Source organism: Equus przewalskii, chromosome 15 (assembly GCF_037783145.1).
Source record: "Equus przewalskii isolate Varuska chromosome 15, EquPr2, whole genome shotgun sequence".
Lineage (NCBI taxonomy): Eukaryota > Metazoa > Chordata > Mammalia > Perissodactyla > Equidae > Equus > Equus przewalskii.
The window spans coordinates 10097840-11180192 of record NC_091845.1 but is presented as its reverse complement, the minus strand read 5'-3'; the positions used below and the strand labels follow the sequence as shown (position 1 = coordinate 11180192).

At 38.6% G+C, this 1082353-nt stretch overlaps 1 protein-coding gene and 2 long non-coding RNA genes across 15 annotated transcripts; 2 read left to right on the top strand and 1 right to left on the bottom strand.

Moving 5' to 3' along the window:
* Window positions 1–107816: 107816 nt before the first annotated feature.
* On the bottom strand, window positions 107817–111361 carry LOC139076107 (uncharacterized). The gene is made up of 2 exons (XR_011527379.1): window positions 111221–111361; window positions 107817–111075 (listed from the first exon to the last, which is right to left on the bottom strand). It is a non-coding gene; the product is annotated as an uncharacterized lncRNA (long non-coding RNA).
* On the top strand, window positions 110542–932769 carry GRM7 (glutamate metabotropic receptor 7). 13 transcript variants are annotated; one of them, XM_070576688.1, is made up of 15 exons: window positions 110879–111397; window positions 368702–368918; window positions 516482–516623; window positions 523704–523858; window positions 623821–623961; window positions 658642–658842; window positions 667708–667847; window positions 760244–761179; window positions 874295–874541; window positions 880358–880449; window positions 884767–884814; window positions 884913–884998; window positions 885107–885227; window positions 887215–887274; window positions 887938–888037. In XM_070576688.1, the coding sequence occupies exons 1-10, from the start codon at window positions 110879–110881 to the stop codon at window positions 880426–880428; spliced, it is 2769 nt and encodes a 922-aa protein (XP_070432789.1). In that variant the 3' UTR covers window positions 880429–880449; window positions 884767–884814; window positions 884913–884998; window positions 885107–885227; window positions 887215–887274; window positions 887938–888037. The 13 variants fall into 13 exon arrangements, with proteins under 13 accessions (XP_070432793.1, XP_070432790.1, XP_070432789.1 ...); XM_070576693.1 differs by having other exon boundaries at window positions 874271–874541; XM_070576690.1 differs by lacking the exons at window positions 887215–887274; window positions 887938–888037 and adding an exon at window positions 931585–932769.
* LOC139076106 (uncharacterized) lies at window positions 552991–557544 on the top strand. The gene is made up of 3 exons (XR_011527378.1): window positions 552991–553054; window positions 554278–554370; window positions 557410–557544. It is a non-coding gene; the product is annotated as an uncharacterized lncRNA (long non-coding RNA).
* Window positions 932770–1082353: the final 149584 nt, after the last annotated feature.

The window sequence follows — 1082353 nt, the reverse complement described above, 5'->3', positions numbered from 1 at the left end:
TTAAGTCATAGTGGTACAGTGTCATTGCTATTTATGGTATGGTAAACAAAACAAAATAGACTGAACGCACAAAGAATTATTAGGATATGCCCTTAAATGCCACAATTTTCACCTGCATGTATATATTTCCTGATCATTAAAGAACGTTTTCAATTGTCCAGAAAGATTTAGCTGCAATCTTGTAGGGTGTCTAGAAGATGATTTTTCTTTGACCGTAGAAAAGAAATGCTGCTATAGTCATATGCTAAACACCATGCAATAATCAGTGGTTTGAAACATTAATAATGAACGCTAACGAAAGAAATATTGTTTAAACCATGGAAGAATGGGAACTGATTATTCCATTCCTGTATAGTTCCTTGGGCTATGCATAGCAATTTGTTAACAAATTTACTTCTTTATCTTTTTTTTAGCTTTAAATAAACTATAGTCATCAAAGTGAATGTTTGGAATTCATCAGAATACTAAACTCCCCTCTTCCACTTGCCAGAATTCAGCAAGGCACCAAGACAGCCTCATGTTGTGAAGTTAATAAATGAATAAATAGCTCTATATTTTTCAAATATGCGTAGTTAGAAACATGTAGATTCCTTGCATATTTAAATACTATAGCTAAGGCCTAATGCCCCTGAAGCAGATGGAAGAAAATTATATGTTCTATTCACTGTGTCAAATTCTATAGCTCTTGGCCATCACTGACCCTATAGTGATGATTTTTTTTTACCGTTTTAGAATTTAATTTTCAATTATTCTAATGATAGTACTTTATAACATCAATATTTAAGATGAGCTTCCTTAGCGTCAAGGACTGACTTGAGTTGTGTCAGACTCAACACACACCCTTGGAAACCAGCACAGTGAGTAGAATCATTTACCTATTCAGATCACAGCTGATTATAGGTAATACTCAGTTGTTTAGTAGTTTTTGTGCTCCACACAGATATACAAAAATATGAGTTTACTTACACATATTAATTTTGAGAAAAATTAAAATTAACAACAAAGAGGCTTCAAACTAGTCTGTTTTTATATCTTAACAACAAAGCTTTATGTACGTTTCACCTTTCATCATAAATACTACCTTATTTAACATACACTTAGCATTTTGTCTGTTTTATTTGACTTTTTGGAAATGTTATTTTAATTTTTTGTTACCTAAACAAAAAATATATTAAATTATTCTTAGTCTTTATACATCTGCTGGTTGAAATATGAAATATTTAAGGACTTCGAAATGTTTTAAGTAAAGAAAACATCTGGCCTGTGCCATAAGGATCACATGAGATCGCTGTGTGGTTATAGTGCTGGAGCAGCAAGGGCAGGGTTAGTGGGGTTAGCAAAGGCTGGAAGCATGAAGTACAGTCAAGAGGCTTTTTTCAGACATGATGTAGTTGAGGTTCGTTAGGGTTTGAAATAGAGTGAAGACTCATGAATAGGGAAGAAGTGAGGATTCTAAGTGTGTGTACAGAAAATTTAGCATAATTTGCTGATAGTTTGCATAGCATGACTGAAGGGCAGATAAAGATTGCAGACATCTCCAAGATTTCGGTTTAGGGGAATCTCATGCATCTCCCAGTAGGCATTAACCCTTAAACATGCGATGTGTGTGTGTGTGTGTGCGTGTGTGTGTGTGTGTGTGTGTATTTTACAGTACATGACAAATGATGAAAAATATTACCATAGATAAATGCTTAGTTCTGTTAGTTGTTATGTTTAGACTCTGGTGCTTGGGGATCAAAGGAGAAGTGTGTGACTTGAGCTTGACTGAATTCAACAGGATATGCATAGTGTGGCCAATGCTCCATAAGGTGACCATTAATGAGTCACACTCTTGTGTGATCCTTTCTTTTGAGAGTGAGCAGAACCTGTGACATACTTGCTTCCAACTCTTAGGATATAGAGAAGGTGATGAGATGTCATTCCCATAGTAGTCACATATATAGGACCCTGAGCAGTGCAGACTAGAGTGAGATGTGAGATTACTGCCCTCCTTTGCTGGCTCTGAAAAAGGGAGCTGCCATGTTGTGAGAGGACCTGAGAGGGGGGTCACATGGCGAGGATCTGTGAGTGGCCTCTGGGAGCTGAGAACAGCACCCAGCTGACAGCCAGCAAGAAAAGGGAGATGTCAGTTCCACAACTGAAAGGAAATGAATTCTGCCAACAACCACATGAGCTTGGAAAAGGACCCTAAGCTCCAATAAGGAATGCAGTCTAGCTAACACCTTGATTATAACCTTGTGAGACACTGAGCAGAGGATTAGTCTAAGCCATCGTTGGACTTCTGACCCATGGAAACTGTGAGATAACGTGTGTTGCTGTGAGCGACTAAATATGTGGTAATTTGTTAGGTAGCAATAGGAAACCAATATAGATGGATAGGAAAAAAGATGAGCATATTCTAGATGTGTGCAGCCACATGCACTAAGGTGCAGAGGTCAAAATAAAGTTGATTTATTCTCCATCTATTCCTATATTGAATAAGTATTTCCTGAGTGCCTACTGTAGGCTAGAGTCCTACCAGGAAACCAGTAGGGGAACTGAAGTTAAGACAGCTTAAGTAACTTGCCCAAGGTTACAAAGGAGAATTGTGTAAGAATACAAGAATTCTATGCAGCAAATGAAGCCATGCTTGTGTGACACCATGACCAGTAGGGTCTCTGAGTACTTGATCTGCCTCTGTGGGTACGTCTTGTTTTGAGTTGTTTCCTTCGCCTTATAGTTAGAATTTTGTATGAGGTTAGCCTGAAAGCACTTATTTTTCTCTAGTGTTCAGGGATGCACTAGAATAATTCAGGAATAAATAACTGGGATTATCTCTGGAAATATTTAGAGTTTTCTAAAGCAAAGTTATACCATTTCTCTGCTAAGTTTCCCAAAGTTTAGAAAAGAATGCTGAAAGTTGAAAAGAGAAATAGATCCTGAAGAAAAGTAGAAAGGGGAACTGAATCACCGTATTCACCTTACAACTGGAAAGTCTAAGTCCATAAAATATTAAGAACTTTGAACTTTGGTCTCACTAAATTTGAAGCTGTTAAATTATTACATCTTTCTGGGAATTCCTAGAAACATTTCTGAACTAGAACTGCTGCTCCTGCAGCTTTGTTCGTTTATAATTTTTATTTTATTTTATTTTTTTGCATATAGTGCAAGAATAGGAAAGGACATTTGTTCAACTCAATATTTTGAACAAATGAAGAAGTATTTGTAAATAAAATAAAACCCCTTTAAAGAGGATACTGCTGGTGCTCTGCCCAGATCTCCTGAGATCCCTTTTTCTCTTAGGGTGCTTCCCTTGCCTGCCTTGTGTTTGCTTTGCTTCTAGGTTGCACCTGCACTTCTCTTAAGAAGCCTGCCCAGGGGTGGCTGGACTCCCTTTCCCCACGTGCTGCAGAGTTCCTGGGAGTTTTCAGCCTGCCTTCGCTACCCCCTTCCTCCAGCAGTGACTCTTAGTCAATGAACAACTGAAAACCCAACCACCTTGCCTGGAGTTCGACAACTCTGAGTTTAGTTTATGCACCTGAGAGCACCTGCAGGAATAGACAGGGGAGCTCTGAAGAGGCATTCCCTGAAATCCTATCCTTGTTAGGCTTCCTTCCTTTTCCTGCTCTGCTTTCCTCCCATGGTTCCCTACGGGTCTCCATTGGGAGCACTTCTGTAATCAATCACTTTCACCTGAATCCTAATCTCAAGGTCTGCTTCTAGAGTACTTGACCTAAGACAACGTCTTTCCTGCTTCCTTAAACATAAACTTGGTTATCAATTCAGAATTACCAAAGTAATAGGTACAAAGAGAGATATTTAAAAATAGGTAGCTGACTTGTGTTTTTGTCACATTAATAATGTTTTTTCTAGATAACAAAAGTAGTGATATTAATTGTTGTTACAAATAAAATGAAGTAAATTAAATTATCCATAGCTGCTATTCATGTCTTTGTAAATTTGCCCCAAAACTTCCCCCACCCCCATCTCCAGCCAAGACTAAATCTTTGAGTTTTTCTTAAAATTGTGATTCTAATCAACATACAGAATTACATCCTGCTTTGTTGTACAAAGATGGTTTAGTTAGTTAATATATTTTAAAATAAAAGCAACAACTTTCATGTTTTAAATTTTAAAAAAAGAAAGAAAAACCAATCAAAGGAATGAACAAGGTCAAGAGGTTAAAATAGAAGTTTCTCCTTTCCATTTTCACCTCCCAAATGTAATTACTGTTAAAAGCTTGGTAAAGATCATTCTAGATTTTATATGCACATGCACATGTGTGTGTGTGTGTGTACAAATATAATGAGTTTTTACATTCTCATTTTTTAGGAAATTTGTTTATACTACATGTACATTTCCACAACTTGCTTCCTTTAATCTAGGAACACATTACTGAACTATTCACATTAAAGCATGGAGCTCTACTTCAATTTTTGTACAGAATAGGTGAATGCTATTTTTCCCGTTAAATAGTACTTCACTTCATAGCCTGGTGCATCTCTCTATGAGTATGTAGGAATATTTCTTCCTTATGATAAAATCCTAGTAATGAACCTACTGATTAGTGAGAAATATTTAAGTCAGTATGTAACCAATTGCATTTAGAAAAATTTAGCCTCTCTTGAATGCACATTCCTGGTTTCTCGCAAATATCTCTCTTAACATTTCTGCTTCTTTCTCAAAATATTGTCTCTGTGTAATCGGATCGGGGTAGCTTATGCATCCTCAATTAAAATGCTGATTATTATAAACAAATTGCCCTATAACAAGTTGCACTAATATATATTCCAACTAACAGTTTATATCACTGGGTACATCAGCTTTTATATGTGTAAATAATACACCAGTTTGCCTTCAATTTTAAAGTTGTTTATCGTGTTATTTGCCATATAGGAGTTTAACTTGGTTCCTAAAAAATTCTGGATTTTAACTGAATTGAATTTTAATATTATTTAATTTTATTTAATTCCTTTATCACCTGGTTTTCATTTCATTCTTGAAGAAGTACGCTTTCTCCAAATATATTTTGGATGTTTTCTTCCAGTATTTTAATTTTTATTTTTGTTAAGTATCTTTTCTTGTAGTATTTTAAGTTTTATTTTCTACCTTTCGATCCTGAATTCATCTGGAATTTGTATACATCGGGGAGAGGGTTATAAGGTGGGCATCTAACATTTTTTCCCCACAAAATGGTAACCTATTGCAGACATTCATTGTATTGAATGGTCCATTCTCTACCTATTGATTTTGAATTATGTATTTTTCACATAAGAATATATATGTGTGTGGAAAGTACATATATAATTGTGGAAATTCATATGTATGTGTGTGTGCGTGCATGTGTGTGTGCGTGTGTCTATTCTGGGACTCTATTCTGTTTCCCTGATGTCTCATTTCCGCTTCAGTGCTATACTGATGTAATTGGTGCAGCTTCATGACGTGTTTCTCTATGTTGTTGAGCAAGATTTCAGTCATTATTCTGCCATTTCAAACTTTTTATAAGCAATCTCACACATTTATCTTTCCTTCCTGCTTCACTGGCTTTATGAAGTCCCAGTCCTTTTGGCAAAATCCTCATGATTTCTAGCTTGATAATCTGATTCTAAAATAAAAATATATTTGGAGATGTTTTGCAAACTCTAGGAGACATGCAAATGTAAACAGTGCATACCTTACAGGTAGTTGCATTTCTCATATAATTCTTACTCATCTTAGGTACAGGAGGGAAAAATGCGATTTTTGTATATTGTCTGTAACTATTTGTATTTGCCTCCTCCAATCCAATCTGCAAGTTAATAATAAAAAATTATCCAATACATATGTAATCTAAGACATTTTAAAATTGTTTATATTGCTTGAATATAAATCCCTACTCTCTCTCAAAGACTACTCTACCTCAAGCATCCCGGCTTTTTTCCTATAGGTAGTATCTGGCTACAAGAGGAGCAGGTGTTCATGCTTCCTCTTGCCATCCTTCTCTTACCTTGGCCTCTACAACAATGCCCTTTGTTCATCTTGGAGCTGTCAGCCCTGCTGGCATTAGGGACTATCTTTTGATAGTCAGCATCTTTTCTCTCAGTAGACAGGGTCATGTGATGCTTTCTGGCTACCTCAGCATCACTTGAGCTCTTGTGTTATCCACCCCCTTGATGGTCTGACTGTGAATCCCATTTAGCCTGCAGCCCTGAGAGCAGATCCTCTAAAGCCAACTCTTCTGCCCAACATCCCAGCCAAATGCTGAGCCTCTCTGGATATGCCTTTGCCACATCAGACCCAAAGGCAACCCAGGAAATCAGCTGTCTGCAGCCTTCTGCTTTCATATCCCTGCCCTCCACTTGGATGTAGGAGCAACCTACAAGGCAGCCTCCTCTCAGATTAATTAATTGGTGACAAGGCAAGAATCCCCTCCCTCTGTGATTTCCCGAACTATGGAATGTGCTTTCTCAACTGGGACACCAACAACTGTTCAGGCACTCCATGCACTCTTCTTTCCTGGCCTTCTCTCCTTTGCACCACCTTAGTGGCAGTGAAAACTGTTTTCCTTGTACTTCCCTTCCATCTTTTGTTTCTTCTTCTGCAACTGACTTTAATGGGCTAGAAAAATATCTCCTTGACCGTTATTCAGATTGTATTCTGTGTAATGACATCCTTGGAGAAAACTATTGAATGCAGTGAGGATGGTGCTTCCTGGACTTGTGCTGCTTGGAGGCCTTGATCTCTACACAGTCAGGGAATTTGGCTATGAGTCCAGCTAGGTCAGTTGCATGAAGTTAAAAGAAGAGAGAAAATAATTTAGCAATCTCTTATGAGGACAATAGCCTGGTTTTCAAGGCTATTGTCCTATTGAATTTTAAAGTCAGTAGCATTGTTTTCCTTTTGGCATTTCTTCTGGAGTAACTTCCATTGGGCAGACAAATACCTAGAAAATATTGGAAATAAGAGGAAAGCCAGGTGCTGTAAAAAGCGTAAGAGTAAAAATTAAACAATTTTTAAGTGTTACCCTCGTTATTCATATAGAACATGTATGATGCAGTATTAGTATGAGAAGGAGAACATCTTTGTCAAAGTCATTGTCACCAGAGCCTCAGGTTTGGTATATAGAAAAGGGTATAATAATGCCTCTTCTGACTCTTCACAGGATTTCAAAATGAGCCTGAAAATCACTGTTTAAACTCTAAAGGGCCTGTACCATTAATCATATCTATAGTCACTTCCTCTTCCTTTTTGCATTTCATCTCAGAGACTGATTTTTAAACACAAATAAAGACAGCAATGGTGCAATTAAGATCAATTCATATTTCTGCAGCCAGTAGAGGTTAGAGAGTGGCAGGAAAAAAAGGAAATTTAACAGTTTTTGGAAAGTTGAATAACAGACATGGTACTTATAACTTTCCTCATATTACCTTGGTTAATATTCACAACACCCATCTCCATTTCACGGATGGGGAAACTGAGTCACAGAGGAGTCTGGAAATTGTTCCAGCTCACAAACTATCAAGCAGCAAAGATAGAATTGAAATGCAGCCATGACGAGCTGCAAAACTATTCCTATTTCTGAGGCACTTTGTTCTACCAAGAGAACAAGTTTCAAAAAATTTAAAAAGGCACCTCCTTGCTTGTAAAGGGTTATGTGAATAAGTCAGAGATGTGTGGGGATGAATGTCATGCTGCTCTGTGGTTCAGTGTCAGTGGTTTTTTTGCCATTTAAGTTCCTGTGGTTTTTGCCATAATAATTTCAAGGTGTTAGGTGTAAGAGTAACACAGTATGTTAGACTGTGTTTTACAAGAGTAAGATCTGCTGGTCTCTTAACTGTGTCTTACCGCTGCCAAACACCACATCTTCTAATCTTCCTGCCCTCATATATACACCAGACCACAGTTTAAATTTCATGATGCCCATGTTCTCACTTTATTTTTTATTTAACCTTGGCTTAGATCTTAGTTATTTCCAGGAAAAAAAGTGACACGCATTTTAGGAATACCTAGATAGATTTAGGAATGATATATTGCACGCTCAGCCTCATTTAACATTCAATTTTACTTCCGATTTAATTCCGCTGTCACTTCCAAACACTTTGGGGTGACTAAGACTATGCAATTTGTGTGTTCATTTCACATTTTATATTGATCCTTCTGACCTTATGTATCATGCTTCATGTTTTTATTACATCTTATCAGACCCAATCTTATCATAGGATGTTTCATTTTCTTCTATAACTAAGATTTACTGTGCCCAAGGGTTCTCAAATTTTAGAGGCTATTTCATTTTAATTTTGTGTCATTTTTTGAAATGAGCTCCATAATATATACGTAGCTTTGCCTTGCCTCAAATTGAAGTTTGTCATTAATTTCCTTTCAAAACTGGGCCCAGCTTATCTGCCACCAGGTAAATGGTTACTTAAACAGTAAATTGGAATGTCTTATTTGTGTGCTAAAAGCAACACCTTTGTTGTCAAAAAAAAAAAAAAAATTCTAAGTACCAAAGGAAATAATGTTTTGATGTTAGCTGGGGTCATGTTCTTTAAATGAAATAGAGATTTCATTTTTATTTTGAATTAATTATTATCAGGTTTTTTGGAGGACAAGCTTTTTCATTGGCTTCTGAACTCCTCTGAGCCAGAACATGGTTCTTCCAAAGTTTAGGAGTTGCTGAAATGAGGCTATTTATAGATTTAATAGATATATTTGTGGGTCTATTTTTAAGACCGTTGTGGAAATAATTTCCAGTGAAGGTGCTACTTTTGAGCTAGCATAAGGAGCCATAAGAGTCATCTGCTTTAAAAACAATGGAAGATTTTAAAAATAGATAAACCAGAAGGAGAAATAGTCTCGTTAACAACAAGCCTTTCCCCATTTGACCTCGAAATCCCATTCCTAGGAATTTGACCTAAAGAAATAATCAGAGACACAATGATGTATTAAGAAGAATGTTCATTGTGGACTTTTTTTATAATAGCAAAATCTTGAGAAAAAAATCAAAGTATCCAACAACAGGAAACTGAAAAAATATGGATTTTTCCATAATAAGCTCCACAGTCCTGAAAAATTATGAGTTTGATGATAAGAAATGACATAGGAAAACGTGCACAAAGTCAAGTTAAAAAATACAACATAAAACAACAAAAGTAAAATCTGAAAAAACAATTAAAACTATATTTAAGATGCCGATTAAAAAAACCTATTTATTCTTATACAGAGAACAAAAAGAGACAAAAACATCACCTCAAAATGATAGTAGTGGTGTAGAAAGGTTGGTAGAATTAGGGATTGTACTTTTTTGAATTTTTATAAAATTTTGGAAGAAATAATTTCTAATTTTTTAACAATGAGAAGTGTATAGTAGGCACGTCCAAAAATCAAGATGACTCCGTTCTCCAGAATAGGGTTAATTCTTGGTTTAAAGTAAAAAGGACAGAAAACAAAAGGCTAAGAGGACACCAAAAGGTTGTAATATCACACCTCTATTCTTTACTCAAAATAATACTTATTTCATCCGTTTATGAGATTTCCCTCCACCCCACCACACGCACACATTCGAACAGATCTGAATCTCTCTTTCCCTAAAGAGAATCAGATTGTGCCCACCATGGCACAGTAATTTGTGTCAGAGAGGGTAGGAATTTGGGAGTGTTAAACACTCATTCCATGGGTTAATAGATAAATAGTGGTGACATTCAATTGTTAGCTCATTTAAGGCTGCTCCAACAGGCAGGTCCTTCCCTGTACCTTGGCATCATTCATTGAACAGTGAAGTGGCATTGTTTGTGAACCCAGAGTTCTTACAAACCGTGAAAGTATTATTAATTGTATTTGCTGCATAAAGTGAAATTTAAGTATTTAAGAAAAGTATACACAACTCCTGATGCAAGTTCCTTGAGAAACTTTGTGAGTTCTAAGCCATTAACATTATTTTTCGGATCCAATCTTCCACCCCTCTCGGACCTCCCAGTCTCTTCCACTGCGCCTACTGGGACTCACTGTCCATCATCGGCAAACTTGCCTGTTGTGTCAACCACACTCACTCTAACTGCAATCTGCTGGCCCCTGAGCCTCTCTGCTTCCTCTGTAGCCCACTTCAGTGGTGGCTATTTTTCCTCCTACTTCTTTCAACTTCTGAAACTGGGATGAATATGCTCCTTGCCTCTAATTGACGCTAGACCATGTCGCCCTCTCTCAAAACTCCTGCTCCTCTTGTTTTTTTGTTTGTTTGGTGAAGGGAATGCAATCTGTCTACAACACCTGCTCCATTTCCACAATGTTTCATTGAAGACTTCAACAGTTGCTCTTCATGCTTTTTCTCTCTCCTTTTCCAGTGTAGATTTCACGGCCCATCAGAATAAGCATTTCTTTGCACACATCTGCAATTCTCTTGCACCTTTCTTTCTCTGTTGTGCTCTCCCAGCAAGATCCCAACCTTCATTACAGCTAAATTTATACTTACTTCATGTCTACATCTGAGCAGTGAACAACTTGGCTGACTGATGCCATTTAAATTTCTACCCACAGATCTCAAATGGGTCCTTAGCTGTCTTATCACATTTTTCTGATGATTTCCTGCTGTCTCAGAGGACAAATTTATATCTTCTCTCTCCTCCTTCTCTGACTCACTTTGAAAGAGAAGTAGTCATTTTATCCCAGATTCTATGTCACTTCCTCCACTTCTACCTCACTGTCTCTTTACCAAATCTGCCGATGCAGCTGCCTCCTCTTCTGTTATAATGGATGGCTTTCTCCTTGCCCCCAAGCAAAGCCAACATTAATACATTTCTCCTACCCCATTGTGCTTATTCACAGAAAGCCGTGGATTATCACTCTTGACAACTTTTCTACTCCCATCAACGTACAAACATAAAAAACTTGCTCTCATATTTAAAAATAGATACCATTTTAAGCCACACAACCCCTTCCAAATACTATCCCATTTCCCTGTGTTGTTTTATGATAAAGATCCTTAAAAATGTTGTCTTTACCTGCTATCTCTACCCAACTCTCCACTTCTTTGTTTCTCAGTCCCCTCCAGACAAGTTTTGGCCTTTCCCACTCTACTGAAACCACTTTTGATCAGGTTAACAAATGAGGGTTTGGTTGGTTTTTTTAAAAGAGAATAGGAAAAAGTGTGACATGGAAACTTTGTTTTTTAAATGGAGTCTGTCCAAAGGTCTCCTGAAACAATCCTTTCTTTTCCTTTTCCTATCATTGTGAAGAGAGAGTCAACATATTACAAAATTAATATTTTACTTGACCTTCTCAAGGCAAAGTAAATATGGGTGGCTGGTGCTCACTCATTTTACGCCTTCAGTTTGGTGGTAACAATCCAGAGAGGACCATAGTGTACAATGTAAAAATTACTAAAATTTAAAATTTCCTATCACGTTGACAATTTTTAGGCAGGGATTTCTGAATTTCAATTTTATTAGTAATTTATCCAGATTAAGAGATTCTATCTGCTGAGAGATGTTTCTTCCATCAGAAAATGATTAGCATATACAGTCTTCAGACTTAGTATTATGATTTCTTAGTCTTTTCATTTTTCTCTAAATCCTACGACTATGATCTTAACATTTGATGGTTATTAGTGTATAATTTACTGTGTCAGTTGTTTTGACATGGTTTTTTTTGTTAGGCAGCTAGGCTCAGTGAAACAACTAGATTTGGGCAGCTTGATTGTTTTCACTGGTTGATATGGTCGAATATGGCCTTTATCCAAACTTTAAATAACTGTACTATGAAAAGGCTTTAGGAACTAGCAGTACTGAGGCAATATCCTGAAGCGACGTGTATATTTATATTAATAACTTATTTCCCTATTGATTTGACATTTTTTCTTTATTCTTCGTATTGATGGTTGCCCACTAATTTTTAATCTTAGTTTTAAGATGGCTCCATTTGTAAATGTATAACAGACATATATACATTTTTATTTAAAATATCAAAGACTATGATATTTCAACAACACTTTTATATCACCATTCATAGTTTCTTTTTTGTTTTTAGGATTATTTCGTTTTTGGTTTAAACATCTGTAGTTGCCAACTTAAGTTTTGACAAAAAACCTGGGCATAGAACTCATTTAATTTTGTTGCAGTTTAAATGTGTGTGAATATTATTGGAAACTCATTTATGAGTTATATTTAACACCATTTTCTCCTCTTGTGTATTATCATGAAAGTTTTTTTACAGCTTTGAATTATTTCACTTGATTGTAATTATTATTTACTTATTTTTTTCATTGCTCATATTTGGAGAGTGAAAGCCCTTTTGAAATTAATTCCTTCATTCTTTTACCACTATTTCCATATATATTTTAAGTCACCTTTATTTAATTAATGACCACAAATTGTACCAGGTCCATTTTGAATTTTCATGCATCCTCAAAATTTCTCAGAGCTCTAGTTCTCACATTGGTTATTAGTATACAAATTTTGAACTGAATGATAAGTATGTACATTACATTGTTTCCTATGAGCATTGGGAGCAGACCGGGTGACACAGAGGCTTCTAACAAATTTAGTGACAGAACAGGACAGAAAAATCACCTTTTTGTTGTTTTTGACAGCATGAGCCACATACGCTTTTAATTTATCTAAACTTTACCAAGTCCTTTTATCTTTTTTCTCCTTTTTCTGAGCAAATTCTCTCTTTTCTCTTTTCTGTTATGTATGATCTGTATGTCTAGGCTGTACATTGTCACATGTATTATGCCACAAAAAGTCATATTGCAACAAAGTACATGCTACAAGATAAGCAATGAAGTCTTATAATTTTAGAAAAAATAATTTCCACGACACAATTGAATCTTACTTAAGCCAGATAAAATAATGTCATTAATAAATAACTCATATACTAGAACATTTTAAAGTTTAGAAAAAAGAATCATGTGTGTAAAACTCCACAAGCAGGATATACGTGGGAATTACCTAATAACTATGTAGTCTTTTAAACATTTTGTCTACCCTAATGACTAGGAATTATTTTTATGGTATATATATACCCAGATGATTGACTTTAAGCTATTAAAAGAAAAAAGTGAATAATGGCAGGGGTATGGTAAAACAGGACCTTCAAACTGGGTTTGTAGCAGTGTGAATTGGTAAAATACTTTTCATAAACAACTAAGAAAAATATATCAAATCTTTAAAATTTACAAACTCTTTCGTTACTTTTGACAAAAATACATATATTTTTATGTGGAAAAATTAAGCAATAATTTGTCCTCAAGTTTTGTGTTCATGGAGGATTGCAATTATAAAATTGTATCTCCTGGCCTCAAGAATAGCCAGGGGTCCAAGTTGTGTGAATTATACAACTTTACCTTGACTGGCTATGCTAATTTGTCCAGGGGATGGGAACATGACCCAAGACAAAGGCTGAAAGGTTTTTCATGCCGAAATAAGCACAGAACATTTATTTCTGTTCTGTGTAATGAGTTCTTAAAATGGGATCCTATAGTTCTTGCCACATGGAAATCATGAGAACAGGCAGCCTGAGGCAAAATCCAAAAGACAGCAAGAAACAGTGAGAAAAGAGAGCAGTCTGAGGGCAGGGAGACAATGAAATGGAGACAGAAAAGTCTGATGGTGTTTTGTTTCTGAATCCAGTTTCACTCTGTTCTTTCTGCAGTGCAGTACGTTAACCAATAAATTCTCATTTGCATAGAAGCCAGCTCAGGTTGGCTTCGTGTTCTCTTGAAACTGGAGTGTCCTGACTAATGCAGACTTATAAGGACTTACATGGTAATATTAAAACTACCCATAATAGAGAATTAAATATAAAAATCATGATGCAACATCTTAATAGAACATTATTACAGACAGCCTAAGAATACAATAAGAAAAATGTATACATATACTTGAAAAAGAAGGGAACATATTAAAAGATGAAAAATAGCTATCTTTGGGTGGTGAGATTAAAGGGAATTCATTTTTTGAAATTTTTCAGGTTTTCTATTTTGTTTCATATTTTAGAGAGCATATTAAATTTGTTTGAAAAATAAACTTAGTAGAAACAATATAAAACTTTTTAAATTATAATTTTTATTTTAATAAAGAGATTTCCTAAAGTAGTGACACAAAGGAGAATTCTCTGGAGGGAATAAATTCCTGGGCTCCACCCCCAGTCTACTGTGTCAGAAGCCCTGGAAATGGGGTCCACGGATTCGCATTCCTTCCAGGGCTCCAGAATGAGAATTTCTGGAACTAGACACAGAGGTGGTATAATATGATGGCTGAGAGTGTTGGGTTAGGTATTTGACAGGCATGGATTTTGAATTTCGGTTCTGCCTTTGGGAATTGTAACTGGATATTTGAAGAAGTTATTTGTTCCCTCTAAGCCTTGATTTTTTTGCCTCTAAAATGAGGCTAATCATTTCAATTGTGAGGCTGGATGAACCAGTGCTTGTGTGGTGCGTAGCACAGCAATTAGGCATACTGTACATGCTCAAAAATAATAAATTATTTAAAACAAAAAGAAAAAATAGAAGGTAAATAACAAGAACTAAAATAAAAAAATAATAAATGTCATCATTAGTATTATTAACCTTGCATGATGCTAATACAAATCAATAGAAAAAAGATTCAAAGCGCTCTAAGTCAATTTGTACACAATTTTAAGTTTCCTGCCATTGATGGGGAAAAATTCTCTATCATCTTCTACTCTTTAGGGCATACTTCCAAATGGCATGATTTTCTGTCAGAAATCACTTCCACTTTTTGTTTTTAATTTCGGTAGAAAGGGGATTGAATTTCAGAAGTCACCACGGCTGTACTGCTCTAGAAAACAAAAACAAATAAACAAGAATTACCTTGAGTGTTGTTTGAAGGGAAGAAGACAGACAGAGATGATTAAGGTTGAATTATCAGGAACATGTACTGTCAGCCCAGGTGCCTAGGTCAGGCTTGACCTCCATGAGAGGACAACAGCAAAACTTAGCACAGGGAACTACAAGGAAATTTCTAGAGGTAGACAGGTAGCTTAACAGACAATCTAAATTCCAGCCAGCCTTTTAACTGGCAGGAAAATAAAAACAATAACAGGCAAACAAACCCTTGTTAAACCATCATAGGGATTTCTAAACTAGGTTTTGTATTTATATCTGGTATGAAAAATTTAGAAGATACATATTGTAACTATTTAAAAACAGGATGATTGAATATATTTCTTCTTTTTCTAAAAGCATTATTTATTTGCTGCTCATCTCTTATTTTATGATTTTCCTCTCAGGAAGAAATAACACAATTTTCAAAATTCTTTGAAATTTACTTTTAAGTGGAGAATTGAGTCATGAGATTATATATTTATGGTTTTTATTTCAAAGATGGATTTTGAGGAGATGAAATTGGAGTCAGGGATATTAATTTGGAGGCTAGTATGGTGTTTTGGGCAGACTAGTCTTGGTATGGGTGTGTTTGTAAATTTTTCTTTATTGAAATTATATTTTATGCAGGCCAAGTCAAACATGTAGAGTGCAGAGGGCATAATGCATTTAAACTATTTTCTTATCAATGTTAATTAGTCATTCTCAGTTCATGGGGAGAGGGATATTGTTCAGTTTTTTTTTTATTTTTCTTTTTCCTACTGCTCTGCTAGCAGCAGCTAAAGTAGTGCCTGGCTTAGAGTAAGCTCTCAATAAATATGTCGGGCATTGGACCTAGGACTGCAATAAGATAATGTATACAATGGCAGAGCGAAGACACCTCCACCGTTTTCTTTCGGAAATAACTCAGACAACAAAAGATACTGAAAAGCAAACTAACAGACACCTGAACACCTCAAATCAAAATAATCACAAATTATTACTAGAGTGCCATGGGAAGAAAGCATCTGATGGGGTGCAAGAAGGCACTAAAAAGAATCATTGTTGCAGCAGAATGTAGCAAAAGCCAGCAAGGTACCAAGCTTCCAAATGCCAGCGCGTACCCAGAGGCCAAAGCACCAATATAGTGTTTGTAACAGATCAAGCTGACAGCTTGATACACAGCTCACTGCAAAGCTTCCTGGTTTGGCACCTTGATACCATAGAAGTGCAGAGATTGGAGGGTGGCTTGAGTTGAATTATGTTGCACAAGTCACTTTTTGCTATGAGTGGTCCCTGAGGTAAGGTCTAGAAGAAAGATTCAGAATTGTTAGGAGATGTGAAGCTGCAAATCTCTGAAAATTAGGGATAAACAAAGACTAACGTTCCTCTCTATATCTCTCTCTTTGTCTGTCTGTTTCTCTCTCTCACACACAGACACGTGTCATAAGGACATCCACTCTGAACCAGAGAGACATATTGCAGCTTAGGCTTCTCTCCACTATAAAGTCCAGAAAATAGCTGGCCCAGGAAGGACTCATCTAATTCAAAATAAACATTATTCCAAAAGGAACCAGCATATCTATGTAAAGATAAGGGGTGGGGTGGGGAAGAGGAGGAGGAATGGATCTAGAAAAGCAAAGAGCAAACAGAGGACACACATCAGAAAATTGTTGCCATGGACTGGATGAATATTGTGACCCAACTCATTGCCAAGGATCCAAATAATTTAAAGAAATAATGGTAAGTTAAAAAAAAATTGATGCAGAGATATGATTTCAAGTAAGAAATTATATTTATGCTCCAACAGAAACAGATGAAAACTGAGTTGACAGAGCTCAGTAAGGAAGCGGAAGAGAGAAACAAAACCATCATATAAACAAAGACCCTACCCATAAAAGCAAAACAAAACCAAGCAAACAGAAACCTCAGGGACTTTTTAAAACACAATAAAAATATGGAAGGCAAGACAGATTAAAGAAAGCGAGCACATAGACTGGAAATTGATAATGAATTAATTAGAGTCATGTATATGGATACTGAAAACAGATAAAGGAGTGTCAATATATGTTTAGCATCCTTGAATAAAAAAACTTCCCACCAAGATGGAAACTGAAAACATATTCTAAAGTTCCACTAAAGAATACATTCTAGAAATAAAAGATTTGAAACCACATCATGCCTCAAGAAAATTCAGTAAGGTATGGTTAAAAGTGAAACACAGTCTAGTAAAGTTATGAATTTTAAAGATAAGAATATAATTCTTTGGGCCTTCCAGCAAAAAGATCAAATAATTTGTAAGGGAGAAATATCAGGCTGGCCTTACAGTTTCCAACAATACACTCATTAGAAAACAGTGGAAGGATAAATGCACAATCCTCCAGGAAATAAAGTGTGAAAAAAATGTTATAACTAGACAAATTAAAATAGAAAGGCAACAGCAGATACTTTTGATCATGCAAGCAGTAGGAGAATATATTTCCTATAAATCCACCTTGAAGAAACCCTTAAAAGATAAACCGCAGTTGAACACTGGTTGAATAGAGGCACTGTAACGAAAGGACAGAGGTGAGCCTAAAATCCAATTGCCTTTAAGAAAGAAATAACTCTTAGACTTACAGTTTCAGTATGTAATGTGAATAGAATGACAACAAAGACAAGATATAACTAGTAAAAGTTCTGAGAAGAATTAGTTGTGTAAGAATATCAATTCATCTTTTATAATTAGAAGTCTAAATGTCTTGTTAATGGCTGATAATGAAAATGGTTGGGGTTTGAGTATAGTTGAAGGTGTAGCATAAGCATTAGAAGCACTAATAATTATAGCAGTACCTACTAAACTGGTGTTGGAGAAAAGGAATTGGAGATCTATCCATACATCATTGTTCCTAGCATTCACAAAATAGAAGATTAAGTATACGAAATAATGTTTCAAGTATAGAATAAATCATGAAAATGACACAAAACAGGAGAGTTTCCAAAGCATAGTAAGGTACTCAACCCACACACAACAAAGCCAAGAAATATACAGAACATAGAAAAAATAAAGCAATAAAAGAGAGAACATAGCATAAAATATGATGCAGAAATAAATATAAATCATATGTTTTTAATATAAATGAAATACACTTATTGAAAGAAAAGAGCCTCAGACTGTGTTACAAAGCAAAAGCCAAGCAGTGCTGTATATACGTGATAAATCTAGAGCAGAAAGATTAAAAATAAAAGGACTGTAACAACATACTGAGCCCACACATGTAAAAAACAAGGTTTATGCTCCTTATATAGACAAGGATAAATCAGGGCAAAAAACATTGAATATGATAGAGAAGGTGTTGTGGGTTGAATTGTGTCTCCCTAGTAGACATATTCAAGTCCGAACCCCTGGTACCTGTGAATGGGACCTTATCTGTAAATAGGGTCTTGCAGATGTAATCAAGTTAAGATGACATCATACTGAATTAGGGTGGGCTCTAATCCAATGACTGGTGTTGTTATGAGAGAGAAATTTGGGCAAAGACACAACAGAGGGAAAACTGATATGAAGATGGGGGCGGAGATTGGAGTTACGCTGTCACAAGCCGAGGAACACCAGAGATTGCCAGCAACTGCCCGAAGTTAGAAAGAGGCCAGAAGCATCCTCCACAGAGTCTTTAGAGAAAGCAGAGCCTCGTTGACACCTTGATTTTGGACTTCTAGACTCTCAAATCAAAAGACAATAAATTAATTTTGTTCTAAATGACAAAGTTTGAGGTACTTTGTTACAGAAGCTCTAAGCAACTAATACACTATGGAAACAAAATTCCAGTTAATGTACTTCATAAACAAAAAAGTACAGTGAATCAGTGGAAAATTAGACAAAACGCATTGGTCACAGGAGATAGTCATCTGCTTATCTCAGGCCATGAAAGATCAAGTATACCTTTTGTACACAGAAAACTGAATGGCAAATTGGTGAAGTAGATGTAATTTAAATACATCAACACCTATACCTTGAAAGAGAATGTACGTAATTTTCCCGTGCCAATTAAATATTTATTAAAAGAATAAATTTCAAATATAGTAATATTATGGACAACCATATCTAATCCCAATGCAATGAAACTAGAAATTAAGATCAAAATTAGAAATCATGCCTGACCACTTGGTAAAATAAACTAGAGAGAGTAAGGGGGAGAGAGAATAGATAGCATAGATAGATATAGATGGGTGGAGAGAAAGAGAGAGATCAGGTAAGCACATTATCTTAAATTTGGATCAGCAAAGAAATCAAAGTAAAAATTTCAAGTTATATAAAAAATAATGATAAAGAAATGTTACATAATGGAACTTATGACACACAACTAAAAGAGTGCTCAGAGAAAAATATATAGGCTTAAACATTTACATTGAAAACAAGTGGAATGAAAATCAATGGTTTGAATATGCAATTCAAAAGATAGAAAATTAATATATCCATGTGAATATTCCACTAAAGTCTATCTTTGGCCTAATGGACAAATATTATAACTTTCCATCGAAGTTGGGAAGAAAACAAGGATGTTCCCTCTCACAAATATAAATGTGGCATTAATAATTGGAAAGAAGAGGATAATATTATCACTATTTGGAAAATATATGTCATAACAGAAAAATGCAAGAAAATCAGGTGGGAACTTACTGTACCAAATAAGAGAACTCAGTATGATGACTGGGAACAAAATTAATATACAAAAATCAATAGCCTTGCTGCATACAAACGACTATATTTTAAGTGACAGAAGATATTCCATTTTAATGGAAATGGAAAGACACAATGCCTGTGAATAAACTAAAAATATTGGAGACATATTTATTGAAAAAGCTGTAAAAAGTTTTAGAGGACAATTGAGTAGAGAGAAAGGCACATTGATTCTGGATAGATAGTCTCTATACAATGAAGATTTTAATTTGCCCTACATTAGTCTATAAGTTTAATGCAATTCCAATAAAAATGCCAACAGGATATTTTTCTCTCTGGAATTAGAGAATCAGACTCAAAATCACGTGGAAGACTATTCATGTGATAATAGGTATAGAAATTCTAAAAAGAAGAGTAGAAAGATATGGGAATCAGTTCTCCCAATCATACTACAGATATTATCAAATTAACTAAATGTCAAATGCATTATTGGAACATAATAGAGTTCAGTTATAGACCAAAATACATAGGGTACTTTTTTATATTTCAAAAATGGAGTGTCTATCAAGGAGGAAAGGATAGATTATTTGATAAATGCCATGGAGAAAACTGAGTGAAATATAAAAAAGATATGAGTGAAAACATGAATGTACATGATGAAAACATGGAAGCATTACAATTATTTTGGAGTGAGGTAGACTTTTCTTAGCATGCCTCAAGTCATAAAAACAATACCAAAAATTGGTAAAGTCAACTATGTAAACATCTTGCCTGGGGGGGAAAACATCATAAGCAGTATCATAAGACAAGAGAACAAACTAGGAAAAGATTTCCAATAAGTACCGTAATATAGCTAATAATCATTTTTAGTATATGAAGGGCTTTTTATGTATCAGAAAACAAACCAATAGGAAAAACTGGGCATAGGATAAAGAAAGTTTACAGAAAAATATAATAAAATAAAATATGGCTTTTAAATACTTGCAAAGATGCTAAGCTCTACTTATCACGTAGAAATTTATATAAAAACTACATCAAGACACCATTTTTCACTTATCAATGGAGAGCATAGAGAAAGAAACATTCTATTTTATTGTTGTGAGAGTCAAATTGCGAAACTGCGGAGGTCAGCTTGACAATAAATTGGATAATATGTGTCAAAACTTAAGATGTAGCTAGGTTTTGATTTAGAAAATTTACTTCTAGCCATTTTTTTCTTCACGTATCCTAAAATTTAATAGGTATACACAAAGGCATACGTATGAGAATAGTCATTGAAACATTAGCTGCAATAGTCAGAAATACTCCAAATACTCAACGATAGAAAACGGAATTCAGTATTATGATGTAGCTTGATTATGTCACCATGTGTTTGCTGGTGCAGGTTTAGGCTCTATCTGGAAGAATTCACACGAAATGGGTAATAGTGCTTACCTATATGGAAGGAAATAGAAAAACAAACAAGTGGGGAAGAGAGTCTTACTTTCCCTATATGTGCATGTATAACTTTTGATGATATACCGGGTACGTGTACTACCCATTCAAAAAATAAGTAGAAAAAATGGTAATGTAGGTGAAAGGGTTGTAGGAGGCCCTTCATAAATATTGTTTATACTAACTTATCCTTAGTATGAAGTTTTTCTTCAAAACTTTAATGTTGCATTATTTTGCATATTAGAATAGTTCCATTTAATTTTTAGAGGTCAATATATATATTGAATTGTTTGATTACATGTGAGCTTCCAAACTATTTAGACTAAGTCAGAGCATAATCAGTTATTCCACCATTGACTCAGTGACCTCTTTATGCTTACTAAGATACGATGAATTCAAGATGAAATTTTTTCTAAACTGCAGTTATCAATCACATGTCCTGCAGGCTTCCCTATTTATATTTGAAACAGAACCATTGAACTCTCTCCATTTGCATAAGTCAGTTAATAAATCCTCCAGATATTTAATTTGTATGCAAGATATATCTATCTCAGAGGTTCTGATCTATGTTGATTTAATTTGATACTCTATTTCTTTATTTTAGGACAGTCTGAATATTTACTACAAAGTTTGTAGTTTCCATTAAAATTCCATCATAGGCCTTTTTGTTCACTCAACAAATATTTACTTAAGCTTGGGTGTTTGTGATATGGGTGATATTTGCATAGAAGATAGTGGAAGAGAGAATTACATGTAAATGTCATGTTCTGAAGTGCCTTATAAGCTTCTGATATTTTGATGTAATGTAACCGTTATGTTCAACTTACACTTACTGAATGGCACACATTGGAATATAAAAATAAGTGAGCCGTGGTCACCAGTAATATAGTAGAGAGATATATGAATGATTATCTATAAAATAATGTGGCAAATGAATTTATAGAAAGATTTACAGGAGCAAAAATGAAGAACATATACCCCAAAGTGGAGAGTGGAAAAGAGGGAATCTTGCTGGAGATGGTGACTCTGACTCTGAAGAGATGAATCGAACTTAATTAGGGCAAATACAGAGAATATGGCCTAGCAGCGGGGCACAAGTTTTGAATCTCAGAATCTAAAACTTACTAGCTGCATGACCTTGGGCGAGTTATTTAGCCTCTTTGTTTAAAATGGTAGTTATAACAGTCCATGCCTGTCATCGTTGATTGAGGATTAAATGAAATGATTAGAACCGTACCTGGAGTGTACTAAGTGCAGTATAAATATAAGCTATTATTATTTTTATTATTAATTGGGGAAGAGGGCGAGGATAGGGAAAAGCCTCACAGACTAACAAGTAATATGAAGGAGGACACAGAGGCAGGAAAAGAAACATAGCTCTGTTACAAGGTAAAGTTCAAAGGATGAATGACAAGAGATGATGCCGGAGATGTAAGCAGGCACCAAATCACGTGGCCTGGAATGTCATCTTTAGGCACTTGGAAATCACGCGTATGTGGGGACATTCTTTGCAGGGGGAATGTTGTGGAGAGGTGGGGGAGCCACGGGTACATGGATTCCACTTGAAACTAGGTTTTTATGGTTATCAGCAAAGAAGAGAACATCCGTGGTAGGGAGAAGATGATAAGTGAGAGAGCAAGAGCTAAGTGACATTATTCACTACCCCATTCTCCATTTTTTGAAATCCAGAGTCTCTCTTTAAACAGCTAAGTCTTTCAACTTGCTAAAATGTCAGCCCAGTTGTGCATTATGGAGAATAAGGAAGTCTAAGAGTCTCCCCTGACACATTGTGCCTTCTCTCTGTTGATGTAAATGCTCCTTTAAATCACCCTTAAATTTCTCCTCCATTCCTGAGGAACTGGTTGGGAGCTGAAGCAGGCTATAATAATTTAATCTCTGCATAAATTCATAAAATGGAAGTGACAGGACAAAGTTTCACCCTACTATACTCTGAATGTTCACATCTCGTTTCTGGATACCACTGAATCTTTATCCTTTAAAAGAACATCAGATTCCTAAAAATCTAGTAATTTTCTTCTTATTTGATTGGTTGTGGCATTCTGAAGAGATTCAGGACATTTTCCATCTCTACTTTTACACATTTGAATTCTATATAGATGCTTTCAAGGTCTTAGTTGCTGAATCTGCATTGTTGAGATGAAATCATGAGCCTTTTGATTTAATGTGAGAGCTTCATTACTCTCAGCTGTGTCGTTTGGTGCCTGTATCCCTGCTGCCTGAAAATGCCATCAGGATTCATCAAAACAAACAAAATTCTCTTAAAATTTACTTTGTGTCTGAGAACAATAGGAAAAGTAACTGGAAGGGTACAAAGAACTCTTAAGAAGATACACAATGTAAGTGGGGATTAAATGAGAATAAACTATGTACATATGTTTCCTTTCAAAACTTTGTCTCATGCCAACATTTTGAACATTTTTGGTAAATTCAGAGAACAAACCCCCATTTCCTTCCCATAGAAGAAGAATTCAGATTAAAGATGCTTGCGTAGTTTTTTTTTTCTTTTAGTTTGTGTTTACTTTGTATTTCACAAAGTTGAAAGAGATACTTATTCCTATGACATTCATATCTTTATTCTTATGTGCTCTCTACAGACAGATCAAATTTCGTATATCAGAGAAGATGGAACAAGCATCACTGTACTTCCGAAATCAGGCTTTGAAATACAAAAATACTGTCTTACCCATAGCAAGATCTTACTGTTAAAGTACCTCAATGTAAAAAAAAAATACGTATTTTTTGAGAGAGCCTGAGAGATCACTTAAGTCTTATATTTTCCAAAGTGGGGATATATACCACTGGTGCTAGAGTAATACGATTAAATTATGTGGAAGCATAAGATAAGTTTCCTGTTTCAATTCCCTTTTGGTATGGATTACTTCATGGCAGTGGCATGTTGAAGCCGACTTGTAGGTGTCACAAGAGTTGATAGTGTGCATCTCCCTCATTCATGTTCATAACACCATCTTGGGAGCTTGGGGCCTTGTAGGAGTATCTACACCTCAGAAATGATGAAAGGAGTCACTCTTCTCCCTTGGGCCATTGTGAAGCATCAACCCAGCCCTCACCAGTGAAAAGGTAGGACTAAGTCCTCTTTGAGGACTGGGAGCTGAGGTGCTGAGCCTTCTGTACATGGGCAGACTCTCTGAACAGCATTTCCCTTTCATTGTCTTTAATTTTAGAGTTGTCTTTATCTTACGCCAGGTGATACTGGTTTTGTCTTTACAGTAATGATATGAAGTGTCTTTCTGTAAATATGTTTATTTAAATCAATTCAATAAGAAGAATGAGCCCAGCTAAAACAATGGTAATAATATAGATGGTATATAAATAAAGCAAAATCAGGAAAGTGGTACTGGTAACTCTAAACTTGGGGGCACACTGCTGTGGATAATTTTCTAGTATTTATTACTGTGCAGTCAATGGGTCTTAATTCCCAGTCACAATTTCTACCTGACAAACTGGCCTGGAAGAGTCAGGTCAGGGTATTAAAGAAATTTGCCTGCTTTCTCTCTCTCTCTCTCTTTCATTTTCTCTCTTTCTTTGCTCTGGTGCAAGTTTCTCTGAAAACTAAAGTGGAGATTTCTCTTTTGTTGAGGCTGGCCCTCTCTTGAACGGTTCCGTTTCATCATTTGTGTTGATTCTGTAGTTGTCTACTTAGACATAAAACTCTTTCCTTCTGGTTCCTTGGTTAGATTCTGGATGTCTTCCCAGTGCTCGTGCTGTGAGGGCTGCGGGAAGGATTGATGGATGGGGAAGGGAGATATGTAAGAAACTTTGTAGCTTGAGAGGCTTTATCTGTGGCTTGTTTTCCTATTTGTTTGTGTGGAAAGGCAAGCAGATGGCACGGGGGTTGGAGACTAGACTGTGGCAAGTATACTGTCTCTATAATGTTGACTGTGATTGCCTCCTTTTGGCCATTTTATCGATCTCCAAGATATATAAACAAGACTAACTTCTTTCCATAACTCAAATCAACAGCTGATTTATATTGCACTATATAGTCTCTTACTGACATGAGCATCAGCAGCCTGAAGGAAATGTGCTATTTAATCCCTTTTCTGACTGTCGTTCTCTTCAACGACAGTATTTCTGGGACGATATAGAGGTGAAATGTAAGAAGATGTGGAAAATAGCTTTAAAGTTTGTCAATGTTCAATATTTAGAACTCAGGAATTAGTTCTTTCTCCTTTCTGAAGACTTTTCTTCTTTGGTGTTTAGTCTCCTAGACAAGCCCAGAATGGAGACAAAATAATTTTAGAAGGACTGAAATAGAGGATAAGATCAAACCATTGTTGGACAGATTTTTAGAAAGCAGTAAATTGTGCTCAAACATTTCACCTTGATTTCCGTTTTCTCTTTATATAAAAATAAATCTAGGTAGATAGGAGCTGAGTCACCATGCAGACATAAGACATTTTACATTATCTTTCAAAACCAGTCTCTATTGTACTGACAATTATGCATGTAGAAAATGCTCATGTTGCCTTTTGTCCTTGTTTAGCAGACAGCTGTTGTGTGTGTGTATGTGCATGTGTGTGTATATGTGACTGTGTGTGTATTACAGATACCATTTGCTTTTCCATTGTTCCATTCCCTACAATCCTCTGTCTTTAACAAGAAAAACTTCTATTTCAAAATAAATATTTTATGATCAAAGTTTTTTAAAAATATGAATGTGGAGAAATCATAAGTAGTCATAATTTTCAGAGACCCAATATTTTTTCTGAAGCATTATACAAAATTCATATGCTTGGATAAGATTTTTATTTAGGAAAGAAGGAATGGAGACCAAGCAAGAGGGAAAGAAAAAGGAAGGAATTAATACTTTATTGCTAGGATCATTAGATGTTACAACTTATTTCTGATCTTGTCCTGCATAACAACATATTGCTGAAAGGATATTAGGAAGTCATAGATTCCTCCTTTTACCGAAGAGGATACTGGCATCCAGAGCAGGAAGTGACTTGCCCAAGGCCACACAGCTCTGTATGGGCCTTGGACTGGAATCCAGTTTTCTCATGTTCTTTCCCTTTGGGCATTTTGCAACTCCTACATGTAAAACAAAAATTTAATGTGACCATAACAAACATCAGGTTGTGTTTGTTACTTAGTCATCAACAAAATGTATTCACTGTGAATATTTATCTACTAAGGCAGAAATTTATTCTTTTTTACTTTACAAACTTTTGCATAAATGAATGCCAGTCAGAACATATTTGTTAAAAGCTGCTTGCACTGACTCAGACACATATTAGATGTTTAAAGGAATTCATGCACTAGGGTTGCCTGTTGGCCCTTTAATTTATGGAGGAGTCATAGCAAGTGTGGACTTGAAGGGGCATTTCCAAACTGTGCTGGTGTGAGCCCATGTTCTCCATCTGTACATCTTTGAGAAGTGGACAAAAAGGAACTGAAGATGAGGTAGGTCTGAACAACATCTTTTCCCAGCCACTCACCACTTCTTCATGTAGCTACTTCTTTCCCAAGCGCAATTGTAATTCCCTTGGGACACCTTTTCTGACCAAACTAACACTTTCCTGTGCCTAAATATGATGTATTGCAGTGAACTAGACTATAAATTCCTTGAGAATGCCCCATACCCACTACAGTTCCTGACACAAGGTGAAGCTCAGGTAAGTGTTGACAAAATGATTATATCCAGACAACTCTCCCCAATATAAAACATTCCCATTTTCTGCCATCTTTTTGTCATTGCCAAAGAGAGAGTGACATGCACTTCCAAGCTTGATTGCTCAGTATCCATTGTTTAATTAAATGATATAATTTTAAGGTACCTAAGATTCAAATCTTTGTTTGAATTATTATGCTGAATTTTTGCTTGTGCCTGACTGCATCGAGTAGAATTCAAAGCCCCAAGCTAACAGAAACACAGGTTCTAGTGCCACAAAAGCCTGTTTTGTTATTTAGGATCAGCTGCTTGTTCTCCCTGAGCTTCAGTTCCTTTACACGTATAACAGGAAAATTTGTTCTTTGCCTCATAACATTGGAGTGAAATACAACATGAGAATTTTATTAATAGCAACTAGTATGCATCAAGCTGTTACTCTCTACCAGTCACTGTTAGTTTCTTTACACATATCATCTCATTAATCCTCAAAACAAAACATATTCCCAGGTTAAACAGAGCCAGGACTAAAACTGGAGCATTTCGAATCTAGATCTCACACTTCTAAACTACTGTCCAATACTGTTTGCCCTCAAATGGGATAAAATATGTAAGCATTTTGAAATATAGCAAAATGACACAAATATGAGGCCATGATGGTGCAGATACTTCATGTTGCTGAAACAGATGCATAGCCTGAATCTTTAATTAAGCAAGAAAAGAGCTGAAATGGGGAAATCCAAAGAAATTCAGGAAATATATTCTCCCCACGGAAGGAGGAAGAAAAGTGATCCAGAGACATATGTGAAGCAAGTGGCGTTGGGAGGTGCGATCGGCTCACAGAATTACATCCTCTGTTACTTACCTTGCTTTACTTAAGCTGGTTTCCTCAACCTAGAATTCCAGTCTCAAGCCCCCATTCTTCTGCTCTCCCGACATCCACCTTTCACTGCCTTCTCTAATCTGTTAGAAATCTTCTTGTCCTGGAAGGTTCAGTCCAAGAACCACCTCCCCCTGATTTCTCCTTAGGTTTCTGAATTACTGCCTTACAAACTAATAATTTCTTCTTCTCTGTTCCCACAACCCCCTTGCCTGTACCTCTATTTCAAGGTTTACTAGCTTTGGCATTCTTGACAATTTGGACTAGACAATTCTTTGTAGTTGGGGACTGTTCTGCATTATAAGATGTTTAGCAGCATCTCTGGCTTCTAATCCTCGGATGCAATAGCACTCCCTTCCCTGGTAGTGACAATCAAAAATGTCTCCAGACATTGTTAAATATCCACTGGGGAGCGAAATTTCCTCTAGTTCAAAGATACTGGTCTTTTAGCTATCTAACTCAGTTTTTAAGGGGAGCCCCATACCTGAGCAAATTGTGCCAGTTTTTACTTTGGAAAATATTCTTAACTATAACAGTGTTTCTCAAATTTTATGAGCATTAGAGTCACCTCCGGGGTGGTGGGGAGGTTGTTAAAACACAAATCGCTGGCCCCTTCCCCATTCTTCCCCAAATTTCTGATTCAGTAAGTTTGGATTGGGTCCCAAGATATTGCCTTTCTAACACGTTTCAAATGATGTTCATGCTGTTGGTCTGGGGACCACATTTTGAGAATCACTGTCAATACCACTACTCAGCATTTCTGCCTCAGCTTTTGCTGCTTAGATGCCCATTAGGCGGGACCATACTTTCTTTGTTCTTTCTCCTCACCCCTACTCTGTGCTTTGCACGTAGTAAGCCTTCATTGATTTGAACAAATAAATCAATGAATCAGAAAGTGCTTTGCAAAAGTTAAAGGGATTCACAGACATAGAGTGTCATTAGTAAGGTAATGGGATATGTGGGGTTTTGGGGTCAGGTGGAGAGGATTCTGTTTCCAGAAGCATTTTGACAAGAGCACTAAATGGAATGCCTCCAGTGAATTTGAATTCTTTGTAAGTCAGACAAAGGGTTGCTGTAAATTATTCTGTTGTCATGGCATATCAAGGAAGTTGATGGATAAAAGGACATACTAATGAGACTCTAAGTGACAATATGAAATGGAATCAACGGTCTCTAAGAGACGTCTCTTGAATGCTGGGAAGGCATCTATTCTCATCATTGCCGATTATCAGGATCACTAAGCTTTTTAGGAGGTGCATTAACTTGAAAAAATCTTGTCCTTCTAGACCATAGCTGCCTGGATATTGGGAAGAAGAGCGGTGAGAGACCATTTGGGGAGTGTAAAAACTGAGAAGAATTATTATTTTTCATGTTAGATTTTACTGTTATGCATTCTCTAGCCAGGTTTATATTTTCTAAGCACTTTCATACCTCTTACCTTCTACAATCCCCATATAACTCCTTGAGGGTAAGTATGACAATGATTTTCCCCATGTTTTAAGTGAAAAAGAGAAACTGAGGCACAGTCTTTAATTAAGGGTAAAAGCAAACATAAATGAAGCATAGCTATTTAAAAATAGATCTAAGGTGAGAAAATACATGTCTTGATTCTTAAAGAGGCATCTTTCTAAAAAGGCCACAGCATGAACATCGAGTGCATCTTCATTTCTCAGTGAAATCACCCCTTCTTCGTTTGTTCCTCCTGTCTATTCATCAGGAACGTCCCTTCTAAAGAGGCTGGGCTCCTCTCGCCTGACTTCTACAGGACTGCTTCCTTCCTCTTCAGGTCTTTGCTCAGATGTCATCTCTCCCAAAGGGCCATTTCCGAGGCCTCTCTTTTAAGTTACACCCAATCCTCTCAGATATATCACCCTGTTTATTTCATTCATAGAGTTAAACACATTTGATATTGGCTTCTGAATTTTTCTCTTTATTGTTGGTCTTCTTTCACTGGAATGGAAGCTCCTCAAGGGCAGGGGCATCCTTCGGCTTATCTACCCTACTGACGGCATCTTAGTGCAATGCTTCAACGTAACAGGCACTTAGTACACATTTGTTAAATGAATGGATTCATCCTCCTTTAATTAAGTTCCTGCCATAGGTCAGGCACCAATAATAATATTAAACACATTTGTTGTCTCTAAGAAGCTAATCCTTGATGCCTTGAGATCGTTTTCCAAGCGGGCCAATCTCTATTTTCCCCTTTCTGCACATTAGTCTTTTATTGGTCCTGCATTAATAATCTCGCAGCAGCTAAGAGATACCAATGACCAATAAGATCAGTTAATTTAATAAGAAGCAATAGAGCAAAATGATTAAGAGAATGGATGATGGAGCCAGAGTGCCTGGGTCATTTCCTGGTTTTGCCATTTAATAACTGTGTGGCTTTGGATAAGTTACTTAACCTCTCTGATCCTCAGCTTCCTGATCTGAAATGGAGATAATATCATCCATGTTTGTTCTAAGGACTTACTAACTTGATATATGTAAAGTGCTTAAATAGTGTCTCCTCTATACTAAGGATAATATGAATGTAAGTTATAATTTTTATATATGGCCACAGATGAGAGTTCCACTCAAAATCAGATTCCATATAAATCAGATTACTGAAATTCAGGAGATAACCCAAAAAAATTGTGACTGCCATTGAGAAATATAAGGGATACAGGATGAGGATGTCTTAGACATATAAATGTTAAGCTAATATATTTTGCCTTTACTTTACCCTCAGACCCATTTAGATTACCTATTAAGAACATATTTCAATTCAAGGTAAACAGAATGAACTTAGGGAAATTAATAGCTTTTATAAGATGTCGTGTAATAAAGCATAAAGCCACTTTAATAAGTCTGTGCTGAAAAGGGTGATGTATGGTCCCATACATGCCAAGCATACCTTCATTTAAAGATAATGTTTCAGCACAGCTCCAACAGCCGAGGGAGGAATAAACAAAGAGAATATCAAAAGCACTGCCTTAGCCGCAATAGCATTTGGCTCAAAGGATTACACTGGAATCACTCAGTCACAACTGAACAGAGATGAAATCGAGTTAGAAATTCAGCATCTGAGGAGAAAGCAATTGAAAAGTTTAGGGAAAATGCACAGCAAGAAGACTGGTCAGTGTAAACCCTAATAATCCATACAAGCAAGAAATGATTCCATGTGAACAACCCCGTTTAAAAAAATAGCAAAAATTGTTTTGTATTTCCTTATTTTGTTAATGCATCACTTCTGTCATGTCAAAATGTTTGACATCTCTAACTAAAAATTAAGGATCCTGGAAAAAGATGATAATGCAATAATAATTTAGGTTACACAATACAATAAACATTGCATTTGAAATATATATCTTCACATTAACCAGAAAATAAGTTTTCTAACCTTAATTTTACACACAAAGTATCTGTCTTTGGTTAAATGTTCCTCAAAACCTTTTCCAGCTTGTTAAAGAAGCCATCACACAATAACTTGAGCTATTTAATCTCGTTTATTTTCTCTTTATATAGCAGCCACTAACTGTTCCCACTATCTAATTTCCAGACCTTTCACAATTATTGCCACGAAGCATATCCATTCCACTACTCTGTTGTAATTTCGCCGCTTCTTCTTTCATTATACCGCTTGATCTCATTCCAACTCCTGTGCAATCCAGACTGTTAATCTGCATCTTTCAGGTGCTCTATTAACCTACAGATGACATTTTTCTCTCAGCTTCTTCTAGACTTCACCATCTACCCATTCAGGCTCTCAAATGTCATCTTCTCTTGCTCACTAAAAATCCCATACTTGCCACTTCTCCAGTAATTTAATCTAAAAGTATCCTAATTAATGGCTCTTCTGTATTTCCTTGTTTATTTTTTAATGGCAAAAATCTCTAATTATAAGTTCTTTGCATGGAAAGATATCAAAGACCTAGTGTTAAAAAAAAAAAGGCAAGGCCAGCCCAGTGGCACAGCAGTTAAGCTCACATGTTCCACTTCAGTGACCCCGGGGTTTGCAGGTTTGGATCCTGGGTGCAGACTATGCACTGCTTGTCAAGCCATGCTGTGGCAGGCGTCCCATATGTAAAGTAGAGGAAGATGGGCATGGATGTTAGCTCAGGGCCAGGCTTCCTCAGCAAAAATGAGGAGGATTGGCAGCAGATGTTAGCTCAGGGCTAATCGTCCTCAAAAAAACAAAAAAGGCAAAGTGTTAAGACATTATGGAGAGTGTGATCCCATTTTCTTTAAAATAAAAAAGATATACTTTGTGCATAGAAAAACACTAAAGACTATATCAACCTACTCATTGATTATCTCTTAGGACTAAGATTTTAGGGAATTCTCAGTTTCTATATACTTTATTCCTATACTTTTTCTTTAATTATCAATATACACTGGTTTTATTATCAGAAGAAAAAAATACATTTTTCTATTGCCAAAAAAATGTATCTATTTTACTGAAAGAAAGGAGATAACTGTGAGATATGTTATATGGGTTTAATGGTGATAACCATTTACCAATTATGTGTAAGATATAAGAGTAACAGAGTAGAAGGAAATGAGATAAGACTCAAACTTTAAGGTGCTTGACATTAACCTAGACAATGCAATAAAAAGTCATAAAACCCTATTTATTTATTTACTCAAAAAATACTGGCGCTCTTTCTAGTCCATGTCAGGAACACTTCTTTGCATGGAGATGTCCTCTGAACTATCAAATCCTCATAATTTTGCAGTAACATTCTAGAGACAGCCTACCAACAAATGAATATACTATCTGGCAAAAATAAATGTTATGGAGAAATATAATTCAGGGTAAGAGGAGAGAGGGTAATAGAGTAGTGATGTTCAGATAGGGCATTAGAGAGGGCCTTCTCTGAGGAGGAGACATTTTAGCACAGATGTATGTGACATGTCTCTCTCAGAGAACAGCAAGGAAAGCACCAGTGCAAAGGCCCTGAGGCAGAACACATGAAGAGCCTTTGAAGTGCCCCGAGAACTAGTGTGGCTGCAGAGTGAAACTCAAGAGGCAGATGATGGGGAATGAAATCAGAGACATGGGGCAAGGTGGGAGATGAGTCATATAGGATCTTACAGATCAAGGTAAAAATTTTGAATTTTATAACAATTGTTACAGGAAGCTATGGAAAAGTTGAGGGAAATGGAGTGAAATAATCTTATTTACATTATAAAAGAATTACCTGGCTCTCATGAGGAGAACAGAGTTGGAGGTCAAGAAGGATGAAAAATGACCTGTTTGTTGAGAGATGATGGTTTAGGCCAGCAGTGGGCAAACTATGGCCTACAACCAAATCTAGCCCACTGACTGCTTTTGTTGTTTAGCTGAGAGCTAAGAATGGCTTTTACATTTTTAAATGGTTGCATTTTAAATGGCTAAATAGGTGTCTCCATAATATCCTCGATTTTGCCTCTTGACCTACAAAGCTTAAGATATTTACCATCTAACCCTTTGAGGAACAGTTTGCCAACTTCTGGATTAGACAACAATGCTAAGCCTTAGGTTCATGCAATTTAATAATTTATTATTTCTCTATATGAGTTTTATTCTGGAAAGGAGACGGAGAGAAATTATAATTGACAGATGGAATGAAGGGCAGAATGTGGGGAAGAGAGAAGTAGTTGGATTCAGGATGTATTTTAAAAGCCAAGTGACAAGACTCACTTATAGATGGAATGTGATGTGTGAGAGGAGTCAAAGATGGCTCCAGGAGTTTCGATTTGAGTAAACCGGGTGGGTAATGGTGCCAATTTCTGAGCTAGTAATGACGGGGAAGAACGAAGTTGGGCCAGGGTAGGGCGAATTGAGAGTATGTTGTTTTGGACATGTTAATTTTGGGATTCCTACTAGATATCCTTATGGAGATGTCTTCTGAATGCCAAGAATGTGATGCAAACAATATGTGCTATGGAATTTCAGAAGAGGGCTTGGGAAATGAGGGCTGCTGCATAGTGTAGTTGGTATATGAGTAAGACTGGTAATTATAAAGAAGATGGTAATAATAATGAATAATAATAAAACTTTAATCTATTTGAAGCATTATGCAAAGTACATGGCAGCCATGAGCGTGCACCTGACAGACCTCCAATTACAAGGAGCATAACTGATCAAGGGCCCCAGCTGAAATCCATTGCTGTGGTTCCACTGAAGCCACACTCCCATGGATGACCCCCGGTGAAGCACGGAGCATGGCAGGGATTCTAAAGCAGATGGGACTTCTTTAATGGCTGACTGTGGCTCCAGGACACTCCCTCAGTCTTGCTGAAACTTTGTTAGACTGTTAAGGGCACTTGCACCCAACCTTCCTTCCAGAGTCAGACTTGCATCAGGGTCCAATGATTCCACTTTCCCAGGTCCCATCCCTTTATCTCTTACACAAGCATTTCCCCTAATTAAATCCTTGCAAGTTTAATCCCATCTGATTTCTGCTTCTGACACCCAAACTAAATCCAGTAACTGAAATCTATTATCTCATTTTAATCCATTAAAGACATTCAAACAACTCTTTAAAATGATTTCTTTGTTATTCTCATAGTAGCGATCAGGAAGCTAAGGATTGAAGAGGTGAAAAGACTTTTATAGTTTTCAGCCTTTATTTTCACAAGTTATTATTGAATGCCTGCTATTGTCAAAAACGAGATAGAGCTGAATTTCTAACTCTGAAGCATATGGTTGACCATTATGTTACAGTCGTGATTCTCAGTTGGGGGCAATTTTCCCAGGAGATATTTAAAAATGCCTGGAGACATTGAAAATTGTCACAAGCGGGTGGGGGTGCTGCTGGCATCTGGTGGGTAGAGGCCAAGGATGCTACTAACCATCCTACAATGCACAAGACAGTCTCGTCAACAAAGGATTATTCAGCATCAAACAGCAACAGTACTGAGGCTGAAACACCATGCATGACACCAGTAGAATCTTATAGAGATAGAAAAGGAGGTAGATTCCCAATATTTATATGAGTAATAGGAGAAAGAGGACAGTGCCAATAGGAAAGTAAAAATAAATAAGTAAATAAGTTCTGTGTCTAAATAAGGAAGGAGTAGAAAAAATAATTTTAGTAAATTAAACGTTAAATGTCTGAAAAATCACACACTCTGCATGGACAAGGAGAGTAGAAGCCAGAAAAAATAATTGGTTTGGCCTAATTTTTAAATCGGTAGACTTTTGCTGAGCAAATACCATTTGAACACTGCCTGGAAAAACAAAAATAGTTTACATATGTACATATTTGTATGCTTAGTTATGCGCCAGGAATTTATGCTAAGCATTTTACAAGATATATGCTATTATTGACCTCACTTTAAAGATTAGAAAACTGAGACTTTGATCTACAAAGTAGTTGAACCAGAGTGGAACCTAGAGGCTTGTGCTCTAAAACTTTATTCTAAAAAGCCTGTAAGAGATGGAAATAAGTCACTTGTTAGTAAGAACATTCTTCAGATTTTAAGAGAGTTGTTGTTAATAATCCACAAGCAGATATTTAGCTGATAACTATGCATTACTTTGATTTGTCTTTATACCACCATTTTCTTTCACTTATTTTTGTACACAATCACAGATACCTCTTGTCCTTGAATGTAGAGTTATATTAAAAACAAAAAAGCGATAAGAAACAAATCCCAGTAGTTTTCTTTATTTTGGCATTCATGTGTGTTGTATTTATTACATATGAATAATAATATACTACGGGTTAAGATGGTACTATGTGTGGTAAAACCACACTATGCTCATTAAATTTACTTTTTTGTGAAAAGATTTTGTACCACATGGACAATATGGATTGACAATTATTCTCATTTTCATTTGCAGATATCAATTTGTTAATAACAACCTCACATTTAATTTATTACTTTTGTAGAGATATGCGTGTTATTGATTGAATCTGTGCTTAAGAGTTTCATGAAACCATCATTTTCTGCAGGAAACAGTTTTCCTAAAGGGTTCTAAAATTCTACTTTTCAGAAAAATAAACAGTGGTTTTGTCATTTCTTGTTATAGTGTTTATATAGTATTTCCATTGTATAGGGAACTTAATGATCATTAATAGAGATATTTGCCAGGACTTTCCTGGAGAACTCAGGAGCCATTTGATAAAAATCAATATCAAGCAGTGAGGGAAATATTTTGGTCATTTTCTTTCTGGATACATTTACCCCATTATATTGGTGCTTAATTCTCTTTCATGAGTTTTATTGGATGTTGTGCAATTAAATCCTCATGCACATTTCTTGGAAAATACACACTGTTTATGTCTTTATATGTTTAGGCCCATGCAATTTATACATGTAATGTTTTTTTCAGACTATTTTTTTTCATTTTGGAGAAGAAATGGAAAGAAATGAAGACTGGCAAATTATACAAAGGGCAGAAAATGTTTTTTGGAAATTTCTACTATAGGCTATTTATTTATTTAGAAGTAGGCTAGATTGAAAATGAATATACGAATAACAATGGCTAAAATTTATTGAGCACTCTCTATGCTAAGCGTTTTGTCTTTACTGAGTCCTCACATTACATACCATAAGAAGTTGGTTCTAAATTTCCCATTTTACAGATAAGGAAAAAGATACATAATTAGGTTAAGTAACTTGTCCAGCTAGTAAGTGGCAGAGCTATGTTACAAATTCAGGTGATTCAATTCCAGATGAGAAGATCTTGACCAAAAGAACTGCAAACAAGTTCATCCTTTGTGTACTGCATCTCTCATTGAACCTCATACAGTGACCTTCAGTTAGTAAACAAGTGGGCAGAATGACACACACCACATTAACTATGTGTAGCGAAGGATTCAGTTGACTGGGTTCTAGCCTAGAGGATTAGAAATTTTGGAGGACAATTAAGTCTGCCTCTTTGGGTCTAAGGAACTTCAACTGTAAAACTGAATGGGCTACATTATGTAATCTCTGAAGTCCTTCCTCACAAACCTAAAGATACTCCAAAGGAAAATGTCATAGGGTTCAGTCATTCTTCATGTCTCTTTTAGGTACATTCTGAATGCATAGATCTAAAGTTGGCCTTTGAAACAAAAGTGAAAAAAACGTGATGTATGAAGAGCTTCTCTTATAGATGGGGTGCTCTTCTGTGCCATCTTTTTAGAAGCACAGGAATAAAATTAGATATCTGCTCTGTTTGGGTCTCACATGGTTGACCTGATGCCAAAAGGATAAATTAAATGTCAGTTAACAGAGGCAAGGCCAATAAATTTAATTTATTCTCAAATAAACTATTTCTATTTCTTCATGATGTGTGTAAGGAGATTAGTGTCACAGAACATGAATTAGGATGGCTACGGCAAAAAGTCAGATTTGTCACGTGAGAGAATCTTCATGTGCTGGATACATCGATCTGTATTATGGTGCAGCCACATTTTTACATAATCTTACTTTATGTATACATTTGAATAAGCAAAATTCCCCCAAATGAAAAGTAATTAGAATCTTGTCATTCAAAAATTGGTGATTCAAGTACACTGGAAAGTGACCATACCTTCCACATGGTGAAGCTAGTTTAGCTGGTAAAAACAAATACCCTTACTGCCTCACAATTAGCCTTGACTTATTTGCCATCATCTGGACCACATCCCTCTCTCATAAGGTGATAGTCTTGTCTCTCCTTCACTCACAACATGAGCCCCTGATTCTATGTCTAGGGCTCTTTTATGAATATAACATGTTATTTTTTTTCATCTAACAAAGTACTAGTGTCCATCTATAAAGGAAATGCCTTTGGATTCATGTATGTGAGCATGAAGCTTATGTGTGTAGGATTTAAATCAAACACCTGGCATAGTCCAAACTGACAACTTGCAATTTCTTTCGAGGCTGGTACAAGACATTACTTAAACTTGCAAATGATTATCTTAAAAGCCAAAATCTTACAGGTGAAAACTGAACTACAATGTGGATTCCTTTTTAGGCGTAATGGTGGATAAGCATGTTTCAAAATCACATAAAATTGTTTAGTAAGAAAGGAATCCCACAGGAAAATTCTTAGACAGTTCAACCTATCAGAAACTTTTATTTGAGGGATGTGCATTTATCAAAGTATAGATGCTTCTATAGAAACTACATTTGCCTTCAAATGTAACTAATTAAAAAGAAAGTAGAGATTTAACTTGCTATTTTTTTCCATCTTCGATATTATTGGCATCAAAAAAATCATTCAGAATGCTCATGAAAGTCGCTTTCCATGTTTCTTATGACTAAAAATAGTTTTTCAGCAATTGGATTAATCTCCGTTCTCTGAAACATTTGCCAGAACTCTGAGATGAAAAGAGAAACATTCTTATTATGCGCCCATCCTGAGAGAGCAGCAGAGGCAAGATCTGAATCCAAAATTATTCATTTCAGCTTCAAACCTTTCTGGAAACCTTTTCCATGGCTGTGATGTGCAAGAAATAGCTAGAGAATTTTTATCTCCACCCCCTCAAGTAACAGAAATCATCTGTTGTCCCCCTTTTTTTTTTTACAAACATGAAAAAGGGAAACTGTCCATGATGATTTGTGGAGAGTAGGTGTGTGTGAGATCTGCTATTTCCGTGCTTAGTTCAGAAGCTGATGTCACGATTGCTTCCTACACAACAATATGGGAAACCACATTAGCAGGAGGAATCCCAGTTGGCAAAATTGTTCGTTGTACCTGTTAAATAGACAGTGATTTGGAGGAGGAATTCTCAGGACACCTTAGAGAAATCAGTCAATGTTTTATTTAGAAATTAGAAGCTCCTAAAATGGGATTATATATTTCAAAAAGTCTTTAGGAAGTACAGTGTGTCACAACAGTGCGTTGTTATGCTATACTATTTTTTGTTATTACAGTCTTTTAACTGTATATAAGTGTTTGAACAGATACAAATACATTTATCAGGAAGTAAGAGCTTTATTGAATAGGAATGAATCTCAATTTAAAAATTAAATTCAACATTTCAGAAGTTGCCTTGAAAAAAATTTGGGGTAGAAAATGGTGACTTTGAAGCTAGATTAGAAAATGATCACCTGAGATTCTGAGGGGATCCAAGATGACTGTGAGCATTACTTAGGTAGGAGGTTGTTTTATCATTATTGTATCAAGACTGAAATACCCACCTCCAACACCTGGTAATATACAGACTGAACTATTTGTATTAGTATGAAAGCATCAGTGTCACTAGTTTGAACAACTCCAGGAGCACTATTCATCTATTCATTTATTCCATAAAGTACCATGGAATAAAGATGCTAGAAAGAAACAGCAATTTGGAAAGACCATCTTGAGAGATTCTTCATTGATCAAAGATGTTGTCTACAAGGTGTGCATTGAGATCAGTGTCATTTTGTCCTTGCTCTCATAACGCTTCTGTGTAGATGTCTTTTCTCCTTTTTTCTACTGTATTAAGACATCAAAATGGACCTTCCAAGGTGTCACACTCCCCATCACTGTTCTTGATTGTCTCTTCTGAGAAAATTGGCATGTTGTTCTGACCCAGCCAGTTTACCTGTTGTAACAATAAGTTATCACTAAATTCAACTTCCAGGTTATTAGTCAGGTATTTCAAGTGTTGCCCAGTGGTTCCCTTGGAGGCCTTCCCTAGAAATGAACTTGGCCTGAATGTGGGAACTATTCACATTCCAAATATAGTGGTTTTCAAACTTTTTCTTGACTGAACAATCCTTTGTGCAAAGAAATATTTACAAAGATGCCCAGTAAATAAAATAAAGAAGAGCTGTTATTGCTGAGTTTGGGAGCCTGTCTTTTCCTTGCCTACATCCACTTGTTGCCTTTGCTTGTTCCATAGTAGTCACTGAGGGAATTTCATTGATCATCTAGGGGTCTGCCATATCCGGTGGTAAAAACACTACTCAGACAAAATTTATTTCATTGTCTTTAACTGAGTTTCTGGAGGTCTATTTTCAGTGTTGTTTGAAAATATTCCCTTCCCCACTCTAAAAATAATCTTTGATTCTAACTCATAATCTAAAACTAGCCCTATAATATTGATTTATACCTGTAGAACTGTATTATTCAAGAGTCTTTGGGTTGCAAGTGGTAGGAAACCCAACTCAATCTTACCTAATGGGGTTCTATTAGCTGACATAATTGAAAGGCTTAGGGGTAGCACCAAATTCAAGCACAACCGGCCTCCAAAATGCTAAGAAGATAGGCAATTCTATCTCTCTTTTCCTGTCATTATTTCACTTTACTGATACTGGCTTTATTTACAGGCATGCTTTCTTCATGTGATAGCCCCAAAATAGTCTTTAATATGCTTTTCTTTTCCAGTAATTCTAACACAGTTTTTGGAATTGTGATTCATTGAACCAGTTGTTTTTAATTGATCGACTTTATTTTTTTTTAGAGCAGTTTTAGGTTTACAGATAAATTGAGCAGAAAGTACAAAGTGTTCTCATATACTCTCCCTCCACACTGTTTCCCCTATTAACATCTTGCATTAATGTGGTACATGTATTCTAATTGATGAACTAGTATTGATGTATCATTATTAGCTATTGTCCCTAGTTTACATTAGGGTTCACTCTTTCTGTTATACAGTTGTATGGGTTTTCACAAAAGCACAGTGTCATGTATCCATCATTACAGTATCATACAGAATAGTTTAACCACCCCAAAATAGCCCTATGCTCCACTTATTCATCCTCCCCTCCCTCCTGCTGAAAGTGGTAACAGGTGATTGCTTTGCTTTTCTCAGAATGGCGTATAGTTGGAATCATAGAGTATTTAATCTTTTCAGACGGCTTGCTTTCACTTAGCAGTATGTATTTAAGCTTCCTCCATGTCTTTTTCTGGCTTGATAGCTCATTTCTTTTTCTTTTTTAATTTTTTTTGCTGAATAATATTCTGCTGTATGAATATACCACAGTTTGTTTACATTCAACTAGTGAAGGACATCTTGAATGATTCCAAGGTTTTAATAAGGTTACTATAAATGTTTCTGTTCAGGTTCTGTGTAGACACAAGTTTTCAAACTGGATAAATACCAAGGAGCATAATTGCTGGATCATATTATAAAGCTATTTTTAACTTTGTAAGGATCTGCAAGATTGTTTTTCAAAGTGGCCATACCATTTTGCATTCCCACCAGCAATGAATGAGATTTCCTATTGATCCACATCCTGGCCAGCATTTGTTGTTTTAGTGTTTGAGATTTTAGCCATTCTAAATGCATGTAGTGGTGTCTCATTGTTGTTTTAATTTGCAATGCCCTAATGAGATTGGGCTAGTTTTCATTAGAGTGCATCCTTGAACCAATCTCTGTAGTTAAAGGGATGGAATATGTTGGCTAGTCAGGTCTGCGCCTCAGGCCTATCACTCAAGCAAGGACCACAAAGAAACGTAGTGATTTGCCATTACCAAATTCACAGAGGAGAAATGATTTGCAGTTATCGAAGAAAGAGAATTGGATGTATACTGATAAACACATCAGATATCCACAAAAAATTTATAAAACTTCCTGACAAAAATATCATAATTTTAGAAAGAGTGTTCATATTTAAATCATTCTCAGATGAAAAACATGTGGTATATTTCAAAGGTCAGAAAAAGGGTGGTATACATATGAATTAGAGATTGGAATAAGTGGCAGTGGGAATAGTGAGCTCAATTTCTACAATTTAAAGAAAAGTAGAATAAAATAAATTTACTTTCAATATTAATTCTTTGTTGTGCATATTGATTCATGAGTATGTAAAGATCCTTCCTGTGTGAAACATATCACATAGTGGAGATGAAATAAACAATCCACTAGAGGTCTTTTACAATTTAAATTAAGCTATTATTCAATGTAATTACTAGTCTGAATGTTTTAAAGTTTCTCTAAATAAGAACTATGGAGGTTGTTTACTCTACAAGATGGTTTATTGCACAATTATGAATAATCAGCAATGACTGTACGTTGATGATTATAGCATATGTTTTAGTTGAGAACATATTTTTGGCAATGAATATACAATGCCTATTAATTCAATCAAAGAGCTTTTTATATATCTTGATTCAATGAGTGTTGTTTGAAAATGAATGTATTGGTCAAGTAATAGGTCACCACTCTAAATCTAATTGATGAGTTTGAAGCTTGCAGTAGGAAGGAGTGAGCATGCATTAAATGTAAATAAATATTGGCACAAGTTAGTGATGTGACTTCTGGAGAAAATAAGGGAGTTAGTGTAAACATTTCACAGTTTTATAATGATATTTGCCCATGATTGATTCAATCTTGGGATTGATCATTAGCAAAAGTATAAGCCATATGGCAATTGACATTTACAAATGTGCTTTTATCAGTCAGTTTTATCCATTGAGGACAACAATTTAAAAATTCAACATTCTGCAAGTTTTTTAATGCAGTGTTTGGAAGAATTCATTTGGTAATAAACATAGTATTGAAAGATTCTACTGTGTAGAATCTTTGTAGTATGGAATAATAGTGTTGGAAAAGAATTTAAGTTGATGATAGACCATTTATTCCAAAGACCTGTGTTTATTTCATCCAGAGTTCTGATAATATCAGCAGTTGGTGTTTTCTGGAAATGCACTGGGAAAAAATAGAAAATAAGAATATATTTACATGGAAGATACAGATTTTTATACACCATGTCACACTGTTTTTACAACCTAAGTCAAATGGCCAAGGAATGATGGAGTTTGCTAAAAAGAGAAAATCCTATATATTTATACAAATTTAATCGATATCAGTCTTTTTAAAAAATATATTGAGATGATAGTATTTGAGAAGGAAAGTGACCAATTTAGCTACCCATTCCACTAAAACCTGTCACGGTAGCTATAGGCCTAGTCAGCCTGCCTTTGTATTTGACAGGAGACAAGCTATTTTTGCTTCTATAACCCAGATATAAGACAAAGGATCATATTTCTTGACTATGAATTGAAGAACTAAGTTTATTCATTCATTCAAGTGATTTAAGATTTAATCTAACTATGATTTAAGATACTTAACTATCAACTTCCAATAACGTTAGAATTTATCATAACATTCATTTCATTATCATTTTCATTATCATAACTATTGCTGTTGTCATCGTTATCATCATTTCATTTCCATAGCACTTTATAACAGTAAAGTGGCACACTGACCGAGATAATCAAATCAAACATGGTGCCATATTTTGGTCAAAAAATGTTTTTGGTTCTGAACTTACAGGAGGAGAGATTGAAATGAATGGATTGAAATAAATGGATTCAAAGATGGAATCTATCAGAGATATATAAAACTGCCAGAATAGTTCATTTGGATCACTGCGTTTTACTGTAGGTAGAACACTGGACTGAAGGTAGAAAAGTATGGCTTGATTACTAAATTATTTTCCAAAACGCACTTAGTCATTCTGAGTTTTTATTTCCTCAGCTTCAAACTCAGACAGCAAAGTAGAACTTTAAGTCAATACAAATACTTCGCTTATGTAGCCACTGTCTTTCAAAAAATAATTGAACCGTCTCAGTGGAATGTCACTTCACTTCTTCCTAATATCTTTATCACCTCTTCAGTTTCTGAAAGAGTTGCTAAGTCTCTACCCAGCTCTTTTCACTTTACTCTGGGTTATGCTTCTCTGTCCAGAGCAAGATCAAAGTTTCTTCTTGGGTATTTTATTTTATAAGATTCCAGCTATGGAAAAAGAAAAACAAATATAAAAAGACTAATGAGATATTATCAGAATATTTTGTTAAAAATGTCTTCAATCAGAAATGTTTCTAGAAAAGAGTGCTCTTAAAACTTGCTGCTGGTATTTGCCCAAATTCATTTATTCAGCTTGGTCCAGAAAGGAGGGAGGTTGTTATTTTAAGAGCAAATATAGGGCTCAATATTTCATTTATTCAGAAGGGGGCACACTTGTGCTTTTAATAGCAGATGTATTCAGATTTGCTAGTACATGAAATTCATACATAACTTTTAGGAAATGACAGAACTATTCCTTTTTATCAGGGATTCTTAGAATATGTAAATATATACACCAATTTGATACTTCTTAATAGAGAATGACAGAACTCAACATGCAGATTTCTTTTGGCGGAGGGGCTTCTTTTTCTTTAGTTCAGTGTCTTATTAAGTTGAAACCTTTCTAATTTGGTCGCATTATTTTAAATGATCAGCTTTGCTGTTCATGAAGACTTCTATGACCATGAAAATAGCACACTTTTGACAACCTCTGATAAATTTTAGTTCAGTTTCTGAATTTTGGCAACCTTATGGCCTTTAAAAATTGTTTTCCCCACTAATCTTCATTAATAGTCTGTCAACTTTTGTATGCCAAGATGACACTGGCCCACATGGAGGAAGAAGACTTATGCAGTGAGGAATCTTTCCACTAGTTGGCTTAATTGTCCTGATTCATAGTTGTCTTTTTCTGGGAACACAAGGTGGACTTTGGTATGGTGTTTGCCTAAGATTAGGAGTTCACGCCGAAGCTTTTACAAGTCATGCCTAACCCCCACAACTTTGACCTCAGTATTGGTATGTTCTATGTAATTTAAGTATTTGGTCAATAATGATAAAGCCCAAACAGTTTAAATCGTACAGGGATATCTGAAATAAATACAGAAAACATGAGACAATAGAATATAATTAACTTTTGCTTTCAAGTTTTCTTAAAAATTACCTTTGTTGTAAGCTATAAGACAAAGGGGAATGTCTTTTATATATAAAGAGCTTTTAAAAATGATGAAGAATATTTAAAATAATTCAGTGGAAAAATGGAGAAAAGTAAAAGATGGTCATTTGGCAATTTACAGTAAGAAGGATGATGGAAAATTATTATTATATATTTAATGTCTATAGGAGAATACACTTATTTTATATTGTCATCTGAAAAACTGCATGTTATACAACGAGATTGAGTTTTGGATCTGTGTGAATCACTAGGATTATTTTACTACTAATAAGTAATGTTGATTTACATGTGAATAAAAGAGTATATGTGTAAATGTCTATATACATATACATAAACACATATTATAAAGTAAAAACATATATCTTTCATTTTTGTTGCGATCAAGACTTTTTAATTAAATATATCAAAAAAAAGAGAGAGTGAGATTTCTTAGCTTTGGGTTCCTCACTGAATATGAGCCATACTTAAGTAATCTCTCCCTCCTTTTCATTTCCCTGGGCTGGTATTTATCACCTCTCTCCTTCCTTCAACATATTCTCAATCTTCTGCCTTCACAAACTTTTCTGTCTAAGATGGATTATGTTGATGCAGGTACAAATTAGAACTATCTCTCTAGATGATAATCTGGCAGTATATATCACCAATTTCAATGACTATAAACACTTAACTAGTCACTCAACATCTCTCTTAAGGAAGTAATTGGAGATTTTAAAGAGATAACTGTACAAAGATGTTTATTTTCACTAAAAGTAGTGAGCAGTTGGTAACCACATAAGTGCCCATCAAAGCAAATTAGTTAAGCAAATTGTGGTGAAATCCTTCAAACAAATATTTTGTAACCATTAATACTGTAAGAAGGATCTATACATGTTGATTAAAAAATTGTCCAAATCTTTTGGTAAATTGAAAAAGTAGATTAAAACAGAGATTATGGAGTGAATCTAATTATATAAGGGAGAAACATGTGATTATGCACATATAAAATAAATACCTGAACTACATACTTCAAAATTCTATTAGTAGTGATTTTCTTGACATGGCAGGATTACGTATGCTCTTTATAATCTATTTTATAACATCTGATATTTAAAAAAATATGTCCCTAACTTATATTCAGAAAATATAACAAAATTATTGCTAAAAAACAACTAATCTTAAACTGAAATTGCTTAAAGTTTAATGTTGAGAAAAACAGACTAAAAAATTTAACTTTGTGGTGACAGGAGAGATGAAGAGAATAGCAGCAAGAGAGATGAGAGCAAACAAGGAGGTAAGAATTTAAAGACACAGACTCTGGACAGTTTTCCACCATATGGTCCCAAATTTCCTCTAAACTCCTATAAAATGAGAATGTTGGATTACATGATGTCTAGGTTCCTTTCCAGTTTTGACTTTTGATAATTCGATGTATAGACATTAGTTTAGATCATGCATCTTGATCATCTGGATGTTGTCTTTTATCTTTGAGAGAAGGAACTAAAGATTCCCTGTAGATGAGAACTGACATGTTTGATAGCCATAAAATATAAGGCATTCATCTAAATCTTTTAAGTTACCTTATTAATGCATTAGAGGTTTCAAATATTTTCTCTTTTCCTATATGAAGGCATGAGGAGCAACCTCAGCTGAGGTTAAGGGAAAAGAGAAAAATTGTTGATAGGGGACATCATAGACTGAATCTTCCAGGATGCTTTCTGAAGGAGTTTGTCCATTAATGGGAAAAATTTGAAAGTCTTAGGGCACAAGCAAGGTGGTACATATGATCTAGATCAGTAACATTCCAGCTATTGGCTTATTTTGTCTTTTCCAACCAGGCTACAAGGTCCTTAAGGGAATGACAGTGTCATATGCATCATTGTCTCTCTCACCCTCAGCCTCCAGTACTTAGCACACTGTGGACTAAGTAAGTATTCAGTGACTGCTTATTGAAATAATAAATAAGTGAAAGATTGAATGCACAAGTTAGTGAATGATTCATTGGATGGGTGGTTAGATGGATAAGAAGATGTATGAGGTTGTTGTATACTAAATGTATCTAGTCACTAGTTAAGGCATTATCTTCATGTGTGTTGCAAAGTCACTTTCTGCTCCAGAACTTCAGCTTCTTCACATGCAATATAAAAATACATAAATTCTAAGCTGTCTTTCAGTTTTATGATGAGAAGATTCTATAAATATATGTGTATAAGGCACTTTTTCTTATATATTTTCTTTCCTCTCATCACCCACAGCCAGCCCACTAGCCATTTCTTATGTATATATTGGATCAGAATACTTCCCACCACTGCCACCATCCCAGTCTACACCACCATCACCTTTCACCCGAACCCCAGCAGTGCACCTAATTGGTTTCTCTGCAGTGTTACATTTGCTCCTACAGAGTCCATTCTTTACATACATATTCCACAGAGTAGCATGTTTTTGAAAACAGCTTAGAGCATGTTACTCCCATGTTCAAAACCTTCCAAATTACTGATCATGACAATTTGAATAAAATGTGAATTTCTTAACCTGGGCTGTAAAGTCCTATATGATCCGGCTATTGTCTAACTCTCTCTTCTCATATTGTTAACCTCATTGTTTACAGTAGATCTTCCTGATAACTGGATATAGTAAACTAACTCCCACCTTGGGGTTTTGTGGTTGCTCTTTCCTCTGTCTGGAAGTCTCCTGTCTTAGGACTGTGCATCCCTCCTACTTCCAATCATTCAGGATAAAGAGTAAATATTACCTAAGAAAATCTTTTCCTTTTCATCTTAGCTGTAGTATCTACAAGACACCCCCATTCCTTTATATCCCATGACCCTGTTTTATTATCTTTATGGTGCCATTGCCATCTCTGAACCACCTTGTTTATCTGGTTTCCTAGTATGTGGTCTTTGTCCACTGTCACTCACATATAAGCTTGCAAGAGCAGGGGCGTGTTTTATCGTGTTAATTGCTCTATCCTTATTGGGTAGAGAACAGTGATAGACACATGGTACGTACTCAGGAAATATTTGTTGCATGTTAACAAGTAATTTTCCCTTCAGACATAACCAGTCTTAAATGAGAGTTTTTGACTGGGGCAATAATTCATATTTACCTCTGTGGATTTGTGTAATATCATTATGAAATGCTGCCAGATGTGTTATCTGCCTCACAGGGATATAAGAATGTTATAAGGATTAAATGAAATAATGTGTGTGAAATTTACTTTGTTAGAGAAAAAAAACTATAGTAGTATTTATTATCACTATCTTGATTTCACAGATGAGGAACCTGGAGCCCCACTGGGGACATAACCACCCAGGTCACACATGTGAGCTCTTCTGTCTTCTGGAGAACATCACAAAGGTGCTTCTACATAATTGTTTTTTTTTTTCTTTTTCTTTTGGGCTGAACATCCTTTGCTAAGAGGTCATAAGAATCACAAGGATGTCTCCTGAAAATTAGGAAGGAGGAAATAATGCCACTCTTTAATGAGAAAGGGCATAGAGATCAGTAAACACAGCCAAAGGGAATATAAGAATGAAAAATTCAGGGCAGAATTTGGCCTACTGGCCCACATGATAAGGGAATAAACTACTTGTGATGTTTATTGTGAAGCTATAGAAAAGTTAATAGGTTTGTGAACAAATGTCCCAAACTCTCAGCTCAGCGTATGATTTCCCAATTCAAGAAACTTTTCTTCCCTGAGGGTAACAATTTTTACTCAGCTTTTGTGCAAAGAAACTGCCACTGTTTCATATTTTCTTTTCTTTTCCTGTTTCCTTAATAAAAACATTCAGTATTACTTGGCAGAATCAAACCCTATTGTTTGATATCACGACACTTTCTTCCAGGCAGTGCAATATCTTGTCATTGGGAGTCATTGGTGCTAACCAGAGCAGTGTACGATACCAGGGAGTACGCTAGTCTATTGAGTTGTATCTCATATTCTTGTATAATTCACAAACCAGCTATTTAAAAGAATTCACTTTCAGAGCGATGTGATTTCATTTGCAGTAGACTTAAGTCATATTTCATTTTTAATTTGATATGTGCTCATTAAAAGCATAGATTCTCTTACTTGCTTTAAGGTCGTACAACGAGTAAGTGGAGGAACTAATTTCCCAGACTTCATCATTTGAATTTTTAAATCCTTCAGCATTTATAAGAGGACAAACATTATTTTTGCAGCTACATCATCAATTTTTGCCCAAATGAATATACCAATGTATTCTGAAGTTGTGTAGTTTTGATTTGCCATGATGTAGCAATGTAGCAACACCTTGAATTGGATTTAGGATTGGTTATTATGAATCCCCACAACTTGATCAAGTTCTAAGAGAGCTGTCCGGAGGTGAACTTCCACATGGATGGTCACTGAGAGGGGAGGCATGAGAACAGACTCCTAGGCTCTCGATATTTGATTTTATGCATATGCAGTCCAAGCTTCTAATTGAAGAGTCCTAATTGTAGTTTCCTGGGAGAATTTGCTTTCCAGATTCCAAATACAAAGGTTCAAAGGGATCTGGCTCCATTTAAAAAGCCTGCATGAAAAAATAAGTAAAGTGCCTTGAAATTGCCAGTGAAGAGGTCACCCCAAAGTCTATACAGTAAAAAGGATAAGCTTTAGAGGAAGAAAATGTGTTTTCTAATAAGGAAATATCCATTGTAGCTTCTTAAATACCGTTCATTCAGAGAAGGTAAATCAATAGGAATGAAAGACCTTGAACAAGACTCTGTTTCATGTCCAGTTAAATAAGAATTTTATTCAATTTGTGGTAATATTAAATAAATTAAAATTTGTAGTGGTATTTCTTGTACCCAAATATGTGAAAATAAATTTTTATGTAATTTGTTATGGTTCATACTGAGGTGGCTCTGAAATTGTGAATACTCTCTAATACTTTTCTCTAAAATATTAGTATATTTATACTTATTTATTCTTAAACATTCAAATATTGTATTAAAATAATGTCCATATTATCATCTAGAAATTTAGAATATAATTTTCCAAGCTTGATTTTAATTCCAATTATATGAAAACTAAGAATATAAGATTATAATGCTTCTTTTAGATTTTGGGTTATTTTAAAAAAAAGCCATTCACCTGTTGAATCATTCAATAGATAAATATTGACACATTCTAAGTTTTGGTCACTTGGTTCCAGCCTCCATTAAATCTATAGTGTAGTGGAGGTAAAGTTAAGTAAACTGAGACTTAAAGTGCAGTCTAATAAGTGCTATGATCGGGTCAATGCAGCGTATAATAATCACACATTGCAGGATCCTCTTATTTGAACTCAGGGGGGTCAGAGAGTTTCCAGGGAAAGTGACTTGGAAGTTGATACCTGATGTATTAGTAGAAGTCAGTCAAGCAAAAAGATGGAGAAAAATCCCTCAGTCACATCATATGTGATGGCATAGAGGCAAAAGAGGATTTCATGTTCTTGAAGAAGAAAGAGAAGTACGATGTGACTAAAAGTTGGAAATCTTGAAAGATGAAATAGTGATTGGGAATAATAAATAAGACTGAGGTGGTAAGACAGGATTGCATCATAGAAGTCCTTTTCATCATATTAAGCAATTTGACCTTCTTTCTAAGATCATTGGGATTCTTTGTCAGGTTTCAAATAAGGAAGCAGTCTGATCAGGTTCACATTTTAGAAAAGTCGTTTCAGTGTGAAAAAAAGATCATGGACATATGAGTGCAGCAAAACTAGAAGCTGAGGGACTCATCTGGAGTCTCCTATAGTGGTTCCCAGCCAAAGATGCTGGTGGCCTCCACTAGGATAGCACTAAGTGGGGATGGAGAGAAGTAACTGGAATCATCAGATTTTTAGAAGATTAAATGGACAGGGCTTCAGAGATGTTTGGAAGTAGAGGAGAGTGAGGGTGAGGGGTGAAGGAAGCTAACTAGATTTCTGGGATCTCAAACAGTGTTGACTGCTTCCACTCCCAAAGGTAGAAAACACAGAATTTTGCAAGTGAAGGTAATGCGATCATATGGGGACATAGAACATTTTATGTTTCTGTAGGACTCCCGATGAGACGACTAGCAGAAATTTGGACCTATGAATTTTCAAACTCAGGAATGTGATCTGAGCTAGAGATGTAAATTTTGGAGTTTTCAGCAGGTAGATGATAATTGAACATATGGGAGTGGATAATAATGCCCAGAGAAGATATCTAAGAGAGCAATTCTCAAACTTGGGAGTCAGATGAATTGCCCAGGAGACCTATAAAACTCAGAATCTTGGGTCCTAACTCCAGACTGTCTTATTGAGTAGGTGTAGGGTGTAGCTCAAATCTACATTTTTGACAAGTAGAGTCCCATCCTGTGGTTTTGGTATTGATGATCCTCTGATCACACTTTGAAGTAAAAGGAGAAGATCTTGCATAGAAGGCTCAGTAGTGTCAGCACATAAGAGATGGGCCAAGGAAAAGGAACCCAGAAAGAAGGCTGTGAAGAAGTAACCAGAGATATTGAAGGAAAACCAGGAGAATCAAGTATCACAGATTCTATGGGAAGAGAGCGGGTACAAGAGAAGGAATGGTTGACAGGTCAAAAGTGTTGAGAGAGAAAGTAAAGAGGAAGGCTGAAATACACCCACTAGATGTAACAAAAAGGAGGTCATAACAAAGTTGGCAAGAACAGTTTCAGTAGAAAAATGTGGGCTGAAGCCAGATTGCAGTGGGCTGAGGGTTGAATATGAGATGAGGATGAAGAGACATGAAGCAGAGAGGAAAATTTTTTAAAATAAGTGAGGCTTAGAAGGGAAGGAGGTTGCTCCAGCAGAATGTAGGGCGGAGTGTGAATGTTTCAGGAAGGAAACAACTTGAGTAAAAGTCTAATTCCCACACCTGACATGCTCCACTTCTAATATTTTTGAAGTTTTTTTTAAACAGATTCATTGAAGTATAACTTACATATAAAATTCATCCATTTAAAGTATGCATTTCAATGGCTTTTAATGAAATTACAAAGTTGTGCAAACATCCACACCACAACCCAGTATTAAATAATTCCATTGCCCCAAAGATATCCCTCACACCAATTTACGGTTAACCCCCAATCTCCCAGGCAAACACTAATGTACTTTCTGTCTCTATAGGTTTGCCTATTCTATATAACTCACATAATACATGGTTTTTTGTGTCTGGCTTGTTTGACTTATATTGTTGCTGAGGTTCACCCATGTTGTAGCATGCATTAGTATTTCATTCCTTTTTGTTGTTGAATTGTATTCCATTTATGGATATACCACCTATTGTATATCAATTCATAAGTTGACGGATATCTGGATCATTTCTACTTTTTGACTATCATTCATGAATGGTATTGCTACAAACATTCGCATACAAATATTTATGTTAATGTATGTTTTCGGTTCTCTAGCATACTTATCTAGGAGTAGGATTGCTGGATTATGTGTTGTTTATGTTGAAATTTCTAAGAAACTACCAAACACTTTTCCAAAGTGGCTGCACTGTTTTATATTCCCACTCTCCCACCCCAGTCCTAATAAAGCTGATACTTTATTTACATTTATAACCGCATTCATTAGTTATCCTAGAAGGAAAAATAAGCTGTGCTCCCTTCGGGTAGTGGGGAGCAAAGTAAGGTGCTGCCTTGTGTTTTGTGCCTTACGGTTACACCACAAACTATTGAAATATGTCTGAGTATCAGCCTGCCCCCTAGTGGTGGTCTAAATCCATGGGGCCACACTTGGAAATGAGTTTTTTCTAACCTTTCCATCACATGCTCTGCCACTCCACCTCTATCCTTTTTTGTTTTGAAGCATAATTGACATGCAATATCCTATTAGTTCCAGGTGTACATCATAGCGATTTGATATTTATATAGATTATGAAATGATCACCACAAGTCTAGCTACCATCTGTAACCATACAAAGTTATTACAATATTATTGACTATATTCCCTCTGCTGTACGTTTCATCCTCATGACTTATTTGTCTTATAACTGGAAGTTTGTGCCTCTTAATGCCCTTCACCTAATTTCATCCACCCCTCAACTTCCCTCCTTTGCAGCAACCACCAGTTTTTATTCTGTATCTATGAGTCTGTTTGTGTTTCGTTTTCTTTGTTCATTTGTTTTGTTTATTAGATTCCACATATAAGTGAAGATATACAGTAATTGTCTTTCCCTGACTTATTTCACTTAGCATAATACCCTCTAGGTCCATCCATATTGTTGAAAATGGCAAGATTTCATTCTTTTTTATGATGCAAAGCAATGAAGCTTCTCCTTTATCCTTTCATTTTCTTTTTTTAAAGATTGACACCTGAGCTAACAACAGTTGCCAGTCTTTTTTTTTTTTTCTGCTTTATCTCCCCAAATCCCCTGGTACATAGTTATATATCTTAGTTGCCGGTCCTTCTAGTTGTGGGATGTGGGATACCACCTCAACCTGGCCTGACGAGCGGTGCCATGTCCACGTCCAGGATCCAAACGAGCAAAACTCTGGGCCACTACAGCGGAATGCGCGAACTTAACCACTCAGCCACGGGGCCGGCCTCTATCCTTTCTTGCAAATACGTAAGAGTAGACAACTGGTTTAAATGCGCCCGAACACATTTAGATGGTGCACTGTGGGTCCCAGTGGGGCAGGAGGATGGAAGTCTCCACATGCTGCTATTTGAGATTTCAACGTCTGCTTTCTTATCTCAAGAATCACCAGCTGGAGGATTTGGGAAAAATATTGAACTTCATTTAAGCTCAGATTCCTCATCTTTACAATGAAGATTATAAAGACCTACTTTAGAGGGATGGTGTGATGATTAAATGAGATCGTATATGTAAAGCAGCTAACAGTTCAGCTCAGAGTTAGCATTCAAGAAACAGCAGGTGTTCATATTTTATAATGATAAAATGATCAAGAGTGCGGTCAAATACTACGATGCAGTTTTACTCATGAAATTTGTTTCATCTGGTTCTTCCCATTTGCTCATATCCCATGTTAATGTTCTCTATTTCAGATCGAAACCTCTTTAAATTTAGAACTAGATGGTTTTTATTTGATGTGGATAAAAATCACAAATAGTAACAACAATAATGTCCTCCATCATTTTAGAGTAACAATATATCAGGACATTTTCTAAAATCTTCCTTATGAAAAATTTAACAGTGATAAAGTTTTCTGAGGTAGGCAAAGATCTCAGATGGTCTGTGTTGGAGAAAAGATTTTCAGCTGTCTCTTTCCCACTCCGGCCCCACATCTTGACTGTTGTGCTAGCCCTGCTGATGGGAATGACAATGTCAGTTACAGCTGGTTGATATTGAGAAGTACAAAAACTAGAAGAGTTCATGAAATGTGGCTCAGACTCGGTATCTCATGAACTTTTGTCGCTCTGGCAAAGAGAAGAGACAAGACCAGGAATGCCCTATATCTGATGATTATTACAATCAGCTATTCGGCAATTCTGGACAGTTGCAGTCTCCTCCCACCTCACCCCAACACACACATACTACCCTTTTCACTTTAATAGCTAAATTTTGCCCTGAAATAGCCAAAGATTACTTTCAACATTTTGTCCATGTGGATTAAATGCATAGGCTTTCTCCATTTGTCTCTTAAAAATACTACAAACTATATTTGTTTGGGATTTATTCTCTGATGGCAGTTAAGTTGCTCATTTTACTGGGGTATTTTGTAATTTGAAAGAGAAGGTTCTGCCCTAAGCAGAAAGCAAGTCTCTAATATGGAAATTAGGTGCTGAGAGAGAACTGTTCACAAAACACATTGGACAGCGCATCATAGTGTTCAGACACACAATTCCTGCATGGAAAATAAGAAAGCATCTTCTTGACCAAATGTGATTAGCACTATCCAGGCTTACACCTCACATGCCTCACGAGGCCTGAATTCTCTTCAGTATTCAGTTATTTTGTGAGGGAAATGTGTAAATTAAAGTGGCAACAATCATGTTAACATATATGTTAGGCAACGAAATAGATGGCACTGATGCACGCAGTGTTACAAGTTGTATTTTCAACTTGGGTCCACATTTAGAAAATATTTCTACTATTTCCTTCAATGTCATCAATTTTAATGGCTTCCATTCCATCTAACTTTCAAGCTGTAAATATATTCTAGTATTTGAAAAGAAAATCAAAGTGATCCTTAAGGCCGGAGGCTGAAACTAGTTTGGTATGACAGCAAAATTAGTCTTCAGCTTATATGGTTCTAAATGCTCGATTCTAGGTCCCCAAATCCACACATAATTTAGCCGGAATTCTTTAATTAATAGAAACCAATGTGAGAATGTTGATGTGTCTCATACGAGACAATTTTTTTAAAAAGAATCTGTAAGCAAGCATTTAAATATCAGGAGATGTCATATAAAAATCTTCATTTGGGCTTCTGATAAGTCAAGGATTTTGAAATGCTTTCTTAGACCCGAGTGGGACTGTGAACGGGCGATACACACTTATACTCTCCTATTTGTCTGAGTGCCTCTGGACACTTCTGGCTTTTGCTTGATGTCAATGGTTATTTAATCTACTGAAACATTTTAATCCATCCTTCCCTGTAGAAAATTAAACCTAAATTTAGAGGGGCTTTTCTAATGCAATCCAAGGCAAAAGGTATAATTCATTTTAAAGGTAATTTTGGGACTAGCTTAGAAGTGTGTAGACAGTATGACAAACATTTATGTAATTTCCTATGCTACTGTAGAAATGATAATACATAAGAAATATTAATTACTCTATGTCAGATGCTGTGGTTTACATATATTATCTCATTTAATTCTCACAAAACAGCATAAAGTAGGTGCTAAATGCTATTATAGTTTAACAACCTGAACCTTAGCGAACTATGTAGATTGCCCAAGGTCACAAAGCTTTCAAGGGGTTGATCTGAGAAAATTCTTTTTCTAAAACCCACATTATTAACCACTTACTCTCTTACTCTGACACATGTATTTTAAACTACTTTTTAATGTATCTTTAAATGTTTTAACATTGTAAATATAGACACTTAAAATGTATAACTATTGGGGCTGGCCCCGTGGCCGAGTGGTTAAGTTCGCGCGCTCTGCTGCAGGCGGCCCAGTGTTTCGTTGGTTCGAATCCTGGGCGCGGACATGGCACTGCTCATCAGACCACGCTTAGGCAGCGTCCCACATGCCACAACTAGAAGGACCCACAACGAAATATACAACTATGTACCGGGGGGCTTTGGGGAGAAAAAGGAGAAAAATAAAATCTTAAAAAAAATAAATAAATAAATAAATAAAATGTATAACTATATACATATGTATATTTATATAAATAAGTATTTGTCCTCATACTGAATAAAGCGCTCCAGATAATCTCTGTCCCCCATGTCCCCTTTTAGGTCACAGAGGATCCTCTTTTTATGAATTGCCCATCAAAGGGGTCAGGGGTTGGGTAGCATTCTTCCCAGTATTTCTTCTTCCCTATTGTAAATGAATTATGTATACACCCTGAAGTAATTAGCAAAGACGCTGTTGTTCAGCTGAATTTTAAACTAATTAATCTGACCTAATTCCTGTCAAAAATAATTAGGATAAAATATGTCCTCCCTAAGCAACTCTTTCAAGCTAAGATGCTAAAGTGCGGTATCTCCTGTGTGTGCACTGTTCTAAAATTCAGAGGGCTATTTATTTAAGGATTTTAGAGGAAATGCTAAAACGCTGCCTCATGAATTGCCACCTAGACATCACCTCTTCAGTTTTTACATCTGAATAAAAACGAGAAGCTGAACTAACCACAGAGATTCTGACAAGAGCAATATCAGTGACCCCTTAACCTATTGTGGTTTGCAATTAAAACTTAAAAACTAGTCTCGGCCTCTTTCAAAAGCCTTTCAAATGAAGATATGTGTCCCATTTCTCAGCCCATTCAATTTTCTTTTCTTTTTCTTTTTTTTTTCTTTTTAAAGATTGGCACCTGAACTAATAACTGTTGCCAATCTTCCTTTTTCTTTTTCCTTCTTCTCCCTGAAGACCCCAGTACACAGTTGTATATTCTAGTTGTAGAGCGCCGCCTCCACACGGCCTGACGAGCGGTGCCATGTCCATGCTCAGGATCCGAACCAGCGAAACCCTGGGCCACCGAAGCGGAAGGCATGAACTCAACCACTCAACCACAGGGTCGGCCCCTCAATTTTCTTAATATAAAAGCTATTCAACTATCTTCTAACTTTCTCCCTCACTCCCTACCTGTCCCTTTCTAAGTTTTACATTTTAACGTCCTGAGGGACCTAATGAATTGGGGAAATATCTCATGTAATAACCAAATCCTAAGCTGTATGTTTCTAGGAAGATAATTTAGGAAAAGTAAATGAGCAAGCTTTACCCGTTGACAAGTTGAGAAGATCTCTGCTTACAATGACTGTGGGTTGGAACACAATGGTGTTTGCTATCAGTGGTTGCCTGGAGCCTTAACCCTGCCCTGTCATTCTACAACAGCCAATTCTGCATGTCCTCTAACCTTGCTCTCTGGTATATTAAGGAGTTCTGGGGAGAGGAGAGCCCTGTAGCACATATAGATCACAGCGCCAAGCAGTTCAGAGTGAATAATTTCCTTATTAAACCTATGAACCCTTCATGTTTCATAGTCCCCTCCCTCCCCAACCCCTTTCCAAGTTAGTTTCTAGGCAACCAATAAGCACTGAATCACATTAAGCTCTTTATTTCAAGGCTGCAGTTCAGGATTTTGCTGCATATTTGTTGGCTCATTTATGGAGACTGCAGCATAAAATTCATCAATTCTGTTTAATCTTCAGTACTTCAGTGATTTGGTTCTAAACCACATTACCTGTATCTGTTTTTTGTGTTTAAATGTCCCCGGTGCTGTGGTGCTATTTTATATGTTGATTATGCCAAAGGTTCTGTGAGCTCTAATTGGGAATCACAGAAGGAGAATTTCCACAATTAAGTTCTTGGTGATCATTCAGCACTTTGAGGTAGCCTATTAGGAAATTAAAAATTTCAAAATCTCCCCTCTTGAATGGCTAACATGTCTATGGCTGACTTTTAATAAGAAAGAACGTCCAGTTTAGGAATAGTCTGAAAATGTAACAAGCATTTGCCAAAGGTAGGATACTGTTTGCTTTAACAAATTAAGGTTTTGATGTGAAAGAGAGGCTTTTATTCCTTTATTGGTGTGAATTAAGGAATAGAGTTTGTAATTTCAAATTTTACCCAACACTATGTGAGAAGGAAGATTAATCTTTCAGCAGAACTATTCTCCGTTTTGAGTGTTGAATGTTTTGAGACATTCTCTCAAAAACTCTGAGCAACCCCTCGTGCTCTCTCTTTCTTCTCTTTCTCTCTCTCTCCCTCTCTCTCTTCTCTCTGTGTGTGCACATACATTTAGGTCCTCACAACAGAGCAAAACATAAATCAAATAATTTGTTCACTCTCTAGTTTCTTAAAACAACGTAGTCATCGACATCATCTGACATGACGTCCGTGTGGTCTCCCACGTGTCTTTCTTCCCCCTCTGCCAATTGGATGTCAGTAACCACCAAACCTGGGGCCAAATTAGATGTCTCTGCAGAGCCTCCATCACCAGTGACCGCATGAGAGCACTACCTCTTCAGACCTTGCAAGTAAAACTGCTATTAGTCTCTGAGAATTTGGGTGTTTGTGTTCCAACAGCTGATATTACTTTAACTTATAAAAAGTTAAATCCCTTAGAAAGCCGCAATCCCTGTGATAGCATGACTTCAGTCAGTAGAACCACAAACACTCTCGAGTGCTGGCTACGCATCGTACACAGCAGTTTCCAAGGATTCAATGGTAATCAGGACAAGAGTGGGCGCTAACCCGATTCAGTTGTTAGTTGCAGGAAAAGTAGACATAATTCAAACTATTGCAATGAATCCATTAATTATATGAATGTAAAGAAATGCAAAATAGAAATGGAGTGGCTATGGAGCACATAATACAGTAAGATCGAAACTACTCTAGTATTGACAAATATTATTTGTTTATTAATTATTATTTCCAAATGTTAGTTTGGACACAAATGAGCCTGGATTTCATCTTACACTCAGGGAACTGAGTCCAGAGCAGACTGGTAGACTCAGTAGGTTAAACTGTTTCTTGAAATAGTTTGGTGTTTTTTTCCTATGAGCTATAAGGACACTTCGAAAACATTTCACTTAATCCTTCCTTCCACACATGAGGGGAAATGTCTTTTCCAAGCTAATAATACCATCTGCTTTAATAAATGGGATATTTAGTGTGTGCCAGGAACCATGCTATTCTCTATTTTGGACCAATATTTTTATTGTGAAATTTAGCATCCATAGAGATAAGTCTGCCATAGTAGATATATGGGTCAGTGAGTTATCACAAAAAGAACATCCATGTAATGCCTCTCAGGTCAAGAAATTAATAATTGCCTGCTCCCTACAGTTGCTAAACAGCTCACTCTAGTTCCTGCTGTTTTCCTCACTACCTCCTTACCCCTTAGAATCACGACTATTACCTCACTTTTCTTTTTTTTTTTCTGCTTTATCTCCCCAAATCCCCCTATACACAGTTGCATAGCTTAGGTGCAGGTCCTTCTAGTTGTGGGATGCGGGACGCCGCCTCAACGTGGCCTGAAGTGCACGAACCCTGGGCCTCCGCAGCGGAGCGCACAAACTTAACCACCAGCCATGGGGCCGACCCCTCTCACTTTTCTTTATAGTTTTAGTATATTCACATGCATCCAAAGATGATGTTTTTTAAGTCTATTTTTAAGTTCAAATAAACGAAATCATAATAGTATTTATGCTTTTGTGTCTATCTTCTTTCACTCACCTCTGTATTTGTGATATTCATTCATGTTCTTGTTTGTAGCATTACTTGGGTCATTTTTGTTCTATTCTAGAAATATGTTACACTTTACTCTACTGTATAAATATCCTAAATTGTACCCATTTTAGAATGAATGCATTTTGTTGTTTGACTGTTGTGGATAGTGCAGCTCTAAATTGTCTTGTACCTGTTTCTTGGCACAAGAGCATATGTTTCTATCTCCTAATTCTAAACTTTGTTTGGTGTTATGTTATATCAGGTACTCATGCTTCTGTAGAATTAAAGATATTTTCTTTTGAAGAAAAAAGTTGGGGAGGACGGGCCAAGACAATGTAATAGAACCAGATATACTGAATTGGTTACGTGAATGCAGTCTCACAGATTTTTAGCTCAATATTTAATGGATTAAGCTGAGTTCCATCATGCATCATTGAAACAAATGAATAGAGAAAATAGATTATTACTGTCTTCTTTTAGGAATGTCATTATTCATTCTTTGCTTAACCTTTGGTAACATGGGTGAGATGCAGTGCCGCCTTCTTGCTCTAAAGTTTGGTTTTACCATTTTTATTGCATTATTTCTGTCCTTTTGTCGAGACAAGTTTTTCCCACATCATGGCATATGCTTTCCCTTTGACTGCAATGTTCTTATTGCAAAGCTTTGTGTGGCTGGCTCCTTTTCTTGTCATGATAGTTTCAACTCAAATCAGAAGTCTTCTCTGACCATCCTACCTGCCTCCAGTCACTCTCCATTACATTACCCTTTATAATTGCTTTTAGGGAATTCATCACTATCAATGGTTATCCTGTTTATGCTTTATTCTTATTTTTCTTTTCTGGTCCTTTCTTTCCCTGCCTTCCTGAAATATAAACACGAGAAATCTCATCTATTTTGTTGAGCAAGCTATCTTCAGTGTCTGGAACAATACCCGGTTCATAATAGCTGTTCAATAAACATCTAATGAATAAATGAAAGGAAGGATGGAGGGAGGAAGGACAAGGAATAAAGAGGCTATCCACATGATGCAAAAATTCTGTTATTCTGCATGACAGGGGTAAATGAGAGGAGGTTTGTGGACTCCGATCTCATAAGGAGTCTGCAAGCAATCCAAAATGTACCAAACCATTAAAGGTTGGAAAGAATCTGGGAGCCCAACATTTCCACACAGTGAGGCAGACTGAAAGCAACAAGAGAAACCAAAAGCTCAGGACAATGTGTGACCGTCATTCCAATTTTCTATATATATCTGTGCCAAGCTGTACTTGGGTTCCTAACTCTCTGACTAATGTTCATCTCAAAGCAAGAATCTGAATCAAAAGTGACCTCAGGGTTACCGGCCATGGAAACAGAGGAGGGAGAGTGTGGTCATTAGATGCTGTTGTCAAAGAACAAATGAGGGACAAAAAGAAGAAACCCAATAAGCAACAGTTTGGTATTCTCCCACATTCATTTGGAGGAAATTGGCTGACAGCCAAAGTTTAATGTGAGCAAGGCAATTGGGTAACCCTGGGAGAATGAATCGTCTCGGCAGGCTCTGCAAACTTGCTTGTGTCTATCACTATTGTAGTAACAGACACAAAGGGTCAATATTTACAAGGGTCCATAAGGAAGTGTGGTAAGGAGTGGTCCTCAGGAAATTACAGGGCAGTAAGGCTCACAGTAGAGGTATAAATTCCAGGAGTTGACCAAACTGTTAGCAAAAAAATAAATGTATATTTGACACATAAAGAGAAGAGAGGCAAGTACTACTGTAGGTAGAGTCAATAGCAATAGCGTGTAATACTTGTGGTTATAGACAGGGAAAATGTTTAAATATCTGTAATGTCAAACTGCCATATGTTAACACTTAATAAAAAATGGTTTCTACTCATTTAAGCTGTTTCCCTTCCCCTCTAAGATGGCAACTTCAATTTTACCGTGTTAGTGAGCATGGGGAATGACTCATTTTGCAGACAAGTTGGCAAGAATATAAAGTAAGAAAAGGAGGGCATGAACTGTGTCCTATAGATAACAAATTCCTTTCCTAAAGTCATTGCTAAGGAAATAGTAAAATAGAACAACCCAGGAAGCCCAGGAAAATTATATGGGGGACTAGTCAATAGATTGCAGAGGGGAAAAAATGTGAGCATTTCTGAGCCAAAAAAAAAAAAAATGACTTTGATGTGATGACTATGACACCTAAATAGAGCAGAGAATCTGGGACAGCAATGCACGCCTCTCGTTTGTGAGAGCTCAAAGAGGGAGAGTTGCGCTGAGTAATTTTGCTTGGCAATGAACTTAATACTGTCCTCCTCTTCCCCCAAGTAAAACAAAATGCAAAATTAGTCTAGGTAACAGAGCTAGATTGTCTCCCTCCTAAAGCCGACTCAGCATTCCACAGCATTTCTATATCAAATTCCAAGAACTCTGATATAAAAAATGGAGTTCATTTTTCTTTCTTTTTTTTTTTTTTTTAAGAAGAGTAGCCTTGAGCTAACTACTGCCAGTCCTCCTCTTTTTGCTGAGGAACCCTGAGGTAACATCCAAGCCCATCTTCCTCTACTTTCTATGTGGGATGCCTACCACAGCATGGCGTGCCAAGCAGTGCCATGTCCGCACCCGGGATCCGAACCAGCGAACCCCGGGCCAGTGAGAAGCAGAACGTTCGAACTTTGCTGAGCCACTGGGCCAGCCCCCTGGAGTTCATTTTTCTACCTTGCCAGAAGAGCTGCAGCTTCCCATTTCTCTTACCTTGTGGTTCACTTGGTGAGGAGGTCCTGGATAGGTTGTCCCTGAGGCCCTAAACAACCCAAAAGAGTGATAATGGCATCCCAACCTCTGTCTGTCCTAAAAACTGCCAAGCCCAGTGGGCCTTGAGGACTTTTCTATTTCCCCATCAATTGCTAGGAACAAAGGTGTGATTCTTTCACCTGAGTGTCTCTCAAGGATCCCAAGTGTATGGTTTATTTCACTAAAGTAGCACAGGAAATCCTCAACGCTAAGAGAAGGAGAAGCCAGTCTTAGCACAACCCTATGAAACATTTATTATTTTCTAGTCTGGGGATAGGCAACATTGAATGAAAATTCAGAGTTCCGGCTTCACTTAGAGGTAGTTCAGGTCAGAGAATGATAGAATTTCAGAGTCAAAAGGAATATTCCTGACTCTCTACCGTAACCTCCTCATCTTCCCACTGAAGATATTATGGCCCAGGGAGGAGAAGTAACTTATGTAATTTATTCCTTCATGCATTTGTGTAACATCTATTTACTGAGCGCCAACCACACATGTGCCAGGCACTTCATTGGTGGGTATACAGAAAAAGTAGTGACTAAGACTTGATTCTGGCCCTCAGGAACTTGCCGTCAGTTGAGTAGTTAAGATGAGTAAACTGAGAACGGTAAGTATTGCCATAGCACAAAAGAGAACCGTACACAGTGGTTAAAAGTGCAGATTTTAGATTGAGGCTAATTCAAACACAACACCACTACTCACATATTGTATGGCCTTAGGCAATGAGTTCACTTCACTATACTTCAGCTTTGTTTTCTAGGAAATGTTGATAACGTTAGCATTTATCCTATAGAGTTGCTTGATGATTAAATGAGAAAATATGCATACAGTGTTTAGCAAAATATTTAGTAATTAGTAACTGATCAATACATGTATTAGTAGTAGTAGTTGTAGTAGAGTAGTAGTATCATTGTCATTATTGTTTGTATTATTGTATTATTATTGGAATCCAGACCTAGAAGTTTAAAAGAAAGCTTCCCAGCAGTGGGATGGATGAGTAGGTCATGACTGTATTAAAGTTTAGGAAGAGTGTTCTGGCAAAAGGAATTAAATTATTTTCTGGGATTCTGGTTCTGGTTTCCTGGACTTTATCTCTGACTTTTTTGGGGCTTTCTGAATGCCAGCTTTTGGCCTGGGCCATAACTGCACTACACACACAACTCTAGGGGTACCTCTCATGCTCATGATGATCCTAGAGTTCTCTCTCACGTGTTCCAGTAAATGGCAGTGAAGTTCATGAGGAAGGTGCAGCTCTTTCTAATTCACACAAAGGTGTTGTTTCAATTGATAGTGTGGCTTTCTGGGGTATTTGTTCTTACCAACTAACCCAAACATGATGACTGTGTGAAAACATTGTGTATATCACAATATGTAATATAAATGTAAGTGGAAAATTTTATATCTTCCACTATAGGCTGTAAGTGCTATGAAGTCTGGGATGTCTGAGTTATCTATTGCTGAACAACAAATCACTCCAAAACTTAGCGATTAGAACAATGGTAATTATTGAATCTACAGTTTGTGCAGGGCTCAGTGGGGATGACTTGCTCTGCTCCATATAGCACCAGCCGGGGAGTCTTGACTTGATGTTGGGGATCCACTTTCAAGATGGCTCACTCACATGGCTGGCAAGTTGGTGACAGCTGTTGATAGTGAACTCAGCCAAAACTGAGGGCCTCATTTCCTGCTGACTGCTTATTTGGGCTTCCTTACAGCATGGCTGCCTCAGGGCAGTCAGACTCTTTACACAGTAGCTTAGGGCTCCTATGTGAGTGTCACAACAGAACCAGGTAGAAACTGTGTGGCTTTTTTGATCTAGCTTCATAAGTAAAATAACATTAGTTCTGGTATAGTTGCAAGCCCATGTAGATTCATGGAGACAGAAAATAGACCCTTACCTCTCTGTTGGGGAAATGTCAAAGTTACCTGATGAGAAGAGCTTGTGGGTGTGACCATAGTGAAACATACAATTTGCCAAAAATGCCATTCCTGTTTTGCCCACCACAGTGTCCAGCATAGTATCTGAAACAACATTGGCACTTAATAAATATTTGCTCATTGAATGAATAAATTCAGTGAATGAAAATAAATGAATAAATCGATATTATTGCCCTAGCTCCTGCCCCTTTCCAAATTACACTCATTTTTAGTATAAAACTTGGCTCCTAGCTTGAAATTTACTCTTTAATCTGGGCATTTACATTTGTATGTCTACACTTGATATTGGAGCCTTCAACTCCTTTGGGAAATAAGGAAATGATTACAAAGAAAGATCAGTAGGGCCTTTGAAGAGTAGTAATTTGAATAAATGAGGTGGAATTTGATGGTAAAGATTTATCAAGTCATCAAAGAATATTATAAGAGAGGAAAATAGTTCTGAAGGAGGAAAATAATTGATGATGAACCAGTGTGGTTGCGATGAAGGACACCATGTGATGACAAGGGATCCGGCAGCTTCTGGAGGAACAGCAGCCAAAAGAAGCATCAGTGGAACTATGTTTAATTAATGAACAGTAGCAGAAGAGGGTGCTCTAAAAAGATTAGAGATAGCAATTGAGGCTGCGCCTCCTGGGAATTATAGGATGACTGAAGTACTTCTGTGTGTGATGTGATTAAAATAATCAACGAGAATGTTGAACATCGAATCATGAATTTAAAAGATTTACTGTTCCTATCTAAAGCTGTAGCAAGCATCAAACAGTAATTTCTGATTAATCTTGGAGTATGGGGAAGAGCACCAATCTAATGTCTGTTTTCAGAAGTCATAGTGGAAATGTCTTATCCTTTGTCCCTAGCAATCTGATATATTATTGTCCATCAAGATTTTAGCTCTGTGCCCTTCTTGTAAAACTTATTCAGAGCTGAAAATTGCAACTTGAATTGCGTAACTTAGCATAAATTACAGATTGTAAATTTCTCCTCAGTACCGTCTATAGTTATCATTTTTAATGAAAATAAAGAAAAGACTTTGTCCAATCCTGTTAGTAAATGGAAAACCTTCAAAATTCAGAATAGAAAAAAATAGAATGCTGCTGATTATGTCACTCTTGATCATTTCACCAATTTCAAGTGTTTCTTGGATTCTTCCAGAATGGCTGACATTTTCCCAACTTTGAGTGAAGTTAAGGGAAAAGGAATTTGCTTTCTTTATTTCCTTCTGACCATCCTTTTCTAAATTTTTGTTATAGGAGAAGAGTCACACAGAGATTTAGCTATTAGGCTTCTAAGTGTCACGAATTTAAGAGAAAAGTATCATCTCCATATCTTTGGACTGGACCAATCTGCCTACTGTCATGGTGGAAATAACTGATAATTATATTATTGATTTTTTGTCCTTAGTTCACTTACTACAATAAATACATGATGTAGCTGAATGAGTTTGATGGAAAACATGCTTAAGTATGTGATGAAATTTCTATTTAGTTATGTATTAATTGTATAGGATTTGGACGTTGTAATGATATCACTGGCTTTAAATAATACTTACAGGGGCCAGCCTGTGGTATAGCAGTTGAGTCACACGCTCACCTTCAGTGGCCCGGGGTCCACTGGTTAGGCTCCCGGGCTTTCCCTATGCAGTGCTTGTCAAGCCATGCTGTGGTAGGCATCCCACATATAAAATAGAGGAAGATGGGCACAGATGTTAGATCAGGGCCAATCTTCCTCAGCAAAAAGAGGAGGATTGGTGGCAGATGTTACTTCAGAGCTAATCTTCCTCAAAAAAAAAAAAAGATACTTAGAATATTCTTCATTAGCTTCAGATTTGCTATGAGAGATTTAAAATATAATATGTTCTAAATTCAAGGGCTGAGTAGTCAAAGAATTATTTAAAAGTTTTCTCATATACTTTAAATCATGCTTGAATTGATGTTCTTGCTAAGTAGAAAGTTAATTCGTGTTTGTTGTGTATAAAGAAATTGGAATTCAAAAGTAAATGTATGTTTTCATTGGCATAATTCAGACTCTTGCATTAAGGTATTTGAAGCTGGCTAGGTCATGAGTTTAGTGGCGGAGATTCCAGATATGGTAAATATGGTAGACCCTTACAACATATCGAAACACTGCATACAAATACCCCTACTATCTCTTCAGAATGACACCAAACATTACCACATAGTTTGTGAAGGTGATCACATAAGAGGGACACAAAAATTCAGATGCAGCTGTGGCTACACAGTGAGACACTGACCCACCAATGTAAAGTTTCTCTTCTTTAGTCTCACTAGCTCCTCACTTCCCACCACCACCATTGATTATAATCCTAATCATCACCTGTAACTAGATGTTTACTTGTGCATTAATGTGCTTACCATCTTTCTCCCTCACATGTATGGGAGTTCACTGATGGAAGACTGTGGGTAATTTGTGTCTCTCTCTCAATTCCCTGTGCTTAGTCCAGGACATTGCATATAGTAGGCACTTCAGTTAATTTTTATTAAAGGACTAAAGCTGCCATTTTGGGAAAAGGATTTCTCATTTAACCATAATCAGAGAAGCACCAGGATCAGTCCCAAGCATAGATTTCAAGGCCTCAATTTGTACTCAAATGTATGTGAAGTCACCAGCCCTGCCTTCTCTCTGGCGACAGTCATATGAGTTTAATTTAGGATCTGTTCTCTTCATACCTGTCCCACAGAGATGTTGCTTCTTTAGGTAGGCTTCATATCTCAAGGTGACGCCCATGCTGAAAAGTCCTTGATAGAGTCTTGAGGCATCTGGTGGAAAAGTATGACTAAAATCTATCAAGAAAATAAAACCTAGCAAACCATCTCATCTTTCAGGTAGTGGCACATAAAGAGTAAAGAAAGAACATTTGGTTCTACCAGGCTGTCAGTCAAAAAGAAGGAAAATCGCTTTCTCTGTTCACTATTTTTCTTTCTTTAGAGACTTCTGACTAAGGTAAGACTAGCTGCACCATTGCTTGATTGTGAGTTACTTTTCATGCCCCTGTGCATGTCCCACAGCATCTGGTGTGGCACGTTGTCCATTGAAGGCCTTCAGTAATGTCTGTTGACTTGATTCAGCAACTCTTTTTAGTCATTTGATGGCAGGTGGTGGTGGAGATGGAGGAAAACAGGAGTAATGGAGTTAGAGTTTCCGCTGTGCAACCTTGAGGATTTCGTGCTGACAGTAGCACTTTTGAGCTCTGTAATCTTGGTTGAGTTGCTTGAACTCTCAAAATCTTAGTTTCTTCATTTACAATACAAGATTGTTGTGTTCGACAACATGATGGAATCTTTGTAAAACTCTTAGAACAGTGCCAGCATAGTGTATGAGCATGTATACTCACCCTCCCACAAATAATAAATGCATATTTATTAGCAAATGCAAAATAAAATTTAACCCTCCAAAATAATCTCCTAAAACTTCACAAACTGTCAAAACCAATATGATCATAGTACACTAAACTGCCCCATGACTTTAACATAAAAAGGCCAAATATCAGATCTGGTTTGATCCGAGTCACAAGAAGGTTTACCAATGACATTAAGAGAAAGATCCAAATCCTTGTTTCCTGTGATGCAGTCTTACTTATCCTGAATAGCACTGTGGAAAGACACTAGCCTATTTGGCAGCGCTCAGGACTTTGTCTTAAAAGGGTGCTTTAAAAATGTCTTTTTAGCAATACCCATAACACGAGAGAAGGTGAGACTTTCACAAGCTTAGCAGGAGAAATAGATCAGAAAGTTTTTTTTCTAAATAAAGATCTTATTTTCATGGCGCCTGGTCTCTCTGACCTAAATTGCAGTAATTCAGTGTGTGTGAAATTACCTTTTCTAGGACGGGAAGATCATAGCAAAAAAAGAGGGAAAAAAAATGATGAGAGAAAGAGAAAAGAATATACACTACAGGCAAAAGAACAGGCTGCCTGACAAAGAGGTTGGGACTAATAAGAAATGAAATAGTTATAACAAGGAGAACTTAGACAGGTAGCTACTAATAAGAAGGATGAGCAGTTATCTCCACTGGCAGCCACGTTTAGGGGGTCAGGAGGTCTTCTAAGAACCAAAATAAAATGATGTTGAGGCCAAAGAATGGCATCTAATTGAGTCCTCTATTTCTGGGGTTTGTTTTATTAAACATTTTTATCACTCTCAAGTTCATGGTGATGGCAAAGCAGATTTATTTCTGTAATTAAATGGATTGTTATTTACCAGCAGAAATAAAGCTGGCATAAAAAACACGCAATCAGTAACATGTTTCAGACTTTATGAATTATTACTTAGGGTTGATGAATGGGATCATTATTTCTTTCAGTACAGGTTGGCGAATTGTGTCTCAGGTCTGAATGCTGGAGGCAGATCAGTAAAGGCCAGTTACCAGTAATTCATGACCATTCATAGTTCTTGTTTTTCTCCCCCACCCCTTGGCTTTAGAATAAGTCATAAAAATATCACAAAATATAATCTTTTCATAGTGCTGTGGTCAGCACTTGAACAATGTGAGCTACAGTCATAATATTATCACTGGCAGGTGTTATATTGTGGGTTGGATTTTGTAAACCAGGATTTGATGTGTGGGAGCTTCCAGCTTGGTGTTAGAGCTCCACATGTTAAGGGTGGGTGGTATATGAACAGACAGCTTCTAGATGAGTCAGCCTGATACAAGCCTGGCATTTGTGTATGGTTGAGGAAACTTGTCGAAGAAAATAATGACTTGAAAACTCTAGTGCTCAAGGATATCAGGATTACTACATCTAGAAGGATCTCTAATTGAGCTGAAAAGTATTATGAAAGGGACTGCGGTCTTCATGGCAGGAAAGGGTGATCAAACAGAAGTGCTGGGTCCAGCAGCCACAATAAATCCCTGCTGAGGTTTTACAGTTCATGTACATCTTTGGAGGATATGTTTAAATGATACTGCTCATGAAATCTACCCAGATTGACCAAATTCAGCTTAAGGATGAAGGATGAAAAAACATTCAGTTTTCAGTTGGAAAAGTTTACTAAGCCTCTAGCAAATTGTGGGTAGAATAAGATCAAATATCTCTCTTCCTTTTTTGTAAGAGCTGTAAACCAGTGGGAGTAAACCTTTTGAGCTTTATATACAAAGAAGAGTGAAGATAAGAACAGACTTGTTGCTAATACAGTAAATTTGCCAATATAATCTCCATATCAGTCAAGGTGGGTATGTATGATTGTGCTGTGTTAAAAAACATCCTCCAAATCTCAGAGGCACAAAACAACAAATGTCTTTCTCAGGTTATATATCTGTCTTGGGTCAGTGGGAGTGTCTCCTTCTCATTGTCTTCACTAAGGGACAAAAGTTGATGGACCCTCCGCTATTTGCAATATCATTTGTCACCTTCTCAGGTGCAAGGAAAGGTGAAGAATTGTGTGCCACCTCAAAAAAACTCCTGCTCATCTGTTTTAAGTGCAAGCAAGTCACCTGCAGGCCCAACTTCAAGTACAATATGACGGTAAATCCAGAGTGAAGAAAAGTGGAAATACTTGGCAAACAGCCATAGTGACTACCACAGCTTGAGATTCATCTTTCCTTGACTAACAATGTTCCTCTGGAAATATATTTTACTATTGCCCATTCTTCCCCTTTTTCTCCCTTACTATTTGAAGTTATCCCAGAAAGCATCCCTCGATTGGATGAAAGCTATGGTTTCAGAAGCATTGAGTTTTGGTGTTAGAGAGATCTTAGAGAATATGAATATTTGATCCATCCTCTCATTATATAGATAAAATCAATGAAGACAATGTTACCTAGCTATGTTAAATTACTAACCTAACTGCACAAACTGAGTTAATGTCAAAGGCGAGTTCTGATTCTCAGTTGGCCTCTTTTTACCAATAACTGAGTAACTGAAGTTTTTGAAGAATTTCAACAGGGATTTCAATATTTTACATAAAAAGTAATGCATTTTCATTTTTTGTTTTTGCTAATGCGTCCCATATGTCTATATTCTAGCACTTACAAACCCTCTTTGGCATAAGATCACGAGAGCGGGACATTTGTATTTCATTAGCTATTACATTCCCAGTACGTAGAATAGTGTCTGGCACGTAGAAGGTTGAATTAATATTTGTCAATTTTTCATTTGTTTGTTCTTTGCATATCCATTTACCCTGCTATCTAGTGAGGTTAAGAGGTGAAAATTGTTTTATTCGTTCGTGTAGGACTGGTGCTTAGCAAAATGCCTGAGGAACAGCATGTAGTTAAATTTTGTGATGAATGAATAAATGAAAGGAATAGTAAGACATTAGTTTGAGCTAATTATGAAGACTAGAGGACAAATCTCAATTACTGGAAAGGCTGAACTAAAATATATTTTTCAAAGAAATTTGATTTTATTTAAGTTCACATAAATGATAACAAAGCTAACAGTATCACCCAAAGTATTTCGTTTCCTGAAATTTACAGCTTACATGCAGAAATTTACTGCCTATCTGTGAAATGGAGTGACGTTCTTTTAGATTATCTAATAAATCTGCATTTAAAAAGTTCTTATCCTTAGCTCAGTTCTGAATTAGTTACCATAAGCGTCATTTTAGATGTTTTTAAAGAATTTGTAATGTTTAACAAGATTGACCATCAGCTTGCAAATGTGCAGGTGGACGTGATTTGAATTTATTGGAGTTATCATATCAACACTTGTCTTTAAGCTGCTGATTCATACCTGCGTTGTATTCTTAAATATTTACTACAATTCCCTTTTCAGTATTCATTTTAGTTTCCAAGCATATAAACTGCTCATCCCTTCTTCAGCAAAACATTCAGACTCTTAAGTCAAACAGCTCAAGTATTGGGTTGACATGTACACAAAAGATTAAAATATAAGTGCAAATCTCAAAGCAAAAACTCCCTTTGGATGAGTCTTCCCCACCCCTACCTCATTTTATTTACAATTTCTTTGATATCCAGCGGATTTTATGTGAAAACTCTGATTGTGTTCCCTGACCAGCCTGGTCCCTCTAGGAACATGTTGGTTTAGTGTTATGGTGTACTGAGATTTGTGTGTGTGTGGTAGGATGGAGGGGGTGTGAGGAGGCAGGGTGATTTAGTACTTTTTATTTCCCAGTTGAGGAACATTAAAAATCAAAAGAGCTGATATAAAAGGCGCATGAGCTTGGCTTCCACGGGACTGCCTGGAGCAAATAGTGCTGTTAGCATCTATAACTAGAATGTGACAAGCTCCTCTCTCACCACCTTCGGAGAAGCAAACCTCAGCACTTTGGCATATCCTAGGAGCAACCAACTCAACATTATATTATAGAGGCATGGATTTTTTTTTTTTACTGATGGTTTCATGAAGACCACGAAAGACCATCTATATCAGACACTCATAGTCAAACTTCATAAAAGCATCCAAATTTCCTTCCGATTTCCTCACTCTCTTACCTCACCTCTACACAAACAGTCCTTTTTTTCCCTTTCTCTGCAGGCTTTGTAGTCAGCCAAACTTGTTTCAGATTTCTTTACCCTCCCTTCTCTCTCCTCCTCCAACACACACACACACACACACACACACTCTGCCTGTTCTTATCTCAAACAAATTATTTCTGTCTTCTTCAGTAAGGATTCTTATCCTCACTCAACTCAGAAATATGAAAGATAGGTTCTTTCAGGAAGCAAGAGACACAGTCTATAACAAAGAAGGATTTTTTTTTTCCCTCTCACTCATATGGGAATTGGTAATCTGTTCTGTGTCCAACTTTGTCCCGCACTTGAATTAACATATTCATTCATTTAGTCAACAAATATTTATTGAGTGGCTACAAGGGCCAGACATGTTTCAAAAGATGAGCTCAATATTTAACAACGATTTTCAAATTCATGATTTGTTTGACCAAAAATCATTCATGTCTTTCTCGGTAAATATTTACTGTGTGGTGATGGTCTCGGAGCGTTATCATAGGTGGTATCGGGAGGAGGAAAGAATGTTTATGATGCTAAGGAAAGGCAGCCAGTTGTCTTGGACCTATGCAATTGATAGGAGGAACTTTAGCGTAATAAAAAATAAAGCCTAAATGGCCACTTTTGCCATTGGATACTTATTTCTGGCCTGAAAGCAAAATTTTACAGTTTCAAGGGTGTCAAAGAGTAAATGAATGAAAGCATCAGACTAAATAGGAATAACAGGAGGTCAGAGTTGGAATGGACCTAGAAGTTATATACTGTCCAAAGTGTTTATTTGAAGTTTGAGAAAACTAAAGGGCACACAGAAAGAAGGCAATATTCCAAATCTTGATAAGACTTTCCACTTTTGGAACATGCAATCATGGCTTCTCTTTGGTTATTTAAAAATCTATTAGCAATATTATCAATCACTTTTCCAGGTTGAGCACAAATGTCAACTTTTTTTTTCAATAAAGCCTTCGCTCTTCTTTCCCCACTGTCACAAAGCATTTTGAATATGATGGTACTTCAATTGTTATATTATATTATATATTATATATTTTGTCAGCCTAGAACAAAAATATATGTTGCTGTTTGGCTTTATTCTTTTAAGCTGCCAAACGTTGAACACTTTATGTACTAGGTATTGGAACATTGTAATTTTATCCTTATAACTATCTTTTGATGTATGCATTTACATCTCCATTTTGGAGATGAGGAAACTGAGTCTTGAGTAATCTGGTAATTTGAACAAGATCATACGGCAAGTGGAGGCATCAGTAGTTAAACCTAACTTTTTCTAATGCCAAAATTTGTATGCTTTGTCATAATCTATACTTGTTTATACAATGACTGAGAAATGACTTGGAATTAGTATTTCATATATATGTCTATATACATACATACACAGAAATAATCATATACATACATATAAGTAACTATATATAATTGACATTAAATATTTATATGTAGAAAGATAGTTTATTAATATAAATACCTTGTATTAATTTGTTTAATCTTCACATATACTCTTCAGTTTCAAACGCGATGTTTGGTGGTCTTAGCATTCTTTTTGGACATCCAGTAAATCTTCTTCCTAGACTTAGGGACACCACCTACCCTCTGAGGTGGAGCCTGCCTTCCACTCTTGCAGCCAGAACGTCCAAACACAAGCTTTCCCGGCTTACTTTTCAGCCAGGGGTTGGGCAGCTTGACTTTAGGTGTCATTCCTAGTGTTACAGTCACTGGCCTGGATTGTCAACATCCTAGAAGTTATGGAAGGCTCCTAACATTCTCTTAATAAGTCATGTTCTACTTAAATTAACCAGAAAAGTTTTCTGTGGTATGGACTTTGGAACCCCAAGCACATGGTATAGTGGAAGGAGCATAGACTTTGGTGTCAGAAAATCCTCTTACTTTCCTAAATCTCAGCGTTTAAAATTATGGAAATTGAGATAATAATAATTACCTCATAAGGTAAGAGTCAGAATTAAATGGTGTGACAACTGTAAAGTTTGAAGTGCTATCTCCGGCAACAGAAATAGAGCTACATACAACCCCTATAACCCAAGGAATACGTGAAAAAAAATTAAAATAAGAGATTCTTTACAAATTTCCAGAGAAAATAAAAATTAAACACTGACTTTACTTGGAAAGCAATGGATTACAAATCTCTTTCTTTCTGACAAAATCTGCTTTCAGGAGAAGGTCTACCTTAGAACGCTATCCAGCACCTCCCAAGTAATTTTCTGTACTTCTAAAAGGTCATTTCTTAGTCAATAGAATCATAGGGTAGAAATCAAGAATTAGGAGCATTTATTGAACATGAGGGCTGTACCGTAAGTTTTACATATGTTATTTCAATCAATCCCTAAATCTGGTATAAACTCGCTTAAAACCCCCATTTATGAGACTCCAAGAAGTAAAATTGTCTTGCTAAAGTTTGTAAATCTGGAAAACAAGGCTGTTCAAGGCACTATCTTCTGATTTAGGTCCAGAATCCTTTCTACCTTTGCCTATGATAATGAAATAGATATTTTGCTCCCACGTCTTTCCATTGTTTGGTGAAGATATCAGCCTTGTCAAATTCCTGATAAGTCAAAAACAAGAAGCGGGTGCTATTTCACTGTGAAATACTGTACAGGTTCATCAGACTATTTACTAGTGCAGTAAACTCAATATAAGCCAAAGAGGAAAGGATCTTTCCTGTACATTTCAATTAAAAGTGAACCTTAAGTAGAAATGTTTTTGATACATGGAGTTTCCCTCTTTCACTATAGCTTCTTGTATTTTACTGACACTTTATTAGGCCCATATAAACACCATTTTACTCCTAACAGATAAGCAGATTAGCTTAAATCTCAACTCCTCCAATGTCTAGCTGTGTAACCCTGGGCAACTCATTTAAACTTTTTGTGCGTTGGTGTCCTCATCTGTAAAATGGGGATACTGTCAGCAGAGACCTCATACGGCCGTTGTAAGAATTAAATACTACAAACACTTCTATATAGTACAAAATATCCACAAAGCACATAGTACTCAGATCATGTTAACTTGTATTCCTAGAAAGACAGTATTACCTGCTTTCACAAATCATAATATAAATGTTAAATACGTTTAATATATTTAATCATATTTATTTACATAAATTTATATTTTTATATATTTGATATATTTAATCATATTCATTATATATAATACATAGATCTTACAAAAGGAAAAAAAAACCCTGTGGTATAAACCATATAGGGCATCCATGGCATCCTTCTAGGGTCCACAATAAATTTGCTTCTCTGATTCATAAACTACGACTCTGATGGTAGGATCATTTGTCTCTCAGAGTACATGCTGTCTGTAGTCCGTCACCATCCAAAACAATTGGATCTTGTTAAAAAGCAGATTCCTAGGCCCCAACAAGACCTATCAAATTGGAATCCCTGGGATAAGGCTTAGCAATTTGCATTTTTCACCAGAACTCAGTGATTATTACGTACACAAGTCTGAAATCTAAAGATTTTTTCCTTGTTCTTGCTCTACCAATTGCCTTGGGCAAGTCATATAGCCTTTCTGAGTCTTATGATTTGTTGAAAAAAAACTTTGGTCTTGGAGATGGAGACCCATAGTCTCTGCACATGGACAAATTTAGCCTCATTTTTATCATATGTAAAATGGAAATATTAACACCTGGTCAGCCTAACATACTGGTGTTATCAAGATAAAATTAGATAATAGAAGTGAGCAAAATTTGCAAACTCTAAGGCCTACAGAGATGAGAATATTTTTCTTTTCTGTAAAACAGAAGATAAAGATTTCACAAGTGTAACGTGAGGACAAATAAGATTATTTAGAAAGTGTTTTGAATGTTTTTCAAAGTTGGGTGTTTCCAAAAGGAGCATGTAACTTGGGTGAATTACTTCTAATCCTTTTAGGTTGTATTATTTTACGTGGGACGATGGCAATAATTCACTAAGTGGTTCAGAATTCTCAAATGAAGAATATTATAAATATCCTTATGTTTCTCTTATAATTATATCCATAATTACTAAATGCATAATAAACGGTATTTTTTGGTATAATTGCCTGTTAATGGCACTGCAATTTTTATGCAGACTGAATAAAGGACAACCTAAATGTTATTATAATTAATAATAGCTTGAGCTGATGAAATGATAAATTCTATTTGCACATTATTCTACCCTCTTCCTGCCTGAGCTTGGCACAGGGCTGGAAGATTGTGGGTTCATTTATCAAAATGAGATCCAACTCAGCAACTAATTCTAAAGTTCTCTAGAGCTAAAAACTATTTTCTCTTCTATTGTTCTGGAGATTTAACCAGATTACATAAATAATCCTCTAATTCTATTATTTATACCAGGAACTTGACTCTTGATTCACAGAAGTCTTTTCTCTCAAAGTTACTGTTTGTGCGATGGAATCACAAAAAGGCACTGAGATGCTCAGAAAATAGGAGCTGATGTCCTTACTACCTTGATATTATCAGCTTGGCCTCTAATTCCATACCCTTTGCTAATGCAAATGGTGAAGGATCCCAGGGCAACAAGGAAATTCAGGGTAAGAAAATCTCAGTTCACCCACCAGAATTCATCTGAGATACTAACTGTTGTTGGGGAACTAAATAGCACTAGGACATGAGAGTTAATAGCACCACACTTGTCACTAAAATTCATGCTCACAAAAAATTATTTTATTTTTCTTTCCTTGAATTTGCTTTTCCCTCCCCTCCTCACCCTATTCCTTCTTTCTTTCCACTTCCTTTTTACATTCCACTCCTTCTTTTCCTCATTAGCAAGACAAATTCTAAATTGCATTCTCAGTACAAGTATGTATTCCCTTGGCTGAAAAGACATAATGACTTCAATTCACTACATGGTATAAATGATTGCTAGCAAATTCTTTTCAGAGGGAAGAATTTTTCAGGATATTTAGCAGGTGAAGGGGAAGTACAACTTGATTAGAAAGGCAACTTTAGAAGAAACACAAATAAATTCTTCCAAGCACTTTTCTTGCAAGAAGAGAATATTTTTTAAGTTGATGAGTGATTATAAGGTCTGTAACTCAAATACACCTGGATTTATACTTTTTGATCCAAATTGTCATTGCCTTTAGATCACCCTAGGAAGAAGTTCCAATGATATTTTCCAAATTAATTTATCGTATAAAAAAATTTAGGATGGCTGCCCATTTCTGGTGAATAGTGAGTTTTCCAGTTCTTAGTGGAAAACTACGCACAAAGACCTGGCTATGCCTTTCAATAAATGAAGGGAACACACTAATTTCTTCTCATCTCAGGATACTTGTCAGAACCATGAATGAAAGATCAGAGTTTTGCTCCATTCAGACACCAAATGTCACTTTATCCTCAGTGTCATATAGCCATGACACCTCGATATCCATCTGCCTATCTTGACTTCAGCCAACAGATAATTGCTTATATTCAAGCCTAGGCATACAGTACACACTGGCATCCTGTTGGGAACCATACTCAGAGAGAGAGTGTTAACAACTGCAACCTCTGGTTCCAATGTCGCTTTTTGTGTTTGTGTAATTCTTGACACCCATAATTGTAATTTTCGGAGTTAAGAATCCACAGCATAATTTATTAGGAGCCTTCTGTAGAGACACCTATAGATTGTGGGACAGACAAAAATAATGCATGTAAAGGAGAAGCATACTTGCAGGGCTCAACGTGCTGTTTGCTCTGTTTGTATTTAATTTATTGCTACTGGAAATTTCAAGAATATATTCTTCATGGCATATTTGAAATAAAATTATCTTAGCTGAATTCACCTTAACTAAAGCTTTGAAAATAGTTTAAACAAAACACTTGAAGGAAAAGTGGGGATGGGGCGCAGAATGTCTTCAAAAACTAAATGTCTCCATTAGAAGTTATACTACCTCACTCATCTTTTAGTATGCTGTAATCTGACCTAACAAAATGAAAAATAAATAATCTAATGAAATATTACTAAACTTCTGTGGTTGTTAAATATAAATATGATTAATGAATACAAAGGACTTTCAAAGCACATTACATTTCACAATTATTTATAATGGCAATAAAATAAAGATAATGAAAACATTGGATGATTGAATTTTTATTAATTGTAAGATTTTATAGTGTTTGCAGTTACTGTGTTTTGTTTTGTTTTTCTCAGAAACAGGTTCAAACCTCTAATTTATTTCATTAAATGCCAAATTTTGCAAAAGAATCTATGAACTCATCAGGATTTGCCTTCCATTAGAATTTTGTATATTTCTCAGAAATGAATTCCACTTAAAACTTTCTGATTAACACAATTATTTCTGAGTGTTCTTGGAAATAGTCTAATTTAATAATCTCTGCTTTAGAAAAGTGCGATTTGGAAAAATGAAAAAATGTAAAAAATGATTAACAGAGTTTAAAATAGGTTTGTTAGTTTATCTCAAAAGGGGTGGGAGATTGGACCATAGACTCAGAGTATGTAATAGAGGAAGAAGAGAAATATGGGAGTAGGCATTATAACTATAAGAGTAAAACAGTTGTTAAAACCCATGGCCTGTGACTATTGTGGACCACAAGAAGGAGAATGGCAAAGTAGATCCGGGAGATGGGCCAATTATATGTCCCAAATAAATCTGTTAGGCTGTATGTGCCCAGACTCTTACACCTCAGAACATTCTCATTCTTATTGGAGAAAATTATATTATTGGTTGGAAAAAAAATACACTTTACAGTGCTTGTACTATGGGCATCTTTGCATTATTAGGAGTTGATGGTAGGGGTGGCATCAAAGCTAGACAGAGCAGAGAAGTGTTTGTGATAGGAAGGATGCTACCAGTTTAAAAGGCAATTGCCATGATAGAATTCTTAAATCATAACAAAGAACTCATTACTTTTTCCCTGTTGGACATTTGGTATTTCAAAAATGAACAGCTCTTACGTTTTTGCAATTACAGCAAGGTCTTCTCACGACTATCATGTCCTGGCTACTGACCAGTGCTCCAATGTCATCTGTTGTCACTTTCTGCCTTGCTTACTGCACTGCAGCTACAGTGTTCTTATATTAGTTTTTCTATGCTCCAATCTCTTTCCCAACACCTAGTTTCACATTTTACCTCAGATAGAAGCATCATTCTTCCTTCCTTCCTTCCTTCCTTTCTTCCTTCCTTCCTTCCTCCCTCACTGTCTCCTTCCCTTCTTTTCCCTTCCTTCCTTTCTCCTTCCTTCTTTTCTTTTTTTCCTCTTTCCCTTTGGTAATTAGTCCCCTTCTCACTTTCAGGTCCCTCCTGACATGTCACTTACTTAGAGATGCCTTCCTCATCTAAAATAGGTTTCCCACCTCATCTAAAATAGATTTCTCCATCTCACCCTCAGGTATTATCTCCCTAAATATCTCATTTTCATCTGAGATCTATTAAAATGAGAAATTATTTCTATTTATTGTGTACTTCTTTTTTCTCTCTCCTCTATTATAATGCAATTTCTGTGAGAACCAGAAAAGTTTCCATTTAATTCAAAGAGGAATTACCACTACATAGTAGACATTGAATATATAACTACTTGAAAAAAGAAAGTCACTGGATTAACAGCTAACATGGGAACCAAATCAATACAACATGCCATAGTTCTGTACTACTATAGTGACATCATGAGAGATCACAAGAAAATGTAGTATTAGTGAAAGAGTAAACCTTTATTTCCACATTAGTTCAGGGAATAAAATGTCTCTGGAAAGAAAATCAAACTTAACAAGAGAATGCTGTATCTATTGTTGTCTAGAAAGATTGATGAGAATGTAAAAGAGAAAAAACAATTACTTCTAGCAAAATTAACTTTGTTGGAAGAACTTTACTCCTTTTGGATTTTTCTGGAATTTCCACTTATGCCTAATGGGTATAACTGACTCAAGGTTACGTATCTTCTAGAAAATAGCCAAGCACTATTAAAATGAAAGATTTGAGGAGAAAGTGATCATAGCCAACATATTCTTCTTAAAGAAGAGCATATCTCTATAGTTTCTGAATTTGTTTCAAATTCACTGCTACATTTCTCTTACAGTATTATATGGGGACTTTTTCTGGAAAACAATGGGTAATTTAAGAAAAAAAGAAAGCAAAGTTGGGAACTTGAACATGGAAGATTCTACTCTTCTGACACTAAAATAAAATTTGCCACTTTCACTTTCAGATAATAAAGGAAAAAACGGGAGGAATAAAAAATCGGATAGGTTATTTTGTACCATGATGATAAAGTTGTTATTTGCTAAATATTTGGTTCTTTAAAATGTATGTTAGTGCTCTCATGAACAAAGAGTCTGATTCATTAGGAACATGTTATACGTTTCATCAAAAACAGAACTTTTTAATAAAATGCCTCCCTATAACATAGTATTATTCTTTTATTCTTATTAAATGTATTGACCTGATTCATCAGCTATGAGCTTTAAAAAATGATAATATGAGACCAAAATTAATCTCATACATAAAATAATTCTCCACAGCTCTAGTATTGCCATATGTTTTTAGGCTATTGATATTTACATATATCAGAATAATTAACTCAGAGACATGAATTCTTATGACTGTCTAAAAACATTTTGAGGGTGTATACTAAAGAGTTTCTATTTTTTTGAACTGCTCATGAAATCATTTTAGTAAGTAAAACAAAAACGTAAACTACACATTTTCATTTGTTGCAATTTCCATAGAATCAATGGAACAAATACAGCTTTCTCTGTGAAGAGATCAACATGGTTTTCCTCCCAGATACTTCATTTTCTATTCTTAGATTTATATGTTTATATGTTTGAGTGTGTGTATGTGTATATGTAAATAAAAAGCATATACTCCCACTCAAATGTGGAAAGAATAAAATAGAGCTTCCTTATTTCTCCATAAATGAACGTCAGAAAAACTTCAACTTCCTAAGGGAAAGTAAATCATTATGAGGTGAATATTCAGTCAAGTTACTATCAAGATTGTTGATCCCTTCTCAAAGGGTGTTCTATCAATCCCCTTCCCAATGTGTGTCTACTCTAGGTGCACAGAGATACCTGTCTATATTCATAGATCTAGGAAAGGGGCCACTGGTCCGCATACTTTTTTCTTTCTGGCTTCAAATAAATTCTAGATGACCCATAACGCATCTTAACTCTAGACTCTGAGTCTTGGCTTCACACTTTGCTTGACATGCTGTTGAAGCGTCTTGAGGGTGGTACAACTCATGATATGTTCAGAACACAGTGGTTCCCTTTCCCAGTAACTTGACTCCATCTTAGTTCTCAATGTTCTCAGCTTCAGATCTTCTGAGTCTCAGAAATGCCTGCCATCTAGCCTCTAGCTTAGACTACTCATGTCAAGGCATCTATCCCAGAGAGGTGTCAAGATGGCAGTGTAGGCAGACTCTGAACTCATCTCCTCCCACCACCACAATCAAGTTACAGCTATTTTTGCAAAAATTACTCCTAAGAGAGAACTGAAAACTGGATAAAAAGAACCCCTCCTACAAGGGATAGTCGTTACTGAGGTGGAAGAGGCAGAAATTCTTTTCTGGAGAGAAAAAAGCTACCTTCACAAGCCCTGGTGCTTCATGGCTGGCCAGGAGCAATCCTAAGGTGCACAGCCTTTCCTGGAGGAGTGGGTCACCTGAACAGGAGAGTGTTACCACTATAAGTATCCTTTGGACTCATGACAACTTAGATGAGTCTCACAATGTCTGCCTTTGCTGGCTACTAACAACAAAGGGGAACAACACCAGAAAAGCTATTGGACGTAAGGGAAAAACAGCCAGCTTTTAAAGGGCCCATGCACAAATTCACCTGATTCAGAAAGCAACCTAAAATCACCAGAAAGAAAGGTGCAGAGTTCTTTGGTGAAAAGGGACTCACCTGATAGGCTCTGGGTGCATCTCAGTGACAGGTGAGACCTCTCCAGGGACTGAGACATTTGCAGTAGTCATTATCGTGACATAGTACAGGCATGCTCACACAGACACTAGCATACACTATTGGAGTTCTTCCCCTGGCCTGTTAGCTCAAGGTCTACCCCACCTCCTAGAGCACTAATTTAATTCAGCTCAGCCAGGACAGGCAGCCTGCACTAGAGACTGCCCCCACACAACAGCAAACCCTTGGGCAACTCGTAGTCCTGCATAGGCTGAGTGCCTGGATCCTCTGCGTTCCAGCAAGTAAGTCCACCTCTGCAAGGCAGGGAATATGAGAGTAGTAGGTGGAGTGTGGGGGGCCTCTGCAGGGGGACGACTCAGTCCACTTCAGTGGGTCAGGATTGCATGTGGGGAAAGACTGTATTGATGGTGCATGTGGCCCTGTGGGCAGTAGGACTTGTCAGCTGCAAAGACTTGTGCTTCTCAAACAGTGAAATAGGGGATCAGCCCCACCTTCCAAAGCCTGAAACAATTGGATGCTCCCATGCCTGGGGCCAGCCTTTCTCAGCTACAGTCCTGAGAGAGATGACAACAGCCTTGCAGGCCTGAGGCCTACAACAATTGTAAGCCCCTGAGCCTAGCGACCAGTCATGCTGGGGGCCAACTCACTTAACAGAAAAACTGAAATGGGAATGTGCTATTAGACCTTGCAGCTAACTGTGCTGTGGATCGCCATACCTGATAAAGTGGCTGAAGGCTCCATAGCAGTCACACACAGCTCAGAATTACAAGCAGCTGGCCAAGAGGACACCCTAGACTCCCTGGGCACCTGCAGCAAGAGCAACCCTGCCTCAACAGAAGGACACACATAGTCCACACAGGGATCACTCCTGGAACATTTGGAACTGATGATGAGAGAGAAGCACACTGCTGGGCCTCATAAGTCATCTCTTACATAAGGCCACTCTCCAAGATCAGAAAGTGTAGCTGATCCACCTCATACATAGATACAAGCACAGAGAAAGAAGCAAAATGAGGAGGCAAAGGAATATGTTCCAAATAAGGGAACAGGACAAAACCCCAGTAAAAGAGCTACATGAAACAGAAATAAACAATCTACTTGACAAAGACTTCAAACCAAAGGTCATAAGGATGCTCACTGATCTTGGGAGGAGAATGGATGAACTCAGTGAGAACATCAACAAAGAATTGGAAAATATAAAAAAGAATCAATCAGAAATGAAGAACACAGGGACAGCCCCATGGCCAAATGGTTAAGTTCATGCACTCCACTTTAGCGGCCCAGGGTTTCACTGGTTCGGGTCCTGGGTGTGGACATGGCACTGCACATCAAGCCATGCTGAAGTGGCATTCTGCATAGTACAACCAGAAGGATATATAACTAGAATATACAACTATGTACTGGGTGGCTCTGGGGAGAAGAAGAAGAAGAAGAAAAGATTGGCAGATGTTATCTCAGGTGCCAATCTTAATAAAAAAAAAGAAATGAAGGATACAATACTGGAAATGAAAAATTCACTAGAGAGATTCAATAACAGAGTAGATGATGCAGAAGAATGGATCAGTGAGCTGGATGAAAGACTAGAGGAAATCACCCAAGCTGAACGGATAAAAAAAATAAAAAGAATGAGAACAGTCTAAGGTACCTCTGGGACAACATCAAGCACACTAACATTCATATTATAGGTGTCCCAGATGGAGAAGAGAGAGACAAAGGGGCAGAAAATCTATTTGAAGAAATAACAGCTGAAAACTTTCCTAACCTAAGGAAGGAAACAGGTCAAAGTACAGGAAGCACAGAGAGCACCAAATATGATAAACCTAAAGAGGCCCAAACCAAAACACATTATAATTAAAATATCAAAAAGTAAAAATAAAGAGAGAATCCTAAAAGCTGCAAGAGAAAGGTAACAAGTGACAAACAAAGGAAACCCCATCAGTCTCTCAGCTGAGTTCTCCACAGAAACCTTACAAGCTAGAAGGGAGTGGAATGACATTCTTAAAGTGCCAAAAGAAAAAAACCTACAGCCAAGAATATTCTACCCAGCAAGGTAATCATTCAGAATGGAACGAGAGAGAAATAGTTTACCAGATAAGCAAAAATTAAAAGAGTTTATCAGCAAGAAACCAGTTTTATAGGAATTCTAAAGGGATATATTTAAGTGGGAAAGAGAAGACCACAAATAGGAATAGGAAAATTATCAAAAAAAGAAAAAGCAATAACATCACCGGTAAATGAAAAAATACAGTAAAGATAGCAGATCAACTACCTACAAAGATAATATGAAGGTCAAAATACAAAAATACTAAAATTACTTGTTTCAATGATAAGAGGGTAATGGATACTCACACACACAAATAGGTTATATATGATATAAAAAAACCATAAAATATGGGAGGAGTAGAGCTTTTAGAAAGAGGTCAAACAATCAGATAATCAACTTAATACAGATTGCTATATATATAGGTTATTATACATGAACTTCATCGTAGTCACCAACAGAAACCCATAATAAATACAAAAAAATTAAGCAAAAGGAAGCCAAACATAATATTAAAGAAAGACATCAAACTACAAAGGAAGAGAGCAAGAGAAGAAGAAAGAAACAGAGAAAAATTACTAAAACACTCAGAAAAAAGTAACAAAGTGGCAATAAGCACATACTTATCAATAGCAATTTCAAAAGTCAATGAACTAAATGCTCCAATCAAAATGCATAGGGTGGCCAATTGGATAAAAATCCAAGACCCATATATATGCTACATACAACAGATTTCACACCTAAAGAAACAGAAACTGAAAGTGAGGGGATGGAAAAAGATACTCCATGGAAATGGCAATAAAAAGAAAGCTGGGGTAGCAATACTTATATAAGACAAAATGGACTTTAAAACAAAAACTGTAACAAGAGACAAAGAAGGGCACTACTTAATGATAAAAGGAACAATCCAATAAGAGGATGTAACACTTGTAAATATCTATGCACTCAACATAGGAGCACCTAAATATATAAAGCAATTATTAGCAGACATCAAAGGAGAAATAGACAGTAACATAATAATAGGAGGGGACTTTAACACTCCACTTACACCAATGCATAGATTATCCAAACGGAAGATCAATAAGGAAACATTGGCCTTAAATGACACATTAGACTAGATGGACTTAGTAGATATATACCAAACATTCTATCTCAAAACTGCAGAATACACATTCTTTTCAAGTGCACATGGAACATTCTCCAGAACTGATTACATATTAGGCTACAAAATAAACTCAATGAATTTAAGAAGATAGAAATCATACCAAGCATCTTTTCTGACCACAAATGTATGAAACTAGAAATCAACTACAGGAAGAAAATCAGAAAACCAGAAATATGTGGAGATTAAACAAAATACTACTGAACAATGATTGGGTCAATGAAGAAATCAAAGGAGAAATAAAAAAGTACACAGAGACAAATGAAAATGAAAATATGCCATGCCAAAATTTATGGGATACAACAAAAGTGGTTCTAATGGAGAATTTTATAGCAATACAGGCCTACCTCAACAAACAAGGAAAATCCCAAACAATCTAACAGTGTACCTAAAGGAACTGGAAAAAGAAGAACAAACAAAGCCCAAAATCAGTCTGAAGGTAGGAAATAATAAATATCAGAGTAGAAATAAATGAAATAGAGACTTAAAAAACAATAGAAAAAGTCAACGAAACCAAGAGCTGGTTCTTTGACAAAATAAACAAAATTGACAAACCTTTAGCTACACTTACCAAGTAAAAAAGAGAGAAGCCTCAAATAAATAAAATCAGAAATGAAAGAAGAGAAATTATAACAGACATCTCAAAAATACAAAAGATTATGAAAGAATACTATGAAAAAAGCTATATACTAACAAATTGGATAATCTAGAAGAAATGGATAAAGTTTTGGAATCATACAACCTTCCAAAACTGAATCAAGAAGAAATAGAGCATTTGAATAGACCAATCACCAGTAAAGAGATTGAAACAGTAATCAAAAACCTCCCAAAAAATGAAAGTCCAGGACTAGACAGTTTCCCTGGTGAATTCCACCAAACATTCAAAGAAGACAATACCTGTCCTTCTTAAACTCTTCCAAAAAGTGGAAGAGGAAGGGAAGCTCCCTAACTCATTCTATGAAGCCAAAATTACCCTTATAAGAAAAATTAGACAAAGACAACACAAAAAAAGAAAATTACAGGCCAATATCATTGATGAAACTTCATGCAAAAATCCTCAACAATCATACACCATGATCAAGTGGGATTTATTCCAGGAATGCAGGGATGGTTCAACATCTGGAAATCAGTCAACATGATACACCACATTAACAAAATGAAGAATAAAAATCACATGATCATCTCAATAGATGCAGAGAAATCACTTGACAAGATAGAGCATCTATTTATGATAAATGCTCTGAATAAAATGGGTATAGAAGGAAAGTAACTCAACATAATAAATGCCATATTTGACCAACCCACAGCTCATATCATTCTCAAGGGAGAAAAACTGAAAGCTATCCCTCTAATAACAGGAACAAGACAAGGAGGCCCACTTTCACCACTCTTATTTAACATAGGATTAGAGTCTTAGCCAGAGCAATCAGTCAAGGAAAAGAAATAAAAGGGATCCAAATTGGAAAAGAAGAAATGAAACTGTCACTACTTGCAGATGACATGATTTTATATGTAGAAAACTCTAAAGAATCCACCAAAAAACTTTATAAATAATAAATGAATACTAAAGTTGCAGGATACAAAATCAACATACAAAAATCCTTGCATTTCTATACACTAACAATGAAGAAACAGAGAAGTTAAGAATACGATCCTATTTACAATTGCAGTAAAAAGAATAGAATACCTAGGAATAAACTTAACCAAACAAGTGAAAGATCTGTACACTGAAAACTATAAAACATTATATAGAAAGAAACTGAAGAAGACACAAAGAAATACAAAAATATTCTGTGCTCTAGGATCGGAAGAATTAACATAGTTAAAATGTCCATACTTCCTAAAGCAATCTACAGATTCAATACAATTGCTATCAAAGTTCCTACAACATTGTTCACAGAAATAGAAAAACAATCCTAAAATTTACATGGAACAACAAAAGACCTCAAATAGCCAAAGGAATACTGAGAAAAAGAGAGCAAAGCTGGAGGTTACACACCCTGATTTCAAAATATACTACAAAGTTATAGTAAACAAAATAGCATGGTACTAGCACAAAAACAGATACACAGAACAATGGAACAGAATTGAGAGCCCAGAAATAAACCCACTCATCTTTGGACAGCTAATTTTCCACAAGGGAGCCAAAAACGTATAATGGAGAAAGGAAATTCTCTTCAATAAATGGTGTTGGGAAAGCGTACAGCCACATGCAAAAGAATGAAAGTAGACCATTATCTTACACCATACACAAAAATTAACTTAAAAGAGATTAAAGACCTAAATATAAGGCCTGAAACCATGAAACTTCAAGAAGAAAACATAGGCAGTATGCTCTTCGACTTTGGTCTTAGCAGCATATTTTCAAGTACCACATCTGACCAGGCAAGACAAACAACAGAAAAAAATAAACAAATGGGACTACATAAAACTTAAAACCTTCTGCACAGCAAAGGAAACCATCAACAAAACAAAAAGACAACCTAATAATTGGGAGACGATGTTTGAAAATCATACAACTCATAAGGGGTTAATAGCCAAAATACATAAAGAACACATACATTTCAACAATGAAAAAACTAACAACCCAATTAAAAAATGGGCAAAAGATCTGAACAGACATTTCTCCAAAGAAGATAAAAGATGGCGAACAGGCTCATGAAAGGATGTTCAACATCATTTATTATCAGGGAAATGCAAATCAAAAGTACAATGAGATATCCACCTCACTCCCAACAGAAAGGCTATAATTACCAAGACAAAAAATAACAAACGTTGGAGAGGAACTCTCCTACGCTGCTGATAGGTGTGCAAACTGGTACCACCACCATGTAAAGCAGCATGGAAACCAGAACTACCATGCCATCCAGCTATTCCACTGCTGGGTATTTATCCAAAGAACATGAACACATGAATGTGTAAAGAAACATGCACCTCTATATTCATTACAGCATTATTCACAATAGCCAAGACTTGGAATCAACCTAGGTGCCCATCAGAGGACAAATGGATAAAGATGTGGTGTATATACACAATGGAATACTACTTAGCCATAAGAAATGATGAAACCCGGCCATTTATGACATTGATTCACCTTAAGGGTATTATGCTAAGTGAAATAAATCAGAAGGAGAAAGTCAAATACTGTATGATCTCACTCATAAGTAGAAGATAACAATTACAGAGACAGAGATTGGATTGGTGGTTACCAAAGGGAATGAGGGGAGAGAGGGAGGAGGGCAAAAGGGGTGATTAGGCACATGTGTGTAGTGATGAGTTGTAATTAGTCTTTGGGTGGTGAATATGATGTAATCTACACAGGAATCAAAATATAATGATGCACACCTGAAATTTATATAATGTTATAATCCAATGTTACTGCAATAAACAAGAAATATGTAGCATATTTTACCTATGTGATTTTTTATGATTATTTTTCCTGTCAGAAATTAACATTTTTCTTCAATAAATATTTTTTTTCCTTTTTTTTTTTAATGGCATCCATCCAAAGGCTACCTCTTCCCTTACCACAGTGGTCCCAGCCTCATGGCAAGCTTAGCTTTCAGTTCTCAGCTCTTCCACTGGAGGCATACCAGAACTTCCAGATCCTTCTCCCATCCTGTGCAGACCTGACACTATTTTACGGCTACTGCCTTCTTAGACATAGCAAGCCACTCTCTCTCCTTGGCTACAAATGACTGCTAGCAAATCTTTTTTAGAGGGAGGAACTTTCAGTGTGTTTAGCAAGTGAAGGGGCATCATTACATGATTGAAAAATCAGGCCTCCAAAGCAAGAGAATTTTGTGCGCACCTCTCTTCAAGAGAGAATTTTTTAAAGGTTATCTATAAGTGACTACGAGGCTGCTAACTAAAATACACCTAGTTCTTATATTTTTTAGTCTAACGCTGGCTTCTACCTTGTTGGTTACAAGATCCATTGGAATTTTGAAATTCTGATGTTGCTGACATAGTCAGGGCGTAAAGATAATTTTCCCTATGGGAAAAAAGTAAGTCAACATTGAGACTTGAAGCCAAACAGTGACTGTGTTATTCCGGGCAGAACTTGACCTATTTTTACTTGAGATAATAAACTCCATGGCCAAACGTTTATGATAGAATGGATACAAAGAAAGAATTTGGCTTACCAGTAAGAAGAGGCACTGGGGAAGTGTTTTAAAAATAGACATATGGTATCACGTATTGTGCTCGGTTTGGATAGAACAGGGGTCTTCTATTTACCATGGTTGGTCTGATTGGTCAATCAATGATAAAAATAATTTAAAGAGGGGAGTCATTTGAAAATGTTTAATATAGATGCACTATTTTAATTGTCATTCATTTTCCATTATTTTGAAGTAGGGCAATATTTTGTTGTCGTTGTTTATTGTTTTTGTTTTATTTTCAGCATGAGTTTGCTGACGAAAGGGCTATGTTCCTTATCTTGTATAAACTATATCCATAATGAATTGTCTTTTAAACCCAAGTTGTTTGTCTTTTTTAAGTGAGATGAGAATTCAATCACAGTTGCGAAACAATCCAAGAGTAGAAAGAATCCTCATAGATTTTACATTCCCCTGCCCAATCTTTTTTATTTCTGTTTTTCTATCCATAATTCAAAAACTTTTTTGCAACTTGCTTAAGTATTTTGAAACCACTAGGCATAGTTTTCAAAAGGACTGCTCTCTTTCCATGCTCATATTCCATTAGGTTGTATAAATAACGAAAGAAGTAATAAAAAGTACACCTGGAAAAAAAGGCAGATTTGGGAAAAAACACAAATTTTTCTTGGTAAGCATGCAACTTATTTGGTGGTAGCAGAAATGAGAAAATATGAGACCATAATTTAGTAGCCTTTAGTAGTCCTTGGGTGATGAATATAAGTTATAAGTTTTGCAAAGGAAATTGGGATTCTTAATTAATCCAATAGGTTAGTTAAGTGGAGACTAGTTAAAAGGGATTCTACCATATTTACACACTTTTTCTTGGTATAGTAGTATCAATCATGCTTATATTATGTGTTTCTTTCCTCTTTTCTTTCAGCTTAGTCAAATTCAACAGCCTTCTGGAGCACCTGCTCATGGACACATACTCAACTGTGTATTGGGAATACCAAGGTGAATGAAGACTTGACTGCATGCAATGAGGGTCTAAACGGGGGATAACAAACACTCATGCATATTTTATGTGTTAAATCCCACCGAGCACAAAAATTAGAAGTACACGGCTTCACCTGCTAGAAATAGGCTCCCATCTCATTTATTTTTATGTCAGTTGTTCTTCCAATACTTTATGTAATTTATTACTGCATAATTTAGATCAAGACTTGAAGACATAAAAAAAGCTGGATAAAAGTGTGTGTCCTCATCGCTAGTTAGTTACTGGTTTTTAAAATGTTCTTCCTCCAGTGTGAGGAGGGTTAAATTGAAATCCTTCTCAATCTCCTGAGATATGATTCATATATGTATCTCTGAAGTACCGTGAGAAGGATGGTGTCCAGTGCTTTTGCAGGTGGTTTTTGACTCATGAACTGCTATATAACATATGCCCCGTTCATAACTTCTCAACTCTGGTAATGAGTAGATGTCATTATTTGACCTTCCAGAACTTCTGATCAATATTAGGCCAATATTATTTTCTCTCTGGTTTCCCTTTATCTTTTTTTAATTTAATTTTATTTATTTGGGGCTTTTTTGAGGACAATTAGCCCTAAGCTAACATCTGCCGCCAATCCTCCTCTTTTTTTGCTGAGGAGGATTGGCCCTGAGCAAACATCTGTGCCCATCTTCCTGTATTTTATGTGTAGGATGCCTGCCACAGCATGGCTTGATAAGCAGTGCGAAGATCCGTGTCCAGATCCGAACCCGCCAACCCTGGGCTGCCAAACCTGAGCATGCGAGCTTAACCACTATACCACCAGGCTGGCGCTCCCTTAATTTTTAAAAAATGTATAGCAAACACAAAATAAATAATTACTTACTTGTTAACACAGTACAAATTATTTTTAAGGAAGACTACCTTCTAAGTCTTTGCAAGTAGGATCAATTTTATTATAAGTTTCAAAATTATGAAAATATTGCAGCATAAAACATTTCTTTCTACTGGTTCCTTTAATGATGAATTTATGTGGTTTTCAGGTCACTTTCCAAGCTCTTTCTGGTTTCAATTAAGATCTCATGGAATATATACATTTTAAAAACATATATAAATGAATAGAAGACTTTAAATGGAAATTCAAATAACATTTTTTAGAATTATTTTTCTGCTTATACCCAGTATTTTTTATTCATCTTAATAAAATTGCTAGCCTAGTGCCTGCCACATGTTTAGCACTCAGAAAAGTTTATTGAGTGAATGCATTTGAACTGAAATAACATAACTGCTTAGTTATGACTTCTCTTGTTTTGTGTTTTTTTTACAAGATGTTTTCCATTTTTAAAGAGAGATTATAGAGAATTTTAGAAAGAGAAAGGTAACGCTAATAGGAGCCACAGCAATTATCTAGTCCACCTTCTCCAGTTTTCACATGAAACTGACACCCAAAGAAATTAAGTGATTTGACCAATGGCAAGTTAACTGACTTGAAACTTTTAGATGTATTACTGAGTCACGTAGTTTATTTGGTTCAAAGATTTGATTTAACAACACGTATTAAGTATGTGTAATGATGAAGGAATTCTAATAAGTGCTGAGCTTTAAAACAAATGAGAAGTGAAACACAAAATTCCTACCCACCAAAAGTTTGTAAACTGGTATTTTGGAACTATTGAAATTTGATTCTCAGGGTCAGGATTGCAGTCTGAGCTGGAGATTGATTTGAGAGTCATTAGCATCCAATTGTTATAACTGAAGGCATGTAGTGAATGAGATCACACAAGAAAAAGAAATAAAAGAAAAGAAATAATAGAACTAAGGCCAGAGTCCTGGTGGAGACATTTATAAGATGATACAAAGAAAGACAATGGGGAAAAAAAGACATAGGAGGAGAATCAGAAGATAATATTCTTAGAAATCAGGAGACACAGAGAATCTTGTAGTGAGGGATGGGTGTATTCACATACATTGCAGAAAACCCAATTAGGATGAATACTTAAAAGGCTCCATTGAAATCAGAAATTCGGAATCACTGGAGATTCTTGCAAAAGTGCTTTTGCTACTAAGGGAGTAGCACATTAAGGGCCACAATGCAGATGGCAAAGGATTTTGAAAGGAAGAAAAGAGAAGGGAGGGAAGATATAAATCAAAGACCAACATTTTCCAGGATATGTTCTGCTAGCTTCATGGATTTTAATAGCTATTACTTGAAAAATATAAAGGAGAAGGTTGGGGCAGAGGTCAGTTTTGAAATATCTTGGGGAAACAATTCGAAAAGTTAATTTTGCTACAGGACTTCTCAGAAAATTTATTTGGCAAATGAGAATCGAGAATATCCACAAGAGAGTATGTTTGCTCATCTACTTTCTAAGAAAGAAAAAACACTTTTGGGGACTAATATTATACATTAGTCACTTGGGAGATTTTGTATTGGAATAAAAAGAAAAAGCCAAGATATTTAACACTAACAGAAAAAGGGAGAAGGAAAGGAAAGAGCAGGAAATTTAAAAAAATTTTCCCCACCTTTATTGAGATATAATTGACATACAACGTTGATAAGTTTAAGATGCCCAATGTGGTGATTTGATCCATTTATAGGTTGTAAGTGGCTGCCACTATAGTATTAGCTAATGCCTCCATCACTTAACTATCATTTCTTTTTTGTGGTGAGAACATTAATATACTTTCTTAGCAATTTTAAAATATATTAAACAGTTTTATTAACTATAATCACCATGCTGTACATTAGATCCCCTGAACTTATTCATCTTGAAACTACAAGTTTGTATTCTTTGAACAACATCTCCCATTGCCACCACTCCACTGCCCCTGGTTATCACCATTCTAGTCTCTGTTTCTATGAATTTGGCTTATTTAGATTTCACGTATAAGTGATATCATACCGTATTTGTCTTTCTCTGACTTATTTCACTTAACGTAATGCCCTCAATGTCCATCCATGTGATAGACTGAAAGAAACCTTGTTTGAGTTGAGGCCTGAACCCCTTCTACTCCAGGATAAGTTTGATCAAATTTGAAAGCCAAAGTATTGAAACTTCAACACATTTAAAAGTTCAGTGTGAATAAAGCAATTCTGAAGTCAAGCACACACTCAAATACTGACAGAGCCAGGCAATAGAATTTCTATTCACTTTCATTTTCTTCACAAAGACATCAAGAAAAGATGCAACAGAAAATCTTAAACCAAGTATAACTGCTAAGGTTGATTACAAGAAGAGAAAGCATGAAGAAAAGAAACATAGTAAGTAGTTTTTATCCAGCTTCATCGAGATATAACTGACATATAACATTGCATAAATTTAAGGTGTATAACATGTTGATACATGTATATATTGTGAAATGATTACCACCACAGCATTAGCTGACTCCTGAATCATGTCACATAATTTCCATTATTTTGTGTGTGTGGTGAGAACATAAAGATACACTCTCTTAGCAACTTTCAAGGATATAATATAGTATTATTAACTATAATCCCTATGCTGTACGTTAGATCCTCAGAACTCATTCATCTTAGAACTGGAAGTTTGTACTTTTTGACTTACATCTCTCTTCCCCCTACCCCCTAAGCACTGGTAACCACCATTTGACTTTCTGTTTCTACAAGTTTGATTTTTTTATATTCAACATACAAATGAGATCATACAGTATTTGTCTTTCTGTGTCTGACTTATTTCATTTAGCATAATGCTCTCAAGGTCCATCCATGTTGTCACAAATAGCAGGCTGTTCTTCTTTCTCACGGGTAAATAATACATATACACCCCCATCTTCTTTATCCATTCACCTACTGGGGACACTTAGGTTTTTTTCCATATTTTGGCTATTGTGAATAATACTGGAATGAACATGAGAGTGCAGATATTTCTTCAAGATCCTGTTTTCATTTCCTTTGGAAATATACCCAGAAGTAGGGTCGCTGGACCATATGGTAGTTCTGTTTTTAATTTTTCAAGGAACTTCCATACAATTTTCGTTAGTGGCTGCACCAATTTACATTCCCACCAACAGTGCACAAGGGTTCCCTTTTCTCTACATCTTTGCCAACACTTGTTATCTCTTGTCTTTTTGATGATAGCCATTCTGACAGGTGTGAGGTTATATCTTGCTGTGTTCATTTGCATTTCCTTGATGATCAGTGATGTTGAGCACGTTTTCATGTACCTGTTGGTCATGTGTATGTCTTCTTTGGAAAAATTTAAGAAGATTGAAATTACATCAAGCATCTTTTCTGACCACAGTGGTATAAAATTAAATTAATTACAAGGAGAAAATTGGAAAATTCACAAATATGTGGAAATTAAACAACATACTACCGAACAACCAATAAGTCAAAGAAGAAATCAAAAGAGAAATCAAAAAATATTTTAAAACAAATGAAAATGAAAATACGACATACCCAAACTTACAGAATGTAGCAAAAGTAGTTTTAAGAGGGAAGTTTACAGTGATGAACGCCTACACTAAGAAAAATGATATCAAATAAACAACTTAACTTTACACCTCAAGGAATTAGAAAAAGAAGAACAAACTATGCCCAAAGTTAGTAGAAGGAAAGAAATAAAGATTAGAGCAGAAAAAAATGAAGTAGAGACTAAAAAGACAAAAGATGAAACTAAGAGCTAGTTTTTTGAAAAGATAAATAAAACAGACAAACACTTAGCTAGAATTATCAGGAAAAAAGAGAGAAGATTCAAATAAATAAAATTGTAAATGAAAGAGTTGACATTACAACTGATATCATACAAATGTAAAGGAACATAAGAAACTACTATGAAAGAATTATACACTAACAAATTGGACAAATTAGAAGAGATGAATAAATTCTCAGTAAGTACTTTTGCTAGTCTTATATTTCTGCTCATTTTCTGGCATTCTAAAATCTTATTTGCAAATTTTAATGTAAACTTTGTTAGAAAAATCTACTGCTTAACAAAGAAAATTTTGTTTTGTAGGTTTTTTTTTTTTAATTCAGAAGGATTTTTCTGTTCGTGAGGCTATTTTTACCTATATCAATTGAACGCTGAAGGGAGTGATCTTCCATCACTTGTCCCCGTCTCTGGAACATGGTTTGCTCTGTGGCTTGGCATTTTAGAGCTGTCCTTTTTAGGCAAGTCTTGAATAAGCCATCTTCTCACATAATTTGACAGAAGCAAAATGGTACCCTCACCTAAAATGTCACCTGCACTAAATTGACGTTATGCTTGAAATTATAAGTATTACAATAATTCCCAAAGATCGCTCTCTATGTTTATGTCAGAAATGTTACTACATGATGGTATCTAATAGGATAAATTTATTTTATTAGGTTGGAATTTAATCCTTGATAGAGAACAGCAAAGTATTATGAAAATTGGGCATAGGAAAGATAAATTTTGCTACAGTCCTTAAACATTAGAGCTAGAAAGGAAAATAGAGCTCATTGAATTCAGTGGTTAGTACAATGAATTTAGAAGAATCTCCATTCCAGTACCATTGTGAAGGAAGGTAGTGAGCTAAATTAGTAGGATTCCTCGTTCTTCTATTTTCTTTCCCTCTATAATTTTTTCAGATTTCTTTTTACATTGTGGTCTTCCTTATTAGATGAAAAATTTATTTTAAAAGTGATTTAATCTAAATATTTCATATTGAAAAGGTGGAAATTTAGTTTCTAAGGGATTAAATGATTTTTCCAAGGCCTAACTTTAGTAAAAGTTGTAATTGGAACTAGGACCATGGTTTTTTGAGTTTTAGTGCATTGTGATTTTTATTTCACTTTTCTATCCTATTAAAGATCTAAGAACCCAATTGGAATACTATAATAGGACATAATGGCTTGAAAAAAAAATAGAAAGAATGAAAGAAACATGTCATAAAGAGGCTTGAAATCATCAATAATTATCCTTGCCTACTGACTTTTGCCTTCACATAATTCTTTCCCCAAATGTATGAGTATATTATGGATATTGGAAGTGATAAAGAATATAAATAATAAAATAAAATTTTTTCCACAATCCATGGGGTTATTAATTGATCAAAGTTTCTCAACCTTAGCACTATTGACATTTTGGGCTGAAATTCTTTGTTGTTTGCTTTCCTGGCCGTTGTAGTATGTTTAGCAGCATCCCTGGTCTCAACCCACTAGATATCAAGAGAGAGCTCTGAGTCAGGACAATCAAAAATGTCTCCAGATAATCCCAAGTATACACTGCGGTGCAATATCACCCCTGGTTGAGAACCACTGATCTAGATAATGTAGAATCCATACCAAAATTGAGACATCTAACTGAAGATATCTTACCATATGTTAGTTATTGTGTGTGGACATTTGTTCCAAAATTTTAAGCAGTACAATGAGATATTTTAGAAATTCTAGGGAAAATAATTGGTACCGTAGGAAGTGAGGCAGGAGTGGGAGTCAAGGCTTAATGTAAAGTGGGCCACATGTGAGTTGACTATATGCTTGGTGGGTGTGGTGAGTCAACAAAAATATTTAATATTATAATCTAATAGAACTCAGTTCTTGCTAACTCCTTTATGTGGCTCCACAAGTAATGGACAGTAAAGAGTTAAATTTTTGTCTTTAATGTCTGGGCAAGAGGTCAAACTCTAGAGTTAAGCATGGTGATGGTGATGGGGTTCCTTAAACTTGCCACTTTCAGGACCAATGTCTTGACTGCCAATGCAAAGAGCCTGGTAACAACAGGAGAGAAGAAAGCCAACAAGCAAAGAGATAAAGGACAAATGCACTCTAAAAGACAAAAAGCCCCAAGACTTCTTTAAGCACCTAGTTCCAGCTATATCTGAAGCTCTTCTTTCCCCTTGGACATCCAGCAACATAAGTCAACAAAATTATTATATTTTGCTTCATCTAGTTTGCGTTAGGTTTCCATCACTTACAATTGAAAGAGGTCTGCTGAGTACAGTGAATGTTTCCATTGAGAAAACACGGGCTAGGAATTGTAAATGCAAAGAGATAGCAAAGTGACAGCTAAAGATATGAAAGACCAGCAGTGTAACAACAAAAAGCCCCTTGAACTTTAATGCAGCAATAATGAACAAATTATGAGTGAGTGTGTGAATTATCTTGCAAGCCTGTTCCTCAAGGACAAACAAGGCATCAGAGAAAAATGACCTCATAACAGATTGAAATAGAGACGATAATGGAGGAGGAAAATGTCCAGAATCAAACCAGAGTCTTTGTCCTTCTATTCACTTACTGTTTGCAACTTACAATAATGGAAGACCAATAATTCCACTCAGCTGTTTAAGAACTGTATAATACATTTATTCAACCAACATTTACAAATCATCATCCTAGAGGAAGGGGTTCTAACTAGATAAAGACCAAATCTCTGGACTTCAGTCTTTATCAGAAATTTCAGTCTAGGGAAGAAAGAAGCAGTTCAAGAAATCAAGCACAGTATAATAGCTATTGCAGTGTAGGCAAGCACAAAATGAAATGAGAAATTCATTATATTACTTGTGGCTTCTTCAACTGTAACTGACAGAAAAAAACAATTCAACTAGCTTAAGTAGGGAAAAAAAACCTGCATGGGGGACACATTCAGGAACAGCTGGACCCAGGAGTCCAAACCATGCTACCAGAACTCTATCTCCTTCTTTACCTCTTAGTTTTGTTTGCTTGTTAGTTTGCTTATTCTCAGAGAATGTCTTCCCACATTGTGGCAAAGAAGTCTCTTGAGAGCTCTGGGTTAACGTTTTTAGAGGTCATGAGTACAAAGGTAAAAGTTACCTCTTTCCCAAATGACACTGATTGACTCTGCTTTAGTCTTCGGTCCATTTCTGGACCAATCTCTGTATCTAAGAGGATGTGCTTCAGCCTTGTCCATGTTCCACTTCTGCAGCTGGGTTCTGGGGCCATGAGACTGACAGGGGGTTGTATGACCACCACCAGGTTAGGATGAAAAACAAGACGATGCATTAGTGTAGAGGATTCGGTGTAATGACATAGGCGTGTTGAGGCAGAATTCACTAATGTTTATATATGCACAAATACTATCTACCACTTATTGAGTATTGATTATGTACCAGGCATTTACTAAGCAAGCTCTTGAATTTGATCTTCTCGTTTAATTTTCTCAAATTTTATGAGGTAAATATTACTCTCTGAAATTGCAAACAATGCTCAGTGAGGTTAAATAATTTACCCAACTAGCAAGTGGCAGAGATTGGACTGAAACACAGGAAGAGTGCAACAAGAACTTGAATATTTAATATGACTTTGTACTTAGGATGACCATACATCTCATTTTATGCCCCTTGTCCTGATATAATCATTAGTAGCATACCTGTCTACTTTAAAATATGTCCAGATTTAGACAATAAATTATATAATCACCATAACACTGCCTCCCTTGTGGATGTGTATGAACTCCCATATATTTTGTATACATGTCTTTCATTCAAAATGATTTTAATAAACTTTTTATTTTAGGAGAAGACTTTCATATTTAAAGAGAAGTTGCAAATATATTACAGAGAGTTCTGATATACTGCACACCCAGTTTCTCTTATTATTAGCATCATAAATTAATTTGTCACAGGTAATGACCAATATTGATACCTTATTAACTAAAGTCCATACTTTATTCATATTTCTTTAGTTTTTGCCTAATGTCATTTTTGTGTCCCAGGACCCCACCCAGGATGCCACATTCTGTTTAATCATCATGTCTCCTTAGTCTTCTCTTGGCTCTGACAGTTTCTCAGGTTTTCCTTGTTTTTGATGACATTGTGACAGCTTTGAGACATACCGGTCAGATGTTTTGTAGAATGTCTCTCAATTGGGATTTCTCTGATGTTTTTCTCACAATTAGAATGGGGTTATGGTTTTTTTGGGAGGAAGACCACAGAGGTAACGTGCCAAATTTATCACATCATATCAAGGGTATACACTGTCAACATGGTTTATCACTACTGATGTTAAACTTGATCACCTGGTTGCGGTAGTGTTTGACATGTTCCTCCACTGTAAAGTTACTCTTTCAAAACGGTTATTAACCTCTTCAAGGTATGTTAATGTAGAGAAAATGCACACTTTTTAAGTGTATGAGCCCATTACTTTTGATAGATATATTAACCCATCTAATCACTATCCCAATCAAAATGTAGAACATTTCCATTGTTTTTTAACTTCTCTGAATTCAATCTTTTGATTTCATAGAATCCCTAAAGAATCCTTTCAGTTATCATTGGGTTGAAAGTGCCTCAGTTCTAACAGATATATCACATAATTTTTAAATTGCTCTGGAAATAAATAGCCAGGTTGTTCACTATACCTCTCCCCATACATCTTTCCTGAATGGAGTAACTAGGAAATGCAGCCTTACTCTCCCATGGACTTGAAACTTTCTCCCATAAGTAGAAACACGACAATGAACTTTGTCCCATAAGCAGAAACATGAGGGTAAACAAATTTCCTAAGAAAGGAAGATTTACCAAAAAAATCACAAGGAACCAGCAGCTTCCTTTGTACTACTGAGTCTGTAACAAGATGTGAAGAAGCCTGACATGACTTTGACAAATCTGGCATAGAGAAGACTATTTTGGATAAAATCATTTGGATAAAACCATCTTCTAAAGAGCAACGAGGTAAAGGAAGAGAATCAAATGGTACTTTATATTCAAAGATTTCTAAGAAAATAGTGGACCTGAAGTAGGAGTGAGACAGGAGTGATCTTAACATCTTAAGTAAGACTTCATCAACGTTGGAAAGAGACATTTCTAAAGTGCTTTTATCAATATCTTTTTGAAAGTGTTAGTTATAACATTAACCATAGTTAGATTTATGGGAAAATAGTGTTTTACAATAAGCAACACAAATATAAATGTAAAAGTTCATGAAGAGACATTATGCAAGTTTATATTTTATCAAAATTATAAAAATCATGGCATGTAATTAGAGCTGAAAGAAATGTCAAGACTCAGAGAGTCTTGAGCTTATAGATTATAAAAATGGATAAGAGAAGTGTTGAATAATTTGCCCAGATCATGGGATTTTTTTAATCTTTTATATCAACTTTATCAAGGAATAATTTAGATTAACAAAAATGCACACATATTAAATATATAGATTGATGAATTTATAAATATATAAACTAGGCATAAAACTTTACATAATAAAAACCACCACAATCAAGATGTAGAACATTTCCATCGCCCCAAAAAGTTCCCTTACATCCCAGACCCAGGCTGATCCGCTGTCACTATACATTAGTTTTGGCTTTTCCAGAAGTTCATATAAAAGGTGTCACATGGCACACATTCTTTTTTGTCTTTCTTTTACTTAGTATACTTAGTATAACATTTATGAGATTTATCAGTGTTACATTTATCAGTAGTTTGTTCTTTTTTATAGCTGAGTAGTCTTGCATTGTATGGATATACCACCATGTATTTGTCCTTTTGATGAGCATTTGGGTTGTTTTCATTTTACAGTTATTTTGCATAACACCACTATAAACATTTATACAGAAATCTCTGTGGACATACATTTTTATTTTCTTGGGTAGAAGTGGAAATGTTGTATGGCAAGCTTATGTTTAATTTCATAAGAAACTGAGAAAGAGCTTTGTCAAGTGGTTACAACATTTCACGTTCTGCTAGCAGTGTATGAAAGTTCTAGTTCCTTTGCATCCTTGCTAACACTCGAAATGGTCAGTCTTTTTTATTTTAACCATTCTAATAGGTAGCGGGATCTCACTGTGGTTTTAATTTGCTTCTCTCTGATAACTAGTGGTGTTGAGCATCTTTTCATGTGCTTACTGCCTTCTGTATATCTTCTTTGCTAAACATATATATTCTTTATTCTCTGCGTGTGTATATTATATAATCTTATATACAATTTTTTATCAAATATGTTTTGTGCAATTTTTTCCACTTCTGCTCCCTTCTCTTCTATTTTTTGAAAGAATCTGTTAAGATTGATATTTTTCCTTAAATTATTGATCAAATTCACCAGAGAAGCCATCTGGACACAGAATTTTCTTTGTAGGAAGGATTTTTAATATATTATTTTATTTATCTTATTACAACAGCTTAATTCAGATATATTTTACTTATAAATTCCACCACTTTCAAGTGTACAATTAAATCATTTTTAGTAACTTTACCAAGTTGTGCTACCATTAACATAAATCAGTTTTAGAACATTGTCATTCCCCTAATGAGATTTCTCATGCCCATTTCCAGGTAATCCCCACTTCCACCACCAGCCCCAGGAAATCATGGGAAGGTTTTTAATCACAAAGGATATTTAACAGACATAAACCTTTTCAGATTTTCTCTTTCTTTTTGAGTCAGTCTTGATAAGTTGTGTCTTTCAATGAATTTATTTTTATTTAGTTGTCAATTTTTTTGATGTAATGTTTTTCATGACATTTCCTTACTATCCTTTTCATGAGTCTAGGATCTAGAGTGATGTTTTTTTTTTTTTTGTATTCGTCATTTCTCTCTCGTTTCTTTTTCCTTAATCTGTCCAGCTAGACAGTTTCACTTTTACTGATCTTGACAAAGAACAGCTTTTGGTATTATTGATTTTTCTCTCTTTTTGCTCTGTTCTATTTCATTGATTTATGTGCTTTATTCTTTCTTTCTGCTTACTGTGCATTTAATTTATTTTATTTTTCCAGTTTCCAATGCAAAGTTTAGATGATTGAATTAAATTTTTTTTCTAATATAAGAATTGAAGCTATAAATATCTCCCTAAGATCTGCTTTAGCTAGACGCCACAAATTTTGACAGGCTGTTTTTCTTATCAGTCATTCAAAAATATTTTCTAATTTATCTGGATTTTTATTTTTTTATTGCAGTAACAATAGTTTATAACATTATATAAATTTCAGATGTACATCTTTATATTTCAACTTCTGTGCAGACTACATTGTGTTCACTACCCAAATTCTAGTTGCCATCTGTCACCCTACATATGTGCCCCTTTACCCTTTTCACCCTACCCCCATCCTCCTTCCCCTCTGGTAACCACCACTCTATTCTCTGTATCTATTTGTTTGTTTATCTTCCACATATGAGAGAAATCATAAAGTATTTGTCTTGCTCCATCTGATTTATTTTGCTTAGCATAATACCCTCAAGGTCCATCCACGTTGTTGCAAATGGCAAGATGTCCTCTTTTTTATGGCTGAGTAGTATTCCATGATATATATATACACCACATCTTTATCCATTCATCTGCTGGTGGGTATTTAGGTTGTTTCCAAGTCTTGCCTATAGTGAATAATGCTTCAATGAACACAGAGGTGCATATATCTTTTTAGATTAGTGTTTTCATGTTCCTTGGATAAATACCCAGAAATGGAATAGCTGGATCCTATGGTAGTTCTATTTTTAACTTTTTGAGGAATCTCCATACTGTTTTCCATAGTGGCTGCACCAATTTACATTCCCATCAGCAGTGTTTGAGGGTTCTCTTTTCTCTACATCCTCACCAATGCTTGTTACTTCTTGTCCTTTTAACAATAGCCATTCTGAAGGGCATGAGGCAAAACCACAATCTCATTGTGATTGTTTTATTTGAATTGTGAGTTATTTGGAAGTGTGTTGCTTAATTTTCAAATATTAGGGGATTTTCCACATAGAATTTTGTTATTGATCTTTAATGCCATTGTTAACAGAATGAGTTCAATACTTTTGAATAGTATTGAGACTTGTTTATGGAACAATAGATGGTCTGTCTCGATCAATGTTTCATATTTCTTCAAGTTCATTGAACTTTTCTTTTGCAGTGTACAACTGCTGTTACACACATGCCACGAATTTCAGATAATGTATTTTTCAGCTCTAGACACTCCATTTGGTTCTTTTTATATTTGCCACTTCTCTCTTCATTGTGTTCGTGTTTCACTCAAATTCTTGAACATATTTACGCTAGCTGTTTATATTCATTTTCCATTGCTGTGTCACGAACTACCACAGATTTAGTGGCTTAAAACAACATTTTTATCTCACAGTTCTGTAAATACTCAGAAGTGTGGGCGGGCTTGGCTGGATTCTCTCCTGAGGCTCTCACAATGCTGAAGTCAAAGTATCAGCTAGGCTGGGCTGTTATCTGGAGTCTCTGGGCAAGAATCCACCTCCAGATTTATTCAGGTTATTAGTAAAATTCAGTTCCTTGCAACTGTATGGCCGATGTCCCTGTTCTCTTTCTGCCTGTCATCCAGGGGCAAGCCAGCTGCTAGGGGCCACTCGTAGACCATTCCATATGTCTTCCTCCCTCAGCAACAGAGAATGTCCTTCACGTAGAATCTCCCTCACACTTCGAAACTCTCTGACTTACTCTTTTTTTGCAAAGAAAAGTCACTGCATTTCAAGGACTTACGTGATTAGGTTATGCTCCCCAGAACAACCTCTCTCAAAGCCAACTGATTAATAACCCTAATTACATCTGCAAAATCCCTTTCACCACGTAATGTAATATGATCATGGGGTTATTTTAGAATTCTATCACACTGTTTTTTTGTGTTTGTCTGCTGATTCCAAAATCTGTCATTTCTGTATCTGTTTTTGTTGACTAGTTTTTCTCCTGCCTTTTCACATGTCTTATAATTTTTATTGGATTCTGTACAGCATAAATGTGACATGATTAAGTGTCTGCATTTCACTGTCTTCCTCTAAAAAGTGTGGAATTTTGTGATGGCAGACATTAAGTTACTTGAAGGTCAGCTTGATCCTTTCAAGGTTTGTTTTTAAGACTTTTTAGGGTGAATGTTTACCCCTGCTATTAAAGTGTAACCTTTCTGGGTTTCTGCTAAATCCTCTGATGTTTCAACAAGATCTCTCCCCTCTGGAAAGTCAGAACTCCAAAGTCTCCCCACCCTGTGAGCTCTGTTACAGTTCCCCAATAGCTGTTATTTTCCTGCAGTCCCAGCTCCTCATCCTATGTTTTCACAGTTTGGTATTGAGCCAAAACTCAAGGGACCCCCTTAATGATTTCTGGTCCTCTTTCTTTGTGTAGCTTCCTTCTTTCTTGTACTCTTCTTTGAAAATTACAGCCTCCTTAGCCTCCCTAAATTCTCATCTCTGTCTCCTCAAATTAGCCAATTTGCCACACTCAGCTTGGGTCTGAAAAGTGGCACCAGTGGGAGAAAGTCAGGACATTCATTGGGCTCTCCTCATTTGTTCTCTTTCATTGGGGATCACAGTCCAGAGCTGATAGTTGCCCAATGTCTTAAAAGAGTTGTTTAATATATTCTGTCTAATTTTCTAATGGTTGGCAGTGAGAGGGAAAGCCTGGGGCCAATTATTCTATCATGGCTAGAAGCAGAAGTCCTCAATCAAGGTAGATTGGCTGAATGAATGTCTACAAGAGCCTACCTCCTAACTTCTTCCTACAGAAAAGAAACTTGATCCAAGTTCTTATGCTGTTGCTTTTTTATTGGTGGCGGAGAGTTTCTGAGGGACTGAAGAATCAAAATCTTTATAGGATAAACAACTTGTATGGCTAAGATACTAGCATCAACTTGTGTTACATAATTTCAAAGCAGATATGACCATGAGAAATGGACCCACATCACGAAGAATCAAGGCCTGAAAAGAACATGAGCAATTACCCTAAGGAATATTGTTTGAATATTAAATGAAGTGTGGATGTCAAACAACATGGTAGATAGTCTCAGAAGACATACTTAGACATTCCCAAAGGAGAACCATCCAATATTTTGAACTCTTTAAAAATAAATCTATAATCTCTCTGTTGACTGTGTTGAAAGACACAAAAGATCATTTGAATGGCCATGTTCAGGTACTGTGAAAATAGAGGAATTATAAAATAATCAAATCATACCTGAGTAGTTGGGCTAAAGGATATACTAAGTCATGCGCTCTTTAACGATGGGGATGTGGTCTGAGAAATGTGTTGTTAGGTGATTTCATCGTTGTGTGAACATCATAGAGCATAGTTACACAAACCTAGATGGTATAGCCTACTACACACCTAGGCTATATGGTACTTATCTTATGGGACCACTGTCGTATATGTGATCTGTCATTGACCAACATGTCATTATGCAGCATGTGACTGTACCATAGCGAAAGGGATACTTGGGAACCAGGAAGGAAAATATACCCTTGGCTCACTCCAAATGAGGTGTTGAACTTGAACTAGATTTGAGCAGCTGGTATACTTGGAAGTTTTAGGGTTTAAGGGTAGGGATCCATCTGGTTGCGAGTAGCAGCTCAGTAAACTATAACATGACAGGACACAGAGAAAGAGTCCTGACAAAGACAAGACAGCTTGTCCAGGGCTGTTAGGTATAGTAGATTTGTCCATAGCCACATGTAGCCCCAGATGGCTGATTGAGAACAGACACATCCTACCTCTTGTATGGAGTGTACACACGAGTGTGGGAAGGGACAGAAAGCAGGTCTTAGACAAATGAGTCCCTGTGATTCACTGGACCTGCCCTGAACATGCTTCATCCAGGAGGAATAATTCTGGAAACACTCTGATGACAGTGATCAGTGTCTAATAAATGGACAGGCAATAGAGTGTAGTAGTTAAAAGCATGGTCACTGAACTTAGACATGGGTATGAGCTCTGCTTCTGTATCAGCTAGATGGCAGAGTGGTTGAAACATAAACCTTGGAGATAGATTTCCTGGCTTCACATCTGAGCTCTGTTGCTGCCTAGCTTTATGTCCTTGGCAAGTCTTCTAAAAACTCTGTGCCTCAATTTCTTCATGTGAAAAATAGGGGTGATAATAATAACACGTACCTTATATGTGTTGTGGATTAAATGGATCCTCAGTTTATGATGAGGATTAAATAAATCAACATGTGTAAACCATTAGAGCAGTACCTGGGATATAGTGTCAGATAAGCGTAGCTATTATGATTATTTCTTGTGTAAAATTAGGGTAATAACAATAATAGGAACTCTTTTATAGGGTTGACACAGAGAATAAATGAGTCACTGCATATAAACAGCCCATTCTAGTGCCTAATAGACAGTAGGCACTCAATAAAACAGAATAAACCTCACACATTTGTCATGGTTGATTCAAGAAATCCATGAGGCTCAACTGGCAGGTTCAAATGCCTCTATTGCCCAGAGATAAGCAGGTCTGTAGAATACAAGGATATGATTCTTCCAAATAATAAAGCAAACTCTACTGCTTTGGAATTACTACTAGCTTTAAATAGATACACACTCTATATATCTAACACACATATACAAAAACCTATACTATTGCTACATTTCTTATCATGAGATGAACATATAAATTTTTTTTTAAAGATTTTATTTTTTTCCTTTTTCTCCCCAAAGCCCCCCAGTACATAGTTGTATATTCTTTACTGTGGGTCATTCTAGTTGTGGCATGTGGGACACTGTCTCAGTGTGGTTTGATGATCCATGCCATGTCCACACCTAGGATTTGAACCAACGAAACACTGGGCCGCCTGCAGCGGAGCGTGCGAACTTAACCACTTGGCCATGGGGCCAACCCCTGAACATATAAGTTTTTAAAAACAATTTAAAAATCTATCATTCATACTTAAGCCTTCTTAAGTTTTAATTTTAATTCCCACACAACTGGTCATTTGAAGTCACTGTCATTTGGAGTTTGATATCACGCGCTCAAGGTGTGGATTCCTGTCAAGAGCTAACTCTAAGACTACTGCATTCTATGCCGTAGAGTTCTAAACTTTCTATAGTACATTCTCACGGGAATCTAAGAATCTTTAGCTATTTTGCTTTTAATTATCTGCTTATCTTTAAGCAGGAACAATCTAAATTAGCATTCTCAATTTTGAGAGCCCCTACTCAAATGAATTACTTGCTTAAGCAAAGGATGAAATATGTTGGGAGACAAAATGGAATGTTCAGAAACAAATGCTTCAGGCCTTGCTGGATCCAGGGTCTCAGATGACCTCACCAGGGCTCTAATTTTCTCTCTCTGTCTTTGTTCTGCTTCCCTGTGTGGGTTGCTTTTATTCTCAGACAGGCTTTATTCATGTGGTGGAAAGACAGCTACCAGAAGCCCCTGTTTCTATCTTTATAGATAAGAAGTCAAGAAGAATAGATTTGTCTTTTTTAGGTATCAATATATCAAACCTAAGGCCCTTTACCTACCGTTGAACTCTTTAGCCTCAGCAGGGGAAGGGAGAGCTCAGTTCTGCCAACCCTGATGCATGCCCACACCTGAGTTTGGATGTGTGAGACATCAAGATTGACAGCTCTGTCTCAACTCATGGAGATTGAGAGGGGTTCTTTACCAAAGGAAAGGCTTATGATGTTACCGAAGGAACAGCAGGAACATTCCATCCCTTACCAGCTTAGGATGTGTACAAAATCAGAGTTTCTTAACGATGAGATCAGGAAATAGATGCTGAATAAGTGACACAAGATGTCTGCTACAAATAAATATGACAGGAAAGTATAACAGATAGAATAAAATATCTTTTTACTTTCCCTCTCTCTCCAAGAAAAAGTTGACCTCCTCCACTCAGTAGTGCAATACAAATGTAAAATTGCGTAAAAAAGAAAAGCTATGGAGGAGGACCTCCATGAAGGATGGAAGAACAGCCAGAGTATGTTAGCAGCAGTAGCAGGAGTAGCAGCAGGTAGCTGGACAACTTTGTAAGTTACAAATTGGATTTAAACAGAGAGGGAGTTGGAAGAGGAGACATTATTTTCTGCAGAAGATGATGGGCGGAGGAAAACAACAAAGAAAATAAATAAAATTGAGATGATTAACAAAACACAATGCTAAGAATGTAAATTAGGACTGAGCCCTTAACTTAAGTTACGCATTTTTTATTAATCTCTGGGTGAGAAAAGATTAATGACTACACAGAACCAAGCCTGTGAACACATTTTATAATGTATGATCTTTGTGCCTAAAACTAGATTCTTCTTTAATTAAATATGACACTAGAACAATAACTGGCCTAGTTTTAGATTAACCATTCTCAACACAAAGATTTTCCATTCAAATAATCTCAAAAAAGCAAATACTCTGTCATCTATTAAGTTGCAGATCCTATGCACTGTGGCTAAAGATTTAAAGATAAATTAAGTACTATTTGTACTGGGTGTCTGTAGATTTTGCAAGCTCAGCATCACTTTCCTGTTTCTCTAATAACAGATCATGCATTTCATTCGGTTTAGGTGGTGTTAATGCCTAGCTTCTGACTTTCCTCAACCAGACTATGGCAGTAGCCCCAGTTATTGATCCAGGAATGAACACTTGACTCAGGAAGAACCAATTAAAGCCTTCCTTTAGAGTTGATCAAGACCTTTGAGGTTCGAGTATTTCAATCTGATGCAATTTTTGTAAAACAAAATTATTTCAAAATCTACTAATTATCCTTTAAGTTCTAGAAACCGCATACTATTACTAAGAGGACAGCAATTTATCTGCCATTGTTTCTGCTCTGCCCACTTTATGTTTCAGTCACTGTCAAATAAACGCAGTGGGGAATGGCAAAACCACTTCTGATTCATTCAACACATGAGTGCTTCTTGGGTACAAAACACCATTCTAAACATTGTCCAGGAGAAAAAGATAAATAATACCCAGCCCTTACCCTCAAGGATCTTACAACTTGGCAAGGGAATTAAGACACACACACAGATGACTGCAGTAAAAAGAAGATAATGATTGCTGCCAGATGTTTGGGGAGAATGAGCAGAGCAAAGAGAGAACACAGAATAACGCAACAATCAATAGTGAGCCAAGAAATATTTATTGAGCAATCACAAGTTGTGAAATGGAAATGGGAGAGTAGAAAATGGAGTGAGACATGGGCAGGCAAAAATCAAGTGACATTACTTGTTACCCAACTCTCCAAATAGTCTTTTTGTCACCAAGTTGCTAATAAATAGCCTTAAATTAAAAACTAAATAAGGATATAGCCTCTGTCCAATAGAGCCCAAGATCCTGATGCTTAAATGCTAGGATCATAGTACTTATGTGAAGGATGCCTTCCTATTGCTTTGTCTCTTTTTGCCTTTCCAAATGAACTGATGCATCTTTAACAAGATATCTATTTCAGCTGCCCCACCCTTTTTGCACCAGTGTATTAGAAGAGGTGAATTAGAAGACGATCCTTTTGCCTTCAAACAACAGATAGAAAATACTATGTAATTGAAAAACTCCAGAGGCAATCTTTCAGGCATGACTGGATCCAGGAGTTCAAATGTTTTAATCAGGCCCTTATCTAGCTCTTCCCCCACCCTTCTGTCTCTTTTCCTTTTCCCCTCTCTTGTATCTCTTGTTCTGAGATTTAAATAGTTCCCTGTTCATGTGGAAGCTCCTGGTGCAGCTATAGGCTTATATCCTCATAGTTCCAGGATTGGCAGGAAGGATCGGGGTCCACCACAGTATAAGGTTATTCAAGGTGTGCACTTACGTAGCAGGGCATCACATCTAAGAGAGATTGATAATCACACTGTATACAAGGTAGATTAGTATATTAATTACAGCACTGTTTTCTTGAAGATGGCAGCAAAATGTTCTGTTCTTACAAAATCAGAACAGTATAATGTTTTCCAAAAGATATACATAAAGCATTTTGAGGAAGGGGACCCTCTTTTTTGTTTCCAATTCACGCACAGATTGTCTATTGAATAGCGTTGACTCTGTGTTACTACCCTAGTTACCGCTGTGAAAGTCTAGGGTTAGCCCTGGATGCCTCTGCTAAGTTCCATCTTTGAACTTATCACTATAGGCAGAAGGATCCCATGCTCTGACTATCTGGGCCTGAATTATAGAAAGTGTGATCTGTTCTCCCTAAGCCATAGTATTGAAACATGGAGCAGGGATACATCCAAAAAGAAATTGATGGACTAGGCTGTCCCTAGAAGGAAGAGGAACAGACGGTGAGCAAGGAAAAAAAAAAACTCCTCTCTACTAAGAAGTGTTTGTAATGCTCTTTGCATATCAAGAAACTGGTCTCCTACATACAAAGCAACAGAGGATATTGGCCTAAAAAGAGTGCCATGGCCAAAGGGATGTGGCCTATTTTTACAGAGGATTTGAGAGTTAATAGATAACTTGGCGAGCATCCAATTCCATCTCATCATTTTACAGATGGGGAAACTAAAACACAGACAGGGGAACAGAGGTGCCAAGCACACAGAGGAAGTTGGTAGCAGAGACAACCAATTGCCTGTCTTTTGACTTTTTGGGTTTTGTGTGTTTTGTTTGTTTGTTTTTTGTACAAAGACTTGTTTAGTACATTAACAACAACGACAAAAATTACAGTCTTGTTTCAGATTTCTCTCCACCCTCAAATCTGTATAATAGAGTTTGCTGCACTCCAAGAGAAAGCCTCAGCAAGAATTGAGTTCGCCCTCTGAGTCCACTGTGGTGCCAAGGACAGTGACATTACCCTTTCTAATACAGAAATTAGGGCCACTTGTTGCTTTAATGGGCCAAATTTGGGCTGGGCCTGCAACAGGGGACACCTTTGAAAACCACCTTCTTGATTGCACTGAAACCTGCTCTGGCATCCTGATTTTGCCCCCAAATATCCAGCCACAAAAAGAGAGAAAGGCGTCCTGGATCAATGCGGAGACTTCTACCTGCCCCTCTTCCTCCTACTATCACCTCTTTCCTGCTGTTTCCTCCCTGCGAAAACCTGTCACCAGCCCAGAAGCCTCTCTGAAAACGGGTAGGAGGGAGCCTTACACCTGTCAGCACCAGAGAAGAAAGTGCGCTCTGCAGAGTTCTCAGTTGTTCCATCTCTTGAGAGGAAAGGAAGAAAAGGGTGTAGTCTGAGGTTTCCGCCACAGACTTGCTGGAGAACCCAGTTAATTCATCCGGCTCTGGCCCCGGTAACCCCTGAAGACCAAGGAAGCTCCTCCATGCCTAACGTTTCTTTTTGGGCGTGTTTCCCTACAGGCTAGCCCAGCGCCTGGCCCAGGAGAAGTCTCTGGGTAAAGATATTGTAAGTCATAAATCAGGCTCCTGTGTGTATGTGTGTTTTTCTTAGGAAAAACTGGCTCAGATGGATCAGCAGTGGAGACTGAGGTCTCCCTGCTCCCGTTCATCACTGGCTCCTTCACCTTGCTACTCCCTCGCATTCTCCCGAGGTGACAGTCGGGGCTCCGGATCTCAGGGTCGGGAGTAGTCGGCACCAGACATCCCCGCCCCATCCCGGGGCTGATGGCACCCTTGCCTAGACTGTGTGTGTGGATGCAGGCGGGAGAGCAAGAGGCTGCTACGGTGAGGAGCAAGAGCTCAGCCTTCGCCTGCGTCCTGCAATCCCTAGATCCCTGGGGACCGCGAAATTCCCAGTCAGAGGCACTCCCCCCAAGCAGCCCACCCACGCCCCCCCCCCCTTTACCTCAGCACGCAGCCCCTCCCTGCGTGATGATGCAAACCGGTGGGGAGGGCGGGCGCTGGGAAGGGTGGGGAGAGACAAGAGCCAGCGAGGGAGGGAGGGAGTGGGAGGAGGAGGAGAGGGAGCCGAACGACCATTTAAAGCGATAGCAATCCGTGCCCTCTCCCCAGTGCTGGGCTGTTGGAGAGCTCGAGCGGCAAGCCAGGGAGAGCGAGCGTGGCACGCCGGCTAGCGAACCCGAGAGCGCACGGCTCCCCAAGCTGGCAGGCGCCGCGGGACCCCCCACCCTCTCTGGCCGCCCCTCCCCGGGCTCCCCCACGCTCCGTGCCTGCAGGAGCCCCAGGACTTCCCCGGAGGAGCTCACCCCAAGGGGCCCGGACCCCGGCGAGCCCGCCACCGTCCCCTCCAGAGCCTCCGCCACCACCGCAGCAGCCGGAGCAGCATGGTCCAGCTGGGGAAGCTGCTCCGCGTCCTGACTTTGATGAAGTTCCCCTGCTGCGTGCTGGAGGTGCTCCTGTGTGCGCTGGCGGCGGCGGCGCGCGGCCAGGAGATGTACGCCCCGCACTCTATCCGGATCGAGGGGGACGTCACCCTCGGGGGGCTGTTCCCCGTGCACGCCAAGGGTCCCAGCGGAGTGCCCTGCGGCGACATCAAGAGGGAGAACGGGATCCACAGGCTGGAAGCGATGCTCTACGCCCTGGACCAGATCAACAGCGATCCCAACCTGCTGCCCAACGTGACGCTGGGCGCGCGGATCCTAGATACTTGTTCCAGGGACACTTACGCGCTCGAACAGTCGCTCACTTTCGTTCAGGCGCTTATCCAGAAGGACACCTCCGACGTGCGCTGCACCAACGGCGAGCCTCCGGTTTTCGTCAAGCCGGAGAAAGTAGTTGGAGTGATTGGGGCTTCCGGGAGTTCGGTCTCCATCATGGTAGCCAACATCCTGAGGCTTTTCCAGGTAGGGGGTCGCTCCCTCCGGGGCAGAGCGCGCCTTAGCTCCCCGCGCTCTTAATCCTAATGCTGGCTTGGCCTCTAGGGGTGCTGGGTCAGGTCAGCCTTAGCACATTTCCACCCTGGAGATCCTACCGAATCCCCCCTCCACCCGACCCGAGGAGGTATCTTCCCTGCTTGGTTCATTTCCCTTCCATCTCTCCCCTGTCCGCGCTCCACTCCATCCGGCTTGACATCCTGGATTTATGGCCCCATTTACAAGAAGCAATCTGCGAAAAACAAGGCGATGATTTAAATGAGTTTGCATTAGAGTGAAATATGGTCCGAAAACAGGCTTATAAAAGTGCCGGGGCTCCTGTGAAAGCCAGTTAGGCTCATGGAATACGAAAGATGAGAAGACTCCTCGAAACTCGGCATTTCCCAACTCCCCAGCTTCCCAGCCCCAAGGCACCCGGCAAGCCGCAGCTCCCTTGGAAAATTTCGGGAAGAGTTTAGGGAGGCACTTCTTAAACCGAAGGCTAGGTCTTCACCTGCATGTGGATGTTAATTGCCCATCTCTCTTGGGTTGGATTTCCCGACCTGTAGCCTGTCTCCGAGAGGGCATGGGTCGGAAAGGCACGGGGACGCTCCCCAAGTGGGGAGATGCCATCCGCAGACGTGCCCCCCAGGCGATTTGCTCTAGGCAATTGTTTGCACCATTTAAATCGCATTTGCAGTCCGGCCACTGGCAGGAGCTGGGCGATCAGTTTTCTACTCCTGCCACTTCAGAGCCCAGAGATGAGCTCATGCTAACTGCGAAACAAAATCGCTTTCGCTGCCTTCTCCTTTCGCCTGTTCTTTCCCACGACCTCCCTAACGCAGCCCGCCAACCCCGGTCCTCGGCTCCGAGGACGATTCCCGAAGCCAGGCAAGAAGAAGCCTGGAAGGAGGCAGTGGGGTGCGCTGAGCAAGGCCGGGCGATCCTCCTGCTCCAGGCGCCGAAGGGCGATGAGGGAAATGGGAGGAAGGCGGGTCCGGGGCAGTTGAGCGGTGGGTTCTACCGCAGTGCTCTCTTGCCGCCTGCCCCCGCAGCCTCTGCCCGGTGGCTCTTGTGCTGCATTGGGTATAAATGGGTGGCTTTTGGGTCAAGAAATTGAGTTTCAGGGTCTGTGTGACTGTGGGTGGTTCCCTTCTCCTGGATTCTCCGTGTTTCTCTCTGTATGGCTCTTTCTCTCCTTCTGTCTTTCTCCCTACTCTCCTTTTTTTTTTTTTTTCTATTTTTTTCTCCCCTTTTAATTTCTGCCTCTCTTCTCCCTCTCCACGTCCACCCCCAAGTTTTTTGTTCGTCTCTATCTTGAGATGATCCTTTCCTCATGCACAGCTCTCTCCCTGCCTGGTGGTGCCCAAACCCAACCAATCCTTCCTCCAGATGTTAGGGCTGACTCTGGTGCCGTTATGCTCCCCATCTAAAGAATCGGCTCTGCGCAGGGGCTTTCCCTAAAGGTGTTGGGTTTCTGGAGGGGACTCCTTGTGGAATTCAAGCTGTCACCACATCAGCTAGCAGGAGTGTGAAGTTTGTGTTTGCACCAGAAGGAGGGGTGCCTGTTCAAGGCTGCAGTTTGGTATGGCCTCTCTGATCATCTGAGGATCCCTGACACCTCCTGAGAATGCCATCATGGAGATCCCTAGATGTTTGCAAACCCAAAAATGCTTTGGGGGCAGCCTTCACTCTGAGCTGATGCTTTCAGGAAGAGCCTGGGTTATCCTAAGCAAAGCCCAGAAGTGCTTCTTTCATCTCTGAGCTTAAAGGTAGACAACCTGAGGGGGCAGTGCTGCAGGAGAGGGTGAGGTCAGAGATCACCTGAGAACCACTGGAGCGACTCTTAGCATTTTCCGGGAGCCCTGGGGGTTGAAGGCACATTTGGTGTTTCACATTTTTAAATTATTTTGCTGCCTGTTTCTCTCTTCACTCAAAGCATGGGTCGTGCTGCAGTTGGGCCTGTCTATCTGCAAAAGAGCGAAATGTTAAAGTCAAGAGAGGGATTGCAGACTAGGCTGAAGGACTTGTGTTTGCTGAAAAAGATACCAAAGGGAGCTGATTCTTCCTCTGATGTGTGAAACCAAGCACTCGGGGAGGGAAGAAAACGGCTTGCCTTAAGCTTAGTTCCCCCCATTCCCTGGCTGGGAAGGAAGGGAACCGAATGCCAGTGATAGCAGTGTGGGCTGAGACCAAAACCATTCAGAGAAAACACTGTCATTTTCCTCTAATTTGCAAATTGAAGCTGTTCATGTTGGTTTGAACAGCTGAGGGAAGAAGAGCCCCCAGTTTTCACCTGCATTTATTGAGAAGAGGCTGGTAGTAGAAGGAGTGCACCAACTTGTAGCTTGTGCTGCAAGCTGGATATAACCATTGGTATGGGCATCCTGGGTAACCATTGCCCTTGTGGGAATATATGGATATAGAGAGAGAGAGAAAGAAAGAGAGAGAGAGAGAGAGGGATCTGTATATTCCAACAATCTCTTCCAGAAGGCTTTTTTTTTTGCATGTGAATTTAGATGCTCCTGGCAGGCAAGTCCAGTCCCTCATCTCCCAGCCTCTGTAAGCCTGCAGAATGAATAGAGAGAATAGTGGTACACAGACTCATTGTTCAAAAGCACAAGCAATTTAGGGAGAAAGGAAAAGAACGGTAGGTGCATCTTCTCTGGGATTGCAGTATTCAGCTCAATTAAGATTGTCCTATATAAAAAGAAACTCCTCTAGATGATCGAATTCTTAGCTCTCCAGAGATCTGAGTTTTCTTTTCCCTGGTCCCTGTGGGTTGCTGTGGGGACCCTGCCAAACCTATCATTTGAGATAAAAATTTATGGTGAGATAAGCTTCTAAGCTGGGGGAAAGAATACTCCCGGACTTAAGTAGGGGGTGCCAAGCACTGGGGGGCAGGAAAGAGTAATGAGATAGTACTAGATGTAAGAAATGCTGCCGCCGCCAGCAAAGCCTAGAATGAAGTTCCTTCCTGAAAATTAGGACTTAGGCAAGAAGGAGTACTCAGATGTAAATTGTGTCTATGACTTTGAATTTTCATTTGCCTGCTGGTGTACCAGAACAAAGATATGAGCTGAGCAAGTCCCTTCTCTCTCTCCTGTACATGCACGCTGAACTGGTTAGTAAGTAACATGTCAGAGGACAGGAATCGTATCCAGTGGGTCTTTCAAATCCAGGAATTTGAGGCTAATGAAATTAGCATGTGGCCAGGGCTCTGCCAACTGGAATTAAGTCATTGCAACTGCCCTGCATTGCATTTTCAGCCTCAAAGAAGCATCAGGGAGGAATTTCTGGAGATTTGTTTCTGAGCCTATACGAAATAATACTCTCCTAATGCTAAGAAAGATTAAATGTAAATTAATATTGACTATGAGTAACATATTTAAAAAATAATCACCGAGTGGGGATGGCTTAAAGTAGAGAGCTTATATAATATGGTATCCAAGGGATAAATCTCCCCTCATCACTGTTTTATGGGCTATAAGTAAGATATATTATAGTGGGAAGTAATGGGAATGTTTTTATTCAAGGATTCTCTGTTATTGACTTGAGAGCAAACACTCAGAGTATAAATTACTCTTGCTACGTCCTGACATTGAATGAACAATATTTCATGTGCAGTGACATGATCTAAGCTGTAGACTTGGAATGGAATGGCATCTTTTCCAGTTGTTTTGTTCCCTCAAAAGCAGCTAGATGGAAAAAGTGGTCAACCTGACCCATGTTGGAGCATATTGCAAATCTAAACCTGTGGATTTTGTACCATAAGGGAAATACATTGGTAAACTTGTGAGTGTTTTCCTTCTGTTATTGAAGCTTGAATATAATCTCCAACTTTGGGGGCAACATTTTATATACAAGTACTTAGTTTTCCTCCTTCTCTTTCTCCCTCCCCACCCCGCCATCTTACATTATTGCATAGAACTGGGCACCTAGGATGGTATGGTTTTACTATCATGGGAAGTTTTTTAAAAAAAACAACTCTAACCTACTCTTCTTAAAATTTCATAGTATAGGTGTTAGTGCCATTGGAATAGTCTCTATAACAATCTCTGCCTCCACATTTACTGTGTTTCGGGAAATTTACCTAACAGATGGTGAGTGGGCATTATTTAAAGGGGCAGTTTTTAACAGAGCAGAGAGGGAGGAATTGAGCCAGGCACATTCTCTATTTGAAGATGCCTCCACGTGTATTTTTTGTAGACATACCCATACAATTAGGATGTCTTTGGGCATCTTTCTCTTCAAGGATAATTGAAACAATGAGTGCCTTTTCTTCAGTTTCACAAACATTTAACAAATCATAAATGCTCCGTTTCTTATGCATCTAAGTTGTGTCATAGATTTAAAAGACCAAAGCTGGATTACATAAAGTGCACTCTAGTCTCAATCCTACCATTAATTAGCTGTTACCCTAAATAAATAAGTCACTTAATTTTTCTAGGCCTCATTTTCCTCATCTGATTTTTTCATTTTAAAAAATGTAGTTTCCAGAAGTCTCTAATCTCTTTGTGTCAGTTTAGCTCGGAGAAAACCTGCTCTTATCAAAACTCTGTGACATTTTATTTCCAGCTCCCACTTTGAACTTTGAATGAGTTTGGGGAACTTTTTAAGGACATTCTCACAGAGCTATCTTAGTCAATCCAGCTGATTTCCCATATTCAGACTTTTTTCCTCATTCTTTACCAGTGTGCTCCATAGTCATATATATCACGGCTGGTGGTAAGGAAAGTGACCTCCTTGGTCAGCTTACCACGTGGTCATCGGACGCAAGGCAAGGAGTGAGAACTGTGGAGTTCACCGTAGCAGATATAACTTTCATTATCCAGTGTCTTGTTCCCTTTCATCTTGCAAAAACACCAGGCTTTTCTTTTGAAAAACTGCCAGAGAATGACATCCTGTCTCCTCCCAGGCCCCATGGGTGAGTCACCTAACTGAGCTCAGGCAAAGCAGGTGATTGGCTCAGGTAGAGGCATCTGACAAGGGCTGGTCCTATCAGAATCCTCCCCAAGACTTTTCTGGGGGCGAAAATTATCTCTTCCTTCTGAAATTTCTACAATGGAGAGATATCTCTCTCTGGGACTCCCAGTGGCCATCCAACACAAGAAGAGACTTTCCATAGAATTCAGTCATGCAGAAATAAGCAGGGCTGAGTGAAGGAGAGAGAGCCAGAGCCCTGTTGATATTCTGGAGCTTCCAAATGAACTATATCTGAATCTAGCTGCATTCCTGAATTTCCAGCACTTGTTATTTTTGTAAAAAAAAATTCCTTTCACTCTTTTGAGCTTGTTTTCAGCCACGTGCAATTGAAAGCATCATGGCTAAAACAGCTGATTTCCAACATTAATGTAAGGTTTGCAGCATTCAATAAGTGGAAAATAATATATGATATCTTCTTTGCTATACTTATTTTATATGTGTGTATATATGTATATATATATATACTTACTATTATATTTAAATATAATCCTTCCAGCCTAGGTTTAGGATATGCAAAACTTAACATCCTTCCCCACCGTTCCCAACATTTACTGTATTAGCTTTAAGCATTTGTGATCACATCTTTCTCATCTTGATGCAGTTGAGAGAGGGCAAAACAGCCTATAGGCCTCCTGTCTGGAAGCTTTAGAACCATGCTTGGTTCCTTTCATTAAAGCAAATCTTTTGTTGATGTCCCCAGGGCAAAGATGCATTTTCATGGCATAATGGAGTACAAAGTACATTAAACTCCCGGGTCACTCTACAGTGAGCATGAAGCCCAGCTCTACTTCTCACCCCTCTTTACTTTCAGTTGACAAAAAAGAACAGTCACAAACACGTTTCCCCAACAACTGAAAAGCATACATGATTACTATTTAGAGGATGTTTGTGCAACACATAGTCAGACTGATTAATTAATGGACCTTTTGCCAGTTGGTACAGTAAGTATATATGTTTTATGCACTTAATAAGAAACGAACAGTAAAATCTTTTTTACAGATAAATGTTTAGCTGAGAAGAGTATTTTGCCAGCACACTTAATATTATTGTATTTCCACGTTTGTCAAGTAACCTCCTTTCAATTATATTTACTGCTAAATATTTCTGGAATCAAGTTATAATGTCAAAAATAAAATAAAGTTACAATGATATAGGACACATGTCTCATTTTATGAGAACAGAAATTCTAATTTATTTTCAATAACAGTAGTGACCACAATAATAATTTGAGTCCTTACTCTGAGGCACTCTATTATGTACTATAAATATTTCATATCATTTAGTTCTTACAATACAATACAAAGGGCATATTATCACCCCCACTGTACAGCTGAAGGAAGTGATTCTCATAGCCCAAAGTCACATATTTGGTAAGTGACAAAGTCTAGATTAAACTTAGATTTGTCTGGCAATAACCAGGTTGTTAACTACTATGCATATTGCCCAATTCTTGCACAAATGCAGAAATGCTTAAAATAATTATGTTTTCCTACCCTAAAATTGTAGTGGTTTAAAGATGTCAAAGTTGCTGATTGCTTTTACAGAAAAAAAAAAATATTTTATTTTAGTTCTAAAACAAGATTAATTCTGTAGGTCCATAGAAATTTAAGCAGATAAATCCTTATCTCCAAATGAAGATGCTTGTTCCCCAGTATTCAACAGGTAGCCCTGTACACAGGCAATAAATATACAGTAGACTTTTCATTCAAATAAATGAGAAAAGATGTTTCTTCTTGTGCTCATTCAGTGCCCATCATTATGGATTATGGCTCTTCCTAAATTTTATTTGACTCACTCCACTCTTTCTACAAACCTCAAGTGGGGAAATCCATCACTCAGCTATATGTGCAAGGTGAGAGGACTCTATTAATACAATTTCTGAAAGTCAAGTTGACAGAGCACAGGAAATACATCCTAATAAATGCAACTTTAATGTTTGTGTGGACTGTGGAGTGAGGGGTAGGAGAATTTTCAGTTTAATGGATTATTTTGCCTCTTGCTATAAAAGTGCTGCAGCTTAATAGTTTTATAATTGGTCATTTACAGAATTCTCTCTCTGGGTGTTTTGCTTTCTCCATTCTGCGGCTGCTGATTCTATCTCTTGTTCTTGATGGAAGGTAGCAACAAAGTCACTTCAAAGGAGTCAGCCTGCTTTTCTGCATTATTGTTTAGATGAAAATATTTCCATTTGTTAAAGTACCATTTAAACATTTTTGTCATGTTTTAGTTTTTCTGTTTTGCTGAGGAAAATTAGCCCTGAGCTAACATCTGTGCCCATCTTCCTCTACCTTATATGTGGGACGCCTGCCACAGCATGGCTTGATAGGTGGTGTGTAGGGTTGCACCTGGGATCCAAACCGATGAACCCTGAGCTGCCAAAGAAGAGCACACGAACTTAACCACTATGCTACCAGGCCGGCCCCATAATCATGTTTTAGATTTGACTATGTTCTGAACATATTAGCACAGGCAGACATAACGGTCAATGTTTTCTGAGAGAAAACATACTTTTATCAAAAGACCTATCAGAATTTTCATGTAGGGGTTAAGAATCAAATTCTGGAGTTAGACAGACCTGAATTTAATTCATACTCACCACTTACTATGTCTCGCCTTGATCAAACAGGTACCACACTTCACATCAATTTCCTTATCTTTGAAATGGAAATAATAACAGTATACCTGTCTGATAGAGTAATTCTAAGTATTGCATAAAATATGCATGAAAATATTTTAGCATCACGTTTAGCGTGTGATGAGTGTTCAATACACTTAAAAGCTATTTTATTATTATTATGCTATCGTTAAATATGACTATTGCTTAAATGTCACTATTACTAAATTTGCTGTAAAATGACCATGATAATCCATGTTGGATTCCACTCTTCTTTGTTTCTTTTGTTTAAATGGAAAATACATATACAGAGAAAGAGAACAAACACTTTAGTGTTACTCTTCAGTGGGATGAGATTTTCCATGGCACCAATTAAAGTGAATCATGAATTCCGTGCACTTAAGATAACAGAGAGGCTAAGAGCAGAGGGCTTTGAAGCTAACCAGCTCCAAGTTTGAATTCCATTGTACCTTTCTCTAGCTGCAGAAACTTTCAGAAGTTACTTAAACTTTCTGAGCTTTACTACTAGTTTATTCATCCATATGTTTTTCCAGAAATATTTATTATGCATCCACCTTGTGTACTGTTCTATGTGCTTGGACATACCATGAATAAAATAGGCAAGAGCTTTCCCTTTCTCTCTCTGTCTCTCCTGTGTCTTTCTTCCTTTCTCCTCTCTCCACTCTCTCTCTCTCTTTAGCTAACATTCTCTTGTGGAAACAGATGGATGTTTTAAATAAATCCTGCGGCATGTTGAAGTTGATGAGTGCTATGGGATAGAGAAGAATGTGAAGCACGTTGAAGGGTGTTGGATAGGGAGCAGTGGAGGGGTGTACAGGTGGGTTCTATTTTTAAATAGGATAGTCAAGGTGGATTTCATAAGGTGACATTTGAACAAAAACTTGAAGTGGGGGAGTTGTCAGAATGGATTAGGGGGAGACCACTCCTTGGGAGCAGGAATGACCAGTGCCGAAGGCAGAAACATGACTGGCAGGTTGGAGGAATATCGAGGAGGGCACTATGGCTGAGTAAGTCAGTGGGGAAGAAGGTGCAGCAGGAAGGCTTGAGGTCAGAGATATGATGGGATAGATTGGGCAAGCCCTTGGAGGCCGTCACACACATGTTGTCTTTTGCTCTGAATATAGGCAGCCAGTGGTAGGATTTTAGCAGAGATGTGACATGATCGGTCTCTTGTTTTAAAAGAATATCTCTGTGGTACTGAGGATAGAGAGAAAGCGTGGAGTCGGGGAGGATCTCAGGAGGCCAGCACAGGTGTCTACAAGATGGATGTTGTGGCCTGTGCCAGGATGTTAGCTGCAGATGTTCCGAGAAGTGAGTCGTCTGGAAGATTGTGACAGTGTTTCCCGGGGGGACTGAAGGTGAAATGTGGAAGAAAGAAAGGGGACAAGAGTGAATCTGGGATTTGGGGCCTGGGCAAGTGGAAAGGTGAGGTTACTATCACCTGAGATGCAAAAGGCTTGGGGTGGAGCATGTTTGGGGGATTAAAGATCAGTTTTGGAGATACAAGGTTTGAGATGTTTTCTTGACATCCTAGTAGAGATGTTGAATACACAATTGGATATACAGCAGTTCTGAAGAAAGGTCTAGACTAGAGATATATTTTAATAAAATGGGGGTATTAAAAATAATTACATGGTAGTGCTATTTTAAAGATTAAATGATGTAATGTGATTAACATTGTGTGTTATCAAAATGTGTAATAACTATTAGCTAAAAATAATTATCTGAAATAAAAAAGAATCCTATAGTTTGTTTTTGCAGTAGAGGTGAACAAAATGATTTCACCACTTTTTTTTTGCTGAGGAAGGTTTGCCCTGAGCTAACATCCATGCCAATCTTCTACTTTTTAGTATGTGGGCTGCCAGCACAGCATAGCCTCTGAAAAGCAGTTTAGGTCTGCTCTGCACCCGGGGACCGAACCCGGGCCGCTGAAGCAGAGGGCACTGAATTTAACCACCAGGCCATGAGGGCTGGGCCATACAATTATTTTAATAGCACTTGTGACACCGTTATTTTAGTCAAGACACCATAACTACAAATATTTAAAATAAACATTTCAATCTCCTGCCTTTCAGTCTATTGTAGTTGTAACCGTATTTTGTAAGGTTTAAGTTAGTTGTGATAGGGTACTTCTTTAATTAGAAGTAATTCTGAACTATCTAGTTCAGTTCAATTTTATGTATGTATATGTATATATATGCAAGTATTATTTTGTGGCTCATCAAACTCATTTGGGAATTTGCATCATTGATAGACATGAGAGTTTAAGCAGTTACCCCGGTAACAATGCACTTGTCTTATCATATCCTTATAGATACCTACTTTGAATGGTTTCACCAGACATTTCACATCTTCCGTTCGCTTTCCAATTGAAAACATGGCTGGGGAAATTTGATCTTACTGATTTTGAGCTCCCTTTAGGTATTTGCAAATCCTTAAACAGCCTGTGCAGCTTAACTAAAATTCTGTTCCTTATTCATTCAACTACCAGATATTGGTCTAAGCGTGTACTTACACTAAAAATGCATGACGACGTTGTCTCTACACATCTATAATTTTATTTTAACACTATCATCATGTAAGCTATATTTTAATTGTAATTATAACAAATTTTATATCAACACATATCCATTTCTAGTGTTCAGGGGGAAAGCAGCATGTAGTAAATTTTATCAAAATATAGCATCTGAAGAACAGAACAGAGGGTAATTGTGTAATTCTGTATTTACTATAATTAAGTTCAGTGGAGTTGGAATAATAGAATTAAGATAAAAAAAAAAACATTGAGGTACCATGGCTTCTCTCATAACACGCCCTTCTCACATCAGAGAGACCAGACTTAAGAGCTTTCTGTACAGAAATGGAGGAAAGAAGAGGCCAGAAGATGAATGACAGGCATGAGAAGGGTGGAACTCTGAGAAGTGACTTGAAAATGAAATATTGCTTTGGGTTTGATAGGTGGGAAAAATCTACTAGTGTATATTCCTAGTAAGACCACATATTCAGGAGCAGTTAAGCCTAATGTCAAAAATGCTGTCCACCTTCCTTATAAATAGGGACATACTTCTACTCAAGTCTTTGCTTTCTGTTTCTTGATAATTGATTGAGATTATCACAAGAACTGTATCTATGAGCAAAGTACATTATTTTGAAATGATGGCCATTCTTCAACCTTACTCTCTCTTTCTCTCAGACTTATTTAAGTTTGGAGTGCAGGAGTGGGTCATGGGGAACAATTGTTGGAAATTTTTATTTTCAAGAGGCAGTATAGCATAATGGTTAAGAATGTAGGCCCTGGACATAGTTCAAATCCCTGCTTTTCACTTGCTAACCATATGAGCTTGGGCAATTTACCTGATTACCTGGGCCTCAGCATTCCTGTCTAAAAAAATGATGATAATAATATTCCATCCTCATAGAACTGTTTTCAAGGTTAAATGAGGTTTACCAATACCAAGTGCTTAATACAGTATCTAGAGCACAGTAAGGTCTATTTATTATTATTATTATTATTATTACTACCACCATCCAGGTGCTCTCTTTCCTATGCTTTGTTGTATTGTCCCATGCCCCCCATTCCCATATGTTTCTGTACAAGGATAGTGTTGTCAGGGAGCATTTGCTTCTGCTGGTATCTGACCCCTAGTCAGCAAGGTGGCTGGGCCAGGACACAGCATTCATTGCTGCTCATTGAAACAATCTCTGCTTTAAGAAGGAAAATTAGATGTTGAGGACAAGCAGGGTCAAGGAGAGGGAATTTTCTCTCTTCTTCACTCAGTGGAGTAAGTGAAACATTCAAGCCTCAGAAGGAAAATCAGATAGAGCAAAATGCTTAATTTCATACTTTAGTTATTAAGAACAACTCAGAAAGACTAAATTTGAACTCACTTCGATCACATACTGAAAATGGGATCTTAGGTGCTTATTGTAACTGTAAGCTCGAGTCTATACCTGAAAGAAAAGAATAATAATATTAGGACTTACCGCATAATATTGTTGTGAGTAGTAAATGGATAAATCCTTTTAAAACATTCAGCATGTTGTTTGACATATAGTAAGCACTTAATAAATTTCAGTTTCCATGACTACTATCACTACTAATATTATTAAGTAGTTGAGCAAATCTGAGACCCTTCCCTTTCTTAAATTGCACATAATCATTTGGGCAACCAGCTTACATTTATCAAGCATCACTTGTACGTAAAGCCTCATGAACCCAGAGATCCTTCAACTCTACGCCCCATCAGAGCCACTTCTGGGGGGTGGAATCAATACCATCACCACCACTGTCATCATTGCTGTCACTGTCACTCAGCTAACCATACTGAGCACTTTCTCTGTGCCAGACACCAAACTTAGCTCTGGATATGCATCGTATCGTTTTGTTTGCACACTCAGGAAGGAGACATTATTAGCATCCCCAATATACACATAAAGATACTGAGGTGTTACAAAGATAAACAACTTGACCTACAGCAAGAGATGGAACCAGAAGAGTCAAACCCATGTCTCTCTGACCTCAAAAGCCCTTAAATATTATATACTACATCCTAGTGAGAATGTCTGCTTCCAGCCACTCTGGTAAGAGTGGAGAAGATTCTCAGGCCCCATATCCCTTTATTCCCTGTGTGTCCCTAGCATTAATACTAGAGGAAGAGAAGGGCCTTCTTCAAAGACCAGTCAAAGGGAACCTACTCTCTTCAGCGTTTCCTGAATCAATCAACCAATATTTTCTTTCTTTCTTAAGAATGCCCACATGTTCCTTCTGTTACTCACCTTGACCTTTTAGTATGCTTACATTCTGTACATGACTCATCCACTCTGTTTAATGTTAATTTATTTGAGGTCAAGTATAGGGTCTTACTCATCCTGAAGCATAATTATCCCCTGTGGCATCTAACTCTACACTTTTCTTTTTGTAGGACTTGCAGATATTTATTTGTGTTTTATTCAGTTGTGCTCATAAATTGTACATTAAGAGTTACACAGAAAATTCTTTCTTACAAGGAAAACCTTCTAAATAAATTTTTAGCTGGTTATTTTTTATAGAATTATTGTGGAGGTTATGGATCTTCAGGCAATTTTTTAAAATTAAGTACTTCATATTATTGTACTTTAACATATAATGATAAACCTGAATTTTCTCTATCAAAGCTATGAGGCTTCACTGGCTTTTAATTTAGCTCGTTGATTGTGTGTTGTTGAATTTTCCATTTATACTGATATTATTTGATCATGGCGGGGGTGAGGCTGTGTGGGAAGTTGCATCTTAGAGCCATAAATTGGTTTTCTAGAAAGCTAACATAAATAACTAGAGTCCTTTCATATTTCTGCAGAACTCAACAATTGTTTTATTTTTATAATTCCATTCATTTAGGAAGTATAAACTATTTTTCAAAGTATTTATCCTAATTTGTTCATCTTCTTCCCCTTGGCCTTAATGGGAAGAGGGTAAGCTGTAAGAAAGAAAGTCATCCCTGAGTTTTGATTTTGTCTCTTCCCTATTAATATTAGCTAATGTCTTGAGTGCTTACTAGGTGTAAGGCACTTTGCTGATGATTGCAAATGGATTGTGCCATTCAACCCTCTGATAATCATACAGTAAAAATATGTATTATTATGATCCCCCATAATACACACTTGGAACAGAGCCTCAGAAATAGTTATTTGCTTGTTACAATACGGTAGAGGTAGGGCTCGAACTCAGGTCTGTTTGACTCCCAAATCAGTGATTTTTACCACTAAATGAAAGTTGTATAACCCTGTGAGAGTGGACTAGATAGTTTCTATAATTTCCTCTGCCCTAACTTTTATAATTGTTTATCTGATCGCAAGCTTAGAGGGGGTGAGGAAGGGTAGGGAGGAATTCAAGTCTATTGAATGGTAATTTCCTCAGATAAGTATGAGGTCTGTTTTACAATACCAATTCATTCATTCACTCAACATATATCGAATATCTACTATGTGCAAGGCATTTTAGGGCACATACATCATAGTAGAGTGAACACTCCATTCATACTCTCCCACAGCAGTCAGAGAGGCCTTGGACTGGCTTGCCTAGTATAGGGAGGGGTTTGGTGCTGAGAGCCTAGCTTGTCCCACACTGACAAAACCAAGACATACTCGTATTAGTTTACAGGTATCTTCATGCTTGGTATAGTGGCACACGTGGGTCTTATTGTTTTTGTCTGGGGTTAATGATATAAAGGCTTTGGGTTTAGATTTGGAAAGTAGGCGCAATCATGGGCTTGCTGGTCCTACATATATGTGGACATCATGTATCATCAGCCTGTAGCTACTTGCCATCCCCCACTACTCCTGGCTTTTACCAATGAAACAAGTACCTTCTTATCTCTCCTATAAATAAGCTCTTGACAAAGGCACCAGGACCTAGCATCCCCAGTAAGGATGTTATTGGCTAAACCAATGGTTTTACAAATATGCTCACTAAATGACCCTTGAGGTAGATTGACATTCCACTGCTAAGAGTAGAAAATGGTGTTCCTTTGCAATTCAAGGGAAAAAAATAGACTCCCAGATATACTTTCCTCAATTTAAAATTGATCATATATATATGAATAATTGTTATATATTTATTCGTTCATATATATGTAAACAATTTTAAATTGAGGGAATATATATGGATATTTAAAATTTGGCTTCTAATAGCAAGTAACAAATGAGATTATTAGCAGATCCATACACATGGCAGAGAAAGAGCTGATCAGATTTAACTCAATAGCTTGCTTTTTTTGTAGATTTGTAGTTATGATTTTCTATCTGCAGATATATTTGCTGAAGAAAATATTTCTCCCACTTTACCCAAAATTAAATTCGTTTAACACCAATACAACATGTGCCAAATGTCTTAGTACAGTTTCAGTCTTTAATAGCATCAGAAGTATGGAGTTGCAAACATGCAAAAGAAAATCACTTGGAAGTTTAATTATTTAGATTTCCCTTATACCTATTTACTTTTGTGAATTTTTGAGAAATAAATGTTTAATTGTATTTATCTGTTTCTGTCTCTCTGGTTGAAGATAGCAAACACTGAAACACAGTTAAAATTAAAAATGCATTATTCACAATGATCAAAACTAAGTAAACAAACAAGAAATTCAGAGACTTAGGCTTTCGAAGCGTGCTTTTTTGTGAGTGTGCAGTTTCTTCTTCTGAAGGCATTAATCTTGAAGCTCTGCTAAGACTTTTGGGATAGCTGTTTAATGAGCAGCTACTTTGTGCCTAGGACTGCCCTATGCACTAGAGACTCTGGAGATTAGCACAATAATTATAAGAGTAATATTACAAACAACAGATCTTCACAGACCTTCTTTGAAAGGAAGGAAAGTCCACTGGGAAAACAGACAAGCGAACCACACACTAAAAATGTCAATGATTCTCAAACATTAATGTGCTGAAGAATCATACGGCAGGCATGCTACCCAGGCCAATCCCTGGACCCCTTTTCCAGTTGGACAGATGTAAGGTCCTGGAAACTCTATTTTTGGTGAACACCTCCAGGAGAGTCTGAGATGGATGTTCTTGGTCGTCATCAACCTTTAGTGTGCGTCAGATTTGCCTGGGAGTCTTATTACAACACAAATTGCTGGGCTCCACCCCCAGAGTTTCTGGATTGATAGGTTTACAGTCGTAACCAGTCTCCAGGTGTTGCTGACATTGCTGGCCCAGGGACCAGACTTTGAGAACCACTTGTTTACAGAAGACACCTTCTGAAACTCTGCAGTGTGAGACAGTATGTGTCATGAACATGACATGAACAGAGAACTGTAGGAGAGCAAAGGGGCTCTACCCTAAACTGGCCAAAAGTAACAATAGTAGCTAGAATTGATTGACCCAAGCAAGATTATAAGAACTTGTCCTGCCTTCACTGATTTGATCCTTTCAATAAGTTATATAGGTGTTATTTAGTGTCCCCATTTTAGAGGGGAGTCCAGACAAGTTAATTAATTAGCCCAAGCCCTAAACCGGTAAGCAGAGTTAAGAATTCATATCTAGGTAGTCTGGTCCAGAACCCACACTCTATTCTGCTTGTAGAGAGGAGTAAAATGTTTTCAGTGAAGGCTTCCCAGAAGGACTGGCTTCTGAGTATAGACAGAAGGATGAGTGGACATCAATATATTATCCATTTTTTAATTTTTGGGAAGAGTAACAGGGCTTCCAGAGGGACCAGCCCTCCCCACACATCTACCCTAAGCAAGTCTGATTATCAGGGGTCTAGAACAGGAGTGTGGCTATGGGATACTGGGAAGGGCTCTAGAAACCTGAGGTTAGAATTCCGTATCTCTTAATAATGAGTTTGGCTGAACTAATTGAAGGTTAATAAGGGTGCCTCACCTTACTTTTCATATGTAACAAGAAGTTTGGAGATAGTTTCGTCGAGTTAATTCAGCTGCTGAAGATGTCAATGAGGGCCTAGGTTTCTTCTGTCTTCCAGCTCCCACATCTCTAGCATTTTGCTGTGATTCCCATAGTTGCAAGCTGACTGCTAAATCTCTAACAGTGTTCTAACTATTCAGGCAGGAAGGAAGAAAAGAAAAGGAAAAAAAGTAATAAAAAACAAAAACAGTGTCTAAATCAGGGAGCAAATTATTTTCCACAAAATGTCAGCAGACTTCCACTTAGATCTCAACAGCTGGGGCCATCTACCTGCCGCCTTAGCCTCAGGATGTTGGAGTCTCCTAAACCAGGGCTCTCTGGTCATAAGGAGTAAGGAGAGAGTGGTTATGGATTAAGCAACTAGCAGTGCCTGCACAGATTTCCTCCCCTCTGTCCCAAACAAATACTCCCAAACTCCATTTCATTTCATATGTTTTACTTTAAAGAATGGTAGGGAAACATTACTTATCTGTAAATAGTCTCTCAGAAAGGGTACAATTATATAATTATACAACCCTCTAGAGAGCTTCTTTCTTCTAAAAACTCTTTGAAAACTGTTCAAGGTTGAGGACATTTTGATCTTAATTTAGTAACTTGCAGTTGATTATCCTGGAATGACATCCTCTCTCTGCAGGCTTTAGAAAATTCTGGAAGAAGTGGGCAGGGAAGTTGTACGGTACATATCTAAGCAATATGAATCTCTTTGAAATAAAATCCATTTAGGGACCAAAAGGCATTTCAAGTCATTGCTATGTTTTCCTTCTCTCTACATTTTCACAAAATTTCCTTTCCAAAATACCTTTGAACAAATCTGTTAGATATCAGCCATCCACTTCTCCTGTCTGAATTCTTTATTACTAAACATCCTTCAGCATACTGTCTCTTACTCCTCTTTGTCAAAAGCGTTTCTCTGGGTCCTCACCCCCCTATTCTCACCTCATATTTGGAAACATCTCAAACTGAAGGAACAGTCTGCTATGACTTCTCCATAACTTGAAGAACCTACCTTTGTGCAAAAAAAGTAGAGTTACTGATTCACTTAAAAGGCAAGCAATACATGGAATGTTTCTGAGAATTAGAAAATAAGATAAAAAAAAATAGAAGCACTGGAAGAAACTTGAGAGTTGATGCCATTCAAATATGTCATTTAAAATACAAGGCAACTGAGACCTAAAGAAAACATGAGTTAGTTAAAGAAATACTGGGCGATAAAACTTAAGCGTCAATAGTGTGACACATTGGAAGTTCATTTCTCACTCACAGTAGTTCAGTGTGGACTGGTGGTTTAGAGGTCGGTTTTCTGCTCAGTGGTTCAGGAACCCATCACGTTCATCATGTGGCTCTATATTTGTCTCAAAAGGGAAAGGAGGGAGGAAGTTGCAAACTCAATTATCAACTCATTATGCTTCAAAGAGAAACTCTTCATGTCACTTCTGGTCACATTCTTTGGGAAAGAGCCAACCGGTAATGGGGCCACACCCAGATGCAAGTGGAGATGGAGAATGTTGTCCCTGGCTGGGTTCTAGTTATGCCTCTACAACCCGGAGGAGCTAGCTAAAAAGTCTTTAGTCAATACTGGTCCTTTCTGCCAAAATGAGTGATTAGCTTAAGGACATGAAACGTGTGTGTGTGTGTGTGTATGTGTATATATAGAGAGAGAGAGAATATATGTGTATCTTTCAAGACTTTTAAATGTGAGAGAGGTGCACACAAACACGGTGCAAGCATAAAATATCTTTAATTGTTAGATCAAACTGTAAAATGATTTTGTAACATTCTACTCAGCAATATAATAGCAGGATTCCTTATCACCTGATAAAAATCTGTCATAACTTTTAGTGGTTGAACAGCATTCCATTATTTATTTAACCAGTCCCCTACTGGTCAATATTTAGATTATCCTTTTCCTCTGTATTGCTACTCTAAACAATAAGAGAAACATCCTTTTTCCCACGTCTTTGACCATTTATTCATTTATTTCCTTAGGATGGAGTTCTACAACTCAAATAGCTGCTTGTCAATTTGGATACATACTGACGTATTGTCTTCCAGAAAGGTTTTACTGCTCTGCTTTTCTACCCCCAATTTAGCATCCTGTGTTGTTCCTTACACTCTCGCCAATGCCAGTATTATCTTTTGTTTTAGTCTTTATCATTCTGATAAGTAAAATATGAAAAATTCTTTTAATTGTATTTCTTTGATTAGTATTAAGGATGTTGAACATGTTTTCATATATTTATTGGCCATTGACAGTTCTTCTTCTTCTTGTTTTTTTTTTAAAGATTTTTTTATCCCTTTTTCTCCCCAAAGCCCTCCGGTACATAGTTGTATATTCTTCGTTGTGGGTCCTTCTAGTTGTGGCATCTGGGACACTGCCTCAGCGTGGTTTGATGAGCAGTGCCATGTCCGTGCCTAGGATTCGAACCAACGAAACCCTGGGCCGCCTGCAGCGGAGCGCGCGAACTTAATCACTCGGCCGTGGGGCCGGCCCTGACAGTTCTTCTTTTTGACTTTAAGACCCTTACTCATTTTTCCTCATTGATTTATAACAACTTTTTAGGTATTAATGTGTTTATTTTGTCATATTGTTACAAGTGCAGTTTCTTTTAATTTACTAATTTTTATTTTATTTGTGTAGAACTTCTTTAACATTGTCAAGTCTATTCAAAAACCCTTAATGAACCCAGACATGAGGAAAGTCATCAGTCACTGTCTTAGATTTTATAATCAATTTATTCTCTTTTGGGCAGTCTGGAAATGTAAATCCTTATTTCATGTTATGGTTGGAAAGAATCTATCCTCTCTGAAAGGGATCATAGCCTCCATGATGCAGGAAAGGGAGAGTTTATAGGGTAGATGGGGTGTACAGAAGAAAAAGCCATAAGTCACATTCCATTGATGGTTGCCTTATTCATAAAAATGACATTTGAGGTTGTATGCTTGCCATCAGATAAGCAAAAGTAATTTTAGTACAAAATGCTTATATTAGCAAGAACAGCCTAGGATAGCCTAGCAGCAAGAAGTGAGGTGTTATGGGCACGGGAGATAACCTCTGTTCCCTCCAAAACAGCTAGGACTTTAAACTCTGGGACTTCTACTTGGGATGGCTTGATCCAATCAGCCTAGCTAGTATGTGTTGTCAGGTACAGTGAGTAGACTGGGAAGTCCAAGAGTTCATCCTTGGTGCCCTCTGGAAATGAGCAGAGAGTACTGTGTCAAGCAAAGGTGAGCAATCCATGGTCTGGGGACTTAGAGCTCCCCCTATAGTCCTTAAAGTCAGTGTGAGACAAAATGCCAATACAAATTGTATAGATGGCAGTTATCAATGAGCTGACATTTAGTCCTTTAAATTACCCAACATGTTTTTGCAGTGCTCCATCCATTGGTAAATGGGCAAAGTCATTTGACAGATCTGTCTGGTACAATGAATGAACCTGACACTCACTTTTTGAAAAACTGAAATTGTATCCATTTGTCAAGAACAGTGGCTACTTGTTCTGCTTTATTCCCCCAGGTAGAACTAGATGACATTGCAGGCAGTAAGATGTTACCGCATTTCACCCCTGGAGCTGTCTGAAAATTGAAGAGGCTGCCTCATCAGGTAGTGAGCTCCTTGTCACCGAGAATATTAAAGTAGATTTGTGTGATCAGCAAATTAGACTATTTATAATTTCTACAACTATTATCTTCACTAGGGTGTCCAAGTTATTCCGAAGAAATCCTAACAATATATTAGGATATTTTTCAATATTTTTGTTTGATTAGCCATCATCTTCTAGTTATAGCATCCATCACCATTTTGACCATTAAGATGTGTCCTTATTCTCTCTTGTAGCCTAGGTGGGTGGTCTTGGGCAAGTCTCTAACCTGCTTGGATACAATTTTCGTTTATATAAAATGGGAACAATGTTATATGCTTTGAAGGACTGCAGAAAGATAAGTGGTAATGTTTATAAAGTGTCTAGTGTATGGCCTTGCCTGTCATAGCTACTTGGATAATTGTAGATGTTGTTGATTTTATTTCTAATTTTATTTGCAAACATTATTCTTTATATCTGGAACTCTAAAATTTGTTCTGACAGTGGAGCACTTTCGTAACTCAGAAAGCTATTTGGAATCCTCCAATACTGTACATATATACACCATTTCTATTCCTAGGTCATTTATATTAATGGAATAAATGATGCTTGATATGATGATTCCCAATTGATGAGAAACTATGAAGGTTGACTATACACCAGGAAATATGGGTGGATTTCCATGCCCAGTGCACATGTGGGAAAGGCATTATTTGCACATCATAAAGGAGATGATATGAAGCCCTAGTATCTTGAGGAGACTGGGTTGGGAGATGAGAGCACTCATCTCCTGTCATGTTTACCCCAGAACCCCCACAGGGGCTTTTAAGTTATGTAGCAGGAATTCCCACCTTATACCCTTGTAGTTAGGAGTAAATTATGCCATATAACTAATATCTAGTGATAGTTAAAAAAAATACCGTTTATTTAATGTTTCCTTTGTGTTAAGCATTTTACTATCATAGCATATTGAGGGGTACTATATTGGAATGGTTAAGAGTATGTTTTCTTGAGCTAGGTAATCCTGGGTTGGAATCTTCAGGTAATCCTGGGTTGGGATCTTGCCTCCATTACCTCTTTTTAAATATTTTTCAGTTATATTGAGGTATAATTGACAAACAAAACTGTAAGATATTTAAAGTGTACATTGTGATTATTTGATACATATACATTGTGAAAGGATTCCCCACATCGAGTTAATTAACACTTCACATGTTTCCCTTTTTTCTTTTTGGTGAGAACAGTTAAGTTCTACTCTCTTAGTGAATTTCAGTTATACGATACAGTGTCATCAACTACAGTCACCATGGTATACATGAGATTCTCAGACCTTGTTCATCTTACAGCTGAAAGTTTGTACCCTTTTACTAACCTCTCCCTATTTCCCCCACCTCTCACCTCCTAGCAACCACTTTTCTACTCTCTGTTTCTATGAGTTCAACTTGTTTTTTCTTCCAGATTCTACTTATAAATGATACCATGCAGTTTTTATCTTTATCCATCTGACCTGTTTACTTAGCGTAATGCCGCCCAGGTTCAGCTATGTTGCAAATGACAGAATTTCCTTCTTTTTTTCTTTTGTTGAGGAAGATTAGCCCTAAGCTAACATCTGTCCTCAATCTTCCTCTTTGTACAGAGGAAGACTGTCCCTGAGCTAACATCAGTGCCCGTCTTCCTCTACTTTATATGTGGGACACCTGCCACAGCATGTTTTGACAAGCAGTGCGTCAGTCTGCACCCGGGATCCAAACCAGTGAATCCCGGGCCACTGAAGTGGAACCTGTGAACTTAACTGCTGTACCACCCAGCTGGCCCCGAGAATTTCCTTCTTTTTGAAGGCTGAATAATGCTCCATTACCTCTTAACTGAGTGACTTTTGGTATGTTGTTTGCACTTTCTACGCCACAGAAGGCTTTTTCCTTCTCTAAAAAAAATATACTAACAGATTATTTTCTGATATGTGGGGTATTTGTTGAATCAACAAATGCTTAGTTGTGATAATAAATGTGACACTTTGCACTGTATTAACATTTACAGCATACCTCATTTTATTGCACTTTGCTTAAATGTACTTCACAGATACTGTGTTTTTCACAAGACCCTCCACCAGCAAAAAGATTACAACTCACTGAAGACACAGATGATGGTTAGCATTTTTTAGCAATAAAGTATTTTTTACTTAAGGTATGCACATTGTGTTTTTAGACATAATGCTATTGCACACCTAATGGACTTCAGTATAGTGTAAAACAGAACCTTTATATACACTGAGAAACCAAAAAATTTGTGCGACTCACTTTGTTGTGATATTTGCTTTGTTGCAGTGATCCAGAACTGAACCTGCAGTGTCTTCAAGGTGTGCATGTATTTTTACATTCCCTGTTAATTTTTACAATAAATTATGCAACCAGTAATAATAATACTAATAGTAATTTTGTCAAATGCTTAGTATGTGCCAGGCACTTTTCGTGTATTGTGTCGCTTGATCTGTAACACAAATGTTGACAGATGTCATCTTCCACATTTTTTTCCTTTAGAGGAAATTGAAGCTCAGCAAGATTGAGTAGTTTGCTCATGATATGAAGTCAGGTCTCCATAACTCCAAATATATCTTCTTAACCACTCCCTGCTTATAATTCCACATCTGAATTTGGTTGTTGTTGTTTTTACTTCCAAGCATCTGATCTGAAATTCCTTTCTTTATTTGGGGAATTTTCCACTTTGGGAATCTTGGTGAGAAACAGAGACTTCCTCCCACTATACAAGCTGAAAATACCGGATATGTTGTTTACACCCTTTCTCAGTCTCCATTACAGCTGGAAGACAATCAGGCGACCTAGGGTTGGCCAATTACGCCCATGTCCTAGATTTTGAATTAGAAATAAATAACGTAAGAAGCAAGGACAGCACTGCCTGGATCAGCCTCCTGTATCCTGTTCCTGCTGGGTCGGCAAGGCAAGCTGGGACATATAACATCACTTTGGCAAAGTTCTATAATTTCAATAGCATACCCTTGGTTTCTGGTTGTTTAGTATGCTTGTAGTTACTGAGATCTAAGCAATAACCTCTCAAAAATTTTATTTTCTGCTCAAATCAGCCATATCTGGTTTGTGTTGCTTGCAAATAAGAACTTTTGTGATATACAATGGTAACCTACTTATCTAGGCAGAGATAACATATTCTTGTCAGGAGCAGAGGTCAAGAAAGTTCCCCAAACATCTGAACGTGGAGAAAAAGATCTAAGAAGGAAGCATTGAAGCCAATTCCGTTTGTGTTATAATTTTATCTACAGCTGCCTCTGTTTCACAGATCACATGCAAGTCCCTTCACCTATTACAGACAGGCGAGGTAAACCCAGGGCTGCCAACTCAGAGGCCCACTGAGATATACCATGGACAGTCTAGGATATGAAAGACTTCGCTCAGTGTCTTTGTCACTTGACAGTACATTGCTTCTCTCTTTGGGGAGCAGCTTCTTCTGTATGTGACAAGACTATGCTTAAGTAAGACATAAAAGGACACAGGTGAAAAATGCCAAAATTAACTACAGAAAAAAAGCACAAGGATTTATATTTTCTCTTGTTTGACAGTGTAAGGACCCCATCATATAATATGAGTCACGGAAAGGAAAAGTGTGTATGACCCAGGGAATATTGAATTTCCATGTGGCAATATGTCCTTAATCTGTCATAATGGTGGTGAGGATGAAGATGATGATCATAGTATGAGTAATGTTTATTGATAGTTCCTAGGTGAAACACGATCATCCTAATTAACTGCTATCCCCACTACAACCCTGTGAGGTAGGCAATATTATTATTCCAGTATCTTCAAGGTTCAAAAAATTAAGAAACTTACCCTCGATAACAACTGGGTGGTAAAACCAGGACTAGATACCAGCCAGCTCTGCCTGAGTTCCTAGCCTGTGATCTTAGCAATTGTATTGCATGATGCAGAGTCATTTAAGTGTTGCCAAAGCAATGAAATATGTACCTACTTCTGACAGATTCTACCTCAGAAGCACTGGGGTTATGTACAGAGCCATTGAGTGGTGGAACTAAGATGTCTTTATAGACAATAGATAACATAAAGGAAGTTGTTTTAAACTATATTGGCATATGGCACTACATTGTCATATCCATGGTTGGTTACCTACCAGTAACTCACTAGAATCCTAATCTGATCTCTAATCTCACTCATCTCTTATATAATATTTGACATAAGTGAGGCAATTATCTTTGTTCTTTCCCACACACACAAACTGAATATCCAGAACATGCTGACTATCTTGTGAATATGTTCCCTTAGTTATTCAAGTGCTGAGTAAGAGTGAGAGAGAAAAAAGACACAGGAATAAATATGTCAGCATATGAAATACAGTCATCATCTTTGATACTCTTTATATTGTTAATCTCTCTTAGCATTTACTCGCATCACTAATTTGTATTTTTTTTTTGTATAGCAATTTCATTCACAAAGCATTTTTACATATGGCTTATTATTTATATTCTGTTATTATAATAACACTAATAATTATGGACCATTGACAAACATTTCACTTTCATTCACTTTCATTCTTAAATCACAAAAATAAGGTGAAAAGTGGAAAATCTACATATATCTTTTCATTGGTGGAATGAGGAGCTAACCTTAATATCATTCTTTTAGCATTTCCTATTAAATTGTGCACTCTTTTCTTGGTGCATATGAGTGACTTCTGTTAGGGGAAGTAACAGTTTTGAAGGCAAACCTAGAAGAGAAAAAATTGAAAACTTTTTGGTAATGGTAAAAAATTGACTTTACTTGACTGAAAAAAATTTTTCAAAAACTTCAACCACCATTTCCATGGTGAAAATCTTTCCACATATAGATATAACTTCCCACAACATTCTGGGAAATTTTATTAATAGAGAGTGCCGAATACACCTATTTCATTTTTCTCTGCATTTCCCACCCCCTTGCTACATTGACATTAAAGTCTGTAGTGGAATCACATAGTAAGCAGTCTAGGAAATTGATATGACATTTGATCTACATCTCCAAAGTAAATTTTAGATGAGGATGGCGTGAAAGTCACATGAGGGAAAAAAGAAAATCTAGAAATGTTCTTATGCTATCAAGCTACTAAAATAACAAAAGCAAATTTTATTTCTAGCTAATGAAATATCATTCCTTAGGTGATGTTATATTATGGCAGGAAAGAAATTTTTGCATCTACTCTCTCTATCCTAAAAATACTCATGAGTGAGGACAAATGAACTGAATTAATTATTTTGGATACAAGTTGTAGTTTTTAGTAGCCATCCCTCTTAGTGAGTTTTCTGAAGTAAATGTAGGTTGCTTATCACCACTAAATATGCTATTGTATAGATTTACAATGAATACAGTCTAATATATGTATTTAAAATGATTTTTATAAATGTATCTATTCATCTAATTATTCTGCCTGAATAAATCAAAATGTATTATACACTATGTTCATCCTCTATGGCTTAAAAAGGAAATAGATGTTCAAATTCATTCAAATATTTATTAAGTGTATATATAAGTGCCAAGTATTGTACCAGGTAGTAGAGATTTTTGTATCAGAGAAGGAAAATGCCCTTTCCTCCAGAACTGATATTACTGTAAGAGAAATACTGGGTCAAACTAAGTCAAATTATTTCCTTGCTACAGAGCTTCTTAAAGAGTCTTGTGAATTATGAGTCTCTGAGAAGGAGATGTGGTGGACAGCAGGTCCCAAATTTGTCTGAAATGGATTCTTTCCTTCATGGACTTTTTCATAAGATTTCTGATCCATTGAACATGCTTTGAGAGATGCTAGTATTCTGTAATGGCTAGTTAATTATACTCTGTTAAGCAACTATGTACTGAATCAATGATATTATTACGGATTTTTTGGAGGATACAATGATGTATAAAAGCACTGCAATTATAAGGGAGTCCAGTTTAGTTAGGAAGAGAAAACACAGAGTTATAATTTGATGTACAAAGAAATACTCACACATATACCTATGTTTATACATAAAATACAATTTGTATGGTACACAATGTCTTCTAAAGAAAGTAAAGTTGTTTTCAGCTTGGGTGCTTCCAGTATGTCTCACAGAGAAGGTAGGATGTGAGTGGGTGAGATTTCAGTAAGTTTATTTGGCTTTGATTGTAGGATGAGATCAGTCATTTCAACCGGTCAGTTTGACCTTGATGGAACAACATTCTCTCTGGAGGGAATAGTATGATCAAACATACTGTGGTGGAGATTGCCAGATTGTAATATTCCAGTAGCTGGAAGGCTTTGAAACATCTGCTTTCTTCATGGTCTGGAAAGGCCAATCTCAAGAGAAATGCAAGTATAACAAACAGAGCCAATGCTCTTTGCTTTGCACACTGCTTTGATTCTGTAACATGCAAAAACATAGTCATCTGTTTAAGATTGTCTTTATCCAAGAGGGTTCTTAATAACAGGAGTGGAAAAGAAAGGCCTGTCTTTCTGTGTTTCTGCCCTCTGCTCATGAGTCAGACAAGATGCCGACATCACCCACCTTGTCACAGGTACCTAGAGGGGGATGTCAACACTCATTCTAGCGAAAGGTAATTAAAAGTCCAAAGAAGGACCCCAAAGATATGCTACAAGTTCTGTGTACTTTTATACCCGGTACAATAAAGATGTCACTTCAGTGGGCCCTTTCCCTAGAAATGCCAGTCTGGTTTTTCAGTGTGTGGCGGAACTTTAGAAATAAAACTGGGATAAGGGTGGAGAACAGTCTTAAAATTCTAGCTCCTCGAACAGGACCTAAGAAACAACAAATTTTCAATAATATTAACAACCATACTCTTAATAACAACCATCAGAATATCTGCTCTTTTGTGCCAAAATACATTGCCACATTTATTTCTTCAGCTTCACAACTTGGACTCTATTATTATTTCCGTTTACATATTAGGAAAGTGAGGCTCAGAGATGGTAAGTCACTTGGCCAAGGTCACACAGCTAGTAAGAGATAAATCTGCATTCTTTCTGTCAGATCCTACAGACCACAATTCAATTCTTTCAAAATATACTTCAGAACATTTGAATGAGTTTAAATAAATCCTCATAGTCAGACTGACCAGATCATTACATTAGGTTCAGCAAAGTGGAGAAATGGCATAATGATAGTTGGATAGTTAATACATGGATTTACTTCCATTGAATTATCTAAGTGATGTTTAGCTGATGGCTTCATGATTACAACCATTAACTAGAAATGGGCATATTTTGGTATTTGGAATAAAATCTCACATTGAGTAAAATATGTATTTATTCCCAGACCAATATGATATGAGGAACAGATGACATTGAGATGCCATCTAAAAGTGCTCCTGTGTAGTTCATCATGTCAGTCCAGCTAATAATTTTTAAATGTTCAGAGTTGATAATATATGCAGCCATAAAGAATATTTCTAATCAATGCAAATAATATTTTTCCTATGCTAAACCCGGAGTTAAATTATAACACACAGCATAAGATTAATGGGCCATTTTTTCATTGTCACTTTGTTAAATTACTTAGTTTGGAAACCACTCAGAAGGATGTGAATTGGAGCTGTGCTGAGCAGTTGGAATGAGATTTTGCCTTTGATGAAAGTAGTCCCCCCCTGACCCCTACTTCTAGCTTCCTAGGAAAGAAGGATAAATTTCTTCTTTAAAAAGTCAAATATTTTTAAGCTGGCTCATGTAATATGTATGTAGGAATATTATGTCTTCTAAGCAAAGCCTATCTTGGCATATAAAATAACTTTACCTACTATTTAATAAAATGAACACCTATTCAGAGGTGAGGTCTTTTGCTGTTTGACTCCTGGATGACTTTTGTGCATATATTTTGCTTGAGACTAAGTTTGAACCCAATATATTATCCGTAATGCCATGTATCTAGCTGATATGCATATTCTAAAATGCAAGCTCCTTGAGGGTAGCACTGTATCTACATCATTGGTGTAACCTGATGCTGAGCTAAGTGTCTAGTGTTTAGGAGATGTTCAATATGCTCATATGGTGAGCAAAGGTTGGCTTCCCCCTTTAAAGAGGCAGAGTATGCACACTTGTGTTCTGTGAACTGGGATTCTGGAATCTTGCTACCTCTCCTCTTGTTTTCCTGGAGAATAACTCTTCTTCTTTAAATACTTAATACCACTGTTGACTCCTTGAGATGGAATTTATTACCTCCCCACAAAGAGAACTTATGTGTCCCTCTGCTGTGCTCCACTGTTATATATATGTGTGTATAGACTCTATTCCAACTGCTATCATATTGCATCATACTTATTTGTTTACTTAAGGTTTGCTTGATCAGAATGAACTCTTACTCTACACAAATTACTCTAACACCTACTAAGTGCTTACAAAATGCTTGCTGAATTGGATCACATTGTATTGATGATACATAGACAATAATATCCCTTTGTTCTTCTGACTTCCAGCTAAGAATTCAGCAGGAAACCAGCCCTAAAATTTTTGTACTTCACTCTGTTGAACAGCTTCTTAAGTCATTGTGTATAAGAAGCAGTATTGCCTGGCCTAGTGGCTCCCAAAGGGTGGTACCCAGACCAACACATCAGCATCATCTGGGAATTTGTCAGGAATGCAAATCCTTGGGCCCTACTCCAGACATACAGAATCAGACACTCTAGGGGTGGAGCCCAGTATCCGTGTTTTAACAAGCCCGTCGTGCAATACTGATACATGGCTCAAGTTTGAGAACCACTGGCTTAGACCTACAGCTTAAGTTTTAGGCTTTGGAGTCTAAAGCTCAACTAAACCACTAGAGTGACCATGAGCAAGCTACTTCTGGTACCTACTTACCAGCTTTGTGCCTTGCTTAGCTCATTGTGATAATTAAGTTAGATTAATGTATACAATGCATTCAGGAGAGTGACCAAAACATAGTATGTGTTCAATAAATTCTAGCCATTACCATTATCACCATTCAGAGATTATGGACTTATCCTGAAGACACTCTTCTAATAAACGCAATAATGTGGATTGTAACATCAGTGGCTTAGAAGAAGCATATCAAGAAGTTCATCAGACAGTGTCTCAGCAGGAAATCAGGGGTACACCAAAAAGGATAATTTGAGCAGAACATAGGGAAATAAAACACAGTGCAGCACCCTGGGTTTATGAAAAGCTTGGCTACCTTATCACTCTAGGCCTAGGATGGGAAGGAGAAGGGGGACATTGCTGGAGAGAGAAGGCCTCCCCATAGAAACTGTGACCCCCCTCATAGAAGCTGTACATTAGTTGAGCAGTCAAGCCAATCCTCAGCAACTTGGCAGAGAGGGAGCCAGAGGAATAAACATGCTGACTTCACTCTCCTCCTTCATTCCCTAACATCTCCTATTGGTCCTCTCCATTGGTGAAGCCAAAGAGAAGCCAGAGTAAGGAATCCTTAAGGCAGGCCATGCAAGCCATTCATAGCACAGAGTTGCATGGATAAAGGACCTGCAAGGGCAAATAGGATATATTTGCTACATGTAGTGAGCAAGCTGTAAAGTCACTCATCATTCTAACATAATTACCACTGTCGAAGCGTGGAGGAACAAGTGGTTAGTTCTGACTTGGCAGATCCAAGAGGCTTCAGGGCAGAACTGGTATTTGAGTTGGGCTTTAAAAGAAGACTTGAATTTTAATGGAGAGTATGGAGTAAGAACTGGTGAAGAATCAAGAAAAAGGGAGAGATTCATTCCAAAAGAAGAAAAAACAATGGCATAAAGACAAGAAAAGCCAAGACGTGGTAGAAACAGCAAATATTCTGTGTGCGAATAGAGCAGAGAATAAGTAAGTGAAGGCTGGAAGTTAAGAGGTCAATATTTGAATAATATTAGAGTTCCCTCCTTTAACTTCAATTTGCACTTTCTACTCCAATCACCAAGGCTGGGAGAGTAAAAGGGAACTTGACAGGAGTGAGGGCAATGGCAGTATGAAGAAAACAGAGGAGAATAAGATTAGAAAAATTAGTAATACTTTCGGGAAGCTTTGGTGTGATCACAGAAAAGAGTGGGCAAGTGGTTGTGACAGGCATACAGGCTCAGCTCTTGACCATATGGCTTGTATTGACTGCATGACTCAAGGTATTTAAACTCTCCAGTCTTCAGTCTACCAATCTGTGAAATGGGGATAAAATGTAGCTCCTCAAGGGTTGCTGTGAGTATCCAATGAGAAATGGAAGTAAAAGTTGAGTCCAGTAATGAGTTCTTAAAACACAAATAAGTAAAATAAAATAAACAAATGTGATGACAATGATGGTAAGAATAACAGCTAACATCTACTGAACACTTGTAATGTTCCCAATTCTGTGCTAGTTCTTTTGCTTATCTTTTCTCACTTAGCTTTATCTCTGTCTATAGGCAAGAAACAATTGATGACGCAGTCATGAGGAAATTATCAGAGGGAACATGTACCAGAAAGTTAATTCTTAATGAACCTGTCAGCCTCATAACACAGGGCATCTAAAATGTGTGACAAAGACATTGGGCATAAAATACTCAATCAGACAACTTTTGATAAAGTGTTAACTTATGAAGAGGCAAAAACAGGTTGGGGATATGGGCAGGGTACCTGGTAATATTAGTATTGGTGTGGCGTGATGTCTCTTGAAAGTTCTATGGTCTCTGGAGGTCAAAAAAAAAAAAAAAAAAAAACCAGGAAAGGGTGCAAAGCTCTCTCTGAAAGCTCTTGGGGAAGCCAAGTTGCTAAGACCCCAAAAGGCGAAATCAGTGAGAGGCAAAGTTACTCATAGGCCTTTTAGAATGAGTTCATGAGAAATATTTACAATAATTCGATGCCAGAAAAAAGGAAAACACTGGCTTCATAAATGGTCATTTATTTTAGACAAACTGACTGATGATAGAAATAATGACAGTATGATGGACTTTTGAGAGTTTCATTGACTAAACTGAGACTAAGGAGCATAAAGAGCAAGATGCTCATGCTTTCAATCAACTCACTTGGAATTGAGCAAAGAGAGCACCTTAAATGTTACGGGACTTTAATGCAAGATCACACAGTTGTTTAGTGATGTATTCGGGACATAAACCCATTCCTAAGATTCTCAGGCCAGTATTCTCTTAGAAGTCAAAGATTTGCTTGTTGAAAATAGCATGAACTTACTTCCAGGAAAGATGGCTGAGAACAAAACAATATGAGCAATAAGGGATACTGACGTAACAGCTAATTTAAGGATCCAAAAATAGAGGTAAGAAGTAAAGCAATTATTGGTTAAAAGAAGGTGCGAATTCAGCTGGAAGCGGGGGGATATGGTCAAACATGGCAATTTGAAAACAGTGAGTCATCAAAAGTAAAAGTTAAGGTTACCAACAGTTTGAGGGCCTGCAAGGGGGATTGTGTAGATTGAACAACAGCACCAGTTAAGAAGAAAATATGAGGCTGACGTGTGGACAGCAGCCTAGAAAGACAGGATCACAGAGAAGCCACATTAGTCTAAACTTATATTTCTGTACGTTTGAACTTACTGGAGAGCACTAAAGCGGTTGTTTTAAAAGCAAGTGACTTAATTTAACCAGCTGGTGAAAGAATACGAGGTAATTTTGCGTTTACCTTAATTTATGTCCATAAATCCTACTGCAAGGATGAACAAAGTCCGTAATCCTGATACTACTGTAAAGAATAGAGGGGCCGGCTCTGTGGCCGAGTGGTTAAGTCCGCACGCTCTGCTTCGGTGGTCCAGGGTTCGGATCCTGGGCGCGGACATGGAACTGCTCATTAGGCCATGTTGAGGCGGCGTCCCACGTGCCACAACTAGAAGGACCCACAACTAAAATATACAACTATGTACTGGGGGAATTTGGGGAGAAAAAAGCAGGGAAAAAGAAAAAAGAAGATTGGCAACAGTTGTTAGCTCAGGTGCCAATCTTTAAAAAAAAAAGAATAGAAAGATAACCTTTGCCTTGTGAAGGCAAGATAAAGATGAGGACACAGAAATTCACGGAGATAACAGTTTTGGAAATGTTATATTAACATTTATTAGCTGCTACAGTTTTGAAATATGATTATTTAAAGAAGGAGAAGTAGACCATTGATTTTTAAAAGGTAATGTGTTGGCTGAAAGAGAAGAGAATCTTGTAGAGACGTAAAATGTTCTTTTAAGGGTATATTTCAATGTCATTTCAAAAAATAAACACATTTCCCATAACAATGCAGTGAGGTTAATGGAATAATGCAGGTGAAAGCTTTTTGGTCCAAAAGAGTTCCATCAGGGCAAGGTATTCTTGTTTAACACACCATGACCCAGACCTGTGAGTGCCAGAACGGTGGCTATTTTTATACAGTACAGTGCAACGTTCACAGCATTTCTGGCCTTAGCACCAAGCAAAGCTGGTTCTGCTCGCATCCTCATGATCGCCTCCTCTGCTGGAACTGGATAACTTCCTCAGCTCCTAAACGGGGAAGTCATTTTCTCCATTCAATACAACTAACATTTATTCTCCAGACTGAGCCTTTCCAACTCTTAAAGCTCTAAAATAAATTATATGGAACATACTATATTTGTGTTTACTTTTGTTTAGGAGTTAGGTAAGGTGATTGATGTAATTAAACTTGAGTTGCATGAGAGATGCCAAAATAACTAAATAATCAGCAAACAATTTTTCTTTTAAAATCATACATATTATTAAGAAGATCCACCTAAGAGTCAAAAATATAAATAGGTATAAAATTCAATTGTTTGAGGAGAATTTTTCTTCCTACTACTTCAGCAATAAGCAGTTAGTAGGACAATTTGGCGGGGGAGGGTTTCAGCTTTTAACAAAACTTTTGTTTTAATTTGTCATTTTATGACACCTTTTGTGAAGCCTTTGGTAATGCGGCAAAATTAATGGATTTTTAACTTTGCATTGACTTGTACTTTCATTGTTTTTAATTTTTTTCTTCCAGCCTTAATCTTTAAAATATCCATTTACTTTTTCATTTAGAAATAATTTGATTTTTCAGGATTACAATCTCGCTGAAATCCTCTTAAGTTTCTATTTGTTGGGCATTTCCTTAGACTACCTCTACATTTTTGTCTAGTTAGTACATTTCTAATTTTCTATACATTTGATAAGAACTTTTCCGTCTAAAGGACTCTTTATATTTTCCCCTTGGAGACAAGATTTATGGGGATTTCCTTGAGCTTAACTAGAAATAAAAACTAATTCTTTTTTTTAATTTCAGTAACATTGGGTTATAACATTATATAGCTTTTGGATGTACATCATAACGTATTTCGAATTCTGTGTAGATTACATCATGTTCACCACCCAAAAACTAATTATAGCCCATCCCCTCACATGTGAGCCTGATCACCCCTTTTTCCCTCCCCACCACTTCCCCCATGGTAACCACCAATCCATTCTCTGTTGCTATGTGTTTCTTTGTCGTTTTTATCTTCTACTTATCAGTGAAATCATATGGTATTTGACTTTCTCCCTCTGACTTATTTCACTCAGCATAATACCCTCAAGGTCCATCCATGTTATCACAAATGGCCAGATTTCATCATTTCTTATGACTGAGTAGTAGTCCATCGTGTATAAATACCACATCTTCTTTATCCATTCATCCCTTGATGGGCACCTAGGTTGCTTCCACGTCTTGGCTATTGTATATAATGCCACAGTGAACATAGGGGTGCAGGTATCTTTATGTTTTCAAGTTCTTTGGATAAATACCCAGCAGTGAAATAGCTGGATCATATGGTAGATCTATCCTTAATTTTCTGAGGATACTCCAAACTGCTTTCCATAGTGACTGTACCGGTTTGCACTGCCACCAGCAGTGAACAAGGGTTCCCTTCTCTCCACACCCTCTCCAACATTTGTTGTTTCCTGTCTTGTTAATTATAGCCATTCTGACCGGAGTGAGGTGATAGCTCATTGTAGTTTTGATTTGCATTTCCCCGATAGCTAATGATGTTGAGCATCTTTTCATATGCCTCTAGGCCATCCGTATATCTTCTTTGGAGAAATCTCTGTTCAGATCTTTTTATATGAAAAGGTAAAGGCTTGATTACAAAGTGAGTTAACATTATATGTAGGTTTGAAATAACTTATGCACTTCAGCCAGACCACCCAGCTCTTAACCTCCAGAGTAGCATCTACCACAAGGCACATACTTTCAGTATATAGCATTGCCTTGCATTACTGCATACCCAAGGGAAATTGTTTTGTCTTCTAGCAAAAGGAATTAGCTTTTGCACATTTTCTTTTTAATGGCAGCTATCAAAAATGCAAGCTGAACGCTTGTATATAAGGACAGAAAAGGAAAATTTTTAGGCAGGTACAACGTCTGGTTATACGTTTTGGTCACTTAGAGAGAAAGCTTTGACTCCAAAGGCCAAACTCGTAGTTTTTTGGGCTATTGTAGTATGTCCTTCTAGTTTATAGATAAAAAGTTGAGTTTTAGAAATCCCAAGTTAAATTAGCTCAAAATCTAGAACTGAAATTTCACGGCCCCAAAGTCTTGGGCAATCTTGTTTTGTAAACTCTTGGTTACAGCTGTGATATGCATTCTACTAGTTGCAAAATGCTCCAGTTAGTCTTTCAATGCTACTAAGAAAATATAAATTTATTGTGTCTAAAAGCATAACATGATTGACAACAAGATCTGCAAATTACCTAAGAGTTTGGAAAGCCACCGAAGAGGCATCTACCTGTTTCCTTCTGACCTTCTCGTTGACTTCCTCAAGAATTATTACAATATAATAAGGTACACAGAATGTACTCTTGAGTTTATTGAACATAGACACACACACACACACACAAACACAGACACCAGTACACAGCTACTCTAGAGCCTAGAATTTTAAGTTAGAACTTTTTATGTGCTTCTGGACTAAGATGGACATGTATTTACTCGGCATGCTAATTAGAAACTCTATAAACAATTTAAAACCAGTTTCTTAAAATTCTGTTTTAAAGAAATGCTGTTAAATATTATCCTGAAGGGGTTCTACTCTGACTTTTCAAATTGATTTTTCTCCCTTTGCAGGTATAAACAGTTGGGGTCTTCTGTTTGTTTTTTATCTCTCACTGTAAAAATTTCTATCTTAAAAGCTGATTGCTTGCTGTGTCCTTAGCATGGATGACATGGTGACAATGATGATATTTCATCAATCTTGTTTTTGTTTAAGTTGAAAGGTTATACGATTCTACTATGTCTTGCAAGAGTGCTAGATATTTTTATAATGCTTATAAATCTTCTGATTTTTTTTAGGTTTTTTAAGGCACTTAGACAAAATGGACTATATGCCTCAATTCATGTCACTTTATCATCAGTGTGTATAGTCCCTTTACTTTCTAATATTTTATGATTTTTTTAGTCCTGACAGTCCTCTGCCAGATTTCCTTTCTTCCTCTCTATGTAGCACCGCTTGAGTCATTTAATATGCAGTCTCCTAATTCATCTTTCATTCTTATTTTAAACATATATTTTTGAAAGACTGATTGGATTGTTTTGTGTTTACTAATTTTTGCAAAGATAGTATTGACTACAAATCACATCCTATGTCCTAACTTTTCCCCTACAGAATTATAGTTTTAAAATTTATCTATGTTGCTCCATGTAAATTTATTTATTGCTTCTAGCCACTGTCTAATATTTCACCACATGTTAATACCATGTTTTGTTATCCACTGGTGATGAGTTCTTAGGTTGTTGTCAACACTTTACATCCATGATAAAGCATCGATAAATTCATCCAATGTGACCCCTTGAGGAACAGGGCAGAGTTTCTTTAAGGTTTACACTCAGAAATGGAACGGTTTAGGTAGAACTTGTATACATACATTATTTTGCAGATTACTCCACAGAATAGCTGAACCATTTACTTCTCATCAGCAGGACTTGAAATTTTTCTCTCACCATATCCTAAGCCACTGCATGATATTAATTTGCGTTTTAACTTTTGGAAATCTGACATGTGTGGATTCATACGTAATATTTGTTTCAATTCTTCACTTTCCTGATTCTAGTAGGATTGAGTCTTCATATACTTTTTTGCTCTTCATGTTTCCCATTCTGTGACTTGCCTACTCATGACCTTGACCCATTTTTCTATTTTGCCCTATGTCTTTATTTAGATTTTTATGAGTTCTTTTGTATTCAGATATGACTCCATTATTGATTTTTACATATTTTATATGTCTTCTGTCCATCATTTGTTTTTAACTCTGGTGTCCTGTATTGTACATAAATCTCTCATTTTAATGTATTCAAATTCATCAGTTTTGTTTTATACAATACATGCTTCTGGTTTTTCTCCAAAGATCTATTTCATTCCTACCCTGAAATCACAAAGATATTCTCTTGTAGTTTTTTCTCATTCTCTCTAGATTTTACCCTTCAACTTTAGTCCTTAAACTATTGAATTTTAGTTTTGTATATAGAGGATTACATAATATACTGGTTAGCAGAATGAGCTCTGAGGACAGGTTGTATGGGTTTAAGTTCCAGCTCTGCCACGTACTTTCTAGGCTACTCACTTTATTGTTTGTGCCTCGGTTTCTCACCTGTAATGTGAGGATGATAGTTTACGCCTCATAGGATTTTTTGTGAGGATTAAGTGAGCTATATAGAACTGAGCACAACATAAGTGATATCATTAGGTCAGTATCCAATCTTTTATCTCTTTATGTAATGAGGCTGTTTCCCCAAAAGTTATAATTCAACTTTCTCCCCAGGACTATGATGCCAGTTTTTTGATGTGCCAACTTCCCACCTGTATATGGCTCTATTTCTGTGCTGCCTGTTTGGTTGTATTTTCTTATTTGCCATTTCTTCTAACAGCATTACACTGTATTTATCCATCATGACTTCTCAATATATCTTAATGTCTCATAGGGTAACTTCTCTATCTTGGTCTTATTTTCCAAAACTGCCTTGGCTGTGTGGAGAACTTTATTCTTCCAGATAAAGTTTAGAATCACTTTTTAATGCTTTTCCTCAAAAAAAAGGCTTAGATTTTTGTTGGAAGTGTATTTAATTTACAGGTGAATATAAGGGTATTGATACTATTAGAATATTAAGTCATCTAGTCAGTAGCTGTGGTGTGTATTTCTTTTACTCATGGGTCCTCTACTAGAGAGCTGAAGTTTTCACTGTGACGATTTTCTGCATTATTTATTAGGTGAAGCAGTATATTCTCTATATGTTTTGTTGCTATTGCAAGTGTATCTCATATTCTATCTGGTTATCGATGCTATTGGGGAATACAATTGATTTTGGTGTATTAGTTTTTTTATAGACACTTTGTTGAGTTCTTTTCTTAAATTTAATAGCTCATTGGTTTTCCTGGATTTCCAAATAAATAAATAATCAAAACAATCTATAAGTATGACATTTTGTCTATATTCTTCTAAACCTTCTCTCTCTCCATCTCTCTCAATACACATTGTTTTATTTTGGCCAGTTCCAATAGATCGTGTTAAGTGGAAGCAATAATATTGGAAATCTTGAACTTGCTTCTCTCCTTAAAGGAAAATGCTAATGTTTTTTAAAAAATTACTGATACGATCATTTTCATTAGTGTATACGTGTGCCATGTATTTTTGGTATATAGTTTTTCAAGGAAAGATAGTTCTTTTTAATTTTTATTTATTTATTTATTTATTTATTTATTTATTTATTTATTTATTGAGGAAGATTAGCCCTGAGCTAACATCTACTGCCAATCCTCCTCTTTTTTCTGAGGAAAGCTTGCCCTGAGCTAACATCTGTGCCCATCTTCCTCTACTTTGTATGTGGGACGCCTACCACAGCATGGCTTGCCAAGCGGTGCCATGTCCGCCCCCGGGATCTGAGCTGGCATACCCCGGGCCACCGAAGCGAAACGTGCTAACTTAACCACTGCGCCAGCAGGCTGGCCTGCAAAGATAATTCTTATCTGGGCCAATTTCATAAAATTTACTTCACCCATTCGGTTTTGAACTTCATCAGGTCCTTTTTATACCCTACATTTAATAAAATGATCATACAATTTTCTTTATTTAATATAGTGAATCACATTGATTGATTTTCTGATATTTAACTAATCTTGTATTCTCTGGGATAAACCCACTTGACCACATTATATTATTATGTAAGTTAGCTTTTACTGCATTACAAACCACTTTGAAACTGAGTGACTTAAAATAGCAATCACTTGGCAATTTGGGACTAAATTCATCTAGGCAACTTTTTCCTTCTGGTTTCAACTGGGCTCATTCATACAGTTTCAGTCAGCTGGTTTATCAGCTGAGTGAGAGCTGGTCAAAAAAGGCCTCACTCACATGTTTAATGGTTGGCTTGGGCAATGGGAATGGCTCTTCCACTAGTCTTCGGAACCTAGTAGCCTAGTCCATGGCAACTGAGAGATTAAACTCTTTTGCAGTTGTCTCATTATCTAGAGCAAATTGTGTGCCAAAGTTCAGAGTCAGTGATGAAGTGGGTGACCTAGGAACAAGGATGCAAGAAGGGAATTATGCCATCATTTTTATAACATCCTATCACAATATTTTTAATACAGTTTAAAATTCTATAGAATAATATATTCAGTTTTTGGCTTCTATTTTATAAGGGAGACTTGACTGTAATTTTTTTATATTGCTCCTATTTAGTATGATGCTTTTCTTCCACTCCAACCCTATCATTCTAGCTTGGGCTACTTACATGGATTGAGAGGAATAGAAATGAATGCTGAGTCTAAAAGCTCATATTCTTGGACAAGTGGTTCTCACCATGCCCTGAGGATGTTCTGAAGGCTCTGCTCTCACAGTGGACTCCTGAACCCATACATACACCAAGCCTTTTCAAGGGATGTAATACACAGTACATCTGATTTATTTCTTGCTAGCATTTTTCCCTCTGTTTTCAGGTACTGTACAAGAAACTGAAATTCACTGAACAGTATCGTTAGGGTTAAAAAAAAGGTTTCTCCTAATGTGTATTAGGTTTTTACTTTGATTTATTTTTTATAATCAATAGCTACTAAAAGTGGACTAAAGATGTGCATACTTCTTGTATTGTGTACTTTTTTGTTTAATTAAAAAGTAGTATGTGCTTGAAAAAATAAAAATGCAGACAAAATAAGAAGAGAAAACTCCATCACCTCAGTCTCCCACCCCCACAAAGAAAACTACTATAAAGTTAAGAGATCAATTTTAAAATATTTACAAGATGAAAATGATTCTAAAAGTCCTTGGGGACATTTGACCGTTGAAGGGTTATCTTGAAGAAGGTGAGTAAGTTTGATCTCCAATCCAAAAGTTATTGGCAAGAAGTAGAAGTGGTGCTCTAACAATATGGTCTCAAATCAAAAGCTATAGTTAGAACTAAAGAAAAAGTTAGAATCATTGAGTTCAATTTCACATTTTTCGTCTGAGAAACCTGAAAATCATGAATCATTGAAGGATCTCTAATTACTTCTAGGTAATTCCAGAATCTATTTTCCCCTTGTTTGATGATGATGAGGAATGGAGTTAGAGAGAGGAGTGAGAAAGAATAAGGCCATTTTCTAATAAGGAATCGTGGAGAGATGAAGGTTATTCCTTTTATAATTTCCTGGAAGATAGAGTTCTTCTGGAATGGGTGTCTCAGAGGGAAATAGAGGGCATTATCTAGAAAGTAACATCAATCCACTTCCAGTTAATCTCTTCTGGGCAAACCGATCTTTAACTTCATTTGCATTAAAGAGTATTTGAAATTATGAAATGATTTTGTCTTCTCAGGTCAGTTTCTTTTAGCTGTGTGGGTTTGTTCTCTTTCTATCCCTCCCTCCTCCTGCATCTTCCTCTCTCCTTCCTCTCTCCTTTGACCCCTTTCTATTAGTGAATTGGAAAGAGAATTACTTTACATATGCTAAACTGTGCCACATATTCCTTATAGATGCTAAACTATGCAACAGCAAATCCCCAAAATATGAATAATATTTTCTAAAGAAGACAATAACTAAGAACATTACAGCCGCAGAATCTTGGGAAAGTGGAAGGAACTTTTGGGTACTTTCTGTCTTAAAAGTAAATTCTAAGCTCTCTTTTCTAATTCAGGGATGCTAGTGGAGCATTTATTTTGTTTCCAAAAGAACGTCAGCTTACACGGTTCTTTTACAAGGTTATCTTCATCTTTGGAAATTAGTGATGATGAACAGAATATGATATACTTAGGTGGTGTCTTCTTTTTTACTCACAGGTTCAATGCACTTCAGTTTACAGCCTTGACCTGTTTAATTCTCCAACAATCCTGAGAGGGAACAAAGGGGCAGATGTTCTTTCTCTCATTTCACAGATGAGGAAACTGAGGTTCAAAGAGGTTAAATGATTCAGCCAAGGTCATTGTTTAAGGTGATGCTAAAGCCAGGAATAGCACCCCTATCCTCTTGTCCTCTCTCATGTGATTCTCTACCCACTGGTCTGCTCTGACTTCAAAAATGCACTGCACCTGTCCTCACACAGTCCCTGAAATATCCTTTTATTAGGACACTAAGACAATGACAAGACTGACCAGACACAAAGAATGCTGTAAAAAAGGACCAGTTTTGGGGCTGGCCCCGTGGCCGAGCAGTTAAGTTTGCGTGCTCCGCTGCAGGCGGCCCAGTGTTTCGTTGGTTCGAATCCTGGGCGCGGACATGACACTGCTCATCAAACCACGCTGAGGCGGCGTCCCACATGCCACAACTAGAAGGACCCACAACAAAGAATATACAACTGTGTACCAGGGGGCTTTGGGGAGAAAAAGGAAAAAATAAAATCTTTAGAAAAAAGGACCAGTTTTTTTTGTTGACTCTGTCCCATAAAATTCCATAGTCATACTGCATGAGAAACATGAGACATCCATTAAGATCATGTTCCCATTAGTTCTAGCTAGAACTAGATTTTGCAGAAATTAAAGATACATCTTGTGCCCTGACGGCTAAAATGAGTGCCTCGGGAGTCAGAGATGCATTGCTGCTCAGGTAAGTCAAGAATGCCCTTTGCTAATTGTTTCTCCTCCATTTCTTAGAGAATTTAAATGCATGATCGGCACCATATATTATACTTTCATACTATTCATCATCCATCTTGCACATATTTGCAGGAAAGGAAGTTGCCCAAGTCATTAAATCCTCCTATGATTCAAAATCTTATGACCTTAGGTGGCAGCCTAGCAAGTAGCTTACTAGATGCATTAAATCATCCTTGTTACAGACATCCAAGAACATGACCTCTGACTTACCAAGCTGGCTCTTCATGAAATGAAAATGGAACTGAGAGATTAGGGAAAATTTTTGAAAGCATCTGGCTGTTATAGTCATCTAATGAGGGTCCTCATTTCTAGTTGCTAAACCTGCCCTTTGATTGGTGGTTACTCCCAAATCAGTGATAATAAAACTGTCCAACTCTTTGGAGATATTTTTCTCTCTGTTTCCTATCCCTCAAGTACTGGGTAAAGCAAACCACCCATTTGGCCTATTATTTTATGTCAATTACTATTCAGGGATAAGTTAAATCTTCTTCTATGAGCTCCTTCAGGAAAAAACTGAGGTCTTGTTTTCACTGACTTTCAGGCAGATAGCACAGCCCTTGGCACACATTAAGTACTCAAGAATGTGAGTTAGATGGGTGGATGGATTGTGTCTTGCAACACGTGAACAACTAAACTAATATGGTGATTTTTTTCCGTATACAAAGAGGAAATGACCTCGGTCAAGGAAATAAATGCCTAGCACATATGCCACCACTTTTCCCTTCTATGTGCATTTCAGTACTTGCTAATCCATCATGACATTCTTTTCCTTTGGGTCTATTCATGACCTCAGGATCCTTGTGTACAGGATAAACCGTCCTTTGCTTTTTATTTGAGTTGGGACACAGGAAGAATCCTATTTTCCACTCATGAAAACAGCTTATTTTTATCTAAAAGTATAAATTTGTAGAATAGGAAAAATAGTTTTCAAGAAGTGACCTGGTATAGACTTCAGGAAGAAAATATATGTCTAATTTATTATAGAAATTTGGTTTAGTCACTCTGCTTCCTCCCTCAAAAGTCATTATTAATTTTAAATAGCATATGGGGCCAAGATATAGCTAAACAAACTATAAAACTTGCAGAACAGAGTGCTTCTAGTTATGATCTCTTCATGGCCTGATCCTCCAGGATTGTATGTACATAGAGAGATAATATCACCTTCCTTATAGGGAAATTGGGCTGGAGGAAGAGATAGACAGAGAGGTACAATGGATAATTCTAGGCTGGCATACTCATCAAGAAGCAGTACATGAAAAAAAAATAATTTCTGGTAAGTAGGGTAAATGGACAATGAGAAGTGGAGAGGGTTGGTATTGAGTAGACTTATCACTGGTCCATGGTTATTCCAATGTACCAATTTAGCAATAAATTAGTCAGAGTGATCAATGCTAGATGCTATAACAAACACTCCTTAGATCCAAGTGTCTTAACTCATTAAATGTTTATTTCTGATGTCAGAGACTAATGTGGATCAAGTAGTTCTTTCTTAGCAGACTGCCTTGAAGTAGTGAATCGTGAACCCAAGCCCCTTCCATCTTGTGATGTTGTCTTAAATAAATGACCTCCTAAATTACAGAAGAAGGGAACATGGGCAATAATGTATAAGGTCTCCTGGCTAGGCCTGGAAGTGGTGGACCCATATCCTTTTGGTCAGAATGAAAAAATATGACCTCTACCTAGCCACACGGAAGCCTGGAAAAGGTTAACTGGTCTGTGTGTCTAGCAAGAGAAAAATAAAATGCATCTCACTGTCTCAGGCACAGTTGAAGATTGGTGATCTGTGACAGAGGACAACGTTTGCAGGTGGTGATGTGGGGAAGATTGAGGAAGACTGATTTCTTAATCATTGAGGAGCACTGTCCCATCTAACTGAGTTCTGAATGGTGATAAAATACATCATCCACTGAAAACTAACAATCTAGTTTGCATGCTAGATAGCAGGAATTATAGTCTTATCATTTATTTAATAAACCAACAAATATTTACATCTACCAAGCACTGTGCTGGCAACTGTACCCTACCATGCTTCCTTCCTGGGCCCTGGATGATTTCCAGTATTTGGTATCAGGATCTGAGCAATTTCCTTGATGTGACCTTAGCCATCTTGTAGCCCTCTTGCAGGAGCCGCTAATCATCCTTGACCAAAAGCAAAGGAAAGGGGGAAGATTTACTGCCAAGCTTATCAGAAAGCGCCTCCTAAAATCTGGCATTTTTCTGGCTACTTTCTAATAATTCCTTCTTTCTTCACATTTCTTAGCCTACTGAACACTATAATCAAATTCTCCTTCTGCTTTCTTTTTGCCAAAATATACAACTACATTTTCTTCAGCCTTTTCCTTAAACAATAATTCTTTTATCTATAATAAGGCCACATATTCAAAAATCACATAATCTAAAAAGATAAATGATGCATATTCCTTCTGGGATTTTTGTCCCCTCATCCAACTAATTTTAGAATGTTACACTCTTTCTTAACAACTTTTATTAATCTCTTATGTGTCCATCAGAAGTTTTTTTGTGGACATAGGCAAATGCACATATGTATGTTTCAAAGGTTATTGTATCATGAATTCAAAGAAGCAAGAAACTGGAAAAAGTTATTAGGGGGTCCTGAACACCCTAATTCCAATGGGAGTGTGTGGGGGTTTCCTCATACTGTCGCTGACTAGTTACCCAGAGGAACACGAGTATGGGTTTGGATATTTTTAATTGTTTTTCCAAATTGTTCTTTTTCCTTTTGTTCTGTTAAGGAGAGGTAATCACCAACTACCCTAAACCAGACCAAGCCTTACCATGAGAGCTACACCTATGACTTTTGCCTGATTTTTAATGCTAAGATGTCTCCAGGAGGAGCTTAGGCCTTATGACCGTAACCTACAGTGTATGTGAAAGCATGATTTCCAACTGAGCCTGCACAAGCGAATACCCACCTCTCCCTTTTGAATGTTCATTCCCCATCCAAAATAAATGTCTCTGCTTCCCTTTGTTTGGCTGTGCTATGACTCTGGGAATGATTCCTCATGGCCTTCTATTTGCTGCAAGTATACCTTAGTGTGAGACAACTTCCTTTCGGTGGACAGTCTGATTTAACTTGCCAGGAGGGAACCCACTTTGGTTTCAGTAACACCACCACCAAGCAATTCACCAATACCACCTGCATGTTCTACAATTCAACTCAGTTCTGACACTGTCTACCGGGGTCAGATTCTATGTTGAAGGCTTAGTCCCACAAGACTGCACTCCCGCCTACTTTGGAGGTCAGTCACCAAATCCAGATTGTCACTGTGCTTCTGACCCACAGGCTATAAATCAAAAGTTCCAAGATCCCCTATATGGGTTTGATTAATTTGCTAAAGAAGATTGCAGAACTCACAGAGACATTTTACTTGCTAGATTAACTGGTTTATTGTAAAAGGATGTAACTCAGGAGTAAGCAGATGGAAGAGATGTATAGGGCAAGGTATGAAGAAAAGGCATAGAGCATCCATGCCCTCTCCAGGTGCCAGCTCTCCCTGGATCTCCAGATGTTCACCAACCTGAATGCTCTCTGAACCTTGTCCTTTTGAGGTTTTATGGAAGCTTCATTACAAAGACACGATTGATTAAATCATTCACCATCGGTGATGGAATTCAACCTTCAGACCCTCTCGTCTCCCCTGAGGTCAGGGGGTAGAACTGAAAATTCTAACCCTCTAATCACATGGTTCTCTCCACTGGCAACCAGCCCCCATTCTTAGGTTCAGTCCAAAGGTCACCTTGTTACTGTAACAAAAGACACCATTATTGCTGTCCTCACTTAGGAAATCTCAAATTGTTTTTTTACAGTGAGGTAACATGGGTTTATAGGGTTTTAGAAGCTGTGTGCCATAAATGGGGATGAAGGCCAAATATGTATTTCCTATTATAAATTACAATATCTCAGTTATCTTAGCAAATGTTTGTACCACCCTAAACAGGTGGTAGTCACCAGGGAAAATAACCTAATAACCAATCTTTGCTATTTACTTTTTAAGTCAGATTTAAGAAGGGATTTTTTTTTATGGCTAATGAAAACTTCTGCTTTAGCTCTTGCCTATTTCTACTCCTTATTTCTTTTTTAAATTTAAGTTAGTTTTGAAAATTGTTTTTAAGTTTTTTAAGGTTAGAACAAAACCTTCCAAGGTTTAGAAAAAAAAATACCTTTCCTAAAAGCAAGATTATTTCAGACTTAGTGAAATGGGTATGATGCTAGGGAACATGTGACAGTCATGCATACAAATTTTTTGAAATGGTTTACATTATGTCAGCTATGTTTAAGTCCAGCAATGAGCAAAAAACCAAAATCTAATAATGAAGGCAACTTTGTAGATTGATGGCACTAGATTATTAAATAGGATGCCAGTTTAAACCAATTTTTGCCCTAAATAATCCGAAGAATACTGGTTTCTTGGTCATTCTAATTAGTCAGACAGCCATCTGAGTATTTAGTGCCTTCACCCTACCATGTTACAATTTTTGAATATCACTTATGCTTCCATGGGGCATTAGTTGATGCTAAGTGAAAGAAAAACAAAAGGTTTTTGGAATAAAATAAATTTGAGAAATGCTTGATTTGATAAAATTAAGCATGTTTCTTGACCAGAGGACTTCTAGGATGTGGAGTAAGCTATACTGTGCCCTGTGAATCTCCATGTTAAGTAGAGTTTGGTGTGAAGTGTTTTTAAACTTCATTTGGCTATACAAACCTTTGTTGGTGGGACATTTTGAAGGACTTTAGTTTCCTACAACTTTGGAAAATGCTATTCTAGTCTCAGTTATGCTGTTGAAATCTGAGCATTTGGAAGGAGGCCCATAGACAACCTCATCCAATTTCCAACACACAAATCTACACTCTAGCTGTGCTATAAGCTTACTTGGCTGTGGATGAATATTTTGATAACAAAATGCTCACTACCCATAAATCAGCTGATTCTATAGTTGGAATGCCCTTCTGTTAGGAAGTTTTAACTTTTTAAGTGCCTTTTACTATTAGAAAATGTTAACTTGTAAAATTTTGTCTATCAGACCTAGATCTGACCTCTGCATTAAGATAAATCCTACTCAAGTAAAAGAATCTTTACTTTTCAAGGGCAAGTTGTACCTAAAATCAAAACCAAAAACACTTAAACTAACCTATAAATAGTAACCAATTATATGTCAATTAAGTCTCAATAAAACTGGAAAATAGCTAATGACCAAAGATTAGTTGGAAATAATTTAAATACTAGTTTCGATTTGAAAATTACATTGAAATGTTGTCCTTAAATAAATATAACTAGTAAATTTTCTCTTGTGTCTAATAAAATTTAAGCTAAATTTTAATTATGCTTAATTGCTAGAATGAAAAACAGAATTATCTGTGGTTTTGAGTGATTATTCCAACAAAACTGGATTATAGCACAGTACCGTACCATGCCCTTCATTGCACATTCAATATTAGCAGCTCAATCAACAGGATAATTCTGGTAAAACTTCCTCCAAGGAGTTCATCAATTTTCCTGAGACCTTATTTTAATTATTTGATAGCCAAATAAATATCTTTCAAAGCCCTTAGTGTCCCTTTCTCTCCTCAGTTAGCTATAAATTATTGCCAGATCTCTGATATTATTTGTAATGGCTTTATGATATTCTATCTGCAAGATTTAGGATCTTACTTTGCAGTTTATTTGAATTTTATTTCTATTATATATATGGTTTACATGGCATTATGTTTATATCATGCATCCATCAGTGAGTAATTGAAGGAAACAAGACAGGTAGGTTATCAACTTAGAGGGGATGGCGTCTATGGGCAACTTAAAATCATGAGGATGAAGATAATGTATACTTGGATGACAAGAAACCCGTGTTATATGAAAATAGGTATAATAAACTCTCCAAATCTTATCTTCTCTATTCCTACCTTCCTCCAGTCCTTAAGTCTTGAGTCTTTAGTTCTTGAGTCGTTAGTTCTCTAGTCAATACTGAATTCTTAACTATTTGCAGGCCACCTCACCACCTCCCTATTTCTAGGTCCAAGTTTGATGAACCTTTATTTGTGAAGTGGTGATTCTAGTCAAGTAGGAAGGTGGTTCCATTCAAGGGTTAAAGTTTCAGTGGTTTCAGTAGTCAGGGTAGGGATGGGGTGTTCTCAATCAGTACAATCTTCTGCCTAACACTTCTTCTTATCGACTTCTTGCAATAGAAAGATAGATAACCAGACTGAATGAGTGAGTCCACAACTATGACTAACAATTGACTTCTCAATCTGGGCTTCCTGGGCATGCCACCCTGCTTCTCAAAAGTAGTCTGCCAGATGAAATCTCAATTACTTAGCTTGGCATTCAAGATACTGCATATTCTAAACCCCCCAAATCTATGTCTAGTCCTACTCCTCACTTCTTTCTTTCACACACTGAATATCCATTCACCTGAACTACATTCAGTTATCTGGAGCACAACTTCTGTTTCTTCTTTTATGTTCCAATGTATCATTGTTTCCTCTGCCTAGAAAGTGCCTTCAAGTTCTTCATGGTCCTAAATCCCACCTGGCCTTTACTTTACTACCTTTACTACATGGCCTTAAGAAAATGTTATCCCTTCCAGGATTAATAAGTCAATCAATCAAGAAACCATTAATAGGTTCATAGGTTGCTTCAGTGAAGTTCTCCCTCTCAATCCAAACAAAGTCAACTTTATTAATAGGAGCTATAGTGCTCTCTTAGAAATGTATTTTAACTCACTTATTTGACTTAGTGCTATCTAAAATGATAGTATAATATTCTTCATTGTGTTGTTTTTTTTTCATGTTTTAATGTCCCTATGACAGTATCAGCTCCTTAAAGCCTTAAAGTATATGTTATCCACTTTTTCAACCCCCTAGTATCCTGCCTCATTTTACACTTAGTGGGTTTTCGATAAATTTGACTTTGACATTTCAGAGAATGAAGGAAACTTCCCCTACTTCTACCCATCTTTATTCAAGACAAGTGTGGGCACGTTTTCTTTGTACAACATTATTCCTTTGTAGCAGCTCAGCAGATGTATTTGACAGAAATGCAAGAAAAAATTCTACATGTTTCAAGACCTAAGCCAGTATGCACAGTGATATGCAGTACTTATTCAGCATCGTGAATATATTCTTAAACATATAAAAGGGAGAACTGCAATTTTATGATTTTGTGATGAATCACATGCAAAATAGTTATCAATATTTTTAAATAACTTTTCAGAGAGCAATTCTTTTCAAAGTTTTATTTTTTATTCCCCTGAATATAACAATTATTTCACAATTAAGAGGAACCAAATTTTAAAGTTTTTGTTTGTTTGTTTATTTGTTGTATTCCATATTGTATCTTAATCATGTCGGCGCTGCTTTTACTTATATTCTGTAGCAGTCTATATGCACGTTTTAAAAATCTCATATATAAAAACTGAATTTTACTGTCACCTGGATGGAAGATATGAAGAAATGTGATTCATGAAAATGTTTCTAATTTCCTGATTTTAAAATAGGAAGCACTTTCTCAATGTTCATCTCCTCACACAGTCATCAAGTTTCCTACTTTAACAAAAGTCACTTGGTTCTTTGCATGCCAATGAACTTGAATGTTAAATTTACAAGTTCATGCTAATGTATTCTCTGCTAAATTTGGGAAATTTCTTTCTGTGTATCCATTGATATTTCATCATTCATCAAGGTGGTATAAGTGCTTGGGTGAGCTTGACCTAAAGGCATCCAAATTCATGGAAATGAATGTGAAAATGGGACAATAGAATTAAATATCACAACTAATGGGCTTGATGTTCCTATTTCATTCTTCACCCAAACGTATTAAAAGTAGATTTTTTACCTAAGTTTCAGTTCTATAAATAGTTCAGCCAGCAGCAGAATTATTCCTGAAACAGCCTGTCTTTCAACCCAGCCCATCAGCTTCAGCCTATATGTATAAAGGCAAAGTCAGACCTTGATTTAGTTTTTCTCTGTTCCAGTCAGCAGTGTAGACAGCAAACAGGAACCCAGTTTCAGAAGAGTTCTGGGTATAGACCCAGAGTAAATTTTTAGTGTGGCAATGTTGTTTATGTTAGGATCAACAAAATTTATTGATCCAGTCATTCATTTATTCGTTCATACAAAGTCCTGTTTTCATTCGCTCAGCACATTTCCTGAATACTTACCATGTACCAAATACTGAAGCTACAATGTTGAGCAAAACAGACATAGCCAATGCAGTCATGGATCTTGGATTTTAGAACGCACAACAGGACCTGAAGTGCCCATTGGAAGAAGAGATTCATGCATTAATTAAATAATCACACAAATATATGTGAAATGAATAATAAACATATGATGTATGAGAGTGGGTAAAAAAAGACCAATATTTTCAGGAGTTCCAAGAAAGACTTCCCTGTGGCAGTGCCATTTGAACTGAGGTCCGAGGGATGCATTAACCAAACAATGGCAGTGATGAGGGGGTCAGAGAAATGAGCAATGCAGGGAGATGAAACTTTGTTAATTAATTAATTTATTCATTCAGAACTTACTATGTGTCTATACTATTCCGAGCCCTAAGATGTAAGAGGAAAAGAATGATTCCAAAAAGCTGGGGTGGTGGCTGGGTAGAGATAGGGAATTTTGCAACGTGAGGCTGATTCAAGGTAACCGCTGTAAGTAACCCTTAGAATTTTTCCCAATTCAGACATAGTTGTCTCCTTTTGACTGAGCAGGTGGCATTGCGGATACTCTTAATGACTCTATTCAGGAGAATCCCAGCTATGCCAATGATTAGTTATGTCACCTCAGGCAGATTACTTAACAATTTATGCCTCAGTTTTCACATCTGTTAAATGGTAAGGTTAAGTACCTACCATTTGGGGTTTGGTAAGGAATTGATACGCGTTTAGGACTATGTCCAGCCCACGGTCTCTACATAAATATTATCTATTGTAGTTATAGGGTATTTTTGCCCATAGTTTGCAAAATTAGAAGTAAATTGAAGACAGTAAATGTAAGTAAATAATGGTGAATGTTGACATCGGACTTATTCAATGTAAATTGCAAGTGATAAATAAAAATTTCCGTACAAGGTTAAAATTCAGATAGGGATACAAGGAAAATGTTGAAAGATGCAAAACTGACAATACAAATGGATTAAAATAGATACATTATAAAGTGACACCTAGGAAAACTGGAAATCAATGAAGTTTTGTTAATTGCTATATTTTGGAAAGGGGTGATGGATGTTTGCAATAAACTTAAATGAAAAGATTTTTAAAAATGATTCCCTGGCAACACACAGGCACAAACAAATGCTCATGGTTTCGTGGCTTGGGCTGAAGCATTTCTCAAACGTCCTTGAAAGTTCCCAAGGACAGTCTTTCCTCAGGAAAGTATTTCTTCTGTGAGTAAATAATGTTCTTGCCTAGAAATGAAATGCAGTAATATATTACATTGCAACGGAACTGATAGCTAGACTGGCAGCAGAAGTTCAGGGAAAAAATGTCACATTGCAACCTAGAGTTTGAGGCTCTGTATCCAAACTTCCATAACTTCTTAAGGGATGCCCTTCATATTAAGTCAAAATAGTCCAGAAAAGAATTTTGACTATTCTTTGCTTAGCCATTAGAGGGATTTATTCGGAATTATTATTGTATCCTGAAAGTCCTGCCTTAAATGTTTTATGGTTTAGCTGCACAATTGATAAGCTATGGTTTCTCTTCACTATAAAAAGACTACTGTTAAGGAGTCCTATAGCAATGACATTTAAAATATATGCTTGCTTTTGAAGAAAGCTTCACACCTTCCAAGGTGCTTTATATATGGATCCCTATGAGGCAGATAGAACAAGTCCTGTCAACGGTATTTTACAGAGGAGGAAATGGAGGCTGTAATGGAAAGCTGCTGGCTCAAGGTCATTCAGTGAGTTACAGCAGGACTGCATCACAGGTATACTCCAAGTTCAGCAGGGAAGCCAGCAGGGAAAGTGTAAGCCTTCAGTTCATCTTTACACAACTATCTTTTTGTGTAAATTTGTCATTTATGCAAAATGAAGTGCATTAGGTACCTAGTACCGCCCTCATATTACTTGGAGTATAGTGAGGGATTTAGGCTGGACGTATACGACCCCGATGAAAATAACTCAAACTGTTCTCAGGGCTGATCACATTGGCTTTAGAATCTGAATTCCAGCTCCATCCCTTACTTGAAACAAGTTACTTAACTTCTTGGAGCCTGTTTCTTCTTTCATCAAATGGCATTTTTAATAGCTTATATGTTTATTCATTCATTCATTCACTCAACAAAGCACCTACTACATGTCAAGCACTCTGCTAAGAGTGGTTAAACTTCTCTAGAAAGCCAGAAGGCATCTTTCAGTGGATAGCCGAGGTCAGGACAGGTTAGAGTTGAGACTTCAGTTGACCTTAGGAGAAGATGAAAGACTCAGATGACAGGAAAAAGAGAAAGCACTATTCCACAGGTCATTGAGGTAGGCCTGGAGACATTTGAAGTGACGATATGTTGTGACTTTTGACGCACCACACTTCCAGTCTCAGTTTTCACATCTTGAAAATGGGAATAATTATCAAACATGCCTCACAGAGTTCGCTTGGTGAGGATTCAATGAGGATTAAATAAGCGTGGAAAGTGGCATAGAAATTTAACTTATTATATATGAGTGTGTGTATAAATAAAATCAATCTCCATAACCTCTCTCTATACCATGATTACAGCACTTTAATTTTTTAACTGAGTCTGGACATGGTCTCGGAACTTTATTCAGCCAATGTGTCAGGCATCCCTTATCCTTTCAATTTGTTGGAAATTCTTGCTCCTCTGCTATAATATAATCTAATTTTAATTTTGGTTCTTTAGGTATGTGGGCATAAACAGAGAGAAGCTTAAAGAAATCTATTTCCAACTTTTAATTCAAAAATATAGAAAACCATTCTTTTATTGTCATTTTACCTTTGAATACATTGATGAACTACTTTTTCCTCTGCGCTCAGGCAAAAGAGATTCTGAAGAAAACATTTTAAAAATTTAATTTCATATATAATATAATAAGAGTCTCTCCCTCCTGGATTTAAATGTATGCTAACTCTCATCTTTGGGGGAATATTATAGATAAAGGTAATTTTTAGAAGATTCCAAATTATTTAATTCCTGATATTATATTTCGCCATAATAAGAAATAAAGCTTTTACTAAAACGTCCATCTTTTCTCTTCTTGTACCTTAACTTATTCATAGAGGACTTGTGGCTGTTCCACTTTGAGTTTCTCAACCAGTTGAGTTGCTAAAATCAGAAGTGAATCTTAGTTTCTGCAGATCTCGTCTAGCCAAATGAAATTGTGATTATTCATCAAATGTTTACCATGCCTTTTTAAAAAAATATTTTTAAAAATATATGATCTTATTTGCTCACGTTGCTGGGAATTTTTACATAAATATGTGTTTATTTACTTAAAACAGTTTTAGGTCCACAGTAAAATTGAGCAGAAGGTACAGAGATTTCCCATACACCTGCTGCCCCCACACACACATAGCCTCATCCATCATCAACATGCCCCACCAGAGCAGTACATTTGTTACAATCGATAAACTTACACTGTTACATCATTATCACCCAGAATCCCTAGTTTACGTTAGGGTTCACTCTTGCTGTTGTGCATTCTATGGGTTTGGACAAACTTATAATGACATGTATCCAACATTCTAGTATCATACAGACTAGTTTCACTGCCCTAAGAATCCTTTATGTTCTGCCTATTCTTCCCTCCGCCCCCACTAACCCCTGTTACCACTGATCTTTTTACTATCTCCATGATTTTGCCTTTTCCATGATGTTATATAGTAGGAATTATACAGTATGTAGCTTTTTCAGATTGGCTCCTTTCACTTACTAATATGCATTTAAGTTCCCTCCATGCCTTTTCATATCACACACTTTTCTTGTTTGTTTTATTTTAAATGTATTCATACTCTTCATTATTTACAGAAGATATTTGAAATTGCTAAACTATACTTAGTGAAATAGCAATAATAAATTTTTATCAATCCTCAAATCAAGAAAAATAGAGAGGATGACTTTCCTCATTAATTTGTAGGATAACGTCTCTACAGATCAAATCAAAGTAGTTTACTACAGCCTTTCATGAGTTGCCAAGTTTAATGGCCAATTTATTTCATTCACTCTAGTACTCACGATTCCCATCACTTGAGGCTGGGCCTACTTCTCCCTTTGGGTTCCCAGTCTTTCCCACGCTGCTGAAATGCATTGCCCTATTTCTGAGAAGTGGCTTCTGTAAAAGCTTGTTACATTTCATTTTTCATTTCATTTTGCCTGATTGGATCCAGACATGGTCTCAGAATCATACATTCTCAAGAATATCATCAGCATGTTTCTAGCCAATAGGAAGAGCATAATCTAAAGATACTTCTTAGCTGATGGAAGCTTTAGAAAAGTCTGAAGAGGCAGATAATTTTAAAATAGCAGCATATAACTTCAGGAGAGTGGCTGACATTTCCATGTGAACCAGCATGAAAATTACTTCCAAAGGCATCCATCACCTTAGCGTGGAGGAGTCTGTTCCTTCAGCAAGTGTGTTAGCCCATGCTGCACCCTTACTTGGGCTTATCTGTGTGGTTCAGTTCTAGCTCCCAGCAGGAACAAGCTGCTGAGAGGCAACTTGTTGGCTTGGGATCCTGCCCAATGTGAAAAGTTTGCAGGTGGAATCAGAAAGAGCAGCTGCAGGAGGAAAGATGGGGGTAGATGACAGCTAATGATTCAGAAAGCAATTTGCATGAGAGCCTTCTGCTTAACAGGAGGCAGCCTGTGCCTGGGCAATGGTTTACCATCCACTGCCAAGCTGGTTTATACGCCCTGAGTCCTCATTCAGTCAATACCTGTGTCCTGAGGGAATGCCCAACCAACAGCTTCTCCTTACCTGAATTAGCATGACCTGCCCTCTAGAATTTCAAATAGCTTTGCATTTATTAGAACACATGTATTTATTTTATTCTGAGGCTCAGGATGCCCAGTCCCTCACAAACTGGTGTAACAACAAATGTTTAAGTACAAATCCAATGCCATCTAATATTTGTTGACAGCTTACTGTGTACCAGGCTTTGCACTGTGTGCTTTGCATACTGTATCTTATTTAATAACAGACCTCCGAAGTGTGTGTTTAAGTTTCCTGCCAAAGACTCTGTATGCAAGGAACGACAGCCAGAGAAGACCAAAGTCTTATTTATTAATAGTGAGCCAGACCTTGTTACCTCCTTTTAGAATTCTAAATGAGGCCCTTTGCCTTCTCTCCCTCCCTTGCCCCCAAATCGCAGATGCCTAGATCACAGGACAAGCCTAAGCTAACATGCTTTATTCTCTAAATCAAAGGCTGAGATACTGGAACACACTGAGTGACATATTTGTCACTTTCCAATGCAATAACTCTACTCACTGCTCAACAGATGTTTTGATTATTGACCAAGAACATTAGTAATTCTTCTTCCAGGAATAGGAGGGAGGGGTAAGGCATCACATCTCCTGTTCCCTCCCAAACATGAGAAGGTGAAGCATATTGGGAGAGAAGTGTATCTCTTTATACCATGTTTTATTCCCTGTTTTATAGATGTGCAAACAGAAGATTGGAGAGGCTGAGTAACTTGTCCATGTCACCTAGCTTCTGCTTTTAACTTTTCTATTATTTGCTTCTCCTTCCTCACCTGCCAATTTGCCTTTTATACTGATGTCCTGAGAAATGGACCACAGTTCAAGATAGAAACTAACCACCGTAAATAAGATTGAAATGAACTTAGATTTCCATTAGCTAAGATAGTCACTTGTGTCTTTTAAGAGAAGTCTTCCACATTTTTAGCAGCCATGAGTAACCAATGATGTCCTTCAATTGATAAAATAGATAAGAATTCTCCAAGTGTACTACTCCATAGAAGAATCATATATTTCTTTAAGCCCTGTGTATGCTTCTGAAGTCTAGATTCTGAATTAAATAGGTTTCTGTTTTTCATAAAGGAAATGAATATGGGATTTCACTTTGTAAATTTATCAACCTTTTTTTTTTTCCCTAGCTACAAACAGTGACTATTGTTTAGTTGTCGGACATGGTAGAAACATCCGTATCCTGCAGAAAATGATAAATTTTAGGACCTCTAGCATGCATGTAGCTCAGAACTATAACAAGAGACTGAGGAAGACTAACATTCTAGAAAGTAAGTTACAAATCAATACTGAAATAGAGCTTAACTCATAATTCATTTGGAAAGAAGCTCAGAACATGATTGCCACTTATTTAATATTCTGCTCAAAGATGATGGAAACACTGTTGAAGCATGGTATTCTGACTGCCATTGGAATGGTCGAATTTCAAACAGCAGTGCATTAGATGTGCTCAAATGGGTAAAGAATGCTGAATAATTAAGTGAAGAGGAAATAGGAGACATGCATTCTAATCTTCTCTTGGCAACTGACAGGAATAATGTTGATTTTAAGCCCATCACACAATCATTTACTGCCTTGGTTTTCTCACCTACAAAATGAGGGAATGACTGTAGTTCTCTAACAATCCTTGCTGATCTTTAGTTCTATGATTCTAGAAGTATCTTGATTTAATACAATCTGAGGATTTATGCCTAAACTCTAGCAAGAAGAAAAATGTTCTTTTATTTCTAAAATGGACTTGACATTGCATTAATATAGCAAATGAAATCTTTTGAGAATTGTTCAAAGAATCACCAATTTAGAATTCATCTCCACTGTTGGTTTTTATTGTCTTTTTAAGTTTTACTGGATCTATAATAGGTTTTCCCCCCTGCACCTGGACTGGCAGACTGGGTGTTTGGAGAAATACATCAACATTTATTTTAGATACTGTGTTATCAGAGCCAACTCTGTGATCTTTGCTCTGTCTATAAATTATTTATTTAATTTGATGTGTTTTTCCTGGATTCATAGAATTTCCTTTTGTCATGATGTTTCTTCCCATTTATAGGTCTGTAAATACAGCTGATTAAACTGCTCTAATGACTGAACACATTGTCAGCTCTTTTGTGAGAAGGACGCTAGCCGTCTTCCTGTTCGTAGGCCTACTATATTTTCATTCATTTGCTTTTTTTCTGTTCACCCATCACAGTAGTGACTGTGGAGTAAATGATGATACTTAATGCTTATTTAAATTGGAGTCAGAAAACTTGAACTTTTCCTGACTTTTTAAATTTACTCGCTTCAAGGCAATGTACAACTCTCTTCCTTTCTCTGAATCTGGTTTCACCTTCTATATGGGAGTAATTATGCATACCACACAACATGGTAAACATGGAATAAATTCTTCCCATCTGCTACCATGATGGGGAAAATACTTGGACTGATTTTTACCTGATTTGGAGGTGCATGTTTGTAGTGGTCTATTTGCAAATATTGACTACATGCTATACAGTGGGACACTCTGAAGGCATCTCAAAGAAGTAGACAAGTATCTCCCAGAGCATCGACAAATAAAATAAAGTGAGAAGCATTTTGACTTTTCATCAGGAGAGAAATGATCTATGATATTAGTGTTTCTCAACTTCGACTATACATTAAAATCTCCTGGGGAGCTTTTAAAAATCTTGAAGTCTAGGCTGTAATTTATGCCACTTAAACATAAATTTCTGGGAGTTGGACTGAGGCATTGGTATATTTTAAGGTTTGCAGAATCTGATGGTCAATTTTATGTGTCAACTTGACTGCATCATGGGGTTCCCAGATGTTTGGCTAAACATTATTTCTGGGTGGGTCTGTGAGGGTGTTTCTGGGTAAGATTCCCATTTGAATCTGTAGATGGAATAAAGCAGATTGCCCTCCCCAAAATAGGTGGGCCTCATTTAATCTGTTAAGGGCCTGAATAGAAGAAAAAGGCAGAGGAAGGGAGAGTTCGCTCTCTGTGCCTGAGTGCTTGAGCTGGGACATCGGTGTTCTCCCGCTCTTAGACTGTGACTCACACCATCCGTCCTCTCCTTCTCAGAGCTACGCCACCAGCCTTCCTGGGTCGGCAGCTTATATTTTATATATATATTTACTTTATAATATATATTTAATATTAATTGCATATATTAAAGTAATTGCATATATTACCTGTTATACATATATATATATATATATATAAAATTATACATATCTCCTATTGGTTCTGTTTCTCTGGACACTCCTGACTAATATTCAGGATGATTCCAATACTCAGTAAAGATTAAGAACTGCTGTCTATGTTAAAATACTGTGCCTGAAGTATCACAAAAGTGGATGCTCTGACAGGGTAGGTCTGCCGCTTACATGGGCAACTCTATGAGAATGAGTAGCAATGTGGATCTTTTTCTTTTTAAATAGTGGCCAATCATATATATGAAAACACTCTGGGAGGCTACAAGACACTAATTAAAGGACCTTCTAGTATGTTAGCATTAAAACTCACTTCCAACACATTACTCAGTAGAAGGGATTCTGAGCCTGTAACATGGAAACCTCCACACCTGGATCATCTAGGGGTATGTAGGGAAGACCCCAAAACTGTTGAGATTTTCAGAGAACCCTTGTAACCCTTTTGGGGGTCGTGATATCAGGACTCATTGGTCCTTGGGTCTAGTTTTGTAATCTTAGGAGGGACTCACAGTTATACAGGAAGTTTGACATCTGAGACTTCTTTTCAGCTAGAAGTGGAAAAGACAAATGTCTTTCACTGAAGCAAGAAATAGAGGTGTAAATGGGAAAGACTGAGTCAGGAAAGAGAAAAGCAAAAGTAATCCATTTATAGCAGACTTGCTCTTGGGGCAAGCCCTAGACATATAATCATCTATATTTCCTATTTCAGGTTACATTGTATGCTTTGCTATATGGAAATATTTAACAATTTGCCTTCCACACATTTTAAATTCCATTAAAGAGATTCACGTCTGCTCATCTTTTGTTCCGTGAGAGCCCAGTCACTTAACACAGTCCCAACCCCGGTATTTGTTGAATGAATGAATGAGTCAATGAATAAATGAACATGACCTCCAACTCATTACCCTTCTCAAATCAATTACCTGCTTTATACCATAAGTGAGAAGATTATGCTGTCATCTTGTTAGGTCTCAAAGCGAAATATGATCTTGATTTTAGAATTTGATGTCATCTCTTCTTTCAACTCACCCAATGTAAGAATTTGCTCTATAAACCCAGGTTCTGGTCATCTAGGCTCAGTCTGATCACTTCCAATGACATGAATGCTCTACTGGTGAGTGAAGTCATCCTGTATGTGAACAGCTGTTATCTCTATAAGGGGCTTCCTTGTGTCTGCCTCCCTGAAGTATCCCACCCATTAGTCTTAGCTTGACCTGATGGAACTACAGAGAAAAATATTTCAATTTTAAATATGCATCTTAGCACTTTAGGTAGTTGTAGCCATTATCACACCACTGAAGTCTTCTTTCCTTCGGGACAAACATCCAATATTTTTTCCTATTAATCCTTGAAAGTGTATCTAGGCCCTTCACCATCTTAAACTGCCAGTGTTTGCACTTGCTTTTGTTTTAAAACATTGCTCCAAAAATGGTAGTGCTCAGAAGTGGATCTAGTGCTCCTGACCTGGATCACAATAGGACAACACACACACACAAAAGGGAAACTATATTTCTATTAGGTGTAATTCTTATATCATAAAATCTACACATGCTCATTTCAAATACATATGGAATAGTATAAAAATATAAATATTTTATGTTAGAATATAGATGTAGAGTAGTATAAAAAAAGAACACCAAAATCATTTAAAATAACCCTTTACCCAAAGAAAAGCCCTTTCAGATTCTTTCAGATCCGTTCATCTGTTTGCTTTTTTCTCTCCCTATATTGTGTCTGTGTTCATTTGTGTAAACATCACACAAACACATATGCATACGTGGTTTTACCTAAATAAAGATAGAGTATTTTAAACCTGTGTTTTAAAATATAAGTACTGCACATTATTATATGGCTATAAATTTAGTTCTACATTAAAGTTTGCAAACTTTTGGCTAATGGGTAAATTCAGCCCATACACATTTTACTTCCCCCCTGGGCCTGCACAACATTTGGAAAGCCTGCATCTTTTGCAGCTTCTCTGGGACAATCTTGTAACATGGGTGCACAGCCATACATTGATGTGGTGGAAGCTGAATGGCATGGGTTTCCTTTACACTGGGCCTTTGCTCCTCAATGGGCTTAGTCATCAGTGTTGCCTGTTTTTTACGAAAAACCTATAAGAACAGCCCCTCTAGGGTTGAGTTTGCATTTCCTGAACATCATCATTTTAACAGCTATAGAACTATATGGAATGGATGTACTATAATTCATTTCATAAATCCCCTTTTGGTGAACTTAATGTTGGTTCTATGTTTCTCCTGTTGTAAATAGTGTAGCAAAAATCTTTGTGGAGTGTGATCACCCTCTTGCTTGATGATCTTATGACAAACTTCTGTTCTAGATGTGGAATCACTGGGCCAAAATAGACTTAGAGCTTTTATAACCTGGGGTAATCTTTGAAACATCATCAGGCCCACAAAAACAGCCAGTGTTTTTCATTTGCACTGTGTTAAGCAATAACTTGACCAGTTCATTTGTAAAAACAAATTAAAAAGATAGAATTGTTCAAAAAATATAGTAATTAAATCAATATTTTATTGTAGAAAAATGGTAAATACAGAAAAATGTGAAGGAAAAAATAAACATACATGTATTTCCAGAACTTTGAGATATTATCTTTTCAATTTTTGCATTTTTCCCATTTATATATGCATATATATTTATATACACATATATATTTATACGCACTGATATTTTATGCACACGTGTAATAACGTTAAGATAGACTATTCATCTAATTTGTATTACATTATCACCTAACATTATGTCATGATATTTCTTGTATGATTTAATATTTTTCACTTGGATAATTTACATGTTCCTTAATATTCCAACATATGGGATCACTTATTTAAATAAACCCCTATTGTTGGACACACAAATTGTTTCTAAGTTTTTCTTTTTACAAATAATGTTCCACTTAATGCCATTGAACATAGATTTCTGTGATTTCTTCTAGTTACATCCTTAGAACAAATTTCTAATATGTAATCACTAGGTCAAAAATCCAGCTTGTACTCATTCAGACAATTTTTTAAAAAGTCTAAATTCGGACTTTCACATTGACAATTGTATCAATTATGTTTGTTTTACTTGTTTTGCTCTTTTATTTTTACCCTGTTGATAGATAGATATTTATTTTAATTTCATACATCCCTCATTGATCTTGTTGTCTCCCGTCTCTGCCTCTGCTAAACGCTTTTGCACAGTTTTGGCATTAACTGGGAATTTTGCCAAAGAGTCAATTCCAATTTCCTCAGATTGTTGCTCAGCACTGCCCCCTCCTCAGGTACTGAAAGATGCAATTCTAATGATTTGTTAACATTTGTTAGTATAGGTAAGATTAAGCCCCACAATTTTCCTGTGAGAACTTACTATTTGGGGTTGATTTCACTGGAATATCACAACACTACTTGCACAGTGAAGCTGTATCGCTATTCCATATGTGCATCACAGCATATGAAGAAGCAAAATCTGTGAAAGGATTTAAATATGAAAATAATTATGTAAATGATAAATATTATTTATTATTAAGTATAATTAATAGTTGTCAAGCAGATCCTTTTCTGCCAAATTGCCACATACCTTTCAGAGTGAATGCTTGTAATTAGTGATATTTCGATGGGGAAAAATGAGTTTTTCTGAACTTTTCCATCATAGCCCAGATATTGGCAGGCAAACAACTTGATAGAATCAATGAAAGCTTGGTTAAGCAGGTGACAATCTCTTTTTGCCCTCCAATCTTTCACTAAATGGCTTTTCCATGGATTGCAATCATTGAAAGGTTGTAATTGTAGCCTTCTGGTATATTTACCATTAGAAAATTTCCTTTAAAATGGAGCATGCTGCGCTAATAAGTAGGGGGTTTGTTGGCACTTGTTTGTCATTCACAATGATTAGTTTCCCCCATATTAGAACTGGTGCATAAAATGCCAGTTATAGTATTTTAAAGTAATTTTTCTATCTGCCTTTCCTGTTAGAAGCCTTGTTTAGGTGTTTGGTTAATGTCTTGCACCACCTAGCCTCTGCTAGAAACTGAAAGAGCTGCATAGGACACCCACAGCCCACTGAGAAAGCTGGGAAAACATTGGAAAGAGATACTGTTATTGGCAGCACTATCAATCTGTTCTATTCAGTGTGATATTGTTATTATAGCACATGCTGAGTTGTCAATAAAAATCAGAGTCAAAGCATTCAGTGTAGTTTAAGGAGGTGTGGTAAAGGGGTCATTTCAGTTATATGAAGATGGCGCATCTGGTTGGCAAGACAGCCCATCGTCATCTTTAATAAAGCACAGAGCTTCCGTTCTCCTTCCTTGTCCCCATTACTAATCTGTTTAGGTCTCCATGCCTTCCTGACCACCTCCCCCATCTTACCAGCTGCTCGTCTCTGTACTTGTTTTGGAATATCTGCTGGAGATGGCAGTGAGAGCACAGGGCCTGATCTCTGAAAAAGTGAATCAGTCTCTTAGGACCTACACAGAATAAAATGAGAATCAGGAAACTAGTGAAAGGGAATATGAGCTAAAATTGAATAATTATACCATGGTATCCTGTTTATAAAGATGATACATCAGACTTCCTGCCACATTATCACCAGCAGGTGTGCCGTTTTTTTTCCAGGGAAGAGAGAATAGATTTATGTCAATCTATTCATGCTTGGGATTCACAATGCACATTGTCCATAATTGTGAGCTAGAACCAGGGGAGGATACCAGTGGAGTATTTGGCGTCAGCAAGGTGGATTGGAACAGAAAATGCACTCCATACCTGGCTGTGTTTACAAAGAGAGACTTGTTAAAATGAGCATCTACAAGAAGATAAATATTGATTCGAATCGTAAGTGACCATAGGGAAGGTGGAAGGTGCTGTTAGGGTGACTGGGGGGCTGTTGGAGGGTATTTGAGTCCTAGATCATTCTAGCTTCAGCTGGGAACAATTCTCTCCCCTAAAGATAATCCACTCTTACTCAACCTTTTTAAAAGGCAGGCCCCTACAAATATGGTGTCTGGAGTAATCTCATTTTCTCCAACCCCTGTGTGGCTGTGGAATGAAATAAAGCTAATGTGCAGGCAAACAAAGGGTAGTGAAAATGACGAGCTCTGGAGTGAGACAGAACTGCATTAAAATCCCAACCCTACCATTTACTTAGTTATGTAAATTGAACAAGTTCCTTAAATTCTCTGAACTGCAGTTGTCTTGTCTGTAAGGTAGAAATACAGTCACTCCTTGCTGAGTTATTCTATGCATTATAAATAATATATGCCAAAGCCCTAGCATAGCACTGACATAAAACAGATACTCAAAGTGATGACTATTACTATAACTAAGGAAAAATACTCTATCCAATGTAGGCAGTCCTAAAGTAAAACAATATATAATAAAAACTTATTCAAAAGAACTTATAAGTAGGCAAGGGTTCCACTGATTACATGACTATATCCTGTGGCTAGGTCTCAGTACATCAGTTCATGTCCGAGGAGATTCTCAAAGCGTAGTATAGACAACTCATCTCCAATTAATGTCATCATAAGAACTAAACCTTTGTAATTCTTTGGTTTCGAAGTGTTTTATTTTTCAACCTTAATGATGCGTTAGAGTACTTCTTAGTTTAGCTTTTACTGAATTATGAATGCTATCGTTTTATGTCTAAGATACATAGTCACTCAATGCAGGTGGGGAAAAAATAAACACTTTAGACTGGCTGACTCTGGCTTGCTGGGGTTTTGGTCTCAGTACACAGATTAAGTGGTGGAGTCAGTAAAGCTGATGGGTTGGTCATTTCTAAATATACTAGGATTAGATCGAGGTGCTAATGTCCAACTGCATATACCCCTTCAGACGGTCTTTTTGGCTTGAATGTAAGGACATTTCTTCATCTGTATTCTAGAGAATATATTAGCTTGGCTGTCACAAGTGAAAACTGTGAAGTTGTTAAAGGGCACTCAGCGTTTCCCTCTTGGTCACTTCTCTCACCCTCAGGAGTAGCCTCAAATGCTAACTCCCATCAGTTATCGGGATGCTCCCTATTTTCCCACCATCATTATCTTCATCACCATCATCAGTATAATCCCTCCTATCAGTTCAGCACCTATAATGATCCAGGCTTCATATCCACGTACAATGCTCACTGCTTTATATATATATATATAAACTCAATTTTCTAGCTCTTCTCTCCTTCAAACAGCTATCAGATCCTTTCTGCATTAGGTAAAAACGATATTAACCACTTCAATCAGGAAGGGCAAAACAGCATCATCTTGAGTGTCCGTTTTGAATGATTGGTAGTGGCTGCCCAAGTACTGAGTTAAGAAAAATTTCAAGGCTCTGTCTAGCCTTGGTGGGGAAGAATGCCATGATTGATTAGAAATGTCTGCCTTGGGTGAAAGAAGAAAGAAGAGAAATAGGATGAGTGACATGGGACTGAAAGGATGGTGATTCTAAGGCTCACTTAATTTCGTTGCTCTTTATAACTTTCTTGGAGACAAGGATAATGTTTCCACCTTCCATCATGTTGCTGCCCTGTTCATTTCCAAATCATTCATTTATTCCTTCAATCCTCCATTTGTTCCTTCTGAGTGCTCCCTGACTCAGAAACTTCACACCCTCTGTTTCCTCAGCCTGGATGCTCTGCTGAGCTTCTCATACTCCAAAGTGGCCTCTGCAGGGTGGCCTCCTGTTTATTCTAATTCCCCCAGATTATGGCATGTTGCAACATCCTTCTCTTTTATGCTATCGAATCTATATGAATTTGTAATTATTCATTGGAATGTTTACTTGTGTGTTTATCATTTCCCTCACTGAACTCTGAACTCTGTGTACTCAAGAATCATCTCTCTCTTTTGACCAGCCATCCTGTACCCAGCACATACATCTTGGAGAGAGTAGACATTTAATACATATTTGTTGAAACAATGAATGCACTAAACTTTGGAGATTCAAAGTTAATAAAACAAGGATCCTGCCTTCAAAGAACTCATATTCTAGTGAAGTGGAAAGTTGATTAAGTAAATGATTATCACGCAGTTGATAAAAGAAATACAGGTATAAGGGATTATCACTGCTGAGTGAGGGAACAGGTGTTGGGGAAGCATCCCACAGGTGATGTTAAGATTGGGTTTTGAAGAATAAGAGCAAAAGTGGACCTCAATAAAATTACTAATTAAGAAAAATCAAATCATGTAACTGTGCCATCTTTTTTAATGATATATTCCACCGTTAAAGTTTTTTTTAAATCAAATCCCAGATATATTGACATATACCTGTAGTATTGCCCTAAAACATTTTAAAAGAAATATAATGGATATCTTGCCTACAGAGGGCACAATTAGGCTTTTCTCTCAAGGATATTCTTGGCCTTAACCCTTTATCCTGCTTTCTACTTGATATATCTGCTAATTGTTCTGACTCAGTGGCCTTGATGGAAGCTCTCTGTCCATTTGCAAAAGAGTCAGTGGGGATTATGTGAGCAGGAGTTTTCTGGAATTTTAATCATAAAATGGCTCAAGCATCTCCAACAGTTAGGGGACGTGTGGTAATAGTGGAATAATTTTGAGGAGTGAGATTGCATTTGTCTTTTTAGATTTTAATATACGACTTGGGGATAATAAAGGAAAAATCGTTACTAGTACAGCAAGGGATATTTAAAATAAAAGATGGTTTTAGATACACCACTAACTTTCTTACAGCTTCAGTGATAAATTGTTAGGTATTATACAGATGGTAGCAGGAGCTAACATGCCCCTTTGCAATTGAAGAGTTTCTAGAAATAAGCTGGAGTTTTTTGGCTTGGTCTTTTTTTTAATAAGTGAAGAGGAAAGAAGGAAGCAACGGATAAATTCAGTTCATGAGTTGAGGTGAATTAAACTCCGCCTCACCTTATAAGGTGGAGTTTAATAAAATATAGGAAAGAAGGCTGAAAGGCAGCAGTCATTAAAGGAAAAAAGAATGGCTTTTATAATTATATTATAGCACCTTAGAGAGCTGTAGTGCCTTGCGTAGGGCTCAGAAATTTCTCCAAAACATGTTCCTTCACCTTGACTCAACCATGTGCAGAGAAGAGCTTCCTTGCTGTGTTGGTAAAGCAGGATCATATCTGGGCTTTAATTAGATCCAAACACCATTGCAGTTCTGTGTGAACTAGTATGTCATATATAGATAGAAGCAGAAACAGTGTTTAAATCAAATCAGTGCTGCTTAATTTAAGATGAAAGCTATCCAATAAATCTTAAATTAAAGTGGAAGAATTTATGCAAATCAATGCCATCTTCAGCCCCTATTTTCTTTGGAGTACAGGAGGCTGCTGGTGTAAAATGTGGCTTGCAACTTGCTTAAGTTCAAACTAAAATAGGAGCAAGGGGAAACAAAGTAACTGCAAGATCAAACCGGAAGTGTTAGTTCTCTTCTCAAAAGAATGAAGATCAAGTCTGTGTCTGAAACCTGTTTTGTAATCAAACAGGCCTCATTTTACCAACTTTGTCTTTTTAGGAAAAAATGGCAATAAACAAAAGTTTTGTCAGTCATTCTCAAACTCAGGTATCAAATTGTGCCAAAGTCATACTCAAGAAAGATTAAGCCAGAATAGTCACTATTTTATTAGTCAATATAAATGGCAAGAAACATTGACTTACAAACTTTTTTAACTAAGTGATTATATAGAGAAAGAGCTGATAGGATTAGGGTGAAAAGTTAAATAAGCCCAAGATCAGGGCTAAATGGGGCAAGCTAAGGAGTTTTCAGAGCTAAGGCAGGACAAATGAGTGGCTGGCAAACTCACTCTCTGTGTATGGGAAGGAACATTCTTCTTCTTCTTCTTTTTTTTAAAGATTAGCACCTGAGCTAACAACTGTGGCCAGTCTTTTTTTTTATTCTTAAAGATTGGCACCTGAGCTAACAACTGTTGCCAAACTTTTTTTTTGTTTTTTCTGCTTTATCTCCCCAAATCCCTCCTGGTACATAGTTGTATATCTTAGTTGCAGGTCCTTCTAGTTGTGGCATGTGGGATGCTTCCTCAACGTGACCTGATGAGCGGTGCCATGTCCACGCCCAGGATCTGAACCAGCGAAACCGTGGGCCGCCGCAGCAGAGCACACAAACTTAACCACTAGGCCACAGGGCCGGCCCCGGAACATTCTTCTTGTCTGTCATTAGGCACGATGGGCCATTCTATCAAAGCCAGGATGGGCTTGACCACTGATACGTCCTAGCTTGACTTTAATGTATTACTCTTTCATTCACTAGGATGCAAGATCTTAAAGCTTCTAGAATGGTGTCTAGGACATAAGAAACACTCAAATATCTGTTGAATGAATGAATGAATGGACCATAAGAAGGTTTATTTGCTAAGAGACATGCAGTGATATTTGTTCATTCCTTTCTTTTTCATTTATCATTCAACAAGTATTTTTTGACTATCTGTTCCATGTCAGGACTGTGCTGGGCAGGGATACAATAGTAAGCTACAACAGCAACTGCCCCCTGCCCTCTTGGAATTTAATTGAATTGGGAGAAACCAATACTGAAAAAGAAAACTAACCAGTGATTATGTGATTACAGTCTGAGTTTGGTCCATATTAAAGATTGTGGTACTTATCTTAAAATTAATATGAAGATGTGGAAGGATTTTAAGTATATATGAGTACTTGTAGGTCTCTGCAGGGAGGCCTGACTGGATATGTCTTTGGAAGAGATTTGACTGACTGTAGTTGTGAAGAACAGATTTGGAGGAGGAAAGAGTAGACGTAGACATCACTAGGTTGTTGCAATGCAGGTGAGACATAATGTAGTCTAGATGAGGGTGGTGAAAACAAAAGTGAGAGATACACAGATTAGAGATAAATTTAGAAGGGAGAGATCAATAGTACTCAGTGAAGTTTGGATTTAGTGGCAGGTTTTCAAAGGCTCCTGGATTTCTGCCTCACACGATGTTTACATCATGATCTGAGAAAAAGGAATATTGAAAGATGACCAACTTTTTTAGGGTAGAAGGGTTGATATCATTGGTTTTATCTTACATGTGTTGAGTTTGGTGATTGTTTGAGATGCCTCAAACTTTGAAGATATTGAGTAGGTAATTGGATATATTATGGGTATAGATCTGAGATTGCTCTGAAGATAAAAATTGAGTCTTTGATATAGAGATGAAACTAAAGTTGTGGTCATGGATAAGATTACTAAGGAAAAAGCAAAAGGGCCAAGGGCTGTAATTTGATGGGCTCCAACAATTAATAGCTGAACTACAGAAGTTAAGCTTGCAAATGAATCTTAGAGAGAGTAATTGAGAAATAGGAAAAAAAATAGAAAACTGGAAGAATGTGGTGTGAAAGATACCAAGAGGAAAGTGTGTTTCTTGAAAGAGGGAGATGTCAGCAATATCATAAACATATAAGAGGTCAAGAAGATGAAGTAAAATTCCTATTGGATTTGGGGTGTCATTTAAGACCTTAGTGATAGCTATTTGGTTCAGTAATAAGTCTAGAAACCAGATAGAGTGAATGGGAAGTAAGTAAAGGGAGTCAGTAAACAGAGAGGAGGAAGGTTCTTTATATTAGTCAGGATTCTCATTATTTTACCTTGGATCAAAAGAGAAATTAAAATATAAGGATACAGAAGGTATCTCAAAAACCCAAGGGCAAGGCTGCAACCACATCTCAGGAACTTACAGGATCCAGGGAGAGGGGCATACTTAGAGACCAGGAAATCCTGTCTCCATTTCCTTAATACTCTCTCTGCATATCTGCCTCACTCCTACACTGAATTTCGTTGCCTCTTTGTGCACAAGTTAGAAAGTAGAAACTACTGTCACTTACGAGTTTACTCCTCCTTTCAGAATAACAACCAGACTGACACTGGAAACTCTCAGCCCTACTCCCAAGTTCCCCAGGGCTCATTATCATTGGCTCAGCTGGGTCACACCCGATTATCTGCAGCTAGAGGGCATGGCACAAGTACTGCTGTGCACACCGTAACCATGCAGATAGAGGACAGGGAGAGTCAGGTCCAATGAAAGGTTATCAGGAAGACATGTCTATATTTGCCTGCTGTGGTGAAGAACTTTTCAGAATTTGTTCCAAAGGCCCCTTGCATCAGAATTGCTGGGTGTGCTTTCTAAAAACGACAGCTATCAGAATCTTATTCCAGATCTACTCCAACAGAACCTCTCCAAGTGAAGCCCTGGCATCTTCACTTCTAACAGGTCCCTTGGATGGCTGTTAATTCACACTAAAGTTTAGGAATCAGTGCTCTGGAAGAAAAATCTTGGTTTTAGTGATTATCCACCACCTTCAGATATCACACTTTCTTAAAACCTCCACTTGTGTCACATCTGTTTCAAACCTGTGGCACTAATCTGGAATTGGAACTCTGAATTACCTTTTTCCCATGTGTGGAAAAGCTCCAAGCTGAATCTATTAGGAATGTGGAAGACGTATCTATAGTCAAACTTTCTGAAAATAGTTTGAACTGTTCATACCTGAATGTGATATTGAGCATAGAGGCTTTATATCCCTTGTATAATTTTTTCTATGCCATATGTAATATTAATAGACAGACTTCCCTTCACAAAGTTGGCAATACTGTAAGCAAGTTTCTTTTCTATGTTCTTGTCCATCTACTAGGCCTTAAAAGTTTGCCCACTTCCATCTCTTTCATATGTCCTTACTCAGCCTCTTTGAATATGTCGTACCAAAGAATCCATACCCACCCTTTCTGCATACTTTCTATTTGAAATATAGCTAAAAGAATAGTTTCAACTAATTTAGGCCAATTACACTGCTTTGTGGCAGTTTCCTTTATGTTTCCTCCACTGATTTAGAGTGTCATTCCTTAAAAAACACTTAACCTTGACGTTCTTGCCCCTGAGTAGAATTAATTGAATATGTCAATAGACTAATCACCCTTCTTCAAGGTTCTCAGCGCACATTAGCATTTTAAAAATTCTGAGAATCTCAGTAATATGCAAACCTGTCCCCCTTTGGTTCACTGATCATCCCATAAACTTATTTAACCTTGCATCAAATCCCCCCCGTCAAAGCACTAACTAACACTCCTAGAAAATACATTAAACATAGCTGATTTGGAGAAGTAGAACTTGATCCACATCATTCTTCCAGTTAGAGGGAATGTTTTTGGTAGTAGAATGAAAGAGAAATTGGTAGAGACAATTGAATGATCCCTTTTTCTTGATTCCACAAAATGAGTAAGACCGATTATGTCCTTAAACGTGCAGCATCCACATCGCACGGTGCTTACACTTTATGCTGTAATTAAATATAAAGTAAAAGTTATAGAGTGAATATTAAGTTTATTGAGTAGCTGAGTGATAGTTTTATCTGTTTTTTACAAAGAGAATCTATTTATTTACATTTACATTGCAGAAATATGGCAATGATCCAAGAAAAATGTGAAATTAAACTTGTAATCTCCCACCTGAAGAGATCCATTATTAACATTTTAATATATATTCTCTGTGCCAGGTTTTTATTTATTGCCTCTCAGCTCTGGATTCATCCCTTTTACCTGCTTTATGAAAATAGATATGAGTCCTTGGCCCGCTGATGCTAGTGTGATATTGGGCTTTACTAATAGATGGCGCTGGATGGACATTACAGAAGGAAAGGTTTTTCTTCCTGGTTCAGGTGTGCCTGCTTGAAAGGCTCCTGCAGCACCTGTGACATTCCTAGTACCCAGACTGGCAATGCATGCAATTTCTCTAGCAGTTAGGGTTTCTCCAGCACCCAGCTCCTGCAGCCCTGAGGGCTTCCTCAATGTCCTCCTGCTCCCACAGTGCACATGACTTCTCGCCTAGCTGGGTTCCACGGTACAAGGCAGCCAACAGCTTCCCCTACCATCTCCTACCAAGAACTTTTTGTAGTGAAGTGCCTCCAGTAAGAAACCTCCCATGAATAGCTTTCCCTGGAACCCTAAAAAGTGGATTTCCAGCAAGTTGCAGAGGGCATATTTCCAAAAAGTTCTACCATGAGGCACCCCAGCAACTTCTCTACCAACCAGTGAGCCATGGTCCTGCTCTCTCCAACTAGGTTTGGACCTCAGCCCTGTGGGAGGGGACGGGGGCTTCTTTCTCAGCTGGATGGTTGGTGGCTATTCCTTAGTTCTTCTATTTCTATATATTTTAGGGTTCCCTTTACTTGTCACTAACCACTCCCTCACTTTTCCAATGCCCTGTCATAGATAATAGTTTTTTCCTTAAACTTTTCATACTCAAATTACTATGTGGTTTTTTCCTCCTGGTTGGGCACACAATAATAACTAATAAGTTCCCTAATTTAGTATTGGTTCATGCATTATTGCTTTAATTTTAAAAAGAATCATGAACCACTTTGTTTTACAACATTCTATGAGTTTCTACGTCATTATTTTAGTGTTGCATAGTAGTCCATATGGTAGCAGATACTTCATTTCTTTCTACTATCCCCTATTGTTAGATGTATATACTGTTTTCACTTTTCAAAATTGTACACAATGCTCTGATGAACATCTTTCTTCGCATCCTCTACTCACATCCATGATTATTTCCTAGCAATTAACTCTTAGTCACTTAGACATTTTACTCAGCGGCAACTGATGAATACAACACATAAAGTGCTTTATATATTTCCAGGGGGGGTATTGAACAGATCATTTAGTGGTATAATGAAACATCAGAAAAAAAGTGAGTCTCTGCAAAACTTTCATAGCAGGATTCTGAGAAATCCTTCATGTAACATAAGAACTAAAACTAGATATGAGATTGAGCCATTAAATATCAATTATCATAAATCATTTCTAGCTGCTTCTCTGATTAAATGTTTTCCTTGTGTTTTACAATTGGGGAATGCACCTCATCCAATGAGTGGTAAGTGGGAAAGGAATAAATTATTCAGAACATCTTGGTTGTTCTCAGAAGGGAGAGCTTTGAGAAAGCAAGGTGTTAACCTAAATATCTTAAACAGGTTAGGCTTGGCTGATTTCTTGCACTTACAGAAAAGAATCTCTGTAGCTTCAGCTGGAAACCCTGGCTCAGTGGTTGTTTTCCTGACCTGACTGCATCCCTGGTATAAACAGTCTCAGATATTGAGCTAAATGTACTTGAACTGCTGAGGATCTTTCAGGTTTTTTGAACCAACAAGGGAATGATCATTGAAAATTCTCTCCCACCGGGAAGTACACGGGGACAGTCCCTTCGAGAACCAGGCATGCTTCAGAGACCACTCCTGAAAGTGGTCGTCGTAATTCAGTGTTTGCTCTGATTTGCTCAGATATTTTCTGAATGAACTGGTGGAAATACTAGTATTTGGTGAGCCATTTGGTGGTTTGCAAGTGAAGCTGTGCAAATTTCAGAATGAGGAGATAATCACAGTATAATTATAAAAATAGACATACACATGGCATCGTTGTCATGGTCATTATCATCAACAAAGCAATCACTATCACTTATTGAACACCTACTGTGTAGACAACAAGCCTCTTATTCAGGGATTAGTTTAGTTAATCTTCACAAAGCTCTTAAGAAGTAAGTACCAGCAATATCCCCATTTTACAGAAAAGGACACTGAGGAAGAGAAAAGTTAAGAATTTGCCTGTGATTACACAGTTATCCATCTGTTCAGCCAGTGCACAAATTGGGCCATCTGACTCCAAGATCAGGTGAGTACAGTGGCCTGAGTATTATGCTTTACTGTTCCCCCATATTTAGGAGCTAGAAGAAATTGAATAGCGGAACTTAAAGAGACTCTTCCTCCACCTCATTCAACTTGTTTCATCTTTCATTTCAGTGAAGTCTCTGAGAGACTTAATGTATCATGTAGTATTATCAAGTAACTGCATTTTCCCTTAATTGACCATTTTGAACTGAATTGCTTGGATTTATCAGATGTTTTATAGTGCAATGTGGTCTATAGAGGCTAGCTAATATCAACCCCTTTTCCACCATCACCACACCTGACAAGTAAAGTTCATATGTATGACATTCTATCATGTGCTTATCCAGAATTAATATGTGAAGCTGCCTAAGTAAAAATCTGTAGTTTTTGCACAGTTTCTTCCAGGCCAGCTGTAACTCCATTCCTTTGTGTCCCACTTACCCCACGGTCTGCAGTTAAGGACCTACAGTCTAGAGAAATTGAGAAAGATGCATTGGTTTGACAGATCTATCTTGAGCACCAGTTAAGTGCAAAGAGCTGGATCACTGTGGTAGGCTTGTAGGGGATTTAAAAATAATAAGACAGCCTAGGAGAGACAGGCATCAGCACCATTGACAAAAATCACTTCAATCACAAGGGAGTGAAGAAAGGAGGGAGGCGGGCAGAGGAACATGTCAGCAGGGAGGGCTGAGTGTGGCCCATCTCAAGTTTCTTAGTTGGAATTCTGCTGTTTGAATTTAAGCCACTACTGGGAAATTCTGTACTGTGGAAGTTTTGCTTAGTGTTAAAAAATCTGACAAAAAATGAAGGGAGCTCTAAGCGATAGGAGATAGAACAAGTAGCAAATCATAAAGTTGCGTCTAATCAATAGGGGAGGCCAATGCAACCTCCCAATCCCCAAATCTATTGGTATCCCATAATATTATAGAATCCCAATCAGGCCACTTGCTGTTTACTTATTAATAGGCAGCTTGGCATAAAATCACAATAACTCAGTGTGTAAACTAAACTTTCCCACCTCGTGTTTGAATTTATAACTAAAATAATTACTGCTAGGATTCTATACATTTTGTTATTTTTTTGCTGAAATGTTATACAGGATCACAAAATCACATGATGCTCAAGGGAACTCAATAAATATTTAACGCACCACTTGATTCTAGAGATGAGGAAACTCTAGCTCAAATAAGAAGTGACTTGATCCGTACTCAGCCAAAAAATCTATAAAAGAGTTATAATCAAAATAATGCACTTGTCCTACCTCCTAATTTGCGATCCGTCCACCTCACCATCAATAAATAAATCTTATTCTTCAAACACAGAATATTTTGGTTTGACTTCATAGGGTAATATTTAAAAAAAAAAACTGAGTGATGGAACAAATAGTAGTAAAAATTAAGTAAATCTGGGATTTTTTTTTAACCATAGTTATTCAATTGTTATTTTGGGCTTGGAGCAATAAATTGATAGCACATTTAAATGGAAAGGATATCTTTTCCTTTACAAATCTTTAGATTCTGCATGTGTCATGAAAAATGTAAGTAAGTCTTACAATAGTGAGCTGTATGCAATTAATTTCTATTCTGTGTCAAAAAGTTCCATGATAGGCAATTAATGCATAAAACACCAGCAATTGCTCCCCAAAGGGCTGCATTGCCAGATGAAATTACAGATCTCAAATTACATCATTATCCTAGTATTTATTTTTCGTTTATGTGGTCTAGAGAATATATAATCTTAAATTGAATATTTACCTAACAGGCTAAGAATGTCTTCTGGTTTCTGCCCCTTTCAAATCTATAACAAAATATTTAGTTGTGAACATTAATGTGTTACTCATGTCCTGGGGGTACTCCTGCTTACTATTTTGGCAACATGGGACACTTACAAAATGATATTTATATGCCACACGGGGTAAACTGGAGGGGATCTAAATGGAGCTTGGTAAAAATTGTATATCCTTTTTTGTATTGTTAATAAAAATAAAACAACTATGATATAAATAAAAATAAACATAAACAACTATAATAAAAATATAAAGTATTTGGGAAGATATTAAATACTTAACTTACATAAAATTTTCAAACAACTTTTTCATATTTTTTAATGAGAAATTTGTGCTTGCTTCCACAAATGTAAGTTTTTCTATCAGATCTTATACTCTAAGTGGTAACTACAATTCTAATTAAGATGTTTTAATAGTATTATCTTCCAATTTTTGATAATCACATTCGACAAGAAAGTTTTAATCATTTTCCAACCATTCAAAAATTTATGAGTTGATCTTTTTCAAAGAATCCAGTTTCTCTTTTCTTTTCTTCTCATGCAAAAAAGTCATTAAAATACCTTCTGACAATATGAATGAGACTGAATTCAATCCAAGTTTGTTGCTGCTTTTACAAGGATGTCACAATAGTGATGGTAGAAGGCACTAGCTGTTAGAGCCCCCACATCCTCTCACATTCATCTCATCTCTACATGAAGACAGAAACATGGAGCAACTACCTAAAACCATGCTGACCCATTCTTCCTGAACTTCCACTCCTGACCTGCTGTACCTATGCCCTGGAACATGAGTTCTTCCAGTAATCCTAGCAATCTCTGTTCGCTCTGAGAATTGGCATACTCTGTAGCTGGCTGTTGCAGAAATCGATGCCCACTTGGTTAAGTGGTGAGCAAACTGTCATGGACCTATTGGTGCAGCGTTTTTCATTGTGCCAGCCACCCGTGACCACTTTTGACCCTCTATCAAACTCTATCTCTCTTGAGTCACCTTCCTGAAAGACCCCAAAGAGGCTCCTCATGGCTGAATGTGAATGGCTCCAGGGTTATTGTAACCCAGGCTTCACCTGGCAGCCCCAAAGTTTGAGTGGATCATTATCTCATGTCCCACTTATAAACATTAGATTCACAACTCTGTATCTAAGCAGACTGGTTGGAACCCTCTGCTTTAGGTATATGACTTAAAATAGCCTGGAAGAACTTTGAAAGTAATACCAAAAATGATAAACTTCTCTATTTCATCTTTTCTTTATCTAGACTAAACCTGCAGCCTCACAGGAGCTGAAAACATAGACTTTTCATACTGAAAACATGCATTTATTCTTTGTCTTTCATTTAAGACAGTCAGCATGAAGGTAACACACTTTGAACAAAATAGAGCAATACGAGTTAGCTTGGTGCTTGCCTCAGTCAGAATTGTTTATGGAGAGATATTGATGTTGATAAGCAAAATAGACAAACTTTTTTTTAACCTCTAATTTCTTGACTTAATTCTATTATTTGAATGATTTTGAGTTGATTTAGACACACCAACATTTAAATAAGTTCCAAAATGCAATCTAAAGTCAAATAGAGAGTTTTTCAAGTGGTCCTGATGTGGAAATAATGGTTTCATTCCCGGTAGACTGCGGTCTCTCCAGTCATTCATTCATACCTATATTCATGTATTCACTCATTTACACATATATCATTATTCATGAAGTATTTGTTAATGTGGGCTCTATACCTGGTATCAATCTAGGTGCTTGGTGCTCATGAGGGATACTAATCTGTATTTATCTTTTTATGGAGTCCCTTTTTTTCCCCTGATTTTGATATCAGCATAATACTGGTTTCATAGAATGAGTTAGGAGGTATTTCCTCCTCTTCCATTTTCTGGACTTTGTGTAGAATTGGTATTAATTCTGTCTTAAATAGTTAGTAGAATTTACCAATGAAGTCTTCTGGCTTAGAGTTTTTATTGTGAAAAGATTTTCACCACAAACTTGATTTCTTTAATAGATATAGGTCCATTCAGGTTTCCTATTTCTTTAGTGAGCTTGGCAACTTGTGTCTTTCATCTAAGGTGTCAATTTATTGGTGAAAATGTATTCATAATATTCCTTTATTATCCTTTTAATATCTGTAGAATCTGTGGTTGTATACCTCTCTCATTTCTATTATTGTTAATTTGTGTCTTTTTTTCCTGATCAGTGTGACTAGAAGTTTATCAATTTTATTGATGTTTTCAAAAAATCAATATTTAATCTGATGGATTTTATGTATTTTTGTTTTCTTTATTATCGATTTCAGTCTGATCTTTATTATTCTCTTTCTTCAGCTGATTTTGGGTATAATTTTCTCTTTTTGTTTTCTATCCTCTTAATGTGGAAACTGAGGTCATTGATTTGAGATCTTTCTTCTTTTTCCAATATAGGCATTTACTGCTAGAAATTTCTTCTTAAGCACTGCATTAATGGCATTCCACAAATACTGATGGGTTGTGTTTCCTTGACATTTAGTTCAAAATAGATTTTAATTTCCCTTTTGATTTCTTCTTTGAGCCATAGATTATTTAGAAGTATGCTAAAGTTTACAAATATTTGGAGATTTTTTTTTGCAGAGAACTTTCTGTTATTGATATCTAATTTGTGCAACCTGAATGCTTTTAAATATCTTTAGGCTTGTTTTATGGCCCAGAATATGACCTCTATTGATAAATGTTCCAAGTGCACTTCATTATGTGTACATGTGTGTGCATGTGTAATTCCACTACTGTCGGATAGAGAGCTCTATAAATGTCAACTAAGTCAAGTTAGTTAATAGTGTTGTAACAATCTAATATATCCTTACTGATTTTTCTATCTACTTATTCTTTCAGTTATTTTCCTTCATGGTTTTTGTAGCTCTTTGTTGTTGTTGTTTTGCGTAGACATTTAGGCCTTTATGTCCTCTTGATAAATTGATTGCTTTATCACTATACAATGATCTTTTTTATCCCTGGTAATACTGTGTGCTCTGAAGTCCATTTTGGCTGGTCTTAATACAACACCTCAGCTCTCTTTTACCCGTGATTATTGATATCATTAGGTTTACAACTATCATCTCGCTATGTGTTTTCTATTGCTTAACTCTATTCTTTATCTTAGATTTCCAATACTCTTGAATTTTGTTCTGAGATGAAGTTATGTTACATGAAATAGTTTCATTCTTTCTGGTCTCACTTTTAGGTGTTGTTAGGAAGGACCTGAGTCGTATTTAGTGTAGGGCTAATTATTCCACTCAACCACGACAAGACCCTTCTGAGCCCTCTACCCCATGTCCTGTGAATTATGAGGTTTTCTTGTCGGGGTTGTGGGCATTGGCACTATTCGAGGCCCTGTGTGCACCAGGCTCTGGTACCTCTAATCTTTTTGAACTGTTCTCTTCTTGCTTTCTGGTGGTTTCTTCACATGCATGCACTAATCATTACTCTGCTAAATGCTTGAGGAGGCCCCTTGCAGATCTCTGGAGTTCTTTCTGGATGCAGCTCTCTCCTTTCTGATTTTCTGTCCTAACACCTCTAGCAGCCTGGATCTCTCCCCCAGGCTCCGTCTCCTCAACTCAAGGAGGCTGCCAGGCTCTGCCTTCTTTCCCTCCCTGCATTGTGGCCAGCACTCTATCAATGCTGTAAGTGTGGGCAATCGTAGGGCCCACCTCATTTGTTTCCTATCTCTTAGGATCACTGACCTTCATTGCCTCATACCCAGTTTCTTGAAAATTTGCTTCATACGTTTTGTCTTTTTGGTTCTTTTTAGTGTTTCAGGTAGGAGGGTAAATCTAGTTCTCATTATTCTATTTTAGCTCGAATCACGAGTATGTGAGCATACAAAATTGGATTAATGGTACCATATGACTTTCCTTCCTACATTACTCTATTACCAACATCCTCATGGTTAAAATGAAGTTTCACAGTCCCTGTGGATTTCCTCAATGTAGTCATGATGCGAAATTCCAATGGCAATGGATAGTTGACTGCACAATACAACATCTGTTTTAATGAAATAAAGAAGATTCCATTTCTGCATTGTATTAGTGAGAGTAACGTGAGCTGCTATAACAACAAATCTCTATTTGTTAGTGACTTAACATATGTTAGTGACTTACCATAAAAAACAAAGGTTTCTTTCTTGTTCACATAATAATCTAACATGGTGTTTCTGATTTCCTGAGGGCTTTTCTTCATGAAATGAACCAGGGATCCGGCTTCTTCTATGTCCCAACTCTACCATTTCCTAAGGCCTCAAAGCCTTTGGTCTATAGCTGGAAGACAGAGAAGAGGCTATGGAAGGCGCTGTTCTTAATCACCTCAACCCGGAAGTGACATTCATTACCTCCATTGGCAAGATCTGGATGCAGGAGGTGTTGGGACACACAGCCCTGGCAAGCTGACATCTGACAACTTTACTCAAAGGAAGGCAAGCAAACTCCTTGGTGAATTCCTCGCCATCTCTTGACAAACATAAGGATATTTGCGGCCTTTGCCCTCCTTCTAAAATGTATGTTTCATTATTTTCCCCATCCCTCCATCTCTGATCATGGACAGCAGTGTAAACATTTCTTTAGTGTTGCATCCACTCAGGCTGTCAAGGGAGACCTCTTCTTTTGCACAACAAGAGCAGCCCACTAGCTGTCTTTTTATAGCACATTTCTCACATTTGGATCAAAACCGTACGTTGCATCTTGCCAGGTGACTGCTGAATAATCTCAAAACTGTGGTGTTCCTTTGAAAGGAACAGATGATTAGCTTCCGAGGCATTTGTGGGACAGGATTGCTCTGCTGCCTTTAACCAGGTGGGTTATAGTACCTACTGGAGTTTTTCAGGCTTTGTAGACTGCTCCCTCGATTCGCATGAAGAAACCATAGACTGAATAGGTTGGTTGTGAGGATTAAATGAGATATTTTATGTAAAGCACTAAGCATGGTCTCAGGCACATATAAAAAGCAATTCATAATTGAGGCTTTTGTAATTATTAATTAAAGATAGGATATTAAGCAAAAATTTAAGTATCCTTTTTGTGGAGGGAAATAATATATTGAAAAATTAAAACGTATTATTTTCTGCAACTAACTTCCAATAAAGTTTCAATGGGTGCTTGCTGTCTGATTAATTAAGAGAATAGATTTTCCCCTCACTTGACCGCGTAGATAACATCTGAATAAGGTCTGAATACCTGTACGTGAATCCACTCTTAGGATTTTACCACACCATAAGAGACAGGAAAGTATATTAATAAAGAGCTTTCATTCTAAACTCAGAGCTCAAAGCCCAGCTCCATTACTTACCAACTGAGTGAACGTGAGCAGCCTCTTTTTTTGAATCTGTGCAATTGAGCTTGTAATATTCCTTCACAGTGACATTATGGTGGGAATGAGATACTATATATAAAGCACCTAGCAGAAGACAAGGCATATAGTAAGTGCCTAATAAATGTTATCATAATCAATGAAATCATAAAGAAGAGGCAGTATAAATTAGTAGACAGAATATTGGGATTAGAGTTAGATGACATTTACATGCATGTTTTGTTACTTTTAATCTTGCTGAGTTTCAGTCTCCTCATCTATTCAATGGGGCTAATAATAATCTCTTCACAGAGTTGACATAGTGATTATAAGGTCTGTGAAAGTATATCGAACCTTACCTAGAATCTTTAAAATGCTAAATACATGTTAAAATTCTATCCTCTCATTTGCGGTATCTGTGGCCCTAGGCAAGTTGATCTTCCTGCCACATCAATATGCCTTCTACTTGGCTTGTTATAGTTAATATTAAAAAGAATAGCTTCAAGGGGCCAGCCCAGTGGCACAGCGGTTAAGTGCGCACGTTCCACTTCTCAGCGGCCCGGGGTTCGCTGGTTCAGATCCCGGGTGCGGACATGGCACTGCTTGGCACACCATGCTGTGGTGGGCAGCCCACATATAAAGTAGAGGAAGATGGGCACGGATGTTAGCTCAGGGCCAGGCTTTCTCAGCAAAAAAGAGGAGGACTGGCAGTAGTTCGCTCAGGGCTAATCTTCCTCAAAATAAATAAATAAATAACTTCAAGCAACTGTAAAGAATAGTACTATATATAACATTATTATTTAAGAGCAGAATGACATCTTTTTCATGAAAGATTTGACCACTGGAATTATGAAGGAAGACCATCGCTGGATTTGTGTGGCGACATTTCAGAAACACATGGTATGGCATGGATTGCTTTCATCACAAAGTAGGAACATATTAATATCTATGATTTTATAAGCCCTACCCCAGGTTAATTTTAAGATCATTTGTAAAGACTAATTCCATTTGGAAATGTAGTACCCTGCTAGAAGATCTTTTATGACAAAAATTTTAAAAAGCATAAAAATAAATTCAGAAACAGTTAAAACTAGCCTATGCCATTGAGGACCTTATTCCCAGGCAGGCCAGGTCTGAGGTCCACAGTCAAAAGGATTTTAGTTGGTAAATAATGCTGCGGTGAGTATTGGTGGGAGTGCTCCCTGTTTACCCTCTTCTGGGAAAGTGCTGATGGGCACTCTGCCCTGACGTGGTTTCTAATTCACATTAGACAATTATATCATTATAGAGAAGCACTGCTACTCTCAGATGCTTCTCTCTGAGGCCTTGGATAAACTCAGGCACTGTAAGGTTTTATTTTTTTACACAAGGAGGAAAATCTGAGAGCTTTCTATGGCATCTTGTGCTCTTTCTCATGTTCTCCTATGTGGATGCCCTTCCTCTGTCTTATGTCACTTCCTTAATTCTAAGAATTCTTCAAAGGTAACCTCCAAGTCCATCTCTTCTGTGGAAAATGCCCTGCTCAGTACTGCTTACACAGATCTCTCTTCTTTCTGAACCCCTTGAAATATGATTCATATCTTTCAGTTGACCATTAAATTGCAGAATTTCTTTCATGCTATTTAGATATGTTATTATGTCTTATTCAAGCAGCCCAGGAGCCAAGGAACCCTATTTGAAGGGAAAGGCTAATACTGGAAGGCAGGCATTGATTATATCTTAAATTACAATTTACAACCCTGTGGTACTGAACACATTGGCTAAGCGAGTATAAATTCAATTAAAATGACATGCAATGATGGCTTTACAAAGATACTGTTAAGAATAACATCAAACTGAATATCTAAAAATAGCCAGATGACTATTTATACACATAGATATAGTGCAAGGGTTTGCCCGCTAGGATTGCATTTTCCGTGGGAGGTCATTTCAGATTCCTTAAGTGACCCTACGAGCATCTTTTTAAGATTTCCTTTGGACCCTAGTGTTATATCTTGGAACTGCCACCATGTGAAATCCTAAAATTTTCCATAAAGGTTCATTCTTGCTTTTATTTCACAAGCTGTTTCCATTTAGTTAAAATTAATCTCTTGGCTACAGGAATATCTCTCAGGACTCAGAGCTTTCCATTCTCGATTAAGGTGTCTAACCTGCCAGCTTGCTGAGGGCATTGAGCTCAGAACATAGCTGGATGTGAGCGGAAGCCCAATGTGATGCGTGACATTGCTTCATTTCAAAATGGGTGTTCCCTGAGGGCTGCATCTAACATATGCACAAAAGTCTCCCTTTGTACTTGCATTTCCAAATGTAAGCGCTGTTCTTTGGTGTCCCATAGGCAGCTCATCCTCCAGAGGATATTTTTAAATTGCAATGCACCTCCGCGTAGATTATTTTTACTGGTTTCTGTGTGTGTCTCAAGTTAAAGCATTGTTTCTGGCCGATCTCTTGTCCACTCCTGTTTACTTGCGTACCAGAGCACAGTAGGCAGACATATTTCCTTGTACCCTATTGCCCTGTCCTCAGAGGACCCGATTTAACAGAAAAGAAGATTCATTTCCAGATATTTACCACACAAGTGAGGCCATCAGTGTTTCATCCACTCATTCAATGTACCAGGCATTGAGGAAAGACAATGAACTAGAGGGGTGTAATCTCTGTCTGCATGCAGCTTACCATCCAGAGAGGAAGAATTAAGCAAATAGGTATGCCACTAATTATAGAAGACAACTGGATGCGTTTTACAAAGGCCAAGGGTAGGTTGTTATGATAAGACATAGAACGGAGAATGAGAGCTCACTTTGTTTAGAAGCAGGTTGTCAGGGGGCAACGGGCAGACTTTTTCTTATAACTTTATTGATATAGAATTTATATACAATGCATTATACATATTTAAAGTATACAAAATAGTATGAATTTTGCCATACGTATACACCCACAAAGCTGTTATCACAATCAAAACACTGAATATGTTATCACCCCCGATGTTTTCTCTTGCCCCTTTGCAATCCTTCCTTCTCTCTCTGTCTCACTCACTACCTATTAGTTTACATTTTCCAGAATTTTATAAAAATGGCATCACTCTCTTTTTGTTGGTCTGACTTATTTTACTCGGCATGATGATTTTGAAATCCACCCATGTTGTTTCATCTATCAATTGTTTCCTCCATTTATTTACTTATTTATTTATTGCTGAATAGTATTCCACTGTAAGAACATACCATAATTTATTTATTTGTTTACGTACTGATGGGAATTTGGGTTGTTTCCAGTCTTGTCTATTAGAAATAAAGCTGCTATGGGGGCCGGCTCTGTGGCCAAGTGGTTAAGTTCGCACGCTCCGCTGCGGCGGCCCAGGGTTCGGATCCTGGGTGCGGACATGGCACTGCTCATCAGGCTATGTTGAGGCGGCGTCCCGCATCCCACAACTAGAAGGACCTGCAACTAAGATATACAGCTGTGTACAGGGCGGGTTTGGGGAGAAAAAGCAGAAAAAAAAAAAAGATTGGCAACAGTTGTTAGCCCAGGTGCCAATCTAAAAAAAAAAAAAAAAAAGCTGCTATGCTATGAATACTTATCTACAGGTCTGTGTGGACATTATACTTCCATTTTTCCTCAGTAAGTATCTAGGAGTGGAATTGCAAGGACATCATATCAGGACTTTTGATTGATGCGCGAAGTTGAAGCATGCATAGAAATGGATCTTTGAAGAAGGAAAGTTGGGACCTCTGGTGGTCCCTTCCCAACTGGATAGCTATATAGAGCTCAACAAGATACCTCAACTTTAGCAAGCTTTGAGTCTCAGTTCTCGATCTTCTCTTTCAAATGTAGTCCCTAGTCAGTATTCTTTAGTTCAGTGAACAGTACCACCATCTGCATGGTTGGGCAACACCTAAAGCTGGCCTTGACACCTGCCCCTTTTTCACTCCCTTTATTTTATTTGTCTTTGTGTCCTACAGTTTTCCCTCATGCAAATCTCTACCTTTGCACTGCCAGTGCCCTAGTATAGGCTGCTGTGATCTGCCCCTTGGACCACTGGGGCGGATCCTCACTGGGTCCCCTGTCCCTTAATCTGCACTTGTCATCCATTATCTGCCGTTAAGACAAAATGACCTTCAAAACTGTAAATCTGAGTATATCACTCCACAGATTATACCTTTTCATGCCCCCCCCCCATAATATTTGAATAAAGCCCAAAATCTTTACCATGGTGTACACAATCTGCACATCCATGTGCCTGTTTAATGTGCACTCTAGCACTGTGACTCAATTTTATTTTATTCTCCTGTTCCATTTTAAGTTTCACCTGTAATGAGCTTTATTCAGGTCATCAAGTTTTCCAAGTTCTTTCTTAGCTCTGGAACTTTGCACTGTCAATGTCCTTGTCTTTCTTCCCATTTATTTGTCTAACTCTAACTTTCTTGCTTAGTTGTTAGTGCTGTCAAGTCAATTCGAACTCCTGGAGACCCTGGTGTGGCAGAGTGGAACCCTGCCCAGTCTTTTTGGGCCATCCTCTCACCTTCCAGCTACAGACAATGCTCCACTGCTTTTCAGAGGGTTTTCATGGCCAATTTTTTTGAAAGTGGGTAGCCACTTCTTTCTTTGTCTGTCTTAGTCTGGAAGCTCTGTTGAAACCTGTTCACCATGGGTGACCCTGCCGGATTTGACATACTGGTGGCATAGCTTTCAGCATCACAGCAGCACGTTGCTGCCACAGTATGACAACTGAAAGACAGGAGGTGTGGTTCCTTGACAGGGAAACGTACCTGGGCCATGGTAGTGAGAGCACGGAATCTTAACCACTAAACCACCAAGGCTGGCTAACTCTTACTTAACCAACATAAATATCATTTTCCCTGGTAAGCTCACATCTAGGTAAAATAACTTTTTCAGCCCAGTACTCTATACCAGTCTTAAGCTATTACGATGGCCAAGATTCTGGTTGGCCTCCCTAATTAAAGCAGTGCCTAACTCATTACTGTTGCATCCCTAATACTTAGCACAGCAGCACATCTTGAACGTATTAAGTCCTCTAACACATTTGATCACTGAATAAATGGCTATGACAGGGATCTAGACCTTATATGACAGATGCTTTACAAATATTTCGCAAGGGAACCTGAGATAAATTAAATTCAAGAAAGGTTTCCCAATAACCAATATGGATGTCACCAATTTCATACACTAAGATTCATAATTTTGCTTATAAGAGAGGCCCTCCAGCTCTCATTCAAGATCTATTTTATACTTACTTTATACAGCTCTAGTAAATTCAGTTGCCAGGTTTCTTATACAAGAGTCTATTAGAAGCAGAAAATCCAAGGGTAGAAGAAAATTAATGTAGATGAGTGTAGGCACACACAGAGCAACAAAGAGTGCAGATATTGAAAATATGAAATTATAATTCAAAACCTCAGTAGTCTAGGGCAATTTTGTCCAGGGTCATATGTACTAATGGCATCATTTGTTTAAAGTAGAGGCAAATTTTGATGTTACTAATTAAAATGCTGATCTGATCAGGCCACTGATAATGATAGGAGCTTGATTGTGTTCTGTGTGCCAAAATCAAAGCTAAGCTCTTTCTATGCATTATCTCATTAATTCTTCTAATGACTCTACAAAATAGGTGTTGATATATTATAGAGAGGAGAAAGGAAAGCTAGGAGAGGTTAAATATCTTGGCCTTGGTTACATAACTTTTAGTCATGACTCTAGGTGGCTTAGTCTAAGTAATCAAGAAAAGATTAAACTATGTCCTTTTTACTTTGTTTAAAGAAACAGTAAATTTTAAAAGAATTTAATCAAAAATAGAGTTTTTTCTTTAAATTTTGGATTCTCTATCGGGGTGTGTGACTTGTCTAAAATAGTACTTAAGGTAAAAGCATTTATTTTTCAATCATGTCAAATAAATGAAGTTTTTCTGTAAATGCTTTCCAATGTTCACATTACATTTCATGATTATCTGTGAGACTATGAAAAGACTAGCAAACAATGTTTCCTAAAAGTGGCAAGAGCATGATGCTAATACTAGACAATGTATTACCCCATATGGGCTCATTAAGGGGCCCAGTTATCATCTTTTGTGGCAAAGAACATATATCCTTCAAATGAATCCGTAGTCTTTTTTAATAAGAAGTATCAGAAGTGTAAATAGAATCTATCACCAGATCCATTTAGACTCAATTTATCTTTATGACTATATGTGTTATGGATCATCAGCGCATGATTGTACAGACCCCATCAACGCTCATTTTCCTTATGGCAAGTTTAAAATGTGATGTCTCTGCTAGGAGATTAATTATTTTTCACACTTGAGAGTGATTGACTCTTACATTCCTAAACACGTTTTGCTCAAAGTAATTAACTCTAGTACTACATTAGGCAAACATCTACTCCCAAGATCTCTCTTTTAAGGAGTGCTTAGCTCCAGGCAGTGACTCAAGGTCAGCCTACCCCTAATCCATTCCTCTGCTCTCTCCAGCCTCTTCATGCTGGCTAACTCTCAACCTCCCCTCTTTTTGATATCTTTCATTCTCCTGGATTTAAGAAAGGCTCAAAGAATTCTCTATGGTCCAGATATAGGCTTACCCTCTGAAGCCATGACCTCCCCTTGAGCTCTTTGGAAGCCCACTGAGCATGGTGTGTAACCAACACTCCTCACCAGTGCAAAGCAGCATCTCTCAACATTTCCTGTGTTCTCACTGTTGATTCATCTTCCCCCAGAAAACCAGCAGGATTAATATCCTCATGCTTTTATTCCCATTTTAATTTGTAATTACCAAAAGTACTAGCATCCAGGATCTTTAAATATTCAGGTTTTATCCCCCAAACCTCTTACATCTCTTACTCTGACATTCTCTATCATCTCTTTCCAATCCCTCACTCCTCAAATAGTTTCTGTGTATCCTTTGGAGTATATAGTTTGGCATTACCAAAATTCCCAATCTTCAATATTTTCTCTTAATGTTTCCTTCATCTTCTGGCTTGAATAATAAACTGACTTCTCCTGATGACGCAGCTTCCCTTATAGTCCCCTAAGTAAAGGACACCTTTTCCTCCTCCCTGCTACTGATTGCAGAGCTTAGAGACTAGATTGACATTCTCATTCTCCCTCATTGCTGATTCCAAGACATTTATCCTAATTAAAAAAAAAAAAAAAAAACTCGTCTTGTTTGAAGTAAATGTCAACAAACTGTACTATCCTGGTTGTCATAATCATCTATTAAATCTCATTCATGTCTCCTCATTTCCTGAATATTTTGCTTGCAGCCTTCTGTCTTTCTGTCACTATTCTTCTCATTATTTCTGGAGATTTCAAAAGTCATTGGATCATCTGCCCCAAATCCCCTTCTCTCAGTTCCTCAGCCTCTGCACACTTGGTGATCTTCTCTTCCACCCTACTTCAGCCACTCATTCCTTTGGACATATCCTAGAACTTGTCATTATCAATAAGAATGCTATTTTCAAAATCTTAGTTGCTAGCATTTCATATTCTCACAGCTACCTCCCATCTTTCCATATCACACAAATAATCTCACTCTTACAATTTTCTCAATCCCTTTCAGATCTCCAATAAACCCCATTCAAGTCAATTCCCCCTTACCCAGTTTAATTACTACAATCCTTGTCATAATCACTTCTTTCCTCATACTTTCAACTCCTTTGCCCCTTTCCCATCTGTTCCACTCACCTGGCAACCCCATTCTAACTCTCCTCCTATTAAACTCCTGAACCTCAACACTAGAATATGGCTTGAGAAAAATGCACACGTGTTCTGACTGGTCTCACACTAGTGTCTCAATGGACCTCCACATTGAACGGAAGTCCTTCTCCATATTGTACATCAATCCTACCTTCTCCTTTCAACTTAAATGTCCAGCCCACCCATCCTTTTTTTTTTTTTTTTAACTCTCAGTGACTCTACTTCATTCTTCACTGAAAAATAATGTGGACACAACCAGAAAAGAACTGCCTTATCTTCCCACTGCTAAATCTCCTAACCCACTTGCATCTTGCCATAGCTGGTGTCTCCTTGTTTCTAAATAGGGCCAACCATCCACTGTGTTCTGTGTTCTTCCCCTCTGTCCCACTTCAGCACTTTGCTTGTGCAGTTATTTCCCATTTCTCACTGTCAGTCTACTGCTAAATGAGTCATCCCAGCTCAACCTTCATTCTCTACTGGATTGTCCCCATTGGAATACAAACATGCTGTATGATATATCCCATCCATAAAAAAAGAAACAGAAACCTAACTACAAACTTCATATAGGTATGGTCCCATATCTCTTTGTCTCTTTATAGCAAAACTCCTCAAAAAATGTGTCCAAACTCCTTCAACTCCCAGTCTTTCCTCACTTCATTCCAAACGAGCATTCACCTCCACATCTTCAACTTGCCAACATTTCGTAGTCAATTGTCATTCACCATCTGATGCATCTTCTTAAAATTCTCTGAGCTAAATCTCCCTTAGCACTTATTTTGCTGTATTATTATTATTTGTCAACTCCCACAGAACTTTGGGGACATTAAGACTGCATCATATTTGTTTCTGTGTCTGCATAGTCTTGCACAATCTCAGTATGTAGTAAATGCTGAACAAATTTTCACTGCATAAATGCATGACAATATAAAATAAGTTCTCCTGTTGTTAGTGATATCTGTAAAAATGATGTTTATAAACACCTGATCCAAGAATTAAGGAATAAGAGTACATGAGAAAGTGAAGAGAGCAGTATGTTAGAAGTGGTCAAAAAGATGGAAAAATAGGCTCAAATAGATGATGAAAGGGAAAAAATATCTAGAACTATAAAGATAAAACCTGAAGAATGTGAATATATTAAAACATCCCTCACTAGTCACTGAGGACAAAAATAATACTAAAATGACTAGTAATAATAACATATATTTATACCCATCCTGTTGGCACATTTATTGCAGATGAGAAGAGGTTAAACATGATAAGGTTCAATTAGTACAAGTAATTTGAGTAGGGTCACATGACTAGTAATGTCAAGTCTGGGATTCAAACCCAGAACTGACTAGAATTTTTGCTCTTAACTACAGTCCCATACTGCAGCATGAATTATATTCCCAAAGCAGTGCAGGGGGATAGTTCCAGGTTTCATCAAAAAGACTAACAACCCCATAAAAGGACAAACTGGAGAGGATTTCTTCCTTGGGGGGAAAAAAAGAACGAATGCTGTAATCATTTTACTTTTTAAATTTTAGCTGCTTACTTGTCTCCAGCTATTATCAATCATGAAGCAATTGTCTGGAAGTATACTTCAAGGTTAAATGCAGGGGGAAAACAGGCTTCCTCTCTGGAAAACTGCCAAAGGACTCACGTTCATTTCGTTCCCCTGCAGTATGTAATTGCAGCTTTTATAAATAAGATTTAAAAGAGCCTTCATAGTCTATGGGAGCCCTTATTTTCTTTGGGGATGGTTTTCAGGTGGCCAGTGTTCTGCAAAGTGGGTATAGCTGCTGCTTCAGCATAAACATAAAGCCTTGCAATTTTGCCAGGAGAGAAGTAAGTTATTTGCCAAAATAGGGCCATGTAGAAAACTCCGAAGTTGAAAGCTGTTAAGAACTTTTATTGACTTATATTCCCACTTTCTTGAGCTCAGCAATACCTAATACCTACTTTATGATTTAAAACAACATCTGTGTAATAGTACTGATGGAATCCAGATGTTTCTGGAGCTATATTGTGCACAAATGAAATATATCCCTCCTAATGATTTACAACAACATAAAGTGGAGAATAAGAGTGGTACTCCTAATATTAAATTTCATCCACATACACATTGTAGCATTTCTGAAATCAGGGTATAGCTTTACAACTGATGTGGTTCATGTTTAATTGGTAGCATTTTTTCCTTTCCGATATAAAAGAATGGGTGGGGTCCTAATTTCAATAAAATAAACAGTAATATTAGGAATATTCTTGGTATGAATAACAAAACATAAGCTTATTTTTTAAAATCCATTGTGCACATCAGATTTGTCAAATTGAATTTCTACTGAAGTTTTCTCTCCTTTACAAATGTTTGTTTTTGACATGTCAGTGCCTTCAAGCATCCACCTTCATTCTACCACTTAATTTCTGTACAAGCCCATCTACGTTTGCCGCCTCCATGTTCTCACCGCTGACTCCCCAGCCCCACCTGCACTTCCTCATATAGTACTTAAGTGAAGCTGCTCTTTTTAAGGGCAGTAGTAGCTTTTTAGTCACCAAATGTAAAAGCCTCTTGGTAGCTTTTGACACTACTGAGTATCCTCTCCTCTTCAAACTTTCTCTTGCCTCTCATGGTGATTTGCCGAACTTTCCCAACATATCTGGTCCATTCTTCGCTGACTCTACATCCTCCAAGCGCCTCCATAGTATAGACGTGTCGTAAGATTCAGTCTTCAACTCTCTGCTCTTCACCCGAAAATCAACAAACATCCCATGTTCATATGTATTGTCTATGCAAACAATCCTGAAAGATTTGTTTCTATCACTTGTCTCTCTTGAGCCCTGGTCTCTAATGACCATTTTCACATGCTTTTTTTTGCTTTATATGAGCTAAAAATCAAACTCGTTATGCCTTTTTTACACCAGCTGCTCTTCCAGACTTCTTGGTATCAAACAGTAACACTATCATCAATCTTCTTGTCTCGTAGCTATGTTCAATAACTCATTGTCAATTTTGATTGTCTTTTTTCCCTTTCTTTTGATCTTATGTCAGACTATCCATTTGGTGTCATGGATGCTTTCTTCCAAATGTCTATTTTATCTGCCTTTCATTTTCTGTTTTCATTGGTAACACTCTGGCCCAAATCCATGCTTCTGACCAATTCATCATTGAGGGATATTTGAGTAACAGAGAAGCAACATGGAGCTCCCCATGCTTGACCATTACTAGCCAGCCTGTGCACTCCTTGAGGTCAGAGCCGAAGCTCCATGTTTAGCATGAGTCACTTGATACCATTTGTCTAATTGAATTGAATTGTGTCCTGAAAACCCACAAAGAGTGAGGATAACTGGGAGACAGGGAGAATGATGTTGGTATTGCAGTCAGATACCAAGAAGTCTGGAGGGTGAGGTGATGTGAAAGAATCAGAATGAGTTTGACTTTAGGTTCAGATGAAAGCAGGAAAAACGTTGTCATCAGACAATGGTCTTGAGTCAGAGAAGAATTGGACCCTAAACTCTGCAAGAAATTCACCCCTTGCTCTTGTTTTCTCAGCCCTGCTAAAACCATTTCCTTTTTAATTTCTAGGTGCCAAATGTGATTGTTTAAAATATCAGTGTGTTTCTGCTCCAAGCCCTTTCAGGCTTTCAGACAACTTTAAAGATATTTTGAGACAAGTTTATGAAAAAAGCTCTATATTTGTAGTAAAAGACGTGAGGTTTCACTGTCAGTCACAAGCTAAATATTTAATGTTATTTCAGCTGAGCCTCTTTTAATGTTTTTCCAGCTTTATTGAGATATAATTGACAAATAAAAATTGTATATATTTAAGGGGTACAACATGATGTTTTGATATACATAAATATTGTGAAATGATTACTACAATCAAGCTAATTAACACATCCATCACCTCACATACTGATCTTTTTTTAATGGTGAGTATGCTTAAGATCTACTCTCAGCAAATTTCAAGTATACAATAGCATTATTATTAGCTATAGTCACCATGCTGTACATTAAGTACATCCTAACTGAAACTTATTCATCTTATAACTGAAAGTTTGTACCCTTTGACCAATGTCTTCCCAATTCTCCCATCCCTCAGCATCTGGTAACCACCATTCTGTCCTATGTTGTTATGAATTTGACTAATTTAGATTCCAAAAATAAGTGAGATCACACAGTATTTGTCTTTCTGTGCTTTCCTTATTTCACTTAGTATGACGTCCTCCACATTCATCCATGTTGTTGCAAGTGGCAGGATTTTATTCTTTTTTAAGGCTAAATAATATTCCATTGTATGTATATATATATATATATATATATATATATACCACATTTTGTCAACTTCATTTAATTTATCTTTAAAATGGAGATGATAAAGCACACCATATCTACTTTGTAAGGTTGCTGTAAAGATCTCAGTTAATATATGTAAAAATATTAATTTGATTTCTAATTTCACTTTTTCTACTTCAGAACCCTATCCCATGAGAACTGTCAAGCAGAGAAATTATTTATTGTTTATTGAACAATTTGTTCTTCATTTTTTTACCTCTTCTTCAAGACCCACATGAAAACACACAATGCTGACATGTTTTCTTTAAATTAGCATCCAAGCCAATGATTATTAACCTCTCCCCTCCTTTCTTCCACAGATATTTCCGATGTCCCTCTACCCTTGGCTTCATAAATACCCCAATTCAGTTATGAACGAACTCTTATCTAGGTGGCATTGGGTGAAGTGAGCTGATAAATTAGTTCATATTAAACATCAGTGGATGACTGCCAAAATGATCCCCCAAGAGATATATTCGCACGAACATTTCTTTTTGTTTAAAGGCAATATATTAAAGAGAATGACTGATAAATTTACGAATCTAAATGTCAAAAATTGGGCCATTTCAAAAAAATTTTAAAAATGACATTTCTAATTGTAGCATAATATTCCATTATATGGAATTAATTCCATTTTATAAAACCTAATAGTCAGAAAGATGGGGACATTTCTGACTTTTACATAGTATTTCATTGTATGAAGTTATTTCCATTTTATAAAACTTGAGTTCAGAAAGGGGGATTGGTTAAATGAATTCCTTATAATGGAATACTATTTAGTCAGTAGAAATTATGATGCATATCTACGTTGACTTGGAAAGATGTTTGTGAATATTATTAAATCCATAAATTGTTTATATAATATGATCTTTGTGTTGTCTATGTATATGTGCTTGTGTTTATCTAAAAATATATGCATAAACATCTTAATAATTGTTATATAAAGTGATCAAATTAGTTTTAATTATTATTTTTTCTCTGAATTTTCAGATTTTCACGTAATACTCAAAGTCATAATATTTAAATTAAGTTAAACATCATGTAAATGCCATAGGAATGTTTTGCTAATGAGGGAAGAGATTTCATACATGATGACAGGAGGGCATAGGAAATATTTAGAGGGAGTGATTTTACCTATTTTAACATATCCCAATGATTTATTTATTCAGTCATCTGGTATTTTTTGAGCATCTGCTATATACTGGGAACTGTGCTAGGAAATGGAGAAATAAATGAGCAAACAGTTGCTTTTCCTACTTTTGTGCATCCCATTGTTTAATCGAGGAGACCAATATAAATCAAATTATTATACAATGTACAAGCACAGATAGTAAGAGTTATAAGAGAAACGTAAGAGAGCTTCTATCTCCTATTTATAGCTCTCAAAAACAAGGATGGGATGTGTGTTTAAAGAAGGCCTCATTAACAAAGGGGTATTTTGGCTGAGATCAGAGGGATATGAGTAGGCATTGACTGATGGAGAGAAAGAAGAAGACTCTTCCCAATGGTGAGAGCCCCCTGTAAAAGACCCTGGGTTGGGAAGGAGCATGCCACTTGTCACTTGAGAGGAACTGATTGAAAGCCGATGTGGTTGAAGCACAGAGAGGACAGGAGAAAGCTGCTGGAGAACGACCCTGGTTGTCTTTGTCGTGATGCCTTTGGCTTATAGACAGCATCTTCTTGCCTTTAATTTCTTTAGCAGCACCTTTTACTTTCACTTCCTACCTGCACCTGATAGCTCACATACGTGCTCTAAGGAGATTCCTTTTAAACTTAAAATCCTAGGCTCTTCTTAATTTTCCTCAATCCAATTTCTCCGTGTGAACAAGCACTTTTCAGTGCTTTCTGGGGAAGAAGTGAGCACTGTTCTACTTGCATCAGTCAAAGTGTCTACTCATAATGGACAGGTGGGGGAAGGAAGTTAAGCAACTCTTCAGCATATCCACAAATAGGTCACCCTCAAGTTGAGAAACACTGTCCATACTGAATAGAAATAGTGTTTTGATTATCCACGTCACTGCACCCTACCATTTGCACCAAGGTGATCTGAAAGATTTTCAAACCCGAGAGGAGAATTATTTTGTGGGAATGTTTTAGACAGAATGCAAATATCATTGGTGGATATATTAAATATTCTTTAGGTTCTCCTCCAGCCCAGGTTCTTGTGATAGTAAGAAGAATCTACTGCGATTCTACCAGTACATACCAGATTCAGGGAATTGTTTATATTTCTAGAATTTATTTCATATATTTTGATGGCATCATTTTAATCTCCTCCCCTTTCAGACCACATAATTAGAGGAGGTAGGAGGTGAAAGAGTTGTGACAATATAATCCTCTTTCATAATTGGTTGTCCTCTTTAGCAGATCAAAGTAGGATAAGCTTAAATAGGAAGAGAAAGGTGTAAGGATGCAAGGTTGGACCAGTAACATGGAGACCTCCTAAGCTGGGGCTTTTCTGGGGGCTCCAGCTATAAGGCGTCATAGTTTTTGCAGTTTGCCTTTTGTGCAATGAATACATATTCTTAGAGAGCAGAGATGGATTTTACTAACTGGTAAACTTTCCAAAGATCGATCATTAGCTTTGATTCAATCAAGAGTTCATACAACTCTTTCCCTATCTTCTTATCCTCACCCTGCAGAGACACTTCTAATATCGAAACCCCGTTTAAGTTCAATATATGTGAGAAATCAGTGCATCTATTAGAAAGTTCCAAACTTTGGCATAATGAAAAATGGATCAAAGAGAAGGGTGACATTCTTAAAGTCAGATACAGAAACTGTGGCAGTAACAGATCAATGAGGCACGACAGTTTCTGTAATTGCTAATAAACAAAATAGATGGAGCCCAGATATTGTGGTGAGAGTAGGAGTTTTGGAGTAGAGGTGGGGGGTGTAAATTTTGGCCTTGCCATTTATAATTTATGTCACTCTTGGCCATGAGGCTTAATCTCTTTCATCTTCAGGTGTCTCACCCATAAGGAGGAATAATAATAACTTACAAAATTATGAGGAGGATTAGAGATGATTAAATGATATCGAGTATGTGGTTTCTTGTAGCAAAGCGGCTGAGGGAATTTACTTGCTCTCAACCAGTATTAGTAACCACGATAGGCATTGCTTTCACTTGCTAAACTTTAATAAGACCTTGATAAGCTCTCCCTGATTTCCTGTAATTAAGCGACTCTATTGTTACACACAAATGTTATCTCACTTCATTTACAGAAGTCGAAATGAGTTTGTGTAACTATACATTATAAATTATCATTTTTATCAGTCTTCATTGAAAGGAATATAGTTTTTTGGAGTATCTTCATAATCAATTAAGACGGACAGTGTTAGATACTGAAGTAGAACAAACGTAAAAGAAAAACTCTTATGTCCTATGTAAAGTGTGGGATGTCAGTGCGTTACCTCAGTGCCAGGCTTGGGGCCAGGCAGACATGGGTTGGGATCCCCATTCTGCCACTTCACACAGTGGTTCTCCAACCTGGCTGCACATCAGAAGCCCCCACGAGTGTCCCACCCCAGGCCAGTTAAATCAGTACCTGAGCAGGGAAGTGGGGAGGGTAAGGAGATTTGGGCATTGATGCTTGTTAAAAAACAAAAACAAAAACAAACTCATAGCAGCCAAGTTGAGAATTTAATAACTATTTGAGTTAGAGCATTTATTTACCCTCTCTGAGACCTAGTGTAATAAAGCTCTACAGACTGGGTAGATCAAATACCAGAAATTGATTGTCTCCCATTCTGGAAGCTAGAACTCTGAACCCAAGGTGTTGGCAGGCAGGACCAGACTCCTTTGAAGAGGGAAGAATCCATTCCATGCTTTTCTCGTGACTTCTGGTAGCCTTAGGCATTCCTTAGCTTTTAGAAGGCCATTGTCTTTTCCCTGTATCTCTTCAATCTTCCTCCTTCTGCGCGTGTCTGTCTCTGTGTCCAAATTTCCCTGTCTTATAAGCATGCCAGTCGTATTGGATTAGCCCACCTTAATGACCTCATTTTATCTTGGTTACCTCTGTATAAACCCTGTTTCTAAATAAGGTCACATTCTGGTGTATTGGGAGTCAGGACTTCAAATATCTTTTTGAGGGTATACAATTCAAGTCATAACACTTAACACTTAGTATATATGTTTGGAAAATGGAGATAATAACCACATCTCTTTCATTTGCGTTGTTCAGAGAATGAAGTGATATCATTAGAATGCTTGATGCAATATCCAGCTAAAAATAAGCAATTTGTATGTATGATCCTGTATATCAAGATCATTTATTGTGATATTTTGTTCTCATTGCTATTTATTTTGTCCTCCTTTATTTTTCTCTTCTCTATTTAAAGAAATAGGCAAGAATTTGGGATTTCTCTGGCTCAGGGGAGGTTTTTATTGCAAGGACAGAAATAGAAACTGACTGAAGACAATTCTCCTCCCTATCTTTTGAGGCATCGAGAAAAGTGTCCCAGAGCAGAAAGCCCAATCCTGCTACACAGTCTGCACATTCACCAAGAAACAACTGCTGTTAGGTGGGATAAGGGCCCACGTTGCCAAATTTTCTCCAGTACACCAGAAATCCACTTTGCAGTGAAATCTACCAAAAATTAAATATTGGCAACTAATCCTGTCTCTTTTCAACTCAAATGTCAATGACGTCATGTTGGTAGCTTGAAATTGGCCTGGGTGGAGGTATTTATACCAGTGAAATCAGCAAAAACTACAAATCAGAGGTTTTGGTTTTTGTTTTGCTTTTGGTTTCTGGTGAGCCAATAGTTAAAGCTTCAAGCATACTCCTTTTTTGGTGTTATTGTTTTTGTTGTTTAATTTCTGAAATTTGTAGTTTTAAAAGTTGACCCCATCAGCACAGGCTACATAGTATGTCATAAGAATTCTATACCTCCTCCTGACTAAAGTAGATCATTTTATATAAGTGTGGCCCCTTGGCAGTTCAGAGAAATATTTGTACTATACAATCTGTTTTTGTCCTCAAAATAGCCATGGGTGGTAGTCACTTATCTTCATTGTATAGATGAAGACACTAACTACTCAGAGAGGTTTTTAAACTTCCTGAGGTCAAACATTTAGTGAATGGTGAGTGAATTTGTGAATATAGACTTGAATCCAAGACTTCTAAAAACTCTCCGTCCAGTGTTCTGCCCGCTGTGGCTCATTTCACATTTAGGAGATTTTAAAGAGCAATGGGAATGTCATAGATTGTGAGACCTGTATTTCTGACCTGGCACAGTAGGTCATGAAAGAATGAATGAATGGGTTGGGGAAAGGCACGTTCATCCATTCTTGAGAGCTCGTGGAAGTCTCCGCAGCATCATCATGGTTTCATCCTGACCACTCCATCTCAGAAAGCTGACAATTTCAACCCATACCCAGGGCTGAGCCCTACAAAGACAGAGGGTAGCGGTGGTTGGTTGGGGACACAGCAGGTCTCCATCACCAAACAGACTTGACACATTGTGTTTTTCTAGAGCGTAAAGGACTTACCAGGAAATAGCTAAGGATTTGGGGTTCTTTTGACTCAGAGGAGGTTTTTATTGCAGGGACAAGAAGTAGAAGCTGACTGAAGACAGTTCTCCTCTCTGCCTTTTGAGGCATCATGAAACGTGTCCCAGAACAGAAAGCCTAATCCTGCTACACATCCTGCACACTCACTAGGAAACAACTGCTGTTACTTTGAGTACTGGATGTGACTGGAATTGTCAACTCTTGTTTCCTCAGTGCCACCTTCAGAACTCGTGAAGGAGAAATCCTTGTGTCCTTTCCTAAGAAGTGGAAGCAAGTTTCTCCTGCCTGAGGTGTGAAGGAGCACAACAGACACAACAGACGCCCCCCCTGCATCCCCCGAGCCTCAGAAGAGAACTAGGCTAGAAGTACCTTCTTTTGTAAAGTTACAACTCTAGATAGATCTTCCAAAGAGAAATTTCCTCTGTTCCACCTAGTTCCTGGCCAAAATGACTCACGACGTCTCCAAGCTCAGAAAGCCAGCCTCCTCCTCTGAAACCAGCTCCAAGACTTTCCCTTCTGATCTACGGTTGGAACTAATGTCTCAATGACCATAGTAACCCATCAAACCAGAGTTCGCTAGTCCTCCTAGCTACATCACTGTGTTCAAACTCACTATTTTGTCTTCAGAGTTAATTGCTTGGAACTAAAAAAAAACAAACATCAAAAATAGCAATAAAATGCTTTGCTAATTGGTCCTATTAAATTGTATATATAAAACACATTAGCTTAAAAACTATAAGTATCAACAAAAGCAAAGTCAAAAATTTGGTTGACTTTTTAGCTTTTTCATTATTTTGAAACAATTATGAACTTACAGAAGTTTAGAAGAACTTTTCCTGAACCATTTGAGAACGAATTTGCCTACCTAATGCCCATCATCCCTGAATAGTTTAGCGTGCATTTCTTACAGATAAGACATTCCCCCTAAAAACCTCAATACAACCATCAAAACCAACAGATTGACATCGCTGCATTACTGCTGTCTAATCCTCAGACCCAATTCAAATTTTACCATTGTTCCAAAGGGGTCCTTTATAGGAAAAATCTCTATGTCAGGATCACGCATTACAAAATGTTTAACTTTGGTACACTTTAGCCAGCAGCTATTGTACATGTTTACATGAGTGTATGTTTAGCCCCAAATTCTACGTTTTTTCTTGGTACACATTTCAATTTATCCATTCATTCCTTCACTTCATTGATATAAAGTAGGTTAAGAAACCCTGTAAAGCAATGAAAGGAAAATGTTACATTGAATAAAATAAAAGTAGCAGCACATACATCAAATTCTACAGCATTCGTCACAGGTATTTTACTAAAACTAAAAGTAAAACATAGAAGTATGGATAATTTTTAAAGGATAGTTTTTTATTGTATTTATTTTAATGTACAAATAATAATACCAACTAATATTTATTGAGCATTGTTCTAAGCTCTTTGCAATGTATTACCTCATTTAATCCTCACACAACCTAACTGGTAGGCGTTATTGTTATTATCTCTGTTTTACAGCTGAGATATCTGAGTGTCTATCTGTCATCATCTCCAGCTAAATTTGTAAAAGGGAGATCTGTCGCATCAGCACAAACTTCAGAGAGATGTGCGACTTCTAATAAATGGTGTTTTTTCACCTCACTGATGTCAGAACACGCAGTGTCATCTCTTTTGAAGTGTCTGGCATCCCGGGGCAGAAAGACACTCCATTTATAAAAAGCCTTCTTTGACTTTTCTCTGAACTAGACTTTGAATACACAGACCCTTCCTCAAATTTCTGCAGTCCTGGCATTTTCCATATTGAGAGACTTCTGATTTTCCATGTCCTTAAGTCTGATAGAAAGCAGAAGATGCAGGTGAGGAAGGGAAAAAAAGTGTCCTTCTTGCAGGGTCGACCAGAAATATATTATAAAGCATACCTTGTGAGGTCCCTCACCTCCACTTGCTTTCGGTCCAGCGCCATCCCTAGCATGCCCTAGGTATCATCGGTTGGTATGTGCTGGTTTGAATTTTCTGGGAGGTGGATGCTGAGATGACGATAGTAGTGCAAAAGGTTTAGTGTAGAGGAATGTGTAGGAGGAAAAGTGAGGAAGCAAGACTGGGCAGAGGGAGACGTTAAACCATAGTTTAGATCTAAGGAACCCCCTGCTAGCCCAACAGGCAGCTCTGGAGTGCAGGCGGTCCCCTAGAAGCATCTTGTGTCCCGCAGAAATGGTTAGGCCCTTGTACCACAACCTTGCTCAGTGATTGGCCTCAAAATAGCTTGACCTCAACTCAAAAGCTGACGGGGATCCTGAGGAAGCTAACAGCAAGGCTATTAGCAAATCATACTCCTTGCAGCTAGGCAGCAAGTCACTTCTTGAGGGGAAATCTCAGTGTCAGGTTTCTGTATCTGCAACAGGGTGATGTATTTATGGGACATTTCAGGGGGAACTAGAACTGGAAGTATAGCCAAGTAATACGGGAGTTAGTTTGATTTCTCTGTATAGTGGCTATGGCACTTTCAGCCTTATTTTCTGCTGTAAAATGGGAACATAATGTGTATCAACTCTAAAGAGGACTGGTAAGAAAAAAATGAGGTAATTAATCTGCAGGTGCTATTCTGGGATATACAAATGCTTTGAATTTTTATGATCATTGTTTTATTATTATTTCAAAACTGCATTCATTCATTCATTAAACAACTCTTAATTGTGGACCTACTATACAATATGTTCCTTTTTAGTGCAGAAATTATGGAAGTGAAATAATAGGGCAAAGTCCTATTCACAAGGAGTAAGCTTCCCAATGGGAAAAAAATAGTCCATAAAAATTATAAATATATAACATATCAGGTGATGGTAAGTGCCAGGGCAGAAATAAAGCAAGGTAAGGGGGAAAGAATAAGAGTTTCATATTATATATGATAGTCAAGGCAGAGCTTACAGATTCAGTGATATTTGAGCCCCATAGGAAGAAAGTGAACGTGGGTCATGAGACTATTTGGGAAAGGAACTGTTATACAGAGAGAATAACAGATGCAAAGACCCTGAGGTGGGAATGTGCCTAGAATATTCAAGGAACAGCAAGGATTCAAATGTGGTTGGAATGAACGAGCAGAGGGAGTGTGGAGGAGATGAAGTCAGAGAGGTGGTGAAGGTGCAGATAAGATGGAGCCTTAGCAACCAGAGTAAGGACTTGGGTTTTGATTGACAAGAAGGGGAGCCAGTGTAGGAATCTGACCGGAGTTGGGCATGATTCAAAAGGCTGATGTGCTAAGAATAGATTGTATGAGAGGAGGAACTAAAGAGCGAGACCAATTACGTGACCCCTACAATTCAGGAGAGATGATGGTAGCTCAGACCAGAGCACAAACTTTAAATTTTAAAAGAAGTGATTGGATTCTGGCCATGTGTTTAATGTAAAGTCAACAATGTTTACTGATGGAGAAGATGTAAACCATGAATGTAAAAGAGGGGCAAGGACAACTCCATAAAGTTTTAACCCTGCGCAACAGAAAGAATAGCCATTTGCAGAGATAGAAAAGATGATATGAATAGCATATTTGAAGGACCATTGAGGAAGGATCAAGAGCTCAGTTTGGGACAAAATTGGTGATGCTCTATTAGTCATTCTAGTAGAAATGTTGAATAAGCAATTGAGTGAAAGGGCTCTGCAGATCAATTTGGGAGCTGCCAGGCTAAAGATAGCATTTAATGCCTGGAGAATGCAACTGTTGAGGTTATCAAGGGAGTGAGCCTGGGTTGAAAATAGAAGTAATCCAACGACTGAGCCTTGGACCTCAGCATTTAGCAGTCTGTAAGATAAGGAGGAATCTGGCATATTGAAGGATGCTGAAAAAGAGCCTCCTCTGAAGTAGGAATAGAACAAGAGAAAGTGGTGTCCTGGAAATCAACTAAAAGTGGTATTTGAAGGAAGAGGGAGTAATCAACTGTGTTAAGAGCTGCTGCTGCACCAAGTAAGACTGGGACTGAGAATGGCTCATCAGCTGTATCATAGTGAGGTTATTTTGTGACCATCACAGAACTCACAAAAGTGGAAGATAGGGGGAGAAACCTGATTGAAAGGTGTTTTTTTAGAAAAGAAGAATTAGGAATCATGTAGAGAAGTTATTCAAGGAGTTATACTGGAAAGGGGAAAGGGAAAAGAGGAGTTTTACATTCATTGAAATGTGAATGCTTGGAGATGAGTAGGCGCAATGAGAAAATATGTGGTGAATCTCTGATTTCTTCTGTTTTTCTCAAGCAAAAAATCATGAGCAGAGAATGGGGGGTGGATGAGGTACTTGAGATTTGAGAAGAAAAGAGAAATGGTCCAAATAAAATCTCACAGAAGATCTGAAATCCTAGCCTGAAAGATCTCAAGGCAACAGCTTTAATTATAGTTCCTCTTTGAAAGAAGATTCTACCAAGAGAATTTCAAGGAGTAGAACGTCAATTTCAACTTGATTTCCAATTCTCTCACTTTCTAGCTGTGTCAGATTTGGAAAATGACCTCACCTCTTTAGGCCTCTGTTTCCTTGTGTATAACATGTAGGAATTAGACAAAATCAGGGCTTTCACATTTCTTTGACCACAACTCTCCATAAGACATTTTTTATCATGACCCACTAAAGACACACGCTGATGTACACACCTGTATTTGCAAAACCAAAGTTTAAAAAGCAGTGTTTAGCTTTCCTATATATGATGCTTTCTTATATTTTCTATTCTGTGCTAATCTATTTTGTCCTATGTGTTTTAGTTTAGTTTTTTGTTTGTTCGTTTGTTTATTCTTAAGCCTGGCTAATCTGACAGTGAAATAGGTTTCACAACCCACTAATGGGTCATAATCCACAGTTTGAAAAGTACGGTTTTTAAAGATACTCCCTTGGGTGCCTCCTAATCTGTAATTATGACATTGTGTGAGCTTTTAGAGAGAATATGAGGGATAAAGTAATCTGGATCACAGCAAGCATATTAAGACTATGTGGTCAGAAACTGGAACTGGACTATAGGCTGATTTTGTTTAAAAAAAATTAGTTACCAAGATTTTAAAATGGAGTAATTCTACAATTTAGATTTCTAACTCTAAATTAGAAACACCAGAAGAATTGGCATGCCTTTCCTTAGTCCCTCCTTGAGTTCTCTCCCTAAGCTTGACTTACTTACCCTTCATTCAGGGCACTACCCTTAACACACAGGCATGTGAGTTTGCAACCCCTGCCGTAGTTTAAGAACAATATTGGAGCTGGTCCAGTGGCGTAGTTGTTAAGTTCGCCCAATCCACTTCAGAATCCCAGGGTTCGTGGGTTCAGGTATCAGGTGGGGACCTATGCATCGCTCATCAAGCCATGCTGTGGTGGCATCCCACATACAAAATAGAGGAAAATTGGCACAGATATTAGCTCAGTGACAATCCTCCTCAAGCAGAAACAGGACTATTGGCAACAGATGGTATGTCAGGGCCAGTCTTCCTCACCAAAAAAAGAAAGAACAATACCAATTCAGGCATCTCCTTAACTAAATTTCAGTAAGTACACACTAAGCACTAAAATATGCCCAGGAAATTATGCTAGAAGTTGTATAGGAAAGAGGAACTTTTAAGTGAATTCCTTCAGAGAGATTACAGCCATGCTATGACAAGCATCCCACATATAAAGTAGAAGAGGATGGGCACAGATGTTAGCTAAAGGCCAGTCTTCCTCAGCAAAAAGAGGAGGATTGGCAGCAGATGTTAGTTCAGGGCTGATCTTTCTCAAAAAAAAAAAAATTTTCAATAAAAGCATAGACTTCCTATAGATAAACTAGAAATAAGGCACCTACCTGAAAGTTAGATGCCAGAAAAATAAAACTGACTCTAAGTAGGGAGGCCACACATCTCACTTTTCCGAGGACCTTCTCAGTTTGTACCTACTGTTCAAGTGTAATTGCTAGTAATAACACCCTTTTCCCTCTTAAAAGTCCTGGTTTAGGCAACAATTTATATGGTCATTGTAACTACAGATTAATATTTTTATTTATTTTTGTTTTCTTTTGGGGGCACTAACTCTGAAATCAGTAGTTGCGGATTTGGTCTCTCTTTTGAGCAGTTGGCCAAAGGAACTTTCCTTATGATCACCATCAGTTCTCCATTTATGTCCCATCTTCTAAAAATTTGAGGTCCTAAGTTTATTAATTTACCGACATTCTCATCCTCATGTCCCTTGGGTTAACTCTTCCTCTTATAAGTGTGTTGAAACAAAATCTACTATCCCCACCACCATAGACATAGTGAGCTGAGTTATAATACTATTTAAAAGGATACTGGTAACAGCAGGAGTCAGTTCGAGCATGAGATCGCCTTAGCCTTTCAGGGATCAGTCCTTTTACCTTATGCGTCCTCTTTGTCCCTTTCAAAGGTAGATAATCTAGCCCCTAGAATGCTGTGCAGAAGCTGGGGCTATGATGTGGAGGGACTATGACCGAATTTACAGTGCCTGGCTGGGCAATGGCTACTCAGAATGACTCCTGGCCATTTATTCATTGATCTATCCAAGCAGCAGGATACATTTCCTCCTCCCATTGTTGACAAGCCAGGAAGCAGTAGTGAAACCAACTGTTGGCTGAACAGGAGGCTACAGGGAAGGTCGGAAGTTAGTTTCTGTTGTTTGCTGCTTTAGCTAGCATCATAGCAAGCAAGGGAGATTAGAGTTAAGTTTACCAAAAACAAGTGTGCTTTTAGTCTACAATTTACCCTTCTTCCTTACCTTGTGTTGAGATACTTCTCCCATACCTATAGCATCAGAGGCTAAGCAGGTGTGTGTGTGTGTGTGTGTGTGTGTGTGCATGTGTGTGTGCGCATGCGTATGTTTTCTTATGGGATGAATGATTGAAATAGATCTTTAAGATAATTCTATTCTATGATGCATTACTATACCCTCCTAATATGTTCTCCTCTCCAATGTCAGGGGTCGCAGAAAGATGAGGCATCTGAATTTAAATTCAGCAATACCAACCCACCATTAAGTGGAGAGAAGCAACCAACCCACAAACAAAAGCAAAGTCAAGCAAAGGAAGCAACAAACCAATCCATAAATATGATTAAAAGAAAATTCAATGTTTATTTTCTATATTGTGGGTGAGTACCTTGGTAGATTTTACTAGAATGAACCAAGGTAATAGACTGACAGAGGAGATATTAACTTCACTGAAATATGTGGACATTGACAAATTCTGGGCTCAAGTACAATTTCGGTGAGTCAAAGAGTTATTATGAATTCTTGGAAAAGTGTCTTTTAATGTAGTCCTACCTGATAGCATTTTGGCCAATGATTGAGTGATTCCAGGAAGATAAAATACTTTTGTCTAAAAATAAACTGAGAAAATAAAGTTCTTCTCTCATCCTATGTTACTAAACTTATTAGGTTTTAGTTTAAATGCCCCAGGGGAGCAAGAATTGAAGTGGGTTGATGGTGGCTTCCCAAGGTATGTCCATGTCCTAACCCCCAGAACCTGTGAATGTGACGTTATTTGGAGAAAGGATCTTTACAGACATAATTAAGCTCTCAAGATGAAATCATCTTAGGTTACCTAGATGGGCCCTAAATCCAATGACAACTATATTTATAAGAGAAAGGCAGAGGGAGGTTTGACATCACCAGCAGAAGAGACACACAGAGAATAGGAGGCCAGGTAAAGATGGAGGCAGAGATGGAGTGATGTAGCCACAAGCCAAGGAACTCCCGGAACCACGAGAAGTGGGAGGAGTCAAGGAAGCATTCTGCCTCAGAGGCACTTGAAAAAATGTGGCCCTGTCAACACCTTGATTTTGGACTTCTGGTCTTCAGAACTGTGAGAGAATAAATCTCTATTGTCTTAAGGCACCAAGTTTTCGGTATTTTTTTATGGCTGCAAGAGTCGGAAACTACTACAGCAAGGGCAATGAGAATTATTGTTTTGGTCCTTTTCTCCCCTATTTGATCCAACAATTAAATTGCTATTGGGTACTGATCTCCATTGTTTTCCAGAATAATTTTCTGCAAGCAGAGACATTATTTAGTCAGATGAATGCTGAGTTAGGTAAAACTGCAACAAAAGGCTGTTTTATCTACCTCTTTCCCTGATAGGAGTGATTTGGGGAGAGGATGACTTATCTGCTTGGTTTCCATTAGAGAACAACAGAGTAGGATGGCAGGAAATGAAAAGACCTCTTAGAACATTTTTCCTTATTAAAAATAATGGGAAAGACACTGTTAACAAGTGGAAACTTATTAACCTAGAGTTCATGCGTCTGTAATGCATTCATTTAGTGTTGTTCTTGCAAGTTGGGAAGGTAGGCTTCCAAATACTTCCAGAATAATTATTCATCCTTTATAGTGGCTTAAAATAAAGGAGGCCCTAGAGAGAAGACGTACGGATGTTCACACAGCTCTTTTTTCTTCTACCCAGGTTCTCATAGGAAGAGGTTGCTGGGAGAGTGTGTTCATGCTTCAGAGTAGCCTCTCAGCCAAGTAGTAAGTGAGGAGATAAAAACGGATTATTTCAACATACCTACTACATTCTTGAAAAACATTTTCAATTGATTAGTAAGTATCTGCACTAAAATATCTCCCAGTAAAATCAACCAAAAAGATTCGCCGTATGACATAAAATTTCCTAACAGCAAATTTCCTAATGTTTCCTATTAATGATAATAAGGAAAGGAATCTAAACATTAGCAAGGGAGTACTTTCTACAGTGGTACATGTCAGTAGTCATGATCTCAAGTCACACTATGTTCAGTAGACATTCAAGGCAAGAAGAACTGCCTGGACCGTCCAGAGAGCTAAGGTTTTCCTGCCAATGAGTGGAGGAGGACACCTGATGTCTCTGATGTTCACCAGGTGCCTCAGAAACTTAGCAGCAAATGTATCAACAGCCATATTCTTTGCAAACTTTCTGATCCAACAAAAACATTTCCCAGACTAATGGTTATCATGGTGATGAATGCAGATTTGTCTACAAGGATGTTCATATCAGTGATATTTATTAATAGCTAAAAAGTCAAATAATTTAATGTCCCAATATAGAAATTAAATAATTGCCCACCAAGATCACAGAATACTCAACAGCAATTGTAAAGGATTACAAGGATCTATACTTATTGAGATATTGAAAGGGAAAATTGCAAAGCATTATTTACTGCATCATCTCATTAATGTTTAAAAATATGCAAGTGCAGAAAGTAGACTAGAAAGTTAGATTCTAGATTATGTATGATTATGAGTCTGGCCAATTTTGAGTGATTGCCACCTTTTTCTTTTTGTCCAGTATATATTGATGTGCATGTGGCTCTGGGAGTGGTAGCATGTTCCACTTCAAAAAGACATGAGAATGAAACACACAATTATTCATTCTTGTTGAAACAACCCTGAATCTCAGCAAGGCTTCTTTTGTTTGGCATTCAGCTTCTAGCATTTCAGAATTAATGCTTTGTCAGGCCAAATGTTGAAAAGGAATATATTTTGCTAACTTCAACTCATAATAGGTTATTTATTTCTCTGAGTTCTAATGAAGAAGAAGCCTTGGGAAGGAAAAGCAAATACAACTCTTACCTGAATAATCAGATCACAGTATTAATGGTTTATTCAATTATACTTAATACTTTTGCGGTCACAGACCCTTAGAGAATCTGATGAAATCTAACGATCTTTTCTCTAGCAAAATGCACATACACAAAATTTTGTATACAATTTTGAGGAGAAGGTGATGTTCATGAACTGTTTGAAGCCCACCACAAATGATCTCCTGAGTTCAGGTCAGGAACTCCTAAACTAAATAATCTTTAAGATCCTTTCTAGTTTTGTTCTTCCAAACCAAGAAAAGTCTCAGTCTTGTATCTCTACCTGTCTATGGCACTAATCACTTCTTCTTTGTCTTCCCACCAAATCCTTATAGTATAAGAAAAAACTGAATGGAAGTTCTTCTTACTTATTTCACACTCAGGAAACTTGGATCTGTAGCTCCACCTGAGTGGGATCCAGCTAACTAACTTACGAACGAGACCGATTCTCCACATGTGAGAGCTTCTATGTTTGTTTATAAGTATGTATTATATGTGTGGCATATATATATATATATATATATATATATATGTATAGGCATATGTATATATATATAAACATGCATATGTGACTAAATACTTTAAATACCATGCAGGGCAAGCAAACACATACCCAACATTTAATAACATGTTCAAAATTTTCTTAGGCACTCATATACAAGTTTCTATTAGAGAGACAAGTTAGGAAAACTCACCCACCAGGCCCTCAGTGAGCTTCCCTGCTGGAGAAAGAAAAGAGAACTTGTTTATTACTCCAAGGAAATAAGAGAACAGGGAAAGAAAAGTGTGAAGCTGGAGAGATAGGGAAGGTCTGTAGATTGGGGGAGATGACCCCTCTCCAGTGTAAACTGGTGAAATTATTGAAGTTACAAAATGCTAAATTAGGAGGGGATTTTTCCCTGATGCAAAGCCTTGAAGGAGTTAGTCTTTATCTTTAGCCTACCTTGGGGCAGAACTAAGTTAGAGAGAATGGATACAGAGGTGAAAAGAGGGAGTCCTAGCAAGAATTTTCAGAAATGTGTGGAGGCTGTGGAATGGAATTCATTTAAAGCTTCACCAAAACTCTGAAGGATCTTGAGAGCTGACTGACTTCTGTATTGTATATTTTTAATATTTAAATTATAAATGTTTGATTCATTTATAATTCAGATGTGTTCTTTAAGAGAAAAATATCTTGGCTTTAAGAACTCAAATATAGTTATATGCACAGTCTAAATTTAGGCATATTATGTAATTCACCACAACTTCTGGGCTTTCTTTGCTGTGGGTGTTTTTCTCCAGGAGTTGAAGGTGAAGAAGGGACTTGAAAGAAAACAATGGAATCTCCCCACCCCTGCTCAAAATTATTTAAACGAAGCTGCAGAAGTGTCCTTGGTTCTTCTTGTAAATAATTGTCAATATCTAGAGGCTGGTGTTGGCTCAGGCCTGTCCACATTAAGTGTAAAAATTGCCCTGCAGGGTAATTGAGTAGTATCCTACCATATCCCTTCACTGGGGGACGTCATCTCCCTCACAGGGGATTCTCTGGCCGCTCAGTCACTCTCAAATTCATAGCCCCTGATTCTGGTTGTTCTAGCTTGCAGGAGAGGACCGCTCAGTTTCTATTGAAATCACATTTTGGTCTGTCAGCATGGATGGCACAAGAAAGTCAGTGGGGAGAAAATAGGATATAGAATACCAAAAATAACTGTAAGACATGTAGAACTTTTTTCTCTAATTTTACTTTTTTTTTTTGAGGAAGATTATCCCTGAGTTAACATCTGCTGCCAATTCTCCCCTTTTTGCTGAGGAAGATTGGTCCTGAGCTAACATCTGTACCTGTCTTCCTCCATTTTATATGTGGGACATCTCCACAGAATGGCTTGATAAGCAGTGTGCAGGTCTGTGCCCAGGATCCAAACTGGAGAACCCCAGGCCGCTGAAGCGGAGTGCGTGAACCTAACTGCTGTGACACTGGGCTGGCCCCTTTAATTGTACTTTTTAAATTATCACGTAATAAAACTGACTTTGTTGTATGATTCTATGAATTTTAACACAAGTGTAGATTCATGGAAACATCACCACAATCAGGATACAGAACAGTTCTGTTCTATCCCCGCCCAAAAGAACTCCCTTGTGTTATTCCTGTTATAGTCAGATTTTCACCCAGCTGAGAACCTCTGGCAACCATTGATCTATTCTCCATCACTATAGTCTTGTCCTTTGGAGAATGTTATATACATGGAACCATACAGTAAGAAACTGGCATGTTTCCCTCAGCATGCTCTTGACATTGATCCACATTGTTGTGTGTATTTATAGCTCATTCTCTAGTATTGCTGAGTAGTATTCTACTGTAAGGATATACCACAGTTTGTTTCTTCATTCACTGAATAAAGGACATTTGGGTGGCTTCCAATTTTGGAATGTTACAGGTGAAACTATTAGGAACATTCACATACAGGATTCTGTGTGAATGTACATTTTCATTTTTCTAGAGTAAATACCCAGCAATGGAATTGTTCGCCTTGACTTTTTTGGGGAAAAAAATGTAATGGGTAAAGATATTGTCTGAGTATCTCGAAGTATTCAATCCTCTCCACTTTCCCTTTAGAAATCCTATTTTTATTAACTTTTACCTTTGTACTCAATATGCAAAAAATGAAGGATTGCAACAAGATAGACCATAAAATTCAGGCACAATCACAAAACAATAAAAAGTCACACATATCTCTGACTATCCAAGAATGTTTGGGGAGAAAATGTGCCAAGCTAATTATTGCAGGGGGGATCAGTAAAAAAGGAATAATTTTAATGAATAGTAAATAGTTCAGTTTCAACAAAATGGTAAATAGTTTTATTTTCAAGAAAAAATTAGGCCTGATATTTTCAACCTGGAGGAGAGAAGGAACTCTCATAAACCCACTGAGGAGAATTTCTAGGGTTTCTGGATTAGGAATCCTTATGCTGGGCAGCAGGAAGGCTTACTTTACTTAGGAAGTTGATTTTTTTAAGAGTAATAAAGGGAAGCATCAATGACACTTGTGAATTAGATGTTTACTGAGGGTCTCTTTATTATTTATCATAGATTTCATACATAAAATGAACTCAAGCTTTATTAAGAAGACAAATTTCATGTTTTGCTAGAGCATGACAAACTTGTCAATTATTGTGGGATATTTCTGTTTTCTGGCTTGACATTGAACAATGCAGTTCACCTACAAGCTAAACATTGAAGAGCCCTACTTTTACAAAATTCCTACTTATAGACTTAAGGGCATTACACGTTTTTATACAATCCTACCCTCAAGTGACATCTTATTTCCTTTTTTATTTACTTTTTAGTTTTCTGAGTGCCAAAAAGTTGATAGATTTCACTAAAGAGGTCATCCCATTTCGTTCATAAAACAACTAAAATAACCCTTGCTTGGTTTGTTTTCTTCTGTCTTCCTCAGACAAAGAGCTTAGACACTGACAGGTGGCCACTTCCGTGGAATAACCTGAAGGCAAAATCAAAGCTCACCTGCTGAAGAGTATTTCTCCCACTGCTCTACCACATTTGGTAGTTGGGGACTTTTAGGCATTCTTTGAATTAAGACACTGTGTCCTGTTAGCCCCTGTTAAAATATACGTAGATTCCTTGGCACATCATCGTGGAGACAGTAGAGCCTCATGGTTAAGAAGGTGAACTGTAAAGTCAAGAGCTAAATGGATGTAACTATATTATTATTATTATTACCCTTATCATTTCACCAATTAATATCTATCTCATGACAAAAAGCAGAGCACAAAAGAGTTGGGGAGAAAAAATAATTCATCAGTGAAGCTGAAGCGTCTTTCATTGATAATCCTGCTGTCTAATATGTATCCCCCAACACTTTTGAAAGCTGATGCATTATAATGATAGTCCTTACTCAGGATTACATAGATTTCATTCCATCAACATTTGTTAGACTCATTAGCAATCTAGTTTTTCATTAGTTATTGATTGCCAGGTATTTCATAGTAATCCCAGCAAAAGGTGCCATATCTATACTGCAGAAATTAATTTGCTTTTTCTTCATGAATCTTTTATTCCCCTCCCCCGCCCCACCACACACACACCTGCTGTGAACAATGTAGAAGAATTTGTCTTAACATGATTTATATCTGCTTCTGTCTTTTGGTGAAACAAATCTTCTGGATATCACAGTCACCCTGAATGGATTTTTTCAGCCTTTCTGAAGGGAAATTGTCAGGCCACCCTTCAGGCACATTGTCACATCTTAATGATGGTTATGAGGTCAGAGCTAGCCCGAAAAGGAAGTCCAGCAAAAGTGAGGTCTTAGACTGTTGAGAAGCTGTTACTGGAGTAGAATTAAAACTTTTCCCATTGGGACATAGTAAGTAGGCTGCTGACTTAATGTATATCATTACGATGGGTATGCATGTGCCAAAATAGTTTGTGTATATGGTTAGAGTGGAAAAGCAGTCCATTTCAGTTCCTCACCTTTTTTCCTCAGCTACAGACAGCTCACGGAGGTTGAAGCCACTGCTGTAGGAAAGGCTCACACCTCTCTGTATTTCTGTCATTCGTCATATTTTCAATGTATCATTTCCAACCATTTTCACAAGCATTATGTTATTTAATCTCCACAACACACTTGTAGGCATGCTTTATAGATCCCGTGTTATAGATAAAGAAGCTGAGGCTCCAAGGGGTTGAATGACTTTCCCGATGTCACATGGCTAATATGAGGGAGACCCTGGATGTGAATCTGTTTTCTGACTGAACTCCATTTCTCTTTTCACTATTGCATAGCTGCTGGTGCTGAAGTGGTGAGAAAGGGATGCAGGCAGAAGTAATTTGGTCTATAGGTACCAAGGGCATGTTGCTAACTCTGGGAATGGGCTTGACTACAAAGGAGATAAATTATGAAGATATGTATGGTACCTTAATATTTTCCTAGAATAATGTGTAAGAAGACCTTGCCCAACAACGTTAGTGAGACTCCAATTCACCGTTTGAAGGTTGTCAAAGCTCCAAGCAACTCCGCCATATGCATTAACTTAGTTCTGAAATGTATTCGTTTTTTCCCTAACTTATTATGATCACCCTCTTGAGGTTCATACCTGGCTTCTGCCTCGTATCCTGACTTGTTATTTCATGATCTTGGAATTAAACCATGGTGATTTTCTAAACTCTCTCTGCCTCTTCCCCTCTGAGCCCTCTCTCTGGAATAGACTCTTGCTGTTTTTCACTTGGCTAATTTCTGCTTGTTCATTAAAATGCCATTTTTCCTGGAAATCTTCCCTGGCTTCACCTACGTTTGAGAGTACTGGCTCCTCTTCTGAGTTCCACAGCCATTCCTTGCATATTTCCATCTTAGCATTCATCAGCCCTCTGTCATTCACTCTTTCTTCTCTCCCATGAGTGAATGAGTTGCCGGATGGGAAGTACTATGCCCTTCTATCTCCATACCTTCAATTCTCAGCATAGTTCCTGTTACTTAGTAAGCACTTAATGTTAAATGAATGAACGAATAAATTACGTGTTTTTCCAAAATTTGATCCTGGCCTCTGTTATTCAATTCAATCTTCACCCATTCAACAATTGTTCTGAATCCTGCCCTTCTCTCTTAAACTTTTTCTCTTCTAGTTCATTTTCCCATCTGTTTCTTCTCTTCCTTTCCTTTCAATTCTCTTCCCTTTTATCTCTCTCCCCATTTTCCCTCCTCCCTTCTAGACTTTTATTTTGCTTTACAGACAAGTGTTTCCTGGGCACTCACTATGAGGCAGGAACAGATATGACTTCCAAGAGAAAAATGATGAAAACTGCAGACAATTTCCACACATTCAGGATGCTAACATTCTAGTGGTGGGGGAGGCAGACAACAAACAAGCAGTAAATAAATATAGTTTTAGAACTTGTTTGTGCTGCAAAAAAAAAAGTGATACATTCATGGAAAGTAGCTGACACTACTTTAAACAAGGTAGTCAAAGAAGACTCCTCTAAGACAGGGCCATTTGAGTTGAGACATGAATGAGTTGAGTCAGGAGTGAGATTGAGGTGTTCAAGGAGCCGACAGGAAGGGAGCAGAAGTCTATTGAGGTGAAGTTTGAGAGCTCTTCTAGGCTAGATCATTCTAGATACTTGTAGCCACTATGTTCTAAATGCAATGGGAAGCCTGTAGAGAGATTTGACAAAAAAGTAGCACAATCAGATTATCATATTTAAAAGATCACAGTGGCTGCTCTAGGAAGAATGGAGTATTAAGACCCAATGCTGGAAGATTCTGGAGGCAAGGAAACGGAGGGTGGCTATGGACATGGTCCAGGGGAGACCTGACAGTGGTTTGGGCCAGGTTGGTAGCGACGTAGGTGGAGATCATCTCTTTGACACCGTTGCTCCTTTCCAAAAGAACAATGTATCCTTACAGGAGAAACTCAGGCCCACAGACCTAGACTCTTTTCCTGCATGAATTGTCCCTCAGAACCAGTCTGGCACTTAGGGAAGCTGCAACTCCAGCTTTCTCAGGTCATCATGGACCACTCAAGAATTAACAACTGGAGTTGTCGGGTGGCCATCAGGAGTTCCAGCAGGCACCAGATGGACCCAATGTTCTCCAAGAATGCTGTTCAATCACTAAGGGAATTATTTTTCTTAAAGCACTACATTTATTTTCCTACTGACTGAGTCTCATAATGACAGGTCTTAATGTTATCTTTGTAATTATTAACTCTAAAAGCTTAGAAAATCAACACTTCTCAACTCCAGCTTAGGCATACACTGGAAAATGTGCTTACCAGTTTTTCCATACCAGAACTTCATGATATTTCATATCTTTTTTTTTTCCAATTTCACATGACAGCACTAGAGATTAAGGTCTTGAAATTTAATTTTTATTTGTAAATCTTCCAAACAGCATGTACTCATCCTGTGCCAAATTTTCATTTGGACTGTAAGTTCCAAATCATTTATATTTTCTGTCTTTGAATTGCAAACCACCGTGAAAGTTGGAATTTATTCACTCCATATACACCAAAGATAAGATTATTCTTAGGACATGTAAATAAATGTTCCTAAAGCAATGTTTCCCAAAGGCTCAAGTGGATTCTTGAGATATGAATAGGTATTGTCAAATAAAGCTCCTGATTTCCTACCACATTTTAATAGTAGTTTAAACAAAATATTTTCTGTAGGATGGAATTTTTTAAATCTTTCAGAATGCAAATGTGTTCCCTAAGTGGACAGGGGTGGGTAGAATGTACCACATTTCTCAGAGTAAATTGACAAGAGATTTTTCTTTTACACAAAGCTTCTAGAAGTAGTGGTCTGTAGAATACACATCAAGAGATCCCATTTGAGGGCATTTCTATGTTCAAAAAATAGTGTGAAAGGTTATTCTTTGATCCAAAAGAAATAATATTCCTTTATTCTTTCATATACTGCACGTATTTTAACACATTGGCTAATGCTGTTAGCACTACTTAGATCAACATAGGACAGTAAATCTATGAAATCTGGAATTTTTAAAGGCTACTCGCAGCTTGCAAGTGAGAAAACTCAGAGCCAATTAGAGTTAGGTGAATGGCCTACGGTGACATTGCTGGTTAGGGGAGGGACCCAGTATTCTATTTCTGATTCTGTACTTTTAATTGCTATGTTCATGGCTACCATAGATGAATGGAAAATCTACTCCTATCCCAGACTTCTTTCCTCTTCTCAGAACCCCTCTTCCTTTTTCCAAATTCTCATTATGGACCATAGAACTATGAACAGCCATGATGACAAGTACATAAGATATCTGAATCTAGGACCAAGAAGTGTTGACAGAGAAATTGACCAAGCCTAAGAAGCCAAGAATGAATGTGGGTAAAGGAAAGTTCCAACTTTTTGGTTTGAACAGTCGATAGCTCATATGACGTGAAGAGTGTTATTGGTTAGAAGGATGTAGGAGTCTTAATTGATCACTCACTCAACATGAATCATCAGTGTAACAGAGCTGTGAAAAGAGCTAATGTCTTCTTGGAATCCATGAACAGAAATATTGTTTCCAGAGTAAAAGAGGAAGACTCATACATGCTAACAAGTCTTCTCCTGGAACATTGGCTAAACATTCAGAAATGTCAAGAGTAATTGCTTCCATTTGTCTTCAGAACTCCTCTTCCCTAAGTTGCTCTGATTCTGTGAGTTCCAAGAGCACACCATGCCAGCTGACTCTATTTCCTCTCAGAATTGCCTATACCCCTCCATTTGTAAAAGGCTATTTCTAACAGAGCTGTTTGTACCAATTATTTATGCAAATAGGGGCTTCCTGTGGACTTTCCTGGATGCTAGATATAAGAAGTCTTCCCAGCTTCCCCTTTTACCTTGAATTCCATGAAAACTGAAGGTGGGTGGTAGGATTCTAGATATGATAGTTATTTTGCCAAAATCTCTGAATGATGCTGGTCCTCTAGTCAAATATTTTAGTCCATTGCTTCATTAATACTTAAAAGTTCCATGAAAAGAAAATAAAAAATTAAAAGCAAACAAGCAAACAAACAAATCTAATGGTACAACTTCATGGACTCTTTCAGGGGGCCCAGAAGATGAGTATCATTTTACTTTTCAAGGACCATAAATTCTGGATTGGAAAACTGTAATTAAGAATTATATATAAATAAAAAAGAAACCTTTTTGTTCATTTTTTTCCTTAGTGAAACACCAGCATCCAAGGCATTTAAAAGATACTACTATTATCTCTGTTTTCAAAGTTACTAGTGGGGAACATAGACATGTTAATAAACATTTGGTTTCCATTATTTTGCCACTTATGGGGAAACTGGAAGAGGGTTCCAAGATAAGGGAACAGAAAGATAGAAAGGAGGTATCGTTGCAGAACCAGAAGTTGTGGGAGAAGAGGAGTGTAGCCACAGACTGAGAGGTACGATGGTTTTGAAAATGGGCGTTTGTCAAGAAAAATTGCTCTTAGTGTTCCTCCTCTGCCTGTCTGTTGTGCTGTGTACTCTTTGACAGGATTTACTACTATTAGATAACTCAATTCAACAAGTATTTATTGAGTCTCTACATACGCCAGACCATGCATTGATTATCTGGAGTCTGCAAAGATAAATATTTAAACTGGAACCACTTACAGTCAAGTGGAAGAGATGCAATATATATACAAATAACTGAAATGCCTTGTAGAAATGGACATGGTTCACAAAAATAGGAACAAATTGCCTTTGGGGGCTCATAAGTAATGTCACCTTTCATATCAATAAAGCTGCCAACAGGGAACAGAATCCAATTTGGATGATTAAAAAAACTTTAATGAAGGAACTATTTATAGAGGTGTGGATAGGTTCAAAGGAACTAACAAGGGATGCTGAGGTTGCAGAGGCTAGCTCACGGGAAGCTGTTAGCCCTAGATGGGCCAGGAGAGAAAATAGTTTACTGAAGCCCAGTAAGGGACTGAAGCATGGAGGAGAGCTGCCCCACAGGAGCTGTAATCATCAAGAAAAGCAACCACTGCCAGAAAACACGGCATCCAACAAGGAGAAAGTGAGGAAGAAATACCTCCAACTCGCTCTCTTCCCACCCTCTTATTTCTTGCTGCTACATCCCATTGGCCAATCCAAACTCAAGGTCAGCTGATGTGGGAGGCAGGATAATGCAGTCAATGGGGTCAGCCTCCCGGAATACAGATCAGGGCAGGTAAAGATAGAAGAGAGATCTAAGAATGAGGGAGCAAATAAAATCTCCTTGTCAGAGGTATCAAAAAGGAGCAGGGCACATAACGATACAAGCCTTGGAGCATAGATGACATGGTTAATATCAGGGGGTGCATTCTGAGGGGTCTGAACAGACTGAGAAGAAGCAAGGAAGTGGAAAATCAAAGACGAAAACTCAGATTTGACTAATACATGGCTAATGCATGCCATAAAATATATGGCATGTGTTAAGAAAGCGGTCTTGAGGGGGACATGGAAGAAAACCTTAGATGCCTAGCTGGGTGGTTTGTACTGTGGTTGGTAGTCAAATGGTTTTGACTCAAAAAGAATAGCATGTAGGAACAAGTAATCTAATGTCAGAAAGGACTTTGGAGGTGTAGAGACTCTAAGCAAAGTAACCAGTCAGGAGCACATTGCAGTGTTCAAAGTAAGCAATTATTTGTTCCTAAAAGAATGTTGGCAGTGGGGAGGAAGCAGGAAATTATGGTTCTAGACGCTATAGGGTTTAGCAATGGATTAGACATGGAAGGAAATATAAAAATAAAGACTTTGAACCTGGGTAATCTGTGTTATACTGTAGCACAAGAAAGGAAGTCAGCAATAAGGAGAACTGAAAGAGGAAGTGATGAATTCATTTTCAGCTGCTTGTGCTGGGAGGAGAAGATTTGGGAGTGGATTATGGACGAAAGTTGTAGATTTGAGAGTCAACTGCATGGAGATGATGGCTGCCTGCTTGGGAACAGGGCTGCCAAGAATAGAAAATAATAATAGGTTTATTAGCGGAAATTCAATGAATAACACCTTAGATGTGATTATATAAAGAGTTTAGTACAAGATGTAGAAAGGGATATTTTGAGGTAAGGGAAGAAACGGAGAACATACTGCACCATTAGAATCATGGAAAGAAGCATTTTTGAGGTAAAATATTTCAAAAGAGAATTAGGACTGAGAAAAGACTGTTGGATTCTAATTACATAAATTAGTCTTCCGCAGACTTTGATGGCCAAGGAGCAGCATGAATGGAGACCATATGCAGAGAGGCAGCAGGGGAAGAATGTGCGTTTTTTTTTTCTCTGATAGAGGAAATCTGAGCATGTTTGCAGGGAAAGGGGAATTAATTCTCTTATTCTCGTATGTTCTGTCTGGTTTTCTATAAATGAAACAGTATTTGTTGTCCTTAAAAAACTTTAGTAACAATATGCTAAGAGTCCACGGGATGGAGACGCTACTTTCTAAAGTGACCCAATGAGTAATTTAGGCAGAAAGATATAGCACTTTTTTTCTGTTAAAACTTTTCAAAGGAACATTTCAAAGAATATTAGTAGGACATTCATCCTGGACATGTTAATTTTTTCCTTTAATCTAAAATATCACAGTTTTTTGGTTCTTTTTTAAGATAATTTTCTCTTGCTATTACGATTTCTAGTTTTGTGGACCTTAGCCAGTGATAGTAACATAAAATAGTTTTGCTATCTTTTAAATAGTCATATCCCCTAGTCATATGATGGGTGCTTAAAAATAATTTTTAGTGTTTTTTTCTGAAGTCATCTATGGTGAAATTGTATATTCAGATAGCTGGGTTAAGTTGGGTTTTGTATTTCTGTGTTTAAAAGGAGATTTTATTTAAGGATGTGCCACTGCTATTTCTGATTCTCCTCACCCAGAGCACACAGGTTACACGCCCCCTCATCGTGACATTAAAGACGGTCACAGCAGTTGCTTTGGCTAATAAAAAGTAAGTATAAGTAATATACTTAACAGTTAGTAGACAGTTCACCATGCTGTCTTCTCCTCCTTTGGTAAATCCTGGTTGGCATTACAAAAGGACAGAGATTCGCTTATCCTGGAATCCTGCATGGTCCCAAAGAGCACAGTCTCTCTCAGCCAACCTCATGTTCTTCATGAGATATATGTGCAAATAAAATTTGTTGGTATAAGCAGACATCATCAACCTTTTTCTGAAAAGGACAGGATAATAAATATTTTTGGCCTTCCGAGTCATATGGTCTCTGTCACAACTACTCAACTCTGCCATTGTAGTGCAAAAGCAGTCATAGACAATAAGTAAATAAACAAGAATGACCCCTATGTTCATCGCAGCACTATTCACAATAGCCAAGACTTGGAAGCAACCTAGGTGCTCATCAAGGGATGAATGGATAAAGAAGATGTGGTGTATATACACAATGGAATACTACTTAGCCGTAAGAAATGATAAATCCAACTATATGTGACAACATGGATGGACATTGAGGGTATCATGCTAAGTGAAATAAGTCAGAGGGAGAATGTCAAATACTATATGCTCTCACTCATAAGTAGAAGATAAAAACAACAACAAACAAACACAAAGCAACAAAGATTGGATTGGTGGTTACCAGAGGGCCCCTGGGGGAAAAGGGAGATTAGGCATATGTGTGTGGGGATGGATTGTAATTAGTCTTTGGGTGGTGAACATGATATAATCTACACAGAAATTGAAATATAAACGAATGTTATTGCAAGAAAAATAAAATAAAATAAATGAGCATGGTTGTGTTCCAATAGAATTTTACTTATAAAAGCAAGTAGCAGCCAGTTTCAGCCCATGGGCCATGCGTTATTGCTTTAAGCCACTGAGTGGTTGGGGTTGTTATGGGAGCATAACCTAGCCTACACTGTCTGATGTAACCACTACTACACTTTGCAAAGGGAGTTGGTTTGAGAGCTGAAGAGATGTAATGGCAATTTGTGCTCCTCTATGAGAATGTTTGTGAAAATTGGACCATGTAAAATTGATTTGGGTTCAAATCTTTATCTAATCTCATGGAATCATATCAGGAATCAAAGGAATAAGGACATAAAATCTACTTAGGACAGCTATTTAAGAAAAAGTGGGCCAAACATTTAGAGATTTTCCTCAAAATTGAGGATGAAGGGAAAATCACTGAAAGAAAGCCTCTTTGAGAGAGAAATAGTACCCAGAGAGGAGGTTATGTCTAAGCAAAAATCCGTGGGAAGAGGTTTCTGACTTCTTCCATATCACTTAAACCCTAATACAAATGAAAATTGAGTTGAATTATAATTATTGAGGTTTAGAAATTGGCAAAAGTAGGCTTCTGGGACATTAGTAACTTTCTATTTCTTTAGTTCAGTGCCACTGGCATAGATGTGCTCACTTTGTAAAAATGCATCCAGCTGTGTATCTGCAACATGTGTCCTTTCCTGTGTGTGTTTTGTATTTCAACAAATTTTTTTGTAACTAATTATTTAAAGAATTGTCAGAGAGGAGAAAATTTCCCCCTACCCTTCTTGGTTCTTTTGGGTGGCCTAATAATTAAATTGACACAAGACAGATTATCAAGAGAAAAAAACAAATTTAATTTGTGGATACGGAGGTCCCATTAGATATGAGACCCAAAGTAGGCAGCTTTTATACTTTTTAAACAAATAAAACATAAATCTGTAAGGAATTGATAAGACAAAGAAACTTAGACTTAGGTACTAACTGGTGAAGACACTAAGCAGAGTTTGGAGATCAGGATGTCTCTGTACCTCTGGGTTCAGGGAGGGTACCTTTCATATGAAGGATTTATTTCCTACTTTCAGGGAACCAAAGGATGGTTAGAGTGTCCTTTTGTACCAGCTGTTTCTTAGGTAACTTTAATGCAAAATAACCAGTGTGCCAAAGTGGCATATTTTGGGGTGGCCTGCCCTGAGCCCCAACAGAACTAGAGTGAGGGAAACCATTTCTGAAATGTTACATAATCAATGCACAATCTGGTTTTAAGGGTGATTTGTAAAGCGTGATTGTCACGTCAGTTAACTTCAGCTTTCCATAAAACAGTCAACGGCTCTCTGGGCAAGGCTGTATTTGTGAGTAGGCTCCTGAACTCCCTCATTGTCTAAGAAAGTGCTTCTCTTAGTAAACTTCACAACTATGAGAAATCTCTTTGGTGAGAAAAGGCACTAAATTTTCTTCTCCCATTAGCGGTGAGGGCCATCTCAGCCAAATTTATTACATCCCTCACATTTTCTGTCTCAAAGGCAGAGGGTATCTTCCTTCCTCCAGCCTTTATGTCTTATCTCCTGTCTGTCATTCATGTGGCTGATTTCCTGTGCAAATAGAAGCTTGAGCCAAGGATTCCTTGTGGGAGCTGAGAGGGTCTTATTCACCAGAATCAAATCTCTGGCAAACAAATCCAGGGAAGAGGAGAGCACAGAGGCAGTCTGGAAGGAAAACTCTCCACCCAGTTCCCTGACCTAAGATCTAAATCCAGATGAAACGCTTCAGAATGAAAAATCATCATGTGCCTGCAACATAATAAGAACTTGTGGTTAAAAAACAAAAACAAATTTGTTAATAATTTTAGAATCTTGTTTTTAATTATTATTCTTTTTAGCTCATTATGTGACAGTAAAAATTGAATAGGCGTATGCTTAATTCATTATTCTACGGATCTTTTGTTCTCCTGCTTCATTTTTTTTTCACTTTAAGCTGATTTTATTAGCTATATTGGACAATTAATATTTTCTTGGTTAGGTGCTATGACTGAGGTTGCCTTTCTATAGGGATAATTTATTTTATGTTCTTTTAATAGAAACTTAGGCTTAATATTTTCATATTTTAAGTGAATATGATTACTATATTTAAAATAAAAGGTATATTAATTTTGTTTTCAAATTAAACTTCAGAACACAATATGGCTTGTTCTACACTGGTTTCATTACATGCCACATGAACATAGTAGAGTGGCTTACATGATGCTTTTCAAGGTTTGTTCTCTCTTATGTTAAAGTTTTTATAAGAATTTTTTCATCAACATGAATGCAGCTGCAACAATAATGATATAGGGTTTAACATTTTGTAAAGCATATTCTGAGCTTCCCAAGTGTATTAGGAAAAGCATGGACAAGAAATGGAGTCCATTAGAATTACATGTAATTTCCATCTCTACCACTTGTTTGCTCTGTGATTTGGAATAACTTAATTTCTATGAACCTCAGTTTCCTTATCTGTATAATGGGTACAAATTCCTACCTCACATAGTATTGTCTGAATTAAATGGGATAATAGACAATCAATAAATGGTCATGTTTCTTGTGTTTCAAAAATTTTATCTCATTTGGGTTGCACAACAGCTCCATCGGGAGGTGATTGTTTCAGTCCAAATCTTTAACAGCAATCCTCAAATCTTAGTGGATTACAACTACAGACATATGCCAAATATATCAGCAGATGTGGACTGAATGATGCATTTCCATATCTTTTCTCTTTCTGGCACTTAGGCTCAAGAGTTGACCACTGTTTGGGACAGCATTCTCACAGAGTGGGAAAAGCAAGAGACAGACCAAACTTCTACTTGAACATGGCCTATGGCACCCCTAGTCACATTCTGTTGGCCAGAGTGGGACACATGGTAGAGCCTAACAGTGGTGCAGGAAGGTGTACCCTGACTACACAGTCCTTCAACACGGGCTTCAATATGTCAATGGAGAGGAAAAGGGGAAACGATGATTGGAGATAATGTAATATACCTCAATGGTATTGCCGATCAGAGGACACTCAGTGAAGTAACGGCTTTTTTCAGAAAGTTCTAGTCAGGTGATGGGGGTAACTGACACCCTAGCCTTCCAACATCACCCAAAACGAAGTAAAAAGTTAAAGTAATAAAAGTTTTTTTAAAAAACTATTAGGGAATTTATATTCATGCAAAAGCTTTCTAAAGGCTGTTTCTGTATGTTGGTGAATATGGTATAGTTTGGGGGGCATACATATATTAATTTTATGTATGTCTAATTTATAAATGAGCTAGTTAATTATGAACTTATTTGTATATCAAGACCAAATGAAAAACATATCTATTCGTAAACTGGAAAATAGGTTCTTCCTACATATAAAAAACAACGTTTTTCAGAGTTTAAAATATATTAAGGTTAACTTTTAAATTGAGTTGAAAAAAGAGTAAGTTACAGATAAATTGAGTTACTAGAATGGTTTCACTTTTTAAAACTGAATTAAGGGCTTTGAAATTAATTTATTTTTGAACAAAATGCGCTCTGTGTAAGTTTTGTTTATTAATTTGTCTTTGGACTGACTCTTTTGAATGAAAAACAAAGTTATTTTAAAACCTTACTTTCACATGTATAGCCCTGCATCAAACTTTTTTCTCTGTAATAAACATGAATTATACACCACCTGCAGCTGGAAGCTCCACCTGCCCATTGATTCACATTGCATGGAATTAAGATATTTAGTTTATTTTAATCTTTAATTACATACTTTTGATTAATGGTAGACATAATCTTAAGTTATAGCCTCGATATTCCACTTTAATTAATGGGAAACCTTCTGGACAATTTGAGAGACTTCCTTACATGTCTATTGTTTTATGTAAAAAGAAATCAGAACTATGAAGACAAACAATTCTATTTGAAGACTGAATCATTAAGAATTATGAAAGAAGGCTAATACCTTGAGATTGTAGTGGTTAGGAACACAGGCCCTGAATCAGACAGACCTGCCTCATTTCTAACCTCACCCCACAAATTTCTGTATTTTTATTTGAGGAAGTTCGCATAGGATTTATTAGACTCACGTTCCTCATCTGAAAAATAAGATAATGATAGGGTTGCTCTGATAATTAAATTAGGACTAATGTGCCTAGCAGATAGTGTTACTCATTAAAGCATAGCTTATATGTTATGCACCATTTAACAGATTACATGATATTCAAACATACAGATTACTGACAAAGAATCACTAATATACACATGTAAGATAGTTAAATATATTTTGAATGCATAAATGAAAGCATTATTGAATACCTACTTTATCCCAAGCACTCTGCTAGCCACTGGGAATATAGAGATGTGCAAAAACTGGAACAGTCCCTAGCCTAATGGTAGAGTTATCAAGAATTACAGTGCTCTGCAATGAACGTATGCCATAGACCACTGCAGCACAATGATTTAACATTTTTGGGTGGTCCTCAGAGGATCATACTACATAAAACTCTGAGAGATTGCTAGGAAACTACTATGAATTTTACTCACTCTAAGACTCATACGTGGCAATGAGTCACTGAGCTAGTGAGTGAGTCTAGGTCTATGTCAAGCACATGTTTCAGTTTTGCTTTATTTTGCAATTTTAGCTAAGTGCTGAGTGATTGTTACTACAGTAGTAATTAATGCAATGTAGTACTGTAATAGTGATATAATGCAATGATACATCTATCCCTGTTAATAATTTTCCCCTTAAATGTAGCACCTTAAAGCAACAATAAACCTTTATTATTAATATTATTTCATCCAGTTTCTATGAGTCAGGACTAATGAGAGCTGTTTAACTGACTCAAGGTCTCTCATGAGGTTTTGTCAACATGACAACCTGGGCTGAAGGCTCAGCTGGAACTGGAAGATCCACTTCTTAGATGGCGCGTTCACATGTCTAGCAAGTTAGCACCGGTGATAGGAGACAGGCCTGAATTCCTTGTTATGTGGACCACCCCGTGGGGAAGCTTGACTGTCTTTACATCACGGCATTCCCCCAGGATGAATGATCCCAAAGGGTTCAATGCAGAAGCCACATACACTTTTATGACCTAACCTTAAAAGTCACTCTCCATCATTTATGCAATACCTCATGGTTATAAAGGTCAAGCCGTATGCAGTGAAGGAAGTGACTAAATAGGAGAATTGATAACAGAAGGTGAGAATAATTGGGCCCATTTTACAGACTCGCTATGATAGTAAAAATAAAAATAAGAATTACATGTATATAGTGCACTGAGATGAACTGGAAGGATGTGAAACTATACAGATGAGGTTTGGTGAAAATATTTATTTTTTTATATTTTATATAACTTCGGCTAGAATTATAAAAGTAACAAGACAAATATGAAACATTGAATTAGATAAAACTTTTAAATAAAATCTGTTTAAGTCATTATTAATGAGAAACTTGAACTTTCCTTTGAGAACAAAACTATTTGTAGGAACTAGTTCTATACTTTGAAATGGTCATATGAAATTTCTGATCAAGACTTTTTTATTTTGATACCTTTAAATTCTTGATAAGCATCTTTAACAAGAAATTTCCTTTACCTAAGTAGATAATGAAAGAACTAAAATAATTTTATACCCATTTAAAAATTATATCGTTATGTTTAAAGATTTTAACAGCTTTCTTTTCAACTTATTGTGATAATGTGAATGGACTTAAAATCCAATCAAATATTTTCCATGTCAAGTGCTTCCAAATAACGATGAAATTCTAATTCACAAAATGCACTGCGTTGTTGGATTAGGGATCCTACAGCAACCTCAAATGCCCATAAAAAACAATCAGATAAATGCCTCTAAAAAACACATCAGACAGTGGACAGATGAATCAATATGTAAGGGGACTTAGAGTTCAGGCTTCTGGCTGGGGTTGTGGACACCAAGAGCCCCTGATTACAATCCCCATGCACAGTGCCCTCTACAGATTGCACTTTGGCTGTGTGCCAGGCTCTGTGAGACGCTTGATAGTGCACCATGCCCATATGATGAAGCCCACATTCTGCAGCCAGCCTGCTGTTGAGATAGAGGTCTGGATGGTAGCTCATGTCAAGTCAACACATGATGGAACAGCAGATGCTAGATATTTTTCACCATTTTCACTGCCAGTAAGGACTGTGGGCTTTACAGTTTCACTCAGTAGTTTCTCTCAGGACTACCTTCTGCAGAAGCCTGAAGACCTCTACATACAACATAGGGTGACTATCCCAGTGGCTCTGTCCAACTAGACGTTGGTTGACTCCACTTCCACCCTCAAGCACACGGGATCTCTATTTCTTGCCAAACCTACAACTCATTCATAGCACGTGAGTAACATATTTTAAGAATCTGATAAATGAATTTCATCCTGTAATCTAACCCCGGCATCTTCAAAGTTCAGAAAGCATCTCAAAGTTTTCAGCAATACTTATTGCATTTTATGACTGAACTTATGTTTAATAGTAATGTATGCAAATTTGGATATTTGCTGATGTATTAAGATGTGCTTCTTGAGAACATTTTATGCAGTGTTGTTCTAACTTGGCTGATCGTGAAACTCATCTAGGAAGATTTGTTTGTATGATTTAAAAATACTGATGATTAAATAGGCATTGTTAGTTATGACTCTTAATAGCAAGTATCAATAATTCAATTTAAGTTAAAATTCCAGGATTACTTCAGATATAGAAAATCCAGGGGCACCAAAAATGACATCAGCATATTCACTGGCACTCCGCGTTTCTCTCTGCTGGCTCTATTTGTTGGCAGCAGCAGGCTTATTTCCTGTCTTCATACTAGGCTTAGCATATAGAGAGTGCCTCTTTCCTAACAGCTTCATCAAAAGGCTCAGTATCGAATCTCATTGCCCTGTTGCTGAGCCAAGCAAGGTGATCAGTGGAGAGGAATGCTTTGACTGGCCAGAACTGCACCACGTGCCTACTCATGTAGCAAAGGGTATAGAGCCAATTCCATTCAAACAATGTCACTGAGATACTGGAGAGGCATGACTCCTCAAAGGAAAAATGGGATGCTATAATCAGAAGGGGAAATTGGCAACCCTCCTACCCTCCCCACCCCCAAATCCGTTATAATTGTTAACCTGAATTTCAAAGGAGTGGGGCTTTGAAATGTATTTATTTATTTATTTTTGTGTGAGAAAGATTGGCCCTGAGCTAACATCTGTGCCAATGTTCCTCTATTTTTTTATGTGGGATGCTGCCACAGTGTGGCTTGACGAGCAGTAGTAGGTCTGCCCCCAGGATCTGAACCTGTGAACCCTTCACCACCGAAGCAGAGTGTGCAAACTTAATCACTACACCACTGGCTGGCCCCCTTAAATCCTTATTTTGAAAGAGTTCCCCAGGAGTTTAGGAATCCTGGTCTACTGTATGTCATAGTCTTTATCATTGCTACATAGATAGGATAACAGATAGAAAACTAATTGGATTGTTAATCCTTAATGAAACAGTATATATCCTGAGCTTCAAATTCACACCAATTAGATCACCAGAAAGTGTGTGAAGAACATGTCTCCGTTTGCCATGAACTGTAGTCTAAGAAATCCAAAGTGTCATTCAGCGTGAATGTCCACTGGAAAAATTCCTGTTAATATCATTGCTTGATGACTTGATGTGCTTCTTTCCATGAGATCATGGAGATTGTTTATCCGATTATCTTTGCCTTTTTACTCTGGATGCAAGGAGGTGCAAAGGAAAAGCTATTGTTTTGCCATGGTAATAATAGTAGTCTTTGTGGCTATTATATCTTTTCTCTCCTTCATGACTTTGTTATTCAGTGTCTAATTTTACAATAATAATGTGAGCCACACTAGATCGTATTGGGAGGAGAAATTAGAAAATTTTTATTAAATTAATTTTCATAATTAGAAACAATTCATAAAAATGTAACATTACATATACTCATCCATGTGTGTATGAGTAAATAAGTAAATATATATATATACTTGTTGTTAGTGCCTTGGGCTCAATTCCAACTCCTGAAACCCTGTGTACAGAAGAAGGGAAGCCTGACTGGTCTTCTTGGGCCATCCTTTCACTTTCTGGTGCTATATCAGACAACACTCCGCTGCTAATCATAGTGTTTTCATGGCCAATCTTTTCAGCAGTGGGTGCTCACGTCCTTCTTCCTAGTCTGTGTTAGTCTGGAAGCTACACTGAAACCTATCCACCATGAGTGACCCTGCTCATATTTGGAATACTGGTGGCATAGCTTTCAGTACCACAGCAACACACACCTGCCACAGTATGACAATTCACAGAAGGACAGACAGGTGGTGTGGTTCGCTCACCGGAAAATGAAACCGGGCCACGGTAGTAAGAGTGCTGAATCTTAACCACTAGACCACCAGGGCTGGGATATATATATAAATATAAGAGGTGGCTGTCTTTCAAAATAGTTGACGAATAATACTTATAATAAGATAAATGTAAATAACTTGGAACAATACAGAATATTTCAAGGAGTATAAAAGTGTCTGTTTATTAAGAATAATAGCAAAACGTGACAGGCAACTTAGAATTAATTTGGCTATTATTTTTGGATAGATTGAATATACTGATCAGAGGTATTTCTACTTGGGTCTCTAGCTTAAACCATATTTTTTAAATGATTAGCGACAGTGCGGCTAATGAAGAGAAAGCTAAGAACTGGGGTTGGTGACCTTCTCTTGACTTTTGACCCTGCCATTTAATAGTTCCTGTGTGTCCCTCAGCAAGTTCCTTTGGCCCTTTGAGCTTCTGTTTCCCCATCAATCAAATGGAAATGATAGCTACACCTAATCTGTAGGGTGGTTGTAAAGATTAAGTAGAAGAATTTATCTAAAACGATGGAAGTATCAATGCAAATATTAGTTATTGATATTATTGGCCTTGGAGGTCCTCCTTGTACCACTAACTCTTCCACAGTACATATTATATCCCCAAAATAGAGATAATACTTGTTATCTTGCTAACTCCCAGAGATTCAGAGAAGGCTACTGGCAAAAATCTCTCAATATTTGGAACTGTTCAAAGTCTCTAAGCACAAATTATCTCACACTCTCTTTATTTTCCCAATTCCCGGCTGCTGCACCTGGGCCTGGAAGCAGCCTCATGGCCTAAAATGAAAAGTTCTGAATTACAAACTCCTGTTTGAGTTTGCTGTGCCCTGGAAAATATGGCTTGTATTTTCCTTTTATTATTATATGTTATTTACGAAAGAATTTTATGTTATCTGATGCCACAGGAAAAGTTCAAGTTCACCCGTAGATGTTACTTTCTTGAGGCAGAAAACACTAAGTATGCGACTTACAGTAGTTAGCAGCAGCTTCAAATTAAATCCAACCTGAAACTGCACACAGGTTTGACAGACTTCAGTGTTGAAAAATAGGCCATTCACCCATTAACTGACTGTTGTCACCAAGGACATTCGGTCCTTGGCCCAACTGTCCCTGCAGAACTAGGAACACAAGAAATGTTCAAAATACTCCCTCTTTTCCTGTCCTGCATTGAAATTAATGTAAATAATAATCTTTTCAAAGCCAAAAGTCCCAACATCTGACAAAGAAATGAAAGATCGTACAGACGTGCCTTCTGTTGTAGCAAGATGGAACATTGTTCATTTGGATGGTATCTATAAACAACAATGAGAATGCAAGTGTTTTAAAATAAGCTATACTTCTGCCTTTTTATCAGGGTCACTTACAATGGATGGATTCTCTTCTTGTGACAAGGTATCTCTTTGATCCAGGAGTTATAGAGCTAATTGGCTCTGAAGCATCCAGGAAATATCTTGGTGCACCAGTGGAAGCTGTCTTTCCAATAGTCTATTGTTTTTGTCGAGAATGGCCTTCTTAAACTGTTGTTGATTCAAGTTCATCTTTTGTTTAGGGCCTGGTCCTTAAGGAATCACTTGGTATTCAAAGCAAACACTCTTAACTGATGGGGACTCTGACAACAACTTGCATCACCATGGGAGGCCTTTAGACACTTACTACAATGGCTTGCCAAATGTGTTTACATTTAATTAAGCAAATTCTCCTCCACCAGGAGAAAGTTGCTGAATAAGAAACTCAATTGTTTGGAAATCTGCATCCCTTCCAACAGACAAACAAAAAGAAACAAAACTGAAATACCGTTTTGTTAGAGGGAAATGGTTTGCAAAGAAAGAAAAAACCTTCTGGATGATGATTTGTGTTTCCCTCAAATGCAAGTTTATGTCTACAATTTTAAATGAAGTACTCAGTTGTTTTCCCCTCATTTTAGGGCTAGTAGTGGCCTTCAGAGCTTGAGTAGATGTACCCTCTGGTCGCCTCGATGATCCTAGTCTGCTCTTCCTCTCCTCTTCCTCCCACCCTTACTTCCCCCTTTCCTTACCCCCTTTCTTCCTTCCTTCTTTCCTTTCTTGGAATGAGCTTAGAACAAATGAATAGGATTCAAATTCTGTCTGTGCCACTTATTAATAGCTTGAATTTAAACAAAACACCTGACTTCTTTCAAACTCAAGTTTTCTTATCTGAAATGTGCAGGTGACAATAACAACTAACTCAAAAAACTTACGTGCAAATTGGGTGAAATAATGAATATGAAAAGACCTTCTCCAAGACTGTGTCTTTGTTATTAGAGTCTAGTGACTTCTTTAAAGAAATAATTTCAATATTCACTTATTCTTGCTGTCATGAAGACCTTTATTTATCCCAAGGCAAATAGATTCTGCTTTATTCAGTTAAGCCAGTTTCCTACCATTCTATCCTCAGAAATAAAGCAACTGGTGCCTAAACTCCTCCTCATCCTTTTCCCTCAGTTTTATTAGGGTTTGTCATGTCATAGTGATAATAATATCTGTGTCGCCGTATCTTTGCCATTTTGATAACCGATATTGAGCATTTACTGTGTAGTAAGCATTGAACTACATAATATAATTAATTCCTCCAACAACTGTGACACAGGAACAATAGATAAAACCACTTTAGAAATGAGGGAATTGGAGTTTGAGGAAGAACTTGCCCAAGGTCATACAGCTGGTAAGTGGTAGAGCCAGGTTCAAACCCAGTTTTGTTTGCCTGATGCTGTGCACACTGCCTGCCTGCACTTGTTAGAAATGGTTGTCCTCTTTTGGACACTGTACACAGGTTACTCATAAGAGAAAGAGTTCTTAACTGAGGGTCCATGGGTTTCTAGGACATCCTTTGCATGGGCTTTGGGAATCTGAGAAATCTCTGGAATTGAATACAACATGTTGTAGTAGGTGAGAAGCTTACAGATTCTCAAATTGGACTCCAAAATGCTAGGACTCAAGAAGATACTCTAAATGACATCTGGCAACTGTGATTTTTATCAAAGGGAATCCTTTCCCTAGACTCAGCTTTGAAAACAGCTGTCTTTCCAACTACACCTGCAAACCCAGACCTGCAGCGTGGGGTGGAGAGCGGGAAAGCAGCAATAAGGCTCATTCTCCTTTGCAAGGGACTTACTGGGCAAGATTATGGATATTTGAGAACATGGAACTGCCAGAAAAAGAAAAAAAATTTCCCTGTGACATTGAACAGTCAGGAAAATGATTGCAGATTGCAGAAGTAGAGCCAGGGGAGCAGGGTCTTCCAGACCCCTCAAATCACATGGTTGATACCAGATTAAAGAAAAAAAAGTGGAGTGGATACAGGTCAGGACTTTAGAGGCATAATGCTTCAGTTGGTGTCCTGTTTCCCCTTCTAGTTAACTCTACAATTGATGAAAGTGGTAACCTATCGCCTTGGTTCTCCAAGCTGACACAATGTTGAACAAGAGAGGGTAATAACCATAACTAATTTGTAGGATTGTTTTGTGAATTAAATGAGATGATTTATACATATGCCTAGAACGCTACCTGGTACATATATTAATGTTAGCAATAATAATTATTATTATTAATGTGGACATAATTGAAACCCTGTATATAAAAGAACTATCCATAAATACAGAAAAAAAACTTTATTACCATTAGTTATTTGTAAATCTCTACTCTGACATTCTTAGTGCCATGTTTTCTTGTTAAAAGCATTTGTAAGTTGTTCCATTAAATATATTAATTTTTATTTTTATTTGCTTATTTTTTGGTGAAAAAGGTTGGTCCTCAGCTAACACCTGCGCCAATCTTCCTCTACTTTGTATGTGGGATGCCGCCACAGCATGGCTTGAGGAGCAGTGTGTAGGACCACTCGTGGGATCCAAACCCATGAACCCCAGGCCACCAAAGCAGAGCATGCAAACCTAACCACTACACCACTGGGCTGACCCTAAATACCTTGATTTTTAAATGAGTGTTTTATATTTCTTCGGTGGCATATCTCCACCGTGAGGTGGGTTTTTTGGCCATTTTTAGTCTTTGTTTGCATTTTCCCCCAGTTTAATGCAGAGAATAGAGCCAGGGTAATCTCTTGTTTTTCATTTACATAGCTATCACTCAATGCTAGTGGTTTTAGCAGTGCGAAATCTGTTTTATCTAAAATGGAATCCATTTAATAACACCGTGAACTTATTCCCATAATTGACTAACAATTGAAAGCAAACCTAGAAACAGAGAAGACAGAGTTCCCTATACTGAGAGCCAGGTGTATGATAATGGGAGTCTCTTTTCTTAAGTCTTGAAGGATTAAAAAGAGATTTTAATGTAAAGTGAATTTGTAATAGAAACAGTAGGAAAGGTATCATTTTATATTTGAGCTTCTACAAAAGCTTTAGGAAAGAGCAGATCAGCCATTTGGGTGTACCTGGCTCATTTTTATTCTGTCTTTTGTCTGGCAAAGGAGAGTTCCTAGAAGAGAGCTTTCTTCCAAACTAAAGCTTTTGAATTAATCGCACAAAGAGGTTAAATGGCTGAAGCAGATTAACCCTGCCTCTGAGTTTTTTCGTGGACTGCATTTTCTTTCCCTGCCACTAGAGTACTTTAGCACCCTCTTCGTTTCCAAATGGGGCTGCAGAAAACTCTACTTTCCCTAGAGGTCAAATGCATTGAGTGCCCAGGAAAATAAATGTACATGATTGAAGCTGGTCAAGCAACTACAATAGGAAGCAGTGAGAGCCATGGTCAACTTGAGACAGCATGGTCTATCTAAAGGGGAGGTCTCAGCTCTCAGCTCCAATTCTTTGTTGTCTGATGCTTGGATTTTTTTTTTTTTTTTTTAGGAAGGTTGGCCCTGAGCTAACATCTGATGCCAATCCTCCTCTGTTATTTTTTTGCTGAGGAAGATTGGCCCTGAGCTAACATCTGTGCCCATCTTCCTATACTTCATATGTGGGATGCCTGCCACAGCATGGCTTGCTAAGCTGTGTGTAGGTCCGGACTCATGATCCAAACCGGCGGGCTGCTGAAGCAGAACGTGCGAGCTTAACCACTGCGCAACTGGGCTGGCCCCCTGATGCTTGGATTTTAAGAGGATGTGAGAACCAGGAGTTTTATCTGAAATCTCATCATTAGAAAAAACAGTCCTTTATTATTCCAAACACATATAAAAGGAGAAGATAGTATTTAATGAAATTACATATACATATCACTGAGCTTCAGAATTTATCAGTTTGAGGCCTTTCTTCTCTCTCTCCCCCTTGCCTTGACTGTTTGGAAGCAAGCTCTAGATATCGTATTACTTCATCTGTAATAATTTCAGTAGATTTCTCTAAATGCCGGGGACTTTTTTTAAAAAACATAATCAAAACATCATAATCCCTAACATCATCAAGCATGTAGTCAGTGTTCAAATTTTCCCAGTATTTTCATAATTTTCTCTAATGTTTTAAATACGTATCTATTTTTATTTTTTCCCTCTCTTTTAAGAGTTTGTTTTAGCTGAGAGCTAAATAAAAGCAATACGTTGCAATTGGTTGCTATGACTTTTAAGTAAGTCTTTTATTTTTTAACCTATTAATACACGCTTCCTTTTCTTATTTATTATTTTACTTGCAATGAATTTGTAGAAGAAACTGCATTGTTTTTCCTGAGTATTTTCTCACTCTTTGGGTTTTGCTCCTTGTGGTGTTAATGTATTTGTCTCTTCTTTGAATTTTCAGTATATTGATAATTATATATAAAAGTTTAATCAAATTCTGGTAGTTTCCCCCGCTCCCCAAGAATATGTGTTCAACCATCGTGATTTTGTATACTTCTGTTTGGATCCATATGAGGTCTGGATGCCTGTCCTTCAGTGATATTACATCCCTGATAATCACTGCCTAAATCTATTAATTTCCTAGGGGATTAAAACAAGCAAACAAAAAATACCTCGGGGTGCGATCATCCCAAGCTAATGGCTCTGCTGTAGACTTTCTTGCTTGCCTTGAACTTGGAGAGGGAGTAGACACAGTTTGCCTCCGTGTGATTAAACTGGAGAAATTAACATATCTTTGAAACACTTAATATTAGCTAAGATTTTACTTTATTTACTGTGTTCTACCTCAAGTCACTTATCAGATATTTACTGAATACTTATCTTTATCCTCGCCTTTACTGTAAGCTCCTTAAGGAGAGGATCTGTATCACTTTCAACCATTGTATCCCCAACATCTAGAAGTAACATCTGAAACGTTAGAGTAGATTCTCAATAAATATTTGATAGGTAGGTGGATGGATTTGAGAGTGAATGTGTGATTCAATGAATAAATGGATTAATGCATGCTATTCCAATCTATGATAGTCCAATACTAAGCTTTCAGTCTATTAGAGAACGCAGATAAGTAAACAATGTATCAGTTATCTCTTTCTGCACAACAAATTAACAGAAAAATTTAGCAGCTTAAAGCAACAAAAAATTATCTTATAGTTTCTATGGGCAAGGAATTCAGGAGAAGCTTAACTCGGTGGTTCTGGCTTAGGGTCTCTCCGGATGTGGTAATTAAGGTGGTGGCTGGGGCTGTAGTCATCTAAAGGCTTGACTGGAGCTGGAGGATACACTTCCAACATGGCTCCGTCCTGTAGCTGTTGGCAGAAAGCCTCATTTCCCCACCAGCTATGGGGAGAAGCCGTCGATTCCTTGATGTATGGACAGCTCCATACAGCTGCTTGAGTATCCTTCCAACATGGCCACTGACTTCTCCCAGAGCGATCTAAGAGCAAGAAGGAGGCCACAGTACCTTTTCTGATTTAATCTCAGATGTCACACACTGTCACTTCTGCCTTAATCTATTCATTAGCAATGAGTCACTAATTCCAGCCCACACATGATGATTAGGCTATACCTTTTAAAGAAAGTGTGATAGGATTTTTGGACATATTTTAAACTACCACAAGTAGTAATCACCATGAAGTGATTATAATCATTGCAACAGGAATTGAGGATAATGTCATAGCCTTAGAGGCCCAAAAGTAACTATATGGGAGGTAACGACACACCCAAGGTCTGTCTTTAATAGTCATATTTCCCCTAATTGACGTGGATAAGATGTGCTATTTAGACAGGCTTTGCTAGTGATTTTCTACCTGTTGTGCATTACAATCACATGGGAAATTCCTAAAAATACTGATGCCTGGGCCTGTCCTCCAGAGATCCCGACTTATTTGGTTTTCAGTGAGGCTCCATTACGAGAATTTTTTAAAAAGCTGCCCATTTGGTCTAGTTTGCAACCCGAGTTGAGAACCATTGACCTAGAGAAGTAGTATGAGCTATGATTTGTCTTTGTTCTTCCTGACTGCTTAGTTAATGCTGGTTGAACAAGCATGAGTGGAGATAAAATGAAAAGTTACACGGTCACCTCTTATCTATTATCCTAGTAGATTTGCTCATTAGGTCCCTTGGTTCCAAGCACCCAAGCCGCAGGAAAGTTAAACAAAAGGAGGGACGATTTTCTGGAAGGATGAGGGATAGCCCACAAAGTTGACGACGTGCTATCCAACCTACATGCGAACCACCTAATTTTAAATTTCTAGTAGCCATGTTTTAAAAAAAGGGAAAACAAACAGGTAAGATTTTAATAATATATGTTGTTTAACTGATGAAAGTAAATAGTCTTCTTTTTCTGTATTCTCCTCAATATTTCTGATATTTGATGTGTGCGGGTCTTTCCCACACCAAGCAATTCTCCAACACATTAACCGTTTGGAATTAGCATAGACCCCACAGTTTAAGGGGTCAGTCCCACAAGACTGCTGTATCCCCCTCTCCCCGACTTTAGACATCAATTTCAAGTCTACTTGTCACCTGTGCTTCTAACTAAAAGTCTAAATCAGAGATTTCCAGAACCCTCTCCTCAGATTTGATAATTTGCTAAAGTGGCTCACCGAACTCAGGAAAACAGTTTGCTAAATTACCATACCAGTTTTTTATAAAGGCATACAACTCAGCAACAGCCAGATGGAAGAGATGTGTAGGCATGGGTGGGTAAGAGGTATGGAACTTCCATGCACTCACCAGATTTGACACCTTCCCAGCACCATCCTGTGTTCAGCAATCCAGAAGTTCTCCAAACCCTGTGGTTCAGGGATTTCCATGAAGGCTTCATCTCATAGGCATGATTGACTAAACCATTGGGTGTTAGTGATTGAACTCACTCTGTAGTCCCTCTCCCCTGCCAGGGGATGAAGACAGTGGGACACTGAAAGTTCCAACCCTCTAATTACATGGTTGGTTCCTCTGGCAACCAGCCCCCATGGGAAGTTATCCAGGAGTCCCCTCCTTAACTTAAATGAGGTGTGGTTGAAAGGGGCTTATTGTAAATAACAAATGACTGGCTTTTCACCTTTATCACTCTTATCACTTAGGAAATTCCAAGGGTTTTAGGAGTTCTCTCCCAGGAATGGAGATGAAAACCAAATATATATTTCTTTTTATAAATCATAATATCAAAATCAAATATTTCCAAAGTATTATTTCAACATGTAATCAATATAATAAATTGTTAAGAAGATATTTACTTTTTTTTGTATACAAAGTCCTTTAAATCAAGAGTATATTTTATATTTACAGAACAACTAAATTCATACCAGCCACATTTCATGCCAGTTTATTTGGGAAGTGATTCCAGAAAGTCGGAATAAGTGAAAGGGTAGAATTACAGAGAAAGTGGCAAAGACGCATTACCAAGTTGGCCATCCCTACAGGTCTCTGGTGTTTGACCTTCTGAGGAAACATTTAAATATGTCTGAGAACTGTGTACCTGGGGATGAAAGGAGAAAAGTTTTATCATCACTGTTAGGACAAGGGTGGCCTGGTTGCATTCTGGGTTGCTCATGCCTGCCAGCCAAGCAGGTTCCACTGGGGTCCGTTACAGCAATATCTTGAGCCTGCACCACATGCTTTGGGCAGGAAGTGAGTGGGGATGTGGTGCAGGCCCAAGGCTAGGTGAGGGCAGCTAGTCAGAGCCGAGAGGAAGTAGTTGCTGCAGCAGTGGTGGAGTAGGGGTAGGACTGAGATGCTCTGAGTGGCACAGGAGATGTCCCGTAGTAGGTAATGCCAATTCTATGAGAGGTTAATGTGTTGTTTAAAAAATAAATTTTGTGGGGGCCAGCCCAGTGGTACAGGGATTAAGTTTACACATTCCACTTCGGCGGCCCAGTGTTCTCCAGTTCAGATCCCAGATGCAGACCTACGCACTGCTTGTCAAGCCATGCTGTGGCAGGTGTCCCACATATAAAGAAGAGGAAGATGGACACAGATGTTAGCTCAGGGCCAGTCTTCCTCAGCAAAAAAGAGGAGGATTAGTGACAGATGTTAGCTCAGGGCTAATCTTCTTCAATAAATAAGTAAATAAATAAATAAATTTTGTGAATTTAAAATTGTGGCAATGTGTTTCTTGACTTGCCACAACTTCTAATATAGCATACTACAGTGTATTGTGAGATTTTCAACAGTGAACTATAGCATGCAGCATTGAAAATGTTTACTTGTCCAAGAAACACTTTTGGTGAGGTGTATCTTGTAAGACTAGTGTATCATGTATCACATTTTAGGAAGAAATGCTATACATCTTTGCTACTCAAAGTGTGTTCCATGGAGCAGCAGGTGCAGCAGGCATTTATATAGTTTCCTAAATGCCACTGGGAACATACAATGGAGATAGAGAATTCATCAATGTAAGGGTCATACCTGGAGCTTTTTAGAAAGCAGAATCTCAGGCCCACCTGAGACCCACTAAGTGAGAATGTGTATTTTAACAAGATCCCCAGTGATTTATCTGCATGCTAAAGTTGCAAAAGCACTGCACTGCACCATGATTTACTCCATTAAATGGTTTGTTTAAGATGCTGTCGTGATCATTAGTTCACTGTATAAACTAGATATATTTCTAAAAAGTGAATCATAACCAAGATGTTCAATCAAATGCACCATGGGAGATCTCACTACTTGGAACACTATTTCTCAAATTATGTATCAGACATTGGACTTTAATTTTCAAATGCACACTCCTGGGTCCCACCTCATACTTACCAAAATCTTAATTTCTGAGGCTAGATTCCAGAAGCCTAAATTTTAAAAAACTACCTACATAATTATTATACTCATTGAAGTTTGAGAACCACAATTCAAAAGGATGAATTGTGAAATCTATTGTATAAAGCTTCCTTTTATAGGCTGAATACAACACAATAAATATCGTCCTGATGATCTTGTATGTAAATGTGGAATTTTAGTTTTTTTTACAAACAAATGTGTGACCCTTAAGTTGATGAATTTTGTTTCCCTTATATATTCTCAGTGGCATTTACACAATGTATATAAATGCAGGTGTTGTCCAACTGACTCAAGAATATGTTCCTATAATATGCAGTTGAGCACTTCTGTCTTAATGGAGGAGAAGCCATTGATTTGACCTGATTCTTTCTTTTTTTTCCCTGGGGTGGGAATAGGTGTAGCCTGCTCATAATTGTTCACTTAGTGCGTCAAAAAAGAAATTTAAATGAATGAACTTTAAGTTACGCTAGACTTTGAGTGATGGAAGTGCCTTTTTTACCAAGAAAAGGTCAGTGATGTGGTAATTGCTAGAGAATCGAGAAGCTCAACATCCAGAAACACTGTGGGGCATCATTTTCACATCTCGGTTCTGCACGGTGTCAGTCAGGAGGAAGAATATGTCTGATGAATGAATTAACAGGGTAAACCTTGTCTAGGAAGTCTTAGAGCAAACCTTGGCTTAAAAGATGTTAAGACAAAGTATGTTTCAATGTCTTAACTTTTCTTTTCCTTTTTACATGTTAATGTGATCAGTGAACATGTGTGGAATGTCTACCATTCACCATATATTGTATTGGTAGCATTTAGCACTGCTTGGCACTAGGTATGACCTCACGACTGCCAAAGGTATTGCCACACAAGGGACTTTCATATAGAAATAAATTACACACCATACTGATTACATAGTCAATCAAATGTACTAAGATCTAAAAGAAAACTATAAAAAGGATATACGAAATATATGTATTATATGGAGATGTCATTGACCACTGTCCCAGCTCAAATAGCTTCAGTCTTGTTGGGCTCTGCAGCAGCCAGGACGGACTTATTCAACAGATAGGATAGACACTATGCCTCAGGTCCACAGTATTTCTAGGGACCCAAGAGCTTGTTTTAATTTCTTTTAAAAACAGAAGGAAAAACTGAACTTTTAGGTTGAAGAAAGTGTTTGAATATATAATATTAATACATTAATCTTTATTCCAATGCAGTTATAATTTTTAATATTTTGTATGGAAGAAGAGGCCCATGAAAGCAAAAATGCCTTGAGCCCATGAAGGTCATCATGCAGCCTTGGCAGCAGAAACAGGAGGCTTCCCCACCGCTACCCAACTAGGTGTCCAAGGCTCTCTTCTTCTTTTCTTGGCTTAAGACTGCCTCTGAAGGATTGTGTGTTAGGGTCCTAGGGCTGCTGGAACAAAGTACCACAAACTAAGTGGCTCAAAGCAACAGAAACTTGTTCTCTCACAGCTCTGCAGGGTAGAAGTCTGACATCAAGGTGTTGGGAGAGCTGGTTCCTTCTGAGAGCCAATCTGTTCACTGACTCTCTCCTAGCTTCTGGTGATGACCCACAATCCTTGGTGTTCCTCAGCTTGCAGCTGCATCACTTCAATCTCTGTCTCTGTTATCACATGGCATTCTCCTTCTGCGTCTCTGCCCAAATTTCCTCCTTATATAAGGGAACCAGTCATATTGGATTAGAGCCCACCTTAATGACCTCATCCTAACTTGATTAAATCTGCAAAGATCCCATTTCCAAATAAGGTCATGTTCGCAGCTACTGGGAGTTAAGACTTCAGTGTATTTTTTGGAGGGACACACACATCATTTACATGGGGTAATTAGCAGGGGACCAAACAAAATGGGTGGTATCACTCCTGAGGGCAGACAGGCCAGAGGCTGATTATAGAGTCTTCATGGGGTTGTTGATGACAGAGGCCTAGCATGTTCTCTTCTGAAAGGTTCTGTGATCTTCCAGCAATGGAGGCTCCAGACTAGGACTTTTTCCCAGGGCAGCTGGCCCGCTCCCTGCTGAACAATTTGTTCAAATAACCCTGATAACCTCTCTCCTCCAGTCTCTGTTTAGTTCTGGGGAAATTTTACTGCCTCCTCTTATTTTTTTCAGGGGTGATCTCTCCTCGAATCTCTCTTTTGTCCCCCTTACAACAGATCTATTTAACTCAAAGGCTGCAACTTTAGTAATGGAAAAAATGGTTCCCTCTTATCTAGGTCAGGGAAGGCTTACTGTTTAAACCTTCCCCAGGAGGGAGGGTTAATATACACCATCCTACTATGCAGCAAAGGTAAAGAAACTGACCCAAACCAACCAAACCGAATGCAATCACTGTGTTTCCAAAGCAAAGCAAACCAATCACATACCCCCTGACATCAGCATCATGCCACATAGGAGGGAAAAGTTAATTTTTCCTAAGAGGGAAGATGGTGAACATAGATGGCCTCATAGATGAGGTGGTGTTTGAAATGAGCCTTCATGGACAAATAAGAGATTACTGGACACAGAGAGAGAACTGTTGGGGAAAGTGGGTGGGGAGAGCATTCCAGGCAGGGACTACAGCATGAATAAAGACCCAGAATGTGACGTGTTCACAAATAGCAGTTCAATGTGGCTACAGGTCTAGAGTGTGTGTGTGGGGAGAACAAGAGTTGAGCCTGGAAAAGGCTAACTATTTTTTAGGAGTAATTTTATTGTGAATCTAAATGGAGGATTATCGAAAGTCTCTCCTTAGAACTACATCTGCCACAGGAAACTCACAATATGAGATTGACATTATAATGCAGAAGCTCATAAGTAAAAGTAGGAGTGTGTTAGTTTTCCATGACTGCTGTAACTAATTACCACAAACTTATTGGCTTCGAACAGCATAAATTTCATTTTATGGTTCTGGAGGTCAGAAGTCGAATTAATCCCATTTAGCTAAATCAGGATGTTGGCAGAGCTGTGTTCCTTTCTGGAGCCTCAAGAGAAGAATCAGTTTTCTTGCCTTTTCCAACTTCTAGAGACTGCCCCCATTCCTTGGATCATGCTCCCCCTTCTGTCTTCAAAGCAATCAATAGCCACTCCAGACATCCTCACGTTGCATCACTCTTTTTTTTTTTTTTTAAGAGCTCAAGGGGCTTTTATTGACCTATCCAACCAAATATTAGCATAATTAGATATTTCTTGCATTGCCCCCAGCCTTCCCTTTGGAGGAATTGCCTTTTTTCTTTTTTAATTGCGGTAACATTGGTTTATAACATTAAATAATTTTCAGATGTACATCATTATGTTTTTTATTTCTGCGTAGATTACATCATGTTCATCACCCAAAGACTAATTACAGTCCATCACCACACACATGTGCCCAGTCACTCCTTCCACCCTCCTCCCTCTCCCTTTCCTCTCTGGTAACCACCAATTCAATCTTTGCCTCTATGTGTTTATTTGTTGTTGTTTTTATTTTCTATTTATTAATGAGATCCTAGGCATTTGACTTTCTCCCTCTGACTTATGTCACTTAACATAATACCCACAAGGTCCATTCATGCTGTGGCAAAGGGCAAGATTTCATCCTATTTTATGGCTGAGTAGTATTCCATTGTTTATATATACCACATCTTCTTTATCCATTCATCCCTTGATAGGCAGATAGGTTGCTTCCAAGTCTTGGCTATTGTGAATAATGCTGCAATGAACATAGGAGTACATATATATATATACATATGAATAAATTTAACCAAAGAGGTGAAAGACCTGTACACTGAAATGTACAAAACATCATTGAGAGAAACTGAAGAAGACACAAAGAAATGGAAAGATATTCTGTGCTCTTGGATTGGAAGAATTAACATAGTTAAAATGTTCATACTTCATAAAGCAATCTACAGATTCAATGTAATCCCTATCAAAGTTCCAATGATGTTTTTCACAGAAATAGGACAAAGAATCCTAAAATTTATGTGGAACAGCAAAAGACCCTGAATAGCCAAAGGAATCCTGTGGAAAAAGAACAAAGCTGGAGGTATCACACTCCCTGATTTCAAAATATACTACAAAGCTATAGTAACCAAAACAGCATGGTACTGGCACAAAAACAGACACACAGATCGGTGGAACAGAATCGAGAGCCCAGAAACAAACCTATATATCTATGGACAGCTAATTTTTGACAAGGGAGCCAAGAACATGCAATGGAGAAAGGAAAGTCTCTTCAATAAATGGTGTTGGGAAAATTGGATATCCACGTGTGAAAGAATGAAAGTAGGCCATTATCTTACACCATACACAAAAATTAACTCAAAATGTATTAAAGACGTGAATTTAAGACCTGATACCATGAAACTTCAAGAAGAAAAAATAGGCAATAGGCTCTTCAACATCGGTCTTAGCAGCAGATTTTCAAGTACCATGTCTGACCGGGTAATGGAAACAATAGAAAAAATAAACAAATGGGACTACACCAAACTAAAAAGCTTCTGCACAGCAAAGGAAACCATCAACAAAACAAAAAGACAACCTAACCATTGGGAGAAGATAGTTGCTAACCACGTATGTGAGAAGGGGCTAATATCCAAAATATATAAAGAACTCATTCGTCTCAATGACAAAATAACTAACAACCCAACTAAAAATTGGGCAAAAGATCTGAACAGATTTTTCTCCAAAGAAGATATACAGATGGCCAACAGGCACATGAAAAGATGTTCAACGTCACTAATTATTAGGGAAATGCAAATCAAAGCTACAAAGAGATATACCTCATGCTCATCAGAATGACTGTAATTAACAAGACAGAAACAATAAGTGTTGGAGAGTATGTAGAGAGAAGGGAACTCTCATACATTTCTAGTGGGAGTGCAAACTAGTGCAGCCTCTATGGAAAAAAGCATGGCAATTCCTCAAAAACTTAAGAATAGAACTACCATATGATCCAGCTGTTCCACTCCTGGGTATTTATCCAAAGAATGTGAAAACACGAATGTGTAAAGATATATGTATTACTCTCAACACTCTCTCTCTTCTGCCTCCTTTTCCACTTAGGAGGGCCCTTGTGATTACATTGGGCCCACCAGAACCATTTAGGATAATCTCCTCATTTCAAAGTCATCTGATTAGCAACCTTAATCCCATATTAATTCCCCCTTGCCATGTAATAGACATAGCCACAGTTTCCAGATATTAGGGCCTGAACACCTGTGGGAGAGGGGCATTACTGTGCCTACCACAAGGAGGTAGTAAAATAGAGACTTAAGGCCAACACATCTCTTCCATGCGAAGAAGTTAAAGGATAGTTCATTTTAGGATTTAATATATAGCAGGAGTGGGTGACAATAGAAGTTCCCTATTTATACAGAGCTGGAGGTAGATGTTGAGAAGTGTCTTAAAATATGACATCCCCAGGACTCCTCTCAATCATCTCTGTAAAGGCTGGGACACCTACTCCCTGAGTCCTGCATTTGAGCACATGCGTACATTTTAAGAATTGGATTACTGGTACACTCCTCTGCCCTCCCTTTCTCTCTCTTGTATCTTCCCTGGTTTTTCCACTTGTGGCCTTCTTACATGTGTGGTTTGCTCAGCCTACATCTTATTTTAACATCAGCCTCTTGCGCTCCTTTAGAAGCCTCATTACCCAAACATCTAGTTAGAAAAGATTAGCAAGTGACCATGACTGAGAGGATGGCATTTGCAACATCTTCATTTAAAAAGCAAATCCCACTCTGCACCAGGGACCTACCATTTAGTTACAAGTAGTAGGAGTCTCCAGAATCAGAATTAATGCACTGATTTATTTATATCCCTTATATCTCATGACACCTACCTTGCAAAGCCTTACATGGCTAAGAGAATGCAGCTAGGTGACTACCTGTGACTATTTATCATCCCCCAACCCCCTGCTAATGACTAAATGTCAGCTTCTCGGGGCAGATCACCTACTTTATACCATAAGCAAAAGGAGGTGGAAGCAGATGAAATGGATATGGCACTGTCATATCAGTCATATCAGAGAGCATGATGGGACTTGACATAACCCGGTAATTTGGGGAACATGACTCATGCAGCCTCACTGAGACAAGCTGAGTTCTACGATAGGCAGCAGCTGAGGTTGTTACCTATCAGGACCACCTCCAAGTTTTCCAGCACCTTCTGGCCAGTAGTAGGACCAGGAGTGATGACTCAGTACTTGACAGATCTATACTGTTTAGAAGAAATACCATCACATAGATGGCTTTAGTCTTCACAGTCAAAGGAGGATGACTGAATCCTGAATAACATGCCTATATATTAGGTCCCTATCCCTTACTCCTGCTTATAAATTCTACTGAGACAAGAGGATTCATGACATTGAAAGTTCAGGGCTTTTCTAACCCTGGGACTTTTCTTTGCTTTTGAAAAGGAAGTTTTTGAAAAGGAGATTAAATTTGCCTTTAATAAAGCACTTTGGAATATTTATCACCAGGGCACCTATGTAAAAAAGAAACATCCTCTTGGCACTCAGGAGAGGAGAGAAAAAAAATGCTCCTTTGTGAAAATGCATGCCCAGAAATTATGCTTACACAAGAATAATCGCTGATGATACCAACTTGCCCTTCATTCAGCGAAACAACTAATGCAATGGCTGCTAATAAGGCACAATTGTTGAGTCACTACTCCTTGACTGTATCTCACCAGAAAATATGGGATTTGATTGCAACGTTTCTGGATTGAATTCCAAAGCTGCCCAAGTTAATGTATTTGACCCCAATTTACCTTTCCAGCTTGATTTACTTCTGCTCCATTACCAAACTCCTGGTATTTGCAAGTTGACTCATCTTCCCCCAGCACGTCTTGGGCTTTCAAAACTCCCTGCCTTGGCTCATACTGTGCCTTCTCTCTAAATGCCCTCCCCATTTTGTTCTGACCCCTTAGAACACATAGCCTTCCAGGATCAGCACAAATCCCACCTCTTCTGTGAAGCCATTCCTGATCCCCATCATCTATCTCGTGGGAGAGCTTTTAATCTGTGGGAATCACAGCACTTAACATTCACTCTTTTCCCAGGTACGCACATCCCGCCTTTATCAGTTGATGTCAGGGACTACAAACTGTTGGTCCACAGTATTAACCTATCCCTCAGACATTTCGTGACATCCATACAGTATTTTAGAATTAGGATATCTTAAAAATCTAGATGTCTGGACCCTCAAAAAATTATAACACCTGGCAACTTGAGCCTGTCTTTAAAGTGGCAGCAGTTGGCTCAACTGACTGGCAGCCATTGTCTATACATAGGAATATATTCTTCAATTTGCTGAAGATCACACTATTCCCTCTTAATGATATCAAGGCAGCTTTACTTATTTATGTTCTGTTGTTATTATCTCTCTGAAGACTTTACAGTAGCCCACACACTTGCCTTTAACCTTTTTGCATTTCTTTTATTTATTGTTTTGTCTCCCTACCATTCGCTCTCCACATAGAAGCTGAAATGATATTTTAAAAAGGAAAAAACAGAATGACAAAAAGCACATAAGAGGTTATCATCACTCCATTAATTAGCCCCCCGCCCCCGATGACTTTCCACTGAATTTAGAGAAATTGCATATTCCTCTGATAGCCCTCCCCACCTGAGACCCCGTTCTCCGTTGCTCATTACATGTCACCCACGTTGTCCTTCCTCCTTGTCCCTGAACATGCCGAGTTGTTCACTCCATACACGTTTGCTTTTCTTCCAAATCTTTTTCTTTCAATTTTATTGAGATACAATTGACATACAGCACTGTATAAGTTTAAGATGTACAGCATAGTGACTTGACTTACATATATTGTGAAATGATTACCACAAGTTTAGTTGACCTCCATCATCTCATATAAACACAAAAAATAGATATATTTTTCCCTTGTGATGAGAACCTTTAGGATCTACTCTCTTAGTAACTTTCAAATACACCATATGGCAGTGTTAACTATAGTCATCGTGTTGTACATGACATCCCAAGTCCTTATATATCTTATAACTGGAAGTGTGTACCCTTTGATCACCTTCATCCAATTCCCTCAGCCCATTCCCCACCTCTGCTCCGGTAACCACAAATCCGATCTCTTTTTCTATTTTGTTTGTTTGCTTGCTTGTTTGTTTGTTTTTAGATTCCACAAATCAGTGAGATCACACAGTATTTTATTTTCTAGGTCTGACTTATTTCACTTAACATAAGGCCCTCTGGGTCCATCCATATTGTTGCAAATGGCAGGATTTTCTTCTTCTTTATGGCTGAATTCCATTTTCTTTATGCTGCATTTTCTTTATCCACTCATTTGTCTGTTGATGGACACTTAGGTTGTTTCCATGTCTTGGCTATTGTAAACAATGCTGCAATGAAGATGGGGGTGCATATATCTTTTTGAATAGTTATTTCATTTCCTTTAGATATATACCCAAAAGTGGTTGCTGGATCATATGGTAATTCAATTTTTAATCTTTTGAGGAATCTCCACATTGTTTTCCATAGTGGCTGCGTCAATTTACATTCCCAGCAGTGCATGAGGGTTCACTTTTCTCCACAACCTTGACAGCATTTGTTATCACTTGTCATTTTGATGTTGGCCATTCTAACAGGCATGAGATAATATCTCATTATGGTTTTGATTTGCTTTTTCTTAATGATTAGTGATGTTGAAGCTTTTCTTCCAAATCTTTGCATGGCTCATTCCTTCCCATTGTTTAGGTCTTAGGACTTATTTGACTACCTCATTATAAAGTCACTCTCATTCTTGCTCCCAGATCATATTTGCCCCATTATCCTATCTTATTTTCTTCTACTGTTTATCTAACACAATCCTATTTATGTATTTGAATACTTGCTTTCCCTATTCCTTCTACTAAAACGTAAACGCCAGGAGGGCAGAAACTGCATTTGTCTCATTCACTGCTGTTTTCCTGGTGTCTAGCATAGAGCAGAGCAAACATGGGTGGACGACAATTACAAAGTCAGCTTACTAAACGTTTGTGCCTGCCTAACTCCTGGCTTATAATGTCACATAATAGATATTTGTGCTTCTTCTGCCCAATGAGTTTGTGAGTATCTGCTAAGTGGACAACCGTATTTACTAGTTTTTTGAAAACACTAAAAGTACAAAGCAGTTAGCTCTTCATGGACATTTAGTAGATATTTGACATAATGTTTATAGATTGATTCAAGAGTGGATTTAAAAGGCCAGGATGAGGAAATGCGTCAATTATGTTAGATTTAAAACTTTCAGATAATAACCGCTTTAGCTCAAAAATAGTAAATTCAGACTTCCACCTCTGGCCAAGATAAAATAATTGGTCCCAGATTTAACCTCTTGCCTGAAACAACCATTTTTTTAAAAACAGACAAAATATATGAAATAATGCTTTTTAAGACACTGAAAATCAGGTGACTAAGGACAGAGATTCCTGAGGGATGTTAACCAAGCAAGGTGTGATTGTGTCAGCTTACTGCACAAATAAATGAGTGGAAAGATGCTCAAAGAATTAGTCATTAGGGAAATGCAAATTGAAACCACCATGAAATACCACTACACACCAATTACAGTTGTTAAAATGAATAAGACTGACTATACCAAGTGTTTGCTTTGATACAGAGAAACAGGAAGTGCTAGGCAGAGGTATAATAATACAGTCATTTCAGAAAACTGTTTGGTAGTTTCTCAAAAAGTAGTCACTCAGGAAAAAATGAAATTCTTATACACTGCTGGTGGGAATGTAAAATTACAACCTCTATAGAGAACAGTATGGTGGTTCCTCCAAACATTGAAGACAGAATTACTACATGATTCATCAGTTCCACTTCTGGGTATAAATGCCAAAGAATTGAAAGCCATAACTCACGTATTTGTACACCAATGTCGATAGAAGCACTATTCACAATAGCCGAAAGTGGAAACAATTCAAATATCCATTGACAGATGAGTGAATAAACAAAATGTGGTGGGTGAAATTCTGACGTGTGCTGCAGCATGGATGAACTTTGAAGCATTATGTTAAGTGAAATAAACCAGACACAAAAGAACAAATATTGTATGATTCTAGTTATATAAGGTCCCTGGAGTAGTCAAATTTATAGAGAAAGCAAGCAGAATGGTGGTTTCCAGGGCCTGGGGTGAAGGAATGGGAGGTATTTTTAATGGGTGCAGAGTTTCAGTTTGAGAAGATGAAAAAGTTCTCGAGATAGATGGTGGTGGGTTGCAAAACAACAGTGTACTTAATACCCCTGAACGATACACTTAAAAATGGTTAAAATGGTAAATTTTATGTTATGTATATTTCATCACAGTAAAAATAGGTTAGATATTCACTTACAATATGATCCAGCCATTCCATTCCTACATTTTTACTCAAGAGAAAAGACAGCAGACATCTACACAAAGACTTGTACATGAATGTTCATAGCAGTTTTACTTATAATAGGCAAATACTAGGGATAATCCAAATATCCATCAACAGGTAAATGGATCAGCCAATTGTGGTATGTTTATACAACAAAATAATGGTTAGCAATAAAAATGAACAAACTATGAAGGCACACACCAACACTAATGAATATTAAAGTAATTATGGTGAGTGAAAGAAGTCAGGTGTACACTATGATGCCTTTTATATAAAACTTTAGAAAATGCAATCTAATCTAAAGTGACAGAAAGCAGATCAATGATGGTCTACAGAGTTTTGTGTGTGGTGTGTGTGTGTTGCTGGGAGGTGAGAGCGACAGCAAGATAGGGTGGGGTAGAGGGATTCCAAAGAGCCATTAGGAAACTTTTGGAGGTGATGGATATGTTCATTATCTTGATTCTTCTGGTGATTTTTTAATAGATATAGACATGTCAAAGTTCATCAAATTGAATACTTTAAATATGTGAAGTTTATTGTATGTCAATTACACCTAAATAAAGAGTGTTAAAAATAGTAAGTCTGAAGCCGGCCCTGTGGCCAAGTGGTTAAGTTTGCAAGCTCCACTTTGGCGGCCCAAGGTTCTCCAATTTGGATCCTGAGCGCAGACCTACACACCACTCATCAAGCCAGACTGTGGCAGCATCCCACATAGAAGAACTGGTATGACTTACAACTAGGATATACAGCTACATACTGGGGCTTGGGGAGAAAAAAAAAGAGAAAGATTGGCAACAGATGTTAGCTCAGGACCAATCTTCCTCACCAAAAAACGAAACAAAACAAAACAAAAAAACACCACACAAAACAATAAGTCTAACACAATAGTAATTTAACAATATCGGCATGTATAGGCTGGCCTTCTGATCCAGAAGCCATTGTTATTTACCAAGGGCACAAGCCAAGACATGGCTCATATTCACAGTAATTTGATCAAATGGATCCTGGAAATCATTGACTTTAAGAGATGTAATGTATTTGGTGTCCATGCATCTTAATGAAAATTAATGGTAATGATTTGGAATTTAACAGATTCCTTGCAGTCTTATTGAAATTTAATAGAAAATGATATAGTGTAATTTGAAATCAATTTAAATTATCCAAATGAATAATTAATATGTCTGACATAAAATTGTCTAGCATCTATTATTTAAAAGCAAATGATTCAGAATCAGACTTACCAAAATCTCTAGCTCTCTTGAAGAGTAATGTTAAAGCATCCTCTGCCTCTCTTGGCCCTCCTGACAATTCTTGAAATAGTAGAAAGCATAGACTTTGTTATACTTATTGAAAACATATGCGTGTAGTAAGAAAGCCCTTATGTTGTATGACACTTGTATAAGGCATATTCATAAACACTATCACATTATTCCCTAGGTAGAAAATATATATAGTTTATTTATGAAATATATACCAATGTCCTCATTTTAAAGATTCAAAAATTTCAGTATTTGACCATTAAACTCAGGATAAAAAAATCAATCCCTGCATCCATCGCGTCTCTTCTCATTTTTTGCACTCTGGCATGCTTGCCTTCTTTAGCTTCCTTCAAAATGCTACATTTCCTCCCACCTAAGACTCCCTGGATACTTTTCCCTGGACTTAGTTTGCATGTACTTTCATGTCCTTAGAGTGAACTTCCTCAAATTCCCCTGAAATCTGGACCCTCATTTAGAATGTTACTCCAAACCCTTTTTCTTGATAGATCGCTAATACTGTGTTAACCATGCATTAATGTGTTAATATTAACATGTTAATATATGACTTTATTTAATTTCTGTCTTCCCAGTAGACCGTATGCACTGTTTCCATTTTGCTCACTAATTTATCCCTACTGTATAGCAAATGGCCTAGCACACATAGGCATTTAGTAAATTTATAATGAAAATAAACAAATCAATCAACAGAGAAGTCAGTGACATGGCCAAGGAAGCACAGCTGACAACACTAACACAATCTTCTGACCTGTGCCCTCTCCATTAACCCACCTAGCCTCTAGCATTGACCAGGCATTGAGGGAAATGATAATCAATGCTTCTATGTCTCAGGGAAGGATTTGCAAATGAATATTACATTTGAAGCATCTGATCTCCTAAAATATGTAAAAGACATCTCACATAGATGTCAGCCGATATGGGAGTTAATTTGGTAAGCCAGCTTGCGGAACAATATGTTCTTATAATTTAAATGATGATTTTGCTTTCTAAAATGTTATGTAGGCCTTCTGCTAGAGAGGAATGTGGAATGTATACTTCATTCTCAAATGCATGACTGATTAAGTAGCTGTGGAAAAATGTGGCTTTCAGCCCCAACTGTGCTTATGTGCTCTGGAATTTATCCTGTGAGTTTCCAGTTAGATATGAGTAGTACAGGTAGGCAACTGTATAATAATTCCTTTCAATTTCATAAGGTTGTATGAGGAAAGGAGACAACAGACACAAAGCACTTAAGAGAGTAAAACCTAGTAAGTGCTCAATTAATGGTCATTATTATTATTACTCTCATGCGTAGGAGAAAGCTAGAAATAAACTGTGGCCATGCCTAGGCACCATTCAAAGGGCTTGTGGTTTGAACCTTTCATATAATAGTCATGGTCAATTTGACTGTTCACATCTTGTTCTCCCTTAAACTGAAGAACCGTACAACAAGATATAGGAACTGGCCCAGAGTAGGCTAAGGGGAAGATTTTCTCCTGGGTAAGATTCTACCAGGTTCCTTGAATGATCCCATTCTATCATTGCCCATTTGTTCCTAAATTAGGCTCATTATCCAATCACTTGCGGAACATTTTGGAAAAAAAAGATTTTCTGACCCCATCTCCAGAAGTTTGATAGGTCTCTGATGGGGATTAGAAATCTGTGTTTATCAAAAGCTACCCCAGGTGATTCTGATAATCAACCAATTTTGGGGAGAACAATTAAGCCACTGAAATATTTGGCTTATATTTGAATGATCAGAAAAGAACCATCCCCAAAGCATCGACTGGGCAAATAACTCTCACCAGTAGAAGCATCACTATGGATTTACAGGTCTTCTAGAATAAAGCATAATAATAATAACAAAACTTGAATATTATGGCTTCCTTTCAGACTTTAGTAGACATGTAATTTGAGGACTGTGAGTCCATTACAAATTATGCTCTTTCCTTAGCTGCAGCAAGTATAAACTCAGGGACCGGGAACAGATGTTTGCAATGAAGGGCAGTAGGGAGTCAAATGATGTGTGCACAGTGACCAAAGCAGTTACAGGTTGACCGGCTAAACCCATTTCAGCTGGACACAGTTGGGGTCTGTATGGATTCCCTATTCTCTCCTAGCTCAGGAGGGAAAGTGTTGTGATGGTGGCTGGGGGACAGTGTGGCAGTGCGGAGGGAGATCTCAGACTTCCAGAAAAGATAAGCCCCTGGAGAAAAGGAAAGGAGCCAGAGGATACAGGCCTGGACGAGTTCAGCTTGTACAGAGAACATGACTTCGCCGGGGTTGATCTTTGCTGGGTTCTTGGTGAGGCCTGTGGGTATGGGGTTGGCCAGGACTGGAAGAGCAGGCAGAGGTGTGGGTCTTAGCAGGGACTCCCTCTTTGAGACTGAGCAGCTGCACCCTCTGTGGGACCGTGGGTATGCCATGTGGCAGGAGGGCAAGGGCTTCTTGTGGATAGAAGATTCCTTTTTGATAACAGAGATGGGTAGTTCCTGAGACCCCAGAGCTGGGAACTACTGAAATGGCTGCAGAAAAGAAATGGAGGCGGAAAAGCCACATTAGGGTTTCTTACTCAGTTAGGAAAGAGGGCATTTCAGGTACTTTAGCCAGTAACATAGAAATAATCCCAGTTGAAATAAAATGTAGTCACATTAAGGTAGGGAAAGTGTGAAAGGCACAGAGGGAAATAGAGAACAGAAAATGTTATTTCCAGGCCTGTACGAAGAGCTGCGTAAGGAGGCTGCTGCCTGCAGGAAACAACCTGAATGGAGTTTTCCCTTTTAGATATAATTTAAAAGGAGATATCAGACCGTAACAAGGATCCACCTTCCCCTGAGCCCATAGAATGCGAAAGTGAGGAAGTCTCAAGGATGCGGGTACATTCGAGAGACCAGTCCCACAGCCACCTTCTCAGCCCCTTTGTCCTGGAAATATTCACAAATTCTTTCAGCCCACCTAAGACACAGATGTAGCTTAAGTGTGCATTTGTATTTTCTTTTCTTAATTATTTATTTATTTACTTATTTTTTGCTTGAGGACGATTGTCCCTGAGCTAACATCTGTGCCCATCTTCCTCTATTTTGTATGTGGGGATGCCACCACGGTGTGGCTTGATGAGTGGTCTGTAGGTCCATGCTGGGATCCAAACCCACAAACCCTGGGCCACCAAAGCGGGGTGTCTGAACTTAACCACTACGCTACCAGGCCGGCTTCTGCATTAGTCTTTTCTGTTTGCTAACATTTTATTGAGCATATACTATGTGTTGGGCTCTGTTGCTAAAGTTATGACTTTCTAGGGGAGGAAAAATAATTTTTCCCTCTACCCTTCTGAGTTATTAGCTGAGACCTCTGTAATAAAAAGCAGATTAACAAGAAAAAAAAACCAGAAGTTTGTTAACATGCACACTTCATGTAGATGTGTGAAATACCCAAGAAAGGTGAGTAACTCTCAAAGAAGTGGCTTTAGAATTCAGGATTAAACGCCATCATAATAGGGAAAGGGGAGAAGGGATGTATCTCTCTTGGGGACAGTAAATGATCCTTAGGGAAGATGAAAGAGTGCTTAGAAGAAGAGATGGGAGGTGTGACAGTTTGTGACAAAGTTTGTGTGTGATCTTCACTTCTAGTCTCTTCTTCTGTGATAAGAGTCAATCCTCCCTGGTTGATGAAACCCCTGGAGAGAGGATTTATGACGACTGAGCTCCTTTTGGAGGATTTATCTTTAGGTGGTTAAGGGGAATTCAAAGAAAGCTTTCCCTGCTTTTGCTGTTTTTCAAGTGCCTACAGGTCAAAATAATCTATACACCAAGGTGACATATTTTGGGGTGGTGTGTCCTGAACTCCTACAGTCGTATTTTGGGGTAGCATGTTCTTCTACTCTTCAACTTGCATCGTTTTGCCTATTCTTACAACTAATGATAGTGTTTTTATTCTTCCCATTTTACAAATGAGGAGACTGAGACTAAGAGATGAATTAAGGTCAGGGAGCCAGAGAAGAACAGAACCAGGACGTAAGTCTAGATCTATCAAACTCCAAACCAGTTGATTGGATAGCCTATGCAATAGAGGGTATTGTACTATGATTTATGAGACGTGTAATAAATATCCCTGAAAAGGGGAGATAAAGAAGAGGCTGAAAACTGAGTTGTGGCCATTGACTTGGAGTAGGGTTGAGAAGAAAAGGAAAGAGTAAGAAACACACTACAGCACAATTACATTAAACTGTAATTTCCATGGCTAATTTTATATGTGGGTCTGAATTTACTTTACTTGTTTTGTGGGGTGAGAATGTGTCTCATGTTACTTGACCATGGCCTGAATGATAATTTTGAAAATGAGAAGAGCTCTGGAGGTCATAATCTTCAGAATAGCATCCAGACAACCAAGCTCAGAGAGGTTTATGGAATCTCTAACTTGTACATCTAATTCATTAAAAATGTCTTTTGGGAGAGGGGAGAAGATGGAGTATAATCCAATTAGAGTACAATGAAAAGCTAATTGAACTCTAAAATAGACATTTTATTTGGGTGATTTTTTTTTGCTTTAAAATCTTATATACTTTAATTTCACTGAATGACTAAAAAGGGTTTCTTATTTAATACAGAAATTACACTAAACTTCATTTTCTTTGTTAGTGCCCCACAATTTTGCAGTTTAAATCACTGTTCTTCTAAAGACTTGGGAAAATCTTTATGGCTTTATGGCTTTTTAGCACACTAAATAGCAGTTATACACTCAGTCACAAATTGTGAATAAGATTCAGGCAAATCATGAACTATTCTGTGTTTCAAATTGCTCCATCTACAAATGGATCTGGCCACAGTGGTTCCTGGAATTTATGAAATGGATAGGGCATGACAGAAGAGTAGTCTGCCTTGAGTCTCAGATTTCTCCATCTATGACTACTCTAAGCACCATGACCCCTGAATTATCTGAAATAAAAGATGGCAGGGCAGCATGGATAATCAGTAGAAGAATGGCTTAGGGTGTTGGAATGTTTATTAGTGTTTCTAATGATGCTTCACCAAGTACCTAGGAGTACAATTGGCCTTGGGTGAATTCCTAGAAATATTTCAATGGCTGTATGAGTTTGTCCCAAACCAGAAGGAAAGATATCAATGTTTTCCTTGTCGTTTACTAGCTGACTCAGTTGATGGGCTGCTCATGGGCTTTCCATTGCCTTCATTTAGAACATTCTGCTTATCAGGTTGGAAGAAACATATCCTATACATTGTAAAGTTATGAAGGAGTCAGGGTACCAGATTGCATGGGTTTAGAACCTGGTTTCGTCACTCACTGGCAGCGTATCTTTGGCCAAATTACTTAAACTGCTTGTGTCTCAGTTTCCTCATCTTAAAAACAGGAATAATGACACTACATCCTGGGCTTGTTTTAAGAATTAAGAAAATTTAATGTACATAAAAGTTTTAGAATAGTACCTGGCACACAGGAAGTACTAGATAATCATTAGCTGTTTTACTTTTCACAGCTTAATTGGAATTGAGATGCCTTTCTATAGAGATAAAATATTTTTCCACACCTCTTGAAGAACTGAAAAGAACTTTAAACATACCATGTCTGATTGAATGAAGGAACCAACAAGCATGCGATGTATTTGATATTGTGCTAAATGCCTGTAGGAACAGGGAAAATATATTTGGTACAGATATTTTAATTTCCTCAAGAAATAGAACCTGTTACTGCAACAACAGCTGCACATCTGACTATCATGAGTCATAAAATAAAGGGAGAATCGTCATAGAAACCACAAAGGGGAACTTATACAGTAAGCAGATTTCCAAGTTTCTAGTTATTAAATAATAAACTGAGACCTCATAAACATGGAAATATATTCTAAACATAAAGTACTCAAACTCTACTATACTAATTTAACTAGTTTAATTGCTTTCCATATTAAAGGGATAGCCACTTTTTTTCAGCTTGCCACTCCTTTCTTCTATGATGAATTATAGTAAATAGTATCATTTCAGTCAATAAAAAAGGCATTCAAACTAATAAAAGTTTTCTTTTCATGTATGGAAATGCCTCTGTTGATTAAATCTGGGTTAATCCCCTGCAGCTTCACCATAGTTGATGCCTAGTGCCCCTACAACATTGTTGAGAATATATTATTTGTTTTAAATCTTAAACTCTCTGGAATCATATTTAGGAAAGATCTTTGCTTAAACCGCTTCCACTCTATAACCAGCCAAGAAATGAGACTGCAAGGTACTCATTAGCACACAGCCTTACTGGTCAGTCTTTTTAAGAATCTGGACCCTGGGGCCGGCCCCATGGCCTATTAAAGTTCAGTTTGTTCCACTTCAGCTGCCCAGGTTCAGTTCCTAGGCACAGACCTACACCACTCCTCAGTGGCCATGCTGTGGCAGTGACTCACATACAAAACAGAGGATGATTGGCACAGATGTTAGCTCAGAGCAAATCTTCCTCAGTCAAAAAAAGAAAAAAAATGCAATCTGGATCCTCCCTGTACCCCCAAATCCTTGTTATCCTGCAAACTATTGACAGATTTGCCCAATTCTCCTTTCCTTTTCTTTTGGCACTGAACTCAAAACAGATTTTATCAACAGATGAGCGAAAACAGAAGCAAAGCTTGTGGACTGAGCTGCTGCCCAAGAAAATCCTAAGCTTTGAGGGCCAGAGCCCACATATGGAGGGGAGAAGCTTTATAGAGTGAGGAGCTAGGAAAATACTCACCTGGTTACAGGACCTAGGATACCCTTCCCAAAAGGCTACCTAAGTCTATAATTAACTACTATTAATGATAATGACTTGGCTAATGTTTGTTTAAGCCTAGAGCCTACCATGCAATGATAAATTTGTTACAAGCACAATATTCTATACAATTTTCTCATCAGTAAAAAAACATTGATACAATTATTATTTCTTACTGATGAGGAAGCTGAGGCTTAGGGAATTTTAATAACTGGCTCAAGGGGGTTGTTGACAGATCATAAGGTGATTAATAAAGATGCAAACCCTTTTTTTTCTCATACCAACACCCATGTTCTTAACCTTTATGCCAGTGGTTCTCAAAATGGGGTCCCCAGTGGGCTGCAACAGCATTTCCTGGGAATTAGAAATGCAAATTCTCAGGCTCCATTCCCAGCCTGCTGAATTAGAAACTCTGGGGCTGGGCCCCAGCCTTCTGTGTCTCAACAAGTTCTCCAGGTGATTCTGATGCATGCTAAAGTTTGAGAACCACTACTTTATGCCACACTGCCTCGTGCTAAAAGGTTTTCTTTTCCCTTAGTTCAAGTATTAGAAAAATGACCTCATAAAACCAGCTAAGTTTTGCTGGGTTTCTTATAAGCCTGTGATTGTGGAATTTGCATGGTTACTTTGAAGAAAGAACAAGTTGTCAAGAAAAACTTGTGGAAAACCCAGGACTTTTGAATTTTACAAGTTCCTGTCATGCTGTAGCATGATACTTAGATCTTAACCACACAGGAAGGCAGATGATGTGGAGAAAATTGGCTTAGTCTTAAACAAGAAAGTGTTTTTTATGTTTTGTGACAAGTATTATTTGGATTAGGAAATTCCATTTATGTCTTTATTTCTCTAATGAAGTGCACTGAAGTAAAAAGTAACCTTCTTTATCCTGAGCATTTGTGACAGTTTCTTCCCTTTCAAGGGATTAGAGCAATGCATATGGTAATAAATCTATAGCAGCATCATTTCGCCTGCAAAGATGACAATACAGAAAATGCAGGTTGCATGTATAATATTGGATGTGCCATGATAGGAGAAAGCAAGACACACAGTTTCCACCCAGGAACTGTCAATCAATACAAAGTTGAAATTCAGTTCAGGGGAAATGTCATTCTTGAATTATTCTGGCAGAGTAACAGAAAAAACACTTTGAGAATTCCTGGATAAACTAGAGTCTGTTCTACTGACTATGGATTCGATCTGTTGTTGCTAATCTATCTTTCATGGCTAAAAATGGCTGTCGTGAATAAGTAAACTGGTTATTTCTTATGTTATTCAATGTTTTGGAATGTTTATGAGAAGAAAAGCATATTCGTCTTGTCTGGTCCTGTTTGTGACATTTTTAAAACAATGATTTTACCAAGTTCAGGAATGCCAGTCTTGTTTGTTTACTGCATCTCCTGTACCAGGCACATAGCAATTGCTTAAAAAATGTCTGTTGGATGAGGGGATGATGCTTCTCTCACTAGCGCAGCTTTTCTCTAGCTCACTGCCCTTGTGTTCTCATGAGACCAGTATACCCTTTCCATGGCCACATTCCAAGACTGTTAGTTTATAAAGCTTATTTATTTGAACTTCAAGTTTAGAGAATCATCTAATTTTAGCATTGGGAGAAAGCTCAGAAATATTCTAGTTCCAGCCTCTCTACATCATGGCTGAATACTGATGACTCTTTCAACGCTTCTTCTAATAGAAACCTCACTGTTCCTGCGTGAAGTGTGTTTCATGATTTGACTTTCTTTTCTGCCTCCCTAAAATCTTAACCTTATTGCTTAGTGATATCGTCTGGGTCCCAAGCATCACTGTGGTCCCTTGCTACTTAAAGGATTGTCCTGGGACCAGCAGCATGGTTCTCACCTGGCGGTATGTTAGAAATCCAGACAATCAGGAACATTCCAAACCACTAACTCAGAATCATCATATCAAAAATCATCAATTTCATGAAATAATCTCTTCTGCACTCTTTAATATACTCTTAATTCTATCCAGAGTATTTTTCATCTTGGATATTATGGTTTTCCTTTCTAGAATTTCTATTTACATCTTTTTTTTTCAGTCTTCCAAGTCTCTAATTAACATGTACAATCTTTCTTCCAGGTTCTTAAACGTATGAAATACAGTTTATTGTAATTATATAATTATCCACCTCTCTTCATTAGAGAAATAAAGACATAAATGGCATTTCTTAATCCAAATAATACCTGTGACAAAACAAATAATACTTGTCACAAATTAAAATAACTGTTTAATGTTCTGCTGTATTAATTCTGTTATTTATGTCATTCCTTGTTTGATTTCAATTGATTGATTTTCCTCCTCAATCACTATAGGTCATATTTTCCTTATTTTTGCATGCCTGGTAATTTTTGTCCCACTTGTTTATTTGTGATTTTGTTGCCTTTGCTTTGGTGTCAAATCCAAAAGATCACCCCCAAGACTGATGTCAAGGAGCTTACCCCCGTGTTTTCTTCTAGGAGTTTTGTGGTTTCAGGTCTTATGTTCAAGTCTTTAATCCATTTTGAGTGGATTTTTCTGTGTATTGTAAGAGAGTGGTCCAGTTTCACTCTTTTGCACATGGCTGTCGTTTCCCCAACACCATTTATGGAAGAGACTATTCTTTCCCCGTTGTATATTCTTGGCTCCTTTGTCCTAAATTAATTGACCAGATATGTGTGGGTTTGTTTCTGGGCTCTCTACTCTGTTCCATTAATCTGTGCATCTATGTTTATGTCAATATCATACTATTTTAATTACTATAGCTTTGTAATACAGGTTGAAATCAGGAAATCTGATGCCTCCATGCATGTTCTTCTTTCTCAAGATTGCTTTGGCTGTTTGGGGTCTTTTGTGGTTCCATGCAAATTTTAGAAGTGTTTGTTCTATTCTGTGAAAAATGCCATCAGCATTTTGATAGAGACTGCATTGGATCTTTAGATAGCTTTGGTAGTATGGACATTTTAACAATATTAATTTTCCAATCTACGGGCATGGAATATCTTTCAATTTATTTATGTCTTCTTCAATTTCTGTCTTCAATGTCTTGTAGTTTTCAGTGTATAGGTCTTCCACCTCCTGGTTAACTTTATTCCTAGGGTTTTTTTTTGTTTTTTGATGCAATTGTAAATGGGACTGTTTTCTTAATTTCTCTTTCTGATAGTTCATTTTTAGTGTATAAAAACTCAATTGATTTTTGTATACTGACTTTGTATCCAGCAACTTTACTGAAATTATTTATTAGTTCTAACAATTTTTTGGTAGAGTCTAGAGTTTTCTATATATAATATAATGTCATCTACAAATAGAGACAGTTTTACTCCTGCTTTCCAATTTGGATGCCTTTTATTTCTTTCTCTTGCCTAATTGCTCTGCTTAGGGCTTCCAGAACTATGTTAAATAAAAGAGGTGAGAACGGACATCTTTATCTTCTTCCTGGTCTTAGAGGAAAGACTTTCAGCTTTTCAATGTTGAGTTTAATGTTAGCTTTGGGATTGTCATGTATACCCTTTACCTGGTAATTTTTGATTGACTATCAAAAATTGTGAATTCATCTTGTTAGGTGCTGGATATTTTTATATTTTTCAAAATATTCTTGTACTTTGTTCTAGGATGTACTTAAGTTACTCGAAGCCAGTTTGATCCTTTCTCATCTTTCTTTTAAGTTTTGACAGGTGGCACCAGATTGGTGTTAAGGAAAGAGTTAATTTTTGCTCCACTGCTGAGGAAACCCTCTTCTGAATACTCTGTCTGATGCCCACGAATTGTGAGCTTTTCCAATTTGGCTAGTGGGGACAGGAACTAGCTGTGAGAGCTGCTATTATCCTCTCAAATACTTTCAAGTGGTTCTTTTTTTGGCTTCAGGGAGTGATCTCACACTGGGGAACGCTGAGAAGATCTTCAGACTTCTCTTTCTTCAATGGTACTCTGTCCCAGGAACACTAGAAGCCTTTGTCCCCCTGACTATCAGCCCCATCTCCTCACTTCATTTAGTCTTGTGGGCTCTGTTTACATTTGCCCTCTGTGTCACAGCTTAGAAGCTCTTTCCATCCAGTAATCTGGGACAATCACAGGACTCCCCTCATTTACTTCCTATCTCTCCAAGTTCACTGTCTTTCATTGCCTGATGTCCAAAGTCCTAGAAAAAAGTCCTTTTCAGATATTTTTTTCTAGCTTTCAATTGCTTCAGGTGAAAGTGTAACTGGCACAATCCAGTGTCTGTTACTCTATCTTGACCAGAAGCAGAAATTCTGCATTTTAAAATTAGAAGCACTGCTCTTCCAGGTGACATCTCTCCTGCCTTCCCCGGACCTTTTCTTCTTTAGCCTGAACATCCCCAGATGATGCATTGGTGTTCTTCTGGCATGATCCCTAGGCCTTGTGCATCTTTTCTTTCAAATTAAAGAATGCTCAGCCACATCACCTCTTTCAGTGTCCTACAGTTGTTTTTCAGAATCCAAGTGTAAACTTTTGCATTTATGTATTGATTAGTTGTCATCTCATTTGCTTTAGTTCATTATTCAAAGCAGTCAATACCTTTTGAATGAATATGCCATTATCTTATTTTAGAAATTATTTCCAATTCCATTATGTCTGAAAATACAATAGGTAGCTGACTCCTATCATCATCCAAGTCACTGATAAAAATATTGAGCAGAGTCATGCAGGGGACATTCCTCTGAGTTCTTCTTCCATACTGACATTGACCCATTAATCAATATTTTGCATATAGTCATTTAACCAAATCACCAATCCACCATTTCTGTTTGTTTATAGAGATTTCTTGAATCTTTACCAAAAACCTTAACTGTATTCAGAAATACTTTGTGGTACAGTGCATAAATATGTGGATTGAATGAAATTGCTGATGGTAATTGTCTCCTGAAAGTGGGATGAGAGATGATCTGTATTTTTTAATATTTATTGTCATTGAGTATTTTTTCCATGAGAATATATTTTTATAATATGAGAAAAAATATATATATAATACTTCAGTTTCACTAACTGAGACTGGCCAATTTCTATTGTAAGATCTCAAAAATTCCCAGAGTGGATATCACCTGGTAAAGGTCATTCATGCTCATGAAAATCCTGATTTCTTCCCTGAACATGCATTGATATTTATTTTGCTCAGTCCACTTTTTAGGTTGTTAATTATTATTATTATTATTATTACTATTATTTTTTGACAAAAGTTTTTGAGATGAAATCCATTGAAGCATTTTATTTCCATTCTGTTGATATTTATTATTGAGTCGCTGTCACAAAGGCCTATTTTTCTTTCTCTTTCTTGTTTTTAGTGTAGAAGCTCACCTTCATACAAAGAGGGGAAATATCTTAAAAGCTATTCGCAAGTGTGATTGTGATCACTAATGCTATGTGTTAGTGTGGGAAAAGGTGGTGTGCTTTTGATGTGTAGCCTGCCCTTATTCATGACTGTGAAATGTTGTTAGGGTGAGTTTTATAAGTTGTTATGACTGTTAATACCAGCTGTAATAAATTGCATAAAATCTCCATTATATAATATCAAAACATATACAGTCTCATCAGACATTTGACAGACAGCCTTCCATGTGAAGTTCCTTCTACCTTGTGGTCTTGGCATCTTATAGGACTTCTTGCTGAATCCTCTGCATTTGCGTGAGCAATAAGCAAAGACAGAATACAAGGAGTGTCAAATTTCCATCTTACATGGAAGAGAGACTGGAACTCCCTTCTTTAAGGCCATGAGGAAGAAAGAAGACCCAATATAATATCTGGCCAGATTTGATGACAGGAGAGCAGCCTTTTGTGGTTGGCCTTACTGTTTTGAACATGTTCAAGCACACTGCTAAGAGTTTCTAACAATTTTATATTCATTGGTTATACTTGCCTGCCGCCATCCATTACTGTTTCTAGAAGTTGATAAAGAAGGCTTACATTATGAATGTATAAGTGGTCCCTTTTGTTTGGTATTTGACATGAATCCCTTACAGTTGGAGAGCTGTTGCATGGTGGAGTGCTGTGTTCACAGCTCTGGAATTCTACTCAAAGGTGGTTTAATCCTTAGTAATAACAGACCTCACTATATGGCAGACCCATTGTTTAAAGAACATCCTTGCAGGGACTTTTGGGTCAGCATTATCACAAACTTGAGTGATCTTTCAGAGTATCTTTATTGATTCCAGGGATGATTTTGCTCTCAAAAGTCTCTATCTTTATTCTGGAAATTTCTATGAGACCTCAAATTCCCAATTCTACTAATATAATTCAGATCCTTGGTGCTTAATTATATTTCTTTTAACTGCGCTTTCTTGATGATAAGTATTGGCAGTGTGAAGATCTGATGTTAAATAACTTCCTCGGATGTGAACATAATTAATGCTCCTTATTCTGAGTTCAACACCACCATGAAGTGGAACACAGTGAAATTTGTGCATCGAGTTCTTGGAATATTAAAGTTCTCTAAAAAGTTTGATTTCCTATATTTTTAATTATCGCTGACTTACATTGTCAAGCATAAGAGATAAGTAAAGTAACAAAATATAGTGAGAGTTTTCCCCTCCAGGTCCAAGCATAACTGAGTGATTGCCTTTTTATATGTCAGCACACATAACTCAGAGTGAGGGTAGCATCTGACATGAGAGAACTGAATAGATTTTTCACTCTTGTTAGTTGTGATTTTGTCTATACTGAGGTGTACACACAAAATCAATACTTTGTCATTAAAATCAATGTCTGAAATGTTCACATTAAATAATAGTTAATTGAAATTTATGATAAATTGATGTTTATATTTTTATTTTCATGACAAAAGTAGGTACAGGGTATCATGTTTTTTTTAAAAAAAAAGAAGCATTGGGGTATATTAGCTTAATTGTAAGCAAGTGAGTTTTACAGGTTTAGAAAAACAACCTTTACTTCCCCTCCATGCTTTGTGTACAATTTTTTTCCCTTAAGAATTCTATTCCTCAGATAGATAAAGGAATGTGCATTTCTGGAAGTGAAAGAAGTGAAATGTCATAGTGTTATTACTCAGGGATTAAATAAACATTAAAATCTTGAAATGAAGAATCACACTCATCCATCTCGATTCGTTCTTCCCACACTTATTCATTAAACAGGGATTTGTTGGGAGTTCGCTATGTTCCTGGCCTCTTGAATAAGGCCACCACTTGAAATAAATGGTGAGCCAAACCACACAATATCATTGTTCTCTTGTAGCATGTAATAAAAACAATGAGAGAGGCAGCTATTAATAAAATAATACCCCAAAAGAAATGTAGAATTGCATCCTGAAAAATGTATTATGGAGGAAACGATCATGGTTCTATAGTTCTGTGAAAAATCATGCAAAAGAAATCTGACATAGGCTGGGGATTTAAGGTCTCTTCCCGTTTTCAGAGTTTATTTGAGCTGAGAGCCAAGTAATAAGTAAAGAGTTAAATAAGGGTATGTGGAAGACAGGTTGAGGGAGTGCCCCATGAGATGCCTGTACAGAAATTCTGTCAGGGAGGGACCATGGCTTCTTCAACAAATGAACATGAACCTAGTTCAGTATATGAGGAAGTAGACACAGAAAATAGAGATCACACCATACAGAAGAGTTTGGTCTTTACCCTGGAGCACAGCCATTGAAGAGTGTAATTAGCGAAATAGCATAGCTCTATTTGAGATTTGATAATACATCTCCTGTTGCTGGGTGGTAATGAATTGGAGCAGGAGTAAGATTGGAAGGATTCAAGGCTATGAGGAGATCCATGTTAAGTGATATGTACAATGGGAAGTCTCTTCACGCTCCACACTTTCATAACTAGGAAGTTTTCCACGGACTTTACCTCTGTGACCTTTTGTGAAATGTAAGACTCCTCTGTTTTAATGAAGGAGAAAGAAAACTAATACGAAAATCTGCTCTAAACCAAAAGTCTTTTGTGCATCAAACTGTTCAATGTCAACCTTGCAAATGTATCATGAGGGAATCCCATTCTACTCATGAAGAAATCAAGCTGTACAAAGCTTCAGTGACTCTCAAAGTCACACAGCTTCTCAGCATGGGAACAAAATTTAAATCCATGATAGTTTACCTTTCCTCCCTTGTTTTATCCAAATAGTCATCTCAGAATCCTCTGTTCATGTAAATATTTCAATAGAGATCAATGACCTAGTAGATTATTTAATAAAATCTAATGAGGTTCTGGAAAATAAATCCATGTATTTCTTTTCAGAGGTACAGTTAAGAACCTCAGAGGCAAATTAAATGATGAGCTATACAACTGCAGGGGGGAAAAGCAACAAAAGTTCATTCCAGTTTATTATCCAGGTGATTTGTACAGCAATGTTTTGTATTGAATATTGCTTGTGTAATGCGGTCATCTGCCAGAATTGGGAATTGCATATATAGTCACGCACTGCATAATAATGTTTCAGTCAATGATGGACTGCATATACAATGGAGGTCCCATAAGATTAGTACCATCTAGCTAGATGTGTAGTAGGCTATACCATCCAAGTTTGTATAAGTCTATGATGTTCTGACAATGACAAAATTGCCTAATGATGCATTTCTCAGAATGTATCCCTGTCATTAAGTGACGCTGTATTGAGAAGCACCCATAGTGTCTTGTTGTGACAGTAGGATTCAACTTATAAATGCCTCCTCCTTTCCCCATAGTATTTGATTCATCACCAATTAGATGCCAGTTAAAAGAAACTTTCAGTTGCTTTGAAATTAGAATTTTATTTGTCTTATATATGGCTAAATGTGCTCACATGTGAAAGCTCCCTGGGAAAGTGTGGGTAAAAGTATTAGAACTTTATTTTGCCTTATTTTTAAAAGTTCATATAAATGTATAAAATACATACATTCATACATACATACACCCACACACACGATTTCTTAGAGTTTGGAGATCACTGCATTAATTTAAGGTAAAAATCTGATGGGTATTTGGAACTGAGGAAACATGCGGTTTACAATACAAGGTGTGCAGAATCAAAGAATTCATCTTGTAGAGGAAAGTTGGTTATAAAACATCCTTTAAACTTTACAAAAATACTCAAACTCTTTACTCATTCGATCTTCACCCCAGCCCTGTGAGATTGATCAGTTAATAGAAATTAATAGTTGGCTTGAATTTGCAGGTGGTTCATCTCCAATAAGTAGAAGAATATCAATTCCTGCTCAACTGGACAGGATAGTGGACTTCCCAATGAATTGTAAGGGCAAATAATTATGATCCTGAATCCAAATGGAAACCTATGAGAACCTCACTCCCTTTTCTGTCCCTCTGGTAGCATTTCTCCAGTCTGAAGAGAATTTAGCTGCTGAATATATAAGCAATTGAGTTTTGGATGAGTTTTTCCTTTTAACTGAAACTACTGCTGAAGGAAATCCTTTGAAAAATTGGTCCAACCCCACTTGACTGTAAAGTGTCCAAAGGAATTAGGCAACCATGAAGCTTTCTCCTTTTCTCCCACCTCCCACGCCCGTAATTTAAAAGATTGGTTTCAGTCTTTTTAGAGATTCAAATGAAGTCAGCAACTCAAAATGCCTTTTAAGGTGCAAGAGCATTTCTTGTATTCTGCAATAGTTCCTATTGATTTCAACCAGAACAACAGTTTTAGAAGGATTCAGCACAGGAAGGCTGATCCTGAAAACAGGAGGAGAGGCTTATCTGCCAGATCAACCTGTAATCTCTACATCAGTGGGAAACTTTATCTAATAGTTTAGAAACTAAACAAATCTAATCTAATGAACTTGTTTAGCTGTAAAAGATATTTATGCGAATTAATTTTTAATTCTTTGTGCTGGAAGGCGAGATGATGCTTCCCTCTCTTTCACAGAAGCGCAGTCAGAGTCTTAACCTAGTAAATTAATAAATCATGTTAGGGAAAAGCCATCTCATTGCTTTAGAAATTCTCTTCTTTTCTTATACTTTGCTCCAGGGGTCTAATTTTGGAGTTTCCAAGTTACAGAGAAATTACATATTTGGACTAAGAACGTATTTATGAATGAAGGCTTATTTGCCTTTGAGTTTGATTGCCTTGATTTTTAATCTGGGAAATTCATTACCTAAGGGATATCACGTGGTCAAAACTATTTATCCATCCTGTTCAGTCCTCTGCTTAACCCCACCTCCCCACAAAAGTTTCATGTAATAGTTTATTCATTTGAATCTTTGAGAATTGTCCAATCATAGGCATTTAAAAACAATTAATTTTATACATTGATTTTTTCTTCTATTTTTATTAGTTTAATTGATGTGTAATTTGCATAAAAAATCACCAACTTAAGTGTACAATTCTGTAAAGTTTGAAAATCTAAATTACCACTAGAATCAAAATATAGAAATTTGACATCATTCCCCAAAATTTCTTTGTGTTGTTCTCCCTTTAAATTCAGTCCGCTCTCCCACCCACAGATCCTAGCAACCACTGGTCGCTTTCTATTGCTACAGTTTCGCCTTCTCCATAAATGAAATCAAATAGTATACAATCTTTGTGTCTGGTTTCTTTCATTCGTTTTAATGCTTTGGATATCCATCCATGTTACTGCAAGTATCAGAAGATTGTTTCTCTGTATCACTGAGTAATGTTACATTGTTTAGATATACCATGGTTTGTGTATTCCCTAGTTGATGGGCATTTGGATTCTTTCCAGTTTGGGGCTATTAAGAATAAAGCCGTTACAAACACTTTTGGACAAGTCTTTCAGTGGACATATGTCATATTTTCTCTTGGGTAAATACCCACTAGTGTATTGCTGGATTTTATGAGATGTGTATGTTTTAGTTTATAAGAAACTGCTAAACTGTTTTCCAAAGGGGCTGTATCATTTTGTATTCCAACCAGCATTATGTAAGTATACCGATTTGCTCCATATGCTCAACAATGCTTGCTTTTTTTCTTTCTAATTTTAGTCATTCTAGTCGGTGTCTAGTGGTATTTCATTGTGTTTTTAACTCATATTTTCCTAAGGTTTAATTATGTTGAGAATGTTTTCATGTGCTTATTTGCCATTCAGATACAGTAGTCCCCTCTTACTAGTGGGGGACACATTCTGAGACTTCCAGTGAATGTGTGAAACTGTGGATAGTACCAAACCCTGTATACTATGTTTTTTTGTATACATATATATTTGAGGTGCAACAGCAAAACTCAGATGGATTTCTTTTTCCTTCTTCACTATTTCATGGATATAAGATTCGTTCTCACTGTAGATCTTAGCACCTCAGCATATGATTATTTTTTCTTTATTAAGTTGAGAACCTTCACCTTTCACTTAAAAGGAAGCACTTTATGGCTTCTCTTTGGCATATCCAAATTGCAGCGTCACTTCTCTTGTGCTTTGGGGCCATTACTAACTAAAATAAGGGTCATTTGAACACAAGCACTGTGATATTCTGACAGTCAATCTGATAACTGAGATGGCTACTAAGTGCCAAAAAGGTGGGTAGCATATACAGCATGGACACGCTGGACAAAGGGGTGATTCATATCCTGGACGGGATGAAGCAGGATGGCACAAGATTTCATCGTGCTACTTAGAATGACCTGCAACTTAATATTTATGAATTGCTTATTTCTAGAATTTTCCGTAATATTTTCAGACCATGGTTGACTGCACATAACTGAAACCATGGAAAGTGAAACCACTGGTAAGGGGAGACAACGTATCTTTTTACTGTCTCCGTTGTTTAACCTTCTCCAGAATCATTTAGTTGGAATTATACAGTATGTAGCCTTTTCAGATTGGCTTATTTCATCTAGTAATATTCAATTAAGTTTCCCCCATATCTTATCATGACTTGATCGCTCATTTCTTTCTGGCCTTGAATAATATTCTATTGTCTGGGTGTACCATAATTTATTTATCCATTCACCTACTGAAGGACATCTTGGTTGTTTCCGAGTTTTGGCAGTTATGGATAAAGCTGCTATAAACATTCCTGTGCTGGTTTTATGTGTGCATAAATTTTCAACTTTTTTGGGTAAATAGCAAGGAGTGTAACTGCTGGATCATATGGTAAGAGTATGTTTAGTTTTGTAAGAAACTGCCAAACTCCTTCTGAAGTGCCCCTAGCATTTTGTATTCCCATTAGCAATGAATGAGTGTTTCCATTGCTCCACCTCTTGCCAGCATTGGGTGTTGTCAGTTTCCCAGATTTTGGTCACACACCAGTAGATGTGTAGTGATATCTCATTCACATCTTCTTTATCCATTCATCTATTGATGAACATAAATTGTTTCCATATCTTGGTTATTGTGAATAATGCTGCAATGAACATAGGAGTGCAGATATCTCTTCAATATCCTGTTTTAATTTCCTTTGGATATACACCCAGAAGTGGCTGATTGTATGGTAGTTCTAATGGTAGTTCTATTTTTAATTTTTTGAGGAACCTTTGTACTATTATCCATGGTAGCTGCACCAATTTACCTTCCCACCAAAAGTTCACAAGCATTCCCTTTTCTCCACTTCCTCAACACTTATCTCTTGTCTTTTTGATGATAGTGGTTCTAACAATTGTGAGTGATATCACATTGTGGTTTCGATTTGCATTTCCCTGATGATTAGTGATGCTGGAACCTTTACATGTAGCTGATGGCCATTTAGACATCTTTGGAAATATGTCTATTCAGTTCCTCTGTCCATTTTTTATTTGGATTGTTTGGGGTTTTTTGTTATTGAGCTGTATGAGTTCTTTACATATTTTTCATATTAACCCCTAATCAGATATATGATCTACAAATATTTTCTCCCATTCTCTAGGTTATCTTTTTATTTTGTGGATGGTTTCCTTTGCTGTGCTGAAGCTTTTTAGTTTGATGTAGTCCCACTAGTTTATTTTTGGTTTTGTTGCCTTTGCTTTTGCTGTCAAGTCCAAAAATATTTGCAAAGACTGATGTCAGGGAGTTTACCACTCATGCTTTCCTCTAGGAGTTTTAGGTTTTCAAGTCTTACATTTAAGACTTTAATCTGTTTTGAGTTGATTTTTGTGTTTAGGGTAAGATAGTGGTCCAGTTTCATTCTTTTGCATGTGACTATCCAATTTTCCCAACGCCATTTATTGAAGAGACCATCCTTTACCCATAACAATTGACCATAGATGTGTGGGTTTATTTCTGGGCTCTCTATTCTGTTCCATTGATCAATGTCTGTTTTTATGTTAATTTTATACAGTTTTGATTACTCTAGCCTTGTAACACTGTTTGGAATCAGGAAAAGTGATGTCTTCAGGTTTGTTCTTCTTTCTCAAGATTGCTTTGGCTGTTAGCGATTTTTTTGTGGATCATACAAATTTTAGGATTGTTCTATTTCTGTGAAAAGTACATTGGAATTTTGATAGGGATTGCAATGCGTCTTCAGATTGCTTTGGGTAGTATGGCCATTTTAATTATATTATTTCTTCCAATCTATGAGCATGGAATATCTTCCCATTTATTTGTGTCTTCTTCGATCTCTTTCATCAATGTCTTACAGTTTTCAGTGTACAGATCACTCTCATCCTTGACTAAATTTATTCCTAGGTATTTTATTCTTCTTCTTCTTCTTTTTTTTTTTTGAGGAAGATTAGCCCTGAAGTAACATCTGCTGCCAATCCTCCTCTTTTTGCTGAGGAAGACTGGCCCTGAGCTAACATCCTTCCTCTACTTTATATGTGGGATGCCTACCACAGCATGGCTTGCCAAGCCGTGCTGTGTCTGCACCCAGGTTCTGAACCGGCAAACCCCAGGCCACCGAAGCAGAATGTGCGCACTTAACCACTGTGCCACTGGGCTGGCCCCTTTTATTCTTTTTGATCTAATTGTAAATGAGATTATTTTCTTAGTATCTCTTTCTAGTTCATTATTATTGCATAGAAACACAACTGATTTTTTGTACTGATACTGTATACTGCAAATTTTCTGAATTTCCGTATTACTTCTATCAGTTTTTTAGTGGAGTCATTAGGGCTTTCTATATATAGTATCATGTCATCTGCAAAGAGAGAGAGTTTTATTTCTTCCTTTATGATTTGAATGCCTTTTATTTCTTTTTCTTGCCTAATTGCTCTGGCTAGGACATTCAGTACTATGTTGAATAAAAGTGGCAAAAGTGGGCATCCTTGTCTTGTTCCTGATCTGAGAGGAAAAGCTTTCAGCTTTTCACCATTGAGTATGACGTTAGCTGTGGGGTTGTCATATATGACCTTTATTATGTTGAGGTTTGTTTGGAGTTTTTAATCATGAACGGATGTTGAATTTTGTCAAATGCTTTTTCTGTATCTATTGAGAGAGTCATGTGATTTTTATCCTTCTTTTTGGTACTGTGGTATATGGCATTGATTGATTTGTGGATGTTAAACCATTCTTCCATTCCTGGAATAAATCCTACTTGGTCATGGTATGTAATCCTTTTAATATAATGTTGAATTCAATTTGCTAATATTTTGCTGGGGATTTTTGCATCCGTGTTCATCAGGGATATGGGCCTGTAATTTTTTTTTTTCTTGTGGCGTCCTTGTCTGGTTTTGGTATCAGGGTAATGTTGGCCCAGTTTGTTTGTTTTCTTACTTTCGAGTTTTAACAGTTCATTCTATAGTTTGGATAACAGTCCTTTATCAGATGTTTTTTTTTTGTTTTTTTTTTTTTGCGAGTATTTTTTTCCCTGCCTATGGCTTATTGTCTCATTCTCTTGACATAATCTTTCACAAAGCAGAAGTTTTTTAACTTTAATGAAGTCCAGCTGGTCAATTATTTCTTTCATAGATCATGCCTTTGGTACCGAATCTAAAAAATGATCACCATACTCATTCATCTAGTTTTTCTCCTATGTTGCCTTCTAAGAATTTTATAGTTTTGCACTTTACATTTAGGTCTGTGATCAACTTTGATTAAATTTCTGTGACATTGTAAAGACTTTGTCTAGATTCCGTTTTTTTTTTCTTTTTCTTTTTTGCATTTGGATGCCTAGTTGTTCCAGTACCATTTCTTGAAAAGACTATCTTTGCCTCATTGTGTTGCCTGTGCTCCTTTGTTAACGATAGGTTTACTATACTTAAGTGGTCTATTTCTGGGCCTTCTTGGCCCTCTGTTCCATTCCATTTATCTGTTTCTCCTTTCACCATTCCATGCTGTGTTGATTGCTGTCACTTTATAGTGTGTCTTCAACTCAAGTAGCATTAGTCCTCCAACTTTGTTCTTTTCCTTCAATATAGTGTTGGCTCTGCTGGGTCTTTTGCCTCTCCACAGAAACTTCAGAATCAGTTTGTCAATATCCCAAAATAACTTGCTGAGATTTTGATTAGAATTGCATTGAATCTATAGATCAATGTGGAAAGAACTGACATCTTGACAATATTGAGTCTTCCTATCTATGAACATGGATTATCTCTCCATTTATTTAGTTCTTCGATTTCCTTCAACAGAGTTTCATGGTTTTCCTCATATAGATTTTGTACATATTTTATTAGATTAATACCTATTTTATTTTTTGGGGTGCTAGTATAAACGATATTGTGTTTTTAATTTCAAATTCCACTTGTTCATTGCTAGCATATGGGAAAGCGATTGACTTTTGTATATTAACCTTGGATCCTACAAACATTCTATAATTGCTTATTAGTTTCATGAGGGTTTTTTTTTTATCATTTCTCTTGGATTTCTACCCAGATACTATGGCATCTGTGAACAGAGACCATTTTATTTCTTCCTTCCCAATCTGTATAATTTTTACTTCCTTTTCTTCTCTTATCGCATTACCCAGAAATTCCAGCATGATGTTAAAAAGGAGTGGTGATAGGGGACATCCTTGCCTTGTACCTGATCTTAATAAGAATGCTTCAAATTTCTCGTGATTAAGTGTAATATTAGTTATAGGGTTTTTGTGGGTATTCCTCATCAAGTCGAAGAAGTTCTCCTCTATTCCTAGTTTACTGAAAGTTTTTATAATGAATGGGTGTTGGATTTTGTTGAATGCTTTTTCTGCGTCTATTGACATGTTCATGTGATTTTTCTTTTTTAGCGTATTTACTTGGTGGATTATGTTAATTGACTTTTAAATGTTCAACCAGCCTTGCATACCTGAGGTAAATTCCACTTGTCATGATGTATAATTGTTGAATTTGATTTGCTAATGTTTTGTCGAGGATTTTGCATCTGTATTCATGACAGCCCTTAGTGTATTAATTATAGTTGTTTTAAATTCCTTGTCTGATCATTCCAATATCACTGCCATGTCTGGTTCTGATGCTTGCTCTCTCTCTTCAAATTGTGTTTTCTGCGTTTTGGTATGACCTGTAGTTTTTTTCCTGATTGTTGGACATGATGTAGTGGGTAGGAACTACTGTAAATAAGTTGTTAGTAATGTGGCAGTGAGGTGAGGGGGGAGAGGAAGCATTCTATAGTCCTATGACTAGATCTCATTATTTTAGGTTTATTTATTTTATTTTTTTTTTAGTTGTAGGGATCTTCAGGGTGTCTATTCTTGAGTGAGTTTGGTAGTTTGTCCATTTAATCTGTTTTCTGAGCTGTTGGCATAAAGGTGTTCATATTTCCTTCTTATACTTATTTTATTGAGATATAATTCATAAAGCATGAAATTCACTCTTTTAAAGTTTGTAATTCAGTGGATTTTTTGTATGTCTCATTACTCTTGTAATGTCTGTAGAAGCTATACTGACCATTTATTAAGGTAAAATATTGGCTATTTCTGTCTTCTTTATTTTTTCCCTGTTCAGTCTGGCTTGAGGTATATCAATTTTATTGATCTTCTCAAAGAACAAGCTTTACTTTCATTAATTTTCTCTATTTAAATTCATTGATTTCTGATCTTTTTTACTATTTTCTTCCTACTTTTTTTGAGGGGGAAGGGTGACTGTTTCTTTTTTTTTCTTTCTAATTTCCTCAGGTGGAAACTTAGATCTGTATTTAATACTTTTCTTCTTTCAATATAAGTGTTTAATGCTATAACAATTTTCCCTCTAAGCATTCATTTATCTGCATGTATCCCACAAATTTGCAAATACTGTGTTTTTATTTTCATTTAATTTAAGGGATTTTTTAATTCCTCTTGCGAGATCTTGGTTGGCCTTAATATCTTTTTAGAAGTGCGCTGTTTAATTTCCAAATAGTTGAGTGTTTTCTAATTATCTCTTTCTTTTTTGTTCTAATTTAATTCTTATGTTTTCAGAGTACATACTTTGTTTGACTTCAATCTTTTCAAATATACTGAGATCATTTTGTGTTAAACATTCAGTTACCTTTTGAAGAAGTTTAAACAACAAAAAACAAATCTTTTAAATTTCCTCTCACATTTACCATTTCTAACACTCTTTATTCCTTAGTGTATATCCAAATTTCCATATGGTATCTTTTTATTCTGTCTGGAGGACTGACTTTAATGTTTTTTGAAGTTCAGCCCTGGAGAATGAAATCTCTCAAATTTAATATGTCTAAAAAAGTCTTTGTTTTGCCATTAGTTTAGAAAGATATTTTTACTGGGTGTAAAATCTGCCTTGTCTCTCCAATTTATGTGTTTTAAAGATTTCACTCAGTAACCACCTCGTTTGCATTGTTTCTGAAGAGAAATCTACTGTCAGTATTATTTTTGTTTTTCTGCACATAATGTACTTTTTTCTTATTGCTGCTTTAACAATTTTCTTTTTATCAACAGTTTTCAGCAATTTCCTGATGATATACCCTTTTTTCCTCTTTGTTTATTCTGCTTTGCATTCATTCAGTTTCTTGGATCTCTATTTTATAGTTTAGATCAAACAAAAAATATTTGATTTTTTTCAATTTTTTTTCTTGCCCCCACTTCCATCTCCACTTATGAACCTCCAATTACCAACATCTAGGCTGCTTGATATTTTCCCACCGCTCACTAATACTCTGTTTACTTTTTTCAAACCCTTTTTTCTCTTACCATTTAATTTTGGATAGTTTCTATTACTATGTGTTCATTTTCATTAATCTCCTCGTGTGCTTTTAATTCCATCCAGCATATTTTTCATTTTAGATATTGTAATTTTTACGTGTAGAAGTTTCAGCTGGATGTTTTTCATATTACTTCATTTCTTTCACGGCATGGGCGTGCTTTCCTCTACCGTCTTGAATATATGGAGAATACTTATAATAGGTCTTTCCTTGTATTTATAACAGGTCCTTACCTGTCTTCTAGATCCGTCATTTCTGAATTTGTTTCAGTTGATTTTTTCCTCCTAGTTTTGGGTCAAGGCTTTCCTTGTTTTTTTATTTTTATTTTTTAAAATTTTCGTTCGATGTTGGACACTGTGTATTTTATGTTGTTGGTTGCTGAATTTGTTGTCGTTTTCATTTGTGGAGGATTTTGTTCTGCTGCACAATAAAGTTACTTGAAAGCAGTTTGACTCTTCTGAGGTTTGCTTTTAAGCTTTATTAGATCAAGTCCCATGTAGCCTTAGTTTAGAGCTCATCTGGCTTCTCTGCTAAAGCAATACCTTTCTGAGGATGCTACTTGATGCCCTGTGCAGGCGGGAACACAAGTTGTCCTCGGTTCTATTATAGGCTTTGAATATTTTCCCGTCTACTCCTTCCCTGTACTTTCCACAGCCTTGCTAACTTCCCCACATACATAGACAGATCACTATGTGGCGAAAGACTCTAAGAGACTCCTTTGTGGTTTTCAAATCTTTCTCTCTGTGTAGCTCCCTCCTCTTCATGCCAACTTCTCTCTTTTCTTTCCTTAAATTGCTAGCCATCTCGGGTTCCTTAAAGCCCAAATTCTGATTCTTCAACTCAGAAAGCCCACTGGCCTCTGGTTAGGTTTCTCCTCCCTGTGCTATGTCCTAGAATCTCTCTCTAGGCAATGACATGGGGTGATTACAGCACTCATCTAATTTCTTTTTTATCTCTCAGGGATCACTGTTCACTTCCTGCCTGTTATCCAATGTAGCTATATGAATACAGATGTACATATGTGTTATATATATGCATGTGCATATTCAGGTACAGTAATGTGCTGCATAATAACATTTGGGTCAATGATGGACTGCTTATAGGACAGTGGTCCCATAAGATTAGTATCATATATGATAGGTGTGCAGTAGGCTATCCCATCTAGATTTGTGTAAGTACACTCTGTGATGTTTGCACAATGACAAAATCGCCTAATAATGCATTTCTATGAATGTGTATCTGTCGCTAAGCAACGCATGGCCATATATTCACACATATTTATGCAAATTATATAAATATATACTAGTTTTCCTGTTGTTTAAGGTGGGCATATAAAGTATAAATCTGGTCTCTTTTATCTCATCACAATCCAAAAGTAGAAGTTCAGTTATTGGTTTTGTATTAATCATTTGTTTTTGCCTTTTGTGGTTTTTTATTTGTTTGTTTTTTGCTTAGACCAAATACAAATCTTCTATAGTCTTTGAGTGATGTTTTAATTCATTCTCTAGGGTTCTAGTTAATGTACCAAGCAATATATTGGGATTTCCTTCCTTCCTTCCTTCCTTCCATCTTCCCTTTCTGCCTTCCCTCCCTCTCCTCCTTCCTTCCTTCCTTCTAGGGAGGGTCATTGCTTGTCATTAGCTATTTCTCAAAACTGTTTTTAATACCAATAACTACTCTTAGGTTGCCAACCAAGCTGGGTGCATCCTTATTCAAATCATTTCTTTTATAGGTGAAGCGCCATTTTTTTGAATTTGTGCTAATGATCTCTTTTATGCGTTAAAATCAAGAACTTATACGTATTCTGCATTTGCACACACTCCACACCCATGGTCCTCTCATTATTGATCAGGAGAATCATTAGACTTTGTTAAATAAAGCCCCACTGCTACTCATCTTGGAGTAAATATGTCCAGTTGTTCAACTGAGAAGCAGCTCAGGAGTAGATCTGCTTTTGAAGGGAAATAGGAAGATGACTGCTTGTTTCTTTGAGGTCTATTTACCACTTCAACTCAATAATTATGGAGTCTCCAAAGAAAACTTTGTGTGTACAACATTACCTATATTTATTAGGTATACCATCCTCATTTACTTAAAATCTTGCACTTCTTTTCAAATAGTGGGATAACAGAGAAAAGTTTTAATTATTTTCCTATGCAAATTAGTATAATATTTTATCACATCATTAATTTGATATATTACATTCATTGTTATATTACATTAATATTATAATTTAGTCCTTGATTTTACTATAGCCCTCATAGATGTTCTTATTAGTTATAAGATTCTGAAAATGTCATTTCATTTTTCTTATCTGATTTAATTTTCTAAATCATTCTGAAGTACAATTAAACATACCAATTTGGACTTTGTAGGGGAAGTCTGTATAAATGTGGTGTGAATTAATGAAAATATTAAAGGAAATTCAATTAGGTTAATTTTAAGAGCATTTGGTGTGAAAAGCTAGGCTGACTATGTAAGTGTTGTCTGTGATAGATCCCTAGGAACTTGTTTGAATTAGTAGATTGGAATGATTTTCAATTAACATATGGGTTGTTTCTATGCAAATAAAGGTTTCTCAAGTGCTTAAGGGGATGTTTGAAAAGATCATTTAATTATAAGAGTTGTGAGATTACCTCTGAAATGTGCTTACCCCTGTATTTATACATATCTTTGGTTTTATAGATGACCCTTCATTTCAAGTAACCTATTCTAAATTAGTATAGTACGAAGTAATGCAGAAGTTATCTCTAGGTGGTAGGAATATGGATGATCTAAATTTTCTTCTTTAGATGCTACTTTACTCTTATTTTTATATGTTTAATAACCTTTTCCCCAAAGAATTAATCTCATCCACATTGCAGATAAAAATGCCCAAGAGCTTCCTTCCTTCCTTTCTTTCTTATTCTATTTTTTTTTTGGTAAGGAAGATTGGCCCTGAGCTAACATCTGTTGCCAATCTTCTTCTTTTTTTTTTTTCTCCCCAAAGCCCCAGTGCACAGTTGTATATCCTAGTTGTAGATCATTCTAGTTCTTCTATGTGAGATGCTGCCATGGCATGACGTGATGAGTGGTGTGTAGGTCCGCGCCTAGGATCTGAACTGGAGAACCCCAGGCCGCCAAAGCGGAGCATGCAAACTTAATCACTCAACCACAGGGCCAGCCCCAAGAGCTTCCTTTCTAACAAACCAAATATTTTCTTTTTCATAATTGAATTGTGGTAAGTGATAGCATTTGCAAAGAAAAAAAATATTGTGATATTTCTAGAGAATGTATGACCTGCAACATACGTGGTTTAGATTACTAGAATGTTTGAGTTAGATGAAGTGACCTCTAAAATCTTTTCCAATGTGAATTTTCCAGTTGGAGAAATTGAGGTTCAAGATTTTAGGATGAGCAATGTAGTTTAATGCTTCACTGTGCCATGATTTAGCACCTCCTCATATGTTAGGATGACCTCCATCTCTACTGCACACTCTCTCTCTATTGCTTAATTCCTTATTATTTGAATGACCTGCTCATGCAAGTGAATAATACATAGTAAGGCCATGGATTCATCAAGTATCTAGATATGATGTGTTTTGTATAATATGTACCTTTCAGTTCCTAGATATTCTATTAGTATTTGGCCAGTTCCCCCTCTGTGACTTAAATTTCCTGAGGATATTTTCATAGCCTCATTTGAATCAGTGTGAATCACTCAGACTTTAACTTTTATGAGCATAAACATGAAGCATTCTACATTTTGTAAATTCTGATGCCCTTTTATTGAAATCTAAAAGCAGAGTTTTATGGCCTTTGTGAGGTGATTGACCAGATCAAATTTTCTTTCTTTAGGCTACCTATAGTTGTGGGTAGCTGGCTATACAAAAATCTATAAACTAATTCTAGAAAGTGTCAACTAAACAATTTTCTATTTACATATTTATATACTATGCATTTTACAACTGAAAATGTTCAACACAGACATTGTATTAAAGCTTTCTCTTCCATATTAACTAGTTAATTTGGAAGATCACATTGATTAATATTAAATTTTTAGGTTTGGGAACAGTTAGTTTAATTTTCTTCCACTGAGTTTTTTATTTTTTGTGTCTTTATGCTTCTGGGTGGTGAGGGCACTGAAGTTTTGATTGTTGGCAATGTCACCATTTATTGGTTGGAGTTTATCTTAATTTATTAGTATTTCAGTAATAAATATATTTAAGTAGAAAAATGTGAATCCATACAGGACTAAGAGACTGAGATTTTGATTTTGAACATTCCAAAGCACAAGTTTCCGTAGCAATGAGCCAGATCTAAAAAGCACTATAGTCTACCTCTTTTTACACTATCCCTCCTTCTCCTTCATTCCCCACCGTTGTTTAATTCACAGATTAGTATAACTGGGAAGATCTTTAGAAAGCTTTCTGTTCAATCTTTTCACTACAAGATAAGAAAAAGGACATCTCTAAAGATTCAGAGATTTGCCTATATTAGCTCTGTTGATCATTACTACTACTGTATCTTCCACAGAAGATGGTAAGAGTTCTTGAAAGGTAACTTAAAACTTCCTAAAATGGTTATGTTTCCATTCTTACAAAGGGCTAGAGGGGACACGCGCTTGGAGAAATCCAACCACAATTCCTTCCCTGTGTGCTGTAATTGTCTGAGGGGAAAAGAAGGAGGAAAGGCAGCTTCGAAGAAGATGGATCAAAGCTGCTTAGGGGGTCCTTCCCACTTGGACTTTATTTCTGTCCTTTAGAGTTAATACCTTTAAATGATTGGCCGGACCTTTAGGTTCATAGTTACAAGTGTATCTCCTTTAGCGTATTTAGCTGATGTACCTGTGGCAGAAAGAAATCAGTGTCTAGCAAAATTCAGGCTCCCTCTGCTGTAGTTTGCTATAAAGCCATTGGAAAAGGCTGTGCAGCAGGGTCCTGTCTTTACAGGTGCCACCACTGCCATCATCCTTGCATTTGGGTGGAGTTATATGACTAGTTTTCACCAACTGAGTAAGAAGAGAAAGGATATATCATTGTGGGGGAAAAATGGTGAGAAACACATATACCTTCTCTATCTTTCTCTACCTTCACTTTCTCTCTTTATTGACTGGGATGCAGAGGAATCTGTGGCCACAGGAGTCACCAATCTACACAACTGAAGGCATTTTGGAGAATAGAGCTGCCCATGAATCAGGAACATCCTTGATGAATTATTACAAGAATGATAAATAAACCTTTGTTATGTTAAGCTACTCCAGTTTTGGTGTTTATTTAATATAGCCACCAACATTACAGTGACTCAAATGACTTTTCATATTAATCATGTCAAATAAAAATAATATGCTTATTCGTTTTACGGCGTGGATATGTTTCCCTATGTCTATAAATGAAGAAATAGCCTTATTTTGGTTGTGAAGAGTAAGAAAGAAAAAAATGTTACGGGGAAAGATAAAGGTGGTGTCTTTGAAGCATATGTTTATCTTTATAAGGTATATCATTGTTTATCTCTCACGCAATTTTCCCATCCCACATGAAATGTATCATCCCTTTTCACAGTGCCTACTGTCACACTGGGTGACTGATTTATAGAACACATTGCCATTGAATCCATAAGTCTTCTCCCAAGCTATTTCCATGACTGTAATATAATGCCCTTTAAGCTTTATTTGGAATTCACTGTCGTGTTAGTACAGATATTTTGTGATATGCTTTCATCAAAATAATAAGATTTATATGTGAGGCAGACTCCTGAAAATAGTGTCCCTCATGTTAGGACTTGGGGTGTGTAAGATAAATCTCATAAGGCTGTGTATGAAAATTCAACATAATATGGATGCATTCCTTTTATACTGGTTGAATTGTTCTTAGGTTCTTGCAGGGTGGCTGTTGGTTAGAAAAAATGGCAAAAATAATATTCCTAACTAACAATAATAATAGCCAGCATTTTATGAGCCTTTCCTATGTGTCAGATACATTCAAAGTTTGTCACATATATTAACTCCTTTAATCCTTATAGAAAATATATGAGATAGGTTACTAACATTACCCTCATTTGCAGATGAATACAGAAAGGACAGAGATTTTAGGTAGCTTGTCTAAGTTTCCACAGAAAGCAAGCTGGTGTTCAAACTTGGAGTTGATCGTTGTCATCCACTGCACTACTATACCTCCCAATTAAGACCTGGGAATTGTGTAGGAAAGAGTGAAAGTTTTAGATCTCATTCTTTACTGGAATAACTAGGTGTACACATGAACTAGACACTTCAATATGGAAAATGATAAAGCATATATTTAATGGGAAATAGTGACATTTGATCTGGGTGGTAGATGGGCTAAACAAGATTTGACAGAGAAACAGAGGAACAGGAATTAACATATTGAGCCCTTTGCATATGCAATCTCAATACTCTCTCCTCCCCAAAAAGCATTCAGCAAAATAGTTTTTCTCGTTGAGTTTTAAAGCAAGGCAGCTGAAACTCAAGGAAGTTAAGTAACTTTCTCGTCAAACTAAGAGTAAATGTAAGAGCTGGGATTTGAACTTGGCTCTTTGAATACAAAATAGCAGCCTCCCCCCATTATTGTCTATTAAGCATGCTCAAAGGATCTTCCAGGAAGGAGAATGGTAAGGAAACTCTTATGGAAATTAACATGGTGAGAATCAAGTATCTTGGATTGTTCAGAGTACAAGAATCTTAGAAGATGAGGGAGAAACGGCATGGAAATCAGGAGGTGGGTAGTTAATGGACAGGAGAAAGTATTATATTAATAGCAGTTAACATATTGTTTATGTTCAGTGGACATGAAGGAAACATTGTACTGCTCTAGGCCGAGAGTAGAGCTGCAATTGAATTTGAAAGCCCTCATCTACAAATGAAGGAAGAAATGAAGAGCCAAGAAAAAAGAGGAATTTCATTCTAAAAAAAGAGAGTCAGAATAAAATAACCAAGAAATATAGTACCTACAATATGTGCAACATTAAGCTAAGGTTTAGAATAAGTACAAAGAAATATAAATTGTAGTTTCTGCAATTCAGTACCTTTAATTGTGCCAATGAAATCTAGAGTGTTTGCCATTTTGAAGAAATGTGGCCCAGATAATGGGTCAACCCAAGGCATAATTTGATAATGACAAAGATCAATAGAGAATTTCACGTAAAATGTTGACTTTTAACATACTTGCCTAATCCTGTCTTCTCACATCTAAATTCAATTAAATTACTAATCTATGCAAAAATGGAGATAATCTATATCAATATTAGATGGTTGTCATCAACGAACTTAAAAATTTGAGTAATTTCTTTCAGACATAGTGCATAAAAGGTTGAATTTCCCAAGTGTTTATTTCATCTATGCCTCTTCATAGAAGAGTAGCTTTATCAGAGGAATAGCTTATGCTTGGCAATGTCCCTAGAAGAACTATACCAAAACTTCTAATTGAAAGAAGTAATGATTGTCCGAGGGACCATCTGATTCCTACTGGTGTTTTGGGGAGCCAGGATAAACACCAGAAAGCCACACTGAGCAAAGAACACTTAGAAGCATTTGTTTCCTGTCTCCCCTTCACAAAGTAGCACAAACAGCCCAGCTGGCTGCCATTTTGTTCTAAACATACCCACTATTGCCTGTCTTAAACATACTCCCTGACGCATGAGTATGTATGTGGCCCAGCCCTCTCCAGCCAAGACTCATTGGTCTAGAGAGTAACACATCACTAATCCAAGGGCAATGAAGACCTAATTAAAGCTTAGTATACAAGGTTTACTGAATCAAGGATTACTTTAATTTATCAGATCCATTCATATCCATTCATTTTTCTTCTGTCAAGAATTTGATCTCAGAGATTGTTGTTCCATCTTGGTGAACGTTGGGTTGGTGGCCATGCTGGACCATAAGCCTAATGAGCAAGCAGGTGAAGCTGGTGGTTAGAGAAAGGATGGGATCGACATGCAGGAACAGCAAGAATAAAACACCAGCTGCACCTCAGAGGCAGTAGATTCTTCAGTTCCTGACATATCCTAATTCCTTCCCACAAAGTTCATTCTCCAAGAATTCTGTAAGATTCCATATACCTTGAAATAATTCCTTTTCTGTGTGAGATAGTTTGGGTAGCCTTATGATCCTTGCAACCAAAAGTGCGTTGGTTAAAACACGTCAACTGAGCAAAGAAACTGGTTGGCATGTAGGTGAACCTTCCTGCTTCGACAGCCCCCAGATTGTTCTTATTCACTTAAGTGCTGGATTACTTGCAAAATAACACAAGAATTTTAAAAATTACCTTTTATTCCTCATCTGGGTCTGCAGTTTTTGAATAAGAACCTAGATAACATCTATCAGAAGCTCTACCTATTAGGTAAGACAACAAAAGCTGCTATAATAGGTGAATCTGGAAGACTCTGTGACTTGACACAATGGAAGTTTGTTTCTTATTCTTGTAGAGTAAAAAGCGGTGGATGTGTAGAGTGGGAGCCTCCGACCCACCCAGTCATTCAGGGGCCTAAGCTGGCAGAGGACCTGCCATTTTAATGCATGACTCCCGAAAATACTCTGCTCGTTGGCAGGCAGCCAAGAGACAAGGGGACGAGAGAAGTGGGAGACTAGAAAGAAGCCTCCATGGTTCAAGTCTGGAAAGGTCATATATTACTTGTGTCCAGAGTTCATTGACCAGAATGTAATCGTAAGGTCATACCTGATTGGAAATAAGCCTGAGGAATATATTCCAGTTGTGTGCCTGGAAGGAAAGGAAAAAAGTCTGGTGAACAACCAACCAGTATGTGCCATGATATCTCAACTCCTAGTATTAGATTACCTTAAAATACCCCCTCTGTTAAATGGAAATATAATACTGATCATATAAATATATTATGAATATATTATCTTTCAGTTAAAATAAAGGTGCAACTTAACCCACACCCCAGCATATTCAGAACAGCTGCCACCCTATGGTGTAGTTATTACAAGAAATAGGAGAACATTTTAGATATCTTTTAATGCGTGGTGTATAAAGATATTGCATCTATGATGCTGAAGCAAGAAGTCTTTATGACAAACCATCTGAGACTAGGAGATTCCATGGAAATGAAACACAGATTCAGATGTGTTTTTAAAATACTTAGAGGTAATTACTGATAAAATAAATGCAAAACGTGCATCTTTCTAAATCACGGTGGAATAACTGAGCAAAGAAAAAAGATAGCTGTATAGGCCTGCGGTCTATTCTGGTACAACACATGCTTCTATAGTGTGAATTAACCCATATGTTATTTGTAAACAGGATAATGATGTCAGCATAATATGGAAGTCTCATTGACTTATGCACTTTTTTCCCCAACCCATTAAGTTTTTTTGCCACGAAGTAATAGGAGTTAAACACAAAGTACACTAACCCAGCTTACTGCAGTGAATTATGGAGCAGTATTCTAATGTCCAAGATACCCCTACACTCCACCATCTTCTATGAGGACCAGTTTTGACTATTTGCTCTATCAATAGTGTTTTGTGCCGTATTGCTCACTGTGGTTTATTTATATTGGAAATGTGTCTTTTTTAAAAAAAATATGAGGTGGTATTTTTATGAAGATTATCTTTGTGAGTGAGATACAGAGTTGTAGTTGTATAGGTTTTGAATGCTCTGCCCTCAAACCTATTTTTCTCATAAACCCTATTATTTTTATTGATGTTGCAGAATGCAAAATTCTCAGAACTGCATATATTACATTACAGAAGATACACCTCTCTATTCAGTTCTAAGTGTCAAAAACCCAATCGAAACTACCTCAAAGAAAATGAAAATGTATTAAATCATATAACATTTAACGCTCAGGGGTTTTGCTGGCTTCAAGCACACCTGAAGCCATGACGAAGAAATAGTTTTTAGATATTCATCTTTTTCTTCATCTCTTAGTTCGCCTTTTCTCAATGGGTTTTCGTTTGAATGCAGGCTTTCTCTACAGGGCAATTAAGAGGGTATTTTCAGACTAAGGCTCATTCTCACGGTGTCATGATATTTATCAGTCTGGAATACTTTGCAGGAAAGAAATGGTATAGTCAAATGGGTTGATTAAAGAGACTTTGAAAAGGAAGCTATTTGCGAGTTTCAGGCAGGTTAAGAGACAGTTAGAAGGGATAATGTGGCACTCCGTGCTGGCATGGAGAATGGCTGCACTCCTAGGCTGAAGGAATAGGTGGAAGGACAGGTTACTAAGCCAGAGAGTACCGCAGCTATAAGAGATGGACACTGCACTGGAACTGTGGCCTTCAGTAGAAAAACACAGCCACTGGCAAACTGCAGCCCAGAAGGAGAGAACTGGGAGAACAGATGCTCCAACCTCTCTTCCTTCATTCTCTTTCATCTACTAGTGCCCCCACTGGCCAAACCCAACTGAGTGTAAAAGAATCCAGTTAATGCATGCCCTCGCGGTCAGCTCCCAAGGGTACGGAGCAAGCTGGGAGTTAAGTATTAAGGGAAAAATGGAGAATATCCAACATGCCCAATTTAACTACTTGAGTAAAAAGGTAGTTTTTCTTCCTGCTATTACATGTGATTTTTAGGGAAATTTCTCATTGGCCCTACGTGGACCATTCATCCACACACGGTGGCCAGGGACATTTGGTGTTCTGCTTGTATAACTCCGTCAGTGTGGGTGTCTGGATAGAGTGATTAACAACCCAGCCAAGAGTGCATAAATGGGGGAGAAATTTTAAAAGAAAACGCTTTCATGGATTCAAGAAGCTGCAAAAGTATGAGAACAACATGGTGGACCCTGTGTCTGGTTTTGAGACACAAACTTTCCCCTACTGGTGACTTAGCCCAGTTGATTCCAAGTACTTTGCACTCACACCAATCAGATGATTCCCTTTTCCACATAGAAGGAGGAGGAATAAGTACCGACGCTGAAACAGCACAGTATTAAACACAGTATTTTCCTTTGGGAAGATGAGCTAAGTTTCCTTTCGGGAAATGCATGAAACCATGATCAAGGAAGAGAATACCTCCTCACACTTCAGAACATATTTATAACCTCAAAGTTATTATTATATCCACAAAATACATGACCATTTTATAAATGTTTTATAACCATTTCCACTTTGGACTAGAGTATTTCAGTCTTATAAAGAGCCAAAAAAGACTTGATGGAAATGAAATAGGTGGCATTTTTCTGGCACTGTTGGGATAACTTTTAACACCTCTCAAAGGAACATTTAAGACTAAGAGATCCAACTAGTTTCATCCAGACAAAACTTCCAGGTTCTGCCTCTCTCATTAAGGAGGAAAAATACTCTAGCCATTCCAGAGGTGAGGAAACACTTTGTTCTACTTTCTAAACATTCTTACTGAGCTTTCTTTGTGTTTTCTCATCAACTAGTGGGATAGTCTAATGACTTACTATCTTTGCATTAGAGTGAACAATGCCTAAGAGAGAAATTAAAAACTGTTGTTCCTCACACTGAGAGTAGAGAGAAGTGTCACAAAAGGAACCATAAAACAGGAAAGAATCTTCTAGTAACGCTAGGTCCTTTGTAATAAGTATGTAAAATATTTACTGAGTCAGAGTCACATCAAATTTACTTTCTTGACAATTATTGCATTATCTTTTACATCAATCAGTGACTGAAGAAAATGCTACTACAAATAAGATGATTTGTGAAGCTATTGTCGAATTCCTGTGGGAGTAAATTCTATTTGGTTATGTTAAACCTATAGTAGCATTACTAATGATTTATGATAATACTTAATATTTATTCAATATCCTTAATCTCAGAGAACTGTCTACCCAAAAAAAAGATACTTGAGTAAAGTGTTAAATTCAGTCCCATTGTTACCATGACAGCTACAAGGCATGGAAGAAGTCTGTCTTCCCCTTTCATGGATAAATTCACATTTTGTCTCAGTATTTCCTTCTCCTGGTAGTCCTAGATCACTCTAAATGACAGTAAGATGCTCAGTTCCTATATCACGGAGAGATTTTTCCATGGGAATAACCTGCCGCATCTCTTGCATGTGGGTAGGGTGTACACGTATGATCCCTTCCCCTCATACTCCATTAACGATCCCAAGCTCTCACAGTAGAACTGGAAAGGACAGCTGTCATAGACAGGGTTCTGTGAGCCCAAGAACCCTTCACAATTTTTGGTAAGTTATTGTCTGTATGTTCATTTAGCTGCTGATTTATGTCATATCTAAACTCTTCCCCTCAAGTTACTGAAGTTGTAAGATGTCCCCAGCACTCTGTGTCTAGAAGCTCTGTGAAAGGATATTGATGCTCTTAAGATTCTAAAATCTGTTTCTTTATTTGAGGGATTGCTATTTTCCTGAATCATTCCTCCCTGGCTAAAGTCTAAATTTAGATCATGATACTGCACACTCCTCAATGTTCATGCTGTCCTATTGCTTTTGTAGAGGACCTGTAAGAAGGATTTAAGGGTCAGAAGTGGGGATCGATGCCCCTCTATTAAGTAAACTTTCAGGTAGTTTATTTAGTGAGAATGAGATATATTTTCATCTGATACTAGGGACTACAGAAAATCTTTTCATTTTATATTTTTTTTGTTTCCATGTTAACAGATGGTCAAGTGCAACTATTTTTATATTAATGACAAATATTCAAAATACATGACAATGAGATAAGGATCCTGGCAGATTGATACGGTGATAACATGGTTAAATGAATCCAAGGTATGAAGAATACACTTTGAAAACTTTACCTCTTATATCTCAGAATGATTCCTCTTTGTGGCACCCCGTTTCCTTATCAAAATGGGTGGTAATTAGCTAATGGTAATACAGTTTGAAAACAATGGTTCATGTACTCGATTAAATCCTTGGAGCTGGAAGGAATTCATAAAGAGAGTCTGATTAATCCCCTTGTTTCAAGGCAGCACTGTGCTTTAGTATTACAGTCAAGTAGGATGTCTTCTTTTTTATTTGAAGGAAAAAAACAGTTGTAATCTTCCTTTAATAGTTGATTTCAAGAAATCTTTGATTCCCGAATGACGTTTGGGTAGACTAAGCATTTATTGGAGTAAAAGAAACAACGCTATGTTTATCCAACATAAAACACTTATTTCTGTTGATGAGTTCTGTCAACTTATGTTAGTCCATTATAAACAGTTCATGTGGAGATGTCCAGGTTTGACAGGTTATTGGGACTTTCCTTTTGTAAGCATTATTGAGCTTTTACTAGGTTTAGGATGTATTAGGTAATTCTAATTAAGGCGAAGAAGATGCGCTCATGGTTTCCTGGCCCTCAGGTACAAAGGACTGGAGAATTAGATGTGTCCTGCCTTAGACAAGTGCTATGGGAGTGTCTTGAGGGGGGTGGAAAGGAAATGTCATTGAGATTAAACACTTCATAAATGTTCGTTCCCTTTTTTAAAATTGTTTTTTATCACAAAGATGTAAATAAGAATACAAATTGTGGATGTTTAAAGATCACTAGACAGTGTTGACATGTAAAAGCACTGAAAGATTTTCAGGCAGCACATATGGTAAGAGCAGAATGATAAGGATAAAGATATTTTTGGTGTCGTATTTATTATTAAGAGTAGCAACAGGGCTGGCCCCATGGCCAAATGGTTAAGTTCAGTGTGCTCTGCTTCGGTGGCCCAAATTCGTGGGTTCAGATCCCAGGCACAGACTTACACCACTCATCAGCCATGCTGTGGTGGCAACCCACAGTAAAAAATAGAAGAAGATTGGCACAGATGTTAGCTCAGGGCTAATCATCTTCAGCCAAAAAAACTGATTTATTAAAAAAAATGAGTAGCAGCAACACAAATCTGAGAGTTTCCAATGTACTAAAATGAATTCTAAGCATTTTACATGCATTGACTCATTCAGTCCTCAATATAACACCGTGGAGTTGGTTCTGTCATTATCCCAATTTTGTAGCCAAAGGAAAATGAGGCTTAGAAGTTGAAACACTTGCCTAAAGTTGCACTAGTGGTGAGTGGTAGAGCTCACATTCAGATCCAGTAAATCCTGTAAACATTAGCATAGAGTTAAATTAATTTTGCTACAATCATAAGAAAGGGAGAGGTTACCAATAGGAGCTGAGTGGAAATATTCTTCGTGGGCTGTGGTGTGTAAAACACTGCTCTCAGATCTGTGTGATGTAGAGAGCACTAGTCAAAGTGTGATCCATAGACTTCTGCCAATTGTGTTTGTTACTATTATGTGGCAATATAAATACAAAATTTAAGAATCAGCACTTCAAAACTTTCATGACAATGTGACAGTGATTTTATGTCTGTTGAATCTAATAACTGAAAAAATCAGGCTTGTATTTTACTCTTTTTTTCTTTTCATATTTCTAGGACTTTATTTTTAGTGTGTTCTATAATTAATGATCAATAACAGATTGGAAAATTTAAAACGAAGACAAAAGACCCTGATATTTTACTGTAGATAGTTTGAGAACCACCAATGTTGAAGAAAGAACATCCGGTTTCTATTTATTTCAATTATCTCTTCAATGGGTTTAGTATCTATTTCGTAAGATTGTTGCCAAATTTAAAAGCAGGAGCACATTAGCTGGCATCTAGCACTGTGGTTAGCACGTGGTCGATTTTCAAAGCCAGCTAAACGTGTGACCCTAAGAATAAAAACCCAGCGTTGCTTAACAGCGTTTACATTGCCTCTCTCTCCAGTGAGCATTTTGATCTGAGGAAGGGGACTGAAGCAGAACCTCTTTTTCTGGCAGGTCCTCCTTCAGCTAGTCTGCTTTTGTAGTTTGATCCTAGGGGAAAGAGGCAAATGAGATGAAAAAGGCTCACATCAAGGGATTTATGCAAAAAAGAATTTGCAAAGAATTTGGAGTCTGGGTGGACTCAGATCAATCCTCTGCAGTAGTTTACAGTGGAAACTGATGCTTTAGAATGATGACTTGGGCACTCAGAGAGTTACAACTGTTCAAGGTAAGGCCCTGGTGCTCAGTGCCCAGAACCTCCCCACCAAAGGCAGTCAGGGAAGGACGTTGAGCAACAAGGAGGCAGCGTTAGCTGCTCCCTTCAGGGATTTCCACCTGCTGTGCTGTTTTGCCATGTTCATCTTTGAAGCCTTCTTCTCCATAACTTCTGTGCCTCTGAGGCCCCTTCTCTATCCTCCTTCAACTCCACTTGGATAGTTTCCTCTTGTTCGCTTTTCCCTCTACAAAACTTCCTGCTTCTAAGACCTGAATTTCCACATTTTTCATAGAATATTCTAGAAAGGGTCATAGAGTATTCTGGGCCAAATGCCAACGTATTTCAACAATCCTCTGTGCCACATGCAGGGAAGGTAAAATTTTCCCTTCCCTGTTTCAATGACTTTTTATTTTCTGGCCATATCCGTCCATCCCAGATTCTGAAACCTTGATGAAAGTAATCACATCTAGGCTTTTAAAGTAAAAACAAACGAACAAACAAAAAAAAACTTTACTAAATGAATGAGTGCTTTGCAAAGATTTACTGTGTACATGCTATATACAAGCCACTCTGCTGGCTACAGGGAGAGTACAAATATGTGTCACTTAGTTAATATTTATTGGGAATGTCACTGTAATACACATTAGGAATAATCCTAAAGCATATACAAATATACAAATTTACACAGAGTAAGACAAAACACAAATAGAAGTTCTGTTGTTTTCTTCTTGCACTCCAGTGGGCCATCTGGAACCCTCTTTAGGTAATTGTATGCCACTCTAACGACTAATGGTCAAAGGTGAGATCATGCAGGTATTAGGTAAATACATCACAAAGCAGAAAATTATGCATCATAAAACTTTCAGATGAAATGACATGGAGTGATAGACGGGAGCTGTTATTTCAAACTGAATGGATTCTAAGCATTTGTTTCACAGCACTCTCTATACATCCAGCTCTGGGCATTAAAAAAACAAGTTAACATGACAATATAGTGCAACAATTAACAGCACAGGTCAGCAAACTTTTTCTAGAAAGGACCTGATAGTAAATATTTTAGGCTTTGCAGGCCATATTGTCTTGGTCACAACCATCTCAACTCTGCTATCAGAAGCGAGAAAGAATGCAGCCACAGGCAATACTTACACAACTGGGCCTGGCTGTGTACCAGGACTGCCAGTGGGCTGTAGCTTGCTAAGCCCTGATTAAGAGTCTAGGCCTTGGAATCACACTGGGTGATGAATTCTGGTATCTATGCCAGGTGTGTGGTAATGTGCCAGTGATGTAAACTCTGAGCGTTGGTTTCCTCAGTGAAATCCCAGTGGGCATCACCAAGGAACTAGTTAGAAATGCAGAATGCCAGGCCCTCCCCATGATCTGTAGATTTAGAATCTGCATTTTAACAAGCCCCTCAAGGTATTTGTTTCCACATTCTAGCTGGAGAAGCACTGGGGTGGATAATGGTGATGGCGACAGTGCCTATTACATAGGCTTGTTCTGTTGTGTGGTTAATTGAGATGATATTCTTAAAGTACTGACTGTAAGGCTAGGACTAAGATAATCACTCTCTCAATTTTTTCTCACCCATGCCTGTGTTAGGATTTCTCAGAGAGCTCAGAGTCTGGTGAGATTTAGGTAGACTAATTTGATGAAATTGACCTTGAATGATGAGTAGGATTTTGTCATGGAGTGAGAAGGGCTGTAGCGTACTAGGGTCACTGCAGATGGTTTAAGCAGTAAGTCATAGCTGTACTCTCAATCATGAATTAGTCAATGGTTTTGTGAAATCAAGTAGTAGGAGAAATAGAGACTTACCTCCTGTTGGCGTTTTCTTAATCCTTTTGGAATCCTGAGGATTTTCTTCATTGTTCGGCTGTGGTAATTAGAGTTAGTAGACATTATCAGAATGGGATAACGGCCATCTCTGAAGTGAAAAAGTTATAGAGATGTATTATCCTGTTTGAGAAACTTTTGCTTTAAAGACTTAAACCAACAAAAGTATTCTTAGTTAATCAGAATTTAAGTAAAGGTAAATGTTGCATTCTTTTAATATTTGTTATATGATTTCTAATAGTAGTAATAAAGTGAATTACGTTTTCTATATTAATTTAACCTTCTGATTTATGTTAAAGTAATAGTGCAAACCATCACTTAAATAACTCTTTTTCCTAGAGGTACACATTTTATAAAGACTTTTACATTCTTAGTTTACTGCTACGCAAGTGTGTGAGGGAACGTAATGTGAGAGAGTCACTTTACCTTCTGTGCCTGTTTTGTCAGCTGTTAAATGAGAATAATGCCTGTTCTACAGATTTGCGAGGACAGATGATAAAGGTCACCAGGCTCTTTGAGAGAATGGCACTGTATAAATCCAATATAGCATTAAAATTGAAATATCTTATTTCAACCTTCTAAGCAGGCAGCAGTGACTATTAGAAGCAAAAATGGAGAAGTGTCTAAATGACTGGTGAGTTTGAAACAGTTCACATTTTTTCTTTAAAAAGTTAATCCAAGTTGACTCGCGATGTCTGGGTAGATGATTAAACATTACACCTAGTAGGCATTTAGTCAATGTTTGAGTGAAAGTACCAAGGAAATTGCTGTGAGTGGGCAGGAGGAGAATTTAACTGGCCTAGAGAGCTGGATTAGGATAAATCAGCATGTGACTGTGGGGTAGTTTAGCGGGATGCTAGAACAGGAGTTTGGAAATACATGTTGAATAGAGACTCTGGAAAGTTTAACTTACAAAAAAGTCATGACAATTATGTTATTGTTACTTAATGGTTTTGATGACTCTACCCATGTTGGGACGTTGTCAGAATTTCAGGTGGTCATATACATGAGAGAACATTGCATAATTCCTGATACCGAGCAAGTGCTCAAAACATGTTTATTCATTTGTTCTTACGGCTGGCAAGTCTGATGCCAGAGTTCATTTAATGAATGGCGTGTATGTGAAACAGAGTTACAAATCTCCTTAATATGGCCACCCTCATTCCTTCTACCCATTACAGGCAAGCTTGTAAAAACAATAGCTCAGCCACATCTCTAAACAGTCCTGTTATCATCTGTTTTATGGTGTCTCTATTTCTTCCCCTCCCTCTTATTCCACAAATTTCTTCAAACTGCGTTTTTCTCCATAAAACTTCAAAAAATGTGGTCACCAATGACTCTTGTGTTTTTAAGGTCAAAAGACACTTTTTTGGGAGCCTAATTGTATTGTCACTCAGCGTTTTTGACACTGCTAAATATTTTTCTCTTCACAAAATACTTTTGCTTTGGACTCTGTTAAACCTCTGTCACATTTGGTCCTCTGTCTCTTCACTATGTACACTTTGCCTTGGAAATATTCACAGTCATAAAGTTATTGACCAACTATCCTATGACAAGTCCAAAATGTAGACCTTTCAGTCAGGTTTTCATTCTGAGCTTCACACTGATAGGCAATACTACTTACTTGGCATCTTTTCTTAGCTATTTCATAGGCAACTGAAATTAACAAGTACAATCTAAATTCCTGAATATAGCACGATACTCTTTGTTATATTCCACACTCTCCTAGGACTATAATATTCCATTTTAGCTGATAAGGTATCATTTGAGCATGCTGAGGGAATGTATCATGCCAAAATCTGGAGGGTGAGTATTGCAGGCAGAACCATCAGCAAACCAAGCAGTATTGAGTTGGGAATGTGTTTGGATGTTCGTGGAGCATCCTCCAGTACAACTGGAGAAGAATTAGTGATTTTAGAGAGGGAGGAGGTGATGTCAATGCCATAAGTTTTTTCAGATCATCATAGGGAATCCAGATTCTTCTCTGGGTGAGATGGGAGCCGTGGGTGGGTTTTAAGCAGAGGAGTGACATAATTTTGCTGAGATTTAAAGCAGATCCTTTGGCCTACCTGGAGTAAAACCCCAGGGGAACAAGGGCTGAAAAAGGGAAACCAGAAAGGAGTATATGAAACAGTCTAGGCAAGATGTAATGGCAACTTAGTATAGGATGGTCATTCTCAAGGTTGGATCCTGGAGCAACACCGACATGACCTGGGTCCCACCCCAGACTTTCTGAATTAGAGACTCTAGAGGTAGGTGGGGCCCAAAAATCTGTATTGTATCACGCCTTCCAGGTAGGCTGCTGATGCTCACCACGTTTCAGAACCACTACTCTTGGAGGCTAATAGCTTTGCAAGCTGTGAAGAGTGGTCAGATTCCTGTATGTTGAAGCTAAAGCTAATTGGGTTGACTGATGGTTTTACAGGAGGTATGCATGAGAAAAGGGTAATAGTGAGGGTTTTGAATTAAGAGACTGGTGGAATCAAGTCACTACATGCTGAGAGAAGATCCTGGGAGGAGCAGTTGGAACGGGGATCACTTTAGTGCTCGATATATTCGTTTCCATGTGTTTATTAGGCTTGCAAGTGGAGACGTTGAGCAGGCAATTGGATATTCAGGTCCGGAGTGCTGTTCCTCTTCAACAAATCTAAGTTGTTATGTGGAGACTGATAGATTGCTATTCTGAATTTTTTTTATTCAGTAAGTGAAACTAGAGGAGGACCCATAGAGATTAAAGATCTATCTAAGGCAGCGTTTTTAAAATTAGCTCAAAAAGAAAAGTGACTTCTCAAATTTTTCCCAAGACTCATTTCTTCAACTTGTCATATGCTGTGGATCACCTAATAGAATCTCTTAAATGACTAAGTACATTTTAATGAGCCCAGAAATTAAAATTATTCCCTTATTACTTTGAAAGACAAAGGTGTCATGAGCATTTCATATCCTCAGGTAGTACTCTATATATGATTTAACAGCTTGCTGAGGGGCTGGGTTGCTTTAGAAGTTCATAGAGTGGCACTTTTATGGAGGCACTACCAAGGATCCTAATAGCCTGTGAAATCTGTTTTACATAGGACCTTTTCAGAATCTGCTAAGCCTAATTTGCACCAATCAATTTAATTTTGAACTGCCCAGGCTCAAAGTTATATTCGCTGCTGATACATCATTTCTTCTTTTATAAAATTCAGATACCTGGGGCTGGCCCCACGGCCAAGTGGTTAAGTTTGTGCGCTTCACTTTGGCGGTCCAGGGTTTCGCTGGTACAGGTCCTGGTTGCGGACATGGCACTGCTCATCAGGCCATGCTGAGGCAGCGTCCCACATAGCAGAACCAGAGGGATCTACAACTAGAGTATATGACTATGTACTTGGGGGCTTTGGGGAGAAGAAGAAGAAGCAAAAAAAAAAAAAAAGATTGGTAACAGATGTTAGCTTAGGTGCCAATCTTTAAAAAAAAAAATTCAGATGCCTGAATTGTATATTATGTTATCCAATTTCGCTTTGTTTGAAGTATAATACATTTTCCTTCTATTTAAAGAATCAAATGTTTATTATTTTTCAACTAACAACGTGCCTGCATTTATAATGGCATAATTAGGTTTATCTAGACCTGTTATAGAATTAAGAATCTAAAGTAATGGCATTATTCTCCACCTAGTTGCAAGCAAGAGTAGTGGCATAGTTCTGTCCTGAATTATGGTTTTGCAATATTTTGACGCTCCAGAGTTCAGTAGGGGCAAACTTAGGGGAAAGTGTTGGACACTAGAATAAACTATAGGGCTCCTTGTTCTAGGAGTCTTGGAAAGTGAACAAAGATTTGTTCAGTTCAACTAACTTTTTTGCCGAGTACCTAAGTAGGAGTTGAGTGGTTGGCATCGTAGGTGGTAACCATTAAGTTAAAATCCTTGGAGGGCTTCAGCAGCTCCTTACTGAGGACATATGTACTAGCCGAAACATCTACCTCCTCATCTGAATGTGGAACCTACTGAATACCCTGAAACATGGATCTTGTTCAGCTGTTTGAAGTCATTAAAGACTATTCAAACCCAACAGAAATGTAGCATACTTTAAAAATGGAAATGTTTAAATCAGCTATAAAAACAATATGTGATATGCATAATTAATAAAATAAAGCACATGCTAAAAATTGTTAGGACAAACTCTGAGCTATAATGACTTGACTTTGCATGGGTAAGGATAAATTTCCTTCCTGGTTGAAGATTTGTTAAAATTGTTGCTTTGACAAAAGACCTGCTGATCCTAACGTGTTTAATAATTGTCAGTGGCGTGTGCTGATGGATGTTCATGGTACCTGGTTATCCTCATGTGTTCTGAAACTGTGTTTCAATGAGTCCTATAATATTTTCATTCACATTCAGCTTAGCTCAGAGCTGCTTCAACTTGACATTAGCTGCTTGGACATGCAGGTGGCATTCTGGTTCATGTGTTGCAGAGAAGATCGCTTCCATGCTGCTGGGCTGGCTCTGTTCGCTGACTCTGTCCTGTCACTCAGTGTGCTGTGAGACTCAGAAGTGGCGTTTGTGAAAACGCGTCAGGTGATGGATGTGTTTTCCACGCCTCCTCCAGTCTCCTCTGCTTCTCGGGACATGCAAAGGCTCAGTTTCAAGTTTAGGTGGAAATGTGAACAAGGGCTATAGAAGGAGTGTTTTGTTTCAAAGTGAGATATCAAGATGCTAATCTCTGCTGCTTTAGGTGGAAGGTGTGGTTGAGCACCGACAATGGGCTGTGGAAATTTTCTGCTGTTTCATAAACATCAAAATACCCAAATGTCAGATGAGTTTTAAAATAGTGATACACTATTAATAATAAATCTTCAAAAACAGAGAGTGGTATCTTATATTGGATTCCTTACAAACTCTCCCACAATGCAAGACTCTCTCTTGATTTATTTATTTAAAGAAACAAAGCACTGTTTAGAGAATACACTGCAGCCTGAAATTACTTGAGTCAATGTTCATTTTGGATGCTTATGGAGATTATATACCAAAAACAAAAGTTAGAAAGAAAAATTAAAATAGATTTGGTATATACTCATGAAAATATTACCCCCAATTACAGGTATTTGGTATCATTCTAAGCATATCTTCAAATTCACTTTACAAAGTAGTAAATTGTTATCCTGTAGAAATCATGATTATACATTTATGGGGCAAATATAAAAAATGATGCATTCTAACATTATGGAGTTTTGGGTTTCAGTGTGAGATAAAATTTTCAGGAATAGTATTATACTCAAATTGAATAAAGATCATATTTCAATAAAATGGAGGAAAGATAATTTACTTCAGAAAAATGTATTACAGCACATGCTGTAGTGAAGATAAAGTGGCTAATGTTGAAAGCATAAATAAATATTTAATGTAAAGTAAAATTGTTTCATGAATCTTGGGCAGGGAAGTAGTAAATGTATAAATAAATCTATAGATAGGCATACAATAAAAAATATATATTTACGTATATTTTTGTATGATATATATTTCAAAACACAACTTTAGCTAAATAAATATTATAAATAAGAATCTGACTACTTCATATATAGTGTACATGTGCATGCATGTGTGTCCGTAGTGTATATAGTTGACGTGGCTAAACATATTTTGTTTTATTTTATTAAATTTGAGCTCAAAAGGAAAAGAGAATACCAGTTTAAAGTTTGGGTGATTTCTTTTTTGGCACAGATGGTGTTTCCTTATGCTCTCCACATTTCATCTATCAGTATATGTAGTTTACACTGCTGTGTTCCTTTTTGAAAATACACGTGTCCCTTGGGAGGACAAACATAGACCAGGTTATCCTTAAAAGCAGTGTGTTTTCTTCACTGTTCAACATTCAATTGAACAGTGAATATGTTAGTTTTGGCTGGTCTAGTTAGTAAGGGGATACATGATATTTTTGGAGAAAAATAAGGAATTGAAACTAAGTATTAGCTTGGCCACTGTAGAGTTTGGGTCCATCAATATTGCTGTTATACTCTCTTCAAGTGTTAAATGAGAATGAAAATCCAAGCTCTAATTACCACTGTTATTAGGAAAATTCAAATAGATATACAATTATAGAATCTTAGAAATGTAAGAAACCCTACCAGACCATCTAGACCAATCCTGTCCAAACATCTTCAACATTCCTGACATGTAGTTGGCAAGACATCTTCCTTACTATTTTCAGTGTTGAGGAACCTACCTCCTGAGCATCCTGTTTATTAGACAAACCTTTATATTGAGTGAATGCATCCTTCTTTTTAACTTCAAGTAATTGGTTCTAATTATGCTCACTAGAGCCATGCTAAGTCTGCAGAATCAATGTCTCACATTTTGCAGCTGCTTGCATTTTGAATTTACCTCAAATGACCATCCCAAGTGGCTCTATATCAGGATAAATAAATAAATATGTGTGTGTATAAATCTATATGTGTTTATAAATGTATATCTTTAAAACACAAGTTAATATTCTTCTTTTTAACCACAAGTCAGTCACACTAGGTTGGATTTTAGCATTCAGGAGTTTTGTTAAAGTAGAGGAATACAGGAGAACATTGCATTTCAAGAAGGCAAAGCGAGGGCCATATAAAAGGAAGGAAAATATTTCCTGAGGAATATTTCACACACTTTGTCTTGGTTTTCTAATACCCTGGTGACTTCTGTGCAGATAGCTGTTGATATGAAGGTCTAGCGGTTGGGGCCTGGATGTTATTCTGCTCTTCAGCACTTTGTTCATTTTCCAAAAGAAGAAGCTCCCAAGAATTATAGCCAGCCAGAACAGAAAGTGCAAGTCTTTACCACATAAAGTAAAAGTATATGTAATGGGTACATATGTACTTATATGATACATATTTTAAATATACAACTTTAGTTAAATGAATATTATAAACAGAAATCTAACTGTTTCACATATACGTATATATATATACACACAGTGTACATGTGCATGTGTGTGTGCATAGTGTATATAGTTGAGGCGGCTAAACACGTTTTGTTTTATTTTTTGTTTGTTTGTTCATTTCTGTCAGTGAACCGAAGGAAATAGAAGGTTTGTCTTGTTTTCGTCCTTTCTTATCATACTTGTGTAAGAAAAAGATAAAATAATAGGAACAGCAAAGGTCCGGGCTCAAGAACTCAAAAGTGTAGCTTTGCTTCACGCAGAAGCCACTCTCTGGCTGTTGACTGCTGTCAAACGAAGGAGCCCATGCTACTATTTCTGCAGCTAAGCAGGATTTCAGGCAGTGTAGCTGCCGTTTTGGCGCGTCCTTCTGAAAGTAAATAAGGACATGAAACAGACACATTTCCTGGAAAAGGCGATGAGTGCTAAATAAAGGAAGACATTACAGGAGACCAAAATGAAAGTACATAGAAAAAAGTGGAAAACTCTCACTTTTAAGTTTAGGAACCATTAAAAAATATAACTCCAAAATATCTGATTGATAGTCATGCCTTTTCTTATGATTAAGAGATCTGTTTAATGATTAAGTGATTTAGTTTATCAAGAGAGCTATTCTAAGTTTGCTAGATGAAATAACCTTCCTGAGAGATTAACCTCTGTGGAACATATCCTTCCCCTCCTCCAAGTAAACAGTTCTCTTAATTTCATTAAGCTTTTGGATACAACTAATGATTATATCTGATGTATGCCAAGCTCTCTGCTAAGTGATTGTATATTTCTATTCTGGAATAGACTCAATTTTCTCACCCTAACTAAAAAATGATTTATAGCTATCATGACCTTGATAAGTTGATTTACAGAATCAAAATTTTAAACACTATTATAAGGCAATACTCTATTCCAAAGCCCTGAGTATGGAGATGGAAAAGATTAAATGAGTGAATGAATGATCTCAGAGCTAAAAGCTCCCGAGGGAAGATGTTTTATAGAGGCAATACAAGGACTCTGTAGCATTAGGGTTTCTAAATTAATCTCTTTTTCTTTAACATACAAATGATACTTTGCCTACCTATTTCAAAGGTTGTGGAAATTAAATGATTATATAAATGTGAAATGACTATTAGTATTGGTATGAAAACACTCTACTATTTGGCCAACATTGGCTAATACTTATAAGAGAGACAACATGGGTTAGTGGGCAAAACACTGGAATAAACTGTTAGTTTTGCAGTCAGTCAAGTCTGGGTTCTCTACTGCTTAATAGCTATACATCCTTGAGCAAAGTAATTAGCATCTCTGACCCTCACTTTTCATATCTATTAAAAGAATGGCAACCCCTAGTCAACAGTCATACTAGGAAAATTACCGTGGAGCATCTAGCAATAAACCTGCGGGTGATCCATAAAGCTTAACTGTTATTGCCATTGCTCAGTCCCGTCGCCAAGGGTTCAGCACCCTTTCCCTGTTGCTGGGGCATAGACCTGGGCTACCCTACCAAGGGGACTCCTGCTGGAGGAAACAGTCAGTCTTTCCTTTCTTCATGATCGCCAAAATCTATAAAGTGTGTGGCACTGATTGCCAAGAGGGATCTTGACTCAAATATACCTTGAAGGAGAAGCTAAGAAAATTTTCAAAACATCTGTAACTAGGAATCTAACGTGGATTATGAAATCAAGAATTTGAGATTTATATGGAATTAAAAATTGGCAAAAATGGTGCATTGATTGTAAATGGATACTTACCTAGAATAAGTTTCTTGTGCTTTGTGTAAATGACTACAGTTGTGCCAGTGATAATAGAGACAGCGATCCTCTAGAAGTGTCGCCTCAGAAAATTCATGGCTACAGTCTGCATATTTAAAAATTAAATGTAGGTTATTGAATGAATCCCTTTGTTCATTTTTTCCACCTCTGAAAATCACCAAATCCACCGTGGATCCCACAGGTTTACTGATTTCTCATTCCATAGGAACACCACTGGTGCCAGTAGGCATGCTAAAAACAGGTGGTTCATGTGACAAACCCCTCCATTGCCCCATTCTTCTGATCCAAAGATTGAAGGATTGGAAATTACTTCTTAAAGCAACGTGTAGAGCATGGAGCAGTGGTTTTAAAAAGAACTTAAGACTTTTCTAAAAGCTCTAAACTTATTATTTGGTGAAGAGGACATCCTGAGAAGATATATTTCAGTGTGCACATATACCTGCCCTTTCTCTTAAAAGCAACAACCTATACAGTGGCTAATTTCTTATTGCTCTAGCTCAGAAAGAAAAGGCCAGCTTTCCCCTAACCAAAAGCAAATGTCAATTACAAAAATTGTGTGTGCTCTTTTCATTACTTTTGGTTTAACCTCCCAGTTTTCTAATGGTTTTAGTAAAAAGTGTATCTTTTGGGAAATTCTAACTTCCCTTGCTAGAGTTACTTTATTTCAAAGTATTCACCCAGTGCCTCACAGAATTCAATAGAGCTAGGGATAGCATAAAATCTATAGGAGAGAAAATAGGATAAAGAAATATTATAAATAAAACGTCAAATCCTAAAATCAATGAGAAAGGTATATAAAAGTATAGACTTACGATATTATGTAATTTTCTTTCAGTATGTACAAATTAATTGATGCAAATTCTTTAGCTCTGCAGAAGGGTAGAGGAATTTTACAGGTTTATAGGTATCCAAAGGATTTATTTGTGGGTCCAGCAGTGACCTGAACAAAAGACCTATGATGAAGCAACCAATGAATTTGTTAAATGTTGACAACTAAAGGCACTTTCTTGGGACTTAAATATCCTGTAAGTTTTTCCAGTGACATAAAGAGATACCACAGCAGGTAGCGGGAGCACAAGACATCATTTCTACCATTTCATAAAAGAGGTTTATTATTTTCATCAAACACAACAAATAAAATACCTTATGAATGACTACAGAGCACATTATGAAGTGCCTCCTGGTGCGATTACACTCGTCCATTTTGAACATTTCCCTTTGCTACAGGCATCAAGAAATGACCTTTTTGGCAGCATCTGCTCCCTTTTGGATTTGCGCTCTCATCCAGAATCCCATTATCTCATTAAATCATTTATGTGCAAGAGGGAATATGTGGTAGTGAACAGCAAAATCTCACAGTTTGTTTTTTATATGTTCTGCCTTTTTAACAAACACGTTTGGAGTAAAACTTGTATAAAGAACAATTAAAGTCAAGCATTTAATGTCAGGAATGAGTCTTTTTGACAGAATTGTACAGACTGAGTTTAAAAATGCAGAATAGTTTTGGAAACTCTGAATGGTGTAGTAGCTGCTTAGTACTTTATGTGAATCTTTTGCTTTAGCACATTGTTAGCAAACACTTTCCTTGATAAAACTGATAATATTGCAATTATCAAACTCTAAGGAGTCACACCGTGTCACTTTGCTACCTGGAACTGCATTTTTCTCATTTGTAAAATGGAAGAATGTGTTGAATAAAAAAAGTTTCTTTTAAGCTATAAAATAAAGGAATTGATAATATGTTAGATCAGATCAGAATATAGCTCCAAGTTCCTGAATCAACTTTTTCCATGGCTAATTAGCCACCTTTAGGGCCGACCTTCTGAGTAAATATAGTTACTTATTTGATCTTAAATTAGACACATTTGTTGTTCTACTCACAATGTTAAGAGCAAAGGTTTTAGTTATAATACCTTGGTTTAATCTGGGATCCACTACTACCTGGTTTCGTGTTTTTGGACAATTGACAATTACTTTGTACCTCTGTTTGTTTTTCCATAAAATGGTTCATTGGAAGATTTACGTAAGATAATCTATGTTATCTGACCTTTAGTGAGCATTCAAACACTAGGTCCTATTGTTTACTCTTTGTGTTGATGTCTTTGGTTGCAACAATCTTCTTCAAATATGGGCTCATAAATCACTTGGGATCCCAAAGTATCTTCAAGGGATCTGATAACTACTGTGCCTGAGTCAAAGGGCTGTTAACATTTGTAACAAAGGTGGCAGTCATGGTTACAAAAGCCCTACTAGAATATTTGGAGCTGACCAAAAGGTGGGCCCTCTCCTACTGTCTCCCAATATTAAGCTTCAAAGAAATTACTTAAATTTTAAACTCTGGTTTAGGAGGGATGCATAGAATATGGCCAGTCACTCTCCTTCCCTTGGAGACTTCATGCAATTAAAATATTTTAAATTTTCTAGTGAGGCAACTAAAGCCCTGTTTGGTTAATTGACTTTCCAAAGTTACACAGACAGACAATAACAGAGAAGGTAAATATTACTGGGTTGATGGCATGGGCCTATGTGCGCCTAATTGTTTCTGTGTGTGTGTGTGTGTTGGGAAAAAAGAGGAAACTCTTACACTCTTTGTTAAAGTTTTGCTTTTTAAAATTTAAGATATTAGAACTAGGTAGAGAATTTTATGTGAAGTTTCAAGGAACCCCTATGGAGTACCTACTGTTGTTGTAGATGTTATCACCTATGTTATCCCATTTAAAGCAATTAGTGACTAGCAACCAGAGAACAAGCTGTTAGCCAAAATGTAAGAGTTAGAAAACTATATTTGCGGGATAAAATTGTGCTGTATACTAATTAGACAGTTTATTTTACCACCTTTCTGTCTTGTTATTGAATTCTTTAACCATTATTTTTCATTCATTTATTCATTCAACAATTTATTGAATGTGCACTGAGCACTATTCTAGATGCCAGAGATACAGCAGGAAATAGTTTAAATAAGTTTGTTGCCCTCAAAGAACTTTCATTCCAGTGGAAGAGACAGCTTAAATAAATACTAGATGACTAATTTAATGTCAGATAGTAAAAGATAGCTCTGAAGACAAGTAAAACAGGCTAAGAAAAGCACAATTCTTAAAACAAAGAACAAGAGTGGCAGGTTATCCTGTTCAATTCTCTACATCCAACCTAGATAATTGACCATACAAACTATTTCATGCATGCCAGGATTATGTCAGATTGTGGCATAATATATTTTCACATAGGAAATGGCTTTTGCTCAAGAAGGATGACCCCAGAACAAGGAGACACTTAGGAAATCTTCCAGGCCATTCTTTTTTCTTTTTGTTTTTTTTGGTGAGGAAGATTAGCCCTGAGCTAACATCTGCCACCAATCCTCCTCTTTTTGCTGAGAAAGATCGTCCCTGAGGTAACATCTGTGCCCATCTTCCTCTATTTTATATGTGGGACGCCTGCCACACCGTGGCTTGACAAGCAGTGCATAGATCCACACCTGGGATCCAAACCTGCGAACCCTGGGCCACCAAAGAGGAGCACACAAACTTTAACCGCTACGCCACCAGGTCAGCCACTTCCAGGCTATTCTTAATTTAGGGATAGAAAGCTAATAATTAATTTGATCAAGACCAAAGAGGTAGGTAATGGCAGAACTGGGCTTAAAATATGTCACCTATCTCCCAGATATAATATTCTTTTCCCCACACCAGATGGACTCCCATCTGGGCTATACTTTTGCCTAAGCTTAATTATCACATGGAAATACTTTAAATAGATTTTGTAGGCAATATAATTAAAAATTTAGGCTACAGAGTTTACATTTTGGCTCTGCTACTTCTTAGCTGTGTAAATTGGGGCAAAACAATTAACCTTGCTGAGCTTCCATTTCCTAATTTGCAAAATGGGAATAATAAAATATATTAGACATACTATAAATTTTGGAAATTAAATGAGTTCGTACATGTAAATCACTTTGTGCAAAACCTAGTATAGAATAAATGTTAAAAAATTATTAGACCTTTATTTAATCAAGGGCCTCTAATTAATAAATACATTAGAGTATTTAGCATATAGGGGACATTTGTTTATGTTTGATGAATAAAATAGAAAAGTGGTACTTCAGTGGGGACCTGAAAAAAATATATATTTATGTTTTAAATCTGGAGAGTCTGCCCCATCTCTGTTGCTTTGATTTCTTGTCCATCCCCTGTGATATGTTCTTGAGTTGCTGTAGCAGAATCTTTTTCTCTAGCGTTCATTTACAGTAATGCTTAACCTAGTAAATGTAAGGGAGTGATTTGCTGAAAGTACACGGGGTTTTCCCTCTCAATGTACTTCAAGAAATTAATTGATTGTCCCTAAACCTCTCCAAAGAAGGTACATAACTTTAATTATCTGACAGATGGAGAAATGGAAGAAATGAGTCCCCAGATTCTGTTCTTTTGCTCAGATTACTAAGTGGAATCACTTCATCTATAAACTCATTAATTTGATACATCCTACTTTCTCTTTCAATGCACCCATCAGTGAGGAATTTATCATCAAGTTGATGACCTTCCTTTAATAAACTTTCAAGTTTAATGTCTATCCTTTTGCTCTTTCTCTCATTGCTTTGAATATGTTTTTTTGTTTGTTTTTTTTTTGCACAATAAGAACTCATTCACACCGAGTGCACACATCCTGGGGAGCCTGGGACTTTGGGAGATGCAAGACAACACTCTTTTCTGCTGATTGCTGGAAAATTAGTTAATATTTTCTACTTTATCTGTGATAAACATTTTTCACATTTTATATAGAATATATTCTATATTATATACATGAAATACAGAGATGAGATAAAAATGCAAAATGTCGTAAAGAATGGGACCAACATTTTGATTTCAAAAGGACTCTTTTGTATCCAGTTAGCTATATTTCTTTTTGGCTGTTGGTGAAATTTCTTGACCAACTTTTCTTTTGATCCTCTAAGTTGCTCAATTTCTCAAGGAAAAGTAGCAGACATTAAAAATTCAAATTACTAGTAAAAGAAGGCTTACCTAAAAGAATAAATAGTGTATAATTCCTTTTATACAAAGCTCTGGAATAAGCAAAACTGGAAAAAAATCAGAATAATGACATTCTGGGGCTTTAGGTGGAGGATTATTAATGTTGGTGTGATTGTAATGTTATATATCTCTTGGATCACATGAGTGTATGCATTTGTCAAAACTCAATGTCACTTAAGATTTGTGCTTTCCAATGTATATGAATTTTACTTAAATTTTTAAAATATTGAACACTAATTATATACAGTTTGAAATATTTAAAAGAAAATGTACTGATGTTTATAGGTTGCTCTGACATGCATTAAAGTAACTTAGATTGATATATGGATAGACGGATCAGTTTGTGATAAGCAATCTAATAAAATGCTAATAGTAGAATCTAGATAGTGGATATACAGGTGTTTACTGTGAAATTTTTTAAACTTTGCTGTATGTTTGAAAATGTCCATCATAAAATGTTGGGGATGTGTGGAATAAAACTGGAGAATAAGGGACTTACAAGGGGTTGGATTTCAAGAGGACTTTGGATTCATAAGCTATCTATTCCAATTGTTCATTGAACTTAAAAAATTGCTTGATAACGGAAATGGAGATTTTTAGATTTTTGACTGCTTGGCAAAAAACCCACTCATTTATGTTTAGGGACTTCTAAGCCATGTGAGTCTTCCTTGAAGGCAAAGCCAAACTTCTGTTAACGAAGCCCAAAGAGCTTCCCTTGCAGTTTGGTTGAAGACCCTTGCAGTTTGACGACATGAGCTCAAGGCTCAGCCAATCAGACTCATTCAATTCTAGGCTTTGAATTGCGAGTTCACGACTCAAAAACACAGTGCTGAGAACTCATTTTTAGCAGCAACAACCAGTTTCCAAGGATAGTTGTGGCCATAGTGATAGGCAGCTGTGTCCTACCTATGCTGGTGTAAGATGTTGTTTACAGGTATCGTTAGCATTCCTCATGGGATAGATCTATGCAATAATTTTGACATAGTTCTGACTGTTCATTTTCTAAACTCTGCTTACTGGCTTTCCTGGCATTCCTGAAACTGCTTAATATCCTATGCCCTTTGAGAACATATGTGTGTGCTACATGTAGGGGTGTGTGAATGTATGGGTGTATATATGTGTGTGCATATATATAATACACATTTTATACACATGTATATACATATGTAATATATATAGTAAAAATATAGATATACTATATGTACTTTATAGATATAAAGTCTTTGTGTGTATATACATGCAAACACACAAATATATGCTGTATTGCTTCTATTACTTGAAACTAAGAATCTTGAAAATAATATATTAAATGTACAGTTACATAATCAGTTGTCTTTTTGGATCTATTACAAGTATCTTCTCTATAAACTTCTTCTATCATAACTACAAAAATATTCTGGTCTTTCCTGTCCTAAGGGTCCTTCAAGCCAGCTGGCTCCTTAAGGTTCTATTGTGTACCAACCCCACTGGCCAACGTCAATTGGATGTACTATAGTGCAACTCTGATGCTAACCACCTGGAGATAGGACAGATGCCATAAGTTAAAAGCTCAGTTTTCCACAAGACTGCCTTTGCTTCACATGTCAACAGCACCTGAAGGGCCTCAAGATCACTCATGCTTCTGATGTACTTGCTATAAATTTGAGGGTTCCCATACACCCTTTAGGTATGATAATTTTCTAGGATGCTTACAGAAATCCAAACAGTGCTATATTAAAATTACAGTTTTATTATAAAGGATACAGATAGGGTGAGGTCTTAGAAGGGAACCCAGAACTTCTATGCTCTCTTCCATAGAGTCAGGGTGCATCACCCTCCAGGCACATCTACATGTTCACCAACTAGGAAGCTCCGCTGAGGCTTGATGTCCAGAATTTTTATTGGGATTTCATTGCATACGCAGGATTAACTAAATCATTGGCCACGTGACTAACTCAATCTTAGTCTCCACCAGGAGATTGGAATGGTCCAGAGTTCCAATGCTCTCATCACATGCTTGGGACTTTCTGTTGTCCAACCTCCATTAGGAAGCTGTCTAGGGCCTGCCATGAGTGATTTCATTAGCATAACAAATATACTCTTATCATTTAAGGAATGTCAACGATTTTAATGCTTTTGCTAGGGACCAGGGACAAAGATGAGATATATTCTTTACTATACTACAGATACCTTCTAGCATGTAGTTGGGAAATGAAGGTAAAAATAAGTGAATATTAATAGTGGAATTATCGTGTACCCTCCTTTCACCTCTCCTTCCCTCTGAATTGTAACTGGTGAATAAGAAACACAGAAGGCCTAAATGTGGAGCAAGTGAGGATACAATATGAATCTGGGGCTGAATTTAGTATTCTCACACCTTCTCCCTTGTTTTGAAGCTACCCATGCTTGCAGGGCAAAACCAACTCTATCATTTACCCAGTAACAGGTAAAGAAGATGGAAAATGGTAGACAGATATGCCCTAGATGTTCAGAACCCTATCCCCCTCACCACTTAGTTTGGTAATGGTGGTAAACATTATGCCTACACCTACACATGCCTAAGAGGATGTGAAACAACCAGAAGTAGGCTACTGCTGTGTTTTTCAATGTAATAACAAACTACCCTGGCAAAAAGTATGAATCTTTGGATGCTAGTCTCTTTTTGCAATCAGATTCACTGCTCCTATAACCTCGGCCTGAAAGAAGTATTATATGGAGGACTATAAATAGTCCCTAAAACATCTCTTTATTCTATGAAGTGGTGTCCAAGTGTCCTCCACTCAATGAAACCTTGAGAACAGCAATGAACTCATCCACTAATAATTAAGTGTCAGTAGAGTGGTTGGTATGAAATATAAAAGAATTAGGATTGTTAAAAATGGATAATGGACTAAAGAATCTCCCATCCACATTATTAGATATTACGAATAAATAGAATACTCTCCCCTGCTTCCCTTCTTTCAACATGGAGCTTGATCTCTATATTCTTGACACTGCTAAAAATTTCTTTGAGAGGTCATCAGAACTTCCCAACTGGAAAATTCCATAGCCTGATCTCACACGTCAAAATCCTTGACTCCTCTGCCACATTTAACATTCACAACCACCCCTTCCTTATTGGAACTTTTTCTCTTTTAATTATTACTCGGCATTGTTTGAATTTGCCATACCTATGACTTGTAGAAGTTGATAGGGAGCCATTGAATCTCTTTGAGGGATAGATAACTGATGAAAACTCCATATATTCTATATTCTCAGCTATTATACACCAAAGACAAACATTAAAATGGCAAAGGGACAAAAAGCGAAATAAAGACTGAAGCGTATGGATTCTTTGTTTTCAAAGCAGTTGTTAATTTACAAAATTGAAACTGATTACCCAGAATGGTTTTTAAATTCTTTACAGAATTCCCTTATTTCCCCAGTAGCAGCTGTTTCTGTCTTCTAGTGATTCAACTTTGTGTGTCATGAATGTTGAAATGATATGCCAGGGAATGTACTCCATAGCACTTTGAATGACTTGACAAATGAATTAACTATTTCAAATCTAGTATACAGTTATTTGTTGGGTCCTTTTCATGTTATAATAATAACAGGAAAACCTACATCTGTAAATCCAGAAGGATAGGTTAGACTACCTTGAAAATCTATCTCACTGTTCATAACACATAACACAATTTCTTGGATTAGCTAGTAGTTTCCAGGGTCACTTTTAAGCTACCAAACAAATGAAGATGACGTCATTAAGAAATGTCTACCAACCCTAAAATTTAGAATCATATATGAAGTTTTTTCTCATCTATGAATTAATTTCCAACATGATATGTCCCATATATCTATGTAAACAGAAAGGAAGACATTAGCTAAAGGAGAACTTCAAGGTGAAATGATATGTCCTTAAGTTTTGGTTTTACTCTTCAGTAAGACTATAATTATACCTCTGGTGGAGAAAGCTGTTAGGAAATGTTTTTAGGAGTCATTAAAAAAAAATCTAAGATGAGTAACAACCATAAGATGGATTTCATTTGTTTGTACTCCAAGAAGGTGCCACAATCTGTTTGGGCTCCTTAGGGTGATGAGCTATGCATATGACGCATTTTCCATTTAAGGAAGAGATGAGACTTGGTATGCATACATGTTAGATGAACAATGCTTTATTTCTCCCATTGATAAATAGTATACAGGCACAAGCATACTTAAATAGCTGTGAAATATACTTCTTGATGCTCATGGGCCTTTTTTTATTCCAGTTCTTATTACCAAGTCTAGTATTATCTTTTTAATTATCCTTAACTGCTATTAGACTATGAATTTCTTAAGGCCAGCACCTGATCTTATTTGTGCTTGAACTTGTTTTATACCTAATGTTCTTTTATAGTAATAGTTCAGTAACTCTTATGGTTGAATGAATGAATGAATGCATGCACATGGAGTGAAGAAACACATTGGGTGCAGGGAAGTTTACAGATTTCAAGTTTACAATTGCAAAAGAAAAAATATTCTTACTTTCTCTGCAGAAGGTCATAGCCACTGACTCAAATCTTCAGTGTAGAATAAAAATGCAACAGAAAAATGAGACAGAGTTAAAGAACCTAAACTTTTATAACATGCTGACTTCATGAACTTTCATATTTTTGTGTACTTCTTGTTTCTTTTAGATGACTGTTGAAATATCAGCAACATCGTGTATCGGCGACAATGTACTTGGTAATATGGGAATGTCTCTCTGGGATTTAAGTTCAGGCACTTCCTGAAACTGTGTTAATTGGTACTCCTGAAGTTTTAAAGAGCTTGATGCAGCTTCCCAAGGGGATCACTGCTTTTTTCTCCCATGGAAAGAAAACTGTACGAAGGGAAGATGTTGCTATTCAAAATAAACAAAAATAAGATAGTTTTTCATAAGCAGAAACCACCAACCTAAACCATAGTCTAACATCCCTGGCACAGTTTAATGTTAATGAGTGCAGTGTGGAATAGTGAAAAAAGCATGAGACTTGAATTTAGATGAGCTTTAAAATTCCAGCTTTATCATTATTTGGAAATGTGATTTCTCTCATTGAAGAAAAATTTACATACAGAGAAATTCTCAGATCTTAAAAGTACAATTGCATGAGTTTTGATAAATGTCTATAGCCACATAACCATTTTTCCTATCAAAGTAGAGAACCACTACTCCCATCAAGATAGGAACATCTCCATCAACTCAAAAAACTTCTTTGTGTCCTCTTCTGACCAATCCCTACCCCAAATGCAAATCATGTTTGGTTTTCTTTTTTACAATAATTTTGTTTTGCCTGTTCTTGAAATATATATAAAGGTAATAATATACTAGGTACCCTTTTGTATCTGGCTTATTTTGCTTAACATATGTTTTGGAGACTTATCTGTATTGTTATGTGCATTAGTAGTTTGTTCCTTTCCATTACTGAGTCATAACCCATCTCACATATATACCACTACTTGTTTACCCATTCTGCGGTTGATGGACGTTTATGCTATTTCTAGCTTTGGGTTATTGTGAAAAAAGCCATTGTGAACATTCCTGGACAAGTCTTTTTGTGGACAATGTTTTCATTTCTTTTGGGTAGATACAAGTGGAATTACTAGACCATAGGGTTAGCTTTATATTTAACTTTATAAAAAAAATCATCCATCACTCTTGTCCAAAGTAGTTGTACCATTTTTTATTGTGATAAACAATGAATGAGAGTCCCAATTGCTCCATAGCTTCTGCAACATTTGATGTTACCAGTCTTTTTAATTTTAGCTTTGTTAGTGGGTATGTATTTGTATTTCTTTCGGTTTTAATTTGCATTTCTCTGTTTGAAGACTTCTGGATATTAATGTAGCCTACCAGCTTTCTTATGTTTACTATTTGCATGATTTATCTGTTTCTATTTCTTACTGTACCTTTAGATTTAAAGTTCATGTCTTGTAGACAGCATATACTTGCCTTATTATTTTGTACTTAGTTCAGTTGAGCATTAAGTAGAGTTATATGTAATATAATCATGGATATGGCTGACTCTACCATCTTCTTATTAGTCTATTTATTCTATATATTTTTTTAATTTCCACTTTCCTCCACCTTCTTGTGAGTCAATTAAACATTTGTTGGATTGTTTTCATGGCATTTGGCTACAACTTTTTGTGGGTGTTATATGTAATATAATCACGGATATGGCTGACTCTACCATCTTCTTATTAGTCTATTTATTCTATATATTTTTTTAATTTCCACTTTCCTCCACCTTCTTGTGGGTCAATTAAACATTTGTTGGATTGTTTTCATGGCATTTGACTACAACTTTTTGTGGGTGTTTTTTCGTGATTTTTCTATGAACAGCAATCTGCATCCTTAATTTATCACAGTCCATTCAGAGACAGTATTGTATGAACTCACATAAAATGTAAGAGACTTATAAAATTATAAATTCATTTAACTTGTCCCATCCTTTGTGATATTTTTTGTCAACTATTTTACATCTACATATATTACATATCCCATACACCAATGATAACAGTTTTGCATTAAACATTCAGTTATCTTTACAAACAACTAAGTAAAAATAAACTTTATTTACTCACATATTTACCATTCCTGTTTCTGTCCACTCCTTGTTGCTTTCAGTCTGAAAAAACTTGTTTTGGCATTTCTCGTATGCAGTTCTGCTGCCAACCAACTGTCTTAGCTTTCATTTGATAATGTTTTGTTTTGGTTGTTGTTGCTGTTGTTTGTGTGTTTGTTTTGTCTTCCTGTGGAGTTCTTTTTTCTGAATGTGGAATTTCAGATAAAAGCTTTTGTTCAGCACTTTAACAATGTTGTTCCATTGTCCTCTGGCTGCCATTGTTTCAGATGAAAAGTCAATGTGCCTTCAACTCTGTTCATTTGTATATAATGTGCTATTTTTCTCTAGCTGCTTTCAAGATTTTCTTTTTATTTTTTATTTTCAGAATTTTAAATATGATGTGCCCAGGTGCGATTTCCTTTATATTTATCTTGCTTGTCATTTGTTGAGCTTCCTGGATCTGTAAGTTAAAGTGTTTTCCTTAAATTGGAGAATATTTAGCTAGTATTTCTTCCAATATATTTTTCTATGCCATTCTCTCTCTCCTTTCTTTCTGAAACTCTAATTTTGTACGTGCTTGACTGTTTTTCGTCTGGTTGCTATAGGCTTTTGAGTTACAACATTGGGTTCTTGTGTTTGCTAACTTCTCCTTCTCTTCTCTTCTCTTCACTTCCATAGTCTAGTGTCTTTCCCCTTTTCTTATGTTTATAACATTATGCAGACTGGTGGCTTCTTCAACTGTTATTTATTCCCTTCCTTCCAAGAGTCCTCCCTCTCTATTTTCTAGGCATTCTGGTAGCCTTAACTTCCATTTTCCGACATCTCTAGCTGTTCTTCAGTGTAAATTGGGTAGTATCATTAGATGATAAAATGTATCAACAAATGGTCTCAACCAGTGTAGTTCTTTTCTTTCAGTGGTGTAACATTCTCCAGTTTCTATCTGGTTTGGGTCATTCTCTAGTATAGTCAAATAGTTTTTTCCTTAATATTGTGACCAGATGTTATAATTGTTATCTATGGAGGCTTTAGTCCAACACAAGCTACTCTGCCACTGCTGGAATAGTATTTTTGAAAAATCAAAATCTCTGTGCCTCAGATTTGTTGTCTGACAAATCCTTAACAACGCTCAATGGTTAAATTATATAATTCTGTTGCAATTAATGTTATTATGCATGTCTTTCCTGAGATGACTTGTTAACCTAGAGACTGAACTTTTCAATTGCTGTACCTCCTTAACTAACCTCACTTTAATTCAGCCTTTTGAGATCTCCTAGGGCTTTTTCTCTTCATGTCCTTGCCATTATCATGGATACTTTAAACATTGTAGGCATATCCCTTTTAATGAAAGGAAATGGATTCTTGAACATCCCATTGCAGCTGAACCAACCTTATAAGAGTCATTATGACTTAGTCCTTCTGGAGATTAGTTGCTGACTACTCTAATTACTAACATGTGCTGTGCAATTAGCCTATTAGCCCATATCTTTATTCTCTTAACTTTCTGAAAGTGCTTTTGTGGGGGAAATGGTTAAACTCAGAGCATAATTCTCCTATACTTGATGCCTGCCAGCTCAAGCTTCATTCAGCTTTACACTTTCACAAGTAAAATAATCCCATGTTTACTTATCCTTTGAAAGAAAATCAAATCACTTGTTGAGAATGAAAAGACCTTCAGCCAGGAAAAAAAAAAGACATTAATAAATCAAAGAGAAGTCAAGACCAAGTTTAGGAATTTTTTTTTAAAAAAACCAAAAACCAAAAAACAGATTAGAGAGACAAAGTTTTAAATAGCGGCAAGTCCATTATTGCTTGTAAGCATTCAGGGCCTTGGAGCACCAATGGCCTATCTCTCTTGAGTCCGTGATGAGCAGTCCTATAACAAACCATTTCTCTAGGGGGCAAGCATAAACTAGGTAAGCCTTTCTCTTCACATTCAGCTTTCTATTCTGTGCCTCCTTAACCAAATATGTACGAACATTTAATTGTCTAGCTTTTTCACACCATGCCTATGTGATGATCCTTAGTTTTGGATTTTTTTTTTATTTTCTTTTTTTCTGAGAGGTGGCTATCATTATAATTAGGTCTGAGAATCCAGAGCTCACCAAATCCAAATTGTTTGTGGCTGGTGTTTTCAATATGTCCAATCATTGAACCCTTGTGATTTCTGAATTCCAACATTGGTTCTTATCTTTGTCTAACTCACAGATTCTTCTGTCTCCATGCTATGGACTGAATTGTGTCCCCTCAGAATTCATATGTTGAAGCTCCAACCCCAAGGTGATAGCATTTGGAGATGGGGCCTTTGGAAGGTAATTCATGTTAGATGAGGACATGTGTGTAGGGCCTTCATGATGGGATTAGTGTTCTCATAAGAAGAGACACCAGAGAGCTTGTTCTCTCTCTCTCTCTGCCAAGGAAGGACATAGTGAGGTTACTGTCTGCAAGCCAGATAGAGAACTCTCACCAGAACTAAAATATGTTGGCATCTGATCTGGGACTTCTAGCCTCCAGAACTGTGAGAAAATAAATTTCTGTTGCTTAAGCCACCCAGTCTATGGTGTTTTGTTATGGTAGCCTGAGCTGACTAATACACTCCATTTTCATAATCTGGTTGCTTATCAAATTTATTCCTTTTATAAAATGTTATTCTGTCAATCAGGTTCCATTGATCAGTACTATAGAAACAACTTCCAAATCTTGGTGACTTAACATCACGATGCTACAGGATTTATTTCTTGCCCATCCAATGCATGTAAACTGGAATGAAAGGCATTTAGAAGGGATTAATATAGACAGAATATTTTACCATCGTTTAGGTTCTAAGAAGGTTGGTTGCCGATTACCAAGTAATTGGTCATTTTTCTGATGACTGGTTATGCCAGCATTATTTTCTAGATAATGTAAAATATAATAACAGGGAGATACACAGACACAGGGCAAAGACAAACTCAGGCTGTATTTCTGCAAAACCTACTCCCTAAATCATTATATTGACTCATTTAACACTTGCTTGCATGTAGTTGCTTATTGTTAGCAAAATATTTTGTGTTTTATTTTTATAATAAATAATAATTGCTAGACTTTTCTTTTTGCTAAACATTTTTGGATTATGTCTTGTTTCATCCCTGACATTCAGCAACCAACCATATTGTTGTTATCTGCCATGAGCATCAATATATTCATTATGAGTCATCATGCCCAGTGAAAAACATTAATTCATTTAAGCCTTACAACAACCCTATGAAATAGGAACTGTTGTATTCACTACTTTACAGATGGAGCATCTGGACTCACAAAATGAAGCAATTTTTACAAAGTTAAACAGGTAAAAATTGGTATATCTAAGATTCAAAGCTATGTCTGGTCCAGAGTCCAGAACTTTAATCAATGTAATATAATATATGATACGATTGATATAATGTAATATAATATAATATAAATTTATATGACATTATTCATGTTCAATACATTCTTGTAAGTGCGTAACATGTTTTCATTTAATAATGTATGGTTTCACAGTCTGTTCCCTGAACATGAGGACATTACCTTATTCTCCTCGAATAATAGACACAAAAAAGTCCAGTAAATACATATATATTTCATTTTACTCAGGGCCAAATTTCTGAAATATCCAGATGTGAGATCCTAACATATTGTTTGTCACCTTAATATTCTTCATCATAACGTAGCAATGAAAATAAAATGCCTAACATGTATAAAAAGTGAAGACTCTTCTTAGTTTAGGATACTCAAGAAATGAACTGTTGGCCTAGAATAAGTTACCAAATTTGTCCTAGGGCTTTGGTTTTCTAGAATGAATGGAAATCACTGACATCCTACATCTGTAACCATCTATCCAGCTGCAAAGTTTAAAGACTTGGTGGCAGCCTTGCCTACTCTGAAGTCTGACTACTGGCTCTTAACCCTCTTCCACATCTTGCAGCACAATTGGTTGCAACGTGACCAAGTCATATTTTAGCAAGTTTCCTATGTCCCTTTCATAGAAGTTTTGTTGATTTGTTTTAGAAGTGCTAGATCTTTCTCCATGGTTTTCAGTGGTTTTCCTGCCTAGTTTAAGAGACTAAGTTAATCAGACATCTACAGTGGTAGGGACCAATAATCTCTGTCTTAAATTTTTCCAAGATTTCTATTGTGAAAATTAGTTTCTTCCTTATTTATTTAAATTTTTTGTGAGATCTTGGAAATGTTGATAATTCTCATTCATTGATTCTCTCAGCTACCACATCTACTTTACCTTCACTTTCTTTGTTGGCTTTGAATTCCTTCAAGTATTTTGTGCAATGAGTGGAATTGTAAAGTTAGGATAAAAATTTAGAATGGAGTGTGGGGAATAAACTTAAATGATTTTCTTTATACAGTATTTGAAACGTTTTTAAATAGAAGATTTGGTTAATATTAAGTGTGCTTAGTAATATTTAAAAACCATTATTATAAATATTATTCTATTCAATAATAATATTGGAATAACTTGAATTTGCTTTCAATTGTCCCCAATTGCAATTTATATTGGTATTTATTGGTATTTTTTTCTCATAATTCAAATTATATAGTACAATTCTGCCTGGAAAATCATTAACTTCTCAAAAAGTCTATTTGGAAAATGTGCATAGGCTTTCTGTTGCCCACTCAGCTAATTCCTACTTAATTCAGTTCATTTGCTTCTTTGTTTATTCATTCATTCTACTAATGTTCACCAAGTGACATGCCTTTATATGAAAAATGGCAATTTATATCTAAAATAAAAGTATTAGGTGTTTTCTTGAAAATTCCAATTTCCGAGAAAATTAAATTAGAAGAGAAATTGGAGAAGGTCAGTAACAACTTTAATAAAGTAATTAAGACTTTTTTCTTCTTTTTGTTCTTTATTGGAACCATTCTGCTTCCTTATTGACCCCACTCATGGTCCAATTCTTTTTTCATCAAATGCCTGAGTTTTCAAACTTCTTGGACATTGCTATGTTAGGCAGCTACCAAAAAAAATCCGAATGTGGGTGATAATTTTCAAGAAAACAAAGCTCTAAATGAATGGGATGCCTGTGCATTTCCAAGAATGGGGCAGCAATCAACAAATGAATAATGGCAACAGCTGAGTTGGAACAAACACGGGATGCTCCAGCTGAAGCAAAGGCTACAATTGGATTAATTTGGCACTAGGTCCATTTTAGTTCTGGCATTTGGACCACATTTGATTTCTGCTAGTGACCTAGTTCCACCTGCATTTGTCACTGTTGTTTTCAGATGCTTGACAAACTATTTGTGGGGTGAAGTTGGAATGGTGATCTGGACTAAAGCAAACACATATTGTGTTTTCTATTTACCCGTGTACTAAATGGCTTTGAGGAGACAGATTGTGTATGCCTGACAGGTGAGTAAGTTGCCCAGTATTGCCTGCCCAAGACAACATCCAACAAATGACAAGAGAAAATCACTCCATTCACTGAACAAATGATTTGATGTCTGGTGCAATGTCAGGTGGTATGCTAGGGATATAATGCTGACCAAAACAAACCATCAGTAAGGCACCGAGCTAGAAAAGAGGTACCCTTTGAAACTCACGTAGGGCCCGTGGGGCTATGACATACAGAGTAAGGGACAGGATAGCATGAGTTGAGACTGGTGGGATAGGACAGGCTTAGATCATGCAGCATTTGCTTTCTTTTGTTAAACAAATTATTACTGGGCACCCGTTAGAATAGAGATACTCTCCCAGGCACTGAGCAGACAGTGGAGAATATAACATACATACGTGGTTCCTATTCATTCTGGAGTATATAATCTAGTTCTTGTACCAGTTAGATAGATGTCTGGTGCCTAACAGGAGTTTGATAAATATTTGCTGAGTGAATATTTATGTAATGGATTCTATAGAAAAGTCTCTACCAGTTTTCTCAAGTGGTCCTGTCCCATAAATCTATTATATGGTTGAACATTCTTTATTTTTTTATTTCTTATTTTTTTGAGGAAGATTAGCCCTGAGCTAACTACTGCCAATCCTCCTCTTTTTGCTGAGGAAGACTGGCCCTGAGCTTACAACCATGCCCATCTTCCTGTACTTTATATGTGGGATGCCTACCACAGCATGGCTTTTGCCAAGCGGTGCCATGTCTGTACCCAAGATCCGAACCTGTGAACCCCAGACCACCAAGAAGCAGAACATGTGAACTTAACCGCCTCACCACCGGGCCAGCCCTGGATGAACATTCTTTAAAGAAGCTTGAGAAGGGAGCTTCTCAAGGATAACAAGCATGACAATTACCATGTACTTTATCATGAGTGATGTAACAAAGATGTGTACCGGACAGGACATTTGCCACAGCAGAGTCCAACCCTGGAAAAACATCCTGTGAAATAACACTGATCATACATAAATATGATGAAACAGATGCTGAGTTCAAAGTTCCAGTAGAGCCAGTGGCTTTGAGGTTTTACGTTTTAAGAAGAGATTCCTGTGAAATCAGTTGTCAGTGAAGTTTAGTTCGTAATACACTTAATTGCAAATAGATTGGCAAGAATTGTTTGCAAAAAGTTAACAGTTCTTTGGAGGGTTTCAAATGAGAAAGGGTAGTCATTTTTACTATGCTACATAAAGGTCAGCAAAGATGGGAACTAAAGACATAAAAACTAGATTTGGTAAATTAGGAATGACTTGGCCTTTTACTATGCTAGTTGAAGTGGTGAGATATCGCCAAAGACTCAATTTCAGAGAATTGCGATAAAAGACAAAGAAGGAAACAGGACAGGTGTATAAGTCACTGTCACAAGATGTTTGACAGTGAAAGCAAGGTGGGCAGAGAGAACAACAGTTTGAGTACAGGTAGAAAAGGGATACATGTGGGCCTTTAGGGGAAAGCAAATTTTCCAATTGTTATTCATGGTACTAAACAGTAGGGTTGTGCCATTTTCAGTGGAGGTGGTATTTGTGCTATGATTGGAGCTGGTTTAACTTTATAAGTGCTGCTTGAGATGGTGTTCAGCAAACCATGCAACCTAGAGTCTTCTACAATCCGTGTTTCAGAGTAAAAATAGACTGTCAGCAGCCATGTAAGGGAAATGTATTAAGCTCTGTCTGATTGCAGGAAGCGATATGGTCAGGTGGCCTTAGGTAATGGGGGTTACAAAGGAGTCAGGCTCATGTATGGTCAGGCTCTGCAGAGAACTGGAATGTTACTGATTCGTTATGGAGTAGAGACCCACTACTGTGGCTCTGAGGAACCAATGATTTTGTATTCCATTGGAAGCAGGTGTTTGCTTGTACTGTGACTTTCCTGCCCCTTGGACACAGCCATCCTTTTTTCTTTTTGCAAGGAAAGATTGGCCCTGATCTAATGTCTGTTGCCAATCTTCTTGTTTTTTTCCTCCCCAAAACCCCAGTGGGTGGTTGTATATCCTAGTTGTAAGTCCTTCTAGTTCTCCTATGTGAGCTGCTGCCACAGCATGGCAACTGACAGACAGTTGATGTGGTTCTGCAACCGGGAAGTTAATCCTGGCTAATGAAGTGGTGAAAGAGCCCAACTTTAACCATGAGGCCATCAGACGAACACAATCACTCTTATTTTCTGCTTTTTTCTTCGCCTCTTGTCCCTTTGAGATCTCTGCTTATCATTGTACTCTTTTACTCTGTGTCTAGAGTTCAACATAATACGTGAGGAAAGGTTGGTGCTGTCAGTCCCTATCCATTATGAACTAGCCCCATTTAATTTATTATGTCAGGCAGATTAGAGGCGACTGCACTCTTATAGCTACTTTGGACAAGGAGGTGGCTTCCTGGTCCCATCCAGTATGACCAAAAAACTAGAATCACATGCCACCAAAAAAGGCCACTTCTGTGGAGGGAACATCCAGGATTGTTTTTCTCAGAAGAAGGTCTCAAACATGTCCGGTACTTTGTTTCAATGCAGATAGTTTCCCAAGTTTCTACAATGTGATAAGATTCAACATAGCAGCAGAATTCATAAGCAGATTTGTCTCAGAGGTTGCATGCTATTGGAGATTTCATAATGTATTTTTGTCCCAAGAGTAAAGTTAAGTTTTTTTTTTAATTTAGAAAATTCTCTCAGGGACTAAGTGATGAAGGTCTGGGTAGAAGGAGCCCTCAGGCAAATGTCAATGGCCAAGCACTGGACACAAGAGAGGCTAATACGGAATGAGAAGGAAGCTACGCTCTTCTTTTCCTTTCCCATCTTACCTTTTCCTTTTGCCGAGACACAGATGCGTTCACCTTTGCTTGACCATAATGTCTAATTTGAACCAGAACTCAGCAGAAAGGTTGAATTCAAGGAAGTGGTGACTCTGAAATTTCATCAGCAAGAAAAGCTCTGGGGAAAAATAAATGTAAGAAACATCAGAGGCCAAATATTATTCTTTCTTTTAACTTTGTACTATTTATGTGGTGTTAATGTTGTTATAAAGCTATTGATTTCACCAAATCCTCTGCCATCTCTGATGCATGTCTTGTGTTTCTCCCTCCACTCTACCAAACTGTGGTCCACAATGTGAGTTTAAATTAAATCTCAAAAGTTTTTGGTTATTTTGTTAGCTAATTTCTTGATTTTCCATAGGAAAAAGAATCATTGCTAATAAACCTTCTGACCAGGAATGGGCAAACAATGGCCCAAATATGGTGCTGCTTAGCAGGAAGATTCTCTAACATTCTCATCTGCTGTTCCAGTTCAGCATGCAGGAGTTGAACTCTTTTCCATTTCATCTGCTGTATTCAATTTTACATGCTAAAAATAAAGGCTTGATATACAAATGAGTCAATTCACTTGCCAGTAAAAGGAAACTTCCATCTGTATATTTCTTTGATTTTTTTTGAAATAGTAAGCAGGTAATACGAATTTAGAGAAAAGCAATACCATTGAAGGCAATTATTACATTTTCCCCATTCTACCCACCGTTGTGAAGAGCATGTCTGTGATTCCATTATAAACGCAATCTTCTCATCTAGAATTGATTCTTGTTTTTTTATGTTTTTATCTCCCACTTTTAAATTAAATCTGTTTAGCTTTCCTTAAATTAGATGAGCAAAAATCAAAGCCAAATTGTTCTATCTACAAATATACTTCAATGCTTCTCTGACTGTAAATAGCAATATTTTAGAAAAAAATTGCATGGGACATGAGGTTTTTCCACCCTGGAGACTAAATCTGATTATTTATTTTAAACATTAAAGCTATAAAACTTCAATTCATTCACTGTGGAAAATCATTTAGTGGCCAAGTACTTTAACATATTACTTAAATCTCCAACAGGTTTTGATTATGGTGAAAACTTTTTAAAGACTTTAACGCCAGATGTTCAACCAGTTCATATTATATGAGTATTGATTATGTATTATTCCTTAGAGGAAACTATAATGTAAAATATAACACTGATTTGCATAAATGAATAAGAAACATGCCAAAAATCTCACAAATGCGTAAAGTGAAGTTAATTATATTAGCTTACGTGGCTTCAGGTTAACCACTGCAATTAGATTCTTGCTAAAGGCACCCTCCCATTTCACTGAGTCCTTTGGCATTCATTTCAGTTCATAAAATATTAACAGATCACCTACTAAGTGCCAGATGCTAGGTTGAAAGTGCTAGAATGAATAAGATATATAGAAATATTTGTTGAATAGTCTGGAGGAGACAAGGACATGTAAATAAGCAGCAACATGGTATGACAAAATCTACAGGAGAAGTGTTTACACGGTGAAAGTGAACACAGATGAGGTACATTCAACACAGCATGAGTCGGGGGAGTCCTGGAAAGACTCTTCCAGAAGACGACATCTGAGATCCATGTTGCAGTACAAATAGTGAGCCTGGAGAAGAAAGGATGGGAGGATGAGTGGGGGTTGGGATGAGGAGAAGAACTTATTTCAAGTCGGTGCAGTAGCTTGAGTAGAGGCATGGGATGGAGAAACGGCCTGGTATAGAGGGAACCACATGCATCAGAGGTTAAAGTAAAGGCAGGGAGTGACATGGAGATAGACTGCAGTGGTTGATCATAGCCCCCTCATGGAGGGCCTTGTTCCTCCTGCTTACGTGCTGAGCCTACCCAGGGATGGGTCACAAAAATATGGTTTTAAAGTAGAGAAGATACATAGTCTGACATGCATTTCAGTTGGTTACTTCAGGATATGAGGTGATGAAATGGATAGAAAGTAGGCAAGACTGGAAGCTGGAGTTGCTCTAAACGTTATGTTGCAGAAATCCAGGCAGGAAGTTATGAGGGCGTGGTGATACCAGGAATAGATCAAAGGGGACCACATCAAGATGATTTACAAAGTAAGATCAGCAAGACTTAGTATTTGATTCAAGATAGGGAGGGGAGGGAGAACGGAAGAAAGTATCAGGCGCTCATTTCTAACATGAGCGGTTCAGAGATGGCTTTGTCTCTAACTGATAGATTTGGAGGAGCAGAGGTTCAGTTTAAAGAATCAGTTAGTTATGACTGTATCTGTGATTAATGTTGGATAATAAGGTAAACTCAGTATTGAATTATTGCCATATATTTTCACCTGTATTTTTCTTCAGAGTATTTCCAGGCCTTTTTGCTTATTTTTGATTTATTTTTAACTTTTGATTACAATACGCATGCAGAAAAGGGCACATGTCATAGCAACATCATTGTTTTTACTTTGTGAAAAACTTACAGGGCTGTAAACTTAAGATTGGTACACAGCTCCAATTTTTTCTTCTCAAGTGAACACACGTATGTAAACAGCACCTTGGATCAGGAAGCAGAATATATTACCAGCCATCCAGAAAGCCCCATTTGAGGATCTTTTAAAGTTAAGCCTAAGATTGAACTTTGGTAAAAATTATATTTCTCAGCCTACTCAGCATTTTTGGCAAGGGGCGAAACTGATGAAGTTGAAATTTAAGTTGACAGGAGCGCAAAAGGCAGGAGATTTATCAATGCTGTGAGTACTGTGTGTGACAAAGATCAGATCTCAAAGAAAGCAAGAGTTACGCAATTAGTCCACGAAGTGACAATAGTAAGGACCTGGTTAGCCATTTCTGTGAAGAGGATGTGCTACTCCTTAATAGTTTTCCAGTTGAGATTTCATATTTTATCATTTTTAAAATGCACTTTTTTCATATTTTTATGTCTCTGACATTGAGATGTAGCGTAAACTGATGCTGAATTATAGCCACCATCAGCCTGCTGTGTGGCAGCTCTCACTCAGTCGTCTTTGCTCCCAAGATCTTGTACCTGGTCTCAGCTATGGCTCTCATCACCTCGGCTGAGTTATGTGCGTTGCTGGTGCTGCACATGTTGCCTTATACTAAGCAGTGCCACCAAAGGCAGAGGAAATTGTCCCATCCCTCAGAATAAAAGAAAGAGATGTCAAAGTCTCAAGTGACTGTGTGACTGATTCAGCAGGACTGCTGGTCACACATCAAACAATAGGAATACAACTTCCTGCTGACTTTGAACAGACGCTCCTTCACTTCCAGTGGCCTGCGACTCAGTAGAGGAGGAGACAAACCCCAGCTTGGTCAGGAAGACAGTGCTCGCATCAAAACTTACAAATGAGCTTGGATGAAAATTCTGTAGAAAATAATGGAGCACAGACATTGATGGTTCCCAGGGGGAAAAGTGATCGAGAGAAGCTGGATCCTGAAGGTGAAGTTTTAGGAATACTGTAACCACTTCATTTTTTTTAATACTATAGAGCACACATAAAAAATTACATGATTAAAATGTTTGTCTCAATAAATATAAAAGAATTCTTTATATGAATGCAAGAGAATTCTAAATAAGAACACCATGTGGGATAGTTTAAATTGTAGTGTTTTAAGTTGTTTTATTGTTTTTATTTTGGTGGTATGTTCAATAATTGTACATCTTACAATGGACAGTGTCAGTATCTTCACCTCCAACTCATGAGGCATCACCAGAATCCTACGCAAGCCATCAATAGTATGTTGGTCCACGATGATGGCAAAAGGCAAAATAGCAATTGACATTTGAGGACTTACTATTCATCTGGTATTCTAATAAATGATTTGCATGTATCTTTTAATGCTAACATCTCTATAAATTATCTTATTATCCTCATTTTACACGTCAAGTAACTTGCCAAATATTTGACAAATCTTCAGTGTCACACTTGGATTTCGAACCCTCATCTGTCTTGTTCCAAATGCCCTGAATTTAGTTACTATGCATGTTGCCACTTAGACAGTAAATACCAGAATCTTTTCTAATCAGCTGTGTCGTAGCAAATGTGAGAGTCCAACCTAGTGGAAAGAAAAGCTTAAAACTTCGGGGAAAAATTCAGAAATTCAAAGAATTTTATAGCACTTGGGCTGCTCTAGCTCAGATGTGAACGTCTCACTGGAGGGGGAACTCACCTCCGGCTGCCTAACATTCTGATGGTTTAATGAGCAACGAGGTCATCACACAAAAGCTGCTCATTCTGAAGATGCCCAGTTCCTTCACATACTTCACTCCAAAGCCTACTTTGTTGATAATAATAGTTAATAATAATAAAGACAACATTCTACTAAAACCTATTCCCCAGTGTGCGGCTAGGGTTTCTATGCTCTGGTTTATACGTTCACATTTAGTGGTCCCAGGTAAACTTCGGAGCTTTGTTCTAAAACTCAGCATAATAAAGTTTTTATATAAAATATTATATAAATAAAATTTATCAATTTATTTTATATAAATAAAATAAAATCTAATGTGCATACCTAGAAAATGCAGTCTCCTTCTGCAAAGGAGCAGAAAGATTTCTCCTCTTTCCTCTAAGAAGTCCAAAAAGAGGATCAGTTAAGCTAATTAATCTGTTGTTTTGGTATCAGCAAAAAAGGTCAATTGATAAAACTCCCCAACCTCCACCGCAAATTACCTAGTTCTGTGGTTGGAATCATCACAGAACTGGTGTCCTTGGCAATGTTTAAACTCTGCAGTTTTGGGAATCACAGAGTGTATTGCTAATTGAAACCAGTTGTGAGTATAAGACCAAGGGTCTGGGGAAAAAGTCAGAATCAGGCTTGGAGGAAGTCCTATCAGTTTCCAAGGACTGTCTCCGGATGGTGTCTTTTCCTGGCTAATCTCAGGTCCAGTTGGAAACAATGCCTCCCTCAAGCCCGTGTTTCGCCCTCTCCCGGTGGTGGCACGCTGTCTCCTCTTGCTTCTCTGTAAGTGGCTGTTCGTGAGGAGGTTGGATGAGGTGTGAAAGCCAGCATTTTGTGAGCACTTGCTGTGTACCAAGCACTGAAAGAAGGTGATTTGAGCGCATCATCTTTGTTATTCTGTGATTTAGTATCATCATCCCAATCTACAAGTGTGGATTCTAAGTCACAGAGACGCTATGTCATTTATCCCAAGTCATAGAGCAAGGACATGGCCCAAGGGTGCCTTGAACCTAACTCTTTCAGGCTCCCAAGCACTTAATTTTAACCACTATATTGTATTTGATGAAGTGTGGACTTCAGGACAGTCCTGGTTCATAGCCTGCTTCAGCTTCTCACTATGCTTCTTTGTGCAAAGTTCTTAACTGTTCTATGCTACAATTTCCATGTCTGTAAAACTAGCAACAACAGCCTTACAGAAGTTTTATAAGGAATGTTCAAGACCACACACGCCAGGCAACTGAACCAGTGTCTGAAACATCCTAGGTGTGCAGGACATGTTAACTTCTCTCCCAAGGCCCATTTCTCCTGTGTAGTTCCCCAAAGAAACTTATCATCTTCAGAGCTAAGACATTTTGGCACCTCATGCCAACAACGAGTTTATAGATGGTTGATAAGAATATTTCCAAGTCTTTTTCTCATGTTAGGGTCTCTGAAAGGCTAATGGACGATAAGCCTATGTCTGTTTTCCAACCCTAGGGAAGGGCTAATCTGTGACAAATGTCATTCTTTCCTGGAGATTGCTATGGAATATTGTTCAAGACAGGTAGCCAAAACATTGTCATTCAGGTCACCTAATTAAATGATGTCTGCCCTGACTATTCCTGGGGACAGCTCAGAAGGGAATGCAAAATGCCTATCCCATCCCAGATAAATTCCTGATTATTCTGAATGAATGGAAGGTTGGTAAGAGAGAACTTTAATCAATAAATGTACGTGTGTCAGAGGGTTGAAATGAACCTTTCAACTTCCTAGAACCATCTAGCTCTTGCAAATTAATAACCTGGTGTTACTTCATTTAGGTACAAAACAGGGACCAAGAAATTATCTCATTTGTACATTGTCTTTCCATTGTCTCATCATAGCCACTGTGAATACTTAGGTTCTTCCAGAGAACTGTTATGCAATGCTTCTGGCAACAAAACTGCAGACTTTACAAGTAAGGATTAAAAGATGTTATAAGTCGTGAGGTTTGTTCTTCTAGATTTATCAGCATATTCTAAGGGTACATGCTTCTTTGTTTGATAGGGATGCTCAAAGACTGTACTGAGAGAGTGTGGTGATGGTGGCAAAAACCATTCCTCCCTTTCAGAACTGGTAGCTGTTCTCTTGGTGACCACTGGAACAATTGTCTAATTGGTCACTTTACTCTAGGGGCTGCCAGTTTTGCCATAAGCTGAAAATCTAAATCACAACAACATCTGAGGTGCGACTAACATTGATGCAAGACTTTATGATGTGCCTGGCACCATTCTAGATGCTTGACTTTTATATCTGCTCACTGAATACATACAACATGTCATCATGCCCTCATGTAGATGAGGAAACTGAGGCACAGAGAGACTCAGCTGATAAGTGGAAAAGCCATAACTCGGCATCCAGGTGGTCTGGCTCAGCAGCTAAAATCCTTAACGACTGTCTCTTATTATCCTGTTTATACCCTTATTTAAAAAGTGGTCTGCCATTGTATTTGTAAAGCAGTGATATGGTTACTTTGCCACTAAAAGAAGACAACAGCTTTTGAAGCAAATAGTAAAGGGTTGACTTGGAATAATTCAACTACAGTTATTGTCCTTTGCAGACTTTGGTCATTGGGAGCAAAATCTAAACCTTCTCTTTTAAGATGAGCCTCTATTTTATTTCTTCCCTTTAAAAAATGTCAAGGTTTATTTTGCTGTAAAATAACTTCATCAATACAACATAATACTCATAGTTTGAGTAACTTTTGAAAAAGAAATTGGGCAATAAATGAGTGTTCAAAATTCCATTGCTTGTCATTGTGGAAATAGATAATTCGCTTATCCAGCAATATTTGACCACTTGCTATATAACTTTAGGCCTTGAACCCAAGTTGGAGAATAAAGCTTTGGCTCAGGCATTTTATTTTTTGCATGTGAGGGAGTAAGAAGGAATTAGGAGTAGATGGGATAGCAGTGAAGATGACCACTGCCTTTATCACATACCAGGCAACCTGATCAACTCTGGAGATACAGAGAGAAGCAAATCCCTGGCCTGAAAGAGCTTGCAGTCCGGTTGAGGAGGTGGAAGAACACCACAACAGGCCTGTAAGGAAAAGAATCATAGTGTTCAATTTGGTGCTGTGTTGAGCATTTCCACTGGGATCTCCACCATCATCTGGAATCTTCCACACTCAGATGTGGAAGAAACAAGTTTAAGTCAACATGCCTGATCTTTTCCCTTTCCCTTTCGTTTCTAACAGTATCTGAAAAGAGGAAATAACGACACAGTTCTCGTTCCAAGAGGCCCTTGGAATCAGCAAAATTCTAAACCAAGTCTTTTACCTTCTGTTCTTTTCTTTAAAATCATGTAATAACCCACTTGTATCTATGACTCTAGGGACCACTTAAGAAAACGCCATTTCCCTGTGTAACTGGCTCTAGGTGAAGGTGACATTTGATTTCTTCTTCAGTGGCTTAAGCTATACCCTAAAGATATAGTCCTTCCAGTTATTAGAAGACCTTAAATTGAGTCCAATGCCCACCACCAATTGTCCTCATTTTCCCCCAATCAGTTCTTCAATCATTTCAGATCACAAAGAAGAAAAGATACAGTATTTCAAACAAGAAATCCTAGTTTAAAAACCCAAATTACACCCTTCCAACTGTGTGAAGTTGGGCAAATACTTGGTCTCTCTAAGCCTCAGGGATGTCATTGTAAACTAGAACATCAGAAACCACTTACATGTTTGCACTAAAGAGTACATGAGTTTTCTTGAAAAACCAGGCTCATAGAACTTACCCAGGAAATAGTCCTTTCCTTCTGTTCCTCCTAAAGTTAAAACCCTGTTTCCTGCCATCTGCTAACCTGTAGGACCATGCTGATGCATCTTCAGTCAGATCCCAGAAGGACTTGGGCCTCATAAAAAACATTAATATGTATAGGAAAGACACTTAACTATCACCATGGATGACAAAAATAGAAGAAAAATTTCTGTCAAAGTGAAAAATATTTTCTTCCTGCTTAATTATCTATAAAAACTCAGAGAGGACTTCATCACCATTAAACCTTTTTGAAATAAAGAATACACTTTAATCTAGTCCATCTTTTTGCCCTCTCCCACAAAAAATAAATTACAGGAAACAAGAGGGTTTTTTTTGTTTTGTTTTGTTTTTTTAGGCAAAGTATCCCTGAGCTAACATCAGCTGCCAATCCTCCTCTTTTTGCTGAGGAAGACTGGCCCTGAGATAACATCTGTGCCCATCTTCCTCTACTTTATACGTGGGACGCCTACCACAGCATGGCGTGCCAAGCAGTGCCATGTCCGCACCTGGGATCTGGACAAGCAAACCATGGGCCACCGAAGCAGAACGTGGGCACTTAACTGCTGTGCCACCGGGAAGCCCCACAAGAGGGTTTTTGTGAGATAGCATCAAATGATATTGTAGTGGTTAATTTGGGTATTGGACCAAGTCAATCCTTCCAATTTTTGTAAAAAAATAAACAAGAGGATGAAGAAAAACTGATTCCTCCTTTCTAACAGTGAGGTAAAAAAATCCCATCTTTCCAAGTGGTTTCTGTGATGCACTACTTGATGATAACAAGCCAGTGCCTTTGGAAACTTCCGAGAGATAGTTTCCGGCTTTTTAAATCCTAAAACACTGAAAATAAAACAGTAAATGAGTGTTTTTTTTTAAATCACAAGAACGTCAATATACCCGCCTCCCCAAATCTTTGCACATCTACACTGCATCCTACCTAGGAGATTACACTTACGTCTTGGAAGTTTAACATTTATAATCATATTTTGGCTTGCCTTAAAACAATAATTAATCTCTCTTTTCTCCTCTTTTAAATAACTAGGAGCATTCCAATTTCTCTGCTTTAATACCTAGCAACAACTTTCCTACAGAATCTCATTTAAAAAATTTAGTTGAATTTCCCAGCTCTTCTCTGTCATTTATCCCTTATTAGAAATTCTGTGTGTGTGTGTGTGTGTGTGTGTGTGTGTGTAAAATGTTTGGCCAATTGGATCATTCTGGCATTCCAATGCTATATATCCTTTTGTTTAACATCCTCCCAGATTTTCTGTAAAATTCCCTAGTATTGTTTTCCCATATGATACGTTCACATTTTAAGGGATGGGTTTTGTCCATAATTTCTTTTTACTTCCCCAGAACCTTTCAAAACTAGTCTCTTTAGAAGCATCACATGATGACTTTACTGAACACGTTCTACTTGAAATCGTATACCTGCTAGGTATCAATAAGCTATTCTTGCCTGGCAACAGCAGTCTATGGTGCCTTCCTGAGATTTCACACACATGATTAGACTAGTGGTGCATGTGCCTTGGAAACCTCTCAAAGGGTTGGCTAAAAGGAAACAGTTAACTCTCAAATATACACTTTGCAGTTTTTACCATTATTAGATATTTGAGGTACAAAGTGAATGTTTTGGATGGATCATTTGAAATGTGCTTTAACAAAATCTGGGACTGAATATTTCCTTGTAGTCTCTCATGTTACGCCAAATCCTGTATATTAAGGGATTAGCCTAATTGCTTCCCTGAGCTTCTCTTCTGTTCCTGTTAGAATCAGGAATTAGGTGTCTAAACACAAACACAGTTTCATTATTTTATAGATGAATTCAGATTAGATTTATTCCAAGTAGAACAAAATCAGGTCAATATCTTAGAAGATGACTTCAGCTCACATTTCAAAATTATGGATGCTTCTGATTTACATAGCTCATTTCCTCCCATTGTAAAATGTGTTTACATGACATTTGTCTTGCTTTGATTTAATACGTTTTTTCCTTGTAAGGCTTTCTGGAAAGGACAATCTTTCATTAAGGTAGCAAATGGAAAGATTTTTTCCCCCCAGTCCTGCAAATAAATCCCAGGAGATTGAGAGGTAAAATAAGCAAGCACAAAAAGTCTCTGATAATATTGAAGAACACTGAAGACTGAGATATTTGGCTCTGGAGGAAAATCGGAAGAAAAGGGTAACCAAATCACTCGGGCTGCAAAAAGCTGATATACACAGTGACTGAAAGAAATATTCATATACCAGAAAGCCTAAAACAAAAACAAAACCCCTGAGTCAAGAATGGAAAAGTCGAGATTTTGTATAGGTGACTAAATTCTGCATATCTAAGATCTCAAGCTCCCAAATCCACACTTGAATGTAGTTGTCAAACTCCACCTTAATTTACATTACATGATTAGGAAGTAAAAAGCTGGAACGATTTGTGGTGTTCATAAATATAATCATATATTTAAATATATAAATATAAATATATCATAAATATAGTCAATATTAATTTTAATCTTTCCCAGAGTATTGCACAACTTACTTCTCTTGCTATAGAAGTGGCTAATACCCTTAGGTACCAAACATTTTCTATCAGGCATTTAAAGTTTTGTGGGAACCTGGTAAGATCTGTGCAATAATCAACCCCATGAGCAAATTATACAAGTTTATACTAGCATTCTACCGCACGTATTTAGATGTATTGCAAAAAAAGTTATACTTCACATTAAATACACAAACATTTTCAACAACACGCTTGGACTAAAGGTCATTTCTCATGTCTAACACCAACCAAAATCTCAAATCCATAAACTACTTGGATCAAAAGTATTTGGTCCATAACATTAAAAACTCTCATAACATTGAACATGACTGCAGCCAGTTTTACACTTAGGCCACAATATGGTTACATTTATACATTTCTAGAGTAATAGTTTTTATTTGTTAGGACGGTTGGAATTATAAAAGTCAAGTAAAATAGAATCTTAAATTGTCACCAAGCTCTGTCATAGCTTATGTGCCATCTACCACGCCCCCATTAACAGTCTGCAATTACTGAATCGTAACACTCATCACACTTTGTTACTGTGACTTTTTTCCTTCTCTGTCCATATCCAGAGATTAAGCCCCTTAGCCATCCCATGTTCCAAGCCCTAGCAAGGTTCCTGACACATACCGATCTCAATAAATATTTATTGAGTTAAACTATAGGTAAAAAAATTTTATCATAATGCCCTTCTTCTACTAACGGTAACATTCATTTGAACGTTTGAATGTGGCTCAAGAGCTCAATATAACCTATAGCTGTTTTCATTAAAAGGAAGTGACTAAATGACCACGAATCCCAGCCACACTTATAGAAAGCAGGACTATTTGACTTTTGCTATAATTTTAGATTTTCTGCGTGGTTTTTCCATCCATTCATCCATTCATCCATCCTCCCATCCATTTTAAACAATTATTTTTATGGTATTTTGCCTGTCAGAGAGTATATTTCTTCATGAATGTGTGAATACCTTCTTAAAGCCATTATGATTTACTCTTTCTCAAACCTATGCCCCATTCTAGTGTACTTAAGTGCTGTCTTAGTCCATTCAAGCTGCTATAACAAAAATGCCATAGACTAGATTGTTTCTTTATTTATATTTTTTCATCTTTTTTATTTCTCAGTTTTGGGAGCTGAGAATTCTAAGATCGCAGTGCTGGCAGATTTGGTGTGTGGTGAGGGCTGCTTGCTTGTTCATGGACAGCCGTCTTCTCGCTGTGTCCTCACGTGGTGGAAGGGTCAAGCGAGCTCTGTACGGTCTCTTTTATAAGAGCACTAATAACATTCATCATGGCTCTGCCTTCATGGCCTAATCATCTCCCAAAGGCCTGAACTCCTAATACTATCACATTGGGGTTTTGATTTCAACATATGACTTTTGGTAAGGGACACAAACATTCATTCTACAGAAAGTATCGAATTCAGGCATGGATTCAACTTCCCAGAGATTCTTACAACAAAGACTCCAAAGTGATCCACTCTTCTTCCTGCTTCTGATTCTTTTCTATCTCCCACCTGGTCTCAATGAAAGAATAATTCATCCCAAATAGCGACTGAGCATGCACTGAATATCTAAGGGCACCTACAGCTACCATTATGTGAAGACTCATGAGGGAGCAGAGGTGGAATTTATGGCTAATGCTGAAGACAAGACCGATACGTAGTAACCAAACCTAAGCTTGTGTCATGAGTGTCGTGAGTGGCTGTGGGTGTACATGGCTGGGAGGTGAGGTTTGGCATCCCATTTGCAAACATCTTGGCAGATGTTTCTGCAGTATGATCTTATATTTACTAAATTTTGCCCAAACATATAGTTCCTTATTGTGACTAAAGTAGTAAAAATCTATAAAGAACAAATTACAGAAATTTTGAAGACTAACTAATGATTTAAAATGCACTGCATACTTTATGTAATAAATACATAAGTTGTCAAAACAGATTTAAAAAAAGAAACTCTTATTCTGAAAGATAAAAATGACTAGTAAGACATATATAAGAATTAATCAAAATATTAGTATCTGTGTTTTAATATGATTAGCTCTTCAACCTGTAGAAACTTATTTTATAAAACTACATTTTTCACCTCGATGACTTTTACAGAAATTGGTGATAAAATGCTTTGAAAACTGTGGCTAACTGACCTATATAGTAATTATCTAATTTATATTCTAGTTTGAAAATACTTGTGAGCAAAAGCTATTTCAGTGCTAAAACTTTAATTAGTGAAAATAGTGAGAACATTTCCTGCATCTAACACATGACACTCAGCAAACATCTGTCAGGGTAGATACCTGCCATTAGGTATAAATTACTTTTCAATAATACTAGTTAGCTTTTAATTCTAAGATAAATCAAATAGCGAAATCAACTAATAAGCTCTCAGCAAGGATTTTATCGTGGGAAAGGGCATCTGCTTAACCTCGAATATCAGCAGTGGAAACAACTTGGTAGCTATAAACAAAACATTCCTGGGAATTTTGGAAAAGTTTCCATTGTCGCTGTTGACACACAAATGGAAATTACACACCCATGCTCAAAGTGAAATTGGTAAATCAGAATCACTATAATCAGAAACATCTCATCCAGGGCCCGCCCGGTGGCGCAGCGGTTAAGTGCGCATGTTTCCCTTTGGCAGCCTGGGGTTCTCTGGTTCAGATCCTGGGTGCGGACATGGCACCACTTGGCACGCCACGCTGTGGTAGGCATCCAACATATGAAGTGGAGGAAGATGGGTATGGATGTTAGCTCAGGGTCAGCCTTCCTCAGCAAAAAGAGGCAGATTGGCAGCAGTTAGCTCAGGGATAATCTTCCTCAAAGAAAAAAAAAAAAGAAAGAAAGAAAGAGCTCATCCTTGAATATGTCAGTAATGAGAGCACGATTCCCACAAATGATTTGCCCGTCATTGTGTTCATCTCCTTCTTCTTCCTCTTCTATTAAAAATTTACTTCATTTATCATTACAATAATTTTTAAACATGTTCTTCTGTTCTCTTTTCTGACTGTTCAGATGAGGATGACCAACGACTTAGGGAAGCTGGCATATTTGAATGGTGGTGCCAATCAATTACTCTAACTGAATGGCTGTCTTGTGCTCTTCTTAAGGAAGTGGGATGCTTTGTTGTTCTGGAATATACAACATTAGGGATAATCTTTCTGATTAACTCACTACCCACTCCAATGGGGGCTTCTCAATAATTCTATCATCAACTTTGGGGGTCAATGATTCCTTAGTATTGACTGACGTCTCCCTTTGCTTCATCAATAAAACCTTTCTTGGCCACTCAAATCTTGTCTGGTGGTTGGTCCTTTGGTCTAGTCATCAGTTCCTTCAGATCAGTTTGCTATCTTGCCCCACTGCCCCTGAGTTTGAGGTCTCTATTTTACTCAATTCTATTTTGAGTATATTCCTGGTCCATTTGTTATGGAAAGTTTGGTCTCTGAACACAGTGCCAATCTGAATAACAAGAAGAGAGTCTTGGATGATAAGGAAAAAACAGCATTACTTGCTTTGCCAGGAAGAGGGAGTGAGCAAGGGCTAGTGTCTTAAGAATTGCTGGCTCCCCATTAAGAGGTGGGTAAAGGATTTTAAAGGTTTGCTGCTTGTAGTGACAGGGGGAGCCTGTTAGCTTGCTCGTCAGCATTTTCCCCCAGGCTGCATTTGGCCTTGTGAGGCTGTTAGCAGGGAGGAGGGTGACAAGATAAGGAATTCCACAGGTGGATGTCTCTGGTCGTCTGTCTCCATGGTAGATTCTAGCACCAGGAAGGTGAGGAGTTGGGGCCTGGGAAGCTTTACTTTCTTCGTATTCTCTGTACATCAGTTTTCCTGTAATAAACTTCAAGGACCTATGATTAACCAAAACTTGAGTGTAAGCCCAGCGTGAGACCACCTGGGCTTTAACAATTTGTAACTTTTATTTGATTGTAAAGCTCAGGGAGTCAAAGGTTAAAGGAATAGATATTTACATATGAGCCTAACTAAAGAAGCAGGGGAAGGGGATGAGTGCTTTTGCTGTTAACCCCATATATGCTAAGTTTAATGTAGGTGAACCAACATCAGGGCCAGTATTAAGTAAAAGCCTATAACACATTCAAAATGGATTGTATCCTGGACCCAATCCTATTCTCGAATGTCTTGCCCTTATCTTGACCTGTCGCCTATTCTTATCTAGCAATTTTGCGTCTGTTTTTCCCCTTTCTCCACCCCCTCAATCTGGTACTGCTTATCCCCTGGTGGAATACGTAAACACTTCTGATGGAGCTGCCATGGATATGATTGTTTTTATGGTGTTTGAAGGGGGTAATTGAAACAAAAGATATTATTAAATCAGACGTTATAAACTCTGATCAGTAACAGTACTCACTAATTCTGGCAATATTGTGATTGAAGAAGCATCCTAATTTCAGGAAAGTTAAAATGTGAAGTATAGAATGCTTAGATTTGAAGAAATATGCTAGTGCAGGGCCTTTTACTTCTAAGGACACAGTAGATAACCTAGAAATATATGGAAAAATCAAGACTTGGGGTGGGGTTGGAAACAAGATTTGGAACCTGTTTAATCCAGAATAATTTTGATTAAAATTATCTAATAATTGATAATATATTCATTACTTTGCCAAGGTAGATACAAACAAAATTTAGCTCTTTTTCAGTTTCTCGGATCGCCAACTACTCTTTTCCTTAAAAACAGAGAGGTGATTCAGTTATTTATTAATAGACCCACTTCTTTCCAGGGTTCTTCCCCCAAAATGAACAACTTTTGTGAAGAGAAAGAAAATAGGTCCAAAAGAAAGATAACATTTTAAGATAATAATTAAATATACCCAGATTACAGCCCCACAGACTAATCTAATGATGCCTTTTGTATCTGAAACATACTGTGCTAGCCTAAAATTAATATTCTTTCTTACTTCTAACATGTCCTTTACTTTTGGTTTCATCTCACTCCTTGCAAATGTGTTTTGTTCCCTCGGGTTTTCATAGAGCATGTGTAGAATAAAGATTGCCCATTGTGGGAAAAATTAATCTGAGATTTGAAAAAAAAAATCTCTTCGGTTAACAGATTTTTAGAGCTTGCATACAAATGACTAAAGATAAGAAGGTTATAACATCTCCATAATCTATTATGAGCTAAAGTCCCCTACTGAGTCTGGGCTGTATAAATATTCCCACCACCAGCTACACATTTGCTTATTTTCTGCCTTTTGAACACTGGCACTCATTTATCTCTGAGTGCCCTGTTGGGCTGCATTCAACGTGCTGACATGACAGCTTTTAGTTAGCCTTATAAAGAGTGTTCTGCAAAACGGCTGTTTCGCATCTCTCCATACCATATTAGAGACACGTTGGCAGTGAAAATATTTTTTCAGTGAGAGGGCTCTCTTCTTTTTTTTTTTTGTTCACATTTTCTGTTGCTGTTTTAGTTGCCCTCATCTTCGTGATTGCTTCCTTCTCAGGGCAGTGGAGCAGCTAACAACGGAATCCCTTACACATCTGTTTTGAGGGTGAGAGGCTTGCCTTGCTTATGTTGATAGAAATGGGATTTATCCATGAAAATTGACAACTGAATTGTCACCTTACCCTCAGGTGGTTTCCTAACTATAATTTGTTCTGTGCAGTGTCAGGAAATAGAATAATAGAAAAACGGAATCACTTTTACTGCTCCAAAGCAAACAGGATCAGGACAGCCTGGGAGCCAAGGAAAGTCACACTGGAAATAGCTGAAAGGTGCCGGCCGGTTGTGAAGATGCGCTGTTTGGGAAGGTTACTCAGGTGGTTCAAATTGCTTCTAGCCTTAAGTGAACTTGACTAATGATGGATTCAGTGATTTCTATCCCCAAATAGGCTGCTGCTCTGGTACTTTGTTAAGATTTGAAATTACCTTTCTGAAAGTGTCATCTATTATCGTAACTGTACTCAAACTCCCATTTTTAAGTAGTCAATGGAGGTCAAATATTCAACATTCAGACAGAGGGCAATGAATTGAAAATCACCCCGAATGTTTTAATTGCCATGCTCTAACCAGCATAGTTTATTTTAAATGGCTGTGGTTAACCACTGGTCACATATGAAACCCTGATAGTTTGTTGACTTTGACAGGGGTATGGTTTGGTGGTTGAAACAATGATTAGGCTTGGAAATGCCTGGGCATCTTGCTTGTCAGTGTTCTGTTTCAGATGTAATCTTTTACTGTTTCTGGGACCATGTGGAATTTGGAGGGGAACTGAGCTAATTAAAAGAATCTTTAATTCACAAAAAGTTAAGCATCCCAAGATAAAAGGCATTGTCTTTTAAAAGATCATTTGGGCTACCCCCGCCACCATTGTCTCTCTTTCTCCCTCTTCTGTCTTTCTTTCCCTCTGTCCTTCTTTCACTTTATCCTCTGTTCATCTTTTCATTTTCCACTGTCAGCATATCTCTGTCTCTTTCTCACCTCTATGACCTTCCTCCGTGTTTTCATAGGGCCAGGAAACTTGTAGTTTGTTTAAAAAAATGCACTTGGACATCATCTCTATGAGATATTGGGAGCAAGACGCACAAAGATGCCTTTAAACAGGTTGAGTAAAGTTCATCTTAAAAGGAGTTCCTCACTTCACTAAAAAGTGATGTCAGTTGTGAAATTATCCAACAATCTGGCATTCTACTGGGAAGGTGTAAGGAGGTATTTGGAGAGATAGTGTTCTATTTGCATTTCTAGAGAGCAGTCACGTTTACTACGTATTTACAAGGTCACATCCTTCTGTCCCTTAAATGCCTGAAGAGCCATCACATCTCTTTGTGTCCCTGACATCTTCAGCAGGATGGCTCCAGCAAAATGCTCAGTGAACGGAACTGATCAAAAGAGGATCAGACCAGTCAATGTGGGTAGATACACCATCGCTACAAGGAAAATAGATCAGTGCATCTAAGTCCAATGACAGTGCCGTATCTTCTCTTACAAAGTAGACAATGTTTCAGCATCCCTCTTCCCTATCACCAGTAACTGTTACATTCAAGGAAGCTGTCATCTACTCCAATGTTAGCAATCTTGAGAAAAGCTTCCAGTTAGATTATTCCTTAGGATGTATAAAGGTTTTTAGTTTTATTTTTCTTAATACTAACTAGGAAGATATATCCTTTAGTTATATATGCTATATATAGTATTTATGATTAGTAATATATACAGTATAGTAATAGTAAATGTTACTGATACTACACATACATGCACACATACATAAATGGGATATGTATAAATAGTATATTTCAAAACCTAAGAGAAACTAGCTTGGAATTTTCTCACATTTTTGTTACTTCCAATATTGTTTACCTAACCCAAATGACTAGTTTTCAAATTTGGAAAGATTTAGGTGAATTCTCTATTAGCAGTGGAGAAGTCAAAGCTCCTTAATATGCTTATTGATTTTACTGTGGTAATAGATTAAGATCAGAATGAGAAGTGAACTCTTTTCTCTGAGACATCATAGCGCCAGGCTGGGTAAATAGGATTCTTTTAAGTAGGAAGCACACACAATATAATTTTAGAGAGATAAAGGTGAAAAATGGCTAAGAGAAGACTAGAAGAGTTCAAAAGTAAATATATGTGTGGAGTCCTTTGCTTTAAAAACATCTGGTGGATGTAAAATGAAATGACAGCTATTAGATAGAAATTAGAAGAAGTTCTTTACCTGGCATAATAGTTCTTCCACTTTCCAGAAAATAATTAAACTATTGATCTCCTTGAGTCCATTTAAAATCCGATTGTGACTTTTTTTTCAGAGTATATTCTTTCAATGTAAGAAATGAAATGCATCTTTATAGCTTTACTTGACATTTTAGCTGGGAAAGTATCTTTCATTCTTTCTACTTTATTTTCTATGTATGAATATAAACATGACTTATGTCTGACTGATGGAAACCAGACACCTAACACCCATAGCTCGCTGCTCCAGGATGCATGGACTGATCATCGTCACATCTGGAACTCTCATGGGTTCTTCATCTGGGATGACGGTCTGTAACTATAGGTGTTTTCTTGTCCTTGGCAGCAGAGAAATCAAGAATTGTAACTTAATTGATCAAAGTGGAGTAGGTTAAGGGAGCTATCTTTCCAACCCGTGGAGGAACATTATTGCTAAAAAGAACCCAGGAACCTGAATAAACTATCACAAAGTTACCTTTATGCTGAGGTTGTGAGAACAACTTTTTCGAATGAATATTAAACTTGCCCACATTAAAAACATTTAAAAAGAGTCTTAGATGACAGAAAGTTGAATAGTTTTAATGAAATTTCATTGATGATCATAGCAGAAGAATTGGAAAGTTATAAAGGTCGTGCAGTTAGAAGCACATCAATTTAGTGCCAGGAATGTTTTCATGTAAATAGGAGTACTGTTTGGGGGTCATTATAGATAATCCTAATGGAAGCGTACTCCCAACATCATTTATCACCTGTGGTTAATATATTGGCTAATATCCTTTTAGCAAATTCTAGGCCATTGACTTTGTCTTCTTTGGCTTGCACACAATTGTTTTAAAGGTTGATTTAATCAGATCTAACTTATCAGTTGTATCCGCTTACTGGTTCCCTGGCCTAGAGATGTACATGGCCAACTCTCGTCCATCCTTCAAGATTGTGGCAGTGATGGCTGCTCTTTCTCTATTCCTTCTTCTTTAGTAGCAGACTTCAGTTTTATTGGGGCAACAATGTACATGGCTAAAAGACTACATTTTTCAAAAATCTTTTCTTGCAACTAGGTGTGACCATGTGACTATTTTGGATAATTATATTTAGGTGGATATGATGTGTGCAAAGCTTGGAAGGTACTTTGGAAGGACTTCACTCACTTGAAAATGTGTCCCTTTCTTGTTTCTACATCTTCCATCTTGCTGCTTGGAATGAATCCATTATTGCTGGACCTCCAGCAGCATCTGGCACTCTAAGTGACATTGAGGATGGACTTGACATGGTAGGATGGTAAAGCAGAGAAATACAAAGAACCTGAGTCCCTGGGGACCATGAGACTGCTCTGCCAGCTCTGGAATGTTTACCTATTATTTTAAGCAAAGGAGAAGTAAACATATTTAAGCAACTGCTATTTTGAGTTGTCTATTTTTACAACCAAACCAATTCATGATTGGTATTGCTTAAAAATCAAAATGAGTATTTCTTATTTTGAAATGTAATATACAGATGAACTGAACACTTTGAACAGTATAGAATTTTGGAAAGATCACCATAGGACCTAGTCAAAATATGTGACTCTAGTCATTTCTCATAACGCTATGGCAACGAGACTTTTGGTAAATTGTTTTTCCTAAGTATTGTTTTCCTTCTGTAAAAGTAGAATATGACTCCATAGCACCAATATCCCATCCTTGACCATTTGAGATACCTTGTCCTTGCAATCTGGCATCTAAAGCATAAGATCAGGAAGAGGACAAAATTCCCAAATCCAGCCAATACTTGCCGCCAATAGGAATCCATGCATTATGGAGGGGATTAGCAACTCCATCTCAAAATCTTTCCTGAGGCAACCTTGTTAAAATACAGCTAGTGGTGCTGCCACTGATGACATTCTCTCTCCTCCTCAATCTCCACAGGAAGCAGACAACCTAAAATGTAATTACATTTGAAAAAATATGCAATCATGGTAATTGGAAGATGATATGGTGGCAGGTGATGTGATAGCAGAAGTTGCAAGATATAGGGAAGGAATATTAAAAATGGTAAATTCTAAAACAAATCAATATTTCCAACAATGTTCAATAAAGAGAACCCACCAGGCTACTTCAGTCTGAAAAGCATCTTGGAAACTTTGCAGGAGGTAATTTCTCACACGCATATGTAACCAAGGAACGATCTCCTGAGTCCAGGTCCCAAACTCTGCAACTAAAATAGAGATGGATGTGTCCTGGCCGTTGAAAGACATGAGTGCAGAAACCAGTACAACCTCTACTGGCTTACAGTTTACAGTTCTGTTTAACATAAATTCAAATATTTCACAACAATCATATCAAGACCTATTAACCCTGGAACTTACCCAACATTTTGGACATCTGGCTAAGACTTTATTCTTACAAAAGCTTTCCCATTTGTTTTTCCTTTTCTATTCTTCTATGTCCCCCCAGGAACTCGGATGAAAGACTGAGAGAGAAAAATAGACAAATGTTCAGCTTTGCTTCCTCCAGCAATCCCTGTGATCTGCAGGCAGGGAGATCCTCATTAACAAAGTGAGGACATTCCTTATTCCCCCTGCCAATAGGGAATAGCCTCCTTCAGACACCAAATGAAACTATGAAAACCTTTTGCCGCGGAGATCTTATTGAAGAATCAATGACACTTTCTCTAATTGAATCATTGTTGAGTGATGTTGGTATTCCAGTAAAGGAGCCTCTTCACTAGTTATTACATTGGAGATTTTTGAGACTTAGTAACTCTTACGATTTCTGTTTCTGTTTATGTATCACCTAACTATTCCTCCAAGAGTGCAATAATGGGTGTTAGAATGATTTTGTATTTTTTATTAGTCTCTAAGAGTAATCATTATAATAGGAGAAGAAACAAAATAAATTTAGATAGGTATTAATTCTACTTTATCATCTTGCCCTATCCTTTTCTCTAGCTGTAAATCAAGTGGAATTGTAGATTCTACCCACAAGCCATACAAGTTTCTCTATTTTCTTCTAAATAACCCCATGTCTTAGCTACTCTACACATTTGTTTTTACCATTCTCTTCCCTGGGAAAGGCTTTCTTTTGCTCCTTTACTGAGGATATCTGCCTCCTGTCTTCTGATGAGCTTAAACAACAACTCTTGGTCATATCTTCTCCAAACTTCCAGTTTTAAATAGTTGTTTTATCCTCAATGACCTTTCAGTATTTGATTGAGACCAGTTTCCCCCACCAAAGTGGTTTCTGGGGAACAATAATCATATAAAACTAAAATAAATATACTGGGGGCAAAAGGATTGTGAACCAAATACACTTTGTAAAAGCCGCATATTATGTCCCTACTTTTGGTGATAACAATGCATGAATGCACCCATGGAATTATTTATGCATTTTTTAAATAATTATTCGATGCCCACAAGCATGTCAAACTCATATTAATTGGAAATGGTGACTACATAGTTGCCATGGAACGGACATATTTACTTGTCTGCCAAATAATCATTTACTTACCTGTCTTCTTCCCTGCCAAGAGAATCCAGATTTTTTTTCTGGTAATAAGAAACCCATCCTCAAAGGTTGAAGCATAAGCCAATCATGGCAATCTTGTTTATTCTTGCTAGTGTTTAGAGTAGGGTGATAATGTGACGCAGTTCCGGCCAACGAGATGTAAGGAAAATATGGTGAGGAATGGAACATTTCACAAAGAAAAAAAATTTCCTCTTTGATCAAAAGCCATGTGGATAATAAGAGAAAGCCTTTGTCTACCAGACCCCTTCCTTCCTCTTTTTAATGATGTCATGTGAAGCATGATGCATAGAGCACCAGTACCCACTTTATGAAGCCAAGCCAAAGGCTAAGAGCACTTCAGAGAAACAAACTACATCCACACTTATTTTGTGATTTTATTCTCTCAGTCACTATTAACTGAATAACACGTTACTTACAGCCAAAAGTATCCTCAATATGATTTTTCAAGTACTAATAAAACTCCAACATTTGTATAAGCTTACAAGATACATGGTGTGATCTGATAAGATACATAACAGAAAACTTAGACATAGTTTCTTTTCTCAAGGAGTCTGGTAGCATACAAACAATAGAAATATAAGAAGGAGAAGAAAGCTGAATAACAAGCAGCAGAGTGATGAGGAGCAAGAAGCGATGACCCGTTGCTTAGCTGGAGAGAATCAGGGCAAAATTCCCAAAGCAGTTTGCATATAATCAATCTGGATAGTGAAGAAGTCCTAGGATTTAAATAAGCAAAGATATGAAGCAGGTACTTGAGGCCTATAGAAAAACAAGACAAGGCCACAGAGAGGTAAATATGTTTGTCCTATAGAATGAAGGCTGGTGACAGCTTGGTGGCACAGTGGTTAATTTGGCACGTTGTGCTTCGGTGGCCCGGGGTTCGCCAGTTCAGATCCCAGGTGTGGACATGGCACTGCTTGTCAAGCCATGCTGTGGTAGGCGTCCCAAATATAAAGTAGAGGAAGATGGGCACGGATGGTAGATCAGGGCCAGTCTTCCTCAGCAAAACGAGGAGGATTGGCTTCAGATCCTAGCTCAGGGCTAATCTTCAACCAAAAAAATTAAATAAATAAAAGAATGAAGGCTGGTCTTATAAATTTGGTTACAGATATACTTTGGAGTAACGGAAATGGTTTTTGTGTGTGCCTTAGGGATTTTTGAAGACTTTAAAATGCTAATTTATACTTAGTTCAAATTTTACCTTCTGCCTTATCTATAGTACCACCCTAAGTCATTCTCTCATTAAACTATTTTGTTTTCTTCATGGTATCTGTCTATCAGTATTTATGTGTGTGTATGCATGTGCATGTATGTATATATTTATATATTAGATGGTCATGTGCTCTAAAACTGGTCTATCTCATTAATTACTATATCTGCATTTCCTGAATTTTACAGATTAAAAATTGCTAGACGTACATTACTGGTATAGTATTAAATTATCTGAATTAAATAATAAATAATTATTTACTGTGCAGAAATTTTAGGAATCATTCTTTTTGTATTAATAAATAGCCTCTAAATGCTTATTTACTTAGAATATAAAATAAACAGCAGAGCTTTCCTTTTATTTATAAGGGAGAAAAAGTAAATAAGGAGTTTTCGTTAAGTAAGCCTCTTTCAGGGAATCAAAGGATCAGCACAGATTTCACTTCACCTTCTGGAACATCTACATCTGTAGTCTTATACAATGAGAATTAACATGCCTGCAGCCCTGCCAGACCCCAAAAGTGGATTCTGAATCATGAAATGAGGATTGCATCATGTTCAGTAACATTCCTGTTAAGTGCACTTTACTGTGCTCTTTTTGAAAACTGGAATTCACATAGAGCATAATGCGTAGTTTGCTACACTATTCAATTAACTATAACACTCCATTTTCAACCATCCTGAATAATCAAGATTTTTTGACTGTAGCACACTTACAAAGGTGGCAATGGTCCTCAGAGGGAAAATAAGTTTGGATTTAATTTCGTCCTCTCCTGAAAAAGTCTTTCTTCACTGTAAAAATTTCCTGGCTGTGTCCCTGTAAAGCACTGAGCATGTCAGCGGCATTGTCATTGCACAGTCTACTGGGAGACCAGCTGACTGAAGGGCTCTGCGAAACACATCAAGCTTTGATAACTGGGAAAGACAGGCAAGTGGAAAGGAAAATACATAAAGTGTTGCAAATATGTAAAATATGTAAAGTATAAAGAGAGTCTACAAGATATTAAAAAATCTCCTTTCATTTTCACTTTGTGACCATGGTGTTATGACTGCAATTGTCCTTTTGCACAGACAAACCTCTAGCCCAGTGGTTCTCAACAGCGGCAATTTTGCACAGCCTCCCCACTCTCTGGCACACATATACAAGGGGATAAGAGGATACTTTGCATTGTCTGCAGTCATTTTTGACTGTGATAACTGTGGAATTGCTACTGGCATCTAGTGACAGAGGTCAGGAATGCCATTAAACATCCTACACTGCACAGGATGGCCCGTCTCCCCAACACCACAAAGAATTTTCTGACCCCAGATGTCAACAGTACCAAGGTAGAGAAAACCTGCTCTACAGAGATTTGACATTAATATTACTAATGGAACACCTCAGAATGTCAGCCTTTAGTGTTTGGCAAACCAAACCTCTAGGCATGAGACTCTGGCCATTGGGGCCTGAAAGAGACCTAAGATCATTTCTAACAAATATGAGAAATGTTAAAAGAAATACTAGGGCCAGCCCCATGGCCCAGTGATTAAGTTCCCTCACTCCGCTTTGGTGGCCTAGGTTTTCGCTGCTTCAGATCCTGGGTGTAGACCTAGCACCTCTCATCATGCCATGCTGAGGTGGCATCCTGCATAGCATAACTGAAAAAAAGAGCCTACAACTAAAATATACAACTTTGTACTGGGGGGCTTTGGGGAGAAGAAGAGAAAAAAAGAAGTACTTTGGTTACTTTTTATTTCTTAATATGTGATTAGAGAGATACTAGGCAGAGATAATTCACAGACATGTAGGATTAAGCAGGACTGTGAAAGGTCATAAAAGTCATTTGCTCCTTTTTCTTCTCCCTATTCCTCTAGTAAAGTGTATGCCAATGATTTTGGTGGTGCCATGTTGGGAGGGAAATTGTACTTTGTATTTAGTCATTTTCTTCCGTGGAGACATGGTGGAAGCATTTCTCCAATCTACAGAAAGCCTCACAGAGACTATTTACAAGCTACACACACATGACAACCCCTCTCACACTTTTAACTAGGATGTCTGTCTAAGCAAATAGCTCTGGACAGCACAGCACTGCACGTGAGCGTGGCACGTAAGATTTTCATTTTGTAGATGTCCCACCTTTGCCCTGTGATGTAGCTTGGGCTCACATGACTAACCTCATTTTGTGGATAGAGAAGTAATCCTGGAGAGTTTGTCTAGCTTGATGGGAGCTACGTGTATTGTTGCTGTTTTGGCTGCTATTAACCACCTAAAGGTCTCAGCTTTCTCCTGATTTTCTGTTTCATAAGAAATGAGGCGAGACAAGTTCTGTGTGACATTTTATCTCCAGCTCTGCTCCTAACATTTGCCAACTATGAGATGGGTGAGATATTTAGGTTGCCCCACCTTCGCCTGGAAAAATCATTGCCGTCATCTTCATCATCATCAGTAACCACAGACTTATATTGTTTCCTCTCAGACATTTCAGTAAGAAAAATATTTCTTTTGTCTATGAATTTGGACATTACCTTCATCTTGCATCTCCCTTGTTCATGTTGGTCTAGATCAGGTCACGTGATTCCCTTTAAGTCAATCCTGTGGCAAAAGGAATCTTGTGTTTGTTCTGAAAGGAATCTTGTGTTTGTTCTGACTGGCCAACTCACAATACATGTGCCAACATTTAGATCCTTAAGTACAATCATCTCTACCTAGACCATAGGAACTCAGAGATGAGGAAGGCAAAACAGTGAATATTTATGACAATAATTTTTGTACCTATTACAGGTTGTCAGAAAAATTCATGTGATTATATGTAAACTACTGCATATCCCTAAACCCAGTATATAGAGATTGAATAAAACAATAATAAGAAAAATAACAAATAGCATTCTTTGAACTAGGTATTATACGAATTTGAATTGCAATTCATGCACAAAACTACTTGGTTCTGAAGAAAATGGTTATTACCACTCACGGAATATTGAAGGTATTTTGTATTATGCAATTCAAGAAATGAAAGGCAAAGAGAAAAAGAGTTGCAATACTTGATGATAATCTCTGTTATGAGTAATTTAAAGTTGAGTGAAACTCCAGGTTTTAAACTAATTCAAAATTATTAGTCATTCCTCAGTACTTTGAAACAAATAAATACCAGCAAAAATCAGAATTGAAGCCCAACAATCCTAATATGAGCAGAGATGTTATCTGAGCAAGAGATAAGTACAAATCGAAGTGAGTGATGCTTCAAAGAGTGAGCCTGAAAGTGTTATTCAATCATTTTCCCTTTTTTGGGATTCATATCAATAAAACTTAATAAGAACTATGAGTGAAACTACTGCTAACTGTGAACTTAATAATGCCCCACTGGGAGTTCATTAATATCTCAACAGGTACACCGACGCATTATCTTAATTGCATGTGATACTTCCAAAAATTGCCTTTTACAAGTTTTGTGGAAATTGCCCTCTGGAACAAGTGTTAGTACATTTTGTATTGCCTTTCCTAGCTGTGAAAATTCCCCAGGAACATGGGACTTTGCAACTCATTCACCTTTTCAAAAATAAGAAGATCCCAGGTGACTGATTTTGTCATAGGCGCAAAGGGGAAGAAGCTCAAAATGCAGGAAACCAATTTCAGATCTTTCATTTTTTCCTGAATAAGTGTTCCTGAATTTTATAAATTTTTAGGAATTTACTTTGATGAAAACCAAGTGTGTGTTGGAGTAGTGGTGGCAATTTGGATTTTTTAAATATTTACATTAATGTGGCCCACATCTGGACTTTGATCTTCATTGTGTCTGATGTTGACACTAAGATGATGCCTAAAGAAATGTGTTTCCAAGCCCATGGAATCCCTTTGCCTAGTAGCATTCGACTTTGTAGTGATTATGGGATAAAGTTAAATCTAGAATTCAATCTTGTCAACACTTGGAAAGTGAAAATGCATCACACTTTCATAATATTTTATTTTTTTGGTATTAGAAATAGAATTATTTTCTCTAGATTTTAAAAATATATTCCTTCTTTTCCTTTATTTTTTTCCTATTTTTATTTGATAATGGCAATGTTAACATGAAATAAAGGAATTTAATGAGAACTAAAGGCCCAGGACCCTAAGCACTGTATCCTCCTTGCATCTAACTGCCAAGCCTGGTTCCGGAGGGCAGAAAAGCTGAGGAGACAGCAGGGCAGAATCACTCTGTTTAAAATGATAAATCCAAGTGTGTCCTGCAGGGTTAGACTGAACTCTGGGCGCTGTGGTATATGTTGCCTGGAGTTGTTGGGTCTAAGAAAAAACAGAGTGGGCAGTCTCCCTAATGATTCCCTGGGTCCCTTTACCTTTGAACTGCCATCCAGTGTCAGCTTGTCCAACATTCCAATGGTGAGGAAGAAACTCCCAGGGAAAAATGTGCCAAGGAAAAGAAAGGGAGAAGAAAAAGTGTTTGTTCCCCTGCCTAAACCTACCCATCACAGCCCCACGCGGGACAGGGATAACGTGCAAGTTCTGTGGGGCTCTCTGGCATCACCAACCATGCGATGGGGAACTTTGTTCTCTTAGGATTACTCCATTCGTTCATTTACTGGCTTATCATTCCTTCAAAAAATACTTTCCGGTTCTTAACCTATTCCCAGTGCAGGCTATCCAATGGAGATGAAATGATGAGCAAAGTCCTTGCCCTCCATGAGGGTAAGTACTCTCCAGAAAAGGAGAGAACGATAAACAGACAATTATACAGATAATGTTCAATGAGAGTTGTGACATTTGTTACCAAAGAAAACTACCATGTTCCAGAAGAACTCATCAATTGACCTTTGTATAAACTAGTGCTTGTAGGGCAAACGTTGGAGAGGTTAGGAGAGGGCCTTGTGCGCCTCCTACTGATTAGTGTGTGCCACTAATTAGATATAATTTAATTTTTGATTACTTTTTCAGTCCACCGGAAGAATTGTCTCCACAATCACTTGTATTAGTGAGGTATGAATATTGATGACTTGAATGTTTTTACAAGGTGTAGAGAACGTTATTTAAATGTCCATTTTAATTACTCTTGAAATTAATTTCCCCCCAGCTTTGTTTCTCTTAGATTTATGGGAATTCTTAGAACCTTAAATGTGCATAAATATTTTAAAGGTTAAATTAGGGACTAAATGAATTGGGCTTATTTTTATATTTTAAGAATAAGATATGGGTTTGGGAAATATTACATCTGATGACCTGAAGAATGATGGTTTTTATTCTGTTTGCTTTTCAATATTTAAAAAGGGTCAGGAAAGTTGACTTCTACATAAATTTTAATTGATGACTTTGAGATGTGGAAACTGCTCTGTCACAAAGACTTAATTACATATACTTAAAATTCATTTTCCATCTTGTGATCATTGTCACCTGATTCATACCTGGGGAGAAATAATTGGAAAAACTGAGGACATAATTTTTAAAATTTTATTGAGGTCGTAATAGTTTATAACATTGTGAAATTTCAGTTGTACATGATTATTTGCGAGTCACCATGTATATGTGCCCCTTTACCTCTTATGCCCACCCTCTAACCTGCTTCCCCTCTGGTGATCACTGACCTGTTCTCTTTGTCCATATGTTTATCTTCCACGTATGAGTGAAATCATATGGTGTTTATCTTTCTCTGCCTGGCTTGTCTCACTTAACATAATACCCTCAAGTTCCATCCATGTTGTTGCAAATGGGACGATTTTGTCTTTTTTATGGCTGAGTAGAGTTCAAATATATATATACACACCATATCTTCTTTATCCATTCATCAGTTGATGAGCACTGGGGTTGCTTCCACATCTTGGCTCTTGTGGATAATGCTGCAATGAACATAGGGGTGCATAAGTCTCTTAGAATTTTTGATTTCAAGTTCTTTGGAAAATACCCAGTAGTGGAATAGCTGGGTCATATGGTATTTCTATTTTTAATTTTTTGAGAGATCTTCATACTGTTTTCTGTAGTGGCTACAACAGTTTGCATTCCCACCAGCAGTGTATGAGGGTTCCCTTTTCTCCACATCCTCTCCAACATTTTTTGGGTTTTTTTTTTTTTGGTAATTATAGGCAATATAACAGGTGTATGGTGATATCTCATTGTAGCTTTTTTTTTTTTTTGCTTTTTTATCCCCAAATCCCCCCAGTACATAGTTGTATGTTTGTAGTTGTGGGTCCTTCTAGTTGTGGCATGTGGGATGCCGCCTCAACATGGCCTGATGAGTGGTGCCATGTCCATGCCCAGGAGCCAAACTGGTGAAACCCCGGGCCACTGAAACAGAGCTCCCAAATGTAACCGCTCAGCCACGGGGCCGGCCTCTCTTTGTAGTTTTGATTTGCATTTCCCTGATGAGTGGTAATGTTATGCATCTTTTCATGTGCTATTGGCCATCTATATATCTTCTTTGAAAACAGTGTCTTCATATCCTCTGACCATTTTTTGATCAAATTGTTTTGTTGTTGTTGTTGAGTTGTACGAGTTCTTCATATATTTTGGAGATTAATTCCTTCTTGGTTACATGGTTTGTAAATATTTTCTCCCAGTTGGTGGGTTGTCTTTTCATTTTGTTCACGGTTTCCTTTGCCTTGCAGAAGTTCTTCAGTCTAATGAAGTCACATTTGTTTATCTTTTCTTTTGTTTCCCTTGCCTGAGTAGACGTGGTGTTCTACAAGATCCTTCTAAGACTAATGTCAAAGAGTGTACTGTCTATATTTTCTTCTAGGAGATTTATGGTTTCACGCCTTACCTTCAAGTCTTTAATCCATTTTGAGTGTAAGCTACTGGTATATTTTCATTCATTTGCATGTGGCTGTCCAATTTCCCCAACATCATTTATTGAAAAGACTTTCCTTTCTTCATTGTATGTTCTTGGCTCCTTTGTTAAAGATTAGCTGTCCATAGGTGTGTGATTTTATTTCTGAGCTCTCAATTCTGTTCCATTGATCTCTGTGTCTGTTTTTGTTCCAGCACCATGCTGTTTTGATTACTATAGCTTTGTGGAATACTTTTAAGTCACGGATTATGAGGCCTCCAGCTTTGTCCTTTTTTCTCAGGATTGCTTTAGCTATTTGGGGTCTTTCGTTGCCCCACATGAATTTTATGATTCTTTGTTCTGTTTCCGTGAAGAATGTCATTGGGATTCTGATTGGAATTGTATTGAATCTGTAGATTACTTTAGGTAGTATGGACATTTTAACTATGTTTATTCTTCCAATCCATGAGCATAGAATACCTTTTCTTTACTTTATGTCGTCAAAAATTTCTCTCAATAGTGTCTTATAGTTTTCATTGTATAGGTCTTTCACCTCCTTGGTTAAATTTTCTCCTAGATGTTTTGTTCTTTTTGCCCATTGTAAATGGGATTGTATTCTTGAGTTCTCTTTTTGTTACTATGTTATTACAGTATAGAAGTGCAACTTACTTTTGTAAGTTGATTTTGTACCCTGCAACTTTGCTGTAGTTGTTACTTATTTCTAATAGTTTCCCAATGGATTCTTTATGGCTTTCTATATATAAAATCATGCTGTCTGCAAATAATGAGTGTTTCACTTCTTCATTGTCCATTTGGGTATGTTTTATTTCTTTTTCTTGCCTGATTGCTTTGGTCAAAACCTCCAGTATTATGTTGAATAGGAGCAGTGAGAGTGGACACCCTCGTCTTGTTTTTGTCCCCAGAGGTATGGCTGTCCGTTTTTCCCCATGAGTATGACGTTGGCTGTGTGTTTGTCATATATGGCCTTTATTATGTTGAGGTACTTTCCTTCTGTACTCATTTTATTGAGAGTTTTTATCATAAATTGATGTTGGATCTTGTAAAATGCTTTCTCTGCATCTATTGAGATGATAGTTTGGTTTTTATTCCCCATTTTGTTAATGTGGTGTATCACCTTTATTGATTTACAGATGTTGAACCCTCCTTGCATTTCTGGTGTAAATCCCACTTGATCATGGAGTATGAGCCTTTTGACGTATTGCTGTATTTGATTTGATTTGCCAATATTTTGTTGAGGATTTTTGCATCTGTGTTTATCAGTGATGTTGGCCTGTAATTTTCCTACTTTGTGTTGTACTTGTCTGGCTTTGGTATTAGGGTGATGTTGGCCTTGTAAAATGTGTTAGGAAGTGTTCCATCTTCTTCAATTTTTTGGAATAGTTTGAGAAGGATAGGTATTAAATCTTTGAATATTTGTTAGAATTCTCCAGAGAAGCCATCTGGTCCTTGACTTCTATTTCGGGGGAGGATTTTGATTACTGTTTCAGTTTCTTTACTTGTGATTGGTCTATTCAGATTCTCTCTTTCTTCCTGCTTTAGTTTTGGGAGGTTGTATGAGTCTAAGAATTTATCCATTTCTTCTAGATTGTCCAATTTGTTGGCATATAGTTTTTCATAGTATTCTCTTATAATCCTTTGTATTTCTGCGATATCCACTGTAATTTCTGCTCTCTCATTTCTAATTTTATTTATTTGAGACTTCTCTCTTTTTTTCTTAGTGAGTCTGGCTAAGAGTTTGTCAGTTTTGTTTATCTTCTCAAAGAACTGGCTCTTAGTTTCATTGATCCTTTCTGCTGTTTTCTCGGTTTCAGTTTTATTTATTTCTGCTCTTATTTTCATTATCTCCCTCCTCTTGCTGACTTTGGGCTTTGTTTATTCTTCTCTTTCTAGTTATGTTAGGTGTAGCTTAAGGTTGCTTATTTGAGATTTTTCTTGTTTGTTAAAGTAGGCCTGAATTGCTATGAATTTCCCTATTATGACCACTTTTGCTACATCTCATATGGGTTGGTATGATATATTTTCATTTTTATTCATCTCCAGATATTTTTTGATTTCTGCTTTAATTTCTTCAATGATCCATTGGTTGTTCAGTAGCGTGTTGCTTAGGCTCCACATTTGTCCCTTTCCCAGCTTTTTTCTTGTAGTTGATTTCTAGTTTCACAGCATTATGGTCAGAAAAGATGCTTAGTATGATTTTAATCTTCTTAAATTTGTGGAGGCTTGCCTTGTTTCCCAACATATTGTCTATCTTTGAGAATTTTCCATGTGCACTTAGGAAGAATGTGTATTCTCCTGATTTTGGATGGAGTGTTCTATATATATCTATTAAGTCCATCTGGTCTAGTTTTTCATTTAGTTCCGCTATTTCTTTGTTGACTTTCTGTCTGGTTGATCTATCCATTGATGACAGTGTGGTGTTACGATCCCCTGCTATTATTGTATTGCTGTTATTATCTCCTTTATGTCAATTAATATTTGCTTTATGTACTTGGGTGCTCCTGTGTTGGGTACATATATATTTATAAGTGTTACGTCCTCTTGGTGGAGTTTCCCTTTTATCATTACATACTGCCCCTCTTTGTCTCTTATTGTCTTGTTTATCTTGAAGTCTACTTTGTCTGATATAAATATGTCAACATCTGCTTTCTTTTGTTTGTCATTACCTTGGAGTATTGTCTTCCATCCCTTCAGTCTGAGCCTGTGTTTATCTTTAGAGCTGAGATGTGTTTCCTGGAGGCAGCATATCATTGGTTCTTGTTTTTTAATCCATCCAGCCACTCTGTCTCGTTTGAATGGGGAATTCAATACATTTCCGTTTAGAGTGACTATTGATATATAAGGGCTTAATGCTACTATTTTATCATTTATTTTCTGGTTGTTCTGTATTTCCCTTGTTTCTCATCCCATGTATTTTAGACTGCCAGTTCAGGTTGATGGCTCTTTATGCTGGTTTGCTCAGCTTTCTATTTATTTATCATTTGTGTCTCTGTTCTGATTTCTTGTTTAGTGTTTAGTGTCTCATAGATGAGATATCCCATTTTCTTATAGCTTCTTATTCCCTTAGTTTAAGGTTCCATCCTTCTCCTCTTCCCCTTCTAAGTTATTATCATCACAACTTGTTCTGTTTTGTGTTGTGAATTTGTGGTTAAAATGAAGTTATTACATTTATTCTTGGTGTTTTCCTTCCCTTTATCGTTAATATTATAATTGTTTGCTAATCTGTTCTGATAGAGAGTTGCAATTTTCTGATTTTGTCTGCCTATTTATCTCCTTCCTCAAGGCTTTGTAAATCTTTTTTTTTTTTTTCAGGTATGAAGAACTTCTTGGTCATATCTTGTAGGGGCATTCTTCTAGTGATGAACTCCCTCAACTTTTGTTTATTTGGGAATGTTTTTACTTCTCCATTGTATCTGAAAGATATTTTCACTGGATAGAGTATTCCTGGCTGAAAGTTTTTGTCTTTCAGAATTTTGAGCACATCATTTCATTCTCTCCTGGCCTGTAAGGTTTCTGCTGAGAAATCCCCTGAAAGCCTGATAGAGATTCCTTTATAGGTTATTTTCTTCTGCCTCGCTGCCCTTAATATTTTGTCTTTGTCATTGACGTTTGCTAGTTTTACTAATATGTGCCTTGTAGAAGGTCTTACATTGATGTAGTTAGGAGTTCTATTAGCTTCTTTTACTTGTAATTCCAGCTCCTTCCACAGGTTTGTGAAGTTCTCAGCCATTATTTCTTTGAAGAACTGCCCTGTTCCTTTCTCTCTCCCTTCTCCCTCTGAAATACCTATAATCCTTATGTTGCATTTCCTAATTGAGTCAGCTACTTCTCTCAGAATTTCTTCTTCATTTCTTTTTTGTCTTAGTTCTCTCTCCTCCACCTGAAACATTTCTATATTCCTGTCTTCTAAATTGCTAATTCTATCCTCCATAATATCAGCTCTGTTATGTAAGGACTCCAGATTTTTCTTTGTCTTTATCTCATTCGTTGTTTTCCACCTCCAACATTTCTGATTTGTTTTTCTTTATAGTTTCAATCTCTTTCATGAAGAATTCTCTCTGTTCATTAATTTCATTCTTGATTTCATTGAACTGTCTTTCTGAGTTCTCTTGTAACTCTTTGAGTTTTTTATGGTAGCTATTTTGAATTCTGTTATTTAGATTATAGATTTCTGTGCCTTCCAGATTGATTTCTGGGTGTTTGTCTTTTCCCTTCTGGTCTAGAGTATTAATAGACTTCTTCATACTATTTGACGGGATGGATTTGTGCCTTAACATAGTAATAGTTCCAGTTGCAGATTCTACCTCCCACTACTGGGTGGGGGGGGGAGGGACAGGAGCTGTGTATTCTGAACTGGCCACAATCCCTGTCAGCTGTGCCTGTCTGAGCCTTGGCCACTCCTTTGGACTACAGTGGCAGTGTGGGCTCTCCCACTGAATGGGAAAGCAATCACATGGGGGTTCAGGGCTGCCACTGTCTGTTCTCACAGTCCCACCAGGATATATTTCTCCGTTTGGGGCTGCAGCAATTCTCTCAGCATTACTGGCAGCCAGGGACTCATTTGCCCAGGTGTGCAGATTGACCACCATCTTCTCCTAGGTTGCACCAGCTGTTGTGCTTGGTGGGTGGAAACTTGAGGAGACTTTGCGAGAAAGAAACTTGGTGGAAGGAGATGCTCTTCCAACTACTTGAAGACATTCATAATATTATGAATTCTAGCTAAGACTGTATTTTGGCAAAATTAAATTTTAACTGATAATCTTAAATCTTCATTTGATTATATATTTCTCAAGATAAGACATTAGAATAAATAGTAATGCATTTTAAATGCTGACTGTTGAGAAATAGGAAAAAGGAAAACTATTTTCACCACTATCTTTCTTGTTTCCCTGGAAATTCTAGCTGATGTTAATTAGAAAAGAAAACTAAATAAATCCTTATATTATGACTTGCTTACCTGCATATTCCAAGAAAATAAACTGAAAGTTATTAGAACTAATAAGAATTTTTAGAAGGATGTAAGCCCAAAGTAAATATACAAAAATTAATAGATTCCTATATACTAGCAATAAATAGAAAATAAAATGAAAAATTTATATCATTCATAATGCAATAAAAGTAATAATTATCCAGAAATAAGGTTAATAACAGGTATCTAGAAATAAAGTTAATAATGTGCAAGTCCTATATGGAGACAATTGTAAAATTTTACTAAGAGAAAAGAAAGAACAACAAAATGGATGAAAATAGATATTTTCTCCTAGAGAAAAAGAAAATATTGTAAATAGATCAATTATTCGCAAATTAATTTACAAATATAATGTAATCCTCATCAAATCATAATGGAACTTTATTGTGAACTTGAAATTATGCTAAAGTTAAGCTGGAAAATTAAACACATGTGATTACACAAGGTCATTTTTAAAGTAATAGTTATGAAGAGAGAATATGTTCCAACTAATATAACCCTAAAATACTCTAAGTTTATAAGGACTAAAATAGTAAAACAGTGGCCCAAGACTTGGAAGACAGAGAAGTGGAATAGTAGAAAATACACCCCAAAGACCCAAGGGTATTTAAGAATTTAGTATATTACAAAGAATGGTCTTCCTATCAGCAAAGAATGAGTATTTAATATACGGTGCTGGGGCAAGTAGTTAACCATTTGGAAGAAAAAAAAATATTGATTGTTGGTCCACCTTATATAACAACCCCAAGTAATTTCTGCATATGGAAATATTTAGATGTAAACCTCATATATTTCTGTCAATTTGGTGGGAAGAGGTGCTTGAACAGTATTCTAAGAAAATACTCCTGGATGTCTACAAAGGGTTGAATTAGCTCTGAGAAATTTTGTTTAACTTTTAATGATAGTGAAAACTTGAAAAATCTGTAAGCATTTAACAACGAAGATTAGATTTAGGTTAGATATAGCTCAGCAGAGTATTATGCAACCAGAGAAAGAGAGAAAGAGAAATGAAAGGGGAAGAAGGGGAGGGGAGGGAGGGTGAGATTAAGACTCATATTTTCATAATTAATAATAGATATGTGCATATCCACATGCACACACAAATATGATAGAGATATAACAAAATCTTAACAGGGATCAAGGCATTAAAGTTGTTTTCTTGTTTTTGTTTCTCTATTTTTCATAAAAACTATAAAAGTACAAACTCATTATCAACAAATAGAGTAGGGTATAGATATTTTTAATCTTATTTGATTATCATCAACAAAACCATGTTTGTGTGATAGGCAAATTTTTTGTGAGTAAAATTTACTAAAATATAATTTTTACAGTAAAATATAATTTAAAAATTAAGATGAAATGTATTCCTATGATAAAGATTAAAAGTGTTTTAGTTTCTTAAATTGGAGACAGGACGGCTCAAAGAGAGATGGAATATCTATTTTTATATAGCTGAAGTGTTATTACACTAAATCATCTTCATCAAAGGATCAGTTCTGGGGCCAGCCTGGTGGTGCAGCAGTTAAGTTCACATGTTCCACTTCAGCAGCCCAGAGTTTGTCAGTTCAGGTCCTGGGTGCAGACCTATGCACCACTTGTCAAGCCATGCTGTGGTAGGCGTCCCATATATAAAGTAGAGGAAGATGGGCACAGATGTTACCTCAGGGCCAGTCTTCCTCAGCAAAAAGAGGAGGATTAGTGGCAGATGTTAGCTGAGGGCTAAACCTCCTCAAACAAACAAACAAAAAAGATCAGTTCTGTATTTCCATAGAAGACTGGCAAGAGGGGAGGATTTCAAAAGCAGAAAGAGAAAGTATAGCTAGATATCAAGGAGAGTGTGGAAGGTAATCAGCAAAAATGACCAATAATAATTTAGTCAGTTATAGGTACCAGTCATAACACACACTTCAAAATAATTACTATGAAGGCTTACACATCAGTTTAAAAACAAGTAACTAAATATACAGCATAATAGCTAAATAAGTATGTGGCATCATAATTCATAGGTTACATAAATTCTTGCAGTTGTTCATCTCCCATTGCTAGGAAGGATATCCTTATGTAGCCATATCTTTATCTCAGAAATAATATCCGTTTGGTCTTTCATTCCTTATGCTAGAATCATTATATGCATAGTGTAGAAATAAGTACCATTGAACATAGGTTGTGTGCATGATCCTAAAGGGACATATGAGTCTTAAGCCAGAAGATATTTCTTATTTATGATGGAAGGGATAGACCACAGATAGCAACCATTTTTAAAGGGTGCATAGTAGCTAGGAAAGAAATCTGCTTCAACTGGATTTTCATTATTCAAGTTTAGGACACAGTTTAAAACATGCATTTGCATTGGGGGCACTTCACAATTCTCATGTTCTACAGCAACTGTGTAAATGCGAATTCAACTGGAGGGCTGGATGTATCTTTATTAGCACTATTCAAAAGTAGAAAGGGATTTTGGCAGTGAAGATATCTGTGCAACAGCACAAGCTTTTACATTTCCACAAGTTGCAATTGATGGAAATGTATTGACGTGGTTGGCTTCTTTCCTTTATATTTCTTTTAAGAAAATTCTCTCTCTCTCTCTTTCCCCTCCCTATCCCCCCACTTTATTTTTCTGCCCAAAGCTTTTATTCAGTTGCTGTTTTCTTTACCTAAAATTTATAACCTCAGAACTATAAATGAAACATAGGGAGCTCATTGTTTTAAGATATTTGTATGAGCTTTAACAAGGCATTTAAATAAAAATGTTTGAATAACAGTCTGAGAGTGATCAAAAAATAACTGGCTCTACAGTCAGTGCTGTGGACAGAAATTGGCCTGGACTCCAATAATCTGCCCTTCCTTGTTTTATGCTTATTATTAAAATATCTTAGCAACAATTCAGCAAAGTATCACAGTTAGGACTTCAGAAGTTCACACTCGGCAGCTTCAGGTTTGAGTACTGCTATCTTGCAACTTTGTGAATTGAAGCAAGGTCTTATTCTACTTCCAAGCCTCAATTTTCTCTTTTGTAAAATGAATTAATAATGGTATGGTATAGTATAGTGAAGAATGTTTACTAATGGTTAGATAAGGTAATGTATATGAAACTTTTAGAACATGACTGGCACGTAATAAGGAGTTGGATAAATAGTAGGTATTATTTCTAAAGCAATAATGATAAGAATATGCAAAAATATTTTCATGCCTTAGGACAAGAGGAGAATGTCTGTGATAATGTATCACAGAGAACTTGGGAAGTCAAACGTAGAGAATAGGTAAGCTTAGTAAGGAAACATGTGGTGTTCTCTATTTGGATTATCATTACTCCCATGTATTAAGAAACCACTCTGTCACAGGTATCATGCTAAGTAATGCACATTTGTTATTCTTACCCCTCAAAACCACCTTTTAATAATGATGCAACCAACTCATTGAGATGAAATAACTTCACCAAAGTAAACACTAGTGAAAAGAAACATTAGGCTTTGATTCCATATCTTGTCAATACCAAATCCCATTTTATTTCCACTACACCTCACTCCCCCTGTAATGGAGGAGTTGCTCAAGTAAAGACCCATGAGGAGACTGAGGCTTTCTCACAATGGCTTTGGGCTTTGAGTCAGGGACAGAAATCCCACCCCCAGTGTTCACAGAGCAGAACTGTGTCAGGGATGGGCTGCATGGAAGATGGGGGGCCATCGACTGTCAGGGCTACATGACTTGATTCTAATGCTCACCTGGAAAGGTTGGTGGAGAAATGAGCTTTACAGAGGTGGTAACCAGCTTCAAAAGATGGTAAATGGGTATACTTTAGGCAAACTGCACTGGAAGGAGAGAAATAGGTTAATATCAAATAGAATTTTCAGGGCTCAAAGAGTCAACTCGCTGTTAGGCTTGGTCTGAGCAAAGATCAAAACTGGCCTTGAGATACTTGAGAAATCCTTATGATAAAGGAGGAGTAAGTCCTGGGAGAGTGTGCAAGCATAATTTTGTAGGAATTAATCATTCTTGTAGGTAGACTAATTGCACCAATCACAGCCTACTGCATGCTAGTTTTAGGAGAAAGAACTAGGGGGTAGTACGTTGTAAAAGCGACTAGCATAGAGGTCCTGAAGTTACGCCATAAGCCAGATCCTCATTTATGGCTATTTCAGGACTTCCCTAGGGTATTTAGGACCCTAGGCAAACATTGTTTGCAGGGCCTCTTTCTGTATACATAATTTGATTTAGCTAAAATATGTATCTCAGGACTACTCTGGCAGCCTAAACTCATATGATCCTAAGAAATGAATACTGTGCCAGCCAAGGGGTACAACCTTCTTGTTAGGCTGCCCTCCCGGAACCAGGGTCCCGCTATGGGGCCCTAGGATGATTCCTTTAGGCAGAAGTTCTAGGGCTCCTTGGGACATCTGATTGATCCCATGTGAAGTAGAGGGTCGGAGAGTTCTCTAAAGGGGAAAAATGGGAATCAGAGGCGGAGAGCTCCACCCAGACAGGACTGCCAGCCCTCTCCTACCTCCCAAAGGGGAACTGAGAAAAGTTTGAAGAAGGCCCTCCAAAGTGCAAGGACTTTGGGGTGAGGTGAAAACACAAACAAAACATAAACCCCTTTGCCTGGGTCTAAAGGTGTTACTGAGCTACCTCCTAACATTCTCGTGAAGAATAAGTGAAACAATGTATGAAGCTTGCTTAGATATTCCCCAAATCACAGATGATCATCTCTCAATAAATTTTAGATGGCTAATGACATCCACCAACATTCACGAGCTGCATCAACTAAACCAATCTCTATATACACTCCAGTTAGGCTGTTGTGTTTTCGTTTCTATTAGTTTGTGAGAAGTAAAGCCTGTTTCAAAAAGTTAGCCAGAATGGTTATGAATTCTTTTCTCCTAATCATGATGACCCATGTAATTTCCATGCCATCCTCATTCCCTCTCCCAAGAGGAGAACATAAAAAGGCCGAAGCACAAAAGTGGGTGCTTCTGTGCTGTCAAGAAGTGGTTGGTTGCCTTTAGGATCTATAGTTACGTAGTGGTGTTTGGCAAAACATGTATCCTCTTTGGAGCTCAAGCCCTGTATCTTGAGTAAACTGTCGTAAGTGTAAATGAGTCTCTCACATCTTGATGGTGTGCTCTCATGTGGTACTTTCTTGTCTTTTCAGATCCCCCAGATTAGTTATGCATCAACGGCACCTGAGTTAAGTGACGATCGGCGCTATGACTTCTTCTCTCGAGTGGTCCCACCCGATTCCTTCCAAGCCCAGGCTATGGTAGACATTGTAAAGGCCCTAGGCTGGAATTATGTGTCTACTCTCGCATCTGAAGGAAGTTATGGAGAGAAAGGTGTGGAATCCTTCACGCAGATTTCCAAAGAGGCAGGTAGGAAGAGACTGCACTGGTCAAGATGACTCTCTTCAAACGTCGGTGGCTTGTAGGGTTCTTTTCAATCTTTATTAAACCAACGCTATAGATAATCACTGTTACTCTACTCTCACATTCCGCATTGCCTGTGAAGTAAATCTGGAAAGTCTTCATTTATAACACTTTGTTATTTTTGAAGAGAATATTTTCAAAAGTGTGAAACTGAAGTCCCTAAAAGGACTAGTGGAAGAAACGGAGAGAAGAAAATATGTACTCAAATTTATATCTTACTTCTGTGTAATGGATGATAGTGTAGATTACAGCCTGTATGTGAAAATCTGAGAAAATGTGGCTAAATGTGCATGCAGGCTCTTCCTCTCTGCCCCTCTCCAAAATGGAGAGAATTGTTTAAAATTATGAGAACCCAATCACAGTGGCACTTTGCTTTCAAGAGGAATGGCAGTGGTAGTTCTGAATAACTTGGCCAAAACAAATAAATTATCCAGGCAGTAGAATGTGTATAGACAAATATTCTTTGAAATTTTAGATTATTTTTAGAAAGACAGTTCTATTAAGTAGCACGTGGAGAACATTCTTTTATGTTTGTTTGTTTAGCTCAAAATGGAAGTAATGGGTTCAAATATTCAGCCAGCTGGCTTTCGTTGGGCAGATTTCGAAAAATGAGACAAAATCTTCACACTTAGAAATCCTGACAATAATATTCAGTCTTCTCCATGTGGAAATGCTGGATATAGTAAACTTATGTTTAAAAAAATTCATGCTTGGATATTCCTGTAAAGTTCTTATGCTGAAGTCATGTCCTCAGTTTTCGTTGTAAGAATTTCATCTAATCCAAATTGTTATTGACCAGAAAAGCTAACCATCTGTAAAGGCAAATACACAAGCAGAGCAGTAGAAACAGAGGTCCATTTCATAAGGAGAGATGTCATAAATCCTGAAGACATGGCTTTAAGTATTTGGCTGTCAGACTATGGATATACTCAGACATATAATGCTTCATTATATAGATGGTATGTCTGCACCTGGCCACTGAAAGAAGGGAGACAAGACTTGCTTGTCAATCCCACGATTTTAACTCGGTGCCTCATCATTAGCTCTAATTTCAAAAACTCACTGGAGAGCTATGTCCTTTTTATACTCTTCCTTCTGACTGAAATACTCTTACTCTTAACACCTTTGACTAGATAGCTCCTAATCACTGACAGATCTTATCCTATGTTCAACCAAATATAAACACAATACTTTCTTGGCTCTGTTGACTTGGCTTGTGTTTCTAGTATCTTCTCCCACAGCACTTATCACATGTTTGTATGATTTGTTGCTGTTTTCTCTCTTGTCCCTTAGACTCTAAGAGCAGATCATGTGTCTCATTCACTACTGTAGTCCCAGCTGCTATGTTTCTAAGCGAAACTTTTCTAGTATAATTCAGTTAGCAACTTGCCGTTTAGGAAAGAAATCTTAACTTTGGGCTTGTGTCATGCATGCTGTGATTTATAGGACTCATTAACAATTGACTTCATGAATCTCCAAAGAAATACCTAACATTTTTGATAACTGTGTTTTTATTTCTTTCTTTGTTTCTTTGTCGCCTTCTTTGACCAAAATAATGCTAGAGGCTGACTTAGAGAGATATCTAAAATATGACCATGGAAACCAATGCATAAGGCAAGACGAAGAGAAAATATGGGTAAAATAGTAAGCTAAATCTCAGAGATACAGTTCAGATACCAGCTTGCTCTACATAGTGGCTCCAAGCAGGTCTCAAATTTAATGCTGGACTTTGTACTGGACAAAGCAAAGGACACTACCCATTTTGATACAAAATTTGCAGTGCTCATAGGTCAAAATCATAGTGATTGTTTAGTAAAAGACAGGATCAAGGCAAATGTTTTCTTTAGGTCTTTTGTACAAGACTATATTCTATAGACAGATTGGTAGTTTTATATGGTTGTGTATTCCTGGTATCACTTGATGAAAAATTAAAATATATTATCAGAGTTGGGGCCAGCCTGGTGGCACAGCAGTTAAGTTCACACGATCCACTTCTTGGCAGCCTGGGTTCGCCCGTTCGGATCCCGGGTGCAGACATGGCACCACTTGGCAAAAGCCATGCTGTGGTAGGCGTCCCATGTATAAAGTAGAGGAAGATGGGCATGGATGTCAGCTCAGGGCCAGTTTTTCTCAGCACAAAGAGAAAGATTGGCAGTAGTTAGCTCAGGGCTAATCTTACTCAAAAAAAAAAAAAATATATATATATATATTATCAGAGTCTACTATATAATGAATCTGCAAAAAGGAAACATCCTTGTAATATGGTCTGAACTCCCCAGCTCATAATTTTAGCTAATCATACATTGAAATAACTTTGCTCAAAAGTAAAGATTGTATCATTGACAGCCATTTTGGATGAAATCTTTTGATCTAAGACCCTTTGAATTTGGGGATGACAATAATTAAAAAGCCAGCTGCAGAAATGCCAGAAAACATTGAGGGTTCAAGTAATGTCTCATCGATCAGTTCTTCTTCTTCTATAAATATTGTGATGTTTGACATGCATTTATAATAAGTTTCATTGGATCCATAGCATATGTGCAACTAATTTAAGTGAATTCACTTATGTGCTTAGCAAACACCCATATCCCCAACCCTCTAAAAAAAAAGGAAACAAAAGGAAGCAGGTAAAATTACAATTTAAATGGTAGGTAGTATGTCTACTCGCTCAGTGTGTATATTACTTATAGAAAACCTGAGATGGGAAACATGATTCTGTTGTTTCTTCAATCCGTTTCACTTTTGTGAGCCTCTCATAATGTGAGCATCCTGCTCCCCCAAAGGTAAGTCCAGTACATAGAGATACATATTCATATGCTACCACCTCTAAGAAGAAGTCAACTGCTTTCTCTGATGTTCAATCAAAGAAACAGCAATGTGTTCTAATTCAGAAACATAGAAAAGAAAACAAAAATTTGCTTTATTTGAATTTCCCGGAAGTACATATCTTAGGGAATTTTTAAGGGTAATTTTAAATGTTCACTTGTTTCCCTTGCCTGATCACTCTAGAACCTGATCCTCAAGAAAGAGACAAGTCCATGTGTATGTGTAGTAGAGGGGGTGTGACACAGAGATAAGTAAGCACTATGGTGTCAGAAAGATGTGGATTTGATAACTGACTCTATTACTTCCATGCTGTAACACTTTTAACACATGATTTAACTTTTCAAGCCTCAGATTCCTCACGTAGAGAATGAGATTAATGATGCCTGCTTCCTCAGGTTGGTAAAACAAATAAGATCATGTATAGGCAAGTGCTTAAAACCCAACAGTACCCGGCTATTAGTGCATCACACCAGTTCCCTATAAATCAGCAGAGTTATTGTTTGAGTTTGAAAATAACCCGAGTGATAGATGACATTTACTTTTAGTTATAACTACAAGGTTATTTAAATATAAATATAAATATAATTATATAAAGTATATAATATAATCATGTGCCACATAGCAATGTTTTGGTCAATGATGAACCGCATATATGATGGTGCGCCCATAAGATTATAATGGAGCTGAAAATTCCTACCACCTAGTAGCAGTAGCCATCATAATGTCATAGCACAATGCATCAGTCACGTGTTTGCAGTAAGGCTGGTGTAAACAAACCTACTATGCTATCAGACATATAAAACTATAGCACATACAATTACGTACAGTACATAATACTTGATGATAGACAGCTATGTTTTTACTATGAATTTACGATACTATAAGGCTAGACCATCTAGGATTGTGTAACTACACTCTATGATGTTCACACAACAATGAAATCTCCTAACAACAACTTTACCAGAACGTAACCCCACTGTTAAATGACACATGACTGTGTATATAATTATATATTATATACATATATATAACAGCTAAGTTGCTATTCTTGCTAATATGCTTTCACCATATAAAAAGAACAGGAAGTGAGCTATTCATGTTGTCCTATGTATGTGGTGTGTGTGAGTGAGAGAGAGAGGCTGAGAGAGTTTTAGAGAGAGCACAAGCTCAATGATGTTATTTCCATGCACTGCTGGCAGGCTTGAAAGAGTTATTTCCATTCTTGCTGACCAGTTTGACTTGGAAGATTATGATTCCTCTCCTTTTTAAATGTCTATAAGAGTTTCACCCTTTTAGAATACTTTAGTCCCCAAATTTACTTTAGACTCAAGTCCTCAGGCAGAGGCTACTTGTAAAAACAGAGCCTTAAGTATCTCTACCAGGCACATAGTCATAGAACATGCATGAGCTCTCCTTTATCGTACTCTGATAGAACAAATCAAGGCAGCGATGTCAGAGGAAAGAAGCCACCCTTCAACAGGGGGCCATGTCATTTGTCTGCAACATGGAAGCCTAGACACAGTCTCTCTAAGCTCTCAAAGAAAACCTCAGTAATTCTTCTCATGTAAAGTCATGGGACATTGAAATATGCATGGATGCTGCTCCTTGTTGAACTTGCAGAGAGGACTGTAACATGATTTTCTCAGATGATTAGATTTTTGTGAAATAGTTATATTTGCATAAATTTCCCTGTTTATTTGAATGGATGCACACGCAATATCAACAAAAGCAATTTATTGCTTAATATCGCAGAGTATGAGAGAATATTCACTCCCAACATGCTTTAAAATTCAGGTCAACATAATAAGCTAAATAGCCTAAATCAGACATACAGACTCGTCTTTCTAAGTGAGGGTAAAAGTAAATACTTATGATAGCATCTGGCGCTAGTATATTCCAGATCTTTTGAACCAAATTTGATTCAAAAACTGTAAAAGTAAGGACATCATATATGACTCATAGTTTGCAGGACAATTTTCGGGAGAATCCCATGAGTATGGCTTCACAATATGACACAGATAAGGAATGATTTGTTGCTGCCATGGTATCCTGATACATGTCAACTTTTTAAAATCTAAAAGAACATTTCAGTTATCATTTTTGTATTTCATGTGAATCACTTAATACAGTTATTTCAATTGGTCTTATAAAGTAATTATCATTAATATTCAGATAAACTCTAGAATTTCTGTGTATTTAATACTTTATCTTGGCCTAGATATTCTTTCTTAGAGTAATTCGGTGAAGAATTAATTGACTATTATTAACTATCATTCAGCCTTTAGTTTTTTAGACCTTGGGAACTAGTTGGATTTGCTCATTATGGGATTCTATAGCACCGTGCCCCTCTCTCCTTCAAAGATGCAATGTTCCCTTTCATTGTATGCGTTGATCGTCAATCTTCTTCACCTTATTGTAAGCTTTAAGAGGTTAAGGACTTTGTCTTGTGGCTCTATAATCTAGCATAATTTTTGGCATGTAGCAGGCATTCAATGAATATTAAGGGGAGAGAATATTAAGGGAAGGAGAGAAAGAAGGGAGAACTGTATTTTCTTTTCCTTTTAGAAAAAAGAAAATATGTAAAAGAAGCATATGTGATATTTAATTTTGCTTGTGGGCCACAAAAAATTATATCCTAGATCTGTTTGGTGTGGTTTATTACAGTTGTCCTCTCTCTGAATCTACCCCATTCTTCCCTCTTACCATCCCCGCACAAACTTACAGCAGTATGATGCAACAAGGCTGTAATTTCCAACACAGTCGTCTATGTTGAATTTGAGGATTTTCCCATTTTTTTGTCTCTGTCTCTCTCATGGTGAAAATGGAAAACTCTGAGACATTTTAATAATTAGCTAAAGTGTTTCCTTTATGAAATATTCAGTGGTCCCAATTTACATACAGATATTAAACATTCAAGGACGTGACGTCAAAACAGAGTCACAAGAATGCTCATGATATCATTTATCTATAATTGTGCTTAAAACTAAATTGTAAGTTCCTCAAGAAGAGGCTTTATATTTTATTTTGTTTTTTGAAACCTCAGTGGTCAGTGCAAAATTTTAGGTTTTAACCCATACTCGATTTGTTAGCAATTCTTGAGTACATCCCTTATCCTCATCATCATTATAGTTACTTTAGTTCTGTGACCCATTTTATTCACCTTGATTCATAGCTACAGTCATCTATGCCTCCAGATTAGCCTCTTCAATATAGTATCCATTCAGCTATGATGATAGTCTTTCTAAAATACAAATAAAACTATTTTATTTGTTGTCCCTGGCTTCGCTTTCTCCAGAGGATTAAGTAAAAGATGTCTAGCATAGAAGAAAATGTCCCTTCTGATCTGGTGTCTGCTTTAATCATGAGTCTCACTCCCATGCTATCCCTATCCTCTAATTCCCACCTCAGGCCCTCATATACACACTCTTTGCGCCATCACATTCAATCTTCTGTGGGTATCAGAATGTCCTGTGTTTTTGCAAATGCTTTGCTTTCTGCCTGGACTGACAGCTAACTCCAATTTATTTTTTCAAAACTTAACACCTTGGAAAAACCTATCCCTCACTTTGTGTTCCTTCGTGGTCCTATTTTGGATTCCAGTTTGTCTGTGTGTTTGTCCTTTTTACCAGCACAACATTTTTAAGTCCATCTCCACGAATCAATTCGTAGATAATGACCAATTGCACAAGTCTGGATGAGAGAACAAGCCTGCATATCACTGTAGAGCTGAAAAAGTGATGTGTTCACTTCCCAACCTCCATTAAGGCTAGGACACAGTCATATAACCCAATATCTTGGCTAATCAGATGTACCCACCAAAGACAAATCAAGAGCTAGAGACACAAAGAAGCAGGAGCAATTGAAATCCATCTTGTTGACAGAGCAACAGTAATATCCATTTTCCAGGGGGAGGTGTGGTATCCTGCAGGTGTTGGCTCACTGGTACAATCTCCTAGTTCCTGTTTCCAGGAGTAACAGCAGCAGGACCTCAGCTAGCTTGGGTCTGTGGCTTTTTTGGGCATGGGCTTTAATTCTGACAGCCTAGTCACTCGTTGTTTCAGCTCATTTTCTGATTTTGGTTCCCTGGCCTCCCAGTGATTCTGTGAATTATTCAGCATAATTTAAATAAATTATTTTCCTGATTAATCTCGATAGACTTTAGTTAGATTGTTTGGCTTCAGCCTCCATTAGTGTAATTGAGAATGTTCTTCTATGATTCCATAAACCCTTGTGTATAACTCTATCATAGAATTTGTTGCATATCATTGTAATCTGTCTAATTATCTTCTCCACTAGAATGTAAGTTTATTGAGGACAGGCACTGTGTTGTATTTAACCTTCAACATTCTATTCCCAAGATAATCTCCAACTAGATTAGGCTCATTAAATGCATGTTAACTTTTAAAATGGTTTATTAATGATATAAGTGATGATGACCCCAAGGTGTAGTTGATACAGTGAAACTGTTGGAGGTTTTTCCGCTTCTGACTTTCTAAAGTAATCATTGATCTGTTGTAATAAACAGACTTTTTAGAAGAAAAAAATGAGATAAGAAATCTGGTGATATGCCTTACACTCATGTGATGTATGTCTAAGTACTTTTTTTGTGTCAGATACTGTTCCAGATATGATAAATAATAATTATAGTAGTAACAACAACAAGACAAAAATAATCTCTGCTTTCTAAGAGTAGAAATACGTAAGTAGAGCAGTGAGCACAGCCTCATTGGGGCATGCTGCAAGGGAGGACTCTGGAAGAAAGTAGATACCTAACTAAGCCCCAAAGGTAAGTAGGAGTTAGCTAGACAAGGCTGATCTAAATGGGGTGGTGAATAATATTTTAGGGAGAGAAAATCACGTTAAAAACCCAAAATAAGGGGCCAGCCAAGTGGCACAGCAGCTAAGTTCGCATGTTCTGCTTCGGTGGCCTGGGGTTCCCTGGTTCGGATCCCAGGTGTAGACCTACACACCACTTGTCAAGCCATGCCATGGTAGGCATCCCACATACAAAGTTGAGGAAGATGGACATGGATGTTAACTCAGGGCCAGTCTTCCTCAGCAAAAAGAGGAGGATTGGCAGTATTCGTTACCTCTGGGGTAATCTCCCTAAAAAACAAATTAAAAAAACAAACAAATAAAATTGGTTAATGGTAATTTTTTTTTTTTTAGATTGGCCCAAAGTTAACACCTCTTGCCAATCTTCCTCTTTTTTTCCCCCAAAGCTCCAGTAGATATTTGCATATCCTTGTTATAAGTTCTTCTAGTTCTTCTATGTGAGATGCTGCCATAGCATGGCTTGATGAGCTATGCGTAGGTCCACGCCCAGGATCCAAACTGCAGAACCCTGTGCCACCGAAGCAGAGTGTGCGAACTTAACCACGCAGTCATGGGGCTGGCCCCAGTTATCTGAATTTTTAAATGGCATAAAAGAAATAGCATTGCTTTGAGAAATTTTATGACTCTTGAATTACTGTGGTGTAAAGTGCTCTTCCACACAACATGAGAGCTATTGCAGAAAATGCTCTGGTTTTTGAGCCAAGAGCTTCTGGTTCTGGGCTTAACTCCTGCAGTAACTTGGGAGCCAGCATAATGCTTCTTTGGGTTGCAAAGTCATCACATATTTATTGAGAAAATTAGTCTCTCTTGGTTCAGACAATTCTCAGATGCATATCATCCTGATTGCAAAGGATGGGATTCTCCCAGGCAATAGACTGTCGTTGTTGATATGGGACTAGAAATAGATGATGACAGAGTGTTTTTGCTGCATGAAGAAATAGAAGTGGTAAAGGATATCTCAGCAATTCCTTCTCATCTCTTCCACTTGCCTTCATTTCAGCTAAGCAACATGGAAGAATCTGAAAAGATCTAAAGATAAAGTGAATTACTCCCTTACTCTCCTACTTGGGTGTGACTACCAAACGTCTCATGTGCTAAGGAGAGAAAGGACATGTGATTCTAGCATTGAGGTTTAAGATGTAGTAAAAAGGAACATAGATCATTTTTAAATATAGGGATAGAGACTCAAATATAGAGAATTCTATTGAATAATAGAATTTCTTGGTGAGTTTGGAGGGAGGAAGAACATCGTTGTTCTGAGATAGCTTACTTTGGAAAGTAACCATGCTTTTGTAATAATATCACTACAACTACTAAACTTTAGAGGTAGAAGTTTTGATTTACTTTCTCTATTTAATGACACTGCATTCAGGCTTCAAGTGAAGCTATCTTTTCCAAGTCTTTACAAAAATGTTCACTGAAAGATACTCCTAGTTTTGAATCTCATAGGTTTTCATGGATGTCAGCAAGAGAGAGAAAATTTCAGTAGAAAAAAATTGGAAAGAATATTAATTAGCTTATAAAACTGGAGGGAAGTATAGAGAACTAAGTTCAAGTGTTATGGGGCATGCCTATGTTTTGGTTGTGGGACAGTGGGACGCTTTGATTTTGAGTCCTGCTAAGGCTGGCCCAGTGAGGAAGAGGTATTTCCCAATGTAATTTTGGTGCCCTAACCAAAAATTGGGGTAGTCACAGTTTGAAACTTGCCATCTTTTTGATTGCCATTGTCAGATGCTTCCCAGTGTTCCACTCCACTGGAATGGGCAAGTAAAGGGAAGGGGGTCTGAACTATGCCCACACAGGAAAATGCAATATTCATCAAAACAGAGGCAAGGAGGTAGGCATTGGAATCAGTCAAAGGGACAATTCTGAAAAAAAGGCAAATACTCCAATCCAAGAAACATTAATATTTAGTTGCTTGCAAAATATCTATTTACTGAACTTCAAATGCTTTCTAAATTGTTTTGTAGTTTGAACAACTTGATGAGTCTAAGTGTAGCCTCTTTGTGAGACTTGTACAAAGAGATCTGTTTTCCTTTTATCTGGCAAATGGATCCCTGCTGTTAAATCTTTCAAGAGATTATAGGAAATTCTACAAAGCCCCACATCAATTGCATTATCACTTTCAGGCAAACTGAAGGACAGATGATCAAGATCTCTGACAGTAAGGTAGTAATAGTAGCCATCCTAAACACATACAGCATTGACTGACTTTGCAAGACTTTGACCTTGTGTATCGCCAAATTTGCCTAGTTCCAATTTTCACATTTCTTCTTACTCTTTTAGCTGTATGTCTTAAATAGCAAGCCCTTAATACATATTTCCAATAGTCATTAGATATTATTCCATTGCATTAATATTTTAGAGTTGACATTTGGCTTTTTAGGTGGGTATTACTGGAATGTCACTATATTCTATAAGACATAGTATATGGATGTCCCTTCAGAAACTAGTATATAGGTTACAACATAGGCTTTTACATACAAGGAAAAATATTAAATTTGAAGTCGTCATAAGAATGCTAAAGGTCTTAAGAGAAAAATTAGAGGCATATTAGAAGGGTTTAAAAATCAAAGAATACTTACTAAAAATGTCTGTGTACAAAAAAGCTTTATTTTTCCTAGGGTGTTAGTGACACTTTGGATTTAACTAAATTTTAAAAATCAACAATACAGCCACATACCTTGTATATTTCTTATCAAAGATGATAAAGTCTCCTGGGAAAGATGAAGTTGTCAGAACTACAACTACAGAAATTTTGATGAACAATTATTAGTTATATACAAGTATGCTGTTTTCAAAGTCTTAATGCCAGGGGGTACAAAATCTGTAGGGTACGGAAATTATAGACTCTTCTGCTCAAATATTTTTTGGCATAAAGGTGCTTAATACTTGGTTCTATATCAGGATCATGAGTGTTATTTTCTAAAAACCTGCGTATAGTGATGCACTTAGTACCTATTCCACTCTTCATACTTTTGATTAACTAATGTAAATTTTATTTTCAGTTTCTTCTTATCAGTGCTTTGTTCAACAGTAACCAGAGAGTAATTGACATAGGAAGTATAAGTTAGAATAGTTTACATTAGACTCTCAGATTGCATCCTGCCCTAGGGTTTATATCACTTGTCTGTTAGGATCCTACTAAATTTTTTCCCAGCTTTATTGAGATATAACTGGCATATAATATTATGTAAGTTTAAGGTGTACAATGTGATAATTTGATATACATATATTTAAAAATAATTACCATGGTAGGATTAGTTATCATGTACCTGACATAATTACCATTTCTTTCTTGTGATGAGAACATTTAAGATCTACTCTATTAGCAACTTTCAAGTATGCAATACAGTATTGTTAACTAGAATCACCATGCTGTATCTTAGAGCCCCAGAATTTATTCATGTTATAACTGAAAGTTTGTACCTTTGACAAGCATCTCCTCTTTACCCAAAACCCCCAGCCCCTGGCAAATACCATTCTACTCTGTTTATTTGAATTTGGCTTTTTTAGATTCTACATATAAGTGAGATCATACAGTATTTGTCTTTCTCTGTCTGACATTTCACTTAGCATAATTCCCTCAACATTCATTCATGTTGTTGCAAATGGCAGGATTTTCTTCTTTCTCATGGTTGAATAATAGTCCATTGTGTGTGTGTGTATATATATATTTATCACACATGATAACACCTATATATCTCATTTTCTTTATCTGTCCATCCGTAGATGGACAGTTAGGGTGTTTTCTTATTTTAGCTATTGTGAATGAACCTGGAAATCTCTTCAAGATTTTATTTTCTTTGAATATATACCCAGAAGTGTAATTGCTGGATCCTATGGTAGTTCTACTTTTGATTTTTAATAACCTCGATAGTATTTTCCATAGTGGTTGTACCAATTTACTTTCCCACCAACAGTGCACAAGGGTTCCTTTTTCACATCCTTGCCAACATTTGTTATCTCTGTCTTCTTGATAATAGCCATTCTAACAAGTGTGACATATCTCACTATAGTTTTGATGTGCACTTCCCTGATGGTTATTAGTGATATTGAGCACCTTTTCATGTACCCGTTGTCCATTTGTATGTCTTCTTTGGAAAAAATCTCCTGTCAGTTCCTCTGCCTATTTTTCAATCAGACTATTTGTTTTTTTGCTATTGAGTTGTATGAGTTGCTTATATATTTTGGATATTAACCTCTTATTGATATATGATTTACAAATATTTTCTCCCATTCTTTAGGTTGCATTTTCATTTTGTTGATTGTTTCTTTGCTGTGCTGAAATTTTTTACTTGATGTTGCCCCACATTTATTTTTGCTTTTGTTGCTTGTGTTTTTGATGTCATATCCAAAAAAATCATTGCCAAGACCAATGTCAAGGAGTATTTTTCCTATGTTTTCTTCTGGGAATTTTCAGTTCAGGTCTTATGTTTCATCTATTAGTCTTTAATCTATTTTGAGTTAATTTTTGTGAGTAGTGTAAGACAGGGGTCCAATGTCATTAATCTGCACTGATTATTCAATTTCCCCAACAGCATTTATTGAAGAGATTTTCCCTTCTGCATTGAGTATTCTTGGCTCACTTGTCAAATATTAGTTGACTGTTTAGGTAAGGGTTTATTTCTGGGCTCTCAATTCTGTTCCATAGGTCTATTTTATGCCAGTACCGTATTGTTTTAGTAACTACACTTCATAATATAGTTTGAAATCAGAAAGTGTGAAGTCTCCAGCTTTATTCTTTTTTCTCGGGATTGCTTAGGCTACTCAGGGTCTCTGGGATTCCAGAGGAATTTTAGAATTTTTTTTACATTTCTGTGAAAAATGCCATTGGAATTTTATTAGGGATTGCATTGACTCTATACACGTGTTTGGGTAGTATGGACATTTTAACAATATTAATTCTTTTGGTCCATGAACATGGGGTATGTTTCATTTTTGTGTGTTTTCTTCAGTTTCTTTCATCAATGTCTTATAGTTTTCAGTATATAGACTTTCACCTTGATTAAATTTATCCCTAAATATTTTATCATTTTGGATTCTATTATGAACGGGATTGTGTTCTTTCTTTCTTTTTCAGATATTTTGTTTGTGTAGAAAAACACAGCCAATTTCTGTATATTCATTTTGTACCTTACAACCTGACTGAATTTGTTTATTAGTTCTCTCGGTTTTTCTGGTAGAGTCTTGAGGATTTTCTATATATAATATCATAACATCTATACACATAGACATTTTACTTTTCCTGTCCTGACTTGGACATCTTTTGTTTCTTTTTATTACCTGATTGCTCTGGCCAGGATTTCCAATACTATGTTGAATAGGAGTGGTGAGAATGGGCACACTTGTCTTGTTCCTGATCTTAGAGGAAAGGCTTTCAATCTTTCACCATTGAGTATGATGTTAGCTGTGGGTTTGTCATATGTGGCCTTTGTCATGTTGAGGTTATGTTCCTTCTATACCCAATTTTTTTAGAGGTTTTTTTTTTTTTTTCATTGTGAAAGGGTACTATAATTTTTTCAGATGGTTTCTTTACATTTGTTGAGGTGATTACGTGATTTTTTTTATTGCAGTAACATTGGATTATAAAAATATATAGCTTTCAGATGTACATCGTAATATATTTCGAATTCTGTGTAGTTACATCATGTTCACCACCCGGGAACTAATTATAGTCCATCATCACACACGTGAGCCAAATTACCCCTTCCCTACTTCCCCTTCCCCTTGGTAACCACCAATCCAATCTTTGTTGCTATATGTTTGTTTCTCATTGTTATCTTCTACTTATGAGTGAGATCATATGGTATTTGACTTTCTCCCTCTGACATTTCATTTAGCATAATACCCTCTAGGTCCATCCATGTTGTCGCAAATGGCCAGATTTCATAATTGCTTTTGGCTGAGTACTATTCCATTGTGTATATATACCACATCTTCTTTACCATTCATCCCTTGATGGGCACCTAGGTTTCTTCCAAGTCTTGGCTATCATGTATAATGCTGCAATGAACATAGGGATGCATGTATCTTTGAGCATTTGTGTTTTCAAGTTCTTTGGACAAATATCTAGCAGTGGAATAGCTGGATCATATGGTAGATCTATTCTTAATTTTCTGAGGATACACCACACTGCTTTCCATAGAGGCTGCACAAGTTTGCACTCCCACCAGCAGTGTATGAGGGTCCCTTCTCTCTACATCCTCTCCAACACTTGTTGTTTGCTGTCTTGTTAATTATAGCCATTCTGACCGGAGTGAGGTGATATCTCATTGTAGTTTTGATTTGCATTTCCCTGATAGCTAATGATGTTGAGCATCTTTTCATGTGCCTGTTGGCCATTGGTATATCATCTTCGGAGAAATCTCTGTTCAGATCTTTTGCTAGTTTTTAACTGGGTTGTTGGTTTTTTGGGTGTTGAGATATATGAGGTATTTGTATATTTTGGATATTAACCCTTTATCCAATATACGGTTTGAAAATATCTTCTCTCAATTGTTAGGTTGTCTTTTCGTTTTGTTGATGGTTTCCTTTGCTATGCAGAAGCTTTTTAGTTTGATGTAGTCCCATGTGTTCATTTTTTCTTTTGTTTCCCTTGCCCAGTCAGACATGGTACTTGAAAACATGCTGCTCAGACCGATGTCAAAGAGGGTACTGCCTATGTTTTCTTCTAGAGGTTTCAGGGTTTCGGGTCTTACATTTAAGTCTTTAATCCATTTTGAGTTGATTTTTGTGCATGGTGTAAGGGAATGGTCTACTTTCACTCTTTTGCATGTGGCTGTCCAGTTTTCCCAACAGCATTTACTGAAGAGATTCTGCTCTCTCCATTGTATGCTTTTGGCTCCTTCGTCGAATATTAGCTCTCCATAAATGTGTGGGTTTATTTCTGGGCTCTCGACTCTGTTTCATTGATCTATGTGTCTGTTTTTGTGGCAGTACCATGCTGTTTTGGTTACTATGGTTTTGTAGTATACTTTGAAATCAGGGCGTCTGATACCTCCAGCTTTTTTCTTTTTACTCAGGAATCCTTTGGCTATTCGGGGTAATTTGTTGTTCCATGTAAATTTTAGGATTCTTTGTTCTATTTCTGTGAAAAATGTTGTTAGAAATTTGATAAGGATTGTGTTCAGTCTGTAGAAACACAACCGATTTTTGTATGTTGATTTTTTATCCTGCGATTTGACTGTATTCATTTATTATTTCTAAAAGATTTTTTACTGGATTCTTTAGGGTTTTCTGTATATAAAATCATGTCATCTGCAAAGAGTGGCAGTTTCCCTTCTTCTTTTCTAATACGGATCCATTTTATTTTTTTTCTTGCCTGATTGCTCTGGCTAGGACTTCCAATACTATGTTAAATAAGAGTAGTGTCAGTGGGCATCCTTTTCTGGTTCCTGTTCTTAGAGGGATAGCTTTCAGGTTTTCTCCATTGAGAATGATATTTGATGTGGGTTTGTCATATATGGCCTTTATTATGTTGAGGTATTTTCCTTTGATACCCATTTTATTTAGAGTTTTTATCATAAATGGATGCGGTATCTTGTCAAATGCTTTCTCTGCATCTATTGAGATGATCATGTGATTTTTATTCTTCATTTTGTTAATGTGGTGTATCACGTTGATAGATTTGTGGATGTTGAATCATCCCTGAATTCGTGGAATGAAACCCACTTGATCATGATGCATGATCTTTTTAATGTATTGTTGTATTCGATTTGCTAGTATTTTGTTGAGGATTTTTGCATTGATGTTCATCAATGATATTGGCCTGTAATTTTCTTTTTTTGTGTTGTCCTTGTCTGGTTTTGGTATCAGGATAATGTTGGCTTCATAGAATGAGTTAGGAAGCCTCCCCTCCTCTTCAATTTTTTGGAAGAGTTTGAGTAGGATAGGTAGTAAGTCTTCTTTGAATGTTTGGTAGAATTCACCAGGGAAGCCATCTGATCCTGGACTTTTATTTTTTGGGAGGTTTTTGATTGCTGTTTTGATCTCCTTACTGATGATTGATCTATTCAAATTCTCTGCTTCTTCTTGGTCCAGTTTTGGAAGGTTGTATGTTTCTAAGAATTTATCCAGTTCTTCTAGATTATCCAATTTGTTGGCGTATAGCTTTTCATAGTATTCTCTTATTATCTTTTGTATTTCTGACGTTTCTCTTATAATCTCTCCTCTTCCATTTCTGATTTTATTTATTTGAGCCTTCTCTCTTTTTTTCTTGGTGAGTCTAGCTAAGGGTTTGTCAATTTTGTTTATCTCTTCAAAGAACCCGCTCTTGGTTTCATTAATTTTTTGTATTTTTTTTTCAGTCTCTATTTCTGCTCTGATTTTTATTATTTCCTTCCTTCTGCTGATTTTGGGCTTTGTTTGTTGTTCTTTTTACAGTACCTTTAGATGCACTTTTAGATTGTCTATTTAGGATTTTTCTTCTTTGTTGAGGTAGGCCTGAATTGCTATAAACTTCCCTCTTAGAACCACTTTTGCTGTATCCCACAGATTTTGGCATGTCGCATTTTCATTTTCATTTGTCTCTAGGAATTTTTTTATTTCTTCTTTGATTTCTTCACTGACCCAATCGTTGTTCAGTAGCATTTTCTTTAATCTCCACATTTTTGTGGCTTTTCTGGTTTTCTTCCTGTAGTTGATTTCTAGTTTCATACCTTTGTGGTCAGAAAAGATGCATGGTATTATTCATTCTTCTTAAATTTATTAAGACTTGTTTTGTGGCTTAATATGTGACCAATCCTGGAGAATGTTCCATGTGCATTTCAAAAGAATGTGTATTCTGTGGTTTTTGGATGGAATGTTCTATATATATCTACTAAGTCCATCTGATCTAATGTGTCCTTTAAGGCCAGTGTTTCCTTATTGATCTTCTGTTTGGATGATCTATCCATTGGTGTAAGTGGAATGTTAAAGTCTCCTACTATTATTATGTTACTGTCTATTTCTCCTTTTATGTCTGTTAATAATTGCTTCGTATATTTATGTGCTTCTTTGTTAGGTGTATAGATATTTACAAGTCTTATATTTTCTTGTTGGCTTGTTTCCTTTATCATTATGTAGTGCCCGTCTTTGTCTCTTGTTACAGTTTTGGTTTTAAACTCTATTTTGTCTGATATAAGTATTGCTACCTCCACTTTCTTTTCTTTGCCATTTACATGGAATATCTTTTTCCATCCTTTCACTTTCAGTTTGTGAGTGTCTTTAGGTCCGAAGTGTGGCTCTTGTATGCAGCATATACATGGGTCTTGTTTTTTTATCCAATTGGCCACTCTATGGCATTTGATTGGAGCATTCAGTCCATTGACGTTTAAAGTAGCTATTGATAAATATGTATTTATTGCCATTTTGTTACTTTTTTTTTCTGAGTGTTTTAGTAGTTCTTCTCTGTTCCTGTCTTTTTCTCTTGCTCTCTTCCCTTGTGGTTTGATGGCTGTCTTTAGTAATATGTTTGATTTCTTTTGTCTTACATTTTTGCTTACTTATTATAGGTTTCTGATTTGTGATTAACATTAGGATCCTATTTAATATTCTATGTATATTACAGTCTATATCGAGTTGATAGACTCTTTAGCTTGACCTCTTTCTGAAAGCTCTACTTTTTCACTCCCTCCCTCCCACATTTTATGTTTTTCAAATCATAGTCTCTTATTTAGTGTGTGTCTGTCCATTACCCTCTTATCATTGAGAGGTGATTTTAGTACATTTGTCTTTTACCCTTCATATTATCTTCACAGGTGGTTGATCTGCTCCCTTTATTATATTTTTACCTTTACAAGTGATTTTATTGCCTGTTTTTTTTTTTGATAATTTTTTTATCTCTATTTGTGGTCAGCGCTTTCCTAATTAAATAAGTCCCTTCAGCATTTCTTGTAGAATTGGTTTCTTGGTGATAAACTCCTTTAATTTTTGCTTATCTGGGAAGCTGATTATCTCTCCTTATATTCTAAATGACAACCTTGATGGATAGCGTATCCTTAGCTCTAGGTTTTTTCCTTTTAGCACTTTAAATATGTCATGCCATTCTCTGCTTGCCTGTAGGGTCTCAGCTGAGAAGTCTGCTGATAGCCTTATGGGGCTTTCCTTTGTATGTCACTTGTGGCCTTTCTCTTGCTGCTTTTACGATTCTCTGTTTATCTTTAATTTTTGACATTTTAATTAATATGTCTTGGCATTCACTGTATTCTTAAGCTCCATAATTTCTGTTTGATTATTTCTTGATTTATATCTTTTTGTTAAACTTTTCGTTTGGATAATGTATTGTTTTCTTGATTTCCTGCATTGTCTTTTTGAGGTTCCTCAAAACAGCCATTTTGAATTCTTTATTGGGTAAATGTCACATCTCCATGTCTTTGGGATTGCTGGTAGTCTCCCTTGTGCTTTCCCAAGAGTGGAGTTAAGCTCAAGTTTGTGGTTTCTCCCTGGCCCATAGACTCATGTTGACTTTCTGTGCATGTTCACTAGATGCGTGCCAAAGCTCATGCTCGCCACTGTCAGGAGTTTGCATACAAAGCCAGCTTTGGAGCAGTGTATGGGTGAGGTACATGGAGCACTGGGGGAGTCTGTGAGCCATTTAAGGTGATCTGTGGACAAAGTGTCCCCAGGGTCTCTTGAGTGGGCTTCTAGATGGAGTCTGTGACACAATTGGGATCTATATCCCTCTAATGCCCTCTGAGAGTCCTGTCTACCTCTCTCCCAGCCTCTTCCTACCCCCCATCAGGAACCTCATGACTTAGTACTCTGGATGAGATGAGATAGAAATTGGTCTCTTTGGCAATGTCCCACACAGATGGGGAAGATGAGTACACATTCTCATGCTCTCATTTTCCCCCTGTAAGAAATCTCGGGTAGAGAAGGTCTTACTTGGTACTGAATTGTGCCTACCCTCTTCGATGCATCAAAACTAATATTTTTTTTTGCTTCATTGGTGTACTGGAACTTTTGTACTGAAAACCCAAACTTCCACAAGGGCATCTTGTCTATGGGTGATTGTCTAAGACAGTGTTCTCCAGGGTCTTGTGGACCATAGCCAAGAGGGGTGGGAGCCAATTCATGTGCCACTGCAGGGTCCATGTCTGAGTGCTGTATACCTATTACCCAATATATTGGGTGGGTGACACACAACCTGGGTCCCTTGACCTATATTGCTAGATGTCACACCTCCCACAAAGACACTTTTATCTGTGGATGGATGACAAATTATTGTTATTAATGAGGGCTACAATGAGGGAGGTTTTATTCAGCCATGTCGCTGAGGTCACTCTTCCCACTATATATATATTTTTTTAAAGATTTTATTTTTTCCTTTTTCTTCCCAAAGCCCCCTGGTGCATAGTTGTATATTCTTCGTTGTGGGTCCTTCTAGTTGTGGCATGTGGGATGCTGCCTCAGTGTAGTTTGATGAGCAGTGCCATGTCCGCGCCCAGGGTTGGAACCAACAAAACACCGGGCCGCCTGCAGTGGAGTGCGCGAACTTAACCACTCAGCCACTGGGCCAGCCCCTTCCCACTATATTTTTAAAGAATAGAATATGAGTTATACTTGGGAATACTAAATCTAAATTAGAAGGGAAAATATAGAACAACCACATTTGGTAATGAAAATAAATATGTTAACCAAGTAATTGCCTTTTTAAAGAATTGGACTGGTTCAACTTCAACATATTTCACTGATGTTCTATATATTTCGCTAAATCAATATAAGGCACTCACCCAAATGGTAATAGTCTATCCCAAACATTTCTAAACTACTAAATAAAATCTCTTTCTGAGAAGTCAGACAGAAGAGCAGATGGAATATGCTTGTTGGAGACTAAGCATTAATGGTGAAGATTACTGAGTCAAGATCACAGGATGGTAAGAATGAGGAGGAAGGCCCGGGGGCATAGCATAATCAGGAGATGATGGTCCCTTGTTAGAGACTTTTCTCTACAAGTTTTTTTTGGATTACAGTATTTTCCAAGGTGCTCCCTTAATACTATTGAGCAAATATAGTTTCCATTTTCCTATACAAGGTGGACTAAGGTTTGACTGTAGCTTATTTTCTCTGAACAAATTCACTCAAACTTAGATTACTGCATTCATATTAGAGTAATGGCTTTGGCTGGCAATCTGGATCAATAGCATAAGACACTTCTACCCAGCTGTCTGATTCACTGTTGGACTGGCTTTTGGCTGCTAATTATTATTTGCTACTTGGCTTGTGTCCACTCCTTATACAGAGGGATCTCATTTTCATATCTATTATGTGAAAACATAAAAACTTCTTTACAGTTGTGTGTACAGAAAACAATTTGAAAATTGAAGTCAGTCTCTTAAGTATAAAATGCATGACTTAGTTCATAGTGAAATAATGAGTACATACATTTTTTTTATCATGATCTTGTCTTATGCCCTAGAAGGGCAAAACTGGTATCAGGAGTTGGGATAGTGGAATTTATAATTATTTTGGAAGATATTCTTAGTCAATGTCGTTTTATTGTTGTTTTATTCAATTGTTTAATCTTTATTAGACGTTTAAATCATTTGATCAAAAAATTTTGAGAATTACCAGAAAAGAAAAGAAAAAAAAGAGTTTAAGGAATATAAACCAACTCTGGGTACTTAAGGAAAAAAAAAAAGGAATTCTTTAGAAGATTATGAGGCAGCTAAAGGAATTAGAAGACAGACCAAATAATTAAGCTTGGAATAGACAAGAAAAAACGCTACTCTAATAACCCAAGCAGCAGGAAATGAAAAACTGTCTCTTCAGGGACACAAATAAGATGAATCATCTCCAACTCCATTTAGACTTTTAACTCTGTCCTCCAACTCAGAATCCAGAGAGAAAGCATGCCATTGCTCTGCCATTGATCATGTGCCCATCCCTTGACAGTTGATTAACAATTCTACCAAACTGCTTTTTGGAACTATTATAGACATCTAAGATAAACATCAGATCCTAACATCCAAACAGTAAGGGGTAAGTGGCGCTGGTGACAAATGTATACTGCCAAATGTGATACAGTAGATTTTCTTCTCAATCCGTGTCCTGTCTTTCCATGCATATTTGAAGGAAAAGGAAGAATTAATAGCAATGTAAACTGTTCCAGCTGAACATTTAACAGAACAGTTGCAGTTCTGTTAAATTTCTGAAATAAAAGTATTTTTCTTTTTATTCTTTTTTCTCTTTAAACAAGTCCTCAAAAGAAAGCATCATGACTCTCAACACTTGTAGAAGTTTCTCCAAACTACGAGCTTTCTAAAGAGAAAGGGAATGCAATTTTTGAAGATTTATTTCTACGACCGGATTTAGTAAGGGCTAGATTTCACTCATCGAGTGATCCAATTAGGTCTATTTTACCTCATAAATTAAGATATAAAAATGAGAGTAGAGGGGAAATTTATCACCACTTACTGGAAAATTCTATGGTATCTGAGTACTCATTCTAACGACAGAGGGTCAAGAGGAGCAATTTTACATGATGAGAATGGCTTTTGCTCCTTTGTTCTGAGCAGTTTAGAAAAAGAAATGCTATTTCATTTTTTAACAATCCCAGAATTTCTCTAAGCCAACATCTGTGGCTATGAGTTTTTGATTATAGGAGTAAACAGGCCTTCCTTGAAATGTGGAAGTGGCAGTACACAGGCCTTGTTCCTGCAATCTTCCCTGCAGGGGCACGAGTTTAATAAGGTGGCTGAACAGTCTGTGTTGAAGCCCAGGAGAAATGAGACTTCTTGAGAAAGGAAATGACAGGAACCCATTGCCTGCTGAACAGGGATGAGGAGCTTCTGGTTGTGTTTGTCATGGCACCTAATGAAACACTTCACGAACTGTGCAGGAGACAATTGTGACAGAAAAGTTTTTAGTAGAACTAGCTTTATAGAGCCTGCCATTAGTTGTTCAGTTGGGAAAATGTTAACTCTGTGAAAGAGGAGTATTTAACACATCTATCCACTTTTCCAAGATATGAATAATCACAAGGATGTTAAGTATAGAACTGAAAGGCAATTACTTAGGTGTAGGTTGTTATTCTAAACAATGTTATTATTCGAAACAAAGTTCAATGAATAGGCTAAAACAGAGAAAGAGGATTGAAGACACTTCATTCTGCTTTAAATCCATTTTCCCTTCTCTCAGCTTATGTTTGACCATTTGGTTAGTTTCCCTTGTCCTTTATTTTCCTTGAACAAGCCAGTCACCAAACACCACACATTGTCTCCTTCTAGGTTTTTATTCAACTAGTTTCCTCTGCCTGGAAATCCCAAGTTAAGTTGCCTGGTAGACCCCTCCCTTAGCGAAGTTTCTTCAATATGTTCTTTTCTCCTGATCTCCACTGCTGTGTATTGTTCCTAGAACTTAGACATATATATCTGTGGCAATACTTATTTTATTTTGTCACTCTTATGACATGAAAGATTATGAACTCAAGGGCAGCTACGGATATTAAAATGGTAAAGGGGAGCTGACAATTCTTGGACAGTTCCCCCAGTCCAGGTGCTAGCCAGAGCTTATAACACAGTCCTATGGAAATATTAAATATTGAATATTAAATAAACACTTGTTTATGTAGTAAAATTCTGGTATCTAAAATCCATAAATCTACTTGCCCTTTTCATTCAAGTCTTTCTATGAATCTCACCTCTCCAGACAGCCTTCCATGCCACTATGTATACTACTAGTGACAAGCTGCTATGGGAATCTGGTGGAGAAACACATATTCTTTAATTTCGTAAGATTGATTTAGCTGTGAGTTTATGATGGATTAGAAAACTAATACAATGTTAACACTAGATTTAAGATTGTAACATTAGTGATTTTCTTTTTCTCAGTAATGTTGAGTTTTTTAAATAAGACAATCTAATTATGTTTTAAAAATGAAGCTTAAGCTACTTCTACCCATAGATTAAAAGATTTGTTTTATGCATTTAATTCATGAAGGAGATTGTCATAGATTTGTGTGTGTGTGTGAGAGAGAAAGATTAGTTTTAAAATAGAGAGACAACTAATATATGGTTAGAACCAGAAAATAGTTGGTTCTATTGAGTTGGGAGATCAAAAATGAGTATTTTTCCTAAATTAAGAAGAGCTATGTTAACGTGAGAAACAATAAACCACTAAGTTTCAGGTGAAATACATATTCCATAGGGCAGAACTACTACCTGGTTCAAAATAAATTTGCTTTAGCTTTTGCAGGATTTGAGGTCCGTGTAGATTCATCAGAGAAGGGAACGAGAGTGCTAATACTAACTTTCTTTTTCTTATATTCTTTCAAATTGGATGGGATCAATCTCGGAGAAAGACCAAACTTCATTCTAGGTTTTTGGAGGAAGACAAAGATTACCACCAGAAGATGGGCGAATACTCAGTACTGGCATTCATTCTTGCCTCCTTCCCCCTCTTCCTTCTTCTTTCCATTTTTTCATCCTCTTCCCAAACATCGATAGAACACCTGAATATTCCTGTTTCACAATGGTGAAGAGCATAATTGGAAGTCAGACATATCTACGTTTAAAAGTTCCCTCTACCCTTTATAGAACTGTGTGAGTCACTTATCCTCATAAAGCTTCCATTTCCTTGTTTATAAAACAGAAATAAATTTCCTTAATGCCTTTTGTGTGAAACAAATGAGATAATCCAATGCATAAAATTGTTTACCACGGTACCCATTGTAAATACTCTATAAACATTAGCTGCTGTAATGATTATTACTCTAATGATAATCATCATCATCATCCTTCTTTTCTTACTATTTCTATTTTTGATTTATTCAACAAATGTTTATTGAGTGTCACTGGTTGTCAAGCACAATTCTTGATGCCAGAGGTGAACAAGATAGATCTAGACCTTTCCTGTATGTTCTAGAGAGACAAGTGGATAGTAAACAAATAGCCATATAATATTGGGTATATGTCAGTGAAAAGCCAAGACAAAGTCCTTTCATTTTTTTTTCTCATGCATAATTATTTTTATGAATCTCAAATTGAAATTCACGACTTCATTATTGCAAATGTGGAAAATGAACCACAGTAGTAAGAGCAGTTCTGGTGACTTTGTAACCGATAAAAGTCACAGATACTTTCATTTCACAGTACAGCTATTGCAGATACTGCAAAATATCATTTACATGGACATCACTACTTTTAAATGATGAGAGTTATTTGATACAAAAATTAACGTTGTTAAAGTCCTTTCATTTTTTATACTGACATTATGGTAGGGAACTAGATGGTTTGAAACAGGATGGATGGCGATGAAATGGTGACAAATGCTTGGTTGTGTTTTCAAGGGGGAGCCAGGAGAATTTGTGAATTACTTAGCTATGGCATGTGAGTGACATTCAGTATGACTCAGAGGTTTTTGTTGCGAACAACTAATTGGATGGTGATTATTTTTACTGAAGTGTGGGGAGCAGGTTTGGGGAGTGGAGTGGAAATTAAGAACCTTATTTTGTTCACACAAAATTTGAAATACCTACAATATACCCAAGTGGAAAGGCTGAGTGGGCATTTGGATGTAAAAATCTAGAACTAAGAGGAGAGGTCCATGATGGAGATTAATTTTGAGGATTCGCAAGTGTATAAATGGTACATAATGCGATGAGATGGGATGTAATCACTTTAACAGAGAAGATGTCAGAGGATTGAGCCAACAGAATATTTAGAAGTCTAGATTCAGAGACGGATCCAGCAAAATGAACTAAGAAGTGCCTGAATAGGTGGCAAGAAAACCAGGAAGCATTGTGTCCCAGAGATGAAGTTTAAAAAGTGTTTCAAGAATCAGGGATGATGAACTGAAGATCAAGTAAGATGAGGTCTAAGAATAGATCATTAGATTGAGCAACACGGAGGCATCAATGGCTTTGAAAGAGACATTTTGGTGGGATGGTGAGGCCAAAACCTGAGTAGAGTGAGTTCAAGAAAGAATTGGAGGAGAGGAATTGGACCAAATGAGTAGAAAACTGAATGGGGGGATCCTAACAGAGATGAGAGGGGCAGCTGTCAGAGCTGTGAGGGGTCTGGGAAGGCATTCTCAGGAAATTTTTTCTTACATTAACCCACCATTCTCTTACTCCCATTTTTCTTCTTCCCCCTCTTCTAATTCTTCCCTCTCTTTTCACCCCTATTCTTCTTCTTTTTTCTCATCTTCCTCTTCCTCCAATTTGCTGCTGCTCTGCACTATATTGGATTAAGGATACAAATATGAAACTACCCAGGCCTGTCTCTCAAAAAGCTCATTATCTAGGTCCAGATTATGTGAATGGTGTAACAGAGTTTATTGCTCTGGGACAGGCTCACAGAGGTGTCAGCAGAGGTGGCTAGACAGGGTCCCCAAATGTTGCAGCCAGGGCATTTGTTTCAATATTGAGGAATGCTTGCTTCCTGAGTTCTAGTTAAATGGGAATGTAAAAGAATCTTGCTCAGAGAGTGTAACCAGCAGCTCTTCCTTTCTCTTGAAGAAAGCAAGTACAGAACTCAAAAAAGAGAGACAGATTTTCATTTCATTTACTCATTCACCAAATATTTTTGAGTAATCAGTGGTAAATAGTCGTTGTCCTCATGGAGTTTACACTAGTAAGCGAAGACAATAAACAATAATCAAATAAAGCAAAGGAAGGGGAGATAGTGAAGGAAGTGTCTGTTGGATGTTATTTTACATAGGATGATTGAGAAGGAGATATTTTCACAGAGAGATGAATGAACTGAGGGACTGAGCAGGTGAAGATTTGGGAAAAATTGTTCTGGGCAGAAGGAACAGCGATGTCTAAAAAGCTTGAGGTAGGAATGTCTTATTACCTTCAAAGGAAGACTCTCATAGTGTGGAATGATTTCGTTGAAATCATGCCTATGTCATTGTTTAAAAAGTTCTTTTTATCCCTTTTTAAGATGTTTATAGAAACTTTGAAACAAGAGTCTAATTCTTGGGGCTCTCATATAACATTCCTTCCAATGCACAAGTCATCTTGACAGATATCAAATGGCTTCCTTATAGCTGCTGTGGTAAGAATTCAACCGGCCACCTCTCAGATCATCCACTTTCTTGTTTATCAGAAATTAAAATCCCAACCTAGACTCAAAATTAGCCTCCTTATAGCTCTGGATGCTGGTAGTGATGATGAAACAAAAAATGCCAAAGTTTTCCTCAAAGCTGTACTTCTACAGTCAAAGACAGCACCTACATCCCAAGCCATCTCATGCGACATCCCTAATTCTGTCTCCAGTCACCAATGGAGTCACATTTTCATCTCCCCCTTCCAAGTCCCATTAGTTGCTAGACCACATCCTCTTCCGTTGATGTTGCCACAAGAATCAGATAGAATTTTTTCATTGCAAGCAACAAAAAACAACTATCACTAATTTGAATATAAAGAAAAGTATTAGACTCAACAGGAGTGAAGTAGCTGATAAGAACCTGAAAGTGTTAGTAAAAGTCTTCCACTTTTTACTGGCCCTGCTATCAGAATGAACAAATTCAAACCTATCTTCAGTCCTTGTAACACTTGACTCTGAGGCAAAATCTAGGAGAGAGTGTCCAGTTGGGCCCACTGGGTCCCATGCCCGTCACCAGGAGATAGCAATGTAATATGAGACCAAACTGAAAAAAGAAAAGAAAAGCAAAGAAAGAAAAAGGAATTTTTAGGAGTTGTATCATTCCCATAGAGGGAAGATAGACATCTGTATTTATTGCCCCACCAACGCTATACATTGTCCCATAGAGATATCAAGATGCTTTTAGAGATGGGGAGTGAATCAAGCAGACAAACATTACTTACGTCCACTTTAGATTTTCTTTATTCCCCACTGGCGATACTGAGGTAGCATTTCCAGGTTTCTGTTTCCATTCTTCCCACCTTCCTCACCATCCCCAACTCTGTTGTCTGATGAACCACCCACCCCATGGCACGTCCCAGCAACTGCATTTCTTGCTTAGATATCTTCAATGTTTCCAGAATTAAGTGTACTATGCAGGGCAATCGTAAGCTGGATTTGTTTCTAGAGGGTCAATCTCTGGTTCCCTAGTGGTACTATGTATGACCAGGGAAGAAAAATTAGAGAGAAAACAACTGAAACTATCAGAGTAATTTAGAATCAAGTGTTTTATTTCCTACGGTCCATTCACTTTACTGTTTGAGAATACAAATATATTTTAATGTATATTTTTAATTGGACCATGCTTGGTTTACATTTTTGATTCAAAATTCTACAATATTTTCCATAATGGATTTATGATACACCAGAGGGGAAGAAAATCTTCCACTAACATAGGTAACATTGAACTTGCAGTGTATACTGAATAATTTCAATATAGTTTGCTTAGTAAATTCAATGCCCACAAAGCTTTTCAAAATACAAGGACTTAAATACTTGCTATCATGACATCAGGGAAAAAATTATTGGTTACCACAATTCTCCTTAGGAAATTTTACTTAACATATATTAGTGATAAACTCTTTTAAAGTTTTATTTAAATGTTTAAAACTTCAGTTGAGCTACCTGGCTTTCCATATTTACATTCTAATACCAACGCTTGTATTATTTATTTGGCATTGCCAATTAATTTTTCATTCTCGATGAACTTTCTCAGTAATTACAAATTGTATTTTCTTTTAAAGTAGTTTTAAATTCTCAAATATTTGGAAATATATTCTTACTATGTCAAAGAGGAAAACTTGACAATCAATATGAATGTTAACTTTTCTTTATGTTACTATTATTTATAATATGTTATCTGGAAAGTTCATTGATTTGGCTAAGGGTTATCATTATCCATTCCAGAATTAGAGACACCGGGGCAGAGACATTTTGTATAATTTTATACCTAGCATTCTCTCCACACTCAGAGCAAAGTACCAGAGTTGTTATTTAAACTGTGAACTTATTTCCTGTAAGAAAAGGAGCTATCCTTGTGTTTAAATAGGGAAATATTTTTCTTGCATTTCTAATAGTGGCATAGGTGAATTCTTGTCCCTATTTTTATGCCGGTAACATTGTAATATTTTTCAGGACAGGGGAATTATGTACCTAATAGCCTAAACAAGCATTTTGGATAATAACCATTGATGCACGTCAGTTGCTAGAATTGTCCTCCACATTAGCTGATGAATGAATAATCCAGTAGTTAACAGGAGATGTCTTCTCTAGGATGAAAAATTGGTGTGACCCCTCCCTTGCCCCACCCCAGCCTCTGCCTCCACCCAAATTAGGAAATTGTTTTAGTGTCATGTGCCCTGAGTTTCATTCCAAGGCAACCTGAAGCCACAGTAAGAGACCTGGGACTCTAGCCCAGAAACACAGACTCTTAGCCTTCTATTCTAACCACTAAACCATGCACACTGAATCCCTGCATTTTCTAAACCAATTCCAGGGCAGCTGCTTATTAACAAACAGATGTCACTCGATGGCACTGACATCCATCAGAGAAAATGATTCTGCTTGAGTCAGTCCCTGGGCAGTGCAAAAGTCACTACTGTAATCATTGTCCCAGGATTCCTGCTTACTGCTTTATTAATAATAAATGCCCATGTTGCCTTGGCATTTATCTGGCTTTAGGAAGTGAATAAAATTGTACTATTTGTGTTTAAATGAAATGTCTTGTAAATCATGACAACCTTTGTATTTTATTATATTTCAGTTATTATGAAATAAGGTAAGCTTTGCCCAGCTGGATGGGATGGAAGCTCATTATACCTTGAATAAAATGATAAAAGGTAGAATAGTATTTTAATAACACAGACAACATGGCTTTTTGCATTTAAATATTCACTAATCTATTGGTAATGGAGCCTTACGAATGTGATTATGTTTTCAATCAATCAAATATTTCCTTATCAGCACTCTAAGCAAAAATACTGTAGCAGCTGCTCTTTTATTAGTCCCCAAATAAGAAACACCATCCCTAATAAGTGTAATTTGCATTAGCCAAGCACAGTAAGCATTCAGTTTTGAAACTGTTTGGTTTCTTATGCAGCCTGTGACATGCTATTTCTAATCAGTATACCATGACGATAGCTTCCCTTTTCCTAGCCCAATGTAGATTGAAGATCAACATAGTTTTGTGCACATCCCTACATGTGCCTTTGCAGAGTGCCATTTTGTGGTGAGTTGAGTCTTTTGGTTGCATGGAACAGGTTGATTCTTACTAGCTTAAGGGAAATGTTGAATGTATTGAAAGGATATCTGCCTATGTCACAGCATTCAGGGCAGACTAGAATAAGCAGCATCTGAAAAGATAAGATCGAAATATATCAGACCCATTAGTAATGGGTTCTCAAGAATCTTCTTTCTAGACTCCTACCATTTTATTCCATTGACACTAACAGTGTCTCTATCTCATTTTTTTTTTTTTTTTTTAAAGCAAGCTCCTGAGAGAATCTGGCCCAATTAAAGTCTGATACTCACTCTTAGCTCAGGCTCCTGGTGGCAGTTCTGAGGGAAGGGGAGATCATTGTGAGCTAAGCAGTCAAACCAAGGATGCCTCTTGTAATCTGCCCCTTTAGTTTCTCGGCATATATGCACACTTCCTTTTCATATAAAAACACTTAGCACAGTGCCTGGTACTTTGTAAATGTGCCATTGTTTCCATTAATATTTTAGTAATTTTTATATAATTTTCATTGTTGTCATTATTCACTCCATTCAAATATATTCCTGTTAATGTGATCCAAATATCCCAAACAACACTAAACATTTATTTGCCTTTTTTCCAGTGTGAGAAAATATATGGTTATTTGCAGACATTGCATTCAGAAGTGATGACATGGAATAACTACCTGGGGGTAATGGCCAACTTCTTCATGGTAGGATTTCACCTTGTCCTGATATTCAGCATACAGTGAAAAATCTCCAATCTAATCACCTCTACATTACCCATATAAAATAAAAGATGAAAAGAGTGAGAATAGAAAAGGGAAAGTGTCTGCGTTCTTATATGTGCATGGGAATGCACACGTACTTTTTTTTTTTGCCTAGAGATGTACATGTATTCAGAGGCTTTATAAACCACCCATACAGCCATGTCTTGTATTCAGGACTTCACCCTCATCCCACCTCTGCCAGGACACATTCTACTTTCCCTTTGATTGACGTTTCACCTAGTTCTATTTCTTTGCCTAGAGTTTAATTCAATCAAAGCTTTCCTTCTTTAGAGAGTCTTACCTATATAGGGATGGGATTATTTTCTGGAGGCCTTTCTCTCTGGGAATGGAAGTACACAAGCACCATAGAGTTTTCCCTGGTTTCCATCCTATACCACAGGGCATCCATTTTGTAGAAGTACCTTTGTCTCTGTTAATAAAGATTGCTCATTTCAATAAACACTATGACTAGCTCTTTGCCCACCTAATCACCTGGTGTTATGAAGACCCAAGGCAGCCAGTTGGCATTCTCAGCTTCAATTCAGTGGTTCTATCCTGGGGCTGCTTAGTGGAAGCATTATTCACATGAATCCTTAAACTTTCAGACCAATAAAAAAAAAAAGCACAGAAACTTGGATGTGGGATAGTGTCGAGTACTGTGAAAGTTATATCATCACATGAGCTATAGAGCAACGTTATCTGAACTTTGACAGTTGAATAAGGCAGTAGCAGATAGCAATGAAGGTCGGTAGAATCTCAGCTGCAGGTTAGCTTCATCTTACATAACAGTTTTGATTCCTGCACTATTGTTACGTGTGTATTGTCCTTCGGAAGAGAGTCCACTGTTGTTCATCCCCTTATGACACAAATGTGGTAGACAGCGTTCTTGGGGCAGTGATTAGCCCATTTTGACAACTAAATAGGAGAATAGAGATGTTTCTTCTCCAATCATTAAACTATTGTGCCAGTCCAATCTAAATACTAAGGATCTAAATACGAATGGGATGGTGGTTCCCCCAAGGAGCTCAGAGTCTGATAGGAACGAATACACTTTTAACACCTGGTAAAATATTAAAAATAGAGGGATATAACAGACAATGGTTTTCAACCTGTAGTCTGCATCAGAATCACCTAAATGACTTGTTAAAACGCATATTACTAGGCCCCATCCCTAAAGTTTCTGATTCAGTAGGTTTGGGGTAGAGCCTGAGAATCTGTATTTCTACTGAGGACTAAACTTTGGGAACCAGTGACACAAGACCCTGTGAAGGAATGATGGAGATCTGTTCTCTCAAACCCTGGCAGTGATTAGAGAAGCAAATCAGTTGTTAGGTTTCTTAAATATAAAAGGCGGATTTTAGCTATTTAAGTAGAAACAGGATATTAAGTGGATATTGAGTGGTTCATGGGGAATCACCTTGGAGGTCAATTTTCCAGGAACGGGGACCAAACCACACCATGCAAGTAGCCTGGTGACTAACTAGCTAACAAGACCTGAACAAGGGATACTTGTACAGGTTCAGAACTGCCAGGGACATCACTTTGCTGCAGTGGTGACTGTGCCAACATCAATGCTGCTTCTTAAAACTGCTCTCATCCCTGAAGGCCAGATTGTTTTCCCCACTCTCGGATTCCGCATGGAGGCTTCTTCCTCAACTTGTTTAATTTTGAAGCAAATTGTCACAGAATTGAATCTGATGGGTGGATCCTTGTCACATACTTAAACATTAAATGCTAAGGAAGCTGGGGAAGTGACACTGACATTGACATATCTTCATACATAGTAAGGTTATTCAAAAGAGACTGAGAATACAGGAAACATGTCCACTGCAGGGAGTTTTTACAGACATTTGGCTGCTTCCACTCAGAAGAAAAGGATAAGTGTAGTCTGTCTTATGGACTGGGAGAAGATGTGAGAAAAAGATTGAGCTACAAAGAAGAGCCTTAATGAGACCTACACGGCCCTTTATGATTTGGCTTCAACGTGCATTTCTAGCCTCCTCTTGCCTTTCCTTTTCTCCTGGTTGTTAAGCTCCAGACGTGCTAGCTGTCCTTCAGAGTTTCGTATATGCTGAAGCATGTCTTGTATAATGTTGTGCCCTGCTCCTGGAGCATTTGTCCTCTATTTTTGCCTGGTTAATGCTCAGCTCTCAGCTCAATTTTCACCTCCTTTTGGAGACCCTCCCTGACCTGCCTCATGCCATAACAAAGTCCCACAGACTGGGTGCTTAAACAACAGAAATATATTGCCTCACCATTCTGGAGGCTGGAAGTCTGAAATCAAGGTGTTGGCAGGGGTGGTTCCTTCTAAGGGCTGTGAGGGAAGGCTTTGTTCCAGGCCTCTCTCTGTGGGTTTTCCCTGCTTCTCTTCACACTGTCTTCCCTCTGTGGGTGTCTGTCTCTGTGTCCAGATTTCTCTTTGTTGTAAGGTTACCAGTCGTATTGGATTAGCACCCACCCTAATGATGCCATTTTAACTTGATTACCTCTACAAAGATCCTATCTCCAAATAATGTGACATTCTGAGAGACTAGGGGTTAGGACTCCAAGATATCTTTATTTGGGGGACACTATTCAACCTGTAACAATAGGTTTCACAGCACCATAGATTTCTAATTTTAGAATATATTACACTTATAACGTTACTGTTAATCTATGCAGTGATGTGCTTGTCTATCCCCGCAACTCCATCACACTCCCTAAGGAAACAGGGTCAGCACCTCGGAGGTGCCAGTGTCTATGTGTTAAACAAACAAAATGCAAGAGCCCCGCATACCAGTCTAAGTCAGTTGGTCTTGGTTATGTGGGCCACAAGATACAGGGGCATGACGTTGAGAGCTCTGATTTAGAAAATGGGAACACCACCCCCTCCCTAAACACCAACACCAAGTAAATGCCAAGTGCATCACATGTTGATGGGCGAGGGTTATGTGCAGTCAGGAAAGCTTCACAGTTTAAAGCACTTTCTCTACAGCTTCCCTTAGGAAAATAATACATCAGCAAGGAAGTGAAAACAGCATGCAGTGTTCCCAGTGCACTTACACCCTGGCTGCAGAAGCAGGTTTAGAATACATTCTCACTAGATATATGTGTGTATTTCAGCACTTATGTGAGTAAAGGACTTCCTTGCTGGTATTTGAAATTGTCAGTGTGTTCCATTTCTACATACATTCTTTTAGCACAGGATTTTCAAAATAATACAATGTCAGTAAGAGAGAAGTTGTTAAATTTCCCAAAGGGACATATGAGATGCTTTCTGGGCCTTGAAAGTGTAGGTCTCTACTTTCTTCTTTTTATTAACTTATAAAATTGAGAACTAAATCTGGGGGGGGGTTGGGAATTAGCAAAGTGATGTGATAGATACCTAAAATTATCAAATAAAATAGCTGTATTCACATTCCCCTATCATTTAAACATTAGCTACAGTCTTTCTAAAGATAAAGAAATGAACTAGATGATTTTCCAGTCATGTTTCTGTGATTCTGTGGCCCTAACTCAGACAACAGCAATTTCAATAATTTTTGCTGATTTTCAAGAGCTGAGCTAGTCTATTTCTTCTTGCTAGAAGCTTTCAAAACAATGCTCACATCTTCTGCAGCTCACAATCCCCAAGACATCCGTGAAAGTCAATACATAGTCTTCTACCACACATTATGTGATATAATGTTACGTATTTATCCCAAAATTGCATCATTGGCCTATAAACTTAATTTCTGATGTTATATTTTGGGAAAGAGTGAGTTCTGGGTATTTGGTAACATAATAATAAACATTTGGAGTTCTACTTGAAAACTGAAACTTCTTTTGAAGGATTACACCCAATGGTACCATCAGACTGAATTTTAAATAACTGAGGTATGTGGTAAACTATGAATTTTTAATAGACATACATTGATTCTCTAATAGATGCAGATACCATGCTCTATGTCAGTCCCACCCTTAAGAAAATAATTATTTGCTAGGGATAAATATATACATATCTATGCTATAATAGTAATAATAATAATAAATACACACATATACATATGTATGTATGTATATATACAGATGTATATATAATGTTATCATCAGAACAGTCTTATAAGCTAGATACTATTAATTTCCCCATCTTCTGGATGAAGCTACTGAGGTATAGTAACTTGTCCAAGTTCACAGAGCTAGGAAGTGACAGAGCCAATATTTGAACACTATCAGCTGGTTTGGCTTCCTATCTCCTGTCTTAATCACTATGCCTCCCAAAAGTGTGACTAAATACCTCAGGACTAAAGCCAACTACATTTAAATTATCATCAAATTCTTTTTCCCTTATTACTCAGAATCTTCTTGGATTCAACAACTTCTTTCCTTTTCTGCTGCCACTACCCTGGTCCAGATTAATGTAATGTCTCACATTACATTGGACCACAGCTGCTTTCTCCATCTCCTTGCTGACTCCTATCTATCTTCCATATGGCAGCCATAAAGGTATTGTACAGTGCATTGCATACATCATTCTTCCCTAAGTCTCTCCAGTGGTCTACCATTTCTTATTAGATGAGGACCAAAATCCTCAACATGTTTTCAAGGTTCTAAATTATCTGGCTACTGCCTAGCTTAACACAGTGTCTTGTCCCCCTGTCTATGTTGCTTTTTTTGTTGTCCCAGCCATACTGGCCTTTTCTGTTGCTCAAACATGCTAAGATGCTCTAGATTTGTGATTAAACACATCCCATTCCCTTTGTCTAAGTTACTCTCTCCATCTTCCCCCAGTACACTCTCCCTGGCGTTTGCCAAGAAATTCCTACCTATTCCTCATAGCTTGACTTAAATTTCACGACCCTATGGATGTCTGACTTCTTCTCCCAAACTGAGACACATCTCCCTTTAACCAGTTCACATAGAAATCTCTATTCCTCTGTTTGTCTTTATCCCCATTGCTATTAAACCTTTTAGTTTTTGGTCTTTGATTGTCTTTTTCCTCTAAAATATAAACTCATGAGAATAAGAATATTTTTCTGTTTATTTCCTGCTGTTTATTTCCTTTGTGCCCAGCAAAAAAATTTGTGTCATTGAATTTCTGTTGAATGACCAGAGTAAGAGAAATATTTCTGTTGAGGCAGAAAGGGAAGCAGCATTGAGAAGGTGGCATTTAATCTCTACCTTGAAGAGAGACTAGGATCTAAATAAGATTAGGGGTGGGAGTCGAGGAGAAGTCTTTCCAGGTGGCAGAAATCACATGCAAATCTTAATGATGGGAACATAGTGTTTTTTAGGTGGTGAATAGTGTAGATTTATTCAAACACAGGATGAAAAATGTGGAGCATCAGAAGATGATTTTGAAAAGTTAGGCTCGGTTAAAATTGGCGAGCCAAGACTCGTACATTTATTCTCTAAATAATGAGAAATCACTAAATATATGAAGAATGGGAGTGATAATACAGTGGTTTAGGAGGAATTATTGGGCAAGAGTGTACTTACCATTTAGTGTTTTAGAATCAAACGTGTTAGGTTTCAAGCCCAGCTCTCATCATTATGTGCTGTTTGACCTTGGAAATTATACTTAAGCCCTGTATTAGTTAGGGAAATGCTTTTTATATCAAACAAATCTTGAAGTTTCAGTAGCTCAATGCAATGAAAGTCTATTTCTAGCTGTTGTTCAATATGGAAGCCTTGGTCGTAGTCTTTAAGCTTTGTTCCTTGTATCTTGTGGTTCTACAATGCCCCTAAATCTTTGGAATTTTCTCTGTTCGGTTGGTAAATAGGGAATGAAGTAGGGGAGAAGATCTATGTTCTTCTTAAAAGCTCTAGCCTTACCTTCTGTGGGTGAATACTTGCCACATGGCCATGCATGGATGCAAAGGGTTCTGGGAAATATAATTTTTGGCTGGATATCTGCCTCTCAGGACAGCTTTACACTATGGAAAGAGGAGTCTGAAATTTGTATAGACAGTCAGCCAATTTGTTACATATTCTAAGTCACAACTTCCTTTTCAGTAAAATGAGAATGGCAACAGTAGCTTACATATAGATATATAAGGAGGAATAATGATATGAGAAATGTGCCCGCATAGTGTCAAGAACATAAGTGATCCACTTCTTTGGATTAAGAAAAGAGAAAATTAGGGACTAAACACCAATGAAGAAAGTAAAAAAGGAAAGGGATGGAAAGAAACCAAGAAAAGTGTGTGTTAAACTTGGTTCTAAATTGATGTTTTCAGCTTTGCTTTTGGAATATGTGTTTAAACTCTGGAGAACTTGAATGAAAATGACAACTTTCCCACATTCAGCTAGAGACAGCTCTGCCAGGCAGCCAACAGCTGCTCCCAGCAGTCCTATTCTATGCAAATGTTGTAGTCCTTCATCTATCAAGCTAGCACAGTACACTATTCAAAGATTGCCGTGATTTTATAATCTTTAATAATTTTACATTCTGAGTTATTTATTTTTTGAGATTGGCTGACACTGCTGTAGTGTCTCAATGAAACAAACATTATTGGATTTTGCTTGTAGTGTGGAAGAGTTTATTATATCACTTCTTAATTTAGTGCTTAACACAGTGTACTGAACAAATATGAAAACAATTTAATGGTGGTTAACAACTTGAAATTTCATATTTTACCAATAAATGTCAGCAAAAGTAAAACAAAAATCCTGCCAGTGAAGTCAGCACAAAACCGTTGAAAGTAAAAGTGATATCTTCATTGCTGGCTAATCTTTGTTTATCTTTATCTATCTATTTATCCATCCACATTCATACATTTGGAAGAGCTTATACTTGAATTATTAGATAGATTCTTTTCTATATAATTTCTGATTTTGACTTTGGCTTGACTAAAATAATACCATGTACTATGGAAAACTTAAAGAGAGATGGATTTGTATTTGCAGATCAGGTCAAAAAAATCAAATAAATCCACAAAATGTGATACTTCATATACAATTTTCTCATCCTTTCATCTTTATCCTTTCAGAGAAGAAAATAAATGCAAATTGACCTGCTAAATTTACCTGCAAACACTGAATAATACCCTCTTCTTTTAAAGAGTTATTAAATATTAACGTTTTAAGGACTCCTAGAAAAATAAGATAAATAATAAAAATGACCCTCTCAGGAGCCTAAACTGGAAACCTTACAGTTGTTTTCCATTCATGTCTCTTCCTTGTTTCTTTGAGCTATTTTAATGATCAAGGCTTTAAGTTAATTGTATCTTGGTCACACCCCATCCTTCTGTCCTCACACTCCATCTTTATTGGTGTCCTTACCTCAACTATTATAATAGCCAATTTGCCCAAACAGTGTTCCCATTTACACTTGTGACTGAATGAATCATCTTCATTCATGCCACTCAAAGTTCTGTGACTCACTGTTACCTACAGAAGCTAACCTTGTGAACAATCTTTACTCTTGTCCCTAACTTTTCAACCAGGCCATTCAGAGAAATAAAAGTTTTAGCCAGAGTGAGATTGTCACTCCTCTCCACAGGGACCCAAAGTTTTCCTGAACTCCTTTGTTTGCTTATTCTGTTCTCATGCTCCTTGACTTCTAATCCCTACAAGTCAGAATCCAACCACTTCTTCAAGTACTGGGGAATCAGTATTGGAAAAAGAATATAGATTCTTAAACTGGATCCCCAGAATTATGATCTCAAAGTTGCTTTTTTTTAAACAAAACATTGAATAGACTGTTTAAAATTGTGCAGCCTTGGCTTTCTCATTGTTAAAATAGGCCCCTAAATGCATAGCCTTCAGGGCTCTTTGAGGTTGAAATATTAAGGTGGAAGTAACATCTCTTCCCTCTGAACAATCATGGCACTTTCTATGTTTTCCTAAAACGGCAGGTACCACTTTATATTTACTTTACTTTTACACACTGGTCTTATCTCTACTACCTGAACATGACCTGTTTGAAGATATAGTAATTATGTTTAAGTTATCTTGGTATCTCTTTCACTCCCACATTTAATGACAGAAAGACCAGTATCTGATTCATCTAGATTTCCAGTTTATGTGAGTTTATATCCAAGATTGTGCTTATTAGCTAAAATAAATAGAAGGAAGGAGAGAAGGAAGGAAGGAAAGAAGGAAGGAATGAAGGAAGGAAGGAAGTGTAGGGGAGGAAGACATTTCCTCTTCCCAAATGTGGGTTCGTCTGGCTGGAGAACGAATTAAATTCACATGAGACAGAATAGCAAGAGAAAATTAAACAAAGCTTTATGAGGAACCATGGCCCGGGGCCTTTCTTCCCGAAGGAAGAAAGGGCACCGAAGAAGTGGGGTGCACAGAGCGGTTATATACCCCCAAACAGGGTGTTTCACATATGATTGAAATGTCCCTCCCACAATAGTCACAAGATTGCACTGTCGGCACAGAGTTTGATGGACACAGCAGGTAGTGGGTCTGCTATCTCAGAGGGCGTAGCAGGAGGCAAGTCTATTGTCTTACGCTGGGTGGTCACAGGTGAGCTAAGCAATCAGTTCCTAGCCTAAGGAAAGATGCTTAATCCTTAAAGAAATGCCACTGTTGGGAGGGGGAGGGAAGTTAGTTACAGGAGGTTACCAGACAAGCACAATAAAATGCAGATTTAAGTCCTTGCCTTTGGCATTGATTAAGAGTTTCTGGAGAGAAGGTCATCTCCTTTCTTCTTCCTGGTACAGAGAGGGAGGCACCTTTTACAGACAGAGATTTACCTTACAAATGTAAATGTGTCCTAACAAAGGGCAAGTTCCATTCCTCAGAGCCTCCTTCCCTGTCCCAGTTTATCAAAAGCAATCAGCCTCAAATAATCCTGATGCCAAAGAGACACATCTTGGGGTGGCCAATTTCAGGTCCCTACAGAAGAAAAGAAGGAAGGAAGGAAGAAAATAATGCTGTTTTTGTTTTTAAGTCTTGAGAAATGTGGACATTTAATGTTTTTAATACTGCTACTTATTAAACCACTTGTCTTAATGTATGCTCTTAGGACCCCAGAGTGATACTTTTCTTATCATTGCTTATAATTCTCTATTACTTAATTAAGTCCTCAAGTTCAATTAAATCCTATCACAAATGAAAATACCTTTAAAATAGAATTCTTCATTCCAATAGTAATGTCCTTTGCCTCCCAGAAATAACTCCTTTTACATCTTGTTCAAAATATACAGTCCTGTGTTAAATGTTAAAGTAGCTTGCTTTTTTGCTTAATTTCTTTCTTGCTTCTGTTCAGGGTTGCTCATTAATTACCTTCCTTATTAGCAGATGACTCTTTAATGAATTTAACATTTTGATTAAGCATATCTTTCAGCTGATGGGAAAGCAAGGCTTCTTAGAGAATAATTTCTCTGTGTTTTATTGAAACCAAAGTTACATCATGGCATCAGAAAGTCTAGACAGAATGTCTGAGAACACTTACAGTTAATTGAAATTACTCTAAAGACAACACCTCTGATCTGCTGCGCGAAAACCAAGATAAAAATTGATTTAGAAACCTTCTTCTTTTTAGTCTTCTTCAATGCCTTATTTCCACCATTCTCTTCCTGACTTGTTACACATTATTTATTTTACATTGTATCACTACATTTTGCCTTCTTTTCTGCACTTTGAATGGCCCAATGATCTTGCTCTTCTGTTAGGTACATCACATTCATGTGGATCACTGTCTACATGTGAGCTGTATAATGAGAATAGCTCAGTGCTTAGCCCTTATGCTCACCCTAGTGCCAGCTCTGATTCCTCTCTTCTAAGCCTTTAGTTCTGTACAGGCATATAAGCCAAATATAATGGCTAGGTTCAAGAATCAGCCCATGAGGCAGGAATTGCACATTGCTGAAATCATCCCTGAGAATTCCATACAAAAAGACGAAATTTGTAGATGGACATATCTTTCAATTGGTCTAACACAGTTGGGTCTTTCCCTTCACTTTGAAACAGGTTATCCGTTTCTTCAATTGAACACCAAATAACTGTGTTAAGTTTTTTTCAGGGATGTTATGTAAAAAACATAGTGTCTTTATACTCTAGAATCTATCTTAGTATAGTTCAAACTCACTGTGCACAGAAGAAGTTGGTATCTCAAGTCTACAAAGGGCATGTCATATTCATGTCTCCCTCAATACCCAAGCCCCATCAACAGTCACACAAAACATTAACCACAGGGGATGAGCAAGTGGAAGTGTTACCGAGCAAGTGCTCTCCATCTGATGCGCACAGAAGCCAACTCTGTGGTACACCAGTCTTTGAGAGAAGAAGCAGTTTATTACACAATTGATTGGTAAGGAGACAGAAGGAAAGGCTCTCAACTCTGTCTTCCTGATCCAAGGTATAGGGTAAGGTTTTAAGGGATCAGGGAGGGCAGGCAGAATGAGTTTCCATTGGCAGATCAAAATTTTCTCTTCTGTGCATGCTTCTGTCTGGCTCTCCATCCCTGAAAAATAGCCTTAACATTCTGTTGTTAAGATTAGGTCAGCACAGTAAGCAAGGGTAAAGTTGTTATGTAGATTTAAGTCATTGCCTTCTCTACTGATGAAAGTTTCTAGAGATTTAGTCACCCTCTGGCACAGAGAGGAAAGCACTCTTACAAATGGAGATTTTTCTTATAAATGTAAATTTCGCTTACAAATGGATAACTTCCACTAGGTTTTCAGTTCTTTCCCTATATCTGCTGTTTCTTAAAAATCATCAACCTCAAATAATTCTTTTACCAAAGAGGCATATTTTGGGGTGGCAGATTCTTTTCCTGGTCCTGTGGTTAAAGAAGTATCAGCAATATTTAATTTTCACCCTCTCCCAATCATTTTTGTTTTTTTCTAAGAATACACCTTTAATTTATGCAAGCAACTCTCCTGTATCTGAAAAGTAATGACTAGATCCAGGTTTGCTACTTGGACAGTCACAGCTTGCCTATGTATTGTTTTTTTCTGAGATTGCCGCTTTTAGAGTACAGAGATCAACCACTGGTTCACTTTTCTACTCTATAATTTAGACTCAAAATAGCCACTTCAGTTGAAGAAGACTTGTGTTCCTCGAAAAATGTTGTTGGTTTTATGTACTTGTTTAACTGAAGTGGTAACAATACAATAGTTGGTAACAATTGTTGGTGGAACTGTTCTTCCCTACAGACACCATGTCACTTGCCTCTGCCTGGCTTAGCTGGTGACTTTGGGGTTATAATAAATCTAGTACTGAATAAGAACTCTAAGGCTCATCTTAAACTTTATACATGGCTGTGTCATATTTAAGGGGAAACAGGTTTATCTAGGGATTAGGTTCCCTTTGTGCAGAAAGAACCAAGTAATAGAGGAAAATACACCATTTACCTTGCTTTTTTTCTTTACACAAAAAAATGAAAGTTGAAGAAATCTTCTGAACCTTATTCCCTACTCAGAGTTTCCCTACACATTAGCATATTAATGGCTCTGAGAAGTCCTGAATAGAAACTCTTTAAGTTGGTTAACAAGGCAATTTCCAAACTTAATTGACTTTGGAATTCCTTTCCTCCTAGTTTTATTTTTTTTTTGTCTTTTTTTAACCTCCTATAAATTAACATCTTCTGACTCTCATAGAACACAGTTTGAGAAATGATGGTCTAGAAACAACGAAAAAATTAATCAATATTTTAAATTTTTATTGTGGTGAAAAATGCATAACATAAGATTTACCATCTTAATCCTTTCTAAGTGTACAGTTCAGCATTGTTAAGTATATTTACATTGTTGTGCAAACGATCTCCAGAACTTTTTGACCTCACAAAATTGAAAGTCTATACCCATTCAACAATTCCCCATATCCCCTTCCCCCAGCCCCTGGCAATCACCATTCTACTCTTTGTTTATATGCATTTGATTAACCTAGGTATCTCATATAAGTAGAATCACACAATATTTGTCTTTTTGTAATTGACTTATTTCACTTAGCATAATGTACTCAAAGTTCATTCATGTTGTAATCTGTATCAGAAATTCCTTCTTTTTTTAAGGACGGATAATATTCCACTGTATGTGTAGACTACATTTGGTTTATCCATTCATTCCTCGATGGACACTTGGATTGGTTGCTTCCATCTCTTGGCTGTTGTGAATAGTGCTGCTATGAACAATGTTGTGCAAATCTCTCTTCAAGATCCTGCTTTCAGTCTTTTTGGAATTTAAATTCAGAAGTGAGGTTGCTGGATCATATTGTTGTTCTATTTTTAATTTTTTGAGGAATTGCCATACTGTTTTCTATAGTAGCTGCACCATTGTACAATCCCACCAATATTGCACAAGGACTCTAATTTCTCCTCATCCTTATCAACACTTGGTACTTTCTGGTTGTTTTGCTGTTGTTGTTTTTTAATTTTTTCATAGTAACTATACTAGTGGGTGTAAGGGGATATCTTATGATGTTTTTGATTTACACTTCCCTAATGATTAGTGATGTTTAGCATCTTTTCACAAGCTTGTTGGTCATTTGTATTGATATACAAATGTCAATTTGTTGGAGAAATGTCTATTCAAGTCCTTTGCCCATTTTAAAAATTGAGTTCTTTTCTCGGTCTTGTTGTTGAGTTGTGGGACTTCTTTACATATTCTGGATGTTAACCCCTTATCAGATATGTGATTTGCAAATATTTTCTCCCATTCTGTAGGCTATATTTTCACTCTGTTGGTTGTGCTCTGTGACACACAGAGGTTTTAAATTTTGATGAAGTCCAATTTGTCTATTTTCACTTTTTTCCCCAGCTTTGGCATCATATCTAGGAAATCCTTGTCAAATCAAATGTCATGAACCTTTCCACCTAGATTTTCTTCTAAGAGTTTTATAATTTTGGGTCTTGTGTTTAGGACTTGATACATTTTGAGTTAATTATATGTGTGTTATAAGGTAAAGATCAAATTTCCTTCTTTTGCATGTGGATATCCAGTTTTCTCAACACCACTTTTTGGACATAACCAATTGATTTTAAAGCAAATTGTCATAGAAATTAGTTTGCAACAACTTACTGGTAGTAAACCAGACCGGAATCTGGTGACCACCTCTTTTCTTTCAAAATGTTTATAAATTCTCTACTTGTTAATTTGTACTAGAATCTTGGACAGAATTGACATTTAACAGCTTCTGTGTCACTTTCTGCAAAGAAAATAATGCAATCACCATGCATTATGTTCTTACTGTGTGTAAGAGGCTTATATCTCTTATGTCTTTTACTTTTCATAATAACCTAGTGCTTCCCAGACAACGGTCTGTGGCTCTGCACTACACTGGGTACGTAAGAGTACAGGCTAGGTCAGTGTACCACAGGACAAGTTTAAACTGACCCCATTTTATCAACAGAATCTTAAAGTTTCCTTGCAGAGGCAGCAAGCCAGAAACTGCAAGTCATGTCATTGGAGCATGTGCAGAGGAGAAAATTTTAACCTGAAATAATATCCAGAACCAAAGATTCTCCCTCCATGGAACCAAAGGACCAGGACAAGACTGGAACTCGAAAGCCAGACTCTTCAGAAACGAGTGGTCTATTCTCTAGGAAGATCCTTTCCATAAATGTTTAAAGACTTCCAACTGAAACCTGCCCCACCAGCACTTCTGTGTATTAGTCTGTTCCCCCTAACCTCTTAAATTTCACTCAAACTCTGGATCCAGGAGATAACTTTGAGAAACTTCCCCCTGTCTCTTTGCCAAATGACCTTGCAATAAAACTTTTTCTTGTCTCAAAAGCTGGTGCCATAGTTTTGACTTTCTATGCTCATCAGGCAATGGGCCTTCTTACTTGGTAACAGTGGCACTCAGGATGACCTATTTTTTAATGTCCTCCAGCAACTGAAATGTAGTTCAGACACATGACACAGTCACCTCTAGCAGGTGTAATTCTCTCTCATCACAGCTTCTAATTTGAAGAGTTGGAGTTCAAATCCAGAGCCCCAAATTCCGACCTGAAAGTTCATGCTCTTTTTCTAATAGACTCCAAAGCAAGTTAAGGATTTTCCAGATACTTCTTTTAGCAAAAAAACGCTTTAGCGATAGTTGACAAACTTACATCTTGCATTACCCTTAAGTTTGTCTTCTATGCCAGTCATAGAATAAAAAAATGTTCAATATGACTGGGAATCTGCAGCTAACACCTTTTGGCTCTTACCACTTTTACTGAACTTTTCCATCATATTTGTTACCCCTGAGTTTTGAAATTTTAAGCCAGTTCATTTTATCCTTAATGCAACTACTACTTGTCCTCCGTTTCTACAAGTCATTTTTTTTGAATAGGACAAAACATTCCATGATCATTTTTTAAAAATGAGTTCCATTCAGCAAAGTCTTGATGATTGCTGGGATTATTTTCTCCTCTGTTACTGTCTCAGTCTCTACTTATTATCTGTGTTTTGGGTATGGATATACAATCATAGAAGATCTTAAATCTTATTTCAAAATTTATTTTCAATCTTCCATTATAAATTACCATAAAGCTCTTAAACTAATACTCTTTCCTTCTTGCCACTCCTGGTGGCCTCCATAATGATTGGACATGCATCCTGCATTTATCATGCTATGGTCCTTCCATACTTTTTTTCAGGTTTAATTTAGAGGCCGTTCAATTGCATTTGTCTCTCTTCTGTATAGATCCATTCTTCCCAGTCTTTAAGTGCTCTCTTTTCCTATCTGAGAACCCATAGTTTTGGAATCTTAGCCAAGATTTAGAAATCCAGATGCCATTTTTTTTTTATCTTAACTGCCTGGACAATTGTTAATTTCCTCTATTCTCATGTTTCTTAAAAAGTGTTGAAAGTAGCAATGAAAGCAAAACTCTATGTTTAATAAGCTGGGCCCTGCCATTTCTTAAAGAGGAAATATGTTTCACCCCAGCTTTAAAAATAATATTGAATTACACAAAACGAGAAAATATGTAGGAATTTAGTCTAATACGTATATGTGTATATAAATTCAGTTAGCAATGGCCTTGGTACAATGTCAGTCTGTTATTTTCTTTTCCAAGTTCATGGCTAAAGAGTAGCACAGGTCAAAATTAGTGTGGTCTTGTTCCACTTATAACTGTTTTCTCCTTTGACATCATTTTTTTGCACGTACTCCATTGTCCTTGTTCTTACAAACCTTCAGCATTCAAGTTCGGAGAATTATGTAGGTAATAAAAAAAAGCTCCTCTCAGAATTTACTGATAATGCAAAAAATAACTATTTAAGTAAAAGAACATCCTAATATCTTTTAACCTTTAGATAGCCTCAAGCTTTTCACTATTTAATGTGCCATTATCCAAGCATTTTATAAAATTGACTACCCTATAATTAGCTGTTTTGTGTAGTTTGCAGATTCTCCTCTGTTTGGTATTTTTTCTGATACCTCTTAAACGTTATTGCTTCAATAGAAATCTTTTGGAAAGGATTTCTTTGTTTTTGTGTGTTTTATTTATTTATTTATTTATTTCATTTTTTACCTTTTGTTCCCCAATAATAAAGGAAGAGAGACCTCAGGGAAGAAAAAAAAGAAGATGAAGTTATAACACAATAAACCCAGCAGTTTATGTTCTGCTCTTAGCTCTTGTTAAACATCAGGTTGAGAAACAGCACCAACTCCTTCAAAGTGACTTTGTATGTTTCAGTTCATCCCCCTAAATCCTCAAGTAGGAAAGTTTCAATTAATTTTAACAAGCATTTCTTTTGAAGAAAAACCTTCCCTATTCTCACCAATAGTAAAAAGCCATGTCAAGGGTAAAAGTCGATGGGAATTCTTTCATTGAAAATATCTTCCATAATTGAAGTCAACAGGGAAATGGACTATTTTATGCAATAAGATATGATTTTCTGTAGCAGATTTTGTTGTGACTCTACTATGTGCTAGGTATTAAGTATGGGGTGAAGGAGAAAATGTTAAAAAGATGAAATAGATAGAGATATTGAACTTTTAGTGGTTTACAAGCAGAATATAGTAAACTTATCACGTTAGGGTGAGTATAGCAGAATACAATAGTGGGGGTGACTCTCAAACAGGCTGGGTGTCAAAACAAATTATAAAATTAAAAAAATATATGTTCTTGTGGGAAAGAGGAATGAGTAAGTGGAATACTGAGGATTTTTAAGACAGCGAAAATGCTCTGTATACCATAGTGATGGATACACGTCACTATATATTTGGCCAAACCCAGAGAACGTACAACACCAAGAATGAACCCTAAGGTAAATGATGGACTTTGAATGATTATGATGTGTCAGTGTAAATTCATCAGTTGTAAGAAATGTAGCACTCGGATGGGGGATGTTGGTAATAGGGGAGATTACGCATGTGTCGGAACCGGGTGTATAAGGGAAATCTTTGTACCTTCTCCTCAATTTTGCTGCCAGCCTAAACCTACTCTAACAAAGTAGGCTTAATTAAAAAAAAAAGGATCAATAAAAATGATAGGCTTAGCTCAAAGGGGAAAGTATGGGTAATACAATTCATCTGAATCTTGGTAAATTCTAACCAGTCAAATAGAGCTATTAAAATGTTTCAATAACTTCACATATATACGTGTGTGAGTGTGTGTGTGTATTCATATTCTTGCCCTTGCCTTGTTCCAAGAGATTCTGATTCACTAATTCTAGATTGTTCCTGAGTATCCATATATTTGAAAGTTCCACACTTATATCCAATGAGCATTCTAGGATAAGTGTCAATGTCATCGTCAGTAATATCAAGGACTCCACATGAAAGAAGAACCCATAATTAAGTCCTATCTATTATACTACCTAGTTGTGTAGCAGAAAGAAAAATATTTCATGCCTTTAACTCTTGATGCCTTGTCTTTTAATAAGAATAGGGAAAGCAGTGATACATGGAAAACTCTTGTCAGTGGTATGGCACAAAATAAGTGCCCACTAAATATTAATTTCTGTTTTTACCATTGTTTTAGTTGTGGTTGCTGTAGGTGTTGTTAACAAAACAGACTATCATAAATGGTACTCCAGATGTGTGGACACACACACAGTGTCGTAAAAACTCAAAGAAACAAAACAATTCAGGTTGGAGACATTAAAGAAGTCTTTAAAGAAGAAAAATTTAAGTTGAAACTTAAGAGATTGCATTAAGACGAACAGACAGAAAAATAATGCTTTGAAGGCAAAGTATATTTAGTCCTGAATGCCATGTTCAGAAATGTGGCCCTGATGGAAGATACCACTTAAAGAAAGGGACATCTGTCAATGGATGAATGAAGAAAGAAGATGTGCTATATCTATACAATGGAATATTATTCAGCCATGAGAAAGAATGAAATCCTGACATTTTGACAGCATAGATGACCTTGAGGACATTACACTAAGTGAGAAAAGTAAGACAAAGAGAGATGAATACTGCATGCTATCACTTATACTAGGAGTCTAAAGAGATCTTGTAAAACAGAGAGTAAAGTGATGGTTATAAGGGGTGGGGGATGGGGGAGTGGAGACAGGTTGTTTAAGGGTAAAAACATCCAACTAGCTGATAAATTAATCCTGGAGATCTGCTACAAAATATGGTGAATATAGATAACAATTTTTCCTACCGCATAATTATGTGAAGTGATAGAGGTGCTAAGAATGGCAATCATATCATAATATATAAATGTAACAAATCAACATGTTCTAGAACTCAAATTTACACAATGTTATATGTCAAATATATTTCAATAAAAAAATAATTTCACACACATACAAAAGAAATAAAATAAACATATATGGCAAAAAATATGACATCGAATTTGTGTTTTGGAGTGATTGATCTTATGACAGTGGGTTTGATGATTCAAGAGGAGAGAGAGAGCATATGAGAGACCAGAGACAGAAAGAACCATTTTGTTAGGTACATAATGTACAATATAGCGCACTTTTCTAGCAGAAAGTACAGCCTTATATGGAAAATAATCTATTCCCTTCTCTGAAAAAGTAAAAAACTTGTGAGTATAATCTCCATATATCCTGTGCTAGAGAACTACCCCTACTGTGATCTCTGTCTGTTTGTAGAGCTCCTTGTAATAGCTATATTAATCAATTTTACGTACCAGTTTCCAAGATAGAACTGGTTTTATTGTCTTTCTAAATAAAAAGCAGTATATTTCAATTGTAATATATATATTATGACAGATATATATTTATATTTTTATAACAGAAAAATATATACTAGAGAAAGTAAAATATATTAATTATTCTACTGCTCAATGATAAATACTATTAACATTGTGGTATATAGATACATTCTGGTATAGTTTTTTTTCTGTTTTCTCTCTTCCTATGTGCATCTTTTTCTGTATTTTTTAACTATTTTCTGTTATTTTTTCCACTCAATGCTTCATGGTACCTTTCTGTATAAATAAATTAGAACTACATCATTATTTTTAATGACTGTATGGTATTCTATCACATGAACTCTAATATATTTAAGCAAACTGTTATTCATGAATATTTATATATTCAAATACTTTTGCCTTTACAAACCATGTTGTGATGTATACCTCTTACATTATTCATTTGAGAGTCTTATTCTGTCTTGGTGTCTCTGTTGTTTATCCATTTCAATTTTACTCTCATGTTTATGATTTTTGATAACCTATGCTTTCCCAATTGTCAGTAATAGTAATAACAATCTGAAGAATAAGAATATTGAACATTTACTGTGTATTGGTCACTATACTGAGTATTTTACACATTCTGTAATTTTTTTTTAAATTAAGAGAAATTTTTTATAGTCACTTTAGATTCACAGCAAAATTGAGAGGAAGGTATAAAGATTTCCTATATACCCCCTCTCCCACACACGCATAGCCTCCCCACCCAGTTATCAACGTCCTGCACCAGGATGGTACATTTGTTACAACTGATGAAACTACATTGACACATCATAATCACCCAAAGTCCATAGTTTACATTAGGCTTCACTTTTGGTGGTGTACATCCTGTGGGTTTGGACAAATGTGTAATGATATATATCCATCATTAAGGTATTATACAGAGTATTTTTCTGCCTTAAAAATACTGTGTGTTTCACCTCATCATCCCTACCCCCAACCCCAACTCCTCAACCACTGATCTGCTTATTGTCTCTACAGTTTTGCTTTCTCTAGAATGTCGTATGGTTGGAAACGTACTGTATGTAGCCCTTTCATATTGGCTTCTTTCACCTAGTAATATACATTTAAGTTTCCTCCATGTCTTTTCATGGCCTGATAGCTCACTTCTTCTCATCACTGAATAATATCCCATTATCTAGATGTACCATAGTTTATTTATGCATTCATCTATTGAGAGGAATCTTGATTGCTTCCAAGTTTGGCAGTTATGAATAAAGCTTCTGTGAACATCTGTGTACAGGATTTAGTGTGAACATAAGTTTTCAACTCCTTTGGGTAAATACCAAGGAGCACAATAGCAGAATCAGATTGTAAGGATTTTTTTTAGTTTTGTAAGAAACCACCAAAACATCTTCCAAAGTGGTTGTACCATTTTGAATTCCCATCAGCAATGAATGAGCGTTCCTTTTGCTCTGCATTTGGTGTTTTCAGTGTTAGGAATTTGGCCATTCTAGTAGGTGCATAGTGGTATCTCATTGTTGTTTTAATTTGCATTTCCCTGATGACAAGTGATGAGGAGCATCATTTTAGAAGTTTATTTTCCATTACCATATCTTATTTGATGAAATGCCTGTTCAGGTCTTTGGCCCATTTTTTGATCAGATTGTTTGTTTTCTTATTGTTGACTTTTAAGAATTCTTTGTATAATTTGGATAATAGTCCTTTATCAGATGTGTCTTTTGCAAATATTTTACGCCAGTCTGTGGCTTGTCTTCTCATTCTCTTGAACACATTATGTAATTTCATCACCCAAGAGTGATATGAGTTAAGTGGCATTAACAGCATTTTACTGGTGGGGAAACAGAGGCTTTGAAAGTCAAAATAACTTGCCCAAGATGATATATTTAGTAAGTGCTGACATCAATACCTACACCCCACAGTCTCCAGCCTTAATTACTAAGTCATGCTATAAACAAGGCAAAGAAAGCGGCTTCTACTTTTCTCCTCTGATATTTACTTCTTCCAAAATAGACCTCAACACCTTCACAGAGAGTTTGGAAGAACTAGTTTTATGCCACAATGCCACTGCATGTAGGAAGTTGAGAAATGATTTTCGTTTTTTGGCCTTGCTTGTATTATTTATTATTGTGTCCAGAAGTTCATGTGAGCCCACTAGCTGATTAAAAACCTCAGGGAAGAGCATGACATCTATGCCCAAAAGAATATGATCATTTTGGCCAGCTTTCCTCAATTTTCAGATGAATGCTACTATATAACTGTATTTGGACATAAGACATAGATTTCTGTGACTATTTTGCAGCTAACCAATGCGGGTGAGTTGATTAGAAAGCAGTGATGTTCAATATGAGATGCTGTCTAGGTTCCATTATTCAAGGAGCTCTCAAGGTGTGGTCCCCAGAGCAACAACATCGCCTGATGTTCTGTGAGAAATGCAAATTCCTGGGCTTCACATCTTACCTAGTAACTCAGAAACTCTGGGGATGGGGTTTAACAATCTGTTTCAACAAACTCTCTAGGAGATTCTGATACATGCGAACATGTGAGATCCAGTGGATTATGGTTTATGTAGCCAACTGGCAACATCTGCTCTTAAAAATGCCAAATCATGTCAGTGCTTACATTTCTGGGGCCAGATCCAAATACTTTACCAGGAAATTGAGCAAATTGTGTTTGTGTGTTCAATTTTGGCCTGCCCTTTGCCATTCATCTTCAGGTGGAAGTGACATGGACTTCTGTCTAAGCAAAAATATGAGGCAAGATCTTAATTTTCCTAACAAAATGTCAGTTTTGCCACGGGCATGTCTGGTTGTTCTAGCAGATGTGTGTCTTCCATCAAGAGAAGACAAAGCTTGTTCTAGTCATCCTGCAGTGGGCTGGCTCTTGAAACAACTGCTACTCAGAACATGCTAGAAACCTTCCTACATCCATTCGAAAGAAACAGTGTAATGAACTAATAATCATCCGTATTTCAAATTTTGTTTTGCTTTTGGCTTTTTGCTCTAACCCTCTATCAATTTAAATCAACAAAAAGTTGAGTGCTTGGCACACGTGCATAGCTATTTTTTTCCTTAAGAATTTCAAGTACAGACCTGTATGCTTTTCTTCTAGAATTGATTAAAAAGTGTTACATATGAACATTAATTTTCCTTAGGTAAGTATCCAGGCAATAAATCTTGTTTAAAGTTTACTGCCAGGAAAATATTGTATTGATTACCTTGGTGTCAATCCCAGTTGTTCATTAGACAAACTATTCCGTGTGTGCTTTCCATGCTGCTCTCTGATTCCCTTTGGTACACTTATTATCTTGTATTGTCATTACCTGCTTATCTTTCTAGTCCTCCATAAATTTCTCCAGGGAAGGGCTGTGACGTAGGCCTTGTTGTAGTTTCAAGGCCTGGTACAATAACAGGCACAGAGTTGATTATAATATATAATTAAGTGCTATACAGTGTGAGGCAGATTCCTCTTTCAGGAGTTCAGAAGAAAGGCAAACCCAGGAGGATTAGAGTTTTCTGGGGAAGGTTTATAGAGAAGGAAAGACATGGCACCGGCATTGACTGACTGCTTTTGCAGGAGCATAGAGAAGGACTGTACAGGAGATGTCTGCAACGGGCCAAAGGATGCGTGTGGAATAGGGAATGAGGAAAGGGACTTGTTTTGGTAGTAAGATGGAAGGTCAGCATTACCAGCGTGAGAAAGAGCCGAAAATGTAGGAGAAAACTTTATGGCTGATAAAATAGCAAGTGTGGATCCAGAGAGCTCTGTGAGAGAGCATGTGATATAATTTGTAATTAAAATTTCAGTCTGACAATAATACTCTAGGTCAAGTGTTGGCAAACTATGGTCTGCAGGCCAAATCCAGCTTGCAGTGTGCGTTTGTATGGCCCTTAAGGGAAGAAGTTTTTATGTTTTTACATTTTTAAAGAGTTAGGAAAAATATAGTACAACAGTGTGAACTTTTATGCCCTTCAAAGCCTAAAATATTTACTATCTGGCTATTTAAATTTCCTGGTCCCTGAAGGTGAAAAAGATGAAGATTAATGAGTAAAGATAGTGGAATAAAGGGTTTACCTGAGTGTGGAAGGGTAGGAAAGACTGGGGGGTGGGCAGTCGTTTCTGCCTCGCCCATGTAATGGTCTCACGGTTTTCTTTGGTGGGCACATTTCTCTCACGTGATGATTTTGGGACTCAGGCTCCTTTCTTCCTGTGGCCCTGACCTTCTATAGAATCTCATCATCATTGCATCCCAATAGCGAAAAGAGAAATACAGGGACAGAGAGACACATTTGCTTCTTTAAAAACTTTCGTTTTTAAGTCACCAGCATCTCTTTTCATTTGCTTGCTATTGACAATAGATGGCCGTGCAGCCTCATCTAGAAATGGATGTTTTGGAGTGATACTTCCTGGCTGAGCAGCCCCTTCCCAGTCATAGCTCTATGCTATGGCCACTAACTCTGTGCTGGCCATTTCCGCCAGAGGGAGCGGGGAGTGGGGAAATTACCTTGGCTGGGAGATGATTGTTTCTCGTAACAGCAAAACCAGAAGCCACATAGATCAACTCTCTATATATTTGAATATATTTTTTAAAGATATGTATATGTATGAAGAAATATATTTTTGAAAATATATACATAAAAATTTTAAAAATATAGGGCCAGCCCAGTGGCGCAGCAGTTAATTTTGCATGTTCTGCTTCAGCGGCCCTGGGTTTGCTGGTTTGGATCCCAGGTGCGGACCTACACACAGCTTATCAAGCCATGCTGTGGCAGGCATCCCACATATAAAATAGAGGAAAATGGCTATGTTGTTAGCTTAGGGCCAGTCTTCCTCAGCAAAAAGAGGGGGATTGGTGGCAGAAGTTAGCTTAGGGCTAATCTTCCTCAAAAAAAAAATAAAAATACATATATGGATATATATACATATATACATATGTACCTATGTTCACACACACATATGTACACACATATATATGAGAAGACAATGAATCACGGGGTTTGGAGACGAAGAGCCTGGATCTCTCCTGCTTTCTACTTTCTGGGTTTCCCTACTTTCTTCTACAACTGGCTCTCCTACATTCCAGTTGTAATATTGAGCAAAGTGTTATCCTTTATAATGTACTTTTATTTTCTCATCTATCAAATGAGAGTTATCTGGCTGTTGGCTTTGTAGTGAGAATTAATGCTGTGAAGTTCTTAGCTCATCACTTGGCATATAGTAAATGCTCAGTAAAATCTGTCTGCTGTTGCTGCTGCTATCACTGTTAGTGCTGTTATACGCCTAAAATATTCCAAAAAATGTTTATGGGGTTTCACAACAGTCGACGATGGTTAGATGGAAGAAAGACACGAAGCATGAAGACCTCAACCTTTTGTCTTATATGATGAGATAAGGGACCCATGGAAGATGGGAAGAGTTAGTTGCAGGGTAAATTTAAAATATGTGCCCATTAGCAAGGCAAAGACAGTAATAAAAATAATTCTTGTCACCTATATTCTTCTCAGGGATTCTGGAATTTAATGGTCACAAATCAAACATAAAGCATCATAGAAATGTCACATTGCAGAACTAAGGGATAAAAAGTGATTGCTCCAGCACTCTATTGGAATAACTAAACATTGCCTCTTTTGCTAAGACTATTGCATTGCATATCACACACACACGCATACATACACAGACACACATTCCCCAAACATACAAACAACTTTCATAGTAAGAAAATTGTTCTTTTCTGACAGGTTGTCGAACACTGCAGAGTCCTCATGTCTGCATTGGTTCTGTCTCATTGCCTAAGCTGGGAGTCATGGTCATGATGTGATTATATTCTTGTCAAGTAACACCTCCATTGCCGCTATTTGCAAATATCTACTCTGTGTGCTTTCTTCCTTTCTTTCTTTTTCTTTTTATTTTTTTGCTGAGGAAGATTGGCCCTGAGCTAACATCTGTGCCAATCTTCCTCTATTTTGTATGTGGGACGCCGCCACAGACTGGCTTGACGAGCAGTGTGTATGTCCACACCCAGGATCCGAACCGGCAACACCCAGGCTGCTGAAGGGGAGTGTTTGAACTTAACCACTATACCACTGGGCTGGCCCTTCTGTGTGCTTTCTTAATAGTCTTGTGTAGTATGCACAGTTTTAGAAGCATGTTGATTGACCAGAGTAGAGCAGGCATTTTGAGCTTATTTCACATTAGTGAGCCTGGTTATTCCTTGACCAACTTAAGACCATCAGTTATTTATTCTGCACATACAGCGTCTCTTCTGGTAACGTTCCCAAACAGATGTTTAGTTAAAAATAAAGACTCAGAAGCAGATTTAAAAATAAATATGTGCTGGTTTTAGACACATAGGTTTCCTGGGCCTATTTTTAAAGCCAAGGGAGATTCTAAAGTGTCTTGTTTGCTCCGACTTGGAAGCAACATCTGACAGCCCTTGATCCCGTCCCTCTTCCTTCCTGAACAACTTGCTTTACTCTATTAAGTTGTTCATAGAGAGCTCAACGAACATGAACACAGTGCTTAGTTTCTGCTAGTTCTTCCGATTTCTGATGTGGGACAAGGACCATCATTTTGCAAGTTCCTTACTGTTCTGTTGCTGCCTCTCCCGAAAGCAGTTTACTGCTGGGTTTTTTTTCACCATGGGATCCCCTAGGCGGAGCACATGGGCATAGCTGAGTCCTCAGTCAACACATGCCATTGACTTGAGTATTCTGTTAGACTTGGGGAAGGCCAGGAACAGCCACTGGCTCACCCCAGCCAGAGCTAAGGCAGGCATCCTACACAAGCTGCACCAGTGTATGAGAAATCTATTTCCCATCATCCCCAAACCATGATTTCACCACATAAAAAATGATTTAAATGCTTCTGAACTCATCTCCTACAGCTCTAACAACTTGCACTATTACCCACTCACCTCCTCTGAAATAGCCATACCCTCTGGCCCTCAACATACACACATATACATGACCCTTCCTTTATTTCTTTACCAAGCAGTCATTGACTGCATACTATATGTTAATCTTTTGCTGTTGTGGTGAACAAAAATATCCATGCAATATTTTTTTACTTGATTTAGATGAGTTATTGCTTTAGAGGCCATGGGGTTCTATAATATTAGCCACGGCAATGAGAGGAGAAAGCAGTCCTTCCATATAATCATACCAACTTTGAAGTGGAGTATGTTGATATTCAACCCACAGTCAACACTTGCCCTGTGAGCCCCTGCCCCTTGTCCCATCCTTCACTCCTTTGTAGTAAGTGTGTACATGTCCATATCTTTACTTTGTGTTGAAGGGCATTCTGGATCTTATTCAACTTTGTGAGAATCCTTCTACATCTAGTTAAAACTTCATCTTATACATAACTCTGCTCAATAGCTATTTGTTAATGAGTTAAGAAATCATCCTTGTAGAAATTTCACTCCTAGCTGTTTGCACTAAAGAAATGAAGGCTTATGTTAACACAAAAATCTTCACATGTGTTCACTGCAGCATTTTTCATAATCATAAAAACTGGAAATAACTCAAATGTCCATCAATGGGTAAATAAATAAACAAATTGTGGTACAACTATATATTGGAATACTAGCCAGCCATAAAAAGGAACAAAATATTGGTAAAAGGCACAACTTGGATGAATCTGAATGGCATTATGCTGGGTGAAACAAGTCAATCTCAAAAGGTTACCCACTGTTTGATACTGTTTATATGACATTCTTGAAAGGACAAGACTATAGTGATGGAGAACAGGTCAGTTGTTGCCAGAGGTTAGCAATGAGGGTAGAATTTGACCTTAAAGCACAAAGAAGATTTTTTTGGGGGGTGATAAAGCTGTTCTAATGGTGGTCGGGATTATACAAATTTATAAATGGGCTAAAATTCATTTAATGGGACATTAAAAATGTCAATTTCACCATATATTGATTTAAAAAATAAAATTTAAAAAGTCACCTCTTGTGAACTCATACACCACGTTAATCTTCCTTACCGGGTTCCATCACATCTAAACTTTAGATCAGCGTTCTGAAATCTGACTGATTATCCAAAACATCCAGCCTCTCGTTAACAGTACAGACCCTCAGAACCCGCTGTTGAGGAGATGGATTCGATAGATCTGGCTGAAGGCTAAGAATCTGTACCATAACAACAGCCTAGGTGATTCTGGGGATTAAGAAAATTTGAGAAACTGCTCTTGGTCAGTGGTTCCAAACTTCAGTGAACACCAGAATCAATTGAGAAGACCTAGTAAGGTCTGGAATGGGGTCCACAAATTGGAATTATTAGCAAGGACCCCAGGAGAATTTAATTCAAGTGATCCATGGGACAGACTTTGAGAAATGCTACTCTAAACTAGCTAAACACTATCAAATAAGTGTTCAACTCAACTGACTCTTTTGTGTCCACTCAGTAATTCCGGACGTCCTTGATTAGCCTCTTCTCCCAGTCTCTAGCATAAGTATTTTGTACGGTACCAGCCCCCACAAATTCTCTATCCCACTCAGTAGTTAGTTGAACTTTGCCTTAGTCACCTAGAAAAACAGTATTTTTAGATGAGCTCCCCTTCAGCTTTCTGTTCTTATACTTAACAAAAATGGAATTGCATCTAATTCCATCCCTTTTCCAGGGCCTGAGGAAGGGGTGTGTCTTATCTTCTATGTATCTCTGCCTCTGTGCTCTTGATCTGAGTGTCTCTGGACCCTCTGTTTTCTCTCTCCCGCATTTCCAATTTCTCCCCTCTGGACCAGCTCCTTCCGTACAACTCGTGAATATGCACGTCACCTCCATCTTATATTATCAATTCTCTTTGACCCAGAATATCCTTTTATTGCTCATCCTTTCCATTCTTCTTCACAGCCAGACTCCTCAAGTAGATAATCTCTGATTACAGTTTCTACTCAGTGCCTGCCTTTCACCTTCCAACCCATGGTAATCAGGCTTTTATCTCCGACCTAGCACTGAGATGTCACAGGTAAAACTTGCCAATAACCTCGTGGGTACCTAACCCTCTGCACCCATCCAGTCTTCATCTCACTGGATCTTGCTGAGTCCTCCTTTCTTATTAAAAAGTTATATCTTTTCTGTTCTTCTCCTAATTTTCTGACCATTTATTCTAGGTTTCCTTTCCCAGCTCGTAATTATTTATGCTTCAATGTTTGCATTATCCAGGGGTCTGTTCTGGGCGCTCATTTCCTTTTCACTGAATTATTTTTTTTTCTCTGGGAAATCTCTTCCATGCCCGTGACTTCAACTACCACCTATAGGCTCATGAGACCTGTAAACTGTGCCTCTCATTAAGATTCTAGGCCTGGAATTAATAGGTGCTCAGTAAATGTTTGATTAGAGGATAAATGGGTGACTGCATGGATGGAGAAATAATGGAATTAATAGCTAAGAACTAGAGAAATACCACAGCAAAAGAAAGTAGGTCACTGATGTCTGATGTGTGGGTTTGTTTATAGGCAGAGATAGACATTAAGTAGTTTATTCGCTCTTGATAGTCCTTTTGTCAGCACTTAGGGATAATCAGAGTATCAAATTGTGTTTTGCTTAGAAGTTCCTTCATGGAACATGGAGCCACTTTGAGAAGGCCAAGGATTCAGTGGATGTCTCATTGCCTGTTTCTTCTGAGGATCTGATTTCTACTGTGCAAATTAAATAAGCAAAGCTCTGAATTAATGGAGTAATGAAAGGAAATACATGGGCACCATGTCTTTGAAGCATCCATGATGGCTAAGATGTTTTGTGACATACTTATTCCTATCCATTCTACGTATGTCTCGCTCTCTCTCTCACTCTTTCTTATCCTCACTCCCTCTTGATCTCATTCTCTCTTTCTTGCTCTCTCTTTCTCATTCACTCACGTAGATCTAAGGACAGAGGTTAGGGTAATTTACCCAACTGAGTGGCAATATTTTCAGAAGGATCTTAAAATATAACTCAAGCTACTACAAAACCATAGGAATGTTGCACACAAATAAACAACCAGATATCAGACAGCTGAGAACTGGAAGAAATTTCAGCACCAAGGTCACTGAGACATCAACTGTTAGTATGGATCCAAACTCAGGACCTTGGGCTGCCAGCAGGTATCTTGATTACTTCAGGTTTAAAAATTATAACCCACTGGCTCCAGAAAGCACTGAACACAGTGCCTAATACAAAATAGACACTCAAATATGTCAGTTATGTTCTCCTCCATTCATTTTCAACAAGAGATGCTCTCTCTGCTTTAGACGTCCTCCAGGAAGCCAAATATTTCATTTCTATCAATTAACAGAAAAATAAATTTTTTGTATAAAATATATTTTCTGTCCATTTATGTCACTTTTCCCCTTCCAATCCACGGTTTCTAGTTTACTCATCTATACAATCACCAAACTTTTCCAGAGTCTGTACACAGGACCACCCCTTGTCTTTTGCTGACTCCTGACAGGCTACCATTTCTGAGTCTCTGTTTCCTCCACTTTGAAATAGGGATGTGTGACTATCCCATCGAAAGAAGACCCCTAGTGCCTTCCTCTTACACCACCAACATGGCATGGGAGTGAAGAGCATACACTGGAGTCAGAAGGCCTGGAGGCAAATCCTGGCTCTACCTAATTTCAGCCAAATTACTTACCCTCTGGATGACTCAAGGTCGGGCTCTATTAAACCTCTCATAGGGTTGTTGTGAGGGTAAAAAGAGCTCATATGAGTAAAGTGCTTAGTACAGTTTCTGGCAGAAAATATATGTTAAGTGTTTGTTCTTTTTATGGTTATAGTCACAGCACTTATTACTTTCTGAAATTATCTTGCTCAATTATCATATTATAGTCTATCTCACTCTTCTAGAATAAAAGAGGATCCAATGGAAGGGGGAAAGATCCATGTTCCATCTTTCCTTGTTCACTGCCAGATCCCCAGAGGCTTGAACAGGGCTTAGCATTCTTCATGTTTTTTTGTTGAATGAATGAATGAGTGATGTATGCAATTAGTCATTCAATCCTCAATACTTGGCCTAGCACATTGTACACTGTATGTTATCAAAATAGGTTTGATGGTGATAAAACGCAAATATCATTCACGGTTTTTTAAAAACAAAAGTCATGCAGGCATTGCATAGTCAGAAAATTGAGAACTATAATTGCTCTCTGAATTGCGTGAATTGCTCGAGAAGAATTCTGACCTCCCCCCATGCTTTAGTGAGCCAGTGCGGCTGACTCTGTCTTACTTGCTTTACTTTGGTGGCTTCCTTTGGATGGGAGCTATGAAAATAAATTACAAGAAAATCCCCTACCATGTACCCCAATTCAAAGAAAGTTCTTCACAGGTTTATTTCTAGACAGGAAAATAAATTGATGTTTGTCTTAACTTCAGGATCTGGGCTGAATTTTTCTTGTCATTTAACTACGCTGCATGCAAGTTGTAGAAAAAGAGAAAATTGGGATTTTGGAATTATATGCAGTCGGTGTGCTGAGGGCCATGGGGTTAAGTTGGCTCAAAAGCTGCTTTGTTTTAGTGAGTTATCCAGGAAAATCTTTAAAGCAGGGAGATGTGGAACTTTTGAGATTGGATTTTATTAAATAACGGGGGGAAAAGAAAAGGTATAAAATACATGACAGCAAATATTAAAGAGTTAAAGGGGCTATGGGGAGACTGTGAATCTGGTAGTCCATTCTAGAAGTCTGTACTGAGATACTAGGATAAAAAGTATCTATAAAAGCTAAATATGTAGTGACCAAAATTTGCTAAAGTTACTTTTATGCAATGGCTTCCCATTCTAACATTGGGCAAAATAAAATGTCTAAGATTTTCAAGGCTTGTTGCATTAGTCAGTGTTCTCCAGAGAAACAGAACCAGTAGAATGTGCATATATATACAGAAGTCTGGCAAGCCAAAAATTTATGGAGTAAGTCAGCAGACTGGAGACCCAGAGAAGGGCCAATGTTGCAATTCAAGTCCAAAGCCATCTGGCAGAGTTTCCTCTTGCTTTGAAGAAGTAGTCTTTTGCTGTTTTCAGATCTTCGACTGACTGAATGAGGCCCACTCACATTATGGAAGGCAATCTACTTAACGCAAAGATGACCTATTAAATGTTAATTTCACCCAAAAACACCCTCACAGAAGCATCCAGAATAATGTTTCACCACATATCTGGGAACCACGGCCTAGACAAGTTGACACATAAAATTAACCATCACACTTAACCATCACACACATAAATGCTGTTCCCTCTGCTTGTAATGCCCTTCCACTCACACATGGCCTGGAAAATCTCTTCCCATATTTTCAGTCACAGTTTAAGTGGCATTTCCTTAGTGGAGATGTTCCTGACCTCTAGTTTCAATGAGGCCTACTTATTAGCACCCTTGCCTCAAGCTCCCTGATTTCTTTCATTATACTTGTTGCAATTACATAGTTTGGCATATTTGTAATTACAAATTTGTTTTCTGTATTCATTAGTTTAATGTCTCTTTTCCCTTTTAATTTGGATATTGCATGAGTTGAGGGACCTGACTCATTGTGTTTACTCTGTGTCAGTACACATGGTAGCTTCCCAATGAATATTGAATAAATAAACAAACAAATGAATGGAGCTTCTGATAATTGAAAAAAACGTTCATTTTCCATATTAAGCTTAGAAATCCAAAGCATTCTTTGAATCAGGGACAATTTGAAACACTTTAATACACTTTTTGCTATCAAAGGTAGACATTTCTTGAGTTAACAGAGGTCTTAGATCTTGACTAGACACTTGCTCAAAAATGCATATTCTTAGCCACCATGTCCCATGTGATTCAGTAGGTTAAACTGTGAAGCTAGAGGATTTTGTTTTGTAAATGTGCCCCAGTGACTCTGATGCTTCTGGTTGACAAATCAGCAACTGGGAGCTCCATATGTTAGACCAAACTTTGACCTAAGTCAGGACTCCCACCTCTGGTGATGAGAGCTCATCGTCTGCTGATGTTGTTTGCGCCTCATTGACACTCAGTTCTAGACTAACTGCTGACTCAAATAACATTCTTTCAAATAATTAAAGACATCTTTCTTCTCCACTGTTCCTTCAGGTTCAAAATAAAAATGCATAATTCTGTCAATGATAATTACTCCTTTCTAGACACTTGGCCTTCTCCGATGCCTTTAGTCCTTTCAGATGTGGTAACTCCAAGGCTGGGATTATTAAATTCAAACAATACTCTTTTCCCCGGTATATTCCTAGTGCAGAAAGATGATTAATTCTTCAAGATAATGTAGTCACATTCATGCAGACCTCTGTTCAATTGTTTTTCTGAATTTCTTCTATTTTACTCATTCATAATCAATTTGTGTTTTTGAAACCTCAATCAAGTTTTAAATTTTGAGAATTCTTGCTTCTAACTGAGTTACTATCTCAAGGAGCAAATACTTCCCACCTCAAGATCTTTTCCAGTTTAGCCAGAAACAGCTTCAACTTTCTTGTGTTATGATATCTCTTATTGACCAGTTGATGGAATGTATAGTTAATACAGTATGTAAAAAGCCAAACCAACTCAAGTAAGCAAGAAAAAATCAAAAATAAAACAGGACCGTGGGATGAGGTCCATTTCTCCTTTCTGGAACCCCAGTAAGGTTGAATGAAAATACGGTAAAAGTTAAGGATTAAGTGGGACCAGTTGGGTAGTCTAGTCAGTGAGTAACATAAGATTGGAAAAATAGATAGATATCAGGTGGTGGAAGCTGGATATTTAAATTTTATCTTGGAAGTAGTGGAGATCCAAGAGCTGTTGATAAATTTTCATCAGAAGATCTGCAGAATCAGCTTTTAAAGAAGACTAACGTAGCTGAGGAATAAAAGATGAAATGGAAGAAAAAAGATGAAATGGAAGGAAAAAGATGGAAGACAGATACACCAGTTAAAAGGAGGTAGAAAGGGTCAGACTATACACAGAACGACACAGATGAATCTTCCAGATATGATGTTGAGCAAAAGAAGCCAAACACAAAGGGGTAATAATACTCTATGATTCCTTTTATATGAAATCAAAAATTAGGCAAAACTAATTTATAGTGATAGAATTCAGTAGTTACTTTTGGATGGAGGTAATGACTGAGAGGCTTCTGGGTGCTGATGGCCTTCTGTGTCCTGATCCAGGATGTAAAAACTCATATAGATCTACAATTTAGTTATGTATACTTTACAATATGTATGTTGTACCTCAAAAGAAACCCAAAAGTGGGGTAGGGTAGAACGGAGGCAACGGAACTGGGACGCCAGAAAAAATTCTCTCCACAATGCATCTTTCAGAAAAAAATAAGTCTAGTAGAATGCATAACAGGGTATGACCTCTCTGTTGTTTAAGTGCACTGTATATGCAAGACTCATTGTGGTAAACAGTCTCCAAAGACGGCTGCCATCAACCCCTCCCCTCCTGTAAGTTTGTAGGGTCTGTGTGCCTCCCCTTGAATCTGGGCTGCCCTTGTGACTTGCTTTCCTCCATAAAATGTGTAGGAAATGGCACCGTGACAATTCCAGGACTAGCCACAAGATGCCTGGGAGCCTCCGCTTTCTTTTCTGGAAATCCAGCCATCATGCTGTAAAAAAGCTTGAGTTAGACTGCCGAAGGCTGAGACATCGTGTGGACAGAGAGAGCTCTGAATGACCAGATGTGTGAGTGAGGTATTCATGGATCTTCCAGTTCAGCTGCTAATGGAAGGCAACTGAGGGAGTGTCATGGGCTGATGCCACATGGAGCAGAAGAACCACTGAACCAATCTTCCCCTGAATTCTTGACCCATGAGAGAAAGTACGTTTGTTGTTTTAAGCTCCTAAGCTTTCGAGTAGCGTGTTACGCAGCAATAGATAACTGCAACAGTTGCCTTCTCCTGTACACCCTCTGTCTCAACAGAGGATGGAAGGATTTTGCCTCCCAGGGGACGTTTGTCAATGTCTGGAGATATTTTTAATTGTCACAACTGGAGAGGCTGCTACTGACTTCTAGTGGGGAGAGACCAGGGACATTGTCGAACATCCTCACTGCACAGAATAGCCCCCACAACAAAGAATTATCCTGCCCCAAATGTTTATATTGCCAATGTTGAGAAACCCTGATATAGAACAATGACTCCTAACTTAGGTAGTGCCCAGGAATTCTTCTCCAAAGCCGTATTTCCTAAACTTTCCTGATAATATTTATTACAAGATTCATGCTATACATATGAAATCTTAAAATCACCCCAGACTTTCAGAATCAGAATCTCCAGAGAAGAAGCTTGGGAAGTTATATTTTTACTTTCATGGAAGTTTGAAAAACACTGCCTTAGCCCAGAGTTTCTCAAATTTTAATGTGCATAGAAATAATCTGGGCATCTTATTAAGTTGTAAATTCTGATTCACCTCGACTGGAGTGAAGCTCAAACTTCTGATTTCTAACAAGCTCCCAGGTGATGCCCAAGCATTGCTTCTTGGACCACACTTTGCATAGCAAGACTCTAGCGCAATGATTCTCAAACTTTAGCATGCATCAGAATCACCTAGAAGGCACAGATGTGCTGTGGCTCATCCCCAGAGTGTGACTCTCCAGGTATGGAATGGGGCTCGAGAATTTGTATTTCCGGTAAGTTCCTACATTATGTTAATGCTACTAGTCCGGGAATCACACTTTGAGAACCAATGTCCTAGATTATTGTTTTGCACAGCTAAACGTACATAAAAATTTATCTCAGGTGACTGCAAAAGCTGGAGGTTCTCAGACCTTTCCTCACCATATTTCTTCCTTCAGTCTGCGTTGGAAACCAAGTAATTTGCATTTTAATAAATTTCCTCACCTAGGGTGATTCCAACATTAATGGGTTAGGATCACACTTTATCAAACACTGTCCTGGGGGACCGTGTAGACTATCTAGAGTTTGAGGGAAGGGCGTGGGTAGTTTGGAAAAACACATTTAAGTTTATAATTGCTTTAATTTGCTACTAATTGTCATCTTGAATTTATTTTGAAATATCAAATAACATTAAAAGAGTAGAGGAGATTTTATGCTTCTCAAAGTTGGCCATAGGTCATATACTAGAACCAGAGTAACGCTCTCTTCCTGGGTCAGTCACTCAGTTCTTTGCAAGTCCATACGTTTACATCCTTTGTAGCAGCTATAGGTTGGAGGCTGCTGCCAATTTAGAGACAAGACATTAATAGCAGTGACCACAGTTAAACTTTCTAGAACTTTTGCTCTGGAGGCATTATGTAAATACTTCCCAAATGTTATCTAACGTAATACACTATATAAACCCTTCATAAGCAGGACCTATTGTCCCCAGTGCAGAGATGGGGAAATTAAGGCATACCAAGTTTAAAATGCTTGCCTAAGATCGTATAGCTAGTTAATATCAAAGTCAGAATTTTCACCTTGTCTGACGGATAATTGATAGATGGATAAGAGATAAAATAAGGGCATCTGTATTTAAATATGACTTTTTTTAAAAAAACAAGAAGAATTCTTATTTAAGGCAATGGTTCAGACGCAGTAAAGGAAATATTTGGGAATGAGATTTAATATATCGCCTCAACAGGATGTGGCAATCACTGAAGTTTTTACTATTTTCTACTATTAGTTACATTGCCTTTTTTTAACCTTATTATAACTTTAATATATTTTTCTTACCCTTCTGTTGGGATCTGCGGCTTTTGGTACTATACATTCTCTACTAGTGTTTTTTGACTTGTTGACATGGTTAGTTAAGAACTTTTACAGGCATCTTGCCTCAAATCAAATGTAATTTTCAGGGTTATCTTGTTCTCCACTCTATCATCTAGGTGGGAGATTTATGTTTTCCCTGTCATCTGTTATCTTCTTTCAGTCAATACCTGCATTCCCGTAAAGCTTCAAGCAGCCTTTTGCTTTCGCTGTTCCTCAATTTCCTGCTCTCAGGTCAAACATACAGAATATTTTAAAACAACAGCACACATACTAAGTTTCTTTTGCTGCTTTTAAAATGTCACTCCTGATTCTCAACTCACTTGAAGATAGAATCACCTGTCTTAAACACAGCCCAGACCTAGTGAGTGAAAAGTCTCCAGAGAGGAAGTTTAGAAACCTGCTTTTTACCTTATGGAAATTTGAGCTTCTGTATTAACCTCTATTTTCACAATCTGGACTTTGAGCTACAGCTGTTTAGAGGGCCACTGGCATTTTAGAAACTGATTCTTATTGAAGTCTTCTTTCAAAATGTGTTTGTTTTCTGGGGTCCATACTTTTTTTTAAAAAAAGCTTATGAACATTCTGAGTATATTAGACATCATATCATGTACAAAAATATTTTGTACTCATATACACAGGAAATAGATGCTCACGTGTGTCCATGTCCTTACCACTGTACATTTGGATATTCGATGTGAGATTGAGTCCCAGCTGAGCAGGAAAGACCTGCTGGGAAAGATGAAATTAAACTGTGGTAAGAGAACATAGGTAATTGTGAGAGGACAGGCGTTTGGTTTTTTTTGTGTGTGTGAGGAAGATTGTCACTGAGCTAACACCTCTGCCCGTCTTCCTCTATTTTGTATGTGGGATGCTGCCACAGCATGGCTTGACAAGCAGTGCTAGGTCCACACCTGGGATCTCAACCTGCAAACCCTGGGTCATAGAAGTGGTGTGCATGAACTTAACCACTACCCCTTGAGGCCCCTCTGGGGCAGGCTTTTTAACATTTAGAGGAAGCTGGATTATAATATTTGCGAATGGAGAGTATTTCAAACTGTTTGGGTTGTGAATAATAAGAAAGAGGAAAATTCAAACTCATTTATGCAATATAGGAAACGTATTGCTTCAGTGAAAGGAGAAGTTCAGATGTGCGACACAGGTCAGGCCTCGTTTGCTCAGGACTCTTGCCCTGTTTCCCTGGCTCACCATTCCGCCACATGGCAACCTCATCCTCAGACCGGAGAACATGGTTCTGGCATGTCTAGGCCTCATGTCAGTATTTGAAGTTCAGAGGAGGAGAGATGATCTCTTCCAATGGTTCTCTCTTAGGAGCAAGGAAATCCCTTTTTCAATGACCTAAGCCTGAACCCATTAAATTTTATTGCCAATATTGGGTCACCTGATAATTGTTTAACCAATCCTTTCAGTAGGGAAAATTTCATGAAATCTATTGGTTTAACACTGCATCCCTGAGTCCATCCTTAGCCTAATCAGGTCTGGATGTTAGGTCAGCTCTCTCTGGTGGATAGAGACTACCTCGTAAGAAAGGATGGACACACATGAAAACGCTGGAGAAATGTGTGCTGGGCGGGTAAATAACCACTGTAGGGATAGGAAGAACGACCTGGCCGAGTGTTAGAAGTGTTCTTCACTACACCAAATGTCACATTCTGACTTCTCCATTCTGAATACTGGAAAATCTGTTGCTTTTTAACAAAAATGAAAAAATACTGGACCCAATGTTGTGCTAATTGTAGAGTAGTATTTTTTGTTTTTTTCCACTTGGAAATGTGTGCATTAATAATTACTCATATTAAAAATAGCTTTGCAAGAGGAAAAAGATGTGACATTTATATTCTGGGTCAATATTTTGGGGATTTCTGAGCTGTTTTTCATTGGTAAGTAAGTAATTCAGTGAAAACTAAAAAGTTTGGCTCCAGATAAGTAAATAATTAATAATCTTGCTTTCTGGGTGATTTATTTAAGTATTATTTCTAAAAATAAGGAAAGAAAGAGGATAGCAATGTGGAAGGGTCACTAAGTATGTTCTGTACATTTAGATTGAATCATGAGAATATGAAGACTAGGGTTTTAGACTCCCAACAATGTCAGTTTATCTCTGCTTTTTCATGATGTAAGATACGTGTTCCCAAACATCATGTATTATCTTTATAAATTGATGTCAATGTTCATATAAACTGAGTGAATTGGTCTTGGTTTTCATAATATATTAATAATAATTTAGAAGAGGCTGAAGATCTGGAGACTTTTGGGTTATGGATGTGCATTAGATTTAGTGTCATCACTTTCTTGTGCACGTTATAATTTCAAGTTAATAATTTGGGAAAGATCTTTGGGTAGGACCATAAAATTGTTCACTTCAACTCCATAGCTAGGTCAACCAAGTAACATACACTCCTGGTGGCATCAGGGAATGGAAAGTCTGCCTTCAAGGGCTATCCTTAGTTCAGAGGCACATAATTCATCCAGAAACATACACAAAGTGGGATTGTTAAGCTGTGTTATTTTTGTTTAATACTCTTACATCATGTTTCCTTTTGAAATTGCTTTCCAATATCAAGACTCATTGACTTTAATATTCTCTCAGATGCTAAATCTCTATTTGAGGATGGATTCAATATTTGAAAATACAACAAAGCCGTTCCGTGTAGTGTGTGGTCAGTTACGTGAACGTGGTGACCCACTGTGGGGAGGTAGAGAAGGCAAAATCAAGATATGAATACAGAGTAACAATCATAATTTTCACGTACGGCTGATAAACTTGTTGTGAAGATGATTTTAAAAAAAGGATATACATTGATAATCTTCTCATTTTAACCACATCAGAGAAAGACTCATTTGAAGGGCTTAAATTTTTATGTTTATTTAAACACGCTGGTTAAAATAGAAATGAATAGAATTGTGTTATGTGTCCTTAAGTCATTCTTAAATTTCCCCCGGGTACCTCAGTGTATTAGACGTGATTGTCTTTGTTCATGACATTGTATCAGTACTCTAGTTCTAACTCAAATGTACGCTGAAGTCTTATAATAGAGAAAGGAGCCTCTGACATGGTGGTTATTGGCATGACATGGTGAATAGGGATGGAAATGCACTTGATTCTATGTTTCTTAGTCTTTTTGCTTCTACTTTTTCTTTTGCACTGCCTCTTCCTGGCCACTTCTTTGCTCATTAGATCTCTCATTAGAAGGCAAATAGGGAAATGAAAAGGTAATGAAACTTAAATCTGCTAATTTTGCAACTTGTTAGCAGTTCCTATTAAACGTTCAGTGGGAGAAGACGCTATCATTATTAGCTGAAAGGAAGCTTAGGGAAAATCTATGGAATTTATTTATCTGTTACTAATTCATTAATAATTGATCATTAAATTAAGCCAACCAATTTATTGCACAACTAAATTATATCAAATGTGCTTTTCCTTTGCTCATGGTTAAAAAATCTGCTGGAAAAGAAATCAAGTATTGTATATTTAATAAAACAAATTTAATAAAGCAAGGTCCATGACCTCACAAAGTCAACCTCCTTTATTTTCTGGGGTGTGTCACAGTGCTAATAATGGCTACATTGAATCATTCTGGACAAGGAAAAAAATAATCCTGTTGTTTCGAGGTGCAAGACAGGAGAGTCTATCTATATATCTGCTAAACCTTTGCAAGAAAAGCAAAAAGAGAGATAGTATCTGAGAAAATTCAGAGGTGTGGGTAGATTTCAGGACCCAGCTTGTGACAGAGCGACTATAATTGGTTTAAAGAAACAAGGCTATGTAAAGGAAATTGGAAGCCCTTTCAGCCTCCTTTTATCATTTGATGTGCTCTAATGGATGCTTGCTTCCAACAGCTGGCTTTGTAATAGAATCAGAATCCCCTGGTTCTGAGGGATGCTTAAGTGGAGGGGATGCCAGAGAAGGTTTTTGATTGAAAATAAGGACAAGATATCCATGTAAAATGAAGTAAGAGTTTTGGTTAAAGATAATTTGCATATGGACTGTTTGGATGGAGAGAAGGTCATAGCAATGAAGAAAGCTGACCTAAGAAATTAAATGTAACTTGAAAGAGAAATAGAAGAAAATAAAAGGGAACAAAAGCTTCACTAGGGAGCATGCCGAGGAGGAAGGAACACATTTATCACTGCTCAAGTGAACTGCTCTGACCCCGCTTTCTAACAGCTGTCTGCATTAGAGACATGGAACGGTGGTTCTCAACCTTGGCTGAACTTTGGAACTACCTGAGGAGTTTGAATATATACTAATGCCTAGTTCCCACTCCTAGAGATGCTGAGTTCATCGATCTAGGGCAGGGCTTGTGCGTCAGGAGTTTCTAAAGTGGCCCAGGAGATTTTAATATATAGCAAAGCTTGCCAACTACTGCTCTGGAGTATGAAGAAGTCATTTAATGCTTTCCTTTCCATCTACAGGCTCACTTTTTATATCCTGTCCATCACCCTACCCCCTCCATATACATCATTTCAGTTACAACAGAAACATAAATAAAATGATAAAATATCCCAACATCCAAGCCGTGTAAGCAAATTCTTTTTTTTATTGAGGTCATAATAGTTTATAACATTGTGAATTTCACTTGTGCATCATTATTTGTCAGTACCATATACATGTGCCCCTTCACCCCTTGTGCCCATCCGCCAACCTCCTTCTCCTCTGGTAACCACTAATCTGTTCTCTTTGTCCTTGTGTTAATCTTCCATATAGTGAAATCACACGTTAGTTGTCTTTCTCTGTCTGGCTTATTTTGCTTAACATAATACCTTCAAGGTCCACCCATGTTGTTGCAAATGGGACGATTTTGTCTTTCTTTATGACTGAGTAGTATTCTGATGTATATATATATATCACGTCTTCTTTATCCAATCATCTGTTGATGGGCACTTGGGTTGCTTCCACATCTTCGCTGTTGTAAATAATGCTGCAATGAACATAGGCGTGCACACGTGTCTTGGAATTGTTCATTTCAAATTCTTTGGATAAATACCCAGTAGTGGGATAGCTGGGTCATATCGTATTTCCATTTTTAATTTTTTGATAAATCTCCATACTGTTTTCCATAGTGGCTGCGCTGGTTTGCATCCCCACAAGCAGTGTATGAGGGTTCCCTTTGCTCCACATCCTCTCCAAAATTTGTTATTTTTTGTCTTGGTGATTATAGCCATTCTAACAGGTGTGACATTCAACATCACTAATCATCAGGGAAACGCAAATCAAAGCAAAGTCTTTATAACAGCATTTCCATCCTTTCTCCTTGACTTCAGCTTTGGACACTGAATGTGTAGGACGTTAAACTCTGTAATAGGAAACAGGAGAATTACAGTAGATATTTAACATTTTTAAGACACTCACAGCATAAATTTCAGAATATGTTGCCATCTTTCCAAATCATACTGGCTTTGCTATATTGTTCGAAACATGATGAAAATGGCACATATTATCTTTCAGATGCCTCTGCAATTATAATCACAAAAATGGGATTTATTTACTCAAAGCTGTTTCTTTTTAAAAGAAATATCTGAAGCACAAAGGAGAAATGTTATTAAATAAGTCATTTAGGTATACTGAGGCTTCTACATTTAGTACAGCTGCCTTAAAGTCAAATGTGGCAAGCTAAGTTGAGAAGGGCTTAGGAAAAGGCATTGGTACTTTTGACAACAGCACATTCAGCCACAATTACTCCTCAGAATCAGAGAGGATAAACATATCCCGCCCCCCCCCCACCAATTTGATCTCTCTACAAAGATTCATTCATTTGTGTATTCATTCATTCACTCACTTATTTACTCAATGTTTTCTCAAATGTCAGTGATACTAGAAGAAAGAACAAAATAGACACGGCCCTGGCCTTCACTAGACTTAACATCTTCCTAAATGGTGGCTGGTGATAAGGAGACACAAAGAATGTGAATTCAGTGCAGTAGCCTGGAGGCTGGAGTGGTCTAGAGCTACAGTTCTCAAGTTGGCATTGCTAGCTTGCACTTGCTTGTGTGCGACCTTGGGCAAATTATTGAGCTTCTCTCAGCCTCAGTTTTCTCATCTGTCAGGTACATATTTATTTACCAATTCATTTATTCGGGCACCGTACCAAGTGATGAAGTGCAGAAGGGTGCAAGACAGGAGGGAGCCTTGCTCACGGGAAATATTTTTTACACAGCACCTACTGCAATAAATGCTAGCTGTCATTATTTTATCATCACAGCACTATATTGGGTTCTGTGGGGGATTCAGCACATCAAGGATGATTACTGTTACATCTGATGATAGTTCTACAAATCAAGTTGTTTTATTTTACTTTACTTAACCAAATTGTGGCATCACTCCATACAGAAGAGCATGTGTGTCTTTTCTAGCGGCACTCAGGATCTGGATGTAAGAGCAAAGATAAGGAACATTTGGCATGATCCTGGATGGAAATTTTCTAGATAGATATATAAGCGATCAAGTGATTCAAGGATTCAGCACGAGCGTGTAATTTCCGTTAAGTGTACTTTCCACAAGTCCAGGTATCTTGTCTAAACTATTTAGTGTATTCCCAGGGAAAAGTAATACTCAGCAAACACTAAGAAGTCTAGAATTAATTGAGTGAATGAATGAATCAATAAAGGATCTAAGCTGGATAGATAAAGGAATAAGGACATGAGAAAAGGGGACCCACAGAGTGAGTGAAAATAGAGAGGTCAAAAATCCTGAATCAGTGTGCTCTGGGTGAGGGAATGTGAGAGCTGGAAGTAAAGGAGGTCACTGCCAGAGGGCCAGGCATTTGTTTAAAGCTTTAAAGGATGGCACAATTCAGAGAGTGTCAAGAGCCAGGCAGAGATGGCACTACAGCAGGTATAGCTAATGTAGAATGTACAGAAAAAACATATGTAACTAAGGAGCTTCCCGTTGACTAGGTAGCTCAAAGGCATGTGGAAGTTATCCAGGGGTGAGGGCTTAAGGTTGCAGAGGAAGAGTATGAACCAGATGTAAGGTGTTCAAGGAATGTAGAGCTGACCAGGTTAGCCAAGAACCACAATACAGGGCAGAAGATGAGGTGGGTGAAAGCAGAGGAAGGTATAGCTGGTTGGCATGAGCCTCAAAGGATAATTTTTGGTTTTGTTTTTTACCTGAGGGTAGAGGAGCAATAGTTTGCATCTGGCAGGAGAGATGCTCATCTAAACTCTCAGGGACAAGGGGTGAGAGGAGTGAAGATGAGGAATGAAAAGACCCTGACACAAAATCTTTTAAGCAAGATAGACTCACAACACGTACTAACTCATTACCATCCTTGCAGAGAGGATGTTTAAAGCATAATTAAATGTTTCCTTTTAATCTACTTAGGAGCCTAATCTTCATCAGCTGTTCACAGTCAGATCACAATAAATTACCTCTTTGCATTCAACTATTGCCACGTTCTTCAAGGTAATTGGAAGTGGCTTGGGTACTGAGTCAAGGAATCCCAGCTAAGGAACTTCACACAGAGCTGGCAAAAGTATTATCAGCTTAAACAAATGGAGGATTTACTCAGTTCTCATCTATTAGCTGCAGTGGCTTCACAGCCATTAGAAATGTACGTGAAGAAGCCTTCTCATCACTTTCTTATGAAACCATAGTGTGCCATTCAGCATACAAATGAGGCTTGAGGTATCTTTGCAGGATTTATTATCTTGAAAGTAGAGCCTTAATATATATTTTTTAAACTGATAAGCTTTAGGGAGTGCTAGGATGTGGAAGCATAGGACCAAGTATTACAGAAGGAATGTGTTTTTAAGAATCAAGTCAAGAACAGAAATGCTGGAAGCACCACGGATGGGATTTTAATGGCATTTTACTTCTAATTTAAGATCAAACTCTCTCCAGAAATATAGAAAATATTCATGAAATGTCCTATGAAAGAAAATATCTCGAAATCTCAGCATCAAAATGGAAACTAAAGACAATACTCACCATGAAAGCCTTCTGTGATCATTCTGCCCTCTGCTCACGTGCTCCAGGCATATGATGTGACAAAACGAAATGATACAGCCATAGGGACAATTAGGCATATGTTGTGTATTGGGTTTTTTAGGAATTATAATGTTCTGTTTTGTGCCTTTTAAAGTTGAAACTGATGTTGCATTGCTGGAAGCCTGGTGTGATGAATAATTGAATAAATAAGAAATAAAATAGGGGCTACACAATATTAGAAATGAAAACCACTCTATTATTAAATGGAGAAGCATCTACCTCTAAATCATGGAAAGTAATGTTATCCACCAGTTTTATTCCCAAGTGAAAAGACAACTCCTCAAATAAATGAATGAATAAGCCACTAGGTGTTTATTATTGTGTTTATTACTGAGGTGTTCAGACTTTTTCACAGTATAGTATTGAGCCTGAATAAGAAAAAATACTTTTCTTCTTCATGTTTGGTTAAAATACCTCACTTTTGATTAAAATATATGTACGATTTGACCAAGTTTTCTAAAAGGCAAATGCAAAAGGGTGAATTCTGGACAAATTCCAATGTTGTTTTGCAAACCATGGCATGCAACGAGAATATCTGAGGTGCTTTGTCACATCTGAAGAAGCTCCGGTTGGACTTCCAAATTAGATTCCTTACAGGTAAGGCCCCGTCCCTCTCAGATTCTGACGTAGGTGGGAAGAGAACCATTGAGAGAAATTGGATTTGGTGATGGTCATCTTGGGTTCCTAAGTGGGAGTTCTGGAGCCTTGAACCCTTAATTGGTAAAGCTTTGCTTTGGTTCATACCAGGTAGAATGAGATAAACCCATCACCTATTGAGTTTCAGCGAATAGGATCTATTTTGAGGATTGAATTTTACATATACCTATAAAAAGGGCCCAAAAATTCCCAGTATTCCAAATTAGCCTCTGTACTCTCAGAAAAAGAAAAGCCACCCCAAAGAAGAAAAGCCTTCATTGTGCATGTCAACCTAGGAATAGCTATAAAAGGCAAGGATGAGCAAGAATTCATTTCGAATTTCAGACTTCACATTGGATTTAATAGCACAAATTATTAATGAGGAGTGCAAGAGAGCCAGCTCTTTTCCATAACCACTCTGCTGCATTTCACATCACTAATCATGGCTACTTTCATTAAAAATTTCCCAGTCTTGACTTCCTTGATTCAGTGTTCTTCAATCCCTCTGGCTCTATAACCATTTTTTGGCTGGCTGTTTTGTTTTGTTTTGGTTTTGGCTGGCACCTCTTCTTTCCCATTTAACAAATGTCATTCCCTTAGGCTCAACTCTTTCTTTAAATAGGATCCACTATTACAGTCATGCGCATCCCCTCCTAAAGTACTTCCCTAGTCCTAACTTCAGCGAGTCCCAAATTCTACGCAATTTCCAGTTGAAGAATCATGTTTGTATGTCAAACAACGGAATTAATCAACCCTTTCTAAATGAAGCGTAGTTTTCTAAACTCCTCTTTAGCATCTGTCATTCTCTTGGATCTTTGTTGTTTTTTTGCACTGAAATTTAGATTCTCTTCTGCTTTTTCATTTCCACTCAATGCTAGGAAAACTGAAATATCTACCTGGTTTCCCTGATTCTTCTCCCTTCTGTTCTGTTCTGTTCTGTTTTCTCTTCTCTTCTCTTTTCTTTCTCTCTCGTCTTTCTTTCCGTCTCTCCATTCATTCACTCAGTATTTATGCATCCATTCATTCATCCATCCATCCACCTATTCCATAGATACTTATTAAGTGCCAGCTATGTTTCAGACATGCTAATTTTCAGAAAAATAATGAAGAACAAAACAAAACAAAAAGAAGAGAGAAAGAGTCCAGCCTGTACGGAACTTTAAAGACTAAAGATTAGTGAAATAATCACACAAATATATAATGTCAAACTTTGATGAGCACTGGGAAAGAAACCTCCATAATACTGTGTAATCTATAACTGGATAATCAGATCTCCTAAGAGTGCAGGAAGGGATGAAGGAAGATATTTCTGAAAAAGATACCTCCCAGCTGAAAGAAAAGGAGAACTTAGCAAAAGCTGAGGACAAACAAGAAAAGAACACTGTAAAGTTTTATTTACAATTTTATTCATCCATTCATCTACCAACTAATAACCAATTATTTGAGTGAATATTTTGTGTCTGGTGCTGACTAAAAACTAGAGATTTAATGGTAAGCAATACTTTCAACAATTCAACAGATATTTATCACATATCCATTATTGCCTGGCATTGACAAGATACTGCATGTTGAGGTTCCATTCCTCAAGCACACATTTGTACATACCCCTGCAAAGACACTCACCTTTCCTCTGATGAAGATCTTACAGAGTCTTCATTGTATATCCAAACCAAATTTTCCAGAAGAGCCTTCTTGGGCTACCCTAATCATATCATATTTGATTACTCAAATCCAAATTTTTTTTTCAGTTAAGTGAATCAGTTTATGATCCTTCATGATACACATTAACTCAGTCTTTGTGCTTTTTCTCTTGGTGTATTTCCTTGCCCTGGAAACTCTGCCCTCCAAGAGACAGTGTAGCTGAGTGGAAGGAGCAAGAGCAGTGGAAGCAGATGCAACTTAAATCCTAGCTCAAGCAGTAAGTGATATTGAATCTGCAGTGAATTCTCTCACCCTTTGTGCAGCAAGCCAATCTCTGACACCAGGTGTGGTGGAAGAAAGCAGGCATTTTATTATCAACAGCACTGAGCAAGGAGAGAGGGCAGCTAACGCTGAAATCCCAAACTCCCTGAAAAGCTAAAAGTAAAGGTTTTTATTTGAGGTTTTAGGTGGAGGTGGGGAAACATATGACCTTGTTGATCAGAGCTTTCCCACCAACCTGTGTTTGGCCTTGAGACTACTTGCAGAGAGGAGGGAGCCCATGACCTTGCTGGTCAGCAGCTTTCCCACCAGCCTGTAGCTCCTTGGTGGGGAGGAAGAGGAGATAATTAATCCAGGTGGTTATCCTTGGCCATTTCTCTCTAGGGAGGATAGTGGATTCTGGAGCCAGGAAGCCAGGGAGTAAGCGGGGAATGAGTGTTTTTGGTTTTAACCCCATATATGCTGGGTTTAATGTAGGGAAACTGATATCAGGGCTGGTATCATAAGTAGTCGTGAAACATCAACTTAGTGACATAAGCTCTCTGATTCCATTTTTATCATCTCCAAAAATGGAGAAGATAATAAGCTTGCCAAGTTATTGTTCATGTTATCTAGGACTAAGTACAAAGACTGGCACATAGTACATGTCCAGTGAATGGAGTTGGGGGGTGAGGAGGCTGTTAGTAGCATCATTGCAGCTATGACTACTGTGGCATTACAAAACTTCACTCAAACCTTTTAACTATTTGGAGGCCCTTTCAGGTTTTCACCATCCTGATCCTGCTCCATTTTTATAGGCTTACTTCCCAATGCTGTCACTATGCTCCAAGTGAGATATTTACTGGCTAGTTCTGTCAATTCCTGCTCAAGGCAACAAAGACTCCTTTAGATACCAGCTAAACAAGTCAGAAGCAAAATTCTGAGAGCATTCTGTTCTAGAAGACAAAGAAAGAAGATATTTTTCTGTCATCTTGATAGGAAAATTGATTTTGAACAGTTTTATCCAAATATTCCTCTACAAGATTGGTGTTAGTCATGCTTTTCTTTCTTTTAAACATTTATGGAACTTATCATTCATTTATCTCATGATAACAGTATTGAATAGTAGAATCATACAACTTTGGGGGTAGAAAGGCCCTTGGAAATCATCTACTTCAATCTCTTAATGTTACAGGTAGAATAAAAACGAAGGCCATGGATGTTAAGTGACTTGATCATAGTTATGCAACTACTATATGTGCCTTAATATAAAGTTGGATTCTCTGGGACATAGGTTATGAAACAGAGATGTGTGTGCAGGAGGTTTATTGGGGAGAACTCTTGGGAACACCTGTGAGGGGGTGGATGGATCAGGAGGGCAGAGGAAGAGATTGAACACCCATGCAGTCACAACAAAGACCTCAAATGATCCCACAGTGGACTCTGGGCTGGGCTGGTCCTTCAGAGTTGTCCTGCCTTGAGGCACAAGGACAAGTCACCAGATGAGCTGCACCTGGGAAGAGGGCTTGATCTTGGACAAGGGTAATTCTAGGAGAGACATCAGCTGCCAACACTCCTAGCAGCTGGTGGAATGAGGGTCTTGATCCTGAGGGGGATCTAGGCAGCTCACTACAGCATCCACCACACAGGATGAGGCTAATTTCATAAAAATTATCTCCCCATAAAGAGGGGCAAAGAGCCTGGTATTTGATTCCTTACTAATTGTCTCATTTCTGAGTGGTATTTAGAATACTTTATTTTAAACAAAAAGTACTATTTGAAGAAGGTACACTTGCCTGAAAACCTAATTCAACGTTAGTTTTGGATGCTCATAGAGGTCATCTGAACTGATCAGCAAAAAAGGAGGAAAAGAAACTTAATTAAGTGATGATTCTTGGGGACAGGACCCCACAATTAAAGCATCACATACCTTTAAACCGAGTTTTTGAAAAGTCATCTACAAGGCAATACAATGAATGTACATGTTGCAAATATTCACCTACAGGAAAGTGAGAAAATGGTTCATCATTTCTAATAACAGACTGATAATTGGATTAAAAAAACATTGTTTCTCAAATTCTTAATTCAACAAATATTTATTGAGCCCCTGTCTGTCCCAGGTGATATTCCAGGTGATTGAGATTCAGCAGCAAACCAAATCAAGTCCCTGCCCTGAGGATCTCACCTCTTACAAATCATTCTATTGTCTTCTCACGTCTTTCCCCGGGTTGTAGATTTCTGGAGGATGGAGCTACGTTCCATTTTTATTTATATCTCTCATGCCTAGCTTTGTGCCTGGCATATCAATATTTGCTGAATGAAACAAGTAACAAACTCTTCTACACATGTAAACAAGCACTTGAACTTCAAACTTCACACCTCTAAATATTTAACTGCCCAACAAATATTTCATCTCAAGCCAGATTTCAGAGATCTCATAAATCTTCCTGAGGTGGACTAGAAGGAAAGGCAACTCTGACAGGTCTGAAAAATACACACAGAAGAAAAGAGTATGATTTTCTAGTCACTGGAAAAATAATCTTGGCTTTGAGTTTTTTGTTCTCATTTTCTTGGCATAGTTACTCAGACACCTACAGACTTTTCCTGAGAAGGTTGCAGGGTTGTAACATTGGTTCTTTATACACTCTGGGATTTTTCTGACATTGGTGTTCAGAAAGAACTAGAAGCCTCATTTGAAAATAACAATATGACCCCATTTAAACCTCTTTCAAAGTGAGAAAATACATTTTCTATGTTTCATGAAATTATATATTTTTTTATTTTAAAAAGTGACCTTCACAAAAATTGTCAAATAATTTAACAAGGTGGTAACATATTTCGTCACATAAGAACATGACTTAGGCAGTCTCCTAAAAAATACTGTTCCCTCAAGATTTATCCCCTGAAACTCTGGTTTAGAAAATCTGGGGCAAGACCTTATATTCTGGCATATCTGAGCATATAAATGGTTTAATATCTTGGAAAGAATAGAGATTTTGGAGTCAAAAGTGAAGTCTGTGTGTCCTGACTCTGACACTTACTTCATGCCTCTGGGCAAAACCTTCTGCTTCTCTGTGCCTCAGTTTCCTCATATGTTTGAAGTTATATTAAAAATAAATCTTCTTTCTACCCTCAGAGGTTCGTTAATGTGTATTTAAAATGAGTATGCATAACAGTGTCTTATAAACCTTAAAGGCTAGGCAGATGTCCTTGTGAATGAAATTTTTAAGAATTAGACATTTTGTCCCTCTCTTAGTCACTACCTTCAACACAGCCTTTGGAAAATTAGGCAAAGCTCAACTTTCCACCATGTGAATGCTTGGTGTCTCCTGGGGCATTCCAATCCAGTTGGCTCTCTTTGGAAAACCCTCCTGGCAAAGACATCTCATGTCAGAGGACAAGAATAAGAATTATCATATATTCACCATTGGAAAAAAACACTATAGCTTTATCTCTAGGTAAAAGTTTTTAAATCCCCTGATCTTTTAAAACTAATAAAGTCAATGTTTTCCAAGCTCTGTTTTTATTTCCAAGGCATTTTGGAAATGCCTTGGAAATTACCTCTTTTCCCTAATCCTTTCACTTCGCAGGAACATACGTGATTGAACAGGTGGTTTTACGCCTAAACTTTTGTGATTTACAAGCTAGGGAAAGCAAAGGGTGTGAATTTTCATATAAAACATCTTTGCATTGTTATCATATGTTAGCATAATTATGTAAACAATGAGAGTGCTCTACTGTTAATTGGTAGGGAGCGTGTATGTGTTTGTGTGTGTGCATGTGCTAATGTGCATGTGCGCGCACTTGTGTCTATGATAGGCTTTGAGTGGAGAATTTTTAATAGAGTTCGTAATTTTTATTTCCTCAAAAAAATAAAAACACACCTAAACTCATGACAGAATATTTTAATGCTATCTGTCAGCACTCTGAAGAGATGAGATTGTCTTAGTTCTACATAACACATAAAAATTGGAGATTGCTATAGAGGCTTATTTAAAATTGCAAACTAACACATCTTTTGCGGCCACGTCCTTATACATGCAGGTTGCTAATAACACTGCTCTCATTCTCCCTGAGGATACCTCAATTAATGCTTCTCTATTAATGCAGACATTTATCAGCAAATGTTTCTGTTACTCAAGTTGAAAGTGCACATCTGAGGAATGTTTAGGGTTTTTTTTAGTGTGTGTGTATGTTTTGTCCTCCTTGCTGGTGTTGCTTTCATTGGAAACACAAGTAACCCAGCTGACAGCTTTATGGATGATGTTGCATGTGCCAATATTAAATTCTGCTACATCAATGCATTTTAGGGTATTTGTGTAAGTGCGGGCATTCCTGTAACCAGCTAAACGGAAAGTTTCCTTGGAATTTATGTAAGCACATCATTTAGTTTTGCATCTTGAGGAAATGGATTCCTTTCTTCAGGCTGAGCTGGTAAACTTCTAAGGTCATTTGTCTACTTAACTGTTGCTGAAATTGAAAGAAAGGGAAAAAGAAACAAAAAGGCAAAATGCCTTTCTTAAGAGAAGAGAACTAATTTGAAAGAGGAGTAAGGGATTATGATGTTCAGATTGAGAAAGGAAGTGGTGGGTACCATAGGATTGCAAATGGGCCACCAGGGAGCCTGCCAATGCGACTCAGGCAAATTCTAATTTTGCTCCACTAGAGTATTGACTTAAAGGTGTGCTGACTGACCTAATTCCCACTCATCTAGCAGGGTATGGAGTTGTCATTGTTTCCTTGTGGCTTCCCAGCTGTCCTCTTCAGCTTTATTACCTACAACTGATTTTTCCATTCTGGTTCAGGTTCTTACTATAGACTTTTTAAATGGAAATGATTATCCAAACCTAAAATCTGAAGAAAAAATTTACAAATTATTAAGGCTATTATGCTCTTTATTTCATTTAAGAGACATTTCAATAATGGTGAAGAAAATTTTGAGAAGAGCTGTCACCCATAGTCCTTGATTCATGCTTTACTAAGTTTTTCTTGCCTGCACATACATATATATCCTAGTTGCAAAAGCAGTATGTGCACACTGTGAAATCTTTAAAATTCCTAAAAGAAAGTACCTATAAGATATAAATATTTTATAATATAAAAGTCATATTTAATATGTTAGAATTTCTAAACTCAGAAATAACCACTGTTGATATGTACACAGGGATATATATGTATGTGTATACGTATGTATGTATGTATGTTCTCTCTTAAAAATAAAACTCTACATCTTGTAATTTTGTGATTTTCTTTTATCACTTCCGGTACTATGTTCACCCTCCCGTATCTTTATTGATGCGGGCTCAGTGAGCCGAGGAGTCGAAAGAAAGATTTCTTGGACTCTCAATGTCTAGTAGTGCTCTTTTATTCAGATAATGGCATGGGGACGGGAGCCATGGGCAGTGAAGGGCGGCAATGTTTTGAGGGTAGGGTTAAATTTATAAGGCATAGGTATGTGAGTTATTTTTGCAAGACAAAAGAAGGATCATGTAAAAAGGTCATTAAAATGGTATCAGTACAGGTGGCGTCTGGTTATCAGGTGGTTGAATAGCTTTGGAAACTTTGGATAGGAATCAGGCCAGGACATCCTATACTTCCCTGAGGATGATATAGATAGGCATGTAGGCCAGGATGCCTTCGGCGTCTCTCCCTGGGGCAGGCTTGATCCACATCACTTATTATTCAGGATTTTGATTCTTTTAAGATTGGGATTTTAGTACACTATAGTATTATATTTATTATATGGCTTTATCAAGATATATTTAGCCAACCCTTGTTGAATGACAAGGTTCTATCCTACTGTGAGCATGTAGTGACTGGAATATGACTAACACTGTAGCAATCAATCTTATAGCTAAACTTCTAAAAATCCCTGATTATTTCCTTAGTACAAATTCCCAGAAGTTCAATTGTTGGTTAAAAAGCATGTATAATTTAAATATTTGATATATATTTTCAGATTCCTACAGAACGCTCTTACTCACAGTCAAAATAGTACAGGTCATACAGTTTTGTTGATCATTATTATCAATATTTTCCAGGACTAAAAATGTCTTAGGCAATACAAGATATTGCCTTAATTAACATTACTTTGATTTCTAGAGAAATTAAAAATGTTTCATATATTTATTTTCCATTTGCATTTTTTCTTTTGTGAATTGTCCATGCCTATATTTTACTTTTATTTCTAATTTTTAAAATAAAAGTAACTTTGCTTTTCTGATTATGTAAATAATATGTATTCGCTGTGGAAGAGGATCAGATGGTATATGAAATTTTAAGGGAAAAAAGGTAACTGTATCAATTTTCAGTTTCTATCCATTCATTGGTATAAAGTGACGCAGAATTTTTAGTGCATTTCCTGATTACTTGGGAAGGTTGAGCATCTTTTCAGATGTTTTTTAGCTATTTGAATTTGCTCTTCTGTTAATTGCCTATTCATACTCTCTATCTACATTTCTATTGTGGTGTTTGTCTTTTCATGTCAATTTGTGAGCTTCCCTTTAAAATTATAGATATTGATTGTGCCATATGCTTTGCAAATATTTTTCAAAATTACCTTTTGGCTCTTAACATTGTATTTTCTATTTTTACCATTAAAAGAAATTAGTGGTGTTTGTGCTAATGATTATATGATATTTTTCCATTAGTGGTGTGACTCATATTGTATTTTGACCATTAAACGTATGTATATGGTCACATGGGGCTTTTTTTCCCATTTAAACTCTTTAATCCTTCTGAAGTTAATTATTGCATACAGATTGAGAGGAAACATTATATTTTTCCAGCTCTTGGATTTCTCTAAATCTAGTTTGTTCATATAATGTCTCATGGTTTCTTCTTTGATTTATGTTATTCTTTCATTCACTCATCCATTTATTCATTAATTTATTGAACACTGTAACTTGGGGATCTTTTCCAATCAGAATATATAGAAACGATATAATATCTGCATATGGAATAAATTTATTTACTTGGTCACCTATTAATGGTTATTTTCATATTTTGACTTTGTAACAGTGCTACAGTGAATGTATTTGTTCATATGTAATTTTATACATGTACGAATTGGTCTGCATAATTGAAACTGTTGAATGTGCATTTTTTATTTAAAAGATATTTTCTTCACAGCTGGAGGAGGAGGTTACAGATAAGCAATGGGAGGAGGCTGAATTACATATAGAAATGTTTATAGATGTTGGTATGTACATGAGTTAGCGGACATACATATTTTCTTGCTCCGTTAGTGTCAGCTGAGAGGATCTAGAAGCAACTACATCTCAGTAGCAACAAGCACAGTTGGCACCCAGGTCTTGGTTTCGATACTATTCTCCAATAAATGGAACCAGGACTCCTTGGAGAGATGGCCAACTTTATGATTAAGGCAGGAAATATGCAAAATGAGCCTGGGATATCTTATAGTTTCAGAAAGTAAAGAACTGTTCAAAGAGGAAAAAAGCCATAGTGATTGAAGTACATCAAAAGAGCACAGGAACCAACTGAAAGAGTTCTCAATGGCCAAGGCTGGAAACATTTGAGCAAGAAAATAAATACAGTAAAAATAAATATCCAGGAGTTCATACTGATATAAATAAATGACTTAATAAATAAAGAAATGGGAGAGAATAGGTGAATTTCCCATACTAAAGAATTCCAAATAATTTCTGTAGATATTTAGTCTTCAAGGAGTTAGAGTATTATTCTTCATTCCTCAAATGTGAACGCACATAGTGACATCCTTTGAAAGAGTACAGCATGGAAAGTGGCAGGGTAACTTTATAGTGGAGAAATCCAACAAACACTGCCCCTATCAGGTGATCCAAGTGAACATCCATAGTGACAGTCATGTTGATAGTACATACTCCGGATATGCCATCATGAGAATGGCACTTTAGTTCTGTTGTCTTTCTCCCAAAAACACATACTGAGGATAATCATGAGAAATACGCTGGACAAATCCCAATTAAAGAACACTCTACAGAATGCCTGACCAGTACTGTGAAAAACTGCCACAGTCATCAAAAGCAAGGAAGGTTTGAGAAACTGTCATAGCCAAGAGGAGCCCTAGGCAGCAGGACAACTACCTGTAAAAGTGTTACCTGGATGCATCTGGAACAGAAAAAAGACATTAGGCAAAAAAAGGAAATCTTAATAATGTATGGACTTTCATTAATAATAATGTATTAATATTGGTTCATGGTTTGTGACAAATGTGCCATGCTAATGTTACATATTAATAATGGGGGAAACTGGCTGTGAGACCTCTGCAATTGTCTTCACAATTTTTCTGTTAATCTAAAACTCTAAAATAAAGATTCTTTAAAGAAAATAGACATTGTGCAATCACCCTCCATTGAGGTTACATGTGTTTTAACCAGGAGTGTAAGAGATGTTTCCTTTACAAAATACTTAGCAGATATTTTGTATTTTGCTACTCTGATAGGTTAAAGATAGAATCTCAGCATAATTTTGTTTTTTATTTTTCTTCTTATAAGTGAAGTTGAATAGCTGTTCAGATCTTTAAAAAATATTTATATCATTTTCTGTCAACTCTCAATCATATCCTTTGCTTATTTTTCCATTGGTTTGTTTTTTTCTTTGATTTGTAGGGCCATGCAGCAAATAATTTTCCACTCTATTACTTATTTTTTGACTTTGTTGTTTCCTGATATGTAGAAATATTTGATTTCTGTTTAGTTGGTTTAGTCAATCTATTCTTAGTGGTTTCTGCGTTTTATATCGTAAGGGCTTCCTATTCTGAGGTTATTTAAACAATTTTCCACATTTTCGTCTAATAGTTTTATAGTGTCTTGCACTTATTTTTGCTTACTCTTTCTACTGATATTATTCATTTTATTTTTCTTTATTTTTTTCTGTTTAACATGTTTCCTTCCTTCTATTTTCCTTTGCTTTATATATTTTCCTACATAGGTTGAGTTCTCTTTTTTCTCAAGTGATTTGGAGAAGATGCATCCTATTTTCAAATTTCTTATTAATTACCTATAAGATTAAAAACAAAATCTTTCTTTAAAAGCAGTCTTCCCTAGGGCCATCCTGGTGGCGTAGTGCTTAAATTCGCACGCTCTGCCTCAGCCACCTGGGATTCGAAGGTTTGGATCCCGGGTGCAGACCTAGCACTGCTGGTCAAGCCACACTGTGGTGGCATCCCACATAAAATAGAGGAAGATTGGCACAGATGTAAGCTGAGCGACAGTCTTCCTCACAAACAAAACAAAACAATGAAGAAAAAAAGAAGTATTCCTTGAAGTTATATTTATGAATCATTACCAAAACATGACGTTATTTCTGAATGCCTCTTTTTCCAAGGGTGGGAGGCAGAATTTCAAGCTGTTTCTCCCTAAGATTTCTGTCCCCAGACTATTTAATCAAACAATAATCTAGGTAGTGCTGTTGAAGAGATTTTCCAGATGTCATGAGATGATATTAAAATAGGGCGATTATCCTAGATTATCTGAGTAGGTCCTGTGTAATCGCAGGAGCCCTTAAAAGTAGAAGAGGAAAGCAGAAGAGTTAGTTAGAGAGATGTATTTGGAAGGAGAGGGAAGATGAGGCAAAAGGAAAGGTTAGAGAGATTTGAAGAATGAGAAGGACTCAACCTGCCATAGCTGGTTTTGAAGAAAGAGGAACGGGTTCATAAGCTAAGAAATGAATGTAGCTCAAGATGCTGAGAATGATCCACAGCTGACACCAGCAAGGAAACAGGACCTGAGTCCTACAACCATATAGAACTTAATTCTGCCAACAGGCTGAGTGACTTGAAGCAGATTCATCTTCAGAGCCCACAGAAAGGAACCCTGCTGACAACTTAATTTCAGCCTGTGAGACTCGAAATGGAGAAACTAGATGAGCCTACCAGTCTTCTAACCTACAGAACTGAGAGATAATAAACACATACTGTTTTGAGCCATTAAATTTTTGATAGTTTCCTGTGGCAGCAGTGGAAAACTAATACAGCGGGCAATGACATTAGCTCATCCTCAATTTCCCCTTACACACCATCCTATCCTAGATTTGTTGGTGTGATCTTGAGATTTGCGTTACATTTCACGTGTTAATTAGCATTAATTTTATTTTTAAATTATTTCTTTATTCAATTCCAGTGTTTCAGTAATTTTATGCAGTTTTCTCAGTACTTGAATTTGTAAGAATATTTATCTCTTGCCATCAACATAAATGACAGCATATCTGGATAGTGAATTCGTAATCACACATTTTCTTTCTCATATTTTTATTCACATTACTAAACTAATGTTGGAGAGGAGACAACGTATTTTTTTTCTTTTACCTATGCTATTTTTCTATTTAGATATTTGTTCTCAAAATTCACGTTGACTGAATTGTATGTAAGTGACTTTTTTTTGCTGTTGATCTTGCCAATTAATTGATGAGATCTTTGCATTTGTACTCAGAAGATTTTTCTATATTAGACTTTAAACATTGTTTGATTTCTTTCCATTCTTATCTTTGAGGATTGATAGTTATTTCAGTTGTTGTTTTGTTCTATTATCTATATTACAATTTCATAACTCTTATTTTATTTACCTTTTCTTCCCTCCTCCCCCTGAGCACTAGAACAGTTCTTAAGCTTTTATGCCTTAACATTACCACATTGTTTTTTTTTTTTTTTTCACTGTTTCTGGGGCTACTTTTAGTTCTGCAATGGCATCAGTAGATTTTGTCTTCTAGTTCCTCCTTCTTTTCATTTCTGTTTTACATCTAATTTTATTGCAATCATGCAGCATATTTTCTCTAATATTCTTTTTTTTCCCCTCAAGAAATTTTTTTCAAAAATAAGCTGTCTTTCTCCCTTTTGAGTTGTATGTTCTCTTCATTTAATAGAAACTTTTCATGTTTTACTTTGGATATTTTCTGTTTATTCATCTGTACATGAGGAAGTCTACTCTGGCTTGATCTTTTCTACAAACATGGTGAGAAAATTCCCTTAGCCTATCATTGTCCATAAGGAGATTCTTGAAATTTTCTTGTTGAACCTTAATCTGGCTTGCTGGATAATAGAAATATATATGGCCATTCTCAGAATTTTCCAGGTAGAAGGCTGTGAGGAGGAAGCTACAGCTGCAGGCTGCTGTGCAGAGGAATTTGATTTCTTCATGGTTTCTTCTTTGTGTTGTTGAAGTGGCTGTATCATCTAAGCTTTTTACCTTTTCGACCTGGTCCCCATTTCTTTTATGCAATATTTCTACTCATGATCTCTTTCCTATTGCTTTTATCTGTTATCTCAGGGATTATCCCAAATATTTATTGGATGTCTCTTTGCTATCTTTTCTGCCTTTGATCATCCTAGGGAAGCTACATTCAAAAGCTGTTGTTCTAGAATAGGAAACTTATTTCCAAGGCAGTGGTCCTTGTAGATTTCATAGCTAACCTTGGTTTCCTGTATTTTATTTCCTATTTAAGAAATATAAAAGTAGGAGAGAGCATAGTGGAGGGTATTCACTGAGAAAATTATATTTCTTCAAATTAGTTCTCCAAACCACTACTCCTAGCAAAATTTCCAAACTTTGAGGATAAACTTGGCACATACTTTCATTTCCAGCATTTATGGAGGATCTTTTCTCTCTTTACATTTCTTTGATCATGTTTATAAAGTTTTGATAGGATGATAGTTATGTGTTTTGTCGAGTATGTGTATAGCGGTGGTGGGGCAGGTCAGACAAAGAGTTAGACACACATCACTAAGTTACCATCCATTCCCAAATACCAAACATTTCATAAATCCCATATTCAGTAGTTTTGCTCATTGTGTGTGTGGCTTTGTGTTGTGCCTCATATATTTCATATGTATACTAAAAATTATTAATGTTTTTCTTTAGTTTTGATAATTATGTTATAGCTATTTAATATAAAATTCAGTTATCTTGTGTACCATAATATACTAAACTATTTCCTGGCTGACACATTTTGGTGGTTTACTCTTTGCTGTCATAGAAATTATTGGAATGAATGTTTTAATTTTAATGTTTCTTTTGACTTTTTTATTATTATATATTTCTAGGAAGAGTAGGATTAATGTGTTGCAGAGTATGGACTTTATCTTCAAATTCTTCACTCATAGTTTTCAAATTGCTTTTCTAAAGGTTTGTACCAATTTACAACATTTTCAGTAATATGTGACTATATCATTTTCTACTCAAACTTAGCAGCATTGAGTATAATTTCTTCTATATTATAAATGAATTAATTAACTAGAAATAGACACATCCAAGTTGCCAAAGTGGTTATTTTCTTGGTGTATTATGACTCTGCTTGTACATTAAGTGCATATAGAATAATTTTAAAGAATTAATACACATATTTACTTTTCTCATTTACAAGAGAGTTATGTCCCATAAACTATTTTAAGGAAGACTCTGAATTCCTGGAACTCAAACACTAGTCTGCTTATGGTACCTGGAATATCAGTCTCATCTGATAATCTGCTTGTAATGATTGTTTATGTGGGTCTTTATGAGAATAAAAAAATCAGTTGCCAGCAGTTTAGAAGGTTGATATCATGCCCTCAGATTTTCATGGACTTTTGTGAAATAAAGAGCATCAGTGCCTTCCATTGGTAAGGTATTATTCTCAATTCTGGCTTCAAAAAAATGGCTTTCACTTAATTAGTCAGTAAATATTTACTGTATACCTATTATATGATGGGTCCTAAGAGTCATCAAATATATAAAGAACATGAATTTCAGAGCAAAAATTGTATTGGTTTTCTACCACTCTGTCACAAGTCACTGTAAATTTAGCAACGTAAAACAACACACATTTATTATCTCATGGTCATTATAGGTCAGAAGCTGCAACTTGGCAGTCATGGTTTCAGCCTGGCTCGAGTCTCATCTGAGGCTTGACTGTGGAAGAGTCCACTTCTAAGCTCATTTAGGTTGCTGGCAGAATTCATTTCCTTGTGATTGTGTGACTGAGTGCCCTGGCTTTTAACTTGCTGTCGACTGAAGTCCCCCCTAGGTCCTAGAGGCCTCCCACAGTTCCCTGCCATGTTGCCTTCTCTGTGGTTGTAGCTTCTTCAGGGTCAACAGAAGAGTCTCTCTCACTCCCGTCTGCTAAGATGGAGTCTTATGTAATATAACATAATCACAGGAGTGATATCTCATTAACTTTGCCATATTCAATTGGTTAAAAGCAAGTCACAAGGTCTACCTGCACTCAAGGGGAGGGGATTATGTAAGAATATGGATCATTGAATCACCTTAGGGCATATCTACAGCAGAAAGCAATCAGAAAAGTCTGAATTTTCTATTTGAAATTGTATAAAACAAGCATCCTGCCCTGTTCTTCATTATGTTCAATTGATTTCCTCATTTATCTACTTTGCTGTTGTGAAAGTCTTCGTGCTGTGTTACACTCTATAGCCTGCTCCTAGGGAATTTGCATGATAATAAAACTCTGTTTCAAGGGTTTTCATTATTTCACTGCAAACATTTGTTTCAGGATCAAATCATACAAAGCCTAAGAGTGGCATTGCTTTAATTTGTTCCCAAAAATAAATTTCACTTACCATTAAACATATTCAAAAGTCATTCTCAAGGGCATTCTGATTTAGTTAATGCTTGCTGGAGGTTAAGGAGTTACCCAGAGAACAGAAGAAAATAGATTTCAACTGGAATATCTGGTATGATTTTTATTTAAATTATTTTAATATTAATTAAGGTATCTCTTGCAATCTTCAGCCTGTTTAACTATAAAAGTCTTACTTAGTCATGTATTAATCATTTTCTATACTAGATATAATTTATTCTTGGATTAGTTTTTACATTTGTAATTTTACCACTTATATGAATCCATGGGAAATCACAAGGATTCAGTTCATGTTGAATGATTGTTCATAGGTCAGCATTTAGAAAATAAAGGGCAATCATTTATTCTAGAACATTTGGGCAACTGTTACAACATGGTTATTAGAGTTCTAGCAGATAATAGAGTAATTGTTGCCTCTGGAATGCCTACTCTACTGTATTTGACGTCCCTTTTTAAATTAATTCACTGCGTTGTCCCATAGAAGGCGGAAGCATTGAGTTCACTGAGACCTAGAATTGTGTCCTATGCCCTCCTCTTTCACTACAACTTTGGGTAAAATACTTAAAATTTCTCTCCTTTGATTTTCTCATCTGCGAAATAGGAATAATACACTACCTTCCTCGTGTGGCTGGTATTTCTCTTAAAATAAAATCACAAACATAAAATACCTATCATAGTAAAAAAACACACAGTAAGAACTCAACAAATGGGAGATACTTTTTAAATTACAGTTATCCCTAAAAGGCATAGAGGGGCAGCATTACTGCCATGTATTGGTTAGCATCAGAACCAAATTGTGAGAGGAATTTTTCTGGCTTCATATTGGATAAGATACTTTTGGTTGCAAGTGACAGAAATATAGCTCATAAAAAGAGAGAAATAGGCGACATAATGGCTCAGGTGATTCAAAAGTCCAAGATGGTTCCTAGCTTTAGGGATAGGTGGACCTTTGGGTTCAAGCGCTTTGTCAGAATTAAGTCTCTTCCACTGTCTTGTGTCTACTTGAATATAAAAATCATTCAGTCACCGCCTCTCTCAAAGTGAGCAGAAAGGTATCCCTTCCCAATTTGTTTAAACAAAATATCTGTGATTAGCTCTAATGTTACCACCTTATGTCTTGAACACTTAACTGAGCCTATAAATGTGACGAGGTGAATTTAATGCTAGGATTGCCCAACCCCAGCACGTGTGCACGAGGCCAACCCAAAGTGAGGCAAATGGACTGAGAATGGATGAAGGCAAGTGCTGGTATCATGAGGTGGGGAGGATAAATGCTAGATATTATATCAATAAAACAGCAGATGTTCGATAATGCTGTATGTAAGGTAAAGGCCCATGTATGTATAAGTTATAGCTTTTTGGTAGTAAGAAATAGATGCTGATTTTGGCTAACACTAACAAAACACAAATTCATCTGATGGATGGAAGATCAGAAATAAAATCCAAGAAAATAAATGAGGGAACAGGATTCAGGAATTTCAGGACACAGCATCTTCAGGAATTCAATCTTGGGCCCTTGCTTAGGAAACATCTGAGAATTTTCTCCAAATTTGTTTGAAAGAAGAATTAAATTTTAGGGCAAGAGGGAATGATTTGCCTAGTTTAGTTATGTCTCCACCCTTTGCACAGGAGTGGGGAGAATTGTGAGGGTACCTTGTACAGCAGTCCTACTAATAATGTGTCCAGTAGGAGAGCGGTAGCTTCCCAAATCAAAATCTGAGGAGCTGTTACCAATAGAAGTGGAAGTGGATGTTTAACAGGCAAGAATAACAGGGCTCTGAAACCATGTTCTCCATTCTCATGGTACAGTCCCTTCCAAAAGAAGTTTAGCAAATTTGCAATCAAATGTTCCGGGTTTTAACCATGGCTCTACTTTCAAGTATGTGATATTGAACATATAACTCAATATTTCCATTCCTTGCCTTTCTCAATGTGAATAATACTGGTACCTACATTTTAGGTGTCTAGAGTGGGAAAGGATAGTAGCTTTGATAATGATATGATGAAGATGTGGTCACCCACCAGCTGAATGGATGAGGTGTACATAGTTTTATCAATAATTTGACAAATATTGACATAGTAATGAATATGTATTTTTACACAAAAGGGTAAATCCAGCTTTTTTTTAAAGATTTCATGGCATCATGCAGTGGAAACAATCACGGAGTAAGAATAGGTAGATTTGAGTACTTTTCCTCATGTCCACTGTGATTGACTGTATGACCATTTAAAAGAAGTCACTTCATCTTCCTGACCTTAGTTAAGGAGTAGTATGGATCTTGAGTTTACCTTCCAATATCAACATTCATGAGGAGAAAACAGACAAAAGAGAGAGACAAGAAATGTTACTCTACAGAAATATTTTTATCTTTGGATAGCTTTTTGAGCATTTACTATGTAGCAGGCACTGATTTAAGCATTTGCATGTATTAATTCATCTAATCCTCACAATGACTCTATAATGAAGGTAAAAAGGTAATGAAGAGGTATGCTCTTTCATTATTTCCTTGTTATAGCTGGGGAAACCGAGGCATAGAGAGTTAAGAAACTTGTCCAAGATCGTACATCTAGGAGTGGCAGAGTTAGGATTCAAACCCAAGTGCTGCAGGAGTATTTTGTTAAAGTACCTCTCATCTACATATGAAGATACTAGTCGTTTATCCATTATCCTGTTTAGTAGACTCAATAGGAGTTTGAAAAATGCTGAGACAGTTTGAATATTGTGCAAAAAAAATTGAAGAGTAGCTGGATTTTAATGGGAAGTATGATTCTGAAGAAGAAAAATGACAGTCAGAGAGACAGAAAACAAATGAGCTTCCCATCCCAACTCAGCTCACCCTAGACAATTTTTTTCTGGTTGACAGATATTTAATGCTTTTTATGTTTATAGACTTTATGGATCAGCAATTTCTCATCTTCTACTTGAACCCTTATGTAGGGAAAAACTAACTTATGCAAGTAGATTAGATTAATAGTGAGATAAATATATGTTCACAAATGTTTTAGAATAGAAACAAATAGAATGTTATACACAACACTTGGAAGGAATTAAAAACCAAAATAGCAAAGACACCATGGAGATGCTTATCACTTTGAAGGAATATGTATTTTAAGAGTAAGAAAGATCATATAGTGCTGGCTTTCATACCATCTGTCAAGGGTCAAGGGTAAAAGTTACTTGAATTCTAGTCATCTGATTATGTACCAGCAACGGTTCCTTAGTGTTCAGCTCTGAGTGGAAGTTCAATTTTTCTTTTAGTAGGAAAGGCATTTGGTGTAACTTTGATTCTTTTCTTGGAAATGTCCAGGATTCCTCTGAAGTCAATGAGAGCAGAGTGGAAGGTATGGAGAACCTCAGACATGGATTAGAGGTTGGATATGGGCCAGCAACTTGAAGAAGATTTCAAAGAGATTTCATTTGTATAAGAACAAATTTTTTTTCTGAACAGCATTTGTGAGTTGACAACAATCTGGAAAGGCTTAAAATCTGATGTGTTAAGAAATTTTTGCAAATAGCATTAAGCATGCCTCAGGGAAGAAATAATGGAGCGAATCAGGGCTGTGAATGTGAGAGTATTTCTGGGAAGCAGCTATTGCACATGACCCTTTTCGTATATTTATGAATCTCGTAGAGGAGGAATAGTGATATAAGCCATTACCACTTCAATTGGACTGCAAGAAACAGCATTCACACCCACCCATCCATTCACTTATTCACAGAAGCACTGAAAAACTGCTCACCCAAAAGGCTTAAACTCTTAAACTTGGAGCTATTACAAATAGTGTGTGTGTATGTGTGTGTGTGTGTGTGTTATGGGGAGGAAGCTGGGGGGTAGGAAGACAGCAGAGGAATAAAAGAGGGCCCTGTTGGGCAACTCTATTTGGTGCAGATGTCACCCCCCCCCCCCCCCCCTGCCGCCTTGAGAGGCTCTGAGAGCGAGCCCTGGGCACTGAATTAGGCATTTGCCATGTGAGTTGGTGATTCCTAGACTCTAGTCAGTTTTCTTTTTGCACACATAATCCATCCAAAGGACATGTGCCCCACAAAGATTATTTTAGTAAACTCAATACCCAATCAAAAGATGTCTGATAGTACGATGTCAGCACTTAAATGTGTTTCTTTAGGATTTTATCAAATTGGCCATCTCCAACATATGAACAGATGGCATTCTAAAATATTTTTATCTGAAATCTTTTTTTTTTAATTGAAAGTGTGTATATGCATATCTCTTTATTTTTTTCCCCAGAACACTTTCTATATTGGTCAAGTTCCAAGCTAACCAATATAAACATCTTTGCTGGGATGTTCCTGGGCAGGATGTGATGGACCTGTAGAGACAGATTGCTATAACAATGATAACGACAACCATCATAACACCTGACATTGGCCTAATACTTACTATGTGGGAGGCACTGATATAAGGACTTTCCGTGCACTGATTTTTTTAATCCTCGCAACATCTCTATGAGATAGATTTGTTGTTGTTAGTGCCATCAAGGTGATTCTGACTCCTAACGACCCTAAGTACAGCAGAACAGAACCCTGCCCCATCTTTTTGCACCATCCTCTCACCTTCCGGTGCTGTATCAGACAATGCTCCACTGCTATTCATAGGGTTTTCATGGCCACTTTTTTTGGGAAGTGGGTGGTCAAGTTCTTGTTCCTAGTCTGTCTGAGTCTGGAAGCTCCTCTGAAAACCCTACCATGAAAGTTTTCAGAGATCCCCACCATGGGTGACCCTGCTGGTATTTGAAATACTGGTGGCATAGCTTTCATGATCACATCAACACAAAGCCACCACACTATGACAACTGAGGTGGGTGGTGTGGTTCCCTGACATCTGGGCCGCAGCAATGAGAGTGCCGAATCTTAACCGCTAGACCACCAGAGCTGGCCATGAGACAGATATTGTTATCTATTTTCAGATGAGGAAACTAAGGCATTTAGTGTTTGAGTAACTGCCCAAGGACCCCAGTTAGGAAGAGGCAGTTCTCGATGTAACCAGGCAGTCCAACTCTAAATATGCCTCCTTGACTACTGCCTTTCAGGGGCACAGTGCTGCAGTTCAACAATTATTAAGACCCAGTTCATGCTGGGCACTGGACTAGGTGCACATGATACAAAGGAATCCCGGCTCGTGGGAGCTGCTGGACGAGAGGGATGGGAAGAAATAAGTAGACACAGTGTGCTAAACAGATGTATATCAAAGATAATCAAGTAGGACAGAGAAATAAGTGATTAACTCATTGAAAGGAAGCATGAAAGGATAGGTTCTACAGATGCTGTAACATCTGAGATGCCTTCTGATGCATGAGTAGCAGCTTTGACAAACGACGGGAAGGGATGGCACAGAAGGGAGAAATAGCACATGTGCACTGTACAGGGGCAGGAAACAGCTCTCTCCTGTGTATGGGAAGACTCTCTTCCAGCATCTCTTCTCACTTAGATCTTGTAAAAAAATCAAATTCACAGTGTTCGCTCTGGATTGACTCAAAACGTAAATCAATTTTTCCCAAAACATAGGTCAAATTTTCAAAGTCAGACTGAGCTTTTCTTTCTTTTTTTTTTCTTGTTTTATGAATCCTTAATTTTTTAAAGGCTTCTTTTTTTTGGAGCAGTTTAAGGAAGGTACAGAGATTGAGAGAAAACTACGGAGATCTCCCATTTACCCCCTGCCTCCACACATGCATAGCCTTCCCCATTATCAACATCCCCCACCAGAGTGGTACATTTGTTGATAATTATCACCCAGAGTCCATAGTTTACTTTAGGGTTCACTCTTGGTCTTGTATGTTCTATGTGTTTGGACAAATATGTAACGACGTGTATCTTTCATTACAGACTGAGTTGGGACAGAGAGATAATACAAAACAGGAGGATAGACTGAGCATCTGAGACGCTATATGGAAGTAGGAGAAAATGAACTGAAGTATCCGATGATAGGCGGAGAAATGTTAAAAGGGGAAAATTTTTCTTGGGGTCAGATTGTATGGCAGAGATATAAAGTCAATCAACATCCTTTCGAACTTCTTGCAATTCTTGAGAGATAGATGAAGGGCTCTTGCAGTAAACAATGAAAGACTGTTTAATATTTGGGGCATTGTGCTTTGTAAACTTTAGTTAAATTAGCTGCACAACAACCTGATTGCAGTAGCTACTTTTATTAGCAACATTTTGCAGATGAAGTTTACACAATTGCTAAAAAGCAGAGCTAAATCCTAACTCAGGTCTGATAGACTCAATTTTGCGTTGCTTAAGATGAATTTTCAGGTCCCCTGACAGTCTTATTATGCTCCCTTCTCGGTGGCTTCCTTCTGTGGATCTGCAGATGATAGTGAAGAATGGATCTTTTTGGACACTTATGAGTACCCTAACGGGAATGCCCAGTAAATCAAGAGCCTGTCTGAATAAGGATTCTTTTTTATTTCATGACTAGAAAGAGAGAGATTTTAAAATAGTTCTTTGTGTTGAATGAATTTAAAGCTGTTACCAAGTTTTGGTTTGGACTTTTTTTTGCTTCAAAAGCTGATTATATGTTCTTAAAATAAAGAATAGAAAATATATGTCCTAGTTTAGAATTCTGAAAAACTTTATAATTGAAGTTACAGAATCACATTTTGAATCAAGAAAGCCCAATTTACTTAATCTGCTTACTGCAGCTTTCCAAGATAAGATTTATCAGAAGGCCAAAGTCTTCCTGACTACTGGCAAGTTCTTCTAAATGGGCACTTTGATTCATTAGGATCCTTTCACCGATTAAACATCAGTGACTAATCCTCTAATATAGTGGGAAGTAACCCCTGCTCTAATTGTTGGAAAATGCAGGACTAAGAGTGCAGCGAATAATATGAAGTTATGATTATGATATTAGATTGTACCAGCTGTTGTAACTGAGGTTTCTTAAAGCCTTGCAGTTTCTTTAATCTGAGCAGGAAAAATGAAAATCTGTAATAGCTATTTTGCAAGACTATATTTGCACCCACTATGAGCAATATAGCAATAGGCATTTATTGACTGTCCACTATGTCTGAGACTCTGTGCTGGAGGAACCAGTGTCGGATGACTGCGACTTTTCTATTTAGTTTTTGCACAGACCATGACTTTTGAACAGGAAAGAACCCTTCTTTTAAAAATGGCTCTAAACTCCAGTGAGTAAACCCAATTACTGAATCCCCATGGAGTTTCTAGGTTGGAAGGGAGGCCATCCAATCCATCTGCTCCCCAACGATTGTTGAATACCTTCTCATCTGCAGCATTCCTTCTGAGTGGCTGCCTCGTCTTTTCTTGAAACCTTCCCACCATAAATCATTTACTCTATCCTGAAGCAGCTCATAGCATTTTGAAGTAGTTTGGAAAACTAAGTTTTCTTTCCACAACTTCTACCCATTGGTCCTAATTTTAATTACCCCATACTTTAATGCCTTTAACACAGTTTTAGATGTTTAAAATATAAACTTTTATAAAAGTCAAAGAAAAGGAATTCTTAAGCAAATTGTAATAGGGTTTCAGAAGATGAAATTATGTCCCGTATTTACCTAGAAACAACGCTTCAATAAAATACTGAAAAATATGGTAACTTTCAAAAATGAAAACAAATCTAGATCTTTTAACTTAGATTCTGAGGTTCACTAGAAAATCTGTACCCGCCCTTAATTGTTACCTTCACTTGGGGAAAGGATAGTGGTTAATGTGGATTCCAACTTCATGGTTTGAATTTCCATCTCTACCACTTACCAGCAGCAGCACTTTTGGCAAGTTCCTTACCTGTCTGGTCCTCAATTTCCTAACCAGTAATAGTACCCACATAATAGGATTGTTGTGTGGTAGTGATAAGATAATGTTCATAAATACTTAGCAATGGGCCTGGCCCATAAAAACACATAAAATCTTCATTCAACACATGTCCATTGATGGCACATGTATCAGGTATCTAAGGAGTGATTCTACATATAACACTGGGTAATAAACCTTTCTAGAAAAATATAAGATTACACTTTCCATGTATTTTTTTCTGGCAACACCAAAAGAAAATAGTTTCTTTATGTTTTGGGGGAGCAGTCATTAGTTTACAAAATGCTAGTTGCAAAACACTTTCATTGAGGGGTAATTTGTTAACATAACACTAAAGATAAGGGAAAGATTTGTGACATTTTTCCAGCATCTACTCTCCATTAGAGATGATGCTTTGCTTTCTTACTTAGTATTCCTCACTGGTGCCAGATCAAAGATTCCTTCATTAAACTCATTAAAGTTGTTTTCTTTGACCCATTTTAGGACTGGCCTCTGCAATCTGACCTTCATCTATCTTTTTTATTGTCTGTAATGAGACTGAGCCCTTTATAATATTTATTTATGTCACCTCTCGGTAGATCCATTTTGATACCTAATTATTATCTAAGCACCTCCCTCGTTAAAATAAAGTTTCCGATCTTGAAGTTGGAAAACCAGGTTGTAAAGATCTTCTCTTTAAATCTATATTACCTTGCTAGTTAACACTAATCAACAAGACAATAAACAGCAGGAACAGCCAGTGCTTTCCTTCCTTTCTATTTACGTGTGGATGTCCTGAGTATTTCTACATAGTCCTTCATGCATTGTGCCTCTGCAATTTTCTGCTCCTGTAAATAGCATTTTTCAGCTCTTGGTACATAAGCCAAGTTGCTCATTGTATCTGGTACAGCATTTTCCGTGCATGAGTGGGTGCAAAGTCTTTTGCTTCTTAAGCTTCTCTGAAGAGATCTATTTAGCCTAGCAACTTGGCCAACACCTATATAGATGAGGAACTGATGAGCACCTTTGCACTTCCCATCATGCTCAAATATTGACTGGGCTTTGTCTCCAACCCTTAAGGACTGTGATGCAGAGTTACACCAACACCTGCAGCCATTTGACCTAAGCCACCAAGCAGCTCTTTCACGGTGAGTGTTTTGGGGGAGCAGTCATTAGTTTACAAAATGCTTTCTTCATCATGCATTTCTGTCTTGCTTCTCTATTTAACACATCGCAGAAAAGATGCAAATGCATTCAACTCACAACGAAAAACATCCTATTTTTGAGCTGCCTACACAGATAATATTCATCATTTCTAAACTAGATGCAAAGTATATAACATACACATAATTTGTTCTTCACCCATAATTAAGTCTATCTTGAGTTTACTTTTTCTTTGAAAGAAAAAATACAACCTGTGAAGAAAATGTTTGATAGAATTATAATGCATAAATTGGATCGATACAGCAAAGGCATGATTTACTGGGTGCCTAGGATGTACCAAACAGTGTTCTAGATCTTTTAAGTGTTTGTCTCATTTTATCTTTACCACAGATGTGGACAAATATAGTGTTTTCTCTTTTTGCAAAAGAAGGAGGTGTGATAGATTGACTGTGTTCTTAATTTTTCACGCCTTCCTATATCCATGGCCTGTGCAATGTGACTTGAAGCAATTCTTATCAAGAGATAGAGTTTTTTCCCACTGCTCGAATATGGGCTGCCCTTGTGATTTGCTCTGACTATCAGAATGTGGTGGAAATAGACAATATGCCAGTTTCTAATGTGGCTATCAAAAGGCCTTGCCTCCTTTTGCTTTCTGTCTTTGAACTCTGCCCAGATGTCATGACAACAAGCCTTGGTTGGCTTTGTGGATGATAAGATATCCAAGAGCCAGACAACCAACAGGCACATGAGTGATACCTTTCCTAGAACACTCAGCTCCAGCCTCTGACCCAGCTGACTACTGACCTATGATCCAGCCCTAAAAGATCAGCTGAACCTGACCCAGATCAGAAAAACCACCTGTAGATTCCTGAGCAACAATAAATCCATGCTCTTTCCAACTGCTGTCTAATAGCTGTCCCATATGGGGGGACTCTTCCTTTTATTTACTCTTCCTTCTTCGGTCACCCAGTGCACTGATGCTGTTAATAAATAAAGGAAAGAAATTATTAAATGTTTCTTGATATTCAGTTCCATGAGGACCAACATGAATTCATTTAATCCTCAACGAATTTCAGAGGAAAGTATCTGATCTCCATTCACAGATGAGGAAACTGAAGGTCGGAAGAGGCACCTTGCACCGTCACTCAGACATCAAGTGGCAGTGCCATAATTTGAGCATAAGACTAAAACTGATGCTCTTCCCTTTTTGATATGTCTCTTGTCCCCCATCCCTTTCTGTTGTTGATGTTTAGCAGTTGTGTCAAAAAACCCTCAACTTCAAGCATCCTCACTATTAGATGCTCTGGGAATCCTACAAAATGTCTGGTGGATGTTACTCTTTTTTCTTTCCCTTGCATTTGAGCCTACCCCAGGTGGAAGAAAAAACACAAAACCCCATTTCTTCCCTTCAAAATCAAACCCTACAGCATTAAGGGATATATTGCACACACTGTAGGAATGGATCAAAATGTTATCAGTAACAGCACTCCTCAAATTATGTGAACATAATTCTGAATAGCCCTTCTCATTGCAGCACAAGTCTTATCCAACTCCTTTGCCATCCTCCCTTATCTCAACTCCCACTCTTCACCCTCTTGCTCACCATGCCCTGGCCACACTTACTTCCTTGTATTTCCTCAGTTGTGCTGCTTTACGTTCATCAATTTGCCGTTCCCTCTGCCTGGGAATAAAGCCAATCTTTGTGGGGCTGATGCTTCTTGTCACTCAAGTCAAAGTCCAAACCACCTTCTCAAGGAAGCCTTCCCTGTTTAAAATTGACCCTCCAAAACTACTCTCTACCACTTTACATTGTTTTATTTTCTTCAGATAAGTTGTCACCATCTGACATTATCGAATGAACTTAATTTTTATCTTCGGCCTAATAACTCCATTAGGGCAGGGTTCTTTTCTGCTTTATTCACTGCTTCATCTTCATTGCTTACAGTCAGGCTTGGCACAAAGGGGAAACTCACTCAAATTAGTTGAAGGAATTGTCTAAAGCATTTTGAGTTATTCAATGGCAACGTAGGAATTTGCTGAATATTACCCGTGTTTCTAATGAGATACGGTAAAAACACCTTGGGCTTTGAAGAAAGATCTGACCTGTCGGTTACTATCTAGGAGGCTGTGGAAAGTTGCTTCTTATTGAGGCCATAGTTTGCTCATCTATAAAGTATAACTAACTCTACCTACCTTATGGAGTGATTGTCAGTATGAAATGAGGACCTTATATCAGGTATGTAGCACAGTTACCCAGAATATAACAGGCTCTCAATAAAATAAGTTTTCTCCTATCACTTTCTCTTCTCCTTCCTGTCCAAATTCAAGCCAAACAACTACCTGAATAAAGGTTTGTGTGGACAAACTTTTTCTAAAAAGGGCCATAGAACTTCTGTTACAGCTACTCAAGTCTGCTGTTGTAATACAAAAACAGCCATAGTCTATACCTAAATGGATGGACATGGCTGTTTCAATAAAACTTTATTTATAAAAACAGGCAACTGCCCTGTGGGCCATAGTTTGCTGAACCCCTGATCTAGAGTCTGACTACGTTACTGGCTGTCAAATCAATTTTGCCATTATTCTAGCTTCCTACTTCTTTGGCTTGATTTCCAAATTCTGTGGAGCTCAACTGGGCTGAGCCTTCCGGAGATTTAACCTTCTATTTCAACTCAGCTCTCCTCTCCATTCCTACCCCTTACAGTTCCTACAGACGCTCCTAACCGTCCATAACGCACCACTGTCTCTTAAGAACAAAATTTCAGGGGCTGAGCATTATGGTGGAGGGAGACAGTTTTGTTTGGGGAAATTTTCCTGAAGACTATCAAAGGATACTGCTCATTTCACTGGATTTCTGAAAGTGAAGGTCTGGGAACAAGAAACATAGGGCTTAAGGCTTTGTGCTACTTCTTTCAGCATCAGGGTTTTCTCTCAAGGCTTTAATTCACAAGTTAGTTCTGCCCTTCTTCTGAAATCAGGGCACCACGTGCTGTACCAAGTAGTCTGGCTGTAAGTCTTGATCACATTTTCAATTATTTTTGGCTGCAAGCAATCCCCCTATTTTAACAAGCATGCTAAGAGTAAAGGCACTCTATCATTTTATCAATTAATTCTCCATCCCCTGCTAGACATAATATCCAACAATAGCAGATAGCCACTCTCCCTAGTGGATTTCCATCGAATATCCAGGGTTTAGGAGTGCCAGCAATCTTTTAGTCTGTGTGTTTTTTGTTTTTGTTTTTGTTTTTTTCTAGTGGTTTGATTTCATTCTGGTTTGGCAATCTATTAGAGACAGTGGAGTCAGATCTAGGTGGTGTGGGATTGAAATTGATTCAATGTGGTGGTGGGAGGCCTCTTTAAATGTATATATATATATAATTAGGTACAAGACATTGCAAGGACTTGAATCAGTGAGAGTCCCTGAACTAAAGCTTCATTAACTTTGCACTGCATCATACTCATCTAGGGATACATTAGAAATCTGTGGATGTAGGGCAGAGGTCACATCATCCAATACCTGGAGGGGCTGAGCCAGTAATGTGAGGACACCATATACGTTAAGTGCATACACACTCAAGGAGTGAGTGGAGGGACACTGTCACTCAGAGAAGGCAAAGCTTTTCTAAAGAAGGCAGCTGCTCTTCCTCTCCAGCTTACTGTGGTCATGCAGCAATGAGCTCCCCAATGGCACAGCTTGCAATTTTTTAAAGCATCTAGACATATGGTATTTTTTAAACCTGAAAGCTCCCAATTTTAATATGCACCCAATAAACATGTCTATTGGGAGTAAATTCAGCTCACTGAAATAGTTCGTGACCTCTAAAATAGTTTTTATGTTTGCAAGAAGATATTTAAAGTAGTTTGAAATATGAATGAGGGAATTATGTAGCTACTAACATATAGTTACATTATATTGTTGGCATATATTGAAGGTCCAGCTTGTGAGAAGAACCATGTATTTCACTCAGCCCTCAAATATGAAATGTGCATCAGCAACCCAAATCTCCCAGTGTTTACAATGATAGAGGGTTTTAAAATTCTGTTTGGTTTCTTCACTGCTTTTCAGGAAAATTTCCATCTTTCTCCTGACTACTTCGTTCTTTACTCGCTCCCTTGGCTTGTCCCTCACTTGGCTCTTAGCACAGTGCTTAGCACATAAATAAGCAACCAGTATGTGGTCGTTGAAGTAATTGAGTAAGTAAAATGTAATTTAGCCAAAGTTTGCTGTAACATGGACCTTCCTTGCTTGATCTCAAATTTAGGAGAGCCTTAGTCAAAGGTCAATATAGCACATGACTTCATTTGATCAAAAATGCTTGATTTTGATTTCTATGTGGATTGTGAATGCATGGTCTACATGGATTACAAACATCTAAATAGTAATAACAGTGGTACTAGTAGTCATAATAATAATAATAGTTAATGCTTATATATGCTCTATGCACTGTTTTGTGTTTTATATATGTTAATTCATTTAATACTCATAATTGGCATTGTTATCTACAGAAGAACTTAATTTTTAAAGTTTAAATTAGGAATTTTTAAAAATTGTGAAATAATTGAATAAGAGCATCCCACAAACCTGAGGTCAAGCAAGGAAAAGGAAAACTTACAGGAAAGACGACTTACTTTTGTGTTAAATAAATTTAATCAAGATACATCGGTTTCCCACTATGAGCTAGCCGCCCAGCTAAACGCCAGCCTACATACTTGAGTGAGCTAGTGAGTGAAGGCGGGAACAGATGAGAATCTGGTCCTGAATTTCCAAAACCATTCCCATCTTCTATCAGCATGAAAAATGGGAGACTGAGGAAGCTGGTTGTCCTTCAGTTTTGCCAACTAAGTCACATGGTTCATCCAAACAGCTTTCCAGGGCACCTCTCCAGATTTCTATTCATGCACAGATGTGTGTTGGTTGTTAGGACGTTTCAGAGATCTGCCAGCTTTTGAGGGTCCCAGCTCTGTCATCACACCCAAGGAGGAAGTTTCTCAGCAGTACTGGCATACAGTGACAATAGCTACACCTGTTTTTCCTGTATCCCCTGCTGAAATTCTTGGTTTTCACCTGTGGAAGTTTTTTATAGCATCAATAAAATGGGATGGAAACAACATCTTTATCTCTGAGAAAACTGAACAGGCACTGGTACCACCAACCGAGCCGTTAACTTATAACCCCTTTTTGTGCTCGATCTTTTTATCTGATTCCCTGCAGGATATATCTTAGCATCAGGAGAAGATTAAACAAAGATGTCAACTTAAATAATGATTCTCTGACTGGCTAGAGCTAAATGGTCCAGAGAAATAGCGCATGCTGTTTACTCCCCAGGGAGCCCAGGGGCTCACAAGATGGGATCTCTTACAGGGTGTGCACCTCAAATTAGATGACTGTGGTTGAGTACAATGTGGCAAAAGAACCTATTTAGTTCATTAGGAAATGATCAGATTTAGAATGGCCTTTCTCATCTTTAAAATGACAGAGTTGGACTAGAGGATGAGCAAGATCTCTTCCAGCATAATGCAGTGTATCTTTCTTTGTGAAATTTGAAGTGCTCACATTCGAATTATGCCTTGCCTTATGCAACAGACTGTTTGAATGTTGCTGCCATTTTTTTTTTTTTTTTTTTTTGCAATTTCAGCTAATTGTGTTGCACATGTGAATGTGATAGCAAGTTAGTGGGTATTGTTCAAGTGATGGAAATGTTAATGTTAATGTTGCTAGGGCCTTTAGACTCAAAATCTATATTTTGGAATTTTTCGAGTTTGGGATGTAAGATTTTCTTAGAACTGGGTGCTACCACATACCATCTAGGTTTCAGATGCAGGGGACCTGATCCATTTTGGAATTGTTTTTGTGCGAACTCATCTCTCGTACCTCTTTGTATTCCAGGTTTGTGTGTTAAGTGTCTCTCCATTTGTTAATTGTGCCTTTCTATTTATTTCTTTCAGTGTTGACATAACTCATTTTCCCTTATGGCTGTACAATATAGTTTTGGACTTTGCTATTGGAATTTGCAGCCAAAAAAGAAATGTGGAGTCCTAAAATGGTATAGATTAAAAATCCGTTAAAGACACCCTGTTACAGCTTTCTCACTTGTCAAATGATAAAAATTTAGTTCAGAAATATTAATTGGTTTTCTTAAGGCAATGTTTTCCAAATATTTTCATAGCAACACACAAATGGAAGATAATATTATGTGTATGACAAACTGGGGTAAGCTTTTGAGGCTGTTAGTGGCTACAGCTGACCAGCCCATGGGCGCCAGTGACTATCGAACTTTTCTGGCCTTCCTGAAGGCTGAGAGATTAAGATCTAAGCACATTTTTCACTCATTATGGCACATCCCATAATATGCCATTTGCAAAGTTCTGGCCTAAATTCAACTGGCATCAGAACTGCCAGTAGCCTAGTCTCCATTGGCTTAAGGTAAAATGGCATTTATTGCTTCGTGCAACATAGGTAAAGTTGAGGATTGATGCAATAAGTGAAATTTCACTTGAAATATCTCCATTCCTTTGTTTAAATTGTCTCCAGTCTCCCTCTGCTTTGACTCCATTTTCAGGAGGTTGATAATCTCATGATGGCAAAATGGTTTCAGCAATTCCAGATTTTTCAGACTCCTGGGCTAAAATCCTACAAGAATGAGAAACTCCTTCCCAGGATTCCAATAGAAACTCTTCTGACATCTCATTGGTTCTGAAAGGAACATGAACCCATCCTAAACCTGTCAAGGTCCTCAGGAGAATGTAATTCACTGATTGCCTCAAGCTAAAGTCATGCGCTTTACTTTTGAGTCAGTGTGAGGCTAAATAAAACAGGAAAAAGGCAACTCCCCAAAGTAAAACTACAGTTACCAAAAGAAGGGAGAACGGATAGCTGGTAAAAATACCAGATGTTCTCTATATTCTAAAATCTACGTTTTCTGATCTCTGTATCACTATGATTTTTTTATTATGTTGTAATCAGGAAGATATGAAAACACACAAAAAAATGACTAAGTGGAAGTCCAGAACTGAAAAATGCAAAATTTAAAGTCACAAATTTATTAGACGGAATTAACAGCATGTTGCACATAGCAAATCCTTTGATCAGTGAGCTTGAGGAAAGGTAAATAGGAATCATCTAACTGAAGCTCAGATTGATTAAAAAAACTGAACAAAACCTCAATAACCTGTGGGATAGCATCAAGCAGCATAACATATTCTACTTGGAGATCCAAAAGGGGAGGAGAGATAAACAAACACAGAAAATATATTAGAATAAATAATGGCAAAAATGTATTAAAAATGGTGAAAAACAATAACTTTGAGATCAAAGAAGCTTACTGAATAATAATAAAATAATAAAAAGAAAACCATATCTAGGCATATCATAATCACGTTGATGAAAACCAAAGAAAATGAGGCTTTTTGAAAGTAGACAGAGAGAATAGAGATATTAGAAAAACAAAAAGAGGGAAAAATGATAAGCAATGCCTGACTTATTGCGAGAAAAAACGAAACATCCTTAAAATGCTGAATTGGAAAAGAAGAAAAGAAAAAAGATTCTATATTCAGGGAAAATATCTGTGATGGTTAATTTTTTGCGTCAGCTTGACTGGGCTAAGCTGGTAGCTTGTGAAACATTATTTCTAGGTGTGTCTGTGAGGGTGTTTCTGGAAGAGATTAGCATTTGAATCAGTAAGCTGGGTGAAGAATATCCTTCTCACTAATGTGGATGGGCATCATACAATCCATTGAGGACCTAAATAGAACAAAAAAGTCAGAGGAAGGGAGAATTTGCTTTCTCCTTGAGCCGAGACATCCATCCATCTTCTCCTGTCCTTGAGCAGTAGTGCTCCTGGTCCTCAGGCCTCTGTACTTGGACTGAGGCTTGCGGTCCCTTGGTTCCCAGGCCTTCAGGTTTGGACTGGAACTACAACACTAGCTTTCCTGGATCTCCAGTGTGCTGGTAGCACATCATGGCACTTCTCAGTCTCCGTGAGTGTGTGAGCCAATCCCTCAAAATAAATCTCTTTCTATATACCTATATCTATAGATATGTAGACATCCTGTTTGTTCTGTTTCTCTAGAGTACCCAGGCTAATACAATAGCCTTCAAAATTAAGATGAAATAAACACTTTCTCAAATACGAAAGTTGAGAGATTAATCTCAACAAAACTGCACTAGAGGAAATGATAAAGGAAATTCTATAAGCATAAGGAGAATGATAACTAATGGAAATTTGGATGTTTGGAAAGGAATGAAGAACACTAGAAGTGTAAATACATGGGTAAATTTAAATCATTATTTTTTTCTGATATTAAATTCTTTAAATTACAATTACCTATTCAAGGAAAAAAATCCCCAATATATTTGGGGGCTTATAATGTATAAGGAAATAAAAATTGTAGTGTTAGTAAATGGAATTGTTGTATATTTCTTAAGTTGAAAACGCCTTTTGAAATAGCATCAAAATAATTAATAGTAAACTGAACAAAATATGTATGTGATCTTACCCTAAAATTTTTAAGACTTTGCTGAGAGAGATTAAAGAAAATATTAAGCAAATGGAGAAATAGAACTTGTTCATAGTTAGAAAGACTTAATATTACTAATTTGTCTTTGAGTGTATCTTTAACAAAGATACATGAGATTCCTCATGAGAACTGAACTTGATCTCAAAACAGAGTATATGATCCAAGATTAGCATATTGCATCTGCCTGGGAAGTAGCATAAATTCCTGGTGACCCGGATTAGCATATTGCATCTGCCTGGGAAATAGTATAAATTCCTGGTGGGAACCCTTAACTTTGGGCTTCCCTTTGTGAGTTGAATCCTATATGTTGACATAGTTCTTGCAGGAGCCCTAGAAACTATCATCTATGAAGTTGTTACAAGAGATATTGGCCCCTGTGTGCATACGGCTTCTAAGGAAGGTGGACCTCAAATCCATAGTGGGGATCATGTCTCCTCTCACCTCAGCTGTCATCACTTGGTAGATCAAAGACAATAATTCCTGGATGGCTATTTAGACAGGTAAAGTACTACTTCAATTCAGCAGGAATATCTGACTCTACCTAACTGCCTAGTTCTTATTAAATCCTTCTGGGTAGACTGATACCAGGTATGGCCTATTTGGGCTTTACAAGTCTGAGTAAGACATGAATAGAAGGCTCCCTCATAGACATCTCTCTGTCAATTCTCCAATTGATCTATAGATTCAATGCAATCCCAATCAAACTACCCACAGGATTTTCATGTGTAGAGATTTTAAATCTAATTCTAAAATTTATACAACAAGTGATGTAGAACAGCCAATAGCCAAACAATCTTAAAAAAGAATATGATGGAAGGATTTACAACACCAGATTTCAAAACCTACAGTAATAGCTACAGTAATCAAGACAATATCGCACTGGCATAAGAATAGAGAAATAAATCAGTGCAATATAATAGAGAATCCAGAAATAGATCCACACATGTAAACTGATTTTCTACAATGGCACCAAGGTAATTCAATAGAATTAGGAAAGTTTTTTCAACCTACGTTGCTTGAGCAACTGTATATATTTTTAAAGAAATGGACCTCAACCTTTACCTCTTAATATATGTAATCAGAATTGTAAATATAATTGTAAAAGTTAGACTATCAAGCTTTTAGAAAAAGAACACATAAGAGTATATATGTATGATCTTAGGGTAAGCAAGGATTTCCTAGGACATAAAAAGCACTAATTATAAAAGAAAAAATTGGTAAATTGGACTTTGTCAAGACTAAAACTTCTGCTCACCAGAAAGGTAAGTCACAAACTAGGAGGACAAACATAAATATATATATTCATTTGTGTATATATAAAACCTCATATAGGTGGCGTTTTATATACAAAGAATGCCTACAAATTAGTAATAAAAAGACAAATAATCCAATGAGAAAAGGTCATAGACTTAATGAAAACTTCACAAAAGAAAATAGGCAAAAAGGAAATAAGCATTTGAAAAAGGACTCAATGTCATTTATCGTCAAGGAAATTCCAAATAAAACTGTAATGAGATGCCACCTTATAGCCACTAGAACGACTAAAATGAAAACAAAAAGTAAAAAAAACAAAAAAGCTCATCCATAAAACTGACAATATCAATGTTATCCAAAAACTAGAGCTCTCGTATATTACTGATTGAAGTGTAAAATGGTGCAGCCATTTCAGAAATATGTTTAGTAGTTTCTTCTAAAATTAAACACACACTTGAGATGTAACCCAGCATTTCACTCATAGTTTTTATTTAAAAAAAAAATGAAAGCATATGTCCACTTAAAGAGTCACTAGAAGTGACTCACATATTCATTAAGAGCAAAAAGGATAATAAGAATTGTGCTATATTCATACAATGGAATACTATTCAGCAATAGAACGGAATGAATTACCAACACATACCAGTGTGGATGGATCTTGAAAACACGTCGGATAAAGGAAGACACACACAAAAGAGAGCATACTGAAAAATTTCATTTCTATGACGTTCTTGAGTAGTCAAAGCTAATATGTGGTGATGAAAATGAGAACAGTGCTTGCCTTTGGAGGAGATAGGTTAACCGGAAAAGGAATGTTTTGGAGTGATAAAAATCCTCTTTGTCTTTTGTTGGTGGTTACACATTTGTCAAAGCTTGTTGAACCTTACACTTGAAATATGTACAATTTATGACATGTAAATGATTCCTCAATTAAAAAAGAAGTTATTGGGTATGAAATTAACCTGTATGGGTTAATTTTATCCAGCATAATAAGGTGGTTTTGAGTTTTGGCTCCATGTTAAATGTTTAACTTCAAATAATAAATCTATCACTTTCTCTAGGAGACCTCGGAAGAGTGATACAAACTCTTTATGCTTCAGATATGCCATTTGTAAATCACTTATAGAAGAGATTTATTTTGAAGATTAAATGAGACAAAAAGTGCTTAGTACCTGAGGCATAGGAGGTCATCAATACAGGTAGTTGCTTCTCTTATTGTTTTTATTATCACCTTTACCATCATTCATAAGTGGATATCAGATGGAGAACACAGTAGTTTATTAAACACTAAACGTATTAAAAATCCAGGAGAAAAAAATAGATAGTCATAGCTACAGATATTTATATCAATCTCAAGCATAGGTGTTTACTCTGGAATTCACATATAGTCTTGTAGAAGTCTGTGATGTGACTTCACGGAGCTATATGTTAAATGCATATGTATATTTATATGTACATTGTTGGGGATGGAAGTTCCATAGCTTTCTTGAGATTCTCAAAGAAATTTGTGACCTCCCCAAAGAGATTAATTATATGTATTGATGAAATTATCTTTCATGACGTACTTTTGTTCCAAGCAGTTGCCTAGCTCTTGAAAGTGAAAGCAATAGAATTCCAGAGCGCATATGTAAAAGTTAGTCTGCCATCTGTAGATCTCCTTGTATTCTTTTCTTGGGCTTTGTTTAGCTTTCATAATTTCCCCTTATTTCTTGGAGGGAAGGTAAATGAGGACAGAGAAGGGACTATTTCTCAATATTATTTCAGACAGGATAATTTTGTGTGTTATCAGCCAGATACCTAGAGACAATTAGGAAATGTAGATAGGAAGCATTTTGAAAGCTTATCTTCGAAACCATACTGTTGTGTGATTTTAAAAATTAAATATGGGTTAATAACATAGAAACTGACTCTGACAAGGGAAATAAAATTAGATTTAGAGGTAAAAAAGAGCATGACTAAACAAATCAGTTTTTAATCACCAAAATGAAACATGTTGGCATAGACAAGTCACCACATTAGAATAGGGTTGTTTCCTGAATCTGCCGTGTGGAAAATCTGTGGAAATATACAAGGATTGATGTTTCTGTATTTTTAATACTATAGTTATAGCCGTGCGTGAGAGAGATCAAAAATGACATAAACAAAAGAGAGACGTGTATCTCTGTCTCACTAATGTCTGGGTGGCTCTGTCTGCAAGTAACCAGGGGCCCAAACTAATTCTATCTTCTCTATCATGCCAAAGGCATTAATCTCACCTGCAAGAATCAAGATGGCACACTACCATGTCTGCATTCCAACAAGAAAAGAGGAAATGGGGAGGAAAGAGAACACTTCCTATCAGGCATGGCAGGAAGTTGTAGGCATCCTTATGCTCGTATCTCATGGCCAGACGTTAGTTGCATTATTCTTTTTGACTAAGTGCTTAACTAAATATTACATAGAAAGAGGGAACAGTAGATATTGATGGAACAACATATCTAAAAGTAGATATCCTAAAGAATCAAAGCTACAAAGAACAAAAACAAAATGAAACTTGGAAGAGTCCTTTTCCTTCATGTAATTTCTTTCAAAGGATTATATGATTCCTTGTAATTGGTAATGACCCTTATTGGGAGCCAGAGCATATATTTTTTTTCTTTTCTATTTTGGTAGGAAGCACTTAGAAGTAGGTAAAAGAGTAAACTTATTTTATAATATCAGTTAACTGCTAATGAATAAATTAAACAAACAAACAAACAAACAAACATTCCTGTAAAAAACTTAACACTCACCAATCTTTAAATATTTAAAAATAATTGGCAGACTAGAAAAAAACTTTCAAACCCTTGCATGATAGGCATTTGAGAAGTTTTGAGTAATTCTAGTTCATTTATGAATGCATTAGATAATGTACTTGATTACAAAGGAGAGCAAGCAGCTTAAGGGAAGCTTAAGAGAAAGAGGGATGGAGAGAGAACAGAAGTACGGAGTAAAGGTGGAAGATGACAATGGTGGACAGGTTGAATTGGGTTAGATTAAGTCCCTTCTAAAGCTGAGTAAACAGTTTGGATTTTATTCTGTAGGCGTTCGGGAGACATAAGGTGAATGTTATGTAATTAGGTCTTCACTAATGATGTATTGAAAACAATGTAGCCATAGTTGATGTGGTTCAACAAGGGGCTACTAAAAGTGTGAAGAACCAGGAAAAACTCTAATGCTTTCAAAGCAGGAGAAAGGGGAGTGGTTCATTTACTGAGAAAAGTGTACTGGGCTAGGAGTCAAGAGAATGAAGTTATTCTCTCAGACGCCTGACCTTAAATCCATTATTTTATAGGGTTTCAGTGTTACTCTGAGGGTATTGTTATCTTCACAGAGATAGCATGGGAATGTAATGAAAATGCATGAAAAAAATACCAAACGCCATTCAAATCCCATTCTTGAATAATGTGAATCAATGCTATGATATCACTATTATAGAGCAATAGTAGATAATAACACTAAAGTACTGTGCTTGGCTATTAGGATCCTTGTATTTTAATTGTGATACTGGTGAGACACAGAATCTTTATAGGCCACTATTTGGTTCAGATGGTGGCAGTGTAAAAATATCCAAAGCACAATGGCCACTATGCAGTTTGGCTGCAAGACATTCAATCCTTTCAGTGAACTCAACCTGTATGTCCAATCCTGTAAAATGTCCTGCAAATATAGTGACTCCCTCAAAATATCCCCTGGCTACTAGAATTTACGGGCTTTAAGTCTCTTATATGCATTAAAACTCGTATGGATAACCTGTCATTGAGAACAAATTATCAAAGAAAGTTATTACTATTCCATTTCTGCTGCTAGAAGTGAGAGGCCCAAAATGGATGAATAAACTCCATTAGCTAGAGGACAAAGCCTTTTTTCCCATTATCAGAAGTAATATATTTCAGCTGGGGGTGGGGATATAGGGAATCCACTCTCTACCCTCCCCTTCCAAAGAAAATCCATGAGAAATGGAAGATATCTGACTTAATTTCATATTAAATTATAACTCTTTCCTGTGTTGGCCTGTGATAGTGAAAGAGGGAAGAGCAGATTCCAGACAAGAAACCAAAAAGAAATAGAATTCTTCATACAGAGGCAAGTGCATTAACTCCAAGCTCCCCTGTGCTATAAGGCTAGTTTAAGATGGTTCTGATGTTGGCAGTAGAAATGGCTGCCTTGAAGAGGACAAGTTTTATTTCTCTCCTCACCTCTTACCCCCAATGCCCTTGAGTCCTTTTGGATGGTGAACTCTACAACTTCTCAGGAGACGTTCCAAAATAGAATGGTCTGCCCTGGACTGAGAAACATTGATGGTCCATTGATTGTCTAGTGTGGGAATTCTTATCCTTTTGGGGGGCTTACACTCCTTGAGAATCTGATAGATGCTACATAACATAGTTTGCAAAATGTTTGGCTAAAGGATAAGGTTAGATATTGTTTGACCTACCCACGTTATTTAAATGAAATTGAATTCTTTGTCAACATTGAACACTTGGGAGATTTCCTGCAAATATCGAGATTTCTGATTTTCCCTGAAAAAAAGAGAAAGTCATCTCCACTGGAATAGTACAGGCATGGCCACAACTGGCTAAAGCTGATTGGTAGATTGCCATTTGATAAGGCATGCATTCCTCATTTCAGATACTGCCCACCACTCTTTATTTTAAAATACCAACTTAATTCATTTATATAAATCCCTTGTTAACTTACGCTGACCTAGGTAGATATTTTAGTTTATGATCTCTTGCTTATAGCTCCATCCACAGTAAATAACAATAACAATGATGATATTCAAACTTACATAGTATTCAGCATTTGCCAGTTGTTGTTCTAAGCATTTTACACATTTAAGTTCATTAATCTTCATGGCATCCCTACGAGTAAGTGCTATTTCTATTCCCACTTTACAGCTGAGGAAACTCAGGCACAGAGAAGTCAACGGACCCACCCAAGGTTGCAGTGCTAGGTTGTGGTGGAGTAAGGATTCAGGCGTGGGCATTTACACTCCAGAGGTGGCGCTGTAAACTATCCTCAATGAGCTCTCAAGCTTATGTCCGTGGACTTTGCTCACCATTTCAGACTATATCGAGGAAACTTTCCTCTTCAAGGGACCCACAAAGATTTCCTGGTCACTGGGTTAAAGTCCTCTCAGAGAATGCTTTAGAAATGCTCACTTCAAGTTCATCATGAAATAGATATTCATGGCAACTGAAAATTGAGTTGTTTCATCATCCTATTGTGTGATGATTGATTAAATCAGAATGTAAAAGCTGAAATTATTTAACATTTATGTAATTCAACAAATGATGGCTGCATAAGTATTGCTTAGAAAGGATGACGAACAGTGAGTTAGTGCTGCCGGGCGCAAGGAACACAGCTCTGCACACTGTGAACCTCTGTGGGATGCGATCCATGTGGATGGCTGCACAGCCTTCTCTCCTGTCCCAGGAAGCCACCTAGGTCTGGGAGTGCAAGGAGTAGAGTGTCCCTTCCTTATGCATCAGGATTACGGTGTCAGGCTCTTGGGCACCATTGTTTCACAGCCTGTGTCAGCAAGGCTATATAAGGAGCAGGGCCAGCTTCATGGGCATGCCACCCGTGCAGTCCCACAGGGCCCCATGCTTAGAAAAGGCCCTTTGCTTGGTTTAACGCTCTGCTGATGCCATCTGGAAAGTATTTCTTTTTTGATGAAGGGCCCCCATTATGATTTTGCATTGGGCCTCACAAATTACATAGGCCTTCTTGATCACGAGGGAGCATACCTTAGGGTGGAGCTCCTTGAGGGCAGGGAACTTTTTCTGTTCTATTTCCTGGGCCTCCCACACCCAGAACTGTGTGCCCCACATTGTAAGCCCTCAGTAAGCATTTCTTAAAGACTGTTAAGAGTACAGGCTCTAGGGCAGCAAACTTTTTCTGTAAAGGGCCAGATAGTAAATACTTTTGGCTTTTCCAGCCATATGGTCTCTTTTGCAATTACTCAACTCTGCCATTCTAATGCAGAAGCAGCTATGACAATAGAGGAAGGCATGAGCTTGGCTGTGTCCCAATAAAACTTTTTCTAGATACATAGGGAGTGGGCTGGATTTGGCCAACAGGCAGTAGTTTTCTGATCCTTTCTCTAATGTCAGACTGCACAGATTCAAGCTCTGACTATACCATTTACTCTGTGACTTTGGGCAGGTTGCTTAACTTCTCTGAGCTTCAGTTTATTTTTCTGTAAAACTGAGATAATAGAAGTACTTCCTCATGGGGTGGTTTGTGAGGATTAAATGAGATAGTGCATAAAAGACACCTAGTACAGCTTAACATAAGGTAACTCCTTGCAATACTGTAGATATTCTATAATCATTACTGTCAACTGCTTGACTTTCAGAGCTTTACACATTGTGCAGATGATAAACACATACGAGACAATTTCATCAAATCCTTTCCTGGATCAGTCTTGAGGGAGGAGCAGATATTCTGGTAAATATCCCAAGTAAACAACCCTTCTCCACTTTCCTTTGCAAATCTTCAGGATAAGGAAGTAATGGCTTTGGTGTTCATAGAGGATCCATGTTCGCTGGAACTAGTCAACCAGGAGGCAAAAGACCCCACTTATTCTCTTTAAAGGATCTTTGAAGAGATCTGTCTTTGAACTTCAGTTTCTCATCCATAAAATGAAGGAGTTGCACTAGAATAATGTCCAAGGTTCTTTTTAAATTAGAGAAGTCCCAAAATGTAGATATTAAATGCTTAGACTCTGGAACTATGTCTGGTTTTAAATTCTGCATTTGCTTGTCTCTAGCTTGTGATGTTCAGTTGAGTCTCAGAGGGGCCACTTCCTTTCCAGCTCCTAGAGTAAATGGTCTACCCACTTCCTTCTCAGCTGTTGGCTTCCTCATGCATAAAATTAGGAATCAACACAGTACTTTGACAATCCAAACTTTTGACGACTTTGAATTAGAACTGATGTGTTACAAAAGGGCACCCAGAAATATTCCCATTTTAATTATATGCTTTAGCAACACTGTTTATTTGCTTCAATATTTTCAGATAAGAACAAAAATCAATTTTGGCCTAAAAACGATCATTCAACTCATTCAAGGTATTTAAACCATATACCTTTTTTAAAAATAAAGGATGGTGGAGAGAAATTGGTTGGGTGAAATTTCTAGCAGTAATAGCTTCCTTTCTGCCTCGTAGACAATGTTGATGAGAGCTGTGTAACTTTCATATAGTTAACAAAGGCTTTATCTGGATTCCACAAGGCACACCAACCAGCCATAGAAAGTCATCCCCAACTGGATTACTGTGAGAGCCTCCTAAGGGCTTTCTGTGTTTCCTCTCTTGCTTCCCTACAGTCTGCTTCTCCAGGGAGCTGCACAAGTCATCGTATAAAACTGTAAATCAAACCATGCCACTGCCCTGAGTAAATTGCTCCATTAGCGCTTAGATAGAATGCACATCTCTCACCAGGTCCTAGGCCTGATACAGATGTTCTTGCCTGCTCCCCTCTGCCCTCATTCAGTGACTGGCCTGTTCTCTATTCTTCCAATGCATTACCCCCTTCCTGAGCCACTACCTGGCTAGTTTCTCTATTTACAGCATTTGCCCAGAGTTTTGCATGCCTGTCTCCTTGTTACTCTTTAGGGATCAGCTCAAACTTCAGATAACACGTATTACTCTAGGAAATTCTCTATTGTATTCATTAGTGTATGGTTTCCCCTGTTCGAAGGAAATCACTATTAACTAGGAGATTGTCTTATTCAGTCCAGTTCCTAGAACACTGCCTGATGCATGTTAGGTATTCAATAAATACATATTTATTGAGTTAATAGATGAATAAGAATGATTTCTTTTTGTAGTTGGTATGAAGGAACATGTTTAAAAAGAGGAATTGCTTGCCTGCTCACCATTTTTTCCTTCTAGTATCAGAGAAAATGCTGGATGGTGACTGCAGTGCTCTGCGGTTTTCTGTAGTTATGCTCTGGTAAGAAACTCTGGGAGTTTGTATAGTGAGGTGACCCCTTTGAGGTAGTACGGTGGTTATTTTATCTGTGAAACTGTAGACTTCCCATACACACACACTCAAATAAAATAAGGGACATTCAGTCCCTGAAAAAGGATGTTCAGTCACCATTTACTAAACACCCACTATATCTCAAGGAATATTCTAGGCCTTGGAAATGGAAAGATGAATACGCATGGCACTTCTCTTTGAGGAATTTATCATCTAGTAGAAGAGAGAGGCAGTTCAAGAAATAAGTTGCAATTTGATAAACTTTACCGTGGAGACTACAAAAAATTTCTGAGAGGACCTAAGAGCAATTAAGTTTCCCAAGGGTCTTTGAGAAGCCTTGACTAGGTAGCTAGGTCTCCAAAGGTGAGTAGAGTTTGCCAGGCAGAAAAGAGGAGAATGCCATTTCAGACAGAAGGATCTGCTTAAGCAAAGGCTCAGAAGTGTGAATGTGGGTTATACGTGGAATTCTCTCTCCCATTCGGAGTAAAGAAGGGCACCCCTCAATTAATCCTCAGATTCTTTCTTTTTTGGGATCCCAATCAAGGGAGGCTTGTGAGGTAGGGGCAGATTTGCTTGAGAGACCTTATAAGATTTTCGATGGAGGGCCTCTCTGCTATCAAGTATGTGTTTCTAGAAGACCATATCCCTTTTATTACATCTTTGTCTGCACGTTGGCCATTGTATCCCGCAATCTCACTCATAAAGGCATTCTCTGGGGATAATTGGAACGCTCAGGATCAAAAAATTATTTCTGATAAAGAGCAACCTAATGTTTTAAGTAGCAGAGGTAATCTCTCTGAGTGCCCAGTAATATCTGCTTACCCTGTGCCAAAGAACTGTGGAAGCTTGATACCTTACAAAGATGGAGCTACCTAGAGAGCAAAGCTGATTTTGATGTAATTTAACTTCTGCTCCTTTGTCTTTCTCCCACAAGCATATTATAAGGATTGGGTCACGAGTATAGTTTTCTCACATCTATTATATGAATTTATTTATTCACATCCAACTGACCTTGGGTAGAAACCTAGCAATAGCAAGTAAATTTTATTCCTAACTCATAATTACCTAGGGTAATCACTGCTTTTGCAAAACTGTTCCTATTTATGGCTCAGGCCTTCAGCATCTCACGTGTTCCCCTGTAGCCTCTTCCATAAATCCCATCACCATCATGTGGACTTTTATTTAAGTTTTATTCATTGGCCCTCATAAGAAATTCCAATAGTGAATGGTTCATGTCTGTGAAATTTGTATTCTCTGTCTCCACTTCTTTTCCTAATTGAGTGACAGGCCATAAGAAATTTCAGGGGATATTTTCCGGGCAACTTCTTCTCACTCTTTCATACTTATGAGTTTCCAGCGATTGAGTCATCCATAAGCACTTTATTTAATTCTTAAACTCCAACCCTAAAAGTGATGTAGTATTTGCATCATATTTTTTCCAGTTCAGGCAACTCATGCCCAGGGAAATACAATAGTTCACAAATCACGTCCAATGGGTGCCTTAGTTGCCTGAATCCAAATTGCATTATTACTCACTATGCTCCATGTTTCCTTGCCAGCTTCCTTCTCTAAGCTTAAAACTTATTCTCTTTCTCTGTCTTCTCATTGCCCTATTTCTTAGCTAGCTCTCTTTCTTCTCACTCCATTTGTATCATATCTTCTAGGGTTATTGGAGATTGGACAGAAGCATGCTTAAAAGTAGAGTATAGCGACAAGGAAAGGGTGATCAGGTTGAGAAAGTCGACTTTATGCCGAAATTAAAAAACCTGAAGCACTTTGATCTAAGTAGGTAATATTACCAAAAAAAGCAGACAGGGTATGAGAACAGTAAGAGCAAGGGCAGCTGGAGGGTACACATCCTTGTTAAAAAGGAAGCTGCTATTTAGCCCTGGACAAATGCGACTGCTGTGGCTAAATCCTCTGATTGTCCAAGGAAAGCCAGAAATCCAGATTCTTATGAGAAAGTTCCATTTTTTTTATATGGTGGCCACTAATTTAAATATTTTAAAACAAGGTGTAAAGAAAAGGTTTTTGCAGGCTAAGTTTGAACCAGGGGCCACTAGTTTACCGCCTGAGTTTAAACTGTAGGCCTAGGGATGTTTGCCACGATCCATCATATCCTTATATCCTTTTGATTTATTTCAAGGAAATCTGTGTTGTAAACTCTAAGTGCATTCTTACCACCCTAATAGCTTGTAAAGAATCAGAAGGAAAGGAAGATGACAAAGGTAGTTGGAGGAAGGTGGTTGTGGTGATCATGTACACAGGTGCTGGAAGAACAGAAAGGAAAGGATATGTAAATGTGGCAATCCAAGCTGAGTGTGGGAAAACCCAAGGGTTTTATAAAACTACTTTATGAGAGTCATTTAAGGTATGTGTGAAAAGTGTGTGCACCCTGCAGTAAGTTCCAAATGAATGCACTGGCCTTGGTCTACTGCTGGGTTGGAGCCAAATGGAGCAGTCAGAGCTGACAGTGTAAATGATCTGTTTGTGGTCACAGCCTTTCATACACTCGTTTGGAATCTTCTATCTCTTTTCTGCTAGAGCATTTGGCCGGAAAGCCAGCGCTGGTTCATCAGAATTCTAAAGCTCACATTCACTGCTTGATGGTCATTTTTAAGGAATGTTACTTAATTTGTGAAGTATAGGTCTTGAAAATAAGCCATATAGAGGAGCCGTATGCCTCATATGATGGTTGTAAACAAAGTGGATATGATAGAGAAAGGTTGTGGGCCAGAAATCTGCGGGGAAGTTGTTGGGGGGCGGTGTTCGATAGCACTGTTCCTTCATAGCTTTACATGGAAAATGTTCTGGTCAGTGATTTTGATTCCCAGCAGTCACAGAACATTAGCTCCCACAAAGGCCTCTTGAGATCCTCTGGTGTGTTCATCTCATTTTGCTGGTGAAGAGCTGAGACTCAAAGAGATTAAATGAGTTGCGGAGAATCTGGTTCTCTGCATTCCCAAGGCTGTGGTCAAGTGTATGCTCTGGTTATAAATACTGTAAGCACTGGAGACATGGAGACTAAAATTCAGACTCAACCAGTTACTAGTTAAGTGACTTCTTGGAGTTAAAAATGCACTCTTCTATGACCTGAGGATCTCTCTGAAAACTGTGTGAATAAATGAAAAGCACTTAACATCAAGTATGTGTCAAAAACATATTAAGGGGTCGACCCATGGCCAAGAGGTTAAATTTGCATGCTCCACTGCAGCGGCCCAGGGTTTCGCCGGTTCAGATCCTGGGTGCAGACATGGCACTGCTCAGTCAGGCCACGCTGAGGCGGAGTCCCACATGCCACAACTAGAATATACAACTATGTACTGGGTGGATTTGGGGAGAAAAAGCAGAAAAAAAAATAAGAAGATTGGCAACAGTTGTTAGCTCAGGTGCCGATCTTAAAAAAAAAAAATTAAGCCCATCCCTTTGGGTTCAGTGTCCTCACCTGTGAAATGATGGTAGCTCAAATGAGCAAATGTATTTAAAGCAGCTTGCATTAAACCTACGACTGAGTTGATAGGCAATGAATGTTTAGTTGATTATTAGTTAATCTTTAATAAGTTGGTTTATTTTCATTGGATCTGTAAGCATCTTTTGCAATGGGGATATGCGTTTAGTGGTTGGTGGAGAGGCAAATATTTAAACTTAACTTTCAAATCACTAGAACACTTCTTAGCAGGCACCTTTTCTGGGTGAGTGGGCAACTGGATATTTGTGAATTCTTTCCCAAAAACTAGGGCCACATTCAAATTTATCCAATGGTAGAAAAGAAGTCAGAAACAACACAGCCCAACTCCCTCCCTACCAGCCTCTAATGTTCTAACTCTGGACATATTTTGAATGGAAACCTTTTCAGTACAGGTTTTTTGTCTGATTTGACTTTAAATTAAGGGCAAAAATTTGAAGAAAATATCCATTTATGTAATTTACTTATTTAAAAAACAGACACAACACTTACTATGTGCCAGGCCCTTTTTCTAACAGCTTTACAGATCATAGCTCATAACAATCCTATGAGATGGATATTATTAGTATTCATATTTTACCATCAGTGGCAAAGAAAGGTTACTAACTTTGTTTTTCTGTCATGAAGGAAAGCAATTTCATGACCTTAAGAGAGGGCTATGGGAGACGTCATGATTCCCCCATCTAAAGCTATTTGGTCCAAGAGAAAGGGACAAGATTTAAAGTTACACGCACAAGAATGCAAATAAAGGCACTGGAGAGAGAGAACATTTCCAGCACAGGTTCTACCAAGTCTGGCGCTGTGCAAAATGCTTTCTGGACGTGTGGAGGACAGGCAGAGTTTAAGGAGGCTGAGCGGAGAGTGTCCTCTCATTTCCTGTTCTGTTAGAGCTGTGCTTTGCTTTCTGTCTGCCTCGGTACAAAGCGTGCCAGGCTACCTCTCTTTCTTCCTTTCTAAGCTTGCTGAACTCTCTTCTTTTCCATTTTCCAAAGATGGCCCTGCTGAGCGAGTGCAAATCTTTTGACGGCATTATCTCCTAATCCTCCTAAATGCTCTGGGAGGCCAGGTGGGGTTGCAGGAAAGGGTATCTGGCCATCTGATGCTTCTTCGAGACTGTTCATGTTCAGCAAGACAGTGGTCCGTGCTGGGCATGGGGCTATGTCTTCCTCCTGACTCCGGGGGAGCTGTGTGATTCCCTGAGCCCACAGCGCCTCCATCTCCAGAACAGTGAAGTCAAAAAATAGTTTAAAAAAAAGTGAGAAAAAAGCTCTGATATTCCTCACCATGATGAAATGACCAAATGAAGGTATGATAGGCATAATAATACACTAGAAGAAAAAGAAATACTATTTTGTTGTTCACCGAAAAAAAGTCTAAAGTACAGGTTAAAGCTAGTGCTATTAAAACTCACTTTTTCTAGCTAGAAATTGAAGCATTCAGTATAGCAAAGTATTACTTTTCAAAAGAAAGCATTTAGTTTGAACACACCATGCTTCACAATCACCTAAATTACTGCATGAAATTACAAGGACTGGTCCTGAAAAATAAAATCATGTCACGGAATGTGGAATTTCTCAGTGTAGGTAGAGGTGGCTGGAAATTGCTTTTTTCAAGGCAGCCTAAGTGACATCAGAAAGGATTGTTTGTGTGTGACCAGAGCTGTACCCAGAAATTACATGCAACAAACAAATTCCTGTGAATTAGCAATGCTTGAACACAGTTGTTACTCACCCTTGAAACCTTATATAGGGAAAACAACGCACCTCTTTACTTATTTATTTTATAACCAAACAAAATGAGTTCTATTTTATTTTTCAACACAGCAAAAAATATTCAGCTTGGGATTTTTGGTATAAATTCCATGTAACAGAAATATGTGTTTGTTTTATGACAAGCTAAACAGAAACTATGCATTGTATCACATTTCAAGTTGTGGAACGTACTTGAACCTATAATCATAGAAGCATATTTGTGTTTTAAACTTGGATGCCTCATTTTTTCAATATAGGTAACTAAACAAGTATTCTAACATAACTTTTCATTTTATAGTTAAATGTAACTTTAATTTATTTTACATCCACTGGACTGGCCCTTTGACTTTGGGATTAACAGGAGGCCCCTGCAGTATTTTGAAAGGCAATTTATTTAATTTTGTAATAGGTGTTGGTAGTTTTCCATAGAGAGTGGGGGTGTTTGCTGATATTGTTCTCTGGTGTGTATATCTGTTGTTTCAGGAAACTCATCGTAACAGTTACTGTGCATTTGGAATTTGTGGTTAACTGTCTTTTCTTTGAGCCAAAAAATCAAAAAGAACTTGGAAATTACTTCTTTGTGAAAAATTGAAATGCGCTGATTGATACTGATTATGGGAAGTTTTAAAAGCTCCAAGGTGAAGTTGTTATATATTTTGATAACTATTGATTAGGCCCAATTCACTATCTTTGGTTGGCAAGGAGAAAAGAAACCTAAAGCTTTTTTTTCTCTATTAGCCAAAAAATCGGATAAGAGGAAGAGTATTCTATCTCCCTTTGTAAAATCATGCTGTTACCACAACACCTTCTTGAAATATTGTTGATCTACTGGAATGGATTAATGAGAAAATTGTATCAATTGGCATTCTAAAGAGGAGCTGGAGGCAGGGTGTTAGGATTGTTCTTTTGTGATAGTTTAGTTTTGCAGACACAGGGAAAGATGGGAGTAGACACCCACTTAGATACTGTTATACACTCCCTTGCTGCTTGTCATTAGTCCCAACAGAGAGACCCGATAATGACTCCATATCTCTTAAATGTCTCCAGCACTAATTCAGAATCAAGGTAGTGTTAAAATATAATTTTTCAAGAAAGGTAAAATCACGATTCTCATACAGATAAAAAATGAACCCATTAAAATTTTTATTTAACTAATTATTAATAAAGGAACTGGGGAGATGTTATAACAGGTTCAGAAGAGAATCCAAAGAACAGACACATTTATAGACCAGGAATATTGAACTATACTTGCAAATGGATTGAAAATTGGCTCACGGTGGGGGTGGGGGAGTGTAGTCAATTGAACCTCCACCAGTCAGAATATATTTGCATGTCTTTAGACAAGAATTATCTCCCATTGCTATCAGTTATCTACAACTCACAGAGCTATAAAATAGCTCAAAGTCAACGAAAGGACAGAGCCCCCAAAGAATCAGAATCAGATAAGCTAGAAGGAAGGGTGTTCTCTAAACAAGGCGTACTGTTCCATGGAAGCACACGGTTTGCACTACCTTGTTGGTACAGACTCATCATTCATGCTGCTCATGAAAATGAATCCTACAATTTAAAACAAAAGTTTTCCAACGTGAACAGAAGGGACTTGAACAAGAAAACCAAAATGGACACTCCCATGTTCTTTCCTGCCTCAAGCGTCATCAGAGAAATTCCAGAACCATGACTTTGCTGACTTGTTTTTCAAACTTTGGGTGCTCAATCAACCCTTGCTGTGAGTTAGAACCAGCTGGGGAGCTTTAAAAAGTCTGACGCCTAGACCCAACCCCCGAGATCTAGTTTAATTGTTCTGGGTTTACCTCCTGCATCTTATATTGTTAGAGCTCCTTTGGTAATTCGAATATGAGTGCTGAGAACTACTGCACTAAAGAGCTAGGTATGCTTCTCAGCCACTTCTGTGATGACTTAGCCAAGGCTGCAAAACCAAAGGCCTTTGTGGGCCAGGCTGATGGATGTAAATACATGAAGACCCTGCTCCTCCCGCTCATTCAAATTAAAGCTGATTTTTCTACTGGCTAAGGCAGATAGGGGTGTGAGCAAATTCAGTCTCTGAACTGCCATTTCATGATCCAAGATCTCTTCCTGTCTCTTTAACTAGGGACACCTTCTCACCTCTCTCATTCTAACCCTTTCTCCCCCCCAATCTTTTACTTATTAACTCCTATACCTCCTTTACATTAATATTTCTCAAACTTCACCAAGCATCAGAATCACATGGAGGGCTTTCAGAAATGCACCTACTGCTGGGTCCCACCCCCAGACTTCCGAATCCAGGAGGTGCAGGGTAAGACCAGAGAATTTACATTTCTAACGAGTTCCCAAGTGATGCTGATGTTGCTCATCTGGGACCACAACTTTGAGAACTACTGACTTAAACCTTAGCTTGTTGTCATTTCTTCTTTGATGGTTTTGATAACAGATTAGCTCTCCACTAGAGTCTACCTAGATTGGACCTCATTGAAGACAAAGATGGACTTTTATGTGCCATAGTATCTTTAGCATTTATATTGAATGATGGACAGATAAGTATTGAATCTTGTATAAACTTTTTTCTTATTAAGCATTCAGCTTAAAATGTAAATTTTTTTGGCACCTCCCCATTTTCTTCGAATTAATTTTTCTTAATTCACAATGTATTATGTTGCCTCCTAGCCACCCAGAGATCTTCTATGTGACATCTCAGCTTGACTTAAGAATGGATCCCTCTCCAAATTCTTTGTCTTCAAGTGAGGTTCGAGAACCAGCAGCTTCTGCATAACCTGGAGCTTGTTAGAAATGCAGATTCTCGGGCTCCACCCTGGACTCAATGAATCAGAATCATATGTTAACAAGGTCCCTTGCTGATTCCTCTGCACTTTAAAGTTCAAGACTCACTCTTCTTTCCACCAGGCTGAATGCATCTTCAGTCTATCCCATCTTTGTATTAAGAAAAAAAAATCACTTGAGATAGATGCTTCCCGTTTTCTCAGGGCCTTCTTGAGCTGAGTGCCTATAGAGTCTTATCAACACATTTGTGTTGCACTCTTGACAGCTGATAACTGCTTCCTGTACCCTTCCTGGGAGATCAGCGTTTCTGTTTTAACAAGGTCTTTTCAAGTCCCATTGGAAAGAATTAAGGAAACAAAAATGTTAGATTTTGTGACAGATTGATGGAGGAGAAAGACCTATCAGGGAGTTTTAAATCATACACATATTTTATTGAAGAAATCCATTTCTGTGTGGTTAGGATACAATCACTTATTCTTACATTCCGTCTTCATCTTAATTGTCAGTTGTCATCATTTTGGTCTTTCTTCCCCTTCTCTTTCCTCTCTCGCCTCTATGACCCTTCTGCCTCTTGCTCTCATATTCTTAGGCATTTGTACAACGTTATTTTGAAATGTATACCATCTTATTTTGATTCTCAACTTCCATATGATGCAAGTCAAAGAACGTGAACGCTCATTTTCCAAATGAGTAACTGAGACTAGAGTAAAGCAGGCTTCTGAAGCCCAATCCAGTGATCTTTCCTCTATTAATGGTTTGATCTAAGCTCCCTATGAGTCACTGCTGAGCGTGTGTCCTCATGAAATAGGACTGTATAGGAATGCGTCTTTTAAGTGATGACAGAAGACTATATACTGCCACAAATCTTTCTCATTTTAACTAATACTTCTTAAAAGAAGTACATGTATAAAATTGTCCCTTTATTGTAAAAACATTATCTTGATCTAAGAGAAAATGAATAACCTCTAAATTTTAGTATCGCCCTTCCAAAATTGTGACTTCCAACCCCAACCCAGTTAATTGCAAAAGGCTAATTTTTTAAATTCTCCCTTGATACCCCACCTAGATACACAGCGGCTGCTCAAAAAAGCATTGCGTGACAGTCTCCTCTATACAGGAGCCTCTTTAAGATACAGGCAGGACTTAGTCTTTCGTGTACTCTCTATGCCTGACCCAGCCTAGTACTTAGTACTAGTGCATGCTCCAAACTATATTAAATAAATATCGTTGCAGGATCAATGGCTAATATAGAGGACTAGAATACACTCTTAGAATTCTAATTGTGAGGTTCTTTATGGCGTAATTTTTAGACTATCCCAAACCAAGAGTGATGCCAGATGACCACTAACTCATCTTTTCAATCGAGTGAAATACACCCCTAGTTAGGGATCAGTCGCACCTAAGTTTACTTCACCCCTTTTTGTTTGTTTGTTTGTTTATCTGTTGTACTGTGAGAAACATATGCACAGTATCATGTATAGAAAAATGCTTTGTTGGCACAGTGCTATAACAGATTAGTTGTTATTGTTGTTATCATTATGCTCAATGACAGTTGGTTTATTGTGAGAGCCCAACCATTTCCCAATTTAGAGTTAGGTTTTGTTACACAGGTTGGTTATCTTGAACTTGAACCAATTAAAAGCAATGTCATAATTGGTAGTTAATCCAGTCAAAGAAAGGATGCTTAATATACCATATGACCAAACTCATTATTGATGCTTTGTTATCTGCTTTATCCTTGTGTTTGGGTTCTCCAGAGAAACAGAACCAATTTGATTTAATAGATAATTCATAAATGTATAAATTATATAAATGTTATAATATATATAAATCTTTTTGTATATATAAAAAGAAATTTATTATAAGAAATTTCCTCACATGATTACGGAGGCTGAGAAGTCCCATGATCTCCCTTGCAAGCTGGAGGCTCAGAAAAGCTGGCGGTATAGTTTCAGTCCAAGTCCAAAGGCCTGAGAAGGAGGGGAGCAGATGGTGTAAGTCCCAGTCTGAGTCTGAGGGAGGAGAAGAACAGTGTCCCAGCTAAAGGAGTCCGGCTTCTTCTGCTGTTTTTTTCTATTCAGACCCTCAATGGATTGGATGAGGCCCATCTACACAGGGCTTGCTGGGGAGGGCAATCTGCTGTATGGAGTCCACTGATTCAAATGTTAATCTCATCCAGAGGCATTCTCACAGACACACCCAGAAATAATGTTTACTCTGGGCACCCCATAGTCCAGTCAACTTGGCGCATAAAGGTAACCATCACAATGCTAGAGTCCAGTTTTAACCTCAAATTTTCTTTCTCACAAAGAATTTATCCCTCCATAATAAGTGATTTCAAATTTCCTTTCTCACAAAGAATTTATCCCTCCATAATAAGTGATTTCTACAATGTTGGATTTCATGGACCAGATGGTTTTTTAAGAAAACAAAAATGTGTGAGCCAACATAAGATTGCCGATGCTTTATTTTGCCAAGTAAGACCATTAAAAAAAATCCTTTTCTATGTTCTATCCACGTAATTTAATAAAAGAGGGAGTGTCTCTTATTGGCCATATTTGATCAGGATGGCCATTCTAAACCAATCAATGGTGGCCTGCGGTAGAGGCTCATATGGCATGGATCTGGCTGTCTTGACCTACATCTATACATTAAGAAGAAATGATTGTTCCTGTACATTACGAATATTTTCATTGCATTGTCTGTGTTGTTACAGTTTCCTTTTAATAAGATATGTTATAAAGGAAGAGGATGATAGAGAATCAGATGAAAACTAAAGAAAATGGACAGGAAGGTGTACTATTGGCATGTTTTACATTTTCAAAGGCATTAGCTAAGAAAGATGGTTGTGGCACCCATTTGTTATATTTTGAATGTATTCCTTCCTTGGGTCATTATGAGACTAAGTAATAATTGATGAGTTTTCAAGATATTAAGAATTTTAAGTCATATATTATTGCTGAGGACAAATACTTCTTGCTTTAATATCTTGTCTTTTCAATATTTGCCTTTCAATTGCTGTTGAATATCATTTTGATTCTTAAATTACATTTACAGTAGCATTTCTATATTATGGGGAGTTTGATTTAGCTAGCATAAAAAATTCTTAGCAGTGATAAAGTGCATAAAAGCTCTATTTAATATACACTTAAAACTATAAAGCTGTATTTAATAGAAGATGCCTTCAAGCAATTTCTGAACACAAAATCTTAATTTATTAAGCATTAATATTGAGTCCTCAGTTTTATTTTGTCTTTGACTTTACTTTTATCATGAGTAAACTAATATAAACTAAAAATAAAAATTCAATAAAGTCCAAACTCTATGATTTGTCTTATTTGAGCAAATCAGTGCTCAGATAAATGAAAATGTATATTTAATTAACAACTGAATAGTAGGCTCATATTTTAAAAATGATGTCATTGTTTTATTCATCTTGTTAAGCTACTTGAGAGAAAAGACCATCTTGTGTCTTCTACTGTTCTTTCTACCTATTCATTGATTATTTAATGTGTCAATTTTTTGATTCATTTATTCATTGAGCTGATGAACATTCATTGAGCACCTATTTACACTAGGTATTTACTTGGTGTTAAGGACATACTGATGAGTAAGATGTGATTCCTGCTATCAGGCACTCACTATCCAGTTGGTAAGACAAGTACATAAGCAAGTTCAGAAAGTATGGCAAAAGCTATGATAAAGTATAGGATTGAAAAGCCTGAGGTAAACACTGTGCTTGGGATACAGGGAATCTTCAGGTCTTTGCTGATTGGATTAGATAAAAACTGAGTCATTTCAAAGCAAATAAGAAACATCAAACACAATTATCACTTAGTTTTTCAGTAGGCCTGAGATTAGAAATTTCAATATTATCGAAGCCTCATTGTTTTGGTCTCAGGGGAAAATGATGTCAGGTACGATATAGATGATTTCTGTAGTTCCTTTTCAAACTAAGAATTTATGATTCTAATATCCACTTTGGTGTAAATATTAAATATTGTATGATAATGCTTTAGTTTTTAAATATAGGTAAGAAAACATTATAGTATAGATTTCCTTATAACTGAGTTGAAATCAGGGATGTGTTGAGGTTCATCAAATATTGGAGTGATTTGTCAAGGTAAAGGTATAAAATCATATTATCTGCAAGCCTTAAATCCTAAGCAAATCTCCATTTATTCTAAATATTATGGATGTGGGCATACCTGGATCACTTTCAGTGTAATTGGAGTAAGCAAATTTTGGCATGACCACATTACCCACATCTCCTCTTACTTCAGCCATCATCCCTACTGGAGGAAGTCTGGATAAAAATATCTGTTGCAAAGGGTGCTCCTCCTTTCCCTCTCTGCACTACTGATTGCATAAGGAGTGGACATTTGACCAAACGATATGATATAGTACGAGAGACAGAGCCAGTTAGCCTTGGTGTTGGCTCTAAGAATTGGCACCAAGCCACCAGTGTACGTGTACAAACTAAAGTTATGAGGGAGCAGAAACCATGAGGAAGCAGAGAAAACTCTCTGTGAAGAGTAGAGTACAACAGATGAGTGGAGGTAAGAAAGTAAGAGATCAAGCAGCCCTAATGTGAAAGTGTAGGTAAGGAGTAGCTGCCTGAGGCCTTCATGCCTTTTCAGCTCCATTTCCATAAAACCCAGCCAAACGCTGTTTCCAGGGTATGCATGCTTCTGAAGGACACCATACATATCTGGTGTGTGTGTTTGTGTGTGTGTGTGAAAAAGAAAGCTTGAGTTGGTTTATGTTAATTGAAACCAAGAGAACCCTTATTCTGAAATACTGGTTGAGTCTTGGTTACAATTTTTCCTGCTAGGAGCCAGCTTTACCAAGCATGTGGCTATATTTGGACTGTTCCTGCTGGTTCTGAAAACAGTGGCCCAGGCCCTTCTCTATAAACTCTCACCATGGGCTGGGTGTGAGGAAGGGAGATTGGTGACTGCAGGGGAACACTGCCAGCCTGAGGTTCTTCCAAGATCTGGGACATGTTCTCATCAAAAATGGACATGCTTGCTTTGTTAAAATAAAAGCTAAATTATTGTTTAATTGGAAAGGCAGAAATATTTAGCATTTTATATCCTCATTAATCATAAAAGGGCTTACCTATTCTTTATTCTTAGGGGCAAAGTTGAGTCTATCTGTACTAGCAAAAGTCAGTAAAAGGTAGCATGTTGAGTTAGTACATCAGGACCAGTTGGAAAGTCCTTGGTACTGTCTGAGGATGGCATAGCTGCATTCAAATAAGACTTTTTGTCATACTTTCTGTGCAACATTTGGCATATAATGCTCCCTGGGTATCAGTTTCATCATTTGGTAAGTGCAATTTCTACTTGGAATTGTAACAATAATTGCATTGTATAATTGTTAAATGAGTGAACTCTGGAACCAGTCTCCTAGCTTCAAATCCTGGCTCCTCTACTGATTAGCTGAGTGACCATAGGCTACATACATGATGTATGCGACAAATTTATGCTTCAGCTTATGTATCTGCAAAATTGAAATAACAGTGGTACATATTTATAGGCTGTCATGAGAAGTAAATATGATAGAACATATAATCTACTGATACAAAGCCTGTTATATAGTACGAGGCACATAGGCACATAGTAAGAGTCAGAGGAGTGTTTACAGTAAGTGTTTACTATTATGAAGTGCTTTGTAAATTCTACAGCACTGTACATACGTGGTGATGTTCAAACAAAGGTTTCAGGAGGAACAAAATGATGTATTTTGAGTTAATCTTCAAAGCACCTATAATTGACAGCTTGCTAATGGTTTAGTCTGCAATATCTATCTCCTTATATAAAGACCAGTTAAGTAGAAATGGTCTAGAAATGAGCTCTCCTGTGGGACTGAGCAGGTGTATGGAAAAGCTTTTATCGCCATTGTCGACTTACAGGTAAGGAGAATGTGGTCGCTTCTGGGGAGTTTCACTTGGCACCTCTCACGGACACTAAATTTACTCTGAAAAGAAAAAAGAAAAAGCATCTGTTCTTTTTGTGCCAGCAGAGGAGACAATGGTTCTTTTTGGCACCCTCAAATTTGCTTATGCTCTTTTTCCTCCCCCAGGCAGGTAAGGGGTAAGATAATTGATGAGGCTGTCTGCTTCCGAGCACTCGGGTGTTTCCAGAACAAGTGTGAAACACTGGGAAAAACATTTGTTTGAAAATGTAGTTTTTAAAAGAAAACAAGGCAGAAATCTCCAGATTCTTTTTTTAATTTATCATTTTATTCTATGTAAATCTAATTCTTTTTGCATTTCTAAAACAAGTATTTCATATGACTTTGTGATCAAATCAAGAATATTTGATATAACCTCCTTCCACGCTTCCTGCCTTTTCTGTCTCACTAGTGAGGCAGGTTGTTTCTATATTGTTAAGTATGAGAGACCTCAATGCATTGTGATTTTTCTCCTGTATCCCCTTTTCTTAGAAATGTTTCTGTGTCATAAGTCCTGATGGATGGAGCAATACTTGCAAATCTATTTCCATGATCATTTATCTGTAGCCAGACATTTTCTTTTTGGAACTTCATGAGATTCCTTATACTGAAGTTTTCCTAAGAAAGTTGGAGATTTTTTTTTAGGTATTCTTTCAACTTTGCCACTCTAAATGTGAATATCTGACCAGCAGCATCAGAATCAGCATCACCTGGTTTATAGAAATGTAGAATTTTGGGCACCGCCCCAAACCTACTGAATCAGAATCTGCATTTTTAAAACAAACCTATGCAATTCCTATGACCCTTAAAATTTGAGAAGAGCTACATTAAAACATCAGAATTCCATCTTCCCTCTGCTTTCAAGACGTGTCTCTTTAAGCCAGAATGATGGACTAGATCAATATTTCCAAAATTAAATTTCACAATGTGTTACAAGAAAAATGGTGTATTAGTTTCATATTTGCTGCTATAACAAATTACCTTAAAATTAGTGGCTTGAAACAATACAAAACAAAACGTATTGTCCTATAGAACTGGAGGCCCAAAGTCCAAAATAGGTCTCATTGGTCTAAAATCAAGGTGTCTATAAGGCTTTATTCCTTCTAGAGTCTTGAGAAGAATTCATTCCTTTTATTTTCCAGGTTCTAGAGGCTGACCTCATTTCTTGGCTTGTGGCCATCTTACATTTTCAAAGCAAGTAGTGTAGCATCATTGAATCTCTCTCAGACTCTGACTCTTCTGCTTCCCTCTTTCACTTATAATGACCCATGTGATTACTATGGGCGTGCTGGATAATCGAGGATAATCTCCCCATCTCAAGGTCGGCTGATTAGCAAACTTAATTTCATCTGCAGCCTTAATTTTCTCTTGCTGTAAAGCGTAACATAATCAGCATTTCTGAAGATTAAGGATTGGGCATCTTTGGGGTATCATTGTTCTGCCTACACAAATAGGATCTGTGACCTAATAGACTTGGGTAACATTGATTAGAAATAATTAAGAAGGTGACTTTTCTGCAGAACTTCTTAAGTCTTTCATATATTAAAGTCACATTATGAAACACTGAGAATGAGAAATACTGTGCACAAGTCTCCATATGTATTTGGCCACAGTACTCTTTTATTAACATCTCCCAGAAGAGGGGATTTCATTTGGGAAATGTGGACCAGAAGAATTTACATTCTTCCTTTCCATTGTATCCAAGGATTAAGCAACACACAATGGAGCCCTGGGCTTGGAGATTTAGGGCTGGGTTTTCATCATTGCACCTAATCTTAAATTACTTTAAATTGTAGGCAGATTGCTTTACTCTTCTGTTTCTATTCTGATTGGTTTATTGGGAAACCGATATTCTTATCTTGAACCTACCACTTACTGATTATGTGGCCTTGATTTTACTCTCTCTAATTCCAAGTTCTGAGTTGTGGGAAAAGTTGAGAACATGGGTCCTAGACTCAGAGGCCTGGGTTATAAGGCTAACACTGCAGCCGTGTAACCCAGAAAAAGATATTTAACCTCTTTGTGCTTCGGTTTTCACATCTGTTAAATGAAGGCAAGAACTGTCGACCTCATAAAATTGTGAATTTAAATTAGATAATGCACATAAAATACTTGATGCAAAGCCTGGTGCACACTAAGTACTCAGTACAAGTTTGGAGGGGTTTCTTTTTTGGATATTATTATTATTATTTATAGAAAATAAGTATAAACACCAAAGATCTGTGCAAACAAATAAACAGTGTGAGAAGGGTAAACCTCGTTCCTCATGGGGATGTTGATTTAATGGATATGAAAGAGTACTTTTGACTCTAAAAATTTGAACAAATTCTAAGTTAAGATTTACTGTTAAATGCAAACCAGGGAGAAGAGTTTGCAGAGGCATTTGGTTGGATAAATAGAAGTTGAGTTTCAAGACTTGGAGGCATTCTATGGCAGAAGTACTTTGATCAAGAGTATCATTTCAGATGAAGAACTACACAAATGTAGCCCGCTGGAGCCAAATCACTGAGAGAGTCTTCAAAGTTCTACACATGGACTTTTACTGGTAGTTAAAAAGTTCACAAAGAAGACTTATTGACACATAAAAATCTTCAGAAAGTTTCCTTAAAGAAATAAATGGGGTTCCTGACCTGATATTTTATTTTAAAATGCTAATAAAACCAATTTTATATGAAAGCTGATTCCAGCAACATATTAATCAAACCAATTCAGGAGATTAGGACTTGTAATTAAAAGTGCTGTCTATACCTTTGTAAAGTGACAATTCAGATATAAGTGGAACTGCAGTGTCATATCGTTCCTGAGAGAGAAAAACATAATCGAGAATCTTAATTTGTCTCTATTGCAGCCTAATAACTCAATTAAGTTGTGATAGAAAAATGAGCTTTGAAGGAAATTGAGAGAAACACACTAATTTCCTCAGGTTTAATTAGCTAAGTAGAAATCACAATACTCATAATCACTGATACATATAGCTACAAAATGCTGATTGCCAAAGTACTAGAGTGTTTGGCTTCATGAGTGAGAGGTGTGTGGAGTATGGTGTGTGTGTGATGTGTGTGTGTGATACATATGTGTGTGGTATGTGTAGGGGGTGTGTGTGCGTATGGTATGTGTGTGTGGTGCATTTGTGGTGTGTGTGGCCTGTGATGTGTGTGGTGTGGTGTGTGTGTGTGGAGCATGTGTGTGTGTGTGTGGAGCCTGTATGTGTGACGTGTGTGGTATGTGTAATGGTGTGTTTGTGAAATGTGTGTGTTGTATGTGCAGTTTCTCTTGGATCTGCACACTAGTCAGAGGACAGATACTAACAGTCAAAATGGACAGATAAATTAAAAAACATCAGCGCTACGTCACGTAATTAATAGGATGGAATATGTCACCTGTTTTGAAAAGGGACATCTAGTTTGGGAAAGCTTGGACCTGGTGAATTACAATTTGTGACCCCGTCTGCCTCTTTTTTCCAATCTAGGTGTAATCAGCTCTCAGTAGAGCACCGTTAGCTTTTCATGTTCTAACTCAGGTTTACTGCAAGTCATGGCCATTTTTAAATTCTGTTTATCATGACATCATAAGATATTTGCGCTATATAATTAAACGTAGTTTTGAAATCAGGCTTCATTTACCTCCTGGCTCATCTTGGGCAAATCACTTTCACACTTTTTCCTCCATTTATGAAACAAAACTATTATTTACCACGGGGGCACACTTCACCCATTTGACTCTCACAGTAAATCAGTTTCAACAACTGCTTCCTCTACGGGACGAAATTATTTTCAATAATAATCATGAAATGAATTAATAATAACAATGTGAAAAAAGAAATGCAAGTGTAAAAATCTTATTTTATTGCATTTCATATGTACATTCATATTTATAATAAAATTATAAATAAATAGAAATGGAAATTACAGTATTGGATAGGAAAATGGTAAGAGATAAATTTTAGATATGTTATTTTTTTTTAAAAAGAGGAAAAATATATGCCTCCATATTGATTGGCCTGTTGCAGTAACAAATAATAACATCACAGTTTCTATTTGGAGGCTTTTACTTCTGTAAATTTGTCAATTATTTTGTAAAAGTCAATCTTTGTATATGCATGTTTAATAGACAACTTGGCCTTAATTGCCAATCTGTATTTGTTCAAAGTTGATTAAAGAACACATACTAATTTTATTTCAAAAAGTTTTTTTCACAAGATGCAATAGATATGCAAATAGGAAAACTCTTAAAGATAAGCGTAAGTTTGGCCAAAATTTGTGAAAATCTTATTTCATCATAAATTCCACAAATTGCCATAACACCCATGTCTTTATTTCTTTGGGATTGAATTTTGACATGTCTCCGCATTGGGAAATTTCCTAAAATATCTTTGTCAAAATATTGTTCTTAAAAATCTATCATATTTTGTAACACCTTCTGAAGTTTCCTTTTTTCTGCAAAATTAAATAAAACGGTGATTGATACTGATCATTGACATTAATCCATTGTTTTAGAATAATTAACTGAACTGAAGTATTTAGGGTTATGTTTTTCCATCCTTACAATCACTGTGCTATCCTTGATTATTGTAAATGTACTATTTAGATGAAAGAATATGCAGTACTACAGGAGTTGGAGGCGTGAAATATGCCTGACGTGAGCCAGAATGACTCATAACTGTTATGAACTTACTCTTGAAATGAGTGTGTGTAACTAAATCTGCATTTTCAGAGGCCCACTATGTAATTTGGGATTCTCTGAGTTCACTTCCATGTAGAATATAAAGTTTGTTAAAGGATAAGCAATAAAAATGGTGCTGATTTGAAGGTTATGTATTTATTATTAAGACTCAGCAATAACCATAGCAATTGTCTAGAACTTGGACCAGGGGGTCAATGAATTGACCTTCAGGCAGAATTTGTCCAACTGCCTATTTTAATAATTTTTTTTGAAATGACGATTTTTTTACGTATCGTCTAAGGAAGTTGGCTGCTCTCATGCTACAACAAAGTTGAGTAGCTGCAGCAGAGACTGTGTGGCTTGTAAAGTCCAAAATATTTACTATCTGGCCCTTTACAGAAAAACTTTGCTCACTCCTGACTTAGATCAATACAAGATTTTTGAGAGAAGAATATTTTTTACCTGTTGTTCTTTAGAATTGCCACCCTATGGTTCTAATAAAAAGCAGATAACTTTCAGTTTGTTTTTTTTAATTCCCTACAATGCACTTTATTTTGCCTGGCCATTCCCGCTCCCCTCCGCCATATGCCTCTGATTCCATTTATAGTGTTATCGCATGATCTTATAGAATGGAGATCATGCATGAGTACCAAATAGGGTCTAATGCACAGTACATCTTCCATGATTATCAGTGTGCTTTCTCTTCCAAGAACACAGAACCATAGATTATAAGAGGAGGTGGTCCAAAAACATTCAGATGTTAGAACTGGGGGTAAAATCTTGTACGGCGTGGTGTGCAGACCCTCACAACATCCGTGTATTCCCCAGAGGGCCGGCTGGACTGGGTGTATATTCCAGGGCCTACTGAAATTTCAGATGCCTCTACTTTCCAGATAGTACTTTGCCTTTTTTGATTGCAGTGTGCTGTCAATCCCCTACTGATGAGACAGCTCTAACTTTGGTCTGAGAGGAAAAGAGTGTTGTTGATTCTTTATGAACGCTCACCTTTCTAGTTGCCATCTGTCCTTAAGGGATTTTCTTCTTCCAAGGTATCTCCTAGAGTGATCCCTGAAGTCCAAGGGTGATTTTAGTGTGGATAAAGCTTTTAAAGCATAAGTCCATATGGTGTCTTTAGTATGTAACATGGGTTGAGTCCATACCATGTATGAATATAGCAAATCACTTTAGATGTTGGTGAACATGTGTGTTCTTTTGATTCCTTTAACTCACAACATTGCCAAAAAGGTAGTAATCCAGATCTGATCCTAATCTCTAATTAAGGTATTTGAATGAGACAAAATGTGTACCTTACCCTCTAGGGAAGGAAATTTGCCAGAGCTAGCTTGATGCTCAGAGCTCACATAATCACAAAGGTGATTGCTTAGTTCAACCTAAATTAAAACTCATATTCATTGTTACAAGATTATGTGTGTTTTCTTAATATTTTGCATTAAATATTTAACATCTGGTTGATTAGACTGTATTTTGTGTAATCACATTTCAAGATGTAATTTGGCATTTGTCGGGCCAAACGGTAAACCTCAGGTTCATGTCATTGCTGACTTATTATACTCTGGATAGAAATCATGTGATGTCTACACATATTCATTCTATCACATTCTTTCCTTGTGGATGGTGCTCTGAGACTAGCCTGGAACTCAGTTTTTCAGAAGCAATAGATTTGCAGGCCCAGCAGTTTTGAAAGCATTGGTTTTATTTTTAAGCATGGTACATAGCCTTCTAATTAATTTTTATTTCATTTACTCAATTTCAATAACTCTTTGAAAATGCAAAGAAAATGATGCCCTATCCTCTCTTATTCTTTTTGTGTGTGTGGCTCAAAATATAAAGCCTTAAAAACTGGTCTTGTTTTATTTAATCACTCATGTCTCTTTCTAGGATTTGAGGATATTTGCATGCATGTCTCTTCCTCTCTTCTTTCAAGACTTGCAAATGGTTGATCAAATTTACAGTGAGGGCATTAAAGGGGTGATTTTATTTATTTCTCTTTTGAAAATACTCTGAGAACAAAAACTCTTTCATTTCTATTATCAAATCACACTAAAAATGAATATGTCACAAAAGACAAGTATGTTTGCAAAAATGGTGAGAAAAAATGTCATCTTGGTTTAATACTAACAGTTAGCATCTTCTTAGAACAGGACTTCAGCTTTATCAGGTGGAGCTTTGGGTAAATCAATTGGGAGAAGATTGTAGGAGCATCTGTTTCCTGATTCCCAGACAGAGGGCTTGCACCCTCTCCAGAATCAGCATGGCTGATGCTGTGGAAGGAGTTGAATAAGGCTGATTTTCAGACTAATCCTGTCAGTAAGCCCATGTCTAATTTGCAAATGATACACTAACCTGTCTGGAGACATTTACTGCAATAAACTCTTCAAACTCTTAAGTGACCTAAGAAGTCAGAAAGTGTTGAATTCCCAAACTTGATGATCCATATTATGACTTGACTTGTGGGAATTCTCTAACAGAAAGAGGGTGAGCAAGACTTCTCCAAGGGCAGACCAGTAAATCGAAAGATGGGGGGATCTACTCCAAAGGTCGTATTCAATCCAATACTCTTGGAAAACTCAATGAACACTTTGCTTCTTACTGTTAACCATTCATTCAATCTCCTGGGACCTGGGATGCATTTACAAAAAGCCACCTGCTTTAGTCACATAGATGAGGACTTTGATGTTAACCAGCATTTTTGTTTTCCTACTGTGCTTAAAGAAGCATCAGCTGGCAGAAAGCCTTAAACACTACACTTCTCAGTGAGCAAGGGGAAGAATTTCTCTGAGCTTGTTAAAAATGGTGAGGGTATCATATTTGCAAAGCCACTAAATGTGGGATTCAGTCATTTCTACTTTTTTGGTTTGGGACATTGACACTGATAAATAGCAAAGTTTCTTTAACAATAATAAAGGCCCAAATTTTTAAAAAATGGCTTTTATTGATATGTGTACTCTTTTAAGTCTTAAGAGAATAATAGTTTGCGGCAGTACTGACATATCTTGGCAGAGACACTAAAGGGAAGAAGGAAGAGAGCTGCAGAAAAAGACTGAAAAATAGCACAATTCTTAAAGTTAAATTTAATTTATCTTTTAGCATGCAGAGGTCACTATTTCAATGACAACTATTTATATTATATAATTCTAATTTTGATATCCAGTATGGCAACCTGTTATCCAAATTGGTAGTGTTAATTGTATGAAAGTGGTGCTTTCTTTATATTTCTTTACTAAGTTGAATTCTATGTATTTAAACATTCCATTAACCATGCAGAAGAAGCCTAGAGATCAGAGTACGAATTATCCCCTTCCTATTGACAGGATGAAGACAGAATCATTTTTGTCCTCTAAGGCAAGAAATATATGCTTGTTTTTTGGAGAGGTTGAGTTAAAATATCTAGCACTGATTCATTAAATTAAAAAATACTATTACAAAAGAGTTAACAAAAATGTTGACTTCACCATAACCTAGAAGTTCACAGGGTTACAAGCATTCCATTGATTCTGTTTTATTGATTCATTGAGAGAAATGTGATGGAGGAGAGAGTACGGAGTGGGAGGTGGGGGAAATCTCATCAGAATTCCTGAGTGCTGGTAGCGAAATAGCTCTGGTTTGAGGGTCAGGGGTTCTCAAGTTTTGTCTTTAGCTGTGTAGTGTTTGAAAAATCAACTTTAGCTATGTAGTGTTGGGAAAATCAGCTGAATTTCCAAGCTTCTGTCCCCTCATCTATAAAATGGACCAGTACCTCCACCTCTCCCCACCTGTGGTAGTACTTGGTGGTGTTCCAATAAGAAAGAAGGAATTAAAAAAGCTTTGGAATACTGCTTTTATGAAAGAACCAATGAAGCATGACATAAATAACTTATTAATTTATTCAGGGAAAATAATAGTATGGAGGTGATTTTTAAAATTACTCTAGTATAGTACTGCAAGAAGTGCAGACGCAAATTACTAGAGAATTCAGAATGGTAAGAGTATATCTTTAGAACCACTGCCCCAGAAATGCAATAAAACAGTTTTTCTATATATATGTATTCCTACCCTACACTCCCATTGAATTTAAATTCTCTGAATGAATTCCCACACAGACATGATATCCTATTATCCCCTAATTTTCAAGATTTAAAATGAATCATAAAATAGGCCTGCTCCATTTCCCCCACACAAATCCAAGTGCGAATTGACTAAATGCAAACAGTAGTCTGGAAATATCCATTTTAGACTCCGGAGTTGACCTCCTTTTTATTGTCCAGGGATGCATAGTGGAACATCCTCACAGAGTTGCTGCTTGGAGACAAGTGACAACTGATTCAGACTGCCGAGGCTACTCAAGCCACAGGGAAAACCAGTGGCCGTGAAAAATCAGCCAATTTCTTAGTCTCATTCAGGGAAAAAAACATCTTGCCTTCCAAAGGCTTCCTGAATCAGAGCACATTCTTGATTAACCCACTCACGACCTGCCAAGATACCAGCTGTTGAGAATAACTTGATGTTCTGTGTTGGGATTTTGGTTGTAAGCTAAACTTGGAGCATTCACAGAGGCCATCACAGTTTTGAAAGGAAATTAAAAAGGAAAGTTGTCTTATTAGTATGGATCACCATGTGAGTGAGTAGGATGTTTGTCATTTATGTTGATTTCTATATCCCCAGCAACTAAGAGAGTGCTTGAGACATGGCAGATGCTTAGTAAATATTTTTTTGAATGAAATGAATGTAAGGATGTAAAAATAACCAAGAAAGTAACTTGCAGCGCAACATCACCAGCTGAAAGAATATCAAACCAGAAATTTAAAGAAACCCAACAATTTCGGTGCAACAGCTCTGAAGCTGAGTTAGTCAGTCACTTTCCATTCTAGACCATGTGCACGATCTTTAAAATGGGAGGGTTGTAAGAAGTGGTATTTCAGTGCTTAGGTTCTAAGATCAAGTCAGCTAGAATAAACATGGCACTGTTAAGGTTGCTTTAGCCTCAACATCTCCCAAAGTATGATGCAAATTCTTCTCAAGCAGAAGGATGCCCCTGAAATTCCTGAACACTGAAATTCCTGAACACGCTTAACTGAGATTCGTTGTCCAACATTTCTTGACTGAAAGATATGATGGATTAACCTTTTATTAGCATGTGCAGATAGCGCATGAGCTTTGTTCTCAGTGAGAGTCATGGTTCACACTGGCAGGGACACATCAGAAAGTTTTTCACCCAAGTATACAGTTTCTTTTGGTTTGTCTTACAAAGTCTTGTACAATTCAATCCCAACCCCACCTGTCTAACTACTGCTCTTTCTTATACTTTGCTGCAGGCAAGCTCATCTCTCCATGCTCCTCCAAATGCTATTTACATTCTGGCTGCTGAGTATTTTCTTGAGGTGTTTATCTGTCCTTGCTTCCCGCCTTTCTCCTGTCCTTTCTCTTCCCTCTCAATCCAGAAGGGAATATGGATATGTCAAAGATTATGCAGAGAGTTAGTGGCTAAGAAAAATCAAGAACCCTGAACTCCAAACTTCCAACAAATGTGCCTCCATCACCAAAATCTTTGTTCACCCCTCCTCCAACCCTGGGTACTGTTTCTAATTTCCATGTGACTACTTTACTCTCTTCCACTTTGTCTCCCTCTCCCACACAACTGTCTTGCCCAGAAATCCATGCAGGTGCCAATCAGTCCCTTCTCCCAGCATCCCCTACTACAGTCATGATTCCTGGGCTCTCTTCTGCTTTGTACATTTCCTGAAGTGTTTTACATTCTCAGGAATTTTCTCTCCCTTCTATATGGAGCTGTAAATTCTTTAAAGGCAAAGATAAATTAAGATTGTGTTCAACTGCAAATAAGAGAAAACTGACTGCTGTTAGTTAGATAAAAAGGTGGTTTGTTTTCTTGCATATCAGGAAGTCCATAGGTAAGTGGTCGCTGGCACTATTTCTTCTGCTCATTCATGTGTGACATCAGGGACTCTTGATCTTTCTATCTTTCTGGTTTACCATTTTCAGTGTATTGATTTTCATCATTTTGCTTGTGGCCCAATGGTGCCAAGAAGACAGTAGGAGCTCTATACATAGCATCCACAAGGCTGGAGGAAGTGAGGTGCCAGCCTCTTTCTTTCTCTCTCTCTCCTGAAAAGAGCAAGTTTTTCCATAACTGTCTCCAGCAAACCCCTATATGTTTCATGGACAACATGGTCATTCCTACCGTGAAAAAAGGCTGGGAGATTGGAGAGCAGAATTGACCCCTTCGTCTGTGATCAGTGACAGGCTCTTGCTTGGGACTGGACTTCTCATCACCCTGAGCAAAACCAGGAATCTATTAGCAAAGCAGGAAGGGAGAACGGAGGGTTGGACAATCTTATGCAAAATGACTTTTCCAGTCTGACCTCTCTCTTTTCTGCATTAAGTATCTTTCTACTCACTCCCTACACAGATGTGAAATGTCCCATCTGACACTGAATTTCTTCCATAAAGCCTTTGGTGATTCCTCTAACAAGACGTATGTCCATCTTTTTCTGCTTATATAATATTTGTCCTCCTCTCCCCTTGATTTGTGAGGTACATGAGCACAAGAGTGCTATCTTGTTGTTTAGCATGAAGAATGGGAAGGATGAAAACCCTAGTACTCCTCTGACATTAAATTCGTGACTTGGGGTGAGTTTCTGAACTTCAGAATGCCTCCATTTTCTCCTGTCCAAATGGAAATGTTAGCAACCCTGCCTCAGGGTTGTATGACCATTGAATATGTCAATAGATAATAAAGCACTTAGAGGGGTATCTGACACACACATGGAACTTAGTGATTGCCAGTCCTTCTACTATGATTAACATGATCTCTGTTACACTCTCTGGACCGCAGCTTCCTATTCATAACAGAGAATTGGAAAAGGTCATTTCTAAGGCTCTTTCTACTGTTTTCATATATTATTCCTTTAAAAAAATCTTAGCTTTTACATAATAGAATCTTGATAAATATTTGCTAAATTGAATTGGCATGTCTAAATAATAGACCAAATCATCAGTAGAACTGAATTGTGTATAAGCTGTGACAGGATTGAGTTGCAAACTCTAAGTGCTTTCCTACTGCAACTGCTTATTAGATGGAAAAGAATCTATAATCACTTGAGGGAGAAAAGTATTTTTAATGGAAACAATCTGCGGTCTGACTCCTGAAGCTCCTCTTGCTGTTATAGATTGCCAGCTACACAGGCAGATAGAAAACTGACCAGTTTTCAGCTCCAAATAGAGAAGCAGATTGATTTCTGGGACTCTGAAATTCTTTCCATTACCTCAGTGGCTTGTATCTCCTCAAGCTGCTGACAGTGGGCTTTCTCAGTCAAAGCTGAGATGTCATGAAAGGAGTTGTCCTGTCTGTGACATGGCTCTTCATCTGCAACGTTTATGATGGTACTGTCTAATTTTTCCTACCTGTTTGCTCCCCATAGAGCTTTGAATTAATTGATAGTTGCAATGCCGACTGGCACTGTCAAACTCGAATTAGTTTTCACACACAAATGAAATGCCCCTCAAAAGTTAGATTCTTAAGCTCTTGATGTTGAACCAATATTTTCTCAAATATAAGTTGCTCATGTACTGTAGTGACCAAATAATACCAGAGATGTAACAGGTAAGCTGAATCCACTGTGAGGGAGTCAGCTGGAACACAAACCATAGAAAGTTTGCATTCAATAGGGCAGTAGCTTGGCGTAAAAAATGGCTATGTGTCAGAAGAGAATATAGTTTGCTGAGTTATCACCATTATTGAGAAATAAGTTAACTGGTAACTGAACACCAGGGGTGTGTGTGTGTGCATGTATGTGTATGTGTGTGTGTGTGTGTGTGGACCACTCCATTCCTTGCTGGCAGACACATGAGACCCACATTATTTTCTCACAATGACATATTTCTGGCATGACATGCTTAGTCTGAATTGAATGCTCAAGTTGAAGTCATCTGTGTACACTCTATGTAAATGTTTAAACCTGTTGCATTCTTTTATGGATCTAAGGCAAAAGAAGTGACTGTCTTTCCAGCAGTTACCACTCAAGACTTCCAAGAGCAGAAGATGAAAACAACATGTTTATCTCTTATTCTTTGTTTTCCAATCTTCTTTTCTTTTTATATTTTAACTTTATGAACATGTTTATTCCCATTACCACGTTAATAGCCCATTTGTCTCTTCTCTTGAGTTGTTGATTTTGCTCACCTGTGGGCAGTTCTCTACAAGAGGGAGTGAATATCTCAATTCTGCAATCCTGAAACTCCACGCGTTGGTTCCCCTAGTAAGCACTGGGTGAGCCCTAAATCTGTGAGGGCAGAGCGCCCCTCCGCTAATCACATCGCCAAATGAGTTTGCTCTCATTTGCTTAACTACTCAGCTGTAATTGAATCCTGATGGGAAACTGGGTTCCCATCTAGAATTATTCCCTTTCTTCTGCCGAGAAGGTGGTGAAGTAGCCATTTCTTCTCTCGAGCAGCCCCAGGATGGTTTACAGATGGTCTCATCCCTCCAGACTCCGTGATGTTTTCCAGACTCGGAGGAATTATGGCCTTGAGACTGTAGTCGCCTTTACCCAGGGATGTTTTTCCTGTTACTCTCTCTTTGCATCATTGTAAACTTTATAACAAAGCATAATGGCCCATCCCTTCCTTCCTTCTCCCTATCTCACCATCCTAAGAGCCCCCTAAAAAGTTTGGCTAGAATATGTATGCATGAATCCTACTTCCACCTGAGCTGGCTGCACCAATTTGGGGAGCCCAAGTGAGTATTTCTCAAAATATGCTCCCCTGGCCTCACAGCATGGTCCCCCGACCGGATGTCCCTCACTCTGGATTTTTCTGACACCTTCCTGTGATTTAGATGAAGGTTATGGATTTTGAGGAAGAATAAAACACAAATGAGGTTCCCTTATCATCATATTATCAGAGGGCGCATGAAATCAACATGACTTATCAACAGTGATGTTAACTTAGTGATCCAGTTAAAGTCATGTCTGCAAGGTTTCTCTGCTGTTAAGTTACTCGTTTTCCTTTCACAATTCTTCAGAAGCAAGTCACTAAGTCCAGCCTACACTTAAGGGTAAAGGAATTAATCTCCACTTCTTCAAAGAAAGTATCAAAGGAATTGTAGGCATATGTTAAAACTGCCAGAATAACAAGTAAATATTTTGGGGGAGATACTTTTAAGCCATACAAATGTTCAGTGTCTCCTTATAGTTTGCCACACTAAGTTTAGCCTACATCAGTGGATCTCACGTGAAGCAATCATTACTACGATGTTCTGTTGGGGAGATTCCATTTCTCTCATTCCTTGCACGTTTATTATTTGTAATTCTCCTGAGGGAAGATTCCTCCTTTCTCTTTTATTTATTTAGTGGTTTATTTCTATCAGTATGGATTCATAAGTGTGCATTGTATTCTTTGGATAATCATTCCATATCATCACTATTTATTTTATCATTCATGTTGTTCTAGTTTTGTTCATTGGACTCTCTTTCAGGTGGCTCCTGTGTTGTTTAGACATACCTCCATAGTTCTGTTCTTTTCCTGTGTGTACTTCTTACTTTCTGACACTGTGGGCTCATCTTGTATACGCACTGCCCCAGCCTTAGAATAAGCCATTTTTCCAAAGAGATTTGTTTTCTTTTTTCTTCTGAAAAATGGTATTTTAAAACCAACATCTGGGCACTAGGTGTGCTGGTTCTGTGAGGTGTCATTGCTTCTAGGCTCTCTCTGTGGAGAAAGCTAGGATATATATGTATGTGTACTAACCCATGGATGCAAGCATATCTCTCTCTCTCTAAAGCATGAGTTTACACCGAGATTTCTGACTCCATCTAGCACCACACAGTTCATTCTAGCTTTTCTCTTTTGCTTACGTATAAATTCTTTCTCTGACAGTGAGACACCTGGCTCCCATTATCTACAATTTATTTACTGTTTTGTTCAACTCAAGTATGGAAAGCAGTTCCAGAATTGCTAACTCACATCCCCGTGGAACATCTACAAATCAGAGTACCATTTTATGTACAGTTCTTTTTTCTTTAGACTTAGCATTTCCAGTCAAAGCGCTATGTTTTAAGTTACTTAGGTCAACTTCTTTTCTACTCATCTTCTTCAGTGAAATTTCCTTATATGGTTTGTAATACAGTTCGGTTCATTTGTCACAGTATGTATTCCATTTTAGGATCCTCTGATATCCTGGTTTATTTTTTAAAATTTGCATACAGTAAAGTCCAATTGTGTGGTGTGTTGTGAAAGGTTTCAACAAGTGTATGGAGCACTGTGTCTACCACTATGGTACCATGCAGAGCATTTCCGTTACCCCAAATTCCCTCTGTAGTCACCCCTCCTCCATCTCTCAACCGCTGCTATCCACCAATCTATTTTACAGCTCTATGGTTTTGCTTTTTCAAGAATATCATATGAATAGAATTATAGAATATGTAGTCTTTTTGGTTTGGCTCTTTTTACTAAACAAAATGAATTTAAGATTTATTAGTGTTCTTCCGTGAATCAGTAGTTCCTTTTTGCTGCTGAGTAGTATTCTATTGTATGGATGTACCACAGTTGGTTTATCCATTGGCCTGTTGACAGTTGTCTTAGCTGTTTTCAGTTTTAATGATTATGAATAAAGTTGCTATAAACACTTGTGCTCACATTCATGTGAACGTAAGTTTTCAATTCACTGGGATGAATATGTAGGGTTTGAACTCCTGGTTGATATGTTAGCTCTATGTTTAGCATTAGTGCCAAACTGTTTTCCAAAGTGGCTGTACCATTGTGCATTCCCACCGGCAATGAAGGAGAATTCTTATTGCCCTGCATCTTCTCGAGCATTTGGTATTGTTAGTTTTTTTGTTTTTTGAGGGTTTTTTTGGGTAACCTATTTTAATAGGTATGTAGTGATATATTGCTGTGGCTTTAATTAGCATTTCCCTAATGACTGCTGTTGAGCATCTTTTCATGTGCTTATTTGCCATCTCTACATCTTTTTTGTAGGTGTTTATTAGATGTTTTGCCTAGTTCGAGTTGTGTTTTTTTTAATCACTGAGTTTAAGAGTTCTTTATATATTCTGGGTACAAGTCATTTTTTAGATATATGATTTTCTCTAAGTCTCTGACTTAAGTTTTCATTTTCTTAATAGTATCTTTCATAAAACAGAAGTTTTAAATTTTAATAAAATCTAATTAATCAGTTTTTTCTTTATGGATTGTGCTTTTGATGTCATATCCAAAAACTCATTGCCAAACCTAAGGTCACATAGATTACCCCTTTGTTTTCTTATAAAACTTTTCTGGTTTCATATTTTGCGCTTGGGTCTATCATCCATTTGTCATTACTTTTTGTATACCTCATGAGGTATTTGTTAAGATTCATTATTTCTGTGTATGTATATTAGATATCCAATTGTTTCAGCCTCATTTGTTGAAAAGACCATCGTTTTTCCATTCATTGCTTCTGCATCCTTGCCAACCATCAGTTGATTATGCTCGTGTCAGTCTGTTCCTGGACCTCCTTTCTCTTCCATTGATCTAAGAGTCTATCCTTTTACCAGTCCCACACTGTCTTGATTACTGTAGCTTGGACTTGGGTAGTGAGTTCTCCAGTTTTGTTCTCCTTTTTCCAAGGTGTTTTGACTATTCTACTTCCTTTGGCTCTCTGTATAAATATTAGAATTAGCTGCTGAGATATACCAAAAAAAAAAAATCTTGCTGAGATTTTGATTGAGATTGCATTGAATCTATAGATAAAATTGGCAAGAATTTATTTAAAAGTTTTCTGATTTCTTTCAGCCATGTTTTATAGTTTTCAGCTTATGGATTCTATACATATTTTGGTAGATATATAAGCACCACATTTTTGGGTGATACTGTTAATGGCACTGTTTTTAGTTTAAAATTCCAATTGTTCACTGCTGATATATAGGTATATGATTGACTTTTTTATTTTTTGGATAAAAATCCTATATAAAATCCTGCAAGCTTGCATAACTCACTCTTTAGTTCTAGGAGATTTTTGATAGTTTTTTGGGGGCATTTCTATGTAGAGACAATCCTGTCATCTGCAAATAGAGACACTTTTACTTTTTTCCTTTGCAATTTGTATGCCTTTTGTTTCTTTTTCTTTCCTCATTCCTCTGAGAAGGATGTCCAGTACAATGTTGAATAGGAGTGGTAAGAGAGTAGAAGCTTGCCTTGTCATTTCTTAATATTAAGTGTGATGCTTATTGTAGGTTTTTAGTAGATGCCTCTTTTAGGCTAAGGAAATTCTTCTCTAATCCTACTTTATAGTTTCTATCATGAATATATATTGAATTTTGTTAAGTGCCTTTTCTGCGTGTATGGAGATGATCATATTTTTTTTTTCTTATTTAGTCTGCTAATATGTGAATTGTAATGATTGATTTTCAAATAATGAATCAGCCTTGCATTCCTTTCATGAAATCCACTTGGTTAATATGTATTATCCTTTGTTTGTATTGCTGTGTTTATTTAGTTAGTTATTTATTTTTTTTAGGATTTTTGCAAGTATGTTCATGAATGGTATTGGTCTTTCTTTTTCCTTTTCTTAATATCTTTGCCTGATTTGGGTATTAGGGTAATACTGACTTTATGAAATGAGTGATTTTCTCTGCTCTTCTATTTTCTGGAAGAGATTGCACAGATTATATTTTATTTCTTCATTAACTGGTAGAATTTATTGGTGAAGCCATCTGAGCCTAGATCTTTCTTTTTGGAAGTTTTTTTAAAACTGTGATTTGGTATCTTTGTATATATAGGACTATTCAGGTTATAGAGTCTTCATTCAGTTTTGGTAATTTGTGTCTTTCAAGGAATTCTTCCACTTCATTTAAATTTCTGAATTTATTGGCATGAAGTTGTTTATAGTATTCTCTTCTTTCTCTTATTTCTTAAAAGAGAAGCTTAAGCTGCTGATTTTGGATATTTCTAATTTTCGAATATAAGCACTTAATGATATGTAATGCCCTCTAAGCACCACTTTAACTGTAATCTATACATTTTGATACGTTGCATTTCCACTTTCATGTAGCTAGAAATATTTTTAAATTTTCCTTGACACTTCTTCTTTGACCCATATGTTATTTAGAATACTAATTCAGGAGCTACTCTTCAGTAACACGTGGAATAGTGGGGAGTATATTGGTTGCTTAGTAAACTGCTGAATATTTCCCTATCTTGAAATTCATAATGTCAATTAATATCATAACAGCTTTGAGAGGTCTTTAGTAAATGAGTCTATTTATCTCTTTAATCCCCTTCTTTTCTAACATAAAACGGGTAATACTAATTATCTTGCAAGGTTTTTAAGGTGAGATAACACACAAGAAACACAACTGTGGCTTGGGCACATAGTACATGGTCAATAAAAATTTGTTACTCTGATTTATAATAGTTGTTGTTGTTGTTGTTGTTCTTTTATTTTTAGATTTATCCCATTGGCTCTGAGTTTTAAAAGTTGGGAAGGGTATGAAAGGGAAATAAAGTCCTGGGAATACAAACTCTAGAAAACTCTCAGAGTTAAACATGAGCTTTACCTGTTCCAGTTTTGGGTTTTTTATTGTAGTTTATTTATCGTAGTTTTCTTGTAGTATATTACATTCATTTTAAAAACCTTCTCTCACCTACTTGGTCAAACTAAACCTACCTACCCAGAATCAATATCTTTTGTCTCCCTGGGCATAATTAACATAATTAGCAAGTGCATTACAAAGAGAATGAGGCTATGCAATACCATGGAAGGTGCACCACGTATGAACAACTGCTCAAGACTCAGCATAACATCTTAAGCCTTCCTCATTCAGCAACATCACCAAGGAAGTGCTGTGCCCTGAGAATTCAAAATTTCCTCCTCCCCAATTACTTTCCTTGGTTCCTTTGGTATCTTTGCAGGAACTTTATTGACACTCTGCTTTCTTTTCTTAAACAGGTGGGCTCTGCATTGCCCAGTCCGTGAGAATCCCCCAAGAGCGCAAAGACAGGACCATTGACTTTGATAGAATTATCAAACAGCTCCTGGACACCCCCAACTCCAGGGCCGTCGTGATTTTTGCCAACGATGAGGATATAAAGTAAGGATGACTGATGAAATTCATTAATGTGCATGTTGCAGCAGAAAGATCAGGATACTGGCAGAGAAAGGGGAAAAGATAGAGAAGAATCAAATCTATAATTATATAGTGACAAAGCATGTACAAGCTTTCTACCCCACATACGTGGGTAGAGAGAACCACGGAAGCCACAGCATTTTGCTGGCATGTATTTCCCCTCTATTAGCAAAATAAATGTATTCAACTACTTATAAAAAGAGAAAACCACTAGACCTTTTAAAGATTCTTTTATTAAAAATGTATCCAAATGTAATAGACTTTTATCCAGAGAATTGTTCCTCTTAATGTAAAAGAAAAATGTCTTATAATTCTGTCTGTATTGCTGGTGCTTTAGACTCAATATGTTCAAAACCAAGCTCGTCATACCTTTACATTCTCCAATTCACTTTCTCCTCTCTCTTTGCTTACCTTGATCCTCCTTGGAGTCAAAAATCTGATTGTAAGCTTGAATTCCCTTTTTGCCTCATTCTTTACATTCTTGGCTAAGCCATGTAGAGCTAACCTTCGAAATGTTTCTAGAACACAAATAGGCTCTGCTTTCTTTTCTGACCACTACTACCCCTGTCCAGAATCTTTATTTATTATTATATTTTAGAATAAATCGTTATTGCACCTAATTAAAAACTCAAAAACTATAAAAAGATCTAGGTGAAAAAATAGTTCCATCCATCCCGTCCCCTAGCTGAGAGTTCTCCTTTCCAGATGCAGTGGCTAATTACGAGTTTCTTGTATGTGCTTCTAGAGACAATTTGTAAATTTTGGCACAAATGGTAGCATACTATGTGCCCATCTTGTTCTGCTCCGTTTGCCTCTACTTACCATTTTGTCATGGAGGTCTCTGAGTTCAATACCTACAGATTTACTCAGTCTTTTTAATAGCCGAGCAGAATTTCATTTTATATCTGTACTGTAAATTACCCAACTGCTTCTTTATTGATTGACATTTGTTTGATTTTAGCCTTTCACAATTATAAATAATGTTGCAGTAAACTTTCTTTTCCACAAATCTGTGCCTAAATATAAATATGCAAATATATAATATTAATACATAATTTGTGGATATATAACATTAATATAATCCAAATATAGAATATTATACAAGTATATAATTTTAGATATTTATTTTGTGAGTATTTATAGCAAATTCCTAGAAAAGAAGTTTCCAAGACAAAGAAGTGTCCTTTCTTAAAAAAAGACGGAAACTGTCTTTCAAAGAGATTGTGTTAGTTTATGCCTTCGCTGATGTGAAAAAGCTGTGTGGGTTTTTAAAATCGTTGTCTTATACTTCAAAATAATATGTCATTTAACTTGAAGGTGACTATCTTTTATTAGGGTAACGTTGAAGGGTCCAGGCCATTATTATATCCTGCTTGGATATTGCACTGTCACCATCACCAGCTTCCCTGTGCTGTCTCTCCCCTCTGCACATATCCTATATGCTGACTCTGAATCCCCCATCTTCCCAGTATTAAGATCTGATCATGCGTGCCAGAACTGTTAAATTCAATGCTCTTAAACCTGAAGTTGGGATACTTGTGGCTTTTTTGCTACTTAAATGAGCACTGTTTCACCTTGGGCAAGCCACTCCCCACCCCATCCCACTTCCTAACTTCTTAAGGCCTCAATTCTCCCATCAACATAATGAAACCCTTCCGAGGTCTTGATGATCTGGCCTTGTCCTACCTTTCTAGTCTTATTTCAGTCCATGCTTCCTCACGTTTTGTGTACTACACCACCGGGGCCATTTGTATTTCCTCCCTCCTAGGTCTTTGGAAGTTCTTTTCCATCTAGCTGGAATGCTTCTCCTCCTCTACTTCATCATCCCAAACCGTCTCTGGAGTTGCTCTCCGAGGGAAGATTTCTCTAAGCAAAGTAGCTTTGGCAAGCTCTCCATGATAACTCAATTTCATAGTTTACGTCACTGCTGTAATTTTACATCGTTTGATCATTTAATTAGTGTCCGTATTCTCCATTAGACTGTATGCTTCAATAGGACAGAGATGATGCCTCTTTTGATTTTCTTTTATATTCTCAATCCCTACCACAGTGCTCAGTACATAGTAGATGCTCAACGAATGGCAGTGAATGAATGAATGAGTGAAATGTCTAGTCTAATGCTCACTATTTAATAATTTAAGTACAGGCTTCTCTCTCTGAACTTCATCGTGCTTTAAAATGTGATCCTAGTTTAGCCTTTAGACCACCCCTCCCCTCACCCAGTTCTCCACCTGAAATGCATGACTCTGGTCCTCCGACGTGTCCTAATCCCTCCTCCATCACGGCCTTCGCTCGTGGTTTTCTTGTCTTCTCTACTGTTGAAGTTGTGTCTGTTCTTCAAGGTCTATTTCAAACGTGCCCTTCTCCTTGAAACTGTTCTGATCACCCCTGTAAATGTCTTATTTCTCTCCTGGCAAAATGAAGCTAATCTTAGGGCAGTTTTCTCCTACATTCTGGGTTTTAGTATTTTAAGAGATTTTGTTTTCGAAATATTACTCGACTTTTTGCTCCAGTTGTTTTTCAACTCTAATACCCTTTTTAACCATCCCACAAATCTTTTCCATATTTTCTGAACATGTAATACATTATAAGGTGTGGCTTTGTGCTTATTTTTGGATACATTGTACATGGCACTTAAAAGATTTATTGCAAATAGCTATGGTGACTAATCAGTTATCATTCTCTTGACTTGCAGGTAGTGTGAAGTTTCATTTGGGATGTGAAAGTGTATATAATCTGATCAATAGCTATGCTCGTTCTTTTTGCATTGAGGTTTGTTTGTGTGTTGGATATTATTGTATTCTGTGATTCATGGAAGTGACAGCAGTAATAGAGCACAGAAATAAAAGTCAAGTGCATATATAAATTTCTTCCAAAGCATGATCTTAAACACACTGATGTCTGAAGAGTACTGATAATCTATGATGTTCTATTTCTTTTTTCAGAAGATTTACACTGTAGATGAGAAATTTTGAGATTTCTTAGAACATTAACTTCAAATACTTTGTCAGAGAAAAGCAGTGAGAAGACAGTAATATCTAGATTTTGAAGCTAAGTGCTAAATCTGTCATGGACACTGGTAATTTGGATTTTAGACGAGTGGATTTTTTTCTGAGATACTTTATTCTGACTATAGAGGTAATACATGGCTATTGTAAACCCATTGGAAAATATGGAAAAGATTTTGTTGTTTCTTTTTAATAAAAGGAACCCTTAAGTTTACTCTGCACCCTGATTATATAGAAAAATTAAACGTAGAGAGAATAATCAGAAACAACAATTTTAAATAATTTCTGATAAAACTTGTAATATCAAGACTCAGAGATAAACAAAAACACAAGGAAAGTTTTTGTTTAATGTTCAAAATCATTTTTTTCTAAACATACATAAGTTTTCCCTAAAAGAATCAGGATTACATAGAGTTTTATATCCTACTTTTTGCAATTCACATTTTACTTTTCATACCACAAGCATTTATAAATGGTTTAATCTTATATATCTTACTAAATACATTCATACTTTGACACAGACATATTAAAGTGAGCATTTACTTTTTGCATTTATGTCAGTTTTGCCTTTCTTTCCTCGTTTTACTTGGCTTCTCCCCACCTTTTTCATCCTTTTGATACCTCATCAGCACTTTCTCAAGAAACTGTTATTGTGAACAATGAATTGCATATTATCCTTATTTTTCTGTGTTCTCATATGACTTTATACTTTCAACTTTATATATCTCATGTAACTTTATAAAGTATATATATACTTTTATACATATACTTTATATGTATGTGTATATATACATATATTCAGGCAATTTTTGGCCATCTTTCATTGTATAAGAATTAAATAATCTTGTGAAGTGTTTTTTTTTCATTTTGACTCTTCTTTTTTAACAATACCTTGTGGAAATCAAACTAAGTCTGCTTTAATTGCTCTCTAATCCATCCTTTGGATGCACTGTTGTTTCAATAACCAGCTCCCTATTGCTCTGCATTGAGGTCATCTCCAGGAATGAATAGACGTTTTTGACAGCGTGTTTGATCATTTCCTTTGGGTAGGTTAGTACAAGTGGTATCTCTAAGTCAAGAGCATAAATAATTGACTGTGTTCGTTTTTATGAAAACAATAAACGTACATATTTAAAAAAACAAAATATAACTAAAACACTGTCAATGCAAAACATTAGTCTCCTGTCCCATCCCCCATGCTCTCTGGTCCTGTTCTCTTTGAGCACTTAGCTTAATTCCTTAAGGTATTTCTTCTGGTCTTATCTGCACAATGTGCCTTTACTGCAACTTGGTAATGATTAATTTTAAATATTATCTATTAATTCATCTTAGGTAAAATTTGGCTCATTTACACGTCCCCTGTCTTCCCTACATCGTTCTGTCAGATTTTTATTTAATAAAAATCAGAGTTTACATTATTATTATTATATAAATATTATACACTACAGCTTCAAGTATTTCTTCTATGATATGATATGATTTTGGGAGGAAAACTTTTTCTTTTTCATTGAGTTAATATGACAAATTATTTACTGGCATAGTTATCTTTAATATTTCTATTATTAATGTCATAGGTCTATCACTTTTTCCCATATGCTCATAGAGAAAATAATCTGTGAATTCCATTATTTTCCTGGGCACTTGCCTCCTGAAATCTCCATCTTTCTACTTTATAGACTAGTCTCTATCATTTTAAGAAATTTTTTCTTTCTGTTCTGTCTCTTTCATTTTTATTCCTGGTGTATTTTCCTCATTTTGCTGGAGCACACCCTCCAATACTTTTCAAAAAAAAGGTTAAATTAAAGGAAAACATTTTTGTGTTCCATGACTAAAAATACTCTTATTCTGCCTCTACACTTAATTAGTAGTTGGGAATGTAAGGTGTGGCCTCATATTTATTTTTAAATACCTCACACTTGGCACATCGATGATTTACAGCAAATAGCTATGGTGACTAATGAGTTACAGGAGTCCTAGCTTGCAGCGAGTTTGAAGTTCTAATTTTGGATGGAAAATTTTGTAAGATCCACTGGACATATATGCTAATTCTATTTGTATCAAGATTCTTTGTGTGTTGAATATTAGAATTCTAGATTATAAATAATTTTTCTTCACAATTTTGGAGGCATCGCTCCATCATCCATCATCTCTGTTTTTTGCTCTAGAGAGGTTGGTGATATTCTGCTTCTTACTTCTCTCCATGTGTCCAGATTGTCTCTCAGAAGCTTTTAGGATATTGTCATTTTTTCCAAAAGTCTTAAATTTTGTGACTTGCTTGATTTTTCGCTATTATTTTGCTAAGTCAGCCTCTTCAATCTGGAAACTCACACTTTCAATTTCTTGGATTTTTCTTCATTAAAAAATATTATGTAAACAATTATTTTCCCTGTAGACTTGGCCTGGAAATGCTATTAGTTCGATGTAGGCATTCTTGGATTTATTCCTTAAGATACTTAATCTTTTTCTGTGTATCTTCTACCTTTTTGTTGTTTTGCTTTCTGGAGAATTTTCTTCACTTTCTTCATTATCTCTCCTTACATAATTTTAATTTCATATTTTTCATAACTAAAAGCTATTTCTTGTTGGTTTCTATCATGTTCTTGATCGTAGAGATGATAATTATCATTTAATTGTAGTGGTTTTTTTTGTTTTTTTTGTGTATTTTCTCTGCCCCACCCCATACCAGTTTCCTTTTCCTTGTTAATTTATGTAGTTTCTATTTTACTTTGGAAATTTTCTGCAATTATGAATGATTTCTGGCAGTTCTTATTTGAGAAAGACACTACAGTGTTCTATGTACATGGGCAGAGCTTGTCAACTGATAGGGCTCTCAGTGGACTGGTCAGGCATCCAATTGGCCATTCCATTAGAGGATCTCTCTATGTTAATATGTAGGATCTTTTTCCTGGGGTGGTTCAGATTTTTCCAGAAAAGCTGTTTTCTGCTTGGAGCAACACACCCTTCGTCTCCAGCATTCCATAAGCAGAAGCGTAAATTTCCTAGAGGGTCTTCTTACCATTTCAACTCTTACGGTAACTTTAACTTCTTCCTGCACCCCAACCCTTACCAGCACCCTCATATTTAATTCACCATCTCTAATCCACAACCTTCTGCTGTTTGGGTGTTCACAATATCAGAACTTATTTCTTAAAATTTTATTAGAAAATTACCATTCTATTTCTTGCCTGGAAGAAAGAGAAGGAAATCTGGGGTATTGCCATGTCATATACAATCTTTCAACCAATCCTCCTATGTTTACCCATGCACCTCGGTGCTACCTGCCACCTCCAAGTCCTGAGAGGCAAACAAATCACTTCTCCTGTGGTATTACCACCAAAGGAGTTTTAATTGTAGCTTTCTCTGTTCTTTAGATGCAATTACCTCTTATCTATCCCCTGTCCTTCCCAAAATATTATTGTAGTAACTTTTCCATGAGTAACTAGCTTCTCTTTTTCTTTCTTTTATTTGCCCTTCTTATTAATATACTATTTTTATTTATAAATACAGGTTGTATACTTTTCAAGCTTAATATGGAGTTCTGTTCATTTTAATAAATAATTTAAGGACTTTCATTTAGACTGAGATATTGCTTTCCAGAAACGATACATACCACCAGCAGTGAATGAACAGTGCTCATTTCTCCGGCCCCCTGCCAAAACTCACAACACAAAATAAAGCAAAATAAACATTTTGGCCAATACAAGAAGTGAATATGACATCTTGCTCTAATTTGCATTTTCCTCCTTTCTAATGTATGTGAATGACTAGCTTATTGGTCATTTATATTTCTCCTTTTATCTTTGACTTTTAATAATTCTTTGCCTGTTGTCTTCAAGCTAATTTGATGATTTTTAATACTAGTTTACAAAATTTCTTTATATATTAAGGATACAAATCCTTTGGCTTACTTTTTTGCCATCGATTATTTATATTTTGAGAAATAGTAGTTTGCTTTTCTTCTGCTTGATTCCTAATATGTAAGTGTTCAACAGCTGCTCTTTATCATTAATATACCTTTTCTTGTTCCTTTCCACAGGCAGATCCTTGCAGCAGCCAAAAGAGCTGACCAAGTGGGTCATTTTCTTTGGGTGGGATCAGACAGCTGGGGATCCAAAATAAATCCACTGCACCAGCATGAAGATATTGCAGAAGGAGCCATCACCATTCAGCCCAAGCGAGCAACTGTGGAAGGTATGAGTTTTGTCAGTAGTGTGACATGCTAAGACAGTGATTGGTACTATGTAGGGTGGCTAAAGCATGTGTCTCTTTGAGGGTTTGTTGTTTTTACGTAATTTATGTGGGATAGCTTTAAACTTGTGGCCGTGCAATGCACATATCTGGTCTGTTCGTTTAGTTGCTATTCCTCTTTTGAAGAGATCATGTTATTTTCATAATAATATCAGGATTTGCATATATTCTTTTTTCATTATGCCACAGGAGCTTTCTGAGAGAAGAGCGTTACCATTAGTAAGAAGTGAAATAATAATACAATCCAAGCGTATGTAAGTGAGCTGCAGTTTCTGAGAGATTATTTGCCTTTGTAACTTATCCATTATTTCCCCAGCAGGGTAACTACGGGGATTGTTTCCCCCATTGTCTCTTGGAGTCTCTTTCAGCCCAGGGAAGCCAAGATCACACAGCACACTGCCTCTCTCAGGCACCCCTTCACCTTGGCTTTCTGGGTCTCGTTTGTTCTTGCTCTCCTTCTCTTTCTCCTGCCTTCCTAAATTGACACTCCTTCCTTTCACGTTGCCTTTCTTGCTGCTACAAAGACTCTTTGCGAAGTAGAAGGAGGAGAGGGCGTTTATTGGCATCCTTCTGATCTAACAAAAGTTGCTGATTATAATTTATGTTCTCCTTTAATTTGAAAAGAAAAGTCATTTCTAAAAGAAGCCACCGGAAAGGAAAGGAACTCCTCCACTGGTGTCCTGTTTTGTATTCCTTTTCTGATGGGCTGGTTCTCCAAAGATTTCCTAAAACACGCTTTGAACATTAAACAGAACTCTATCCTCTCACTCAAAAAAAGATCAAATATTTGCATTTCTTTCCATTCTGTCTCCACTACTGTCTAATTAATTATTCTCCCCAGAAGGCTGCCTGGCCCATGTAAGCCTTTTTAAACAAGCCAAGTTGCGGTTTGTCCCTTTCTATGTTATCTGGGGGAGATAAGATCCCACAAGTCACCCATGTGTTCAGTGGGAGGCTTTGAATTAATTTCATTCCCCAATACATGTCTGGAGAAGATTCCTATTTTACAATGCAGATCAATACATTTGCGGATGGGTTGTAAAAATGAAAGGCAGCGTTTTAACTATCTCTACTTGTTTCACTCAAAAATTTGAGTATGTACTGTGTGCCTGCTCTGTGCTGAGTTGAAAAAACAAGATGAGGACAAAATCCTTGCCCTCAAACTGCGCAGAACTGAGTGAAAGTGTTAGAAAATGGCCAATGACTTTGTAACTTAAGAATCAGCATAAGCGCTGTATGGAATACATGCCACGGGGCACCAAGGAGATGCTGTGGATGGTGGTGGTGATGTTGTGACTGGGGAAGACTCCCTAGAGGAGGGGAAACATGAAGTGATGACTTGGAGCTCATCAGGCAGACAGGGAGAAGAAGAGCCCTCCTCCCAACATAGGAGATGGGAACAGAAGAGTCAAGGAGAAGGGCACATGGGCCAATTGCAAATAGTTTGTTGTGCAGCACAGTCCTTCATTGTAGCCATCTTAAAGTTCTTCCAGTTCTTTGAGAATGTTCCCATTTACAGGACATTGGGAAAGCGCATCTTTTTCCCAGGGTACCATTCACTACACTATTTGCCTCCCTGACCCCTTTCTATCCTTTGGGTCTCTGCTTAGATATTAATTTTCCTTGGGAGCCATGTGACCATTCTACCCCAGCCAAGTCTGAGATAGGAGCCTTTTCTATTGTGTCTACAGCATCCTATATATCCCCTACCGTGTAAAACTCTGTACATGTTGCTATCTGGAAATGTATCTGTTATGCACCATTGTACCCGCAGCACCTACAACTTGGCCTGGATATGGCAGGTGCTCAAACATATTTTTAAATGGTTGGATGTTTGAATGGATGGGGGAAACACAGATCACATAAGGGCCTGGCACAAAATATGGCTGAGAAGTGGGCCAGAGTTAGATTGTGAAGTTTCTTGGAAACTACACTAAGGAATTTGTACTTTATTCTGAAAGTCTAAATAGCATCTGATGATGCAAGTGGGATGTGATTAGAGGGGTTCAGAAAGTTCACTCAGGTGACTCTATGGAGAGGTGAAGTGTAAGAGTTGGGTGAGAATCAAAGCAAAGCAACACATGACGGGATCTACTAAGGTCCTCTCTTCTTAAGCTGCAGACGCCATAAAGACATGAAAGCCCATACTCCATGGTTACTAGCCCCAGTTTCAAGATATTTTAGGAAATTACTCAGTATCTCAAAAATTTTATAAATTCTGGAAACAAAAAATACTTTTTTCATGTGTATTTAGGGATTCACAGAGTTATTCAATCAGACACAAAACCACATCCTGATTGTACTGGAAAAACACATGGTCCCCAACAATGAAATGGGGGAGAAATGTTCTTATCAATAAAAATATTACTGGAATGTGATGGAACAGCAACTCTTCATGTAAAATTCTTCATTTCTGCCCAGATAAAAAATTAGGATTTTCTTTTGGCTTTTCAGAAATGTTGTGACTTCTCTCTAGCTATATTGCTTTCTATATTACTATAAAGAGCATCCAAGAATTATTCACTAACATAGAAGATGGAACATCAAGATTGTGGGTATGCATTTACAGTGTCACACTCATAAGAAAGTGAAAAAAGAAATGCGTTCAATTGCACCAAGTTTTCTGAACAAAGCTATAAAATATATCAAGTGAAACTATAAATGGAGCATATTCTATATGAGCAAGTAAGTTTTCCTCTCTTGTCTAAATTTTTTCTTTTTCCTTTTTGGTGGATGTTCCATATGGACTCTACTGGGGTGGAACATCCTCTAAATATTCATAATACTGCTACATCCCTGTATCTTTGACTGTGTTGTAAAATGTTGTGCCTACAAATGTAAACAGGAAAAAAACATCAATAATCAATATTTTTTCTTTAGATCTGTATTTTGAACATGTTCAGCAAACATCTGAATTTTTGGCTGGTCTTCTCTGTATCTACATGAACAATTAACAATAAATTATTTTAGGTCAAAGTGCTAGCGAGTACACATAAAAGTAGTATTCATCTTCTTTTATCTTGTATCTGTATTTATTCTCCATTTATAGAAAACAGGACCTGAGTATTTTCTAGCTAAGAGTGTCATTTTCTTCCCTCTTTCAATTTGATGATGATAGGAACTGTGCCCGGGAAAGGTCAACAGTGGACTGTGGGCCCGCTGGCTGCCCAGTGTTCACGGGAGATCTCAGAATGTCTCCAGAACTTGGCAGCACTCCTCTGGCTCCTGAGCCAAAACACTTCTGTAATTTTTAGTTTCTCTGCATTGTCTGATGAGCCAAGGGATCCCTGGCATTTTCCTCTCTGCTGTTGCCCCAGTAACTAGGATTCTCAATCATCCTCTCCAGCCCCCAACAAGTCCACAGAGCAAAAAATGCCCAACTCGTCTCCCACTCTTTGCTCTCCAAAGTGCTCTGCTTCTGTGAGAGTGGGGTGTCCTGTGCATCCTCTAATTATAGCCAGCAAGGATCATGGACCAGCATCTTTTCATCTCTGCCATAATCATTAACACTAAGGAGTTAGTGTAATGAAGGGTGGATTTTCAAAGCTAACTATAATGACTCTGACTATTGGCGACGATTTTCAAATGGGTCTATAGAACAGCTTGGTTCCTGAATTAAATCTGTGATATATGTAGGAAAAGACAAAAAGTGTTCTGAACATGGCATTAAAAAGTTGGTTATTTCATACTTTTTTTACTCAAGATTAAAATGAATTCTTTCTTTATTTTTCCTAAAACCAGAAAGATCAAAGCTATGAAAAGCTGAACTAAAATGTTTATGGCTCCAAGTTAGATATGCCCTACTTTTCCCTTCCTTGATAACCTGGAATGTTCCACACATGTCACAAGGTTTTGCGAGGTGAACGGGAGAAAAGGCCAAGAAAGAAATATTGCCTTGAACCACTATGGTATTACTAAGCAATATATATGCCTTTCAGACCTATAACCTTGTTTAAGAAGAGAACAGTTAGAATGTTGCATGTTCAATATCATGTCAATTTCTTTCATGAGTCTTTCATAAATGTTTATAAACTCTGGCAGGGTATCAGGCACTGATTTAAACATTGAGAGATATATCAGGTAACAATCTAAACCAGGTCCCTGCTCTCATGGAGTTGCTATCTTAAAGTGAAAGTGACAGGTGATAAAGTAGAGTACACAAAAGAAAATATGATATTAAGATAATTACTATAAAGCACATTTCCTTAAAGACCAGCTTGTAAATTATGGAGATGCATCGGAAGAAGAAGAGAGATCAGGCAGCCAGGATATAATGCAGATCAAAATAAAGATTGGGAGGATGAAGATGCAGGCCAGTAGCTCAAGCTTCAATAGCATTTTCTAGATTCCTAGCACATATTCATATTAGATATTTTCACTGCCTAAAATCCACCAAAGTCTCCCATTTCCCTATTTATTACTGATCTGGAAAATAATTATTTTTCAAGGTAGATCAAATCATTAATATTTTTAAAAGACTTCCTGCTTTTCCCAGGAAGAGGTAGTCTACCCTGCAAAACCAAACTCATTGCTCCCCTGGTCCAAAATGTGCCACGTGCCCGCTTGAGAGTGAACACCAATCATACTCAACATGTTCACATGCAGCACCCACACTAGAACCTGAACCTCGAGGGCGGTGCCCACAGCCTGTGGGGTCCCTGTGGTTGTCCATCTTTATTTCTGCACCCTTGGCATTTACTAGAGGACCTAGCACATAGTAAGTTCTAAAAAAGATGAATTTATCTTTTCTGTCTATTATATCTGAATGTATCTATAATACCTGAATATACAAAGGATTGCATATTTACGTGAATTTGAAGTTTTTCTCAGGATAAGGAAATATTCATTCAAAATAGTTTAGAAGCCAGCCCTGTGGTGCAGCAGTTGAGTTGCGCGCTCCACTTTGGTGACCCAGGGTTCACCAGTTCAGATCCTGGGTGAGTACCTATGCATTGCTCATCAAGCCATGCTGTGGCAGGTGTCCCACATATAAAATAGAGGAAGGTGGGCACAGATGTTACCTCAGGGTCAATCTTCCTCAGCAAAAATAAGGATTGGCGGTGGATGTTAGGTCAGGGTTAATCTTCCTAAAAGAAAAACAAAAGGAAAATGAAAGAACATGATATCAAAAAGGTTTATCTCTTTGACTTTTTATTCTAAGACATTTAGTAGAAAGATGCACATAACTCTCCAATTCAGGATCTCACCAAAAATGTCAAAAGTGGGTTTGCACAATTTTCCTTTTACTTTCCTTTGGAATACCTCTGACCTTCTTTGTTCATCTTGTCTTTCTTTTCAAATCTGGAGAGACTTCCTGTGGAGGCCTGGCATGCTGGCTCAATTAGGTGATTTGTTGAGATGTTACAAACATGCAAGGCAAGCTCAGCTCTGACTCCACAGAAAATAGAAAGTGCAGACAAGGCTGCCTCTATTTGTCTCAGACATTCCAGGGTGAACTTCCTTTCCAGCCTGTACTGCTTCTGCTAATAGGACGGACTGAGGAAGGGAGGGCGAGCAGATCGCAGGGTGAGAAGAATATCTGTGTGAAGAATAACACCATCTTATTTTTAATTTTGTGATGTTTAAACTGGAGATTATTGGCCTTGAGCAATGGGTAAGAAATGAAAACAGAAAAATTTGCTACCTAGATACCTAAGGAGATCTGAGAACAATTAACTTTGAGTTGCTTTGTATATATAAAGTCCCAAATTTTGAGCCATTCTCTCTCCTGTCTTACAGGATAGATGCTCTCTTAACTGACTTCACTTAACTGGTCACCAACCATTTCCTAAACAGCAAATACATAAACCAACAAGAAAAATATCCATTTTGTTTGCAAGATATACTGTCTGATGCCCCTGGGCACTGAACACTCACAGCTAATAATCTGGTCTCTACTGTGTCCCACTGATTGAATTTTTGGCTACCAAGAACTAGCTATTCTAAATCTATTTACTCCAGTAATATATGTTACCATAATTATTTAACGAAATCAAAAATTATATAAACTAGTGAAGTAAATAGAGAGAGAGAGAGTAAAAGAGAGAGAGAGAGGCTATTTCAAAGAAAATAAATTTGAATTCTTTGGAGAGATTTGGTAAAAGTTTGTCACAGTTAGTCGTGGGTAGCACAATAGTAAATTTTGCAAAGAAATCATAAACTCTAGAAAAATAGTGCACTTAGATTAACTTACTTTGAGTTTCCATTTCACTTTAAAGACCACAAAACTGAATTTTATTATAGTTGATTTCTTTTCAGGATTATGAGAGAGGGGCCAATCGGACAAGGCATATTTACAAAAAAATACCTTGATCCCACATCAGAAAATTGACAAGTCACTCTCTCCTTCTCTCTCTATATGTGTGTATGCATGTGTGTGTGGCTTTTGAGTCAAAAGATTTAATGCATTTATGTATTTTTAATGATTCGTTGCTAAGATAGAAATTTTTGATTAACTGACCAATTTTGGGTCCCAATCATATTTAATTATAAAGTTTCCAATATACTTTCATTCCGGCTTTCCCTTTCTAGGGCTTCATTTTCTCACCTGTAGATGAAAGGTTTCAACTAGATTACCCCTAAGGTCTCTTCTAGGAGGAACATGCTAGGAAGGATTATCTGTTATGTCGGCCTACCCAGCATCCATTCCCTCCTCTTATTACAGCCCCCACATTTTCACCTGGGGAACCCCACAATCTACTGTCAAAAACTGTGGTTCAGGTGAGGCTCATTCAAACCCTTTGCTCTGGGAGCAGGCAAAGAGCTCATATCACACTCCTGGCCAGAATGAAGATTGTTTCAGAGCTAGGACATGACCCAAGGCACACCATGGTTGTGTTATCTAATCCCTAAAGCTTTACTACAACATTCAAGAAAGACACACTCTCTCTCTCGAAGTTACTAAGTTGAAAGAGTATAAACTCAGAGCTTCTGGAGTCCACCTTCATAAAGAGAGTCTGCATGAAAACATCAGAGACCTGAATGCTGAAGAGGAAAACATCAAATCCAAAGACAGCGCTGACCTTCCTGAGCCCTCCTGAAGCTGAAGTCTGGATCTGGACTTCTCATCTCTACAAACTTACAGACTCGTGTTTCTGCCACTTGTAACAAATAACTTAATAAATATGGTTGAAAATTAGGATCGCCTTCTTCTAGGCATTTCTTTCAACCTTTCGTCTTTTCTGCATTACATCATTTCCATGTGCTATTTACCTCACAGAGACGTCCCTCTCTTGCTTTTTCTCTCTTCTTTCTCCCTCTCCCATGAAATGTATACATCCTTCAGGCCCCACCATAAGGCTCACGTACCCTTTGAAGCATTCCTGCCCTCATCACCTCAGCCTCGTTCCTAATCTCATCCTCTCAGGCATACAGAGTCTAGTCTGCTTATGAAGTAGTTTCACATATAATCACTTATTCTATTTATACATCAGGGGAATACTAACTAGAATCGAAGTGACAGATTTAGATATACCTAGGAAATGCAAATGAACTGTCAGATCACCCTCCAGAAAGGTAATTGTTTGAGAATTGACAAAACCTTAAGAGAGAACTCCTTCTAAAGAAAGGATGACAATATGAGCCTGAATTCATACACGAATTCCATAGGGTACTGGCAGATTATTCATAAAAATGGATCTTAGTCAAAACAGACTAAGCTACACTGTGATAACAAATAAACTCTCAACAGACTAACACAACAAACAAATGTTGCTTGTCCATGTAAAATCTGCAGTGGCTCCAGAGACATTCCAGGACAGTTGGCCTCTATATACTTGTTCAGCTTTCTAGGCTGTTTCTGTTTTATGGTGCCTGGATATCAATGCATTCTGTGTGACATTCCCAAAAAGAGAGTGGCAGATTCACATACAGTTCTTAAATGCTTTTATCTGGAAAGGATGCACATTATTTCTACTTCCATTTCATTGGCCAAAGCAAATCAAAGCAAGTTTTCTCTTCAAGGGAGCTTGTGCATGGCAAAAAAGGTGAGCTGAATATTGGTGAACCTAATTCATGTCTACCTTAAGCTCCAATTGACTAAAGACTTTGTCAGCTATTAGGACACTGACAGCAATGCTTTGGAACTTTCTAACAGTGCAACATGTGAAGAGAGAGATACTCTCCCCTACTTTGCCCTAGACATCTGAACAGCTTTGACACCAGGAGTAGTGCCTTGGTAGCAATGCAAAAGCTGGGGATTTCAGTGTCAGTAAAAAACATGGTGTTTGGCAGAGCCCTGGCAGTGCCACTGTGCCCAGAAGATGCCCAGAGGTAAACAGTGATTCCTAGAAAATAGGAAGTTACTCAGTAGGCTTGCTCATGAGAACAAATGCGTATGACACCCTTAAGTAGATTCTCTGCATGAGCCATGTGGAAAGTGTCTGTGAGGCTTTGGAGGACATAGACAACATGACGCCACTTAGTCCTGCAAGCAACTTTCGACTGTTCACCTAACAGCCATTCTTTCACACTTCTTTTTGGTCAGCAGAAGCCGCCTCCTGCTATGAAGTTTGAAAATGTCAAATTCTCAGTTAGCATAACTTCCCTGGAGTTAAGGATGAGCAGGTGACTTAATCCCAACCGCTGGGACCCATGAGGACATTTTCTGAAGGAGCTTCTTGGAAATATTTTCCTCCCTTGGAAAAAAAGAGTCATGTTACTGAAGCATCTACATGACTTGTTAGCCAATCCAGGACACCAGAAGTAAAAGATGGAGTAAAATGAGATTGTCCCAGGCAAACCACGGTATGTGGCCACCTTTCCCACCAGAAGGAAAACCTCTGCCTTCCTCTTTTCCTGTCTGTGTCATGTTATCTTGTGAGGACAGGACACTTGGAGCTATTGCAGTCATCTTAGCAATTAAGGGAGAGAAGGCCAACGACAGAGGAAAGCAGAGAAGACATATGGAAAAGCCTGGGCCCATAATGATTTGCTTAAATTGTTGAACCAATCCTGGAACCATCTACCTTAGAATTTCCTCTTATGTGAGAAAGATTACCATTTATCTTTAAGCCACTCTCAACCTAGATATTTTGTTACATGTAGCCTAAGATATCCTTAATGATATATCCATCTTATTCACGTCTGTATACCCAGCACTTAAATAATGCCTGTAAAATTATAGGCTCTCAAAAAATATTTGTTGAATGAATGGAATTTACAAAATAATGCTATTTTTAAGACTTCTTTTTTAGAAGTTTAGATTTTGAGTTTACAACAAAATTGAGAGAGAGAGATAGAGATTTCCCACATACCCCTTAACCCACACATGAATAGCATGTCCTATTATTAACGTCACTCACCAGAGTGGTACATTTTTTTTTTTACCAAGGATGAGCCTACATTGACACATCATAGTCACCCAAAGTCCATAGTTTACGTTAGGATTCACTCTTGGTATTCTACATTCTATGGGTTTGGGCAAATGTATAATGAAATGTATTCATCATTAAAAGATAATACAGAGTATATTCACTGCCATAAAAATCCTCTGTGCTATGTGTGTATTCATCTCCACCACCACCCAGGGCTTTGAGAGAAAATCTGTTTCATGTCTCTTGTCTAGACTTTGATGATTTTCTGGAAATCTTCGGTGTTCCTTGGCTTGCCTTCGTCTTCACATGATGTTCTCCCTATGCATTCTCCCTGTCTCTCTGGCCCAATTTTCCCTTTGTATAAGAATAATAGTTATATTGGATTAGGGCCCACCCTATAAACCTCAACTTAACTAAGTACATCTGTAATGGCCCTATTTCCAAATAAGGTCACATTTGAGGTACTAGAGGTTAGGACTTCAACATACAAATTTTGATGGGGACTCAGTTCAATACATAACACTCAGTCTTTGTGGATTGTCTCTATTCTAGTGCACTCCTTCAACACTTAACCAGGCTCTTTACAATTCTGCCTTAGCCTTCACTTACTGCTTATGCTGAGCCTAGAGATTAGCCAAAGAAGAGAGGTTATGAGCTCCTCAGGTCTTTTCTGAGCATCCATCCTGCCCTAGGTATGTGTTGGCAGAGTTGAATGTCCTAATTTCCCAAAGAAACTCTCTTTTCAGATTTTCCTCCTAGACTTTAGGCTGTCTATTGTGTGTTTCAATCATAATCTTTTGCTCCAGGTGGTTTGTGTTTTTCATTCACCTTTCACCTTATAATGTTTGTCAACAGTGCTTGCCTCTTTTCCACTCTGAATGAGTTCCAACTTAGGCAAAACAGAGACAAATATGTCGATCTGTTTTTTGTTGTTGTTGTTTTTGGTGAGGAATACTTGCCCTGAACTAACAGCTATTGCCAATCTTCCTCTTTTTGCTTGGAGAAGATTGTCTCTGAGCTAAGATCTGTGCCAATATTCCTCTATCTTCTATGTGGGATGACACTACAGCATGGCTTGATCAACAATGTGTAGGTCTGCACCAGGGATCCAAACCTGTGAATCCCAGGCTGCTGAAGTAAAGCGTGTAAACCTAACCACTACACCACTGTGTCAGCACCGCAAGTATGTTGTTTTAATCCTCAGGTCATCTCAGGAAGGTTAGAATACGGAAACGTAACACTTTTCTAATGAAGTCTGCTCTGCTATCTCCCAAGAAGCAAGTACTAGGGTCTCACCCTTGGAACATGGGCTGTAGTCTTCAGGTTTTCTCATTGAGATAGAGAGGTGGTGGGATAAAAGCAAATAAAAATGCCACAAAGCTTTCCTACCGTTTTCAAGTTGCTTTTATCTTGATTCAGCATTCACTTGGTTACTGTAAATCTTTTACTGTTTTCCAGAGTTCTAACAAAATTTGTTTTGACATTTTCTGATTGCTTTTTTAATATTTCTGTGGAGGGAAAGACTTTGGAGCTGCAATTTTGATGACATCACTCTTGGCAAGTGCTATAAAGTAAGAAAAAGTAGAGCAAATAAGAGTGATCATCAATGGTGATTGGGGTGTTGCAGTTTTAAATAGAATGGCCAGAGTAGGCTTCATTGAGAAGGTGACTTTTGACAAATAATTTAAAGAAGTGAAGGGACTATCCAAGTATATATCTGGAGAAGAATGTTAGGAGCATAGAAAGCAGTGCAAAGGTCCTGGGGCAAGAGCATGCCTGGGGTATGTGAGGAACAAGGAATCTGATTGGGCTGGAACAGGGTGAGAAATAAAGAGATTAAGCCAAGAGGTAATGGGAGAGTCAGATCACAAAGGACCTTGCAGGCCATTGTAAAGACTTCGTAATTTATTATAAGCAATGTAGAAGGCCTTTGCAGAGTTTGAGCACAGGAATAACACAATCACTTCTACATATTAAAGGACAATATTGGCTGTTAGGTTGAATATAGAGGAACAAGGATGAAGTCTAGGAGACTGGATGTGATGCTATTACAATAATCTAGGTGAGAGATGAGAGTAGAGTGAATCAGAGTGGTAGTAGTGAAGATAATGAGAAGTGTTTGGATTTAAAATATAATTTGAAAATAAAGCCAATAGGATTTAGGACAGAAAAAAAGAAAAGTCAAGAATTATTGCAAAGTTCTTTACTTGAGTGTTATCAGCTGAAATGGGGAAAGCTGTCAGTAAAGCAGGTTTTAGGAGAACAAACAACAATGTCAACATGGGATGTACGGAAATGGAGATATTATTAGACATTCCAAGTAGAGATATGAAGTAGGCAATTAGGAATATGAATCACGAATTTTAGAGAGGCTTCTAGAAACAAAATTTAATTTCATGGAGTCATTGAAATATATGTGGTATTTAAAGAAGTATTATGGAGAATAATAGAGACCAAAGGGTGATTGATAGAACATTCTGACATTGAGAGGCTGGGAAGAGAAGAAATTAGATTGACCAGTGAGGTAGGATAAAAATGACATGATTTCTTGGAACCTAGGTCAAGAAAATGTTTCAGAGTGGAGGGATTTCATCAAAATACTGCTGCTTAGTCAGGTAGAAGTACTGAGAATTGACCATTGAGTTTGCCAATGTGGAGTTCATTGGTGGGTTTTGACAAGTTGTTACATTTGAGTGGTGTTTTTCAAAAGCCTGCTTGAAGTAAGTTTAAGAGTATTGCAGAAGTGTGTCTATAGTTAATAAATATCATCCCCTAGAACTCCCACAAAACTCTCCCCCATTGTTATACCACAGACCTTGAGGAAGGAGGATGTGGTCACCTATATCTTTTGAGTACCTTCAAAAGATGTGCCGTTGGAAATGGCAAAAGGACATAAACATATAGGACAGATAATAATCCTGTTTCCAGAATATCGAGCTAATTTTGCATATAAAGTCATGTCACAACATATAGACAGAGGAAAACCCTGGGAGGAACTTAACAAGGCAGGTATTTACTGTCTTAACGACATGATGAGTTTAGTTGTAGGCATTTGTTTCATATAGTTGTGCTTATTTGTATTTTGGCATACAGAAAATGTGTGTGTGTGTGTGTGTGTGTATGTATGATATAATCCCCACCAACTGTATTGCTAGATACAGAGACAGGGGATTTGGATAGGGAGCTAATCAACATCAGTTCTTGTGTTGTGTCACCAACTAGCTAGGGTGCTAAGTAGGTATGGGAAAATATGTTTTCTGCCACTCCAGTTTTCTTATATAGAAAATTGAGTGGGTAGGATTAAAGGATTATTGAGAATGTTTATAATCCTAGTGTTCTCTGGTTATCTATTGCCAAAAAAAGTGTGTGTGTGTTTGTGTGTGTGTGATGTAGACAAAAAGAACTAGAAACACTGCTCTCAAGAAGAACAGGTAAGAGAATAAAGAGATGAAATCAAAATTATAGTGAAGCCTGGGAACAGGAGTAAAATAGATTGCAAAAATTTTTGAAGATACCCATCTTGTTTTTTTTCAAGTAGAGGGCACATAGAAAACAATGAAATTGTTAGAGGAGAGGTTGAAGAAGAAGAAAAACAAGAAAGGGAACCAGGGAGAGGTGAAGTCTAAAATTGGAAGCTGAAAGAAAGGAAAAAATACACAAATTAAATAAGAAGGGAGGGAAAACTCACAAAGATCTCACCACGTTGAAAAGCCCTATCCTTGAAATGGACCTGTCCAAAGCTACTTTTCTTCTCTTTTCAGAACAATGGCTATTTATTTCCTTACCACAAGGAAAAGGAAACAGTTTTTATCTGTTTTCCCCGTTTAGGAGAGTGTTGACTTGGTCCACTGCCCGGAAGAAGGCAGTTAAATAGAGACTGAGACAGAGGCTTCCCTTCTTTGCCAGCAGTAGGTCCTCAAACAGGATGACCACGAACTTACCTATGGGCTGTGAAGAGCTGCACCTAGGGCAGTTCAAAAGTGTAATTAGCTTGGACTGAGTGTGAACAGTAAGAAGCCCTTGAAACTATTAAATGCAGGGCTGACTATGAAAGCAAAGCAGTAGTGAGAATTTAAAGGGCCATTAAGTTAACCAAATGGATGTCTGGAAGAAAAATCGTTTATAAAAATGGAGAGGTTGAAGGGGCTTCGTTAATGTTCTTTAGCAAAAATTAGATGCTTGTTAATCTCTCCTCATTTGGATAAGAGGGAAAAAAAACCCCTCTGGATCAGAAATGGGGTTTTTCAGGCTCAGTATGCTCATGATATTAGGTGTGTGCTATTAGGTTAATTGGAATTTTAAAGTTAAAAGATCTTCTTCTAATTTTAAACGGAATTTTTTCCTCAGTCAATTGTAAAAGAGGATATTTTGCACACTGTTTCCTGAGCCCTCAGTCTACTGTGCTATTTATAATTTGACTCAGAAAATTACCTACCTAACCCCTAATGCTCCATCCTCTTTAATGTTGCAAAAAGAGCTGATGGCTTTTTCTTAAAATTCACAATTCAGATAAAAAAGTATCAGTTTGTCTTGTTGGATTTTAGGAGGTTTTGGCACAAGACATTGGGTGTTCCCAACTTGTGTGAGTTTTTGAAGTCCCTTCATTTAACATATCTTCAACAAACTCTAGTTGAGTACAGCCCACAAATTCTGATAGGTTCTAGGAATAAGAGATAAGATACCATCCCTATATTAAAGGAACTCATGGTGTATTTGAGGAATAAGACAAAAAATATCAGACCATAATAATGTCAGAGGATGAATTATGATAATAGAGATAAGCCCAGGGCGTTGTGTGAAAACTGATAAGTAGAGGCATTAACTGACAATAGTAGGTGAGAGTAGAGTTAATCCTTAAAAACCTAATAGTAGTTGATTATTAAATAAGGAGTGGAGGGGTTCCATTTAGTGAGGACAGCATTAAGAAAGGGCCAAAAGTAGCAAACGGTATGTCAATATGTGAGAACAAACTAGGGTGTGTGGAGGACTTGAGATGAGTGATAGAGAGATTGGCAGAGACCAAATCAAAAACAGCATCCCTGGGGCTGGCCCAGTAGTGCAGCCATTAAGTTCACACATTCAGCTTCGGTGGCTTGGGGTTCACTGCTTCAGATCCAGGGTGCTGACCTACCCATCTCTTAGCAAGCCATGCTGTGGCAGCATCCCACATATTAAGTGGAGGAGGATGGGCACAGATGTCAGCTCAGGGCCACTCTTCCTCAGCAAAAAGAGGAAGATGGGCACAGATGTTAGCTCAGGGCTAATCTTCCTCAAAAAACATGAAAAGAAACAGAAACAGCCCCCTTGACATGATATCTTGAAGACCTGTGGCAAAATGGACCGATCTGAACCTTTGGAATATTGATTCTAGGATTTGATATCAATGAAGAGCAGAGATTAGTTTTTCTTAGATTTCTAATGGACACCAGAATTTATCCTAAGAAAACCAGAATGCCTATGGTGGAGCAAAAGTGTCCAAAACTGACTTGCTATTTAAAAGGATTTAGGCCCAGCCTGCTTGAAGCTGCTAGTAAATTTTACAAAAAGACAACAAACTTCCTTAACTTATCCTGGCTACAGAAAAAATTGAACTATAATACACCATTCTTGTTTTCTTACTGTTCTTTAGATGCATTTCCTGATTTAAAAACTGATTTAGTTCTCATATTCTGTTTCCTTGTTTTTTATTTTAATTTCATTTTTTAAACCTTTTTATTGGAGTATAATTTGCATAGATTAGAATATGTAAATCTTAAATACACTACTCAGTGACTTTTTACATATTTGTACACTGAAGTAACCACTACACAATTCAAGACATAAGATAGTTCCATCACACTAGACAAATTCTCTTGCTTCCATTTCCTGTCACCAATCCTCTCATCCTCAAGGAGGTTAATGCCGTCTTCTCTTTGACTTCATACAAGTAGAATTATTTGTTTTTCTCACAGTTGATCAGTTTTGTCTATTTTTGAACTTCCTAGAATTGTACGTGAGGTATGGAATCATGCAGAGTGTGTGTGTGCATGTGAGTGTGTGTCTGATTTCTTTCACTTGATGTAATGTTTTAGAGGTGGATCCTTACTATTCCATACAACAGTAGTTTCTTCTTTTCATTGATATGTAATATTCCATTGTGTGAATACACCACAATGTGTTTATTCATTGATACATCATAAGCATTTGTTTTATGGTGCTCTGCCCATGTAATTTCTGACACTTTGGATTCCAAGCTGAAAGACTGTCTAAGACACAAATATCCCTGTTATCTTTTATTACTTCTTGAATAACATGTCTTACTGGGTAAACTCATATTCTTATAGATTTTTCAGCTACCGTACCATTTTAACAAAGTTTCCTGGTGCTTTTTTCAATCATCTTATGTCTCACTGCCATTGAGCCCTCTTAATGAGCTTCAGATGCAGTCATAAAGAAAAATCACAAAGAAAAGCAATATATATATAAGGATGGAAGGCAGTGGGGAAGTCAGAGAATGCAGAACAATATGGCTATATAATGCAGGGAGTGTTAGAAGAGAATTATTTATGATCTAAACCTGAGTTGTCACACAAATATTATAGAGTTCATGAGGTTCTGAGATTAATGATGATACCAACAGTTTTTAAATTTGGACGAGATTTCTATTTGTAGTTCTGCCCATAGACTTAATTACCTCATGACCTGTGTGTATACATAGCAATATATGTTAAGTAGTGAGTTCAATTATTTGGTCAGTTTGATGAATATAGAAACCAACCTCTGACCAGTCCCCAAAACTAGAATGATTAATCATACAATTTTCTTTCTTAGGAAACAAATAACATTTTTGTGATTTACAATCTCTCTGCTATATTTTTCTTCTGTTTTTACACAACAAATCATAGTGGGATAGAATTTCTCTTTTCCTATTTTGGTACATAGTTTAACACTCTTGGGTTTGTAGCAGTTGTTTTTCTAAATCAAATACCAGTTTGCGAAAAGCCAATCACTCTGACACTGACATTTAGAGCACTAATTTATTCCAACCTCAGGGAATTTGCTTTTTAGGAATAAATTGAGCATTAAAAATTTCTGTCTGATGTTTTTAAAAGGTTTTATGGAATTTCTTGTATATAAGCCAAGTGATGCACAGGATGTTGACACTTATTCAATACTTTTGGGTAGCATGGGATTCCCAAAAATGTTCTTGTCTTGAATTGATTGTTTCAACTATTAACATCATTCTGCCAAAAATGTTCTTGTCTTGAATTGATTGTTTCAACTATTAACATCATTCTGCAGATGCTGGTGACTTATGCTATGGTTAGGTTATATCTGGCCTCCATCTGTCAATGTCAATGTGAATTGCCTCCAGCAAATTAGTGTTTGATTCCAAGAAATACCCAAGAATATTAAGGGCATAGTCAATAGTGAAATAAAAACAGTATTCCCTTGAAATTAGCTGTGTAAGTAATAAAGAAAAGGAGTATATGGAGGTTTCGGGGTTTTTTCCCCTCTATGGATAGGACGATTAGATAATTATTTGGAACCATTTGCCATAATGATGATGATGGTGATGATGATGATTATAACAAGAATGATGTTACTGGTGAACTTCTGTTAAAAACTTGTGATATGCCAGGTATGATGAAATGCAATCTTGAAAGTAAGAACTGTTTTCATCCACATCTTGTAGAAGAAAAAATGTTTGCTTAGATTAGATAGCTTGCCCAAGGTTACACCATATAGTATCTGATGAAACTGGGATTTTCCCACAAGACCCAACTTTTTCCTAACACTTTTTTCTTAACCACTATTTTATACTCTATTTAGTGAAGGGGGGATTTACCAGTTGGTGTATAAAATTTATCATTGTATTTGAAAATAGGAGCTTTGGAAAGTGCTGAAAGTGTCCTTTGGATGTTAGGAATGTGCCCATTTTAATGGCTTCATCGTCTTAGACTGAGTTCTTTAGAAACAGAGCTTAAGTCAGGGATTCTGATACTTACTTTTCCTGAGGGAGTGTTCACAGGAGAAAGGAGTGAGGAAAGCAGGGTAGGACAGGGGAAGGCACTAAGTAAGGACATGGCCACCACTGGAATCTAGATTCAGTCTGATCTCATGGAAATCTCTGGAGCATGAATTAGCCCAGAGAACTGGTCCCACTACAAAGCAAGAGGGATGGACATTTGCATTCCAGGATCAATCATTTACTAGCTTCAGGCTGCCCCTAAAAAGGAGGTATAAATAACTTCATGGACGCAGCTTCTGTTTAGCAAAGGAGAAGGGAATGAGCTGTGGATTATTAGCAACCTATCACGTATCTTAGTCCATTTGAGCTGCTATAGCAGAATACCATCGATTGGCTGGCTTATGAACAACAGACATTTATTTCTTAGAGTTTTGGATCCTGGAAGTCCAAGACCAAGGCACTGGCAAGTTTGGCGTCTGGTGAGGGCCCACTTCCTCACAGTTGGCCATCTTTTTGCTATGTCCTCACATGGAGGAAGGGGTGAGGGAGTTCTCTGGGTTTTTTTTTAATAAAGGAGCTAATCTCATCCCTCCCCAAGGCCCCACCTAGAAATACCATCACATTGTGCATTAGGATTTAATATATGAAAATTTGAGGGGACACAAATATTCAGTCTACAGCATGATACATTGTGAATCCTTTATAGGAGTAAGAGAGGGCAAGACACAATAGCTGTTTTCTTACTTTGAAGAGTTAGTCTTGACTATCCCAAACTACTAAATTCCCCTAACACTTTACTGACGTAGCAGGACTGTCAATCTTTGTAATGTGTGTTTCTCACGATCTGGTGCACGTCTTCTTACTAAGTCATCTGGAGTACTTGCCGCTTATTGCTCAACATGTCTGATTAACATATCATTAGTATAGTGACCTCATTTTATTTTAGATAGAATGTTGACAATGTTGAAATATACTGTGGCTGAGGGTCAGAAAATTATCATAACCCTGGGCAATATTAATGTATACTGTTGTCCCTCACATGTGAAAGCAGACTGCTTCTGACACTCTTTCCTTTTAGGTGTTAGGGGATTAAAAAACAAACGAATTTCCCAGATCAGTAGCCACATACCATGTACCAGTTTTACTAATCTGCTCTAATATGACAGTCACATCAGAGGCAACAGCTGCAATTTGAACTACAACTTGGTTTAGTTTTTGTAGCAGTCAACTGTCATCTGCCCTGATTATGCTGGTTTTGCAAGGGCCAAACAAGTAAAACGAAAGGAGATATGATGGGTATTGTCACCTTTGCATCCTTTAAATCTTTAAGGGTGGCATTAATCTCTCATGCCCCTCCCCAGAGGCAGGACAGTTCATTCCACTTGTATATTAGGAACCACCACTACCACGTGGGTTTACAGACCACACGTGAGACAAACCTGGGCCAAGACTCCATTTATTACCTGATCCATAGCTCCTATTTTCATGTATTTCAGGAGAACGGTCATCACGGCGGCGCTTTCCCTCCCTTCCTGGGTATGAGCTTCAACTCAAACCCTGTATAAAAAGAGCCCTTGAGAAATCTAGTTACTCCCCTTTCCCTTCTTTTTGAAGTAAGTAGCATCGGTTCCTTTAAGGAAGAAGTAGGAGAATCACTTCTCTATTCATTTATAATATTGCAGGGTCCTACCCACGGGAAATTGGCGTTTCCTTCAGTCAGTGAGTTCTGAGTCTAGAAACTGGGCAAAAGATCATGACGTTTTGTTAGGACAGCTGACTCGAGCCCGGTTTTCTGTAACAATGGCTGCTGCTATCAGTCGCAATTCATGAAGAACACCCTCTGTTGACCTTCTCAGTGAGTATAGATTCCTCTCAGCAGCATATTCCTTGTCACCAGGGTAAAGGGAGTGTCCTCCAGGCTCCCTTGAGGAACATGGTCAGTCACTGGGTTTCCTGGTCTTAGCAGACACATTCTAGCAAGTCTTTTTTTCTCTGAGGATCTTTCTCTCTCCTTCCACTCTCTGCTACTGCATTTTGGCGTCTCGACTTCCAAGAGCCATGCCAACACTGTAAGCATCAATCCCTAGAATCTTTGTCAAGGTGTTAAATATGGAGTCCTAGGTGAGTGCCCCATGTCAGCAAATTCTCTCTGGCCCAGCTTTATATTCTAGCCCCTTCTCCCTTGACCCAGCCAGCACCCTAAGGATGTGCTTCCAAATATACTCTCCTAGCTCCTAATAGTATATATCAGCTGGGTCTTGCTCTTCCAACATACAATTCCTCTCCTCACTTAGCAGACCAGAATTTCCCCCGTCAGGCTACCTAGTTATTTTCCCAGTGACCAGGAAGGGAGGAGAAGAGGATTCAATGCTTGAAGGAAACCAAGTATTGTCTTGTAGGCCATCTGCCTCATTCTATGCCTTTCCAGAATCCTCCAGAATTCTGTATATTCAATACTATGAATCTACATAGTGTTGAAATAACCATTCTAATCAAATGTGATTTATTTCAGAAGAGCATTTCTACAAGAATCTCCACATATTGAATCATTTAAATATTTGTAGCATTAAAAAAAGTAATAGAGATACTTTTATTCCTCCAAATAATATAGCAATGAAAACTTTGGGGGTTTCTGGGCTTTCTCTCTACTTCATTAGTCTAGAAAATAAACTACCCCTTCTATTCTCCCAAAAGCATGAGCGCCACCTGATTCTTAGTAAAGTGAAAAGAGCTTTGAACTTAGATTTAAGTGACAACTACAGTAATTAAGGGTGCCGCAACTGTTGAACAACAATAGGCAAAAAAAAAAAAGGTCACTTTTTTTGAATAGAAAACAACAGCTAATAAAGTGATTTCATACAAGGAAGGCTACTTAAAAATTCAGATGGTAATTATTGGATAGGAGTCTCCTTTCTGTCAGTGTTGGTCTAATTTTGTCTTGAGAACTTATTAGATGTAACTGCAAGTAAGTTATTATTATATATACATCATAGTAAGTGACTAGCATTTTTCCTTTAAAGAGCTTAAAGTTAAAGGTGTTTCCGGGTGACACTTTTTTTTAGTTAATGTCCATATCATTAGATAATGAGGTTTGACTGAGCACTGTGTATCAAGGAAGAAAGGAAGAGATGTTGAGGAGAAGTAAAGACATTTAGGGGCAGAGACTGACACTGAGTTCTGGAAGATAGGGTGACTGATGGAGGTTGAGAGAGCAAGGTCAGGGGCCAGGAGGCATGGAGGATAGCTACTGATGGGCAGATGGAGAGAGATACTGAGAGAGAGAGAGAGATGCATGAAGGAAGAAAGAGAGAGAGAAAGAGAAAGACAGAAAATAAAGAGACATGGAGACAGACAGATGGAAAAGTAAAGACAAGCTCCAGGACTGTGCTCAAAGTGGTGTGAGGTGGGAATTGGAGGTAGAGGAAAGATGGGTGTGTGTATGTACGCATTGAAAGAAGGAGGAACTTTTCTAGGTGAATATACCTTATACACCCAGTCACAGACCAATATAATCAACAAAGGCAAACCACTAGCATGGAGAAACAATGCAATTTATTTTTATCGTTAATGTCAAACCCAGTCCTTCCTGGCTAATGTGAAACAATTGGGGAGGCTGAGATAGTATGAATCTTCCCTCTCGTGCAGTTGCCTTGCTGTATGAGACGCTCCTTTAGCTTGGTCCTGCTGCTTCACAGTGGTCTTCAGAGGTGGCACTGCTGCTGTTTCCCAGGCAAGAGGGATCCAGTCCCCCATTAGGCAGAGAGATGGGTTCCTCCAGGCAGCTTTACAGGAACAATACTCCTGTGATCACCTGTATTTGTGGAGGGAGGGGAATTGGAAAGTATTAGGTTAGTAGTTTTTCTTACCCTCCTTATGGTAAAAACCTGCTTGTTGGAGTTTTTTAGTTTAATGTTCATAGATGGAAAGCGCCTGGCACATAGTAAATACTCAGATGGTATTTTTATTGTTGCAGGTACCACCACTATCACCATTATTACACCATGTTTATCCCTGCAACTACTTGCCTCCACCCACGCATTCACCCATCCTTCTAACCTAACCATCCTTTATCTCTCTGCACGTTTGCACGTCTTTCTGAGCATTCTTCCTTTGTCTCTCTCTTCTCTGTCTCTCTGGCTGGTGTGCTAGCATGTATCTTTGTACACACACTCAGAAAATAGTATTTGAAATACACTTTACACATTCCATATTGGGAAATTTTTGCCATTTCTTTCACTTTCTCTGAAAGGGAAATATTTTTCCTTCTTTTCTATAATCTGTATTATGTTTGATTTGGGACATGAAAGTCTCTGAGAAGAAAGGTATCAGATTTTGGCTCCTTCTCACCTGAGGTCAAAAGAGCCCCCTGCCTGACTTGACCTGCTTCCTCTCCGGCCCAAATATAGCCTCTCTCTCTCTGGATTACTGAGCTCTAGACACGCTGGCCATCCCCAAAGATTGCAACTATTTCCTGGTTCCAGTAGAGCTTGTCTTCATAATTACACATTTGTTTTTTAGCATTGGTTTACAGTGTTCCCTTTGACTTCAATGTTTCTCTCAGCTCTTTTGCCCACCCCTCCTTGTTATAATTTCTTAAAGGGATCTATATGTTTTCTTCACCACAATTATTACAGTTGCACTTAAATATCTGTTTGCATAAATATTTGTTAGATGTCTGTCTGTGTCCCTTAAATTTAAGCTTCATGAAAGCACATATGGCATTTCACTTGTTCACTCTTGGCATGGTGCCTGGCTCATAATAGTGCTTAAAAAACTGTCGAAGAAATTATTTGGTAATTAATTAAAATGCTTTTCTTTACCAGCCAATATCTCTGGACCTAGGACTAATCCTGAGCATGCCTATGAATACATTGTTGTTTTTTAAAAAAAAATTTATTTACTTTTTAATTTTTTTTTATTGTGGTAACATTGGTTTATAACATTATATGAATTTCGGATGTACATCGTTATATTTCGCTTCCTGTGTAGATTGCATCATGTTCACAACCCAAGGATTAATTACAATACATCACCATATACATGCACCTCATCACCCCTTTTGCCCTCTTCCCTCCCTCCTTCAACTCTAAGCACCAATCCCATCTATCTCTCTATTTGTTGTTGTTTTTATCTTCTGTTTATGAGTGAGATCATATGGTATTTGAATTTCTCCCTCTGACTTATTTCGCATAATACCCTCAAGGTCCATCTATGTTGTCATAAATAGCCAGATTTCATCCATTTTTTTTATGGCTGAGTAGTATTCTATTGTGCATGTATCCCATATTGTCTTTATCCATTCGTCCCTTGACGGGCACCTAGGTTGCTTCCAAGTCTTGACTACTGTGAATAATGCTGCAATGAACATAGGGGTGCATATATCTTTAAGCATTCGTGTTTTCATGTTCTTTGGTATATACCCAGCAGTGGAATAGCTGGATCGTATGGTAATTCTATTCTTAATTTTTTGAGGAACCTGCATGTTGTTTTCCATAGTGGCTAAACCAGTTTGCACTCCCACCAGCTGTGTATGAGAGTTCCCTTCTCTCTACATCCTCTCCAACACTTCTTTCCTTTCTTTTTAATTATGGTCATTCTGATGTGCATGAGGTGATATCTCATTGTAGTTTTGCTTTGCATTTCCCTGATAATTAGTGATATTGAACATCTTTTCACGTGCCTGTTGGTCATCTGTATATGCTCTTTGGAGAAATGTCTGTTTAGATCTTTTGCCCATTTTTTAATTGGGTTGTTAGTTTTTTTGGTGTTGAGATGTATGAGTGCTTTATATATTTTGGATATTAACCCCTTATCAGATACGTGGTTTGAAAATATCTTCCCCCAATTGTTACTTGTCTTTTTGTTTTGTTGATGGTTTCCTCTGCTGTGCAGAAGATTTTTAGTTTGAAGTAGTCCTATTCGTTTATATTTTCTATTGTTTCCCTTGCCTGGTCAGACATGGTACTTGAAAATATGCTGCTCAGACCGATGTCAAAGAGTGTACTGCCTATGTTGTCTTCTAGAAGTTTCATGGTTTCAGGTATTATATTCAGGTCTTTAATCCATTTTGAGTTAATTTTTGTATATGGTGTCTACTTTCATTCTTTTTGCATGTGGCTGTCCAGTTTTCCCAACACCATTTATTGAAAAGACTCTCCTTTCTCCATTGTGTGTGCTTGGCTCCCTTGTGGAAAATTGATTGTTCATAGATGTGTGGGTTTATTTCTGGGCTCTCAGTTCTGTTCCATTGATCTGTGTGTCTGTTTTTGTCCCGTTACCATGCTGTTTTGATTACGATATCTTTGTAGTATGTTTTGAAATCAGAGAGTGCGATGCCTCCAGCTTTGTTCTTTTCTCTCAGGATTCCTTTGGCTATTAGTGATCTTTCATTGTTACATATAAATTTCAGGATTCTTGTTCTATTTCTGTGAAAAATGTCATTGGAACTTTGATAGGGATGGTATTGAATCTGTAGGCTGCTTTAGGAAGTATGGACATTTTAGCCATGCTAGTTCTTCTAATCCAAGAGCACGGAATATCTTTCCATTTCTTTGTGTCTTCTTTAATTTTTTTCAAAAATGTTTTGCAGTTGTTTTTTGTTTTTTTTTTTTGAGAAAGATTAGCCCTGAGCTAACTACCGCCAATCCTCCTCATTTTTCTGAGGAAGACTGGCCCTGAGTTAATATCCATGCCCATCTTCCTCTACTTTACACGTGGGATGCCAACCACAGCATGGCTTTTGCCAAGCAGTGCCATGTCCACAGCTGGGATCCGAACAAGCAAACCCCGGGCTGCCAAGAAGCAGAACTGCAAACTTAACCGTTGCACCACCAGGCCAGCCCCTGTTTTACAGTTTTCAGTGTACAGGTCTTTCACCTCTTTGGTTTAGATTATTCCTAGTCATTTTATTCTTTTTGTTGCAATTATAAATGGGATTGCATTCTTAATTTCTCTTTCTGATACTTTGTTGTTAATGTATAGAAACACAACTGATTTTTATATGTTGATTTTGTATCCTGCAACTTTACTGTATTCATTTATTATTTCTAAAATTTTTTTGGTGGATTCTTTAGGATTTTCTATATATGAAATCATGTCATCTGCAGTGACAGTTTCACTTCTTCCTTTCCAGTTTGGATCTGTTTTACTACTTTTTCTTGCCTGATTTTTCTGGCTAGGACTTCCAATACTATGTTAAATAAGAGTGGTGAAAGTGGGCATCCTTGTCTCTTTCCAGTTCTTAGAAGGATAGCTTTCAGTTTCTCTCCATCGACAATGATATCAACTGTGGGTTTGTCATATATGGCCTTTGTTACATTGAGGTGCTTTCATTCTATACCCATTATAGTCAGAGTTTTTATCATAAATGGATTCTACATCTTGTCAAATGCTTTCTCTGCATCTATCGAGATGATCATGTGATTTTTATTCTTTGTTTTGTTAATGTGGTGTATCACATTGATTGATTTGTGGATGTTGAACCATCCCTGCATCCCTGGAATAAATCCCACTTGATCATTGTGTATGATTTTTTATTTATTTGTTTATTTTTGGTGAGGATAATTGGCCCTGTGCTAACAGCTGTTGCCAATCTTCCTCTTTGTGCTTGAGGAAGATTATCCCTGAGCTAACATCTTCCTCTTATTTCTGTGTGGGACAACACCACAAGCGTGGCTTGATGAGCAATGCATAGGTCTGCACCCAGCATCTGAACCCAAGAACCCTGGGCCATCAAAGTGGCATACACAAACTTATCTACTATGCTACTGGGCTGAGCCCTGTATGATCTTTTTAATGTATTGTTGTATTTGACTTGCAGTATTTTATTGAGGATTTTTGCATCAATGTTCATCAATGCTATTGGCCTGTAATTTTCTTTATTGTGTTGTCCTTGTCTGGTTTTGTTATCAGGGTAATGTTGGCATCATAGAATGAGTTAGGAAGCTTCCTCCTGTCTTCAATTTTTGGAAGATTTTGAGAATGATAAGTATTAAGTCTTGTTTCAATGTTTGTTAGAATTCACCAGGGAAGCTGTCTGGTCCTGGACTTTTATTTTTGGGGGAGGTTTTTGATTACTGTTTTGATCTCCTTACTGGTGATTGGTCTATTCAAATTCTCTATTTCTTCTTGATTCAGTTTGGGAAGGTTTTATGATTCTTAGAATTTATCCTTTTCTTCTAGATTATCCAACTTGTTTCCGTATAGGTTTTCATAGTATTCTGTTATAATCATTTATATTTCTGAGGTGTCCATTGTAATTTCTCCTCTTCCATTTCTGACTTTATGTATTTGAACATTCTGTCTTTTTTTCTTGGTGAGTCTAGCTAAAGGTTTGTCAATTTTGTTTATCTTTTCAAAGAATGAGCTCTTGGTTTCACTGATTTTTTTCTATTGTTTTATTAGTCTCTATTTCATTTATTTCTGCTCTGATTTTTATTATTTCCATCCTTCTGCTGATTGTGGGCTTTGCTTGTTCTTTTTCCAGTTCCTTTAGGTGCACTGTTGGATTGTTTATTTGAGATTTTTCTTGTTTGTTGAAGTAGGCCTGTATTGCTGTAAACTTACCTCTTAGAACCACATCTGCTGTACCCAATAAATTTTGGCATTTTGTATTTTCATTTTCATTTGTCTCCAGGTATTTTTTATTTTTCCCTTGATTTCTTCATTGACCCAATCGTTCAGTAGCATTTTGTTTAATGTCCACATCTTTGTGGCTTTTCTGATTTTCTTCCTGTAGTTGATTTCTAGTTTCACATTGCTGTTGTCAGAAAAGATTCTTGGTATTATTTCAGTCTTCTTAAATTTACTGAGATTTCTTTTGTGACCTAATATGTGGTCTATCCTGTAGAATATTCCATATGCATTTAAAAAGAAAGTGTCTTCTGTGATTTTTGTATGGAATGTTCTGTATGTATGTACTAAGTCCATCTGGTCTAATGTGTCATTTAAGGCCAATGTTTCCTTCTTGATCTTCTGTTTGGGTGATCTCTCCATTGGTGTAAGTGGAATGTTAAAGTCTCCTACTATTATTGTGTTGCTGTCTATTTCTCCTTTTATGTCTGCTAATAATCTCCTTACATGTTTAGGTGCTCCTAACTTGGGTCCATAGATATTTACAAGTGTTATATCCTCTTGTTGCATTGTTCCCTTTGTCATTATGTAGTGCCCTTTGTCTCTTGTTACAGTTTTTGTTTTGAAGTCTGTTTTCTCTGGTATAGGTTTTGCTACTCCAGCTTTCTTTTCATTGCCATTTGCATGGAGTATCTTTTTCTATCCCTTTACTTTCAGTTTATGAGTGTCTTTAGGTCTGAAGTGTGTCTCTTTTTGCAGCATATATATGGGTCTTTTTTATCCAATAAGCCACCCTATGCCTTTTGATTGGAGCATTTAGTTCATTGACATTTAAACTAGCTTTTTGTAAGAATGTACTTATTGCCATTTTGTCCCTTTTTTTCTGGGTGTTTTAGTAGTTCTTCTCTGTTGCTTTCTTCTTCTCTTGCTCTCTTCCCTTTTGGTTTGATGGCTTTCTTTAGTATTATGTTTGGGTTCCTTTCTCTTAATTTCTTGTGTATTTATTATAGGTTTCTGGGTTTTGATTACCATGAGGTTCATATATAATAACCTACATATATAGGAATCTATATTAAGTTGATGGTCTTTTTAGTTTGACCTCTTGCTAAAGTCTCTTCTCTTTTACTCTCCTCCTCCCACATTTTATGTTTTTGATATCACATATAACCTCTTTTTTTGTGCATATGCATCCATTACCCTTTTATCATGGATACAGATAATGTTAGAGCTTTTGTCTTTTGACCTTTGCATTAGCTTCATATGTGGTGGATCTGCTACTTTACTGTATATTTGCCTTTACTAGTGATTTTCTTGTTTTGTTTTGAGATAATTTTCTTATTCCTATTTGTGATCTTCTCTTTTCCACTTAAATAAATCCATTTAGCATTTCTGTTAGGGCTGTTTTCTTGGCGATAAACCCCTTTAGATTTTGCTTCTCTGGAAAACTCTTTATCTCTCCTTCTATTCTGAATGACAACCTTGAAGGATAGAGTATTCTTAGCTGTAGATTTTTTCCTTTCAGCACTTTAATTATACTGTTCCACTCCCTTCTAGCCTATAAGGTTTCTGCTGAGAAGTCACCTTACAGCCTTATGGAGTTTCCTTTGCATGTAACTTGTTGCCTTTCTCTTGTGACTTTCAGGATTCTCTCTTTATCTTTAATTCTTGACATTTTAATTATAATGTGTCTTGGTGTGGGCTGCTTTGGCTTTATCTTGCTTGATGCTCTCTCTTCTTCCTGTACCTAGATGTCTGTTTCCTTCCTTTGGTTAGGAAATTTGTCAGCTATTATTTCTTCAAATAGATTCTATGTCCCTTTATCTCTCTCTCCTCCTTCTGGGTCACCTATAATATGGATGTTAGTGTGCTTGATGTTGTTGCAGAGGTCCCTTAGACTGTCCTCATTCTTTTTAATTCTTCTTTCTTTTATCTGTTCAGCTTGGGCAATTTCCTCTAGTCTTTTGTCCAGCTCACTGGTCTGTTCTTCTATATCATCTACTCTGCTATTGAGCCCCTCTAGTGAATTTTTCATTTCCAGTATTGTATTCTTCATTTCTGATGGGTTCTTTTTTATATTTTCAATTCTTTGTTGAAGTTCCCACTGAGTTCATCCATTCTTCTCCCAAGATCAGTGAGCACACTTCTGACTATTAGTTTGTACTCTTTGTCAGGTAGATTGTTTATCTCTGTTTCATTTAGTTCCTTTTCTGAAGTTTTGTCCTGTTCCCTTACTTGGAACATATTCTTTTGTCTCCTCATTTTGCCTCTTTCTCTGTGCTAATATCTATGTATTAGTTAGGTCATCTACATCTCCTGATCTTAGAAATGCCTTATGAGGTCAAGCAGTGTGCTTCCCTCTTGTCACCAGGTCCAAATGTTCCAGGAGTGTCCCCTGTGTGAGCTACATGTGTCCTTCCATTGTGGTGGGGTTGCTTTTGCTGTGGGTACATGGGGAGGCTAGGCTGTACCTCTGCTGGGCTGGTTGTAATGCTCAGCTGTGTGTTGCTGCTATGGTCCCTTCAGTCACTTTATCGTATGTGGGGACCCCCAACATAGTTGGCATCAAGATCTAATAGCACATTCCTATTGCAGTTTTTCTATTAAGTGAGTAGGCCCCAACAGTGGCTGGTTGCTAGGCTCAGGGACTTACAATTGCTGTAGGCCTCCAGCCTACAAGGCTGTTGTCAGCTCTCTCGGGATTGCAACTGTGTGGGACCAGCCCCAGGCCCAGGAGCACCCAATTGTTTCAGGTTTGGAAGATGGGGCTGATCCCCTATGTGGCTGTTTGACAAGCACAGGTCTGCTGCAGCTGACAAGCCCCACTTCCCACAGGGCCACACACCTGGTCAACACAGCCTGGCTCCATGCACATGCCCTGACCCACGGAAGCAGAGCCAGTTTCCCCACTGCAGAGGCCCAACACACTGCACCAATGCAGACCTGGCCCTCATGCATGCCCTGCTCTACAGAGGTGGATCCATTCACCCAGCTGCAGATGTTCCAGGCACCCCACCTATGTGGGCCCACAAGTTGCCTGAGGCCTTGCTGTTGAGTGAGGCCAGTCCCTAGGGAGGGTTGCCTGCCCTGGCTGAGCTGGATTGAATCAGTGCTGTAGTGGGTGGGGCAGACCTCTGAGCTCACAGACCAGGGAAAGAACTCCAAAGGCATCTGCCAGTGTCTGTGTCACCACACCTGTACTAGGTCACAATAATGGCTGAAGACAATGTCTCACTCCCTGGGGAGGTAGTCCCTGCCTGGCAGAGAGGTCTCACCTCTCACCAAGATGTGCCCAGAGCCTATCAAGTGAGTCTCTTTTCACCAAAGGACTGTGTACCTTTCTTTCTGGTGATTTTAGGTTACTTTCCAAAATGGGTGAATTTGTGCATGGGCCCTTTAAGAACACAAGGTTTTCCCCTTATGTCTGATAGCTTTTTGGGGAGTATTCCTCGTTGTAGTTAATAGCCAGCAAAGCCACATATTATGACACTTGTCTCATTTGTGCTAAGTCCAAAAGCTGCTTGAAGTGGTAACACTTCCCTGCTTAGATTCCCCACTCCTCCATGGACGGCTTCATACCTTAGGATTATTCCTGGCCAGCCATGAAGCACCACAGCTAGAAGGTGGCTTTTTCTCTCCAGAAAGGAATTTCTGCCTCTTCCACCTCAGTCCGTACTGTCCATTGTTGTGGGAGTTCTTTTCTTCCAGTTTCCTGTTCTCTCTCAGGAGTAATTGTTCCCAGAGTAGTTGTAAGTTTGTTGTGTCCATGGGAGGAGGTGAGTTCAAAGTCCACCTACAGCACCATCTTGACACTATCAATCTGAATTCAAAGTTAGTTGCTCAAATTGTATATTTCAAAATAAGAACAAACTCATCAAGGAAAAGAATCCTTCTATTGAGTATTTTAAAGATTGGCTCAGAGTTAATACCCATGAATTTACTTCTTCATTGACAGACCTCAAGTGTACACTTCCTCAATATTATTTTACCAATAGAAAATTCTGGTAGTTCCCCCCTGCTTCCTATGAGAAAAAAAGAGAGGGAGGGAGGGAAGGAAAGGGAGAGGGGAAGAAAGAAAGAGAGAGAGAGACAGAAAGAAAGAAAGAAAGAGAGAGAGAGAGAGAGAAAGAAAAGACAACAGTATTGTAGATCTTTTTTCTCAGTTTGAACATGATTCAATAATGCAAAATTCTCTTGGGTCTACAAGGAAAAATTTATTATAAACTTCAAGATAACATATTCATATTTATATTTATTTATATATTTAAAATATAACCTCAAAAATCTTCTTGCTATTCCTTGTAGAAAATATTCCTACAATCAAAATATAGTTGGACTTCTCTATTTTTCACACCAAGCTTTAATCTCCATTGAAACTTACTAAAAATATAAAGATGCCCAAGCCCTATAACCTGAGATTCTGATTGGCCATATCTAATGGGATGTCACAGTATTTGCATTTGTAACAAATCCCTCAGGTGACCCTGATGTGTAACCCACACTGACACTAAACTCACATCTAATTCCAGAAGCAACCATTTACTGAGCATCTGCTTTGAGCTGAACACTATTCTAAATAATATGTAAGAACTTTTTAAATCCTACAAGAAACTTAGGAAAAGGTAAGTGATGTCTTCTCCATTTTGTAGATGGGGAAAGCAAGGCTTTAAGGGGTTGTGGTTTCCATCAGGGCTATTAGCTACCAGGCGCCAAAGACAGGATTTGAACTCGGGTCTCTCAAGTGCTAACACCGATGCTATGCTGACAGCCCTTTTCACCTTGACCCCTCTCTGTGCCCTACGTGTAGACGTGATGCCTGGAGCTGCCGTCTTTCATCTGTTAGTCAATAAATCAACATGGTAAAGATAACTGAGCAGAAATTTAATATAAACCTGGGTCTCTAATGACATTGTTGAACCTCAACACCGGCCCTAGACTTCATGCTATCAGAATACTGATTAGGAAAGAAAAATACACCCTATCTGTCTATGTTCCTGTTAGTCATTAATTCTATTAGTTTTAGCTAAACGCATTCCTCTCTGACATGAATTTTGCTAGGTGTAGCAAACTACATGGTAAATCTCTCACAGATCAGGTTTATCATTTATTCCTACAGCGCCTAGAACTGAGCTTTTCATATGCTAGAAACACAGGGAAGTTTTTGTGGGGATGCATATGTGTGATGTCTGTTTTGATGTTTCAGCATGTCTACCTGCTCTTCTACTGGGCCTGTTAGTCTCTTTGCAGATGCTCTTCCTTCTGAACATAAATTAAAGTTCTCTGAGAGTTAGCTTTGATAAAGAACCTGAAATAAAACCAGATCCCAGGCCCCCTTATATTTATAACCTGGCCTGTGTTAAGGATGTTGGCTCTGTGACATTACTATTAATCATAACCTTCCTTCTGTCACAAAAGACATCATCAAAGTATCCAAACCAAGGCCACGAGTCACTCGAGGAACATTCTGATGACAAATTCTCTCCTAGACGTTGCTACTTTGCTACACTTCCACTAGGATAGAAACAGGTTCCCAAGGCATTCATTCTAACTGGGACAGCTAGACTGAAAACTGCTCCATCCATCATTCAACAAGCAGGCCCCTTCAACCATGCCTCACCGTAAGTTGCTTTACTCTGCCACCCACTTGCATTGGATCTTGGTGAAGTAGCTTGACCCATGATGGGGAAGACTGCATCACCAGTAATTGAGAAATTGCAGCTTGATTTATTCTTTCTGACTGAGTGTGTGCAGCCACCTACCACTTGGCTGCTCTTCTCCTTGCCTTGCTTTGATCAATTGAGACAGGATTTTCAGAATAAAGCTAGGTGAATCAATTAGACCATAGTTTTTGAAAGGGTGATATGGACATCATCAACGAAGTGCTTTTAGTTGTACACAAATGAACATTTAAGATTTTTAATAGTCACGAATTTTAATATAGTTTAAAAATATATGTAGCATATCACATCTATGATTTCGTGGATACTCAGTAGTCTTGTGTGGGTACATAGATGTGTGTTTATGTTTCTCTTGAACATGTGTTTACATATATGTAAGAATGCGTATGTATACATGCATGTACAGTCATCTGTTGCTTAACGACAGGGATACTTTCTGAAAATTGTGTCATTAGTCGATTTCATCATTGTGCGAACATCACAGAGTGTACTTACACAAACCTAGATGGTATAGCTTACTACATACCTAGGCTATATGGTACCAATCTTATGGGACCACTGTCATTTACATGGTCCATTATTGACTGAAATGTTTTTATGTGGTATATGACTGTTTACACACATGTAAATGTATGTAACCATTTCTCTTTAAAATATGCTTAAGTAAAAAGTGTTTTGTTTTAGAGAAATAAATTATTTATTCAATGGTACAGATGACATATGGATTTAGCAAAAATTTTGAAGGCGATGCATGAATGACTAGTGTTTGGGAAACACTGTAAAGTACCAATTACTGAACTCTAAGAACGTCACTAGGAGAAAGAAATGTAATTATGCAATGCAGAAGATAATGCTAACATTACCCAATCACAGAGGTCAAGACATGGAGAATCCACTTCCGATAGCTGGAATCCTTCCTAAATGAATTCAAAAGGTCTCATAAATTTTACTTCAGAATCAGCTTGGCAACTGTATATTGAATTCCTACTATTTGTAAGACTTTGTCTTAGTTTTTTAGAGGTACAAAAATGTCTAAGATACACGATGTTTTCAATGCTTCTATAAGGGTATAAGGAAGGACCTTGCACAAAACCCGCCGATGACTTCTCTCCAACTTGAAAGAAAACCTAAGTTTCTGCCCTCTTTATAAGTGCTAGAAGCTGACCTTCAGCCTCGTCTCCTAGCCTTCTGCAATCTGTCCTTTGTACTAGCCATGCTGGCTTCCTTTTCTTTCCTCCATTATTCCATGTTTGTTCCCACCTTAGAATCTGGAGACAAGATGGTCCTTCTACCTGGAATATTCTTTCTTTTATTTCCATAGGGCTGACCAGGAAAAGGTCATTTATCTCTTACCTAAATGACCTCTTCAGAGAGGGCCTTCCTGAATACTTCATCTGAAGAGTCTCCTTCTACCCCAGGCCCCGGAAAAAGCTTACTCTCTATCTTATTTATTTTGTTGATCTTCATCACAACTCTTACCACTATCAGAAAATTACCTTATATATTCACTTGCTTATTATCTGTCTTCCCCAGAAGAAAATAAATTGAACAAGATCAGGGACCATGTCTCTCTAAGTTAACACCGTCTTCTCTCTGAACTACAATGTAAAAAACAAGATCTGGCACACATTAGATACTCAATGAATATTTTTAAAGGAATGAATACAAAGCAGCCATGATGTTTCATGGCCAAACTACAAAAACTTTATGTAGTGAAGTGAGCATGGCTGATGAGAAAATATTTTATGATGGAGAAGGAACTTGGCAGAATTTTGACAGGAAGAGATGGAAGAATGGGGAATTTTCTTGAAAAGGAGAATCACATGATCAAAAGTGTGGGTGAAAGAATGAGACAAATTGGGGGAGATTCTGAAAATGCAGCAGGAGCAGGGACTCCGAGTGGACACTCCATCGGTTAAGTTAATGTGTTAAGAGCCAAAATATCACCCTCTGAAAGCAAGATACATTTTTTTCCTTCTGTAGATATCCAACCAATCTCTACGAGACAGCAGCATGGATTCTATAGCCAGAAGTCCCAGAAGACCTGCAGCTTGAATTGTAGATGTGTTGACCTCATTATTCCACATCCTTCCAGGTGCTTTTGCTGTGTTACAGAGCAAGGTCCCTCATGTTGTAGTCCAGTGTTATGCCTCGTAATTGTTGTATGGCATAGAGAGGTCTCTTGTCTCACTGAGCCTCAGTTTCCCCATATGTAAAAAGTACAGAGTTAGCTCTCTAAGGTCTCCATTAGCTCTGGCATTCAAGAACTAAGGAAGAATCAAGGAATTAAATGTTAGGAATGTTTTGTGAATGTTCTCCTGCAGTACAACACTGACAAGCAGACCAACACAAAGCAATCTCATTGGGTGTGTCTGGAAAAGGATGTTAAAACTTAAAGGAGGTAAGAAATGATGGTGCCTCAGACTAGGGTGGTAGTGGAGGTAATGGCGAAAAGTGGTCAGATTGTAGATATAGTTCAAAGGGTATCCAATAGTAATTTTCCTTTTGACTAGCGTAGACTTCAAATCCTTGCATCACTAAGTAAAATAACGGTGACGCAATGACACGATCAAAGTGAAGGTCAACCCAGTTGTCCCATGTGTTACTGCTGCTGAGTTTACACATTTGTTTGGAGCTCACATAGCCCCTTCCCACTCATTATATAATTTGGTCTTCCCAACAACTTTGTGTGGGGGGAGGAGATGAAGAGGATACACAGTTCATCTAATTTATAGGGAAAGAAATAGAACTGAGATCACCTGTGGTTAATAGTGAGGATTGGACTTGAATTGCAGCCTCCTGTTTCCATACAGCCTCTTGGGACAGAGGGGGCTAAGCTATGGTCAGACAATCCCTCTTGAGACAGACGATAAACTATCTTCACTGTATCAAATAGTCTGTCTAAGTAGCATAAGTAAGCTTTGAAATCATAGATTTATTTCTTTGTCTAATTCCCCTCGGGGTCATATATGAATCTATAAGCCAATCAATAACAACCAAGTCTTGAAAGCTCTTTTTCTCCAATTAAGAAGATATTTCCCTCATACAAATCTTACGTGGTAAGCAGCTATGGATGCTACTTAAGGAGTCTGAACAGCATTTCATGACTACATGGAGAACATTTGCCTTTTGAATTACACAATCATGGATACTTTATGAAAATGTCTGCATTACCTGGGATCACAGGTCCACAGGTATTAAAACTAGCAAACTCTCTCCATTTGATATCATGATTGTAGAAATAACAATTAGTCATTGTCAACTGAACAAATCTATTGAAATCAGCAAATTCTCTCTGTTTGATTTCATGATCATAGAAATAAATTTGGCCTATAAGCTTGTCCTTCTACCAGCTGAACCCTGCACTTGCCCTTATTTCATAAAGGGATATTCCTCTCCAGGCCAGAAAAGCTCCTAACTTATTCCATCACCCTATAATATTATCTTTTCACATCTATCTCTTTCAAAAAAACATCAGAATTTACAAAATAACATTTTAAAAATAAAAAAACCCTCAAGCCACAGAAAATGGTATTTGATAATTTGATAATACAAATTACATCATAAGGGTCATATCTCAAACATGTACTGGTCAGGGATGTGTTAAATAGTTGAAATCTCTCTAAAGAAAAGCTCTGGAGAAATCTATTTCATCTTTTATGAATTGCCAAAGTGACAGTGTTTGTTCAAAGGCCACTTGGGTAACATGGAGACCTTTAATGGATTAGAAAGCAATCAAAAGGACAAAGATCAAGGCAGTTAGTAGGTGCCAGCTCTCATGCTCCGTTTCTAGCTTGCCACCTTTTTCCTTTCTCAAGCAGGCTTGAGTCATGTGGGGAATACATCTTTTCAGGAAGTATAGTAATTGACCACAGGGTCTAAGCTTTCAGATGAAATGAGCATTTCCGTAAATACAGTGTCTTAAAAAGTTTGCTGGTCTCTGATAGAATCTATAACACCCCCCGTTGAGTTAGGAGAATGTTAGTTTCCAAAAGATACTCTCAGAATTTCAGTGGCCTCCTGGAGCCTCTAAGCTCCAGCCCTTTTAGGCTTTTAGAATCATCTGGAACAATAGTTAAGCAGACAATGCCTAGAAAATTACCATGCCTGAGGCACAGCGTCCATGTTTTAAAGGAATTGACTTAAAAGAGAAATGAGCTACTTCACGGCAAAGAGAAGTCAGCCGTATCTCAGTAAGGATGGGCTAGGTGAATTGATGAATTTTGCTGAATACTCCCTAGGTATTTGGAAGAATGAACTGTAGGGCTCTTTTTCCTAAACAACTGGGTAGTTCAAGTTGGCTCAGCTACCTCAAAGAACATATTCTACCAAGAATGAAATGACTCCAGTGACTGCTGACTGTTTGTGTCCATTTGCACAGCAGCAGAGGAAAAATATAAGCCAGAAAGCAAGACATTTTTAGCTCTAAAGATCATTAACCAAGAGTCTGGATCCTTGTGAAGCTGAGAAATAACTTTCCGAAAGATAATTTTAAATATTCAGGGAAAAGGTAATATGATTATATTTCTTCTAACATTCAAACATTTAAGACACTTTTATGTTGAATAAGTGGCCTCAAGTTACAGGCACTAGGACAGTTTTTTATCTTTCTTCTATAAAATAAGAAGCTCCTTCTCAGTAAGAATGGTGTCATATTCATCTCTTTTGAATGCCTTACAGTGTGCAGAGTCAGTGCCTTCATGAATATACTACATTTTTCATAAAAGTCTGTTAATGAACTTTCATATTTCCTCCTAGTTAGAAGGAGGGCATTTCCAGAAGTGAGACCTCTTGCCTTCAACCATGATAATATCTCAGCTTTAGGTCAATCACTTATGCTGTATTATTCAGGAACAAGGGAAAAATAAACATCCATGATGATCAACAGAACTACTAACTGCCAATCTCTGATCAAGAGTTTTAGCGAAATCAAAATTCTGTTGTAAAATCCAACCTGAATTGTCTTTGCAATGAGCTCTGACAGCTCAAGGATGGGAGTTGTGCACCTGTATCAAGACTCACAGGGTGGTGAGAGCTGATATTTACTGCCTCCTCTGTGTGTCCCTGGTACCAGCAGAGGCAGACTGAAGCTCCCACAGCTTTCTAAGCTAAGAAAAAACATAACCGCAACTAAAGGTTGGAAATGGAGGAAGATCACAAAGACAGGTGCTTCTCTTTGTTCTTAAGCATTGTTAACTTTGGCACAACTTCTGGCTTGGGGAAGAGAGTTTTAGAGAAGAATGACTTGCTTAAAAGATACGTTATATCTCTGAGTGAAAGCCAAAGGCCATAGTCAACGGATGGTACAGGAGAGAACATTTCCTCAGATTTGAGAACACTTCCAGAGATTCCATTAGGGGGTGAAAATTCAGCGGATCTAGTTTCAAGCAACGATGGACTGTCACTTAAATGAGACTGTGTGTCTGTGCATGGGTTGTGGAGATAATATTACAAATGATGGTAAAATTCAGGTCATTTTTTTCCTTGTTTATTTAGCAAATGTTTATTCAACACTTCCTATGGGCTAGGCCATTGCAAAGGCTCCTAAAATAGTGTCTCTTTCTTACAGGAGCTTACAATCTAGTAGATAGGGGTAAACTTTTGTAAGCAGTGTGGTCTGCATATTGATTAGATCAGCATAACTGCTTTAGCCAAAAGTTTGGGTCTTTTTGGCTCCATTCCACTCAAAGAGCACTTGGCAGAGGCCAAAAGATTTGTCTCTCCCAGCAATGAACTAATTGTCTAATTTAGAAGGCCAACATTTGTTGAGTGTTTACTATGAATTTGACAAGGCTTTTGGATAGGACCTCATATGGAGGGAACTAAAACTTAGAGGAAGTTTAGTAACCTGCTCAAGTTTGCATAGCAAGTTACAAAAAGAGCTGGGATTCAAACCCAGGCTTTCGGAGTCGAGAACCAATGCTCTGAACCATTAATCTCTTTCCTCTGTTATTGATGAGTCAAAGCTATATACACAGAATGTAAATTTAAAATTATAGATTGTATTGACAGGAGGATCATTCAGGAAAAGTAGATCATAAAAAGAAGCAGGCACCATGCTTTCCTAAGCAATAAACAGATGTGAATATGGGATGTAAGAGAAACAGCATTCCTTTATTACACCCCATTGTCCTGAATTCATAGCCCCCCAACTCAGTTTCCTGCAGAGCCTGTGTCCTACCTCCCTGAGGGGCACAGGAATCAATTGTTTGGTTTAAGTGGCATTGCAATGACTCAGTGACCAAGAGATGATATTTTCTCTGACTCCCTTGCATGGTGATTTTCAAAACAAACTATGAGTTTTATTCACTCTAACTTCTGTTGCTTTTCTTAGATGGGCCCTCAATCCAGACCTCTACATTTGCCAACAAACAACGAAAGTGTCTAGGTCCTAGATTCTTTACTATCTCCACAGGGTGTAAAGGATGCAGTCTGCATACTGCTCATCCATCCGTCCAAGTCCGAGTCTATGGTAGACATCATCACAACTTTTACATTTGGCATGAGAGATGTAATTTTGTTTTCTACCTCAAGAGTTTATTGAGGGCAGAACCTGTCTGCTTGAGTCTGTCCGCCCTATACTAGTGATTCCCAACCTTTATCCCACCACAAAATTACCTGCAACAATGTTAAGTTAAAGCAGATTCCTGGGCTCCACTCCCTAGTACCCAACTCAGTATGTCTGAGCTGGGACCAAAGAATTTCTATTTCTAACAAGTTCCCAGGTGATGGTGATGCTACTGGGCCAGGTACCACACTTTGAGACCCATTGCTGTTTAATTGGTAATGCTGTGGTGAGAGCATGGGCTCCAGAGCCAAATTGCCGGCTTAAATGCCAGCCCCGCCACTTATGAGGTCTGTGGCTTTAGAAAAGTTATTAAACTTCTGGGTGCCTGCAATTCCTCATATGCAAAATGTGATGAGAGTAATGTCCCCCATGGGGTTATTGTAAGGATTAAGTGAGTTCAAGTATATTAAGTTCTTAAAACAGAACTAGAACTTAGTAGGTTGATTAAAATGTGTTGGCTAATATTATTTATTCATTGTGGTTCTTGTAATTGCAGGTACTCAAATGCTCAGTTTATTGAAATTAACACCCAGAATTATAATAATGTATCTGACAGGTGGCCTCTTTAAGCAGCAGGCGGCACTAAGATGTAAGAGGTTACAGCAGTTTACAGCTCTTTTAGGAGGCCATTTTTAGTTGCAATATTTCTTCATAGACTGTATTACCAACTGTTTGGGTTTTTTGATTATCAAATTGATGCATGTACAGAGGTAGACTATTGCAGAGTTATCAATGCTCAGAAGAAAAACCTAACACTTGTCATACAAAAGACAGAAAGAAAGACTGAATCTTCTTCAGCATTGCCTCTCGTTAAAGGTAGAGCAGGATGCTTCTTTTCCGAAACACTGGGAGAGCTTTGAAACAATTGTGTTGTCACTAGACCATGGCTTGGTTTTATGACTGGCATTTCTCATGAGGATGATTGAAGTCTGTCATCCGAATTACTTGGCTCTTTTCATTATTCATTCATGTGTCCACAGTCATGCAGTTGCCGTGATACTCCTTCTGAGCCCCTCAGCTACAAATTGCATACAGCACACAGGGAATGAGAGACTTAGGAATTTGGCGCTCTGATGCAAAGGCCACACCTAAAGTGTTAACTATTTGTCTGAACCTAAAATCAGACCACTCAAATCATCAAAGCTTTCTTTGCTCTGACTTTTCAGGTCATTCATTTATACACACACACACACACCCACACACACGTATATATATATACACACATAAGTTTAGCTGTATATTTACCAAATCATGTTTATTGATAAGAAATATGCATAAAATGGGGAGAGATGAAAAAATCCAATGAAAAACACAATAATGTGTAATTATTGTGGAGAGAAATCGATCTACTATAAAAATAGCATTTAAATTTTCCATTATAAATCAAGTCTGAACTTGATCTGAATTCATACTGTATGGGGTTTCCTATAAAGTAACGATAATGTTTTCCACTTTTGACTTGTGGAATATGTCTCAGGTCTTCATGATTATTCTGACTTTCTGATGACCAACAGAATTTTTTTGCAACCTATTTTATGCAGAGTGTCTCACACATAATAAGTGCTTGAATAAATGTGAGCAGTTCGATCATAGCATAGGGCTAGCCACTCTGCCGGGTGAAGATCAACGCTGCTTTCAGCTCTTACCAATTTTTCATTCCTGTAGTCATTGAGTGAAGTTGACACTGGCAGGAGGCTGGGGTAAGATATGTTCATCCACAGAGCATCTCAAAAAGTAAATCAAGTTCAATTTGGACAAAGATGTTTTTAAATCTTAAAAATGTTGCTGTATTAATGTAAGGTATAGTTGCAGCTTTCAGGCAGAGTGTAAAGACATTGTGATTAGCAATATCCTTTCAAAGAAGTAAGTATAAACTATGAATCAAACCATACAGCTCTCCCCCAAATAGATTGACCACATATTGCAGGAGCTACAAATTAATAGTTAGCCACTAATCTAGCCATTTATGTACCTAGCAGACATGCAGCAGACTCTCATTATGTTTTATTTGAATTACATGATGGTGACAATAGTTGAGAGAGAACATGCTTATAATACCATTTTTGTCATCCATGGTCTGTGTGCCTGGGTGATTTCAATACTGTGGAAGCACCAATTTCAGATTTTAAGAACATGTTTGTCTGCAACTCGTCTATACCCTATTAACTCTGATGTGTTCCAGTATGACCTGTAGCAATTCTAATAACCTATCTTTGTTTTCTGAATGGTGGATTTTGTGAATTTCAAGAGCCATCAGAAGGTCTTTATGTTTTCAGTCTGTGTGGAAGCTAGATGACATGACTCTCTTCTTTAGAACTAAGCCAACAGTTGAAATACTAACAAAAAGCCCATGAATTTCATTGAGATTGCTTGTTTGATTTCTCCAGTGAATCATTTCCTTGTGAGAAAAATCATATTCTGTGGGGATTCTAGGAAAACAATTACTCTCAGGAATGTCTAGATACAACTGCAATGGTGTGGGAGAAAATTTCTCCTCTGGAAATGCGTAACCATAAGATTCATATTTTCCTTCTTCTCCCTATTCTTGTCCTATTAGTAAGTGAGCAATAAAAGCAGCCCCTGGTAAATGTATTACCAAGGAGCTCAGGGCACAGTAAATATTCCCTTTTAAAAAATATCCTTTCCAATTCTTTGTGATTTCATTAGCTAAGCAGCATCCTTTATATCTAGTCTGATGCTTTCTACTAAGATGGGAATTCTAAGTGAGGTCTGGCACCAGAAAGACCGTAAGCCTAAAACATGAAATCTTAAACCTGTATGACAACGCCTAACACCTACCTTGAGACTTTCGACTTCAGCTCAGATCTAGCGAGATGTCATGCTATACCTAGACTCTCTCAGAGAAACCAGACAGATAAAATGGTCAGGCAGATGGCTTACGGAGGAAAAACACTGTATTAAAAATAAACAGGACATCCATCAGAGAAAAATGCCCTTGAGGAACTTTTAGTGTTTTAAGCTTCTCCAAGTTTTCAATCAATCCAGGTCACTTAGTGAAATCAATAAAATGTCATCCCAGTTCCAAAGAAGCCTTCGAGTGTGTTTGGAGAGAAGGATGGCTCTGAAATTTAAATGGAGTGTTGTTGCTACAGTGAGATCACAACACTTTTAAAAATATTTCAAGGCTGCTTCTTACAATGCTTTTGAATTTAAGATAACTTGCCTATATTAAGTTGATTGTCTCTTGAGTTTGAACTCTTTCTAAAAGCTCTACTCTTTTATTCTTCTCCTCTCACATTTTCTGTTTTTGATATCATATCTAACTTCTGTATGTCTGTTACCCTCTTACCATGGAAATGGATAATTTTAATACTTTTGTCTTTTGACCTTCATATTATCTTTGTAGGTGGTTGATCTACTAACTTTACTGTATTTTTGGCTTTACCAGTGATTTTATTGCTTTTTTAAAAAATAATTTTCATACTCCCATTTGTAGTCTTCTCTTTCCCATTTAAATGAATACTACTCAGCCATAAGAAATGATGAAATTGGGCCATTTGTGACAACATGGATGAACCTTGAGGGTATTATGCTGAATGAAATAAGTCAGAGGGAGAAAGTCAAATACCATATGATCTCGTTCATATGTAGAAGATAAAAACAATAACAGACAATCACATAGAGACAGAGATTGGATCGGTGTTTACCAGAGGGGAAGCGGGGAGGGAGGAGGACAAAGAGGTGATTAGGCACATGTGTGGTGAGGGATTGTAATTAGACTTTGCCTGGTGAACATGATGTAATCTCCACAGTAATCAAGATACAATGCTGTACACCTGAAATTTATATAATATTCTAAACCTATGTCACTACAATAAAAAATAAAAGAAAATAATAACAACAACAAAAAAGATGACATGACTATATCTCTGTCGCACCTTCCATTTTCTTGTGTAAATGGGTACTTGTCATTTACTGTACAGCCATAGATTAATCCAAAGGTGGATCCTTCCACTTTTGGAACCATTCTTTGGTCACCTGCCACATTTGCAGATACGCCAACAATATTTGCTTGGTAATGAATCATTTTAACTCGGGAAATATTCTTTCCAATGCCACAAATTAAATTCGGTGTAAATCTTCCTATTATTGACCCATCCAGATTGTCACACAATGAGTTCTTCTTCTAAGTAAGTATGCCAATTACAGCATTTTTTTGCCATGGTCTTTTGGAGATCTGTAGTATCCAAGCATCCCCACAGCTCATTTTGTTCAAGGATTTCCACAAATCTACCTTTGACCAAATGTGAACCAAACATAGAGGAAAAAAACAAAAACACAACACTTCTTCCTATCTTCACCATTTCTATCTCCAATCCCACTCTTTTCAGGCATCCTAAGGTATAAATCTTTTTTTTTTTTTTTACTTATTTTATTGAGTTCAGATTGGTTTATAGCATCGTATAATTTCAGGTGTACATTATTATATTTCAGTTTCTGTGTAGACTGCATCGTATTCGCCACCAACAGTCCAATCTTTATCTGTCAGCATATACATGTGCCCCTTTACCCCTTTTGCCCTCCCCTCACCTCTTTCCCTGCTGGTAACCACCAGTTTGTCCTCCTTATCACTGTGTTTGTTTGTTTATCTTCCACATATGAGTGAAATCATATAGCATTTTTCTTTCTCTGTCTGACTTATTTCACTTAGCATAATACCCTCAAGGTCCAGCCATGTTGTAGCAAATGGCATAATTTTACCTTTTTTACAGCTCAGTAGTATGCCATTGTATGTATAGACCACATCTTCTTTATCCATTATCTATTCATGGTCACTTGGGTTGCTTCCACATCTTGGCTGTTGTGAATAATGCTGCGATGAACATAGGGGTAGGTTAGAAATCTTAATCTGAGTCTTATTTACCCCTTCTCCAATACGTTACTGGTTACAAAGTCCTCAAAGTGCTTCTTTGATATTGTGCCTTGGATTTATTCTTTCCTCTCCTTTTCTTCTATGTTAATCCTAATATTATAGCCAATAATTATTGTGGGTTTATAGAAAAGCATTGTGCTGAATGCTATTCATGCACATTTGCATTTAATCTTTATAGGCCATTATTCTTATTTTACAGAGGAGGAAATTGAGGATCTGATTGATCAAGTGACCTTGTCATAAGATCACCTTGATAGTAAATCTGTACAAGTCTGAGTGATGGTAACAGGCTTCTACCTGGCCTCCTGGGCTCCCGTCCTCAGCCTCTAATCTAACCTTCAGGCAGTCAGTCTTTCAAGCAGTGACTTCTATCAGCCTGATTAATCTCTTGCTTAAGAACTTACTTTTTTTCTTCTGTTTCAGTTAAACACCTACTCCATCTGGCATTCTAGGCCATATTACCAGGGACTCCATTTTATATGTGGAGACTTAGATCCCCATTATTTGCTATTGCTAATCCTTTTCTCCAACTGAATCAGTCTTCTTATCGACATGTCCCAACCAAACAAGGATCGCCATTTTCACTCTCACCTCTAGTTTATCCCTTCTTTTTCTTTCCTACAGCTAATGTCTTCCTTATATTTGTTCTTCCACAAATTTGGAGGACCAAATTATATTTGTTCACATATTCCTGAAATATCTTTTCTTCCATATTTTCCTCAAGTCCCTGTTAAATGCTCATACCATCCTTGAACATTCCTTATTCAGTTAGTCTCTCTGTTAATTAGTGTAATGATAGCTTCTCAAACAAATGTATAAAGTTGCAAATATAATAAAAGCACATATCCATGATTAGCAGGTGGCTTTCATCCACACAGTGATTCTAGAACCCAGACTCCTGTTATCACATTGCTCCTCTATCCTCAGAAGGTGGTCTTCATATAACAGCAACATCAGCATTACTTGGGAACTTATTAGAGATGCAAATTATAAGGCTGTATCCCCGACGTACTGAATCAGAAACTATGGGGACAGGGCCCAGAAATCTGTGTTTGTACAAGCCCTCCAGGTAATTCTAATGCACACTAAAGTCTGCGAATCACTACCCTACAGCCTCATAGTCATCTACATCCAGCCCGTGGAAATTCAGAGAATGTGGACGAGATCCACGCGCTTCTTAAAAGCATTGTCCCCAAAGTGATGCACATCACTTCCATTCATATCTTACTGGCGAGTGCTAATTAAATGATCATGCCTAATGCAAGGGAGATGTGAAATGAGGTCCCTGTAGTCCTCATTTCAGTAATATATAGATAGACAAATGTGAGCACGGTCCTTTTAGGAAACCGTCTTCCATCCCCTGGTTTTCATAAAGTATGCTTTAGAATGCAGTCTGACAGGTTCTTAAAGTCAATTTCAATGCTTCTGTCAGCTCAGTTTCTCAGAATGAACATTTTTATTCCTTTTTCCTCTTCGTTGTAGTTCGATTTTCTTCGTCATTTTACTTGGTTACAGCTTGACGTAAATGTCTTTCTCTATTCATTAAGCGACTGGCCACTGCAAACCTTCAGTTGCAGGTTGCTGTAACATGTCAGCTTATTTTCTGTTAGTGTAAAGTGGCCCAGCCGATGGGCTTGTCATGCAGAACTCAGGACACAATGGCTAGCTGTTCCTCAAGCACAGTGTGAATGTTTCTAATTTTGAATTTGTCTTCTCCGCATGTATTCTGCACTGACATTCTTTGGCACTCAAGTCATGAAAGTATTCACGAACAGGAGGGGATATTTTTTAGCTCAAGGTATCAAAGTTGATGAAGTGCAATGTCCCTGTGTGCCCTAGTTCTGTGCAACTTAGCAAGTCAAGTTCACTACCTTGACTGCACCCAGACCCTATGGAACACTTGACAGTATAGGGAGTGACCAAATCATTATGGAACCAGATACATTACTTATCCCTCAATATAAAGCAATGTTTCATTTTCCCTATAGTAAGATTCAAAAATGTTTATTTTTGGCCAATGGTATATATAATTGTTAAGGATGTAGATGAAATAGTCGAATATCTATTTATACACTTTACTAATTTCATTCTATACACATTTTTAATTCATATAAAAATGGCATAGTTTAGAATTATCCTTCTTTTTCTTTTTGTAAAATAATTATGTTGAAATATTTCATAAGAATCCTCAAGTCCAATTCCTTTGTCATCTCTAGAGCTACTTTTTGAATTATCTTGTAGTTTTCCCGAGCATATTATCTTGACTTCCACTTATCTTCTTGGAAATACAGCCCTTATTCAATCTGCGTAAGAGGCCATAGCTGAAATTGTTGATCCTAGTACAAGTACCCAATCACAAAACAGAAGGGCAATGTTGTTTTGTATTGTCTAAAGTTTACTTCATTCTTTAAATGTTCATGGTGTTCCTCTACAGTGTAGCTGGGTACTGTATTGTTTTCTAAAAAGACTTAGAAGAGGTTACTTTTAAGTAACCTCTTACTTGCTAATAACCTCTTGCTAATACTTAGCACTTTTAGCTCATATCGCTAAATAATCCATAACTATGTGTTACATTTCTTTACCCCAAACTAGCATTGGTTGAGATTGTTACAGGTTAAAGACTTCCCTGACGGTGTTCTCATATTCCAAACAAAGTAGACCAGAAAATGCCTAGTGATATGAACAATTTTGTATGGATTCAATTATAAGCAAACTCTCTCTGGTAAAAGGCATAAAAGTAAAAGAGAATCCATGATCAAATGATAAAGTTTGAGGGGTAATTTCTGAGGTCTGTAGGACATCAGATTAAATTCTCATCATTGAAGACACATGATTGTATTTATTCTTGTATCAACCCTGTGAGATGGGCATTTGTCTTCCTGTTTGTCATGAGGAGACTGAAACTCTGAAACTTAAGTGATTTTCACAGAATTCCCAGTCAGTAAAGAATGAAACCAGGATTCAAACCCAGGTTGGTCTCTCTCTAAGACCCATGCTATCTTCTCATAGAAAGGAGATCTTAATGCAAACAGACTCCTTGTTTCTGGCAGAGAAAAGTGATGTTTCCCCCAAACGTTATTGGACATCAGAGCAGATAGAGGACATTCGTCTTGTGTCACAGAAAGCTCAAAACATGCCGGGGACTACAGGATGTCTTCTCACTACCTGTAGGTTCCTTTTCCCCAACATTCACTTGGTGCCTTATAAAATGACCCAGCCCCCCACCATCATAAATATAATATCTTTATATTCTTGCAACCCTACTGAAGCTGTGACTCACACGGTCCAACTAGGCAAAAATAAATAACAAGGAATTTTATTCTTTTTACACATTGTCCTTAAAGAAGACACAGAGATGCAGTTTATGAAGTTCTATGGCACTACTGCCAGGCCGGGTGTTCTAGTGGTTAAGATTTAGTGCTCTCACTGCCACAGTCCAGATTCCTTTGCAGGTCAGGAAACCACACGGCTGTCTGTCGGTTGTCATACTTATGGCAGCCATGTGTTGCTGTGATTCTGAAAGCTATGCCACCTGTATTTCAAATACCAGCAGGGTCACCGATGGTGGACAGGTTTCAGTGGAGCCTCCAGACTAAGATAGACTAGGAAGAAGTGGCTACCCACTTCTGAAGAAACTGACCATGACATCCTATGACCAGCAGTGGAGCATTGTCTGAGATAGCCCTAGAAGGTGAGAGAATGGTGCAAAAAGAATGGGCAGGGTTCCCATGTACACAGGGTCACTAGGAGTCGCAATAGACTTGATGGCACTAACAGCAATGCCACTACCCTCTCTCCATTCTTGCCAGTATTTTTTCACCCCAAACACTTTAGAACTTCTTAAATACAAAAATTTTTCCAAGATTCCCCTTCCTACCCGGCACCATAAGACTTTCATTTCTCCTCTGACATTTTCAACCTGAAGTCTCCATCTTACAGTCCCTGTAGACATGTTCTCTTTTCCAAGGTGCTACAAAAATATTGAGACAATATTTAAAAGCTAGAGAATTCCCATAATATCTGAATATCTGGCATCTTTTAAAATAAAATCAGAAAGTCTTGCTACGCTGCCTGTTTTCTTGGCTAGTGACTGTTACAGCCGAATAGCTTCCTGCAGCAGAGAATACCATCTTCGGTCAGGGCATGCATCCTCCCCACCCCCAGTGCATCACAGTCCTTGTCTTTTACGGTCCTTCTGATGTTCAAGTGCACTGGTCACCATGTATCCTAGCTTTTGCACGCTCATTTTTCCCCATAGTAAGGAAACCTTTCTCTGTGTTCATGTCTTTACCAAAAGGGCGAAATTGAAAGACTGACCAAGAGGATTGCAGGTAATAAGAAAATTGGTTATTCGTGGCTATAAAAAATTATTGCTTTGAATCCAATAAGGCAATACTCAGACTGGTTAACTCATGTCAGTTACCTGCCGGGCCCCTGTAGGCATGTGAAATTATGACCGCAATATAGATCTACATAATGTTTTCTACATCCCTCCCCGCTCTCTCCTTCTCCTTTACTCAAGTCCTCCTCCCATCTATTGTAAAGTTACATATTACGACAACTCTTCTCAGAGGGTTGGAAGTTGAAAATCAGATTAGCCATTTAGGGATGCTATTTGGAGAGCTAGGGGAAAGGGACAAATCTCTCAAGACCCCCAGGAGTAAAAGGGAGAGAACTTTCAGATGTGGGGGATTATGATTCTAGAGCCCAAGTGATGGTAAGGCAAGAAAGGACAGACTTCAGGTTATTACCAGAAGTCTAGTTAATTAGGTTCACAAGCAAGAATGCACAGATTGAGTCCCAAGAGGTTGCTACCTACAGTCATTTGACTAGTAACAAATATTCTTAAAAGTTGAAGGAATTTAATGATCATGGACCAGAGTTTCCTAAGTATCTTTCATAGACCACCACTGTTGAAAAACTCTGCTGAAAGGACTCCATGGCCAACCAACTTTGGAAAATTATTTGTGTATGTTACTATCTTTTTCTGGAAGACTCACAAGGTATTTTCATACTACAAAGGCTCTGAGAGGTCCTGCAATAAAGAAACCAATTTAACTTTAACCCAACGCTTCCAAAATTTATTTCACTACGAAACTCTTCTTTGCAAATAACAATTTTTAACTTCCTATGGAATTAATGTTGCACTTATGCCTTTCATGATAAGCTTCTCTACTGAATACAGATTATTTTTATAGGTGCCGCCTCTTTTATCATATCTTTTTATTTATGAGCCTGTCCTTTCCTATATTGTGCAAGTGCTTTATAAACTTGAACTTAGATAATTTCCTTAGGTCTGTATATTTTATTTTAAAGTGACTTTGCCTTTACCATTTTACAGGGTGTGTGTGCATGTGCGTGTGGCAGTTTTATACTAAAGTATTCCTTTCTACTAGACACTCCCTAAAAATAACTGAATGTCTCTATCTAGGGAATGTACATTTCTGTTCTTTGACTTTCTTTTTTGTAAACCAGTTTCCTTAAGTTGACTTTGCATCCTCATAAATCACTTTAGCACATGGCACATGATGGGCATGAAGAAAATGTGGAACTATACTGAGCAGATTGTAAATTTCGTAATAAGCAAGGCACTTACTCTCGTGGTTCTTGTTATTTTCCCATTATTTGTCATTTCTTCTTTTTTCAGAATTCAGTCTCGAACAGGGATTCTCCTTGAGGTTTCTTCTAACCACTGAGAAGTGAGTTAGTCAGGAAGGCAAGTAAAGTCGTTATTAGTTGCCGAGCTTTGGGGCAGACATGAATTGCCAGCAGAAATGTGATGGTTGATAGGAAACTGTTTTACCATGATTAATGTTCCACTCTGATACTGGGGAAAACTCATTTTTATCCTGAAATTTCAATTGCCCAATGCTGGCAAGCATGAGGATGCCTTTGTATTTGTTTGCATTCGCGTGCGCGTGTGTGTGTGTGTGTGTCGAGAGAGAGAGAGAGAGAGAGAGAGAGAGAGAGAGAGAGAGAGAGAGAGAGAGAGAGAAAGAGACAATAGATTAATGAATGAATGTTAAGTCTTTGGCTCAACTTGCATGTGTTTATTCACAAGTCATTTTTATCAGGGAAGAGAGTGATATCAGCAAATATTCAGAAAATAAGACCTGAAATCTACATTTAAAAAGTCTTCATGTACTTAGAGTATTTGGAAAAAAAAGGAAATTAAAATTAGTAAAAACTCATAAAAATATACAAATATACTCTCTAGGGAAATAAGACAGAGTGGATGTTGTGAACCGCGCTTTAATACATACGGTAAAAAAATATTCGAGATTCCCATCAAAATTATAATTTTGTCAATTGCTTCCAAAGTTCTACAAAGCAGTATTTTTTGTCATACATACTAAATATTTCACTACCATTGCTTCTCGCTGACATCTTTATTATTCAGTTCCTTTGTTTAGCTCAACTGTAGGAATTCCAGTCCATTCATGACAAATAATATTCTAGCCAAACGGGGTTGGATAAACCATTTCTCCACATAAATGAGTAAAGGTGTGACTGCATTGCAGGCTATGCAGGCTATTTTAACCAATCTGTGAAGTTTCCTGGTGGGATAAAATGTCATGGGATGTCATGATGACTTGCATACCTAGAAGTATGTAGGCTGATTATGGGTAAATCATCATCAAAATGTGATAAAATTCATTCATAACGCACTGGATGGAACTAAATCACTAGTCCCCAGAGATTTTCTTTTCTTGTTTTTTTGAATTTTCCTTTCTCATAAGATCCTGTATTTTGAAATATCAGACAGTCTCTGCATTCACGTTTAAAGACGGCCTCATCCTGGGCATCCCAGGAGAAAATGGGACAGCTCCCAGGTCTAGGAACTAATGGATATTTTCTCCTGGCTGCTGATACATACCTTCCCTGAAATGGGTTCTCAAAAACTTATGTTCATGGAAGGAGAAAATATTTGGATAGATATTACTTATATAGAGCCCTAGGGTCCAGAGTTAATTTAAATTCAGAACCATAGAATTGGAGAAGATTTAAGGAGGATTTCTGTTGGCTCTAAGGCTTAAGGAGGCTCTGGTCAATGTTCCTGCATCAGGCACACATCAGACCAGTGCTGGACAACTAGGTTATTCAAGCCTAAAGTCTCAGCTTTGATGGTCGTATTATATTGCAACACTTTCGTAGTTCATACTGATCTGGGAGCTGAAAGGGTAAAGCTAGAATTGGAAAGTGGTATCATGCCACTGTATTTGAAATATCTTTTTAAAACAATACTTTTTTTTGAGTCATTTGTAACAGCATTATTAATGTGATGGGGACACGGATGAGTGAAAGTTGAAACTGTATCTGATCAGCAGTCCAGTAGGAGGCGAGGAACAAAGTAATGATAATTATTTTGGACAATTTTTAAACACAGCATAGCAGGTTCCCATCATTAACGATATGTTCTAATTTTTAACAGTCTACTGTCAGAAATTAAAGAGTTTAAATATATGTGTAACTTTTGTCAAAAAACAACATGGGGCAAAATGACCATGTTTGAAAATAACTGTTCTTTAGTCATTATCTCAGCAGAATTTGAAAGTAATATTGAAGTGAGATGTAAAATTTTTAAGAAAAATTGGGAAAATATTTCTTTTTTTCCACAACCAGTTATTTTAAATTCAATGTAATTCCTACATGGACTGCCTCTCATGTGCTCGGTTACACATCTGGTCTAATTAATAGACATTGGTGATAGTCACAGCTATTGATCTATCACAACTCCTCTTTAGGTGTCAAATTCATGAAAAAATAACTAATTAGTGTTTCTTTAAAACTTCTTTGTCGGTAATATGAATAATAACCCTAAACATATACTTCCAAGTTTAAGTGTGGTGTAACAGAAAGATGTGTTAGTTCAGATATCAAGTCTACTGTTTGCTACTTGTGTAACATTAGTCAAGTCACTTCATTCGGAGCTTCTGTTTCCTATATTTGAACATAGTGGTAGTGATACAGTATGTCTCGCAGAGTCATTGTGATATTTAAATAACTTGTACCCAAAGGTGAAAAAGCACATCTGCTATGTGACCGTAATTCCATGAAGTGTTCTGCGCTAACTCTTGAGGAGGTTATGACATCACAGGAGGCCACCAGAGAAGATGGAGATCAAGATAAACAAAGGTAGAGAAAAATGTACTTTATTTGCCACTTGGACCAGCATGACAAAAAGAGCAGGGTGTTCAGTGCAATGAACACTATTAAATAACCAAAATGGTGGGAGACCTTAGGAAATCCAACCACCCTCTAAACTTTCTCCTTGTTTGTATAGTAAACTTTCCTCATAATCCCCTCAAACCAGAAGACCAACTACATCTCCTGATGTTAACTTACAAGGCCTATTTTTCTCTACATTAAATTAACAGAGGGAGTATAATGAGCATCTCCTTCTCCCCTCTACATCCATTCCCTCTTTCTCTGTAACAACACCTCTGTTTTTCTCTGGAAAACCATCCCTGAAAAGTAATCAATAGCACTAAGTGGTGTCTGGCCTGCTCCTCTGTATCTTTACACTTAAACATATAGTAAAATCTAACATAGATTTAGATTCTATGTATATTTTTGAACTACGTATATCATTTGTGCGTGTTTTTTCTCAGTCAACATTATTTATCAGGGATACATTATGTTCCAGAGATTTAGTTTATCTTAATTCGCTTAGTTTCAGTTTATTTATTTTAATTATTGCTTATGATTATACCTCCCCTTATCGGAAGGACATTTATTATTATTTATGCCTCCCCTTATTAGAAAGACATTTAGTATATTCTCAAATTTTTCTTCTTACCACTTAAAAAGATGATACACATTTTTGTGTACACATGTGAGAGTTTCTCTAGAGTAATTCACATAAAAGGGAGTAACTGGGGCTCACCCAACATGGGCACCCTCCACCTAATTGATGTCAAGTGAACTGTCAACTGATTCATCCCACCAAAAGCCAACGAAAGTTCCGCTTATTCTGTATGTTCACCAACACTTGACACTATTAGATTTTTACATTTTTATGAATATGATGGACAAAATTATTACTATCTTGCATTGCCCTGATTATTAGCATACTTTTCATGTTTATTTGTCATTCTAATTTTCTCTTCTGCAAACTGACAGTTCATATTCTTTGCTGATTTTTCTGTTGATGGATTTCCCACTCATGATTGGAAAGAGTTATTCTCCGATCGTTAAATGTTGGGTTCTACATGTCTTGAGGATAAAGCTTGTTAATTGTATCACTCAAACCTTTTTTACCCTTAAAAGATATCAATCTGTTTAATCTGTATGTTTCTGAGAAAAGTGTATTAAAATATCCTACCATGATTATCTGTGTATGTGTGTGTGTGATCCGATCACTTTTACCAGAGAGAGAGATTGATTTCCTTGTTCTCTGTGGTGAGTTTTTCCTTTCATAATATTTTAATGCCTTCTTTACTCTTGTTAAGGATTTTTGCTTTACATTCTTTTTTGTCTCATATGTAGGCTTTTTCAGTTTTATTGATCCATCTCTCAATATTTTTGTTTGTTATTGTGTTTAAGGTAGGTCTCCTGTAGGCAATGGCTATCTAGATTTCTAAAAATTCATTGCAGGACCTCTGTCCTTTTAGTAGTGAGTTTGTGTTCTCTTTATTGTGATTATTTGGATTTATTTCTACTACCGTCTTTTGTGTTTTCTATACTATACAATTTTTATTTGCCTTTTTCTCCCTTTCTCCTCCTACTGAATTAAACTTTTTTTTTCATTCCTTTTTCTTCCCTCTATTAGGAAGCTATACAATTTATTTCTCCTTCTTCACTGGTTCTGCTGAATTTATAACATTCACTTTTGACTGAAAAACTTAAAATTGGTTGGTGTATCATTTCTTCTCTCAAAGAATACTAAATTTTTTGAAGGCTGTAAACTTGCTTACCTAATGCCACACTCCATGGTTATGTCCACTTTTGTTAAATCCAGTGCTTATAAACCCCTTAATACTTGAGTTATGCAGAGGCGATGTGTTATTTGTATTAACCCACAGGAGAACAAATTTCCTTGCTCGTCATTTCTTTTTGCATCCTATTTGCTCATCTACTTCCCTCTCCTTTCTTCTGGAGTATAGCTTTCAGAATTTATTTCTATAAAGGTACATGAGTAGTAATCTTTGTCCAAACTTTCCCTTATTTTGCCCATACTCTTGATGAACAGTTTAGTTAGGTGTGGAAATACGAAATAACAGTTGATATTTTTTCCTCTCAGCACCTTTGAAGGTATTATTCCACAGTTTTCTGGCTTTTCTATTGCTGCTGATTGGTTTGCTGCCCAATTCTTTTTCATTTTAAAGTAATCTGCTGTTCTTTCTGATTGTTTTCAAGGCACCCTCTACCCCCACTTTTTTCCTGGAGTGATTTCTCTATGATAAAGATGTATGTCATTTGTGTGTATGAACTGGTGTTTTCTTTTAAATGTAAATTGATATATTACATAAAGTCAAATCAAATCTCAACCATTTTGTCTTTGCATATTGACTCTCCACTCTTCTCTAATTTTTTATTTTGGAAGTCCTCCACAATTTCTCCATCTCCATGCTTGGTAACATCCCTTTCATTTTCTCCTCTGTTCATCTCTTTGTGCTAAATTCTGTGAAATTTTCTCAACCTGTCTTCTAGTTCACTTATCATCTGTTGGTCTGTACCTAATCTGATATTTAAACCTTGATTATGGGTTACTTTATTCAAATAAATTTTATTTTCTATACTTGCCATTTCAGATAACTTGATTTTCCCCCTTTAATCTATCTGTCTTGGTCCCCTGTAGTGCTCTGAATTTTTGTGATAGTGTCTATATTTTCTTCTACCTCCTTAGTAGTTTAAACACAGTATATTATAGCCTCTTTTACATGGCTTTCTTACCTGATTCATAGGGGACACTAGCAGAGTGAATTTAGACTACAAAATAGAGTATCGTGCAAGCTTGAGATGTTTTTCTTTTGTTATTTTCTGGACTGGAGAGGCCTAATTGCTTTGTTTTACTGTAACAAAGGGGACTACCTTTCCTGAGGACTAGCTTTATGCTGAGGTCTTGTTGCTTTCTATGGGCCCAAAGTCATACTTCCATTCCCAAGAGGACTTTAACAGCCAATAGCCCATACTCATTATGGCCTATATCTGGGCACTGCTACCTTCTCTGCCTCTGTCCTCTGGCCTCTGTGGCATTATAGTTCTGTCTTGAATTTTCCTCTGTATTCTTGACTCCTGGGCTCTTTCTTTCGACTCTCTCAAATTCATCTCTGTGTCTAAAAAATGTTAAATTTTGTGTCATCCACACTCTCTAAGTGTCTATTTTTAATGACCATTGGAAAGTTAGTATTTCCTTAATCTATCATAAAATAGAAGTATAGTTCTTTCCACTGTCTTTATAATTTTTGATTAAAGATCGTCCTTAATTAAGATTTAAGAAATAAATTTGGGAAATAGTATTTTCTTAACCATTTTTGATGTTAACTATGATTGACAATTATCTAAAATTGCTCCCCTTATTTTTCTATAAGTGCACACCATTCAATAACCCTAAATCTTTATTTGGTATTGAATGTACCTAAATCTTTATTTGGTATTATTTGGTATTGAAGGTTTTCGCAGTGTCTCAGATCTTCCATTTGCAACATCATTTCTCACTCTATAAAAAGGACGAGAAGATTGAGAAAGCTATGTGAGAGATGGCTGCATGGGTTCTGAATCACAATAACTAGAAATTTCTGTATAATATATAGCATCACTCAACTCTTTTATCATTTGAGTCTTTCTCCTAAAAATAATATATTAGCAAAAGCCATGGATAATTGAGATTTCTATTTAATCAAAATAAATTTTAATAGAAAGTGGTCAGATAAGTTGTAATGTTTGGTTATGTTATACTTCTTAGTAAGTTGTTTTAATTAATCTTACAATTATCTTGGAAGTACATTTTCTTCCTCTTACTATGAATCTTCCTAAAGATTCTTATAGGAATATAATAAAAGCATGTTCTAAGTGGCTTACAGGTTTCTTCTGCAATTGTGCTGCTTAAGGTTTCCCTGGGGTTGGTCTATCTTTTTTGTATTGTGTGCCTCTATTCTTACTCCAAGGGTATCGATGTTTTTCTTCTATATAGTTTCTAGACAAGAATCCTAAAATCCTGTTGAAGAAGGGTCAGGAATATAATGTATTATTCTTTTCCCCGTCATAGTGCTGTTTTTTTCTATTTTTTCAGCATGTACAAAATCATTACTATATATCCAATGATATTTGTTGCCCATAGTTCATCTTGAAAATGGATTTTAGTATCACTGGGTTCTTTTTTGGAGGGCATTTTTATTTGTAAGAACGGTAATGGCCTAAAAATTGAATGCAACAAAATGAACTTACTTTATATTCTAATTTCATTGCTGAAATATATTAGGAATTCCTGACAAGATGCTAGAAAGATGTTTTTAGTAGAATATGAATATTATTTACCCTCACTCTTTTTCTCTTGTGTTTTCTTTATAACAAGTTGAACTCCTGCAGGAGAACAGGGGTGGGATGGGGAGAAGACCCTGAATAATAACCATATCTGACTCCCAAAAAAAAAACAACTCCAGTATCTTCTCACAAGACGCAAGTATATTTTAACAATGCAGTGTGGAATGGTTGCACTAAAAGAGAGGAAAAAGGAAAATGGTAGTGCTCACAGTTGAAAAAATTCTGAAAAGAGTCTGGATAGTAAAATCCCCTTGTCATCTTTGTCAACCATCTAGATGGGGCCCTGTGGAGAGTTAATCCAAACAGTCGTCCAAAACCTCACATTCTACATTATTCCCTCTGCCATAATTATTCTCCAAACTTGACCATTAAGGGAAAAGGAATGTCAATCCTCAAAACAAAACACAAACACAAAAACTCCCAGAGATTTAAACAATGAATAATATAAGAATCATAAAAAGGCTTAAAAGAATCCAAGAAATAATGTCTACTTGGAGAAAAGAGAAGTGTAAGAGACGTACATAACGTACAAGACCATCACATCTTTAGAAAATACCTGGGTGGTCTTATCTTCCTGGAGATTGGCTTAGAAAGACTAAGAAGACATTGCTGGGAGTTTTGCTCCCTGGGATATAACAGTAAAATTGCCAGGCTACAACTTATAATTATGCCACCAATTTAAAAAATGGGGGCTGGCCTGGTGGCGTAGCGGTTAAGTTCTGTGCTCCACTTCAGCAACCCGGGGTTTGCTGGCTTGGATCCCCGGTGTGGACCTATGCACCACTTATCAAGCTATCTGTGACAGCCGTCCCACATATAAAATAGAGGAAGATGAGCATAGATGTTAGCTCAGGGCCACTTTTCTTCAACAAAAAGAGGATTGACGGCATATGTTAGCTCAGGGCTAATCTTCCTCAAAAAAAAAAAATGGAGCGATTTGCAAAGCTCCAATGATATGTGATTATATTTTCTTAACACCTCACAAACTGAGCCACAATTTTTCTTTATATAGAACTTATTTTTTATGTTTTTTTTTAATTTCAGTAGTTAATTTCCTAGAGATTGTGAGTTGGCAACATGTAAAATGGGATCCATATAATAGTTTTGTTGGTAGTAATGGATAATTTACTTTACATAATTCTTTTCTTTTCTATTCAAAATGTAACTCATTCCTTTGATTGCTTTAGCACTTTCTGTTGAAAATAGGGGATTACCTATTTCCCACTTTGTTTTATGGTATTCCTCAGGGAGTTGAACAATTTAGTTGAGAGAACGTGGGCCTTAACAGCAAACAAGCCAGATTTAGATCAAATGACTAAAAAATTCTCTGAGCCTGGTGCTCCTAATTTGTCACTGTGTGATGATAATAAGCACCACAATTTGGATATAGAAGGATCAGATGGGCAGTGCACAGGCCAGAACTGTTCTTGGTGTAGAAGTCCCTTAACTTGCCAGCCTCATGCTGTCAGGGACTGTATTTATTCTCTATCCCCATTTTATCGCCAACATCAAACACAATGCTTAGCACAGAATAGCAGTCTGGTAAAAATGTGTTGAATGAAAACATGAATGATAACAATCAGTGTTTTCCATACTCATTCCAAATTCATCTATCTGATCTCACTACTTTTGAAAAATTCTGCTAAGTTCCAATCATCTTTAATTCTCACTTATTTTGACTTATCTGTCCTAGCGTTCCCCCTCCATGTTGCACAGTGCCACTGGAAAGATCTTTCTAAAGAACATACATAAGCAAGTTACACATTGATCTTAAGGGAAAGTCCACATTTCTCACCTAGCTTCAGGATCCGATCTGGCACAGCTCTCATATCATAGTCCAATCTCCTCTTTCACCATAAGCTTCTGCAAGCTCTATTTTCCACTACGCTGAAAGTACCCAGAACCTGGTAAAATGCCCCAAGCTATGTTATATTAGTTAAGGTATATCCTAAGCTGCTGTAACAAATAGACTCCAGAATGAGGTGGCTTAAACAAGGTAGGCATTTATTACTCTGTGTAGCAGGGTAGAGGTAAGTAGCTTAGGCCTGGTGGGATGGGTGACTCTGATGTAGTCAGCCTGTGTCTTCCATGTCTGGGTGGTTCTCATGCTCAGTCAGGAAGAAGGAGGAAAGAGGTCCAGGCCAGGCAGACATGCATGCGCTCCTTTCCAGAGTGGCGGTCTTCACTTCACATTCTCTAGGCCAGAACTTTGTCATATGGCCACAGCCAAGTAGGGGAAGCTGGGAAATGTAATTTTTAGTAGGCAGTCATGTCTATAGTTAAAACGTGGGAATTTTGTTATTAAAGTAGGGGGAATGAATGTCAGAGTACAATTAGCAGTTATTGTCCTATGAGTTTTCATAATTCCCTCTGACATCTTTGTTTTCTCTGAATAACGTTGTCGATTCATTTTGTTGTTTTTTCCACTGAAGTCTAGAGTTTTTGAGGACAGGAAATATGTTTCATTCATTATTATATCACTAATGCTGATCATAGTCCCTGATAAATAGTAGACACTCAATTAATATTTGTTCAATGAATCAACAACCCCAGGATTAAGACAGATCTCTTAGAGTTATGTGTTAAAATAGCATATTTTTTTAAATAGCAAAACTGTGCTCTAGTTTACAGTTTGTTTCCTCCCGTTCTCTCTGTCTTCACTCTGAATGAACCGAGGGCCCTATAGGTAAAGGAAATAGCTGAGAAGGTATGAGCATTCCTCATAGGAAGTTTCTCTGGGAAAAATAAGAGGAAGGCAAGTTTTGGTTATAGCCACTCTGCCTGGCATAGTCTATGGGATGACTGCATAATGTATGAGATGAATTCCGTCAAAACCCCTACTTTCCTGGGTTAAAAAAAAATTTCCAATTAGCTGTCTCAGATAACTAAAAGATTTTTTGGCATCTGAAGCCAAAACTTAAATACCTGATGCTGAGAGAATTTTTTTCTCCAAATTAGTTAATTAAAAGTCCTTTAATAAGTATCCCAATGTCCATCAGCGTCAAATGTGGATGTAACATCTCCCTAGACCTATTCCTCATATCCATAAACCCTTGAGGCTTGGGTGATTTGGGTCCAGGTTGAAGGAATGGAAAGGGTTAGGGATGTCTCCAGAAAGATCCAGAAACTGAAGGACAAACAGAATGTCTGCAAATATGACCAGAAACAATTCCCCTTGCTCTGTTCCTTCATCCCATACCTTTCCTCATAGAAGGAATCGTGTGCATCAGCATTAGGGTTGGCGCTTGAGCTAATATGTTTGGTCTCAGAAAAATTGAAACCAGAGCTCACATTTCCTCTTCCATTCCTCAGGCAGTGGTGAGGTAGTATGCCTTACATGTGTTAGAAGATGTTCTAAAATTAATTTTTAAAAAGAGTTTCTGAAATTCAGGACTCAATAAACTAACCTACGCTTAAATAGCCCCAAGTCTGGAATTTGATTTCAGAAGCCTGATTCATTGGCTATCGGTATATGCTCCTGACCCGAACAAGAGCAGAATTTCTAAGTAAAACACCATTTTGAATATTTTTTCTTCATTCAGCGCCCCTTAAATATTCAGTGAGCATCTACTGTAGGTCACTTTGTGGGCTACAATTCTAGGACAATGCAACTCAAAATCTGTAGTAAAGGACTATTTTAAAAATAATAATTTAATCTATTGCAGACCAAAACTTCTGTAAAATTGGATAAAAATGTAACCATGGCACATTGCTATGAAAGCTTTTAAAAACTGACAATTTCTGAAGCCATCTCACTGTGGCCCCCAGTACCAAGCATTCTGCAGACCACACTTTGTGACCACTGATCTAGAAGACATAAAAAGAAATGCTCTCAAGTTGCTTACGACTTGGTCAGATACTTAGGCCTACTTAATTCATAACTAAAGTAGGTGATAATTGTAATAAATGGTTTATAACACTTGACCTAAGATGAAAGAAGACATCAAAATAGAGACTGGTTATGCTAGATGTGATCAGTAGTAATAGCTAATAATTCTTGATTGCTTATGATGTACTAGGGGCTATACTAAGTACTTTTTGCATGTATCAAGTCATTTCATTGTCAGCAATGCGCAAGGGGGTAGATGCTATTGGTAACCCAATATCATAGAAAGGAGACAGACATCTCTCCATCTCTGTCTCTCTATGAACTTCTCTGTTTCTCTCTCTGTCTGTACCTGTCCCACACTACCCCCTTTCTCTGTCTCTCTCTCTCTCTGTTCCTGTCCCACACTGCCCCCATTCTCTGTCTCTCTCTCCCTCTCTCTCTCTCTCCCTTCTTCTCTCTCTCTGTCTCCCTCTCCTTCTCTCTCTCTCTCATAAACACACATACACATACTGATAATTAGCAGATCTGGGATTTGCACCCAGGTCGATCTGTCTGACTCAAACAAACAGCCTATGGGCTTAACCTCTCTGCTATAATGCTTTGAAGGAATAACTGAATTTCAAAAAGGGAAGAAGCGTCTAACAGACTTAGTAAACAGAATGAGCCAAGGTATGATCAGTGAGTTAGTGGCCTTGGTTGGTGTAGATCAGTGTTCTGGAACAGAGGACCCTGAGCGTATACTTGGAGATAATCTCAAAGAAGTAGGAGATGCTCCAGAGGGAGGGAGAAGTGTTTGAATCCGCTAGAGGAGGGGCAGATGTGGGGAGATGTCAGAGTTTGAAGGAAGAGTTATCCAGTTAGATATCCTGTGGCTGTAGCTAAGGGCCTCCTCGCTATAGAAGCTATGGAAGTACAGGAAAGGTGGGCAGGAGTGTGGGCACTGTTGGAGGAAGGAGCTACTGCTAACTAGGTAAGGGATAACTAGGCAAAGAGGAGTGGTTTTGGGGAGAAGGCAGTGCTCCCATTAGGGTTTGCTGGGTTTCAAATGTTAAGTAAGGGAATCATGCAAAGGTGTACTCATGGATTTGCTCAAACTCCTAATACATGTAGGACACTCCTGGGTGCTGGAAATATTCGTCTTGTGTCCTCAGGTTGCATACAAGCTAATGACATGCAGGAAACATTGGGAAATTCAGATGTGGAGTCCGAAGCAAAGTTTGATCTTTACAGCTAACCAGGCTTTAGAACCAGAATTGTAGAAAGTGGCCTGCATGCATAAAACAGGTCCCCAACTAGCCTTGGGGCTACAAGCGTACAGAACACTTTGTAGTCCTTAATTGTGTGCATTCACTTTGCACACCGTTTAGACTCTAATATTTCAACAATTAATCACCCTTCGCACATGTAGCAGGATGACTCAGAATAAAAGCTCCCAAGAGGTAGCAGGTATTTTCAAATTCTGCACTTTGGGACAAAACAGGTAACTGTTGATATCTGTAATTTTCATCAGGGAGAATGAATATTCCTTCATTTTATTTTAGGTCATGTTATATCTTACCACAGCAATGTTGACCTGCAGCCAATTTTGTATACTGTGTGTATGAGAGGAATGTGTTGAGGGAGCACACAGAAGGGAGGAAAGGAAACAGCCAGCAGAAAACATTTTTTTCTTTTTTTAATTTTCACAGGAAACGTGTCCTTGGCAGCGGAGGACAGTTAGGAGATATTTTCTCTTTTTATTTAATATATTTTTCTTGCAAAAAGAAAATGCTTGTATAATGTACCACTAAGCCAACATAATTCAAATTGCGTTTGGAAAGCATAATGAGAGCATCATATTTGAAATCTTTCTGGAATTTGGAATTATGACCCAGCCATTTTAGAAATGTGAAGGCACTCAAACTGTTTTATTCTCTCTCAAGGACACTCCGCATAAAGTCTCATAGGTCAAAGCTGCCACTATCTGCTTAATACTTTAATTATTTGTGGTCCCTTATCTTGGTTACCACTGATACCTGGCTTCCTAAATCCTGTTTGCCAAGTTTTTCTTTCAGAATCACAAGTTGCTTTTATGCTTGGTACACAGAAGTTGGATAGTTAATTTTTCAGAACTGCCTAATTTGGTTAGCCCAAGATTATTTGTGATATTATCCCAAATGATATTAGTTTGGCTAATTTTATTTCTGTACACATGAGCATAAAAAGAAATCAGAGTATGTGGATGCTTAGACTAAGCTTTAATCCCCCATATAGTGTCTGCTAGGTCGACCTTCTTTATCAGTCTTCTTCAGTTAATCTCCAGTTTCTGTTAAACTACATTAATAAACATAGCACCAGGAAGCCAGTCCTTTACAAGAAAAGTCCAGAGCATCTTTGCTTAAGCTCTTCTTTATTATTCACACTCTGATTTCTCCTTGTTTTAAGGTAGAATTCTTGTGTGCACAAATGGGTCTCTGTTATGGAGGGATGAAGAGAAAGAAAACAAAATGGCAGCTCTCCCCCCTTGTCTTTGAGTTTGTGACACAAAACGTCTGCTCTGAGTTTTCTACTTTAACAGTTTTGGAATGTGGCACATGTCTTTGGGATATTATATTCTGAAGCAGCCCCACTGTTTAGTAGAACTTTCTGCCATGATGAAATGGTCTCTCTCTGTGCTGTGCCATATGGTAGCCACCAGCCATGTGTGACTACAGAACACTTGAAATGCCGCTTATGTGACTGAGGAACTGAATTTTTTATTTTAAGTAACTTAAAGTGAAATAGCCGCATGTGAGCAGTGGCTATGATGTCAGGGGAGTGCAGTTCTGAAGAATGGTCATCTCAGTGGTGTGTTCTTTGGGAGAGGTAGCATGGTATAGTGGGAATCTAGCCTCTTTCATTTTTATCTCTGGGTCCTTGGGCATGTCACATACACCTCTGAACCTCAGTTTCTCCACTAGAAAATGTCTAAGTAAAAACACTTCCTTGCATGAGGCATTAGTAAGATATAACATGGGTGAAACAGGCTTTCTTAAGTCCAGCACTTGTACACTCTCTGTAAATCTTAGCTAAAAAAGGAGGCCAGCCTCAGTGGCCTAGTGGTTAAGCTTGGGATGCTCCACTTTGGTGGCCTGGGTTTGGTTCCTGGGTTCAGACCTATACAACTTGTCTCTCGGTGGCCATGCTGTGGTGGTGGCTCACATATGAAAAAAGGAAGATTTGCAGTGGATGTTAGCTCAGGGCAAATCTTCCTCAGCAGAAAAATAACATAAAATGAAATAAAAAGGAGACCATGAGATAGAGGACTTGAGTTAAACTTGAACAGCTGTATTTGCTATAGTGAACTAATGAGTTAAGATTTCTGTGTTTGTTACCTCATTTGTAAAGTGAGATGATAATTCCTGCCCTGGCTATTTGAGGGGATGTCCAAGTTCTAAAATTGTTACCTCTTAAGTGTTTCTTGAGTCTGTTTCTTTTCCTCCTTCCTGCTACCACTGCCTCATCTCTCTGTGGATGGCAGAGCAGCCTCCTCTGAGCTCCTCCTCTGCACTCTCCTCAGATATGGACTGTCTATCATGACTTGAGTTTTGAAATTTCACCACTGTATTCTTCATCATCTAAAGTATTAAGTTTATACCCTTCCAAATGGCAACCAAGAACAAACCATGAACTGGCTCACACTTAAACATCCATTCATTTACGCCTCCTTCTCCAAGTTTAATCTCAGGCTTCCCCTCAGATTCTTGTCATTCCCCTATCACACGTCATGTGTCCTGCTGTTTCTCACCTCCACGGCTTTGCTCTCCCTGTGCCTGCAATGTCCTCTTTCTCTCCACCTCCTCTCGAGCCCACTCCTGGGTTGACTAATTCTTCATATGCCCCCTGCTTCCTCCCCTCCCTCCCCACCCCTAGTTTTAGATTGACTTCTTCTTATTTTAGCACTCAACTCAAGCAAGACAATTTAGCAAAAAGCCCCTGACCACACCTTCTCTTAGCCTCACCCCCAATTCAGGCTGTGTCACTATAGTCTTCCAGAAGACGATCTCCTTCACTGAACACGTCAATGTTCTGTTTCTCTCTCCGTTTTCCCCACTGGACCAAAATCTGCTGGAAAGAAATGCTCGAGTCTCACTTGTCTATGTAACACAAATATCTGTTAATTATAGCTCAGAAAGGTTTACTGACGAGATGAGATTGTCCCAGAGATCCCGTGAAATAACGTGAAATAAAACGTTTTCAAAATGGCAAAGCACTCCAAAGATATAAGGTGGTACTCTTTTAATTAAACTGTCCTGCTGACTTGGTGTCTGTATCATGCTGACCAGCAAAGAGCTCACAGCCCCTGGTTCTAGGTGTTGGGATGTTTCTCACCATGTGGGCCAGACAATTCCATTTCAAACAAGATGTTTCCTCTCCCCTCTGATTCCCACTTGCTAGTTCATGGACCATTGCTGCAGGCACTCTGCTGACGGTCCACTCTTATAAACACTGTAATCCTCAGACCAGGTTGTTCTCCTAACAAATGCCATGCACATATTTCCCCCCTCCTATGCAAAATGGCTTTGAGTTCCTTAAGGAAAACATAAGGAAGCATTTCAAATGAGCCAGGAATTCCCGATACCCTGAGATGGGATGGTTGCCAATCTAAATAGATTCTTCCTGAGAATACATGCAATGAAGCCTTCAGCCACCTTTGGGCTGAGGTTAGGCAGTTTCAGGGACGCTCGAGTCCAGAGGTTCGTAATGTATGGCTCTCAGAACAAATCTGACCCAATTCTCTATATACTTACATTTATGTAAATAAAGTTTCTTTGGGTTTTTTTTTACTTATTTATTTTGTTTTTGGTGAGGAGGATTGGCCCTGAGCTAATATTTCTGCCAATATTCCTTTATTTTGTATGTGGGATGCTGCCACAGCATGACTTGATGAGCGGTGTGTAGGTCCACAGCTGGGATCTGAACCTGTGAACCCCCGGCTGCCAAAGTGGAGCACGTGAACTTAACTACTACACCACTGGGCCAGCCTCTGTAAATAAAGTTTTATTGGAACACAGCCACATCCATTTGCTAATGGATTGCCTCTGGTTGCTTTCACCCTACAATAGTCGTTAATAATAGTTAACTAGTTAATAGGAGACTACCTGGCCTGGACGGCCTAAATCTTTACTATGTGGCCCTTTACAGAAAAAATTTTCTGACCTCTGTATAAAGCAGAGTTTATTTTTTTTTCCTTAAGTTTAATTTTCCAGTTTTATTGAGATATAATTGACATGCAGATCTTTATAAGTTTAAGGCATACACATAATGATTTAACTTACACTTATTGTGAAATGATTACCATAATAAGATTAAGTAACATCTATAGTCTCATATAGATCCAAAAAAAAGGGAAAAGTGGAAACTTTATTTTTCATTGTGATGAAAACTTAGGATTTACTGTCTTAACAGCCTTCACACACACCATAAGGGGTGTTAACTATTGTCATCATGCTGTACATTTCATCCCTAGTACTTGTTTATCTTATAACTGGAAGTTTGTACCTTTTGACCACCTTCATCTTATTCTCCCTACCCCCAAAATTTGGTAACCACAAACCTAATCTCTTTTGCCATGAGTACTTTCTTTTTCTTTCTTTCTTTTTTCTTTCTTTTTCTTTCTCTATCTCCTTCTTTCTTCTTTTATTATTCTAAATATAAGTGCGAATACATGGTATTTGTCTGACTTATTTTACTTAGCATAATGCCCTCAATGTCTATCTATATAGTTACAAATGGCAGGATTTCCTTCTTTTTCATGGCTGAATAATAGTCCATTATATATATATATATATATATATATATATATATATGTTGTGAGATATATATATATATATATATAAAAATATATACCACAACTTCACAACTTCTTTATCCATTCATCTATCCATGGACACTTAGGTTGTTTCCATGTCTTGGCTACTATAAATAATGCTGCTATGAACATAGTGATACAGATATCTCTTTGACACAGTGTTTTCATTTCCTTTGGATATATTTTCAGAAGTGTTTTTGCTGGATCATATGGTAGTTCAGTTTTTAATTTTTTGGTGAAACTCCATATTGTTTTCCACAGTGGCTGTACCACCTTACAATCCCACCAACAGTGCACAAGTGTTCTCTTTTCTCCATATCCTTGCCAGCATTGGTTATCTCTTGTCTTTTTGATAACATCTATTCTAACAGGTGTGAGGTGCTATCTCATCGTAGGTTTTGACTTGCATTTCCCTTATGATTAGTGATGTCAAGTACCTTTTCATGTGCCTGTTGGCTATTCGTATATCTTCTTTGGAAAAATGTCTATTCGGGTCCTTTGCCCATTTTTTAGTCTGATTATTTGTCTTTCTGCTATTGAGTTCTTTATGTATTTTAGATATTAATTCTTTACTGAATATATCATTTGCAAATTATTTTTCCCATTCTGTAGGTTGTTTTTCATTTTGTTGATCATTTCTTTTGCCAGACAGAAGCGTTTTAGTTTGATGTAGCCTCACTTGTTTATTTTTTATTTTGTTGCTTGTGCTTTAGGTGCAATATCCAAAAAAGTCATTGCCAAGATCCATGTCAAAAAGCTTTTTTCCTGTGTTTTCTTCTAGGAATTTTATGGTTTCTGGTCTTAAATTTAAGTCTTTAATCCATTTTGAGTTAATTTTTGTGGGTGATGTAAGATAGGGGTCTCATTTCATTCTTTTACAAGTAAATATCCAATTTTCCCCCCACCATTTATTGAAGAGACTGTCTTTTCTTGACGGAGTATTTTTGGCTCCCTTGTTAAATATTAGCTGACCGTATATGCATGGGTTTGTTTCTGGGTTTTTGATTCTGTTCCATTGGTCTATGTGTCTGGTTTTATGCCAGTATCATACTGTTTTGATTATTATAGCTTTATAATATACCTTGAAATCAGGAAGTGTAATGCCCTACACTTTGTTCTTCTTTCTCAGGATTGCTTTAGCTATTCAGGATCTTTGCAATTCCAGATAAATTTTAGGATTTTTCCTACTTCTGTAAAAAGTGCCATTGGATTCTTGATATGGATTGCATTGACTCTATAGATGCCTTTGGATAGTATGGATATTTTAACAAGGTTAACTATTCCAATCCATGAGCATGGGGTACTTTTCCATTTCTTTTTGTCTTCTTCAATTTATTTCATCCATGTCTTGTAGTTTTCAGTGTAGAGATCTGTAAACTCCTTGGTTAAATTTATTCCTAAGTATTTTATTGTTTTTGATTCTATTATAAATGGGATCACTTTCTTTATTCCCTTTTCAGATAATTCATTGTTAGTATATAGAAACTAAAGCAGTGTTTCTTAACCTCAGAACTATTGCCAATTTGTGGCAGGATAATTCTTTGACGTCAGCGGTTGGACCTGTACAATGTGGGATATTTAGCAGCATCCCTGGCCTCCACTCACTAGAGGCCCGTGGCACCCCTCCCCATTTGTGACAAGGAAAAATGTCTCTAATCATTGCCAAATGCCCCCTGGGGGACAAAATCACTCCCAGTTGAGAACCACTGCTCTAGACAAAGTAGAGCCAACTGCATTTTAGAAGACTGAGAGCAAATCAACTATTGAAAAATGTGTAGATGTCAGATGATGTACCACTATTTTCTTTCCTTTGACAAATTCATTATACAAACTTAACTAACCTAAGGGCAATACCTTTCTATCTGTGTTGGCAGGAAGGAAAAATATTGAGATTTTTCTAGTCAGTTTCCTATTTTTATCCTTTGACTGAAAGTTCGGGTTAAGTAGTATATGTGGACTGGCAGCATGGCCATAAAGTGTTGAGCACAGCCTGTGGCATCTGTAAGAACTGAGTTCAAATTTGAACCTTTTCAACGTACTAGCTCTATGCGTTTGGGCAAATTCCTTTGTTTCTCTGAACCCGAATTTTCTTATTTGTAAAATGTTGTTAGGATTAAATAAGATCACATTTTTATAAAGCACTTAGGACAGTGCCTGGCATCTAGAGACCACTCCAAGGGTGGCAATGATGAGAATGGTGGTGGAGAAGGTGGCACAGAAGGAGTAGGAGGAGAACTGGGAGGAGGGGGAGGAAGAAACTGGTATGTGCAAAACACCACTTGGGGTGATAGAAAGAAATACTAAAACCAGAATGTGCTGGGGTTGAAAAAACATTAAAAGGACCTCAGATGTTGGAATCCCTGCTACGCTTGTGTGTTTGAAGACAGTGCTCACATCCCCTGCAAGATGTGAACTAGGTCTTTTGATGAAAGATATGGTCCAATTCTTTAAGCAGCTACTCTAAGAGACCAAATAGAAATACTTACATAACAAGAAATTATATAAGAAGAGTTAAAAATACTGAATAGTAGTTGTGTTAATAGAACACAAAAATCTTGCATTTAGAGTCTCAAAGACATCAGAAGTTGCTACTTAAGTTAACTAACAGTGCTAAAATTTCTTTGCAAAACATCTCTGATCTTTCTGTATATCTGTGGAGGCTAAAATGGTGGTTCTTAGTTACATGGAATGACGATTGCTTTCATTTCCCACCTATTTTTATCTAGAAGCTCTATTTTTATCTAGAAGTCACCTATTTTTATCTAGGAGCCCTCCTCCCCCATTGCAATCCGTGTAGTTTTAGTGGAGCTAACTGTAATCTCAATTCAAGGCAAAAGCACATGATGTCAAGACTAAGCATTGCACACAGCCTCCTGGTGACTGGGTGTGGAATGGCTACACGACCCAGATACAGCCAATAGACATAGATTTCTAGAGAAAGAGATTCTCCCTTATATCTTCTAGTCCTGAAACTTGAAAGGTTGGAGAGGTTGGAGTTGTCATCACCGTCTTGCTACCATGTGAAGTTCAAATCTGAGACTTCAGAATAAAAGTTAAAGATGAAAAATAGAGAGAAATTGATCCGTTTTGATATTTTGTGCTCTGAATCCCCCAAGCCTGGAAGTAACTGGCCACTGGGACATGTAAGCTTACATAAAGCAAAATTTTTTGTTTGCTTAAGTCAGACCAGGATAGATTCTCTACTCCTCGAAGAAAGAAGTCCCAAGTATCACATCAGTCACTGGAGTTAAGGGGTCCTCTGCCACCCAGATGGATCAACTGCTAAAAGCCTCTCTCTCCTGTGCTTCTTTTTATAGATAATGTCATGTTAGAATCCATTCTATGTTAGAATCCTGTTTGTGATGAAAACGACAGCTAACATTTTAAAGGCATTTAACAGCAGGTTGTATATTTGAATAATATTATATTAGCTGATGTTAACTAAATATTAATGTAATAAAATATAACATATTGTAATGATTCTAGCACCATTCCACTGTGTGGAATTTTTCCCGTACCACCAAGCAATTCTCGGACATTAGCAAGGTGTACTACAATTTAACTCAATTGTGACACTATCTACATGGTGATAGCATCAGATCTCACAGCTTACAGGGCGAGTCCCACAAGACTGCCCCTCATTCCAGATGCCAATCTGAAGTCCACCTTGCCAACCTGAGCTTCTGACTGATCGGAGGTTTCAATGACCCCCTCCTTGGGTTCGACTAATTTGCTAGAGCGGCTCACAGAACTCAGAGAAATATTTTACTTACTATATTTCTAGTTTATTATAAGAAGACAAAACTCAGGAACAACTAGATGGAAGATATGCACGGGGCAAGGTATGGGGAAAGGGCACACAGCATGTATGCTCTGTGGGCATGCCACTCTCTCCAAATATCCACATGTTCTCTAACCCAGAAGCTCTCTGAACCCCATCCTTTGAGTTTTTATGGAAGCTTCATTACTTAGTCATGATAGATTAAATCATTGGACATTGGCTATCAATTCAACTTCTAGCCCTTCTCCCCTCCGTGGAGGTCAGGGGTGGTGGTACTGGAAGTTCCAAGCTTCTAATCACATGATTGATTCTCCTGGCAACCAGCTGGCATCTTTAGGTGTTTTCCAAAAGTCACCTCATTAACATAAGAAGACACTTTTACTTCTTCCATCACTAAGGAAATTCCAGTGGTTTTAGGAGCTCTATGACAGGGAAAGGAATGAAGACCAAATATGTACTTCTTATTATAAATCACAATATCACATATTGCAATATAACACAATGTAATATATTAACTAATAATAACTAAACTTCTAGTTTTATTGTGAAAATTATACAAAGTCAAAAATGGAGAGAAGAGTGCAATAAGTTCCCATATATAAATCACCAGCTCTCAACAATTATCAGGCTTTTGCCATATTTGATTCATCTGTCTTCTTTCTTCCTTACTTAATCATTTCAACGAAATTTGAAACATCACACCTTTTCTATCTTAAATGTTTCACTATGCTCCTCTAAGAAGTACAAATGTTCTCTAACATAACTGCAATGTTATTCTTACATCTAACAGAAATAATATCCAGTTCATTATCGAATTTCACTGATTGGCTAAAAATTATTTTTGTAACCTGGCTTTTGAATAAATTATATTTATGAAACACATATTATGTGTGACTCATCTTCTGGGCATTTTACATGTGTTTTCATAACAACCTCTGAAGATTAGAGATGTTTGATCACTTGCCTAAGAACTGTGAAACTAAATATCCTAAGCCACAGACATCTAACAATACCAACTCCTTTGTTTTCCTGAACCTTTATTAGTAAATTTCTTCTTTTTAAATTTCTAAAAAATTACAAGAATGAGATTATTTTGTTTCTCTTATGTGGGATACCACGAAAGCATGGCTTGATGAGTAGTGTGTAGGTCCACGCCCAGGATTCAAACCAGTGAACCCTGGACCATGGAAGTAGAATGCACGAACTTAACCACTACACCACTGGGTCAGCCCCCCTCTTCCATATTTCCACTTCTCCTTTTGGTGTGAAATTGACCAAATGTTTTATAAATCTGCAAAATATACAAGGATGCTAATTTTCAGGAGGAAAGCTACCCTTGTTGGAGATTTAAAATTTAAAGCAAACCATTTTGGGGAATATATTTTACATATGTTCCTTTTGCACCTAGGAATGTAAGGTCTCCCTACATCCTTGTTTGGCATCTCATGGTTGGCCCCTTCTTGCTTTCTGTATCTTTAGTCGCACAGGGCACAGTATTTCCATAAAGTCTGAATTTTTCCTTACCTGCTTCCTAACTGCAACCTCAGACACTACTGCTTTCCCTTCTGTCATCTCCCTGGGTCTCCAATACTCCAAACCTTCTTGCCCTTGTTTCTTTTCCACCGACAGAAGACGCTGTGCAAAGGCAGCTTGCACCTAATTTTTGTTCCCACTCTTGCTCTAAATAATATTTCAAAACTAATCAAAGCGATTTGAGAAACAAGCAGGGAAAGTTGGCATGACTTGGAATGTGGGAGCCCACATTGATCTTTTAAAAAACATGAATGCTGGTAATACTTTAAGAGAAATAAAGAATTGTTCAGAGAAGTCTTGGATGTGTCCCACGTGAATGCAGGCAATGGTTTGAATGACCTAGTTTGGACGCATCCTTAAGAAGTTTTAACATTCCTCTGTGGAAGACCTGTGCTGCTGAGGTTAGGAGGTTAGTTTGGAACAAGATCAAAAGAGAAAATGTGTAAGCTGTACATTATGTTCTGTTCAGAACACATTATATTCTGTTCAGAAGATATTTCATGTCACATAGGCATAAACTAGAGTTGAAATATTGATGGATTAATTTCCTGATCGAGTATGAATTAGTACATCATCAGGTTGATTCTGTGCATATTTGTTCTCTCCCAACCTCTCTGTTCCTTCTTCTCTGGCTTGGGATGCAGCCCACATTGACAGCATGAACACCTGCTTTATAAATCAGTGAATTATTAACTGTTTGACTCTGACGTGTTGCACCACAGTGAGGAAGAAGGAGGGGGTAAGGACCACAGACCCAGTCTAGCCTACCTAGGTGGTGATATTCAATCTTTCAAGGCCTGCTCAACCTTGAACATACCAACTTACCTGAAGGTAGCAGAGATGAACATAGCTAAAGGAGTGTGTCCTCTGCCCTGTTCCAGCTTAGGAAGATTCAGCACTGAGGGTCAGAATTTCACTATGCCCCACTGGAACTACTCAGCCAGATCCATTTCTGCTTATTCTGTTTATGTTATCCTTTCCAGTACATAACACTGGGGAACTGGTGTTATCCCATTGTAAAGTCCAAAGTCTCTGTGAAAGCTTTCTGTTAAGGTGGAGAATGTGAAAGGAAGAATGTGTTTTCTGAGGTCATAACATAAGGTGTGCAAAAATGGTAAATTATAATAGAGGAGGTATAAGGTAATAGAAAAACTCAAATATGAAAGCAGAAGTAATTCATCATTTCTCTCCCTTAGCTCTGGCCAATGGAAAGCGCAGAGCCAATTTTACTTTCCCCACATACATTTCTGTGTTGTGTCTATTGACTTCACTGGCTTCATTCTATTATTTAATATATAGATATAGATGCTCAATTTTATTACTCAAAATATTATATCTTTCATTTTTTATATGTTTTATCACTTCATTTACAGTATGTGGGGCTCTGGGAGCATGCAGATCTGGACAGGAATCCAGGTTTTTCTACGCAAAAGCTACACAAATTTGGACAGATTCATTCCTAATTCATTCCTTCTTTTACCTGTTCATGACTTATTCTGCCAATGTTTATTGAGTGATAACTAAGTCCTACATAATGTACAAATAATGGGGTTACAGTGGTGAACAAAACTAATTAAGGTCTTCGTTCTTGGAGTTTATGGTCCATTGGGGGAGGCATTAATCCAACAATCATACACAGGGGTTTATAAAGATAAACTGAGATAGGGGCCGGCCCGGTGGCGCAGCGGTTAAGTTCGCACGTTCCGCTTCTCGGCGGCCCGGGGTTCGCTGGTTCGGATCCCGGGTGCGGACATGGCACTGCTTGGCAGCCATGCTGTGGTAGGCGTCCCACGTATAAACTAGAGGAAGATGGGCACGGATGTTAGCTCAGGGCCAGGCTTCCTCAGCAAAAAGGAGGAGGACTGGCAGTAGTTAGCTGAGGGCTAATCTTCCTCCAAAAAAAAAAAAAAAAGATAAACTGAGATAAGTTCTCTAGAAAAAAGAAAAAGAAGTGATAAACCACTTGGTTTTGTGAGAAGATATATCCAAAGAACCTGACCACATTGAAGTATTGGACAACTTGATCTCTTTGAGCATTCATTTCTTTATCCACAAAATAGAAATAATAATAGTAAATACAAAATAGGTTTGTCTTGAGGATTAAATGTGAAATCATAGATAAAGTGCTTAGAATAGTGCCTGGAAAAGACTAGGGTCTCATTAATTTAAATGTTCACTGCTATTGTGTTTTATTACATTCTGTTAATATCATCCTAAAACAATAATAATGAGATAGACAGATCATTTGAGAGTTGGAGGAAACTTTAAGATTATCCTGTTGAGAATAAGTGGACTTCAGAGGTTGGCAAACATTCAAACACTGCAGTGTTTTATGAATGTTCATTTATTTCTAGGATGATAATCCATAGGTTATATCAAAATCTTTTAAGTCTATAACTCAAAAAATAAGTTAAAAATCATTAAACATAATATTCTTCACCAGATGGATAAGAAAACCAAGAGTTGTTCTTCAATAACGTTTTATGAACTTCTCCATAATGAACCTTCATCTCGCTTTCTCTTTTCAAAGCATTTTTTTCTGGTTATCTTAAGGCTTCTTTTGCTGTTGTAAACTGGATTTTTATTGGGATTTCTATAGTGTTTTTACTGATATACGTGAAAGTTGTTATTTCTGTACCAAGTTGTCGATATTTACCAAGTGCTCGTGTGACCCCTTATTGCCTCTAGATTATCACGGGCTTTCTATGCATATAGGTATATTGGAGACAAAACATGATGATTTTGTCTCATCCTTTCTAATCCATATGTCTCATTTCTTTTCCTTCTTTTGTTGTGTTAGAGAAGCTCTCCATCGTGGTGCAGAAGAGGGCAGTGATGGTGTGTATCTTTACCTTATTCCTGAACTTTACTGGAAACCTTCCTCCAACCATCGGGATTTTATTATTACAAGCTACAAAAACCATTTCTGGCTTCTTAAGGAGAATGTAAACTCCACAGGGCAGAGATTTTCATCTGTTTTGTTCACTAATGTTTGAGTTAACTCTGAACAATGAGTGGCACATAGAAGACACTCAATAAAGGTTGTTTAGTGAAAATGGGAACAAAAAGCAAGAGCAGAGGTTGATATCAAAAAATAAGTTAATCTGAGAGTGGGTGTTTGTGTGTCGTTCTTCGTTAGTTTGGAAGTGAGCAACCTAAAATGACATGTGATGAAAGTTGCAGACCCCCTCAGTTATATTAAAAAAGCCCTTGAAGAGGGTGGGATTTCGTTAAGCCTAAGTAACTAAACTACAATGCACAATCTCTATTCACCCAAGAACTTGGGAGAGGGACATTCACTCTTCACTTCACACATATTCCATGTTAATACACCGATTGCCCTGCCCTTACCACCCACAGACCGTGACTTCAAGGGAAGGAACTTGACTGGGATTTCTAACCATGCCGAGTCAGCAATGTGTTTGCATTGACTTTTCTTGTGCTACTCATGAGTAGTCTTGAATATCAGAACCACCCGGATCCAGTAGCAAGACACCTGCCCCCCACACCCACCAATTTCAGAGTGAAGCTATTGGTTACCAACACGTTGATTCTGAAGAAAATATCATATCCTCCTTTTTCAGGGCTTTCCATGAAAAATGGTTTAAGGTGTTTCTTTTAGATATATTAAAAAGCTGAGTGCTTACAACTGCTGGCACATTTCCTGACACCTAAGAGGTGCTCAAACTGATGAATAAGTGGCTGTGTTTCTTCTTCTATCTGGCTTTTTGGTTGGTTTGTAGAACTGTGGTAGTTGAGGGGACATAGGGAAAATAGAAATGGGTGTGAAGATGATTTATAGAGGAGTGGAAACTACAAACCATGTGATCTAAACAGATAAAAAAGAAAATGAACTTTTATACCGTTCTCATGTTATTAGGAAATAATATCTTGTGTATATAATCATACAAAAAGGGGCACAAATTCAGTTACTGTTTATATAGGTACTTTTCTATTAAATTTTTTGCAGAGTAGTATTTACCTATCAAACAAGATGCTCTGAATCCCAAGAAACTTAGTAGATAATTTGAGATACACCATCAAGAAGCAGTTCAGTGTGAAATATCATAGATTCCTCCAGAGACCACTTCAACTAATCTTTTAGTTTTCTTCACTACATTGAAGAGCAAAGATATACAAACAGAAACATATTTGCGTTTAAGTCATCCAAATATTAACCCAATGAAATATACATATGTATGCCCATACCACAGTGGGAATAGACGAAGTCTACTTCAAGATTCATTTTAATTAACCTTAATGTTTATCTTTGTAAGTGGAAATTTAATTTCCCTAGTCTCTCTTTAGCCATGTGAAGTTTATTTTTTATGTCTAAGCATATTAATAATTCTCACTAGGAATAAACTAAAATCTAGAGATTTTAATCTAAGTGTAAAAATGAGCTTTTTATGACATTATAGGCCAAAACACTAATTATACATTTATACCCATTTGAGGATATTATGAAGTAAACATATGAATCTAAAAAAAATCCATGAACTTTCGGAATATTTTATTTTGTTGAAGATCTAAGCTAGTGCTGTCTGATAAAAATACAGTGCAAACATATACATAATTTTATATTTTCTAGTACTAATAAAAATAAAATGAAATAGGTGAAAATAACTTTAATTATATATTTTATTTAACCCAATATATCTAAAATAGTTTCATCTCAACATGCAATCAATATAAGAAATTATTAATGAACTATTTTACTTTCTTTTTTCTCGTAGTAAGTATTCAAAGTCCTGGATGTATTTCCCATTTAGAGCACATCTAAGTTGGCTCAGCCACATTTCCTTTGCTCAGTAGCCACATGTGCCTGGTGACGACTAAGGTGGGCAGTGCGGGTGTATGCCTAGTCAAGGAACAGCTAAACTGGAGCTGCCCTGCAGGTCAGCAGCAGCATTTAGGAGGGTGGCACCTTGGCTCATCAAAACTTTTGATTGCCCCTCCCTTCTTTCTCTCTTTCATCCAGTAAGTGTCAGAAACTTAAGTAATGTGCTATGGAGATCAAATTTCTTACAAATATATTTTGAACAATACATCTAACTAATAATAATAACAATAAAAAGGCCTTTCCCTTTCCTGTGTAAACTTCTTTTGAATGGAACCTATTTCATCTGTAAAACCTCCAAATAATATTCAGCGCTCACATTTCCCCTTGGGGCTAAAGGAAGAAGTTAAAGCCTCCCTTTAAAAAATGCAAACAATACCTTAAAAATCCTTTCACCTCAAAATAAAGGAAAACGCATTTCCAGGAAACTAAATTATGTTCTATTTGACTATATAGAATATGACTTTTATTTATTTAAAAACAGATTTTTTTTTGAAAGGAATGTGTTAGACATGTTGATAAAAAAGCACTTATTTGTGGTCAAGGTATACTGCTGCTCCTTGATTCATACAAAATATGTTCAGCTATTATTATTAAGGTTTCTTGAATCTTATTTCTACCTATATGTTTATATACAGAAGTGTCAAGGAGTAGATTTAACTGGCATGAATTAAATTACATGTGCTTGGCAATGGAAACTAGAAAAATAATTTAAAGTAAGTTCAATATATTTTTCATGAATACTCTTCCACATGCACACAAATGCACTGCAGACATGAACAAATTATTCATAGCATCTTTGTTGCCAAAATCCAGACATTGGAAGCATCTTAATTATCCATCAGTAATAGAAAGAATAAAGATGCTGAGACACATTCATATCCTGGAAACCATAAAACAATGAGAATGAATGAACTGTAATGGGATGCATCAATAGGATTGACTGTTCATATTGAAACAAAATGTTAACCAAAAGATGCAAAGCACAAAGTATATCCAGTATGATTTCATTTATATTAAGTTCAAAATATTAGACTATACTGTTTAGTGGTGTGTACTTGTGATAAACTATGGAGAAAAATGTGGAACTGATTATCCTAAAAACCAGGAAATTGATTACCTAGTGAGAGGCAGGAAATGTGATGGTAAAGGGATAGCTTCTGGGGGCTAGCAGTGTTCTCTTTCTTGACCTGGTTCTTGGTTACATGGATCCTTGCTTTATAATTATTCATTCTACTATGCAACTAGGTTTTGCATACTTTTCTTTATGTGTATTATACAGTTAAAATGGTTTTGTGTGTATGCATATTTGCTCCCCTAAATTTCATTTCATTTATTTCAGACTACTGTGTCTCCTATCACACTATTAGCTTTCTTCTACATTTCGGGTTGTATAGGGATTTGGTAAATGTATCAACTAAGTCTTCCTTCAACAAGTTGTTGATTAAAACCATGAAAAGAAAAGGACTGGGTTGAAGTCTCTATAGCACACTACTTAGATACCTCTCATTAGATTGTAGAAATAGTAGTAATATTAGTATCAGTAATGGTCATTATAACAATAATCAGATGGTAAAATTTCCTCAGCTTGGACACTCTATGTATATTTTACATATGTGATTTTATATAATGTTACAGATCATTATTATTGTAACTCCTTTCCAAGTCATTATTGTTATCCCCATCTTGGAGGTAAATAAACCCAGCCTCAGAAAATTTAAATAACATGCCCAAGATCACACAGCTATGAAGGAATAGAACCAGAATGTAAACCCAGATTTGTCCGATTCCAAAAACTGTGCTCCTTTCTCTCTCCTGTCTTGCCTTCTTGCTGTGTTTTGAAGCATTATTCAACAACGATCTTTAGTTCAGTCAGCTGTAAATCCACCTGCTCAAGGCTCTCCAAATGGTAGGCTCCCACAGCACTTCTCTGGTTTCTTCACAGCATCTGTAAAAGACAGTAATGAAATAAACAGGTCCAGTGAGGCCATGAAAAGTGTTCCAGATTCTTTTGTTTGCTCATCTAGCCTGGTCACAGAAAGAGTAACTTGATGTCACCTTGTTTTTAAGACATGTTACCTCTTTCTCAGTGATAAATAAATTCTTTCATTAAATATGTTCACCTACCATTTGTTATATAAGTACATAGAAAATTCCCAGAGAATAGCATCAAGGTTTCCTATAGTTCATCTTCCTTTGCCGTCTCCTTTTTAAAATAGAGAAAAAATTTTTCTGTCTGAGATCTTATGGTACCACTCTAATTCTTGCAATTCTCACTGATTTCTGTCTTCCTTCAGTCCTACCAGCAAGGTCATTCTATAACTTGTTTGGGCCCGAATTTGAACTCGTTAAAAGTGACAAGATGCCCTCTTGCTCTATCCTCATCTAGTTGGAGATTTAGTTCTCATTTTATATTTTTTCTTCTTTTTTCCACTTTAAGTATAATTTTCTTTGAAAATAGGGTAGTCATTTGTTTTCACAATAAACATAGGGTAGTCATTTGTTTTCATAATAAATTTAAAATAACTTTTCTTGCTTGTCTTTCTTCTCTTCCAAGTCTAGTATAGAATTTAACTTCAGATAACATCTCTTCTCCACGTTTTTCCACCCCCCCCCCCAAATTAAACCCAAAGTATCATGGTTCCTTTTGATTTATGATTCTCATCTCTGAGAGGGCCCATCTTGTCAAAATTATATAAAAGTCCTCAGTGAGACTCAAGTAATCTTGGGGGGAATTTTTTGATAAAAAGAAGAATTTCCCAGTAATAACTTTAAAAAAAATCCTTATAACCATGTATTGGGTTTAATATAATCTACATTTACAAGCTGTCATGGAATGAAAGTGCAACCACACAAACTAAAAAGATGAATCTGAGGAGAGATGTATGGGGTAGTGAAAGAAACCTATCTCTTTAACTTACTTGCTATTTTGTTTTTACTTTCTTTAAAAAATATATTTTACAAACTGAAAAGGACAACTGTTGAATCCTTACCAGTTAACCTATCCTAAAATTCAATACATTTTCATCTTTTGCATTTTGATTAACAAATTGGAGACTTTCTGATTTATCTACATTTTACTATATTTATTGTTATTATTTTGGCATGAATGTCTATATGAAGCTTTTGGAAATGCATGAATAGTGTTTCATGCTATATATTTGTTTTGGTATCAAGACCAAAAATTACTAGTTGTTTAAGAAACATGTTTTGGACGGATGAGTGGATAGATGTACAAAAAGAAGTCAGATTATGGGGCCGGCCCGGTGGCGCAGCGGTTAAGTTCGCACGTTCCGCTTCTCGGCGGCCCGGGGTTCGCTGGTTCGGATCCCGGGTGCGGACATGGCACTGCTTGGCAGCCATGCTGTGGTAGGTGTCCCACGTATAAACTAGAGGAAGATGGGCACGGATGTTAGCTCAGGGCCAGGCTACCTCAGCAAAAAGGAGGAGGACTGGCAGTAGTTAGCTGAGGGCTAATCTTCCTCAAAAAAAAAAAAAAAAAAAGAACTCAGTTTAGTGGTCTATTTCATGAGAAATACCCAAGTCGCTTTGTGTGTGTCATCTGACACCAGTGGTACCACTTTTCCTTTCTAGGAGCTACTGTGCTTAACATAGCTACTTCTTCATTTTAAAGCACTACTCCTAGTTTATTGTGTCATCTTGTTTTTCCTGTATATATAAAAAATAGTTTGGGGTCACAAAGTAGAAGAACTTCATGGACTCTAAATTATTCCCATTCCCTATAAACTATAGGATATGGGTTCTTAGAAAACAAAGGGGGAAAACACAGAATCCCCATGAGTTTGTCTCATGAATCTTCCTAGAATGTGTCTATACCCACAGGCTTCATTTCCTTACCACCCACATATTCATCATTTGATTTCAAAATTAAAACACCATTTTTCTCTGATTATAAAAACTGTTCATTCTTATTGTTAACAATTTAAAGAGTCTTGAAACTGTGAAGAAGTAACTAAACCAAAAAAAGAGGTATAAAGAGGAAACTAAAGCCCATCCCCCAGGGAAGTTTACCATATTGAAATTTTGGTTACTCTCCTTCCAGGCACCCTAATATCCGTACATAACTTAAGGAACACTGTGTCATACCCTACACACTATTTCTATATTTATTTTTCAATATGATTAAAAGAAAACCCTATAATTCAGTGAAGCAAATACCATACATCCACTTAAAGCCATCATGAAGAGCTGTTTCACTTTATATCACTGGTTCTCACCCAACAGTGATTTCACCCCACGGTAGACATTTGGCAACGTCTGGAGACATTTATTTGTCACAATTTGGCATGGGGGAGGGGAATCCTACTGGCATCCAGTGAGTAGAAACCAAGGATGCTGCTATACAATACACAGGACGGCCCCCCACAACAAAGAATTATCTGGCGACAGTATCAATAGTGCTGAGGTTGAGAAAACCTACTTTAAAGTGACTCAAAACTTCTGGAACATACCCAAGTTACAGTTGACCCAGGTGATGAGGAAACTTCCTACCTTTAACTTTAGAGAAAGTTAAAGAAAATGAGAAGATTCTGTGAAGCATGACCATTGCCTTCTAAAAATGTTCAGGATTACCATGTGGGAATCAATTTAAATTTAAAATGACTACATATTCAGAAATCTTAAATTGGGTGGTTCAGCCCATAAGTACATTTTAATATCTTTTCTGAAAGTGAGAAACAGCCTAGGATATAAGGTCCAGAATCATTTCAATTCATTAATATTTACTGAGTGCCTACTATGTGCTAACAACATTCTTGGCAATTGGCAATGAAGAGTTTATGGGTTTTATAGGACAAAGTGTTCGAAATCAGGCAAATCATGAAAGTTAGAGGTAACATGGCAGCACAGTTATATTTATACTTTGTTTTCTTTAAGAGTAGAACCAAGATGAATAGAAATTATAGAACAACAGACTTTAGCTTACTAAAATAAGCTTATAGGAACGAGCTCTTATAGGAAGAGCTTCCCAAAGCTTATATATCTGTCTGAGAACACAACAGCCTAACCCCAAAATATGCCAAGTTTCTTTTGATTGTATATATTTATGGAGAAATTTGATAGTCTATGGGTGGGAAAATTTGAAAGGAAATTTTATCGTCGAGTGGAGAATTGGAAAAGGTGACCCCTGAGATCTTTCTAGGACTGGCTGTGTATTTTTGTGGGGCCCAATGCAAAATAAAATTGTGAAGACCCTGTTCAAAAATGATTAAGAATTTCAAGACGGTGACATAAGAGCATTAAATCAAAGCATAGGGGACTTCTAAACTTAAAGTCCTCTGTGTGTCTCAGGTTGCACGCCAACCAAGATGACCCTGGATCTTACTGAGTGATGGCATTCTGCAAGTCTACTTTGATCTCTTTCTATTTTCCTAACAATTCTCCCTCTATCTCCATTGATGGCTCCTTTGTTTCTCTTGACATCCTTAAATACGGGTATTTTTCGTGGCTCATCTCTTTATGTACCATTCTCGTTTCTTTATATATTTTTCTCTCTTTTTAAAAATTTATCCTTTTTCTCAGTTCCAAGCATTTCATGCATTTGTTTGGCTTCTGAATCTATAGCTTTACACTTCATAGCATTTTCCTTCATGGTTCAACCATCACCTAAAGCTCGGTGATTTGGAAATCGCACCATTTTTCTATTTTAAAAAATGAAAATAAAAATAAAAAAATCATTTCCTCAAGCCGTTCTTGAATCCACCCTCAACTTTCTTTCTCAAACTCTAGATCCAATGACCAAGTTTCTTTTTTTCTCCCTTGAGATCCTTGTTTTCAATCTACCCTTGACTCTAGTCCTCATGCTGTTTATTAGTGAACCGCTGCTGTAATTGAGAAGCTCATAGCCAAACCATGAGCACAGGGTCTAGAGCCCGAGAATCTGGATGAAATCTCATGTCCTCCAGTAATTATAGAATGCTTTGCCCATCTCCACGGGCAAATGGCCCATGCTATCTCTGCTTCGCTTTTCTCATCTGAAAAAATGAGGGTAGTGTACTTCCATTTCAGGTATGTGGAAGGTTAAAATAGGTTTTTCATTTTAACCACTTAGAACATAGAAATAGTAAATGTTAAATAATGTTAATTTTTGTTTTTTCGTGGGTTTTTTTTGTGAGGAAGATTGGCCCTGAGCTAACATCTGTTGCCAATCTTCCTCCTTTTGCTTGAGGAGGCTTGTCATCGAGCTAACATCTGTGCAAATCTTCCTCTATTTTGTATGTGGGGTGCCGCCACAGCATGGCTTAATGAACGGTGTGTAGGTCCATGCCCAGGATCTGAACCCATGAACCCCAGGCCATCAAAATGGAGCATGCAAGCTTAACCATTACACCACCAGGCCAGCCCCAATTGTTAGAATTTTTATTATAGCTTTGCAATGTCTCTTTGTTTAGTGCTTTTCAGGTTGAATTGTTAAGAGTACGAGATTTCAAGTAAACAGACTAGGACAAAAAATAGTGTGTCTACCTTTTCCATTGGGTAACCTTGAAAGAGGCATCTTCTGTGACATTATGTATGGACATGTTAGTTGCTGCATTTCAAGGTTTTATAAAAATTATGGTAGACCACATACATGAATGCTTCTATCACAGTGTCACTCAACAGATAGGAACACTGCTCCCAGTCTTGCTAGTATGTTCTTCCTCAAGTACTTCTGTTATCATGGTATCTATTCTTAAGAACCAACCCTCAATGACTTCACAATGCCCATAAGATAATATCCAAACTCCTTGTACTTAAGACCCTCCACAAGCTGGCTCCATCATACCTTTACATAAGGTCTCCTTTGCGTAAAGCATCTATTGTACTCAAATTGGTCTATTCATTACCTAGAAACACACATAATACAACCACCTCACCCCTCTATTCTTTCTATTATCCTCCTCTCTCTTTAGTCCTTCCCATCTATATGAGCTCTACATTTTCAAAGCTGAACTCAGATCACAGCTCCACCATGGTATAAATGCACATAACTCCAGCCTAGAATTCTTCTCCATCCCCTAAAATCCTGTAACATCTATAGAGTGCCTTTGAAATTCTTATATGGCTTTGCTGTCTTATTTCTTCGTGCATTGTGGTTAAGAGCTTACCCTTTAGAATCAGGCAGATTGTGTTCAGGTTACACTCATTAGGCATGAGCCTTTGGGAAAGTTATTTACACTATATAACTTTCAGTTTACTCATTCACCAAATGCGGATAATAATGATGGTTAGCTCATAGGATGCTTGTGAGGATTGAAATAACATATTCTTAGCTCAGTATAATGATTAAATTTTTTCAATAAATATTTTTCGGCATTGCTGTTATCATTATTGTTTGTATTTTCTTATCTAACCCCAAAGACTGAAAGTGCCTTGCGGGCAGGGGTTGTGTATCATATATTTTCATAATCTCCCTACCAAGGGACCACTTGCTTTAATTAATTTCTGCTGTGATTAATTGCTCTATCATGCCATTTTCTGATTTCATCCAAGACACTTGAAATTTAGATGACAAAGAAGCAATTCCTGGTGACTAAAATGAGATTCTTTCTTTGGATAATGTCACTGACCTAGGTAGCAAGCATAGGCTCTGCCAATAACTGTCACAAAATTCTCCTCTGGCACTCAGTTTGCTGCCTGTTCCTTGGAGGAAGAAAACTTTGTCAGTAGGGCTACTGGTGCAAACAGCGCTGACCACATTTTCTTGTTGGAAACATCATGTTCAAGACAAGACCGTATTCATTATGTGGCTGTATGGTTTGAATACCAAATCCATCCTATTGCTCAAGCTGAAATTCAGAGCATGAAGCTCTCCCACCAACAGTGTTCCACGTTGAGAGGAAAAACAAGGATTTCTGTGTCTGAACCAAATGGCAACAAATTGAATTTGTATTCTTGTAACACAAATTACCTACAAAAAATTGAAAGAAAAAAACAAAACATTGGTCATCATTCTGGACATTTTCATATACATTGATTATAATATCACTGCTCTGAAAATCTTTTCTGATCTCCCTTCTCCAGAGCCAGGAATGTTTGCTTCTTCCTGTGAAAATGTCTATCTTCTCATCTCTATAACTTCTGAGACTCTCTCCCTTTTGTTAAAATTATCTGTGCGCATCCTACTTCTTGTCAATCTCCTCGAGCAAGATCTATATCTGACTTATCCCCACATCAATATTAGTTACAACCCTTATGGTTGCCAATCAATGGCAGACAAACCCATTGGGATTTGTCTAAGCATAAAAGAGGGGGGATGATTTATTGCAAATAAAGAGATGTCTTATAGAACCCAATGGAAAGTAACATATCCAGGTCTTAGAAACTGCTTGGAACCAGGTACTTGAGCCCTGTAGAAAATGTAAGACACTTTTTTTTTTTTTCCATGTCTCTTCTCTCTTGGGTCAACTCATTCTTCTTTCCCAATGCAAACCAAATTTTTCTCTTCTGAGTCTACATTGCTACTATCAGCAACTCCTGAGTTTACAACTCTGCTATTAAAGTGAGCAGTCTGGGTTGAGAGTGAAGTTTCATTACAGTCATGAGCTGCATAATGATGTTTTGGTGAATGATGGACTGAGTATACAGATAATCCTATGAGATTATAAGGGAGCTAAAAAATTCCTATTGCCTGGTGACACTATCCTAGCCATTGTAATGGTGTAGCACAATGCATTACTCATATGTTTGTGGTGATGTTAGTGTAAACAAACCTACTGCACTGCCAGTTGTATAAAAGTATAGCACATACAATTATGTACAGTACATAATACTTGATAATGATAAATTACTATCTTACTGGTTTATGTTATATTCATTATACTATACTTTTTATTGTTATTTTAGAGAATATCTTTTCTACCTGTAAAAAAGGTTTACTGTAAAGCAGTATGCCATGTTATGCTGGCAGCAGCCTCATAGATCTTTTGTTTACTGCCTCTCTTGGTCGCATCATTTTCTCTTGTGCTTGATTTAATCTCATATTGTTTTGTTCATCATGGCTCCTAAGCATACAAAATCCACTAATAATGTTACCAGTAAGATGCCATGTCGAGTGATTGAGCTGGAAAGAAATTAAAAGTGATGAAGGACTACAAAGGTGGAAAATCAGTGACAGTTATTTGTCACCAGTCAGGCATGTCTCATTCCACCATAGTTACGATCTTGAAGAACAAGAACAAAGTGATGGAAGCTGTTAAAGGATCTGCTTCATTGACAGCAATGAGACTAACAAAAATTCAAGAAGGGCCTATATTAGACATGGAGAAACTTCTAATGACCTGGATTGAAGACCAGACACAGACGCGTATCCCTCTCAGCACGACAATAAGCAGAACCAAAGCAAAAAATTTGTTTGCGATGTTTAAAGAAAAGACTGGATGCAACTATGATGTTGAATGCACACCTAGCTCTGGGTTGTTCAAATGATGCAAGAATCGTTATTCATTACATAATATGAAAGCGAGTGGTGAGTCTTCGAGTGCTGATGTGAAGGCAGCTAAAGAATTTTTGTAAACTCTAGATAAGCTCATTGTGGAGGAAAATTACTTGCCAGAGCAAATATACAATATGGATGAAAATTCCCTATTCTGGAAACCAACGCCTGAAAGGACTTTCATCCATAATGAGGCCAAGTCAATGTCAAGTTTCAAGGCTTTTAAGGACAGGATAACATTCTTGCTTAGGGACAGTGTTCAGGCTACAAATTAAAATTCTTTGGAATCTGGCACAGTGAGAACCTCAGGGCCTTCAAGCATATCAATAAGCACACGCCACCAGTGTACTGCAGGAGAATTAAGAAGTCATGGATGACCCAGCTTCTCTTCCAAGATGCCCTCCTGAATTTCTATGCCAGCAAAATGGAGAAGTACTGTTTGGAGAATAGCATACCTTTCAAGATTGTTCTTATTGTTAATAATACTCCCAGACATCTTCCTTTCATTGGTGATCTTCATTCCAATACCAAAGTGGTGTTTCTCCCTCCAGACACCACCTCTTTGATCCAACCAATGGATCAGGGACTTATAGTGGCCTTCAAGGCCTACTGCATAAGGAGGACCTTTGCCCAGGTTATTGCTGCAACTGAGGAAGACACTGAGAAGACACTGATGCAATTCTGGAAGGATTACAACATCCATGGCTGCATCAAGAGCCTTGCTTGGGCTTGGGGTGATGTCACCAAGGAGTGTATGAATGGCGTCTGGAAGAAGACACTCAAGAGGTTCATCCATGAATTCAAAGGATTTGCTGTGGATGAGGAGGTTACAAAAGTCAACAAGGCTGTGGTTGAGATGGCAAACAACTTTGACCTGGGTGTGGATGAGGATGACATTGAGGAGCTCCTAGAGATGGTTCCTGAGGAAGTGACTAATGAGGAGATGTTGGAACTGGAACAGGAATTCACAGCTAATGAAAAGACAAGAGAAAACGCAACAGTAGGAGAAGAAAAAGAAGAATCGCCCCCCCCCCCCCGAGAAAATTACAGTGAGGGATTTGCAGAAGCTTTTGCAGACCTCAACAAACTCCTTAAAATGTTTGAAAACATGGATCCCAACACCAAAAGGTTTTCATCAATAGAGAGGAATGTTCATAATGCATTATCAGTTTACGAGCAAATCTATGATGAAAAAAAGGAACAAACCAAGCAAACCACCATGGACATATTTCTGAAAAGAGCGAGGCTTCCTCAAGAATTTCTTCAGTAAGTACTGCAGAAGATGGCATTTGTTATCACAAGAGAAGATATTTCCATGTGTGTTATTGCTCCTGAAGACCTTCCAGTGGGACAAGATGTGAAAATAGAAGACGATGATATTGATGATGACCTGACCCTGTGTAGGCCTAGGCTACTGTATGTTTTCATCTTAGTTTGCAACAAAAAAATTTGAAAATTGGTAAAAGAAATTTAATAGAAAACAAAGCTTATAGAAAAAATATTTTTACACAGCTACACAACGTGTTGGTGTTTTAAGCTAAGCGTTAGTACAAAAGAGTCAAAAAGTTAAAAAAATTAAAAGTTTATAAAGTTAAATGTTACAGTAAGCTAAGTTTAATTTATTATTGAAGAAAGAAAAATGTATTTTTATAAATTTGGTGCAACCTAAGCATGGTGTTTATAAAGTGTACAGTAATGTCCTAGAACTTCACATTCTCTCACCACTCACTCACTCACTCACCCAGAGCAAATTCCAGTCCTGCAAGCTGCATTCATGGTAAATGCCCTACACAGGTGCACCATTTTTTATCTTTCACATCATATTTTTACTGTACCTTTTCTATGTTTAGATGTGTTTAGATACACGAATACTTACTATTGTGTTACAATTGCCTGTAATATTCAGTACAATAACTTGCTATACAGGTTTGTAGTCTAGGAGCAATAGGCTACACCATAAAGCCTATGTGTGTAGTAGGTTAAACCAACTAGGTTTGTGTGGGAACACTCTATGATGTTCACACAATGACAAATCACCTAACAATGCATTTCTCAGACTGTATTCCTACCATTAAATGATTCATAACTGTATTTCTGATTTCAGGGTCCCCAGGAAGGAGATTTGATTGACTTAGATTGGGTTAGGTGCTCTCCTCCAACTCAGCCAGTCAACATCTAGCACAACCGTACCAATGTGTAATTGGATTCCTAGAAAATAGGATATAGTTGCTCAAAAACAGAAGAGAGAAGAGTTCAGAACAAATAGTCTTTCCTATTACAGCACCTCACACAATGTCTCCACCTCAGAAATATCATGGTAACTTGGGTGGTAAAAGAAATGATCTGAATTTGCTTCTTGATCTTGTTCCCTAGATGAAGACATTTATTTACATGAGACATCTATTCTCAGCTTGTTTTTACACTTCTGAATGTATGATGTCTTCATTAATATGTCAAATAATACATGAAGAAATGATATACATGAAAATAACATGCTTTAGTATTTGCTGGAATAGGGATCGAAAAGCCGGGATGTTAGTTCTAGTCAAACCTGAAAATACCCCAAAATGAAAGCGACTTTTGTCATGAAATTATTAGACGATATTTTAAATATTAATTTAAGCTTTTTTCAGTCCCCCAAAGTTTGTCTTCTTTTGATTTATATTTCCATGGGGATTGAAATAGTAAATGGTCACACACTTAGAACACTGGCATTATTCTTTTTCAAGGTTTTCGTTGCCCTTTTTCCCCTGAACTTTTATTTTTCTCTCAGATCTGCATAACTAACGTCCTTCCTTCAAAACGTTAGTTAATATTTTTCACTCAGTCTTTAGGCAGCGGCTGAATCTGTGATTAGGAAGAAAATGAAATGTCATTTTGGTAAAATTCCTTCTGGATTGTTATAGATGTTTGATTATATAAGTTTAGGTGTTGAGCTCACTGAAAACTTCTGGCTGCTGAGACATTTTTAGATCAGAGTACAAAATGAAGACGGTAACCAGGCAACGTGGTTCTTCTACGGTTATTAAAAATAAAACGTGAAGCTTCCACGATGCAGAATAATTCTCTGACAAGTTTGTCTGGCTTTCACTTGTTCTTGTCTAGAAAAATAGGTAAGTTCCATTTGTTGAACTGTCAATACTTTCTATGGGTTAAATTCATTATTTTGTAATATTCAATTGTTGGAAAATTATATACACAAATGAATATAATCATGATAATTTAGTATGATTCAAAATTCTCAAACATTTCTGCACAAAAAATTATATATTACAAACGCTCGTAAAATTCACTATGGAAACATAAGTCTGACCCTACATTCATTAGGATAATATCAAGCTTGAGTAAATATGTGTATCCTCTATACATAGCAAAATATTATTAATTAAAATTTTTGAAAGCTTTCATATAGTGAATAACAATTTTCAAAGAATGGCACTGAGATGCAGTCAATTGTGGGCAACATACTTCCATCCTTATTTGATGTTTCAGAAGACATTGGAGCTTGTGATATTATCTGAGTAATCATGATACACACAGCAAGAATAGATATGTTCAAGTTAAGGGACCTTAACTTAGCATCATGATTTTTATATTCATTGTTACTGGGGAGGAAAGAAAGATACGGAAATTTGGGATATCTTAGAAAAATGACAGTATAGATGGAGGAAAGGGAAGGTGAGGAAGGCACGAGGGCAGGAAAGCAAGAAATTATAGTAATGACAGTAAAAGACCCAGCCCAAGAGTAATACCATAACCTGTGTGAAGGATGGGTGCTCCTGAGGCAGGCCCTATACCAGAGTTCTACACAGTACACTTAACCAGCTAAGGCAGGGTTCAAGTTGGGCATCATAATGAAGGCGAGGTAGAAGCAAGGAGAGCAGGAGCCTTCCACCACACCCTGATCCATCACCTTTTCCACACTCTGCAGAAGCAGCCTGAGGCCTCCAGGTAGATAGCTCCTTCAAGTCTCACCTCCAAAAGCATCCACTAGAGGGATGGCATCTTATCTTCCATCTCTACTGACCTGTGCATCCTGAGCTGCCCCAAAGCAACATATATTCAGTCTATTAAGCTCACATGGCTGCACATGGCATAGGATAACAATAAAGGGCTTTCAAGGATGGAAGGTGGTTACTTTATAGGGTCTCAAACTGATATTAAAACTGCATACATTAACAAGAGGAAAGGAACCTGCATTTACTCAGCAACTTTAAGATATTAGTTGGTTTAGCCTTAAAATTTTAAATCTTAACATTCATCTGTTAGGTAGATCCTACTACCCTCCTTATACAAATGAGGAAACAGAGGGGCCATTTTAAATATCTTTTGGAATAAGTGAATGAATAAACAAAAAGATCAATAAGCAAACAAATACACAGTTCAACAACAAAACACAAACAACAGAAACCTAAGTGATCACCTTAACATAAGATAAGTTACATAAAATAGCTAGGGCCACCAATTGACCAAGTGGTTAAGTTTGCACACTCTGCTTCAGTGGCCCAGGGTTTCACCGGTTCAGATGCTGGGCACAGACCTAGCACCGCTCATCAAGCCATGCTGAGGTGGTGTCCCACGTAGCAGAGCCAGAAGGACCTACAGCTAGAATATACAACTATGTACTTGGGGCACTTTGGGAGAAGAAGAAGAAGCAATAAAAGAAGATTGGCAACAGATGTTAGCTCAGGTGCCTGTCCACACAAATAATCCACAAGCAATCTATAAACGAAAATTTGGGTGAGTTTATTCTGAGCCAAAATGTGAGGACCATGGCCCAGGGCCTTCCTTCCCTGAGGAAGGAAGGGCACCAAAGAGGTGGGGTGGACAGAGTGGTTATATACCCTCAAAGAGCATGTTTCACATATGATTGAAATGTCCCTTTTACAGTAGTCATGAGACTGCTTAGTCAGTACAGCAACTGATGGACACAGCAGGTAGTAGGTCTGCTGTCTTGGTGGATACAGCAGGGTGGCAGCCCTGTTGTCTCAGACTGGGTGGTCACAGGTGAGCTCAACAATCAGTTCCCAGCCTAGGGAAAGATGCTTATCCTTAAGGAAATGCCAGTGTGGGGGGAAGATGCACCTTTATCTTAAGGGCATTTGTTCTTACCATAGGAAATGCTTAAAGAGGATATGGCTTTGTCATGTACTGCAATATATCCTATTGCTTGCCATTTCTATTTGTCATGCCAATCTTTAAAAATAAAATAAAACTAAATTAAATTGAAATAAACTAGCTAGTTTGTTGGCAGAGCCAGGATTCAAACTCAGGTCCCTCTGACTCCAAAGCCAGGATCTTGATAGCTGAATATTTCATGCATTGCCCCTAATGTTAAAGTGCAATTTCCTAAAATTCCTCTTGTCTCTTTCTCACCTTACACGTGTGTCTGTGTTCATTTTCTTTTAATTTAGTTAATATTTATACTCTTACTATGTGCTATACATTGTTCTAAACACTGCATATGTTCTCACATGGAAGCCTCACAACAATCCTGTTGAGAAGATATTATCATCACCCCATTATACAGATTGAGAAACTTAAACTGGTTAGGTCATTTGCTCAAGGTCATCTAGCTAGCAAGTCACAAAGCTAGGAAGTGAACCCTAGACTTCTAGTTTCAGAGTCTGCTTTTAACCATTTTAACAAACTATCAGTTTAACATGTAGTTTTTATACCCATATTCATTCCAATCTAAGTATATTCAGATTTCATAAAATGCCCTTCTGTTTCCTAGGCAGTTTAAAGGAATGACAAATGGCAGGCATTCTAGCATTATATAGTATGCAACGGCCCTTTGGAGGCATTTTGTGGAATAACATTTCAATCATTATTCCCTCTACCTCATTCATAAACACTTCCCATGAGATTTTTGTTCTTTGTGGAATAATTTCCATTGCAATAATTTTTATTTGTTTTCTCAAAAATAATGGCTGGTTTCCACCACTCTCATCAGTAGATACAGCCAGCAAATTTGTGGGTGCTTCTGCAAGCCTAGATTTGTCCCACTAGATCAGTAATGATCTTCGTGCCAAACTGATTTACATCTCCAACTTCAATAAATGTTTACAGGAACTTGAATTGGGAAGGCGGAGACAAGTAGAACAGTCTTTGTCCATGAGGAACTTAAAGTTTTGAGAGAGAGGCAGACAAGGGACTGACCATCCACAGAACGGCACAAGTGCAGGCAGGGCCACTGCAGAGAGTATCAGGGACCACCACGCACAGCACTGGAACCCACTGCAGACATCCTGCAGCAGGTGGCCTCAAACTAAGGGTGAGGGATCCCCAGTTCCTACAACTGTGCAGAATTCATCCTATCGTGGAAACTGGAGACCCCAAATTCACTTACTATGGTTAAATCCATGCAATGCTTCTCATTAGTTCTTGTGGGTTAATACAATGTTAAATTTCTTACCTGGATGCAATTTGATCACTATCCAGTTATATTGGAGGAGGTCATCAAGAGGACATGACCTCCTCCGATTGACCCTCAAGCTGGACTCACAATCAGAGGCTCCTCATTCACTCCCCTGTCTTTGGAATGTGGGCTCTGCCCACAGTTCCCACAGTGAGGGCCGTTTTCAAAGTAGCTTTAAGAGGGTAAGGTGGTGTTGAGGACATCTAGATGGTATACGTGACTGAACTCTCTTAAGGCATCTATATAAACTTTTAAGTTTCTGGTGAGTGGGCCCAGTGATCTACTCCTCTTGCACACGCCTGAGACAAGCCTCATAAGTTCCCTCGCTTATTTAACCTGTCACCTGCCAATCTGAGTGGTCTGCACCTTTCTTCCTTCTCTCCTTGCCTTCTGTATTCGGGGGGGCAGTTTCAGACTTTACCCAGGAAATTCTCAAGTTTGCAAACCAACAATTATCCAACCAGTGGCTGTTATTTGCTTATTATTAAAAGGGCAGTATGTCCCTAGTGACTTGAAATGCTACCTTTATTCTCTATTATATGAAATTCCCATGTGCAATGGGGTCTGTTTCTGGACTTTCTGTTCTATTCCAGTGGGCCATCAATCTCCTTATTCTTGTGTCAGGACTACTTTTTTGAATCATAGAGAATTCACAATCTGTTGTTCCAATCTCTCACCTGGTAGGATTTGCCCTCCTCTTCCTCACTCTCCTGCCTCAACATCCCCAAACACTCAGGCACACATGCTCTTCTTTTTCAAAGTTCTCCTCATTCTTGTATTTTTCCATATGAACTTTAAAAGCAGCTAGTCTTGCTCTAGGAAAAGAAAATGTTAATATTTTTAATAGGATGACATAAAATTTAAAAATTAGCCTCAAGGCAACAGACATAAGGGAATGTTTAAAATTCTACTGAAAGACAAAAGTCAACCTGATTAAATGGGAAGATACACTTGTTCTTGGATAGGTTTTTTTTTTTCTTTTGTAGCTATTTTAATTGTGGTCTTCTCTCCCACTACACCTTTTCAGTGATTGAGTTTGTGTGTATGAAGAGAGATGATTTCTCTGCATCAGTTTTATACCCTGCTGTTTTCCCAGCTTCCCCATGCTTTTAGTAGCTTTTTCAAGGATATATTCCTCAGGGCCTAAGATAGTATTTCTCATTTCAGTGGAGTTTGTGTATCACTCAAGTTGCAGCAAAGGTGTTAAAGGAAGAGAGATGCATGTCTCGGTGGTGGCACTGAGCCCAGTGTCTGCCATGACAACCACGCACATCTCACAAATGAGAAAAGAGGCCCAGGTTGAAACTGTCAGAGATGGTGGGGACATACTCGGAGCAGATGAGCTCAGGCCTACCTGAGAGGAATCCACTTGGGAATGGACGCTGTGTTCTCAGATTTTTCTAACTTTACAAGTGAAGCCAGAAATCTGGACTTACAAGTGAAATCTCCTGATGTTTAAAATAGTTTTAAAAATACTCTGGGGCGAAATAGCGGGGACAAGTCCATAGGTTAAATGTATTCCACAAGTCCTCAGTTTGCAACATCTGAGCAACAAATGTTATTCTTCAGAGAAGCTGCAGAAAGGTACACTCAAGTATAGGGTTTTTGCTTATTATGAGTGTATTTGTTTCCTGGGGTGCCATAACAAATAGCCACAAACTTGTGGCTTAAAACAACAGAAACGTATTCTCTTACCAGCTCTGGAATCCACAATTAAGGTGTTGACAGGACCATGCTTCCTCTGGAGGCTCAAGAGAAGGGTCCTTCATTCCTCCTCCAGCTTCTGGTGGCTCCAAGTCATTCCTTGGCTTGTGGCTGCATCACTTCAGTCTCTGCCTCCATCTTCACATGACTTTCTCCATAGCCTCTTCTCCTTGTGTGTCTCTCCTCTGTGAGTCCCTTATAAAGATACTTGTCATTTGGATTTAGGGACCATGCAGCTAATCCAGGATGATATCATCTCAAGATCCTCAACTAGGTTTGCAATGTACTTTCTTCCCCTCCCTCCCCCGCCCTCTTTCTCTCATTGCCTCTCTCTCTGTCCCCATCTGTCTTTTCTCCTCTTCTTTTTATTCATCAGTTCATTCATCTATTCTGTTAGAATCGCATCCTTATTATGTACCAGGAGCTGTGTGTTTCTGAATCATGAGCACATCCTTCCTGAGTCAGAGGCAGACCAGGAAGAGCTAAGAGCCTCTCCTTTACTGGCCATGGAATGAAGCCTCAGGTGCTCCCTGCCATTTAGGCTGACAGAGATGTTCTAACTTGCAATACATGACCTATGTGAATAAGGCAGCAATCAGGGCTACTGGTCACTTTCTGAGGCCGTGTGAAGCTCCGTTAGTATCTATCAGCCTGCCTTCACCCCAGCAGAGCAGGCAGCTGTGTCCTCTGACCCCCTCTTAACACTGATAGCTTTCCTTTCATATCACACACTTGTGAGAGCTTTCTTCCTTCTCAGCTGGAAAGGTCACCTCCCAAACATACCTCCCGGGATGAATTATGTGTCTATTGATTTGCACACGCTTGTCTCAACCACAAATTTCAGTAGGCGTTTGAGCATCACCCCAGATAAAAGAGGAGAGAACCAGAGAAGTGTAGTCTAATGCCAGCTGAAACTCTGTTCATTATTTTGATTTTTTTCTAAATTTACTTCCAAGATTATAGGAATATTGTTCAACATGTACTCAGTGGGAATTTGCTTTAGAATCACTTGTGGATTAATTTCTGAAATTAAAATCATCTGTCCAACAAAAGGAATAATTAACACTAGGAATTTCATCAGCTCCACATAAAAGAATGACCTTTCTCCTTAACGTAATTCTTATTCTGTTTTCTGTGAACTGAAAGCCTAGTCTTGGTGTCTTGGGTTACATTTAAAAATTGTTAATTTAACTAATAATAAAGTGATATGTGTTTAGATCACTTTTCTTCTGAGCTCTAGGAGGAATGAGAAGAAAATCTCAATTCTGTGACACACACAGACACACACATACCCCTATGTACATATATTATTAGATTAGATTATTAGAGTTATTCTAATTTTGGCTTCTATTCCTGACTCTGTTGCACCTTGGTGACTGTACATCTTATATTAAATACCCTGTTCCTTAAAAAAAGATAGCAATAACCACTAAGCTGCATAAACAGTAATGACAGGCCAAGCATGAGGGGTCAGTCACTGCGGCCAGAGGGGAAGCTTTGGACCACCTCGTATCAGAAGCTCCTTGTCTGTCAATAAAGCAGAGCTGGGGTGTGTGCCTAACCCAAAGGACTGCGGAGTACATTCCAAGGCATTGTGAGTACATGGCTACAGCAAGGTCTCTTCTAAAAACTTGAGTATCTCACGGACAATTTCAATCTTTGTGAATGAGAATGGATAGAGGGAATCAGTAAGACAGTTTATCTTTTGCCACAGCCCAGCTAAAGAGAAATACACCAATTGTTAGTTCCTAAGAGAAATCTGACTCAGCTAAGGTGAAGTAAATCAGCAAGGATTCACTAAATCGAATGACATCTATTTGACCTCTGCTTCTGCTTCTTTGATTTGTCTGAGAGGAGCTCTGTTTTCTGAAAATGGCTTTTGCCCCAGCACTGTCAGCCTCTGTTGCCAGTTTTATACCATTTTGATTGACTCACCCATTCCAACACCTAACCAGGTAATTGTTTTGCTCTTCCACGTGTTGAAACACCGAATTGCCTAGTGGAATTGATGGCTGATGTAGTAATTTGGTGATGGGGCCTCTAGTTGAGAGAGAGGAGAGCTGGTGTGGTAAGTGGGCTGCAGCAATGCTCCATAGCTGTGGTTCTCAATCTTTGGTGGATACGAGAATCTCCTGGGGAACTTAGGAAAAAACAAAATCCAGGGCTGACTTACCTCACTGAGCTACGTCTCTATTTTTTCAATCATCTGTCCAGATTATTGCGATATCCACCAAAATGTTTGAATCACTGCTTTATGGTATGGAAGGCAAAAATAAGGGTCTAGAATCAGGCTCATGTGGGTCCAAATTCCTCTCTGAGCCTTGTTTCTACTTGTAAAGTGAGGATGTGATTAGTACCTGCTTCCTAAGATTTATGTTACGCAATGAGACAATGGATACAAAATGCTTATTATTTTTCTAATTGTAACTATTAGTGCAACTTTTTATTGGACCAAGTAGAAATCTGCCTGACATCAGGATTTTTGACAATTACTTGGAAGACTAACTTATTCATATTGATCTATTCATTCATTGGATAAATGTTTATGCCACTGGTTTATTAGAATTTTAGTAGCAATATGAGATTACATGTACATAGAAGATGGTCCATTCATATTTGTTGATTTTGAAGACTAGTGGTCCTGGGATATTTGGTAATGCTGGAAGGACTTCACTATTCCTGAGGCCCAGCACATGCTGTTCCATCTGGAAAAATGTCCAACTTCTGCCCCTCCCCCACTCCCCGTTAAAACCTATTTTTCCCTTTTCTCATCCATGTATCTACTCCCTCCAGGAAGCCCTCTGATTCCGAGACAGTTCTCTCCCCCTCTGTGCTCCCCAAGCACCACGTACCCTTCCTGCACGGAAACCATCATTGCGGTAATTTTATACTTATTTAAATGATACTTTTTAAGTCTACCTTTCCCACCAGCCTGGCTATAAATCCCACGAGGGGCCACATGGGTTTTAATCCCAAGATTTGCGAGCGCAGAGAATAGTGCCTGTCACAGAGTAAATGCTCAGTAAATATTTAATGGATGAACATGTTTATTGAACAACCAACTGTTAATATTTTACTTGATCAGACACAATGCTGAGGACTTTACAAATAATAACTTGCTTAACCCTCACAACAACTCTATTAGGTAGGTAATAAGATTAACCCTATGCTATAGGTGAGGAAACTGAGACACAGAATAGCTGAGTAACCTGCTCAAGGTCATACAGGTAGAAAGTGGCAAAGCTGGGTTCAAGCCCACGCATTGGAACTCATGTCTATGTTCACCACTACACTCTGTGGCTTCCCTAATGACAGGAAGAGAGTGCGGATCTCATACAGGCTGGCAGTTCAAGTCTCTAGGAAACCACTCAAAAGCAAGTATATGCTATCTTAGTACCTGGCCTAGGGCTCCGGGTTTGCCCTTCAGGGTGTGTGGAGCTTCAGAGGAGGTAGAGAAGACACAGAGCTGTTTCAGGTTAGCTTCATAGAAACACTGAGTCACAGCACCAGCGTTGAAGTTCTGAGGTAGGGAGCCCAGAGTGATAACAGGAGACGCAGGTGAGGACTTCAGTCTTTGGAAGCTGCAAAGGGGCCAGTGCAACGATGCTCAGGGCTGCATAGATAGAGTGAGCACACCAGGAAAATTCATGGATAGATTAATAGAGCATGCTCTGCCTGCCCCGGGCTATCTGCAGGCTATGGGATGGCAAGGCAGGGCTCCTGTCATACCCAGCAGGGTACTAAGCAAGTCTCAACTACAGAAGCAAAGTGAAAACCCTCTCATCTGACCAAGGCAAAAATTGGAGGATGAGAGAGTGACAATACTGAGACCTAGCAAGTTGGGCTGGAACGGCTGAAATCCCACCTGTCGAAGTTCAGGATTTGCTCTGGAGTCCCGCTTTGCAGAGTATGGCCACCAGGAGTATCCTCTGGGGCTTGTTAAAAATGCAGGATTTGCCTTAGAACCCTGCTTCTTAGGGGCTGGGCGGCATGAACACCACCTGGGGCTTGTTAAAAATGCAGCATCTTTGGTTCCACCCCCGACCTCCTGAATCGAAATCTGCATTATATGAGATCTCTAGGAAAGTCATATATAAATGCATTTGGGAAGCGAGAACAGCGCTCAGTCTATAGGTGAGGGTGGCCAGCAGCCCCACTGTAAGAAGGAGGAAGCTGGGAAGCAGCCAGATATGTTAGTGAAAAGGTCAGAGGATTTGCTAGGAAAGTCCATGCCTCGTCCACTTCCTGGCACAGTGCACGAAGACAGCCTCTGTAGTGCTTACATTCTTTCCACAAATCTGTTGGTTCTCACTTAGAAGAGAGGGGAGAGGAAGTGGCTGCTGCTTTCCCTTCCTTTTCTTCTCTTCCAAATGTTCCACAATCACCTACCTTCACGTTCTCCAGCTGCAAACTAGTCCTTCCTTCATCAACATGCTTTTGCCTTCCCGGCAGACACAGGTTGAAGAGAGAGGCTTTTGGAAGCAACAGACTTTCTCAATGATGAAGTTTCCTCTAAATATATTTTCTTCTGAGCTGCGGAATGTATTTATCTGTGTTACAAATTGAGCCATTTGAGTAGTTTCTACTATGAGTTTGGCTCTGGGTTCAGACCTGTGGCATGTGGCTGAAGAATTTGTTTCTGAAGCCCTTTGTGTTCTGTTGAGGATGCTAGTTCCTTAAGAGGGCCTTGTCGTTTGGCTGTTGCACAGAGAAGGGCTCAGGGTGCTGCAATAATGAATGAGTGTTTCAGTTGTCTGTGGCTTCATAGCAGACCACCTCAAATGTAGCAGCATAAAAGAAAAATCAGGGGCCAGACCTGTGGCATAGTGATGAACTTCAATGTGCTCCGCTTTGGTGGCCTGGGTTTGTGGGTTCAGATCCCAGGCGTGGACCCACACCACTCATCAGCCATGCTGTTGCAGCTACCCACATGTAAAGTGGAGGAAGACTGGCAATAGATGTTAGCTCAGGGCTAATCTTCCTCAGCAAAAATAAAAAGACAAATCACCACACTTCTGCAATTGGGGCTGGTATCAGCTAAGTGATTCTACTGCAATCAGCTGAGGGGCTCGAATGAGCAAAAAGAGTTTGCTGAGAGGCCTGGGTCTGGCTGGGCTCCTCTTTCCACATGACCTCAGATCCCTCAGTCAAACCTCTTAGAACATGGCAGCTGGATTCCAAGAATAAGAATTCCACAAGGACGAGCCACAGTGGCACGGGGTTTCCCAGCCTCTGCTTGCCCTGTACCTGCCACTGTCCTATGGATAAAGACGCAATATGTAAAAGGGGACTATGCGAGGGTTTGAAGCCCAGGAAGCATGGTCCATCACAGGCCACCAATGTCACAATCTACCACTGTTGATCTGGCTTTTTTTTTTTTGCGGGCAAAGATAGAGAGAAAAGTGAAAGATCGCTAGTCAACATGTGTGAATGGCTATGTGTGTACTTAACCAAGTGTGTACAGGTAGTGATCTTAAAAACATGGAGGACTCATCTCTCTTTCCCCCAAAGTTTCCCCTTTATTTAGGAATATTATATTATTCTACTGAACAGTCATCTGGAGGCAGGGATGTGGGAGAACAGTGAGGCAGGAGGAGGACTTGCAGCCAGACAGATTAATCAGTCAATATTGATACCAGAATGAGATCAGATGCTACAGCCAGGATACTCTCCAGTCAGTTAAGGCAGTGGCTAGAAAAGGGTAGTTGGCTGGGTACCTGGTCAAGACTATCATGTTCTGACAACAGCCTGGAAAATGACCTAAGAGATGAAGAATATTATTTTTATTTTCCCTAAAATGCTTTGTAGTCTCCTTTGCTTTATAGCTTTCTTTTTCCTTCTTTTTTTTTTCACTCTGTCTTGTTATTTCCAAATTTCTATTTATAGTAGGCTCACTCTATGTCCACAATGTCAGACTATGAATTCCATGCTGGGAATGTAGTGGTGAATAAAATTAACCCGACATGCTCTTCTCACACAGTTTATGGTCTGAAGCTAATTTTTTTTTTAATGGCCTTAAAGTTAAGGAAAAACTTTGAATAATTTAATGTGAAAGCAAGTCCATCTTTTTCTATGATTCTTGACTTTAAAGTTTGTAAGTTTATAAAGTCTTCCCACTGCCACAAACAAGACACTGTGAGGGAAGGAGGTGGTGTCATCTTTGCTTTTACAGATAGATGAAAGGAAGACTAGAAAGGTTAAGTGTGTACTTGCTCCTGTTTCCACGACATAGTGACATTAGTGGAGCTGGTATGATTCAAGCCCAGGTCTTGTGATACTGCGTCCACCTTGATTCTGATTCTCACAAGACCTTATGGCTTCATTGGAACAATGCTGCACCATGCTAATGAGGTAGCTAGACATTTCCTGGGGACCTGGCCTCTTGGATCTCTGTTCATCTCACACTGTTTGTGAACAGCATTGAGTTTATGTTCAGCTCGGTTTACCTATGGCTCTTCGAAAACTTCCATTTTGACTAGAAAGCCAATTCCATAATGGAACATTACTAAATGAAAGAGGTCTTAAAATGATATTCACAGGTCAGTAGCTCATGGTTAGGGGATGCAGAATATGACGTAACGATTGACCTTGGGCACATTATTATTTCATCTAAGCCTCTATTTCTCACTGGCAAAATGGGAATGATAATAACTACCACATAAGTAGTTGAGATGAGTAAAAGAATCTATGTAAAGCACACAGTCTGGTCCATAGTAAGCACCGGAATTATCAATTATTATCTTGATCATGATGATGGTGATGCTTTGTCCCTGATCTGGCTTACTGGAGATGCAAGACATATTGTGATCATCGTGTCATCCCTAAGGTCTCTAATGCAGATTTCATTGTGAAAATGTCATTTATAGGCCACACATCTGTCTGACAGATTGAACTAGAGATTTAGCCATATGTCAGCATTAAAATATTTTTTTCTGTTGATAATTTTTTTAATTGTTTGATTGACACAAAAGAGCATGCAGTCTGCTGAAACAAAGAAAAACCATCACTGGTGTTTTATTTCCAAATGTTCCAGCAGTGCCGACAAGCCATGACCTTTTCACTTAACTCTCTTTAGGGTTTGATGCCTACTTTACATCCCGCACACTTGAAAACAACAGAAGAAACGTGTGGTTTGCCGAATACTGGGAAGAAAACTTCAACTGCAAGCTGACGATTAGTGGGTCAAAGAAAGAAGACACAGATCGCAAATGCACAGGTAATTTCACTCTTGTTGTCCTTCTCCTGTCACTCTGCATGACCAGCATTGAAATGTCTGTGTAGCTGACAGAAGGAAGCTTGGCTGGAGACAAATTGAAAAAGTAAATTGGATTTTACTAGATTGCTCGGAAAATGGAACAGGAGCATAAGTCTTGCAGGACAAGAGAAGTACAGACAAGATTATATTCTTTTCTGCCCGTCCATCTAGCAGTAATTGACATTTTCATTGATTCTTTGAATCCAAAAGGTTTCATGTTGCTTTGAATGCTCTCCCTGGTAAATATTAGTTCATGTTGTAGCCAGGAGTATGAAGTCATTTTCACATGGACAGAAATTCTGACAAATTCCATCTCAGTACTGGATTTAACTGTTACCGTGGACAACATTTTTGATTAAGGAAATAAAGTATTGGGTTTAGAGTAATGAGAATTCCAATTAATTTTCATAATGTCCAAGTTAATGAGTCAACTGCTATTTAAAATATGCTTAAAAATACTCACTTAGCCTCATCTGTGACTTTGCACAAGTGTTCCAAATGAAAAACACTTGTGTGTATGACATGTATATGTATTTATAAATGCATGAAGTAGTCAGAAGGCAAAAATCACATATTTATTCATTGATTCATTCACAAATATTTCCTGAACAACTCCTTTCTGCTAAGCACTGTGCTAGACATTCGCAATCTGGTGGTGAAGAAATCAGGTAAGGACTCTGCTTTCATGCTGACTCAAGTATAATGGAGGAATATCAACATTATTCTTGTGCTCTCTCTATGAATGCACAATTGTAAACTTCAATAGCTATTCTGAGGGCTATAAAGACACATAACCAAGGAATTTCACTCACGTGGGAGGCAGAAGCTATCTCAAAAGACCTCCTTGAAGGATAAGTAGGCATTGACCGGTTAGGGCAGGAGAAGGACAGATTGAAGAATTTCTGATAGAATAATGTGTTGAAGGGCTTGTAGCAGGAGGAATTATGGTGCCTTTTAAGATGTAAAAGTCAGGAAAATGTGACTGAATTACAGAGAATAGGACAAATGTGTGAGCTGAGGCTGCAAGTGTAAGATATGGACCAGGAATAAACCACGTTGGGACATATGTGGAATGTGGTCTTTATCCAAGAGTCCTGGAAATCATGGGAAGGTGTTATACAAGAGTGTGACATGATTTACCATCTGATCACCTAGCCCTCTATTTAACAGGATTCCCCAATTCTATACTTCGGTAGCTTTCAATTTTTGTAATGATGACCTTGAAGTACCACAAAACCTAAAATATCTTCTGTATAATCAAGAAAAGCACGTTCATGTTGGACACAATTCCTGTGTTTATCTTTGCAGTATAGCTCTTTGAATATTGGTCATCCAGGTATTAAATCTGGACGATCAGATACACCCATTCGAAAAGCATCTATCAATTAGCAATAACGCATGTAAACCATGATACTAAAAACACCGTGAATGGTGAGGATGCTTCAGTATAGGCCTTTTCCTCAAGGAGTTTTCTGTGAAGGAGAGAGAAGATATAAACAGAGATGTGAGGAAAAACAATGAGACAAAATCAATATGATGCATAATTGAATATATAACTCAGTTAACTAGAATATCAGATTAACCACATTCTCCAGACCATGGTGTGTAGCAACAGAGTTTTCAGAAATGTGATCCTTCTAATGTTGGGGGAAAAGGAAAGAATTAATTCAATGTTGACTAGACCTATATGACACAAAGCTTTCAAGTGGAAACTGAAAAAATTAGTTTGACATCTGGATAATTTGTCTATATGACAAGGAACATCCAAGTGTACTAGAAGCATCTAAATGATTGATGACAGTTTTTTCTGACGTTTGATGTTCCATAGTGTGTCTAGGAGGTGGAATGGATTGTCTGATGGCCATTAGGATTGTTCTGTCTAAGGCCAGCCTCCAGTCTTTTTCTATGCTCCAACACAGGCTGTTTTATCCGTAGTCACATGATAGTGCTGATCATCGAGAATTTGGGGTTAAAAAAACAAGTAAGCTCCTTATCCAAACTACCACATTTCAGAAATGGAAATAGAAGTGTTTGTGTTTTCATATCATGCTCCTTCCATGTAAAACAAAAATCTATGATCATATTTATTAAATTGTCTGTGGCTCCAAATTATTTGTATGTTTTCTCCTCTTTCTTTCCTTCCTTACCATTTCTACTGTAGCAAGATGTGCCATATTGAGTGGAGGTAAATATGGTACCCCCATCGTTGTGTCTCTTGCTCTTACCATCACTGTTTGTGAGAACATGTGTGGTCATGTGTTTGTTTTTCTTTCTTTTACTTCCTTTTCCAAATCTAACTAAACTTGTATTTTGCTTTGCAAGTATTCCCAATATACTCTTTAAAATATCTTGACATTTAAGTACATCTCAACTTGGAAGTGGAGAAATGGGAGAAAAGTCATGCTGAGATTTGCTGGACTGGAGGGAAAGAAGTGATAAAGAAACGTGACAGATTGAGTTGTATTAATGAGAGTTCTTGAAACTGTGGTGAGAAATTAACTTTTAATGAGGGAAAAGAAAGCATGGGAGAGGGAAGCATTGATGGGCTTAAGGATATGGATGATATAAGGGAAATCTGCGTTGGTAACCAGAATTTGAAATGTTAAAAGAATGGGCACATTAGGAAGAAGCGACCAGAAAGGAGGCAGGCTGAGTAGTGTGGCATCGCAGATAGTGCAGACAGTGGATATGTTGATCTGAGGACTGAAGAAAGCAGCCCACTTCACAGATCTCTCTCTCTCTGACTGAGCTCTGCTAAAGAGTAAGAACGTCTTTAAATATTTATTCCTAGGATTCAGGTACAAGTTAAAAGGAAAACTTTGTTTCTGGGCAGTATAGCCTCTTAAGTCATAATGAGCTACTTATTATATATATTAGCTCCAAGTAGATCATCATTGAATCAATTACCTGGCCAGACAAGTTCTGAAGATGAGGTATGGGACTCATACCATTTGGAGAGAGCAAACTTCTGCAGTCAGGGGATAATAGTGAGTTCTAAAAACCCAAGATGGTAAAAAGTCATGGAAGGAAGAGTAATTGTTAAAGAAAAATATTTATTATTAAACATGAAATAAACTGTGTAGACTTCATAATTTAACTTGGGGCCATATGTGCACGGATTCTTATAGAAACTTACCTGAACAACCATGTAATTCTTATTTCTATAAGTTATCCATGTGCATTAAAAATCACCTTCAAACAGAAAATGCTATTACATTCTTCAGTATTTAAAGAACATTTCAATTTTCCAAGGTCTCTCAACCCTGAGAGCTAGACACTCTTCATCCCACCTTCCCTGGTTGTTGTCTATATTGATATAGATTAAGGCTTGCCAGAGACCCATCCTGCTCATGGATTATCTTGCTGCCATCCCACAAGAGGACACGCAGTTGAGCCAGTTTATTGGTGGTGTAAGCTTTCACAGAAAACACAAACTCTACTTGACAGGTACTCATGCCATTCATGCTACTTCACAGTAGAGCTACATTTTCTCATGGAGACAGTGCTAGCTGCATAGACAATAAAGTAAGCCCTTCTAGCCAGTTCACCATAGACTGCTTGGGTTTGTGGGCAGAAAGATCAGATGTGATTTTCTCAGGTTATGTTTATGCTCCCTCACCCCCACCCCACCGGCTGAGTGTGTTCACCCTTAACACTTGCCAGTATATCACTAACACAAAGACCAGTTTACAATATGATCTCTTTGGGAATATCATGTTCTTGTGGAGATACCCAGGTCAAGGAAAGAAGGGAAGTACACAGGGGAAGTGATGTCTCTGAAAAAGAGATTGAGGCCTTCTTAGAGTCAGGAAAATCATTCTACCAAAGTGGTTAAGAAACCAGCAGTTTTGGCATGAAAGAGACCTGAGTTTGTGTTCAGGGCTATCCCTGAAGACGCCTGTAGGAGATTGGGCAACATTATTTAACCTCTCAAAGCCTTTCCTCATCTTTGAAATGGGGATAATAAACTTTATTTACATCTAAAGTGGTGGGCATTAAATTAGATGATTCATGTTATCTAAAGAAGATCTGAAACGATACTGATATCTAGTAAGAGCTCAGTAATGGCGATGGTTATCTGGTGTTCTGGGCTGAATGCAGTTGCCTGTGAGGGTTTCATGAAGATCATATTGTCTTATGTCAGTCCTGTGGAAAATCAAGATATATATAAAATTCTAACAGGAAAATAAAGCCAGAGATTTGAATAGGAACCTAAGTGTAGAGAGGAGATTTTCACTGGGATGCTCACTACACAGTGAATTATTGAGGTATCAAAAAGATTGCAGACAGATGTAACTTTATACTATGAATGGAATATGAAGCTCAAGGCTTGAGGAATGTCAGCACCATAATGCAGAGTGTGTGTCCAAGCATCATCGGGCCTTGGACTTGCCAAACACTCCATGTCCCAACTTTTGTACCATTTTATCCCCGCTGTTCCGTATCCTCATGTGGTTAGTAGCATCCCCAAGGTCTTTGCTCCTAAACCCATTCTTTAAACTCAGAAGGAAGTTCTGCGAATCTGAATGTGCTTGCCTATGGCAGCCCATAAAAATTATCACTCTGTCATATCTTATGGCTTACACAGAACATTTGTCTAACCACATTCCTGTTCTGCCAAATGCCACTTTGTGAACACTGACTCATCAGAGTTACCTCTTTGAGGCAAAGAAGGAACTCGGCATTTAGAAATCCATCATCCCGTGAAGGGGCAATTTGACTTTCAGAGATTTGTTTTCCTTTTGAGATGACAGAGAATGAATAAATTTGTGACAGTTTCTTTAGTAAAAAGCCATTGTATTCCATTACTACTGCTTTCAAGTCACACCATAAGCAAATTCAGTTTTGACTTGAGCCCCTAATCAACCAGTGTTGACTGTGGAAAGATATCAGGGCCTAAAAAGCATACTCTGGTGAATGTGCACATTTGGGGAGGTCAGAATCCTTAAGCTTTGTTTTTCTTTACACGTCACTTCTCAAAGCTAATAGTTTAAGTAAAGGTCACTTTCTTGGTAGGGCAAAAAAAGCTGTTGAGAAATGCCGTTAGTGAATAAACCATGTATTTCCCAAGTTTTTTATTCTCACCTGGCACCCAGGCCCATCAGAGCGTATATAATTTGTTAACAAGAATATCAAGACAAAGGACTGACACTTAAGTAAGTCAAATGCTTTGACAATATATGTGCAGAAAGAATTTATGACTATACTAATTGGTTTTCCTTGTCATTTTATTACTCTATCCTGAATTGACCTTTAATTGTTATATAGATGCTGTATTGCGGCACCTAATTTATCCAGCATGATTGAGAAATCCACTTCATAATGTTATGGATAAATAATGTCTAACCCTTTGGTGCTGTAAGACTTTTTGAAGCCATTTTGGTGAGAAGCAATGTAAAATGCATTTTTACACCTTTGTGCTCTCTAAACAGAGGTTTGATGCAGATTAATTATGATTGAATCTACCTGGAGCATCCATTATGGGATCATGTGCTAATATGGTTCTTTGTTAAATTTTTGATTTTCTGACTCATCTCTAGAGATTAAAATCTTGATTGACATTTCTCTTGCTACCTTCACTCTTAAATCTTCTTGTGCCTCCCTCCTCAGTGGCTGGTTTCTATCTGTGCAGGAGCTGGAAGCATATGAGCTAAATTATTAAGCATCTTCATTTGTTCATTCATTCATTCATTTAAAAACAAATGTTGAACAAGTATTAAATGTCTCAGAATGTTCACAGCAAAGCTAAGGTATATAACTTGGTGGATCTAGCACAGCATTTTATAGCAACTATTTGGGTGAATTTACTAATAGAATTTAGCTAGATGAAATACTAATTAATATAATTAATTATACTATATATATAATTATAGTATTAATTATGCTAATTAACATCGTATCCCCAAATTAAAATTATCTGTATGTCATATCTGAAGCCCTCACTGTTCTTAGAAAACTTCTTTAAATTCTTTTCAGAACAAGACTATTGAATAAAAATCCTATGTCCTTAAAAGATGATTGTTTTTAGACACTGGGTTCCCAAATATAATAGTCAAAAAAGAGGCTTTAGTGTAACATTAAATCATTAAATGTCATACTAATTCCATGGTTTTGCTTTTAATTCCCTTATATATGAACATTTGTCTTCTTGTATTATTTTAAAATCAATAGTTATCTTTTTAAAGGAATTTAAAACCAAAAAAATAGCTTCCGTTCAATGGGCAGGGTATCTCCAGCTATGTCAGTTATTCCACTCGATAAATTTGAGAGAAAGTAAGCAAGATGATGACAGTGCTTGATTCTGAGAGCAATAATTAGTGTAGTCTTTCCCATGGTTATCTATTGTAACAGGTACAACTCTGGTGCCACAAAACCACTAGTGCAAAAAATATAACTTGCGATAGTTTTCTATAACTTTGCATTATTTTCAAGACTCCATTCCAGTGGTTTGTAAAAATTTAACTGGTCTTTTTAGAGTCCTTCATTCCACCTCATCAATGGAGTTGAACTTTAGCTACAGAGGGCTTTTCTAAGATCCGGATATTGGAGTTATTTGTGAGGTCCCTTTGCTCCGGGCTTTTGGCATCTGTCTCTGAGTTCTTAATGTCCACGATTCTATCTCCAGGCATCTCCCTTGTCTATGCCAGCACTTTGTAGTGGAGGTGTGAAGGTGACTGGAGCTTGGCCTCAGGGCTCCTCCAGGTTCAGCTCTGATTTTGATACCTCCATGGCCCTCCTGTGACCCTAGTTGGGGAGGTGGCAGTCTCAGACCCTTTCTAGGGGCATACACCAGGATTTAACTTTCACACATCCCCTCAGCCTCTCCTTTCTCATCTTCCATTCCTGGATGTCTCTAGTAGAGGCTGGGGGAGGAGACTAACTTAGATCCAATGACATTCTTCCAATTCTTTTGTCTGTGGCATACACTGTAAGTCCTGAATCCGTCAGGACTCCGACTTTGAAACTCAAAGCCTGGTACTAACCACATGATACTGATTTAAAACTCAAAAGTTAACCTTTTTTTTCCCCCCTCTGTTTTCCTGTGCTCCGTTATAAACTTCCTAAAAGCAATGAATAAGAACACTGTACCTTCCAAGGCTGAGGGATAGAGCCCCAAGATTATATACATATATACATTCACGGAGGTTTTCTATATATATAAGCAGAGGTTTTTTGTATATATAAAAAATGAATGACACATTCATTCATGTAACATATTAATATACAAGAATGTTACCATCCAACACTATATTAGCACAACTAAAGTAGAAGAGTCATGGACGGCAGGCCAGGTCCTTATCTTTACTAAGTAGTGCAAACCACCTCTAAAATCATAAAGCTCATTTTCCCAAATCTTGACCAGATACCCAAGGCAGGGGCTGGCTGTATTTAGCCTTCTGAAATAGATGTTTATAGATGGACCTTGCAATAGATGAATTCTTCTTTCTGCCACCAACTCTACAAAGCATAAAAATTAGCCTCTACTGCATACCAGTTTTCTTCAGGCCACGTTCCCTCAAATTCCTCTTGCCATACAGCACACCAAGGCATCTGCAGGGACTGTGTTTAATTTTGTGCAGAATCAAGCCAGGCAGTGGAACACTAAGTTGAAAGCCCAGGGGTATCCAGGCAAAACTGGTTCCATAAATGCTAAAAGCCATAATTATTTGAGCTATGTGTCATTTCTTTCTCGTTAACTCCAACAGGCAATGGCTTTAAAAATGAGAGTTATGGCCTTTCCATATTTGGAAAGTCTGTCAGGCTCGGCAGTTAATGAGAAGGAATTCCCGAACTAGGGGAATTAATGCATATGTGTCTTCTCAGCAACAGTCCTTGTAAACAAATTGCCTCTTATAAGCAATATAAGTATCATAAATTGGATGCTTAGTCATTTTAGTAGGCATAAGGAAGGGCCATTGAATGACTTATCAAGTATCATCAAGCAAGTTCGAATAGAATATAGCTTTCCTTCTAGCAAAGAAGGTTTTCTTTTCTTCTTCTTCTTTTCTCTCTTCCAAAGAGAAATATGGATACTAAAGGCATTTTAGGTTTTTACAGCATGTGCAGTGTCATATTCATTTTTCTACAGAATAAAAATGTGCTCACATATACAAACCCAGATAAAAACTGTCTGGAGCTACTCCTGACTTTGTCTCACTGTTTCCAGCAACAGTAGATCCAGGTATGTGGATGAACACATGAGGAGGCTTCCCATTTCCTCCTTCCCAAATAGCAGACAGCTTTCTGGGTGCAGACAGCTCTGTGCTGGCGTTAAGCATGGCCTCTACTATGTAGAAACACGGTGGTCAAGCTTCCCGCTGAAATCACACTAGTTGACTCAGGAAAGAATTAAGATTTGAGGAGTCAAGTTGCCTAGGTTTGAACCCCAGCTCCTCCACTTACTGTAACATCGTGGGCAAGTTACTTAAGCATTCTCAGCTGCTTCTTTCCTCGTCTGTACAATGGGGAAAGCAATAGTCCCTACCATGTGGGATGTTCACAAGCATTAGATAGAAGAGTACCCAGTGGGTGTAGTGACTGCTCAATGGGTTTAGGTGCCATCATTGTGATGGTGGTTGGAAGTGACTGATGCGGCCTTTGGTCTTTGTAAAGAACAACAAAAATAAAACTCCTCCAGGGCTTAAATCACCTGCCCTTCCTTTACTTTCATCCAGCCTTGTTCTTCCTTTACCTGATTTGTCCTTTACATTTTATAGTGCTATGTACGTACATATCAATACACTCTTATGTGTTCATATCATCTAATTTGATCATATCAACTTTGTGAAATAGACAAGGCAGATGTCATTCCTCTTTTACAGATTGAAATGACGCAAGACTGAACTTTGGAAAAATTCTGTAACTTATCTGAGAGCGTGCTTGCTAATGAGAAAAATATAATAATCCCAACAACAAATGACATACATTAATTTTCTCATACATTCTGTCCCTCATTTATTCACTTAACAAATGTGTGTTGAGCAGCAGCCCTGGGCCAGTGCTTATGCTGGACGTGAGAACACAGGCATGGTTTTTGTTTTCAGGGAACTTATGTTCCAGTATGGGAAGCAGTCAGAAAGCCACAAGCAGATAAATAATTACAAATTGTGGTTAGAGCTGTGAGAGACAATTAAGAAGCGAGACTAGAAAACAACAGGCGGGGCCGGCCTGGTGGCGCAGCAGTTAAATTCACACGTTTCGCTTTGGCAGCCTGGGGTTCGCTGGTTTGGATCCCGGGTGTGGACATGGCACCACTTGGCAAGCCATGCTGTGGTAGGTGTCCCACATATAAAGTAGAGGAAGATGGGCACGGATGTTAGCTCAAGGCCAGTCTTCCTCAGCGAAAAGAGGAGGATTGGCAGCAATTAGCTCAGGGCTAATCTTCCTCAAGGAAAAAAACAGAAAACAACAGGAAAGAATTGTTCTAGGAAAATAGAATCAGCAGAAATGATGACCACAGCCCTGATTGTCTGTGAGGGGTTATTATTCCCATTGTACAGATGAGGAATCGTGGCTCAGATGGATCAACCAAATGAGAAATGCAGCTTATTTCTCCCTATGCTCTCTCTCCTCTGATGCCTAGTTGCCATCCAAGAGCAATGTAAATAGGCCCTTTCTCCTTTTGGGGTCACTTCATGATTTTGTTTATATAGCAGTTTCCTCACTCTGTGACACCCAGCCACATAAGGGCTCTTAGGAGAACATATTTGATAATGATCCTGGATCGATCCCTTTGGTCCCTACTTAGAAACAGCTGCAGTGGTGAAGCGAGTTGACCTCATTTCTTCTCTCCTCTCTTGAACTCAAAATAGGGCAGTATTTTCTAGTTTAGGCTGGAACTTTGTTATATTCATGAAAAGCTAGTAGCTTGTAGGAAAGAGAAAAGACACAGGACTCAAACTCCTTTTCTCATAGGCAGCATAGTTAGACAACAGGGAATTGCAGCCAGCACTCTAAAATTCTCTCTGAGTGCATCTCATCCCCATGGGACACCCTGTCCTTTTAGGGTGGGGCAAAGAGGCCAGCAGCCTTATGGAAGCAGATGGTGGAGACTGAAGTAATGAGAAACCGAGGCAGCACAAAGCCGTACCTGTAGGAAAAGCACACTATGTTGGAGGAGCGGTTATAAATGGAGCTCCCAAAGTGGTCTGATGCTCGGGCAGAAGTGGGCAATTTACTATGGAAGGAAAATGTTGAATCACAAGATGCTGTTGCTTTTTCATTTGAGAAAAATGCAACTGTCACAAGCAGGTTTCAGGCAAATTTGTAACAAATGGCTACATTTTCAAAATAAATTTTTTGAAAAACACACAAAAAAAATAATAAAAAGAAAACTCAGCCAAGAGCCAAGCTAAAGCAGTTCCCCTTCTTGGATACAAGTGCACGAAAATCTTGAGGACAAATAGTTATTGGACTTCAGATGTCTGACAGCCTGGCTGTTAACATGACTACATAAATCATGCCTCCAGCACAGACTAGACTTCAATAGATTCTCTCTTTCCTTGGACAAGTTTTGATATTGCAGAAGCGTTATTGAATTTGAAGAAGTGCTCAAAACCTAAATTGATGGTATTTTTAGCATGCGAAACTAATTCTGTTCCCCTCGCTATTTAAGACATTTCAGTGACCATACACTGTTAATAGGAAGAAGGCTGAAAATCTCAGTGTGGTCTCTAGAGCCCCTGTGGCAGGACCTCATCTCACACTGCTGTGGCTCTGACTTTCTTTTAGTTCTGTAAGGCACCTGGATTCTCCCTACCACAGGGCCGTTGTACATGCTGTTCTCGCTGCCTGGAATTCTCTTTCCTCAATACAACTTTTGATTAGTTAACACTCAATCACCTTTTGCATCTCAGTGTCACCTCTTTTGGAAAGCCTCTACTCGTGCTCCCACCATGATCTAGGTCAGGTTCTTTGCTCTCTGTTCCCCCTCCTTCCTTCCTTCTGAACTGCATTTGCCTTTGTTTGTGATGCTGTCCTCACCAGTGTGAGCATGTGGTGAATGTTTCTTTCCTGTACTCAGCTGCAAGCTAGGTGAAACCAGGCACTCGCTTCTCTGTCGTTGCCTTTCTTCACAACCCCAGCCCCAGCTCAGGTTGGGCATAGAGTAGGAGTTTAACAAATAATTGTTGAGGAGTTAATTTTATTCTCCACACTTAAGACAAAAATCTGCTTTGCATAAAACATTTCAGTGCAATTGATCAAATTGGGAGAGAGGGGGCAGGTGCTGTGCACCTGTGTTGGCCTGAAGGCGCACAACTTGCTGTGTTTCCAAGTGCCAAAGCAGAGTCTCATTTGGAGAATCAGCCTGGGCGAATGGATGGAATCAAGGCTTGGGAGGATTTATTGGGCTGCATATGTTAAATGTTTCATAAGCCCGTTATGTTGTTTTTTGGAAGACACAGAAAGAAAATAGCAAGATCTGCATTTATTTGAGTTGCCAAGTGTGCCATTTTAAGTAAAAAGGTGAAAACACCCAAATCGAATAAACTATAATATATAAGCCATTCCTTTCTTAAGGAAAAAAACAGGAACAGAGGACTAAGGAACACGTCAGCCTCCCAGCTTTGACCATATCCTTCCCTCTATTGATTATGTTATTTTCATAACTGAAGAATTGCTGCATTTTTTATGTTATGAGGAAGAAATTAGATCCAGGGCTAAAACCACAGTAATAAAAATAATAAAATAGCCAATGCTTATTACGTACTTTCTTAAGTGACAGTCTCTCGTCTTACAAACAAGTAGGTAAATACAAATCTAAATGAACAAAAACTTTAGTTTTCTTCAAGTCTTACACTTACGATTAATCAGAGCATCTTTTAAAAGATGATTACAAGTAATATTTATTGTATGTTTGCCATGTGCCAGCCTCTAGCTTAAGCACTTTACAGAGATGGTAATGACCCTCATAATGGGTATTACAGTTTTATCCTCAGTTTTTAGTTGAGGAAAATGAAACACATTTTAACTCTTTTAATCCTCACAACAACCCTCTGAGGTAGCTGTTATTTTCACTGTTGTGTGAATGAAGAAAACGGAAGCACAGGAAGGCACAGTGACTTGCCCAAGCTCATGTGGTCCACAGAGGCAGCTAAAGCTCAGGGAGCTTGTTACACCACGTGCTCATGGTCACTCAGTCAGAAAGTGGCAGAGCCAGAATGCAAAGGCAGGACTGGCCAACTCCAAAGCTTGCGTGGCTATTAGTTTGTTTTTTCTGTTCTAAGCTGTCCTCCTAGGGAGAGACACGTCGTAGTGAAAATGGGGCAATGCTGGAACATGTATGATCCAGCCCCAGCCCCTACTATGGCACTTAAGAAAAGCAATGGAGAGTCATGTGTGACCACAAGCTCCTGCTCTTTTGGACATCTGCCTTAAACTCAGGTGTTTGAGAGGAGCTCTGTACCATAGGTTTGTCTGCTATTGAGTTGACCCACCAAGGGATGTCTCTGCCGTTCAGTGATTGAGTTTCTCTTCTACCCATAGGTAGGGAAAGGTCATGGCCGGAAGAAAAGTCCTTGAAAGAGGGGTAATAATGTAATAAATTTGGACATGTGTTCCCCTAGGACTTTACTTCCCTTCCCATGGGGAAGCCTATCGCTTATTCATCTGTGTCTAACACTCTTCTGATTTTAACACCAGAGTGTGTGTTCTTTTATTAAAATAATGAATCACATCTCATTGGCTCCGTTGTTCGGTAGCACTCATGGGAAGGAAGAATTCCTGGTGACATCCCTGGGATTTGTGATGTTCTTGTCATTCATAGGAAGGAGATCTTTGCATACCACTTTATAGTCCTCGAGAAAACTTACAATGCTACTGTGGGCAGAACCCCAAATTCTGCAAATCCTCTAACCCTAGCATGGTGGTATAAGAAATTCAGATACCTTTTAATATTTTTTTTAATTTTATAGGTTGTAAGCACTGTACTTAATGTTCATTTTCTTGATGATTTTAAGTGTTATATGATACTCCAGTGATTGGCTATGCCATCACTTGCTGAATCTTTACTTACATTGCTCCCAATGTTTGCGGATGTGTACAACACGCATTAGGAAATATCCTAAGACTTCTTGGTTTTTCCTTCTTCTAGATTTCTTTCTTAAGATGAATTCTAGAAGTCACTAAACGGAGTAGGAAAGAATGAGGACTTTGAAGCCAAGTCGCCTTAAATTAGTTTCCATTCCTGCCCCCTACTAGCTATGAAGCCTAGCATAAATGACGCTGCATCTTTGTGTCCTGTTTTCTCCTTTGTAAAATGTAGACCATACTCATAACCTGATAGAGTTTTGGTTTGTTTTATGTTTTAAGAAGCAGCACTAAATGAGTTAACACAGGTAAAGTTAATACATATTGCATGATCCTATTTATATGAAATTCTAGAATAGGCAAAACTAACATGATGTTGGATTTCAGATAAAGTTGTGATGTGCTTCGTACAATGCCTACACATAGGAAGCATTTGGTAAAAACAGTAAGATACACATTACCTGTTTTTATCATCACAGACTCAGAGTGTAAATATTTTTGGACAATTGAAATGTATGGCCAAATTGTTTTCTGAAAGGACTTACACTAATTTATTCAGCTACTGGCAAAACTACCCAAATGTTACCTCTGGTTTGATTTGTATGCCTTGGAAAACTTGCAAGATTGAATATTTTTTTCCATATGTTTGTGTATTGATTCATCTTTTTTTATGAGATGTACTTTAGAGTCTTTAAATTGTTTTAATATCCCCTGTGTCATTTGATCATCCCTACAACTGAGCAGAATTGGCAGAGCTGATAATATTTATAGTCTATTGAAGAGAAAGATAAAAGCAAAGTTCTTAAAGCTTTGTTAAATGGCTTGCCCAAAAGAGTCTAGCGGAGCTGGCATTTCAACGGAAGCATTTTGCTTTACTCTTGTAAACCATGATCCATAAAAGTGGTACCTCCTGGCCGCTTTAAAAAAGGGTTAACACTACATTTAAAAAATGAAACATAGACAATGCCTGCCTAACTTTTCACTATAAAAAGTGTAAGCGCTTAGGAGAATATGATTTAAATATCTTATAATCTGCTTCCTTTAGCTCATTTGGAAACCACTAAAGAGACTTTATGTTCTGACTCCTTGAAAGATGTGTTAAATGACAAGAATGAACTGCGATTTAGAACTTGGAGGTAGTTGTTGTCTTGTAAAGTATAATTTAACGGCTGCAGGCAATATGATAATTTTAAAATAAATAATATAATTTCTCTGTCATTCAGGCATTGACCCTGTGGTATATTGGACTGTTATGCCAGTTCTCTGGTAGAGAATTTGCATAGCCTGGGATGCTCAGCTTCTAGGATGCTTGGCAATGGAGGCTACTAGATACAAATGGCCAACAGGCACGTGAAAAAATGCACACCCTCAGAGAAATGAAAATTAACACCACAGTGAGACTCTACTACACACAGATAACCTTGAAAAAGATTGATAACGTCAAACGTTGGAGAAGATATGGAGAATTCTGTACTTTTATACATTGCTGTCAGAATGTAAAATTGTACAACTGCTTTGCAACTTTTTTAAAAATTATACTTACATGAGCCTATGATACAATAATTCTTACTCCTAAGTATTTACCCAAGAGAAATGAAAACATACATCCATAAAAACCTTGTGCAGAAACGTTCAGGGGGCCGGCCCGTGGACGAGTGGTTAAGTTCGCACGTTCCGCTTCAGCAGCCCAGGGTTTTGCCAGTTCGAATCCTAGGGGCCAGACATGGCACTGCTCATCAAACCATGCTGAGGTGGCGTCCCACATGCCACAACTAGAAGGACTCACAACTAGAAATACACAACTATGTACCTGGGCTCGTGGGGAGAAAAAGGAAAAGTAAAATCTTTAAAAAAAATAAATAAATGTTCATAGCAGCTTTATTCATAATTGTACTCTTACGGGACAATCCTCTACTGTCCTAGTCCTAGTGTCTGTCTACAGTCCTAGGATCTTTGGTTTCTGCTTATCTTGAGAGTGGAGGCACTGGTTATCTTTTCAACATGTTTTTATAGCAAATAACCTTGGAAGATCCAGCTAGTATATCCCCACAGAGCATAGATAAGTGGTGTTTACTGGTTACTGTAATAAAGACAAAAATCTCCCTCTGATGAGATATGTTTGCTTGAAGCCCTTTACAAAAGATTCCGGTTCCCTAAGCTCAGAGTTTGAAAACTGTAAGGTAAACCCACTGCATGTGCAGCAGCCACATAGACTGCTCTGTGTCACCCCCATGAGGTTGGGAGAGCAGTAGGGAGGAGAGCCTGAGCAAACATGATGATTGTGCTGCCTGTTGTACCTGGCTCTGACCCAGTGGTCTCACGTCTTCAGCCGGTATCTATGAAACTGTGGTGGCCTAACCTGTCACATGCAGGGTAAGATCTTAGACCCTTCATAGGTGTTGACAAGCCCCAAACTGGACATAGGCCAGATGTCCATAAAAGGAAAAATGGATAATCGAACTCAAATATATCCATTCAATGGAATAATACTTAGCAATAAAAAAGGAATGAATTCTGGATACATGCGATAAAATTGATAAGCCTAAAAAATATTATTCTGAGTGAAAGAAGTCAGATACAAAAAAGTACATATTGCATGATCCTATTTATATGAAATTCTAGAATAGGCAAAACTAACATATGATGTTGGATTTCAGATGAATAGTTGCTTCTTAGTGGAGGAAGGAGGGTTGCTTGTGAAGGAGTACAGGAAAACTTTCTGGGATAATGAAAATGTCCTGTGTGTTGCTATGTATTTGTCAAAACTTATTGACCGGATCACTTCTGATCTAGCCTTTCCCTATATGCAGAACACACTCCATTAGAAATATTCAGTCTTGAATATTGTCTTGGGAGTCAAACAGCTGGGATTCAACTCTTGACTAGCCACCTGCTATCTGTGTAACTTTGGTTAAGTTATTTAAATTAAACCTTCGTTTCCTGACCTCTAAAATGGCACTAGTAATATCAGTATCTTCCTCATAGAGTGATTATGAGGATTAAATGAGATAATGCATGTAAAGTGTTGACAGTGGTTTTGGAGCATGGAAAATACTGAATGAGTGTTAGCTGTTGTTTGTTCGTTACAGTACTCTCTATGAATACCAGACTATTCAATACTTGAACTAGTATTGTGAGAAATAAAAGATGTATTTGAACCAATGTAGAAATAAACCCTCCATTGCAGAGAAGGAATAAGCATTCAAATGCAAACAACAAAGGCTTAAATCTCTGACACAATGTTTGTATTCTTCCCATCCTGAGAAGAAGCCTCATGGGCCGTGAAGCTGGGGTTAGAGGGCTGACTTTGCTTCGAGTAGCATGGCCTCCCAGATACTCCAAAGGGCCCTGAACAAGCCTCAAAGCAGAACTGCTAAACCTGAGACTCATGCATTAAGCCAGAACTGATTTTAGGGGAATAAAGTGGTACCAGGTGGATTACAACTTCTGGTTTCCCGTAGAAACCATTCTAAAGAAAAGCGCGTCCTCTTTAGGCCTCAGGATGCCAAAAGATTTAAATTAAAATCACCCAATATTAGCTCTTAATTGGAGCTAATAAAACACGAACAAAAATCTCACCATGAAAGAAAGCCAACAGAAACAAAGATAATATACATAATCCACCAACAACTCTGGTTTTTAAAAATAATTAAAAGCAATGTATTTAGAGCAAAACTATAAAATAAAATAGAAGAATACTAATATTTTATTTGTGGGATTCTAAAAAAATATGTGCAATCAACAAAAGGCCATCAAGAATGACAAAACGTTTAATGGATGGGTTGAAAAACAGATTATATACAGCCAAAGAGAGAACGTGTGAACTAGAACATGGATCTGAAAGAAAATGCAGCACAGGATGATAAAAAGATAGTAAATATTGAAGAATATGGAGGATAAAGAGAGAAAATGTAACATTCATCAGCAGAGTCCCAGGGCTAAATAGTGAGAATGGAGAGAAGGGAGTTTAGAGAGAAAATCTCTGAGAATTTTCCAGAAGTGAAGAAAGACGACAATCCATAGATGAGGAAACACGAAACATGTCAAACAGGATAAAACATCAAGAAGGAAAGGGGAGAAGAGGAGAAGAGAGGGGGAAAGAAAGAAATGTCCTTCTGCACACAATTGTGGTGAAAATGCATAATACCAAAGACAGAGAATATCTTACAATGGCCAGGTGACAGTCTCAACTTCCACTTCACTGGGCCCATCTTTGAGTGCTTCAGTGTAAACATTCCTGCCTTGGCAATGGAGACCTCTAAACAAGCAGAAATCAAGTGTGCGACCATGGAAAACATTATGTTTACAAGGGAATCATTTGGTGTAATAGAGATAGGCGCCTATTCCTGGTTCCACTCCTTCCTCCCAGACCTCAGTATTCTGAGGGAGAGACAGCATGACACACTGGTTCTTGGTTGAGAGAACATACTTCCTCTTGTGGGATATTACAATGTGCTGTCTACCAGCTGGCATGCTGAGTCTTTAATAAACTACTAGGTCATTTTCTTATACCACAGCTTTTAGATGGATGGGTATTTGGTAAGACTAGTGAATCCTGTCATATTGCCTTGTTATGTTGCTGTAAAAGGAGTTTTTTGGTGAAAAATGGGTGATGTTATAAAATGAGACATAAGTAGGCCCATGGGTGATGGGTCCAAGTATGTTTTCGAATCTCTTCTGATGAGCAGTTTTATTCCAGGTCTATTGTAGATAAGAGATACTTATACCAAATTTATTGAAATAACTGAGAGAGATTCCTAAAGCATGTTAAGCATCTACCTAAGGCTTACATGAAATAGTATTGGAAATAGAATTTTGTCTGTATCGAAGAAACTTCTCTCATCCTATCACATCTGTGCGTTTTGAGGTATATCTTTGAGTGAGAGAAGCAGCAGAATTCCATTGCAATTACATTTATTCTATAGATCAATTTGAAGAAAATGGACGTTTTAGTAATATTGAGGCTTTCACTCAATCCGTGTACATAGTGTGCCTCTCTATTTATTTAAATCTTTCATTTCTTTCAATAATTTTTATTGTATAGGTTTTGTATATATTTTTGTTGAATTTAACCCTAAGTATTCTGTATTTTTATACTGCTGTGAGATAGTGTCTTTACAATTTTTTTCCAGATTTTAATGCTGGCATATTGAAATAAAATTGACCTTTGTATATAGACCTTGGATGCTCCAGACTTGCTATGCTCACTCATTAGTTATAGTAGGTTATAGTGGTTATACAGTTCCTTAGGATTTTCTATATAGATGATCATGATATCTATGACTTGGTACTTTCTAATCTCAACGCATTTTGTTTATTTTTCTTGTTTTATTGCATTGATTAGGACTTCCAATATAATGTTAAGTAGAAGTAACAACGAAAGTACCTTATGTTATTCCCAGTTTTAGAGTAAAACAGTCTTGTGCCAGTGAATATGATCACAGCTGTAGGTTTTTGCAAATGTTATAGATGTTCTTTATAAGGTTGAAGGAGTTCCTTTCTATTCTTAGTTTGCTGAGCTTTGTTATCCTGAATGGATGAATTCTGTCAAGAGCTATTTCTGCATCTATTGAAATGATCATACGATTTTTAGTTTTAAGTTAATATTATGAATTATATTGACCTTTTTTCAAATATTAAATCAAGCTTGCAATACTAGGATAAATCTTGCTTGATCATGATGTAATATCTTTTTGATATATGAATACATTAATTTGCTAATATTTTTAAGGAATTTTGCAACTATTTTTATTACAAATATTGGTTTGTTGTAGTGTCTTTTTTTGGTATTGGTATCAGATTAATGTTGGCATCAAAAAATGAGTTGGCAAATATACCCACCTATTCTACTCTCTGGAGGACCTTGTTCAGAGTCATGTTATTGCATCTTCTTGAAATGTTTAGTAGAATTCACAAGTGAAGTCATCTCAGACGAGATCTTTTGAGGAGGGTTTTTATAAGTATGTTTAGTTTATTAACATATACAGGACTATTAAAATTTATGTATTTGTTCTTGAATGAGCCTTGGTAGTTTGTCTTTCAAAAAATTTGACTGTTTCATGTAAATTATTTAATTTATTGGCAAAAAGTTGCTCATGATATCACCTTATTATTTGTTTAGTATCTATAGCATCTGTAGTGATGTCTCCTGCTTCAATCCTGTATCTTCTTTCTTTCTTGATTAGCTTATCTAAAGATTTATCAATTTAATTAATCTTATAAAAATACCTTTTAGTTTCCTTGATTTTCTTTATTATTTTCTCTGTCATTGATTATACTCTTACCTTTATTTCCCTCTTTCTGGTTACTTTGGGTTTCATTTCTTCTCTTTTTCTCTAGTTTCCTAAGAAAAAGGCTTAAATCAGAGTTCAGCAATGTTTTTCAGCAAAAGGACTAGATAGTAAATATTTTATGCTTTGTGGTCACATACAACCTCTATTTTATATTCTTTGCTTTTTGTTTTGTTTTTTTTTAAATGTTTTTAAAATTTGAAAAAGCATTTACAGTTTGTAGGCCATACAAAAACATGCCATGGGCTGTAGTTTGCCTACCCCTGGCTTAGGTCATTGATTTGAGGCCTTCCTTCATTTTTTAGATATATAAGCATCTAATGCTATAAATTTCCCTGTTTTTATTATCAAAATTTCTGCAATGCAACTAAAGCAACTCTGAATTCTGTCATGTTCTTCTGAAGATTATTATGTTTTCTAGACCCTGTAGGGAGCAGACAATCCTCACTATGAACACTGCTGTCCAAACCATCCTCACCATGTACCTAGATTTTCTAACATCCTTAAATAGAGAATTTGATCCCATTTTAGAGCATCAATTAATAGATGATACCAGTTTTATTGTCTTCTACATCTCTAAACTCATAATTTTTATTGCCTATATCATTTATTTCTCTCTAAAATTGTATCTTACTTGGCCTTATGTTTTTACTTATAGATGATTCATTTCTATCTGTCTGCTTGCCTGCCTCCCCTCCTTCCTCTCTTCCTTCCTTTCACAGTGACCATGATATTCTAATTAAATTCTTTGTGTCTTTGCATAGCCAACCCTGGGCTAGGAACAATTAGGGAAACTTTGCAGGGAGATGGGAATCAGTGAAGACCTCTGTAATGAAATAACATTTAAGCTAAACTTGGAAGTAGCAGTTAGCCAGAGCAAGAGTGTTCCCAGTAGAAGAGATAGGAAATTTAGAAAATACTTGGAATCTATTTTTAAAAAAAACTGTCATTGAGTGTGGGATATAATGAGAAAGGAAAGTGGGTTCTAAGATGTGACTGAAGGGAGCCAGATCTTGCTGGGCCTTACAGACCATTTTAAGGTCCTAGATTTCAACCTAAGTGAAACAGGCAACTGGTGAAGAGTTTTAATCAGGGGAGCAACATGATCTGGCCTGCAATCTGAAATGCAATTTGAATATGATAATCTGGCCGTTGTATGACAATTGTATTGGAGGGGTGCTAGAACGAATACTGTAAGATCAATGAGGAGCCCATGCATTAGTCCAGGCGACACACGATGATGACTTGGCATAGGACAATGGCTGTGGAGGTGGAGGGAAGGATACAAATTTAGTAGGTATGTTAGAATCAAAATCTTGTACTTTGGTCATTGGTTGAATATGAGGAATGAAGGCAGTCACTCCCCCATTCTGGTTTACGTAGCTGGATGTACCAGTCAGAGTTCAAAAGGAAATGATAGCTTATTCAAACTAGATTATTTAAAGAGAATTTCATAAAGAGACTATGTACAAAGCTGTCAGAAGAGGGTTGTGTTTTTTGTTTTTGTTTTTTTTTTTTGGTGAAGAACATTGTCCCTGATCTAACATCTGGGCCGATCTTCCTCTATTTTGTATGTGGAACACCGCCATAGCATGGCTTGATGAGTACTGTGTAGGTCCCCACCTGGGATCTGAACCCATGAACCCTGGGCTACCAAAGTGGAGCACACGAACTTAACCACTATGCCACTGGGCCAGCCCCCAGAAGAGTTTTTCAACAAGCCAACAAAGGATAGTGCAGTGCATCTGGTCTGGTAACATAGAGAACCATTATCAGTCCTGGCCTGAAAGGGTAAGCAGATGGAGTGGTTACCAGAAACCTGAGAGAATAAATGTTAGGAGAGGCTAATTGACAGGGAGGGTACCAGACCAATAACTTACAGAACCAAACCATCCCCTTGCCCTCAGTCTCCTGCCTGTGCCTCCCATTGGCCAAACCAACTGGATGTCAAAAGGCAGGAGAGCTGTTTGATTCTGTTCATCAAAGTGAGCTTCTCAGGGCACAGTGGTTGGTGCTGAGTGCATCTGGGGATACAAACAACATATCCAGTGTGGAAGTTCCAAGGTGTTCAAATGGGCAAGATCTGGAAGGTGGGGAGGACAAGAGTTTATTTAGTTTTAAACATATTTAGTTCAATATACTAGTAAAACATCCAACTAGAAGGGTTAAGAAGGTAATTTTATGTATATGTCTAGAACTCTGAAGTCTGTGCTGGAGGTACAAAGTACGTATATGTCAATAGGTGATAATTATGGTCATTGGAATAAATATGACTGTCAGGAAAGAGTGAGTGGGAGTAGAAAGGAAACGTGGACCTCAAACCTGAGACTGATATTATAATGAGAAGAGTGAATACTGTTGGAATTTCTCCACGGGTCTCTAATGTTTCTGCATGTCTTCAAGCAGAGACACTGACTGCCTTTGTTCTAGACTATCTTTTCATGGAAATTTGAAGCAACATATATATGCTGATGCTCTGGCTACTGCTATCTCTGTGAATAATAAAGCCCTTTGTCTCTAACCTGGGAGTCTCATGTCTTCTGCCAACATCCATGTAACTGTCAGGCCAACTTGTAGGCTTGAAGATATGGTAAAACCTCAGATCCTTCACAGTTTCTTGACAAATGAGTCAAGACCTACAGGAGGTGAGGAGTTTTTTACAGTGGGAGAAATAAATTAGAGGATGTCAGTCATACTGGGGAGTAAGAAGGGTACTGAGATACATGGGTCCTTAAGGAAAAAAATTTATCTCCACTTAGACCCACAGGACTTTATTGTTCTCAGTGAACACTCAGTTCCAGGGTGTTCTCAGGAACTATCCAGGTTTTCGTTAGGGAAGTTTTTGAAAACTGGGATCCAGTTGTATTGAGGGTTGATCAATGTGAATTAGGAGTTCCAGAGAGCACAAAGGATGTGTGAAGATGGGAGTAGCTGGTGGTTGAACAAGGGAGAAGAAGGCATATGGAGGTGAGAGCTTGGCAAATAAAGGATCATCAGAGAGAGCTTTCCAGCGGGCAGTGTCCAAGAAAGCTTAGATGGGAAGCATGAAGGATTTAGTTCTAAGAATGTTCTGGAAGAGGGTGATCACTTGAGCCTATGAAGATTCAGCTGAGCTTTGGAACTGAGCTAAACAACGAATCCTAGAAGTTGTAAGGTCAATTTTGACCTTTATTTTGGTAGTCTATTTCTGACTGGGGGCTCGGAGGCATTGGAATTGATACAAGGTTCCTCACAGTATCTAGGCGCACGAAAAATATTATCAGTTCCTCTTTCATAGTGACTACCTTTTTATAGATGAAGAAATAAGCTTAGAGAGGTTATATAACTTTACAAATAGAATACATGCAGAGGCAGAATTTCAACTCAGGTTTGTCTAATACCAGCCTCCATGCTCCTAACTCTTATACGGTAGTTAGGATGAATACAGGAGAGATGGAAATGTCATCACATGTTGGCTTCAAAATGTTGAGATTTTGAAGGACTTTTTCCCAATTAAATCATACCGCCAACATATGTTTTACTCTAAGCCTGGATTTCAAGACTTTGAGTCAAGAACCTCCCCAGCACCGCTCTACAGAGGAAGTTCTGCTCCAGCTCCACCTCATTACATCACCTTCCACCACTAGCATGGATTTGGCTAGTTGCTTCTCAGACAAATTATCAAGTGTGTTCTGACTAGTGAACTATCAGTTTCAACCTTCTAGTTAGCAGATGTTTAGGATTTTTTTCCTGGCTAGGTTATCTGTTCTGTTTTTCTTAACACAGGTGGAACGTGACATTCCTAAGAAGTACAGTACATTCAGAACCTCTGAGTTGAGAATCATATCGACTTTATTTCTTATCACTTATGAATATTGTCAGGGCTCAATATGAAGAAACCTATCTATTTTATTTTTGAATAATCATAACTAAACGGCCAAAAGTGTATGTTAAGAGGTTTGTGTACATATATGTGTTTTTGTTTGGCATAAAATTAATCTTGACCACAAAATAAGCCAACAGGATATTTTTATCATCTTTATTTGAATAACTTAATTGAAACCATTGAAAGCAGTAATAAGTAGAGTCTTCAGCTACATAGGAACCCAGTTTGAGAAAAAGATCCCTAATGTCAGGGTTTGGTGTGCTGCTATTTTCTCTCTGCCTGCAATCATCTGGTCACCTGAATTAAATTCTGCGTTTCAGCCAGCAGCTATCCAGGGTGAAAGATTGTAACCTTTCCTTTCTACCCTTTTACAGAAGCTACTTGCTCGTCATTTTATTCCCTTTCCAGGATATTCATTCATCCTTCATCCTTCATTAAACACACATTTACTGGTGTTCTCTGCATTCCAGGCCCTGCTTTGGGTTCTGGGCATATAGCAATGTATAAGACTCAAACTTGCCTCTGGAGAATTCAGAGTACATGTACATGTATTTTTCCTTTTTATTTACAGTCACTATAACTGGATACAGAGCTCAAATGGAGTTAAACAATGGCTTTTTCTTTGTATGTAACTTTTCATTGGACTGATGATTCTGAGAAGTCATTTCAAACCCTCCAGTGGGATGAATGCCCTTATGCCTTTTCTCTGTGTCTCAGAGGCAAAGAGTCACGATGCCAGTGAGATGAATCATTCCTCCCCCACAATATGCCTACCTTGCTTCAAGTAAGTGACATTAGACCATGGGAATCTGATGACACGCCCATATGCCATAGCATCTGCAACATGTGTGCCCTTGGTAAATACCTGGGAAGGAGAATCATTCTATAAGACCTGAGATGAGAGATGAAAGCTCTGCATTTCAACAGCAGCATTTGAGTGGCATTGTGGAAAGTAACAGCATGAAAGGGTTTTGTGTTTATATCTGCATGCCTTGTCTCTAGTAGGGTGTCTGGCACATAGCAGGTGTCACTTAAATGCAACTCACTTCATCTCCTCTGCTGCCTTCCTGCCTATTCCCTTTTTTCTTCATCCCAATATTCTTCTTTTGGTTCTTTTGCCTGTTTTTCTTGCTTCTCTTCTCCCTTCTTCACCCCCTCCCTTTCTACTCTTACTTCTCTTCTTTTTCCTTCTCTTCATGCTCTTTCTTTTTTTGTTTTTTTTGTTTTTTCAAAGATTGGCACCTGGGCTAACAACTGTTGCCAATCTTTTTTTTTTTCTGCTTTATCTCCCCAACGCCCCCCCCCCGCCCCCCCCGGAAAACAGTTGTATATCTTAGTTGCACATCCTTCTAGCTGTGGGATGTGGGACGCCGCCTCAACGTGGCCTGACAAGCGGTGCCATGTCTGCGCCCAGGATCCGAACCCTGGGCTGCCGCAGCGGAGCGCACAAACTTAACCACTCGGCCACGGAGCTGGCCCCTTCATGCTCTTTCTTTTTTGTCTCCTTCTTTGACTTTTGTTTTCGTAAACATCATGTGATCTATCAAACAAACCCAAAAGCAGAGAGAATAGTATAATGAATACCCAGGTATCCATCACCAAACCTCAACAGTAGTCAATACATGGCCAATTTATTTTCACATATACCCCACAGGTTTTTCTCTTGCCACTGACCAATTTAAAGTAAATCCCAACATTTAATTTTTTTAAATACTTCAGTACACATCTCTAAGAGATAAGTGCTCTTAAAAATGTATAACATACACACACACGAAAAAACCACAATAGTTTCTTATCCAATAGTCTCTCTCTTCTCTCATGAATGTCTGTACTGTTGGTTTGTTCACATGTGGATCTGAAAGCCCACGCACCACATCTTTTGATATATCTAAGTCTTTTTTTAAAGTTAAAAATGTTCCTCTCAATTCTTTCTACTTCTTGCCATTTTTTTGATGAAGAAAACAACTTATTACTATTTCTGTAGAATTTCTCACATTTGGATTTTGCTCTTTGCATCTCTGCAACATTGATTTACATGTTTCTCTATTTTCTGTATTTCTTGTAAATTAGTCAATAGGTCCAGAAGCTTGATCAGGTTTAGGTTGGTCTCTCTCTTCCTCCTTTTCTCGTCTGTCTCTTTGTCTCTCTCTTTTTCTTTCTTTGTCTGTGTGTCCGTCTGTTTATTTGACAGAATATTTACACAGTGGTACTGTACATTTACTATTGCATCATATCAGAAGACAGATAAAATCTATTTTTTATTTTGTGTTATGTTAAGATCATAAGTGAGAACGGATAGGGGGCTGGCCCTGTGGCGGAGTGGTTAAGTTCACGTGCTCTGCTTTGGCGGCCCAGGATTTGCTGGTTTGGATACTGGGCACCGCTTATCAAGCCATGCTGTGGCAGCATCCCACATAGAAGAACTAGAATGACTTGCAACTAGGGTACACAACCATGTACTGGGGCTTTGGGGAGAAAATTAAAAAAAGAAGAGAAAAAGAAGAACATTGGCAACAAATGTTAGCTCAGGGCCAATCTTCCTCACCAAAAAGAAGTGAGAATGGATATATTGCAAAATAGAATATATTGGGGGCAAAGGAGCTAAGTTGACATTTTTATTTTTACTCTGAAAATTTGTGTTTTTTGTGAAGTTTTTAGTTTTACATGCCCTCTCTGTCTCACCCACACATATACAATGTGATTTTCTAAATTAAAAAAAATTGCTTATGTCTAGAGCAAAAAGAGGAGGAGGAAAAAGAAAAAGATTAAGCAGGTGTCCTGGTGTTGTCACCCTGATCTGTTGACTATAAAATTCCCATCACCCGTTTCACCTCATGGTTTAGCAGCTGTTGATGGTGATTACACAGGTCATGATTTCCTCTGGTATCTACATGCATTTTTTAATAAATTCATTAATTAATACTCTGAGAGTTCAATCTGAATACAATTCCTGGAATGGCATAAACAGAATTTCAGAGGGCAGAACCCCATTACTGAAGGAACTCTGACTGAAGAATGGGTTAAGGGGATAGATGTCTACAGCAGTATTTTTCTTGGTTTTTTTTTTTGCTGAGGAAGATCTGCCCTGAGCTAACATCTGCTGCCAATCTTCCTCTTTTTTTTGCTTGAGGAAGATTAGCCCTGAGCTACATGTGTACCAATCTTCCTCTATTTTGTATGTGGGTCACTGCCACAGCATGACTGACAAGTGATGTAGGCCCGTGCCTGGGGTTCCGAACCTGTAAACCCGGGCAGCCGAAGCAGAGCACATCAAACTTAACCACTACAGCATGGGGCCAGCCCCAGTTTTTTGTTTATTTTTTTTTAATCTTTAAGTTGTTTCTGGAAAGAATGCTTCATCAATGATTTTACAGTTTACAAAGAAAAAGCAACCAAAACTATATAAAGAGAAATTTAGCTTAAGAAATCAAAGGGGAGAAAATCCATGTGAGGAATTGAAATTGAATGTTTACACTTTAAGAAATCACATCTTTGCTTGTTCGCTGTAGCAGGTTTTCTCGTTTCTTGTGAGTTTCAGGAGCAGTGTTCTTACCTTTGCTGAATTGGCTGGTGTTACCTACAACAGACTGTTGTTGGAAGTGAAGTCCTTGGTTGAGTCTCTCGGAACATTTCCCATCCATTTGGGGTGTGTGAGCCTTAGGGCTGAAACACTCCTCCCCTTCAATCCAGTGCTGTGTGTGCATTGTACAAAAACTACCCCCTCCTCGCTCTGCCCCACCACACTCACCTTGGCTTCCTGCATATAGCTTTATTTGCACTTACCTGGAAATTGAAAATGCAGTTGCAGAAGAAAACTCAGCTTTAAGTGACAACTAAGTAGCTCTCCAGCATGGAAAATGGTTAGAAATGAGGGTTTATGGGTAACCATTGTTTTTCTCCCTTGCTAGATCTCTTTTTAAATCAATGACAGAGTACTCAATGTGTATCCGCCACAGAACCTTAGGATGTTACTGATTTAATTTCAATCAAATTTTGGTCATCTAAGGTTGGGAACTTCTCTGGCATTTTTGCTTTGTGTTCTTTGCTCTTCTGCCAGCATTTTGGTGATTTCTCTGGACATTAACTTTGCCACTCGAGGAGAGGTCAAGAAGAATATAATGGTGGTTGTCAAAACCACCTATTTCTTCCTTGCAGGAAACTCACTGAAACATTCAATGGGGATAAGAGGGTGTCAAAAAGATGGCTAGCGTGAACTTAGGGATTATTTGTGACTGTAAACTAAACTTGTAAACGACAAGAATTAAAGGGGAAAAGTCGCAGTGCATCACTTCCCATGTGTAGATGTGGAAGGAACCATTTTGCTAATTGTTTATAATGGATAGTAAAGTAACAGAGGCAGGAAATAGATGGCAAATGGAAAAGACAATAGTACTAACCCAGGAGAGTGTTGTGAGCGTTAAAAATTAAACCATGGAAAGTGCTTAACACAGAGCCTGGTGCACAGAAAGTGTGCGAGAAACACACACACGCTGCCTGTGGCACTATGACCTTGAACCCATCATTCTTTTCAGGAGTTGCTCATCCCATTCAATTCTCAGCCTCATCTAAAAATAGAGGCACAACAACACTGAAGACTTTTTGGCTCAGTCCAGACCTTCTGACTTTCCTTCTGCTGATCTTTCTTGCAAGCCATGGGTTTTTACTCTAAGGGTCTATAAATGGGGTCACCATAAAAGGGCAACATAGATTCTATAAACATAGAATCTTACCTTCCCATTAACATTCTTCTTACAAAGAGAAATGGATACCCATGAGGGAAAACAAAAATTATCCAGTAAACTGAGTTGTTTATTTATTTTTAAATTATAGAAGAAACTGCAGTAGCATCTTAATGAGGCTTGCTGGGTAACTGTCGCATTTTTCAGAACCCTGTAACATTTTCTAGCACTCCAGGATATCCACCCTGCTGTCCCCGGATCCTCTTTACCCAGAATCTAGCAGTTTTGTCACCACCAAAATATGCCCTGATGCTATTTTCAAAGTTCCTGTGACGTATTCTTTTCCTGTTTATTAGGGTATTTGTCATTTGCAGTAGGTCCAAGCTTTATTATTTTGGTTAATTACATACCAGACTACGCTAGACTTCAGCCTCAAGAAATACTTTAGTTTGAGGCTTTACATTCAATCAAATAAATTTGTGTAAGGCAAGGTTTAAAAGCATGGTCAGCACAAGCATGCAGAACTTCAGAGAGGTCTTCCCAAAGCAAATAACTTCAATTAATATTCAAAGTCAAAATAAAATCACAATTTTTTACTTAGAAACATATGGTAAGCATTGAGGCAATTGTTCCCACGTGCTGAAGCTTTCTGCTGTGTTTTTCAGTCTGCGTTAGCAAACCTCTGTTTTTTTTCCTGCCTACTCCCCACCTCATCTCTTTCGTTTAGTTTCCCCCATTCAAATAGGATTGTTTATATCAATAATTTGAAATCCATATTTTTTTTGCATTTTCTATGTCTTCTGTTCCACTAATAGTTTGTTTACGCATATTAACCAAGGCACATATTCTGAGAGAGCAGTGTATTAAAACAGGCAAGCTAAGCATGTCTTTCAAAGAGAAGCCCTTCCCAGCAGAATGAACACTAGAAATTCTGGTAGTGAAAGAGTTTATGGATTATTCTGGCATACTGCTGCTGAAAGTGTATTCAACAGAAAGTTGAAAGAGTGTGCATTTTGGAGATACATACTGGACTCCTTGTATAAAAATGACAATGGAGCAGAAAATCAGGAGAATTTAAAAGGTAAGCTTCTTTGCATGCTGGAGAAGAAAAGATAATCTTAGGAGTTTTCCTCATTTTATCTAAACATCAGACCTATTCTGGGAAACATGATGAAAAAGATGAACTTCATCCAAGAAAAGAATATAACAAAATCTCAGTTAATCAGAAAGATTGAAAGAATGTGCTGAGAATTAGTTAAAAAAGGATGTTTTTTACTTCAATCTATGTTGTTAAAAATGTTTCTTAAAACTGCATTTCACGTTTTTGGGGAGGGAGAGCATGCCTAACGCCAGTGCCTTAGGATGTTGTAAAGTGGTACATGAATAAGAAGTCTAGTGTTGGCGCCAGCCTGGTGGTGCAATGGTTAAGTTCACGCACTCTGCTTTGGCAGCCCGGGGTTCACAGGCCCGATTCCTGAGTGTGGACCTAGCACTGCTCATCAAGCTACGCTGTGGTGGCGTCCCACATAAAATAGAGGAAGGTCAGCACTGGTGTTAGCTCAGCGACTATCTTCCTCAAGCAAAAAGAGGAAGATTGACTGCAGATGTTAGCTCAGGGCCAATCTTCTTCACAAAAGAAGAAGAAACAGAAGAAGAAGTGTAGTGTTCAAATAAACCTGGAAAATATTGAGTATCAAGTTTTAGTTAAGCGGATAAACCATTTAATGTGTCACATGGAAATAAAAAGCCAATGTGGAGTGATTTCAGGCTTGGTTAACTCACACCGCAATTGCATTTTCACATCCCTACCACATTTTTATTCTGCTGTCATGTGTATGCTGTGTAATTCCCTCAGGACCAGAAAATGACTAGAGTAATTGCAGGGTGTGTATGAGGGGTGCTTTTGATACAAATACATACATCTCTTTTTAAGAGCAAATAAACTTTCTCAGGCATTCCCCAGCAAAGTCTTTTCTTACATCTCATGGCTAGAATTGTGTCCCATGCGTGTTCCTAAATCTGCCCTTGCAGAGGAAATTGAATTGGCTTAGGGAAGTCAGGATGACTCAGCGAGGCTCAAGGGAGGTCCAGACACTCTCACTTCCGCCTATGGCCACCAACATCTGAAGAGAACTGGGTTTCAGTTAGAGGAGGAGGGGAGCGGTAGTCAATGAGTAACCAGAGACTCTGAAGTTGGCAAAAAGTTGTGTCAGCCACACTAGGGAAAACAAAGGTAAACTTTTTTTTTTTTTTGAGGAAGATTAGCCCTGAGCTAACGTCCACCACCAATCCTCCTCTTTTTGCTGAGGAAGATTGGCCCTGAGCTAGCATCCGTGCCTATCGTCCTCTACTTTATATGTGGGATGCCTGCCCCAGGATGGCTTGATAAGTGGTACATAGGTCTGCACCCAGGATCCGAAGTGGCGAACCCTGGGCCACTGACGCAGAGCGTGCGAACTTAACTGCTGCACAACCGGGCTTCCGCCCCGGTTTTTTTTTAATGAATTTACCACTCCTCATTTTCTTGATATAAGGCTACATTTTTCAAGTTCTGATAGTCTCAAAGGTAGATTTGTGCCTTAAGAGCATTTAATGTGCCAATGTATCTCAGAGCCTTCAATGTACTAACATACCTGGTGACTTTTCAAGAAAAGGATAAAGCCACAATGTTCCACAAATAATGAAGTATTTCCTTATTTAAAATGTTGCAATTATTTTTCAGGGCATTCTTCCTAGGATGAATGTCTTTATGGATGCAATTTAGAAACTGCTCTCCTGAATTATTAGTGAGAACCTGTTTCATAGTACATATTTTATAATGGTCATAAGGCCCTCAAGATTGCCTTTTTTAAGTACTATAAAAAATAAGAGAAACGTGTAAAGTAACAGGTTATAAAACTAATATTAGAAAATGAATTGCCTTATAAATAAGTATAGTAAAATGTTGATGTAAGAATCTAGTTGGTAGGTTCACTGTAAAGCTCTTTCAAGCTTGTACTATGTTTAAAGTTTTTCATGATAGAAAGTTAAAAAATAATAAAACAACCACAACAAAACAAAGAATAGCTTTTATGTAGGCAACCAAAAGCCAGTGAGAAATATATAGAAAAGATAACTGTATTCATAATAGCAAAAATAAGCAAAATAACTAGTTTAACTTTCCAAGAAACACTCAAAACCTGTGTGAGAAGAACTTTAAAACACGATTTAAGGAAGCAAAGTAGACTCGGGGAAATGGAAAGACACAGAGAGGAAGACGACTTTGCAAAAATTTCTGTCCTAGTTTATTTATCAACACAACATAATCCTAATAAAGGTACCATCAAGTTGTGTATTTTTCCTTTTCTCAAGCTAGATAAGTGGTTAATAAAGCTCATTTCAGTAAATAAACAAAAATAACCAGGAGAATTTGAAAAAAATGAATAATATGGTGGGAGAGGGGCTAATTCGAGCAGTTATTAAAGTATGGTACAAAGCCTTTAGAATTGAAACTCTAGTGTTGGTACAATAGACAAACCAAAGAATGAAACAGATTTTAAGAATCCAGAAATAGACTTAATTACATATGGGAATTCAGGATATCATAAAGGCAGCACCTCAAATCAGTGAGAGAAGGTGAACTGTTGTGTGTAATGATAACGGGATAGCTATATGGAGAAAGATAAAATTTTGATTCATTTCCCACACTGCACACCAGAATACATTCGAAGCGGATCAAATATCTAACTTTAAAAAATAAAATTATACAAGTACTAGAGGAAAATGTAAATGGAAGCTTCTGTACTCTGGGAGTGGGGACATTTTTGCCGACCATAATTGAAAATCTAGAAGCAATAAGAAAAAATGAAATTGATAAATTTTTTTAAACAAACAACTTTTTTAAATCAAATATAATTTTATTTGGAAATAGATACCCCAAAAAAAGTGAAAAAAAATGGCAAACTGGGAAAAATATTTGCAACTTAATCTGAAAGTGTTAATATGTTTAATTAATTAAAAAACTTTTAAAGGTAGAGAAGAAAAGGACCAACATTTTATAAAAATTGGCTAGATTATAAACGGTTTGCAGGAAAACCAATACAATGGCTTTTTACCATATGAAACATGTTCAACCTCCCTTATAATGAGAAAGATGCACGGGCTGGCCTGGTGGCGCAGCAGTTAATTTCGCACGTTCTGCTTCAGCGGCCCGGGGTTCACTGGTATCCGGATCCAGGGTGTGGACATGGCACCTCTTGGCAAGCCATGCTGTAGTAGGCATCCCACATATAAAGTGGAGGAAGATGGGCACGGATGTTAGCTCAGGGCCAGTCTTCCTCAGCAAAAAGAGGAGGATTGGCAGCAAATGTTAGCTCAGGGCTAATCTTCCTCAAAACAAAAAAAAAAGGAAAAGAAAGAAAGAAAGATGCAAATAAAAATACACTCTGGTGGCATTATTCACATATCTGATTCATGAAAATCCAAATTTGACAATATACTAGATAGGTCAAGTTGTAAAGAAGCGAACACTCCCATCCTTTGCTAGTGAGACGGCAAAATAGTGCAACCCCACTAGGGGAATTCACTGACACATGGCAAAATGTCTATGAATTTACCCTTGAACAAAGCAATCTTGCTTCTCAGAATCTATCACCAAAATATTCAGACAATAATTGAAAAACACATATACGCACAAGACTATTCATTACACTACACTTTTTAGCCTGTTAGACGTGATTCCTATTGTCAGAATGCTATCTGTACATTATGGAATAAAGCAAACAAATAATCATAATGGTATCATTAAGAACCAGGATTTTCCTCATGAGAGAAAGGAGGTAGAGATTAAGAGTGTGGAAGTTAAGTAAAAATCCTATACTCCTGAATTTGAATTGGAGGTAGAATGTAAATTCATGATGAATTTTATCTTTTTCCAAAAATAAAAGAGAAAATCTTGCCCTGAAAAGGCCTTGATTCAATGACAAGCAGTGAGCATAAGGTTGATTGTGTTTAAATTAGATACACATAAAACACAGAAGTATCTGCCATAGGAGATGTTAATGTGTGCTCTGAAAAGGAAAAATACAAATTCAAGTAAACTTGAGAAATTCCAAATTTCCTTCTTGGAGATTATACTTTATGTTATAATGTGAAATGCTCTGAAAAAGTCTCAGTAAAGAAATCTAAAAATATTTAATGCAGTGGTTGTCAAGAACCCTTTGTTTTGCTGTGAAAGTGAAATTTAATCTGTGGAGAATTATTTGTCGTAAAGGGACAAGAGGTCTAAAGAGAGCTCCTGCTATCATGTACTTAATGACTGCATAGTTTAATACAAGTATTATTTAGGATCTACTGGACACTAAATGCTGTGTTTAGCGTTGGGGATATAAGGGGAATAAAAGAAAAGAAAAAAGGCTGGGAAATCAACTGGTAGAGCATTAAAATATAGTGCTATTGTTGATTTTATGATAAAGATTTGAAAGTTCTATAAAAATCTTTGTGATTGTGGAGCTAAAGGTAGGCAACCATTGGATTGTGCCATAGAGAGAGAATTAAGCTGTCATTGGGGAAAAGCAAGGAGGAAAGACATTTCTGGCAAAATAAAGAGCATGAGCAAAGATAGCTTAACATTAGAATTGATGGTGTAGTCAGGAAAAAATAGCCATACCTGTCTGGAACAAAAACATTATAGGAAAGAGGTGTCACAAGGTCAATGTAGTGAGAGGAATGTGGGCTTTAGCATCTGACAAGCCTGAGCTCTCATCATTGCTCTACCTATAAATGATCTTGGGAAGCTTATTTAATCTCTATAAGGCTCAGCTTTCCCATCTGTATAATGAGGATAAATAGCACTTAGCTCACAAAGTGAGGATGAAATAAAAATAATGTATGCAAAGCTTTCACCACAGTGGAGGGCACTTCATCAATGTCAGTTCTTATTGTTATCAGGAAGATGAGGGCAAAATGATGAACACTCTCAGTTGTCAGGGGAAAGGATTTGTATTTTATTTTGTAGACAATGGAGAGTCATTGAAGAATTCTGAGCATGAGGGTGAGGCATTCAGCTCTGCAGTTTGGAAAGATGCATATGGAGGAATGACTAGATAGAAGGAGACCTCCAGTATTGCATCCTGATGGAAGATGGGAAGGGCACAAATAGGATGTTGGTAGTGTGGCCAAAACTGTTCCATGTTTCAGGGGTAGAATTGATAGAATTTAGCTATTCATTAGATATATGTATGTGAGAGTGGGGAGTGAGACAGAGGAAAGAATCAAAAATGATACCCAGCCTGAGCATCTGAGTTGCCAGTAATACCAGCAATCGAGCCAGGCAACACAGGAGACGGAGTAGGTAAGTAGAAGTACTGATGAGTTCAGGCACGGAATTTAGTTTGTTTTCCATCATTTTCCTTTTGGCTCACCACCTTTCTAGAGTAAGGGAGTTTTGAAGATTTGAATATGGCAGCCCAGCTTCTAATCCCAGCCGTCCCTTGATTCTATGGGACCACTATATTTTGAATAGTATGTTGACTTCTTGCAAAAGCTATCATTGTGATTCATAGATTATGGCTTCTATAGTTTGTCTAATATATTGAAAGTTTAGTGTAATGTGCTTCAAAGTCAAATACCAAAAACTATCAAAACAACCTAACGTGATAGCCAATTGTGGATATGTGGTTTGCACCATTCAACTCCTCAAAGCCTTGCTTCTTTAAGGATAGTTGAAGCTAAATGGAAATTTAGACATTCTACTCAACACCAATCTTTGTGTGTGTGTGTTTCTTGTTTTAATGTGCAGGACAGGAGAGAATTGGGAAAGATTCCAACTATGAACAGGAGGGTAAAGTTCAGTTTGTGATTGACGCAGTCTATGCTATGGCCCATGCCCTTCATCACATGAACAAGGATCTCTGTGCTGACTACCGGGGTGTCTGTCCAGAGATGGAGCAGGCTGGGGGCAAGAAGTTGTTGAAGTACATCCGCAACGTTAATTTCAACGGTGAGTCTCCGAAAACCTGTGCTTTTTGGAATCCTAAGTATTGACATTCTTTATTTCATAAGTTATGTATTTGGATTATTATTTAGTCTTGAGTATGTGTCAAAACCTGGTTGATTATATAATTTTAAATGACTGAATCAATATATGAATGAGTAGTGAGTGAGTGAACAATTGAATAAATTAATATTTGGGGGTTATAATTTGTCTTATTTTTCTTAAAATAGAGGAGTATTTGCACAAAGGCAATTCTCCCTCAGCAAATCTAAGTAGTAATAGGAGGGGCTAAGGGGAAAGGGAGGAGACGGTTGCTCTAGGTACCCAAGTTAATTGAAGTAATGATCGTAATTTGCCATACCACCCATATTTCAGATTGCAAACATTTCTCAAAGTATAAAACTTGGTTAGACATTAATTAGTTACCTAAAAGAGGTGGGCATAGATAGGTGGGAAAATGAGTAAGTAGGGTAGAAGGCAGGAGGGAGGAGTACCACTTCTCTGATAACAACTTTTGTATGGTCTTGACTCTTACAACAGTTTCATGCTTCACATACCAAAAACTAAACAAACAATTAAAATAAACCTGAATAAGGGTTGTGTTAGGGTTCACTGGAGAGACAGAACCAATAGGGTATATACAGATATAAAGAAGAGGAGATTTATTATAGGAATTGGCTCACATGATTATGGAGGCAGGGAAGTCCCACCGTCTTCTGTCTGAAGAACCAGAAAGTCAGTGTTGTAATTCAGTCCAAGCGCCAAGGCCTAAGAATCAGAATCAGAGGGCTCCTGGTCTAAGTCCTGATAGGAGTCCAAAATCCCAACAACCAAGAGCGCTAATGTCTGAGGGCAGGAGAAGATGGATGTCTCAGCTCAAGCAGAGCGAATTCACCCTTTCTCAGCTTTTTGGTTCTAGTCAGGCCCTCAAGAGACTGGATTATGCCCACCCACACTGGGGAAAGACTATCTGCTTTATTCAGTTCCATAGTTCAAATGCCAGTCTCTTCCAGGAACACCCTCACAGACACACCCAGAAATAAGGTTTTACAGCTATCCCCAGTCAAGACGATACATAAAATTAACCATCACGTGGGTGTAACACAAAATTCATGCAGAAAATAATAAATAAACCTATTTTACAAATGAATACCATAACCACACTGAAGGGGTTGAGGAATAAAAAAAAATGAATGCAAGTAATTTTGGAAGATAGTATTTGATTATATATTATAAGACTAAAGACAAAAATAACTGTACACAGATATTGTACAATAGCTAGTAAATTTGTGGGACTCTTTACAATTATGAAAATAATTTATGTACATAAGAGGACTGAGAGAATAATCAAACATATTGTGGGTGATGAAAGCCAGATTTCTCACTGTCAAATAAGAACAGGAGAAAACTAGAATGAACCTTGTTATGTTGTGTTAGAAGTTATCAGCATAAACTCATGGCTTTTAATATACACGCAGATGGTAGACACAGAAATAAATATGTGTATGTTATATATGTATACTTATCTTTACTGCCTAGTTCTGTCCACTGAGAGGGCCTAGGAGCAATGACACCCGGGTAGAAATGACTATACCTAGCGCCCACATCTTATTTATAAATCCCATTGAACTAGGGCTCCCTAGAGAAACTACTGATTCAAGGGCCAGGCAGGGCAGGGAAAGTATAAGATGAGTCTGAAACTTCACGTTGTGCTAGAAAGGAAGAAAGTGCTCAAAAACTGATGGGGTCATGTTGAAAGCGCACAGGAACCAACTTGAAGGAGATCCCACTGGCCAATTCTGGGACAATAATGGATTAAACTCGTAAAATAAAACAAACATCACTAAGTTCATACTGATATAAATAAATAATTGAATTGAATACATAAATGTAGGAGAACGGGCAGCAGAATGAAATGACGGAAAGATGGAAGTATGAAATCACCATTTTTCAAAGACCTCAGTAATAATTGTCTTAGGCAAGCATCATCAATGGATGCTAAAATTATTGGTCTAAAGTGTAATGAGAAGCAAGATATTTGCATAGTCTCAAAGTATCTTCTGTCAAGAAACATTAATTACAAAGGGGAAAAGAGTAGTTTTGAAGTGTAAAAACCTGGAAGATAACACCTTAGCCAAAGGATCAAGGTTAACATCACCAGTAATAAGACTAATTGACATCAAGCATCTCTTGATAAGATACCCTGGGAAGGTTACAACTCACTTCTGAGGTCTTATTGCCAACAATATATAACCTCAACCTAATCACAATGAAACGTGAGACAAATCCAAATCAAAGGACATTTTACAAAATAACTGGCTAGTACTCTTCAAAAGTGCCAAGTCATGAGAAAAGACAGACTGTGGAATTGTCCCAGACTGGAAGAAACTAAGGAGATATTACTATTAAAGGCAATGTGAGAACATTGATTGAGCCTGTATCAGAAAAAGGACCTTAATGGGACAATGGAGGAATTTTAATAAAATTTTCAGATTAGCATTAAAGAGTATTATATCAATTTTAATTTCCTGGTTTAGATAATTATATTATGCTTCAAAAAGTCTTGTCTGCTTGAAAATAATAATCCATTTAAACATACACTATTGTACAAGTCATTCAGGAGTTACCCAGTACGTGGATGAAGATGAACCACATCCAGTTTTGAAATCTACAGTTTCCTAGTTAAAGTGGAGGCAAAAATGACTGTCTATAAAAGGAGAAAATAGTTCAACTACGAATTATCTTTTTTTATAGTTTCTTTCTGATCTTACAGAATCTCCTAAAACATGTAACTAATTTTCCCGGAACCAACACATATAGATTTCATTTACCCAACACTAAATCACACATGCTGGGATCAGTTTTTAGGCTGTGTATTCTAGTCCATGGATACGCATGACCATTCTTACACTAGTCACAAAAAAATTCATCTTGAGAATGTTCTTCGTGATTCTCCCCTAAGACTTCTTCTAGGTAATGTTTGAAGATTCATTTTGTTAAGATGGCTCGTCACCAATGAGCCAGAGTTGCTGAACTTCTGACTGTACACTGTGCTTATGTTTATCAAATGATTACTATGTGCTAGAAACTATGCTAAGTACTTTATGCGTGTTGACTTAATATGTAAAACACCAAATAGTTTAGATACTATTACCGTCCCTGTTCTTTATAGGTAAGGAAACTGATTCACAGAGAAATTAAGAATCATGATGTTCAAAGCCACACAGCTCGGTAGTCATGATGGTATACTTGGTACCTAGGGCACCTAACTCCATGAATGTTCCCTTTACTGTTATTCTTTAAGAATCTGCGAGAAAGGACTGACTGCATCATTCTACTGTTCCACCTTAGAACGGAGGCTCTGTGGAAGTTCACAGGCATGGCCAATTGTTTCTCTCTCTTTGTCATCATTGCAATCATGCTCTGTGGTGTCCATAGTCTTCTTTTCTCTGAGGACATTTTTTCTGCCGTATGGACAGACTTCTGTCATAAGGAGACTTCTGGCTCCTGGGACACTGTGATAGTGGTTGATGGTAGGCTCAATAGTTTTATAAAGCAGAGAACCTGTACTAGATTTTTTTTTTAAGACATTCTTTTTCTTTGAGGAAGATTAGCCCTGAGCTAACATCTACAGCCAATCCTCCTCTTTTTTGCTGAGGAAGACTGGCCCTGAGATAACACCTGTGCCCATCTTCCTCTACTTTATATGTGGGATGCATATCACAGCACGGCTCAACAAGCAGTGCATAGGTCTGCACCTGGGATCCAAACTGGCGAACCCCAGGCCACCAAAGTGGAACGTGCAAACTTAACCACTTCGCCACCAGGCCGGCCCCAAGCCTGTACTAGATTTAATTAGTAGATTCCGTGTCACTTACAGTGAGCAACTATTAGAGTGAAAAGAAAGTTGACATTTTTTACTCAATTTCCTGATTTTTTGATACAGAAATCAAATCCTAGAGAGAAGAAAATATTTGTCTTAAGACTTCGCAGCTAGCAATTGATGAAGACAGATCTAGAAGCCAAGTTTCTTTCTAGTCCATTGTGAAAAATTTAGCCTTTCTTTTGCATGCTTTAGGAGGATTTTGATTTTTCTTTGTCTCAATAACCTTAATTGTGCTCTTCTGTTACTTTAGTACAAACTTTTCTGTACCCGTGGGAGTTTTGTTCCAGACCAGTAGAGTACAATTTAATAACTCTGACCTTCACATTTACCAAAGCATCAATTTAGAAAATAGTAATAGAATGCCCTAAACGTATTGCTACAGCTTCACCAAGTACTTAACCTCCTCCTAAGCACCAAGAGAAAAAATGGCTGATTTTGTCTTCATCACTTCTGGTCATTTTATCCTGCATCCCAAATGAATGCAATGACCTCAGCTGAAATTTGTTTCGGTTATCTCTGTGTTGGCCCATCCAACCAGATGTCAATACTTATAGAAGTAAATTTAACAAATTTGTTGTCTTGGATACAAAATCTGAGAGACTCGCTGTATAATGAAATATTTACTCTGAAGTCTGTCTGTACCTAGATTTACTAGCTTCCAGAAAAAAAGATGGGTTCATGTTTGTTTTGTAAAGATGGCACATAGCATGTGCTTTCCTTGAAACATGAAGTTGGCTTTCCTTCATCGAAAGATGAGATCTATTCCCTCTCCTTGAATCTGAACGAGCCTGTGACCAATGTGGAAGTGATACTATGTGACTTTTAAGGTATAAAAAGTAATAAGGCTTCTGCCCAGTTCTTGTGGGACATTTGTATGATGAACACAGCCACCGTGTTGGGAGGAAGCCAAGAAGCCTAACAGACAGGCCACACGTGGATCTTGTAGCCACAGCCCCATCTGAGGCCCCAGCCGATAGTCAGCATCAACTGTCAGACAACTGAGCTGCGAGCTGCCCTGGCTGACATGAGAGGACCAGAGAGGTGCTGTCCTTGCCGAGTCCTGCTCAAAACACAACATACAGGTTGTCATTGTTTTGTGCACTAAGTTTTAGGGTGATTTGTTGAGTAGCCATAGGTAACTGGAACACAAATCAATGCAGCATTTCTGGAATCTGTGCATGGGGTGCCAAAATGGGAGAGAAAACTTGTAAATACTTTGATGCAGAGGATGGTTTTGTCATCTGGGCAATCTAGATCCCAAATCCTTCTCTGTTCAGGAAGAAAGGAATATCATTAAGATACTCTCACCCGGTACGGATTTCAGACTCAGGAACATTCTGTCATCCCTCCTCCACGCTCAGTGTCCCGTCTTGCTGTTTCCTTTGCCTTAGCGTCCTTGCGCCCTGGCCTTGAAACCTCGTGGACATCTCTGCTGGGGATGGCTTCTCCTTTGATAACTTCCGTCTCTACTCCTCACTTCTTTGACTTTTTTTTTTTAAATATAGAGTTCATTGAATACAATCTCTCTTTTCCTCTTTCAAGAAGTTCAGGGGTTCTGTTAAAAAGGAGTGTTGAAAAAAATTGGAAATAATAAGCCTGTTGCATTATAGAATCCATCGAAAAGGTCAAAGCCACACAATACACTATTACAAGTCATCACTTAGATAAAGTATTCAACTCTTCTGCCTTAATTTTTTTTTAAGCATGAACTTTAATGAGAATGGAAAGGGCATGACAAGAATCATTTCTCCTAACAAAGATTGTAAAAAGGGACAAAGATTAGGCAGTGTGTCCCATTCTGATGAATATTTAGCTCGTGAGCTTGAGATCCTTTGTAGCCCCAGGCCTCCAATATTATTCCTCTCAAAGACTATGAAAAACTCAAGTCATATTATTTAATAACTAGAAGCTGTAGAATTATAGCAAAGCACAACATGAATCCTAGTATCCAATATGAAAGAAAAGAAAGGTGAGTATCTGAATATTAATGTCTTCCTGCAAAATGATAGGATTCTTATTTTCTTGCTAATAACATGTAAAATCCAGATTCATTTCTTTTCCTTATATACTTGGAAAGCTTGCTGAAAGCGGAAAGCCAATATTAAAAACCTTTTGTTATTATTGATGTTGGGTTTTTTCTCTCCCTATTTGGGAAGGCTTGTGTCGATTTCCATGCAGAGAAAGCTTACGAGATTCCTATTGTTACAGAGTGAGTGCCTTTGTGGGCTGTGGGGATGGTGTCTAGGTAAAGCATAAGAGAAACAAATTGAAATGGTGCCCTTGGCCACACACAGATTTAGGCACTGACTCAAGTTGGTGGGACCAAAGCAACATTGCTCATAGATCAGTGCTCATTCCAGAGTGGGTTGTAGCCTGCTGTTTGGAAAATAAAAACTCTTTACACTGATGGAGAAATTTAAATTAGATACCAGTTAGGAGAGACAACTTTCATGCAGGAGAAAAGATTGGAGATCTGAAGGCATACGTTCTGGTTCTGATATATCAGCAAATAAAACAATGATAAAAATAGAAACTATAAAAAATCCATACCACCTATTGAGCATTTATTATATAAAAGGCAAGGAACTAAGTGCTTTATGTACATTTTTACATTTGATCCTCACTCAAAGTCTATGAGATAGGTATTATTAGTGACAATCAGAAGTAGAGGGAAATTGAATGATTTGATAAAAGTCACACATATAGTAAGTGGTAAACCTGCAATTTAAACCCATTCTAGGAGATTCCAAAGCGAGTTACTAAGCACTATTCTAGTTTAATCAGCTGAGTGGCCCTGGGGCAGTGACTTCCCTACTCTGAACCTAAGTATACTTCCTCACCTGTAAAATCAGGAAGTTTGATGTTCTGTGTCTCCCCCAAAAATTACCTATATTTAGTGGCTTAAACAACACAAATTTACTATTTTATAGTTCTGTAGTCTGGAAGTCTGACACAGGTCACACTGAGATTTAGTTAAGGTGAAGGCAGGGCTGGTTCCTTCTGGAGGTTCTGGGGAAATACTTTTCCTTGCCTTTTCTAGCTTCTGAAGGCTGCCTGCACTCCTTGGCTGGTGGCCTCTTCCTCACGTCAGTCCAACTTCTTGTTTTCATCATCACATCTCCTCCTTCCTCCTATGACTCCTGCTGCCTCTCACTTCTAAGGACCGTTATGATCAGGGTGGGCCCACCCAGCTTCTCCAGGAGAATCTTCCCCATCTCATGTCATTAATCACATACACAAAATCTCGTTTGCCATGGATGGTGGCATTCACAGGTTCTGGAGATTCGGGCATGGACACGTTTGGGGAGCTATTATTCAGCCTGCCACAAACTCTGATTTTTTTCATTTTTAATACCAGAAGTGTCACAAAATCCTGCACCCAACAGTTGTAGGATGGTGTGGAGTTCTTTAGCTGCCCTATATCCTGTCTATAATGTTGGACCATCTCTTGCACCAGAGGTAACTTTCAGCATAAGATCGCAACTCTGTATGCCTCTTGTGAGCCAAAATATTGTCTCTCTTTCTAGACTTTTTTCCTAACTTCATTCTTGTGTTGAGTGATCATTTGTGTGGGGCCACTCTCAGCATCACACCTGCTTTCTTAAGTGTATCTATCCTTTTTTTACTGTTTTTGGCATACTCTTTCCTGTCCAGTTAGCACGCCATATTTTTTCCTTCATCCATGTCGTTATTGCAAATATCATGTTGCCCCAATTCAGTAGAAGCTAATGACTTTGCTAACCAAATGCAGAGCTCTGCCACCACTGGTGTCTTAATTTTTAATGAGAATTCTCAAAAATGCTTCACGCTCTTTACCTAGGACTAACCCTGCCCCTCCCCCGAAAATAGCAAACTTCTGTCCTCAGTGATTCTATTTCAGCTGGTAAGTGATCTGTCAACTTCCTCGTAAAATACAGGAAATTGAGCATTGTTTTCTGCTGGGAATATTGACCTGGTATTAACCTTTAGGCAGAGCACATACCATCACATATCCTGAGACCAATGGTATTTTTCCTGTTTTCAAGCCATCATGAGAAAAATAGCACTCAGTTACCAAACTTTTGGTAATTCTTTTGCAACTGTTACTGAAAATAACCAAAGCTCACATCTTCCATTCTCTGAATATGGTTTACCAATTATTCCATGTGGTTAATAGTAAGGAAATTTTCACTCATATTCAACTTTCAACTTACTTATATGTATATCAGAAGTATATATACACAGAGAGAGAGAGAGAGAATATATACGTTCCCCCAAAATGCATTAGTCTTTTTAAATTGACTTCAATGTCTAATTGTCCCCCAAAATTGGTTTCATCTTAAGATGGATATTTTAAATAAGAACCAAGAGGGAGATTGAGAAAGAAACCAGTATTTATTAAACATTTACCAGGCACACTGCTAAGCATTTTAGACTGGTTATTATATAAAGTAAATTAGAATTAATCAGCAAAAAAAATTTCTCGATGCAGTCAATATCCAAGTCCATATTTAAGTGAATTTTTGTGCTTGTTTGCTCGTTTGTTTTTTTTAATTCTGTTGCATTCCCCTTTTAAAACTTATTTGTTTATTTATTGTTTATTATTTTTGAAATGATTCTCTACTGACCAAAATTTAGTGTTAGGTAGAAACTAAAATAATAATAATAATAATAATAAAACATAAGGCTGTTCCTGGAAAATAATGAATTTAATTTTTATTCCTCACAAGGGGGGAAAGAGTAGGATAACATATTAAGAAATAGCAAGCAATTGAACTTTTCAAAGGAAGAGGCAGCTTGTCTTCTACCTTCTATAATTAGCATCTGCAGGCCATACAAGGACTTGCCCCATTAGTTTCAGGGACCATTTTGGGGGAACCTATTAAACAATGGGGTTATCTACTAGCTACCTTGCTCATCGCAGGTTTCCAGACTGTCACCCATGCATAAGAGATAGATGGAATCTTTTTTAACTCTAAAATCTGTCATTTTCTTGTTTTCCTCAGGTAGCGCTGGCACCCCAGTAATGTTTAATAAGAATGGGGATGCACCTGGGCGTTATGACATCTTTCAGTACCAGATGACAAACACCACCAACCCTGGTTACCGTCTGATTGGACAGTGGACAGATGAACTTCAGCTCAACGTGAGTTCTAATTGTTCCTCTTCCTTTGCTTGTGTGGTGAATGAACAAACTTTTAGTTTGCTCAATTAGGCAAATGTTTCTTGTCTATATGTTTGTGTGTGTACACAAGTGAACATGCAACTTGCTGCAGGCGTGAGCAAGGACTGATAATCAATAATATAGCAGTGATAGTGATGATGATGATGATGTTAGGAAATGTATTCTGAGTTTATGCCAGACATTGTACTCAGCACCTATGTGGATGATCTCATTTAATCTGATGCTCAAATTGCTTAACAAACAAGGTACCAGCTAATACTTTAATAATTTCACAAGATCCTTCTCTTGGTCAGACTTTTCTTCCTTCCGTCATTCTTTATCTGGTGGTGTGTTTTGTTATTTTTTTTTTTAAGTGCATTTTAGTGCATCACTTAAGTTAAACTGAGATTCTGTAAAACGTGACCTTGAGTAAGCAGCAGCTTCCTTGTGCAAGGGGATGTAAAAGTTCACCAGCCAGAGACCATCGGGGGCTCCTCTGTAGTCGGATATACTTAGGTTTATTTAACTTGCTGTTTGAAAGACAACCTCCTGCCAGCAAACCTCCTTCAGGATGAAGGAGTTTGGATGGGATTTATCATAGACTTTGGGCTGAGCTGGGTGATTCTAGGCAGGTTTAGGGAAGCAAGGGCCAGTTTGGGGTTGGGCCCTCTTAGGAAGTGGTAGCAATTTGATGAGTGTATGTCTTGAAGATTTTTATCTGGGACATGGGAGGATAAAAGCTAAGCAAGAGGTGTCACTAACAAAGAAAACAGTAGGCACTTATGTGAACTGGAAAAGAGAGATGTTTAGCAATTTTTGAGGTTGCAGAATATTCTTGTTTCTGTCTAGTTTCAGATATGGTAGCAGAGTGGCCTTACTTTTGTCTTGTTCCACCACAGTCATGGAGTGCCCTTGTCTGATAATTATTTTTGTTATGCAGAAGTTATTTACGTTCTGTTGGGAACTTACCTGCCTAGATATTAGCTGACAGCTGTAGGGACATTTTTTGTTCTTTTTTTCTTTTCTTAATATTTCAGGTTCAACATTCAATAGTGTGCTTCTAGTAATGCTTACAATTTGGAATTGTTTGGAATTATTGTTAGTTAGTGAGTATACTAGTCTTCCCAGGGAGTGAAGAACATGGGCCAGGACACCTCCACCCTGTCTGGCCCAGCACAGCTGGAGCTCAGCACACCATGGCTGCCCTGCTTTTCCTCTCCTCCGGGTGGGGTGGGGGTGCTTAAATAAGCCAGGGCCAGCCTGGTGCATGGGGTCCTGAAGCCTGGGGAGACAAGTTGGAGAAGTAGGGTTACTGCTGGGCCTCTTCTGCGGAGATGTGCTGGATGGGGTTACACTCCAACAGGATCTGCAGCAGGTCCCTCCCTGTGGCATTGAGCTTAGGTACAATGTTCGCCAGAGATACTGTGGCTGGGCATATTGGTAGGGCTGATAAATTGGGTAGAGCTTCCCAGGACCACAAATATAACTTGAATTTATAGCATATACAAACACGATTATCTTTTATCCAGCAGGTCCCACCATCACTCTGGATTCCCCAGAGAAACAGAACCAATAAGATAGAAAAATAGACAGATAATAAAAAATTAGCTCATGGGGTTATGAATGCTGAGAAGTGCAACTGGCAAACCGGAAACCTACGAGAGCCAATGGTATAAGTTCCAGCCTGAGGCTGAAGGCAGAAAAAGACTGATGTCCCAGTTCAAAGATAGACAGAGAGAGAGGGTTCTCTCTCACTCAGCCTCTTTGTTCTATTCAGGCCTTCAATGGATTAGTTGAGGCCCACCCACGTTGTGGAGATCAATCTGCTTTACTCAGTTTACCAATTCAAACGTTCATCTCATCCAGAGACACCCTCGCAGACACACCCAGAATAATGTTTAACCAAATATATGGGCACCCCATGGCCCAGTCAAGTTGATGTATAAAATGAACCATCACAGGCTCTATCCCAGAAAATTTCTTCTAATGTTTATTCCAAAGGTGAAAATTATGCCATTGGCTTTTATCAGCTTATGCCTTATGATACACTTTGGAAATCATTGAGAGCAAGGCTTCTTGAGAGTGAAATAGAGAATTGATGTCTTGGGAGTAGTGGGGTATAGGTCATGGTTTCTAAGAAGAGACAATTATGCAAAAAGCAGGGGGTGGTGAAGCCACCATTGGCCAATTACCTCATTTCACATTGCCCTCCCTGCCTCTGCTTCTACCTGTCCAGTTCTCCTTCTCCTGAGGTCCACCATCCAAGTGAGCTGACAAAAAGATTGGGCCCAATGGATTGTGATCTGGCATCCAAGAATGGATGGAGCCGGACAGCAAGGGCCAGGCTTGGCTGAGATGAAGACTGAGTGGTAAAACCAAAGAAGCAGCTAAAATTACCCTGAACTTAAGGCACAATAAACTTGCAAGCAAACAGAGAAAATGAAAGCAAAATGAACAAAACCCAATAGGTAAACCCAAGGGGTAGTAATCTAAAGCAAAATCAAAGCAGCATAACCTTGCTAACATACCCAAAGTATGCCTTTTTTTGGATGTTGTTTCTGTGACACGAAGAAGGGTCAGCCAGAAGTAACGGTAGAGAGTCAAGGTCTGTGGTATACATGTGAAGTGCTCAGGGCCTATTGTAAGACCCAGGAGATTGTATTGATGTATTCATCTGTTGTAGCATAACCCCTGCACCAATGTTAAATTTCTGGCATGTGTAATTTGTCCATGTACACAAGAACTCCCAACCAACCTTTACCAACTTTAGATATTACTTGGGAGTTCTTAAGTCTACTATTTTTAAGAACCAACATCAACACGGATTTTATTTTTCTTTCTTTGGTTTGTAATTATCCTTCATAAGAATTGTATTTGATTAGCCATTTGACGAGAGTTTTCTTTTAAGTATCTCTCATGTGATAAGCATCGAGCTCAGGAGTTGTGTGGACGTTAGCAACACAAGATTAGGAAGACTGCTTGGTGTGGGAGGGGTAAACCTGAGAACCTCTATTTACTGTTCTTAAATATATGAGAACCAAAATGAAATGGATATCAGTCTGAAACTCAGAAAAGAGTTTTGGTCTATAGCTCTAAAAAGAAGGAAGCTGTTAACCTATAAATGGCCTTTACATCCGTTAAAGAGAGAGAAAAGAGAAAAGCAGAGAACCCAAAGCCTTGAAAACCTCATAGAAAATGATATGATTCCATTCCAACTACTCCAAATAGCTCCCAATTAAAAATATTCTTTGCCTGGAAAGTTGGCATTTATGGTTAAATGCCAACCAAATCATGTGGAGTTTTGTTTGTGGAAGGTAGATCAGGGGTTGCATGCTTGACTTGGTGTTAAGTGGGAACATATTTGATTCTACTTTTTCATGCTGAGAATGGTGTGTTAGGAAGAGCAGACAGGACACCTGAGTTCTCAGGTGGATCCAGTAGTTTATGCTTGGTGTTGCATGCAACCAAAAGTCTGAATGACTGATCCGGGAACAGGGCCATTTTCAGAATGGTGAGAGGCTGGGTTAATTCAGTTTAGGGTGGCAGCTGAGATAACTGGCCTCGATAGGAGGTTACCCTGTTGATGCCTTTTATGGGCTCCTAAGGATATTGTTAAATTGAATTTGAATCAAAAGAAAAGAGAAAAGAGCAGGTAAATGCAGTACCCAGAGGCACTCCAGCCCCTCACCCGGAGATCCAGGGCCACAGCGCAGGTAGCCTGTCCAGTGGTTGGTATCCTATCCAAGGTTACCCTGTTCATGATGTTCCTTTTGCTCTAATCATTCTGATTCAGTTAAAATTTCTGTGAGAGTGGAATTTGGGCAAACTTAGTTTTGTAGATTTGCTTTCTTCTAGTCAAGGGAACAAAACAAAGCATTACAAGTGACAAGTATACTTCTCCTCATTTACAAAGACTCGGGAGTACGCTTTCAATCCCCAGTCAGATCATCTCTAGCAAATGAAATTTTCAGGAGAGCTTTCTCTGTGGTCAGTAATTGCAAATGAGTTTCTGAGCCGTGAAATCAGAGCTTTCGGTTCTCAGAATCCCAGTGCTGTAGACGAGACTGCTTTGCCGTTCTATATCTAAGCCTCCAGAATTTAGGTGTCTAGGAGTGCTCTGTCTGTTACGGAATGTCATCTTGTCCCCTTACAACCAGAGTACTAGCGCTGGGCTCTGTCTCCTTTGTGGGCTAAGAGATGATTTGCCATTAGGATATTTCCACACAAACAGGAGTTAATCGAAAGGTAATCATAAAAAGCACAGCCATTTACCCTCCCAATTGCAACCCCAATGGAAATAACCCTGACTTATTTTCTCAGGTTTGTATTCTACTATGCGGAGATTCCATAAGACATTATTCCTGGTGGAGAAGCAGGAGATGGGATAATGCAACAAATATACATTGATTATCTGCAGTGTGTCAGGCAGGATGGTAGCTAATGGAGATGCTAGGATAACGAGGTCAGGTTCCTGCAATCGCAGTTCACAGACTAGGATAAGGGTCTATAATAGACACGATGCATTTAAAGGGCTTAGGCACTGACTTATATTTGAACTGGATTTTGAAGGATAAATAGTGGTTCCCAAGATGGAGAAGAGAAAAAAAAAATGCTTTAGAATGAATAACGCAGTACTATTTGAAAATTGAGATAGGAGAATGTGTCAGAAAAAAGGCGAGAAATGAAATGTAGATGAGTTAAAAAATTCTAAATTTCTGATGTGAAGTAAATGCTATATATGTAATGTGTGTTAGCAACAAAGGTGATTTTTGTCATCTTTCATTTATTTGCAATTAGTAGGAGATTTAGATATGCCTAAATGTTAATGTTTCAAATAACTGAAATTCCTTAAAATACCAAAATGTTAATGAAAGTGAAAAAAAAAAGGAACTATTCTTAATAGGCAGCTTCCTACAGTGACTCACACACTCTTAAATAGAAGACTCTGAAGGAATATTACTTAACCTTTTCTGGAGCCTCAATCATCTGCCGTTCTGTAGGATAGCCCAATTTTGTGACTTTCTGAGGTATGTGGGGATTGTTAGCTTTTTAAGTGATTTGTTCCCTGTTGAACTTACCTTCTAACTAGAGACTGAAAGCTCCTGGAAGGTAGAATCCATGTTTTCGTCATTATTTTATATACCTATCTAGCACAGTATCTGGCACACAGTAGGCATTTAGGTTTTTTTCATTAGTATATAAAACCATGTAAAATGAACACGAACTCTATTTAAAGGTGGACATCATCTGAAGCAAGCAGCCACACTTCCTCCTTCTGAGAAGAGGGCCCAAGTTTCCTTTAAACTGTGTGGTTTGCCCTGGATAGTTCCCAAGTCCAGGGGCGGGGCCTGATTCAGCCTAGGCCAATCACTATGGCCGTGGTGATGAGGCTGGGTGCCAAACTACGCCTGTCCAATCAGAACGATTCACGGACCATCTGATGGCTTATCTGGGACAGTAACACACTCTTCTTGGAAGTGAGTGTGGCCTCAGGAGCCACAGGAGGCGTCTGGAGGCCACTGTGGAGGAATTCTGGCGAAGAAGAGTTAAAACTTGGAGAGACACGCTAAGTCTAGGTCATATTGTTTGAGGTGTAGGAAACCTTTATTGGAAACCATTTATAATTTTGTCTGGATTGTTCAGTTATCAATAAATTGAGGCAATTTAAGTATGATACTTTTTACTTACAATCTTATTCACTGTTGCAATCAAAAAGGAAAAAACGAAATTTGTTTTTGTTTTAATATGCCTAGATTGGAAAAGAAAAAATATCCGCCCACCTTCAATAAGATTTTTTTCACATTTCATTAAACTGAAGTGATTAAAAATTAATTTAAAAAGTTATGATTTTGTTAAATATTGAATCTTTCACACTGGTTGGAATTTTGGCTTTCACAGGCATTGAAAGACAGAAAAAGTGTGGTTGATTGCCAAAATCACTGTTTAATCAAATTATATATCCCAAAATCAATACTTATTCTTGCCTGTAAAACTACTAATCACTCTATTGTTTCATAATTGCAACAGTAAAAATGTTTTAAAAGTCTATTCACACACATAATTGGCAATGTATTATATAAGAATGGGGTAATGGATAGCCATAATCAAAGCAATGTTGACAAGGAGAAAAATACATAAGTTGTCAAAATCTAGTACTTCTTCAGCTTCAAGTTGAAGGCTTCTTTTATGGAATCACCTTCCTGCTCATCATAATTAATGGCTCTTCTCTTATAATTTATAGCTTTGTTGTCGATGATGGGGACTACAGGCTTTGAAGCTGACTTGATTAAATGGATCTGAGTCTCGGCTCCACCACTTGCTAGCTATAAAGCAGAATTACAATAGTACCAATTTCATAAGGTTACTGTTAGAATTAAACGTAGTAATATATGTAACACACTTAAAACAGTGCCTGGCACATAGTAAATATTCAATAAATGTTGGCCACAACAGCAAGAACCTTAATAATAATTTAATATCCTTAGTTCAGTAGATCATCTATAACTGCTAAAAATGTCAGTTTCTAGTGCTTAACTAGATTATTTTTCTTTATACCCCAGCACCCAGCATAATGCTTAGCATATAAAAATGGCTTGTTCTGTATTAATTAGATGAATAGATGAGCAGACAAGCAGTTGAATTATATTCTAAATTTCTTAGGGACAGGGCTTGTCATTTTTGATTTAGAATTCCCAGTGCCTGTTGGATGAACGGATGCGAGGAATTATCCAGAATCTACTGCAGTCAGCAATTCCATATGATTCAAGGATTCGTTCAGGATCTCTCTTTACCAGACAGGTTCCCCAAGAATTTTATAAGTGGTCTGTAGGCTGGTTCAAATTGCAAAGATAGACTGTTTTAGTCCCTGATTGACAGGGCAAGTCAGGAAAAAAGGAGGAGCAGGTTTTAGTATTGTTCCAGTTGATGTGTAGTTTTAGAAACCTACCAGTCTGCTTGCGAACATGGAGTGGGGTTACTATTCTTGAGAGATCCGGTGGGGGTCATTGGCTACTTTTGTGTTAGTGAAAGTGGATTAATAAGCAAACCTTTGAAGCTGGTTCCATCTGCCACCTGCCTCTCTACTCTTTAATGCCGCATTAGGGGAAGAGTCAAAACAGCGAAAGATTTAAGATTAGGTGGATCTGGATTATAACCATGGCCCTGCGCAGTTACTAGATCTGTGAACGAGGACAAGGAAGGCGTCTCTGGCAAGACGGCATTTAACCTGAGACCAGAGAGACAAGAGTTATTTCCACTTGTCAGTGTCTCTGAATATGTGATATTTTACAAAGCTTCTTTACAAATCCAAAACAGTAAGTACTGCTTTCCAATTTTCAGCCAAACTGAGATGAGAGATCCCAAACTGAATACAGACTGCAAATGTGTTTAAAAAGTTAATCATTTGCCAGTATTTTAAGAATTGAGAAATTTCATAAAAATAACTACATCTCTGGCTTCTCCTTTAAAAATCAGAAGATCTTGCAATAATGTTCTCTTATCCCATACAGCAACAGCTAGGTGGATCTAAATGGCAGCTTCCCATTTCAGACAGGGTGTGTGTTCTCCAAGTGACCACAGACTCCACTGTTCCCCACTGTCTCACACCCAGGAACTCCACTCACTTGGCTAATCGCCCTTACACCCATAGGCAGTACATTTCATTTACCTAATCTAGATTTAGAGTAGATTCTAATTTATTTCCACTAATTTGGTTTGAGGATATGCTTGGCTTTTTATTTATGATCTCTGGAAATTGGTTTTTAAAAAGTAAACAATAACATCTCAATAGCATTAATGACCCAAAACAACCATTAAGTATGTAATAATGGTTTCTTTAAAGGGTCAATAAATGCAGCCTGCAAGAGAGAGCTGCCTTAGTACAGACAATGCCTTTGTTTGGAAATATGTATTTGTACATATTCTGAAATGTATTGAAAGTGAAAGAAACAGAGTCACCCTTGTATTGTCAGCATTTCTTCTAGTAATCAATGCTGTATAACCGTGTTCTGTCTATGAATGTCTGGAAGATTAATAGAATTTATAATTATCAATATGTCTCCACAAACATGGACATTAAAGAAGACTAAAGCTTCATAATTTCTTGTTTGCATCGTAGGCATTCAAGCAAATCACGTCATGTTTATTAATATACAACTACATTCTGTGTGGAAATTGTGTAGTTTCATTACTAGCTGCGTTTTGGGCTCAAGCAAAATACATATGACAGAAGAAATAATAATAAGGATGAGTTTAGACATCTCAACTATTATAACAGGGACTCTCACCAGGTGTTGCTGATCCAAAATTATAAAAGGAAAGAGATGTGTTTATGTATACTCTGCCTTACTTTTTTCCCTGGGAAGCCATAACTTCTAGAATGACCTGATTATGTTAAAATTAAAATATAGCAATTAGATTTGAAGTGTTTTCAGACTCCTGGGGGATAGCCTTATAAAGTACAACGGCGTCAGAAGGCCTGATTGAGTCCTGCCTTTGCCACTTGTTGCTTGAGCAAATCATTTAGCAACCCTGAACCATGGATCCCTTATGTATTTAAAATAAAGTCAAGTCAAGCAAAATAGCTTCTTCACAAAGACACTTGGAGAGTGAATTGAGACAATTTCCCTGATATAAGAAAGCATATGAGATTTCTGGTCATGTTTCTCGTGTTAGTTTCCTATGCTGCTGTAAATAATTAACAGAAATTTAGCGACTTAAAGCAATAAATTTATTATCTTCCAGTTCTGGAGGTCACATATCCAACACAGATCTCACTGGGCTAAAATTAAGTATCACCAGGGCTGTGTTTCTTGGTGGAGGCTCTGGGAGAGAGTCTGTTTCCTGCTCATTCAGGTTGTTGCCAGCATTGTTCCTTGTAGCTATGGGACTGAGGTCTCCATTTCTTTGCTAACTAGCAGCTGTGGGTTGATCCCACCTTGATGCACTGGCTCGTGTCTCCCTTCCTCCATCCTCAAAACCATCAATGGCAGGTCGAGTCCCTCTCATGCTTCCAACCTCTCCTGCCTCCTCTTCCAGTCACATCTCTCTCATTGACTCTTCTGCCTTTCTCTTTCACTTTGAAGGGCCAATGTGATTATATTGGGCCCAACCTGAGTAATCTAGTATAATCTTCCTGTTTTAAAATCTGTAACATTATTCTGTCTGTGAAGTTCCTTTTGCCATATAATGTAATATTTTCACAGGTTCAAGAAATTAGGAAATGGAAATCTTTGTGGGGCGGATGGGGAGAGAGAGGGTAGAGAAGATTATTTTGCCTAACCACAGTTCTTTACTGCATAACTCTGTTTTTCTATGAAGTCTATAACATCCATGTTACATTATTCTTTTGTGTGTGTGTGTGAGGAAGATTGTCACTGAGCTAACATCTGTGCCAATCTCCTTCCGTTTTATGTGGGATGCTGCCACAGCGTGGCTTGAGGAGAGGCTCTAGGTCCATATCTGGGATCGGGATCCGAACTTGTGAACCGTGGGCCACCAAAGCAGAGCGTGCAAAACTAGCCTCTATGCCACCAGGCTGGCCCCTCTATTATTCTTAAATAGAGTTAGTAGAGTTGTGTAAACAGAAAGGAGTTTTATGCAGTTCTGTATACTTAATCACCTTTGGTATCAAATTGAGCTAATCTGTTTGATTGATAAATGTTCTAATCACATTTCTGGAAAAGTATGGGGAAGAACCCTGAATTAATGATAAGCAAACAGAATCCCCCTCGAGTGAAGAAACAGGATTAAGGATGAACAAGAAGAGTAAGTGATGCCAACATCACAGGAGAAGTAGATGAGGTCCCAGAGAGAGCTCTGTTGACCTCCAACTTTTTCTTAGGCTCCTGCAGATAACCTGACCCCACCTGCTGAAATTAAATGAAACTCCCATGGGGCTAGTGAGAGATGAGGCTCCACCTTATCTTAACCCATATTTCTTTTTTTCATTTGTAGTGGGATAATATTTTAATCATGCTAACTGATGTTTCTCAATCACCCTACCCCCAACGAATTAATTTTTTAATTCCCATTAATTCTTAATCTAAAAGATTAATTATTTTAATCTTTTATTCCAATTTTAGCCCCTAAAATTCCTGACCATTTTGTTCTGATTGCATTAGTTCTCTTTAAATGACAAAGCAGATATGCAGTGAAAGACAATAGATTGGCAGTTCTTCAAAAAGCTAAACGTAAAGTGGCCGTATAAACTAGCAATTCCCTTCCTAGGTATATACCTAACTCTGATACTCTCTGGTCTGTGAAAGGCCACGAAGCAGTAGAATATAGTAGTTAATAGCTTGGAATTTGGGGTGTTGACTGCCAACTCCCTGACAAACCTGCCAACATAGTTCTTTATCCTTTCCTGCAATGTTGATCCTTTACTGCAATAAGGGAGACCACCACCTTGAAAGAGTCTTAGTAGCCTGAGGTCAAGGGCAGATATTTTTATGATTTGGGGCTCTGTATTAAGGTACTTCTTTCAGTGGGGGAGGCTTTATCAGAATTCGGCAAAGTCTGTGATATTATGGTTTTGGATTCGTGGGCCCAGCAAGGAGGGTTACTTTTTGAGTAAATCATCATTTGATTAGAGGGTTTGGGCCAATTGAGTGATAAGCGATCCTGCAAAAGGACTATTTACCCTTATGGGAATTTATTTTCCTGAGACTAGAGTGATCTGTTGTTCAAGTAGATGAATTTTTAGGAAGTTCCTAAAATAAACATGAAAATATTTGTAACTTTACCTTTCTGAGCAACAGTTTCTCAAATTACAAAATCATTATCAAGGTAGACAGTTTTAGTTTGCTTCATCCTATTAAGCTGGGTGGCTGGCGAGTTGTTCTGAGGAGATGAACCAGGCTAGAATCTTTTAGTCTATAATAAACTGCCTGTGTGCAGAGTCATCCTAAATGGAGTTCTTTGATACCCAGTAAGAGACTGTTTGGTGGCATCACTTCTAGCCACATTCAGGGATAATTCTTGCTTGAATGTCATAGGCCACAGTGAAAGGTCAAACTTACGTGCTGTTTCTGCTCTCCCTATCCTTCAGAACCAAAATAACACAAGCACCGAGCTGTATGTCATCCCAACCTACTCCAATTGCTTAAGTAAGCCAGCCCCATAATTGATGCTATTAAAGTCTTCCTCTGTTTACATTACAGTGTCTGTGTCCTAAGTAGGAGCCTTAGTCTGAGAAAGTTCATTTACCTGGTTGCTGTGCCTGAAAGCCCCCTCCCTCAGTTTTCTCAGGTAATCACTTCCATTCCTAGGGAGGTTTGGCTTGTGCCATATTTCTCTCTAGCGTTTGATGTGGCATCATGTCTACAAATGTTACCGGCTAGGTAACGTGGGTTCTTTACCTGCCACACAAGAGGGGCCAAATAAAAACTGGAACACAAGGCTTATGACAAGGAAAGAGTTTTTATTTCGGGTGATGTCAGCAGCGAGATGAGAATGAGCCCTCAAATTTGTCTCATCTCATCTCCAAAAGATAGGACCCCAGGGGCTTTACAGGTTGCAAGGAATGTGGCTGCTTGTAGGGAGAGGGGAGTCTGTGACTTTACAGGTCAGTGCTTTCCCACTAGCCTGTATTCAACCCTATAAGGCTTCCTACAGGGAGGAGGATGATAAGGGAGTCTGCAGGTTGCTGTCCTTGGTTGTCTGCCTCCGTGGGGGATGATGGATTCTGGTGTCAGAAAGCCAAGAAGTAAGCAGGGAAAGGAGATGAGTGTTTTGATTTTAACCCCGTATATGCTGGGTTTAATGTAGGGGAACTGACATCAGGGCCAGTATCACAAACAGCTTCTCCAAAAAATCAACAGTTTGGAGTAGTAAACCCTCCTACCCAAAATCTAAATGAGCAAAGTCCCTTTCCAGCCCTCAGTTGTGCGTATTCATAAATGTGTTTCCCATGCCTGGGAACAGGTTCTGGCTGGTCTTTCCACAGCTGCACAGCTGATTTCCCATTGTTAAGAATAAAAGTGGCTTCAATGAGCTTTTGACCCTAAAGCTTATCTTCTGTCATTTGATTGATTATGAAGCCCAATGAGAAATCTCTGTCCTTCTTGGAAAATGGCATGAAAAGAGTATAGGAGTGGTGGCCTTCCAGCAATACCCTTTGTCTTACATCTTGGAATTACCTCACCTGCCTTCCAAACACAGCTCTCTGGACAACCTCCTCAACACACACTCAACTATTCAGATGTAGGGGACATTTTAAATTGCCTTACTTAACAGTCCTCCCAAATATGACAGTGAGAAAGAGGTAACAAGCTCAGAACAAGGAAGACAGAAAAGATGTGGTGAGAAAATACAAAGAAGTCAAAATTTCTCATAAATAACAAAGCCATTCATGATTTATTGTGTGGTGATGTTGTAACAGAGCCTTCACAATGACTGAATAGGACAGGAGGGCCTTTATCTTAGCAGGGAACATGACGCCTGCCATTTGAAATCAGACTCAGAAAGTCAGCTTTAACACATTGATGGATATGCATTAGAAAGGTAAGTGGCTTTTTGAAATTACCCTGAAATCGTTTATGCTTCAATAAGAAGCTAGCATTGAAGTTTGTAAATAGTCGGTTACATGATTTGTGCGCATATTTCCTGATAGCTAAATTTTTTCCATTAAAGGTATAGATCACTTTGGTCATAAATGCCAGTTTACAGGATTCAATCAAGAGTGCCAGATTAGAATGTCAGGAGTCTGGCAAGAAGGGGTGGAACCACAGCTCTTCTCTCTCATTATTGTTATTGTTACACAAATGAGTGTCATGGCCACTTGAGGTGATTGCCTATAATGAAAGGAGGTTTGAGAAGAAGACTAACTGATTTGCCTTGTAGTCATTACCTTACAACATTGTGGCAAAACAGTTGGAGGCAAAACTATCCTGGATGCCTTTCAAATTTCACTGTCAAGCATCTTATTAGGCACATCCAGTATTGTGAGCAATTTATAGTGCAGTATTCAGGACTTAGGGACTCCTGTTGAAATGCCTTTTCTTACTTGTCTTGCCTCTATATTTAAATTTGTTTTTAGAAATATCTGGAGCTAAAATGGCTGATTAGATTATTTTAAGAAAGAATATATTATTGATTCTTCTGTGTCAATTTTTCTGAGTCAAATCTGCTTTTTTCTACCTTAATTTTCCTTTCTGAAAAATGGAGAGGCATTAGTATGTCAATGTTAACAGGTGTATGCTGACAAAGGTCATTTATGAGAGGCAACGTGGCCTCATGTCGAAAAGCATGGGCTGTGGAGGCAGGCTGCCTTGTATTAAATCTTGAGCTTCACCACTTACTAGCACTACCACTGAGCTTCCTTCACCTCACTTAACTTGCCTCACTTGCCTTATCTGTGAAACGGGACTAATAATGGTACCTACCCCATAAGATTGCTGTGAGGATTAACTACATGAAAAGTGATTAGGACGATGCCTGGTACAATAAGTATTTACAAGGACTACTGTTATAGTTATTGCAGCTTTTCTTAAAACATAAATTGAGCTTGTCATTCTTCTGTGCCAGACCTTCCCACTGTTTTCCCCTTCCTCCTGGATCAGGGTGGGCACTCCTCCTAGTTCTTGCCTTCTCCCCTGGTAGCCTGTGCCCCACACCTCACTCCTGTGCTCCTGTCACACAGGCCTGCCTGAAGTGTCTTGTTCTCTTGGACATTTCTATGTCCTGTCACATCACTTGAAACACCATAGTCCACCACTGAACCGAACACTCTCCCCTGAACATATTCCAACTTCTTTGGGAAGACCCTACATCCAGCATTTCATCTTCCTTTTCCTTCCGAGTGGGACTATCCCTCTCCCTGTGGCAACTTCATTTCTCTAACCATCTCCATGAAGTTCGCAGTGGCACTGGACCTCCCAGGGCCCAGTACAGTATTAGGCACCAAAATGATACTTAAGAATGAAATTGTGAGGTGGTAAAATATTGAAAACTTGGCTCTCCTCTCTGGTACCAAATTCCTTTTGTTCAGAGAGCTCTGTAATTGCAATGTAGAGAGAAGGGTCGTTATTTGAGCTGACAGAAGCACCTCTGGCCTAAGTGCAGAGAATGCACTGAACAGAGCAAGATGCCCAGCTGCCCAGAGCCGTGCATCCCTCCGAGCTTCAGAGCTCAAGCTCACCTCTGGGGAGTGCTGAGAGGGGACAGGAAGTCTCTGGAGACAGGACTAAGGAAGCATTAACCACCCCTCTCCCAGCCCTCCCAGCTCTGATGTATATATCAAACATCTTACATTTTTAACTCCCTAATGGCAGCTGGCTTCCAGAATGAATAGGTGGAGACCAATTACTATCCAAGATGGTTATTTTCAAAAAGACATCATGGGGCATGTGGCCGGAGGGAACCGATTTAGCTGTGTTAGCTAACTTCTTTAAGAATGAACCCTCCAACGAGGACATGGCTTTGGGGCTATTGTTAGCCTGTCTCTCATTTTGATCGTTTCTTTCTAAGATGTGTATCTTCATTACTTCTGTTTTCTTCCTCTTCTTTGTGATCAACACAAAGAAAAATCATCATATATTCCTTTTTAAAATATGCCTTTTGAAATCTACTTTGAATGTTTTTGAATCCCTTGTTCTAGCCATTTCTCATGGGATTGCTAATTTCCCTCTCTCCTTGCAAAGCCTGTATCTTCCAATTAGAAAGTAAAATCACATACAAATATATTCAGCAGACCTTGGTACATATCAATTTCTCATCTAGAGCATGGCATAAAAGGGACTCTGATGTCCACTTGTTAAGTTGCAGTCTTTGTCTTTAATCACGACCCCTTGTTCCTTCCCCTGGAAGAGCAAGTTAGAAGGGTCAGAATAGTTAGTTGCCTTCATTAATGTGAAAATACAGCTTTCCGACTTGAAACGTGAACTTGGCCGTCCTTGTTTATCTGTTGTGTTTGAACTTCCCTTGCAGTTGTTTTCCTCTGTGCAGCTCACCGACCCTCACACTGACAGCACTTTTCAGTAACCATGAATTTGCAAGCTTGGTCTTTCCCAAGCCAACTGGAGAGAAATCTGGGGAATTACTGGCCTGTTGAAAGAGCAGATGTTTCTGCTGCCATAGGTGGAAGTATTCACAGATAAGCACTGAGCTCTGTTTCATCAGCTTTCATGCTATGGCAAGGTACTGACTGGGTAATTGCTTATGGCATTAAAAGTTTATGTTGGCCAACCTACCAAGTAGACATTTATTTTTCAGCTGTGAGATGAATGGGGCATTTGAAAAGAAAATGGAGAGAAAGAACATGGGAATTACCCGTAAATATCTTTGCTAGTGCTCTTCCTTTTGCCAGGAGGGTTTATTACAAGTATTTACTAACCAGTAAAGTCTGGGGACCAGCCAATCAGTATAGTCACCAGCCCTTGCTGGACTAGAGTCCCGAGAGCCCCCTACTGTGTTAACCCATAAGTTGCTGTATCACAGGCCGGCCCAGGGTATCCCAGGGGAAGGTTGGGGATGCAGAGCAGTGGGAGCACTGAAGGGAGGGGGGCAGTCCTACTCACCATCTTGTAGGAGGGCATTTTACTATTTTAACAATTCACAGGGTCATTCCTGTGTATATGACTGCTTACTAGCGCTGTTTCTGCCCACCTCCCCTAGGCATGCAATTGTCTACACATCTTTGCAGGGGTAGATTAACTGTCACTCTCTCTGCAGAATCTCCCCTAATCCCCAACTGATTCCTATTCAATGTCCCCATAACACTGTAACTATGGCTTTATGATACTTAAAGTCATATGTTAAGGACCAGAAGACAGTTACATCATGGAGGAGAAACGAATATGGCCTCTGGTGTGCAGTTAACCTCATTGGGCCTCAGTGTACCCATGTGTAAAGTGGAGACAAGTGTACTGTCCTAGTCTACATTTCCCCAAAGGCAGATTGTGAGACAAAGTCTGGAGGCAAGCATTTGGGAGATGATCCCAGCAAACACGTAAGGGGGTAGGCGAGTGAGACAAGAAAGGGAAAGGGCCCAGTTTGGAGTGTGTTGACAAACAAGTTATCATTGTGGGTGCCTGGAGCTAAATTCCACTGGAGACTCTGAGCAGTGTCTAGAACAGTCTCAGAATTGTGACAAGAATGCTGAAGGTCTTATCTACAACTCCAATGTCTCACAGGTTGAGGGCTGCTCCTTGGGTGTTACCTCCTCAGCTCTTCCACTTAAAAATGGCCAGAAAACAGCCTAAGGCAGGGTGACACAGAATGCCATGCCATCGTGTTGGGGAGTAATCAGCATGTACTGAAACAACCCATAAGGGGACCTCTGACATGGGCCAAGGAGATATGAGTGGAGCATGGGCAACACTGGCTACAAATACCTCGTTCTCAGTTTCTGAGATAATGTAAGCTCCATGTCTATCCATAGGACCTTCTCAATAGAGATTGGATTAATAATAAGCAATACTAGGTAACATTTTTGATTACCTACTACATGCCACTTACTAGGCTATGTGCTGACTTGTTTAACTCTCACAGCTAACTTACTAGGTAGTGCTACTTTTATTTCTACTTTATAGATGAGGAACTCAAGGTCTCCAATAATGTTATTGGCCAAGGTTACGTAGGTCATAGATGGGAGTGATAAATAAACCCAGGCAGTCTGGCTCCATAGTCCCCACTCATGACCACTATGTATAATGCCTCTCTATGAGTAAAAAGAAAAAAAAATTGACTGAAAAGATCTTTAGATTCACATGAACATTAACTAACTCTAGCCCTTATTTTTACTTTGCCACTCAGGCAATTTATATGACCCCAGGAACAGGCCTTCAGGATGAAGGACTTGACACTTTTCTTGCTTTAGAACTGGCCCATACATTTGCAGGACACAATGGATACTGTGCTTGTCAGACACAGATGCCACCATTAGTCAAGAGCATTTACTGAAGGTTTCCTGTGTAAAGAGCTTTGTTCTCAGAGCTGTTGGGAGTCGCAGAGGAAGTGGGAGAGACAGTCTCATCCATCACCAAGTCTAGCCGGATAGTACAAATGCCCAGAATTACCTACCTAAGTGGCAGAAATGAAATTAAGCATGCAAAACTCAGCCAGGCCCCTCAAGGTAACCGAGTCTGATTCTTCTTCCTCCCCTGCAATGTGTTTCCAGGTTCCAGCTGGTGAAAATTCAGATTTAGAATAACATAATAAAAAAAAATGTCACAAGGGGAGTGGTGTGTAGAAATGGAAGAGACCAAACTCCCCATTTATGACAGGAAAAGTGGGTTATATACAAACACACCTCAGAGTAACTGGAATCAAATTGGGCTTTGGGTTTAGAGCTGTGTTGACGATGGCTTGACCATTCTGATATTAAACTCCAAAATATGAAACTGGCCCCGTAATATCCTCCTCACCGATAAGTTGCAAGGTTAACTCAAAAGCAAACTGGCAGAATGACGGTCCATAGATGTTATTTTTTTCTTTCCTTGCTTGCACTTTGGGGTTGAAATTTCTTGTGAGCATTGCAGACTTGTTGCTAGTAGGAGATAGGGGATGTTAACGTACAACTTAGAATTGTGAGTTTCAAACTTTGCCATATATTCAGATCGCTGACACAAATGTTGCAAGGGAGATAACCAGGGGCCACCAGCACCTCCAAAATTCTAATTCAGATGAAACAACATTGTTTGGTGCTAGAGGTAATTCTGATGTAGATGACATGCAGGCCATGCTTTGGAAAAACTGGTCCACAGTCCATACTTACGGAGGGATCATGATTGAGTTGCATACAATTAATATAATGATCAAATAAGTGCTTCCCGTGGAAATACAAAATGCGTTGGAAAGGATACAAAATGTATTTGAAAATGGGAGTATACCAGGGTCCAGAATGGTTACCTAGATGGGAATAATGTAAGAGTGTGTGAGTGAGTTGAGTGGACAGGAGTGGGAGCATCAGGATACAAGATGCATCAGTCTTCATATTTTCCAAAGCAAGTTCAAATTCATCCTTTAACTTGATGCAAATGGTAGGAAGCTAGTAAGATAGACTTGGAGTTGAATCCCAGATTTGTCAAACAATGGCTATAAGGCCTTGAACAACTTATATGGCCTCTCTGGGCCTCAGTTTTCTCAGTTGAGAAAGGTGGAATAATACGAGGTAGTAGGGTTGTTTTAAGTATTAATGCTACTTCTTACCACTATGTGACTGAGCCCTCAATACATTTTAGAATGATTTGGTACAGGGAACCTGTCTCAGGGAGGGAAAAGGACTCATGTTTATTACTGTGCAGATACTGAATCTGCACAATGCCTGTGCAAGGTTCTTAGAGAACATGGAGGAAGTATTCTTAACGTGGCTGCCCTGAGTATCTGTCTGCAGCCATGCAAACTGCCCCGCTGTGAGCTAGAGAAAGAACTGAAGGTGTGAATGCACTTCAGAGGTCAAAGCATTTTGCTAATTAGAAATCAGGATTTCACAACATGGCAGGCAAGTCGGGTTCTATAAACCCAGGGAGTTTGACTAAATGTGTCTTAATCTCATAGACACTGCTCTAGACAGAGAATCTGTCACTTGATTGCTTCCAGGTGAACTCACATGACCTGAAGAAAAGTAGCAACCTTGGCTAACTGCAAATGAGGGAAGAAATTGACAGGTAGGTAAACAGTTCCCATTAAAGTGCCAGCAATTTCACTCTACCTGGGAGAACTGGGGAAGGTCATGACAAGTCAATATGTGAATTAGGTTCTGAAAGAAGACAGTGCCAGGAGGTACCAACATGTCAAAGCTTCGTGAAGTGCCCCATGATTTGGGAGAAAGGCAGTGATATTAGATGCTGGAGGATGCAAAGGAGGTAATGCTATGTATAGCCTGACTCTGGGGTCCAACTGTAAAAGACCCTCTATTCCAAATTAGGGCAACTGGATTCTTTTCTGAGAGAAAGTTGATCATAAGAGGTTTTTGTAGAAGTTTAAGTGAGAAAATGAGCAGCCTCTACTAGTGAGAAGTTAAGCAAGGAGCTCTCAGAACTGTTCTCAGAAAAACTTAAGGATGTAGTTCCTCTGATTCTGAGGATTCATGTGCTCTGTTGTGTCATGTGATGATTTTTTAAGTAAGTGACATTAAGAGAATATTGAGGAGAGAGGGGAAGTACTAACATTTATTTTATGCCTGCTATGTGTCAGACTTCCTGTTGAGAATTTACTTATATCATCTCATTCAAAGTTCCTAAAAACTTGAGTAGGTAATTCTTGAATTCCAATTTTTCAAAAAGAGAATGAAAAAGAAGAAAATGAATAACATGACTCTCTTCCCAGAATATTCATTGATTCATCTATTCATCCAATCGATGTGTGTTGAATGCCTATTATGTGCCAAGCAGTATTCTAAATACTGAGGATTCAACCTTGAACAAGAAGGAATATAGAAATATAGATTTCTGCTCAGATGGAGCATAACATTCAAGTGCAGAAGATGGCAATAAATTGGTAAATAAATAAAGAGATAGCCGTAGGTGCTATATGGAAAATAAAATAGGGTGGTGTGATACAGAGGGCTACTTTGGATTGGATGGCAAAGCCTCTTTGTGGAGGTAACTGTTGAGCTGACGTGGGAGTAACAAGAAGCCATGCATACTGATCTGTTGACAGAATGGACTTGGTAGAAGGAACAGAAAGCAATAGAGGAACAGAGCCTTCAAGGAGAGAGGACCCTCATGTGTCCTGGGAACTGAAAAGAGCCACTGGTTTGGTGGAAGGTGAACAATAGTTAGAGGGACAGGTGACCAAGTCAGTGGTAGGCAAGGGCCAATGAATCTTGGGCCTTGGGAAGAGTTTGGATTTTCTTCAGAGTCCAATGGGAAGCCATTCAAGGATTGTAATTAGAGAAGCGATATGATCTGAGTTATATCTATGGTTTTGGAACTGAGCTTGAGTTGTAGGGGGCAAGAGCAGACAGGAAGTGAGTTAGGCCAGTTGGTTTTATTATTCTAGGTGAGAGGGATGGTTTCTAAAGTCTTCAACTGGAAATCCTGAAGAGCAGAAGGATCTTTTAGCATTCTCTCTCTCTGTAGATAGATAAATATAAATATATTAGTGTATGCTTATATGTATACATATATATTTATGTATGTGTGTATATATAAATTATATGTGGACTACTATACTGCTATTTAGGAATGTTATAAAACACACAACGTAGATGTAAAAATTTGCTAAAGAGGAAAGATACATTTTAAATAATTTATTGCATTAAAAGAAAAAAATTGCTCTCACTAAAATCTTACTAGTCAAAGCATCATTAATATTTTAGTGAGGGTACTATAATTGACTGAGCTTTGCTATTTTTTAAGAAAGCAAATGTTTGGTTTAACACCTTCTGATACAAAAATTCAAAGATATGGCTCTAAAATCAGTTTATTTCCAGAATGTGTTTGAATAGTTGTTACAACTGAGACAGCACCTCATGAAGGAGTAATGTGTAAACATAAATTAAAGGCTTATGATACGATGCATTACTAACACGAGTGAGCAATCTTTATTTCCAATTATCTTCCTGATATATTTGATTTATTTTTTTTTGGTGGACTTTGTCAGATCTAATTGGATCAGGATATTTTATACCCTTTAATGGCTCTGAAGAAGGAATAAGAGAACTGACAGTTCTGCCATTTTCTTAATGTCACTTGGGCCAGTGGTAATATTCTTTTCTTCAATCCAAGATTCCATACAATCCATTTGTCCATACAGTGAGGATTACTTTACACTGGATAATATCAATACACTGTAAGTGAAATACGTGAGTACATGGCAGTCCCCATAATGTGGGAAAATATGTCTCTTCCAGGGCCCAGAGCTGGAAGGATCATAGAGTGAAGATTGCATACTCCAAACCTCTGGTTATCAAGACAAGTAAAGGGAGGCTCAGAGAGGCGACATGTCGTACATGTTGTACATTGTCCACGCATTCCTTCCTTCAGTTATGTACCAGTCACTGTTCTCAGAATGGGGATGCATTAGAAACAAAACAGAAAAAAAAAATTCCCAATATTAGTATGTTTGTACAATTTCTCTATAACTCTGCTTTTCTGATTTCTAATGTTGGGAAATTTAGGATTATAGAACCTTCTAACTTCTTGAGATGGTGCCTCTAAAATGGCTCTGAGTTCTCCTCGCCTCCTGGATTCGTGCTCTTGTGTGCTCTTCCCTGCCTGTGTCAGCCAAAGCTAGTGATTCACTTCTAACAGACAAAATAGACAAAGGTGGGGGAATGTTCATTTCTGAGCTGAGGTTACATAAAGACTGTGGCGTCTGTCTTGGGTGCTCTCTTTCACTCTCTCACTTGCTCTGAGAGAAGTTAGCTGCTAGGTTGTGAGTTGCACTATGAAGAGACCCACATAGCAAGGAACTGAGGCCTCCCACTGACAGGGGAGAACTGAGGCCCTGAGACCAACAACAGTGGGAAACTGTATCCTGCCAACAACTACATAGTGAACTTGTAAATGGCCCATCCCCCATTTGAGCCTTGAGATGAGACTCAGTCCCAGTCGACACCTTGGCCGTAGTAATATAAGAGACCCTGAGCCACTGGACCCAATTAAGCTGTGTCTGGATTTCTACCCCACAGCATATGTGAGAAAATAAATGTTTGTTCTTTTAAGTCAAGAAGTATTGGGGTAATTTGTTATGTCGCAGTAGATAACTAATACTCCTTCTTTTCCTTATGTTCAACATTTTTTTAAATGCACATACTATCAGGAGAGTTAGAATTTATCAATGAAATGTTTCTTAATGAGAGTCTCAACTTACCCACTGAGAGTGCTCTAGGCGTATCAATTAGATATATCTAGCTCAGGAAGTAGGTAGGATAGCATGATAGGGGAGCCTGGTTCTAAAATTGTAAGTCCTTAAGTTTTTGGGAGATAGATCTGCTCATAATGCTTGATGTGTCTTTTAGATTGTGCCTACCTGCTCCTGTTTGAATAAGTTGGAAAAAATAATTTCAAGGAATTTAAAAACAAAAGATTTTAAACTTGAACTCAAAGCAAGGGTAAACATCAAATTATTCCAAAGTATCAGAAAGTACTTAAGGAAGTTTGGAAATTGTTGGTTCATTTAATAGATGTGACAGCAGCCTTTGTTTTCCCAGAGAAACTTATTGCTGTCTTAATTTTCGCTTTTTCAGAGATTACAGAAAATATGTCTTTTTAGTAGTAATTTCGTATAACTTGTCTCTTGGCACAATACCGAGAGAATTTTTGATGCCACTGTATAGGAGGTTAGTGGCATGGATTATTAACCTGTATTCACAAACTCTGCTTACATGTAAAAGTGAAACTGACAATCGGAAGTACTTAAATATTTATTTTTTCCAGCAATTCACAGGTAAGCGATAGTAGAAGCTGTAAGTTGAGGCACCTTTAATGTGTTAAGACATGAGCGGATGTATAAGTAAGTTCATATATATATAAACAGATATGGGTATGTGATCAAATCCTCCAGAAATAGACACCAAATCTCATAGAAGTTGAGCATATACTGTAAAGTTTTGGAGTCCAGGGACTAGGCAAGAATATGGCTTTTAAATGCTGCTTCTTGAACTGACTCTGACCTAAAAATTTGTTTCACTCTGTTCTAAGGAAGTGCAAGTAAAATATCGTAAGATTTTTCGTAATTTTAAATTTATCTGATTAACTTTATTCTGGGATTTCTTTTTCCTGTTTTGTTTTTGAGTGTTTTAGTTTTCTTGCTTTTTAAAGGATGGCGGTGATGGTGGTGCTGGTGGTGGTGGTGGTGATAGAAATTAGGAGGATGATTTTGTTTGTTTTTATGTCCTTGGCAAAATAAAAGGTTGGTTGTTTTGTTTCAGACTCCTCTCCCCACTGTTTGTTGTTGTTCCACATTCTGGAAACCACTGATCTGGAAAAGTCTTTATTTTTCTTTTAGAAGAAAGCACTACGTAGTAGACAAATGGAGTTAGAGTGCGTATCACATAACACTGCTCAGATGCATGGAGACAGCGACAATATCGCCAATACCAACCTTAACTGCCATGACTAGTAGGAATTGTTAACCCTTACCAATTGTTTACCTTGTGCAGGTGCTTCAAGTCCTTGACCTGCTTAAACTCATTTAACAACTCTGTGAAGTGGGTACTAATACCATCCTCACTGTGTGAAAGTATCTCCACAGATACATTTTTTAAAACTTACTTGACTCTGGTCCATAGCAAGAAAGACATTTCACATCTAAACCCAAATGCACACACACAAACACACACAAAGAGAAATATTTTCTATTCGATTTTATTTTTTTGAAAGACTTAGTTGTGAACTAATAAATGCCATCTGGTTCCTTCTGTCATTTTCCCTCCTCCTCCGCCACTACCATCATCTGTGGAATATCTCGATATAACATAACTTGCTTTACTTTACATAGTTTAACATCCACAACAAACTTTTAATGTACACGTTGTTATTTCTGTTTTACAAATGGAGCTCTACAAATGGAGACAATTAATTTAAATCCTCTCCTAGTACTTTGCAGCTAACAGGAGGCAGAATGAGGATTTGAACCCAGATATGTCAGTTACAAAATACTAGCTCTCCCCATTCTGCATTATAAAGCCGTGGCAAACATGACATCCATCCATAAGGCTGATTCTTTGGGTGACTGTGTAGATTGCTGTGTATCGTTCCTGTGATTTATCCAGCTATTTAGGTAGAATGCACAGTAGCTCCAGAATTGTCTGATTGTATGTGTGTGTGTGTATGTTATTATTATTATTAATGTGATATATAATAATATATATTATTCCCTATAATATTATAAATGAATTCTATATGTACACACATACATATATCTTCCCTATAATATTAATGGGGCAAAATATGATGAAAAATATGCTGAAATCCATCCCAACCAAAGATTCTCAAATGATTGTAACAGAAAAAGATATCAGTTGAACAATAAAAACAAGTTTAGATAACTAAACACCTAAATAAAACTAAATAAACAGATCTAAAAAAATTTAGATTAAATAAAACTGAATAAATTCAATATATGGAGTTTATACATAAAACATAATGAAAAATATAATGAAAATTCATTGTATTCATTTTTTTCTTTTTTCTGAACCATTTTCTTTCCCAGTGTTTTTACCTTGGGGTCACATAGTTATCTTGCACTTAAACTTCACTTAAAAATAAAGTTATAGCATAGAAAATACATGCTTCAGGGAAAAATACAGGCTACACACAAGAGCACTCTGAAACATGGGAGTAGAGTAAGTGTTGCAGGTGCTGAAGATTCAGAAGATTCTCTCTCTTTAAACCTCCCCCTTGGAATACATAAGCCAAGCTACATTTTGGGTCCATCCTAACGTGGCATGCACTTCAAATTTTCTCTCTGTGATATTCTCCAACTAGAAACTGAATTGTTGAAGAAATGGTTGTATTCATCTTAGCCTCAAACTATAATTTAAAATATCACTTGTAGCACATTCATTTAGTGGGTTTTGGGTGGAAAAAAAATATTACCGTCTCCCAACCCCACTCTAATCAAAGAAATAGTTTGAAAAGTGGCATTAATAATTTTTGAAAGTAAGTGTTTTATACATGAGGGTCATTGGACTCTCTCTATTTTGTTTGTTTGAAAAGTCTCATTAAAAATGTTTTTAAAAATCACAAAAGGGGGCTGGACAGGTGGCCCAGCGGTTAAGTGCGCACATTCCGCTTCGGCGGCCCGGGGTTTGCCAGTTCGGATCCCAGGTGCGGACATGGCACCACTTGGCAAGCCATGCTGTGGCAGGCGTCCCACATGTAAAGTGGAGGAAGATGGGCACGGATGTTAGCTCAGGGCCAGTATTCCTCAGCAAAAAGAGAAGGATTGCTAGCAGATGTTAGCTCAGGGCTAATCTTCCTCAAAAAAAAAAAAAAAATAAATCACAAACGGGTCCAGCCCCCGTGGCCTAGTGGTTAAGTTCAGTATGTTCCACTTTGGGGGTCAGGGTTCCAGGGTTTGGATGCCTGGCATGGATCTATACCACTCGTCAGCCATGCTGTGGCAGGTGTCCCACATAGAGGAAGATGGGCACAGATGTTAGCTCAGGGCTAATCTTTCCCGGTAAAAAAAAAAACAATCACAATACCCAAAGTTGCTACACATATGGTACTCAATGTATCTTCCTGGTAGCTGTGTAAAGTATGGACAGCTATTTCAGAAATAAATTTGACAATATGTTTAAACACCATAAAGATACACATACTCTTGTAACCGCACAGCCTCACTCCTTGAAGTCTAAAGTAAAGAAATAATCTAGAACAAAAGAAAAACAAACAAAAAATCATATTATTATTTTATTTATTTATTTTAATTAATTAATTTATTTATTTTCGGATGTACATCATATTTCGAATTCTGTGTACATTACACCATGTTCACCACCCGAAAACTAATTATAGTCCATCTCCTCACAAGTGAACTAATCGCCCCTTTTGCCCTCCCCCGCCCCTTCCCCTATGGTAACCACCAGTCCAATCTCCAATGCTATGTGTTTTTTTTGTCATTGTTTGTATCTTCTACTTGTGAGTGAGATCATATAGTATTTGACTTTCTCCCTCTGACTTATTTCACTCAGTATAATACCCTCAAGGTCCATCCATGTTGTCACAAATGGCCGGATTTCGTCATTTCTTATGGCTGAGTAGTAGTCCATTGTGTATAAATACCACATCTTCTTTATCCATTCGTCCCTTGATGGGCACCTAGGTTGCTTCCAAGACTCAGCTATTGTGTATAATGCTGCAATGAACATAGGGGTGCAGGTATCTTTATGCATTTGTGTTTTCAAGTTCTTTGGATAAATACCCAGCAGTGGAATAGCTGGATCATATGGTAGATCTATTCTTAATTTTCTGAGGATACTCCATACTGCTTTCCATAGTGGCTGCACCAGTTTGCACTGCCACCAGCAGTGAACAAGGGTTCCCTTCTCTCCACATCCTCTCCAACATTTGTTGTTTCCTGTCTTGTTAATTATAGCCATTCTGACTGGAGTGAAGTGATACCTCATTATTTAAAATAAGAAAAATCTGGAAACAAAACACTCTACTTTAAAAATAAGTAAGCAAATTACATTTTACCTGAATGGAATATGTTTTGATGGCTTAAAATGTAAGTATGTAGACATGTAAGATCACTCTGATGTAAATAATAAAAATCGCCTCCTCACTATCTAAACTTCCTAAGGATAGAGCCTGTCTATTTTTGGTTTTCATTATATATGCAAAGTCAACCAAATGTCTTAGCTTATACTAGGTGCCCAATTAAAATGTATCAGATGACTGAGTGAATAATTGTGTAACAATGATGTATGCAGGTAAACAAGGACTGGAGAAAAATATGGAAAGATGCCAAGAGATGATTTGTTAGGGATTTGTTAGGGTCTTGGAATGCTGGATGAATGAATTATTTTACATATTTTGATTTCTTTTGCTTTTATAGTTGCATTTGTGCAATAAAACATTACAATATAACAAAATTAATAGACCTTTGGCCTTTAAAATTTAGTTTCTCTGGTTTATCTTTTGCATAAAATGTTTGTTGACTGTGCATATGGCATTGCCCTGGGTTCCCAGGAAGAAAGCTGTGGGACTGTCGTCCCTCCACCTCTCACTGATAAGGTGAAGGAGCTGAACTTCTAAGCCCCACATTTCTTTCCAGCTTTCAAAATGACCGATGCTGCTGTGAGAGCCTGCTTCCAGTCACCAGCAGAAAGCATAATGAGCACAGGTCCTGGGGTTGGACACCAGCTCTTCTACATAATAGCTGTACGACTTTGGGCAAATCATTTTCTCCTCTTTGAATCTGTTTCCTCATTTGACAAGAAAGACAATAATAAGGATTAAATATGATAAAGCATGGAAACACAAAATATACTACTTAGTACCTTGTGGGTATTCACTAAATGCCTGAATGATAAGCAGTCTTTCATAAAGATTAATATTTAAAGGAAGATGCCCCTTTTCCAGAAAACCTCTTGAGGTGCCCTGGGCCACCTGGCTAGGATCCTGGCACTAAGACAGCAACAGTGGGGAACATAGACATAGATCATATGATCTTTCTTCTTTAGCTTGTTGATATGGTGGATTACACTGATTGATTTCCTAATGTTGAACTAGCCTTGCATATCTAGAATAAATCCCACTTAGTTATGATGTATAATTCTTTTTATGTATTGTTATATTTAATTTGCTAATATTTTGTTGAGGATTTTGCATTAAGTTAAAGAGATATCAGCGGGGCTGGCCCGGTGGCGCAGCAGTTAAGTTCGCATGTTCCACTTCTTGGTGGCCTGGGGTTTCCTGGTTTGAATCCCGGGTGCGGACATGGCACCACTTGGCACACTATGCTGTGGCAGGCGTCCCACATATAAAGTAGAGGAAGATAGGCACTGATGTTAGCTCAGGGCCAGTCTTCCTGAGCAAAAAGAGGAGGATTGGTGGCAGTAGTTAGCTCAGGGCTAATCTTCCTCAAAAAAAAAAAAAAAAAAAAGACAGATTGGTCTGTGGTTTTTGTTTTATGCACTGTCTTTGCTGGGTTTTGGTATCAGAATAATATTAAATTTATAAAATGAGTTGGGAAGTGTTTCCTTCTCTTCTGTTTTCTAGAAGAGATTGGATAAAGTTAGTGTTAATTCTTACTTAGATGTCTGATAGAATTGTTCAGTGAAGCCATCTGGGCATGGAGATTTCTTTTTCAGAGGATTTTAATCTACAGATTCAATTTATTTGATGGTTATAGGACTATCCAGATTGTCTATTTCATCTTGATTGAGTTTAGGTTGTTTACAGTTTTCAAGGAATCAGTCTGTTTCTTTTAAGTTGCTGAATTTAGGAATATAAAGTTGTTGGTTGTATTCAAACAAATTATTGTTCTAATGATCACAACATCTGTAGTAATAAATGTTATTTATTTCCTGACGTTGGTGACTTGTGTCTTGTCTTTATTTTCATCAGCTTACTAGAAGTTTATCAATTTTATTGATTTTTTGAAGTTATCTTTCTGTTTCATCAATTTTTTTTTCTGTAGATTCCCTATTTTCAGTTTCATTGATGTCTGCTCTTATTATTTCCTTCCTTCTGCTTGCTTTGGGTTTATTTTGTTCTTTTTTCAGGTTTTTTGAGGTAGGAATTTAGGTCATTGATTTGAGAACTTCCCTCATTTCTAAAGTAATCATTCAGTGTTATGAATCTCCTTCTCAACAGCACCTTAGCTCTGTCCCACAGATTTTGTATGTCATGTTCATGTCCATTTGCTTCTATATTTCAAAACTTTCTTTGAGATTTCCGCTTTAACCTATGAATTATTTAGACATGTATTGGTTAATTATTTTTTTTTAAGGTTTTTTATTTTTTTCCTTTTTCTCCCCAAAGCCCCCTGTTACATAGTTGTATATTCTTCGTTGTGGGTCCACCTAGTTGTGGCATGTGGGATGCTGCCTCAGCGTGGTTTGGTTTGGTGAGCAGTGCCATGTCCGCGCCCAGGATTCGAACCAATGAAACACTGGGCTGCCTGCAGCGGAGCCCGCGAACTTAACCACTCAGCCACGGGGCCAGCCCCTTGTGTTGGTTAATTTTTACATATTCAGAGATTTTCCTGTTGTCTTTCTGTTATTGATTTCTAATTTGATTCCACTGGTGTTCTAGAACACTGTGTGATTTCAATTCTTTTAAATGTTTTGAGATTTGTTTATGGTCTATCTTGGTGAATATTCTGTGGACACTTAAAAAAAGGTGTGTTTTTCTCTTGTTGGGTAGAGTGTTCTATTCATGTCGATTAAATCCTACTAGTTGACTACATTGTTCATATCTTAAATATCCTTGCTGATTTTTGGTCTAGTTTCTTAACCAGTTGACAGAGAAGAGTTAACGTCCCCAGCTATAATTTTAGATTTGTCTATAACACTCTTCAGCTTTATCAGTTTTTGTTTGATGTATTTCGAGGCTCTGTTTTTTGATGAGTACGTGTTTAAGATCATTATGTCTTCCTGGTGGATTGATCCTTTTATCATTATTATAACATTCTTCTTTGTCTCCAGTAATTGTCTTTACTCTGAAGTCTACTTTATCAGATATGAATATAGCCATTCTTGCTTTTTAAAAAGTTGCTGTTTGTGTGGTATATCATTTTCCATGCTTTTCTTCCAATCTACCTATATAGTTGAATTTGGACTTTCTTTTAAGCAGCTTATATTTTATCATATTTTTTTATATCCATTCTGTCAATTTCTGTCTTTTGATTGGCATATTTAGACCATTTACATTTGGGATAATTACTGATATATTAGTGCTGCACTTTGCCATTTTATTACTTGTTTTCAGTTTGTTTTCTCTAGTTCTTGTTCTTTCATTTCTCTTTTCTTATCTCCCTTTGGGTTACTTAAGCATTTTTGAGAATTCCATCTTGATTTAGTTGTAGTGTTTTTGAGTGTATCTCTTTGTATATTTTTCATAGTGGTTGTTCAGGGTGTTAAAATACACATACCCGACATAACATTTTTCTGGAATAAACAGTTAACCACTTTAAGTGAAGTTTGGAAACCTCACTTCCATTTATGTCCCTTTACCTTCCCAACTTGTAAATATCATTGTATTTAGTATTAGGCAGTGTTAGAATTTTTGTTTTAATATCAAATATTATTTAGGAGATTTATACGGAAAACTAAAGACTTCGTATATACCCATAATTCTGCCCTATCTGTTGTTACTTTTTTCCCGATGCTCCAAGATTCCTTCTTTTATCATTTCCTTTCTGTTTGCAGAACTTCCTTTCAAGTAGATCTAATAGAAACAAATTATTTTTGTTTCTTTGTTATTTATTTTCTTCACCTGAGAAAGTTTCTCTTTCTCCTTCATTCTTAAGGGTAGTTTCACTGGATATAGAATTCACCTTTGACAGTTTTCCCCTTTCAGCACTTGAAAAGTATCATCCTTCTGACCTTCATGGTTTCCAGGAGAAATCTACTGTCATTCACATTGGTATTCTCTGATAGGTAAGGCTGCTTTCAAGATTTTTTCTTTGTCTTTAGTTTTCAGAAGTTTAATTAGGATATGTCTTGGCACGCGTTTCTTTGGGTTTATTCTGTCTGGAGTTAGTTCAACTTCTGGAGTCTGTACATTTGTGACTTTTATCGAAATTGGAAAGTTTTCATCCACTATTTATTCTAATGCTCTTTAGCCTCATTCTATTTCTCCTCTCCTTCTGGGACTCAGATAAAAATATTGGCTCTTTTATTATTATCCCACCAGTGACTGAGGCCTTGTTCATTTTTTTTTGCAGTCTATTGTTTATCTGTTGCTTGTCAAATTAGGTAAATTCTTGTACTATGTCCTCAAGTTTAGTGAGTCTATCTTCTGTCATCTCCATTCTTCTGAGCTCATCCAGTGAGCAATTTTTTATTATTATTATTGTAACTTTAAGTTCTATCATGTCCATTTGTTTTTCTTTTTTTTGTAATTTTCTATTTTCCTTGATGAGATTTTTTTCATTTGTTTCAAGAGAATCTGTAGTTGATTATTGAATCATTTTTGTGATGGCGACTTTAAAATCTTTGTCAGATAATTCCAACATCTGGTTCATCTCAGTGTTGGCATTAGTTGGTAGTCTTTTCTCATTCAAGTTATTATTTTCTTGGGTTTTTGGCATAATGGGTGATTTTCACTTGTATCCTGGACACTTTGTTTGCTGTATCAGGAGACTGTAGGTCCTGCTTGAATCTCTTTTGGCAGGCAGGCAGTCACTGTGTTAAGGTTTAGCATGTGGATCTTGGCCTACTTCTGTGAACTGCGGTTCCAATGCCAATTTAATTTTTGCAGTCTTTGCAATGTTATTTTGGTCTGTGTGGTTTGTCAGGTGCTACTTGGGCTCCCATTGGTCCCTGACGCTGCTGCCTGAGGGAGTACAAGAGCTTTCTCCAGGCCAGGTGCCAGGTGTCTTGGTGGAGGAGGCGTATGGTCAGATCCCCCTACTGCTCCACCCGCCTGCTGGTTTCTCTGGCTCTGGGAGGAAGGAGGAGAGTCTTGGATCTGCAGGGAGAAAAAGCCTCCTCAAACCAGGCTGCTTGCTGTGTCTGGGTCCCTCCTTCACCCACCCCCGTGTCTCTGGATGGGGAAAAATTGTCTCGGGCCTGTAGGGACAAAGAGGCTTCCCTGACCAAACCCTTGCTACAGCTGGGTCCCCCTTCCTGGTTCAGGCTGCCCTGCCTCCCTCAGTATCTCTCCAGGAGAGAGGAGAAGCTCAACCCCAGCAAGGACGGAGAATGTTTCCCCTGGCTGCCTATTTCTGGTGGGACTCCCAATAGATCTTCTTTGCCAGTGGGATCAGATTCCCCTGATGTTGTCAGAGGCACTCCCGTTTTCCCTGGAGGAGGACTAAGCCTGTTTGAAGTGTCTTCTATTGCTGGGTTGTGAGTCAAGAAGCACCGGGTCTGGGTCACATTCTGTTAGACGAGGGATGCAGGACGCCCTGCCTCTGTGCTGCTCTTCCAGCCCTGGGCTCGAAACCTCATCGCCTCCCTCTCGCCACCTTTCAGAGTTCTCGTTTGGTTGTTTCTTGTGCCATTTCCAGATTTGATAGTTGTGCTTAGTGGGGGAGAGCAAGGAAAAATGGATCTATGTCAGCTTGTCTGGAGAGGAAGTATAAAGTACATTTTTTATTGCCATCTTTTCTTATATGAAGTAATGCCCAAATGTTTATTGTGAAGCTTATCTTGCATCCCTCTTATCAGTAGGGGAATGTGGAAGCTTCTGGGGAGGACTTATAGGTAGGTTTGCCACTATGACGCTTAACCCTGGAATCAAAGTTTAGTACAACGAAAATATCTCCCCACAGATCATTTATTAATTGCAGAAAAACAGTAAGAGCAAAAACAATATCTATGCAGTGGAGAAACCCAACAACATCTTGACTGAGTGGTCATTAATACCATCAACAAAGGCGGGTGGGTACCATGCGCCTCTGGAGATGACACATTGAGAAGGAATATGTCATCCCCTGTGTGGTATTCTGGTCAGGAATGCTTAACCAGAATCTCACCATGAGGACACATCAGAAATACTCAAAATGAGGGACATCTATTTAAAAAGAAAACCGGCCTACATTCTTCAAAAATGACAATGTTATGAAAGACGTCAGTGTTGAATTTCTTGATTTAGTAACTTTCCTGTGGTTATGTAAGAGAATGTCCTCGTGCTTAGGAAATAGGCAACTGAAGTATAAAGGGATACACAGAGAGAGAGAAAGAGTAAGAGAGAAAGGCTGTGATTTAAAAAAACTGTAGCAGAATGTTACAAATTGAGGAAAGAGTATATGAAGTTTTCTGGATTATTCTTGCAACCTTTACATAAGTTTGACAGTGTGGTGCGGGCTAGTTTCAGTCATATGTGGAATTTATATCACCTCAATAGATAAACAGTGAGGTGCATCAGAGGTGTCCAGACACATGAGGCCAAAAGTAAAAATATTGGCCAGGTTCTCACACTCTGTTGGAAACCACACATAGGCCTCTCATGGCGCATAAACCCCCACGTGAGGTTCTGGCATGCCTCGTGAATCCCTCGCTCTTCCCAGGTGGTTTTGATCTTAGATTTCTCTCCATGTAGCCACTATCTATACAATGTTATCTATTTCAGGGTTTGGCTAGATTTATCTTTTTCTCTCGAGTCATGTTTTCTTGCAGATTACACGGTAGCGCTTTCAGTTTACAGAATGTGGCTACATGTTTCATCTCATGTCATTTTCTTTTGTGTCCTTTTAAAGAAGAGATGGAAGACTCGGGTTGGGTATATATTTGAGCCTTCTGTGTATAATTAAAGGAAGATAATATCACCCCCACGGTAGCTCTTATGTCTCTAAGGAAAGAGCACGGATTTGAAGTCGGTCATTGAATCCTGGATTTAAATTCTATCTCTTCCATTTATTAGCTCTGTGGCCTGGGCAAGTGTTTAACCTGGCTGAGCCGCAGTTTCCTCGTGTGCATAAGGCAAGTACTAATGCCCACAACATAGAGCGATTGTCCTAGCTAAATATAATATACCTAAAATTATTGCATATGTTAGAAACTCATTACTTGTTGTTAATACTATTTATTAGTAGTAGTAGTATTGTTCTAATTAGAAGCGTGGGCTCTGAGATCTGAATGTCTGGGTTTGAATCTTGCCTCTGCTGTTTCACCTGGTTGACCTTGGGCTGGTGGGCATGATGAGCAGTTCATGACTCAGTGTACTCAGAACACTTTGCACGGTGTGTGTAGCTTGCGGTACATACTCAAGGATTGCTATTATCTAATGGGAACTCCATTTATGAAAGTGTAGATCTAGAAGGCATTTGAGACAGCTAGCTCAACAGTTTTCAAACTTTTCATTTTAGCAGTAGAAGCCTTTTTCCTTTCCAAATAGAAAAATGATACAGAATTCCACCGTATGAAGGAGACCTGCTCTGATTGACATAGATAGGGTGAGGCCAGAGCCCCACCCTCTCTGGCAACCTTGGCTGTATCCTTCCACTGAGGGGGCAGGGGCTGCAGGACCACTATGCTCTGCGTACCTACCGGTGCATGACAAATGTGACCAAAAACAATAACAATCATTGATTTTGCCCCTGAGTCTGGGGTTGACTAGGCTCAGCGAGACAGTTCTGACTCAGATTCTGCCAGGCAGCTGCAGTAGGTGGTGGCTGGGGCTGAGGGATCTTGATGGCATCTTTGCCCCTTATTTGGGTCTGGGCTGGAAGATCTGGGGCGCCCGGGGCATCTTTCACTCTTTGTGAGGTCTCAGGATGTGATCCGTCCACGTGGCAGCCTCAAGATCTCTGGGCTTCTTATGTGGCCCCGAAGGCTCCCAGAGAGAGTGTCCCACCAGACACTAGAAGAAGCTGCTGGCCTTGTCCATGCTAGCTTTAGGAGTCACCTGGACCTTCCACAATGTTCTATTCCCTCCAAGTCACAAAGACACACCGAGTTTCAAAGGAAGGTGGCACAGACACTGCCTCTTGATGGTCCATGAATTTGCAAATCTGTTATAAACCCCTCCGCCTTGTAATCGAGAGATCCTGTTTTGGAGATCACTGAGAGAGTAAATGACTTTATACTCTGGTTATGTACATGATGATGCTAATACTGCTGACATCAGAAAAGCTGATAGGTAACAAGAGATTCTCTCTAGCAGGCGCTACCTTAAACACTTGACATATTAAGTCTTACGAAAGCCTATGAGAGTAGGTACTTATTTTCAAAGGAGGAAACTGAGTCAGAGAGCAAGAATGCCCAAGATTACACAGATAGTAAAGGTAGAGTTAGGAATTGAAGCTCAATCTTGACCACTCCTAAGATAAAGCTGTTAAGGCTGAGAAAGCAGCCATTCAGTCAAAATCAGACAGTGTATTGTAGAGTTGGGCCTAGACGCCATGCTTTCCCACTTCCCCACACCACACACTCTTTCATCTCTACCTCTCACATTATTCTTTATAAGCTATTTTTACAAACCTGTTTTGACAAACTCAGGTAAGATGTCCCCTTAAATTCAATATGAAGCTCATAGGAGCTCTTGTCTGTTTGGTTTTAAACCTCCTTTCAGTCCACAGTATATTAAATATTCTATTGCATCAAATGCACAGTATTCATATATCAGCCGTCATCCGAGTTGGAAGGAAATCACTTTTCTTTTGAGACAGATTGAAGGTGTCATCCCCTTCGATGGTAATAAGAGTTTGGAGTTGGCATTCGCTTCCCTCTGCAATGCCATAAGCTCTCGCTTTCCTTATTTGGAATTCCAAATGCAGCCTTGCTGCCAGAAGGCCAGTTTTCTCCAGCTTGGTCTGCAGGAAAAGATCTTGAGGGAGAATTGAACCTGCCCTTATCCAATCACCCAAATCCTAAGGGCTTGGCTGTCCAGAGGCCTGAAGGGAATTCCGTTTGATACTGGATGATGTTCATTAAATTGGTCTAACTCATGAAGACTAGGAATCCAACTGTGGTGGATTTGATTATTACTGTTCAAATCTTCATTCCCATCCCTTACCCCTTTGGGCAGATATACTTCCCTTTCCCACTGACAGGTTGGGCACGTGACTTGCTTTGGTCAGGGACCGCTAAGTGTAATGGAGCAGAGGCATGGTTTGGCTTATGCCTCCACGCCTGAAATTCACAATAAGAAAAACATGCCTTGAGGATCCCCTGGTACAAAGAGAATGAGGAAAACATGGATCAGTCTGAGACTCAACCCGCATCCAAGTCCAGCCATCCTGCGTCATGAAGTGGCGTTGCCCAGCTAAGCCCAACCTACCTCAGCCAAATCAGTCAGCCTGCAGAGCTGGAAGAGAGAAAAGTTTGTCCTTGTAAGCCACTGAGGATTTTAGGCCTTTTGTTTTACAGCATTAATGAAGCAAAAGATACCTAAGGTAACAACTATTATTTATTGACTATATAGTTGTGATATTGTGATTTATAGTAAGAAATATATACTTGGTCTTCGCCCCTTTTCTGGCACAGAGTTCCCAAAGCCCTTGGAATTTCCTAAGCAAGGAGAGCAATAATGATGTCTTTTGTTATGTTAATTAGGTGACTTTTCAGTCCCATCCCACAACCTCCAGAGAAGGGGGAGGAGAGAGGCGCTGGAGAGCAAATCCAATCACTGGATCTAATCAATGGCCAATGATTTAATCACTTGTGCCTATGTAATGGAATCTCCATAACTTGCAGGTTGGTGAACACATGGAGGTGCTGTGAGAGTGGCCTTCTTGGAGGACATGGAAGCTCCATGTCCTTTCCCCGTACCTTGCCCTATGTACCTCTTCCATCTGGCTGTTCCTGAGTTAATCTTGTTATAATAAATAGGTAATACAGCCAGTAAAATGTTTCTCTGAGTTCTGTGAGCCATTCTAGCAAATTAATCACACGTGAGGAAGTCTTGGGAGCCTCAGATCTATAGCCTTTTGGTCAGACAGAAGTCCAGGTAATGACCTGGACTTGTGATTGGCACCCGAAGCGGGTGGGAGGTGGAGTTTTTTTGGACTGAGTCCTTCAGCTGTGGAGCTCTCTCCCGGTAGATAATATCAGAAGTGAATTGAATTGTAGGACACACGAGTGGTGTCACAGAATTGCTTGGTGGTATGGGGAAACCCCTCCTCACGTTGGAACTAGTGTGTCAGAATTTTAATAGTGTTGACTATTTTTTAATTATTGTTATTAAGTACCTAAGATGTGGTGTCACCCACTGAGTACATTTTATGCACTAACTCTCTTAATTCTAAAACAAGCCTATAAAGTAGATAATATCATTATCTCCATTTTTAGAGTCTTAGAGAGGCCTTTGCCTTTGATGAAAATGATTAGAATAATTCATCAGAACTTACCCTTTTGAACCAGGCACCAAAATGGATTTTGGAAATCCTTATTAAGATCAGAAAAGCCACATGCTTCTGAAATTCTTGGGGAATACTGACAGCTTCTGCTTTTTAAGAATAGATCTTGGCAAAGTCGGGCTGGAAACCACTATCATTGGCGTAGCTGGTAAGAGCAGTGACCAAGGCTGCCAATTATTGACTACTTGTGTCAGATTTTGTGTTCTGATCATATCAGTTAATCCAAAATAGCCATCTAAGGTTGCTACTAGTTTGATTCCCCCATATTACAGACAAGTGAAGTTCAGAGAGGTTGAGTAATGTACTTAAAGTCACACAGCTTGTAGGTGAGTAAATTAGAATTCAAATAAAGTACCTCACTTCTTATCTATTATGTTAAGCTACTTATACCTATTTCTTTGCTGCATCATTTACCACCTTGTTCACAACCATTTTCTTTGTAGAAATATTATATTTCATATTTGAATGATTTTAACAATTTTTTGGAATTTTTCCTTGAACAAATATTTACGAAGACTATAATATGTGCCAGTCACAGTGCAATGGAATGGAATTCCATTGGAAAGAACTTGGGACCAGATCTCAGAAAACCTAGGTTCAATTGCCATAGGATCATAGAATATCAGGGTAGAATGGGCTTTATATGGAACCTTCAGTTGAGCTTTCTGTCCTGTGAAACTTGTCATTTGATGGGTAATGCAGCATTACATGGTGATAAAGAGCACTTGACTTTGGAGTCAAACAAAATTGGGCATAAGTTCTGGCTCTGCTGCCTGCTACAGATGAGCTTGGGCAAGTGATGTCACCCTCACTATCTTTATCTATACCATCTTAAGAGTAGAGTTTACTTCCCTCTGTTGCAGAAAGAATCAAGAGTGAAAATATATTAAAGCCCTTAGGTCAACGAATGCCCTCAATAAACTATCAATAAATCATATAACAACAATCACTATTATAAGAAATTATGTCCAGTCCGCCCACCATCTTGTTCATTCTCATTTGGATAGATTCTCCTTTGAAGACGTTACTTTTAAAAACGTCACAGAATTGAACACCTTCTAGCTGACTTTCAACCCTAGGTGGCTATATGCAGGCCCCTAATCAAGTCTCTTCCTCTCCCTGGGCCTCAGTTCCTTGACATTAAAATGAGACATTTCAATTAGATCAACTTTTGGTTCCTTCTAGAAATAAGACAAAACCAACTAACAAACCAAAAGGCATGACTCAAGGATGAATAATCTGAGTAAATGTTAATTCTCATGTTTGTATATATATGTCTGCACAGCTGAATTCTCCTAATTGGCCCTATGTGACAAGTTCACCATTATCTCTGTCCCATGGATTGTCCCATGTCCTGAGAGGTACAGAGGAAATATATGGTATGTTGGCATTTTTCCAGGAAAATACTTCTCTCCTGGTCAGTAAATAGCTATTGCTACCAAGTAGGTGAACATATTGGTTGTAATAAAACTAAAACAAAACACAAGATCTTTTGGTTTGTTTTGTGGTCGTTGTCTTTGTTGTTTGAATATTCATCAACATCCATTTTAGTTCTAAGGAAACCCTTTAAGCGTGATAAATCTCATTTTACGAATGAAGGAACTCTGAAAGTCTACGTAACTAGATGATTCCCATTCAGTATTAGAGTAAATTGTGACTTGTGATTCTCAGTTTAAACTCCGGACTCACTTCCATGCCCATACAATAGACTTACTAATAACTAATATATGTAATTTGTTCTGTAGGCTGTCACTGTTCCTGTCACAATGCTGTGTCTAATTAGCATCAGAGGGAGTGTCTAGAAAGGAGGGCAGGAGAAAACCCTACAGAGTGATAGTCTTGCTTCTCCAGGGACGAGCAAATGCCTCATATCAGTATTTTTGACAAAATCAAACAGACTAAAGAATTCTGAAATTTATCAGCAAATGAACAATGCCCAAGAAAAGACAGAGACCAGAGAATGTTTATCTACCTTACTTGCCTCTACCATGGGCCCCCTACCTAGCTTCTCAGTGCCATAGGAACAAATAGAAGGTATGGCTCTTTCTTCCGTGACAGTCGCCTGCCCACCAAGAGAAAAAAAATTATTTCCCAGGATGTGCTCGAGACATCCCTGCATGCCACATCAAATGTGATTTATTTCAGTTCTTTTGACTTCCGGAATTATTCCAGACAAATCACTTCCCCACCATTTGGCACATCTCTGGTTATTATTCCTTTTCCTTTTTTTTAAAATAAACTGTGCTGGAAATATCTTTTAATCATCCACTACAGTGTGGATCCCCCACTTGGTGGAACATCGCATACAACCTCTGTATATGGTGCTCACACAGTGTATTCAAGACGGTTGTTTCTGTGTGTTAGAAGGGATTGGAAATGTTGGCCTGTTTGTCATTGTTTGCTCAATCCTCTGAAGTCAATTGCTAATTATAAGAGCTTGTAACTTTAGGGACTTAGCCAATGAATCCAATTGAACTGTCAGCTTTTTCAGGCTAGACTGGATATATAAAGAATCTCCATCCTAATTGCTTTAATTAATGAATGCAGAGATAAGGCAACCCATAGAGAGAAATGCTGCAACATCTTTGCAGCACTATTGCCACACATGGTAAACAGACTAGCAGTAATCTGTTCTTGATGGGCACTTGGAATATCAATTCCGCACTTCTCTGGTACACCCACCATGTACGTAATGTGTGGGACTATAAACAAAGTGTCTGACGTGTCTTCAACTCTGAAAGGGCTTAGAATTTCATTGAGAAACAAGTCTCAAATGTATGAAACAAGTTGAGAATAAATAAAAATTTTGCGTTAAAATAATTCTAGAGAAAGGAGGTACCATTTTTGGAGCAGGGTTGCATCACAGGGACTTTACAGCCACAGGCAAGTGGAAGGGCACATAAGGAGAGACCAGGGCCCCCTGAACGGACCAGATGGTTCAACCACTCTCCTTGAAATTGCCAAGCTCTCCCTTCCTTCTGTCTTTGTGCTTGCTCTTCCCTTTGTGTAGAATGTTCTTGCCTCTGCTCTTCAAATGGCTGCCTCCTTCTCTTTAGTTAGATCTGAGCTCTAAAATTTCCCCGTAGGGTCATCTCTCCATCGCTGTATCCAAAGGGACACACCCTCCCTCTCATACCTCCTATCTTTTATCAGGCAGCCCTCATTGCCATGTTTATAATCACCTCTCCTAGGATGTGAGCTCCTATGACCCGAGACCTGATGTTTGCCCATCATTGAGTCACAAATGCCTGACAGATTGTGGGCATTTAAAAAACATTAGTTGAATAAATAATTTTTCAGATAGGGATATCTTATTGTAAGCAGCAGAAATTAACTCGGGTTAATTTAAGCAAAGGGGAATTAAATGTAATTTTCTCTGGTGAGGTTGGAGAACCAAGCTTGGAAACAGGCAGGAAACAGTCCAGGCTAGAGGACTGGGAAGCAGGAAGCACAGTGGGGGGCTTACAACAGGGAGCATCTGGGCAGGACACAGCTGTTGGGATCAGTAAACACCAACCGCATCTCATGTCTTTGGACACTCACAGAATTTTCATTTCCATATAGAGAAAGATGAGCAAATTAGAATCAAACTAAGTCCTCAGAGGAAGCAGCTACAACATTGCGTATCTGTCTTATAGGGAAAGCCACTTCCGGGAAAGTGCTTGCTATACATACTCCAAAGATCAGTCAGGCGAAAGGGACCCCCATGGTTCTGAGAAGGTGTGTGAGTTAACTGAGGCCAATTCACCTCTCAGCAGATAAAAGCTGAGGCCGAGTGCTCTCTTAATGCGTAGTCCAGTTGGAGAACTGCTGTGGCTCCACCAACTTGAGTTACTCCGGACAGAGGGAGTTAACTTGCATCGATTATTCCTTGATAGTTCGTTTCAATTGAGAAAGCACTAGACTGTTCTAGTTGTTTTGATTCTTCAAAATATTGCCCACTTTCAGACTTCAGCATATTTTATTTCTCTTTTAAAGAATTCATAGTGTAGAATGTGGGGTTTGGTTTTTATTTCAAACAAGGTGGAATTCTTAATGCATTTATGTCTCAATTTGGTCTGAAAAGGTATACAATTCCTGGTTAGCACCTGCTTGCTCAACACTTATTTCTGTTCTTCAGGTAACAGCATCTTGATTTTTTTCTTTGGGCGATCACTCCAGTTCCCATATCATTCCAAGAATAGATTTGTATCTGACAGCGGGAAAAGACCATGTGTATTATTTTCTTACCTAGAGGACTAAAAACCATAGCAATATTTTGAATATCTAGGCACTGAAACTGCAGTCTGGGTTTTTTCCTTTTCAGACACTTGTCAAGTAATTAATCCTGGTAATCCAGTGAATAGAAGTGGTAAGGGCTGTGGCTGTGAGAGGCCATCAAACCGGAATATGTGGGCCAGCCTAGAGTCATAAAATAGCATTACAAGTGGAAACCGCATTTGTAATTAGCCCTGTGGGATAAATGTGAAGGAAGTGAGAATTAAACTAGAGAGTGAGAAAGAACAGTTGAGATATTTGGAGAGAAGGAAGCGATCTCTGCCATGAGTTATATTTCTTTTAATGTTACTTCAAGTGATATTTGATCCTTATATTTAAATGTGGACACAAATAATTACAAATATTTATATGCTATTTATCCATTGAAGAATATTAGTATATAATTTTATATGTATATACATATGTACACATGGATACACACATGCATGTGTATGTGTATGCATATTCTGTAACATATATAATTAAATATGTATGTGTAAATATTTATAAATATATTTTGTTACATATTTAATTATAAAAAGGGGTTAATTGCTGGTATGGTACACTAAATACTCAAATAATTTTCTTACGGCTGTTTATTTTTGTTAATGAGTGTAATCATGGTGAGGCTGGAGTGTATTTCTAGGGATATTCTTAGCCATCTATGTTTGGCCAGTTTATATTTTAGCAGACTGAAAAGTTGTTTTTGGAAAAGTGGTTCACATGGCATTTCCTCTGAGAGAATTAAAGGATAGAAAAATGAAACAAGAAGTTCAGAATTTAGAAAAACCTTGGAAAGGCGTCAATAATGTGAAATTAGAGTCAGCTCAGAGTATTTTCACATGTTCACCATGCATTTATGGAGCTCTTGCGCAGGCCCGGCCCCATCCCACTTGGCAGTGTGTCTGGATTGGCATGCCACGCCTGTACCAGGCGGTCCTTTGGACCTTTCTGTTCCACATTAGGGGCATCCAACCTGTGCTCTGATAAGCCACTTCTTGTTGGCCTTTGGCTCTAATCCCTCTGGGAAGAAGTGTATTCACTCACGTTAATTAAGCCCAGAAAATGATGGTCGTAAGGTCAACCTAGTAGCAATCTTTCTTTAATAGCACTTCAGAAAGCCTTGACAGAGAAGGCAACCACAATTCATTTCCTCTGAGAACAAGGCTTACATTTCGGCTGGAGAGATTTTCTTTAATATTAAGAAGGACATTCCAAACCTAAGCATCAGAGGATAAAAACGAACAGGGGAGAGGAAGGATATGGAATCACCAATGAGGACTTGAAAAGCCAGAACCCTGGTTCTACCTGTTTAGTTCCGTATTGTCTCGGGAGAGGAGAGATAGACTAGACCTCTTTTTGTATATGAGTCCATCCGCACCTGCAAACTCTGAAAGTAAGCCAGTGTCACCTGTAATATAATATTTATTGTTTCTTTTTTTAACCAATAAATATGTCTTAAATCAAATACTTCTTGTTTACATTGATTTTTGAGATTTTGATTGCTTTTTCCTCTTCTTTCTCTATGAATTAGAGCTCTAAATTCTCCTTTTGGTAGCCCTTACCCTTTTCCCTCTAGAAGGATAATTTACGAGCTCCGTCATCCTGGCCATCTCGTACCATCTTGGACTTTATAATTTTTTTTCCCTCTGAACATACAGTTTGAACATCCAAGCTCCCCAGACAGTGTCCTGTGCAGCCACAGGTGACTCTTTAAATCCTTGCCTTTGTTTCTCATCAGGATTGTCTCTGCCTGTTACACAGAGAGCTCCCTCAGGAAGGCAGGATGGTGTTGGCCTAAATTACAGCTGTATTCTCGATGCCTGTTACAGTCTCGGGAGCATAAAAGGTGCTCACAGCAGATTGAATGCATGGATGAACAAATAAGGAACTGAATAATGTTTGCTGGGGACCCTTGTAGCCAATGTCCTTTAGAAACAAATGAATTCAATGCACATATAGTCAGACTTCTCCCCTTGCAGGCAACAAAAAATGAGTCCTGGTAGATACGGTAAAATAAAGGATGTTATCGAAGGAAATGGGTTAGCTCAGGGATAGTTAAGGATAGTCAGGTCAAATTGGTCCTGCTGCCTGTTTTTATACAGCCCACAAGCTAAGAATAATTTTTACATTTACAAATAGTGGAAAGAATCAAAATAAGAACAATATTTTATGATGTGAAAATTATATGAAATTCAAATTTCAGGATCCCTAAATAAAAGTTTTATTGCAACCCGTCATGCTCACTTGTTTACGTATTTTCTGTGGCTACGTTTGCTCTGCAAAAGCAGAGTGGGATAGCTGTGACTAAGACCGTATGGCCTGCAAAGCCCAAAATATTTACTACTGGACCCTTTACAGAAAAATGCTGCCGATCCCCAAGTTAGCTCATGGAATCCAAGTTGGGCAACCAGAACTTAGAGAATTCAGAAACCAGGTTACGTGCCCACCCCTTGACTGCAGGGATGAGGATGGAGGGAACCTTGATTAATGTCCCCATCTTACAGAAACTTAGCACAAAGAGCAGATGTCCACTATAGAACTTGAACAGCGATGCCAACAAAAAGTCTTAGCGGAGCCTGTTCCCTTCTCCTTCCAAAGAGAAACAGAAGCTGTTTGCTACCTGTTTACATTCAGAGGCTGCTGAGCGGTGGTGGGTACGCACTGGACGCTGTGACCTCTTATCATTAAGATTGAGTGGACTCTTCATTCCCGAGTGCATTCTTATTCATCAGAAGTGTCAACTTCCATTTCTTCAGCTGCATTTCGCCCCAGATGATCGCACTAGTGATGCACCATCTCATGCTAAAGTAGCTGAGCACAGGGACGTCTTTTTAAGATTTATTTTGACGTTTCCCGTCTAGTTTCAGAGCTGTTGTAAATCACCTTTTAAGGAAGCTAAACTAGAGATGTCTAAATGAGACTACAGAGGACTTAGTGCTTGTCTGAAGAGGTGAAAGAAGGTGGCATTGGGAAAAATGGGGCTTCTTGGCATCATATCTTCAGTGTGTGTCCAGCCTCCACTCTTAGGAGTAATTGCCATGAAATTAAAAAGCACTAGTCAGCAACCATGGGCAACAGTTTTCTGTGCAAAAACCATTTTACTTTTGTTGTTATGGGAGGCTCATGTTAAGCGGAATAAGAAGATATAGGTAATTCCCAAACCCCAAAAATTTGAAATTCAGTTTTATTTGAAAAAGTTCGATGTTGATAGAAAGACAAGAGGTTGGTAAATTCCCTTCCAGTGTGAGGGTCAGTTTCTCTGAAACAAATGCAACTTCTGTAGAGCCCGTGAGGCGTAGTTACAGAGAATGAGCCTGTGTGTGTGTCTGCGGGGGTGTGTGTGTTTGTGCGTCTTCTATATAATGATGTAAAATTTTTGGCGTTTTCCCACTGCCTTGATGTGAACTTGCTTTGACTCAACTTTTATTTCCCCTGTTTCCAAGTTCTAGAGGAAGGGAAAGAGTTTAAGAATCTTTTTCGGGAGAAAGTGGATATGGGGGCGGGGCAAGGGAGTTGTTGATTTTGTGTTTTTGTTTTGTCTTGTGAGCTGAGGAGAGCCTTCTGGGAGTTTGAGGAATTGGTGCAAGGGTGTTGTGGGTGTTCTTCCTTCAAGACAAGGAGATAAAATGCAGTCAATTTCTCTTAAAAAGCCCTCAGCTGATTCTGAGGAAAACATTTTTACCCATCCTGGAGCATAGTTGGGAGAGGCCCCGGCAGCTGCTGCTTTGAGACGAAGCTAAGGCAGACATTCTTGAGGAGGGTGGTGAAGAAGTGGGAGGGGGTGGCATGTGATGGGCCAGTCTGCACTCTGAGGATGCCCTTCTGCCTCCCAAACACTAGATGTGGTCGCCGTGTTTAAAAACTTCATCAATGTGGCAAAGGCAGGGATGCTAATTAAGTGTTTTTAGCATAATCGAAAATCAATTTTAATTGTCCCAAATGGAACTATTGTTTACAGTTACAGATGGCTGCCAGGCAGTACCTGGAGAAAATAAATGAGTCCAGGGAGTAGGGAATTGCTTTCAATTCCTAGGAGTATTGCAGGGAAGGCATTAGAGAATTCAGTCGAGGAAGGTTGTTGCACAGAAAACAGATTACCCATAAGTCTGCAAAATGCTGTTTTTCCATTAGGACTGTGCAGTCCGTGGTGTCATCAGTTTCCACATTCTCACCACCCTCCTGGTGTTTCCATAGGAGGAATGAGCCCGCAGAATAGCCGCTACCACATGGATTAAAAGCAACACCAGAAACAGCCACCACAACCTCCCCAAGCACCATCCAGTTAAAATCGCTTGTATGTGTATACCCAGGGCTTTCTCTCCTCTAAGCCAACTTCTAGTATCTCCTGGGCTGCGTCTTCCTTTAGAAGAGTGAGAAGGATGCTCATGTACCCTGCACCTGGGTTCACAAATTGTTAACCCTTCCTTCTGTTACTGAGCTGGTGAAGACCACACTCAATCTTCAGGGCGTACCTCAAGGACCAACTCGCACCTGATCCCATTGCTGGGTGTTCCCTTTTGCTTCTCTGAATTTCCAGGGCAAAACAGATCTTTCTTTTACTGCTCTTCGTCTTTCCTACCTATAGTTATTTGCATATTAATCTTATCTTGCAAGTAGTCTAAAATTCTTCGAGAGTAATGCTTCATTTTAGTAAAGAGCGAAGCCCAGCTCTTCACTTTTGATGGTGCCGCTTGAGTGACTGACTTAATCCATCTCCACAGCTGTAAGATGGGGGTAATGATAGTGTCTGGGGTAAGTGGTAATGATTTACTGCAAATGAAGCTTCTAGCAAAAGCTTTGGGATATAGTTTGAACTCAAAGATGACAGCTGCTAATACTATTTTTTATTATCTTCCTGTCTCTTTTCTTGGAAGAAATAATCAGAGCACATCGCATACAAAAAGTATGTAATTCTCCTATTGAAAAATCCCAGGGAGGGACAGAAATGAGAAGCTGGAGGGGGCCGGCCCTGTGGCTGAGTGATTAAGTTCATATGCTCCGGCAGCCTGGGGTTTCACTGGTTCGGATCCTGGGCGCAGACATGGCGCCATTCATCAGGCCACATTGAGTCACATCCCACACGCCACAACTAAAAGGACCCACAACTAAAATATACAACTATGTACTGGGGGGATTTGGGGAGAAAAAGCAGAAAAAATAAAAGATTGGCAACAGCTGTTAGCTCAGGTGCAAATCTTAAAAAAAAAATGAGAGGTTGGAGATAGAACCACCCTCTAGGTAACTCTGTATGGGTTGGCTTAAGGCAGTAATTATAAGGATCCCTGGCAACAGAACTACCTGAAGTGCTTGTTAATATCATAGATTCCTATTGAGTCAGAATCCCTGCAATAGGATCCCAAAATATCTGCATCTTTAATAAGCTTCCCAGGTGATTCTGATGAAAGCTAAATTTTGAGAGTTTTGGTCAAAGGAAAATGGTCAACCCCAGATTTGCTAAGTGGTGAAACCCAGATGCAGGCTCTGATATGCCAATAAGGGTGTTTCACTTACTTTCTCATCAAAGGGGCCTTGGCTGAGATGGGTGCAACCAGTGAGCATCCCACTCCCGCTGCTCTCCACTCCGGTGAGGATAAACGATTTCTCAGACAGTCTCTTGAAGCTCTAGGGCACTGCTCCTGGGATTCCCTGTAAGAACTAGAAGGCCATATCATTTGCAGAATTTCATAATTAACATAAATTATTGCACGGTGCAATCTAAGTCCAGGGGGAGCCTGACTTTGGTCTAAGCATGTCCAATGATTGCAGGAGCCACCTTGACCCTTCGCCCACTGTGCTGTTCAGTGGGATACTTTCTCTAAGACACAGCACTTGATTTTATTCTCCAGAGTGCTTTTCAATGAGACTTTGATGGATTTTAATATCTCCAGAACTTAATTGGTATTTGGGAGTTAGCTAGATTCTTTTTTTTTCTGAATTCAAATTAGGAATCTTCAATCACAGAGGATATAGTGTATCAAACACACCTGGGTTTGAATTTTGTGTTTGCGTGACCTTAGGCAAGTTATTCAACCTTTTTGACCCTCAGTTTCCCCATGTGTAAAATGAGGGTACTGATGAATACCTCAAAGGGTGTTGGGAGAATTAAAAATACATGAGAAGCACCTATTACACTTGCAAAGTGCTCCAGAGATGTTAGTTTCTGTTACTTTGAAACACAAGTGCAGGGGGCCAGCCCCGTGGCGGAGTGGTTAAGTTCGCTTGCTCTGCTTCCACAGCCCAGGGTTTCGTTGGTTCGGATCCTGAGTACGGACATAGCACCACCTATCAGGCCACGCTGAGGCGGCATCCCACATAGCAGAGCCAGAAGGACCACAACTACAATATACAACTATGTACCGGGGGCCTCTGGGGAGAAGAAGGGAAAAAAAGATCTTTGGCGACAGATGTTAGCTCAGGTGCCAATCTTGAAAAAAAAGAAAAAAAGAAACGTGTGCAGCATTGGATGGAGAGGAAAAAGGAAACACATTTTCTCTTAACTAAGGATTTCTCAACTTCAGGACTATTGACATTTTTGAGTCGGATAATTCTTTGTGTGTGTGTTGGGAGGTGAGGGCAACCGGGAGCTCTCCTGTGCATTGTAGGAGGTTTATCAGCATCCCTGGCCGCTACCCACTAGATACCAGTGGTACCCTCTCCCTCAATTGTGACAATGAAAATGTCTCCAGACTTTGTCAAATGTCCCCTGGGGGGCAAAAATCATCCCACTGAGAACCACCGTCCTAGCTCTTTGCTTGTAATTTTTTAAGGCATTAAATGGTAAAATAAAACTATGAAATCAAAGCTTGCCAATATTTTAACAAACTAGCATCAAAAGGGAAACTAAAGCAATCCCTAGCAATGATGGTTATCCTTTGTGAAAATTCCCTAGCCTTGTGAAGCGGAAGTCTCACGGGCTATTAGGATGTAGCAGAGGAATGCCGACCTGTCACCTGTAGCTCTCACAGGTGACCGATGATTTAGCCACAGCAGAGGGTTAGATTGTCGGCCTTGAAAGTCCATAACCTCAGACTTGCTTATGTTCTGGATCTTACTGAACTAGGGCTGGATGTCTCTTGTTGCATCAACTAGGGGGTGATGACTCTTGCATTAGGCAGATATAAAAATTAGATAGTTAGTTCCAGTTCCTTCATATGTAAAGAGAAATGGAATGGTGAAGAGTACCTTCATTCAAGTTGGTCTGACCAGCACAGTTGATTCCTAAAACAATTGCAGGAGAAGACGTTATGGAATTGACACGGTGAGCAAGCAATGGGAAGAGAGGCGGGGCTGAAGCACTGCGGGGGCGGCTACATAGGCTCTGAGAGCCTGATGTCTCCCCAACCATAGGAATGTGTACCAGGGAGGCACTTGCGAGTTCTGTGATGGAGATTGGCGACATTTACCTCAGCTATCTCACTCTTTCTTTGCTTCCATTGGTGACCAAGCCTCCTCCTTAGTAATATAGCATTTCAACATTTTTTCACTGAGGTTTAATTACTATCTGCATTGAGATGACTTTAGGAATCTCTCTAGGAGTCTAACAGATGTTGTTTTTATAGGAGAACCTAAATTCCAGATCCTGGGAGGCACATCTCTGTAGACACCATCCACCACCCACCACCTAGAATATCATTCTCTCTGTTATGGAGCACACTGATCCTGACCAACATTCCTTTCATTAGTGGGGCCATGGCAGCTTTCTTACACTGTAACTCTCTTGGCATCATGGTCACAGGACATGACAAGACAGGAGACAGTACACAAGTCATCTTGTTTTCAGTGCCATGGAGTCAACTCAGACTCATGTGACCCTGTGTACAGCAGACGGGTACCCTCTCCATTCTTTCTGTGCCATCCTCTCACATTCTGGCGCTATAGCAGACACTGCTCCACTGGTGTTGTTAGGGTTTTCATGACCAATTTTTCTGGAAGTGGGTGGCCAGGTCCTTCTTCCTAATCTGTCTTAGTCTGGAAGCCCCTCTGAAACCCGTCCACCATGGTGACCCTGCTGGTATTTGAAATACTGGTGGCATAGCTTTCAGCATCACAGCAACATGCAGCCACCACAGTATGACAACTGACAGACAGTGGTGTGGTTCCCTGACAAGGAACAAACCTGGGCCACAGTAGTGAGAGCACCAAATCTTAACCACTAGACTGCCAGGACTGGCGAATGGCTAAGTTAGGGCTGCATAAATCACTCTGAGACCCCAACTGTCCCGTTTCCTTTCCTGTTGGTTAAATTGAGACGGAAGCTCAGAGTATTTTATTGTTTGTTTGTATTTTAATTTCACAGAAGTTGCTTTGTCCTTGCTTTACACATAGTTAGTAAATATTAATAAACATTTATTGAGTGGAGAATAAATGTTATTTGTATAAATAAGTGAATGCTTGATATTATTGTTATAACAGTAGTTATTATGTATTGCTACTAGCTGCTGGTTATTTTTAGGGTTTATATGAGCCAGGCATTAACACTTTGCATGGATTATCCTAATTCATCCCCGTCATGGTTCAATAAAGTCAGAATTTCTTTTTTCCGCAGATTTTAAAGTACATAGTTGTCCCAAGCATACCCAGCTGACGTGTGACAGAGATGGGATCTGAACTGCTACCCAAAGTGCCTATTTAGGGAGGCTCATGACCCCAGCAGCTAAGCCCCACGAGAGCACAGCTGTCGTGTGATCCTTTCCTCAGCAAGATGTTCAATGTCTTGAACCCAGATGGCCTTGTCAGCATTTCCAAGGTGTCAGGGAATTCTTACTCTGCCAATGAAGTTCTGCAAACTCACACCCAGGATGCAGGCAGCTCCAAGTTAATGCCATTTGATGGCTCCTGTGTAAATTGCATCAGAAGGCATCGCAGAAAAAGCTTCCTCCCTCTGCCTGGCAGGGCTAGAGTGCTCCCTGTCACCTTATGTAATTCAGGCACCATGGGCTTGAAACAAGAATGTAAAAAGGTGCCAGCCACAGTGCTCCTTCCTCGCTTCCTGGGAAAAGGTTGCACGTCTAAGATTTCTCTTTCTGATTTTACCTTGTTCCTGTCACTAAGCCATTAACTCATTGATAAGAAAATGGGAAGAAAAATACCTCTGAACTGGCTGGATGTTTCGAACGTCAAAATTATAATACCACAGCTGCCTGCTCTGGTTTCCTGTAGCTTATGTTTTGGTTAAAAGCCCAACACCAGCCAATCAAACTCTGAGGAGCCAGGCGAATTTAAAGTCATGGCTGCCCAAGTAGAAATTAGTAAGATGATTATAAGTAAATGGAAAATAAGTTTCATTTTCCATCTCTAAACATAGGTTAATGAAATAAGTCCTTAATTTTCCTTTGTGAAAATTAGGCATCTGATTATTGTAAGATTTAGCTGGCTATTTTTTAACATTAGCCCTTTTAAAAAAAATCCTTTAAGGAACTCATTCATAACTCTCATTCATCTAGTGATTTTGAGCCCTTTTCCATCTATTAATCCATTTAATTAAATCTTCACAGGAACTTTGCTAAGGAGATATTATTCTCAACCCAATTTTGCATTTGAGGAAACTGAGGAGGTCTGGAGAGATGAAGTGACCTGCTCAGCTAGAAAATGATAGTGTGAAAATTTCAACCCAGTTTCCTCTCACCGTATATTTACTACTCTGGACTCAACCAAGCCACTTCTCAGTAGAGCTTAAAAATGTTTACCTACGCTAGTAAAGCTAATATTTAGCCACTATACTTCCCTTCCTTCTGAAAATCTACATGTTCATTATAATATAGGCTGAGTCTGATGTTAACTTTAATATATCCAATTCAGATAACAGCTTTCATTTATTCTTGGTCGGAGGTCAGAGAGGTCATAGATAACTCCAAATAACCAGTGAAGCAAAATTATGATGACTTCTTGATTATCTAGGAATGAATTTACTGTTTTGTGTCTGAGTAATGTTAGGTATCTGTATTTGCTGGTCAAGCTACCATAATGAAATGCCATAGGATGAGTAGCTTAAACAACGGAAATTTGTTTCTCAAAGTTCCGGAAGCTCGGAAGTCCAGGATCACTGTGCTTGCCCATTCGCTTCCTGGTGAGAGCGCTCTTCCTGCTTTGCCCAGTCATCTCTGTGCTGTGTCCTCGCATGGCAGAGAGAGCTCCTGTGCCTCTACTTCTTTTTATAAGATCACTAATCCCATCACAAGGGCCCCACCCTCATTGAAACCTAATTACCTCCTAAAGGCCCCATCCCCAAATATCATCACATTGAGGGTTGGGGCTTCAACATAGAAATTTTAGGGGAACACCATTCAGTCCATAGCAGCACCTGAGATCTATTCATCAGTAATGGTTATCTCTAGCAGTTAGAAAATTATCCTGAAACTTAGCGGCTCAAAATAAGATAAACTTATCTTGCTCATGAATCTGTAATTTGGGCAGGGTTTGGTGGAGATAGCTCATCTCTGCTCTGCTTTTCACCAGTTGGGGCAGTTCAAGGCTCACAGTAGAATCATCTGAAGCCTCCTTTACTCACTTGGCTGGTAGTTGATTCTGGCTGTTGGCTGGGGGCCTCAATTCTACTCTGTGTGGGCCTTTTCATGTGATCTATCTGTGGGCTAGGTTGTGATTCCTAACAGTATGGTTGTTGGTTGCTAAAAGGAAGCATTCTAAGAATGAGAGCAAGAGAAACAGGTGGAAGCTCTTGTCCAAGGACTCAGCCTTGGAAAAAAGCCTAGCTTCATTTCCACCATACTCTATTGGCTGGAGCAGTCCCAACCCTCCCCAGCTCCAGATCCAAGAAGAAAGAACATAGATCTCACCTCTTGATGGAGGAGATGTTAGTCATTTCATAAGAGGAACGTGTGAGATGGGTCATGTTTGGAACACATCTTCCTGTAAGAACTTGGTAATCTGATTGTCCATGGTTGCTAGAACCCTGGAGAAAGGGCAAGAACACAAGGAGGAGGCAGGCAAGTTCTTGTTGAATTAACAGTTTTAAGAGCCACGTTTGTGGTCGGCTAGGTAGGCGTGTGGTTTAGGCACACCAGAGCCCATTTTTCCTTTATTAATCCTCCAACTTCTTGTCTTCCCTTCATCACAGAGTTCTTCTAAGTTCTGTCTTCTTTATATCCCAAATTCAAATGACTCTCTGGATGTGAAAAAACACCACCATGGGACTCTCAAAATTTGTCCATCAAAATAAAACACATCTAGAGCCCAGAATTAATGGAGACTGACCCCAAGGCAAGTTCATGTTCCACGGATTATTTCCCTTTTATTTCTCAAGGGAGTTCATGGTGTGGAAAACACATCTCCTGGGACCCATTTCATATCCTGCCCTTGTCTGAGCCTCATGCTGCTGTTACATAGACAATTGAGCTGTAATTGTAGCATTCAGATTCCCATTTAAAATAGATTCCATTCCCTGGGGGAAATCATCCAAATGGCCTACTTTCCTGAGTGGGACATCAGAAATGCTCCTGTCAGCTCATAGTATTATGCGTAATTGTGACGGAAGGTCTAGTTTTCACATATTTCCTCCGCTTGCCTGCAATATGTTTAAAACTTGGGGATTTCCCTTCCTAGTATATCCCAGATTCTCTCTATTTTCCTTTGATAGCTATACCCCTCCCAATTCTGAGTAGTGGGTGGATTCTGATCCAGGTTTCATTTTTCCTAATGAGAAGAATGGGATGTGAGGGAGTCAAATTGATAACAGGATGATTATCCAATTGTTGTGGATGAAAGTATGAGGCCATAGACGCAGATGTGTAAGAAATTATTTTTGAATGAGTAAACTTACATACTTAGAGTTGGAGTGCCCATTCCACTGGGTGGTGGGACCTGATGTCCACAGTTGCTGTCATATTAGCCGGTGGGTAGATTGGGCAAATATTGGGGAATAAAGACTTAGACAAATAGAGTGATAGAAGGAGGAATGATTCCGGGAAATATATCCTGACTTTGAGAAAAATAAGGATAACTATTGGCGGTATCTCAGCGTAGGGTTCTGGGATTGGGCAATGATGCTATTCCGAGGCAATAAGCTGCATGTGTCTCTGGAAAAGCACTTCTTCTTCCATCTTGCTCCCACAGAGGTTGCCAAGACTCCAGTGGGCTAGATGGAGTTCAGCTTGGTCCCTAAGTGAATTCAGATGATGCTCTAAATCACTGTCCACTATTTCTCAAAGGTAGTCCATGGGCCCTATGTATCACAGTCCTCTGGTGTTATTATTCAAAATGTAGTTTGTTGGTCCCAGTCACAATGAACTGAATCAAAATCTTTGGCAATGGGAAACTGAATTTTTAAGAAGAGTCTTGGAAAATTCTTCTGCATTAAAGTTTGAGAGCCCTTTTTTCTTGGAATTCCAGAGTCTAGTCAGAGCCTGGCTCATAGTAGTCACAAAATAATTATTGCAATGAATAAATTAGATCTCCAGTGTTTAGCCTAGTTCCTGACACAGGGGTAATGTTCAGTTAATGTTTGTTGAGTGAATGTTTAAGACATCTTCTGGTTCATAAGAGGCACTTTTGAATGAAAGAATCCATCTATGCAGTCAACTAGCTAGCCGTCCACTCACACATCCATCTAACTTTTGGGTTTTCACATGGCAGTGAGGCACTGAAAAAAGAGTCAGTGACATGAATTGGAACTGGAGAACAAGGACCTAGGTTACTAGAACCGGGATGCAAAGCAGGGAGGGAGCAGAGGAATTGGGTAGAAACTCGACCTCAACTAGGGCCCTGCGTGTCCATTGCCTAAACAGCCAGGGCAGTCACTGAATCAGCAGAATGTGTCTTTATAGATTTGCATTTGCACTGAGGTGGGGGTGGGAAGAAATGCTGGAGCTGCTGGGGTTGGTGCTGGGTTGGAGTGACATCAAGGTAGGAAAATGGGCCGGATGTCAAGGTCACCCAGAATGTTCACGGTAGGGGCAGTAGGTGAGGTGGAATGAGCAGTGGGAGTAGGTCCTAGAATAGACTTCTTTTCTGTGAAAGTTCATCTGACCCACTGCCGTCATCCAGCTTTCCAAGGGTCTCTCCAAAAGCCTCTGGTAATGTGCTACCGCATGGATTCAAGTTTAATGATACAAGAAAAAAGGGTGGGGCAATGGCAGCCAAGAGGATAAAGAACAACCTCATGAGAAGGGAGGAAAAAAGCCTTTCCCTATGTAGCTCGAGATTGAGTGTGCATATAGGGGATACAGAAGGAGATCTCCGTCCTGCTGTGAGTCACATGTCCATTTGCTATGGCCAGTTACGTGACTGGCTGGGCATGTGTCATGTGTCATGGCCCAGCACCTCAAGGGGTAGCAGAAAGCTGTGATTGGCTCCTTCTTCCACGGATGAAATGGTACAACCCAAGCCAATAAACCTAAGGATTATTTCCTTAGGATAGAGTCTCAAGAATGGAATTATTGGATCAGGGTCATTAACATTATAGAGACTCTGGTCATATACATGTTGCCCAATTTTCTTGCTCATGATATTTTCACCAACTTCCCATGGTTCCCATGGCTTGGTTTCTAGCCCACTGTTGATATGGTGCCTGGCCCTCCAAACGCCTCTGCCTGTTGCTGAGGATTGACCTGCCTAGCTTAACATGTTGCTCCTACTCTCCATCTTCAGTGTCTAATCAAATTCTTGATCCTGGTACTCTACCCAGCCCTGTCCTTGATGTGTCAAATTCCAGCATTACAAGAAAAATTATGGAAAAATTCTCAAAAGCCTTAACCTAAGGAATAAATAGGCTGCTTTTTAAAATCAGGAGACCACAATGATGTGAGGTCCTTGAGGGCAACTATCATAGCTGATTCACCCTTATGCCCACGGTCCTGAGGAGCAAGCCAGGCTCCCAGCAAGCCATGCGGCCTCACAAAAGGGCTCTCACAATCTGGAGGAAGGCCCAGTCCTGATGGAAGAGCAAACTTTCCTGATATTTATCGAGTGTCTGTTTAGTGATTGACTGCCATCTTCCACTCTAGCTGGTTGAAATCAATAGGAGACTTAATGAAGTGAAAATGAAATCAATATTTAATTCCCACAGGTAAGAGATACTTCCATGGCCTACGCTCAACTGCCAACTTTCCCCAATTCCAAAGGGTAATGAGAGCTGGGCCATCTCAGCCTCACAGTCAAGACTTATACCTGTAATTTCTTCTCTAGCCATTCACCGTATTCCCACTATGTGTCAGGTGTTATGAGTACATTTTTACCACATCCACACAATGACCCAAACAAGTGATTTATCAACTGACTATTAAATATATGGCATATAAGGTGCTAAATACCTTAAATATACTATCTCATTTAAGCCTCACTACCACACTTTGAGATATATGTTATTGTCTGATTCTACAGATGAGGAAACAAAGGCACACAGACATGAAGAAACACACCCTGTTAGAATATTGCAGAGCCACAATTTGAACCCAAGTCTGGCTAATTCCACATCTTGGGTGTTTAACCACTGTACTTCATGTCCTCACATTTTACAGATGAAGAAACCAAGGCTCAGAAATGACACTGCACATCACACATAGCTAGGAAATGGATCCCTGTGCTTCACTTCACCTTCAAAATTTCCTTTGAAGAACAAATTAAATATCAGTTGTCCCCTCTGTCCTGATTATTTAGAAGCTACAATGAGCAAGGCACTGTACTCGATCCTGAAGAGAGTATAAAGTTGAAGACATTCCTTACAGAATTTACATTCTAGTTGGTATCAATATGACAAGCAAAAACAAAACACAGTATGTGGGAGTCCAGACGTGGCTGGGGTGATGAAGTCCTTAAGCTACCTTTGGCTTCAAGCAGCAGAAATGCCTGACTCAGATGGACTTAAACTGTAGGAAATGAATTTCCTTATAAATGGATGTAAAGACCATTGGCAGGGTGGTTTGGGGGTCAGTTCATTCAGCATCTCAACATTGTAAGGATGCAGATACAGGTTCTTTCCCTCTTTCCACTCTTTCATCCTTTTGTCGTTTGTCCTCAAGTTAACCTCCTTCATTGTTACGGGTTAATTGTGGGAGTATCAGATGTTACATTCAGAAATGACCGTGAGCTGAGGACCAAATACAATCTCTTCCTATGTGTCTATTTTTTAATAGTGAGAAAACCTTTTCCAGACGTTCTCTGCAGACCCCAGGGTGTCTTTGATCAGAAGTGCATAATAGCCATCCCCCAAACTATTAGTGTCTCAAGAAATGGGTCAACCATCAATGACTTAGGGGACCCATGGCACAGGGCAGAGGCAACTGGAGGAGGATGGATAGCTGAAAAAAAGCAGGATTCCATTTGAAAAAAGGCAGGGGAAAGTTTAAAGAGCACTGTGAAAGTTATGAAGAGTATTGCTTTGGTAATAAATCTGAGACAGTCACAAAGTAGTTCTGAGATGACCACTACTGGGTATGGGAGTAGCTTAGAAGTCATAGGAAGCCCAAGGGAAGCTCAGGGCCATAAGGACAAGAAGTACTTCTATGTCTTTTGGGACTCAGCTGGACTCACTTGGACTTTTGGGACTTAGTTGGACTCACCTGAACCTTGAGGACTTACCTGGAATACTTCAAATGAGAACTCTACCATTTACTGCCTGTGTCATATTGGGAAAAATCACTTAACTTCCATGCATTCTTATTTTCTTGCCTACATATTAAGAGTCTCTGTAGGCATTGAAGATTTGTACTCTCCACTCTCCACGCCCAGGGAGACCAACACTAAATATCCCTCTAAGCATCCAAGAGGGCAGGAGACATCTACTGGGAAGTTTTTCTCAATAAAGATATTGTATAAGGTTGTCCAAACTACAGGGGGCTAAAAGGGATTTAAATCCAGCCCATTTTTCACTTGCCAGGCTATGAAACTTGGCAGATGCCTGTGTCACCCTGAGGAAGGTACCATCTACAAGGACATCATGCACTGGCCAAGCCACAAGTTCTGGGATCTGCATCTGCACAGGGCAGTGATATCTTGTAAAAATCTGCACCAGGTTAGCAGCATCCCTGGTCCTCAAGATGCTCAAGGCGACGAACTGGTGCTTCTCTGCTGGGGCTTCTTGGGAGACAGTGTGTAGACCTGGTAGGCACGTGTTTCTAATTCTTCTTTCAGCCCAGAACTTAGTACTAAAAGGGCATGGTGGCTAAGAGCATGGGCTGAGGAAGCAGAATTCCTGGGCTTGTTTCCCCACGTCTGCTTCTTTGTTGTTGTCTTACTTTGTGCTTCTGAGCCAAGGGTTTGAGTACAGGTAGCTTTTTGGTAGATGATCCTGGGAAGCATGGTGAGGTGGTAGGGAACAAAGGAAAGTCAGTAATAGTTACCACTGTTGGCAACTGGGGCTTCATCCTACCAGGGACTGTCTGAAGGGCTTTGTAGGACACAGCCCAGAATTGTCTTACCAACAAACAAAATCAGATATATTATCCAATCACTCCTATTTCTCATTAGATAAAGGTTGATCCTAGGGACCTGTGGTAGCCAGCCAAAAAGATAACTCAAATTATCCTTGTCCTTTGGTATTTGTGCTCTTGGGTAGTCTTCCCACATGTATCAGGACTGATCTGTGTGACCAATAGAATATAGCAGAGTGATGAGATATCACTTTGAGGCTAGATTATTAAAGACATTATGTCCTCTGCCTTGTTTCCTGTCTTGCATCACTCACTTGGGGAAAGCCGGCTGCCACTGAGGAAGCCCAGTGCAGAGGCTCTTGTGGCTTCTGCTGGTTTCCTGCCCACAGCCATGTCAGTCAGTGATCTTGGAAGTGGATCCTCCAGCCGCAGTCAAACCGCCAGATGACCGTAGCCCTGACCAACACCTAGATGCAGTCTCATGAAAGAATCTGAGACCATCCTTCTAAGCTTCTTCCAGATTCCTGACCCTCAGAAATTGGGCGGGATAATAAGTGTTTGTTGTTTTAGATTGCTAAGCGTAGGCTAGTTTGCTATGAACAATGGATAACTCATGCATGGTTAACTTCTCACTACTGCTGAGCAGTCTCTTGCATGGGCCTGGCAAGTTCCTGTGGCCAGAAAAAGCAAGAGGCGCACAGGTGGCTAAGGAGGGAATTTTATAGCGTACAGTGCAACTATTCCTCAAAGCTGCAGGTGACCCCTGGTGGAGGTATAAGGGAGGACCTGGCCGTGCCAGCTGTGCTAACTTGAGCATGAAGGGTCACGTCTCTGAGCTTCAGTTTTCTCTCCTTTTTGCCCACTCCCCTTCTCCACTTCCCTATTTCTCTCTCCTCTTCTTTCCTGCCCTCTGTTTATTTCTTGATGGATTGATTTTTGAAAGCATCTACCTTCTTGACTGAAACTAGGGTTCTTGACTTTCAGCTCAGGCTAACTCTGAAGGAACATATGCAGACTGGCAATGAATCTTTGACCCTGATAGACACTGTCTTAGGAATTGAGTGTCTGATTCTGTGGCTTGAGGCAAACATCAGGCTCTACCATAGCAGATTCATGAGACTTGAGAAGATGAATACCTCTCCAAAAAAATTAGATAAATAAATAAATGAAAGGCAAATGGGTTGGTTTAATTTTAACCACAGTCTCAATGCAAAAGTCCACAGGCACTTGTTTTTCATGTTGCGTTTCCCAAAATAGTTGTCATATGACTCAGACTTCAGGTCGGTTCCAGAAAATTTGTTGGAGGCCTGATATGCACGGGCCCTGTGCTAGCAGAGGTGATGCCATGAAGACAGAAAGTGTAAGCTTACTCCCCTCTGGAATGCAGGCTGGTGGGGAAGAGGGCCCATGGATGGAGAATGTTCATGGAAATGCTTCAACCAAGCATGTAGATGTCCATCTTTAGGAGAAAAAGTCTATTGCTTGTGACAGAATCTTAGAGGCCCCCAAAAGTATAAGAACGATTAATCTAGGCTGGTATGTCTGCAGTTTGGATCAACATGGTAGAAAACAGAGCTTCAGAGAAGTTTATTTCCAGAATAGTCTTGGCAAGATGAAAACAGTATTTTCTGCCCAGTAGCAATATCTAAAATTTAACTGGGTTTAAGCTTATCATCTATTTGTTTCTGCTGGTTCCATGACTAAAACAGGAGTTTCTGCATATATTTTAAGGCATTTTGATTTACAGGCTTTTTCTGTGGCCCACTTTGGCTCTTCCTGCCCCTGGGCTAGGAGCAACCATGCCAGGCTGGAGAAACGGTATCAGCAAATGCTTTCTCTCTCCCCAGGCTGAAAAACATCGAGGTTTAATTTAATCAGCTCTGTTGGTTGGTAAAAGCATATAAGCATGTTGGCATTTTTGAAGTATTAGTGAAATTATATTCAAATCAGTAAGTATTACTGGGTGCCAGCTACACATCAGATTCAAAGCTGATATACCAATACACTGGTCCACAGCAACCAAAAAAACCACATAATGCAAACAACGTACAATTAAAGAGCAGAGGGTTTTGAGGATTCAGAAGGAATATCGGCTGTCGCAGGAGCATTACTTATGAGGGATCTTGCTTTTCTTTTGTTTTTGTTCTTTTTCTAAAACAATCAAATGAATAAATGCCAGATCAACCTGAGTTACTAAGCGGGTTATCAGAACAAGGACTTGGCAGATCGGATGCGATCTTATGCTTGACTGCAGCTAGTAAAAGAAAAACGGAATTTCTGCTGCACTGTGCCTTTGTGTTTCAGAGAGGAACTCATACAGCCTCCACCCGTGAATTAACCGTCCCCTCGCCAAATGATGCAAAATGTGGTTCCTCTTCGTGGACCTCTAAAATTAACTTTCAGATGGTTGGTTCTTGTAGATGAGATCTGGGATTCTGAATACCCAGAGGCCATAGAACATGTCTGTTGAGGTGATTGATTGAGCCCAGATCAGCAGAGAACAGGGGGCACAATAGCTGGGTAGACCACACCCATCTCCACCAAGCCCTCATCCCAACATTTATTCCTCGGTCTCTGGCAGGGTTTTATGTAAGTTTCTGAAAAAATTGTCCCTAGAGCAGACAGTAGGCATAATTCCATGATAAAGAAAATGTGCTTTTCACCTTAGAATCAGGAAGTTCTTCTAAATGCCTTGCTGAAGTTCTCCTTGCTTTCTTTAAAGCCAGTCCCTCATCTCATCAGTCACTGACAACCTGGTAAAGGCAGACCACGGAATGTAGAAAGAGAGCTTAAATGCTTCACATACTGGGGTTCCTTCAGCTTTAAGAGTTTATTAGAATTGTAAATGACATTGGCAATGAGTTGAATTTCAAAGATGGCTCATCTTACTTAGTCTTTGAAATATCTTGTGTGTCTCTGTGGCACTCTAAAGAAATACTCTGTGTGTTCTTTCCTTTCCTGGCTTTCATCAATGTGATAAGGACAACTAGCAATTTAGACAGTATTCTCATATCTTATCAGATTTGCTTTTCTTAATAACTTGGCAAAATGGATTTTCTTATTATAGCCCTATTTTTAAAAGGGAACTATCTGTAGTCAAAAGACAAACAAAACAGGTGATAGCAAAGATGTGGAGAAATTGGAACCCACATACATTGCTGGTGGGAACGTAAACTAGAGCAACTGCTTTAGAAAATAGTTTGGCATTTTCTCAAAAGGTTAAAAATGGGGTTACCAGATGACCTAGCAACTCCACTCCTAAGTACGTCCTCAAGAGAATTAAAAATATATGTTTACACAAAAGCTTGTACATGAATGTTCATAGTTCCATTGCTCATAATAGCCAAAACGTGGAAACAACTCAATTGTCATCAACTGATGAGTGGATAAATATGTGTGGTATATCCATTCAATGGAATATCATTTGACAATAAAAAAAGGAATGAAGTACTGATGTATGCTACAATTATGATGAAAATTGAAAGCATTATGCTTTCAATAAGTAGAAGAAGCTAGACATGCCCATACACAAAAAACACATATTGCATGATTCCATTCATATGAAATGTTCAGAATAGGCAAATCCATAGAGACAGAAAGTAGAATAATGATCACCAGGAAGGAGGTGAAAAGAGAATGGGGAGTGACTGCTAATGGATATGGGGTTTCCTTGGGGTGATGAAAATGTTCTAGAATTAGTTAGTAGTTATGGTGGATACAAATTTGTGAGTATTATTAAAAGCCACTGAGTTGTATACTTGAAAATGGTGAATTTTATGACAGGTGACATGTGAGTTACAAAAAAAGTATGAGAAAAAAATGAAGAAATAAGATCACTGAGAAATCATTTAACTTATCCAGCAAGTGATGCTCATTGGCAGAAGAGTGGATTATTAAAAATTTGCAGCATATTCACACAGTAGAAAATTATATAGCAGTGAAAATGAAACAACTATGGCTACAGGCAAGGACGTGGATGAATCATAGAAATGTAATATTCAGATGGAAAGAAAAAACAAATTGAAGAAAAAATACAGAGATTGTCCAATATGTTAATAAAGCTTGAAAATAAATTCACTGATACGTTTGTAAGAAAAAAATACATACTTAAAATGAAATCAAGGTTTAGTCCTTACAGTGATGTGGGGTCAGGGAAAGATAGGCGTCTGGCAATATTCTGGTTCTTAAGTGGCAAGTATGCTAGAGGTCAAGATTTATCATGCTTCATGGTATATTGTACATATTCTTTTGTATGCAAATATTATATGATATTCGGTCGAACCATATGAAATTACAATTTTTCTTGGTCAAAAATAATCAAATAGCAGCAATTTTATACTATTCAAACTTTTTAATAAAAGTCCATAGGAGAATGAGGATTTGGACTCAAACTTTCTGACACTAAATTTAACTCGGTGCATAGTTTTTGAGGCCAAATTTTGTACCAGGCTCTGTTAGCCTCTGATGTAGTAATATTGACATTAGCAAGAGCAGTTACCTTTTATTAGATGTTTATGATATTCCAGGCACTGTGTAAATCTTCACAGCATCTATGATTCATACTTTAAGGAGAAAATTATGAGTTAGTTTTAAGAACTTACCCGAACTGACTTACAGAGTGCTAGTTCCTGTGTCTTTTCCACTGTCCCACATAGAAATACTGGCTCCAATTTCAAAAAGATTTCTCTTCATTTTTACTGTGACCACCTTAGTCCAAGCCACCGCCATTTTTTCTCTGGGCTGCTGCAAGTCTCCGGTGTTCCCTGGCTGCCCCTTTGTCCTGCCTTCAATCATCTAGCATGAAATCTGGCTTCCTTACTTATATCTACAAGGTTGCGTTAGCTCCCTAGGCCTGCCACAGCAAAGGACCACCTACTGAGGGTCTTAAAATAACAGCAGAAATTGATTCTCTCCCAGGTCTAGGGGCTAGAAGTCCTAAGTCAAGGTGTTGGAGGGCTGTGCTCCCTCTGAGCCTCTGGTTAGAGGGCTTCCTTGCCTCTTCTTAACTTCTATTGGTAGCTGGAAATCCTGAGCATTCCTTGGCTTGCGGCTGCATCATTCCAATCTCTGCCTCTCTGTCATCACATGACATTCTCCCTGTGTATCTGTCTCTGTGTCTGTTTTCTTTTCTTATAAGGATACCAGTCATGTTGGAACAGGCCTCACCCTAATGGAGTATGACCTCATGCTACGTTGATTACCTTTGCAAAGACCTTATTTCCAAATAAGGTCACATTCTGGGGTACTGGAGGTTAGGACTTCAACATATCTTTATGGAACACAAAACTCAACCCATAACAAAGGTCTTTCAGAACCTGTCAAGCTGTCTATCACCCAGTGCCTGTCTCCCACTATGCTACTGCACCAATCTTTCAGTTCCTGGAGCATCCAAGTTCATTTCTACCACAGGGTCTTTGCACATGCTGCTTTCAGCTTGGAATATACTCCATTGACCTTCCTACAATATGCTCCTTCTTTGTCTTTAGGTCTTAGCTTTAAATAACATCTCCTGTAAGATGTGTTTCCTATCCAATCCTCTCTTAACCAGGCCCTTATCCCTCTTTATTCTTCTCTTTCTCTTTATTCTCTGATAGTTTCCTTCAGAGCAATTTGTAGATAGTCACAATTAAGTTATAAATTTAAAAAATTTGTAAATATTTCACTATTCGCTTGCTTATTTTCTGCTCCTCATCTTCCTCCCCCTAAATATAAACTCTGCAAAGGGGAGGAATCTTGATTGTCTGGTTCTCAATTGCAGCACAGTGCTAGGCACACAGTAAGTGTCCTGAGGTTTTGTTTGAATGAATAAATGAACAAATGGTTGAAGGAGTAAACCAGAAGAAAATATGGCGGGTCTTCTCTGAAACACACATCTCTATCAGGAAGTCAGTTTTCCATAAAGGGTTCAGAGCACAGAGGTTAAAATGAGACAGACCTGTCAATTCTACCACTTACCATATGACCTTGACTTGACTTCTCTAAGTCTCTGTTATGTTGTCTAGAAAACTGGGCTGCTCATAGTCCCTACTTGGCTCAATAAATGGGGAGGAGGGCACGTGGGTGGTAGTGGAGGCGACAGTGGAAGGATAGTTTGGGAATTTAGCGAAAAGCAGGGATGGAAATTGGGGCCGGCCAGGAAGTTCCCAAAGGAGCAATCCTGTCTCCCTCAGCTCATTTGCCTGCTCTGAAATAACCTAGAGGGTGACATTATCCTGAGGCCACTTCCTGTGTGCTTTTCACTTTCCCCAGCACATTCAACTAATTGCTTTGGCCACAATTTTGCCACCAGGCTGCAGGCCTGGGAACCTGCCCATTTCAGATAATAGTTCAGATCCTTGAAGCAAGAAGACAGCAGTGCCGGAATTGGGAAAGACCTGAACTTTTGATTTCGTGGAGGAAAATTTTAGTAAGAGGCTGTGAAGGGAGAATTGGCCATATTTGATAGAAAAAGAGAATTCTGTGGATGAACCTTTAGGAAGCAATAAAACAACACCCAAATCCATAGCCATGGTGAACACTTTCCTCAAGGGACGGGGGACAAAATACAGGCCTGGGGATTGCGCTGCACTTGAGTTGGCTTGAAATGACAGGCACGGATTCATCCCGGGGCTTACGCTGAGCCAGGAAAAGCTGAGTCCCAGTGTGCTCTTTGGCGAGACATTAGATTTTCCTTAAATCAGAGCTTTTCACTATTAAAAACCAATTGTAGGAATTCTACACTTATATCCAGAAGAGATCTAGACATGACGGTCTTAGTTGATTACGGCCAGGTCGGAGCAGATTCAGTGTTTGATGTCCAGAGAAGAAAGACTTGAGATAGACTCCCACTTCTGTCACTTGTAAAACCAGAGAGCACGTGTACGTGCTTGGGCATAAATCAAACGCAAAGGGCCCTGGATTTGAAATCAGACCTGCCTCTCACTTATCGGGTGGGACATCCTGGACAGTTACCAACCTAACTGAGCCCCATGTTTCTTCTGTAAATCAAAGATTATAATTGCTCCAAGAATCTCTGCAGGTGGCAACCTCAGACACCTTCCAAGTCTTAACTCATGGTTCCCTGTTCCTCTAGGTCTCTGTATGTCTCCTATTCTAATACGCATGATTTGTTGTTATTGTTCTTTCCTCTAGACAGAGTTTCTCTCTGTGTTTCATGACTGCCCCTTAAGAGTATTTCTGACCATTTTTTCCTAATTGTGCTCTCCCTTCGCCATGATTTTTTTTTTTGAGGAAGATTAGCCCTGAGTTAACATCTGCCACCAATCCTCCTCTTTTTTGCTGAGGAAAATTAGCCCTGAGCTAACATCTGTGCCCATCTTCCTCTACTTTATATGTGGGACACCTGCCACAGCATGGCTTGCTAAGCAATGCATAGGTCCACTCCCAGGATCCAAATCAGCTAACTCCAGGCCACCGAGACGGAGCACATGAACTTAACCCCTACATCACCGGGCCAGCCCCTCCATGATATTTTAATACCACAGATATTCTGTATATCAGTTTATGTACTATGGTCCTTTGGAGGACCATAAAACATTGTAAGATATAATAATTTTTTGTCTCCCAGAACCTGTTCTTACCCCCTTGGGGACAATATTGCTCCTGTTGAGAATGCATGCCCTAGATTATAAGTTATAGGTTAGCAAAAGGTACAGTATCCTTAGCACATACCACAGGAGAAATACCGGATGATATGTACTGGATAGGCAGACAGGTGAATCAATTGTTGGATGAGGATTAACTGAGAACAATATAAAGAAATTGCCTAGTCTTATGCCTGCTACATAGTAAGAAGGAAATTGCATATTTGCTCCCACTGCTGAAAACCGATCTGAACCTTCCAACAGCATTGATCAAAAATCACGTCAGCTCTTTATTTCTATGTTTTGATCTCTAACCCTGCGGTCGACACATTGAGGGCGTATGTTAATTGCCTACTGCTGTGTATCACCTACATGGCTGTAAACTGTTTAATGCATGAACACAGGAAAGGAAGAATTAAAATGTAGAGCTCAACTCATCCTTGGCTGGAGCAACTCCAAGAGTCTAATGATCTCTCCACTAGTGAGGGAGTGAAGCGTGCACGATAGGTTTGCTCACAAGCACCATTTCCATCTCACCAGAGTGATTTCTTTCCGCTCCCTGGAAGCCCTCTGCAGGCAGAGGAGAAAGCAATCTGGCGCATTAAAGTAACAGTATATTCAACTCACTCTGTAACCAGAAAGTTTTGGGGACCAGAATGCTATTGCTTTGCTAAAAGAGAACTTTGCCCATGGATTTGGACATAAGAATGAGGACCAGCACCTTGAATCTATGGTATTAGAAGTCAGGAGCAGAGATAATTTGAGGTGGAGGGGCAGTGTTTGGGAGTGAGAACCAGGGAGCTTGGACTATTCTGTTTCCTAATCTGGGTGCTAATTATACGGATGTGCTTACCTTGTGATCATTCACAGCTGTACATTTACAATTTGTGTATTTTTCTACATGTGCACTATAATTCAATTAAAAGACAGAACAATGAAGCCAAGGAGTGAAGTCGGAGCCTTCTGAGGGTCAGTCGCTTAGGCAAGTCACTTTTCTTCTCTGGGCTTCAGCTTCCTTCTTTGTAAAACAGAGAGAATACTAGCAGTGAGCTCACAGGTTTGGTGTGAGGATTGAATGAAATATAGTGTCCAAATCACTTAGCGTGACGTCTGGTTCATGGATTATTAGTTATTATTAATTAGTTCTTATTCATTATCATTATTCAGTTAGCTCAAATTTGTTAAGACCATACCAAAAGTGTCAACCACTGTTAATTCATGTCTAAATGCAGAAACAGGGTAAGATGAGGACTTTGTCTGCCCCAACATTTCAACAAGGAAATTTTCAAAAGCACAGAAAAACTGAAAGAGTGATACAGTGGACTCTCATAGACTTACCATGCAACGTTTTACTAGGTTTCCTTTATCATGTGTCCATCCACCTATCTATCCCTCAGACCAGAGCTGGGCCTTTCGTTCCAGAGACCTGACCATGGCCCCGGGATGGAGACTGCTAAGGGAAACTTAGTAAGAAAAACAAGAGCACAGGACCAGGAAGACGTCCCCACTGAATAGACCTGAATGGTGCTGCCTCCTGTTGAATATTTCAAGTTTTCAAATTCACACCTCTCGCAGTCCATAGACAAAAGATCTTGCTTCGGGAAATGGAGGTAGTATAACTTCAGGGCTACTGTGTCCTACACGAAAGCAAGTGAAAAAGCCTTCCGGTGACCTTGGCTTGGCCAAGAGCACTTGCAGCAGGAGATGTAAATTCTTCCCAAGAGCTTCTGAATTCATGAATTAACACTGACCTTGAATTAGTCATATTTTCCACTGAATGGATACTGAAAAGACTAGAGTTATTTTTCTCTTATGGACATACTGAGTTTCTATATTCTAATTTTTCTGTAATGACTATGGATCATTTGTACCACAACAGCATTTGTTTGGGTTCCTACTTTAATAAATTGTGGTTCTGCTCTAATGAACAAAAACAAATAATTTGTAATTGGCCCATTAATTATTTGCATGTAAATGCCTCTGTTAGAGTAACTTAATGAGCCATTGAAAAACATTACTCTATTTACTAAGCAACTCTTTGGGTGGGTCCAGTGAGAGGTTTTGTTTTGTTTGAAAGCAAGGAGGCACTGGGAAACAAAAACAGATTGAATCTCAGGAATCTGACTTCTCCTGAATCCACAAGCTTAAGGCAGAAAGGGAGGGCTCAATAACAATTTGATTAATTGAAGCGTTAATTAATGAACCTGTCCTATACCAAGTGGATGAGAAAGCCCCTGGGAGAGTGGCCTTCCTCAGCATGGCCACCCACAGGGTGAATTTTTAATAACTCAGACAGCGTTTGCCAAACTTTGTTGCACATAATAATCAACAAGGGTACTTCAAAAAGTTTCAGTAACCAGGCCTCATCTCTTAAATTAATTAATTAAATCAGAAATTCTAAGGGAGGACCCCCGGTATCAGTATTTTTTTTTGTGAGATATAATTGACATATGACATTATATTAGTTTCAGGTGTACAATAGGATTTGGTATTTGTGTATATTACAAAATGACCAACACAATAAGTCATTTGTCAACATACAGAGTTACAAAAAACTTTTTTTTCTTGTGATGAGAACTTTTAAGTTTTATTCTCTTAGCAACTTTCAATACAGTGTTGTTATCTATAATCACCATGCTGTGCATCACATGGCTGGGACTTATTTATTTCATAACTGGAAGTTTCTACCTTTTGACCCCCTTCACCCATTTCCTCCAGCTCCCAGCCCCTGTCCCTGGCAACTACAAATCTGTTCTCTAAGTTTTAGGGTTTTTTTGTGTTTTTTTCAGATTCTACACATAAGTGAGATCATACACTATTTGTCTTTCTCTCTCTGATTTATTTCACTTAGTATAATGCCCTTAAGGTCCGTCCATGGTGTCAGGCATTAGTATTTTTTAAAGACCCCTAGATGGTTCTGATGTGTAGCAAAGTTTGTCAAACACTGGCCTAGGAAATGATCCTCCTGCTCTGTCCGCTCCCCCATGTACCCAAAGAAAAAAATAACCAAATGAAATAACAAAAACAAATAAACAAATACAGGCATAAACTCCCCTCTGGCCACATGTAAATTGCAAGAAGTGTCATTCCTTTGGCTTTTGAAAATACAATTGACTTGCACTAAGGTGAGTCATGTGGCTAACTGGAGATCCTTTCCCAAAGGGCTAGTTTGGAAAAGAGAAAGGTCAGACTGTAGATTCCAGAAGGAAGCCTGAGGAAGGCAGAATGGTGGAGCTGGGTGGGGGAAAGAGGGATGGGTGGGGAATGTGGTGGGAGGGTGGCAAGGACAAGTGAATAAAGCAGAATTAAAGATGTGTGTCAAGTTTGGATCCTAAATGATTCCAGCCAGCATGGCCAGAACTCTAGTGCATGTCTGAGAAAAATATTCTGAGAGAAATCCAGCCTATATTTAAATGGAAAACCTAAGGCAAAAAACCACTTCCAGAAATAGGAAAAATGTGTTTTCTGGGGAGAGCAGGAAGCAAGGCCATCTGTTACTCAATTTAAGAGAACTGTTTGGTTCTTCTCTCAACCTTGACCACTCAGAATTACCTCTCATTTCTCCAGCTCAATTTAAATCACCTCTGGACACTACATCAAAGAAGGAAAGCTGCAGAGGTCAAGACCAGGCGGGCATCTGGCTTGGCTTGCAGTTCTCAGTGTGTCACCTTTCTGGGGACCACGAACCTCACCCTTCTGGTTTTGGAATGGAAACCAATATTTGAACCTTTGTAAAGTTAAAGTGAAGCTTAAACGAAATCATGGCTGCAAGCACGTCTCAGTGTCTGGAACTTTGTAGGGCTCAACACATTAAGGCGATTGTTACTATCCAGTCAACTTCTGTGGGATGTCTTTCTCAGTTTCTCCAAAGTTTGCTTTGTGAGCAGAGTGGAGAGAGAGTATGTACGCATCCTTTGACAGAGCTTTGGGGTATGGCAGTGGCATGCTGGACCTCACCCTTACCATCTCATGCCACCTCATGAGAGCTCATACATTTTTAGGGGATTTTCAAGTTAGTTTTTAAAGAACCATTATTAAAATTCAATGACATAAGCTTACAATTAAGTAAATTAAATTAAAATCAAAAGCAATAAATACTCAGAGCTCAACTTCCTAATTATTTGACTATATTTTACTATTATCTCTGTACTTGAGGTTATTTACATCTATTGCATCTGCGTAGTGAAAATACTATGTAATTGTATGCTATGCCACCTCATCCATCACCTTGGCAACTTGATATCCGCTATGGTGAGTATTTATAGCATGGAAATCATCAAATACTACAAATCAAGGCTTTTATTTCCCTCAGAGTGCTGGCTGTAAACACTTACAGCACACCTGCAGGGTAGGGCTGCTGTATGGGGAGAGAAGGACACAATGGGTGCAGTTGAAGCACCATAATTATTATTATTAGGAAGGACAGCTATGAGTGAGAACTTGGAAGAAGAGTTTCCCAAAAGTTGCTCAGAATGCCAAGTGGGGAGAAAAAACTTCTCTCAGTTTCTTATTCAAAAAAGGCAAGACTCTGGGAAAAGAAAGCCAACAACTAACTGTGAAATCCATGCTCTACTTTCAAATGGCAAAATCGGTTCTGTTTTTGCGAGCGACAATGATGCCAGGATTTTGAAATTGCATGGGGAAATCCAAGAAGACCGACTTTCCCAATCCTGAGACTTGATCTTGCAGAAGAGAGAATTCTTGATCATAAATTTTTAGTGTTCGCATTTTTAAATTTAATTTCTAAAGGAAATGTCTTCAAATGGGCCAAACAACCAGAAGGTATTGAAAATTCTGAAGTGAACATATCTGCCATCTGTCTAATACCCCACACCACCAGTATCACAACTGCTCTTTTTATACATCCTTTGTTTCTTTTTTGCATATCCAAGTAAATATAAATATGTTTCATTGTTGTTTTTTACCACCATCCCTCTCTCCCATACTATACAAAATAATACATCATACACTCACTGGCTTTTTTCCCCATTAATAATAGATTTTGGTTATCTTCCCATATGAATGCATAGAGAGCTCCTCCATTTTTTGAAAATAATAGCTGAAGAGTGTTCCATTCTATGAATGGGCTCTAATTTATTTAATCAGTCATTTAGTCAGTGGACCCCCAGGTTTGTCCAATCTTTTGCTATTTCACAGTGCTGCTATGAGTAACTTTTTATAATGTTAGCCACATGAGTGCCTGCTTGCCCGCAGCCCAGCAAACTGAATGAGTGATCAAAGTTTTGGATTTTGCTAATCTGACAGCTGAACAATGGGATTTAATTTGTATTTCACTTCCCCTGAGTGACACTGAGCTTTTATCATGTGTTTAGAAGTCATTCCCATTTCTTTCCTTTTTTTTTTTTAATGAGCTGTCTGTTTATATCCTTTGCTCATTTTCCTATGTGGAGGTTGTTTCATTTCATTTTAAAGCCTGCAAACATCATCTCAGAAGCCTCCTAGGATGGAACCATGACTAGGGGCCAGCCCAGTGGCACAGCGGTTAAGTTCGTGTGCTCCACTTCGGCAGCCCAGGATTCACTAGTTTGGATCCCAGGTGTGGACCTACCTACTGCTTATCAAACCACACCGTGGCAGGCATCCCACATATAAAGTAGAGGAAGATTGGCCCTGAGCTAACATCTGTGCCAATCTTCTTCAGCAAAAAGAAGAGGATTGGCAGTAGATGTTAGCTCATGGCTAATCTTCCACAAAAGGAAAAAAAAAACAAAAAGAAAGCCCACAACTGGTGAGAGCTACTTCTTGTTGCCATCCAGTCATTACTAAGCTCTCAAGTAGCCGGGGGCAATCATAATGTGATGTGATGTGATGCAAACAAGTGAGCTAATGGGAAAATGAGAGGCAGGTCCATCCCTGAAATGTTTGTCCACCAAACACAACACCCAAACCTCCATTTGAATCAAATTACTGCCCAGAGCCAAAGACTACAAGGTAAAAACCAACCTCCAAACTCAGGTCTGGTCCCTCCTTCTTGCCTCCTCTCTCTCTTTCTCTCGCTCTCTCTCTCTCTCTCTCACTGCTTTCACCATGATGGGGCCTCCCCATCTTGCCTGAGCAAACTGCTTTCTCTCTCTCCACTCTTTTCTTTGCTTCCTTTACTTTGCCAGGAATGATCTGGGTCTCTCAGCAAACTCCTGCACTCTGGTGCTTGGTCGATACCTGTGGTATGCTGGTGAGACCACCAGGTCTGGAGTTGGGTGGTACCGACTCAAATCCTAGCTCCCTCACTTACAACCTCCTTCAGCCTAATCAACTTCATCCTTAACTCCTCTAAGCCCTGGGCCCCTGCTCAAGAAAATGCGGAAGCAGTGTTGCCTAGTGGCTAAGAAAGTGGCTTTTAGAGTTAGTTAGATCAGGATTAGAATCCCTGCTCATCTTCTTCCTAGCTACGGTTAGTTAACTGGGTAAATTACTTAATGACTCTGGATCTGTTATCGCATTTGTAAAATGGGAAACAATTCATGAATCTCTCATATTTCTGCATGTTTTGAGAACAACTGAATTCAGCTTTTGTTCCAGAATATTTTGCTTCAGAATAATTTTTTCAAGGATATTTATATAGTGGACGCTGTGGAGAATAGAGATAAGTTTCTCCTTATAAAGCGGAGGACAGATTTACTTTCTCTCCAGGATGATAAAAATAACGTCTCTGTCCATGTCAAAGCTTGGATAGGTTTGGATGCAGGCCCTATGAGATACTGGGGTTCCCTTTACTCAAGCTGCTTCACTTGTAATGCGGTCCACAGCATGTACAGGATGCATCTGGCCCTGTGGGAATTCCCACATCTGCCTATGCTAAGTGAGGCTTGGGAAATCAGCACAAGTGGTGTCACTCTGGCTATTGCTATTAAATGTGAGTAGTAAACTGTCCTTTTTCTCTGAGCCAGGGGTTGCACATCTCCTGCCAGCATCCATGAGGCCGTGGTAGGCTAACTCCTTAGAATATAAGTGGAGTTAGATCCCAGAAGCTTTACACTTCTTGACATTGACTTGATAGATTTTTTGTAATCATTAAATGTAATTATGTGTAAAGCACATATGACAATGCCTATGCCTAGTCTATAATAGTTACACAGTAAGTGGGAGCTAGAATTAGTTTAGTTTTGCTTTGTTTTTTTGGTGAAGAAGATTGGCTCTGACCTAACATCTGTTGCCCATCTTCCTCTTTTTTTGCTTGAGGATTGTCACTGAGCTAACATCTGTGGCAATCGTCCCATATTTTGTATGTGGGACACCACCACAACATGGTCTTATGAGTGGTGTGTAGGTCCATGTCCAGGATCCAAACCTGTGAACCCTGGGCCACTGAAGCAGAGCACATGAGCCCAACCACCACGCCACCAGGCTGGCCTCTAGAATTAATATCTTTCTTCTTCTTCTTTTTATTTTTAATTCATTTTTTGGTGAGGAAGATTGGCCCTGAACTAACATCTGTGTCCAATCTTGCTCTTCTTTTTTTCTCCCCAAAGCCCCAGTACATAATTGTACATCCTAGTTGTAAGTCATTCCAGTTCTCCTATGTGGGATGCCACCGTAGCATGGCTTGATGAGCAGTGTGAGCAGTGTGTACGTCTGTGCTCAGGATCCAAACTGGCAAACCCCGGGCTGCCAAAGCAGAGCACACGAACTTACCCACTCAGCCACGGAGCAGGTCCCCCTCTTCTTTTGATTATTTTATTGCCTCCCTCAGAGGATTGATGTGGGCTTAAGGTGAATGACATTAGCACAGTGTGTGGCCCATGGAAGGCTCTCAGGCAGGAGGTGATTTCTTTTCATACATTTATCATATTTTGCAGAGACTATGAAAACAAGAAGGGACCACAGACCCGCTTCTAAGGTAAATTAACTTCTCAAGCTATTTTCCAGAACTTGGCTAAAGGAGGGTGACCCCACGGGGTGGGGACAAGGGCTTCATACTTCAGTGCAGCTTTCTAGGACCTTACCTTCCACCCAAAGCTACTGTGAACCGCGCAAGGTAGAGTCTTGCCATATCCAGGGACAGACTTTGGTCCTGTGTTCTAATTCTATACTAGTGCTTCTCTTGGGGAAGAATATATATAATCTTTGAACCTAAAGCTTTCATTGAAGAATAGCTGATAGATATTGGTCTTCCTGGTTCTTGAACTAAATTTCATTCAACAAAATCATGTCTTAATGGGGGAGGAAGCACTTTGTGGCCAGGCATCCCTGATCACTTAGTTGCATTCACTCCCCAATATTCTTTTGAAAAATATTACCATGTGTTTGCTGCAGGACGGGCTTTTGCTACGCACTAGCTATGGCGGTGAATGAAATAGACTTGGTCACTATCCTTAGGGAGCTTACAATCGAGCAAAGAAGACAGCAATAAATGAGTAACATACAAATAAATCACAGTGCTATTAATTGGGCTAATTAATCGGGCTAAATAACCCACTCCCAAACCTCAGCAGCCTAGCATAATAAAAGTTTATTTCTCTCTTATGTCACAGTGAGGTGTGGCTGGACAGTGGGGACTGGGGTTGGTGTGGGGATGGGAGGGTGTCTTGGGCTCCATTCTGTCTTTCAAGGGCCTAGACTCTTTCCATCAGTCAGTACTGCCATTTTTAGGGCCTCTTCCCTTCTTTGTATTCAGCAGGCAGCGAAAAGGCAGGACAGTGGAGGGGAAGATTTTATGGGCAGTTTGCCAGCGGTGCACACAACTTCTGCTTGTAGGGTAAATACGAGGGAGGCTTGGACAGGTGGTCAGCTGGGTGCCTAGAAGAGCCTTTAGTTGTTTAGTTGTCTTCTGCCACAAGGGAGACGGTGGTGAACAACAGGATGGTTAGGGACAGCACCACTCAGGAAGTGACTTTGGTTAGGAATGTAGGTTCTGGGGTCGGACTGCCTGGGTCTCCTGCTGGCTCCGCCACTTGCCAGCTGGGGGCCTCAGGTGTAGTGACCCAGTCTCTCTATGCTCACTCTTCTCAGCTATAAAATGTGGATGACGGTAATAGAGTGGTTGTGAGAAATCAAATGGAATAACCAATGCATTCCATAAATAACCTTTAGTGCAGGGTCTGACTGATTTATTCTAAGTACATCAGCACAGTTAAGTTATTATCATGGTTGTCATTAGTAATGATAAGGCAAGACCTCAAAGAATTAGAATTTTAAACCAGTGTGGCAGAAGACACTATGGTCTCTTTGTTACCACACCCTCCACGCCCGCCTCAGTGTGTCATTTCACCCGGACCTTTGCTCACCGGCGTTGGAGTAGCCGGCACTTTCTTACCTTCCTGGTTATATCAGGTCCCCCATGCCTGCCTCCTAACCAGGACTCTGACGGAGTAGACGCATGGTTTTAACTTGAACTCAAATTTTGCGAATAGCCGTGTTGCCTTTGTCTCTTATCAATTGATGTGTTCAACTAGCTTTTCTCCGGAGTTCCTTTTAGTCTTAACACTCTAGATAGCTTTTAATGGAAGATTAAAACATTATTATGACTGCCTGGATTCCAGATCTCGCATTTGGCAGTAGGAATCTTGAATTGGCAGATATTTTCACTTACAGGCACTTATATTCAAGGCAGACACTTACAGTTAGGGAGCAGAACCATTACTCGTCGCAGTGGAGCAAGTAGCAGCCCCTAAAGGCGTTAGTCTGCTAACTTTTCCCTTCTGTGCTTTTCCCATCCCTACGCTGTGTAGCTGTCCTACTATGGAGTCAGAAGCCCACCCTACCCACCTACTTAAAAGACACACTTTGCATGATGGGCCAGGGCATTGTTAAACTTAAAAAAAATTAATTTCTAAGTGAAAAGTGTGAAGGAAAATCAGCATTTTAGATGATTAACGTAGATTAAACTCTATGTTTGAATTATTTTCGCCTCTAGTAAGTAGGGTTCAAGAGGCATAATATTTGTTACAAACACCTGTTGCAATACTTCATGGGAAGTGCCTAACAGAGTGCCTGGCGTATAGTGAGCACCGAGTCGATGCTACTGTAATTAGTTATGGTTTTGGTATTCGTTTGACTGATCTTCATGGATTGTCTATTTTATGCCAGCCATTGTTCAAGCTGATAAGGACGCAATGGTGAACACTGTCTCTGCGCTCACTGAACTTGCCACTGGTAGAGGGAACAGATGATAACCAAATGCTCTCTCGCATACAATATCAAACTGCATCTGTGATAATGACTGTTGCTCTCAGTCCACTGTGCTATCAGTCTCATTTCACTGAAATGGGAGATTAGGAATGGCTTCCTTGAAGAAGTGACCTGGGAGCTGAGGACTGAAGGATGGAACAGGAGCTAGCCTGGGCAAGGGGAAGAAAAGCAATCCATCAGAGGGAGCAGAATTTGCTCGAAGGTCTCAGATAAGCGTCAGCCTTTGAAGAAGGCTAAGGGGATCGTGACGTGGGATGAGGCCAAAGAGCAGGTCTTGAAGGCAACAGTGAGAGTTATGGTCTTTCACTTCAGAGCAATGAAAACCCATTTAAGGGTTTTAAGCAGAGAAGAGTAGGGATGATATGACTAGAATAGATTTGACTTCTGAGAAGATCACTGTATCTGGAGGGTGGAGATGAGCGGATGTGTGTTGACCAGAGTGAAGGTTCTTCTAAGGCTCTAGGGTTTCATGAGAAATGAAGAGAGCTCAATCTCTGCGGGATAAAAGTAAAGAATGAGAAATGTAGGTGACTATGTACCACCTGCATGATAGGCTCTTCGAAGTTAAAATGGACGGGACTTGGTGATGGATTACAGAAGATGAGAAGGAAGGAGGAAGTGTTGAGAGAGACTCTCCAAGGATTCTGATTTCCTAAACTGCGGATAGTCATGCCATTCCCAAAGACAGTGCCGGATCTTAGGACAAAGATGATGAAGTAGTTTCGAAGTTTGAGGTTATATTTTGTAATTAATATTAATTTAAAATTATAGTTAGAATGGCAATATTTGTCATTTAAAAAATGTAATAAGGAAGAAAGAAAAGGAAAATAAATTACCATGTATTCATCACCTCCTATGTATTCGGTACTTTCAATTTATCTTGGTTCATTTTTCTAGTAACCTTCTAAGGCACACATGTCCACACTGATCGAATTGGCAAAAGGTTCTGAAAGATTTAGTGACTGGCCTGAGAACACACAACTAATGATTAGCAAAATATGTGTTTGGTCTCAGTTTCTATCAAAACCAAATCAACTGGAAGCTTTTCAACACAAAATATTTTCTCTGTACCCACTTTATGTTGGTTTTGTGAGGGACAGCATGGGACTCCAGCCCTCAGGAAATTTCTTTTGGGGAGATACTGGTTATAATTCCACAGTGGAGGTTTAAATGAGATGCCCTGGGCCTATAGAGGATGAGCTTTGAGATTGCTCTGTGCCTTCTGGAGATGAGAAACTCTGAACTGAGTCAGAGAAAGAGATTCACTTTGGCCAGCGTCAAGGATACGCAGAGGGACAGATGTGGCCTGGCCTCTATGGGATGATAGAGTCATCAAATGGAGTTGGAGGAAAAGGAGAGAGGGTGAAGCAAGAGGGTGTGTAAAGACATATTACAGCTACTGGAACTCTTTGATGTCTTTAGAAACCTAAGTTTGCCCATGAAACAGTAACTGAAAATCAAATTAAATGTACTTGGTAATAGTAAAAGACTTACGTTCATTAACAATCTTAAAATAATTTACAGTTAGAATTATAAAAAAGAATTCTGAGCCAGTCCTGATGGCCTACTGGTTAAAGTTCAGCATGCTCCACTTTGGTGACCCAGATTGGGTTCCCAGGCATGGAACCACACCACTCATCTGTCAGTAGCCGCACTGTGGCAGCAGCTCACACAGAAGAACTAGAAGGACTTACAACTAGAATACACAACTATGTACTGGGGCTTTGGGGGGTAAAAAAAGAGGAAGATTGACAACAGATGTTAGCTCAGTGAATCTTTCCTAGCAAAAAAAAAAAAAAAAAAAAAACTGAACAAGGGCATACATAGGCAAAGCTCCTTTTTGTTCCCTTAAGTCTGTCATTTCCAAATAAAACAGCTCTTTTTTATATCTGAGCATAACCTCAGAGGGTCATAGAGTTGGAGGAGGAGGGGACCAATCTGTAGAAATAAACAGGATAAAAATTTAATGATTGACGTTTTGAACCCCTTGGAGCTTTTTTTTTTTTTTCATCTTGTCTCTTCTGGAAAACACACAAACACACACACAGACACGTGACAATTAATATAAGCTACGCAGTTAGTGAAGATGTTTTCACAAATCCATTAAAACATGCTTTAGAAACTGGTAATGGCATTTGCCTCCACGGAAGTTATCGGCAAGAATCAAAACAAAGCTAACTTTTCATGGGATGTGATTATGCACTTCTTGAATTTTCAGAAGATACTTTGAAGTCCGTTGTTTTTGTGGCCTGAAAGCCCCAAGATGTAAATAGAAAGATTATAGACTCAAACACTTAATACCTGAGCCTGAGTTCCCTCGTTCACGAAGAGCACGCACTAATTCTTACCTTGTGCGGTTTTTAACAAGGATTAGTGACAGTATGTCTTAATACCTGGCACAGAGTGGCTGCTCAATGATAATAATTCTCCTATTGAAGAGGAAAAGCCTTTTTTTATTGGTTGTAGCTAAATAAAGCATTTTGTGGCTAAGTTTTAGGTCTGAAGAGGTTTTGTTAGTAAAAATACTGACCTGGTATTCAAGAAGGAAAAAAAACGAAAGACCCCCAGCATTGATGTAGTGCTTCTGGGCCTTCAGAGAATTCCACAATTCCTGCACAATTATCCCTGTGAGAGGGAAGAGAACAAAATAATAATAACGATAATAGTAATAATAGTAAATATGCGTTATTATGCTAGGAAAGGCTTATTTTTGTGACCCAGGCCTAAGCTAATTTCATTTTCATCTCTTATATGTAATAAGAAAATTAGGGGTTGATATTTTTCTCTGGATTGTGTTGCCTAAATGTTATTGACACAGTCCTGGCATTAAACTATTATCATTTTCAAGCCCTGGATTAAGAAACTAATTACAAGGCTTTAATAGTTGAATCCTAGCTGCTAAGTCTTATGAATATTGTAGTACTGTCTACAAGGCTGAATAATTATTTGATCTGTTGACATGGTAACTGTTTTGCAAAAGCAATCTGTAAGGTTGTATTCTATCTTCAGAGCAGTCCTCAAGAATTGTGTTCAACTATGGCCATTGCAAGCTGGGAAGCTTGTTATTAAAAGCGTGCCCAGAAAACTGGTTAATTTTCCTGGGAGAGGATGTCAGTTAACCGTAATAGAATGATTTTGGTGCTGATTTTGTTTAATCAAACATCATGAAATAATTGAGCTCTGAACAAATGGCTTATTATAGAAATGTGCAGGTTGGCAAGAAAGGCTGGAGAGTGCGTTTCGATAAAGCATATATGCGAACGGTTACTTTTTTCATTAAAATGGGCAATTGCTGCGGGGCCTGGGGCTCAGGCCATGGTTTAGCTGTGGGGCCCTTACAGAGCTGCTTGATTTCTCATCCGAGATCAAGTCAGAAGCTCCGATGGGGGAGCACTTTCAGGTTTGAAGGAAAAGGGGCCTTTGCTTCTTATTTGTCACCTCTCAGGGCTGGAGAAGGACAAAACCCAAAGTTTGTGCCCAGCATTTGTTCACAGACGTCTTACACACTATCCCGGCTTCCACGGTCCCCAGAAGCATCTTTCAAAACATAATTTAACAAACTGTTCCAAACCTCTGGCTGCACGTAAGAATCATATGGGGAGTTTTTACAATATACTGATGTCTGGGCCCCATCTCTGGCCAATTAAACCAGAGCCCCTCTGGGTGGGCCCTCAAATTAAATATATTTCAAAAGCTCCCAGCGTATCCTGGCCAGAGGACCCAACTTTAAGCCATCAGCCACTCCACTGGATTAGTTCGCTCTCCTCTGCAAAGGTGAGTGAACACAAAGGATTACATTGTCAAATCTGATTTGCACAAGTTGGTGACCTGATCCAATGTTTTAGTTAGCCCAGGCTGACTAACGGAACACCACAGATGGGGTAGCATCAACAATAGACATTTATTTCCTCACAGCTATGGAGGCTGGCAGTCTAACATCAAGATGCCATCAGGGTTGGTTTCTGGTGAGGCCTCACCTCCTGGCTTGTAGATGGCTGCCTTCTTGCTGTGTCCTCACGTGGCCTCTCCTCTGTGTGTGCACACTCCTGGTGACTCCTCACTCTCATAAGGACACCTGTCCTATCGGATTAGGGCCTTGCCCTTATGAGCTCATTTAATCTTAAAAATCTCCTTTAAGGCCCTATCACCAAATATAGTCACATTGATGGGTCAGGCCTTCAATATATGAATTTGGGGAGGACACTATTTAGGCCATAACACCCAGTGGCAAACTTTACTCCTGTTTCCAGAGTTACAAATAATTGTGAGACACAGACAAAGCAGGGAACGGTCTGGAAGTATCAATACCACTCCCCGGGGCCTGCCTGCCTCAGGTCACACTTTGGCCCAGGGTAATAAATTAGGTCTGTGAGCAATGTCTGTGTCTACATACAAAAAAGAGAGTTGTTTTGGTCATGAAACATCATTATTTTAAACGTAGATAGATAGACAGCTTACATGATGTTTTCCAGGGAATCATACCCTGTAAATTGATACACTCCAGGTTTGTTGACCATAACAATCCCAGACAAACAAATTGTATCCTGCTAAAAACATTCCACTTCCACAGATAAGAAGCCTCAAGCTAGCATATACCATTTGGTTGCCAGGAGGTCTGTTGCTAGTAAAAGGAAATTGGACCAAGCAACTGTTCTTCTTTGTTTCTGGAAGATGCTCCCACATTCACCCTCCCCTTCCCGCACCCCATAAAGGAAGAGAATGAATTGAAAACCTGCTTCTAACCATATCCTTCACAACGGGCCATGTGACAGTCCTGAGGTGAGCTCGTTCTTCCTCTTCACTGTCATGTAGAGTGGTGTTACCCTCACCACTAAACTCTGGACACACTCTCTGACTTTTCTTCCTCTAACACTTTGCTGTTAAAGTGTGATCTCCAGACCTGCACCATCCCCTGGGAGCTTGTTAAAAATGAAGACTCTCAAGCTCCCCCAAAGCTGACTGAATCAGAATCTATCTTTTCACAAGATTCCCCGGGGGATTTGTTTGCACATTCAAGTTTGAGAAGCACTGTTCTAAGACTTCCCTGCCAAATCTTCCCTGCCTCAGGGCCTTTGCACCTGCCCTGTTACTTCCCATGCTATGTCCTCACTTTTCAGATCACAGCTTAAAAATCACCTCTTCAGCCTCTCTTGCCTTCTATTTAAAAGAGTTGCCCCCATGTTATTTTGCATTCACACATTATTTATTTCCTACTTAATACTTCTTACAATATGTACTTTATTCATTTGTTGTATTGTTGTTGCTTTGGCTGCCTCGCCAACTCTAAGCTCCTTGAGGTTGGAAGTCATATCCAACTTGTTTAGCAGTTGTCTCCTAATGAACATCACTTGGTGCATACTGAGTGGCCTGGAAATAGTTGTTGAACCAAAGTGAGCCAACTGAATTTCCATGGTCCGGTGCCTCACTGTGTCTCTAACATTATCCTCTTTCTTCCTTGCTTGCGCTTGACTTAAACTGCTTACATCCCCTCATCTTCATCACCATCCCTGAAGGCAGTGCTTTCATGCTTTCTTATGTTTTCTCAAACTGCTCGCTCTTCGTGACTGCTTTTTCCCCACCTGCCCCACTAAAGAACTTATATTTATCTTCAGAGTCTCTGCTCCAATATCCTAGCAAAGGCAGCTTAAGGACCAATGGGCCACAACTGTATTTTGAATTATATTGGATTTTAGTGAGATTTACATGCAAATTTCTACCATGACACCAAAATCCCATAGAGGGAGAGGAAATTGTGGTTTCTCCCATCTTATTGTCGTTGCTTAATGTAGTGCATGGAACACAGGAACTGCTCAGTAAATGGCCTTTGAATTATGAGACAAGAGAAATACAAGAGGATGTCAGGAGGATGGTATAGGGACCACCTGCGTCTACTTCAAAATCTTGGCAGGAAAGATTCTTCCTGGACAGCATAGTCTCTATTTTCATGTGCGCACTTCTCGTGATGAAAAAGTACTTTCATACCCGTTGAGTCTTCCAGCAGTCCTGAAAAGATAAGCTGAATCAAAGAAACACTTCATTTGTCTCACTTTCCTTAGATAACCCAGCTTCTCGATATAAAAATAAGCAAGTATGCTGTCTCAGTCCATTCAGGCTGTTAGAACCAAATACCAGAGACCGGGTGGCCCACAACAACAGAAACTGATTTCTCACAGTTCTGGAGGCGCCTAAGTCCGAAGTCAAGGAGCTGACAGATTGGGCGTCTGGTGAGGCCTGCAGCCTGGTTCACAGAGGGCCATTTTCTCACTGTGTCCTAACTGGTAAGGGAACTCTCGGGGATCCCTGTATAAGGGCGTTAACCCCATTCACGAGGGCTCCACTCTTATGACCGAATCCCTTCCCAAAGGCCCCACCTCCTAATTCCATCACAATTGGCATTAGGCTTCAACATAGGAATTTGGGAGGGGGACACAAACTTTCAGTCCCCCCTAGCACGTGCTGTCTAGTTTAGAGGCCGCTTCTCTCTTAGCTCTGTGGACGTATAAATTTGTGAGACAGTAGACTCCATTTCTTAAGCAGTCTAACTGAATGTTTTTATATATACATGTGGGGATAAACATCAGTGCACATACATCTCTACAGCCTTCTGCAGACCTCCTTAGACATGGGACAGAATTCAGTGACAGTAAGTGGCTACTTACTTAGATGCGGTATGAAGGCTATCAAAAGGCCACTTGCCAAATACGTCACTCCCATATCCCCTGAGCTGGCAATGGAGCCTGAAATCCCAACTATTTGCGTTGTTTCCCCAGATTAACGTGGAGATGTCTCTTAAAGAGATGATTGTCCAATTCATCGTTGGACAGGACGTGCTTTAACAACAATATTATTGGCATGCTCAGTTTGTAGCGAGCAGTAACCCACTTCCCCATAATATGCAGGTTGGCTTTTTAGTTTGACTGGCCATGTGTTCACAAGGAGGACGCATTTGGCTCAGTCTTGCTAACCTGAGTCAGGGAGACGATGTGACAGTCAGCAGGGGCTGCACAGACAAAGGCGTGGAGGCAGTGAGCAAGAGAAAACTAAAAGCTGCATGAAACAATAGTTTGTTCTTCTTATCATGAAAACATTAGAAGACAGAAATAAAAATACTTATTTTAATTAAATATTAAAATACTTTCTTTAAAACACTCTTGTATGTACAATCATATTTGATTCTCCTATAACTCCATTTTGCTGGTGAGGAAATCAAGCCCCACAGAAGACCAAGATGATCCAGCTAGTCTTCTGAGAGTTGACAACCCAGTTCATGTTCTGGGACTTTCCATGACCCCACAGGTTACACTAGCCCTAACAGGGACAAGATCTGAAAGGCAGTGCTAGAATCCTAATCAGAGTATTAGTTAACCCATCATGACACTGTTTTCCACAGTGTTATTGGAGGGATACATATTCTGCAGGATGTTGAGGTAACAGATGTTACAGGAGGGGAAAGAATGATTCGTTCTGTACTCCACTGAATTGGAAAGCACTGGCTTAAATCAAGGCACAGTCTCTTCTAAATAGCAAAACTTCTCAGGATCTTCAATCAACAAATATGCATCATGGCTCCCCTGCATGGCGATACTGAATAGTGTGGTTTCCTACATTCCAAAGACCATATTGCAGGGCTAGTATTCATCAGAATGAAATGTGGGTAACTATCCTAAATGATCTGTATACAAACAGTTTCTACCCTTTAGTTCAGAAAAGGGAAGCAAGAGATTCAGAAGCTTAAAAAAATGGAAAGGAGGGAAAAGAGGGGAAAAAAAACAGAAATAAAATCAAAAGCCCTTTTGTCTCGTCGTAACCTGACTGATCGGCATTCTTCCTCGCTTACCTGGCAGAGAGCGCCACTGACCCGAGGTGAGTGGGAGAAAAGCAATTTGCAGGTTGTCTGAGTGTGAAAACCTGCGATGAATGGCTGAGCTGCTTAGAAAAGGAGATTTAGTAGCAGTCATCTGAGGACTTGCATTGTTCTTGCTTGTATAGTTTGTCATATTTAAAGCAGGTCAGCCTTGGGAGGCTCACACAAAAAGGAGGAATGAAGGGCGTTCAGGGGCACTAAAAGAAGACATTTTTCTCCTAAGGATTTTATCCCTTTACGTCCTGATCCCAGGAGTTCTTTCTTGGGATAGAATCCGCTCAGGTTCCATTCCATCTTTTAGGCTCTGAGGGGTTTAAAAAAATACATAGTGGCCCCAGTTTTCAAAGGATAAGTAGAAGAGGTAGGAGAATCGTACAGATAAAATGCTAAGAGATTTCAACAGAGGGCAAGGGCATTTATGCCTTGGAGGCATTGGGGAAGATTTGGGGCTGTTGAGCTAGTTGTTGAAGAATTAGGGGAAAAGCACGACAGCTAAAAGGACAAGGGTAAAGGAAATAATGCAAATAGGGGATTGCAGACTATTAAGGGGAAGCATAAACAGGGCCATTAGCTAGAAGAGCGAAGGGTATTTGGGGTGTGGAGGTAGATGAGGCTGGAGTCTGCTTTGGAGTGACTTCAATGCTAAAACGAGGTATCTGCACTGTGTCAAGTAGGCAGTGGATTTTAAGCCAGAGTAAAGTAGAGCCACACTCGCCAGCAAGGCACTCTGTCAACTCCAAGACATTGGCCACTGTGAGTGAATCTTCCAAGCATAGGGGTGAACAGAAGGAAACAAAGTGGATGTGATCTCCCGAAGTGGAGGAAGATGATGGATCAAGAAGCAAACATCCAGATGTTTAATTTCAGATAGTAACCACGCCGAAGAGAAATAAAACAGTAAAAGGATAAGAAATGAAAGGGAAGACCTAAAATCAGAGACAGCTATCAAGAAGACACAGGAATGATAACTTTAATAGATCAATGTCTTTGGGGACAAAGAGAAAAGGGGTTTATGGAAGAAGATTGGGACAAACTTTGTTATTTTTGGAGGGGAGCAAAGTGGAGAGGGGTGTCAGAGATGACACTGTAGTGACTAATAGTAATTTCAGTAGACGTAACTCATTAAGCTTTGACTATGTGCCAGCAATGTGCTTCCCATGCACTGATTATCTCAGTAAGTCTAGGAGGTAGTCATTACTGTCTTCACTGCATAGATTAAAAAATTAAGCTTCAGAGAGCTTAGATGATTTGGCCAAGGTCACTCTGCTAAGATTTGTGTCCGTATCCACCGGAGCCCAATGCTGATGTTATTTTCCTTTTTAAAGATTTTCTTTTTTTCCTTTTTCTCCTCAAAGCCCCCCAGTACATAGCTGTATATTCTTAGTTGTGAGTCCTTCTAGTTGTGGCATGTGGGATATCCCGCCTCAGCACGGCTTGATGAGCGGTACCATGTCCTCACCCAGGATTCAAACCAACAAAACACTGGGCCACCTGCAGCAGAGGATGAGAACTTAACCACTCAGCCATCGGGCGGGCCACCCAGTGCTGATGTTATCAACTCCTTTGGTATGTGAGGGTGTGTAGGGAGGTCTAGAGAAAAGGACGGAAGGTGACACGTTCAGTTTTAGATGATAGAGTCTAAAATGCCACTATGGAATTGATTGCTGGTGATATTTGGCTGGAAGAATCAGACCTCAAGAGAGACAGAAGGACCAAGAATGGCCGTCTTAAAGTTCTTTGCATAGATTAAGTTGATCTTTGGAACCATAAAATATTCTAATAAAAACTAATAATTATGGGGCTGGCCTAGTGCACAGCGGTTAAGTTCACACGTTCTGCTTCGGCGGCCCAGGGTTTGCCAGTTGGGATCCCGGGAGTGGACATGGCACCGCTTGGCAAGCCATGCTGTGGTAGGCGTCCCGCATATAAAGTAGAGGAAGATGGCACAGATGTTAACTCAGGGCCAGTCTTCCTCAGCAAAAAGAGGAGGATTGGCAGCAGATGTTAGCTCAGGGCTAATCTTCCTCAAAAAAAAACCCAAACCTAATAATTATTAGGGAGCTACGATGTCTCAGGCACCATGCTAGTTCCTGACACATGTTATTTCATTTAGTCTTCATAACAAATAAGCTTAGGAAGCTGGCACTTGGATTGTCTACTTGCTTTTGGTCATGTGGTCTGGAGGTGATGAAGCCAGTCTGTAAATCCAGGAAAGTCTCAGTTCCTAGCTCATGCTCTAATTAGCACTGTAACTAAGCTGACCAATGGAAAAAGTAGAGTGTTCAGAGAATAGTCAGGGACCTATTGAAATCAACTTTTGTCCCTGGATACAGATTGCACATGACTTGTTTTTCTCCCTCTCCATGGTGTGTTAATTGTGTTCATTTTCCCTCTACCTGGCAATTCAGTGCTTCATATTTAATTCCCTTTCTCCTCTCAAGAAAATGCCAAGGACATTTCAGGGGTTAACTTTTATTCTATAGATATGTATTAAATGACTGGAAAACAGATGAGACACGTAAGTCATTATGGATTCTTTCATCAAGTGTAATTATTGTTAAGCTGAAATTTTGGCTGGGGAAAAGACACTTCTAGAGGAGGGGTCAGGTTTTTCTTTTCTTCATGCTGTTGTTCACCTATTCAATCTGACAATGCTCTCGAGCCCCCTCCCAGATAATAAGTTTGCAACCGTCAATGAAGCAGACCGAAGCTCTGGTCTCATGGAGCTTACACGTCAGTTAGGAGACAGACTTCAATGAAATCATATATTCGCATAATTACAAATTGTGTTAAGTTTTTTATAGAGGGCTCTTTGAGATTTTCTAAAATGATGACCTAATCCATTGGGATAGGGACTTCCTGAGCAAGGGGCTAGTGAACTGAAGAGCTGTTGGGCAGCATAGTGTAGTACAAAAGCCACTGAGGGACAGGAAGCTTCATGGAACTCGAAGCCAGGAGAGTGAAGCCAGTTGATGTGCATTCCTGCAGACGATGCAGGAGCATCTGGGAGGTCTAAGAGCAAGCAGAAGTCATCAGAGAGATTAAGCAAAAAGGTGACAAAATTAGATCTCCATGCTAAAGGGTCTGTCTGGCTATGGTGCAGATAATGGGATTAGGAAAAGGCCAGTAGGAAAGGGAGGTGAAGACACTTGATAGGAAGCACTTGCAGAGCAGGTGTGGTCTCAAAGTTGAGAAAAGAGGCTTCCTCTCTCTAAGACACTCATCTTTTGTTCCTGGCAATTAAAATAGAGTCTATTACACAGTAAGCTTACTTAGTAAATATACTTTGTGGGATGAAATAATTAACCTACCTGATTGCAAGAGATAGGAGTTGTTGATAACTTAGATGTGGGGGGCAAAGGGAAAGGAATGTGTCAAAGATGACACAACTTCTGGTTTATGGAGAGAGAAGCCTGCCATGCACTAGAGCTTTGTCCTTCTCTTTTCTTTGCACCTGAGTTGGTCAAGATTTTCTGTAAAGTGCCGGATAGTAAATAGTTTAGGCTTTGTGGGCCCTGCATTCACAACTACTCAGTTCTGCCATTGTAGCCTAAGATTGGCCATAGATGACATGTAGTTGAATGAGCAATGTTCCAATAAAACTTTATTTATTGACAAAACCATTCGGTGGGCAGGATTTGGCTCACGGGCCATAGTTTGCCAATCCCTGGTGCGGATCATGAATTCAGTTTTGGACAAGTTTAATTTGACGTTATTTTGAGACATCCTTGTGAATATGTTTACATTATAAATTATTCTTAAATCCAGGCTTTAAAAAACTACTTTCAAATGCATTTAGTATTTAGAACAAGATTAAATATCTAATCTTTGACTGTAAAGCTTTTAGGGAACTGTGTCCCCAGAGGGGGAATAAATAAGAGATTTTTTTGTAGTTAGCATGCAAATTGTGAGGAGATGGCTCCTCTAGTGGCAGCATTGTTTCAGAAAGAGACAGCTAACTAGTGTCAGCACTTGTGCATAGTATGGCCACCTGAGTATATGGTACTTTTTAAAAGGCATCAACATTGTAAAAAATTGGAGATTCCACAGAGGACTTTTTTCTGATTCATCTGGAAAAATAAATTGAAGTTCTAAAACTGAGTAAAGGCAACCCTTTAGTTAGAAGTGTAGACAAGTTTCATAAAGAAAGAGAAACCTAGATTTACTCTAGAGGCAAACTGTTCAGTTAGTCTGGGAACTTTTCATTAGGTAAATTTAAAACGAGAACCCTCCTATTGGCCCTTATGTTTGAGGGAAATGCAAGCACTGAAACAGTAAATGCAGGTCATTTAGGCAGTGCTCTTATGAAATCTGTTGTCGATGTACAAGTTAACATATGTGGATGTATAATTTAATGTGCTCCTTTAGACTTGGTTGTTTTGGGGGCAGAGATGGTTCTTACTCCCACCCACTTCATCCGTTTACTTCCTACGCTTGGCCTCTGTCGGCATTTTCTGTTATTTGGTCAATGACGTTATGAAACAAATCCAGAGAGCTTCCTGATTTGTAATTCTACTACAGCTTCATGCTTTCCCATTAAAGCATAAGAGACTATAACTGAGCCTTTGATTCAGACTTTTAATGAGAGGCAGTGCCTCACAAGGTCAAGAATAGAAGCCCAGAGAAGGAAATCTGGAGTCACTGGGTTCTCTAAACAGCACACAGATCTTCTAGGTCCCAGCCCTTCAGAGAGCTTAGTTCAATGGTTCCCAAACTCGTCTGTAAGGCATCTGGGGAGCTGTCAACACACTGATGTCTACTTGGAATTTTTAGAAGATGCTCAAGTGATTCAAACGTGCAGACAAGTTGGGAACCACTGGCTTAATTCAAAACAAAGTCTCAGTAACTGTGCAAAGTTGTCCACATGTTGGACCTCCGGAGGCTTTGTAGTGAGATGAAGCTCTGAACCCCTCCACGAACGCCCAGGACCTACCTTAGTTAAAAGCCAATCCTAATAGTTCTGTGTATGACACTTTTTTCCTAGAGTACATAAAAAAGGATGATTTCTATAATTACAAATTTTGAATAAGTAGAATCTGAATTAATGTGTGTTTTTATTGTAATATAGCAGTCCCCAAATTCTGTTTCATAGTCTAATCATGCTGCCTCAGCTTTAAAAATAGGAGCTAGTCTTTTTTAAGCATAGAGATGGTACAGAATTCCACGTGAGGCTCTTGCTAGCCACTCCACCTTACCCCCACACACACACCAGAACCGAAACCTGGCTCTTTTCTAGGACTAAAAATTCAATATTCCTGTGTATTTTTCCTAAAAAGCTTTTTCCATAAATCAGACAGGACAAACGTATTTTAATGAACAAATGGTGTTTTAATTAGAAAGTTCTTTTTAAATTAGCTCATTCTATTAAGATTTTAATAAGTAAAAATAGTATTGCAGAGAATTATGCAATGAAAGCACCAGCCAGCTTGGTTTACAGAGTAAGCTTTGGAAATATGCAAATAGAATTTCACCAAAGAAATTATCCCTGGAGTGACAAAATTCTCTTTCAGATAGCAAATTTCCGTGTGGAGCAAGAACAGATCTAGATAAAAATGGATGCACCAGTGTTTATAAAAATTCTATCTCTGTTTGATGTCTGCATTTGGCAGTAGGTCAGCAACTAATTTGGTTTTATTTTAAAATTCTAGTAATTATAAGGTCTGCACATTCCCTGTGGAGTAGTTCTCTCTGCTGCTGGAACCAGACCCCAAGTTTTCTTTGCCAGACACTTGTGCTAGAGAACTGTGGCTGACAGGTGCTTTTTCATTGTTTTTTCTGAGCCAGAGGCAATGGAGTCACAGCTGACTTTCTGAGTTCAGGACTTTACCACCCTTTTTCCTGAGCATTTTCAGGAGACAAAGCCAAGTGTTTCTGATCATGCGTGATTTGAAAGTCCCCTTTCCTTCAGAGCAAACTACTGTCCATGTAAGAAATTGAATTACTGGCTAATTGTCTAACAGACTCAGAAGGTCTGCACACACCAGATGCAGAAGCAAGAAAGAATGTGCTAGTCAGATGTTTGACTGCAAGTAGTAGACTACCCACAAAGACCTGGTTAACCAGTAAGGAGAGTTTATCTTCTTTTTTTGAAATTCAGGGGTAAAGTGGTACTAGTGTTGGTTAATTTGGTGACATAATTATGCCATTAAAGAAACAAATTATTTTTATCTGTCTTTTTTTTTTTTGCTATCCTCAGCATACTGGCTTTGTTCCTTAGGCTTGTCTCTTTATGGTCGCAAAATGACTGTTGCAACTCCATACATTGTGTTTGCATACATCAAATTTCGAAGACTGAAGAGAACATATCCCTTCTTTGTGTCTCTTTTTTTGAGAATGAAGAACACTTTCCTAGGACTCGACCACGGGCTTATTTTTGCTTTCATTGGCCATGACTGCATAATTTTCTCTTTCCTGAAACGTTGGTTCGCCTATCCACATAATCTGTGTGCCATGCGTGGTGTTAATTGATGGTACTAGCTATAAATTCTGTTCTCTTCCCAAGAGCAGGGGTCTCAATCGCCCTTCCCCACGACCCTGCTACTGAGCAGATCCTGTATCCAGTAACCATAAACTTTGGGCATCCAGGAGGAAAATGTATCCCTGGCAGGGAATTTAGAACTATATCTTCTAAAGAAGATGATGTTAACATCCTGGCCTTGTCCCTAATCTTTCTGTACCTCAACTTTGGCTTTCTAGCTAACTGAAATACAGATTTATTGCAGAGTTCAGAATAAACTTGAAATTTGCCTTCCTACTAGCCTTCTGGCAAAGTAAATTAACATTACTGTTGATTTTTCATAGCCCTCAATTATTATTCTCTTGTAAATGTGTGCCCATGGGCATTTGCAGCTGTTTCTTCTTATGAAACAAGGCACTAAGTTTACCTCGATGGATATAGATATACGCAAATCATATGTGTCACTTTAACAAACTTGTCACTTATTAGAGCTTTTAAAAGGCAGTTGGTAGCTTCATAGAACACAGATTATATTTTCAATAATGATTTTTGTTGGCAAAGCAAGTAAATTAGACTTTTGTTCATTTGGACCAAGAGGCGACTTTGTTGGTCTAATATATACAATTAAATTGAGTTGAAATCTACGTTAAATGAAAATTGAAAACAAATTAAGTAATCAGTCAAGGTAATGTTTGTAGTTACGGCTCTTGTACATACTTGGATAAGCTGAGGAAAAGAAGCTCTTCAGCATTGCTGGGCATTTTGTTTTATTCCAAGGGAAAAAAAATAGTGAGCTGGCAACATTTGAAGTTGGCTATAAAATATTACATATAATAATAATTTTATTTTATATTTGTGTGAGCCCTACATTTATAGATCAAGTTTAATCATATGGCATGTTAGTATCCACTAGTGTTGGAATCAGGTAATCACAAGTTTGGCTAATGAAATTTATTTATGGTTTTTGTTGTTGTTGTTAATCTTTCTTACTAACCATGAGTAGGACCTTTTAATTGGACATTTGGAAACATTTGTATTAACAATGGCAATTTTTTAGGTTCCTACTTCTGGAAATTTGACATTTATAAAGTTAATGCATATCTTTTTCTCTCTTGTTACAAATTATTTCCTTAATTTTATGGCTTTGGGATGGCTGCCAGTGACTTAACTGCCACAAAAACGATGATGTTGAGAAAGAAATGATCATATTTTATATTTAGTTAGATTTATTGGTGCTGACTTGGGTTTCGTGCTCAGGCAAGTGAGTTCACAAGAGTCGTCTTAAGATTCTTGGGTCTTGGGTTAAAGTTTAAATTAAACTATTAGAAGGTTGGGATATTTTATGAAGTTTAATCCCTGAGCCAATCTTTTTTCAGAGTCAACTACATTTGATTTAGATATTGAATGTAGTACTCGTTCGAGTTTTGATGGAAGTATCACACCCTGCTGTACATTGCATCCTGTTTTAACACAGCACTGACATTTCAATGAGCAATAAATTAGTTTTATTTCCACTATCTCTTAAAATTATACATATGAAAAAGTATTGGACTGTCTAGTATCTTTCTGACTTATTTTTTAATTCAAGTGTATTAAAAATTCAACTAACTAGGTATGGGGAATATCAGCCAAATTTGATCACTGGAATTTATTTTGTAAATTAATTTGCTAAGTATATCTTTTGCATCGCGTAGATCCTGAAATTATTCATTTAGGACATATATTTTTCAGGACTCTTGGTTGCAAGTAGTAGAAATACAATTCAAAGTATTTCAGCATAGCAGAATTTACTGGTTTACATAATAGCACAGCCTAGGGAATTCCTGCTTCAGGCATAGCCATATCTAGGAGCTCAAACAGGCTCATCAGTAATCTTTCTCTTCAATACTCCTCTTTGCTTTCCTTTATGTTGGCTTCTTTCTCTGATAAACTCCTTCCTTTTAGTGGCCGTGAGCACCAGCGTCCTTACATCTGGAAACTGCAAATCCAACAAAAACAAAGATTTTTATTCTGTGTAAACTCAATAAAAGTCATGAAATTAAATTCCATACTATTTCATAATGATCCCACCCATGACCCAATCTCTGTGGCTAGGAGGTTGGAATGTACCAGTGGTTGACAAAGTGTGGTGCCTAGAGAATCCCCAGCAATATTACCTGAGATTGTGTTAGAAATACAGTACATATTTTCAGGTCCCATCCCAGACCCGGTGAATCAGAAAATCTGAGAGTAGGGCCCAGCGTACTGGGTAGTACAAGCCTTCCAAGTGACTCTGATGCACACTCAAGCTTGAGAACGACTGCAATATGCTGATTGACCAAGCCTGGGTCATGTGTGCAACCCCCGGAGCTTCAGTGTAAGTTCTATCCCACAGAAAGAACACAGAAAAAAAGTCTGAGGACCCAATACCCAGAAAGAGGAAGAATAGATGCTGTGCCAGCAAAGATGAGAGAGATTCACTACCACGAGATTTCAGCCCAATAATAAAGTTTTTCTTTGTTTCTAATACCAGGATTTCTCACAACACTGTTAATTATGAATTCACCTCCAGAAAACCAATATTCTAATTAAGCAAAAACACTTTCATCCTTCTCTAGGATATAGTGTTTTAGCTTAAATGTCATCACCAGATAGGTAATGGCCCATCTTTAGAGGTTTCCAGACCATCTTATTTTCTTATCAAATGCTTGCTGATCTCTTAGGATGTACACTACAACAATTGAAGCCTTCAGTAATGAACCTTATTGCGCCTCTGTGATAAATAGTAGAATAGTTCACTTTGCTTCAAAATTTCTCAATAAACATGGCAGTGACAACTACAGAATTTCAGGGAAGATGGTCAGCACTGCAATATCATCCAAAATAACTTTAAAACAATTTTTCAAAAAATGCCTAATAAAGGAGATGAATGGAGCTTTTCATATACTTAAGATTTTTCTTTGTTTTTAACTTGACTTGGTACATTTGCACTTATTATCCAGGAGAAGGTAGTAGAGAGCATGTCAGTATTTCGTAATTTAGCTAGTCTTAAGAGTCCTCTGGGCACTTGTTAAAAATATGGAACCAAAGGCTCTTTTTCAAGGTATTCTTGTCTAGGGTCTAGGGTGGGAATAGAGAATCTGTATTTTGAGGAGTTGCCACAGGGAATTCTTAGAATCAGGCATGTGGGGAATACAGTCTACAGTGATGAGGAGGAAAGACGCCACAGTGAAATGGTGGGGAGTCAGATCTTGGTTGTAGCTCCTACTAGCTGGGGGTAAGTTACTTAACCTGGTCCAATGTCAAACACTGCTATGATTACTGTTTGTTGTTATTGTTCTTTTTCTTTTCTCTTGAGTAATCTTCTTGTTTGTACCTTCTTATTTCTTATGCTGCAGATAGAGGACATGCAGTGGGGTAAAGGACTCCGGGAGATCCCGGCCTCAGTGTGTACACTGCCATGCAAGCCTGGCCAAAGAAAGAAGACGCAAAAGGGAACTCCTTGCTGCTGGACCTGTGAGCCTTGCGATGGCTACCAGTACCAGTTTGATGAGATGACGTGCCAGCATTGTCCCTATGATCAGCGGCCCAATGAAAACCGAACTGGCTGCCAGGATATCCCCATCATCAAACTGGAGTGGCATTCCCCCTGGGCAGTTATCCCTGTCTTCCTAGCAATGTTGGGGATCATTGCCACCATCTTTGTTATGGCGACTTTCATCCGCTACAACGACACACCCATCGTCCGGGCATCGGGGCGGGAACTGAGTTATGTTTTATTGACAGGCATCTTTCTTTGCTACATCATCACTTTCCTGATGATAGCCAAACCTGATGTGGCAGTGTGTTCTTTCCGGAGAGTTTTCTTGGGCTTGGGCATGTGCATCAGTTATGCAGCCCTCTTGACAAAAACCAATCGGATTTATCGCATATTTGAACAGGGCAAGAAATCAGTAACAGCTCCCAGACTCATAAGTCCAACATCACAGCTGGCAATCACCTCCAGTTTAATATCAGTTCAGCTTCTAGGTGTTTTCATTTGGTTTGGTGTCGATCCACCCAACATCATCATAGACTATGATGAACATAAGACAATGAACCCTGAGCAGGCCAGGGGTGTTCTCAAATGTGACATTACAGATCTCCAAATCATTTGCTCCTTGGGATATAGCATTCTTCTCATGGTCACATGTACTGTGTATGCCATCAAGACTCGGGGTGTCCCAGAGAATTTTAATGAAGCTAAGCCCATTGGATTCACTATGTACACAACATGTATAGTATGGCTTGCCTTCATTCCAATTTTTTTTGGCACTGCGCAGTCAGCGGAAAAGGTAAGTGAAAATTCACACCACACCACGTTTCAAAAATGTGTTCATTTTTGTAAATATTGAAACCAACTTGATTGTGTAGAGTGAGAAGTTCTATATATGCAGAATGGTATTCCCAAGAGTAGAGAAATCCTGGATTAATAGGCATCCATGCTATAGAAGTCTAAAAGCAGCAGTGAACTGTGCTACATTTATTCCAGTGGAAGCCAACCAAAGTTAGCCTTCTGAAGTTAATTTATCATAGAATTATTCAATGTAGTAAGAGCTTTTCCAGTATAAAATTATCTAATCTACCTAAATTAAACTTTCATGTTCACTCATTTCCCACTCTCTGTATTTACACACGTATTTCTTTGAGATAGGAAAAGAGGGCCACAATTCCTTATCCTCCAGGACAAGGATGGTCGTTACTAGCTCTCTCTCTCTTCTTAGTGGCTATGTAGGCTGTGTCTGTGGACTGGATCTAGTATATGAGCTATACAGCATATTAGAGTTGCCCAATTGCACATATGTGTGTGTGTGTGTGTGTACATATATATATATATATATATATATATATATATATATATAAAGAAAGAAAGAAAGGAAACCAGATGGGTGACTTCAAGAGAGATTTAGTTATCATTCCACCCCAGGCTCCCTACAGCTAGATGTACATTAATCACGTCAAGTGATGCAGAGTGATCCCCGAGACTCAACTTTCCAGCAGAAGGAGGAACAGTAGGTAGGAAAGCACGTGTCAGCAAGCTGTGAAAGTTCAGTTTTCAAACTTAGTGGGCCCTAATATGTTAATCCTAGATATGGTTAGTGTACATGCTCCCCCAATATAGTTATAAGTTTTTATGACTCTGTAAATTAGTCAGCCCTAATGCGTTGATTCTTAATGAAGTTAATATATGTCTAGCTGTAGGTCTGACATGCATGCAAATTAGGCAATGCTAAGGTGTTGTTCTAGACATGATTCGTATACATCTGACTTCCATACTCACCCCATCTGGCTATCGTTTTGTGTATATGCAAATTGGGGAATCCTGATACGTTGATCTTAATAAGATGTGGTTTCTTTCACTTGATGAAGGCGGCTCTGACATGTTGGGACAGCTCAAACCAGAACTGGGACCTAGAGTCCTAAGTGGAACACTCTACAGGACAGAACACAGCTGTAGCTTGATGAGAAGTTAAGACATTGGGGGTCCAGCCTAATGCCATGTTACTTTGGAGAAGTCTCAAATATTCAGGGACTTCGTGCCCTAAATGGGGAAAACAAGGATTGAAACAGGAATGTCTACAAATCTACAAATTTATGTTTCTAGAAATTAGTTGAATCTGACTTTTTTATTGTAACTTCTGTTCTTTGTATAATAATATAAAGGATTTGGCTGGTTTCCTAACTAAAAATGTGTCTTTTACCTAAATTGTTTGACTCAGAAGCTATAAGTTTGGACTGTGTTTAAAAAAAAAAAAGTGAATATCTCATGAAAGCACGAAGAATTCTAAAACCAAGCACAAGTGAACAGTTCCAGATTATGGTGTTAGTCATAAAATGTCTTAGAGGAAGTTCTTCTAAAATATATGCTCAATGAGCATAGTATGTTTCCAACTGTATGTTTCAAATTCATAATTCATATTTACTGTCTGTGAAACCAACTTGATTTTCATTTTATTGCTTCTATCTATCCCTGGGCCAAGGGAATGGTAAAATATGAGTTAGGGTAGTGAAATGCAATAGAGAGAAGAAGAAAAACAGTTCTCCAAATGTATGCTGGTAAGTTGATAATCATTGAACTTTTTATGGGGAATGATGTGCGTCCTCCAAACCTATGGAGGTAATAGTTATTTTGTTCTTAAAACAAACACAGTTCCCCATACAACAGGTTAAAACATTAAGTTCCTATAAATTTATTCTTGAGGACTATAAAAGGCGGGAATAATTGCTGTTGTTTTATAGATGAACCTTGTTGTAATGCATATTTGACAATATATGTCTCTCTTATTTCATTTGTCATTTCTAGCCATTTCTAGTCGTGACTGTGAATCTTTTCAATAAAGTCAGGGGTATAATTTACTCGTCGAAAAACCTGAAAGTGATGCAAGCTTTCAGGAATTGAATTCACTGATTCTAGTTGTTCTGGAAGACATTGTGCCGGTAGGAGTGAACTGTAGGGAAACTTCAGATGTCTTCAAACAGGGTGCTTTGTAGCTCGGAGTTTAGAAGACACATGTTACTCTTTGTAGACTCTCAATGGGTTATGATGTTTTACGTGGTTGATAGGCACAATTAAAGATACTGAATTGCCAAATGGGAACAGTGAATTGTCATATGAAAGTGCACACACCCTAATGATAGACATATGGCTAGAGAAGCATGAGTGATCAATTAAAAATATTTTACGTACGTGAAACCATGGAACTTAAATTGCGGAAGGCGGCAAATTGCCAAACGCACCAGAAAAATCTCAACAAGAGGCATTATTGCCAAGATAGCAACATATAGAATCATAGCCCTTCCATTTTTGTTTAGATTTAACAGTTTAAATGTTTCAGGTGTAAGAATTCCATTGTAACAGAAAACATACAACAAAAAGATTAGGCAGTGAGTTCAGTAATAACTATTTACTGTTTCAGGAAATTGAATTCATTTTGATTACACGGGGATATCTGTGAAGTTTCTCATCAGCTGACTTCATTAGCACAGCATAAAATATGAGAAATGTTTCTTATTTTCCTGCAAAACGTCAAACCCCATGAAGTTTGCTTTTGTTAGGGAGGGTGCAGGAGATTCTCGCTATCTTGTTTTATCACTGTTAACCCTGTGACTTCCAGAGTGAAGATCTTGCAATGTGGTCAGGATGGAAGAGGTAAACTTTAGCCATAAGAGAATGATTCTAGGTTTTAGGAATGATATTTAGGCGACTGTAATGATTCAAGGAAACACTGCAAATGGGAAAGCAATAGCACAGTAGGCGCTAGCTGGCCTAATGAAGTGTGGTAACATCCCGCTGTCATCCACTGGCACTGTGTGGTAGAGGACTAGATTGTTTTCCATGAAAAACAAAGACTTGACTTGTGGCTGCATCTATACAGGGAGTTGTGCATGAAGCTGGGAAAGAAGCATACTCCAGGTGGGGAAGATAAAGGTTACCCCATCAGAATCTGAGAAACCCCATAGATGCTATGTTCATCCAGAATTTTTTCAGCCAGTTCTTGTCTGGAGAACTTTCTAAATAAGCCAGCATATTTATTTCTTATACATGTAGCTTTGTACCCCTTGGCTCTGCAAATGGAAAGTAGACTTTAGTATAAAAGCAATGGGATCAGTGGGCCTCAGAGGTCTTCCCCTCTGTGCATCTGTATTTGTTTGGTTAGGAGGATGGCGAGAGAGGAGAAAGAAAAGGATTGAGGCATTTGCTGGTCAGAGAAAAATGCTGGAAAAAGAATAATGGCTTGAAGAAATGACTATGTCTTCTACAATGGCACCCATGGGTCACTCTTCTCACATATCAGAACAGAACGAGGGTGAGTTACAACACTTAAAAACAGGGATGATTTGGTTTTGATTGAAGCATTATTCCACTGAATAATTAGGGCTACAGAACTAGGACTACTGTTGGCAATCTCTGAACCAGCTCAGGGTCCTTAACTCAGTGGTTCTCAAAGTTGTGTCTATGAAAATGCCCACAGGAATTTGTTTTAAGAAATATTGCATTTTTGCCCTTCCCAACTGGTTCAGTAGGGCTGGAATGGGGCCTAGAGCTCTAGATTTTTTAACAAGCATGCTGGAAAAATGTCAGTGGAAACCAAGCATGATTCTTAAAACTGCCTACACATTTTCTTTCTGATCCGCAGAAGACGTCCTATAAATATTTCCTCAATTTCTAATTTCAGAGCCTTTGGGAATAAATTAATTCTCATCCCAAGCATATTGGAGGTCCCAAGATCAAGGAACCAGGAGATCAGAAAGACACTACCCAGGATCAAAGACAAAGTCTAAAATCAGAAGGTCTGAATGGAATGCCAACTCCAAGGTTCTGGGCCAGAGAACTTAAAAGCCAGGACAAAGGCACTGGCCCTGGGACCAGAGATAGCAAGAGGACAGGCTGATAGCATTGTTTCCCAGAAGTATTTCTTGAAGGGCTAGGACTATAGGCCATGACCTTTTGATCTTCCCCATGTAGCAGATAGCTCCCCAGAATCTGAACACAAAGCAAAACCAGCCTAGGACCAATAGGAGGATCAGAAATATTTAGCAGGTGGGTAGATATTCTCCGATCCATGCCCAAGGCAGACATCACTAATCAATCATGGCATGCTTCCCCTGAACACAAGAATGGTCTTGAAATTCTTATCAACACAGTTTTCAGGCAATCCCTACCAATAAATCAGAACTGGAATGAATTTGAAACCCATGTGCTGCTTCTGATTTGGGCTTCCACAAATGACCATTGATATCTCTTCTCATCCAGCTGTTTCTGGTTGTTGCGTGAAAGCCAATGAATAGCTTTCATTAAGATTAATCCACTTAAAGGTAAAGAATAGTCAGGGAAATGGGGGTGTGCTTTCATTAGTCTTTATTTGGTCTCTGATTACACATCTTTGTTTTTTAATTACCAAATGCTGTACAGAAAGGCACAGTCCTAGTTCTCTTAGGGCCTAATATATTAGTTTATGCTTCTGTGCTGTTTGATTTGATTAAAATTTTCTCATGGTCTTTCAGTAGTTGAACTAACAATGGAGAGGCACCTGCTATGCCTCTAGTACTCTGTGAAGGACTATGATGCAGAGTCCTTGTCTGTCAGGAACTCACAAGCCAATAGGTTGACCAATAGGTTGACCAATAGGTCAACACGGAACTTCAAAGAAACAATGAAAGGGTGAGGCATGCTACAATCGTCACACAAAGAATGAAGGTTGGGCACACAGAGAAAGGAACAACACTGAAGCTTCAGAGAAAATGTGACAAGTATATTGAAGTTACTGAGCAGAGAAAGTGATACGACAATCCAGTAAGAAATGATATCATGTGTAAAAACGTAGAGAGGCGGTATTTTCAACACATGGCACGTGGAGTGAGGAGACAGATTACACTTACGTGACTATGACTCTTGCAAAAATGAGAGCGTGTAATAATAAAATTCAATAAAACCTCATTCTATGAGCAAGTTTTGAAACAAAGTGATTCCAATGTTACATTCTCAAATTAAACTTTTGGCAGGAATCGCATCTTTTCAAAGTGGTAAGCCAAGTTAATTTTAAATAGTATAGCTTGTACGATGAAATACCTGCTATCCTTTCTCAGGGTGAATATTCCCTTATGCCCATGTTGAATTATGCATGGTCTTCCCTTGATGAGATTCCACTCCGCTCTGGTTTCGTGGGCCTGGACTCTGCAGCAGACGTAATGATGCAGTGAGGAGTAGCGAAGCCAAACTGTGCAGGACAGCGTTTGGACTTTCTCTTTGAAGCTATGGAGATCCAACAAAAGTTCATGAATGTGGGAGGAATGTGAGAACAGGCTATTTTGAATGGGAATTCCAGGGATGTTCTTGAGGATGAGCAAATGTGAAGCAGCTAGATGTAAAAAAAACTGGTTAAGTAGTGATTGCAATAGATTGACAAAAGATGGCACTGGTTTTGAAGAAAGCCTGAGAGACTAGAAAAGATAGAGCAGGTTTGAAAGCTGTTTTGAACGTTGTGAACATTAAAAGAATAAGTGAGTAGACTATGCCTTATTTTTCCTTTTGTGTTTGTTGCTTTATTACTGAAATAGATACTTACAGAATATTTTCTCTTTTGGATTTTACAAGTAGCATTGTCCACTGTTAAATCTTTTTTCAAATAGCAACTAAATGAGGAAAGAAAGAGGTCTCCTGTTATTGCATCCTCTAGAGGCAATCATTGTCAACAGTATGACAACCCTACTTCTAGATCTATAAATACACACAAATTCACACACAGACACAAACATATTTTAAAACAAAACCCCATATTTTCCCTTCTGGAATGCTTAATAAGAACTTTCACCTTGCATCTAAACACAGTGGACAGAAATGTCCCCATGTACAATTTATGCCGAGGCCGTATGTGCACCCATGCTGAGCTGGGCATGCGCACCTAGAGTTGAGGGCTTGCTTCTGTTGTTTAGTTTTGTCTGTTTGAATTAACACCAGAAGCAAATGAAACCATCTCCTTTTTGCTTCCTACTGTGACCTTGGTGATAACTGAGCTTCTTTCCGAACAGCCCTCTAAAACCTGCTGTTTGCGCGCCTGGCATTAGCCAACGGCCTGGGTAGCATAGTCCTGTGTTGCCCCCTCATGATGCATCGGCTAATTTCTGCTGCAGTCACCTACGATAATTTGAGCCTTTACTGTCTTAGTCCCTTCCTTTAGCCAGAATAGCTAGTTCAGCAGGTAAAAGCCAAGAGCCTGTGTAAAACTGAGCTGAGCTAGAACTAAGAAGGAAATCCTCACTATGCTAAAACAAAGGCCCCAACCATTCAAGATTTGAACAGAGAGGCACTCGAGAAAAAATTCCTGCTAAAAGGGAAGACTCAACAAGAGATCTTGAATCTGTCCCCCAGGGAGTGCTCCCTGAAGTCTGCTGTTCTCATTAGGTGTCTTCCACTTTGCGACCTCAGCCACCAAAAGACCCAGCCACAGAACAAGGCCTTACCTTTCTAACTGGTACCAGGACAATAAGGCAAATCTCTGTTCCTTAGCATTTCTAGAGCATCAGAGACCACTTAATTTTAGAAAGAACTTCTCTCAAAGCACAAGAAAGTATAACAGAACATAGTCTGATGTGAGCATTCAAGCGTCTGCCAAATCCACCTTCGAGGTCTTGAGCTCCCCATACTATAGGTCATTATACTGGCCCAACTAGGATTTCTTTTCCATCCCAGTTGCCCCCTGGTCCTAGAAGCTGGTCTGTTGGCCATTCTCCCTGTCCCATCATCCTATAGTATCAGAAACCTCATCATTGTACATCTTGGATGTGATGTTTAACCTCTTTGGTTCTAAGTTCTTTCATCTCCACAATGGGTGTAATTATTACTACACCTGGGTTTTAAGAGAAAATGAGATCTTTAACTTGCTGAGCACAACATTTAAAAGACATGCTATCAGGTGCTGATAACTGTGTGGAACAATTGGAACTCTCCTACACTGCTGGTGGGAATGTAAAAATTGGTGCAATCACTTTGGAAAACAGTTTAGCAGTATTGGTTCACAAATTGGCCCCCGTACATGGAGGGCAAGGAGAGACCGAAGAAAGATGCAGACCACTCCAGATTGGTAGATGGCAAGGAACTTACTTACAAGGCTTGTCTTGGATGGCCACAAGACAGGTAGATCTTTGAACCCACCTGCCAGAATTTTAAAAGCTTGTAGAGAGGCCTTAACTCACATATACCATCCAGATGGTCTCAACACCACCTTACCCTCTCGAGACTATTCCTTTAAAATGGCTCCCACTGTGGGAATGGTGAGCAGAATGCATATTCCAAGGACAGGAGACGGGGTGAGGAGCCTCTGGTTGCCTAGGTCTAGCTCTGGGGTCAACTGATAGTCACATCCTCTCTATGACCTCCTCCAACAAACAGGCTCTTAACAAGTTAAGTATGCGCCTACCATACTACTCTAGCCATTCTTCTTATGTCTTCACCCAAGAGAAATGAAAAAATATGTCCATACAAAGACTTGCACATTTCTTTTCCTGTAGCTTTATTTTTAATAGTCCAAAACTGGGAACAGCCTAATGCCCATCAACAGGGGCATGGATAAACAAATTGGTGTCCATCCATAAAATGGAATACTACTCTGCAATAAAAAAGCAATGAACTATTGATATATCCAATAGCAAGGATAAAAAAGAGTGTATACTGTATAATTCCATTTATAGCAAATTCTTTTAAAAATTCAAATTAATCTATAGTGATAGGAAGCAGATCAGTTGTTGGCTAGGGATGGGAGGATGAAGATTTACCAAGGAGCACAAGGTAATTTGAAGGGTAATGTATGTGTTCACTCTCTTGATTACAGTGTTGGATACAGAAGTATCCTTATATCAAAACTGATCAAATTGTATACTTCAAATATCTGCAATTTATTGTCTATCAATTATACGTCAATAAAGCCATAAAATATCTCATTGCATCCAAACTCTTCCTCTCCTTTTCCTCCTCTTTCTTGAGACTTCATCAATTGCTCTTCTACCTGTTGACCTATCTGCACAGTATTGAAACTGGAAATTGCATCCATAATGAAACTAGAATTGTATAAATGAATTAGAGTATAGAGAGAGCTTCAGACACTCTCTGCATGTGGTAAATACTCAGTAAGAGAACTATATCCTTCTACCCTAGGTTCTCCTTAGCAAAAATTTCTGTGTAGGTCAAGGCAGGCAGCTCAGCCGAAGGTAAAATAGTCATGTATTTGGGGAAACCATAAGTAGAGGCTATAGTATAGATTAGGGGATGACAAGAGCTAACTCTGGAGAGGTGGGTATAGAGGAGAAATCTTGGAGAACCATGTATGCTTTTTAGGCAAGTAGAGTGGTTGTGCTTCAAGGACCTTTAGGACAGAGGTATGACGTGTTGAATACATTTTAGAAATATTATTCCTTGCTTATCAGTGATGGTTTGCAGGATAGTTGTGATATTGTGATTTATAATAAACAAATATTTGGTTTCATCAGGCACAGAGCTCCTAAAACCCTTGGAATTTCCTAAGTGATGAGAGCAATAGAGGTATCTTTTGTTATGTTAATGAGGTGACTTTTGGACTGCATCTAAGAATGGAAGCTTGTTGCCAGGAGAACCACCCATGTGATTAGAGGGTAGGAAATTTCAGTCTCACCCCCTTGGTCTCTGGGCAGGGGAGAGGAGGTGGAGGTTGAATCAACTGCCAATGGCCAATGATTTAATCAATCACTCCCATGTAATGAAGCCTCCATACAAAACACAAAAGGATGAAGTTCAGAGAGCTTCTGGTTGGTGAACATATGGAGATTTGGGGAGAGTGGTAGGCTCAGAGAGTATGGAAGCTCTGCACCCTTTCCTCATATCTTACCCTGTGCATCTTTTCCATCTGGCTGTGCCTGAGATACAGTCTTTTATAGTAAACCAATAATCTCGTAGGTAAAATGTTTCTTCCATAGCTGGTAGGTCAGAAGCTCAGATGACAACCTGGGCCTGCAACTGGCATCTGAAGACAGGGAGGGGGACAGCCTTGTGAGACTGAGTTCTTAACCTATGGAATCTGGTGCTATCTCGCAGGGTAGATAGTGTCGGAATTGAGTTGAACTGTAGGACACCCAGCAGGTGTCAGGACATTGCTTGGCAGTGTGGGGAAAAACCCTCACACATCATAATTGGATGCAGAACGTTTTGAAGTTAAGATGTGAAACTCTACCCTGAGGAGACAGACTGTGGTTACCGCTGATGATTTAATTGGACTTTCCTTATATGCAAATTTTAGATAGTATACAACCTGAGGGAGGAGGAAGAATGAGAACAGTGTCTTGGGGGAAAAGCTTAGATGAGAGCCAGTAGCCAACTGTGAACCCCACCCTCTTCCCTATCAGCAAAGGGGCCAGCAAACCTCCCATATCAAAGAACTTTAGATGTGACCTAGGGATTACAATTCTGCTCTCTTCCCTGCTCTGTAGGATGATTGGTGGGGAAGAGACTTTGGAACACTGGCTCCAGTCTACATCTTCCTTCCCCAAGTTAAGAGAAAGGCCTACAGGTGAGACTGCAGCACAATAGTAGTTGATATATATCATGAATATCAGTAAGAGTTGGTTTTGAACAGTGTCCATATACTGTACTAGAAATACTGTGTTTACACAGTCTCCTTTGTTTTGGGCGTTCTCAGTGTGTTGCCACCAGTCTGGTTTCTTCCAAGGATAATGGATTGCTGACTCTTGAACTGCAAGAAGTTCCTAATGAGTACAGCTGTCTTCAGCTGATTGGCATGTGGGTCTTGAGAATCAGAGTGTATGCCATCTGCTGTGGAGCTATGCACCCTCAGATGGCCCAGCTTGTTAACCCATGCCTTTAGTACCTCTCTGCCCCAGCTCAGCACTGGATTTAGCTCTGCAAGTCTGACTGGGTTTGGCACTAAAGCCACTAGGGAGTCAGTGTATTGGGAAGTGAGCAGCATCAAATAAATAATAATCCAATTACAGACTTCAAGGAGGGCTCATGTGGAATTTGTCAACTCTGAACAAAAGTCACATTTTCCCATTTCAGTCTCATGTACATGAAAATGTTAGGGAAGGGGAGAGGAGACAAATAGTCAATAGAGGAATTGTAGGGGATGGTTGAGAGTACGCTGTGGCAAGAAATGTAAAGGACAAGTGAATGCCACTCAATTAGTGACTCCTTGAGATTCTCGAAAGTCTCTGTACATCATCTGTACATAGACCTGAAGGAGGAACCTCAGGCACAGTGGATCATCACTAAATATCTGTTGGTGGACAACTGAAGGACTGAAACAAAAAGTCCCAGGGCCAGCCCAATGGCCTAATCATTTAGTTTGGCATGCTCTGCTTCAGCAGCCCAGGTTCAGTTACCAGGTGCAGACCTACACTACTTGTCAGCAACCATGCTGTGGCAATGACTCACATACAAAATAGAGGAAAATTGGCACAGATGTGAACTCAGGGAGAATCTTCCTCAAGCAAAAAGAGGAAGATTGGCAACAGATGTTAGCTCAGGATGAATCTTGCAAGTGCCATTTTCTTTTTTGTATTGTAGGCTCCCTAATCTTCACTTTGAACTTTGATGTGATCTTCCTTTTCTGATTTATCACTTGCAAGAAGCTAGTAATCTTTCCAAAGAGGCTTGATTTATATATAAGAAGTCTGTTGTTCACATCTGGGAGATTCTGGCTAACAGACTCAAAGTCCCAGATCAGTTTGTAATGACTGGGTTTTAGTGTCCAAGACCACATATTTAGGTTGGCTAAATCTGCCTTCCAATTCTATCAATTCCATTGTGTTTCTCTGGTAACCTTCTCAGTGCTATGTCAAAGTGACCGGGTTGGGATGCGATGGCCAAATTGCATTGTTGATGAGGCAAGGGCTGCTGCCTGGTGCTGGACCAAACACCAGAAGAATGGGGTGCTTACTTTTAACCCAGCAATCAGATCATTTTCTCTTTGTTTAATGTCCTAGACCTTGAGGTATAGAAGTATCTTGGACATTTTTTCTTTTTTAAGAAACTTAACTGAGAGGCAAGGAACCACGGAGATGTTTCTAATTTGTATAGTGAAATTTAATTTAATTTTAATCCCTTTTTCCCAGAATCCTTGCTAGGTAGACAGGGGAAGGGGTGTTTTATAAGACCTTCGCACTTTTGTGTTAGTTTCTGAGTTCGCACACTGCCTAGTTAGATCATAATGGGGAATGGGCTCCGAATCTTCAGGTTTTCCACTGTTGTTGAAAACGTGGCACCAAAGCTACTAAACAACAAACAGAGGCAAACTACTGACAGAGGAATTGAACTGAAAACTCTAGGAATGCCTGTGTCAGATAAGGAGACTTCACCCTGTGATTGCAGGGTTGAGAGCTATGTGGATGATGAGTAAGCGAGCTCATTAAATTTTAGATCCTAATAAAAGCCTTCGGGAAATGGAAGGGACTATCATTTCATTTTGTCATAGAGATCCAGTTTCCCACCACAGCCATTAGGAAAACAAAATGTGAAGAAATGATTCCTTAATGGTGATGCTGGCGATCAGTCTGCCCAATAGAGAGGCACTGGTGTCTGTAAGGGGTCCTCAGGTGCCTAAAATTGAAAATTGTCCCTCTAACGCCCCATTCAGCTTTATGTTCCAATTGATTGCTTGGCTTATAACCAAGCAACCAGATGGTATTTTGATCCATTGCTCCCATCGCACAGGTCTAAAAAAAAACGGGTTAGTAGATGTCCTGAAATAGCACATATATAAGGTTTTCGTTCCCCATAATGACACTATCTTTTTTCCTCCAGTGCCTACCCACCCTGAGCTAGCTATTGTAGAAGAGAGTGTTTTAAAATAGTTTCCTTTTCTTTTAGAATGGCACTGTTATATAACAATAGATTTTTAAGCGCCTGTAACATGTCAGACCCTGAGACCCCCAACATCTGGGGATCATATCACTCTCTTTTTAAAAAATTCCTCCAGTAGTTTTCCGTTGATATTATTATTATTACTATTCCCTCCCTGCCGTCATCAGAATTAGAATAGTATTTAAATTGTTCCTTAGAGTCTATGAGACTTAGTTCAAGGGTCACAAACTATGGCTCATGGGTCAAATCAACCAGCTGCTGGTTTTTATAAATAAAGTTTTATTGGAATAGTCAGATTCATTCATTTACATACTGCCTATGTCTGCTTTCATGCTACATGGGCAGAGTTGAGTAGCCGTGGCAGAGTTGTATGGCCTGAAAAGCCAAAAATATTTATAATCTGGATCTTTATCAAAAACGCTTGCTGTCACTGCCTTAGATGGTCTGGTACCTTCCTATCTTTTTGACCCTCGTTCCCTATGTTTCCCATGCTCCTTGTCTTCCCTTCAGTCTTGCTAATAAGATATTTGCCCTTGAACACACTGAGACTGTTTCCTTCCCAGGACCTTTGCACAGGATGTGCTGTTTCTCTAGGATGCTGTCACCCAGAACTTCTCATGCTGACTCTTTCTCATCATTCAGATCTCAGCTTACAGACTCATATCAGAGGGTCTTTTAGCTCTCCTCCATTCAAGCTGAAGTTATCTTCATGCTAGTTACATTCTGTCTCTTCCTAGCATTCATTAGTAACTGATGAATTAGTTATTATTTTGAACGGTTATTATTTAGTTCATGTACTTTTTGCCTGCATTGCCTCATGAATATAAGTACCCGAAATGCAAGCACTTGGTTCCTCTGGATCTTCTCTGGACCCCTGAGGCCCTGAACTGTGATTGGCACATTGTAAGTGCTCAATAAATCTCTGGGGGTTGAACGGATGGATGAATGAATGAATGAATCTGTTTTGGAGTAAGATACAGCCCTTGCTCTCAATAAACAGTTTAGAAGTGGAGAAATCCATGGAAACTAATACCTGTGAAAAGTGCTAACATATAAAATCATAGGAAAGTAAAAAGAAATGAGAAAGATTGGTCTTGCTGGAGGAGTATGTCCATGAAGACTGCACAGACAAGACAAATCTTCAAGGATGACCAGATGTTGTTAGACAGATAACGTCTTTCTAAACTGAAGGAATTGATTGTGAAAGTTATTTACTGAAATTGATTACCAATGAGTATACAAAAATATGCAATCTCACAAGTGGTTTTCAATTTTTAGGATAGCAAAGATGAAGAAAAAATCCAATAATATATATGATGGTGAGGGCATGGGAAAGTGGATATTCTTTTGAACTACAAATGGATGTCTAAACTGACCAAATCTTAACGAAGTTAATTTTACGCTGTGTGACAAAAGCCTCTAGAATGCCTTTTGACCCAGTATTTCCATTTTTCGGAGTTAGGGATAACAAAGAAACTGGAAACATTCCCAAAGTTAGAGGTACCAGAATATTCATCACAATCTAAATGTCTAGCCAAAGGGAAGTAGTTAAATGCATTATAGAACTTTCATACAATGTACTACCTGAGATTATTAAAAATGATGGTGCAAGTTACAGAGCTTGAAATACCAATCACTAAACATTCTCTATGTATCAATCACTAGGTTGAATAGTTTACTTTTATTATTTCAAAAGCTTCAAATCAAACACTAAATAGGTACTAATGTCCATGCATTCACAGATGAGGAAACAGAGATTTATAGAGGGTAAGTGACTTTCCCAAGGTCCCAGAGCCAGGAAGGGACAAAGAAAGTTGCTGCTCAAACCCTGTCTCACATAATCACCACACTCTGGAATACAGACTGTAGCAATAGAAATGGTCATTTCAGTTACCCTGGAAAAATTTCTTGACCTTGCTGTGCCTTGATTTCCTTAGTTGTAAAATGAGAGTGATAATAGTATTTATCTCATAAGAGTTTCATGAGGATAAATGAGTTAATTCATTATTTCTATGTGTACGTATACATATACGCATTCCATATATATGAAATACACACACACACATACATACCCCGCACTGTTGTGTATGCTGAGGAAGCAGCAGGAAGCAAAAGAGATAAATTTCTCAGTCTACATTGCAATGGAGGGAAAGTAGATTTTAAATAAGCAGATGGAAAATATAGAAAATGTCAGACTGTGGCAAGTAATATGGAAAAAAGTAACAGGGAGAGGAAATGCCAGGATGGGGGAGAAAGTGTTTGCAATTTTGAATGGGTGCTCAGAGAAGACCTCACTGAGAAGATGACCTTCGAGCAAAGATGTAAAGAAGCAAACCGTGAGGAGATGTGAGAGAAGAGCATTCCAGGTAGAGGTAACAGCAGGTGCAAAGGCCCCAAGGCAGAAGCATGCCAGAAATGTTTGAGAAATAACAAAGAGGGCAGGATAAGTAAGGAGGCACACAGTAGGAGGTGAGCATGGAAGGACAGGGAACAGGGCATCAGTTCACGTGGAACCAGCTTGGATAAGACGGGAAGCCTTTGGAGGGCTTTGAGTGCAGGCAAAATTATCTGACTTAGATATAGAAAGGATCAATCTGACATGCATTTATTTCATGTAAAGTACTCAAAGCAGTGCCTGGTACATATTAAGTGCTCAATAAAATTTAGATATTTTCATTTGTGTATTAGCACCGTCATCTTCTAGCTCAAGTATATTTTCCAAAATTTCTTCAGGGCTAGTATGTATTTTAAAAGAATAAGACAAACTACATCTTTTCTCATCCCCTTATACACTAGTGTATATGCCATTTCTCCACTGCTGGACTGAAGACAGTTTGTGCTAGAAAATACAAGGAAACTGAATTCTTGCACCACCCTGTCCTGGGACTCAGCCTAGGAACAGCTGAACCCAAGTAGACCTGAGCAGGCTGGTGACTTCATTCCTGGGACCAGGCACTGGGGCTGCCACCAGTAATGATGCAATAATGTAAATGCAGCATCTAGAAAGAAGATGGAAGGCCTTTTAATACACACGCATCTCTGAGGCTGATTCAACAATAACAATTTTGCATTTAAAATACTATTTTGATGAGATCATTGCTTCTGGCAGGATTTCTCCTTTGGTATTTTTAAAGTACAGCTTAATCAGGTAGCAGGTAGTGAAAGAAAGGTCACATATTCATAGCCTTATTCCCTTATAATTCCTGTGATTTTCTGTATTTATCCAGTGTGCTGTTTTTGACAGTATCCAATATCAAATATTCATTCATTCATCCCACAAATATTTATTGAAAGCCTTCTATGTGCCAGGTATTTTTCCGGGTCTTAGGCATAGAACAGAGAACCAGACAAATCCCTGCTCTCATGGAGATAATATTCTGGTAGAAAATGAGACAACACATAAATAAACAAATAGATAATGATAGGAAGAAATGGGGGAAATAAGCGAGGGTCTGGAACAGACCTTGCAGGGGCTCTTGTTCTAGATGGGGGTGATCAGGGAAGGCTGGTCACGCAGGGGGTGATCAAGCAGAAAACTGCATGAAATGAGATAGCAGAGGGAATAGCATGGGCAAAGGCGCTCAGAGGAGAGTATGATTGGCTTGAGAAATAGAAGCTGGAGTGTAGAGGATGGAGGTAGACAACGGAATCAGGGAGAGAAGCAGAGGATGTTCATCTATGGCTTTAGAACCCATTCTAAGCCAGATGGGGGACAATGGGAGGCATTAGAGCCCGTATGATGTTTTAGAAAGACCACTTGGACTGCTTGTAAGGAGAAAACTAGATGGGCAAGAGAAGAGCCGGAGAGGCCAGATGGAAGTTTCATAAGCACGTACATACTTGACAAAGCTTTTGAAAATATATCCTTGATACAATCCATGGGAAAAAAAGTGATTTACTCACAAAACAAGCATCCCACATTCCTACCTTTAGAGAACCCGTTTTATTAGTTCAGTTAGGTACGCAAGGTTCGACAACTTCTCTGAAGTAGGCAAATCCTATGGGCAAGGTCCCAGGGCTACGGACCCAATTTTTTTTCTCCTTTCTTCTGAAAAGATGTGGGTATTTCAGGTCCCACCCACCTGCCCAGTGGCCATCTGAGATAGTTCCCAGACAGCAAATGAGCCTCCCAGGTTTTCCTTCTCCCTAATTCTTTTAGCTCATTTTGCATAGCATCTTGATGCATCACATGCCATGAATCAGGACCACAAAGTAGGGCTACGTGGATTGTATCCTGCACAATGCCAGGGGCTGCTATTTACATAGACTGTGATGAGAATGCCACTCCATGGAGCTTGTACAGTGTGTTGCCTGCACAACTGTACCCCGTAGCCTGCCACTGTGCTAGGCACTTAGAATAGAGATGACCAAGACGTGATCTTTTCAGTTCATTGAGAGCCTAGGTTATAGTGATTACCCTTGTCTTGGCTTTCAAATGAGTCATTTGTCTATCAACAGATTTTACGTAAATACAGAAGTGGCTAGGCTGTCAGCAGGGTGCATTTCCAAAAAGGCAAAACCTCCAAACCTGTCTCCTAGACAGCCCTCTGGCCGTATTCATTCTGGAAACCCATCAGAAGCAGTTCAGATCAAAGCAGGTAACTGAGGTGAGCTGCAGCAAGAGCTAATTTGAGATTCCAGACGCATCCCTGAGCACCATCTGGGCCTTTGCTGAAACATCTGCAGGCTCTCTGCAAGGCTCAGGGCCCCCTCACCGGGAGTAAGATGAGATATGTGGTCTAGGAGAAACCAGCAGATGGTGAGTTGCCTGAGCTCTTACGGGGTTAAAAGTGTCAACGCAACATCATTGTAGAAAGAGGGGTAAAGTCGCCTTCTCTTCCCTGACCTTCCCTTCCGTGCGTGTGTGTGTGTGTGTGTGTGTGTGTGTGTGTGTGTGTTTCTGATGTGGTCCACATTTTCTCATCTTATGTCCTCTGACACCTTCTGTTGCAAAGAAATGATCTATTCAATCAATCAGTTGATTGATGGATTGAATCATTGATTCATTCCGTCAATATGTATTTAGGAATATCGACTTTGTGCCTGGTACTGTCTAGGCCATGGGGACAGTGAAGAAAATTGACAAGATTAGTGCTTTCATGAAACTTACATTCTAGTGAGAGAAAACAATCAACAAATAATTCCAGATGGTCCTCTGTGCTCTGAAGAAACTACAACAGGTAAATGGGAATAGAGAGTGGCTGGAGAGAGTGATGCTACTTCAGATTTGTTAGCAATGGAAGGCTTCCTTGAGGAGGTGATATTTAATCTAAATCATGATGATAGGATCCTGAGGGCAAAGCTAATCTGTCAAACTCATTCACACTAAGGTACCAGATACTTCCGTCTCTCCTTCCTCTCCCTGTTCCTTCTTTTGTTCTTTTTTTTGGTCAAATGCTTGCTGAGCATCTACTTTCTGGGATAAAAGAGTTAAGGAATCAAATTTTCTGTTCTCATGGAACTTTCCTTGTAGTGCAGGAGACAGATATCAAATTAATTAGCAAACGAGCATGTAATATATTAATTGCTTAAACGCTGCTGTGATATGATGGATGCAGAGAGGGAGGGTGGTCAGGGAAGGCCTCTGAGGGGGGTGACATTTGAGCAGAGAATAAAGCAGGGGAAGGAGCTATGAATATCTAGGGGTGGAGGGTGGGGAGGAGTGCCCCAGGCTGAACGACAAGCAGATGCAAGGAGGGGCACTGACGCAGGGGCATGGCTGTCAAGAGGAAAAGCAGAGCAAGGAGGCTCGTGTGTCTGCAGTGGAGACAGCAGGAAGGAGTCCAAGAGGGGGCAAGAACCAGATCATTGAATGCAGAATGAGCCATGATGAGGGATTTCAATTTTATTACGCATTTTATGGGAAGTCATTGGAAGATTTAGAGCAAGGGACTAACATGATTTGACTTCCATTTTAAAAAGACAAGCTGGCTATTGTGTGGAGAACAGACTCCAGGGGTAAAGGTGGAAGCAGGAAGACAAATTAGGGCACAATTGTTGTAATCTAGGCAAGAGATGATGGTAGGTTGGGCTGGAGGAATACTGCTAGAGGTGTTGAAAAGTGATTTAACCAGAGAGATGAGAAAATTAGCTAGACAGATTTGATGATTGACTTTATATGTTGCATGAACAAAACAGAGAAATCCACATGACTCCACGGTTGTTGGTATAAACAGCTGGGTGGAGGGCAATGCCATTTACTAAAATGGAAGTGACTAAGGGAAGGGCAGGTTTGATCAGGGGAGGGGCAATTTTTGACATTAGCTTTGAGATGCCTATGAAAGATGGTGAAGATGTTAGCTAGGAATTGGATATATAATTCTGGAATTCAGGAAAGATGCTGGGAGTTACCAGGTTACCAATGAGACTTTAAACTTTGAGACTCAATGAGAACATTTGGCATGATTGTAGACAGAAAAGTCAGAGAAATGATCTTGGGGATGCTCTAATATTTGGAACTCAGCAAGACGAGGAGGAGGTAGTAAAGAAGCTTCACAAGAAATCCAGGTAGAAAGGAAGAGAACCATCTCCCAAAGACTGAGGGAAGAAGGTTTGGGAGGAGGAAAGAATGATCAAATGCTCCTGAGAAGTTGAGTAAGATGCAGACCAAGCCTTGACCATCAGATTCAGCAATGGGGTCATCACTGGAGACTTTGGAGAGTGGTTTGATGGAGTGGCAGGTGGGGAAGCTTGATTAGAGTAGATCTAGGAGAGAATGAGAGGAGAGAAAGTTTCATCCGTGAGCACAGTAAAGCCTTTCGAGGAGTTTTGTTGTAATGATTCCATAAAAAATTCAAGTATGGGGCCAGTCCAGTGATATAGTGATTAATTTTGGCATGCTCTGCTTTGCCATCTGGGGTTGGTTCCTGGGAGCGGACCTACACCACTCTTTGGCAGCCATGCTGTGGCAGTGACCCACATACGAAATAGGGGAAGATTGGTCACAGATGTTAACTCAGGGTGAATCTTCCTCCAAAACAAAAATCGAAGTGTAGCTGTAAAGACTCAAGTGGCAGGTGGAGGAGGCTACAGGTTCGAGAGAGGGTGTCATTAAATATTTGCATGATGAAGACAATGATCTTGTAGAGAGAGGACACAAATGCAGAAGAGTGAGGGGACTATTATCAGAGTGATGTGCTTGTTGTTTTCTTATTTGTTTTTTACAATGTTTTAAAAATATAAAAACCATTCTTGGCTTGCAGGCCATACAAAAACAAGCTACATGTACAGAGCAGATTGGGCCCATGGACCGCAGTTTGCTGACCCCCACAGTCCAGTGCACTGTTAAATTCTCTCCCTTGACTAGAATTGGATATACTTGTTTTCACACATCAATTTCTGGGACTGTTGTGTATGTGGAGGGTATGATGACTCCATCCATTAGGTGGTATAGACAGTAAAGCTTCTGGTCCAGGATCCCTTTTGTTCTTGGTGTGGCTCAGTTTTTGTTGTTGTGGTTTGTTTCCATGAAGATGAGATTTTAAAGTAACTTATTTATTGGAACCATGGATGACGTTAGAAGTTATAATTGCAACTTTCAACAAATAGATCCTATAGTGATGGCAGATACCAGGAAGGGAGGAAAGCTAGGACAGGAAGCAACATAGTCCCCAACTGACCAGGACACATAACAGAAGAGGGAAAGGGGAAGTGTTGGGATGAACAACAGTTTCCTTATTTTATCTCAGACAGCAAGTCTCTCCCTTCCTTATCCACCTCTGACTCCCCATAACAGACAGACAGGGAAGGAGAGCTTCATTCTCAGCAAGACCAGAGAACAAACTCCCCTTGACTATAGGATGCAGGTATTTGAGCCTTGTTAAGCCATGAAATTTGCATGCAGAGCAGAACCTTCTCTGGATCTCAGGATTCTGTTCTTTCGTTAGCAATATCTAACATATTGCCAATGAGGAACACAGAGCAGGGGAACTTAATGAGAAGGAGCAGTGACCACAAAATGCTTGTGTTGATGTTGGTGTCGAGACTTGTATTAGTCAGTATAGGCCAGGATATGATGCAGTAAGAGACAACCCCTCATATCCCAGCGGCTGGTGACAAAGTAAAGTTTGGTGAAGTTTAGGCAGCTTTTCTCTATCTTTCAGCTATGCTATCTGGAACACACACTTCAAAGGCTGTAGTAGCAGGGGAGGGGTGAGAGAATGTCTGGGTGATGTAGGGGAATACATGGATGTTTGATAAGCATTATCTCTGCCACAGCATATGCTGTCACCAACAGCCTGTCCTTTAATAACACAGGTTCACTCAGCTTACCTAACCCACCATTGATCCAACATTCTTTCCAGTAAAGACACAATGTCCTAAACCCCTACAATAGAGGAAAGAAATTTTCTTTAAAATGTTTTTATCGGTTGCCATAAAAGGGGTCTCTTGCTCTTGAACTTTGATGACAAGAGTCTTAAAGTTGTCCTTCATAAAACATTAACTCACCTAGGACTTTTTAATCCTTGGAACAATTGCAAAATTAATTTCAAAAATTGTGACCTTTGCTCAATAGGCTGAAAATCCTATTGGCAATTCTGCATTTAATGAGGTACACTTCAAAGTGGGCTAGAGACAGATGCTTCTTGACAGGGCAGAGGGTATCTTCATGATGAAAAAATAAGCGTTTGCATCAATAGTGAAATAGTCAATAATTGACTTTGGTGGATTAAAAATGGAGCAGTGATGACTTGAAAAATGAATTTGTCTTTCCAGAAGGACTCTAGGCTTGAATATAACGAAGATATCTAGAGTTAATGAGAGTGAAGGGCAAGGATGCAGGGACTTCATTTGTTTCTTCTAAGTCTTCATATATGCCTCTTGGAAGAGAATCCCCTCTCACATGATATTTGAACTGAAAGAACTGTGTATGTAATCAGGCTCGGTCCTTTTATTCTACAGATCTGAGAAAAGAGACTCAGATTTGAAGGGACCTGCCTAGGGGCCCATCATCAATGGAAGCATCAATTTCATTTAATGGGATACATGTAAATTATGTCTCCCACAATGCACTGAGTGTACCTCGATATCTTTACATGTGGGCTTTTTAATTATTTTTAGAAGTCTTTCTTGAATTTTTTTATTATAAAATTAATGTTTTCCGTACAAAATTAAACACTGGGAATTTTAAATATTCTTTTGTTCTTTTTTTTTTTAATGTGAAACTGAAAAGTGTTTACTTCATACTGGTTATTGTATGAGAAGAATAAGTTCAGAGCATCACTTGATGATATATTATGGACATCTGTTTGAACTTTAGTTCTGGTGTCCTGGGTGAATGATGAGAAATCCTGGACCTCAAAACGTTAGCATTCCGTTTCTGCATTAACACCTCATGTGAGAGTTTTAGTTGTGAGAGCTTGTCTCTGTTCTTATATCCAGAGGTTGACATAGGGACATCTGTGCCTGCTTCAGTATCAAAAGAAAGATGCAGGCTCAGTGACCAGCAAAGCATTGCATAACAAAGCAGTCTTTATGTGACTGTGAAAGTGTTTTACAGGCTCAGGAAGGATGGACTGTCAGAAGGACAGATAAGAACAACTGACACAGAATCTTGGTCTCCCAAGGATCAGATGGATTAGGTGGCAACTTGAACCTATGCAGCCCTAGGTAAGGTTGTCACGTACCTACTGGTGTTTCAGGAGCACACAGTTGGGCGCTGGGTTTTCAGATCCTGACGTACTTGGTGTGGGGATTTCTAGTGAGGATATAAAGGTTGTTGAGACCTTTTGAAAGTCACTCTGTTTTCACTGATAGAGTGGAATATTCCATTAGCTATCATCACCTTAGCAACAATTTAAGTAAACAGGTCATTTAGCATCGTTCATGCAAAATATCTGGAAAACTGAAGTTTTTACTGAAGCTACTGAACTGCCCAGAAGTATTGCCATCATAGTGATACAAAATTGCTGTCGCCAGGAAAGGAATCCACTTTCACAGCTAAATTGTTCAAAAGGCCCACAATGGTACCATGATTTTTATGCTTCTTATTGTTTTTTTTTTTTTCCAGTGGATACTTAAAAATCAATTTATTTTTATTCTGGTGTGTACCGAGGGTATAGTGTTTGTTAGGATGAAAAAGCAATTTTAATTTAGTGGGAAATGGATTTTCTTTATCACAGAGAAATGTAGAATAGATGAGAGACACACTAAATAAAATTCTCATTCTCGATCCCAGGGGTTGAGGTGGCGAGATGGAGCTGGCAGAAGGACAAGTTTAGATTTTGATAATTCGGTTTGAATTTCTCCTTGGAGCTCTTAGCTGTCAATAAAAGCTCTTGGTAAGCAATACGAGTGACCTAGTTTTGCCTGTCCTGTTGAACTGGGTGTTCCAAAGCAACAGAGCACAGTGATTAGAGTTGAAGGACCAGGGTTCAGGTCTCTCTCTGCCACTGTCTACCTGTGTGGCCTAAGCAATCATTTTCTCTTCTCTGGGCATCAGTTTCCCCATCCATAAAATGGATTTCATATCATCTTAAGTCTATGATTCTTAAGTTAGCTGTGAAAATGTCTTAGAATTTGCCCATATCATCTCAACCAAAGTTTTTGTTTACAATTGACTATAGATTATAGTGTCTCTGGGAAAATTCATGTTTTTAAACTAAATTATGAATAGATCCATTCATTTCAAAAGCTATATCTGAAATTTCTTGTCTATAGTTATTTCATTGCCATTTCATGTACTATTTCAGCCAATTCATGTGCTATTTCCTTATTACAGTTATTTTTGGGTGTGTGTGTGGGGGGGGGTGTGTGTGTATGAGAGAGAGAGAAGCAACCCATCTTCACCAAAGCAACCTCATTCATATCCCTCTTTGCCATCTTTCTGTGATCCAGCCACACTGACTGTAATCCCCAATACTTGCCATGTTTTGAGCTGCCACAGGGTCTTTGCACATGTTAAAAATCATAGACACATTCAAATTACATTATACTTGTTGCAGCTACCTCAAAATATCATTTATCCTCATCATTACTTTGAAGTTATGCTGGCTATTAAACCCACTGCCGTGATCTTATTATTTAAGACATTAGTAGAGAAGTGTGTGCATATATATTTAATGTCACACTTTTTAAAAGCATTTTAATAACTGTATTTTAATGTATCTGTCTTCGTTTGTAATGCTATGTCTTATTCTATGCATCTAAAGGCAATATTCTAAGAAGATTATTTCCCCAGACTGTGAAAAGTTTCCCCAGACTTCCACAGGTTTTCCCGGTCTGCCAAAGAGAAACTTGGTACCCAAAAGCTTAAGAACATGTATATTAGACCATATGTTTAGGAGAGCAAGGGCTGTATCTAGCTTTGTATATACTTCTTAGCAGACTATAGGTGCTGAATAAATATACGTTGAGTGAATAAATACAAAACTGGAAGGCTAAAGAAGATGTCTTCATTCAGGGATCTAGTTACTTAATATAATCTGCAGAAGTTTGTCTTGGAGAAAAGGTACATCAAGTCTTGTAGCTAATTAAAATGATTTAGGCTGCAAAGAACAGAAATCTGACTCACGTTGGCATGAATACCAAGGAGATGTGTGCTTATGAAGTCCATAGCTGGCCAGGCTTCAGGTACTGTGCGGTCAGTGTCTCCCTGACTCACTAAGAACCTGAACTCAGGTTCTTTCCACGTCTTGCTTCTGCTGTCTGCAGTCAAGCTCACAAGATGCTGCCAGTAGCAACTGGGGCCATGTGCTTCTTTGTTTCTGTCCAGCAAGAAAGAGAGAGACCTTCATTCTCAGTCATGGGAAATATACTCTTCCCTTCAGTATTGTGGAATCAAATTGGAATTAATGCCATTGCCTGGGCCAATAGTAGCTGCCAAGGTAAAGCCACATGTTGATTGGTTAAGACTGATCAGCATCCATCTCAGCAGTTGAGGTGGCGCAGATTAAAAAATAAACAAACAATAATCCATACTAGCAATAGGAAGGGAGAAATGTTGGGCAGGCAACCAGCAGAGTGAACAACACACATCTCTTCAGGGAGGCTCATCAGAGCACACATATTAACCAGAAGAAAATGTCATTCTATCTTTGTTCAACACTTACCTTTGGAAGAGAAGATAAGGGTGGAGCAAATGTATAAAAGGATAATGTTTATAAGCAGCCCTGCTTCTGATGCCTTGAGAGAGGAATTTCACAGAAGAACATGCAGAGGAAGTGGGAGCATCCGCCTCTCCTGAATAACTGCCCACTTCTCCCCGAGGGATCAGGTGGCACACTGTGACTCAGGCTTTACACACTGCAGAAGAAAGGATACAAAATGAACACCAAAATTTAACACAATTCTTTTCTGTTTTGTCATATTTTATTCTTCATATTCATTCAGTATCCATCTCTCCGATTACCATCTACAGAAGAGATGAAAAAGAAAGAAGTGAAAAGTCAGAATGGTCTCCCTGTAATTACTTACAGATTCGTATGCCTCTCAGCAGAAGGAGAGATGCTATCTCACAGAGGTAACAATTCACGACTCCAGCACTGTCCCTTGTGTCCCCGCTTTCCGCATCAGGGACTACTCATGCGTAATTAGCCTTCCATTGATTTCCTGAAATTTTAGCTCTTGAAATAGAAATCTTTATGAAGATGCAATTGTGGTTAATTTGCCCACTACTGTTTCATAATAAAGAAAGTTATTTCAGAAGAAATTACTTCTTTATAAGTTAGAATTCTCGAAAGTAGGCTGGTAGTCAATGTGGAATTCCTTGAAGCTTGCAAGTTTTGTTCTTTGATGTTTCTGGTAGAAAATCAGGGTATTCTACCATCACTATCATCTCTGAGTAATTATTCTAGCCACCGTACTATTCCCAGAGGCTTCCTGGCATTTGGATGTGAGTTGTTAAGTTTTAAAAGTTGTGGGTCACTCTGATAAGCTGAAAGAAATTCTGTCTAGTTAGAAGCATCATTGAATATTGCACTAAAGCCCGATACGTGCCTTCCAATCAAACTTGTTTGTCTTCAGTTGGTTCAACAGAGCTTAGGTTTCTTTCCCAAAGACCTGGACATACACATGGTCAAGTGCAAATCTTTATTCATGTAATGAGAAAAAATCGATCTGTCAAGTCAGCACTCTAATATACATGCCTGAGGCTGCCTTTTGTAACTGAGACAAAGGAAGGTTAGCACTGGTTGACATGGGGTGTTACTTATTGGAAGTCGTTGTTCTTCTTTGTTTGTTTGTTTTCCTAAGTGCCCTCAGACCCAAAATTTCTACTACTTTATGATATATGTCATAGAAGTGGAGACCCCTAATAGGCCAGAAATGGCACTAGAATTCCAAAAGCTATCCTTCTAGGTTTTGTTACCTCCTAGAGAAAAATTATGCAAGTGAGTTAAATTTCCAGAATAGCAGATTATAGAGCTGCTATTATTCTCATGGCACTGTCACCTACAAATGCACTATATAACTTATATACTTATTTTATTAATTGTTTGTCTTCTCCTTTAGAGTTGAAGGTCTAGAATGGTAGAATTTTTGTCTGTTTTCCCAATACTATTGTCTTTGTCATTGGTGTCAATCAAGTAGGAAGATGGGAAGCAAGTTAATTTGATACTATTGAAAAAAAATCCAACTTTGCAAGTAATTTTAAAGAAATGTCAATGAACTCATGTTAACAATTTTATTATGTAACTCATAACATTGTTAATGTGGGCACCAGGCAGATGCTAAAACCAAATCAAAGGAGAAATCAAAGAATCACAAATTTATGTGGAATACAGAAAAGTTGAAATGAATGTACAAGTAGACACAAAATTGGCTTTTGCCTTGGCGTGAGGGTAGAGAGTCAATTAGACTCTTGGACATGCTGGACAAGATTTATCTATTTGTCAACAGTCAAGAAGTATTTTGCATTACTATGGGTTAACTACAAGTTACACAGTTGTAAAATAGCTCAAAGGCAATGAAAGTCCAGATCAGATAACATAGAAGGAATTGTTCTAAAAAATGCATAGTTTTCCATTGGAGACATCAATAATCATTTCACTTATTCCCAGTTTTCTTACAATCTTTCCCTCTTTTGACCAAAAATAATCTCAAAAAAGATTATTCTTGATTATAAAATGACTGGTCTCATTAAACTTGGCCTGGTAATTTACATAGGTACAACATGTTAATTTACTATGTAAGAAAACTTAAATTTGCCTTGCTGGAAATTTTCATAAAGAATCTCAAATTGGACTTTAAAAAATCTATCATTTGCCATTCTGAGGCTAGGAGGCCAAGTCTAAGAAATTTTACCAGATTTCCCCTGCAGTATCTGTAAATTTGGGTAAGTGTCTCTTTTTCTCGAGTTTCCTAACTTATTCCAATATTCTTGGCCTGCCAGAAAGTGACATTCCTTACTGCCTGTAATGCTGAGACCCCATAAAGCCAGGTACCATGCCAGTTTTCTTGTGAGGGCTCCAGAGAAGTCAATCTTACTTCCATAAATGTGGCTTGCCATCCCTGATTAAATGAACGTCATCCTCAAATATGATATACAAGACAAGACTTTGGTTGCATAGCCATTTCCCAATATATTTCGGTAAAAAAAGGGGATAGACTCTTATTGAATCTATGCAAAGAACTGTGCAGTCATATAAAGTAAGGAGATTCAATAAAAGTTTCTAAATTGGGGGTGGGAGAGTCAGTGAAAAAGTGAAAATCAGACATAATTCGCAAATGCTTCATTTCAGTTTACAAAAGCAGAGCCTGCCACATTGTTATGAGTTACAGATAGCTTAAGAAGAAAGAAAAGAGCCTCCTTATCTATTCAAAGAATAGGACATTAGGCCAACATCAACAATCTTGCAAACAAATAACAAATACAGTTTCTCTCATTAGTTCATTCAGTACTAGGTAATTAATTCTTGTTTCATTTGGACTTTTGGGTAGCTGTCCCATGACGCCTCCTGCTTTTTGATTTAAAAGAGTTCTGGAAATCCCGGGATGGTTTTAAAGTTGTCCAAATGATGCCATCCAAGTCTGATACAGTCCTTTTCCTTAGGGCTCGGAGAGGATCTGTAGCCGATTGCAAAGCCTTCAGCAAAGAGTCAGAGGAAAACAAAAGCTATCTGTGGATGACAGCAACTTACAATGGCTGTGGTTAATTTATTACTGGCCATTTTCAAATGTGAAAGGTCTGATGAGAGTTCATATCAAGAATAATGCAACTGACAAGGAAATTTGGTTGTTTCTGTGGCATGCAAAAACAAGATAATGTAAGGGAGCAAAACAATTCCTCTACACTCTAGGTCTTTCTGGCTGATCTACAAATTAAACTGACATGAGATGGAATAACAAGAGAAAAGCAAACAAAGCTTTATAACCTGTATACAGGGGAGAAACTCAGGAAAACTGAGCAACTTGCCAGAATGGCTGAGGTCACCACCTTAAAAACCATCTTCAGTTAAAGACAAAGGAGGATGTTGGGGACGGGAGAGTCAGTTATGGGAGATTACCAGAAAAAGCCCAGTAAACAAGAGTAAGGTTATTATGTAGATAAAAGTCCTTGCCTTCTGCATTGATAAGAGTTTCTAGAGATAAGGTCATCCCCCTTCTTGCTGCTACAGAGAGGGAGATATCTTTACAGATGGAGATTTCCCTTACAAATGTACATGTCTCTTACAAAGGCTAACTTCTACTTGGTTTTCAATGCTTCTCTCCATGTCTGCAGTTTCTTAAAAATAACAAGCCCACAATAATTCTCATGCCAAAGAGACACATCTTGAGGTGGCAAATTCTGCTCCCTACAAAAACAAAGCCAACTGAAAAACATTTTAGACAAAATGTCTCTAAAAATAATGACTAAGGTTATCTGAAGAAGAGAGTGGATGCTACATATCATTTGAATGAATGAACATAATTTTTACAGAGGGAAAAAATGTTGATATATGACATAATAATTCTGAGACACAATATACATAGGACACAAATGGCATACTAAGCATATGGCCAGAATGTCAAGTAAAGAGATTAAGTAAGCCTGGAACAGGCCCTAGATAATTGCGCTTTATAAAACTCCATTGGTAAGGCTGATGTGCATCCCTAATTGAAATCCATTATCGTAGAAATGATAGATTTAAATAAAAGAAGGGAGATTGTGGCCAAGTAAGCATTTTAAATAGTGACTGAAATTACAGATGATAACACTATACCAGGCATTGGCAAACTTTTTCTGTAAAAGGTCAGTTAGTAAATCTTTTAGGCTGATGGGGTACGAGGTCTCTGTCACAACTACTCAGCTCTGCTGTTGTAGGACAAAAGCAACCATAAACCAGATGTCAACTAGTGGGCTTATTTGTCGTCCAGTAAAACTTTCTGTACAGAAACAGGCAGTGGGCCATATTAGGCCTTGAGCCATTGTTGACCCATGCCAGCTTATACTGTTGTTGCCTCCCACCATCAGAGAAAGCACAACCAGGATCTCAGAAATAGAACATATGCACAGAGAGAACACTGACAGGTCTCTAGGAACTTCCCATAAATGATATAATTTCTGAATATTTATAGTAATAGCATTTACTTTACATAAATTTAATCTAAGGAAGGCTCAGCAACTGTTTCAATCTGGCTTTTCCCAGGCAACTCATAAATAGTAACATAGGAAATAAACCTAATTATTTCTAGTTCCTCTCTTTTTATAAGGTGAAAGAACAAATCTTTGTGATTCCAGGTGCCCTCTGTGAAATCTCAGATAGTTTTAGGTGCAAAAGATATCCTGAAAGTTTTATTATTTTTTCCTACATTAGAATCTCATTTGGGGGAAGTGAAAAAAAAAAATGTCACAGGTGATTTGGATTCTTGATAAAGGTGTGACAATAAAACACAAGAATAAGCATTAAAGGCAATACAATTGTAAAGAAACTTAACTTTTATATAAATGAGGAATCTTTGCTTGTTTTCTTTTTAAAAATCAAGGGCATAATAAAGTCAACATGAAGCATAGGAGGTTATCTGGTAAAATGACATCTTTTTTAGCCTGACAGATGGCACAGAAAAAAAGAATAACCCTTCATATTGCAGCTGAAGTCATTAATCAGTAAATGAAGAAAATAAGCCCATCAAAACTGAAGAAGCTTTGCTAATATTTTAACACATTTGATAGCTTTTCAGATTCAGGTAATATAAACCAAGGCAAATAAATTGAACTCTCCAAGTTGTGTCCATCATTATCCTCTTTCATATTCTGGAACAAACTGAGACTTTATTTTAGGACAGATCTCAGGGGGTCTGCAAGGTCAGAACAAAGTTTATACTTTTACTAAGATGTTATTAATTAGCAATGTTTTCATCTTTGTTATCTTCACATATTCAAATCTTTATATAAGCATAGTGCAAATGGCTCTTTTTAAATTTCCAACATAGTAAATTTTGATGGTTAGAACCTACAAATAAAAAACCTCCTTGGAGTCCTCAGTAAGTTTTAAGAATGTAAGAGTGTAAGGTTTGTAAAGAGCATAAAGTTTAGCGTGTAAAGGAGACAAAAACAGCACCAAAAAAATTCTGACTGCCCGCAGCCTTAGGACAAACTACTCTTTTCCTTGAACAGCACAGAAGAAGATAAACAGTTTTATCCCACCGAAACTTTTGGTTCTAAGCATAGAACCAAAACTCAATACTTGTATTGAGATATAACACTTATATCTCAAACACATGTATTAATTATAACTTTTAAGCAAAGTAAATAGCCATTACTTCACAGAAAGCTGGAGGGGTGGATAATTGAGGACTGCTTGTAACACACCAGCATTTCAACAAACACACAGAGTTCAGAAGCACACAACTTTTACTGCCCTACATGCCTTTCATACAACTTCTCCAGGTGGCAAAAATGAACAGGTCCATTGTCCAATGTCTAAGTAAGAAGCAAAAGTACAAGTTAACAATACACTGGTGTCTCTTAGTTCAGAATGATCTAGATACCCAAAACTACGGGGAAGCAGGGAAATGGCAATTGAGCTGGTGAGGGAAGCAGGGTCCGTAAATGAAACAACGCGGGAAGAAGTAACAGCACACCTGTAGGTAGATGGAGATGATCTAGCAGACAGGGAGGAATTGATGCTGCAGGGCAGGAGGCGGAGATTACTGCAACCATATTCTTCAGTAGGTGAGAGTAGACAAGCCCTTGATAGAGCATGAGAGGAAGAGTTGATTGAACTGAGGACAGACAGATGGCGCATCCACGTCACTAGGAGAGAAGCAGAGTACATGGGCGCAGGCATGGGTAGGTGGGCAAATGTGGGGTTTGAAGCTGGTGGAAGTCTCTTTCTGATGGCTTTTATTACTTGAAATAGAAAGCAAGGTCATCAAATGAGTATGAAGGCCAGGGGGGAGGTGTTGACATTTTAGGGAGAGGGGACAATGTATGGAATAGTTACCTAGAGTTGGAACATCTGGAGCAGAGTTGGGTAACAGCAGGAGCCCACATGCCGTTAGTAGTGGTGAATGTGAAGTGAAACCAGCCAACCCGGGGGATCCACCTGGAGAAACACTCCTTCAACAAGGGGAAACTAAAACAAGTGATCCCAGGAAGGGATTATGTTCTGAGTGTGGCTGTCCTGTATATACCTGGGGCTCATCCCAAAGAGAGCCCCAGTCCTTTAATGCTGGTTCCTGGTTGACTTGGATTTACTTAAATAAAACTTAAAAGATTCAATTATTGCTGTCCTATGCTTGATGTTTATGTTTTATCTTTTTGGAAAGAGGGGTGGATATTTAACAAGTAAGTCTGAGCAGCTATTTTATTGGATGTGAGGCGCTTGGAAGAATCCTTGGCTAACTGCCTTGCGCTAAAAGTAGCTGGGATTTTAGATCTAAAATAGTGTAGGATTTTAATCCCTAGTGATGGCAGTTATATCCAGGAATGCTTTCTTTAAAAATGTGCAAAGCTATTCATGAATTGTCTACTGAACAAAGAATTAGCCATAATAGAGATGCTTTACAAAGTAATTTGGACCCCCCAACACCAGTGTACATGACAGTCCATTACTAGAAATTTCCAACAGCCCTGCTGACATTGGTTTCGGTCTAATCAAATGAAGCAATTACCCTGCAGATGAAAAAACCAGAGTGTATTGTCTTAATCTCTCCAATGTCATAAGAAATTTCATTTATGTTCTCATTTCTATTAAAATGAGTGGCTATGGCCGTGAAACTACTACTTAGAATTAAATGACCTGCTATGTATTTGGGGGAGATTTTTAGTTTTCAGTGGGTAATTGGCCTAGGAAAAAGAAGTACACCAGAAAAGTGCAAGTCAGCTGTCGCAAAGGTGGCAGGTGGATTAGGTACAAGACACGTACCAAAAGAAGCATCTTGGGATTTTGTTTCTTATTTTCATGATTCAGGCCATTGCACTGGCCTGTTTCCATTGTCCCTGTAGAAATCTAAATTCTATTGTTCCGCAGTCTTCAGATAATCCCCAAGGCCACATGTTCTTAGAGGTGAAAGATTTTTGTTTTTGTTTTTCAGTTTTTCCTGTAGTCATCATGCTATGCACTGGAGGGGAAGATTATAAACAACAGGATATAGTTAGCTGAAATGGTACTTGGACCATCCTGGTCTGACCAACTCAAAAACAAATATCAATAAAAAAGATATTTAATGTATAGTAATAGTTTTTTATTCCCTAGGCACTGCTGAGTCACTGGAGTACTATCAACCCTCAAATATTTAGACAACATTTGTTTGCAAAGCAATATTAGAGCATATGTGGAAAGGACTTGTGCGTTTCCTCACGGATAATTTTCATGTTAATTCTACAAATGTGCATGAGTATTTCGAACCTTGCGCATGGTACTTAAGCCTGACGAGCCTCATATTCCTCATCTATTAAGTGGAGATGCTAGTAGTACTTGCCTTCTTGGGTTGTCGTGAGGATTAAATGAATTAATCCACCCAAATTCCTTGGAACAGTGCCTGGCCAATAGTGAGTGCTATTAATCCCTATAGAAAACTGTTGCCTTATTGTGTCCAGGGGCCTATAATTTGGTAGAGAGGGTGGATGTGAGAACAGTGAGCTATGACACGTAGATGAATGAGCTACGTGTGGTGAGGAGGAAATAGGGAATTTAGGAAGGAAACGTGAGGGTGCAGAAAGCCCTTTAGGGAAGAGGAAATGGCCTTTGATTAAGTCCTTCTGACAAAATGTATCTCCGATCCCTCTGCTTTTCTTGTCTCCACTGCTGCCAGCTGAATCCAAACCGCCACCCTTCCTCGCCCCTGCGACAACCTCTGAACTGGGTTCTCTACTTCCATCCTTAATCTCATCCTCTCTTCTCCACAAAAGAGTGAGTGTGATCTTCTTTTAATGCAGAAGATTAAGTTTTTACACAATTAAGATTTTTCGGTGGCTTCTCTTTGAACCCAATACTCTATGTCGAAAATCTAGAATTTTAAAGACTGCAAGGACCCACATGTTATGGTCCTGACCTCTCTTCTAACCAAATTCACCCAGTGTCTTGTCACATACTCTACACTCCTCCTCTCCAAGCTTTCTCTTTCTGTTCTTGAAACACGTGGTGTTCATTCTCTATTACACTTTAACTACTTCTGTACTACTTCCTGATGAGCACAGAACACTCTTTCTTCAGTACTGCTCACACCTCTGGTCTGAACACAAAGACCACCTCCTTAGAGAAGCCCTCCATGACTGTGCTATGGAGAGTGGCTCTTCTTCCACAGTCATTGCCTCCCAGGTCACTGTAGATCCCATTGTTCTGTTTAGTCAGCTCCATAGTACTCATCAATGAATGAAATTGGGGTTGCTTATGTGAACTCTGTGACCACCTGATTCAATTAGCACCTCTATAACAGGCCCACTCGAATTATCCTTGCTCAGGAGACCGATGTATCAAACTGGAACAGCAGAGCATTAGTTTGCAAATGTCAAACTAGATATACACAATCCTCATGAAGAATTTTGGTGGAAGAGCTTTGGACGAAAAGGCAGTAGCCCAGAATTTTAATCCTAACTTTTGTTTCCTTAAAGTCCCTTGACCTCTCTTAGATTCACTCCATTATCTGTATGGCTTTGTTAGATGCTTTTTTATACTGTTTTGAAGGTCTTGGGTTGTAATTCTGTACTTGTGGTATTAGTGACACAGCTTGGTACAACGGTTAGAGAGTAGCCTTGCAGTTAAGAGCATGGACTTCACAACCAGACTTCAAAGATCCCAGCACTAGCTCACCACTGTTGGGTTATATGCCCTTAGTTAGGTTTCTCTAACCTCTCTGTGTGTCAATTTCTTCATCTGTAAAGTGGGCATGAAAACAATAGTAACTACTTTCTTGAGTTTTTTTTCAGAATTAAATTGACATGATATTTATAAAGCACTTAAAACCATAGAACAATATGCATTTCACATGCCAGGCCCTGAGCTAAGATGTGCAGAAGTCAAGACGTGTCTCTGATTCTGAGAAGACACTCTAGGCTGAAACTCCTGGGAGCTGTTGAAATAAGTGTAGTTCTGGATATAGAGCAACTGGCTAAGTTCAAGAGGATCACGGGAAAACTAAGCTCTAACTCAGAGAGGAAATGGGATCCATTTAACTCGGTGAAGATAAGACCGCTGAAGAGACATAATAGCTGTCTGAAAATATACAGTGGGCTGTCATGGAGTAGAAGCTCAAACTTGTGTGTGTGACATCAAAGGGCAGAATTAAAATGAAGGGTAGAAGGGATTTTGGATGGATGACTACTACAGATTTGTGGAATAGCCATTTAGATTGGTTAATATCTGAGAAGACTTAGATTTAGAGGAGAGAAAGTCATTTATTTGGGCGCCAAGGAAGAATTCTTAAAGGCAACTTCAGTAAAACAGCGTGAATTTGAATTAGTTTGTGGAGAGGGCCAATTAGATTCAGGAAAAGATCCATTGCTTATCTTTAAGGAGGCAGAATTTCATTTCTTTCAAATATGCACAGTAACTTGAACCAATTACTCTTTCAGAGTAAATTAATGAGCTGCTTTAATGAACAGATAATATGAACATATAATTATCAGCAACATGAATATATAATTAGTGTTTCTAAGTCTTTTTTAACATATTTATGCGATGTAAAGACCTTAAAAACAATCTCCCAATGTATTTACCCTTTCAGTTTGCCTAGGAAACACTTTTTATGAGCCGAGTTAAATTTTGCCCATTTCGCTTAGTATGAATGAATGTGGATTTGGAATTGGTGACTGCACGTTATTACGGTTTCACTAAGGTAGTAAAGGTATATATAATATAAGTGTCTGGTTTATTTTATCAATAAAAGATTTGTTCCACTATTGTCCTCAAACTGCTAGATAGGACTTAGTCTATGCATTCAACCTTCCAACCATAACATACATATGTCATGAATATTTCAACAAAATTAAATTATAGCTGACAAAACGTTTGTAAAGGCAGCTAGATTTTAGCTCAGATGGTGACTGGGCATTTGATGAACACTCTAAATAAGTGGCATTATTCATCCCTGATACTCAGAAAATACACATAAGGCAGCCACTTCTTCCAGGGCAGGGAAGTCGAGAAGAAAATGTCCGCCTTTTCTCAATGTACAAACAGAGTTTCTGTTTTTCTCCAGAAGTTGCAGAATGTTTACTTTTTCCTTTAACAAGGGAAAACATCTTTCAGCATTCTTCCAAACACGTATGACCTGTGAGAGGGAAAGTAGATGATCCGGGCCTGAGTTTCCTCTCTAAGGCACCTTCTAACGAGCATCTTGGGATAACAGGAGCTAAACTAGTTCAGAGACAATGATGTTCAGACTCAGTTTACGACATCACGCTTCATGTTTTGATATTTTGACTGATCTGCATACTATCCTAACAAGCCCTGGTGTAGGGAAAGTGTGGGAAAACTTACTTTGCTATTAGAAGTTCTGATAATATGGATGTTTCACTTGTGGAAAACCTTCATTAAAAAATGAACTAGTTGATCAATTAATTTAAATAAAGTGCCTGAATCATAGAAGTACATCTCAGTGAATTTTTACAAGATGAACACGCTGACGTAACCAGCACCCAAATTAATAATCAGAGCATTGCTAGGATCCCAGAAGTCCTCATTGCTCCTCCTTTCTGTCACTGACTCCTTGTAGGTTTGGAGTGACGGCAGAAATTGAAAAAGCCAGTTGAAACTAAGCTAAGTATCTACAGTCTTGGACCACAACTCAGACTGAGAATAAATGACCAAGTTCAAGAGGAATATCTCTTTCTGTCCCTTTACTTCCAACTTTCCGTGCCCTTGCATTTAAAGGATATAGTTGAGCTTTATTTTATAATGTGATGGGGCCAGCGTAATCTTTTATTTTGAGTTCACTTTGAGTTTGTCATTTTTGATCAATCCGAAGGAAAGCAAGAAAGAAACAGAAAACAAATATATATTTTTTTCACTTCCCTCTCTTGCATTAACCTGTTATACATGCTTTTAGTTACCCCAACAATTATAACAGGCTTTGTTGAATTAAAATCTGATAGGAATTCTTACTTTTACCATTTTTCTGATAATTCCAGTGTCTCGGAATAGAAATTTCATGAACTCTCTTCCTTATTTATATGCCTCTGTTGTCATGTATCTTATACCCTAGAAGTCAGTACTATTGTATAATAGATTTAAGATTCATTTACGTGTACCCTCTTATTCATTCTTTGATCCTTCATTTCTTCTTGACTCTCTTAATTGTGATCTGAACTTGATTTCTTTCTGCCTGTGTCACACCCATCCGACAGTTCATTTTTTGTTGGGAAATTTAGTTCCACTCTAAAGACAACATTTTATGGTCTTTGACTTACGTTTTTCCCTTTGGAAGTAATGTGTCTTTTTTTTTCCATCTGACTATTTTCAAGATTTCATTTTTTGTTTTCATCAGGTTTTTTTTTTTTTTTTTTTGGAGGAAGACTGGCCCTGAGCTAACATCAGTGCCATCTTCCTCTACTTTATATGTGGGATGCCTGCCACAGCATGGCTTGACAAGAGGTGTGTGTGTCCGCAACTGGGATCAGAAGCAGCGAACCCTGGGCTGCCGAAGCAGAAAGTGGGAACTTAACCGCTGCGCCACTGGGCCAGCCCCTGTTTTCATCAGCTTTTTGTATGTATGTGTGTGTGCATATGTGTCTATCCATCCTGCCATAGGGGTTTGTAGCACTTTTTAAATCTGTGTCAATCTTTCACTATCTTTTATCAGTTTTGGAATTTCTCAGCCGTTATCTACGTATATATTACTTCTTCCCATTCTCACCTTCAATCTATAGTGAGACTCTAAGTTTAAGTAACTTGGAATGTCTTAATGCATCCCTTATTTTCCATAATTTTCTTTTTCATTATTTTCTTCTAACGAATCCAATTCATCCCTCCTGTCTTGAGCACTGTCCTAATCTGCCATTAAACCTATGCAGTCAATTCTGAATTTATTGCCATCTTTTTCAATCCTGTTACCTTGAATACCCAATATTTATTGCCTGCTGAATATTATATAGGAGAAATTGTACAGATAATTTGAGATAGTAGATAACATGTTTTCCCCAGAGAAGACTGACTTTTGCTTCTAAGCAAGGCTGAGCTGATCCCTATGGGGCTGGTTTCTTTCCAGATAGTCCTTATTCCTACCTTGCGGCCCTGTGAAGTCTCAAACCAAAGCCTGGGTGTATCTGAGGTTTTCCAGAATAAGCACACAGCTCTTGGGAAAATACAAAATAGAAAAGGAGGAAAAAGCAAAGAAACTTCCCAGAATACCAGGATTACTTCTGATTTTTTTCCTTCTTGCTTAGAATCTTCTCCCTATGATTCTTCTCTGCCTTTCAACTTTCCAATGCCTTCAAGCAGATTAGATAGATAGATAGATGATAGACAGAGAGAGAGAGAGATGATGGATAAATATATTTTTATTTTTTTCAGTTTTTCTAGTTGTCCTCAGTGTAAGGGTGGATCTGAAGTACCTAGTATGCCGTTAGCAGAAGTGGCTTGAAAGGCAATGTTTAACGATGCTTTATTTAGATACTGCTTTAAGTTCAAACAAAAAAGTTTACTTTCTAAGTAGAAAATGCAGCATCTCATGCTAACAGACTTTATTGCTGGCAACATTTTGCACAAATTTTTGAAACTTCTAAAATGAAAGCATACAGCTCTTTCACTAAATGCTCCCATACACCAAAAGAAAAGTTTTATTTACAGCTAAGAATATTTTCAAGTACATAAATTTATGGTTTGTGTGCTTGTTACACCTAAAATAGAGTATCCTTGAAACTTTAAATCTCAAGATGCTAACTCAGAATGTATGTTGCATCTGATTAAGCTAATACGTTGATGATTTCATTCGCTGCTGAAAACTTTCAATAAATCTATCAGGACCCAGCTGTTTTGCCCATCCTCCACACAGATATCCTCATGACTCCAGCCACACTGAGCTTTTCTGCTGTAACCACTTAGCCCTCATCAGGACCCCGTGTTTATTTTCTGTATGTTTTTCTTTCTTTATTAAATGTGTATATTGTGGTTTCTCCTGTGTATTTATAATAAACTTAAGGAGTAGGTAAGACATATAAAAGGACCTCAGAATTCTTTTGATCAGAACAGTGGAAACCCCTAAAGTTACTAATTAAAAGCACTGATTAATTTAGAAACCCTGCCTTAGTCAATAGGTTTTCTTCAGTTTTATTGTCATAATTAACAACTTCAGGAAGAAAAACCTAAAGGATGTCTTAATGAATTGAGAGATTGGCTTTTGGAGGGGAAGATTATCAGTTCCAAATTAATATATAGATTCAATGTAATTCTGATGAGTTACAATGGAACTAGATAAACTGATTCTAAAGGTAATCTGGGAGAAAAAATAAATAATGAAAACAAGTCTAGAGAAGTAGTTTTCGTGACTTACCATATCACCTGGCAAGATATATATGCAAGCTAACATAATCAAAATGCTGTGGTATTGTTGTAAGTTTGGATAAATAGCTCAATGGAACATAATAGAGTACAGAAAAAGGCTTATAAAACGGGGAAACTTGGTTTATAGTAAAAGTGTCATTGCAAATCAGGAAGTTAAGATGTTCTGCTCAGTGCATAACGTGAGGTGAGCTGGCCATCCATTAAAGAAGGAAAATATATTGCAACCCATACTTCATGTTTTGCATAAAAAGGAAACTGTAGCTGGATAAAACAACTAAAATAAAAAGAAAAAATCTGTAAATAAAATATATGTTTGAAAAATATTGGAACGAGAAAAACTTTCTAAGAAAAACAATAACCCCAAAACGCTAAAGCAAAAGATTGACAGAAAGGACAAAAATATTGTTAGCAAACAAAAGAAACAAAAAAATATAAAGAATTCCTGCAAGTAAGGAAAACAACATAAATCAAGGGGAGGAAATAAATGGAATAGAAAATAATGCCGTGACAGAGTGGAAAAGGTTGATAAAGTCTTATGAACAAAGTGACAGCAAAAGCAGCAAAACACTCAGCATCTTCCCCGCAATAGGGACGAGTCTCGGGGAGTCTCTGCAACAAACTCCAACTGTTGACTCTTTATTAAAGAATAAGGATTTGTTTTTACGTAAAGCAAAACCATTTCAATTCAGAAATCAACAGCTCCGGACAGTGGGGCAGAGGTGGGGAGGCAGGGTCCAAATGTTGTATTAAGAGCACTAGTCCTGGACTGTCGTGCCTGCGTGAATCTTTAGACCCACGCAAGATCTTTTAACCCCTCTTGTGCCTTGGTGTCCTCATATGCAAAGTGGGACGGAGGGGTGAGAATATCTACAGCACACAGTTGTTGAAATGAAGAAGAGATAATGCTTATTAGCTCAGTGGCAAGCAGACAGCAACGGCATAACAACTGCTGGCCCATATAATTATTACTTTCATTCTGTCTTTCATTTTATTTAGAGCCAAGAATCAAAGCTCATCTCTGCATGAAGGAGCTGGGGGTAATTTTGAGTAAATCACTTAACCTTTCCAGCCTCACTTTCTTCACTTGTAAAATGGAGAAATAATAGTATCTACATAGGAGGTTTGCGTGATCATTAAATGACTTGATATTTAGGAAACGCTTTCACCTTTGGAACTTGTATGGCATATATTTAGTCCAATTTAACTATTTGTTAAAAGAAAAATACTGGGTCTAGCCAGCCAAAAATACCTATATGAATCAAGACTGTGTACTTACACGGCGAAAGGAACATTTTCGAAATGTGACCATTTTCAAAGTGGTCAGAGAAAAGATTGGAGAGAGGAGCAATTTTTTTCCCTTTAATTAATGTAGGTCCAAGTAGTTTATTTTCTGTTGCCAACTGTGACTTTAAAGAACCCAAATATATATCACAAATAGAGTAAGAGCAGACTCTATTGCATTGAGTCTGGAAGAGCATTCTTTTAAAAAGTCTGTTTTGACTGTAACCCGGAGTCTCCTGCATGACTAGCCAATGCAAAGCTACATCTCTTTCCAGGAGCTGTCAGGGAACGCTCACTCCACTCCCTCATTGAGGAGAGCATACCTTGAAAGGTGCCAATTACAGTGGGCTGGACATGTCAACAGCCACTTCCTGATAATAACGCAGAAAAGCCATTTTAAGGTCCAATTCTCTTGACCATGGGCACTGATCTGCAAGCAAAATTGCCACTTATGGTCCCTGAGGAGAATGCAAATCTGTATTGGATATTGCTTTATCATTAGAGGTCCAGGGATCAAAAAAAAGGAACAATAAAATGGTCATATATTTTTCTTTTGATCATAATGCTAGAGAGCACAATGATAGACACAGACAGGACAGAGGCAGGAGGAAACCCGGATGTACAGGAAATGAGACACGCTTATTTTAGTCTGCCCACTTTGCAAATATGTGTCACGGAATGCTGTCGTCCTTAATGAAGGTAATTAAATGTAATCTGAAGACAAGTTTCTCCTCTCTAGTGGTGACACAGCCCCTGCTAACAATTTAGGTTATCAACATAATGTGAAGACTAAATTGGCCCTAATTGATAAAATTGAGGAATTGGGACATTACTCAAATGTCAGGTGTCAATAAAAGTCTAAATTGGACATGCAATGGCTCTGAGTCAGCTCGCAGGCACGTACGAAGAAGGCGTAAATGGGTGGATTTCAGAAAATTGTCAGCTTTTGCATAGAAAGATTTTCCTGGTCTCAGGAAGTTGAGTAAAGATCAAAGCAAGATATCAAGGGCCTATGTACTAAACAGTCTGACTTAGGGGAGATAGATTATTTTTGGAACAAGTTGAAAGTTTTAGAGGTGACTTCAAAAGCTGCTGTAAAAGGGTCCGTCCTGCAAGGATCATTGTCAACTGCTGTGTTGTCCATGTCTTCTGAGCAAGAGCGCTAAAACATGGAAGTCATCCATGGATTTATTATCCAGGAGGCAACTCTGTCTATGGTACATGTGCCTACTTATGGCCGATTCGGTGTATAGAGCAGTTATTCGAAGCAGATTTAAATAACACAATTTCTTACCTGAAAGTACTTCCTCAGAACAAATGGCCTGGAGTCCTAGACTAATGCTTGCCAAAGTCTGGCGTTTTGTAGTCTCTCGGCATTTTAGGCCTTATATTCTAAGTTCACCTTCCTCGGCGTTCATCAGATCTGGCCTTGGTTGTCCACGATGAGTGAGACAGATGTTGGCAAAATGTTTCAGCAGTCCAGAGCCATTTTTCTTAAAATTCTGCCTTTGCCTTCTTTTAGAAATGGCAGCCAACTGAATACAGACCACAAAGACCCCACTACTTCTCAGACTTTCTTCATCCAAGCCTCATTGCCCATCGCCATTCCATGCCTGGCTTCCAGGGGGAGCTGAGAATTCACCACCAGTATGAAGAAGTGGAAAAGGAGAGAGAACTTTAACTCTCATTAATAGTGTTTCAGGACTGAAAAAAAAAATATCTCTACAAAAATTTTGCTTCTAGAGTGCCAGATTTGGCAAGTAAAAATACAGGAAACCTAGTTAAATTTGAATATTAGATCAACTATGAATCATTTTTAGCATAAAATATGCAGTATTTTCGATGTACTCATATTAAAAATGCATCTGTCATTTATCTGGAATGTAAATTTAACTAGGTGCCCTCTATTTCATCTGGCAACTCTATTTGGTCAGCTAAATACAACGCCTTTTGGGGAAAGAAGGTTATGTTTCCGGATTTTAGATAAAGTATTAAGTGACTGTCTCGACAAACCATTATAACTTAAAACCATGGTTTATTTTCAGAAACAGAGCTGCAGGAAATGAGTAGAATGGCAGTACTCTCGGTTTATAGTCACAGCATACCAGGCTGTATGCCTGTATTGGGCCCATCACCAACATTATATATGTGGTACACATAAATATACATATGTGGCTTTATTTCTGAAATGACTTTTACATGCTGGTGGAAAAATGCAGCGTGTTACTTTTCTCTTCATTTTTATATCGGTTATAGAGTACAGAAATTGCTTTAAAATGACCCAAATTGTAAACTACCATTTAGCAACTCTTATTCGAGAAAAGCGGATTCCATCTCCTTGCCTGTTATGTTACAGCAGCCTTCTGCAGAATTTCAATAGCGTACCTCTGTTTTCTTTCCAGTGGTGGAGCAGACCTTGTCATAAAATTACCAAAACTAATATTCATGCCTCAAGAGAGTGGGGAGAACAAGCCATCTTAAACGAGGAGGTGAATAATTAATTTCAAGATTGTCACAGTTCTAACCCAACACAGATTTTTATCTTCTCTTTATACCGTGGAAAAGAGGGATGCATTTTCCCACCCCCATGGTGAATTCATATCTATTTTTATGGGCTGTAATGTCTCCCTAATTGAACATAAATATGAGGGATCTGGGAATGACTGGAACTTGGCAAACATAAGTGAAATGACAGACTCCTTATAATGACATTCGTTTGAAATGAGGAGCGACACGTTACATTCCAAAGTGACCAAATCCCCATTTAGCAATAACCATAAATGCATGCTGTGGAGAGTCGCGGATTTAATGGGCTCAAAAGTAAAGCCATCCTTGTTTTAGGAATTATGAAGGAGCCAATGGTTTCCATGGCTACCGTTTGCTCTAATTGTGATACATTAGTAGAAACAAGAATTGGATGGCTCAAGTCATTTAGTTAATTAAACACAAGCTTGGACTCTGCCAAAAGAAATATAGATGAAATTAGCATCCTCCGGAATGCACCTGTAAAATGTGTGTTGTATTAATCCTGTCAGCTGAGGGTGAGGGGAAGCTGTAGTGCTTGTATATCCTAAACATGTCTTTCTTACCTATATCCCGTTACAGGACTCTCTTTATAATTTATTTTTAAAATGCGTTCTCAAATGAAATATAACAGCGCTGATCAATGAAACATGGTTTTTTGTTGCTGTTCAGACCAGGAAAATATGTGAAATTTCACATGGAGGGAGGTGGTAGCTCACAGCAATTACAGAAAATGATGAAACCACAGAGTCTCCGCTAACACGCTGAGCTCCTGAAAATAGAAGTTTATAATGGAAAAGCTGACACAGGCATAACCATGGCAGCCCAGCTATGCTTTGACATCATTGAAAGCCTGGTGGGCTTTTCCCCAAGAGAAGCAAGAACGTGGTAGATTGGTTGAAATAAAATAGGAAGGGCTTGTTAAATTCTGCTTATGAATCTGGGGAAATCCTGGAAGAACGGCTCTTTCTTCATCACACTTTGTAAGTGTATCTCTACATCTGTTATCTCTCTTAATGTTCTCTTTCCTGGAAAGAAGGCATTGTGTCTTGCATTTTTCAGATCAGAGAACTAAGGCTTGGAGAAGTACAATGGTTCACCCTAAATCACCAAGCCAGGGCCATTCTTTTCCTGAAGACTGTAGAGCAGAGCTTCATAAATAGCTCAGGGATGGATTTTAGGGTGTCAGGTTGTTCAGTCATTCAACAAACATATTTATTAACCATCTGTGCTGTGGTAGCCATGTGAGATAAAAAGATGAGCAAAATCTAGCCATGAAACTTCCTTTCCTATATTGTCCTGGCTATGCCGTGTTGCCCTTTCTTTCAAAATGAAGCAGACCATCTTTGAACAAATCTGCTGCATGCATGTACATTCCACAAATATATCAATTGAATGGATACAGTGAGTGAGGGGTACAACAATAAGTGAAATAGACATGGCCCTTGTTTTCAAGAACTGTGGTCAGGTAGAGAAGGCAGCTATTCTTCATGTAATCCCACAAATAAGTGGGATATTGCAACGATGATAAGTGCTATGCAGAGGGAAGCAGTGCTAAGGGGCATAGAATAGGGCGAAGTTGATCTAGTTTCAAGCAAGGATGGAGCTGAAATCTGAAAGAAGACATAGCCAGGGTTCAGTAAGAGAGGCAGAGCCACTAGGCAGTTGTGGGAGTTGGCAAAGCAGTGTCTGTAAGACTGTTATCGCGGCATTTGGTGCTGGAACTTGAATCCCACAGGGCAGGCGGTTGAGAAGGGAAGAAGGATTTAAAATTGGGGAGAACAAAGACAAGCTGGAGCCTATTAGGGCTGACTGAAACCTGTGTCAATGTTTGCTGCCTCTGACCTTGATGGTGTGTCATGGAGCTAAACACATACCCACACATCTGCCCGTGAGTCAAAGAAGCTGAAGGAGGATCCAGGAGAAAGCGGGGCAGTTGCAGCCTCAGGAGACAAGAACTAAGAAATAGCAGTGCTTCGCTTCCGTCCCCCAGATCTCATGCAAGAAGCTCTCTTGTGACCTACCTTACCTTCGCTGGAAACATCCAGGGAGGGCAAATCTGGGAAATGCAGGTCAGCCTAGCCAAGCCGACACCTTAAAAAGTCATGACACGAGAAGAAGAGGTAATGACTTGCTCAAGGCCCTGGTGTGGAGGATGACATGTGACTATTGAAGAACTGAAAGAGACAAGTGTGAAGAATCCAAGAGGGACCCAGGACCATTTGCTCTGAAAAGTGATTTCGTTTATCAATCTGCTATTTTCATTGAAGCTTTAGGAGAACGAGCCCTGCTTCAGATACCTTACTTTCTGCTGCTACAAATAAAATACTACAATTATTAAAGTGCTGTCTTGGAATCCTTTCAGCACAGTTTTCGTAAAGCTGGGACAAGGTGGAATGGAATCAAAACTCATTCATGCTGAATGATACCAAATTCATGTTCACCAAATGCGCATACTGAAAGAATGAAGTTTGACTTTTGTTCCAGTGAGTTTGGCTGATGAGCTCCACCTGCTCTCTTGCTAACGACAGAGCAAGCCGACCATCTGTCTTGAAGCATCTCCTACACCCAGGGCATGCTCAGGAGGGGAAACAAGCATGATATAGGGGCTCAGCCCTCAAGGCATTATCATCTTACCAGCTCGATCAGATGTGCGTGAGTGAAACTATTCAACAGGAAGCGTACAGCATGTATGACAGAAGAAGCTACATGACCTGCAAGTCCAGAGGAAGGCAAGAGGGCCCTACCTGATGGGCAGGAGATGATTCTATAGAGAAAACAAGTGAAAGCCAAATTACCTGGAAGAGCAATGTACAAAATTTCCTAGGTAGGAAGGTTCAGCTTCAATCAAGAACCTGGTTTGGCTAGAGTTCCGGGGAGCAGAGGAGGTTGACTTTGCCAAACTGTCTTATGGGACCATAGAAGGAGCATCCACAGGCCTGATTTATCAGATCGGAATTAGAATCTTGACACAAGTCACTAAAGCCCTTTGAGCTTCAGCCCTTTATAATATAGAGGTAATAATGTCTATCTGATAAAGTTGTTGTAAGAATTAGATATAACAATGAGCCAAACAAAGTCTATAGTCTGAGAGGTTACATTCAACAAAGATGTAGAAAGTGAGCAGATGACGAGTGCTATGAAGAAAAAGAATTTTCTTCATAATAGCATTATGAAGAGGGTTGAGGGATCAGAGTGGGGTTGTAGCTATTTCGTATATGGGATGAGGAAGCCCTCTCTGAGAAGAAGCCATCTTAGCGTGAGGCAAACCACGTGGACATCAGGGATTAAGGATCTGAAGTAGGACTCTACAGAGGAAATCATAATTATACCTACTTAATACGCTCAAACTGCGAAACTACAGATCATTTACGTTGTCTTTGGAATAAATAAAGCAATTACACTTGGGTGTGAGCACTCTAGTAGCTGATAATGTAGGAATTTCTAATAACCCTTTCTAACAAAACCTGTACATTAAGTTCAGTGAACATAATGTTTCCCAGACACTACAAAACTTTAATGTATGGAAAGTGCTAGAGCAGTTTATGGGCTCTACAAATTTAGCTATTAATATAATTACCTGTACTAACTGTGATATAATCTCCCGTTGGAGTTGTTATAAGGATTTAATGAGATAATGTATGGAACTGCCTCAGTCAGTGTCTGAATAGTTGTAGGGGCTCAGCAAACATTAACGTATCTTAGAAATCTTGTTGTAGATGAGGCTAGTGAAATCTTCTGGCTGTTCCACTTTGTCTTTTCCAAGTTTGAACTTCACCTGGCTGGCAATCTTAGAGAGATTTGAGCAGGAAAGGAAAGCAAAGCTTTTGGAAAGCCAATTTATATGTATCAATGCATACAGTGGACAATGGGAGCAAGTCCAGGACAGAGAAACTCTTTAGAAACCTCTAGGAGCTGTCATATTGCAATGAGGCTCCGCTCTGAGATGGTGCCTTTGGAATGTTGAGTCAAATGCATGTGAGGAGGCTTTCAAAGAAATAATAAACAAGATTTGCTAGAGAAAGCAAGAATGAGAAGAAAACCAAAGTTCTAATTCTGGAGAGCAAGAGAAAATGAGGAAATTCTAGCAAAAAGTAGGACAACTAGTAGAGGGGCTAGAATTTTTTTAAAAATCGCTAAATTTTGCAGCTGAACAAGCCCTTATAAATCATTTGCTTCTTTATAGAAGGGGAACTGAGGCTCAGAAATGACCAGCTAAGGGTTACACAACTCACGGGGTAAAGAACTAAGAACAGGAAGATGTCCTCTGCCGGCTTTTGCTCTGACTTCCATCCGGGTTGCCTTTATCAGTTTGGCTTGAAGTGAAGATGGGACATAAGTGGAAATGTGCCATAGACAGTTCAGATGCTAGGACTTCCAAAGACAGGCTGAAGCTGGAGAATGGCCTTTACATCGGGGCATTTTGCTGACCATATCAGCAATAGAAAGTAGAGAAAAGGAGTGGGGGCAAAGACACAGAATCAAAAGAGAACAAGAAGTGGCCCAAGAAGGAAGAAGGTACGCAGGTTACACATTGTCCTTACAGCTGAGGAAAAGATGGGTCCAAGAACATGAGAAGCATGGTGGGAGGCATCATTGAACTATTTTCTAGGGTGAAGGGGAGCTGTTTTAGGACGGTAGTAGGTACAGAGGCCAGACAGCAAGAGGTAAAAGGTAAAGGTATCGGGGGATGGTTTCTCTGGGCAGCAACCCCTAGTGGGAGGCTCCTCCAATCTGAGCCCTGGTCCCTTCCTCCCAGGGCCTTATTTTGACAGTGTGGCTCACTCCGTGGTACTTGGTGGAAACTCGCCATTCTACTTGGTAGGAAATATCAGTTCTACGGGGTAAGCCAATAAAATGGATCCTCTAGAATGAAATGTCCAGAAGGTAACTGGAGTTACTGGGCCAGATGCTGGCAGGTCCTCTGTCAGCTCTAAAATCATCATAGGGGCAGCCTTGGTCAGAGGACTGTATTAGTTTGCTAGGGCTACTGTGACAGAGGATCACAGACGGGGTAGCTTAAACAACAGAAATGTATTGCCTCACAGTTCTAGAGGCTGGAATTCTGAAATCCAGGTGTTATCAGGGTTGGTTCCTTCTGAGGGCTGTGAGGAAGAACCTGTTCCAGGCCTCTCCCCTAGCTTCTGGTGGTTTGCTGACAATCTTTGACATTCCTCACAGTAGCAATACTCCAACCACTGCTTCCATCTTCACGTGGTATTCCCTTTGTATGCAGGCCTGTGTCCAAATCACCCCTTCTTATAAGGGCAGTGGTTACATTGGATTAGAGGCCTACCCTGCTCCAGTGTGACCTCAACTTAACCAATTACATCTGCAATGACCCTATTTCTAAATAAGGTCACATTTGCGGGAGTGGTGTTTGAACACATGCATTTTGAGGGGGAAGACACAATTCAACCCATTAGAAGGACCAAATGCCCTGTCCTGTCAGGAACTAACATTACCATGGTCTTACAGTAGCCCTGCTCCAAAAGCCTACGCAAGCACCTCCTTTCATTTTTCACTTTCTAGAAACCCTGAAATAATGACTATGTTGCCTTCATTTGACTGGCTTGAAAGGGTCGGTAGTCAGGGAGGGGAGAAGGATCATTGGACTGCACACCCACCTCGACTATTATCAGGCTGTTCAGCTTTGAGTAAGTCTTGGACCCCTCTGCCTCCTCGTGTATAAATTAGAAATTCATGCTTCCAAGTCAGAATATGGTGGTTCAAATCAAAAAAATGCAGAAAGAGATTGGAAAAGTTATGAAGCACACTCAGTGTTATTTTTATCACTTAGAGTTTATAAATACAAAACCAAGAAGAAACTCAGTCCTTTTTCTTCTTTCTCTTATTGATCAGCATATGTTTGAAATCAAGCACATGCCTTAGGTGGCAAATTAGTCTCAAAAATGTTACCTGAAGTACAAATTAACACTCCAGCTTTCTGGGCTTGTAGAACAGAGATCATGTCCTCTGTTTCAAATGTTCTTGTTAGCTTATTAAAGTTAGATATCTTAGGAAATAATTATTCTCTATTGGAAGAGTAGCATCTCATATTCATAAGGACAAAATGAAATTTTCCTTTTTAGGTATAGAAAGGTCAGCGTGACAGATATTTGCATAGTGTTAAACGACAAAATCACTGCTAGTCAGAGTTGCAAGCTTGCTGCTGTAGCTTGCTGGAAAATGCTTAAATTTATATCTCAAAGTCTGTGTTCCCTACAGGATGAGTTTTCTAGGGCTGCCATAACAATGTACCACAGCCTTGGGAGCAGAAACAACAGAATTTTATTTTCTGATAGTTCTGGGGGCTGCAAGTTGAAGATCACGGTGCTGGATTGGTTTCCTCTGAGGCCTCCCTTCCTGGCTTACAGATGGCTGTCTTCTCCCTCTGTCTTCATGGGGTCTTCCCTCTGCATGTGCACATGTCTATCTCCAAATGTTCTCTTCTTATAAGGACACTAGTCATCATATTGGATGAAAGCTCACCCTCATGACCTCATTTTAACTTAAGTACCTCTTTAAAGACCTTATCTCCAGATGCAGTCATGTTCTGAGGTACTAAGTGTTAGGACTTCAACATATGAATTTTAGGGGACACAGTTCAGCTCATAACGCTTCGTTCTCTGACCACTCCAAATGCATGTCCTTCTCACATGCAAAGCTATCTACCATTTTACTTTTGAACCCCAAAGCAGAGCTCCCAAGGTTTTCATTAAAATGCAGGCAATTTTTCCCTGAAATATCAAGATATTTAGGGTCATCTTTCTTCCTCTTAAAATAGGTGGCGTACATTATAGATATTAGCTAGTTTATTCAACACACATTTCCTGAGGGCTTACTGTCTTCCCAGCCTGGGGACTGCACCAGCATTTTCATTGTTCTAATAGCCTCCAGTATATTGCACAGTGTGTCCAGGCCATGACTTCAGAAAGATCTGGAACATTTCTCCTTCACCTCTGCATCTTTAGTGCCTGGCATTTAGCATTCATTACAGACTGGTCCCCTTCCTTCTTTCAGTTACCTATTAAAAATTATTTTGGATATCAATATTTCAACGTGTTGAGGTAAAGAAAGTGTTGGTCTAGGAGTCCTGGTCCTATTCTGCATTACCAACAACCCCACTTTACTTAGTTTCTTCATTTTAAAATAATGTGATTTGGACCAGAAATCTTCAAGGGCACTTCCAAGTCAATAATTCTGTGTCTAACTCAGGCTTGGGGAGTCAGAGAGGCCTTCTTGGAGGAGGAGGCATTTGAGATTCATCGCCAAGTGTGAGTGAGAGTTGGTTGAGGGGCATTTTGGGCAGTAGAAGGATCAGAAGTGACAGCAATCCTAGTTTGCTCCCAGAATTTGACCCGAGTCCCAGGTGCCATGTTGGTATTTGAACCCAAGCATGCTCACCTCCAGGAACATGCAGAGGCATAGTCAGACTACACAGTGACTGCCTAGTTGTGTGTGACCACTGACACCTTAGACTACTGGCCTTTAGGTAATGGTGCTCTTTTATTTTGCTCACCCCCTACTGCTAACCTGTTCAGAGTAGGCATAAGGATAAATATTCCACAACTCTATCTACCCTATCCCTCAAAGTTGCAATAAAAAAAAAACGACAGGGTGATTCTAGTACGCTAGTAGATAATATTATTTATATAAAGGCTCTACTAAGGAAGGAAGTAACTTGACTATCACAGCTTAAAATGCATGAGCTTTGGGATAGCTGTTTTTATTATTTAACATCAGGTTTACCAGATCGATGAAATTGTCTAAGAAACTGATCTTGAAGTGAGATTTTACTGAAATCCACAGTACTATATGACCAAAGCAGAGAGCTAGGTAGACTTGTATATAAGCTTGGGTTGCCATAACAAAATACCATACACTAGGTGACTTAGCAAATATTTATTTTCTCACAGTTCTGGAGGTTGGAATTCTAAGATCAAGGTGCCGACAGGGATGGTTTCTGGTAAGATCTCTCTTCCTGGCTTGCAGATACCATCTTCTTGCTGTGACCTTATGTGGCCTTTCCTCTGTGTGCACATGGAGAGAGAGAGCTGTCTGGCATCTCTTCCTTTTCTTATAAAGACACCAGTCCTATTTGATTAGGGTCCACCCTTAAGACTTTATTTAACCTTAATTACTTCCTTAAAGGCCCTCTCTCCAAATATAGTCACACTGGGGGGTAGAGTTTCAACATGTGAATTTGGAGGGGGACACAATTCAGTCCATAACAAGTTCACACAGAGCTTTAAGCATTGCTTTATTATACTAAGTATCACATGGACCAGGTAACCAAAGCTTGCCACCTGAACTCTAAAATTGTATCTCAAAAGCTAGCACAATTCTGAAAAGATAACAAAGTTCCTTAATTATGTCTCAAAGATGTGAAAATTATTCTACATTTCTTTTTCTTTTTTCCCCCTCTCAGCCTAGTGCATTTTAAAATAGATTTGAAACCCAGGAAATTAGCACCTTCAATTTATTCCCAGAACAGACAGCTAATAAGTAGAGAAAATTAAAAATTTTCAGCCAGCTCACTTTCGTGTTTTGTAACACATACCACTTTGGTTTTGGAGTAGTTTAATTTGAATTAATCATTAGGCTCTCTTCAGAGTTAGAAATGAGGTGGTATTTAAAGAAAGTTATACTGTTAGTATAATCCGAAGCTGAAAATTTAGCCTGAGGTGCACAGTCAGTCATACATAAGCTTGAATCTCTGCATAGTTTTGGCTTCAAAATTTCAGATGACAAGGATGATTTCCGAGCTCAAGGTTAAATAATTTGAGGGTCAGGGGAGACTCATGAAAACGAGCCCCTTTAAGAACACAGATTAAAGGACGAGAGAATAAGACCTTCCACCTGCTCTGTGAAGCTAAGACATCTTCCCTGAGATGTTTGATCAGACACAAAGAAGTGTGACAATAGGATCCGCTGAGCTGCCTTAATATTTTTCGCACATGGCCAATGTTGTACAAATTTACAAAAGACTGTTCATTGTCAAATCAGGGTTTCAGGGGTGACCTGCGTCTCTGTGGAGCTCACCCACCACACTGACAGCGCTGACAGATGTGCGTGCTTCTGATCAGACACAGGAAAGATAATGAGAGGAAAGGGACTGCAACTATCACAAAACTCACCCTCTCTCATTTCGCTGAAGGCTTTAGAAATCTCTTGAAGCTGGAAGGCGACTTTGGCTTACGATTCATTAGAAGATGCCCTCATCCTGCCTCTCTGCTTTGGTAAGCTGACCTCTGTTTCCACTAGGAACATTTGACATTATCAGCAAAGCCAAGTAATCTCTTTATAGGAGGAAAGTACAACACTTTATCAAGAATGGTTAAGCACATGTCACATTTCTGAATTCATAGACATACAGGTTTGGGAGAAAACTATTGACCCTCAGGGAGTAGCTGCCTATTCAACATTATTTGATGTATGTTACATAGTTCTGAATCTCTGTCCGATCATCTTTGCTGCTGCCAAATGTCCAGTACAATAGGTAAAAGAGGAATTCTTTATTTAATGGTGATGTGACTTCTCCATAAATGCCAAATATAATCATCACTGCGACCCTTGGATGTTATAAAACGGGAAATGACCGTGAAGCCTTCATTTCAGTGCCCTCTGGATCCAGGGTTGGTTTCATAGCCGACTGCTTGCCAAGCGTTCTGGCCACGGGTCTGAGACCATTAGTCTTTTCAGCTATGGAGACCAGACAGCAGGGATACAGCTGGCCCCTCCAGTGACACACTGCAGCATAGAAGGTGGGTGTGCTCTTCTGCACCTGTCACCAGTGGGCAGTCGGCCGGCTGGGACCCATTTGTGCCCTGTGATCCTCACCTGTGGGGAAAGTCTGTTTCTGCCACAAGTCTCTGGCTTTGTACACGACAAAGATTCCAACAGAGGAATGCTTGGTGCCTCAGGTAGAAGTACCCTGCATTGGGGAGAATGGAGAATCCCCGCTGAGAATGGTTGTTTCAATGGAACCATCCCAACAGAATGGGACTCCTGGTGGAATCTGAGGTCTCTGCATTTGGATAGACTCTAGATGTTAGGAATTTCACCTACTTTTTCTCCCTCTTCCATGTTATTCACACATTCATCCAATAGGATATTCACTAGTTTCTGGGACCACAATGATGAATAAGCCAGAGAGGCAACTGCCTTCATGAAGCTTTCAGTATAATGATAGAATTAGACAGGGTTTCTCAACTTTGGCACTATTGACATTTTGTGGTAGATAATTCTTTGTTAGGGGTGGGGAGGGGTAGAATTGTCTTGAGAATTTTAGGATATTTAGCAACATCCCTGGCCTCTACCCACTAGATGCCAGTGGCAACCCCCTTCCCGGTTGTGACAACCAAAAATGTCTCCAGACTTTGCCAAATACCCCCCAGGTGGGGGTAGGAGCAAGATTGCCTCTGGTTGAACTAGTCTAAATCATAAGGAAGCTAACAAATACAATACATATGTGTGTGTTTCTTTAAATCATAAGTATCACAAAAGAAACAAATGTGGCAATAGCTGAGAGAGAAATTCATAGAATGAGATTTAATTTAGATTAGAAGGTTAGGGACAGTGTCTTTAAGGAGGTGATATTTAATTTGAGACCTAAAGAGAGATAACAGTGAATACAGGAGTGTTCCAGAAAGAGCAACGAGCAGTGCACAGACCTTGCAGGGGGAAGAGCTTGATCCATTCATGGAACTAAAGCAGGCCAGTGTGAGTGGAGGGTCTAGAGGCAGCCAAAGGTCACATCATGGAAGGCCTTGGGGACTGTGATGGGCATATGGATTTTATTATAAGTGTGGTGGGAAGCCTTTGGAGAATCTGAAGCAAGGAAGAGATATGACTTGACTCAACATTTTAAAAGATTTCCCCCAATGGTGTAGAAAATATATTTGGCAGGGATGGGATGGGATAGAGGATAAGTCAGCATTGTTTTTCTCTTTCTATTGTGTGAAGTTCCTCTGCATGTTTGACTTATGGTAGGTGCTTAAAGGAGGTACAAAGTAAAGGAACAGAGGACCAAGGACAACAGAAAGAATCTCATCAACATGGGAAAATTAATTTGCAGCAAAACTTGATTTTATATTCCATTATTTAGAAAGAAATGATGGCGGTGCAAAATCAAAATGGCTAAGTGATGAGATCCATGTGAATATTGCTTTGGGGGCTATTTTCCAAAGTGTACAATGGGTTCAAAATAGAATGTATTAAACATGTATTAAGACAGCAAAACCTTATGCCAATGACAGAAAAAATTCTCTCAAGTGGTAGTTATGGACAAAATTGTTTTAATTATTGTTATCAAGAACAATAATATTAACTTTGTTAAAAAAATTCAACGGAGTAAATTTTAAAGATCTTATTGGCTTTATTCAACAATTCGTGAATCAGGCAGCCTCCAGTCTAGCAGATGGAAAGGAGCTCCAAGGATCTGCACAAAATGAAAGACTTTTCTAGGCAGAAGGCAGCGGGAACAAGGAAGTCATAATGGCAAAACAGCAGGTTGGTTATTGCTCAGTTAATTTCCTTCAGTGGAGGGCAGGGGTCTGTCAGGCAGATTCCCTAATTGACTGGTTTGACTGGGTTAAGACTCATTTTTGGGAGAGCCAAAACTGTGATTAAATTAAGCCTCAGAATGGTGGTGTGAAGTTTAACATAAGCAACTCCATTTGGGGCCTGCTTTATGGTTTTTAGCAATTTCTTCCTTTTGATCAGATTCCCAGCCTCACTGAGACAGGTGATCAAAATTTAAGGCATTGGCGCTACTCCTAGCTGCCACTCTGGAATTTTTCTCAGTTTTTTTGCTGAGTCTCTATGGTATTCACATGCCATGATATCATTTTGCCGAATCTCTTTGTAGTATTCATAGGTTACAGGATCAGGTTCACATTCTTTTTATCCTGTTTTTGATGTTCTAGTCTTAGTGAGATAATTTGCTTGATGGTTAGTGTCTGAGAACGTGTATTTAAAAGTTTTTGAAGAATACAGTGCACCAGGGAGATTACTATGGTTATTATAAGCAGAATAGTGCACGTCAGAGCTATGGTCCCCAAGACCCAAACCAATCAGAATCAAGTACATCAAATAAAGACCCCACTGAAGGAGTCACTTCCTTTAGCCAATAGCCCTGAAGTGCCCATCCAAGTGCAGCAAGTGGGGTTGGCCACAGCACAAATGCTTCTTAGCTCAGCTAAAAGCTAATCAAGGGCTATCCTATTATCAAGAACAGCTTTGGCCAGGGATTCTGAGGATTTTCGTTGGGCAGCTATTGCTTTAGCAGCAGATTCTGCAATATCGTCAAGACTTGAGAGATTCCTCATCATAGCCTCCTTTGCACTTACTTCTAGGCAGCAGAGTAGGGATCTGCTGGCAGAAGCAAATTTTGGATCACAAATGCCTCCTAGTAGTTCCTGTTATGTGGTTCAAAAATGGAAGGGTGAAAGCCGTAGAGGCCAGTAAAATTTGAGGGTCTGTAGACTGCACAGGCAGTTTTATTCTGATTACCCTTACCTTGTGTCCCTTTCCTTGTACAGAGTCTGGATGCGAGGTTCCCTGGGTTTGCTGTCATTAACCAGAGACAGGCAAATGGTCCCCCAGAGTTAGAGAGCCTGACAAGATAGAGCGGGCTGAGTCTGTTCCAGAGAAACTGAGGCATTGGAAATCAGGGAGAACTTTGTGACAAGTAGAACTATAAAATCACCAGCATCGTGGCAAATCCAATAGTCATTAAGAGGTTAGAGGTTAGATTACCCTCCTTTGCAATGGCCTGAGGTGTCTGAACAATGGCATGATCTTTCCAGGCCAGAGCAAGGCAAAAGGTGAACAAAAGAATCATGAAGACCTTCATGGTGTACAAAGTAGGAAAAGGATGGTCAGAGAGGGAAGGAGGAATGAGAAGAAATGTTTTTGATTTGACATCCTCAGAGGAAGCCATCTTCCTCAATGTTGGTTTCTTCTCTTCCTAGTCAATATGATTTTGAGATCTCCAGCATTTACACAGGACCAGACATCAGGCAGAGCCTTCTTCAGTTGAACCAAAGGTTCAACACCTTGTAATTTGGCAGTAGTGTCAGTGGTCAAGAGTACTTGGTAGGGTCCTTCCCATGAATCTCATTTTAGGAAAAGCATCAAAGTAAAATAATAACTGCCTTAAAGGGCAAAAGATTTACAAATGCCCATGGTTAAAGATCTGATGAGAGTTCATTATAATGGAATTTACAAGCAAATTTTGTTATTTCCATGATATACAACATTTTAAGATAATAACTGGAAATATGACTGATAATATTATACAAGGACATACCAGATTTCTAGGTATTTCATACAATTTTAAAATGCTTATATTAATAGTATGCATCCATACACATATAACCTAAGAAGGTTTAGCATTACTTTTTATTTCATAATGCTACCTATATAATTTAAAATATCCAATAAACCTAATTATTTTAACATTTTACAAGGTGAAAGAAAAACCCTTTGACATTTTCTAATAATGCTCCAGAAAATCTCAAAGTCAGTTTGAGGTCAAAAAGACTCTATTTAGAATTTGATTTGGGGAAAACATCAAATGGTTTGAACATTTGACTAAATAGTGTTACAGATTATCATGAAGTAATACTTCAATATCTATTTAACCGAAATGACAAAAGGAAATGTTAAAGGCAAATACAGAAGGTTACATAGCTGTGAACAAAGTTTCTCTCTTTTAATATTGAGAAGACTGGGTTTTCTTAAGTAATCAAAGACCTGATAAATACAACAGGAAGCACATTATTTTGGTAAGATACAAAATCTTTGCTGTCCAGGCAGATTACTTAAAAGGTAGGAAACATTCACAATCTCTTACCAAAAGCAGACCCAAACGCCAAGAAAACTTTGTCCTTTTAACAGAGAGAAAACTAAATTCTAATTTTGTACCAGTGTTTTTTGATATTAAAACTCAATTTTTAAAAACTTAAATCCATTCCAGTCTTAGCCAGCTTGACCATGCATAACATTCCTTTCCCAGGACTTGTTTTCCACAAACTTACAACTTTTTTATATCCATTCAGATTTTGTTGTATTTGTTTTTTCAGTGTGGAATTAACTTTCCTTATTTACTTTTAATACACAGTTTTCTTTCATTCTTATTATTTATAAGTAGTTTTAACTACATATATTGATCAGAATTCTAAACACTTAGAGTCTTTCATTCCTAGTGTATACTAATAAGTAAGCAATTGCAAACTGTCTCTTACGCTAGCATTCTGTGTACTGAGAAATTTATAAATACATTTTATAATTTCTAGAAGTATATTGTTCATAGTAAATGTTTCACTGGAACACAAAACATTTTTACTAATTGAGCCAAATATCTATGGTTCTTCAGTAAAAGAAAGCCAAAAGTAGATAAACCTATGTTCAGTAATTAATGTTTTAGTATTTTATCTTATTTGGAAATAATCTAGATATTCAATGGATATCAATTCTTCAGTTTATCTCAGTATAACTTTAAGGTTTCAAGTTACCAAAAAGATTTTGGAAACTATTTTTTAACATACCATAAAGCAAAATTATTGTTGGAAAGTTCATTTATGAATTTTTATCATACTTCATCTATTTAATTTACTTGTTCCTAACAATTATGTTTAGATTACTCAAGAAAATTTCATGAGACATTAAAGAGCTAACCATTGTCTTAGTTATCTTTCTTGCTGAAAAATTCTGTAACAGAGATAACATGAGCTTATTTGATTTTTATTTAACTTAGTCAAACAAAAGTATTATATTTAATGCTGATAACTCTAAAGACATTCCTACTTTATTTAAACCAACAAATTTAAACTAGCTTTGGTTTACCAAAGATTATCCTAGATCACAGGGAATTGAAAAGCATTTGGGTTAGTTTTTATATTTCTGAGAGTATACTTAATGTGTATTGTGCTTGTTTGTCTTTAATCCAATTAAATAGAGCTCTTTACAAATTAATTTTGGAAATACTATCAGGAAGTAGAAAAATATCACACATCGATAACATATATATACATACAGACAGATGCAAACAGAGATCTTACAGCTTTTATTTTAAAATTCTAGCCATGAGATGAGTCTAATAGTGCAAAACTTACTAGCTTATTAAAAAAACACAACACTTGGAGCCAAATTGTGCATCTGGCAGATGGAATAAGTTAAGGTTACCTACTTAGACGGCTTAAATTTTTCACTAACATTTCTGGTGAAGATTTTTTAGATTCTTCTTTTGTTTCTTGTAAAAATTATCTTGGTTCCTAGAGGAAACCAGGTAGATCATTTGCATCTCTAAAGGCACAGAGAAAGAATGTAAATTCCACCAAGAAGGATTTTTGTTCCCTAGGGCCAGATCTTTTACAATATCTACAAGCCTTTTGGGATAAATAGGGGAGGTTTTGGGATTGATAAAAAGGATAGGTGGGCTTTGAATTGCTTCTACAACTGCATTTTTGTTCTTGAAAAGACTCATTTATAAGACAAGAAGAGTTATTTTTTTTAATTGAGTTATTGGTAGGTTACAATCTTGTGAAATTTCAGTTGTACATTAATGTTTGTCAGTCATGTTGTAGGTGCACCACTTCACCCTTTGTGCCCACCCCCCACCCCACCTTACCCGTGGTAGCCACTAAACTGTTCTTAGTCCATAATTTTAAATTCCTCATATGAGTGGAGTCATACACAGATTATCTTTCTCTCGCTGGCTTATTTCACTTAACATAATTCTCTCAAGGTCCATCCATGTTATTGCAAATGGAATGATTTTGTTCTGTTTTGCAGCTGAGCAGTATTCCATTGTATATATGTACCACATCTTCTTTATCCATTCGTCTGTTCCTGGACACTTAGGTTGCTTCCGCGTCTTGGCTATTGTAAACAGTGCTGCAATAAACATTGGGGTGCATAGGACTTTTGGGATTGCTGACTTCAAGCTCTTTGGATAAATACCCAGTAGTGGGATGGCTGGATCGTATGGTAGTTCTATTTTTAATTTTTTGAGGAATCTCCATACTGTTTTCCATAGTGGCTGCACCAGTTTGCATTCCCACCAGCAGTGTATGAGGGTTCCTTTTTCTCCGCAACCTCTCCAACATTTGTTGCTATTAGTTTTAGATATTTTTGTCATTCTAATGGGTGTAAGGTGATATCTTAGTGTAGTTTTGATTTGCATTTCCCTGATGATCAGCGATGATGAGCATCTTTTCATGTGCCTATTGGCCATCAGTATATCTTCTTTGGAGAAATGTCTGTTCATGTCTCCTGCCCATTTTTTGATTGGGTTGTTTGATGTTTTGTTGTTGAGTTGCGATAGTTCTTTATATGTTATGGATATTAAACCTTTGTCAGATATATGACTTGCAAATATTTTTTCCCAGTTAGTGGGTTGTTTTTTTGTTTCAATCCTGTTTTCATTTGCCTTGAAGAGGCTATTTAATCTGATGAAGTCCCATTTGTTTATTCGTTCTATTGTTTCCCTTCTCTGAGAAGGCATGGTGTCCAAAAAGATCCTTTTAATACTGATGTCAAAGAGTGTACTGCCTATGTTTTCTTCCAGAAGCCTTATGGTTTCAGGTCTCACCTTTAGGTCTTTAATCCATTTTGAGTTTATTTTGGTGAATGGTGAAAAAGAATGGTCAATTTTCATTCTTTTACATGTGGCTTTCCAGTTTTCCCAGCACCATTTGTTGAAAAGACTTTCTTTTCTCCATTGTATGCTCTCAGTTCCTTTGTCAAAGATAAGCTGTCCATAGATGTGTGGTTTTATTTCTGGGCTTTCAATTCTGTTCCATTGATCTGTGCACCTATTTTTGTACCAGTACCATGCTGTTTTGATTACTGTAGCTTTGTAGTATGTTTTGAAGTCAGGGATTGTGATGCCTCCCATTTTGTTCTTTTTTCTCAGGATTGCTTTAGAAATTCGGGGTCTTTTGTTGCCCCATATGAATTTTAGGATTCTTTGTTCTAATTCTGTAAAGAATGTCATTGGGATTCTGATTGGGATGGTGTTGAATCTGTAGATTGCTTTAGGTAGAATGGACATTTTAACTATGTTTATTCTTCCAATCCATGTACATGGAATGTCTTTCCATCTCCTTATGTCGTCATCCAATTCTCTTAGAAAGGCCTTGTAATTTTCATTATATAGGTCCTTCACTTCCTTAGTTAAATTTACCCCAAGGTATTTTATTCTTTTTGTTGCGATTGTGAATGGTATTGTATTCTTGAGTTCTTTTTCTGTTGGTTCATTACTTGAGTATAGAAATGCTACTGATTTATACAAATTGATTTTATACCCTGCAACTTTGCTGTTGTTGTTGATTACTTCTAACAGTTTTCCAATGGACTCTTTGGGGTTTTCTATATATAAGATCATGTCGTCTGCAAACAGCGAGAGTTTCACTTCTTCCCTCCCTATTTGGATTCCTTTTATTCCTTTTTCTTGCCTGATTGCTCTGGCCAGGACCTCCAGTACTATGTTAAATAAGAGTGGTGATAGAGGGCATCCTTGTCTCATTCCTGTTTTCAGGGGGATGGGGTTCAGTTTTTGCCTATTGAGTATGATGTTGGCTATGGGTTTGTCATATATGGCCTTTATTATGTTGAGGTAGTTTCCTTCTATGGCCATTTTGTTCAGAGTTTTTATCATAAATGGCTGTTGGATCTTGTCAAATGCCTTCTCTGCATCTATTGAGATGATCATGTGGTTTTTATTCCTCAGTTTGTTGATGTGGTGTATCACGTTGATTGATTTGCGGATGTTGACCCAAGGAAGAGTTATTTTTAATTTTGCAGATAATTGGGTTGCAATCTGAATGACATCAAGGATCTGACCCACCCAATGAACTACGTTATCTTCAGTTTGTTTCTTTTTATAAGGGTGAGAATCTTCAACAAAGATGGAAATCAAGTGATTCTTATGTTATAGATTGAGAGCTGCCTGTCTTTAGAATGTTTTTCTTTCCCTCTGGGTATGTAGTTTTATTTTAGCTTAGGGGAGAAGGCCTAAATAAATCCTTTCAAATATCTTGTCATGTTTCAGCTGGGACAAATAGTAAATATTCCTGGCAATACTGAACAACCCCTTGAACACAAGAGATTTCCCCAAAGAGACGCAAAAGATACTGCTCTCCCAAAGATAGCTCAAAGAAAGAAAGACTTAGATGGTTCCTTTGAGAGCTGGCAACAGTCAGTAGGACCTCAGCTGCAAATGAGATGCAACTCACATTTCTGTCTAGCTAACCTGATAATTGCCAAATAAAGTTCTCAGGAATACAAAAAAGGACAAACAAGAAGGCAATATCTGTCCCTAGGAGAGAAAGTATCATAATCAAGGAGTCTGGATTTTTTTTTGTTTCTCATGTTACTCAAATTTTAGGGGTCTGGATTTAGAAAGGTAAGGACAAGGTGAAATTTTACCTTCCTCTCTCAACTGGGCATTCTAGTAGGGATTCTTACCCTTTGCAGGCTTCTGCCAGTTTTCACAAAATCCCATCTCAGGCTCTGGAGTAAGTGGGGTTTAAAGTAGAGAGTGTAGCCCAGGTATCTGCCAGAATTTGGCAAGGTTTTCCATTAATTTTAATTTTACTTTCCCCTTGGCCATTTAAGGGAATAACTGGCAACAGTTTATAGGAGAATCCCCCAGAGTCCCACTAACCCTGGGAGGGGTTGCTTAAGGGGGCTTTCCTTAGAGGGTAGATATGGGGCCATCTATAAGGCCACTAATTTGGCCAAGTTTTGTGTATGACCTTGTAGTCTCTTCAGAGTGGAAAGACGATTCAGATAGAGGATTAGTAGGTTGTGAGTACTTGCATAAAGAAGGATAGAGAGGAGTAGTAGGAGTTGTGTCAATCTTACAGTCTTTTGTTTTAGGTACCTCTTGTGTCTTTAACTTTTCATCAGCCTTTAGGAGGCTTTGGCATGCCAATTGAAATAGGATCCCATTCTGTTTGTTGGATTTGGGAGCCCTTGCTTTTAAGTGCACTTCTTAAATGAATGATGTTGTCTAATCGAAGCGCTCCCCATAATGGCCGTTGTAATTCTAAATTGTCTTAGTAAGATTTTTGCCGTTTTTGTAGATAGCTATAGCTTCTAGGACCACAGTTCTTAGATATGAAATAAGCAGTTAGGCCAAAAGGGAGCATGCTCAGTTCTTTGGAACTTGCGGATCTCATTTCTTCAGCTAAGCCTTGGGTCTCTAAGGGCCACATTAATACCTAAGAGACTTGTGCTGCTTGATTGCGGATTGTGTGTTGGTTTGCAGTGTACCTTGATGCATAAAACATTTCTTTTAGGTTGATGGGTGACCTAGTGTGAATCTAACCCATTCCGTGACCAACTAATCCTAGCATGGGAGTCTTAGAGTTAGGTGGCAAGTGCTCTAACGCCTTTTAAGAGCCAACCTTTGCAGCTTTGGCTTTTGGGATTCCCATTAACAGTAGATCTATTATTGCTTTACCTCACATGCACATTAACAGAAGCCAACAGTAACCAGGAAAATAGAACTATAGACACCAACAGTAACCAAAGAGATGGTACTATGGAATGACCAAGAGAAGGCCTTAGGTGCACACCACCAGTGGTTCCCTAAGTGGAACTGTGGCCTGAACCAGCAGACTCCAAGAAACGGGGACTGCGAACTAACCAAGGTCTAAGCACTGGAGCTCTATTAGAGCCTCTTGTCTTTCTAGACTGACCTATTAACCCTGGAATGGAAAGCTAATTATATTGGGAGTTCAAGGTAGAGAGAGTGGAGCTCAGATCTGAGAGAAACTTCCCACAGACCTTGGAAAGGGTGAGAAAGACAGAGAATTCAGAGGGTTTCCAGGTACCAACACCTATGTTTCTCATTGCTCCCAAAGTGGTCAGAAGTCTCCTTCAGACTCCATCACTGAAAAAATTCAACTGAGTAAATTTTAAAGATCTTACTGGCTTTATTCAACAATTTATGGATCAGGCAGCATCCAAACTAGCAGACAGAAAGGAGTTCCAAGGAGCTGTACAAAAATGAAAGACTTTTACAGGCAGAATGGAACAAGAACAAGGAAGTCATACTAGGGCAAAAAGCAGGTTGGTTATTGCAAGGTTAATTCCCTTCAGGGGAGGGCAGGGGTCTGTCAGGCAGATGACCTACTCGTGCTGATAGGCAATTCCTGATTGACTAGTTTAAGATTCATTCTTGGGAAGGCCGAAATTGTAATTAAATCTTAGTTTGGTGATGTTAAACTTAGCATAAGCAACTCCATTTTCAGCTTGTTTTCTTGTTTTTAACAGCTTCTGACATGTAAATATCATGTTTTATCTCCTACATATCTCTCAAATTTATCTATTCTTTTTGAGCACCATCAGTCTACAGTCTATTCCCCATCCTTGACTTAGTAACGAAAGTTTGCATTAAAATAATTTAAACATTTTTTAAAGAAAAGTTAGTGAATCTTTTAAAAATTAGTGATAGAGCAAGAAAGTCCTGCGATGGAACAATTTTACTTCTTAATATCACGTATAGCATTGATATACAATCTTGAGTTTTACAGAATGACCCTAAGAATCATAAACAGAAAATAGGATTATCCTTTGACTGAAACAGAATCAAAATGGAACAGCATCCTGATTGATCACCCAGAAAGATGGATTCAAGCAGAAATTCATCCACAAACATGGACTGATGCCTACCATGAGGAAGGTACGTAGGTTCTAGGATACGATGGGATCAAAATCTAGAATGGTCCAGGCAAATGCAAGAGCAGAAGAGACATTCATTCATGTAATGATCACATGACTAAAATGTGAATTTGAGGACAAGTGCTGCAAAGCTTTCCCGGAGACAGGACATTTTGCTAACGATGACATACACTAATATGGCACTTACTTTGAGCCAGGAACTATTCATAATTACTCTATTACTCACTTAATACTCATAACAACCTGACAATGTAGGTATTATTATTATCTTCATTTTATAGATGAGGCAAGTGAGGACTTAGAGAGGTTTAGAAACTTGTCCAAAGATACATAGCTAACAAGTGTTGGAGGTAAGATTTGAAATCAGGCACGTATGTACCAGAGTCTATATATTGTGTGTGTGTGTGTGTGTGTGTGTGTGTGTATAAGGAAGATTGTCCCTGAGCTAACATCTGTGTCAATCTTCCTCTATTTTGTATATGGGATGCTGCCACAGCATGGCTTGATGAGTGGTGTGTGGGTCCACACCCGGGATCCAAACCCACGAACCCAGGGCTACCAAAGTGGAGCAAGTGAACTTAACCACTATGCTACCAGGCTGGCCCCCAGGGTCTATATCTTAACCATTAAATTATACTGTTGCAAATTGAGAGAACAGGACAGAAGGGAAGAAGCTGCGACTGAAAGACCAGTGAGGCTGGTTTGCAGAACAGAGTGTGTGTGGGAAGGAGGGAGGAACAGAACTGGGATTACTGCAGTTCTAAGTACTGAAGCCCCTTCTGATCCTCCACTACTCCTGACAGCTTCTAGAAACCAGACCAAACGAGTTTCATCTAGTCTGCTATGCACAATAGCCTACGAGAAGATGTGAACATCAATGATCATTTTGGAATTTTTTGTTCTTTTCCTACGAGGCATTCCTATCGCTTTATTCTTTGTATGTACCACGTTATTTATCAATAAGACCCTTTCAAGCTAACTTTTTATTCTTAATTATTTTTTTGTTTCTTTTGTTGCAGCTCCTTCTCATCAACTTAATTACATTCCAATAAATAGGGCTGTTTCTTAATTAGTAACGTCCTACTCCTTGACCTTGGAGTGTATGTATAACAATAGACATCACCAGCAGCCTAAGAGAAATATCCCAATTTGTCTTGTTATGCTTACTTTTTGTTCACCAAGATGCTGTTATCAATTTAGTATTCAAAATGCACTGTAGAGTTCATTTCGTCTGGAATAAAATCAGATATGTGAAAACTTCAACTTTGTCTTTAGCACGTGGTATCATACCCAAACGTCCATTTCCTGTTTTGCTTCCTTCCATTTGTAGAGTGACATTTGAATGACTTGGTTGATCATGTCATAGTCTTCTAAAAGAAGCAGTAGTTTCAGCTCGCATCTATGTAACTGCCCTTATTCTATACCAAGCAGTCTGCCAAAACTTCACAACTATCTACCACCAACAACTGCTTATACTCAACCAAATTGTCACATATCTTATTCTTTTCTGGGTCAATGAGGAACCTATTTTCTAAATAAGCAGCAACAAAAACATCAATTCTTGGGGCTGGCCCAGTGGCATAATGGTTAAGTTCACATGTTCTGCTTCAGTGGCCTGAGGTTCACTGGTTCGGATCCCAGGTGCGAACCTATGCATGGCTCATCAAGACATGCTGTGGTGGCATCCCACATATAAAGTAGAGGAAGATGAGCACAGATGTTAGCTCAGGGCCAATCATCCTCAGCAAAAAGAGGAAGATTGGCAGCAGATGTTAGCTCAGGGCTAATCTTCCTCAAAAAAAAAATCAAGTCTTCTTCCCATTGCAAAATGAAAGAAGACGCTATTAAACACATTGTCAAATTTTCACGAAGGGTGAGAATGGTTGGGATTCAATTTTGCACCTTTTTTCTTCAAAAAGATCTTCATATCTTTCAGGGTTACTGGTAAATTGTCCAGATTTTGAATATTCTACCTACAAAAATAAATAGTTTATAAAAATACAAAAAATATCTTCAAGAGCATAATCTAATACGCTTATAATATGGGTAGGTGGGACTAATCACAGGTGTTCATTAATCAGCACCACCCAATAGAATTTTCTGTGGTGATGGAAATATCCACATTGCCGATTATGGTAGCCATAGCCTCATGTGGTGATTGAGCACTTGAAATGTGATTATTGGAAGTTAGGAATGAAATACTTAATTTTAATTAAATTAAATTAAATTTAAATAGTGCATCTGGCTAGCTCTACCATATAGAAAGCACAGCTACAGATAAGTTTCCTGGAATAAAAGTGAGAGTAAAAAGGCATGAATTTGTAACTCGTTGAAAAACTGGCAGTTAAGTAGATGAGACTTGAAAATCCTGAAAAGTGAACTCAGCATATGTACGTGGAGTAAATCTCTGCAATGACTAAAGAAAACTTTGACTGAAGTCAAGCAGAACTTGAAGGATGTTAAACACCGTGTCAATTTCATCAAGAACTTTGAGACATGGGGCTGTCACATCAGCCTAACTCTTTAATGAAATGGCATCTTTAATTAACTTTTCTAGATGATATCGTCACTAGTGTTTAAGATGAAATTCATTATTTCTTAACTGAAAGCTATAGCCTGCCCTGCTGCCTTTACGTGTAGCATCTTCAGTAGACAATTATTTTGATCCTTGTTGGAAGTTGTTCATACTGACCTAAGGCCCAAAGTCCTCTGTGTAACAGCATCCTGATCCAAAGCCAGACTTTCTGTATGAGCTAATTCTTTCTGTTACCAAAAGGACATCTGACTTATTCATTGTTCCAAAAATATGCTATGTTATCACAATCAGTAAATTTTAGAATGGGGACTTCTTCAAAATCGGTTTATGGCGAGTCTTAACTATAGGTTGTTCATCTTGATGCGTGCTTAATTTTTGCCTGAAATACCCTTTCTTATCTTGTCCACTTGGCTACTTCTATGCACCCTTCAAGATTTAACTTGAGCCTCGCTTATGTCATAACATCTTTTTTTGTCCCCCTTCCCAGGTCCTAGACTTTCCCTCAATTGGGATAAGATGAGAGAAATGCAGGGGTGACTGTTCTTGTCTCTCTCCATTACTGCACTTCAGCTAAATGAAGATAGGGACTCTGTCCTAATCATCGTTGTTTTCCTGAGAGTTTAGTGGTGCCCGGACATAGTAAACACTGTAAATGTTGGTAAACTAATACATATTCATTATAGAAGTTATGAGAACAGTGGGCTAAGAACATTTCCCTGAAACCATGGCAGAACAATTCCAATTTTCAGGTGTCATTGAAGGCAATAAGCAGACATCTGCTTCTTTATACCAGGACAGCAACTGGAGAGATAGACCACACAGGTTCTTATAAATATTCTTCAGGAGTTTTATCTTTAAAAAATATGCACTAGATCCTTAGCATTCAAGATAAAGATGTTGAGATGCTTGAGAGAATCCCTTAATCACAGATACCCCGTTAGCATAGAGTATGTCCTCACACAGTAGATGTGTGTAGATGCAGAGAGAACCCCAGGTTCATGGTGATATGAGTACTAGGTCATCGGCTCAGCTCATGCACTTACTGACCAACTGACTGACTGTGTACAAACATCTCAGTGCCCAGGGTTCGCCACTGATCCAAGGCAGAATGCCAAGCCCCACTCCAGATTGCAGACCTTGCAGGGTTTCTGGCAAATCATGAAAACATTAAGCATCCTACGTATTAAAACCAATGGTTTCTATAAGATATAATAATTTCCTCAAAAAGCATACTTGAGTATGGAAAAAGCTCTGAACTTAGTGGTCATGATGTGACAGACAATATTCCAGATGAACTGAGGCATCCTAAGCTTTTAGGTCATTTTTCTCAGATGGTCTCAAAAGAGTGGTTAGCAGAAATGCACGTGTCAGGAGGATGCAGAGATTAGGAAGAGGAATATTTGCAAGTGTGCCCTCTCCAAACGAGAAAATCTAAACTGTTAAAAGAGATGTCTTAGAAGGTGTCTTGAACAGGATATGTCCCCTTAGAAAAAATTGATCACCTTCAGTCAGCCATTTAGTCAAGGAATATGTGGCTTTCCATTGTTGAGTAGCTGTCCATTCTGAAGTGCTAAGCACCACCGCCTACTAAAACTCAGTCAGACCTGAAGCCCATCTAAAGTTCTAAAGGAAACTAATGGAAAAATAGAACTTGGTTTACAGAAAGTCTCTTGGGCATGGCTTTGCAGGAGCATGCCACCTGCAAAGAGTTAAAGAGGAGGAACACCTGGATTTTGAAATGTTTTTAGTGCCATCGAGTCGATTCCAACTCCTAGCAACCCTGTGTACAGGAGAGCAGAACCCTGCCTGGTCTTTTTGCACCATCCTCTTTCCTCCTGGCGCTATGGCAGACAGTGCTTTGCTGCTGTTCATAGGGCTTTCATGGCCAATTTTGTTTGGAAGTGGGTGGCCAAGTCCTTCTTCCTAGTCTGTCTTAGTCTGGAAGCTCCACTGAAACCTGCCCACCATGGCTGACCCTGTTGGTACTTGAAATACTGATGGCATAGCTTTCAGCATCATAGCAACATGCAGCCACCACAGTATGACAACTGACAGATGGGTGGCGTGGTTCCCTGATGGGGAAATGAGTCAGGGCCGTGGTGGTGAGGGCGCCAAATCTTAACCACTAGACCACCAGGGCTGACTTGAACATAACTTGAAGTGATCTGACACAAATGTACCTAACTGGGGATGCCCTCGTGGCAGACCACTTGCTGTGGTGACAAGGTTGGTCAACCTGAACAACAGAGTTGCCCTGTCACCACAGCATGTGGACCTGATACAGAAGTGACAGCAACAGCGAGTACAACATTAGCCATGAAACTCAAAAGCACAGACTGACAGGTTGTGTTTCTGCACAGCCTGTCCCATAGGAGCCCTCACGGTACTTTTTAGTCATGGGCAGCAGTCACAGATCCTGATCTGTCAATTCTGACATTGACCTCAGCAGACTTGAAAAGCTACGTTTGCCCACTACAGGTACTGCAGTGTCCAGGTACGGAGTGTCCCCTTGAGCAAATCTCGATAAACTCTCTGGCACGTCCAAGAGAACTGAGACACAGAGTAAGAAACCAAGACAAAGAAACTCCCCCTGAAAGAGTATTCATTTCTGAGTTCAACAATTATCTTCCTCCTTCATTTCCATGCTTCCTCACTCTAATAGGCCCACACCCTTTTGGCAAAAGGTAAAGTCAAGTTCCAGAATCATGATTTAATCTTTGCATAGATTAGTCTGCCTTTGAAGTGTCTGGGAACTCATTCAATGATGGAGGAATAGAGGCTCCACAAAATGCAGGGACTTCACCATTACGAAATGGAATAGCAACTGCTCAATTTTCTTCAATTATTTTCAGGTCATAATGCATTTTGACACCAATTAATTTAATCGATACTCAGAATAGCTCTCTAAGGTAGACATCATTATCTTTTTCCGAAGAGGAAGCTAAAGCTCAGACTAAAAGATTTGCCTGAGATCACAACTTGAAGATAATAGAGGTGGGACACATTCTAAGAACTCCAGTGGGTGCCTGAAACTGTGGCTAGTACGAAACTCTATGTTTTTCCTATACAAACACATTTGAGGTGCGATAGCAAAACTAGCATGAATTTATTTTTCCTTCTTCACAATTTTATGGAGAGAAGATTCGTTGTTACCATAGATCTTAGCAACCTCAGCATATGATTTTTTTCTGTTGTAAGTCAAGAATTTTCACCTTTTCACTTAAAGGAAGCACTTTACATCTTCTCTTTGGCTTATCCGAATTGTCAGCATCATCACTACTCTTGTACTTTGGGGCCATTATTAAGTAAAATAAGGGTTACTTGAAGACAAGCACTGTGATGCCACGACAATTGATCTGACAACCAAGATGGCTACTACGTGAATAATGGGTGGGTAGCACACACAGCACGGACATGCTAGACGAAGGGATGATTCTTGTCCAAGGCAGGAAGGCACAAGATTTCATCATTCTCCTCAGAATGATGCGTAATTTAAAGCTTCTGAATTGTTTATTTCTGGAATTTTTCGTTTAATATTTTTGCATTGCAGGTAAATGAAACTGCACATAAAGTGGGACTACTGTATTTTTTTTGTGTGAGGAAGATTAGTCCTGAGCTTAGTGCTGCCAATCCTCCTCTTTTTGCTGAGGAAGACTGGCCCTGAGCTAACATCCATGCCCATCTTCCTCTACTTTTTCTTATATGTGGGATGCCTACCACAGCATGGCTTGCCAAACGGTGCCATGTCCACACCGGGGATCCGAATCGGCGAACCTGGGCCGCCGAAGCAGAACGTGAGCACTTAACCTCTGTGTCACTGGGCCTTCCCCGAGACTACTGTATTTTAAATTTGTTCCTTCTCGCCATCCCTTTAGCTCTCTTTAAATAGGTCTAGCACCAGTTTTTGCTTGTTTAGAAACTCTAGAAGCCTGCTAATTCATTTCTGTCAATCTCCTCTCTCTACTCCCACCCATGGGTCACACTGTGGCCAGACTCATCTTGCCCAAGCTGCCCTTCAGTCTTTCCTACAACTCTATTGCAAGAATTACTTTTACAACTGCCCTGTGAGCACAAGGCTCACTGAACTGCTGATCAGTTCAGTGAATACTCTCTATAGTTTGTGTTCTTCTTCCTTCCCAAAGAAGTGTTCTTTGTTAAGTGCTATCATCCTTCAAGGCGCAGCTCAATGCCACCTCCTTCTTTAAGCCTAAGCAAGTTTACTTGACTACTTCTCCTTCCTTTAAACTAATACAGCACTATATTTTCTTTAATGATGATGACGATATATATAAAACAAAGAGAAATACCCTAGTCTTTACTGTATTTGGGATTAATTTTGACAAATGTGGCCACTTGTGTAACCATCGTCTACATCAAGATATAGATTTCCATCATCCAGAAAATTCCCTTTTCTCCTTTCCAGTTAGTACTCATTTTCAGGTAACTATTATTCTGACTCCATCATCACGGATTAGTTCTACCTGCTCTTGAACATCATATAAATGAAATTATACAGTGCATACTCTTTTGCGTCTAGTTTATTTTACTCAAAATTGTTTTGAGATTCAATCTTGTCATTGTGTATATATCTATATCTATATATAGATATAGATATAGATATAGATATAGATATATAGATAGATAGATCTGAACTTCTAGAACACTTTGTTACCACATCTTATAAGAAATCCTTGCCTTCCTTTACTGTTTTTGTCCAGCTCCTAACAAATAACCTCTTACGGACAGAGTTTGCAACCAATTTATCTTCTGTCTCCCACAACGTCTACACAGGGTTTTACATATAGTTAACGCACAGTACATATCTATTGGATTTGATTGAACAAATGCTCGATTCCTTTCTTGGGTTGCCAGATGACTTGAGAGGGAAAGATCAAATGTAAGCAGGACAGCGTGTCCTGTGTAAAATTCCATGCCACTAGGAGAGGTATTTTATAGAGCTGATGGATTTATTGTTGATGAGTAAATGAAAAGCAGTAGGATATATTGCAGTACATGAGGAAGCCATTGGTTTAAAAGTAATTTGGTCTGACCTTGTTTTTCCAGAAAGGCCTGACGTGGCCTGTCGAGCATGCATTGTACATCTGCTCTACACATTTACAGTATCCCAAAGCCAAGAATGATACCCTTGAAGATAGGGATGTTGCCTCCCCCATATCAGCATTTCTTTCAGGATAAGCATTTCTTCCTGGAAACTAAGGATTAATTACTGACCTGCTTTAACTGATCCTGTGACCACTGACCTACTGCCCACCAACTTGCTGTGCTCACCTGTGCGCGTCGACCTGCTGTGCTAGCAAAGCATCTCGTGACGGCAGTAAAGAGATATTCCTATCATATATGATGTATATTCTGTGTTCTAAGATGGTATATAACCACTCTGCACACCCCACTTCTTTGGCATACTTCCTTCATTGGGGAAAGAAGCCCCCACACTAAATCCTCAGACCTGGCTCATATAATAAATTCACCCCAATTTCGATTTATAGACTGATTATGGATTATTTGTGGTAACATCACATTATGTAAAGAAGAAGGCAAAATAATGTCTAGAGAATCTTATTATATTTGTGAGAATTAATAGCAAAGACTCAATCCCTTGTGTAGTGAAATTCTGCATTTTGACGTGACCACAGGCCTAGAATAGGTTACCATGCCCTGGATTCTGTGAATTTTATGACTATAGATTCTGAACTAAAATGTCAAAAATTCTACTTGTTCTTGAATAATGGAATGTGATGAAGTTAAAGAATTCAAAGTCTGAATGCCAGTCAAGCAAATATTTAGAAGGAAAACATATTCTGTTTGCCCTTTTTTAGTTTATGTATAAAGTGAATCTGAAGGGAGGCTGAGAGATTATTTATAGCACTAGCTAGAGCCTGGTACTTCAAGCTTCTAAAGTCTTAGAACTGGGTGCCAATCTAAAGGGTCACAGAAAACTGGAGAAATTACACAAAAGCTGCAAAGCTTTCTGAAGTAATGTCATGTATTTTTATGAAGAAAGGCTATAATACTTTGTCTCCAAGCTGAAGTTAGCACAATATAATGCAATGTCAAGACATCTGCCTTTCAACTAAGTCACAACAACGACTACCACAAGATGTGCTACCTCTGATAGCCTCTTTTTCTATTCACAAACCACCTTAGACTCAGCAGAGGAATCATAGTTATAGAGCAACTGTTCAAAAGCAGAGTTTTAGAGACTCCGGAATGACAGAGAAGGAAGTTTCTGCTGAGTCTTTCTAGTGATTGTTGTCAAGACTGCGGTTGAGTCTACATAAGATGAATAATTTACTCAGTTAATCATTGACCAATTTAGTCAGTGAAAAGGTAAGTTACCAACAGTGACTGTTTGCAAACGAAGCAGTAAACCCAATTCCTTCCTGCTTCTTCCTAAAACTCTTGTAGATCAGAACATTCTTGCACTAATTACTTCTGTGGTATTACTTCCTGACCCTTTACCACGGCGGTAATAAGTTGTCTGGAATTTGATTGTGAGACCAATTATCTGTTGGAACTAGAAGGAAAAGATAGAAGAGGAATTATAGACAGAAAAGAGAACTGAGAATATTAATCAAAGAGTTCAAATATGTCCTGGGTTGAGCCCGAAGTCTTATCATATAATAAACTAAAGAGAGAAACAGGTAAAGAATTAAAACCATGAAACAACTAGAAGCACTTACAGCTGAGTGTTATCTGATCTTGCTAGAGGGAAGGGCTTCCCAGGGCAGTGGTTCTCAACCCTGACTGCGGGCTAAAATCATCTGGGGAGCTTTTGAGACATCTTGATGTCCAGGTAGGACGCCAGACTCATCAAATCAGGACACCTGGGGGAAAGGGATCCAAGCATCAGTAGTTTTCAGAGCTCCCAGGCGATTCCAATATGTAAACAAAGTTGAGGATCACTGCTCTCAATGTAATAAAAATTTAGTAAAAAAAATAACGTTCAATGATTTGACTACGTAAAAACATGAAAATTCTGATAACACTACAAACAAAAACAAATAATAAAAACAGGGAAAATATCAGCAACATGTATAAAACACAAGGTGTTCATGTCAATACATAAAGAACCTTTATAAATTTATAAGAAAATATTTTTGGCACTGTCCTTTTCTTCACTTTCTGTGTGCCCGCACTCTCCTACCGTGAAATCAAGATGGGGAAAAAAGTCATTAAAAAATCAACATCTTCCAGAACAGGTCAGCATGTAGATACCTCTAACTCTTTCTATTTCCTACTGCCTGGCTCTTCTACATCTAAAGGTTCTTATAATATAAATCTACAAACCAAAACAGCCATATCTTGGAAACTATTTTTCCCCACCTTTACGGAGATATAATTGACGTATAATATTGTGTAAGTTTAAGGTGTATAATATGACAATTTGCTACACATATTTATGGGGAAATGATTACCCCAATAGGGTTAGTTGGAACTGTTAACAAGGAACCTAACTAACTCAGGGCTTTTCAGACTTTAATGTGCATAGGAATAACCTGGAGATCCTCTTAAATGTAGGTTTGGGCCTAAGAAACCGCATTCCAAGCAAACTCCCGGAAAATACTGACACAACTGGTCCTGGGACCACATTTGGAGTAGCTAGTACTTGGTCAACTTTCAAAATTTTAGAGAAGGTTAGAGCTAATTTTCGCCTTTTGTCTCCCTAAGGATCTCAAAAAACTGGATGGGGGAGATATGTAAGACGTAACTTAGGTCTGAGTACCTATATATCTCATAGACAAGGGCAAGCTTTGCAGCTATTCTCAATCTCATGCAAACAAATGAAATATTTAGGGTTAAAATCAGTGTTTGAGTAGTTGCCTACTTTCATAACGCATTGTCTGGAAAATGAAAAGTTCAAGTTGCTTTTGTAGAAGAAGATCTTTAGTCGAGTGAATCTGAATATTTGATGGCCGCCATGAAAGGTACAGGACTGTGGGCCTACATTAACCATGTGAGTTCCATGTGGACCCTGAATAGGACTGTGCTTACCAACATAAGTAAATATTGAAGTACTTTTTGGGGGTAATTGAGGCCTGCAGCTCAATCTCATTTAGATTCAATAGTTGGACAGCTCAACTGAATAATCACTTCTTAACTATCATATTGATTCCCCACAGCCAAGCATAGCGCATATTACAAGGTAGGCATTCAATAAATATTTGATGAATAAATGAGTGGGAGAAATCTCACAATACCCAAGTGGCATAAGGAAGGCAATGATTATCAACCTATTTTACAGATGATGAATGAAGCTGAGGTCCCAAAAAAGTTACTCTATCCAGAGTCAGAGAGCACAGCACTCTGTGTGTGCCCAAAGACTTGATAATTCAGTGACAGAAAAGCAGACTGCTTTAGTCAAAGGGCCAATGGGACCCCGAAGTCTCCAGACCCCTTAGTAGGGTTCTCCTTGACTTTTATCAGTCTAGTGTTTCACTCACATCACGTCCTGGGTGATTGTTCAAAATTCAGATTCTTGGACTCCCTACCCGGGATTCTAAGATCTGAATCGAGTCATTCTGTTTGGCAGTCACTCCACAGAGACAGCAGCAGAGATGGACTAGATACCAGAGCTCTGGTTTCAATTTCAGCTTCTATCATTTATTGCCCATTTGATCTTAAGCACATTTTTTATCCTTCTGGAGAACTGGTTGCAAACTCTAGTGTCCACAGGGACTGGGCAGAGAGCATGATGAAGAAAACAGGGCAGTAATGGGAGATAGGGCACAGCAGGACTGTGACAAACTGAAGTACTCATGTCCTGCTTAAGGAGAGTCATCCCCACCTAACTCTAGAAAATAATATCCAGGCCTTGAGATTTTTAGGGAGAAATTAGAAATTCAGAGTTTTACATGAGCATTTGGGACTTTTAAATGTTAGTAATTCATTCAGAATCTTTTAACCACTCTGTATGCTGCTCTTTGGGTCAAGAGCTATCCACTGGCTACCAGTTTATGGACTTTCTCTTGAAGCCTTGCTTTTTTTCTTTCTTTTTAACTGTCAAATGAGGCTAATAACACTTCCCATGCAGGATTGTGTGGCAGGGGTCAGAGATAATGTAAGTGAAAAGCACTTTATAAATCATAAAGCATGCAAGTAAGAGGTTGTTAATATCATTATCTTCAACATAATCATTGTATCCCAGTATCTAAGGGTTCTACATGTTGAGGAGGAGAGAAAGGGCTATTTCTTTTTAAAGTCCATGTGTCCACTGACAGTAGGGGCAGTATGTGTCTTCCCCTATCTTCTCTTTCCTGTGTAAGAAGTAACTGGACAATCATCTAAAGGACAGGGCCATTCCATGGTCATGTTTTTCTACATCTGGCCTTGAAGAGAAAATTTTCAGACTGTATATACATCAATTATAACCACTGTCATGGTTCTAAAGTTCACTTAAGTACGTGTGATTGCTGAGATACCAACAGAGCACAAGAGAGAAGAGAGAGGAAGCTACAGACGTGCATGAACATGTTTCTATGACTACAGATCGTCCACTAACATAATTTGCAGAAACAGTTCGTTTTAATAGCACAGACCTAATCCTTCAGTCATCTCCTGGTCGCCACTTGATATATATTATGTCAGAGAGTAACACAATTTTTCTTTATTCCTTCTGTCAAGTTATCTAAATAATTCAATTGCCTTCCAGACCATTTCCCAGAATATTAAAAGATACAGAATCTGAGGGACAATTGTTTGTTCCTCCTTATTCCTAAGTCTCTATTCCTCACCACACTCAATATTGTAACATGGTATCTGACTTCACAATCTTTGAAGGGATAGCTCCTGGAACGCCAGCGGGGCAAAATGAGACAGCGACCATTTATCCTGGTAATTGACTATGGAAACTTCTTTGGTCTCAACTATCTGGACTTTTCCAGTTCACTCTTTTAGGCCCATGTTATTTGGAAAATTGCCCCCACTTTGCCAATCTCTAAATAGCCTATTTAATTTTGTTGGTTCACAGGGAAAATTGTTTCTTTTTACCAGAGGAATTCACATTGGCCTCTTTCTTCTTTCTGGGTCAGGTCCAGAGGGTAGAAACCTCTGCTTGGTCGTTGCTGAGTTCCCCACCATCAACTTCCCGCCTGAATTTCCATTCAGACTCACAGGGCTGCCTTCCTAGCCTCATTCTCACAGGCACACCTTTCTGCAGAAACCCTGTTCAGCTTGTGGATTCAACCTGGAAGTGGGAGATGAAAGGGAGCAAGGTTCCACATGCCTAAGGCTGAGTCCTCCCTAGCTCTGGCCTTCCCTGCTCATTCTGCGCAAAGGAGCCTGCATCACATTAGGCAGAAGTAATAACTCAGGCCTTGCCTGGAGATTCACTGACTTCCCTGTACCTCACAACTTCCTGAACTGAGATAGATGGATCAAAGAAACTATACAAAGTTAACTCCAAAGAAATTGAATTCCCCACTGCCAACCCCTGGAAAAAGGACATAAAAATTTAAAAGTCTACATTCTCTATCTTCTAGACCCATGAAACCTAATTGACAAGCTGAATCTCTATAACAGAGTCGTTAAAACATGAAATCTTAACTTGGCTCCCAGAGTGCAATGTTGAAGAAGCAGCAGTGGTTCTGCGCGCTGCTGGGATGGAGAATTGAAAATGAGCCCTTGTGGACCTGTTTATGACTGAGCTATCAGCCCTTGCATTTAGCCTCTGCAGGTGGTAATCTTCCCCAATCTGACCCCAATTTTCTTTTCGGTGTCCAAAACCTCCTGCTATTTAGGAGTGCATTGAGACAGAATTTATCATACCCAGTGTCTGCATAAATAAGCTATTTTATTTTGTCATTGCCTGGGGAGCATCTTGTTTTAAATCGCAGGGTCTTTTTGCTAACACCTCATAAACGTGTTTAAAGATTTTTATGAATATCACATCTCTTTATTTTTATTTCTCTCTTGGTTTTGGACTTAAATCTAATGAGCAGGTTCCCAATCTAACGAAAAAAGAAAAGACTTTGTGTCACTGCAGGGTCCATGTGCCAGAGCTGTCACAATGGTTGCTTTTTCCTTCTTCAGATGTGTTTGCTTGGGTGGGCCACAGTCGATTTTCAAGTCATCACAGGGCAGTTAATCCTGTCAGATTCAATATCCAACTTCTTGATGGGCCCTGTTGGTGTCATGCAGTGCATGTGGGGCCAAAGACATGCTTGTAATTTTTTGTCAATAGCCTTATCCTGGTTTCCCATGCCTGACAAAGCCAGTCACATATGTTTCTTTCTATTTCCTGATTTCTTTTGGCTGGGGTGAAGGAAGAGTATGTATATGTGTGTATATATCAGAAGTGGAAGGGTGGGCTTAGAATTTCTGATGATAGTGAATGGTTCTGGATTGAATACTCTTTTCTGGTCAAAAAAGTCACTTCCTAGTCTAAAGCAGCATAATTCCACAGGTGAGCTGCTCAATTAATCATGGTGGCATTTCCTCAGGGAGTCATATGAAGTCTCTGTTCTTGAATTCATTCTCAAAGGCTGGGATAGGGCCTAAGTCCCAGTACTGCATTACTAGCATATGGTTTTAGAGGTGATCTGAGTCAACGCCAAAGTGCTGTCCATTTACATCCCTCTTTTTTCTTAATGTTTCCTTGACATTTCATTTTCTTTACCCATAGTTAGTGCTCAGTGAGATTTGCTAAATGGATGGATGGATGATTACATAGATGGAGGTGAAGAAGAACCCAAGTAAGTGTGATGAAGTGAATGTGATACACTACATTAACAAAGAGGAATGAAAACCACATGATCATCTCAATAGATGCGGAGAAAGCATTTGACAAGATCCAACATCCATTTATGATAAAAACTTGCAATAAAATGTGTATAGAAGGAAAGTACCTCAACATAATAAAGGCCATATATGACAAACCCACAGCCACCAATATACTCAATGGGAAAAAACTGAAAGCCATCCCTCTGAGAACAGGAACAAGATAAGGGTGCCCACTCTCACCACTCTTATTCAACATAGTACTGGAGGTTTGGGCCAGAGCAATTAGGCAAGAGAAAGGAACAAAATGTATCCAAACTGGAAGGGAAGAAATGAAACTCTCACTGTTTGCAGATGACATGATTCTATATATAGAAAAGAATGTGAAGAATCCACCAGAAAACTATTAGAAATAATCAACAACTACAGCAAAGTTGCAGGGTACAAAATCAACTTACAAAAATCAGTTGCATTTTTATACTCTAACAACAACCTAGCAGAAAGAGAACTCAAGAATACAATCCCATTTACAATTGCAACGAAAAGATTAAAATATCTAGGAATAAATTTAATCAAGGAGGCGAAAGAGCTATACACTGAAAACAGTAAGACATTGTTGAAATAAATCAACGATGGCATAAAGAAATGGAAAGATATTCCTTCTGCATGGATTGGAGGAAAAAACATAGTTAAAATGTCCATTTTTACCTAAAGCAATCTACAGATTCAATGCAATCCCAATCAGAATCCCAATGACATTCTTCACAGAAATAGAACAAAGAATCCTAAAATTTATGTGGAATAACAAAAGACCCCAAATAGCAAAGGAAATCCTGAGAAAAAAGAACAAAGCTGGAGGCATCACTATCCCCAGCTTCAAAATATGCTAAAAAGCTATAGTGATCAAAACAGCATGGTACTGACACAAAAAAACAGATACACAGATCACTGGAACAGAATTGAAAGCCCAGAAATAAAACCACACATCTATGGATGGCTAATCTTCGACAAAGGAACTGCGGGTATACAATGGAGAAAGGAAAGTCTCTTCAATAAATGGTGTTGGGAAAACTGGACAGCCACATGCAAAAGAATGAAAGTAGACCATTATCTTACACCATAGATAAAACTTAACTCAAAATGGATTGATTGAAAACTTGAAGGTGAGACCTGAAACCACAAAACTCCCTGAAGAAAGTATAGGCAGCACACTCTTTGATATCAGTCTTAGAAGGATCTTTTCAAATACCATGTCTACTCAGGCAAGAGAAACAAAAGAAAAAGTAAACAAATCTGACTTCATCAGACTAAACAACTTCTTCAAGGCAAAGGAAACCATGAGCAAAACAAAAAGACATCCCACCAACTGGGAGAAAATATTTGCAAATCATATATCTGACAAGGGGTGAATCTCCAAAATATACAAAGAACTTATACAACTCAACAACAAAAAAAGTAAACCCTTTGGGGGCTGGCCCCGTGGCCGAGTGGTTGAGTTCGCGCGCTCCGCTGCAGGCGGCCCAGTGTTTTCTTGGTTCGAATCCTGGGCGCGGACATGGCGCTGCTCATCGGACCACGCTGGGGCAGCATCCCACATGCCACAACTAGAAGAACCCACAACGAAGAATACACAACTATGTACCGGGGGGCTTTGGGGAGAAAAAGGAAAAAATAAAATCTTTAAAAAAAAAAAAAAAAAAGTAAACCCTTTGATCAAAAAATGGGTAGAGGATAGTAACAGATATTTTTCCAATGAAGATATACAGATGGCCAACAGGCACATGAAAAGATGTTCAATGTCACTAATCATCAGGGAAATGCAAATCAAAACGACAATGAGATATCATCTTATTCCTGTTAGAATGGCTATAATTACCCAGACAAAAAAACAACAAATGTTGGAGATGATGTGGAGAAAAGAGCACATTATACATTGCTGGTGGGAATGTAAACTGGTGCAGCCACTATGGAAAACAGTATGGAGATTTCTCAAAGAAATTAAAAATAGAAATACCATACAACCCAGTTATCTCACTACTGGGTATTTATCCAAAGAACTCGAGATTAACAATTCAAAGAGGCTTATGAGCCCTTATGATCATTGCATCATTATTCACAATAGCCAAGAAGGGGAAGCAACCCAAGTGCCCAACAACTGAGGAGTGGATAAAGAAGATGTGGTATGTATACACATTGTGTATGCATACACAATGGAATACTATTCAGCCATAAAAAAGACAAAATCGTCCCATTTGCAACAACATGGATAAAACTTGAGGATATTATGTTAAGTGAAATAAGCTAGACTGAGAAAGACAAACACTATATGATTTCACTCATATGTAGAAGATAGATACATGGACAAAGAGAACATATTAGTGGTTACCAGAGAGGGAGGGTGTTAGGGGGTGACCATAAGGAGTAAAGGGGCACATATATATAGTGACTGACAAATAATAATGTACAACTGAAATTTCACAATGTTATAAACTATTATGACCTCAATAAAATAACTTTAAAAAAATCACTCTCTGCATTGTAGAAGGAGCTACAGTGAAAATGGACACTACTTAGGAGTCTTTGAGATGAGAAATGATGATGGCAGTTGAGATGGAATTAAGTAGGCAGAAGTGGATTTGGAATCAATAGACATGACATAGTATGGGATGAAGGTGGAGAGGGGAAAGGGAAGATGGCAAGACCATCATTGGGTTGAACAGATGAACTTGCTATTGAAGGAGTTGGGGTAGACCAATGAAGAAATGGGTTTGGGAGGTAGCAGGAAGGGGGACAAATCAAAAGTATCCAACTGTAGTTTGAGACTTGACCCATGTCCATGATTAATATTATATGTATTGCTTTTCATTATTTATAATTAAAAATCATACATCTCAGGAGATACAGGAAAAAAGCATTTGACAAAATTCAAAATCCATTTGTGATTAAACTTCTCAACAAAGTGGGTGTAGAGGGAATGTACCTCAACAAAATAAAGGCCATATGTGACAAGTCCACAGATTACATCATGCTCAATGATGAAAAGCTGAAGCTTTTCCTCTAAGTCAGGAACAAGACAAGAATGCCCACTTTCACCACATTTACGCAAAATAGTGTTGGAAGTCATAGCCAGAGCAATTAGGCTTGGACAAAAATAAAGGGCATCCAAATTGGAAAGGAAGAAGGAAAACAGTGGCTTTTTGTAGATGACATGATATTATATATAGAAAACCTAATGACTCCAACAGAAACTACTAGAACTAATAAAAGTCAATTTTACCAAAGGAGGCTAAAGACCTGTATCCTGAAAACTACAAGACATTAATGAAAGAAATCGAAGAAGTCACAAATAAATGGGAAGATATTCCATGCTTGTGAATTGGAAGAATTAAGATTGTTAAATGTCCACACTACCCAAAATGATCTACATATTCAATGCAATCACTGTCAAGATTCCAATGACATTTTTCACAGAAATAGAGAAAACAACCTTAAAATTTGCATGGAACTGCAAAAGACCGCTAATAGTCAAAGCAATCTTGAGAAAGAAGAAAAAAGCTGGAGGCATCAAGTGTCCTGATTTCCAACTATATTACAATGCTATAGAAATCAAAATAGTATGCTATTGGCATAAAAACAGACACACAGATCAGTGGAATAGAATACATGCCAGAAATAAACCCACCCATATAGAATCACTTAAGATACGACGAAGGAGCCAATAATACACAGTGGGGAAATGACAGTCTCTTCAAGAAATGGTGTTGGGAAAACTGGACAGCCACATGCAAAAGAACGAAACTGGACTACTATCTTACACCACACACAAAAATTAACTCAAAATAGATTAAAGACTTGAACATAAAACCTGAAATCATAAAACTTCTAGAAGAAAACATGGGCAGTAATCTTCTTTACATAGGTCTTGGTGATGATTTTTTGAATCTGACACGAAAAGCAAGGGCAATAAAAGAAAAAACAAACAAGTTGGTCTACAAACTAAAAAGATTCTGCACAGAAAAGGAAACCCTCAACAAAATGAAAAGGCAACCTACCAAATGGAAGAAAATATTTGCAAATCATATATCTGATAAGGAGTTAATATCCAAAATATATAAAGAAATCATACAACTCAATAGCAAGAAAACGGTCTGATTAAAAAATGGGCAGAATATCTGAACAGATATTTTTCCAAAGAAGACATACAGGTGACCAACAGTTACGGGAAAAGGTCCTCACCATCACTAATCATCAGGGAAATGCAAATCAAAACTATAATATAATATCACATCACACCTGTTAGAATGGGTATTATCAAAAAGGCAAGTAATAACAAGAGTTGTTGAGGACATAAAGAAAAGGGATCCCTAGTGCATTGTTGGTGAGAACGTAAATTGATGCGGCCACTATGGAAAACAGTATGGAGGTTCTTCATATGATCCCGAAATTCCGCTTCTGGGTATTTGCCCAAAGAAAATGAAAACACCAACTGGAAAAGATATATAGACTCCCATGTTCATAGCATCATTGTTTACAATAGCCAAGATATGGAAACAAACGAAGTGTCCATCGATGGATGAATAGAAAAAGAAAATATGGGGGATATATATATGCAATACTATTAGCCATAAAAAATATGAAATCTTACCATCTGCAATGACATGGATGGATCTTGTGGGTATTATGCTCAGTGAAATAAGTCAGAAAGACAAGTACTGTATGATCTCACTTATGTGTTGAATCTAAAAAAAATAAATAAATTAGCTCATAGATACAGAGAATAGTTTGGTGTTTACCAGAGGTGGGGGTTGGGAAGGGGATCAAAAGTTACAACCTTCTAGTTATAAAATAAATCCGTCATGGGGGTGTAATATGCAGCATGGTGACTATAGTTAATAATACTGTATTGCATATTCGAAAATTGCTAAGAGAATAGATCTTAAAAGTTCTCATCACAAGAAACAAATATTTTTTGTAGCTATGTCAGGTGATAGATGTTAACTAGACTTATTGTGGTGATCATTTCACAATATATACCAATATTGAATCATTATGTTGTATACCTGAAACTAATAATGTTATATGTTAATTATACCTCAATTTAAAAAAAAAAGATAAAATAAAAATAGAAATATGCCAAAAATGTCATATGTGTTGCTTTTTATTTATTTAGACCTACAAATAGAGAATTTCAGCAAGAGGAGAGTCATTCGGCTTTAGCAGCCCTCTTGGCCTCACCACCATTTTATGACAATGCCCCAATTGCTCAATAGCCAGCCAGAAATAACGAAGACAAAGCTTATTTGTATGGCAGGATCTCCAAAGCAAAGAGTAATCTTTCTCTATCCTTTGAGTCCAAGTGTTTTTGGAGCTCTCAAAGGAAGTTCTGAGAAAGAAAGAAGTGAGAGACTCCTTTAACATTTTGTTTTCATGTGGCCATGATTTTAAATTATTAACTATGTGTAACTTTCATTTCTGATCTTTTTGATAGGAAAAATAGTTGTTTTGTCACAGTTGGGGGTAGAAAGGGGGAAAAACTTAATTGTCTCAGAAAAGAAGCACTTAGAGACGTGGGACACAGTAAGGATGGAGAAGAGGTTGATTGCTTGCAGTAGCTGGGGCGGAGGTTTCTGTGAAGCTATCAAAAGGTCTTCAGATTCAGCTCAACTAAGCTTTCTATAAAGTGTGCTTTCTCCCAAGGGGACAGGCTTAGTGACACTGAAAAAATAGGTCTCCTGGGAGTTGGTGAAAGCCACTGTGTGATGTTCACAGACAACTAGATTCAATCCAGCGGGGCTTGCCCAGACTCATACCAGCGTCCCCTACAATTCAAAGTCCGAGTGGCCTGGGCCTTTGGTTGGGGGCACAAACTGAAGCAGGCACTTATTCTTTTCATTCCGGCCACTTGGTGATGTGTGTCTGCCTCATAGTGCCGAGTGCACTCCACAAGGAAAATGACTGCCATGGATGGAATGGATCCTCTTCAAGTTACTACGTGTTTCATTTGACTAAGGTGGTAAAACAAACCTTTTTGTTTAAGTTTTCAAAAAAGACCAATTTCCTGCCTTCATGTGGATGGTGGGGGTTCGTTTTGTTTTGCTAAGTGGTTCAAGGCAGCAGAAATATATGAACAAAGTGGATGTAAAGACATTGCAGTATCAACCCCCTCCTCCCTGGCGAGCTTGCTTACTTGCATGAAATGACTATTTTTACACTATCACATTTTTAGCAGAGTCAATTTATCTTTCTTTGGGGGAGGTGAAGAGAATTGCCATTTAGGTAAAAAATGCTTGTTGACCGAATCCGACTGTCCACCATCCTCCCAAAACTATCCTTAATTATATAATAGGGCCTATGTAATTTTCCACACAAATGTAATTCTACTACTGGTGAAAAAAAAATGGAGAATGGGGGGGGATACTCCAACAAGGAGAGATGTTCTAAGCCAATATGAATTCTGTAATAATTGTTAATTTCATAGTGGTGGTAATAGATTGTTATTTTTATAATAATTATAGCACATCATTATCTAGGCTTCAAATGGAAAATTTGAGGACTTAATTACAGGGTGAGTTATTTGTTTTTGTGTACTTTCCTACATTATTTTGATTTGAATGCTTATGTCTGCATATCCAGCTTATTCAGTAAAGAGAGGACACCTTTTATCCTGCATAAGGAAAATATGGTAATTTGAAAAATGTTTTAATGGCATTCTGAAGCCAATGACATTAAGTAACATTAGTGTTTCTCAAGACCTTGCTTGCTCTAAGCACATGAGCTATGAAATAAAGACATTCCCAGATGAGGATTCTGGCTCTGCCATCCTCGGCTCTATGCCCTTGAATCAGGATGCGCCTTCTCAGCCTCCCTCTCTTATCTGACCTCTTGTGCTAATAATGGTACCCATTTGCACATCTCTTAAGGTGTACAGGAATTAAGCGGGACACGTGTATAAAGCACTGAGCAAAGAGCCTACTATTGTTGCTATACTGAAAAGGTGACAGTTCTTCACATCAGGCCATATGGAACTTTCTAAGTAATTCTTTCTACTAGTAAAAATAGTCTCTCTTTCACCTTGCAGGAGGCATTCTCTTTGTCACCTGTTGAGACTCTGACTCTAATTCGGTTTCAGATGTGTAAAATTATTAATTACTATAGCACTGTCTGTGCAGTGTGGGATTTATTTCTGTCTCACAGAGAGTCAGCAGAGGTCATTTTCTAAGAATAAATTGAGAAAATTCAAAGTCAATGGTAATATTTATCCTCATCAGAAAAAGAGAGTCAGGGCCTGGCCCGGTGGCACAGCAATTAAGTTTGCACATTCCACTTTGGCGGCCCTGGGTTTGCCGGTTCAGATCCCGGGTGCGGACCTATGCACAGCTTGACAAGCCACTCTGTGGCAGGTGTCCTACATATAAAGTAGAGGAAGATGGGCACAGATGTGAGCTCAGGGCCAGTCTTCCTCAGCAAAAAGAGGAGGGTTGGTGGAAGATGTTAGCTCAGGGCTAATCTTCCTAAAAAAAAAAAAAGAGAGAGTCAGAGGATCCTTAAAACATTATAACAAGGATGCTAATGAAAATAGTCTTCTGATCCCACCTCAGCTCACCACTCTGGCTGTAGTTCCTATTTTTTGAAAGAAAATGGAGGAGAGAAAGCAGCTTCTTTCTCATTCAACACATGAAACTTAAAAAGCACAGGATGTTCATACAGCTCGAGTCTGCTCCTGATAAATGACAGGATACCACAGTTCCGGGACCCCAAGGGTTTCTTTTTCCTTCTTAGAATTTAGCTTCAGCATCTGAAAAAGAGAAACCTAGTCATGGGCCTTGTGCTGGGAAAGCAATTAAAGCCACAGCTTAAACGGGGAGTGAGAGAAGGAAGGGTGGCTGTCTTTTGGTCCTCCCAAAAACAATCCTACTGCTTTGACTTCCAAATGCATCCTGCAAGCTTGTTCGTGTTCATTTGCATTGTCTATGAATTGCCAATTTATTTGTTTGCAGCATCAGCCTATCTGCTCTTGCAGCGAGGTGAAAATACGATGATTATTTATAGGCTTCTTAATGCCTGTTTTGCTGGACCCGAGAGGTGAATTTTGTGAAGGCGGGTGACCTGGCAGAGCTCCGGTTCTGGAATTGAGGAGGCTGGTGGAGGGGAGAGCTATTTACATACATCTCGTTAGATGTCCTCAGGAAAGAATCCCCAGTCCTGGCCCTGTGCAAAGAATTGCTGTTTGGGTCCATGGAGAGAATTTCAACCGAGGACATTTGGTCCAACGAGGTGCTCACTCTGTGTGCCTGCAACTGGGAATATGCTGGGCCAGGGGGTTTTGAGATAACAGTCCAACCCTTTATTTTACAGAAGCAGCAGCAATTGAGAGACAGGAGGAGGCTAAACAGTAAGTGGTCATATGGCAAGTTCATAGCAGAAGCAAAGCTCCTGCCAGTAGAAGAGTAGAGGTGGGGAGGAGAATTGCCTTCCTCTGACCAAGCACACCTGCATGGCATGTGGCACAACCTACGGGACCCTGCCTATGATGGTCAGTATTTGGAATATCATGTCTGCCTTCTCCTGCCTCACATCCCTATGGAATTGGACAAGATCCTAATAGGACATGTTGACCAACATTTGGGGAAAAAATAGAATGTAAAATCCTGATGTGATGTACATTTTCCAGAGCCAGGAGAGGTCTAGGCCAGGGTATCAACTCAGTGAATGGCAGCTGACTTGTTCTGAATATATATAAATAGAGAAAGAAACAGAAAAAAAATAACTCATCTACAAGGTAGGGCCAGGGCTCTAAGACCAGTGCTGCTTCCATGTGCTGGTGGCTCTAACACTGTCCCCGCCCCCTTCCTTAAATCATCCTGAAGCGACATTGCCTCTGTCTTCCCTCATTCTCTGCCAGGAAACTCAGAATCATCTCTAATGCTCGTAGCTAGTAGCTGTCCTACCTCTTCAAACCATCTCCTCCCTTCCTCTATTTCACTGTCGTCTGCTCTTTTTCTCCGAGCTCATATATTTATGGGAAGCCCCTTGAAAATATCTTTGAAAAAAACCTTTGTGGAGATAGAGGGGACACATAAATAAGTTACAGGGTAATTAATACTGTCAGGATGCCGCACAACTTGCACTTCAGTCTGTCCTTTCAACAAACTTGCCTGCTCAACATAATACTGATAAAGCAAGTGTAACTAGCTTCCTCTATCGCTCTCACATCTTTTGGGTGACACCTTTAGCCCTCACGCGATCTCTACAGTTAAAGCATCACCAGCTGCAATCAGTGTTTCTACCTTAATCTGTCTTTTCCTTATGAATGAATGGGCTTAGAAACTTTTTTTCCCCTTAAATTAATAAGATCTCCAACAGAGGGAATCAGAAGCCGTCTTTCTTGGATTCGTTACAGGTGTGGCACAGTTTTGTAAAGAACACTTCTATTTCATTATTTTGGCTTGTTTCCAGTCCAGCGAAGAGGTTGAGACCTGGGCTTTGGAAGTAGGAAGCCCTGGGTTTGAATCTGGGCTCCTCCATCAATCAGCTATGTGAGCTTGGCCGCACCTTCTGAGTCTAGAGGTCTCACCTGAGGAAAAGTGAATAGCCTGAGATTGATAGTGTGGCACTGAAATGAGCTAATGTATAAATCACATTACACAGAGCACAGTGCCTGGCTCATAGTAAATGCTCAAACCTTCCAGCCATGAATTATTTATTGTTCCTATGAAATATTGTCCATTACTTTACTCCCGGTTCTATATTAGAAAGTAATCCTGCAAGGTGGCCCACACATTTGCTCTATTTCTGGTAATCTCTTCTATTCAAGAAGACTGGAAATTGACCTCCTTTTCCTACCTTTATGTCTCCCCTTTCCTCTTCAGTGTAATAGGAAGTCAAGGGACTTACCTAAGGACCCTCTTACCAATTACCTCCATTGTCCCTCATTGCAATTCTGTCAATTGACCCATTTAAACAAAATAGTTTGGGTAAAGTCAAGCCCAGCTCGTGACCATTCATCCACAAAGACATCCACAGTAAGTTATTTCAAAATAAAGTAGAAAAAATTGTAGATTGATGCTAAAATTTCACAAAAAATAAAGTAGTTTTGCTTCGCCTCGTTGGCAAAAAGACTTACATGAGACATATAGCTAAATTTGATGCAAAAGAGCAGGAAATCTTATGCAAAATCCCCAAAGCTGGGAAGACCAAGGCTATTCCTTCAGCTTCTCTAATGACTCACCCTCATATTTGCTGGAAGTTTCTTTCCCAATGTTCCAAAGAGTAAATCTCACAGACCCACATCTGCAGCGTCACCAGTGAAGCCCTAGCCACTTTCACTTCCTTCCCTTTTGAATGCTCAAAGCTTTGGCCTCTGCAGACTAAATTGGGTCATCTCTTCTCTGTTTGTAATCCTTGCAGCAGGGCATGAGCAGTGGGGACGCCAGCTTTAATAGGTAAGAGGAGGGAGAGATTGTGATTCCCCCTGAATGATAATAATAATAACAATAGCTTTTACTTACTGACCATTTTCTAAATGCCAAGTGCTGAATTCAGCTTTTCATCTGTATTATTTCAGTTATTTCACAACCAACAATCCTATGATGGTTATCCTCACACCTATTTACAATGAGGAAACAGGTTCAAAGAAATTAAGTCAATTGACCACGGCCCAACAGCAATAGAGTCTAGAGCAGGGTGAAAGGTAGCAGGGCATACTTAATGGAAATCAGAGAGCTGGCTGAAAAAGAATAGTGGCCTCACTTTTCTGGACACCTTGGGGGTGGTTTGCTGGGTATGGCTGTTCCAAATCAAGGGAAGGATGGTTTGATTACTTAAATTGATTTTCCATCAATGATTTCTATCAGCCTTTATTTATTACGCACCTATTATTTACAAGGTAGTTTCTTCATAAAATTGGAGAATGGCCTGAGTAACAGATCAAGATCATCTAATATTCTTCACAGAATATCAGAGTTAGAAGAAACCTGACATCATCTCGGTCAGCTATTTTCAAAATATAGTCAAAGGGCCATCAGTCTAGAAATTATAGACACTGTTTATAAATGCAAAATTCCAGGTCTCATTCCAGACCTGCTGAGCAAAAGAGGCTAGAAGGGAGTCTTCATTTTTATTTTAGCTCCTGAATAACTTGTATGCATGAAGATTTAACAACCACCATTGTGGACCAACCCTTTCACATTACAGATAGGGACACTAAGTCTAGTAAGGAGAAAGATATGTCACCCAGCATTCCCCATTCATGACAATCAGAAGCATACTTTAAGATTAAATTGAACAAATATGATGGAATTGTTCTCAGGATGACTGTGTGGGCAAGTGCTAATGATAAGCCCATGGACATTATGTGCAATGCTTTGTACATCCATTTTCCTACATCGTATTGGCTCAAAGGTCCAAAGCTATTAACTCTTAACCTAAGAATAAGATGAAGAATGCAGCTCTATCCTTTGGAGTGACTGGAGGGAGAATCGGTGTAGGATTAAAAGTATGAAATCAGCCCAAAAAATACAAATTAAAACCATCGTGAGATACCACTACACACCCACTAGAATGGCTAAAATTTAAGACTGACAATCTCAAATATTGGCAAGAACATGGAGCAAGTAGAACACTCATGCATTGCTATGGGGTATGCAGAATTGTTCAGCCGCTTTAGTAAACAGTTTGGCAGTTTCTTATAAAATTAAATAATATCAATGAGCAATTCCACACCTACGTATTTACTCATGGGGAATGAAAACATGTCCACACAAAGTTGTACATAGATGTTCACAGCCTCCTTATGCATGATCACCAAAAACAGTAAACAGCCCAAATGTTCATCAACTAGTGAATGGATAAACAAACTGGTATTATGTCCATACAATGGAATTCTAATCTGCAATAAAAAGAACAAGCTACTGATACATACAAGAACATGCATGAATCTCAAAAGCATTATGCTTAATAAAAGAAGCCAGACACCGAAACAGCATAATGCTTTATTCCATTTATATGAAATTATAGAAAAGGAAAAACTGTAGTGATAAAAAAGCAAATCAGTGTTTGCCAAGGTGTAGGGAGAGAGAATGACTGCAAAGAGGCACGGAGGAACTTTCTTAGGATGATGGAAATATTCTATATCATGACTGTAGTGGTAGTTACATGACCATATACATTCACCCAAACTCATCCAATTGTGCACTTGAAATTAGTGAATTTTATTGTGTGTAATTATACCTCAATGGAGTTGACCGAAAGGAGAAGGAGGAGGAAGAGAAGCAAAAGGAAGGAGGGAAAGGAGGGAGGGAAGGTTCTGGACTGAATGTTTGTGCCCTTCCCCAAATTCATATGTTGAAGTGCTAACCCCTCGTGTGTTGATATTTGAAGATGGGCCCTTTGGGAGGAAATCAGGGATAGATGAGTTCATGAGGGTTGGGCCTTCATGACGAGATTAGTGCCCTAAATGTAGAGACGCCAGAAATCTTGCTGTGTCTGCATGCACACAAACAAGAGGACATGTGTGCACACAGTGAGATGGCAGCCACCTGCAAGGCAAGAGACGAGGTCTAAGAATGAAACCTACATGCCAGCACCTTGACTTTGGACTTCCAGCCTCCAGAACTGTGGGAAATAAACTTTTGTTGTTTATGCCACCCAAGCTATGGTATTTTGTTATGGCATTCCAAGCTGAAAAAGAAAGAAGGAAGGAAAGGGAGGAGAGCAGATAGGAAAGAATAGGGAAGGAATGAAGGGGAGGAGAGAGGTGAGGAGGGAAGAGAAATCAATCCTAGCGATGCCATGTTCATGAAGACCCAATGGTTTGCGTTAGCCCCTAGACTGACTGTATTAGTTTCCTAGAGTTGCCAAATTATCCAAAACTTGGTGGCTTAAAACAACAATAATGTATTCTCTCACAGTTCTGGAAGCCAGAAGTCCTAAATCAAGATGTTGACAGGATTGGCTCCTTCTAGAGGCTCTGGGGAGTGTCTGTTCCATGCCTCCCCTCTAGCTTCCGGTGACTGCCAGCAATCTTTGACTTCCTTGGCTTGTGGATATATCACTTCAACCTCTGCTTTCACATTCACGGCATGTTCTCCTCTGTGTCTTCTCTTCTTCTCTTCTAAGGACACTTGTCATTTGATTTAGAACTACCGCTAATCTAAGATATTCTCATCTTGAGATCTTTAATGTTAACATTGGCAAAGACCCTTTTTCCATATAGGGTCACTTTCAAAGTTTTCTAATGTATATTTATTTGGGGCTGGAACACAGTTCAATCCACTGCACTGGCCAACTTCCAAATGGCTTTTTGGTTGGTTTGAGAATGCACCTTTATGCCTTGGGGCCTCATCGAAAACGGCAGTGCCCACTTGGTGGGATGTAGGAGTGAACCTTCTCCCTTATTATCATCCCAATTTAAGCTTGCCAGTTGTCATGGCTGTTACATACTGAGGGTTTCATAACAGGAAATAGACTAGGAAGAAACTTCTGCTTCCCAAAGCACCATATGGGTTCTAACTGGAGGAACAACTTCTCACCCTGAATAGAAATCTGCTAATCCTTGCCCTCTTCAGAAGGTTTGGGCATGTGGAAAAGTCTAAAAATAAATGCATTTGTTTTCCTGGTTTCTCTATAAGACAGATCTGGGTTCTACCACTTACATGCTATGCAACTATATGCATGTTGCATAAAGAACCTTGACTTACCATCCATACTATGAGAATGATAACAATATTTCAGAAGATTACAAGTGACAACAATGTAAAAGTTATTAGCACCATGCTTGGCATAGGATAGCAACTCAAAGAAAGATTATTTGATGGTTCTCCAGTACACAGGTATGTGTCTTTACTTTAGATTCTGTTTTGATCCTGCCCATAAATTAAAATGTGTGTGTGTATAATTAAATGTGCATTTCCTAGGAAATACAAAATGACACGTACAAAGTATGTGGTGGCAGACAGAGAAAAAGCAGTGTTTTATGTGCCCCGTGGCAGGCAGGTTATACTCCATCTCTCTGAACATCAGCATTCATTTATATTTGAGTCAAGCTACTTGATGCTTCCACTTAAAAATGCGAAAATCACCGCCTACTTCAGGAATGTCATTTGAAAAGTGAGGCATAAAAAAAAATGGTCAAGAAGAGGTCCTAGAAAAACAAATGAAATAATTGGGGCTTTCAGATTGTGCCTTAAAATATCAGGATATCCTTATCAACGGAAGTAGTATTAGATTACCTAAAATGGGCATAATTCTCCAGCAATTGAGCTGGTAAGTGTCTACAATGACTAATGCCTCTTGAACACTCATGCTATGCAAACGTAAGTATTTACTTTGAGTGAAGTACAAAGATGCTTTGAAATAGAGGAAAATCTACAGTGTTTTATACAAACCAATGTGGCTAACCAAGTAATGATTGCCAAAGGAGAGCAAGGTTGTGTTTGGAAAGTAAAGCCTGTGTCCACGCTTTCTACATACAGAGACAATGACCAGAATACTCTACTGTAGAATCTATAACTCCCTTACAGAGGTAGTGTTATTCTGGAGTTCTCCCATTCTAATATCACTGCAGTTCCCCAAATGAGAAAAATGTTAAGAAAGGAGCGAAGAAAATAGCTATAATTGGGGAAAAGTAAGGTATTCAAGGAATAGTGATTATTTGGGTCGCGTCTTTGTGGTGTCAGAACACTTTGGGTAGAAAATCATGGAAATTACACATGTATTTTCAGACATAAACCCAAATATAACCATCTGGGCAAGATTCATTTGGATGCGTGTATGTTGCTGTTTACCTAGTCCTCAGAAGAAGAAAAATACCAAAGCAGCTACAACATGCTTTTAGAAGAGGAGAAAGGGTTTCACTTGATGTCAATCTCCATAGAGGAAGGGCAAAGCTGTGAAATATCAAGGCAAAGAAAAAAAGATAAGAATTTTATTCCATTCTTTTTCAAATAGACTTTTAGTGAATGTCCAGCACTTTGCTAGTCTTTAATGTAAGAGGATGGACTTTTGGAATGAATAACATATGCTTCAGAAAGCCATAAAGTCCAGTGTCATGCTGGCTGGGAGGGGAGAGGAGACAGATACATAAACTATTAATTGTACTAATTATAGTAGAGGGAACACCTTACTCCACCTAGGAAAGCAGGAAAACTTGGCGTTAGCTGGTCCTTGAAGGCCATCCCTGATCAGTGAGAGCAGGAGCACTGGGCTTAGTATACAGACCAGGCGGTTACAACAAACACTCAATTCTTCAGGCATCTTTCCAAGTAAACCGATGCATGAGAAACCATTCTGCTCCGAGGTCTGTGTCTCCATGCCTGCTAGACCATCAGAGATTTGAACCAGAGAATAATGACTGAGCCAGTGTTGCTAAGGATGAAAAACACTATTTCTGATATGTTTCTCTATCATTCCCAAGTTCATGTGTATCAAAAGATATTCCTTATGACTGCATGAGGGAAGAATGGGTGTATACACACACACACATACACACACACACACACACACACTATATATATATATCCCATCCATCCATATAAACACATCCTAAAATTTAAATGAATCTCTGAAATGTTAAGCCTTACCAGGTCTCATGGTGAATTTTATAAACGTAGTTCCATAAATTCCTAATGAATTTAGACAATACAGTGTTAAGACCCTCAATAAATGCTCACTATATGTCTTTCACAAGAGAATATTCTAAAAAGTAGGGGAGGGAAAACATTTGATTGTCTGAGACTTGAACTGTTTGGTTTTGGGAAATGAAGCTTGGCTCCGTTGCCATGATTTGGTATCCTTTTGCTTAGAGCGAAGTTAGCAACAATTTTGGCTTACTTCGTCTTATCTTGTCAAGTCATTCAATCTGCGACATTCAATAAAAGCTAGCCACAGCAAGAGTTTCCAGCAGCAGGAATGTATGAAATACAGTGAAACTGACTCACAGTCAATTTTTAGAGAGTCAGCTGATGTAAGGGAAGTTAATGATGCCCTCTGTGATAAATGCTGCATAGACAGTTTAAGGGGAATATTTTTGGGGGAAAAAGGATTCTATAAACAGTATTAACATATCTTAGGAAAATCCATATCATCGTTTATAATACAGTCCACAGAATGGCAAACACCAAATAAAATGAAATCATCAGTTTCTACTCAATTTGTCTTTGAATTCTTCCAGGAATTTCCCATTCATTTTTTGTTTACATGCATTTCAGCTTTTTCCTTTTGTTGTTTTTTTAATCTATGAAAATATAATTAGGTATGAAAGTTTTTAAAAGGTTAACACTAACACTTTATGTAAATATAATATCGGGGATATTTGCCGTCAAACATTTCTTTGCATTTTAGCAAAGATTTTTAAATGTCTGCAAATCAAAATTTTTAAAATAGTCCAAGTAATTTCTGTTCTTCCACCAGTAAGTGAATACTCCTTTGTCTAAATTGCTCACATTTCTGTCTAGCTGTCTCCATTCAAGACCTGCTCTGATTCAAACCAAACGAGGTGAACATTTACCATAACTTGCTGAATCTTGGCAATTTTCCCCATGAGCAAAAATAAGTATTTTGCTTCCCCATCATTTTCAGTATACTCGTTTACCCAGGTTTTCATGGATGCAAACAAATGAGAAAACATTGCAATTTGGAGAACATATTATTTTACAGAAATATACGTTATAGCTATGGGATCCTAGGAGGGAGAAAGAGGGATCCATTGGATTAAAATAGAGGGCCCAACATTCATTTAAAGGCATCTTTTGTGACTCCAATATTGCCAGTTTGTAACTATTGTAAAGCAATCGCATATGTAATGTCCCATAGCACCAAGCCTGGTGCAAAGTAGAATATCAGTAGACAGGAATTCTCCTCACAGAGTATAAAATACATCCTGTCTGGAAAGAAAGTGATCATCTATTGGAAGCCCCATCTGTTTACACATGATGCACACCATTATGTAAGTGAGACACTTGTTTTGTTTAATGTTGATAGAGGGCCTATAAACAGATTGGTTCATTGCTTATAAACCTATAAAATTGATCAAAACCTGTTTGGATCCATAGTGATAAGATCTCACTGAGACAGGAACCAAGTGTATATTGTCAACATTTTGAGAGGTGTTTTCAAACAGAGTAAGTATTTCCTTTTTCCAAATCCTGCCTTGAAGGCTTCCATTTCGTAATCCATCACTGGGTGTTTGGTACTGGGGTCATAGAAATATTTCCTAGTGGCATATTATTCCTAGTGGCAAGTTATTTCAAGGAATGAGGGTAAGAGAAGTATTAGCATCTTCTTTCTAATCTAGAGAGAAAATTGCAATTTTGATCACCTAAAAGGAATATAGATAAAAACAATCACATGTCACAGCAGAAGTATTAAATAAAACCTTATGGTTTAATTTTTGACAAAAAGATTTTGTGTCAGTGTATCACTCCTAGATAATTTTCCAATTACAAAGGTAAACTGTACTTTTATAATGATGAGATCTAGTGGTCACCCCCTTAACCATGTGATCAAGCAGCATCACCAGTAGCAGGACAGCCTGACAGGATGCACTCAGGTGCCTACAACATCACCTTGAAGTTCCTGACAAATACATTTAACCTGAATTTATTCACGAGAAAACAGACAAATCAGAATATGGGTCATTTTATGAGATACTGGCATAGGCCTAGGATCTTCCAAAAAGTCAATGTCTTAAAAAGCAATAAAATGTGACAGATCTGTATGTTGAAAACTACAAAATATCGCTGAAAGAAATTAAGGTAGACCTAAATAAGTGGAGGGTAGACACTGTTGATGGATTGGAATACTCAAATACTCAATATTGTTAAGATGTCAATTCTCATCAAATTATCCTATAAGTTCAATCCAATGCCAATCAAATTCTAAAAAAGTTTTTTACAGAAATTAGTGAGTTGATTCTAAAATTCATATGGAAATGCAAAGAACATAGAACAGCTAAAACAACTCTGAAAAAGAACAAAGTTGGGGGGATAACACCATCTGATTTAAAAAATTATTGGAGAGGGGATGTCATCATCATGACAGCATGAGAGGATCCCTTGTCTCTCCTCTTCGATCTATAGAACATAGCATCCATAACCCAACAAATGCTACACTGCCCAACACATCAGGACTCTGGAGAAATCCACACTTTGGTACATAAGAAGGTGGGTGGATTGGACCACATAGAAGAAGGTAAATGGAGGATCAGCAGAGGCAGAGCCCAGGACCCTGGATCCCTGGCTGCAGTGACTGAGCAGCCACCCCCATCCCCAGAGAACTTGGTGGGGAGCAGTGGAGGCACATATGCAACTCCGGCCAGCCAGCCAGCCACCCATGGCAGCATATGTGACCATGGGAAGTGGAGCAGACTCCATAATCCTGGGCCCCTGGCAGTAGCTCAGAGCCTGTTAGTAGGGACAGTGGTATGCACCAGAACCCTACGTTCCAACTTCAGCAGTGCCTATGGCCACCAGGTAACAAACAACACCTGAGATGGCACCACATGAACCCAGTTCCCTCCCCCCCCCCCAACCCCTGCCATGGTGGCAGAGCTGACTCAGGTGATCCTGGATGCCACTGAGCTGTCAGCCATCCTTTTGCCCCTGGCAGCAAAGCCAGTGATCACAGCAATGCCATCAACAGCAAGGCATCAGTGACCCCCAGAGGCACAGGCAGCAATGACAAAAGTACTGGCAACACTCCAAAGGGAGGCCATGGAAGGTGGAACATGCAGGTCCTCAAATATAGCCAGAGGCAGCTCAGGTAGGAAAACCCCGAAACTGGCAATATGGCACCACCTACTGAAAAGTGAAAGAAAGACTTCTAATCTCCAAGCCATTGAAAACTTGGAATGAAAACAAATAAAACTATACCCAAATAAGAAATGTCTTTTCTATGAAAAACTCACTGGCAGAGGAATAAATCAGCACGTACCACAAAAGGCCCTTGTAACATGGCATCAGAAGAAGAAAAGAACAATTCTCCACAAATCAAACAGAAAGTCGGGGAAGATTGTGATCTTCACTTATGTGGTGAAACTTGGCAATTTCTTAAAAAGTTAATCATGTACCTACTATAGGGCCAGGCCTTTCCTCTCCTAGGTATTTACTCAAAATAAAAAGACAAAATGCGGTCATACAAAGTATTGTATACGATGCTTGTAACAGACTTATTTGTAACAGTCAAAACTGGAATCAACTCAAATGTCCATTGACAGATGAATGGTTAAATAAATGTGGTACATCCATCCAATGGAATACTACTCAGCAATAAAAAGGAATTTACTATTGATAAATTCAACAATATGGTTGAATCTCAAATAATTATGCTGAATTAAAGAAGCTTGACAGAAAAGGGTACATATTGTATGATCCTATTTATATAAAACTTTAGAAAATAGAAATTAACTTAAAGTGACAAAAAGCAAATCGGTGGTTGCTGGGGATGGGGTGGGGAGCAGTAAAGGGGAAGGATTAGAAAGGGGCAAGAGGGAACTTTTGGAAGGGATGCACAAGTTCACTATTTTGATTGTAGTGATGATTTCCCTGGTGTAGTATACATGTGTCACAATGTCAAATTTTACTCTTTAAATGTGTGCTGTTTATTGTTTGTATCAACAACGCTATTTAAAAAACAAAGGCAGAGAGATTGCTGTAGTTTATAAAAATCTAAATAGACATAACCAAATGCAATGCATGAACCTTGACTGAATTTTGGATTGGAGAAAAATCATATGAGACTTTTCTGAGAAAAATGGGGGAACTTGACCTTGTCTTATACATTAGATGATATTATGGAATTATTGTTAAATTTCTTAGATGTGATAACAGTATGGTGATTATGGAGTAAAATGTCCATTTCCTTAAGTGATGCACACAGAAATAAAAAAGAATGAAATATCATAATGTATTTGACTTTAAAATTGTTTCGCAAAAAGACAAAGAGAAAACAATTGAGGTGGGGTATTAATAAGTGGTGGATCTCAATGAGAACCGTACAGACGTTCTTTGCCCTGCTTCAAAGTTTCTGAAAACTTGAAGGTTTTTAAGATAAAATTTTGGCGAAAATGTATCTGGATGTGAAAAAGGGGGAAGTTTCATTTCATAGATAGTCAGTAGAAGTGGAGAAACCAGTTCTGGGGAGAGGAGAGGATACGTTTTGTGTGAAACATGCTGACTTTTCTCAGCACATGCTGTTCATATTGTAGAGTTCTCTGTCCGTCTTTGAGGGATATGCTACAAAAGGAGTTAGAGAACGAATTGTGTTAAGAAAGTTCTTGATTTTCATTGGACCTGAGATGCCCCTGAGAGTTCTAAGAGATATGCCAGGTCTCAGGTTGCCTTCCGGGAAGCCCAAGTGCACGTTTATTAGGGAGTGCCCCGATTATCAGTACCAACGAGTAGAAGAGAAAGAAGTAGGATGGGGCCAAGGGAGACACTGGGCCATGATGCAGCCCCAGCAAGGTCTCAGCTGATGCCCTTCAGAGCTGTCCCCTCCTGGGGCAAAGGACTGAGCCTTCATACCCCAGCATCTCCCAGGGATTGTTTGCAGGCTGCCCCAAGGAACAGGGAGGAACCTTAAGCAATGTGAGTCTCTTTAGCCAAGGTGGTTGGCAATGAGGGCCACCAGCTGAGAGCTGTGGGCTTCTGTCCTCACCAGCATCTGGGGGAATAAATCCCTCAGTCCTGGGGGGAATCCTGCTGGGTGGTGCAGCAGGACAATAACATTCTGCTTTTTGTGGTTCTTTTACACGTTTTTAAAACTTTTTGTACAAGTCGTGCATGACTAATTGCTTATAATGCTTATAAAATAATTGGCATGTAATCATCATCACTTTTATATGTTGTGAGCAAACTAATTATTTCAAAACTCTAATTTTCTTCAGATCATGGCTTAACATTCTTCAATTCATGGCATGCTATGGCCACTATCCGTTTTATAAAAAATACGTATATATATTGTTAGCTTGAGAAGGTGATAGACACGTGTTTCTGAGGTTCAAAGGTGAAGACAACAATACATTGTCACAAATATATTTAAAAATGGCCTCGTCCAAATTACGCGCTATTGAGTGGAAGATGGGAAACTAGAATTCACGTTTTCTGACACCTGAGTCCAATGACCTCGTCCCTACACCATTAATGTATCTGTTAGCCCTCAGTTGTAAGACAAATGGCCTCCCTCTTCTGACCACAAGGACAAGGAACCGTCCTGAAACATCTCTAATGAATGTAAAGCCTGCACTACAGCTTCATAGTGGAAGTTGCATGGGATAGTTCATTATTAAACACCCTATAATCAGCCAGCCAAGCCTCCCAGAAAGATGAGTAAATGGTCACTTTCTTCACATTTCCCAACCCAAGCAGAGTCTCCTCTCCTCTACTCAACTCATACCCTCAAGGCCTTGACAGGTGGGGTTCTTTCCTTTCAGGCCACTCCCAAGACAGCCTCTCTTCTGTGGTCATTGAAGAAAAAGTCCCCTTTTGTCCTCTTCCTAATATCCTTGGTTCACTTTCCCCAGGGTGCCAGGTCTTGGTCTCTGTTCTCTGGTACCAGTAGTCCAAGTTTCAGATCCATTCCATAGGCCCATAATGGGATCAGACCTTTCCCAGTGCGGGGCTCGGTCTTTCAATGTATCTTTTCGTGCATTCTCAGGCACCAAGAATCTCTGCCCAGAGAGGCATTGCCAAATGCCCTTTATGTATTCCATCTTACGTATGAGCTAAAGAGCTGGAAAGTGGATGGAGAGAGAATGAGTCCTGTCCTACCATACAAAGAAAAAACAAAGATACGGGGACGTTCAATATTTACTTGAAAACCAAAGAATTCCAATTTACCTTCCTGAGGAGGTTAAATGGCACCTCCTCCTCTATGCCTTGTTTCCTTGGTCTACTCTTGACCTTCTCAAATTGGTCAGTCACCATATCATAAACACATGTCAGCAGAACCACCAGACATGGCAGCCTGTTTATTCTTCAGACAATATTTACATTCCATTTGTGTATTCCTTAATTTTCATCCTTTTTTTCCTACCTGCTTAAGCACCCCTTTTATCATTTAGGGCATCTGCCTGGGGGTAAGTGTGTGCACTGTTGGGGCAAGGTAGCCACGCTGCGTGCTCTTGACAAGAAGCTAGATTTGGCAAGTGTCGATCACATGCACAGGGTGTTTGCTCATTATTCGTAGTAAGGAATATGGACTTCACTATGAAACACACTTGCACAAATATGCAATCTCTGATAAAGAATGGGAATTTTCTGTCAGTTCCCTTTAGAAATACTTAGAGCTGTTTGTTTTTCTAAGCACCAGCAATTAAAGTGTTAGAGAATGAAAAATTAAACAGTTCTATGGTCTGCTCTTTTATTAAATACACTTCTTAGTTAAATCTGAATATCAATGTAGTAGAATGAGCTTTGAGTCAAAAGACCTCAACCTCTTAGCTTTGTCCCTGATTACTATGACCCAGCACAATTCACGTGACTTCTCTGAAAATTCAGGATTCTGACTTAATATTCTCTAAGTGTATTCACTCTAAGAACCAACATCTACCACAAATGTGTTTACAGCTCAAAAAGAGAGTCAGTTTTATTCACTAGGATGCTTATATTTGTACCTTACTTTAGAATTATTTTTTAACTGCTATCTTTCTTCCTTAATTCAAAAATATTTTTTGAATTCCTCATTTATAACAAGTATACACCTGCCATCATAAAACTTAAATTCTAGTGGAAGACTAAGAGTTGAGGTAAATGAGTCTGTGATTATGTTGGGCATTGCTGACTATAATATGCACTCAGAATAAAAAGATCAGGCTGCTATGAGAGAGCACCATGGAAGGAGCAAATTCAAGTTGGTGGAGCAGTGGGTGGTCTGAAAAATTTTATCAGAGAAAGCGCATGAGAGTTGAACCTCAAAGATGAGTTAGGAGTTAGCTGGGTGAAGAACATAGGCAAAAAACCATCCTGGGCAGAGTGAATGGTGTGTGCCAAGTCCCTTTGACAGAAATGTTGGAGCACTCAAGAATGCCAGTGTAGATGAATCATATTCTAGAGAGGTTACTGAGGAAGTTGGAAATATAGCCAGGCCAGAAACTGTAAGACAATGGGAAGTCTCTGAAAGAAGTTTTACAGGGGACCAAGTGATCTGATTTGCTTTTTTTATGAAGATCATTCTGGTTACTCTTGCTTAGAGGCAGACAAAAACGGATGAAGTGAAACCACTTAGGATGATTCTAGAGCACCCCAGGAACAATGTGCCAGTGCACATCATCATCATAGCTACCACTTGACAACCTCCAAATGATAACCACTGCTCTCTGTACTTAGGTAGGTGTATTAACGGGTTAAACATATTTAAGACTAGGGCAGGGGCCGTGGAAAGAAAAGGGAATGGCTTCCAGAAATATTTTACAGATAATACTAGCCAACTGGGTAACAGACTGGATATGAAGAGTAAAGCGTGAGGGAACTGAAAGTATTAAAGAATAAACTCCTAAAGTTCCAATTTCCTCAACCAGGTAGAGGGAAGTAACAGTTCCTGAGGAAGAAAATTAGTACAGAGACAGGTTTTACAGGGAAAGCTCCATTTTCAACTTTATTTGAGATAGCTGTTTGTCTCAGCAGCCCTCTGAGGCTGGCGAAGACCATGATCTCTCTGTTAAAGAGGATAAACATCTACTTGCATATAAATGAGAATAACTTTCGCAGAACCTTTTTCCACAGGGCACTCTGATGTGTGGGCATGAAATCTTTGTAGACATCACTGAGTACACTATGGGGAAGACCTTTCATGTCTTATCTACCTTTCCATAAATAATGTATGGTGATTCCATAAACCAAGACTGAACAGAGAATTTGTCTTTGAAATTATTTTTTAAGACTCATTCATCCATTTTTCTTAGAATTATATCAAAGTTAGACATGGTTTTATTTCAAGAGTCAGATGAAACAATAGAATTTTGTTTAAGAATTTTTTCTTAAATTATAAGGACTCTATACATGTCAGGAGACAGCAATGCACTCACATGCTTCTTACTTAACCATTTTATGGATCTCTTTTGCAATTTCTAAAGAAAGTAGTTTTTTTTTGTTTTTTTTTTTTGTTTTTTTGCTAAGGATGGGTTAGGAATTCCAAATAGGGATAAATGCAAGGTAGAGGCTTGGAGGGAAAATCTTAATCATAAAAGTAAATGATGGCGAAGGACTGGCTTTGGGTGGTTCTGGCTGGCTTAGGATCAGAGCTCATTAGGGTTGGGGGAGCTGAAGCTGGTGTAAATATGTGTGTCCTAGCAGTCCAGTAGAGGGCCCGGGATCCACCTGTGCTGATACCAATTCAAATCCCTTGCAAAGTGTTTTAGCCAGTCTACCCTTGCTTGGGGAGGGGCAGAAACAGTTTTTTGGGAGAGCTTAAACCCATTTTGCGGTGTGTACAGTGTTGAAGTGATTTAAGACAATACTACCCTGGGGTTTGCATGAAAGGAGGTAGAATGTAAAAAATGATCCCTTGGTTTCTCTCTTACTTCTTCCCACCCAATCCATCCGCACATCCTTTCATTCTTCCTGGTGTCTCTCTCATCTGTCCCCTTCTGCTCTCTTCATTGCTATCACCCTAGTCTGAGCCATTGAACTTCCTAAAGAAGGTGAATTTTTTAAGTGATATTTATTGACGATTCTGAAAAACTCCAGGAGGGATCAGAATTGCAAAAACAAAGTGCATATATGGTCTCAGTTAAGTCAAAGTCAGCAGCTTTTTGTCAAAAAAAAATTCAAAGCCTGAACTCCTCACTGAGTTGTCATGGCAACCATTTCATTTTCTATTGTGAGGAGACAATTAGGTGCTAACCCCGGTGTTAGCCCAAGCCTTTGAAAGAAAAGCTCTCATCCTTCCAAAAAAGGGCAGGGTTGTTGACTTTCATTGTTGCTTCAGGCTCTAAAGGAGTCATTATTGATAATTATGCTTTATTGTTTGGTGAACACGTGAAAGAAGGGTTAGGAAATATAGGTGGCAGCCCCCAGGACAACACAGTCCATTCCCCCTTTGGGCCAGTTCAGGAAGTACTCTGGACGAGGAAGGCAAATCCACAAGAGCATCACACTCGTTTTCCTTCCCGTCAGGTACCCTTCTGACTATTTTCTGGGATAACACCAAAGGCTTCAAATGCCATCTCTCTCTTTCTGTGCCCAAGATTTCCTTCCTTAACATTATCAGTTAAGTCCCTGGTATTTGCCACTCTATGAACAGCAGTGGAGCATCGTCTGAATCAGCGCCAGAAGGTGAGAGAATGGTGCAAAATGACCAGGCAAGGTTCTACTCTGCTGTGCACACGGGTGCTAGGAGTTGGAAACGACGTGACGGCACTAACAACATTTGCCACCCACAGTGCTAGGCACTGGGGATAGAACAGTGAGCTAAATAGACATGCTTCCTGGTGGGGGAGACAGATACTAATCACACATGCACAAATGTTAAAATATGAATCATTATCATTGCTTTGAGAGCTCATAACAGGATGATATTACCTAGTCTCGGTTAGAAAAGTCTTGGCTAAGGAAGTGGAGACCTGAGGAATTAATAAAACAAGATAGATAGGGTGGGGGGAACACTACAGAGAAAGGGGAAAGCACATGCAAAGGTCCTGTGGCAGAAAAGAGCTTGGCAGACAAAGGACGTGAAGGAGGCCAGTGAGGCCGGGGGGAACGTCATGAGCTATGAGATGGAGATAAGTAAGTGGCTTCCAATTTTCCTTAGATTTATCAAATGAGTGAAAAGCATTTGATTCATCAAACATATATTGAACTTGTTCCCTGTACCAAGCACGAGGCTCAACGATAAATTAAAGATGGACTCTGCCTTTGATTTGCTTACCTCTAAATACTCTCTCCCTCCCTGACTCCTACAAAATATTTTGGTTCTGTCCCTATTATGTGAGACAACTCGTCTGCATATTTTATCGTCTCTGTTTATTAGCTCTGAGTGCCATGGCTGGGCCAGAGGAGTGCCCAGTTCAGCGCTGGAAAAGAAGGGAAGACAACAAAATTGCTAGAGGAAAAAGTATCTGGAAAAATGGGAAGAAATTATCATTGTTCAGAGCCAAAGACCCGCTGGCCATGGTTACGTTATTTGGTGCTACGCAGACATAAATGTCACCAGCACAGCCCTTCGGCCAGACTGTCCAGTTTAACAAGTATGACCACTTACAAGTCATCGCCCCCTTGCCACTGCTCTGTGAGGTGGATGCCACCATCTGCCTCATCTTGTAAGTATCTGTATCCAGGCGCAGACAGGCTAAGTGAGGTGCTCAAGATCCCACCATCGCTAGCCAGCGGCAGAGCCTGCGTCCGAATCCAGGACTCCTGACTCCAACTCTAGGGCCTGTCAGACGTTTGATTGCACTTGGCTGCACAATATATATTTCCTAGGTTGTATTTATTAATTTGTTCAGCTGCTGTGAATTGAGCGCACACTGTGTTCCAGGAGCTATCTACAGAAAGTCAAAAGCTATGTCCCCACCCTTATAGGGAGGGTCCAGTGAGGGGATACTTACTAAATAAACGCTCGAGTGATTAGTCACAAACTGAGATTAATGTAATAAAGGGAAATAATATGTTCTATGAGCAAGCAAGAGGAAGGGCATAATTTATATTTGAGAGTCAGAGAAGCTCTCCCTGAGGAAACGAGACTGATGCTTGAAAGACAGGTAGGTAACCAGGTGAAGAAGAGTGGGAAGAGCATCTAAGGCAGAGGAACAGCATGTGCAAAATCCTTGAGGATGCATGGAGTATTGTGCATTTGAAGGACTTGGAGAAGGTGAGGGAAGCCAGAAGGGGAACTCTGGAGAGTTCCTTGGTCCATATTAAGGATTTTATCTTCAACCAAAGTGTGATGAGAAGTTGAACATTAAATGTAGCCGGACAGCTGGAGCCCCCAATACTATTGTCCTCAGTATTAAGTTTTGAAGAGAAATGAGACTGGAAAAAACCTCTCAGGTCTGACAAGGAGTCTAGAAAGGTTTAGAGGGCAGACTCAGAGGAGAGGATGGTGGAGGCCAGCCCCCAGGCTCTTGAGAGTGAATGGGTAGGAAATAGCACTTTTTAGATCCTGGATCCAAGACCTTGGAAAGAAAAGTAATGGAAAATGGATCTCATGATGGCAAGATCAAAACCATGAGCCGCTCAGCCCTTGCTCCTGGGCCACGCTCCCTCTCTCATTTTCTCTTTCTTGGCAGGGCAGGTGGTATTTCCCAGCCAATCTCAGAGCCCTCACTGTTCCATCTAGAGGCGCGGGCTGAGCAACTATTTGTCTACAATTTTCTGTGCAGTCTCATTGCAGTTGCTTTCTCCTTCTGAACTTAAACCATTGCACAGCTGAAGGCCTTGTGACAAGTCAGTGCACTGTCATCCCTGGATGGACAATGCAGCCAGCCTAGATCCCAGCTGTTGACATGATTTTTCCATCTGCCAGCGGCATTGCTTGGCACATTGACTCACAAGGGGCCACAGCACACTACGCAGTCAGGACAGAGGGTAGGTGGCCTGCCACCATCCACATACACATCGCACACTGGTGGCCGTGGGAAGGCAGGGAAGCAACTACGACGACAGGGAAGAATGTGAGCTAACGCAAGGAGAAGGGGAGAATTTGAAGGGCAGGAAGGGAGCTATCATAGCTCAGCAGCAAGATGGGAAAGATACGGTACAAAAGGACCGAAGGAAGACCGACAAAAGTAACGTCCAGGACTAATAAAAGGAAAGCAAACACTGGATGATTACAATGATCGAAAACTGTCAAAGTTCATCACAAAGCCATTGTCGATGGCTCTGAAAACTGAGATAAGAACACAGCTTCTTTTTGTAAGAGTCTGACATTGTCTTCTTGTCACTGACACTCTTGGATCCAGTTTCAATGACCACTTTACAAGTCCAACTTAAAACATGTTGAATGTGTTCAAGAACTGCAAAGATTCTCTCTTTCTTTTTGCCATTAATTTGACATCAATATTTTTATTTGATTCCTGTCTTTTTCTGCTCACTAGTACTATAAAGATGACTTTAAAAGTTGGCAAGATTAGACAGCTTTGCACTTATATAAATGGAATATTTCAAATGACAACTTCAGAAACGAACACTTTAAGTGAAGCCTTTTTTTTTTTTAATGCCCTGGTTGACTTGCGAAGTAATACAGAACTTCATCGTATATTATCTGCTGTATTCCCCAGTGAGTACAAGCCAGCATTTTCACATTATAAGACAGAATCTAACATTGCCTCCTACTAAAGGCTGTTAGGTTCAGTCTGGATGAATGTGGCTGAGGATTCAAAGGGAGCCAATGGCATCTGGCAGAAGAGAGTCTCCCCAGGCTGCCTGGGGGAAAGTGCTTTCCTTTTGTATGTAAACTCGCTGCAAGGCAGAGACCTAACATTCATGGGGCTCTCAAACCAGCAGGAATGGGAAATAACCTTTTAGATAACACAACAGAGCAAATAGTGCCAGTGCTGGCTATATAAAAGAGGAAAGCTTCTACCTTGCAGGCGGAGGGGGAAAAATCTTGAAATCACAATTGAGGGATCAGAGGGCTGGGAGAGGAAACAAATTCTGCGTTTCAGTGTGTTTAGGCTGTGCTTGTATACGCCCAGCAAAATCAGAAGGGACTTGCCTGGAAGAATCGGCTTCAAGATGGCCTACAGCTTGTTAGGATGGCGTGGGAAGTGAAACACTGAACTTCCCAGGGTGGTGGTCAATTGGAATAGACACAGCATCTCTCTGATTACACTATTCGGGAATAGACGCAGCATCAGGCTTCCAGGCAGGGGAGCGAAGAACTGAGATGTGAGTGATTTCAAGCATGACGTAATCACTTATCTCATGCTCCAGAAGCTGATTCGCATTCACCTGGAGTGCTTGTCTTATGTCCATCCAAACAAATAATGTGATTGTGTGTGGACTTAATATCATGTCTGCCTGCGGATACTAAATGAGGAAAACAAAACATGGTAAAACTAGGTCTTGTCCAGTAGTCATCCAGTTGCCTCCATTATTTATAATTCTATGCCAGATGCCTGTCCACAGAGGTTGCCCCATACTATTTGGTGTGTGTATGCATTTATGTGCACGTATATCATCTATCTATCTATCTATCTATTTATATATCAGCTATTCAAGGATAGCAGGTCTAAGTAGAATAGCATGAAAATCATCTGCGGAAGATGGAGCAGTCTGCTCTAAGAAAGACACTTGCATTTCCTGAGCACCCTCTCATATCCAGACACTATGCTACTTGTCACACATAATTTCCTTTAATTTTCGAAACAGTGAGAAGGCCTCTGTAGTAGTGGTAGAGTGAGGTAGGGTTTTGTATCAGACACTCTGGTAACAAATTGCTGGGATTTGAATTTTCACTCAATCACTTGCCCGAAGTCTTCAACCAACAATCCCAGGTCAGGATTTGAAATGAGTTCTAACTACAAAGATCTCGTTCTTTCCACGCTTCTAGAAGATGAGAGTCGCCTCCCCCCCAAAAAGAAATGTTTTTCCCCCTTCATTATATTGAATCCTTTTATCATCATGTATTATTTTCTAACTAAGCAAAAGCCCTCAGTATGGTGACCCTCTGGATGATGGAGGACGTCCTAGTTGCAAACATACTGTCCGGTTCCCAGTCATGTGCTGTTAATTATTTCTCAAAAATATGCTTACTCTAATTAGGAAGCCAGGGGTGCAGGCGGTAAGGATAGAAAACATTTGTCTTGATGGCCAGGAACTTTCATTTCAATTTAGTCATAGGACTGTCCCAAACATTTGTCAGATAATAACATACGCTTCCTCTTTATTGTGACTACTGCAGACACATTTTTCATTTTTATTACACAGACGTTGGGATGTCATGAGAATTATGAAACTTCTCCCACCCCACCTTAAGACTCCATGGAAGCCTTCCTGTCTCAATTCTCAACTGTCACTTTGAAAGGCACAAAATTGGTTATTTCTCATAAAAGTCAATGACAGATAAAATAGGGATATGAGTATACTTTCAAACCAAATAGAAGGAAACATAATGAGATGTCTTTCCCTAAAAGAGAGTGTTATTCAGTGGATTCCACAAAAAAGATCATCATTTCAAAATGTATTAAGATTATATGGAAAAGAACATAGACAACAAGCTATTTTATGTTATAGCCAATAAATAAATCACTGATACTAACGCCCCGAGTGAGCTCTTGCTACAGGCTGGGTGCCCTCCTGCGTATTTTACAGTGGTCAACTCTTTGACTCCAACAGCCTTATAAGAGAGATATTATTATTATTTCCGCTCTAGAAATGAGGAAACAGGTACACAAATAATAGCAAAAAGATAATAACAATATTAATAAATTATAAATAATAGCCTTTCTTAAAACAACGTTGAATGACAAGGATATTTATTGTACGTTATACTTTCATCAAGTGTAGAACTTTTTGTTCAACCAGAATTTAATAAATATACACTGTGTCAGACATCACATTAATTATCCAGTCGGTTCTGCTAATGTAACATATGTGTTCTTAAAAATCATCATACTATGCAAAATTATGCAATAAAAAACACAAGACTTACGGAAAAAATTTAGTTAGGGAAACAGCAATCAAAAACATCATCGGTGGGGCCGACCTGGTTGTGCAGTGGCTAAGTTCGTGCACATTGCTTCAGCGGCCCAGGGTTGATGGGTTCTGATCTTAGGTGCAGGCCTACACACTGCTCATCAAGCCATGCCGTGGCTGCACCCTGCATACAAAATAGAGGAAGATTGGCACAGATGTTAGCTCAGGGACAATCTTCTCACCACACACACACACACACAAAAATGAGTGACATTTAAAAAAAGAAGATAAGAATCTAATAAAGATGGTAGCATGGTTTTACACATGTTAAATGGCTAAGAAATGCATAAATATTACAATAAATATTGCTCTTTACCTTAAACTAAAAGACCTTAAGTTTGCTTGTGAAAGCAGGTGCCAGAAGTGTCATTGCTTGTGATTTGTCATGAAATTGTGGAAGGGGGAAGCAGGCAGATATCTAAGGCATTGGCATGTGTGTGCATATTCCCACATGGCTCAGTTCAGCTGGGTGTGGTTCACTGTGCTCATCTAGTGTTTGTTGCGGAAGAAATCACACATTTGCAAACGTGAACTTTGTGTTGTACTCAAATTGTTCCCTAATATATCAATCTCTTATTTGGATGAATTTGCATTTTCAAAGCATTCGTTGTAGCACAAGTGACTGTACTCTCCTAAGACTTGGTTAAATGCTATTTGCAGCTGCTTCTTGTGAAAGGGCCAACAGGGGAACTATCTCGCCTGTGGAGATGGGGAATGCTTTATGTAGAAGGGGCCACTGGATTGAGCATCGAACATAAACAGGGTAGCAGAGGCACAGCAGGTGAGCAAAGGACATGCCAAGAGGACGGGAAAGCAGAGCACAGTATACCCTGTGAGATAAAGGGTGTGGTGAGTGGTTAACGCATTACGTATGAGTTGATTCTTGATTGTCTTCCTCTTGCTACTAGAATGTAGCTCCCTGATGACAGCCTATCATCTTCACAATGGTGTGCCCAGTGCCTGGGTCACTGCAGTGTAGTATCTCAGGGAAAGGAGTGAATGGATAAGTGGATGAATGCACAAATAGTGGAAAAGTAGGTATCTCTCACATAGCCTATCTACAAAATATAACTAACGATGAATTTACAGTATGTGGTCATGAGTTATTATGTCTTACATCAGTGGTTGGACATGACCGCTAAATAGCCCCAGAACATTTTTTCTAATTGAATTTTTATATAGATAAAGGTGGCAATTCATTAGTATAAATATATTCTTAGTTCATTTTTATAGTATTTACTTACTATTAAAGACATCATTAGTAATGATGAGACTATTTTGATGAACCCAAAACTCTGAAATTAGATTTTTCCTGATTGTTCTAGTTTTATATCTATGTACCCTGTGAACTTTTCTTTTTATTCTTTGGACAGTACTGCGACTACTCAGACTTTCAAAGTTTAAAACCTGTCGCTATTATAACTATTAGCAGCTTGCCTTGAAATCTCTCAAAACAGTCTTCAATTAAACCGATTCTGCAACTTACATAGAAGAGCTGGAAAATTTCAAAGTTTGCTCATGAGCACTATCTAGCAACTTTTCAAATTTCTTAGTATCCTAGCAACTGAAAGTTAGACTAGGGGAACTCAACTAACCTAAGCGCTACACCAACTTACAAAGCAAAAATGGCACGTCATGATATGCATTCACATTTTAGCTGATGATGGACTTTTAGGCCAAGATGAGAAAATATATGGAGCAGATTTAGCTGGGCTTTGCATGGCATTGAATTACATATACACCTGTGTACTCTAATAGTGTACATGTTGGTACGTTTCAATCAGACAAGACATGAATAGGCCTGTTTTTTTAGACACTACAACTTAGTTAATAAGATATATGTAAAAAGTTTAAAATATATGAAAGTGGTTACAGAGGAAGCCGTATCTTAACATCCACACCCCAACAATCTAACCTGGCAGCATACAAGTATTAGCAGCTAACATGTCATAGGTACTTATTTCCCAGGCATTCTGCTAAGCACTTTTCATATATTAATTAATCAGTCATTAAAAGCTACCATACGAGGTAGGAACTATTATTAACTTTATTTTGCAAACAAAGAAACAGAGAGACAGAGAGAATAGCTATATTCAAGGATTTCATACATCAGATGTTAAGAAAACTACTGTTCTAGATAGTGCTACAAAGCTCTTTGCCGGCTTGACTCTGAATTCCTTGCCTAAATACTCTTTAGTTATATAAACTGAGTTATACATAGTGGGTATTAGAAAAGTCATATTCAAGCAAAAAGCAGAAACTGGATTCTGGAAATTCATTTAGGTTGATGATAAAATTAAGGCTTAATTATCAAAATACATGGGAATTCCAAGGCGGTCTGTATCCTTCCCACAGGCCTGGGCTATGGAAGATGGACCACGGTGGGGAGACTTCTCTCCCTGGAGATGATCCTCAGATGGCTAGAATGGGAGGATGGTCCGTTTAAGGCCAGCCCCAGGGAGAGGCTTGATCTCAGTAAAACTATGTGTGCAAGGACCCCTGTGCTTGGATGAAAGGGACCAATAACGATCACCTATGCCTTTACGTCTCTACAGAAACTGTAAGAAAGATAAGATAAAATGGCGTGAAATACCCAAGATTAAATGGAGTAATCTATTTTACAATCAGCATCAGGTAAAACAGGAACAGCCACAAGACTGAAAATAAATACGTTTCAATGTGCTAAAAGAATGTACTAAGGGAGTTGCTAGGATGAAAACTGCGAGCCGAAAGGTGAGCCTCCTACCCAGGGTCAAAGAGACAGTAACTTAGTTCCCCTCCTGGAAGTTGGTGGGGTTGGAGCCCTGTGGACCAATACCTTTGGGATTCCTGTAGACTGGAGCCTTCATATCTTTATACCTATAGATTTATTTAAAAATACTTTTGTAGTATTGCTAGGTCCTATCCTAAGCTCTTTACAAATATTAACACATTTAATTGTCAAGACAACCTTATGAAGTAGGTACTGATACTATCATCTCTATTTACAAATGCAGAAGCTGAGGCACAGAAAGGAAAAGCAATTTGCCCAAGGTCACAGAACTAGTAAATGAGAATTGAAGTCGGATAGACTAGCCCTAAATGCCTCATTCTTAACCACTATGCTCTATGTAAAGGGGATTTGGGGGAGTAGGAGTCTGGTCAGTGACATTCATGTTGGTTTCACATATTTCTGATGTGTCACCAGAGACCGCAAAGTTTTCAAAATAAAATATCAAAGTCTTAATGGGCTCTAGTTTAAGAACAATGAAATTAAACACTCCATAAAATGAACGTCATAGCTTTTGGAGTCTTCAATTGCTAAGTAGTCTTTGTTAGAGAAAAATATATATGTATACACACACACATCTGCATATATACATATATACGCATATACACATATATAATTTACAGTTATATGTAAATAATAAACAAAACCAAAAACTATTAATGGTTTCTTCAACTGCAAAATTTACTCATGAGCAGAAAAGCAGAAACAAAACCTTAGATCCCATGGATCAGCTTATACCCCTTTCTTTCTTGGTCTGGCTAAACCACGGTTTTCAAAGCCCTCATTAGTAGGATGACAGCAGTGACCATGTGTGAAGGAAGCAACATTGCCTGGGTGCATAAAGCCCTGTGACCATGGTAAGCCTTTCCCGAGCAGTGTGGGTTAGCAGGGTAGAATGGAGTTGAAAGTCTAAAGGTATTCTAGTAGGAAAAGTTGAACTTTTAAAATATGGTCTAATTCGCAACCAAGAGAATCATTAATTCAATATTGTTTTGTCTTTCTAGCTTACCTTCATTATATATTTTACAGTTAGCAGTTGGCAGCTGCTTTAAACCACTCAGAGACATACACATTCAAATTAATGTTTGCTGGAAAGCTGTGTTCTTTCCAGATGAGATGACCAAGTCTCTTTTAATTTCTTCACCGGGGCCTCAGAATTATCCAGGCAGCCAATAGGTCTGATGGGAATGCTTATATATTTAGAGAAAGGCTGCTTGACCACTGAGTGATAGGTAGGAAAAAGGTGTCCATTGTACAAACACAGGAGCACAACCATCGTGTTTATTAAGTGCCTACTGCTTGCTAGCATTCCGACACAATGATGTACCATGGTCACATGTTCCTGCCTTTCTTGAACTTTCTGCCCAGTCAAGGAGACAGATGGTCAGATGATCAGGATAGTGGGTGTCTAATTACAAATGGAGACAAATGGTCTGAAGAAAATAGTTTTTCGCAAGTGTGTAAGTAAATAAGCCGTCCTAGACTTGAAGCTGTGGGTGAGGACAGCCTGGGATGGATGGTCTAAGAAGCAGAAGAGGAACATTCCATACAAGGAAAACAAGAATAAAGGAAAAATCGCCTGTGTGCACATATAAAGTTTTTGTGGTTGAAAGAGCACAGCATCGTCAAGACCTGAGGGAGTACCCATATGGATGGCGTCCTGGGGAGCCGTGGGGGGGAAGTGGTGGAAAATTAGTCTGAAAAAGTATGCAGGGGGCAGGCCACATGGGGCCTTGTAGAATTCATTAAAAATGGGGATTTTGTCCTGAGATCAATGGGAAGGAATAGTTGTGGAAAACCATGATCAAATATGTTCAAGGAACTTGGGTTTCCACTGACATAAAAGGCCATGGCAGCTAGTCACTCGGGTGTTTTTTTTTTAATGCAATTGAAATTTATTTGTCTGTCTACCTACCTGTTTATTTATTTATTCACTTATTCCCAGCTTTATCGAGGTATGATTGCACATATTTAGGTTTATATACGTGATTATTTTAAGGTGTAAAACATGATGATTTAGTATATGTATGCATTGTGAAATGATTACCACAATCAAGTTAATTAAGACATCTATCATCTCACATTTAATCCAGCCTTTAGAACACAAGCAAAACCCAATATACCTAAATGTATGGTGGCTCTAGATCATGACAGGGCACTTCATAAATGCCACTGGACCAAGGCCAGTTGTCTGATCTTACTGATCTTACAATTCCCCACACCCTTCAACCTTCATCTTTTCAGTTTAGGCAAGGCAATGATTTAACACACGAACAGTAAGTGAGTGGTTGCTCTACTGATTTCTCAAGGAAGCAAAAGGAGACAAGGACAGCAAGGAGGGCACCATCCAAACTACAAATAACACACTGTCAGAATGAAGTTTTGCATCCTATTAGTAATTTGTTGATGTTAAGAGACTGGACAAGGCGACATCACTAGATCTTGGTCCCTTGCCATTGGTGTTTTGTAAATCAAAATTAAGCAAGAACTTACTTTCTAGGGAAACTCAATGCACTACTTTGTAGGTATGGTGAGGGTGAACCCTTTAAAACAACAATGCAAAAAGAGACATATATTGATATAATGACTTCTCAAATAAGGTCCCACAGTAACTGTGTAGCAAGAGATCATGTAGTGTTAATTGTTTTGTGTATGTATGGGGGAGAAAAAATAACTACCCTTTACTCAAGATTACACATTTCTATGATCTTCGTGTCTTTACATTCAGTTGCCATTCTGACTAAAGGGCCTTCAGATCTGATTAAAGGTCCACCCTGAACTTCTATGTGGGAGACTTTTCCAGGGCAAGCACGCACAGGGATTCACCCAATGGCATTCAGTCAATAAATATACACATCAGCTCGCCAATAAATCTGCACAGTCATTGTGTCTTCCTTTTTTTATCAGAAGGATCTGGAGATTGCTATGCTTTCTTCCCTACCCATAGTCCTTCTTGACATTGCATTAAGTGTTCAGACTCCCTCTGCAGTCATTTTATTTGTAATAGTGTCTTGTGTGTTGTGTCTCCTAGCTCTACATACAAACCACCACGCTTACAATCTCCATGAACCTAAGTGCATCAGTGGCGCTGGGGATGCTGTACATGCCGAAAGTGTACATCATCATTTTCCACCCTGAACTCAATGTGCAGAAACGGAAGCGAAGCTTCAAGGCGGTAGTCACAGCAGCCACCATGTCATCGCGGCTGTCACACAAACCCAGTGACAGACCCAACGGTGAGGCAAAGACAGAACTCTGTGAAAACGTAGACCCAAACAGTAAGTAACTCTCCTTTCCTTTCATCTTCCCATCTTGCATCAGTAAGCTCCGCGAGATATGGTGTGAGCTTGCCTTTCTTTGAAAAAGTACCATGACTATGATTGTCTTGGATAATGGGTTGCCTTGGTGAATGCTAACCTTTGCTCTTAAGAGTTTGCCTCATTCTTGCCACCATTTTCTTTTTGCTGTCTGTCAGAAAGAAGCTTTTAGAGGTTCTGCTTCAGAATTGTGAAGTCTCCCCCTTGCCTCGCTTCTTGTCCTTTTGTACCAACCCCTCCAATTGGCATAAACACAGCTGTCAGGTTGTGAGGTAACTTTCATGACCCCTTCCTGTTAGGGGAACAACTTCCTGTTAGGGGAACAACTTCCTGTTAGGGAAACTTCAACACTTGATTGATTGTAGCAGTAGGAATGAAATTGGGATATTTAAAAACCTTGGAAACACAACTTTTTTCCACTGCAACACGAAAGTGGAAAAAGTTATGATTCTTTACTAAGCAAGGCTTCTAGAAACAAAAACATAAAATATTGAATAAAGCTGGCAAACTTTCATCCAAGTATACCGGCCCAGACACTTCTATGCTAATGGCATCCCCACCTGGGAAAAACATGTACCACACCACTGCAGAGGAGTGAAAGACATTCCATGAAAGACATACGCGTAGGGGCGGGATTAACGATGCTATGTCAGACTTGATACGCTACATGGCATATCTGCAACCCGTGGTTTGCCTTGAGTCACCCCTGCAAAGACCCCAAAGAAGATGGGCATACAGACACCACTTTTTTTAAAAAGAAAAAGACATTTAGTCAGAGGCTAAATGCATAGAATTCCCAATTGCTGATTTTACTAACACTATTGTGGTAAGAGTGAATTTCAGACTAAAAATGTGACTTCTAGGATTTATTTTCCAGGAATATTTTGACGAGTTCCATATAGAATGAGGCATATTGAAGTGTTCCTGATGCTTCCTGTTTTTAAAGTAAAGGAGGATTCAGGTTGTCCGTTAAGTCATTCAAGACACATTATTTTTCAATTATGAGATGAATTTGCTGTAGCCAAAGGCTTATTGCCAAGCAGAAAGTCCCTATTCTAAATACTCTGAGGTAATCCTTTATGCTTTGCAAGTAAGAGAGAGATCTTCAAAAACCAGGAGGCAACTGAGTTTGATCCTGACAAATATTGTGCAAAGATCCATGGTCTTAGCCCTTCTCCACATTTCTAAGTAGTTAGTTGAGTGAATATTGTGAAACACTTTGAGAATATGTAGACAAGTTAACAGAGACTTATTAACAACATCACGGGCTTCACTTTGACTTTTCAATAGAAGAGATTCTCGGACAAGTTGAGAGGCAGGAGAAGGAGCTCACGGAGAGAAGGGAGAAACAGAATGGATACACAGGATCTGTTCTTGTGTCTTCAGAACAGATGGTCACTGAGAGGAGGGGAAGTGAACGGTGAATTGCTATGGTATTCATTGTGATGTAGGAAGAGACTTTGGGTTGAGACAGACCTGGGTTCAAATCCAAGCCACTCCTCTTACCAGCTGTATGGCTTTGAGAGTCATGGAGCTTTTCTAAATCTCAGCGTTTTGATGTAAAAAATGGAGATAATAATATCCATGTCATAAGATAAGTGTGTCATAAATTATCATGCATGTAGAAAATAGTGTCAATTAAATTTTAATTTCCTTCTATTCCTGAAAAGGCAAAAAGATTTGCCTAAAAGTTATATAGATATGATGGTATGTTTAAAAGCGTACTAAACACGATGAGGTAGACGGAACTGATTCACAAAAAGAAATATTTCCATGAACATACTTATGCGTCTATTTATATGTATATCTGTATTGATAAATATACGTACATAGTTATACTTCCATAGAATTTTATTCTAGGGCCCCTTGTCATATTTGCAGTTCACAAAACCCTTATCCTGGAGACATTCTAGTAGCAGTTTAACATTTATATCTAAACACAAACACATACACACGCAAATTTCACTAGCTATGCCCCAAATCAACAACCAGGAAATAAGATCAAAAGTCTGTATGTATTTTAAAAAAAAGACCAAATTAGAAGTTTTGAATTTGGACAATTAATTCAATACTATGCTAATTATTAAGAATAATTAGCTTTCAAACAACATTTCACTGTTATTAACTTTTAGTGATTAGGGTCTATCCTTGTTGAGGCTGTATGGGGTATGATAATGGCTGTTAAATTGCTAATACCAACACTAACACTAATACTAATACACAGCCTCCTTTTCAAATAGCCATTATGCAGAATGCTTTGTGTGGACGCTCTCTCTTACTCCTCACAGTAACTCTGTAGAATGGGAAGTATTATTCTCATTTTAATGAAGAAACCTAAGCTTAGCGAGATTAAGTGATATTACCAAAGTCACACATTTAGTTAGCAGCAGAGGTTGGACTGAAACCCAGGTCTGACTCCCAGATCCCTGCTTGTTTCTCTTTGCTGCTGTGTTTCTTAGAACATGAGTGGCACGTTACAATGCCAATGCAGAAATTGGTCTTTGGGCTTGCTCATTTGCTAATGCAGCTTGCATTTAAAGAATATAATGATGTATGGTGCTTTGAAATGTGTTATTGCTTGCTTTGTTGTCTACAAAGACAGGAATAAACTGAACTCAAAGAAGGCTGCCCAGGTAGAGGCCTCATCTTACTAACTCAAAAATCCAAGTGTCTTATTACCTGTGTCAATCACAATTATTCCATTTGGAATGCATTTGGTGCCTTTCCCTTGAAAAAGTTTTACTGGGTTTTGTCATTGTTGTTTTGGGGTCTACACAGAGCAAAGATAAACAGTTCCGGAAAAAATAAAACCAAATATAGCCTTTGCGTCACAGACAGTCCAAAAACTTTTAAAAAATTGTTTGTTCTTTTGGTTTTGTGTAGACGCTTCCTAAAACACCATACATAATTTGAGTGGATATTTGCTGAACCATAGGAGGAGATTCATGTACCTCCAAACATTGGGGTTTCTGATGGCCCAGCTCTCAAAGATCCCGAAGAGGAATCAAAAGACCTTATCTGCACAAAATCTGTCCAATAGAACTTTCTGCAATGATGGAAATGTTCTCTACCTGTGCTGTGCAGTACAGTAACCACTAGCCACATATGGCTATTGGGAGCTTGAAATATGGCTGCTTAGCTGAGGAAATATGCTTACCATTTTACTCCATTTTAAATAATTTAAATTTAAATGGCCATCTGTAACTGTGGCTACTATATTGGAAGGCAGAGCTCTAGAAATTAATATATCTTAATAGCAACGATGTCATATTAGGACACTCAGGCTGAGCCCATATTGGAAATGCTTCCCAAAGTTTTAGCAATGATGCTGATCTGGGATAAAGTCAACCCAAAGGAAGGAAACATTTAAGATGAGACAAAAATGCAAACAAGTAGCTGTTTAAAATGATCTAATGAAGTCACTAATATGGAAATAGTGGTATTATAGATAACAATTATATTTGGAAAACCAGTCTGTAACAATGCAAAAATGTATGAATGTAGGAAAGAGCAGTAATAAAAAATTCAATTAATGAAAAGTGACAGAAAGACTATTCCGATGGGAGGAAACATTATTATTATATTCTATTTAATACCAAATATAGCTCAAATCATCTCAAATTTCTGAACTTTGGTAACAGACAAATTATTTGCTAAAATTAAGCTATGTGGTTAAAAAGAAACAAACAGAAGCACAGACCATGCACTTGGGAAAGGAATGTGTCTTTCCAAAAGGGAAATTCCATGCGCTATCCTCTGAGGGAGGGTATCGGGGAGGAAACCGAGTATATAGTATGAGCTACAAAGTAAATAATGAAACAGAAATGTCCCCTTATTCATTGTTGCTCTAAACACTCAGTCTCAATGTATTTCAATCCTCAGTGTTTTCGTTTTTAACAGCTCTGCTCCATCACTGCAGTTTGCCATCTGGTGCATGCACGCTTCTACTCATCCAGCTGCACACTGCAACGACATGTCCACATAAAACGAATTTGCTTGTTGGCTTCATAAGGGCAGAAATTAAAACTGCCCAAGCATTGCCTGATTTTTCCCCAAGAAGTTCAATTTTCCTCTTAGGTTGCTTCTCCAGTTAAGATGCCATTGTTTGAAAGGAAAACCTCTTTCTGTATGGAACAAATGAAAAGCAAATCTCAAAATTTTAATGTATCTGTGCACTACAAAACATGTTGGATGTTCAGAGTTGAGCCAATGCTTGTTCATTTCTGAACTCAGATTGGAAAACAGCAGCGGGTATAGAGGTATAGCTCAGCCACTTAATGAAGGGTTTTTTTAATACAAACAAAATTTCTGTTGCTAGAGGATTGGAAGACCCTGACCTAATTTGGATAGCTTTAGATCTGGCCACGATGATGCCTTCTCAACAATTTTTTCTGCAAAGGGCACCTCAAGCTTTGGTTCTTGAATGTGTGTCCTGAATTTGGCATGTTTTCCTGAGCTTTGTATTACTGATTTTGCAGATATATGTTCATGGCAAAGATGTAGATGCCAGATAAACAGGAGGATTGGGTGTGCTTGGGGACTGACTTACTGATGGCCACCAGGCCCCTTTTCCAGTTGGATGGATAATGGTACCTGAGGCAGCATGGCTTTTGGGGGATGTGTGGGTAAGAACCGCTGCCTTCCTCACTTGGACTGGTCAGAACCAGAAGATGCTCTGTGAATTATCCTCTGGTCAGATGCTCTCCTTATAGAGGATCATGATGAATAATGATGAGCATCCCTAAGCTACCTTTGTCCTAAACTACCGTCCATTTTCTAAACCAATGCCCCCAGACAGTGCAGAGAAACTCCCCCAAAATCTGGACTGGTTACAGAAAGTTTGTTCTGGAAGGCCAGTAGCAACTAGAGATGTCAGGCATGTGGACAGCTTGGGAAAGACCCGTTTTGCAGGTGGGAATGCATAAGTGATAAATGACCCTGAAATAGAGGCTGGACTTACACTACGTGAAAGACTAGGTTAAGCCAATGAGCACACTGTATGGTGAAGCACACTTTAGAAGAACAATAACTTGCACCTAAAACAGAAAATCTAAAATAAGATATTTTAAATATAAGTGTACATTCTGATGCTATTTTTCTTTTACTACCATTTTTGCATCTACTGTAAGGAAAATATATAAATAAAAACTTGGTCTGTTCTCAAAGAAGGCAAGTATTACATAAAATAGTAAAAGATAAAGAAGTATTTCATTAAAAAAAAAAAAAACTCCAAGACTCAAACTGCTAGAAAATGGATGTGGGTGTCAAATTCTATACAAGTAACAATGCCTAGAAAATTCTGGAACACCCTCCCATGCTGTGTTAATTTGCCGTGGTTTTTTGTTTTGTTTTGCTTTTTCATTTGTTTGGATCCCTAACATTCTGAACATTACGTTGTTTGTTTCATCCTTCTGGACTAACCTCGCAGGCTGGTCACCATAACTGTACTAGGCTGAGAAAAAAGGGATGGCAACAGGAAGAAAAGGATGCTCTGATCAGATAGACACATTACTTTGGGGCTGGTTCCCTCAACTACTCCAGCTCAAACGAGTAAACCCATCTGCCTAAAACCAAGAGGCGCCAGTACTCCCATGTTCAGAGGTACCTGAATTGTGGTGAACTGGTCTACCAAAAGACTATCAAACCCACTGAAAGAGTGGGAATAAAGTCTATGGTCTCTATCGCAGCCTCTTCTCCAAAAGGAAAAAAAAAGAATAAAAAGGAATATTGTGTGCACATTTATTTTATCCGTACCTATATATTTACTTTTCCTGTAGACTGCATACCACCAGTAAGAAAGAGTGTACAAAAGTCTGTTACTTGGTACACTATTCCACCAACAGTATAGCTTTTGCCTGCTTTCCAAAAGGTAAGAAACAATCTAATTTTTATTTATTTGTGTGTTGTCTCCACTGAGAATTAAAAATGTTTTCATGAAAACTCTGCATGATTACCTGTAAATCTATTCACATGAAGAAACGTGTTTTCAAAGATGAGCTGTTTGTTAAGCGTAGTGCAGACAGCTGTTAAGGGTCACGTGCCTGGTTTATTCTCTGGAGAACATGTGTATAGCGTGTGCACGTTTGTCTTTCCGGAACAAGTAGTCAATGGTGGCAGAATTGGTGCTGGCCATTCTGGTCCATAGTTTACTTTAAAAATACCAGTGATGAGAGATTATTTTTAAATGGATGTTTTCACATTCTGGTTTTAGAAGGCAATGTGGAAAACTTATAAGGAGAGAAGGGGGACGTTTTACAAGCCTAGTAAAAATGTTTTTTCTGGTTCATTTATTAAATATTTCTAATAAATAATATCACTTTTTTATTAAATGTCATTCCTAGAAATGTGTTCATTCAAAAAACAATGAATGGCCTTCCCATCTTAAACCCAAAATGACCTTGGATCCTTCTTTTCAGCAAAGAAAGAGAAAGTGTTTGCTGGCTCTGCTTGATAATGTGTTGAAGATGGTTTGTGGCTCATAGTTCTGCCTTAGAGAAACACTGAACCAAGTTCAGTCATTTCACAGAACAGGGAACAGTTCAATGAAAGGCCACAAGAGTCAGAGATGAGTTTCAACATTATTCAAACCCAAGAATTACCAATAAATACCAAGAGTATTCAAACTAATAGCTTAGAAGAAATAGTGGATTGGGAGGAGTGTGAACTAGACACAAGAATGGACTGGCATAAGAATTCTAATTGATTTGCCATTGATGCCTACAGATTATCTGGGGCTCTCACTAAACGATATAAAGTTATGAAAGAATAATAGTAATATTATTATTATCATCTCCCTGTTTCAGCCTAAGAAATATAATATAGTGGAAAACAACACTTGCTTTGGCAAACATCTTTGTCCAGCTGGGAACAGGGCATTCCAAACTGTGGGAAAATAAACAGTAGAAAACATGGAGGGGAGTTATTAAAATCATGCAGTTGCTTTGAATAAAAGATTCCCTTTGGTTTCCTCCGGACCTCTTATTGTGCTTATAAAGTAGATAAAAAAACCTATCTCTAGAGTGACTCCAAGAGAGAGAAAGCAGAGAGGTCACATTGGGTTTGGGGGTGGGGGTGGAAATATTGCTTCACAATGTGGGCTAGTCTCACTTTCCTATGTTGCTAACATGGATCTTTTTATCACATCTTTGCTGTGTTTCTTTGCATCTTTGTTTTTGTAACAGTATTCTGAGTACAAATAATATCTCGCTCTTTCCATATCCATTTAGCACTGTAACACAGGACAAGAGTACTTTCAAGGAGTAATTACGTTTCCTGTTGATTTTAGACGGATGCCAGCAACAGAGTCTTTAATTTCGGATGTATTGTTCACATGGTTATTTCCTTTCCCATATCAACACGATCTGTCCTAGTTTCTAAATAGGCCATTCTTTTCTCCCCATGAATATATAACTGTATTCCAGTGACATCTCAAGTTTTTGCAGTACAGTGCTTGTCAAAACACTGCAGCTCATCATTGTAATAGTCCTTTTACATGCAACTGCCTGAGAATAAATGAGAAGGAATTTTCCCTGGGTAAAAACGATAGATTTAATCTCAACCCATTAAATATTCTCTTTAGCTCCATTCTAAGTTGATACCTCTTGGTTTAAAGGGTGTAAAAATAATATGTAAGTCAATCTTTCAGTTAAAAAATTACTTTCAGGATGTGCTGTTTAGAAATAAACTTAAACTTTTTGCTAGGATTGTCTTGTTTCAAAGATTTTGATTAGGTGCTTTCCCTTTCTGCCAGTGTTAAGGTGTCTTGACAACTTAATGAGAAACATCTCATACAGCTCCTTGAAAAATAATAAGAATAGAAGTTGGTCTAAGTCACATGTATTCAAAGAAGGAAGGGGTTTACCTTGTTCAGGTTACGATGAGACTGGAAAGCTTGGACGAGCAGTGAAAGAAGGTGCTAAATGTATGTTCGAATCCACTTCTATGTGGTTGTTTTCAAGAGACGAAACAGTAAAGAAAAACCTATAGATTCAAGAGTGAATGTTTGTACTACTCAAGTAAAACTTCGATTTCAGCCACCGTGCCCCAATGGTGGCACACTATATAGAGCAAATCATTCTGCTTGTGGGGGTTGAAGGAGGCGGGTTCAAATTCAAACAAAACAGAATGCAACCTGCTTTGAAAATGCCTTCCATATACTGCCTGCCGTTAAGAGCATTCTCCTTTGACAAACATGACAGGCCGGACATTGGCTGAGTCAACACTGCCTACAACTTTTGTTTGAATGTTGAGAAATTTTAAAACTCCGCAGAGTGTTATCAATTTAATGACGTGCACTTTAAAATGCAATTAAGCAACAAAAGTGCAATTAATCTGGCATTGTCATCAGGTCAGGAAAACAAGTTGTTTTGTTAGGAGGTAAATTTTCACACCACAGGATGGAGTTCTCATTAAAAAACTTTAAGAGTCTAACTCAGCCTTGCAAATATGGACATTTAACAGTGGAGTCATTTTTTTACAAGATATCTGCTTCTGAGAAAGTACATTGGTTGTAATATTGTTGCCATTTCACTAATGTATTAAATGATGTTGTAAAAAAATTGGTAATCTCTTGTTTGTTAAAATTACTATAATGAGGTTATTTCACATTTTCAAGCTTTCTAGAACTGTGCGATCCAAGGTTTTCTGTCATTTTGAGACTCTCCCTCCTCTGTAACATTCAATGTGATGTCTCGGAGTTAACTGGAGACTCCCTCAATGTAAAAACTATTTTGAAGCACTCTATAAGTATAGCATAGCAAAGAATATATGTTATCTGACCTTTGACATGAATCGCCTTAGAAATAACTGCAGCTATAAATCTTTTTGGCATATTTCTTTCTGCCTAAAAGATCTGCGAAATACCATCATTTCTCTTATCAGGGGTTGATATCTCAGCATCCTCAGAAACCAATTAATATTTGCCATCTCAGTTCTGCAACTTCAGTTCAACTTAAAGAAGGGGATAAAAGTTCCCGTGGCAGGATTTCTACTATTTCTTAGCATAAAAGAAACATACACATCATGCCCCAAAGTCATGAAAACCATGCCAAGGTTTACATTTAAGCATGTCACCACCACATCTGGGTAGGATTTATGAACTGCAAGAGTATTCTGAAGTTGGGTCAATCAAAGAAACATTTATCAAGCACCTCTCCTATGGGCCAGCCCTGAACTTACTAGGAATGAGGGACAGAAGTGGACAGAAGTGGACAATATCATCAGGGAGCCCAGATCTGATGGAAGGCTTGAAGGTAAGCAATTATAATTCAGAGTGACAGGGGCTCTTAGAAGAGATCTGTACCAAGTGCTACCAAGCTACATGTGGAGAACATCACCCAGGAGGTTGTGTCTGAGTTGGTCTTAGCAGATGAAGGAGTCTAGGCAGCCACAAAGACAAGACACTCAAGGCAGGAAACAAGTATGCACAAAGAACCTGGAGTACAGAAGAATGTGGTATGTCTTGGGACTAGAAAGCAGTTCGGTGAAGCTGAAGTGTTGTGTTTTGAGGCAAACGGTTTCAGGAGATGACACATAGGAAGCAGCCAGGGCGTAAAGGGAACTAGTTGCCTTTATCTCTGTGCCTTTAGCAGAGGGCCTGACTAATACTAGGTTCTCAGAGACTACACACGGGATGACTGCAGTGCACTACCTCACAGACCAAAGGCACCTAGCCTTCCCTAGAACGTAGTACCTACACAGTGAATATCAAATAAGTAATTATTTATTAATAATAAAAAAAATCAAGTCTACAGCCTCAGCAAGTGGAATTATATTCTCCCAGATAAAACTTCCAGGGTCACAAAGACTGCCCCGAAAAGGCAATTTTTGACCCTGATGTCACAGATTTCAAAACTACGATGTAGTTTTTATGTACAACCTTAAAACTGACAGCCAGTGCCACATCCGCACTTGCGTAATGTCTCTTTTGATGAGCTAAACCCATGTGTAAAACCAAGACAATGTTATGCTGATCTCTCCTTTCATGGACCAAGAGCATCTATACTGCTTTTCTTTCAAAGGGCATGTGAACTTCAAAGTTACCATTGGAAAGAGATCCTACGCACTTGCTTTAAATGGTTATATAGCTTCTAATTTGATAAAAACATAAACAACCACTTCGGTGGTTTTCTGATTGTTAAGTGCATTTTCTTAGAGACTGGCATTCAAGACAGATTTTGTCTTTTAGGCCCCAAGTTTGCATTTGAAAAGAAAACAGCGTGTGCCCTAAAACAAGGTCAGTTAATCTCTACAATCTTTCTTCCTCCCAATTACTGTGAATGAGCATCTTCTCAGAACTCAAGTGACCATGACTCTCCTTTCTGCCTACTAAAGACCTGTCTCAGCTTCGCAGATTTTTTTTTTCGGCTGTACAATGGAACTTGGATGCATTTTAAATTAACTTTCTCTAGGAATCAAAGGTAATCATTATTTCTCTTTATGATCCCCATGAATATTCTCATTATTTTTTTTTCTTTTCAAGTTTAAGATTAGTTTTGAATTCTCTTTACATCTCTGCCCTCTTTCAGAGTAACCTCTGAGGACCCAAGCTTGTGCAAAGAGGATGGAGGAAAGCCTCCAAAGTCTGTTCTTACTGAGCTGGCCCAAACACTTAGAAGAATATGACCGGAATCAGCAATCCCACTTTCTGTAAGTGTTGGTCCGAGTATCGGTTATGACCTTGTGTGTGCTGTTGCTTTTCTCTGGCAAGAATAAGGAAAACTAGGCCAGGGTCCTAACCTTGGCTCTGATACTTGAGGTAGAATAAGCCTAACCACCTCATGGACCTCTGTGATAGTGGATAAGTTGTGTCCTATTTGATCTTCACTTTCTTCTTATGAAAGACCAAGGCAGCTTTCTTTGATGGAACACCATGGAGATGGCATGCAATCATATAAAGAAAGACCCTCCTTTATAAAGGGCTGTGCATATATAAGGTAGCATTGTTAGTCCCTGCTCATCTCTCTGTTTTATCTGGCTTTCCTTTCTCCTCTTTTTTTGTGGTTACATTTTTTGTCTACGATAAACCATCAGAATTGGAAGGGATGATATCTAGACTGCCAGTGAAGTCAGGCAACCTTTTCTTTAGGTACAGCAAGCTCTGTTTTGGAGATGGGTCACTGTGGTCTTTTGATGGTTCATTAATAGTCTTCTGGCTTGGCAAAATTGACAGAGAAGGCTATCAGTCACTCGGCAAGGCTGCTGTGAGACACGTAGTCTCATACCACCTGATATATGAACCACTCCATGTGATTAACTTCGACAGGTAACTCCAGGCCAGCTGGCAAGCTGAAGAGCATTTTAAGTACAAATACTAGTTCCGGGGTATGTCTTGAGTGATAGAATAATGACTGAGTGGAACAGAGTCCCTTAATCTTTGCTTGTGAAAACACTTTGGTTTCCTTTCAAGGCCGGGATACTTTAACAAAACCTCCCAGAGATATTTGTTGATGCTTTGGAGTTTGGTATTTACTAAGCTTATACCAAATATAGAACTGCCTGGGAGGGCCAGGCTTATGCATCTCAGTCATCGAAGGACCTAGCATAGCGCTTTACAACAGTTTAATAATAATAACAACAATAATATCAGTGATGATGATAATAATGGCATCATATCATCTCTATTGCTACAGACATACAAAGTGCTCAACCATCCACTGAGACAGATCTTATTGTCCCCACTTGACATGATAAAACTGAAACTCAGAGCAGTGAAGTAACTTCCCAGTGACACCCACCAATGAGTGGCATGTGGGTCTCCTGTCCAGAGTCCTTTCTAATAAGCTTTTCCGAAATTGAATGGAATAGGACAAAACATTTCAGTATACGTATTCTATCTAATCATCATTTATTATTTTCCTCAGTTGATTCTAGAGGCGCTCAATGTCCTGAAGATGAGATAGGCCCTCCAGGGCTTCAAGGCAGAAATTATAGACTGATTTCAGGGCTATTTTGGAATGAGATGTGCCCTCTTTTTTTTCCTTTATGGTACTGCAAATAATAAGACTCCTTGTGTAATTTCACCTCCGCTTGGATTCTTTTGGTGGTCTGAAAAATTGAAGACTGTAGGTCCTGCCTCAAAGAACATGGCCTTCTAGAGCTGGAAATGTTTAACTTTTAAGACTTCATTGCAATTCATAGTATAATGTACTCAAGGCCTACTGGTCAGCCTGGGCTAAGTGTAGCCTGTTCAGAATTACAATCACAAGTCATCACATATTGACAGCTACGAGCAGATTCCACCTCTGCATCAGGTGATCGAGTTTGGCATGGGAACCTAAGTGGAGTAAATTAAACTCAAAAGAGTATTTACTAGCATTAAAAATGGCACTTCCCTGGCACACAGATGTGAAAAGCTAATTCCCACCACAGCTTCATCACCTGCTCCGTCTCTCTCTGCTTTTGCCGTAGCAAAGCTCTGTAAAGAAACTGGCCACCAGGGTCATTATCATCTGTGTTAGCTAAAAATTTGATTAAGCTGGCCTCCTAGGGCTAGCATGAAAAATGCTCGATTTTCGTTCTGAGAACTTAATTCCTCTTTCCCTCTTTTCGTCATGTTTGCAAATTTCATTTGCATTTTAATTTCCTGTGGTTTGCCAAAGTCCAGACTGAGACTTGAGCTGTTGTTTCCATTCAGGTGAAAAGTGCAAACACACCTGACCACCTGCACTGGCGTACAGTCCAGCGATTGGCCAAGGCAAGTGTCTTTTTGCATCCTTCTAAGCATCCTGAGGAAGCTTTGCTACCTAGCCCACCAATGAATTTAATGAACGGAGGAGGCCTTGTCCAGGTTCCAGGACGAGCTTAGTCCTGGTGGTGCTCATCGAATACCAGCAATGTCCTCTCAATATTCCAAAATAAGGAGAAATTACACTAAAAAAGTCTTGAGGCTTTGGCCCATTAGAGCATTTTCCAGGGGCTTCATTTACGAAAGACATCAATGCCACCAAATGAGGGAGAGGTCCCTACTGTGATCTACTGGGATACAACCTTAAGAAAGCCAGTCTCTTTTTGGGTACTGGATTTTCAGTGTGTTCTGAGTCAAGTTGCCGGTTCAGTAACATCAATGGGGGCTCCTATCCGACTCCCATCTAAAGGAAAATAAAGTGAAATAGGGGATCAACGGGTGAGACTCTATCATTCCTGCCAAGCAGGCAAAATGCTGACTCTTTAGAAAAGATCACCTCTCTGTGCCTCAGTTCCCTCGTCTGTAACATACAACCTCACATGGTGGTTGTGAGGACTAAAGAGTAAAGCCCTTAGAATAGAGTTTGTCACAGTAGCTGTTCAAATGCTAGCCATCAGTGTTGCTGTTACGTCACCTAAAGTTAATATATTTTTCTGTTTGTCTTTCCTCTAGGAAAGAATGTGGAGATTCCAATCTGATCCTCTTCCATGTGATCTCTTGTACCCATTCTCTTTCTGTACCATACACAATAAAGTTTGAAAATTTCAAGTAATCTGTCTGCCTCTGACTTTTGTCTGGAAAAACCTGCAGAGTCTTCAGATCGAAATATCAATATATCGCTTGTCTTGTCTTCAAGCTATTTAGTATTGATCATTTTTGCAGCAATGATGCCTTAAAGCCAAAATTTCACTGTGCTATCAAAGGAGCCACCTGGGAAAGCACATTTAAACACACTTAGCTTTCCTTTCATTTCATAACACGGCACATTTTTCCTGACTTTAGGCATAAAAGACATTCAACATGGTCACCATCGTGGCGATGTTTACATTAAATTATGACTAGCTTTTAGTACCCAGCTATTTAAGGTAATAACTAGAATCAATTTTAAAATCCTATTTATGGAAGAAAATTTGCCTAGAAGAACTCTTCTGATATTCATTTCAGCTTACACTTCAGTCTAATTCAAAGGCTTTGTTCCCTACCGTGGTGCTCATCAAGGTGTCACCTGCATTTAACCACCTTCCCCACAGATTCTGATGTACATCCAGGTTTGGGAACTGTTTTTTAAACCTGTCTGATAATCAACACATGCAATATGGTGTTGATGTGATGGAGATCACTTACACAGCAGAGTGTTTTCCAGGATATTAAAAAGACTGTTTTAAAAAAAACATTCAGATTTATCTCACCAGTGGCATCCACCATGTTCCCAGGAAGTCATCTTTAGCTGTCTGCTGGCGCTGTGAGAAGCTATTTCAAGGTCTCCTCTCAAGAGACTCTTCCAGACTGGTGTTGCAGACTAATAAAGAGGAAGCTAATTGCTGAGATCTATTATTGGAGTGGAAAACATAGCACCGTCTTTGTTTAAGGCTGAATCTCCATGACAACATCAGATAAAAAGCTGGGTTAATGTTTCTGTTCCCTGCACTCAGTGGGCCACAGGTCATGGCCTTCTGTAAGTAAAGTGTGCCGATACATTCTTATGCAATCATTCCAAGCTACTCAGTAGGGCAACTCTGAATTTATTTAGCCCTGAAGTCTTCAAAGAGACTCCTATTTTCAAATCTTCATCGATGCCTTTCTGCCCAATCAGGTAGTGAAAATTGTCAGGATAACCATTGCTTCAATTACCATTGCTGTTAAAAATTGGCTGTGATCTGATGGCGAGGCAGCCTGCTCCTGAGGGTGCTGGAATGTGCACTCCTAGGTGCTAAATTCAGCTTTGCCCCGCTCTAGACTGTGATGTGGGTGCACTGCTTACTCTCTGTGTGTTAGGGTTGTTATTAGGATTAAATTAGTTAGTGCTTACCATATGTTTAACTACAATGCTTGATATACAGTATAATGCTCAATAATTAGCTGTTACTCTTACTACGAATCTCACCAACTGAGCTATAGCTGCTCAGTTCATATGGTAGCCACCAGCCACATATGGCTCTTTAAATTTAAGTTTAATTAGAATGAAATAAAATTAAAAATTTTGTTCCTCAGTTGCACTAGCCACGTTCCTAATGCTCCATGGGTACATATAGCTAGTGACTGCCATATTGGACTGCAAAGCTATATAATATTGCCATCATCACAAAATGTTCTACCAGATAATGCAGAGCCATTGCCTAGAGAAAGTCAACAGGAGGATAAGAACTTCCTTACACAAGGGACAACTTTCGTTCTTAGCACTCTCCATTGATGGTGAGAATAGTCTGCAGGTTCTCTCCGAGAGTGTGGAGGCCCATTTCCTGCGTGGCACCTAGCAAAAGATGGAAAGATGGTTTACATTGTGGAGTGTGCAGTGAATTTTGTGACCTAAAAAAAATTGTTTTCCAGAAATGCTTTTCTCTCAGCTTGGAAGATTCCTCTCATTTCTTTCATACATTATTTGCAATGCTCTATATTTATTAATTCAATGGTTGCACGTAAAAGCAGGTAAGGTGGCAACTTTGTAGTCAGTACATGTCTTGTAGATCCCTGTAGCTGGCAGAGAGGACAATTTATTAATCACCACCCAAATTGAAGCAATGTACGTATTCATTTGGCAAACCGGTGTTGTTCCACAGCAGAAAAGCCAAGTTAAATATTCGAGGATGTGAACACAGTCTTCACCCGGTCTCCAGCAGCACAGTTCCAGGCACTTTTCACCCGTGATCGGCCAATTTTGGAATTCTGATGTCGGCTGGAAAGTGCTTGGTCCTTTTCCTCAAATTGATGTGTCTCATCTGTCCTCTGTGTGGTTAGACCCTGACGCGATTGCCTGGCAGGTGCTTTGTGAATGTTTGAGGGTGAGGGAAAAATACAGGCGAAAAGCAGAAGATGTCTACCATTTTCAACCAGCAGAAGTTTTATGTGAATCCTAAACAGTCAGTGATGCTGTGCATTGTCTGGCGGAGCCTCTGCTATCAATTTACATTTTGGGAGAACTTTTACTGTAAAGCTCGCACGGAAGGCTGGGAACAAGGACCAGTGTAAGATACTTCATCCCATACCAGCTCTGCCAAGCCGGCTGAGGACACTACAGCTGAAGGGAAGTCTCTCCCCGCATCTTGGATGCTCGTTCCTGAACTCAAGCCGTAAAATGGTCGGAGGAGGGAGGGGAAGGGAAGAACTGTCTCAATTTGTGAACTTGCGTACAAGCCACACATTTTTTTTTAAGGACAAAACCAATTGATTATATTGATCACTAAATGTTGTCTATAAAACACTATCAATGAATCTATATGCTGGAAGTGCAGAAAAAGATCAAAAGAAAAATCCACACAATTTTTTTAAAACTACATCGTCATCAATTAACTGTGACATCAGCCTGCCCTTCTATAACATGTTATAGTTTTGTTTTATCATGTGCTTGCACATATGGCACCTCCCGTTTTCTTCAGGGCATAACGCTGAGGTAGCTGGTGTCATCCTCACCTATAGAGGGACAAACGACAACTCAGGGGGTTATGAAAATCGTCCAAGGTGCTAGTGACAGAAGTAGCTTTAGAAACCCTTCTGATCCCATTATACACCAATGACTCTTCATGAAGGAGCCACAAGATTTATAGACTAACAAGTTCATTTTTAAGCCAAGGACAAAAAAAAATCCCTCATTATAAAAGATTCAGATTTATAACGCAGTCTGGAAGAAACATTTTTTTCCTTCTATCTGTAGATGATCACCAGCAATGAGGAGCCACTGATCACCTTCTCTACGGGAAGGAAAACAGCTCAAGCCAGATTGGAGAACAAAGATAGATGGCTATAGATGAAGGAGTGAATTCTTAATAGCAGATGATGACTTATGCTGTGTATCTCTCCAGGCCAGGAGGCTGGCATGGCTGAGGGGAGGGCCCAGGAGTCTGCCTGGCACTGCTTTTAGCCCTCCCCTTTCAAGGCAGTTACCACGCGGGTTATAAAGGCATTGCATACGCTCAATTTAAATCCAGGCTTCTTCTTTTTAAGCAGATAACCTTGTGAGGATTACTAAAGAGGTTAAATCAAGTCTGAAAAGAGAAAAGTTTATTTCCTTTGTCTACTAGTCTTCTTTTTAATGGAGCCTGACCCCAAACGAACTAACATGATTTGTGGAGTGCTTACTCTTGTTAGAGACTGGGCATATAAAGCTGAGACACAAGAAGCTCCAGCTCCTCCAGAAGTTTACATCCAAAGGAGAAGACAACTCCTTGTCAGACACGTTGCATGGATGCATAATACGAGTTTGTGTGGAGGGCTGAAAGTAGGCATTTCCTCCCATGAGGTGGCAGGGGACGTTCCAGTGACTTGAAGAATGAGGCAATATGAGGGAGGGTGTTCCAGACAGAGGGATCATTGTAAGTCAAGTCAAAGTGAATGAAATGGTGGCAACATTATGAGCAGCAGTGCTGGGTAGCAGATTGAGTACTTCCTACACACCAGCCACTATTCCAAGTACTTAACATGTATTAATCTATTTAACCATAATCACCTTATCAGATATGCATCATTAAACCCATTTTACAGATGAGGAAAGTGAGGCACAGAGATTTTAAGTCATATTTCCAAAGTCACACAGCTAATAAGTAGAGGATCTTGCCTGCAAGCTCAGCTATCTGGCCCCAGTGGCCATGCTTCTAACCGCTGTAGTGCCTTCCAGTGATAGGTACATGGTGCGTTTGAGGAAGATCCATTTTCTAGTGGAGTTGCACCATGGGACTTCTCAATCATAGTACTACTGACATTTGGGGCTGGACAATTCTTTGTTTCAGAGGGCTGTCCTGTGCATTGTAGAATGTTTAGCAGCATCCTTGCCCTCTACCCACTAGATGCCAGTAGCACCACTATCCTGCAATTGTGCACATGAAAATGTCTCTAGATATCGCCAAATGCTCTCAGGAGGCGCAATTGCCCCAGTGGAAAACCACTGGACAAGCATATGACACGTGAGGCTGGAGAAAAGCAGAGAAATACATTAGAACTCAACTGTGAATATCCTCACATTCCATTCTGAAGGCTGTGGGAATGTAGGCAGTAGAAAGCAAGGTGCCACTTGGGGTTTAGTAACTGAGGAGCAGCAGAAAAGCTGTTGCAGAAGCATTAGGACGGGAGGTGCTAATGAGAGACACACACACTTCTGAGCTCTCAGGAACAGGATGTATTCTCAGACTTTCTAAACGGTATGTTCAAAAGCCCTAAAGCTATAGGTAGCAAAGGATAATCTATAAGAACAGTGCAAAAGTTCAGGCAACCGTTTCACCCATTTGTCCCTGGAATGCAGCCAATCCCTGACTTGAAAGCTCAAAACTCAGAATTGCATTTCGGGTAAAAAAGCTTCTGGATCTGGGAAAAAACTGACCACCTAGTTTTCTTAAGAAGATCTAAGAAGAATCTAATTCATGTCATGTCATTGTGTAAGTGTGTAGGTGTGGAGATAGTTCTGTCAACTTTGGACAGGCCATTCCTGCAGAAATATTTACTGGACACTTGGCAACCATGGAAAAAAATGGAAGTATTCTCCCCGTAAGTTTCTAAATGGACAAAATTTCAAGCCAAGGGGATATGTGTTCAGAGCAGCTCTTTTGTAAACAGGAAAAAAGGTCTGTGTACTTTCTAAATATTCAACAGTAAACATGTTACTTTTGTAAAACAAAAGGTGGTTTTAAGATGACCTAATTCAGAACTGTACCTCAGATGGCAAAGAAACACCGACCTAATTGTACAATTCCATCCATTCTTCAAACACCAGCTTTCTTCTTTTCTATTACCTGTTTTGGCTTCTAGTGAGTTCTTTACCATGTCATTGGGAAGGATCAGAAAGGAATATTTTCTTAGCCTTCTTTATAAGATTTCCATGACCTTTTTGAATCTAGTGCAGCTGCAAGCTTCTAACCAACTTCATAGTTTCAAAGATGGAATTCTCTTAAGAAGAATAGCTTGATTGCTTACAAAGTTATCTGATCCCAGAAGAAGCAAGCAATGCTTTGCTGACAGAAAGCCAGCCTAGGGTCAGAGTCAAGACCTTTGGAATCAGACGTGGCATCACTCTGAGACAAACATCTCCCCATCTCAGCTGCCACATCTGGCAACACAGGGATTTGAATACCCTCATTAACCAGGTTCTTTCAAGACTGGGTGAGGTGGCACAAGCTAAGGTCCCGGGATGTGGTCTGATGCGTGGCTGTCATTCCGTAATTGATATCCCTTCCCATCCGGCATTGAAGAGAGTCATTCAGGACTTTTGGGAGATCAGACCTACCTTGGAACCCCTTGGGGACTCTTCTTGTGTTCAGAGAAGGAAATGATCTGCCTTCAACAAGAACACACCCTGGCCACTTGGTGAACCTCCCTCAACTCAAGGCAGAATCCTGCCCTCTCAACCCATCTCACAGTGTTCTCAGTGACACTGGGGGGCCTGGGGGGCTGGAATTGTAGGAGACAAGCCTCTCGGCATCAGCAGCTCTCCTGGGAATAACATCAGGCCCTCAGCTTGCATTGTAGTGGGAAAAATACGTGCTAGAGAACATTGTCTGCAACACTTTGTTTTAGAAAAGATCCTCAAACAGAAGGCTTAAGTCTAGATCAGGCATTCGACTAATGATTTGAAATTTTAAACAGCTGGAGGTTTTTCAAGCTTCACGGTTTGTATTTGAAGATTGCTAAGCTTTTAGATTCTTCACAAATAGTAAATAGATTTAGTCATAAATATCCCATAATATATGCTTTGTTCCTTTTATTCAGAGGCAAGTTGCAATTTCTGATCAAACATGATAAATCGTTATACAGCAGCCATTGGATACAGCAGCCAAGAAATGCGGTTTCCGCACTGATGAAAGGCATGTAAAGACATCGAACCCCAAACATCTGCCAAGCGTTGTTGGAAAAGAGGGCATTGAGCAATGTCTTGTGGCATTTCACGGACAGCAAACAGCTGGCGTGAATGTAAGCAGTTTTAAGATGTCAGGAAGAAGTTCAGATCGTAGGATTAGGTGACCAGCCTCGTCTCATAGGTGGCTCCTTCTTTCCTTTCAGCAGTAAAAACGCTCTCTTCTTCTCCAAGACAGACGGTAGCAGAACAGAAAGCAAGCAGTCAGAAGTGCAATCGACAAAATCCTAAGAGGGCAACCAAAAGGAAGCATTTTCTCCTCTTTCTTCCGGGGAACAGGAACATGAAATTATTTGGACTGTTTGGGGACTGCTGTTACCGGGCATGGTGTTGGCACCAGCAGCAGTCCACAATGCGCTTGGGTCTGTGCAATAGTAGGAGCTTTGGCAGAACAACAGATGGGACCTTTGCTGGCATGCTGCCCAGCCTCTCCCAGAAGGTGCTTTTTGTTCTCAGTGCCGTTGATTCTCCTTGGCCGTGGGAGGCCTGGGTTCGGGAGCTCATACAGAAGATGCATGTGGTTGACTATGTTTCATGCCATCCCTCTGGCCTCAATAAGAGGTGGAGGAGGAGTGTAATTAAACTGGTGGCAGGAGCTTCATTCAGAAAACACCCTCTTAGCCTAAAGAATGGATGATTAGTTAACAGGGATTCCTAACAGAAGAATTAGGAAGAAGAATTCGCTAGAATTATTTGGAAACCAAACACCGAGTTGAACAGAACCCAGTATTATTTATGCGATTCAGCCCTGCTAATTGTCATCTCCAATTAGGCATTTTCAGATGCTAAGCTCCCGATGATGAGAGCTGTTTTTTCCTTCTTGCCATTGTATCTTCACCACTTCGCACCGTCCCCGGCCCATGGTAGATGGACAATCCACTTTGTGAGCTAACATATAAAATACAATGGGAGTTGCCATGCATCTATTTTCCACTAACGTTATTTTACCCACATGGATTCGATAGAAGAAAAGGATATGATGAGAGGAGGAAGAGAAAGAAAGACAAATTATTCTTCTTACTTTGCCTGTTCAATCTAGAGCCAGGCCTCCACTCCTAGGGGAAAGTGAAGCCTCAGCAAAAATGCATAGAGAATCCGAGTAAGTGATTCTGCATTCTTCAGCTTCTGCAGTCCCGGGCCTTAGCAATTAATGAATAGTTTAAGGCAGTGCTTCTCAAATTTTTATCCATATGGTCACCCAAGGATCTTGTTAAAATGCAGGCACGGATTCAGTAGATTGCTTAGACTCTGCATTTCTAACAAGCTCCTGGGTGCTGACCATGGTGCTGGTCTTTGACCACACTCTGGATAATGTAAGGGATTTTGAATTTGACCATGCCCAATTTTTGCCATGCAAGCTGACTTTAAAACCTAACCCCTCTGAAAGATGTGAGTCCACTAGACTCCAGCATTTTAATCTAACCTCACAGAGTCACTGTATAATTAAATAGTGAATGTGAAAACTTGGCATAATTCAATTGGCTATTGTTATCTGTGTTTCTGTCTGAGTAGAACACATAAAAATATGGCAAGTTGTAATTTCACTTACAAGGTGTTTTAGGTTATTTTTGCAAGTAAGATGGTTTAAAGCACCTAGAATAATAAAAATATAAATAATAAAATATTCAAGCCCCATTTGCACTGTCATATATACTGATCTTAATTATGGACTGCAGATTTTCATCTAATTGCTAACAGTAAGTCAGCACTTGAACAATTAGGAGGAGGAAGGGGTGCGACTTATCATCGTTGGAAGTACAAAAACACTTTTGTTTTTCAAATGTCACTATGACATTTCAAAAAAAAATTCAAAAGAAAGATAGTAATAACAAAACTAATGCAAATATTAGTCCAATATTGAAGTCTAGTAAATGAGGCCTAGATGATCACCGACTGGAATACAGATGCTCTGATTCTGTGGTTCTCAGCGCCGGCTGCCCATCGAATCATCTGGAGCCCTTTTAACCTGCACCCACGCCTGGGCCCCACCACCCAGGCTTCTATGTCATTACATTAGGATGGGGTCCAGGCAACTGTAGTTTAAATACCTCCCTGGGTGAATCTAATGGCAGCCAAGGCTGAGAACCCTTGCTCTAATGCAGATTCTCAACTCTGGTTCCACAGCAGCAGCAGCAGCATCACCTGGGAACTTATTAAAAATATAGAGTCTTTGGGCACCCCACAGACCTGCTGAGTCAGAAACTCTGGGGTTGGGGCCTATCAATCTCTGCTTTCAGAAGACCTCCAGGTGAGTCTGATGCATGCTACTGGAAGTTCTTTCTTGGAAAGGATGAGGGTCCTTGTCAATGTTTTTACCCAGAGACTCTTTTGAGGGGCCATCAAAAGATCTCATGTTGAGACTTTGCGGTTGGATAGCCTACAACCTAAGCTGTGGTGTTAATTCTAGAATTGGCTCTGCTACCTCCACGCTGGAAGTCTCAGCAATGGAAGGAATCTTAAGGTCATTTTGTTGAAGATGTAATTGTCACTATGCCATCCCAAAAATGTGATCATGTTTAATGCACCTGAATACCTCTACTGATAGGGTACTTAGTACCATCTGATTTAATCCTTTCCATCTTCAGACGCTGACTGGGGACAGACTCCTTACTAAGTGTTTTACAAAGATGACTCATTTATGCTTGACAATGACCCCTGAGGTAGACGTCATAATTTGCATTTGATCCCTACAGAAACTGAGGTTTAGAGAGTTTTGACAACTTGCCAAGTTGTGTGGTTTCTTATAAAGTTTACACCAGGTTCTTTGTCTTGAGGCCATATACAGAATTCATTTTCAGAAATAGTAACCTGTAAGCTGTTGTTAAGAAAACAGACTGTCACTTTACATTCTTTTGTCTCCAAAATAAATACCCCTTGTTCCTCACAGCCACTATCCAGCCCCTTCATCATCCCTGCTGGGTCCTATTGATCAGCATCCCAAATAGCAAGAATATTGAAGGTCGTTTATGCGTTCCACCTATCAGAAGAGTGTTTTTTCATGTCTTGGCACATGTAAAAAATGATAATACTGGTAAGGCACACTTAGTAGACTGGAGAGGATTTTGGGGGAATCTCTGTAAGGCTTGCAGAAGACAATGTTTTTTATAAGTACATTACCAAATAATCAAAAGTTTTAGAGACACGACTGAATATTGAATTTGTATCAAACTTCACAACCTAATATTTTGAGTTCTTTTCCTGAAAACTTGGGCTTGCTTCCATGAACAGATATGTCAATTCACTTACATGCATGAAATGCTACAAACAATTCTTGGTCAAGAGATTTCGATGATGATCTCTTCAAATTATTGATAGAGAACATGGAAGAAAAACTATGAGTAAATGATAAAAAGTTTAAAAGTATTTTTATAATAATTCAGAAATGTATAACAGTCGAATTTATATTTAAAGAAACCAATAGATTCTCCTTTATTGAAAAACATAATAATAAAATATGTTGTGATCATGTAAATGGATTTTGAATCCAATTCAAGTTTTTTTTTTCTCTCAAGTGTTTTAAATAATGATGATGCTTTAATTTAGTAACATGCATGTGCTGTTAGAGCAGTTACTATGCGGCTAGATAGGTTGCCACTAAAAGGGTGCATCAGCCACAAATGGACAAGTTTCCAATATATATGTGAACACAAATGTAGAGGTCACCATCTGGATGTGGACCTGCTAGGAGGCCCACCCAGCCATCTTGCCCTGCCATCCCCAACTGCCTGGCTTTCTGGACACATCAAGAGTGAAACATACTTTGTGCTCTATGGGGCTCTTGTCCACCATGGGCAGTGGTACACACTACACTGAGCCTCACATCTAGGCGGGAAAGCATCTCATTGGTCATGCTCCAAGGGTTAGGTCTCATTTCATCATACCCTTCACCTACAGGAACACTGAGACAAGTCACCAGCTCCTTCTCTGTTCAAGAAGACTTCAAGGGAGCTCTAGACCCAAGACAACGTTCCTGGTGGCTAGATATGATTGACCTCAAGCTTTGACTAGCTGGCCTAAGGTCTAAAGAGATAAGTATCTCAACACTCTGCATTACTGAAGCCCAAGATGGCAGCACATTAGCCAACAGTCCTACCTATGTCATCCTTAAACATCAAGAATGCTTTTCTTAAAGTGGCTCAGGAGAAATCCACCGGGGAAAAACATCTGAACGTACCTCCTAGATGCAAATGATGATGCTGAGTGGTTTATTCTATGGTCACTCATTTCAACTATCTTCAGTCCTAAAAGGACAGCTACTAATGTCCTGTCCCACAATTGGTATCTGAACAAAGAACTGTCTGAATCCCACCTGCACCAAAATGACCTGAGCCTTTTGTGAAAAGTCCAGAACCATGGATCCACTCAAATTCAAAAAACTGAGTCCAACTGGGGACACAGATGATCAAACAATAGCTAATAGATAGGAAACTGAAACTTGAAAAAACTGTGAACAAGAAATACAGGAAACTATGAAATTTATCTATGGAGATCAAGAGCAGGTTTCCTAAGACAGATCTGCTTGAAGGACGTGTGGGCATTGGTGAAGACAAAGTGGTGGGAAAGCCAACTAGGCAAAGAGAAGAACATGTCAAAGGCCTTGTTGTAGAAGCACAGACAATATGAAAGACTGAATGAAGGCGAGTGTAACTAGATGGAAATGAACCAGGGGAAGTGTGGGTCAAGATAAAACCCAGGAAATAAATGTCAAGCCACACAGATATTTGCAGAACAAATTAGAAAATTTTGCCTTTATTCTAGAAGCAATGGGGAATCATTGAAGACTGGTAATCAAAGGAGATGAAAAAATAAAAAACATGACTTGATTTACATTTTTTAAAAGAAATTTACTCCAGCAGGTGTGTGGAGCAACAACCATATGTAAACATGAGGAATTCAGCTTGGAGACATTTCATTAGTTGAGGTGATGATGTTGGCTTTGACTACAGAGGTGGTAGTGGAGGTGCGGAGAAATGAGCAGAGACAAACAATATTTCAAAGGCAAAACCAACCTGAATTGGCAATGGATTGGCTTTCAACTCCATCTGTCCACCCATGAGAAATCTCACTGCCTTGGGCTGCAGTGCTCACCTACAATCATTGACTTCTGGGGCCTCAGACATGGAAACACAAAGCAGATGCTTCCATCTTTACAGAGCTGTAGTTGATTTTCTTCAGCTGACTTTGTTCTTGATCATTTATCTGTACTATGGAGTGGAGGGCAATTTCTGTAGTGCACAAAGCCAACTATTTTGAGATCTTTATGAACATATGTCTATGTCTATCTGTATATATTATAGGTATGACCCTACGCGGAAAGTCAAAAGTAGTATGTGAGGGATTTAAATCAGCTACAAAATTTAGAGGGAACAGTCCTCAAAATTTCTCCCAGTTGTGATACCAATTGCAAGTTTGGGGGATTAGCAAAACCACCCTCAGATTTGATAATTTGCTAGAAAGACTCACAGAACTCACCGTTGGACTCATAGTAACTTATTATGGGTATAGACTTGGCCTTGTCTAGATGTGAGAGCACTCAGCTTGGGGAAGGACATTGCTTTCCTATGTTCCTATCCCACCTTTTGTATTATTATTTGTATTATTGTAGATTAAAATCAGCCAAGAGAGGAAGCGCATAGGACAGAGTACAGGAGAAGTGCCAAACATGGAGCTTTGTCATCTTCTCCCGTGGAGTCAGGAGGCATTAATTTCCCAACACTGATGTATGACAATACACGCAGAGTATTGCCAACTAAGGAAGCTCACTCCAGCCTCACTGCTCAGAGTTTTTATTGGGGCTCCATTGTATCTGCCTGATTGATGGATGGATGGATTGCCCATGTGATTGAACTCAGTCTCCAGGTCCACTGACACTGCATGACCCAAAGCCCCACCCTCCATCACCTTGCTACCCTCTGGCTAGCCCGAGGTGCCCAGGCAAGCAGAGCAGACAAAACTTCATCCCAGGAGCCAAGAGCAAAAGGCCAGATCTCTTTTTGCATAAGGTTAAATTCATTACTACATAACAGGCCAATAACATCAAACATTGATGATTTATGTGACTAGCAGTAGAAATGGAATTAAAGTCAATATTGCACTGAAACGGCAGTACAGGCTTGTAGAAATATGCTATTTTTCTTATAAAAATGAATCGAGGTTAGATTCCACCTTGCCCAGAACTAATTTTGTACGTCTTAGAAAGCTTCTTCTAAAAATATCTCTATCTGTTCTCCCTTGCTGGCCTCAAAATCCTACTTCCTATGGTCAACTTAGGGAAAAAATGTGGTTTTTGAAATTGCCTAAAAGGCAAGTTGGTCTCCATTTTCGCATTTTGATCTTTCTCCAAATTCTGAGTTTCTTCATTTAGTTATTTCTCACCAATTGAATCAGTTAATGGACCAGATTCGAAGGTCTTCCCTTCGTATATCTAAGGAAAAACCACAAGGAAACTGAGAGGCTAGACAGTTTCCTGTGGAGCACAACTACTGCATATATTTTGCCATTCAATAAAATTGAGTGGTTTCCATGGCGACTGACACTTGACATAATGTGTAGGTGAGGGTGTGATAATCAAGAACAACATGTTAAGTTGGCGTTGTCGCTGATTTGCCATCTATTATTTTTTTTTAATTGAAGATGTTTATTTTAAAGGAAGATAAAAACATTATTTACAAGACACCAGCAGATGGTAGAGCCACTATGGTCACCAGAAATTTCCAAAATCACTTAGGCCAAATGCCTCTATAGAATTCCCACGAGTTGATTTGACACTTTCGGTCTCTGCCACAGAAATTCTGTCTTTTTTATCTTTTCTGTTCCTTACAGGCTGTCTGTCTGAGACAGAACCATTGTGCGTGGCTTCTGCCTGTGGTCTCGGGGCCCTACCCTCCTGGTCCGCCTCTCCTCCGCTTAACTTCCTCCTTTCTGGAGTTCAGTCTCTGTAGCACCACACTGGAACTTCTCACTGTGAAGATTTCAATTTTTGTTATTTTCCACGCTCCATAAAGCTAGCTTTTTATTGACTTCCAAATTCAGAAAATGGAAATTTGGGGTGTTTACAAAAATGGGAATCTCATGGAGCACTCGTCTTGGTTAATTTGACACAATGATAGGATTTTACAGGACAGAGCCAGTTTCTTCTCTGTCATTTTATTTGCCTCACCAAATCTCTGATTTTTTTAAATTTCAAATCCAACAACACATATCTAGTTTCTGTTGCAGTGGTTTTTTTGTTTCTTTCTTTGTTTTTTAATTTTAAGAATATGCATTCATGTATATCATTGTCAAGAATGAGACTTTTTTTAAGTAAATTGATTTAAGGTTGATATGCAGAAAGCAGTGAATAAATAACAGTACAGATAGTAAGCAAATATGGCAAAAAATCAAAAAGGTGGTAGAATGGCTGATTATATAGAAAGCCTAGAGTGCAATAGGGGCAAAGAAGGGAAAGGACTTAATTCTGCCTGGGGAAATCAGGGGATGCTTCCGGGGAGAGGTGACACCAGATTTGTATCTCAAAGACCGACTAGAAGTTGACAGGGTGGAAGGGCACAGTCTGTTGGAAAAGACAGAGGGAAAGGAGCTAAGAACAGTTCATTGAAGTTCATAGATACAGGGATAGGAAGTTGAGAGAGTTTGGAGAGCTACCCCAAACTTCATTCATGGGGGAAAGGAAATTGTCTGGAAGGACAGACATATCTGAGATGGAAACTGAGGTCGGCAGTGGAGGCTGGAAAACATTCACCTGTGATGGCATCCTGTGGTTGGCTAATATCCACCCCCAGCAACATGGCATGGACCCAAGAAAGTCCCTGGGGTGAGACGTGGGTTAGTTTGGGGTTAGGTGTGAGTTAGATGTGTCTTTATTTCTCATTAAAAAATTACATATAATTTATATATCAATATAAAGAATATAAACATATAAATATTATATATAAAATACATGTCATATCTAATTTTCAAATTGTGTGTGTGTGTATCCAGCTTACAAACCATGTTGTAAAAGTGGCACAGGGTTCCCAGGAAGTGGCCCAAGGAGGGAGGGGGTGAGGGCAGCTCCCCTCTGGATCAACCAGAGCCCCTTCTCCTTCATTGTCGTGAATTTGGGGTTCCCAAGTAGGATTCATTCGCGTTAGGATTCCAAATAATTTTGAAAACTTCTGCTTTCTATAAGCGGCTCAATGTTTTTCAAACTCCCTGCATTGGTTTAAGCAACTTCAGTCGGAAGGTTCTCCCCTTGATTTCTGAGCCCTCTTTCTCCATAGCAGGCAGCTGGCATCCACAGAGGACAGTCAGTGTGGCAGTGCAGATGGATCATCAGGCTTCCCTGGGTCCCACTTCCACTCCCCATCTTCCAGCCTTGGGAAGCCTATTAGCTGCCCCCTCAGCCTGAGCCACACTCCCTTTCTCCTGTGACCTGTGGGTGTTCTAAGATTTCAGGCAGGCCCTGGAATGGCACCTCTGGAATCTACGTGCTGACCCCCCCATACTGCAGTTTAAGAATCATACAATTGCATTCATTCTAAGTTGGGTTTATATTTTTAAAGAGGCTCAGTGCATCTCCTCATAAAGTACATTAACTATATCCATAATCGTCCTCATTATCTGGGCAAAAGAATGCATGATGTGAAAGATCTGAAGCTATTTTTTGTTTAAAAAATAACTGTCAAACTTGAAAACCCCACAGGATCCATTTTTGCTGCCTCAAAAGGTTTTGCACAAAGTGCAGCCCTGTCACTTACAAACACAGTAATCGCTGGAGATTACCAGTCATTTTCATTACAGGTAATTTCAGGGTGCCTTGTTTTGCCTCATCACTCACGCTCCTGGGCCCTTGCCAGACGGTGCCACAAGGAGTAGATCAGGAAGCCAAGCAGAACCCCAGACTCACAGGATAAAACTGAGGCTTAACTGAAAAATCTGGGCCAGACAGTGTCCAGCTAAGTAACGACAGGATGGAGGAAGGGTGGGGTTTTGGTCTTGCCTAAATAAGTGACATATACCAGAAGATTCTCGGCTCTTCCTTCCCTTGGCTCAGGCTTTTGTTCGACTGTGTAGGATATATTGGTCCAGACTCATCAGCATAGGGGACAGAACCCTTAAAAAATTTTGCCCTGGTCTCATATCTCCCAATCCCCAATGTCATAATTTGCACCCGTTCATACTGAACAATATCGAGCCCCTCACATGTACCCCTCTCTCCGCCAAGAACCTTCCCCTTCTCGTCTCAACCTCAGCCTTCTGTTGGCCTCAGTCCTCTACTTATCATCACCTTTTCTGAGCATTTCTCTGACTGGAACTCCCCTTCCACTCACCCCCTTACCCTTGTACCTGCCTCTCTCACACTTTTTTGTGGCTGCTCAGTTTCATTTACTCACACAATCCACCTTCAGTGAGTGGTTCCCAAGTGTCAGGTGCAGCGGTATCCACGATAAAGCCTCACCCATGTGGAGCTTATGTTTTAGTGGAAAAGAAAGGCAAATAAAGGATACATTTGCAGAAAATCATTAGGCATTGTGCCGAGATAGAGTGTGGCTGGGGGTTGTTATTTTAGATAAAATGTCCCTGAGGAGGTGACATTTGAGATGAGACTGGATGATGAGAAAGCACAAACCACACGAAGGTCTCTGGGGAGCCCTTGAAGGCAGCAAGTGGAGAGTGAGCATATAGCAAGTGCAAAGGCCCTGAAGTAGGTGTAAATTTGGCATACATGAGAATGACAAAAAGGCTAGTGTGATGAATGAGCAGGAGAGTAGAAGGGAATGAGGTCAGAGCTGCAGGTAGGAGTAGAGCATGTGGCAGTCTGGTCTCTATTCTAAGGGTGTCATCAAGAGTGTAATGTGACCTGAACGACCTCTGACTCTCTGTCTAGAACAAGATTTCTCAGAGACAAAATGCCTCAGAGACACAGAAGGCACTCAGGAAACATTCTGTTCAGTCACTGAATGGACCACTGATGGGCCAAGATTCCCTTTCTGAGTTCTCTTGCAGCCTCACCTGTGTGTTACACACCTGGGGCCATCATCGCCCTCACTGGTGACTATGAAATCTCAGTGCCTCTCAAAGATCAATCCCATCTAAATGGATATATCTGTGAAGAGCAGAAACTGACAAGTCATTTAAAAACTTTAATATGTTATTAAAACGGCAAGAACAAAAACAGCCCATGCACTTCCTGGTCTTTCGGCACCTCCTTGAGCTGCATAATGACTAACTAACCCAACAGGAGCATGAGAATGTTGCAAGCCTTTGGCAGTTAGTGACTTTCTTAAAATGAGCATTTCTGTCATTATGACCAAGCCCCAGGAGACTGCACTGTCCCCGCAGCTCCTCTGCCTTCACATACGGGTTATCTAGGACAGGCCCAGTCTCCCCAAGCCATGCAGGCCTTTCTGCCCACTATGCTAGGGACGGGAGACAGGAGCACCGGACCCATGGGGCCCTGGGTGCCACCTTTTACTACCTGGATGAGGCATTGGGCAAGTTAACCTCTCCAGGCCTCAATTTTCACATCTATAAAATGAAACAAATGAAAGACATCTTTCTCACAGAGTGCGTGTGTGTGTGCACGTGTGGTGTGCGTATTATATGAAACAATACTTATGGAGTGTTTAGACTTGATACCATTGATTAGGTACACTGTGCTGGAGCCCCAAACTGGTGACCCCCTGGGCTGCATAAAGGCCTGTTTTGTTGTGACAAGATCCCCCCCCCACCTTGTTCTCTCTCCCTCCCGCTCACCCTTCCTCTCTCCTTGTCCCTCCCTCTCACTCTACTTTTCTTTCCCTTCCTCTCCCTTCTTGCATGCCAGTAGGAACAAGTATCCTTTCACTTAATAACACACCCCACTGACCCCCATTTTCTTAAATCTAGCCGGAGTTTAGTATTCATTACCTTCCTGGTTGCTGGAAGAGAGAACCATAAACCAGGTACCTTAACACAACAGAAATGTATTCTCTCAGGGTTGTGTAGGCCGGAAGTCTGAAGCCGAGGTGTCTGCAGGGCCGTGCTCCCTCCAGAGCCCCCAGAGGAGGAGGCTTCCTTGCATCTTCCAGCCTCTGGTGGCCTCAGGCATCTCTCGGCTGTGGAACCATAAGTTCAGTCTCTGCCTCCATCTTCACGAGGCCTTCCCTCTGTGTGTCTGCCTGTGTCCACATTTTCCTCTTCTCCTAAGGACATCAGTCACATTGGATTAGGGCCCATCCTAATGACCCAACTAACCTTGATTATATCTGTGAAGACCCTGTTTCTAATAAGCTCACATTCATAGGCATTGGGAGTTAGGACTTCAATATCTTTGTGGGGGGACATAATTCAACCCATAACAGTCTCCTGTGGAACCCCAAATGGTTATTAAGAGTCTAGAGGTCTGGAACAGTTACAAGTGTGAATTCCAGCTCGACCTCTGATCTCTATGGTGGCCTTGAACAGCTTACCTGATATGAATGTAGTTTTCTCATATGTAAAATAGGAAAAATAGTACATGATTCAGAGAATAGCTCAGACATTAGTGCCAAATAAAGTTCTTAGAATAATGCGTGTTAAGGGCATACTGATTATTAAAACTTAGATAAAGAAAGCTATCAAAATGTACTCTATCCTCTGGCCATGTGGGAAGCACAGGCCACAGATGCTGTTTCCTTGGCAGTGGTTTCGAGTTTGCCTTGAGCCATCACCCCCACCAGTGCATGGGCCCTGGGAAGTAAATGTATGCACTCAGTAAAAAAGCTGATCTGGATAAAAAGAGGGGTATTTCTAAAAACCATCCCCAACGTCTCTTTTTTTCCTGGAATTAAGCAGAGGTAGTCTCTGCTTTCAGTCTTATGAGGCAGAACTGCAAGGCAGGTGAAACCCATCTCAGCTACGCGTGCATTTCCATGTTTCTGAATCCCATTTCAATGAGCATGTATTGCCAAGGTTGTCTAGTGAATACGCCAGGATGCAAAACACAACACCACTGATCGGTGCCATCCAGAAGGCCTGGAATTATTCTGAACGCTTCGTTAAACATCAGACTGGGGAGATGCCTGCCCAGGATTTCTTTAAACATGTGTAGCAAAGAATAGAGAACTGAGGAAACAATTTTGGTATCTCAAACCAAAGTAGTTTTAATTGTGTGCACCAACAAGGCCAGGAGTGATAAACAGAACTTGACAGTGATGTAAACTTCTAGAAATTTCTGTAACGCCTAGCTATATTTGATGTTGAGTCTGCGGGCCAGCAGCAGTAGCATCATCTGGGGCTTGTTAGAAATGCGTTAACTTAGGCTCCATCCCGGATTAACTGAGTCAGAATCTACATTCTAACAAGATCTCCAGGTGACTCCCAGGCACATTATAGCTGGAAAAGTGCTCTTTGGCACCAATCTGCTCTCCCAACCTGCCTCGTGCTGACTTGTGTGTGCATGTGTCTACACAGCAGCCTGGTTGTACCCGACAAGGGCCACTGATACATAATTCCCTCTCTGCAGAAACTCCTCTGCTGAAGAGCTGGTTGGATCCTGACAGGCTATGACTAAGTCCATTTATTCCTAAGTCCAAAGAGACACCATCACAAGCCACAGCTAAGATCACCCACTGGTGGCAATGGTATTGAGGAGCTTCTGAACTGAAACCTGGCTATGTTCCCACCTACGAAGATTTGCAGGTGGAAAATGCTAAATCAGTCTTGTTCCCGGGCCAATGGCAAATGAACAACCACCCAGCTGGTGGCCTCTCCTCCCAGCCAAAGTGGCGGCTGAACCTAGGCTTCACCTTGCCAAAAACATGGCATCCATGGTTCTCCAAGGACCACAGACATGCCTTTCGATTTCAGAGAGAAATGGCCCGTTTCTCTCACCTTCTGCTTCTGTGGATTTTAAAGGGGTTCTCACTGAGTGGCGACACAGGGAATTTTGCAACCCTAGCTCCCAATATCTGAGTCGAGGTTGAGCTGGTTAGTGAAAAGTCAAAGCTCTTCACATCTAATCTGTTGAGACTGGATGCTTTTTCCATTGATTAAGCTGATACTCTCCCTGTTGTAGAGCTTTAAATAAATGCCCCTACAAACATGGGCCACCTAAAAATTAGAGGTAGTCTGATTTCCAACATGCTGCTCCCTTGCTCCACTCCATTGGGAAAATAATTTGCTTTCATCAAACCCAGTTTATGGTAAGTAAATGGATGTCAAATATTACCCCCGTCCCAACTGTAGTCTTTCTCAGGATTGTATCAATATAACAGGTACATTTAGAATTTAAACCCCAATAGCCAGCTGAGTCATCTCTTTCTCACCCACCATACTCACTATCCATCGATCCCCGTGCCTTTAAATGAATCTACTTTTTACTTGTTTGTTCTGTTTCATTGTCAGTCCCACAGTTTCCATTCTGCATTTTTCTTACTGATTTATACAATGTTTTTGAAGGAAAAGTTAGCAAATTTAAAACATGTTTATAAGGAGATCGTTTCTTTAAAAAGTTTCTTGTAAGCTGAAAGAAAGAGTGCATTTAGGGGAGAGAAGTTATACAACAAATCTCTGCCTAAGGGAATTAGCAAAATATTGCACACTCTTCCTTTGAAATCCTTTGGGGGAGTGTCTGAGAAATTCTGAATATAAATAAATTGCTTCAGCTGTAAGTATCACTTATGACCCAACTGCTTTTTGCCGCAGTAAATACTTTCTTAGATATAGGAGTCTCGTGGAAAGCCATTATATAATTTACTGAAGTAGTTAAGCGGCTGTATCTGTTGAGTGATTACAGCACATTAAATATCATCAATATCCATTTCCAAGGAGCCCTCCTCGGGTTCTGAGAGCCTGATGCACCACGTATTCAACATCAGTATGACTTGCACTCAGAGATGGTCTTGCACGCTATTCAACTTAAGGGACTGTCACAAGAAAATACCATATTCTCTGTAGGGATAATGACTTAGTTGACCAAGATTAAATCAGAATGATTAAAAGTCACTGCCAGGCCATAAAATCTTTCAGAGCAAGGAGAATATTTGCTTTATCTCTGAATTAAAATGGGGTGATGGCTGGTGAGAAAGATGGAGGCAACGTGATGATCAACTGGACTCCCTGCGAGGTCCCCAGGGGAAGGATGTTTGCAAAGACTTCTAAAACTGCAAGGGAACAGGATTATTTACTCTTAGCTGGGTCTTTATCACCAGCCCTATGTTAAAACTGAGGTTAAAGCACATGGAAAGTTCCTTTTGTCAAAGCTAGAGGTGAGGGAAGCACAAAAGAGTGAGGTTTTTCTTCTACGACCTGTGATGGAACTGTCCACCCTGTGCAGTAGCCCCTGGTCCAGTTTCTCTAGTCCACATGGAGGAAACAAGAGAAGCCAAAGAGAGGGGAAGATGGCTCTGGGCTTCTGTGTCTAGGTTCTTGGGAAGAGGAAAATCGGAACTGCCGCACTCCCAGAGCATCGTGATCTTTCTAATAACCTCTGGAAGCTCCACCCTTTGAGTCTGTGGTTCTGTGCAATGTCCAGAAATGGTCCCAATCTTCTTTGGGAGCTGGAGAACATTGAGATGGGGTGAAGAGGAGCCTAGGGATGCTCACAGAGGTCAAACCAATAGCTAGGTGCTCAATAAATGCTTCCTGTCAATCTGAATAAAATCCAAGTAGCTCCAACACCACACGACCCTCAGAGCACCTGTTTCTGTAGGAAGGAGGCTGAAGAGGTGCCTTCACCTGCCTGAGGCAGAACAGCCAATACCACGTTGTGACTTCACTTGCAAAGTGAAACACCGCACATGCCAAAGGTGGGGAATGCAGGTGAAGAACAGCCCAGAACAGAGAGATGCAGTCCCTTAGGAAGCAAACCTGAACTCAGGAATCCCTTCTGGCTCCAAAAGGAGTTTACAAAGGAATGTATCACACAATTCCTATTAAATGGGTAGCACTTCTCTTGTCATTAAAATGATTTAGTCTTAAACCATGTCTCCAACTGTGTCTCTGACAAAGACAAAGCAATGGAGGAGACAGCAGGGGACAAACGAATGCTTCTCAGGGTCTGATATCATCTCAATGGCAGCTGTGCAGTAAATGTTCACTAAGTGCCGGGGTCCACTAAGTGCTTTACTTATAGCTTCCTCAGAACCACTGAGTGAGTAGGTGCTATCATTTATTCCCGTTGAACAGTTAAGTAAACTGAAGCACAGAGAAGTTAACCAGGCTGCCCAAGGTCACACTGTAAGTGGCAGAGGAGGGATTCAGACTCCCATAGTCGGTCTCCAGAGTCTCATTCATTAACACTCCATTCATATACATTACACATATACAGAGAGAAGTCAGACATAACTAAAAGTTTGCAAATTCAACCTTCTTTTACTTTTTATAATCATTTGTTTCTCTCCGATGCCCTCTTCCCCTCTCACTGTATTTTGTCTCTGTGTGTGTATGTCCTTTCTTCTTTTGCTCATTTCCTCCTTCTCCTACAAAGAGCTTACAGGAACTCAACAGCCCTCCCCTGGCCAGATCCCCCTCCACAGTGTCATTCCTCCCCCAGTGATTCCTGACTGGTGTCCTCCCTTGCACCACCCAGGCCCTCCCCTTCCAAGGAACTCATCACGTGTCCTGGATACAGGAGTACCTGAGAAAACCCAACATCTAGTTCAAAGGTCTGGAGCCTTGGCCAATCGAGAGCTTTCTAATAGGCTGTGGCAGATGTTTTCCTAGTTCACAGACACATGGGATGGACATGTCCACACCTGTTTGCATCCTGCTAATGGTACCCAAGCTGTCACCTTCTTATGACCCATTCTAAAATGCCTGCTCCTTCAGCCAGCAGCTCCCCACCTCCTTCCATAACTCCCTGAGGGCTAGGGTACTTTTATTGCCTTCATTCCATTTTTTCTGCCCACAGGAAAAATAATAGTTTTCAGAATGTGGATGAGGGTCTCTAAATTGACCATTATCCTATATGATTTCCAGCAAAAGTGGCACCAATGTTTAGCACTTTACATGTCAACATCTCAAAGCCTGGGACATATATTAAGAAGTGGAAAGCATCCGTAGGCTTTTAGGAAAAGGAAATATATGGCACGGACAGAGCAGTGATTGCCTGAGTTTGCTCACAGAGTGCCACAGAGGACGCAGAAATGGAATAATATAAACAGTGCCGGTTCAACCTGAATACATAGAATAGTTCATTTGGACATCCCAAACCCATGGGTTGAATGACGCTGCTGATTGATTTTATTTTTGTGGGTGGTTCTGTTCAGAAATTGATATTTGGGCTGAAAAGTAAGTGGATTCATTGAAACTGATTCTAGTAACACTCTGATTAAGTAGTGAGCAAAGAAAGTCGGGTGCTTGAAGTTTATTGAATTTTCTGGTTGACTCGGGGGTTACCTGATAACCTCGCTTTGTTACATTTCTTGCAGTGGAAATTCTTATCTTCAAAAATATATCACTCTCTCTGTTTACTTGGCAAAGCGTGCCAAGCATCATTTAATCTGTTCTTGTTCTGAAAGGGCCTCAAGTTCATTTTTCTGACCATTGGTGCTAACTATAGAAAGACTGTAGGTGTGGAAGGCTAGAATACTGAATGTCTTCCTGGGATTCTCTTTATTTCCTGAAAATGAATTATTCCCTTTTTCCATCGTCTTTTTCCAAATGGTGATTGGTGACCCATTTCTTCCTCCCCATCTAAAAAGTGGATGAATTATAGATGGGTCAATTTTTGTTTTCATTTTGAAATCAAATAATGGATAGAAAATACTTCCAAAATTTTGACCTCAAAAAAAATAATTGAAATCAAACCAATTTCTTTGCCAGTAGACAGAATCACAGCACGACCCTCTTGCTGACTGCAGTTTTAGAAAGGTGAAGTCAGGTTGATTGGAAAATTCTACATGTGGTCATAGAAGGTCTGGAAACTACTAGTGCATTTTTTTCCCCCTCGGAGACCAAAAAGAGTGAGCCATTCAGCCATAGGGTTTTTATATTACAGATGTCTCAATCCATCACTTGACGGAATTGGTCTTTAGAGAAGCAATGAATATATTGTTCAAATGCAGAAATTATAACAAGCTAAATGGAAACCTGGACTGAAATACAAAGGCTCAAGAAAAATCAATTCCTGTCCCATTGAAAACGGATAAGTCCTTATTTCTGTAGCTTGCCAGGTACAATGGCCCATCAGCAACAGGAAGGGAGAGGCTTCAGTGCTGGGCAGAAATGAGATTCTATTTCCAGGTGTGAGCTTTTCCAGAGGCTGGGAGGAAGGAGAAGAGTATTCAGGACATCAGATTCAACCCAGAATGCTTACTATGGCCAGAACTCTGCTCTCCGCTTTCCAAACCCATTACTACATTTTCTCAGTTCTCACTCACTGTGGCATCAGAGGTATGCTAGAGAAAGCCAGCAGAAAGGACTTCATGTGTTGTCAAGCCCTGCTCACTCATTTTCTCTACTTTCTTGTTTTACAATATTTCCATTTTCTAAGATGAACTGAATAAACAAGAGCAAAGTCTCCTATTAAAATAAGAGGTTCATAGTTGTTCAGACTTGGGCTCTGGAGTTAGATGGCCTGACTCGGTTAGCTCTGTGGTCTTGGGAGTTATACCTCACCTCTCTGTGCCTCTCGTTTCCCAGCTGCAAAATAGGGAGAATGAAAGCATCTTCACAGATCATTGATCTGTCTATAACGCTTGGTGCCATGTCTGAGCATAGGAACAGCCCTTTAAATGTTAACGATTGCTATTATTAAGCAAACTATCTTTAATCAGCCATTTCAAGTTATCCCCTCTCTTTCCAATTTCTAAAGAACCATGAGACTTGCCCAACTTCATCTCATACTTCCTTCCTGTCCCACCACAAGCGCAGCTGGGCTAGGGCAGAGGGATATTGTGCTGAGAGACCAAAGAAATGATCCGGGGACTGCAAATGAGACATAGAGGTTTATTGGGCCTTCCACACAGGGAGCATGTCCAGTGGCGGCCACCTGGACGGAAGTGTGCACCTGCAACTGCACCCCAAGAGGATCTTGCTTAAGTAGGCAGAGGAACAAATGCTGCTTGCTTGCCAAAGGGCTGTCTTTGGTATGACCAGCATTCCCAGGAACAGTAACTCACATGGAGGGGCTCCGTGTCCTTCTAAGACGTGATGTTCTTCACATGAGATAAGGGAGGATCTGGGCCTGCCAGGCCCAGATCGTTTACAAATCTGAGTAGCTGGGCTGCCTGCCCAGAAGGGAGCCAGAAGGACACATGGTTGCAATGGGCCTGGGGGTTTCTGCTGAGCAAGCAAGGCCCAGGCCCTACACCTCCTCTGTCGATTTTTCTCGCAATAGACAAAAAAATCTTAATAACTAATTGACTGATCATCATAAGGGGGAGGGAGTTAGCAAAAGAGAAGGCCTTGGAATGAGGCAACACTGAAAAGAGAGGAGGAATTCTCTCAAGCCTCCGGGAGAGTTCAGACCTGAGAACGTGGCATTAACGGAATGTAGCCAACAAAGAGAAAATGATTAACTTAGCCATCAGGGAGTTGGAAATTGAGACAGTGTACCAAGAATGTGGTTGGGAATAAAAACAGCTAGAAGTCACCCTGACACAAGACCAGGGGAGGATGCTTGAAGAAGGACCTTCTGCCAAGTCAACAGTCTGGACTTCCTAGTTGGGAGCTGATTGACTGATTGGCATCTATAGCTGTTCCAGGAAACAACTCCCCAAGCAGAAAGAAGGTCATGTGGGACTGACTAATCCCAAGTGACTGTCTTTAGAGCAGCAGAGTCTTGGTGACAATTTTGCTAAGTTGGCGACCTTGGCATGTATGTAAGTGGCTGAGGTTTTCTAACAGGTTAGAAGTTCTTGGAGGTCTGGGGTGACACCTTATATATTTGTGTGCCCATCACAGCCCTAGAACCTGGAGTGGAATATGGCTCGTGTTGGGAATTTGGTCAACATTTATTGACTGATTACTATTTCACTCCTCTCTCCCAATGAGACCAGTAGTTGTGCTGGGAATGGTGTGACTATTATGATGGTTTGAAGTGACATATCCCAGGGAACAGTAACGATCTCAGGGAATAGTAACTGTTTGGAAGTACTTGTCAGAAAAAAGAGTACAATTCTCCTTAGCAACACAATAATCCAGATTTTTTCCAAGACAGCCATGATATTAAGAATCTTCCATGTTGTTGTCACCAAAAATAATGGAAGTTTCCCAGAAATTAAAATATTTCTTTAGCCCAACTATCATCTGAAGACCCACTCTGATTCTCTGAAGTGATACGAAAAATCTACCTTCTAGTACTCTTGTATTTTCTTTGCAAAAATATAGTCCCCTTACATACAATAACATAGACTCAGAAAGCTCCTCCCCAAGGAGCTAAGGGTTTGCACTGGAGATTGAGTTTAGAGTTTAAAACTCTCTAGTACATAGTAGAAAAACTGAGATTTTGAAGTCACATCAATTTCATGTTTAAATGATATCCTGTGAAAGGAATTCATCCTATGAAACAGAGGTCACCAGCTGAGCTTAGATATGATCATTCTTGTGAATTCCATCATCTTGTGCAGATGACTAGCTTTCAGTGATGATAATTATGATGGTCGAGAAGTAATGGAGATGGAGGTGTTGGTGGTAGTAGTGGTGGTGGTGAGGGTGATGACAGTTGTATCTTCTCAAGTGTCTAGCCTTGTGCCAAACACATTACATACATTATCACACTGAATCCTCCCAATATCACTATTATCACCATCCTGATTTTTGTAAATAATTTAAAGGCAAGGAAATTGAGGCTTAGACATCTCTCACAAGATCACAGCTTATAGAGCAAAGCTGGTATGTAAATCCAGAGTCTGACATGAGAGGCCTCTCCTTCACTGCAGCTCATATCACCTCCCACATCAGTGACTTAGGTGATACCATCTTTCCCTTCCTTTGGGGAATGCAAAGCCTGGACAATCTTCACCTTTTTTTTTATAACCTTTTCTCTGAATGTAAAGAGCAGACGGTTATCACATTGTCTGTTTCAGATCTCCCCTCCAAGCCTAAACACTGCCTTACTTTTTCAAAGTGTCTGTCCTGCACAGGTTTCCTTGGGGCAAAGGAGGACAATGCTGAAAACTGGAACATCACCTGCCGAGCTTTGCTGTCAGGGCATATGGCTGCCTATAGGAGCGTTTCTCAGCCTCTTAGAATCCAAGTATCCATGATGCCAATTCAGTCGCTGAGACATCCTGAGCACTTCACTGGATTCACTGCCTCCTGCAACAAGCTGAACATTCACAAAATTGGAGGATGGAATTCCAAGAAGGAAATTAAGGATGATAGGTGCTGAAAATAAAAGGAAGTATAGCAATAGAGATTTGGGAACAAGAAGTTCCTGACTTCTTGGAACTTACTGTCCAGCCCTGCCTGGCACATAGTATACACTTAGAAAACATTTGTTGAATAAGAAATATCTGTCAACCGTGACATTAGCGCCACCTCTCTTAGCCCCTGCTTTATCAAAAAGCATAGTCTGAAAAAGGTGGGGCTATCTGAGATGACATTGGGTGTATTCCTTAGTCCCTCTAAGCCTCAGATATCCTTTGGTAAAGTAGGGATAATATTGGTACCCGCCTCATAAGCTTGCTGGAAGGATTGAAAGGGTTTGTGAATATAAAGTGCTTAGCAGAGTTTCTAGCACATTTTAAATGTTCAACAAATGCTACTACATTCAGAGTACAAGTACTCTTTTATGCCTCACCAGGATCCATATGTTTCTTAACTTCTGGGAAAGAAGAATTAGCAAGAGAAAAAAAATTTTAATGTGCCATCATCTCAGCAATTTTGATTGCTTCCTAAGGATTCACCTCACACAGTTTTTTTTTTTTTTAAAGATTTTATTTTTTCCTTTTTCTCCCCAAAGCCCCCCGGTACATAGTTGTGTATTCTTTGTTGTGGGTTCTTCTAGTTGTGGCATGTGGGACGCTGCCTCAGCGTGGTCTGATGAGCAGTGCCATGTCCGCGCCCAGGATTCGAACTAACGAAACACTGGGCCGCCTGCAGCAGAGCGCGCGAACTTAACCACTCGGCCACGGGGCCAGCCCCTCACCTCACACAGTTTTTGAACAAATTGTGTAAATTAGACAACGCTTTGGGATGCAACACGTTCTTTGGGGTGTTGGGTACATGAATGCTTCCTGGAAAACATGGAATTGGGAGTGATCACTGCTAAGTCTGTTTGATAACCAACCTGGGTAGTGTGGACCCAATGTGCATACACATTCGTACGTCACAGCTGTGCATGGAGAGCTCAGGTATCAGTATTTTTGATAGAGTCAACTCGGTAGTTGCCCTAGTCTTCACTTTGCTTTGTCAATGCAGACACAGCTCAGTTCTTAACTCAAAAAATGAGTAGTGAATAAATAGAGAATAAACAGCTTCCGCTAATCTAACTGACATTCTTATGAAACTCAGCAGTAGATATCCAATTTATTAAATCAAAATGGATAAAAGCAATATATAAATAAATGTACATTTACAATCTCCAGTAATTGATTTTGCAAATAATATAACAGTGCCACAGCGAGGGTTCCCTGAATCAGTGGTGACCAGTTCCAGTATTGCACAAAGATGACATGGATTGTCTGTAGGAGTAGCAGCAGCCATTGATTATATGCACAAGTCTGTCTGTACAATAAAAAACTGTCATTTTTGCTATAATAGAAACTGCCAAACCCCTACATCCCCCTTTGGCTCCAGGTGAATAATACAACCTCTCAAATCACAAGATTTCAATATCACACTTTGCAGAGATGAAACCGCAGCTAATGATGGCAGTGTGACGGGGTGGAAGTGGAAGCATGTTGACAATGACTTGACAGATTCCTTTTTCAACGAACAGATAAAATACACCAGCTGCTCTGGCAACTCCTTAATTCTCCTCAAGGAAAGTTGGCACTCTAACAGTGTCTAAAGCCAAACAACTAATTTAGTTTAGTTTTACAGGCAGCCTGACCTTCGGCTCTGGAAGGACCTCTTTCTTCCAAAAGAAGAGCTTATGCACACATAATGAGTCAATGTTATGTGCACGAGTGAAGTTTCCAAATGCATCCAGAAGGAAGGATGCTAAACCATGCTGAGTTAAATTATACCAAACCCCATTCTAAGTGTCTCACATACATTAACTCCTTCAATCCTCATAACAACCCTAGAGATTGGTGCTATTGTGTCCATTTTTCAGATGAGGACACTGAGGCACAGAGAGACAGAGTAACCTGCCCAAGGTCATACAGCTGAGTGGTGGCTATCCTTGTGTTTCTGTCTGTCTATCATTTCCCCCTGCTCTGCCTTTTACTCCGGCGACTATTTTGATAATCACTCTTGAATTAGGACCATTAGGGTCTTACACCAGGCCACAGAAAGTATCGCAATTCATTTTCATCTCTTCTCGGAGATACCAGACTGCTTGAGGATATTGCTTCTTGGTGGCAGATGTCATGAGACTAAGGTACGGCTAGTTCTCAGCAAAGTTTGAAGTGTAAATTTTGCTTTGGAGATGAGGGGTTTCAAACTTTGTATCATGAAGCTTTTCACACATTCAGAAAAATAGAAAGAGTAGCAACAATTGTGACCATGTTGCCAATATTTGTTTAATCTGCATCTATGTATTTTTGCCTTGAACCATTTTAAAGTTAACTACAAACATCAAGATACTTTACTCCGAAATATTTTAGCTTATCACAAAATGCAGACATTCTCCAATATTATCATCAGTCTCATGTCTGACCAAGTTCACAGTAATTCTCTAATATCATTTAACACCCAGTCCGCTGTCTCGTATCTTCAGAGTCTCTTTATCTCTCCTGAGAGAAGGCAATGCTTCTGCTTCCTCAATCCAGTTTCTCCAGACCCAGTGCCCTTAATCCAGCTAAATTCTCCCTTCCACAAGACCCTGCTGAATTCTAGCGATAGCAATTCCAGTCTCCTGTCAGAATCTCTCAAGGTACACGGCAAGTGGTCTGACCCTGAGTACAGAGAGGAACAGGCAGTGCGGACAAGTCCATTAGACATCACCATGGCAAACAGCTTACATTTAAGGAAAGATTGTAAGCCATCAATTTGAAATTAGGAATTTGATAAATATCCCTAGGGATTGTTAAGTAGTCTTAAACTCCTCGAACCTAAAATATGCACGGAAGGGCCGATATCAATCCATCCTATTCAAAGTAGCAGATTGGTGATGTGTGTGAGAAAAAGAGAGGAGAGAAAGCACCTCTATAGAGAATACTGAAGGTGGAAAATATGGAACCGTTATGAGCCTAGTGTGGTTGATCACAGACTGTGTTGCTCTGAGTGGTCGTGGGAGCCTGGAGTTGCAGAACAAGGCTTGCTTATATTAGACCCCGGCCGTAGCCAATTTCCAGTGTACTCCTCCAGTTCCTCCAATAGAAGCCGCTGTCTCTGCTCAGGCGTGGAATGGGTAGGGGTCTGTTGCATCCATCTTTTATCTGAATACAAAGTTTCTTTTCTCTTCCATCAGCTAATAGTTATGATTACTCCTGATCATTCTCTGTGATAAACAAGAAGCTTTTCTGCTTCCTCTGACTGGGTGACGAGAAGAATTGTCCAATAGTGGTGAAGATCAGAGGACTTTCCCACTGCAGGAAACAGATGGGCGCAGGGCCACCAGCTCCCTCACCACTTTGCATCTATCTCAGAAAGGAGGAGAAAAATTCTTGGCAGAAAGCAGAGTCCAAGGCAGAGGTTTTAAGGGATATCAGATGGAGAAGTGAGCGGGATCCTTGTCATCAGCTCCAACTAGTCCCACACCAGGGACCTGTCTTTCACCCATTACGTCATTTATTTATTCATGTTAATGTCAGGCAGCGTTGTAAGTCCTGTGGATGCCATGGTGATCAAGGCAGGATGTGTAGAGTATACATTCCCAATGAGAGGTGAGTTAATAAATTGAAATATAAATAAATTTTAAAGCTTTAGGGAGTGATAGTGATATGTGATAAAAATAAAAAGCTGCAATGGGGTAGAGTGCATTGGGACTTGGCGAGTGCTATTTTACACACAGGGTCAAGGAAGGCCTCTCCAAGAGATGACAAGTAAATTGAAACCTGAAGAGGGAGAAGAACTCCCCTTCAGAATCCTCTGAGGAGAGAACATTCCAGAACCCAGGTTATCTCTAGTCAGAGGGCAGTTCTGCCACCACAGCTTTTTTCCTCTCCTGTCTACACTTCTGACATGGGTTTTATGGAGTAGTAACTCTCTCTAGATGACCTTTGGAGTTTGACTCAGAATTCTTCCCTGCTCCCTTCTTTCATTTCTGCATTTTCACACTCTTTAGCAGTGTTCCTTTGAATAAATCAATGTCTAAGACGTCACACACACGTGCGTGCATGCACACACACACACAGAAGAACTTGAGTTAGAACAGACAGAAAAGGTAGCAAGTATTGATTATCCTTCCCATCCAGGGCACGGCATTTATATTTTCACTTCTACCCACCACTGCACATAAGTGATCATTCTTTGTTTGAGGGAAACTGAACCTCTGTAGATGGCGCGCCCAGCTGGCTTCCATCCAGGGATTGCAGGCTGTTCAGAGGACAAGACCAAGCGTGTTGACAGAACCATAACAGACCAGGTCAGACAGTTACCTGGCAGGCACTATCTACTTCCTACTCTTCACAGACATCACCAGTCCACCTGCGGCTGTCCCCCTCTGGGGCCTGACATGATGATTTATCTACTTTAAAAGCCAAACTCATAAAACAGATAATTAGACGTATTTAATTTTTAAAGCTACTTCCACTCTAATGTTAGAAAAAATTTCTCCTCGGCTTCCAGTGGTGCTGTCAACATATAAATGCTTCAGGAGACATTTTAGGAGGCTGTTTATTACATGTCATAGGTATACCTGGTGAGGGAAGAAATGAAGGACTCAATGAAATTCTCGGGGCCTTTTTCCAGGGAAAGTCTGGAAGAAATGATCATCTTATAAGGAATAATGTGTCAGAATCTATAATAGCGTTTTTATTCAGTTTGGGGCCATTCTAACAACAACAAAGTGACACAGACAAATGAGAGGAGTGCGTGGTCTGAGTCGCGCCTTAGAAGCCTCTTCAGGAGCCAAAGTCACGTGGCTACTCAGGTCTGAAAAATCGTTATTGGCATCTGCTTATATTTTCTCAAGCAGTTTGTTGTTAAATTTTTTTAAAGATTGGCACCTGGGCTAACAACTGTTGCCAATCTTTTCTTTTTTTTCTTCTTTATCTCCCCAGATCCCCCCCGTGCATAGTTGTGTATCTTAGTTGCAGGTGCTTCTAGTTGTGGGATGTGGGACCCCGCCTCAACATGGCCTGACGAGCAGTGCCATGTCCGCACCCGGGATCCGAACCCTGGGCCGCCGCAGCGGAGTGAGCAAACTTCACCACTCGGCCACGGAGCCGGCCCCTAAAATTTTTTTAAGTTAATTTCCTCTCAATATAAAAATATGGGAACTTTATAGAAAATTTAGTTAAAATAGAGTAAAATGAGCATAATTCCACCACCCTAATAGAAGTTCATGAATCATTTCTCCCAACTCTTTATTTTGAAGAGTTTAAAATCTGCCAATATGTTGAAATGAGTAATATCCACTCACGTAAAACACCACTCATGACGTTTTGCTACATTCACTTTCTCTCTACATATATGTGCTTTTTCCCCACGAACTGTTTAAAAACAAGTTGCAGACATTATGACACTACTATCTCTAAATACTTCGGCGTGCATCTCCCAAGAACAATGACCCTGTCCTACAAAACTTCAATATCATTTCACACCCAATAAATTTAATATTGATGACTATACAATCAAAATTCGGATGTTCTCAATTTCCCCAAATAGCGGTTATCTTTTTGAAAATCTATGGTCCAATCAAGAATCACACATTCATTTAGTGTTTTTGTCTATTTAGTCTCCTTTAATCTAAAACAATCCCCAAACTTCTTTTTGTCCTTTATGATAATTGATGAATTTGAAAAGTCCACCAGCTTTCTTGGAGGTTTTAATAATTTACTCAATTTTCTTTCAGAGTTTTCAGTGCATAGGTTTAATTACAGAGTAATTACAATTTTGTAACCTGTTTTTTGTACTAAACATTATTAATCCTATAGCATAAGAATTTCCCATCTTTATCCATAGTCATAGCAACAGTTACCCTTGATAGATTTAAAATGTCCCATCAAAAAAATGCTTTCGAATTTATTTAATCACCTTCTAACGTTGGACATTTAGGTTCTTTTCTTTAAAATTATAAATAATATTATCCATCTTCAGGAACCTCTTTATGCATACAACTTTGTCCTTTTTATTTTTTTAACATTCCTAATATATTTTTTCCAAATATAAATTGTTTTCCTAATATTAATTCATAGGATTTACTATTTTATTTTTTTAAGTTGCTTATGCATTTTAAAAAACAAAAAAAACCTTGAAATTCATTGTTGTTTAATTTTAATTTCTTTGCTTATAAAGATTTGCTATTGTTAAATAAATGAACAAATTAACATACAAAATTAATAAGAAGAAAAAAGGAACTTTCCATCACCACAAAGTTCTAATGTTGAGATTGACATATCAGGTTCCGATCTGAGTGTGAGCTGGTCAGCTTCATACACACAGAAGCCTATGTATGAGATGAGACTGCTATATTCTCAAGCTTTACGCTCAATGCCCAATTCAGCCACAGGGTAATCTGGTCTATTAGACTGAGAACTTCTTTAGGACAGGGACATGTCTTATTTCATCTGTATCCCCAGCAACCAGTGTTTGACACTTGTACACACTTGCTCTGCATTTGCTTTAAAGTGACACTTTAACTGACTTCTATTATCTGTAGTAGATTCCAATCCTTCCATCTTCCAAAGCCAGAATCCCAAAATATATAGTCCATGGGATGCTCCAGCCATCTTTATTCCCGGACAGAGCTTCAGTTCTCAAGCCCTGTCTTCTGCCTACCAGCTTAAGCTGACTTGGATTCCAAGAAAGGAAGGCAAGTTAAGGTTCCTTCATCTCTTTTCTTCGCCTAAGCCAGAAGTCTTCTCTGGTTTCCTCTCCTTTGAGCCCATTGGGTTGTTTGAGATCTGCAGCCACAATAAGAGTCAACTGAAGTGAACTGAACAGAACTTGACTGTCATGTCACACACACCCCCTCCCAAATTAAAAAATACACGACAGGCTCTGGCCACAAAGATCCTTCTCCATGACAGCGGTCCGAAAGGCTCTTTCCCATGTTCTCATCCCCAAGAGAGCACCATGTTAGTGAGAGCAATGATGACCCTATGAGATGCTTCCTCATCTAGAACCCCACTGTAGTAATGTCTTGGACTTCCACTTACCACAAACACCATCCTAATCATTCCATCAACTCCTAGCTGATCTCCTTTCCTGCAAGCTCTGTCCTACCTCCACCCCATTTCCAATTCCATCCTCCAGGCTACTGTTGGAACACTCTCTCCTTCTTTCAAATATTGGTGAAATTCTCACAGTTTATCCTAACATCCAGAACCCCATAGGTAGCATAAAATTCCCTTGGCAATCTGAGATTAACCTCCCAAGCTATCTCTTCCAGCAATCTTTCTCTTCTCTTATTCACCAAACTCTTCAAACTTTTTCCTATTCTCTCCAAGCCCCCAGCCTTTCCACGGAATATGCCTTTCCCAATGCGGCACCCTCCACTTGCAATGTTCTTCAGTGCCTGTGCCCCCAATACCTGGGTGCCCAGGCAGGGAAATGTCTATAATTCACTGCTCAAAACACAGTTCCATGTTCCTTCCAGTTAGAAATCTTTTCTGAGTTCCTCAGGCAAGATTTTTCATCCCTTCCTCCAGGCACAGTTTGTGATGGCACCTCCTGCCAGTGTTGGAATTCTTCATGCCTACTGTCCTTTCTGCTCCCTCTCTCTGTTCCAGCCATCCTGGCTTTGCGGGTGCCAGCCTTAGGGCTTTGCAGCTACTATTCACTCTATGATCCAAGTATTTGCATGGCTTCGCTCTCATCTCTTTCAAGTCTCTACTCAGATGTCATCCTCTCTGAACCTTAACTGCCACCCTTCCTAGGATAACAACCTCATCCTAATCCCTCTCTTGCCCCTTGGTCAGCATTTTTCATAGTGTTTGGGATCACCTGACATCATCACAGAGTTTACCCGTGTTATTTGCAGGTTCCCTATTTGCAAACTCACCCACTCACTAAAATTGATTCAGATACTCCAAAACCAGGATTTGTGGCATTTTTGCAGTCATTTTCAGATCTATGCAGAGCAGTGAAATACTTGAGTCACTCAATGCACAGATTTTCAGCTGAAGTCAAATAAGGCGATGCTCTGCCTTCTTGTCTCAGCTCTCATAGGTAAACAAACGTGCTTTTTGAAGTCTATTTCATGCCTGTTTTGCATTTCTGTGCCTTTTGTTGGTGATTTTGCTGTTTAAAATAGCCCTCACACAGGCTGCTGCAGTCCTGTCTCGTGTTCTTAAGTTCAGGAAGGCTGGGACGTGCCTTACAGAAAAAAATGCATGTGTTCGAAAAGCTTCGTTCAGGCATGAGTTATAGTGCTGTTGGCCATGAGTACAGTGGTAACCATCGACAATATATATTAAATAAGGTGTCTTTAAAAAGAGACATACATAACTCACACGGTTATGTCTTGATTGGTTGATGAAAATGCTGTGGCCAGAGACTCACAGGAACCTAGCCCTGCATTTCCCCTAGGAGCCATGTCTCAGTGTTCACTAAGTCAGTGTTTGTAGCAACTTTACTGAAGATAACAACAATGAATAACAAGAATTGGCTGTGTTCACTCTTTTAAAAATGATCTCTCTCCCCTCAGTAGCGTGTGAACTCCATAAAAGCAAGGACTATATTGCACTGTAGCATGGCTATATCTCTCCTGCCTCAAACAGTGTCTGACACATAGCAGGTGCTCAATAAATGTGTCAGATTGCACAAACCAGGAGCTGTTCAAGGATAGAGACTATTTCCCCTACCTTTGTGCCACTAGTTTTTAAGCAAGCTACTAGCACACTGTGAACTCTTAGTAAGAGTTGAAGAAATGAATGACGGAGTGAATGAATGGACTGTGCATCTTCTACCCCAAAATAGCAAGGCCTGGATGTTAGCTAGGGCTTTTTATCCAGGAACACTAAGAACTACTCTGCGACTATTTTATCACTCTTGCCTTATGTGTACCGTTATCCTTAAGATAGACTTTGATGCACAGCTTCAATCTTGGATGCATCATTGCTCTGAATCCATAATATGCTTCAGAATGCTCGCATCCATAATATATTGAAATTGCAAAATACACAAAGGCTTTTCAATGCCCAGGCAAAGTGCATAACAAGAAAAAGTAGAAGTCTTTGATGCAGTAATTTAGAGCATCTTTTTTTCCCCACGGCAAAACATATACAGCCTCAATCAAATTACCCAGATTTAACTTGGCCAAGCTTAAAGATGTTTCAAAACAGAGACTTTGTCTATTTGCTTCAAATACATCTTCTAAGAATCATATAAACCTCTGCTTGATGCTTTACATCTTAAAGTACAAATTAGATTTTTTAAAGAAACACGAGAATGTTTACTGACTGTTTTCATGGCAGAATTAAAAATTGATTTCTCAATTTTAGCCAGGTTGTTTTGGATCTCCTTTGATGCAGATGGGGAGAAAAGAATGCTGTGGTTTAAAAGTTACAAACGAAATCTAAGGAGTTTTATAACAACAGTTAGCTTTATATACAATAGCACCAAGGGGGACACCGAGAAAAAAAATTTTTTTTAAAAGATTTGCACCTGAGCTAACAATTGTTGCCAATCTTCTTTTTTTTTCTTTCTGCTTTTTCTCCCCAAATCCCCCCAATACATAATTGTATATTTTAGTTGTGGGTCCTTCTAGTTGTGGCATGTGGGACGCCACCTCAACATGGCCTGATGAGTGGTGCCATGTCCGTGCCCAAGATCTGAACCAGCGAAACCCTGGGCTGCCATAGCAGAGCGCGCAAACTTAACCACACAGCCATGGGGCCGGCCCCTCGAGAAAAGTTTTTTTAAAAGAGAGGATAAAGCCTAGAGTTCCCATGTATTTTTTGTGCTCTATTTTTCTCCTGAGATCCTCCTAGAGCTGACAATGACTTCAGAGAAAAGTCCCTTTATAATAAGTAATCCCTTTGATACATATTGAACACTCACTATGTATTACACACTTCCTAGGCACTAGGAAAAAATGGTTTCTTCCATCCTGACACTTTCAGTGTTAACTTTGCAGACACACATGAGAAATAAATGATTCACCCTGGTTGTGTTAAGTATGGCAAAAGGAAAGGAGAGAGGCCAGGAGAGAGCAGAGCAGGGACGCCTAACTTTTGAGAAGTGGGATCAGGAAAGGCCCTGGAGAAAGTGACTTTGGGAAGCTACAAAGGGAGCAAAGAGCTGGAGGTAACCAGTTAAGAATAAAAGGTAGCGGGTGGTGCAGCAGTTAAGTGCGTACGTTCTGTTTCTTGGCTGCCTGGGGTTCACTGGTTCGTATCCCAGGTGCGGACATGGCACCACTTGGCATGCCATGCTGTGGCAGGCGTCCCACATATAAAGTAGAGGAAGATGGGCATGGATGTTAGCTCAGGGCCAGTCTTCCTCAGCGAAAAGAGGAGGATTGGCAGCACTTAGCTCAGGGCTAATCTTCCGAAAAAGAAAAGAATAAAAGGTAGTTAACATTGTAGGGGGGAACAGCAGGTGTGAAGATTCAGCTTCAAAAGCATCGATGCTCCCCTGTGGCCTCTCAAATACCATTTCCTTAAGTTAGCGTTCAAGGCCTTTTACAAGAGCCTTCATTGGGAAGCTAAATACTGTAGGAATTATGTCCTGTTCAACACTCTGTTTCCAGTATCTTGAATTGAGTATGGCAGCATGCATATTTATTAAAGTGATTATCTCACCCCTCCTGCCCTGCCATCCTTGAGTTCCAGCACTTTCTGGCTCCCCTCCCTATGCACCTGGTTGGAAACAGTATGCTTTCATATTTCCCTGCCCTCTTCCTACAGCTTCTTGTTCTTCATCCAGATCAAATGCCCATTTCACTGAGAAGGCTTCCCAGGTGTAGTACAGTACATCGCTGTCCAAGACAAAGTTAATCAGCCCTTGTAAGATCTCTTTAAGCACTTATCACAGGTGCTGTAACCATGTCCCCCACTATAACAACAAGGACTACATTGGACTCATTTCTTTGTCCCTGGTAAGAATGAGACAAGCCCTTCACACGTTTTTTCTAGGGTTTCCTAGGCCACTACTTCCCCATTCTCTTGAATTGGATTACCATTGTCTGCAAATATGGTAGACTGGTCCACAGAGTTGATACCCGACCATCCACTGAACTATCTCCTTCATCCAGTGTTGGTGAAGGAGGCCAATTTTCTTTGGGGTTTCCTCTCAATGTGAGTCTGATCTATGATTTCATGCTTTATCCTTATCATGTCAAGTAAGAGAAAAACCAAAGAAAGCCAACCCCTTGCTGATGGTACTTGGCAGCCCTATATAAATGTTGTTAAATTACCTGAGTATGCAATGAATGGGAAGTGAACAACGTGCAGACTTCCCATCCTGTTTTGCATGGTTGGCATGTGTTAGAGTGACCGGCATTTAATAGGTGTTAAACAATATTGTCTTAGATGGATGGTTGGATAAATGGACAGAGATTCAGATTTTGGAGTTTTTGCGACTGGATTAGTATTAATGGTGATTTGGAATCCTGACTGGTTTGACTGATTGATTGTCTTTTTCACTCTGGCCAAGTTCTTTGTGTCCAGAAGTCCAGTTAACTAACACAAGGGCAAATAGTCTAATGTTCTTCTGTTAGATTGTTATGGCGGGGAGGGGAGAGGGTGAGCGAGATGTGGAAAAGTCTGAATTGCTTTAGTTCGGAGTTGAACCTGCATAAGTGTGAATGCCTCACGTTTTGGTAATCACGTTCTTCATTCTTGTCTGGTTTTGCATCTTTTTGGCTGAGCAATATGCTACTCTTGGATGCAAGTCAATTAAAAAAAAGATTTAGGAGAAATCATTACAAAATAATTTTTTTTGTTTTACAAAATATAGGAAGTTTACTGGCATTTTTGAAATCCTGAATGAGAACTGACAGATGAAAGTGACATCTATTCTTTTGCCATAAAGTGATGGGTTAATGGCAATTTACCAATGAAACGAACAGGCAGGAAACAGGTCATTCACCACAGAAGTAATTACTAAAAGTATGTCCTTTTGTTTTAGTAACTGCAAACCATAATAGGAAGAATCCCTCCCACTGAAATACTTATAACTAAACAACAACTGTGAATGGTGGTCGGCAGGACAGCAGTGGTCAGTGGGGAGTGGGAAGCACAGATCACACTTGCAATGGGTTCACAGAAAAGTTCGTTTGGACAAAGTTTCATCAGGGAATAAACGAGTTATTCCAGAGTTTGGTAAGCTTTACAAATGAAAAAATTAACAGGCAGGATCAAGATGGAAGAAATAACCAAATATATTTCCAAAAGTATCTTCTTGTATAGTGCAAAGCCATCCACCAAAAAAAGGGAGGATGCTATATAATCAAACAAACTTGGAAAACAGTGCAAACAGTAGCACAGAGGTGCAAACCGACAGCCTCGAGACTGTCTGGCCTCTGATCTCTTTCCTTTGACTTGTTAAATGTTTTAATATGATTTTGAACCTTTTACTAAAAACAGGTATTCCTAATGCCTAGAATAGAGTCCAACACAAAATATGTCTCAATAAATAAAAAGGGAATTTTGAAATGAAACTTCAAATGAATGAAAAATTAAATTTTACATAAAAATACAGAAGTCCAACTCCTCTTCCAAAAAGTTTACTATCTCACAAAATTGAGGTACCAGCCCACAGTGATGATGCTGTTTAGATGGGGCAGGTGGTGTCTTATCCACCATGGTCCATACGGTTCCATAACATCTTACCCTTGACCCACGTCGCTTATTTATATTACATGCCCAGACCCTGAGGAAAATTCCCTCTTAAAGAATAACAAAGCACATAGTTATATTAAAGGCCTTGAGGAGTCCTACGCATGTCCACGTGCACATGTGAAAAAGGGTCTCAGGTACCTATCTAGAAATGAAATTTCTGAGTCGATGATACGCATATTTTCAGCTTTTCTAGATATTTCTAAATGGCTCTCCCATGTGATTGTACCCATTTACATTCCTATCAGGGTGAGCTAAGAAATCCCATTTCTTCACAGCCTCACCAACACGTGGTATCAGTACACTTTTTATTGAGTAATGGTATGGGCATGAAATGCTATCTTATGCTTATTTTATTTTTTGCATTTTTCTAATTGATGAGGTTGAACTTTTTTCACTTGTTTGCTGTTCTTCATCTACAAATTACCTTTCAATATCTTTAATCTGTTTTTTAAAAGATTAGATTGTGTTTTATTCATTAATTTGTATAAGTTAAATATTTTTCAGATATCATTCCTTTGTCAGTTAAGTATATTGCAAATAATGTCTCCTAATCTATATCTTTGTCATTTAACTTTATAAGTGATGTTGTTTTTCAGATACCATTTACTCTAGCATTGTTTGTTATTGAAAACAGTTAGAAAGTTGGGTCCATCAATAAGAAAAGAGTTACAGAAATTTTCTGTTTATACAAGCAACTATGGTATAAAGTTTAATATGACATAGTAACTATGATTACCAAATCAACATAAAGAAATCTTAAATCCACAATGTTATATAAAAACAGGTTGCAAATGGATATGCACAGAATGATACCATTTTTGGATAATTTAAAAAACACAAAGCAATACTATCCGTAGTTTATGGGCAACATCACGTGCAGTGGCAGCACGAAATCATGCTGGGAAGGGCGCATCCCAGCATCAGAACGGTAGCTTCAGTGGGATGAGGTGGAGGGATGCAGGCGGGATGGGGAAGTGGGGAAGGCCTTCACTGGGTGGGTGGATGGAGGGGAGCTGAAGCAAAGACGTCAGTAGATTGACATGTGTTCTACTCCGGGCTGGGATATATTATTGTTTTTACCTTATGTGGCTGCTTGAATCACTTCATTTACACACTCATACATATATCCAGCTGTACACACACACATTTAATTTTTTCTAAAATAGCTCAGGAAAACACATGGCATAACGTCAATGAACTATTCCTGATTTTTTAAAAAATAAAGACATTTAATATGGGGTAAGGAAGACTCCTATTTTATTTATTCAGTATTTCCTATAATTCAATGTATCTTATCATATTCATGAGTTTTTTTTCTTTTCCATTTTTTTCCTCTTTTCTTAACTTCCTGTAATCTGGGTTGCAGGTGTTCCACAGAAAACGCTTTGAGAAATGAAATTTTTGTGGGACAAAAATTCTAAGAGAAAATTAAAGAGAAAACAACTAGTTGACTGAAGTTGACATCAAAGAGAGTTTGATTTTGACAAAACACAAAGAATCAGTTAGAATGTCTGACTGCTTTTAAGAAGCGAAGGCACTTTAGTAATTCAGTGCCCACAACACTGCCGCGTTGTAAACATCAGTTCTTCAAGGTCCCTTACTTTGGGAACTACTGACAAAGATAACTTTAAAAATCCAAGAGGGACCGTGCGTATAATCCTATTGTTCCTAAAACTTACAACTTTAAAGGGAAAAATTTTTTAGCTATTTTAAAATAAAAGTATATTTCCTTAGCAAGCATTTCACTGCACAACTATTTTGAACTAAGCAATTTTCTTTACTAGGCTATACACTACATTTCTATTCAAATAAATAGAATTATCAGACACGATAGGCACTTATTTTATTTACTCATAAGGCTGGAATGGTTTAAAAATAAACATGATATATCGGACATTGCTCTGAAAAATACATAAATTGCCATTCTAGGACCTGCACAACTCCATGATCATTTTGCTGCAATGTCCTTAAGCTATTCTGCAGAGTAAGCATGCACTGAGGCTAATCATTTTTACAGAACTTTGTAATTTACAAAACATTTATGCATTAGGTTACCAGATGAGAAATTGGGATATTTCATACATTCACGCCATTAACAGCCCACAGGGTGACAATTATTCTACCCATTTTACAAAGGCCCAGAGAAGTTCCGTGTCATGGGACTGGTCTGGGTCACACTTCAAGTAAGCGATAGAGCTGAATCAGAATCTGAGTCAGGTGAGTTCAAATGCAGCATGATCTTCCCAGCATGAGATGGAGAGGAAGTATAGAGTCAAACGTCAGCCTAACTGAGGACCACTGGGCCCGCTGAGCCCCAGTGGGATCATAAACAGCATCTCAAGGCTATTCGAGAACTTAAGAAGATAAACCAGGTCAAGCATCAGTGAATTTTCATTATTATTATCATTTCTATTTTTAAAAACATAACTCCATTTTGCTTATAGTTTAATGCAAACCAATGCTCCGCTTTATAATTCAAGAATATTTTCAAACTGACATATTCTTTTGGCAAAGACTCTTCCTGTGTAATTGGGGTTTTAAAGAAACCTGTTTGGGGAATTTCAAATATGTTTTGCTTTTTTTCACAAGACAGTTATGCTTGTATAGAAAACAATTTTAATTAATCACACAATAGAGATAGTCTCAGATATTTAGGTGAGTATAAGCCTGCAAGTTTTTTGTTTGTTTATTCCTCCCTTTGTCCTGAGGATAATTAATATGTTGGTACTTGACAGGGCATGCTGTAACTATTTCTTGCAACTGTCAGCCAGGGTTTTCTAGCTATGACACTATAAATAGACTTCAGAGTAAAAAAACCATCTTAGAAAGTTTTCCTCCTTGTTCTCAAACCAAGCATATCATTGAAGACAATAAAGGCTGTGATAACAATGGGAACCTTCTTAGAAACCTCGGGCATTACTGAAGCCCTGCATTTACTGAGTGAGAATGCATCAAGACCAGTCGCATGGTCAGATTTGCCATGAGACCCTCAATTTCATGTAATTCTGTTTTTCCTCTAATTTTAGTTAATATATGCAATATGATTTAATTGAGGAATGAGTCTTCATATCAGAATTTGCTGAAGGAGAGTTCAAATTTTTAACCCAGACAAGAAGAGCAATCCTTCTGTATAGTGTACGTGTGCATATATGCATCTGTAACACGCTGGCTGCATTACTCAAAGTTCAGATACCAACTCTTTCTCTGTATGTTATTGTGGCTTCTCCGTTCCTCTAAATTCACACATAAATCCCTACATAAGAGTTCTGGAAGAATTCTTGCTACTGGTTCCTGTTAAATGAACAATACTATTTAGAATCTAAGAACAGTAAGTAAAATAAGCCATTGGTAAATGCTACATGACAGTTACTTTTTGTCTAACAGAAGCTGATGCAAAACTACTAAGATTTAATGAGTAAAGAACATGTCACATGACAGCAATTGCACTGCTTGGTATTGAGAACTAGAACATAGAGTAGAGTTATACCCAGGGATCTTGGCACTTTTGTTTCCAGCATGAGGACAGGAAAGGGTCTGATTTGTTCATCAGCTGCTCATCGGTGCCTAGCCTTGTGTCTAGCATGTGGTAGGCAATTGACACGTGTACTGAAAGAGTGAGTGTATGAGTGAGTGAAGGCGAGTCCTGAAATCACTGTACCAAATAGAAAAATAGTGTATTCTATATTTAAGGAAAAAAACACAAGTAGGTTGTGCGTGCTGAGACTCCTGGCAGATTGAAGTGAGCTTCAAACCTTGATGGAAATAGATCTGCAAATCACCATTTACAACTTACTGATGACAACAATATAAAAGTCAATCTACAGCAATTTGATTGTGTAAATCAGAACTGAAGAAGGCATGCTGGTTGACCTAATCTGTAGTCAACCTAAATTAATTCCAATGACCTAGGACAGACTTTTCCCAAGCAAAGGCCATTTATTATTAGAATGTCTTGGAGAAGATCACACAATGAAATAAACTGCAACATGGGGAGCCCTTTAAGCTTAGAGTTGGCTAATTAGGAAGCGTGCCATCCACTGATAAATTTACTAAGATTACAACCCATAAAGAGGGAGGCTGGAGACATTTCAGAATAGGGAACCCAGATGGTTTGAGAATTGCCAGGCACTGCAGATTTTAGGAGACAAAACCTTACAAACAGTCAGAGGACTCCAAGTGATTTGCATATCCCTCGGCAGAGTATTGGAGCATCGTCCCATCTTGACTTTGTACCCAGGTCATCTCAGATCTAATTCTGCTTCTACCTTTGCAAATAGGGTCATTGCCACAACTGACTCTTTCACGTTTTTCTTTCAGGCCCTGCTGCAAAAAAGAAGTATGTCAGTTATAATAACCTGGTTATCTAATGTGTTCCATTCCGTGGAACCACGGAGGAAGAAGACCCTCAGTTATCTCGTCACCTAACCTGGCATAGGACTCTTTTGGTCCTGCCCGCTATCCATCACTGGAGGAGCATCCCCAGCCAGGAGACCAATGTTAGAGGATCCAAGTGTCCTACACAGCTGCTTTATGAAATATTCTTACTTTATCTTGGCTTAATAAGTCACTGGCATCAGCACTGCCAACTCGGCTGCAATTTTGGACCTTCCCTTCCAAAGGGAGTGTTGAGACTCAAGTCCCACCCCGGCTCTTTGGAATGAACCGCTGAGAGCCTCAGTGAGCGTTTTGGGGCTGACCTGTCTTTCTACGTACGTACTTCCAGGCTGCAAGGTTTTGACATTTTCTGTACAGTTTGTGAGGACTTTTGCACTTTGCCATCCGATGTTGTACCTCGGTTCACTGTTTGCTTTTGAATGCCCTGTTTTCATAGAGCCCTATTCTCTCAGACAGTGGAATATTTGGGAACATTTTAAAACAATTCAAATTTTAAAAAGATTTTGGCAATCTAAAAAAAAAATTAAAACCACATATGTACATGACTGTATAATTATGATTATAATACCACTGCAAATCATGTTTTTTTTTAAGACAAAAAAGATGTTTAAAGACCAAAAACTGTGCTGAGAAAGTATGCCCTACCTATCGTCCATATATGATAGGTCACACGGAAGGATGGTATTGGCTGAACTGAATAGAGGTCTTGATTTTTGGAATGCATGCCAGTAATGTATTTTACAGTATATGTTAATAATTTATGTTCAATATTTGTATTTGTGTTCTCTTTTGTTATTTTAATTAGGGTATATGGATATTTTGCAATAATTTTAATAACGATTAAGCTATTTGAAGAAAAGAATATGGATTTTTCATGTCTTGAGGTTTTGTTCACGCCCCCCTATGACTGACCAGTGTGATAAGGACTTTAAAACAAAGCATGTATGTTTTTTACTGTTTGTAATAAGTACTTTCGTTAATCTTGCTGCTTATGTGCCAATTTAGTGGAAAAACACCCTTGCTGAAAAATTCCCCCTTTCCCTTCTCTTTCAACTCTGTGATATTGTCCAAGAATGTATCAATAAAATACTTTGGTTAACTTTTTTATTTCCTGTAATATTTTCAGTTGTTTATCCCCTTTTAGTTAAAGTTTATTTTATAAAATCTTAAGTGAGGGAACAATGCAGATAACCAAACTTGTGAAAGGAACAAGGCTTAGAGCACAACTAAGGCAGTATCTGAAATGCGTGTTATAAACCCAGGGGTGCTAAATTCTCTCGTAGAACAGGAGCCATCACAAAGCCCATGCATTTTGTTTCTTCACAAGTGAAGTTGAAACCCAACAACCCTCAACATTTACTCAGCAATGTATCTATCAAAAATAGCAAAAGTGCCAGAGGCAAGAGAAAATAAGGAAGAAACACTAGATTCAATAAGCAGCTGTATGGGAGCTAGTTAGTCAAAAGATTAACATCTCTGCACAGCTCAGCCAAATGACTTAAGTAAAGATAACTACTGTAAAGCATTTGTCTATATATGCCAACAAATATGGTGGCCATGCTGTTGGCAAGGTTAAGACTTGGGTTCCCCAAATTCAAAAGTAGGAAATACCCTCATGGATCAACTCACAGTAACTTGAGTGTCAAGAGCATGAAAGAGTGTCTATTTGCAGAGGGTGACATTGGGTCTTAGCACTCAGGAGTGGACTTAAAATCCATTTAAATGGATTTGAATGACCCACTGATCTAATTGTGACTAATCTTCTGCTGTGAGTAATAAAACCCACCCCTGAAGAATCAAACCCTTTGGCGTCCACTAGCCTGTTCCTGCTCTCCCTCAGTCCCTTGGCCCAGGCAATGGGTGTGCAAAGACCAGAAAACTTATTTCTATATCAGACTGAGAAAAACTAATGCATCTCCTACTTTTGCCTATCCCTTAAACACTCTTTAAATAATAGATCATGGGGGAAAAATGAAGATTACAGCAGAAATGAGTTTTGGATTATCCACATTTTCAAATTGTGGAACCAAACAAGCTAGTATAAAACCTGGTCCCTCCTTTCCAGCTGTCTTTGGGGAAGTTACAGAAACATTCTGAATCCTCCATTTCCTCAACTGGTACCCATCTCATAGAATTAGGAGTACTCAGGGAGAAAATCCATGCAAAGGTCTTAGAATAGTGCTTGGCACTTGGTTAACCTGCCATATGTATTAGCTATCACAACCACCACTACTACTACTAGTGGCATCAGCACCATCATGATTGTTACATTGCGTCTTAAAATAAAGTGTGCATGGGGCCAGCCCCGTGGCCGAGCGGTTAAGCTCCACACGCTCTGTTTTGGCGGCCCAGGTTCACAGGTTTGGATCCTGGGCACAGACCTACTCCACTCACCAGCCATGCTGTGGTGACACCCCACATACAAAATAGAGGAAGACTGGCACAGATGGTAGCTTAGGGCGAAGCTTCCTTACGAAAAAAAAAAAAACATAAAAAATAAAGTGTGCAGTGCTTTCTCGTTCCAGATGTGGAAACAGAATCTGTAAAACAGCACATGGGCAAGCCGGGCTGCCTCTGGCCATGTAGTATAAATCATTTCTTTCACAAGAAGTTCCATAAGAGCTGTCCCAATTATTCAAATGTATAACCAAGGGTGCAGGGGAAACAACAAAAGCAATGCCATTTAGGATTGGAAAGAGCTACTGCCAAAGACCTTTGCTCTGCCGTTGGATCCTCGGGATAGAATTGGCATAACAGTGATCAGGATAATGACAAGGATAAAAGCTAAAGCTTCTATAGCACTACATACAAGGCACTATCATTTATATACATTACATACCATATACACCTTATGCATATTATATGCACTACAATGTATATATTATATACATGAACTTATTTAATCCTCAAAATGCAGTTCTAACCATTTTCCACAACCCCCATCACCAACGCAGTAGGTGAGTTAAAGTGGGTCTGTAGCCATAGGGCACACATATATGAAAGCATTACGCATAGCAGGCAGCATAATGAATGCCCCTCCCCTCCAACCACTCAGGTCTCCTTTCTCTTCCTCAAATACCCCAAGCACATCCCCCTCTATTCTCTTGCCTCCCACTCTTTCCCCAAATATCTGCATGACTCCACTTCCTCCCACATTTCCAGTTTCTTCTTAACCATCATGATATCAGAGGTCTTTTGGGACCATGTCTAACAGGGCAGTCTCCTACCCCACAACACAGTGAACCCATTACCCTACTTTAGTTTTCCTTATAACAGTTATCATTATCTGACACTATGCATTTGGTTCCTTGTTTTTCAGTCCTTTCTGTAATAAAATCTAGGAGATAAGATATTCTCCATTTTTCTCACTGTAATATCCCAGCACTTGAATAGTGCCTGATGAGGAATAGGTACCCCATAAACATGTGTAGAGTAATCAGTGAAAGACAGAATGAGTGAATGAAGTTCTAGAGAGACAAATATGGAAGGAGGGCTGGAGGAGCCTGTGCCAGTGGTTCTAGCAGGCTCTCTGTCAACAGGGACTGGAGCTGTTTCTTTAAGGACAGATAAGACTCAGGTAATGAAGAGGAAGAGAAATGAGAGATGTGAACACTTACACTCAGCCTCAGCAGTAAAGGAGAGAGCTACTTCTCTTGGATGGAGTTTCTTTTCATCAGATGGTGAAGCAGTCTTCTCAGGAAGTGAAGTGGGAACTTGATATGGATAGTTGTATATTCTAGATCAGAAACTCTCATCCGAAGGAAGAAGGGAGGAGACAAGAAGATGCTGTAGCAGGAAGGCACCAGATTCACACTCAGAGTGCTGAGCTCCACCGCTTATCAGCTGTGGAGTCTCAGGCAATCTGGGCACCCCTGGGATCCTTCAGGGGTCATCTTTCCAGTGGGAACAGGACATGGATTCCAGTCTTTTCATGTATCAGGCCACACTGTGTGAACTTGTTCCAAAATATGAACTTGTTCCAGAATATTAATTTCATGATCAAAATATGTTAAGCAAGAGTGAACACAATAACCTAAAACAGTGTTGGAGGTGGGGCTGGGGCCCGAGTCAGGAAGGGGAATCACTTCTTCGCTGCCAACGTGACCAGCTCAGCCTAAGGCCTCCAGCAGTGCTTTTGGCAGCGTCTGTCTCACATGGACAAATCAATAGGCTCCGATAGCCTAAAGTCTCTCAATCCTTCTGCCAGTTGCTGCTGCTATATTATTTCTGATTTTACGTTTTTCCTCTATAAATTCCTTTTGTAAAATTTACTTGATCATGTCCTCTCTTGACAGTGTGTTTAGATCCTGATATTCACATCTATCCTCTACCCTTCCGACAGCCATGGTGGTGATAGGCCTTCTTTACCAGTCCTTAGCCATGGGAGTGATAACATTCTGGAAGATGATAGAGCCTAGGGGAGCGCCGCGGAGGATTCTGCCAGAGACCCATGGCTAGGCTGACTTTGGTGCGTTAATCAGCATCAGGTAGACATAGGTGGTCATTACTCTAGTTAGAAACCCCCAAAACCACGGACACACTCATCCTGTGTTATTTTTTCTTGCCCAATAAAAAAGAAGAAATGAGCCAAAGCAAAGAACATCAGTCATGCCTTGTCAAAATCAAAAATCATGCCTCTCCGCGGTGCTTCTCTGACTCTCCATCACATAGAGAAGTCAGACCAATGATGCTCTCAGTTCACAAACCGTGAATGGCTTCTGAGGCTGGCTTTTCTTCTTCTCTCTAAGTGTTGATAAGACATTGGCCTGATAGCCTTCACTGGAATCCTACCAGGGAACCAAATCAAGTTCATAAATTACTCCTAAGGTCCTCCCCCTTTGAAGTTCTGGCCATGTTGTGTGACCTCCAGACTCTGACATGCTCCCATTCTGCAGGACTCCTCAAAGGGAGAGGGGGAGGACAGGGCATGTCTCGGAACTACAGGATAGCCCTGGTATCGTCACAACCCAAACTCATCAACAAGGCCTGGGATCACGCATTGGTTGCTGACCCTGACTTTGACTTCATGGATTTATTTGGATTGGCCAATGCATAAGGTTAGTAACGGTCAAAGAGGTATGGCAAGTCAAGCACCTAAGTTGTTCAGAACACCTGTGCCTCTCATTCACATGGCCTGCCTTGCGTCTGCCTTCCCTTGACCTCAAACATTCACTGCTTCATGTTTCACATGCCCATGTGTTATTCTGCCTTTTCCTGCTCCAAGCTTTTCTGTTTTGAGAGAAGCACATAAATCAATCAATAGAGAGAAGGTGGAGGCAAGATGCAAATTCTGATTTCTTTCCAATAACTTTTTGCTTATACAAATACTAATCAAACTTTAATGCGCCTAAGAATCACCTGGGGATTTTGTACAGATTCTGACTCAGCAGGGAAAACCCAAGGTTCTGCGCATCTCATAAACTCCCTGGGGATGATCACGCTGCTGGTGCCTGAACTGGAGTTTGGTTCTTGACCCTGATTATACTACATTAGGTTCACCAAGGGCTTTAAAATATACCCAGAGCCAGACCCCACTCCAGAGACTCCATTTAATCAGGTAAAGCCCGGGTAACTTTTTTTTTCCACAAGCTTCCCAGGTGATTTTCACCCGTAGGATGGAAGATTAATGTTCTAATCTAATGGGTCTCAAGACTTAGTGAGTATCAGAATTTCCTGGAGGGCTTATCAACACACAAAATGCTGAGCACCACCTTTGCGTTTAATTCAATAGGTCCAGGGTGGGGGCTGAGGATTTGCATTTCTAACAATTTCCCCATTGGTGCTGATGCACTTGGTCCAGGGACCACACTTAGACCAGAGAACCACTGGTCTAATCCAAAGAACCAAATTATTCTTCCTACATTCCGCCTTTGCACAAGACAAAGGTTAAAACAAACAAGCAAAAGACACTTTTATCAGCTCTAACCCATTTTGCAAACCTCTACTCATTCTGGACTTTAGGCTTCAGACACTATTCTTGTACGTCCCTGTCACTATTTTGCACTGGTCTGCATTTGCCCTTCCTTCCAGCTTTTGCATGAATTGGTTGAAACCTAACTCACTAGAAAGTTTGCTAAGTACCTATATTTGTCTCTTTAAATCATTTTTCTCTTTTTTCCTGGGTCATGACCAGTGATTCAGAATTCTACTCCTAAGTGCCTTCCCTGGCACTTGAGTCTGCCATCTTCCTATTTCTGGTCTTTGGTTCATTACTATATTTTGACTTTTTGAAATCTGTCTTTCCAAAGCATCATCTGTCCACTTGGCTATGTGCAGGCTGTTACCTGCCGGCTCAAGAGTTCAGATGACATTGGTGCTTCCTCCCAAGCTTCCTCCTCCCCAGGTCTTCCTGCTGGTCTGAATTGGATTCAGAAAAGCAATTCTTTTCTTTCCATTGGCCCTTGGGCGTTGTAACAGGCAGAGGTAGGGCATTCAATCCACAAATGATTCGAGCCGTTACCGTACACCAGGCACTGTTCTGAGTTCCTGGGGACACACCAGTTAGATAAGAAGCCGAATCCCTGGTCCTTGAGAAGCTTGCATGCCAGAGGATGTGCCAAGCATTTCTCAGATGCTGCACTTTCATCCAGAGGGGATTTCTTCAGGATGCACAAGGATGCACAGCCAGATTCACTGCGGGACACTCCAACCCAAAGCTACACTTTCTTCACTGCACTCCTTCTCTCCCTCCACTGCCCCCTCATTTCTACTTGGAAAATTTGGCATCCCAACTCTTTATTTTGCTTGCTGTTGCTTTATGCTTTACTGTCCTGTGTGTTCCAAGAGGACACGGAGATCTAAGCAGGCAGATCCTCACCCATGTACACACCTGGTTCCTTAGTTGAGAAATTGCGTTTGCCTCTCAACTGCAGGAAACTTTCCACTACAAGAAAAGGAAATCCTAGGGAGCAATTATTCTAACTTTGAGTCAGCCAGCCAGCTAGCAACATCCATTGTTAGAGTAATTGGCACATTTTTTACCTTCTCCTTCAGACAAACAGGGCTCTCCAGCAAGTTCTGCATCTGGCTGCTGAGCTGGACAATGATGGAGTCCATCTTGGTAACTGTCATCCTCTCAGGAACATTTACCACTAGAGAAACTGGGTCAGGCAGATCTCCCTGGTCCTTGAGCCAAGGCGACAGCACTGCCCTTGCTGCTACCCAGACACTCTGTGCCCAGAGCTGGCAAATTCTTCAGGCACTTGACATGGCTCAGCACTGTGTTACGCAAATCATGTTCATCTCATTTAATCTTGAAGAAAACTCTGTGTGGGAGGGATTAATATTGTCCTCATTTTAAAGAGTAGTAAAAGGAAAAGACAGAGCAGCAGAATAATTTCCCTACTGTCTTGCAATTGATAAGTGACAAAGCTGGAATCTAAACCCAGATCTCATTGACTCTAGACCCAATAGTATTAAATGCTAAATTATAATGCCCAGAACACGATTTCTTGTTCATCTAAGAATAGCATTACAATCACCGTAAATGAAATAATAAATCCCTAACCAGAGTGAAATAAGATTTTTGCAAGATAAGTGGGCAATGCATAATAATAATTATAATAAGAAAGACTATTAAACAGTATTAAAAGTGATTCAGAAAAACGAATGTTATAGAAAAATGCTCATATGATTATTTTCAAGATGATTCCAGCACACGCACAGCTACACGTATGCATGCCAAGATAAAGCTTGAAAGAAATATACAAAATGAGTTATGCACTTATGAATTATTTTTACTCAATTTTTTTCCTGTTCTTTTCGTTTCCTTTGTAAAGAGCCTGCACTGTATTTATAAACAGAAAGTTAGTTTTAAAATCATGCTATGGATTTCTGCTAAGATGGTCAACTAGCACAGCATGATTCTGGCTCCCTGCTTGAAATCATCTCTGGATACAAACTCTCCAACAGCTCTTTTGGGCCCTACATTAGAATCTCCTAGGGGGCTTTTGAAAAATACTGACCCACAGGCTCCACCCCAGACTGATTAAAACAGAAATTTTGGCGGTAGACCTAGACATTGATGTATTTTTAAATCTCCCCACAACATGGTTTTGAGAGAAAAATGGATACCAAGGATTAGGACTTGCATGGATACTAACAGTTAGGGATGACAAACCACGCCCACCCACCACAGCACTCACCTCCCGCCCATCCCCAGCACACACTACTGAACAGAGAAGCCAATATCCCAATGGGCCAGAGTAAGGCCCCAGAAATAGAGTTATGCATATGGATCTCTGTCATTGACAGAGTGAAAAAAGCACTATTCATGTGAAAAAATTTTGGAACACTTGTTCATATTAAATACAAAATAATCAATTCCAGATGGATTAAGGAGATAAATGTCAAAAGGAGAAAAGACATTTAAAAGAAAATACAGAGGAATATCTTTCTGACCTTAGGTATAGGGAATGGTTTCTTAAAGAAGACAGAAAGAAGGCTAACCATCAAAGGAATAATAATTTTGATTTCATTAAAATTAAGACTACTGTTCATCAAGAGATACTTTAAAGAAAGTGGAAGTAAAACTACAATCTGTAAGAAGATATTGGCAATACGTACACATTAATTAATACACAAGAATTAATAGTAGAAATATATATGAGGAATAAATGTACATATGTACATCGAATATATATTAGGAATATGTATATATGGAATAGACACATATGTAAATAAAATGTTATATATATATCCTATAAGTCAGTAAGATAAAGACAAACAACTCAACACTAAAAAGAACAGACAGCAGACATTTCACAGAAGAGGAAATTGTATGACTAGTAAACGTGAAGAGATGCTCAATTTCATTAATAATCAGAGAAAAGCAAATCGAGACAAAATGAGAGAGCATTTCACTCTCCAGCCCATTCAATTGGCAATGTCGGAAAAATGTGAGTAAAAGCACTCTCACATATTGCTGATTTGAGTATTAATTGTCACTACCACTTGGGCAAACAATCTCCACGTCATAAAGTTGAACATCTGTATTTCTTGTGAGCCAGCAGCTCTACAGCTCGGTGTTGACCCAAGAAGCATGTTTTCACAGGTGCCCCAGGAGACACGTAGAGGATGGTTACAGTAGCTCTGTTCACAATTATAAAAACCGGGAAATACCCCAAATACCCCAACAAATACCCATTGATGGAAAAATGGACAAATAAATCACAATCTGGTCACACAATGGAATATTGTGCAGCAGTGAAATCGATAAAATCCCTTAGACAAATCTTAACAACATAACATTGGGTGAAAAAAGCAAGTCCTAGAAGATTATCTAAAAATTCAGAATCGTGTTACCTCTAGGGGGACTCAGGGGAATGAGATGCGGAAGAAAGACACAGGTAGAAGTGAATTACTGGTAATGTTGAGTTCTTGGGCTGTGTGCAGATTAGCAAGTGCTCACTGTATTATGTTATTCAACACAAAGAAGGGCATGCATGGGCCAATAATGATGGCGCTTCATGTATCAAGGATGATGACTGCCTCAAGTGCCTTTATGGCTACACACAAAATATGTATGCAATAATCTCAACTAAGATCCCAATCTCCTACTACCCATTTAGAAATGGCGTGATTATTGTGCTTCTTCGATTATTTGCTGAGCCACACTCTTACAAGCGACTTCAGCGTTAGCAAAGCTCCATCTTATTCACTGTCTCGTATCATGAAGTCTGCAGCTCTGTTAGATGGGTAGTTCTATTCCCACTTGACAGAAGAGGAAACTGATGAGTAACAAAGCTAATTAAGACAATTGCGCTAGTCTTACTGCTAGCAAGGATTAGAGCCAAAGCTGGAATCTAGACCTTGCAAGTCAAAATGAAGCTCTTTTTTTGGGGTTGGCCTGGTGGCATAGCAGTTGAGTTCACAGGCTCTCTGCAGCCCAGGGGTTCACTGGTTCAGATCCTGGGTGCAGACCTATGCACCGCTTATCAAGCCACACTGCAGCAGACGTCCCACATGCAAAGTAGAGGAAGATGGGACAGATGTTGGCTCACAGCCAATCTTCCTCAGCAAAGAAGAGGAGGATTGGTGGCAGATGTTAGCTCAGGGCTAATTGTCCTCAAAATAAATAAATAAATAAAGCTCTCTTTCTATGGCGCCCTAGAAGCTCTGTAGGCAGGGCTGGAAGGAATCTGTGTTCAGTTATGAAAGAGACACAGAGCCAGCAGGTCAATGATGTGCAGACTACCAGGATCCCTTTTGCCTCTAGTGTTATTTCCACTCTCATGGTCAAGAATCCATGAGCAGTGAAAGCCATAGCCTTTCTCCATGGAAGAGAGAAAGTTATGCCCCTTTCTAAGCCTCTGACCTTGGTTTCACTAGCCTAATGTTCTGCTAGGTCCCACTTAGAAACATGAACCTGTGCTTTTATCTGGAAATGCCTAAAAAATTATCACACATCTGGCTGCTGAAGGTACCTCATGTCCACAGGAACAACCCATCATAGACAAATAAAAGATCTAGGAACCACCCATTTTTATGAAGATCAAACTTCTCAGTTGACAATGACAAGGGTGACCAGCCATCCCAGTTTTGCCTGGGACTTTCCTCGTTTTAGCAGTGAAAGTCCAGCTTATTCGGAAACCCCTCAATCCCAGGACTGAGATGGCTTGTCCCACCATGCTGACCCACTCAGTCATCTCATTCTGACATTATTGGCCTCCTACTTCTTCTCTCTTGAATGGAAAAAACATCTAGAATATAGGTCAAAATAAAGCCCCAGGGTTTCACATCAGGACACATCTGGACATGTCTGTCTCTGTGGAAGGAACTTGGCAGAGCTGTGTATAAATCTTTCTCAAAGTTTCCTTAACGCTTCTCATGTTCCTACTCTCATTTATGGTTTCTCCAGCTAAAGGCTCTCATTCCACGTTAAGAATGACATGTATGACTCACCGGGATGTACATACACTTATTTTCAACAAAATCTTCTAGACCAAAGTTCTGACATTTGAAGAACCGGAATGTCAATATTACTGAACCCTAGAATTACAAATGGCTCATTTCCTCACTCTCTTTGGGTAGAGACTCAAAAGTGAGAAAGACAAATGATAAGTGAGTAAGAATTCCCCCACGTTGTCACATCAGGAGAGGAAGGCCACACCAGCCCCAGCTCATCAGCAATGTAGAGGGAGTAGTTTAAATATTAATTTGCCAAGTCTGTTGCTTTGCATTTTATCTAGACAAGCAGATCAATTACACTAATGGAGGTAATCGACATCCAGGAAGACCTGACAGTTGAGGTGAACTTGGTCTAAAACAGATTCAAGTGGCCCCAATAGGATTTAATTTTTTTTTATATCACGGTCACAAACTGTTCCTTGTGATGGTGTTTTTAGAGGGAGAAAACTGTATGTGGTATATCTCAAAGAAGATGAATTACAAGAAGGAAGGTGTAATACCAGCCCTCAGCCTCCACCAAGCACTGTGCAGTCGATTTCTCTAGTGTACAGGTTCTCAAACTTGAACGAGCATCAGAACCCCCTTGGAAGGCTTGTTTAAAGGCATATTGGTGAGCACACTTTCAGGGGCTTTGATTTAGAAGCAATGGAATGAAACCTGAGAATCTGTGTTTCCAGCCATTTCCCATTGGTGATGCTGCTCAGAAAGGATCATTCATTGAGAACAGTGCTCTAGAAGGCCCCCAGATAAAAGGTGGGGGAGGAACGTAGGAAAGCAATGTCCCTCACCAAGCTCGCCAGTCTCACATCCAGACAAGCCCAAGTCTATACCTCTGAAGGGAAATTGAGAGAGCTGCACATAAGTCTTTCTCAAAGATTCCTTAATACTTACTAACACGGGTTTCTACCCACCTATTGGAAGTGGTACCCGGAAGATGCTCTCAGCTCCCAAGCTGTGATAGTCAGAGTTATGTGATAAAGCAAATACAACAAAACATAGATTATTGAATTTAGGTAGCAGTATATGGAAGTTCACTGTATAATTTTTCCACTTTTGTATTCTTCAAAATTTAATACTAAATTTTTTTTAAAAATCTAACATCCAATATGCTGTTTTTCAGTTGGATTTGAGATTACACTAAACTCCTTAATTTTAAATGTATTGTACTTCCCCCTAGTATTTTTAAAGGGATTACGTAAATTAAATAATGTATGCCTGACACACATAAAAATGTATAAAATTTTTTAAATTTTTGTGTGTGTGACTTTCCTCCTCACATTCACAAAATGGCTGCTGCACCTCCAGGCATTACACCATGCTCTAGGCAGTAAAAATGAAAAAGCTACAGACCACTTCCTGAGGCTCTGTGTTTTCATTCAGGAACTGAAACCCTTCTCCAAGAGTTTTTACCATTTTTTGGCCACAAACATGTCACTCAGTCCCCTCTGAAAGGTGGCCTCTTCATCATATAGAGGAGAGGAGAGGAGTATGTTACTGAGAATGCATCTTGACTGAGAAAACAGTTCTTTCAAACTAATGTTCCAGGAGATGTCATATAAACTCTTCCTACTTCTAACAACTTCGTTCACCTGGAAGGTTATAACTATTTAGGACATAAAATCACTACCATCAATAAGACAAATCTCCAAATAATATCAAGTTCTGGAAAACCTGCTCTAAACCTTACAAGGAAGGGTAACGAGAGACTCGTGTGCTGATTCTGAGGGAAATCGCCTCGTTGAGAATGCCACACAGCTGTCTTTGAAGGCTATTCAATGTATGCAGTCCTGAGAGGTGCTTAACTGAAGCTCAACATGGGAAAATAGCAAGGCTGGCGAGGGCTACCCCGATCCATGTCTCATAGATCATTAGGCTGTTCCAGAAGGCTGTTGGCTCTCTGGGTAACAGCCACTGTCCTCACAGTCACTCCCATTCTGGATTGTATTTTAAGGCAAATTGTCTATTCAGCCTCTGTTGCTAACACACGAGGAATCACAATGAGACGCTCCATTTCAGGCTGCAATTTCTGTGCCAGACTGTTTTGGAGTAGAACCGAGCACAGCTCTAATTCTGCCCCTCCTTGCTTTATTCCATTCTAATCTGCTTTATATCAAAATTAAAATTTGGTGTAATTTCAAATTGTGGCGATATGTTTCCATCCAAAATGGAGGCAGAACTAATCAAAGATACACTAAAGGAAGTGTACCATCATCCTCGTCAAATCAGATGCCTATAGGTTTCACCAGGCTTTGCCCAGATCACCTACTGATGGAAAAGATTTTTAAGTTTCTTTTACTGATTTGTGTTCTCTATTCCCCTTTATTAACTACCTAGCTAGACTTTCTGACAGCCCTTCAAAATCAAAACAGAAGCCATGGAATCGCTTCCCCAGTTCAGCCCACTCGGCAAACCACTGAAGTAGAAAAACACGAAGGTACCACGATGCTTCTGTTTCTCTATTGCCAAGCTCAATGCCCAGGCTCACATCCAGGCATCCCCTCCAAGCTGCACGTTCCATCCTGGAAAGCCCGCGAATGCAGAGGGACTCCAGCTGCATAATGATCATCAGGAAAAGTGGAAAAAGTGTTGGCACTGTTAACCCACTAGGTGTGACAGATACTGCAGAATTCTTCTCTCAAATCCCTTCCGTACTTCTTCTAAATGGAGGAGTGGAAAAGCTGAAAGACACGTTTCCCAGATGCCTTTGCAACTAAGATTCGGGATGCAAATTAGTTTTCACTATTTAAACGTGCACACACAAGATTTAAAAGTACAGTGGGTAATAAAAACTAATCAGCTAGAAGAAGGCAAGAAAAGAGGGAAAAAATGGTTAGACAAATAGAAAACAACTAGTAAGATAGTTGGTTTAAACCTAACTAAACAGGGAATGGTGTTAAATGTAAACAAGTTAAGTATGCCAATTCAAAGACAAAGACTGTCACTTGTTGCTTTTTGTCATTAGGAAAAACTTTAAATTCCTTACAGGAGACATTATTTGAAGACAGGGCACAGAAAGCCTGTAAATGAAAGAAGAGTGTAGCATAATAGTAGCCACAAAGCTATTGCGTCCTAACTTCTGAATCTATAAATGTGACCTTCCTTGGAAAAAGAGTCTTTGCAGATGTGAGTAAACTAAGGAGTTTGAGATGGAGAGATTATCCTGGATTATCTGAGCGAGCCCTAAATGCCATCACATGTATCCTTATAAGAGGGAGGCTGAGGGACGTTTGATACACACAGACAAGGAGAGAGCCATGTGATCGAGGGGACAGCTACTGGAGCAGTGCAGCCACAAGCCGAGGAATGCTGGCAACCACCAGGAGCCAGGAGGCAAGGAAGGGATTCCCCCCAGAGCCTCGGAAGGGAGCGCAGCCCTGCTGACACCCTGTGATTTCAGACTTCGGGGCTTGAGAACTATGAGACAATAAATTTTGTTGTTTTAAGCCACCAAATATGTAGTAATTTGTTACAGCTGCTCCAGGAAACAAATACAAATGGAGACGGAGAACGATATACCTTGCAAAACCAACCCAAAATAAAGCTGGTATAACCATACTGATATCTCCAGTATTGCTTCTTGCTTTAGAGGGGATATTTCATAGCAGGAAAAGGAAAAGAAAATGCAGCTAACTTTCTGCCCCATTTGCCCTTTCTCCTGGAAAGAAAGGTCATGAAACCATGGAACTGTGAAATTTTCTTTAAGCAGCTTTCCAGCATCCATTTTTCTTCCTGGGTGCCAAGGGCCAGGCTTCATAGTAGCAGAGGACACTCACCATTCTGATGACTTTCTTCCTGCATCCTAGTGATAATGAGGGAGAGATCTTATGCTCCTAACTCCAGTGGTGACCCCAGAGGGAGGAGCAAGATCACTGGCTCTTTATTCTCACAGAACAGAACCATCCTCATTTTGCTGGGCTGATGCTTACTTTTATTACGAGGAGGGCTCTTTAAGAAGAGGAATATGCACTTTCAATATAAAATTGCTGGGTCTCCTCCCCTAGCCTAGGAAGAAGTCATGGAAGTGAGGGCCCCTCGCCTGCAGTTTGTTAGCTCACCTCGAGAGAACCATTCTTGGGGCACAGTCCAGAACCACAACTCCAGCCCAGCTGACAAGTCTGTGAGCCCTAAACCCCTGGATTAAATCCCTTTCTGCCAAAATACCTAGAGGGATTTCTGCACTGAAGCCTGGCTGACACATCCTTAAAAACCACGCCCCCTCCCCAAGCCCCAGCCTCTCTTTCTGCCAATCAAAGAACACTGCCATTTTTACCATTCTAGGCACCCCAAGATAAACTATTTGATTGTACTTTGCTTACCTGAGGCAAACAGGCTACTTTCCATTCTGTCCGTCATTTCACTGCACCAGGCACCTTTAATCCAAAGTTCTTCAAACACCTTCCCCTGAGAGTTGGGTTATCGAGAGGAACCTATGTCGTGCTTCTAAAGCGGATGATGGGAGCTTCTCCCCAAGGAATTCTATCATTTTCTACCCCATTAATACATTCACAGAATCTGCACCAGGAAAACCCCAGAGATGATGTTGTCAACTGTATCAGACTGCAGGCTCTGTGCACGTGAATAGTACTGATAATGATACAACTTGAGTGCATAATCACTAAATAGCCACAGAGTGGAGTCCAAGCAGGACAGCAGACACTGAAATACATGAGCCAGTGTGGACTTAATCTCACTTCCCACCAGGGAAGAGGAGGGGAGTCTAGACACACACATCTTTTTTTTCTTTCTTTTCTTTCTTTTTTTTTTGGTGAGGAAGATTGGCCCTGAGCTAGCTCTGTTTAACGTCTGGTGTCAATTTCCCACTTTTTGCTTAAGGAAGATTGTTGCTGATCTAACATCTGCAAATCCTCCTCTATTTTGTAAGTGGCATGCTGCCACAGGATGGCTTGATGAGCGTGGCTTAATGTAGGTGCATGTCTGGGATCTGAACCCACAAATCCCAGACCACCGAAGCAGAGCACAGGAACTTAACCACTATGCCACCGGGCTGGCCCCCTGGACACGCATATCTTTAATGAACAATATCTAAAGTCATGTAAGCCTGGATCCTTCCATGGAATAAGTCGAGGTATGTACTATGTTTCTTTCCCATCAAATATGTGCCAGGGATCTTTCTGAAAGACACACATGAACCCCTCCTTTGCAATATGTGTTTGTCTCAGTCTGTTTGGGCTGCTATAACCAAAATCCCATAGACTAGGTAGGCTACAAGGAATGCAAGTGTATTTTTCACAGCGCTGGAGGCTGGAAAGTCCAAGATCAAGGCGCCGGTGGTTTTGGTGTCTGGTGGGGGCCCGCTTCGTGGTTCATAGATGGTCATCGTCTTGCTATGTCCTCACAGGCAAAAGGGGCAAGGGAGCTCTCTGGGGTCTCTTTTATAAGACACTAATCCCATTCATGAGGACTCCACCCTCAGGACCTAATCACTTCCCAAAGGCCCCACCTCTAAATACCATCACATTGGGAGTTAGAATTTCACACATGAATTCTGGGGAGACAGAGACATTCAGTCTATAGCAGTGTCATTGTTATTTCCCTGAGGACAGTGTGTCATCTTATTTTGCCCGGTCATGAAATCATGATTCCTAGCACCATAAAAAGTGCATGAGAAGGCTCAACACATACCTACTGAATGAATAATTCAAATCAACATAACAGTGGTCCCCCACCAAGTGGCTTTATAGTCCACGCCTAGCAATTATCAGCCATTCACAACTTAGTGCTAATTAGAGAATAATAGTCTGTCAGAATTTATGGTCCTTTTGGAGACCACTCAGGTCCCTGCAGTGGAAACTTGAAACAGGACCCCATGATTTCAGATGGGTGGTCACCCAGAGAGTATACAGGCACTTCCGGCCCGGGCCTGAAGGAGTGGGTACTTCCTGAGTCAGCTTGTTTCATTCTCACAGGATTCAACTTGTAAAGGCAGTGGGGTAAAACAACGGATAATTTAACAGCTGGCACCAGAGACTTTGATAGGGATGTAACCGTGTCTGTTCACGCAAATTTTGGTACTGTGGATTGAATGCTTGTGCCTCCCCCAAATTCATACTTGAAATCGAATCCCCAGGGTGATGGTATTATGAGATGGGACCTTGGGGAGAGGATTAGATCATGAGGGTGGATCCCTCGTGAATGAGATTAGTATCCTTATAAAAGAGACCCCACAGAGACCCCTCTCCCCTTCCAACATGTGAGCATACAGCAAGAAAATGGCTGTCTATGAACCAGGAAGCGGGTTCTCATCAGACACCAAATCAACCAACACCTTGATCTTGGACTTCCCAGCCTCCAGAACTGTAAGAAACAAATGTTTGTTGTTTATGGTTTACCCAGACTGTGGTATCCTTGTTACAGCAGCCCAAAGGGACTAAGACACTTGGTAAGTCCCTTATGTGAGGAAGGTGAGATTCTGTGAAGAGGAGCTGGTGGGAACAGAGACAGAAAAAGACACAGCTAGACAGTTCCATGTGGAAGAGAAAAAGGAGAGAGAAAGGGGGAATAGGAAAGAAAAGAATGCTTGCTGAGCAACTGGGTGGGGTATTGGATCCTGAGTTGTGGAAGTGACTGAGGAACAGTTAAAAATAGGAATATATTTAACGTTAAACTTTAAGTATTTTTTAAGTGCTGTGGCTTAATTCTCTTCGTAGTTCCAAATCTTCAGTCAAGTCCTTTATGAATACAAAAGCCCCGTAAGTGAGTTGTCTGGGACCATATAAGAGGCAGCACACAAATTTGAGGAGAACATTGTTTCCACAGGCAGAGGAACAGGCTTTCAACAACCTGAATTGTCAGGAAAATTTTAGTTGCTGTATGGGTCACATTTAAAAGTTACATTCTAAACTAAAATCTACCTTATTATAACATCTCCTGCTGGTCCCGGTTCTTCCCTCGGGGCACACACTGGTCAGACTACACTCTCTGACCTGTGGTTGCCCGGCAAATGATCTTCTCTCTCCAGGCCAAGCCGTCCTCTCTCAGCAGAGACTCAGCTTGGTCTCTGCCACTCAGAGTGCTCTCCAGCAAGCCAGCTCCAGTTTGTCAATTTTCCTCTTAAAGCACAACAAAGAGAACCAAAGAAAACACTGCAGAAGTAGCTGATCAGGTCTGTGAGTACCGAGGACATCTCAGATAATATTTACATTTGAGCTGCCACCACACTGATGCACGAACATTAGTGGACCAACAGTGACTTGAAACCCCCCTTTTCCTGCTCAGTGGGCTGCTTCTAAATGACGCCCTCCACTCGCATTCCTGGACTTGGTGGTCGGAGTTTTCTTTGGACCTATACTCACGAAATTGCACTCATCCCTCTTAAATTTAACCTTTCTAGACTAGACCCATTCTTCCCGCCAGTTGAAATTATTTTAGAATCTAATTCTTGCATCTATATTTTTACAATTCCTTCCAAATTTATCTAAAAATTTGTGGCTCATGAAATCTCTGACTTTACTCAGGACCCTGTGACACATAAAGAACATCCCGTAAAGTTAAACAGTGAATCGTGGACAGAATGATGCAGCTGACTTCCATATTTGCCTCTATTTCCTGTCGCTCTGAGCTGCCTCTGAGGGCCCGCACCCCTAGAAGACTCTGGAAACCCACAGTGCATTCAGGCCTCAGACTTGCCAGCAGTGTGCCAGTGTGGAAAGTATCTGAAGCTCCCCAGGGATTAGCACAGTGCTTGCATGGAAAGAATACTCAAACAGCCACCAAACTGATGCTCCATATATGCCTCTATTTCCAGCCTCCTGGACAATTAGCAGGACTGGTGCATGAATCAAGTTTAACATTATCTCCACCCCAAGATGATTCCCTATCGTGCGTGAAGAGACAAAGTAAGCACGATTATTCCCAACAAGTCCTTTCCTTCTGCTCACTCAGAAGCCTCGTGGATTTTGCCCCATTGGTTTCTTGGCATCCAGAACTTTAACTCAGCATTCTGCCATTGTCAGGTAGGGTCTTTGGGAATTTGTGATACAGAATCTGAAAAATCAAAAGAAAGTGACAGAACTGGAAAGGCAGGGAGAAGAGGACAGGAGGCATCAGGGCAGCCCCTGGAGAGGAGATTATGGGGTTTGGAAAGAAAGGAGCAGAGGGATTTGGGGTGTGAGGGAAACACATGGAAAATTAAGGGAAATTCTAAGAACTAATGCAATGGACTGCTTCCTTCCTTCGTGGTAATTTAGAAACTCAGGTGAAAAATTTAAATGATTTTGGAATAATCTTCTGATTCTTGGACCATACTTTCTTGACCAAGGGAGTCCTCTTGAACTATACCACGTGAGTCCCTAGCTTTTTTATCTCCCTCTTTCGGAATGCCTACATTTCCATCTCAACATATGATAGAAGAAAAGTGTTCACATCTTTGCTGTTCCATTTGTTAATCTGACCAAGAAAATTGCTAAAGAAGACAGGAGAAATGGGTTTGCAGTTGAACAGTTGCAGTGTCTCAAACTAATTGAATGAAAGAGAAAACCAAACAGGCCACTGCCTTCTTGGTGTAATTGCATTTTAAGGGGATCTAAAAGATTCCATGTCCAAAAAAATGTTACCTCAATGGCCAGCCACCTGTCTCCAATTCCCTCCTTTTGAATATATAATTTGGATTAAGGCATCATCCTAAAGTAACCTTATTGGGAAAATGAGCATTTCCAGGGATCTACCACGTGCCCAACACTTTACATTTGTTACGTCATTTCTTCCTCATGACAATCCTGCAGGCATTTGTTTGAACACTATACTGACTGTTACTGGTGGAATTACGTCCTCCAAAAGATCTATTGGCATCCTGACCTCCAGTACTTCAGAATGAGACCCTATTTTGAAATATCATTGCTGAAGATGTAATTAGTTAAGATGAGGTCATACTGGAGTAGGACGGGCCCTGATCCAATAAGACTGGTGTCCCTGTAAGAAGAGGGAAATTGGGGCACAGACACAGAGGAAGAAGATGGACATGTGATGAGGACGTCAGAGACTGGAGTGACGCCTCTACCAGCCAAGGAACACCGAACCCCAGCCAACCCCACAACCTAGAAGGGACAAGGAAGGATTTCCCCCTACAGGTCCCAGAAGGAGCACAGCCCTGCTGAAATCTTGACTTCAGACTTCCGGGCCCTAGAACCCAGAGGGGATAAGTGTCCATTGTTTTAACCCACCGAGTTTGTGGTTCCTTGTGACATACAGCAGCCAGAGGGAACTAACACGATTACTGAGAGCTCAGGTTCTAAACCCACCAGAGCTGGGCTTCCACCCCAGCTTTGCCACTACTGGTGTGACCTTGGGTACATTACTTCAAGCTTAGTAACCCTCAAGTTTCCTCATCTGTAAGATGCAGATAATGGTGTCTTCCACCACATAGGTGTATTTAAATGAATTAAATGGAAATCTCTGTGCTCTGCTTATCCTAAATCCTTGCATCTAGTGAGCAATTTAATAAATTTAATAAATGCCATTTAATAAATGGCATCTTTGGTTGTGATCATCCTAACGATCAGCATTTCTTCCCCCTGTGAATGAAGAAACTAAGGAAGAGGCTAAACATCATGTCTGGGGCAGAGCTGGAGTTCAAAATGAGGTCTGCCTGACTTCAAAGAGCGTGTCAGATTCTGACACAACCTTTAGCGGAGAGATTACCTTTGCTCAAGAATGTGGCGTGCTCTGAGGAGCTGTACAGTGAGAGGCAAAGCGTTGAACGTGAGGGACGAGGAGACATGGACTTACACCCAGGGTGCCTGCTGGTTGGAAGCCTCTCTAAGGCGGTCGGGGAAACCAGGAATGCTAAGATCACAGCTTTGTTCTGTCCACGAAAATAATCCGTAACCAATATATAAATGAAAATTTGGGTGAGTTTATTCTGAGCTGAAATCTGAGGACCATGGCCCAGGGCCTTTCTTCCCAAAGGAAGAAAGGGCACCAAAGAAGTGAGGTGTACAGAGTGGTTATATACCCCCAAGCAGGACGTTTCACATATGATTGAAATGTCCCTCCCACAATAGTCACAAGATTGCCCTGTCGGCACAGCGCTTGATGGACACAGCAGATAGTGGGTCTGCTGTCTCAGAGGGCGTAGCAGGAGGCAAGTCTATTGTCTCGAGCTGGGCGGCCACAGGTGAGCGCAGCAATCAGTTCCTAGCCTAAGGAAAGATGCTTAATCCTTAAGGGAATGCCAACGTTGGGAGGGAGAGGGAAGTTGCACCTTTATCTCAAGGTCCTTTGTTTTTGCCATAGGGAATATCTAAAGCAGATGTACAATGAATGCTCAACAGCCACAGTCAGGCCCTTTTGGAAAGACAAGGTCAGGCCGAATTAGGTTTATACCAAATGGCTTCCTCATATTCTCCAATATATCCTATTGCTTGCCATTTTTATTTGTCAGTACTCTCAACTCCACAGCGCGGGTCCTTGGCTGTTCCCCACCGCCAGCCCGGAGCTCATGTTAACACTGTCACTTCTTTCCAGAGACCATATTTCACCCTTTCAACATGACCGAGTTCCTTGAAGGGATCCACTGCCACAAAAGCCTTCTTGTTCCTTGGCAAGTCCAGTGGGCTGGCTTCCTTTCACTCCTGTGCACAGAGTTGCTGCCTGTGGCCGTGCCCCAGGCAAAGAGAGGAGACTCTTAGGGCCAGTGAGAAATCGCAGACCAGACACACTCTCCCAGACTGTGGTCACCTTGGCTTCACACGCAAAAGCCATCTCGGTCCCTGAGCAGGAGCGCCAGTAATGACACTCAGGCAATGATAAAAGTTAGATACAATCTCACAATATCTTAAAAAGCTAGATAGTTGAGTTTCATAAATATCATCACATAGATTCTGGATGTATCATATTTAATTTGAAGCAGGGATGAGTTAAAAGGAGAAGAGACTAAGGACAGGGAAATAAAAGTTTTCTACAATAAATATTCAAGACCTCTGTCTGGTCCAACCCCCACATTATATGCATTTTCCGTAGAAGAAAAGTCGGGCTCAGACAGAAACTAGTTCTGGCTCTGTCACTAATAAATTGTGTGTCCCTAAACCCGGGCCCTACACAACTAGTTAATGACAAACCACATCCAAGAATCAGTCTCCTGCCTCCCCCGTCAGTGCATCTGTATCCTTCTAACAGCAGAGGATTGCACATAAAATGAACATATGCAGCAAAAAGAAAACAATTTAGAAATTGCATCGGTAAGCATCAGATTTTTAGACTCCCGGTCTCTGTTCTCTCCTTAATCCTAGTTTAGTCAATGGGATTTTGTGTTTACCTGGGAGGAGGTTTTGCTCTAATGAATACTGAATTCCTTTAGTTGCAATCCTTGCAAAGCTATCCACACAGGTTTTTAAAAAACAGAACAATTTAATCTCTCCCTTTTATGCCATAAATACCAGTTAATGCAATTTCCGAGGTAAATTTTAAATTTTACCTTCCACATGCTTTGACATGGGGAGTACCAGTAGGCTGGGAGAGTAGGCGATATCATATTAGGACATCCCCCAAAAAGGTAAAAGCAGGGAGCCCACAGATCACACAATTCCACAGAAATACAACAAGCTATTTACCGGATGACTAAATTTGCACCTAAGTTCAAGGACAGTTGAGCTAAATTAAAAGAAAAATAGCTTTAAAAACCTGACAACTTCTTACTAACATTAAAAAAGGAAAAAGAAGAAAACAACCTTCTCAAAGTTGCCTGTTACAGAAGAGGTTTAGAATTTAAACGCGAATAAATCTTTTATGACAGACCCGAGGCATGGCTCTCTCTCCAGACTCCACTGGAGCTTGCCGCCTAATATCTTAAGGCAAAATGTGCTCCCTTGTCTACTTTTGTTCTTTTCCTTTTTTCCCTCTCCCTTGGACACTTCTTTTCTGTGTACAGAATGCTGCGGGTCCTACGCAGGGCTCTCTGAAGAGACCTAGCAGGGCTCTGCGTGCATTGTATGCGTGCCTCTCACTTCTGGCACAGTCTACCCTAACAGCCGCGATTTCTCCTGTGTCTCACAGAACACAATGTGATGCACTGAGGTGCCGAAACCACCAAGTACCAGACATATCTGCAAGTCCCCGCTGGGATGGAGGCGGCGGAACCTGGATCAATGAATCCAGGAGTCATGAGGCACAGCAGTGGTAGGAAGACATCTTTGAACTTCACACTTGCCTGACACAGTGACAAACATGCCAGGAGGCACCTCTGTGGGGCCACTTTGAAAGCAAAGAGAATAATGTGAAAGTAATATGAGTTGAGGCAACGTGGATAGAAGAGCGAGGCGTGGACCCAGAATACTGGGCCCTAGATTCAGAGCACGCATTTCCCCACTTACTCAGTGATGAGGATCAAGCCTGCCCGAGGGAGAAGCCCAAGGTGCCCTGCCCTACATACTGATCTATATCATCCTCTAGGAAGCATGAGATGTCCTGACTTAATCTGATCTGATTCCTACCTAAAATTATAGGACCACTCAATAACCAGACCCCACCTGCACTGATACCATTTTAATGATTTCTTTCATGATTTTTCCTTTGTCTTGTAAAGAAATAACTCACATACGTATGCCTTATAAATTTAACCTGACCCTCAACACACAGCAGCTCTTACTGCCCATGGGCCTTGTCCCCGTGCCTGGAGCTCCTTACTGTCCATGGGTCCTGTCCCCATACCTGCAGCTCTTACTGCCCATGGGTCCTGTTCCCATGCTATTCTCTGAATAAAAGAGCACTACTGCCAGACCTTGAGAGTCCAAGAAATCTTTCTGTAGACTCCTCAACTCACCGAGCCCGCATCACTGAACATCATAGGAACTCAGGCAAGCTCCTTCCTCTCCATGATTCATTTAAAACGGGGGAAAGGCCATACCTAGCCCAAGAGGTTTCTGAAGAATTATATAAAATACTTCAAATGAGAAGACAGGCATAGCTTACTCAACAGGTGTTTGCTGATCCTGATTCTCTATCACTTGAATTCTGGCCAGTTAAGGATGGTATAAACCATTGAGCTAAATAAAATCTCAGATGGAAACTCAACACTCTGATTCATTTCTTCTGTGAGTATGGACAAAGGCATTTTCACACTCCAAGGGGATTTGGAGTAGTGGGAAGAAGAGAGAAGGAAAAGATAGGGAGAGGTGGGAAGATGAAGAAGTAAGAGGTCATTGAAATTGGATATTCTAGAAGATGAGCAGCAACAGCATGTTCAATCAAATGAACTGAGCACTTGCTGCATGCACCAGGTTTGAATTTAGCAATGGGGAGACACACATGAACAAATGATCATTTCTATCCTCAAAACATCTATAGCCTTGTGTTGGAAGCAAATGCACCAACAGTAATAATATAATGTGATAAAACTAAAAGCATGGTCAAAGGCTTGAGGAAACACAGACAGGGTGTAACGGATTCTTCCTGGAGGCAGGAACACAGTACAATGTGCAAAGAGGAGGTGATGTTTGAGCTGAAGTTTGAAGATTAAATAAGAGCACACCAGGGGAGAAAGAGGAAGAAAGGCATGCTGTATAGACAGAATAAACGGCCCCTCCCCAGATGTCCACATCCTAATCCTCAGAACCTGCAAATATGTTACTTTACTTGGAAAAGGGACTTGGCAAATTTAATTAAGGCTACAGACCTTAAAATAGAGAGATTACCTTGGATTATCTGGGTGGGCCCAATCTAATCACAATAGCCTTTAAAACCAGAGAATCCTGTCTCTGGCTGGACTCCAAGAGATGGGAGAGAAGAGGAAGTTGGATGGACTCCAAAGTAGGGACTCAAGCCACCATTGCTGGAGGGGGCCCAGAGGGAAGCATAAGAAGGAAAGTGGACAGCCTCTAGGAGCAAAGACTGGCCCCCTGCTGACAGCCAGCAAAGAAATGGAGACCTCAGTACTACAAATGCAAAGAAATGAGTTTGGCCAACAACTTGAAAGAGCTTGGAAGTGATTCACTCCCAGAGCTGCTGCAAAGGAACGCATCCCTTCCAACACCTTGATTTCAGCCTGGGAGGCCCTAAGCCTAGGACCCAGTTGTGGCGTACTATATCCAGGCTTCTAACCTACAGAACTGTGAGATGACAAATTTGCATAGTTTTAAGGCACTAAATTTATGATAATTTGTTACAGGAGCAACGCAAAAGTTAATATGCATGCTTAGCAAAAGATATAGAACAATAAATGCACGGAGTCATGAGAAAGCAGGATATGGCTCTGTTTACAAGGGATGTTTGGGGAACTCCTGGGGATAAGGCAAGAACCACAAGCAGCAGCTTGGTGAAAGCTGTATCCAATGTAGCCAGACTGTAGGCAGAAGGGAGACTTGGGAGGCTTTGGAGCAGAGGAATGGCAGGTATGATGTGGGAAGGGTAGGTAGAAAGTTAATACATTCCTAAATTCAACAGAATTCATAAATAACAAAGGCCCTCTTATTTTTAAAACAATCTTCACAGTAGTTTGCATTTTGATTCAAATGAGGTTGGCATCGTCTGAATATCCAGGAAATTTCTCTTTGAGATCTTATTTTAGAGCCAATTTTGGAACTGCAGTCATTTACATACACAAACATAAAAGCTTGGGATTTTTCATTCACCTCCTAGGATGACCTCATTCAGCTTTCAAAGGCATCCATATAAACACGAAGGATATTCTTTAAGGCTCTGACCTGGCTTCTCAGCTACATTCATCAATACTGACCACTCCTTTATTTTCAAAATACTCTTTTTCTCTTAGTTTCTGTGATATAGTAATCTCCTAGATTTCTTCCTACCTTTCTTTTGATCGTTCTGACTTTTTTCTATAAATTCATTTTCCTTTACCCAGCCCACAAATGTGAGATTTAATCAAGGCCTGGTCTGAGAGCCTCTGCTCTCCTCATTCAACTATACTATGTTCCTAAGTTATTATATCTATTATTACCTATCATTATCATCCAATTGAGACCCCTCCTCTAAGTTTCAGAACTAATATATCCAAATACATATGTCATATTTCTTTTTGGATCTCTCAAAGACATCTCAAACTCAACACGTCCAAAACCAAACTCATCAATAACAAACCTATGTGGTCTTCCTCCGATGTTCTCTCTCTCTGTGAATGCTTCCACCAACTACAAGCTAGAACCCCAGCATCATTCTTGGTAACTTCCTTTTCCTCACCCCCTCATCCAATTCCAGACTTTCTCTTCTGCCTGAAGTCCCACCAAAAGCTAACCTCAAGGCTTCCTTGCACACTAGCAAAAGAACAGCAAGCACTGCATAGCATAAAGACTGATGAATAAAGAAGTCATGAGTCATTTCAAATAGCCACCCCCTACTGTAGATACTAGAAAAACTGACCTAAATAAATTGGGGGAGGAGAGACTATGGCTTTAAGATCCATTTGTCACTGTAATCATTACCCCTTAAGTTTATTTCTTTGGGTGCGGTCAGATGCCAGACCTCAGGGGGCTCTACAGGGATGGCAAGACATTTGGGGAGCTCAACAAGAATCATGAGCACCATAAGCTTTGATCCTACTTTGATTGTGTATAATATGTTTTTAATTAAGAGTAATGAAATATTTAACTAAGTGGCATGTGGTTGAGAGGGCCATTTTTAGCCTCTATCCATCTCTGAGAAGCCAGACAGACAGAAGTTAAGACAAGGCCTTAGTGTTTTTGAATAGAGACCCCTTTTAGAACCACCAAATAAAAACCAATCCATTTTCTGAGTAGAGCCTCATCTTTACAGCAAAAGTGCTACTATCTACCTTACTAATTAGACTTAGTTCTGAACATCATCTGGTTGCTTCTAATAACTGATCCACCTCCACAAGACTCATAACTGCCAAATGGTAGACTTAGAGGCTCCCTGGAAAAGGCTATTGTATAATCAGTGCTGTAACAGCCAAGAGAGGTGCAGCACCATCCAGATTGTAGCAGACTTCCACACTTCAATACCATTTCCAGACCACTGGATTGGTTAGTACCTTCCATCAATACTTGGAGACACACTTTAAGGTAAATTAAATATGGAGAGGTCTGTCTAGACGGATGCAATGAAAATGACTCACGAACAGATAACCAAATAGGATTCATAAGCAGGTCACCTGAATGAATAGCTGAAAAAATAACGGATGTATTTCTTGAAAAACAGAAGATTAAAGGGATTGTAGCTGAAGATTGGATCTGCTTTGAGTCTCCTTTTTTAGAGCTTTAAGTAGTAGAATTAGGATGGATGGATTGAAGCCATAGGAAAGCAGAAGGAAGATTTGCTGATTGGGATATGTGAGAATGGAGAAGACTGCCCTGGAAGGGAGCCATCTCTCAATTATGAGCCGTGTTCAAGCTTGTCAGAAAGCCACTTGATTAATTCAGATAGACACTCAGAAAATATTTACTGAGTGCCTACTGTATAACAGCACATCAGAGAGACATGAAGGTATGAGATGGGTCTTTGGGCTAGAAGATCCTCAATGTCTCTCCTAAAACTGAGTTTCTATAATTCCATAGCCCTATCATTAGGTTCAAATATCAAAATGCAAGTTAAAGTTCTCAGGCACATGGTCTCAAAAAGATATTTGTTGTACGTTCCTTCTACTATCATATGTACCTTAGAAATGACAAGGAAAAATTAAGAGAGACAGAAGAGGATGTAAAAACTCCAGGTTAGTTCTGAGCCTTCTTCATGTTAGAAAAGTAGTTCTCTGCCCCCATCTACTACAGGGTACGAAAAAGATCCAGGAGATTTCACAGGCTGAGGGCCAGACAGATCCTGAGAAGGAAACTGTCTGCAAAACTCCTCCATTGGAGCCATTCCACACAGTTTCTAGCTTCACGATTGGGTTTATGTTGGGAATACTGGGACCCCCAGTGCAAGTCCCTGGATTTCCTCTCAAGGTTGGTATTCTACTCATGCCTTCTTTTCACAGGACCTCTCCACTCAATTTCTTTAGATCCTGGGCTCTCTTCCAAGACATATGGGCTCTTAAATGTAATTTTTCACTGATCATGTCTTATTTTTTTTTCCCCTCAGCAGCAGATCCTGAGAAAATAATAAGAGGATTAATAGTTTATTTGGGAGGAAATCCACTAGAGGATGGAGAAGAAAGACAGAGAAGAACAGGTGGATAGCAGAGGACATGTCATCAAGAAAGCTACCCTGGAAGTAACTAGAACATAACCTCACCAGGAAACTCTGAGACCCAATATAGAATTGTGCCCCGAAATTATCCCAGCAGAGAGGCAAGGAAGTCACCGTCATTTATTTGTTCGGGGCTGGTCTCAGAAGGCATTTATTTTCTGGTGCTTCTGTCTGCCATACACAAAAGCAGAATGGGCTTGACCACTAGAGAAAATTCCTTGCAGAGAGAAGCAGATGCTGGCAACTGAAGTCAGTCAGAGGATGCCACAATGACAGGGCCCAGAGAATATGGGCAGATCACCAGTACCTTCTGCTACAGGGTGCTACATTTAGAGGCAACACTCCATTCTGCCATCATCTTAGCTGGTTTACAGAGGTGAAGATGTGTTGCAACTATATATATGTTCTACTACCAGAAATAACTTCCTGCTTTATAATATAGACATTCGACAATCCGTACTGATAAACTTTCATAGGAATTGAAAGGAATACAATAGTTGTGGACTGTAAAAATAAAATAAAAAAGAAAGAAAATGGGAGAGAAGGCTTCAAAGATTGAGATTTCTTCTCCAAACCCATTCCTACTACACCCATCCTTTATGGTACCCTTTCAGGTATAAAATATTAAAATTCTTATTTTATTCATCTGTATATAGGCCATTTGGACTGATTTTTGGGATATGTGTTTACAGGATCAGAGGTGTTTGACTGATTTGCTTGCTTTGGGTTTATAGATACAAATGATGGAGTTCAACAACAAAAACGCATGTGGAGACAAGCAGGATGGTCCAATAAACGAGCCCAGGGTCCTTCTCTGCGTTGCTTGGCAACAAGCTCTCTGAGATGTTGCCTCTCCCACCTCACCTGGAGGGGCCACAGCCAAAGCTAATTTCCCACAGGACTGTGGCCCCACAGGATGGGCTTCCCTGCTACGGGATATTTTGACCTGGGTTTCCAGGTGCTGAGCAGCTGGTTCTCCTAGAACTTGCCTAAATATCTGGCACCTATGCTTCCGCTGCAGTCCAAGCAATTTGGTGGTCTTTGGCTCTACGAGACCACTCTTATTCTTGGTCCATTAAAGGAGACAGCAACAGGCAGTAGGATCTTTCTGCTTTTGCACAGCCATGTGGCATATCCAGCCGTACTCTGGCCCAACCATGCCTTTCTGGAGAATGTTGAGGGACCAGAGGCCCATGTAAACTACCAGCCTTCTGCCCACAAATCCAGCTTGTACCAAGTGACTGTCACTGGTGTCCACTCCAGTCGTTTCACAGGACGATGAAAAACAAAATATTATAAATAAAACCTCAGCTGAGTTCCCAATAAATTACAGTAAGAAAGAGGACATAGCCCTCCAAAATCAATTAGCAGAGAAGGTAAGAGCATCTCAATGAAACTGTATCTCAATCTCTTGTTTTAATCTACACCATGTGGGTGGGAGAGACACAGCAAGCACAGATAAATCAACGTGAAGATTCTTAAATTTGACACCTACAAGCAATGTGAGTTCGCTATGTCTTCACCATTCCCTTCATTGCAAAGAGGGCACTGAGTCATTTTAAGGAACAGCTGGGACTGTAAAAATAAAGAAAAAGAGAAAATGGGAGAGAGCCTTCAAAGAGTGAGATTTCTTCTCCAAACCCATCCCTACAACACCCACCCTGGCTTTCCTTGGCTTTCCACCAACAAAAGATAGCTTACAGCAGAAATGATCTTATGCACAGTCACCACCAATGGATGGACAAATGAGCACATCTGGCATGGTGTTTTCTGTACATTATAATGTTGCAGAACTTAAAGGAGGACTTTGGCAGCTGTATTTTCTTTCTATTTAAATATTTCCCTCCATGTGAGGCTAGCTATTCTAAACAAAAAATAGGAGCTAGTCAAGATAAGTAAGAAGACTAGAAAGAACAAGACATTCAACACTTACCTACCAAGCACCTGGTCTTTGCCGGGCACTATGGATAGAACCACAGCAGAGCCATATTGCCTGCCTGAGAGCAGCTCAGACTGTGATGGAGGAGGCGGGCGAAGAGAAAAGAGTCCTCCATAAACACATCAAAAGTGGAGACAGCAAAGATTTACAGAGTGCCTTTTCCTTAGCAGGTACTGGGTGCCTCCATATGCTACATCTTGTTTAGTCCTCAAAACAAGCTTGCAGGTAGGCAATCGTATTCCCATTTTACAGATGAAAAAAGCTAAGGCTTAGAAAAGCAAAACTAATCTCTAGAAGATAAATTGTAACCAAATGTGGTAAGAACTGTGACAGAGGTATAGGTGCCTAGACAGACAGAAGCCCTCCGGGGGAGTCCGAACGACACACCACAGGGACTGAATTAGAAGTTGGAGATGCCATGGTGAGAAGACATGCATTAGATGGAAAAGCAAGAACACGCATTCAGGGAAGAGAGAATAGCATGTACAAAGTCATGAGTTATGAGAGGATGTGGTGTGTTCTGGGAACAATGAAAAATTTGGTGATGTTAAATATCAGGCAGCAGGTGGGGAAATAAGCTGGGACTAGAATGTGGAGGGGCATACATCCACAGCTAAACACATGAGGTGTTCTGCAGACAGTGGGGATGCTAAAGACTTGTAATCAGGAGTGTGACGAGCTAAAACAAGCCATCAGAGTACCCCGCTGCTTACACAAGACTTATAGAGCAGAATCATTAACAACAGGGACAAAATATCAGCCACCTAAGAGTGAAGGAATGATGCCTTCCTGAATTTGAAATGAACACACACAAGATACTATCACTAAGCATCTATTACGTGCCGGGCTTTGGTGCATATGTAGAGATCTTTTTTCTTTTGATGTGATCCTGTGACTCCCTAAAGAGATTTTGCTACAACTAGATAGCAAAGGTTTACCTTTCTGAAATCTCCATTCCTAGACAGTAGTACAGGCTGCAAGATATAGTTGTAGATAGGAGATTAAGGGGCTCAGAGGTTTGGGCTACTATCTTATCTCAGCAGGTGCATCATGCCTGACAAAGTCCCCTGCATATGATGATATTTGATAAAATAACTTTACTAGGTTAAGCCTCACTAATTTACACCATTTGTGGAATGGTCTGTGTAAATCAACAAAGCACCAAATTATGAAGACAGAGTCACATTCTCAAAATCAGATTTTCTCCAGGTAAGTGTCATAGGATGCCAGTCCTGGAGATTGTCTGCAAAACAACAATGCAGCAACAATGAGGATGAGCATGAGGCTTGTTCCAATCATCTATTCCTGTGTAACAAAAGACCCCCAAATTATTCCCAACTAGCTTAAAATATTAACTATTTTATTATCTCTCATGATCGTGTGGGTCTATTAAGACAGGGCTCAACTGGCCAACTATTCTGCTCCACATGGCATCAACTAGGGTCACTTGTTGATATTCCCTTGGCATCTGGGCTGGTCTGTAAGGTCTAGGCTGATTTCCCTAACACCTGATACCTTAATGGGGATGGCTGGAAGACTGGGCTCAGCCAAGTCACCCTCTGTCTTCAAGTAGTCTTAGGGCCTATTAATGGGATTTCTCCAGCAGGGGAGTTGAATTTGTTATATGGTGTCTCAGGATTTCAAGAGACCATGGTGGAAACTGCTGTTTGTTAATGATTATGTCCAAAACTGCCATAATGTCATTGACACCATATTCTATTGGTCAAAGAACTCCCAGGCCAGCCCAGATCCAAGGAGTAGGAGGGCAGACACCACCTTGTGATGGGAGATTCATCTCCATGTCCAAGCAGAGAAGGAATTGACAATGCTTCTTAGAGACAAGCTACCATGATGGTGGCAATGATGGTTGCTGATCTTGGTGTCATTTGAAGGCAGCATTTTCCTGACAAACCTTTTCAATGAAAGGCCAGATAGCAAATATTTTAGGCTTTGTAAGCCATATACAATCTATGGCATATTCTTCTTTGTTTCTAAAAACCTATTCAAAACAACCCACAGACTGGCTTGGCCCTGGGGCAGTAGTTTGCCAACACCTGTTCTGGGGAGTTCTGTGGCCAAATGTACTTGTGTGCCTGCGTGCTCTATTTCTTTTCAGAGCTTCATAGCACACATTAACACAGTGAAGGCTCTGAAAAGTCCTAATTAAAGAAATATGTTTAATATCACATTTTACAAAGTTACATTAATTTTTTACACCTAAAACCTATTTAGAAAACATGCCTCTATGGCATATGAAATTAGACTGCGACCAAGAAGTAGATGTAGGATCTAAAGATTTTGTTTAATTAACAGATTTAAAAAATTGATTTCTATAAAATGTTAGTTGGAAATAAGCAACGAATTCTCCAAAGTATCCAAAAATATTTTGTTCTGCTGAGTAGCTTAAGCCTCCCCTTTCTAGTGCTATTTTAAGCCTATATGCGTTTAAAGAATGTCTGTTGTCCTAAATTATAAAATTGTATTCCAGTACATGTCTAAAAGCTCACAGTTTGAAGGTTAGAGAAATTTAACTCAATAAGCCAACGCTAGTACGTCAGTAGAACATTGTCAAAAGAGTGTAGGACTTGGACTCGGGGCCTCTGAATTGTGTTAAAGTGCTGTCACTTAATAGCTGTGGAATTTAAAATAAGTGACTCAGTTTCTCCAACTTCCGGTTCCCCGTATGTTGGAAAAAAGGAGGCCATTTACCTCCCAAGATTGTCGTGAGGACTGCAGGGGACGAGAGGGTGCACATGGGAATGTTTCACAAATTCCTCAGTCTTATGCAAAAGAAAGTTTCCACCATTCTACGGAAACAGCATCGTCAATAAGAGCGGTATCTTGTGTTAGGTGACATCTAACTTATTACATGTTTTTTTCTCTTATGGGTGGTCAGAGGTAGAACTGGGTGGTATCCTGGATCAGCCTGCCTAGCTGATCCTGGCTTCCAGTCTGTGTGACACTGGGTGATATTCTTAACCTCTCTGAGCCTTGACTGTCTCTTCTGGCGAAGGACAACAAGCTACCTACTTCATGGGGTTGTGACAGGGATTCAGAAGGTAGGAATATAAAGTGTTTTAGTACCCAGTCTACTAGAAGATAAGTAGACACTAAGTGTAAGTATTATCATCATTAAAATTAGTAATTATTAATGACCCTACTATAGGAATCAACCAACTTTAGATTCTAAGACTGATTTTCATATTTTGTCCAAAATTATTTGATTGATAATAGATATCAATAATAATAATATCGCTAGTTAATACTTGCATAGTGCTTACTATATTTCTAGGCTCTGGTCTGGGAGATTTATATACACTAGATCACTTATTCTTACAACGGCCCTGCAAGGTAGGTACTGTCATTACCCCACTGATGCACAGAAATGCTAAGTGATTTGCCTGTAGTCACACAGATGGTTAGCAGTGGACCTTGTATGCCAACTCTGGAAATCGGTTTCCAAAGTGAAGATTTTCAACCACTATGCTACATCATTTCTGAAATAAGAAAGATTGGGAAGAGAAGGTGAGAGTTAGGTGCCCCAAAGAAGAGAGACACTGTCAGGAATGTTTAGCCAGCAGAAAAGAGCAGAATCAGTCCACAGCATTTCATGTTCTTGTGTAGGACAAGTCGTCACACCATGGGATTTCCTTCTCAATGCACAAGAAGCACATAACATTACCTGTAGACAGAGTGTCAGAGACAACGGATTCCCTGGAAAACATGAAGCCCTGTCTAAAAGATTTAACATCTTTAAAATATCTCCCCAACCTCTGAAGTTTTAACAAAAGTCAATGCAGCAGAAATAACCTGAGACTAAAACAAAATGTGACATGACCCACTTGGGATACTAGGTATATGGGTACATTGCAGTTATCATGACAGGCTTTGTGCACCCAGGGTAGCTTATTTACTCTCCCAAGCTGGCATTTTCCAGCAACCCATCACACGAACTAGATAAACCACATCCCAGTAGATCTCATCATAGACCCCCTGAGAGTAAATTTTAACTCTCTCCAATAATTGCCTTAGAAAAACAGGGTTAGGAAGCTAAATCTGTAAAGGATGGTCTATCTGAAATGCATTCGTTTATTTGATAAATATTTACTGAGTGTCTGCTATCAGTCAGGCATTGCTCCAGGCACTGGAGATACATTGGCAAACAAGACAGAAAGAGACTTTAACCTCAATGCATTTACATTCTTATGGAGAAGGTTGGGCAAAACCAAACAAGTTAATTCAGACAATGAGAAGGAAAAATAAGGCTATATACAAAACGGTGGTATAACGAAGTGAGGCCTTTTGAAAACATGGTTGCATCAGTTAGCTATTGCTGTGTAACAAAGCACCCCAAAATATACTGACTTAAAATAGCAAGTATTTATCTTCATATAGTGGCTTAAAATAGCAACTAATATTTCTCATGAATTGAGGGGTAAGTTAAGTAGTTCTGCTAATCTGAACTTGACGTGACTGATCTTGGTTTGGCTCACTCATGAATGAGTAGTCAGGTGGGAGATCAGCTTGTGACTAGCCAGCATAGAATGGCTTCAACTCATATGTCTGGACATTGGCTGTCAGCTTAGATGATGAGATGACTGGGTCATGTGCCTCTCATCATCCAGCAGGCTAACCTGGGCTTGTTTATATGGTGGGGACAGGATTCCAAAAGAGCAAGAGAAGCATGCAAGGCCACTAGAAGCCTGTAACTAATTCACTGGAACTTTGGTTGCATACTATTGGTCAAATAAGTTTACATGGCCAGCCCAGATTTAAAGTGAGGTTCAAGGTGAGACTCCACTTCTTTCAGAAAGAGGCTGCAAAGTCATATTGCAAAAGGCAGAGATACAAAGAGAACTGAAGACTAGGCACGTGTTTGCCATAAATCTACCACAATAATTAAAATAGGCCTTTCTGGGAGAGTGACATTTGAGCTGATGCTTGAATGATGAGAAGAGTCAGATGTACAAAGAGCTGTTCTAGCAGAGTGAGGTTGAGTGCAAATGTATGAGTGCACTTGTGGTTGGCCACATGAAATATACTCATGCCTATGCATGTATGCATGTATAAGTAAACACATGCATGTACATAGCATGATAAATATGAATGGAACATTCTGCCAGTGAACATGCCTGTGTACCTCTTCCCCCACCTTCTCTCTTTCAACACAGGAGCATTCAAACATCAACAGAAACATATGACTTGATATACCCCATTCTCACAACTTCGTGTGCATAAGAACCACCTTTACAGCATTTAAAAAATATAGATCTCATAGCCTCCTCCCTAGAAATTCTGATCCAGAGGATCTGGGGTAGGACCCAGAAATCTGCAATTTAGCAAGGACATCTAGTAATTCTGAAGCAGCTCTTCTGTATCTAATAAATTAAGAACCAATGTTTAACTTTTCTTGAATTTTGGATTATCTACACTTTTCTCCCTCCTCAGATAACAGATGCCTGATTTTGTCTAATTTACGTTACCAATCTATACTGTCTGGTCCTTCCTTTTTCTAAAGATAATAAATTGAATGTGGACCAGCTGATAAGGAAAAATAGAAATGGATGTGTAGAGCAAGAAAGAAAAACCTCAAGATAACGCATGCAGTTCCCCATTGCTCATTGAAGTAAGAAATTTTTAACTCTTCCTGCCGCCAGGGTGTTCTGCCATATGCCCAGCTGGGTGAGCAGTGCAGGATAGATTGCCGAGAGACCGAAGAAAAGACCTGGAGACAGAGAATGAGACATATAGATTTATTGGGAGTCACTTACAGAGAAGGTCCAGTGGTGGCCGGCTGCACAGGCAATGTGCACCCGCTGCCGCCCCATGAGAGAAGCTTGCTTAAGTAGCAGAGGAACAAAGGCTGCGTGCTTGCCCAGGTGGTTTCTTCCTATATGACCTGCATTCCAAGCATCAGAGGCCCCCTGAAGGGCCTCTGTGTTCCCTCAGACCGCGAGGGTCTCTGTGCCAACTCTCCCACAAGAAAAGAGCAAGGTTGGCCAAGCCCATAACTGTTATCATCATGAGTGCCGGTGTGTAGCCCAGACAAGGAGCTTCAAGGTCACATGATTTAAAGGGCAAATAGGCTAGTGCCCCTACACATGGAGACCATAACCCAGGGGTGTATGTCTTCAAATATCAAGTCATGAACTGTAAAATCATTCTTCAGAGAGTTTCTCAACACTGCCTACACACCAGAACAATCTTTAAAACAAAACAAAACGTAAATGAACAATTAGTTAATCTGGAGGCATGGAACCCAGGCTTAAGTCTTTGATTTTTAAAACTTCCATACAATTGTGATGTACCATAAAGACTGAGATCCACTGAGTTAAAGGATCAAACTGGAAATTTTAAAAGCAACACAAAACACCTGCTGGAGTGGAGTATTGGGGTAATTAGCACCATGTGCAAACATATAGGTACATTTAAGGAGAGTCTAGACTCCTGGCTCAGGGCTCAAATTCCCACTGGGCAATCAATTCTTTCATTGCCTACCAGTCAAGTCTCAAAAAACATGTCCTGCAAAAAGCATGGGATAATAAATCCACTTAGCGGGGAGTGTAATCACTTCATTAACTTGGAAACTGCCATAAAACATAATTTACTTTTTAAAAGTAAATATGACACTGAGATGCGATTATCCTATAGGGACCAGTTCTTATTATTTGATTTTAAAATGTCACTTTATTTTGTTTAAGGGAGAAGAAAAATCACCCTATTAAAATCCACTATACTACTTCAAAAAGATATCCATACAATTAGCCAAATTCATCACAAATAGTACAAAGTACAGGCAACATAAATTTGGGAGGCTGACAGACCTCAATTTGGATTCCATCTCAATGGTATGTATGATTTGGGGCACGTTTCTTTCTGAGCCACTCATCCCCCATCAGCAAAATGTCATCATAATGCTGACTCCACAGGCTGATGCAGGAATAGGTCAGAGAAGTCAGAAAACTTTTTCTGTAAAGGGCCAGACAGTAAATATTTTAGGCTTTGTGGATCAGATGATTTCCGTCACATCTATTTGACTCCGCCATTGTAACCCCAAACAGCCACAGACAATACACAACAAGCATGAGCTTGGCTGTTTCCCAATTAAACTTTACCAGGATGGGACGCAGGTCATTGTTTGTTGACCCTTGACCTAGAGAATATCAGTTAAGCACTTAGCGTAATTCTGGACAGACATAAGCTCAATAAATGGTAACCAGCACCATGGCTCACGAAACACCATTATCAGGAAGATGGTAACAATGGTAATAATGATAATACTGCTACTATTGTTACCACCAACATTGTCAGAGCTGACAATCAAGAGGCATGGAATCCTGTTCTACTTCTGACACTAACCATCTGTGATTTGGAGTCAAGCTACTTCCCTCTCTGGACACTAACTTCAAAGGATGATGTCACCAGAGCACATCCAGCATTCCTTCCTGGACTATGAACATCGTCTATACATCAATCCGTTAGAATTCACTAACATTTCCAACACTTTCAGCTTCATCTCTTGTCTTCCCTCTTCCTACGAGAAACAGCAAAGAACCTGGTTGGTTGAGGGGAAATTTCTCAGAGATAAGATGGAGGAACACCTTTTCTCCTGAGATGATAAGGCTCTGCCAAAACATTTTCAGGTACAAGCCTCCTCCAACCTCTGTAGTTATTTGGAATTTGACTGCAGCTGTCAAAATGGATAGGTTCCAACACACCTTAGGATTTGATTTTCATCATAGGTTTTAATAAGGACATTATAATTGGGTAAAGATAAGGCACTCCCTCAAGAAGACTGGGTAAGGTGTATTCACAGACAATTTAAAAGATGTCTCACTACCACATATCAATATCATTCACAAGTTAAAGCCAGAGTTAACAGCTACTGAGTTATGACAAAGAATGTAATGAGTTCAGTTTTTTCAGAGCAGAAGTATTGATGCAGTATTGCTAGAAAAAATTTCTAACCACAATCTACAAGAAGAATACCATTTATATAATACAATGAGTCTTAAAGTCTGGGTCCCAGACCAGCAGCATCAACAAAACCTTAGGTTTTGCAGAAATGCAGAAACTGAGGTCCTCATCCCAGAGCTACGGTGTCAGAAACTAGGCAAGGAGCCCAGCAGTCTGCATTGGAACAAGCTGTCCAGGTGATCCCGAGGCATACTAAAATTTGAGAACCACTGATTTAAGTGACACAGTGTTACTGAGTGTGGCCCCCATGCATCTAAGCAGAGTTTCATAACAGGCAATTGTTGTTTTCCTGTAGGTCCTCCCTCCTCCCCTTTTTTGAGTAGTCATGCCATGATTTTCCTTTGGATATCCACCCATTCCCCCTTGCATATGGTCCTGAAGAGCTTGCCCACCAATGTCCTCTGTTCTCTTGTAGCCAAGGAGTGAACACATAACCCACACTGGGCCAGAGTCTCTTTTCTCCTGGGAGCTTGGATTTTGAGTGAAGCAAGAGATTTAGAGTGGCTTCATCTCAACAGCTGGACCCCAAAGACCATGTCCTCTCATTCCTGCTTACCAGCCCTGAGAGCTTCCAGGATCCTGTCCTCTACAAGTTCTGGTAATTCAGCATTTCCCTCCATCATATGAGCCTCCTGTATCCTTCCATAATAAAGTCCTTTTTTTTCCTTTCCCAAAAACCTCCAGGCTTGGATGCTGCTCCTCACAACCACAGAATAATTAACAAAGATGTTTCAATTTCATAAAAGGACTAAGTGCCTGAACAGTGAAGGCTGTTGCTAAGCTGTCCAACAAGACCAATCTACAGGAAGAACATACACATATTGACCAGAACAAACCCCAGCATCGGAGATGCAGGGAGGTGGAGGCCAGCAGCAAATCTGAGCAGCATAAAGGGATGGAGGCCAAAGCAGATGGTAGGAGAGCTGAGCCCAGGAAAAGCACTGTGAGGATGGCTCCAGGTGGAGAAGCTGCCACAAGCTCCCTTGCTAGCCAGTGGCTAGGGGATGTGGCTCCCCCAGTCTCCTCACTTAGGGAAAGTGACAAGTACCTATGTTAGGACCAGTCACTTAGGACTCATTACGTTGCCTGTAGCCAAGTTCCCAGTTCCAACTGACTTAAATGACAAAGGGAACTATCTGTTCCCATAATCATAAAGCCCTGAGCCTGGGCAGGATTCAGGTCAATCGGAGGTTTACGATAGTTTGGGAATCATGGCTCAATCTTCCTAAAATTCTTTCAATATTTCCCTCCTTTCTCAGTCTGGGTTCTCCCAGCAGCTCCTGGGTTAAATCCTTCCACATTCATATATAAGGGAAGAAAGAATGTTCCTCTACTCTCCTCAAATATTGAACTTCAATGAGCAAAGAGCTAATTCTAAATTAGTAGCAGTGGCAGAGGACTTGGGTCAGTCCCACTCAAATGGAAAAAGGATGGGTAAATGCTGGAGGACAGCTGCTTGCTCCGTGCATGCGGGTTGGGGGATTTAAGCTGCAAAGCACCTTAAAAAAGATTGCTAATGACTAAGAATGTGTTGGGCAAGAATGAACAGGTGGATATTGGGGTGTTAGTGGTGGAGGTGGTTGGTAGGGTTGTTGAAGACTTTTCAAGCTGCATCTGGTGTAGACATTGATGAACTTGGGCTGGGGTCAGTTAATATTTTCCGCTGAGGGCCAGATAATAAATATTGTAGGTTTTGTGGCCCAGATGGTTTCTATTGCATCTAATCTACTCTGCTGTTATAGCGCAAAAGAAGCCACACATAGTATGTAAATGAACAGGTGAGGCAATGTTGCAGTAATACTTAATTTACCAAAACAGTGGTGGGTTGGATTTGGCCGCTGGCTGTAATTTGCCAACTGCTGAACTGGAGGACCAAACCTTCTATTTTGCCACAGTCAGTAATAGCAGGTGAGTAGAAGCACCATAAACCAGCACCCACTCTGTCTCTTGTCAGCATCCAAAGTTCCTGGGCATTTGCCTAAACACTTCTTCACTGAAGACCTACGTTACAAATGATGGCCTCCATTTTTATTTGCCTCAATATATGCCATCCTGGAACTGTTCAGAAGTGTGATAACAAAGGGTCATCCTTGTTTATCTTGGCGAGTCAGGAGTACTCTAGTTCATGGTATACTAGACCAACACTGAATACAAAGAGCAAACACGTGGCATTTAACCTGGGCACGTCCTGTTCTTGGCAGTTTTCCTGAGCCTATCCTTTGGCCACCACCCCACGCCTCCTCTATCCAGCTGCTGTGTGAATGGACACTTCAATTTGTCTCATCCACCACCACCTCCAACTAAACATGCCCCAAACCAAACTCTTCATCTTTCTGCCAAAACCGACTCCCCATCCTACCATCCTGTTTTCAGCCCCATTCTTACTGCTATTCCATGTCCTCTTGGCTCTTGGCCTCCTTCTCCGTGTCCCTCCACTTTTAATCAGCCACCTGGCCCTGTTGAGTTTTCCTTTATAACTTCACTATAATTACCCCCTTCTTTCTAGTCCCACTGCTATCACTCTAATTCTGGCCTATAATTACTCCACACCTTTACTATTATAATTAGCCTCCTCACAATTCTCTTCCTTTTCAGTTTTCCCTTTCCCAATCATCCTCCCTCTTAACAAGCCCGGTTAATAGAGTACTTTCGCCATGTCATGCCCCTCTTCTTGTTGATCTAGGGAAAGCTACAGGATCAACACTGCTGAGTACAGTTCAAATCCCCTAAAACACTTGTGTTGGCTTCTGGCTGTTGAGTCAGGGGCCACAATAGTGACATCCTGGTCCCTTTAATCCAATTCTAGACTTTGCTGGTCACAGGTGGACCTGTTTTCTCACTACTCTCCTCATCGATGAATCAAGCTCCACTGTCAACTCTAGAACCATTTTGACCATCACATTTCTCCAGCCTCCTCGGGTACTTGGGTCTCAAAAACTCTTTTCCCTCAGTCTCATTCCAATTAGTTACTAGGTCTTGCCAGTTATAAAACTTAAAAATTCATCCCCTCCGTCCTTTCTGTTTCGTAAGACCCACTACGACCATTCACTTTGATTACTGCCATAACCTCCTGTTTCCTTGTTTGTTCTCAGTCTTCATCCAATCTATTTTCTCACTAAAGCCAGAGTGATTTTAAGACAAAAATCTGATTGAGTCACGTCCCTAGTTAAAAACTTGCAGTGGCTTTCCATTGCCTTCTACATTGGTTCTCAACTCTGGATCAATATTAGAATGACCTGGGGTTTTAAAAAAATATGATGCCGGGTAAGAAAACCTGAACTGTAATTGAGGGATTGCTGGAGGCTCAGTGGAAAGTACGAAGAGCTGAAAAACCTCAGGGGACACATTCATATGAGCCCACACAATATTGTGAGATTTACCTTCAGGAACTTGGCCAGGTTCTCACAGTAAATATCGGAGACAAATCCCCTCAGTCTTCTGGCAGGAGGAGAGGAAAAGGAACCATTTTGAAATATGCCAGAGCACCTTGCTTTCTTAAAAAGTCTGTCCTCAGGGGAAGCTAATTACCCACAGTCTAACCTGTTGGGTATTATCAGAGCCTAGTTGATCTGGGGAGAGAAATACTGAACTCCAGCCCATTCTAACCAGGCTGTCCCACGTAAGGGGGAGAAAAAACAAATTCTCGTGAAGTTCATAGTCCAGAGGCAAAGGCTCACTAAAGACAGAGATCTAATCACAGAACTATAGGATGTGGCCCCTCCCCCACCTCTCAACACCACGCTACTATAGGCATAATTGCCGCAGTTCCTATTACCTGGTACATCATACCTGGCTATCAAGAAAACATTACAAGGCATACCCAAAGGCAAAAAACACAATTTGAAGAGACAGAGCAAGCAACAGAAGCAAAAATGGCAGGGATGTTGGAATTATCAGAACAGGAATATAAAACAACTATGCTGAATATGCTAAGGGCCATAATAGACAAAGTACACAGCCTGTAAGAACAGATGGTAATGTAAGCAGAGAGACGGAAATCCTAAGAAAGACTCAAAAAAGAATGCTAGAGATAAAAAACACTGTGATAGAAATGAAGAATGCCTTTGAGGGGTTTATTAGAGGACTGGACACAGCTGAGGAGAGAACCTCTGAGCTAGAGGACAGAGCAATAGGATACTTGAAAACTTTTGCTTTTTGGCAAAGACAACAAAGACTGAAAAAAACAACCAGAACAGAATATCCCAAGACTATAGGACAATTACAAAATGTGAAACATATGCATAATGGGAATACCAGAAGGAGAAAAAAAGAGAGAAAGGAACAGAAGAAATATTTGAAACAATAATGAGTGGGAATTTCCCCAAATTAATGTCAGACACCAACCATAGACCTAGGAAGCTTAGAGAACACTAAACAGGACAAAAGCAAAAAAAAAAAAAAAAGGAAAAAAAAGGAAACCCTACAGCTAGGTAAATATCATCTTCAAACTGCGGAAAATGAAAGATGAAAACATTCTGAAAGAAGCCAGAGGGAAAAGAAACAACTTTACCTTTAGAAGAACAAAGAAGCACACTCGACTTCTCCTTAGAAGTCACGTGAGCAAGAAGAGAATGGAGTGAAATATTCAAAGTGTTGAAAGCCAAAAACACCAAGCTAGAACTCTGTGCCCTGGGAAATTATCCTTCAAAAGTGAAGGAAAAATAAAGACTTTCTTAGACAAACAAAAATTGAGGGACTTTGTTGCTAGTAAACCTATCTTGCAAGAAATGTTATAAGAAGTTCTTCAGAGAGAAGAAAAGTAACATAGGTCAGAAGTTCAGGTCTATATAAAGAGATAATGAGCCTCTAAGGAACAAGTAAAGGTAAAATAAAAACTTATTTTTCTTTTCTTAGTTCATCTAATAGGTACAGTTTGTTCAAAATAATAATATCAACCACTGTGTTTGACTATGCATGCTTATGTATGTATCTTATTACCTATATATCCTTTTGTATGCTTGTGTATAAGTGAAATGAACGACAGCAACAATCCAAGGGACAGGAGGGAGGAATTAGTATTATTTTTGTTATCAGAAGGTACTCACACTCGCTGTGAAGTGGTATAGTGTTATTTGAAAGTGGACTTTGATTAGCTGCAAAGGTACTTTGAAACTCTAGAGCAACCACTAAAAAAAGTAAAAAATGAAAGATGACCAATATGCTAAGAAGGGAGAGGAAATGGAATCATATAAGATGCTCAATTAAAACCAAAAGAGACAAAAAAAGAGTGGAAGACAAAAATAGGAACAAAGAATAGGGCAACAAATAGAAAACAGTAATGAATATGGTAGATATAATCCAGCTATAGCAGTAATAACTTTGAATGTCAATGGTCTAAATGCACCAATGAAAAGACAGAGATTGTCAGAGTGGATCAAAAAACACGATCCAACTATATGTTGTCTATAAGAAACCCATTTTCTTTTTCTCTTCTTTTCTTTTTCCAGTTTTATTGAGATATAATTGACATACATCACCATATAAGTTTAAAGTGTACAGCATAATGCTTTGAATTACATATATTGTGAAATGATTAACGCAATAAGTTTAGTTAGCATCGTCATCTCAGATAGATACAATAGAAAGAAAAACCAAAAAAGGAAAAAAAATTTGTGTCCTTGCGATAAGAACTCTTATAATTTATTCTCTTTACAACTTTCCTATATATCATACAGCAGTGTCAGTGACAGTCATCCTGGTGCACATTACATCCCTAGTACTTATTTATCTTATTAGTGCAGGTTTGCATCTTTTGACGTGCTTCCTCCATTTCCCCCTCCTCACCTCTGGTAACTGCAAGTCTGCTCTCTTTTTCTATGAGTTTGTTGTTTGTTTTTAAGATTCCACATATAAGTGAGACCATACAGTGTTTGTCTTTCTCTGCTGACTTATCTCACTCAGCATAATGCCCTCAAGGTCCATCTATATTGTCACAAATGGCAGGATTTCCTCATTTTTATGGCTGAATAATATTCCATTGTATATAGATACCACAACGTCTTTATCCATTCATCCATCAATGGACACTTAGGTTATTTCCATGTCTTGGCTATTGTAAATAATACTGCCACAAACATGGGGGTACAAATATCTTTTTGAGTTAGTGTTTTCATTTCCTTTTGATATATTCTCAGAAGTGGAATTGCTAGATCATATGGCAGTTCTATTTTCAATTTCTTGAGGATCCTTTACACTATTTTCTATGGTGGCGGCACCAATTTACAATCCTACCAAGGGTGCACAGGGTTCCCTTTTCTCCACATCCTCGCCAGCATTTGTTATCTCTAGTCCTTTTGATGATGGACTTTCTAACAGGCATCAGGTGACAGCTCATTGTGGAAACCCGCTTTAAATATAAAGACACCTATAGATTAAAAATAAGTCTTTTGTACACTTTGCCCAATTTTCCTCAATGGTAACAGTAATGTATAATATCACCAGAATATTGACACGCACCTTATTCAGATTTCCCGTTTTGCTTGTCCTTGTGTGCGTGTGTGTGTGTGTGTTCCATTCTATACTATTTTAGCCCCTCTGTAGGTTTGTGTACCCACCACCACAGCTGCGACACTGGTCAGTTGTAACACCACAAGGATCCAGTTGCCCTTTGAGATTAGTAGTTGGCAGGGATTAGGGACTGGGGTTGGGGACACAGGAGGGAGTCGGCATGTCTAAAAAGTGTTCCAGGTGATTCTGATACTACTCACCAAAGGTATAAAGACACCGACTTAGCTAACTCCCACTCATGCTCCAATACTCAGCTTACTCAGGTTCAACTCACTTCCAGATTCTGGGATTCATTCCCCGTAATGCGATCCCATAGCAACCTCACTTTTTAAAAACACTCTGTACACTTATAATTTTTGTCCAGTCTCTGTCTTTCCTGAATAAACTATCTACAAACAGTATCCTTAGTGCTAAACCTGCCCCGCCCCAAAAACTTTCCAGGGAAGAAGGCAGATGCAAACCCTGGGCTGTCTGAATCTAAAGCAGGCGTAGTAACTCTGATGCAACACCACACTGCCAGGCTCTGAGCAGACGTTGGCAATATTCCCCAAGTCATCTCTCAATTCATATTCTAGTCTGCTTTTTTCAATTTTGTCAGCACTCTTCATTCCATACCCTGAAGTCTTTGCTGGCTTGAGGAACTTATATCAACTGCTCATAACTCTTATAGTATATTCTACATGCTTTTCCCACATACACATATTTACATATACCATATATTTATATGAATGTGTATGTGCGTGTGTACGTTTAATCTGGGAAATGAATATACTGAGACCATGGAACTGTCCATAGTTCCATATCATTTTCCTTTTAAAATTTTCCTCAGTAAAATGTTCCTGAGTAAAATATTACTCAGCTTGTAAAAATACCTTTTCACGGCTCGCATCCTTCACAGCGTAAATAATCTGCCCTACTCTAACCATAGTCACACTCCTTCTTCCCTTCCCTTTGTAGTTCAAATAGCTGAAACGATAAGGAGTTTCATGAGTGTCCTGCAGCAAGCTGACTTAAAGGGCCTTTCAAGACACAAGTAGCAGAGGTGGGACCCAGACAAGTGGAAGTGCCACCAGACCAGCTCATCTTTCGCTAATTTGGGCTCCAAACCGGGTTTAAAGGAAGGATCTCTCTGTCTCACACTGCTCCATGTTTCCGCAGACTCATAGCTAAGGTGAATCTCGATGTTCTGATTACTGTTTTGTTTGTAATCTTCCATCGGTCCCCTCTGCCACTGTGGATGATCCACGCAATGGGAGAAAGAAGGAAAGGATAAAATACTCTAATCCAGTGGTTCTCAAACCTGCGTGTGCATCAGTGTCACCTGGAGCGTTGGTTACATTTACACACTGGGCCCCACTTTCAGAATGTCTGATGCAGTATGTCTGGGCCTGGGCCGGGGAATTTGCATTTCTAACAAGTTTTCATGTGATGCTGATGGTGCTGGTCCGTCTACCACACTTTGAGAACCACTAGTCTAATCTAATCAGGAGTCAATCAGGCACCACTGAACTCTCCGGCTTGATTCCAAACACACTGGGTTCAAAGTATCGGTCTGACATTGAGTTCCTAGGAGTCCATGTATTGTTTTAAAGTGGTTTGAGACAACTTTGAGTTAGGAAATGTCACACTGTAACTCCAACTTCCAGCTTCCTTTTTGAAAAACATGCATCTGATAATATTGGATCCTTCGTTCCTCATGACACCAATAGGATGAGGCTGATCGAAGTGGCTTTAGAGCTGTGCTTGTTTATCTTAGCTTCACATCTGGACTACCTGGGAAGCTTTTGAAAATTGCAATGCCCAGGCTGCATGTCAGCCCAATTATGTGAGAATGTCTGGGGTGTCACCTACCTCTTGTGTAAAATGGCAAGTGGAGAACTCTGCCTCCTAGAGTCACTGTGAGGAATAAATGAAATAGTAAGAGCAATAGACATCACTTCCATTATTTACTGAGGACTTACTCTGTGTCAAGCACTGTATTAAGTGATTTACAAACATTATTATATTTAAAGCTCACCTGAAAAATAGTGGGCCTTGACTAGGCATCAATGATCAGAAGAATTTATAGAGTGAATCTATGATATAGAAGAAAGGGAAAGTATTAGGTTTACTTATAACTACCCAACTCAAAATAGGTTGAATTAATTTAAAACCTGGCTCTCCCACTGACCAGCTGTGTCATGATAGGCAAAGAAACAATCTGCTTGCAGATGGTTTCGGTTTCCTTTGTTGAAAAATACAGATAATAATATCATCCGTCTCCTTGTGTTAGAGGATTAAATAATTTGATTTAATATATGAAGCCTTCCACTTTCAACTCCAACATGAAAAGGGCTTGGAAGTCATCATTTCCTTACAACAGGAAAAAGCTAGATAAATTAAAAATCAGTAGTTTTTCTTGGACCTCTCAGAGAACTGAGGTTGCAGGGCAAACCACCATTCTGAAATCTGGGGAGTCATGTGCATTTTGAGGGTCACAGTTAAGATCTGCCTACACAGAGCAGAAGCGCTGAGGCCATAAACTGGTGGAAACACTCCAATGGTAATGTTGATGAATTACTGGAGGCCAAGCACATCCCGACAATACTGGCATCATAACAAGAGTTGGGAAGTATTCTCTCTCTTTTTTTTTCTGGAAGAGTTTGTGTAGGAGTGGTTTTATTTCTTCCTTAAATGGCTGATAGAATTCACCAGTGAAGTCATCTGGGCCTCGAGATTTATTTGTGAGAAGCTGTGTTTTTGTTTTGTTTTATTCCTTGGGGGAAGGCACACTTTCTTGGCTTTACTTCCAGGAACTCTATAAGGATCTGAAGGCAAAGGGCCAAGAAAGCTCCTCTCCTGTCTCAGACAGAGGGAGGGGAGAGTCAGCATTGTGAGTCCACAACAAGGGCCTACTCTTCATGGGGAGATTTTACAGGCTTTATCTCAGATTGGAGAAGGGCATTTCTCTCACTCTGCAGCCAGGGAAGGGAGCAGGGAGAGGGCCTAAAACCGACATACCACTGAATAAACATTCGTGAGAGTCACAGCCCAGCGACACACGCCCACTAAAGGGCTGAGACTTAATCAGAAGCTTATAGAATGTCCCCCTTTCCCCACACCTTACCACCACACCAATAGGGCTCCAGTTTAACAATAGTGTGTTACAACTGAAAGAGCTTCAAGACACAGTCTTTCTCTGAGGTGGTGGATTTATGGAAGCTCAAAGTCAAAAAGAAGACAAAAACAAGAACACAGGAGGAACTTCAAGTTTCCTGCACCTATAGGTGCAAAAAATATTAAACACAGCCCAACTTCTAGCCAGATTAACATAAATATCACAATAAAGCCCTATTGACCTCAATTTCTAGTACTCAATACAATGTGTCTGACTTTCAAGATAAAATTATAAGGCATGCCAAATGACAAGAAAAAACACAGTCTTAAGAGTTGAAGCAAGCATCAGAATCAGACTCGACTGTTTGAATTATCAGAGAATTTAAAATAACTGTGATTAATATGATAAGGGCTCTACTAGAAAAAGTAGACAACATGCAAGAACAGATGGGGAATGGAAATAGATGAAAACACTAAAAAAGAATCTAAGGAAAATGCTGGAATTCAAAACCACAGTAACCAAAATGATTTCACATATTGGAACATTTATCATGTTCAAAATTGTACCTAGATCACAATAAGAGCAGGATAAATGTTAGCTATTTAGGGAAATCTGATAAGCCATGAGGAGGAATAACAAGAGAAGGAGAAGCAGTCAAGGGTTTGTTTGATCAGAAAGAAGGAGAGTCAAGAATACAGTGGGAGTTTTACCAGAAACTTGTATCTTCAGTATAACAGACTGAATTGTTCATATGCCCCAAATTCATATGTTGAAGCCCAACACCCATTGTGACCGTATTTGGAGCTAGGGCCTTTAAAGAGGTAAATAACATCTAATGAGGTGATAAAAGTGGGATCTTAACCCAAGAGGACTGATGTCCTAATAAGAAGAGAAAGAAACACCAGGGATGCACATGCATAGAGAAAAAGACCATGTAGGGACACAGTGAGAAAGTAGCCATCTGTAAGCCAAGGAGAGACGCCTCAGGAGAAATCAATCTTGCTGACATCTTGATCTCGGACTTCCAGCCTCCAGAACCGTAAGAAAATAAATGTCTGTTGTTGAAGCCCCCTAGTCTGCAGTATTTATTGTGGCAGCCCTGGCAAACTAATGCATTCAGGAAAGGCTATAAATACCATCCTCAGTTGCCCTGGATCCCTTCTTTAGGATAGTCAATCAGAAATGAGAAAGAATATGCAAATGAAGTAAGGAGACATCAGAGGCTGGTCCACACACATTCTAGTCAACTCCATTTAGGAGGGATATGTGGGCAGGAGACTGAGGGTGTTTATGCTGAGAAAAAATGTGATGATATGATGAAAAGTAAACAGTTAAATTGAGCCTGAAGAAGAAAATCCAGAAAACAAACAATGGAACAGGATGAATATTTAAGATGGTCATATAAGAAACCTTTCCAGAAATATAAGAAGATTTGAATTTACATATTAAAAGGTTCTACAGGATACCTGCTAAATTTAACCAAGAATGATCAGCTCCAAGACACACCCTGGTGAGAAATAGCCTGAAGGGATTTTGATTGTGATTGTATTCAATCTATTGATGAATTTGAGTATTGCCGTGTTAACAATATTGAGTATTAACAATATTGAGTATGTCAATCCATGGACATGGTATGTCTTTCTATTTATTTAGACCTTTAATTTCTTTCTGTGATGTTTTGTGGTTTTCAGTGTACGGTTCTTGCACATATTTTGTTAAACTTATTCCTATTGATTTTGTTTCCTTGATACTATTGTGAATTGAATTGTTAATTTCATTTTCAGATTGGATTTTTTTTGCTGACACACAGAAATACAAAAAGTTTTTGCTTATACGTCTTGAATCCTGCTACCTTGCTAAGGTGGCTTATTTATTGTAGTCTTTACTTTTTTGAAATACAAAATTGTGTCATCTGCAAATAACAATAGTTGTATTCCTTTCTTTCCAATCTGTATGGCTTTAATTTGTTTTTCTTGGTTTTGTGCTGATTAGATCCTTCAGTACGTTGTTTAGTAAAAGTAGTGAGAGTGGGGAGCCTTATTTGTTTCTGATCTTAGGGGAAGGATTCAGTTTTCTGTCATTAAAAAATCATAGTAGAGGGGGTGGCGCATTGGCATAATGGTTAAGTTTATGCACTCTGCTTTGGTGGCCTGGGGTTCACAGGTTCGGATCCTGGGCGCAGACCTAGCACCATTCATCAAGCCATGCTGTGGCAGCATCCCACATCAAGTAGAGGAAGATTGGCACAAATGTTAGCTCAGGGACAATCTTTAAAAAAAATCATGTTAACTGTGGTCTTTTCATAGGTACCATTTATCAGTTTGAAGAAGTTCCCTTCTAAATTCATTGAGAATTTTTTCTCGTATCATTCATGGGTGTTAGAGTTCTTCAAGTGCTCCTTCTGCATGTATTGACGTGATTGTGCATTTTTTTTCTCTGTTCTACCAATAAAGTATATTACGTTAATTGATTTTCAAATCTTAAAACAACCTGCATTCCTGAGATAAACTCATTTGGTCATGGTGTACAGTCCTTTTTATATATTTCTAGATTTGATTTACTAATTTTGTTAAGAATTTATGGTCTATGTTCATGAGGGATATTGGTCTATAGTTTTCTTTCCTTGTAATGTCTTTGGCTTTGGTATCATGGTAATATTGGCATCACGAAATGATTTGAGAAGTGTTCCCTCCTTCTCTTTTTTCTGGAAAAGTTTGTACAGGATTAGGATTCTTCCTCAAGAAAGAAAAAAATGTTTGATAAAGTTCAACAGGAAAGCCCTCTGGGCTTAGACTTTTAATTGTGAAAAGATTTTTTTAAAAAAAATGTAAGCAATATCTTTGTTATGGGTAAATTCAGATTTTCTATTTTTTTCTTGAGACATTTTTGGTAATTGGTATCTTTCTAGGAATTTGTCTATTTTGTCTAAATTGTCTAATTTGTTAGCATCAACTTTTTCTTAACCTTTCCTTATCATCCTATTAATTTCTGTAGGGTTGAAAGTAATGTCCTGATTTCATTATAATTTTGATGATTGTGCTTTCTCTCCTTTTTCCTGAGAAGAACAGAGACTGTCGAGAAGTTGTAATAACCCAGATGAGAAAAGAAGTGATGCTGAAGTCAGCCAATGGAGAGGACATGGAGACCGACGGATATAAGAAAGACTTCAGGACAAGAATAGTCAGCACTTAGAGAGGACTCACACTGGAGGGGAGAAAGAGGGAAGGGGCAAAGGTGGTTCCCAAATTACTGGGTTGGCTCTCTGGCCAGATGGTGATGCCATTTCACTAACCTCTGGACCCTAAAAGAGGAAGTCAATTTGAGGGCAGATATCAAGTTGCTTTTGCATTCAAAATGCAAATATCTTATCAGAAAAAAGTAACAAATTAACACAAATTTGCAGAGTAAACCAGCATTTTTTCTTTGGGGAGCAAGTGATGATAACATTATAATAGATTAGTGTAGAGGACATCCTGGAGGGACAGCAAATCTCCAAGACACCTGTAGGTATCAAGGTGTGTGCCTGCCCCTAGCAGCCTTTCCTCCATCTCCATTACTGACACTCAGTTTGCGGCATTTTACATTACTCCTTTGTGGGACAGCTTATTCTATCCTTCATAGAAGGGCACAAAGCACTAAGACCAAGTCACACCCAGGTAATATTTATCACCATGGAAAACACCATCATATTAACCATGCCTTTAATTTTCTGTATTCGCATGCTTTGACTTCTGGGGTCTTGCTGACCCTGGAGAGACTGCCCCTCCCAGAGTTAGACAATTCCCAGAGACAGCAAACAACTGGCCTGCAAGCTTGCTTTCCACATGCACAGCAACCAGTCCAGAGCCCACACCCACCACTTCCTTTATCTGCCTCTCACACTCCAGGCCACTCTCCACCTGCCCTGACCCCCCAGGGCAGGAACCAGACAACTAGGGACAGCTCCTAGACTCTAGGGTCCACTGAAATTATTCAAATTAGCCCATCCTAATCCTGCTTACCCTGCCTCACCCATTCCTTCCTGCAAAAAAAACACAATAAAGGCTCTTGCACACATTTTTCCCCACTCCCTCTGCCTCCTGACTTATTCCTCCAGTACTCCCCGTGTGGACCCCCATGGCAGCATGATGTGCACCTCCACCCCTTGTGGGATCTGAGAGTAACCAACTGCGTTTTCAATGGCTGTCATCTCCTGATCTATTTGCCTTGCCTTACCTCAATAAAAATAAAACCTGTATTTTACAACAATCAATGAGCAATCTCTCCCCCACTGTGAGAATAAATTAGGTCTCTGCGTGCCTGAGGCACAGAGGAATATGCCTGTCCATATTCAGGGCCATTTTTCCCTCCATTACTAACTCCCACCAAGGCTGCATCCTGGAGCTTCTAAATAAAATGGTCCTCACAACAGCAGAGTGAAAATGACCTTTAGAGAAGTGATTGGGACCTAATTATTCGTGTCAAACCCCAGAGAGTATTAGGAGATTAATTACAGAAAAGGCACCCTCTGGCCATGTTTGCTGGATTGAGTCTCATCCTTCTCTCTCAGTGGGGCAGGACCAAGTGTGGACATAGGAGCTTATGCCCCTGTCACTGTGCTGCTCACCTGCCTCACCCAGGTATTGGTAACGTGTTCAGTGAGGTCACATCACAAAACACACAAGTACAAGTGTGTGTATTGGGGCCTGAGGGAGAGTGGGGGAGGCACTGTGAACAGTGCAGGTGATCCGATTCCTTCTGATCCAGTCAATGAGCATAAACGTCCCAATGTAAGGATGAGAGGAGAGCATTTATCTTCTAAATCCACCATCAGTTACATGTCCTGCATGCCTCTCATGGTGCAAATACATGTATCTCACACGCTAAGTGAAATGTGTTTGAAAATTACAGTCTATATTTATCACATGAGGATCCCTCACCTTTATCTGTTGAGGAAGCAAAGACTCATTGATTAGGGGTAATGCTGCAGGAAAATATTGGCTAAGAGTAACTTCTTTAGAGATAGCATATTATGAGCAATTAAAAAAAATCAAGGGTAATTTTGGCTATCCTGCACGTGCACCTTTCAACTGACTTTAGACCTAATCTTGAAGCAAGACTAGACTTTGTTCTTGGCACTCACCCCGGGCAAGAGACTAGGCACAACAGAATACAAACGAGTGTGTAGGCTGTGTGCCTGCTAAGCTTGTTACTCATTTGGGCAGAGACTTGAACAAGTAAAGCAAAACTAGTCAAAATCTAGAGTAAACGTCAAATGAGAGGACTATCCAATATATGTTATCCCAATTGAATCTTGATATACAGATTTCCACAAGAGAGGGAATAAAGGCAATTTATTATAAATAAAGTGAAAATGTATTATAATTTTTATATATTTATTATAAATTTATTAGAATTTATTATAAAACAGTAATAACCGTAAAGGGAATCCCAGCCTTGTGAAATCTGAGGGAAGACAAAGAGAATATCTGAGAAGTAGGTCTCTCTGCCCACTTTCTTCAGGGCTGCAAACTAGAGAAAGGACAGGGAAATGCACCAGCTTCCATGAAAACTGGAAGTGTGCAGACACGACGGCCCTGCAAAAACCCTTCTGGGCGCTCTAGAGAAATACTTGCCAATGTGCGTGAAGAATCACCTCCATTGTCCCTACAGCTTTGCGAATATGTGAACACAGCCAAATCCCACCAGCGGGTGGATGGAGAAACACAACCTAGAGTGGGGAGTAGTCGGTAAGGACAATGAATTTGAATGACTTGGAACAACGTGGCAAGATATCAACAAATATGGTTGAGTGAAAAAAGCAAATTAGGGAATGATACACACCATACAATGCCATTTACGTGACCTAAAATAGACATAGAATAATGCCGTATATTATTCAGTTAATAATATGCAACAGAGGTTTATGTATTTTAAAAGACTGGAAGCAATATGACAATTACCAACAAAGGCTAATTTCAGATAGAACTATGAATGCTATCTTCTGTTTCATACTTTTCAGATTTCTTCTCCATCAATCAAAACTCTATCCTTCCCTAATGAAAAAATGTAATTAAATTTTGAAAGCACAAAGCATAGCTGGAGGCCAGTGGGGAGGACAATTTGACTGGAAGACCATGGAGAAGATACTAAAAGATGGGGTCAAAAAGATAAATTGGCGTTTGGCTGTGGAAGCCTTTAAATGCAAGGTTAAGAAGTTTAGACTTCATCCTCTGCCCACTGGGAAGCATCACTTGTTTCTGGATGGAGAACATCATGGATCAAAAGGACAAATCGATATCCCTTCTTCACCCCTACCTCTCAAAGGGTATCTTTTCGCCATCATCTCTAACTTCATAGAACTCTGAGGGGTTTAGATGCCAGGCAAGAACTTTATAGATATGTTCTCTCCTCTCCAAGGGAGTTACTGTTTAAGAAACAATTTAGATGCTTAAGACTTTGAAAGACACATTAAGAACTGACCCCTTCCTCTCGTGGCTCACCCTTACTCCGTAGCATGAACGCTCTTAAAAGGCACTTGGAGAAGATGATGCTTTTTCAAGTGTAAGTACCAGCATGTTTAGCCATCAGCAGGGAAAAGCGCGATCATATTTCTCTCATCTCTGTGGCCTCCCACATCCTGCCTTTCAAAGTGGAAGTGAGCAATGAACCCTGTGGTGAAAGGAACAAAACAATTATGAATAGGATGACTGGAAAAAAAAAATCAGCTAGCATCCTTCCTAAAAGCCCAGGCTGCTGCTGAGTTCGGCTACACTGAGCGGTGAAAAGCTACGAGACAGACCCAGTTGGATTTCCAGGATTCGACATGTGCCATGTGCACACGACTTAGTCCCAAAGCACATTACAGAGAGAAATAAATGGATGGTTTATAGGAAAGTGTTAAACTTGAAATGCCGTCAAGCAGAAGGAAGTGTCTGCTAAATATTTCCTCTTCTTTCAGAACTAAAACAGCCCCATCCTTGACTCTCTCTTCTTTGTGCCTCTTCAAACTTTTGCTCTAAATGGTCAAAGAAAGCATCATAAGAAAACAGCCTAGAGAAAGAAGCCTAAGACAAAATAAAAAGCAAGCATTAAGAGTGAGAGAAGGAAGGAAAACATCCTGTAGTCGAGTACCTGCTAATTGCCTGACCACATTCCAGGGATTCTCAAAACAGATGGTTTTCCATCTTCACCGTCATTATTGAGCATTCATTCTTCTACCACTTGTATGAAGTGCCTACTACAAGGCAGGCCCTGTTGTGAGCACTGGGGACCAGCAGCAAGGCCGACAAGATCCCTGCCCTCACTGAGCTGGCGTTCCAGTGGGGGTAACAGAGAAGTGGATACGCACCATCCTGGGAAACACGCTTCAGAGGAGAGGAGGTGGTATCCCTAGTGTAAGTAACTTGCCTAAAGTTCCTAGCTATTAACCCCTCACGACGATTCCTCTTGCCATCTGGAGAGGACCACATCAGCCCACAGTAAAGACACTTCACAGAGGCCACTGTTTTCTGCTCCTTTAGTAGAGTTGTTGCACAGCAGCCCTCCATCTTATAAAGAGAAGGTAGCGTTGTTGGAGGAGCCAGGAGGCAGCTTATTCTCTGAACCTGAGTGAAATACAAAATATTGTCACCAGAGGGCAAGTTGGCTTATGCCTTTTTTGAAAGGAAAGACAATTCTACACTCTTGGAAACAGAAAGGCCTTGAACGGGCCTATATTTACGATATAATTCTCTCATTTTTACTGAAACTACATGCAGAACTGTGACTGGTAACTGGTATCCTACCCATCTCTTACCAAGCCTTACGTCAAGCTCAGAAGTCAAGTGACAGCGTGCAGCCTCTTTCCATCAAAACCACAGGTGTGTTGGTTCCTCACACATAATTTTAATAATCAGGACGATAATGCATTAGGCTGAATGGAAATCCAATTATTGTCATTCATCTCCTTGTCTGCCTGAGGAATGGCCACTGTTCGTTCGGGGCTCAGCTCACCCTCCTCTCTGCAGCCTTTCCTGTCTCCTCTTCCCTGAGGGTCTTGCTCTCTCTCACAAGCTGTGTGCACTGTGGGCAGCTGTCACTCACAGTGCAGTCAAGGCTTGAATAATCATGTCCAGAGATCGAGCATCCATCTGTGCCTGGCGTTTCTCACCTGCTGACTCTTCTGTTCATCACCACCACCCTGCAAATAGGGAATGAAGACTTCCCTTCTTGACACATGGAGTAAACTGGAGCCCAGAGTGGTGGGGAGGCTACAGCCCTGTCATCGAACTACTAGGATTGTTGTCTGTTCACAGGTGTTTGTACTGGACTGTACACAGCTGGAGGGCAGGGATCACCAACACAACCCCAGGGCCCAGTATTCTGACTGTAATAAGTTGCGTGCTCTGTAAATACAAGTGTGAACAAAAGCTCTAAGAATGCTCATAATACATCCTTTCAGGGTTGTGGTGAGGATGAAATGCCATGACGTATGGGAAGTGCCTGGTTGAGGCCTGACACAGAGCAGATGTTTAAGAACTTCTAATTATTGTGATAAGTGTTGTGTTGGTCTCATGATAGCATGTTGGTCAGCTTTTAACCTAAAATTCAAGTTTCTCGGGGCTGGCCTGGTGGTGTAGTGGTTAAGTTTCTGTGCTCCACTTTGGCAACCTGGGGTTCAGATGCAGACCTACACACCACTCATCAAGCCATGCTGTGGTGGCATCCCACATACAAAATAGAGGAAGATTGGCACAGATGTTAGCTCAGAGTCAATCTTCCTCACCAAGAAAAATTCAAATTTCTCTGCAAGATCTGATCTCTGCCTAAATCTCCAGCTCTGTCTTTTTGCCTTACCCCAACTCCCAGGCCACACTAGTCACATTTCTGCTCCTCCAGTGTGCCATGCTGGTCCTGCTTCAGGAGCTTACTGCTTGCTCTTCCCATAGCCAGGGACACTATTTTCTAGCTCCCCATGGACATCACTTCTCATCCTTTCAGTCTCATTTTAGCTGTAACTTCCTCAGAGAAACCTTTTCTGGCAACCCTGGAGTGTCCGCTCCACGTCTCCTGCCCTGTCTCAACCCCCATTTCCCTCCTTCATGATACTGAGTTGTTTGCGATTCTTTGGTCCATCTGTTGACTTTTTTTTCCTCTCTCTCTCCTTCATCTAGAAGATTCACGAGGGATGGGTCCCTGTCTGCTTGCATGCACCATTGCAGACCAATACTTTACACACAGTAGGCCATCATAAATGTTTTTTCAGTTGGAAGGACGGATGCATAGACAAAAGAACAAATAATTACAAACGTGGAAACTTGAAGCTTGGGAAATAAAAGGGAACCTGAGAAAAGAATGAATGGTGATGTAGGTTGAATTGTGTTGCTCAAGATGGTACGTTGAAGTCGTAACCCCAGGGACCTTGAATGTGACCTTATTTGGAAACAGGGCCTTTGCAGATGTAATCAGGTTAAGATGAGTCATTAGGATGAGCACTAATCCAACAAGATTGCTGTCCCTATACGGAGACGGAAATCTGAACACAGACGCGTACGGGGAGGAGAACGCCGTGTGAAGGCGCAGACACTGAGGGAAGAGGGCCATGTGGAGCTCTGCTGCTGCAAGCCAAGAAACACCTGGGGCGACCAGAAGTCTGATCCTCCCCTGGAGCCTTCGCAGGGAGCACGGCCCTGCTAACACTTTGACTCCAGACTTCTAGTGTCCACTACTGTGAGAGAATACATTTCTTGTTTTAAGCCTCTCTGTCTGTGGTACTTTGCTACTGCAGCCCTAGGAAACTAGTACGGGTGGCCTGAATGTTGTAGGAAGATACACACACGTTTGGAATCAAACACACCAGGTTTGAGCTGGAGCTGTGATAGCGCATGATGGCTTCTGCTGTTATCAACGCACAATGACACCCTCTCTTAGAAAAAAAAATCTGACATTTTTTTCCCTGCCCCCAAACTCCAATTTAAGAAGCAACAGAGCTCTAAGAGCCAGGATAACAGAGAACTTTCCTTCTACAGCAATGATGACCTCTGCTGACATCCATCCTTGTGGCTGGGTGTGGTGGGGACTCAGGCAGGCTCCTCGCCCCTGTCTCTGACTCTGGGCTTCCCCAGCTCTCCAGCCAGCTCTGCTAAGACTGTGTGGGCTCCTCTCACCCCCTGAGTGCCATGCCAGGCCTCGGTGTTTCTTGGACCAGAGGGATCTAAGGAGCTCCAGTTTAACACTTAAAAGACTTAGCACTGAAGCCTGCTCTTTCACCAAAGTCCTGGTCCCGTCGCCAGCAGCTAAGCCTGTTCCTCTGTGAAGTTGGCTCAGTTATCTTACCCATTAGTCCCCATTTGCCACATTGATAATTTATCTGGACTCTAATGTGTCACAGTACCCCATGAGCAGGAGGCAGTAGAACTTAGGGTCACATCTTGAAGACAGAGAGACCAACATTCAACCCCAAGCTCTGCTCAGTTAACTTCCCCGGACCACATTTGTCCTCCTCTGTAAATGGAAATAGGATTCACTTCAGAGAGCTGCTGTGAGAGAGTAAACAAGCCCTGAGTATGGCTCATGACCAAGACCTGACACTGCCATCCTGTTGTTCGCTTGCCAGGCTTCCTAACGCCTCTGAAATGTCAGCCCGAGAGCACAGAAATATTTATTTCCAGGTTCCATATAAGGAGCATCAAGTGCTGAGCATTGGGCATTAGCATAGCTCAGATTTGGCTGAATATAGAAGACAAGTACTCCTCTGATTTGTGAGATGAAAGGAGAGTCAGAACAGAATCTCCACTCAAGTACTGTTCTCGACTTTCCCAGATTCAAATATGAAACATGCACTCTGCAAACCATCTTAAACCTTACAATGAAAAAAAGAACAAAGCTGTCAAATCTGAAAAAATATGACACTCTGCACAATGCACCATCTTTGGCAGAGGACGCACAGTAGTTTTCAAGGCAAAGGATCTGGGTGCCATTTTTGGATCTGGTCTGTAATGGCTGACCACCAAGCAATGGAAACAACAATGCAGTATTTACTGAGCCAGTCCCTGTTCTCAGCACCTCCTACAAATCGACTCTTCAACTTCTCATAACACCTCTATGAGATTGATTTTATTTTGTCCCCATTATATGGATGAGGAAAGTGAGGCACAATCTACATGATTCCAGAGTCCTTGCTCTTAACCACCACCAACTCTGCTTCCCTAACAACAACTAGAAATTTTGGGGAACCTACCTTGTACCATGCTGGATACTTACTTCCTCAAGGTAAGCTATGAGAGGATACCACCAACCTGTCTGAGAAGTTCAAGGTGATGCTCAAAAGCATATATTTTACAGTGTTTTGCAAGCCATCAAGTTATTTTACAAATACTATTACTGTAAGGACAATTGGAAATATTAACAAGAATTACTGGGGTCTCCAACAGACAACTCTGCAATGTTTTGAGCACACCCCCTGAGTTATTTCATTGCCTTTCCTTGCCCTTGAGCTACATTACAACGCTGTAAGTTTTAAATAAATGATGGTACTGCAAATCAAATTGGATCTGCAGACTTAAAAATAAATTCCTTGCTAGAGGTTCAGTTGACTTCACCCCTTTTCCTATGGGGGAAAAAAATCAGTTTGGTGTCCATTTGCACACTCATTTCAATCTTCTTTTATTCCACATAAATTTATACTTCTTAGTCTTCTCTTGTGAGCCTGTTATAACAACTGTCTGGTTCACTCGTTAGTAATGAATTAAGGAAAATCTTTAACAGTGCTCATTTTATATCTGTCTGAGCGTCACAATTCTACTTTTACATGTATATAAATTATCCTTTAACACGATTTTTTATTTCTATGAAAGAATTTTTAAAACTCACTTTTTTTGGCTTACTAATTTTGTGCGCACATGAGTCATCAACAGCTCATGAGGACCCAAACTTCCCTTTGCATTACGTTCAACCACCTTTGTCTTAGTGAATGAAAACCAGTAGAATGCATCCCTTTATTTACTTTCACATGCTGCTGACATGCATTGTATAATATCACAGAGTTGTTGCACCCTGGGTTTAAAAAATGTGGGCCAATCTGCTGAGACATGGAGATTTCTGTGAGAATGCAGAAACATATTAACAGTAAACAGGCTTTATGCTACAAATCTAAACAAAAAGAAACTCAGTGTCACTGTCAGGATAGATGGCACAGGTTTCAGGCACCAACAGGTTTCAGGACTGTCATCAAGTGAATCTTCACTGACTGGCTGGAGAAAAACAATCTAAGAGAACAAACCCTCCACTCTGCTCACAAGATGGCCAGATGAGATATTGAAAACAAATCCTCTAATAAAACACAGCTTGAGATAGAAGAACGAGGAAAGTGAAATGGATGAGTCTGTGCTATCAGCAGATAGCTGATAAACCCAGAGAGAGAAGGGCAAAATTCAGAAGAGATATTCCACAAAAAATCAACTTGGAAATGGAAAAATAGAATTGAAAGCCAGAGTGGTAATAATCTGGCCTAGCAAGACAACAAATAGGAGGAAGAGAGGAGATGAACTTGGTTGAAAAAAAAATACAATCCAAGGAGATGGTTACATGATCTATTTTACTTGCAAGGGATATTCAAGACCAAAGATATTTTAGGAAGGCTTTAGAAAAGACACATGTTTTACCCCTTTCATTGCTTTAAAATGGGAGGCCCAATAAAGGAACTAAAAGTATGCATATCATCAAACAAATACACATTGTGGGCCTTTCTAAAAGACAACTAGCAAGATTATGTGGGGGACTGGCATTGGCCACCCCAAGATATGCCTCTTTGGCGTGAGGATTATTTGGGGCTGGTTACTTTTAATAAACTGCAGACAGGAAGGAGGCTCTGAGGAGTGGAACTTGCTTGCCCTTTGTTAGGAGACATTTACATTGTAAAGGAAATCTCCATCTATAAAGGTGTCTTCCTCTCTGTACAGGAAGAAGGGGGAATGACTTTATCTCTAGAAACTCTTAATCAATGGGGAAGGCAAGGACTTAAATCTGCATTTGTTTATTGTGCTTGTCTGGTGACCCCCTGTAACTGACTCCCCCCAATTCCAAGATCCTCCTTTGTCTTTAGCTGAATATGATAGTTAAGATGGGGGCTTCAGCCATTTTGGCGAGTTGCTCAGCTTGCCTGAGCCTCTCCCATGTATACATGTTATAAGGCTATGTTTAATTTTCTCCTGTTATTCTGTCTCATGTGAATTTAATTCATTCTCCAGCCAGACAAACCCAGAGAGGGTAGAGGAAATGTCTTCCTCCCCTACAGTCAAAATCAATGTCATTAAATAGAAGGGTTGGAGGGCAATTGAAGGTGAATATAAATTAAAGCAGGGGTCTTGAGTCTTGCCTGTGCAGTGGAAACAGTGGAGGAGCTTCCAAAATACTAATGCCTGAGTTTCACACCCAGAGATTTGAATTTCACTAGTCTGGCATACACTTGATGTTGGGTTTTCTTAAAAGATTTCTTTTTTTTTTAAGACCTTGCCCTCAGATGTTTTTTTTTCTTTCTGCTTTCTCCTCCCCAAATCCCCCCAGTATATAGTTGTATATTTTAGTTGTGGGAAAGATTTCCAGATGACTCTATTATGGAGCCAAGACGAGAGTCAAGACTGTTAAAGCAGTGGTTGTCAAAATTTAGCATGCATCAAAATCACTACCATAGATACTCGGTCACATCTCCAGAGTTTCTGATGCAGTAGATGTGGCGTTGGATTTCAGGGTTTGATTTCTAACAAGTTCTCAGGTGATGCTGATGCTGGTGGCCCAAAGGACTACATTTTGAGAACACTGGACTAAAAGAGGTAACAACCAAATACAATGTAGGAAATTTGATCTGATCCTGATTTTAAAACAAACACAAAAAAGGATTTCACAGGGACTATTGGGGAAATTTGAAGGTAAATTGGAAATTAAATATTATTATGGGATTTTTCATCTTCTTAGGTTGTGCTGATGGTATTGGGTGATGAAGAAGTATGCCCTTATTCTGAATGCTGGAGTAGGTAACTAGTGTTTCCCAAATTTTTAACTGCAGGACTAATTTTTAACTATTCTCTAGAACTCAACTGGGCAACACTACATTGCAATATAATTTAACACTTCTGTCATTTGACTTAGGGCTATCTGCTTTATACTTCCTCCAAGGACACTCCATTTCTCAAGTCTGAGATGTCTGTCAAGTTCACTTTTTAATTATGAATACCTACCACACATACATGATACTTATTGTTCTTGAGTATAACTCATCACCTATGCTCTTGAGTATATCTTATCACCTACCAGATGCCCCTGAGCAGAAGAGAAACTCAATTATTTAAAAACTAGCATACAATTCTTTAACTCTGAAAACTGCAATTAATATAGAAAACAAATCTGTTCATACTTCAGTAGAAAGAGGACTTAATTGACATGAGATTTTTTTTCCCTGAAACCTGAAACCTCATATAAAATTTTTCCAATTTTGCATTATTAATGGGAGCATAAAGCTGTCTAAGCTTTCATAAATTCTGAAGCATGTCAGTAACAAAAGCTGTCATATCCTGGAAACAACAGACCAAAAACTAACCCTCCCAAAATGTACCCCTGAAAAGTCATGCTTTATTTTATTACTTGAGGACCCAAAAACCTGTCCAATATTAATGTCAGCTCTGCATATTTTGTCTATCCCTGTCAAGTCCTATCAATGCTACTTTCGTTTTCGATTTCCCATCCCTCTGCCCTAGTCTAAGCATTTATTAGCTTTCATTGAAATTTCTTCCGCTTAAGTAGGCTACTGGTCTCCAATCTCACCTCCAGCCTTTCAATCCACCTACACACTACTGCCAGAGCGCTATTTCTAGACAAGGATTGGCAAACTATGGCCTGTGGGCCTAATCCAAAATTTAGTCTCTCATTTTTTTAAATAAAGTTTTATTGGAACACAGTCACATTCATTTATTTACATATTGTCAATGGCTGCTTTCATGCTCTACTGGCAGAGTTAAGTAGCAACAGAGCCCATAAGATCTACAACCTTGAAAATATTTACTATCTTGACCTTTATGGAAAAGTTTGCAGATCCCTGTTTTAAACCCTTGCTACACAAAGTGTGATTCAGGGACCGGTAGCTGATATCAGCATCATCCGAAAACTTGGTAGACTAGCAAATTATCAATCCCACCATAGGACTCCTGAATCAAATTACTTATTTTAATAAAACCCGTAGTAGATTTGCATGGGCAGTAATGTAGCACAAGCCTTATCTTAAAGTACGCATCTGGTCATATCACCCCTCTGTTCAAAAAGTCTTCTGGAACTTCCCTTAACTGATACCCGTAAAAAGTATGATACACATGTGTGTGCCAATTAGCTTTATTTTACACCTACAGACAAACTCAACATATGAAGAGCCTAATTAGGAAGTCACATTCCAGGGTTCACCACGGAAAGTGCTTCAAATGTCTTTATCTAAATTGGCAATAAAAGGTTTGCTAAGTGGCACAAGGGATGACAGCTTGAACTTTTCTTAGTGAAAGGAGCAGAGCCTGAATGCGTGGGTGGCTGGAAAGATGGACTTCTGCCCTCGATGAACAATATTTAGGGACCTGGGGAGCCTGGTGGCCTTACACTTCGGAGTAGTATCCTAGGTTAGGATGATCTATTTGGTCCTTTGTCCCTCCACTTTTACGGAGAATTCTTGTCACCTAATCCAACCACAAGGCCAGCGGATCAAGCCATGAAAGTATTGGTGCTACTGCTCAGAGTGCTTGACAAAGTGGCTACTTCATTGAGCTTGAGGAAATGGCTATTCCTTCTTGCATCTACCTACCGACATTGTGAAAGTGACATATTCTCTTGGGACTTGCTGTCACTAAACCATGCTCTCTGGCAGCAAAGTTGTGGGAGAGGAGACTAGCCACCCCCTGCATTTAATTATTGGGGACAATTAGATATTTATCAAAAGAAAATGACAATCGAGTGGCTCAAGTGGTTTAGGTAACCTTGCAACAGGTTCCCTGTGGGCTTCTGCCCAGACACACTAGATACACCATGTCCCCATCCTGTTGTTAAATGATAAATTTCATAAAAAATAGAATCAAGGCCAGCCCCAGTGGCCTAGTAGTTAAGTTCAGCACACTCTGCTTCGGGGGCCCAGCTTGGGTTCCCGAGCCCAGACCTACCCCACTCTGTTAGTGGCCATGCTGAACTGATGGCTCACATACTAAAAGTAGAGAAAGACTGGCACAAATGTTAGCTCACCGTAAATCTTCCTCAGCAAAAAGCAAGTAGAATCATGACTCTTCCTTTTAAGCAGATATAAGATGAAGATATGTTAAAGGTTATATTTAATCCATTATTAATGAGGGGATTGGTAAGATATTACAACACGTTTGAAATAGAAATGAAAGAAGCATACATTCACAGGGAGTAAGGAAATGTCGAAGCGAATTTACAAATAGATGCAAGGGGTGGGGAGAGAAGTCAATTAATCCCCCACTAGACAGAATTTATTTGCATGTACATAGACAAGAATTATTTTGCATTACTATTAGTTACAATTTACTGAGTTGCAAAATAGCTCAAAGGCAATGGAAAGCTTGAATTATCCAGCCTGGAAAGTTATATGCATAGTTTTCCATCGGATCCCCCTAGCACTCTTTTCCGCTTACTCCAAATTTCCTTTCCTGTGGAGACTTGTTCATCTCCCCAGGGCAACATCAGGGAGCAAGTCATGGGTCCCAATTCTTCACAGGCTCCACAGGCCCCTATTTTCTCTTTTCTCTAGGGGAATCTCTCATCTTAGCTTGGCAGCATCTCTCTTGGTCACGCATAATCTTTTCTAGAACTTGGCCTTAGCAAATTTAAAAAAGGTCCAAAGGGAAAAGACTGGCATGTGCATATGCTATTGTTTCAGTAACCTAAACTCTCTTGAAGCAAAAAGAATTGAACAAAAGGTCTGCAAAGAATGGGGTCTGCAGGGAAGGAAAACACAAACTAACGTCCCAATAAATTATCCAGCTGCACTGAGATGTCTGTGGAAGAAAGACAACTGGGAGCCGTTCTTACTAGAATCTACCTAACATCTTTACCCTTCAGCATCCTTCGTCCCTATTGACCAATATAATCAATAGTCAGAGAGGGATATAAGGAGACCTACTTCAATGGCTCAACATGATATATTCATTCTGACCTGACGACCCAAGAATAACTGAGCTTCTGCAATTTTCATAAACTCAAGTCTCACCTTGAACCTTAGATCCAGTCACAAGTCCCGGCTCTTTGTTTCCTACCTCATGCCCTACAAATTCCTTCAAAACTCAAATGTCACTATTGAATAGGGGTGGAAGTGTGCCTGCCTTCCTCCAGCTAGTAGGATTGCTCTCCATATACAGTGCATTCTTGTGAAGGGGTTCTGGGTCCTGTTGCAGCCTTACCTGATATTACTCTCCCAGTGAACCTGAACTATCCACTCCTTGCTGGCCCCCAATGGTCCCAAGTCGCTCCCTTTTTGCAGAGCTCCACTTTGCACACCATGCTAGATTACCCTCAGCCAGATACATGTTGAAGCTGCCATCCATGTCCATTCATGTGATGGCAGGATGTGGTGCTCTCTATCAAGTCCTATGTGGGACCACCTGCCACTTCTTTCCCTCTCTCCATCCCCTTCTACCTCTGCCACAGGGGCCTAATTCCTCAAGGTCAGCTCCTCATCAGTTAGCCTTTCCATTTTCAGCAATGCTGCTGAGAACTGACATAAGCTAAATTGTACATAATTCTGAGGTCCTTCTTCAGTGGTCAACATTACCAATGGAAGGTTTGAAGTAGGTGTTTGCCACTCACCTATAACCTCATTATGGAGGTGCAACAAAAATGAGTCTCAGGTAAAACTTTGCCATATCCACACACTTTAAGCAAGAGTTTATTAGCAAATAGGCCAAACTAATTCATACAGCTGTTCTATAAACTCCTGCAGCCCCAGCTCACTGTCCTTTTAGAGGCTTTGACTACTGGGTTTCCAGAAGTTCTACTAGAAGCAGATATGACAATCTCCAGGAGATAAGATGAGTGCACGTAAAGTCAGCATCAGCACCCAAAATCCCCTGAGCCTGGACCCAGGACATTCTTCACACGTTCCCTAAGGATTCAGATTGGAGGCCCCACTAGATGGTTTTTAAGGGAATTTAACAACATGTACAAATGTAGAAAGAATAGTTATCAGTCCCTATATACCCATTGCCAACAATCATTAGTATTTTGCCAATTTCATCTTATCTATCCTCCCAGGTAGTTTTTTGTTTTGTTTTTTATTTTTGCCATCTTTTTTTATTTTGTTTTTGGTGGAAGATGTGGCCAGAGTTTTCAAAAGCAAGTCCCAGATATAGTATCATTTTACCTGTAAGTACTTAAACACATAGCTCTAACAGATTATGGACTTAAAGAAAATCTAACCACAATACCATTCTTACACCTAACAAATAATATTTCTTTAATATAATCTAATTCCCAGGTTATGTTCAGATTGCCTTAAATGTCTCAAAGATATATTTTTATAGCTCATTTGTTTGAATGAGAATTCAAACAATCCTCACTTATATTCTTCCGCCCTGTCTTTGCAAGGTTGGGACTGCATATATATATGTGTATATGTATGTGTGTATATGTATGTGTGTGTATATATATATATATCTCCAAAATGTGTAATTTATTTAAGTTCTGTTATTTTCAGAAATGAGAGTTCATTTCTGTCAACTATTATGCTGATTAAGCAATTAATTTCCCCACTAAACTCATTTATTAGGCTAATCGGCAAAATGTCTGGGTTACTCGGCAATAAAGAGAGTTGCAGCCTTTGCAGTAGACACCTTTAGAGTTGAGCTCTTGTAGTACCGATGCTAGCTGACCATCCTAGAGTGTAAATCCCTAATTGGAATGCTGGCGATACCTACTATGTTCTTTACACTAACTTGCACACAGTGAATATCAAGGTTTCTCCAAAGTATTTCCAAGAAAATCACAGATGTCATAAGATGCATCATGGTGTATGTAGTTTCCTTTGCCATCAACCCACCTGACTTTGTCTAGATGTGAAAGTCAATAGCCAAGAGATGGAAAGTGACCAGTGGCCAAGGTAGAACCCGCGTTCCTCTGCTGGGAGAGCGGAGAAGGAAGAGGCTCCTCCGAGCCAGCTGAGGGCCTCTGCAGAGGGTCCTCATTTCGATTCCCTCACCAGGTAAGGCAAGAACTAGCATCTCCATCATAGGCACAGGGAAACTCAGACTCGGGGAGGTTAAGAAACTTGCCCAGTGCCTGTAGCCACCAGTAAATCAAGTTCTGCCTGACTCGAAATTCCTTGCACTTAACTGTGGTGCGTGGAAAGGAGAAGGGAAGAAAGGTCGTTTCTGCGATGGCGAGGATGAGTAAAGGCTGCACCACTTCACATCAGACAACCCACAGTGACCATGGTGCCTGTGCCTGCTCTTCATTTCATCCTGAACTACTGACCACATGTACAAGAACAGTGGAAAATCTCGTAGGTGAATGCTGAGGTGCAGAAACAATCATGTATCAGAAATACCCCAGCAACAGAGGCACAGCAGGCTGCTGGGAATTATCTGACTCCTCTAAAGACTGCCTGAAAAAAGCGAGTCCTTCCAAGAAAACTCTGAAACCACGAATTTTCTAGAAAATCGTTCACATCCCTGAAGTGTAAGGAACGTGACACGAGAAAGCTTGCAGATCAAAAAGGAGACTGCTGACATTTATGGAGCTCAGTGCCACACACTTTGTTGACCTTACACGTGCAGCTCGACTCAGGCCTCCCAACAGCCCTGTTGAGTAGATGCTATTTTCAAATAGGATTTCTTCTCCCATTTTACAGATGGGGAAAGGCATGTCAGGAGGTTAAATAGCCCCAAATCACTTAGCCAATGGGTGCTAGAACAGGGTTTTAGATTTATGAACATGAAAGTATTCGGCTCATTTATCTTTCCTGAACTTCAAAACAGATTGGACTTAAACTCACGAGCAGGGGAAGGGTGTTCCCCAAACCCTAACCCTCTGAGTCTCCGTGTGGCCTGCCCTATCTTGATTTCAGATCTGCTCTCCTTTTCTGCTGACTCCCTTCTCTCACACAGAAATTGTTGAGGGTCTGAACCTACATCAGGCCACCGATTCAATCTCATGCCTGGTTTAATCTTATTCAAACTGAAAACTCCTGTGTTTTTTTTCCCCTTCACTGCTTCTACTGACAGAGGCAGCATTGTAGCTATTCCAACCAATAATTTGAAAGTCAAAAAAATATGTAACAACTGTTTCTCAACAGAGCAGTGTTCTTTTTGAGGACACCAAAATAGTCATCCAAAAAACAAGTTAATCCGTGGGAGTTTTCTTGATGTCTTAATAATTGGTGTTTTTTCCCTCTGCGAAAGTGTGTAATGAGCGTAAACTGTCAATAATTAATTACAAGAGAAAAAAGCTCAAATACCATTGTGCAGTCATTGTATAGAGCTGATTTCCCTCCATTAACATGGCACTGGCATTAGAAGAAGTAGTAAAAGATTTATGTACTTCATCTCCGTTATTGCAATTAGTTCTGTTCAACCACGCTGCACCTCTGTGAGGCACCAGAAGGCCAGTTGCTAAAAAGGTTGAATCTCCAGCCAAACACTGAGACAGTATGTTTAACTGAAGAGTTAAAAGCATAATCATTCTACCAACAAATTTTTATCAAGCCCTCGCTTAGTACCAGTTTCTATGTTGGGAGCTCATTTATCCAAATATTTAAAGAGTGCCCAGTATGAGCCAGGCACTGTTACAGGCCTTAGGGGTAGAGAGGTTCCTGTGTCATAAGGAAGCTGACTGGCCTTTGTTCCCAGTTCCTGGGAGGGAACCCCTCTGAACCCCTGGAATTTCCCAAGTCATAGAGGTATCCTTGTTATTCATGCTGAGCTCCTTAGGCGACACCTGACTTTATGATAATGAGGTGACTTGTGGTGGGCCCCTAGGTAGTTTAAGCCAGTAAGGTGACTCAGGGTCGGGGTGATTAGAGGATTAGGGCTTTGAGCCGTGTGATATCAGCCAACGTCTGGGAAGAAGAGAGGAGTTAGAGATTGAGTTCAATCTCGTAGCCAGTGATTCAATTCATCATGCCTACAGGAAAAAGCCCTAATAAAAACTCTAGATACTGAAGCTCGGTATTGTCACACATTGATGTGCTGGGAGGGTGATTTGTCCCTAAGGACGTGGACCTTCTCAGGTCACTAAGGGATGGAACCCTCTCAGACCTCACCTATGTGTCTCTTCTTCTCGCTGGTTCTAGTTTGTATCTGGTCACTCTAGTAAAACTGTAAGACTAAGTAAACCACTTTCCCGAGTTCTGTGAATCATTAGAGAATGCCTAAGGAGGTAGCGGGAACCCCCAAATTTGTAGCCAGCTGGTCAGAAGAGAGGGTGACCCTCTTAGGGACCTCCCAACTTGCAGCTGGTGTCTGAAACGGGGGCAGTTTTGAGAGGACTGCACCCTTAACCGGTGAATTTGGCCTAACTCAGGAAAGTTGGTGTCAGGAATCATTGGAGAAGTGAACCAGAAAAAGACCTTGTCTTTGTGGAACTTGTACTCTAGCGGACGAAGAAGGTAGACAATAAGCATGTAAAGAAGTAATCAGGACTCCAGCGAGGGAGAAGTGACATGAAGGTTAGACAGGCTGATGCGATGGAGAGGGACTGGCTGGAGGAAGAGAGACTGTGTGGTCAGGGAAGGCCTTACTCACTTCCGAGTTGAGACTCAAAGATGAAAGAGGAAAACTGGCAAGCGAGGAGACGCGGTCTCGCCCTTCTTTGATGATCACCAAGTAGGACAATCCAGAAAAAGCAAGTCAAAATCAGTTACAGAAAAATTCTGCTTTCTGAAAGAGCTACTCTTAAAAAGTTGACCATAAGGTGAATTTTATGCTACTAGAGTTCCATTTTTCCCATTGATTTCCATTATAAAATCATGGACAAGGTGTCATGGAAGATGTATGTGGACAATGATAGGCTAGACACGCCAAAGAAACTTGAAGTCAGAATCACATTGCAGATGAAAAAAGGGTATTAACAGCTCTCAAGAAGCCCTTTCCTAATCAATTCATTCTAGCTCGACTACAGTCTGGCCCAGCGATTCTCAAACTTTAATATGCATATGAATTAACTGAGACTCTTGTTAAAGAAAAGATTCCGATTCACTGGGCTGAGATTCTGCATTTCTAATACGCTCCCAGGGGATGCTGACGCCACTGGTCTGGAGTAATGAAACCCTAGCCTAGCCCTGTCCAGTAGAAAGAAAATGTGAATCACAAAACCAAGCCAAATATATCATTTTAAATTTTCTGGTAGCCATTAAAAATCAAAGTTAAAAGGATGTGTTGGAATATAATATTTTATTTATCCCAATATATCCAAAGTATTATTTCAAAATCAACATAAAAATAGTAATAAGGTATTTTCCGTCTTGTTTTTGTACTAAGTCTACAGAACCCAGTGTGCGTTTTACACTTATAGTATATCTCAATTTGAAGCAGCCACATTTCAAGTGCTCAGGAGCCATCTATGGCTAGTGGCTACCACATTGGTCAGTGTGGCTGTATTAGAGTACAACTCCAGCTAGCAGTGAGAAGTTTTAGAACTAAGAAATTACAATTGTAATCTAAGCCTCAGGCTACTATTGTCGAAGCAACTCAATTTTAGTGTTTTACTTCCTATAAGAAACCTTTAGGACTATGTAACAATTATGCTATCTCTCTAGCATCATTTGTAAACTGATTTCCACCTTATTTATTCATATGTATGTGAATTATATATGTGATGTATATACGATAAGCGATGTCTATCTATCCATCTATCTATCTATATCAGAACAGCAGCTGCTATTCAAAGGACTGTCATGGTAGTTTCTTGCCGGTACGAAGTAGGAATTTTCACAGATGTTTCCTCTAAGCAGGGTAGCTGGACACAGGAAATGGATTTTTTCCTCCACCTGAATTCTGCTGATTGCTAGCCTACATTAACAAAAGTCAGCAGGTGATCACTCAAATGACCTAGCTTCCCAGTAATGCTGTTAGCATCTTTCATCCAAGTCTCTCCAGCACATTAGGAGCACAGCTAAAGCTCTGAAATGCCTTGTAACTCAAATAGCCCCAATTTACAAACAAACTGATAAGCAGCCATTGGCCGAATGATTTGTTTCCAATCTCAAGACCCAGTCTAGCAGATTGGGAATCAGAAGCCATTGCTTTGGGCACCGTCCACCATTACTCTGCCCTCCTTTGGACACTGCATTTTCTCCCTTGAATTGATTTTTCTAAGTCACCTAAAGCAATGGTCTGCTGAAGAATGATGTTGGCAAAAAGGAAGAAAATGAGCTGTTATGATCATTAAAATGATTTTTTTCAGATAAATCATAGTTGGAAGTAGATATCTTTGCACACTGGGAATTATCGATTACTCCAACAAGGGAAAATAGGTTACAATCCATGGTAATTAGACCTGGGCCAAAATAGTAATAACATGTGTTTATAGATAGAGAGAAAACAGGTTTTTTACTGGATTGTCAGGGGCAATTATAACAGGGTGGGAGAAAATCTCCAATAGCATAGACAGGTGTCATTTACCCAGGAACCAGGTAGGTGCTGGTATTCTTTAGTGCCTGCTTTTTCACTGACAGTGTTGTTCACAGAGGCCATTGGTTGGTTTCAGGCACACAGATATTTTTATTATTAACTCTTAACCATTTTGAGCACTCACCTTGCTAGCCACTACAATGAGAATTTCCATACACGTTATCATTGAATCCTCATAATAGTCCTAGAAAGTGCAAACTTTTATTAGTCCCATTTTCTAGCTGAGGGGGGATAATTAACTTGTCCATGATGACAGATACGAAGCATGAGAAACAGCATTTGAACCCGGGTCCATCTGACTCCAGATTTACTGTGCTGTTAACCACTAGTCAATACCTTTTTGGTTCTGAAAAGCCCTAATGGTTTAAAATAAATTTTTCCATATAATAAGCCATAACCTGACCCTTGAAATTTCCACCTCTTGGTACTAGCTCAGCATTTTGGGTCCAAATAAAACCAAATAAAGCCTGATTTATGTCTGGGGACACCTGTGCTTTCTCTGAGGCCGTTCTTCCCTGAACTACCAAATCTTAGGTTCCTTTCACCACCCTTCACATCTCATGGGTCCCAATCCCTTTGCCATGTCAAGAACTCATCTTCTATCACTTTCTATAGGGTTCAAATTACTTTTGAATCACTTCTTTTATATACTCTGCTAACCACTGTGGTGGGTTGGAGGAAGAAGTTGAAATTATGGTAGAATTATTTGTAGGTATTATGTAATCATAGACACCATTAGGTAGCAATGCATTATGGGTAGAGTTGCTCATTTGGGAAACTATAGTCTTTGTGTTCTTCAACCTCCCTCCTACCAAGAGAAAATCTCTGATAGTAGATTCTCTGGCTGAATAAATTCATGAATGGTACCAATAAGGAACAGAAAAAAAAGAATATCAACTCACAGGACAATGGAAAGGCTAGTGTAGTAGAGGGCAACAATGGCCATTGAGCTCCATCCCTCCCTGTATCCTTGTTCTTTGCAACCTATATTTGCAGCTCTTCCAATCAAAAGACGGTGTCTATTTACATTCACTTCAAATATGGGCTGGTATTGTGACTGCTTGTAGCCAAAACAATGAGGCAGAAATAACATTGTGCCAGTTCTGAGACTAAGCCTAAAGAAGCTTGAAAGCTTTTGCTCAGTCTATTAGAAACCTGCCCAGCTGCCATGTGAAAACTTCAGGCTAACCTGCTAGAGTATGAGAGACTACTTGGAATAGAGATGAGCTGTCATCTTTGAGGGCATCTGAGATGAGTCAACCCCAGCCAACACAACCATTGACCACAGGCACATATGTGAGATCAACTAAGACCAGAATAACTACTCAGCTAAGGCCAGCCAAAATTGCCAATCTGCAGAGTCATGAACCAAATAAATAGATGTTCTTTTAAAGCCATTAAATTTTAGGCTGGTTTGTTACACATAAAAGCTAACCAATACACCATGACTGCAGCTAACGTATAATATCCTCAAAGAACTATATGCAGTATTAATAAATATATAATAAAAAATGAAGTAGAACAATAATTGGAAAATAAACATCACAAACATTCTTTTGTTTTAATAATATATGACTGGTGTTGTTACTTTTGTGTGCAAATATCTGAGAAAATGGAAACAACAAACCACAGGGACCAAGAGGGAGAATAATTTTTTTTTTAAAGACCATGAAAACGGCCATGGATCAAGGCATTATCTCAATAAATCATGCCAGTTAATATACATTCTTACATTTAAGAGGGTTCAAACAAGTGGACATTTCTCTAGTATTTATTGACACAAAGACATCCTATTCCGCCATTTTCTCACTCTGCCCTCTTGTCTCGGTCAGTTATTTAAAGCCAAGAAGTTCTTAACAAAAAAGAAGTATCGAAGATCTTATGATAAACTGTAACCTTTCCTTTTGTCCTCATTAACAGATGTTAAGTTTTGACACCTATCACTCTTGGAAATTCTCTGGTGGGTCTTCAAGATTCGTGTTCCAACTGTTCTGAAGGCTGTTCTGAATCTCTTTTGTATGTAATATTCACTACATTGGTTTCCCAAACTGAAAAATCTAAATTAGGGAATGCCAATGGACTCAGTTATTATAAATTAATTACTGGTGTAGATAGAACTTTTATCATCACATTATGGATTCAGAGGAACTCAATTCCCAGTTGTATCTTCCAAGAGTCAATGTGTTTCATGCACTTGTCAATCTTGCACAGTTGTAAGATGACATAGTGGCAGTATGAATGTAAGAATGGCAGGGGATATTAATCAAAAATTGAGCCAATTTAGTGTGTAATTGGCTAAGCTGTAATGATTTGGTAATAGGCATTGGAAAATTTTAATTTGTACGTTATTAACAGAATGTTTGTTGCAGGCACTGTAGTTGTATTGGTTAGATCAGGAACTCTCTAATTCGACCATCTGAGTGGGAATACTGATCTCACCACTTATTAGTAGTCTGCCGGTGGACGAGTTCATTGATATCTCTATGCCTGAGTTTCCACACCTCAACAGTGGTGATAATAATACTTCTCTAAGGATTAAGATGAGGATTAAATGATTTCTTTGACTCTAATATGCTAGAGGCACTACTATTGTATATACCAGTAGGGAAAAAAAATTGAGTTACCTACTGATTTTGTAGGAGTTAAGTGTGAGGGGGAAAGAAGGATATCTTAGAATTGATTACATTTAGTAATATTTGCAAAGTACATAGTAAGTGTTATAGAAGTGTTTGCTAAAACAAACAAACAAATATCTGCAGTGTTTCCTCTATTTGATCAATGTTCATACTCTGTTTAAAAAGAAAAGTCATGGAATTCTCCCAAGCCTGTGTTGGAAAGTTATTTTATATAAAGTGCCATAAATATGAACAAAGAGAAGATTACAAAAACTTCTTATGTTTCTAGAATTTATCCAACACTGAAATCAAAGTTATTAATAAGAATTGTAATAAAACTATAAAACCACTAAAACAACATTATTCCGTTGTTTTCCTGAAAACAACTTGAGGCCCTAAGTGACTGTGGTGCTTACTGCTGGAACACAGGCTCGAGAGAGTGTGGCATCCTTTACAGTAGGGCCTGCTGACAGAGAGCATTTGCCCACCACTTTTCTCTACTCAAACAGTCCTGGGAAATCTCTTTTTGTAAGCTAATATATCATTTGTCCTTCAGCGGGAACAAACACACAATTTTCTGATTAAATCCAGCTCTATTATTTTTTTTTTCATCTCATCACAAAAGTTAAAAAATCAGATTGGCATGTCTTGACACGAATACCATTTGAATACAACACAAACATGGACTCTGATGCATGTTGGTAGTCAGGAGATGGTCATCCAGGCAGCCAAGAATATGCTCATTTTTTAAAGAACATAATAACAACTAAAGCCAAAAGTTAAAATCTATATTATCTATCTATCTACCTACCTATCTATCTCTCTTGTACCTATCTATCATCTATTTATCTATCTTCTAGACCTCAAGCATATGTCCTTGGAGCCATGATACTTTAGCAGTTCATGAAAACCAATCTGAGAAGCACGATGACGTTGGAAAGAGAGAAGGCTTTGGAATCAAACCTTGGGATGACCACTTCCTACTAGAGATGGGGACAAGCCGCCTAACTGTCTCAGTTTTAGCTTTTCCTTTTTACAACACAGAGATAACAAAGATGAGTATTAGCAGTTCTTAGGTAGCAGTATTCAATATCCCTTAAGAACTTGGAAATAAATAAGTTGGCCTTTAAGTGATAAACTGAAAAATGGGTGCAACGTGGACGAAAGTAGATAAATTAAAAGTGATAGTAATTGCATACCTAACTAATCACAGTTCCTTTCTCAGCTTCCAGGGACAAAAGAGAAAAGGAGCAACTTCAGTAGTCATTGTGCAGTGATTCTCCACCCACCAACTCACTGAATGAGCACATGGCACTGAGTGAGAGTTAGGTGACAGGCTCGAAGTCGCCCGATCCCACAATTAGTGTCAGTTTCCGCTTGTTTTCATATTACCTGGCCCCAAAGGTGAACCAATAACTCTATCTGGTACTTGTATGCAGAAACATAATCGGTTCCAATATTCCTGGGAAAATGAGCTGTTGGACTAATAGAGAGATTCTATGTCAACCTCCAGCACTGTATATGTGTATTATATTTTACAACCGACTTAAGGCATATCCAAGAGGATTTGACAATAGTGTTTCCTTTTAAATGGAAGAACTTAACCCTCACCTAAGATGTGCCTCTGGTGTAACTAACGAAAGGAAATGCCTGTTAGAAAAAGGTGGTCAGTTCTGGAACGGAGAGCCAGGAAGGCTCACAGAGCCTTACACTGTCTCAGGGACTCGACCTCAGCCTGACTGCCTGATGGTGGCCTCCCTCTCTTAAGGAGAGTCTGCATCAGGTACAGTCTTAGCCCAGAACCTTAGCCTTGTTCCACCTACGGGTCTCAGCCTTCACTTTTGGAAGGAGGTGAAGCAGCCTTCCAAATAACTTGGTTTCACAGGTAGGCGTCTACAGGGAAAGATCTCTGGTTCCCTCTTGTGAGTTAATTTACATATCATTGTTGTGATCTTGTTTAAACTGAGATTATACCTTGAGAGATGGAGTCCCTCCAGGGGTAGAGGAAATCCACTTTTCAAGTTCGTGAGACTGAGTGCCCAATGCAGGGCGGTGAAAAAAGCAGCAAGACGATCTTTGAAGCATATTCAGGAGGCAGCTGGCTAAAGGCTGTGGCGTCACAGGGAGCTAGATTCAAATCCTGGCTTCAAAATTATCCGCATGACATTGGGCAACTGTTTAACCTGTCTAGTGCTAGACCTCCTCATCTGTAAAACATGGGCGATAGTAGATAACCGGGTTGTAGTACATATTAAATGTAATAAAGCTTGTAAGGTGCTAATCACAATATATGTCGCATAGTGAGAACTCAAAAAATCTTAGCACGTGGTAGTGCTGGAATGACTAACCTCTCCCTGCCACATTTTCACTGAGATAGTAAGTTCTTTTCTTTCTTATTTTAATTTCTACAAAACCACTGGGAGCAATAATTATAATCTAATAAAGTTCCTATCACAGTACCTGGCACATACCAGCTGCTCAATAAATTGTAACTCTTTTACAATGGTAATACAGTACTCAGAGGATTAATCTTATCAACCAAAGATGCACGCATCCTCCTCCTACTCTCTCTGAGAATAAGCCTCAGTGAAATGAGGATAAATTTTATGCTAATTACCATAACGCACTTCTCACCTAAAGGCAGCAACATTCATTCTATCCAGGACCCTGGCCAGACTTGTTCTTTCCATTAGCATTGTAGATATTGGACTTGAATTCAATAAGGATTGGAAAGCAATAGTAGTTCCATAGACTCCTGGAGCAGAGGGAGGTGACTCCAAGGTAAGCATCTCCATGGAGGAAGGAATATCTGTTGAGTATTCCTCGCACACCTGGGGCTGCGTCATCTCATCCATTCCTCCCAGCACAGACTGAAATAGATAATATGATTTTACCTGTTTCATGGATAAGGAAATTGAGGCTATGAGAGCTCAAGTAATCTGTTTAGAGTCACATGTAAAGCGTCAATACATGAACCCAAGGCTGTCTGTGTCAAAGGCCCATGCAATGGCGAGGGGACTGTCACGCCACATTGTCCTTTCCTTATAGAAATATTCCCATTTAGTTTGTTGAACTTAAGTTTCTTCTCTAACATTATGGGAATGGAAGAGACAAGAGCAGGGATCTTTTAGCCCCATGGTTCTATGAGGCTCTGAAAAGATATGATATGACTAATGTCAAATATTTCGTGCATTCCTCACTGCCATAGATCAAGCAATTTATAAGGACGTGAAACAAACATTTCAGAAGCTAAATTGAAATCAAAAAGGCTTGGAGTCTGTCCTGTTAGGACAGGCTGAAAAGATTAAGGCTTTTATGGCTGAGGTCTACACAGTCATGAACCATTATGATTTTCTAAATTCTGGCATATCTATACACGCATGACAGGGGGCGTTTTAGAGAATAAAATGAAGACTTTGCACTGTGGAGAGTAAAGTTCACAATGCTATCTCACTTGGAAACACAGGGATAATCCTTCATGTACTAAATTCCCACTACATGCCAGGACACGCTAGGTGCTTTGTGTAGACAGCTTCGTTAGTTCTCATAACCTGAGAAGAAGACTTCATATGCATTTTATGGTTGGGAAAATTGAGGCTCATGACCAGTCAACATCTTGCCTAAGATTACAGAGCAAACAAATGGTAAAGTCTGGATTTGAGCCCAGGTTTCTAATATTCAGTTCTATACTGATACCGGCTCGAGGGGTTTAGATTAGCATTCTTCAGTGTGTTCCTATTAGTAGGGGTTAGATTTTTTTTTTAAAGTTTGGAAAAATCTGGCTTAAATGAAATAAGATAGGCTTTCTCCTTGTGGAATTTATCAGAAGTTTTGTTAAATTTGAGAAGAGGAACAGAGCATGTACCTCTTCCCAGATGGAATTTGTTTTTCAAGGGAAATTTCTTTGACTATTGTGAACTGTAGAAGTTGGGAGAAGCACTGCCTAGATATAGTCCCAGATGAAATATTTACTATGGCTACATAGAGAAATTATACAATATCAGGGGGAATGAAAACCAGCAATGAATATCTAGCTGTTGGTCCAACACTGAGACATATGGTAGTGCTTTTCCAACCAGAGCATGTTCTTGATGGAATGAGTGGTCTTATCTTTCTTTTTTTTTTTTTGGTGAGGAAGACTGGCCCTGAACTAACATCTGTGCCAATCTCCCTCCATTTTGGATGTGGGTTGCCACCACAGCATGACTTGATGAGCGGTGTGTAGGTCCACAACCGGGATCTGAACCCCAGAACCCAAGGCCACCAAAGCAGAGCATGCGGACTTAACCATCATGCTACTGGGCCAGCCCCAGGAGTGGTCTTTTCTTAACATGTAACATTTAAAGTGTATGATTTTGTTTTTCTTCAGTCCTTACGTATAAAAATATCATTTGTTTGGTGGTCATGATGGAGGGAGTCTTCAAAATTTTTTTTTAATCTTAGATAATGCCATGTGTTGATAAGTATGTGGGAAAATGAGAAATCACAGAGTGGTGTGAGTATTAATCTATACAACCATTTAGACAGCAAGTTGGTGATTTCTAATTGAATTCCACTTCTAGATAAACAGCCTAGAGAAGATCTTACAAATGTGCACAGGGAGATCTGTGCAAGTATTTTCATTACACAATGTTTGAAACAGTGAAAAAATTGGAAATAATCTAATTGTCCATAATGAGGAGAAAGTTAAACAAGATTATTCATAAATTTAATCTTATATGGCAACAAATTAATGAGGTACATGTATCCACATAAATTAATCTCAAAAATGCAATATTAACAAGAAAGAGCAAGTTGCATAAAGAACCATACCATTTATATAATCTTTAAATTATGTAAACTATTATGCAAAATAATAAATATATTATGCAAAATAATACTATATATTGTGAAAACATATTTGTATGTAGTAAAAGTATAAAAATGTACTCTATGTAATATATGAAACCTATAAAATTTGAATAATTTTATATATAATTGATAGTCACTAACCTTAAATAGGTTATACCTAGGGGGGAAAAGTGAAAAAGAATGGAAAGAATAAATTTTAGCTGCATTATACAGTTTTATTTCTTAAAGAAAAATAGCTCTAAAGAAAATATGATAAAATAGTGATATAACAGCTTAGGGGTGGGTGGTACATGTCTTCTTTGATTTACTCTTATGTATGTTTGAACTATTTTTTTTTTTTTTTTTTTTGGTGGATAAGATTGGCCCTAAGCTAACATCTATTGCCAATTGTCTTCCTTTTGCTTGAGGAAGATTATCACTGAGCTAACATCTATGCCAATCTTCCCCTATTTTGTATGTGAGATGCTGCCACAGCATGGCTTGATGAGTGGTGTGTAGGTCCATGCCCAGCATCTGAACCCACCAACCCCAGGCCACCGAAGTGGAGCACATGAACTTAACCACTATTCTACCAGGCCAGCCCCGTGTGTTAATATTTTTTTTTTTTTTTTAAAGATTTTATTTTTTCCTTTTTCTCCCCAAAGCCCCCCGGTACATAGTTGCATATTCTTCGTTGTGGGTCCTTTTAGTTGTGGCATGTGGGACGCTGCCTCAGCGTGGTTTGATGAGCAGTGCCATGTCCGCGCCCAGGATTCGAACCAACGAAACACTGGGCCGCCTGCAGCGGAGCGCGCGAATTTAACCACTCGGCCACGGGGCCAGCCCCCGTGTGTTAATATTTTTAATACAAGCAAGGCAAAAAATATTTCTTGAACTTAAAAGTCCTACCATGATAATCAATGTGCTGGCTCATGAACAGAATTAAAATTATTTTTTAAAAAAATAATTAAAACCTTCTCTTTTATTCTTAGAAATTAATTTATTCCGTAGGTGAGGGAGGATTTATTTTCCATCCTTTATTTATGAAGAATTACAAAAGAGATACAGCTCAAGTACTGACTTAAGAGATGACAAAATGAAAAATGTATGGATCTTAGGATAGATAAAATATGGTAAATTTGGTATTTTTAAAGCATTTTAAATAGTTATTAGGTGTAAGGAACCATTCAGAAATTGCCCCAAGATGATATTTTTGATTGACACAACTTATGACTTGATAATATAACCACATCATATATTGGCTGAGATTTTTCTTTTACATCCCAGAGTGCTGTAAAGTCTATTATAAATACCTAACATGACAAGATTGCCTCCAGAATGTATTCATTCCATCAGGGATGCGCTTTTTTATAGTTTTACATAGTCCGATAGTCACATTTTCTAACCTGTTGGCTCTGTGTTCTACTCTCATCTCAGCAATTTCACATTTATGTAGGTTTGGATTGAAGTTATGGTATGAGATACATCATCACTGGCTTTAAAAACAAAAGATAGATAACAGCTCAGCTGTCAGCCCCATTGTTAAAGCAGTCCCTATCTATCATTCTGCAGCATATAGCAGCAGACTGTGTAATTACAATTCTTCATAGCTCTACAAACTTCCTCTGACATCAACATGATTATTTCCTGGGAAGCTATAACTTTAAGCAATTCTCTGAACTTCAAACTGCACAAATCAGCAACTTGGATTCCAGATTCGAAGTGTCAGCAAATCATCTTTCAAAAATGGATATTTCCTGGAACACTTGATTTAAAAAAAGCAAGTCATGTGGTTCTCCAAAATCTTCACAGGCCTGTGTGATTTTTTTTTTTTTTTTAACACCAGGCTCTCTGCTTACTTAAAAAGATTTCTAAAATTTCAAATGGCACCGAGAAGAATAGCCAGAGAAATAACAGCTATGCTTTACTTAATGAAAATCTAAATTTTCAAGATTTATAAAAATAAGGAGATGCTCAAGTACAAAAGGAGATTTCACTTTATAAAGAGTTTTAATTACTTTTTTTAATGAGAAATGCTTGTAGTGAATTTAAATGCAATGTGACTTTTTGGGAAGTCTTCTAGCTGATCTTGGGATCCCCTCACAACCTAAATTTAGTCAGCCTAATGCTCTTTTCTAAAATGATAACATAGTGTGAATCAATGGGCTTAAAATCTTCCACACAAATATGGTACACAGTTCTTCCATCTTTAGCAGACTAGCCTGGAATAGACCAATTCTTCCACTGAAAACAAGTAGAAGTTCTGGAGAAAATATTTTTTTACATATATTTGAAGATATTGACAAGCAGCCAAGCCAGTGAGCACTTGAGGTGTCAAGGTCTGCAGACAAGGGGAGTACGGAGGTGATCCTGACATTGGAGACAGCTTCTAGCCTCACGGCGTTTGCCAATTCAGTTTGGCAGCCTACAAATTGATAAAGAATGGAGTAGCAGATACCAGTAGGGGCATAGAGATACCAGATAACAATAACAGGCATAAACCAGTAGCCGAGAGGCTGAAACTGGACATTAGGTAATCTCAGAGGGCTGGAGAACAAAAATTGGGGTTTAGGGGCCACCAATAACAAGGGGTCTAGGTAAACATCTCCGGCTGTCAGTTGGTTGTCTGAAGGGGTACACCAAAGAAGTAAGGGCTAAACAGGAACAGAGTAACACTCACAGAGACTGAAACCCAGCTGAAATTAATTCAACTCCAAACTACGTTAAGGTCTTATGTCTCCAGCTCCACCAACTGCTAGAAGAAAAATTAAATGTCATCTCGAAGAGGACATCATCAGATCATTGAATTATCTCTGCAATTCTCCACACACAATATTTGATACTCAATGAAATTTTTGAAAAATTATATCACTCAACTTACCAGGAGTTGAGACTAAACATCCAAAAAAAAAAAACTAGGAAAGAAAAGCCAATGGCTAAAAATAAAATAAGACTCACAAGAGATTCAGATTTTGGAGCTGAGAGATTTTAAAATAACTGTTAGTCAGAAAAGTTAGAAGATATAAGAAATTTCAGGAAATAATTGGAACTTATTAAAAAGAATCAAATGGAAATCCTAAAGCTGAACAATACAATAACTGGAATTAGAAAGTTAACAAAGCTGAAGACAGAACTGTAAATTGGGAGATTCGTCAGTAGAAAATACTAAGATTAAAGCACAGAGAGATTCAAAAAAAGATGAAAAGATAATAAAAGACATATGGGATTCAGTGAAAAGGTATAATATATATGTAATTAGAGTTCCCAGAAAGAGGGGATTGAGTGAATGTGGCAGAAACAGTATTCAAAGAGATATTGACAGAGAATTTTCCAAAATGGAAGAAAGACATCAAGCCACAAATTCAAGAATCACTACAATCACCCAGCTAGTCAAAGATGTAGAAAACTACACCTTGGGACCTCATAGTAAAAATATTGAAAACAAAAGAAAAAAAGAAACATCTTAAGACTCCCATCCCTAGTACATTGTCTTCAAGGGAACAAAAAGAAAGACAATTGAATTCTCAACAGAAAGAATAGAAGCCAGAAGACAATGGAAAATGTTCAAAGCGGTGAAAGAAAATAACTGCCAAACTAGAATTTCATACCCCAGTAAACATCCTCCAAAAATAGAGGAAATAAAGATATTTTCAAACAGTGAAAAGGAGGGACTTTCTCACTAGCAAACCCACGCTAAGAGAAATACTTAACGAGTTTCTTCTAACGAGGAGGCAAGAAGAAATAAAAATATGCGGACAAATCTAAAAAGACTGACTATATAAAACTACTATAATATGTGGCATTAAATGTATATACAAAATCAAAATGTGTAACAATAACAGAAAAAGCAAGAGGTGATTAAATGACTTTAAAATACTATAAGGTCCTTACATTTTTCATGTAAATAGTAAACATACCAATTTATATACTTTAATGAGACAAGTATACATCTCATATTCTCTAGAGCTATTACTAAAAAAAAATAGCAAAAATGTATAATATGCTACTGAGGGAAATAGGTAAAATAATAAAAAACCTACTAGAGTAATACAAAAAAGAAAAAGGAATATAGAATATGTGGCAAACATTGAAAATAGATAGTAAAATTGTAGGTTTCCGTTAAATGTGTCAGTACTTAAATTAAATGTAGATAAATTAAATAGCTAAAAGACAAATATCGCCAGACTGAATAATGATATTGATTTGAAAAATCAAACAACTCTGAGTTTTTAGAATAGACATATGATAAACATAAGGATGTGGAAAGGTTGAAAACAAAAGTATGGAAATAATTTATTACACAAAACTAACTGCTATAGACTGAACTGTATCCCCACAAAATTCATATATTGACGTCCCAACCACCAGTGTGACTGTATTTGGAGACAGAGCTTTTAGGAAGCGATTAAGGTTAAATGAGGTCATAAGGGTAGAATACTAATCTGACAGTTTTGGTGGCCTCATGAGACGAGGAACACAGTGATCTCTCGCTCTTGCCACGTGCGCGCGCCAAGGAAAGCTCATGTGAGGACACAGTGAGAAGGCGGTCGTCCACAACAGAAAGAGAGCGTTCTCACCAAACACGAATTGTGAGGGCACCTTGATCTTGGACTTCCAGTCTGCAGAGCTGTGAGAAAGTAAAATTGTGGTGTTTAAGCCACCCTGTCTGTCGTATTTTGTTATGGTGCCCTCAGCCGACTAAGATACTGACAAAAATAAGTCTGATGCATTTACTCTGATATCAGACAAATTAGACTTTAAGACAAGAAACAATCACTAGAGCAAATATGGAATAGTCTATAATGATAAAAGACTCAATCACTAGGAAGGTCAAACGGTTTTCTTTGCAGAGATGACATACCTCAAAATATGTAAAACAAAAATTGACAGAACTAAAACGAGAAAGGGACAAATCTCCGATCATAGAAGGACGTTTTGATATACCTCTCTGGGTAACTGATGGAATATAGAGAAAAATGTAAGATACATATTTGAGCAATACAATTAATAAAATTGACCTAGTTGACATGGAAAAATACTGTACTGAAAATTGCAGAACATATTTTTTTTTCAAGAACACAGAAAATATTTATTAAAATTGACCATACATTATGCCAAAAAGAAAATCACAACAAATTTTAAAGAATTGATGTCCTACAGAAAGGTTTCTTAGTTACCATAAAACTGAACTAGAAATCAATAATAAAAAGATAACCAGAATATCCCCAAATATGGAAATTAATCACTTCTAAAATGGTGAACTACCTGAGAAATCAAATGGAAATTAGAAAATATTTTTAATTCAATGACAAAAATGTGACTTACCAGAAGTTGTGTGATTCAACTAAGGCCATGGTCTAAGAAATATTTATAACCATAAATGAGTATATTAAAAAAACAAAAAGGAGTGACTGGGGCTGGTTTGCTGGCATGGTGGTTAAGTGCACACTTTCCACTTTGGCGGCCTGGGGTTCGCTGGTTTGGATCCCAGGTGCGGACCTATGCACCAATTATTAAACCGTGCTGTGGCAAGCATCCCACATATAAAAAATAGAGGAAGATGGGCATGGACGTTAGCTCAGGGCCAGTCTTCCTCAGCAAAAGGAGGAGGATTGGTGGCATGTTAGCTCAGAGCTAAACTTCCTCAAAAAAAAAAAAAGAAAGAAAAGTGATTGAAAATTTGACAGCTGAGCATTCATTTCAAGAAATAACAAAGAAACAGCAAGTGAAAGTCAATAAATTAAAATGCAGGATATAATAGATTAAAAAGGAGTAATTGATGAAATAGAAAATGAAAGTACCATAGAGAGTATCAACAAAGTCAAAACTTTGTTCTTTGCAAAGACTTGTAAAACTGTTAACCATGGGAAGATTGATTGTGAAAAAGGATGAAAGCACGAAGTACCAATATCTTACATTAGAATGGAGAGATAACTATAGATCCTACAGATATTACAAAGATAATTACAAATAATTTTGAAAATTATGCATTTAGGATAAATTTGCACATTTGGATTAAAAGCCAAAATGTTAGAAAAAAATAAATTTACTAAAATTGACGCAAGAAAAAATAGACAATCTGAGTAGAATGAACCTAGAAAAGAACTTAAATCAGGAAATTTAAAAAAAAAATCTTGCCAGAAAGAAAGCTTCAGAGTCAAATGGCTGCTTCATTGGAAAAGTTACTTCATTGACCAAAATGTGGCTATCCACCACAAACCTGTAAGAAGCTTCATGGTTAATGAAGAAATATTTGCACCTTCCTTTGTAAGATTGGAAAAGAAATAGGGATATTTGATATCATCACTTTTAGTTAACATTGTTATTTGAAATATAGTACAGAAAATAAAATAAATAAATGGATTAAAAATGGGAAGGATAAAATGGCTATTACAGGAAATATTTTAAATATTAGACTTACAAATTTGGAAACAAGTGGCAGCTGCTTTATTTGGAAACTCTCTTATACTTTACCATAAAAGATGTTAAAATCAAGACTAGCACAAACCACACATGAGCTTTGTCTTCAATTTTCCTAGAAAACAGAGAGCTTAATTATTAGCATAATTACCTGTGAGTAGAGAAGAAAAGAAATCCAACAGAGTCACCCCTCTTCCTCGCCACTGCAAGGTTGTGGATGTAGAGAGCAATCGTACAGGACAGTGGGGAGCTTAGACAAAATTCAGGTTGAAGGTACTCCCACTGGCCGAATCTGGGATAATTTGAGCACCAAAATAATTAAAAACAGTAATAAATTACAATCAATGAAAGATTTGGAATCTTTAATCCATAATCATGCTACCTAGATAGATAAATGTATAAATAAAAAAGAAGTAGAAAGGATCGCTCTTTCATACACTGGAATGCTGAGCACCGACTGGTAAATAAGAGAATCTTAGAATTGAAAAATCATCAATTTGCAGCTTTTATAGAAAAGTCTGATTCAGGCAAGAGGCCTCAATGGGTTCTAAAACTAGTGGAAATTTCTGACAAGGAAAAGAATACTTGGATGGTCTTAAAGTGTCTCCCCAAAGAATGCTTAGTATTTGAAAGGGAAAAATAGAAACTGTCCAGTGGAGAAGGTGGATTCCTCGACAATGTGAGCAAATCGAACATCACCAGCAAGAGGCAGATGACACCACATGCCTCCAGGTGTGACTCTCAGAGAACTCAACTTCTCTCATGTAATCTGAATCTAATCATGAGAAAACATCAGATTACCCAAAATGAGAAATCTCTATTACAGAAAATAGAAACTATATCCTTTAAAAAAAGTCAATATCATAAAAGACGAATGCTAAAAAAAAATATGCTCATTAGAAGAGACTAGAGACATGGATGCAAAACGTATTCCCGATATTAGACTGGATCTTGGGCTGGAGGAAGATAAGTGCTGTAAATAACCTGGTTGAGTTAATTGACAAAATTGGAATCATTTGGTAAAGTAAAATATTTTATCAATGTTCAATTGACTAAAGTTGATAATTATATTGTGGTTATGTAAGATAACAATTCCTACTCTTAGGAAACACACACTGAAGTCTTCAGGGGAAAATGGCCATTATTTATGCAACTTATCCTCAATTTGACTAGAAAAAAAATACTGTATTCATATACCGAGAGAGAGAAATAGAGAAAATTTTCAAGCAAATAAGATAAAGTGTTAATAAGAGATGAATCCAAGTAAGGAGCATTATGGGTGTTCTTTGCATGCTTATTATTGCAAATCTGAAATTATTTCAACTAAAAAGTTTAAAAGGTCATTATCTGTAGACAATAGGCATGTAGACCTAGAAATTTTTATAGATTCTACAAATATTGATTTATTAATAATTGAATACATATGCTTACATACACAGAAATACACCTACAGATACAGATACAGATACATATATATATATATATACACACACACACACCACACTACATAAACAGAAACCTAATGTTGAGGGAAAGAATACATATACACTCACACATCCCTTCATGACAGGGACACATTCTGAGAAACACGTCATTATGCGATTATGTCTTTGTACAAACATCGTAGAGTGTACTTACACAAACCTAGATGGCATAGCCTACTACACACCTAGACTCTATGGTACTAATCTTATGAGACTACTGTCATAGATGTGGTCCATTGTTGACCAAAACATTGTTACATGACAAATGACTGTCCAGTAAATCAATAAAGTATCCTACACTCAATAGGAACGAATCTCGCAAACGGAACATTGAATGAAAGACTCCAAGCACAGCAGAGTTCATAACGTAAGTTTTACATTTACAAAGAGTTGACACTAATATATGGCATTAGAAATCAGGATAGTGGTTATCCTCAGGGAACAGGAGGTTAGTGAAAAGGTGAGGGTGTATGTAGAATTTCTGGACTGCTGGTTAGTTCTACTTCCTTATTAGGATGGACATCACATGAATACACTTCTTGTCTTACAATTCCTCAGTCTGTACATTCATGAATTCTATTTTTGCTATGCCTCAATAAAAGTATATATATATATATATATATATATATATATATATATATATACACACACACACTCACACACGTGCAAAAACTTCTGTATTTCCACCAAATACAGTCTAATATGACTGTTAGAGTCAGCTCCGATCAACTTTTGCTATATTAAATGAACCCACAAATCTCAGTGGCTTACAACAGCAAACCATCTTTCTCATTCATGTATATGCTGGTTGTGGGCTGCCTTTTGATATGATACATGTCTGAAAAAGCAATGGCAGGATCATAGAATGGCTCTTAACATTCCACTCCGATTTGGAATATCTCACTTCTTGCTCATATTCCACTGGCCAAAACAATTCTTGTGGACAAGCCTGGTGTCAATGAAATGGGTCACACACAGGGAAGGACACCAGGAGCAACGTCTCACGGGGACCTCCTGTAGTCATCTTGCCCTGACTACAGCAGCAGCCTCATCTGCACCTAATGCTTTAAGCTCCATTAACAATGAGTTATTTATGATTCTCTATACTCACTCTATCTCTGAGCTCCAAACCTTTGCTCACTTCATCTCCTTGGTCTGGAATGCCCTACTACTCCACTTTCTAACCTGGCTAAATCCTACCTAGGGTTCTTTAAGTCTTAGTTCAGATAGTTCAATGCATGATATTCAAATTATTTAAAACCTGATGTGCCATGGAGAAAGATGCACCATCATGGATGTATCTGTAAACAACAGGTAAGCCTAATAAGGTGTAGTAAATAACATTTCTGGGCTTCCCCACCTCCATGAAACTTCCATTGACCACTTCAGGACAATTAGCTGCCCCTACTCCAGAAAGATTCTCTGTATATCTATCTCTATCACTGAACATGCCTGAATGTTCTGCAATTTCTGGTTACAACCTTGTCACTCCCACTAGACTATGGGCCATGTAAACATAAAGATACTGTTTCGCCATGCACTGTTTCTCCAGAACATAGTAGATGCCCAAAAAGTATTGATTGAATTACTGCCTGTTTCAGTTTACTGTTGATTTTGGGCAAAGCATGTGATATGTGGAAGGCAAAGGTGACAATTGTATCCCCAATACTAGCCTCTATGATTTCTAATTTATTAATTTCTCACTTTCCTAAAGCACCATTCTTTTAAAGTCATGCTATTTTCTACAATAGTCTGGGTCTAGCGGGCATATCAATCTGTGAAACAGCACAGAAGTTCACTGTGCACAAATTAATAGATTACAGATACTTTTGAAATGTAGAAGGTAGTTGCTCAGCAAACGTGGTTCTAAGATGCAGAGATGTCTCGTCTGGTAGCACCCACACCATACAGCTAGCTGCTAAGAAAAATTGTTCAGACAGGAATATTTAAAACAGATAACATAGTAAGTGTGGATATAGGAAGGCACTGAGTATTAAATGGATGATAAATGACCAATATAAATATTTATCTCAACTCTCCTTAGAGAGTTAGTGAATCATTTATGTTTTCCAACATATCTTCCTACTTTTGCCCCTTAAGATCACGGAGAAATGATCTTTGCAAAAATACCACTGCACACATCTTGATGAAGGCATTAAAAATTGTTTACCACAGCCACCCTAATTATGCAGTCTGACTTTTTCAAGTAGTTCTGATAAAACTAATGGATGGTGAAATGTCTTGGCTGCCCATGCTGACACTGCCTCCGGAAATGCCTCGCGGTGCTCACTTCTGAGAAATGGAGACGCTCCTCACCTTCTTGTCCCACCTACCTCAGGAAATGCCCGTTACTTTTCTCACTCCATCCTCGTGACTTGACTACTTCTCTTTCTTCTGTGTGTGACACTTCATTTATGCAGTATCCCTGCTTACTTGTTTAGGCATCTAAAAGTAAGCATACTTACTGTGTTAAGACTTTTATGTTCCCTTCAACTTGTTTTTCTCAACTAATCTCCTTGAGTTCTGAGGGTGCCTTAGAGTCAAATGATCGACAACAATGTCAAAAACATTAATGCTTAATATTGAGAGCTTTCTATGTGCTACAGGCTGTGCTAAGTGCTTTAAACGTACGGAGACCCATTCACAGCTCGCAGTGACTCTGTACGGTTAGGGCTCCTACAAACCCCAATGGCGGATGAGGAGACAGACTTGGAGATGTTAAGTCATGGACCTGGAGTCATCCAGCTAGCAAATGAACATGCAAGGATTAGATTTTGGTTCTGAAATCAGAATTTGTCTTCTTATCTACAACTCAATAATGCCTTTCGATTCTTTTGAGAGAATTCCTGAGTAAAAATCTCTAGGGACTCACTTAAATAAATTAAGAACACGGATGTCTAACAGTGCTACCGCACGTCAATTTGCGCAAGAGAACGAGCTAGTGGCTGAGGATGGACGTGGCATTTATTGCAGGATCATTTACCCACCATTCATTGAAGCCCTTCATGAATAAGACTTTTTTGTCTTTTTTTCAGTCTTATAAATTCCCTGAAATCTAGGAAAGATACTTGTAAGTCAGAAATTGCTTGTGTTAAGTACATTTTTCCTATCCCTTCAACCTCCTCCAGCCAAGCTTCCTGCTCCTGGGTTTAGTACTTCCACTAGGAGGCCCAATTTTGCCTTTAGGTATTCTCTGAGCTTTGATCCTATCTCCAGTCAGCCTGGAAGATGAAAAAAACCTAGATCTTTCCGTGATCTAGGAAAGATCACATAACTTCCCCAGCTGGCAAATAATTTCTCATATGCAGATGGTTCTAGAAAATCGTAGGAAACAAATAGTTCCCTTGACAAGATTAATCATTCCCCCAGGAAAATTATTTCCACTATTAATTTAGTTTACAAAATATATTTTGAGAAGCAGCAAAAGAAGCTAGAGCCCAGTGCTTTGTAGATAAACAAATTTTAAATAAAAGGAGTAGGAATTAATAATCTTGGCTATTCTAACTGTGCACCAGGTACTTGCTAGAGATCTTTGCATGCGTCATCTCATTTAATCCTTGCTACAACCCCTCGCTAAAGTAGGAGCTTTTAATGTACTATATTTATTTATTACTGATTTCTTAAATTCAAGGTTCATACTTGTTTATTCCGAATGTTGCCTCCTTAAATGTATCCCATTGTTTTAGCTATTTGAGAACATTTTGGATTCTGACATCTTTCTCATTCTGAGCATTAAGTCAAAATTTTTGTCATTATCGTCTCTCTCTCTCTCATGTGTGTGTATAATTTTTAGGGGGCCTAACAAAGCCCTATTTGTTTTTAAAACAAAGATAAAGGGCATTCTGCTCCTATTATTGATGTAGTAAGTAGATTCTTGCCTTAAACACCGCTTTTATACAAAGCCATCCCAGAAGAACTTGGAATGCAAAGTAGTGGAAAACCAGAGCAGAGTTTTGAAAGTTTTAAAGGTATTCAATGTAAGACCACTGGGACTTCGCAAGAGACACATTCCTCAGAACATCCTAACAGTTGAAAAATGTTTTCACATTCTGTTTTTAAGCACATAGGCCGTTTCTGGTTTTCTTTCGGGGTCATTATGACTGATACCAAAAGGAATAACAATGTCAAAAAATCTATCTGTCCATTTCCAACTCACATTCTAACTCAGGATATAGTGGTCTGCATGGAATCAGAACATCAGCGCTGTCAAATATATGGCATTCAGCTAACCTTAAAGAAAACTGTCACTTTCTAGCACAGAGATTCTTACCCCTCAACGCATAGAGAGCCTTTGGAGGATATATGAAATATGGAATTCTGTGTCAAAGAATGTGCAGATGTGCATTTGAGGGGAGATAGTGTTCGCGATTTTTACTTAATTCTCGGGGAGTTGTGTGACACAAAAGAGATTATAAACCACTATTTTCTTTTTTACCCCAGCTTTATTCAGGTATAATCAACATATAACATTATGTAACTTTAAGGTATACTCATGTTGATTTGATACACTTATGTATCACAAAATGATTGCCACCATAGCACGAGCTCACACCTCCATCACGTCACACAATTACCATTTCCTTTTTGTGGTGAGAACATTTAAGACCTACTCACTCACCAGCTTTCACGTATATAATGCAGTGTCATTAGCTATAACCACAATGCTGTACATTAGATCCCCACAGCTTTTCATCTTATAAGTGGAAATCTGTACCCTTCAAACAAGATCTTCCCATTTCCTCCACTCTCAGCCCTGGTACCCACCATTCTACTCTCTGTAAACTGCTATTTTTAAAGGAAAGGGTAGAGATCAGGATTCTCATAATGCCACCATTAATTAATTTTTCTTCTACTTCATATACATGCATAGGCAGAGAAAAGATCTCTGTCCATTTATTCCTATAAACTTGGATGATGTACTAAGTTATTAGAAAATACTGGATAATTGATAGATGGTCATCTGTACTGTCTTCAAACAGAAAAGTTAATGTGCTGTAATAGAAAATTCATCATGGGGGTAGGGAAATAACATACCCTGAGCACCCATTTTATGAAGGGCCTGGTCTCAGGCACACTAGCAACTGTCATCTAATTTTAGCATTACAATCACCAAGTGAGATTAGCTATATTCCCATTTTACAAAAAGGGGAATTGAGACTGCAGAGGTAAAACCTTGATTCTATGTCATAGAGCTGTGAGTTGCCAAAATGAGATTCGAATTACAGACTGCTTCTAAATAAGTGAAAGGAAACCTTCACTGCATATGAGTACTATCTGAACCACTTTTAAAGGAAACATGGACTAGGGGGAACATAGACTGTCATTCAGGAACAATCATTACATTGATTGACAGGGCCATTAACCTGTAAGTAGCAATTTGAAGAACATAAGGAGGAGCCTTTATCTCAAATCCCCTCTCTCAAAAGGTAAGCACTGATGAATATTTGAGAGAAAAAAAGGAAAATATTTATATCATTTAAAATTACAGATTGCCAGTAAAATAACTAAAAATAAAAAAATGAAAAAAAGATGAACTACCAAATCAGAAAAAAGCGGAGGTAGTACAAATGAGCTACATCCTCATTGAGTTAGTTAAGGTATGAGTAGCAAAAATCCCAAAGTTAAACTGGCTGGAAAAATTAATAGGCAAAAGAAAAGAAAAGCCTGTATCAGAAAGACCCAAAGTGGCATCATTAGAGATGCAGTAGGAATTCTAAGAAACAATTCTTATAAACAGTTCTATGCTAATTAATTTGAAAACACAAAATGAACATGCTTCTAGAAAACTTCAATTTAACAAACCTGAATCAGGAAGGAAAAAATGACCAGAACAGTCTTATATCTGTCACAAAAATTCAACAAATATTTAAACATTCTCACCAAAAGAAAAAAAAATAGCAGGCCCAGATATGTTCGTAAGCAAGTTTTGATGGAATTCTGGTCTGGTAATTTCAACGTATGTATGTTTTTTCAGAGAATAAAAAGAGGGAACACTATCAATTATTTTTCTTAGTATGATCTTTTTAAAAAAACCACTTTATTGTGGCATGATTGACATGTAAAAATCTGTACATATTTAGTGTATAGAACTTGATGAGTTTTGAGATTATACGCCCATGAAACCATCACCACAATCTGTCACAAACGTATCTATCATCCCAAAAATTTCCCCCCACCCTTTTTATTTATTATTATTGTTATTTTGTGATAAGAACACTTAACATAAGGTCTACCCTCTTAACAAAACTTAAGTATACAATATCGTACTGTAAGCTATATGTTCTATGCTATAGAGTAGACAGTACAGTAAATAGAATAAGTAGATCTCTATGACTCACTCATCTTGTATACTTGAACTTTGAAACTTTCAACTAATATCTCCCCATTCTCCCCTTCTCTCGAGCCCTGGTAACCATCATTTTACTCTTTGCTTCTATGAGTTTGACTATTTTAGATTTCTCCCATAAGTAGTATCATGTAGCATTTGTCTTTCTGTGTCTGGCTTATTTCACTTAGCATAATCACCTCCACATTCATCCATGTTATCACAAATGGCAGGATTTCCTTCTTTTTAAGGGCTGAATAGCATTCTGTTGTATACACCACATTTTCTTCATTTGTTCATCCATTGATGGACATTTAGGTTACTTCCATGTTTGGGGTGTTATAAATAATGCTGCAGAGAACATGGGAGTGCAGGTATCTCTTTGAGATCTTGATTTCAGTTCCTCTGGATATATACACAGAAATGAGATAGCTGGATCATATGGTAGTTCTGTTTTTATTTTTTGAGGAAACGTCATAAAGTTTTCCATAGTGCCTGGACCAATTTGCATTCCCACTAACAATATACAAAAGTTCCCTTTTTCCTGTATCCTCACCAACACTTGTTCCCTGTTTGTTTGGTTGGTTTTTTATAATAGCCATCTCAACAGGCGTGGGATGATATTTCATTGTGGTTTTGATTTGCGATCAGTAATAGAAAAGGAGACATTATAACTGATGCCATGAAAATAAAAAAGGTCATAAGGGACTATTTGAATTATTATACACCAATAAATTACATAACCTAGAAGAAATGGATAAATTTCTAGAAATGTACAACCTACCAAGACCAAATCAAGAAAAATTACAAAAGCATGAGGAGGCCAATAACAAATAAGAAGATTGAATTGGTAATAAAAAATTCCCAACGAAGAAAAGCCAAGACAAGATAGCTTCACAGATTAATTCTACCAAACATTTAAAGAGGAATTAACACCAATTCTTCTTCAAGTTTTTTCAAAACATAGAAGAAGAGAAAACACTTCCAAACTCAATTTATGAGGCCAGAATCACCTTCATACCAAAGCCAGATAAAGATGCCACAGAAAAGAAAACTACAGGCCTATATCCTTGATGAACATAGATGCAAAAATCCTTATCAAAATATTAGCAAACTGAATTCAACAGCACATAATCCAACACTATGATCAAGTATAATCTTGCTTATAAAACCAGTCCTGTGTAACAAGATGAAGGAAGATTATAGGCCAACCTCGTTCATGAATATGTTACAAAAATCTTTTTTTTTTTAATTGGCAAGAATGAACCAAACATTGTCTATGAAAAGTTAGTATAGCAGAACCAAGTGGGGCTTACCAAAGGGATGCAAGGTGAGTTTACTGTTAAAATATCTATTAATCAAATGTACCCTATCAACAAAATAAAGGAGAACACCCACATAAGCATCTCAATAGAAGAAAACAAAAGGCATTCAATAAAACTCAACATCTGTTTATGATAAAAAGGAAAAAAAAATCAAAAATCTCTCATTACACCAAAAATAGAAGGGAACTTAATCTGCTAAAAGTTAACAACATTAAAAATAAGTCTACAGCAAAACTTAAATTTATTTCATTCTATGAAATCTAAGGTACCATTTATTATAAGATGCACTATAAAGAAAGAAAAAAATACTACCAAACTATGATAATCCCTAATTGTAAGTCTTATGATACTTTCAGAGCTGTTGAAACATGAAGAATCATATGCTTTACAATCCACATCTATGGTAGCTGTGAAATATTAAAAGCATTCTCTTAAAACTAGGACTATGATAAGGACGCCCACTACACCTCTTCTATTCTTCATCCTAGTGAAGGGCTTGGTAGTGAGTAGAATAGTGTCTCGCTAAAATTCATTTCCACTTGGAATCTCAGAATGGGATCTTATTTGGAAATAGGGTCTTTGGAGATGTAATTAATTAAGGATCTTGATAAGAAATCATGCCGGATTTAGAGTGCCAGTAAATCCAATGACTGGTGTCCCCATAAGGAGAGGAGAGAACACAGAGAGACACAGGAAAGCCAAGTGAAGACAGAGGCAAAGATTGGAATTATGCCACCACCAGTCAAGGAGCACTGGGGCCACCAGATACTGCAAGAGGCAGGGAAGCGTTCTTCCAAAGAGTCTTCAGAGGCAGCAAGACCCTACTTACACACGACTGCGCGCCTCCAGACTGTGAGAAAATATGTTTCTATTGTTTTGAGCCACTCAGATTGTGGTGATTTGCTATGGCACCTATAGGAAACTAATACAGTCCTTTAATACATTTGCAATAAGACAAGAAAATACGTAAAAGATATAAAAATTGGAAAGAATCAGATTATTACTCACATATCATGACTATATGGGAAACAAACAAAATTATGAAAAAAATTTATTTGAAGAGTGAGTTTGGCAGGGTTGCTGGATATAAAATTAATATACCAAAATCAATTACATATTTATAAAATAGCCAAAAAATGTTTAAAAAGTGTATTATCTGACATTGTTTTTAAAGATACCATTCGTAATAGCAATAAAGTTATATAAACAATGTAGGGATAAATATAAACTATATTTTCTTGGAGAAAACTATAACACTTCATTCAAAGTTTAAATAAGTAGTAAGATGAATCATGCTTATAGACAAGAAGACACACTATTGGCAAGATCAAAACTCCCCCTAAACTGATAAGTGAATTAAATTAAATTCAAATGAAAATCATACCAGGGTTCTTTCCGAGACTTGACATGCTGATTCTAAAATTTATATGGAAGAGCAAAGGGCCGAGAATAGCCACGTTATTCCTGAAGAGGAAGGTTGGGTCAGAGAAGAAGGGGCTCGTCTTAATTGATGATAAACTCATTATAAAACCAGTGTAATTAAGACAGTGTAGAACCAGCCCAAGGATAGACAAATAGACCAGCACGATAGAAGTAGAGAGTCCACAAACAGGTCCATGCATATATTCAAACAGAAAAGGTGCAAAATTGAGAGCAAGCATTTAGAAAGATTTATAGCAATCTAAAACTGCCACAACATCCAAATACATGCTTTCATAAGTATAGGTCCATGATAGAATGGAAATTAAAGCAAAGCAAACGGAAAACTGGTCCTTCACTATTTTCTTAAGAATACTTAAGATAACAAAATTATAATTTAAAAGTAATCCTGAGTAATCAGGCAAGACACACCAAAATAGACTGAACATTGCAAATCAAAATGAGCAAAGCTGGATGACGACCAGACCGGTTCTGAATAACTGGGTCAGCTTAGAGAAGGATTCAGAGGTCAGAGTGGATTCCAAACAAACTGAAGCCTGATGTTCAGGATTGGATTTGTGCCCTTACAATCAGCTCACACTGTGAAACACGAACATGGAGTCACTTGACACTCTGAGACCCCACTGTGGAAAAGCCAGTTATCATGCTGTAACAATGCCCCAGATGTGCACCGTATGCTGCACAGCTCCAGGGAAATCAGTGCATATTCATAGATTCATAGAGTATTAAGGCTGGAAGGGATCCCACAAGCTATGGAGCTTTATTCTACCATTTTTACAGCAAAGAGACAAACACTGTGAAGTTGAACAACTAACCCCAAGAACATGGATGGCCTGGTGAGACTAGGTGAAACTGGGACCTCAGTTTCCTAAGACGTAAGAAGCTTCTGTTGCAGTTTGAAGAAAACAGTCCCCAAAGCGGGCAGCCCCACATACCCAACATGAAACAAGACTGTCAACAGTCATAAAGGACCCAGAACCTTACTGTGCATAACCATCAAGTCTGAAGGGATTGTCTCTGCATCTGGGGAAAACATCACCAACCCCAGTCCATGCACAGAGTCCCCATCTTCAAATTCAGTGTGGGTTCTTGAGTCAGATTGTCTTGGAGGTGACGAACCAGGCTGCAGTGAACCTGCTCCTGCCCAGCAGATTAGATCAGCTTCTCTCATAAGATTTCACAACACGGTTGTAGTGGCCTATGCACTCAGGGCCTCAGGCCACTCCTTTGATCAATTATGGTCCTTTCTTATCTCTTTCCTGTGGTGGCAGTCAGAAGACAGACCAAGAGAACTAGGAAACCAAACCCAGCAAAGCCACACTGCTGAGAAAAGTCATTCTCTAAAATGTAAATAGCTAGTCTTAATAGCAAAGGTAAAGCATTTAACAGGTTTCAACATCTTTAAAATCCATTAGATATGTATTTTTTAAACCCATTTGATCTTCACACAAATAGTCTGAAGTAAGGATTATCATTTCTATTTTACAGATGAGGAAACTAATGTTCATAGCTAGTAAGTACTGTAACTAGCATTTGAACTTAGAAATCTTATTCCAAATTGAGAGTACTTGCTACTATGACACATACCCCCCATTAGAAGATCCCAGAAGCAATTCACAGGAATACAAACCTGGAAACCACCATATTTTAGTCACTGTGATGGGGGAACAATAGTTAGACAGACAACAGCTTACATTGCAGAATGTGCTTATAAGTAATGAGGGTTTCTGAGCCTTTGGGTGTGCCTAGACTCTCATGTCTTTGGTAAGATCAAAAAATGCTGTAAGAAAAAAAGGCACAAATTCTTACTACAATTTTCTATAGTCCTAGAAGATACAGCTAATAGGCAAGGTCCAAAAGCCGATGTTGATGTGGACACTAGAAACTATGTGAGACCAAAAGAAATGTTATGGGGCAAGTAGATGGTAGAACAAGTAATTTGGTTACGTTTTTGTCCTTTTAGCCACAACTTTTACCATGCAACTTGAGGCTCCTCCCAAAGGAGAGAGAATGTACCTCCACCCCTTGAGTTGGAACTTGCTGTATGACTTGCTTTGGCCAATGGAACACTAGCAGACGTGACTCAAGCAGGAGCTTGATATGTGCACTGGGGAGGTGTAATGGCAGAAGCACAAGAGGACTTGAGAAGATCTTTCAACAGGTAGTAAATGCCCCTTCAGATCAATCTCCAGAAAGAACTCATGAGCAATTCTGAGCCCAATGCACAGGGAGGAGCAAATCCATTAGAACGGGCCCACCTGAGCCCAGCTTAGATTAGACAGTTTACAGTCCACCTATAGGCCCATGAAAACAATGTTCATTGTCGTATGCCACTGAGTTTCAGGATGGTATTTTATGCAGCATTATTGTGGCAAGACTTAACTGAAACAAGGAATAATAGTGTTCAATGATGAACTGTGGGGAGAAGGAAGTAAGCACATCATGTCCAGCTAGCTTAAGTAAAAATCAAAAAGTACACAGGTTTGTACATTGCTGGTAGAATATAAAATGCTGTAGACATTCTGGAAAACAATTTGATAATGTCTCTAAGAAATCAAATGTGCAACTACTATACAATCCAGAAACTGAACTCTTTTGCATTTATCCAGAGAAATGAAAACTTATGTTCACACAAAAACCCACATACAAATTTGTCCAGCAGCTTTATTCATAATAGCCAAAAACTGGAAATGGGCTGGATGCCCTTCAGCAGGTGACTGGTTAAACAAATGATGGTACAGTTGCATGGTGGAATACTATTCAGCAATGAAAAAGAGCAAGCTGTGGACATATACAAGTTGGATGAATTTTCATAAAATTATGCTGAGTAAAAAGAGACAATCTCAGAAAGGTTACAAACTATATGATCCCATTTATGTCATATTTTGAAAAGAGAAAACTAGAGAAATGAAGAACAGGTTAGAGGTTGCCAGGGTCAAGGACAGGTGGGGGAAAGGGCTAGAGAGGTAGGTGTGGCTGTAAAAGGACAATACAAGGGATCCTTGTGGTGATGAGACTGTTCTGTAACTTAACTGTATGAACACCAATATCCTGGTTGTGACATCCTACCGTAGTTTTACAACCATTGGGAGAAACTGGGTAAGGTTTAAACAGATCTTATAACTGCAAGTTGATCTACAATTATCTCAAAATATAAACTTTAATTTTAAAAAAGTCTATAAGTGTACCAACTTCAGACATAATAGAATCTAGAGATTCAATGAGTATAATTAAAATACCTTCTCTCTCCTTGGCCTTGCTTCCATTCTGAGGCATGGCCACTTGTCATCCAGGAACTTCACTTCTTCACCTGGAGGCAGATGGCACAGGGGCCAAGTGTAGACTCTGGAGTGAGAAAGACCTGGGTTAGAAGCCTGGTTTCACCATCTACCAACTGGGTGATTTCGGGCAATTGACTAAATGTCTCTGTGCCAAATTTCCTCAGCTGTAAAATGAGGGCAGAACTAGCACCAGGCCTCCAGGCTTTTATGGCAGAGGGAAGTAATAAATAAATAATTCCTGTTAAAAACATAGAACAGGGGCCAACCCCGTGGCCAAGTGGTTAAGTTCGTGCACTCTGCTTCAGAAGCCCAGAGTTCACCAGTTTGGATCTTGGGTGTGGACCTAGCACCATTCATCAAGCCACGCTGTGGCAGCATCCCACATAGAAGAACTAGAATGGCTTACAACTAGGATACACAACTATGTACTGAGGCTTTGGGGAGAAAAAAAAAAGGAAGATTGGCAACAGATGTTAGCTCAGGGCCAATCTACCTCACCAAAAAAAAAATGGGAAAAAGAAGAAACAGAACAGTTTCTGGCCCTTAGGAAGCTCTTTCGTGTTGTAATCTGTAATATGGAAGTACCACGTTATTTAGCCAAGTTGAGAGATCAATTGAGAGAGAAAAGTTTACCGTGCTCTGAGACCTACTCAATGCCACTTCCTTGTGCACACTGCCCACACAACAGCTATCATATTTTAATGTCATTTTCTTCATGTTTGCCTGACTTCTCAAATTCGTAGTGAGAAGCCGTAAGAAGGGTCGTCATTCTCTGTAGTCCAAGTACCGAGTATCATAGTAGATCAACATAGAGACTTAATGCATAATTGCTAAACATTCATTTGTAATGGCAGCAGCATCTCAACAAGACTTTTCTACCATCATCCAAACTAGGTATACTGTAAAAGACATTCTAGCATCTCTTTTCTTCTTTAAGTCTTACTAATCTTCTTCCTTAAAAACGTTTCATGATTTCTCTCAAACCAAGCAGAGTGAATGTTAACGTTCCTTGGCAGCACTTGATAACCTCCACAGTATTCCAAAAAGAAAAGGAAATTTTCGCTCTTAAATATCTTTTGACAGGTGACTTCACATACACCTCCACAGCGGTCCTTGCGACATCTTGTTCCTGCTCAAAGGGCAGTGCTGGGTCAGAGAGAGGCAAAGTAGCTGTCTGATTCACTGTGTCCCTTGTGGCCAGTTCACTGGTCCTGTGCAGGCATGCATTTCCGGATTGTCTTATTACTGTCACATTTGAAAGTTACTTTAAAAAATACATTTGTACTTTGTGACTATGAAAACAATCCTGTTTTTTGCAGACAAGTTGGACAATAAAATACAGAAAAAAAGTTTCAACTGCATAAACTCTCCTTGCTAACAGTTTGCTGTTTGTTCCCCTCTAGTCTAAAGGAATAGTTGTTTGTTTAACTTGAGCTTGTTTTTTAATTTTTTTTTAATTCATTTGCTGTTTGTGCATGAGGTAAGGGATTTTCTTTCCATGGCTGGGGATAAGATGTCTATTTTCAGTCTCTGGGCTGGGAAGTCACGGACCCACAGTCTTCCCAGAGATGTAAACTCTGGTTTATCCCCAGGTTCGAATCGAGAGAACGGTCTTGGGTACTACTGGTCAAGGCAAACCCACAGCTCTTGGGGGAAGCGCTCTTCTCCTAGTGGGTTTGGCTCCACTGACGTTTCCGACGGGGAGCAGCTGTAACTCAGCTACACTCCCGACGCACGCTCACTTCCGTTAGTGGCAAACGGGACTGAATCCAGATTCAGAACAATCCTGTGGCTGAGACTTTTTTAAAAGCAAGTATCATAGTGAGATTTTGCCCCTCTTGGGAAGAGGAAGCAGCTGATAATCATGTGTGTTTCAGCCATTTGAGCACCACACTTTTTCAAGGAAACCAGTCTTGCCCATTCTCTAAAATAAGTAGTGCCACAAATTCTGAAAAGGACAAACGGCCTTCAGACCTAAGAGGGTCTCATTTGCAGGAGCGTCGAGGCTGCTTATGGCTCAACTTGAGCCTCTGTTACGGTATTAAGAAATGAATTATTTTTTCTTAGGATTGTTTACGGGTCTATTAGTAGAGAGGTTTCAGCTTTCTCCAGGGAATGTTTTCAGTGACACAAACTCAAGCCCTGACCATCTTCTCAGCAACCCCTGAGTATGAACATGGCAGAGGCGAGCATCGTTGCTGATGTTGAATAATTAGGTGGTTTCCAGTGGGGCTGGGTGTAAACAATTTATACTGGACTAGGAAAGAGAATTAAGCTAGGCAGGCAAAGACATGGAAAGGTTACTCCTGTGTGTAAGAAGGGTTTACTCTTTTTTTTCCTTCTTTTTTTGAGGAAGCTTAGCCCTGACCTAACATGCCACCAATCCTCCTCTTTTTGCTGAGGAAGACTGGCCCTGAGCTAACATCAGTGCCCATCTTCCTCTATTTTGTATGTGGGACGCCTACAACAGCATGGCTTGACAGTGTATAGGTCTGAACCCAGGATCCAAACCGGTAAACCTCCAGCCACCAAAGCAGACCATGCGAACTTAAATTCTGTGCCACCGGGCTGGCCCCAAAGAAGGGTCTACTCTTGAAGCCTCATATTAACCCCTAGAAGTACACACTGGGTCAGAACTCGGCCATTATGCTGGAGATGGAAGGAAAGAGAAGTGAGCAAAAGAGAAGGATGGCAGCATTTACTCTACTCGTGCACACAAGGCACTGTGCTAGGATTTGTTGGTCACCTTAGCCCTCTGCCCCTTAAACAGTATGGAGGGAAGCGATAGAGAATGGCACTTCATAGCTTGAGATTTGAGGTTAGAAAGAGCTGGATTTGAGTCCAAATTCTGCCTTTGGCTACCCGTGTGGCCTTAGGCAATGACCTGACTAGTGTATGTTGCAGTTTCTTCATCTATAATGTAGGCATTCTATGAGTACCTCCCTCTCACAGAGCTTTTATGAAGATGGCTGAGACACGCCAGGCAGAGCACTTAGCACAGTGCTTAGGAGTCATAGGAGATCTTTCTAGATTTTAGTTATTATGACTATCCCTACTTTAGAAATGAAGACCGCAGTCTCGGAGAGATTAAATGACTTGATCTGGACACACCCCAGGTCCTTGATCTTATGTGCTCGCAAAAGTTAAGCCTTTTTATTGAAGCCAAATCATGCCGTAACCTTGCAGCCCACTTCTCCCCAGTCTCACTTGGATGCTTACTTACAGATACTGTTTGGAAGCTGAAGCCTTCCGATCTTGTTCCTACTTGTTTTACACCATAACAGAAGGCTTTCCATTGAAGGCTTTGCATTCAGAGGAAGAATTTACCTGTGTAAGGTAGCCTGTTATTCCAAACTGCTGCTGTCTTTTTGTCGTCTGCTCTTGTCATTCAAACATGGGCCAAAACTTCCAGCTCCACATCCTCTGTAATGGTGATTAGTTTTCCTTCCACATCCTCATGGCTCTTCAAAATGTTGGGCAGAAGGAGCTCCACAGTGCATCTCTAGAGACCAACTTCCTTCTGGTGCGACATCAAGTTTTATCACCTATTTTACAAGTGAGTAAACAGATTTGAGAGTTTAGGAGTCTATGTCGTATTCATGGAGAGTGAGTGAGCCAGTACCCTTTCGTTCAGACTTTATTAAAGGACTAGATTTTTTTTTTTTTAAGTAAAGGAGTAAAAGCACTAGTCAATATTCCTTTCTTGGGAATAACATCTAACAGAAAAAGACATCCGGTAGCTAGTGTTTGAGTAGGCACCATGCTACATGCTGAATGCTGAGACAGATACAAAGATGCACAAGAGATGGGCTCCTGACCTCAAAAAGGTGATCACACAGTCTGGGGAAATGGTGATTACTTGGTTTTGACGGCTCTTAACAAGCCAAGGTAATATATCTCGAATAGTTAAGGACTCCAGGTATTGTAAGAGTGAGAGAATGTCCCTTACAATGTCCTGCTGTCCCTTGGTCTCTTTCCAGAATGAAGCACTGTGGGGTGAAGGAGCCGTGGATTGATCAGCAGGTGCTTGTAAATTGTGTGAGTGAAGCCCAGCTCTCCCCTGGCCCTTTGTAGACACTTTTATGCCATGATCTCTGCAAGAAAAATATTTCAGGTGAGGAATGAATGGACACAGTCCATGGACATTTCCACTGTAGTCATCTGAGTTTTAGCGGTAAGGTTATATAACCTCACGTTTATTAGCTCCCCATCCTCGGCCTGCAGAAAGGGAACCTGGGGCAAAGCTGCCAAAGTCTCTGCTGAGGACCAGAGTGGTGCCTGTTAGGGGCAGCAGTGCAACTTAACGCTCAAATGTTTATGGCGGGCACATGTACTCCCCAGGTCTCACATAATTCACAATTCTCCATTCAAAATTAAATTTGGTTGTTGAATAATAACTTAACAACAATAATAATTAATAATTAAATAAAAGAGGAGAGAAATACATTTATCTTCCCAGAGCATAAATTTATAACCATTATATTGTTTTTTTTCTTCTTTTTTTTCTTTTTTGAGGAAGATTAGCCCTGAGCTAACTGCTGCCATCGTCCTCTTTTCGCTGAGGAAGACTGGCCCTGAGCTAACATCCATGCCCATCTTCCTCTACTTTATATGTGGGACGCCTACCACAGCATGGCGTGCCAAACGGTGCCATGTCTGCACCCGGGATCTGAACCAGCGAACCCTGGCTGCTGAGAAGCGGAACGTGCGCTCTTAACCGCTGCACCACTGGGCCAGCCCCTTATAGCTATATTTTCCACTGTTAAGATTAATACTACCACATAGATGACATAGTTATTTCATATAAAGACTGTTTTATTTTAGCAGTCACTGCTGTTAAAACTTAAGCATTATATCACTTGCAGAATATTCTGTGCACATAAACCACAGTATGGTAAACAGAATTCTAGCAAAGGAGAATGAGTTCTTTTCATTTCAAGAGCTCAGGTGGTACACCCATGAGATAACATTAACATGGTTTACACTTTCTGTGGGTTGACAGCTTTGAAGTTTTGGAATTACATTTAAAAAAATAAATTTAGGGATATGTCTTATTTCAAATTTGGGGCATTAAGCTAATTTCAAACATGTATCATTCATATCTTCAAAAAAAGCCACCCCGCTGTAATGAGGATTTGGTTTGAAAGTGAGGTCACAAATTTGAGTATCCAGAGTGATCTTAAGAAAAACATAAAACGCGAATGCTCCTGGGTGCCACCTCGGGTGTGTGTGCAGGGGAGAGGGCCAACCATCTCCTCCAGAGTCCAAACCAGGGAGGCTGAAGACCGCGGTCACCCACCCATTGAAGATCCTAAATGACATGACCCCAGGTTGAATGGGCTCCTTTCTAGACTCTTGTCCCCAAGCTACTCTCTGCTCCAGATGGGTCAGTCTGATGTAACTGCCTCCCAAACGTTCCCTATTTGCTCACCACACTGCACCTGTGATGCCCTTTCTCCTCTCTAAATGTCTGCCACCTTTCAAGACCCTGGGTGCAAGTCCTGCTGAAGATTAACCATCCCCAGTTCACACCAATCTTACCCATTCCAGTCTTTTGGTACTGGAGCATACTTTGTCTCACCAGTATTTTGGCCTTTCTGGCATATTGAATAGGTAAGCAAATTAATAAATTTCCCTAATAAATCAAAGTAGTTGTATCTGGTTCTGTGCAGAGCTAATCAATATAGGATCACAAGAGCTCACTGATCAATTTTCAAGTGTACCATGAGGCAGTGATGTCACATAGATAGTTTGAAATCAGCCAGGTTGGGAATATTTATACACAGAAATAGGTAAGTGCTACAGATCAAGGATCCTTTCTCCTCCAAAATAGTGCTGGTTGAAAAATATATGAAAGCATGCCATCATTTACAGACAGTAAGTTTAAGGACTTTACAGTCTGACTCTCCATGTTTGAACCCCTCTTGACCACTAACTAGCTATATGACCGTATGCAAGTGAAATGGTTAAATCGCTCTATGCTTCAGTGTCCTTGTCTGTCAAATGGAGACATCAAGAGTCGGCATTACAGGATTGAAGAGAAGACAAAATCAAACATCCACGCGGTGTGGTTGCTGGGCGCCTGGCACAGTGTATATAATTCAACAAGTGTCAACTGTTATTATAACTGTTATTATCATTATTATGACTTTTTAGTGGGGAACAAGAGAGGAAGAAATATTTAAAACTACAGTCAGTGTGAACTGAATGTACTTTAGGCAGTTTTCATTGACATATATTTTAAAAAAGAAAATTCAGCAAACATCAATTCAATAAAACCCTGAGATATTTTTCAAGAGTAAAAGCTGGGTTTGCTATACAACACAATACACAATTTGCTATACAACACAACACACAATGTTGCTATACAACACAATACACAAAATACAATACATAAGAGGATGGGAAATAATATTGAAAACTTATATCTAGATACCAGTAGCACAATCCACCAGTTGTGTGACATTTGGCAAGGTTGCTTAATCTACGAGACTCAACTTTCTCATCTATAAGATGAGGATAAAAACACTTGCTTGTAGCATTATAGGGAGCATTCTGTGTATTATGTGGAAAAAGTGGTTGGCACAGTGCCTGGCTCATTGTGGGTGCCTGGTCATGGTTAATTTCCTTCCCTCCGTGTTCCTTCTGTAGGAAAATAAAGAAGGCCTACATGTCAGGTAAGCTGCTTTGTGAATTTTTCATAAATCTTTTCTCGTCATTATTTGTCCTTAGGTCCTGATTTCAACTAGATTTGTTTTTCAGCACCAAGAGGTAAAACGTGAAAGAAATAGGATCATTATTATTAACGACTAAGATCTCAAAGCAGAAGACTGATGTTACCAATAACAGAAAATTGGAAAGTCCGGAGGGTGAGCTGGCTTGGGGGGAATGATGATGAATTTGGCTTCAGACATACTAAGTTTGGGAGAAGAGGGCCCTCTGGTCCAGGCAACTGGAAACATAGGGAGGGAATTTAGGAGAAGAGTGAGAGTTGAAAACGTAGATTTGCAAGGCACTGTCAAAGGATAGCTAATACCAGGCGGGTGGAGGAAGGTGGAAGATGAAACGCCAAAGGAGAATCAGAGAGGACAGGAAACTGTGGCCGCTGAAGCATACACATCCCCTTAGAAAGGGGAGGTAGGAGAGGAGAAACTGCTTAAGCAAGGATCAAAGGCAGGGTCGATGAAAATAATCTATAACCAATCTATAAATTAAAATTTGGGTGAGTTTATTCTGACCCAAAATGTGAGAACCATGGCCTGCGCCCTTTCTTCCCAAGGAAGAAAGGGCACAAAAGAAGTCGGGTGTACAGAATGGTTATATACCCTCCAAGAGGATGTTTCACATATGATTGAAATGTCCCTTTTACAATAGTATGAGACTGCTCTGTCAGCACAGTGGTTGATGGACACAGCAGGTAGTAGGTCTGCTATCTCAGTGGACACAGCAGGGTGGCAGGTCTGTTTTCTTGAGCTGGGTGGTCACAGGGTGGGTGCAGCACTCAGTTCCTAGCCTGGGGAGAGATGCTTATCCTTAAGTAAATGCCAATGTGGGGGAAGTTGCACCCTTATCTTAAGGGCATTTGTTCTTGCCATAGTAAATTTTTTAAGCAGATATATGATGCATGCTCAATGGCCATGTCAGGTCCTTTTAGAAAAACAAAGTCAGGCCGAATTAGGTTTACACCAAAGGGCTTCCTCATATACTCCAATATATGCTATTGCTTGCCATTTCTATTTGTCAGCCGATATGGAGAATTAAGAGAACCCCTGCCTGGGAGAGTGGGTGTAGCATGGATGTATGTCTGCACGTGCACAGGTCTGCACCTGAGGATCTACTAATTTAAAATACTTGGGGATGGGGCTCTGTACCTGGAATTTTAAAGGAGGAGTTGGCAAGCTTTTTCCATACAGTCAAACATTCTGTAAATATGTAAGACTTTGCAGGCTACCTGATTTCTGCCACAACAACTCAACTCTGCTGTTACAGGGCAAAAGCAGCTACAAAAAATACATAAATGAAAGGCTGTGGCCTTGTTCCAATAAAACTTTATTTAGCAAATCAGGCAGCCCTCTGGATTTGACCCCGGGGTTCTAATTTGCCAACCCCTCTTTTAAAGGATGGTGAGAGCCATGAAAATAGAAAAGTTCTATGACATCAGGGGCCACATCTGCTTGGTCCCTACATATCCCCAAGTGTCATGTCTAACAAGAAACTTGGCACAACTCACTATGTACTTTAAATTGAGGGTTTACTCACATGGAGAAGTGTTCTGAAGCACATTTACACTATGGTATAAAGGACCTGCAAATAGCTTTCTTTCAAAAGCTCAGGCACCCATTCGTTTTCACTGGCACCAAAACATCGAGCTGAAAGACTGAAGCCGAGAGAGTGGAATTACAGATGCAGCCAGAAGAGATCTAAGGAGGGGCAAAGGAAGTTTTCTGGCAACGCTGCACTAACACCAAGTACTCGATTGCCCATTTCAAGATACTTTATGGGGTCTCGGGCACGAAAACACATAAAAACCCAAGAGATATCACAGTCACAGTGCTGTCTGCAAGCCCCAAATCCTGGAGCCTGAGTTTCCTTCAGATAAAGAAATCTTTGGAACCACCCTCTCCCCAGCCACTCACTGTGCCTCAGAAGATGGCATTTCCATCACATCTCAGCAAGACACACGGAGGTGTTAAACACTCAGCAAGAACCAAACTCTTCTGAGAGAGCTAATTTGATTAATATACACAGCTCATGTTGTAGTGGCCTAATAGAAAATGTAATGACATCATGCACTGGATTCTAGAGGGAATGCATTGTCTTCATAGGGCAAGATGATCTTGGTCCACGATGGGTCCTGCTCTTCTCCCTGCAGAGGCAGAGAGGAGTAACTGCGTAAGCTCACTTACAGGGAACGTGAGGGAGCTCTTCTTTAGTCCCTAGGTTGGATTTAGATTCTGACCCTTTGGAAAGACCTCTACTTACTGATTTATTTAAGCTCTTAATCATGAAGTTTCATGTGTTTTGCAATTTGCAAGCCCCTAGTCCTCACTTTCAGGTTTATTGCTACTAAACTCTCAGCTTGAAAACATTCCATTTCAGGAGTCAATGTGCATGTCCTCTGCCAGGGGCTGTTGGCTGGAAGCTGAGTTTTCTGCTAGATCTGAGAATTCACTCCTCCATCACCCTTACATGCAGTTCTTGCTCACCTGGACGAGGTATGGGGTCACCACCTTTGTGCCGCTTATCTGACGAGCTCGAATAAATAATAGATGCTGAGAACTTGTGCCCTGAGTCTCTCTCTGGCTCGCTTTCACTTCCCTGCTGAGCTCAGCTGGCTGGGCACCAGACAGTCTCTGGGCTCTGTTAGTTGTTCAAAGGCTGTATCTTAGTCACCTTTCTACCCCAGGGCCTGGCACTCAAAGTGCTGACTGCAGCACCCCGGAGACTAGAGCCAACCCCCAGGCTCCTCTCCCCGGGGACCACTTAGCTGCCCCTCAGTTCCATTTCAATAGTGCTTCTAGGAAGAAAGTATCTCCAATCTAAGTAAGAAAGAAAAAAAAGTTTTTAGTATTATCAAGAAACAAAATGTTCACATAAACAAACTTCCAAATTAGAAGTCCTGAAAAATCTCCAAGATGAGGCCAGATTTCTTTTACTTACAGCCTTAGATTCTCTTCTCTACCCCCACAATAAGTCATCGCAGCCCCTTGCCCAGGCAGTAATAGTAGTTTATTGCAGGAAAGAAGTTTGCTGGATGGATGGAGAGGCAAACAGGACAGGGAAAAGAAGGGAAAACAAATAAGGAAGTATACCATTCTCCTAGATCCTCTTTTCTTTGAGAGCCACCATTTACGTTAGCACGTTAAGAGTTCTTCTAGGTCCTGCAGTAAAGCTCTCTATTAAGCTAAGTGTAACCCAGCATTTCTCAAATTCACTTGCCCTTACAAACTATCCATCGTGTAACTTTTGGTTAACCCCTTGGAACTAGCGTTCACATGGTATATTTTAGAAATTGCTGATTTCCATATTTTTTTCCTCATTCATGACAACTTTCTCTCCATTATTCTACCAGGAAGAGATTCGGAGAGGGAAGGTGGTATAAAGAAGAATGTAATAAAAACAAACAAAAAAGTTTTGTGTTTCCCAAAGAAACACATGTAGTGCATTAACTAGACAGCCACGTGGTGAGAAGGAGGCAACAAGTGGCCGCAAAGTGTGGACTCGGGCCCTAGAGCTCTGGCTGAAATCAAGGCCCCATTCAGATTCTGTTTCTTCAGAATTTCAGGGCCAATTTTTTTGCCCTGGGGTGCTTGTTAGTCCTGGGAACACTTAGGTTTGGTTCTCACATTGCACTCTCATTTTGTCTTTCAAGCAAACTAAATACTAATTGGTTTTTCAAATGCTAATCAATAAACAACTTTATTTTTCCCCAACAATTCAAACCAAGTACAGTGTGAAAATTGCAGGCCAATTGCCTCTGTGCGACTGGGGAGAAATCAATTTCAGGCTCTTTCCGAAACAAGCTGGTGTTTATAGTCCTTGATTAGCATTAGTGTACCCTTTTCTAAATGTCTGCATTTGCTTCTGCATAACTACCTCTGCCTCCTCCAAAGTCAGGGACTAGAGTCTCAGTGTTCTCAAAGGATTTTTGACCTGCCAAAGGGATGTCATGCCCCCACTACAGATCATTCTCACTCAAATGCTAAATCAATTCACTTCATCCAAAAGACACCCGTGAGCAAGTTGAAAACCTGAAATTAGGTTGAGATTTCAAGGTACTAGATAGACAGTTCTAGAAAATGGTGTCTATAGGTATCCATGGAGCACAGGAATTAATTGGAAAGGCCAGTATATCAAAAGATAACTTTCAATGGCTTATGTTAATGATGTGGTGTCCTGTGAGATAAGTCAAAGCGGCAGTGATAAAATTTGCAAATCGTCTGTGTGTGTGTGTTTCAGTTTGAGAAGATATGACAGTCATTCCTGAATATTTTAAGTACTATACTTGGAATAGGTCACTTTTGTATTCATAAATCCTCAATGGGCAAAGTTTGCAAGGAAAATGCCTAGATTGTTTGCTATTCTGATTTTGCCACTTTTGAGTTAAATCCATGTTTTAGATTTCAGTCACCTGCCTTGCCCACCTCTTTAGTGTAGGGTTTTGAACAAAGAGCATATGTAGTTCCTTCATTCTGCAAAAATGGAGATTTATTTTTCCATCACACTCATGTCAGTTTTTGTTTTGTTTTCCTGTTAATCTCATTTAAACATAAATTAATTCAACAGCAATATTTCCAGGAAGATAAACCATAAAATCATATTGCTTTACCAATGCCAAATTAACACAGAACTCTGCCTTCTACTTGAGCATACACTTGAAATACAAAATCACAAATATTCATTTTATGCAAACATGCCTAAATTGTTGTGTATACAAATGGAAGTCATTGCTCAAGAACAAAAAGCAGTTATATTGACAGTTGTCAGATTTATCTGCTAATTTCAACCCCAGTGAAGGCCAAGAAAATGCCCTTAATGTTACCTTCTTTATTATTTCATTATATTAAAAACATTTATATTTATGATAGTCATTAAAAAATAAAGAAGCTCTGATGACTCTCACATAGCTCAAAACTCTCCAAAATGTGTTTCCAGCCAACCACTTCAGTCCTAATTACCACGACTCTTCCTTGCCTTTTCATTTTGTATTAGAAACACATTGTACCACATTTGCTTCCATCGCAACAAAGTACATACTCAATAAATATCAGAAAAGATCTCTCTATATATAGATATTAATATATATTGAACCACAAGTTCATACATTGGATAAAAGACAGTGGGCACTAGGATGGCAGCATAGCAGACTCCAGGTAGTGTCATTATCCGGGTTTAGACATATATCTGTGATGGTCATGAAATAGTCACAGTAAAGTGCTGCCACCAGACAGAATGATCGTTAGTACATCGCATGTTTCCTGGTGCTCAGGCTTTTGCCCAGTGAGGGGGAACACATTTGTAGCTCAGATCCAATCTCAGCTTACCCTTTCCACCACAATAAATGGCCACGTAACCATTCCCTTGTAGTGGGTGTCTTGCACAACTCACAAATTGTCTTGAAAGAGAAGCCATCTCTGTGGAATATGTACCTAAGCAGAGGGTACTTTGCAGCATTCAGCTGGAAAAAAGCAAACCCTGTCTAGCAATACAACTGAGTAGAGTACATGCTTATAATGAGTTATGAGCATGTATAAAACTGAGATTAAGAAAGGGAGCTTATGAGGATGGCCCCATGGCCTAGTGGTCCACTTTGGCAGCCCAGGTTCTCAGATTTAGATCCCAGGTACAGACTCACACCACTCATCAGCCATGCTGTGGGCGTGACCCATATACAAATAGAGGAAGATTGGCACAGATGTTAGCTCAGGGCGGATCTTCCTCAGTAAACAAAAACAAAAAAAAGAAAGGAGGTTTACAATTCAAGAATGTGACATTGGAATGCACACAATAGAGGGCAAGAATGGTGTGATGTGACAGCAGACTAATCGGAGAATGTCAACAATAGAAAATAAAGGGAAATCTAAATCCAATCAAGGTAGCTCCGATCAGTCTCTGATGAAGGTTTCCACCATCTCTTACTGAGGAGGAAATTGTAAATGTGTCATTTGGTGAAGGGATAAGTAATTGTCATATTGTATAACGACTCATACATAGTTGATTCTATAGCAAGAATTCAGCCATTTACAACTAGTCCTTTGATTATCTTCATAAAGTCTCAGGGTTAACGTGGTGAACCTCCAATATGATCATTAGAACTCAGATTCTGGTGGCTACACTGGGAACATTATTTTTACTTCTCACTAAAAGATGCCTTAACATGCTCATGAAGGAAAAGCAAAGTGTCATTATGACAAAAATGTACTGTTCTACGGGAAACGAATGTTTGGGCAGCAAAAAGAATTCTTTCAAGTGTCCAGAATACTGCCCACTGAAGAGAAAGCATGTGATTCATCTCAGGACTAGCACAGGGGCTTGCAAACTGCAAATGCTCACTCTATATCAGAATGAATACATATTTACACGTGCGACATATTTCAGGCACAAAGCACTAATAAAACTGAGCAACTGCCCCAGGGAAGATGGTAATTAATATTGCCTAATAAATGTCAGCTGGCATGTATAAAGCCAAATCAGTGTAAGAAAATTAAAAAGATATTTTGGAGTGTCCAGAATTATATGTTAAAGTGTAGATTGAAAGGCTATTATTAGAAAACTAAGGATGGCCCTCCCTTTTCCAGTGGAACATGTCTTTACCGTTCTGTTTCAGAGCTATCATTGAATTTCCATTATTGTGACACTTGATGGATGCAGGTGGACAAGTAACGAGGAGGCAGAACTACATCACCTGCTCAGAGAAAACATCTCTCAGTCACCTGGTGTTTAGCATCAGCTGGTGCACAGGACCAGCATTATCTTTGCAGGCTCTTTCATGCCGTAAGACAGAGCACACTGATTTATGGCCATTTCTAGGTGTTCACCCTTTTACACGTCCTGAAAAGAAAACCTACTTTCCCCTTTAAATTCATCTCTACTTGTAGTAGTCAGCTAGGGCTGCCATAACAGAATACCACAGATTGAGCGGCTTAAGCATCAGAAATTTATTTTCTCATAGTTCCGGAGACTGGAAGTCCAAGATCAGGCATCGGCCAGGCTGGCTTCTGGCGAGACCTCTCTCCTTGACTCGTAGACAACCCCCTTTTCACTGTGTCCTCACATAGCTTTTTTCTCTGAGGCGCTCTTGGTGTCTCTTCCTCTTCTGATAAGGACGCCCTAAAAACTTCATCTTTATGACTTCATTTAACCTTAATTACCTACATAAAGACTCTCATCTTCAAATACAGTTACATCGGGGGCCGGCCCAGTGGCGCAGCAGTTAAGTGGGTGCATTCCGCTTCAGCGGCCCAGGGTTCACCAGTTCACATCCTGGGTATGGACATGGCACTGCTTGGCACGCCCTGCTGTGGCAGGCGTCCCACGTATAAAGTAGAGGAAGATGGGCATGGATTTTAGCTCAGGGCCAGTCTTCCTCAGCAAAAAGAGGAGGATTGGCAGCAGTTAGCTCAGGGCTAATCTTCCTCAAAAAAAAAAAAAAATACAGTCACATTGGGGTAAAGGTTTCAATATACAAATTTTGGGGGGACAAAATTCAATTCATAACACTATTCTCAGTGCAAAACTAATAACATCAAGAAACCATGTAGAGATAAGGCTTCTATTATGTAATTATTATTTAACTCTGCTTTTTATAAAAATACTTACAGAGATGACATTCAAAATATTTAATAAGAAATACAGCCTGGGCCTTGATCAATCAGAGTAGATGCTGGAGCAAGGTTTGGGAGGCCCCAGTGGTGCTGGATCATGGCGGAGAGGCAGGAGCATTGGAGGGAGGGCCTTTTGGGCTAGTTGTAACAGTATAGAAACATTTCAATATACTAAAGACCAGTGTGCTTCTTCTGGTCCAGAGGGCTTTGTTATCATCATTTACTTTAAAAGGGAAGATCTTTCCCTGTTTCTTTTATGTTCTTAGTGACATGATAATTTAACTCATAAAATAACCAAAGTATGATCATGCAGATGGGAGGACAGTTCTGGCATCCTTCAGTTCTTTAATATTTATACATGTATTTGTACTTCAGAGCTGCTGAACTTTTACTTTCCTTCTGCCACTTTCCGGTCATGATTAGAATGCAACAAAAAGGAGCCAGCTCTACAAATAACCCTGAAACGTCAAATGGAAGCAACAGAAATAACGTGAGCAAGGTAGAGTGTTCCCCCTGTTACAGGGCTCCAGCATCTCTTAATTTTGAAATATTCATCTGTGTTCTGATCTACTTTGTGTGTTTATTGAGACCAACATTCTTCATGTCTCCTCAACTCTATTATATCCTTATGAATACATTTTATAAGGTTACATTTGCTTAAGTTGAATGCTTTGTAACGCAGAGAACTTCTGTATCTTCTCGCCAAGGCAACCATATCCTAACTAACCCTGCTTGGTTGACTTCATCATTGTTGATCTGATGTCCTCATACTCCATCCCTTAAGTGCCTCCTACAATGCCACATTTCTTCAGTATTGGCTACCTGAGATCCTTGGGAGGTGACTTGATAAATGGTAAGCTGAGAAGCTAAGTGGACTGCACCTGAATTGTCATTCTGCCATTTTCCGGGACTGTGATCTGGAACACCAAACAATGTGACAATTACTTCTAGTACCTATGTCCATGGGACACGGCATTAAGTAAGACAAGTAACTTTCTTGCCCTTGTGGAATTGAAATTCTAGTAGCATTTCTAATCTTAGACACATTACTAAGCCCCATTGCACTTTAATTTCTGCAGCTGCAAAATGAGGTGAAGATTTGCAGGTCTTCTCACCAAGATTATGTACATAAATATTCTCTAACATTGTATTTTTATACTTACACTTTTGCATTTAGATCATTAATCTGATCATTTTTTTCCAGACCCACTTATAGGGTGTGAGAAATGGATCGAAGTTGTATTTAGTCAATGATTTCATGCCACACTAGAAAGGTCTGGAATTTGGATTGAGCATGATGGTTTTTCAAGTGATCAATAAAATGTTCAAAATCCCTCTTTTCCAAAACTCATGAGTTTGGAACTGTATTCATGAGTCCTGGCAGGAAAACAAAACACATACGGGTCACTCATGAGAGGATTGAATACAGGGAATTAGTTATAATGATCTTCAGAAGAGATGAAAAAACACACATGGACAGAGGTAGTGAGACAGAATAGGGACGGGACTCTGCCCCTCATCTTTAGTCACCAGGTCAGTACCTCCCAGCCCAGCTATTTTTGAAGTGAAGATAAGCAACCTTCCAACATCCAAACTGTCCCCAAGCAGTCAACCCTGACTCCTGCATGCGCACGAAGCCTCGAGATGACACTATACGACTTTCCTGGGGCACAGTAGTGAGCAACACCACCAAGTTGGACCTACTGGGCAGACGCAGGGACGGCAACCCCTACCAGGCAGGCGAAGAAGACACTGCCAGGAAGAGGAAAACAGAACACCTCCAGAGGAGGGGAATCATGACGCCAGTCTGCTCTCTTCACCGCGTAAAAGACCCAGGGAGCCAGCCAGAAAGCCGCTTCTCCTATGCTATCTCCCTTGTGCTCGAGTATAAGCCCCAAGATACACTTGTCTGAGATTTTGGTAGGGCCTCTTGTCAATTTCTGTTACACAACAAGCCTAAGAGCTTAGGGTTGGTATCAGTAACACGCCAGAGATCAGCATCTGGAGGAAGCCACTACTCCTTCTAGGACTGGAGGGAGAGGGGACAGTGTTAAAGATGCCCAGGAGAGGGTGCCTCCAGTGGAAACAGAAATTACACTAGAACTTTCTGGGAGGCACTGACCCACAAATGGAGCAGCAGGCTGGCAGGAGCTGGAAAGACGTGTCTGCAGCAGCTGTTGCTGGAAGAGCCACTCTAAGCAGTGAGAGAAGGAAAAACAGCCCAGCTTCTTCCTTCCTCCTGTCCTTCAATACCCTGCCCGTGTGGATCGTCATTGAAGGCAAGTCAGCAATAAAGTTGGAAATGTGTTTTGAAGGATCAGGTCCCCTTTAATGAAGAGAGGGAGATGAGCAAGGAAAGGATCTGAGGAAAAACAAGCAAATGACCAGGTCAGAAACCAATTGAGGATTAAGACAAAGGAGAGTGACAGATGGAGATCAGAATGTTAAATTTATTACTAAGGAAGCTCCTGGGAGAATATGGCTCTAATCCGTGGACAAATGTGTTCCCTGTTATTGCCCTGAATTAGATGGAGTCCCTTCCCTGTACCGGGCTGAGCTGGGCAGCCAAAGGCCACCTCTCAGAGGTGTGCATCTCGTTTTGTTGATGAAATGTACATTAGTCAGAAGGAGATGGTTCATATAGCTCCTTTCTAATGAATGGAAATTAATTCACTCTCTTTGCCAATATCACAGGAATCACCTTTGGGAAATTGCAAGTAGTAAAATGACTAGACATTCAATCACAGGTTATGATGTCTGTCAAATCAAGGTAAAGTACAGCCAAAAGATTTTCCTTAGAAATAAGAGCAAATTATGCAATAATTTTTAAAAAGGCTTGTTTGACTTTGTGTTCCTATGGTGATTGGGGGGAGATGTTCAGACGCAACCATTTCTTGAGGCTGTACTAGAGAAGTGCATTTAATAGTGAAAGGAAAGAGGGCCTTTCCAGGGATTCGTATTATCAGCTTCAACTCCAGGTTATGGTCAATGGGAAGTGAAATGGTCAAAGCAGTACTTTCGAAAGAATAAGCTGGTGCAGGTGTGGAGAATGCATTGAACGGGGGGGGAAATGGGGGTCAAGGGGCTGGTCAGTGGATGAAGAGTAATGTGGACACAAAATGGTCAGGCTTGACAAGGGGGTGGCTCAAGGGAGCTTCAGTTCTTCTTGCTTCTCATGGAGCCATTTGTTCTTCATGGTTCTTGAATGCACCATTCATGTTGTCACTTTATTCTGGGATCACACATCATTCATACTGCTGTCCTCCACTCTCCAAACCCATGTTAATTAACCATACCGTTCCTTTCAGAGAGCAGGACACAGCCTCACCATGCGACTCCACAGAGTATTCCAGAAACTACTCTTACCCAGTCATATCAGCAACTATCTAGCAATATAAATTTTAGCACCCCACTGCCACCCAGGTGTGCTTTCTTTCTCAAGTGACACCTTTGACTCACCTTATTTAACACTCAGTTTCTTCTTAACAAAAGTTGGGTATGCTAATAGCTACCTAATAGTTGTTAAAGTCTTAAATGAGATAAAGGGTGTGATGTCCCCAGTGCCAGGCCAACTAAGTAGGAGACATTCAAAAAAAGGATGTCATCCTCATTATTAGGGTTGAAGCCTATTGACATGGGAAGTAGATAAGTGTCAGTGCCTTTGCTGTTCCCATCTTCTTCACCTGATCTACTTTCTCCTTTCTTTAAGGTCAAGTTCAAATTTGGTTCAAATTGCCCCCAAACTGTATCATGTTGGATCGGTTTACATGCATGTGTCTTGGACCAGCTGGGGAATCCCTGAGAGTTTGGTTTCATGACCTATCTCTGTATCCCACTTTATAGGCACACTGTACATGCTCAACAGGCTGTTTAAGTAGTGAAAGCCTGCATGTGGGTGGTGAGTGAACTCCCAGCATGGAATCTAGGAACTGCAGCCATGATTTATGTGTAAAGGTTTTACAAGATAACGTGTGCAGGGTGCTCACCACTGAGCATAGCGAACAGCAAGCATTCCAGAAGCAGTAGCTACGTAGGCTTAATTAGAAGTTGCCACCCTAGTGCTGCCACCATTGCAGGGGCCAACCTAACCCTTTTTCCCTACTAAATACAGATGAGCTGCTCCTATTCCCTCAGGTGGGTAAGCATTCTGAAAGCTTCAAGGAGACCAGAAGGAGGTCTAGACTGGGGCGCTCTTCCTTCCAGTCGTCCTCACCAAAGAGCCACCCAACCGGGGGCTTTCTACGGGGAGCTATGGCTGAAAGTTATAAATGTGCAGATCCTGGGAAGCAAGGCTCTTCTCACAAAATTTCCTTTACTCTATGTTCCAATGAGCATGTACATTTTTTTTTAAGTAAAGCAAACCCATTATATATCAAAGTTGCTGGGCTCTTTGTTGGTTTGTTTATTTGCTTGCTTATTTGCTTACTTAAACGTTCTGCCATACAGATGAGAGTTGCTGTAAGATGACCACATAGAGTAGCCCAAGACTGGATGGAATTCAGCCAATCAGGAAAGAAATTAGACAGTGGCATAAGAAAGTAGGTAAGTAGATAGATAGATAGATAGATAGATAGATAGATCTCAAGGGTCTCAGTATGAGTCCCATACTTTGGAAAATGATGGTGCAGCAGAAAGAAGAGGCAAAGAAACTGGATAGTTACCCCAGTTCCACCAGTACTAATGCACAGTTCCACCTCACTCAGGAACTCTCTCTTTGGACCTCAGGTTCTCCAGCATAAAATAATGTATGGAGAGTTATTATGCAGGTTCCCATTAAGGACAGGTAAAAATCTATTGTATTCGTCATGTTTCAGTTCTCCAAGGCAGATAAGTAGAAATGCAACACCAGTCCCGAAAAATTTATTTCTCATATGCATGGAACACTAACGTCAGTAACAGTAGAAGATACAGTGCCATCTTTTATTTTAATTGCTCGGTCCCAGCCCTTCTGTAAGCAGTAGTGGACCCACCAGACTTTAAAAGGAACAATACCAGACCCAATATAAGATGGCAGTGAGGACTCTCTGTATCATTTGATCATCTGTGCTCAAGAATAAGTATGATCCTGCTAGGAAAACAGACTTATCTTGTAGACATTGGGCTAAATTGCAGGAGAAAAACTCTTCATTTATACTTTACCAATAATAATTAAATTCAGGTTTAAAATCCCAAAGGCAGCTCCCAAAGAAATGTGTTTGTTAGATGTTAGATTTCAGCAATACAAGATAATAGATGATGTTCATTTGGTCCCATGTCACAAGGGCCCAGATTTTAATTAAAAGTGATGTTTTCAATAGGTTTAACATACAATTTCTCCCTGATCACAAAGGTGGGCACAAACCAGTGGTCTCAAATCAGTGTGGTGCATTTCTCTAAGGCACAGTCGTTAAAGGCAATGCTTGTCACTGAAGCGAGATGGTCATAAATATGCGGATAACACACACTCCCTCCCCAGGTGGGTCCAGTCTCATGGCCTTCTCACAGTAAAGGCAGGTCTGGGACAGGGTACAAAGCAGGGTTATATTTATGCAGGTGAAGGGATGGATCCACAGGTCTATTTTGTTTGAGGCTGCAGCTTTAGCTTTGATCAAGCCTTCTGGGAACTAAATGGGTGAATGATGGGTCGTGCTTATAAAAGAAGATGAAACAGTCACTTAGTCTTTGATATAAATCAAAAGGTGAAGCACAGGATGGCTCTGGCCCCTGAAAGAGAGGTGGGAAATAAACTTTTGCCCTTTGAACACTGGACAGACCAACCCCAAACAAAATGATCTTTCTTTCTTCTTATATTCCCAGAAATCTTTTCAGGGACACTTGTTGATAATCTTCTGTGCACAGGTAGAAAGGAACTAACAACTCCAAAGGAGGTGTGCAATTTTCTGGAATTTTAAAGATGAGGAAGGAGGAAGTCCTAGTGGACACATGTTGTTGTTAGCAGCCTATGCTTCCTTTCATTTTGAGAACCATGCCACCCTCTCCCCATACAATAAAGTTCTGATGGTGCTAACAGAGCACTGCCCACATCCCACCCACAATCACCAAACCTTTCCTAATTGGTCAAAGAATTGTATGTGGACCTCCTGAACTGGCAAATCATATTTCTGCCTCCTCCAATGATGGCAATTGGTTCAAGGTCTGGACAGCACAGCCAACAGAGTTCTTCTTCCATAGGTTTAATATGCAAATGTTTGAAGAAAGAAGTTGTCTGTATCAGTCAGCTTAGGTTCAGTTATGCTGCTCTAACAAACCAAATTTCAATGACTTTCAACAACCAAAGTTTTTTTCTTGCTCCAAATTTGAAGTCAATGAAGTGAAGAAGTGTAATTCCCCCACAGAGAGAAGAGCTACAAATCATATGGCCAAACTTGGTATCAGTGGATCAGGAGGTATCTGATCCTCCCGCAACAAATGCTGTGAGTACGTGTTACATGTATTTTATTAACATCTGCTGGGGAAAATAAGCTACAAGGATATAAATACAGAACTATTAACAGCCATGTTACCCACTGGCAGAGAAACTGTCTATCAAATATGGTTTTAGTGGAGCAGTGAGTCACAAAATACTGCAGCTACCCATCCCCAGGAAAAACATGTGGTCCAGGCATAGCCAGGTACGGTTGGCCATCCCTTTGGTAACAGTGATTGGATCTGATGGGCAGATAATTCAAGTAGGGTCAATCAGCGCTTCCCCAGGACAGATTCACAGATAACAGAGAAGAGATTCCTTCCCTTTCCTATAGGATTTCTAGGCTGGAAGACATGATTTCTGGGATATTGGATGCCATCTAACCTGCCTTGTAAGGAAAACCTATCTTTAGAGTAAAGCCAAATAGGGACAAATGAGAGTGAGAGAGAAAGAGGTAGAGAGAGACAAGCAGAGAGAAAGAGATGGGAGTCCATGACCTGAGTATCTTCAATCTCAGCTCCAGTCTTACTTACTATTCCAGCTTGCCTGCTATTGTTCACTAAATTTCTTCCTTGCATCCTGTAAGCTCTCTTTCCCAGGCAACAAGTTATTAAACATTCTCTCCTCTCTCTCTCCCACCCCTCTGTTGTCGATTTTTTTAAGCTGGCTGGTTTGAGAGAGCTCTAACTAATATAAAAATTAGGTTTGGGGGAGGTTAAAAGGTTGATATAGGATACACTCCATAACCTGACATACAGGGTCCATGCTGAACTGGTCCTACTGCCTTTCCAGGCTCATCTCCTGACGTCCTAGCCCGTTGCTCAATACCCACATGGAGGCACTGGCTTTCCCCCAAACATTTTCTACTTCCTCTCAATATCAGGCCTCTGTATATACCATTTCCAGTCCTTTGGGACAGTTCTGTTTCCCAGGAGAGTGTTCTGGAGAGAGGAAATGGCACATATAAAAGCCACCTTTGCGTAATTCCTATACCACCTTGGCATCTGGGTTTCAGCTTAGATATAACTTGCAGCAGGACCAGGAAGTTGTCTCTGGCACCCAAGGACTGCCCAAGCTTTATCTCCTGTGCACTCGCGTGCCTTCATGCTTACCTCCTATTTTAACACGTATCACTCTTATCTGTAATTATGTGTTAACTTACTTTCTCCACCAATAAACAAGGACTGTGTTACATTCATCTGTATATATCTAACGATAGTGCCTGACAAAAGATCTCAAATGTTCGTTCAATAAATGAATGTCAAATATCCCTAGCAAGAAAATGACATATCTGGATCTAGAACCTGTGAGTTCTAAGAAGTGAATACTTTCCTTGATACCTTTTCATAGTAACATATTTACAAATGTCTCCAAAGTGTATTAAGTACCCTAAAGTTTAACATTGCCAAATTGCATCCTGTGCCCTGGACCCATTTTCTGATTTTCAAAAAGTGACCTGAAGATGCAGGAAGCTCTGAAAATAGGTAAACATCATGGTAAAGCTACTCACCGATGGCAGGTCTGCTCCTACAGCTCACACTCTAGCCCTTGCTGGCATGACTCCTGTCTATAGAGAACAACACTTCCAAGATGTCCTCGCCATGAGTTATGCAGGTGACCCAGGTTCAGCCAGGCCGACACACACCCCCGTGAGACTTGGAGCTAATTATGAGCAGTACAGGAGGAGGCCACATGCTGAGAGAGTGGAGCTTCTGCCGAGCATGATGGAAGGTCTATGGTGCTTCTGGGGGCAGCCCAGGAGAAAGTCCCCAACATTACTGGTACCAAGTGACATGAAGGGCAAGAGTAGGGTTTCATCCCTGCTATGACTGGGCATTTTTCCTGGCCACATGCTCTTGGTTATGTAGCTCTAAGCCTAGTTCCTGGTCCTTCTGGAAATTCTCTAAACTACCTAATGCTCTGTGATAATTTTCTTTCTGCTTAACCAGCATAAGTAGATTCTGTTACCTGCAGGAACCTTGATCTTCCTAATCACTTTTCACAAAATAGCCTTAACCTGACTACCCACAGAGTTTAACCATGAAGTGTTGTAATCTGTCCTGAAATAACAGTGTTTCTGGAGATGAGAAAATCAGGATTTGGGGAACTATACCAACCCACACGATGTTATGTTGAGTAAGGCAGAACTATTTTAATGAGGCACTAAGGTGACGGTTCCCATCACAAGTTATGCATCACCGAGAAAAAGATTTACAGGATGCATTATTTCTATTATGTTTTCTGCAAGGAAACGTTTTTTCCCCCTGAATTATTATATAGTATGCTCCCCTGAATATTTGTTTTTGAAGGAATGATTTGAAATCAACATTAGTGAATAAAATAAACAGATGGGGAGATTTATACTATGAGGGGCAGAGTATTAAATTACATCTGAGTTAACATGAATGAATAGAGAATGTCAACATTCTTGAGTCAGAGCTCGGAGGCATTCATCTCACTTCTCAGAGAATGTGGGCAAATGCATATTTATGGCTTCTCTGAGGATTCTAGATTATTTAAATTTGTCTAATTTGGAGCTTCCTTTTACCTCTTAACATATGCTATTCATTTCAGGACCCTGACAACAGCCCTTTGGTTAAGAATTAATGCCTTAAATAGCAGTCTTTACACTGGTTAAAATAAAAAATAGGCACTTACCTACTTAATTTAATTTTATGCTTCAACGAATTTCAAATACATCCTTTCGTATTTTTTACTGCATCATAGAGGCAGGATGCTTTTTTAAAAAAAAGTCTTGCTTGTTTTAATGTTAGATAGTTGATCAATCTTCACCTGAGTTTTACTCTAGCTGAGAAGGACTAATCGAAGAAACGAGCTGACTGTTGCACTATTTGGAAGTAAATATTTAAATTTAGCATAAATGACAAACATCTAGGATTTCTAGACCCTCCTGTTTCCGAATGGATGGGTTTTTATGCACAGTAAGCCCTTGCTCTTTTGTTACTTGGCAATGTGTCCACAGGTGTGACATGAGGAATTATAAAGGGGGAAACACCTTAGCGATCAACTGGGCTAAGCTGCTCTTTTCACAGATTAGAATCTCAATACCACAGAAGTGGGAAAAGTCATCTAACTAAAGTCACATATGGGCAGGCAGCAGGTTCTTGTCCCACTGTGCAACGAATTCCAAGGACAGACACTCAACGTCCTCATCTCTCCATCCCAGGCATTTTCTTTCCCTTCCAGAGTCATTATGACCACCTCGTCTCTTCACACTCCTTCCTATTGCCTCTAAAATTTTGCCGAGGAGAGTAAGGAAGCCAATGACCTCACCCATCGTGGAACTAGACATCATTGACAAAGCTGCACTCAGGTTTTGGGCCTGGTTTTTCTCATGAAGGCAGATATTTTCATCTGTTTTTTTCTCTGCTATTTTCCCAGCACCTAGAAGTGTGCTTATTACTGAATAAATACTGAATGAAGGACTGAATTATTGCATGAATTAGTGAATAAAGAATAAATGAATGAATGAATGGGTAGATGAATGAACAAAGCAGAACCAGATAGATTAAGGTAGGAATAAAGGATCCACATACAACCTGGTAAAGCCCTCCAGGCACTAAGCCCACCCACCTCTAATAGAAGGGAGATGGCCAAGGGCCGGGCCAGATCTGCCCCAAGAACAGACAGAAAGTTCAGCAGAGCAGGTTGAGAGTGGGGTCTAATTTCCCCAGTTAGCATCCTCTTCCCCTTATGGTTATCAATTTTCTCCCTTTGCAGAGAAAACAATCCGAACAACTCATTCAATTCACCTCCTTGTAGCAGACGCTGGTAAACTCTAGAAGCAAAAGGATGAGCCAGACATACTTCCTGGACTGGAGGAGCTTCCCACATGGGGAGGAGCTGAGATCCAGAGCAGAATACCTGCACTCTGATGTTATAAGGACGATGCCCTCAGTCCATTTAAGATATGGCAAGGAATAAATATATCTAGCCAGAAGTGCAAGGGGTGGGGAGGGGAAGGGAAAAGAGATGAAAATCAAAGTAGGGTTAGAGAAAAAGAAGCAATATCCAATATGGACCTTGAGAGATGAGTAGAAGTTTATGAGATGGACAAGAAAAGGCAGACAGCCGTCCAGGCAGAGGGAACTGCTTGAACCAAGCCACAGACACATGCTCCACACACCTGGCCCTGGCCCTGGCCCTCTGTCAGTTCCTCTGCCCGGCACTAATCTCATGGAGTGGCATCATTCTCCAGCTAGCTGCCTAAAGCTGAAAGCCAGGATCTGTCACTATTACCCCTTTCCTGTCACTCTTTCTCTATCATCATGTCAGGTCAACTTTAATTTCTGAATCAATCTCTAAACATGTCACCTCTCTCCATGTCTCTCACCGTTCCGGGCCGGCCTTGCTACCCTGACCTCAAGTGGCTTTCTGCAGCGGTTTCGTTACTGCTCTCCCTCACCCACTCGGGCCTTCTTCCAATTCATACTGCAGTGAAATGATCTCTTTTAAAACCAACGATTAATCAATCATTTCCCAGTTTAAACATTTCAGTGATGTTATGGACTGAATCATGACCCTTCCAAATTGATAAGTTGAAGCCCTTCGCCTCAATGTGACTGTATGTGGAGATAGGGCCTTCAGGGAGGGAATTAAGGTTAAATGAGGTCATAAAGGTGGGTGTCCATATAATAAGAGGAATATGACTGGTATCCATATAGTGAAAGGAAAAGACCAAGAGTGCACACGCACAGAGGAAGGGCCATGTAAGGACACAGCGAGAACATGGCCATCTGCAAACCAAGGAGATTGGCCTCAGGAGAAACCAGCCCTGAAGGCACCTTGATCTTGGACTTCCAGACTCCAGAACTATAAGAAAATAAACGTCTGCTGTTTAAGCCCCCCAGTCTGTGATATCTGTTATGGCAGCCCTAGCAGACTAATACAAATAGCCTCTCACGTTTCTTGTCCAAACTTATGTGACGTCCAAACTCCTTAACGTGGCCAAGAGGGCCCTCGGTGCTCTGACACACAGCTGGGTCTCCTGCATCACCTCGTACCACAATCTCCTCCCTCTTTGCCCTCCAGAGATCGTAGCCCTTTCCATTCCCTTCTGCATTCCTGACTTTGCTGACTGGGTCAGCTCCCCCAGTTATAGATCGTCAGCACTATGTTCCATTGAACAGGGTGGCAATTTGATTATTGTCTGTTTCCTCCACTGGTGTGCAAACTTCATCACAGCAGGAACCACACCTGTTTCATGCCTTGGCATGAACTCGCTGCTCAAATATTTGCAGGATGAATAAATAAATAGGTATACATTAGTCCAGTTTAATCAATGGAGAATAGGTTGGTTGGCTAGAGCGTAGGACTAGGGAATGGCTGGAAATAATAATAGATGTCTATGGTTAAGTCGCCTGGCTAAAGACTATTGGCAAAAATTCAGAAGTATGACAATGCCAAGTGTCACAGAGAGTAAAGTGACATAGCATTTCTTTAACATTCCTGGTGAGAGTATCAGCCGGTATAACCACTTTGAAAAGATGTCTTGGCTTTATCTTCTAAAGTAAGTTTTCCAACCAGGGGTGATTTTGCCACCCCACCTTCAGGAATATTTGGCAATGTCTAAAATAATTTTTGGTTGTCACAACTGGGGTGTGGATTCTACTAACATCTAGTGGGTAGGGGCCAAGGAAGCTGCTAAATCTCCTACACTGCACAAGAGAGCCCCCACAAGAAAGAATTATCTGGATCAAAATTCCAATAGTGCCAAGTTTGAGAAACACTGTACTAAAGTAGAATAGTCATAAATCGTAGGACATAGCAATTTCACACCTATATAAATACCCAACACATGCTTAGACATTTATAGGAGGAGACATTACAAACTGTTTATAGCAGCACTGCTCACAAGAGAAAAAGCTAGAACTAGGTCAAATGCCCATCAACAGGAGAATAAACCATGGCATATTCACCCAACAGAATATTATACAGCACTCAAAATGAATGGACTAAAACGGTATATAACAAACTGGATGAAGCTTAGCAACATAATATTAAGTGAGAAAAATGTAATTATCCTTTTTTATAAAGTTAAAGCCAGTTAGAAGTATACTTTATACTTTTAGAAGCATATAAAAATATATTTTATAGAGGTGTATAGAGAGGCATTGAAACTATCAAAAAACAAAGCAAAGGATTGATGTACACAAGATTTAGGATGGTAGTTTTTCAGTTGGTAAATAACGAGTGGATGTGGTGGGGTGGGAAGTCTCGTCGGGTAGCGTAGGTTAAGGTGCTAGCTTTTTCTTGAGGTGGTAGGTTTGTAGGTGCTTACTATAGTATTAAAAATGATTAACCAATTAAATAAATAAAAAGCAGACCTTGAATAGATTAACGGTAAGAGTGTGTTGTGAGTCAAAGAATAAGATTAAATCAATTCCATGCAACTGAGGACCAATTTAAAAGGAGAAAATTTCCTCATATAGACTGGAGTTCTTATAGAATGCTCTGAAAGGCTGCCTTGCTAGAAGGAAGAGGCCTTTTATATGTTTTAAATTGGTCCTTTGCCCATGATGTTGTTGAGAAAGAGCATCTGCTTCTAAAATAACATAAATAAAAAGTTTGGAAACGTTGCAGTGAGAAGTCACTGAGTGTTTCAGAAAGGAGACTGCAATATCATAAGATCTCTGACATGAAAAATCACATACTATAGAAAGGAAGCTCCTCTTAGGGATGCTCACATTTCAAAGAAGAGGGCAATACTAGGCTGCAAAGAAGGGACTCACAAATGGCATAAATCCAAAACCCAATGACAAGAAGGAAAGGGGAAGAAGATACTTTAAGGTACCTCCACCCCACTCACAGCAAGGAAGTAAAAAAAGACTGGAAGAGCCAGTTATATTCATATAATCAATTCCCCAGGAGTGCAGTGCTTTAAAATATCAACACATACAGAAGTTAGAAGCCAGCCTACCTACTTGTCCCCTTTCTTTCCTTTCAAAAGTCATTATGGTTGAAGCCTGTGTGATGTAGCTGGCCACAGTGAGAAAGATGGTGTCCCAGAAGGTCTGAGAGACTGGTTCCAAGAAGGAAAATTGAGCAAATAAAACACAGAAGATAATGGCAGCAGGTTTCCCGCTGTTGGTGAAGGAGTTACAAACACAGAAAGGGCAAAAACTGAAATGAACACTCTGGAGTTAGATTGGAGTTGGAGTAATAATAATACATGGTTTGATAGATTAGATAGATGGATAGATTGATAGACAAACAGATAGGGCAATAAATATACATGTAAGTGTGGGTATACACTCATGTATACATGTATTTCTTAGCTCTGTCCACAATAAGAGCCTTGAAGCCCTAATTTGAAGGACCTTCTCCAAAATGACTGTCCTATACGCTAAAAAAAGCTTCAAGGAAAAATTGAGGAACTGTTCCAGACTGAAGGAGACTAAAAGAGCATGACAGCTATATGCAATACGTGACCCAGTATCGGAATCTTGGGCTACAAAGGACATTATTGAGATATTTGGCAATATTTGCATGAAATCTTTGGATTGTATTTTAGGAACGTAGCAATGTCCATTTCCTGATTTTGATGACTCTTCTATGATAGTTCCATAAGCAAGGAGAATATCTTTGTTTGTAGGAAATTTGTGTTGAAGTATTCGGGCATACAGGAGTATTACATATGTAGCTTATTCTCAATGGTTCAAAAGAAAAATATTTGTAGTTTTCTTTCCATTTTTCTCTTAGATTGAAATTATTTCCAAATAATAAAGATTCACAAATTCTAGTAAAAAAAAAAATCACATGAAACTTGAAAGGAAACAATGTTTGAGCAGCAAAATTGTGATATTTGGGTGTTTAAGAACAGAATGGTTATAATGCAGACACACAGGAGGAAAAAACAAATAGGTTATTAGGGAAGTTTTTTCACAAAATAGGAACAGGAAATTAAATGAATTTTGGGTACAAGAAGGAAATTTTTGTTAGAAGCCTGGTGTCTCCCATCTTGTTTTAAGGAGATAGAGGAAAATGGTCATTGAATTGCCTTGGATTTGTTTATATAGAACAGAAATGGTGTGAACAGCAACCTATGGAAAAAGCCAGAACTGAGGACTGGATGTGGTTTGTTGAGGGATCTTGTAACCACAAACATCTTAGACTAATACTCCAAGACACCAAGACAATTTATCAGTTAATTGGGAAGAGTTCGACAGGAGACTTGGAAAATAGAAGCAAACTAGACCACCAACTGATATTTTTGCATCTAACTAATTGTTCTCTCTTCATAGAGTTTACCTAAAGAGAATCCATTAATAATGCTGAGAGCTGTTATTTCTTTCTATAATCAAGTTCCTAGGGGCAGATGATTCCTATAAAATTAGGGAGGAAAAAGATGAAATTACATACTCTCTTCTTCCAAATGAACAATCAGAAAACTCCAGAAATGATTATCCCTTACAAATAACACTTAAAGACAAACATAACTCATATTTATCAAAAGTCTACTTTGGGGGCCGGCCCCAGGGCCTAGTGGTTTAAGTTCAGTGAGCTCCATCCACTTCGGTGGCCCAGGTTCAGTTCCTAGGCACAGACCTACACCACTCATTGGTGACCACACTGTGGTGGCAACCCACATACAAAATAGAGGACAGTTGGCACAGATGTTGGCTCAGGACAAATCTTCCCCAAGCAAAAAAAGAGGAAGATTGGCAACAGATGTTAACTCAGAGTGAATCTCCCTCAGCCAAAAAAAAGCCTACTTTATGGCAGACACATTCTATAAATCATCTTATTTAGTACTTTTGACAGTGATGAAAAGTGGGTATTATCCTCCTTCTTGTTAAAATGAAGGAAGGAGGCCCAGAGAGGCTCAGTGACTAGAGCCACACAGCTGAATGGGAGTAGAGATTTGTGGTCAGTCTTATCTTGAACCTCACTAATCCTTATATATAAACCTTGTAACCCAGATATCTCCAATCCTGTATTATAGATGAGAAAACTAGTTTTAATCCATGCATAGTTTAAAGTCTTGTATTCTTTTCACTTATTTAAATTTTTTATTTAGTAATATCTGAGGTTTCCAATATCATTTCCATCATATGATCAATAATAATAAGGTAGCTACAACATAAATATTTGAAAAGTAATTTACAGTTTATAAACACTTTCATGAACGCTTAATTTTCATCTTCTCAACAGCTGCAGAGAAAGATATTTTTTCTCTTAATTTTATAAGTGTGGACACTGAAGGCCCGTGTAGTTAAGGGAAAAGCTCACATCACATGGTGACAGTCATGACTGGAATCTGGACCAGAAGCGGTTGATGATGTTATGTAGGCAAAAATTTCAGTTTAATTTATTATTAAAGTAAGTCCTATGGCACAGGTCCATTGGAGTGGGCAAAAGACCAGGACAGTGATGCTGATAAGACGGGCATGAATAGTGATTGACTAGCGTTTTGGGATGTAGATGTTTAGTGGGTCTTCATTTGGGAGAGAAATGATGTATTAGAGATGTAAGGACATCCAGAAGATCAGTTGCCAAGGAATACACCTAAGAGGTTCCATGCTGGGCTCTCCAATGGCCATGGGCTTATTCTGTTGGTCCAATAAATCTGCCTCTGGGGCCGGCCAAGAAGTGAGCTTGCTTGCAAAGGATCATAAATGAAAGAAAACCACTTCTGAATCTCCTCCCTTCCCTCTGCATGCTCTGTTGGCGAGCTCTGGAAAACACTCTGCATTGACGGCCTGCTGCTTGGACAAGAACAGCACCACGTGCAAACATGCCAGGCAAATGCTCTGTGGCTGGCACACGCAGCCCAGGACCATCTGCTAAGATGGCTTCCAGCCTGCTGAGAAGAGAGTGAGCTAGTTCCCCAGAGGCAAAGAAGCTAAAAATGAGCTTGTGAAGTCTTTGTCAAACTAAATCTAATAACTCATCTCCCAATCTTCCTAAACAAAGAATAATGAATTGTACTTTGCTACATCAGTCTTTTGAATTTCAGACCCCTCTACACTCTGCTGAGAGAATTTTTGTGCTGTAATAAGCCAGTTTGACTTCTGATTGCTAGTGAGTGAATGGCCTATATAAGCACTATGAAAGCTGGGGGCACCATCTTTCCTTTCCATCACATGTGTAGGGTAGTATCCAGCACATAGTAGCTGTTTACTAAACCGTGATAGGTGAATGAATATCTTGTGATCACTTAATACAGCAGAAGATAACCTCACTCTGGATGATCAATACCTAGTCTGTTTCAAACTAAATATCTTAACTTCAAAAAGATACAGGTAAGAATTGGTAGCAGTGCTAAGATTTCTTTCAACTCAGTACTTTTTCCCTCAGCTTTAGAGAATGCAGTCTTTACCTAAGTATTTTTGGTAGGAATGAAGATGACTACCAGGCATCCAAATTATTTTTCTAAATTTGAAGAATCCCAAAATAGTGGAAGGTGGGAGTTGGGATATGGAAGGGATGGGCCAGTGCACGGTAAAGACACAAGAATTAAGGTAGCCAGTTAGATGTCCCTAAAAAGGAGTTTGAATATTAAAGGAGCAACACAAATACCCAGCTACAACAAAGATATCTTCAAGGTGATGGCAGCTGGCAGCAGGAGTTTCAAAAATCTTGTGATGACACAGCCATGAGTGTCTGGTGGTAGATAAAGATCAGTGGAGAGGATGCCAGCAATAGCACTGTGAGTGAATTAATGAAGACTGTTCGCTTAGAGAGACCACATGCATACCTGTTTTCCTAGCATATCTTGGTTCTGGCCTGTTTTGCAAAACTTCCCTCCCATTGATTCTGTATACTATCCAATAGCCTTCTAGGAGATGCCTTTTCAGAGTCATTCAATCAAAGCTGATTTCATTGATTTGCAAATTAGAACCTACTTTGGTGGAAGAAATATTGCCAACAGACAATTAGAGTTGCCTGGTTTCCTATGGGGTGAATGCTTTGGAGAGGAAAGCTGTGGTATTTAGGGCTGGAGAAAGCTTGACCTGACAGCCTGGCAGCATGAGAAAGAATCAGACATGGGATGCAGTAACTTCTTCACTTGTGCCTGAACTCTGATGACTTTGACACACTGCCCAAATACATCACTCATTTATTCTTTCCTCAACAACTATTAATTGAGTACCTGCTGTGTGCTGGGAGCTGTGCTAGATGCTGAAGATGTGATAACAAGGTAGATGAGGCCCAAGCCTTCATAGGTTAAAAATATGGGTCCTGAGATCCAGCTGCCTGGGGTTGAATACTGGTATTATCACTTCCAGCTATGAGATCGTAGGCCATTGTTTCATCTGTACAACAGTATTAATAGCATCTGCCACATACAGTTGTTTGTCTAAATACATTTAATCTTCACAGGTAAAGCCCTTAGAACAGTTTTTCATATGAAAGAAGCACTCAGTAACTGTTAGTAGTAGTTCCTGTTGTCAATTTTATTATTAGCAGAATGTTTGATGAATATTGGACACAGAAAAGGCAACAAAGAAATATCATGCATTTGAAAGTGTTGTAAGAAAGGATATGCAGAATAATGTCAAAAAGATGCACGTTGAAAAGAAAAACGTAGCAAAAAAACGTTGAAAAGGATATCCAGAAAACCACTGAAAAGAAAAATCTAGAAAATTCATCCCAAAACAAGCGATGTCTAAGCTAAGACCTGAAAGATGAATGGGAACCCCCTAGTTTGAGTGGCAATGGTCAAGGCAGGAGGGAACAGGATGTACAAAGGGCCAGCTGGTCAAAAGGGCACAGCAGATTGAAGAGAATGAACTATCTTCAAAATGGCTAAAGTAAAGGCAACATTGTGAGTGAGGTGGCGGGGTAGGGAGAGGGAACAGTGGGCGATGGAGCTGGCAGGCACACAGGAGCTAAAACATGAAGAGTCGTGCTGAAGATCATGCCCAAGAGCCATGACAGTCACTCAAGAATTTTAAGCAGAGGAGAGTTATAATCAGATTTGCATTTAAGCAAGAACATAGTGGACACAGTCTGGAGAATAGTTGGGAGGCCCTTGGAGACAGCAATTAAACTAGTGTTTTGGTAATAGAGTTGACATGTTGGTGTGGGGGAAATATTGGGGATTTCGTTGATGAGAAGTGATAGGTGTTTAAGATACATATGGGGAGTGGAGTAAAGAGAACTCAATGATCTATTCAAAGTGAGAAAAGAACGGGAAAAGGAGGAATCTCAAATAAGAGCCCAGATTCCCTCATCGACCATAAGGTAGGAAGTGGTGTCACTGGAATATGAAAGCAGAGGGAAGGAGTGGATTCTGGGTGAAGGAAAATAGGAGGTAAATTTATTTATTTGGTGACACATTGACCTTCAGTTGCCTCAGGAACATCTAGGTGGATATTTCCAGTAGGCTTTTGTGGGACTCAAGACAAGGAGAGAAATCTTTTTGAAGTGAATGCCAATAGCAGATAGAGAATTAAAGACTATATTCAAGGATAATGTGTTGATTGAGAAGACAGCCTAGAACAGAACCCAGAAGGGTAACCATCACTTAAGTGTTGGTCAGAGACTGTGTAAAAGAGAGGGAAGGAGCAGGCAGAGGATTAGGAGGGAGCCAAGAAAAAGCAGCAACATGGAATGCAAAAAGAAGAGATTTTAGAAAGAAGTCATCAAGGCTAGAGAATGCCATAGAACATTCAAACAAGTTTAGGGATGGAAATTATCAATTGATAGAGTGGTAGCCAGTTAGAAGACTAGTTGCGGTGATAACATAGCACACCAGTTTAAATGGTGTTTAGGCAAAAGCCAGATTAGTAATGGGTTGAGGAGGAGTAACTCCAAGATGAGGAAGTAAAACAAAGAATATTGACAATGCTTTCACGCATTTGGGCTGGAAAGAATGGGAAAGATACAATAGAACCTGAAGGAGAGATTGGGATGGAAGAAAGACAGCAGAGATGTGATTTGTCCCTCTTTTTCTGATGGCCTATTCTTTGATGAAAAATATACTTCTGGCCAAGTCCAGCTGTTGCTCAAAGACATTGTATAAGCTACGTTCAAACATAGTTTGAAGGCCACACGGAAAAATCAAATCTAGCTCTGGCCCACAGTGATCGTCTGGAATACATCATGATCTTGCAGACCCGGGAATTTTTGATTCATGTACATAACTAAATGTTTTTAAGGTCCTTAGGCACTTATTTTGTTAATTTTAGCACAAATGATCTATTGGAACAACCATCTACAAGTTTCCTGAGTTTATACTTCTTTTATATTTCTGTCATAATTTTGACAATGGGATGCCAAAGTATCTGATTATAAAATATCTATTTTGATGATTTTTGTGACATTTGACATATTAGTTATTTTTCCTCATGATCCCCATATTTGAATTTTGTTTTATTATTTGTGTGTGTGTGTTTCAATATTTTGAAACCAGATGTTTCATTTTATAGTTTGATTAACTCCAGGTTCTGGGAATAATTAGATATCTAATGATACAGGTGTAATAATACTGTAATTTAAAGTTATTTTTCATTGATTAAATACAGCAATGGTGATGCCTTTAAGAGAGATTAAATGAATGAAATCTGTTCAAACTTATTACAAAAAGGAGATTTCTAAGAAGTAAAAAAATAAGTTAAGACTTTACCGTCTGGGAGTTTACTTAAAAATTAACAACTTTTGGCATATTTATCAAGGTAATCAGCTAGACCAATTACTGTTTTTTTCAAAACGGCAGCAGATGACTTCTAAGTACATCTCATGAACAGATTTAACCTCAGACAGTGTAAATCTGAGAAGCCCTCTCTGTTAGTGAACATGACACTAGCTTAGAAGGCCCAGTGTTGGGACAATGAGTCCTTTTTGAGGTCACTGTAGAGAAAGGACCTTGGAAGTTTCCCTTTATAAATTCAATGAGGAAGGCACACTCTCGCTCACCACCCCTTTTGGGGTAGGGCTTTAAAAAGCTTGAATGCACTTTTTTAGTTACTGAAAATGTTTAAGCACAATTGCAAACAGTAACAAATAAGTTTTCAGAAAAGAACATCTTAATTGATAAACAAAATAGAATAAAAAGTTAATTGTCGACTGTAGGTAGAGAGTATATAGATATTCATTGTAAAATTCTTTCAATTGCACTGTATGTCTAAAAATTTTCAAAATAAAATGTTGGAAAAACGTATGAAGTTTGTAAAAAGTTTAAATATGATTGTTAAAATAGGAAGGTAACCAATGGCAAAATAGAAATATATCATTAAAATCCCAAATTAGCAGAGAATAAAAAGTATTTATCAATCTTATGAATGCAAAGTCACAGAAAAGAAAGACAAGAATAGTATGTAACAGAGATAGAATATGGAGGGAATAAGACAACATATCACAATAATGTTGAATGGCTACATCCTTTTATTAAAGACAAAATAATAGCTAGCTATATGATGCCTATAATAAATAAAACCAAAGCGTAAGGAAAAGTTTAATACAATAACGAAAAAGCAAAGAAAATGAAAAGAAGTATCTGCTATAATTCTACAAAAACAAGAAGTATTTAAATATGTGACTTTCCCTTGAATCCAGACCAAGAGGGAATGATTCCCTTTGCCTTTATGCGTGTTTCACTGTCACTTTTTTCTTTTTGAAGCAAGTTAGGAATCAAGTTGAGTAAGATGCCAAGCAGTAACTTAAAAGGCTGAAGTTAAAAGTGTTGATTTGCACTCTAGTGAATTTTATGTGCTTTGGTGTATTTCTCTCTGGAGTAGAGTTTCCTTTCTCTGCATCCTTTACTTCAAAGCATTGCACCAGAAGTCTCAAAGGAAACAATACACTTGATTTTCATTTCTTAAAGGACTTTTGACTCTGGATTTCAGATGTTAACAGCTTACATACCTATAGCACACTGATTTACCAAGTACTCAATCCTCCTAACAACCTAGAAGATTGGGATAATCCCAAATTATCAGACACCAAAACAACCAGATGGAAAGTGGAGGACCCAGCCAAGCAGTTCCTTTGCCTAGGTGATGTCATACAACTAAGAACTTGCGCTGCCACAGACACCCGCACCAACACTGAACAAAATAAGCATTCTGCATGTCTCTGTCCCTGACCACACCGCTCCAACGCTATAAGAGCTGTGTGGGATCAGGTTAGTTAACACCTAACCCTGTGAACAGAAAATAACTGAATATTGGCCACTGGTGTCTGCTAAATGTTTCACTCTGGAATAGGTGGGGCTGTTGAATGATAGAATACAGCTCAGATGAAATGTAATATACATCTGCTCACAAATCTTGATGATGCGCTAGTGGTGGGAAAAAACAGCACTAATTCATTTTCATTGGCTATCATGTGTTGCTCTTAAAAAAAAGACAATAGTCAATCATCTATTTAAGTAAGACAAGATGACTTCTTAAGAACTGTCAGAAGTGGAGTATTCAAATCCTAATAATTATTGTCTGTGCCAAGCACGAAACATTTATGGTGTGTTTATTTTATGCCAGACACCATGGTAGTGATTTAGGAAGATTGTTTTATTTGGTCTTTGTGACCTCCCGCACGAGTGAGTCCCACTATTATCTCTTTTTACAAAGAAGGGAACTCAAGCTCTGAGTCCCTCAAGAACTGACTTTTTTGGTGACCCTAGAAAGTATCGGAGCCAGGACTTGGGCTAGGTTCTATTTGACACCCAATCCAATGATTTTTTTCCACCAAGCTGTGTTGATTCCCCAAGAATGTCATGTTGGGTTATGGAAGTCACATATGAAGATGAGAAAAAGTTGTATCACAGGAGATTGGTAGATATTAAACTCTCTCCTTCTAAATCCTAAAACAGTTAAACAATTTCTAAAAAAAGAACCTTTGTAAAATATGGCATACTGCCCAAATTTCAGAACCTGGAAATTAGAGTTGAGAGCATGATGGGTGCCATATCTACTTCACAGCGCAATTTTTAAAAAACCTATGTTATTACATAATAATAATAATACCCCATTATTAAATTAGTGCTTCTTATATTATTTTTCTTACGTGTTAGATTTTCTTCCTCCCTGATGCCTTTTTCCCCAACAATTACATTTCCTTGGACACCCTAAAGATGGAGAGGAAGTGGATAATACATTAGCAAATAACAATGAATGCCAGGGGTTTTTTCCCTTCATTTTCTTTGTTACTTCTTATCCCCTTGATAATTTAAGAGAATAAGGGAAGCTTGGATCTTATTTCAAAGTTACATCAAAACCAATCATTTTAAAATGGCAAATCAATTTTATGATTTGGGAATTAATTCAAGATTTAAAAGAGTAAACAAAACCTAACTGAATGTATCTTAAAGTTCACACTCATAATTATGAAGATCAATATTCCATATATGGAAAATTCTGAAAAGTTAATATGAACACTTTATCCGGAAACAACTTATCTGGCAAACCCAGTCTATTCTTGAAGCAGCCAAGAAGTATAAATGAAGACATTTGAGCAACCAAAAAAGAGAATTCTGGAAGTCACAAACACACATGCCTACAGAAGCAAGGCAGATGCTATAACTGAATGAAGGAGGCTGATGTAAGACAATAGAACGTGGGAACCATGAGGATGCCACCTCTAAATGGGGAAACAGCTACTCAGCTCCAGGGGATTTTTACCACATAGGAATATGGGGTCAAGGTCATAGTATCTCCCAAGTTTCCAAAAAAAGCAAGACTTACAGATGTTTCATGTGAAATTTTCTCATACTTAAAAATTGTGTGGGCCAGAAAAAATCTCCACTATCCAAACCAGACCCAAGATAAATCAGTTGGTGACTCAACTCTGGGCTAGCTTTACTACCCAACATAAGCACTGAAGCCGGAACAATGCAATTAACTCAGCCAAAGTCAGACATTTGGAAGAGACAGAACTGGAAATAGAACAGGGCTCTCTTATGCTCTCCATATTTATGTCACAGTCCTCAAAAGAGATAACTGATGGGATTTTCTTGGTGGCTGTTCCTCCAGTGCGTAATGGTAAGCCCAGAACTGGGCTGTCATCCAAGAAATAAGCTAAAGGAAAGCAGTAAATGCAGATGGCACTCTGCACTGTAGCTCTCTTCTGTCCATTGGTCAGTCATGGCTGCACTATTTTCCCCCTTGAAATGTCAGTTTCTACTGAGGAGCAGTCTTTAAGGAAGAATAAAGAGGATACTACTTAGGCGTGTTCACCATTCAGTGAATCAAGGACCAGGCTTGGGAGAAGAATCACTGTTCATTGTCATATTCTTATTAAGTCAAATGGATGGCATTTTCCTTCTCAGTGTTTTTCAAATTATTTTAAAATACCAATTCTTATCTGTAATCTCACCTCATTACAAGCCAATGAAAATTTATGCCTCTTTTGCACCTTGCATTTCAATATCTCTAAGCACTCAGAGAGCCACAAATTCAGATTAAGAACATCTCATATTCTGAGATTCTCCAAAGGAAACTTTTCTGGTCCCTCCTATATATTGAGTTTTATTTTCCCATCACCAGGCTTGGCCTCATCCCAAGCAAGCCCACGGACTCATGGACTTAAAATGTTATTTCTATTTTTTCCAAATATGTTAAAGTAAATTCAAAATTATCAAGAAAAATGAAATCTGTTCTCATATTATCCAAAATCATCTTTTTCTAACACCACCCTTTGAGAAACTCTAATTTAAATAAAGCTTTTACAAACTCTAATGTTGCCACCATTTCCTGATTCTTGGTAATGTTACCTTCATTATCATAATAAAATATCAAGAGTAATCGGGAAATAGGTCTCCTTCATTACATTAACGCAAATATTAAGAGTAATAGCAAAAATGCATGTTTCATATGTGTTAGACTGTCTCGCCATGACCCTACAGGATAGCTACTATCATCTCCATTGCACAGATGAAGAAACTCAGGCCCAGGAAAGTTGAATAAATTGCCCAAGTTTATCAAGCCATCAGCGGCAGAGCCAGGGCTTGAATCCAGGAAGTCTGCCTTCAGAGGCCAAATACTTACTAGACCACACTGCCGCACGAGGAAGCATCAGCAAGAGCGCCCTTCGCTGCCTCCCATCTGCCATGCTAAACAGACCCACCGCGAGGAAGCCAAAGTCCTGGAGGTCCACACAGAGTTGTGTCCCATACTTGAGGCTCCCCTCAAGTCACATCAACCATAAAGACAGAAGATTCAAGGCCACCTTTAATCAGGGCTCCTGAGAGCTTCATATTATTCCTGAGGTCATTGCAAGGCTCTGGGAAAAGTTCCAAGGTGGAGATGAAGCCTGTCTATGAATTACAGGGCAGGAATTCTCTCCCTAGCCCCAAGAATATTCCTCTCCATTTCCACATGGGATGCTCCTGAGACATGTGAGGGAAGAGTTGAAAATAAAAGGCAGTAGGAAACACAAGGCGCCTTCCCATCCAGCAGGCTGCCCAAGACCCACCTATTCTCAAGCTGTATGGGAGCCGAGGAGGAGGAGAAAGGGCAAAGAGGGCAGGAATGGGAGACTCTGGAATGGTTCAAGCTAGATTCAAGTCACACCATGTAGCGAGCAGTTCACAGGCTCTTTCCTTTTATCCTCCTGGTAATCCCATGAGGTGGATGTTGCTGTCATTTGACACATAAAGAAATTGAGTTCAGAGTAGTTAAATCGCTTGACTAAGATCAGTTCTGTTTGTCAATAAGAGAGCCAGAAAGCAAAACCTCAGATCTATGTGAACAAGTCTGTGCTTTACAAGACTGAGAGGGAAAAACAGACTGCCAAATGCTCCTAGATTTCAATCATTCTTGAAAAAAAATAAAACACTCTTAGGCCTATGGGTTTTGAAAGTGTTTTCCCAGATTTTGAAATCTGCATTTACATTGTCCACTTGGCTTTATGAAGTAATCTCCATTCATATTCAGAAAAAAGAAGAGAAAATAAATATGTTGGCATTAAGTGTGTTGGGACGAGGCATTAGAGCGTGAAAGGAGATAGGGACCCTGGGCCTAGAATTTCTCAGGGAAGCCCCTCACCCTGCAAGCTCCCAGATTTACAAAACATCACCTCCAGCAAGGGACCAAATATGAGTGGAAGCCAAACCCAGGAATCAGATCACAAGTCACAAAACTCAAAATGTCAGAGAGCGTCAACCCCAACTCACCCCCACCCGACAAGATGAAAGGAGAAATCAGAGGTCAGCAAAAGTGAATGGCCCAAAGTCAAATAGCCAGTCTATTGTGGCAAGGACTAGAACCCAGGCCATTCTGGCCCTTAGTCCAGGATTCTCTCCTCTACCTTCACGTTATAGTGTAGGGATTCTAAGTATAGTACAGAGCCCTGGGCTCAGATGAACTGGATTTCAAATTCTGATGCTAATTTGTGACCTTGAGCAAGTTATTTAACCTATGTACATCTCAGCTTCCTCATTAGCAAAATGGAGATAGTAATAGTGTCTATCTGACAGAATTATGATGTATAGAAGCCAGAGTTATCATGTGTACAAGCACTTAGCACAGAGTTTGACCCAAGGATGTGTTCAATAAATGTTAGCAGTTTCTTATGATGCCCATGAAAGTACCTTATAAACTATAAAGTGCCGTTAGACGTTATTTATTACTATAGCCTAATTTTTCTAAGAAGGTAATGTACCATCCTATATAAATCTTCTCTTCCTTATATATCATAATAGCATTTAGACAGTTACAAAATAATCTATAAAGCCATCTTGTTTCTCATCTTTTTAATATAAGAAATGCAAACTGCACACATAATCATTTCTAATGTTTCTACATATCACATTCCAGACCCAGATAGTAAATGTCCCATCCCACAATGCCACAGATGAATCAGTAAGACAAATGGCCTTCTTGATTATAGCATTTATTCGAAATAAAATTGAAAGATGTGATATAAGAAAAAACATGTTCCATATTTGTCCAGAGTTCCTGGCACCTGAAATCCTTGGGATTTCTTAAGTGGTAGAAGTGTCTTTTGTTATTTATAAGAAGCCCTTTTAGACCCTACCTGAGTTTATGCTAATGAGATGGCTCACAGCAAGGCCACTGGATACTCTCAGATTGGGGGCTGATCGCCAGAAAGAGGAAATGTGATTAGAGAATGGGAGCTTCCAGCCCCATTCCCCAGTCTCTGGGGATGGTAGCCAGACTAGAGATTGAGTTCAATCACGTGACCAAGAATTTCATCAATCATGCCTATGTAGTGAAACCTCAATAAAAACTCTGAAACTCTGAGGCTCAGAGAGCTTCCAGGTTAGTAAAGACATTGATGTGCTGGGAGGGGTTGGAAGCTGCATTCCCCCATAGTTTGCCCCATATATCTCTTATTTGACTGTTCTTGTGTTGTATCCTTTACAATAAAACTATAATTGTATGTATAGCTCTTTCTTGAATTCTGGGAGTTGTTCTAACAAATTATCAAACCCAAAGGGGGTTGTGGTAACTCCCAAATATGTAGCTGGCCAAGCAGAAGTGTAGGTGGCTTGGGGACACCCAGGCCTTAGGGCTGGCATTTGAAGTAGGAGCAGCCTTGTGGGACTGAACCTTAACCCGTAGGGTCTGTGACAAGTCTGGGTAGTTAGTGTCAGAGTTGAATTGAGTTATAGGATACCCAGTTGGTGTCAGAGAATTGCTGTTGGAATGATGCAAAAGGGAATTGTTTTGGTTCTGAGACATATTTCACATGTTGATAACTTTCACATGTTGACAATTCCCCAACTGGAGGATAAAGAGAGCTATCTGCCCGCTATGTCCTCAGGCTGTGTCTGTGCTTAAGTAGATCCAAGGCAGTCACTGGATGTAGTGAAACTACATAGTAGAATTTTAGAAGTAACCTCAATGACCTACTAGGAACTTTTCTCATTTGAGTCATCCCTGGTTTTGGCAAAATCCTTAATTGTAAATTTAGAAAGGTGTGCTTGCTTCCAAGGTATTTTACGGAGAGATGATTCAGCCAGAGATGCAGGTAGTTCTAAGGCAGCATGGAGGTGGGACCAGATCCCTGAGTTCCAGCCTTGCTTCTGCCTTTTAGAATTTAAATGACTTTCCCAAGGTTGCACAGCTAAGGAGGCTCTACTTCCTCACCTATACTGTGAGGAAGTTGTATGGATTTTGAAATGAACAGATGGTTCTAAGAGCCACCTGTGATAGACTCAGCCAGCATGTTTGTGAAGACAGTTTGTGTTGCCCCAGGTGTGATGATTCAGATAATCTGGGGTTGGGACCCTGGAATCTACGTTACTGACAATCATGCCAGATGATTCGGATGCCCAGTATAAACTGGCCATTGCAAGACTTAACCCCTTTCATTCTATCATAGCATTTTATGGCACCAATTCTATTATATCATTTCTCTAAGTGAAAAATAGGTTATCAGTTTGGTGAGGGCACTAACGAGGCAGATATCATATACTCCAATATGAATGTCTGCTAAATAGTAAGGTTGGTTAGGTAAAATCAACTCTTATACAGTGTGTCAATCTAGAAAATTCTCTCTGACGGCCCCTCAAAACCTCTTTGTGTAACTTCATCTTTGTGGTAGCTTCTTTTGTATGAGTTTTTCAGATAATGGCATTATCTTTCTATTCAATTCGTCCACATAGTTCCAATCTCAGAAGTGAATCTCTCTCCCAACTGTATACCAAGCCAGTTGCCATCTTCTTGACTGATGCAGTAATTTCAGACATTGAGTAAACACACTTCATGTAGTTAATCCTATGATGCATTATTTTAACCATCATGTAAATGCTCTCCAGAGTAATAAAGGAATTTAAGTGATTCTGAATTAGTTAAAAACACAAACGGTTCTGAACCTAAAGATGAACACTGACTCCTCAATGCCATCTCCTTCAAATGACATCCACTGTTGCAAAGGTTCAGATTCTTGCTTCTCCTTTTTTCTCTCCCTCTCTCCCTTTCCCCACCCATTCGTGTTGTATTTAGGTTGTTATTGGAAGCAATTAGCTGAGGTCATTGGCTTCCTTGTTTTCATTTTAAAGTACCTGGCTTCTACACAGAGCTCTTTACATTTTAAACGATATTTATGCTTTTTGAACCTTCTCAAATTGGCATGTTGGGAAAACACAGGACGACTTGGATCATCTGGATCTGCATTCCTGCTGCCTTCATTTAAGCGGCTATTAAACTGGTACCTCCGTGCACATGTCTGAGCCATTTTGTCATGAGTAAGGTAATTTAAGGTAACTCCAACATGGCTAGGAAAATCTCAGGTTCCCCAAAAATACTGTAATGGGTAACTTAAAATCAAGATTGTCTTGGATGGTGAAAGTCTTTTATTTTCATTATTATGAAAGATTCCCAGGGAGCTCAAGTGTCCTCAAGCTCTGATTATATTTTATGAATAAGAATATCTTTCTACACGATAGTTGCACAAAATAGACTCTGAACGTGGGTCCTAACCATGTGAGAGAGGATGAGTAAGGTGGAGGCATTCACAACTTTGAGAAGATGATCAAAGCTACAGACTGTCTTCACCTTCCACCATAAAAAGGACATATATAACTGGGCTGGGAACTTCCTACATATGCTCTGAATCACAGCTCTCAAAGTGTGGGCCATCAACAGTGCTGATCTGTGAGTTGCTTGTTACTGGTCTACAATAAGATAAGTACTGAAATTGAGAAGCAAGCAGTCAGAAACCTTATAGAAACTTGACAGAATAATTTTATGCTTGTTGACTCTAATAATATAAAAAGGGAGCTTGTATTTTGCACATTTTTTTAAATTTTCTTTTTCAAATTTATTTTTATTGTATTTTAAAAGTGTGTTACTCTGCAATAGATTCAAAATTTTAAAACCAACAATAATGCTGGCCCTTCACCACAGATAATTTGAGAAGCATTGCTCTGCGTGGCAGCTTGCATTCACCTCTAATGAGAAGTCTCAAAGACCATAGAACTCCCAAACCATGGTGTTCCCATCTGTACAAATTCTGAAGGCCTATGCATCCCATCTATGGGATATGGAAAAGACGCAGCCACAGAGAAGTGGCGAGTCACCTAGTGCCGTTTGTGCCAAAATTTGGTTAAGAGCCAGAGCTCAGAATCTCGAGGATGAAAGAAGGAATCAAACAGCAGGGAACGCGGGGCAGAGGTGGGTTACACTAAGGATATGGAGCCCAAATGCGAGCTTCAGGTCCTTGAGCTCAGCAAGTGCTGGGATCCATGACCTGCGGGAGTGACTCCCACATCTGCAGGACACACTGGGCCCTTTTAGGAAGTAGCGTAAAATGCATTCAAAGGTAGAAGCCTCCTGAGTTCCAACACCTGCACTCAGAGGCCATCAGTGAGGACCACTGCATGGGGCACGGGCTATGGGCTACAGAGACTGTGGGTGCCTCAGTGAGCAAGTCAACATCCCCTGCTCACAACTTCTCTAAAGGGAAATTAATCCACTGTGGGAGCTGGGACTCCCCAGTGTGGGGAGGCTCCCAATAACACACAAATACTGCATCCAGTCCAGGAGCCTCAGGGACTTCCTGCAATGAGGCCATGGGCCTCTCCCAGCCTCCTTGCTCATGGCAATGATTCTCTAAGGGTGGGGCTATTAGAATTCACAGCGCTGGCATAGGATAGTTCCCTCCAGCAGGTTGTGACATGTCCAAAATGAAGAGTAGGTACTCACGTGCTAAGAGGGAATACCCATAGCCCTCTACCAGAACCTCTGCAATTCAATCAGAAAACAGCTCTGTTAATGACAAGGATTACTATATCCTTTAGGAGTGTTGCAAAAATAAAGTCCAACATAACCCTTGATTTTACTGCTCTAGGTATAATGTGTAAATATTCAAACAAATCGGGCACTGGGAAACAGGAGAGCAGGTGTCCATGCCGCCGCTCCCCCTCCGTCTACCTACCACACACGCACAAACACACACACACACACATGCTTCCTGTCACTAGCTCCCTGTATGACTCAAGGCTCAAGACAAGGGTCACTTTCCCACCTGGGTTCTGCCGAGCTCACCCCAGGCTGCACAGCTGTCTACAAGACGCTTCAGATGACAGGCCAGGTCTGCCAACCTTAAGTCTCAACCTTTTCTACTTCTCTGATCTATTTTAAAAGTAAACAAATTCTGCACTTACTGACTCCAGTTGAAGGCAGAAATGTCTTTAATTATTTATACCCAGCAAATGCATTCCATGTCTTAGATCCTGTGAGAAACCCAACGAAATGTCAGCTTCAAACACAATTTTTTCTTAAAATATTAGAACTTGGGATTGCAATGGAACTGTGTGCTGAATAAATAAGCCAAACTGTTAATAATAATTATATATCCATGAAAACAAACACAGAGAGTGATTAAAAAACAAAACAAAACAATGCATCCAATGAGGTTTCTCACTGGAATTTTCAAAGTGGGTTCAACTGCAAGGATAGTTCACGAAGGTGGACGGCTGAGAGGGAAGGGGTCAGTGAATTGAATTGGTATTTTGGCCCAAGAAAGGCAAATTCCTGTATCTTTTCTGGGACCGTGCATCCCTGAGAGACCTGTTGCTGGGCAGGAACTGTAGTGGTAGCAGGGATAAAATAATCTCTAAGGCTCAAGAGTCCTTAGTTCCTTCTCCTTGGAAAATGTAGTTTTTGCTTTCTGGCTCAGGCCCTCTGTCTGTCTTTGCCATATCTAGCACGACCGTTTCTGACGTTAATGATCACTACATTGATCTACGATAGGAGGAATTGTCGAAGCCTGAAGATCTTCTGAGACTGACATTGGAAATGGACAGAACTACTGAGTTAGGGGAAGAAAGAGAAAGGGCTCAGTGAGGATGAGCAGGAAAGATAAGAGCCAAGCAGGGTTTGTATCTGGAGAAGTGGGAAGGGACTGACAAGATGGAAAGTGATGGGGGAAGGCAGTTTCTGGTATGAGAGATATGTTTATAAAAACATAAACAGTAATTATGTAGCTCTGTTGTGATTATGATCCAAAACTTGGAAATCTCCTTGGATATTACCCAACACTTGGAAATACGGTGAAGGGCAGGGAACAATGGCATTTTTAATCAATGGCACACTTAGGCATTGTTCAACAGGGCTGCTCAAGGATTGTTCGGTTCTCTGGAAGACCGTGCCTGTGTTAGATGTTGCTATTTACTATTTGATTGGACTCTAGACACTGTAAAGTCACATGTTAACTTGTAGATTTATGTTCAGTAGAAAAGATATTCCCAAACATAAAGGTTTTAAGGTTTTATTGCCCTGTAGGACATTAATCAGTTTTGCATGCAATCTAGCAAACTTAGGCTAACAATTTTTAATTCCTGTAATTGCCCAATTCCTTAAATACCTTTGCAACCAGCTTTACCATCTCACCTGTTCCCTTATTAATGAGTTAAATAAATTTGACACACATTTATATCGTATTTGTATCAAGGTCATGATTTTAGCTTTTTAAAAGTTATACTTTGACAGGGTTAAGAGTGTAAAACCCCCCTGCCACTGTCACTACCATTTGCTTTTGTATTAAAGCCTCAAATTTGTTTTAAACTATTTTTTCAGCTGCTCAACTCCTTCTTCGAACAACAAAAAGGGCCACCTTAGTTGCCTGTGAGTTGCAAGTCCCTCACATCTTTCCCAGGGTGGGGGCTGCATTTGGGGATATCCAGAGTGGAGGAGTTGGGGGAGGGTCAGGAAGTCTGACTTCCAGTCCTTGCTCTGCCTAACACTCCAGGAAAGCCTCCTTTCCCCGCTGGGGCTCAGTTTCCCCATCTATATAATGGGAAGTTGGGTCTCTCGGATGCTTCTCCCAGTTCTCACAATCTTTGGGTCTCTCCATTTTTGGATGTTCTCTTTGTTCTCTTGTCTATGTGGAAGAACGTGCTAAAGCTTCCAGTCTCCCCTCTTCTCCACAAAGAAGGAATAATAATGACCGCTGTAGGTCCAGCCAAGCCTCTCAAGACCAACCAGAAGAGGCAGCATTGTGTCCTAACTAGAGAAGAAACTCATCAGACCAGAGGGAGGCCCAGCAGAGAAAATCATCATAGCGAACACACGGAAAAGCAGAGAAAAGTAGCCGGAGTGTCTCAACCCTGTCAATATGTAAATCCCTTAGCAGCTTGCAAATGAAATCATATGCGTATTTGGGAGGGGGAATAAAACGAGGAAACATTTCCAGTGCCATCACTGATAAATATCGTATTTAGGTGTCAATATCGGCATAAACACATTTGGATCTGTGCTCATTTTCCAGTCATTTGAAGTGTTTACATCTGTTGAATATGTATTATTAAATTAATGCTGATTGGAGTTAGGAGGGAATTTAGATTGAAATGTATTTCATTGTGCTGTAGGTAAAGCTCAGTGTGGGAAGCAAATTATCTGGCAAATGGAACTTGCTGTGCTACAAATACCCATTCCTGGTGAACGTGGATTTCCTGATCGCCCGCTTGGTTTCCTTCCCCTGTGCTGACTGGCATCATCCAAAGCTGCCTTCTGGGGAGAGAAATCAGCATGAAGGATGGAAGGGGACACTGGGGATGAGCCTTGGGTCCTGACAAAGGGCCACCGTGCTCCTTGTGGTCTTTTAATCAATAAATCGTAGATTGGGAAAAAGAGGGACGACCACTGTGGATTCCTTTTGAGTTTAATTAAAGCCAGAGTCCTACAAACTGTTGGAATTTCTTGGGTATGACATGTCCAAACATTCCCACTTCCTCCTCTTCCTGTGTCTTCTCACATTATAGGAGGGCATGACAGCCAAACAACGCTTCCCAAAGTGCTGTTCTCCGGCTCCACCCGGGCCAATGCCTGTAGGGATCATGGAAGCTGCCCAGGATGGGGGTGGAAAGTGGGAGACAAGATGACTCTGTACAGGACCCAGAGTCAAGGAAGCCGAAGCACTCAATCAAGCTTTACAGTAGAAGGGTTCTCGGCACTGAGGTCCCCTGCCCCATAAAAGCAGGTCTCTGTCACAAGAAGGACCAGATGCGAGAGACAGTCAACACAATAGCTACTCTGCACTATGGTGCTGTGCCTGCCAAATAAGGAAAATAATAATCAGATGTATCTAGTTTCAGTGGGATGTGCCACATTTTTCCCCACTGGTCTTTAGTCTCATGGTTGGTTAGGTTCAGCCCAGTAAAAATAAGGAATTGAGAAGATGGACATTTTAAGAAAGTCCTATCCAAATATCAGGATAAGTATGACAAATTAGAATTCAGACAAAAGGATTTTCTACTTTCTTGGTAGATTTTCTACTTTTACTTGGATTTCTGGAAGGAGATCATAGGTTTTGCCTAATTTGACTCTGTGATCTGACCGTGTTTGGGAAGAAATAGACTGAGGCCCACTCTACAAAGACCAGCTTTGTCTCCATTAATGAAACAGAAATAACCATGATACAAATGACAATACTAAGATTTTTTGAATGTGTACAATGTGTCACTCTTTTAAATGTTTTATACAAGTTACCTCAGTTGAATTCTCACAGCTCTGTAAGGTATTCTGGATTATCCTCTCCATGCTACAGATGAGAAAACTGAAGCATGGGGAGGTAAACTAACCCACCCAAGGTCATATAGCTGGTATTTAGTCAAGAGGCTACTCATTATATCAGGCAAACTAAAATCTTAGTGACTTAACAAACCAAACAAGTATTTCTTCCTCCAATAAAGATCAATTCAAATACTCTAGGTCAAGTAACCTCTAACCCTCTTTTTCAAACAGTGACTCAGGAATCCAGGTTAGAGGCATCTTATAAAGCAAATGGCTTCAACACATAGCCTGTGAGTGCAGCACAGAGGTGCAAGAAGTGTGGAGAAAGCAAACCTATTCTTAGAACATTCCTAGGTCAGGATGTGACATGCATCATTGCTTCTGACAGCGTATTTCCCAGAACAAATCACATGCTCCCTCCCAGATGCAGAGGAGCTCAGAACTGTAGTGCCTGGCTGGACACCCACTTCCCAGCAGCAACGCTCTCCACTTGGAACAGAGGCCGTCAGCTCTGATGATCAGGCTCCCTCATCTGCCACAGCTAGAACACAGCAGAGGTGAGATTTGAAATTTAGCTCTTTAAACCATCTCCTGGATCAACTTCTGGCCTCAAACTTTTGTGTTAGGGACTAGTATTGTTTGTAAGATCAAAAGTATAATTCCAAAAGAAAACTTAGAAGGAAAAATATCATGCATTACAGGGGCGGGGTAAATCCTGTAAAAAAGTAAAGCCAGCCAGGGGAAGGAAAGAGTGATGCTCACACTAGGGAAAGGCAGCTGCTACGCAGGGAGAGGGACTGTGTTGGGGATTATGGCACTCTATCTAAGGCCAACTGCAAATCTAGTATGGCTGATGTATTACTTTGAATATTTTTTTTTTGAGAGAAGCCAGAAATTTTATGAGAAAACTCAAGATTTTCAAATATTATTCCTGGCAGGCATCCCATTTCCAGAAGAATTAGCATTTAAAAGAGAGATGATTTCATATGAAGGGACCTAAGGGATTGCAATTGCTGCCCTAAATTATCTGGTGGAGGGAGGGCTTTCGGCTAAGAGCAATGGATGCTCTGCAGCGTCTCGCAATGGCTGAACCACAGTGTTCTTGGCTATCTAGATATCCATCCTAACCTCCTCCAGATACTCCTCTTAAATCCCCCTTCTCTCCATTAATCCCAATGCTTAGCCAAGTTTTCCTCCTAATATTCTTCTCTCTTTTCTTCTCTCCCCTCTTCTCTGTTCATTGGATATTTCTTTCATTCTTTCTGGTCTCAAATATCATTCTAATGATGACTTCCAAAAATTTGTCTTTAACTCTCCCTCTCCTCTAAGCTATAGGACAACCTTTCCAGGAAACGTCAACTAAACCAATTCTTCACCCTGCCCCCTCACCAAATCCAACTTCACATCTTGATTTCCACGTTTGGGTCACTTACACTAGTGCTTCTCAAACTATCGTGGAGGGGGAGCTTTTGTGATTTTAATTCCCCTTCCGTCTCAGACTGATACTGTTGGGAGCTAATTCTCCAGGACTATGTTCACATTTATGCTTGGTCTGAGTTTTCCGAGGACTGGAAAATCTGGGTACAGGATGATTTAATGGCAAATATACCTTGGAAGGTGGAGATAGTATATTGCTCCAGAAAGAATTGGAGACTTCTCTCTCCTAGAGCCACTGGCTTACATTCCAGGCTAGGGAAGCTATGGGTCTCGTTCCCCTTGCCTCCCTGGAGAACATTATTTACGTTTCAGAGCAAGCTTCTCTCTCTCTGCAGGACAGGATGGGCTGACACGCTGGCCACTTTACATAACCTCCATGTCTCATAATTTCTGGCTTCCTCTCTTGGTCTCATTGTATCACTCCAAGAGGACAGAGCTCAGAGAACTGGTGCGAAGATACTTTTCCCGCAATAAACAATCTGTTCTCTGATCCAGACACCCTGTGTTTTCTGTAGGAATATCACATGCATATAAACATAATAGGTACATGTGTGAAATGCAGTAAAAAAGGAAATACATGAAACATGAACTATAAAAGCAAAAGCATAAAACGTGGAAGCCAAAATTTTATTATTACATTCAACAGACTTGAAGTCACTCTATCAACTTGCCATAGAAGTCTCTAATCCTTACTTTCAGTTTCTATGCTCCTTGTGTCATGGATCAGTGTAGTTCTGGGTCTACACTGATCCATGGACCTTCGTTTGAGTGACACTGACTTGTATCACCAGCTGGTGCAGGTTAAACTTGACCATTAACCTATTTACAACTCCTTAATGGAGATAATATGAGTAGAACTTGGAATAATGCCCAGCACATAAGTAAGGGTTCGCTGAACGTTAACTATCATTACTCCCCAGCTCCACCCTCTCCTTCACCCTTACTTCATAATGAACTCTCAAGTCTCATTAATTCATCATTTAATTTATTTTCTGAACTTCTCCCTCTCTCTCCATTCCCACAGACATGACTTCAGTTCAGTTTAGACAGACCCTTATCACTACACAGCTGTAGCATTTTAATAGCATTCTACTTAGGAGCAGAGGCAGCTCCAGAATACAGAGCTTATGTGATCCGTCAGCGATTCCACTGGCAAAAGTAAAGAACACGCTTACAGATCCCACTGGGAAAGGCAAAGGCTAGTTTGTTTGGGGGACAGTGAGTTGAAGCAGTACCCAGGCACAAGCCCACTAGAGGACTGCCCTACCCACCCCCGGTGAGATCATGTCCACAAAGGCCGAGTTACCATGTGTCCCATTTCTGCAAACTCCAATTTCCTTCATTTATAAAAGATGATATAGGAGAAGAGGAAATAAAGGATTCCATGACTTCTTCCATGCCTTCCCAGACAGCCTGCGGCTAGGAGCAGCATAGGAAGCTGAAGCAGGGAAAGGGAATGGGAAAACACATCCCATGAAGGATGGGCAGAGTAAGGTTGATGCTTACGGGACAAGAGTGTATCCATTGCGAGTGGCCAAAGTGTTACAATAAATATATGCCTCTGTCTGACTCACATTGGACAACTGCTAGAATCATTTCCAGTGACTTTACCAAAAAATTAGTCTAGACAGGACTGTTGTAGTGGAAGCTTCCAGTGGAAGAACTATTGGGCCGTGGTGCTTGGTGTCCTAGAACTTAAGCCACATGACATTCCTGATTTGCAGATGAGGATTTAAAACCTGAGCCATGGAATAGCAGGTTTAGGTGGCTAGATTTACTGAGAGGTTTTGCAAGCCCCTCACAGGCACCAGAAGGACACTTGCTTACAGATGTCTGTTACAGGCAACTAGAAATGCAGCTCAGTAGAGTTCAGCCTTGGAAAGAAGAAGGTACACACAGAGAAATGACATGTTATGAGATCGTCGGGTCAAAGTATAAAAAGAAGAAAACATGACCAAAGGCAGATCCTAGTAGAATCCTTGTATTTAAGGTTAGAAAAGCGGTCAGAGAAGGAAAATTGAGAAAGGAAGAAGGAAACCCAGAATAATATGCAAAAAAATGACAAGAAAGTATCAGAACAGCTATTTGTGGAAAATATTTTAAGAAAGAAAGGATTCCACAATGTCACCTGTAAGAGAAACAAAAAGGAGTAGAAAGTTACTGAATTTAATTACTAGGAGGGTATTAGAGACCTCTGAGAAAGCAGCTGGAGTAAACAGGAAAAGTCAAAGAGTAAGAGAGGGATAAGACTGAC

Excerpts from the sequence above, each read along its gene's own strand:
- GRM7 (XM_070576687.1), top strand. The coding sequence starts at position 110,879 with ATGGTCCAGCTGGGGAAGCTGCTCCGCGTCCTGACTTTGATGAAGTTC. Across the intron at positions 368,919-516,481 it reads GCAGATTTCCAAAGAGGCAG|GTGGGCTCTGCATTGCCCAG; the intron begins GTAGGAAGAGAC and ends TTTCTTAAACAG. Across the intron at positions 658,843-667,707 it reads CCGCAACGTTAATTTCAACG|GTAGCGCTGGCACCCCAGTA; the intron begins GTGAGTCTCCGA and ends TGTTTTCCTCAG.